Here is a 1,153,433-nt window from a genome sequence, read left to right as displayed (position 1 = left end):
TGGTGGAACTTGCACTATTGCTGACTGACTAAATACTTTTTTGCCCCACTGTATATGCCTATTCTATGTGTACACATTTATTCCACCTATTCTACTGTAAGCTGTCAGTGTGATTTTACTGTACACCGCACTGAATTTCCGGCTTTTCTCTCTAACACCGCTGCGTATTTCTCGCAAGTCACACTGTTGGTCCGTGTGTAATCCGTATTTTTCTGGCCCCCATAGACTTTCATTAGTGGATTTTTTGCGCAATACGGTGACAAACGCAGCATACTGCAATTTTCTATGGCCGTAGAAGACCGTATAATACGGATCAATAAAACACGGCTGATAGGAGCTGGGCCATAGAGAAGCATTGTACCGTATGCAATCCGTATTTTATGAACCGCTCATACGTCCGTAAAACTCGCAGGTGTGAGGTCGGCCTAAGGCAAAAATTTTCGATAAAGATATACTTAGGGATTCAGTGTTTATTTCAAATGTAAAGTTACTGTATAGCAATGTATGGGTTTGCCTTGTTGAAAACGCAATTAAAGTTTAACCTCCGCTAATTTATTTTTAAATAGTGAAGTGGAAAGGAAAAATAGATTAAAAACATTCAACTTTAGAAAAAAACTACCATAGGCATAGGTATGGCAGAATATGGCGCATAAAGACTGAATCCCTAAAAAGATCCTAATGAAACTTGGAAGATAACGTTGTTGTACTAATATGAACTAATTCCAATAAAAAAAACGGAGCTCAAAACCGTTTTTCCGTTTCCAACCATGATAACACTGTAGGCATAGGTATGGCAGAAAATGGCGCATAACGACTGAATCCCTAAAAAGATCCTAATGAAACGTGGAAGATAACGTTGTTCTACTAATATGAACTAATTCCAATAAAAAAAACGGAGCTCAAAACCGTTTTTTCCGTTTCCAACCGTGATAACACTGTAGGCATAGGTATGGCAGAAAATGGCGCATAACGACTGAATCCCTAAAAAGATCTTAATGAAACTTGGAAGATAACGTTGTTGTACTAATATGAACTAATTCCAATAAAAAAAACGGAGCTCAAAACCGTTTTTCCGTTTCCAACCGTGATAACACACTAGGCATAGGTATGGCAGAAAATGGCGCATAACGACTGAATCCCTAAAAAGATCTTAATGAAACTTGGAAGATAACGTCATTGTACTAATATGAACATATTCCAATAAAAAAAACGGAGCTCAAAACCGTTTTTTCCGTTTCCAACCGTGATAACACACTAGGCATAGGTATGGCAGAAAATGGCGCATAACGACTGAATCCCTAAAAAGATCTTAATGAAACTTGGAAGATAACGTCATTGTACTAATATGAACATATTCCAATAAAAAAAACGGAGCTCAAAACCGTTTTTCCATTTCAAACCGTGATAACACACTAGGCATAGGTATGGCAGAATATGGCGCATAACGACTGAATCCCTAAAAAGATCTTAATGAAACTTGGAAGATAACGTCATTGTACTAATATGAACATATTCCAATAAAAAAAACGGAGCTCAAAACCGTTTTTCCATTTCAAACCGTGATAACACTGTAGGCATAGGTATGGCAGAATATGGCGCATAAAGACTGAATCCCTAAAATGATCTTAATGAAACTTGGAAGATAACGTTGTTGTACTAATATGAACTTATTCCAATAAAAAAAACGGAGCTTAAAACCGTTATTCGTAATTCTTACCAAAGTGATGATGGGAGAGCCTGGTGTTGATGCTTGACTTCAGTAAGGTACAGTCACACTCAGCGACGCTGCAGCGATATAGACAACGAGCCGATCACTGGAGCGTCGCTGTTTATGTCGCTGTAGAGACGTCAAACAGAACGATGCAGGAGCGATCCAGTGACGTAACGGTGACTCGCTTATTGTTCTCGCTCCATGTAAAACGTTGCTGGCGTTGTTGCTTTTGATGTCAAACATGACGATACGCGCCGATCTAGCGACCAAATGAAGTTCCGGACTTCTAGCTCCGACCAGCGATGGCACAGCGGGATCCAGATCACTGCTGCGTGTCAAACACAACGAGATCGCTATCCAGGACGCTGCAACGTCACAGATCGCTGTCGTTCTCGTTGCAAAGTTGCTGAGTGTGATGGTACCTTAAGATATGCCCCAGCCAGCATGTCCACTTACTCTGCATTCTGTGGTTGCTGGGTACTGGATGTGTGAGAGGAGGGTTTATAAACTATCTCAAGGTAAACAATATTAAGCTAGGTTCTCATTGCGTCAGGGCAATCCGTTTAGCGCTAAGCGCTAGTGGATTGCGCTAACGCAATGTCTTTTTAGGGGTCGCGTTAAATGTCCCCGCTAGCGCTAGCTGCAAGCAGCGTCCGAGGCGCGCCACAAAAGAACGGCACATCGCTAGCGCGTGCCGAAAATGGCACGCACTAGCAATGCGCTTTAACATTGCTGGCAATGGGAGCGTTAACGGACACGTTGCACGGCGTTAATTTCGCCGTGCAACGCTGTCTGTTAGCGCTCACCCGAAAACGAAATGAGAACCTAGCCTTAATATTATCTCACTCAAAACATCCCCCTCCCTCTCTCAGTTCAGGTACACAGAGAAGGGAGTTGTAAGGCTATGTGCACACGTTCCGTATTTTTCGCGGTTTTTTTCTATAAAAATGCGATAAAAACGTGAAAAAAACGCTTACATATGGTTCCCAATCATTTCAATGTAATCCGCAAAACTTGTGCAAATGTTGCGATTTTTTTTCCGCGAAAAAAAACAAATCGCGGAAAAAAAAGCAACATGTTCATTAATTCTGCGGAATCGCTGATTTCCCGCACACTGTAAAAAATCTACCATAGGTATAGACTAATATGACTAAAAAAATCTACCATAGGCATAGGTATAGACAAATGACACATAGGGTTTTAGTATTTTCCGCTGCGGAGCGCCCAGCTGGTTATACAGTGATGTGAGCGATGAAACCAATCCATGGCTTCAGTAGTGACTGCATGGTGATGTGCGGCCAGCGATTGGCTGCAGGGGTCCCGTGACTGCTGGATTCAGCATTGTCGCTCAGGAGTGGTCAGAGATTTAAAATAAGGTTCTATATGTTCGATACTCTTTGGTTATTTTTCTAGCTGCAGTTTTGTTTAAAAAAAACAAACCACAATCTGTGGTTTTCTGCAATGCTGGACATCACTTCAACATGGCTGCAGCCAATCTGTGAGCTCCGTGGCCCCGAGTGACTCCTGCTGTGTGCTCGGGCAGAGCTCAGTGATGTCAGCACTGCGGCGCTAGATCTGGGGAGGATGTGTACAGCAAAGATTGTTTGAGGGGTTTTAAACAAACTGAAGCAAGGAGACGGGAGTTCTCCAAAACCGGAAACTTTCTTAAAATACAGAAAAACGTCCTTTAAAAGCAATCTGTCACAATGTTTCTGCTTCCCATTCTAAGGACAGAGACCCTGATTCCAACAGTGTCACTGGGCCTCTTGGCGTAGTTTTGTTAATCCTTTTTATCTGCTGCAGCTCTGCTAGTCTTCTCAGTAAGGTCTGTCTAATCCCACGTGCACCGTTGACTGGCAATTTTCTGCCTGCACTTGTCATGATGGAGAGACCACAATCAATAATACCAATGACTCCATAGCAAGAGCTTATGACCGAGGACCAGCAGATGTGCAGCAGATAAGTCAGGGTTTTATCATAACTATCAGAAGGCTAGAGGAACAGGCTGGCCATGTAACGGTATTGCTGCACTTGTCTTTGAAAGCGCTACGTGTGCATGTAAATAGATTGGGAGGTGAAATCCTGCTGACAGTTTCCCTTTAAGTCTACATAACCATTGATTATACAGTGATCACGCCATGGTTACATACACAACCGTGTCTGTGTTTATTTTCTACAATCTATCTCTACGGACAGGACACCGGAGCAGAAAGCTGCTCTTTATTCTGGACAATGAATGAATACACAAGGGCATACAATGACAGGTAAGCCACAGGGAGAGAGGGCTCCATTGGTAAATCTCTGGGCACGGCCACCGTGGGTGCAAGTGCTTTTACTTTCACTTTATTAATAATCTGCATGTATGTAAAGGACTCCCCGTTGGGGTTGAGCGAAACGGATCGGTCATTTTCATAAATCGGCGACTTTTAGGCAAAGTCGGGTTTAATGAAACCCGAACCGATCCTACAGTAGGATCAGCCATGCGGTACACGATCAGAGCGCCAAAGTCGCGTTTCATATGACGCTGTCACCGCCGTTTTTCATCCAATGAAGGAGGACGCAGAGTGTGGGCAGCGTGATGACATAGGTCTCGGTCCCCACCATCTTTGAGAAGGGCATGGCAGTGATTGGCTTGCTGTCTGTGGCGTCACAGGGGCTATAAAGGGGCGTGCACGCCGACCACCATCTTACTTCTGCCGATCTGAGCATAGGGAGAGGTGTTGCTGCAGTTAGTCAGAAGCAGGGACAGAGTTAGGGAGGAAATATAAACCCCCAAACCGCTTGTGCTGGAGCGATTTTCACTGTCCCACACCTCCTTTTTGTGCAGGGACAGTGGAGGTCGTATTTTAGTGCAGCAGCTGCATAGCTGTGTGCACGGTGCTGTGCAAACCAACTGCTTTTTTTAAAGCAAAATTCCTGTTGCTCCTTTCTGCACAGTTACCTATCTTGTTTATTTGTCCACATTTTTGTGTTAAGCAGTCCTTTTTATTGCTGCCATACTTGTCCTGAGCTCATTGTAGGGAGCTTGTTATTTATTTATTTATTTTTTTTAAATACCCTGTTTCCCCGAAAGTAGGACCCCCCCCGAAAGTAAGACAGGGTGGGGGTTTCGGGGGGGTCCTCCAATGTAAGGCCTCCCCCGAATGTAAGGCAGGGTTGGGGGGGCCGCTGTGAAATGTAAGGCCCTTACCTTTGGGCCGCCGTTGTCCCCCATTGGGTCCCCAGGCTCCAGAGGTGTCCTCAGGTGCAGCTGGGCGGGTCCAGTGCTCATGGGGTTAACTCGCCGTGTTAACCCCGCAATCCGCCCAGCTCAACAGCTCATTGGCCGCCCCTGCTCCCCACGTCACCGCCGGCCCCCGGCTCGAGCGCTGATTGGCCAATCAGCTCGAGTGCTGATTGGCCCAGCAGCTCGAGCTGTAATTGGCCGCCCCAGCCCCACGTCACCGCTGTTTCCCTGCTGATTGGCACAGCGTTCCCTGCAGCACAGGCCTTCCGCACCCACAGCCGCACCGCAGAGGAAAACGTCCAGCATTTAAAAACCAAGTAGGGAAACATGTACTGTATAGGGTATGGGGCTGTGTGCAGTGGGATACGGCACTGTTATGGGGTATGGGGCTGTGTGCAGTGGGATACGGCACTGTTATGGTATGCAGGCAGAGGGTATACGGCAATTACCGTACAGTACCGTACCGTAGTGTGTACGGTAGTAACAAGATATTCTTGATACGCTACATTTGTTTTATTCTACTGTTTGGTGATGACCGACTCTTCAGCATGTTAATAAATGTTGATTTATTGGTTAAAAAGAAATTGTCATTTTTTTTTCGGCTAATGTAAGACCTCCCCCGAAAGTAAGACAGGGTGGGACTTTTTGGGGTAAAATTAATGTAAGACAGGGTCTTACTTTCGGGGAAACACGGTAATAATTCCAGCCACTTTCTGGCACGTTCATAGTGTTGTGTTATACCACTGGGCCAGAGTTGTGCTTCTGTGTTCCCCCCCCCCCCAAAAAAAAAAAGGAGATTAAAATTCGCACACAGTGTATATTCTGCTGTACTGCTAGTGTGTCATATATATCAGGCAGCCACTTTCTGCCACGTTCATAGTTTACTGTTATACCACTGGGCCAGAGTTGTGCTTCTGTGTCTCCCCCCCCAAAAAAAAAAGATTAAAATTCGCACAGTGTGTATTCTGCTGTACTGCTAGTGTGTCGTATATATCAGGCAGCCACTTTCTGCCACGTTCATAGTTTACTGTTATACCACTGGGCCAGAGTTGTGGTTCTGTGTCCCCCCCCCCCCCCCAAAAAAAAAAAAAAAAAAAAAAAGGGAGATTAAAATTCGTACACAGTGTATATTCTATACAAAACTCCCAAATACATATTGTGAGCGCACGGGGTCTGGCAGTAAATACACCAAAAGACCCCGACCTCACCAAATCAGCTCAAAACAAACCATGCCAAAAGGAGAGCAATTCAGAGCAATGATTTATAAAACAAACTTTAATTGTCATAAATAATACAAAAACATATATCAAAATATTACACTATCTAATGACTAGAGCACAGGATGAATGTCCCAGGAATGCTGGAAAAGCGCCCATCCCCCCGCTCCCCCAGATGTAAATACCCTTGTAATGGTATGCATAAGAAAAAGCACCTACACTATCCAACCAAAGTCACCCCAAAGCAGTGGGACTCTATAGTAATGCCATTAAGTATGGTGGTGGAAAAAGGGTGCTAGCACTTACCACTACACAGAGGTAGGGGGGGGCGGTCAGGCGATGGTCCCCAACGCACGTTTCGTGGCCACCAGTGCCACTTCCTCAGGGGGATGATCCCCCTGAGGAAGTGGCACTGGTGGCCACGAAACGTGCGTTGGGGACCATCGCCTGACCGCCCCCCCCTACCTCTGTGTAGTGGTAAGTGCTAGCACCCTTTTTCCACCACCATACTTAATGGCATTACTATAGAGTCCCACTGCTTTGGGGTGACTTTGGTTGGATAGTGTAGGTGCTTTTTCTTATGCATACCATTACAAGGGTATTTACATCTGGGGGAGCGGGGGGATGGGCGCTTTTCCAGCATTCCTGGGACATTCATCCTGTGCTCTAGTCATTAGATAGTGTAATATTTTGATATATGTTTTTGTATTATTTATGACAATTAAAGTTTGTTTTATAAATCATTGCTCTGAATTGCTCTCCTTTTGGCACAGTGTATATTCTGCTGTACTGCTAGTGTGTCGTATATATCAGGCAGCCACTTTCTGCCACGTTCATAGTTTACTGCTATACCACTGGGCCAGAGTTGTGCTTCTGTGTCTCCCCCCCCCAAAAAAAAAGATTAAAATTCGCACAGTGTGTATTCTGCTGTGCTGCTAGTGTGTCATATATATCAGGCAGCCACTTTCTGCCACGTTCATAGTTTACTGTTATACCACTGGGCCAGAGTTGTGCTTCTGTGTCTCCCCCCCCCCCCCCCCCCCAAAAAAAAAAAAAAAGATTAAAATTCGCACACAGTGTATATTCTGCTGTACTGCTAGTGTGTCGTATATATCAGGCAGCCACTTTCTGCCACGTTCATAGTTTACTGTTATACCACTGGGCCAGAGTTGTGGTTCTGTGTCCCCCCCCCCCCCCCCCCCCAAAAAAAAAAAAAAAAAGGGAGATTAAAATTCGTACACAGTGTATATTCTGCTGTACTGCTAGTGTGTCGTATATATCAGGCAGCCACTTTCTGGCACGTTCATAGTTTACTGTTATACCACTGGGCCAGAGTTGTGGTTCTGTGTCCCCCCCCCCCCCCCCCCAAAAAAAAAAAAAAAGGGAGATTAAAATTCGTACACAGTGTATATTCTGCTGTACTGCTAGTGTGTCGTATATATCAGGCAGCCACTTTCTGGCACGTTCATAGTTTACTGTTATACCACTGGGCCAGAGTTGTGGTTCTGTGTCCCCCCCCCCCCCCAAAAAAAAAAAAGGGAGATTAAAATTCGTACACAGTGTGTATTCTGCTGTACTGCTAGTGTGTCATATACAGTGGGGCAAAAAAGTATTTAGTCAGCAATAGTGCAAGTTCCACCACTTAAAAAGATGAGAGGCGTCTGTAATTTACATCATAGGTAGACCTCAACTATGGGAGACAAACTGAGAAAAAAAAATCCAGAAAATCACATTGTCTGTTTTTTTTTTATCATTTTATTTGCATATTATGGTGGAAAATAAGTATTTGGTCAGAAACAAACAATCAAGATTTCTGGCTCTCACAGACCTGTAACTTCTTCTTTAACCCCTTAGTGACAGAGCCAATTTGGTACTTAATGACCAGGCCAATTTTTGCAATTCTGACCACTGTCACTTTATGAGGTTATAACTCTGGAACGCTTCAACGGATCCCGCTGATTCTGAGATTGTTTTTTCGTGACATATTGTACTTCATGTTAGTGGTAACATTTCTTCGATATTACTTGCGATTATTTATGAAAAAAACAGAAATATGGCGAAAATTTTGCAATTTTCAAACTTTGTATTTTTATGCCCTTAAATCAGAGAGATATGTCATGAAAAATAGTTAATAAATAACATTTCCCACATGTCTACTTTACATCAGCACAATTTTGGAAACAACATTTTTTTTTGTTAGGGAGTTATAAGGGTTAAAAGTTGACCAGCAATTTCTCATTTTTACAACACCATTTTTTTTTTAGGGACCACATCACATTTGAAGTCATTTTGAGGGGTCTATATGATAGAAAATAATGAAGTGTGACACCATTCTAAAAACTACACCCCTCAAGGTTCTCAAAACCACATTCAAGAAGTTTATTAACCCTTTACGTGCTTCACAGGAACTGAAACAATGTGGAAGGAAAAAATGAACATTTAACTTTTTTTTGCAAACATCTTAATTCAGAACCATTTTTTTTTATTTTCACAAGTGTAAAAACAGAAATGTAACCGTAAATTTTGTTATGCAATTTCTCCTGAATACGCCAATACCCCATATGTGGGGGTAAACCACTGTTAGGGCGCACCGCAGAACTTAGAAGTGAAGGAGCGCCGTTTGACTTTTTCAATGCAGAATTGGCTGGAATTGAGATCGGACACCATGTCACATTTAGAGAGCCCCTGATGTACCTAAACAGTGGAAACTCCCCACAAGTGACACCATTTTGGAAACTAGACCCCTTAAGGAACTTATCTAGATGTGTGGTGAGCACTTTGAACCCCCAAGTGCTTCACAGAAGTTTATAACGTAGAGCCGTGAAAATAAAAAATCGCTTTTGTTTACACAAAAATGATCTTTTCGCCCACAAATTCTTATTTTCACAAGGGTAACAGGAGAAATTAGACCACAAAAGTTGTTGTGCGATTTCTCCTGAATACGTCGATACCCCATATGTGAGGGTAAACCACTGTTTGGGCGCACCGCAGAGCTTGGAAGTGAAGGAGCGCCGTTTTACTTTTTCAATGTTGAATTGGCTGGAATTGAGATTGGACGCCATGTCGCGTTTGGAGAGCCCCTGATGTGCCTAAACAGTGGAAACCCCCCACAAGTGACACCATTTTGGAAACTAGACCCCTTAAGGAACTTATCTAGATGTGTGGCGAGCACTTTGAACCCCCATGTGCTTCACAGAAGTTTATAACGTAGAGCCGTGAAAAAAAAAATCGCATTTTTTCTACAAAAATTATATTTTTGCCCACAAATTTTTATTTTCACAAGGGTAACAGGAGAAATTAGACCACAAAAGTTGTTGTGCAATTTCTCCTGAGTACGCTGATACCCAATATGTGGGGGTAAACCACTGTTTGGGCGCACCGCAGAGCTTGGAAGAGAAAGAGTGCCGTTTAACTTTTTCAATGTAGAATTGGCTGGAATTGAGATCGGACGCCATGTCGCGTTTGGAGAGCCCCTGATGTGCGTAAACAGTAGAAATCCCCCACAAGTGACCCCATTTTGGAAACTAGACCCCCCATGGAACTTATCTAGATGTGTGGTGAGAACCTTGAATGCCCAAGTGCTTCACAGAAGTTTATAATGCAGAGCCATGAAAATAAAAAATATTTTTTTTTTCCACAAAAAAGATTTTTTAGCCACCAAATTTTTATTTTCACAAGGGTAACAAGAGAAATTGGACCCCAAAAGTTGCTGTCCAATTTGTCCTGAGTATGCTGGTACCCCATATGTGGGGGTAACCCACTGTTTGGGCGCACGGCAGAGCTCAGAAGGGAGGGAGCACCATTTGACTTTTTGAGCGCAAAATTGGCTGTCGTGTTTGGAGACCCCCTGATGTACCTAAACAGTGGAAACCCCCCCAATTCTAGCTCCAACCCTAACCCCAACACACCCCTAACCCTAATCCCAACCTCATCCATAGTCCTAATCACTAACCCTAACCATAATCACAACCCTTACCCCAAAACAACCCTAATGTCAACCCTAACCATAACCCTAATCAAAACCCTAAATCCAACACACCCCTAATCCTAATCTCAACCCTAACCTCAAACCTAACCCTAATCCCAATACACCCCTAATCACAACCCTAACCTTAACCCTAATCCCAAACCTAACTCTAATCCCAAGCGTAACCCTAATGCCAACCCTAACCCTAATACCAACCCTAATCCAAACCCTAACCCTAATCCCAGCTCTAGCCCTAACTTTAGCCCCAACCCTAACCCTAGCCCTAGGGCTACTTTCACACTTGCGTCGTTTGGCATTCCGTCGCAATCCGTCGTTTTGGACAAGAAACGGATCCTGCAAATGTGCCCGCAGGATGCGTTTTTTGCCCATAGACTTGTATTGCCGACGGATCGTGACGGATGGCCACACGTCGCGTCCGTCGTGCACTGGATCAGTTGTGTTTTGGCGGAGCGTCGGCACAAAAAAACGTTCAATGAAACGTTTTTTTGTACGTCGCATCCGCCATTTCTGACCGCGCATGCGTGGCCGTAACTCCGCCCCCTCCTCCCCAGGACATAGATTGGGCAGCGGATGTGTTGAAAAACTACAGCTGCTACCCACGTTGTGCACAATTTTCACAACGTGCGTCGGTATGTCGGGCCGACGCATTGCGACGGCCCCGTACCGACGTGTGAAAGAAGCCTAACCCTAAGTTTAGCCCCAACCCTAACCCTAAATTTAGCCCCAACCCTACCCCTAACCCTACCCCTAACCCTACCCCTAACCCTACCCCTAATCCTACCCCTAACCCTACCCCTAACCCTACCTCTAACCCTACCCCTAACCCTAATTTTAGCCCCAACTGCTGTTCTCCTGCCGGCCGGCAGATGGAGACAGATGGCGGGCGCACTGGGCATGCGTCCGCCATGTTCTGCTGCCGGCGGCCAGGAGGAGCAGCAAGAGGATCCAGGGACCTAGGTGAGTATGCTAGGGTCCCCGAATCCCCCTATTTCTCTGTCGTCTGATGTGCGATCACATCAGAGGACAGAGAATTACACTTTACTTTTTTTTTTTTTTTTGCGGTCGCCGGTAAACAGTTAATTACCAGCGATCGCAAAACGGGTCGGTAATACCGACCCCAATCATGCTCTTTGGGGTCTCGGCTACCCCCGGCAGCCGAGACCCCAAAGATTCTCCCGGTGCCGGCCGGCGGGCGCACTGCGCATGCGCCCGCCATTTTGAAGATGGCGGCGCCCACCGGGAGACACGAGGAGCATCGGGGGAGCTAGGTGAGTATTGGGGGGCCACCTGGGACCCCTTTTCTCTGTCCTCCGATGTGCGATCACATCGGAGGACAGAGAAATTAAAGAGATCGCTTTTTTTTTTTTTTGCGATCGCCGGTAAACGGTTAATTACCGGCGATCGCAAATGCGGGGTGGGTTAAAAACCCCCCGAATCATGTTCTCTGGGGTCTCGGCTACCCTCGGCAGCCGAGACCCCGGAGAAAATCGGCCTCTGGGGGGCGCTATGGACTTTTTCCACAGCGCCGTTAATTAACGGCGCTGTGGTTTAAGTACCCTTAGCGGCCGCCGTTAAAAGGCGTATCGGCGGTCGCTAAGGGGTTAAGAGTCTCCTCTTTCCTCCACTCATTACCTGTAGTAATGGCACCTGTTTAAACTTGTTATCAGTATAAAAAGACACCTGTGCACACCCTCAAACAGTCTGACTCCAAACTCCACTATGGTGAAGACCAAAGAGCTGTCAAAGGACACCAGAAACAAAATTGTAGCCCTGCACCAGGCTGGGAAGACTGAATCTGCAATAGCCAACCAGCTTGGAGTGAAGAAATCAACAGTGGGAGCAATAATTAGAAAATGGAAGACATACAAGACCACTGATAATCTCCCTCGATCTGGGGCTCCACGCAAAATCCCACCCCGTGGGGTCAGAATGATCACAAGAACGGTGAGCAAAAATCCCAGAACCACGCGGGGGGACCTAGTGAATGAACTGCAGAGAGCTGGGACCAATGTAACAAGGCCTACCATAAGTAACACACTACGCCACCATGGACTCAGATCCTGCAGTGCCAGACGTGTCTCACTGCTTAAGCCAGTACATGTCCGGGCCCGTCTGAAGTTTGCTAGAGAGCATTTGGATGATCCAGAGGAGTTTTGGGAGAATGTCCTATGGTCTGATGAAACCAAACTGGAACTGTTTGGTAGAAACACAACTTGTCGTGTTTGGAGGAAAAAGAATACTGAGTTGCATCCATCAAACACCATACCTACTGTAAAGCATGGTGGTGGAAACATCATGCTTTGGGGCTGTTTCTCTGCAAAGGGGCCAGGACGACTGATCCGGGTACATGAAAGAATGAATGGGGCCATGTATCGTGAGATTTTGAGTGCAAACCTCCTTCCATCAGCAAGGGCATTGAAGATGAAACGTGGCTGGGTCTTTCAACATGACAATGATCCAAAGCACACCGCCAGGGCAACGAAGGAGTGGCTTCGTAAGAAGGATTTCAAGGTCCTGGAGTAGCCTAGCCAGTCTCCAGATCTCAACCCTATAGAAAACCTTTGGAGGGAGTTGAAAGTCCGTGTTGCCAAGCGAAAAGCCAAAAACATCACTGCTCTAGAGGAGATCTGCATGGAGGAATGGGCCAACATACCAGCAACAGTGTGTGGCAACCTTGTGAAGACTTACAGAAAACGTTTGACCTCTGTCATTGCCAACAAAGGATATATTACAAAGTATTGAGATGAAATTTTATTTCTGACCAAATACTTATTTTCCACCATAATATGCAAATAAAATGTTATAAAAACAGACAATGTGATTTTCTGGATTTTTTTTTTTCTCAGTTTGTCTCCCATAGTTGAGGTCTACCTATGATGTAAATTACAAACGCCTCATCTTTTTAAGTGGTGGAACTTGCACTATTGCTGACTGACTAAATACTTTTTTGCCCCACTGTATATCAGGCAGCCACTTTCTGCCACGTTCATAGTTTACTGTTATACCACAGGGCCAGAGTTGTGGTTCTGTGTCTCCCCCGAAAAAATGAGGAAGTCTGGTGGAAGAGGCCGTGGGCGGGGGTTGTCAGCCGGTACTGATGGTGGTGCTGCATCTGGTGGTAGTGGCAAAAGCACAGTATCACCTAAGGCTGGAGGTGTTGAGCCTGCGTCATCGTCTGGCTACACAAGGCCTCGAAGGCTCCCTTACCTGGGAGTAGGAAAACAGCTTTTAAAGCCGGAGCAGCAGGAAAAAGTTTTGGCTTTCCTTGCTGACTCAGCCTCTAGCTCTTTGGCCTCCTCTTCCCAAAGTTCAAAATGTCACAGCAGCCAGTCGTCAGTGGATGCTCCCGGTCAGGAACAAGACGTTTCCTTGTGGCCTTCTCCCAAACCAAAAGTGAAGGATGCGTCAGGCGACACAACAGGTTACTCCATGGAGCTCTTTACACATACCGTGCCTGGGTTAGAAAGGGAAATTGTACCCTGCCCATTACAAGAAGAATCGGACATGGAGTGCACTGATGCACAGCCACAGCTAGATTATGATGCTGTTCCATCGAGTCAGATCACTACATTGCCCTCGCAGTTTGCTGAGCCATTATCTGACCCTGATGAGACTATGGTGCCCTGTCCCGAACGCTATAGCACCTTACACGGTGACACTGAGGAAGGTGCACATGACATTGAGGAGGAGGAGGTGATAGATAACCCAGTTGTTTACCCAGATTGGCAGCCATTGGGGGAAGAGGGTGGCGCTGCCACTAGCTCAGAAGCGGAGGAGGGTTATCCACAGCAGCACCAATCTACATCGCAACAGCTGTCATCTGGCAGGCGCGTATCAGGCAAAAAACGTTTGACAAAACCAGTTTTAGGACAGCGTGGCCATCCTGTGAAAGTTGCACAGCGTGCAATGCCTGAAAAGGAATTCCATAGTAGGAAGAGTGCAGTGTGGCCTTTTTTTGACCAAGATCCCAATGATCAGTCAAAAGTGATCTGTAAAAAATGCTCAAAGACCTTTAGCAGAGGGAAGATTCTTAACAATTTAAATACAACGTGCATGCGTAGACATTTACACAGCATGCACTTGCAAGCCTGGACTAACTACCTAAAGTCCCGTACCGTTGGTGCACCAGGTCTGAATGAAGGTAGTCAGCACTGCAACATTGCTTCCCTCACTGTACGAGGGGCGATCCAAAAGTAATGATAATCAATACTAAACACAATGAATATTGTCAAATTATTATTTTTTTTTTTTTACATAGTCTCCTAACAAGTCTATACATTTAGTCCATCTCTTTTCTAAACTTAGAATTCCCTTAGAAAAAATTCTTGATCTTGACCCTCAAAAAAATCCCCAACAGCGGTTATCACGTCGCTATTGTTATCAAATTTCTTGCCCCGGAGGTGTTCCTTGAGCCGAGGAAAGAGAAAGAAGTCACTGGGGGCTAGATCTGGCCAATAGGGGGGTGTTCCACCCGTTCAAAGCCCGCTTCTTGAATGGTAGCCATGGCAACTGCAGCTTTGTGAGCCGGCGCGTTATCTTGGTGAAACAGCACTCCAGCCCGCAGTTTGCCGTGCCTTTTCTCCTTGATAGCCTCCCACAATCTTCTTATTTGTTCTGCGTAGTAGGAGCCCGTATTAGTGGCTCCCTTCTCCAAATAGTCCACCATAATAATTCCTTCAGCGTCCCAAAAAACGGACGCCATAACCTTCCCTGCTGAGCTTGACACTTTGAATTTCTTCGGCGTCGGTTCGTCGGCTCGTTTCCACGTCATCGATTGTTGTTTAGTTTCGGGATCAAAGTGGTGGATCCAGGTCTTGTCCATGGTCAAAAAAGTGACAAAAAATTTTCCTTGTCTGCTTGGAACTTTTCGAGATTTGCTATTGAAATGTCAACTCGTTTCTTCTTTTGCTTGTCGGTTAACATTTTTGGCACCCAACGCGCGGAGACCTTTCTCATATGCAATTCTTTTGCAAGGATTCGTTGAATACTGCCATATGAGATCCCTGTGACCTCAGCTACATGCCTGATAGTCACTCTTCGATCTGCCAATACAACTTCTTCAACTTTTTTCACGTTTTCTTCATTGAGGGACGTGGATGGGCGTCCTTCACGATGTTCATCTTCCGTCGATGTTCTTCCCAGCTTAAATTCCTTGGCCCAGCATGCAACTGTGGAATATGGAGGAGAAGAGTCCCCCAATGTTTCCACCAAGTCGCTGTGTATGTCTTTGGTAGTCATTTTTTTTCAAGCAGAGGTATTTGATGACAGCTCTGAGCTCGTTTTTTTCCATTTTGATGTTCACTCCTCGGCAGTTCATATTCAAATGAATGTAGCTCCCGGGAATCGTGGTCTATTTAAGTGATTTTTTTTTTCCTGGACTAGTGGGTACCTAAGAGAGAAGAAAACATTTTATTTTAATTTCTGTGTGCAATAGAAATAATCGATTATCATTACTTTTGGATCGCCCCTCGTAAGCCCACCGGTTAGGACACCAGCAGCAAATGTGGAGGGATCGTCGCTAGGCCACAGCAGTCAGGGAGTTAGAAGGTTATTGGTAGGAAGCACTGTATGTAGGCCAACATCACCAACTCGCTCTCAATCTGCCATGTCCACAACCACCACCACCGCTAGTTCCATCATAGTCAGCTCTCCAGTCCAGCTCACCCTAGAAGAGACTCTTGTTAGGAAACGAAAGTACTCATCCTGTCATCCGCGTACAAAGGGTTTGAACGCCCACATTGCCAGACTTATCTCGTTAGAGATGATGCCCTACCGGTTGGTTGAAAGCGAAGCTTTCAAAGCCCTGATGGCCTACGCAGTACCATGCTATGACCTACCCAGTCGCCACTTCTTTGCGAGAAAAGCCATCCCAGCCCTCCACCAGCATGTCAAAGACCGCATTGTCCATGCACTGAGGCAGTCTCAGTGGGAAGGTGCACCTCACAAGAGATGCATGGACCAGTAGGCATGGCCAGGGACGTTACGTGTCCATCACGGTGCACTGGGTTAATGTCGTGGATGCAGGGTCCACAGGGGTCAGCAATAGTGGGACAGTTCTGCCTAGCCCACGATCTAGGAAACAGTTGGCTGTAGACGTTCGCCACCCCACCTCCTCCCCCTCCAGAAGCGAAAGCTCATCCACAGAGCGCTGTCGCACGACCACTCCATCCACAGCTGCCAGTGTTGCACACGAGGTGTCCCATTACGGAACAGCTAGTGGGAAGCGTCAGCAGGCCGTGTTTGAAATGAAGTGTTTGGTCAACAACAGACACACCGCGAAAGTTCTGGCCGAGTTCTTGCAGCAAGAAACTCAGTCATGGCAGGGCAGTGTACATCTTGAGGCAGGCAAGGTAGTCAGTGATAATGGAAGGAATTTTATGGCTGCCATAGCCCTTTCACAACTCAAACACATACCTTGCCTGGCTCACACTTTGAACCTGGTGGTGCAGTGCTTTCTTAAAAATTATCCAGAGTTACCAGCCCTGCTCCTGAAGGTGCGAAGACTTTGCTCGCACATCCGCCGGTCGCCCGTACACTCCAGCTGTATGCTGAACCATCAGCGATCGCTCAATCTTCGACAGCACCGCCTAATTATCGATGTTGCAACAAGGTGGAACTCCACATTGCACATGGTTCAGAGGCTGTGTGAACAGAGGCGTGCTGTCATGTATTTGTGGGAGGAAACGCATACACGGGCAGGCAATTGGATGGCAGACATGGAGTTGTCTGGTGTGCAGTGGTCCAAGCTACAAGACCTCTGTCAAGTCCTTCAGTGTTTCGAGGAATGCACACGGCTGGCAAGTGCAGACGACGCCATCATAAGCATAAGCATCCCACTTATGCGTCTGCTAATGCAAAGTTTGACGCACATCAAGGAGCTGGCGTCTGCAGCCGAGGAGGAGGGAATCCTTGATGACAGCCATTGTCTGGTCAGGGAACTGTCCAGGATGAAGTGGCGGTCGAAGAGGAGGAGGATGATGGGGATGACTACGTATGTATGGGAGGAGGATGCTTCTCAGGGGCCACTTGAAACTGGTGGCGTTGCAAGGTCAGGTACAGGTTTCTTGCGGGACACTTGTGATGTGGATTTCCAAGAAAGTGCTCCTCAACCCAGCAGGACCAGTGAATTGACACCAGGAAAATTGGCCCACATGGCTGAGTATGCCTTGCGTATTCTAAAAAGTGACCCCCGCATTGTCAAAATGATGACCGATGACGATTACTGGTTGGCCTGCCTCCTGGATCCACGCTATAAAGGGAAAATGCAAAACATCATGCCACATGAGAACCTTGAGCAAATATTGGCTACCAAACAAGCAACTCTTGTAGACCGTTTGGTTCAGGCATTCCCAGCACACAGAGGTTGTGATGGTCCTCACACTTGCCGTAGGGGGCAACATGGCAGAGGTGCTAGAGGCGCAGAAATCCGAAGTGGCGTTGGACAGAGGGGTTTTCTGACAAGGTTGTGGAGTGATTTTTCAATGACCGCTGACACAACAGGGACTGCTGCATCTAGTCAAAGTGACAGGAGACAGCATTTGTCCACTATGGTTACAAACTATTTTTCATCCCTTATCGATCCCTCACAGGTCATTCCCCTTTGATTACTGGGCATCTAAACTAGACACCTGGCCCGAATTGGCAGAATATGCATTACAGGAGCTCGCTTGTCCTGCTGCCAGTGTGCTTTCAGAAAGAGTCTTCAGTGCTGCTGGTTAAATACTGACCGAAAAAAGGACACGTCTGGCTACCCAAAATGTAGATGATCTAACCTTCATTAAAATGAACCAATCATGGATTGCCAATTCTTTTGCCCCACCTTCCCCTGCTGACACGTAGCTTGGGTGATAAATGACTCGCTTTTGCCCTCCTCTTACTGACTTTGCCAATTCCTCCATTTGCAGCTGCTGAATGTCCACCATAGGCCATTTTTATACCTCCCTAAATGGGCTGACTCCCCCCCCCCCCCCCCCCTCCCCCCCCCAGGACCGTGGTCACCACTTGGCGCAAGCACCCGTGCAAGTGCCGTTTGCCTGGACAGGTGGGTGCGCCCACTCTACCTCTACTAAACAAAGCTGAGTTTGAATCTACAGGCTTTCGGCCTCTATCAACAATATGAAACTGAATTTGCCCTGGTTCTTGGTTAAGGCCTAGTGACGTCTGCTTCTGCCTCTTGGTTTCCTCAAAGAAACAAAGCTGAGTTTCAATCTACAGGCTTTCGGCCTGTATTTAGAATTTGAAACTGTATTTGCCCTACTAGTTTGGTTGGGCCCTACTAACAGTGTCTGCTGCTGCTTGTTGTTGTCCTCCACTGAACAAAGCAATGCTGCCTGTTTACTCCTGTTACCAATTTTTTTCTGCTTTTAGCCTCCTTTTTTATTTTGGGTCTATCTGTGTTTCCTCCTCATCCTGCCTATTACCCAGCCACTGCTTGATGGGTCTGCTGGTACATTGACCCAGACCACTACATTCCCCTTGCACTCTACACAGCCAGAATCTGACCCTGCTGAAAGTCAGGTCCCCCTTCCCGCATACTATACCACCTTACACGGGGACAAAGAGGAAGGTACATATGAAAGTGCAGGTTCCTTCATCAGGTGGGGGGGGCATACTCGTTGGCGACGTCACTGTTACTGGGCCCGTCATAGTACGCAAAAGTGTCACTGCCGGTGGGAGGCGCCCCGCCGTCAAACACAACGCCGTACTTTGAGGGGCCCTGTGTCAGTGCCAATGTGAACGAGTGGGCCCCCCTGCTTGCTCTGGATCACATCACTTGCAAAGTTGAAATACTTACCTCTCCCTGCTCCACCGCCGTGACGTATTCCACATTTCCTGGGCCCAAGAAAAAATTGAGCCAGCCCTCCCCCCCCCAACTTTAACCAAATGACCCCCAATTTTCAATACCTAACTATTATTATAAGGTTAATTACGATTGACAAGCTTAAGTAACAAGAATTGATGTTTTTGACATTAAAATGGGCTCTGTAGGTGTTTTTCTGTCCTCCACTCACTGCCGATTTTTATTCCCCATTGACTTGCATTGGGTTTCGTGTTTCAGTCGGCCCCCCGATTTTTCGCAATGATCGGCCGATTTTACCCGACCCGACTTTTGACAAAGTCGGGTTTCGCGAAACCCGACTCGATCCTGAAAAAGTAAGTCGCTCAACCCTACTCCCCGTATCCACGATCAAGGATCATCGTATCCACGATGCAAACAACTGGCTAAGACGATGGTGCAGACAACAAGGATTTGGATTCCTGGACCACGGTGTGAATTACTGGTATGATGGACTCCTCGCCAGAGACGGACTACACCTCAACAAACCTGGGAAACACACATTCGCCAGAAGACTCGCTACACTCATCAGGAGGGCGTTAAACTAGAAGAAGAGGGGACGGGAAGAAAAACATTAGACTCGAACAAAGACGACCCAGGAAAACATACTCAGAAGGGAGGTAAGAACATTTCTAAAACAATCCACAGTGAGGAGATTGGAACAAAACAAAATCCTCTAAACTGCATGCTCGCAAACGCCAGAAGCCTGACAAACAAGATGGAAGAACTAGAAGCAGAAATATCTACAGGTAACTTTGACATAGTGGGAATAACCGAGACATGGTTAGATGAAAGCTATGACTGGGCAGTTAACTTACAGGGTTACAGTCTGTTTAGAAAGGATCGTAAAAATCGGAGAGGAGGAGGGGTTTGTCTCTATGTAAAGTCTTGTCTAAAGTCCACTTTAAGGGAGGATATTAGCGAAGGGAATGAGGATGTCGAGTCCATATGGGTTGAAATTCATGGAGGGAAAAATGGTAACAAAATTCTCATTGGGGTCTGTTACAAACCCCCAAATATAACAGAAAGCATGGAAAGTCTACTTCTAAAGCAGATAGATGAAGCTGCAACCCATAATGAGGTCCTGGTTATGGGGGACTTTAACTACCCGGATATTAACTGGGAAACAGAAACCTGTGAAACCCATAAAGGCAACAGGTTTCTGCTAATAACCAAGAAAAATTATCTTTCACAATTGGTGCAGAATCCAACCAGAGGAGCAGCATTTTTAGACCTAATACTATCTAATAGACCTGACAGAATAACAAATCTGCAGGTGGTTGGGCATTTAGGAAATAGCGACCACAATATTGTGCAGTTTCACCTGTCTTTCACTAGGGGGACTTGTCAGGGAGTCACAAAAACATTGAACTTTAGGAAGGCAAAGTTTGAACAGCTTAGAGATGCCCTTAATCTGGTAGACTGGGACAATATCCTCAGAAATGAGAATACAGATAATAAATGGGAAATGTTTAAGAACATCCTAAATAGGCAGTGTAAGCGGTTTATACCTTGTGGGAATAAAAGGACTAGAAATAGGAAAAACCCAATGTGGCTAAACAAAGAAGTAAGACAGGCAATTAACAGTAAAAAGAAAGCATTTGCACTACTAAAGCAGGATGGCACCATTGAAGCTCTAAAAAACTATAGGGAGAAAAATACTTTATCTAAAAAACTAATTAAAGCTGCCAAAAAGGAAACAGAGAAGCACATTGCTAAGGAGAGTAAAACTAATCCCAAACTGTTCTTCAACTATATCAATAGTAAAAGAATAAAAACTGAAAATGTAGGCCCCTTAAAAAATAGTGAGGAAAGAATGGTTGTAGATGACGAGGAAAAAGCTAACATATTAAACACCTTCTTCTCCACGGTATTCACGGTGGAAAATGAAATGCTAGGTGAAATCCCAAGAAACAATGAAAACCCTATATTAAGAGTCACCAATCTAACCCAAGAAGAGGTGCGAAACCGGCTAAATAAGATTAAAATAGATAAATCTCCGGGTCCGGATGGCATACACCCACGAGTACTAAGAGAACTAAGTAATGTAATAGATAAACCATTATTTCTTATTTTTAGTGACTCTATAGCGACAGGGTCTGTTCCGCAGGACTGGCGCATAGCAAATGTGGTGCCAATATTCAAAAAGGGCTCTAAAAGTGAACCTGGAAATTATAGGCCAGTAAGTCTAACCTCTATTGTTGGTAAAATATTTGAAGGGTTTCTGAGGGATGTTATTCTGGATTATCTCAATGAGAATAACTGTTTAACTCCATATCAGCATGGGTTTATGAGAAATCGCTCCTGTCAAACCAATCTAATCAGTTTTTATGAAGAGGTAAGCTATAGGCTGGACCACGGTGAGTCATTGGACGTGGTATATCTCGATTTTTCCAAAGCGTTTGATACCGTGCCGCACAAGAGGTTGGTACAAAAAATGAGAATGCTTGGTCTGGGGGAAAATGTGTGTAAATGGGTTAGTAACTGGCTTAGTGATAGAAAGCAGAGGGTGGTTATAAATGGTATAGTCTCTAACTGGGTCGCTGTGACCAGTGGGGTACCGCAGGGGTCAGTATTGGGACCTGTTCTCTTCAACATATTCATTAATGATCTGGTAGAAGGTTTACACAGTAAAATATCGATATTTGCAGATGATACAAAACTATGTAAAGCAGTTAATACAAGAGAAGATAGTATTCTGCTACAGATGGATCTGGATAAGTTGGAAACTTGGGCTGAAAGGTGGCAGATGAGGTTTAACAATGATAAATGTAAGGTTATACACATGGGAAGAGGGAATCAATATCACCATTACACACTGAACGGGAAACCACTGGGTAAATCTGACAGGGAGAAGGACTTGGGGATCCTAGTTAATGATAAACTTACCTGGAGCAGCCAGTGCCAGGCAGCAGCTGCCAAGGCAAACAGGATCATGGGGTGCATTAAAAGAGGTCTGGATACACATGATGAGAGCATTATACTGCCTCTGTACAAATCCCTAGTTAGACCGCACATGGAGTACTGTGTCCAGTTTTGGGCACCGGTGCTCAGGAAGGATATAATGGAACTAGAGAGAGTACAAAGGAGGGCAACAAAATTAATAAAGGGGATGGGAGAACTACAATACCCAGATAGATTAGCGAAATTAGGATTATTTAGTCTAGAAAAACGACGACTGAGGGGCGATCTAATAACCATGTACAAGTATATAAGGGGACAATACAAATATCTCGCTGAGGATCTGTTTATACCAAGGAAGGTGACGGGCACAAGGGGGCATTCTTTGCGTCTGGAGGAGAGAAGGTTTTTCCACCAACATAGAAGAGGATTCTTTACTGTTAGGGCAGTGAGAATCTGGAATTGCTTGCCTGAGGAGGTGGTGATGGCGAACTCAGTCGAGGGGTTCAAGAGAGGCCTGGATGTCTTCCTGGAGCAGAACAATATTGTATCATACAATTATTAGGTTCTGTAGAAGGACGTAGATCTGGGGATTTATTATGATGGAATATAGGCTGAACTGGATGGACAAATGTCTTTTTTCGGCCTTACTAACTATGTTACTATGTTACTATGTTACTAAGGAATATTTGTATGAACCGGTGCTGCTGAGGTCAGTGCTTCCTCAAATCTATGAGAATTCTCTGTCGGTGTGATCAAGTGACCACATTTTCGATATTCCTCCCTCCCGAGTCACATTCCGACTAGACTGTTTGCAGCCTCACTCAATTCAGCAAGACCACCCCATCTATGTGACCAGGAATATGCATATCACATATTAGCAGGCACAGGACCGCCAGCACTGGGGGACTCACAAGTCTGCAGGCACATGGTGTCTGCGGATTCATAGTTTGTCTGGACAGCGCCTAAGGATTTCAGGTACAATGCCTCAGTGACTTTTTTTTGTGTTTTGTTTTTTTCTTCAGAAGACTGGTGTAAAACACTTTCAAAAGTTGCTAAATTTTTGTAGAACTTGAAGGTGATTTAAACATTTTCCAACTTTTTGGCAGTTTGAAGCTCCTCTACCAAATTGGGTGGTGCTGTGGGGTATGACTTGGTCCCCTACCTGTCAATTTTAGCTAAAATGCTGGCTATTCTTAAGCCAGATATGTTACCCCAGACATTTGGGCAAGGCATGTGCCATTAATAAGAGATGCAGAATTCATTAACTGTCGTGCACCTGTTACTTTGCTGCATTTGGTTCTTGAATGATGTTCATGAAGTGTGGATAACAAAACGCCAAGCTTAATAATTCGGCCCTTTTGTTTTTTTTCTTTTTTCTTGCAGAATATATACCGTGTGTGTGATTATTTATATAACCTCACAGTCGAGAAACTTTAACGAAAACATAGACTACACGAATTCTGTAACATTGTGGCAGGTCCCTATTCCTCGCCCCATGGGGGGGGGGGGGGTCTCGTGAAGTATTGATAAGAATGGATGACCCATAGTTAGTGAATTTGCAATTTAGTTCTAATTTCTTATTGTTTTTTTTAAAGGGCTCGACATTCGCGAAGACATGAAGCTAAACGAGAGGAACTTGGTGTATTACGCCACCTGCAACTCGCCAATAGACAAAAGTGGCTTCCTGTACAAAAAGGGTGATCGCAACACCTCGTACCACAGACGATGGTTTGTGCTGAAGGGTAACATGCTCTTTTACTATGAGCATCAGGAAAGCAAAGAACCCGTGGGAGCCATTATACTGGAAGGCTGCAGGGTGGAACTGTGCGAGTCTTCAGAGGAGTATGCCTTTGCCATTAGGTTTGGTTATTCCAAATCCCGTGCCTATATTCTTGCTGCGGATAGCCATGCTACTATGGAGTCCTGGGTAAAGGCTCTTTCAAGGGCAAACTTTGAATACATCAGACTTGTGGTGAAAGAACTTCAACAGCAACTCATGGAAATGCGTAAAGGCCAACCCTCTTCTAGTGGGACAACTACTTCCACCGATACAAGTCCTAGTGCCCCCTTACCAGCCTGTCCTAGTGCCCCCTTGCCAGCCTTGCCTTGCATTCAGGATAGGCCAGTTATTAAGGACAATGGCTGTGCTCCATGGAGTACCAGCTTGGCTGAATTGCCAAATGGTTTTACCTATAACAATGGGCCACACTACAAAGATGCAACATGGCTGATGGAAGGAGACTCAGTAAACCAAGGCCACCACCAGTCCTCGGATCAATCTCAACGAGTTGGTGAAAATGAACATTATGGCTTTAATGAGATTGCGGAAGACCGGTACAGTTTTACGAAACTTCATGATTTCTTTGGGGAAGAAATTAAACAACTCCGAGCACAGTGGACTAAAAGTTTCCATGAAGATTCAACACGTGTGGAAGATTCTGAGTAATCGCTGGATCCATCACTATTATAATATAACCGTCTTAAAAGCTTCTCCAGGAATCGAAAAACAGGGCTGCCTTCTTGCAAAAAAGGCACCATGCCAGTCTTCCAGTTGTGTGTAATGCTGTATCTCAGCACCAGTCATCTCAACAGAGCTGAGCTGCAGTACCAGAGACAACCTGGGGACAGGTGTGGTGCTGCTTCTGGAAGAAACCTGGTTTTCTAATCCTTTACGGAGCAGTTATGTTTCCTTCTACAAATCTTTTTAGCATGCAAAATATCAATCTGAAGTGCAGACATTAATAAGATCTGCATTATTGAAGCACAACTCTTCTCAGTTTTGGTTTTCACAATATTGCCAAGAACAAGGCGGAGATTCTAAACAAGGATTTTATATTTAAAATATTGCTTTTAAAGTTGTGGATATCTGTTCCTCTTTTTAGCACATGGATCTTTTCTATCTCATTATCACGCTGTAATCGATTGTTTACTATTATACTTGTACGTTATATCAGGGTTGGACAAAGTCCAGGAGCCAGGTATCCGGTGCACCCAGAAATTTGCCTCTGGCACTTACCTTTTATTGGTTGTTTTTCTATTGATTTCAGTGGAAGTCATTATTTTATGGTTGCAATCACGCTGGTCATTAAACTACAGTAAATGACACTTTTTTTTTATATATGTATTTATTCTAGCCCCAATTTCATGCTGGTATGGTTGTGGCAGTGACTTGTGTAGCTCTAGGTACTACAGATACTAATCCAAGGGTTTTACATCCATAAGGCCTGACATTGTGAAATATATATATTATTTACACATTAACATACTTTTGTTCTTTTATTCGCTATTTAAGATTAAGAAGCAATACTTTCGTTCCCCACCACCCTCCCCCAAAAGGGACGGGATGGTTAATGAAAAGCATGTGAATTTCTGTTACACATCTGTGACTTTATTTTAACAAAAAGTGATGATTCACAGTGAATGGCTGGATATTTTTAATTTCCCAATACGGAAGGTTTTTGTATCCGGTGCTAGTTCTGTATGATTAAAATAAAGTTTCTATAAATATAAGACTCCTCTTTACCAAAAAAGTCAGTCTGGTTAAACATGTTGTCATCCTCTAGTTACTGCATAGCTGCTGTCTCCTCTGAGTAAAGCTTTCCATATACATCTGGGGTTGCACATGACTGGTATTTTATTTTTTGCATTCACATGACAGTACTTAACAAATCTGCGCTTGGGCCACACTCCAGGACCTGACTGCTGATCTCCTGACACAAACTGCCTCCAATTTGCTTTTCCCGGTTAGGTTGGGCACTGGACTTGTGAATGAACTCTTATTATTCATTGTTGATTTGTAGAATTTGGAATTTTGGATAATTGTCGTAAGTTTGAGAACTTTTCACGACTCTTAACACGTTAAAGTGTCCGAAGAGCTAAATAAACAGTTTTTCCTTTCTGATGTCTCCTCTACATTGCTGAGATTTGGTTTACAAAGTCATGGGTGCCTAATATGCTAATTTCCCCTTCAACCATTGGGACTGTAAGATATTACTTTTTTTTTCTCCTGAAATTACTATGCTGAATCATAAGTAAGTAGCGTCATGCAGCCCCCCCCCCCCCCCCCCAAAAAAAAAAATGTAAATGCGCATAGTGTCAAAAGCATCTTTTAGAGTGATCTGGATCTACTGAGATCTCCTCACCTCCAGCTCTTGCTGTCATTACAAGGACCAGGAGAGAAGAAGAGCGGCGCTGCAGTGTTATTACATACAGCACTCTATCCCAGGCATCAGGGAATAATTCCACACTCCAATCCCTGGGATAGATCCAGAGCATTAGATGTCAAAAATGCTGCTCATACAATCATCTTTTATCACAGTTCCTCCCCGCTGCTGCTGTCTTTTGTAATTGCAGTGCCAGGAGAGCTGCAGGAGAGATGTGATGAAGATTATCGTGCAAATAGAATATTTCCATGTAAGAATAGATTCAGAGTTGTATGTGCTCGCATGATGATCTTCATTACCGCTTTCCCCTGCAGCGCTCTTCTGTAATGGCATGACAGTATCGGGAGAGGAAAGCTGCAGCTGGCAGCAGTGAAGATGATCATGTGAGCAGCATCGTTCCAAATACCTGGAATAGATTCAGAGTTGTATTTTGGAAATACTCTGCTCAAATAATCCTCTTCATCACTGCTCTTTGCTACAGCTCTCATGACGCTGTCACGTAATTACAGTCGAGGACTGTAACCGGCAGCTGTAATGAAGATGATTATACAAGCAGCGTTCGGGGACAAAACCCTGATGCCTGGGAGAAATCCAAAGCCTTGTATTGCAGTGCACATCTCCTCCTCCCTGACACTGCTGGGAGATCGGAGATTTCAATGTGATAAGGCTGGAGTCATCAGGCTTTCCAAACCCCAGTAAAAAACAAAAAAAAACCTGTTTGGATCACCTCTAAGGGTAAGTTCACACTAAGCGTTTTTTTTCAGCTTTTTTTTTCTCTGCAGCAAAACATCTCTTGTCAGAAAGAGGCTGCAGAAAAAAGAAAGCATGTTTTCCTTTCTGCAGTTTTGGCATGCTGGATTTGTCTCTTGTGCATGCTGATCAAGTTTAGTGTGTGTGCACGCACGCACGCGCACACACACACACACACACACACACTCTATTGTATTTCTCTTCCCTCTTATGATTGGGCATTATCATCCAGAGAATGTTGCAGCTCACAGAGAAGAATCTCTACAAATTTCCCTTGTCATATTTTTATAATTTCCTTTCTCAGTCCTCCAATATTTATGGTGTGGAGTCACCTTTTAGACATTTATACTTGTATCTGGTCCGTATTTTCATTTGCAGTAATGACATAGGAAAGACAAGATTGCTTTTCATTCAATCCATTGACAAGTTGCTGTGCACCGCACACTTGTTTGATCCCTTTAGGGTATGTGCACACGTTGTGGATTTGGCCCTACGGATTCGCAGCAGTTTTCCATGCAGTGTACAGTACCATGTAAACGTATGGAAAACCAAATCCGCAGTGCACATGCTGCAGAAAATTCCACGTGGAAACGCTGTGGTTTATTTTCCGCAGCATGTCAATTCTTTGTGCGGATTCCGCAGCGTTTTACACCTGTTCCTCAATAGGTGAAATCTGCAGTAAAATGCAGGGCGTTTCAGAATCCATGTGGAAAAATCCGCAATGTAATACGCAACGTGTGCACATACCCTGAGACTAACTGTGTTACTAACTTGCTGCGAATGAGTGTATTGTCCAAATTCACAGCAGAACCTGGGCTGCAATATACAAGGTGCATACGGTATAAATGATTGTAGACTAGATTCTTTCTTTTTGCTGGTGATGGTAGATCAGAAATAGTAAGTTCTTTTAGCTTTCACCAATATTTGCAATGCAGTTTAGTTTTTATATTTCAATTTATATTTTTTCATGTCAGTTGTTTGGTTTCCCACTTGTGTGGCATGTTTAGACTTGGTTTGCATTTATACTGTGCTCTGTGCTAAGCACTGTATCAGTATTCTACCGATAAATGGGATATAAGTGAAGCTCTAAGGGTACCGTCACACAGTGGCATTTTGATCGCTACGACGGCACGATCCGTGACGCTCCAGCATCGTAACAATATCGCTCCAGCGTCGTAGACTGCTGTCACACTTTGCAATGTACGACGCTGGAGCGGTAATTTCATGACGTATGTGCGATGTAGAAGCCGTTGGTTACTATGCGCACATCGTATACAATATCGTGCACACCTTTGTTACACCATGCGATCATGCCGCCACAGCGGGACACTAGACGACGAAAGAAAGTTTCCAACGATCTGCTACGATGTACGATTCTCAGCGGGGTCCCTGATCGCAGTAGCGTGTCAGACACAGCGAGATCGCTGGAACGTCACGGATATATCGCTGGAACGTCACAAATCGTGCCGTCGTAGCGATCGAAATTCCACTGTGTGACGGTACCCTAACACAGCCATTTGATATAATGGAAAGACAATGCTTTTTGTGTCTGCATTTAAAAAAAAAAAAATAAATAAAAATTGGAAGCCAGAGTCCATAGTGGCTTCCTCTGCCCCATTATAGTGAAAATCTATAATTCAGGAAGCAAGCTCGATGCAGTGCTTGGCGCAGTGCACAGTATAAATGTGAACTAGGCCATATGGGTGTCCACAACTTGTAGTGTGCAATAAAAAGGATCTAACATATGACTTCTGTGATTGTGTTACTCTGCAGGACACTACTCTTCGGCACATCACATTATGCCTGATAGCAGCTGTTGTATGAATACTGTGATGATGTACATGAACTATCTAACCTTAAAACGACTGCCGATCATTTCACCCAACAGACAAGTGTTTTCGCGTTCATGGCAGCCCATTTACACTGTAAGGCTGTGAAATGAGTGGAACGCTCCTTCATGATGAGGTGCACTAAAGGCCCCTTCACATTAAGCGACGCTGCAGCGATACCGACAACGATCCGGATCGCTGCAGCGTCGCTGTTTGGTCACTGGAGAGCTGTCACACAGACCGCTCTCCAGCGACCAACGATGCCGGTAACCAGGGTAAACATCGGGTAACTAAGCGCAGGGCCGCGCTTAGTAACCCAATGTTTACCCTGGTTACCATCCTAAAAGTAAAAAAAACAAACAGTACATACTTACCTACCGCTGTCTGTCCCCGGCGCTGTGCTCTGCTCTCCTCCTGTACTGTCTGTGTGAGCACAGCGGCCGGAAAGCAGAGCGGTGACGTCACCGCTCTGCTTTCCGGCTGACCGACGCTCACAGCCAGTGCAGGAGGAGAGCAGAGCACAGCGCCGGGGACAGACAGCGGTAGGTAAGTATGTAGTGTTTGTTTTTTTACTTTTAGGATGGTAACCAGGGTAAACATCGGGTTACTAAGCGCGGCCCTGCGCTTAGTTACCCGATGTTTACCCTGGTTACCAGTGAAGACATCGCTGGATCGGTGTCACACGCGCCGATCCAGCAATGTCCACGCGAGATCCAGCAACGAAATAAAGTTTTGGACTTTCTTCAGCGACCAACGATCTCCCAGCAGGGGCCTGATCGTTGGTCGCTGTCACACATAACGATTTTATTAACGATATCGTTGCTACGTCACAAAATGCAACGATATCGTTAACAATATCGTTATGTGTGAAGGTACCTTTACACAGCAAGATCAACACTAATCTTTTTATCAAGATCAGTCCAATTTCATCTTTGCAATTCCTAACCTAGTAGAGCATTCCTTAAATTATTGTACTGAACAGCACATGTACAAATCAATAGCTCTTCTCCTGACAAATGAATTTATTTTGAAAAAAAACTACGGTACTTTATATATTGTATCAATGTTTGTAGTCAGAGGCTGATGCCAAGGTGTATGAAATAAACGGTAACGTGTTTACAGACAAAATATTTTAAGAACTTGGTGAATTTAAAAGGAACCTGTCACCGGGTTTGGCCGATATATGCGTTACGACCACCACTTCTCAGGGCCGATATACTTCATTCTATAATTCTGTAGATCAGCCCCCCAACCCGACCTGTCATACAATAAAGACCTTTTTATTATGCTCTCTTACGAGGCGGTCCGGTCGGACGGGTGTCGCGCTTCTTGGTCCGGCACCTCCCTTCTTGTGATTCCGCTCTCCTTCCTGTGAATGACGTATCTCCTCGGCATTGCTGCCCTGCGCAGGTGTGCTGTAGTGTGCAAGCTCCGGGGCTCTTGACCTTTCTCGGCGCCTGCGCTCAACTGGGCAGAGAGGTACGCCTGCGCAGGAGCGCGATGCCAAGGAGACTAGATGACACAAGGACACTAGTGATGAGCGCATATACTTGTTACTCAAGATTTCTCGAGCACACTTGGGTGTCCTCCGAGTATTTTTAGTGCTCGGAGATTTAGTTTTTATTGCCGCAGCTGAATGATTTACATCTGTTAGCCAGCATAAGTACATGTGGGGGTTGCTTGGTTGCTAGGGAATCCCCACATGTACTTATGCTGGCTAACAGATGTAAATCATTCAGCTGCGGCAATAAAAACTAAATCTCCGAGCACTAAAAAATACTCGGAGGACACCCGAGCATGCTCGAGAAATCTCGAGTAACGAGTATATTCACTCATCACTAAAGGACACATCATCCACACGAAGCAAGTAGGAGGACAGCATCGAAAGAAGATGAGACACCCCTCAGACTGGACCTCCCTGCAAGTGAATATAATAAACTTTTTTTTTTTTTTGCCTTTCAGGTTGGGGGGAAAGGGGTCAGAAATATACGTCATTATAGAATGCTGTATATCGGCCCTGAAAGGTGGTGGCCGTAACTCATATTGGACAAACATGGTGAAAGGTTCACTTTTTAAAGGGGATGTCTCATCAGAAACAGCCACTTGAACAATTGGCTGATCACCCAAAGCCCCACTCCTGGCACCCACAGCAAAGCGCTGAATTTACTGGGGAAAACAGCAAAGGCCATGGTGGGAAAATGTGTTTAGTATAAGTTGTTTTTCAGCTGTTCCAGAAGAACATCTCTCCATTCAGAGACAACCATATATTTAAGCTGCAGTGCGTACATATGGAGGTCATGGAGGGGAGGCCATTATTCCGGGCCTTTATAAGCCAGAAAGGAGAGCTGCTTTATAACACGGGCTCCTGTTCTGGTGGGCTCTTGTCATCTGACCACCATATAATATTTATTATATAACACAGAAGTTACCATGGAATATCACAAATTATATATATCTATGCCACATATACCATAAATTATTTTGAGTAGTGATTCCAGGTACAGGGTAGGGGTGTTTTCTTTACACCATATAATATTGGATATCCCATGCAGTGTCAGTTGCAAGTGAAGTTCTTGGCTGGTTAAAGAGAATCTATCAGCATGTTTTTGCTATGTAATCTGAGAGCAGTATAATATAGGGCAAGAAAGACTGATTCCAGCAAATGTGACACTTACTGGACTATTTAGTCCCCTTTTTATAGAATCACGGTTTTATCTGTAGAAGTGGTCATAATGTTGAGCTGTGTATAACCCTCCCCACCCCCCTGATTGGCAGTTTCCCGTGTACATTGACAACAAACAGCCAATCAGAGGTGGGGATGGAGCTACACAGATTAGCCTGGTTTGTGAGACCTAGTCGGGCAGTGATAATCTGCTGATAAAAAAATTTGTTCTGTAACTACAACTCAGCCTAGTAAGTGACACATCCCTGGAATCAGGCTCACTGAGCTGCTTTCAGATTAAATCAGTGGTGGGGATGGAGATTAAGCAAAAACTTACTGACAGATTCCCTTTTAAGGCTGTCCCAGGCTAAATCAGCTGATTAGCTACATGTCTCTTTCAAAAAGACTCCTCCATTAGTCCCGTGTCTTTTTGAAAGAACTATGAAAATGGCTATAGAAATGTAATAGTTGCTTCTAAAAGAAAAACTGCCCTATAGCTGCCTCTTCACTTCTTGGAAGCACAGATGTTCTTTATCTCCAGAGAAAATAATAGGACAGATAAAATCCAACGTGAATGTTTCCCACAACAGACCTCAAGGAACTGTCTGCCACTCAATACTTACTGACCTCATTCTCAAAAAATGTGGGAGGTTTATCATCTGCTTTCCATTTGTATATTTTGATTTTTTATTTATTTCAAGGGAACCTGCTTTGCTAGGAATGTTTGACATAAGTTACGGGCAATTTGGGCCCAGCTGGCAGGTAACGGAACTGGTGCCGATTTATTCTCTTCATGCTGAACTCGTGCCATAAATAAAGCTGCTGTGGCTCTTACGATGTTAAATCCGTCACCCCCCTTGAGCTATTACTATGGGCATACAGGTAATAGAATGGTTACAGTTGTCTTTCCTGTATGCCTCATAGCTGCGGTGTAGATATGGAGTTTTAGAGTATGTGCAGACGATCAGTAAACGCTGCGGGTTGGATGCCGTGTACTTGAGCAGCGTCCAACCCGCAGTGTCCAGATGTTACAGCAGAGTGGATGGGATGTAAAAAAAAAATACCATGCCCACTATGCGTCCACAGACACCCGTGGGTCATCCACAGAGACGGACATGTGGCCTTTTCTCCAGACCGCAGCTTGTCCACTTATCTTGTGGAGTCTCTGCAAGATAAATTTCACCCATAGAATGTATCATCAGTGAACACATGCGGATTCACCTGTGTTCAATTGACTGCAGCCTTTTAGATGCAGCGGACATGTTCTGCGTCCAAAGCGCTGCCAATTCTTGACTGCACCTACCCTTAATGTTTTTATCTTAAATGTTTTCTTCCAGGCTTCAGGGTGTTCGGTGACTGGTAGAAATCCCTGCCTCTTCTCTCCATTGTAATGGCACCCTCTCCAATGCACGTCATACTGACCTGTGATGTCCAGTTGCAGCGCTGAAATCCCACGCATGCGCCGTCCACTCACTGGGCTGTGTGAACTTTATCCACCCTTCTTCATCGATCTTCTGCGCAGGCAATGGCCAGTCTCTGCTATTACGCAGTGACTCTCGTGCGCAGAAGATCGATGAAGACTCTGCCCATAGCACGGATAAGGTTCACATAACCGTGCATTGGCCGAATTACAGCGCTGCAACTGCACATCATAGGTGAGTGTGACGTGCAATGGAGGGGGTGGTATTATAATGAAGTCCGGAGGCAGGGATTTCTTCCAGGCACCACACGCCCTGGAGCCTGGAAGAAACCATTAGCATATAACATTATTGCTGCTTTTCTCAAGATCTACACTGCACCTATGAGGCATACAAGTAAGACTTGTTAAACCATTCTATTACCTGTATGCCCATAATAATTGCTCAAAATTGTCCAGGGGGTGACAGGTTCCATTCAAAGGTATATATTGTTGCAGTTCCTAAATTCTATCGCCTGCCTATTGGAGTATTTTGCAAGGTAAGGGCTCATATTTTACAGCAGTTCACTGTGAAATCAGTTTATTTAGCATTGTTAATGGCTTGGTATTGTTGAGTACTGGCACGTTGGCACATTGATGAATGTACTCTGTGTACAGTTGCTGACCTTTATTATGTTTCCACATGGGATGTCTACAGATGTGTTCTGTGAGTGATTATTTTATTATCTAGATTAGTGTATATTTTACCTTCCTTTTTCCATCTATGGTATGACTGTTACATTTCCTCTTGTAACTTTTAATATTTAAACATTTATATTCCATAAGTAATTATGAAAAATGTTATCGTTATATATTGTACATTCCTTGCCTAAAGTAAATCGCATTTTTAAAGTTTTTTTTTTTTCCTCTCTTTAGTCTTGCTGCTGTTAAGAAACATGGCTTAAAGTGGACATTCACTAAACATTTCACTTTGTACTGGACTCGCTATGTAATTGTGACTGCAGAGTGGAATAACATTTGCTTTTTTTATTTGTATAAATATTTGCCTCAACGATGCAGCGATATTGTAATGAAAATATTTGGCCCCTAATGAGTTAATTTTCGTTAAGACCAACTATGTGACAGTTTTCACTTGGGGGTGTGTACTTCGTCCCCCTGTATGATGGTGTCCTGTCGTAAGTAGGAAGGAATAATGGAAAGGAAATACACGCCCTACCATAGCTTAGAGCAGGTTTCCCAGTATGAGAAGTAGTGATACAACTTGAATTTAGCCACCTGCATGAGTCAGTGTGGGAGATGGGCAGTGCCACTGAGTTTATCTGTGTCACATTACAAGCACTTCTATTGGATCTCCTTTCATGGCACTGACACCCACAAGAGGTGCGGGTTATCATATGCCCCATATAGGAATCACCTGTCTGTTCTGGACTATGGGAGAAATAATGACAGGCTGCTCACAGTTCGCTGCCCGGAGACTACAAGTTGAACACAACAGACACCTTTGTGACACCTTTGCACTTACACACACTCTGGACAAAGTGGGGAAGGGGCAATGCAGCAGAGGTGATGGTGCCATAAAAGGGTTTGTAAGGTAACACAGCTAAGCTCGGCTGCACTGGCTCCAAACGATCTCATGCAGACCAGGAGATCAGTGCTGTATCGTGGAACTGGCCTAATCCCAGATTCAAGTTCAGGGTAATTAATGTTATGTTTGTTTTTTGTAGAAAAGCCCTTCAGTTTGACAAAACAAAAGTAGCAGTCATCACTATGATTTTTGGGTTCTCTCCAAATCATGGGAACAGCAAATGGCATAGCCACAAAGTACATCTGATACATCTTTTTAATATCATGAGTGATTGAACGTACTTGGCCTTTTGGTCTAAAAGAACCACACACATAGCAGAATCTGTTTGGATGATTGATACACTGTTGGGAAATTTTTCTCCTTTAAATCAGATCAAACAGTAGAGTAAGTTCAGTTCAATGGTGGTGACAAACTAAAAAAAAAAAAAAAATGCAATGAGCTGACCGACTATGTTTCCCCAGAGATGACAGAGCCAGCTTGTATTTAGAACTAATTTTACTGGAGGTAATCTGGTAGATAACTATATATAGTTGTGAGGTAAACTGGTCAGCCTATTGCTTACAGATGAACATTTGCAGACAGGCAGTTTCTCAGTGTGATATTGACTGCTTTCAGGTTCTCTCTGGAGACCCTCACTCAGTTACACCTCAGTGGCTGAGCCGTTTTCTTCCCTCAGAAGTGACTTGCCCTCCCAGAAATGCAGTGAAAATCCTCTCACAATGGCGGCTGTCCGCTGCCTTACCATCTATTTTCCTGTGGCAGGGCTGAGATCCCTGTAGAGGCATGTCTCCTGTCAGAGTCTCTCATACCAGTCCTTGCTGCCCTCACCTTTTCTGACTGACTCAAATCTTACCGCCTCATAAGTTAGCTTCTCCCCATAACATGTGATTTTCCGAGAAGCAGTCATTGGTTGACTGCACTGTCAATACTCCTTCCCATAAAACTCACTAAAACCTTTACTGATGTTGTCCCTGTAAGAAAATTCACAAGTAAGACAAGCAAAGAAATGGGAATAACACAGGAAAAAACACATACATTGAAAAATGCAGAAATAACAAAAATACTTCTATCTCAGAAACTTTGTGATAGAGCAAAACTTAGCATATTTTTTAAATCGGCACATCAAACTCCATAAAACAGACATTACCTTTGCTGATGATTTTTTTTTTATGTGTTGACCAGTGCTATATACCATACTAGCTGTACTACCGTACAACAATTTGTTCTGCACACAAAAACCACAAAACAAATAGAAATCCCTTGAGGAAGCAGCTCTTCTCTTATCTGCAAGCCTCGATTCCCTCTCCTCAGAAAGTTCATTGGCTCTTGAGGAAGCAGCTCTTGTTTTCATGTCTGCAAGCCTCGCTTCCTTCTCAGAAAGTTCATTGGCCCTTCAGGAAGCAGCTCTTGTTCTCTTGTCTGCAAGCCTCGCTTCCCTCTCCTCAAAGTTCATTGGCTCTTGAGGAAGCAGCTGCCGTTCTCACGTGTGTCAGCCTTGTTTCTTGGTCTCCACATTTTTCATTGGCCCGTAAGGCAGCTTTTCTTTTCGCATCAGCTGAACTTCGTGCCATGGAATTCCTTTTCGTATGAGGCATTATTGTGGTAAATAGTTTGTAACTGGCAGTTTCTATATCCTCTCACATAGAGGTAATGTGACTGACATCAGCCTTTCCACCAACACATCCTAACTGACATGCTATTACCTCACACAAGCTTTGTTATACTATACCTTTGTTGCTTATATTAACCAATCAGAGCTCAGATTAAATAACTGTAGCAAAATAGAAGCTGAGCTGTGATTGGTTGCTATTGGCAGCCTGATAAATCCACAGCGAACAGGAAGCCCTCCCCCCTGGCAGTATATATTAGCTCACACATACACATAATAGACAGGTCATGTGATTGACAACTGCTGTATTTCCTATATGGTATATTTGTTGCTCTTGTAGTTTGTCTGCTTATTAATCAGATTTTTATTTTTGAAGGATAATACCATACTTGTGTGTTTTAGGGCAAGTTTCATGTGTCAAGTTGTGTGTGTTGAGTTGTGTGGCGATATGCGTGTAGCAACTTTTTGTGTCGAGTTGCATGTGACAGGTTAGTGTAGCAAGTTGTGTGCAGCAAGTTTTGCGCATGGCGAGTTTTGTGTGGTGCGTTTTGAGTATGTGCAAGTTTTGTGTGAGTCAACTTTTGCATGTGTTGCAACTTTTGTGCTCGTGGCAATTTTTGCACGTGTACAAGTTTTGCGTGTGGCGAGTTTTCCATGAAGTGAGTTTTGCATGTGTGGAGAATTTTGCGTGAGCCTAGTTTTGCATGTGGCGAGTTTTGCATGTTGTGAATTTTCCACGTGGGGAGTTTTGAGTGGCGACTTTTGTGTTTCGACTTTTATGTGGCGAGGTTGGTGTATGTGTAGTGAAATGTGTGCTGAGGGTGGTATATGTGTGCAAGCACGTGGTAGTGTTTGGCACATTTTGTGTGTGTGTTCATATCCCCGTGTGTGGTGAGTATCCCATGTCGGGGCCCCACCTTAGCAACTGTACGGTATATACTCTGGCGCAATCGCTCTCATTCTTTAAGTCCCCCTTGTTCACATTTGGCACCTGTCAATTTGCCTCCCACACCTTTCCTTTCACTTTTTCCCCATTATGTAGATAGGGGCAAAATTGTTTGGTGAATTGGAACGCGTGGAGTTTAAATTTCGCCTTACAACATAGCCTATGACGCTCTCGGGGTCCAGACATGTGACTCCAAAATTTTGTGGCTGTAGCTGCAACGGTGCAGATGCCATTTATATATTAGATAAACACAGCTCCATCCTGTGCTACAAATACCTTATACCGTTGTGGCCAAAAGTATTGCAATTCTGTCAGATAATACTAAGCTTCTTCCAGAAAATGATTGCAATCACAAATTCTTTGGTATTATTATCTTCATTTAATTTGTCTTAAATGAAAAATACACAAAAGAAAATGAAGCAAAAAGCAAAACATTGATCATTTCACACAAAACTCCAAAAATGGGCCAGACAAAAGTATTGGCACCCTCAGCCTAATACTTGGTTGCACAACCTTTAGCCAAAATAACTGCGACCAACCGCTTCTGGTAACCATCAATGAGTTTTTTATAATGCTCTGCTGGAATTTTAGACCATTCTTTGGCAAACTGCTCCAGGTCCCTGATATTTGAAGGGTGCCTTCTCCAAACTGCCATTTTTAGATCTCTCCACAGGTGTTCTATGGGATTCAGGTCTGGACTCATTGCTGGCCACCTTAGAAGTCTCCAGTGCTTTCTCTCAAACCATTTTCTAGTGCTTTTTGAAGTGTGTTTTGGGTCATTGTCCTGCTGGAAGACCCATGACCTCGGAGGGAGACCCAGCTTTCTCACACTGGGCCCTACATTATGCTGCAAAATTTGTTGGTAGGATTCAGACTTTATAATGCCTTGCACACAGTCAAGCAGTCCAGTGCCAGAGGCAGCAAAGCAACCCAAAACATCAGGGAACCTCTGCCATGTTTGACTGTAGGGGCCGTGTTCTTTTCTTTGAATGCCTCTTTTTTTCTCCTGTAAACTTTATGTTGATGCCTTTGCCCAAAAAGCTCTACTTTTGTCTCATTTGACCAGAGAACATTCTTCCAAAACGTTTTAGGCTTTTTCAGGTAAGTTTTGGCAAACTGAAGCCTGGCTTTTTTATGTCTTGGGGTAAGAAGTGGGGTCTTCCTGGGTCTCCTACCATACAGTCCCTTTTCATTCAGATGCCGACGGATAGTACGGGTTGACACTGTTGTACCCTCGGACTGCAGGGCAGCTTGAACTTGTTTGGATGTTAGTCGAGGTTCTTTATCCAACATCCGCACAATCTTGTGTTGAAATCTCTTGTCAATTTTTCTTTTCCGTCCACATCTAGGGAGGTTAGCCACAGGTCAATGGGCTTTGGAGATGGACTTGTTGCCTTGAGATTGCTCATGCTTCCTCACACTTTGGTTTCTCAAGTCCTCAGACAGTTCTTTGGTCTTCTTCTTTCTTTTCTCCATCTTCTTTCTTTTCTCCATGCTCAATGTGGTACACACAAGGACACAGGTTGAGTCAACTTTAATCCATGTCAACTGGCTGCAAGTGTGATTGTTATTGCCAACACCTGTTAGGTGCCACAGGTAAGTTATAGTCGGGAAAATACGGTAATTAACAGCACCTGTAAGATGCACTTTCCCCCCCCCCCCGAAAAAAGGGGGGAAAACGGGGGGTGCGTCTTATAGTTGGAAGACAGACTTACCGGCAGTGGTGTGGGGATGAGGAGGCGGTATGGCGTGAGCGGGGTCCCTTCCACAGGTGAGGTGATGCAGCAGCCCGGTAAGCAGCAGAGCCGGGTGAATCATGGCGTTATCGGTGGTGACGGCCATTTTCCTGAGGCCGTGCGTGCGCAGATGGAGTGCTCTGCTTCCCGGGGCTTCAGGAAAATGGCCGCGGGAGGCCGCGCGTGTGCAGATGGAGATAGCGGTGGCCATTTTCCTGAAGCTGTGTTTGCAGATTTAGATCTCGGCTTCAGGAAAATGGCCGCCACGATCTCCATCTGCGCACGCACGGCCTCCCGCGGCCATTTTCCTGAAGCCCCGGGAAGCAGAGCACTCCATCTGCGCACGCACGGCTTCAGGAAGATGGCCGCCGCCACCGATAAACCGCTAATTAACCCGGCTCTGCTGCTCACATTGGAATGGTATCTTGACTTCTCCTCATTTGAGGAGCTCTATATAATTTTTTTGTTTTTGTTTACTTTTTGCTACACACTGATTGTTACACTTATACTGTTCGGGTCAAAATGACCCGATAGCATTTTATACTGTTCTACAGGTCTCTGATTATTTCTGACTGCAAAAGTTATGTTTTTTTATGTGTACTTCATCTCAAAATGGTGGTGGTTGCACTGTTCTTATCAGTAAACAAGATAAACTGATGTTTAGAAATAGAATATTGACTGACGCTGAATTGGAAAAGCTTGTCAACGCCTCTGATTCAGAAGATGATATCCGACAGGAAATAATGTCCGAAGAGGAGGACCACATAAGCGAGATGGAAAGCAATGTTGAAAATTCGGATTCTGAATTGGAGTATGAAGAGGAACATGATACCCAGACAACTAGCCGGATGCAAGAAATTCCTTCTAAAAACAAGTGTGTAATTTGGAACTTGCAGCCTAGTCAGGCTGGTAGATTGTCCTCTGAAAATATCATAAAAGCTACTCCTGGTCCTACAAGGTATGCTACATCAAGAATATCTGAGATAGGATCAGCATTCGCATTGTTCCTAAATATGACTATCCTATATATTATAATACAAATGACAAACATTGAGGGACAAGTAGTTTATGGTGATAAATGGAAAAAATTAGATGTGACGGCTCTAAATGCTTATATTGGTTTATTTCTTTTAGCGGGAGTATACAAATCTTATGGTGAATCAACTAAAAGTTTGTGGAATTGCGAAACCGGTTGCCACATATTTAGAGCTACAATGTGTCTTGAAAGGTTTCATGAAATTTCTAGAGTACTGAGGTTTGATTCTAAAACAGATAGAATGGAAAGAAGAGCTACAGATAAACTAGCACCTATTAGAAATGTTTAGAATCAATGGGTAGAGATTCTACCAAAATTGTATAATAGTGGTGAAAATGTAACTGCTGATGAGCAACTGGTGGCATTCCGAGGTAGGTGCCCATTCAGACAATATATACCAAGTAAGCCAGCAAAATACAGCATCAAGATCTGGACACTTTGCGACAGCAAAAGTTCATATGCTCTAAATGTTCAAGTGTATACAGGAAAAACCCCTGGTGAAAGACCTGAAAAAAATCAGGGTATGCGTGTTGTTCTTGATTAGACTCATGGACTAAAAGGACAAAATGTCACATGTCACAACTTTTTTACATCCTATCAACTAGGCGATATGTTGAAGAAAAAACAACTTACCATGCTGGGTAACCTGAACTACCGCAAGGTATCCTTAGCAAGAGAGAGGTGTACAGTTCTACTTTTTTTTTCTGGAAATACAACTGTTGTTTCTTATGTTCCAAAAAAAAAAAACCAAGCAGGTAATTCTAATGAGCACAATGCACCATGACAATGCCGTAAGTGATAGAGAAGACAGAAAGCCTGACATTATTTTGGATTATAATGCCACAAAGGGAGCAGTTGATACTTTAGACCAAGCAATATCAACATATACATGCAAACGCAAAATCAATCGGCGGCCAATGATTTTATTTTATAACATACTTGATGTTTCTGCATACAATGCATTTGTCTTATGGAGAGAAATCGACCCCGATTGGAACCGGAATAAGCTGCATAAAAGAAGATTATTTCTTGAGGAATTGGGCAAATCCCTGGTTAGGCCATATATTGAGAGCAGAAAAGTGACCCCCAGTAGTGAAGGAGCAACAGCCATTGTAAAAAGTGTCCAGCACGCTCAAGAAAGAGAGTCCACATCCACGACCTCCACCAGCACAGCTATCAGCAGCACAGCTACCAGCAAAAAAAGGAAGAGATGTAGCTTCTGTCCATCTTCCTGTGACAATAAGACTAATCTCACATGTTCTGGATATTCAAAATATCTGTGTAAAGGACATTTGTCTTATTATTGTGTTCAGTGTACAAACGCATGAACATGTTCAGTTTTTCTTTTTTCTTTCTAAAAAGGTTGAAGTTTTTATGATTTTTCATTTGTTGATTTATAAATATTGTTTTCAAAAAGTTAAATTTCATGTTTTAGTAATAGTAATGTAAAGCTTCTTTGTTATTTGTGTGCAGAATGCCAACAATCAAAGATAATTGTAAAAAGCCTGTGTAACCTTTTTATGAAAAAAAAAAATACATTATTAAGTTTAAATTAAAATTTTTCATTTGTTTATGATCAACCATGTTCACATACAGTATAATAATGAAAAAAGTATTCAAATAAAACACTTAGAGTAGCTAAAAATCAAGAATTAATAGGTCGGGTCATATTGACCCAGGAACAGTACAAGTGTATAGCAAATGCGAACAGAACAGCAGGGTTAAGACAAATTAAATGAAGATAATAATACCAAAGAATTTGTGTTTGCAATCATTTTCGGGAAGAAACTGAGTATTATCTGACAGAATTGCAGGGGTGTCAATACTTTTGGCCACAACTGTAGGGAACCCAGAGACTGGTGGATATACATCACTTCAGAGACACCTGTGCTGAGGTATACACAAACCACAGGAGACACTGCGACTGCTGTACATTTACCACATAAGAGACTGTGTCTGCTGTATAGATATCACATAGGAGACACAGAGGTTGCTGTATATACCAGGGGAGGACACTGACAGCTTGGGGCCCCCCTCCTTTTATAACGACAAAGCTACAGATATATATGTGGGTAATATACATAGTAAAGTCTCCTTTATTATGTGTATTACCGTCCTTTATTACACATTGCCCTTCTGGTATTCTGCTACACGTTCTACTGCTGCTGAATGAGTTAGTTGTAGATTTGTTCCAGTCTATCAGAATTAGTTTGGGCACTGTGAGTTAGGAGATGTAATACATTGAATTGTATACTGAACATTCATAAATGTGCTTTGCTGATGCCAACTACTGCCATTCCTCACAAAAGCTGCCATAGAAATGGCTGGGAGGAGCCTCCCACATCAGGGCTTGCACACCTCAGGTTAATTCCAGTTCTGGGCACTTCAAGCTGCCTGAGGAAGCAGACACTACAACTCCCAGCATAGTTTCCATGCGAGTCCACGCTGGGGGGACTGTTGTGAGTTCTGTTTTTGGGCTCCCTCTGGTGGTTACTGATGGTACTGGGTGACTTGTCTTTCCTGGGTTTCTGGGTTCCACCTGTTCCATCAGCATATGGGAGTTTCCTATTTAACCTGGCTTTGCTGGCATTTCCTCGCCGGTTATCAATGTATCCAGTGTGTCTTGTTACCTCTGCTCCCTGCTCCTAGAACCTTCTGGACAAGCTAAGTTTGGATTTTCCTGTTTTGTGTTTTGCTTAATTTGGTTTTTAGTCCAGCCTGCAGATATGTGATTCTCTGCTGCTGGTTGCTCTAGTGGGCTGAAATTGCTTTTCATGTACCATGAGTTGGCACATGAGTTCAAGTAATTTCAGGATGGTTTTTTGAAGGGTTTTTCGCTGACCGCGCAGTTCATTTTTGTATCCTCTGCTATCTAGCTTTAGCGGGCCTCATTTTGCTGAAACTGTTTTCATACTACGTATGTGCTTTCCTCTCATTTCACCGTCATTATATGTGGGGGGCTGCTATTTGCTGTGGGGTATTTCTCTGGAGGCAAGAGAGGTCTGTGTTTCTTCTGATAGGGGAAGTTAGATCTTCGGCTGGAGCGAGACGTCTAGGATCATCGTAGGCACGTTCCCCGGCTACTTTTATTTGTGTGTTAGGTTCAGGGTCGCGGTCAGCTCAGGTTCCATCGCCCTAGAGCTTGTTTGTATCTGTGCTTGTCCTTTTTGTGATCCCCTGCCATTGGGATCATGACAGTATAACCGGCCCACAAAGTGTTAATTGTATTGGCTGAAGTAGGAGGATAAGTAGTCTGAGGAAGTTTTTTTTTTTTCCCCTCAGAGTTTGCTGCCTAGCCTTATTGCAGCCTGGCTACTTCCTCCTCCTCTTAATCTTTGAATGGCTCTGATCTCAGCTGTTTATCATGGACGTCCAGAGTTTGGCTTCCAGCCTGAATAATCTTGCCACTAAGGTTCAAAATATACAGGATTTTGTTGTACATGCTCCTATGTCTGAACCTAGAATTCCTGTCCCAGAGTTTTTTTCTGGAGATAGATCTCGTTTTCTGAATTTTAGGAACAATTGCAAGTTGTTTCTTTCTTTGAAATCTCGCTCCTCTGGAGACCCTGCTCAGCAAGTCAAGATAATTATATCTTTCCTGCGGGGTGACCCTCAGGATTGGGCATTTGCATTGGCACCAGGGGACCCTGCGTTGCTTAATGCAGATGCGTTTTTTCTGGCATTGGGTTTGCTCTATGAGGAACCTAACCAAGAGGTTCAGGCTGAAAAAGCTTTGTTGGCCCTCTCTCAGGGGCAAGATGAAGCAGAAATTTATTGTCAAAAATTTCGGAAGTGGTCGGTACTTACTCAGTGGAATGAGTGCGCTCTGGCTGCAAAGTTTAGAGATGGCCTTTCTGAGGCCATTAAAGATGTTATGGTGGGGTTCCCTGCGCCTGCTGGTCTGAATGAGTCTATGACTATGGCTGTTCAGATTGATCGGCGTTTACGGGAGCGCAAACCTGTGCATCATTTGGCGGTGTCGTCTGAACCGTCACCTGAGATAATGCAGTGTGATAGAATTCAGTCCAGAAGTGAACGGCAAAAGTATAGGCGGAAAAAAGGGTTGTGCTTTTATTGTGGTGATTCAGCTCATGTTATATCAGCATGCTCTAAACGCACAAAAAAGGTTGATAAGTCTGTTGCCATTAGTACTTTACAGTCTAAGTTCATTCTGTCTGTGACTCTGATTTGTTCATTATCATCCATTTCCGTCGATGCCTATGTGGATTCAGGCGCTGCCCTGAGTCTTATGGATTGGTCATTTGCCAATCGCTGTGGGTTTAGTCTGGAGCCTCTGGAAGTCCCTATTCCTTTGAAGGGAATTGACTCTACACCTTTGGCTATGAATAAACCTCAGTACTGGACACAAGTGACCATGCGTATCACTCCCGTTCATCAGGAGGTGATTCGCTTCCTGGTACTGTATAATTTGCATGATGTTCTAGTACTTGGTCTGCCATGGTTACAAACTCATAATCCAGTCCTTGACTGGAAATCAGTGTCTGTGTTAAGCTGGGGTTGTCAGGGGGTTCATGATGATGCACCTCCGATTTCTATCGCTTCATCTACTCCTTCTGAGATTCCTGTGTTTTTGTCTGACTATCGGGATGTTTTTGAGGAGCCTAAGCTCAGTTCGCTTCCTCCTCACAGGGATTGCGATTGTGCTATAAATTTAATTCCGGGCAGTAAATTTCCTAAAGGTCGTTTGTTCAATCTGTCAGTGCCAGAGCATACTGCTATGCGGGATTATGTTAAGGAGTCCTTGGAAAAGGGACATATCCGTCCATCTTTGTCCCCTTTGGGAGCAGGTTTTAATTTCGTGGCCAAGAAAGATGGTTCCTTGAGGCCTTGTATAGATTATCGTCTTTTGAATAAGATTACCGTAAAATATCAGTATCCTTTGCCATTGTTGACTGATTTGTTTGCTCGCATTAAGGGGGCTAAATGGTTCACTAAGATTGATCTTCGGGGTGCGTATAATCTTATACGAATAAAGCAAGGTGATGAGTGGAAAACCGCATTTAATACGCCTGAGGGCCATTTTGAGTATTTGGTAATGTCTTTTGGACTTTCTAACGCTCCTTCAGTCTTCCAGTCCTTTAGGCACGATATTTTCCGTGAATATCTGGATAAATTTATGATTGTGTATTTGGATGATATTTTGGTTTTTTCTGATGACTGGGAGTCTCATGTTCAGCAGGTCAGGAAGGTGTTTCAGGTCCTGCGGGCCAATTCCTTGTTTGTAAAAGGCTCAAAGTGTCTCTTTGGAGTCCAGAAGATTTCTTTCTTGGGGTATATTTTTTCCCCTTCTACTATTGAGATGGATCCCGTCAAGGTTCAGGCTATTTGTGACTGGACGCAGCCTACATCTCTTAAGAGTCTACAGAAGTTCTTGGGCTTTGCTAATTTCTATCGTCGTTTTATAACTAATTTTTCTAGTGTTAAGCCTTTGACGGATTTGACTAAGAAGGGTGCTGATGTTGCTAATTGGTCTCCTGCGGCTGTGGAGGCCTTTCAGGAACTTAAGCGCCGGTTTTCTTCTGCTCCTGTGTTGCGTCAGCCAGATGTTTCGCTCCCTTTTCAGGTTGAGGTTGATGCTTCCGAGATTGGAGCGGGGGCGGTTTTGTCACAGAGAAGCTCCGATGGCTCAGTGATGAAGCCATGCGCGTTTTTTTCTAGAAAGTTTTCGCCGGCTGAGCGGAATTATGATGTTGGTAATCGGGAACTTTTGGCCATGAAGTGGGCATTTGAGGAGTGGCGTCATTGGCTAGAGGGTGCTAGACATCGTGTGGTGGTCTTGACTGATCACAAAAATTTGATTTACCTTGAGTCTGCCAGGCGTCTGAATCCTAGACAGGCTCGTTGGTCACTGTTTTTCTCTCGTTTCAATTTTGTGGTTTCATACCTGCCAGGTTCAAAGAATGTGAAGGCGGATGCTCTTTCTAGGAGTTTTGTGCCTGACTCCCTTGGAAATTCTGAGCCCTCTAGTATCCTTAGGGATGGGGTGATTTTGTCTGCTGTCTCCCCAGACTTGCGACGTGCTTTGCAGGAGTTTCAGGTGGCTAAACCTGATCGTTGTCCGCCTGAGAGACTGTTTGTTCCGGATAATTGGACCAGTAGAGTCATCTCCGAGGTCCATTCTTCTGCGTTGGCAGGTCATCCTGGAATATTTGGTACTAGAGACTTGGTGGCCAGGTCTTTTTGGTGGCCTTCCTTGTCGAGGGATGTGCGTTCTTTTGTGCAGTCTTGTGAGGTTTGTGCTCGGGCTAAGCCTTGCTGTTCTCGGGCCAGTGGATTGTTGTCACCTTTGCCTATCCCGAAGAGGCCTTGGACGCACATTTCCATGGACTTTATTTCGGATCTCCCTGTCTCTCAAAAAATGTCCGTCATCTGGGTTGTGTGTGATCGCTTTTCTAAAATGGTTCATCTGGTACCCTTGCCTAAGTTGCCTTCCTCCTCTGAGTTGGTCCCTCTGTTTTTTCAGAATGTGGTTCGTTTGCATGGGATTCCTGAGAACATCGTTTCTGACAGGGGATCCCAGTTTGTGTCTAGATTTTGGCGGACTTTCTGTGCTAAGATGGGCATTGATTTGTCCTTTTCGTCTGCATTCCATCCTCAGACGAATGGCCAGACTGAACGAACTAATCAGACCTTGGAAACTTATTTAAGGTGTTTTGTTTCTGCTGATCAGGATGACTGGGTTACCTTTTTGCCGCTGGCCGAGTTTGCGCTTAATAATCGGGCTAGTTCTGCTACCTTGGTTTCTCCTTTCTTTTGTAATTCGGGGTTTCATCCTCGTTTTTCCTCTGGTCAGGTGGAACCTTCTGATTGTCCTGGAGTGGACATGGTGGTGGATAGGTTGCATCGGATTTGGAGTCATGTGGTGGACAATTTGAAGTTGTCCCAGGAGAAGGCTCAGCAGTTTGCTAATCGCCGTCGCCGCGTGGGTCCTCGACTTCTTGTTGGTGACTTGGTGTGGTTGTCTTCTCGTTTTGTTCCTATGAAGGTCTCTTCTCCTAAGTTCAAGCCTCGGTTCATCGGTCCCTATAGGATCTTGGAAATTCTTAACCCTGTGTCGTTTCGTTTGGATCTCCCGGCATCGTTTGCTATTCATAATGTGTTTCATCGGTCGTTGTTGCGGAAGTATGAGGTACCTGTTGTTCCTTCTCTTGAGCCTCCTGCTCCAGTGCTGGTGGAGGGAGAATTGGAGTATGTTGTGGAGAAGATCTTGGATTCTCGTGTTTCCAGACGGAAACTCCAGTATTTGGTCAAGTGGAAGGGTTATGGTCAGGAGGATAATTCTTGGGTGGTTGCCTCGGATGTTCATGCTGATGATTTGGTTCGCGCTTTTCATAGGGCTCATCCTGGTCGCCCTGGTGGTTCTCGTGAGGGTTCGGTGACCCCTCCTCAAGGGGGGGGTACTGTTGTGAGTTCTGTTTTTGGGCTCCCTCTGGTGGTTACTGATGGTACTGGGTGACTTGTCTTTCCTGGGTTTCTGGGTTCCACCTGTTCCATCAGCATATGGGAGTTTCCTATTTAACCTGGCTTTGCTGGCATTTCCTCGCCGGTTATCAATGTATCCAGTGTGTCTTGTTACCTCTGCTCCCTGCTCCTAGAACCTTCTGGACAAGCTAAGTTTGGATTTTCCTGTTTTGTGTTTTGCTTAATTTGGTTTTTAGTCCAGCCTGCAGATATGTGATTCTCTGCTGCTGGTTGCTCTAGTGGGCTGAAATTGCTTTTCATGTACCATGAGTTGGCACATGAGTTCAAGTAATTTCAGGATGGTTTTTTGAAGGGTTTTTCGCTGACCGCGCAGTTCATTTTTGTATCCTCTGCTATCTAGCTTTAGCGGGCCTCATTTTGCTGAAACTGTTTTCATACTACGTATGTGCTTTCCTCTCATTTCACCGTCATTATATGTGGGGGGCTGCTATTTGCTGTGGGGTATTTCTCTGGAGGCAAGAGAGGTCTGTGTTTCTTCTGATAGGGGAAGTTAGATCTTCGGCTGGAGCGAGACATCTAGGATCATCGTAGGCACGTTCCCCGGCTACTTTTATTTGTGTGTTAGGTTCAGGGTCGCGGTCAGCTCAGGTTCCATCGCCCTAGAGCTTGTTTGTATCTGTGCTTGTCCTTTTTGTGATCCCCTGCCATTGGGATCATGACAGGGGACATTTATCTCCACACAAATGTAAGAGGGTGGTGCTGTCATGGACAGTAAGGAACACGCTGTCACTTTAAGAGACTGCATCCCCTTGTCTGGTGTGATGGAATGTTCTACTTCTCCCCTGCAAGAGACTGTGTGAATGAGTTGGACTGTGCAGAAAGTGGGGGGTGGAGCCTGAACAGCGTGTGTGAGCTGAAGCTGCTGCAGAGAGAACTTTGTGCTGTTTTCTGCAAGAGAGGACCCACAGCAGAGATTTGACAGACTTTTCCGGGTGCAGCGAGGGTGGCTGTCCTGTGTGAGTTTGAGAAGCCACGAAGATACCGAGAAAGGGATTTACAGTTTCCAGGAGCACCTCCAGGACCCAGAAGCAAGAAGAAGACCACACTTCACAGAGCTGGCAGAAAGCCGTGCGCATCACCGTACTAGACTGCTGGGGGCCCCTGGGACTGGATCTGAGTCCCCAACATCACCGTGAGTTTGTTCCTGTTTTGTGCACATGTTAGGGCCTAGTGCAGGCTTCAATAGTCAGTACCCAGGAGCCATGTGGCCTGCTTAGTAAAGGCCAGGGAGGTTATACGTAGAGTAGCATCATTATTTGTTTGTTTGCATTTACTTGTGTGACGTATGTTGATTCTGTAACAGTTGGAGCACCGTGCTATTTTACAGACAAGCTAAAGAATATAACTCTTGTAAATTATGTTTTGCCATTGCATACCCCTGTTTGGTTCTTCCTCATCCATTTCATTCCTTGCCTTCCAATAAATCTACCTAGCTCTGTTTTGTTTTTATTACATACCATCCAGTCTTGTTAGATGTATAATGCAATGATGGCTGATGGAGCATGGGAAAGCTTCTTTTCTAATGGAGGAGCTGATGGACTGGTCTTCTGGTCAGCTCCATCAGTAGTCATTTTATATCTAACAAGAGAGGGGACTATGTAATAAAGAGAGGGTGCTGTGGATGATAAAAATAACAAGAATACAGTATGTAAAGGACAGCACTGTACATAACAGCAGAGGAAGCTATATAATAAGGGGCGGCACGATATATAACTCGAGAGGATGGTGCGTATTAAGTGACTGTTTTATAATTTAAGCCTGAAACTATGTAACTAAGGACGGCACTATGCATAATAAGTGAGCACTCTACAGTGTGTCTGTAAAGTCATGGTGCACTTTTGACCAGTCACAGGATCTATTTATAGTTTACATTTTGTCACCCTTTCTCTGGCCCAATCATATCAGACGGGTTCATCAGGAGACATAACAAGAATCAATCAAACAACACAAACTCATTTAAGCTGTTGCTGACTCTGAGCCCCCAGTCAGATTAACCCCTGATAAACTGAACTCTGATTTATACACTGCCAGGTCTGTGACATCATGCTACCACAAACTAATGCCAGCTGTGTGGTTTTCCATGCCAGTCGAGATGTGGATGGGACAGAGGAAAGTTCAGTGTGTTCTGTGGCTTGCTAAATTTGAATCCGTGACCAAAGTGCTATGTGAATATCAGTGCATTTATTACTAAGAGCCACCGCATAGGAATAACATTACTCGGTGGGATAAGCAGTTGAAGGAAACCGGCAGTTTGGTGGAGAAACCCTGTTCTGGTAGGCCATCAGTCTGTGACGAGTCTGTAGAGGCTATACGGGATAGCTACCTAAGGAGCCCTAAAAAATCTGCGCGTGCGTGTGCTCGACAATTACAGCAAGACTACAGTTCATAAGGTGTTAAAGAAACGGCTCTGTTTTACGGGGTATAAATTGCGGCTGTTGCACACTATCAAACCAGTGGATAGACCGAAACGATGCACGTTTGAACAGATATGCTTCATGAGATCAACAATGATGCAAGATTTTTGCAGAAGATTGTTTTTAGCGATGAGGCGACCTTCCATATCTGTGGACATGTTCATCGCCATAACGTCCGAATATGGGCTGCTGAACATTCTCATGCCTACTTTGAGTACGAACGTAACACCCCTAAAGTGAACGTGTGGTGTGGCCTGATGCATGATAAGGTGATAGGCCCATTTTCTCTAGTCACCTTCCACGACGGCATACGGAGGTTGCCTCTTTGCCCTAATGGGGAACAGGAAATACGGAGAGGTTAAAAGGCCCTCCCACCTCCCCCTCACCAGTGTCTTTCCTGTTCCCCATGGGACAGAGAGAGGTTCCATGTGCTGTGGTGGCCAGTAACTACAGGACCTGGCTGTTCTTTGCCTATTAAAACCGGGCAGCATGGGATCGTGTCTCACCTCCCCCTTGTGCTGCTCCCATCGCGCCACGCTGCGGTGTCCTCGGGACCGTTCCCTGGCCTTCCCGCGCCCCCTTGAGGGCAAAGCAGGCCAGTGATCCTGACCGGAGTCCTCCCTGGTCTCTCCGGTCTCCTCTCCTCTGCATGCTGCCAGGCGACCCGGAAGTGATCGCGCGTGTCACTTCTGGCCTTTTCTGCCGCTCTGTGGGGCACTTCTGGCGGCGGCGCCTCGTGCAGGACCCCGTTCCTCCACCCGGGACCATGGAGGGGCCTGCTGCATAGCATAAAACCTGCCGGAAAACATCGCAGGTAAGACTTCCTGTCATGGAAAGCAGTACTTGCCCTGCGCCTGCAGAGCCCAGCGCTGTCCCTGCCACAGTAAGTGCTGCAGGGACAGGGGTCCTTAGCCAGTGATCTAGGGGGATATTATTTTCTGACACTCTCTCTACCCTTTCATTGCAGGGAGACAAGTCCACCCCTAAAACTACTAGTAAAAAGAAATGTGCCATCTGTAATATTAAGTTGCCCCCATTATGGGAGAAAAAACTCTGCAGATCCTGTACTGACAAAATTGTCAGAGCAGAGCAACTTTTCCTATTGGAAGAAATCCGCTCCCTAGTCAAACAAGAGGTGCAATCTTCCCTAGCGGCCTTTACCCCTCCACCCCACCACCACTTTCTCCAGCAAAGAAAAGGAAAATTCAGGATGAGGATTCTGAGTCTGAATCAGACCTCTCCTATGCCTCATCCTCGGGTCGACGGGAGGAGCCTATGTCCCCTATAACCTCTGAAGCCAGAAAATATCTGTTTTCTTCAGAATGGATTGAGGATTTAGTATCTGCCGTACGCAGTACTATGGGGCTGGAGGAGGAGTCAGAACCACAGTCCGTACAGGACCAGATATTTGGTGGAATAACTAAGGGAAAACGTGTAGGTTTCCCAGTACACTCTAATATATCTGATATGATTAACCAAGAGTGAGAACTACCAGAAAAACGCCTCAGTATTCCATCTGAGATGAAGCATAGATTCCCCTTAGAAGGAGATTCGGCCAAATGGGATGTCCCCAACGTCGATTCACATGTGGCAAGAGTGGCTAAAAGAACGGCTCTTCCATTCGAAGACTCTTCACAGTTAAAAGATCCAATGGAAAGAAAAATAGAAAGTCTGTTGAAAAAATCTTGGGAGACTTCCACGGTAGCCCTCAAAGCCAATATTGCTTCAACTTTTGTGGCTAGAGCCCTTTTCCTCTGGTTGGGGGAACTGGAATCCCATATGTCCCAGGGCACTTCTAGGGGTGAATTGCTAGACTCTCTACCCAGTTTTCTTAGAGCTACTGGTTTCTTGGCGGATGCCTCTATGGAAACTGTCAGAGTTGCTGCTAGATCATTAGTGCAAACTAATTCAGCTAGAAGAGCTCTTTGGCTAAAAATGTGGTCTGGTGATATCACCTCCAAGGCCAAATTATGCGCCATACCATTTAAGGGTAACTATGTTTTTGGGCCTTCCCTAGATGACATCTTGGAAAAGGCAACCGATAAGAAGAAAGCCCTCCCAGAACAAAAAACTCCTAAGAAAAAGTTTTTTCGTCCCTTTCAGTCCCAAACCTCTCAAAGAGGAAAATGCAAGTCTGGAAGATGGAGTTACCCGAAGGGAGGGGGGAGAAGTATCCTTATCCAACAACAACAGTCTCAGCAGGAGAAGCGGTGACTTCAACCCGGTGGGGGGGGAGACTTTCAAATTTTGTACTTCAGTGGCAAAACATCACCAATTGCCCCTGGGTCCTCAACGTCATCAAAGAGGGCCTTCTAATAAAATTAATTTCCTCCCCCCACGGGGTCTAAAGATTACCTCCCTTCCCTCCTTAAGAGACCAGTCCATATTGGAAGCGGGTCTCAGGGCCCCAAAAATATCAAATGTGATATCTCAGATTCCGGAATCAGAGAGAGAATGGGGGCATTACTCCCGTCTTTTTCTGGTACCCAAACCTTCGGGCGAGTCCAGTATTATCATAAATCAGAAAGGTCTCAACCGGCATGTGAAATATCGAAGATTCAAGATGGAATCAGTAAAAGCTGCCATTCCCTTGATAAGCCCTCACTCCTTCATGGCTACTATCGATCTGAAAGATGCATACTTTCACATCCCAATTCACCCGAAACATCGACAATATCTCAAATTCGCAGTACAAAGGGGACGTCTGATAGAGCACTATCAATTCAATGTCCTTCTGTTTGTAATCTCCTCTGCACCAAGAGTATTTTCCAAAATAATGGGGGAAGTAGTCTCCTTTATCCGGAGGCAAGGCGTCTGTATAGTGCCTTATCTAGACGACCTTTTGATAGTGGCTTCCACCAAAACTGATCTTGGAGTCTCATGTCTCAAAGACTCAATATCCTGACGTCTCTTGGATGGGTCCCGAATCTGGAAAAATCACAGCTACGACCCTCCAAATCCAGGAAATTCCTGGGAGTTCTTCTGGACTCTGCAAGACAAATGTCCTTCCTTCCAGTGGACCATCGTCTAACCCTGCTATCAAAGGTCAAGACGTTCAGAGATACCAGATCCCCTACAATCAGAGAAGGCATGTCACTTCTAGGATCCATGACAGCCTGCATCCAATCGGTACCATGGGCCCAGGCCCACTCCAGAATTCTTCAGGCACATATCCTGCAGAATTGGAATGGTCATCACAGTTCTTTGAACAAAAGATTATACACGCCGGGTTGTGTCAAAGCCTCCCTGGCATGGTGGGTAAACCCAAAAAATTTACAAAAAGGAGTCAATTGGACCCAAGTCCCATTGGCTACAGTTACAACAGATGCCAGCAAGAGAGGCTGGGGGGCCATGATAAATCATACCCCTTTCCAAGGTCTCTGGGACCGGGCAACAAGCAGGAAGTCATCCAACTACAGAGAACTAAAGGCTGTAGAGGAAGCCCTTCTAGTAGGGGGTCAACTTATCAGGGGACATCACGTTCGAGTATATTCGGACAATATGACTGCGGTTGCTCACATCAGACATCAGGGCAGTTCAAAGAACAACAACCTAAAGAACATATCTACCCGATTATGTTCCTGGGCAGAAAGACATCTACTATCCCTGATGGCAATTCACCTGAAAGGTTCATCCAACACTCAAGCAGACTATCTGAGTCGCCAGGACATACATCCGCGGGAATGGTGTTTGAGCAACCGGAATTTCAAGATGCTTGTGAACAAATGGGGTCTTCCAGAAATCGACCTCTTCGCATCTCGCCAAAACGCAAAAGTCGAAGCCTTCTTCTCCCTAAACCCCAGGGACGGCTCCAGAGGGGTAGATGCGCTGGTCCAGAGGTGGAATTTTCGACTGGCCTATGCGATTCCACCAATCCCAATATTGGTAAAAGTCTTACAGAAAATTTGAGAAGAACAAACACCAACTATATTGGTAGCCTCGTTGTGGCCAAAGAGGAGCTGGTACAACCTGATAGTGGATTTACAGGTGGACGGCCCGATCCAGTTTCCGATGGAAGAAGACCTTCTTTCACATGGACCAATCCATCTCCTAGATTCTCACAAATGGAATCTGGCAGCATGGCTACCGAGGCCCAGGTGCTGAGAGCTAAGGGACTATCAGAATCAGTGGTTTCCACACTTCAAAAATCAAGGAAACCAGTAACCAATGCTATATACAATAAAGACTGGAAGAAATTCTCATCGTTTTGTCTTCCTGAAATACCAGATCCCTTCAATCCGAATTTATCACAAATGCTAGATTTCCTACAAAAAGGCTTAGAAATAGGCCTCAGGCCTAGCACCTTAAAAGCCAAGTTTCTGCCCTCAGTTCAATATTTGACCAGGATCTGGCAAATCATCACTGGATTAAGAGGTTCATGATATCAGCTTCTAGGATGAACCCTAAAATGCGGATAACAGTACCATTCTGGGACCTTAATCTGGTATTACAGGGGCTTACAGGTGCACCCTTTGAACTGTTATCTTCCTGTTCTCCGAAAAATCTTATCTATAAAACAATTTTTCTAGTGGCCATAACCTCAGCAAGGAGGGTGGGAGAGCTACAGGCCCTCTCAATGAGAGAGCCATATTTGTTCATTAGAGATGACTCTATAATACTGCGTCTCGACCCTTCTTTTCTTCCAAAAGTTGTGTCAGAATTCCACCACTCCCAGGAAATTGTTCGACCTTCTTTTTGCCAAAATCCAGCAAATCCAAAAGAAGAGAGATTTCATACTCTGGACATCAGACGCATTGTATTATTTTATCTAGAGCAAACCAGCTCTTACAGACTTGATCAAAATCTATTTGTCCATCCCTCAGGACAAAATAAAGGGAAGAAAGTAGCACAGAGTACTATTGCTAACTGGATCAAGAAAGCGATAGCAGAAGCATATCTTGCTCAAAACAAGACTCCTCCAGTGGGAATTAAGGCTCATTCGACCAGATCAACTTCAGTCTCCTGGGCAGAAAGACCAGGTGCATCAGCAGAACAGATCTGCAGGGCAGCTACATGGTCTTCGTTACATACTTTCTCCAGACATTATAGATTGGACATAATGCCCAACAAAGATTTAGCCTTCGGCCGGAAAGTGCTCCAGGCCGTTGTCCCTCCCTAGCGCCAAATTAGTTAGTATTCCTCCGTATGCCGTCGTGGAAGGTGACTAGAGAAAATAGAATTATTCTTACCGTTAATTCGGTTTCTAGGAACCTTCCACGACAGCGCTAGTTTCCCCCCCTATACTCCTGGATTTAAATCTGGGATTTAAGGTAAACCGGTGCTATGGTTTTCAGTTATAAGTCACTGGTGAGGTGAAGGTGGGAGGGCCTTTTAACCTCTCCATATTTCCTGTTCCCCATTAGGGCAAAGAGGCAACCTCCATATGCCATCGTGGAAGGTTCCTAGAAACCGAATTAACGGTAAGAATAATTCTATTTTTTTCACAGAGCGGTTTGTGACAGCAAACATGTATCTTGACATGTTGGAATTGTATGCAGTGCCACAGTTTACAGAAGGTGTCATCTTTCAACAGGACGGTGCTCCTCTACACTATGCCACATTGTTCGTGAGTTTCTGGATAGAATATTCCCCCAGTGGTGGATAGGCAGGGGTTCTGTCAAGCCATGGACACGATCCCCGGATCTGACACCCTTAGACTTTTGGGGTTATGTGAAGCAACATGTGTATACATTGAACGTATCAATGGCATTAATCGCTTAACCCCTTCCCGACCCATGACGCCACGTAGGCGTCATGAAAGTCGGTGCCAATCCGACCCATGACGCCTATGTGGCGTCATGGAAAGATCGCGTCCCTGCAGATCGGGTGAAAGGGTTAACTCCCATTTCACCCGACCTGCAGGGACAGGGGGAGTGGTAGTTTAGCCCAGGGGGGGTGGCTTCACCCCCTCGTGGCTACGATCGCTCTGATTGGCTGTTGAAAGTGAAACTGCCAATCAGAGCTATTTGTAATATTTCACCTATTATAACGGGTGAAATATTACAATCCAGCCATGGCCGATGCTGAAATATCATCGGCCATGGCTGGAAATACTAATGTGCCCCCACCCCACCCCACCGATCGCCCCCCCAGCCCCCCGATCTGGCCGGTACACTGCTCCGGCTCCCCTCCGTCCAGTGCTCCGCTCCCCCCCGTGCTCTTGTCCGCTCCCCCCGTGCTCCAATCACCCCCCCGTGCTCCAATCACCCCCCCTGCACTCTGATCCACCCCCCCGTGCTCCGTTCCAGCCCCCCGTGCCCCGTTACAGCCCCCCGTGCTCTGTTACACGCCCCCCGTGCTCCGTTCCACCCCTCCCGCGCTCCGATTCCCCCCCCGTGCTCCGATCCCCCCCCCGTGGTCCCCCCCCACCCTATCATACTTACCGATCCTGCCAGGGTCCCGTCCGTCTTCTCCCTGGGCGCCGCCATCTTCCAAAATGGCGGGCGCATGCGCAGTGCGCCCGCCGAATCTGCCGGCCGGCAGATTCGTTCCAAAGTGCATTTTGATCACTGAGATAGATTATATCTCTGTGATCAAAATAAAAAAAATAATAAATGACCTCCCCCCTTTGTCACCCCCATAGGTAGGGACAATAAAAAAATAAAGATTTTTTTTTTTTCCACTAATGTTAGAATAGGGTTAGGGTTAGGGGTAGGGTTAGGGGTAGGGTTAGGGGTAGGGCTAGGGTTAGGGTTTCGGTATGTGCACACGTATTCTGGTCCTCTGTGGATTTTTCCGCTGCGGATTTGATAAATCCGCAGTGCTAAACCGCTGCGCATTTCACTGCGGTTTTACAATTGCGATTTTCTATTGGAGCAGTTGTAAAACCGCTGCGGAATCCGCAGAAAGAAGTGACATGCTGCGGAATGTAAACCGCTGCGTTTCCGTGCAGTTTTTCCGCAGCATGTGTACAGCGATTTTTGTTTCCCGTAGGTTTACATTGAACTGTAAACTCATGGGAAACTGCTGATCCGCAGCGTGTGCACATACCTTTAGAATTAGGCTATGTGCACACGGTGCGGATTTGGCTGCGGATTGGCCGCTGCGGATTCGCAGCAGTGTTCCATCAGGTTTACAGTACCATGTAAACATATGAAAAACCAAATCCGCTGCGCCCATGGTGCGGAAAATACCGCGCGGAAACGCTGTGTTGTATTTTCCGCAGCATGTCAATTCTTTGTGCGGATTCCGCAGCGTTTTACACCTGTTCCTCAATAGGAATCCGCAGGTGAAATCCGCACAAAAAACACTGGAAATCCGCGGAAAATCCGCAGGTAAAACACAGTGCCTTTTACCCGCGGATTTTTCAAAAATGGTGCGGAAATATCTCACACGAATCCGCAACGTGGGCACATAGCCTTAGGGCTAGGGTTGGAATTAGGGTTGTGGTTAGGGTTGTGATTAGGGCTAGGGTTGTGTTGTGATTAGGGTTATGGCTACAGTTGGGATTAGGGTTAGGGGTGTGGGGGGGTTAGTGTTGGAGGTAGAATTGAGGGGTTACCACTGTTTAGGCACATCAGGGGTCTCCAAACGCAACATGGCACCACCATTGATTCCAGCCAATCTCGTATTCAAAAAGTCAAATGGTGCTCCCTCACTTCCGAGCCCCGACGTGTGCCCAAACAGTGGTTTACCCCCACATATGGGGTATCAGCATACTCAGGACGAACTGCGCAACAATTTCTGGGGTCCAATTTCTCCTGTTACCCTTGTGAATCTAAAAAAATGCTTGCTAAAACATCATTTTTGAGGAAAGAAAAATGATTTTTTATTTTCACGGCTCTGCGTTGTAAACGTCTGTGAAGCACTTGGGGGTTCAAAGTGCTCACCACATATCTAGATAAGTTCCTTGTGGGGTCTAGTTTCTAAAATGGGGTTACTTGTGGGGGGTTTCTACTGTTTAGGCACACCAGGGGCTCTGCAAACGCAATGTGACGCCCGCAGACCATTCCATCAAAGTCTGCATTTCAAAAGTCACTACTTCCCTTCTGAGCCCCGACGTGTGCCCAAACAGTAGTTTACCCCCACACATGGGGTATCAGCGTACTCAGGAGAAACTGGACAACAACTTTTGGGGTCCAATTTCTCCTGTAACCCTTGGGAAAATTAAAAAATTCTGGGCTAAATAATTATTTTTGAGGAAAGAAAACGTATTTATTATTTTCACGGCTCTGCATTATAAACTTCTATGAAGCATTTGGGGGCTCAAAGTGCTCACCACACATCTAGATAAGTTCCTTTGGGGGTCTAGTTTCCAAAATGGGGTCACTTGTGGGGGGTTTCTACTGTTAAGCCACATCAGGGGCTCTGCAAACGCAACGTGACACCCACAGAGCATTCCATCAAAGTCTGCATTTCAAAACGTCACTACTTCATTTCCGAGCCTCGGCATGTGCCCAAACAGTTGTTTACCCCCACATATGGGGTATCAGCGTACTCAGGAGAAACTGGACAACAACTTTTGGGGTCAAATTTCTCCTGTTACCCTTGGGAAAATTAAAAAATTCTGGGCTAAATAATTATTTTTGAGGAAAGAAAACGTATTTATTATTTTCACGGCTCTGCGTTATAAACTTCTGTGAAGCACTTGGGGGTTCAAAGTCCTCACCACACATCTAGATTAGTTCCTTTGGGGGTCTAGTTTCCAAAATGGGGTCATTTCTGGGGGATCTTCAATGTTTAGGCACACAGGGGCTCTCCAAACGTGACATGGTGTCCGCTAATGATTGGAGCTAATTTTCCATTTAAAAAGCCAAATGGCGTGCCATCCCTTCCGAGCCCTGACGTGCGCCCAAACAGTTGTTTACCCCCACATATGGGGTATCAGCGTACTCAGGAGAGACTGGACAACAACTTTTGGGGTCAAATTTCTCCTGTTACCCTTGGGAAAATTAAAAAATTCTGGGCTAAATAATTATTTTTGAGGAAAGAAAACGTATTTATTATTTTCACGGCTCTGCGTTATAAACTTCTGTGAAGCACTTGGGGGTTCAAAGTCCTCACCACACATCTAGATTAGTTCCTTTGGGGGTCTAGTTTCCAAAATGGGGTCATTTCTGGGGGATCTTCAATGTTTAGACACACAGGGGCTCTCCAAACGTGACATGGTGTCCGCTAATGATTGGAGCTAATTTTCCATTTAAAAAGCCAAATGGCGTGCCATCCCTTCCGAGCCCTGACGTGCGCCCAAACAGTTGTTTACCCCCACATATGGGGTATCAGCGTACTCAGGAGAAACTGGACAACAACTTTTGGGGTCAAATTTCTCCTGTTACCCTTGGGAAAATTAAAAAATTCTGGGCTAAATAATTATTTTTGAGGAAAGAAAACGTATTTATTATTTTCACGGCTCTGCGTTATAAACTTCTGTGAAGCACTTGGGGGTTCAAAGTCCTCACCACACATCTAGATTAGTTCCTTTGGGGGTCTAGTTTCCAAAATGGGGTCATTTCTGGGGGATCTTCAATGTTTAGGCACACAGGGGCTCTCCAAACGTGACATGGTGTCCGCTAATGATTGGAGCTAATTTTCCATTTAAAAAGCCAAATGGCGTGCCATCCCTTCCGAGCCCTGACGTGCGCCCAAACAGTGGTTTACCCCCACATATGGGGTATCAGCGTACTCAGGACAAACTGGACAACAATATTTGGGGTCCAATTTCTCCTATTATCCTTGGCAAAATAGGAAATTCCAGGCTAAAAAATCATTTTTGAGGAAAGAAAAATTATTTTTTATTTTCATGGCTCTGCGTTATAAACTTCTGTGAAGCACCTGGGGGTTTAAAGTGCTCAATATGCATCTAGATAAGTTCCTTGGGGGGTCTAGTTTCCAAAATGGGGTCACTTGTGGGGGAGCTCCAATGTTTAGGCACACAGGGGCTCTCCAAACGCGACATGGTGTCCGCTAACAATTGGAGCTAATTTTCCATTCAAAAAGTGAAATGGCGCGCCTTCCCTTCCGAGCCCTGCCGAGTGCCCAAACAGTGGTTGACCCCCACATATGAGGTATCGGCGTACTTGGGAGAAACTGCCCAACAAATTTTATGATCCATTTTATCATACTGCCCATGTGAAAATGAAAAAATTGAGGCGAAGAGAATTTTTTTGTGAAAAAAAAGTACTTTTTCATTTTTACAGATCAATTTGTGAAGCACCTGAGGGTTTAAAGTGCTCACTAGGCATCTAAATAAGTTCCTTGGGGGGTCTAGTTTCCAAAATGGGGTCACTTGTGGGGGAGCGCCAATGTTTAGGCACACAGTAGCTATCCAAACGCGACATGGTGTCCGCTAACGATGGAAATAATTTTTCATTCAAAAAGTCAAATGGCGCTCCTTCCCTTCCGAGCCTTACCATGTGCCCAAACAGTGGTTTACCCCCACATGTGAGGAATTGGTGTACTCAGGAGAAATTGCCCAACACATTTTAGGATCCATTTTATCCTGTTGCCCATGTGAAAATGAAAAAATTGAGGCTAAAAGAATTTTTTTGTGAAAAAAAAGTACTTTTTCATTTTTACGGATCAATTTGTGGAGCACCTGGGGGTTCAAAGTGCTCACTATGCATCTAGATAAGTTCCTTGGGGCGTCTAGTTTCCAAAATGGGGTCACTTGTGGGGGAGCTCCAATTTTTAGGCACACGGGGGCTCTCCAAACGTGACATGGTGTCCGCTAAAGAGTGGAGCCAATTTTTTATTCAAAAAGTCAAATGGCGCTCCTTCCCTTCCAAGCCCTGCCGTGCGCCCAAACAGTGGTTTACCCCCACATATGAGGTATCAGCGTACTCAGGACAAATTGGACAACAACTTTCGTGGTTCAGTTTCTCCTTTTACCATTGGGAAAATAAAAAAATTGTTGCTAAAAGATAATTTTTGTGACTAAAAAGTTAAATGTTCATTTTTTCCTTCCATGTTGCTTCTGCTGCTGTGAAGCACCTGAAGGGTTAATAAACTTCTTGAATGTGGTTTTGAGTACCTTGAGGGGTGCAGTTTTTAGAATGGTGTCACTTTTGGGTATTTTCAGCCATATAGACCCCTCAAACTGACTTCAAATGTGAGGTGGTCCCTAAAAAAAATGGTTTTGTAAATTTCGTTGTAAAAATGACAAATCGCTGGTCAAATTTTAACCCTTATAACTTCCTAACAAAAAAAAATTTTGTTTCCAAAATTGTGCTGATGTAAAGTAAACATGTGGGAAATGTTATTTATTAACTATTTTGTGTCACATATCTCTCTGGTTTAACAGAATAAAAATTAAAAATGTGAAAATTGCGAAATTTTCAAAATTTTTGCCAAATTTCCGTTTTTATCACAAATAAACGCAGAATTTATTGACCTAAATTTACCACTAACATGAAGCCCAATATGTCACGAAAAAAACAATCTCAGAACCGCTAGGATCCGTTGAAGCGTTCCTGAGTTATTACCTCATAAAGGGACACTGGTCAGAATTGCAAAAAACGGCAAGGTCTTTAAGGTCAAAATAGGCTGGGTCATGAAGGGGTTAAAAAGAGAATCACAGATGTTATTCACTCTGTTACACCAGACGTTCTTACCCGTGTGTGGCAAGAACTTCACTATGATTTGGATGTGTGTAGGGCAACAAATGGAGACCACATTGAACTGCACTGAATAGGTATGAAACTGGGAGAGTTTTCCTTTTATTTGGAGCAGATTTCACATTTCTATAGTTTTTTTTGTTGCTTTCCAATGACTGGGCAAAAATGCACCTTGACTTTACAGACACATTGTATATACTAAGGGACTGTGCTATACATAATAAGTGAGTACACTATATACTAAGGTACTGTGCTATACATAATAAGGCTACATCCCTGTATCTGTGTGCAGTGTTGGTGTGCTGCCTGCTTTTACAGACACAATGAGCATGTGCTATTCTGTTCCTCAAAATCCGATCAGAACAGGACATTCGTTGATCCTCACTGGTGTCATTCTCAGATCCATGATTCTCACCTATGTGTGAATGGATCTATAAAACTCTACAAGTACATGTGCCGTCCGATAAAAAATCTGGCAGCACACGGATTTTTCACACAAATATGAGAATGTAGAATAAGGGATTTTACAGAAAACATTATCAGTCCTCATCACATAGTGCAGATATAGAATAATATTTACATTCAGGAACTTACTGCTGACATTTTGACTGATTTTGTCATTTTCACTGATTTTGTCATTTTCTGCTGTTTTTTTCTCCATCAGGTCATAACTTCATGTCGACATCTCCCAGCCTCGACCCATCTTGTCACGATGATCTTCGCAGCCCTGAAAATAACAAGGTCACATACATTATATACATACGTGCGTCTCCCCCGCACTGCGCCCCTGGATACAGATTTGTACCCCACTATTAATATAAAACTAGCTACTCACCAATCAAAATATAAAATGATAAGCAGCACTGTGCCCCATTTAACTATAATATCTGCCGCCCAATAATATAAATTATTCAGTCTCTGTGACTTTCCCAAATTAACTTTAAGGCTACAGTTAGGTCCATATCTATTTGGACAGATACAAAGATTTTTCTAATTTTGTTTATAGACATTACCACAAAGAATTTTAAACAAAACAATTCAGACGCAGTTGAAGTTCAGACTTTCAGCTTTCATTTGAGGGTATCCACATTAAAATTGGATGAAGGGTTTAGGAGTTTCAGCTCCTTAACATGTACCACCCTGTTTTTAAATGGACCAAAAGTAATTGGACAGATTTTATAATTTTAAATAAAAATGTTCGTTTTTAGTAGTTGGTTGAAAACCCTTTGTTGGCGATGACTGCCTGAAGTCTTGAACTCATGGACATCACCAGATGCTGTGTTTCCTCCTTTTTGATGCTCTGCCAGGCCGTCACTGCGGTGGTTTTCAGTTGCTGTTTGTTTGTGGGCCTTTCTGTCTGAAGTTTAGTCTTTAACAAGTGCAATGCATGCTTAATTGGGTTGAGATAAGGTGACTGACTTGGCCATTCAAGAATATCCCACTTCTTTGCTTTAATAAACTCCTGGGTTGCTTTGGCTTTATGTTTTGGGTCATTGTCCATCTGTAGTATGAAACGACAACCAATCACTTTGGCTGCATTTGGCTGGATCTGAGCACACAGTATGGCTCTGAATACCTCAGAATTCATTCGGCTGCTTCTGTCCTGTGTCACGTCATCAATAAACACTAGTGACCCAGTGCCACTGGCAGCCATGCATGCCCAAGCCATCACACTGCCTCCGCCATGTTTTACAGATGATGTGGTATGCTTTGGATCGTGAGCTGTATCACGCCTTCGCCATACTTTTCTCTTTCTATCATTCTGGTAGAGGTTGATCTTGGTTTCATCTGTCCAAAGAATGTTCTTCCAGAACTGTGCTGGCTTTTTTAGATGTTTTTTTTAGCAAAGTCCAGTCTAGCCTTTTTATTCTTGATGCTTATGAGTGGCTTGCACCGTGCAGTGAACCCTCTGTATTTACTTTCATGCAGTCTTCTCTTTATGGTAGATTTGGATATTGATACGCCTACCTCCTGGAGAGTGTTGTTCACTTGGTTGGCTGTTGTGAAGGGGATTCTCTTCACCATGGAGATTATTCTGCGATCATCCACCACTGCTGTCTTCCGTGGGCACCTGTTATGACCTCGTGGTTAGGAGCACCAGGAATGACCTGATAGTTAAACCTCATACAGGACGAGCTCTGGGATGTGGGAGCTCTGCTGACCGCAAGCCCTAATCCTATCACACACACTAAAAATAGCCGTGGAGCGCTCCTGAACAGACCTAGGCGCCTCATCACAGCCTAAGAGCTATCTAGCCCTAGAGATAGAAAATAAAGCCTACCTTGCCTCAGAGAAATTCCCCAAAGGTAAAGGAAGCCCCCCACATATATTGACTGTGAGTAAAGATGGAAGTCACAAACGCAGTGATGAAACAGGTTTCAGCAAAGGGAGGCCAGACTTACTAAATAGACAGAGGATAGGAAAGATAACTTTGCGATCAGCACAAAAACCTACAAAAGACCACGCAGAGTGTGCAAAAAAGACCTCCGCACCGACTCACGGTGCCGTGGGGCCACTCTGCATCCCAGAGCTTCCAGCTAGCAAGACAAAATCATGATAACCAGCTGGACAAGAAAACAGTGAACAGACAATGACTATCAGGAACTTAGCTTCTGCAGGAGAAGGCAGGTCACCAGAGAGATCCAGGAGCGAACTGAACCAATGCAAAAACATTGACAGCTGGCATGGAGTAACGATCTGAGAGGAGTTAAATAGAGCAGCCAACCAAAGGATAAACCATGTCACCTGTGTAAGGAACCTCATAGCCACCAGAGGGAGCCCATAGACAGAACTTGCCGAAGTACCACTCAGGACCACAGGAGGGAGTTCGACAACAGAATTCACAACAGTACCCCCCGTTGAGGAGGGGTCACCGAACCCTCACCAGAGCCCCCAGGCCGATCAGGATGAGCCAAATGAAAGGCACGAACAAGATCGGCAGCATGAACATCAGAGGCAAAAACCCAGGAATTATCTTCCTGACCATAACCCTTCCACTTGACCAGGTACTGTTTCCGTCTCGAAACACGAGAATCCAAAATCTTCTCCACCACATACTCCAACTCCCCCTCGACCAACACCGGGGCAGGAGGATCAACGGAGGGAACCATAGGCGCCACGTATCTCCGCAACAACAACCTATGGAACACATTATGGATGGCATAAGAAGCTGGAAGTTCCAAACGAAATGACACAGGATTAAGAACTTCAGAAATCTTACATGGCCCAATGAAACGAGGCTTAAACTTAGGAGAGGAAACCTTCATAGGAACGTGACGAGATGACAAGCAAACCAAATGCCCAACAAGAAGTCGGGGACCAACACAACGCCGGCAGTTAGCGAAACGTTGAGCTTTCTCCTGGGACAATGTCAAATTGTCCACCACATGAGTCCAAATCTGCTGCAACCTGTCCACCACCGCATCCACACCAGGACAGTCCGAAGGCTCAACCTGCCCTGAAGAGAAACGAGGATGGAAACCAGAATTACAGAAAAAAGGAGAAACTAAAGTAGCCGAGCTGGCCCGATTATTAAGGGCGAACTCAGCCAAAGGCAAGAAGGACACCCAATCATCCTGATCAGCAGAAACAAAGCATCTCAGATATGTCTCCAAAGTCTGATTAGTTCGTTCGGTTTGGCCATTAGTCTGAGGATGGAAAGCCGAAGAAAAAGACAAATCAATGCCCATCTTAGCGCAAAAGGACCGCCAAAACCTCGAAACAAACTGGGAACCTCTGTCCGAGACAATGTACTCTGGAATGCCATGCAAACGAACCACATGCTGGAAAAACAATGGCACCAAATCAGAGGAGGAAGGCAATTTAGATAAGGGTACCAAATGGACCATCTTAGAGAAGCGATCACAAACCACCCAAATGACCGACATCTTTTGAGAAACAGGGAGATCAGAAATAAAATCCATGGAAATATGCGTCCAGGGCCTCTTCGGGATCGGCAAGGGCAAAAGCAACCCACTGGCACGAGAGCAGCAGGGCTTAGCCCGAGCACAAATCCCACAGGACTGCACAAAAGAACGCACATCCCGTGACAAAGAAGGCCACCAAAAGGATCTAGCCACCAAATCTCTGGTACCAAAGATTCCAGGATGACCAGCCAACATCGAACAATGAACCTCAGAGATAACTCTACTAGTACATCTATCAGGGACAAACAGTTTCTCCGTAGGACAACGGTCAGGTCTATCAGCCTGAAACTTCTGCAGCACCCGCCGCAAATCAGGGGAGATGGCAGACAAAATTACCCCCTGTTTAAGAATACCCGCCGGCTCCGGAACACCCGGAGAGTCAGTTACAAAACTCCTTGACAGGGCGTCAGCCTTCACATTCTTAGATCCCGGAAGGTATGAAACCACAAAATCAAAATGGGAGAAAAAGAGCGACCATCGAGCCTGTCTAGGATTCAACCGTTTGGCAGTCTCGAGATAAGTCAAATTCTTGTGATCCGTCAAGACCACCACGCGATATTTAGCTCCTTCAAGCCAATGTCGCCACTCCTCGAATGCCCACTTCATGGCCAACAACTCCCGATTGCCCACATCATAATTGCGCTCAGCAGGCGAGAATTTTCTACAAAAGAAGGCACAGGGTTTAATCACCGAGCCATCAGAACTTCTTTGCGACAAAACAGCCCCTGCTCCAATTTCAGAAGCATCAACCTCAACCTGAAAAGGGAGCGAAACATCTGGCTGGCACAACACAGGGGCAGAAGCAAAACGACGCTTCAATTCCTGAAAAGCCTCTACAGCCGCAGAGGACCAATTGACCACATCAGCACCTTTGTTGGTCAAATCAGTCAACGGTTTAGCAATACTGGAAAAATTAGCGATGAAGTGACGATAAAAATTAGCAAAGCCCAGGAATTTCTGCAAGCTCTTCACAGATGTCGGCTGAGTCCAATCGTAAATGGCCTGAACTTTAACAGGGTCCATCTCGATAGTAGAAGGGGAAAAAATGAAACCCAAAAATGAAACCTTCTGAGCTCCAAAGAGACACTTTGACCCCTTCACAAACAAGGAATTCGCACGAAGGACCTGGAACACCATTCTGACCTGCTTCACATGAGACTCCCAATCATCCGAAAAGACCAAAATTTCATCCAAGTGTACAATCATGAATCTATCCAGGTACTCTCGGAAGATGTCATGCATAAAGGACTGAAACACAGATGGAGCATTAGAAAGCCCGAATGGCATAACCAGGTACTCAAAATGGCCCTCGGGCGTATTAAATGCCGTTTTCCATTCATCACCCTGTTTAATTCGCACAAGATTATACGCGCCACGAAGATCTATCTTGGTGAACCAACTAGCCCCCTTAATCCGAGCAAATAAATCAGACAGCAGCAGCAAAGGATACTGAAATTTGACTGTGATCTTATTAAGAAGGCGGTAATCAATACAAGGTCTCAAAGAACCATCCTTCTTGGCCACTAAAAAGAACCCTGCTCCCAATGGTGACGATGACGGACGAATATGACCCTTCTCCAAGGATTCCTTTATATAACTCCGCATAGCGGCGTGATCTGGTACAGATAAATTAAACAGACGACCCTTAGGAATCTTACTACCAGGAATCAAATTAATAGTACAGTCGCAATCCCTATGAGGAGGTAGGGCACCAGACTTGGGCTCTTCAAATACATCCCGGTAATCTGATAAAAACCCAGGAACTTCGGAAGGAGTGGAAGGCGAAATTGACAGCAATGGAACATCACCATGTACCCCCTGACAACCCCAGCTGGACACAGACATAGATTTCCAATCCAACACTGGATTATGGACCTGTAGCCATGGCAACCCCAAAACGACCACATCATGCAGATTATGCAACACCAAAAAGCGAATATCCTCCTGATGTGCAGGAGCCATGCACATGGTCAATTGAGTCCAGTACTGAGGTTTTTTTCTTGGCCAAAGGCGTAGCATCAATTCCTCTCAATGGAATAGGATACTGCAAGGGCTCCAAGAAAAAACCACAGCGCCTGGCAACCTCCAAGTCCATCAAATTCAGGGCAGCGCCTGAATCCACAAATGCCATTACAGAATAGGATGACAGAGAGCAAATCAGAGTAACGGACAAAAGAAATTTAGATTTAGACTGTACCGTACCAATGGTGGCAGACCTAGCGAACCGCTTAGTGCGCTTAGGACAATCGGAGATAGCATGAGTGGATTCACCACAGTAAAAACACAGCCCATTCCGACGTCTGTGTTCTTGCCGTTCAGCTCTGGTCAAAGTCCTATCACACTGCATAGGCTCAGGCCTATGCTCAGAGAATACCGCCAGATGGTGCACAGCTTTGCGCTCACGCATGCGCCGATCGATCTGAATGGCCAAAGACATAGACTCATTCAGACCAGCAGGCGTGGGAAATCCCACCATGACATCCTTAAGGGCTTCAGAAAGACCCTTTCTGAAAATTGCCGCCAGGGCACATTCATTCCACTGAGTAAGCACAGACCACTTTCTAAACTTCTGACAGTACACCTCCGCTTCATCCTGACCCTGACACAAAGCCAGCAAGATTTTCTCTGCCTGATCCACTGAATTTGGTTCATCATAAAGCAATCCAAGCTCCAGAAAAAACGCATCAACATCACGCAATGCAGGATCTCCTGGCGGAAGGGAAAATGCCCAGTCTTGAGGGTCACCACGCAACAAAGAAATAATGATTTTTACTTGTTGAACGGGGTCACCAGAGGAGCGGGGTTTCAAAGCTAGAAACAGTTTACAATTATTTTTGAAATTCAAGAACCTAGATCTATCCCCAGAAAATAAGTCAGGAATAGGAATTCTAGGCTCTAACATAGGATTCTGAACCACAAAATCTTGAATGTTTTGCACCCTTGCAGTGAGATGATCCACACAAGAGGACAGACCTTGAATGTCCATATCTACACCCGTGTCCTGAACCACCCAAAGGTCTAGGGGAAAAGAAAGACAAAACACAGTGCAAAGAAAAAAAAATGGTCTCAGAAGTTCTCTTATCCCTCTATTGAGATGCATTAATACTTTGTGGCCAGCTGTACTGTTATGACCTGGTGTTTAGGAGCACCAGGAATGACCTGATAGTTAAACCTCATACAGGACGAGCTCTGGGATGTGGGAGCTCTGCTGACCGCAAGCCCTAATCCTATCACACACACTAAAAATAGCCGTGGAGCGCTCCTGACCAGACCTAGGCGCCTTGTCACAGCCTAAGAACTATCTAGCCCTAGAGATAGAAAATAAAGCCTACCTTGGCTCAGAGAAATTCCCCAAAGGTAAAGGAAGCCCCCCACATATATTGACTGTGAGTAAAGATGGAAGTCACAAACGCAGAGATGAAACAGGTTTCAGCAAAGGGAGGCCAGACATACTAAATAGACAGAGGATAGGAAAGGTAACTTTGCGATCAGCACAAAAACCTACAAAAGACCACGCAGAGTGTGCAAAAAAGACCTCCGCACCGACTCACGGTGCCGTGGGGCCACTCTGCATCCCAGAGCTTCCAGCTAGCAAGACAAAATCATGATAACCAGCTGGACAAGAAAACAGTGAACAGATAATGACTATCAGGAACTTAGCTTCTGCAGGAGAAGGCAGGTCACCAGAGAGATCCAGGAGCGAACTTAACCAATGCAAAAACATTGACAGCTGGCATAGAGTAACGATCTGAGAGGAGTTAAATAGAGCAGCCAACCAAAGGATAAACCATATCACCTGTGTAAGGAACCTCAGAAGCAGCAGCTTCACTCATAGCCACCAGAGGGAGCCCATAGACAGAACTCGCCGAAGTACCACTCACGACCACAGGAGGGAGTTCGACAACAGAATTCACAACAGGCACCCAGGTCTTTTTGCATTGATGAGTTCACCAGTGCTTTCTTTCTTTCTCAAGATGTACCAAACTGTAGATTTTGCCACTCCTAATATTGTAGCAATTTCTCGGATGAGTTTTTTCTGTTTTCGCATCTTAAGGATGGCTTGTTTCACCTGCATGGAGAGCTCCTTTGACCACATGTTTACTTCACAGCAAAACCTTCCAAAAGCAAGCACCACACCTCAAATCAACTCCAGGCCTTTTATCTGCTTAATTGAGAATGACATAATGAAGGGATTGCCCACACCTCTCCATGAAATAGCCTTGGAGTCAATTGTCCAATTACTTTTGGTCCCTTTAAAACAGGGTGGCACATGTTAAGGAGTTGAAACTCCTAAACCCTTCATCCAATTTTAATGTGGATACACTCAAATGAAAGCTGAAAGTCTGAACTTCAACTGCATCTGAATTGTATTGTTTAAAATTCATTGTAGTAATGTCTATAACCAAAATTAGAAAAATGTTGTCTCTGTCCAAATATATATGGACCGAACTGTATGTGCAAGGTTTTACAATAAAAGGAAAGTGAATGAGATTCCTGAAGTCTCCTGAACATGTTGCGTATTTTCAGCAGAGTATGCAGATTTTAATGTCAATTCTTGCAGCATATTTCACCCATACTAATGAGTGGCGGAAAACACGCAGCAAAAGCACGGCAAAAACATGTATTTTACGCAGCATTCTTCCTGCCAACACCTTAGGATATGCAGTAGAATTTTCTCCTGCAAATCCTGAACGTGTGCACATAGCCTTAGTCCCTGTCCTGTAACCCCCCCCCCCCATTCATTATAAGTACTTGATAGCTTTTAAGGTACTGAGCATCTTCTGCCGCCTCCAAATTCATTATTGGTCCCTGATAGCGTCCCAAGAGTCCAGGGGCCCATTGTGAAAGGCAGGTACTGTCATGAGTATGTCACATCCCCCTGGGAGACCTGGAGTTATATGGTCATATAGCGTGATGAATCACAGCAGGTCCTCTTTAAAGACAGTGTGATTTGTGTCCTATTTTAAAAGGATTTCCTTTCCAACAGCGCTAAAAGAGTTAAGGACTCTTTCCAAGCTAGCTGGGAATATACAGGCAATTGCTCCCAGCTGCAACTGCCAATATCTCATATCCCTATGTAAACTAGCTCTGGGGATTCTCTGAAAGATTCTTCTTCCTGTGCTAAGTTCTAAGCGGAGGAGTTGGAATGGGAATTGTAGTTGTTGTGATCTGTAGTAGTATGTACGTAGTAGTACCTTAGTGTTTCTCTCCTGGTCCCTATTCCTATTTAGTTTATTACTCCCTGTCCCTAGCCTCCCCCCTAGTGTTGGTGAGTATTTTTGTATGATTGTGGTTTTCTGTTACCCCTTGTTTTGTCTTTGTGTCTTGTTTACCTTTCACTTTTGTCCAATTCCATAGATAGGGTCTCAGTTTCAGGGACAGTTTGAAGCCCCTCTCCCTTACTTAAAACCGTCACGGCATGACCACAGGACACACTACGACTGTTGCATATATATTTTTTATAGGAGGCTGTAACTGCTGTATATACATTATATAGCAGACACTGCGACTGCTGAATATACATTTTATAGGAGTCTTCACCTGTTGTATATACATTATATAGGAGACTGTTACTGCTGTATATACATTTTATAGGAGGCTGTGACAGTTGTATATTCATTTTATAGGGGGCTGCGACTGCTCTATATCCATTTTATAAGAGACTCCAATGGATGTATATACATTTTATAGGAGGCTGCGACGGTTGTATATACAGTTTATAGGAGACTGTGACTGCTGTATATACATCTTTTTAGGAGACTGACTTCTCTATATACATTTTATTTGAGGCTCCGGGTGCTGTATATACATTTTATAGGAGGCTGCAATTGCTTAGCATACATTTTATAGGAGGCTGTGACTGCTGTATATATACAGTGGGGAAAAAAATATTTAGTCAGTGACCAATTTTACAAGTTGTCCCACTTAAAAAGATGTGAGAGGCCTGTAATTGACATAGGTAGACCACAACTATGAGAGTCAAAATGAGAAATCAAATCCCGAAAATCACCTTGTCTGATTTTGCAAGATTTATTTTGCAAATTATGCTGGAAAATAAGTACCGTATATACTCGAGTATAAGCTGAGATTTTCAGCCCACTTTTTTGGGCTGAAAGGCCCCCCCTCTCGGCTTATACTCGAGTCATACGCAGGGGTCGGCAGGGGAGGGGGAGTGGGGGCTGTGAAATTATACTCACCTGGTCCTGGCGCTGTCCCTGGCTTCCCCGGCGCCGGCAGCAGCAGATTCTTCCTGTACTGAGCGGTCACATGGTACATGTTGTGAATTCCGCTCTTGGGCTCCCTCCGGTGGTTGTAAGTGGCACTTTTGTGAGTTCTGCTCTTGGGCTCCCTCTTGTGGTTTCTAGTGGTATGGCTGCTCCTTGGAGTTAGCTGTCATCAGCTGCCTCCACTTATCTTCTCTTCTGCTCGGCTATTTAGGTCTGGCTCTGTCTTCAGCCAGTGCCACTTGTAAATGGTTTCTGGTTGGATTCACATCTCTTTGGAGTTCCCTGTTATCCTGACCAGTTCAGCTAAGCTAAGTTTTTGCTTGCTCTTTTCTGTCCATAGATTGTGGACTTATCCATTCTGTGTTTTCTGTTTGTCCAGCTTATCAGTGTGAGTTTATTCTGTCTTGCTGGAAGCTCTGGGAGGCAGATTTGCCCTCCACACCTTTAGTCAGGTGTGGAGTTTTTTTTTGTAAACTCTGCGTGGATTTTTGTAGTGTTTTATACTGACCGCACAGTATTCCATCCTGTCCTATCTATTTAGCTAGACTGGCCTCCTGTGCTCATCCTGGTTTCATTCTGTGTATGTCTTTTCCCTCTCCACTCACAGTCATTATTTGTGGGGGGCTAATCTATCCTTTGTGGATTTCCTCTGAGCCAAGATAGTTTTCCTGCTTCTTTCTTTAGGGGTAGTTAGCTCTTAGACTGTGACGAGATGCCTAGGGAGAGTTAGGAGCATTCCACGGCTACTTCTAGTGTTGTGTTGAGCTTAGGGACTGCGGTCAGTACAGTTACCACGTCCTTCAGAGCTCGTTCCATGTTGCTCCTAGACCACCGTATCATAACAGTACAAGTGGCCAAAAATGAATTAAATGCATCTCAAAAGAAGGAAAAGAAAGTTCTGAACCATTTTTTTTTTCTGTGCTTTGGTTTGTCTTTTTTTTTTTTTTCTTTTCCTCTTGATATCTGGGTGGTTCAGGATATATGCTTTGGCATGGATGTTCAGGGTTTGTTTTCTCGTGTGGATCAACTTGCTGCAAGAGTATCCAGGACTATGTTGTCCAGACTCCGGCTTTAGAGCCCAGAATTCCTACTCCTGATTTGTTTTTTGGGGACAGATCCAAGTTTTTGAACTTTAAAAATAACTGCAAATTGTTTTTTGCTTTGAAACCCCGTTCTTCTGGTGATCCCATTCAGCAAGTAAAAATCATCATATCCTTGCTGCGTGGTGACCCTCAAGACTGGGCTTTTTCTCTTGAAACAGGGGATCCGGCATTATTGAATGTAGATGCATTTTTTCAAGCGCTCGGATTATTGTATGACAAACCTAATTCTGTGGATCATGCAGAAAAAACCCTGTTGGCCTTGTGTCAAGGTCAGGAAGCGGCAGAGTTATACTGCCAGAAATTTAGAAAATGGTCTGTGCTCACTAAATGGAATGAAGAGGCTCTGGCTGCTATTTTCAGAAAAGGTCTTTCTGAAGCCCTTAAAGATGTTATGGTGGGCTTCCCTACGCCTGCTGGTTTGAGCGAATCTATGTCTCTAGCCATTCAGATTGATCGGCGTCTGCGCGAGCGCAAAGCTGTGCACCATATGGCAGTATCCTCTGAGCAAAGTCCTGATCCTATGCAATGTGATAGGATTTTGACTAGAATAGAACGGCAGGAATTCAGACGTCAGAATAGGCTGTGTTTTTACTGTGGTGATTCGGCTCATGTTATCTCTGATTGCCCTAAGCGTACTAAGAGAGTCGCTAGGTCTGTTACCATTAGTACTATACAGCCTAAATTTCTCTTATCTGTGACCCTGATTTGCTCATTGTCGTCCTTTTCTGTCATGGCATTTGTGGATTCAGGCGCTGCCCTGAACTTAATGGACTTAGAATTCGCCAGGCGCTGTGGTTTTTCCTTGCAGTCTTTGCAGAGCCCTATTCCTTTGAGGGGCATTGATGCTACACCCTTGGCCAAGGATAAACCTCAGTACTGGACACAGATGACTATGTACATGGCTCCTGCACATCAGGAAGATTGCCGTTTTTTGGTGTTGCATAACCTGCATGATGTTGTTGTACTGGGATTTCCATGGTTACAGGAACATAATCCGGTGCTGGATTGGAAAACTATGTCGGTGACTAGTTGGGGTTGTCGAGGAGTACATAGTGACGTTCCTTTGATGTCAATTTCCTCTTCCCCCTCTTCTGAGGTCCCTGAGTTTTTGTCGGATTTCCAGGATGTATTTGATGAGCCCAAGTCCAGTTCCATTCCTCCACATAGGGACTGTGATTGTGCTATTAACTTGATTCCTGGTTGTAAGTTCCCTAAGGGCCGACTTTTCAATCTGTCTGTGCCAGAGCATGCCGCCATGCGGAGCTATGTTAAGGAATCTTTGGAGAAAGGGCATATTCAGCCCTCTTTGTCACCATTGGGAGCGGGTTTCTTTTTTGTTGCTAAGAAGGATGGCTCCTTGAGACCCTGTATTGATTATCGTCTTCTTAATAAGATCACAGTCAAATTCCAATACCCCTTGCCTTTGCTTACTGATTTGTTTGCTCAGATTAAGGGGGCTAGTTGGTTTACTAAGATTGACCTCCGAGGGGCATATAATCTTGTTCGTATTAAAAAGGGTGACGAATGGAAAACTGCATTTAATACGCCCGAAGGCCATTTTGAATACCTTGTGATGCCATTTGGGCTCTCTAATGCTCCATCTGTGTTCCAGTCTTTCATGCATGATATTTTCCGCAATTATCTTGATAAATTCATGGTCGTATATTTGGATGATATTTTGATTTTTTCCGATGATTGGGAGTCTCATGTGAAGCAGGTCAGGATGGTGTTCCAGATCCTTCGTGATAATGCCTTATTTGTGAAGGGGTCTAAGTGCCTATTCGGAGTTCATAAGGTCTCTTTTTTGGGATTTATTTTTTCTCCCTCGTCTATAGAAATGGATCCTGTTAAGGTCCAAGCTATTCATGACTGGATCCAACCCACATCTGTGAAGGGTCTTCAAAAATTTTTGGGCTTTGCTAATTTCTATCGCCGTTTCATTGCCAATTTTTCCAGTGTGGTTAAGCACCTTACTGATTTGACGAAGAAAGGTGCTGATGTGACTAATTGGTCCTCTGAGGCTGTTGAGGCCTTTCAGGAGCTTAAACGCCGATTTACTTCTGCCCCTGTGTTGCGTCAACCGGATGTTTCTCTTCCTTTTCAGGTTGAGGTCGACGCTTCTGAGATTGGGGCAGGGGCCGTTTTGTCTCAGAGGGAGTCTGATGGTTCTTTGATGAAACCGTGTGCTTTTTTTCCAGAAAGTTTTCGCCTGCGGAACGCAATTATGATGTCGGCAATCGGGAGTTGTTGGCTATGAAGTGGGCGTTTGAGGAGTGGCGACATTGGCTTGAGGGAGCTAAACACCGTGTTGTGGTCCTGACCGATCATAAGAATCTGATTTACCTCGAGTTGGCCAAGCGGCTGAATCCTAGACAGGCTTGATGGTCCCTGTTTTTCTCCCGTTTTGATTTTGTGGTCTCGTATCTTCCGGGATCTAAGAATGTTAAGGCTGATGCCCTCTCTAGGAGTTTTTCACCTGATTCTCCTGGAGTCCTTGAGCCGATTGGCATTCTTAAGGAGGGGGTGATTCTTTCTGCTATCTCCCCTGATTTGCGGCGGGTGCTTCAGGAATTTCAGGCTGATAGGCCTGACCGCTGTCCAGTGGGGAAGCTGTTTGTTCCTGATAGATGGACAAGTAAGGTAATTTCTGAGGTTCAGTGTTGGCTGATCATCCTGGGATTTTTGGTACCAGAGATTTGGTTGCTAGGTCCTTTTGGTGGCCTTCCTTGTTGCGCGATGTGCGTGCTTTTGTGCAGTCCTGTGGGACTTGCGCCCGGGCCAAGCCTTGCTGTTCCCGCGCTAGTGGGTTGCTTTTGCATTTTTGGATTTTATTTCGGATCTTCCTGTTTCCCAGAAGATGTCTGTTATCTGGGTTGTTTGTGACCGGTTCTCTAAAATGGTCCATCTTGTACCTTTGCCTAAGTGGCCTTCCTCCTCAGATCTGGTTCCATTATTTTTTCAGCATGTGGTTCGTTTGCATGGCATTCCGGAGAATATTGTGTCTGACAGAGGTTCTCAGTTTGTCTCTAGATTTCGGCGGGCCTTTTGTGCTAGGCTGGGCATTGATTTGTCTTTTTCTTCGGCGTTTCATCCTCAGACTAATGGCCAAACTGAGCAAACTAATCAGACCTTGGAGACCTATTTAAGATGCTTTGTGTCTGCTGATCAGGATGATTGGGTGTCTTTCTTGCTGTTGGCCGAGTTTGCCCTTAATAATCGGCTAGTTCGGCTACTTTGGTTTCACCTTTCTTTTGTAATTTTGGTTTTCATCCTCTTTTTTCTTCTGGGCAGGTTGAGCCTTCTGATTGTCCTCGTGTTAATTCTGTGGTGGACAGGCTGCAGCAGATTTGGACTCATGTGGTGGAAAATTTGACGTTGTCTCAGGAAAGGGCTCAACGTTTTGCTAACCGCCGTCGGTGTGTTGTGTTGTGAATTCTGTTGTCAGGCTCCCTCCTGTGGTCATGAATGGTACTTCAGCTGGTTCTATCCATGGACTTACTCTGGTGGCTGTGGGTGTTTCTGAGTTTCCTTCCACAGGTGACGAGGATAATTCGTTAGCTGGCTGCTCTATTTAACTCCACTTAGATCTTTGCTCCATGCCACCTGTCAATGTTCCAGTATTGGTCTAGTTCACTCCTGGATCGTTCTTGTGACCTGTCTTCCCAGCAGAAGCTAAGTTCCTGCTTGTTTTTCTTGGGTTTGCTATTTTTCTGTCCAGCTTGCTATTTTTATTGTTGTCTTGCTTGCTGGAAGCTCTGGGACGCAGAGGGAGCGCCTCCGCTCCGTGAGTCGGTGCGGAGGGTCTTTTTGCGCCCTCTGCGTGGTCTTTTTGTAGGTTTTTGTGCTGACCGCAAAGCAACCTTTCCTATCCTCAGTCTGTTCAGTAACTCGGGCCTCGCTTTGCTAAATCTATTTAATCTCTGTGTTTGTATTTTCATCTTTACTCACAGTCACTATATGTGGGGGGCTGCCTTTTCCTTTGGGGAATTTCTCTGAGGCAAGGTAGGCTTTATTTTTCTATCTTCAGGGCTAGCTAGTTCCTTAGGCTGTGCCGAGTTGCATAGGGAGCGTTAGGAGCAATCCACGGCTATTTCTAGTGTGTGTGATAGGATTAGGGATTGCGGTCAGCAGAGTTCCCACGTCCCAGAGCTCGTCCTTTATTATCAGTAACTATCGGGTCATTCCGTGTGCTCTTAACCACCAGGTCCATTATTGTCCTGACCACCAGGTCATAACAGTACAGGTGGTCCAAAGTACTAATGCATCTGAATAGAGGGATAAGAGAAGTTCTGAGACCATTTTTTTTTCTTTGCAGTGTGTTTTGTCTCTCTTTTCCCCTTTACCTCTGGGTGGTTCAGGACACAGGTGTAAACATGGACATTCAAGGTCTGTCCTCTTGGATGGATAATCTCACTACAAGGGTACAAAACATTCAAGATTTTGTGGTTCAGAATCCGATGTCAGAGCCTAGGATTCCAATTCCTGATTTGTTTTTTGGTGATAGATCTAAGTTCTTGAATTTCAAAAATAATTGTAAATTGTTTCTTGCCTTGAAACCTCGCTCCTCAGGTGACCCTGTTCAACAAGTAAAGATCATTATTTCTTTGTTATGTGGTGACCCTCAAGACTGGGCATTTTCCCTTGCACCAGGAGATCCGGCATTGCGTGATGTTGATGCGTTTTTCCTGGCGCTTGGATTGCTTTATGACGAACCTAATTCAGTGGATCAGGCAGAGAAAATCTTGCTGGCTCTGTGTCAGGGTCAGGATGAAGCGGAGATATATTGTCAGAAGTTTAGAAAGTGGTCTGTGCTCACTCAGTGGAATGAATGTGCCCTGGCAGCAATCTTCAGAAAGGGTCTCTCTGAAGCCCTTAAGGATGTCATAGTGGGATTTCCCATGCCTGCTGGTCTCAATGAGTCTATGTCTTTGGCCATTCAGATCGATCGACGCTTGCGTGAGCGTAAAGCTGGGCACCATTTGGCGGTACTATCTGAGCATGGGCCTGAGCCTATGCAATGTGATAGAGGACTTTGACCAGAGCTGAACGGCAAGAACACAGACGTCGGAATGGGCTATGTTTTTACTGTGGTGATTCCACTCATGCTATCTCCAATTGTCCTAAGCGCACTAAGCGGTTCGCTAGGTCTGCCACCATTGGTACGGTACAGTCTAAATTTCTATTGTCCGTTACTCTGATTTGCTCTTTGTCATCCTATTCTGTTATGGCATTTGTGGATTCAGGCGCTGCCCTGAATTTGATGGACTTGGAGTATGCTAGGCGCTGTGGTTTTTCTTGGAGCCCTTGCAGTATCCTATTCCATTGAGAGGAATTGATGCTACGCCTTTGGCCAAGAATAAGCCTCAGTACTGGACCCAATTGACCATGTGCATGGCTCCTGCACATCAGGAGGATATCCGCTTTCTGGTGTTGCATAATCTGCATGATGTTGTCGTTTTGGGGTTGCCATGGCTGCAGGTTCATAATCCAGTATTGGACTGGAAATCTATGTCTGTGTCCAGCTGGGGTTGCCAGGGGGTACATGGTGATGTTCCATTTTTGTCTATTTCGTCTTCCACTCCTTCTGAAGTTCCAGAGTTTTTGTCGGATTATCAGGATGTATTTGATGAGCCCAAAGCCAGTGCCCTACCTCCTCATAGGGATTGCGATTGTGCAATTAATTTGATTTCTGGTAGTAAGTTTCCTAAGGGCCGATTGTTCAATTTATCTGTGCCAGAACACGCCGCTATGCGGAGTTATATAAAGGAATCCTTGGAGAAAGGCCATATTCGCCCGTCGTCATCACCGTTAGGAGCAGGGTTCTTTTTTGTGGCCAAGAAGGATGGTTCTTTGAGACCTTGTATTGATTACCGCCTTCTTAATAAAATTACAGTCAAATTTCAGTATCCTTTGCCGTTGCTGTCTGATTTGTTTGCTCGTATTAAAGGGGCTAGTTGGTTCACCAAGATAGATCTTCGAGGGGCGTATAATCTTGTGCGTATTAAACAAGGCGATGAATGGAAAACAGCATTTAATACGCCCGAGGGCCATTTTGAGTACCTGGTTATGCCATTCAGGCTTTCCAATGCTCCATCAGTATTTCAGTCCTTTATGCATGACATCTTCCGAGACTACCTGGATAAATTCCTGATTGTGTATTTGGATGATATTTTGGTCTTTTCGGATGATTGGGAGTCTCATGTGAAGCAGGTCAGAATGGTGTTCCAGGTCCTTCATGCGAATTCCTTGTTTGTGAAGGGGTCAAAGTGTCTCTTTGGAGTTCAGAAGGTTTCATTTTTGGGGTTCATTTTTTCCCCTTCTACTATCGAGATGGACCCTGTTAAAGTCCAGGCCATTTACGATTGGACTCAGCCGACATCTGTGAAGAGCCTGCAAAAGTTCCTGGGCTTTGCTAATTTTTATCGGCGCTTCATCGCTAATTTATCTAGTGTTGCTAAACCGTTGACTGATTTGACCAAGAAAGGTGCTGATGTGGTCAATTGGTCTTCTGCAGCTGTAGAGGCTTTTCAGGAGTTGAAGCGTCGTTTTTCTTCTGCCCCTGTGTTGTGCCAGCCAGATGTTTCGCTCCCGTTTCAGGTTGAGGTTGATGCTTCTGAGATTGGAGCAGGGGCTGTTTTGTCGCAAAGAAGTTCTGATGGCTCGGTGATGAAGCCATGTGCTTTCTTTTCTAGAAAGTTTTCGCCTGCTGAGCGCAATTATGATGTTGGTAATCGAGAGTTGTTGGCCATGAAGTGGGCATTCAAGGAGTGGCGTCATTGGCTTGAAGGAGCCAAGCATCGCGTGGTGGTCTTGACAGATCACAAGAATTTGACTTATCTTGAGTCTGCCAAACGGTTGAATCCGAGACAGGCTCGATGGTCGTTATTTTTCTCCCGTTTTGATTGTGTGTACCTTCCGGGCTCTAAGAATGTGAAGGCTGATGCCCTGTCAAGGAGTTTTGTGCCTGACTCTCCGGGTGTTCCTGAGCCGGCGGGTATTCTCAAAGAGGGGGTAATTTTGTCTGCCATCTCCCCTGATTTGCGGCGGGTGCTGCAAAAATTTCAGGCTGATAGACCTGACCGTTGCCCAGCGGAGAAACTGTTTGTCCCTGATAGATGGACTAGTAGAGTTATCTCTGAGATTCATTGTTCAGTGTTGGCTGGGCATCCTGGAATCTTTGGTACCAGAGATTTGGTGGCTAGATCCTTTTGGTGGCCGTCTTTGTCACGGGATGTGCGTTCTTTTGTGCAGTCCTGTGGGACTTGTGCTCGGGCTAAGCCCTGCTGTTCTCGTGCCAGTGGGTTGCTTTTGCCCTTGCCGGTCCCGAAGAGGCCCTGGATGCATATTTCTATGGATTTTATTTCGGATCTCCCCGTCTCTCAAAAGATGTCGGTCATTTGGGTGGTTTGTGATCGCTTTTCTAAGATGGTCCATTTGGTACCTTTGTCTAAATTGCCTTCCTCCTCTGATTTGGTGCCATTATTTTTCCAGCATGTGGTTCGTTTACATGGTATCCCGGAGAACATCGTTTCTGACAGAGGTTCCCAGTTTGTTTCGAGGTTTTGGCGATTTTTTTGTGCTAGGATGGGCATTGATTTGTCTTTTTCCTCGGCTTTCCATCCTCAGACAAATGGCCAAACCGAACAAACTAATCAGACTTTGGAAACATATCTGAGATGCTTTGTTTCTGCTGATCAGGATGATTGGGTGTCCTTTTTGCCGTTGGCTGAGTTCGCCCTTAATAATCGGGCCAGCTCGGCTACTTTGGTTTCGCCGTTTTTCTGCAATTCTGGTTTCCATCCTCGTTTCTCTTCAGGGCAGGTTGAGTCTTCGGACTGTCCTGGTGTAGATACTGTGGTGGATAGGTTGCAGCAGATTTGGACTTATGTGGTGGACAATTTGACATTGTCCCAGGAGAAGGCTCAACGTTTCGCTAACCGCCGGCGCTGTGTGGGTCCCCGACTTCGTGTTGGGGATTTGGTTTGGTTGTCGTCTCGTTATGTTCCTATGAAGGTTTCCTCTCCTAAGTTTAAGCCTCGTTTCATTGGTCCGTATAAGATTTCTGAGGTTATCAATCCTGTGTCATTTCGTTTGGCCCTTCCTGCTTCTTTTGCCATCCATAATGTGTTCCATAGGTCGTTATTGCGGAGATACGTGGTGCCTGTGGTTCCATCCGTTGATCCTCCTGCCCCGGTGTTGGTTGAGGGGGAGTTGGAGTATGTGGTGGAGAAGATTTTGGATTCTCGTATTTCGAGACGGAAACTCCAGTACCTGGTCAAGAGGAAGGGTTATGGTCAGGAAGATAATTCCTGGGTTTTTGCCTCTGATGTTCATGCTGCCGATCTGGTTCGTGCCTTTCATTTGGCTCATCCTGGTCGGCCTGGGGGCTCTGGTGAGGGTTCGATGACCCCTCCTCAAGGGGGGGTACTGTTGTGAATTCTGTTGTCGGGCTCCCTCCTGTGGTCATGAATGGTACTTCGGCTGGTTCTATCCATGGACTTACTCTGGTGGCTGTGGGTGTTTCTGAGTTTCCTTCCACATGTGACGAGGTTAATTCGTTAGCTGGCTGCTCTATTTAACTCCACTTAGATCTTTGCTCCATGCCACCTGTCAATGTTCCAGTATTGGTCTAGTTCACTCCTGGATCGTTCTTGTGACCTGTCTTCCCAGCAGAAGCTAAGTTCCTGCTTGTTTTTCTTGGGTTTGCTATTTTTCTGTCCAGCTTGCTATTTTTATTGTTGTCTTGCTTGCTGGAAGCTCTGGGACGCAGAGGGAGCGCCTCCGCACCGTGAGTCGGTGCGGAGGGTCTTTTTGCGCCCTCTGCATGGTCTTTTTGTAGGTTTTTGTGCTGACCGCAAAGCAACCTTTCCTATCCTCAGTCTGTTCAGTAAGTCGGGCCTCGCTTTGCTAAATCTATTTCATCTCTGTGTTTGTATTTTCATCTTTACTCACAGTCATTATATGTGGGGGGCTGCCTTTTCCTTTGGGGAATTTATCTGAGGCAAGGTAGGCTTTATTTTTCTATCTTCAGGGCTAGCTAGTTCCTTAGGCAGTGCCGAGTTGCATAGGGAGCGTTAGGAGCAATCCACGGCTATTTCTAGTGTGTGATAGGATTAGGGATTGCGGTCAGCAGAGTTCCCACATCCCAGAGCTCGTCCTTTATTATCAGTAACTATCAGGTCATTCCGTGTGCTCTTAACCACTAGGTCCATTATTGTCCTGACCACCAGGTCATAACAGTGTTGGTCCCCGGCTTCGTGTGGGGGATTTTTTTGGTTGTCTTCTCGTCATGTTCCTATGAAGGTTTCTTCTCCTAAGTTTAAGCCTCGGTTTATTGGTCCTTATAAAATTTCTGAAATTATTAATCCGGTGTCTTTTCGTTTGGCTCTTCCTGCCTCTTTTGCCATTCATAATGTTTTCCATAGATCTTTGTTGCGGAAATATGTGGTGCCCGTTGTTCCCTCGGTTGACCCTCCTGCCCCGGTGTTGGTTGAGGGAGAGTTGGAATATGAGGTTGAGAAGATTTTGGATTCTCGTTTTTCGAGGCGGAGGCTTCAGTGTCTTGTCAAGTGGAAGGGTTATGGCCAGGAGGATAATTCTTGGGTTGTTGCCTCCGATGTCCATGCCACCGATTTGGTTCGTGCTTTTCACTTGGCTCGTCCTTATCGGCCTGGGGGCTCTGGTGAGGGTTCAGTGACCCCTCCTCAAGGGGGGGTACTGTTGTGAATTCTGCTCTTGGGCTCCCTCCGGTGGTTGTAAGTGGCACTTTTGTGAGTTCTGCTCTTGGGCTCCCTCTTGTGGTTTCTAGTGGTATGGCTGCTCCTTGGAGTTAGCTGCCATCAGCTGCCTCCACTTATCTTCTCTTCTGCTCGGCTATTTAGGTCTGGCTCTGTCTTCAGCCAGTGCCACTTGTAAATGGTTTCTGGTTGGATTCACATCTCTTTGGAGTTCCCTGTTATCCTGACCAGTTCAGCTAAGCTAAGTTTTTGCTTGCTCTTTTCTGTCCATAGATTGTGGACTTATCCATTCTGTGTTTTCTATGTTTGTCCAGCTTATCAGTGTGAGTTTATTCTGTCTTGCTGGAAGCTCTGGGAGGCAGATTTGCCCTCCACACCTTTAGTCAGGTGTGGAATTTTTTTTTTGTAAACTCTGCGTGGATTTTTGTAGCGTTTTATACTGACCGCACAGTATTCCATCCTATCCTATCTATTTAGCTAGACTGGCCTCCTGTGCTCATCCTGGTTTCATTCTGTGTATGTTTTTCCCTCTCCACTCACAGTCATTATTTGTGGGGGGCTAATCTATCCTTTGAGGATTTTCTCTGAGGCAAGATAGTTTTCCTGCTTCTTTCTTTAGGGGTAGTTAGCTCTTAGGCTGTGACGAGATGCCTAGGGAGAGTTAGGAGCATTCCACTGCTACTTCTAGTGTTGTGTTGAGCTTAGGGACTGCGGTCAGTACAGTTACCACGTCCTTCAGAGCTCGTTCCATGTTGCTCCTAGACCACCGTATCATAACAGGTACCGCTCATTACAGTAATGAATATGCGGCTCCACCTCCCATAGAGGTCGGGGAAGCAGGGACCTGCACAGCGCCAAGACCAGGTGAGTATAACGGGGAGGGGAGCGTTGCGCTGCGCGATAGTCACCTTTCCTCGTTCTGGGCGTCGCTCTGTCTTCAGCAGTGACGCTAAGGTCAGAGGGCGTGGTGACGTAGTTAGTGCGCGCCCTCTCTGCTGAACGTCACTGCTGAACATGGAGTGTGCACCGGAACAAGGAGCAGGTAACTATTTAAAGTGCCGGGGGCCTGAGCAACGGAGAGATGAGTATGTTTTTTTTTTTTTTTATCGCAGCAACAGCAAATGGGGCAAGTGTCTGTATGGAGCATCTATGAGGCCATAAGGTTTGTGCAGCACTATATGGGGCCATAACATTTGTGCAGCACTATATGGGGCCATAACATTTGTGCAGCACTATATGGGGCCATAACATTTGTGCAGCACTATATGGGGCCATAACATTTGTGCAGCACTATATGGGGCCATAACGTTTGTGCAGCACTATAAGGGGCCATAACGTTTGTGCAGCACTATATGGGGCCATAACGTTTGTGCAGCACTATATGGGGCCATAACGTTTGTGCAGCACTATATGGGGCCATAACGTTTGTGCAGTACTATATGGGGCCATAACGTTTGTGCAGCACTATATGGGGCCATAACGTTTGTGCAGCACTATATGGGGCAATTGTCTGTATGGGGCCATAATTAACGTTTGTGGAGCATTACGGTATATGGTGCAAGTGTCTGTATGGAGCATCTTATAGGGCCATAATCAAGGTTTGTGCAGCACTGTATGGGGCAAATATCTTTATGGAGGATCTTATGGGGCCATAATCAGCATTTGTGCAGCATTATATTGGGCAAATGTGTCTATGGAGCATCTTATGGGGCCATTATTAACCTTTATGCAGGATTATATGGGGCATATTTTAATATGGAGCATCTTATGGGGCCCATCATAAACTTTATGGAGCATTATATGGGGCTCCTGATTCAATATGGATATTCAAAAACACTTAACCTACTGATGTCTCAATTAATTTTACTTTTATTGGTACTTATTTTTACTTTTGGCATTTACCGGTAGCTGCTGCATTTCCCACCCTAGGCTTATAGTCAAGTCATTAAGTTTTCCCATTTTTTTGTGGCAAAATTAGGGGGGTCGGCTTATACTCGGGTCAGCTTATACTCGAGTATATACAGTATTTTGTCTCCTAAAAACATGCAAGATTTCTGGCTCTCACAGACCTGTAACTTCTTCTTTAAGAGACTCCTCTGTCCTCCACTCATTACCTGTAGTAATGGCACTTGTTTGAACTTATCAGTATAAAAGACACCTGTCTACAACCTCAAACAGTCACACTCCAAACTCCACTATCGTAAAGACCAAAGAGCTGTCGAAGGACACCAGAAACAAAATTGTAGCCCAGCACCAGGCTGGGAAGACTGAATCTGCAATAGGCAAGCAGCTTGGTGTGATGAAATCAAGTGTGGGAGCAATAATAAGAAAATGGAAGAAATACAAGACCACTGATAATTTCTCTCGATCTGGGGCTCCACACAAGAGCTGACCTCATGGGGTCAAAATGATCACAAGAGCGGTGAGCAAAAATCCCAGAACCACATGGGGGGACCTAGGGAATGACCTGCATAGAGCTGGGACCACCGTAACAAAGGCTACCATCAGCCAGACGTGTCCCCCTGCTTAAGCCAGTACATGTCCGGGCCAGTCTGAAGTTTGCTAGAGAGCATTTGGATTATCCAGAAGAGTATTTGGAGAATGTCATCTGGTCTGATTAAACCAAAGTAGAACTGTTTGGTAGAAACAAAACTCGTCGTGTTTGGAGGAGACAGAATGCTGAGTTACATCCAAAGAACACCATACCTACTATGAAGCATGGGGTGGCAACATCATGCTTTGGGGCATGCAAAGGGACCAGGATGACTGATCCGTGTACATAAAAAAATGAATTGAGCCATGTATCATGAGATTTTGAGTGCAAACCTCCTCTATCAGCAAAGACATTGAAGATGAAACGTTTATGGGTCTTTCGGCATGATAATGATCCCAACCACACCACCAGGAGGAGTGGCTTCGAAGAAGCATATGAAGGTCTTGAAGTGGCCTAGCCAGTCTCCAGATCTCAACCCTATAGAAAACCTTTGGAGGGAGTTGACAGTCCATGTTGCTCAGCGACAGGCATCACTACTCTAGAGGAGATTTGCATGGAGGAATGGTCCAACATACCAACAACAGAGTGTGCCAACCTTGTGAAGACTTACAGAAAACATTTGACCACTGTCATTGACAACAAAGGATATATAACAAAATACTGAGATGAACTTTGGTTAATGACCAAATACTTATTTTCCACCATAATTTGCAAAATAAATCTTGCTAAATCAGACAATGTGACTTTCTGGATTTGTTTTCTCATTTTGACTCTTATAGTTGTGGTCTACCTATGATGTCAATTACATGCCTTTTTCATCTTTTTAAGTGGGAGAACTTGCACAATTGGTCGCTGACTACATACTTTTTTCCCCCACTGTATTTTATAGAAGGTTGTGACTGTTGCATACATAAAATGTTTCCATAATGGGACTCGCTCAGATCAGTGAGATGGGGGGGTGGGGGGATTTGGGTTGATAGGCTGCTGAGCCAGCTCCTTGATTACAGAGAAGAATCCATGTTCTCACCAATGACTTCTGGAGATCAGAGTGCGAACTCTGCCCACAATAAGACGTCCTATCACTTGTAGAGGTACACGTCCTGATGCTAGTACTCGCCAGCGTTAGGCATAGAAATAACACTGTGTGCGCAGTGGCAGTGCTATGAGTGTATACACGCGCTCATACAGTGTGAGCAGGCAGGAGTTTAAAAGCACCGGCTGCCCACAGTGTAGTGTAGTGATCCAGCCCAGCAGGCATATGCCCAGTTAGGCAGTTTGCCAGTCAAGTCATGCTTGCCTGTACAAATCTATTTTAGGATGGTTTGAGGCCTGTCCCTTTGATAAAGCACCTGTAATGGCAGTAAACAAGAAAATTATGTCAGAAGTGGAATGTCGATATGGGTTATAATAGGTGATATAAAGTGACAAGGTAATACATTTCATCAAAGAGGTAGTAGGGAAAATTTTAGAGGACTTAGAAATGCGGTAGGCAGGCTTGCACTGGCCCATAGGGTAACAGAGGAATCCCCCAGTGGGCCTCTATACAGATACAGTATGAGCCCCCAACCCTGCTATATGGGCAGTAGATAAAAAATGGGGAAAGATTTTGGCACAACCATCACAATGGAGGAAAGAAAAGCCATAGAATCCTTAAGAGCAGTGTTCCCCAACTCTAGTCCTCAAGAGCCACCAACAGGTCATGTTTTCAGGATTTCCTTAGTATTGCCCAGGTGATGGAATTGTTGCCTGTCTAGATGATGGTATTCGCACCTGGGCAATACTAAGGAAATCCTGAAAACATGACCTGTTGGTTGCTCTTGAGGACCGAACTTGGGGAACACTGCTTAAGAGAAAATAACAATATCATCATCATCATCAAACCAGCAGACAAAGGAGGAGCTGTAGTCATACTGAACACGACGGATTACATCCAGTAAGCAAACAGACAACTCTTGGATATAAAATACTACACTCCACTTCAGGAAGATCCAACCAAAAAATACACAGAGGAACTAACACATATCATCAATGGATGTGATTCTACTTCATCCTCACTTCTGGAACTAATACCAGACAATCCCCAAACAGGCACCTTCTACATGTTGCCTAAAACACATAAAGAAGGTAATCGGGGAGGCCTCTCATCTCTGGCATTGGGACTTTAACTGATAATATCTCAGGCTGGGTGGAGAACATTCTGAAACCCTTCGTAAGGCGCACACCCAGCTATATCCAGGACACCATGGATATTCTTTGCAAATTGTCAGCTCTGGGCCCACTTCCAGAGGACATGATACTAGCCACCATGGATGTATAGTCTCTCTATTCCAACATTCCTCATGAGGATGGAATTGCAGCATGCAAATATTTCCTTCAAAAGAACAATCTAGCCACAGAACCAACACTGCAATTTATCAGGTTTGTGATCCATCACAACTATTTTTCTTTTGGGAACAATTTATACCAACAGTGTATGGGCAGGGCCATGGGAAGCAAAATGTCCCCACAATATGCCAACTTATTTATGGCAAAACTGGAGGAAGAATTTTTGTCATCTTGCTCTGTTCAACCTCTTCCATACTTCCGCTACATTGATGATCTGCAAATAATATGGACAGGCTCAAAAGATGATCTACTCACCTTCCACAATAACTTCAACAAGTACCACCCAACCATCAAGCTCACCCTCAACTTTTCAAAGACCCAAATACATTTTCTGGACATGACTATATACATCAAGGACAACGCCATACAAATATCAATTTACCATAAGCCCACCGGACGTCCGGCTTATCTTAGATGGAACAGCTTTCATCCAAGACACACAAAAAAATCCATCATCTACAGTAAAGCTCTGAGGTGTATTCGGATCTGTTCAGGCAGTAAAGACAGGGAACTACAGCTGCGTTCACTGAGGAATACATTCCTACAACAAGGATACCATCCATTGGTAATAGATGAACAGATCCACAGGGCTACAAGGATCCCAAGAAACAACCTCTTGGATTACAAACAGAGAGGATAACAACAGGGTACCTCTTGTGGTTACATACAACCCCCACATGAGCATCCTAAGGAAAATTGGTGCTGATCTCCAACCCATATTCCATAGAGATCACAAATTGAAAGACATATTCCCAGAACTACCACTTCTCGCCTACACACAGCCCCCTAACTTAAGGAATCTCCTGGTCAGAAGTGTCCTCTCATCACCATCAGTAACGGGCACATTCCCTTGTAACAATAAAAAATGCAAAACTTGTACCCACATATTACCAACAAACATAGTCTGTGTACCAAACACAAATCAGGACTATAAGGTCACGGGCTCCTTTTCATGTACATCCTCCAACATGGTGTACATTATACTTCCAGGGCACCTTGTCCATTGTATCTATATTGGGGAAACCATGCAAAAACTACAAACTAGGATGAATCTACACAGACACACAATCAGAAATGAAATGGACATGCCTGTGGGAAAACATTTCTCTGGACCAAGACACAGTATGACAGATTTTAAAGTCTTAATACTAAAAGGTCACTTTAAGGATGACAGGGAAAGAAAAATTTGGGAATTAAAACTGATGAAGATGTTCAATTCTTTAACATTAGCACTCAATTTAGCACCTGGATTTATGAGTCACTACATGGATACCATTCACACCTCCACCAGACAGACTCCTGATAACTAAAGGTACCGTCACACTAAGCGACGCTGCAGCGATACCGACAACGATCCGGATCGCTGCAGCGTCGCTGTTTGGTCACTGGAGAGCTGTCACACAGACAGCTCTCCAGCGACCAACGATGCCGGTAACCAGGGTAAAACATCGGGTTACTAAGCGCAGGGCCGCGCTTAGTAACCCGATGTTTACCCTGGTTACCATCGTTAAAGTAAAAAAAAACAACCACTACATACTTACCTACCGCTGTCTGTCCCCGGCGCTGTGCTTCTCTGCTCTGGCTGTGAGCGCCGGGCAGCCGGAAAGCAGAGCGGTGACGTCACCGCTCTGCTTTCCGGCCGCTGTGCTCACAGCCAGAGCAGAGAAGCTGAGCGCCGGAGGACAGACAGCGGTAGGTAAGTATGTAGTGGTTGTTTTTTTTACTTTAACGATGGTAACCAGGGTAAACATCGGGTTACTAAGCGCGGCCCTGCGCTTAGTAACCCGATGTTTACCCTGGTTACCAGCGAAGACATCGCTGAATCGGCGTCACACACGCCGATTCAGCGATGTCTGCGGGAGATCCAGCGACGAAACAAAGTTCTGGACTTTCTTCCCCGACCAGCGATATCACAGCAGGGGCCTGATCGCTGCTGCCTGTCACACTGGACGATATCACTAGCCAGGACGCTGCAACATCACGGATCGCTAGCGATATCGTCTAGTTTGACGGTACCTTAAGATCATTATTCCCACTGCCTCTCCATTTGAAAGAAAATGCCTAATTTGATTTCCTTGACTTATCACCCCCCCCCCCCGAACAAATGTCCTACTGTAGCATCATTTAAGTGTTGTGCTCTTTTCTTATTAATCTATTTGTAATCTTGCCTGAAGAAGGAGCCTTTGTTCTCTGAAAGCTTGCAAACATATTATTTTCAGGTTAGCCAATAAAGGTATCACTCCTAGAATACTTTTGTCATAATTGGGCAGGAAAGTATTCACATTGATTTTTCTGGCTAACACGGTACTACAATATAATTTGTTATTGTGCAGCTTGATATATGGTAGAAACATTTTTGTGCATTTTTCATTTGTTTTATGCTTTTGCTTTAAAAATGTGTTTTGTTTTTTTGTCTTTTGACTTCTGGCCATTAGAATTTGGATCTTATGTGCTCTTCATTGCTTGCATTGCATTTATTGTGTTACCATAATGTGTGTTCCTCTCTCCTCTCCAGCCACAGCTTCCAACTTATGGGCGCTGAATTTGTTCTAACCTATTATAAGGCTACTAGATGGCAGCCCGATTCTAAAGAATCGGGAGTCTAGAATCCATATATACTTTATTTATTCAAATGTAAGAATAATACAATTAATAAATAATAGTAAGAAAGAACAAAAATAATAGGCAGTATATGGAGAAAACACCAAACAAAAGTTCAAAATTGGTGTGAAAATGTCACTGAACCACTTCACAACTAAATATATATAGTTTTGGTAAATGGTATTATCATTTTTTTGACGAAATTCGGCAGGAGCTTGAAGAGCAACGTCACTGGGCCCGCCTCCACGCAGTAGAAACTTGCTGTGAGGTAAAAATTCAAAAATCACACCAAAATGGCGGGCGGAGTGTGTCACAGTACGGCACGTTTCTGATTGGTCGCTCGCAGCAGGCGGCAACCAATCAGACACTGGACACTGTTGACGTCACTTATCTCCGGACATTAGCTCCGGACATTAGCTCCGGACATTAGCTCCGGACATTATCTCCGCACATTAGCTCCGGACATTAGCTCCGGACATTAGCTCCGGACAAAGCCACGGAAGTTGGCACAAATTGCAGGAAGTAGTATTCTAGGCAATTAATCTCCGGACATTAGCTCCGGACATTAGCTCCGGACATTAGCTCCGGACAAAGCCACGGAAGTTGGCACAAATTGCAGGAAGTAGTATTCTAGGCAATTATATATTAGATATGCACACATTGCGGATTTTAATGCGTTTCCACACCGTTTTAGGATGCGCAAAATTGCATTAAATCCGCAGTGTAATGCACATGCAATGTTAGTCAATGGGAAATTGACAATTGGTGTGCACATGCTGCGGAAAAAAAAACATGCAACTTTGCAGTGTTTTATTTTCCACAGCATGTCAATTCTTTTTGCGGATCTGCAGCGTTTCTGCACCCATTGACTTCCATTGATTTAGTCAAATCCGCAGGCAAACCGCAGGTTTAAAAAGATCTGCGGTTTTGCTGCGGAGTTGCGCTGCAGTTCGGGAGGAGGAAGAGTGTGTGGGCAGAGACTATGAGTGAGGGTAGAAACTGTGTGAGGAGAAGATGTGTGGGTGTTTGTGTGTATCTGTGTGTGTCTGTATGTGTGTGTGGGGCTGTGTGTGTGTGCGGGTCTCTATGTAGGCAAGTATCGTCCGATGGGACTACTAGTCCCATCCGGCTATGCCTGCTACAGTGACAGCTAGCCAGATGATCGGACAGTAGTAGTTCCATCATCCAGCTACTATGTTCAAGTGTAAAAAAACACCTACACATATATACACGTACAGCACATACAGCTAATCCCCGACGCCCTCGATCACCTGTAAAAAAAAATAAAAAAAATAATAAACTAACAGTATAATCCCTGTTCCAATGTAATACATTTAATAACTAGTGTCCCACGACAATCTCCCATGGAGAGCTGTCACATCAGGAGATGTGACCGCTCTCCAGGGGCTTTGGTGATACAATGATAGGAGATAATCCTCAGCATTGTATCCCTCTGCTGCCGTGAGTTCAGCAGAGTTCATACTGTCACTTGCGGCACTGCTGCATGGGAAAATTCTCACGCAGCAGTGCCCGTAAGGTGAGAACATTGAACCCTCAGTGATAACACTGCAGGAGCCATTGTCTCCTATCAGTGTGTCACTGGAGGCCCTGTAGAGCAGTCACATCTCGTGATGTGACAGCTCTATAGGGAAGATCGTCCTGGGACACTTGTTAAAATTAAATGGACTACATCGGAGTATTTGTGTTGGTTTATTTCATTTTTTTTTGCAAGAGATCGCAAACAGCGCAGGAATTAAGCAAACAATAAAGATGGCAAACTGTGTAGTGCTTTATTTCATTAAAATACTTTTTTCTGGCTTTGTGTTTATTTAACCCTTTCACAACTATAGAATTAGTAATGGATAGGTATCTTATTAACACCTCACCATTACTAAGCCGGCTTGATGTACAATTACAATTAAATTCAAAGGTGACATCAACCCCACAACAATTATCCCTTATGCCACAGCTACAGGGAAGTGGAGGAGAGAGGCTAAGTGCTCGATTTGGCCCATCTTAGAGATGCACCATTTCTGGGGCTACTGTGAGCTGGTGTTTGTAGCCGTGGGGGCAATAACCATGGTCCCTTCCTAGGCTATGAATATCAGCCTGCAGCTGTCTGCATAGCCTTTTCTGGCTATTAATTATTGGGGGACTTCACGTAATTTTTTTGGGAGGGTCCCCCTTTTTTAATAGCCAGTAAAGGCTAAATATACAGTTGCGGCTTGATATTCATAGCCTGGGAAGATCCATGGGTATTAACCCCTTCCTAGGCTATAAACATCGGCCCCCAGTCACTGGCTTTCCCTCTCTGGTGCAGAAAATTGTGCCGGAGCCCACACCATTTTTTTTTTCAATTTTTAAAATTAATCAGTTATTGCGTTTAAGGCAGGGGGCTCACACTTGCGAGAAACTCGCACAAGTCTTGTACCCCAATACCCAGTACTGCCACCGGCACTCGGGACCGGAGTGCATGGCTGTATGTATTTCTATGCAGCTGAATGCTCCAGTCCGAGTACTGACAGCGGTGCCGGGTATTGAGGTGCTAGACTCGTGCGAGTTTCTCGCAAGTGTGACCCCGGCCTAATGTAGATTTTTTGTGCTTTTCTTTATTTAACTCTCTATGTACCATTTTATTATGTTTATTACTAAACATCAGGCTTGGTATTTATCTATTTATCTATCTATATATCTATCCAGCTATCTATCGATAGATAGATCGATATGTCTATAGATAGATGGATAGATAGATATACACTACCGTTCCAAAGTTTAGGGTCACTGATTAGAGAACCTATAAACCTGACCTTCCTTTGAGCTAGTTAAGAAACTGGAGCATTACATTTGTTGGTTTCATTAAACTCTCAAAATGGCGAGGAAAAAAAGAACTTTCATGTCAAACTCGACAGTCTATTCTTGTTCTTAGAAATAAAGGCTACTCCATGCCTGAAATTGCCAAGAAGCTGAAGATCAGACTAATTTGATCAATTCCTATGAAGAGGTAAGTTCTGGACTAGACCAAGGGAACCCAGTGGACGTAGTGTATATAGACGTTTCAAAAGCTATTGATACGGTGCTACACAAAAGGTTGATACATAAAATGAGAATAATGGGGATAGGGAAAATATGTGTAAGTGGGTTAAGAGCTGGCTCAGGGATAGGAAACAAAGGGTGGTTATTAACCCCTTCATGACCCAGCCTATTTTGACCTTAAAGACCTTGCCGTTTTTTGCAATTCTGACCAGTGTCCCTTTATGAGGTAATAACTCAGGAACGCTTCAACGGATCCTAGCGGTTCTGAGATTGTTTTTTCGTGACATATTGGGCTTCATGTCAGTGGTAAATTTAGGTCAATAAATTCTGCGTTTATTTGTGATAAAAACGGAAATTTGGTGAAAATTTTGAAAATTTCGCAATTTTCACATTTTGAATTTTTATTCTGTTAAACCAGAGAGATATGTGACACAAAATAGTTAATAAATAACATTTTCCACATGTTTACTTTACATCAGCACAATTTTGGAAACAAAATTTTTTTTTGTTAGGAAGTTATAAGGGTTAAAATTTGACCAGCGATTTGTCATTTTTACAACGAAATTTACAAAACCATTTTTTTTAGGGACCACCTCACATTTGAAGTCAGTTTGAGGGGTCTATATGGCTGAAAATACCCAAAAGTGACACCATTCTAAAAACTGCACCCCTCAAGGTACTCAAAACCACATTCAAGAAGTTTATTAACCCTTCAGGTGCTTCACAGCAGCAGAAGCAACATGGAAGGAAAAAATGAACATTTAACTTTTTAGTCACAAAAATTATCTTTTAGCAACAATTTTTTTATTTTCCCAATGGTAAAAGGAGAAACTGAACCACGAAAGTTGTTGTCCAATTTGTCCTGAGTACGCTGATACCTCATATGTGAGGGTAAACCACTGTTTGGGCGCACGGCAGGGCTTGGAAGGGAAGGAGCGCCATTTGACTTTTTGAATCAAAAATTGGCTGCACTCTTTAGCGGACACCATGTCACGTTTGGAGAGCCCCCGTGTGCCTAAAAATTGGAGCTCCCCCACAAGTGACCCCATTTTGGAAACTAGACGCCCCAAGGAACTTATCTAGATGCATAGTGAGCACTTTGAACCCCCAGGTGCTTCACAAATTGATCCGTAAAAATGAAAAAGTACTTTTTTTTCACAAAAAAATTCTTTTAGCCTCAGTTTTTTCATTTTCACATGGGCAACAGGATAAAATGGATCCTAAAATTTGTTGGGCAATTTCTCCTGAGTACGCCAATACCTCATATGTGGGGGTAAACCACTTTTTGGGCACATTGTAAGGCTCGGAAGGGAAGGAGCGCCATTTGACTTTTTGAATGAAAAATTATTTCCATCGTTAGCGGACACCATGTCGCGTTTGGAGAGCTCCTGTGTGCCTAAACATTGGTGCTCCCCCACAAGTGACCCCATTTTGGAAACTAGACCCCACAAGGAACTTATTTAGATGCCTAGTGAGCACTTTAAACCCTCAGGTGCTTCACAAATTGATCTGTAAAAATGAAAAAGTACTTTTTTTTCACAAAAAAATTCTTTTCGCCTCAATTTTTTCATTTTCACATGGGCAGTAGGATAAAATGGATCATAAAATTTGTTGAGCAATTTCTCCCGAGTACGATGATACCTCATATGTGGGGGTAAACCACTGTTTGGGCACACGGCAGGGCTCGGAAGGGAAGGCGCGCCATTTGACTTTTTGAATGGAAAATTAGCTCCAATTGTTAGCGGACACCATGTCGCGTTTGGAGAGCCCCTGTGTGCCTATGCATTGGAGCTCCCCCACAAGTGACCCCATTTTGGAAACTAGACCCCCCAAGGAACTTATCTAGATGCATATTGAGCACTTTAAACCCCCAGGTGCTTCACAGAAGTTTATAACGCAGAGCCATGAAAATAAAAAATAATTTTTCTTTCCTCAAAAATGATTTTTTAGCCTGGAATTTCCTATTTTGCCAAGGATAATAGGAGAAATTGGACCCCAAATATTGTTTTCCAGTTTGTCCTGAGTACGCAGATACCCCATATGTGGGGGTAAACCACTGTTTGGGCGCACGTCAGGGCTCGGAAGGGATGGCACGCCATTTGGCTTTTTAAATGGAAAATTAGCTCCAATCATTAGCGGACACCATGTCACGTTTGGAGAGCCCCTGTGTGCCTAAACATTGGAGATCCCCCAGAAATGACCCCATTTTGGAAACTAGACCCCCAAAGGAACTAATCTAGATGTGTGGTGAGGACTTTGAACCCCCAAGTGCTTCACAGAAGTTTATAACGCAGAGCCATGAAAATAAAAAAAAATAAATTATTTTCTCAAAAATGATTTTTAGCCTGCAATTTTTTATTTTCCAAAGGGTAACAGGAGAAATTTGACCCCAAAAGTTGTCCAGTTTCTCCTGAGTACGCTGATACCCCATATGTGGGGGTAAACCACTGTTTGGGCACATGCCGGGGCTCGGAAGTGAAGTAGTGACGTTTTGAAATGCAGACTTTGATGGAATGCTCTGTGGGCGTCACATTGCGTTTGCAGAGCCCCTGATGTGGCTTAACAGTAGAAACCCCCCACAAGTGAACCCATTTTGGAAACTAGACCCCAAAAGGAACTTATCTAGATGTGTGGTGAGCACTTTGAACCCCCAAGTGCTTCATAGAAGTTTATAATGCAGAGCCGTGAAAATAATAAATACGTTTTCTTTCCTCAAAAATAATTATTTAGCCCAGAATTTTTTATTTTCCCAAGGGTTACAGGAGAAATTGGATCCCAAAAGTTGTTGTCCAGTTTCTCCTGAGTACGCTGATACCCCATATGTGGGGGTAAACCACTGTTTGGGCACATGCCGAGGCTCGGAAGTGAAGTAGTGACGTTTTGAAATGCAGACTTTGATGGAATGCTCTGTGGGCGTCACGTTGCGTTTGCAGAGCCCCTGATGTGGCTTAACAGTAGAAACCCCCCACAAGTGACCCCGTTTTGGAAACTAGACCCCGAAAGGAACTTATCTAGATGTGTGGTGAGCACTTTGAACCCCCAAGTGCTTCATAGAAGTTTATAATGCAGAGCCGTGAAAATAATAAATACATTTTCTTTCCTCAAAAATAATTATTTAGCCCAGAATTTTTTATTTTCCCAAGGGTTACAGGAGAAATTGGATCCCAAAAGTTGTTGTCCAGTTTCTCCTGAGTACGCTGATACCCCATATGTGGGGGTAAACCACTGTTTGGGCACATGCCGAGGCTCGGAAGTGAAGTAGTGACGTTTTGAAATGCAGACTTTGATGGAATGCTCTGTGGGCGTCACGTTGCGTTTGCAGAGCCCCTGATGTGGCTCAACAGTAGAAACCCCCAACAAGTGACCCCATTTTGGAAACTAGACCCCGAAAGGAACTTATCTAGATGTGTGGTGAGCACTTTGAACCCCCAAGTGCTTCACAGAAGTTTATAATGCAGAGCCGTGAAAATAATAAATAAGTTTTCTTTCCTCAAAAATAATTATTTAGCCCAGAATTTTTTAATTTTCCCAAGGGTAACAGGAGAAATTTGACCCCAATATTTGTTGTCCAGTTTCTCCTGAGTACGGTGATACCCCATATGTGGGGGTAAACTACTGTTTGGGCACATGTCGGGGCTCGGAATTGAAGTAGTGACGTTTTGAAATGCAGACTTTGATGGAATGCTCTGCGGGCGTCACGTTGCGTTTGCAGAGCCCCTGATGTGCCTAAACAGTAGAAACCCCCCACAAGTGACCCCATTTTGGAAACTAGACCCCGAAAGGAACTTATCTAGATGTGTGGTGAGCACTTTCAACCCCCAAGTGCTTCATAGAAGTTTATAATGCAGAGCCGTGAAAATAATAAATACGTTTTCTTTCCTCAAAAATAATTATTTAGCCCAGAATTTTTTATTTTCCCAAGGGTTACAGGAGAAATTGGACCCCAAAAGTTGTTGTCCAGTTTCTCCTGAGTACGCTGATACCCCATGTGTGGGGGTAAACCACTGTTTGGGCACACGTCGGGGCTCAGAAGGGAAGTAGTGACTTTTGAAATGCAGACTTTGATGGAATGGTCTGCGGGCGTCACATTGCGTTTGCAGAGCCCCTGGTGTGCCTAAACAGTAGAAACCCCCTACAAGTTACCCCATTTTAGAAACTAGACCCCCCAAGGAACTTATCTAGATATGTGGTGAGCACTTTGAACCCCCAAGTGCTTCATAGACGTTTGCAACGCAGAGCCGTGAAAATAAAAAATCATTTTTCTTTCCTCAAAAATGATGTTTTAGCAAGCATTTCTTTATTTTCACAAGGGTAACAGGAGAAACTGGACCCCAGTAATTGTTGCGCAGTTTATCCTGAGTATGCTGGTACCCCATATGTGGGGGTAAACCACTGTTTGGGCACACGTCAGGGCTCGGAATTGAGGGAGCACCATTTGACTTTTTGAATACGAGATTGGCTGGAATCAATGGTGGTGCCATGTTGCGTTTGGAGACCCCTGATGTGCCTAAACAGTGGTAACCCCTCAATTCTAACTCCAACACTAACCCCAACACACCCCTAACCCTAATCCCAACTGTAGCCATAACCCTAATCACAACCCTAACCCTAACCACAACCCTAATTCCAACCCTAACCCTAAGGCTATGTGCCCACGTTGCGGATTCGTGTGAGATTTTTCAGCATCATTTTTGAAAAATCCGCGGGTAAAAGGCACTGCGTTTTACCTGCGGATTTTCCGCGGATTTCCAGTGTTTTTTGTGCGGATTTCACCTGCGGATTCCTATTAAGGAACAGGTGTAAAACGCTGCGGAATCCGCACAAAGAATTGACATGCTGCGGAAAATACAACGCAGCGTTTCCGCGCGGTATTTTCCGCACCATGGGCACAGCGGATTTGGTTTTTCATATGTTTACATGGTACTGTAAACCTGATGGAACACTGCTGCGAATCCGCAGCCAAATCCGCACCGTGTGCACATAGCCTAATTCTAAAGGTATGTGCACACGCAGAGGACCAGAATACGTGTGCACATACCGAAACCCTAACCCTAGCCCTACCCCTAACCCTACCCCTAACCCTACCCCTAACCCTAACCCTACTCCTAACCCTAACCCTACCCCTAACCCTACACCTAACCCTACCCCTAACCCTACCCCTAACCCTACCCCTAACCCTATTCTAACATTAGTGGAAAAAAAAAATTCTTTATTTTTTTTATTGTCCCTACCTATGGGGGTGACAAAGGGGGGGGGTCATTTATTATTTTTTTTATTTTGATCACTGAGATAGATTATATCTCAGTGATCAAAATGCACTTTGGAACGAATCTGCCGGCTGGCAGATTCGGCGGGCGCACTGCGCATGCGCCCGCCACTTTGGAAGATGGCGGCGCCCAGGGAGAAGATGGACGGAGCCCGGCAGGATCGGTAAGTATGATGGGGTGGGGGGGAGCATGGGGGGGGGGATCGGAGCATGGGGGGGAATCGGAGCGCGGCAGGTGTGGAACGGAGCACGGGGGGCGTGGAACGGAGCACGGGGGGGCTGGAACGGAGCACGGGGGGGTGGAATGGAGCACGGGGGGGTGAGGTGGATCGGAGTGCAGGGGGGGTGATTGGAGCACGGGGGGGTGATTGGAGCACGGGGGGAGCGGACAAGAGCACAGAGGGGAGCGGAGCACTGGACGGAGGGGAGCCGGAGCAGTGTACCGGCCAGATCGGAGGGCTGGGGGGGGCGATCGGTGGGGTGGGGTGGGGGCACATTAGTATTTCCAGCCATGGCCGATGATATTTCAGCATCGGCCATGGCTGGATTGTAATATTTCACCCGTTATAATAGGTGAAATATTACAAATCGCTCTGATTGGCAGTTTCACTTTCAACAGCCAATCAGAGCGATCGTAGCCACGAGGGGGTGAAGCCACCTCCCCTGGGCTAAACTACCACTCCCCCTGTCCCTGCAGATCGGGTGAAATGGGAGTTAACCCTTTCACCGGATCTGCAGGGACGCGATCTTTCCATGACGCCACATAGGCGTCATGGGTCGGATTGACACCGACTTTCATGACGCCTACGTGGCGTCATGGGTCGGGAAGGGGTTAATGGAGCACACTCGGACTGGGTCGTGGTTAGCAGTGGGGTACCATAGGGGTCAGTATTGGGCCCTCTTCTTTTTAACATATTTATTAATGATCTTGTAGGGGGCATACAGAGTGGAATTTCAATATTTGCAGATGACACTAAACTCTGCAGGGTAATTAATACAGGGGAGGACAATTTTATATTACAGGATTTATGTAAACTAGAAGCTTGGACTTATAAATGGCAAATGAGCTTTAATGGGGATAAATGTAAGGTCATGCACTTGGGTAGAAGTAATAAGATGTTTAACTATGTGCTTAATTGTAAAACTCTGGGCAAAACCATCAATGAAAAAGACCTGGGAGTATGGGTGGATGACAAACTCACATTTAGTGGCCAGTGTCAGGCAGCTGCTACAAAGGCAAATAAATTAATGGGATGCATTAAAAGAGGCATAGATGCTCGTGAGGAGAATATAATTTTACGTCTATACAAGTCACTAGTTCGACCACACTTAGTATACTGTGTACAGTTCTGGTCTCCGGTGTATAAGGGTGGTTTCACACTTGCGTTTTTGTCTGCAGCGTTTTTTTCCCCTATATTTAACATTGAAAACGCATGCGTTTTTGTTTGTACGCATTTGGTCGCGTTTTGCAACGCATGCTTTTTTTACTGCATGCGTTCATTTTCAGAAATGCAACTTGTAGTATTTTTGAGAGGCGTTTTTTGGACCAAAAAAAACGCATGCGTTTTCATGCGTTTTTTTGGGGGTCAAAAAATACATTGGAGTCAATGGGGACGCATGCTTTTTTTGTGCATGCGTTTTTTTGCGTTAAAAACGCATGCGTTTTTATATTAAAAAACCAGAAAACACACTGATATGCCAGCCCCCAACATAAAGGTGATAAAGGAATCCTAACCCTAACCCTACCCCTAACCCTACCCTAACCCTAACCCTAAGGGATCCTAACCCTAACCCTACCCCTAACCCTAAGGGATCCTAACCATAACCCTACCCCTAACCCTAACCCTACCCCTAACCCTAAGGGATCCTAACCATAACTCTACCCCTAACCCTAACCCTCCCCCTAACCCTACCCCTAACCCTAAGGGATCCTAACCCTACCCCTAACCCTAACGGATCCTAACCATAACCCTACCCCTAACCCTACCCCTAACCCTAAGGGATCCTAACCCTAACCCTACCCCTAACCCTAATCCCTTTAGGGGTAGGGTTAGGGTTAGGATCCCTTAGGGTTAGAGGTAGGGGTAGGGGTAGGGTTATGGTTAGGATCCCTTAGGGTTAGAGGTAGGGTTAGGGTTAGGGGTAGGGTTAGGGTTAGGATCCCTTAGGGTTAGAGGTAGGGTTAGGTTTAGGGTTAGGATCCCTTTAGGGTTAGGGTTAGCGGTAGGGTTAGGGTTAGGATCCCTTTAGGGTTAGGGTTAGGGTTATGATCCCTACCCCTAACCCTACCCCTAACCCTAACTCTAACCCTAACTATTTCTGTTTATAGTGGGTTTTTTACTTTATTTTGATGATTGGCAGCTGTCACACATTTCTCAGCATGCGTTTAAAAAAATGCAAACGCATGTAAACGCGTCAAAACGCCATGTTTTTTTCACCACATGCAAAAACGCATGCGTAAAAAAACGCAGCGTTTGCACGCTTTTACATGCGTTTTTTCACCATGCGTTTTTTTTACCGCAAAAACGCACCCCAAAAAACGCAAATGTGAAACCAGCCTAACAAAGACATAGCTGAACTGGAGCGGGTGCAGAGAAGAGCGACCAAGGTTATTAGAGGACTCAGGAGTCTGCAATGCCAAGATAGGCTATTACACTTGGGGCTATTTAGTTTGGAAAAACGAAGGCTAAGGGGTGATCTTATGTTAATGTATAAATATATGAGGGGACAGTACAAAGACCTTTCTGATGATCTTTTTAATCATAGACCTGAGACAGGGACAAGGGGGCATCCTCTACGTCTGGAGGAAAGAAGGTTTAAGCATAATAACAGACGCGGATCCTTTACTGTAAGAGCAGTGAGACTATGGAACTCTCTGCCGTATGATGTTGTAATGAGTGATTCATTACTTAAATTTAAGAGGGGACTGGATGCCTTTCTTAAAAATTATAATGTTACAGAGTATATATACTAGATTCCTTTTTAGGGTGTTGATCTAGGGAACTAGTCTGATTGCCGTATGTGGAGTTGGGAAGACATTTTTTTCCCCAGTGTTGAGCTTACTCTTTGCCACATGGTTTTTTTTTGCCTTCCTCTGGATCAACATGTTAGGGCATGTTAGGTTAGGCTATGGGTTGAACTAGATGGACTTAAAGTCTTCCTTCAACCTTAATAACTATGATTTCCTACAGCGGTGTGTACGACTCCCTTCAGAGGAGAGCACAAACAGGCTCTAACCAGAGTAGAGTGGGATGCCCCACTGCACAACTGAGCAACAAGGGAAGTACATTAGAGTCTGTAGTTTGAGAAATTGACACCTCACAGGTCCTCAACTGGCAGATTAATTAAATAGTACACCCAAAACGCCAGTGTCAATGTCTACAGTGAAGAGGCAATTCTGGGATGCTGGCCTTCAGGGCAGAGTGGCAAAGAAAAAGCCATATCTGAGACTGGCTAATAAAAGGAAAAGATTAATATGGGCAAAAGAACACAGACATTGGACAGAGGAAGATTGGAAAAAAGTGTTATGGACAGACGAATCCAAGTTTGAGGTGTTTGGATCACATAGAAGAACATTTGTGAGACGCATAACAACTGAAAAGATGCTGGAAGAGTGCCTGACGCCATCTGTCAAGCATGGTAGAGGTAATGTGATGGTCTGAGGTTGCTTTGGTGCTGGTAAAGTGGGATATTTGTATAAGATAAAAGGGATTTTGAATAAGGAAGGCTATTACTCCATTTTGCAACGCCATGCCATATCCTGTGGACAGAGCTTGATTGGAACCTATTTCATCCCACAACAGGACAATGACCCAAAGCACACCTCCAAAATATGCAAGAGCTATTTAGGGAAGAAGCAGGCAGCTGGTATTCTATCTGTAATGGAGTGGCCAGTGCAGTCACCAGATCTCAACCCCATCAAGCCAAACCAACTTGTGGGAGAGGCTTTCTCCAGATTACCTCAGCAAATAAACTGCTAGAATGCCAAAGGTCTGCAATCAGGGCCATATTTGCCACTAGACGCTTGAGGGCACGTGCCTAGGGAGCTAGGACGCCAGAGGCGGCATCTGAGCAAGGTTTTTTTTTAGTTATAACTTGGCCAGACTCTCCGCATCCTTCACCACTGGCCTGAAGGTGGAGATGTAGTGGAGATTTCTGAGCCTGAGCGGCTTCCCGGGCCTCCCCTCAACCCCGGAGTACTCTTCCTCCCAGTTGGCAGACTGCTCCTACTGGGCTTCTCCACTGCTCTCCGGCTCCTCCGTGGTCTTGGCCAATGCCTGCTGTTGGGACAAGGCTGGATTAGATGGGACTGGTAGGGCCAGGGAAGGGCGGGTATACTCAGTCCTTAGAGGCTGGGGCGGCCGGCCAGAAGATACCGGGCAGCGCCCCAATTGTACCCCAGGCAGCTGTCATCCTTCTTGGCGCACAGACCGAAGGCTGGGAAGCCATAGGGGGCAGCGGGAAGAGCGTCTACGTCAACTTGTGCAGCACTCCGGAGAAGCCCTTGCTCCTCATCCCCCCGCAGGCTCATTAATGGTGGCGGAGGCGGTGGTGGCAGCGGCTGGAGCTCCAGGTGCTGGCAGGCAGAGCTGCTACAGGATGTCGGGAAGGGGGAGGCTCTCTTGCGGGTGCGACCATTGAACATGGCCTTGTCATCCTCCCAGGAGTGCGCCAGGTTGTCTGAGGCAGTGGGGTCGCTGAGCCGCAGGTGCCGCCTCCAGCTGTTGGAGTTGGTGGCGTCAGGCTGGGTGTACTTAAGAGTTCGGGGCCCAGTGTGAAAGATGAACTTGTTGGGGGAGAAGAGTAGAGGCTGCAGTAGCCGCATTAGATGCACTTTGGCCCGGGAGCTGGCCCCAGGTGCACTATATATAGTACAGACCAAACGATTGGGCACACCATCTCATTTAAAGATTTTTCTGTATTTTCATGACTTAACTATGAATTAACACATGTGGAATTATATACTTAACAAAAAAGTGTGAAACAACTGAAATTATGTCTTATATTCTAGGTACTTCAAAGTAGCCACCTTTTGCTTTGATGACTGGTTTGCACACTCTTGGCATTCTCTTGATAAGATTCAAGAGGTAGTCACTAGGAATGGTCTTCCAACAATCTTGAAGGAGTTCCCAGAGATGCTTAGCACTAGATGGCCCTTTAGCCTTCACTCTGCGGTCCAGCTCACCCCATACCATCTCGATTGGGTTCAGGTCTGGTGAATGTGGAGGCCAGGTCATCTGGCGTAGCACCCCATCACTCTCCTTCTTGGTCAAATAGCCCTTACACAGCCTGGAGGTGTGTTTGGGGTCATTGTCCTGTTGAAAAATAAATGATGGTCCAACTAAACGCAAACCGGATGGAGTAGCATGCCACTGCAAGATGCTGTGGTAGCCATGCTGGTTCAGTATGCCTTCAATTTTGAATAAATCTCCAACAGTGTCACCAGCAAAGCACCTCCATCACACCTCCTCCACCATGCTTCACGGTGGGAACCAGGCATGTAGAGTCCATCCGTTCACCTTTTCTGCGTCACACAAACACATGGCGATTAGAACCAAAGATCTCAAATTTGGACTCATCAGACCAAAGCACAGATTTCCACTGGTCTAATGTCCATTCCTTGTGTTCTTTAGCCCAAACAAGTCTCTTCTGCTTGTTGCCTGTCCTTAGCAGTGATTTCCTAGCAGCTATTTTACCATGAAGGCCTGCTGCACAAAGTCTCCTCTTAACAGTTGTTGTAGATATGTGTCTGCTGCTAGAACTCTGTGTGGCATTGACCTGGTCTCTAATCTGAGCTGCTGTTAACCTGCGATTTCTGAGGCTGGTGACTCGGATAACCTTATCCTCAGAAGCAGAGGTGACTCTTGGTCTTCCATTCCTGGGGTGGTCCTCATGTGAGCCAGTTTCTTTCTAGCGTTTGATGGTTTTTGCCACAGCACTTGGTGACGTTTTCAAAGCTTTCCCAATTTTTCGGACTGACTGACCTTCATTTCTTAAAGTAATGATGGCCACTCATTTTTCTTTACTTAGCTGTTTAGTGTGTACGACGGAATGCTGGTAAGTATGGGACGTAGTAACCAATCGATGTACTTAGATAATGGCTCCGTGAGTGAACCTATACCAGACACAATAGGGCGTCCTGTGGGTCGACTATAGATTTGTGAATTTTTGGGACATGATACCAATGTGGTTTCATGGGGAATTACAGGCAAAGGATTGCCCATATTGATCGAACATGTGCGTGAAATACATGAAGGAAATCCCAATGTAATGACATTTGCGGGTATAGTCAGGGAGGAGATCTCCATAATATATTGTTAAGAAGAGAAGCGCGATGGATCATGCAGACGAACGCGATGGGCCCTTTAGGTTTTAATGACAGAGTCGACATGTCTATTTTTTTGAAACATGCATAATGTTGTTATTACAATATGATATTAGGTGCATATCTGAGTAAGGATAGCGGATACCATGGTGACGTATTGTTATCTGCATCTCCTTCACATTGCTATTGCATGTGGGAGGTGCGTTATTGTTGCGTTTTTTGAAGATATCAGGTCTGTCTTCATCCAGTGAGTTCCATTATAAAAAGTATTACCAGCAACATTTTGTGAACTTTGCAGGTGTAACAGCATTTTTGTCTTTTTGGTTTAGTGATATTCATGTTTTTTACGTGTTTTTAGTATTTCTGTCACAATGTTGGGTGTGTTGGGTTAATAATGGGAGGATGTAGGGGAGGGGTTTTTGGCCCTGTCCTTCTACTTCCCCCGGTGTTCCTAACATCCACTTACTGACCCGTAGAAGCGCACACCAGGTGCGAAACGGCCTTCGTCATGCTTGCCGCTCTCCTCACTTAGCACCCCCGGCCGTGAAGATTTTTAACCGCACTTTAATAAAGTAACCTGTCCTGGACAATCGGTGAGTTCCGGCTCTCTTCTTCCTATTACCATATATATATATATATATATATATATATATATATATATATATACAGTACAGACCAAAAGTTTGGACACACCTTCTCATTTAAAGATTTTTCTGTATTTTCTTGACTATGAAAATTGTACATTCACACTGAAGGCATCAAGACTATGAATTATATGAATTAACACATGTGAAATTATAATACTTAACAAAACAAATGTGAAACAACTGAAATTATGTCTTATATTCTAGTTATTCAAAGTAGCCACCTTTTGCTTTGATGACTGCTTTGCACACTCTTGTCATTCTCTTGATAGAGCCATAGATAGAAGAAAAGCCGGTAATTCATCTGCTTTTGTAAAATCATTGCAGGAGCTGACAGGATAGAAGAGATGGATTACATACAGTAAATACAAATAGAATAGGTAGATATATAAATGTCAGTGACAAATACAATTAGTACAGTGTATGCAAATTACTGGACATGTATTTAATTACCATATATACTCGAGTATAAGCCAAAGCACTTAATTTTGCCAAGGAAAACTGGGTAAGGTTCTTGACTCGAGTATAAGCCAGGTATACAGTGTCCCCTCATCCCTGTCCTGCTCTGTGTGGCTCCCCCTGTCACGTCCTTGTATGCATCGCTGGGCTCCCCCTGTCCTCCCCCATCCTTGTATGCATGGCTGGGCTCTCTCTGTCCTCCCCCATCCTTGTATGCATGGCTGGGCTACCCCCATCCTCCCCCATCCTTGTATGCATGGCTGGGCTTCCCCCATCCTTGTATGCATGGCTGGGCTTCCCCCGTCCTCCCCCATCCTTGTAGGCATGGCTGGGCTTCCCCCATCCTTGTAGGCATGGCTGGAACTTTTCAACCTTTTCCCATATATCATGCTTCAAACAAAGATACCAAATGTAAATTTTTGGTGAAGAATCAACAACAAGTGGAACACAATTCTGAAGTTGAACAAAATGTATTGGTTATTTAAAATTTTTGTGGAAACTCAAAAACTGAAAAAAGGGGCTTGCAATATTATTCGGCCCCATTGCTTTTAGTGCAAACTCACTCCAGAAGTTCATTGTGGATCTCTCAACGATCCAATGTTGTCCTAAACGCCTAATGATGATAAATATAATCCACCTGTGTGTAATCAAGTCTCCGCATAAATGCACCTGCTCTGTGATAGTCTCAGGCTTCTCTTAGAAGCACAGAGAGCATCATGAAGACCAAGAAACACAACAGGCAGGTCTGTGATACTATTGTGGAGTAGTTTAAAGCTGGATTTGGATTCAAAATGATTTCCAAAACTTTAAACATCCCAAGGAGCACTGTGCAAATGATTATATTGAAATGGAAGGAGTATCTGGAGCGCCCCCAGACACAGGGCCACGAGTTCTTGGTACCGGGCCTCTCTGGTTCGGTTCTGAGGCTGTCACGGTGGCTAGACCCGGTCTGCGACCCTGCTAAGGGGCGTCCAATAAAGGTGGTGCAGTCTGTCAGGGGTTCGTGACGCCACCTGTGGTGTTCGGTCAGGGTGACCGACGCTGCTGTGGGGTCCGCTGGGGTGATGGAATGGCAGTTGGATGGTATACCTTCCCACAGGTGAAGTATGTCCCCAGGGCTTCCAAGTAAGGTAGATGGTAATGGTGTAGGGTGCAGTCAATAACGAGGACACAGGGTTGCAGTCTCTTTACCTCTTTACTGAAGACTTCAGGATCCTCAATCCAGAGCACGCTTAACAGGGCTATCTGAGACCGGCCGGTCCAATGGGCACATCCAGAGTTTCCTTCGCAGATGGAAATCGTTGCCTACTACTAGCGCCTGTGTGTTGTAGTCCTACCCTGCTGAGCATTCGGAATAGTCCTCACAACTGCTGTTCTCGTTTTGTTCGTTCTTTACAGCTCTCTCTCTCTTTAGTTCAAGATGTTTCTAGTTCAACGTCCCCCAGGTATGTTATGGCTAGGACGCACCCGTATGACGGGAAGGCCTGGAGGTCTTCGGGGACACTAGAAACGCCCCTCTCCCACTGTTGCCCCCTATGTCTTCGTAGGTGTTTAGGTGAGACAGCCAACCTATAATTAACTGTCCTGCAGAGTTCGAAGTAAGGCCTAGAGTCAGTTACTCCCGCAGTGTTCCGGCCACCGGCTACGCGCCTCAGTAGGATGTTGCCTCGGTCTCACAGCACGACTCCTACGGGTACTCCTTTGTGCTTGGTCTCGTTTACACTGTTCCACAATATCCTTTGCTTCGTGTCTCTCCCTTGGATACCGCCGCGGGGTGTGCAGGCGCGGTTCCGTTACTTTCTGCTCTGTTCGCTAGGCACCTGCCAGGTTCCCACGCCTGACAGGGACCCCCCTGCGTCTTCTCCCTGCAACACCCCCTGCCACGGGATGTTGCCTGAATCCAACCCAGTCAGCTTCTGACTAACTTCCTCCCTGACCCCTAGTTTTACCAGTGTGAGGAGTGGCCCAATAAATAAAGCCTTTTGCTCCCCCTAGTAGCCGGAGTGTGAAGTGTAATGTGTTCTGGTGATACCTGGTCAGGAGAACTCCTTTAGTGCCATCAGACGTACCATCACTCCCCTTAGTGGCAGAGCGTCATACTGCAACGACCAGGTCTCTGGGGCGCTGCATATCATACCACTGCAAATCTACCAAGACCCGGCCGTCCCTCTAAATTTTCATCTCAAACAAGGAGAAGACTGATCAGAGGTGCAGCCAAGAGGCGCATGATCACTCTGGATGAACTGCAGAGATCTACAGCTGAGGTGGGACAGTCTGTCCATAGGACAACAATCTGTCGTACACTGCACAAATCTGGCCTTTATGGAAGAGTGGCAAGAAGAAAGCCATTTCTCAAAGATATCCATAAAAAAGTGTTGTTTAAAGTTTGCAACAAGCCACCTGGGAGACACACCAAACATGTGGAAGATGGTGCTCTGGTCAGATGAAACCAAAATCGAACTTTTTGGCAACAATGCCAAACGATATATTTCGAGTAAAGGCAACGATGCCAAACGATGTTTGACGTAAAGGCAACACTGCTCATCACCCTGAACACACCATCCCCACTGTCAAACATGGTGGAGGCAGCATCATGGCTTGGGCCTGCTTTTCTTCAGCAGGGACAGGGAAGATGGTTAAAATTGATGGGAAGATGGATGGAGCCAAATACAGGAGTATTCTTAAAGAAAACCTGTTGGAGTCTGCAAAAGACCTGAGACTGGGACAGAGATTTGTCTTCCAATAAGACAATGATCCCAAACATAAAGCAAAATCTGCAATGGAATGGTTCACAAATAAACATATCCAGGTGTTAGAATGGCCAAGTCAAAGTCCAGACCTCAATCCAATCGAGAATCTGTGGAAAGAGCTAAAAACTGCTGTTCACAAACGATCTCCATCAAACCTCACTGAGCTCCAGCTGTTTGCCAAGGAAGAATGTGCAAGAATTTCAGTTTCTCAATATACAAAACTGATAGAGACATACCCCAAGCGACTTGCACCTGTAATCGTAGCAAAAGGTGGCGCAACAAAGTATTAAGTTTAAGGGGCCAAATAATATTGCACGCCCCACTTTTCAGTGTTTGAATGTCCACAAAAATTTAAACTAATACATTTTGTTCAACTTCACAATTGTGTTCCACTTGTTGTTGATTCTTCACCAAAAATTTACATTTGGTATCTTTATGTTTGAAGCATGATATGTGGGAAAAGGTTGAAAAGTTATATGGGGCCGAATACTTTCGCAAGGCACTGTATATGGTAATAAATGATTATTTATTGGACAAAAATGGTGTGGGCTCCCGCCCAATTTTCAAAACCAGAAGAGGGAAAGCCAGCGACTGGGGGCAGATTTTTATAGCCTGGGAAGGGGGTAATACCCATGGAGCTTCACACGCTGTTAATATCAGCTCACAGACGTATACCTTTTTTTCTCGCATATGTGTATGAGCCCTTAGTCATACTCACCAATGGGGGAGGCAGCACTAAAAGTGCCTAGGGCAGCATAAACTCTAAATACGGCCCTGTCTGCAATGCTGTAATTGCTGCAAAGGGAGCATTCTTTGATGAAAGCAAAGTTTGAAGGAGAAAATTATTTCATATAAAAATCTTTTTTTCTAACCTTGTCACTGTCTGGACTAGTATTTCAATTCATTTGGCAACTCATTTGATACCCCTTCATGATATGCGCCGTACTAGTGCTGCACCATGTCGTGTCTCCCCCTTTGATGTGGGCTCCAGCGCTCAGCCCACATCAAAGCCACGACATGCGCATGTAACTAGCGCTTCCGGCCATTGGAGATAGCGATGTGTCGGCATGACAACCAGAGGTCTCCTTGAGACCTCTATGATTGTTGATGCTGGATTGCTGTAAGCACCACCCTGTGGTCGTTGCTCATAGCAATGCAGTAAATCAGCTACATAGGAGCGATCTGAGCATCGCTTCTATGTAGCAGAGCCGATCGAGTTGTGCCAGCTTCTAGCCTCCCATGGAGGCTATTTAAGCATGGGAAAAGTAAGAAAATAAATAAAAAAATAAAATAAAAATATATAAACGCTTTAATCGGCCCCCCTTTTACCCCATTCATAATAAAACAATAAAAAAAATCAAACACATGTTTTGCATCGCTGTGTTCATTGTCGCCCTGTTTAACCATTAAAAACGGATTACCCTGATCGCTAAACTGCGTAGCGAGAAAAAAATTCAAAACGCCAGAACTATGTTTTTTTGGTCGCTGCAACATTGAATTAAAATGCAATAACAGGCGATCAAAAGGACGTATCTGCACCAAAATGGTATCAATAAAACATCAGCTCGGCACGCAAAAAATAAGCCCTCACCTGACCTGAGATCCCGAAAAATGGAAACGCTACGTGTATCGGAAAATTACTAAATTTGTTCTTTCTTTTTTTTTTTTGTTTTAGAAAAGTTTGCAATTTTATTTCACCACTTAGATAAAAAATAACCTAGACATGTTTGGTGTCTATGTACACAAAATGACCTGGAGAATCACAATGGCAGGTCAGTTTTAGCATTTAGGGAACCTAGCAAAAAAGCCAAAAAAAAAAAAAACAAGTGTGGGATTTCACTTTTTTTGCAATTTCACCACACTTGGAATTTTTTTCCCGTTTTCTAGTAAAAGACATGGTAAAACCAATGGTGTAGTTCAAAAGTACAACTCATCCCGCAAAAAAACAAGCCCTCACATGGCCATATTGACGGAAAAATAAAAAAGTTATGGCTCTTGGAAGGAGGGGAGTGAAAAACGCAAAACGAAAAAGGGATCCATCATGAAGGGGTTAATAAAAGTAGGAGTTTTCATGGAAAACACAAAATTGTCTGGGTGACCCTAAACTTTGAAACATAGTGTATAGATAGGTAGTTAGTTATATCTATAGATAGTTAGATATATCGATAGTTAGATATATCGATAGACAGATAGAGATTGATCTATCTTTCTGCGTATGTAAACATTATTCTTCAATGCAGCATGTAAATGAAGAGGTTGGACAAGAAATGACATCACTTTTTTTTGTTAAATAATAGATCTTTATTAGCGTACAAAAACACATACAAATCTGCATGAAAAAAATGCATGAAAATCCACATAAAAACGCATCAAATCCGTGTGGATTTTTACCTCCGCTTTCTGCCAAGAGATGCAGAATCTGCTCAGAAAATTCCACAGGCAAATCTGCAAAGTGTGCACATAGCCTAATTGTCCTTATGTGTAGACAATGTGTATATGTTGTATTGTTACACATATGCCTCAGTCATAAGCCTATGACTAAGGGTGTGTATACACCTGAAACTCGTCAGGTACAAGGCCTTGCCTTTTAATGTTTTAACTACATTTGAGTAAAGAATCCATTTTATTCCTGGATGGTTGTCCCGAAGTCTTTCCCCATTTTTCGTGTGATCACCAGTGGAAGCGGCACCCTCAGGAGGAACTCTGGGCCAAATTTCCAGCGACATTTTCTCAGCGTGGTAAGCTCCTTCGTCCCTCTCCCTGCATCTCACCATGTGTGGGCAGTACTTGGCATAACTTGATTCACTCTGTACAGATAAAAACAACATCTCATCATTCATTAACCAAACTACCCAGTTTATTATTATATAGAGATATACGTACATTTGTGAAGGAGGGAAGTGTAATATTTGCATGCAAGTGAAAGTGGACATCCCAAAGTCAATGCTCTTGGTGGGCCCTTGGCACCCCAGTCCATCACTAGCAGTAGGCATTGCACACACCATACTGTTCTCAGAGCTGGACTGAATGGAACAATGAAGTTAACATTCAGAAAACATTCTTGCAAACAAGGAAGCCGTGGAATAAAAGTCTGACAGTAGCTTTATATTTAGTCAGAACCACTCCCTGCAGGTGTTATTTCTCTTGGAAATTACAGCACCTACACAAGGACCTAATAGGATTTCTCAGTACATTACAGCAGAAACTGTCACCATGGATTCTCTTCCATACCAGATCCAGAAGGACTGGAGGACTGTCATTCACTGGAGACTCGGCGGTTGTGAAAAAGCATGTGAGGGGAATGTTTTGAACCTAGATTTGATGGGTTATTCCAGGACAAAATTACCAACCGAATCTCAGATAAACTGAAAGAAAATACAAATAACCCTTGGAAACATGCCTTTTATAGTAAAAATGTTTTAATAACAGGCTGTTATTAACAGCCAATACGAGTCAGGTCACATCATGCATGTGTATCAGATAAGTGTCTTTGTCTTAGTTCTCATCTCCACGAGGTGTTGAATAATACATTTAATTAAAAATGGGCTGACGAATATTAAAAATTGTTGATTGTGTACCCATTCTCCAATATGTTCCAACTCCATGCCCTATTTAGCAATTACCGGTACTTTGATGGAAATGGAGCTGTTTGTTCCTGATTCGTACATAAATGTATTTAGGGAGTAATTTCAGAAACACCGTAGGAGGATCCCAGTGTCTGGATGGGTCATTAACTAGGTCCAACTAATTGGTTTGAGGGTCTAGGCAGTTGTTTTCAGTAATATTATAATTGATAGTACCAGTAATTGCTACGTGATTAACCTCTTTATCTCTAAGTCTGGATTACCATTATGACAAGACTACATTTTCAAATCTGACCAGTGTCACTTTGTGTTAATAACTCGGGAATGATTCAACAGATCCTACTGATTCAGTGAATGTTTTCCCATGAGATATTGTACTTCATGACCTTGGTAAAAATTTGTTTCATATGATTTGTGTTTATTTGTGGAAATTTTGGAAACTTGGCAAACATTTTGAAAATTGTGATATTTTGAAACATTTAATTTTTATGCCATTCAACCAGAGTTTTTCAGCACATTTTTTTTTGCTGAAAAAGACCCCCCTCAGCTTATATGTAAGGGATACAAAGGCGGTACTATATTCCCCACGCTCGTCCCGGTATGTCTTATTGTGAATATTGTATGTACGTGTTATTTCCCTAGATGTATTACGGTATCTTGGACGTGACATTGTATTTAACTATTAATGCTGCAATGTACATATTTTCTATTGTGTGTATTTAGTAAATAGGGTAAGTGCAGTTCTAATATTAGCCACTAGATGGGGGTGTTATAGTATATGTAATATAGTATGGTGAAACTATTTAGTAAATAGTTAAACATAGGCGGGGTCACGGTGGATAAGGTAGGAAGGACTTCCTGATAGTTGGGACCAGGGCGCCCGTTCAGCTCATTTGGGTTAGTTAACCCTGGGCATCACCGGGCCACGCAACGTTAATAAGAGTAAGGCCCAGCCATCTAGCATTGGTGGACAGCACATCAGCAGAAGAAGCAGCGGCAACATTGCTAGCAATGCAGCTTAAGTGGGAACTGCAATTGCTAGGGAAGACTAAGCAGTACAGGCAGGTCACTCATCATGAGGCAGCTTATTGCGTGGGCTGACGCCCTCAGGATCGGGGCAAAATGGCCAAGGGAGTACTCAAATGGCATAAGTCTGTATAGGGAGGACGCTGAAGAACGGAAAGGTACGGTTCGTCCCGGAAGCAAGCTTAGTGACAGGGAGAGGAAAACAGGGACAGAAGAAGAGTTGCATTATCTGAAAACTGATGCTGGAACGAATATAGATGTGCTTTGTATGAAGTTCAGTAAAGATGTTTGTTTGAAAGCTGCTTTGGACTGTGGCTTAATTTGTGAAAAATCGGACCGTGGGAGCCTTCAAAAACGTGCAGAGGGTCCTGATGGTGCAGGTGATGAAGCCCCAGGAGTGCAGAGCTATGGACAGAATGTTCATGTGACGGGAGGTCAGGGCGCACTGCAACACATAGTCTCAGCCACGACTACCCCCCGGCCCTCCCTCACATATACACGAGTCACGGTCCCACATACTCGTTATCTGCTGCAGTGCGGGTGTTCCCCGGTCTCTCCTGGTCATCTGCGCGCGCCTGCAGCCTCTGTGAGTGTCAGTGGGCAGGGAGAAGCCGCCAGGCACCTGTCTGTAGGACTTGTGCACAGCGCCGCTTGCTCCCCAGCACCTATTAAAAGTATGTTTTTCTCTGAAACTCAGCAGCTTTATAGAGCCAAACATACCTGGTGAGACACTACAGCTGGGGCCTGATACATGTTGCACATAGTTTGAGCAGCCTGTATCACCTGTCACGTTACCTTTAAAGGGGTAGTCCAGGCTTGGGATAAAAGTCTGCAGTCAATCTATGTGACTGCAGACTGCCATATCATGACAAAGTGCAGTGCGCCTGCTGCCATGAGTCCGATCAGGTGCGATCAGGTGGTCATGCAAGCGCATGTTTGCTATTTGCACTTGCCGACTAGATACATTTGCCGTCTTTCAATAAAAAAAGAATTGAGAGAAGCCGAAAGAGTGTAGTCGACACATGACTGTAAGTTATATACCTGCAGTCACATGACCGCCTGTTCACATCACTGATACTGGGGCCATTATTACTATACATGGGGGAACATTATTAAATGTTAATATGAGTAGAACTCAGCATTCGAGAGGTATGCAACAAGAATTACATTATATTCACAAGCAAATTAGTCCAATGTCAATAAAATTTCAGGGGGCCCTCATATAGTGTGAAGGCCATTTTACAGTGTGGGAGCTAATGTAGGGCCATTATACATTGGGAAAATTACTGTTGGGGCCATTATACAGTTTGGGAGCTAATGCAGGGGCTATTATACAGCTTGGGGGCTAATATGGGGACTACTGTGAGAGGCCCTCATACAGTGTGTGAGCCAATATAAAGTGTGGGGACTACTGTGGGGCCGTTATACAGGGTCAGAGTTAATATGAGCGCTATTCTTCAGATTAAGGGTCATCATACAGAGTGGAGACTACCATAGCGGTTAATATAAATTATGAATGCCATTATATAGTATTGGGGCTACTGTGGGAGCCATTAGACAGTGTGGAGGCCATTATATAGTGTGGGGGTTACTGTGGGGGTCATTATATTGTGTTTGAGGGAGCAGTGGGCCCACCATACTGTGTATAGGGCAGCTACGGCCCCCTCATACTGTGTATAGGGCAGCTGTGGAGCCACCCTGGTATGTATAGGGCAGCTGTAGGCCACTCATACTGTGCATAGGAGAGCTGTGAAGCCACCCTGCTATGTAGAGAGCAGCTGTAGGTATGCCCCCCCCCTGAGCTAAACCCCTAGCTACGCCTCTGGTTCTTCAGAATTTCCGTTGTAACCTTGGCCAGATCTGTGCATTGCCACAATTTTGTCTCCGAGCTCCTTGGTCAGTTCCTTTGACCTCAAGATTCTCATTTGGTCTGACATGCACTGTGAGCTGTGAAGTCTTATATAGACAGTTGTGTACCTTTCTAAATCAAGTCCTATCAGTTTAATTAAAGGGAACCTGTCACCCCCCCAGGCCTTTGTAACTAAAAAAGCCACATTGTGCAGCACTAATGCTGCATTTGGACAAGGTGGCTCTTTTAGTTATGCTCCTTGCACACGCTGAAATAAACACTTATAAAATGTGCACCCTCATACCATGAAACCGTCCCGGAGGCAGGACTTTCCTTCCTAATCAGACGCGGCACAGCCGTGATTCATACCCCTTTGGCGCCGGGCGCCGCCTCCTCAGCGTTGTTTGAATCTGTCCTGGAGCCTGCGCTGTTATGTTATCCCTTGGGCATGCGCAGTTAGCGCTGCCCGTCTTCTGACATCATTTGATGTCAGGCTGACTGCGCCTGTGCGGCTACCCTACCCGAGATCCCGCCCCGCAGTGTCTTCTGATTTATTCACACTGCGGGGCTAGGATTCATGGGCATGTGCAGTGCATATCTTCGCCTCTCACTTATCTCCCTCTGACTTCTTCAGACTGTGCGGCGTCAGCTGATCCCTAATCGCATGCCACAAGGTTATAGGTAGAAAATGGAAACCAAAATTTGCTGTGCAATTTCTTTGCGTACACTGATGTCCCTTATGTGGGAGAAAACTACTTTTTGGTGCATGGTAGGCCTTGGAAGGGAAAGAACACCGTTTGATTTCACCAAAATTGGCAGAAATGAAGAACGGACACCATATTGCATTTGGAGAACTCCTGATGTGACTTAACAGTGCAAACCCCCCACAAAGTCAATGACCAGATCTCAACCAAATCGAGCATGCATTTCACATGCTTAAGGCAGAAAGACCCAAAAAATCAGTAATAATTGAAGTTAAAGGCCAGGAAAAGCTTCACAAAGGAGGAAACCCAACGTTTGCTGACATACACGGCTTCTAGACTTTAGGCAGTCATTGCCAGCAAATGCCCCTCTTAGCTGCTCAGCCCTGTTCCTCCAAAACCAACTTCTCCACCATGACAGAAGATCAGCTCTTCACCCTCCTGTCAAGATCACACATCACCATGTGCATGCTTGACCCGCTCCCATCCCACCTCATCCCTAACTTTACCACAGTCTTCATCCCAAATCTAACACACCTCTTCAACCTCTCACTTCCAAATGGTGTCTTTACAGCATGTCCGTTTTGAACTGTCCTCCCACCTTTCTTCCTGCTCCCTCTTTGACCGGTTACAATCTGGCTTCCGACCGTATCACTCAACTGAAACTGCCCTAACTAAAGTCACCAACGACCTCCTAACCACCAAGAGCAAGTGGCACTACTCTGTCCTCCTCCTGAACCTGTTTTCTGCCTTCGACACTGTGGAACATTCCCTCCTGCTACAGATTCTCTCAACTCTTGGTATCACAGAATTGGCCCTATGCTGGATCTCGTCATAGCTAACAGACCGAACATTCAGTGTCTCCCTCTGCTACACCACTTCCTCACCTCGCCCCCTGTCTGTCTGTGTTTTTCAGGGCTCAGTTCTAGGACCTATTCTCCATCTACACCTTCAGCCTGGGACAGCTCATAGAATCCCATGGTTTGCAGTATCATCTCTACACCGATAACACGCAGTTCAAAATCCTAACTATGACATACAAAGCCATCTACAACCTGTCCCCTCCATATATCTGTGACATGTTCTGCCGGTACTTACCTTCATGCAACCTTTGATCCTCTCAAGATCTCCTACTCTACTCCCCTCTCATCTCTTCTTCCCACAACCGACATACAAGACTTCTCCCGTGCTTCCCCCATACTCTGGAACTCTCTACCCCAAAACATCAGACTCTCACCTACCACGGAAACCTTCAAAAAGAACTTGAAGACCCACCTCTTCCGACAAGCCTACAACCTGCAGTGATCCTCAGTCTAATGAACCGCCGCACAACCAGCTCTACCTTCTCCTAGTGTATCTTCACCCATCCCCAGTAGACTGTGAGCCCTTGCAGGCAGGGTCCTCTCTCCTTCTGTACTTGTGTGTGCCTTGTTTATGCTCATGTTTATTGTACTTATCTATATTTGCCCCTTTTCATATGGGAGGTGGAGCCGCATATTCATTACTGTAATGAGCGGTACCATGTGACCGCTCAGTACAGGAAGAAGCTGGGGCGCCGGGCAGCCAGGGACCTGCAGGGACCGCGCCAGGGGTAGGTGAGTATAATTAAACAGCCCCCGCTCCCCCTCCCCTGCCTACCCCTGGGTATGACTCGAGTATAAGCCGAGAAGGGGACTTTCAGCCCAAAAAAATGGGCTGAAGATAATAATAATAATAATATTAATAATAATAATTTTTATTTATATAGCGCCAACATATTCCGCAGCGCTTTACAAATTATAGAGGGGACTTGTACAGACAATAGACATTACAGCATAACAGAAATACAGTTCAAAACAGATACCAGGAGGAATGAGGGCCCTGCTCGCAAGCTTACAAACTATGAGGAAAAGGGGAGACACGAGAGGTGGATGGTAACAATTGCTTTAGTTATTCGGACCAGCCATAGTGTAAGGCTCGGGTGTTCATGTAAAGCTGCATGAACCAGTTAACTGCCTAAGTATGTAGCAGTACAGACACAGAGGGCTATTAACTGCATAAAGTGAATTAGAACATGATGCGAGGAACCTGTTTTTTTTTTTTTGGTTTTTTTTTATATAAATAGGCCACACAGGGATCGTTAGGTTAATGCATTAAGGCGGTAGGCCAGTCTGAACAAGTGAGTTTTTAGGGTACGCTTAAAACTGTGGGGATTGGGGATTAATCGTATTAACCTAGGTAGTGCATTCCAAAGAATCGGCGCAGCACGTGTAAAGTCTTGGATACGGGAGTGGGAGGTTCTGATTATTGAGGATGCTAACCTGAGGTCATTAGCGGAGCGGAGGGCACGGGAAGGGTGGTAGACTGAGACCAGAGAGGAGATGTAGGGTGGTGCAGAGCCATGGAGTGCTTTGTGGATGAGGGTAGTAGTTTTGTACTGGATTCTGGAGTGGATGGGTAGCCAGTGTAATAACTGGCACAAGGTAGAGGCATCGGTGTAACGGTTGGTGAGGAATATGATCCTGGCAGCAGCATTCAGGACAGATTGGAGTGGGGAAAGTTTGGTAAGAGGGAGGCCGATTAGTAGAGAGTTACAATAGTCCAGACGAGAATGAATAAGTGAAACAGTCTGAGTTTTTGCAGAGTCGAAAGTAAGAAAAGGGCGAATTCTATAAATGTTTTTGAGATGCAGGTAAGAAGAGCGAGCCAGTGATCGAATGTGGGGGGTGAATGAAAGGTCAGAATCAAGGATGACCCCAAGGCAGCGGGCATGTTGCTTTGGAGTAATGGTGGAACCGCACACGGAGATGGCAATGTCAGGCAAAGGTAGGTTAGTAGAGGGAGAGAACACGAGGAGTTCAGTTTTTGACAGGTTTAGTTTCAGATAGAGGGAGGACATGATGTTAGAGACAGTATACTCGAGTATATACAGTATATACAGTATGTTCTCAGTCAACCCAAAAGACTCATAAATATCAAAGTTTAATATTTTTGGAAGTTGGAGTGGGTTTTTTTAGATTTGGCTATCTTAGGCTTCTTTCACACTTCCGTCTTTTTCCTCCCATTGAAATCCGTCGAGTTTTAAAAAAAACAGGATCCTGCAAATTTTTCTGCATTTTTTTTCGTTTCCCATAGACTTGTATTAGCGACGGATTGTGACGGATGGCCATCCGTTTCATCCATCGTGCATTGGATCCGTCAGAAAATAACGGTCTGTCTTGAGGATAAAACGTTTTTTCTGCACGTCGGAAAATCGCTCAGTGACGGGTCCTGCGCTGTCCGTCTTTGGCTATAATGGAAGCCTATGGACGCAGGACCTGTCGCTGACCGTCAAACACAGGAATCCAGCGACGTATCACGTTTTTTCATTCTGAGCATGCCCGGACCAACTGTTCAAGTCTCTCTCTCTCTCCAGAATTTTATACCTTAAAATTCAGGCAGGAACTCATTCGACGCATCCGTCATAACACTGGATGCGTTACACACCTTTACCACTTTTTTCACAACTTCCATCGAGACGTCACTTCACTGCATTATGACGCACCCCGAACGACGGAAGTGTGAAAGAAGCCTTATGAGGATATCTGTTTGTGCAGAATTATTAGGCAACTTAATAAAAACCAAATATATTCCCATCTGACTTGTTTATTTTCACCAGGTAGACCAATATAACTGCACAAAATTTAGAAATAAACATTTTTGACATGCAAAAACAAAACCCCCCAAAATTTGTGACCAATATAGCCACCTTTGTTTATGGTGACACTCAACAGCCTTCCATCCATAGATTCTGTCAGTTGCTTGATCTGTTTACGATCAGCATTGCATGCAGCAGCCACCACAGCCTCCCAAACACTGTTCCAAGAGGTGTACTGTTTTCCCTCTCTGTAGATCTCACATTTTATGAGGGACCATGTTGTGAATTCTGTGGCAGAGTTCACTCCTGTGGTCACAAGTGGTACTTCGGCTGATTCTCTCTGGGATCTTCCGTTTGTGGAGGAAAGTGGTACTGCAGCTTCTGAGTTTCCTCCCTCAGGTGATCTGGTGAGCTCGTTAGCTTCTTCTCTACTTAACTCCACCTGATGCTTTGATCTATGCTTCCTGTCAATGTTTCAGTGTGGGACTTGTTTTTTCCCTGGATCATTCCTGTGGCCTGCTGCTCTGCAAAGCTAAGTTTTGCTTATGTTATTTTGTTGCTATTTTTCTGTCCAGCTTGCTTTATTGGTTTTTCTCGCCTGCTGGAAGCTCTGAGACGCAGAGGGACCACCTCCGTACCGTTAGTCGGTGCGGAGGGTCTTTTTGTCCCCTCTGCATGGTTTTTTATAGGTTTTTGTGCTGACCGCAAAGTTATCTTCCCTATCCTCGTTCTGTTCAGCTAGTCGGGCCTCACTTTGCTAAATCTGTTTCATCTCTATGTTTGTGTTTTCATCTTACTCACAGTCATTATATGTGGGGGGCTGCCTTTTCCTTTGGGGAATTTCTCTGAGGCAAGGTAGGCTTATTTTTCTATCTTCAGGATTAGCTAGTTTCTCAGGCTGTGACGAGGCGCCTAGGTTCTGGTCAGGAGCGCTCCACGGCTACCTTTAGTGTGGTTTGATAGGCTTAGGGATTGCGGTCTGCAGAGTTCCCACGTCTCAGAGCTCGTTCTATTATTTTGGGTTATTGTCAGTTCACTGTATGTGCTCTGACCTCCATGTCCATTGTGATTCTGAATTGCCTTTCATAACAGGACCACAGGTTCTCTATGGGGTTCAGATCAGATGAACAAGGGGGCCATATCATTATTTTTCTTCTTTGAGACCTTTACTGGCCAGCTACGCTGTGGAGTAGTTAGAGGCATGTGATAGAGCATTGTCCTACATGAAAATCATGTTTTTCTTGAACAATACCGACTTCTTCCTGTACCACTGCTTGAAGACGTTGTCTTCCAGAAACTGGCATTATGTCTGGGAGTTGAGCTTCACTCCATCCTCAACCCGAAAAGGTCCCACAAGTTCATATTTGATGATACCAGCCCAGACTAGTACCTCACTTCCATCTTGCTGGTGTCTGAGTTGGAGTGGAGCTCTCTGCCCTTTACTGATCCAGCCTCTGGCCCATCCATCTGCCCCATCAAGAGTCACTCTCATTTAATCAGTCCATAAAACCTTAGAAAAGTCAGTCTTAAGATATTTCTTGGCCCTGTCTTGATGTTTTATCTTATGTTTCTTGTTCAAAGGTGGTCGTTTTTCAGCCTTCCTTACCTTGGCCATATCTCTGAGTATCGCACACCTTGTGCTTTTTGTTACTCCAGTAACGTTGCAGCTCTGAAATATAGCAAAACTGGTGGCAAATGGCATCTTGGTAGCTTCACGCTTCATTTTCCTCAATTCATGGGCAGTTATTTTTTGCGCCTTTTTTGCCCAACATGCTTCTTGCGACCCTGTTGGCTATTTGCCATGAAACTCTTGATTGTTCAGTGATCACTAGTGAAGAGCAAATATACTTGTTACTTGAGATTTCCCGAGCACGCTCGGGTGTCCTCCGAGTATTTTTTAGTGTTTGGAGATTGTTTTCTGCGCCGCAGCTGAATGATTTACATCTGTTAGCCAGCATAAATACATGTGGGGGTTGCCTCGTTCCTAGGGAATCCACACATATACTTATGCTGGCTAAGAGATGTAAATCATTCAGCTGCAGCAATAAAAACTAAATTTCCGAGCACTAGAAAATACTCGGAGGACACCAGAGTGTGCTCGGGAAATCTCGAGTAATGAGTATATTCGCTCATCACTAGTGATCACGCTTCAAAGGTTTGGCAATTTCAAGACTGCTGCATCTCTCTGCAAGACATCTCACAATTTTGGACTTTTCAGAGCATGTCAATTCTCTCTTCTGACCCACTTTGCCAAAGGAAAGGAAGTTGCCTAATAATTATGCACACCTTATATAGGGTTTTGATGTCATTAGACAACACCCCTCCTCATTACAGAGATGCACATCACCTGATTATCTTAATTGGTAGTTGGCTCTCAAGCTTGAACAGCTTGGAGTAGGACAACATGTATAAAAAGTATCGTGATCAAAATACAACTTGCCTAATAATTCTGCACACATTGTAGTCCCCATGGGAGACTAGAAGCTGCAATCAGATCACTTGTGCTACATACAGCAAGACTGCTCTAGTTTCCAAAATGGGGTCACTTGAGAGGGGATTCTGCTCTTCTAGCAATTAGGAGCTCTGTATATTGTCACGTTCAGTAGAAATTGTGGGACAAATTTTGGTTCCATTTTTACGCACTAATTGTGTGAAAATGTAAAATTTGGGGCTAAAACAAAATTTTGGTGGTAAAAATGTAGTTATTTGTTCTTCACTGCCCAATGGTATGAAATTCTGTGACACACCTGTGGTGTCAATATGATCACTGTACTCCTAGATGAATTAATTGAGTGGTGTAGTTTGTAAAATGGGGTCACTTATGGAGAGTTCTGCTGTTCTGGCACCTCATGGGCTCTCCCAGTGGGTCAGGCCAAATCATAACGGTAAAATCTGGCGCTCCTTGCCTTCTGAGCTTTGCCCTGTGCCTGAACAATATTTGCCGATTAGGCCTCTTTCACACTTCCGTCTTTCATTTTCCGTCACAATGCGTCATTTTGTGAAAGAAATGGATCCAGCAAATGTTGGATCCGTTTTTTTCTCATAGACTTGTATAAACAACGGATTGTGACGGACGGCATTCCGTTTCATCAGTTGTGCACTGGATCCGTCGTAAAAAATTGCTGTCCGTCGGGCAGAGACAACGCACAGAGAAACGTTTATTCTGTTCGTCGGAAAATCGCTCACCAACAGATCCTGCACTGTCCGTCATTGGCTGTAATGGAAGCCTATGGACACAGGATCCATCGCTGTCTGTCAAAACCAGGAATCCAGTGATGGATGCCGTCTTTTGAAACTGAGCATGCGCAGAAGAATTTTCCATCAGGGAAATTCTCTCTCGCTCTCTTTTTACTATTAATGCTGCCTATGCAGCATCAATAGTAAAAAGATATAATGTTAAAAATAATTAAAAAAGAGAAAATCTTGACATTCTCACCTTCTGGCGTCCCTCGCAGTGTTCCCGATGCTCGCGATGCTCCCATTCCCAGTAATGCCTTGCGAGACAATGACCTGAGATTACATAGCGGTCTCGCTGCATAGGCAGCATCAATAGTAAAATGTTGGTCACACTTGTCAAACACTATGTTTGACAAGTGTGACCAACCTGTCAATCAGTTTTCCAAGCGATGCTACAGATCACTTGGAAAACGCTACGGATCCGTCAAAAAAGCGGATCCAGTGCATTCGTTTTTTACAATCTGCACAGGATCCGTCTTTTCAACATTTTGACAGATTGTGACTGATTGTAAAATACGGAAGTGTGAAAGAGGCCTTACATGTAGGGTATTGGCGCACTCAGGAAAAAATAGACCTCAGTTTGTTGTAAAAAATTCCTATTAGTCCTTAGAAAAATTAAAAACTTGGGGCTAAAACATTTTAGTGGTAAAAATGTAATTTATTATTTCTTCACCACTTAGTGGTATAAAATTCTGTGAGACACACCTGGTGTCAATATGTTTTCTGCACCACTAGATGAATTCATTGGGGAGTGTAGTTTGTAAAATGAGTTCATATATAGGGGGTTTCTGTTGTTCTGGTACCTCAGGGGTTCTGTCAATGTGTCATGGCACCCTCAATCCATTCCATCAAAATCTGAACTCCAATATGGCGCCTCTTCTCTACTGGACTTTGCACTGTGCCTCAAAAGTAGTATTCCCCCACATATGGGGTATCACCGTACTCAAGAGAAATTGCACAACAAACTGTATGGTGCAATTTCTCCTGTTACCCTTTTGAAAATACAAAATTTGGGGCTAAAATAACATTTTTGTGAGGAAAATATTATTTTATTATTTTCAGGGCTCAACGTTATAAACTTCTTTGAAGCACCTGGGGGTTCAAGGTGCTCACCACACACCAAAATACATTATTTGACGGGTCTAGTTTCCAAAATGGGGTCACTTGTGTTTTTTCACAGTTAAGGCACATCAGGGGCTCTCCAAATGGAATAGGATGTCCGCTAATGATTCCAGGAAATTTTACATTCAAAAAGTCAAATGACGCTCCTTCCTTACCGAGTCCTGCCGGGCACCCAAACAGTAGTTTTCTCCCTCATATTGGGTATCAGCGAACTCAGGAGAAATTGCACAACAAATTGTATAGTTCAGTTTACCCTGTTACAAATATGTTACTAAGAACATATTTGTGGGGAAAAATAGATTTTTTTAAATTTTTACGGCTCAATGTTGTAAACTTCTGTGAAGCAGCTTAGGGTTCAGTGTGCTCACCATACATCTAGATCAGTTCCCTGAGGGGTCTAGTTTCCAAAATGGAGTCACTTGTGTTTTTTTTTTCATTGTTTAGGCACATCAGATGCTCTCCAAATGTGACATGACATCTGTCAATTGTTCAGGCAAATTTTGCATTCAAAAACTCAAATGGCGCTTCTTCCGAGCTCTGCCGTGTGCCCAAACAGTGGTTTTCTCGGTTGTATGGGGTATTGTCATGCTCAGGAGAAATTACACAGCAAATTTTTGGGTCCATTTTTTCCTGTTGCCCTTATCAAAATAAAAAATTTTGAATCTGAATTAAATTTTTTGTGAAAAAAGTTAAAAGTTAATTAAAGGGACTCTGTCACCCCCTCCAGCCGTTAGAAACTAAAAGAGCCACCTTGTGCAGCAGTAATGCAGCATTCTGACAAGGTGGCTCTTTTAGTTATTGGTGCAGTTAAAGCCAAAATAAAGCGTTTTATAATTTCGCCAAAATACCTCTCTTTAGACAGGGAGGCAGGTCTTAACCCCCCTGTTGCAAACGCTACACTTCAGTCACTCAAATCTTCGGCGCCGGGCGCCGCCCCCTCCGTGCTGTTTTCCAATTAAATCCGGTGCCTGCGCTGTTTAGTACTGGCTGGGGCAGGCGCAGTGAGCTCTGGCCGTCTGACCTCAGATGCGGTCTTGCAGACTGCGCCTGTGCGGCCGCCCTGCCTATGAATCCCAGCCCCACACTGTGCATAATGCATAACACACTGCGGGGCTGGGATTCACAGGCAGGGCAGCCGCACAGTCTGCAAGACTGCATCTGAGGTCAGATGGCCAGAGCTCACTGCGCTTGCCCCAGCCAGTACTAAGCAGCGCAGATTTGATTGGAAAACAGGGCGGAGGGGGCGCCAAAGAAGATTTGAGTGACTAAAAGAGCCACCTTGTCAGAATGCAGCATTACTGCTGCACAAGGTGGCTCTTTTAGTTTCTAACGGCTGGAGGGGGTGACAGAGTCCCTTTAATTTATTTTTATTTAAAAAATTCCTGTGAAGCACCTAAAGGGTTAATAAACTTCTTGAATGTGGTGTTGAGCACCTTGAGGGGTGTAGTTTTTAGAATGGTGTCACTTTTGGGTATCTTCTGTCATATAGACCCCTCAAAGTGACATCAAATGTGATTTGGTCCCTAAGAAATGGTTTTGTAAATTTTGCTGGAAAAATGAAAAATCACTGGTCAACTTTTAAGGCTGCGGTCACACTATTAGTATTTGGTCAGTATTTTACATCAGTATTTGGAAGCCAAAACCAGGAGTGGAACAATCAGAGGAAAAGTATAATAGAAACATATGCACCACTTCTGTATTTATCACCCACTCCTGGTTTTGGCTTACAAATACTGATGTAAAATACTGATCAAATACTGCTAGTGTGACAGTAGCCTAACTCTTATAACTTCCTAATAAAAAAAATTATTGGTTACATAATTGTGCTGATGTAAAGTAGACATAGGAAAAATATTATAAATTAACTATTTTGTGTGACATATCTCTGTGATTTAAGTACATGAAAATTAAAATGTGAAAAATTGCTAAATGTTTCTAATATTTGCCGAATTTCCTTTTTTTTTGCACAAATAAACACAAGTCATACTGAAGAAATTTTACCACTGGCATAAAGTACAATATGTCATGAAAAAACAATCTTAGAATCACCAGGATTCATTGAAGCGTTCCAGAGTTATAACCTCATAAAGTGACAGTGGTCAGAATTGTAAAAATTGGCCCGGTCATTAATGTGCAAACCACCCTCAGGGGTAAAGGGGTTAAAATGAAATAACTGAAATGCAGTTGAAGTTTAGACTTTCAGGTTTGAATAAAGGGGTTGAATAAAAATATCCTGTGAAACATTTAGGAATTGCTACCATTCTTCTACAAAACTTTCTCATTTCAGGGGCTCAAAATTAATTGAACAAATAAACTTTACCATAAATAAATGTTCATTTTTAATACCTTCAATTATAAAATGGTGTCAATATATTGGGTTAGTGGCACTTCAAGTTAATATAATACACACTAGCTTAGACTAACATTACTTTAACTAAGTAAAGAGAACCATAAGATTACAAATTAACCCCTTCCCGCCGTCGTCGGGTGAGGGCTTATTTTTTGCGTGCCGAGCTGACGTTTTTAATGATACCACTTTTGTGCAGATACGTTCTTTTGATCGCTCGTTATTGCATTTTAATGCAATGTTATGGCAACCAAAAAAACATAATTCTGGCGTTTCAAATTTTTTCCTCGCTACGCTGTTTAGCTATGAGGTTAATGTTTTTTTTTTTATTGATAGATCGGGTGATCCTGAACGCGGCGATACCAAATATGTGTAGGTTTGATTTTTTTTATTTTGGATGGGGCAAAAGGGGGGTGATTTAAACTTTTATATATTTTTTTATTTTTTTCATATTTTTTTTAAAAATCTTTTTAACTTTTGCCATGCTTCAATAGTCTCCATGGGAGGCTAGAAGCTGGCATAGCCTGATTGGCTCTGCTACATAGCAGCGATCGTCAGATCGCTGCTATGTAGCGGAAATGCAGGTGTGCAATGAGCACCGACCACAGGGTGGCGCTCACAGCAGGCCGGCATCAGTAACCATAGAGGTCTTAAGGACCTCTATGGTTACCATCCTGATGCATCGCCGACCCCCGATCATGTGACGGGGTCGGTGATGCGTTCATTTCGGAAGCGCCAGTTAAATGCCACTGTCAGAGTTTGACAGCAGCATTTAACAGGTTAATAGCGGCGGGTGAATCGCGATTTCACCCGCAGCTATTGTACGCACATGCCAGTTGTACAAAACAGCTGACATGTCGCGACTTTGATGTGGGCTCACCGCCGGAGCCCACATCAAAGCAGGGGACCCGACATGCGCAGTACTAGTATGGGGCATGTCGGGAAGGGGTTAATAAATCTTTATTAGAAACACTTAATATAACACATAAATTATAACAGAGTGCCTATTAGGGGGACACCAATCTATCATAGAGAGTTATTAAGTTCCTGCTATATGGGGAAGAGACCAAACCGAACCATAAGAGGATAATAAATAATCAGAGTCTAATGACCTCCCACTCCATAGTATAACATTTGCCAATGTACCCTAACAGTCACTGTACATAGAACTTCATTTTGCTAATTTTCTGAGTTGGTTATATTTGTACTATCAGTTGAATTCAGTGTAAATCCATACAGCTATAAATGTAATTATATTGCTCTTTACATAAAATAGCAAAATTAAATTCTATGTACAGTGACTGTTAAGAGTACATTGACAATTATCATACTATGGAGAGGGAGGTTGCTAGTCTCTTACCCTGTTTGATTGACTCGGCTGTTGCAGAATATTTCACTTCTTTACCTTAAACTGCTGAGTTGCTTTCGCAGTATATTTTGGGTCACTCTACAGTCATGGCCAAAATTTTTGAGAATGACACCAAAATTATATTTTCACATGATCTGCTGCCCTCTGGTTTTTATTAGTGTTTGTCTGATGTTTATATCACATACAGAAATATAATTGCAATCATATTATGAGTACCAATAGGTTATATTGACAGAATGAGTTAATGCAGCAAGTCAATATTTGCAGTGTTGACCCTTCTTCTTCAAGACCTTTGCAATTCTCCCTGGCATGCTCTCAATCAACTTCTGGACCAAATCCTGACTGATAGCAGTCCATTCTTGCATAATCAATGCTTGCATTTTGCAAGAATTTGTTGGTTTTTGTTTGTCCACCCGTCTCTTGATGATTGACCACAAGTTCTCAATGGGATTAAGATCTGGGGAGTTTCCAGGCCATGGACCCAAAATCTCTATGTTTTGTTCCATGACCCATTTAGTTATCACCTTTGCTTTATGGCAAGGTGCTCCATCATGCTGGAAAAGGCATTGTTGGGCGCCAAACTGCTCTTGGACGGTTGGAAGAAGTTGCTCTTGGAGGACATTCTGGTACCATTCTTTATTCATGGCTGTGTTTTTAGGCAAGACTGTGAGTGAGCCGATTCCTTTGGCTGAGAAGCAACCCCACACATGAATGGTTTCAGGATGCTTTACAGTTGGCATGAGACAAGACTGCTGGTAGCGCTCACCCTTCTTCTCCGAATAAGCTGTTTTCCAGATGTCCCAAACAATCGAAAAGGGGATTCATCAGAGAAAATGACTTTGCCCCAGTCCTCAGCAGTCCACTCCCTGTACCTTTTGCAGAATATCAGTCGGTCCCTGATGTTTTTTCTGGAGAGAAGTGGCTTCTTTGCTGCCCTCCTTGAAACCAGGCCTTGCTCAAAGAGTCTCCGCCTCACGGTGCATGCAGAAGCACTCACGCCAGCCTGCTGCCATTCCTGAGCAAGCTCGGCACTGCTGGTAGTCCGATCCCGCAGCTGAAACAGTTTTAAGATATGGTCCTGGCGCTTGCTCGTCTTTCTTGGGCACCCTGGAGCCTTTTTGACAACAATGGAAGCTCTCTCCTTGAAGTTCTTGATGATGCGATAGATTGTTGACTGAGGTGCAATCTTTGTAGCTGCGATACTCTTCCCTGTTAGGCCATTTTTGTGCAGTGCAATGATGGCTGCACGTGTTTCTTTAGAGATAACCATGGTTAACTGAAGAGAAACAATGATACCAAGCACCAGCCTCCTTTTAAAGTGTCCAGTGATGTCATTCTTACTTAATCATGACTGATTGATCTCCAGCCCTGTCCTCATCAACACCCACACCTGTGTTAATAGATCAATCACTAAAACGATGTTAGCTGCTCCTTTTAAGGCAGGACTGCAATGATGTTGAAATGTGTTTTGGGGGTTAAAGTTCATTTTCTGGGCAAATATTGACTTTGCAAATACAGTAATTGCTGTTAAGCTGATCACTCTTACATTCAGGAGTATATGCAAATTGCCATTAGAAAAAATGAAGCAGTAGACTTTGGAAAAATTAATATTTGTCTCATTCTCAAAATTTTTGTCCATGACTGTACATCTGTACTGTGAAGCACCGTCCAATCAACCTTGCTGCATTTGATTTAATCTGAGCAGAAAGTATCACCTGTACACTTCAGAATTCATCCGGTCTTCAGTCACATCATCAACACACACTAGTGACCCAGTGCCATTGGAAGCCATGCATGCCCATGCCTTCACATGGCCTCCATCATGTTATACCCAGGATGTGGTCGGCTTAGGATCATGAATCGAGGTGAGTGAACCCGAATTTAAAAGTTTGGGGCTCGTACCGGACAGTTAGTGTGTGGTGCTTAAGTCCAAATATGGAACTTTGTTGCAGAGAGAAAGAGATATTTTTTGCAGCTCAAAAGTAGTTCGGTCTCCCTTATTTTCAATGGAGTTTGGATTCTGGTTCAAGTTTGAGAACATTTCTGTTACCCGAACCAAAATACGGGTCTAACACCAGACCCCGAACTTCTACGAATCCGCTCATGTCTAATCATGAGCCATTCCAAGCCTTCTCCATACTTTCTTCTTCCCATCATTCTGGTAAAGGTTGATCTTAGTTTCACCTGTACTAAGAATACTTTTCCGGACTGGGCTGGCTCCTTTAGACTTTTTGTCAAATTTTTTTTGCCTTCTTAATTGATGATGGATTAACAAGGGGAAAATCCATGCAGCACATTAAGCAACTAAGTGGTTGATATCTTTTAATGGCTAACTTAAAAGATTGTAACAAATTGCAAGCTTTCGAGACTACTCAGGTCTTGCGATTTGCTTTCAATTTGTCACCATCTTTTCAGTTAGCCATTATAAGGTATCAACCACTGAGGACTCTCAATTCTAAATATTTCTCTATCTACTGGCTAACACGGTACCAAGATATATATCTTTCCTATATGTAAATAACTCTGTAAGTCTGAGGCTGCCGGGAAGAATAAAGTTAATTTCTTCCTGGTAGACTGGCTTTCCCTGCAGTGGCCGCACAGCTTTAAAATGCTATTAATCTGCAGATTAACCCCATATATGCAGGTTAATAGCGTTTTGAGACACGACAGATTCCAATTAAATAGGTTGTTCAGGATTTAAAAAATAAAATACATGGTCTGTGGCGGCTTTGTTCCTACCTGTCCTTGACTTGTCTTTTTTATTCCATCTCAGGCAATCTCCCTTCAATAGAGTGAAGCTGTAATAACGCTTAGACATGCGTGGAACTGTTCTTAGAAAAGTAGCAAATGTTCTGTAATAACAGGGTCAAAGAACAGACAAGGCACAAACAAGTATCAAGTTCTATATTAAGTGTTCTTAACATAATATTAGTAGTTGTTAAACAAATTATTTTTATTTTTTATTTGTAGTTTATTATACAAACCAGATACAGTACATGATCCTACAGTAATTACACGTCCACTTGTTTCTGGAATCAGACGACCCTAAGTGCTTATCGCAATCCTGTTGCACGGACATCCCAATTTACACACTAGAAGGTTATGAGAATTAAGTTGTTCTTCAATCAATATACTTACGTCTGAGATGTGGTGCAGGTTCTACACAAACTTCTACACTACTCTTAAATCAGGGTCTAGTTACTTATATTCAACATTTCACTGTAAGGTTTATGAATTTTTTTTTGAGTTTCCCTAGTAAAACCATGATGCTCTTTGCTGTTGGTTTTACTAAAAGACGATTACAAAATTTCCTGTAATTGTACCGAAAGGAAGGATGAATTTTCAAAGCTTATCAGAAACCACCGACTTGTCGCCTTCAATGGGAGCCATCATTTCGACAGGTAACACTAGTAAGACAATGAGACCACTAATTTTTGCCTGGTCATTGACGTGCTGATAAATGGTGACTGGATAATCAGAATTATTTCACAACACAATTGCTGCACCTATGTTAAACTAGAAGATTGTAATAAACGCTTGTGAATGTTTATAGATTTGAAAGGGTAGAATACGTGTTCTTGATCATTTGCGGCAATATCCTGACCACATTTATCAACAGATTGGATAGTGATTTCATTGTTTTGATTGAGGTATTAGAAGAAAACAGTGATGTGGGAAGACTGGTTCATCAAGAAATGATTCTTTAGCTGCAATGTTTACTTGGTTAATATATATGTTATCAGAGAAATCTGCTTCTTTCTTCATCAGGACTGATCTTTTATTTGCAAAAATCCCAATTTACGGGTAAAATCTGTATTCAGTGAAGATACATCACTGAGATAGGAGATGACAGATATTGCGGATAGGATTCTTTGCAGATGGAAGGAGGGATCAGGAGTTCTACGCTCTTTTTACATAGAATCTTATCAGTAGCAGCTGCCATCTCTTATGTCAGGAATGTATCTTCACTGAATACAGATTTTACCCGTAAATTGGGATTTTTGAAAATAAAAGATCAGTCCTGATGGAGAAAGAAGCAGTTTTTTTTTTAATAAGATATAGTACAAAGTTGCCTATTTTTATTTGTACTATTGATTTCTGAAATAAAAATGTAAACAAGTTACTCTCTTAAATGTTATTAATTCCAAAGACCAAGATAAACACATATGTGTCACCCAATAATTGTCCTGTGTGATAACAAAATGAGAACCACAGCTTAGCATCTTACTGTGAAACAACTTCACATTTTGGTTTAGGTGGCTACTGTAACTGCAGATGCACTACACGAATCACATTCACACTGAACGGTAGGTAATTTGTGACATGAAGAGTAGGTAGTGTTAGAACAATTTTAACTTTTCCACCGATCTGTCAATAAGATACCAGAGCTCAGTCACAAAAGACTTATGAAAATGGAAAAATGATACAGTATGATCCACTAGTGCACAGGAGAACTCCTATGAACTGCTAAGGACTGGCGTTGATCAGATATTCTTATTACCTACTTTCATGACATTTTATTTAATAAAAGAATGAAAAGGATCATTAACCTATTTTACCTAAGGAATTACAAAAACCTTGATTGACAGCAATCCAACATGGCCAGGCTAGAGATCAGTACGACCTGTGAGTTTGCAGAACAGAAATATAGGACAAATAGTTACATATGGGTATGAACACACATTGACTTTTACCAGTGGGTACACTCCGTAATCTGTCTGTAAAAGAGCTAAATAAACACGAAAAAGAATGAACGTATGCATTTCTATGTAACAACAACTTGAGCGTATGTTCCATCTTTAGAGCTTCTTTTAAGAGCTTCGGGTTTTTAAAGACAAAAAGCTGTTAACAGAAGTGACCTGAGCAATCTGAAGGTGGATTACTCAATGCAAGGTTTTTTGTTTTTAAAAAGCTGTCAGCCAAAGATGTAGAAGGAAATGAACAATAAGACACTTGAGGACAAAAGACGCCAGGGTGTCCTGAGTCATCTTACTCCTGAAATCTTACTGGGTTTGCACAAGTCTAAAAGGCGTTGTGTGCACATACCGTCTGAGATCCAAGGGGTAACGTTTCTCCTTGTGGAGAGGTCAAGTGTTATGATCCGGTGACCTTGGAGCTGCATGAAAACTTTCACTGGAGAAAGTGGCCACTATGCTGACCGCAAACCTGAATGTAACACCGCAACTAGAAGTAGCCGTGGAGTGTACCTAACACACCTAGACACCTCGTCACAGCCGGAGGACTAAATACCCCTAAATACGGAAATCGGAATACTGTCTTGCCACAGAGAAAATCTCCAAAGGATAGACAGTCCCCCACAAATATTGGCGGTGAGTCGGAGAGGAAAAAACATACACATGCAGAAAAAACAGGATTTAGCACAGGAGGCCACTCTAGCTGGATAGGACAGGATAGGACAGAGTTCTGTGCGGTCAGTATAAAACCCTTCAAAAATCCACAGCAGAATATACAAAAAACTTCCTACATCTAACTAAAGATGTAGGAGCGTATATCTGCAACTCCAGTGAAACCAACCAGACTGGGAAAACACAGACACAGTCTAATCTGGACAAAAGACAAACAAACGAACAGTACTGAAAATAAGCACACTGCATGTGTGCCACAGGAAAAGAAACAGACACTTATCTTTGCTGAACTGGCAGATAAGCAGGAGAGGCCAGGCAGAGATCCAATACTTCCAAAGAAACATTGACAACTGGCAAGGACTAAAGGATCCTACACACCTAAATATCCCAGTCAGAATTGTAATTATCCGATACACCTGGCCAGGACTGCGAGTCAGAGACAACTGCATTCCCACCAACAACCACTGGAGGGAACCCAAGAGCAGAATTCACAACAGTACCCCCCCTTGAGGAGGTGTCACAGAACCCTCACCAGAGCCCCCAGGACGATCAGGACGAGCCAGATGAAAGGCACGGACCAAATCAGCAGCATGGACATCAGAGGCAAAAACCCAAGAATTATCCTCCTGGCCATAACCCTTCCATTTGACCAGGCACTGAAGCTTTCACCTCGAAAAACTGGAATCCAAAATCTTCTCAACAAAATATTCCAACTCCCCATCAACCAACACAGGGGCCGGAGGATCAGCAGAGGGAACAACGGGCTCCACATATTTCCGCAACAAAGATTTATCGAAGACATTATGGATAGCAAAAGAGGCCGGAAGCGCCAGTCGAAAAGACACCGGATTAATAATCTCAGAAATCCTATAAGGACCAATAAACCGAGGTTTAAACTTAGGAGAAGAAACCTTCATAGGAACATGACGGGAAGACAACCAGACCAGATCCCCAACCCGAAGCCGGGAACCAACACTCCGACGACGATTAGCAAAACGTTGAGCCTCCTCTTGAGACAACACCAACTTGTCCACCACATGAGCCCAAATCTGCTGCAACCTGTCCACCACAGAATCCACACCAGGACAGTCAGAAGGCTCAACCTGCCCAGAAGAAAAACGAGGATGAAAACCAAAATTACAAAAGAAAGGCGAAACCAAGGTAGCAGAACTAGCCCGATTATTAAGGGCAAACTCGGCCAATGGCAAGAAGGCCACCCAATCATCCTGATCAGCAGACACAAAGCATCTCAAATAAGTCTCCAAGGTCTGATTAGTACGCTCGGTCTGGCCATTTGTCTGAGGATGAAATGCAGAAGAAAAAGACAAATCAATGCCCAGCCTAGCACAAAAGGCCCGCCAAAACCTAGAAACAAACTGGGAACCTCTGTCGGAAACAATATTCTCCGGAATACCATGCAAACGAACCTGTTATGAACAGGTAATTCAGAACCACAATGGACCTTGAAGTTCAGAGCACACAAAGTGACCTGACATTTACCAAAAACATATGACGAGCTCTGAGACGTGGAAACTCTGCTGACCGCAATCCCTAATCCTATCACACCACACTAGAGGTAGCCGTGGATTGCGCCTAACGTTCCCTATGCAACTCGGCACAGCCTGAGAAACTAACTAGCCCTAAAGATAGAAAAATAAGCCTACCTTGCCTCAGAGAAATTCCCCAAAGGAAAAGGCAGCCCCCCACATATAATGACTGTGAGTAAAGATGAAATACAAACACAGAGATGAAATAGATTTAGCAAAGTGAGGCCCGACTTACTGAATAGACGGAGTATAGGAAAGATAGCTTTGCGGTCAACACAAAAACCTACAAACAACCACGCAGAGGGACAAAAAGACCCTCCGCACCGACTAACGGTCTCAGAGCTTCCAGCAAGCAAGAAAAACCAATATAGCAAGCTGGACAGAAAATATAGCAAACAAAAATAACATAAGCAGAACTTAGCTTATGCAGGATAGACAGGCCACAGGAACGATCCAGGAGGAAGCAAGACCAATACTAGAACATTGACTGGAGGCCAGGATCAAAGCACCAGGTGGAGTTAAATAGAGCTGCACCTAACGACTTAACCTCATCACCTGAGGAAGGAAACTCAGAAGCCGCAGTACCACTCTCATCCACCAAAGGAAGCTTATAGACAGAACCAGCCGCAGTACCACTCACGACCACAGGAGGGAGCTTGGCCACAGAATTCACAACAGTACCCCCCCCTTGAGGAGGGGTCACCAAACCCTCACCAGAGCCCCCATGCCGACCAGGACGAGCCACATGAAAGGCACGAACCAGATCGGCAGCATGGACATCAGAGGCAAAGGCCCAGGAATTATCTTCCTGACCATAACCCTTCCACTTAACCAAATACTGGAGTTTCCGTCTCGAAACACGAGAATCCAAAATCTTCTCCACAATATACTCCAATTCCCCTTCAACCAAAACCGGAGCAGGAGGATCAATAAATGGAACCAGAGGTGCCACGTATCTCCGCAACAATGACCTATGGAACACGTTATGGATGGAAAAAGAAGCTGGAAGAGTCAAACAAAAAGACACAGGATTAAGAACCTCAGAAATCCTATATGGACCAATGAAACGAGGCTTAAATTTAGGAGAGGAAACCTTCATAGGAATATAACGAGATGACAACCAAACCAAATCCCCAACACGAAGTCGGGGACCCACACAGCGCCTGCGGTTAGCGAAACGTTGAGCCTTCTCCTGGGACAAAGTCAGATTGTCCACTACATGAGTCCAAATCTGCAGCAACCTATCCACCACAGTATCCACACCAGGACAGTTAGAAGACTCAACCTGCCCTGAAGAGAAACGAGGGTGGAACCCAGAATTGCAGAAAAACGGCGAAACCAAAGTAGCCGAGCTGGCCCGATTATTAAGGGCGAACTCAGCCAAAGGCAAAAAGGACACCCAATCATCCTGATCGGCAGAAACAAAACATCTCAGATATGTTTCCAAGGTCTGATTCGTTCGTTCAGTCTGGCCATTTGTCTGAGGATGGAAAACCGAGGAAAAAGACAAATCAATGCCCATCCTAGCACAAAAAGCTCGCCAAAACCTCGAAACAAACTGGGAACCTCTGTCAGAAACGATGTTCTCTGGAATGCCATGTAAACAAACCACATGCTGGAAAAACAACGGCACCAAATCAGAGGAGGAAGGCAATTTAGACAAGGGCACCAAATGGACCATCTTAGAGAAGCGATCACAAACCACCCAAATGACCGACATTCTTTGAGAGACGGGGAGATCCGAAATAAAATCCATAGAGATATGTGTCCAAGGCCTCTTCGGGACCTGCAAGGGCAAAAGCAACCCACTGGCACGAGAACAGCAGGGCTTAGCCCGAGCACAAATCCCACAGGACTGCACAAAAGAACGCACATCCCGCGACAGGGACGACCACCAAAAGGATCTAGCCACCAAATCTCTGGTACCAAAGATTCCAGGATGACCAGCCAACACCGAACAATGAACCTCAGAGATAACTTTATTCGTCCACCTATCAGGGACAAACAGTTTCTCCGCTGGGCAACGGTCAGGTCTATTAGCCTGAAATTTTTGCAGCACCCGCCGCAAATCAGGGGAGATGGCAGACAAAATTACCCCCTCTTTGAGAATACCCGCCGGCTCAGACGAACCCGGAGAATCGGGCACAAAACTCCTAGACAGGGCATCCGCCTTCACATTTTTAGAGCCCGGAAGGTACGAAACCACAAAGTCAAAACGGGAGAAAAACAGCAACTAACGAGCCTGTCTAGGATTCAACCGTTTGGCAGACTCGAGATAAGTCAAGTTTTTGTGATCAGTCAAGACCACCATGCGATGCTTAGCTCCTTCAAGCCAATGACGCCACTCCTCGAATGCCCACTTCATGGCTAGCAACTCTCGATTGCCAACATCATAATTTCGCTCAGCAGGCGAAAATTTCCTGTAAAAGAAGGCGCATGGTTTCATCACCGAGCAATCAGAACTTCTCTGTGACAAAACAGCCCCTGCTCCATTTTCGGAAGCATCAACCTCGACCTGGAACGGAAGCGAAACATCTGGTTGGCACAACACAGGGGCAGAAGAAAAACGACGCTTCAACTCCTGAAAAGCTTCCACAGCAGCAGAAGACCAATTGACCACATCAGCACCCTTCTTGGTTAAATCAGTCAACTGTTTAGCAATGCTAGAAAAATTAGCGATGAAGCGACGATAAAAATTAGCAAAGCCCAGGAACTTCTGCAGACTCTTCAGAGATGTTGGCTGAGTCCAATCATAAATGGCCTGAACTTTAACAGGGTCCATCTCGATAGTAGAAGGAGAAAAAATGAACCCCAAAAATGAAATCTTCTGAACACCAAAGAGACACTTTGACCCCTTCACAAACAAAGAATTAGCACGCAGGACCTGGAACACCATTCTGACCTGCTTCACATGAGACTCCCAATCATCCGAGAAGAACAAAATATCATCCAAGTATACAATCAGGAATTTATCCAGGTACTCTCGGAAGATGTCATGCATAAAGGACTGAAACACTGATGGAGCATTAGAAAGTCCGAATGGCATAACCAGGTACTCAAAATGACCTTCGGGCATATTAAATGCTGTTTTCCATTCATCGCCCTGTTTAATACGCACAAGATTATACGCACCACGAAGATCTATCTTGGTGAACCAACTAGCCCCCTTAATCCGAGCAAACAAATCAGACAGCAGCGGCAAGGGGTACTGAAATTTGACCGTAATTTTATTTAGAAGGTGGTAATCAATACAAGGTCTCAGCGAAACATCCTTCTTGGCCACAAAAAAGAACCCCGCTCCCAATGGCGACGATGATGGGCGAATATGACCCTTCTCCAAAGACTCCTTCACGTAACTCCGCATAGCGGCGTGCTCAGGTACAGATAAATTAAACAGTCGACCCTTAGGAAACTTACTACCAGGAATCAAATCGATAGCACAATCACAATCCCTATGCGGAGGTAGGGCATTGGACTTGGGCTCATCGAATACATCCCGGTAATCAGACAAGAACTCTGGGACCTCAGAAGGGGTGGATGATGAGATAGACAGAAATGGAACATCACCATGTACCCCCTGACAACCCCAGCTGGACACAGACATTGATTTCCAATCTAATACTGGGTTATGGACTTGTAGCCATGGCAACCCCAACACGACCACATCATGCAGATTATGCAACACCAGAAAGCGAATATCCTCCTGGTGCGCAGGAGCCATGCACATGGTCAGCTGGGTCCAATACTGAGGCTTATTCTTGGCCAAAGGCGTAGCATCAATTCCTCTCAATGGAATAGGACACTGCAAGGTCTCCAAGACAAACCCACAGCGCCTAGCAAACTCCAAGTCCATCAAATTCAGGGCAGCGCCTGAATCCACAAATGCCATGACAGAATAGGAAGACAAAGAGCAGATCAAAGTAACGGACAAACGAAATTTCAACTGTACCGTACCAATGGTGGCAGACCTAGCGAACCGCTTAGTGCGCTTAGGACAATCGGAGATAGCATGAGTGGAATCACCACAGTAGAAACACAGCCCATTCTGACGTCTGTGTTCTTGCCTTTCAGCTCTGGTTAAAGTCCTATCGCACTGCATATGCTCAGGTTTATGCTCAGATAATACCGCCAAATGGTGCACAGATTTACGCTCGCGCAAGCATCGACCGATCTGAATGGCCAAAGACATAGACTCATTCAGACCAGCAGGCATAGGAAATCCCACCATGACATCCTTAAGGGCTTCAGAGAGACCCTTTCTGAAAATAGCTGCCAGCGCACATTCATTCCATTGAGTGAGCACGGACCACTTTCTAAACTTCTGACAATAAATCTCTATCTCATCCTGATCCTGACACAGAGCCAGCAAATTTTTCTCTGCCTGATCCACTGAATTAGGTTCGTCGTACAGCAATCCGAGCGCCAGAAAAAACGCATCAATATTACATAATGCAGGATCTCCTGGCGCAAGGGAAAATGCCCAGTCTTGAGGGTCACCACGTAATAAAGAAATAATGATTTTAACTTGTTGAACTGGGTCACTAGAGGAGCAGGGTTTCAAAGCCAGAAATAGTTTACAATTATTTTTAAAATTCAAAAACTTAGCTCTATCTCCAGAAAATAACTCAGGAATAGGAATTTTAGGTTCTAACATAGGATTCTGAACCACTAAATCTTGAATGTTCTGTACTCTTATAGTGAGATTATCCATCAAAGAGGACAGACCCTGTATGTCCATGTACACACCTGTGTTCTGAACCACCCTGATGTAAAGGGGAAAAGAAAGACAGAACACAGTGCAAAGAAAAAAAAATGGTCTCAGAACTTCTCTTTTCCCTCTATTGAGAAGCATTAGTACTTTGGGCCTCCAGTACTGTTATGAACAGGTAATTCAGAACCACAATGGACCTTGAAGTTCAGAGCACACAAAGTGACCTGACATTTACCAAAAGCATATGACGAGCTCTGAGACGTGGAAACTCTGCTGACCGCAATCCCTAATCCTATCACACCACACTAGAGGTAGCCGTGGATTGCGCCTAACGCTCCCTATGCAACTCGGCACAGCCTGAGAAACTAACTAGCCCTAAAGATAGAAAAATAAGCCTACCTTGCCTCAGAGAAATTCCCCAAAGGAAAAGGCAGCCCCCCACATATAATGACTGTGAGTAGGGTTGAGCGAAACGGGTCGAACATTTTTAAAAGTCGCCGACTTTTGGCGAAGTCGAGTTTCATGAAACCCGATCCGACCCCTGTGCGTGGTCGGCCATGCGGTACGCGACTTTCGCGCCAAAGTCGCGTTTCAATGACGCGAAAAGCGCCATTTCTCAGCCAATGAAGGTAAACGCAGAGTGTGGGCAGCGTGATGACATAGGTCCTGGTCCCCACCATCTTAGAGAAGGGCATTGCAGTGATTGGCTTGCTGTCTGCGGCGTCACAGGGGCTATAAAGGGGAGTTCCCGCCGACCGCCATGTTACTGCTGCTGATCTGAGCTTAGGGAGAGGTTGCTGCCGCTTCGTCAGAAGCAGGGATAGCGTTAGGCAGGGTCCATTAACCACAAAACCGCTTGTGCTGTAGCGATTTCCACTGCCCAACACCACCTTCGGTGTGCAGGGACAGTGGAAGCTCCTTTTTTTTTTTTTTTCCTCAGCGCTGTAGCTCATTGGGCTGCCCTAGAAGGCTCCCTGATAGCTGCATTGCTGTGTGTACGCCGCTGTGCAAACCAACTGCTTTTTTCAAAGCACAAATCCTCTTGTTCCTTCCTTTCTGCACAGCTATCTTGTTTGTTTGTCCACACTTTTTATTTAATTTGTGCATCAGTCCACTCCTTATTGCTGCCTGCCATACCTGGCTGAGATTACTGCAGGGAGATAGTAATTGAAGGACAGTTCCTTTTTTTTTTTTTTTTTTTTTTGTGGGAGATTAAGATTGACATTTCTGCTAGAGTGCCATCTCTGTCTGTGTCATCTCTCACTCAGTGGGCCATAGAAAGCCTATTTATTTTTTTGCTTGATTTGGGTTCCAAAATCTACCAGAAAAAATCACAACATCAATCAGTGGGAAAAAAATATTGGCCTCAGGGCTTGTGTGCCACTCCTTACTCCTGTGTGTGCCATCTCTCACTCAGTGGGCCATAGAAAGCCTATTAATTTTTTTGCTTGATTTGGGTTCTAAATTCTACCTGAAAAAATCAATAAATCAATCAGTGGGAGATTAATATTGGCCTTTGGGCTTGTGTGCCAGTCCTAAGCGTGCCATCTCTCTCTCTCTCAGATAGTGGGCCATAGAAAGCCTATTTTTTTATTATTTTATTGGGTTTATAAATTTTCCCTGGAAAAAAAAAGTGGGAGATTAATATTGGCCTCTGGGCTTGTGTGCCAGTCCTGAGCGTGCCATCTCTCTCACAAATAGTGGGCCATAGAAAGCCTATTTATTTTTTTGGTTGATTTGGGTTCATAATTCTACCTGAAAAAATCAATCAATCAATCAGTGGGAGATTAATATTGGCCTTTGGGCTTGTGTGCCAGTCCTAAGCGTGCCATCTCTCTCTCTCAGATAGTGGGCCATAGAAAGCCTATTTATTATTATTTTTTTTATTGGGTTTATAAATTTTCCCTGGAAAAAAAAAAAATGGGAGATTAATATTGGCCTCTGGGCTTGTGTGCCAGTCCTGAGCGTGCCATCTCTCTCACAAATAGTGGGCCATAGAAAGCCTATTTATTTTTTTGGTTGATTTGGGTTCATAATTCTACCTGAAAAAATCAATCAATCAATCAGTGGGAGAAAAATATTGGCCTCAGGTCTTGTGTGCCACTCCTTACTCCTGTGTGTGCCATCTCTCACTCAGTGGGCCATAGAAAGCCTATTAATTTTTTTGCTTGATTTGGGTTCTAAATTCTACCTGAAAAAATCATTAAATCAATCAGTGGGAGATTAATATTGGCCTTTGGGCTTGTGTGCCAGTCCTAAGCGTGCCATCTCTCTCTCTCTCAGATAGTGGGCCATAGAAAGCCTATTTTTTTATTATTTTATTGGGTTTATAAATTTTCCCTGGAAAAAAAAAGTGGGAGATTAATATTGGCCTCTGGGCTTGTGTGCCAGTCCTGAGCGTGCCATCTCTCTCACAAATAGTGGGCCATAGAAAGCCTATTTATTTTTTTGGTTGATTTGGGTTCATAATTCTACCTGAAAAAATCAATCAATCAATCAGTGGGAGATTAATATTGGCCTTTGGGCTTGTGTGCCAGTCCTAAGCGTGCCATCTCTCTCTCTCAGATAGTGGGCCATAGAAAGCCTATTTATTATTATTTTTTTTATTGGGTTTATAAATTTTCCCTGGAAAAAAAAAAATGGGAGATTAATATTGGCCTCTGGGCTTGTGTGCCAGTCCTGAGCGTGCCATCTCTCTCACAAATAGTGGGCCATAAAAAGCCTATTAATTTTTTTGCTTGATTTGGGTTCCAAAATCTACCAAAAAAAATCACTAAATCAATCAGTGGGAGATTAATATTGGCCTCTGGGCTTGTGTGCCACTCCTGACTCCTGTGAGCGTCATCTGTCACTCAGTGGGCCCTAGAAAGCCTATTTTTTGTTTTATTTGTTTTCTAAATTCTCCCTGAAAAAATCATTTTATTTTCTTTGGTTTCTAAATTATTCCTGAAAAAAATCATTTTTTTTGTATTTTTTTTTCTCTAAAGTCTCCCTGAAAAAAAAAAAAAAAAATCTGTGGGAGATTCATATTACCCCTTCTGCTTGTGTGCCAGTCTTGACTCCTGGGTGTGCCATCTCTCTCTCTCTCCCCAATTGTGGGCCATAGAAAGCCTATTAATTTTTTTGCTTGATTTGGGTTCCAAAATCTACCAAAAATAATCACTAAATCAATCAGTGGGAGATTAATATTGGCCTCTGGGCTTGTCTGCCACTCCTGACTCCTGTGTGCGTCATCTGTCACTCAGTGGGCCCTAGAAAGCCTATTTTTTGTTTTATTTGTTTTCTAAATTCTCCCTGAAAAAATCATTTTATTTTATTTGGTTTCTAAATTATTCCTGAAAAAAATCATTTTTTTTGTATTTTTTTTTCTCTAAAGTCTCCCTGAAAAAAAAAAAAAAAAAAAAAATCTGTGGGAGATTCATATTGCCCCTTCTGCTTGTGTGCCAGTCTTGACTCCTGGGTGTGCCATCTCTCTCTCTCTCCCCAATTGTGGGCCATAGAAAGCCTATTAATTTTTTTGCTTGATTTGGGTTCCAAAATCTACCAAAAAAAATAACTAAATCAATCAGTGGGAGATTAATATTGGCCTCTGGGCTTGTGTGCCACTCCTGACTCCTGTGTGCGTCATCTGTCACTCAGTGGGCCCTAGAAAGCCTATTTTTTGTTTTATTTGTTTTCTAAATTCTCCCTGAAACAATCATTTTATTTTCTTTGGTTTCTAAATTATTCCTGAAAAAAATCATTTTTTTTGTTTTTTTTTTTCTCTCAAATCTCCCTGAAAAAAAAAAAAAAAAAAAAATCTGTGGGAGATTCATATTGCCCCTTCTGCTTGTGTGCCAGTCTTGACTCCTGGGTGTGCCATCTCTCTCTCTCTCCCCAATTGTGGGCCATAGAAAGCCTATTAATTTTTTTGCTTGATTTGGGTTCCAAAATCTACCAAAAAAAATCACTAAATCAATCAGTGGGAGATTAATATTGGCCTCTGGGCTTGTGTGCCACTCCTGACTCCTGTGTGCGTCATCTGTCACTCAGTGGGCCCTAGAAAGCCTATTTTTTGTTTTATTTGTTTTCTAAATTCTCCCTGAAACAATCATTTTATTTTCTTTGGTTTCTAAATTATTCCTGAAAAAAAATCATTTTTTTTGTATTTTTTTTTCTCTCAAGTCTCCCTGAAAAAAAAAAAAAAAAAAAAAAATCTGTGGGAGATTCATATTGCCCCTTCTGCTTGTGTGCCAGTCTTGACTCCTGGGTGTGCCATCTCTCTCTCTCTCCCCAATTGTGGGCCATAGAAAGCCTATTAATTTTTTTGCTTGATTTGGGTTCCAAAATCTACCAAAAAAAATAACTAAATCAATCGGTGGGAGATTAATATTGGCCTCTGGGCTTGTGTGCCACTCCTGACTCCTGTGTGCGTCCTCTCTCACTCAGTGGGCCCTACAAAGCCTTTTTTTTTTTCCTAAATTCTCCCTGAAACAATCATTTCATTTTATTTGTTTTATAAATTCTTCTGTAAAAAATAATTTTTTTTTAATTTTTTTTTTTTCTGAAGTCTCCCTTTTAAAAAAAACAAACACAAATCAGTGGGAGATAAATATTTACATTTGCGCTTCAGTGACAGTCCTGCGTGTGTGCCATCTCATTTGTTGCCAACAACAACAGAGTGTGTAACATTGTGGCTGATTTTCGTTGTGGTCTCACCCACCTGTAAAGGGGTAGCTAAATCATACTGAAGTTATAGCTCACCGTGTAAGTTGTGTGACAGCAACAAATACCGTTCGTTTGGTAACGTTTTTAAAACAATGAGGAAGTCTGGTGGAAGAGGTCGTGGCCGGGGGCGTTCATTGTCAGCTGGTAATGAGGGTAGTGGTAGTGGTGGAGCATCAGGTGGTCGTGGGAAAAAAAATATTGCACCTAAGTCTGGAGCTGTGGAGCCAGGTTCGTCGTCTGGCTACACAAGGCCTCGAACCCTCCCTTTTCTGGGAGTAGGAAAACCGCTTTTAAAGCCGGAGCATCAAGAGCAAGTTTTGGCTTATCTTGCTGACTCAGCCTCTAGCTCTTTTGCCTCCTCTCGTGAAACTGGTAAAAGTAAAAGCAGCGCGTCGTTAGTGGATGTTCACGGTCAGGGACAAGTCGCTTCCTTGTCCTCTTCAGCAAAAACAACAACAGAGAAGAATGCAGCAGGCGACACAACGGGTTACTCCATGGAGCTCTTTACACATACCGTCCCTGGCTTAGAAAGTGAAGCAGTTAACAGTCCATGCCCATTACAAGTTGAATCTGACATGGAGTGCACTGATGCACAGCCACAGCCAGACTACTATGCTGGTCCTTTGACTCAGACCACAACATTGCCCTCGCAGGGTGCTGATCAAGAATCAGACCCTGATGAGACTATGTTGCCCCATCACGAACGCTATACCACCGACCGACACGGTGACACAGACGAAGTTGCACACGAGCTACAAGAAGAGGTAATAGATAGCCCAGTTCTTGACCCCGATTGGCAGCCATTGGGGGAACAGGGTGCAGGCGGAAGCAGTTCTGAAGCGGAGGAGGAGGGGCCGCAGCAGGCATCAACATCGCAACAGGTTCCATCTGCCGGGCCCGTATCTTGGCCAAAACGCGTGGCAAAGTCAAAACCTGTTGGAGGACAGCGTGGCCATCCGGTTAAAGCTCAGTCTGCAATGCCTGAAAAGGTATCCGATGCTAGAAAGAGTGCAGTCTGGCATTTTTTTAAACAACATCCAATTGATCAGCACAAAGTAATCTGTCAAAAATGTTCAACTACCTTAAGCAGAGGGCAGAATCTGAAAAGTCTCAATACAAGTTGCATGCATAGACATTTAACCACCATGCATTTGCAAGCTTGGACTAACTACCAAACGTCCCTTAAGGTTGTAGCACCCTCGGCCAATGAAGCTACTCATCAACGCAACATCCCTTCCGGCAGTGTAGGACCACCATTTTCTGCACCACCTGCAGTATCTGTGCAGGTTTCTTTGCCAGGCCAAAGCAGTCAGGGTCAGGGAATCTCCAGTTTCGTAGTAGGAAACACTGCATCTAGGGCACCGGCGGCAACAATACCATCTCCCACCGTCTCTCAGTCTGCCATGTCCACCGGCACCCCCGCTAGTTCCACGATCTCCAGCTCTCCAGTCCAGCTCACCCTACATGAGACTATGGTTAGAAAAAGGAAGTACTTAGCCTCGCATCCGCGTACACAGGGTTTCAACGCCCACATAGCTAGACTAATCTCGTTAGAGATGATGCCCTACCGGTTAGTTGAAAGCGAAGCTTTCAAAGACCTGATGGACTACGCTGTACCACGCTACGAGCTACCCAGTCGACACTTTTTTTCCAGAAAAGCCATCCCAGCCCTCCACCAGCATGTTAAAAAGCGCATCGTCCATGCACTCAGGCAATCTGTGAGCACAAAGGTGCACCTGACAACAGATGCATGGACCAGTAGGCATGGCCAGGGACGTTACGTGTCCATCACGGCACACTGGGTAAATGTGGTGGATTCAGGGTCCACAGGGGACAGCAAGTTTGGGACAGTTCTGCCTAGCCCACGGTCTAGGAAACAGTTGGCTGTAGCCGTTCGCACCCCCTCCTCCTCCTCCTCCTCCTCGTCCTCCTGCAGAAGCGAGAGCTCGTCCACAGACCGCAGTCGCACAACCACTCCATCCGCAGCTGCCACTGTTGCACACCAGGTCTCCCATTATGGGGTAGCTACTGGCAAACGTCAGCAGGCTGTATTGGCTATGAAGTGTTTGGGCGACAACAGACACACCGCGGAAGTTCTGTCCGAGTTCTTGCAGCAAGAAACGCAGTCGTGGCTGGGCACTGTAGATCTTGAGGCAGGCAAGGTAGTGAGTGATAACGGAAGGAATTTCATGGCTGCCATCTCCCTTTCCCAACTGAAACACATTCCTTGCCTGGCTCACACCTTAAACCTGGTGGTGCAGTGCTTCCTGAAAAGTTATCCGGGGTTATCCGACCTGCTCCTCAAAGTGCGTGGACTTTGCGCACATATCCGCCGTTCGCCTGTACACTCCAGCCGTATGCAGACCTATCAGCGTTCTTTGAACCTTCCCCAGCATCGCCTAATCATAGACGTTGTTACAAGGTGGAACTCAACACTGCACATGCTTCAGAGACTGTGCGAACAGAGGCGGGCTGTTATGTTTTTGTGGGAGGATACACATACATGGGCAGGCAGTAGGATGGCAGACATGGAGTTGTCAGGTGTGCAGTGGTCGAAGATTCAAGACATGTGTCAAGTCCTTCAGTGTTTTGAGGAATGCACACGGCTGGTTAGTGCAGACAACGCCATAATAAGCATGAGCATCCCCCTAATGTGTCTGCTGATGCAAAGTTTGACGCACATAAAGGATCAGGCGTCTGCACCAGAGGAAGAGGAAAGCCTTGATGACAGTCAGCCATTGTCTGGTCAGGGCAGTGTACAGGACGAGGTAGCGGGCGAAGAGGAGGTGGAGGATGAGGAGGATGATGGGGATGAGTATATTTTTAATGAGGAAGCTTTCCCGGGGTCATTGGAAATTGGTAGCGTGGCAAGGGCGGGTTCTGGTTTTTTGAGGGACACAAGTGACGTAGATTTGCCTGCAACTGCCCCTCAACCAAGCACAACCGCAGATTTGACAACTGGAACTTTGGCCCACATGGCGGATTATGCCTTGCGTATCCTCAAAAGGGACACACGCATTACAAAAATGATGAACGATGACGATTACTGGTTGGCCTGCCTCCTTGATCCTCGCTATAAAGGCAAATTGCAAAATATTATGCCACATGAGAACTTGGAACTAATATTAGCAACAAAACAAGCAACTCTTGTTGACCGTTTGCTTCTGGCATTCCCTGCACACAGCGCCCGTGATCGTTCTCACACGAGCTCCAGGGACCAGCAGACCAGAGGTGTTAGAGGGGCAGAAATCAGAAGTGGCGTTGGCCAGAGGGGTTTTCTGACCAGGTTGTGGAGTGATTTTGCTATGACCGCAGACAGGACAGGTACTGCAGCATCAATTCAAAGTGACAGGAGACAACATTTGTCCAGTATGGTTACAAACTATTTTTCATCCCTTATCGACGTTCTCCCTCAACCGTCATTCCCATTTGATTACTGGGCATCCAAATTAGACACCTGGCCAGAATTGGCAGAATATGCATTGCAGGAGCTTGCTTGCCCGGCAGCTAGTGTCCTATCAGAAAGAGTATTCAGTGCTGCAGGTTCAATACTAACTGAAAAAAGGACTCGTCTGGCTACCCAAAATGTAGATGATCTAACCTTCATTAAAATGAACCACAACTGGATTTCGAAATCTTTTGCCCCACCTTGCCCGGCTGACACCTAACTTTCCTATGAAAAGGTCTTGCCTGTGGACTCTTCTGAATGACTTTTCCAATCTCGTAATTTTCTGCACCTGATTGTCCAGCATACGACATGTTTACTCCTAACAAAATGGCCAAACTCCCCACACGGGGCCGTGGTATCGCCACTTTGCGCCAGCACCCGTGAGAGTGCTGTTTGTCTGAAGAGGTGGGTGTGCCCGCTTTTGGTCGACGGCACTGCCACTGGGTCCCTCATAGTACAATAAAGTGTCTCTGGCGGTGGTGGTGCGCACCCAACGTCAGACACACCATTGTAATATGAGGGGCCCTGGGCCTGTACCGCCGGCCACAAGACAGTCCCCCCCCCCCAGCTCAAACAGTGCTCTACCACTAGCAAAATTATCTCTCACAGCTTCACCAATGTTTAGTCTATGCGCTGACATCCTTCAATGCCTGGCACTGACAATACCATTGTTTTGACATTTTTGTTATGTTAGGCCTTCGAAGCCTGTCTGCGGTCTGTTCTTTCTACAACTACTACACTGACCAGGCCACTGCTGGCCGTGATCCCCTGGAACCAATTTAAACTTGCCTACAGCCAGCCCAATTTTGTTATGTTAGGCCTTCTTAGCCTGTCTGCCGTCACTCCTTCCACTAGACTTCCACTGACCAGACCACTGTTGCCCGTGTACCCCTGGAACCAATTTTAAATTGCCAACAGCCAAATGTTATTATGTTAGGCCTTTGATGCCTGTCTGCCGTCACTCCTTCCACTAGACTTCCACTGACCAGACCACTGTTGCCCGTGTACCCCTGGAACCAATTTTAAATTGCCAACAGCCCAATGTTATGATGTTAGGCCTTTGATGCCTGTCTGCCGTCACTCCTTCCACTAGGCCTCCACTTACCTGTCTACTGCTGCCCGTGTTCCCATGGAACCAATTGTAAATTGCCTACAGCCAGCCCATTTTATTACGTTAGGCCTTCGAAGCCTGTCTGTGGTCCCTCCTTCCACTAGGCCTCCACTTACCTGTCTACTGCTGCCCGTGTTCCCCTGGAACCAATTTTAAATTGCCTACAGGCAGCCCAATTTATTATGTTAGGCCTTCGAAGCCTGTCTGCGGTCCCTCCTTCCACTAGGCCTCCACTTACCTGTCTACTGCTGCCCGTGTTCCCCTGGAACCAATTTTAAATTGCCTACAGCCAGCCCATTTTATTATGTTAGGCCTTCGAAGCCTGTCTGCGGTCCCTCCTTCCACTAGGCCTCCACTGACCTGTCTACTGCTGCCCGTGTTCCCCTGGAACCAATTTTAAATTGCCTACAGGCAGCCCAATTTATTATGTTAGGGCTTCGAAGCCTGTCTGCGGTCCCTCCTTCCACTAGGCCTCCACTGACCTGTCTACTGCTGCCCGTGTACCCCTTGAACCAACATCATAAAATAAAAAAAAAAGTATTTTGCTTATAAAAAAGAAAATACTGGTGAGATATCAAATGCAGACATTTTAACATTAAAAACAAACACACAACTAAAATCTGGTACAGTACTAAAAATGGCCACCAGCTACAATTACTTTCTCCTGCAAGTAGTTAACTGAAAGGTTTTTTAAATTGAAAACACAGATATGGCATCCACCGAGTGTTGTCCTGTCGCGTCTTCTTTATATTATTGCCGAGAAGATGCAAAACAATGAAAATAATAAAATCATTAATTACCAAAATAATAGAGAAAGTCAACACCACATTGCAAATAAACATTCATTCCAAATAAAGAAGCAGGGCGCGTCCGAGGGTGAGTATATACCTAATAAGAATATAATCACCCTCGGACGCGCAATGCTTATTTCCAACAGCCTTCCTTCCTAAGAATCAGCCCTTCCGTGGTGTAGAGAGACGTTGTGTTACACTCCAAGGTGTTCCCCAGGTTGCCTTTCCTGAGCTTCGATCTTCCGGCTCTCGTTTAGTAGTTGTTGGAAACTACGCTGCATTAGGCCTTCAAATTGGGTATGGGGTGTAGAGAGATGGTGTGTTCCACTCCAAGGTGTTCCCCAGGTTGCCTTTCCTGAGCTTCGATCTTCCGGCTCTCGTTTAGTAGTTCTTGGAAACTACACTGCATTAGGCCTTCAAATTGGGTATGGGGTGTAGAGAGAGGGTGTGTTACACTCCAAGGTGTTCCCCAGGTTGCCTTTCCTGAGCTTCGATCTTCATGCTCTCGTTTAGTAGTTGTCGGAAACTACACTGCATTAGGCCTACAAATTGGGTATGGGGTGTAGAGAGAGGGTTTGTTACACTCCAAGGTGTTCCCCAGGTTGCCTTTCCTGAGCTTCGATCTTCCGGCTCTCGTTTAGTAGTTGTTGGAAACTACGCTGCATTAGGCCTTCAAATTGGGTATGGGGTGTAGAGAGAGGGTGTGTTACACTCCAAGGTGTTCCCCAGGTTGCCTTTCCTGAGCTTCGATCTTCCGGCTCTCGTTTAGTAGTTCTTGGAAACTACACTGCATTAGGCCTTCAAATTGGGTATGGGGTGTAGAGAGAGGGTGTGTTACACTCCAAGGTGTTCCCCAGGTTGCCTTTCCTGAGCTTCGATCTTCCGGCTCTCGTTTAGTAGTTCTTGGAAACTACACTGCATTAGGCCTACAAATTGGGTATGGGGTGGAGAGAGATGGTGTGTTACACTCCAAGGTGTTCCCCAGGTTTCCTTGCCATTGCTTCGGTCTTCCGACTCTCGTTTAGTAGTTGTAGAAAAGTACACTGCATTAGGCCTACAAAATGGGTATGGGGTGGAGAGAGATGGTGTGTTACACTCCAAGGTGTTCCCCAGGTTGCCTTTCCTGAGCTTCTATCTTCAGGCTCTCATTAAATTGTGGTTAAATGGAACAACTGCATTTGGCGTACTAGTTGGTTTGGGGCCTACTATCGGTGTCTGCCACTCCTTGCTGTTCTCCTGGTTTCCTGTCCTGAAATTCCATTTTCAGGCTCTCGTTAAGTAGTTGTTAATGTTAGACTGCATTTGGCCTACTAGTTGGGTTGGGGCCTACTATCGGTGTCTGCCACTCCTTGCTGTTCTCCTCCACTGAACAAAGCTGTGCCGCCTGTTTACTACGGTTGCCAATTTTGAACTGCATTTCGACTACTTACTGATTTGGCCCTACTCTCTGTGTCAGCCTCTCATTCCAGTTGTCCTCCACTGCAATGCCCCCTGGTTATTCCTGTGTTACCAATTTTGAACTGCATTTAGCCCACTTTATTCTTTGGGCCTATATCTGTGTTTCCACTTCATCGTGCCCATTGCCCAGCCAGTGATAGATGAGTCTGCTGGTACATTGACCCATAACGCAACATTCCCCGTGCATGCTACACAACAACATTGTGACCCTGCTGAAAGTCAGGTTGCTCTTTCCGCATACCATACCACCTTACACGGGGACAAAGAGGAAGGTGCAGATGAAAGTGCAGGTTCCTTCATCAGGTTGTGGGAGGAATACTAGTTGGCGACGTCACTGGCACAGGGCCTCTCATAGTACGCAAAAGTGTTGCTGCCGGTGGGAGGCGCCCCCGCCGTGCAAACACACCGCTGTACTTTGAGGGGCCCTGTGCCAGTGCCAATGCCAACAAGTGGGCCCCCCCTGCTTGCTCAGGATCACAGCACTTGCAAAGTTGAAATACTTACCTCTCCCTGCTCCACTGCCGTGACGTGGTCCAGATTTCCTGGGCCCACTAATTACTTGAACCAGCCCTACCCCACACAACTTTAGCCAAATGACCCCCAATTTCAAATGCCTTCCAATTATTATAAGGTAAATTACGCTTGACAAGCTTCATTAAGAAGAATGGATGGTTTTGACATTAAAATGGGCACTCTAGGTGTTTTCCTGGCCCCCACTCACTGCCGACTATGCTGCCCCATTGACTTGCATTGGGTTTCGTGTTTCGGTCGATCCCAACTTTTCGCCATAATCGGCCGATTTCAGTCGACCCGACTTTTGAGATAGTCGGGTTTCGCGAAACCCGGCTCGACTCTAAAAAGGTCAAGGTCGCTCAACTCTAACTGTGAGTAAAGATGAAACACAAACACAGAGATTAAATAGATTTAGCAAAGTGAGGCCCGACTTACTGAATAGACCGAGGATAGGAAAGATAGCTTTGCGGTCAACACAAAAACCTACAAACAACCACGCAGAGGGACAAAAAGACCCTCCGCACCGACTAACGGTACGGAGGTGCTCCCTCTGCGTCTCAGAGCTTCCAGCAAGCAAGAAAAACCAATATAGCAAGCTGGACAGAAAATATAGCAAACAAAAATAACATAAGCAGAACTTAGCTTATGCAGGATAGACAGGCCACAGGAACGATCCAGGAGGAAGCAAGACCAATACTAGAACATTGACTGGAGGCCAGGATCAAAGCACCAGGTGGAGTTAAATAGAGCAGCACCTAACGACTTAACCTCATCACCTGAGGAAGGTAACTCAGAAGCCGCAGTACCACTCTCATCCACCAAAGGAAGCTTATAGACAGAACCAGCCGCAGTACCACTCACGACCACAGGAGGGAGCTTGGCCACAGAATTCACAACACGAACCACATGCTGAAAGAACAACGGAACCAAATCAGAAGAGGAAGGCAATTTAGGTAAGGACACCAAATGAACCATCTTAGAAAACCGGTCACAAACAACCCAGATAACAGACATCTTCTGGGAGACCGGAAGATCAGAAATAAAATCCATCGAAATATGCGTCCAGGGCCTCTCAGGGACTGGCAATGGCAAAAGCAACCCACTAGCACGGGAGCAACAAGGCTTGGCCCGCGCACAAGTCCCACAGGACTGCACAAAAGAACGCACATCACGTGACAATGAAGGCCACCAAAAGGACCTACCAACCAAATCTCTGGTACCAAAAATGCCAGGATGACCGGCCAACACGGAACAGTGAACCTCAGAAATCACTCTACTAGTCCATCTATCAGGAACAAACAATTTCCCCACAGGACAGCGGTCAGGTTTGTCAACCTGAAATTCCTGAAGAACCCGTCGTAAATCAGGGGAAATGGCAGAAAGGACCACCCCCTCTTTCAGAATACCGACCGGCTCTAAGATCTCAGGAGAATCAGGCAAAAAACTCCTAGAGAGGGCATCAGCCTTAATATTCTTAGAACCCTGAAGGTACGAGACCACGAAATCAAAACGGGAAAAAAACAAGGACCATCGAGCCTGTCTAGGATTCAGCCATTTAGCAGACTCGAGGTAAATCAAATTCTTATGATCGGTCAAGACCACAATACTGTGCTTAGCTCCCTCAAGCCAATGTCGCCACTCCTCAAACGCCCTCTTCATAACCAACAACTCCCGATTGCCGACATCATAATTGCGTTCAGCAGGCGAAAACTTACGGGAAAAGAAGGCACACGGTTTCATTAAGGAACCAACAGGATTCCTCTGAGACAAAACGGCCCCTGCCTGTTGTGAATTCCGCTCTTGGGCTCCCTCCGGTGGTTGTAAGTGGAACTTTTGTGAGTTCTGCTCTTGGGCTCCCTCTTGTGGTTTCTAGTGGTATGGCTGCTTCTTGGAGTTAGCTGTCATCAGCTGCCTCCACTTATCGTCCGCTATTTAAGTCTGGCTCTTTCTTCAGCCTGTGCCACTTTTCAATGTTTCCTGGCTGGATTCACATCTCTGCTTGGATTCTCCTGGTTCCCTGACCAGTTCTGCATAGATAAGTTCTGGCTTTGCTCATTTCAGTCCACATGTTGTGGACTTATTGTTCTGTGCATTCTATATTTGTCCAGCTTGTCAGTATGGATTTTTTCTGTTAGCTGGAAGCTCTGGGAAGCAGATTTACCCTCCACACCTTTAGTCAGGTGTGGAGATTTTGTAAACTCTGTGTGGATTGTTTTGTAGTTTTTATACTGACCGCACAGTATCCTTTCCTGACCTATCTATCAAGCTAGACTGGCCTCCTATGCTAAAATCTGATTTCATTTCTGCGTATGTTATTTTCCCCTCCTCTCACCGTCAATATTTGTGGGGGGCTATCTTTCCTTTGGGGATTTTCTCTGAGGCAAGATAGGTTTCCTGTTTCCATCTTTAGGGGAAGTTAGATCTTAGGCTGTGCCGAGGGGTCTAGGGAGCGTCAGGTACCCCCCACGGCTATTTTTAGTTGCGCTGCTAGGTTCAGGGTTTGCGGTCAGTACAGATACCACCTCCTTCAGAGCTTGTCTCATGTTGTTCCTAAACCACCAGATCATAACACCTGCCCCAATTTCAGAAGCGTCAACCTCAACCTGAAACGGAAGAAAAACATCCGGTTGGCGCAACACTGGAGCAGAAGTAAATCGACTTTTAAGCTCCTGAAAGGCAGAGACAGCTGCAGAGGACCAATTCGCCACATCAGCGCCCTTCTTCGTCAAATCGGTCAAGGGTTTAACCACGCTGGAAAAATTAGCAATGAAACGGCGATAAAAATTTGCAAAACCCCAAAATTTCTGAAGGCTTTTCACGGATGTGGGCTGAATCCAATCATGAATGGCCTGAACCTTAACCGGATCCATCTCTATAGACGAAGGAGAAAAAATGAAGCCCAAAAAAGAGACTTTCTGCACCCCATAGAGACACTTAGACCCTTTCACAAACAGGGCATTGTCACGAAGGATCTGAAATACCATCCTGACCTGTTGCACATGAGACTCCCAATCATCGGAAAAAATCAAAATATCGTCCAAATATACAATCAAGAATTTATCAAGATAAGTCCGGAAGATATCATGCATGAAGGACTGAAAAACAGATGGAGCATTAGAGAGTCCGAATGGCATCACAAGGTATTCAAAATGGCCTTCGGGCGTGTTAAACGCAGTTTTCCATTCATCACCCTGCTTTATACGAACAAGATTATATGCCCCTCGAAGGTCAATCTTGGTAAACCAACTAGCTCCCTTAATCCTAGCAAACAAATCGGAAAGCAAAGGTAACGGGTATTGAAACTTGACCGTGATTTTATTCAAGAGGCGATAATCTATACAGGGTCTCAAGGAACCATCTTTTTTAGCAACAAAAAAGAACCCCGCTCCCAACGGTGCAGATGGCCGAATATGCCCTTTCTCCAAAGACTCCTTAATATAGCTCCGCATGGCGGTATGTTCAGGCACAGATAGATTAAAAAGTCGACCCTTAGGAAACTTACAGCCTGGAATCAAGTCAATAGCACAATCACAGTCCTTGTGCGGTGGAAGAAAATTGGACTTGGGCTCATCGAATACATCCTGAAAATCAGACAAAAACTCTGGAATCTCAGAAGGTGAAGAAGAGGAGATTGACAACAAAGGAACATCATTATGAACCCCCTGACAACCCCAACTAGTCACAGACATGGACTTCCAGTCCAACACAGGATTATGTACCTGCAACCATGGAAAACCCAGCACGATAACTTCATGCAAGTTATGCAACACCAGAAATCGACAATCTTCCTGATGGGCTGGCGCCATGCGCATGGTTACCTGTGTCCAAAACTGGGGCTTATTTCTAGCCAAGGGTGTAGCATCAATGCCGCTCAAAGGAATAGGGTTCTGCAAAGGCTGCAAGGGAAAACCACAACGCTTGGAAAACTCAAAATCCATTAAATTCAAGGCGGCGCCTGAATCCACAAACGCCATGACAGAAAATGATGACAATGAGCAGATCAAGGCCACAGATAACAGAAATTTAGGTTGTACAGTACTGATGGTAATTGAACTGGCGATCCTCTTTGTCCGCTTAGGGCAGACAGAAATGACATGAGAAGCGTCGCCACAATAATAACACAACCTATTTTGACGTCTGAAACCTTGTCGTTCCATTCTAGACAGAATTCTATCACATTGCATAGGCTCAGAAATTTGCTCTGAGGATAACGCCACAGCGCGCACAGTTCTGCGCTCCCGCAGGCATCGGTCAATCTGAATGGCCAGAGACATAGAATCACTCAGACGTGGGAAACCCCACCATAACATCTTTAACGGATTCAGAAAGCCCCCTTCTGAAAATTGCCGCCAAAGCATCATTATTCCATTTAGTCAATACAGACCATTTTCTGAATTTCTGACAATACAATTCTGCCGCCTCTTGACCCTGAGACAGGGCCAACAAGGTCTTCTCAGCTTGATCCACAGAATTAGGCTCATCATATAATAGTCCTAAAGCCTGAAAAAAGGAGTCAATATTAAGCAAAGCCGGATTCCCAGATTCCAGGGAAAACGTCCAATCCTGCGGGTCGCCACGCAGCAGGGAGATTACGATTTTTACCTGCTGAATGGAATCACCAGAGGATCGAGGTCTCAGGTCAAAAAACAGTTTACAGTTGTTTTTAAAACTCAAAAATTTAGACCTGTCACCAAAAAACAAATCAGGAGTAGGAATCTTCGGTTCTAAAGCAGGAGTCTGAACAATATAATCAGAAATACCTTGCACCCTAGCAGCAAGCTGGTCTACACGAGAAGCTAATTTCTGAACATTCATGCTTGCACCAGGCTCCTCAGCCACCCAGATATTAAGAGGGAAGAGAACACAAAACAGACTGGAGAAAAAAAATGGCTCAAGAGCTTCCTTCCCTTCTTCTGAGATGCATTTAACTCATTGTTGGCCAGTTGTACTGTTATGATCCGGTGACCTTGGAGCTGCATGAGAACTTTCACTGGAGAAAGTGGCCACTATACTGACCGCAAACCTGAACCTAACACTGCAACTAGAAGTAGCCATGGAGTGTACCTAACACACCTAGACACCTCGTCACAGCCGGAGGACTAAATACCCCTAAAGATGGAAATCGGAATACTGCACACCTAAATATCCCAGTCAGAATTGTAATTATCCGATACACCTGGCCAGGACTGCGAGTCAGAGACAACTGCATTCCCACCAACAACCACTGGAGGGAACCCAAGAGCAGAATTCACAACAGTCAAGCCCGACATGCCAAGATGAGGAGACTAAGACTTAACGAGGTTTGTTAGAGAGTCGATATTGACTTTCAATAGGTGGGTCTAGAGTTTTAGTCCTCTTCCTCTCTGAAGAGACAATTTGCATACCCTGCCTGAAACACACTTTGTCTTGTGCGATGGTTGGACACTATTACAAAGCAATTCTCCAGAAGAAGCAGATCTCTGTAATACAGTGCCATACGGAGACATGATATAGCAGCACACTATGTCCATGATGCGAAACCCCTATTCATTTAGTGGGCGACTGTGCATGTGTAACTTGCGCTCATGCCACTGTTGCTAAGCAGTCAGCACTAACACCGCAGTTTCCGCTGGGCAATGTAAGCATTTTATTTTGTAAAACCTCAGTACTCCTGGGACTTGTATCCCGTCAACCAGTTTTTTTCTTCTTCAGGCAGTTTGTTAAGTAAATGTAACTCGTTCTCTGCTAGAGCCAAGGGCAGGGCTCCTTCCTATTTTAACGTCCCACAGTCAGTCCCTGGTGGCCAGTTATATATAGGCTTGCTACTCTGGTTTAGTTTATTGATGGCTGTACTGACTGTATATCTCCTGTTATTGACCTTGGCCTGTTTTCAGACTATCCTCCAGCCTAATATTTTTGCTGCTGTTATATACATTCTGGTTTGACGAGGCTCGATGACTACTCTTTGTCATCTAACTCCTCTGGGCAGCTATCATATACTGCCCTCTTTAACATCATGGGTAGGTGGGAAACATTCCACTCATGAATGGGAATGAGCCATTACTCTCAAGATCCATTGATCAGCAGCTGTATGCCTATTATTCTGATGTTGGCTATGTTATGCCTATAGCCACCTTGCAAAATCATTTTAGTTTTGGTTTATTTAATATAAAGCAATTAATCATAAAGGAAGCTCCTAATATTGTTTAATTTCCATTTCCTACTGCAGTGCTCCACTTCAACTTTTGAACTGAGCTTTACAGGGAATTGGTCAGCAGATTTTTGCAATGTAATGTGAAGTAGCAGCTAGCTGAGACACTAAATTCAATGATGTGTCACTTTTTTGACTGCGTGCTGTTGTTTACTTACAATGAAGATTTTACACCTAGAAGATAATCACTGCTGGACTACAGCAGCCAAGAGTCCTGGTCTGACCACGCCCATCCTGTGATAAGCAGCTCACTATCAATAGACAATGTACATAGAAAGCCCTGGTGTGGGTGAGGTTATATTTCTCAGCTCTGCTTCATGTTACATCTAAGAACTCTGACTGTGTCACAACTGCTGCACCCAGTAACCTAAGTGATACATCATTGCAATCAGGGTAATTTACCTTATATGATGCTACTCTCAGATTAAATAGCATAAATCTGCTGACAGGTTCCTTTAAGAGCTGACATTACTCCCTAACCCCTCCTCTCCAGAATAAACAAAAAACAAAAATGGATTCCATTAGAGAAATGTATAGAATCCTTATTCAGGAGCAAAGATTTTGTACAACAATGGGCTCTAAAATATCACTAATTCATTGTGTCCTAAAAGAGACTCGTCTTTTAAGCTGTGCACCAGCATAATTATTTGCAGAGGTATCTTAAAATTGAGAAAATCATTTTGTGGACATCTAGGAGTATGTTCACACAATGGATCCCGCCTGAAAAACACAAAAAAATGCTTCAAAGAATGAACTTAATGAGCACTAATATAAAAATGACTTGCTGCGCACATGTTCCGTCTCTGTAACATACTTTTACCACTTCAGGCTTTGAAAGCTCGGAAGTAGCATGTTCATTCTTTGAGTATCTTTCGCTTGGAAGCCACTCTCTATTCAAATGCTAAATTACAAAAATACTCCTAAAACCTGTGGTCGGAACTGCAGCAAATACGCCGGGAAAAAACGCCTCTGAAGACGCTTCCAGAAATACACTGCCAGCATTTCCCTAAATACATCTAACAGACACTGTGTGCAACTACCAAAGGGATAAACAAGTAAAGAAAATTTGGGCCATTTTGTCACCGTGCATTATTATATTCCTGATCATGATCATTTGCATAATTTTACATGCAGTGATGGTAGACTTATATAGAAATTGGTAAGACAATGAACCATGACTTACAACTTCCTTAAAATGTTAAATGGTTAAAAAAAATGTGTTTCACATATATAACAGAACTTTTCATTATACAGCTTACTTTCATTCTAATAAACTGTTACTCTGCCATCTAGTGTACATTTTTAAAATGTATTTCAGTAGCTAAAGTTATCCAAAAATAGTAAAAAGCTTAGCTTACATAATTGTATACCGTGTGCACCAAAACTTAAAATCAACAATGGCAAGTTATGTGGAGTCTGGTTTTGTAAAAAGAATTTTTAAGTTGCCATTCAGTGTTTTCATTTTACTCTTGTTGCCACTAGTCCCACAATATACCTATTTATACATATATTTAAAAAAAATCACTGAACGACTACTTAACATTAGAATTAGTGATGAGCGAATATACTCGTTACTCGAGATTTCCTGAGCACGCTCGGTGTCCTCCGAGTATTTTTTAGTGCTCGGAGATTTAGTTTTCATTGCCTCAGCTGAATGATTTACAGCTATTAGCCAGCATAAGTACATGTGGGGGTTCCCTAGCAACCAGGCAACCCCCACATGTACTTATGCTGACTAACAGATGTAAATCATTCAGCTGCCGGCGATGAAAACTAAATCTCCGAGCACTAAAAAATACTCAGAGGTCACCCGAGCGTACTCAGGAAATCTCGAGTAACGAGTATATTCGCTCATCACTAGTGTTGAGCGATACCTTCCGATATCGGAAAGTATCGGTATCGGTTGGGATCGGCCGATATTCAAAAAATATCGGATATCGCCGATACCGATACCCGATCCCAATGCAAGTCAATGGGACCAAAATATCGGAATTAAAATAAACCCTTTCTTTCCTTGTAGGTTCATTCTACATCAAGGAAAACAACTAAGAATAATGTAGGATGTATTGTGGGAGGTGGCGGAGACATTAAAGGCAATGAGGTTTAGCCCAATCAAATAGAATAGCATGTTTTTGTTTTTTTTTAAGACGTTCGGAGTGAAAAAGATATTGAGTATGTAAATTTTTTTTTATTTTGTCAGATATTGATGTTTCACTATTCCACGCCCTTCCCCTTCTTTTTTTTTCTTTTTTTTTTTACTTTTCCCACACTTTCATCTTCATCATCATCAGCATCTTTGACATCAACTTCTTCTTCACCTTATTCATCTTCTTCTTCATCTTCTACCTATTTTTTTTTTTATTACATTCTTCATATTCATTTTATTCAACTATTATTATTCTTCCTATTCTACATATTCTTTTTATTCCACTGTTATTATTCTTCCTATTCTACTTCTTCATCATATTCTCATTTGTGACAGGCATTCCCGTAGTTGTTATCTATAAAAGTTGGAAGATTACACCTTCCGTTCTGCCAGTCACAAAAGTTACATTTGTCCGCGTTCAGTTTGGCCTGCAGCATCAGGCTTTATCCAGGGGCACCACGAGGAGGAACGGACTCACCCCCATACACTGCTTAGTCTTCTTCTGCATATAATTTAGATAATATCTTTTGCTCTGATATTAAGTCTTATGCTTAATGTTCTTCTGCTCTTTGTTCTGCAGCCTCTTGTTCTTCTGCTTCTCGGTCTTCCATGTCGTCGTCTCCAGGGTCGTCGTCTCCAGTGTCGTCATCTCCGCCGTCGTCGTCTCAGCCGTCGTCGTCTCCGCCGTCGTTGTCTCCGCCGTCGTCATCGGGGTGGTCTTCCGGGTCGTCGTCGTCGTCGTCATCGGGGTGGTCTTCCGGGTCGTCGTCATCGGGGTGGTCTTCCGGGTCGTCGACTTTAGGGTCTTAAACTTGGAAATGTAGCAGAAGGTACAAGAAGGCTGAGAAAATGCCAAGAACCAGCTGATGGAACTGGAACTCGGATGGCTACCCGAAGGTTCAAGAGCCTATGGAACTACCGAGGACCAGCTGAAGTTACTGGAACCCGGTTACTAAGCAGGAGGTACCCGTGCTAAAAAGCACTACCAAGGACCGCCTGGCGTTGGCGGAACTCAGATACCCAGAAGGAGGCACCTAAGCCAAAGGCTCTGCCCGGAACCAGCTGACGTTACTGGAACCAGGATGGGGAGCAGAAGGTACAAGAGCAAAAGACACTGCCGAGAACCAGCTGACGGTACTGGAACCCGGATGGGTAGCCGAAGGTCCAAGAGCCAATGGAACTACCGAGGACCAGCTGACGTTACTGGAACCCGGTTACTAAGCAGGAGGTACCCGTGCCTGAAAGCACTACCAAGGACCACCTGACGTTGGTGGAACTTGGATACCCAGAAGGAGGCACCTAAGCCAAAGGCTCTGCCCGGAACCAGCTGACGGTACTGGAACCAGGATGGGGAGCAGAAGGTACAAGAGCAAAAGACACTGCCGAGAACCAGCTGACGGTGCTGGAACCAGGTGGTGGACCCGAAGGCCCACAGGAGAGGAGAGAACAGCTAGGCCGCGAGGCAGCCGCAGTTACCGAACCCCAACAGTCCTACAGGGGGAGCTGGGCCTACTGGCACTACAGAACCAGCCTTGACTACCAGTTCACGCAGCCCACATAGGAAGCTCCTAAACTGGAGGCACCCTGGAGTTGGCTAACCCGACTGCAACACGACGGGGCAAACATAGGCGTCTCAGCGAGTTTGACACACCCCGGAAACAGCTGACGGTGCTGAAACCAGGTTTGGCACGAGGGAGTACCTGTGACAAAAACACTGCCGAGAACCAGCTGGCGGTGCTGGAACCCAGATGCGTTGCCCCAGTGTGCAAGAGCCAATGGCACGACCGAGGACCAGCTGGCGGTGCTGGAACACGGTTACTAAGCTGTAGGTGCCCGCGCTTAAAAGCACTACCAAGGACCGCCTGACGTTGGCGGAACTCGGATACCCAGGAGGAGGCACCTAAGCCAAAGGCTCGGCCTGGAACCAGCTGACGGTGCTGGAACCAGGTGGTGGACCCCAAGGCCCACAGGAGAGGAGAGAACAGCTAGGCCGCGAGGCAGCCGCAGTTACCGAACCCCAACAGTCCTACAGGGGGAGCTGGGCCTACTGGCACTACAGAACCAGCCTTGACTACCAGTTCACGCAGCCCACATAGGAAGCTCCTAAACTGGAGGCACCCTGGAGTTGGCTAACCCGACCGCACCACGACGGGGCAAGCATAGGCGTCTCAGTGAGCTTGACACAACCCGGAAACAGCTGACGGTGCTGAAACCAGGCTTGGCACGAGGGAGTACCTGTGACAAGAACACTGCCGAGAACCAGCTGGCGGTGCTGGAACCCAGATGCGTTGCCCCAGTGTGCAAGAGCCAATGGCACGACCGAGGACCAGCTGGCGGTGCTGGAACCCGGTTACTAAGCTGTAGGTGCCCGCGCTTAAAAGCACTACCAAGGACCGCCTGACGTTGGCGGAACTCGGATACCCAGGAGGAGGCACCTAAGCCAAAGGCTCGGCCTGGAACCAGCTGACGGTGCTGGAACCAGGTGGTGGACCCCAAGGCCCACAGGAGAGGAGAGAACAGCTAGGCCGCGAGGCAGCCGCAGTTGCCGAACCCCAACAGTCCTACAGGGGGAGCTGGGCCTACTGGCACTACAGAACCAGCCTTGACTACCAGTTCACGCAGCCCACATACGAAGCTCCTAAACTGGAGGCACCCTGGAGTTGGCTAACCCGACTGCAACACGACGGGGCAAACATAGGCGTCTCAGCGAGTTTGACACACCCCGGAAACAGCTGACGGTGCTGAAACCAGGTTTGGCACGAGGGAGTACCTGTGACAAAAACACTGCCGAGAACCAGCTGGCGGTGCTGGAACCCAGATGCGTTGCCCCAGTGTGCAAGAGCCAATGGCACGACCGAGGACCAGCTGGCGGTGCTGGAACCCGGTTACTAAGCTGTAGGTGCCCGCGCTTAAAAGCACTACCAAGGACCGCCTGACGTTGGCGGAACTCGGATACCCAGGAGGAGGCACCTAAGCCAAAGGCTCGGCCCGGAACCAGCTGACGGTGCTGGAACCAGGTGGTGGACCCCAAGGCCCACAGGAGAGGAGAGAACAGCTAGGCCGCGAGGCAGCCGCAGTTACCGAACCCCAACAGTCCTACAGGGGGAGCTGGGCCTACTGGCACTACAGAACCAACCTTGACTACCAGTTCATGCAGCCCACATAGGAAGCTCCTAAACTGGAGGCACCCTGGAGTTGGCTAACCCGACCGCACCACGACGGGGCAAGCATAGGCGTCTCAGTGAGCTTGACACAACCCGGAAACAGCTGACGGTGCTGAAACCAGGCTTGGCACGAGGGAGTACCTGTGACAAGAACACTGCCGAGAACCAGCTGGCGGTGCTGGAACCCAGATGCGTTGCCCCAGTGTGCAAGAGCCAATGGCACGACCGAGGACCAGCTGGCGGTGCTGGAACACGGTTACTAAGCTGTAGGTGCCCGCACTTAAAAGCACTACCAAGGACCGCCTGACGTTGGCGGAACTCGGATACCCAGGAGGAGGCACCTAAGCCAAAGGCTCGGCCTGGAACCAGCTGACGGTGCTGGAACCAGGTGGTGGACCCCAAGGCCCACAGGAGAGGAGAGAACAGCTAGGCCGCGAGGCAGCCGCAGTTACCGAACCCCAACAGTCCTACAGGGGGAGCTGGGCCTACTGGCACTACAGAACCAGCCTTGACTACCAGTTCACGCAGCCCACATAGGAAGCTCCTAAACTGGAGGCACCCTGGAGTTGGCTAACCCGACCGCACCACGACGGGGCAAGCATAGGCGTCTCAGTGAGCTTGACACAACCCGGAAACAGCTGACGGTGCTGAAACCAGGCTTGGCACGAGGGAGTACCTGTGACAAGAACACTGCCGAGAACCAGCTGGCGGTGCTGGAACCCAGATGCGTTGCCCCAGTGTGCAAGAGCCAATGGCACGACCGAGGACCAGCTGGCGGTGCTGGAACCCGGTTACTAAGCTGTAGGTGCCCACGCTTAAAAGCACTACCAAGGACCGCCTGACGTTGGCGGAACTCGGATACCCAGGAGGAGGCACCTAAGCCAAAGGCTCGGCCTGGAACCAGCTGACGGTGCTGGAACCAGGTGGTGGACCCCAAGGCCCACAGGAGAGGAGAGAACAGCTAGGCCGCGAGGCAGCCGCAGTTACCGAACCCCAACAGTCCTACAGGGGGAGCTGGGCCTACTGGCACTACAGAACCAGCCTTGACTACCAGTTCACGCAGCCCACATAGGAAGCTCCTAAACTGGAGGCACCCTGGAGTTGGCTAACCCGACTGCAACACGACGGGGCAAACATAGGCGTCTCAGCGAGTTTGACACACCCCGGAAACAGCTGACGGTGCTGAAACCAGGTTTGGCACGAGGGAGTACCTGTGACAAAAACACTGCCGAGAACCAGCTGGCGGTGCTGGAACCCAGATGCGTTGCCCCAGTGTGCAAGAGCCAATGGCACGACCGAGGACCAGCTGGCGGTGCTGGAACACGGTTACTAAGCTGTAGGTGCCCGCGCTTAAAAGCACTACCAAGGACCGCCTGACGTTGGCGGAACTCGGATACCCAGGAGGAGGCACCTAAGCCAAAGGCTCGGCCCGGAACCAGCTGACGGTGCTGGAACCAGGTGGTGGACCCCAAGGCCCACAGGAGAGGAGAGAACAGCTAGGCCGCGAGGCAGCCGCAGTTACCGAACCCCAACAGTCCTACAGGGGGAGCTGGGCCTACTGGCACTACAGAACCAGCCTTGACTACCAGTTCACGCAGCCCACATAGGAAGCTCCTAAACTGGAGGCACCCTGGAGTTGGCTAACCCGACCGCACCACGACGGGGCAAGCATAGGCGTCTCAGTGAGCTTGACACAACCCGGAAACAGCTGACGGTGCTGAAACCAGGCTTGGCACGAGGGAGTACCTGTGACAAGAACACTGCCGAGAACCAGCTGGCGGTGCTGGAACCCAGATGCGTTGCCTATTAAAGATTGTCTTCCTAGAGCCCCAACTAGCGGTGTTGGAGCTAAGGGTAAGCAGGGGGAGCAGAGTGTAGGCCGAAGCCTGCACTGGAGGCAGCTTTGTGTCTGCGTTGCGTTTGCAGGACACTTTGCCGGCTACACAGTGGGGGAACAGCTGGCGTTGCTGAACCCCACTAACACAATGGCGTGTGTTTTTCTCTGTGCAGCTAGCACTTGCGGTCAAAAACTAGCGATGTTAGAGCCCGTGTTGAAGCAGGAGGAGGAGGAGAGGAGCAGAGTGTAGGCCGAAGCCTATTTGAACCAATTTCAAAGGAAACCTTTAACCCCCCCTCAGGTGTTACAAAGTATAAGAGACACACCTTGTGCAGTATTAATGCTGCACAAGTGAAAGGTTGCTCTATTAATTTGTCTACTTGCACACGCTGAATGAAAGACGTACACAATTTAGCCCATTCTACAGTCAAACTGTAGTGGATGCGTGACTTGGCTTTTTAAGGAGACGCAGCACAGGTGTCCCAAATAACGCCTTGGTGCTTGGCGCAGCTTCCTGAGCGTTGTTATTTGCTGTACAGGAGTCTGCGCTCTTGTGTTATCCCTTGGCAATGCCCTGTTAGAGCTGCCCGTCTTATGACCTCATTTCATGTTGGCCGGTGCGTTTAACGATGGCCATAAATCCCAGACCCACAGTGCCTTTTCATAAAGTCACACTGCGGTGCTGTGATTCGTGGCCTTGAGCAGTAAATATTTTGGCCGCTCACACACGTCCTTACACCTGCTTCAGACTGGGCGGCCTCTGCTGATCCCTTCTCGCATGCCGCGGCCATGAGGCTGCACAGTCTGAAGAAGGCGGAAGGAGATGAGTTAAGACAGGTGAAGATATGCACTGCTCGTGCCCATCAATCACACCCTCGCAGTCAAAATAAGACAACGAGGAGCATTGTTTCAGGCAGGGCGGACGCACAGGCGCAACAAGCCAACCAATGATGTCAGAAGACGGGAAGCGCTACCAAGGGGGGTGCTGCGTATCATTAGAAAGGAAAGTCACACCTCAGGGACAGTGGAATGGTCTCAATGAGACACATTTTGTACGTTTTGAGTTCCACGTGGGCAAGGACAAAAAGTCAGCCACCTTGTACAAATGCAGCAGTACTGCTGTACAAGGTGGCCGTTATACATAGAAACACCTGGGGGTGGGGGGCAGGCTCCCTTCAATTTCAGTTCATGTGCCTGCGTGGCGTTTGCAGGACACGTTGCCAGCTACACAGCAGGGGAACAGCTGGCGGTGCTGAACCCCACTAACACATTGGCTGGTGTTTTTCTCTGTGCAGCTAGCATGTCCGGGCAGAAACTGGCGTTGTTTGAGCCCAGGGTCAGCAGGAGGAGGAGAGGAGCAAAGTGTAGGCCGAAGCCTGCACTGGTGGCAGCTTTTGTTCAGTTGTGCCAGCGTGGCTTGTGCTGGACACGATGCCGACTACACAGCAGGGGAACAGCTGGCGGTGCTGAACCCCACTAACACATTGGCTGGTGTTTTTCTCTGTGCAGCTAGCATGTCCGGGCAGAAACTGGCGGTGTTTGAGCCCAGGGTCAGCAGGAGGAGGAGAGGAGCAAAGTGTAGGCCGAAGCCTGCACTGGTGGCAGCTTTTGTTCTGTTGTGCCAGCGTGGCTTGTGCTGGACACGTTGCCGACTACACAGAAGGGGAACAGCTGGCATTGCTGAACCCCACTAACACATTGACTGGTGTTTTTCTCTGTGCAGCTAGCAGTTCCGGGCAAAAACTAGCGGTGTTTGAGCCCAGGGTCAGCAGGAGGAGTAGAGGAGCAGAGTGTAGGCCGAAGCCTAGTTGAACCAATTTCAAAGGTTACCTTTAACCCCCCCTCAGGTGTTGCAAGGTACAAGAGCCACACCTTGAACAGCATTAATGATGCACAAGTCAAAGGTTGCTCTATTTAATTTTGCTCCTTGCACACGCTGAATTAAACACGTACACTATTTAGCCCATTATACTGTCAAACAGTAGTGGAGGCGTGACTAGTCTACTAGTCTTTTTAAGGAGACGCTGCACAGGTGTACAAATTTACACCTAGGTGCTGTGCGCAGATTCCTTACCGTTGTTATTTGCAGTACAGGAAACTGCGCTCTTGTGTTATCCCTTGGCAATACCCTGTTAGTGCAGGCCGTCTCATGACCTCATTTCATGTTGGCCGGTGCGGTTAACGATGGCCATAAATCCCAGACCCACAGTGGCTTTTCCTAAAGTCACACTGCGGTGCTGGGATTCGTGGCCTTGTGCAGTAAATATGTTCGCCGCTCACACATGTCCTTACACCTGCTTCAGACTGGGCGGCCTCAGCTGATCCCTTATCGCATGCCGCGGCCATGAGGCAGCACAGTCAGAAGAAGGCGGAAGGAGGGGAGTGAAGACAGGGGAACATATGCACTGCTCGTGCCCATCAATCACACCCTCGCAGTCAAAATATATGAGACAACGGGGGGCGTTGTGTCGGGCAGGGGGGACGCACAGGCACAGCCAGCCAACCAATGATGTCAGGAGACGGGCAGCGCTAACAATGGGGGTGCTGCGTGTCATTAAAAAGGAAAGTCACACCTCAGGGACATTGTAATGGTCTGTAATGAGACACATTTTGTACTTGTTGCGTTCCACGTGTGCAAGGAGAAAAAGTCAGCCACCTTGTACAAATGCAGCAGTACTGCTGTACAAGGTGGCTGTTATACATAGAAACACCTGGGGGGGTGGGGGGCAGGCTCCCTTCAATTTCAGTTCATGTGCCTGCGTGGCGTTTGCAGGACACGTTGCCAGCTACACAGCAGGGGAACAGCTGGCGGTGCTGAACCCCACTAACACATTGGCTGGTGTTTTTCTCTGTGCAGCTAGCATGTCCGGGCAGAAACTGGCGTTGTTTGAGCCCAGGGTCAGCAGGAGGAGGAGAGGAGCAAAGTGTAGGCCGAAGCCTGCACTGGTGGCAGCTTTTGGTCAGTTGTGCCAGCGTGGCTTGTGCTGGACACGATGCCGACTACACAGCAGGGGAACAGCTGGCGGTGCTGAACCCCACTAACACATTGGCTGGTGTTTTTCTCTGTGCAGCTAGCATGTCCGGGCAGAAACTGGCGTTGTTTGAGCCCAGGGTTAGCAGGAGGAGGAGAGGAGCAAAGTGTAGGCCGAAGCCTGCACTGGTGGCAGCTTTTGGTCAGTTGTGCCAGCGTGGCTTGTGCTGGACACGATGCCGACTACACAGCAGGGGAACAGCTGGCGGTGCTGAACCCCACTAACACATTGGCTGGTGTTTTTCTCTGTGCAGGTAGCATGTCCGGGCAGAAACTGGCGTTGTTTGAGCCCAGGGTCAGCAGGAGGAGGAGAGGAGCAAAGTGTAGGCCGAAGCCTGCACTGGTGGCAGCTTTTGGTCAGTTGTGCCAGCGTGGCTTGTGCTGGACACGATGCCGACTACACAGCAGGGGAACAGCTGGCGGTTCTGAACCCCACGAACACATTGACTGGTGTTTTTCTCTGTGCAGCTAGCATGTCCGGGCAGAAACTAGCGGTGTTTGAGCCCAGGGTCAGCAGGAGGAGTAGAGGAGCAGAGTGTAGGCCGAAGCCTAGTTGAACCAATTTCAAAGGTTACCTTTAACCCCCCCTCAGGCGTTGCAAGGTACAAGAGCCACACCTTGAACAGCATTAATGATGCACAAGTCAAAGGTTGCTCTATTTAATTTTGCTCCTTGCACACGCTGAATAAAACACGTACACTATTTAGCCCATTATACTGTCAAACAGTAGTGGAGGCGTGACTACTAGTCTTTTTAAGGAGATGCAGCACAGGTGTCAAAATTTACACCTAGCGGCTGTGCGCAGATTCCTGAACGTTGTTATTTGCTGTACAGGAGTCTGCGCTATTGGGATCCCTTGGCCATGCGCTGTGAGCGCTTCCTGTCTTCTGACCTCATTTAATGTCGGCCGTTACGGTTAGCGATGGACATGAATCCCAGACCCACAGTGTGTTTTCAAAAAATCACACTGCGTGGCTGGGATTCGTGGCCTTGTTCAGTAAATATGTTTGACGCTCACACATGTCCTTACACCTGCTTCAGACTGGGCGGCCTCATCTGATCCCTTATCGCCTGCCGCGGCCATGAGGACACCCAGTCTGAAGAAGGCGGAAGGAGATGAGTGAACACAGGCAAACATATGCACTGCACATGCCCATCAATCACACCCTCGCTGTTCAAAAAAATAAGACACCGAGGGGCGTTGTTTCGAGCAGGGCAGACGCACAGGCGCAGCCAGCTAACCAATGATGTCAAAAGACGGGCAGCGCTAACAAGGGTGGTGCTGCGTATCATTAGAAAGGAAAGTCACACCTCAGGGACAGTGGAATGGTCTCAATGAGACACATTTTGTACGTGTTGAGTTCCACGTGGGCAAGGAGAAAAAGTCAGCCACCTTGTACAAATGCAGCAGTACTGCTGTACAAGGTGGCTGTTTTACATAGAAACACCTGGGGGTGGGGGGCAGGCTCCCTTCAATTTCAGTTCATGTGCCTGCGTGGCGTTTGCAGGTCACGTTGCAAGCTACACAGCAGGGGAACAGCTGGCGGTGCTGAACCCCACTGACACATTGACTGGTGTTTTTCTCTGTGCAGCTAGCATGTCCGGGCAAAAACTGGCGGTGTTAGAGCCCAGGGTCAGCAGGAGGAGGAGAGGAGCAATGTGTAGGCCGAAGCCTGCACTGGTGGCAGCTTTTGGTCAGTTGTGCCAGCGTGGCTTGTGCTGGACACGATGCCGGCTACACAGCGGGGGAACAGCTGGCGGTGCTGAACCCCACTAACACATTGGCTGGTGTTTTTCTCTGTGCAGCTAGCACTTCCGGGCAGAAACTGGCGGTGTTTGAGCCCAGGGTCAGCAGGAGGAGGAAAGGAGCAGAGTGTAGGCCGAAGCCTGCACTGGTGGCAGCTTTTGGTCAGTTGTGCCAGCGTGGCTTGTGCTGGACACGATGCGACTACACAGCAGGGGAACAGCTGGCGGTGCTGAACCTCACTAACACATTGACTGGTGTTTTTCTCTGTGCAGCTAGCAGTTCCGGGCAAAAACTAGCGGTGTTTGAGCCCAGGGTCAGCAGGAGAGGAGCAGAGTGTAGGCCGAAGCCTAGTTGAACCAATTTCAAAGGTTACCTTTAACCCCCCTCGGGTGTTGCAAGGTACAAGAGCCACACCTTGTGCAGCATTAATGCTGCACAAGTAAAAGGTTGCTCTATTTGTTTTGCTCCTTGCACACGCTGACTAAAACACGTACACTATTTAGCCCATTATACTGTCAAACAGTTGTGGAGGCGTGACTTGTCTTTTTAAGGAGACGCAGCACAGGTGTCAAAATTTGCACCTAGGTACTGGGCGCAGATTCCTGAGCGTTGTTATTTGCTGTACAGGAGTCTGCGCTATTGTGATCCCTTGGCCATGCGCTGTGAGCGCTTCCTGTCTTCTGACCTCATTTCATTTCGGCCGTTGCGGTTAGCGATGGACATGAATCCCAGACCCACAGTGTGTTTTCAAAAAATCACACTGCGTGGCTGGGATTCGTGGCCTTGTGCAGTAAATAGGTTTGCCGCTTACACATGTCCTTACACCTGCTCCAGACTGGGCGGCCTCAGCTGATCCCTTATCGCCTACCACGGCCAGGAGGCCGCACAGTCTGAAGAAGGCGGAAGGAGATGAGTTAAGACAGGCGAACATATGCACTGCTCGTGCCCATAAATCACACCCTCGCTGACAAAATAAATATGACAACGAGGGGCGTTGTTTCTAGCAGGGCGGATGCACAGGCGCAGCCAGCTAACCATGATGACAAAAGACGGGAAACGCTACCAAGGGTGGTGCTGCGTATCATTAGAAAGGAAAGTCACACCTCAGGGACAGTGGAATGGTCTCAATGAGACACATTTTGTACGTGTTGAGTTCCACGTGGGCAAGGAGAAAAAGTCAGCCACCTTGTACAAATGCAGCAGTACTGCTGTACTAGGTGGCTGTTATACATAGAAACACCTGGGGGGGTGGGGCCAGGTTCCCTTTAATTTCAGTTCATGTGCCTGCGTGGCGTTTGCAGGTCACGTTGCCGGCTACACAGCAGGGGAACAGCTGGCGTTGCTGAACCCCACTAACACATTGGCTGGTGTTTTTCTCTGTGCAGCTAGCACTTCCGGGCAAAAACTAGCGGTGTTTGAGCCCAGGGTCAGCAGGAGGAGGAGAGGAGCAGAGTGTAGGCCGAAGCCTGCACTGGTGGCAGCTTTTGTTCTGTTGTGGCAGCGTGGCTTGTGCTGGACACGTTGCCGGCTACACAGCAGGGGAACAGCTGGCGGTGCTGAACCCCACTGACACATCACCTAGTGTTTTTTCTGTGCAGACAACACTTCCAGGTGGCAACTGACAGTGTTGAAACCCAGGGAATCAAAGAGGAGCAGAGTGTAGGCCGAAGCCTGCAGTGGAGCAAGTTGAAAGGGAACCTTTAACCCCCCCCCCCAGGCATTTGTTGCTGAAAGAGCCATCTTGTACAGCAGTAATACTGCACATGGAAAATGGTGGCTCCGAAAATTATGCTCCTTGCAAACGCTGAAGTACACACTCATATAATGTGTCCCCTCACACCGTCAAACCATCCCGGAAGTGGGACTTTCCTTTGTAATGTGACACAGCACAGCCGTCATTCCAACCCGCTTGGTGCCGGGCGCCACCTCCTCAACGTTGTTTGGTTCTGTCACGGAACCCGCGCTGTAATGTTATCCCTTGGCCATGCACAGTTAGCGGTGCCCGTCTTCTGACATCATGTAGGTGTCAGGCTGGCAGTGCCTGTGCGTCCAAGCTGCCCGAGATCCAACCTTGCAGTGTCATCTAATGTAGTCCCACTGCGGGCCAGGGATCCATGGGCATGCGCAGTGCATATCATCGCCTCTCACTCACCTCCTTCCTGCTTCTTCAGACTGTGCGGCGTCACGGCCGTGGCATGCTATTAGGGATCAGCTGACGCCGCCTAGTCTGAAGAAGCGTGAAGAAGGGGAGTGAGAGGCTAGTATATGCACTGCGCATGGCCATGGATACCAGGCCCACTGTGGGATCACATTAGACGACACTGCGAGGTGTGATTTCGGGCAGCGTGGACGCACAGGCGCAGCCAGGACGACAACAAATGATGTCAGAGGACGGGCAGCGCAAACTGTGCATGGCCAAGGGATAACATAACAGCGCAGGGTCCATGACAGAATCAAACAACGCTAAGGAGGCAGCGCACGGTGCCAAGGGGGTAGCAATGATGGCTGTGCTGCGTCACATTACAAAGGAAAGTCCCACCTCCGGGACGGTTGGACGGTGTGAGGGGACACATTACATGAGTGTGTAGTTCAGCGTTTGCAAGGAGCATAATTTCAAGAGCGACCTTTCCCTTGTGCAGTATTAGTGCTGCACATGGTGGCTCTTTCAGTAACAAACGCCTGGGGGGGGGGGACAGGTTCCCTTACATTTTAGTTGTGCCAGCGTGGCGGTCGCATGACACGTTGCCGGATACACAGCTGGGGATCAGCTGACGTTACTGAACCCCAATAACAGAGGAGCGACTGTTGACTGTGCACACAGCACTTCCAGGCACCAACTGGCGGTGTTAGAGCCCAGGGACAGCAGGAGGAGCAGATTGGAGGTATTGCCGCACACACAGCTGGGGATCAGCTGACGTTACTGAACCCCAATAACAGAGGAGCGACTGTTGACTGTGCACACAGCACTTCCAGGCACCAACTGGCGGTGTTAGAGCCCAGGGACAGCAGGAGGAGCAGATTGGAGGTATTGCCGCACACACAGCTGGGGATCAGCTGACGTTACTGAACCCCAATAACAGAGGAGCGACTGTTGACTGTGCACACAGCACTTCCAGGCACCAACTGGCGGTGTTAGAGCCCAGGGACAGCAGGAGGAGCAGATTGGAGGTATTGCCGCACACACAGCTGGGGATCAGCTGACGTTACTGAACCCCAATAACAGAGGAGCGACTGTTGACTGTGCACACAGCACTTCCAGGCACCAACTGGCGGTGTTAGAGCCCAGGGACAGCAGGAGGAGCAGAGGAACAGAGTGTAGGCCGAAGCCTGATTGGAGCAAGTTGACAGGAAACCTTTAACCCCCCCCCCCAAGACGTTTGTAGCTGAAAGAGCCATCTTGTGCAGCACTAAGGATGCAAAAGGAAAAGGTTGCTCTTTTAATTATGCTCCTTGCAAACACCGAAGTAAACACTAAAAATGTGTCCCTTTATACCGTTAAACCGTTCCGGAGGTGCGAATTTCCTTCGTAATGGGACACAGCACAGCTGTCATTCCTATCCCCTTGATGCCGTGCGCTGCCTCCTCAGCGTTGTTTTAAGCTGTCACGGAGCCTGCGCTGTTCTGTTAGCCCTTGGCCATGCCCAATTAGCGCTGCCTGTCTTCTGACATAATTTGGTGTCAGGCTGTCAGTGCCTGTGCGTCCACGCTGCTCCAGATCCCACCTCGCAGTCTCGTCTAACGTAATCCCACTGCGGGCCTTGGAACCATGGGCATGCACAGTGCATAACCTCGACTCTCACTCCCCTCCTTCCCTCTTCTTCAGACTGTGCGGTGTCACGGCCGTGGCATGCTAGGGATCAGCTGACGGCGCACAGTCTAAAGAAGGCGGAGGGAAATGAGCGAGAGCCCGAGGGGAAGATATGCACTGTGCATGCCCATGGATCCCAGGCCCGCAGTGTGACTCAATCAGAAGACACTGCGAGGCGGGATCTCGGGCAGCGCGGCCGCACAGGCGCAGCCAGCCTGACACCAAATTATGTCAGAAGACAGGCAGCGCAAATAGGGCATGCCCAAGGGATAACAGAACAGCGCAGGCTCCGTGACAGCTTAAAACAACGCTGAGGAGGCAGCGCATGGCACCAAGGGGGTAGGAATGACGGCTGTGCTGCGTCACATTACGAAGGAAAGTCCCAGCTCCGGGACGGTATAACGGTATCAGTGAACACATTTTATAAGTGTTAAGTTCTGCGTGTGCAAAGAGCTAAAAAAAAAGAGCTACCTTTTCCTTGTGCAGCATTACTGCTGCACAAGATGGCTCTTTCAGTAACAAACGACGGGGGGGGGGGTGGGGGGGGTGGGGAGAAGGTTCCCTTACATTTAGGTTGTTGTGCCAGCGTGGCGGTCGCAGGACACATTGCCGGCTACACAGCTGGGGATCAGCTGACGTTACTGAAACCCAATAACACTGGGTCGTATGTTTTTACTGTGCAGCCTGCACTTCTGAGCCGCAACTGGCGGTGTTGGAGCCCAGGAATAGCAGTTCAGGTGGTAGAAAGATGAACACAGCAGGAGACCTGGATGACACCCAATTACTTAATCAGGCAGAGGAGTGGCAAATTCCTGCGAGATCCAGGCCTGGTTCATTTTCAGGAAAGTAAGCCGGTCAACGTTATCGGAGGATAGTCGCATGCGACGGTCTGTTAGTACACCACCTGCGGCACTAAAGACACGTTCCGATAAGACACTAGCCGCAGGGCAAGCCAGCACCTCCAATGCATACTGGCTTAGCTCTGGCCATGTATCCAGCTTAGAGACCCAAAACTTGAACAGGGAAGAGCCGTCTGGGAGTACAGTAAGAGGGCAAGCCATGTAGTCTGTCACCATCTGACGGAACCGTTGCCTCCTGCTGACTGGAGCCGCCGGTGATGGTGTAGACATTTGGGGCGGGCACACAAAAGTGTGCCAGAGTTGTGCCATACTGGGCTTGCCTTGGGCAGAGGCACTGCTTCTGCTCCCTCTTTGGGCAGAGCCTCCCCCACTGCCTCGACGCACTGAGCTGCTTTGTAAAGCACTAGCAGCACTCCTCTCAGTTGGACAGGAGAAGATGATGGAATTCACCAGTGTGTCGTGGTACTCCCGCAATTTACGCTCCCGGGTCAACGCAGGGATGAGGTTTTGGACGTTGTCCCGGTAGCGAGGATCGAGGAGGGTGAACACCCAATAATCAGGCATGTTGAGAATGTGGTCGATGCGGCGGTCGTTTCTCAGGCACTGCAGCATGAAATCCACCATGTGCTGCAGAGTGCCAACTGGCCCAGAAACGCTGTCCCCTGCTTGAGACATGATCTCTGCCCGCTCGTCATCACCCCACCCTCGCTGTACACACTGACCACTGGACAATTGTGTCGCTCCCTCCTCTGGACGGAACTCTTCCTCCTCCATTGACTCCTCCTCATCCTCCTCACAAATTGGCCCCTGCGTACCCCTTTGTGAGGAACCACGTGGCGCTGACTCTCCAGAAGCTGATGGAAAAGGTGACTCCTCATCCTCCACCTCTTCCACCACATCATCCCTTAACCCTTGCAAAGTTTGCTGAAGCAGGCAGATAAGGGGGACCGTCATGCTGACTAGTGCATCATCTGCACTTGCCATCCGCGTGGAATAATCAAAAGGACGCAAAACCTGGCAGACGTCCTTCATAGTGGCCCACTCTGTGGTTGTGAAGTCTGATCGGCGCTGACTGCGACTTCTTTGCGCCTGATGCAGCTGGTACTCCATAACTGCTTGCTGCTGCTCACACAACCGCTCCAACATATGTAACGTGGAATTCCACCGGGTAGGTAGGTCACATATGATGTGGTGTTCCGGAAGGCGGAATCGGCGCTGCAGAGCAGCAATGCGGGATCTGGCCAAGCTGGAACGCCGCAAGTGAGCACACTCTAGGCGGACCTTGTGCAGCAGGGCATCAAGATCCGGATAGTCCCTCAGAAAACTCTGCGCAACCAAATTGAGCACATGTGCCAGACATGTGAGTGAGGTTGCCAAGGGCCAAAGCTGCCACCAGATTTCGGCCATTGTCACACACTACCATGCCTGGCTGGAGATTCGCTGGCAGTAACCACACATCGCTCTCCTGCTTGATGGCATTCCAGAGCTCCTGCGCTGTGTGGCTTCGATGCCCCAATGAAACTAGTTTCAAGACGGCCTGCTGACGTTTGGCCACGGCTGTGCTCATGTCGGTCATAGGTAAACGTTCACGGGTCCATGTGGATGTGGACTGTGACGGATCCTGCAGAGAGGAATCAGAGGAACTGGTGTAAGAGGAGGAGTCGATGCGTACAGACTGGATTCCTGCAATCCTTGGAGTGGGCAGGACACGTCCTGCGCCACTCGCACGATCTGTACCTGGCTCAACAACATTAACCCAATGGGCAGTGAGGGAAACATATCGCCCCTGTCCATGCTGACTGGTCCACGCATCGGTGGTGAGGTGGACCTTGCTACTGACGGCGTTCAGTAGCGCATGTTTTATGTTTGCCTCAACATGCCTGTGCAGGGCAGGGACAGCCTGCCTGCTGAAGTAAAAGCGGCTGGGCACCTTGTACTGTGGGACTGCCAATGCCATCAAGTCACGGAAGCTGTCAGTCTCCACCAGCCTGAACGAGAGCATTTCCAGGGACAACAGTTTGGCAATGCCTGCATTCAGAGCCTGTGCTCGGGGGTGGTTGGCCGAGAATGCCCGCCTTTTCTCCCATGCCTGGACTACCGATGGCTGTAGAGTAGACTGGGAGTGTGAGGATGACTGGGAAGGTGGTGCTGTGGGTGGAATTACACTAGGTCTCTGGACAACAGTGGAGGAAGAGGCAACACGAGATGAAGAGGTGGTAGCTGCCGCTGTTGGTTGGCCTACGTCTTCACTGTGTTTCTGTAACTCCACCGCGTGCCTGTTCCGCACATGTTTCCACATATTTGTGGTATTGAGGTTGCTGACACTTTTACCTCTTTTTACTTTCTGATGACACAGCTTGCATTTGACAAAACAAATGTCATCTGCAACTGTGTCAAAAAAGGACCAGGCACTGCAAGTCTTGGGAGCGCCCTTTTTGGCTTTGGAAAGAGACAGGCTCCTAACGGGTGCCAAAGTGGAGGCTACAGGCTCCGCAGTCTTCCCCCTCCCTCTCCCTCTTTGGCCCGTAAGGGGAAGCTCTTCCTCAGAGCTGCTCCCACCACCTTCCTGTTCCTCACGCCACGATGGGTCAAGGACCTCATCATCTCCACTATCCTCTGCCACCAACTGCTCCTCCTGGGTAGTCTCGGCAGCACAGTACGCATCAGAAAGCGGCACCTGAGTTTCATCATCAGATGCGTACTGCGCTGTGGTCACCGGAGGCACTGGCCCACCTGCCTCTTCAGAGTCAGAGAGATAAAGCTTTTGGGCATCACTGCACACTGCCTCTTCTTCCATTTCTCCAATGCTGCTTGGCTGGCCCCCTGTTTCCAAGCCAAGAGATTCAGAGAACAGAAGTAGAGACGGCTCCTGTCCTGGGCTCTCTGACTGCCTGGCCAATTTGACAGGTGGTGAAGAGACAGATGGCTGCTCTCCAGTGCTCTGTGCCTGAGAGGATGTGGCACTAACTGAAGTCGATGCCGAGGCGTTAGCTGCCATCCACCCGACAACGGCTTCAATTTGGTCTTCACGTAGCAGCGGTGCACAGCGCTCTCCGACAAAGCTGCGCATGAAGGACTGTTCCCTGCTGAAACTGAGTGACGACGAGTCACCGGCGCCCGCAGCAGGCACAGAATCACCACGTCCTCTCCCTGCTCCTCTCCCTGCTCCGCGCCCACGTGCCTTACTCCCTGCCCTCTTCATCTTGGTTGACAGATAAAGATAAGCAGAAAAGTACTAAGGCCTTAGTGTGCTTATTCCTGAAATGCTCCTCCTAACAGGTGTAAGAAACACTAATGTTATAAATTGTGGACTAAACTTTATTATTTTTCAAATGTGGCCTACACAAGTGTTAAGTTGTGTTTGGTGAACTTAACTTTTTTTTTGGTGCAGATCGGGCTACAGAGCTAGTTTAAATCACACGGAGACCGTGTAGACAGCCGTAAACGGCGCTGCAAGGCCAAAAAACCCTCCTCTCGGTTATCCTATATAGTGTTTTTCCACTATTTAGCTGGATACGAGTGGAAAGACACTAATAGGAATTTTTTTTTTCAAATTTTAAACTGGCTGCACTATTTGAAAAAAAGGAAATTGTTTTTCAAGGTATGAGGCAGTAACGCACCCTGAGCTGAATCCAACCGGCTATGGCTGCACACAGACTACAGGGCGAGCTGCGCTCACACAGAGACCGTGCAGACAGCCGTAAACGGCGCTGCAAGGCCAACAAACCCTCCTCTAGGTTATCCTATATAGTGTTTTTCCACTATTTAGCTGGATACGAGTGGAAAGACACTAATAGGAATTTTTTTTTTCAAATTTTAAACAGGCTGCACTATTTGAAAAAAAGTAAAATTTTTCTCAAGGTATGAGGCAGTAACGAACCCTGAGCTGAATCCAACCGGCTATGGCTGCACACAGACTACAGGGCGAGCTGGGCTCACACGGAGACCGTGCAGACAGCCATAAACGGCGCTGCAAGGCCAAAAAAACCTCCTCTAGGTTATCCTATATAGTGTTTTTCCACTATTTAGCTGGATACGAGTGGAAAGACACTAATAGGAATTTTTTTTTTCAAATTTTAAACTGGCTGCACTATTTGAAAAAAAGGAAATTGTTTTTCAAGGTATGAGGCAGTAACGCACCCTGAGCTGAATCCAACCGGCTATGGCTGCACACAGACTACAGGGCGAGCTGCGCTCACACAGAGACCGTGCAGACAGCCGTAAACAGCGCTGCAAGGCCAAAAAAACCTCCTCTAGGTTATCCTATATAGTGTTTTTCCACTATTTAGCTGGATACGAGTGGAAAGACACTAATAGGAATTTTTGTTTTTCAAATTTTAAACAGGCTGCACTATTTGAAAAAAAGTAAAATTTTTCTCTAGGTATGAGCCAGTAACGAACCCTGAGCTGAATCCAACCGGCTATGGCTGCACACAGACTACAGGGCGAGCTGGGCTCACACGGAGACCGTGCAGACAGCCGTAAACGGCGCTGCAAGGCCCAAAAACCCCCCTCTAGGTTATCCTATGTAGTGTTTTTCCACAATAGAGCTGGAGACTGGTGGAAAAACACTAATAGGAAATTTGAGAAAAAATGTGCAGCAGGCTGCACTAAGAGCAAAAAAGGACAACTGTGTGAGGCAGTGTGAACCCCCCCTGAGCTGAATACAACCGGGTATATGGCTGCACACAGACTACAGAGTGAGCTGCACACACACACACACACAGAGACCTTGCAGAACGCTGTTAAAACAGCGCTGCAAGGCAAGAGCAAGGTGAACAGTGAAGAACACACAGCGTTTTGCTAAATTAGCCTTTGGAAAGGAAAATAAAGCAATTAGCTAGCTCGACTGGCCCTCAGTTAGAACACAGTGTCCTGTCCCTAACTGAAATCACAGCAGAGTGAGCGCAAAATGGCGGCAGCGTTTTTTATAGTGCAGAGTGACATCATTTCAGCAGCCAATCCAAGCCTTGCCAGTACTTACATGCCCACCATGCTAAACAGGATGTGCCCACACTTCCAATCATTCCTCATTGGCTGCTGCGTTCAGTTTGAATTCTGGGAACTTCCGATTCCGGTATCTGATACGCGGGAAGTATCGGAATTCGGTATCGGAATTCCGATACCGCAAATATCGGCCGATACCCGATACTTGCGGTATCGGAATGCTCAACACTACTCATCACTAATTAGAATATCTCTCTCTATATACACAGGGGGAAAAAAGTATTTGATCCCTTGCTCATTTTGTAAGTTTGCCCACTGACAAAGACATGAACAGTCTATAATTTTAAGGGTAGGTTAATTTTACCATTGATAGGATATCAAAAATAAAATCCAGAAAATCACATTGTATAAATTATATACAGTTCTTTGCATTTTGGAGTGAGAAATAAGTATTTGATCCCCTACCAACCATTAAGATTTCTGACTCCTAAAGACCAGTTAGACACTCCTAATCAACTCGTTACCTGCATTAAAGACAGCTGTCTTACATAGTCACCTTTATAAAAGGCTCCTGTGCACAGACTCAATTAATTAGTCAAACTCTAAACTCTACAATATGGGCAATACCAAAGAGCTTTCTAAGGATGTCAGGGACAAGATCATAGACCTGCACAAAGCTGAAATGGGCTACAAAACCATATGTAAGATGCTGGGTGAGATGGAGACAACTGTTGGTGCAATAGTAGGAAAATGGAAGAAATAAAAATTAACTGTCAATCGACATTGATCTGGGGCACCATGCAAAATCTCACCTCATGGGATATCCTTGATCATGAGGAAGGTGAGAGATCAGTGTAAAACTACACGGGGGGAGGGGAACTTGTTAATGATCTCGAGACAGCTGGGACCACAGTCACCAAGAAAACCAATGGTAACACATTACGGCATAAAGGTTTAAAATCCTGCAGCGCCCGCATGGTCCCCCTGGTCAAGAAGCCACATGTGCAGGCCCATGTGAAGTTTGCCAATGAACACCTGGATGATTCTGTGAGTGTTAGGGAGAAGGTGCTCTGGTTAGATGAGACAAAAAATGAGGTTTTTGGCATTAACTCAACTCGCCATGTTTGGAGGAAGAGAAATGCTGCATATGACCCAAATAATACCATCCCCACTGTCAAGCATGGAGGAGGAAACATTAGGTTTTGGGGGTGTTTCTTTGCTAAGAGCACAGGACTATATAACTGCATCAATGGGAGAATGGATGGAGCCATGTACCGTAAAATCTCGCGTGACAACCTCCCTCCCTCCGTTAGAACATTAAAAATGGGTTGTGGCTGGGTCTTCCAGCAAGACAATGACCCAAAACATACAGCCAAGACAACAAAGGAGTGGTTCAAAAAGAAGCACATTAAGGTCATGGAGTGGCCTAGCCAGTCTCCAGACCTAAATCTCATAGAGAACTTATGAAGGGAGTTGAAGCTCCGAGTTGCCAAGCGACAGCCTCAAAACCTTAATGATTTAGAGATGATCTGCAAAGAGGAGTGGACCAAAATTCATCTTGACAAGTGCACAAACCTCTTTATCAACTACAAAAAACGTCTGACTGCTGGGCTTGCCAACAAGGGTTTTGCCACCAAGTATTAAGTCTTGTTTGCAAGAGGGATCAAATACTCATTTCCCACTACAAAATGCAAATAAATTTATATGATTTATACAATGTGATTTTCGGGATTCTATTTTTGATATTCCATCTCTCAATGTTAAAATTAACCTTAAAATTATAGACTGTTCATGTCTTTGTCAGTGGGCAAACTTACAAAGTCAGCAATGGATCAAATACTTATTTCTCCCGCTATATATATATATATATATATATATATATATATATGTGTGTGTGTGTACAGTATATATTGAAGGTGCGTGGACTCTAGAACTAAAGTTTTCCTTCTGGTAGGAGGTACAGAAATCCAAATACTTATAGTATTTTAGCTAATTTAGAATGATATAGAGAGGGGGATACTCAGTGTTACAACAGCAGTCAAAAATGATTCTGGATCTAGCTGCCAATGTGGTGTATTAATGCATCATGGGGTGGATTGATAGCAGAGCATTGAGTAAAAAGTGCAGAATAAAATCTGGGAACCAAGATACAGGCTGAAGACAAACAAAGAGGAGGATAAGCTGCTTGGGTGTAAGCACTCCATATAATAGAGAAGAGCAAAATGTGATGACAATGGGTGGGTGCAGGAATGGAAACAATCTGCGGGGCTGCTTCTTTACATATTAAAACAAGTTGCAGAGCTACATGACAAACATACAACTTGTCACAATATTAGTATTGCGTACGCTAATACACCTCAGTCCGAGTCACACCATGCTTTTGAAAATTTCAACAGCCTCACATTTTTGTAATATAAGTGAAACATAGGGATCCATACTAAAATGGATCAATTTTAAAGTATATGCATTTTTTAAATCATATGTACAGGGAGTGCCAGGAGATAATATTCATAAAAAACCCAAAGCAAACTTTCTTTTGTGTCACAATTCCACGACACTGTGTCAGCTGAGGCGATCTATAGGATAGGGACGTGCTGAGCTGTCAGTATTGTGAGTGACAGCTCAATCTGAGGCAGGGTTGTGCTGGGCTGTTGGTGTTTGATTCACAGCCAAGCTGACCAATCTTGCCGGGCCTGCAGGGTTTTCTAGGTGTCACACCTTCTGGGTGTTTACCTGGCTTTTTGTTTGGATGACTATTATCAGACCTTGCCAGTTCTAGCTTTTAGCTCAGTGTGTTTTCTCTGTATTCTGATCTTTGCTGGCAGACCTTGGGTTTGCCATTTTGACTACCCCTTTTGCCTTTACGCACTCTGTTCTTGGTTTCCTGACCCTGGACTTTGTAATGTAAATTCAAATGTATCAGTTTAAATACATTTTTTTTACAGTACAAACTGATGCATCAAATACACCTCAAAAACGTCCTGTGAAACAGGACTACTCCCTTTACTATGTGGTGTTAGCACAAACACAAACTGCAGTTATAAAATAGCACCACAAAAAAAGTTGTTATATCTTTTGGGGCTCTATAAGGCTAATAAGGCTAGACAAACTCTCACAAATCAAATCTCTTTAACATTGATCAGTCTGTCCCTCTCAGATTAAATACGCGATGTTCCGCAAAAATCTTGAGCATTGGACATTGTGATCACAGACCAAAAACTAGCACATTACTGGATTATCCTCTGAACCTGATTAACATGCAAGTTTTAGAAGTGCGTTTCCTTGTGTGACCCTTGATTTATGTGCAACTATTACTTTATGTACTGGGAGCAATTAAAAATTATTTTTGCAATGTTTTATATATTTTAGAGAGGATTTAGAGCCGAGTCCTAAATGTTTGGATATCGCCATCATCCTAACACACAGTCACATCATAGATATCATTATGTATAGGAGCCGTTTTTCCTGTATGGATTTTGTATAATTTATGAAAAGGACCAATTTAGGAGCATTGAAAGGATGGACAAATAAAGGAACCATGTTTAATTTTGGGGGTGCTATCTATTTTTATCATGAACTTTGCATTTAATCTGGAACTGAGGATTGGCACTCACAGACATAGTGCTACTCCCTTATAAATGGTCATATATGGAAATATTATATGTCCCGGATTAATCAAGACCAAAGATTTTTTTTCGCTGGTCTTGATGAGGAGAATGTAGGAGTGAGACACTCCAGATTCATTATTAGGTGCACACCTCTTATTGAATGAGGAGCGTCTAACTAGTGGTATGTGCCTCCTTGCACCACACAAAAAATATTACGTCAGTCCCTGAATAAAGCTCATTAATTAGATGAGCTGTAGCTTTATGCCCCATCCTACCCCAGCTATGCCTATTTTGGTGGAATTGGGAGAAATTGGTGAGAAAATGCCAAAAGTGGCAACATTTTTGTGCATCTCCAAGTTGCATAACCATTTTGCAACTCTTCAAAGCAGATTACACCAGAAATTTTTCTTTGATGAATCAGGGCCAAAGTTTCGAGCTAGGAGCACTCCATTTTCAAAGTGCTTTAAACAACACATCTGGAAACTTAATTTTCCATAGTTTCAAATATATATATAGAATATATGCAACATGTAATTACTCATAAAACCAATGCTGCTTCAAAAGATTTAAGAGTCAAAGTTATTCCATACTGACAAGAGTTGGTGAGAGTTGCTAAAAAAAGGTCAAGGAAGAAATGTCATGAAGCTACTGAAGCGACTCAACCCTAGTGAACAGGAGAATACTGTGATCTACTGTGCATCACAAAGAAAACAGTCCTTAGTTCTCTCCTAATTTAAAACATTTATTGCATAGTATAATGTCCATTACCTATGCACTGTGCCTAGTGTTTTATTCAGGTTGTTGTGCCTAGTAGGTCTGATTTCTAGTAGTACAATCTTCTGTCTCCAAGCACAGACAGCCACCTCATGCCCTCTCCTGCTCCCACTTGCTAACACTTTCTCTGCTCCTTCTTACTGCTGGTGATATCTCTCCAAATCCTGGTCCTCCTCACCATATTCCCACAATCATTTCTACCTCCCATCCATGCTCTATCACAAACTTCCGTAACCTCTCTAACCTTATACCCATTCGCCCAGCCCCCGCCTCCCCAGTCCCACTAACAGGAGCTCTGTGGAACGCTCGCTCTGTCTGCAACAAGCTCTCCTACATCCATGATCTCTTTGTTACTACCAAACTTTCCTTCCTCGCCTGCTGCACTCTCTTACGGTGGCTTCCACCTTTCCCACACACCCTGCCCCAGCAGTAAACATGGCGGAAGAGTTGGTTTTCTCCTGTCAGATAACTGCTCCTTCACCCCAATCCCACTGCCACCCTCTGTCACCCTCCCTTCCTTTGAGGTGCACTCTATGCGCATCTACTCCCCCACCAACCTCCAACTGGCTGTCATTTACCGCCCCCCAGGGCCAGCCACCACCTTCTTTGACCACTTCACCACCTGGCTACTTCATTTCCTTTCTGCAGACATTCCCACTATCATCATGGGCGACTTCAACATCCCCATTGACACTTCCCTCTCAGCTGCCACTAAACTTCTAACTCTCACTTCCTCCTTCGGCCTCACTCAATGGTCCTCTGCAGCCACTCACAAAGACGGTCACACACTGGACCTCATCTTCACCCGCCTCTGCTCTCTATCTAACCTCTCTAACTCACCTCTTCCACTCTCTGACCACAACTTTCTCACATTCTCATCTCTCTCCACTCCATGTCTACAATCCCCACCCCACAAACTTTCACACCCTCGCAGAAATCTTAAACATCTTGACCTACATTCATTCTCTGAATCCCTCCTCCCCCTCACAGGCATAAGTTCCTTACACAATGCGGATGACGCTGCTGCTCTATATAACACCACAATAGCTGTAGCTTTGGAATCTGCTGCCCCACTTACACATACCAAAGCTCGCAAAATCAACAGACAGCCCTGGCACACCAGCCTGACCAAAGAACTGAGGCGAGCTTCCAGGGCTGCTGAGCGCAGATGGAAAAGATCCCACTCCAACGAGCACTTCATCGCATTCAAACAGTCCCTCACTACTTTCAAGACCACACTCGCCACAACTAAACAAACGTACTTCTCATCTCTCATATCCTCTCTCTCTCACAACCCTAAACAGTTATTCAACACCTTCAATTCTCTCCTCCGTCCCCCAGCACCTCCTCCCTCCCCACTTATCTCCGCTGAAGACTTTGCCTCATTTTTCAAGCAGAAGATTGATAGCATTAGAGACAGTTTTGGTCAACAACCCCCAGAGCCCTTCCTCCCGATTTCCCAGCCCTCTACCTCCAAAACCAACTTCTCCACCATTACAGAAGATCGACTCTCCACTCTACTCTCAAGATCGCATCTCACCACCTGTGCACTTGACCCACTCCCATCCCACCTCATCCCAAACCTCACCACAGTCTTCATCCCAACCCTAACCCATCTCTTCAACCTATCACTAACAACTGGTGTTTTCCCCTCAAGCTTTAAACATGCCTCCATCACACCTATCCTCAAAAAGCCCTCTCTTGACCCATCCTCTGTATCTAGCTATCGCCCTATATCACTTCTCCCCTATGCCTCCAAACTACTGGAACAACACATTTACCTTGAACTGACCTCCCATCTCTCTTCTTGCTCCCACTTTGACCGCCTACAATCTGGCTTCCGGTCACACCATTCCACCGAAACTGCCCTAACTAAAGTCACCAATGACCTCTTAACTGCCAAGAGCAAGCGACACTACTCTATCCTCCTCCTCCTCGACCTGTCGGCTGCCTTTGACACAGTGGACCATTCCCTATTATTACAAACCCTCTCATCCCTTGGCATCGCAGACTTGGCCCTATCCTGGATCTCATCATACCTAACAGACAGGACATTCAGCATCTCCCACTCACACACCACCTCCTCACCTCGCCCTCTATCTGTCGGAGTCCCACAAGGTTCAGTCCTTGGGCCCTTGCTCTTCTCCATTTACACCTTTGGCCTGGGACAGCTCATAGAATCTCATGGCTTTCAGTATCACCTCTACGCTGACGACACACAGATCTACATCTCTGGACCAGATATCACCTCCCTTCTAACCAGAATCCCTCAATGTCTGTCTGCTATTTCATCCTTCTTCTCCACTAGATTTCTAAAACTTAACATGGACAAAACAGAATTCATCATCTTTCCCCCATCTCACGCGACCCCCCCCAACGAACCTATCCATTACAGTAAATGGCTGCCCACTCTCCCCAGTCCCACAAGCTCGCTGCCTCGGGGTAATCCTTGACGCTGATCTCTCCTTCAAACCACATATCCAAGCCCTTTCCACTTCCTGCCGCTTTCAGCTCAAAAATATTTCACGAATCCGTTCATTCCTCAACCATGAATCTGCAAAAACCCTAGTCCATGCCCTCATCATCTCTCGCCTTGACTACTGCAACCTCCTGCTCTGTAGCCTCCCCTCTAACAATCTCGCACCCCTCCAATCTATTCTAAACTCTGCTGCCCGAATAATCCACCTGTCCCCCCGCTATTCCCCGGCCTCTCCCCTCTGTCAATCCCTTCACTGGCTCCCCATTGCCCAGAGACTCCACTACAAAACCCTTACCATGACGTACAAAGCCATCCACAACCTGTGTCCTCCATACATCTGTGACCTCGTCTCCCGGTACTTACCTACCCGCAACCTCCGATCCTCACAAGATCTCCTTCTCTACTCCCCTATTATCTCCTCTTCTCACAATCGTATACAAGATTTCTCTCGCGTATCACCCCTACTCTGGAACCCTCTACCACAACACATCAGACTCTCGCCTACCATCGAAACCTTCAAAAAGAACCTGAAGACCCACCTCTTCAGACAAGCCTACAACCTGCAGTAACCACCGATCGACCAAACCGCTGCATGACCAGCTCTACCCTCACCTACTGTATTCTCACCCATCCCTTGTAGATTGTGAGCCTTCGCGGGCAGGGTCCTCATTCCTCCTGTACCAGTTATGACTTGTATTGTTTAAGATTATTGTACTTGTTTTTATTATGTATAACCCTCCTCACATGTAAAGCGCCATGGAATAAATGGCGCTATAACAATAAATAATAATAATAGTAGTGAAGAGCGAATCTGTTCAAGTTTGACAGCTGTACATTATTATACCCTGACATCTTGCCAGACTCCAGAAAATATTGAACATATGTAAAAAAAAAATACCCACCAGGCCCTCACATTTCCCACTGAGCAGCCCTTGACTGGTTGACTGTCTTCGGTTTGGTCACAGATGCAGTCTTTACTGGGCCTTGTTCTCGAGACCGGCATTTAAGGCATCTAACTAAGCCACAAAGTTACGATGTTGCATGGCATGTGTCACAGCCTAGTTAGAGCAAAAGACCAGGAAGACTGCATAAGGACCAATCTGAGAAAGACAGGTGAGGGCCTAACCAAGAATACTACAACAGGCTAATCATTAGCATGAACCTATAGTTGTGTGAAAAAGTGTTTTGCCCCTTTCCTGATTTCCTATTCTTTTGTCACACTTAAATGTTTTCAGATCATAAAACAAATTTATAAATGAAGGTCTTTATTATTAAGGGAAAAAGAAATCCAAACCTACAGGGCCCTGATGTGAATTCCGCTCTTGGGCTCCCTCCGGTGGTTGTAAGTGGCACTTTTGTGAGTTCTGCTCTTGGGTGGTTTTAAGTGGAGTGGCTGCTCCTTGGATTTAGCTGTCAGCAGCTGCTTCCACTGATTGTCTATTCTGCTTGGCTATTTAGCCTGGCTCTTTCCTTCAGCTTGTGCCACTTGTCTATGGTTACTGGTTGGATTCACATCTCTTTGGATTTCCCTGTTATCCTGACCAGTTCAGCAAAGCTAAGTCCTTGCTTGCTCTTTTCTGTCCACAGGTTGTGGACTTATCCGTTCTGTGCTTTCTATGTTTGTCCAGCTTGTCAGTATGAATTAATTCTGTGATGCTGGAAGCTCTGGGAAGCAGATTTACCCTCCACACCTTTAGTCAGGTGTGGAGATTTTTGTAAACTCTGTGTGGATTTTTTGTAGTGTTTTATACTGACCGCACAGTATTCCATCCTGTCCTATCTATCTAGCTAGACTGGCCTCCTGTGCTCATCCTGGTTTCATTCTGTGTATGTCTTTTCCCTCTCCACTCACAGTCATTACTTGTGGGGGGCTATCTATCCTTTGGGGATTTTCTCTGAGGCACGATAGTTTTCCTGTTTCTATCTTTAGGGGTAGTTAGTTCTTAGGCTGTGATGAGGTGCCTAGGGAGTGTTAGGAGCATCCCACGACTACTTCTAGTGTTGTGTTGAGCTTAGGGACTGCGGTCAGTACAAGTACCACTTCCTTCAGAGCTCGTCCCATGTTGCTCCTAAACCACCAGATCATAACAGTACAAGTGGCCAAAAATGAATTAAATGCATCTCAAAAGAAGGAAAAAATTCTGAGCCATTTTTTTCTCTGTGCTCTCTTTTGTCTTTTTTTTCCTCTTGATCTCTGGGTGGTTCAGGATTTATGCTCTGGCATGGATGTTCAGGGTTTGTTTTCTCGTGTGGATCAACTTGCTGCAAGAGTACAGAGTATCCAAGATTATGTTGTCCAGACTCCGGCTTTGGAGCCTAGAATTCCTGCTCCTGATTTGTTTTTTGGAGACAGATCCAAGTTTTTGAACTTTAAAAATAACTGCAAATTGTTTTTTGCTTTGAAACCCCGTTCTTCTGGTGATCCCATTCAGCAAGTTAAAATCATCATATCCTTGCTGCGTGGTGACCCTCAGGACTGGGCATTCTCCCTTGAATCAGAGGATTCGGCATTGCTGAATGTAGATGCATTTTTTCAAGCGCTCGGATTATTGTATGACGAACCTAATTCTGTGGATCATGCAGAAAAAACCCTGTTGGCCTTGTGTCAAGGTCAGGAAGCGGCAGAATTATACTGCTAGAAATTTAGGAAATGGTCTGTGCTCACTAAATGGAATGAGGATGCTCTGGCTGCTATTTTCAGAAAAGGTCTTTCTGAAGCCCTCAAAGATGTTATGGTGGGCTTCCATACGCCTACTGGTTTGAGCGAATCTATGCCTCTAGACATTCAGATTGATCGGCATTTGCGCGAGCGCACAGCTATGCACCATATGGCAGTGTCCTCTGAGCAGAGTCCTGAACCTACGCAATGTGATAGGATTTTGACTAGAACAGAACGGCAGGAATTCAGACGTCAGAATAGGCTGTGTTTTTACTGTGGTGATTCTGCTCATGTTATTTCTGATTGCCCTAAACGTACTAGGAGGGTCGCTAGGTCTGTTACCATTAGTACTGTACAGCCTAAATTTCTTTTATCTGTGACCCTGATTTGCTCATTGTCATCCTTTTCTGTCATGGCATTTGTGGATTCAGGCGCTGCCCTGAACTTAATGGACTTAGAATTCGCCAGGCGCTGTGGTTTTTCCTTGCAGCCTTTGCAGAGCCCTATTCCTTTGAGGGGCATTGATGCTACTCCATTGGCCAAGGATAAACCTCAGTACTGGACGCAGATGACCATGTACATGGCTCCTGCACATCAGGAAAATTGCCGTTTTCTGGTGTTGCATAACCTGCATGATGTTGTTGTACTGGGTTTTCCATGGTTACAGGAACATAATCCGGTGCTGGATTGGAAAACTATGTCTGTGACTAGTTGGGGTTGTCAAGGGGACATAGTGACGTTCCTTTGATGTCAATTTCCTCTTCCCCCTCTTCTGAGGTCCCTGAGTTTTTGTCGGATTTCCAGGATGTATTTGATGAGCCCAAGTCCAGTTCCCTTTCTCCACATAGGGACTGTGAGTGTGCTATTAACTTGATTCCTGGTTGTAAGTTCCCTAAGGGCCGACTTTTCAATCTGTCTGTGCCAGAGCATGCCGCCATGCGGAGCTATGTTAAGGAATCTTTGGAGAAAGGGCATATTCGGCCGTCTTCATCACTGTTGGGAGCGGGTTTCTTTTTTGTTGCTAAGAAGGATGGCTCCTTGAGACCCTGTATAGATTATCGTCTTCTTAATAAGATCACGGTCAAATTCCAATACCCCTTGCCTTTGCTTTCTGATTTGTTTGCTCAGATTAAGGGGGCTAGTTGGTTTACTAAGATTGACCTCCGAGGGGCATATAATCTTGTTCGTATTAAACAGGGTGACGAATGGAAAACTGCATTTAATACGCCCGAAGGCCATTTTGAATACCTTGTGATGCCATTCGGGCTCTCTAATGCTCCATCTGTGTTCCAATCCTTCATGCATGATATTTTCCGCAATTATCTTGATAAATTCATGGTTGTATATTTGGATGATATTTTGATTTTTTCCGATGATTGGGAGTCTCATGTGAAGCAGGTCAGGATGGTGTTCCAGATCCTTCGTGATAATGCTTTATTTGTGAAGGGGTCTAAGTGCCTATTCGGAGTTCAGAAGGTCTCTTTTTTGGGTTTTATTTTTTCTCCCTCGTCTATGGAAATGGATCCTGTTAAGGTCCAAGCTATTCATGACTGGATTCAACCCACATCTGTGAAGAGCCTTCAAAAATTTTTGGGCTTTGCTAATTTCTATCGCCGTTTCATTGCCAACTTTTCCAGTGTGGTTAAGCCCCTTACTGATTTGACGAAGAAAGGCGCTGATGTGACGAATTGGTCCTCTGCGGCTGTTGAGGCCTTTCGGGAGCTTAAACGCCGATTTACTTCTGCCCCTGTGTTGTGTCAGCCGGATGTTTCTCTTCCTTTTCAGGTTGAGGTTGACGCTTCTGAGATTGGGGCAGGGGCCGTTTTGTCTCAGAGGGATTCTGATGGTTCTTTGATGAAACCGTGTGCTTTTTTTTCCAGAAAGTTTTCACCTGCGGAACGCAATTATGATGTCGGCAATCGGGAGTTGTTGGCTATGAAGTGGGCGTTTGAGGAGTGGCGACATTGGCTTGAGGGAGCTAAGCACCGCGTTGTGGTCTTGACTGATCATAAGAATCTGATTTACCTCGAGTCGGCCAAGCGGCTGAATCCTAGACAGGCTCGATGGTCCCTGTTTTTCTCCCGTTTTGATTTTGTGGTCTCGTATCTTCCGGGATCTAAGAATGTTAAGGCTGATGCCCTCTCTAGAAGTTTTTCGCCTGATTGTCCTGGAGTCCTTGAGCCGGTTGGCATTCTTAAGGAAGGGGTGATTCTTTCTGCCATCTCCCCTGATTTGCGGCGGGTGCTTCGGGAATTTCAGGCTGATAGGCCTGACCGCTGTCCAGTGGGGAAGCTGTTTGTTCCTGATGGATGGACAAGTAAGGTGATTTCTGAGGTTCATTGTTCGGTGTTGGCTGGTCATCCTGGGATTTTTGGTACAAGAGATTTGGTTGCTAAGTCCTTTTGGTGGCCTTCCTTGTCGTGCGATGTGCGTGCTTTTGTGCAGTCCTGTGGGACTTGCGCCCGAGCCAAGCCTTGCTGTTCCCGTGCTAGAGGGTTGCTTTTGCCGGTCCCTGAGAGGTTCTGGACGCATATTTCCATGGATTTTATTTCGGATTTTCCTGTTTCCCAGAAGATGTCTGTTATCTGGGTTGTTTGTGACCGGTTCTCTAAAATGGTCCATCTGGTACCTCTGCCTAAGTTGCCTTCCTCCTCAGATTTGGTTCCATTGTTTTTTCAGCATGTGGTTCGTTTGCATGGCATTCTGGAGAATATTGTGTCTGACAGAGGTTCTCAGTTTGTCTCTAGGTTTTGGCGGGCCTTTTGTGCTAGGATGGGCATTGATTTGTCTTTTTCTTTGGCGTTTCATCCTCAGACTAATGGCCAAACTGAGCGAACTAATCAGACCTTGGAGACCTATTTGAGATGCTTTGTGTCTGCTGATCAGGATGATTGGGTGGCTTTCTTGCCGTTGGCCGAGTTTGCCCTTAATAATCGGGCTAGTTCGGCTACTTTGGTTTCACCTTTCTTTTGTAATTTTGGTTTTCATCCTCGTTTTTCTTCTGGGCAGGTTGAGCCTTCTGATTGTCCTGGTGTGGATTCTGTGGTGGACAGGCTGCAGCAGATTTGGACTCATGTGGTGGACAATTTGACGTTGTCTCAGGAAAGGGCTCAAAGTTTTGCTAACCGCCGTCGGTGTGTTGGTCCCCGGCTTCGTGTGGGGGATTTGGTTTGGTTGTCTTCTCGTCATGTTCCTATGAAGGTTTCTTCCCCTAAGTTTAAGCCTCGGTTTATTGGTCTTTATAAAATTTCTGAAATTATTAATCCGGTGTCTTTTCGTTTGGCTCTTCCAGCCTCTTTTGCCATTCATAATGTTTTCCATAGATCTTTGTTGCGGAGATATGTGGTGCCCGTTGTTCCCTCAGTTGATCCTCCTGCCCCGGTGTTGGTTGAGGGACAGTTGGAATATGAGGTTGAGAAAATTTTGGATTCTCGTTTTTCGAGGTGGAGGCTTCAGTATCTTGTCAAGTGGAAGGGTTATGGCCAGGAGGATAATTCTTGGGTTGTTGCCTCCGATGTCCATGCCACCGATTTGGTTTGTGCTTTTCACTTGGCTCATACTGATCGGTCTGGGGGCTCTGGTGAGGGTTCGGTGACCCCTCCTCAAGGGGGGGTACTGTTGTGAATTCCGCTCTTGGGCTCCCTCCGGTGGTTGTAAGTGGCACTTTTGTGAGTTCTGCTCTTGGGCTCCCTCCGGTGGTTTTAATTGGAGTGGCTGCTCCTTGGATTTAGCTGTCAGCAGCTGCTTCCACTGATTGTCTATTCTGCTCGGCTATTTAGCCTGGCTCTTTCCTTCAGCTTGTGCCACTTGTCTATGGTTCCTGGTTGGATTCACATCTCTTTGGATTTCCCTGTTATCCTGACCAGTTCAGCAAAGCTAAGTCCTTGCTTGCTCTTTTCTGTCCACAGGTTGTGGACTTATCCGTTCTGTGCTTTCTATGTTTGTCCAGCTTGTCAGTATGAATTAATTCTGTGATGCTGGAAGCTCTGGGAAGCAGATTTACCCTCCACACCTTTAGTCAGGTGTGGAGATTTTTGTAAACTCTGTGTGGATTTTTTGTAGTGTTTTATACTGACCGCACAGTATTCCATCCTGTCCTATCTATCTAGCTAGACTGGCCTCCTGTGCTCATCCTGGTTTCATTATGTGTATGTCTTTTCCCTCTCCACTCACAGTCATTACTTGTGGGGGGCTATCTATCCTTTGGGGATTTTCTCTGAGGCACGATAGTTTTCCTGTTTCTATCTTTAGGGGTAGTTAGTTCTTAGGCTGTGACGAGGTGCCTAGGGAGTGTTAGGAGCATCCCACGACTACTTCTAGTGTTGTGTTGAGCTTAGGGACTGCGGTCAGTACAGGTACCACTTCCTTCAGAGCTCGTCCCATGTTGCTCCTAAACCACCAGATCATAACAGTACAAGTGGCCAAAAATGAATTAAATGCATCTCAAAAGAAGGAAAAAATTCTGAGCCATTTTTTTCTCTGTGCTCTCTTTTGTCTTTTTTTTCCTCTTGATCTCTGGGTGGTTCAGGATTTATGCTCTGGCATGGATGTTCAGGGTTTGTTTTCTCGTGTGGATCAACTTGCTGCAAGAGTACAGAGTATCCAAGATTATGTTGTCCAGACTCCGGCTTTGGAGCCTAGAATTCCTGCTCCTGATTTGTTTTTTGGAGACAGATCCAAGTTTTTGAACTTTAAAAATAACTGCAAATTGTTTTTTGCTTTGAAACCCCGTTCTTCTGGTGATCCCATTCAGCAAGTTAAAATCATCATATCCTTGCTGCGTGGTGACCCTCAGGACTGGGCATTCTCCCTTGAATCAGGGGATTCGGCATTCCCTCTCCACTCACAGTCATTACTTGTGGGGGCTATCTATCCTTTGGGGATTTTCTCTGAGGCAAGATAGTTTTCCTGTTTCTATCTTTAGGGGTAGTTAGTTCTTAGGCTGTGACGAGGTGCCTAGGGAGTGTTAGGAGCATCCCATGGCTACTTCTAGTGTTGTGTTGAGCTTAGGGACTGTGGTCAGTACAGGTACCACTTCCTTCAGAGCTCGTCCCATGTTGCTCCTAAACCACCAGATCATAACAGGGCCCTGTGTGAAAAAGTGATTCCCCACCCCTTTTAAAACATAAATGAACTGTGGTTTATAACATCTTGTGGAGTTCAAATTCCCTAGCCACACCCAGGCCTACGGTAAGGAAACACGGCACTCAGTAGATATGAGGGTTGGCGGTGCTCAAGTAGGGTGTCCACCCCGTATATTAAAGATGAATGAAACTTGGCACTCAATTTTTTAGAAGAAAAGCTTTTTAGTTTATTGATGCATCCAGACAAACAAAACCGCTAAACGTTTTCGGTCCACACCGGACCTTCGTCAGAGCGTTTCTCAGACATTGACTAGTAAATATATAAAAAAATAAAAATAAACAGTGTCACATGATGCAGAAGTATACGTCATATAATGCAACAATGAAAAATCGACCTAACGGTGAAAAAACAAAAGGCAAACATATACGTGATGCTCCATCTGGTGTAGGGAGACATGTGCCAGAGAGATGAATCTATCCAGAATAAACGGTGCTCCATGCGAGGTGGAGATATGGTCCGTGCTGAGATACTGGATAAGGGAAATAACAATCGTGCTGGAGATGAGAGGACGCTGGTGATGGTGTGACCTCAGGACAATGAGGTCTAGCTAAGTACGGTAAAAGGATACAACACAGAAATGTACTATACAGATATTAGAAGCGCAGACATGTGGTACAGAATATGCCTCCAGTGAAGCTATGTGGAATAGCATGGTGGATGATCTAACGTGAGGACCTAGAGAAATAAAGGATACGTGAGTCTGTGCACATAAATCTAGCTGGGCACACCAGAAAATAGGGAGAAAATAAGGAAAAACAAGGGAAGACCAAAAAGGTGAAGAGGAGAAAAGAAAAGACAAGGTAGAATGGGTCCTAAGAGAGAGAAATAGGAAAGTAATATAACTACTGCCTGAAGGAGACTGCCTAGTATGGACCTATACACAGAGAAAAGGTAATAGAGTAAATGGGAGCATAAAAACTACCTGGATGAGGAAGCTAATAAGCCTGAATGAGCGTCAGCCAGAGCACGGGATATAGGAGCTGCAGTCTGCTATAAAAAGCCAGAGCCGAGGGAAAGGGTTAAAAAGGGGAGAACACATGAACCTGGAGAGCTAAAAACATAGCAAATGTATATACCTGCAGGATCACAAAGGAAGGTGAAGCGCCAGAGGAGAGGCACAAAGCCTGGAGGGAGTAACGGCGCTGTAGGAGATAATGTGACCAGGTTAGGAGATATATAATGGGGTAGATAACAGAAGACACAGGGGAGGAGGGGCGCAGTAACCGCCGGCATACCTGGATCCTGAGCGCTAGTAGTGCAGAGCAGAGGAGAGCGACGCTATAGGAGGGTATGACATCTCCTTCCTCCCCTGTGGTATTATGGGAATCCTTTCTGTTCCTTTTTTCCTTGTTCCCCCCTTATTTTTTTTTTATTTTTATTTTTTCCCTCTCCCTGTTGTCCATTATCTCTCTGCATAGCGCTATTGTTATGCGCTTCTTCCCCTTGTCACTCTTCTCACACTATCTTATTTACACCATTGACACCTTTACAGCTCTGACAGGCACTTTGCCTGCGGTCACATGACCGCTCACAGCGTCCTGCACATCTAGGGATTCCTTCCCCTGTACTGCCCTCCCCCACTCTGTGGGTGGTCACATGACCACTATGACATCACTAGTCTCCAGGATTTATACCAGGAAGTGCCGACCCTCCTATAGCGTCGCTCTCCTCTGCTCTGCACTACTAGCGCTCAGGATCCAGGTATGCCGGTGGTTACTGCGCCCCTCCTCCCCTGTGTCTTCTGTTATCTACCCCATTATATATCTCCTAACCTGGTCACATTATCTCCTACAGCGCCGTTACTCCCTCCAGGCTTTGTGCCTCTCCTCTGGCGCTTCACCTTCCTTTGTGATCCTGCAGGTATATACATTTGCTATGTTTTTAGCTCTCCAGGTTCATGTGTTCTCCCCCTTTTTAACCCTTTCCCTCGGCTCTGGCTTTTTATAGCAGACTGCAGCTCCTATATCCCGTGCTCTGGCTGACGCTCATTCAGGCTTATAAGCTTCCTCATCCAGGTAGTTTTTATGCTCCCATTTACTCTATTACCTCTTCTCTGTGTATAGGTCCACACTAGGCAGTCTCCTTCAGGCAGTAGTTATATTACTTTCCTATTTCTCTCTCTTAGGACCCATTCTACCTTGTCTTTTCTTTTCTCCTCTTCACCTTTTTGGTCTTCCCTTGTTTTTCCTTATTTTCTCCCTATTTTCTGGTGTGCCCAGCTAGATTTATGTGCACAGACTCACGTATCCTTTATTTCTCTAGGTCCTCACGTTAGATCATCCACCATGCTATTCCACATAGCTTCACTGGAGGCATATTCTGTACCACATGTCTGCGCTTCTAATATCTGTATAGTACATATCTGTGTTGTATCCTTTTACTGTACTTAGCTAGACCTCCTTATCCTGAGGTCACACTATCACCAGCGTCCTCTCATCTCCAGCACGATTGTTATTTCCCTTATCCAGTATCTCAGCACGGACCATATCTCCACCTCGCACGGAGCACCGTTTTTTCATCTGGATAGATTCATCTCTCTGGCACATGTCTCCCTACACCAGATGGAGCATCACGTATGTTTGCCTTTTGTTTTTTCACCGTTAGGTCGATTTTTCATTGTTGCATTATATGACGTATACTTCTGCTTCATGTGACACTATGTTTATTTTTATTTTTTTATATATTTACTAGTCAATGTCTGAGAAACGCTCTGACGAAGGTCCGGTGTGGACCGAAAACGTTTAGCGGTTTTGTTTGTCTGGATGCATCAATAAACTAAGAAGCTTTTCTTCTCAAAAATTGAGTGCCAAGTTTCACACCCAGGCCTAATTACTGCCACACCTGTTCTCAATCAGTAAGTCACTTAAACAGGACCTGTCTGACAGAATGAAGACCAAAAGATCCAAAAAAGCTAGACATCAAGCTGCGATCCAAAGAAATTCTGGAACAAATAAGAGACAAATAAGTAATTGAGATCTATCGGTCTGGAAAAGGTTATAAACCCATTTCTAAAGCTTTGGGACTCCAGCAAACCAGAGTGAGAGCCATTATCCACATATGGCAAAAACATGGAACAGTGGTGAATCTTCCCAAGAGTGGCCAGCAAACCAAAATTACCCCAAGAGCATAGCAATGACTCATCCAAGAGGTTACAAAAGACCCAAAAACAACATCCAAAGAACTGCAGGCCTTACTTGCCTCAGTTAAGGTCAGGGTTTTCATGACTCCACCATAACACAGAGACTAGGAATAATGGCCTGCATGGCAGAGAACCAAGACAAAACTCACTGCTGAGCTTGTCTCAGTTTTGCAGAAAACATCTTGATTATCCCCAAGACTTTTATGAGAATACTATGTGGACTCACGAAACAAAAGTTGAACTTTTTGGAAGGTATATGTCCCATTACATCTGATGTAGAAGTCACACAGCATTTCAGAAAAGGAACATCATACCAACAGTAAAATATGGTGGTGGTAATGTGATGGTCTGGAGCTCTTTTGCTGCTTCAGGACCTGGAGGACTTGCTGTGGTAAATGGAACCATGAATCATGCTGTGTACTAAAAAATCCAGAAGGAGACTGTCTGGCCATCTGTCTGTGACCTCAAGCTGAAGTGCACTTGGATTATGTAGCAGAACAATGATCCAAAACACACTAAGTCCACCTCTGAATGGCTTAAGACAAACAAAATTAAGGCTTTGGAGTGGCCTAGTCAAAGTCCTAACCTTATTCCGATTGAAATGCTGAGGCTTGACCTTAAAAAGGCGGTTCAGCCTCCAATGTGGCTGAATTACAACAATTCTACAAAAATGACTGGTCCAAAATTCCTCTAGAATGTTGTAAAAGACTCATTGTCAGTTATAGCGAATGCTTGATTGAAGTTGTTGTGACCCAACCAGTTATGAGGTTTAGGGGGCAATCAATTTTTTCACACAGGGCCCTGTAGGTTTGGATTTCTTTTTCCCTTAATAATAATGACCTTAAAGGGAACCTGTCACCCCGTTTTTTCAGATTGAGATAAAAATACTGTTAAATAGAGTCTGCGCTGTGCGTTACAATAGTGTATGTAGTGTACCCTGATTCCCCACCTTTGCTGCGAAATACATTACTAAAGTTGCCGTTTTCGCCTGTCAATCAGGCTGGTCAGGTCAGGTGGGCGTGGTGACATCGCTGTTTCTTCCCCAGCTTTCCGTTGGTGGCATAGTGGTGTGCGCATGTCCAAGTGCCAAATCCACTGCGCGCAGGTGAAGAAAAAGCGCGCGATCTGCGCTATTACCCTTGTCATCGGTGGGGGTGGCCATCTTCCTGAGGCCGCGCGTGCGCAGATGGAGTGCTCTGCTGCACGGGGCTTCAGGAAAATGGCCACGGGATGCCGCGCGTGCGCAGATGGAGATCGCGGCGGCCATTTTCCTGAAGCCGAGATGCAAACTTGGCATTGGGAAAATGTCTGCCGCAGGCCCTATTTAACAGTATTTTTATCTCAATCTAAAAAAACGGGGTGACAGGTTCCCTTTAATTTAAAAACTGCATTGTGTGTTTACTTGTGTTATCTTTATCTAATATTTAAATTTGTTTTGTTATCTGAACCATTTAAGTGTGACAAACATACAAACGAATAGGAAATCAGGAAGGTAAACACTTTTCAAACAACTGTATATCTTTGCTTCTTTATATCTCTGAGGATGAGAAAATACCTCAGTGCATATTTACTTTGTTGTTTATGTGATCAAATGGGAAGTCTGGTTTTAATTGAAAGACGGTACGAATATTCTAAGAACTTTCTAATATTTATTGTAATCTCAAAACCTGTTTAAATCCAGTTTTTAGTTACCCTTGAAGAAAAAGATAAAAGTTTGTTGTCCAGGAATGCCATGCTTGGTATCAGAATATGTCAATTACAGTGGTTGTGTGTGACTAAACATTAATTTCATATCATTGTGAGTCCGATTATAATGAGGTTGAGCAGCAAGTTAGAGCCAATGTCAGACACAGCCACGGAGGAGCTGCATTATGTTTAACAAAACTAGGAATGCATTGTAGTACTCCACCATGAAGTGTTGCTTGTTCTCGGGAAATTTTGGCCCAGTAGTTTGGCTGCAATATTTATACATTGATGGTATCTCACAAAAATATGCCTGCAATGATAGTTCCACACAAGAGCCCTTTAAACATACTGTAAGCCAACATAAAATTTGTCATTAAGATTAAATGTATGCATGTTACCACATTAAAATGGAGGTGAATTTAGTTCACGTTTAGTGATGAGCGAATATACTCTTGCTCAGGTTTTCCCAAGCACGCTCGGGTGGTCTCCGAGTATTTATGACTGTTCAGAGATTTCGTTTTCCTTGCCAGTTAGATGATTTGGGACTACTAGACAGCTTGATTACATGTGGGGATTCCATAGCAACCAGGCAACCCCCACATGTACTTAGACTGGCTAGTAGCTGTAAATGAAGCAGCTGAATCAACCAAAACTAAATCTCCGAACACTAAGGGTATCTTTCCACGTTCAGGATTGCATCAGGATTTGACGCAGGTAAAATGTGCACCAAATCTGCACCTGAGGTCACTGGCAGGTCACCTGCGTTTTTTAGATGCGTTTTTGAATGTGGATTTGTGTTTTTGTAAGCTCAATAAAGATATACAAAAAAAAGAATTGTGATGTCATTTCTTGTCCTACCTCTTCATTTACATACTCCATTGAAGAATATACACACACAGCTAGATAGATAGATACGTTAGATGGATACAATAGATACGATAGATATCTATCATATCTATCTATTGTATCCATCTATTGTATCTATCATATCTATCCATCTATTGTATCTATCTATCTACTGTATCCATCTATCGTATCTATCGATATATCTATAAATATATCTATCTATATATAGATATACCGATAGATATATCGATAGATAATAGATAGGTAATAGATACGCTAGATGATTGATAGAGACGATAGATGATACGATAGATGGATCACACAAGCGAGAAACTCGGACGAGTCTCGCATCTAAATACCCGGTACTGCCACCAGCACTCGGGAGTGGAGCGTGCAGCTGCATGCATTTCTATGCAGCTGCACGCTCTGCTCCTGAGTACCGACACCAGTGTCGGGTATTAAGATGCAAGACTCGTCCCGAGATTCTCGCATGTGTGATCCCGGCCTTAAATAAAGACACACACACGAAATCTGCGTTAGGCTGGGGTCATACTCGTGAGAAACTCACACAAGTCTTTTGCTTCAATACCCGTCCGGCACTGCCACCGGCACTCGGGAGCAGAGTGTGCAGCTGCATGTATTTCTATGCAGCTGAACGCTCCGGTCCCGAGTGCCCGCGGCAGTGTGGGGTATTGACCCCGGCCATAAAAGCAATGTTTAATTAAAAAAAAAATGTGAAAAAAAATGGCGTGGGAGAATTTTCTGCGCCAGAGAGGGAAAGGCAGCGACGGATGTTTGCAGCCTGGGAAGGGGTTAATACCCATGGAGCTTCCCAGGCTATGAATATAAGCCCTGGCTATAAAAATAGGGGGACCCCCCAAAAAAATGACGTGGAGCCCCCCTATATTTTATAGCCAGAAAGGCTATGCAGACAGCTGCGGGCTGATATTCATAGCCTAGAGAGGGGCCATGGATATTTGGATATTGGCCCCCCCTGGCTACAAATACCAGCCAGCAGCCTCCCCAGAAATGGCACATCTGTAAGATACACCAATTGCGGCACTTAGCCCCTCTCTTCCCACTCCCCAGTAGCGGTGGGATATGGGGTAATAAGGGGTTAATGTCACCTTGCTAATATAAAGTGACATAAAGCCCGTTAATAATGGAGAGGCGTCAATAAGACGCCTATCCATTACTAATCCTATTGTAGTGAAAGTGTAAAAAAATAAAGACACAGCCAGAAAAAAGAATTTTATTATTCTTAATTTCACCATACTTACCATACTTGAGCGCCTGCAAAAAAAGTAAAAATAATAAACCAACCGTATACTTACTTTCCGCCGTTGTCCAATTAATAACGAATGTCCCACGACGATCTCCCCTATAGAACAGTGACATTGGGTGTTGTCACTGCTCTATAGGCCTCCAGTGACACACTGACAGGAGACAATGGCTCCTGCAGTGCATCACTGAGGTTACCTGAGTTCAGAGTCTCACTTTATGGCAAAGCTGTGTGGGAAAATTCCACAAGTGAGACTAGGGACTATTTTCTCACAGGGGCAGAGGAATACATTGTGGGGAATACATTGTGGAAGGATACCTTCCATCATTGTATTCCTGGAGCCCTTGAAGAGCGGTCACATCAACTGATGTGGCTGCTCTCCACGGGAGATCGTCGTGGGACACTCGTTTTAATTGGATATCTGCGGATCAGGGATTATATTGTTTGTTTATTATTTTATTATTTGCTACAGGTGACAATGGCTTCGGGGATCAAGGTTTTTGTGAGTATGTACTCTATGTTTAATGTACTGTATATCTATATGTATGTATTGTATGTATGTTATGAATGTTGCATGTTCTGTATGTATGTACAGTATGTTGCATGTTGTATGTAGCATGTAGCATGTCATGTGGTATGTCGCATGTTGCACGTCGCACGCATGTTGCATGACACATGTGACATGTTGCATGTCGTATGCTGCACGTCATATGTCGCACGTCATATGTTGTATGTCGCATGTTGTATGTAGCATGTCCCATATAGCATGTTGCATGTCGCATGTTGTATGTAGCATGTTACATGTTGTATGTCGCATGGTGCATGTCGCATGTTGTATGTCGCATGGTGCATGTCACATGGTGCATGTTGCATGGTGTATGTTGTATGTGCACACAGTCTAGATGAGTTCGGCTCTGCTACATCTGGATGCCTGACATCCAGATGTAGCAGAGCCTGTAGATGATCACCGGAGATAACTCTCCAGCGATCACCTACACTGCAGCGCTCTCACAATCAGCTGTTTGTGAGAACCAGACTAGTAGACTAGTGACCGGAGATAACTACCGGTCACGTGCACGGCAGTTCTCGCGATAAGATATCACGAGAACTGCAGTGGACGAGGGACTTCCGAAGCGGGACTGGTGAGCCGGCATGGACATGCGTAGTAAGCTGCGTTTATGCAGTTACTACGCATGTGACTAATCATTAGATGTGGTTTTACCGCATCTAATGATGGTCTATGGTAAATTTACGGCGCGGTGACGGAGACATGCTGCGTTCTGAAAAGACGCGCCACATGTCCGTTTACACGGGTCTGCCACCTGTGTGTTTTACTGCATAGTGGAGACGGGATTTCATGAAATCCCCTCCACTATGCTGTAACATCTGGACACTGTGTCAAACACGCAGCGTTTCCTAAACGTGGAAACATACCCTAACAAATACTCGGAGATAACCCGAGCAACGAGTATATTTGCTCATAACTATTCATGTTATGTTAATGAGTAACTAGACCTTTTTTAAAAATGTTTGCCCAGAATGGAAAGTTATGTAAGTTAGCAAATCATTTTATTAGGGGATAAATATTCATTCCTGTAAAAAAATTGCACTTAAGTGGTTTCCAAACATGCCTTCGCTGCATTGATATCAGAACGTACTCATTTGGAGCACTGATGATGTCAGTGAAATGGTCAGTACCTGGGTCTCACTAGATCTGGGTACAAGCTACAGAACACTCAGAGGAGGAGCCAGGTGCTGACACTTTTACTGCCAGCCTCTGTACTCCAAATGAACACCTTCTGATATCAATGCACCTTAAGGCAGGCATACAGCCTGGGGAAAAGCAGAGGTTTGGAAACCAACTTCTTGTAATTTTTTTTGCAGGAATATATGAAGGGTTATATGATAAATAAATAAAAAGAAATGTTAGTTCCTCTTTATGCCGCTACCAGGAGATCTGCTAATTTCTACAAATGAAGATATAAGGCTGAAATAAAGTGTAATTAACTGCTGTCAGAAAGGGTGTACAAGACCAAAAAATATATATGAAGCCTTTTACAAAACTAAGTGCTTCATATTACAATCAAATATAGTGCAACCCAAATTTGGGTATAAGAACTTAGGAAAAAAAGATTTTAAGTACATTTTTAACACTTTGATATGGAATATATCCACATCTTTGGAGGATCTATTCGCACTAACATTTACTTTTCTTGCTTTCCAAAACCATTGGAATCCAATGGGGGAAAAAAACAGTCTGCAGAGCTATCCTCCCCATCAAAAATGCTGGAAACCAGAGGTACTCAGTTTCTATAAAATGGGATCCCTAAGGATTTGTTCAAAAACATATCCTTCGCAGCTGTCCTAATTCTGAATGGAACAGCAGCAATGACACTAAGACAACCAGAGTCTTAAAGAGAATCTATTAGCAGGATTGTGCTCAGTAACCTACAGACATTGTCAGATTGGCAGTGTTATGAAACTGATTAAAATGATACCTGGGGTGAAGAAATTTGTCTTGTGGTTCTTGTGTAACCAGTTTTAGAAGTTTTATGTTAATGATATGCCCATGATCCGGGGTGGGACTGTAGGCAGAGTCTTATCTTCCTGCTCTAAGACAGAGAAACCAAGGAAAAACCTGCCCACAGGCCGCCCCAAAGCACCAACAGTCTGTCTCTATGATGAGGAACATGTTTGTGCATCGGGGCATCCTGTGGGCAGGTCTTTCCTTGGTTTCTCTGGCTTAGAAGACTCTTCCTACAGCCCCGCCCCGATGCACAGGCATATCCATAGCTGCAAGCTTCTAACACTGATTACACAAGAACCAAAAGATGTATTTCTTCACCCCAGGAATCATTTTAATCAGTTTAACAGCGCCAACCTGACAGTGTCAGGTAGGTTACTTAGCAAAATCTTGCTGACAGGTTCACTTTAAGTTGCCCATACACTTGAAAGCAAAGTAAGGCCTTCTCATGCTTCACAACAGACAATATTGGGAGACAGAAGGATTGGACATGTTCAATTTCCTCAAGCATTCATCTTTTATTTTCACAGGAGATAAGGCCCAGCTAGAACAGCATGACAATGGCTCAGTCAAGCAGTGGTATGGCGGAGTTGGAAGAATAGCTGTCCAGACAACAGCTATTGAGGGAGTATGGGCATCATCTAGATTGCCAAGAATCTGATGCCTGTGGTTGTTATACACATAAGTATTACAAATTAGATAAGCTGCATTATCCAATGATTGTCAGATAAATATCTTGTGTGTATTCAGCTGACAGTTATCTGAAGTGAATGGCCAGCAAAAAAAAAGGGTTATGATGGACTTAGGCTGCCGTCACACTAGCAGTATTTGGTTAGTATTTTACATCAGTATTTGGTCAGTATTTTACCTCAGTATTTGTAAGCCAAAACCAGGAGTGGAACAAATAGAGGAAAAGTATAATAGAAACATATGCACCACTTCTGTATTTATCACCCACTCCTGGTTTTCGCTTACAAATACTGATGTAAAATACTGACGAAATACTGCTAGTGTGACGGCAGCCTTAGACTTTTGGATAGGTCATTAATATTAGATCGATGGGTGTTCGACACTCATCACCCCCTATGAACAGCTGTTGGTAGCTTCTGGGAAAAATTTACACAGTGTACACTAGAACAGCACAGCTCCATATACTGTTCTCCAGTATTGCAATTCTGCTCCTATTCACTTCTGTATGACCTGAGCTTCCGCACTGAGAACAGCCACTACATGGCAGTGCTATTCTGGCTCCGTTAATAGAGTATATGCACAATATGCTGTACTGTGAACGCACTTCATTCATAGTGCAGAGGCATTCTGTATGTCATGGCTTCCAAAAGGCAACTGATGGTTTTCCCATTGTTACATACCTGCAGAACCAGCTTGATATAACAGTGGATGTTACACTGAGCTGAGCTCCTCATTGTGCACTTACAACACACATTTCAGATCTCTTGACATGAAATTGGTTAAACCACTACACTATTAATCTTATTTTTACAGTGAACCTGTCACACAATCAAAGTTCCACAAACCAGAATCAGTTCCTGGTTGCACGATTTCAGCCAGGTATATTATTCTCAGAACTGCTCCGGCGTTTCTGAAACAAATAAAGTTAGAAGATCTTGCCAGGAACCATAGGAATAGACTAGACTCTATATGAGACTAGACGCTATGGGAGAGACGTGTCAATCACCGGGATCAGTGCCAGTGTCCAGCTATAGTTTCCGGCTGGTTCTTCAAAGTATATTTTCTCTGAAACGTCGGTACATTTCAGAGTAAAATATACCTGCCTGAAATCATGCAGTCAAGATCCGACCAAGATGACGCCAGTGGTTTGGGCAGAATGAATCAGATGAGAGGTTCCCTTTAGTATAATTTATTCTGTACGCATACAAAACTATGTTGACACCTGAACATTACACTAAGTTTTGGAACAATGTTGTAGAATTGTATAGAGCAGCGCAATAGATAACTATGATAGTAAGACTCACTAAATAGAAGGGATATTGACATAAAACCGGCCATGTAGTGTAAAAATGTAAAAATTGTAACACATCTGGACACTCGGCAAATCTGTCACGCTTAGCATTTATATATTTACTATTGGTCCCACCACAATTCTGCATTTACCTCTGCCATACACAGACGAGGATGAACATTCACAGCCACCAGGTATAATATGTCACAATAATTTTTAAAGTGGACGTCCAATCAATACACATTTCATGGCAAAACATACTCAGTTTAGAGTCTTACAGACTGCAACCATCTCTTCAGAGGGTAGTAACGATTGCTGTCTTGGAGACAGTGGTAGAAACCAAAGCAGCTCTTGATATCTATTAGATACTTCATCTAGACGGGCTCCTAGTGCTTCTTGATGGCTTTAAACAACAGTCACTTAATTGTATCCAGTTGCAAGCTAAAATACATATTATTATCACTGCTACATCTCTGCATTTTTTTCATTGTCCGTTATCAAAGCAGCTTCAACTGTTAATAAATTCCAAATATTAGGTAATAAAATATCTAAAATGTTTATAAATATTTTTTTTTTCTACTAAAAGATTTTCTTTTTTTTTAACCATGAAAATTGTTTCTCTTATTTTTTCTCCATTTAATTCAAAGAGATTATTAGGATATTTGTTACCCCCTTTGTTATTATAGTCTACTTCACAAAACAGAAAAACAAAATATATATATATAAAATATGCAATATAAGTCCTTTGCAATTGCTCTGCTCCATAAAGTGGATTCACAGAGTGATGTAGAAACATTATTATTTTTTTTATGTACAGATAGAAATAGTTTCAAAATTCCCATTCCAGAGTTTCTTCTTTATTTGCAGCTCTCTCGAGCCTATGGATAATGTTATTTAGATTTGCCATTTTTTCATTCCTCCTTTGGTTGTTGGGGCTATGCTTTGTGGGGGGATGCAATGGTACCATATCACTGCTTGGACTGGAAGAATGAGTCTTAGTCAGCATGGGGTTAGGCAAGGATGGAGAGATTGGAGCAGAACACGAAGGAACAGGAGAAACTGACATCATGAGGCCTGGAGAAGAGGCAGCTGATGGTGAGTTCAGAGATACTTCAAGACTGCAGCGAGAAGATTCGATTGAAGATTTAAAGCTGATAGGGTCAGCCTGTGACATGTCTGCTCCCATAATCTCTTTATGTGTATGCACAGAAGCAGCACAGTCATGGGCTACATGTTGGTGACATTTCTCAAGACCAGAATTGCTTTTTCGTAAATAGTGAAGTCTCTGGGAGCCATCACAGTGTGAGGAGGCAACCTGTTTTTCTCTAAGTGCTCTGGATGGCTCCAGTTCACAACACGTTCTTGATGGTGTTCCAGGGTCATAAGACTTACAATGGTTGGTAAAGTCATAATCATCTTCCTCCATGTTCTCTTTCTTAATTTTCATTGCAGTTCTTGACTCCTTTGAGTAGCAATTCTTATGCAGCATATGTTTGAGATCATTGATCAATGGTTTCCTGTCTCCTATTTCTGAGTCCGGGCTTTGAGGGGTTAGCTCTCGGTGTGATACTGTCGCAGATGTGAAGCTGTCGCAGCTATCTGGTTCTTGATCTATGTCATTGTCATGCTGGCCTTCCATCAGAATCTCCCTGCGCATGCGTGACCTAAAAGTCCATAGAAACCAATGTTAGTTCAAGTGCAAAATAATCTTTCGGCAAACTAAATTAAGAGGCTTGGCAAGGATGGAAAATTATGGTTGATTTATTCAAAATGCAGCACCAATCATGTTCACAGGTTTGGCATTGAAGTGAAGTAGGCCAAGCTACAATACCACACACAACCTGTGGACAGATGTGGCGCTATGTTCAGATGAAGTAGTCATATTCCTATAATCTAGGACAATCCACTAAAGGATTATTTATATCTCAGCTGTTCATAACATGAATATCTATGTATATGTTTTGAATAAAGGAGATGGAAACTCTGTAAACCGAGGGTGGGCTGAATTGCACAGCCCACTAGATTGTTTCTGTAGCCCTGACAATATGTGGCTGGCACATAGACATAAATATTCCATTCTGAACCGTAAAAGGCTGACATGGGAATAGCCAGTTAATGAATCTATCTAATCCGTGGTCAGGCCCACCAAATATTTATATGGTCCATAGTCTCAATGAATACTCTATACACTGTGGGCACAATTATTAGGCAAGTGAGTGTTTTGGCTATATCATCATTTTATGCAGATTTTCCAACTCCAAGCTGTATAAATTTGAATGCTTATTGGTTTGGGGCAGAATCACAAAACCATCAAAAGTTTTGTTGGAAATAGTCAACAGTGAAAAATGCAAAACATTTGAGAAGAATAAAGCCTGAAGCAACCAGGAAGCCGTTATCATCCTGTGCCATCTTATTCCAGAACTGCAACCTCCCTGGAGAGCCGAGAAGTATAAGGTGTTCATTGCGCATAGACATGGCCGAGGTAAGCGAGGCTGAAACCCGACTACCACCGAACAACACAGAAGAGAAACATGTAGACTGGGCCAATAAGTAGAGTACTTTGATGAATGCGATGGAGCCATGTTCTGCATGAAAATCATGGTTTTCTTGAAAGACTTTTTTCTATACCACTGCTTGAAAAAAGGTGTCTTCTAAAAACTGGCAGAAACTAAGACAAAAACAAAATGAGCAAATACCCTGTAGTAAGAAGAATCCTGGCAGTAGATTTGAAGTTTGGACATTTTGAGTCCATCTCCAACTTAAAATGATTTTTTTTGTCATCATGTTTTTCTGACCCTGATGACTGCTTGCAACAAAACTTTTGATGGTTCTGTGATCATGCTCCATTATCTTAACAATTTCAGCCTGTAAGACTTGTAACAATTTTTGACTTTCCGTCATTTTGCCTGAGGAGAACAAGATGCTTAATAATTTGGCAAGTCTCAATAATGGGTATTCATATCCACAACCACACATTCCCTGATCTGCTTCATCCAATAATCATTCAAGTTTATACAGCTTGTATAATATGCATGAAAATAATGATATGGGGAAAATACTGACTTGTGTAGGTTTTGCTATTTAGGCCTCATTCAGACGTCAATGATTTTTCATGTACTCAAAAAAGTAGTCTGAGTGCCATCAGTATTTTTGATCCGATTGTCACCAGAGTTCAGTCAGTTGTTACAATCAGTTTCATCAGTTATTTTCATATATGTAAAAATATAAATAATATGCAAAGCTTCTCCTAATCATTACAATGTTAATCACACACAGATTACATACTGATGCCATCCATGTGCTGTCTGTGATTTTCACGAACCATACACTTATATGGATAATTTTCATCTGTGACAATGATAAAAAAAAACTAATATGCGTCTATGAATTTTGCAAGGGCACACGATGCACAAAAAAACATGAGATCGAACATGTACGTGAAAAACAGGTGCCTGAATGAAGCCTTAGTAATATTCAGTCGTGGGTCATTACGTGAGGCACATACCTGTTCATCAATGAGCAGCTCACGTTAAGGTGTCAAGGATTTTAGATACTGTAGATTCTTAAAATAAAATACAATCGCAATTTGCTAATCTACACAAGTATCCTATTAGATGGATTTTTTTTCCCTTCTGCAGCAAGGATAGATGAATGATAAGTATCAGTAATATCAAAAAATGATTTTTTTTTTGTTTTAAATATGAATTAAAATAAAGTAAAATAAAAATACATAAAACAAAGTTTTTTTTCCCCTCTAAAGAAAAAACAACTGTAACCAATCTAGCTAGAAAAATAAAAACAAACAAAGCACTAAGTCCCTATTCATGGCTAATTGAAATGATCCATGAAAGGCTTTTCCAATCAGCCTTCAGATTGGAAGATCTCCAGAGACCAGTCAACCAAAGTCAGACGCAGCCTGAAGCTGCCAGACACCAGGAGAATGTAAAAGAAAAATGAAGACAATGAGAATAGAAAGGTAAATGCACAAATACAGCTCTAATCTGGATTCTGTTTGGCTTTCCTTATATTGCTGGCATCTTTAGTGCTTATGACTTTGGTATGTGGTTTTGATAAGTATATGTTTTAGATCACTGTTCACATAATAGTCCTGCTCACTCCAGCCTCTATCTATTCTGTTCATATTAGTGTCATGGCTTCTAAATGTAGCAGAGCCATGACAGCTCAGGGTATGGTATTTTTGATGGCAATTATAGCACTTCTGTCTGCGCTATTCTTACTATAAAGACACAAAATCTGACAAAGAAGCAAATGTGACCAGGTGCAAGCTGCTGTGAGTGCATTACATACATACCAAAGATTGCAGCAGCACATTGTGCACAGAGATGTAGAACATTGAATATTGGAAATTAAAACTGTATTACTTCTTAATAAATGATACTTATAAAACCAAGGTACTTGGTGCACAAATTGGCCAATTCATGTGTGCCCACCAGCCACAACAAGAAAACCTGATTGTGGAACAGATTAACTGGCCAATTTGTGTGCCGTATAGCTCAATGTTATAGGTATAGTCTATATGGCTGTAATACAGTTTAATATTCATATACTCAATATGTGCATATACACCATATAGATAAAATGCCCAAAGTATATAAAATCCAGCCCCTAGCCATCCAGTGTGCATTCACAAACATTTGTGAGAGAATAGGTTGTTCCTAAGAGCTCAATGAATTCCAGTGTGGTCCTGTAATAGCAAAAGCCAAAAGAGCAAAAAGTCAGTTCATGAAAATCCTTATCTCCTAAATATTCCACAATCAAATGTGAATGGTAATTTTTAAAAGTGGAACATTTAGGAACCACCGCAAACCAGGTAATGTTACAGAGCAGGGTGACCGAGTGCATAAAAGTTGCCAGTGCTCTACTGACCCAATAACTGCTGAGCTCCAAAGCTCCTCTGGTATTACCATCAGCACAAAAATTGTGTATCTTGTTATGGACTTCCATGGCTGAGCAGGTGCATAAAAGCCTTATATCATAGGGCACAATACAAAGTGTGGAGCAGTGTAAAGCCCCCTGGCAGTGGATTCTGGAGCAGTGGAAAAGTGTTCTGTGGAGTGATGAATGACGCTTCTCTATCTGGAAGTCTGATAGACGAGTTAAGGTTTGGTGAATGCCAGGAAAACATTAACTGCCCTGACTGCACTGTGGCAACTTCAACACAGCAAAAAGTTTTGGACAATTGCATGCTTTCAACTTTGTGGGAACACTACGATGCATTTCCTTTTCTTTTCCAGCATGACTGTCCCCAGTGCATAAAGCAAGAGTCATAAAAGCATGGTTAGACGAGTTTGGTGCAGAAGAACTTGACTGGCTGCACAGAGGCCTGACCTCAAGTTAATCAAACACCTTTGGCATGAACTAGAACAGAGATTGTGAACTAGGCCCGCTAACCTCATATGCAATTGCTTCTTCAGAGAGGAAGAGGACTTGAATTCGAGTGCCAACTAGCGGGTGGCATGGTGTTTCAGTGGTTAGTACTGCATCCTTGCAGCGCTGGAGTCCTGGGTTCAAATCCCAACAAAGACAACATCTGCAAAGAGTTTGTATGTTTCTTCTGGGTACTCCGCTTTCCAAAGACATACTGATAGGGAATTTAGATTGTGAGCCCCATCGGGGACAGTGAGGTAATGTGTGCAAACTGTAAAGAGCTGCGGAATATGTTAGCGCTATATAAAAATAAAGATTATTATTTATTATTATTGGAAGCATTGATCCTACAAGTCAATACCAACCCTTTAACAAACCTTGCCCTATGACTTAGGATAAAAGCCAAAACCAGAATCTCAATTTGTGGAAAGGTGTTTCGCGCAAGGCTCGTTAAAAGGTTGATATTGACTTTTAGGAGTTCAAGTCCTCTTCCTGTCTGAAAAGGCAATTTGCACATTTCATTTCATACAACATCATTGCATGGCCTCTAATTTTCCTTACACTGGCATGTCTGACCCCACAAATGGTCTTCTGGATGAATGGACAAAAATTCCTACAGACACATTCCAAAATTGAGAGTGGAAAGCTATCAAAGCTTGATGGCAAGATGGGCATCACCTCCACATTAATGCCTAAGGATTTAGAATGGGAGGTTATGAAAGCTCCTGTATGTGTAAAGTATAGGTGTCCCAATGTATCTTGGCACATACAATGTACTGCTGTAATTTTTGGTATGCACTATTCTTATGTCATAAATATGGTAAGACATGCAGAAATGCTAATGTGAATAAGAGCTAACAAACAAAATCATGCAGATGTTCAACAACTGCTTGTGGATTGAATCATAATCCGTATAATGATCAACATACAGCTACATGTATTGAAGTTTCAGGATTACAGAAGTTAATGATGATGCTGAAATGTTCTTATTAAAGAGGTTTTTCACTCTCAATGCTCAGTGATGGCTAAAGTGGTGATGTGCACTGTCGAAATGACATCACCACGTCGGCTAAAACACTGAGACCCATGAGATGGCGGGGAGCCAGCACTGGACCCTTGGAAGGTACCTGCTCTGTTTGCCATTTTAGGTATTTTACAGTATTTGGCATCCACTTTCCTGAAACTGGAAAACTCCTTTAACATTTTGTCAACTGCATTGGTACTAGCAGACAATTTCTGGACTTACCTGTAGTTATGGAACCAGTTAATAACTGTGTTTGTTTTAAGGTTCAGCTGTAAGGAGAGCAGTTCGATAGTTTGCTGCGTTGGGTACGGTTCCATTTGGTAAGCTTTTTTCAAGGCTTCTTTCTCTTCGAGTGCAAGCACCACTCTCGGTTTTTTCATCTGCATCAGATTATAGTCTTGTGGCTGGAGGCTCGGGCTGGCACAATCTGTTCTAGTGTTGGAAGATTCACTGTCTGAGCCAACACTTACCAGACCATAACGTCGCTTCAGATAAGCTAAAGGTAACAAAATATTCTTTTTTTTAATCACATTTACATTTTTGCTCTCAATTGTACTTCATTAGTATTTTATATTCATGTGCAACTCAGTAACATTCAAAAACATAAGGTGATATATCTGGAAGATCACAATGTGTATTCAATGACAACTTCTCCTATGCACCTATTTGTATATAGAAAAACACGATTGACGCATTATCAATATTATCTAGTCATCAGTCGGTGTGAAAAGAGCCGAGTTCCAGTATGCCATATACAGTGGGGCAAAAAAGTATTTAGTCAGTCAGCAATAGTGCAAGTTCCACCACTTAAAAAGATGAGAGGCGTCTGTAATTTACATCATAGGTAGACCTCAACTATGGGAGACAAACTGAGAAAAAAAAAATCCAGAAAATCACATTGTCTGTTTTTTTAACATTTTATTTGCATATTATGGTGGAAAATAAGTATTTGGTCAGAAACAAAATTTCATCTCAATACTTTGTAATATATCCTTTGTTGGCAATGACAGAGGTCAAACGTTTTCTGTAAGTCTTCACAAGGTTGCCACACGCTGTAGTTGGTATGTTGGCCCATTCCTCCATGCAGATCTCCTCTAGAGCAGTGATGTTTTTGGCTTTTTGCTTGGCAACACGGACTTTCAACTCCCTCCAAAGGTTTTCTATAGTGTTGAGATCTGGAGACTGGCTAGGCCACTCCAGGACCTTGAAATGCTTCTTACGAAGCCACTCCTTCGTTGCCCTGGCGGTGTGCTTTGGATCATTGTCATGTTGAAAGACCCAGCCACGTTTCATCTTCAATGCCCTTGCTGATGGAAGGAGGTTTGCACTCAAAATCTCACCATACATGGCCCCATTCATTCTTTCATGTACCCGGATCAGTCGTCCTGGCCCCTTTGCAGAGAAACAGTCCCAAAGCATGATGTTTCCACCACCATGCTTTACAGTAGGTATGGTGTTTGATGGATGCAACTCAGTATTCTTTTTCCTCCAAACACGACAAGTTGTGTTTCTACCAAACAGTTCCAGTTTGGTTTCATCAGACCATAGGACATTCTCCCAAAACTCCTCTGGATCATCCAAATGCTCTCTAGCAAACTTCAGACGGGCCCGGACATGTACTGGCTTAAGCAGTGGGACACGTCTGGCACTGCAGGATCTGAGTCCATGGTGGCGTAGTGTGTTACTTATGGTAGGCCTTGTTACATTGGTCCCAGCTCTCTGCAGTTCATTCACTAGGTCCCCCCGCGTGGTTCTGGGATTTTTGCTCACCGTTCTTGTGATCATTCTGACCCCATGGGGTGGGATTTTGCGTGGAGCCCCAGATCGAGGGAGATTATCAGTGGTCTTGTATGTCTTCCATTTTCTAATTATTGCTCCCACTGTTGATTTCTTCACTCCAAGCTGGTTGGCTATTGCAGATTCAGTCTTCCCAGCCTGGTGCAGGGCTACAATTTTGTTTCTGGTGTTCTTTGACAGCTCTTTGGTCTTCACCATAGTGGAGTTTGGAGTCAGACTGTTTGAGGGTGTGCACAGGTGTCTTTTTATACTGATAACACGTTTAAACAGGTGCCATTACTACAGGTAATGAGTGGAGAAAAGAGGAGACTCTTGAAGAAGAAGTTACAGGTCTGTGAGAGCCAGAAATCTTGATTGTTTGTTTCTGACCAAATACTTATTTTCCACCATAATATGCAAATAAAATGTTAAAAAAACAGACAATGTGATTTTCTGGATTTTTTTTTCTCAGTTTGTCTCCCATAGTTGAGGTCTACCTATGATGTAAATTACAGACGCCTCTCATCTTTTTAAGTGGTGGAACTTGCACTATTGCTGACTGACTAAATACTTTTTTGCCCCACTGTATATCTGATAGTTGTGGGTCACCACTGTAATTGGGCCCAATGTACTGTGGGGAATCGTAGAGGTGGCCACACGTGCAACTCTCCATATTCATTCAATGCTGACAGTGATGGGACCCACATCTATGTGACATATGCCATAAATATACGAGATGTTTTTTGTCTTTGTTTGTTTGTCTTGCACAGTAATGCCTGTTCTGGTCTCTTGTTAATTGCTTCATTATGTAATGAGATTTTATATAGTCAGATCTGCCTTAGGCTACTTTCACACTTCCGTCGGTACGGAGCCGTCACGAAGCATCGGCGCAACATACCAACGGAAGTGTTTGCTTTCACATTTCCGTCTGCGTTGCCGAGCAGGAAAGATGGTGAGAGCAATATTTCCTGCTGGGCATGCGCAGTGTGAAACACTGGATGCGACGTATGGAAACTTTTAAGAAATTAAAGAGATCTGTACTAGTATAAATACTTAAGATTTGTTCATAGCTAGTGATGAGTGAATATACTCGTTACTCGAGATTTCCCGAGCACGCTTGGGTGTCCTCTGAGTTTTTTTTACTCCTCGGAGATTTAGTTTTCATTGCCTCAGCTGAATGATTTACATTTGTTAGCCAGGCTAAGTACATGTGGGGGTTGCTTGGTTGCTAGGGAATTTCCACATGTAATCAAGCTGGCTAATAGCTGTAAATCATTCAGCTGCTGCGAAGAAAACTAAATCTCCGAGCACTAAAAAATACTTGGAGGACACCCGAGCATGCTTGGGAAATCTCGATTAACGAGTACATTCGCTCTTCACTATTCATGGATCATAAAAGGGAATCTGTCAATAGGATCAACCCTCCTAAACCGTCTACATAGGCAAGCAGGTCATAAAAAGTTGAATAAAATACCTTGATATCTGCTACGTTATCAGTGTGAGACATGTAGATCAGGAGAGAAGACTTTCACTCATTACACGTCTCACTGGTAACGCATTCTTTCACTCAGATTCTCAGGAAAATCAGTGTCCGGCCCATAGATCTTAACAGCTCATTTACATATTAAGAAAAACATGTATTTCTCTAGAAAAAAATATCGGATTGAACATATCAAGGTATCACTTTATTCAACTTCCTATGACCTTCATGTACATGTAGACTGTTAGAAGGGTTGATCCTTCTGACAGATTCCCTTAAGGCTATGTGCACACGTTCAGGATTTCTCGCAGAAAATTCCTGAGAAAAAACGGACATTTTCTGCAAGAAATCCGCAAGTAATCTGCATGCGGTTTTGCCACGGTTTTGACACGTTTTTGCCGCGTTTTTTTCCGGACACTTCCCAATGTATTTTGTAGTGGGAAATCCGCAAAAAAACTGCAAAATTAATGAACATGCTGCGGTTTTTACCGCGATGCGTTTTTTTCGCGGAAAAAAGCGCATCATGTGCACAAAACATGCGGAATTCATTCTAAATGATGGGATGCTTATTGTGTGCGTTTTTTTTGCAGCTTTATAGTGTTTTTATCGGGAAAAACCGCGAAAAACCGCAGCGTGTGAACACAGCCTAAAACTTTGTGTCTTTTGAATTGTGTCACTGCAAGTCTTCTGTCTTATACTCACCCTTTTTTTCCATCTTCTTCATGTCTCGCAGTTTTTCAATGTTATGTGGATCACTCAGCCATAGCTGCATACGAACAAACGGCTCTCGGCCCTTTAAACTCAGCTTATGCCAAGGCTTGGGCCTGGATAGTAGATCTGATACAGACCCCTGAGTAAGACCCAAGATGCTTTCGCCAAATAATCTCTGACCTATAAAAGATTGAATATACACACATCGATTAATGTTTAGGCAGCATCATTACAAGAGAGAAAGAAATAAAATTTGCAAGTTTACCTTATCTAATATTTGCAACTGGAGGTAAACATTAAATAATCCTCACCTTCATATTAACATGACAACTACAGCTGCCAATACATTACCATTGTGAAGATGAGCAATATCACTTGGCCTGCTCAGCTTCTTCTAAGGTCCCAGGAACAACAAACAAAGATATGTGCAATGTCCTGTATATTGTTTCCCAGAGATCCCAATGCCTCTGCTGGCGTGTCTTTTTCCCACAGTGCTTTGTTGTGCCATTTCTTTCTCAAGAAAGTAACACACATGCACTTGGAAGTCCACATGATGTAAAAGAAAATAAGGCCACCTTCTTCCATTGCTCCATGGTCCAGTTGTGATGCTCATTTTTCTATTGTAGGTTGCAGTTGACAAGGATCAGCGTAGTCGCTGTTGCTGGTAACTGACTATGCAGTCCGGTACACAGAAAGCTGTGCTGCACAGTGTGTGCTCTGACACCTTTCTATCATAGTCAGTATTAACTTTTCAGCAGTTTGTGCTATAGAAGTCTCCATTTGTTATTTAGCACTGTGCTGTAACACAATCATCTAGCCATGACAATTTGCGCAGATCCTTGAAATTGCACATTTTTCTTGCTTCCAACACAACGACTGCATAAACTAACTATTCACTTGCCTAATATATCCCACCCCTTTGAAAGGTGCCATTGTTACAAGATAATCATTGTTATTCAATGTTATTCAACTGCTGGTGGTTTTAAAGAGGTATTTCCAACTCATAAATTGCTGCCATATTGCTAAAATATGCCATCTCTTGATGGTTGAAGAAAGAACTTCTAAAAATCAAACAATCCTGAAAATCAAGTGTCGGCGCTGCAGTCATTTATTTACATCTTCTATTATACTTCATGGAGATGAGAGGGAGAGTGACGATCGCTCAGCAAAGTTACTGATGCACTAGATGTCACAACTCTGTTGTCGGGTGTCCTTGGACCTAGGCTCCTTCCCTGTCCCTAACGTTAGGGGTGCCCTAGCTCAACCTGTTCCCCGGATAACTTCTGATGGTGAAGACGTCGGGGCCATGTACCTTGCCTTAGCTCCTGAATCCACCCTCAGTCTGTTCCCTTCCCCACCCAGGGAAGAGGGGAGTAGTTGTGTATCATAATACACCAATCAGACTAGCATGATAATATGAACAGGGGTAACAAAAAATACCAAACATACAAATATAGTCATACATACATCAGAAGAATGTATCGGTGAGTGGAGACTGGGGTTAACACAAAGTAGGAGAAGAAATGGAATTATGACACACTTAAAACCTAGCAACAGTCACAGATAAATCCACCAAACATCTTCTCCTATAATAACCACCAACGACCTCAAGCCATGCAGCATATGCTACCTCTGACAATGAGTGCTAGCCAGGTTCCAGTTTATATAGAAGATGGCAGAGGCTAACAGTTCACAGCTGAGTCTTACCGCAGAAAAGTTTCCAGGAGCCCTCAACTGAGCAGATTAACTCCTGCACTGCTAAAGAAACTTGCACCGTTTAATATTAAGGTGAAGTGCTTCTAATCATTGCAGGAGTAGGAGAAATCAGACGCTGCAATCTTCTGGCACCTCTAAGTTGAGGTAAACCTGTGACACTAGAAGCCGAGAATGCTGCTGTGGAAAACTGACAACAGAATGCTGAATATATGGAAATGAGACCTTAGAGGGCAACTTTCAGCACACATATGTGGTTTTTGTATGTTTTTTTGCTGCACCAAGTCATGCATGATTTGAACCCATAAACTGGATGTAATTGATTACAACTTTTTCTAGTTTTCATTAAAAGAAAATGGCATAAAATAAAAAAATATATATTTAATTTTTTATTAAGAATAACTTAGAAATCAATTTTAGAAGGTAGGTTCTTGGTGCTGGTTAGTACTACTAAAGCAATGAAATGCTAATATTCATATATAATGGTAAGGCTATAGGAGAATTTACCTAAATTATTGTCCGTCAACACTTCCTTAACCTTCTTAGTAATGGAGTAGGTGTCAAGCTCGGGAGACATTGCCACAATCTCTTGGATACCTGCGGTGGTTGCTGGGTGAGGGCTTGGGAACGTTCTGCTACTGAGTGATGAAACCGATCTACTTTCTGGCTGCTGATTTTCTTTGATGCTTTCTGAGCTTAAAATAACTGGCTCTGGAGGAGTCTTTTCTTGATCTAATGGGCTTGGTGGTGGAGATGGGGATGGATGTGTTTCAGAGGGACTGGCTGTGCCTAAAATAAAAAACAAAAAAAACCCACATAAAATAAATTCCGAGTGCATAAATGAAAGTTTATATACACAAATAGAAGCATCTTATATACACCCATTTATAGGCAGGTTGGCAAATCTGTGCAGATACTTAAAAGGGGTTGTCCACAATCCCTTCTCAATTGCTATTTCCCCATGTAAACTAACAAAAGCCTATATGACTTCAGCGCATGGTCTCCCAGGGCTTCCGACCAGCAGCCAATTAGTGGGCGCTATACTCTCGCTTCCTTCGGATGAAACTCACACCCAGCAAGAAGCAAGAGCTGCTGCTGCTCTCTGACTTTTCTCCGAATGTCAGTTACAACATCACACAAGCCCAGGTGCTGACGTAGCTCCGGTACTGGAGGAGAGTATAGGCTGTTATTTTATATGGGGGAATATAAACAATTGTGAAGGGTTTGTCCGAGTAGCGGCTGTGTGCATCTGACTAGCCCCATCATTCTGAGCTATCATCACGCTAATATAAATGTAGAATTCGTTTTATGCTTCTATACAATGTCTGCTTCTGTACAATACCCTGTCTGACCGATGTTATCTTCTGTCATCTGCATCAGTATAGCTGGCTGCCTGTGTGATTTTATATAATTGTTAGCTGTTACTTTTTCAGAGCTCAAGTTTCCTACAGAACTTGTAATTACTAGACAGTGCAGAGTTGAGCTGTGTTTGTTGCCTACTGCTGAGAGATTAGTTATGCGAAACTGTAAATGCTACTCTATTGATTCATATGACAGAGGATTTTCTTCAGCCATATGCATCTATAGAGTAGAATCTGCGGTTTCCCAACACTGATACGTCAGCACAGCAGCAAATACAACTCAGCTTTGCATTGCCTAGTAATTACATATTCCATTGTGGAGGACTGCAGGGGAGATGAGCTCTGCTGAAAATCCGTTAACAATGATGTAAACCCACACCCACAGCCAGTTATATGGATATAGATGACAAAGAATAATTTTGGTCTGGGTTCTGTACAGAAGCAGATAGTACACTAAAGGTAGAATATATTCTGTGAGTGCTGTAATTAGAGCTATGATGGTATACAGCCAGCTTATAAACTGCACAATGAATTATTGACCAGAAGCAGCAAAACTAAACCAGGTTGTGTCCATTATCAGTTGGTAAACTGAGGATAAATAGAGCCTGGAGAGGACGTGAGGCGGGATAATATGTGTAAAATGTGGCAGATTTGAAAATGAATTAGATTGGGACAAATAAATACATATGTACATTATTATAAGACCACATTTTCATTTTATGAATAACCCGAACAGCTTTACATAGATAAAAAATAAACAAACATGCATCCATACAGACCTTTGACCTATCTAGCATTACATTTATTTCTCAATCTTCCCAAGTACTTATAGCTACAATTAAATAACGTGTTTTCTGTTCAGAAGACATTTATGTAAGTACCTTGTGACAGAGCTGGTTGCTGGGTAATCCCTTGACCAAGCTGATCCGTCAGCCACAGCTGCATGCGAATGAAAGGTTCTCTTCCTTTCTGGGTCAACTTACTCCAGGGTTTGGGTCTGGACAACATGTCACTCACACTGCCTTGAGATAATCCCAGGACCTGCGTTAAAACAGGGGTAAAACCTATTTTTGTAAATTCTGGGAATGTGCAGCAATCAACCTTTATACACAACAAAGGATGGTGGTTAACTCCTTAAACTTGATATAATGTCAGGGATGTCATTTTACACATGCATTTTTCAAAATTAATAAAAATGTAGATATCTAGCAGGAAAAAGCAGCTTTATAGTGGTATGGTCAACTTAAATTATTGGATAAATGCATGGTGCATCTCAGTCATCCTTTTAGACAGTGTTGATTCACTGAGAACAAGAGATACATTTTACAACTGTTTTAACTCTTTCATTACCAATTTCACATGTTCTAAAATGCACTTCAAATTGAACTTATCAGTTCTGAAAAAAACCCAGAATAAAGTTCCTGTATTTCATAAGACTCTTCTTAAAGAAGACCTTTCACCAAATGTTTCATGTTCAACTAAATACGGGATGTAATAGTGGCATCAGAGTTGAATAAAAGGTTTTATTCAGAGATAATAGCAATCAAAAAATTAAGTTCCAGTTATTGCCATCAGATAGTTTTCACTGGAAACAAGTACTTCTTGAAGTACTTCTTCTGTATGATACTGACCAATCATAAGCAGGCGGCAACACAGAAAAAAAAGTACACATTCCACAATAGCTTAGAGAAGATTTCTCAGTGTATGAGATGTTTTCCAGACAGCCCTGACCTCCTGGTATTACCTTGTGCAAACACCTATCAGATAAGATCCTTGTGTTGAGAGAAACAGCACAGCTGAGTTTAACTGTGTCACATCACAAACCCTTACATCAGCTCTCTTAAGGTACCTTCACACTGAACAACTTAACAATGATATCGCTAGAGATCCGTGACGTTGCAGCGTCCTGGATAGCGATATCGTTGTGTTTGACATGCAGCAGCGATCTGGATCCTGCTGTGACATCGTTGGTCGGAGCAGAAAGGCCAGACCTGGATCTCCCACAGACATCGCTGAATCGGCGTGTGTGACGCCGATTCAGCGATGTCTTCACTGGTAACCAGGGTAAACATCGGGTTACTAAGCGCAGGGCCGCGCTTAGTAACCAGATGTTTACCCTGGTTACCAGTGTAAATGTAAAAAAAACCAAACACTACATACTTACATTCCGGTGTCTGTCGCGTCCCCCGGTGTTCTGCTTCCCTGCACTGACTGAGCGCCGGCTGGCCGTAAAGCACAGTGGTGACGTCACCGCTCTGCTTTACAGCTGGCGCTTACACAGTGCAGGGAAGCACAGCGATGGGGGACAGACACCGGAATGTAAGTATGTAGTGTTTGTTTTTTTTTTACATTAGCACTGGTAACCAGGGTAAACATCGGGTTACTAAGCGCGGCCCTGCGCTTAGTAACCCGATGTTTACCCTGGTTACCCGGGGACTTTGGCATCGTTGGTCGCTGGAGAGCTGTCTGTGTGACAGCTCTCCAGCGACGCTGCAGCGATCGGCATCGTTGTCTAGATCGCTGCAGCGTCGCTAAATGTTACGGTACCTTTAGAACTGCCTGCTCTGCTCTGTTGCCCCTTCCTCTACACTGCCTGCCCAGAGATGTGTCAGTAATCACACTTATGTCTTTTGAGCACTGGGCAACTTGTAATCCCTCTGCAGTGATATCAGAGCAAGCTGTTCTGGGCATCAAGAATTCGGTCCCTGAGAATCTGCTTGGGGACCTGATAAAAGGTCATCGAGGGCCGTAAAGGGCCCTTGGGCCTGAGGTTTCCCACCCTGATCTAAAGCAATGATTACACCTGCATTAAGGAATTCTGCCAGCTTTTTTTTGTTTCAAGAACAAACGGAGTTTGTGTCCAAAATCTATCCATTTGTATCCATTAAACAGGGTTCCATTATGTGTCTATTTTTAGAATAGAGTGAAAAAGCACATGGTGCAAAACTAAATATAGATACATAACAAATTCCATAATAATCAATGGAGTCTTTTTATTTTTATTTCTCGGTTATGCAAGAAGCCTGTCAAACCAAAAACGCTATTTACCTGCAGATATAATTTTAATCTGCAGGTAAATAGTGTTTAAATCCTGTGTCGCTTGATTACTGGAGCAGTTTCTACACTGGACTTAAACACAATTTACCTGCAGAATATCACTATGTGAGAAGGTAAATAGATGAGTGTCAAAAGTTCCCTTTTTGACTGTTCCGAAAATAAAAAATGGAATGTTCAAAAGCAGGTGTGAACACAGTCAAAATCACTCACTACGTATAAAGCCAGCAGCAGCCATTCCACATTAAGAAGGCTGAAAGGCCTCTTTCACACTTGCGTCAGTACGCGTCCGTCGCTATGCGTCGGGCCGACGTACCGACGCATGTTGTGAAATTTGTGCCCGACGTGGGCAGCGGATGCAGTTTTTCAATGCATCCGCTGCCCATTCTGAAGTCCAGGGAGGAGGGGGCGGAGTTTCGGCCGCGCATGCGCGGTCGAAAATGGCTGACGCGACGGACAAAAAAAGTTCACTTGAACGTTTTTTCGTGCCGATGGTCCGCCAAACACGACGGATCCGTTGCAGGACGGATGCGATGTGTGGCCATCCGTCGCTAATACAAGTCTATGGGCAAAAAATGGATCCTGCGGGCACATTTGCAGGATCCGTTTTTTGCCCAAAACGACGGATTGCGACGAATTGCTAAAAACGCAAGTGTGAAAGTAGCCTTAGGCCTCTTTCACACTTTCGTCTTTTGTCTCCCGTCGAACTCCGTCGAGTTTTGAAAAAACAGGATCCTGCAAATTTTTCTGCAGGAACCTGTTTTTTCCCATAGACTTGTATTAGCGATGGATTGTGACGGATGGCCATCCGTTTCATCCGTCGTGCACTGGATCCGTCGGAAAATAGCGGTCCGTCGTGCAGAGAAAACGTTCAGAGGAATGTTTTTTTCTGCACGTCGGAAAATCGCTCAGCGATGGGTCCTGCGCTGTCTGTCGTCGGCTATAATGGAAGCCTATGGACGCAGGATCCGTCGCTGACCGTCAAACACAGGTATCCAGCGATGTATCCCGGTTTTATTTCTCTCTCTCTAGAATTTTCTACATTTAAATTCAGGTCCTACCACATTCGACGCATCCGTCTGGATGGATCCGTCTGGATACACATGATGAGAGCATTATACTGCCTCCCTAGTTAGACAGCACATGGAGTACTGTGTCCAGTTTTGGGAACCGGTGCTCAGGAAGGATATAATGGAACTAGAGATAGTACAAAGGAGGGCAACAAAATTAATAAAGGGGATGGGAGAACTACAATACCCAGATAGATTAGCGAAATTAGGATTATTTAGTCTAGAAAAAAGACGACTGAGGGGCGATCTAATAACCATGTATAAGTATATAAGGGGACAATACAAATATCTCGCTGAGGATCTGTTTATACCAAGCAAGGTAATGGGCACAAGGGGGCATTCTTTGCGTCTGGAGGAGAGAAGGTTTTTCCACCAACATAGAAGAGGAATCTTTACTGTTAGGGCAGTGAGAATCTGGAATTGCTTGCCTGAGGAGGTGGTGATGGCGAACTCAGTCGAGGGGTTCAAGAGAGGCCTGGATGTCTTCCTGGAGCAGAACAATATTGTATCATACAATTATTAGGTTCTGTAGAAGGACGTAGTCTGGGGATTTATTATGATGGAATATGGGCTGAACTGGATGGACAAATGTCTTTTTTCGGCCTTACTAACTATGTTACTATGTTACTATGTCTACACCATAGTGGAGTTTGGAGTCAGACTGTTTGAGGGTGTGCACAGGTGTCTTTTTATACTGATAACAAGTTTAAACAGGTGCCATTACTACAGGTAATGAGTGGAGGAAAGAGGAGACTCTTAAAGAAGAAGTTACAGGTCTGTGAGAGCCAGAAATCTTGATTGTTTGTTTCTGACCAAATACTTATTTTCCACCATAATATGCAAATAAAATGTTAAAAAAACAGACAATGTGATTTTCTGGATTTTTTTTCTCAGTTTGTCTCCCATAGTTGAGGTCTACCTATGATGTAAATTACAGACGCCTCTCATCTTTTTAAGTGGTGGAACTTGCACTATTGCTGACTGACTAAATACTTTTTTGCCCCACTGTATATGCTGCGTTTTTCCTGCCAAAAGATGCAGAATATACTGCCATAGTAAAGTGTTGCTGTATATTGTGAAAGCCATCAAACAATCAAAGGTTCAAGTGCCCAAGGGGAAGGGGGTCTAAAAAAATATGTAAAAAAAAAACTGTTTAAAACAGTATTTTAAAAAAAGTTAAAAACCTAAGAATTGTCCACATTTTCCTATTCTGTAAATAATAATAAAAAGGTTATTTGATATGGCAGTAAAGGGGCGCTTCAATGAGCCCCTCAGTTGCTATGGTAACTCATTGGCACCCTGTGATTACGTCATGATACAATTGACGTTCCAAGAAACCCACACACCGGTTACAGCAATTTACAGTATATACCACTGAGAGATTGACAGCGGTGTCTAAATGGATAAAGAGCAGCAATTTGGAGCTAGCTCTGATCGCTGCTGTTAGAGGCAGGTGTTGGCTATATAACACAGTGGGCAACTGCCCTCCTGAGCCTGCTCAATATCTCCTTACCCAACGTGTGACACACAAGTTGGGAAGGGGTCAAAAGTGTGATCTATCAAAAATTTTAATTATTTAACACCTACAGTAGACGCCATCAAATATGTCAAAAGGCCAAAATTTATGCTCACTGCACCTCTCAAAAAATGCAACAAAAAGTGAACAAAATGTCAAATGTACCTACAAATGGTACCAGTACAGCTCTCCATGCAAAAAACAAGTCCTCAAGCAGCTCCATCGTCAGTAAAAAAATTATTTTGAAACAGTTTTTGGTTTAAAAAATAGTTACACAATCAATTTTTTTCAAAGCTGTTAAAAAAAAAAAAACCAGTAAGGAAAAGAAATAATAATTAAAAAAAAATTATTCATATATATTGAATAGTGTTGTTCAAAATTACAGCACCTACCGCAAAAAAAACAAGCCCTCGTATGGCTATGAGGATGGGAAAATAAAAATGTTATGGTTCTGGGAGATGTGAGAATAAAACTGGCTTTGATGGAAAGGAGTTAGTATGTGGAAGACAATATATAATATTCAATGGTTGCCAATTGTTCAAGAGTGTTTGTAAGGTTCTGATCATAAGTGAAAAATTACATGCAAACATTCGCTATGATTGGTGATGTACCACACAGCTGTTCCATAGTAATACCTTTTCGCCAAAGATCCTCTGGCAGATGCCATTTTTTGCCAATTTTTCCTTAACTTGTCTGGTCAAGTCCAATGTGTCCACTTCTCTGTACATATACAGCTCATACTGTTCTGGGGTGAGAGGAGGAACCGTAGGCTTGAGATTCCTAGGTACGTAGGCAGGGTAGTAGGAGAGCTGATTCATGTTCTGACCATCCTGACTTCCAGACTCTGTTTTTATCTCCACTATCTTATGTGATTCTTCTCCATTGGATACTTCTTCCTCGTTCTGTGAAGTCTCAATATTCTCTACTTTCTTCCAAGGACGGCCATTTACCATACTAGAATAACTTGAAGATGATGAAGATAATGATGGAGACACAGAGGTAAATGGACGAGACAGAATATTTTTCTCAGATGCCCAGTGCTGATCGAAATATGACCCTGCGTCACCTATTTCGGACTTTACTTTGCGTATGATGCTTTGTACAAATGCTGCTGGAGACAGGACACTCAGGGGGGTCTGTGTGGAGCTTGTGCTGGTTAGGAGGCTGCCGTCCTCCTGTTTAATGTAGACATGAGGTGCTCTGTGTGTGGGGGGAGACAGAATGGGGCGCTCATTTGGGGGTGTAGGAATGGACCGATGACTGCTGCCTGATTCTATCTCTAACAGTGCCTGCTTTTGTGCATGCATTTCTCTTCTTGCCTGCTCCAGAATATTCTTTATTGCGTCTTCAGAGCCGTTGCTGCTGCTGGCAGATGATGATAAAGGAGCACTTGAGTCTTTTGTTTCACCTGCATAAAGAAAAAAAACACTTATTAGCAATAATGTAAAATCTAGAAAAAGTGGAAACAAAATGATGATTTTTTAATACACCCAGGTCAGTTCCCATGTCAATGGTTGAATTACATCATTTCTAAAAGAATTTGCCTACAAGAACATCAAATGGTTTATAAAAAAAAGGGGGAAATAATGAGTCTTTAGAAAGTAGTAAATTGATTTATTATGTTCTATTCACAAGCGCGCTACTATCCATGCACAATGACTTCGCAAACAGAGGATAATATCACTAGTGTCTGTAGCAAAGGCAGCATTCATGCAAGGAGTCGTCTAGACCAGGGGTCCCCAACTCCAGTCCTCAAGGCCCACCAACAGGTCATGTTTTCAGGATTTCCTTTGCATTGCACAGGTGATGCAATTATTACCTGGGCAAGACTAAGGAAATCCTGAAAACATGACATGTTGGTGGGCCTTGAGGACTGGAGTTGGGGACCCCTGGTCTAGACAGGTTGCCTTGAATACAAAAAAAAATAAAAACATAAAAAATGTTTTCTGATGATCAGTTAAAAAAAAACACAGACAAAGTTAACTGCCTCTCGTCCTGGCTCACTAAGATACTACGTAATAGACAATTAGAAATTACATAAACAGGACAGGTATTGCACGTGCAGATGGCATATACAATACAGGGCATCTGACATTGGAAGTGACAGTAGAAGACAACCACAAGTACCCACGTGGTCAAAATTGTTGGTACCCCTCGTTTAATGACAGAAAAACCCACAATGGTCACAGAAATAACTTGAATCTGACAAAAGTAATAATAAATAAAAAATCTATGAAAATTAACAAATGAAAGTCAGACATTGCTTTTCAACCATGCTTCCACAGAATTTTAAAATAAAATAAAACTCATGAAGTAGGCCTGGACAGAAATGATGGTACCCTTAACTTAATATTTTGTTGCAGAACCTTTTGAGGCAATCACTGCAATCAAACTATTCCTGTAACTATCAATGAGACTTCTGCACCTCTCCACAGGTTTTTTGTCCCACTCAAGAGCAAACTGCTCCAGTTATCTCGTGTTTGAAGATTGCCTTTTCCAGACGGCATGTTTCAGCTCTTTCCAAAGATGCACAATAGGATTTAGGACAGGGCTCATAGAAGGCAACTTCAGAATAGTCCAATGTTTTCCTCTTAGCCATTCTTGGGTGTTTTTAGTTGTGTGTTTTGGGTCATTATCCTGTTGCAAGACCCATGACCTGCAACTGAGACCAAGCTTTCTGGCACTGGGCAGCACATTTCTCTCTAGAATCCCTTCATAGTCTTGAGATTTCATGGTACCCTGCACAGATTCTAGACACCTTGTGCCAGATGCAGCAAAGCAGCCCCAGAGCATAACAGAGCCTCCTCCATATTTCACAGTAGGGACAGTGTCCTTTTCTTGATATGCTTCATTTTGCCGTCTGTGAACCCAGAGCTGATGTGCCTTGCCAAAAAGTTCCATTTTTGTCTCATCTGTCCATGGGACATTCTCCCAGAAGCTTTGTGGCTTGTCAACATGTAGTTTGGCAAATTCCAGTCTGGCTTTTTTTATGATTTTTTTCAAAAATGGTGTCCTCCTTGGTCGTCTTCCATGAAGTCCACTTTGGCTCATACGACAGATGGTGCGATCTGACACTGATGTTCCTTGAGCTTGAAGTTCACCTTTAATCTGTTTAGAAGTTTTTCTGGGCTTTTTTGTTACCATCCGTATTATCCATCTCTTTGATTGGTCATCAATTTTCCTCCTGCGGCCACGTCCAGGGAGGTTGGCTACAGTCCCATGCAAGTGCAGACACTGACAGCCTGGGGCCCCTGTGCAAGAAATGTGTCTGGGCCCCCCTCCTTTTATGGCGACAAAGCTATATATATATATATATATGTATATATATAAATATATATACATAGCCACACACACATACATGTATATATATTAAATAGTCTCCTTTATTATGTATATTGCCATCCCTTATTATACAGTGCCCTCTACTGTTATGCACAGTACAGTCACTTACATATTGGATTATATAGAGCCCTTTTTTTATTACATACTGTCCTGTCTGGTTAGCTGTATAATGCAATGATGGCTGATGGAGATGGGAAAGCTTCTTTTCTAATGGAGGAGCTGATGGAATGGTCGTCTGGTCACCGGCTTCTCTATCAGCAGTTATTTTATATTTAAAAAGAAAGGATTATGTAATAATAATTATGTAATGTATCAGTCCGTCATTGTTAGTTTGTTTACTGTATGTGATATTTGTAACTTGTATGTAACCCCTTCTCATGTACAGCACCATGAAATCAATGGTGCTATATAAATAAATAATAATAATAATAATAAAAGAGGGCGCTGTGAATAACAAAAATAACACGAATACACTATGTACATAACAGCAGAGGAGGCTATATAATAAGGGGCGGTACCATATATAACTAGAGAGGATGGTATGTAATAAGGGACGAGGTTATACGTAAAAGAGGAAACTATGTAACTAAGGATGGTGTTATACATAATAAGTGAGTACACTGTATACTAAGGGCTATGTTATACATAATAAGCATGTACACTATACTAAGGGACTGTGTTTAGATATACTATGCGATAATAATGTCTTCCTCCACCTTCCCCTGTTCCTAAATCCATTATAAATCCCCCTTCCTCCCATCCCAATCCCCCACACCCCTCATTGTCCTCCTCCCCCCCAAATCCCATTTTTGTCCTCTCCCCCACCCCATCATTGCCCTCTTCACCACCTCCATCATTGCCTTCTCCACCACCATCATTGCAATCTCTCCCACCACCCAATATCATTGCCCATTCCACCACCTCCCTCCATCATTTCCTCCTCCCCCAACACCCCCATCATTGTCTTTTCCCCCACCACTCCCATCATTGCCCATTCCACCACCTCCATCATTTCCTCCTCCCCACCACCCCCATTATTGCCCTTTCCACAGCCACTATCATTATCCTTTCCATCACTACCATCATTGCATTCTCCCCCACGACCTCCATCATTGCTTTTTCCCTCACCACCCCATCATTGCACTTTCCACCACCTCCATCATTTCCCCCCTGCTCCACCATCCCCATTATTGCCCTTTCCACCACCATCATTATCCTTTCCACCACCACCACCATCATAGCATTCTCCCCCACCACCCACATCATTGTTCTTTCCACTACCTACCTCATTGCATTTTCCCCACCACCCCCACCATTGCCCTTTCATAGTAACATAGTTACTAAGGTTGAAGGAAGACTTTAAGTCCATCTAGTTCAACCCATAGCCTAACCTAACATGCCCTAACATGTTGATCCAGAGGAAGGCAAAAAAAACCCATGTGGCAAATAGTAAGCTCCACTTTGGGGAAAAAATTCCTTCCTGACTCCACATATGGCAATCAGACTAGTTCCCTGGATCAACGCCCTATCAATGAATCTAGTATATACTGTATACCCTGCAACATTATACTTTTCAAGAAAGGTATCCAATCCCCTCTTAAATTTAAGTAATGAATCACTCATTACAACATCATACGACAGAGAGTTCCATAGTCTCACTGCTCTTATAGTAAAGAACCCACGTCTGTTATTATGCCTAAACCTTCTTTCCTCCAGACATAGAGGATGCCCCCTTGTCCCTGTCTCAGGTCTATGATTAAAAACATCATCAGAAAGGTCTTTGTACTGTCCCCTCATATATTTATACATTAAAATAAGATCACCCTTAGTCTTCGTTTTTCCAAACTAAATAGCCCTTTAATAACCTTGGTCGCTCTTCTCTCCACCCGCTCTAGTTCAGCTATGTCTGTCTTATACATCGGCGACCAGAACTGTGCACAGTATTCTAAGTGTGGTTGAACTAGTGACTTGTATAGAGGTAAAATTATGTTCTCCTCATGTGCATCTATTCCTCTTTTAATGCATCCCATTATTTTATTTGCCTTTGTAGCAGCTGCCTGACACTGGCCACTGAACATGAGTTTGTCATCCACCCATACACCCAGGTCTTTTTCATTGACGGTTTTGCCCAGAGTTTTAGAATTAAGCGCATAGTTATACATCTTATTACTTCTACCCAAGTGCATGACCTTACATTTATCCCCATTAAAGCTCATTTCCCATTTATCAGCCCAAGCTTCTAATTTACATAAATCATCCTGTAATATAAAATTATCCTCCCCTGTATTGATTACCCTGCAGAGTTTAGTGTCATCTGCAAATATTGAAATTCTGCTCTGAATGCCCCCTACAAGGTCATTAATAAAAATGTTAAAAAGACCACCATTTCCATCATTGCTTTCTCCCCTACTACCCCATCATTGCCCTCTCCATCACCCCATCATTGCCTTTTCCACCACCTCCATCACAGCCTTCTCCTCCATCATCATTGCCTCCTTCCCCACCACTCCCATTGTCTTTTCCACTACCACCATCATTGCCTTCTCCCCCACCTCCATCATTGCCTTCTCCCCACCACCCCATCATTGCTCATTCCACCACCTCCATCATTTCCTCCTTCCTCACCAGCCCCATCATTGCCCTTTCCACCATATCCATCATTTCCTCCCCCCCTTCCTCCCTGCAGCACTATGTATGAACGCACACACACACAACACACGCACACACAGCACCTCTCCACACGCTCTGCCGCAGCATCAGTGTTGCCTTCCTCTCTCTGGCACAGCCAGCCGCTGAATGATGACATCATCCAGCGGCGCTGCTGTCTGTGTGAGAAGAAGCGTGGGCAGGAAGCAAAACAGATCGCTGCAGCTCCGCTGCTATTCTCTCTTGTAGTCAGCGGAGCTGCAGGGATCTCTCCCTGCCCGCCGCACATGAGGGCAATCTGGCCAGGGGCCCCCTGGAGCCTCGGGGCCAGATAAACAGGCCAGATTGCCCTCATTATTAGCCACCCTGCAGGGGCCCCCCTCAACCTCCGGGCCCTGGTGCAGACACACAGGCTGCACATGCGGTATGTCCGCCCATGGTCCCATGGATCTTAAATTTCTGAATAATATGTGCAACTGTAGTCCCAGGAACATTAAGCTGCTTGGAGATAGTCTTATAACTTTTACCTTTAACATGTTTGTCTATGATTTTCTTTCTAATCTCCTGAGACAACTCTTTCCTTCGCTTCCTCTGGTCGATGTTGAGTGTGATACACACCATGTCACCAAACATCACAGTGAGTATCTGTAGCCCTATACACAGGCCCACTCACTGATTCCAAGATTACAGACACCTGTGATGCTAGTTAGTGGACACACCTTGATTTAACATGTCCCTTTTGTCACATTATTTTCAGGGGTATCATCATTTCTGTCCAGGCCTATTTCATGAGTTTTATTTTTTTTTGTAATTCTGTAGAAGCATGGTTGAAAAGCAATGTCTGACTTTTGTTTGTTCATTTTCATAGATCTTTTATTTATTATTACTTCTGTGACCATTGTGGGTTTTCCTGTCATTAAACGAGGGGTACCAACAATTTTGATAACGTGTGTATGTGCAACAAGAGAAGAGCAATACAATTCCCTGATACGGCCCTTCAACCACCATCAACAATCAGGAAGTTTTCCTGAAGAACCCCATTAATATGTAAACCTCTGCCAAAGAATATACGCTGTTATCACAATTCTTCTGTTTGTGCATTGAAAATTTGACTCCACAGATTGCTATTATGACTCATTGTAAAGTAAAGCAAAAAATCAATGACAATGTCATGAAATTACTCCAAGTGTTCCTATAGTCACAAAGTATACAAAGAGACAATAGGTGGCAGTATCAGTACATGTGTGGCTCTGCAAGCTAAATTCTGCTTCTGAAAGCAAAACTAACCTTAGCATACACAGAGCCAGGTGTGCAAAGTGCTGAAATCATTAAAGGGCTTGCCCAGGCTTGGGACAAAAGTCTGTAGTCACAGTATGTGATCTCAGACTGCTAAATCATGGAATCAAGGTAGAGATATGCACACTGTGGCAATTCCAGGTACAAACATCACCACATGTATGCGATTTGCAAGTTTGCAGTCACAAGCTGGCTAAACTCATACGGTTTCTCTCAATAAAAGTGGAATGAGTCTAGTTGGCTCACGATTATATACCCCAGAAAATCCCCCTGAAGACTTATTGCTAAAATCATCATGTGGTGTCAGTTTTCTACACATAGAGAAATAATCATATGTGCTAATACAGGGTGGGCCGTTTATATGGATACGCCTAAATAAAATGGGAATTTTTGCTTTCCTGTGCGGTCGGCGGGCACGTCAAAATGCGGCTGTTAGATTCTGTTTTGTTTTTTGACCATCCGCCATCTTGTTGTGGTTTTCTGGCTGCTGGTCTTTTTCCCCTGGTGCTTGGTTGTCCTAGGTCAGGTGATTGTATCACCCTTTATTACCCAGCACCTGCCTCCCATTCCTTGCTGGACAACACTGTTAATCCGCTTGAGTTCTGGCTAGGTGCTTTGATAGCTTTCTGTGTTTGATATTGTGCAGTTCTGGGACCTCTGGTTCTGCTATCTTTAGTTTCTGTTTTCAGTTGATTTCTGCAGCCTTCTCTGTGTTTCCTATTAGGAGTTGACCTGTTTTTTTTGTACCCAGTCCTTAGATCTTTTAGGGACCTCCTTCCCTTTATCTATAGGTCTTCGCTGAGATTAACCTAGGATCGTCGGTGGGTCTATTCGCAAGGAATGGGTCGCTCACTCCATCGTAGGGTATCAGCCTAGTCTCAGTGCAGGGTCAGTTTTCCCTTTCTATCATAGTTCTGTGTTGCAGTTCCGTAACAGCCGCATCCGCATACAAAGCATGTCCCTGCGTACCCAATTTTAAAGATAAGTATGCAGGACGACGCAGGACGCATGCGGAGGTAGGCGGAGCGTAGGCAGAGCTTAAGGGAGGAAGTACGCAGCCATACGCTGATCAGCCATACGCAGACCAGCCACACGCAAGTGTGATCCCGACCTAAGTGCAGAAAAGCAGCCAACGTGCTGCTTTCAGTTTTTGCAACATTTTTGGGGTTAAAAAAATGCAGGTACAGCTGGATGTGAAACCCATTTATTTATTTGTATGACTTTCCCAAGTTTAAACCATAATGTATTCACATGAGTAGTATTAGTACAACTTAATTAAATTAGTGATATGTGTGAAAGTAAACAATGTCTGAACAATGTGTCAATTAAACAATGCTCTACCAATTCAACTGCTCCCACTGTTTTTACCGTTGCAATTACGTATTTTTTCATGAACTCACGTAACCTTAGTTCACGACTGTGCTTCATACATCAATCCAGCTGTTTTGTTCACAATAGTCACTATTTTTTCAGACATTTTTTCCCCGAACTAATTTGATCACATTGCCCTTTTTTCGAAAAATGTTTTATGATTTCACATATGTCTTGCATCTTGCATTTGTGGCCTAACACCTTGTATTGTTCACACTTGCCAGGTGGAAAAAAGCCTAACTTTGGAATCCTGAAAAATACAGCATAAAAGACAGTAAAGCCGCACCAAGAAAAGCAGCAAAAAAGGCAGTAAAACTTGTGTTTGGACTGCAGTTTTCTTTTACTGCCAAGAGATGATATTTTGGTTGTGGAAAAAAGCAGTTAAAAAGCAATGTGTGAACATAGCCTAAAGTGTCAAATTGTGCAGTCAAAAGACAAATATAGTCCCCATCATTGTAAAACAAAAAACAAACGAATCAATATAAAACAGCTTATCATTTACATACAGTGACATACCCTTGTTTGTAGGAAATCTGGATACATTTAAAACATGGTACAAATCTAGAAAAAGGGATTCTTTACATTAGAAGCTTGGTATCATCCAAGTCAATACATATGAAATCCCCCAAAACAAACATATTCAAAAGTAGCGCTCTGCAGAGACCTAGATTGTAATAATCTCATATAGTACAAAAATGCTTACGGTCAACCACCTCTATACCAGCTATGTATTTTAGAAGTGTGGTACATGCTGTGTTTTACTATACTTTTTACCATGAAGTCAAACATAAGAATAGATGTACTATGTCTGACCATTACAGTCTACGGCTCGGTGGAGCTGTACAAACGCCCCCCAACCGTCACTCAGGGCCTCCGTGCACCCGGCGCCGCCTCCATTTTCTTCCTGAACGTCCCCGGGGCCTGAGCTGTACGTTTTTTTTCGGGCATGTGCAGTTTGCGCTGCCCTTTGAACTTACAGCGTAGGCGCCAGGGACGTTCATGAAGGAAATGGAGGTGGCGCCCGGAGGCCCCGAGTGACAGCTGGGAGGCGTTTGTGCCAGGGGGGAAAAGACGTGCCCCCCTGACAAATTCAGGAATGAGGGGCACATTATAAAAACGATTATTTCAGCGTTTGCAGGGACCCGAACTAAAAGAGCCACCTTGACAGAATGCAGCATTAGTGCTGCACAAGGTGGCTCTTTTAGTTAAAAACGCCTGGGGGAAGGGGGGAGGTGGGGGGGTCACAGGTTCCCTTTAAAAAACTGAGTGGTACATTCCATGCAATTTCATCATACAGGAAGTTATGAGAACTGACCTCCTGAAAAGAACATAAAGCTATGTAATTCTCGGGGGGGTCACCATGGGATCACATGACGAGAAGTATATCATGAATTTTCAGATAGAAGGAAACATAAAGTTATTCTAGCTGAATAAAATATAAAGTGGGACTAGTGACAGAATGGAATGAAAAAACAAAACAGAGTTATACTTTAACCCCTTAGTGACAGAGCCAATTTGGTACTTAATGACCGAGCCAATTTTTACAATTCTGACCACTGTCACTGTATGAGGTTATAACTCTGGAACGCTTTAACAGATCCGGCTGATTCAGAGAGTGTTTTTTCATGACTTATTGTACTTCATGTTAGTGGTAACATTTCTTCGATATTAATTGCGATTATTTATGAAAAAAAACGGAAAAATGGCGAAAATTTTTAAAATTTTGCAATTTTCAAACTTTGTATTTTTATGCCCTTAAATCAGAGAGATATGTCCCAAAAATAGTTAATAAATAACATTTCCCACATGTCTACTTTACATCAGCACAATTTTGGAAACAAAATTTTTTTTGTTAGGGAGTTATAAGGGTTAAAAGTTGACCAGCAATTTCTCATTTTTACAATACCATTTTTTTAGGGACCACATCACATTTGAAGTCATTTTGAGGGGTCTATATGATAGAAAATAACCAAGTGTGACACCATTCTAAAAACTGCACCCCTCAAGGTGCTCAAAACCACATTCAAGAAAATTATTAACCCTTCACGTGCTTTCCAGGAACTGAAACAATGTGGAATGACAAAATGAACATTTAACTTTTTTTTCGCAAACATTGTACTTCAGAACCATTTGTTTTTATTTTCGCAAGTGTAAAAACAGAAATTTAACCATAAATTTTGTTGTGAAATTTCTCCTAAATACGCCGATACCCCATATGTCGGGGTAAACCACTGTTTAGGTGCACCGCAGAGCTTGGAAGAGAAGGAGCGCCGTTTGACTTTTTCAACGCAGAATTGGCTGGAATTGAGATCGGATGCCATGTCACGTTTAGAGAGCCCCTGATGTGCCTAAACGGTGGAAACGCTCCAGAATTGACACCATTTTGGAAACTAGACCCCTAAAGGAACTTATCTAGATGTGTGTTGAGCACTTTAAACCCCAAGGTCCTTCACGGAAGTTTATAACGTAGAGCCGTGAAAATAAAAAATCCCATTTTTTCAACAAAAATGATCTTTTTGCCCCCAAATTTTTATTTTCACAAGGGTAACAGAGAAATTATGCCACAAAAGTTGTTGTGCAATTTCTCCTGAGTACGTCGATACCCCATATATGGGGGTGAACCACTGTTTGGGCGCACCACAGAGCTTGGAAGAGAAGGAGTGCCATTTTACTTTTTCAATGTACAATTGGCTGGAATTGAGATCGGACGCCATGTCGCGTTTGCAGAGCACCTGATGTGCCTAAACAGTAGAAACCCCCACACACAAGTGACCCCATTTTGGAAACTAGACCCCTTAAGGAACTTATCTAGATGTGTGGTGAGCACTTTAAACCCCCAAGTGCTTCACAGAAATTTATAAAGTAGAGCCGTGAAAATAAAAAAATCTTTTTTTTCCTCAAAAATGATTTTTTAGCCTGCAATTTTTTATTTTCTCAAGGGTGACAGGAGACATTGGACCCCAAAATCTGTTGACCAGTGTGTCCTGAGTATGCTGATACCCCATATGTGGGGGGAACACTATTTGGGCTCGGAAGGGAAGGAGCGCCGCTTGGAATGCAGACTTTGATGGGATGGTTTGCGGGCGTCATGTTGCATTTGCAGAGCTCCTGATGTACCTAAACAGTAGAAACCCCCCACAAGTGACCCTATTTTGGAAACTAGACCCCCCAAAGAGCTTATCTAGATGTGTGGTGAGCACTATGAACCCCCAACTGCTTCACAGAAGTTTATAATGAAGAGCCATGAAAATAAAAAAATCATATTTTTTCCACAAAAAAGATTTTTTAGCCCCCAAGTTTTTATTTTCACAAGGGTAACAAGAGAAATTGGACCCCAAAAGTTGTTGTCCAATTTGTCCTGAGTATGCTGGTACCCCATGTGTGGGGGTAAACCACTGTTTGGGCGCATGGCAGAGCTCGGAAGGGAAGGAGCGCCGTTTTGGAATGCAGACTTTGATAGAATGGTCTCTGGGGGCGTTATGCTGTGTTTGCAGAGCCCCTGATGTACCTAAACAGTAAAAAAACCCCACAAGTGACCCCATTTTGGAAACTAGACCCCCCAAGGAACTTCTCTAGATGTGTGGTGAGAACTTTGAATGCCCAAGTGCTTCACAGAAGTTTATAATGCAGAGTCGTGAAAATAAAAAATATTATTTTTTTCCACAAAAAAAATTTTTTAGCCCCCAAGTTTTTATTTTCACAAGGGTAATAGGAGAAATTGGACCCCAAAAGTTGTTGTCCAATTTATCCCGAGTATGCTGATGCCCCATATATGGGGGTAAACCACTGTTTGGGCGCACGGCAGAGCTCAGAAGGGAGGGAGCACCATTTGACTTTTTGAGCGCAAAATTGGCTGTCGTGTTTGGAGATGTACCTAAACAGTGGAAACCCCCCAATTCTAACTCCAACCCTAACCCCAACACACCCCTAACCCTAATCCCAACCCAATCCATAATCCTAATCACAACCCTAATGATAATCACAACCCTAACCCCAAAACAACCCTAATCTCAACCCTAACCATAACCCTAATCAAAACCCTAAATCCAACACACCCCTAATCCTAATCTTAACCCCAACCTCAAATCTAACCCTAATCCCAATCCTAACCCTAATCCCAACTCTAACCCTAACTTTAGCCGCAACCCCAGCCCTAACTTTAGCCCAAACCCTAGCCCTAACTTTAGCCCCAACCCTAACCCTAACTCTAAATTTAGCCCCAACCCTAACCCTAACTTTAGCCCCAACCCTAAACCTAGCCTTAACCCTAACCCTAACTTTAGCCCCAACCCTAACCCTAGCCCTAACCCTAAATTGAGCCCCAACCCTAACCCTAACTTTAGCCCCAACCCTAACCCTAGCCCAATCCTAACCCTAGCCCTAACTTTAGCCCCAACCTAACCCTAGCCCTAAGGCTACTTTCATACTTGCATCGTGTGGCATCCGTCGCGATCTGTCATTTTGGACAAAAAACGGATCCTGTAAATGTGCTCGCAGGATGAGTTTTTTGCCCATAGACTTGTATTGCTGACTGATCACGACGGATGGCCACACGTCTCGTCCGTCGTGCACTGGATCCGTTGTGTTTTGGCGGAGTGTTGTCACAAAAAACATTCAATGTAACTTTTTTTGTACGTCGCCTCCGCCATTTCCGACCGTGCATGCGTGGCCGTAACTCCGCCTCCTCCCCCCCAGGATATAGACTGGGCAGCGGATGCATTGAAAAACTGCATCCACTGCCCACTTGCGACGGCCCCGTAACGACGCAAGTGTGAAAGAAGCCTAACCCTAACCCTAAATTTAGCCCCAACCCTAACCCTACATTTAGCCCCAACCCTAACCCTAACTTTAGCCCCAACTCCTCTAGCTGCCAGCCAGCAGATCATGGCGGGCACATGCACATGCGCCCGCCATTTTCTTACCGGATGAAGAAGCCGGCGGGCAGGAGGGGACGCAGGAGGACCCAGGGACACCGGTAAGTATAACAGGGTCCCCGAGTCCCCCTATTTCTCTGTCCTCTGATGTGCGATCACATCAGAGGACAGAGAATGACACATAGCTTTTTTTTTTTTGCGGCCGCCGGTAAACAGTTAATTACCGGCGATCGCAAAACAGGGGTTGGTAAAAACCGACCCCGATCATGTTCTTTGGGGTCTCGGCTACCCCTGGCAGCCGAGACCCCAAAGATCTTCCCGGTGCTGGCCGGTGGGCGCACTGCGCATGCGCCCGCCATTTTTTGGGCGGAACAAGATGGCAGCACCCATCGGGAGCCAAGAGGAGCACCGGGGGAGACAGGTGAGTATTGGGGGGGCTATCGGGGACCCCATTTCTCTGTCCTCTGATGTGCGATCACATCGGAGGACAGAGAAATTAAATGGGAAATCGCTTTTTTTTTGCGACCGCCGGTAAACGGTTAATTACCGGCGATCGCAACCCAGGGGTCGGTAAAAAAATCCCTAATCATGTTCTCTGGGGTCTTGGCTACCCCCGGCAACCGAGACCCCAGAGAAAATCCGACTCTGGGGGGCGCTATTCACTTTTTCCACAGCTGTGGTTTAAGTACCCTTAACTGCCGCCGTTAAAAGGCGTATCGGCGGTCGTTAAGGGGTTAACACCAATGCTGCCCATATTTGCTAATAGGAAGGGACAAAAAAATGGTCATAGGAGCGCATGCGAGACAGTGAGTTTATATAAAATCTTAATTTATTAGTTTCCACAATGCGTTTCAACGGAATAGCTCCGTCTTCCTCAGGAACTGCCAGCTGAGGAACACGGAGCTATTCCGTTGAAACGCATAGTGGAAAATAATAAATGAAGATTTTATATCAACTCACCATCTTGCATGCGCTCCTATGACCGTTTTTTGTCCCTTCTTGTTTGATCCTCTTGCGAGGCATCCGGCTGGGGCTGCAGCGTATCTTCCGTTTTAACAACCCCTAACACCAGCTTGGCGCTCCTGTGAAGCTGTTCGTCATGTTCTTTTTCTCCATATTTGCTAATAGACTCTGAAATCACACTAACAGCAGAACTGATGTGATGAAACCAGTCAATGAAAAACTGCACCACCATACAGCAATCATTGTTCAATGCTGAGTTTTTACCCTGGACAAAAATAAGATATGTACAGCAGCAGATTTGTATGCAGTTTTGCATTTGAAGTTCTGTGAAGCTAATCATCGACTTTTCAGCACAAAGTCCTCGTAAATAATGAATACACTAGAAATTAATAACTCAATCATTATTCTGTGACTATATTTGAAGAGGATGTGAATGGGGAATAAAAACTGGTGGAGTAGCAGTGGACTCTGTACCTTTGAGTGAGACCACTGTGCCACAGAGGAGCAGTCCGGGCTGTATGAGAGTATGTGCACATGTTGCAGATTCGTGTGTGGATTTTTCTGCGCAGATTCTGAAAAATCCACAGGTAAAACGCCCTGCGTTTTACCTGCGGATTTACCGCGTTTTTTGTGAGGATTTCACATGCGTTTTCACACCTGCGGATTCCAATTGTGGAACAGGTGTAAAATGCTGCAGAATCCGCACAAAGAATTGACATGCATTTCCGCGCGGTATTTTCTGCAGCATGTGCACTGCGGATTTGGTTTTCCATAAGTGTACAACACATGGAAAACTGCTGCGATCGGCAGCATCAAATCCGCTGCGGATCCGCAGCCAAATCTGCAAGGTGTGCACAGTCCCTCAGAGTTTTGTTGCATATGCACTTCTTTTAGAAAAACAGAGAAAAAGGAGGCATGTACAAAGTGGGGATCACCAAATTCTAGATCATACAAATGTAATAAGTTTTATTAAAGACAAAAAGCACAAAACACTGCAAGAAAACTTTAAAAACACATAAAACAACCATAAACATGGTAAGTACAAAGACCCATAATGGGGTCTATAACCCTGGTTCAGAAAACACCCCCAAATACAATAACGTGTTCAACACCAGTATAATACACTGAATATAAATACACTATGCAGTCCCAAAGGCAAAGATAGTAAAATATGCAGACCTATACTTACATGTAAGCAAAGAGTACCCAGTCCAATGTACCCACATGAGGAATGTAAGCACAAGGGTAACCCCCAGTAAATCCTAGGGATACAGGTCCGGTATAGGAGCACAGAAAATCTATCATACCAAGATGGAAAAATATAAGGATATATACCCTGTACAAGGCTAGGCCCCAGTCCCTATAGGGTGTCAAGGGATGCTGAAGGACAAGCAAGGAGGGTGGAGAACCAGGGCATAAAACCGCCCAACGCGTGTCGCCAGGGAATCTGGCTTCCTCAGGGGCAATGAATGCAGTGAAAGTGCCCGCATTATAAATATCTATTAATTATGTGAGGCTAGGGACAGCTGGTACCTGATATCATGCGTGTAGGGCATGCACTACACACAGCCTATTTTGTTACCCCTATTCTATTGTGTCCATTAGGGGTCTCTTTCTTCTTCACTCTCGGCCGAGAGTCTTTATGCGGACTTACTATGTTTTGGTATTTAGTGCGCAGGCGCCGATTGGCGCATGCGCACTTGCCAGCAGTCCGCACTTAGGAAATCTTTCCCCCTTCTGTAACTTTGCTGCACCGCGCACACGCCGGCGTCCTTTATCGCCGATTGGTGCATGCGCACTCGCGGGCAGTCCGCACTTAGGGAACCTCTTATCTCAGGAGTTCCACTGCACTGCGCAGACGCCAGCGTCCTTTACCACTTCCGGCCCCTTCCGGCCAGCACCGAAAACTAGACCCCTAAAGGAACTACCATCATGATATCAGGTACCAGCTGTCCCTAGCCTCACATAATTAATAGATATTTATAATGCGGGCACTTTCACTGCATTCATTGCCCCTGAGGAAGCCAGATTCCCTGGCGACACGCGTTGGGCGGTTTTATGCCCTGGTTCTCCACCCTCCTTGCTTGTCCTTCAGCATCCCTTGACACCCTATAGGGACTGGGGCCTAGCCTTGTACAGGGTATATATCCTTGTATTTTTCCATCTTGGTATGATAGATTTTCTGTGCTCCTATACCGGACCTGTATCCCTAGGATTTACTGGGGGTTACCCTTGTGCTTACATTCCTCATGTGGGTACATTGGACTGGGTACTCTTTGCTTACATGTAAGTCTAGGTCTGCATATTTTACTATCTTTGCCTTTGGGACTGCATAGTGTATTTATATTCAGTGTATTATACTGGTGTTGAACACGTTATTGTATTTGGGGGTGTTTTCTGAACCAGGGTTATAGACCCCATTATGAGTCTTTGTACTTACCATGTTTATGGTTGTTTTATGTGTTTCTAAAGTTTTCTTGCAGTGTTTTGTGCTTTTTGTCTTTAATAAAACTTATTACATTTGTATGATCTAGAATGTGGTGATCCCCACTTTGTACATGCCTCCTTTTTCTCTGTTTTTCTATATATATGCACTTGTGGCATGTGATGGGAGATCCCATGTAGTGGTGCCCGCCAGTCTTCATTTTTACATATGCACTTCTTTTCTGACATATAGAGGTGAATCTAATAGATGTGCCTTTTCTGGGCAGCTGAGGGCTGCTATTTTTAGGCTGGGGAGGCCAATATTCATGGCCCCTTACCAGCCTGAGAATACCAACCCCCAGCTGTCTGCTTTAGCAAGGCTGGTTGTCAAAAATGAGGGGGACCCCATGCTGTTTTTTTAAATTATTTAAATAATTAAAAAATACAAAGTGGGGACCCCTCTATTCTTGATAACGAGCCTTGTTGAAGCTGACAGCTGAGGGTTGCAGCCCCCAGCTGTGAGTTTTGCCTGGCTGGTTATCAAAAATACAGGGGAACCCATGCCAATTTTTTTTTAATGGTATTTAGTTACAGTGCAGGAGCCGGCTAATGAATATACCCATAAGCCGCTCCTGCTTTCGCTGTTATGAATGGTAGCAGATGTCAGATGATGGGAGCTGTAGTCCCATCCGCTGACACAAGTCACCGGAGGTAAACCGTATACTTTCGATCACAGCTGAGAGCTCACGCTGTCTTTGACAGAGTGGGAACCGCGGCTCTCTGACCGGCAGGGATGATTACACCGCCAATCAGAAGCGGTGTTTGCCGCGCTGTCATGTAAATAATAGCATGGCAAACACTAGATATTCGGGCCCCCCATTCAAGTGAATGGGGACCGGGTTCGGTTACTGTTCTGGTACTCAAACCCAAACTTTTTGTAACTGTTCGGCCGAACTCGCCAGACCTGAACATCCAGGTGTCCGCCCATCTATAGACTTTATATAGTGGAATATATTTATTAATTGCAGCCAGTGGAGAATACTGGTGACTTCCGTGGATTTCCATGCAATTACAATTAATTTTCTAGCACAGAAAAACTAAATTCTAAAAAAGAGTCTATGGTAGGACTCATCAATGAGCTCATCTATAATACCAAGCAGGCACACTTTAGGTGACAACACCCTAGGGAATTCAAAGTGCTCATAAGAAACAGAAGTGGCTCAGACCAGAATGGAAGAATTTTTGGGCAGGACCAAATTGAGTGTAGAAAAAGTTCATCTTTGTTTGACAATAAAAACACAAACCATCCAGAACCATCCCAAACCTCCTCAACCTATCCGGGGTATAGTAGTACACTGTGCTTAGAAACTTTGTCTGGATCAAAGAGTCTCTGGCATTCACCACTGAGGAATAAATGTATCCACCACCCATTTCACATAAGCCTTATCATAAGACTTGACAAGAGATGACTGGAAAACAAAAGAGCGATGGTATAAAGCAGCATCATATTAAGAGTCATATCATAGATCCAGTCTTTGAAATACATGTGCTGTCAAATTTGGACATCATCTAGACCAGAGGTCCCCAACTCCAGTCCTCAAGGCCCACCAACAGGTCATGTTTTCAGGATTTCCTTAGTCTTGCCCAGATAATAATTGCATCACCTGTGCAATGCAAAGGAAATCCTGAAAACATGACCTGTTGGTGGGCCTTGAGGACTGGAGTTGGGGACCTCTGATCTAGACCAATCGCCAAAGACTTAGCAAGAACTTAACTCTTAACTCTTCTTATTAAGAGTTGACTGGAGAAGAGAATATGCTTTTGTCAGGGGTATAGTTAAATCAGAGGTCCCCAAGACGCCCCCTTCCAATTTTGAAAAGTCTAGGGACATTGGCACTTTTCTAAACTGTGCACGCACCATGTGACAGCGCTGTACGTATAGGAACCAAAAAAAACAAACAAAGTAGGACCCTAAACACCACCACTGGCGTTTTTGAGCCCCTCAATATATTCTGTGCTAGTGACCAAACTCTAGCTACCGTCTTAAGAGTGATTGGAGTTGATGAGACTGCTTTATATGTATAGTGTCATGCCGTTCTTTCTGTTTATGGTTTTCGGCATGACAATGCATATGTTTGCTTTAACCCTTTACTCTTTCCCCCCTAATTTGAGCTGGGATACTATTGGCTGTTACCTGGATGGAGCCTTCTCAGTTCCCTGCTCTGCTGCGCAGCCGTACATGGGTGTTTAGGTCTTTGCCCTGCTGCATACCTTCCTCATGTGCAGTCACTGGTTGGCACTTTGGAAGCTGTCTGCGGGTTGTGAGGTTATTTGCAGTGGGTGCATGACTTTCCACGTGGGTCAGTGTTTGCAGTCACAGCCAGGTGCCCTTAGTCTCAGTTCCTGCACTGATTATGCTGTAATGGTTTCTGTTTGTACTTAGGGCGTGCGCGGCCACACCTCCCCTGCTTTTATCAGGGTGAGGGTGTGTACTTCAAATGCTATACCCAGCCAATTTCTGAGGGGCAGCTCCTCGGGGAGCCGAACGACTCCTGTCTGATGTCTGCCGGTGACCCTGGGTCCAGGTGTCCTGATGTCCTGTCTGTACCCTGATGTCCTGCATGTGTCCTGATGACCTCATGGACCCTGATGCTCTGACATTCTCGTGTGTCCTGATGTAACTAATGACCTGGGCTGCCACGCCAGTGACCCAGCTGATATAAATATATAACTTGGCACTCAACTTTTGTTTAATTTGAAGATTTTTTAATGCAGTCCAGCAAAAATAAACAACGTTTCGGTCCTCACCGGACCTTCATCAGGATGTTGCTATGGTGGGAATAACCACTGTGTACTTGCGAGTACTATAGTGGGTCCGTGACCGTGTATAGAGCCGAAAACTCCCAGGTAAGGCAAAAGGTCACCGAATCACTTTATAATGAGTCCCGGGGAACTAGTAGAGATCTGGTGCCTGGGTGAAGGCACTCCCTTCGTGTGCAATAGTGGGTACACTCCCACCAGCCGTCTGTTAGGGAGTATAGATGTACGCTATAAGGCCCCAAGGTTTCTCTATATAACGGGTTCGCCCAGTGGTGATTCAGTGGGCAGCGTGACGATCACTCCAACGTGGCATCCACCGCTTGATGCGCGCCCCCACACCTTCTGAGGTTGGTCGGCTTGGGGGAGTCTATGGGCTGGGCCGCATCTGTAGCTGCAGCTGATCGTGACATATAGAGTAAGTTAGTTAACCCTTCATATGAAGCCATCAACCCTCCTGCTAGTTCAGTGGCAGCATTGCTCATGTCAATATCTATCCATCAATAAGCGTATACTAACTGAGTGGCCAGGAAGTGAAAGAATAAGCTAGGAGCCGATAGGCAACTCACCTCCTTTCTGAGACTGAATCTCCTTTTTTGCTTGCTCCAGAATATTTTTGATGGCATCATCTGATCCCGTTTCCGGCGTTCGGATTCTTGGTGTAATACTTCCTAAATAAATATAAAGAAAAGTCAGTACAAATTTAAGGTGTGCATAGTCCTAAATAATCCCGCCTCACTCACCGATTGTTCAAGCACTCTAGATTTTGCTATCATGACCCTAGTCAGAAAGTGCCACAACATGTATTTACCATATTCATTTTTAATATAGATTACCCTTATATTGCCCAATATGTATTTTAGATAAGTTAATGTTATGATTGGTACAGGAAAGATAAATATCTTGGTACCGTGTTAGCCAGTAGATAGAAAAATATTTAGAATTGAGAGTCCTCAGTGGTTGATACCTTTTAATGGCTAACTGAAAAGATGGTAACAAATTGCAAGCTTTGGAGACTACTCCAGTCTCTTCATCAGGCACAGACTAAAGCAAATTCTGAAGAATCACATATTTATACAAACATAGCACAGAACTGTCATTATGGGAGAGTGATAAGTGATTAACAGTTGTGTCCATAAATATTCGATCGTTCCTAGATTAGGAATGTTTTGTTGTCCTCTGATTGGGGTCTGGTTCTGTTATGATGACCCCACATGGTCTGAAGTGCAAATTCCTTAATTGATGTAAAAAGACATAAATCCATGCGACACATTCATTCTTGCATTAAGTGTGTCAAAGGTCGTCATAAGCTTATACTCCCAGATTCTCCTGTCTCTCTGAGATTTGAAGCTACCTTTCAATACAAGTAATTTCAGGTCCATGGTGCTATGATCAGGCATACAAAAATGTTTGGCCACAGGAAGATCCATTCTTTTTTCTTTTATTGTATGGCGGTGAGAATTTATCCTTGTTCTCAGTTTTTGCCCGATCTCCCCAACATACAGACCCCTCATTGGACATTTAGTACAAATAATTAAGTACACCACATTAGATGTGATGCAGCTGAAGGTACCTGGTATTTTGTAGTCCTGATGTGAATTGGGGATCTTTATCTTGTCCGTGGTCATTATAAATGGACAGGTTTTAAATTTTTTTGGTTGCAAGGAAAGGTTCCTGCAGCTGTTGGAGAGAACAGGGAGCTTCTGACAATGATGATGCTTAGATTTGGGTGCTGCCTAAAACACAGTAGAGGGGGGTCTGGAAAAATGGATTGTAAGCGGGCATCTTTTTGTAGTAAAGGTTGTAATTTTCGTGCAGCTCCCCTTAGCACCTCCAGATTTGGATTGTAGGTAACTACTAGAGGTACCCGGTTATTTTCTTCTTTAGCTTTGTAATGTAGCAGGTGATTCCTTGATATTCTGGTGGCTCTTGTGATCTGGTTTTCAATTGTTCTTGGATGGTAGCCCTGATTCAAAAAGGTCTTTCTGAGGCGACCAAGGTGTTCATCCCTATCCATGGGGTTGGAACATATACGACTGTATCTGATGGCTTGGCTGTAGACAATAGAGTTTTTTTCATGTGTTTGGGATGGAAACTGTCCCATTTAAGGTATGTTGGACGGTCGATTGGCTTCTGATATAGGGATGTCTCTATTTTATTGTTTTGCAGCTTAATAATGGTGTCCAAAAAGTAAATTTCAGTACAGGAGTAGTTGGGTGTGAAGTTGATGATGGGATGAAATTGATTAAACTGTTCATGGAATGTCTTTAGCTGTGGCTCAGACTCCGTCCAGATGATTAAAATGTCATCAATGTAGTGGTAGTAGGCCAGATGCCTGATGGGACATGAGGAGAAAAAGTCGCTTTCAAGCTTGGCCATGAAAAGATTTGCATACTGTGGAGCCATTTTACTTCCCATTGCTGTACCACATCAGTCCCTGTGTTTTCCAGGAAGAATTTGCAGGCATTTAATCCATCCTGGTGTGGGATATTGGAGTACAAAGATTCCACATCCATGGTGGCCAGGATGATTCCTTCTGGTAGAGGAACTATTGCTGATAGTTTATTCAATAGGTCAGTTGTGTCCTGAATGAAGCTGGGTGTATGCTTTACCAGGGGTTTAAGAATACCCTCTACCCATCCAGATACCTGCTCAGTAAGTAAGGTAACCCTTACTGAGCAGGTATCTGGGATACTGAGAACAAGGATAAATTCTCACCGCCATACAATAAAAGAAAAATGAATGGATCTACCTGTGGCCAAACATTTTTGTATGCCTAATCATAGCACAATGGACCTGAAATTACTTGTATTGAAAGGTAGCTTCAAATCTCAGAGAGACAGGAGAATCTGGGAGTATAAACTTATGACGACCTTTGACACACTTAGTGCAGGAATGAATGTGTCGCATGGATTTATGTCTTTTTACATCAATTAAGGAATTTGCACTTCAGACCATGTGGGGTCATCATAACAGAACCAGACCTTAATCAGAGGACAACAAAACATTCACTCCTAATCTAGGAACTTTCCAATATTTATGGACACAACTGTTTATCACTTATCACTCTCCCATAATGACAGTTCTGAGCTGTGTTGTGTATAAATATGTGATTCTTCAGAATTTGCTTTAGTCTGTGCCTGATGAAGAGACCTGTGTAGTCTCGAAAGCTTGCAATTTGTTACCATCTTTTCAGTTAGCTATTAAAAGGTACCAACCACTGAGGACTCTCAATTATTATGATTGGAGCATTTAACAGTAATGACCCTGAGAAAGTTTAAAAAGTAAATATCAAAGTGTATCAGCTGTGGCCTATGAAGTTTTGTCATCAGTGAGGGCTAGAGGTTTAACCACCAGCAATAAAACATTAATAGCATATCTGAGCAATATGCTAGACTTTTAAAAATATAAAGAACTAAAATAGGAACTGAAAGTAGCTGTACCATCAGCTATGTGTGAAGGTACTGAGTAGCACTGCGCCACCCTGCAATACAGGATATATTTCTCCTACTGATCACTTACCTCTTTGCCGCACTTGAATTGTTCTTAGTGCCAAAACATTCTGCTCATCTGAAAGAAACTGCTTCATCTTAATGAAAGGTTCTTTCCCTTTTACAGTAAGTTTTCGCCAAGGCTTGGGACGAGCCAGAATCTCGCTTACTGAACCCTGGGAGAGGCCCAAGACATAGTGACCAAACACTCGTTGTCCAATATTATGTTTTAATAGCTGCTCCTTAACGTGGAAAGCAATCTCAGAAGTTTCCAGATGTTCATCATCCATGGAGCTGGAGTTGGTACCTTCGGACTGATCACTATGTGGGCTAGAATCATGATTGCCAGTGGACTGATGATTGTTGGGGAGAATATTGGCCTTTTGTGTGTAAAATGGAGATTGAAATGAAAGAATGTGGTTACTTTCAGTCTTGAGCACTGGGGAGATAACTTGATTTTTGAGGGCTGATTCCCCTACTATTTGTTCATTTTCACTGTAAATAGAAGATGGACAAAAGGTCCTACGAAGTTTACTTCCAAGTGATGTTTCCAGCACAGACTGAGCAGGACTGGGTGTAGAGACACCATCTCTTGTCAAAGGAGAAATGGAGTATGGCCTTTCAGCTGGCACGAGATCTTTTGTGTCTTCTTGAGAATGATCTTCATCTAACAAGATCATATAAAAAAGACATTATAATACTATCGAATGCAAATAAAATAGTAATGGCTAAATGAAAACATGAAACACAATGGTTCTTCATTTTTCCTATTTTTTATTTTCTGTTTCTGTTATGAAATTATCAATATATCTCCAAACTTCCTGTACTACTTTGGAAGGTTTTCCCAAAATCGTAAGTTATCTATAAGATGGCAGATAAATTGCTGAGGGGTCCACTGCTACAATCCCCAGTGAACCCAAGAACGAGATACCAGAACTCCAAAAACAGGGTTCAGTACAGCTCTGCAATGGGACTGCCGGTAATAGCTGAGCTCAGTATTATTATTATTATTATTTATTGTTATAGCGCCATTTTTTCCATGGTGCTTTACATGTGAGCAGGGGTATACATAATAAAAACAAGTACAGTAATCTTAAACAATACAAGTTACGACTGGTACAGGATGAGAGAGTATTCGTCTTTTTCTGGCAGTCCCATAGACAATTAATCTATTGTAGGCTGAGCATGACTGGGCTCCACAGCCTGTTCCCGGGGTTCTGGAACTCCACTCTCATAACCGCTGGGGGTCCCAGTGACCAGGACCCCAGGAATCTGTAATGAATCCCCTATCCCTTGTCTAGGGATAACTTGCAATATTAGAAATAGCCCCACAGTTATACATAGAACTTAAGGTTACGTTCCCATGATCAGGAATAGCAGCATTTTGCACGCAGTGTAGTTTTCCTGCGTCCAAAACGCTGCATTCTAATTGCGGCACTTGTTTGTCAGTACATGCGCTTTCACCACATGTAAAGATATTCAATGGGTCAAAATCGGCAGACTAGCATCTCCGCTGCCAAAATGAACATGTTGCAGCTGGCAAACCCACACTGAGGGTGAGTTTACACAGCAATAAATAGAAGCACAGTGGGCATGGGATTTCTATAAATCCCATCTACTGTGCTTCTAATGTAGAACACAGAGTTTTGGAAACGCTGCTATTCCTGATGGTGGGCACGTAGGCTTAAATGCCAGACAAGTAAGAAATGAATGAGAAATGTTGTTACAAAATGAATTGGGGGAAGAAGAATTAGTAGTAAGGTGTTATATACAACATTACATAGAAAAGAGGCATCTGAAATGAATAATGCACAGATTATAGAATATACAGTAGAATAATGCACAGGTATAGCTCTACCACTATGTATTGCAGTTTCATTAGGTGTATGAATATTGTGATTCAAGTTCACCGCCAGCACAGCATATCCAAAAGAAGGGAAAGTCATACGCTTCGGCTTAGAAAACAGTAAAGTGTGAAACTCTCTTTTTTATAGATATGAGCTGAATAAACCGCAAGTTTGGAAAGGTACAGTATGTTGCTAATAGACATGAAATTACACAAGGCAATTAGCTGTTGAGCACAGTTCCTGTTCTCATAGTCTAACTTGACTGACAAAAAACTTAATAATGGTGAGTTGACGGTGGACCAATTCTGCAGTTGAACAGGGGAGCAGCGTCACACTTTCATAAATGACTTTGAGGTTCATGAGTTGTTACCCAAAATGGAGCACATCAGGGACATTCATTAACATAAATGTAAGATTATGAAAATTAGCAGTAAATAAAAAAGTCCATATCTCTAGAGCCTGTGGTGGATTAAAAAAAAACAAAAAAACAGAATACTTGGGGAGCAGCGGCAATAAATTAGAAGCAAGAACAGGCCACTTCTGACCTGGTGACAGGCCCTCTAACTAACATGGGCAGCTGTTACAGTTTGTGCCAATTGCAGGGCCTTGGTTTTTCAGTAGCAACAAATGCAAATAGTTTATGGACGTTTTATGGAAAATGGTCCAGAGAGCATAAAAGAATATCTGGCATTGTTAAGTAGTCTGCACTGTATTCCCAATCAGTGTACCACACAGCGTGTACACCCATTGTCTTTTTTTTAGTTTATCCATTGCTATATGCCACCAATATATTTTGCACAGCTACATAGATTGCTACCATCTACATCAGTTCCTGCCCCCAATGGAAAGTAAACTGAATTGCCTCTACTGTGTATGAAATAAGGAAATTAGATTTTGCTGCCATGTGTCAGGAATCGGTGTGATTAGGGACAGACTGGCCTGGCGGGGCATTGGGGAAATCCCCGGTGAGCCCTCGCAGTGAACCAGATAGATGGTCGTGGGAGAAGACGGGGAAGAAAAAAAAAGTCTGTAGTTTTTAGAGGCATGGGCCCTTTAAAAGCGCAGTCAGAGTATGTGCAGGGGCGCACGCACACAGCGTTCATTACCTGAACTGTCACGGTGCACATCCCTATGTTCACTGACGAGTGTGCGCCTGTCATCACTGGCATATGACATCATTGTCATTCGCCACGTGCACACATTCAGCCGCCGGCTTCTGCTAGGTCGGCGGCCATTTTAGTACGAGCGCGCTGGACCTGTAGTGGAGGACACCGCACAGGCAGGTAAGAAGAATCTTTTTTTTTCTCTCTCTCTCTGTGCATGTGGCCAAGACAAGGTCACAGGATGAATATAGGGGGGACCCGGATGGATACAGTGGGGCCAAAATGGATATATGGGGGAGTCAGGATGCATATATATGGGGGGGTCAGGATGAATATATGAGGTGGGCAGGACAAGAGACCAGGATGGATATATGGAGGGGCAGGATACATATATATGGGGGGGGGGGGGCAAGACAGATATATGAGGGGAGTCATATATATGAGGAGCCAGAATGGATATATGAAGGGTCAGGATGCATATGTATGGGGGGCCAGGATGGATAGATGGAGGGGTCAGGATGCATATATATGGGGTGCCAAGATGGCTATATAGGGGGCCAGGATGCATATACAGTTAGGGCCAGAAATATTTGGACAGTGACACAAGTTTTGTTATTTTAGCTGTTTACAAAAACATGTTCAGAAATACAATTATATATATAATATGGGCTGAAAGTGCACACTCCCAGCTGCAATATGATAGTTTCCACATCCAAATTGGAGAAAGGGTTTAGGAATCATAGCTCTGTAATGCATAGCGTCCTCTTTTTCAAGGGACCAAAAGTAATTGGACAATGGACTCTAAGGGCTGCAATTAACTCTGAAGGCGTCTCCCTCGTTAACCTGTAATCAATGAAGTAGTTAAAAGGTCAGGGATGGATTCCAGGTGTGTGGTTTTGCATTTGGAAGCTGTTGCTGTGAGCAGACAACATGCGGTCAAAGGAACTCTCAATTGAGGTGAAGCAGAACATCCTGAGGCTGAAAAAAAAGAAAAAATCCATCAGAGAGATAGCAGACATGCTTGGAGTAGCAAAATCAACAGTTGGGTACATTCTGAGAAAAAAGGAATTGACTGGTGAGCTTGGGAACTCAAAAAGGCCTGGGCGTCCACGGATGACAACAGTGGTGGATGATCGCCGCATACTTAATTTGGTGAAGAAGAACCCGTTCACAACATCAACTGAAGTCCAGAACACTCTCAGTGAATTAGGTGTATCTGTCTCTAAGTCAACAGTAAAGAGAAGACTCCATGACAGTAAATACAAAGGGTTCACATCTAGATGCAAACCATTCATCAATACCAAAAATAGACAGGCCAGAGTTAAATTTGCAGAAAAACACCTCAAGAAGCCAGCTCAGTTCTGGAAAAGTATTCTATGGACAGATGAGACAAAGATCAACCTGTACCAGAATGATGGGAAGAAAAAAGTTTGGAGAAGAAAGGGAACGGCACATGATCCAAGGCACACCACATCCTCTGTAAAACATGGTGGAGGCAACGTGATGGCATGGGCATGCATGGCTTTCAATGGCACTGGGTCACTTGTGTTTATTGATGACATAAGAGCAGACAAGAGTAGCCGGATGAATTCTGAAGTGTACTGGGATATACTTTCAGCCCAGATTCAGCCAAATGCTGCAAAGTTGATTGGACGGCGCTTCATAGTACAGATGGACAATGACCCCAAGCATACAGCCAAAGCTACCCAGGAGTTCATGAGTGCCAAAAAGTGGAACATTCTGCAATGGCCAAGTCAATCTCCAGATCTTAACCCAATTGAGCATGCATTTCACTTGCTCAAATCCAGACTTAAGACGGAAAGATCCACAAACAAGCAAGACCTGAAGGCTGCGGCTGTAAAGGCCTGGCAAAGCATTAAGAAGGAGGAAACCCAGCGTTTGGTGATGTCCATGGGTTCCAGACTTAAGGCAGTGATTGCCTCCAAAGGATTTGCAACAAAATATTGAAAATAAAAATATTTTGTTTGGGTTATGTTTATTTGTCCAATTACTTTTGACCTCCTAAAATGTGGAGTGTTTGTAAAGAAATGTGTACAATTCTTACATTTTCTATCAGATATTTTTGTTCAACCCTTCAAATTAAACGTTACAATCTGCACTTGAATTCTGTTGTAGAGGTTTCATTTCAAATCAAATGTGGTGGCATGCAGAGCCCAACTCGCGAAAATTGTGTCACTGTCCAAATATTTCTGGCCCTAACTGTATATGGGGGCCAAGATGGATATATGGTGGGCCATGCTGCATACACATGGGAAGCCAAGATTAATATATATGCAGGGCTATGATGAATATATAGAGGGCCAGGATGGATATCTGGGGGGGGGGGGGGACAGGATGGATATATGGGGGGAGCTAGGATGGATACCTGGAGTGGCCAGGATAGATATATGGGGGAGCCAGGAAGTATATATAGAGGGGCCAGGATGGAAACATGGGGGAGCCAGTATGGATATATGGGGAAGCCAGGATGGATGTATTGAAGGAGCCAGGATGGATATATGAAGGGGCCAGGACAGATATATAGGGGGTGGGAAGGACAAGCAACATATGTGGGCCAGTATGGATAGCTGGGGGGGGGGGGGGGTAGGATGGATATCTGGATGCCAGGTTGGGCAAGGGACATAGGGGGCCAGGCTGTGGCATATTACAAAGGGTGCTAGACTGGGCGAGATTATTAAATAAAGGGGGCCAGGATGAGGGACTTAATTACTGTTTGGGGGCCAGAATGAGGAACATGCTATATTAGTTTATGGTGACAAGTGGGGAACATAATTTCTTTAGAGTCCAATTAGGGACATTATTACTACTGTAATATAATTTACTTATTAGGAAACTGTTTTCCATGGAAGGAACAAAAGGGGGGTTCCTGTTACTGCGCAGGGTGGCACTACGTCGCTTTTTTCTTCATCTGATGTAGTGTGGAAGTCGGGGAAAAAGTGAGGAATGTGCTCTGGAAGCGATCAGCTCTTGATGACTGTGTGTTATTTTTTGCAGAAACAGGTCCTGGCTGGAAGAAGTGATAGCGGTCTGTGCTGTATGACGAAGAAAAGCGAAGTTGAAGGACTTTAACTACATACATCACTGGTGAGTCAGTGTATCACATTGACACGCACACTAAACACGATATACTGTGTACAGAGTTCCTGTGTATAATGTTACTGGTGATCACTATATTACTTGTACACTGACACTATATACAAAGCTGTTGTATATAATGTCACTGATGATGACTTTATTACACGTATACTGACACTATATACAGAGGTCCTGTGCATAATGTCACTGGTGATTGCTGTATTACCTGTACACTGACACTGTATACAGAGCTCCTATGTATAATGTCACTGGTGATCCCTCTGTATTACCTGTACACTGACACTATATAGAGAGCTCCTGTGTATAATGTCACTAGTGGTAATAACAGTGTTGTTAGTAGTGTGGTTTGTATTCATGATCAGTATTGCAGTATTCAGTCACTATGTGGTGGTAATTTGTGGTCTGGTCACGGTGTGGCAGTATTTGTCACTTGTATGTGGTATTATTTGGTCACTATATGCTGGTAATATGTGATATCATTCGGTTAATAAGTGGACTGGTCATGGTGTGTTGTATTTGTCCCTTGTATGTGGTATTATTCAGTCACTATGTGGTCTGGTCATGGTATGATGGTATTTCTTCACTGTATGTGGTAGTATTGGTCTTGGTATAGTGGATCGTGTTGTGTATGGTGGTCATTTGTCCTCTCTGATATTAATTAGGAGAAGATTCTTTATTTCCATTAAAAATTAAATACTTGAAACACAGCGGCAGAAATGCCCTTACAGGGGTTCTTCTTTGAAAAAAGTAATCATCTTTCCACAGAATAAATGATAACGTATTGATTGATGGGGGTTTGACTGCAGAATGTGGAGCTTTTATCCCCATTAAACTGTAGTGCCATGTTCAACTTGACCACTGATCAATTCATTCCCTCAGTGGCTGCACTTGTGTATTTCTGGAAGCCCCAAAGAGAGTGAATGGAGTTGAGGTCAAATATCCCACCTGCCGCTGCATTTTACAGTGGGTACGGAAAGTATTCAGACCCCTTTAAATTTTTCACTCTTTGTTTCATTGCAGCCATTTGGTAAATTCAAAAAAGTTCATTTTTTTTCACATTAGTGTACACTCTGCACCCCATCTAGACTGAAAAAAAACAGAAATGTAGACATTTTTGAAAATTTTATAAAAAAGAAAAACTGAAATATAACATGCTCATAAGTATTCAGACCCTTTGCTCAGACACTCATATTTAAGTCACATGCTGTCCATTTCCTTGAGATGGTTCTACTCCTTCATTGGAGTCCAGCTGTGTTTAATTAAACGGATAGGACTTGATTTGGAAAGGCACACCCCTGTCTATATAAGACATTACAGCTCACAGTGTATGTCAGACCAAATGAGAATCATGAGGTCAAAGGAACTGGCTAAGGAGCTGAGAGACAGAATTGTTGCAAGGCACAGATCTGGCCAAGATAACAACAGAATTTCTGCAGTACTCATTCAAGGTTTCTAAGAGCACACTGGCCTCTATAATCCTTAAATGGAAGTTTGGGACCACCAGAAGTCTTCCTAGACCCGCCATCCAGCTAATCTGAGCAATCGTGGGTGAAGAGCCTTGGTGAGAGAGGTAAAGAAGAACCCCAAGATCATTGTGGCTGAGCTCCAGAGATGGAGTAGGGAGATGGGAGAAAGTTCCATAAAGTCAACTATCACAGCAGCCCTCCACCAGTCAGCCCTTTATGGCAGAGTGGCCCGACGGAAGCCTCTCCTCAGTGCAAGACATATGAAAGTCTGCATAGAGTTTGCTAAAAAAAACACATGAAGGACTCCCAGACTATGAGAAATAAGATTCTCTGGTCTGATGAGATGAGGATAGACCGGTTTGGTGATAATTCTATGCAGTATGTGTGGAGAAAACCAGGCACTACTCATCACTAGCCCTATACAATCCCAACAGTGAAACATGGTGGTGGCAGCATCATGCTATGGGGGTGTTTTTCAGCAGCAGGGAAAGGACCACTAGTTGCAATTGGAGGAAACATGAATGCGGCCAAGTACAGAGATATCCTGGAAGAAAACCTCTTCCAGAGTGCTCTGGACCTCAGACTTGGCCGAAGGTTCACCTTTCAACAAGACAATGACCCTAAGTACACAGCTAAAATAACAAAAGAGTGGCTTCAGAACAACTCTGTGGCCATTCTTGACTGGCCCAGGCAGAGACCTGACCTAAACGCAATTGAGCATCTCTGGAGAGACCTGAAAATGGCTGTCCACCAACGTTCACCATACAACCTGATAGAGCTGGAAAGGATCTGCAAGGAACAAAGACAGAGGAGCCCCAAATCCAGGTGTGAAAAACTTGTTGAATCATTTCTAAGAAGACTTATGGCTGTACTAGCTCAAAAGGGTCTACTCAATACTGAGCAAAGGGTCTGAATACTTATGACCATGTGAAATTTCAGTTTTTCTTTTTTAATAAATTTGCAAAATCTTCTGTATTTCTGTTTTTTTTTTTCAGTCTAGATGGAGTGAACTTTTTTGAATTTACCAAATGGCTGCAATGAAACAAAGAGTGAAAAATTTAAAGAGGTCTGAATACTTTCCATACCTACTGTAAAATGGGGAGAAGAGTCCTTTCAGGGATAAAACTTCCTCATTCTTCTGATCAGTGCAGTTTCTAATGGTCGGACCTAAGAGATCACCTATCCGGTAGAGCCCATGGATCGGTGATAACTTGTTTTAACGAAAGAACCCCTTTAATGCAAAATTCCATAATTGTACATCTCAGTTATGGTGGATGTGCATAGATGCAGTAGATGTGCAGGAGCCTCCTGTGTTTTACAGTCAATGTTCCACTATAACAGGGATAACGGCCTACAGATATTTGTATATAGCTGTAGGGTAGGCCCATAGGTTCAATCCCCCCTATGGGCCCAGACACCCCAGTCCGACCCTGAATGTGACTGCAATCCATGTACAATTAATGCAGTGGAATATGTTTGCCCTATATAATACTGTATATTACGTATATTTTATAGTAATTTAGATAAGTTAAATCTTATCAGCATTGCAATATCGAGGGGAGAGATTATAACAATTTAGGATAATCATTAATTTGGTAAATGGGTACTGTTGGTCTGGGCCCAGTTAGGACCAGAATTTCACACATACCACAACTGGGGATGATGCTCTGCTTTTCTGGTAGATAGGTCTGTGCAGGGAAAAATGCTTCTTTTTTGATTGATACGTTGCCTTCTGACTTGGAGGTCTCCTGCATTAAACAAGTGGCATACTTTTATTAGTGACTGCTAAATATAATCATCAATGTGTAAATAGTATTTTTGAATTAAACATTGTTCAGATTACGTACTATGGTTAGATCACAGCTGGATGTAGCAGACTTCATAGCTTTCAATATGCTGTAAGAAAGGAAAAAGAATTCTACTTGATATCATAAAACAGCATGCTGCAGGAATAAAGATCTGCACAAAAATCAGAGATTAATCAAGTGACAATAAAGCGACAACAGCAGACAAGTTCTGTTCTGCCACCACTCAATACAGGTTATACATGAAGATGAGATGTTTACACCATTGTGTTGTGTATCTTATAGCAATGAAAGAAAATATTAACTACCGTACTTAATGCACTATTGCTTACGACGTTTTGTGAACTACAACATTTGTGCATTTTACTGTAGACTATGTAGTTGAAGTTACTGAAGATCTCTTTTCATCCTGGCTTTAGGATATTGCTGTCATTTTGACAGCAGAATGAAATGAATCTTTAGGAGAGGTCATCAATATCAACTCATTTAGCAACCCTATCAATCAGTAGTTACCATATACGGGGATGGTCAGATATAAACAGTAAATGGCGCCAGGACAGCACCGTCAATGGACGATGCCGAGAACTGCCGTGTAGCTACTTCTGAAATGAACAGGAGCAAAAAAAAATTTCACAGCAACCTTCCACTACACTGTGAACAGAGCTGTGCTGTTCTGGATCCTTTCACGGTGTACACTGTTGGAGCTGGAAACAGCCAATAGATAGGAATGCTGGGTGTCGGACCCCCACTGATCCGATATCCCTTTTAATTGTAGCTGGCAGTCCAGATTCCCTGAACTATATATCCACAAAACACTTTGGTGTCCAATGACTCAGGGTCTAAGTTTTTTTTAAAAATTCCACTTTTTGACCACTCCGTTTCACAGTTAAAATAAAAAGGTTTTCTAAATACAGTAAAATGATTTAGTCAAGTATCTAATAATCCAGAAAATCTGATTAATAAGCCATCACTTATTCCAACCAGAACTGCCAAATTATGTAATTTCTCAATGCCAGAAGCAGAAAACATAATAAAGGCTCATACTCATCTCTGTAAAAAAAAGTATGAGTGCAAATCGATAAAAAATTGGACTGCACTCTGACTATCGTTATTCAATGCTCATCTGAGATTTTTTTCTCAGCTCAGATTGGACTGAGAAAAAAGCAGCATGCTGCAAATGATTGCATATATCGGACGAGATTCACCAATGCAAGTCAATGGGTGCGAGAAAAAAAAATCGTCATAAATGGTCTGTGTGCCATGCGATTTTTACGCACCCATCTCATAGGAAATCCGACTTTTCATCAGACGAGTACAGTAAATGCTCCTGCAGTATGTAGAGCTGACGTGAAAAAGGTCACCGGTGTTCATGGCTGATGATCCCCGGTAACCTCACTGATGTCACCGCTCGCAGTTTGAAAACTTTCTTGCATGACACTTGCATGACACTCGTCTGACTTTTCGGGACCAGCTTAGGAACTATTTTCTAAATGAGCCCTAAAGAGAATAAACATTAGGAGAAATCTCTAATTTAAAAAAACTTATATTTTCTAACTTACCAGGAGGTTTTTTACATACAGTATTTTCTGCGCCTGACAACTAAGAATCTGGCTCTTATGAGGTCGCATTGATGCCAGATTAAGAGATAACACGGATAAAGCCCTAGTTTTAAAAAGATCAGTCCATTAAAGATGGATGCTTCACAAAAATTTATAACATTTAGCTGAGAAAATTAAAAAAAACTAATTTTTCCCACAAAAAATATTTTTTTAGCCTGAAATTTTGCATTTTCACAAGGGTAACAGAAGAAACTGCAAATTTGTTGTGCAATTTCTCCTAAGTATGTCAATACCCAATATGTGGAGGAAAACTACTGATTGCGCACACAGCAGGGCTTGGAAGGGAAGGAGCGCCATTTGACTTTTTGAATGCAAAATTTGCTGGAATAATGAGTTCCTGATGTGCCTAAACAGCAGAAACCCCCGAAAAGTGGAGCAGAACAATATTGTATCATACAATTATTAGGTTCTGTAAAAGGACGTAGATCTGGGGATTTATTATGATGGAACATAGGCTGAACTGGATGGACAAATGTCTTTTTTCGGCCTTACTAACTATGTTACTATGTTACTATGTTAGACCTCTCAGGGAACTTATATAGATGTGTGATGAGCACCTTGAACCTCCAGGAGCTTCTCAGAAGTTTATAACATTGAAACGTGAAAGTAAAAAATAAAATTTTTCCAACAAAAATGTTTTTTAGCCCTCAATTTTGCATTTGTAGTAAAGGTAACAGGAGAAATTGTATCATACAATTTGTTGTGCAATTTCTCATGAGTACGCCGATACCCAATATGTGGAGGAAAACTAATGTTTGGGCGCACAGCAGGGCTTGAAAGGGAAGGAACGCCATTTGACTGTTTGAAAGCAACATTTTCTGGAATAGTTAGTGGACGTCATGTCGCGTTTGGAGAGCCCCTGATGTGCCTAAACAATTTTGGAAATTAGACCCCTCACTGAACTAAAGGTCCCTTCACATTAAGCGACGCTGCAGCGATACCGACAACGATCCGGATCGCTGCAGCGTCGCTGTTTGGTCGCTGGAGAGCTGTCACACAGACCGCTCTCCAGCGACCAACGATGCCGGTAACCAGGGTAAACATCGGGTAACTAAGCGCAGGGCCGCGCTTAGTAACCCGATGTTTACCCTGGTTACCTTCCTAAAAGTAAAAAAAACAAACAGTACATACTTACCTAACGCTGTCTGTCCTCCAGCGCTGTGCTCTGCTCTCCTCCTGTACTGTCTGTGTGGGCACAGCGGCCGGAAAGCAGAGCGGTGACGTCACCGCTCTGCTTTCCGGCTGACCGACGTTCACAGACAGTACAGGAGGAGAGCAGAGCACAGCGCTGGAGGACAGACAGCGTTAGGTAAGTATGTACTGTTTGTTTTTTTTACTTTTAGGATGGTAACCAGGGTAAACATCGGGTTACTAAGCGCGGCCCTGCGCTTAGTTACCCGATGTTTACCCTGGTTACCAGTGAAGACATCGCTGGATCGGTGTCACACACGCCGATCCAGCGATGTCCACGGGAGATCCAGCGACGAAATAAAGTTCTGGACTTTCTTCAGCGACCAACGATCTCCCAGCAGGGGCCTGATCGTTGGTCGCTGTCACACATAGCGATTTTATTAACGATATCGTTGCTACGTCACAAAAAGCAACGATATCGTTAACAATATCGTTATGTGTGAAGGTACCTTTATCTAGATGTGTGCCTGGCACCTTGAACTCCCAGGTGCTTCACAGAAGTTTACAACATAGAGCCGTGAAAATAAAAAAATCACATTTTTCCCATACAAATTTAGTCCGAATTTTTTTATTTTCAGAAGGTAATGGGAGAAAATAGACCCCAAATGTTATTGTGCAATTTCTCTTGAGTATGCAGATACCCCATATGTGGGGCTAAACTACTGTTTGGGTGCACGAAAGAGCTCAGAAAAGGAGTGACGTTTTGGAATGCAAACTTTCATGAAATGATCTGCTGATGTCATGTCGTGTTTGGGAGCACTTATGTTCCTAAACAGTGGAAAACCCCACAAGTGTCCACGTTTTGGAAAGTATACCCTCAAGGAATCTATCAAGGTGCTTTACAGAATTTTACAACGTTGATCTGTGGAAATGAAGAAAAAATATATTTCACCCAAAAAATGTTGTTTCAGGAGCATTGCTATACCTTATAGCATGTCAGCCCTGCAGACACAAGTTAGTTAGATCATGCACTGCAAGTGCCTCTTACTAGTGCCTGGTGACCTGGATGTTGTCATGACGACATTGGGTCACTATGGCAATGATCAGGCACTCATGGTGACGTGGCAGGGGCACCGATCCAAAGCAGAGGGGCTTTCTTCCCTCTGCCTGCTTGCTAAATGCTGCAGTTGCGGCATTTAGGGGGTTAAAGTGAAGAAAGCGGTGCCAAGTGTCAGCTGTCTGAACCAGCCGACACCTGGCAGCGATCGTGAAAATCTCCTTAACATATCCATACATCCAAGGTCGTAAGTACCCGGCAACCTGGATTTATTGATACGTCCAAGGTCATGAAGGGGTTAAATGTATACATATCCATTTTATATTTACAGTCAATGTGGTGCTTTTATATTGTGCCCTGGGCCTATTATTTGCATCCTACACATTCCCCTATTTTCTCTTTTTAAATGGTTTTAATAGGTACAGTATATCCCTTTGAACTGATGTACCAATAAAGGATTTTTACATTAAAAATAGGAAATTGAGTCTCTTTTTTTTCTGTGGGATCTATAGAGATAGATAATAGATAGAGATAGATATAGACAGACATATAGACAAACATATAGACAGAGCGGCAGACATATAATTGCACAACCTTCCCGACATATTATAAAATTTCACCCTGTGGAGTTTATTGGATAGCATTTTAACAAATAAATAAATTAAAAAAATCAAAGTTCCCCCCTATTTTTGTTAACCAGCAAAGGGTAAGCAGACAGCCGAGAGCTGATATCATCAGACTGGGAAGGTCCAGGGTTATTTGGGCCTTCCCAGCTTAAAAATACCAGCCCACAGCCACCCCAGAAGTCATGCATCACATGAGATGCGCCAATTCTGGCGCTTCGCCTTGCTCTTCCCAATTTCTTTGGTGCAGTAGCAATTGTGATAATGAAGTTTGGGGTTGATGTCAGCTATTTTTTGTTTCTATAAAGATCATTATCGTATATGAAAAAAAGAGCAAAACATAATCATTGCCATTTTGTTTTTGAAAATATATTTAATCCAAAAACCTGATTTAAACAATATTTCATTTTCTGATGATAACTTCCCTTTAAGAGCTGGCGTAATCTCAATTGTTACTGATAAAACTAGGTAGAGGGCAATATGTCAAAATGATCTCTCTAGTGAGCTGTTAGCAATTAATATCTTACAGTATACGCTACAGATAAAGCTAAAAACATAGAAGTGCTGAATATAGAATATGAAGTATTACAGTCATGGCCAAAAGTATTGACACCCCTGCAATTCTGTCAGATAATACTCAGTTTCTTCCTGAAAATGATTGCAATCACAAATTCTTTGGTATTATTATCTTCATTTAATTTGTCTTAAATGAAAAAACACAAAAGAGAATGAAGCAAAAAGCAAAACATTGATCATTTCACACAAAACTCCAAAAATGGGCCAGACAAAAGTATTGGCACCCTCAGCCTAAGACTTGGTTGCACAACCTTTAGCCAAAATAATTGCGACCAACCGCTTCCGGTAACCATCAATGAGTTTCGTACAATGCTCTGCTGGAATTTTAGACCATTCTTCTTTGGCAAACTGCTCCAGGTCCCTGATATTTGAAGGGTGCCTTCTTGAAACTGCCATTTTTAGATCTCTCCACAGGTGTTCTATGAGATTCAGGTTTGGACTCATTGCTGGCCACCTTAGAAGTCTCCAGTGCTTTCTCTCAAACCATTTTCTAGTGCTTTTTGAAGTGTGTTTTGGGTCATTGTCCTGCTGGAAGACCCATGACCTTGGAGGGAGACCCAGCTTTCTCACACTGGGCCCTACATTATGCTGCAAAATTTGTTGGTAGTCTTCAAACTTCATAATGCCATGCACACGGTTAAGCAGTCCAGTGCCAGAAGCAACAAAGCAACCCCAAAACATCAGGGAACCTCCACCATGTTTGACTGTAGGGATCGTGTTCTTTTCTTTGAATGCCTCTTTTTTTCTCCTGTAAACTCTATGTTGATGCCTTTGCCCAAAAAGCTCTACTTTTGTCTCATCTGACCAGAGAACATTCTTCCAAAACGTTTTTAGGCTTTTTCAGGTAAGTTTTATCAAACTCCAGCCTGGCTTTTTTATGTCTTGGGGTAAGAAGTGGGGTCTTCTTTGGTCTCCTACCATACAGTCCCTTTTCATTCAGATGCCGACGGGTTGACACTGTTGTACCCTCGGACTGCAGGGCAGCTTGAACTTGTTTGCATGTTAGTTGAGGTTCATTATCCAACATCCGCACAATCTTGCGTTGAAATCTCTTGTCAATTTTTCTTTTCCGTCCACATCTAGGGAGGTTAGCCACAGTGCCATGGGCTTTAAACTTCTTGATGACACTGCGCACGGTAGACACAGGAACATTTAGGATGGACTTGTAGCCTTGACATTGCTCATGCTTCCTCACAATTTGGTTTCTCAAGTCCTCAGACAGTTCTTTGGTCTTCTTTCTTTTCTCCATGCTCAATGTGGTACACACAAGGACACAGGACAGAGGTTGAGTCAACTTTAATCCATGTCAACTGGCTGCAAGTGTGATTTAGTTATTGCCAACACCTGTTAGGTGCCACGGGTAAGTTACAGGTGCTGTTAATTACATAAATTAGAGAAGCATCACATGATTTTTCGAACAGTGCCAATACTTTTGTCCACCCCTTTTTTTATGTTTGGTGTGGAATTATATCCAATTTGGCTTTAGGACAATTCTTTTTGTGTTTTTTCATTTAAGGCAAATTAAATGATAATAATACCAAATAATTTGTGTTTGCAATCATTTTCAGGAAGAAAATGAGTATTATCTGATAGAATTGCAGGGGTGTCAATACTTTTGGCCATGACTGTAAGTGTTATTGCAACCATAAAGTGTGCATGGGCTACTAATCATCATGTCCTTCCTCCCTACTTTACAGAGATTGTTTGGCTCTGTAACTGTGCCTACGTAAAGACGATGATCTGATACATCATCGACATGACATCTGTTCTGGGAGATAATAGTGAAGTGCTAGTCTCTAGGGCCCGGGATAGTGAGCTTGTCACCAGCTCCCTCAGGAATCCAGACACAATGTACAGCAAAGCAATGATCCTGCACATTTCAATCCAACTGTCAAATGTGCTGCCCTATATTCCCTCAGTGAGAGTGAACTAGAGTTTTGGTACTGAATTCGAAAAAGCCTAAGGGACACTGCGCACTTCATAGTCTGTGATCAGAGGCTGTACTTCAGCTCAATCAATCAAAAACTATTAGCTTTCTCATAATGGGACTGATTTACAGTAAAAGGAACTGATGTGACTAAATTACTTCTTATTCCCCAAATAACAAGGCATTATAATCAAATAAGGACTCACTTAACTATTAACAAAACGCATCCTGCAAATGTGCCCGCAGGATGCATTTTTTTTCCCATAGACTTGTATTGCCGACGGATCGCGACATATGGCCATACGTCGCGTCCGTCGTGCACTGGATGCGTCGTGTTTTGGCGGTTTTGGTGTTTTAGTGTTCCCTTTATTTTTTTGAGCAGTGCAGATATCACTGACATATTTCTATCTATATCTGTATATAAGATTGTTTTACTAGTTAGTAAATTAGATTGCAATGACATAGACAATTGCTGTACTTAACTTCTTAGTGACCGAGCCAATTTTGTACCTAATGACCAAGCCAGTTTTTACAATTCTGACCACTGTCATTTTATGAGCTTATAGCTCTGGAACGCTTCAACGGATTCCACTGATTCTGAGAGTGTTTTTTCGTGACATATTGCACTTCATGTTAGTGGTAAAATTTATTTGACATGACTTGCGTTTATGTATGAAAACAATGAAATTTGGCAAATCTTTTGAAAATTTGTCAATTTTTCAATTTTCAAACTTTTAGTTTTTGTGCCATTAAATCAGAGAGTCGTGTCACACAAAATAGTTATTACATAACATTTCCCACATGTCAACTTTACAACAGCACAATTTTGTTAGCATAATTATTCTTTTGTTAGGATGTTATTAGGGTTAAAAGTTGACCAGCGATTTCTCATTTTTCCAACAAAATTTACAAAATAATTTTTTTAGGGACCATCTCACAGTTGAAGTTAGTTTGGGGGGTAAATATGACCAAAAGTGACACCATTCTAAAAACTGCACCAATCAAGGTGCTCAAAACCACAGTCAAGAAGTTTATTAACCCTTCAGGTGCTTCACGAGAACTATAGTAATGTAGAAGGAAAAAATGAACCAATAGAAAAAATCTCGCGTTGTTGCTAGGTGCCGGCCGGCAGATCTTGGCGGACGCACTGCTCATGCGCCCGACATTTTATTCTGGGAAGATGACGTGCTGGGCTGTGGGATGGAGCGGGAGGGACCGGAGGGAGGGGTTCGAGGGACCCCATATTCTCTCTCCTCTGGCGATCACAACACTGGGAAAGGTAAAAACCAATCCTAATCATGTTCTCTGGGGTCTCGGCTACCCTCTGTACCCGAGACCCCAGAGAATTTCCAACATTAAAAAGCGGCACTGAGGAATAAGTACCTTTGACTGCAGCCGTTAAAAGGTATATCAGCGGCATATCATCGTTAAGGGGTTAAAAGCTGATCTTAACCCCTTTACCCCCAAGGGAGGTTTGCACAATAATGACTGGGCCAATTTTTACAATTCTGACCACTGTCCTTTATGAGGTTATAACTCTGGAACGCTTCAACGGATCTTGATGATTCTGACATTGTTTTCTCGTGACAGTGGTAAAATTTTTTTGATATTACCTGCGTTTATTTGTGAAAAAAAAACAGAAATTTGGCAAAAATGTTGAAACTTTCGCAATTTTCTAACTTTGAATTTTTATGCCCTTAAATCACAGTGATATGTCACACAAAATACTTAATAAGTAACATTTCCCACATGTCTACTTTACATCAGCACAATTTTGTAACCAAAATTTTTTTTGTTAGGGAGTTATAAGGGTTAAAAGTTGACCAGCAATTTCTCATTTTTACAACACCCTTTTTTTTAGGGACCACATAACATTTGAAGTCACTTTGAGGGGTCTACACGATAGAAAATAACCAAGTGTGACACCATTCTAAAAACTGCACCCCTCAAGGTGCTCAAAACCACATTCAAGAAGTTCATTAACCCTTCAGGTGTTTTACAGGAATGTTTGGAATGTTTAAAAAAAAAACCGAACATTTAACTTTTTTTCACAAAAAATTTACTTCAGCTCCAATTTGTTTTATTTTACCAAGGGTAACAGGAGAAAATGGACCCCAAAAGTGGTTGTACAATTTGTCCTGAGTACGCTGATACCCCATATGTGAGGGTAAACCACTGTTTGATCGCATGGCAGAGCTTGGAAGGGAAGGAGCACCGTTTGACATTTCAATGCAAAATTGACTAGAATTGAGATGGGACGCCATGTTGCGTTTGGAGAGCGCCTGATGTGCCTAAACATTGAAACCCCCCACAATTGACACCATTTTGGAAAGTAGACCCCCTAAGGAACTTATCTAGATGTGTGGTGAGCACTTTAACCCACCAGCTGGTTCACAGAAGTTTATAATGTAGAGCCGTAAAAATAAAAAATCATATTTTTTCACAAAAATGATCTTTTCGCCCCCATTTTTTTATTTTCTTAAGGGTACGAGAAGAAATTGGACCCAAAAAGTTGTTGTGAAATTTGACTTGAATACGCTGATACCCCATATGTGGGGGAATCACTGTTTGGGCGCATGGCAGAGCTCAGAAGGGAAGGAGCGCCGTTTGACTTTTCAATGCAAAATTGACTGGAATTGAGATGGGACACCATGTTGTGTTTGGAGAGCCCCTGATGTGCCTAAACATTGAAACCCCCCACAAGTGACACCATTTTGGAAAGTAGACCCCCTAAGGAACTTATCTATATGTGTTGTGAGAGCTTTGAACCCCCAAGTGTTTCACTACAGTTTATAACGCCGTGAAAATAAAAAATAATTTTTTTTCCACAAAAATTATTTTTTAGCCCTCAGTTTTGGATTTTTCCAAGGGTAACAGGAGAAATTGGACCCCAAAAGTTGTTGTCCAATTTGTCCTGAGTACGCCGATACCCCATATGTGGGGGGGGAATCACCATTTGGGCGCATGGCAGAGCTCGAAAGGGAAGAAGCGCCATTTCGAATGCAGACTTAGATGGATTGGTCTGTAGGCATCACATTGCATTTGCAGAGCCCCTGATGTACCTAAACAGTAAAAACCCCCCCACAAGTGACCCCATATTGGAAACTAGACCCCCCCAAGGAACTTATCTAGATGTGTTGTGAGAACTTTGAGCCCCCAAGTGTTTCACTACAGTTTAACGCAGAGCTGTGAAAATAAAAAATAAATTTATTAAAAAAAAATGGTTTATTAGCCCCCCAAATTTTTATTTTCCCAAGAGTAACAAGAGAAATTGGACGCCAAAAGTTGTTGTCTAATTTGTCCTGAGTACGCTGATACCCCATATGTGGGGGTAAACCACTGTTTGGGTGCACGAGAGAGCTCAGAAGGGAAGGAGCACTGTTTTACTTTTTCAACGCAGTATTGGCTCGAATTGAGATCGGACGCAATGTCGCGTTTGGAGAGCCCTTGATGTGCCTAAACAGTGGAAGTCCCCAATTCTAACTGAAACCCTAACCCAAACACACCCCTAACCCTAATCCCAACCCTCACCATAACCCTAACCACATCCCTAACCCTAACATGCCCCTAACAAAAATCGCAACCACACCTCTAACCCCAACACACCTCTAATCCCAACTCTAACCACACCTCTAACTTTAATCCCAACCCTAACCACACCCCTAACTACAACACACCCCTAATCCCAACCATAACCCTTATCACACCCCTAACCCTGACACACCCCTAACCCTAATCACAACCGTAAATGTAATCCAAACCCTAACTTTAGCCCCAACCCTAACTTTAGCCCCAACCCTAACCCTAACTTTAGCCCCAACCCTAACCCTAACCCTAACTTTAGCCCCATCCCTATCCCTAACTTTAGCCCCAACCCTAATTGTAGCCCTAACCCCAACCCTAACGTAGTTCTAACCCTAGCTCTAACCCTAGCCCCAACCCTAACCCTAGCCCTAACCCTAGCCCTAACCCCTAACCCTAATGGGAAAATGGACATAAATACATTTTTTAAATTTTTTTATTTTTCTCTAACTAAGGTGGTGATGAAGGGGGGGTTTGATTTTTCTTTTATAGCGGGTTTTTTAGCGGCTTTTTATGACTGGCAGCCGTCACACACTAAAAGACGCTTTTTATTGCAAAAAGTCCGTGACCGCTCCTGGCACATAGTGCCAGATGTCAGCTGCGATAGTCAGAGCTCCCCCCGTGAGTGCGGCCGATCGCTATGACGTACTATCCCGTCGAGGGTCAGATAGGCCCAGGTCACCTCGACGGGATAGTACGTCTAAGGTCAGAGAGGGGTTAAAAATGTATTACATATGGATTGCATTTGTATGTCATAAGGATGCTAGGTGAGAACAAAAAAGCAAACTCGCATTGCACTCGAATATGGCATACGGATGATAGGTGAGAAAAAAAACACATGACACTCTCCAACTTTTCTGCCTGAGAATCTCAGCTACTTTATATACACAGATGTAAGCGAACCCTTAGACAAAAGCTGGGAGTGATTGCAGGAGACTTTGAGGTGGATAAAGAGGCCATCTCATCCTCTATTAGCAGCATCGGACTCTTCATGAGAAGCCATCTAGACATGTAAGAATAAGGCACTTCTCTGTTTTTTAACCCTAAAGTATCTATTAGTGTTTTTGCTCATATGCAGAGGGCTTTTTTTGCATTTTTGGACTGCCAATGGATTTTGTGAGAGTTTTTTTTCAGCTTTTTTTGTGCTGGCATTTTCCAGATTTTTTTAAAACTCCATTTAACAATGAAAAAACCTCTTGCGGTTTTTCAAACAAAAATGCTTACAAAACATCATACTGGCTTCTTGGAGTACGGCGCGTCTCGCAAGCAGAAAACACCTGAAGAATGTTCATCTCACTTCTTTTAACAGCTCAAAAGCTGGAACATATGAACAAGTCATTTTTACATAGAAATCAATATATTCATTCTTTTCTGCATTTTCTGGGCACATTTTCAGGCAGTTTTTGGGGTCGTCCTGCTCCAAACCCACCTGAAAATAAAATGTTATCTCAATATAATCTAACGGCTCATGCACACGTTCATGCAAATTGATCTGATCTTGGACAGCAATGCATTGTGGTTCAAGATCAGACTGATCTAAGGGTTGGGAGAAATCCTGTAACTGATGAGATCCCGGCATCACCATCGTATTAAAGGGGCCACGGATCTTTTTTTATGGGGTCACTCCACAGTCTAAATGGTATTTTTTATTAAAAAAATAATAAAAAATCAAATTTTGCTATGAAATATCTGTATTAGTAGAAAAAAAAGATAATATGATAAAAATACAATTTCTCTGGGGCAATAAATGCAAAAATATGAAATACTCGCTCTGTAAACTCTACCTACCTCTAAGGTGTAAATAAAGATGATAGCTTCGTATGGCTGTGCAATTAACACTTCTAGTAGATGTATAGGTTTTATACAATAAAAGATGGATATGTATTTTGTGTTTGACAGAAGGGTAAATATATACAGCACTGTAATAGGTATAAACAACCACTAGTGACACCGCCATCTTATTTATTACATTATAAACCTGAGAGCGTGGAGTGTTCCCCATAGCACATTATTAATCAGCGTGATAGAGAATACAATTGCAGAGCGAGGTATGAATCTCACCTTAGCTCCGTTTTAATTTCTTCATAATCTGACTGACTTCGCAACTTCTCTTCCAATTTCTGCAGAAGAGTCAAAATTGGAAAATAAAGTATATGAGTCAACAAACCCTCCACATCAGGTCATAAGTAGTATTCAGAGATATGAATATATCCAATCCAGGCAATGCCTTATGAGCTAAATACAGAAGCTGCACAAGTCTGGTAGTTTCCTACAATATACCAGTATATACGGCTCAGAATACACTTTTTAATATATTTCTTTGTACTAATCCATAGAACAATACTAATAAAAAGGATAGCGATGTATACTGTCCTTAGGGAGGCTAAGAGGTCAACATTTTGAGCTCGGTTTGGTGTAAAGAATTGTTCATGGGGTTTACACCATGCTAAGCTTTTAAAGGTAAGTTATCAGAAAATAACCTATTGTATTAATAAGGTTTTTGTGTTACATGTATTTTAAAAAAGATTGGCAATTTATTTTTTACATAACTCAATCCATATAAAAAATCTTAGAATTTTCACAATAGCCATTGATGCTAACAACCTTTGGTTTCAGGAAGCAACACATGTACATAGTCATAATATTCAAATCTCAACCCCATATTTTGTATTGAAGTATCTAATGAAATTGTGAAGGGAAGGGTGATCAATGAGTGGAACCGGCTGCCACGAGAGGTGGTGAGTTCCCCTTCCATGGAAATTTTCAAACAGAGGCTGGATAAACATATCACAACCTATAAACTTTCTTCCCAAATAAATGTATGCTTCCAGAGCGACAAAAAGCATTAAAACCTATAAGAATACAGTCCAAATCCTCAGAATGCTCAAAATGTATTTCTAGGGACCTGTTATGACCTGGTGGTTAAGAGGCCACACTGATATGACCTGGTGGCTAAAACGCAACATGGAACGAGCTCTGAGAAGGTGGTATCTCTACTGACCGCAGTCCCTAATCCTAACAACACAACTAGAAATAGCCGTGGGATGTTCCTGACACTCCCTAGACACCTCGTCACAGCCTCACACATAACTACCCCTAAAGAAGGAAACAAAAAGCTATCTTGCCTCAGAGAAACCCCCAAAAGGAAAGACAGCCCCCACAAATATTGACTGTGAAAGGAGAGGGAAATGACGTACATAGAAATGAAATCAGAATTCAGCAAAGGGAGGCCAAAACTAAACTAGATAGACAGAGAGCAAAGGATACTGTGCGGTCAGTATTAAAAACTACAAAATCCACGCAGAGTTTACAAAAATGAACTCCACACCGACTCACGGTGTGGAGGGGCAAATCTGCTTTCCCAGAGCTTCCAGCTAGACATAGTGACAAGCTGGACAAAAAGAGACAAAAATGCAGAGCAATAGAGTCCAAACAAATGGACAAACAAATACAAGCAAAAACTTATCTTTTGCAGACAAGGACTGGCCATATGAGAAATCCAAGGAAAGAATCAAGTCCAACCAAGAACATTGACAGCAGGCATGAAATAAAGCCCAGAGCAGGTTTAAATAGCAAACCCAGGCTAGTCGATTAGTGAAGGCAGCTGCTACAGCCACCTAACAGAGCAGCAGTTCCACTCGAAACCACCAGAGGGAGCCCAAGGGCAGAACCCACAAAAATACCATTAGCAACCACAGGAGGGAGCTCCAGAACGGAACTCACAACAGGGACCATATACCATAATGGAAGCAAAACGCCAAAATTTACAAATATACCAAATTTTATTTGAGTAATATAGTAGACAGTAACAATATATTAATAATAAATGCGTGAGAAAAACCAATAACAGACACAAAAACAGAAAACAAAAAATTGTGCCAAGCAGCAAAAACGCAGGGAACAGCCACACCGCAGTAGATATATATAGGAAGGCCCCTATCTGAGATGCCATATGTTTAAGCAGCCATGGTTAATTAGGTCATAATGGACCTAAAAGGAAGCGTTCAGACCTAATATAAAGAGACTAAGGTGATATAGTCTATCATGTACACCAGGGTGACTGGCTAGTTAAGACCGCTAGCACAACAGGTAAAAAAAGCAGTAGTATGTTACCATGCTGTACCTGTAGCCATGGCTGGTCTGTTGAGGGTGGGTGAGTCCTGCTGCCGTGCTGCCAGGCGCCTCGACGCGCGTTTCGCCCGATGACTACCAAAACTTTGAAGGTCCGTATACAAGAGCACATACGGGATATTATAAATGCTAAAAAGGCAGATAACGAATATGCGAATCTAAAAAATATCCCTAGACATTTCCGTGAACATCATAATTGTAACCCGAGAGGTCTTAAAGTTTGTGGCATCGATAGAATTTACATGGGCAGTAGAGGGGGCGATGCCAAACGCAAGCTCTTACAATTAGAAACTAAATGGATGGTTACTCTAAACACTGTTACTCCCTTTGGTCTTAATGAGTTTGTTAGCTTCAAGTCTTTTTTGTAAATATATTTTCTTGATAACATCTTTATGGCGCTATTTTTAATTAGTTCTCTTTTATTTTAATTTGTTATGTACATAATCTATGTGGTTTTTAACTGTCTGTTATTTGCATTAGTTTTTCAGATTACTGCTCATATACGCCCTTTCCATATCTACCCCCTCATTCAAGTATTCCATTTTCAATCTGGACATATTTATGGTGCTGCTGCCAAATATTATGGAGATTTGCAGGACGTCTGAAGCCATCGAATGATTTTGGAGCTACTCATACGGACATTATATACAAAAAAGAATCGCGACTGAATAATAACAACATCAGCGATCTACTTGAATCCAATACCGTTTGGACCATATTTAATTAATTATTTAGACCAGTACTTTGTTAATAATATATCTTAAATGTATTATTTACATGCATAATTTCTCTTACATTAATATCCAATGTTTTATCTAGGTTCGTTAGATTTTACTTAGTCCGTGTTATGCAACATATATTTTTTCTACTTTTTCTGTTATTTGCTTTTACAATCGCTTACTCTGTCTTCACCCAGACGCACTGCTCATGTGCGCTATCGTAGTCCTGTATTCGTCACGATATCTGGCTACTGTAGTTACCATGGGGATGACACAGGCTCCTCCCTTTGGTTGCATGCGGTGCCGATTTTGCGGGAGCACGATATCACAGAGCTGTGCGCCGATTGGTGCATTGTACTGCTACTACTCCTTTTACAAATGGGCCACATGTGACTACAATTGAGCATTTTCATTGGTCCGGAATCTGTAAGGTCCTTTTGTGCACAATGGATACTCTCACTGGTCACATGACCACATCATGTGACTATCTGGGAGTAATACCATTGGTGCAACATTTGGAAGGTCCTTTTCTACATCCTGTTAGCTACTTTATTCCTGCGACCCCTATGGGTCAATTACTGCGGATATACGGTCGCTTCTATGACATTATCCGTCCCATAATACCCGCCATATGCCACACACCGGCCCTCCATTAAAGTCTGATTGCACGCAGCATATAGGGAACTTCTCCTGCCGCACTAGCCACGCCTCCTGACGAAGCTCATCGGGCAAAACGCGCGTCGAGGCACCTGGCAGCACGGCAGCAGGACTCACCCACCCTCAACAGACTAGCCATGGCTACAGGTACAGCATGGTAACATACTACTGCTTTTTTTACCTGTTGTGCTAGCGGTCTTAACTAGCCAGTCACCCTGGTGTACATGATAGACCATATCACCTTAGTCTCTTTATATTAGGTCTGAACGCTTCCTTTTAGGTCCATTATGACCTAATTAACCATGGCTGCTTAAACATATGGCATCCCAGATAGGGGCCTTCCTATATATATCTACTGCGGTGTGGCTGTTCCCTGTGTTTTTGCTGCTTGGCACAATTTTTTGTTTTCTGTTTTTGTGTCTGTTATTGGTTTTTCTCACGCATTTATTATTAATATATTGTTACTGTCTACTATATTATTCAAATAAAATTTGGTATATTTGTAAATTTTGGCGTTTTGCTTCCATTATGGTATATGGTCCCTAGAAATACATTTTGAGCATTCTGAGGATTTGGACTGTATTCTTATAGGTTTTAATGCTGGACAAACATATGTCTGGGAAGATTTAGTGAATCCTGCTTTGAGCAGGGGGTTGGACCAGATAACCCAGGGAGGTCCCTTCTAACTCTATCATTCTATTATTCTATGGATCAGGGTTTAGTTGTGATAATGACCATGCTAACTGATGGATCCTCTCATTGTAATCCTGCCTGGGATAATGAGGAGTCTCCTGTAAACGTTTCCCGAACGGTCAGAAAGTGTGAGTCTAAAAATCCCCAATGGCCAGTGAGAAAATTTCTTTTTATTTAAATAAATATTGTAATATGAAAAAAAAAATTGCCAAAAAAGTTTTATACAAACATATAGTAGGTCATGTTCTGAGGATAGCCTCCCTTTAACAAGATATGAAGGGAGCCCTTACATTTTCTAGATTAGCTACAAAATTAGCTGAGACCCTTAAACGATTTTTTTATTTAACCCAAACAGTGAACAGCAAAAAAGATTAAAAAAAAAATAAATTTAAATTTTAAAGTTTCATTTCTTGTTCATCCCATCTACAATTTTCTTTTAAATTTATTAAAAAGTAGTATATACAAAAAGTGACAGCAGCGAAAACTAAAAACTTGCCCTCACAGAATGCTGTCTATGGAAAAATAAAAAGTTATATAAGTCTCAGAATATGGTGGCCCCCCTAAATTTATTTTTTTAGTAAAGTGATTTCCTTTGTGTGCAAAAGTTGTAAAACATTACAAAACTGCATGAATTTGGTATGATCACAATCGTAAAGACCTGCAGAATGAAGTTATGCCTATTATACTAAATGACAAAATAGTGAACTATTTAAAAAAAAAATCAAGAGAGTTTATTTTGTTTCTTCCACATCGGAAAAAAGCTAATCAAAAGGGATCAAATTTATTTACTAAAATGATATCTTGTCATACAAAACAATAAGCCCTCACACAAATCTAAGGTCAATTTTTTTTAACCCTATACCTCTCAGAACATGGTCATGCACAAACAAATACTTTTTTTTACTGTTCAATAGTAATAAAATATATACACAGTGGGGAAAAAAATTATTTAGTCATCCACCAATTGTGCAAGTTCTCCCACTTAAAAAGATGAGAGAGGCCTGTAATTGACATCATAGGAAGACCACAACTATGAGAGTCAAAATTAGAAAACAAATCCAGAAAATCTCCTTGTCTGATTTGGCAAGATTTATTTTGCAAATTATGGTGGAAAATAAGTATTTGGTCACCAAAAACATGCAAGATTTCTGGCTCTCACAGACCTGTAACTTCTTCTTTACTCCTCTGTCCCTGTCTCTCTCCTCTGACTCCTCTTTCCTCCACTCATTACCTGTAGTAATGGCACCTGTTTGAACTTGTTATCAGTATAAAAGACACCTGTCCACAAGCTCAAACAGTCACACTCCAAGCTCCACTATGGTGAAGCCCAAAGAGCTGTCGAAGGACACCAGAAACAAAATTGTAGCCCTGCACCAGGCTGGGAAGACTGAATCTGCAATAGGCGAGCAGCTTGGTGTGATGAAATCAACTGTGGGAGCAATAATAAGAAAATGGAAGAAATACAAGACCACTAATCTCCCTCGATCTGGGGCTCCACGCAAGATCTCACCCCGTGGGGTCAAAATGATCACAAGAATGGTGAGCAAAAATCCCAGAACCACATGGGGGGACCTAGTGAATGACCTGCATAGAGCTGTGACCACAGTAACAAAGGCTACCATCAGTAACACACTACGCCACCAGCGACTCAGATCCTGCAGAAGCTAGTACATGTCCGGGCCCGTCTGAAGTTTGCTAGAGAGCATTTGGATTATATTGGGAGAATGTCATATGGTCTGATGAAACCAAAGTAGAACTGTTTGGTAGAAACAAAACTTGTCGTGTTTGGAGGAGACAGAATGCTGAGTTGCATTCAAAGAACACTATACCTACTGTGAAGCATGGGGGTGGCAACATCATGCTCTGGGGCTGTTTCTCAGCAAAGGGACCAGGACAACTGATCCGTGTACACGAAAGAGTGAATGGAGCCATGTATCGTGAGATTTTGAGTGTAAACCTTCTTCCATCAGCAAGAGCATTGAAGATGAAACATGGATGGGTCTTTCAGCCTGATAATGATCCCAAGCACACTGTCAGGGCAACGAAGGAGTTGGTTCGTAAGAAGCATATGAAGGTCCTGGAGTGGCCTAGCCAGTCTCCAGATCTCAAACCCATAGAAAACCTTTGGAGGGAGTTGAAATTCCGTGCTGCCCAATGACAGGCCCAAAACATCACTGCTCTAGAGAAGATCTGCATGGAGGAATGGTCCAACATACCACCAAGAGTGTGTGTCTACCTTATCAAGACTTACAGAAAACGTTTGACCTCTGTCATTGCCAACAAAGGATATAAAATAAAATATTGAGATGAACTTTTGTTAATGACCAAATACTTATTTTCCACCATAATTTGCAAAATAAATCTTGCCAAATCAGACAAGGTGATTTTTCTGAATTTGTTTTCTCATTTTGACTCTCATAGTTGTGGTTTACCTATGACGTCAATTACAGGCCTCTCTCATCTTTTTAATTGGGAGAACTTGCACAATTAGTGGCTGACTAAATACTTTTTTCCCCCACTGTATATACTGGTATTACCTTAATCATTCTGACCTACACAACAAAGGTAATATTTTTGCTTTGATAGGAAGTAAAACGCATAAAATTTAACCCCTTAATGACAAAGCCAATTTGGTATTTAATGACTGAGCCAATTTTTACAATTCTGACCACTGTCAATTTATGAGGTTATAGCTCTGGAACGCTTCAACTGATCGCACTGATTTTGAGACTGTTTTTTTCCTGACATATTGTACTTCATGTTAGTGGTAAAATTTATTTGATATGACTTGCATTTATTTATGAAGAAAACTGAAATTTGGTGAAAATTTTGCAATTTTCAAACTTTTAATTTTGTGCCAAAAATTTTTTGAGTCAAATTGCACAAAATAGTTAATAAATAACATTTCCCACATGTCTACTTTACATCAGCACAATTTTCGAAACATAATTTTTTTTATTAGGATGTTATAAGGATTAAAAGTTGACCAGTGATTTTTCATTTTTCCAACAAAATTTACAAAACCATTTTTTTAGGGACCACCTCACATTTGAAGTGAGTTTGGTTGGACAATATAACAGAAAATACCCAAAAGTGACACTATTCTAAACCCTCAAGGTATGCAAAACCCCATTCAAAAAGTTTACTAACCCTTCAGGTGCTTCACGAGAACTAAACCAATGTGGAAGGAAAAAATGAACATTTTACTTTTTTCACAAAATTTTTTACTTTGGAACCAAATTTTTTTATTTTCACAAGGGTATCAGGAGAAAATGGAATACAAAATTTGTTGTGCAATTTCTCCTGAGTGCGCTCATACCTTGTATATGGGAGAAAACCACTGTATGGGCACACGGCAGGGCTTAGAAGAGTGAGCCCTAATCCCAACCTAACCCTAACCCCAACACACCCCTAACCCTAATCATAACCATAACCCAACAACACAACCCTAACCTCAACACAACCTTAGCCCCAACCCTAACCCTAGCCTAACCCTAGCCCATCCATAACCCTAGCTCAACCCTAACCCTAGCTCTAACCCCAACACTAACCCTAGCCCCAACCCTAACACTAGCTCGAACCCTAACCCTACCCTTACCCTAGCTTTAACCCTAGCCCCAATCCTAACCCTAGCACAACTCTAACCTTAGCTGTAACCCTAATCCTAACCCTAGCCCCAACCCTAACCCTAACTCTAACCTCAAATTTAGCCCCAACCCTAACCCCTAATGGAAATAAATACATTTTTTAAATTTTATTATTTTTACTAAGAGGGTGATAAAGAGGGGTTTGATTTACTATTTTTTTTTATTTTGATCGCAGTGATCAAAATGAACAAATAGGAGAAATCTCCTATTGTTGCCGGCTGCCGGTCGGCAGATATCAGCAGGCGCACTGTGAATGTGCCCATTTTTTTCCCAGAAGAAGGTGCCAAGGGCCAGGGGACACTGCCGGAGGGATTGGGGGACATCGCAGGTACTGGGAAAGCTCGTGCTAGATCATATCAGAGAGATAAATAAATATGAAATCTGACTTTTTTTTTGCGTGAATAACGGTGATCGCAACACTGGGTTCAGTAAATACCCGAATCATGTTCTGGAGACCTCGGAGATTTTCCGACGCTTGGGGGCGCTATCCACTTATTTCTCAGTGCCGTTAAAAAGCATTGCTGAGGCATAAGTACCCTTAACTGTTGATGTTAACCCCTTCAAGACCCAGCCTATTTTGACCTTAAAGACCTTGCCGTTTTTTGCAATTCTGACCAGTGTCCCTTTATGAGGTAATAACTCAGGAACGCTTCAACGGATCCTAGCGGTTCTGAGATTGTTTTTTCGTGACATATTGGGCTTCATGTTAGTGGTAAATTTAGGTCAATAAATTCTGCATTTATTTGTGATAAACACGGAAATTTGGCGAAAATTTTGAAAATTTCGCAATTTTCACATTTTGAATTTTTATTCTGTTAAACCAGAGAGATATGTGACACAAAATAGTTAATAAATAACATTTCCCACATGTTTACTTTACATCAGCACAATTTTGGAAACAAAATTTTTTTTTGTTACGAAGTTATAAGGGTTAAAATTCGACCAGCGATTTGTCATTTTTACAACGAAATTTACAAAACCATTTTTTTTAGGGACCACCTCACATTTGAAGTCAGTTTGAGGGGTCTATATGGCTGAAAATACCCAAAAGTGACACCATTCTAAAAACTGCACCCCTCAAGGTACTCAAAACCACATTCAAGAAGTTTATTAACCCTTCAGGTGCTTCACAGCAGCAGAAGCAACATGGAAGGAAAAAATGAACATTTAACTTTTTAGTCACAAAAATTATCTTTTAGCAACAATTTTTTTATTTTCCCAATGGTAAAAGGAGAAACTGAACCACGAACGTTGTTGTCCAATTTGTCCTGAGTACGCTGATACCTCATATGTGGGGGTAAACCACTGTTTTGGCGCACGGCAGGGCTTGGAAGGGAAGGAGCGCCATTTGACTTTTTGAATCAAAAATTGGCTCCACTCTTTAGCGGACACCATGTCACGTTTGGAGAGCCCCCGTGTGCCTAAAAATTGGAGCTCCCCCACAAGTGACCCCATTTTGGAAACTAGACGCCCCAAGGAACTTATCTAGATGCATAGTGAGCACTTTGAACCCCCAGGTGCTTCACAAATTGATCCGTAAAAATGAAAAAGTACTTTTTTTTCACAAAAAAATTCTTTTAGCCTCAATTTTTTAATTTTCACATGGGCAATAGGATAAAATGGATCCTAAAATGTGTTGGGCAATTTCTCCTGAGTACACCAATACCTCACATGTGGAGGTAAACCACTGTTTGGGCACATGGTAAGGCTCGGAAGGGAAGGAGCGCCATTTGACTTTTTGAATGAAAAATTATTTCCATCGTTAGCGGACACCATGTCGCGTTTGGAGAGCTCCTGTGTGCCTAAACATTGGCGCTCCCCCACAAGTGACCCCATTTTGGAAACTAGACCCCCCAAGGAACTAATTTAGATGCCTAGTGAGCACTTTAAACCCTCAGGTGCTTCACAAATTGATCTGTAAAAATGAAAAAGTAATTTTTTTTCACAAAAAAATTCTTTTCGCCTCAATTTTCTCATTTTCACATGGGCAGTAGGATAAAATGGATCATAAAATTTGTTGGGCAATTTCTCCCGAGTACGCCGATACCTCATATGTGGGGGTAAACCACTGTTTGGGCACTCGGCAGGGCTCGGAAGAGAAGGCGTGCCATTTGACTTTTTGAATGGAAAATTAGCTCCAATTGTTAGCGGACACCATGTCGCGTTTGGAGAGCCCCTGTGTGCCTAAACATTGGAGCTCCCCCACAAGTGACCCCATTTTGGAAACTAGACCCCCCAAGGAACTTATCTAGATGCATATTGAGCACTTTAAACCCCCAGGTGCTTCACAGAAGTTTATAACGCAGAGCCATGAAAATAAAAAATAATTTTTCTTTCCTCAAAAATGATTTTTTAGCCTGGAATTTCCTATTTTGCCAAGGATAATAGGAGAAATTGGACCCCAAATATTGTTGTCCAGTTTGTCCTGAGTACGCTGATACCCCATATGTGGGGGTAAACCACTGTTTGGGCGCACGGCAGGGCTCGGAAGGGATGGCACGCCATTTGGCTTTTTAAATGGAAAATTAGCTCCAATCATTAGCGGACACCATGTCACGTTTGGAGAGCCCCTGTGTGCCTAAACATTGGAGATCCCCCAGAAATGACACCATTTTAGAAACTAGACCCCCAAAGGAACTAATCTAGATGTGTGGTGAGGACTTTGAACCCCCAAGTGCTTCACAGAAGTTTATAACGCAGAGCCATGAAAAAAAAAAAAAAAATTATTTTCTCAAAAATGATCTTTTAGCCTGCAATTTTTTATTTTCCCAAGGGTAACAGGAGAAATTTGACCCCAAAAGTTGTTGTCCAGTTTCTCCTGAGTACGCTGATACCCCATATGTGGGGGTAAATCACTGTTTGGGCACATGCCGGGGCTCGGAAGTGAAGTAGTGACGTTTTGAAATGCAGACTTTGATGGAATGCTCTGTGGGCGTCACGTTGCGTTTGCAGAGCCCCTGATGTGGCTTAACAGTAGAAACCCCCCACAAGTGACCCCATTTTGGAAACTAGACCCCCAAAGGAACTTATCTAGATGTGTGGTGAGCACTTTGAACCCCCAAGTGCTTCATAGAAGTTTATAATGCAGAGCCGTGAAAATAATAAATACGTTTTCTTTCCTCAAAAATAATTATTTAGCCCAGAATTTTTTAATTTTCCCAAGGGTAACAGGAGAAATTTGACCCCAATATTTGTTGTCCAGTTTCTCCTGAGTACGGTGATACCCCATATGTGGGGGTAAACTACTGTTTGGGCACATGCCGGGGCTTGGAATTGAAGTAGTGACGTTTTGAAATGCAGACTTTGATGGAATGCTCTGCGGGCGTCACGTTGCGTTTGCAGAGCCACTGATGTGCCTAAACAGTAGAAACCCCCCACAAGTGACCCCATTTTGGAAACTAGACCCTGAAAGGAACTTATCTAGATGTGTGGTGAGCACTTTGAACCCCCAAGTGCTTCATAGAAGTTTATAATGCAGAGCCGTGAAAATAATAAATACGTTTTCTTTCCTCAAAAATAATTATTTAGCCCAGAATTTTTTATTTTCCCAAGGGTTACAGGAGAAATTGGACCCCAAAAGTTGTTGTCCAGTTTCTCCTGAGTACGCTGATACCCCATATGTGGGGGTAAACCACTGTTTGGGCACACGTCGGGGCTCAGAAGGGAAGTAGTGACTTTTGAAATGCAGACTTTGATGGAATGGTCTGCGGGTGTCACGTTGCGTTTGCAGAGCCCCTGGTGTGCCTAAACAGTAGAAACCCCCCACAAGTGACCCCATTTTAGAAACTAGACCCCCCAAGGAACTTATCTAGATATGTGGTGAGCACTTTGAACCCCCAAGTGCTTCACAGACGTTTACAACGCAGAGCCGTGAAAATAAAAAATCATTTTTCTTTCCTCAAAAATTATGTTTTAGCAAGCATTTTTTTAGATTCACAAGGGTAACAGGAGAAATTGGACCCCAGTAATTGTTGCGCAGTTTGTCCTGAGTATGCTGGTACCCCATATGTGGGGGTAAACCACTGTTTGGGCACACGTCAGGGCTCGGAAGTGAGGGAGCACCATTTGACTTTTTGAATACGAGATTGGCTGGAATCAATGGTGGCGCCATGTTGCGTTTGGAGACCCCTGATGTGCCTAAACAGTGGTAACCCCTCAATTCTACCTCCAACACTAACCCCAACACACCCCTAACCCTAATCCCAACTGTAGCCATAATCCTAATCACAACCCTAACCCCAACACACCCCTAACCACAACACTAACCCCAACACACCCCTAACCCTAACCACAACCCTAATTCCAACCCTAACCCTAAGGGTATGTTCACACGTTCAGGATTTCCATCCTTTTTTTTTCCTGACTGTTTTTTAAAAAACTGCAGCTCTTGGCAGAAAACGCAGGTCCTTTTTTTGGTCCTTTTTTGGTCCGTTTTTGATGCGTTTTTTGATGCGTTTTTTGATGCGTTTTTTTGATGCAGTTTTCTAGCCAGAGTCTGTGTGTTTTCTAGGAATTTTTTTAGGGTTAAAATGGCTGAAAATACCCTAACCCTACCCCTAACCCTACCCCTAACCCTAACCCTACCCCTAACCCTACCCCTAACCCTAACCCTACCCCTAACCCTACCCCTAACCCTAACCCTACCCCTAACCCTACCCCTAACCCTACCCCTAACCCTACCCCTAACCCTAACCCTAACCCTACCCCTAACCCTACCCCTACCCCTATTCTAACCTTAGTGAAAAAAAAAAAAAAAAAATTCTTTATTTTTTTTATTGTCCCTACCTATGGGGGTGACAAAGGGGGGGGGGTGTCATTTACTATTTTTTTATTTTGATCACTGAGATAGGTTATATCTCAGTGATCAAAATGCACTTTGGAACGAATCTGCCGGCCGGCAGATTCGGCGGGCGCACTGCGCATGCGCCCGCCATTTTGCAAGATGGCGGCGCCCAGGGAGAAGACGGCCGGACGGACACCGGGACGCCGGGTGAGTATAAGGGGGGGAGATTAGGGCACGGGGGGGGCATCAGAGCACTGGGGGGGGGCATCGGAGCACTGGGGGGGGGCATCGGAGCACGGGGGGGCGGGATCGGAACACGGGGGGGGCAGCCACACTCCGCCCACGCACTTCCGCCCGCTCCCCGCACTTCCTGCTGCAGCGGTTCTGCACATCAAATCGCAGTAAAACCCGCAGATATATTTTTGATCTGCGGGTTTTACTGCGGTTTGGACCTCACAATGGAGGTCTATGGGTGCAGAACCGCTGCGGCTCCGGAAAAAGAATTGACATGCTCCTTCTTTTTTCCGGGAGCTATTCAGCGCGTCTTTTTTTTAACAATTTCCGGACCATGTGCACAGTGTGTCCTGTTTTCCATAGGGTACAGTGTACTGTACCCTGCATGGAAAACAGCTGCGGAACCGCAGCGGCAAAACCGCCGCGGTTCCGCGGTAAAAAACGCACTGTGTGAACATGGCCTCAGGCTATGTGCCCACGTTGCGGATTCGTGTGAGATATTTCCGCACCATTTTTGAAAAATCTGCGGGTAAAAGGCACTGTGTTTTACCTGCGGATTTTCCGCGGATTTCCAGTGTTTTTTGTGCGGATTTCACCTGCGGATTCCTATTGAGGAACAGGTGTAAAACGCTGCGGAATCCGCACAAAGAATTGACATGCTGCGGAAAATACAACGCAGCGTTTCCGCGTGGTATTTTCTGCACCATGGGCACAGCGGATTTGGTTTTTCATATGTTTACATGGTACTGTAAACCTGATGGAACACTGCTGCGAATCCGCAGCCAAATCCGCACCGTGTGCACATAGCCTAATTCTAAAGGTATGTGCACACGCTGCGGAAAACGCTGCGGATCCGCAGCAGTTTCCCATGAGTTTACAGTTCAATGTAAACCTATGGGAAACAAAAATCGCTGTACACATGCTGCGGAAAAACTGCACGGAAACGCAGCGGTTTACATTCCGCAGCATGTCACTTCTTTGTGCGGATTCCGCAGCGGTTTTACAACTGCTCCAATAGAAAATCGCAATTGTAAAACCGCAGTGAAATGCGCAGAAAAAAACGCGGTAAATCCGCCATAAATCCGCAGCGGTTTAGCACTGCGGATTTATCAAATCCGCAGCGGAAAAATCCGCAGAGGACCAGAATACGTGTGCACATTCCTAACCCTAACCCTAGCCCTAACCCTAGCCCTAACCCTAACCCTACCCCTAACCCTACCCCTAACCCTACCCCTACCCCTAACCCTACCCCTAACCCTACCCCTAACCCTACCCCTAACCCTACCCCTACCCCTAACCCTACCCCTAACCCTAACCCTATTCTAACAGTGGAAAAAAAAAAATTCTTTATTTTTTTATTGTCCCTACCTATGGGGGTGACAAAGGGGGGGGGGTTATTTATTATTTTTTTTATTTTGATCACTGAGATAGATTATATCTCAGTGATCAAAATGCACTTTGGAACGAATCTGCCGGCCGGCAGATTCGGCGGGCGCACTGCGCATGCGCCCGCCATTTTGGAAGATGGCGGCGCCCGGGAGAAGACGGACGGGACCACGGCTGGATCGGTAAGTATGATAGGGTGGGGGGGGACCACGGGGGGGGGGGATCGGAGCACGGGGGGGGGGAATCGGAGCGCGGGAGGGGTGGAACGGAGCGCGGGGGGCGTGGAACGGAGCACGGGGGGGCTGGAACGGAGCACGGGGGGGTGGAACGGAGCACGGGGGGGGGTGGATCGGAGTGCAGGGGGGGTGATTGGAGCACGGGGGGGTGATTGGAGCACGGGGGGAGCGGGCACGAGCACGGGGGGGAGCGGAGCACTGGACGGAGGGGAGCCGGAGCAGTGTACCGGCCAGATCGGGGGGGTGGGGGGGCGATCGGAGGGGTGGGGTGGGGGCACACTAGTATTTCCAGCCATGGCCGATGATATTTCAGCATCGGCCATGGCTGGATTGTAATATTTCACCCGTTATAATGGGTGAAATATTACAAATCGCTCTGATTGGCAGTTTCACTTTCAACAGCCAATCAGAGCGATCGTAGCCACGAGGGGGTGAAGCCACCCCCCCTGGGCTAAACTACCACTCCCCCTGTCCCTGCAGATCGGGTGAAATGGGAGTTAACCCTTTCACCCGGTCTGCAGGGACGCGATCTTTCCATGACGCCGCATAGGCGTCATGGGTCGGAATGGCACCGACTTTCATGACGCCTACGTGGCGTCATGGGTCGGGAAGGGGTTAAAAGGAGTATCGGCGGTCGTTAAGGGGTTAAAACAACAAAAACTACAACAGATTTTTTTTCTTCTCATTTCTTCCCATACAGAGTTAATAAAAGCTAGATATTAAGTTACATGTACCCCAAAAGAGAGCCACTGCAAAAAACAATGTCGATGAAAAAAATTCAAAATAAAAAAAAAGCTCCTGCAAGAATGAAAAATAAAAATGAAAAAAAAAGTACGCTAAATCAGACTTGGCTCTGAAGGGGTTAAAGTATGTTTGCACCTCTATGGCCTCCGTTTTGATTAGAAGTTGTTGTTCTAGTTCAGCTATTTGATTAGATGATGACTCTTCCAATTCTTGTATAGCGTTCTGGAGATGCTGAATATCTTTAAGGAGTCTTAAAATTTCTCTGTCTTTAGAAGTTAAAGCCGATTCTAAATGAGACTCAGAACATATTGAAAAGCCACATTTGTCCTGAAAACAAGAAAAAAAAAGAAAAAAGACCTGTTATGATCGTTTGACTAATAGAGACAATTAACACAACCTTCAGATACCATTAGGTACATGTATAATCCCATTAACTTCCCAGGAGAAATGGAAACAAGAACATGCCTACTTGAGTTACTTTGGAAATTAAGAGTAATGTTATTTTCTCTAAGCAGAGATACTTGCTGAGCAAAACAGAAAAGGTGGCAAAGGCAATATATACTCTTACAAGTAGGTTTCAACAAAAGAGCAAGTAATTTTACAGACTGGTCAGCAGACGCAACCATGTCTTCTTTTATCATTATGGCAGAGGAGGACATATAAATAATGCCATCTGGGCAGCCACAGTATAAAGGTCCTACTACCACCTCTAAAGCAGGTGGAATTGTGCATTATGATGAGCTGTTGGACTGGAAAAAGCTAATCTACTTTTCTGGCATAGGTACACTGTCTGTCCCTGCAAAAGGGCTTATTATTAATCTAAACATTTATTGCATATCCATGGGACATGCCATAAGTGTCAGGGAGATGCCAATTCTGAGACCTGAAGCTTTCTCAAAAAAGTGGATTCTCTGTCTCCCAGTTGCTGTATCCAGGAGAATAACTGAAGAGGTAGTCCCTACAGTGCCTTGCGAAAGTATTCGGCTCCATGGAACTTTTCAACTTCTTCCCACATATCATGCTATAAACATAAAGATACCAAATGTAAATTTTTGGTAAAGAATCAACAAGTGGAACACAATTGTGAAGTTGAACGAAATTTATTGCTTACTAGCTGAAGAGCCCGGCGTTGCCTGGGCATAGTAAATATCTGTGGTTAGTTATAGCATGTCACTTCTCTTATTTTCCCATCACGCCTCTCATTTTCCCACCCACATCTCTCATTTTCTCCCTCACACCTCTCATTTTCTCCCTCACTCCTCTCATTCCCCCCTAACACTTGTCATTTCGACCTCACATCTGTCATTTTCCGGTCACTACACTATTTTCCCTCACTCCTCTCATTTTGCACTCACACCTTTTCATTTTCACCTCCCACCTCTCATTTTCACCTCAGTATATACATGTTTGTCATCTCCCTTATATATAGTATACACCTGTATGTCATCTCCTGTATATAGTATATACCTGTATGTCATCTCCCCTGTATATAGTATATACCTGCTGTGTGTCATCTCCCCTGTATATAGTATATACCTGTATGTCATCTCCTCCTATATATAGTATATACCTGTATGTCATCTCCTCCTATATATAGTATATACCTGTATGTCATCTCCTCCTATATATAGTATATACCTGTATGTCATCTCCTTCTATATATAGTATATACCTGTATGTCATCTCCTCCTGTATATAGTATATATCTGTGTGTCATCTCCCCTGTATATAGTATATACCTGTGTGATCTCCTGTATTAGACCTCGTTAACACGTTATTTGCTCAGTATTTTTACCTCAGTATTTGTAAGATAAATTGGCAGCCTGATAAATCCCCAGCCAACAGGAAGCCCTCCCCCTGGCAGTATATATTAGCTCACACATACACATAAAAGACAGGTCATGTGACTGACAGCTGCTGTATTTCCTATATGGTACATTTGTTGCTCTTGTAGTTTGTCTGCTTATTAATCAGATTTTTATTTTTGAAGGCTAATACCAGACTTGTGTGTGTTTTAGGGCGAGTTTCGTTTGTCAAGTTGTGTGTGTTGAGTTGTGTGTGGCGACATGCATGTAGCGACTTTTGTGAGATGAGTTTTGTGTGGCAACATGCGTGTAGCAACTTTTTGTGTGTCGAGTTGCATGTAACAGGTTAGTGTAGCAAGTTGTGTGCAGCAAGTTTTGCGCATGGCGAGTATTGCGCGTGGTGAGTTTTATGTCTGGTGCCTTTTGAGTATGTGCAAGTTTTGTGTGAGGCAACTTTTGCATGTGTTGCAAATTTTGTGCATGTGGCAATTTTTCTGCGTGTGCAAGTTTTGCGTGTGGCGAGTTTTCCATGAGGTGAGTTTTGCACTTGTGGCGAGTTTTGCGTGAGCCTAGTTTTTGCATGTGGCGAGTTTTGCGCGTGGCGAGTTTTGAGCGGCGACTTTTGTGTTTCGACTTTTATGTGGTGAGGTTGGTGTATGTGTGGTGAAATGTGTGCTGAGGGTGGTATATGTGTTCAAGCACGTGGTAGTGTGTGGCGCATTTTGTGTGTGTGTTCATATCCCCATGTGTGGTGAGTATCTCATGTCAGGGCCCCACCTTAGCAACTGATCGGTATATACTCTTTGGCGCCATCGCTCTCATTCTTTAAGTCCCCCTTGTTCACATCTGGCAGCTGTCAATTTGCCTCCAACACTTTTCCTTTCACTTTTCCCCATTATGTAGATAGGGGAAAAATAGTTTGGTGAATTGGAAAGCGCGGAGTTAAAATTTCACCTCACAACATAGCCTATGACGCTCTCAGGGTCCAGACGTGTGACTGTGCAAAATTTTGTGGCTGTAGCTGCGACGGCTCCAACACTTTTCATTTCACTTTTTCCCCATTATGTAGATAGGGGCAAAATTGTTTGGTGAATTGGAAAGCGCAGGGTTAAAATTTCACCTCACAACGTAGCCTATGACGCTCTCAGGGTCCAGATGTGTGACTGCAAAATTTTGTTGCTGTAGCTGCGACGCTTCCAACACTTTTCCTTTCACTTTTTTCCCCATTATGTAGATAGGGGCAAAATTGTTTAGTGAATTGGAACGCGCAGGGTTAAAATTTTGCCTCACAATATAGCCTATGACGCTCTCGGGGTCCAGACGTGTGACTGTGCCAAATTTTGTGGCTGTAGCTGCGACGGTGCAGATGCCAATCCCGGACATACACACACACATACACACACACACACATACACACATTCAGCTTTATATAGTAGATTTAAAAATTTTTGTGGAAATTCAAAAACTGAAAAGTGGGCCGTGCAATATTATTCAGCCCCTTTACTTTCAGTGCAGCAAACTCACTCCAGACGTTCATTGTGGATCTCTGAATGATCCAATGTTGTCCTAAATGCCTAATGATGATAAATATAATCCACCTGTGTGCAATCAAGTCTCTGTATAAATGCACCTGCTCTGTGATAGTCTCAGGGTTCTATTTGAAGCACAGAGAGCATCATGAAGACTAAGGAACACAACAGGCAGGTCCGTGATACTGTTGTGGAGACGTTTAAAGCCGGATTTGGATATACGATGATTTCCAAAACTTTAAACATCCCAAGGAGCACTGTGCAAGCGATCATATTGAAATGGAAGGAGTATCATACCACTGCAAATCTTCCAAGACCCGGCCGTCCCTCTAAACTTTCATCCCAAGCAAGGAGAAGACTGATCAGAGATGCAGCCAAGAGGCCCATGATCACTCTGGATGAACTGCAGAGATCTATAGCTGAGGTGGGACAGTCTGTCCATAGGACAACAATCAGTCGTACACTGCACAAATCTGGCCTTTATAGAAGAGTGGCAAGAAGAAAGCAATTTCTCAAAGATATCCATAAAAAGTGTTGTTTCAAGTTTGCAACAAGCCACCTGGGAGACACACCAAACATGCAGGAAGAAGGTGCTGTGGTCAGATGAAACCAAAATCGAACTTTTACACAGCTCATCACCCTGAACACACCATCCCCACTGTCAAACATGGTTGTGGCAGCATCATGGTTTGGGCCTGCTTTTCTTCTGCAGGGACAGGGAAGATGGTTAAAATTGATGGAAAGATGGATGAGGCCAAATGCAGGACCATTCTTGAAGAAAACCTGTTGGAGTCTGCAAAAGACCTGAGACTGGGTCGGAGATTTGTCTTCCAACAAGACAATGATCCCAAATATAAAGCAAAATCTACAATGGAATGGTTCACAAATAAATGTATCCAGGTGTTAGAATGGTCAAGTCAAAGTCCAGACCTCAATCCAATCGAGAATCTGTGGAAAGAGCTGAAAACTGCTGTTCACAAACGATCTCCATCAAACCTCAATGAGCTCGAGCTGTTTGCCAAGGAAGAATGGGCAAGAAATTGAGTCTCTCGATGTATAAAACTAATAGAGACATACCCCAAGCGACTTGCAGCTGTAATCGCAGCAAAAGGTGGCGCAACAAAGTATTAAGTTAAAGGGTCCGAATAATATTGCACGCCCCACTTTTCAGTTTTGGAATTTTCACAAAAATTTAAAATAAGCAATAAAATTCATTGAGTTTTAACTTCCGGATTGCCTGGCAAACACTGGAGCAATTCAGCAGGTCACAAACTGCTGAAGACCAACCGGAGTGGCACTGATAAAAGATGAAGATGGAAGCTGGAAAGTATAAGACTAGGGGCAGGGAACTTAGATTAGTAGCGCCACTACAGTGCTGAAATAAACAAAACAAAACGCTAAAGTTGCTATTTAAGGCTCATACACAGTGTGCACAAGTAGAAACTAATAGGTTCATCTAGTAGGATGGGTTATATTGGATAAACCACCTCAGATCTGCTAAAAATTTAACAAAGAGCAGATGAACTTTGTTCACATGTTGCAGTTGCATTATATTTTTTGTCTTGATTTTCAAAGGCTGCAGTAAAAACACAGTGCCTTTACTAAAGGGCGGCTTTTTGGTTGCCATTTTGCATCAGAAGTCGCATTACAACCACAATGTATCAATACAGTACAAAGGGTGAAGTTTACTCAGTCACTGCATTGCTGGTACATGTTGTTTGCTCTATAGTGGCAAAATGTCATGTGATTGTATTAACCAATCACTGCCCATCTAAATGATCTCACTGTAGACTATGACACACAAGAGCGGTGGTATCAGGAAACCAAAATAATTGCCATTTGTGCTTTTCGCAGTTAATTTAAATCCCCCCAAAAAATTACAACTGAAGGGTTAGGCTGGCCATTCACATGCAATATGTCACCGGAGTCCAACAGAACTAGGCTTGTAAAAATTCAGTATGAAATCAGCATCAAATACTTAGGAACAAGTGAGTAGACATACAGTTGAAATGTACATAGGAAGAATTACTAAAATTATTTTACACATCTTTGCATTTTCCATATATCCAACACCTTCCAAAATAATTCACAGTTTGACTTCTGACATATAAGAAGATCTGAGTGTCAATATACTGTATTCTGAGTGTCAATGTACTGTATAACCTTTGGTCATCCCTATTTGAAAAAGGGAGATTGGTATGGAAATTATGAAGAAAAGATAGCCCTGTACGCGGACGACGTGTTATTGTTCTTGGAAGATGCGCAGGAGTCTCTGGGGGCCGTTTAGAACAGTATTACTAAATTTGGGGCTCTTTCCGGTTTATCTATTAATTGGGATAAGTCTGTGTTGTTGCCCATGGATGTGGCGGCTCCTCTGACACTTGGACCTGGGATCCCCTTGAGGGTGGTACATGAGTTTAAATATCTGGGCATCACGGTTCCGGGCAAAATAGAGGACTATGTGCAGCTAAACCTGACTCCTTTGCTTGGGAAGTTCCAGCAGAAGATTGGGGCCTGGAAGAAGCGATTTCTGTCGGTCGCAGGTAGAGTTAATTTGATCAAAACTTATACTTATGCCTCAGCTCCTCTACATATTGCATAATACTCGGAGTCCCAGTGGGAGTCTATATTTCAATACATCTCCAGGGTTTTCCTAAGTGAGGCTAACAGGGTGTCACAGCTATACCTGGTCTATAGGGAGTAGAGGACAGGACTAAGAGGTGACCCAAAATGCCCAAGGTGCAGTGAGGAGGATGTAGATTTGCTACATATGATGTGCTCCTGTGCTCGCCTCCAACCCTTTTGGGTAAAGGTGCTTAATTTGATCCAGAAGGTGGCAGGAGTAAATGTGGTGCATAACCCGCTTACTTGCCTTCTGGGCTGTATGGATGATATTGCTATGGATGAGTGTGGAAGTTTGACTATTGCAAGATTGTTGTATGCTGCGAGGAAGCTTATTGCGATATATTGGTTGGATGAAAGACCATCAGGAAAAAAGGAATTTATAAATAAATTTTTTTTATTGAGCTCATGGAAAGGAATATATACATCGAGAGGTCAGAATACAAAATTTTAAAATGTGTGGGGCGGATGGATTACCCAGGTGTGGCATCTGCTCAGTTATTGCAGAGTAGAATGGGTGTCGTTTCGTTGCTTCTAGGGGGACTTCTACATGTACAGGTGTGCTTTTGTAATGATTGGTACCATCTTTCAAGAGGTGAGGTCAGATGGTTTTATTGGATATCGGGCAAAAGATTGGGGGGGGGGGTTGGTTAGGGGGTAAGGGTGATGTTTAGTAAAATGAAAATGTATTAATAGGTCTTGTATTCATCGTACCTGTCTGGAAATTGTGTCAGACTGTGTTACTGGCGTGTCATATGCTTCACTAAAATCTATGTGATTTAAAAAGAAAAGGGAGATTGGTGTGAAGAAAGTTCCCACTCTTCGTGCTGCTTGTATGAACAAGTGTCTTGACGCCTTATAGCATCTGTTTGGAACAACTGTGTTTTCTCTTTTTAAATCTTTTTACCATCTGAGAAAATAAAGAACCTCATCCTCAACTACCATAAAAGACTTCAAGCTGGTGTTAGAGGGGGCAATACACAGTATTAAGAAATGGGGTATGTGAACTTTTGATCAGGGTCATTTAGATGTTTTGGGTTGTCATTATGATTTTAAAAGAGAAAACACAATAGTCTGACAATAAATGGCTTCTCCCAACCACTAACCATGAGTGGAGAAAAAGTTTTGGTGTTATCATTCATATTCTCTGAAAAAAGGCCAAGAAAGCAAAAATTCTGCCAGGGTATGTATACTTTTGAGCACAACTGTATATCTGACTAATGCTTATCGTCCTATGTATAGGGTGAGACCTTTCCACTTTGCTTTTTGCCAATTGTCGCAATCATCCATAGCCTATATGAGTTTAATGAGGAGTGTTGATTACTGGATGACTATGGGGGAGGCGAGTTCATAAAGCATATGCCGCCCTACAAAACTAGTAAGACCTCCCTTTTGTTTGCCTTTGTCATGCTTTGACTATAGCCCTAACATGAATACTGGGGGTGATAACCTATGAGTATTACTGGTTTTACCATAAATTAGAGGCTATTTTTGTGTCTGGCAGGTTTGATTGCGTGTTAAACTAACTATTGCAATAGCTGCGCTGCTCCACTTGGTGTACAAAAATAGGGACTGCTGCAATAATTTAGGTTAGATACAGGAGTGGTCACACTTGGTTCTGGTCTTACTTAGCCTGCAGCATTGAGTGTGGTCCCTGTGTTTGTGAAGATTATGGGTAAGCACATGATGCTTTTGGGCATCCTTACCTTCCTCTGATGAGTACAACAGGCGGATATCTGCATACTCACTGTGAGGACATGTTTGTTGAAGAATACCAGTAATTCTGAGATGTTTGATAGAGGACTCAGGGTCCCCCAGGTCTTTCTTGTATAGACCATATTTTCTCGCGTGTTCCACATATTTTGTCTTGTTTGTCCTGGCACCTTGCACTTTATATATTCTGTATTTTACATTTATTTCGTTAAAAGTTATATTTTATTCCAAGACGCTATATACTCAAGAAATTTAGTTGGACATAACCACCCGCCGTATCTCATATCTGTTTGAAGGTCTGTACGTATAGATATTAGGTAACAGACCTCCCCCAACAAAGACTCACGGAAGAATTTAGACCAGTAGATCCTTGCGGAGAACAACGGGTCAGTCTAATGGAATTATTTACAGATGATAACTGCTCCCTGAGACTCTCAACCTCCCTCTGAGCAGCTTCCGCTCTCTGTAAAAGAAAGGGAAAATAGATAGCAGCCATCATACAAGTCAGACTTTTGGAGATAATTAAAATGTTAAATTATGTCACACAGGAGACCATTCTTGTGGGATGTGCCTTGATTCTATTAAATAATGGTTCAGATCCTAATCCTGTCTAAAACAACATGGATTTGTAAGAATATGTACTTGGTCAATTTGGGCTATATGAGATGGTAAATGTCCCACCTCTCCTTTCACTAGGCCGCAAAAAAAATAATTCCCACCGATCTTAACAGAAAGAAAGTTGAATGTCCCAATAAGTAGAAAATGCCCTGGAAATACCCAAAAGAGAAGGCATAACACTCCATAACAAGGGCAAGATGAAACTGATGGGCATTACACAAGGTAGAGTGATACTCCCTGTATATACCTAGGACAGAAATTGCATGTGTGTGTAGCTTTGGTAAAGCTGGTAATAAGAACATTGGTACTGCTTTTACACTAATGATGAGGAACTGCACGCTACACTACTCTTTAAAGTTTTTTTTTACTGTATTTTATTATGAACTATCAGGTTTTCATGTTTTACTCATTTCTCCAATTGCATATGTCAGCTGATTTCATGCACTCGTTCCTTTAAAGCATGGATATTGCTACTAATAAAATCATATGCATAACTATGAAAAACTGTTCGGCTGCATTCTCTCACAGCAGATTTCTTACAGAAGCTCCTGTCCGATTTATTTGAATGGGGTAAAGAAGGTCATATGCTTTCTGCAGAAGCAATCACATTCGGATGAGACTATGCACAATACACATACACAGGTGAGTGCTTATACTTTGCTGTCTCCAGTGATCCCATTAAGAATGAATAGAGCAACAGTGCCTACGATCGATCACCGCTCCAATCTCAGTATCGGTGAGGGTTCCAACAATTCGGAAGTTATCCCCTATGCCATAGATAAGGGATAACTTTTAAACGTGAGAATATACCTTTAATAACACATGAGATGTACAAAATGATTGAAAACAATAATGTTGGTAGAGTACTTACCAGATGAGCTTTTTCAAGATTGGTCATTATCATGCCCACTTCATCAGCCCTAAAGAAAGGTTAACATATATATAATTATATATACAGCATACCATAAACCATAAACAGCTAGGCAAAAGAGGTTTTATATGACAACACAAGCCGCCTGAACAAAACCATGCCAATTTTGGGTTGACTAAAAGACATAGCCTAAATATTAATTCACAGTGTTTTGCTGTGATTTTTTTTCATGGCATTTTCATTGGTGTTTCTTATCCAGTTATTACTTTACAGAAAAGTACTGTAAATTCTACATATAAGATATCTGGAGTTTTTGTACTGTTTTTAGAGATTTTTCCTGGCGTTTTTACCTTAGGTGTTGTAGTTGCCGCAAGTCAAGTCGCAATTAAAAAGTAGGAATTCTTTATATGTAATGAGGCAATCTGACACAGCAGTTTCAAGATCACCATGTAGCCTTAAGTCTTAGACTGGAGCTACATGGTGACTTTGGCCGCGACGCACGTCATGCAGACCAGGATCGCTATCTGCCGCTGCTACATCACAGAGTAATGCATGTGAATAGGGCCGCCCTGTGAGATCTAGGCTACAAGTCGCAATAGACCCAACTTTTTGAGACATGCTTGTCGTGCTTGTGAAATTCTAGGAGTCACAATATGACCCCAGTCACCTGCATTATGCTGCACTATAAAATGGTCCCAGAGATCCTGCAGGACAACTTGGGGAGTACTGCAGTGTAATCAGCACTAAAGTTTGACCTTTTTTTTTAAAGATGCAAATTCAATTTACAATTTTTTTAATTGCCAGCAGGAAATACGTTATCAGATGTATTAGCCATCTGCAGAATGCAGTAATGTAGGCTCATACTCCATCAAATTGAAGGGCTATACCTTTTTGATAAGATCAAATAGAAGATTTCTATGTATGAGCAGTTACAGCACATTAAATAAGAAAAAAGCCAATAATTAAACCTAATCATGAACCTGTGAAATGAGTTCTGCTTCCAGTTCTCACAGCAGCGGAGTAATAGACAATAATACTTTATGCCTTGGCAGCCAGACGTTAAACTGTGACAACCTAGATTAAGGCTCATATTGTGCTCATGAATTTCTCTCAATCACCATCAAAGAGAGAATTATTTACAACATATCTAGGTAAGGGAGGTCTATCAAATTATCAAAGAACATCTGCTTTGGTGTAATAAGATTAAGCGTCCTCCCAGTGTTGCATAATATGAAGAGGAAATGTGTTGCCGTGTGTTAGTAAGACTGGCAAACCGCACCAGCAGCTGCGAGATTTGGCAGCTTGCACTACTGGATGGAGCCAAAGGGGCGCAAAAGACGTTCCAAACTCATAAAAATGGATGGCACCACACCAATTAAAATAACAACCAGCAAATGTACATTTAATGAAGTCAAGACGTTATTTTAATAAAAATTCATTGCTTTCGTCTTCCCAAAGCAGCAGCTGCTCCTGTGTGTTGTATACAAGGGCACAGTGTTCAAGAGGCCTGCCGTTCACAGCTTTTACTAACGCTTTAGGAATTGGCTGGGATATCTGTTAGATATAAGTCATGCTCACAGGGTTACAGGTCCTCAGCTCCTGCCTGTATGGTAAACAGACATTTTATTTGGCGAATCTCTACGGTATTGGATGTTTTACAGCTCAAATAGTAGCTGATGACAACCAGTGACAGGTGCACATGAACCAAAGTCATTGTTATATAAGCCCCAAATGTGTCACTGAGTATGTATGTTCTGATTAGCCATGTCTGCTCCTCTGTGAAGGAGTCGGCACTGTATTCAGTTGAATATGGCTACCGTCAAGTGTCAAAGGGGAGCTGTCATGCCGTTAACGGCGATAAAGGGGCAGGACGGCATACTGCACCTGTCCCTGCCACTATAATGGGTCCTGGCTTTCCCTTATCTCAGGGGTACCTATGATGGTTAGGAGGCCTGAACCACCAGCGCATCCCTGTCTCCTGTGCAGACCCTATCAGTGCCCCTCTCTCCCCCCAAGGGAGGTGGACTGTTCCAGTGTATAAATACAACAATTAACAGGGTATACAGACAAGGTAACTAAAAGTCTCAAACTCACTAAATGCTCACACAACCACAGAGGTAACACAGAGAAGGAAAAAACTAGGAAGGAAAACAGGTTTAACATGCAACCAAAACAGCAGACACCAATCCCTGTAAATAAACCTCCAAGCTCCTAATACCACGTTCCTTCACTCTCAAGCCAGGCAGCAGAACTGATCACTGACAATAGCTGTAGTCAAGGCTGGGTCTATATAGTGGAGGAGATTACAAAATCCACTTCAGTTGAGAGACCCAGCTCTCAGCAACTCAGCAACAAGGTTAACTCCTGCACTGCTGGCACAAAGCAGCCAGGTCAGAATACAGAAGAAGAGCTTCTATTCACTGTGTGTGAACGAGGCCCAGAGCACTGCGGTTTTCTGGAACCTCATATATGAAGCCAGGAGAAACCTACTAAATCTAAAACAAAACCTTTAATGGCAACCTTCTAAAAACAATTTCCATGGACCGAACAGTGATAAAGTGCATATATAGTGCTCCAAAACAACAGTGCTCAATAAAAAAATGGTTTGATCTCACCAAATAAGTCGTTTTTCTCACGGGAGCGTCCTGATGTATTCTTAGGGGGAAGGGAAACAAATAGTAACTATGCTACCCAGTCGTGCCCCTGTGTTGCTCCCGCCCTGACAAGGGCAGTCCCCATCATAGTCCACACCCAAAGCCAGGTGCACTGGACACATAGGAGCTACCTGCCAATGCTGGGGCTCTATCTTTCTAAATAGAATATTCCATCATATCTATACCCCCGCTTTTTTCGTTCCCCTGATGAATCTCCCCTATGGGAGAGGAAACGCGTAGGGAAGTTGACTTGGTTGTGGTGGGTACAACAATTTAGCCTGACTTGGGGACTGCCCTTGTCAGGGCGGGAGCAACACAGGGGCACGACTGGGTAGCATAGTTACTATTTGTTTCCCTTCCCCCTAATTATACATCAGGACGCTCCCGTGAGAAAAACGACTTATTTGGTGAGATCAAACCATTTTTTTATTGAGCACTGTTGTTTTGGAGCACTATATATGCACTTTATCACTGTTCGGTCCATGGAAATTGTTTTTAGAAGGTTGCCATTAAAGGTTATGTTTTAGATTTAGTAGGTTTCTCCTGGCTTCATATATACTTTCTATTAGAGAACCTTATAGGGGTACCAGATGTGGTTACACCTTAAGTAGTTGGCTATTATTCGGTTCTCTGGAACCTCTCTGTCGCGGTAGCCCCGTGACAGGAGCCAAAATTAACCGTATTCATATTGGAAATCCGACCAACCTTCCCTAGCTCATTCTTGGGAATGATTGTTGGAATACCTGCCCCTCTGCTACATGGCCTTGTTCGGCGCTAGCTGTGGGCTGCAAAAGATTGCTTTGGGGGCCACTTGTTGGAGACCCCTGGAATGAATATCTCCTGGCCTATTTGCTTCCCAAAGCTGTCCCACACTGTCAATACAAGAGACGCCAGGTAGCATTACTAGTCTTCAGTGTCTTCATTCCACTGCTAGCACTTATGTATGTGTATATATATATATATATATATAAATATGTATATATATTAGATATGCGGGTATATAGATAGGTCGCTTGGCCAAAGTTTGCTCTGTATAAACATATATAAACATTTCCAGACCGTTGTGTCCTTGAGATATTTTACAGTTAATTAGCATTTGCTGTAGTTTCATATCAAATCATTGCTCATCATCAGCTATTTTGGCCTCAAGAGGCCAACCATAAAAGCTGATGCTTTTACAAAACTAAGTCTGAGATTGTCTCTGTATCATCAGAAATAAGCAACTGTTATGTGACCTTGCAGTTCGAGATTCTGGCAACAAAATTAGGTAATCAGCTCAGCACTGCAATATGTGTAGTCCCACAATCTGACAATTACCTAATGCAAGCTGACTGGATCATTAGCAGGCAAGAAGATATATTAGGACGGAGCTGGCTAGTGTCAGCGTGAGTTTGTGTTCTTTTGACCATTGGCGGTCCAAGCTTATGCAAGAGGTGATCCAGATAATTGCTAACTCCAAATTATGGTACCTCTTTGAATTTTCCCATTCCTTCTTAGACTACGTGCACACATCTTTTTCAGACTAAGGCTATGTGCACACGTTCAGGATTTCTCGCAGAAAATTCCTGAGAATTCCGGACATTTTCTGCAAGAAATCCGCAAGAAAACCGCATGCGTTTTTGCCGCGATTTTGACGCGTTTTTACTGCGGTTTTGACGCGTTTTTTTCCGGACACTTCCCAATGCATTTTGGAGTGGGAAATCCGCAAAGAAAACGCAAAATTAATGAACATGCTGCGGTTTTTACCGCGATGCGTTTTTTACTTCGCGGAAAAAACCGCATCATGTGCACAAAACATGCAGAATTAATTCTAAATGATGGGATGCTTATTGTATGCATTTTTTTGCGGTTTTATAGCGTTTTTATCGGGAAAAAACGCGAAAAAACCGCAACGTGTGCACACAGCCTTATTTTGCTTGAAATCAGCAAAAGCACTAAAAAAAAGCCAGAAAGAATGAATTGCACAGCAATGTTAAACCGTCCTGCTGTACATATGTTCCATTCCATCTTTTGTAAGTTCTTTTAACCACTTCAGGCTTTGAAAGCTGTGAAGCTGCTAAAAGACGTGACCTGTCCACTATTCTGGTGGCTTGTGAACACATTGCAGATTTGCCTGTGTAATTTTCTGCGCAGATTCTGCATCTCTTGGCAGAAAACGCAGGTAAAAATCCACATGGACTTGATGCGTTTTTGATGCGGATTGTCATGCATTTTTTTCATGCGGATTTGTATGCGTTTTTGAAAGCTAAATGAAGATCAATTATTGAACAAAAAAAAAAAAAGAATTGTGATGTTATTTCTTGTCCAACATCTTCATTTACATACTCCATTGATGAATCATGTTTACACAAACAGAAAGATAGATAGATAGATAGATAGATAGATAGATAGATAGATAGATATTACCCAGAAAAACTAAGGCAGCACTCCAATAGAAAAAATATGTGTAATTTATTGGCCCATGTGCGACGTTTCAGTCCAGGATGTGGACCTTTGCTTTCTTCTTGTGCTGCTTTTTGTTTTCTTTTTCTAGATAGATGGATAGTAGATAGGTAGGTAGATAGATATATAGATAAATAATAGATAGATCTATAGATCTATCTATCAATCTATCTATCCATTATCTATCTATCGACCTATCTATCTATAGATCTATATATTCTCTATCTATAGATATATCTATCTATAGATATAGATATATCTATAGATAGATAAATAGATGATACCAAACCCAATATTTAGTAGCATTCAGTTACATAGAAATACATGCAGCCGCACACTCCGGTACCCGCAGTGCCGGGTATTGATGCGAGAAACTCGTGCGAGTTTCTCACAAGTGTGACCCCGGCCTTAAACGCAATATCTGTTTAATTTATTTTAAAAAATTTTTTAAAATGACATGGGCTCCTATGCAATTTTCTGCGCCAGAAACACACACACACACATACAGCCCCGCAGACCCACACACACACAGACACACACAGCCCGGCACACACACACAGCCCTTCACATCCCCGCAGACCCAAACAAACACCCGCACACAGACACGCACATCTTCTCCACACACACAGTCTCCGCCAACACGCGCACATCCGCAGCAAAACCGCGGGTTTGATGCAGATTGGCCTGACACAATGAAAGTCAAAGGGTGCAGATACGCTGCAGATCCGCAAAAAGAATTGACATGCTGCAGAAAATAAAACGCTGCAAATCCGCACATTTTTTTCCACAGCATGTGCACAAACTTTCTCAATTTCCCATTTTCTAACATTGCTTGTGCACAACACTGCGGATTTGAGGCAATTTTGCGCGTCCAAAAACACTGGATCCGCATCTAAATCCACAACGTGTGCACATAGCCTAATGATGCTACAAAAACTTCTGCAGCAAAGCCATCACAAAGGACAGCCAATGAAACATCAGAAAAGACACTTCAGGAAAAACATTGCCAGCATTTTCCTGAAGTGTCTTCTGCTTGCTTCAAAATCGGTGCAGGTACACCAGGGTCTACAGGTATGGTGCACATACCCATACTTAGTAAACTTTTTCAGAGTTCATATTCTATTTGATTTTGTATTACCAGTTTTATTATACAGCTAAGGTACTTTGCTTTTGCCATAAAACTATTGAAACTTCGGTTCTACAAAAAAACTGAGTGTGTAAAGACCAACTGGATTTTGGTGCATATGCCAACAAATCATCCATTCAATAGTTTAAAGGTGTTGTCCAGTCTTCTGATAAAATTCTGCTGTGACTCTATGTGACTGCAGACTTCGGAGTCTTTACAGCATATGTTGCACAACTGTCAGGATTCAGTGGTATTGCTGGTGAGAGGGAAGTAGACGAATCGCATACTTGCAGTCACATGACTGCCTGCTATCATTGGCGATACCGGTGTATCCAGTGTGAGCACCACACGCTGTAAAAGAATCAGAAGTCTGCAGTCACATAGAGAAGACCGGACAATATTCTAAAATTGTATTCTTGTAATGTCTAACAGTACTGAAGGGCCAATCTATCAAACATTATTAGGACTAATGTGGATCCAGCTGACCCTTGCTCTGGCCTCTTCTCATGGCAGAACAGACTGAATCATTCGCTATGTCAGAATTCCATTCAGATACAAACAGCTGCCAGGTTCCTGAACACAGAGCCCGGGACACCAGCCAATTCCTCCTTGCAGTCTGATCTTACAGGATTCCCCACTTCAAAGCCCAGGGATTGTTTTTTTGGAAGCGAGTACTGTCCACTTATCTCTTTGTTATCATTTTACACTTGAAATTGAGAGTGTGATTAACATCAATTACATTTATTCAACTAATACAGTGAAAGGCGCAAATCAGATGACTAGTAATGGTTGATATGGCATAACTGTTACTTGTACAGAAGAGCAGAACATAAGAAACTTAAGAAGATGGAAATAGTTCAGTAGATGATGAAATGCCACATCAAAAATGGCCAGCTTTATAAACATGTACAGTTGCACTTCTACATTTACATTCCCCAGGAGAGATTTGTAAAATGTGTATGAAATATGTACCGTGTACCATTTTTACAATGCACTATACGTTCATTTAAAAATATTGGACAGGTAACATTTTTTCAAAAAATTAAAAAAATTTTTTTTTTCAGTGATAAGACCACATTTTCATCAGGGGTTGCGTGAAGTTAGAAAAATCTACTCAGAAAATACTGGTGAAGAATTTGTATTGAATAGCAGTGCAGCTATGTATGGGGGTGCTAGGTCTTTTTAAAAAGATAATATGCAAAACAAAAATGCTAAAGCAGCCCTGCAGCAGCAGCAGCAGTAGAAGAAAGCAAAGGTGCTGGTGTGGACATCACAGTCTACTGACCTACACATCATCAACCCTTCACCCGCGAGCCTGTTTTCACCTTCGTGATCAGGACACATTTTACAGTAATAACTCTGGAACGCTTCAACAAATCCCTCTTTTTCTGAGACACATTGCACTTCATGGTAAATTTATATTGTCGTTTTTTTATTTTATCTGTGAAAATATCAGAATTTTGTCAACCTTTTTAAAATTTCTCAATTTTCAAACTTAGAATCTTTATGCTCTTAATATACCACAGACAATTGTTAATAAATAACATTTACCACATGTCTACTTTACATCAACATAATTTTTGAAACATTTTTTTTTGTCAGGAAGTTAGAAGGATTAAAAGTTGATCATTGATTTCTCAATTTGACAACAAAATTTAGAAACTTTTTTTAAGGGACCACCTCATATTTGAAGTGACTTTGGGGAGCCTATTGTTAAGGACTGGCGGAACGCACCAAGTATAGATGGTAAGAAACTAGGTGCGTTCGCAGTCCGAGGTCCACCGTGCAGGTAAAAGACCCTGCAGCTAGCAAGACGGACAATATGGCGGTACACTAAAGGATACACGCGTGGGTTAAACCTCACCCAGCGTGAAGAAAGCGATCCTGTTAATTCACAGGACCGCAGTACCGCACTAGTGCGCGAGCAAGTGGTCAGCGGACTTAACCCCAGAAGGGATTGGAGCCCGATTAGACCCTTGCTGGCGTAACACCGCAACTGGGTGTGTAGAGAACCTAAAGAAATATAAGTGCACAAGAGTGCGAGCGATGCCGCACTAACGGACGCCACTAACCACCCAGACTCGGGTATGGAAAGCGCAAGGCAGGCGCACGGCGCCGTACTGGCAGGCACAGCTACAGGACGCTGAGATGTGTGTTTAGTGCTGTAGGCTAAGTCGGGCGCTAGGTAGCAGCCATACACCTTCCGCGAACAGACATTCACTAGGGTAGGGGATTCCAAGGACGACTTGCACTCACAACATACACACATTAGCAATTGTTAGACAATACTAGCGCATGGCCGTGCGGTCATGCGCAGTTTATATAGCAGCAGCACAGGAAGTGGCCACAGCACTTTTGCCCTTCTAGGACCTGCCAAGAGGACCAATGGAATGTGCTGCAGAGCCTGAGCACATGACCCTCGATCTCCAACGGGAGACCTTACGCTGGGCATGCTCAGTACATGCAGACAAGGACTTAGTCCCAGAGAAGTCCGCTCGCTGCTGACCAGCACTGACTTTAATGGCAGAGACTGGAGAAGCAGCACTAACTCTCAGAACAGAGTGAGAAGGAGCAAGACGCTGGGACCGACGTCCTTGCTGAGCAGGCTCCACTGCGGCTGGACAAGAATGGGAGACCGCAGCGGAAGTGGCTCGAGATTCCCCCTGTGCAGAAGCGGGAACTCGACCCCTAACATTACCCCCCCTCCTAGGGCCCCCCCCTCCTTGGGCCTCGCTACGTTCGAAGGCAGCAATGAGCTGCGGAGCCCGAATGTGCTCCACAGGCTCCCAGGTTCTATCCTCTGGACCATGACCCTTCCAATCCACCAAATAAAATTTTTTGCCACGTACCACCTTGCTTCCCACAATAGCATTCACCTCAAACTCATCCGTGGATGAATCCGATGTCCCAGCAGATAACTCAGAAAACCGAGACAAACGAACGGGCTTTAAGAGGGAAACGTGAAAGGTATCGGTGATACCAAGGCGTGGAGGAATGGCCAAACGGTAAACCACAGGGTTGACCTGTTCCAGAACTTTAAACGGGCCAATGTAGCGAGGAGCAAACTTAGTGGACTCAACTCGCAGCCTGATGTTACGGGCGGAGAGCCACACTAAGTCGCCGAGAGCAAAGACCGGAGCGGGACGCCGGTGTGTATCAGCCGAAACCCTCATTCTCTCCTTGGAGGCCCGAATGGCATCCTGTGTGCGGTCCCAGATGTCCCGTGCCTCCACCGCCCAGTCTGCCACCCTAGAATCGGTGGATGACACGGGCATGGGCACAGGAACACGCGGATGCTGGCCGTAATTAAGGAGAAAAGGAGTTTGGCCAGTGGAATCGGCTACGGCGTTGTTCAAGGCAAATTCCGCCCAAGGTAGCAAAGATGCCCAGTCATCCTGCCTAGCGGAGACGAAATGTCGCAAATATGTCACCAGAGTCTGGTTGGTTCTCTCCACCAACCCATTCGTCTCGGGATGATATGCAGAGGAGAGGTTTAACTCTATGCTGAGCAAACGGCAGAGCTCTCTCCAAAACCGAGACGCGAACTGGGGACCCCAATCGCTGACAATCTTATCAGGCATACCATGCAATCGGAAAACATGCTTCATGAACAACACCGCCAAGGCCCGTGCTGAGGGTAACCGAGGAAGCGGTACCAAATGTACCATCTTAGAGAAATGGTCGGTGACAACCCAAATAATGGAGCAGCCACGCGACTTGGGTAAACCCACCACAAAGTCCATTCCGACCATCTCCCAGGGCCTGTCTGCCACCGGTAGAGGGTAAAGCAACCCAGCAGGCCGTTGCCGAGGAGACCGATTCTGGGCGCAAGAAACGCACGCCTGAATATAGTCCTTGACATCTCGGACCATATGCGGCCACCAATATGTTCTTGCCAAAAGCTCAGAAGTCCTCTTGGTCCCAAAATGCCCACCCACTCTGGAGGAGTGAGCCCAAGAGAGAACCTCCGGTCGCAAGTTAGCTGGCACGAAAGTCTTGCCCGGGGGCACAGACTCCAGCGAAACCGGAGCTACAGTTCTCAAGCTCTCAGGCGGGACAATAAGCCGAGGCTCCTCCTCCTCCTCCTCAGATGACACTACGGAGCGGGAGAGAGCGTCGGCACGAATGTTCTTCTCCCCGGAGAGAAAATGGAGGGTAAAATGGAACCGGGAGAAAAACAGGGACCATCTAGCCTGGCGAGAATTTAGCCGCTGGGCCGTCTGTATATACACCAAGTTCTTGTGGTCAGTGAAGACTTGGAAGGGAAAGCGAGCTCCCTCCAAGAGGTGTCTCCACTCTGAAAAAGCCAACTTCATGGCTAGCAACTCCCTGTCCCCGATGGAATAATTCCTCTCCGCTGGTGTGAAAGTTTTGGAGAAGAAGAAGCAAGGATGCTTCCGACCTTGAGCATCCTTTTGGAAAAGGACTGCTCCAGCACCAACGGATGAGGCATCCACCTCCAAGATGAATGGTTTATCTACATCGGGGCGATGTAGGATGGGAGCGCTAGCGAAGTGTGACTTAATCGAGAGAAAGGCCTTGGAGACCTCCTCTGACCACAACTTGGGATTTGCTCCCTTCTTGGTGAGGGCGACCAAGGGAGCTACCAAAGTTGAGAAGTGTGGAATGAACTGGCGATAGTAATTAATGAACCCCATAAAGCGCTGCACCGCTTTAAGAGAATGGGGTTCCTGCCAGTCCATTACTGCCTGTAGCTTGGCAGGATCCATAGCCAAACCCTGGGCAGAAATGATATAACCAAGGAAAGGCAAGGACTCCTGCTCAAACACACACTTCTCCAACTTAGCGTAGAGGGAGTTTGCCCGTAAGAGGTCGAAGACTTTGCGAACATCTCTCCGATGGGAGTCTATATCTGGAGAGTAGATGAGAATGTCATCCAGATAGACTACGACCGAGGTGGTGAGCATATCCCGAAAGATGTCGTTCACAAAGTCTTGGAAAACGGCTGGGGCATTACAGAGCCCAAAGGGCATCACTAGATATTCATAGTGCCCATCCCTGGTGTTAAAAGCCGTCTTCCATTCATCCCCCTCACGGATGCGAATCAGGTTGTAAGCACCCCGCAGATCTAACTTTGTAAATACCTTTGCTCCCCGTAGCCTATCAAAGAGCTCAGATATCAGGGGTAATGGGTACTTGTTCTTAACGGTAATGGCGTTAAGACCCCTGTAGTCTATGCATGGACGTAAGTCTCCAGTCTTCTTCTGTACGAAGAAGAACCCAGCCCCTGCCGGTGACACTGACTTCCTAATGAATCCTCTTGCCAGATTCTCCTGAATATACTGGGACATTGCCTCCGTCTCCGGGAGAGATAACGGGTAGACTCGACCCCGAGGAGGCTCAGCACCAGGCAAGAGGTCAATAGGACAGTCATAGGGGCGGTGAGGCGGAAGAGTCTCCGCAGCTCTTTTGGAGAACACGTCTGCATGGGACCAATAGTGCTTGGGGAGAGAGGAAAGATCTGCGGGTACCTGTGTAGTAGCAACCTGAACGCACTCCCTCTGACATCTACCCTCACAGGATTTACTCCATCCCAAAATTCTCCCAGAGGACCACTCAATATGAGGAGAATGGTAGCGAAGCCATGGCATCCCCAACAGGACCTCATCAATTCCCTCAGGAATGACTAATAGGGAGATTATCTCCTGATGTGATGGAGACACAGATAGCGTGAAAGGAATGGTTTGGTGGGTAATCTGTGAAGGTAGTGTTGACCCATTTACCACTCGAACGGTCACTGGCTGGGCGAGCATCACCAAGGGTATTGCGTGACGCTGGGCAAAGGCGGAGGACATAAAGTTACCCTCTGCCCCAGAATCCAAGCATAGCTCGACCGTAAGAGTGGATGGGCCTATGGTAATTGTCCCATTGAAGGACAACTTTGAGGCAAACGTCGCCGTGTCTAGTGTACCTCCTCCAACTGCCACTAGACGCTGACGTTTCCCCGACCGCTGAGGACTCTTGGAGGCAAGACGTCCTGACTGCTGGCAAACATGACGGACCTTATGTGCACGAGCGGACTGAGACTTAGATCCCGCTCGTGTCACCTCCAAGGTCTCATGTGACTCAGATGCCTGGACTGGGGATTCCAAAGGTTTGGCGAAGGTAGGAGCCAGCCGAAACCTCTGCCTACACTGGGCTCGTTCCAACCTCCGCTCGTTAAAACGGAGGTCTATACGAGTAGAAATAGATATTAACTCCTCCAGTGTGGCAGGAATCTCCCTAGTGGCCAGAGCGTCCTTAACATGGTCAGCCAGGCCCCTCCAGAATATGGGGATAAGGGCTTTATCCGACCACTCCAGCTCGGAAGCTAAAGTACGGAATCGGACGGAAAAATGGCTGACCAAGGACTCACCCTGAGTTAATGCCAGTAGTTGGAGCGCTGTATCATGGGTGAGTTGAGGTCCTAGAAAGACCTTTTTCAGCGTGCCCAGAAACAACGGAGCACTCTGCACCACATGATCATCACGCTCCCACAGCGGCGTAGCCCACTCCAACGCCCTGTCCGACAACAGCGAGACAATAAATCCCACCTTAGCCCGCTCTGTAGGAAAACGTGCAGCCAGGAGCTCGAGGTGGATAGAGCACTGACTCACGAATCCCCTACAAGTTTTGCAATCTCCAGAAAATTTTTCTGGCAACGGGAGGCGGGATAATGTCGGAACAGGGGTGGCAGTGGACAAGGTTGCTGCCGCCACGCCAGCAGCCTTTACAGCAACTGCGGTAACATCCACAGCTGAGGTTGAGTTCTCGAGAACCTTCAACCTACCCTCCAACTGCTGGATATACCGCAAAGATTGCTGAATGTCCGCCATACTAGCCAGACCTTGGCGCTAGTATTATGTTAAGGACTGGCGGAACGCACCAAGTATAGATGGTAAGAAACTAGGTGCGTTCGCAGTCCGAGGTCCACCGTGCAGGTAAAAGACCCTGCAGCTAGCAAGACGGACAATATGGCGGTACACTAAAGGATACACGCGTGGGTTAAACCTCACCCAGCGTGAAGAAAGCGATCCTGTTAATTCACAGGACCGCAGTACCGCACTAGTGCGCGAGCAAGTGGTCAGCGGACTTAACCCCAGAAGGGATTGGAGCCCGATTAGACCCTTGCTGGCGTAACACCGCAACTGGGTGTGTAGAGAACCTAAAGAAATATAAGTGCACAAGAGTGCGAGCGATGCCGCACTAACGGACGCCACTAACCACCCAGACTCGGGTATGGAAAGCGCAAGGCAGGCGCACGGCGCCGTACTGGCAGGCACAGCTACAGGACGCTGAGATGTGTGTTTAGTGCTGTAGGCTAAGTCGGGCGCTAGGTAGCAGCCATACACCTTCCGCGAACAGACATTCACTAGGGTAGGGGATTCCAAGGACGACTTGCACTCACAACATACACACATTAGCAATTGTTAGACAATACTAGCGCATGGCCGTGCGGTCATGCGCAGTTTATATAGCAGCAGCACAGGAAGTGGCCACAGCACTTTTGCCCTTCTAGGACCTGCCAAGAGGACCAATGGAATGTGCTGCAGAGCCTGAGCACATGACCCTCGATCTCCAACGGGAGACCTTACGCTGGGCATGCTCAGTACATGCAGACAAGGACTTAGTCCCAGAGAAGTCCGCTCGCTGCTGACCAGCACTGACTTTAATGGCAGAGACTGGAGAAGCAGCACTAACTCTCAGAACAGAGTGAGAAGGAGCAAGACGCTGGGACCGACGTCCTTGCTGAGCAGGCTCCACTGCGGCTGGACAAGAATGGGAGACCGCAGCGGAAGTGGCTCGAGATTCCCCCTGTGCAGAAGCGGGAACTCGACCCCTAACACCTATATGACAGAAAATACCCAAAAGTGACACCATTTTAAAAACTGCATTCCTCAAAATTCTCAAAGCCTCATTCAAGAAGTTTACTAACCCTTTAGTGGCTTCACAGAAATTAAAGCAACGAGGAAGGAAAAAAATGAACATTTTACCCCCATATGTGGTGGAAAACTACTGGTTTGGGCACAAGGCAAGGCTCAGAAGGGAAGGTGTTATGAACTGGTGGTTCAGAAACACAATGGACCTGGTGGTTAAGAGCACACAAAGTGACCTGATAGTTACTAATAACATAGGACGAGCTATGAGACGTGGGAACTCTGCTGACCGCAATCCCTAATCCTATCACACCACACTAGAGGTAGCCGTGGAGCGCTCCTGACCAGACCTAGGCGCCTCGGGCACAGCCTGAGAAACTAGCTAGCCCTGAAGATAGAAAAATAAGCCTACCTTGCCTCAGAGAAATTCCCCAAAGGAAAAGGCAGCCCCCCACATATAATGACTGTGAGTAAAGATGAAAATACAAACACAGAGTTGAAATAGATTTTAGCAAAGTGAGGCCCGACTTACTGAATAGACCGAGGATAGGAAAGATAGCTTTGCGGTCAGCACAAAAACCTACAAACAACCACGCAGAGGGCGCAAAAAGACCCTCCGCACCGACTAACGGTACGGAGGTGCTTCCTCTGCGTCCCAGAGCTTCCAGCAAGCAAGACAAACCAAAATAGCAAGCTGGACAGAAAAAATAGCAAACCAAGAAACACAAGCAGAACTTAGCTTATGCAGGCCACAAGGACGATCCAGGAGAGAGCAAGACCAATACTGGAACATTGACTGGAGGCAAGGAACAAAGAACTAGGTGGAGTTAAATAGAGCAGCACCTAACGACTTAATCTCGTCACTCGAGGAAGGAAACTCAGAAGCCGCAGCCCCACTCACATCCACCAGAGGAAGCTCATAGACAGAACCAGCCGAAGTACCACTCATGACCACAGGAGGGAGCTCGACCACAGAATTCACAACAGTACCCACCCCCCCTTGAGGAGGGGTCACCGAACCCTCACCAGAGCCCCCAGGCCGACCAGGATGAGCCAAATGAAAGGCACAAACCAGATTGGCAGCATGAACATCAGAGGCAAAGACCCAGGAATTATCTTCCTGACCATAACCCTTCCACTTAACCAGGTACTGGAGTTTCCGTCTCGAAATACGAGAATCCAAAATCTTCTCCACTATACACTCCAACTCCCCCTCAACCAAAACCGGGGCAGGAGGATCAACGGATGGAACCACAGGTGCCACGTATCTCCGCAACAATGACCTATGGAATACATTATGGATGGAAAAAGAAGCCGGAAGGGTCAAACGAAAAGACACAGGATTAAGAACCTCAGAAATCCTATACGGACCAACGAAACGAGGCTTAAACTTAGGAGAGGAGACTTTCATAGGAATATAACGAGACGACAACTAAACCAAATCCCCAACACGAAGTCGGGGACCCACACAGCGCCTGCAGTTAGCGAAACGTTGAGCCTTCTCCTGGGACAATGTCAAATTGTCCACTACATGAGTCCAAATCTGCTGCAACCTATCCACCACAGTATCCACACCAGGACAGTCCGAAGACTCAACCTGCCCTGAAGAGAAACGAGGATGGAAACCAGAATTGCAGAAAAATGGCGAAACCAAAGTAGCCGAGCTGGCCCGATTGTTAAGGGCAAACTCAGCCAAAGGCAAAAAGGACACCCAATCATCCTGATCAGCAGAAACAAAACATCTCAGATATGTTTCCAAGGTCTGATTGGTTCGTTCAGTTTGGCCATTTGTCTGAGGATGGAAAGCCAAGGAAAAAGACAAATCAATGCCCATCCTAGCACAAAAGGCTCGCCAAAACCTCGAAACAAACTGGGAACCTCTGTCAGAAACGATGTTCTCCGGAATGCCATGTAAACGAACCACATGCTGGAAAAACAATGGCACCAAATCAGAGGAGGAAGGCAATTTAGACAAGGGTACCAAATGGACCATCTTAGAGAAGCGATCACAAACCACCCAAATGACCGACATCTTTTAAGAGACGGGGAGATCCGAAATAAAATCCATAGAGATATGTGTCCAGGGCCTCTTCGGGACTGGCAAGGGCAAAAGCAACCCACTGGCACGAGAACAGCAGGGCTTAGCCCGAGCACAAATCCCACAGGACTGCACAAACGAACGCACATCCCGCGACAGAGACGGCCACCAAAAGGATCTAGCCACCAAATCTCTGGTACCAAAGATTCCAGGATGACCAGCCAACACCGAACAATGAACCTCAGAGATAACTCTACTCATCCATTTATCAGGGACAAACAGTTTCTCTGCTGGGCAACGGTCAGGTCTTTTAGCCTGAAATTTTTGCAGCACCCGCCGCAAATCAGGGGAGATGGCAGACAAAATTACCCCCTCTTTGAGAATACCCGCCGGCTCAGGCAAACCCGGAGAGTCGGGCACAAAACTCCTAGACAGGGCATCCGCCTTCACATTCTTAGAGCCCGGAAGGTACGAAACCACAAAGTCAAAACGGGAGAAAAACAGCGACCAACGAGCCTGTCTAGGATTCAACCGTTTGGCAGACTCGAGATAAGTCAAGTTCTTGTGATCAGTCAAGACCACCACGCGATGCTTAGCTCCTTCAAGCCAATGACGCCACTCCTCGAATGCCCACTTCATGGCCAACAACTCTCGATTGCCAACATCATAATTACGCTCAGCAAACGAAAACTTCCTGGAAAAGAAGGCACATGGTTTCATCACCGAGCCATCAGAACTTCTTTGCGACAAAACAGCCCCTGCTCCAATCTCAGAAGCATCAACCTCGACCTGGAACGGGAGCGAAACATCTGGCTGGCACAACACAGGGGCAGAAGAAAAACGACGCTTCAACTCCTGAAAAGCTTCTACAGCAGCAGAAGACCAATTGACCACATCAGCACCCTTCTTGGTTAAATCAGTCAACGGTTTAGCAATACTAGAAAAATTATTGATGAAGCGACGATAAAAATTAGCAAAGCCCAGGAACTTTTGCAGACTCTTCAGAGATGTCGGCTGAGTCCAATCATAAATGGCCTGAACTTTAACAGGGTCCATCTCGATAGTAGAAGGGGAAAAAATGAAACCCAAAAATGAAACCTTCTGAACACCAAAGAGACACTTTGACCCCTTCACAAACAAAGAATTCGCACGCAGGACCTGGAACACCATTCTAACCTGCTTCACGTGAGACTCCCAATCATCCGAGAAGACCAAAATATCATCCAAGTATACAATCAGGAATTTATCTAGGTACTCTCGGAAGATGTCATGCATAAAGGACTGAAATACTGATGGAGCACTGGAAAGCCCGAATGGCATAACCAGGTACTCAAAATGGCCCTCGGGCGTATTAAATGCAGTTTTCCATTCATCGCCCTGTTTAATACGCACAAGATTATACGCACCACGAAGATCTATCTTGGTGAACCAACTAGCCCCCTTAATCCGAGCAAACAAATCAGACAGCAGTGGCAAGGGGTACTGAAATTTGACTGTGATTTTATTTAGAAGGTGGTAATCAATACAAGGTCTCAACGTACCATCCTTCTTCGCCACAAAAAAGAACCCTGCTCCCAATGGCGACGACGACGGGCGAATATGACCCTTCTCCAAGGATTCCTTTACGTAACTCCGCATAGCGGCGTGCTCAGGCACAGACAAATTAAACAGTCGACCCTTAGGAAACTTACTACCAGGAATCAAATCGATAGCACAATCGCAATCCCTATGCGGAGGTAGGGCACTGGACTTGGGCTCATCAAATACATCCCGGTAATCCGACAAGAACTCTGGGACCTCAGAAGGGGTGGATGATGAAATAGACAGAACTGGAACATCACCATGTACCCCCTGACAACCCCAGCTGGACACAGACATAGATTTCCAATCCAATACTGGGTTATGGACTTGTAGCCATGGCAACCCCAACATGACCACATCATGCAGATTATGCAACACCAAAAAGCGAATATCCTCCTGATGCGCAGGAGCCATGCACATGGTCAGTTGTGTCCAGTACTGAGGCTTATTCTTGGCCAAAGGCGTAGCATCAATTCCTCTCAATGGAATAGGATACTGCAAGGGCTCCAAGAAAAACCCACAGCGCCTAGCAAAGTCCAAGTCCATCAAATTCAGGGCAGCGCCTGAATCCACAAATGCCATGACAGAATAGGATGACAAAGAACAGATCAAAGTAACGGACAAAAGAAATTTCGACTGTACCGTACCAATGGTGGCAGACCTAGCGAACCGCTTAGTGCGCTTAGGACAATCGGAGATAGCATGAGTGGAATCACCACAATAAAAACACAGCCCATTCCGACGTCAGTGTTCTTGCCGCTCAGCTCTGGTCAAAGTCCTATCACATTGCATAGGCTCAGGTTTATGCTCAGATAATACCGCCAAATGGTGCACATTTTTACGCTCACGTAAGCGTCGATCGATCTGAATGGCCAAAGACATAGACTCGTTCAGACCAGCAGGCATAGGAAATCCCACCATGACATCCTTAAGGGCTTCAGAGAGACCCTTTCTGAAAATTGCTGCCAGCGCACATTCATTCCATTGAGTGAGCACAGACCACTTCCTAAACTTCTGACAATATATCTCTACCTCATCCTGACCCTGACAAAGAGCCAGCAAATTTTTCTCTGCCTGATCCACTGAATTAGGTTCATCATACAGCAATCCGAGCGCCAGAAAAAACGCATCAATATCGCATAATGCAGGATCTCCTGGCGCAAGGGAAAATGCCCAGTCTTGAGGGTCGCCACGTAATAAAGAAATAATGATCTTAACTTGTTGAACTGGGTCACCAGAGGAGTGGGGTTTCAAAGCCAGAAACAGTTTACAATTATTTTTGAAATTCAAAAACTTAGCTCTATCTCCAGAAAATAAGTCAGGAATAGGAATTCTAGGTTCTAACATAGATTTTTGAACCACAATGTCTTGAATATTTTGTACTTTTGCAGTGAGATGATCCACACAAGAAAACAGACCTTTAATGTCCATCACTACACCTGTGTCCTGAACCACCCAAATGTCTAGGGGAAAAGAAAGACAAAACACAGTGCAGAGAAAAAAAAATGGTCTCAGAACTTCTCTTTTCCCTCTATTGAGAAGCATTAGTACTTTGGGCCTCCAGTACTGTTATGAACTGGTGGTTCAGAAACACAATGGACCTGGTGGTTAAGAGCACACAAAGTGACCTGATAGTTACTAATAACATAGGACGAGCTCTGAGACGTGAGAACTCTGCTGACCGCAATCCCTAATCCTATCACACCACACTAGAGGTAGCCGTGGAGCGCTCCTGACCAGACCTAGGCGCCTCGGGCACAGCCTGAGAAACTAGCTAGCCCTGAAGATAGAAAAATAAGCCTACCTTGCCTCAGAGAAATTCCCCAAAGGAAAAGGCAGCCCCCCACATGTAATGACTGTGAATAAAGATGAAAATACAAACACAGAGATGAAATAGATTTTAGCAAAGTGAGGCCCGACTTACTGAATAGACCGAGGATAGGAAAGATAGCTTTGCGGTCAGCACAAAAACCTACAAACAACCACACAGAGGGCGCAAAAAGACCCTCCGCACCGACTAACGGTACGGAGGTGCTTCCTCTGCGTCCCAGAGCTTTCAGCAAGCAAGACAAACCAAAATAGCAAGCTGGACAGAAAAAATAGCAAACCAAGAAACACAAGCAGAACTTAGCTTATGCAGGCCACAAGGACGATCCAGGAGAGAGCAAGACCAATACTGGAACATTGAATGGAGGCAAGGAACAAAGAACTAGGTGGAGTTAAATAGAGCAGCACCTAACGACTTAACCTCGTCACCTGAGGAAGGAAACTCAGAAGCCGCAGCCCCACTCACATCCACCAGAGGAAGCTCATAGACAGAACCAGCCGAAGTACCACTCATAACCACAGGAGGGAGCTCGACCACAGAATTCACAACAGGAAGGTGCGCTATTTGACTTTTGGAATGCAAAATTAATAGATAGTGGATACTATGTTGCGTTTCGAGAGCCCCTGATATGCCCAAACAGTGGAAACCCCATTTTGGAAACTACACCTCTCAAGGAATGTATATAGAGGTGTGGCAAGTACCTTGACTACACAGGTGTTTTACAGAATTTAATAACGTTGAGCCATGCAAATGAAAAAATACATTTTACACGTAACAATGTTGGTTTTGCTTCAAATTTTTCATTTTCACAAGGGTGCCAGGACAAAATAGACTTTAAAATTTGTTGTTGAAATTCTCCTGAGTACGCCGATAGCCCATATGTGGGCGAAAACTACTGCTTGGGCACCAGGCCAGGATAAGAATAGAAGGAGTGCCAACTGAATTCTGGAGCTGAATATTGGTAGCTATTTTGGAAACTACACCTCTCGAGGAATTCATCTAGGGGTGTCATGAGCATTTTTAACATTCAGACAATTGACAGAATTGTATAACATTAGACTGAGTAAATGGAAAATCACCATTTCTTCCAGTAAAATGTTGCTTTGGCCCCAAGTATTTAATTTTCAGAAGGGATAATAGGGGAATATATATTTGCATAGATAGATGATGGACCTGAGTGGGGCCTGGTTTGCTTTTTTTTTGTGGACTGAGTTCAAGATTTTATTGGGAATATAACATTTTGGTGCACATTTATCCTGGACTAAACATTGAGCATTTACATCGGGGTTTCCATCTAAATATCCGGATGATGTGATTAAGACAAAACCCCCTACAGATCCAATCAGTATAATGAGGTAGCAGAGTTACCGTGGACTCTGTCTAGCCTCTGTTTAGCAGTGTCCTTCTTTTCAGAAGTGAACAAAATTGTGGCTGAAGGCACTTTTATGCAAACTTAAAAAGACTGACATCATTGGATCATTGGCCAGGCAGCGTCCAGTGTCCCCATTTCCCTCATTAGAGAGAATCATCACATGTTTAACACCGTCGAGAGCAGGATCAATGAGAGCCAAGCCATACTGTGATCTTTGGGAGGCAGAATGAACAAATCAACAGCAGGTCAAGATTTGCTTTTATTTATTATTTACGCCATTCCATGTGCGGAATAAGTGATATGAAGACTTTATATTTTGAGTCAGAGTGATTACAGCGATACCAGGTTTATATCGGGTTTTTTATGCTTGGCTGCCATCACACACTAAAATATACTTTTTTTGCAAAATAAAATTTTTGCATCACCATATTTTGAAAGCTATAATTTTTCTATATTTTTGCCGACAAAGTCACGTGAGGGCATTTTTTTTGCCAGACAAGTTTTTATTGGTACCATTTTCAGGCACATGACATTTTTTGATCGCTTTCTATTCCAATTTTTGGGAGGCAAAATTAATAAAAACAGCATTTCAGGAATTGTTTGCTTATTTTTTTAAAGTTGTTTCTCGTGCAATAAAAGTGATAAGACAGCTTTATTCTTCAGGTCAGTATGATTACAGCGATATCACATTTATATAATTTTTTAATGTTTTGCTGGTTTATACAATAAAAACAAAGTTATAAAAAAAGAATTGTTTTTGAATTGCTATATTTTGAGAGCTATAACCTTTTTATTTCTCCACGGAGCTGTATGGCGGCTTTTTTTTATATGTCATTTTCAGCTATACCATTTTTATTTACAGTCAACTTTTTGATTGCACTTTATTCCACTTTTAATTAGCGATATGATAAAAAAGCATAGTTTTTTTCCACATTTTTTATAAATTTTTGTTACAGAGTTCACCGAAGGGGATAAATAGTGTGACAATTTTATAGGTCGGGTTGTTCTGGATGCGACAATACCAAATATTTGCATTTTTTAACAGAAATATACCTATTCATTAGTTTAATATTTTTTCATTTTTTTTGTTTGCGGTATTTATTTTATGATTTTTTAATTTATCACTTAATCCTATAATGGGACTTTATCTTGTATTTGTCTGATAGCTAGTATAATGTATTGCAATGTACCAGCAATGCATTGTCACGGCACCACCTTCCTCCGCTCCTGCCGCTCACTCTGCGCGCCGACATACTTACCCGTCCCAGCGCGCTACAGCGGTGTGCGAGCGCCTTCCGGTCTCTTCTCCTGACTGGCGCCGGTCCCTGGCTTTCGTCGGGTGCGCGCCTCTCACTGCGCACGCGCACTTCCTCTCTCTGGTCTGCAGACGCTCCGTTCCTCCACTCTATGATTCTGGAGGATCTTGACTCGGAAGTTCTGCAGCCCTCAGTCTATTTAAGGTAACTCTTCCTCTGCTCCATGCCTGATTGTCATTTGTCCTCATTTGACCCAGGTCCTTCTGTGCATTGCTCTGTCCTGTACGTCCCCCATATTCTGCCTGTCATGTGTCTCCACCATACCCTGCCTGTCCTGTGTCTCCGCCATACCCTGCCTGTCCTGTGTTTCTGCCATACCCTGCCTGTCCTGTTTATCCGCCATACCCTGCCAGTCCTGTGTCTCTGCCATATCCAGTCTGTTCTGGGCATCCGCCATATACTGCCCATTCTGTGTCTCAGTCATTTCCAGTCTGTCCTGTGTCTCCGCCATATCCAGTTTGTCCTGGGCATTCGCCATAACCTTCCTGTCCTGTGTTTTTCGCCATATCCAGTCTGTCCTGGGCGTCCGCCATATCCTGCCTATTCTTAGTCTCAGTCATTGTCAGTCTGTCCTGTGTCTCCGTTATAGCCAGTTCTGTGTCTTTTCCGCTCCTACTTCCTGTCCCCGGGTATCAGCTTCTGCGGCAATAGTCTCTTTCGGGCCTGCCCCCAACACCCCCTGTACTGGGGGTGGTCCACCAGGCCAGCTCACCTGTCAGCAGGATTGTACACAGTAATCTTCAAACAGTGTCAGGTCGGTGTCGTTATACTGATTAAAATGATTCCTTGGTTGATTAAACCAGTCTTTATTTTGAGCTTTGTGTTAATTTGTAATAATGCTCACGCTCTGGAGAGGCCTGGGGTCTTGATGTGGTGTTCTGCTTAGGTATTCATAATGCCGACTGCTGACGGCCCCCTAGTTTGCATAATGAATATCTGTACATAATGAAGTAAAAAATCCTTCTGCAGGCAGGCACCAGCCCTGGCAAATCCCATGTCCCAATAATAAATGTGGTTGATGTTATTCAGATAGAAAAAACGTAAAAAAAATAAAATAAAATGGCGCCCGCCGCGCCTGGGCAGTAGCAACTATCGGTGTATATAGGTGAACTGATAACTGCTACTGCGCATGCGCCGGCAGCACCATCTTGCTGGAGAAGGAAAAAAATTCCTCCTCCAAAATGGCGCCGCCCGCGCCTGTGCAGTAGCAGTTCTTGGCTAGCACCGATAGCTGCTACTGCGCATGTGGCGCCATCTTGGAGGACAACATTTTTTTTTCTTCTCCAGCAAGATGGTGCCTCTGGCCATCGTTGGGACCTCCCAGAGAAAAAGCAATAGGATTATGTGGAGCTTATTTTTATTCCAGAATCTATTGATTAAGATGTACTTTGTTCATGGGGAAACCCCTTTAAATGACATAGCTAATCTTAGTGAAACTAAAACTAAAAAGATGACTTTAGTACATTTTTATTATTTTAAAATATTTGGAAGTAAATTTAGCATGAATGTAAAATATTCATATGCATGTTTTTTTCAGTGATACACTAAGGGCATGTACAAATGTGGCAAATATGTGGTAGATTTGTATACTAATTACACAATGAAGATCGAATACAATTTATCTGAATGGCAGCCATATTATAATACATTCCTCCAGGCTGGCCAGCGTCACAAGGCACAATTAAGAGTTCTAACATCATTATCATTTGTAGCGACTGCAATAATATCAAGTGAGCACAAACTGCCTTTTTGTAGAGCCGTTTCATAAAGTGTCCTGGAATTAGGTAATTTCACTCACTCATCTATTGGTCCCTTTTTGACACTTACATTCTTCAAAAGTGAAAGATGCGGCCTGTTATACATTAAATGCTACAGGTAAACAAGGAGTTTGTATCTTGCAGACAAATACAATCGAGAACTTACTTAGACGCTGTCTCCTTATCATATTGACACCGCAGGTCAAGCAGCTCCCTCTGTGTTGTCTTCAGTGCTGCAGAGCAAAATAAAACAGAAGCATTTGGTGAAACTGTCTGTGATTCTATTTCACAAAGAGATTAATAACCAGGTCAAATAACAAAAGTCTATTTCAAGAGCCATCGGGATACAAGACGACAGCTCATTCATTTCAGCTTTTGTCACATCTGTCTTCTCCATTCTCTCTCTGCATTTTAAAGAAGACAAAAAGCTTATTTTCTGCAAACAATCCCAGTAGTGAAGGCTGAATTCTGGCGTGAGGACGTATGCTGGCATCTACCATGTTCAGCTCTCCAAATAGGGATAAGTAACTACAGGTTCCCCATGTCTTGATTACCTATGTCCCATGGTGCTCTCAGGATTATTTATGGACCATGGAAGAGCCATAGGTATTGTCAGTTCATTAGACTGCTGAGTAGTATCCCAATTACTTTAATAGCAATATTTATACTTTTGGTCATAACAGTTTTTAGGCATGAACCCCAGTGTGTTTCTACTAACCTGAATGAAGAACCTTGATCTTCTCCTCAGCCTCACCAAGTCTGACAGCTAAAGTAATCTGTGCTTCCTGCAATCCTCTGAACGTAAAAAGACATATCGAGTATCATTACTAGAACACCAAGAAATGAAGAAAGTTATAGGAAACTCAAGCTACGGTACTTTAATTTGAAATAAAATTTAGCTTTGGGGGCGGACGGGGGTTAATTGTGAGAGGACTTCCCTTCCCATTGTGTGGAGTATCATTAGACCAGATGACTAATACTAGGGTTGGCACTCTGATGATCCAACTTTTTGTGCATGCACACTGGAACATTGCAGTACCTTACTTTTTTAGCATTTTTTCAATTGAGAAGTGGTGCAGATCCTTCCTGTAATGCTAATGCCGGCATCCCTGCATGCTCCCTCTACCTCTTCCAGGCAGAGACGCTGACATACTCACTATCAAAGCAACTCAGAGATATCTCTCTGTCCTTCCGCAGTTTCCTGCTCCTTGGCCCACGCAAGGAGCAAGGGTGTCCCAGCGGCATGCACATTCCTCGCCTCTAAAAAGGATAATGAGCACACTCTGATTATGCTCCCAGCCAATAGCTGGGAGACATCTAGTATTTAAGGCACGTACCCCTGTAGGGAGGTGCCTGTACAATGCTCTCTTTAGTGTTAGTTTGAGTTTGTCCATGAACATATACTGTTAGAACCTGAACCTGTTGCTGAACTCACCTAGTCTGAACTTGAACCTGTTATCCATGTTACCTGAACCTGAGGCAGCCCCAGAGATACCTGAGCCTGAAGCCGCTCTGGCGATACCTGAGCTTGAAACCACTCTGGCGGTACTTGAAAATGAAACTGCTCCAGCAGTAACTGAACCCTAAGTCGCTCTGGTGGTATCTGTGCCTGCAGCCACTCTAGTGGTACCTGAATCAATACCAGTCTCCATCCTGTCAATTGTTCCAGGATCCGCACTGTCTAAACATGCGTCAGTGTCTGCCCCGTATAGTGCTCCAGCATCCGCACTGTCTAAACTTGCATCAATGTCTGCCCTGTCTAGTGTTACACGATCCGCACAGTCTGAACCTGCATTTATATCCTGTCCTGCCTTGGACTTCGTGTCCATGTCTGAGATCCTGACCCTTGGGGTCAGCTGTAGCAGTAAAGGGGACTACACTTGGAGGCCAACTACAGCTTAACAAAAACCCAAAGCAGAACAGACCTAAAAATTAGCTTTTAATTATGGGTTAATCTAAAAAAAAGCTCAAATATATAAAACATATTAGTGAGTGGCTTATACACAGGTACATAATAGTCAAGGTCTGGTCAAATATTAAATTAGTCAAAGAGAAGATATCTAGGAAACAGAAAGTTAATACTCTGATACTCTGTTTCCCTTTCAGGCAGCGGAGGTTGGCACCCTATGGGAGAACGAATTGGTGCCCCCCCCTCTACTCCACGAAGACTGAACCTGTCTGACCCTAAAGGGGATCCCTCACCAAGCCATCAACAACGCACATAAAGTGCTTAATAATTATGAACATCACGTTATATACGTTTTTCAAAAAGTGCTCACTGTCTCGTAGTAGTTTATAAGAGTATGCCCCTTATGAGTAGCTGTATTACTTGTGGGCTAGTCCAAGTTAATATATATATATGGATAGGCCTAGAGAGATGTAATGATACTCACAGGCAAATTATGCATGTTCAAAACAGAAAATTCCCATATAAACAGCAATGAAGCTAGCAGTGCAGATCATCACCCAAAAGAGGTACTGTCACCTTAACAAGATGAAGTCCTGTGGGAATCAGGTATAATAACCTATATGTGTGACAGTCAAAGACTCTGTACTATGACATACAGTGCAGTAGCATAGGTACATGGGGTACAACAGTATGATATCACCTGCGAAATAGAGCCAAGTCACCCTCACATGCAGGCATCAATATAGCAGATAAAGACACGTGAGCACATAGAGCGCAGGTTCAGAATGTCAATAATAAGACATATTCACAGCGGGTTATAGTAAAACCCTCAGAGTTTTGGTGTCACTTATCTTTTTATATCGAACACAGCATCCTGACGCATTTACCCCCTCAAAGAGAAAGCCAGGGGTTCATCAGGAGATTCAAGGGCGAGGGGCTCCAAGCAGCTCCTACCACCCATACCACATGTACAGATATGTACATTACTAAGCTGTTAGTTTTGCCTGGCTGGTTATAAAAAATACAGGGGAACCCACGCCGTTGATTTTTTTAACTATTTATTTAGAACGTAGGCTCTGGCTGATTAATACTCCCATCAGCCGTCGCCTGTCCTCGCTGTTATTAGCGGCAGAAGGCTCCGGCTGATGGGAGGACTAGACCCATCAGCTGACGCTTGTGACCATTTGAGCTGCCGACTCACACTATCATCTGACAGCGTGAGAACCGTAGTTAAAAGTGGTATTAAAGGGAACCTGTCACACCCGCAGGGTGTTTTTAAGTAAAGGAGTCACCTTCGGCAGCACTAAGGGTGCATTTTGTGAAGGTGGCTCTTATGTTTAGCATCCCTAGGAATGCTGAATTAATCGCTTTTATAAATTTGGGAGGTATGATTTCTCCCTGACTCAAGCACATCGCAGCCATCCATCATCCCACCAGGCGCCGCCTCCTCTCTATCTTGATGTTACGGCACCTTCGTGTAGCCGAGGCCCCAGCCCCCGCCCTGAAAGTATGTTATGAATCTGGCGCCTGCACAGAGGAGCAGGTCACCGTGATCCATTGAAGATAGTGCCGAAGTCTCGTGAGACTTCACAAATCTTGACGTCAAGACAGAGAGGAGGCGGCGCCCGTTGGGATGATGGACGGCTGCGAGGCGCTTGAGTCAGGGAGAAATCATACCTCCCAGACTCAATAGAGGTATGGCGCCAAATTTATAAAAGTGATCATTTCAGCATTCCTAGGGATGCTAAACATAAGAGCCACCTTCACAGAATGCAGCCTTAGTGCTGCTGAAGGTGGCTCTTTTACTGAAAAACGCCCTGGGGGGTGACAGGTTCCCTTTAATCTTATGGCTGATGAGAGCTGCCGGTGTTTCTCTCACTGTCATGCAGATGACAGCACAAGAAATACACGGTGTTCGGGGTCCCGAACCCAAACAATAATACGGACTTCCTGGTGAAGTCCATGTTTGAGGTCCTTGCAGGAACAGTAGGTGTTTGATACGGACCCTGAACTTTACTGTTCGGGTTCGCCCATCTCTAATAGTAAGCTGAACGCAAAAAAATACAATCTGAAAAAAGTTCGGGAACATCTAAAGTAACTTCAGAAAATATTTAATTGAAAGTTTAGTTGATGATTGGAACAAACTTAAAGCAGATGTTAGAAATCCAGCAATTTTTTATACTTTTTATATTTTATAATTATAATTAGGAAAAATGTTATGCAGAATACATTATATATGGTTCGAGACAAGTGCTGGAAAGTAGGGAAAAATTTAAAAAATCGGTGGAATAGCGAAAAAAGCGCAATTCTGCTATTGTTTATTTACAGTGTTCATTATAAGAAATGTCCTGGTATCATGATTCTCCAGGTCAGTACAATTAAGACGATACCAAAAATGTATACTTTTTTTCATTTAAGTAGTACAAAAAAAATTGGAAATTTGGAGAGAAAAAAAATTATGCTTGTGTTGCGATCTTTGAAGAGCTGTTACATTTGTATTTTTTATTTGATGGGCCTGTGTAAGGGATTTTTGCACCCAAAGCCAATGTTTTTACTGATACCATTTTGGGCTAGATACAATGTTTTGATTACCTTTTATTGCATTTTTTTGCGCTGCTGTGGAGTCCGGAAAAACACCCGCAATCCTGATGTTTTTATTTTTTTCCCCATTACCCTGTTTACTGATCAGGTTAATTACTTTTATATTCTGATAGATCTGTCTTTTTACAAATGTGGATATACCACATATGTGTATTTTTACAATTTTTTTATTTCTTAAATTTTATGAGGGTAAAGGGGGTGATTCATACTTTTATATTTTTTTAAAGATTTTTTTTTTTTACTTTTATCGTATTTGTTACTCCCCTTAGGGACTTGAACCTGCGATCATCAAAATAATATAGCCACCATCTGCAGGTAAAGAAGCTGGGTCAGTTCCTGAGCCCCTATCAAAGTTAGGAAGCTGATATATGTGACTATATGTCATATGTTTGTAAAGAGTTAAAGTAAAGGCATATCCCTGTGCATTGGCCACAGGTTAAACTAAAATGGTGCAAATTTGTCTGTCATGACATGACAGATTTGGCACAACTTGCCAAACTACTCATGTTGAAGGCTGGTGAAAAGGTGTCTAAAATAGGAAATATATATATATATATATATACATACATATATATATATATATATATATATATATATATATATATATATATATATATATCATATGTCATGTATTTTAAACTTTTGCAGCAATATGCAATAGAATTCTGGGTCATTTGATATATTAAGTTTGTACAGATTTACGAAGACCTACTGTTGCTCTTCTGACCTCTTCAGATTCGATATGAACCCAAACTAACAACTTAAATTTGTACTTAAGGGCATATTCTCTAGTTGCAGCTCAGAGCTATGCAGTGTCTCCTTATTTCCTAGTTGCTTGGGGGGAAGTGCTCCTCTTTCAGTGACAGTGCTGGTGAGCAGCTACAATCAGCTACTACAAATTAATGGTATGGCAGTACTTGCTCTGAACAGATTGAACAGGTAAAAAAGTACCGTATGGTCCGGTACTTCCGTCTCCTTCACCAGAAATTCTTCCGAGTCACTATCTTTTTTTTTAAATTCGTTTATAAACCAAAAAAGTGACAACATATTCATATTTGTGCATCCAAGCCAGCATAAGTACACTTGTCGAGGTAATTACGAATGGACAACAAATTTGTGCGTTATTATTCATACACTTTTAGTATTATATGTCCATATATTGCTATATATATAATAAACCACTGGTCAAGTGAACAGAAAACATTACATAACTTCATGTCGGCCTGGTAGCATGTATCCAAAAAAAGAGGGGGAAAAAAGGGGAAGTATTCTCCCTCCTCTCCCAGTCATTATACAACCAATTACCGTAAGTCATAACTATCTTATCCTAATCTGCCGCCCAATATCTATATATATTATAATAACTATCTGATGCCGTAGAGTATGTATTAATGCGTTTCAACCATGACACTCATGGTGATGCCAGGCCACCATGTCCTGATACAGTAAGACTGGAAGATTTCCACCTGTCACAAATCTTATCAAACTTCTTTAAGCAGCCCCTGTTTTGATATAATGTCCACTCATATGGTATGATCGAGTTTACCAATTCTATCCATGTCCCGAGAGCTACCCATCCAACACAATGCTAACACCTTCCTAGCCAGAAAGAGTGTCTCACGTATTAAAATCTTAACATAGTGTCCCCAGGCTTCATCATCTAGCACCTCAAATAAGCAAACTAAGGACAGGAAAGTGAGAGTCATGATTTCACAAATCTAAAAAATGAAGGTGCTGGATGCAGAGGGATTGTGATTTTAAAGGACTGATAACAGATCAGGAGCTAAAGGCCCCTTCACATTAAGCGACGCTGCAGCGATACCGACAACGATCCGGATCGCTGCAGCGTCGCTGTTTGGTCGCTGGAGAGCTGTCACACAGACAGCTCTCCAGCGACCAACGATCCCGAGGTCCCCGGGTAACCAGGGTAAACATTGGGTTACTAAGCGCAGGGCCGCGCTTAGTAACCCGATGTTTACCCTGGTTACCAGCGTAAAAGTAAAAACAAACAAACACTACATACTTACCTACCGCTGTCTGTCCCCGGCGCTCAGCTTCTCTGCACTCCTCCTGTACTGGCTGTGAGCACAGCGGCCGGAAAGCAGAGCGGTGACGTCACCGCTCTGCTTTCCGGCTGACCGACGCTCACAGCCAGTACAGGAGGAGTGCAGAGCACAGCGCCGGGGACAGACAGCGGTAGGTAAGTATGTAGTGTTTGTTTTTTTTACTTTTACGCTGGTAACCAGGGTAAACATCGGGTTACTAAGCGCGGCCCTGCGCTTAGTAACCCGATGTTTACCCTGGTTACCAGTGAAGACATCGCTGGATCGGTGTCACACACGCCGATCCAGCGATGTCCACGGGAGATCCAGCGACGAAAAAAAGTTCTGGACTTTGTTCAGCGACCAACGATCTCCCAGCAGGGGCCTGATCGTCGGTCGCTGTCACACATAACGATTTCCTTAACGATATCGTTGCTACGTCACAAAAAGCAACGATATCGTTAACGATATCGTTATGTGTGAAGGTACCTTAAGAGAGGGGGAGTGAGGTAAGCAGCATATGGTTGTAGAAATCAATTTGCTGGACAGAGATGACCGGTACTTTAGGAGTTAATTCCTTTCCTGAATTTTAGCTATCTGGTTGGCACTAGTGGCCAAGCTTCATGGAAAGCAGTTGGAAGGTAACAGCTCTCACAGGAGAATGACAGCGGATAGAAAAAGCAAGTGAATTGCAAACTTGCTTATTTTTATGCTGACAAATTAAAGCAATTTAAAAACATGAGAATACCAATTTAACAAAGTAATATTTTCTGTAACCACTAAGGGTTTGGTGTTTCAAATTTAGGAATACAGAGAAAGCAAACCTTATTATGTTATTTGTCAATTAACTAAGGGCACAATGATAAGCCTTCAATATTCATTGTCTAGGGTGAAATATTGATATATTTTCCGAAGTAAGCCATGGCACATTAGCGATCTAAAGCAATCAAAGCGAAGCAGAAAATATCTATTTAGAACAGTTTTATCTAAATATGAATTATGACTCACAACATTGTTTTTTTTAATGTCATGATTTGGTACTATGCAGAGAACATGCAGATCTGAAGTCATGTTGGCAGTGCCCCAAATCATCATTTTACTGCAATGACCTCGGAAGAAGAACATTGGATGCTAATAATAAAAGTCCGCTTTTCTATATTACCAGCTGTATGATCTCCAGTTACCCATGCAAATATTACAATGCTTTGTGATAAGTTCCCATGAATAAGTCAAAAAGATAGCAAAACTTATTTTACTGTTTTAAACACTGATTCATTCACTTGAAAGTAGGATATGTGTAAAGCTGATCAACAATGATCAGACAATCCCTTTTATAAATATATAATATTTGTAATGGATGCTCGTGTGTCAGTGCTTACAGGAGTTGTCCCATGAACAAAATATAATTTTCATAAATCAATTTTGGAATAATATTTTCCACAATTGGATGTCACTGTTATTAGCGGCAGCAGGCATAAGCTGATGGGAGTAATATTCCCATCAGCCATCGCCTGCTCTCATTGTTCTCACTTGAATATAACTCTCATCATTCTCCCTTGCTGGCGCTGAGATGGCAGGGCAGGGGCGAATGATGAGAGTCGGCTTCAGCACCCGATGCCGGGGAACAGCACTTACTGTACTGCTGCTTCTCAGGCGCCGGGATGTGTCACATGGATGACATCCCTGTGTGTCACCTGTGTTCTCCGTGTGCGGGACGTTTTGCGGCCTGTGCTGCCGTTAAAAAGCAGACATGTCTACATGTGGGGCACACAGACACATGGAAACGCACTGACATGCATAGCAACCTAGATTTCAATGTGTCTACATGTGTCAGTATCTCCGGTACGTGTGAAACTGTCACCAAACGTACCGGAGACACTGGGGTGCGAAATAGCCCTAATGGCTGTGTCTGACCGTACAGGAACATGGTCTAATAATACCACATCTCCTGGGTGGCCGGGGGGGGAGGGGGCAGTTGTTTGTATACAGGCATTAGAGCATGGGATCGCAAATGATTCTTTTAGGTAAAAAATTGTTTAAAAACAGGCAGGAAAATGTTTTACCTCAAAGAAAGAATCATTTGCGATCCCGTGCTGTCATATCTGTATCCTTTCATTTTCTTCCCCCCCAGCCCAGGAGCTGTGCTATGATCAGACCATGTTCCTGTATGGACAGACACATTACACAGTACACAGCAGGGGAACATATGTAAGATTTAGAATACAGACAACTGAATTAAAGATGGAGCCTGCAAAGGGGAAAATGTGTGACAAATACAGGATGCAAATCTTGTGATGGCCAGAAATAGTGGTATCCCTCATGCCAAAAATGACACCTACTTCTGAAAAGGCAGATACAACGTAAAGGATTTTCTAGCCCGAACAAAGAAGACTATAGCTGGTCAGCAGCTGCCGACTGTGTGCAGCAGATCATACAACTTAACAATGTCATGTAACTGCAGGGAATCTAAACACTTACATCTCAGAAGTTGCACAGGTCTAGTAGTTAAGTATATCATTTTTTATTTTATGTTAAGCATTTTAGAAATTAAAAAGGGGTTATACCGTAGTTTATGTAGTGGATAACCTCTTTACCTCTCTGTATGTAATTTAATATGCATATTTTGTTATAACGTCTTTACAAGAAAGGACAGGATGTGAAGCTTATCTGCACACACTTTTATTTTTCACCGATCAGAAGTTCTCAGTCTACTTTTAGTGAAACACAATTCTTTGTTTAAATAATACCTATAATCTTTTTGTTAGTGCCCTTTTTATTTAAAGAAGGCATTTCATAAAATTTTTCAGGTTGAACTGGACACAAGATTAGAGATGAGCAAATTTGATCGGGTCCGAGCTTATTCGGCAAGCTATAGCACTTACCGAATAAGCTGCATCGGGAACCTGGATATATGGAGCGCTCCCGATAATCAGCTGTTTTCTCGCATAGCACTCGTCCGTATTCTACGCGAGTGTGACCCCGGCCTAGCAAGCATAAAGGACATGTCCAGACTGTGGCTGGGCTCCATAGAAGACCAGTAATATTACAATACAATGCAATACCATAGTATAAGCAATGAAGTGACTGTATGAGGACTAATAAAAAAATCTAAAACAAATTAAAAAAATATATATGTAAAACATAAGTTTAAGGCTGTGTGCGCACACGTTCAGGAGTTCTTGCAGAAATTTCCTGAGAAAAAACTAAAATTTTCTGCAAGAAATCTGCATGCGTTTTTTGCGTGTTTTTACCACGTTTTTGATGCGGTTTTTTTTTGCGGATTTTTCCGGACATTTCCCAATGCATTATATAGTAGGAAATCTGCAAAAAATCCGCAAAATTAATGAACATGCTGCGTTTTTTTACCGCGATGCATTTTTTTTGCGGAAAAAAACGCATCATGGGCACAAAAATTGCGGAAATCATTCTAAATGATGGGATGCATAATGTATGCTTTTTTTTGTGGCTTTATAGCTTTTTTATAGCGAAAAAACACGAATAAAACGCGAAAAATCAGCAACGTGTGCACACAGCCTAAATCACTCTGCCTTTTCCCAAAATGTAATTAGCAAATCGTAAAAAAAAAAAAATAAGATAATTAACATATTTGCTATTGCCGCATGCATAATTTTTCATAAAAAAATAAATTATAAAGGTCAGCTTGGTCCTCAACTCTTCTTTTTGGAGTCTGCTTGAGGACCACACCCAGTTGGCTATAAAAATAGATTTACATGTATTGAACCGAGGGTCATACCTCAAGAATGCAGAGATGTAGAAATAAATTTAAAACATTGTTAGGTTTAGGAAAACAGTACAATTTACACCAGGTAGAAAAAAAAAACATGTTTATGGCAAGTGACAGGTCCTCTTTAAATGATTAAATATGGACTAATAATAAGAATAGCAGATCTGTCAATATTAGTTTAATAGCATAGAGTGTCACATTTATGGCTAAACACATGATAGCTAAATACATTTTTAATACAATTTAGAATTCAAAAAAAGGGGTTCAGTGGCTAAAATCGCAACTTGTGATGTAAGCCTGGTAAAGCAGCTACTCTCGATCTACTTGAGCCTCACTAGCCACATTTTAATAAACTGCTATTTTACAGTATTTGCATAGCATCCAACATTTTCCTGTCCCTTAGATCGCTACACATTAATCATCTTCAGGTATTTAATTTAACAGTGTTTGCATTTCTGTGCAAGCAAACCTGTTATTAGCTGAATAAGTATTAAATAATGATTTATGAAAAGGCATCACCAAGGATTTGGGTAGAGCGAGGATGCACTGGTCACGCTTAATTATCAGTTATGGTTCTGCATTCCATTCCCTGTATTTTACAAGACCATTGAGTAATGCTGAGACCGGCAACAAGACTAGGTTCTGCAAAAAGTAACATCATAAAAAAAAACTGATTCAAAGTCAGTAATAGAGAAACTATCGAGGTTTAAGGGCACAGTAAGTCATTAACTAACCGATTAATACAGTAGGTTAATTATTTATTAGATTTTATTAAGATCAAATCATACTTTGAACATTGGTAAACGAATTAAAGGAGAATACAGGAAAAATTAATGAAAGGCTCAGAAAGGTTAATTTAGTCATGAAATAGTTTTTTTGCTTGTTTGTTTGTTTTTTAATACTGATGAAACAGTTGCAAGACGTCAAATCCAATGGATATGGAGTTAAATTATAAAATTCAGATCGCCTGAAGACACCACATTATGCGAGTGCGCTGCAAACTGAACCAAATCGTAAACTATACTTCTAATTACTGCAGGCAACTACAGTCTAGAACTATTTGTCTATACAGGGTATTTGGAACTCTCTATCTCTGTTAGTCTCCAGTGGCACATGTTGCCTATAGGCCACAATATTTTAAAAAAGTATATACGGTATATTTTTTTTTATGGTGGCCCATTCTATAGGAAGGTACAGCAGACAACCATCTTTTATAAAAGTAAAAACATATACCAAACAAGTTGAACAAAAGCCATAAAAGCACTCATGATAAATTGCACTGTTTCCATTTTTGCAGAAGACACCACGTGGTACAGTGCAGTCTATTGACGACGTCCATAAGATACAAGTTGACTTAGACAAACTGAGTGTTTGAGCATACACACTACAGATGACATTCGATGTGGAGACATGTAAAGTTATGCATCTGGGCACTAATAATATACAGGAATCCTACATTCTAGGAGGAATAAAACTAGGAAAGTCACTTGTATAGAAGGGGTATACTTGAAGATCTCAGACTAAATAATAACATCTGTTAGTGTTTCATCACCCATCCCCTGCAGACTGTGAGCCCTAGCGGGAAGGGTCCTCTCTCCTTATGTACCCGTGTGCCTTGTTATCTGCTCATGTTTAATGTATTTGTCTATATTTGCCCCGTATTCACATGTAAAGCGCCACGGTATAAATGGCGCTATAAAATTGTATAATAATAATAATAATAACATGTAAAGTTAATCAGTTTCTTCAAAGATCAGCAGGATATTTTCATGTATTAAAGGCAGGGCTGTGGAGTCGGAGTCAGAGTTAGTTTTGGTTGGAGTCGGAGTCGGTAGAAATGTACCTCCAGCGTTAAAAAAATGTATTAATATTTTATAATTGAACTTTCATATGCATTTTATAAATGTTACTCAAATATATATGTTCTATCAAACTATGAACAACAGTGATAAGCAGATAAGAACACAGCCAGTACATTTCAGCAGAATTTTTCATGTGCACTAAATTAAATTGAGAAATTTGACCGTTCATCAAAAATAACAGTGCAACAAGCGATTCCTCTGTATCCTGACATTGTCAGAGATGCTGCCCGAGTGGTTACTGCTTTGCCACCAACCCAAGTTAGTGTAGAGAGGTTGTTCTCTGCTCTCAAATAACTAGATCAGATTTGAGGGCATCCATGAAGGAGGATCTGACAGAGGCAATACTTTTTCTGAGGACAAATTTATAGATTTCTTCTTATTAACTGCATAACAGTGTTTATTGCATATTTACTTACAAGAGTTTAGAAAAGTTTATAAAAGTTATTTGCTATGTTCTAATTGTATTCTAATAAATATAGTTTTTGCTCTAAGTGGTCTGATTACTTATATGATGGTGAGAAACTGAATAAGCAAGTTGTTAATATTTGACAACAGTAAATTTATTGTTACGAATTGGCCATTTATGAAGGAGCCGAAGTTGGAGTCGGAGCCCGAGTCGGAGCCGGAACCTGACAAAATCCAGGAGTCGGAGTCGCAACTGTGGCTTACCGACTCCACAGCCCTGATTAAAGGAGGCATTGACTTATTTGAGGTGTAATATAATCACTTTACAAAGAGTTAGTGCGACCTCCTGTGGAATATGCAGTTGTTATGGGAACTAGTTAATAGAAAGTATGCCCTGCAGGTAGAAAAGGTGCAAAGAACAGCAACAAAAAGTATAAGGCCGCCGTCACACATGCGAGTTTTACGGACGTAAGAGCGCAGAATCTACGTCCGTAAAACTCGCAAAAAATACGGCACAATTATTCTCTATGCCCCTGCTCCTATTTGCCGTATTTTACTGATCAGTATTATACGGCTTTCTACGGCCGTACAAAATCGCAGCATGCTGCGTTTGTCACCGTACTGCGCAAGAAATACGCCAATGAAAGTCTATGGAAGCGTGAAAAATACGGATTACACACGGACAAGCAGTGTGACTTGCGAGAAATACGCAGCGCTGTTAGAGAGAAAAGCCGGTAATTCAGTGCGGTGTACAGTAAAATCACACTGACAGCTTACAGTAGAATAGGTAGAATAAATGTGTACACATAGAATAGGTATATATATATATATATATATGTCAGTGAGACACATATATGTATATATATTAATATTTATTCCAGCGCTAGACAGCTTGAAAGCCGGTAATTCAATTACTGGCTTTTTCCTTCTCCTTCCTAAAACCCGACATGATTTGAGACATGGTTTACATACAGTAAACCATGTCTTCTCTCCATTTTTTTTGCAGATTCCACACTACTAATGTCAGTAGTGTGTATCTGCAAAATTTGGCCGTTCTAGCTCTTAAAATAAAGGGTTAAATGGCGGAAAAAATTGGCGTGGGCTCCCGCGCAATTTTCTCCGCCAGAGTAGTAAAGCCAGTGACTGAGGGCAGATATTAATAGCCTGGAGAGGGTCCATGGTTATTGGCCCCCCCCTGGCTAAAAATATCTGCCCCCAGCCACCCCAGAAAAGGCACATCTGGAAGATGCGCCTATTCTGGCACTTGGCCACTCTCTTCCCATTCCCGTGTAGCGGTGGGATATGGGGTAATGAAGGGTTAATGCCACCTTGCTATTGTAAGGTGACATTAAGCCTAATTAATAATGGAGAGGCGTCAATTATGACACCTATCCATTATTAATCCAATTGTAGTGAAGGGTTAAATAAAACACAAACACATTATTTAAAATTATTTTAATGAAATAAAAACAATGGTTGTTGCAGTATTTTATTCTACGCCCAATCCAGTCACTGAAGACCCTCGTTCTGTGAGTAAAAAAACATAATAAACCAACAATATACTTACCCTCCGCAGATCTGTAACGTCCAACGATGTAAATCCTTCTGAAGGGGTTAAAACATTTTGCAGCAAGGAGCTGTGCTAATGCAGGCTGCTCCTCGCTGCAAAACCCCAGGGAATGAGGCTAAAAATAGATCAATGATCTATATTTAGCTTCATTTGCGGTGAGGCGCCCTCTGCTGGCTGTTCATAGATCGTGGGAAATTACCTAGAAAGCTCCCAGGCTTAATGCAAGGTGGCATTAACCCTTCATTACCCCATATCCCACCGCTACACGGGAATGGGAAGAGAGTGGCCAAGTGCCAGAATAGGCGCATCTTCCAGATGTGCCTTTTCTGGGGTGGCTGGGGGCAGATATTTTTAGCCAGGGGGGGGCCAATAACCATGGACCCTCTCCAGGCTATTAATATCTGCCCTCAGTCACTGGCTTTACTACTCTGGCGGAGAAAATTGCGCGGGAGCCCACGCCAATTTTTTCCGCCATTTAACCCTTTATTTTAAGAGCTAGAACGGCCAAATTTTGCAGATACACTCTACTGACATTAGTAGTGTGGAATCTGCAAAAAAAATGGAGAGAAGACATGGTTTACTGTATGTAAACCATGTCTCAAATCATGTCGGGTTTTAGGAAGGAGAAGGAAAAAGCCGGTAATTGAATTACCGGCTTTCAAGCTGTCTAGCGCTGGAATAAATATTAATATATATACATATATGTGTCTCACTGACATATATATATATATATACCTATTCTATGTGTACACATTTATTCTACCTATTCTACTGTAAGCTGTCAGTGTGATTTTACTGTACACCGCACTGAATTACCGGCTTTTCTCTCTAATATATGTGTCTACTGACATATATATATATATATATATATATATATATATATATAGACAGTATATATATATTTTCTTTTCTTTTTGGGACACATGGATCACTTCTATAGTGGTATGTTGGTTTTGCTAGCCTGCGAGAAAACCACGCAGTACGGATGCCATACGGATTACATACGGAGGATGCCATGCGCAAAAAACGCTGACACACCCTGCCTACGGAGGAGCTACGGACCACTTTTTTCGGGACTTTTCAGCGTATTACGGCCGTAATATACGGACCGTATTGTTTTACGCTGTGTGTGACGCCGGCCTAAGAGGCTGGAGCGATCTTAGTCACGAGGAAACATTAAAATAGTTACTTATTAGTCTTGAGATGAGACATTTAAGGGTGGACATGATCAACTTGTCAAAGTACATAAATGACCATACAAAAGTTATAGTCAAAAGTAGTTTTATGTAAAACCCCCTCAAAAGACAAGGGGGCACACCCTCCATGTAGAGAAAAAAGGTTTACTCTCCAGTGGAGACTAGTGGCTTCTTTACATGACTACTAATCTGTGGAGCACCCTACCTCAGGTGCTGCTCACAGTGGGACTAGACAAAAAAGTCTAAGATGATTTTTAGACTAAAATAACAAATACTTATGTAGGTGTATAGGATTCTTATTCGAAATGGTGATCTAGTCTGATTGACACTTGAGATCAGGAGGCAGATTGCTTCATGCATTATGCTTTTTTTTTTCTTTTTGTCTTCCTCTCCAGATCAATAGTGGGCAAAAATGTATAAACTGTTTCCATATTTGCCTTCTCATCATTTATGGCCTCTCCCGCCCCTCTGTTAATCTTGATAGACTTATGGTATATCATTTGTCAACCATGCTAACTGTGTAACTATGTAGTCACACAGTACAAGGTCAAACCAAAGGTTAATCCAGAAGGGAAAAGCTGGGTAAAACACTGACTATCCAATATGTGCACCAGTGTTGTATATAAATACAACAGTCGTCAAAGTGGCAAACTAAGTTTAGTTAACTAGGGTACCAAATTTCCGAGTGGCCACTGAACTGGCCTACTAATGGTCTGCTGACCATCTCCCCTAATGATTGGTCACATTTAGGCCATGTTCACATGTTGAGTATTTGGATAGTATTTCTCATCAGTATTTGTAAGCCAAAACCAGGAGTGGGTGATAAATACAGAAGTGGTGCATATGTTTCTATTATACTTTTCCTCTATTTGTTCCACTCCTGGTTTTGGCTTACAAATACTGATGTAAAATACTGACCAAATACTGCAGTGGGAACGTGGCCTTACGGTCAGTAATTGAGCCACATTGCGTGTGTATCGTCCAGCATCTCTCATAGCAGTGACACCTGACGAGAAGAATGGAAATTACAGCAGGGTTAGGTGAGTTCATAACAACAAGTGCTCTGAGACATTCACCTGTTGGCTCATGATGCCTAATCCTAAATTTACATAGCTAACGGCTGCCAGTACTGAATGAAAATTATTATGAAGGCTAATGTCAACTTCATTAGTTTAATGTCAACATGGATTTAGAATTGTATTAGTTTAATATAAACCAATATATTCCCGGACAAAAGATACATACAGTATATACTATATATATATATATATATATATATATATGTATACACACATCTGCTTGTCTGGGAATATATTCGTACGTATATATATATACAGTTGAGCCCAGATGTGATTATCCAGGCCAGTATGATTATGGCAACACCAGACTCGTATAGCAGTTTTTTTTAATCAAGTCATGGAAAATAATGTGGAAATTTGTAAAAAAAAATAAAAAAAAAATAAAAAATTGTTTATGTCGTCATTTTCCGAGACCTGTAACATTTTCATCTTTCCATCAAAGAAGCTGGGTGAGGACTTTTTTCTTGCATGTTTTGACTGTGTTGCGGTGATCAAACAAAACAATTTAACAATTAAATTTCTGGCATTCATTATATTTTTATAAATCGAAAATTTTCGGACACAGAGATACCATCTATATATATATTTTTTTTTTTTCATTTTAATAGGGGGAAAGCATAGTGATTCAAAATCTTTTTTTTTCTTTGCAAATTGTAAAAACTTTTTGTTTTACTTTATTTTTAGTCTCCTTAGGGGACTTCCATGTTCTTGTTCTATACAGCTGAATTGCAGTATATAGACACAATGAATTTTTCCTACCAAAAACCACCAAACAGTTTGGGCTTCACAGAAGGGCAAAAATGGCAAACATTTGGCCTTTCAGCAGGCCCCCTGTTGCCATAACAACCCACTGGACCCCCGCAATCGCTTTGGGAGTTGATGCATGCATGCACTGGTGATCGTACTATTTAAATGCCTCTTTCATTGATTTTTAGTGGTATTTAACTGGTTAAAGAGCTGCGATAGGCGCATGCTCCAGCCAATTGTTACTGGAAGATATCAGGTGTGTATCACAGCCAGAAACTGCCGGGTATGATGCAGACTCAGCTCCTGAGCCTGCTCCACACATGAGGGTTGGGAATATGGCATAACAGTACATCATTTGTTCGGAAGTGGTTAAAATGAACATTTTATTTCAGTTGACTTTTGAGAATAAGCTGTCAAGTGTTTATATGAGTAATAACTAGAAATGGGCGGACCCTTGGATGTTTGCGTCTGGCGGGTTCGGCCGAACAGTTAAAAAACTATGTATCCCCAGACATGGATTCAAGCGTAGGTCAGAACGGTAGACAGGAGAGGAATATTTGATAAACACACAACCCCTTACTGACCAGGGGGACAATACTTCATATAATTTAAAACCACATAGATCACATGACAATTAATCGTATATAGATCAAGAGGTGCTAAGCATAAACAAATATGGTTAAAATGAGTACTTTATTAAGATAAATATAAAACCATATACATAGTGTTAAGAGTGCCTCAAACCAAACAGAGGGAGGACCAAACATCCAGCAAATATGTAACGGCAAAACCCAATGAGCAAATATAGCTTTTCTTACACGTAAAGTAACCATACATTAAAAGGAAAATGTAAAAATGCAGAATGGCATAATAAACATGAAAAGCACTAAAAAATAATTTTTTAACAGGAATTTAAATATCACTGAAATTACGGTACCTTAAGAAAACAGCCAGATATCAGACCCAAGATTAGAAAAAAATATATATTTGTTGCTAAAAATACAAACAAATTGTCTCACTGTTGGGTTATACTAATATCGATGTTAAGAATAAATATCTGAAAACACGGCTACCTATACTTATTTAAATCAATATATAATTTCAAATGTAAACAGTGAAAATATAGGTGGTAAATAAGGTATAAACGGACATGACTATTGGACATATAATCATGTGCTATGCATGGATACAGGGTGTTGTGGATCTAGATTATCGCTATTGGGGAATCCTTGCCATGCCATGCCTGTCACGGGGCTACCGCGACAGAGAGGTCACAGAGAACCGCAGCGCTCTGGGCCTCGTTCACACACGATGAACAGAAGCTCTTCTCCTGAATTCTGACCTGGCTGTCTTGTGCCAGCAGGGCAGGAGTTAAACCTTGTTACTGAAGTTACTGAGAGCTGGGTCTCTGAGCTGATTTGGTTTTTGTAATCTCCGCTCCTATATAGACTCAGCTTTGATTACAACTGTTGTCAGTGATCAGTTCTGCTGCCTGGCTTGAAGTGGGAAGGAGCGTGGTATTAGGAGCTTGGAGGTTTATTTACAGAGATTGGTGTCTGCATGTTAAACCTGTTTTCCTTCCTAGTTTTTTCCTTCTCTTCCCTTCTCTGTGTTTCCTCTGTGGTTGTGTGAGCATTTGGTGAGTTTGAGATTTTAGTTACCTTGTCTGCATACCCTGTTTAATTGTCGTATTTATACACTGGTGCAGTCCACCTCCCTTGGGGGGGAGAGGGGGCCACTGATAGGGCCTGCACAGGAGACAGGGATACGCTGGCGGCTCAGGCCTCCTAACCATTATAGGTACCCCTGAGATAAGGGAAAGTCAGGGCCCCATTATAGTGGCAGGGACAGGTGCGGGTCCCAGTACGCCGTCCTGCCCCTTTATCGCCGTTAACGGCATGACAATGCCATAGCAAATAGTGTTTATTTACAATACAACTATAGACTTAGTAATGGAGAGGTGTCTTATAGATGCCCCTCAATTACCAAGCTGTGAGCTTGATGTCACCGGTCAATTGAAAGGTGTCAACCCCACATTTATGAACCACAGTTGCCACCGCTATAGGCCAAGATTGAAAAGCCAATCAAAGCGGGCAGCTGTGGGCTGCTATTTTTAGGCTGGGAGGCCTATCTCAGCCTGAGAATACCAGCCCCAAGCTGTCTGCTTTAGCTTGGTTGGTTGTTAAAAATGGGGGGGACCCCATGCTGTTTTTTTAATTACTTATTATTTATTTAAATAATTAAAAAAATTGGAGTGGGGACCCCTATACTCTAGATAAACAGCCTTGCTGAAGCTGACAGCTGAGGGTTGCAGCCCCCAGCTGTGAGTTTTGCCTGGCTGGTTATCATAAATACAAGGGAACCCACGCTGTTGCTTTTTTTTGTAATGATTTATTTACCCGGTCATGGTTCCTCCCAGCCATTTTCATGGAGCTGGTTCAACTCCATATTGAGGCAAAAAAAATTGCGACTATTCAAATTTTTTTTCTGGGGCCGTTTTCTGAAGTAAATGCTTAGAGAAATCTGGGCCATAGAGATACTAAAGTTTAGATACAGAAATCACAGGAAAACAAAATTATGTTCAGGGCCAGCAGACAGAAGGTTTTTTTTAATGAAAGAAAATAATTTTTTTAGCAACTATAATGGAATGGTACAATTATGGCAAGCTCTCGCGGTCAACTAATATTAGTGACTGACAATGCTAAAATCTGGCAATCTGGTAATGGCCCAGTGCCCTGGAGCACTTTTAATGTGTCTGGGCAGCACAGTGGCGCAGTGGTTAGCACTGTTGCTTTGCAGCGCTGTGGTCCTGGGTTAACCCCTTCATGACCCAGCCTATTTTGACCTTAAAGACCTTGCCGTTTTTTGCAATTCTGACCAGTGTCCCTTTATGAGGTAATAACTCAGGAACGCTTCAACGGATCCTAGCGGTTCTGAAATTGTTCTTTCGTGACATATTGGGCTTCATGTTAGTGGTAAATTTAGGTCAATAAATTCTGCGTTTATTTGTGATAAAAACGGAAATTTGGCAAAAATTTTGAAAATTTCGCAATTTTCACATTTTGAATTTTTATTCTGTTAAACCAGAGAGTTATGTGACACAAAATAGTTAATGAATAACATTTCCCACATGTATACTTTACATCAGCACAATTTTGGAAACAAAATTTTTTTTTTGCTAGGAAGTTATAAATGTTAAAATTTGACCAGCGATTTCTCATTTTTACAACGAAATTTACAAAACCATTTTTTTAGGGACCACCTCACATTTGAAGTCGGTTTGAGGGGTCTATATGGCTGAAAATACCCAAAAGTGACACCATTCTAAAAAATGCACCCCTCAAGGTGCACAAAACCACATTCCAGAAGTTTATTAACCCTTCAGGTGCTTCACAGCAGCAGAAGCAACATGGAAGGAAAAAATGAACATTTAACTTTTTAGTCACAAAAATTATCTTTTAGCAACAATTTTTTTATTTTCCCAATGGTAAAAGGAGAAACTGAACCACAAAAGTTGTTGTCCAATTTGTCCTGAGTACACTGATACTTCATATGTGGGGGTAAACCACTGTTTGGGCGCACGGCAGGGCTTGGAAGGGAAGGAGCGCCATTTGACTTTTTGAATGAAAAATTGGCTCCACTCTTTAGCGGACACCATGTCACGTTTGGAGAGCCCCTGTGTGCCTAAAAATTAGAGCTCCCCCACAAGTGACCCCATTTTGGAAACTAGACGCCCCAAGGAACTTATCTAGATGCATAGTGAGCACTTTGAACCCCCAGGTGCTTCACAAATTGATCCGTAACAATGAAAAAGTACTTTTTTTTCACAAAAAAATTCTTTTAGCCTCAATTTTTTCATTTTCACATGGGCAACAGGATAAAATGGATCCTAAAATTTGTTTGGCAATTTCTCCTGAGTACACCGATACCTCACATGAGGGGGTAAACCACTGTTTGGGCACATGGTAAGGCTCGGAAGGGAAGGAGCGCCATTTGACTTTTTGAATGAAAAATTATCTCCATCGTTAGCGGACACCATGTCGCGTTTGGAGGGCCCCTGTGTGCCTAAACATTGGCGCTCCCCCACAAGTGACCCCATTTTGGAAACTAGACCCCCCAAGGAACTTATCTAGATGCCTAGTGAGCACTTTAAACCCCCAGGTGCTTCACAAATTGATCCGTAACAATGAAAAAGTACTTTTTTTTCACAAAAAATTCTTTTTGCCTCAATTTTTTCATTTTCACATGGGCAATAGGATAAAATGGATCATAAAATTTGTTGGTCAATTTTTCCCGAGTACGCCGATACCTCATATGTGGGGGTAAACCACTGTTTGGGCACACGGCAGGGCTCGGAAGGGAAGGCGCGCCATTTGACTTTTTGAATGGAAAATTAGCTCCAATTGTTAGTGGACACCATGTCGTGTTTGGAGAGCCCCTGTGTGCCTAAACATTGGAGCTCCCCCACAAGTGACCCCATTTTGGAAACTAGACCCCCCAAGGAACTTATCTAGATGCATATTGAGCACTTTAAACCCCCAGGTGCTTCACAGAAGTTTATAACGCAGAGCCATGAAAATAAAAAATAATTTTTCTTTCCTTAAAAATGATTTTTTAGCCTGGAATTTCCTATTTTGCCAAGGGTAATAGGAGAAATTGGACCCCAAATTTTGTTGTCCAGTTTGTCCTGAGCACGCTGATACCCCATATGTGGGAGTAAACCACTGTTTGGGCGCACGGCAGGGCTCGGAAGGGAAGGCACGCCATTTGGCTTTTTAAATGGAAAATTAGCTCCAATCATTAGCGGACACCATGTCACGTTTGGAGAGCCCGTGTGTGCCTAAACATTGGAGATCCCCCACAAATGACCCCATTTTGGAAACTAGACCCCCAAAGGAACTAATCTAGATGTGTGGTGAGGACTTTGAACCCCCAAGTGCTTCACAGAAGTTTATAACGCAGAGCCATGAAAAAAAAAATATATATTTTCTCAAAAATGATCTTTTAGCCTGCAATTTTTTATTTTCCCAAGGGTAACAGGAGAAATTTTACCTCAAAAGTTGTTGTCCAGTTTCTCCTGAGTACGCTGATACCCCATATGTGGGGGTAAACCACTGTTTGGGCACATGCCGGGGCTCGGAAGTGAAGTAGTGACGTTTTGAAATGCAGACTTTGATGGAATGCTCTGCGGGTGTCACGTTGCGTTTGCAGAGCCCCTGATGTGGCTAAACAGTAGAAACCCCCCACAAGTGACCCCATTTTGGAAACTAGACCCCGAAAGGAACTTATCTAGATGTGTGGTGAGCACTTTGAACCCCCAAGTGCTTCATAGAAGTTTATAATGCAGAGCCGTGAAAATAATAAATACGTTTTCTTTCCTCAAAAATAATTATTTAGCCCAGAATTTTTTATTTTCCCAAGGGTTACAGGAGAAATTGGACCCCAATAGTTGTTGTCCAGTTTCTCCTGAGTACGCTGATACCCCATGTATGGGGGTAAACCACTGTTTGGGCACACGTCGGGGCTCAGAAGGGAAGTAGTGACTTTTGAAATGCAGACTTTGATGGAATGGTCTGCGGGCGTCACGTTGCGTTTGCAGAGCCCCTGGTGTGCCTAAACAGTAGAAACCCCCCACAAGTGACCCCATTTTAGAAACTAGACCCCCCAAGGAACTTATCTAGATATTTGGTGAGCACTTTGAACCCCCAAGTGCTTCACGTTTACAACGCAGAGCCGTGAAAATAAAAAATCATTTTTCTTTCCTCAAAAATGATGTTTTAGCAAGCATTTTTTTATTTTCACAAGGGTAACAGGAGAAATTGGACCCCAGTAATTGTTGCGCAGTTTATCCTGAGTATGCTGGTACCCCATATGTGGGGGTAAACCACTGTTTGGGCACACGTCGGGGCTCAGAATTGAGGGAGCACCATTTGACTTTTTGAATACAAGATTGTCTGGAATCAATGGTGGCGCCATGTTGCGTTTGGAGACCCCTGATGTGCCTAAACAGTGGAAACCCCTCAATTCTACCTCCAACACTAACCCCCCCACACCCCTAACCCTAATCCCAACTGTAGCCATAACCCTAATCACAACCCTAACCACAACCCTAATTCCAACCCTAACCCTAAGGCTATGTGCCCACGTTGCGGATTCGTGTGAGATTTTTCAGCATCATTTTTGAAAAATCCGTGGGTAAAAGGCACTGCGTTTTACCTGCGGATTTACCGCGGATTTCCAGCGTTTTTTGTGCGGATTTCACCTGCGGATTCCTATTGAGGAACAGGTGTAAAACGCTGCAGAATCCGCACAAAGAATTGACATGCTGCGGAAAATACAACGCAGCGTTTCCGCGCGGTATTTTCCGCACCATGGGCACAGCGGATTTGGTTTTCCATATGTTTACATGGTACTGTAAACCTGATGGAACACTGCTGCGAATCCGCAGCGGCCAATCCGCTGCGGATCCGCAGCCAAATCCGCACCGTGTGCACATAACCTAATTCTAAAGGTATGTGCACACACTACGGAAAACGCTGCGGATCCGCAGAAGTTTCCCATGAGTTTACAGTTCAATGTAAACCTATGGGAAACAAAAATCGCTGTACACATGCTGCAGAAAAACTGCACGGAAACGCAGCGGTTTACATTCCGCAGAATGTCACTTCTTTGTGCGGATTCCGCAGCGGTTTCACAACTGCTCCAATAGAAAATCGCAGTTGTAAAACCGCAGTGAAATGTGCAGAAAAACCGCGGTAAATCCGCCATAAATCTGCAGCGGTTTAGCACTGCGGATTTATCAAATCCGCAGCGGAAAAATCCGCAGAGGACCAGAATACGTGTGCACATACCGAAACCCTAACCCTAGCCCTAACCCTAGCCCTAACCCTAGCCCTAACCCCAACCCTAGCCCTAACCCTATTCTAACATTAGTGGAAAAAAAAATTCTTTATTTTTTTATTGTCCCTACCTATGGGGGTGACAAAGGGGGGGGGTCATTTATTATTTTTTTTATTTTGATCACTGTGATAGATTATATCTCAGTGATCAAAATGCACTTTGGAATGAATCTGCCGGCCGGCAGATTCGGCCGGCCGGCAGATTCGGCGGGCGCACTGCGCATGCGCCCGCCATTTTGGAAGATGGCGGCGCCCAGGGAGAAGACGGACGGACCCCGGCAGGATCGGTAAGTATGATGGGGTGGGGGGGGAGCACAGGGGGGGGGATCGGAGCATGGGGGTGGATCGGAGCACGGGGGGGTGGAACGGAGCACGGGGGGGTGGAACGGAGCACGGGGGGGGTGTGGAACGGAGCACGGGGGGTGGATCGGAGTGCAGGGGGGGTGATTGGAGCACGGGGGGTGATTGGAGCACGGGGGGAGTGGACAAGAGCACGGGGGGAGCGGAGCACAGGACGGAGGGGAGCCGAAGCAGTGTACCGGACAGATCGGAGGGCTGGGGGGGCGATCGGTGGGGTGGGGTGGGGGCACATTAGTGTTTCCAGCCATGGCCGATGATATTGCAGCATCGGCCATGGCTGGATTGTAATATTTCACCAGTTTTAATAGGTGAAATATTACAAATCGCTCTAATTGGCAGTTTCACTTTCAACAGCCAATCAGAGCGATCGTAGCCACGGGGGGGTGAAGCCACCCCCCCTGGGCTAAACTACCACTCCCCCTGTCCCTGCAGATCGGGTGAAATGGGAGTTAACCCTTTCACCCGATCTGCAGGGACGCGATCTTTCCATGACGCCACATAGGCGTCATGGGTCGGATTGGCACCGACTTTCATGACGCCTACGTGGCGTCATGGGTCGGGAAGGGGTTAAAATCCCACCAAGGACAACTTCTGCAAGGAGTTTGTATGTTCTTCCTGTGTTTGTGTCAGTTTTCTCCGGTTTCCTCCTACACTCCGAAGACATACTGATAGGGAATTAGATTGTGAGCCCCATTGGGGACAGTGATGATGATATATGTATCCACAGGTGTGTCTCTAATTAACTCAAATGTTGCCAAATAAACTATCAGAAGCTGACATCATCATATGGGCAGTCCAGAATTGTTTAAAAGCATAATAATCTTAGTGTATGTAAACTTTTGACTTTGCAGTAAGTAATACAAATGCCTTAAAACATTTTCTCTCTCTCATTATTCTGGCATTTGGCAAATATTAATAATTATGGTAATCCTAATTGACCTAAAACGGCAAAGGTTTATTCTGATGTCATGTCAGATATTGAGAAAAACATACATATGTGTCTCTTTATATAGTGTATGTAAACTTCTGGTTTCAACTGTATCAAGATATCATTTTATTCAGCTTTCTGCGACCTACATGCCCATGTAGACGGGTTAGGAGGGCTGATCCTACTGATGAGCTTTGAAGCTGGATTTCTCAGTACTACACCGGATGCCAAACAGGTACAATTTTGATTGTTCTGCGACCTATACTACCATACCACTAGTGTCATCATCCTGATAACTTCATCATCATCCTGATAACTTTGCTTTAAGGCAACATTACAGTGAAAACGTTTCTCCATATTAAGGTATCTTCACACTGAACGATATCGCTAGCGATCTGTGACGTTGCAGCGTCCTGGCTAGCGATATCGTTCAGTTTGACACGCAGCAGCGATCTGGATCCTGCTGTGATGTCGTTGGTCGGAGCAGAAAGTCCAGTACTTTATTTCGTCGCTTGACTCCCTGCAGACATCGCTGAATCGGCATGTGTGATGCCGATTCAGCGATGTCTTCACTGGTAACCAGGGTAAACATCGGGTTACTAAGCGCAGGGCCGCGCTTAGTAACCTGATGTTTACCCTGGTTACCAGCGTAAAAGTTAAAAAAAACAAACACTACATACTTACCTTCGCTGTCTGTCCCCGGCGCTGTGCTTCTCTGCACTGGCTGTGAGCGCCGGCCAGCCGGAAAGCACAGCGGTGACGTCACCGCTCTGCTTTCCGGCCGCTGTGCTCACAGTCAGTGCAGGAAAGCAGAGCGCCGGGGACAGACAGCGAAGGTAAGTATGTAGTGTTTGTTTTTTTTAACTTTTACGCTGGTAACCAGGGTAAACATCGGGTTACTAAGCGTGGCCCTGCGCTTAGTAACCCGATATTTACCCTGGTTACCGGCATCGTTGGTCGCTGGAGAACTGTCTGTGTGACAGCTCTCCAGCGACCAAACAGCGACACTGCAGCGATCGACATCGTTGTCGGTATCGCTGCAGCGTCGCTTAGTGTGAAGGTACCTTTACACTCCACGCCGTCAACAAGTACTGGAGTAACACTGCATCATTTTGTTGTACCAGTTTTGATAAATCAGGGTTTTTTTTTTTTTTTTTACATAAAATGAATAAATAAACAACAGTGTGTGACAGCTCTACAAACTTCAAAGCTTGTTGCTATGATATAACTGTACGGCAGAATTATATACGTTTGCTTTATTAGTTCCAACAGTTTGGTTTGCACTTTGCTCTGTTCATACAGAATAAACAGGAACAATAGAAATCATAAAGCAGTCAGGTTTTACTAAGCCCAGACAATAAATTAGTATGAAATGGCTTTATCTAAATAAACGATCCTCATGTAGGAAGACTTTCAGCCGCTAAATGCCAGCACGGTTCCCTGACTAATAAACAGATGAGACCCGCAATTAACCAATGCTATAAAACAATGAAGAGAAAAAGTGATATTGTCTTGAAGAAATAAATAATGCTCACTCCTGTTCTTTGCCAGTACTCTGGATATGATTTGTATCAAGCAATAAACATGTTAATGCTGCTCTGTCGATAAACAGCGGTACTCCAACTGTACAGAGTGCTAAATCATGAAACAATTACATACTAGTGACTGCACAAGATGGCTCAGATACACGGTTCAGTCTAAGCAAGCTCAATGATACAGGACTTGTTGATAGATACAAGGTGACAATATATTTGGGATAATATACTCCATAGTTCCATCACCATAGGAAAGCAGTTGCCGAATTCATGAATGCTTCCTGAACACAGGAGGAAAAAAAACCTTTCTATAAAAGTGATCTGCGCTATACATGCCAATGGACAATTGTAATAATATCCTTTATATATGGCATAGACTGGTGACTCACAATAATGTTCCAAAAATGTTTGTTGTAAGCAAGTAGAAACATTACTGGGCCACAATGGAAGAGAACTAAGGAGGATCTGTCATGTTGAAGTGTTGAGTGATCTCAGAGCAGGAGCTTAGCAGATTCATAGAAAGTTTTGTGTGGATTGACTTACCATAACTCGCCATTGATCTAAAACTCAGCTTCTTGTGCGCGTAGGTGTAGAACCACCTGCTGGACACCTAAGCCCAATGTATTATGCAATAAATAAGAGGTTGTGCAGAATCTTTGGCATAAACATTATATCTATCTGTTCAGCTCCATATACTCTATAAGTAAAGGTTTATCCCGTCATCAATATAAGATCGATAGGCACCCTCATTTAATCTGGCGGCAACAGGAAACCATTGAACAGAGCTGCTCCTTGAATATGAGCTGTTCCACAGTACCGAGCCGCGGCCACTACACATTAAGGGTATGTGCACACGGTGCGGAAAGGTGTGCAGATTTTTCTGCACTGATTTTGGTAGATCCGCAGGAAATCCGCACTGCAGATTTACTGCGGAATTATCCAGCGTTTTTTCCGCGGATTTCACCTGCGGTTTTACATCTGCGGATTCCTATTATGGAGCAGATGTAAACCGCTGCGGAATCCGCACAAAGAATTGACATGCTGCGGAATAAACAATGCAGCGTTTCCGCGCGTTTTTTTCCGCAGCATGTGCACTGCGGATTTTGTTTTTCATAGGTTTACATGGTACTGTAAACTCATGGAAAACTGCGGCCAATCCGCTGTAGATCCGCAGCAAAATCCACAACGTGTGCACAGACCCTAAGTGGAGCTGCACTTTGCGGTTTTGCTCAAAGGCGTCAGAGCAATAACAAATGATCGATGGGGGTGCAGGATGTCAAATCCCCACAGATCCGATACTGATGACATGTCCTACAGGTGGTGATCAGACAAACCCATTAAAGACTACCACCATGTTCAAAGTATAGAGAGAAGCAAGTTACAGCGGCACTTATTGAAGGTGGATAATCGCAGCGGTAAATGGAGTGTATTAGGTTTCAATTCACTTGAAACAAAGTTGTGTTTTTGATGGATATTTAAAGCTAGTTTTTACAGTACCTGCAAAGCTGTTTCAGAATTCTCATGCACACACTTATTGTTTAATCCAGACTGAATTGGAAAACCGCTGCATTTTTTTAAATGTCACTTTTTGCTGCGCTTTTTGTCCCACAGAAAATAATGAGAGGGCAAAAATACTTCAATAACAATTAGCTGCGTTATTGCAGCATTTTTGGTAAACATACCCAACATGGGAACGTACCCAACATGGGAACATATCGAACATGGGAACATACCCAACATGAGAACATACCCAGCATATGAACATACCCAACATGGGAACATACCCAACATGTGAACATATCCAACATGAGAACATACCAAACATGGGAACATATCCAACATGAGAAAATACACAACATGAGAACATGCCCAACATGAGAACATACCCAGCATATGAACATACCCAACATGGGAACATACTCAACTTGGGAACATATCCAACATGAGAACATACCCAGCATATGAACATACCCAGCATATGAACAAACCCAACATGGGAACATACTCAACATGGGAACATATCCAACATGACAAAATACACAACATGAGAACATACCCAACATGAGAACATACCGAACATGAGAACATACCCAGCATATGAACATACCCAACATGAGAACATACCCAACATGGGAACATACCCAATATGGGAACATATACAACATGAGAACATTCCCAACATGTGAACATACCCAACATGGGAACATACCCTTAAAATCCTTTTCTGGATAACAGAAAAGGCCTCCTTATGGGGTACATTTGTATGATCCCCTTTGCGGTCCACTTTGGACAATCACAAGAAATACAAATGAGTTGGGAAGTATGGGTGATATATACGGCAACTCACTAAAAAAAAAAAAAAGCAATATATTCAATGATTCTTCAGGGTCTTCACCATCTCGGCGCTGGCCAAATCTGCATCCCTTATATTTTAAGGGGTTGTCCAGTAAAAACAAGTTGTCACCTATCCTCAGGCTAGTTGGTAACTTGTTGATCGGTGAGTCTTGGACCTCTGTGGCCCACACCAACCAGTGCAATGGCAACTTTTAACCAGTGTACATGCTCGACCACCGCTTCAATCATTACCTGTAAGGCTGCCAAGTGCTGTGCTCAGCTTTTCTGGCAGTCCCATAGGGAAAGAATAAAGTGGTGGTTGGGCATCTAACCTGCTGCTTCATTTATTAAAGGAGTTAAAATTTCCTTCTAATAAAAGTTAGCTGTTCTGCCAATCGGTGCGGGTCTCGGCAGCGGGATGACCACCGATCAGCAAGTTATCATTTAGCCTGCAGACAGATGATAACTTGTTTTCAGTGGATGCCTTTAAGATGATTCAGCATCACTGGCACACAGTAATATAATAAATGCTTTTCTTCTTTCTTCAGATCATTACTTACAGTATATTACTCGAACCTTCACTAACACAGACTAATTCTCGACAAGGGGTCCACCAGCCAATAATAGCTATTTGTCCTTTTGCAATTCCCTTGGCTTTTCATTAATCAATGTGCTCACTTACGTCACTTGGCTGGTAATCCTGCTTCATCGTTCTTAGTAAGTGTACCACATACTAGACATTCTTAGGTTTTTCTGCCATGTCGAGCCTGCACTTCATAAACACAGGTCCATGTTCCTGCTGGGCTCCTTACAAATCTCTGTATACCTTCCTGCGGAGGGCAGGCCACATTCCCACAGCCAGAATGGTGGTCCTCGTCACTTAATGAGATTCTCAAAAAGATCCTCAATCACTTGGGAGCAGGAGAAATTCTTGGCTAAAGCTCCGGTTACATCACATAAGTGTAAGAGTCTAACACACGTGATAATGAACTTTTATCAAGAGTTCAAAGCTGTAATCGTCTGAATGAGATACAAAGGCGTTTATGGATTGTGTATGCACTAATGGGCGGATATGACAGATCGAAGCAATCAATTGTCCAATACCTTGATGACATGGTAGCCAAGCTGGCCCTCACATTACACATGTATGTCAATTACCAGGATGACATGGTAGCCACACTAACCCTGACATTACACATGTATGCCCAGTACCTGGATGACATGGTAGCCACACTAGCCCTGATATTACTTACACATGTACGCCCATTACCTGGATAACATGGTAGGAACACTAGCCCTGACATTACACATGTACGCCCATTACCTGAATAACATGGTAGGAACACTAGCCCTGACATTACACATGTATGCCCATTACCTGGATAACATGGTAGCCACACTAGCCCTGACATTACACATGTATGTCCATTACCTGGATAACATGGTAGGCACACTAGCCCTGACATTACACATGTATGCCCATTACCTGGATAACATGGTAGGCACACTAGCCCTGACATTACACCTGTATGCCCAGTACCTGGATGACATGGTAGCCACACTAGCCCTGACATTACACATGTATGCCCATTACCTGGATGACATGGTAGCCACACTAACCCTGACATTACTTACACATGTACGCCCATTATCTGGATAACATGGTAGGCACACTAGCCCCGACATTGCACATGTATGCCCATTACCTGGATAACATGGTAGCCACACTAGCCCTGACATTACACATGTATGCCCAGTACCTGGATGACATGGTAGCCACACTAGCCCTGACATTACACATGTATGCCCATTACCTGAATGACATGGTAGCCACACTAACCCTGACATTACTTACACATGTACGTCCATTACCTGGATAACATGGTAGGCACACTAGCCCTGACATTACACATGTATGCCCAGTACCTGGATGACATGGTAGCCACACTAGCCCTGACATTACACATGTATGTCCATTACCTGGATGCTAATTATGCAAATTGTCTCTTCAGAGAGGAAGAGAGCATGCTTAGCATGTCGATCTCCGCAAGGAGAAACGATACTTCTCGGATAACATTGCCTGGATGACATGGTAGCCACGCTAGCCCTAACATTACACATGTATGCCCATTACCTGGATGACATGGTAGCCACACTAGCCCTGACATTACACATGGATGCCCATTACCTGAATGACATGGTATTCACACCAGCCCTGCCATTACACATGTATGCCCATTACCTGAATGACATGGTATCCACACCAGCCCTGCCATTACACATGTATGCCCATTACCTGGATGACATGGTAGCCACACTAACCCTGACATTACTTACACATGTACGCCCATTATCTGGATAACATGGTAGGCACACTAGCCCCGACATTGCACATGTATGCCCATTACCTGGATAACATGGTAGCCACACTAGCCCTGACATTACACATGTATGCCCATTACATGGATAACATGGTAGCCACACTAGCCCTGACATTACACATGTATGTCCATTACCTGGATAACATGGTAGGCACACTAGCCCTGACATTACACATGTATGCCCAGTACCTGGATGACATGGTAGCCACACTAGCCCTGACATTACACATGTATGTCCATTACCTGGATGCTAATTATGCAAATTGTCTCTTCAGAGAGGAAGAGAGCATGCTTAGCATGTCGATCTCTGCAAGGAGAAACTATACTTCTCGGATAACATTGCCTGGATGACATGGTAGCCACGCTAGCCCTAACATTACACATGTATGCCCATTACCTGGATGACATGGTAGCCACACTAGCCCTGACATTACACATGGATGCCCATTACCTGAATGACATGGTAGCCACACTAGCCCTGACATTACACATGTATGCCCATTACCTGAATGACATGGTAGCCACACTAGCCCTGACATTACACATGGATGCCCATTACCTGAATGACATGGTAGCCACGCCAGCCCTGACATTACACATGGATGCCTATTACCTGGATGACATGGTAGCCACACTAGCGCTAACATTACACATGTATGCCCATTACCTGAATGACATGGTATCCACACCAGCCCTGCCATTACACATGTATGCCCATTACCTGAATGACATGGTAGCCACACTAGCCCTGCCATTACACATGTATGCCCATTACCTGAATGACACGGTAGCCACACTAGCCCTAACATTACACATGTATGCCCATTACCTGGATGACATGGTAGCCACACTAGCCCTAACATTACACATGTATGCCCATTACCTGGATGACATGGTAGCCACGCCAGCCCTGCCATTACACATGTATGCCCATTACCTGGATGACATGGTAGCCACACTAGCCCTAACATTACACATGGATGCCCATTACCTGAATGACATGGTAGCCACGCCAGCCCTGCCATTACACATGTATGCCCATTACCTGAATGACATGGTAGCCACACTAGCCCTGCCATTACACATGTATGCCCATTACCTGAATGACATGGTAGCCACACTAGCCCTGACATTACACATGTATGCCCATTACCTGGATAACATGGTAGCCACACTAGCCCTGGCATTACACATGTATGCCCATTACCTGGATGGCATGGTAGCCACACTAGCCTTAACATTACACATGTATGCCCATTACCTGAGTGACATGGTAGCCACACTAGCCCTGGCATTACACATGTATGCCCATTACCTGGATGACATGGTAGCCACACTAGCCCTGACAGGACCCACAGTAGTCACCACAGTGCTATGTGTCAGGGGACTGCCCCATAATGCTGCTATGCAGCTACAACTCCCACCATGCTTACTCCTTGCCCTGCACGCTAGAGTTGTAGTGCTACACTAGCTGGAGAGCAGCAGGTAGCCGGCACCCACAGTCCTGCCCCGGCCGTGCCCGCTCTGTGCCGCCTCTGGGTGGCATCACACATGGAGCTGCTGCTTACTCACGTACTTTTCGCTCTCTGCTTCGTTCTTCTGCTGAAAGGTGTCCACAGAGAAGAGTTTTCCGTGCCAGGCGTCCTCCCTCTGCAGCGGGATACCAGCTGGAGCCGTGCCCTCCTTCCTCTCTGTGGGTGGAAAAATTCACAGAAGCAGCATGACTATGGTGATCGAAGCCGGTGGCCCCGCCGGAGACTGGCGGCGGGAGGGTTAATATCACAGAGCGCCGCCACAGCTGGAGGTGACAGCGTGACTGAGAGCGGCAGCGGCTGGCCGCGCTATACAGAGCCTGCCTCACAGCCGCCCCCTGGTGGCGGGAATGCCTGGCAGCTGTAGGGGCTCCATGAACAGGAGGGCAATGCCCTCTCACCCCTGGCCGCCATTCATCAGCCTGTAATAAAGTGACTGTGCTGAGGCCACTGACTATTGTGCCTGAGCAGCAGATCACAAGGCGACACCTTAACCCCTTTATGATGCAAACAATATTCGTCTTTGCGGTTTCATTTTTTCCTTCTCTAAAGTCTTCATTTTTTTTATATCCAAACTTGTATAGTTCATTTTTTTCTAATTGTCTCAGAAACATAACTTTTTTTATTTTTCCAAAAATGGAGCTCGTTTTTTGTGTGTCCAGCTACAGTTTTTAAAAGTACGGTTTGGGGTAGACACAGCGCCTCTTATGCCAATTTTGGGATAAGTTCAATGACAAAAATATAACGTCTATTCTAGTATTTTAATTTTTTTTTATCAGTTTTTACCTTATGGTTTAAATAATTCTGTATTTTCATAGAGCGGACTTGTATGCACATAACAATACTGAATATGTTCATTTTTAATTTTAGGAAATATAAAGGCGTCAAACTAATTTTTAGACTTTTTAAAATATTTTTTTCAAAGCTTTTTTTTTTTTCACTTAATTTTTTAAGTTTCTCCAATCTCAGCTGTAAGAGACAGGTGCCAGCTGTACAGAACGGCAGGCACATTCCATGTATGGGACGGCATCATTCATACACTCACACCCACTCCATGACGGATACAAGTGCTTCTCACAAAATTAGAATATCATCAAAAAGTGAATTTATTTCGGTTCTTCAATACAAAAAGTGAATCTCTATATTATATAGAGTCATTACAGAGCGATCTATTTCAAGTGTTCATTTCTGTTAATGTTGATGATTATGGCTTACAGCCAATGAAAACCCAAAAGTCATTATCTCAGTAAATTAGAATACTTTATAACACCAGCTTGAAAAGAATGATTTTAAAATCTGAACTGTTGCCCTACTGAAATGTATGTGTAAGAAGAGGGATGGGACCGGAACTGTCGGGACAGTCACCTTTGTTGTCTGGGGGAAAGCTTAGAGACCCGGACCGATCTTTGCACTCGACAGCAGAGGGCGTAGCTAGGATAAAAAGAGCAGAGTGCACGAAAAGGCAGTCAAACTTGGCGGTAGCGCGTAGCAGGGGAAGTTTGGTGCTCCGTCCTCTGAGCACCGTGACAGCGCAGGTCCGCGCTATATTGTCCCTGCTGCCACTTGCAGAGACTGTGACCAGAGAACTGGAAGCGTGCATGGACTCGGAGTTGTGTTGTCTCAGATCCAAGATGGAAAAGGGATGGAAGAGGGTAATCGCCTACGCCAGCCGGTCCTTACATGACTCCGAACGGAATCCGGACATTTACAGTTCATTCAAGCTGTAGCTGTTGGCATTGGTGTGGGCCATGACTGAGAAGTTTGAGGAATATTTGTCTGGCCCTGAAGTCCTGGTACGCACCGATAATAATACCCTTTGGCCCACCTGGAAAACATGAAACTCGGGGCCCTGGAGCAGCGCTGGGTGGCTAGGATGGCAAAGTTTCGATGTAAAATCACCTACAAGAGGGGAGCTGAGAATTCTAACGCTGATGCCTTATCCAGAGTGATGTACGAAAAGCCTGGGCTCAACCGTGACAAAGAGCTGGAGGCTGAAGAGGTCCCTGAGTTCCGGGATTCTGCTAGGACGTTGGTAGCTACGCAGAAACAGGTGCAGGCAGTGACTCGAGTATGCATACTGGGAGGGTCCCGTGATGAGTGGGTCTGGTTACAACAAGAAGATGGGTAACTCGCTCAAATGAGACAGTGGGTAGCTCTGAAACAACTTCTCAGTCAAAGAGAGAGAGACGCCCTGTCCCCCGAGACTCTGCAGATCCTTCGACAGTGGGAAAGGCTCCAGCTGAAGAATGGAATATTGTACTGAAAGATTCAGTTACAACGGGAACTGGGTGTTACCTGGCAGGTGGTAATCCCCGAGGCGCTGCTGCCTAAGGTGGCCACAGAAGCACACGAAAGAAGAGCTCACTTCGGTCAAGAGAAGACTTTTCTGTGGCTGCAAAAGCTAGTTTAGAATCCTCTCCTGAAAGCCGTGGTGGAAGAGGTCTGTCAACAATGTGGAAACTGCAAGTTAGCTAAGCTTCCGAAGCAGAGAGCTCCCACACAGACCATCATGACCTCTGCTCCTCTCGAAGTATTGATGATAGATTATCTGACGATAGGTCCGGCCCACCTAGGACATGAGCATTGTCAGTAATGATGGACCACTTCACTAAGTTCGCCGTTGTGACTATGACACGTGACCAAACTGCCAAATCAGCAGCACATGCCATCTGCAAGAATTTCATTCAAGTGTATGGCTGCCTGAAGAGAATCCACTCCAATTAAGGTGCCTGTTTTTTAGGGCGAGTGATGGAGGATCTGCATCGCCTGTACCAGATCAAAAAATCTCGGCCATGCCTTATCACCCTCTCTGGGAAATAGAGCCTGTTAACGGTTCAATCTGACTCTTGTCCAGATGTTAAGGACTCTAGAGGAAGATTGAAAAGCCCAGTGGTGTGAATTTGTAGCTGAGTTAGTGTGGGTGTATAACAACCGAGTACATCATACCACCAGCTTCTCTCCATATACCCTGCTGTTCGGCCGGCCAGGAACGGAGATCACCGAGTTGGAGTTGGATCCAGAGGAGGACTACTCATGGACGGGGTGTCCACCTGGGTCTGAGAACATCGTCATCATCTACAGACACTACATCACCTGGTGCAGACCAGGCTTCAAGAACTTGAGCATCCAGAGACAGCTACTATGCGAGGGACAGCTGTTCAAGCTGGGGACCGAGTGTTGGTCTGAGATAAGCATCCTAGGTACAAACTGGAGTACCGGTGGGAAAATCACCATATCGGGTGAAGCGGAGAATCAGCCAGGAAGGGCCCGTCTAAGAAATTCAACCTGAAGGGGAAGAAGGCGCTCCCACTCAACTAGTTCACTACGCTATGTCCCTCTCTGTCAAAAGATCCTGATTCGACTTACTCTTTCTGACTTAAGGCGCTTTGAACGGGCCACAGACGGAATACCCCCCAACAGATACAATCAAGACCAATTTATTTGGCAGCAAATCGTTCAATGACTAGTAGAATGTCAACACAAACTACAAGAATTCTCGCCTGTGCAATGGCGAGCAAAAGGAGAGGGGGAGTGTAAGAAGAGGGACCGGACCGGGGGTATCTTTCTTGCGCCGGGTCCAGGACTGTCGGGACAGTCACCTTTGTTTGGGGGAAAGCTTAGAGACCCGCACCGACCTTTGCACTCAACAGCAGGGGGTGTAGCTAGAATAAAAAGGGCCGAGTGCGCGAAAAGGCAGTCAGACTTGGCGAGAGCATGCAGCAGGGGAAGTTTGGTGCTCCATCCACCGTGACATTGCAGGTCCACGCTATATTGTCCCTGCTGCCACTTTCAAAGACTGTGTCCGGAAAACTGTATTTTGCCCGTTGGCTCCCACTGCTCAAGGTACCCAATGCTACGGGCCAGTAAATAGAGCACGCGTGCCACCTAAGAAACACCCGGAGACATACCGAGAACTGTGCCCCATCTCATCTGCATACTTCTGCCAAGCTTTGTCAAGCCCCGGCAGTGTTGGAGACTGCACTTCGCTCTGCAACCCAAATCCTGGACCCTGTGCAAGGCGTGGAGGACTCATGGTCACCTCCAGGAACTGGATCAGCAACGCCTACAGGATGCCACCGGATTCATCACGTGCTGACCGCGTCCGCACCACCGTTAGAACCTAAGACTCTGCAGTCAGGAAGCCATCAGACTGATAATTTTAACCTTAAGAAACAGCTGTAATACCTTTTGCCTTCATTACTTCCCTTAGTACACCGATTGTGCTTATATCACCTGTCATAACCCTGTCTCTACTTACCCCTTCCTGCATGGAGCATACCCCTGTTTCAGTAAAATTAACTTTAACCCTTGCTCTGCTTCCTGTTCGTTACTGCATCCCGCAGCCTACTCACATTCACATGTTCAGTAAATACACTCAATACTTGGTTGGGGCTCCTCTGGCATCATTTACTGCATCAATGTGGCGTGGCATGGGGGCGATCAGCCTGTGGAACTGCTGAGGTGTTATGGAAGTCTAGGTTGCTTTAATAGCAGCCTTCAGTTCGTCTGCATTGTGGGGTCTGGTGTCTCTCAACTTCCTCTTTACAATACCCCATAGAATTATCTATGGGGTTAAGGTCAGGTTAGTTTGCTGGCCAATCAAGCACAGTGATACTGTTGTTTTTAACCCCTTCACGACGTGTCGTAGTAGTACAGTGCATGTGTCTCCCCCTTTGATGTTGGCTCTGGCGGTGAGCCCACATCTTTTCCGGCACATGTCAGCTGTTTTGAACAGCTGACATGTGCCCGGAACAGCCAAGGGTGGAATCGCGATCAACTTGCAACTGTGCTCATAGCAAGTCAGCAATTCTGCTACATACAAGCGATCATCGTCTGTATGTAGCAGAGCCGATCGGGATATGGCAGCTTCTAGTCTCCCATGAAGACTATTGAAGCATTGCAAGAGTAAAAAAAAATGTTTTTAAAAAAATAAAAATAAATATAAAAGTTCAAATCACCCCCCTTTTGCCCCATTCAAAATAAAACAATAAAAAAAAAACATACACATATTTGGTATTGCCGAGTTTCGAATCGCCCGATCTATCAATATAAAAAAAATTATCCTGATCGCTAAACGGTGTAATTGCATTAAAATTCAATAACAGGCGATAAAAAGATCTTATCTGCACCAAAATGTTATAATTAAAAACATCAGCTCAGCACACAAAAAGATAAGCCCTCACCCAACCCGAAATCACAAAAAATGGAGACGCTACGCTAAGTATTGGAAAATGACGCAATTTTTTTTTTTTAACAAATGTTGGATTTTTTTTTCACTGCTTAAATAAAAAATAACCTATACATGTTTGGTTTCTATGAACTCGTAATGACCTGGAGAATCATAATGCCTTGTCAGTTTTAGCATTTGTTGAACATGGTAAAAAGCAATATAAAAAAACAGTTGTCGAATTGAACTTTTTTTGCAATTTCACCGCACTTGGAATTTTTTCCCGCTTGTGATTACTCAGTATGGTAAAACCAATGGTGTCGTTCAAAAGTACAACTTGTTCCGCAAAAACCAAGCCCCCACATGGCCATATTGACAGAAAAATAAAAAAGTTATGGCTCTGGAAAGAAGGGGAGCGAAAAACAACCGCAAAAACGGAAAAGGGCTCCGTCATGATGGGGTTAAACTAGGTATTGGTACTTTTGGCAGTGTGGACAGGTGAAATTTCCATCTCTTAAAAGCTTGTCAGTTGACATGGCTCCCCAAACCATCACTGATTGTGGAAACTTCACACTAGACCTCAAGCAGTTTGGATTCTGTGCCTCTCCACTCTTCCTCCAGACTCTGGGACCTTGATTTCCAAATGAAATGCAAAATTTACTTTAATCTGAAAACAACACCTTGGACCTCTGAGCAACAGTCCAGTTCTGTTTCTCCTTGGCCCAGATAAGACGCTTCTGACGTTGACTTGACAAAAGGAATGCGGCACTTGTAGACCATGTCCTGTATACACCTGTGTGTGGTGGCTCTTGAAGCAATGACTCCAGCAGCAGTCCACTCCTTGTGAATGTCACCAAAATTTTGAATGGCCTTTTCTTAACAATCCTTTCAAGGCTGCGATTATCCCGGTTGCTTGTGCACCCTTTTCTACCACACTTTTTCCATCCACTTAACTTTCCATTAATATGCTTGGATACAGCAATCTGTGAACAGCCAGCTTCTTTAGCAATGACCTTTTGTGGTTTACCCTCCTTGTGGAGTGTGATAATGACTGCCTTCTGGAAATCTGTCAAGTCACCAGTCTTCCCCATGATTGTGGAGCCTACTGAAACAGACTAAGGGACCTTTTTAACCCCTTCATGACCGGGGGATTTTTCGTTTTTCCGTGTTCGTTTTTCGCTCCCCTCCTTCCCAGAGCCATAACTTTTTTATTTTTCCGTCAATTTGGCCATGTGAGGGCTTATTTTTTGCGGGACGAGTTGTACTTTTGAACGACATCATTGGTTTTAGCATGTCGTGTACTAGAAAACGGGAAAAAAATTCCAAGTGCGGTGAAATTGCAAAAAAAGTGCAATCCCACATTGGTTTTTTGTTTGGCTTTTTTGCTAGGTTCACTAAATGCTAAAAATGACCTGCCATTATGATTCTCCAGGTCATTACGAGTTCATAGACACCAAACATGACTAGGTTATTTTTTATCTAAGTGGTGAAAAAAAATTCCAAACTTTGCTAAAAATAAAAAATAAAAAATTGCGCCATTTTCCGATACTCGTAGCATCTCCATTTTTCGTGATCTGGGGTCGGTTGAGGGCTTATTTTTTGCGTGCCGAGATGACGTTTTTAATGATAGCATTTCGGTGCAGATACATTCTTTTGATCGCCCGTTATTGCATTTTAATGCAATGTCGCGGCGACCAAAAAAACGTAATTCTGGCGTTTCGAGTTTTTTTCCCGCTACGCTGTTTAGCGATCAGGTTAATACTTTTTTTTATTTGATAGATCGGGCAATTCTGAGCGCGGCGATACCAAATATGCGTAGATTTGATATTTTTTTTATTGATTTATTTTGATTGGGGCGAAAGGGGGGTGATTTAAACTTTTATGTTTTTTTTATTTTTTTCACATTTTTTTAAACTTTTTTTTTTAACTTTTGCCATGCTTCAATAGCCTCCATGGGAGGCTAGAAGCAGGCACAGCACGATCGGCTCTGCTACATAGCAGCGATCTGCTGATCGCTGCTATGTAGCAGAATTGCACGTGTGCTGTGAGCGCCGACCACAGGGTGGCGCTCACAGCGACGGGCAATCAGTAACCATAGAGGTCTCAAGGACCTCTATGGCTACAATGGAGACGCATCGCCGACCCCTGGACATGTGACGGGGGTCGGCGATGACGTCATTTCCGGCCGCCCGGCCGGAAGCGGTAGTTAAATGCCGCTGTCTGCGTTTGACAGCGGCATTTAACTAGTTAATAGGTGCGGGCAGATCGCGATTCTGCCCGCGCCTATTACGGGCACATGTCAGCTGTTCAAAACAGTTGACATGTCCCGGCTTTGGTGCGGGCTCACCGCGGAGCCCTGCATCAAAGCAGGGGAGCCGGCATCGGACGGTATAGTACGTCCGATGCCGGTAAGGGGTTAAACTCTTTGGAATCCTTTGCAGGTGTTTTTTGTTAATTTTTATAATTTACTGAGATAATGATTTGGGGGTTTTCATTGGCTGTAAGCAATAATCATCAACATTAACAGAAATAAACACTTGAAATAGATCACTCTGTTTGTAATGACTCTATGTAATATGAGTTTCACTTTTTGTATTGAAGACCTGAAATAAATTGACTTTTTGATGATATTCTAATTTAGTGAGAAGCAATTGTATATACATGGGGCAGGAGAGGGATAAAGGAACCTGTCATGTTGCTCAAACCCAGGCAGCATGAATCAGAGCCTGGCTACACAATTCTCTGAAACACTCCTGTATTTAAAAAAAATATATATATATATATTGTTAGAAGATTCAGCCGAGGAGCATAGGAATAGACAAGGCTAGTCTGCCGCCATCTCCAATGGCTTTTACTGCTGCTGCTCCAGGTGATTGACAGTCTTCGCATGCAGCTAAGGACTATAGTCGAAGTTGAGACTAGTTCAGCACCGTCCCCGATCAGCTTTTCCTGTTGATTGACACTTCTCTCCCACAGCTAGAACCACAGATGGAGACTAGTCCAGTGCATGCTTTTTCCACTGCCACTTCAGGTGATTGACAGGTTTCGCACTCGTATTCGTGTTGCCTATGGTTTCAGCAGCATGAATCAGGTGACAGGTTCCTATTATACACTGTTTACAACCATGTGTGGTGGTGACTTCAGCCTGAAGATTACCCAGTGCGCCGGATGGCAACTTCCCTGATAGTGGATAGGACTAATTCACATGGCCCTAAAGTGTCCTAAAGTTCTAGTATTATGGATGCCCGTCACAGCTAGTCAACAGGTGTCATAACCAGAACTAACAGCAATATAGGCAAATATTAGTTCAGGTCACAAGGTCGTGATCAAGGCAGGATTTACATTACAGACTAGAAAATATGGCTGCTGTAAACCGTGTGAACTAATCCTAAGGCTACATTCATACATCTGTGTGACTGTTCCCTTCTGACAGAAACGGACTGATTTTACCTCAAGATTCATCCTTGTTGTTGCCATTTTTTCACCCAAAGATCTGCTTGTTTCCAAGCCGATGTAAATCCCTGAGTAGTCACGTTTGTATAAAGGGGTTGTCCACAACTAGGACAACCCTTTCTTTGAATCCTGTTCAGGATCTTTGAATCCTGTTTGTGTGCTAGCATTGGTTAGAGTAGGACTCGTAAGCGTGGGGACCCGTGACGTTGGGTTACGAGCTTACATATTTTGGCCAGAATATAAACTAATACCTCACATATTTTTTTAAATATGTGTTTTTCAGCCCGCCTGAGCTAATAGAAGGGCGTCACTAATAGGCTGTTAACCTGGATGCTGTGCATTCCCATTGTGTGAACAGCACCACATACAAGTCTCTAATGTGCAGTAATATGCCAAACAGCCACCCCCTCCATTAATTTGGTAGGTTGTGAGTGGCTGCCTCATCGGTATTTCTGCACCTGTGTTGCCATCTTAACCATATGGGTCCACTGCATCCTGATAGTGCATTTGTTTGGAGGCCTAGGCAGGTAAGCATCTCCTGCCCTTTTTGCTATTTTTCTAGATTATTGGATAAAAAAAAATTTGGAGCATGCTCAGTTTAAAACAACGGAATCTGGCGCCGGAATCCGTCATTTTCCGGATCCAGCACCTTCCGGCTCCCATAGGCTTCTATTCTAGCAAACAGCCAGAAGCGCCGGCGCTTCCAGCTTTTTCACCGGAGAAAAAAAACATTGCTATGGAAGTTTTTTCCAGAAACCGGAAACGGCAGATTTGCCGGATCCGGCGAAAACCGGACAAAACGCAATGTCATCTGGCGCAATCCGGCACTAATGCAAGTCTATGGGAAAAAAACTGGGTCCGGCGGCAACATTCGCCAGATCCGTTTTTTTGAAATTTAGCCTTAGGCTGCTTTCACACATCAGGTTTTTTGCATCAGGCACAATCCAGCGAATGTTGGAAAAAACGGATCCAGCGCAGATTGTGAAAAACTGATGCGACGGATCCATTTTTTTCGACGGATCCAACTAGCATATCCAGATAACTGGATAAAAAAAATTTGGAGCATGCTCAGTTTAAAAAAACGGAATCCGGCGCCGGAATCCGTCATTTTCCGGATCCGGCACCTTCTGGCTCCCATAGGCTTCCATTCTAGAAAACAACCGGAGGCAAAAAACGTTGCTATGGATGTTTTTCCAGGTACTGGAAAAGGCAGATTTGCCGGATCCGGTGAAAACCCGACGAAATGCAAGGTCATCCAGCGCAATCCGGCACTAATACAAGTCTGTGGGGAAAAAACGAATCCGGCGGCAACATTTGCCAGATCCAGTTTTTTGAAAATTAGCCGGATTGAGCCTGACAGCGAAAACCTGATGTGTGAAAGTAGCCTTACTGGTGCAGCGGCTACAGGAAGAAAATGGCCTTATATCTGTCCTGAAGCTACAGGTTTTCAGTCATTGGGGCTGTGCAGGGAGAAGCTATAGTCACCGGTCACTATACTGTGAGCACGGCTGTAATCACTCTCGGCACTATGATTGACAGCAAAGTCCGCACATACTGTACATGCTGCAGAGCTGCGCTTAATGTGTCGTGGCTGAAATCGCTCCCTGCATGCATCTATGACTGGTGGTGAGCAAGTGCAGGGCGAATATAAGTTCATTTTCTACCTGTATCCCCTGCTCCAGTAAGGTAGCTAAGCAGGAGTTTAACACTGCAGATTTACCATCTATCTGAGTGTAAATATTTTAGGAAATCACAGATTATATTGAACTTAAAACAATACATCTATTTTTTCTTCCTAATAGGACTATTTCCAACCAGTATACATTCAAGGGGCGTCTGACTTTTTAGACCCACATGGATCCTGAGAATGAAGGAGTTGGAATGCTGTTTTAGTTCGATTTCCATTTTTTATTTTTCCAGTACGCTGGACCTTCATTATCCAGTTCACTTAAATTAGGCAGCGCTGCAGTTTCCTGCACAGCAGATGACTTGGGGACTGTGTAAAACCCTGAAAAGGACTCAGTGCTGTATCTTCTTCATTCTAGGGAACTTGGGGGCTCCAGAGGTTGTACCTCCTTTATACAGAAAGTGATGGCATAACTTAGAAATATGGCACCAATTTATAGCATGGCATGTAATTGACCCTTTAATCTTACAAGCATATATAGTTATATTGGTGAGATACTCCACTACTGGAGTATAAACTTGGAACTTTGACAAGAAGCATGTAAGCACAGAACTAATATAATAACATGAGTAGCAGTTCTTACTCTGGAGTGCATTCACCCCTATGCAATAATATAAGGAATTTTCCAGAAACAGAGCACAAATAAGATTGAAATTGAAACACCAAGAAGGAAAAGTCGAGGAGTTATGGAAATCACTGGATCGATAGCATGTTACTGATATGCAAGTGATGAAAAGGTAGGAACAAAATATCTCGATTTATTCAGTATTGAGCATGAGCACCATGTGTAGGAATACAAGCACTTACATGCCTTAACTAGTATAAATGACATTATTAACTCGTTACCGACATAAGACATACTGGTACGTCATAGGCTTTCTCCCTGACTTTGATGTGGGCACAGAAGCTGCGCCCGCAACTCTGCCAGCAGATGATGGTTGAGTTATTCAACCATCATCTGCCTCTAACGGCTGCCCGTGGCTGTTAACCTGTTAAATGTCACTGTCAATCAGTGATAGCGGCATATACAATGTGACGGCATCGCTGAATCCAGACCTTCATCAGAATGGTGCGGAATGCTGGGGAAGCTGCATACGTAAAATCTGTGTAGCGCTGTAGCTGATGCGACCCATGTCAGAGGTAGGATGGCACCTAAAAATCAAAACGTCAGAACTGCAGTTTTTCAGCCAATAGTATCAATAAAAACACTGGCTCTGGGCACAAATAAAAGGACCTCACACAGATCCCTCTCCTGAAAATTGAAAATGTTACAGCTCTCGGAAAATGGTGAGACAAGCAAAATGTATTTATTAATTTTTTTAACCAAGTAAAGAAAGCTAAAACTATGAATGTTTGGTATCACCATAATTGTACTAACCCGGGGCATCATAGTGCCAGGTCATATTTACTGTAAAATGAACACTGTAAATAAAAAATCCAAAAGACAATTGCGGAATTCTGCTTTGTTTGCTATTTTGCCACTCTTGGGAGTTTTTTTTCTCACTTTTTTCTCACTTGCCGCATGATAAAATGGATAGTGTTATTGTCATTCAAACATTCAACTCATCCCACTAAAAAAACGACCCTAAAAGATTCTGTCGACAGAAAAATAAAAAAAGTCATGGCTCTTGGAATAGCGGAAGGAAAAAAACAAAAAGTGCAAAAATGGAAATAATCAAGATCCAATGCTGGCAGTCCCCTGTACAATTGCTGACTGATGATGTCCCAGATGTGCTTGGTGAGAGAAAAGCCTGGAAATGCTGCAGGCCTTGGTAGAAGGTTTATAGCACACAGGCTGCTCACAGTAGAACAAGCAACATTCAGCCTGTGGTGTAAGTGTTATAAAACCTGCTCCTGGGATGCTTTGGAAAAATGGCTGTCCACAACCAAATCAATGTAATGCCAATGCTGTTAGTGCACCTAGAAAGAAGACTATGAGGACCAGTATGACGTTCCATCATTGCGTTGCCCACTTGGTTTACAACTGTTTTTGTATCCAATATAAAATTAGGACTCATGTTTGAAAAGGATTTATCCACATTCCAAACTCTATTTCTTTCCTGCTATTCACCGTGATAGGCCTTCGTAACAGTTGCGCCGAGGTCAATTGAACATCTGTAGCTGGACATCTGGCTCGTAGTCCAATGTTGTGCAAATGTCTACTGATGGTTTGCCAAGATACTGTTTGCTGCGTTAGACTTTGCATGTGATGTCCAATTTTACTTGCAATACAGAGTGGATCAATCATAGAACCAATGTTAGGGCCTTTTCTCCATAGTGTCCCAGGAGCCATTTTTCGACAATACAACGCAGACCATTGTTGCTCCTAGTACTTTGAGCAGCCTGCGTGGCCCGAACATGCCACCATGGGCTGCATAATTTTTGGATTTGACTCTTGTTGAGCAGATTTGAGACATCATTATTAATTTACATGCCCCAGTGCATTTAGCGTGGAAGATCATTCCTCAGACAACCATTCATATCATTAATGATAACATGCCAAAGCACGTAAGTGCAAGGATATCTGCTTTTGGTGCTCATATGCAATACTGAATGTCTAGATGTTTTGAAAATTGTGTTTCCTTTTTTTTAATCATTTGTCTATGAGTAACATGTCTATCGATCCTGTGATTTCCATAATTCTACTATTTTTCCTTCTTGGTGTAGCACTTTAAATGTTGATGAGAATAGTTGTAATTTTGATAAGTAGCAAATATAAGAACAAATCATGTTTCAGGATAAAAATCTTTTATTTTAGTTACAAACTATGAAACAGTGATGATTTGGTTAATATTTGTATAGCCTTTTCTTGAAGTTGAACATTTAAAATTCTAAAGGTAGCGCTTAGTAAAGATCAGAATAGACATCTGACCTTAGTGTTTTATTAAATTGAACCTGCTATGTCTGATAACACTATTAACCTGCAGATATTGGTTTAATCTGCAATCTGCATTCTGAAGGTGGCGGGCCGCAGTACTGAAAGTATGGCACTTGGGAGCCGCCGGCTTTCAGTCACACAGATGTGCCCAGAGCAATTAAAGTCACTTCTCACTGCACTGAGAAAGCCAGCAGTAATCATGCTCGGCATTGACTGACAGCCTGATCTGTACAGATGTACATTGGAGCTGACTGTCAATCAGTGCCAGGCTGTGATTATAGCCGCCACTCTCCGTGCAGAGAGCAGTGGCTGTAATGGCTCCAGGCATGAGTGACTGAAAGTCGGCAGCTCCTGGGAGAAATAAAGTTAATTTTCTCCCAGGAGCCGCACTTTCTGTACTGCAGCTGGACAACTTCATAACGCTATTAGCCTGCAGATTAACCCTATAGCTGCAGGTTAATAGCATTATTGGACATAAAAGGTTCCTTTTAAGAGAAAAGCAAAGTCAGATTTGTGAGGCAGTTTCTCATCTCTTCATACAATAAAAAAAGACCTGTTCAAGGAGGCAGATTTTTCTTATTAGAATTGTGCTCCCTATTTTTTTCCCCCATAAATGAGAATGGATCCAGCATGTAATAAAAGAAGGTAAAAGAGTAGGTAGAAGTACCTAATAAAAGGACAAGACAATTATCTGCCCACATCTCTGCCAGATGATCTTTTCAATTTAAATCTCTAAAGATATAATGGTGCTTGAAAGACTGCAAATCCTTCAGAATTTTCTATATTTCTGTATAAATTTGACCTAAAACTATATCAGATTTTCACACAAGTCATAAATGTAGATAAAGAGAAATAAAATAGTCAAAAATATTAGACTTTGCAATTTTTTAACTGATGAGAATTATCCAATTTCATGTCTGTGAGTGGTAAAAATATGTGAACCTTTGCTTTCAGTATCTGGTGTGACCCCCTTATGTCACAATAATAGAATCTAAACTTTTCTGGTAATTGTTGATTAGTCCTGAACATCAGCTTGGAGGAATTTTAGCCCTCCCCTCGCTACAAAACATCTTCAACACTGTTATTTTGGTCGATTTTTTCACATGTCCTGCACACTTTAGGTCCTTCCTCAGCAGTTTTATAGGATTAGGGACAGGACTATGATTTGGCCATTCCAAAACTTTAACTTTATTCCTCTTTACAAATCTTTTATAGAACACTTTGTTTGCTTTGGGTTGTCATCATGCTGTATGACCCATGTTCTCTTGAAACTCAGCTTATATACAGATGTACTTATATTTTCCTTTAAGATATGCTGAAAGAATTTAGAATTTATTGTTCCATGAATCATGTCAACCCATCGTGAGCCCCGATGCAGCAAAGTAGACCCAAACTATAAGACTACCATCATGTTTCACAGAAGGTATGAGTTTTTTATACTGTAAGGCCACGTGCACATGTTGAGTCTTTGGTGAGATTTTCAGGTCATCATTTGCAAGCCAAAATCATAATTGGAACAGATAGAGAAAAAGTATAATAGAAACCCGTGCACCACTTCTGCATGTCTTACCCTCACCTGGTTTTGGCTCACAAATACTGAAGTAGCAAACTCATGAAATACTGCACGTGGCCTTCTGCAGTATTTTTCTTTCTCTAAACATAACGCTACTCATTTAAACTGAAAAGCTCTATTTTGGTCTCATCCATCCACAAAACATAGTTCCAATAGCTATCTGGCTTGTCCAGGTGATTTACCGCAAATGGCAGACAGGCAGCAATTATATTTTTGGAGAGCAGTGACCTTCTTGCAATCGTGCCATGCACATCATTATTGTTCAGTGTCCTCCCGTTTATGGAAGATATCTTGGGTTCCATTGAGACCTGATACATTTTTATATAACTTACTTTTGGAGTGAGTTTTGTTGGTCAACCACTCCTAGGGAGCAGAATAATGGTCTTGAATTTCTTCCATCTGTGCACAATCTGTCTGATTGTGAATTGTTGGAGTCCAAACTTTTATAAATGTTTTTGTACATTTTTTCTAGCCTGATCATAAACAATTTTTCATCTGAAGTCCTCAGAAATCTATTTTGTTTTTGCCATGATACATTTCAACGAACATGTGTTATGATGTTCAGACTTTGATAAATCCCTGTTCTTTAAATGTGTTGTCTGATCCAAGTTAATAAGTCAGCAGTCACGTACTGTGCACTGCGGAGATTCACTGGTTTACGACCCGGGACCGGAGGTTATGTATGAGTTATACATACTCGCTCTCCATACACTTCTAATGAGCCTAGGCCATGCCCAACCATTGACGTCACTGTTCGGGGCGCGGCCTCAGTTCAATACAAATGAATTGAGTGAGGCCATGCCCAGTTGACGGGAGTATGTATAACACATACAACATCTCTGGTCCCAAGTCGGAAACTGGCGTGAGCTGGGTAGATTCATAAGTCTGCAGTCATACAGAGTGACTGCAAACTTATTGATTTAGACCGGACAGCCCCCTAAAACAGATCGTCCACTCACACTTTTCTGTCATCCGATTGTTTGGAAACACCAGACTCTAATTTCACCTTCACATTATCTGTTAATCCTAAAGGTTCACATACTTTTGTCACTTACAGTGATGTGATATTGGATCATTTTCAAAATTTAAAAAATGAAAAAATATTTTTGACTTCTTTCTTTTATTTTGTTCCCTTTTTCTACTTTTACCTACGTGTTTTAAAATTTAGGTCAAATTATTAATAAATATAGAATATTAAGGGTTCACCAACTGTATGCTCACACCTGGCAGGTTTGTTAAGGAAATTTCTGCAACTGAAAAAATTGTTACATTCAAGCAGTTTCTGCAGCAAACATAGGGATTTCTGCAGCAAACATAGGGATTTCTGCCATTACTATTTAAAGGGAATCTGTCACCCCAAAAATCGTGTATGAGATAAGGCCACTGGCATCAGGGGCTTATCTACAGCATTCTGTAATGCTGTAGATAAGCCCCCGATGTATCCTAAAAGGTAAGAAAAAACAGGTTATATTATACTCACCCAGATACTTTGCTCTGCCCTCAACAGGGCAAATCAGTACGCCTGCACCGTATCCGCGGCAGGAAGACAAGAAGAGGACGTGATCGCATGAAGATGGGAGGCATTGGACCCGCACCGTGATGCCCATCGGACCCGCACCGTGATGCCCATCGGACCCGGACCGCAGTGGGACCGCCCCTGGGTGAGTATAATATAACCTGTTTTTCTCACCTTTCAGGGTACATCGGGGGCTTATCTACAGCATTACAGAATGCTGTAGATAAGCCCCTAATGCTGGTGGCCTTATCTCATATACGATGTTTGGGGTGACAGACTCCCTTTAAATTACCGTAATAACACTGGTTTTCTGTTGAAAAACGTCTGGCAAAATATCTGCCGTATGTGGAGCATTCACTACAGATTCTGTTGTTTTTTTACAGAAAAATAGCAACGGATAGGACAGTGAAAAGCAGTGAATGATGAGCATTGTAGCAAAACCTAATGGACCCCTTTGTAAGTAAATGGGGTCTATCAGGTGTTGCTAGTGTCCGTTCGGCACAGCATTGTAATAAACAGAAGCCAAAACCTCAGGAATAAATGGAGCCTAAGTTTTACTCTTGTTCTGCTCTAAATCTGGTGCATTTTAAATGTGTAACATATGTCTGTCAATATACCGAAACCTGCACTGACCTCTCGCCCTGCATTAAACCACCTTCTGTATGGACACACGATGCGTTAAGGTTCCCATTTGTTAATTATGCCAATTATAAGTTCTATGAAGAGGTGCTTTATCAACTTTGCTTACTTCTATGTTTTGTCAGAATAATCAATTTCCTTCGCTGACAACACATATTTAAAACATCAATTGAAACACTCACTACAATAAATCTATCATCTGCAGTACAAATCAGTGCAGTTTTACCATCTTATGGCAACTACAAATATAACAGGCTGTAAATAGGAACAAAAAAATGTTTACCTGGTCATAATCTCCCAGGAACTCCAGTAATAGAGGAAATACACAGCATAAAGCTGCAATTACCATGGGCCTTGGGCCATAAATCCTATTACTACCAAGGACAGTATCTTATTATTACATACAAATGCAGAAATTCCTTTTCTTACGGATATCTTTTGGTTAGTAAATCTACTGAGATTTCCACATGGAGTTAAAGGATGTATTTGAGGCTACTATAATGTGATGAGTTGAACATCACTGGTCTAAAAAAAATCATAGCTGCCAACTGTTCTAGATGTCACAGGACTTCCTAGGAGTTATACATCTTGTAAAAATCCCTGAACTCCCCTAACTCTGCCACTCTTTTCTGTTTTATGCTGTGTCATTCCATTGCAGAGATATTTACACTTGTTGCTTGTTGAGAGCAGAATGTGAGATCTCTGTTGGCAGGTCAACTTGATGTTCCTTCAGAGTCTTCTCTGGATGGCATGTGCTTTCACCTTTCCCCACCAGATGCTGCCAATCTCCAGAGAAGACTCTGAAGAAACTCCCAGGTGGTCTGCAAACAGAGATTTCACATACTGGGCTCCAAACACAATAAATATGAATATCTCTGCAATGGAGTGAAGCAGTACTTTTACTCTTTTTTTTTAGAGCAAGTGATAGATCATCTTTAAAGAAAGGATCATTTTACATAGAATCATTTAAACTTGGACAATATTGGGATAATGGAGATGTAAGTGACCATGTGCCTGTGCAATTACCTTTAGTTGTAGAGAAAAAGTCAGAATACTTCTTCCAATGTCGGCAGATTTCCTTCACAGCTTTATTCTCAGGCTCTATGCATTGAAGTTGCTGTAGCCGGTCTTCTAAACCACGTGCTGCTTCTAGTAATGGTGCTGGGTCTGTATGGATATAGGATGTAATAGTCAATGTTTTTTTTTACAAATTTAGACCTTGGGGAACCAGAAACACATGGGCTACTTGCACAATGAACAAGTCTGTAGGAACCTGTTCACACACCACCAAGAAACTTGAAGACACAAAAGAGCACAGTGAGGTCAAAAATACTCTGTTATAAAAAAATCACAGTAATAAGCAAGTGCTAGTCAAAAGATGGAAAAAACAGGGTATTTAGTTGATACCTTTGGACCTTGACGCATACACACAACTTGTGTAATAATGAGAATTATAATGATTCTAGAATCATTATATCGTATAAACAATTAGAAAAATTCACAGTACTTGTTTCAAATGAACAATGTCAGCTGCGGTCTAAGGGTTAAGTGACTACTGTGGGGAAAAAATGGGGGACAGAACAGTTTTCTGTCTACTGAGGACACACAAAAAGCTATTATAGGGAAGAAATAGAAATTGGAATATGTTAACCCATGCACTCTAGACCTCCTGACAACATTCATTTTACCATATACTGTACTGGAAAACAGGAAAAAAAAGTTAAAGTGTGATGAAATGTTGAAAAAAAAATTATTTCTGCTGTGGCTGCTTTAGTTTTGTTTCTATGGCATGTATTTAGAGGTAAAAATTACACTGAAATATGATTTTTCAGGTCACGATACCAACCTTGCAAACGTTTTTTTTATTTACAGGATGAACAAAAATGTAGAAGTTTGTAAAAAAAATGTAGAAGTTTGTGTCCCCATTGTCCTAGATTCATACAATTTTTATTTTTCCACCAATTAAGCTCTGCGAGGGCTTGTTTTTTTTTTTGTATGCCAAGCTGATGGTTATATTGCAACATTTTGATCGCTTTATATTGCATTTTTGAAGTAGGAGTTGTGATTTAAAAACTGCAATTCTGCGGTTTTGATTTTCTTCCTTGTTACAGCTTTTATTGTATGGGTTAGTAGAGTTTATATTTTGATAGATCGGACTTTTATGAACTGGACAATACCAAATACGTTTGTTTTATTTTTTCATTTCTTTATTTTTAATGGCCAAATACTGACCAAATACTGAACGTGTGAATGTGGCCGAACAAGAGACAGCGGAAATTATCAATCTATTCATAAATTGTCAGGAGGAAGCGCAGCGGAACAATACAAAGTTCTGGGAAAACATGTTCCAGGATAGTTATTATATGGAGCATACAACACACTATCACACACATAGTACACATGGAGTTAAGTCACTTTGCAATACCAGACAGATTTGCTTCTTTCCCCTCCTGGACTGATTGTTCACTCTCAATTCACAGTAAAAACTGTATGTTTTTTCAAAATGTTAAGGGGGAGGGATGAGTTAGAGGAAGACAAAGGCATTCTGCGGAAATGGTTTGACAGTTACAACTCTGCATAGAACTTTATGAGCACCAACAGTCATCTATCTCAGTCATGGAAAATCTGTATTCACTGAAGACCTGCTTCACACATCCATGTTTAAACACGAATGTGAAAAAAACGGTACAGTGTATTTCAGGTATGGATAAAGAAAGAATTAAATTACAAAGCTTCTCCAATACTTTGCAATGATAAACACGTACAGCATACAGATGGCACATGGATGCCACATGATTTTCACCGACCCATAGACTTGCATAGGCCCTTGTGATCCATGCAGTCAGAAGAAAACGGACATGTCTCTGTGTGTCTGTGTGCTTCGCAAGGACACACGATCTTTGCGAAAACACGGACGTGTATAGTAGCATTGGTTATAATACGTATGTGTGGTATCCGTGAAAAAAAAAAAAAAACGGCTGCCACAGATACTGGAAACATGGATGTGTGAAGGGGACGGAACACAGATTTTATACTTTAATTGAGAATTTTGAGAATGAAAGATTAATTCAGGAGAAAGAAGCACGTTTGTCTATAAGAAATATTACAGAGTTTCCTATTTCCATGTGTATTATTGATTTATGAAATCAAAAGTAAAATGATGGTTACTTTTTAAAGGGAATCTTTCAACTGATACATGCTGCCCGAAATGTGGGCACTGGGCAGCATGCATCAGTTCATGGCTGTGCGGTCAGAGGAATGTATGTTTTACTCTGAAATGCTGTGGCGTTTCAGCGAAAAACATACTTTTAATCACCACCGTAAACCCAGTATGCAGGACAGGAGATGTGGTACTGTGCAGCGTATACAGCTCTGGCAAAAATTAAGAGACCACCACATCAAAACCCTGTCATGGGCAGCCCAATCTCCAGACCTGAACCCCATTCAAAACCTCTGGAATGTAATCAAGAGGATGATGGACAGCCACAAGCCATCAAACAAAGAACCTCTTACATTTTTGCTCCAGAAGCAGTGTGAAAGACTGGAGGAAAGCATGCCAAGACGCATGAAAGTTGTGATTAAAAATCATGGTTATTCCACAAAATATTGTTTTCTGAACTCGTCCAGAGTTAAAACATTAGTATTGTTGTTTCTAAATGATTATGACCTTATGACTTTGCATTATTTGAGGTCTGAAAGCACTGTTTTTTTTAAATTTTGACTATTTCTCCTTTTCAGAAAAAAAATACAAAATTTGTTGCTTGGAAATTCAGAGACATGTTGTCAGTAGTTTATAGAATAAAGGAACAATTTACATTTTACTCAAAAATATACCTACAAAGAGAAAAATCAGACAAACTGAACATTTTGCATTGGCCTCTTAATTTTTGCCAGAGCTGTATATACAGAATAATACAGATACACCTAGTGTACAGGACAGGAGAAGTGGTGCTGTGCAGTGTATATATAAAGAATAATATAATATGAAGGGCTCATACTCACTTGCGAGAAACTCGGATGAGTCTCGCATGTTAATACCCGGCACTGCACCCGGCACTCAGGAGCAGAGCGTGCGGCTGCATGTATTCCTATGCAGCCACACGCTCCGATCTGAGTGCCTGCAGCAGCGCCGGGTATTAACATGCGAGACTCATCCGAGTTTCTCGCAAGTGAGTATGAGCCCAAATACTGAGTATTATTACACCCAGTATACAGGACATATATTTAGAGAAGGAGTGGTACTGTGCAGTGTATATATACAGGACAGGAGGAGTGGTACTGTGCAGTGTATATATACAGGACAGGAGAAGTGATACTGTGCATTGTATATATACAGTACAGACGAAGTGGTACTGTACAGTGTATATATACAGGACAGGAGAAGTGGTACTGTGCAGTGTATACAGTGGGGGAAATAAGTATTTGATCCCTTGCTGATTTTGCATGTTTGCCCACTGACAAAGACATGAACAGTCTATAATTTTAAGGGTAGGTTAATTTTAACATTGAGAGATACAACCCCTGGCAAAAATTATGGAATCACCGGCCTTGGAGGATGTTCATTCAGTTGTTTAATTTTGTAGAAAAATGCAGATCACAGACATGGCACAAAACTAAAGTCATTTCAAATGGCAACTTTCTGGCTTTAAGAAACACTAAAAGAAATCAAGAACAAAAAATGTGGTAGTCAGTAATGGTTGCTTTTTTTAGCCAAGCATAGGGGAAAAATTATGGAATCACTCAATTCTGAGGAAACAATTATGGAATCATAAAAAAAAACAACCCTCCAACACATCACTAGTATTTTGTTGCACCACCTCTGGCTTTTATTTTCATAAGTATAAGTACGCCCATCCGGTTCTGGTCTGATGGGCGTCGCGGTCCGGGGCCTCCCATCTTCTTACGATGACGTCCTCTTCTTGTATTCACGCTGCGGCTCCGGATCCGGCGTACTTTGTCTATCCTGTTGAGGGCAGAGCAAAGTACTGCAGTGCGCAGATGACGGGAAAGGTCAGAGAAGCCCGGTGCCTGCAAGGTCCCCCTGCTCAAGAAGGCACATGTGCAGGCCCATCTGAAGTTTGCCAATGAGCACCTGGATGATTCTTTGAGTGATCGGGAGAAGGTGCTGTGGTAAGATGAGACAAAAATTGAGGTCTTTGGCATTTACTCAACTTGCCATGTTTGGCGGAAGAGAAATGCTGCCTATGACCCAAAGAACACCATCCCCACTGTCAAGTATGGAGGTAGAAACATTATGTTTTGGGGGTGCTCTCTACTGAGGGCACATGATTACTTCAATGGGAGAATGGATGTAGCCATGTACCGTAAAATCCTGAGCGACAATCTCCCTCCCTCCGCCAGGACATTAAAAATGGGTCATAGCTGGGTCTTTCAGCAAGACAATGACACAAAACATGCAGCCAAGGCAACAAAGAAGTGGCTCAAAAAGAAGCACATTAATGTCATGGAGTGGCCTAGCCAGTCTTCAGAGCTTAATCCCATAGAAAACTTATGGAGGGAGTTGAAGCTCTGAGTTGCCAAGTGACAGCCTCAAAATCTTAATGATTTAGAGATGATCTGCAAAGAGAAGTGGACCAAAATTCCTCCTGATGTGCGCAAACCTCATAATCAACCACAAAAAACGTCTGACTGCTGTGCTTGCCAACAAGGGTTTTGCCACCAAGTATTAAGTCTTGTTTGCCAGAGGGATCAAATACTTATTTCTCACTGAAAAATGCAAATAAATTTAAATAATTTATGCAATGTGATTTTCTGGATTTTATTTTTGATAAAAAGTGTAACTTTTTCTATATCAATTTGCGTGAAAAAAGATGGAGGTCTTTCAACGCTATGAAATAATTAAAGCTATTAGTTGGGGAAAATGACAGCGTTGAAAGACCTCCATCTTTTTTCACGCAAATTGATTTTGAAAAAGTTACACTGCAATGGAGGCAATGATTTGGAAGGTTGGAGTCCGGCTGAGAGAGATACCATTCGGATTTTGGAGGAACTACTGGAGGAGCAAATCCCCAATGATGCAGGTGGGTTTCCAAAAAGCATCCTCCCCAGATCAACAAAGTTCTCCCCCTTGTCACTATGTCCAGCGGTGGAAGTATTTACGAAGTTGGTCTCAGAAGATCTTAAAAAATTATCTACTCGCCACCGATATGATAACCTGACCCATAAACAGAGGGAGGCTATTCGGCAATTAGAAACACTTGACAATGTGGTGTTTAAAGCAGCTGACAAGGGGGGAACATTGTGGTCTGGCCCATTGTGAAATACGAGCGGGAGGCGTTCCGCCAGTTACGTGACACGAATGTGTACACCAAATTGAGTCACAATCCAGTGGTGTCTTTCTCGACTCGACTCCAGAAAATCTTGATCAGAGCATTTGATTTGGGGATTATTAATAAGAAAATTTTAGATGGTCTCACTGTTATGTTTCCCAAGACACCGACCTTTTACCTACTTCCCAAAGTACACAAAGACGCCGTCAACCCACCAGGACGGCCGATTGTGTCAGGGATAGATGGTTTATGTGACCCTATTTGCAAGTTCATTGATTTTTATTTGAAATCCCTAGTAGAAACCTTACCCTCATTTGTAAAGGACACTACTGATGTCCTGGCTAGGGTTGACGGCGTCTCTGTGGAAAGGGGGACACTACTGGTCACTGCAGACGTGGAGACGCTTTACACCTGCATCAACCATGATGATGGTCTGCGGGCGGTCCGTTTTTACCTTGAGACCTCCAACCTGGGCGGCCCTCTCTGTGAGCTTATTTTGGAACTGCTGCACTTTGTCTTAATCCATAATTTTTTCACCTTTAAAGATCAGTTTTACCAACAAAAATGCGGCGCGGCCATGGGTGCGGCCTGTGCCTCTGCGTACGCCAACCTCTTTCTGGGTTACTGGGAGAGGTTGGTTTTTGGGGATGCAGGGGCGGGGGCCGCCGACCATGTGCTGTGCTGGTTGCGTTATATCGATGATGTTTTATTGTTTTGGTGAGGGACGGTTCAGCAGTTAGATGACTTCATGGCAGTACTTAATACAAATATCCAGGCAATGAAGAAAAAATTGTGGCGTTGCACAGCCTGTGAATAAGATACTGGTAAAACGCAGTCACTTGTGGGTGTTTAGACTTCAGTAGCTGGAGGTGCTCGCATGAGGAAAAACAGGCATTCCAATATGAATACAACAAAGAAAAAAATGCGGCAGCACTCACCAGATGGCGTGGTTCAATCCTTTATTGGAGATAAAAAATCCATAGTAGCGTGTTCACGGCTCGGGGGAGTACGGACATAGTGGAAGTGAGCAGGGAAAGACAACAGCTGTTTCGCTCTCTACCAGCGCTTCTACAGGTCTAGGTCTACTCCCCCGAGCCGTGAACACGCTACTATGGATTTTTTATCTCCAATAAAGGATTGAACCACGCCATCTGGTGAGTGCTGCCGCATTTTTTTCTTTGTTGTATTCACTTAATACAAATATGTTTAACATCAAATTAACATATAGATATGATGAATTTAAAATTGATTTCTTAGACATCAGTTTGGAAGTGGACTCTTCCTCCACAATCCAGACTGATGTATTTTGTAAAAAAAACATCTGTCAATGCTTTAATGCATGCCAAGTCAGCACATAGTCAATCCACCGTGAGGGCCATCCCGGTTGGACAGTTCTTGAGGGTGAGGCGGATCTGCTCGACAGACACAAAATTTGAAAGTCAGGCCTTAGACCTTAAGGATAGGTTTAGACAACGGGGGTACAGTCAGAGATGCATTAAGAATGGGTACAATAGGGCTAGGTCGGTGTCTCGGGACTTGCTGTTGTATCGTAAAAACAAGAAAGATAAGCAGGAAGATAGGATACGCTTCATCTCGGTATTTAATCACGAGTGGGACAACATGCACGCCATCCTAACTAAGCACTGGTTGGTGCTTGGAGCTGAGCCTTCCCTGGGGCGTTTCTTGATAACAAGTCATTATGTGGCACCAAAAGTAAATTATTTTGGCAGCTCTAAATCGAGGCTAGGCTCCTTTAAATGTGGCCACTGCATTGCTTGCGCCAATGTCCTTCAAACAACTAAATTCAGTTCGGTGGATCACAAAGAGTTTTTGATCAATGAATATATCTCCTGTAATACCAGCAACGTGATCTATTATGCTACATGTAGTTGTCCTCTCATCTACATAGGGTTAATATCATGGGAACTGAAGATACGTGTGAGAGAACATGTACGGGACATTGGCGCAGCAAGGGGAGTGGAGGATATATCTACCCTCAAGACCATCCCAAAACATTTCAGGATGGTCTACAATTGTAACCCTAAAGATTTTATGGTTAGGGGTATAGATGTGGTACATGTTGGCATTAGGGGGGGAATTTGGGAAATGTAAAAAAAACTCCTAGCACAACGAGAATTAAAATGGATTGTTACCTTGGGAACCATGAAGTCGGCAGGTTTTAATGACTCCTTGAATTTTGGCTCCTTTTTGTAGTTTCCTTCATCCTTTAAAATCCCATGCATTTGTTTTTAATTTGTACATGTGTGTGTTTTTTTGGTTTTAACAGTTGTTTTGTTATGTTATATATACAGGCTCCTTCTGGATGAATGGCACCTTATTTGTTCTTTTTGGATCTCACCACTTCTGAGAATATGGAGAGAAAAAAAATCATATGGACTAACTATTCAACGCTGTTTGTTTCAGATTGAATGGAATATAACATTGTACCATCGAAACCCTTCAGTTGTTGTAATATTGGACATTGTCGCTTTATTGTTAATGTATATATTCCATGTCCATGTCTAAATAATATAGACACACTGTTGTTTACATTTCTAATGGCTTCTGCTATGGTGCGCGTGTGCTGGCTGGCGGTCTGTGCTTGCCCCCCCTCTGACCGGCGATGTTCTGCTGCAGGCGTGACTGGGACTCACTGGTGCCCACTTGTGCGTGCGGTGGGGAAGGTCCAGGCAGGGGTGGGTTAACCCGGACGGCGGCCGGGGCATGCGCCATACAAACACAGCAGTGATTGCAAGAAGTCAGGTGACGGTCACATGATGAGTTTCCATGGATACTTAAGGTCCTGTAGACAGCTCAAACCACACTCCCCTTGAGAAAGCGAGTGCTGACAGCGGTGAAACGCGCGTCGGGGTACGTGCAGTGGGACCCACATTCATAGGTGAGACATGCTTCCCTAGCATCCATATGCTGACCCACCAGGCCGGGTACTTTTACGGCTAGAGGTTTTACAATAGCTGGTGGTGCGCGGTATCCACACTCCCATAGGTTATTACAAGAAATGGTCTGTGTACTAATGATTTTTACCGGTCATGATTGGGGGTTGCGGCTACCTGTGATATTTCTGGGAGCATTTGTGTTCTTTTCACCAGTTGTATTAATATCAATGCACTGAGGCAATTACCTATGTATTTTGAGGGCCACTCATAATCTGGTGTCTTTGTTTAACCCCTTAGCCGCTAAGGGTACTTAAACCACAGCGACGTTAATTAACGGCGCTGTGGAAAAAGTAAATAGCTCCCCCCAGAGTTGGATTTTCTCCGGGTTCTCAGCTGACGGGGGTAGCCGAGACCCCAGAGAACATGATTCGGGGGGGGGTTTTACTGACCCCGCTTTTGCGATCGCCGGTAATTAACCGTTTACCGCCGATCGCAAAAAAAAAACGCGATTTCTTTTTAATTTCTCTGTCCTCCGATGTGATCGCACATCACAGGACAGATAAAAGGGGTCCCCGATCACCCCCCGATACTCACCTATCTCCCGCGGTGCTCCTCGTGGCTCCTGGTGGGCGCCGCTATCTTCAAAATGGCGGGCGCATGCGCAGTGCGCCCGCCGGCCGGTCCCGGGAGAATCTTTGGGGTCTCGGCTACTGGGGGTAGCCGAGACCCCAAAAAGCATGATCGGGGTCGGTTTTACCGACCCCTGTTTTGCGATCGCCGGTAATTAACTGTTTACTGGCGACCGCAAAAAAAATCAAAATCAAAGTGTAATTCTCTGTCCTCTGATGTGATCGCTCATCAGAGGACAGAGAAATAGGGGGATTCGGGGACCCTATTATACTTACCGGTGTCCCTGGGTCTTCCTGCTGCTCCTCCTGGCTGCCGGCGTCTTCTGGGGAAAAGAAAATGGCGGGCGCATGCGCAGTGCGCCCGCCATCTGTCTCCATCTGCCGGCCGGCAGGAGAAGAGCAATTGGGGCTAAAATTAGGGTTAGGGTTAGGGCTAGGGTTAGGGTTAGGGCTAGGGTTAGGGTTAGGGCTAGGGTTAGGGTTAGGGCTAGGGTTAGGGCTAGGGTTAGGGCTAGGGTTAGGGCTAGGGCTAGGGTTAGGGTTAGGGCTAGGGTTAGGGCTAGGGTTAGGGCTAGGGTTAGGGCTAGGGTTAGGGTTAGGGCTAGGATTAGGGTTAGGGCTAGGGTTAGGGCTAAATTTAGGGTTAGGGTTGGGGCTAAATTTAGGGTTAGGGTTGGCGCTAAATTTAGGGTTAGGATTCTTTCACACTTACATCGGTACGGGGCCGTCGCAATGCATTGGCCTGACATACCGACGCACGTTGTGAAAATTGTGCACAACGTGGGCAGCGGTGTTATGGCTGGCAATCAGGCAACACAGCGTGCAGTAATCAGCGCACATACAGAGATCTGGCAATAACCAAAAACAATAGGACGAGCTCTGAGACGTGGAATCTCTGTAGACTGCAGTACCTGATCTATCCTCACACAACTATAAGCAGCAGTGGATTGCGCCTATCACTACCTATGCAACTCGGCACTGCCTGAGGAGCTGACTAGCCTGAAGATAGAAATACAAGCCTGACTTACCTCAGAGAAATACCCCAAAGGAATAGGCAGCCCCCCACATATAATGACTGTTAGCAAGATGAAAAGACAAACATAGGAATGAAATGGATTCAGCAAAGTGAGGCCCGATATTCTAGACAGAGCGAGGATAGCAAAGAGAACTATGCAGTCTACAAAAAACCCTAAACGAAAACCACGCAAAGGGGCAAAAAGACCCACCGTGCCGAACTAACAGCACGGCGGTGCACCCCTTTGCTTCTCAGAGCTTCCAGCAAAAGTTAATAGCAAGCTGGACAGAAAAAACAGAAAACAAACTAGAAGCACTTATCTAGCAGAGCAGCAGGCCCAAGGAAAGATGCAGTAGCTCAGATCCAACACTGGAACATTGACAAGGAGCAAGGAAGACAGACTCGGGTGGAGCTAAATAGCAAGGCAGCCAACGAGCTCACCAAAACACCTGAGGGAGGAAGCCCAGAGACTGCAATACCACTTGTGACCACAGAAGTGAACTCAGCCACAGAATTCACAACAGTACCCCCCCCTTGAGGAGGGGTCACCGAACCCTCACCAGAACCCCCAGGCCGACCAGGATGAGCCACATGAAAGGCACGAACAAGATCTGGGGCATGGACATCAGAGGCAAAAACCCAGGAATTATCTTCCTGAGCATAACCCTTCCATTTGACCAGATACTGGAGTTTCCGTCTAGAGACACGAGAATCCAAAATCTTCTCCACAATATACTCCAATTCCCCCTCCACCAAAACAGGGGCAGGAGGCTCCACAGATGGAACCATAGGTGCCACGTATCTCCTCAACAACGACCTATGGAATACATTATGTATGGAAAAGGAGTCTGGGAGGATCAGACGAAAAGACACCGGATTGAGAATCTCAGAAATCCTATACGGACCAATAAAACGAGGTTTAAATTTAGGAGAGGAAACCTTCATAGGAATATGACGAGAAGATAACCAAACCAGATCCCCAACACGAAGTCGGGGTCCCACACGGCGTCTGCGATTAGCGAAAAGCTGAGCCTTCTCCTGGGACAAGGTCAAATTGTCCACTACCTGAGTCCAGATCTGCTGCAACCTGTCCACCACAGAATCCACACCAGGACAGTCCGAAGACTCAACCTGTCCTGAAGAGAAACGAGGATGGAACCCAGAATTGCAGAAAAATGGAGAGACCAAGGTAGCCGAGCTGGCCCGATTATTAAGGGCGAACTCAGCCAACGGCAAAAATGACACCCAATCATCCTGGTCAGCGGAAACAAAACATCTCAGATATGTTTCCAAGGTCTGATTGGTTCGTTCGGTCTGGCCATTAGTCTGAGGATGGAAGGCCGAGGAGAAAGATAGGTCAATGCCCATCCTACCACAAAAAGCTCGCCAGAACCTCGAGACAAACTGGGAACCTCTGTCAGAAACAATATTCTCAGGAATGCCATGTAAACGAACCACATGCTGGAAGAACAAAGGCACCAAATCAGAGGAGGAAGGCAATTTAACCAAGGGCACCAGATGGACCATTTTAGAAAAGCGATCACAGACCACCCAAATGACCGACATTTTTTGAGAAACGGGAAGGTCAGAAATGAAATCCATCGAAATATGTGTCCAAGGCCTCTTCGGGACCGGCAAGGGCAAAAGCAACCCACTGGCACGTGAACAGCAGGGCTTAGCCCTAGCACAAATTCCACAGGACTGCACAAAAGCACGCACATCCCGTGACAGAGATGGCCACCAGAAGGATCTAGCAACCAACTCCCTGGTACCAAAGATTCCTGGATGACCGGCCAGCACCGAACAATGAAGTTCAGAGATAACTTTACTAGTCCACCTATCAGGGACGAACAGTTTCTCGGCCGGACAACGATCAGGTTTATTAGCCTGAAATTTCTGCAACACTCTCCGCAAATCAGGGGAGATGGCAGACACAATGACTCCTTCCTTGAGGATACTCGCCGGCTCAGATAACCCCGGAGAGTCGGGCACAAAACTCCTAGACAGAGCATCCGCCTTCACATTTTTAGAGCCCGGAAGGTATGAAATCACAAAATCAAAACGAGCAAAAAATAACGACCAACGGGCCTGTCTAGGATTCAAGCGCTTGGCAGACTCAAGATAAGTAAGGTTCTTATGATCAGTCAAAACCACCACGCGATGCTTAGCACCCTCAAGCCAATGACGCCACTCCTCGAATGCCCACTTCATGGCCAGCAACTCTCGGTTGCCCACATCATAATTACGCTCAGTAGCAGAAAATTTCCTGGAAAAGAAAGCACATGGTTTGAACACTGAGCAACCAGAACCTCTCTGTGACAAAACCGCCCCTGCACCAATCTCAGAAGCATCAACCTCGACCTGGAACAGAAGAGAAACATCAGGTTGACACAACACAGGGGCACAGCAAAAACGACGCTTCAACTCCTGAAAAGCTTCCACGGCAGCAGAAGACCAATTAACCAAATCAGCACCCTTCTTGGTCAAATCGGTCAATGGTCTGGCAATGCTAGAAAAATTACAGATGAAGCGACGATAAAAATTAGCAAAGCCCAGGAATTTCTGCAGACTTTTTAGAGATGTCGGCTGAGTCCAATCCTGGATGGCCTGAACCTTAACCGGATCCATCTCGATAGTAGAAGGGGAAAAGATGAACCCCAAAAATGAAACTTTCTGCACACCGAAGAGACACTTTGATCCCTTCACGAACAAGGAATTAGCACGCAGTACCTGGAAAACCATTCTGACCTGCTTCACATGAGACTCCCAATCATCTGAGAAGATCAAAATGTCATCCAAGTAAACAATCAAGAATTTATCCAGATACTCACGGAAAATGTCATGCATAAAAGACTGAAAAACAGATGGAGCATTGGCAAGTCCGAACGGCATCACCAGATACTCAAAATGACCCTCGGGCGTATTAAATGCCGTTTTCCATTCATCTCCTTGCCTGATTCTCACCAGATTATACGCACCACGAAGATCAATCTTAGTAAACCAACTAGCCCCCTTAATCCGAGCAAACAAGTCAGAAATCAATGGCAAGGGATACTGAAACTTAACAGTGATCTTATTAAGAAGGCGGTAATCAATACACGGTCTTAGCGAACCATCCTTCTTGGCTACAAAAAAGAACCCTGCTCCCAATGGTGACGACGATGGGCGAATATGTCCCTTCTCCAGGGACTCCTTCACATAACTGCGCATAGCGGTGTGTTCAGGTACGGACAAATTAAATAAACGACCCTTAGGGAATTTACTACCAGGAATCAAATCGATAGCACAATCACAATTCCTATGCGGAGGTAGGGCATCAGACTTGGACTCTTCAAATACATCCTGAAAGTCCGACAAGAACTCTGGGATGTCAGAAGGAATGGATGACGAAATAGACAAAAATGGAACATCACCATGTACTCCCTGACAACCCCAGCTGGTTACCGACATAGAGTTCCAATCTAATACTGGATTATGGGTTTGTAGCCATGGCAACCCCAACACGACCACATCATGCAAATTATGCAGTACCAGAAAGCGAATAACTTCCTGATGTGCAGGAGCCATGCACATGGTCAGCTGGGCCCAGTACTGAGGCTTATTCTTGGCCAAAGGTGTAGCATCAATTCCTCTCAACGGAATAGGACACCGCAAAGGCTCCAAGAAAAATCCACAACGTTTAGCATAATCCAAATCCATCAGATTCAGGGCAGCGCCTGAATCCACAAACGCCATGACAGAATACGATGACAAAGAGCATATCAAGGTAATGGACAAAAGGAATTTGGACTGTACAGTACCAATAACAGCAGAGCTATCGAACCGCCTAGTGCGTTTAGGACAATTAGAAATAGCATGAGTAGAATCACCACAATAGAAACACAGTCTGTTCAGACGTCTGTGTTCTTGCCGTTCTACTTTAGTCATAGTCCTGTCGCACTGCATAGGCTCAGGTTTACTCTCAGACAATACCGCCAGATGGTGCACAGATTTACGCTCGCGCAAGCGACGACCGATCTGAATGGCCAAGGACATAGACTCATTCAAACCAGCAGGCATAGGAAATCCCACCATGACATCCTTAAGAGCTTCAGAGAGACCCTTTCTGAACCAAGCCGCCAGTGCAGATTCATTCCACAGAGTGAGTACTGACCACTTCCTAAATTTCTGACAATATACTTCTACATCATCCTGACCCTGGCATAAAGCCAGCAGATTTTTCTCAGCCTGATCCACTGAATTAGGCTCATCGTAAAGCAATCCCAGCGCCTGGAAAAATGCATCAACATTACTCAATGCAGAATCTCCTGGTGCAAGAGAAAACGCCCAGTCCTGTGGGTCGCCGCGCAAAAAAGAAATAATAATCAAAACCTGTTGAATAGGATTACCAGAAGAATGAGGTTTCAAGGCCAAAAATAGCTTACAATTATTTCTGAAGCTCAGGAACTTAGTTCTGTCACCAAAAAACAAATCAGGAATCGGAATTCTTGGTTCTAGCATCGATTTCTGATCAATAGTATCTTGAATCTTTTGTACATTTACAACGAGATTATCCATTGAGGAGCACAGAGCCTGAATATCCATGTCCACAGCTGTGTCCTGAAGCACTCTAATGTCTAGGGGAAAAAAAAGACTGAAGACAGAGCTAAGAAAAAAAAATGATGTCAGGATTTCTTTTTTCCCTCTATTGGGAATCATTGGTGTGGCTCCTTGTACTGTTATGGCTGGCAATCAGGCAACACAGCGTGCAGTAATCAGCGCACATACAGAGATCTGGCAATAACCAAAAACAATAGGACGAGCTCTGAGACGTGGAATCTCTGTAGACTGCAGTACCTGATCTATCCTCACACAACTATAAGCAGCAGTGGATTGCGCCTATCACTACCTATGCAACTCGGCACTGCCTGAGGAGCTGACTAGCCTGAAGATAGAAATACAAGCCTGACTTACCTCAGAGAAATACCCCAAAGGAATAGGCAGCCCCCCACATATAATGACTGTTAGCAAGATGAAAAGACAAACGTAGGAATGAAATGGATTCAGCAAAGTGAGGCCCGATATTCTAGACAGAGCGAGGATAGCAAAGAGAACTATGCAGTCTACAAAAAACCCTAAACGAAAACCACGCAAAGGGGCAAAAAGACCCACCGTGCCGAACTAACAGCACGGCGGTGCACCCCTTTGCTTCTCAGAGCTTCCAGCAAAAGTTAATAGCAAGCTGGACAGAAAAAACAGAAAACAAACTAGAAGCACTTATCTAGCAGAGCAGCAGGCCCAAGGAAAGATGCAGTAGCTCAGATCCAACACTGGAACATTGACAAGGAGCAAGGAAGACAGACTCAGGTGGAGCTAAATAGCAAGGCAGCCAACGAGCTCACCAAAACACCTGAGGGAGGAAGCCCAGAGACTGCAATACCACTTGTGACCACAGAAGTGAACTCAGCCACAGAATTCACAACACAGCGGATGTAGTTTTTCAACGCATCCGCTGCCCAATCTATGTCCTGGGGAGGAGGGGGCGGAGTTACGGCCACGCATGCGCGGTCAGAAATGGCGGATGCGACGTACAAAAAAAACGTTACATTGAACGTTTTTTTGTGCTGACGGTCCGCCAAAACACTGATCCAGTGCACGACGGACACGACGTGTGGCCATCCGTCACGATCCGTTGGCAATACAAGTCTATGGGCAAAAAACGCATCCTGCGGGCACATTTGCAGGATCCGTTTCTTGTCCAAAACGACGGATTGCGACGGATGCCAAACGACGCAAGTGTGAAAGTAGCCTTAGGGCTAGGATTAGGGTTGGGGCTAAAGTTAGGGCTAGGATTAGGGCTAAAGTTAGGGTTAGAGTTGGGATTGAGGTTAGGGTTTGGATTAGGGTTGGTATTAGGGTTAGGGTTGGCATTAGGGTTACGCTTGGGATTAGGGTTAGGTTTGGGATTAGGGTTAAGGTTAGGGTTGTGATTAGGGGTGTATTGGGATTAGGGTTAGGTTTGATGTTAGGGTTGAGATTAGGATTAGGGGTGTGTTGGATTTAGGGTTTTGATTAGGGTTATGGTTAGGGTTGACATTAGGGTTGTTTTGGGGTAAGGGTTGTGATTATCGTTAGGTTTAGTGATTAGGATTATGGATCAAGTTGGGATTAGGGTTAGGGGTGTGTTGGGGTTAGGGTTGGAGCTAGAATTGGGGGGTTTCCACTGTTTAGGTACATCAGGGGGTCTCCAAACACGACAGCCAATTTTGCGCTCAAAAAGTCAAATGGTGCTCCCTCCCTTCTGAGCTCTGCCGTGCGCCCAAACAGTGGGTTACCCCCACATATGGGGCATCAGCGTACTCGGGATAAATTGGACAACAACTTCTGGGGTCCAATTTCTCCTGTTACCCTTGTGAAAATAAAAACTTGGGGGCTGCAAAATCTTTTTTGTGGAAAAAAAGTTTTTTTTTATTTTTATGACTCTGCATTATAAACTTCTGTGAAGCACTTGGGCATTCAAAGTTCTCACCACACATCTAGATAAGTTCCTTGGGGGGTCTAGTTTCCAAAATGGGGTCACTTGTGGGGGGTTACTACTGTTTAAGTACATCAGGGGCTCTGCAATCGCAACATAACGCCCACAGACCATTCTATCAAAGTCTGCATTCCAAAACGGCGCTCCTTCCCTTCCGAGCTCTTCCGTGCGCCCAAACAGTGGTTTACCCCCACATATGGCACATCAGCGTACTCGGGATAAATTGGACAACAACTATTGAAGTCCAATTTCTCCTGTTACCCTTGTGAAAATAAAAACTTGGGGGCTACAATATATTTTTTGTGGAAAAAAAAATATTTTTTATTTTCACGACTCTGCATTCTAAACTTCTGTGAAGCACTTGGGCATTCAAAGTTCTCACCACACATCTAGATAAGTTTCATGGGGGGTCTAGTTTCCAAAATAGGGTCACTTGTGGGGGATTTCTACTGTTTAGGCACATCAGGGGCTCTCCAAACGCGACATGGCGTCCGATCTCAATTCCAGACAATTCTACATTGAAAAAGTAAAACGGCACTCCTTCTCTTCCAAGCTCTGCGGTGCGCACAAACAGTGGTTTACCTCCACATATTGGGTATCGACGTACTCAGGAGAAATCGCACAACAACTTTTGTGGTCTAATTTCTCCTGTTACCCTTGTGAAAATAAAAATTTGGGGGCAAAAAGATCATTTTTGTAGAAATAATGTGATTTTTTATTTTCACGGCTCTACGTTATAAACTTCTGTGAAGCACATGGGGGTTCAAAGTGCTCACCACACATCTAGATAAGTTCCTTAAGGGGTCTAGTTTCCAAAATGGTGTCACTTGTGGGGGGTTTCCACTGTTTAGGCACATCAGGGGCTCTCCAAACGCGACATGGCGTCCAATCTCAATTCCAGCCAATTTTACATTGAAAAAGTAAAACGGCACTCCTCTTCCAAGCTCTACGATGCGCCCAAACAGTGGTTTACCCCCACATATTGGGTATCAACGTACTCAGGAGAAATTGCACAACAACTTTTGTGGTCTAATTTCTCCTGTTACCCTTGTGAAAATAAAAATTTTGGGGCAAAAAGATCATTTTTGTAGAAATAATGTGATTTTTTATTTTCACGGCTCTACGTTATAAACTTCTGTGAAGCACATGGGGGTTCAAAATGCTCACCACACATCTAGATAAGTTCCTTTAGGGGGTCTAGTTTCCAAAATGGTGTCACTTGTGGGGTGTTTCCACTGTTTAGGCACACCAGGGGCTCTGCAAACGCGACATGGCGTCCGATCTCAATTCCAGACAATTCTACATTGAAAAAGTAAAACGGCGCTCCTTCTCTTCCAAGCTCTGCGGTGCGCACAAACAGTGGTTTACCTCCACATATTGGGTATCGACGTACTCAGGAGAAATCGCACAACAACTTTTGTGGTCTAATTTCTCCTGTTACCCTTGTGAAAATAAAAATTTGGGGGCAAAAAAATCATTTTTGTAGAAATAATGTGATTTTTTATTTTCACGGCTCTACGTTATAAACTTCTGTGAAGCACATGGGGGTTCAAAATGCTCACCACACATCTAGATAAGTTCCTTTAGGGGGTCTAGTTTCCAAAATGGTGTCACTTGTGGGGTGTTTCCACTGTTTAGGCACACCAGGGGCTCTGCAAACGCGACATGGCGTCCGATCTCAATTCCAGCCAATTCTACATTGAAAAAGTAAAACGGCGCTCCTTCATTTCCAAGTTCTGCGGTGCGCCCAAAAAGTGGTTTACCCCCACATATGAGGTATTGGCGTATTCAGGAGAAATTGCATAACAAAATTTATGGTTACATTTCTGTTTTTACACATGTGAAAATAAAAAAATGGTTCTGAATTAAGATGATTGCAAAAAAAAGTTAAATGTTCATTTTTTCCTTCCACATTGTTTCAGTTCCTGTGAAGCACGTAAAGGGTTAATAAACTTCTTGAATGTGGTTTTGAGAACCTTGAGGGGTGTAGTTTTTAGAATGGTGTCACACTTCGCTATTTTCTATCATATAGACCCCTCAAAATGACTTCAAATGTGATGTGGTCCCTAAAAAAAAATGGTGTAAAAATGATAAATTGCTGGTCAACTTTTAACCCTTATAACTCCCTAACGAAAAAAAATTTTGTTTCCAAAATTGTGCTGATGTAAAGTAGACATGTGGAAAATGTTATTTATTAACTATTTTTCATGACATATCTCTCTGATTTAAGGGCATAAAAATACAAATATAGCAGTCTATATACATTGTAGAGGTGATACTGTGACTGCTGTATATACGGTTGTGCTCAAAAGTTTACATACCCAAGCAGAATTTTTGCTTAAAGAGAAAATGCAGTAGTTTGACAATAATTGGCTTCACCCTACCACTAACCATGAGTGTAGAAAAATGTTGGCGTTATCATTCATATTCTCTGAAAAAAAGGCCAAGAAAGCAAAAATTCTGTCGGGGTATGTAAATTTTTGAGCACAACTGGACAGAAAGAAAAGTTTCTTTTGGGACTCACCCAAATCCCTGAGATGGGAGATGATGAAGAGTTGAAGCGGGTGGCAGAGGGTCAGATCTCTGGGACTGGTGAGCAGAGCCCCAACTCCGCCCAAGAAAAGATGTTCTGAGGCTGGTACTGACCAGTGTCAGACAGAAAAAGCCCTATGTGTGCGCGGTGGCCCTTGTCAGTGTGTGTAATCACACACCGGCCCTTTATTCAGAAGTTTTATAGGGCCAGCAGCCCACTTTTGCAGTTCAGAGCCGCTGGTCCACAGGGCATTTTCATGCCTTGGCTGATTGCCAGTCCAGGCCTGCTGCAACGGTTTGAGCAGCATGTATCAGTTGACAGGTTCCCTTTAATATTGGGCAAAAGACCTTTATATAATCTACTATATAATTGTCTAAGGGTCACTTCCATATTTCTGTCTGTCCTTCTCTCTGTCATGGATATTTATTGGTCACGGCCTCTGTCTGTCATGGAAATCCAAGTCGCTGATTGGTCGTGGCAAAACGCCCACGACCATTGCCACGACCAATCAGCGACGGGCACAGTCCGCCGGCAAAATGGCCGCTCCTTCCTCCCCGCAGTCAGTGCCCGCCCCATACTCCCCTCCAGTCAGCCCTCACACAGGGTTAATGGCAGCGTTAATGGACCGCGTTATGCCGCGGTGTAACGCACTCCATTAACGCAGCTATTAACCCTGTGTGACCAACTTTTTTACTATTGATGCTGCGTATGCAGCATTAATAGTAAAATGATCTAATGTTAAAAGTAATAATAAAAAAGAAAAAATTATTCTCACCCTCCGACATGCGCGCTGTCCTCGGCAGTGCAAGCGGCAGGTTCCGGTTCCAAAGATGCTATGCGAGAAGGACCTTCCATGACATCATGATCATGTGACCGCGACATCATCACAGGTCCTGCGCTCATACCAACCCTGGGACCGGAAGCTGCCGCGTGCACCGCACACAGGCTCCAGGACTTCAGTTGGCCTTCGGAAGGTGAGTATATGTTTATTTTTTATTTTAAGTCTTTTTTAACCACGCATATAGTGCCCACATTGATATATACTAAGTGGACTCTGTTAAATACTGCATGGGCTGCATTATATACTATATTGCTGCTATGTACTACATGGGCCGTGTTATATACTATGTGGGCAGTGTTATATACTGTGTGGGTTACGTTATATACAACATGGCTGCTATATACTACGTGGGCAGTGTTATATACTATGTGGGCAATGTTATATACTGCGTGGGCTGTGTTATATACTACATGGCTGCTATATACTATGTGGGCAGTGTTATACACTATGTGGGCAATGTTATATACTGCGTGGGCTGCGTTATGTACTACATGGCTGCTATATACTACATGGGCAGTGTTATATACTATGTGGGCAGTGTTATATACTGTGTGGGCGGCGTTATATACTACATGGCTGCTATATACCACACGGGCAGTGTTATATATTGTGTGGGCTGCGTTATATACTGCATGGCTGCTATATACTATGTGGGCAGTGTTATATACTATGTGGGCAATGTTATATACGTGGGCTGCGTTATATACTACATGGCTGCTATGTACTACGTGGGCAGTGTTATATACTGTGTAGGCTGCGTTATATACTACATGGCTGCTATATACTATGTGGACAGTGTTATATACTGTGTGGGCTGCGTTATATACTGCATGGCTGCTATATACTATGTGGGCAGTGTTACATACTATGTGGGCAATGTTATATATTGTGTGGGCTGCGTTATATACTACATGGCTGCTATATACTATGTGGACAGTGTTATATACTGTGTGGGCTGCGTTATATACTGCATGGCTGCTATATACTATGTGGGCAGTGTTATATACTATGTGGGCATTGTTATATACTGTGTGGGCTGCGTTATATACTACATGGCTGCTATATACTACGTGGGCAGTGTTATTTACTGTGTGGGCTGCGTTATATACTGCATGGCTGCTATATACTATGTGGGCAGTGTTATATACTATGTGGGCAATGAATGACCAAAGAGAAAGGGTAGCATGTATAAAGAAGGGATCACCACCAAGATATATCCAAACTATAACAATTTTATTACAAACCACACATATAATGAACACAACACCAATTAAAAACAATTAAAAATGCACAGACAAAGCAGCATAATATGAACCAGACCGGTAATAAGGTCAAAACCAGAGCGTCACCCTAAAAGCTACCTAAGGGATAAGGAGATAGAAAAGTACACCGCCCTCCTATGGCTAATAATAGCCAGACATAGGCGTCCTATATTACCTGTCACAGTGTACAAGGTTCCCCAGGCAGAGTCCCCATGTAAGAGGTATAGGCAATAAAAGATGGTGAGGTAAGAGGGTGACGCCAGGCAAAATACTATGTGGGCAATGTTATATACTGTGTGGGCTGCGTTATATACTGCATGGCTGCTATATACTATGTGGGCAGTGTTATATACTATGTGGGCAATGTTATATACTGTGTGGGCTGCGTTATATACCACATGGCTGCTATATACTATGTGGGCAGTGTTATATACTATGTGGGCAATGTTATATACTGCGTGGGCTGCGTTATGTACTACATGGCTGCTATATACTACATGGGCAGTGTTATATACTGTGTAGGCCGCGTTACATACTACATGGCTGCTATATACTACGTGGGCAATGTTATATACTGTTTGGCCTGTGTTATATACTGTTTGGCCTGTGTTATATACTGCGTGGCCACTGTTATATACTGCTTGGCCACTGTTATATACTGCGTGGCCTGTATTAACGCATCGGGTATTCAAAAATATGTCGTGGCCTGTGCTATATACTATGTGGCTGCTATATACAGTACAGACCAAAAGTTTGGACACATCTTCCCATATAAAGATTTTTCTGTATTTTCATGACTATGAAAATTGTAAATTCACACTGAAGGCATCAAAACTATGAATTAACACGTGGAATTATATACTTAACAAAAAAATTGTGAAACAACTGAAAATATGTCTTATATTCTGGGTTCTTCAAAGTAGCCACCTTTTGCTTTGATGACTGCTTTGCACACTCTTGGCATTCTTCAAGAGGTAGTCATCGGAAATGGTCTTCCAACAATCTTGAAGGAGTTCCCAGAGATGCTTAGCACTTGTTGGCCCTTTTGCCTTCACTCTGCATTCCAACTCACCCCAAACCATCTCGATTGGGTTCAGGTCTGGTGACTGTGGAGGCCAGGTCTTCTGGCGTAGCACCCCATCACTCTCCTTCTTGGTCAAATGGCCTTTACACAGCCTGGAGGTGTGTTTGGGGTCATTGTCCTGTTGAAAAATAAATGATGGTCCAACTAAACGCAAACCGGATGGAATAGCATGCCACTGCAAGATGCTGTGATAGCCATGCTGGTTCAGTATGCCTTCAATTTTGAATAAATACCCAACAGTGTCACCAGCAAAGCACCCCCACACCATCTCACCTCCTCCATGCTTCACAGTGGGAACCAGGCATGTAGAGTCCATCGGTTCACCTTTTCTGCGTCGCCCAAAGACACGGTTGTTGGAAACAAAGATCTCAAATTTGGACTCATCAGACCGAAGCACAGATTTCCACTGGTCTAATGTCCATTCCTTGTGTTCTTTAGCCCAAACAAGTCTCTTCTGCTTGTTGCCTGTCCTTAGCAGTGGTTTCCTAGCAGCTATTTTACCATGAAGGCCTGCTGCACAAAGTCTCCTCTTAACAGTTGTTGTAGAGATGTGTCTGCTGCTAGAACTCTGTGTGACATTGACCTGGTCTCTAATCTGAGCTGCTGTTATCCTACGATTTCTGAAGCTAGTTACTCGGATAAACTTATCCTCAGAAGCAGAGATGACTCTTGGTCTTCCTTTCCTGGGACACTTTCAAAGTGCACTTGGGGACACTTTCAAAGTTTTCACAATTTTTCGGACTGACTGACCTTCATTTCTTAAAGTAATGATGGCCACTCATTTTTCTTTACTTAGCTGCTTTTTTCTTGCCATAATACAAATCCTAACAGTCTATTCAGTAGGACTATCAGCTGTGTATCCACCAGACTTCTGCACAACACAACTGATGGTCCCAACCCCATTTATAAGGCAAGAAATCCCACTTATTAAACCTGACAGGGCACAACTGTGAAGTGAAAACCATTTCCGGTGACTACCTCTTGAAGCTCATCAAGAGAATGCCAAGAGTGTGTAAAGCAGTCATCAAAGCAAAAGCTGGCTACTTTGAAGAACCCAGAATATAAGACATATTTTCAGTTGTTTCACACTTTTTTGTTAAGTATATAATTCCACATGTGTTAATTCATAGTTTTGATGCCTTCATTGTGAATTTACAATTTTTATAGTCATGAAAATACAGAAAAATCTTTAAATGAGAAGGTGTGTCCAAACTTTAGGTCTGTACTGTACATACATATTCTAGAATACCCGATGCGTTAGAATCGGGCCACCATCTAGTAAAAAGTATAATTTGCAAGATATTAGATGTTACTTTCTTTAATCTGAGCACTGTTATTTTAAATGAGGGTGTACTTTCCTTTCATGAAGTGAAGTGTACTTTTTTAGACAGTCTGACCCCGCAGTATACATCATGCACAACTTCATCCTACTCAGTGATTACTTCTGCTCCACGATAACAAGGTTACATTTTAAAGGTCAAGAAATAGAAGGCATAATAAAGGAGACAATATGACTCATTCAAGTACTTTGATAGCAACTCCAGGGCCAGCTGACCCTCTTTTTATCAGAAGAAATGACTTATCACACTCTTCAAACAGCTCTACTGAAATGATCTTTAGAAATCACAACATGATCCTAGGACACATTTAGTTCTAATTGCAAATAAATGGTGATCAGATGGTAGAAAGACCATAAAAATCAACCCCTGGTGGGCTCAGACCCGCAAGCGGACAAGTGCAAACACCAAATTCCCAAAAGCCATCTATTAATGGAAAACACTCTAAAAGTCATCAAGATAGATCCACATGTAGTATTGTAAATAAGGGTAAACATTAGAAAGTAGAAAAATGAATGAGTAAACAGACAAACCGCATAGAAGATTCAGAAAGGCAATGATGAACACTAATTTTCATATTTATATGAAGTACAACATAGAAGCTATTAAAATATTCATCTTCATTACTGTATATGTATGTACAATCACGTCTCATAAGAGGACAGCCATCCTACTAACTGTAGGTCAATAGTAGAAATGCAAGTGCGTAATGATATTGGGCGTAGGGGTTACACTTGCGTCTCCATAGACCCAGAAGCTTGCGGTGGTCCAGAAAGACCATATAAGATGACCAATACTATCAAACTCCTGAGATAGTTGGGTGTCCTATTGAAGATTTTGCATAGGGACCCAAAAGCTTCAAGTTACGCTATTGGAAATGCCTCTTTTAGTGCACAAGGGTATGGAGCATCTCAGGTAACTTCTTTTTAGTACAAGAGGGTATGGAGCATCTCATGTGACCATTTGTAAAACCCCACTCCAGTGTTTTTTATTCATTATAGAGCTGGAGTGGTGTTACTAAACTATATTCCCTGAGCCTAGTCTTATACAGTACTTAACATCGCCGCTTCAGACCTGCACCATCTTGCGACCGCAACTTCGGACTGACCAGAAATCAAAGGTACCGGTCAGAAGCCCTTAATGTACGTCTCCGAGAGATTCGGTCTGACCTCGCTCTAGCTCTCATAGACTTACATAGAGTTGTGGCTTCTCAATCGCCCAGCGGGTCACAAACTGCTGAAGACCAACCAAAGCAACACCGATAACAGATGAAGATGGCTGCTCGTAAGTATGAGACTATGTATAGGGAGCTTAAATTAGTGGCACCACTCCAGTGCTGCAATAAAAAAAAGCTGGAGTAGTGCTTTAACAAACCTGATCCTGCTTTCAAATGAGATGTGCCTACAACTCTTTCATGTCTAGTCTTGTAAGTTAAAGGTGTGACACCTCACCGATCAGCCTTTATTTGGTACGATTGTTACCGCGTGTAACCAATTTGAACATTGCCAATGTGTAGAGGCCACTGGCGGGTAGTGTCCATATTCTTTTGATTGGAAATGTTGTGCAGTATCCAGCAAAAGCCACTATACATTGAATAGAGTTGTGCTTTACAGCTCCACTCAAAGTCTTTACATCCTGCTGCCGTCGGACTTTATTCCAGCTGATCGGAGGAAGTGCCAGGCATTGGATCCCCACTATTGGATCTCTCTAGTTTGCTACAGGGTCCAGACTGGATATAATTATACCTACCACTGGGCTGAGACCAAGACAAGGTCAGATTTCTGTGTTTTAATGTAAGCAAAAAGATTTTTATACCACCCAGAGTATATTGTTGACAGGTCCAATTATAATTAATTGCCCAGCATGCAGGAGTATCTTACCACACAGAATTGGTAGGTAGCAAATGAAAACTGTAGATACATTTGAAATATTCAGCAACACTTTGCTTCACCATTCCTTAGTGCGCTGCTATACTAAGCTGTGAAAGTGCCACATTTTGCACTGTCCATGGTACTGACAGTATATATATATTATCCAAAGTGATTGTTTTGTGTCTATGAACACCCAAAGTGTTGTGAAAATTACTAATACTATTTTGTTTAGCCACGAAATAAAGGGAGAAAGTAATAAAGGAACTACATATAATAAACTTACTATTTTTAGGCACTATAAATGGCTGCATAAATGTTTCTGGATTTTGTTACAATATATTATTAACTAAAGATATTATCCATTGAAATACAATTGAAGTAGTCTAAAGCTGGGATTTCCAAACGGCAACCAAACATGGCCAAAATGTTCACAATAGTAACAGGAAAGACAAATGGAAGAATCTCTCTCCTTTTTAGTAAAAGACATTGATAGATCGGTGATTAAGGGGCAGTTGTCTCAACTCTCCACTATGATGAATTTAACCATAAACGTTTGTGGCCCACATTTACAATGCAGGGAACATGTAGCAAAACATGGTGCGTATTCAAATAAATGGCACCCACATTTTGCATTGCCAGACTGAGTCTTAGCAGATGACTGTCCTGAGGGGTGTCCTGTGTGAGTGAACCAACCCAAGTATGATACACATATTTCTTAATAGGACAAATGTGCATCAGCTTATGTTGTGGGGTAACCCCATACTTTGAAAAATAATATAAATGGAACCCCAGCTATTTTAAGACTACACAGTCATAAAAAAATCCATGCAGCTATTTCTTTGTTTCATTTCTCACAGATGTTATGCAGAACCGTGATGTAGTAGAATTGTTACAGTATGCGCTTAGAAATGATAAAAGTTAAGCAGCTATCTCTCTGAACTCCACCAAGAGCTTCTGTGTTATCCATGAGACAGTCTCCTCTGGTGGCAGATTATCACTCAGAGAATAAAATCCATCGTACCTGATTCTTCTTTCCCATCAGGGGTAAATTTGGGATGCCCCCATACACATAAGATTCCCAGCCGATATGGCCAAAATTGGCGGAATCGTCTGTCTTTAGTCTGCCTGTGTCTAAGGGGGCCTTCATGCTGGGAGGTTTTTGTGACAAACCACTTGGCTTGGACTGAGGTATTAAAAATAGGTCGGTTGGTTGAACCTGGCGGCTTCTCCTCAGCCGCTTCCCTGGAGTGACAGGTCTTTCCCTGCTTGCGTTTATAGGGCGAGACCTATCACTTGTCACGGTCAGGACATGCTTAATGTCCTGTCAGGGTTAATTTTGCTAGCCTCTTTTCCAAAATGGGAGGGGTATTTATATTCGCTCCTAACCTGGTTTCTCTGTCAGGTATAGATTCTGTTTCTGTCTGTATGCGTGATTCCTGGAGTGTGTGCCCGGCTTGCATAGCGTTGTCTTGCTTTCCATGCTTTACCCTGCTTGTGTTCTTGGCTACTGAACTCTGGCTTTGCTTCTCACGATCCCCTGTCTCTCCATTTTGGTACCTCGTAATCTCTTGGCTATGACTTCTGCTTGTTTGATTATTCTTTAGTGCTTGTCCCTTCTCTGTTTCCCCGGCATCTGGCTCCGCGCCCTTTCCTCCTCCCACTCTGTCACATGGTCTAAGGTCCTGTTCATTACCTGTACACTCTGTTTCATGTCAAAGGTCCCGTGGGTTCAGGTTAGTAACTTGGCGTCTTGCTCAGCTGCTGTGTGCAGCTTCCCCTGCAGCATAGATACCCGGGCGCTGTGACATTATAGCTGACCTTACAGTCTTTTTCCCTGGTGGGAGGGGTGTTGGTATGCCATGGATCCTGTACAGGTTCTCACGGGGCAGATTAATGAGCTCTCCCAGTTGTTGCAGAAGCTGTCTGTGGAACAGCAAGCCCTCGTCCACTCGCACCAGCAGGTGCAGAGAGATGTGGCAGGTGCTATACAGATGTCTGCTTCCTTTCGGTCCCAGGAAGGGGGCACCACTGATGCATCCCTGGTGGACCCCAAACCACCTGTAAAGTTACCCGATTCTTTTTCTGGGGATAAAAAGTTGTTCAGGGTCTTTAGGGAGGGATGCAGGTTGTTTTTTGAGTTGCTTCCCTGGGCCTCGGGAAATGAAAGACAGAGGGTGGGGGTAGTTATGTCTTTATTAAGGGGGTCCCCACAGGCATGGGCTTTCTCTCTCTCTCCCTCTGCTCCTGAACGCATGTCTGTGAACCTGTTTTTTGAGTCCCTGGGGCTCATTTATGATGAACCTGATAGAGTGCATTTGGCAGAGGATATGGTAATGAGTTTGACCAAAGGGAAGCACTCTGCTGAATGGTTCTGCTCAGAGTTTAGACGCTGGGCAGCTGAAATTTCTTGGAATGATGCAGCCCTGAGGGGGTTGTTCCGCTTGGGTCTGTCTGACCGTCTGAAGGATGCTCTGGCACTTCATCCTCCTCCTAATACCCTGGAGGACGCCATGACTCAGGCAGTTCGAATGGACTGGAGACTCCGTGCTAGAGGAGTGATGCAGCAAGAGACTTCCTTGTTTTCCAAATTGCGTGACGCTGCACCTGCAGGAGAGATCACTCAATGGAGATGTAAGGGTAATGGTCCGTGTTGTAACCTGGGACCTCTTGTTAACCCGATTAAGTCTGTATCTGTGTCATTTGTCGGTCTGGAGGGTATTCGGGAGTATCTGAAAGACTTCAAAGACGTGTTTTCCGAAACTGAGGCAGAGGCGCTTCCACCACATCGACCCAGTGATTGTGCAATTGATTTAATCCCGGGAGCCAAATTACCCAAGGCTCGTCTGTACAATTTGTCTGGCCCTGAGCGCCAGTCTATGAAAGAGTACATCACAGAGAGCCTCCGCAAGGGGCATATTCGGCCCTCTGTCTCACCCATTGCAGCGGGGCTTTTCTTTGTCAAGAAAAAAGATGGTGGTTTGCGACCGTGCCTCGACTTTCGAGAACTAAATAAGATTACTGTAAAAAACACGTATCCTCTTCCTCTGATTCCTGATTTATGCAATCAACTCACTGGGGCCAAGTGGTTTTCCAAGCTTGACTTACGAGGGGCTTATAACCTGATAAGGATCCGAGAGGGGAATGAAGGGAAAACAGCATTTCTGATGACCGAGGGCTTGTTTGAAAATTTGGTCATGCCTTTCAGTCTCACCAACGCTCCTGCTGTTTTCCAGAGTTTCATTAATGTTGTGTTCTCTGACCTGATTGGGCGTTATGTTGTCATTTACCTGGATGACATCTTGATATACTCAGAAGACAGTCATTCACACTTACACCATCTTCATTCGGTTCATGTGAGACTGAGGGAGAACTATTTATATGCTAAGCTGGAGAAGTGCTCGTTCTTTGTGCAAGAACTGTCTTTTCTGGGATTAATTGTATCTGGGGAGGGATTCTGCATGGATCCTGGGAAGGTTCAGGCCATTTCTGATTGGGTGCAACCTCAGGACCTGAAGGGGTTGCAACGATTTTTGGGCTTTGCTAATTATTATAGGAAGTTCATTAAAGGGTTTTCGCAGGTAGTGAAACCCTTGACGGACTTCACACTCAAAGGGGCGGATGTAAAAAATTGGTTCCTTTCTGACACTGAAGAAATGTTTCACTTCAGCACCCGTGTTGATACAACCCGATCCATCGAGACCTTTTATCGTGGAGGTTGACACCTCGGAGGTGGGAATGGGAGCAGTGTTGTCTCAGGGCCCGACCACCCTTACCAACCTTAAACCCTGTGCCTTTTTCTTGAAAAAATTCTCTTCGGCTGAGAGAAATTATGATGTCGGCAACAGAGAATTGTTAGCAATTAAATTTGCCTTCGAAGAATGGAGGGATTTTCTGGATGGGGCTGTTCATCCCGTTACGGTCATCACTGATCATAACAATTTGGCCTATATTGAGTCCGCTAATAGACTGATCCCCAGACAGGCTCGGTGGGCACTTTCTTTTTCTCGGTTTCATTTTACTATTACGTTCTGACCAGGGTCTAAAAATGTAAAGGCGGATGCCTTATCCCGAAGTTTTGATTCTGTGTCCCCTTCTGAACCTCCTTCCTCCATTCTTCAACCTGGAGTGGTTGTGGTTGAAGTCTCATCTGAGTTACAGAGGGAGATTTTGGGTGCACAAGCTCTCAGGAATAAACCCCAAGGTAAACTGTTTGTACCTGATCATTTCCATCTCACACTTCTGCAAGAATTTCATGACTCTGTGTTGAGTGCACACCCTGGGATTGCAGCTACCCGGGGGCCAGTAGCTAGGAACTTTTGGTGGCTTTCTATGGGTTCTGATATCAAAAAGTTTCTGAATTCTTGTGGGGTGTGTGCTCGTTCTAAGAGCTCTCTGGTCCGGCTGGCCGGCTGGGGAATTGGTACCTTTGCCAATTCCGGATAAACCCTGGACACACCTGTCCATGGATTTTGTCACTAATCTTCTGTCTTCCAAGGGCAACTCTGTAGTTTGGGTTGTGGTTGATAGGTTTTCGAAGAAAGCTCATTTTGTGCCGTTACCTGCATTGCCTTCTGCTGAAACCTTGGCTCGCTTGTTTATTCAGCATATAGTTTGGTTGCATGGAGTCCCTGTGAATGTGGTATCTGACAGGGGTGTGCAGTTTGTGGCCAGGTTTTGGAGGGCTTTTTGTAAGAAGTTGGGGGTTACGTTGTCATTCTCCTCTGCTTATCACCTGGAACCCAACGGACAGACTGAATGCACCAACCAGTCGTTGGAACAGATTTTGAGATGCCTGGCCTCTTCCAGACAGGAGGACTGGTGTGAGGTTTTACCCATGGCTGAATTTGTATTCAATTGTCTTATTAATCAGTCTACTGGCAAATCTCCCTTTCAAGTCAATTATCGGTTTGTTCCACAGTTTGGAGAATTTTCCCGCATGGATTCTGGGTGCCCTGGTGCCGAGGGTTTGGTGCAACAGTTAAGAACCCTTTGGAGGGAGGTTCAGGCAAACATCTCCAAAGCCCAAAAGAGGTACAAACATTTTGCGAACAGGAGGAAGGGGTCAGTTCTCACACTAACTGTGGGGGAGAAGGTGTGGCTGTCTACCCGTAACATCAAACTTAAGATTCCCTCCATGAAGTTGGGCCCCAGGTTTATAGGTCCATACAAGATTATTGAGGTGATCAACCCGGTGGCCTATAGGTTACAGTTGCCCACCGCTTTCAAAATTTCTAATGTCTTCCCCACGTCCCTATTAAAACCTGTGGGGACGGTTAGAGAAGATTCTTCATCTAATGTTCCGCCAGTATTGGTAGAGGGTCAGCTGGAGTACGAGGTAGGGCACATCATTGATTCACGGTGGGTGCGTCGAAGGCTTCAGTACCTAATACATTGGAAGGGGTTTTCTATTGAGGATAGGTCATGGGTTCCGGCCAGTTCTGTGCATGCTGATTGACTGGTGCGGGCTTTTCATGCAAGATACCGAGAAGCCTGGGGTCCAGTGGCCCCCCGTTAAGGGGGGTACTGTCATGGTCAGGACATGGTTAATGTCCTGTCAGGGTTAATTTTGCTAGCCTCTTTTCCAAAATGGGAGGGGTATTTATACTTGCTCCTAACCTGGTTTCTCTGTCAGCTATAGATTCTGTTTCTGTCTGTATGCGTGACTCCTGGGGTGTGTGCCCGGCTTGCATAGCATTGTCTTGCTTTCCGTGCTTTACCCTGTTTGTGTTCCTGGCTACTGAACTCTGGCTTTGCTTCTGACGATCCCCTGTGTCTCCATTTTGGTACCTCGTTATCTCCTGGCTATGACTTCTGCTTGTTTGATTATTCTTTAGTGCTTGTCCCTTCTTTGTTTCCCCGGAATCTGGCTCCGCCCCCTTTCCTCCTCCTACTCTGTCACATGGTCTAAGGTCCTGTTCATTACCTGTACAATCTGTTTCATGTCAAAGGTCCCGTGGGTTCAGGTTAGTAACTTGGCGTCTTGCTCAGCTGCTGTGTGCAGCTTCCACTGCAGCATAGATACCCCGGCGCCATGACATCACTATGGCAGCTGGCAGGAGAAGGCCATTTGGGACCTGTTTGTCTGACACCATGGCATTTCGGAGTTAAACATATCTGGATGAAATCATACAGCCATGGATTGGGCAGCATTTATCATGTTCCCTTTAAAGCTGTAGGTGCAGAGAAACAAATTTTAAAAAATATTTATAGCCCAAGTACATGTATTAAAGTCTCACATCTCAACATGTAATGCAAGAATCATAGATTATTTATAGAATGCCTATACTAAACTGATATTAACCCAATCTGTTGAGAAAATAAGAGTAAATTATGTATAAAGTAGTGATCAGCCATGTAAGTGTGTTTAAGATTCCTTGGCTTTCTCACAAGGATTCCAGGCATGTTTCTGACATATTTAGCAAACTCTAATCTCTTTAAAACAAACATCACAAAGTAATTGTTCTTCACATTTTGCAGATATTTATTTAGGTTTCGTTGCTGGGTAATAAAAGTCAATGAAGAGCGTCTACTTATTACTTTTCTATGCGCTGAATTTATCTGCACAGATGGATGGAATATTTATTGTCGCTGTTTGCAGCTAATCAGAGTGTGAAACTGCTAAACTACTGGCAAGGGTGCTACATCAAAATAAAAAGATGCTTTAAGGTTCAGTGTATTGCAAAGGATTCCACCATTCAAATTTTTGTGCACGACCAGATGGAAAGGAGAGGATCAAATGAACCCTGAAGACCAGGGATGAACCCTTCCAAATAAATCACTGATGTGCAAGAAGATGGTAGAGCAGTTATATCTTGGCTTGTGATTCTGCTATTAAAAATTGGATAATAAACTGAGATAGAAATACCAAGCTTCAAAACAACCAGAGCTATTGCTGGGACTCTGGTGCTATGTTCAGAATTACTAAGGAATTTAAAAGATCTTTTTATATATATAAGAAAATCCTGTCATTATGAGGGCACATGCCCACAGTCAACTGCAGTGCTTTGGACGTGGCACATGTCCGCTGGGTCCAAAGCGCTGCCGGCTATTGAATGCAGATGATTCCGCAAGTGTTTATTGAACCGTGCAGATTGGAAGCGTCTAATACATTGTACGGGTGATATTTATCTTGCAGAGGCTCGGGTCTCCACAAGATAAATATGGTGTAGAAGATGCTAAGCACAGCCTAAATGGGGGAGGTGCACAGTCATAGGTGCCCAAACCTGAACGTATACAATATAAGTGACTAGCACACTCCAAGGTGTTGTGATGCAAAATTGGGGGTTTATTACTGTATGTAATAAACCCCCACTTTTGCATCACAACACCTTGGAGTGTGCTAGTCACTTATATTGTCCACAAGATAAATAGACATACTGCAGTCTGAAAAGACGCGCCACATGTTAGTCTCTGCAGGTGATCGATGGGCATCTCTGGACACATAGTGGACATGGGATTTCTTGAAATCTTATCCACTATGCTGTAACATCTGGATGCTGCGGAGGTACGCAGTGTCCAACCCGCAGCGTTTACTGTCCGTGGGCACATACCCTGATGGATTGGCTATAGGCTAAGCAAGTGTTCTGGTGAAGAGGTCCCAAAAGAATCTAAATATCCACTGTAAGTATCACTTCATTCAATTGTAAGTACTCTTAGTGCTTTAGCGCTTCCTTTAAGCCAGACCTGGGCAAAGTCCAGTCAGGACCGGACAGCCAAAGGGTTGGAAACAGGGGCATACTGCACCACGTGGCTGCCCCTCCTACCAGGTTCTCAATTTCACTGGTATCACTGGGCTAAGTGAGTAGGTTTTTTTTATTATTGTCAGCCAGTACATGTGAGGAGCTGTTTGGTCATCATGCTATATGTGTGGGGGTGATTGGGGCATCATACTGTGAGTGAGACTGTGGACATCATACTGTGTCTGCACAGGTTACACTAATGATAAGTCCATCCCAGGGGGTACGGGAGAAAGTCTGTGAGAAAAAGTGAACTATGTAGCATATAGAGTAGCAGTCTGTGTAAGGCAGACCATGGAAAGCATATGTGTCACAGGTTTACTGTGACAGAGAGGAGGCAGAAGACCGCAGCATCTGATTGCTCTTACTCCTGCACTAAATAGAAGCACTTCACCTTCTTTATAAATGGTGTAAATTTATTTTGGCAGTCCAGTGGTTAATCTGCCATGTTGAGAGCTCTGAGAGCTAGGGCTCTCAGCTGAGCACAGTTAGCCACTCCTAACCCCTAACTTATTCTGCATGGATGGGAGGATTGGAGTTAGTGGTTATTTTAGAACGTGTTTGGTGTATTTATCTGTGACTGTTGTTTGGTTTAGTGAGTGATAAATCCCTTTCTTCTCCTTCTTTGGTTTTACCCCATCCTCCACTCCCCGATACATTCCTCTGTTATATGTGAGTGTATATTTGTATGCCTGGTATTTTCCATTTTCCCTGTTCGTGTTACCTTGTTCGTTCATTTGGTGTACTATGGTGCACTGCTACTCCCCTCTTTCCTAAGTGGGAGAAGGGTACAGATGGAGGGCGGATTCCGGAGGTAAGCAAGGTACGTGGCCCAGACATCTTCACCTTCAGAAGTAACCCGGAGGACAGGGTGAGCTAGGGTGCCCCCTAGCATTAGAGTCAGGGAAGAAGGCTCTGGTCCTGGGTCACCGGACAGAGTTGTGACAATATGTGTGAGAGTTTGGGGTAGTAAGTCTATTCTTTTCTAAAGCCTCAGGAACAATGTTGTAGCTAGAATAGCCAGAAAGGCTGACTGCACACTGGACATATTGTGCAACATTTCTCTGCCTTAGACCACCAGGAATATGGACATTAACCCCTTTACCCCCAAGGGTGGTTTGCACGTTATGGACCGGGTCAATTTTTACAATTCTGACCACTGTCCCTTTATGAGGTTATAACTCTGGAACGCTTCAACGGATCCAGGTGATTCTGACATTGTTTTCTCGTGACATATTGTACTTCAGGATAGTGGTAAAATTTCTTTGATATTACCTGCGTTTATTTGTGAAAAAAACGGAAATTTGGCGAAAATTTTGAAAATTTCGCAATTTTCCAACTTTGAATTTTTATGCAATTAAATCACAGAGATATGTCACACAAAATACTTAATAAGTAACATTTCCCACATGTCTACTTTACATCAGCACAATTTTGGAACCAAAATTTTTTTTTTGTTAGGGAGTTATAAGGGTTAAAAGTTGACCAGCAATTTCTCATTTTTACAACACCATTTTATTTTAGGGACCACATCTCATTTGAAGTCATTTTGAGGGGTCTATATGATAGAAAATACCCAAGTGTGACACCATTCTAAAAACTGCACCCCTCAAGGTTCTCAAAACCACATTCAAGAAGTTTATTAACCCTTCAGGTGCTTCACAGGAATTTTTGGAATGTTTAAATAAAAATTAACATTTAACTTTTTTTCACAAAAAATTTACTTCAGCTCCAATTTGTTTTATTTTGCCAAGAGTAACAGGAGAAAATGGACCCCAAAAGTTGTTGTACAATTTGTCCTGAGTACGCTGATACCCCATATGTGGGGGTTAACCACAGTTTGTGCGCATGGCAGAGCTCGGAAGGGAAGGAGCGCCATTTGACTTTTCAATGCAAAGTTGACTGGAATTGAGATGGGACGCCATGTTGCGTTTGGAGAGCCACTGATGTGCCTAAACATTGAAACCCCCCACAAGTGACACCATTTTGGAAAGTAGACCCCCTAAGGAACTTATCTAGAGGTGTGGTGAGCACTTTGACCCACCAAGTGCTTCACAGAAGTTAATAATGCAGAACCGTAAAAATAAAAAATCATTTTTTTCACAAACATTATCTTTTCGCCCCAAATTTTTTATTTTCCCAATGGTAAGAGAAGAAATTGGACCACAAAAGTTGTGGCACAATTTGTCCTGAGTACTCTGATACCCCATATGTGGGGGTAAACCATTGTTTGGGCGCATGGGAGAGCTCGGAAGGGAAGGAGCGCCGTTTGACCTTTCAATGCAAAATTGACAGGAATTGAGATTGGACGCCATGTTGCGTTTGGAGAGCCACTGATGTACCTAAACATTGAAACCCCCCACAAGTGACACCATTTTGAAAAGTAGACCCCCTAAGGAACTTATCTAGATGTGTGGTGAGCACTTTGACCCAATAAGAGCTTCACAGAAGTTTATAATGCAGAGCCGTAAAAATAAAACAAAATTTTTTTCCCACAAAAATAATTTTTTAGCCCCCAGTTTTGTATTTTCCTGAGGGTACCAGGAGAAATTGGACCCCAAAAGTTGTTGTGCAATTTGTCCTGAGTGCGCTGATACCCTATATGTGGGGGAGAACCAGCGTTTGGGCGCATGGGAGGGCTCGGAAGGGAAGGAGAGCCATTTGGAATACAGACTTAGATGGAATGGTCTGCAGGCGTCACATTGTGTTTGCAGAGCCCCTAATGTACCTAAACAGTAGAAACCCCCCACAAGTGACCCAATATTGGAAACTAGACCCCCCAAGGAACTTATTTAGATGTGTTGTGAGAACTTTGAGCCCCCAAGTATTTCACTACAGTTTATAACGCAGAGCCGTGAAAATAAAATAAAAAATTTCCCCTCAAAATTATTTTTTAGCCCCCAGTTTTGTATTTTCTCAAGGGTAAAAGGAGAAATTGGACCCCAAAAGTTGTTGTCCAATTTGTCCTGAGTGCGTTGATACCCCATATGTGGGGTGAACCAGCGTTTGGGCGCATGGGAGGGCTCGGAAGGGAAGGAGCGCCATTTGGAATGCAGACTTAAATGGAATGGTCTGCAGGCGTCACATTGCGTTTGCAGAGCCCCTAATATACCTAAACAGTAGAAACCCCCACAAGTGACCCCATGTTGGAAACTAGACCCCCCCACGAACTTATCTAGATGTGTTGTGAGAACTTTGAGCCCCCAAGTGTTTCACTACAGTTTATAACGCAGAGCCGTGAAAATAAAAAATCTCTTTTTTTCCCACAAAAATTATTTTTTAGCCCCCAGTTTTGTATTTTCCCAAGGGTAACAGGAGAAATTGGACCCCAAAAGTTGTTGTCCAATTTGTCCTGAGTACGCTGATACCCCATATGTTGGGGTAAACTCCTGTTTGGGCACACGGGAGAGCTCGGAAGGGAAGGAGCACTGTTTTACTTTTTCAATGCAGAATTGGATGGAATTGAGATCGGTCGCCATGTTCGCCATGTCGCGTTTGGAGATCCCCCTGATGTGCCTAAATAGTGGAAACCCCCCAATTATAACTGAAACCCTAATCCAAACACACCCCTAACCCTAATCCCAACGGTAACCCTAACCACACCTCTAACCCAGACACACCCCTAATCCTAATCCCAATCGCAAATGTAATCCAAACCCTAACCCTAACTTTAGCCCCAACCCTAACTGTAGCCTTAACCCTAGCCCTTACCCTAGCCCTAACCCTAGCCCCAACCCTAACCCTAACCCTAGCCCTAGCCCTAACCCTAACCCTAGTCCCAACCCTAACCCTAGCCCTAACCCTAGCCCTAACCCTAGCCCTAACCCTAGCCCTAACCCTAACCCTAGCCCTAACCCTAGCCCTAACCCTAGCCCTAATCCTAGCCCTAACCCTAGCCCTAGCCCTAACCCTAGCCCTAGCCCTAACCCTAACCCTAGCCCTAACCCTAGCCCTAACCCTAGCTCTAGCCCTAACCCTAACCCTAGCCCTAGCCCTAACCCTAACCCTAGCCCTAACCCTAATGGGAAAATGGAAATAAATACATTTTTTTCATTTACTTTTATAGCGGGTTTTTTAGCAGATTTTTATGATTGGCAGCCGTCACACACTGAAAGACGCTTTTTATTGCAAAAAATATTTTTTGCGTTACCACATTTTGAGAGCTATAATTTTTCCATATTTGAGTCCACAGAGTCATGTGAGGTCTTGTTTTTTGCGGGACGAGTTGACGTTTTTATTGGTAACATTTTCGGGCACGTGACATTTTTTGATCGCTTTTTATTCCGATTTTTGTGAGGCAGAATGACCAAAAACCAGCTATTCATGAATTTCTTTTGGGGGAGGCGTTTATACCGTTCCGCGTTTGGTAAAATTGATAAAGCAGTTTTAATCTTCGGTTCAGTACGATTACAGCGACACCTCATTTATATCATTTTTTTATGTTTTGGCGCTTTTATACGATAAAAACTATTTTATAGAAAAAAATAATTATTTTTGCATTGCTTTATTCTGAGGACTATAACTTTTTTATTTTTTTGCTGTTGTCGCTGTATGGTGGCTCGTTTTTTGCGGGACAAGATGACGCTTTCAGCGGTACCATGATTATTTATATCCGTCTTTTTGATCGCGTGTTATTCCACTTTATGTTTGGCGGTATGATAATAAAGCGTTGTTTTTTGCCTCGTTTTTTTTTTTTTTTTCTTACGGTGTTTACTGAAGGGGTTAACTAGTGGGCCAGTTTTATAGGTCGGGTCGTTACGGACGCGGAGATACTAAATATGTGTACTTTTATTGTTTTGTTTTTTTTATTTAGATAAAGAAATGTATTTATGGGAATAATATATATTTTTTTTTTTCATTATTTAGGATTTTTTTTTTTTTTTTTTTTTACACACTTGGAAATTTTTTTTTTTACTTTTTTACTTTGCCCCAGGGGGGGACAATACAGATCGGTGATCTGCCAGTTTGCACAGCACTCTGACAGATCACCGATCTGTCTGAGAGCAGTGCAGCGTTACCAAGTGCCTGCTCTGAGCAGGCACTTGGTAAGCCACCTCCCTCCCTGCAGGACCCGGATCCGCGGCCATTTTGGATCCGGGACTTACTGCAGGGAGGGAGGTAGGAGACCCCCGGAGCAACGCGATCACATCGCGTTGCTGCGGGGGTCTCAGGGAAGCCCGCAGGGAGCCCCCTCCCTGCGCGATGCTTCCCTGCACCGCCGGCACATCGCGATCATCTTTGATCGCAGTGTGCCGGGGGTTAATGTGCCGGGGGCGGTCCGTGACCGCTCCTGGCACATAGTGCCGGATGTCAGCTGCGATAAGCAGCTGACACCCGGCCGCGATCGGCGGCGCTCCCCCCGTGAGCGCGGCCGATCGCGCTGGACGTAATATTCCGTCCTTGGGAATTAAGGCCCACCCCACATGGACGGAATATTACGTCCAATGGCAGAAAGGGGTTAATCACTTTTCTATACAAAACCACCAAGTATGCAGAGATTGCTCCTTCTCTTCCATAGATCACCAGGATATTACCATTAACCACTTTACTACCCTAGACCACCAAAGAGGTAGAGATTATTCTTTCTCTGCCTTGGCCTAACAGGGATACTGACACTTATCCCCACACCATTCTAGACCCCAAAATGCACCTATAATCTCATTATTATAGCTAATTGTGGCAATTTATTTGAAACAATAGAGTATACAAGCAATGATGCTGAAGATTTCAAATAAATTCATTTTAATGATAATTTTGCCAAATATTTTTACTTAGATTTCACTTCAAATTTTTTATAGATGAACTCTACAATTACATTTTTGTTAAGAGAAATGCAGGATCTGCTTCTTCCAATTTTAGTTCCTTGAAGGTAAGTTAGAATGGCCTGGAATATGTTTCATATATGAAACAATTCTGTGGAACTGACAAATATTTAAGCTAATTTGAGGCAAAAAAAAAAAAATACATTTCCTTCAATTTGTTTTACTTTTTTTCCCCACTGATGCCATTTCAACAAAAATCATTGTTTATGCTATTTTGAGGATATGATTATTTCAAATCCAATTAAAAAAAACTGTATGACCATCTTTTGATATGAGAGCTCATATTTGTGAAAGAGTAAGAGCCAAAGTTGTAAGACCAAAGGTAAGTGTTCCATATTTTGGTTTCTTAGTACTTTGAAAGTACGTTACATTTTCAACTGTTAGACGCTAACGACTCAACAACAATAAGGGATACATGAATATTGATATCTCAGTTACATATTTAAAAAGGGGTGGTGTTAGACAAAGAAAGAACTCGTGTAAACAAAAAAAGAAACGCAGCGATGATTAGAGATCAGCAAATCTTTTGAAATGTAAATTCTCCAAGTTTGATGAATTATGATTCACGGCAAATTGAAAGCAAATTTGATTCACAGCAATTTGCAAGTTCTTCATTTGCCCTAAAAAAAATATCACTCTGAGGTCTTCTAGGTCTATATCCAACTTATTTTAAGCTCTTCACAGCAAACATATCTTTAGTAAAATCAAAGCAATCACAACATATATGGATAAGGGGAAACTGATTTATTTATTTTACGCACTTATATAGCACCATTAATTCTGTGCTTTACAGACATCATCACTGTCATTATTGGGGCTCATAATCTAAATTCCCTATCAGTATGTCTTTGTAGAGTGGTAGGCCACCAAAAAGAAACACCTTCACATAAGGCCAATAAAATCCACATAATCTTTATTAAACATTATAAAAACAATGTAAATACAACAGGTATATAACCACAGGCACAGGAAAAAAACAGGTGGGTAACCCAGGTAGTAACTTCAAAATATAGCATGTGAATACGCAACAATACTGTATATGACAGCTGTGTGACCATGTACAATCAAACACAAAAGTAACAATAATATAATAATACAAGTGTATATGAGAAAACAATAATGTAGTATAATTACCAATGAAGTACTCCTGGGGACCCACCACACCCGACGCGCGTTTCGCAATGAAATGCTTCATCCAGGGGTGGAAGACCGTACATCCTATGTGGTCTTGTTCACCTTCACAGGCGTGGTCTTCGTCGGTAAGAACTGAGAAAGGGCAAGGTAAGGAAGTGCTGTTTGGCAGTTCCTTTACCAGTAGACTATTGTTGCATAGCTGGAAGACGGACGTCCATTTTCAAGTGTGCTGGTAAGCATACTGTTGACTGAGGCCGGCTTGTGTGCTCTTTCTAGACAGATCTCTCCTATAATGAACCATCCAAGGTCGAGCCTCTGTGCATATGGAGCATTCCGGAAGCCGTTTATATATTCTCTAGTCTTGTGGGCTCGTAGTATATCTCTTCCCAGGAGTAAAGCTAATGGGGCTTCTGGGTCCAACTCGGGTATCAGGTGGACTATACACTTCAGGTGGGGGTGATGTGCTGCCACCTCCGTTGACGGTATCTCTGACCTGTTGTCGGGAATCTGGTTGCACTCCAGGATGGTCGGTCGTGATAGGCAGGTCTGGCCATCTATGGACTCCACCTTGTATCCAGTTGCTTTCCTCCCCGCCGTCTCAACGGTACCTGAACACATCTTCAAGGAGTAGGGAGAACCGGGGCCTACAATGCAGAAGTTGTCAAAGAAGATGGACTTGGCTAGAGTCCTGTTACTTTGGTCATCCAGGATTGCATATATCTTGAATGCTTTGTCCCTGCGGCCTGCTGGTTAGACTCGGACAAGGCAGATTTTTGAACAGGATCTTCCTCCTGTGAGTCCCTTACAGATCTCTGTACATTGAGAGGTAACCACAGGTGTGTCTTCTTCAGTGTTCTTTTGCTTCCCATCATGCTCCTCTGCTTGCAACAATGCTCGTGGAGGTGGTCCATGGTGCAAGGCTGTGTTGTGATCCGTGCTGCTGCATTCTGCACATTTCATGCTAGCTTCACAGTTCTTGGCGAGATGAGAGGTTGTGGCACAGCACTTGAAGCAGATGTTTTCCTTGAGGAAAAATTTGTGATCCTCCAGAGACTTCTCCCTGAAGGCTCTGCATTTCAGTTGAGGATGTGGTTTCCTGTGTAAAGGACACTGCTTACTGACATCTTGAGGTTTGTTCTCTTCTGGAGGGGGCTTACTTGTATTGTGAGGAGGACCTGTGGAAACAATATTAGTTTTGTGGACTGCCACAGGTGTTTTACTGGGTTTGACAACAGGGGCAATGGAAAATGCCAGAGTGAAGTCAAAACTAGGGTTATTTCTGATCCTAGCTTGTTGGGTGACAAATTCCACAAATACAGTAAAAGGAGGGAATGGTACGTTATGAGTTATGCTTATACCGTGAACCATGTGTAACCCACTTTTCTTGTAAGTTGTAAGGGAGTTTCTGTACTATCGGATTGACACCTCTAGCAGTGTCTAAGTATGTGAATCCGGGCAAGTGACCTTCCTTCTGGGCAACCTGTAACTCTATCAATAAAACACTCAATTCTCTAAGCTTCTGATAAACTTTAGGGGTTCTATTCCCTGCGGCTGTATGGTGGCTGCTGTAATACCCGTATGCGGAGCAGTTTGGGTGGTAGCGGTCCTGTACAGTCTGTGTAATCACCGCGTGCGACCGGCGGTTCCCTTTTGACTGAGGCCTGGACTCTTGTTTCCTGTGGCTGTATGGCGGCTGCTGTTATACCTGTATGCGGTGCAGTCTGGTTGATAGCGGTCCCATACAGCCTGTACAACCACCACCTGCGGCCAGCAGTTCCGTTTTTACTGAGGCCTGGACTCTTGTTCCCTGCGGCTGCATGGCGGCTGCTGTAATACCCGTATACGGTGCAGTCTGGGTGGTAGCGGTCCCGTACAGCCTGTACAACTATCACCTGCGGCCAGCGGTTCCGTTTTTACTGTTCTGCTTTACTCCACGTATGATGCTGTGTGGATTCTAGCACACGGCTAAACCTTCATCCATTGCCTCAGTAAACAGACTGTATAGGTTCTTAAGTCTATATTTATTGAAATAGTGAACGATGAACAACAATAGTAGATTATATTGTGAGATATTCGATATAATGGATGATCAGGTAAAAACTACAAAGGAAATAACAGTACATCAGTACTTGGCATATTACAGCATGTTACAAGATGCAATAACATGAATAACAGAGAGATTAGAGAGCTAACACTGAACACAGGATAAGGCAGATACACAGTTATGGCTATCTTAGGGCAGGTTCAGGCTGTCAGCATTGTATTACTTTATTCAGGCAAACATCTATCTGCATACAGAGAAACAGCAATATGAAATAAAGCACAACATGCCGAACTGCGCACTCTGCTACACAGTGGCTGCATAACTGATCTAACATAACACACATGTAAGTACATTTGTGCCTCACCGGAATCCGCTTATCAAGAGCAATGATCTGCAGGAAGAGAGAGCCAGGAACATGTGTGTAAGACTCAAGCTCCGAGGGAAAATGGCTACTTTGCCTGGGAAACCAGAGGGGCGGTTCTAGTCAGAACACAGACTTAAAGCGATAAGCTCCTGGATACAGAACAGGATAAATGTGTACCTAATGACCTCTAATGGTGACAACTGGTACTACATTGTGAATTAACTTGCTGCACATTAATGGGCGGAACAGTGGGCATTGAATTGAAAAGCAGATTGTTAGAATTCGTTGGGTCCAGTTAATTTCCAATAATTTGACGCAAATGTTATTCACTCAGAATGATTCGCTCATTCCTTGCAATGACTCTCAAAATCAACCAGGCTGTTTGATGAGACAAGATCCAGAAGGTTTTCTGGGTGAAAGTGATGTTATGTTTGGTGCTGTGCATGGTAAGGGGATTCTCTGGGCTGTTCTAAAACATTTCACTTGGTATAATACAGTATATAAGTTTAGCTCAGACTTTCTTTGAAACTGGTGCATAGAAACATTAGCAAAGGCACACTGAGGAGCAGACACATTAAGAAGCCACAATACCATACTTATTGCAATGTCTCTATTATAATTCTTTGCAAATAAGGCTTTGGCATAATAAAACAACAGGAGAGACGCGCTTAGAATCATTCACATGCATCTGGCACCACTCTAATGTCTAAACTACGGTATTTGTATGCACCAATTTTGAGTAATGTCTGTTTATTTAAGCAAAAGAAGGAACACGGGCACAAGCAGTTTGTGCAGAGGTAAGCAGGTGCATGCAGAACAGTATGTCTTCCCTCTGTCAGCATTACACCATCATTAGCTAGTGTCTGCTCAGCAGGGTGTGTCATTATGTCTCCCAGGGCTGGTGTAATTATACATTGACATAATTAACCCAGCAAGCCCATTAGGCAGCCCGGCGAAAAATTCATCTATAATTATTTGTTGTGTGCATGCTAATGAGTCCATCTGTACCACCATTGTACAACACGCGCAAATTAATTTACAAGTCTGGATTTTTTAATAAGTTCAGGAGAAATAGTTGCTCTTTTTAAAGTATGCAATGATCATGTAGATTGGACAGGTACGGGCATACGGGAGTTCTTTTGTGTCATGTGATAGACACTAATGACCAACCAGCAACCAAGCTTACATTACGGGATGCTAAGCATCATAATCTCAGGCTACAACTAAAGTTAAGGTACCGTCACACATAACAATATCGTTAACGATATCGTTGCTTTTTGTGACGTAGCAACGATATCGTTAAGGAAATCGTTATGTGTGACAGCAACCAACGATCAGGCCCCTGCTGGGAGATCGTTGGTCGCTGAGGAAAGTCCAGAACTTTATTTCGTTGCTGGATCTCCCGCTGACATCGCTGGATCGGCGTGTGTGACGCCGATCCAGCGATGTCTTCACTGGTAACCAGGGTAAACATCGGGTTACTAAGCGCAGGGCTGCGCTTAGTAACCCGATGTTTACCCTGGTTACCAGTGTAAACGTTAAAAAAACAAACACTACATACTTACCTTCAGCTGTCTGTCCCCGGCGCTCTGCTTCTCTGCACTCCTCCTGCATCCTGTGTCAGCGCCGGCCAGCCGGAAAGCACAGCGGTGACGTCACCGCTCTGATTTCCGGCTGACCAGCGCTGACAGTGCAGAGGAAAGCAGAGCGCCGGAGGACAGACAGCTGAAAGGTAAGTATGTAGTGTTTGTTTTTTTAACGTTTACGCTGGTAACCAGGGTAAACATCGGGTTACTAAGCGCGGCCCTGCGCTTAGTAACCCGATGTTTACCCTGGTTACCCGGGGACCTCGGGATCGTTGGTCGCTGGAGAGCTGTCTGTGTGACAGCTCTCCAGCGACCAAACAGCGACGCAGCAGCGATCTACATCGTTGTCGGTATCGCTGCAGCGTCGCTTAGTGTGACGGTACCTTAAGTCCCATGTTTGTAATATACCTTGTGAAACTCTACTGTCAGTTACAAAAGGACGCAGACAAGTATAAGTAACCCCCCCAGGGTACTGCTACAAGCAAATCACAAAACTCATTATCAGCTGGATTTTTTTTGTAACTTGTTGTGGCCACAGTGCCCTGGGGTTGCAATGCGATCCCATTCACCTGCATTATGCTGCGATATGTTGCAGCCAAAGTTGCAATGAAGCCTAAAGAAGATGATCTAGCACTACATTCATATCTGTTTCAGCAAATAATTATATTTCTTATAATATAACAATTCTGGAGCATTTTTCTAATTAAAACTGCATTGCAGTATTCCTTTGTAATTCCTTTTGGAAATTCCTGAGTAAATTGACATGCTGTATCAGATATCAAGAGGAATCCTTTTGTTCAACCAGAGGAAAGCTTTCTCATGCAGAGCACATGAGTGCCACAGCATCACTGTATATAGCAAAAATCACAGTCTTACTTGAAGCCCGGACATAGGCAGGGTTTCAACCGAGCACCACAATGACAAGTACAGGGTGTAACAGGGTCTACCAAGCTGAGGTACCTCTTTCAGTACCACCTCATGTTTCAGGAGGTCCACTCTGCTTTGGCTGGAGTCTGAATGAAGGACGCTGGCTGGAATTGCTTGGTTACATGGCCGCATATAAAATATCACTGCTTCTCCACGTATTTCCAGTCTGACAACACTTTACTCACAGGACTCAGAATATATCACACAGATACAGAGGGCAGGCCAATAGAAAAGCGGCAGGCCAGACATACATTACAATAGCCGCAGGGGGGCGGAGCCTGATGATATTTACTGTGGGAATTACAAAGGTGGGGGGTGGACAAAAGGGGAATATCGTGTCCCCTCTGCATGTGGGCTGATGCATTAGGGACATGCATCTCACATGGAACCTATTATACATACATATAACTGCACAACATATTCTGGGTGCTGAGTGGTTCCGTAACACATAACACAGGGATTTTCAGCAAACCACCAGCTGTCATAGCAACCTATCGGCGACCCGCGATCAAGTCACTGGCATGCTGATGGGCACATGGAAGGACGCTCCCCCATGCCAGGGCATGTTAAATGCCACTGTCAGAGTTTGACAGAGTCCACAGTAAATCTGCTGCTTCATTTTAGTGAATGGATCCCTTGGTGGTTTCCTCTGAATCATGTCATTTGGAGATTTAGATGGAAATCCCTAAGTAAGTGCTCAGTGCAGAGCGCAGGATAAATGTGATCCAAAATGTTGTGTAAAATATTCCTAACAAAAGCTATAACTCAGTCCACAAAAAAAGAAGACCCCACTCAGGTCCATCAACTATCAATGGAAATATAGGGGACTTCCACGTTACTGATAGCACAAAGTTTCTGGAGAAGCACAAAGCTTCTGGAGAAGCTAAATGGCTTCTCGCCCCCCCAAAAGAAATCCAGTGAATTCTGTGTTCCCAAATCCAAATGCCCCCTTCACTTCTGAGCCCCACAGTGTGCATCTACATTTCTGTAGCGATGACAGCCCCCATAATTTACAGGTGCATGTCTCCAGAAGCAAGAGCTGTGCTTAATGAATGAGTACTACAATGTATGGGCACTACAACATGCTGTGCACTAAAATGGCAGCTTTGGAATTTTTACTCAGCAACATTCACTGCTGCTTGTTTCTGGAAAATACCCATGGACTTAAAATCATCACTGTACCTGTAGATAAATTCCCAGAGAGGTGTAATTTCCGAAATTGGGTCACTTGAGGCTGCATTCTGCTCTTCTGGCACTTAGGCTCTGTATATTATGTCTGCATATTATTCTACAATAATTTGTTCTCTATGAGTCAAATAGCACGCTGTCCCTCCAGAGTCTCGCCATATGGCTAAGCAATACTGTACAGCCACATATGGGGTATTGCCACATTCAGCAGAAATTGTGAGACAAATTTTGGTGCCATTATTACCCATTTCCCCATGTGACAATGTAAAATGTGTGTCCAAAATAACATTTTTGTACTAAAAATGTAATTATGTTTTTCTCCACTGCCAAATGTTATAAAATTTTGTGACACACTTGTTGTGTCAATATGATCACTGAACTAATAGATGAATTCATTGAGAGGTGAAGTTTGCAGTTTAAATGAGGTCACTTATGGGAAGTTCTGCTGTTCTGGCACCTTAGGGGCTCTGCGAATATGATATGGCACCCTCAAACCATTTCAGCAAAATGTGCACACCAATATGGCGCTCCTTCACTTCCGAGCTTTGCACTGTGCCTCAAAAGTTGTTTTTTTTTTTTTACCACAAATGAAGTCTGTACTCAGGAGAAATTGCATAACATATTTTAAGGTCCATTTTCTCATATTATCCCTTTTGAAAGTTGAAAACTTGAGGCCAAAGTTACATTTTAGTTGAAAGAATTTTAATTGTGTATTGATTCAGCCAATGTTACTCAATTCTGTGAATCGCTTGAGGATTAAAAATGCACACTACACCGCTAGGTTAATTGCTCAAGAGGTGTAGTTTCCAAAATTGGGTCAATTCTGGGAGGTTTTTGCTGTTTTAGCATGCCAAGGGTTCGTTAAATGTGACATGTCATGCGCAAACCTATTCCAGTCAAAATTACACTCAATTGGAGCTCCCTCCCTTCTGAGCCCTGCCATGTACCAAACAGTAGTTTTCCACCACATTTTGGGTATCAGTTTAATCACTACAAATTTCACAATAATTTGTATGGTTCATTGTCTACTGTTACTCCTGTGAAAATTTTAAATTTGAGGCTAAAGAAACATTTTTGCTGGAAAAATTTATTTTTTCATTTTTACTGCTCAATATTAGAAAATTCTGTGAAGCATTTGGAGGTTCAAGGTGCTTATTACACCTCTAGATAAGTTCCTTGAGGAGTGTAGTATCCAAAAAGGATAATTTGTAGGGGTTTTTCAATGTTTAGGCACATTAGGAGCGTCTGCTATCTATATTCTTATTCTATTCTTCAACTTTGTGCTCCAAAAGTCAAATGTTCCTTCTGTTTCAAGCCCTGCCGTGCGCTCAAATAGTAGTTTCTCACCACATGTAGGGAATCAGTGTACTCAGGAGAAATTACACAACAAATTACCCTTGTGAAAATAAAAAAATGGAGGCTAAAAGAACATTGTACTTTTTTTCGCGGCTCTATGTTACAAACTTCTGTGATGCACCTGGGGGTTCAATATACTCACTACATATGTAGATAAATGCTTTGAGGGGTCTAGTTCATTGTTCACTTCATTTTATCTTGTTACCCTTGTAAAAATGCAAAATTTGGGGCTAAATGAACAATTTTGTGAGAAAAATTAAAATGTTAATTTTTTCCCTTACATATTGCTTTCATTTATGTGAAACACCTAAAGGATTAATAGACTTCTTCAATGTAGTTTGAAGCACTTTGAGGGGTGCAGCTTTGGGTATTTTCTGGCATATAGGCCCCTCAAAGTAACTTCAAACATGATGTGGTCCCTAAATAAATGGTGTGTAGATTTTGAGGAAAAAATTAGAAATTGCTGGTCAGATTTTAACCTTTCTAACTTCCTAACAAAAAAAAAAGTTTCAAAAATGATCCTTATGTATAGTAGACACGTGGGAAATGTTATTTAACTATTTTGTGTGATTTAACCATCTAGTTTAAGGGCATAAAAATGTAAAGTTGGAAAATTGTGAATTTTTTGCCAAATTTCCGATATTTCACAAATAAGCACAAAAAATCTCAGAATCATTGGGATTTGTAGAAGTGTTATTACCTCATTAAGTGACGCTGGTCAAAATTTAGCCTGGTCAGGAAGGTGATAACAGGCTTGAGGTTGAAAACTAACCTTTTTAATTTTTATTTAATAAATCAATAGTACACTTGAAAATAAGCTACTTTATAATATATCTTATCAGAGAGATTTGCTTCTTTCTCTGACAAAAATTGATCAATCATTATCAAAATTCTCAATTCAGAGATAAAATCTGTATTCAGTAAAGACAGAACTTCCCATTATTTAGATAGGAGATGGCAGTTGTTTTTGATAAGATTCTAATTGGATAGAAGGGGGAGAAGTAGGGAGGATCTCGGTTGCTAGCTCCTCCCTCCTCATCTACATACAAGTGTATCCATAGCAACTGCCATCTCCTATCTCAGTAAAACATTTTACATAACATTTATGATCACATTTATCCGGCACTCTACGCTGAGCACTTACATTAGGGTTTCCATCTAAATCTCTGAGTGATGTGACAGATGAAACCCCTGATGGATCCATTCACTATAATGAGGCAGGCATCTCTGGCCTCTGCTCAGCGGTGTCCTCTTTAGCAGTGCAGAAAACTGTGGCAGACGGCACTTTTATGCAATCTTAAAAGATGGACACCACCGGATCACAGGTCCTATGGCGTCCCCAGTGCCTCCCTCTGCTTCATTTTTGGTGAATTTTCCACTGGGGGTTCTGGGGGAAACCCCGGTGTAAGCGCTCAGAGTAGAGCGCAGGATAAATGTGCGCTGAGCCTTACTGCCTTACTGCGATCCTTGGAAGGCAGAATGAACAAATCCACAGCATGTGAAGAATTGGTTTTATTTATTTTTTACGCTGTTCCTCATGAGGTATAAGTGATATGGCAACTTTATTTTTCGGGTTGGTGTGATTACAGTGATACCAGCAATATCGGGTTTTTATGTTTGGCTACTAAAAGACGCTATTTATTGCGAAAACTAGTTTTTGATCACTATATTTTGAAAGCTATATTTTTCCATACTTTGGCCCACAGAGTCATGTGAGGGCTTGTTTTTTCGGGACAAGTTAACGTTTTTATTTGGACCATTTTTGGGCACATGACACTTTTTGATCGCTTTCTATTACAATTTTTGGGAGACAGAATGAACAAAAACCAGTAATCCAGGAATTGCTTCTTGGATTTATTTTTAATACCTTTCCGCGTGTCGAAAAATTGATAAGGAAGCTTTATTCTTTGTGTCAGTATGATTACAGTGATACCCAATTTATATAGTTTTTGTATGCTTTGGCTCTTTTACAAAATAAAAACTATTTTATATAAAATATTTTTATTTTTGCATCGCTTTATCCTGAGGGCTATAACTTTTCTATTTTTCTGCTGATCGAGCTGTTGTTTTTTGCAGGACAAGGTGATGTTTTCAGCGGCACAATTTTTATTTACATTCATCATTGGATATCTTTATGTATCCATTTCCATTTTCTTTTTGTATCCAAGAAAGCAAAAATTCTGCTGAGGTATGTAAACTTTTGAGCACAACTGTATACCCACACAAAGAAGATCCTGTTCACATGACATGTTTTGCATGCACTGGAGGTATATCTTGGAGTATCTACATACTCCTCTGACAGGCATCCGGTGTCTACCTATTATCAGGTGTACACGTTAAACATGTAGGGAGAATGTGCGATAAACAGGGCCCATGAACAGGGCATAATATTGCTAAATGCATCACGGTCTGGACGCCATTTACACAAAACTACAATATGTGATTAAACCTCACATTATCACACATGCAGAAGTATCATGCTCTCATACACAGAAAACAATAATCAGTGAATGCAATACATACTGTAGGCTGAATCTTATGCAGAATCCTGAGCAGCAGGACAATCACCACACATTCCACGACAACAGACATAACCAGTTAGAAAGTCACTAGTTGACAGGAGGAGGACACTACATACGAGAACACGATAGGACTATGACCTGAGCTTCCTCCGTATTTCCACACCAGATCTGACGGTTTAATTTCTTCCTACAACTTCTCTTCTCCTGTCCTAACTGCCTCTAGTGATAACAGGAGAGGACATTGTTTATAGCAGGATTCAGTGTGATCACAGAGTGATGCTGCTACCTACTGGACAAATATCATGTGACCTTTCAAAGGAGCTTTCTGACACTGGGTCCCTCATACCTTTGGGTTTGTGTGCAGCTGAACCGGTTGAACAGGCAGTATCTCTGCCCTTGTTGCTAATACATACTACCAGTTAAAGGTTTGGACACACGTGTTCGTTCAATGGTTTTCCTTGTACTTACTAGAATATACAAATTGTAGATTCTAATGTGAGGCCGCAAAAGCACAAAGGAACACATATGACAACAAGAAGTAAAGGATTATGAGTGAAACACACCAGAATGTGTGTTAAACTTTGGACTCCTCAGAGTACCCCCCTTTTTACACTGATAATGACGTTACATGCCCTTGACATTATATCAAGCAGCTTCATCAGGCTGTCACCTGGAAAGGCTTCCAATGAACAGATATGCCTCATCAAGAGTTCATTTGTGGAGTCACAGGCCTTCAGAAAGGGTTTCCATTAATCAAGTACTAGATGGTGGCCCGATTCTAACGCATCGGGTATTCTAGAATATGTATGTATGCATATAGCAGCCACATAGTATATAGCACAGGTCACATAGTATATAGGAGTACTATGTGGCCTGTGGTATATACCATGTGGCTGCTATATACATACATATTGTAGAATACCCAATGCGTTAATATAGGCCATGCAGTAAATAACACAGCCCACGTAGTATATAACACAGCCCACACAGTATATAGCAGCCACGCAGTATATAGCAGCCATGCAGTATATAACACAGCCCACATAGTATGTAACACTGGCCACGTAATATATAGCACAGCCCACGTAATATATGGCACAGCCCACATAGTATCTAACAGTGGCCACGTAGTATATAGCACGCAGTATAGAACACAGCCACGTAGTATATAACACTGCCCACGTAGTATATAGCAGCCATGTAGTATATAATGCAGCCTACGCAGTATATAACACTGGCCACGTAATATATAGCACAGCCCACGCAGTATAGAACACAGCTGACATAGTATCTAACACTGGCCAGGTAGTATATAACAGCCACGCGGTATCTAACACAGCCGACGTAGTATTTAGCAGTGTGGGCACCATATCCCTGTTAAAAAAAATAATTAAAATAAAAAATAGTTATATACTCACCCGGCGGGATCCAGCGTAGATCTAGCGAACCTCTGGCGATGCACGCAGTTGCCGCCATCTTGCGTTCCCAGGATGCATTGCAAAATACGGAAGGTCAGAATAGCAGGTTTTTGGGGGTTTTTAAAAATTATTTTTAACATTAGATCTTTTTACTATTGATGCTGCATAGGCAGCATCAATAGTAAAAACTTGGTCACACAGGGATAATAGCGGCGGTAACAGAGTGAGTTACCAGCGGCATAATGCTGGCATTAACCCTGTGTGAGCGGTGACCGGAGGGGAGTATGGAGCGGGCGCTGACTGCGGGGAGTATAGAGAAGGCCGGGCACTGACTGCGGGGAGTATGGAGCGGGCGCCAGGCACTGACTGCGGGGAGTATGGAGCGGGTGCCGGGCACTGACTACAGGGGACTAGGGAGGGACTACTCGGACTGTGGCCGTCGCCACACGTACTATATAGCCACGCAGTATATAACACAGGCGACGTAGTATATAACACTGGCCACGTAATATATAGCACAGCCCACGCAGTATAAAGCAGCCACGTAGTATATAACACTGCCCACGCAGTATAAAACAGTGGCCACGTAATATATAGCACAGCCCACGGAGTATATCACACAGCCCACATAGTATATAACACTGCCTATGTAGTATATAGCAGCCATGCGGTATCTAACACAGCCCACGTAGTATACAGCAGTGTGGGCACCATATCCCTGTTAAAAAAATAATTAAAATAAAAAATAGTTATATACTCACCCCCTGGCATCCCCGTAACTCCGGCGATATGGGCGCGGCTGCCGCCATCTTCCGTTCCCAGCATGCATTGCGAAATCGCTAAGTCTTCTGGGTAATTTCGCAATGCATCGCCGGGAACGGAAGATGGCGGCAGGCGCGTGCGGCTTGGCGGACTACAGAGGGTGAGAATAGCAGGCTTTTTGTTTTTTTTATTATTTTTAACATTACATTTTTTTACTATTGATGCCGCATAGGCAGCATCAGTAGTAAAAAGTTGGGGACACACAGGGTTAATAGCAGCGGTTACGGAGTGCGTTACCCGCGGCATAGTGCGGTATGTTACCGACGGCATTAACCCTGTGTTAGCGGTGACCAGAGGGGAGTATGCGGGTGCCAGGCACTGACTGTGGGGAGTAAGGAGCAGCCATTTTCTTCCGAACTGTGCCCGTTGCTGATTGGTCGTGGCTGTTTTGCCGCGACCAATCAGCGACTTGGATTTCCATAACAGACAGAGGCCACGACCAATGAATATCCATGACAGACAGAAAGAAAGACAGACAGAAAGACAGACGGACGGAAGTGACCCTTAGACAATTATATAGTAGATGTTTTGCAGAAGCAGTGATTGTGCACAGTTCAATACAATGCTGACCTCTATTTCACAACTTTTCCAGGTAAGAATATATGAAAAACCATTCAGCTAAGCACAAAGATGTACAGAGAAATGACAGTCCTACATTACTTTAAGACATGAATTTCAGTCATTCTGGAAAATTTCTAGAGCAGTGAAGATCTTCTCAAGTGTAGTCATTAAAACTATCAATTACTATGATGAAACTAGCTTTCACAAGGACCGGACTAAAACAAAAAGACCAAGAATTACCTCTGCTGCAGAGGATAAGTTAAACAAAGTTACCAGCCTCTGAAACTGAAAACAGGCAACACCTCAGATAACAGAGAAGCAGGCCTTTATGGTCCAATTGCTGCAAAGACACTACTAAGGAATACAAACAGGAATACGTGACATGTTTGGGCCAAAGACCACCAAGACTAAAAATTTGATTAATGGAAATCTATTTTTTGGTCTGGTGAGTAAAAATTTGCGAGCTTTAGTAACAAATGGCACATTTTTATAAGACACAGAAAAGGTGAGTTGATAGTTTCTAATCATACAGTTGAAACCAGAAGTTTACACATACACTATATAAACAGACACACATGCATGTTTTTCTCAATATCTGACATGAAATCAGAATAAACCTTTTCCGATTTAGGTCAATTAGGATTACCATAATTATTAATATTTGCCAAATGTCACAATAATGAAAGAGGGAGAGAATGTTTTAAAGCATTTTTTATTACTTATTGCAAAGTCAAAAGTTTACATAGACTAAGATTACTATGCCTTTAAACAATTCTGGACTGCCCATATGATGATGTCATGAGTTTGGAAGTTTCTGATAGTTTTTTTTGCAACATCTGAGTTAATTAGAGACATACCTGTGGATATATTTTAATGCACACCTGAAACAAACTGCTTCTTTGTGTAGGATGATGGGAAAGTCAAAATAAATCAGTCAAGCTATCATGAAGATAATTGTCGACTTGCACAAGTCTGGCTCATCCTTGGGTACAATTTCAAGATACCTGAAGGTGCCTCGTTCATCTGTGCAAACAATTATATGCTAGTACAAACAAGATGTCCAGCCATCAAACCACTCAGAAAAGAGACCGGTTCTGTGTCCCAGAGCTGAACGTGCTTTAGTCTGACATCTGCATATCAACACAAGGACAAAAGCAAAAGACCTTGTGAAGACGATGGCGGAAACTGGTATGGATGTGTCAATATCCACAATGAAATGAGTACTGTATCAACATGGGTTAAAAGACCACTGTGCCAGGAAGAAGCCATTACTCCAAAAAAACATAAAAAAGCCAGATAAATATTTGCAAATGCACATAGGAATACAGACCTTAATGCTTTTAGACGTGTCCTGTGGTGTGTTGAAACTAAAATTGAACTTTTTGGGCATAATGATGCTTGGAGGAAAAAGGGAGGAGCTTGGAAACCTAAAAACACCATCCCAACTATGAAACATGGGGGTGGCATAATCATGTTGTGGGGTTGTTTTGCTGTAGGAGGATGAGAAAGCTGCGTTTGTGCCAGCGAAACGTGCGTCGGGGCTGACATTCGTCCTTGGGGTGACCACCTCTTTATCTCACAGACCTGGGTAAGCTTGTTCTCTTGCACTTTTTAGGTATTATCCTGTGTGATGTGTGTTTAATTAATATAGGGGCATCCTTTTTACAGTGGTCTTGTTTTTGCATCATGACTGTAATATAATGCCTGATACCTTGCACTGCTGAGGTGGTTACCGCTCTTCCTGTCTGTACCTCTGTGGAGTATGGGTTACTTTATTTAATGTGTTTTATTTATTCTTTTTAATATTTAATAAAGATTTATACTGTTTTTTAGTAAAATTATCGCCTGGTACTCCTGGGCCCAAATTCTGATCAACTACAGTATTGTGAGAAGCTTGTGGAAGGATATCCCAGTTTAAGGGCAATGGTACCAAATACTAATTAAATATATGTAAACTTTTGACTTTGCAGTAAGTAATAAAAATGCCTTAAAACATTCTCTCTCTCTCTCTCATTATTCTGGCATTTGATAAATATTAATAATTATAGTAATCCTAATTGACCTAAAAAGGGAAAGGTTTATTCTGATTTGTGTCAGATATTGAGAAAAACATGCGTGTGTCTTTTTATATAGTGTATGTAAACTTCTGGTTTTAACTGTATATATTAAACGACAATTGATTTACCGTAGTTATGTTACTTTATCTATCACGTTTCATTCAAAACAGACCATGTATTTAGTAAATTAGCTGAGAAAGAAAGTAGTTATTTGTAAGTCTCCTAGAATTTCAGATTTTGAGTTTTTGTACCAAAGTATAAATATATGTGTACAGCTTGTCAACAGAATATAAAAGGTAAGCACAAACTATGTTCATAAATGCTTATTCACTAAAAAGATTTAAAAAAAAGCTTGCAATTTGTCTCCTTGAAAGCACAGCCTGATGTCAAATTAAATGAAATGCATTAATAATAATACGATACGATACGATACGATACGATACACTTTATTGATCCCGTGGGAAATTATGGTATCACAGCAGCACGACTTCAAACATAAAAATCATAAAGGAATTACATAGTTGACATGACAGTTTGTTGACAGAAGAACATTATACATTAGAATAGGACATACACAACGAGTGAACTGAAATGTAGAGAAATAAGTAGACATTCACCTTGGTGGTTTAACCCTAATGTTATTGTTGTACATTCCCATGGCAGTTGGCACAAACGATTTCCTATATTTTTCCTTCTTACACCTCAGAAGTATTAGCCGGTTGCTGAAGGTGCTCTTCTGTCTCATGAATAGCTCATATAGTGGATGTGCATTATTGTTCATAATTGTCATACACTTTTTCAGAGTTCTTTTCTCCACTACCTCCCCAAAAGAGTCCAGATTGCAGCCCACAGCAGAACTTGCCTTCTTAATAATCTTATTCAGCTTATTAGCATCAGAGGCCCGCACACTACTACCCCAGCACGTTATTGCAAAAAAGATGGCACTTGCCACCACAGATTGGTAGAACATTTCTAACATTTTGCTACACACATTAAAAGACCTCAGTTTCCTTAGGAAATACAGTCTGCTCATCCCCTTCTTGTAGACAAACTCTGAGTGGCATCTCCAGTCCAGTTTGCTATCCAAATGGACCACCAAATATTTGTAACTCTCCACCTGCTCTACCTCCTGACCAGCAATAGTGATCGGTAAGCATTCCATCTTTATCCTGCTATAGTTAGCCACCAACTCCTTAGTTTTCTTAACATTTAGCTGCAGATAGTTACCATTGCACCAATCCACGAACTTTGACACCACCCTTCTATATTCCTCATCCCCCTGATCTCCCCTAATGCATCCCACAACCACAGAGTCATCCGAAAATTTTTGAAGGTGGCAAAGTTCAGATTTATACTGAAAGTCTGAAGTATACAGAGTGAATAGAAAGGGCGCAAGCACCGTTCCCTGGGGGGCACCTACACTGCTAATAATAATAATAATGATACTAATAATAATTATTATTATTAGTAGTAGTAGTAGAAGTAGTAGAATGCATGGACGAAGTTCACATAATATTTGATATGATACATAAATACCAGAGTGGAATAAGATGTAATTGTATCATTGTTTATTGAGAACCCAGTTAAATGTGACATTTCTGCAGTAGATGCAGTTGGGTATACTAAATCCATGAATGCTAAATTATGACCTACTTCTAATTAGCTTGATTAGCTTGCAATTATCTGTGGGGCACTTACTCGTATACCCTTCGCTGTCAGCATAACTTTAATTTTAAACTGAATACATTACTTTTCTAAAGTGTTTCCAGTATCAAAGAAATGCAGTTGTGTTTTTACAACTCACAATAACTAATTGCTATTATTTTCACGTTAAAGGGGTATTCCTGAAATGACAATGTGGTCTTATAATAATATACACATTTATTCATTCTTACAAATATATCCCATTATTAAATCTGACACAGTTTGCACATATCTCCAACCTAAGGATGTCCATCCAGGCTCTATATACCCTCCTATTTACCCTGGACGTGCTATTGGAACTGTCCTGTAGTAGCTTCTGATAGATAATTGTCCGAAGAAGAAAAGGTGAGCGCTATGATGACTTCTGTGTCATATCAACAGTAAATGGTCTTCTTAAGGCTATTCATGTGTGGGGTTGCTTTTCATCCAAGGAAGTGGGCTTACTCACAACAGAACACTGTCATGAAAAAAATATGGTATCTAAAAATCTAGTGAATGGAAATTCTCCCAACGATTCAGGACTAGTTTGGTGCTGAACAACACTGTTTTTATTTCTAGCATGATGGAGCACCATGTCACAAGGCAAAATTGATAATTAAGTGTCTCGTGCACAAAACATTGAAATTTTGAGTTCATCGGCGGGAAACTCCTCAGATCTCAATCCCAATGAGAACCTTTGGTCAATCCTCAAAAGTAGGTGGACAAACAAAAGCACAGACATTGTGATAACTTCCAAGCACTGATTAGACAAGAATGAGTTGTCATCAGTTAGGATTTGAACCAAAAGCTGATATCCAGCATGCCAGGGCGAATTATACAAGTGTTGAAAAATAATGGTCAACACTACAAACATTGAGTCTTTACATAAACTTGATGTATTTGTTCATAAAAGTGTTAAAACTTATTAAATACTTATAATTGTACTTCAGTAATCATAGAAATATCTGACTAAGAGATCTAAGAACACTGACGCAGCAAACATTGTGAAAACTAAAATTTGTGTCATTGTTAAAACCTGTGGTCACAACTGTACTATACTATTTTATCTTTGTGTTGTCTTTTGTAGTCTTGGTACCACTTAAGGTACCTTCACACATAACGATATTGTTAACGATATCGTTGCTTTTTGTGACGTAGCAATGATACCGTTAATGAAATCGTTATGTGTGACAGCGACCAACGATCAGGCCCCTGCTGGGAGATCGTTAGTCGCTGAATAAAGTCCAGAACTTTATTTCGTCGCTGGACTCCTGCTGACATCGCTGGATCGGCGTGTGTGACACCGATCCAGCGATGTCTTCACTGGTAACCAGGGTAAACATCGGGTAACTAAGCGCAGGGCCGCGCTTAGTAACCCGATGTTTACCCTGGTTACCATCCTAAAAGTAAAAAAAAACAAACAGTACATACTTACCTACAGCCGTCTGTCCTCCAGCGCTGTGCTCTGCTCTCCTCCTGCTCTGGCTGTGAGCGTCGGTCAGCCGGAAAGCAGAGCGGTGACGTCACCGCTCTGCTTTCCGGCTGCTGTGCTCACAGACAGTACAGGAGGAGAGCAGAGCACAGCGCTGGAGGACAGACGGCTGTAGGTAAGTATGTACTGTTTGTTTTTTTTTACTTTTAGGATGGTAACCAGGGTAAACATCGGGTTACTAAGCGCGGCCCTGCGCTTAGTTACCCGATGTTTACCCTGGTTACCGGCATCGTTGGTCGCTGGACAGCGGTCTGTGTGACAGCTCTCCAGCGACCAAACAGCGACGCTGCAGCGATCCGGATCGTTGTCGGTATCGCTGCAGCGTCGCTTAATGTGAAGGTACCTTTAGTGCCTAGAGTAAAAGGTGGTGAACCATTGTTGCCACAGTGTAGTCATTTTCTGTGTTAGTTGATGAGGCCAAGAATAGCCTCACTGGATGACATTCTGCAGAACAAGGAGGCATTGGTTATCTCATGGTGCTAGAATAAGGACTCCTGTGCTTACTTATCAATGGCTATGGATATGCAAGAAGCGCTGAGTTACATCATCTCTATGGTAGGGCTGAAGTAGATATGTGAAAGTGTACATTTTTGCTGTTTCCAGTAATTGTGTGCACAGCAAGATGCGTGAGACTGAATATCTGGATCCAGGCAGTCACCAAGGAGAATTTTGGTGGGCTAAGCCAGAGGCAAAGACTGATTTAACCTTGAAGAAGTGAAGGCTTGATGAGATAGAGCAGTGTTCCCCAACTCCGGTCCTCAAGAGCCGCCAACAGGTCATGTTTTCAGGATTTTCTTAGTATTGCACAGGTGATAAATGCATCATCTGCACAGGCAATAATTCCATCACCTGTGCAATACTAAGGAAATCCTGAAAACATGACCTGTTGGTGGTTCTTGAGGACCGGATTTGGGGAACACTGAGATAGAGGGAGAGACAGAAGCTAAAGTCGGAAGCCCTTGGAAAAGTCACTTATGAGAAAGATAGCCATAAAGGCTCATGAGCCTGAGAGAGACTGTAATCCAAAGGAGCCAGTTTGTAAGCCCTTAACAAATTCAGCATAGTTATAAAGGAGTTTTCCCAATGAACAAGGTTCTTTTTAATGAATAGATCATGGAATAAAAATAAGTTCCACATTTGATGTGCTAAAAAAAGTTCCTGTGCTGAGATAATCTTATAAATGTGTCCCTGCTGTGTACTGTGTAATGGCTGTGTCTGACCGTACAGGGACATGGTCTGGTCATACCACAGCTCCTGGGCAGGGGAGGAAGCCAAAAAGTATACAGACATTACAGGACAGAAGGAAATCACAGCTGTTGTTTTCTGTGGAGTACAGCATTTATTTCCCTGCCTGTTTTTAAACAGTATGTCTGAGGAAATTCCTCAGAGAAAATGGCCTATAGTATGCACCCTGCCTATAGTTAAAAGGTTTATCCCATCAACAAAGTACATTTTAATCAGTAGATCTTGAAATAAAAACGAGTTCCACAATTTAATGTGGAACTCATTTTTGTGAGGTAAAACATATTCTTTCTGTGCGTTCATTCTCCTGCCTGTTTTCAAACCTGCAGGGAAATGTTTCACTTCACAGAAAGTAGCAGTTATGATCAGATGCTGTCCTGTCTGTATACTCTATTTTCTGTTCGCCTCTGCCTAGGAGCTGTGATATCAGACCATGTCCCTGTACGGTCAGACAAGGCCATTACACAGTACACAGCAGGGGCACATTTATAAGATTACCTCAGCACAGGAACATTTTATTTAACACCTCTCCAATTGTGGAACTTATTTGTATTCCAAGAGCTATTGATTAAAATGTACTTTGTTTGTTGGATAACACCTTTAAGGACTGATTGAAATCATGGACAAATAGCAAAGTGAGATGAGAAAGACTCTTTGCTGGACATGAGGAGGTTGAGTAAATTACAGGGTTTTTTTTTTATTTTTTTTTAAACAAACTACAGCCAGGGGACATGGGTTTTCAGAGGCAAGAAAACAAAATATTTTATACTATCTTTAAAAGATTTAAAAATTTACATTTTTATTGATTTTGAAAAATACAGTATATTTTTGACTAAAAACAACAAAGTGGGCATTGCTGTATTACAGAATAATATTCTGTTAAAACCTTTATATTTTTTTTTGTATAAAAAAATAATAAAAACCTGACAATAGGTCCTGCATGGGATAATCTGCATTTCTTCTGCTGGCCACAAGCTGACGCTATTGTACACAGTGTGATGTTACACAGTAAGGAGATCTTTGCAAAATACACAATGTCAATTATAATTCTATGGAATTAGTCATGACTCTAACATATGAGATGGGAATTATTTCAGTCTGAGTAGAAAAGGAACAAACAAAACTGAATGTTATTCAGAGCAGTACAATAAAAACTTGCTCCATTGGGATGGGGCTATCATTGGGGATAACCGTTTGGCTCCCATGCCAAAAGGGGTCTAGGGTGATCTTAGACACACCTACTGTGTTAGAGATGGAGGATTGCACTAAATAAAAATAAAGTGGCATTGCAACCCGAGGTCCACCGTGCAGAGATGTATAACTGCTGCGAGTGTGAACAATGGCGGGACACAACAGTGTGCGACCACTATAACCGCACTTTGTTAATGCCACACAATATGAACAGTATGCAAAGTAGCTAGCTCAGTTACTTCACTGGGAAATACTGCACTCAATATGCTGAGTACTATACCTTGTTAAATGTCACAGGGATGTAAGCACGTGGATTGCGCTTGCTCTTCAACCATGGCCGTATTTGCCACTAGGCACTTGAGGGCACGTGCCTAGGGCGGAGACAATGCAGGGGGCGGCACCTGAGCAAGTTTAAAAAAAAAAAAATTGTAAAGCCCGGGGTCGCCCCGCCCACCCACCTCAGTCCCGGCTGCTGCAGGGGGAGGGGGTCTCGGGTGCAGGGCTGCCATCAGGGCATTGCTGCCCTGACTACTGTATGGGGCAGAAATGGGTGCTGTACCTTTAAGCAGCAGCAGCCCAAGTGCATCATGGTCCTAACGCCGGTCATGTGACACGCTGCGTGCTCTTCTTAATGTAAGAGCGCTGGAGCAGACTGCAGAGAAGCAGGTAATGTTTGTGGGAGAAGATACTGAGGTCAGCGGTGAGCAGGGACAGGAGGCGGGCAGTGTGTGAGGACTCAGAGGAAGCTGCAGAGAGGAGTGAGGTGAGAGAGGAGATGGGAGTCTGCTGATGTGAGTGAGTGAGGAGAGGGGAGGCTGCTAAGGGGAGGAGATGAGAGGCTGGTAAGGAGAGGAGATGAGAGGCTGGAAAGGAGATGAGAGGCTGGAAAGGAGAGGAGATGAGAGGCTGGTAAGGAGAGGAGATGAGAGGCTGGAAAGGAGAGGAGATGAGAGACTAGTAAGGAGAGGAGATGAGAGGCTCGTAAGGAGAGGAGATGAGAGGCCGGTAAGAAGAGGAGATGAGAGGCTGGAGAGGAGATGAGAGGCTGGAGAGGAGATAAGAGGCTGGTAAGGAGAGGAGAGGCTGGAAAGGAGAGGAGATGAGAGGCTGGAGAGGAGATGAGAGGCTGGTAAGGAGAGGAGATGAGAGGCTGGTAAGGAGAGGAGATGAGAGGCTGGAAAGGAGAGGAGATGAGAGGCTGGAAAGGAGAGGAGATGAGAGGCTGGTAAGGAGAGGAGATGAGAGGCTGGTAAGGAGAGGAGAGGCTGGTAAGGAGAGGAGATGAGAGGCTGGAAAGGAGAGGAGATGAGAGGCTGGTAAAGAGAGGAGATGAGAGGCTGGTAAGGAGAGGAGATGAGAGGCTGGTAAGGAGATGAGAGGCTGGAAAGGAGATGAGAGGCTGGAAAGGAGAGGAGATGAGAGGCTGGAAAGGCGATGAGAGGCTGGAAAGGAGATGAGAGGCTGGAAAGGAGATGAGAGGCTGGAAAGGAGAGGAGATGAGAGGTTGGTAAGGAGGAGATGAGAGGCTGGTAAGGAGAGGAGATGAGAGGCTGGTAAGGAGAGGAGATGAGAGGTTGGAAAGCGGATGAGAGGCTGGAAAGGAGAGGAGATGAGAGGCTGGAAAGGAGAGGAGATGAGAGGCTGGTAAGGAGGAGATGAGAGGCTGGTAAGGAGAGGAGATGAGAGGCTGATAAGGAGAGGAGATGAGAGGCTGGAAAGGAGAGGAGATGAGAGGCTGGAAAGGAGAGGAGATGAGAGGCTGGTAAAGAGAGGAGATGAGAGGCTGGTAAGGAGAGGAGATGAGAGGCTGGTAAGGACATGAGAGGCTGGAAAGGAGATGAGAGGCTGGAAAGGAGAGGAGATGAGAGGCTGGAAAGGAGAGGAGATGAGAGGCTGGAAAGGCGATGAGAGGCTGGAAAGGAGATGAGAGGCTGGAATGGAGATGAGAGGCTGGAAAGGAGAGGCGGTGAGAGGTTGGTAAGGAGGAGATGAGAGGCTGGTAAGGAGAGGAGATGAGAGGCTGGTAAGGAGAGGAGATGAGAGGTTGGAAAGCGGATGAGAGGCTGGAAAGGAGAGGAGATGAGAGGCTGGAAAGGAGAGGAGATGAGAGGCTGGTAAGGAGGAGATGAGAGGCTGGTAAGGAGAGGAGATGAGAGGCTGATAAGGAGAGGAGATGAGAGGCTGGAAAGGAGAGGAGATGAGAGGCTGGAAAGGAGAGGAGATGAGAGGCTGGAAAGGAGATGAGAGGCTGGAAAGGAGAGGAGATGAGAGGCTGGAAAAGAGATGAGAGGCTGGAAAGGAGAGGAGATGAGAGGCTGGTAAGGAGAGGAGATGAGAGGCTGGAAAGGAGATGAGAGGCTGGAAAGGAGAGGAGATGAGAGGCTGGAAAGGAGAGGAGATGAGAGGCTGGAAAGGAGAGGAGATGAGAGGCTGGAGAGGAGATGAGAGGCTGGAGAGGAGATGAGAGGCTGGTAAGGAGAGGAGATGAGAGGCTGGTAAGGAGAGGAGATGAGAGGCTGGTAAGGAGAGAATATGAGAGGCTGGAAAGGAGAGGAGATGAGAGGCTGGAAAGGAGATGAGAGGCTGGAAAGGAGAGGAGATGAGAGGCTGGAAAGAAGAGGAGATGAGAGGCTGGAAAAGAGATGAGAGGCTGGAAAGGAGAGGAGATGAGAGGCTGGTAAGGAGAGGAGATGAGAGGCTGGAAAGGAGAGGAGATGAAAGGCTGGTAAGGAGAGGAGATGAGAGGCTGGTAAGGAGAGGAGATGAGAGGCTGGAAAGGAGAGGAGATGAAAGGCTGGTAAGGAGAGGAGATGAGAGGCTGGTAAGGAGAGGAGATGAGAGGCTGGTAAAGAGAGGAGATGAGAGGCTGGTGAGGGGAGGCTGCTGAGGAGAGGAGATGAGAGGCTGGTGAGGGGAGGCTGCTGAGGAGAGGAGATGAGAGGCTGGTGAGGGGAGGCTGCTGAGGAGAGGAGATGAGAGGCTGGTGAGGGGAGGCTGCTGAGGAGAGGAGATGAGAGGCTGGTGAGGGGAGGCTGCTGAGGAGAGGAGAGGGGAGGCTGCTAAGGGGAGGATGTGAGAGGCTGGTGAGGAGAGGGGAGGCTGCTGAGGAGAGGAGATGAGAGGCTGGTCTCATGCTGTATATGGGGAGGCTGTGTGGGGCTCATGCAGTATATGGGGAGGCTGTGTGGGGCTCATGCTGTATATAAGGGGCTGTGGGGAGTTTAAAGATATATAGGGGGGTGTCAGCATACTTAATTCTGCTCAATATTTAGTGATACAATTAATATTAATTAATATTGAGTAGAATTATTTTCATGCTATTGATTCGGCCTCCACAATAGTCATGGTCTTTCATCTGGCCCCTCGGGAAAATAAATTGCCCACCCCTGATCTAGAGACATGGAGTGAGAAGCCCACAGACATGGAGTGAGAAGCCCACAGATCAGTCCGTTCTCTCACTAAATTACACATCCAGCTCTTCAAACTATTCTCTCTGAAACGTCCCAGCATTGCAGAGATAAACTTCCCTGTTTGCAGTCTGAGTGATGCTGCCCGTGGTTTTGGTAGTATGAATCGACTGACAGGTTCCCCTTAAAGGGACACTGTCACCTGAATTTGGAGGGAACAATCTTCAGCCATGGAGGCGGGGTTTTTGGGTTTTTGATTCATCCTTTCCTTAACCGCTGGCTGCATGCTGGCTGCAATATTGGATTGAAGTTCATTCTCTGTCCTCCGTAGTACATGCCTGCACAAGGCAATCTTGGGCAAGAATTTCAGTCTCTCGATGTACAAAACTGATAGAGACATACCCCAAGTGACTTGCAGCTGTAATCGCAGCAAAAGGTGGCGCAACAAAGTATTAAGTTAAAAGGGCTGAACAATATTGCACGCCCCACTTTTCAGTTTTTGAATTGCCACAAAAATTTTAAATAACCAATAAATTTCATTCAACTTCACAATTGTGTTGCACGTGTTGTTGATTCTTCACCAAAAATTTACATTTGGTATCTTTATGTTTGAAGCATGATATGTGGGAAAAGGTTGAAAAGTTCCAGGGGGCCGAATACTTTCGCAAGGCGCTGTAGGAAACAGATGTAAAGCCAAGGGGTAGCTACCCAGTTCTAACCCTACTTTGCCAAAGAAAGAACTCTCAGTGTATAGAGCGTCACGTGCAAACAGAGTGGTAGAGTATTCACTCACAAACACCACACATAAATTATATTAGCATGCCCACGTGTGTTAGGAGTCGAGTTCCCGCTGTTGCACAGGGGGAATCTCGAGCCGTGTCTGCTGCGGTCTCCCATTCTGCATCGGCTGCAGTGGAGCCTGCTTAGCGGAGACGTCGGTCCCAGCATCTCATTGAATCTGATACTGTGCAAAGGGTTACTGCTGCCTCTCCAGGCTCTACTATTGTGTACTGCACTGGTCTGCGACGAGCAGGCTTTTCTGGGACTAAGTCCTGCTTTGCACACACTGAGCATGCCCAGGGTAAGATCTTTCAGTGGAGGTCTAGGGTCACATGCTCAGGTACTGCAGCAACTTCCATTGGTCCTCCAGGAAGGCCCTGTACCTGATCAAGTTCTGTGGCAGCCTTCCATTGGTCCTTCTAGGAAGGTCCTGAAGTTGCTGCACCTATAAAAGGTTCTCATGACCGCACGGCCATGCGCTAGTGTCAAATATGTGCGAGCTCAGCGCCAGTGTGGTCATGTGTGTGGTCAGGGACCCGGCTGAAATAAACCCCTAGAATGCTGGCACCTCCGGCGAGGAGTTCTTGTGTGTATGCAGTCAGGGACCCGGCTGAAATAAGCCCCTAGAATAATGGCACCTCCAGCGAGGAGTTTCTCATGAGTGAATTCAGGGCTGGCTAATAGCCATTAGAATTCCGGCTCCACCGGAGAGGAGCAGCGTGTTTGGTTGGGACTGCATGACCACTGTCGGCTCTACTCAGTAGCTGTGTTCCCTGTGAGCTAAACAGGGCACAGTGTTCTCTTTACTACGTGCTCTGTGAAGTAACAGAGTTTGTTTATACTAATTTACTTCACCGCCTTACTTAGCAGCAGGTTCTTTCCTGCACGGTGGATCCCGGGTTGTGAACGCACCTATCTCATCTAATAAATATATTCGGTGCGTTCCGCCAGCCCTAACAGCATGCACCTCTGAGAGCCTTTTAAAACCTAGGCTCCACCCCAAACACTCACACCCAGCCAGCCATGGCATCACCCGCGGGCTAATCCAGAGCCACCACATCACCAGAGCAGCTAACATCCAACCACCATTGGGAAGGCGCCACATCACGGACATGCTCAGTAGGGTAATCTCTGGACTTAGACTCCGGAGCGCAGGGTGTTATGAAAGGCAATTCAGTACCACAATGGACATAGTGGTCAGAGCACATACAGTGATCTGACAATAACCCAAAATCATAGAACGAGCTCTGAGACGTGGGAACTCTGCAGACCGCAATCCCTAATCCTCTCCAAACAACACTAGAGGCAGCCGTGGATTGCGCCTAACTCTGCCTATGCAACTCGGCACAGCCTGAGAAACTAACTAGCCTGAAGATAGAAAATAAGCCTACCTTGCCTCAGAGAAATACCCCAAAGGAAAAGGCAGCCCCCCACACATAATGACTGTGAGTTAAGATGAAAAGACAAACGTAGAGATGAAATAGATTCAGCAAAGTGAGGCCCGACTTTCTTAACAGAGCGAGGATAGAAAAGGCAACTTTGCAGTCTACACAAAACCCTAAAGAAAACCACGCAAAGGGGGCAAAAAGACCCTCCGTACTGACGGCACGGAGGTACACCCTCTGCGTCCCAGAGCTTCCAGCAACAAATTAGACAAGCTGGACAGAAAAAATAGCAAACAAATAGCAAAGAAGAACTTAGCTATGCAGAGCAGCAGGCCACAGGAATGATCCAGGGAAAAGCAAGTCCAACACTGGAACATTGACAGGAAGCCAGGATCAAAGCATTAGGTGGAGTTAAGTAGAGATGCACCTAACGACCTCACCAGATCACCTGAGGGAGGAAACTCAGAAGCCGCAGTACCACTTCCCTCCACCAACAGAAGCTCACAGAGAAAATCAGCCGAAGTACCACTTGTGACCACAGGAGGGAGCTCTGCCACAGAATTCACAACAGCAGGGCTGCACCAGAATATCAATGGTTCCCATAGAATTAGCTGGGGAGCCAGCAGTAGCCAACTGAATTACATGAGCTTGAGTAAGATGCTGGGACTGACGTCTGTGCTGAGCAGCACCCGCCTCAACTGGACCTGAATGGGAGACCACAGCATCAGGCAATGCTTGGGATCTATCCCGTGCAGCGGGAGAATCCCAATGCCTAACACACTGTCCTGCAGCTCTGCCTCTTGTTATTGGCTATTCTATAGAAGTTCAACCCATCACATGATCACCCAAAAATCAGTTCCTGCAGGACAGTATTCTTATTACAAGAAGAGCAGAATAATTATAAAGTATGGTTACTAACCCACCAATACGAAAAAGAAGATTACAAGGTAATTGTCAGTCACCCATGTACTGAAGCAAATAAGCCTTTGTAAAGCATGGAAGGATGATTTTATTTGGGGCTGTAACAAAAACTGTATTCTCAATAGTGAGAATGATTTATCTGTGATTGGCTGCAGGCCTTATGTATTGTAGAGAGGCATCAAGGCTGTCTCCCTATAAACAAAGACTGGCGGGAGAGGCGGATAGACGGCACTGGAACAGCAAAAGTTTCTACAGGTCATTCATCCTTGAAAACCCCCTTTAATCTTTAATTTACAAAATTTATTGTTCATATTTGCATGTTTTTCTAGTCTGTGTGCCTAACATAATTTTTGTAAGTATTTTTTCATAACGATGAACTTCCTCTCCATAGGCGTGAGTATTCACCGCTAATGCTTAGTCTTTGTTTTTCTGTTTGCTCACATCATGGCTCCACTCCTGTCACTTGCAACCCCGTTGTTACCAATATTGTCACCTGTATCTTAACAGGTCATTGCTTCTCACAAGATTAGTGGACTCATCTACTGCTTCATTGAACAATAGCTACAGATTTTTTTTGTCAATATCCCTGTAATTTCCAAAGCACAGACAACGTGAATAAGCCGGGTTTAAAGGACAAGACTACATTTTGTCAAGGCTTTCCGCAAACTGCCAATAATGCCATGTTCCTTCTCACAAACAATGATCTGTATACAGTGTCTAATCACTTAGGCGCTTTCTCCATGTAAATATTAGGCCATTGCTCAGAGTTTGTATACAGATTTACCTGCAGCTACAAGAAGCTTAAAGGGGTATTCCAAGGGAAAAATTTCAATTTCAAGACAATAAATACTCATATGTAATTTTACTAGTACTCACGTCACAGCACTGATAATGCTCTTGAATGCTCCCTTTCTTGTGTAGAACACTATGTCAGAGATCAGGCAACATTCCTTGTATCTCTCTGTTTATGCAAGCCAGCCCCCTGACAAAAGACTTATCACAGTCTCTGTGCGGTATGATGTCCCCCGTTACTTTTGTTCTGCACTAACTGCCTGCACCTTCACAGCTAATGTCACGAGAGTTGGCATAGCTAATTATCTTAGCCAGTGAGCCACTTTCATCACGTGCCAACACACAGAGGTGAGGGAAGCTTTCTGGCTGCATTGAAACAATCATAGAAATGGAGCTGCTTGGACCATGGGAGTTTATGTGAAATCAGGCCAATGCAACCTCTGCCAGGGGTATGTAAACTTATGAGAACAATTATATTTCTGAGCTAAATCTCCTTTACCAGCACGCTATATTTGCACATTCATGAACCAGAGAGACAATATCACCTTCCTAACTAACCCACCACCATTGCATATTTTAAGCATAACAGTTCAAGGGACTCTGTCCGTAGTACATGCCTACACAAGGCAATCTTGCCTTGCGCAGGCGTGTACTATGGAGGACAGAGAATTAACTTCAATCCAATATTGCAGCCAGCATGCAGCCAGCGGGTAAGGAAAGGGTGAATCAAACACCCCAAAACCCCGCCCCTATGGCTGAAAATTGTTCTCTCCAAATTCAGGTGACAGAGTCCCTTTAAGGTGCTATACATTTCTTACAATGAATCAGTAATATAATGTACAGAATTCTTAGCTTGATTAAGAACATGTTCCAGCTTTTCTTGTAGGTACTGTATGCAGTGTATAGATGTTGGTATAGATTCGTAGCCTTTCATTAACGAATCAACATACAACTGCTTCTCACTAAATTAGAATACCAACAAAAAGTTAATTTATTTCAGTTCTTTAATACAAAAACTGAAACTCATGTATTATATAGAGTCATTACAGAGTGATCTATTTCAAGTGTTTATTTCTGTTAATGTTGTTGATTATGGCTTACAGTCAATGAAAACCCAAAAGTCACTATCTCAGTAAATCAGAATACTTTATAACGCCAGCTAGAAAAATGATCTTAAAACCCAAAATGTTCGCCTACTGAAATGTATGTTCAGTAAATGCACTCAATGCACTTGGTCAGGGCTCCTTTTGCATCAATTACTGCATCAATGTGGCATGGCATGGAGGTGATCAGCCTGCAGCACTGCTGAGGTGCTATGGAAGCCCAGGTTGCTTTGATAGCAGCCTTCAGCTCGTCTGCATTGTTGGGTCTGGTGTCTCATCATCCTCTTGACAATACCTCATAGATTCTCTATGGGGTTAAGGTCAGACGAGTTCGCTGGCCAATCAAGCACAGTGATACTGTTGTTTGTAAATCAGGTATTGGTACTTTTGCCAGTGTGGACAGGTGCCAAGTCCTGCGGGAGAATGACATTTTCATCTCCAAAAAGCTGGAGAAATTTTGAAAAAACATCTATTGGAAAAAAAAGAAAGTACTTCAAACTAAGCCATGTCAAATTAAAAGGCTGCAAAGGCCACTTCAGGAAAAAAAACTCTTCCAAAAGTCTTCAAAACCTCATCAGAAAAATAAGAACTCCTCCAAAAACTGACCAGTTGTCAACAAGTCTTGAAAAAATATCCCTATTTTGGAAGCAGTTTCATGTTTGTGTACCATGCATATTTTTGAAGGTGAAATATTTATACTTAGATGCGTTCATTCTTCAGGATCTATTTAAGAAATTCAGTGGAACAACAATTTGATAATAAGAAGCATTTAGTTAGGGCCTGTTTTAGGTTTTAGCATTTTTTATAACAAAATATTTTTACAGTGGAATGATTATTAATTTGTATATACATATCTAAAATGCAATAGTATAATTATTTCATATTGTAAATAAGTGAATATTTTAAAATAGGGGGATGTTCACCTATATACAGTGGCTTGTAAAGGTTTGGGCACCCCTCGGCAAAAGGACTGTAATTGTGAACAGTTAAGCAAGTTAAAGACGAAATGATCTCTAAAAGGGCTAAAGTTAAAGATGGCACATTTCCTTTGTATTTTAGGCAAATATATTTTTTTTTTCCTTTTTTGTAATTTTTTGAATGTAAAAGATGAAAAAATATATGTATTCTGTTTCCTAAAATACAAAGCAAACATGTCATCTTTAACTTTAGGCCCTTTAGAGATCATTTCATCTTCAACTTGCTTAACTGTTCACAATAACAGTAATTTTGACCAGGGGTGCCCAAACTTTTACATGCCACTGTATATGGGTGGACATCCTCCTATTTTAAAATATTCACTTATTTACATTATGAAATAGTTAATTATACTATTGCATTATATATATATATATACAAATTAATTATCATTCATCTACATTATTAAATAAATATATTAATATTTAAGTATTTAATATATTTTTAGCAATATTTACACAGTTTAATACTTATTTATATTTGGTTATTCATGCATTTTAAATCCTTATGATTCTCTTTTTATTCACATTCTGCTCAGTATAGGTTTATTTAGTACATTTGTCATCTAATGTATTGGTAACTTTAACCTTTTAGTGACCGATCCAATTTTGACAATGCCAATTTTTCTAAATCTTTATGTAGTCTTATGTCACTTCATGTAGTAATAACTCGGGAATGCTTCAACGTATGGCAGTGATTCTAAGAATGTTTTTTCTTAACATATTGTACTTCATGTTAGTGGTAAAATTTGGTCTATATGATTTGCGTATATTTATGAAAATATCAAAAATTTGACAAAAAAATTGAAAATTTAGCAATTTTTAAACCTTAAATTTTTATGTCTTTACATCGGATAGTTATACCACACAAAATAATTAATAATTAACATTTCCCATATGTCTACTTTACATCTGCATCATATCTTAAACTTTTTTTTTTTGTTGGGTTGTTAGACGGGTCAAAACTTTAGCAGCAATTTCTCATTTTTTTCAACAAATTTACAAAACCTGAGGCCTATAAATTGGAAACTTCCCAAAAGTGCTACTATTTTAAAAACAGCACCCCTCAAATACTTTAAAACTGTTGTTGGGAAATTTTTTTAACCATTTACTTGCTACACAGAAATCAATGCAAAGTGGAATGAAAAAAAAAACAAATTTACATTTTACGTGTAAAATCTTGCTTTAGCCCCAAATTTCACACCAAAAAGTGGATCCCACAGTTTGTTAACCACTTTCTTATGAGTGGAGAAAATGTTTTGGTGTTATCATTCATATTCTAGGAAAAAAGTCTAAGAAAGCAAAAATTCTGCTGAGGTATGTAAACTTTTAAGCATAACTGCATGGAACGAGGAGTGAGGACTGGAGGCTGCAGGCGGACAGGACACAGCCAAACAAGCATGGAGCTGGTAGTCTTGCACTGTCAGATTAAGATTCTTAATACCAAGACACAGGTGTATGTCTTGGTGGATCTTATAAAGGCCTAGGCTGATGATCACATGGAAGCATGCCTGGCCACTTGCAAAACCCAGCATGGAGCACAGCAGAGATAAGTGGCCAGAGGAGAAGGTGATGAAGCCCTGTTAAGTTGTGCCAGATGCGTAACATAATTATCCCAATTACACCAGTAAATCTACATTAGAATGGCTGAAAAGCAAAATAAAGAAAGGTGTTGCAATGGTCTAATCACAGTCAAGACCTCAACCCAATTGAAATTTTGTGGCAGAACCGTGTGAGAGTTGTGGATAAACGAATTCCTACAAACCTCAATGAACTTAAGCAATGTTGTGAAGGACAGTGAGCCAAAGCTGTTCCAGAACAATGTGAGAGATGGATAGTCAGATAGAAAAGAAAATGATTGCTTCAAATTATTGCTGCTATAGGTGGTTTTGCAAGAAACTGATACATGGGGTGTGCTTAATTTTTTACACAAAAATTTTAGTCTACTTTCTGTTAGGTAAAGAATAGCACAATGTAATTTTTATGGTGTTCTTGTTCATCTGAGATTGTGTTTACTTAACCTTAAAACCTTCTAAGAACAAGACTTTTTTATTATGTACTGATACATAAAACCTTAGAATTGGTGAAATATGTGTATATATATCTATATGTGTGTAGTGACATATGTCTAGGGTTATATGTGTGACTAGTGACAATGTAACATCTGTCCTCAAGGCAAGTCGCACCTAGGTGTTAATAGGTACTTCCGTGGGACTAGTAGAAATTGTGTCTCCATATCTCACCAGGAGGTCTGGCTAAGGCCAAGAAGAAAGGAACACTTGACACCCCCTAGTGCTTGGAGGCGAGATGCTAATTGCGGCCTGAGATAGCTATTCCTGGGAACATCTCACAAGTGTCTCCAGAGGAAAATAATATATATTCATTAGTAGAGCGGCCGTGCCCAATCAAACAGACCGCAATTATGATATTAACCTGGGGGGCCGGTCTAGAAACCTGACCTCAGACCAAAGTTATAAATTTAGGTTGCAGACAGAGAATTGTGTTCACATGATGGGGGCAGCCTGAGAAGCTGGTGTGATCAAATCTATATTCTTCCTACCCTCAGTGAGCAGAAAGCAACTACCAGTTAGATAATTTCTGTAAGTTTTCTCCTGTTTATTTTGATACTGTTTTGCATGAGTTGTATGTCTTTTTATTATTATATTTTTTATACCTTTTTCTTATTGTAAGCACTGACCCTTTTGTTATTAAAGTATAAAACTTTAACAAGTTGAACCTTGAATGTTCTAAAAGAATCCATAGCCTAAGGTGTGTGAGCCTTATGAGAGATAGACATATTTTTAATAGTATTGTTAGTTCCGGGACTCATAGCCCGTGTATTCGATGAGTGGTGGCAACGTGTATGAGCGGGTGTGTGGCCTGGGTCGGTGTGTGATTTATGCTCCCATTACAGCATACAGTAGGACAGAGGTTGAATACTGGACTGAGAGTAGGGAGATAGATTAACCCTTGCAGGCACAACCCCAAGTCATGTGTGAGAGCAAGCACGTGGCGAATAAGTGACACCATGGAGAAGGGATGCGTGACAGTCTTGGTGGATCTTATAAAGGCCTAGGCTGATGATCACATGGAAGCATGCCTGGCCACTTGCAAAACCCAGCATGGAGCACAGCAGAGATCAGTGGCCAGAGGAGAAGGTGATGAAGCCCTGTCAAGTTGGGCCAGATGCGTAACATAATTATCTCAATTACACCAGTAAATCTACATCAGAATGGCTGAAAATCAAAAGAAAGAAAGGTGTTGCAATGGTCTAATCACAGTCAAAATCTCAACCCAATTGAAATTTTGTGGCAGAACCGTGTGAGGGTTGTGGATAAACGAATTTCTACAAACCTCAATGAACTTAAACAATGTTGTGAAGGACAGTGAGCCAAAGCTGTTCCAGAACAACATGAGAGATGGATAGTCAGACAGAAAAGAAAATTATTACTTCAAATTATTGCTGTTATAGGTGGTTTTGCAGGAAACTGATACATGGGGTGTACTTAATTTTTTGCACAAAAATTTTAGTCTACTTTCTGTTAGGTAAAAAATAGCACAATGTAATTTTTATGGTGTTCTTGTTCATCTGAGGTTGTGTTTACTTAACCTTAAAACCTTCTAAGAACAAGACCTTTTTTATTATGTACTGATACATAAAACCTTAGAATTGAAAGAGGGTGTATTCAATTTTTGTCACAACTGTATTGGTAAATAGCTTATTTGAATTTCAACCTAAAGGTGAACTTGTTTTGTACAGACTAAGCACTGCTATTGTAAATGTGATTAACAATCCGGCTATCATATAAATGTTCCATTAAAGAAGAGTTATATAGAGATGTCATAACTAATAGAGAGCACTTTACCTAATTAGCTAGCTCCATACTAACACATTTTGACAAACAGATGTGGGACTGGTAATAATGCAATGTTCTGCAAATATAAAGAAGCTTTGAACGTGATAAGCTCACATTGCTCAGCATACGCTACAACTTGGCAAGCACTGCATAGACTATTAGCCTTTTTCAGTAAGCCATCTGTGCTCTGAAAGTGGTTGACTAATACTGTTTTACCAAGCTAATTAGTTAGACCCCTCTTAATAGTCCATTGCAGTTGTATTAAACCACAACCTTCTAAATGCATGGCAGACGTATCCAATTTTTACAACAAAAGAATTTCCTCTGAGGTCCGCAACATAAAAAAGCTTTTAGGGGCTCAGTTTTGTAAGTTACAAAATGTTTCCCCAAAAAGATGCTCAGTTTCTACTACTCAAAAGAATAATCCTCATTTGTGTTTATATTTTAACCATTATCATAATGTGGGGAGGTTAAGAGCCTTAATGCTCGAAACGCGTAGGCCTAGTGTGTTTATTTTTAATTTTTTCCTTTTTGATATTTAGTTACTAGTAAATAATATTTTTACAGTCAGTTCCATTGCGATTACTGGATGTCTTCCTGTCTTATACCTGATCATTTTTTCCCGAGAGCCAGCCTGTTGACTCTGTCCATGCACTGCACCCTTATTTGATTTGTCGATACCTGGACAGGGTGAGCTGATGAGCTGATGAGATATTTTACTTTACATTTAATCTTTTAATCTTTTAATCATTGTCATAATGTGGGGAGGTTGGAAATTATATATGAACAAAGCATGTACCAAGATCAAACTTAGTAGAAAAACATCAAAATATAGATATAATATCAGCATCTGGATTAAAAAATTCAATTCTTTATTCATTCGTGATTTTAAAACACATATAGTCATGTCCTGCGGTCATATGCAGGACCTATGCGTTTCTGGCCTGCCAACAACAAAGTTAAAACTCCATGACTAAGGGGGATATACCCAAAACAAAATATTATTTTTTTAAATGCTGGATGCTGGAATTTTAGCATTTTTTGGGATTTCCCTACATAATTCCCTGGTCAAGGAGTTTTCATGCACTGGACACTGGGATCAGAATCTCCAAATACACAAGCTGCTAGCCTGGTGACTGGTGAGTACTAGGCTAAAGTATTAGAAAGTAGCTTGGTAGCAAGATTTTTGAAAGATGAGCCAAGACTTATAAGCCATGCATGCTCCTCTGGGAAATTAAATATGCAAATTGTCGCTTCAGAGAGGAAGAGGACTTGAACTCTAGCACAAATCAGATATCATACTTTGCACTGAAACACGTGTTTGCAAATTCAGATTTTGGTTTGGCTTTTATCCTGTCATATTGCAAGGCTGATTAGTCGATATTGACTTTTAGGAATATTGCTTGCAATTGGTGGAGCAAGAGTTATATTCCTCTTCCCCTCTAATGAGACAATTTGCATAATTCATTTCGCAGAGGAGCATGTATGGCTTATAGCTCTCCTCACTCTGACATGCCAGGATTTGTTTGTCACTCTCCAGAAGGAAAAATGTTACCCCTTATACACCAGTCTAGAGCCTCTCACCTAGCCAAATCAAATCACATACTTTGCACTGATGAGGGGCAACACCCCGAAACACTGTGTCTGCAAATTGAGATTCTGAATTGGCCTTTATCCTAAGTCATATTGCAAGGGTTGTTAGTGTCGATATTGACTTTTAGGATCGATGCTTCCAATAGTTAGCGCTAGAGTTCTTGTCCTATTCCTCTCTGAAAAGACAATTTGCATACAGTGTCATGGACGCAGTCCTGACAACCGGAATGTAATACATATCACCAGGCATATATAAGAATGCAATAGTTCCTAAACACATCATACCTTCAATACAGGCTTCAAAGATCAATGAAGAAAAACTTGAATGAACTTCAGAATGAAGAGGCTACATATATCCGTATACAGTATATTTGTTTTTTTTACATCCTGTCACATGTCTGGATGAAAACAGATGACTCGGTACATTGTTGAACCAGTCTTTTATCTATGAAAACTTGGATGCACTTTGCCTGATAATAATTTATGATGGTCTTATTTTGCAATTATCTCTGCTCATTTTTTTATATTCTCTGTTAAAAAAATCCAAAAAACAAAAACAGGTAACCGCACTTTCAAGTATATTTTCAGAATAAACTGCCGTGTTTGAGTATATGAAAAATAATTTCAGGCCTTTATATATGTCTCGTTTTCTATGATTCTCACCAGTTTTCTCCTCTGCATGCTCAATCTCTAATTTGCAATCCACTCTGGGCTGGTGGAGAAAGTCTAGCTGCTGGATTGTCTCCCATACTTAGCACAGCACAGAGAGGGATTCCTGGTCTTCATTTTTTTAGCACACAGAGACAAGCAGCATGGGAGAGCTTACATAGTAGTAGTGATCAGAGCAGATATGTATTCAGCACTGGTGTAAGGTAAACAATTTTTGTTGTTCTCTCCTCATTTTGCTCTTCTCTCCTCCTTGCCCTTGCCTCTCCATAGAGGATAATGCGCTGTGTCACATAACCCACAGTGAGCTGGCTAGTTTGTCTTTTCTGAGCAAGACTGATTTGAGTTGTTTCTTTTGACGATGAGTGAACTCAGGAGGCAAGAGGAACAGGAAAAAACAGCGGATAAGTGGGAAAATATGAGATTTCCATTATAATAATACAGTTAGGGCCAGAAATATTTGGACAGTGACACAATTTTCGCGAGTTGGGCTCTGCATGCCACCACATTGGATTTGAAATGAAACCTCTACAACAGAATTCAAGTGCAGATTGTAACGTTTAATTTGAAGGGTTGAACAAAAATATCTGATAGAAAATGTAGGAATTGTACACATTTCTTTACAAACACTCCACATTTTAGGAGGTCAAAAGTAATTGGACAAACAAACATAACCCAAACAAAATATTTTTATTTTCAATATTTTGTTGCAAATCCTTTGGAGGCAATCACTGCCTTAAGTCTGGAACCCATGGACATCACCAAACGCTGGGTTTCCTCCTTAATGCTTTGCCAGGCCTTTACAGCCGCAGCCTTCAGGTCTTGCTTGTTTGTGGGTCTTTCCGTCTTAAGTCTGGATTTGAGCAAGTGAAATGCATGCTCAATTGGGTTTAGATCTGGAGATTGACTTGGCCATTGCAGAATGTTCCACTTTTTGGCACTCATGAACTCCTGGGTAGCTTTGGCTGTATGCTTGGGGTCATTGTCCATCTGTACTATGAAGCGCCGTCCAATCAACTTTGCAGCATTTGGCTGAATCTGGGCTGAAAGTATATCCCGGTACACTTCAGAATTCATCCGGCTACTCTTGTCTGCTCTTATGTCATCAATAAACACAAGTGACCCAGTGCCATTGAAAGCCATGCATGCCCATGCCATCACGTTGCCTCCACCATGTTTTACAGAGGATGTGGTGTGCCTTGGATCATGTGCCGTTCCCTTTCTTCTCCAAACCTTTTTCTTCCCATCATTCTGGTACAGGTTGATCTTTGTCTCATCTGTCCATAGAATACTTTTCCAGAACTGAGCTGGCTTCTTGAGGTGTTTTTCTGCAAATTTAACTCTGGCCTGTCTATTTTTGTTATTGATGAATGGTTTGCATCTAGATGTGAACCCTTTGTATTTACTGTCATGGAGTTTTCTCTTTACTGTTGACTTAGAGACAGATACACCTACTTCACTGAGAGTGTTCTGGACTTCAGTTGATGTTGTGAACGGGTTCTTCTTCACCAAATTAAGTATGCGGCAATCATCCACCACTGTTGTCATCCGTGGACGCCCAGGCCTTTTTGAGTTCCCAAGCTCACCAGTCAATTCCTTTTTTCTCAGAATGTACCCAACTGTTGATTTTGCTACTCCAAGCATGTCTGCTATCTCTCTGATGGATTTTTTCTTTTTTTTCAGCCTCAGGATGTTCTGCTTCACCTCAATTGAGAGTTCCTTTGACCGCATGTTGTCTGCTCACAGCAACAGCTTCCAAATGCAAAACCACACACCTGGAATCCACCCCTGACCTTTTAACTACTTCATTGATTACAGGTTAACGAGGGAGACGCCTTCAGAGTTAATTGCAGCCCTTAGAGTCCATTGTCCAATTACTTTTGGTCCCTTGAAAAAGAGGACGCTATGCATTACAGAGCTATGATTCCTAAACCCTTTCTCTGATTTGGATGTGGAAACTATCATATTGCAGCTGGGAGTGTGCACTTTCAGCCCATATTATATATATAATTGTATTTCTGAACATGTTTTTGTAAACAGCTAAAATAACAAAACTTGTGTCACTGTCCAAATATTTCTGGCCCTAACTGTATTTGTTACAAAGTTTCTTATATTCACCTGTACTATTAATTTATACAAAGCTGGTTGAAATTACATTTTCCATTTAATATGACTAGGAACAGATAATGCTCAGTCTTGGTAAATTAATACTGGATGCTCCTCTCACCCAGCAACTTTAGTTTGATTAAGAATAAACACTTGATCAAAGCAACAATAAACACAGAAAAAAGTAGAAATATACCAGCTATTCATCCATTAATATTTTTTTCAATCCTATTGTGTGTTTTTGTTATGATAGCAAAGCAACTCGCTCGGGAAAATAGATAACACACTAAAAACTGCAACTGACCCTGCCGAATCCTGTGCAGACTAGAGATCCTGATCCCACAGTCCCTAGTGGTACCTGTGTGAGCAGAGATAGCCCTAATCACAGATTAAATGATGGAAACTCGGAACTATGCTGCCTGAAAGTCCGTTGAGCACTTCACGTTCCTCCTAAGGAAGCGGAGGGCAGAATAGAGTGCAAATAACCTTCAGAAAGGAAAGGGTGCTGAACAGTGGTGTAACTTGAAGCTCATGGGCCCCAATGCGAAAGCTCCAACGGGGCCCCCCAAATATTTTAAATCTTTAATAGCAATATTTTTTTTCTATAGGCCAAAGGGACTTTTAGGGCCTCTAGGCTCCAGGGCCGGGTGCAATTGCAACCCCTGCACCTGTTGTAGAGTTTCACCCTTGGTGCTGAAATAGAAAGATTCCAAAGTGAGTAAAACAAACCACAAAATAAAGGATTAAATACGTAATATTAGAGAATATTTCACCTACTTCCTAAAAAGAAATAGAAGATAGGTGCAGGGTAAAGAACATAAACAGCAGAGAAATAAACCCTACCTGGTCTTACACTGACAGGCTTAATCTGCAACAGTATGGCTGGACATCTAAAACAGACTAGCACAAGCAGGAAATATCGCCAGAGGAAGGGTATGTAAAGCCGCACCTCAAAGGTGATAGGGCAGACAAATGAATAAATTAAAACATCTGATACCTTAAAACGACTGAAGAAAGGATATAAGAAATAAGAAACTAAACATCTGGAAAAGGTGTTTTTGCTGTGGCTCGACAGACAGAGAAGACTACCACTGTTATGATCTGGTGGCCTAGGAGCAGCATGAGACGGACTCTGGAGAAGGTGGTCCCTGTACTGACCGCAAACCCTGAACCTAGCAGCGCAACTAGAAGTAGCCGTGGGGGGTACCTAACACTCCCTAGACCACTTGGCACAGCCTAAGATCTAACTACCCCTAAAGACAGAAACAGGAAACCTATCTTGCCTCAGAGAAAATCCCCAAAGGATAGATAGCCTCCCACAAATATTGACTGTGAGAGGAGAGGGAAATAACATACGCAGATATGAAATCAGATTTTAGCATAGGAGACCATACTAGCTAAAAAGAAAGAAAAGAACAGAGTACTATGCGGTCAGTATAAAAACACTAGAAAATATCCACCGCAGAAAATACGGATCACCACATCTGACTAAAGACATGGGGGGTATATCTGCATCTCCAGAGATATAGCTAGGCTGCAAAAAATCCTTCACAGACTAAGCTGGACAAGACAAAAACATGAAAAAGCACAGAACTATAAGGTCCAGTGCAGGTGGACAGCAAAAACAAAGCCAGGACTTATCTTTGTAGAAAAGCACAGCAAACTGGAGAGACCAGCAGGGAAGTGAATCCTTCCAGAACAATAGACAACTGGCACTGACTAAAGGATCCTGCAAAGCTATATACCCCAGTCAGTTTGCAATCAGTAGATACACCTGTCCACTCCTGCAGTCCAGGCACAACTGCATTACCCTCTACAACCACCAGAGGGAGCCCAAAAGCTGAATTCACAACATACCACAAAGTACAGGCTCAAGGATTTGAACCGAGATGCATGACACTTATATTGCTATTAAAATTGAGAGAAAGATAAATAAATTGTCTCATATTTTCCTCCCTTCCTCTTCTTCATCTGGCTGCAACAGAAGTCTGTCTAGGCTGCCATGTAGCAAAAGTTTAATAAGCTCCAGCTTCAGGCAGAATTATTCAGAAAATGCAGATTACCAAACAGAAAGAGTGACTTTAATTCCTGTTTATATTGAACATTAATTTCTAGGTTAGTGTCCCTTTAATAGGGAGCAGTGAATAGATCTCATGTTGGTGTTTGTAGGGAGCTGTCAACATGAGAGTCACAGGGAAATTTAAATGAGGCCATCCACCATAATACTGGCATTAATTACTCTTTTTAACACATTTTGCTACTTTTTTCCTTTTTTTCCTTCCCGTCACATCACATCTGTGTGAACAATATAAAAAAGATTTATGATTTTCTCCCTTGTCTAATTACAGGCGCAGTGAGGACGCCAATCAACATTCTTGCTGAGCAATCACACCAGCCGAGCTTGATCTGCAGAAGATTTGTGTTGATAGACTTTTAGAGACCCAGAAAACCCAGAGAGTTATGCAGCAGGGAGATGCTAACAATTGCGATTATATTTTTTACTTTACTATATTTTTTCTCGATTTGTTTTAACCCCTTTATGACATTGGGCGTACAGTTACGCCAATGTCGGACTCCCTCCTTTTGATGTGGGCTCTGGCGGTGAGCCCACATCTTTCCCGGGACATGTTTTGAACAGCTGACATGTGCCCGCAATAGCTGCAGGTGGAATCATGATCCCTTCGCGGCTATTAACCAGTTAAATGCCGCTGTCAAACTCTGACAGCAGCATTTAACAAGTGCTTCCTGCAATCGCGCCGGAAATATGCCCACCGTGTCATGTGATCGCAGGTCACCGGTGTGTTGGCATGACAACCTGAGGTCTCCTGGAGATCTCTATAGTTGCCAGTGGTCGTCGCTCATAGCATCTGTACAAATCCCTAGTTAGACCGCACATGGAGTACTGTGTCCAGTTTTGGGCACCGGTGCTCAGGAAGGATATAATGGAACTAGAGAGAGTACAAAGGAGGGCAACAAAATTAATAAAGGGGATGGGAGAACTACAATACCCAGATAGATTAGCGAAATTAGGATTATTTAGTCTAGAAAAAAGACGACTGAGGGGCGATCTAATAACCATGTATAAGTATATAAGGGGACAATACAAATATCTCGCTGAGGATCTGTTTATACCAAGGAAGGTGACGGGCACAAGGGGGCATTCTTTGCGTCTGGAGGAGAGAAGGTTTTTCCACCAACATAGAAGAGGATTCTTTACTGTTAGGGCAGTGAGAATCTGGAATTGCTTGCCTGAGGAGGTGGTGATGGCGAACTCAGTCGAGGGGTTCAAGAGAGGCCTGGATGTCTTCCTGGAGCAGAACAATATTGTATCATACAATTATTAGGTTCTGTAGAAGGACGTAGATCTGGGGATTTATTATGATGGAATATAGGCTGAACTGGATGGACAAATGTCTTTTTTCGGCCTTACTAACTATGTTACTATGTTACTATGTGGATGCTTTCCTGAAACGGAAAGTACTTACAAGCAGCATAATACAAAGAATAGCTGGTTTACCCAGAATCCTTTGCAGTAGGCGGAGCTATGCAAATCATCTCTTTCCACCCCAGTCTAATCCACAGCGCTTGGAACCGCCAAGCGTGCAATGCTGCGGATTAGTTTCTAAAATTACACAGCCAACCAATTCCTACCTGTGGACACGTGTTTCGGGCTTTAGGCCCTCATCAGCACAGGGCTGGAATTGGTTGGCTGTATGGAGTGGGGCTCGGTGAGCAAGCGATACACACATGCTAGCCACCTTAGGGAGAGACCCAAGTTGGGCTAAATGTAGCGGGACGAAAGAGACCGAAAAGCCCTCTACTTAAAGGAAATACATAGTGGATGCTTTCCTGAAACGGAAAGTACTTACAAGCAGCATAATACAAAGAATAGCTGGTTTACCCAGAATCCTTTGCAGTAGGCGGAGCTATGCAAATCATCTCTTTCCACCCCAGTCTAATCCACAGCGCTTGGAACCGCCAAGCGTGCAATGCTGCGGATTAGTTTCTAAAATTACACAGCCAACCAATTCCTACCTGTGGACACGTGTTTCGGGCTTTAGGCCCTCATCAGCACAGGGCTGGAATTGGTTGGCTGTATGGAGTGGGGCTCGGTGAGCAAGCGATACACACATGCTAGCCACCTTAGGGAGAGACCCAAGTTGGGCTAAATGTAGCGGGACGAAAGAGACCGAAAAGCCCTCTACTTAAAGGAAATACATAGTGGATGCTTTCCTGAAACGGAAAGTACTTACAAGCAGCATAATACAAAGAATAGCTGGTTTACCCAGAATCCTTTGCAGTAGGCGGAGCTATGCAAATCATCTCTTTCCACCCCAGTCTAATCCACAGCGCTTGGAACCGCCAAGCGTGCAATGCTGCGGATTAGTTTCTAAAATTACACAGCCAACCAATTCCTACCTGTGGACACGTGTTTCGGGCTTTAGGCCCTCATCAGCACAGGGCTGGAATTGGTTGGCTGTATGGAGTGGGGCTCGGTGAGCAAGCGATACACACATGCTAGCCACCTTAGGGAGAGACCCAAGTTGGGCTAAATGTAGCGGGACGAAAGAGACCGAAAAGCCCTCTACTTAAAGGAAATACATAGTGGATGCTTTCCTGAAACGGAAAGTACTTACAAGCAGCATAATACAAAGAATAGCTGGTTTACCCAGAATCCTTTGCAGTAGGCGGAGCTATGCAAATCATCTCTTTCCACCCCAGTCTAATCCACAGCGCTTGGAACCGCCAAGCGTGCAATGCTGCGGATTAGTTTCTAAAATTACACAGCCAACCAATTCCTACCTGTGGACACGTGTTTCGGGCTTTAGGCCCTCATCAGCACAGGGCTGGAATTGGTTGGCTGTATGGAGTGGGGCTCGGTGAGCAAGCGATACACACATGCTAGCCACCTTAGGGAGAGACCCAAGTTGGGCTAAATGTAGCGGGACGAAAGAGACCGAAAAGCCCTCTACTTAAAGGAAATACATAGTGGATGCTTTCCTGAAACGGAAAGTACTTACAAGCAGCATAATACAAAGAATAGCTGGTTTACCCAGAATCCTTTGCAGTAGGCGGAGCTATGCAAATCATCTCTTTCCACCCCAGTCTAATCCACAGCGCTTGGAACCGCCAAGCGTGCAATGCTGCGGATTAGTTTCTAAAATTACACAGCCAACCAATTCCTACCTGTGGACACGTGTTTCGGGCTTTAGGCCCTCATCAGCACAGGGCTGGAATTGGTTGGCTGTATGGAGTGGGGCTCGGTGAGCAAGCGATACACACATGCTAGCCACCTTAGGGAGAGACCCAAGTTGGGCTAAATGTAGCGGGACGAAAGAGACCGAAAAGCCCTCTACTTAAAGGAAATACATAGTGGATGCTTTCCTGAAACGGAAAGTACTTACAAGCAGCATAATACAAAGAATAGCTGGTTTACCCAGAATCCTTTGCAGTAGGCGGAGCTATGCAAATCATCTCTTTCCACCCCAGTCTAATCCACAGCGCTTGGAACCGCCAAGCGTGCAATGCTGCGGATTAGTTTCTAAAATTACACAGCCAACCAATTCCTACCTGTGGACACGTGTTTCGGGCTTTAGGCCCTCATCAGCACAGGGCTGGAATTGGTTGGCTGTATGGAGTGGGGCTCGGTGAGCAAGCGATACACACATGCTAGCCACCTTAGGGAGAGACCCAAGTTGGGCTAAATGTAGCGGGACGAAAGAGACCGAAAAGCCCTCTACTTAAAGGAAATACATAGTGGATGCTTTCCTGAAACGGAAAGTACTTACAAGCAGCATAATACAAAGAATAGCTGGTTTACCCAGAATCCTTTGCAGTAGGCGGAGCTATGCAAATCATCTCTTTCCACCCCAGTCTAATCCACAGCGCTTGGAACCGCCAAGCGTGCAATGCTGCGGATTAGTTTCTAAAATTACACAGCCAACCAATTCCTACCTGTGGACACGTGTTTCGGGCTTTAGGCCCTCATCAGCACAGGGCTGGAATTGGTTGGCTGTATGGAGTGGGGCTCGGTGAGCAAGCGATACACACATGCTAGCCACCTTAGGGAGAGACCCAAGTTGGGCTAAATGTAGCGGGACGAAAGAGACCGAAAAGCCCTCTACTTAAAGGAAATACATAGTGGATGCTTTCCTGAAACGGAAAGTACTTACAAGCAGCATAATACAAAGAATAGCTGGTTTACCCAGAATCCTTTGCAGTAGGCGGAGCTATGCAAATCATCTCTTTCCACCCCAGTCTAATCCACAGCGCTTGGAACCGCCAAGCGTGCAATGCTGCGGATTAGTTTCTAAAATTACACAGCCAACCAATTCCTACCTGTGGACACGTGTTTCGGGCTTTAGGCCCTCATCAGCACAGGGCTGGAATTGGTTGGCTGTATGGAGTGGGGCTCGGTGAGCAAGCGATACACACATGCTGATGAGGGCCTAAAGCCCGAAACACGTGTCCACAGGTAGGAATTGGTTGGCTGTGTAATTTTAGAAACTAATCCGCAGCATTGCACGCTTGGCGGTTCCAAGCGCTGTGGATTAGACTGGGGTGGAAAGAGATGATTTGCATAGCTCCGCCTACTGCAAAGGATTCTGGGTAAACCAGCTATTCTTTGTATTATGCTGCTTGTAAGTACTTTCCGTTTCAGGAAAGCATCCACTATGTATTTCCTTTAAGTAGAGGGCTTTTCGGTCTCTTTCGTCCCGCTACATTTAGCCCAACTTGGGTCTCTCCCTAAGGTGGCTAGCATGTGTGTATCGCTTGCTCACCGAGCCCCACTCCATACAGCCAACCAATTCCAGCCCTGTGCTGATGAGGGCCTAAAGCCCGAAACACGTGTCCACAGGTAGGAATTGGTTGGCTGTGTAATTTTAGAAACTAATCCGCAGCATTGCACGCTTGGCGGTTCCAAGCGCTGTGGATTAGACTGGGGTGGAAAGAGATGATTTGCATAGCTCCGCCTACTGCAAAGGATTCTGGGTAAACCAGCTATTCTTTGTATTATGCTGCTTGTAAGTACTTTCCGTTTCAGGAAAGCATCCACTATGTATTTCCTTTAAGTAGAGGGCTTTTCGGTCTCTTTCGTCCCGCTACATTTAGCCCAACTTGGGTCTCTCCCTAAGGTGGCTAGCATGTGTGTATCGCTTGCTCACCGAGCCCCACTCCATACAGCCAACCAATTCCAGCCCTGTGCTGATGAGGGCCTAAAGCCCGAAACACGTGTCCACAGGTAGGAATTGGTTGGCTGTGTAATTTTAGAAACTAATCCGCAGCATTGCACGCTTGGCGGTTCCAAGCGCTGTGGATTAGACTGGGGTGGAAAGAGATGATTTGCATAGCTCCGCCTACTGCAAAGGATTCTGGGTAAACCAGCTATTCTTTGTATTATGCTGCTTGTAAGTACTTTCCGTTTCAGGAAAGCATCCACTATGTATTTCCTTTAAGTAGAGGGCTTTTCGGTCTCTTTCGTCCCGCTACATTTAGCCCAACTTGGGTCTCTCCCTAAGGTGGCTAGCATGTGTGTATCGCTTGCTCACCGAGCCCCACTCCATACAGCCAACCAATTCCAGCCCTGTGCTGATGAGGGCCTAAAGCCCGAAACACGTGTCCACAGGTAGGAATTGGTTGGCTGTGTAATTTTAGAAACTAATCCGCAGCATTGCACGCTTGGCGGTTCCAAGCGCTGTGGATTAGACTGGGGTGGAAAGAGATGATTTGCATAGCTCCGCCTACTGCAAAGGATTCTGGGTAAACCAGCTATTCTTTGTATTATGCTGCTTGTAAGTACTTTCCGTTTCAGGAAAGCATCCACTATGTATTTCCTTTAAGTAGAGGGCTTTTCGGTCTCTTTCGTCCCGCTACATTTAGCCCAACTTGGGTCTCTCCCTAAGGTGGCTAGCATGTGTGTATCGCTTGCTCACCGAGCCCCACTCCATACAGCCAACCAATTCCAGCCCTGTGCTGATGAGGGCCTAAAGCCCGAAACACGTGTCCACAGGTAGGAATTGGTTGGCTGTGTAATTTTAGAAACTAATCCGCAGCATTGCACGCTTGGCGGTTCCAAGCGCTGTGGATTAGACTGGGGTGGAAAGAGATGATTTGCATAGCTCCGCCTACTGCAAAGGATTCTGGGTAAACCAGCTATTCTTTGTATTATGCTGCTTGTAAGTACTTTCCGTTTCAGGAAAGCATCCACTATGTATTTCCTTTAAGTAGAGGGCTTTTCGGTCTCTTTCGTCCCGCTACATTTAGCCCAACTTGGGTCTCTCCCTAAGGTGGCTAGCATGTATGTTACTATGTAATTCTTCTATATAGTGGCTATCTGATCATCGCCTCTATGTAGCAGAGCCAATCGGGTTGTGGCAGCTTCTAGTCTCCCATGGAGGCTATTGAAGCATGCCAAAAGTAAAAAAAAAGGTTTTTAAAAATATATATATATAAAAAAATATATAAACGTTCAAATCACCCCCCTTTCGCCCTATTCAAAATAAAACAATTAAAAAAAATCAAACATACACATATTTGGTATCGCTGCATTCAGAATCGCCCAATCTATCGATAAAAAATAGGATTAACCTGATCACTACATGGGGTAGAGAAAAAAAACAAAAAACGCCATGATTACGTTGTTTTGGTCGCTGCGACATTGCATTAAAATGCAATAAGAAGAAAAGATCATATCTACACCAAAATGGTATGGTTAAAAATGTCAGCTCGGCATGCAAAAATTAAGCCCTAACCCAACCCAAGATCACGAAAAATTGTGACGATACAGCTATTGTAAAATGGGCAATTTTTTTTACAAAGTTTGGAATTTTTTTTTCCACCACTTAGGTAAAAAGTAACCTAGACATGTTTGGTGTTTATGAACTCATAATTACCTGAAGAATCATAATGGCAGGTCAGTTTTAGCATTTAGTGAACGTAGTAAAAAATCCAAACAAAAAACAAGTGTGGGATTGCACTTATTTTGCAATTTCACCGCGCTTGGAATTTTTCTCCCGTATTCTAGTACACAACATGGTAAAATCAATGATTTTATTCAAAAGTACAACTCTTCCCGCAAAAAAACAAGCCCTCACATGGCCATAATGATGGAAAAATAAAAAAGCTATAGCTCTGGGAAGAAGGGGAGTGAAAAACAAAAACGCAAAAACAAAAAAAGCTCCGGGGGTTAAGGGGTTAATAGCTGTTTTTATTCTTTTATTGGAATATTTGCTGGATGTGTCCACTGCCTACTACTGTTAACCATGTCAAGCTATCACTAATAACACATAGGAACCATGTAAGACATTACTGAATATGAATTGTTATGGATTGTGTTATGTATTAGATAAATAAATCTAATATCACTGGATACCTGGCAGTGTCTCCTGTATGTAGATAAATTAATTAATTAGCTATTAGCTGACAGTTTCTGGAAGTGCTACATTAAACATGATGATAAGTGCACCTAAGGCAGACGGGTCGTCTCTAGCCCATACTTGGGATATCACATGGCAATGGAAATGCAATAATTCCATGCCATATCAATTATAATATGATATCAACACTATCCCTGGATATATCTGAAATTGGGGGGACATAATCGTTTCTGTGGGGTCAAGCACCAGAATTTTTGTCTTTGGGAAACCACAAAAATGTAATATCAACCTGAATTATGGATATATCAAAGTTGTGTTTGGTGTGCTAAGCATGATGAAACTATAAGGGCAGCACGGTGGTGCAGTGGTTAGCACTGCAGCCTTGCAGCACTGGGGTCCTAGGTTCCAATCCCACCCAAGACAACATCTGCAAAGAGTTTGTATGTTCTCTCCGTGTTTGCGTGGGTTTCCTCCCACATTTCAAAGACATACTGATAGGGAATTTAGATTGTGAGCCCCAACGGGGACAGCGATGATAATGTGTGCAAACTGTAAAGCGCTGCGGAATATGTTAGCACTATATAAAAACAAAGATTATTATGTTTGGAAATATGGTGATCATATTATTCCTTTAGGTGGTTCCTGTGGGAAAATATTACTTAAATTATAAATATGTCTTTATTATCATGTTCCCTGAATGCAATTAGTCATCCTTCTCTAACTGGACCAGGAGATGGGTTAAAGGGTGTGGATGAGACCCTTTATAATATCTCCTCCAGAAAACCTCATGGTCAGATCCCAAAAGGACAATGTGTGTTGTAGATATGTCCAAATTTCAGCAGTGACTCCTCTTTCGAGGAAGGCCCTTTATTGTTTTAGGATGACTACTGTTCTTTACAAAATACAAGGTAAATAAAGACACAGTTTAATGAGTTCATTGTGGAGGAACTTGAATGTTCTGCACATAGCTTTGACATCAGTCCCAACATTTTTGGGATGAATTGGAACGCTGAGGCGAGCCTGATCTTCTAGTACAACATTAGTGCCTCATCTCAATAAGTACAAAATCCACAGTATAAAATCTTGTGGGAAGTCTTTCGAGAAAAATGGGCAAAAAAGGGAGCCTAACCCAAAGGGAGACCAACTTGTTCAATAAGCTCAAAAATACAGTGGGTTCGGAAAGTATTAAGACCCCTTTAAATTTTTCACTCTTTGTTTCATTGCAGCCATTTGGTAAATTCAAAAAGTTCATTTTTTTCTCATTAATGTTCATTCTGCACCCCATCTTGATGGAAAAGAAAAAGAAATGTAGAAATTTTTGCAAATTTAATAAAAAAGTAAAACTGAAATATCACATGGTCATAAGTATTCAGACCCTATACTCAGGCACTCATATTTAAGTCACATGCTGTCCATTTCCTTGCAATCCTCCTTGAGATGGTTCTATTCCTTCATTAGAGTCCAGCTGTGTTTAATTAAACTGACAGGACTTGATTTAGAAAGGCACACACCTGTCTATATAAGACCTCACAGCTCACAGTGCATGTCAGACCAAATGAGAATCATGAGCTCAGAGATCAAGGAGATCTGGCCAAGGAGCTCAGAGACAGAATTGTGGCAAGGCGCAGATCTGGTCAAGGTTACAACAGATTTCTGCAGTACTCAAGGTTCTTAAGAGCACATTGGCCTCTATAATCCTTAAATGGAAGAAGTTTGGGATCACCAAAAGTCTTCCTAGACCTGGCCATCCAACCAAACTGAGCAATCGTGGGAGAAGAGCCTTGGTGAGAGAGGTAAAGAAGAACCCCAAGATCACTGTGGCTGAGCTCCAGAGATGCAGTATGGAGATGGGAGAAATATCCACAAAATCAACTATCACTGCAGCCCTCCACCAGTCAGGCCATTATGGAAGAATGGCCAGATGGAAGCCTCTCCTCAGTGCAATTATAGACAAGAAGGCGTGCACTCAGTGTATAGTTAGATAGGTGCTGGCTGGACGTGGAAATGATCCAAACAAAGTCATATATTGAAGAAAACAGCCGCACTCAGGTTTTTTGAATGCATAACAGGAGCAAAAAGTTTATTCAAGTCACCACAATGTTAATGCAATACTGCAGGAGCTGGGCGGTCACGTCACCACCAGGCACCGCTCCAGCTCCTGCAGTATTCCCAGGGACATACCCCTTACATGCCATTCCGGATCTCCACATGCATTAACTATAGTCCGTACTGGGAATTTCTCCAGATTTCTCTACACTGCATCTCCGTTTTACTATTCCTATCCTCTTTCAAGTGAGGTTTGACAAAGACCCACCACGGGGTTGAAATGTTACCTACTTACCTACTTTATACCTACCACGGAGTCCCTCTCCTAACTTGAATAAACTTTTTGCTCCTGCTATTCATTCAAAAAATCCAAACCTGAGTGCGGCTGTTTTCTTCAATATATCTCCTCAGTACAAGACATATGAAAGCCCACATAGAGTTTGCTAAAAAACACATGAAGGACTCCCAGACTATGAGAAATAAGATTCTCTGGTCTGATGAGATGAAGATAGACCTTCTTGGTGATAATTCTAAGCGGTATGTGTGGAGAAAACCAGGCACTGCTCATCACCTGTCCAATACAATCCCAACAGTGAAACAAGGTGGTGGCAGCATCATGCTATGGGGTGTTTTTCACCTGCAGGGACAGGACAACTGGTTGTCATTGAAGGAAACATTAATGCGGCCAAGTACAGAGATATCCTGGATGAAAACCTCTTCCAGAGCACTCTGGACCTTCCAGTAAGACCAATGACCCTAAGCACACAGCTAATATAACAAATGAGTGACTTCACAACAACTCTGTGACCATTCTTAACTGGTGCAGCCAGAGCCCTGATCTTAACTCAATTGAGCATTTCTGGAGAGACCTGAAAATGGCTGTCCACCAACGTTCACCAATCAACCTGGCAGAACTGGAGAGGATCTGCAAGGAAGAATGGCAGAGGATCCCCAAATCCAGGTATGAAAAACTTGTTGCATCATTCCCAAGAAGACTTATGGCTGTACCAGCTCAAAAGAGTGCTTCTACTCAATACTGAGCAATACTCAATACTTATGAACATGTGATATTTCAGTTTTTCTTTTTTAATATATTAGCAAAATTACTACATTTCTGTTTTTTTCAGTCAAGATGAGGTGCAGAGAGTACATTAATGAGAAAAAAATTAACTTTTTTGAATTTGCCAAATGGCTGCAATGAAACAAAGGGTGAAAAATTTAAAGGCGTCTGAATACTTTCTGTACCCACTGTATATGATCATCACATGGCTCCATACATCTGGAATTATTGTACATGTTGATTATCACCATAAGAGCATTTTTACCTACAGTACAGACCAAAAGTTTGGACACACCTTCTCATTTAAAGATTTTTCTGTATTTTCATGACTATGAAAATTGTACATTCACACTGAAGGCATCAAAACTATGAATTAACACATGTGGAATTTATATACTTAACAAAAATGTGTGAAACAACTGAAAATATGTTTTATATTCTAGGTTCTTCAAAGTAGCCACCTTTTGCTTTGATGACTGCTTTGCCCACTCTTGGCATTCTCTTGATGCGCGTCAAGAGATAGTCACCGGGAATGGTTTTCACTTCACAGGTGTGCCCTGTCAGGTTTAATAAGTGGGATTTCTTGCCTTATAAATGGGGTTGGAATCATCAGTTGTGTTGTGCAAAAGTCTGGTGGATACACAGCTGATAGTCCTACTGAATAGACTGTTAGAATTTGTATTATGGCAAGAAAAAAGCAGCTAAGTAAAGAAAAACAAGTGGCCATCAATACTTTAAGAAATGAAGGTCAGTCAGTCCAAAAAATTGGGCAAACTTTTAAAGTGTCCCAAAGTGCAGTGGCAAAAACCCTCAAGCACTACAAAGAAACTGGCTCACATGAGGACCGCCCCAGGAAAGGAAGACCAAGAGTCAACTCTGCTTCTGAGGATAAGTTTATCCGAGTCACCAGCCTCAGAAATCGCAGGTTAACAGCAGCTCAGATTAGAGACCAGGTCAATGCCACACAAAGTTCTAGCAGCAGACACATCTCTACAACAACTGTTAAGAGGAGACTTTGTGCAGCAGGTCTTCATAGTAGATAGCTGATAGTAAACCACTGCTAAGGACAGGCAACAAGCAGAAGAGACTTGTTTGAGCTAAAGAACACAAGGAATGGACATTAGACCAGTGAAAATATGTGCTTTGGTCTGATGAGTCCAAATTTGAGATCTTTGGTTCTAACCACCGTGTCTTTGTGCGACGCAGAAAAGGTGAACGGATGGACTCTATGTGCCTGGTTCCCACCGTGAAGCATGGAGGAGAAGGTGTGCTGGTGTGGGGGTGCTTTGCTGGTGACACTGTTGGGGATTTATTCAAAATTGAAGGCATACTGAACCAGCATGGCTACCACAGCATCTTGCAGCGGCATGCTATTCCATTCTTTTTGCGTTTAGTTGGGCCATCATTTATTTTTCAACAGGACAATGACCCCAAACACACCTCCAGGCTGTGTAAGGGCTATTTGACCAAGAAGGAGAGTGATGGGGTGCTATGCCAGATGACTTGACCTCCACATTCACCAGACCTGAACCCAATCGAGATGGTTTGGGGTGAGCTGTACCGCAGAATGAAGGCAAAAGAGCCAAGTGCTAAGCATCTCTGGGAACTCCTTCAAGATTGTTGGAAGACCATTCCCGGTGACTACCTCTTGAAGCTCATCAAGAGAATGCCAAGAGTGTGCAAAGCAGTCATCAAAGCAACAGGTGGCTACTTTGAAGATCCTAGAATATAAGACATATTTTCAGTTGTTTCACACTTTTTTGTTATTTTTTGAAAAACTACAAAATTGCCCTAAATAAAAAAATGCTGACTACCTGGTTGGCAACATGATATTTTTTTACAGATGGATATCTTTACTTTTAATCCTCGTTAAGAAGTTGGTCATACAGAATTCACAGAGTAGCGACCTGCATATGGCACTGGAGAGACAATTACTTTCTTCCGGAAAAGAGGTATTTTGCTAAATCTTCCCAGACAGCATTGCTCTGAATAGGGTTAATCACTTTATCTTTATTTTAACAAATGTGTTGGGGAAAAGATTTTGTGGCACTTACGTATATGCAAGTATGAAAGATTTTCTTTCTGCTTATGTTAGTACAGATTAAATCATAACCGCACAACGCTCCTTTCCACAAAATGGCTGCTAATGGAGAAGCATGTGACTGGACATGTCCGTCAACTTCATCCAATTGGAAAATACTTTACTTGAGAAGCTATTTCTCAATTGGAGGAGGCTGATAGACAGGTCTGATCACTTCCTCCACAATTGTTGGCCATTGTGTCATGTCGGACGCTGTTCACACTAGGGCGTCCGACAGAAAGCGGTAATACCACATTTGTCCACTATACGCTCAGTGGCGCCGGCTAGATTTTATCCAGGTTTTCCAGGGTTAATCTGGCTGGTAATCTGGTTGGAGGCTGGGTCACGCCCGTGGCCTTTAAATAGTCACTCTGGACTTTGGGCGTCGCCGATTATAGCTTGTGTCTTGTGTCTGGTGATCTCGGTCTGGAGTGGTGGTCTAGTAGTTGAAGTATCGTATCTGGTGGTGTATTATCCTTTGTCATATTTCTCCTTCCTATATTTGTGTTTGTTTTGCCCTGTGCACATTATCGTATTTTCCTGTGTGCTTGCGGCGTGGTGCGTTTTTTAGTTTTCCCTGTCTGTGCTTTCTGTGGGGGATTGGTGTGTGGTCTCTTCACTGGGTCGTGGGTGGAGGTTTCAGCATAGGGCTGAAACAGGAGTCAGGGTCAGGCCTGGAGGCCCAGACAAGCACACCATCAGTGTAAATTCTGGGAGAGGGACATGCAGGGTTTTCCCTAGTCTGAGGGATATCGCAGGGGCCCGGGTAATCAGCTTTAGTCTACCCAATACACCCGTGACATTATAAGTGGCCTAAATAAATTTCGGATGCCATGGATCCCATGACTTCCATAACTAGCCAGTTGGAGGCACTGTCCTTACAAGTCACTGAGTTGAAGGGGGCAGTTCAGCAACAAGGTCTTGTAGCATCTAATGTGCAAGCTGAAACTGCAGGTAGAGTTGCAGAGCCAAAGATCCCTTTACCTGAGAGGTTTACTGGGGAACGCAGTAAATTTGTTGTTTTTCGTGAAGCTTGCAAATTATATTTTTGTATGCGCCCGGTTTCCTCAGGTAATGAGGCTCAGCATGTGGGCCTGGTATTGTCATTACTGAACGGAGACTCCCAAGCATGGGCGTTTTCATTACCATCTGATTCAGCTGCATTTAACTCAGTGGAGATTTTTTTTTTCTGCTCTTGGACTCATATATGATGATCCTGACAGACTGGCTCTAGCAGAGTCTAAAATACGTGCTCTCCACCAGGGAGAGCGAATGGTGGAGGATTACTGTTCTGAATTTCGCCGCTGGGCTGTGGACACACAATGCAATGACCCTGCGCTGCGGAGTCAATTTCTACATGAGGTTTTGAGAAGGGTTAAATAAGCCCTCCTGATGTATGAGACTCCTGCTTCTCTAGAGTCTGCCATGAGTCTTGTTATCCGCATTGATCGCCGTCTGCGTCAGGGGGCGCAAGAGACGCTGCCTATGGGGGAGGGCGTAGGTGCACGTGTGGTTGCTGCAGGTGAGCCCACGGAGCCTAAGCAAATCGCAGGGGTCTCGCATCATCTTGCCTCCTCACTCAGGAAGCAGGGAGCCTCTTTTTGCTGTGGTAAAAAAGGGCATTATGTAAATGCTTGTCCTCTATTTTCTAAGAAAAGCGCAACGGCAGAAAACTTCTAAGCTCAGAGGGTGTGGAGGAGGCCAATCTGAGCTTATGCATATCCTCCATGGGGGTCTCTCAATGTATGCTCCCTGTCAGAGTTACGGTCGCTGGCAGAGAGCTGCCAATCACTGTTTTTGTGGATAGTGGGTCGGCCACTAATCTCATTGATGCGGAGTTTGCGCGCACGGCCGGGTTCACGGTCGATTATCTGCCTCATCCTATCCAGGTGGTCACCATCAATGCTACTCCACTCCCACAGGGGCAGATTACTGAGTTTGTGGCTGAGGTTAAACTCCACATTGGGGTCCTACATTCTGAGCAAGTTACATGTAGGGTGCTCAGTAATCTTCCTGCACAAATGGTTCTGGGGTTTCCATGGTTGTCTATGCACAACCTGGTGATTGACTGGAAAACTCAGGATATAATTCAGTGGAGCGGATTTTGCCAGGAGAATTGCCTGGCCACATGTGTGTCTGCTGTGACTTCCAGCATTCCTGAGTCACTGCTGGATTTCGCAGATGTGTTCTCTGAGAAGGGTTGCTCTGAATTGCCACCACATCGACCCTATGACTGTACTATTAGGTTTAAACCAGGGGCCAAGTTGCCGAAAGCTAGGATGTTTAACATCTCTGGTCCTGAGAGGCAAGCCCTAAAGGACTACATTGCTGAAAGTCTGAGCAAAGGGCACATCAGGCCTTCGTCCTCGCCGGTGGCAGCGGGGTTCTTCTTTGTTAAGAAGAATGATGGCGGACTACGCCCGTGTCTGGATTTTAGGGAGTTAAACCAGATTACGGTTCGTGATCCATACCCTATGCCACTAATACCTGATTTGTTCAACTAGGTGGCTGGTGCTAAGTGGTTTTCCAAGCTTGACCTCAGGGGGGCGTACAGCCTCATAAGAGTCCGTCAAGGTGATGAGTGGAAGACGGCTTTTAATACTCCTGAGGGTCATTTTGAAAATTTGGTGATGCCATTTGGGTTGACAAACGCGCCTGCTGTATTCCAACATTTCATAAATGATGTGTTCTCGCATGTACTGGGGAAATTCGTTATTGTGTACCTAGATGACATTCTCATTTATTCATGCGACCGTGATACTCATTTAGAGCATGTGAGGCAGGTGTTACAGCTATTCAGAGAAAATAAGCTCTATGCAAAACTTGAGAAATGTGTTTTTTTCGGTTCAGGAGTTGCCTTTCTTGGGTTATATTGTGTTTGCTTCAGGGTTTAAAATGGACGCCGCTAAGGTGCAAACGGTGCTGCATTGGGAACGGCCTGATAACCTAAAAGCCCTCCAGTGGTTCCTTGGATTTTCTAATTATTATAGAAAATTTATCAAAGATTTTTCTACCATTGCTAAACCGCATACTGACATGACAAAAAAGGGTACAAATTTCTCCGCCTGGCCGGAGGCTGCTGTGCGCGCATTCGAATTTCTGAAGAACAGTTTTGCTTCGGCCCCCATTCTGGTGCAACCGGACGTATCAAAACCATTTACCGTGGAGGTCGATGCATCTGAAGTTGGAGTGGGGGCGGTGCTGTCACAAGGCTCATCCTTGGGCGAGTTGCGTCCATGCGCCTACTTTTCCAAGAAGCTGTCATCCGCCGAACGTAATTACGATATCGGCAACAGGGAGTTGTTGGCTATCAAGTTGGCTTTTGAGGAATGGCGACACTTCTTGGAGGGGGCGGTCCACCAGGTTACAGTTACCATAAAAATCTGCTTTATTTAGAGTCAGCCAAGCATCTGTCCCCCAGGCAGGCTCGTTGGTCATTTTATTTTCAGGCGTTTCAACTTTTTTGTCACGTACCGTCCAGGGTCTAAGAACACTAAGGCAGATGCTTTATCCAGGTGTTTTCCGGGGGGGAGAACCTCGGGAAGATCCGTTACCCATCCTCCAAAAGGGTGTAGTGGTCTCGGCTCTCACGGCAGAGGTTGAGGCGGAGATTGCCGAGGCTCAGGAGGAAGTACCACCAGAGCTTCCCGTTAACAAATGATTTGTACCGCTCCATCTTTGCCTAAAGGTGTTGAGAGAGCATCATGATGCTGTTCTGGCTGGCCATCCAGGGGTTAGGGGAGTTGGTGTCGTGTCGGTTTGGTGGCCCAAAATCCGACAGGACATGGTCTCATACGTATCAGCATGTACCACGTGTGCTAGGGCTAAGATGCCTCGCTCCCGTCCTGCTGGCTCATTACATCCTCTAGGGGTACCCAGTAGGCCATGGACGGAGATCTCCATGGATTTTATTACAGACCTACCTTCCTCTGCTGGGAACATGGTCATCTTGGTGGTTGTTGATCGGTTCTCAAAGATGTCGCACTTTGTGTCCTTGCCTTCGTTGCCTAACGCAAAGACTCTGGCTCAGGTTTTTGTGCAGGAGGTGGTCAGACTTCACGGGGTCCCGTCTGACATAGTGTCTGATAGGGGTACTCAGTTTGTGGCAAAGTTTTTGAAAGCTTTTTGCTCATGGCTGGGGATCAAGTTGTCGCATTCTTCGGCATCCTCAGTCAAATGGTTAGACCGAGCGTATGAACCAGAATTTGGAGCAGTACTTACGCTGCTTTGTTTCTAACAACCAGGAGGAATGGTCGACGTTCATTCCTTTGGCTGAGTTTGCCATTAACAATCACCGCCAGGATCGTGTTTATGGGTACCATCCTCAATTTTGTACTCTGCGTCAGGGTGGCTCTGCTGGCATTCCTGAGGAGGACAAGCTAGGAGCACAACTGTCATCTGTTTGGAGGAGAGTGAAACAGCGCTTGCTGAGCGTGGGTGCTAGGTATAAACGAGTGGCTGACAGTAGACGTGTGCCAGGTCTGGACCTGAGTGTGGGTGATTGGGTGTGGTTGTCCACAAAAAACATAAAGCTCAAAGTACCATCCCTGAAATTGGGTCCAAGGTATATTGGTCCATTTAGGATCGCCGCCATCATTAACCCAGTAGCCTACCGATTGGAGCTTCCTACGGTATATAAAATACACAACGTGTTTCACAGATCTCTGTTAAAGAAGGTGGTGGGTTCCATGGACACGGCGCCGATGCCACCTCCAGTCTTGGTGGATAGCAATTTGGAGTTTGAAGTCTCCAAAGTGGTTGACTCTTGTATAGTGTGCCGCACATTACAGTACCTGGTACACTGGCGTGGTTATGGGCCAGAGGAGAGGTCTTGGGTACCAGCTTCGGACATACATGCGGACCGGCTGGTCAGTATGTTTCACCGCCGCCATCCAGACAAGCCGGGTCCTATAAGTCGTGAGGGCCCTGGGGTCCCTCGTAGAAGGCGGGGTACTGTCATGGCTGTTCACACTAGGGCGTCCGACAGAAAGCGGTAATTCCACATTTGTCCACTATACGCTCAGTGGCGCCGGCTAGATTTTATCCAGGTTTTCCAGGGTTAATCTGGCTGGTAATCTGGTTGGAGGCTGGGTCACGCCCGTGGCCTTTAAATAGTCATTCTGGACTTTGGGCGTCGCTGATTATAGCTTGTGTCTTGTGCCTGGTGATCTCGGTCTGGAGAGGTGGTCTAGCAGTTGAAGTATTGTATCTGGTGGTATATTATCCTTTGTCATATTTCTCCTTCCTATATTTGTGTTTATTTTTGCCCTGTGCACATTATAGTGTTTTCCTGTGTGTCTGTGGCGTGGTGCATTTTTAGTTTTCCCTGTCTGTACTTTCTGTGTAGGTTGGTGTGTGGTCTTATTACTGGGTGGCAAGTGGAAGTTTCAGCATAGGGCTGAAACAGGAGTCAGGGTCAGGCCTGGCGGCCCAGACAAGCACACCATCAGTGTAAATTCTGGGAGAGGAACAGACAGGGTTTTCCCTAGTCTGAGGGATATCGCAGGGGCCCGGGTAATCAGGTTTAGTCTACCCAATACCCCCGTGACACATTGTGACAGGAATGTTGTGTAGTCTATGAGGAAAGCTGCACTAACAAGTGATGGAAGAGAACAAATAAGACACCTTAGTATGCGTCACAAAATTGTGCTCCTGACACGTGTTAAAATAAAAATAACGTGGTCAACCCCTTTAAGGTTTTACTCCTGTCTGCATTTGATGGACATCTCTGACAGATGGTATGGAGATAAGCTGGGTAGAGAAGCAGCATCCAAACTTGGGTAAAGTAAGCAAATTTTCTTTCATTTTGCCATAGATGGTATCGAGATCTCAGCTCAGTCAATAAAAGGCAGAGGGGCAGGAATTGAGGACATTGAGGGGTTGTGCCGATCACAATTTGGAGACCTATTGGGCCAATCGACACATATTGGTATTCAGATCAGGACTTGTATAAAACTAAGGTATGCTAATGTGGTAATATATACTTGTAGCGATGAACATTAAGATACATATAATTTGGTTGTAGCAATTTGTGAAGGAAAAACTTGCTAACAGGTTGCCTTTAGTTGTCTAGCCATCATTCTATTGTATTGCTTTGATTCCCTTGGTTTTATTTTCTGGATTTCCGAATGATAATGAGACTTTTAGATTTGATATTTATGGGATTTCTCTGTAATTACTCTTTCTCAAGTAGTTAATAGTCTAAAGAAAATATTTATGATCAACTTTTGCAAGTACATTAGAGAACTAGAATTGTAGAGCTCAGATTTCAATAGCTTTTAATGACAGAACTGTAAGTCATATCCTCAAACGCGAAAGAAAAAATAGGAATGAGAAAAGAAAGGAAAATTACCCGGTGCTTCAATGAGCTGCTTGTATACACTTAGGAAGGCGGCCTCTGCTTCTTTGCTTCTTTTACTAAGAGCTACAACCTGGTGAGAAGTCAAAGGAGAAGACAGATTACATACAGAACATTGTAGAACATTATTGCAAGTTCAACACATCTTTACAAGGTGTAAGGTATACATTTTAGTGAAAACTACATACAGATTATAAGCTGCTGAAAAAAAGTCATACCTGTATGCCTCATATCAGATGCATTGTTGAGAAATAATCTTTTATGACTTTATATAAATTATCTCTTCTGGGCTATGGGATGGATGCTGCCTGGAAGATAGCTCTGCCCCCAGAGACTATTTTACATGAAGGGGAGTTACCAGTGTGATGGCCACTCTCTGCAGAGCTATGTGTGATCTCTGCTTTCACTGCAGAGCTGTGTGATTATACCTGACACATCTGCCGATTCCTCTCAGCTTCCAGCTCACAGGCAGACAGGGCTTCAATATTGGGGCAATATAGCAGAGGTCAGAGAAAAGCAAAAATGTGTTTGCAAGACGAATTTCATTTCTCCTGTTCTTTATAAATTACTTGCCTCACCCTGGTAACTCCCCCTTCAATCTCTGGAGGCAGAGTTATCTTCCAGGCAGCGTCTTCCCCAAAGTCTGGAAGAGGTCATTTATATAAAGTAATAAAAGATGATTTATCCACAACAAGGCATCTGATATGAGGCATACAGGTATCACTCTCCTCGACAGTCTATAATCTGTATGCCCATATTAATAGTTTGGATAGGTCAAATGTGGTGACAGATTCCCTTTCACCCCTTTCTGACCTTGGACGTACTATCCCGTCGAGGTGACCTGGGCCTATCTGACCCTCGACGGGATAGCACATCATAGCGATCGGCTGCGCTCACGGGGTGAGCGTGGCCGATCGCGGCCGGGTGTCAGCTGCCTATCGCAGCTGACATCCGGCGCTATGTGCCAGGAGCAATCATGGAACGTCCCCGACACATTAACCCCCGGCACACCGTGATCAAACATGATCGCGGTGTGCCAGCGGTTGTTATGGACCTGGTGGTTAGGAGCACCCGGCACGACCTGATAGTTAAACTCACACAGGACAAGCTCTGGGATGTGGGAGCTCTGCTGACCGCAAGCCCTAATCCTATCACACAACTAGAAATAGCCGTGGAGCGTTCCTGACTCTCCCTAGACGCCTCTTCACAGCCTAAGAGCTAGCTAGCCCTAGAGATAGAAAATAAAGCCTACCTTGCCTCAGAGAAATTCCCCAAAGGAAAAGGCTAGCAAGACAAAATCATGATAACCAGCTGGACAAGGAAACAATGAACAAATAATAACTATCAGGAACTTAGCTTCAGCTGGAGAAGACAGATCACCAGAAAGATCCAAGAGCGAACTGAACCAATGCAGGAACATTGACAGCTGGCATGGAGTAACGATCTGAGTGGAGTTAAATAGAGCAGCCAACCAAAGGATAAACCACATCACCTGTGTAAGGAACCTCAGAAGCAGCAGCTTCACTCACAGCCACCAGAGGGAGTCCATGGACAGAACTCGCCGAAGTACCATTCACGACCACAGGAGGGAGTTAGACAACAGAATTCAAAACAGTCGGTATAGGGAAGCATCGCGCAGGGAGGGGGCTCCCTGCGTACTTCCCTGAGACCCCCGCAGCAATGCGATGTGATCGCGTTGCTGCGAGGGTCTCTTACCTCCTCCTTCTCCTTGCAGGCCTGGATCCAAGATGGCCGTGGCATCCAGGTCCTGCAGGGAGGGAGGTGGCTTCACAGCGCCTACTCAGAGCAGGCACTCTGAAGCCTGAAGCTGTGCATGTCAGATCGCTGATCTGACACAGTGCACAGCAAAGTGTCAGATCAGCGATCTTACACTATAACATGATGCCATCCCCCTGGGGCATTGTTATAGTGTAAAAAAAAATATTCCAATGTGTAAAAAAAAATTAAAAAATTCTAAAAAAATTCCCCCCCCCCAAAAAAAATATTGTTCCTATAAATACATTTCTTTATCTAAATAAAAAAAAACAATAAAAGTACACATATTTAGTATCGCCGCGTCAGTAACAACCCCACCCATAAAACTATATCACTAGTTAACCCCCTTCAGTGAACGCCGTAAAAAAAAAAAAAAAAAACCATGCAAAAAACAACGCTTTATTCTCATACAACCAAACAAAAAGTGGAATAACACGCGATCAAAAAGACAGATATAAATAACCATGGTACCACTGAAAACGTCATCTTGTCCTGCAAAAAATGAGCCGCCAAACAGCATCATAAGCAAAAAGATAAAAAAGTTATAGTCCTCAGAATAAAGCGATGCAAAAATAATTATTTTTTCTATAAAATAGTTTTTATCGTACAAAAGCGCCAAAACATAAAAAAATGATATAAATGAGGTATTGCTGTAATCGTAGTGACCCAAAGAATAAAACTGCTTTATCAATTTTACCAAACGTGGAACGGTATAAACGCCTCCCCCAAAAGAAATTCATGAATAGCTGGTTTTTGGTCATTCTGCCTCACAAAAATCGGAATAAAAAGCGATTAAAAAATGTCACCAAAATGGTGTCACTTGTAGGGGGTTTAAATGTTTAGGCACATCAGTGGCTCGCCAAACGCAACATGGCGTCCCATCTCAATTTCTGTCAATTTTGCATTGAAAAGTCAAATTGCCCTCCTTTGCTTCCGACACAGAGCGCCCAAACAGTGGTTTACCCCCACATATGGGGTATCGGCGTACTCAGGACAAATTGTGCAACAACTTTTGGGGTCCATTTTCTCCTGTTATGCTTGGTAAAATAAAACATATTGGAGCTGAAGTAATTTTTTTGTGAAAAAAAGTTAAATGTTCATTTTTATTTAAACATTCCAAAAATTCCTGTGAAACACCTGAAGGGTTAATAAACTTCTTGAATGTGGTTTTGAGCACCTTGAGGGGTGTAGTTTTTAGAATGGTGTCGCACTTGGGTATTTTCTACCATATAGACCCCTCAAAATGACTTCAAATGAGATGTGGTCCCTAAAAAAAATGGTGTTGTAAAAATGAGAAATTGCTGGTCAACTTTTAACCCTTATAACTCCCTAACAAAAAAAAAATTTGGTTCCAAAATTGTACTGATATAAAGTAGACATGTTAGAAATGTTACTTATTTTGTATGACATATCTCTGTGATTTAATTGCATAAAAATTCAAAGTTGGAAAATTGCAAAATTTTCAAAATTTTCGCCAAATTTCCGTTTTTTTCACAAATAAAGGCAGGTAATATCAAATAAATTTTACCACTATCATGAAGTACAATATGTCACGAGAAAGCAGTGACAGAATCACCAGGATCCGTTGAAGCGTTCCAGAGTTATAACCTCATAAAGGGACAGTGGTCAGAATTGTAAAAATTGGCCTGGTCATTGACGTGCAAACCACCCTTGGGGGTAAAGGGGTTAAAGCTCTATCTTGGATCTGCAAAAATTTATGTCATGTGCTCCCCTTTTTTGAGGTGCTCTATGCAAATAGCTTTAGTTTTGTATTACTTTTTAATTGTTTCAATAAAGATGATTATTTTTAAGTGCTTATTTGTCTTACCTCTCTCATTATCCTGGGATAATATTATTTTCTTAAATTGTGCTCAAATATTTAGTAAAATGTGTCTGAAGCATACAATAAACATGAAGAAGATATGTATCTCAAATTCAGTATGATTATAAATGCCCAAATCTTTATTCTAAACTAGATAATGTGCTGAGATTTGTGTGAACTTGAAGTCATCTTCAACATCATTATTATCATTTTTAATGAAACATCTACCGCATGGCAGGATGGGTACTTTTACAGAACAACTATCTAAGCAGATAATATTGAAGTTAAACTTATAAAAACATTACAGTAATTATATCAATTGAAAAAATAGCTGTCAGCAAAGATTTATGTACAAATTCACTTGAAGTAGCTCCCATAAAAAAGTATAAAATACAGATTATTAAAAAGAAATAAATACATAGACAGGAGAAAGAATTGATTTATAGTGGCACCAACAAAGAAATATAATTAGTCTGTATCAAAGAATAAGGATACAATAAATATTCCATTACACAATAATATAATCAGTCTATTTGACAGGGCTTAAATTAACAAATGGACAACATGGTCAATATATTTAAACATGTTAACGCCTATAACACATAATATCAAAATAGTAAAAAAAAAAAAAATCATAACTAAATCCAACGTCTGCAAGTTCTCCATCCGTTCTAAATGAAAAAATATGAAGAAGGCAATGTACTGGGTATTATGCAACTGCATAGATTATTTATTTCATAGCATGTTCCCCAATTGTAATGTTTGTTTTTATTCCTAATGTCCCTTTCATTGGTCAAGTAACCCTGTCTGTATAGAAAGGCATAGGTGGTCGTCTGTTCCGCTAGAAGAGGTTCCCCTTGTTAGCTGAATAGTACCCCACCATACTATTCTTGGCAAACATTTTTATTTCCATAAAACATTGTATTATTGTCCCAAAGTACTAAAACATTATAAAATAAACTATGCTCAGTTATAACAATCCACAGAGTAAGACAGACACATTATTTAAATAATGAAGGTATGCCCCCCTAAAAAAAAGTCATTTAAATAGTGCGCCATTGGAAATTATATTTTGACTTGCCAAAAAATAAACCCTCACGCTGCTACATCGATGGAAGGATGAAAACAACTTCCGTGTCCAGGAGGACTAAAATGGGCCATGTTTCTAAAGGGTTGCAATAGCTTTTATGCACCTTTTTACAATATATTTCCATCAATTATTACAAATGCATGCATGATCCATTCTTCAAAGTCAAGAAGTTCCCAAATTCATATTAACCTGCACACCAAACTACTGGTTAAAGTGGACCTGTTACCTGGGCAAAAGTGGAGAGTTTTTTGCCCTTATTTTTCCCCACTGCTTTCTTTTTTAAGCTAGGTCATCCATCAATATAGTATTGTGTGTACTATCAGCTGTTCCCAATGTCGGCGGCAGCCTGAACTGCTCACTTGCTGAACTGCACAGCTATAGAGTTGAACTGTTTCAACTCTATAGTGGCCGCGCCTGCGTCCTGCATACCTGCTTCTTATTCAAATCAATAGGAGGTGGCTGTGCAGTACCCGGTCGCGGCCACTTTTCCATTGATGGAGCTCTGAAGTTCCGGAACTGAGCAGTTCTTTTCGCCCCCAGTAGCGGGAACAAGGTTGCCGGCAATCACACTTCCAACGATCAGATGTATCCTTAGGATAGGCTATGAATGTTAAAGTCACCTTCAACCCCATTAAGCATGCTCATTCCTCTTGACGAGAAGTTTCTAGATCAAGTTGCTGGTACTTGATACCAAGAGCATAATGCATTCAACTGCACTTTCAGGGAACCGGGAGGGAATGAGGCGAGTCTTACATGAAAGGGTGTGGATATGAAAAATTTTGGTTGAGCTCAACATTAGAGATGTCTACTTCAAAAGCTGACAAATATGGGCTATAGGCATAATTATTATAAGGATTTCTAAAGGATTGACACAATTCTGTTATGATGAATACGTTTACCTGACCAATGTTCCTAAGTTAGAAAATGGTGTTCTGCTCTATAAGCCATATTTTGAAAAAAGGAAAAAATTCTGCTAGGGGTATGTAAACTTATGAACACAACTCTAGATGGAGCCAGTCATATAACAAGTCATGTAAAAGCCATGTCTAGGTAATGATCAGTTCACAAATACAGCCCCTGGCAAACAGCACACTTCCCAGACAATTCTCAATAATTGATGTTATATAGAGGTAGCAGAACACATGGCCATTATATTCAGACACAGAAAATTTGTTTCACTTGAAATGGTTTCCTGCAGAAGGATATAAACAGCACTTATGATCGGCTATCCTGTTTTATCTAGCCTTAAAGTGACGGCTGACTTCAGCGCTATTGATTGTAGATCGTGTTGATAAGCTGTCTGCCCCAACTCCGATATGAGTATTCCAACTCCCTTGGTCTATTTATGCTCTGAGACAGCCACTTTCCATCTGGAAGGAAGGTCACTAAATATAATCATAAAGAATTTAATTAATTTGTTAGTGTGCAGATCTGGCACAAGGTTTCCAAGAAAGCAGGAGATGTGCGGAGGGGCAAACTCCACACTCACACAGACAATAGCCAGAGTGAGAGGTTAGATCATTGGCAGCTCAGACTAATAGACGCCATGGAGTAGGGAGGAAGAGGCTAAGCTTCTGCTATGAGAACATCAAACAGTTAGGGCAATGAAAGGGTTGTTGATGTAACAACGTTTAGCAGACACTCCATCCCAAATTCACTTACTCAAGCAATGTAGTTAACAGGAGTAATTGCATGTTATCGGAGACTCTTTATGGCTAGACAGCATCATAATGCAACTGGATCAAATGAATGAGCTCATGAAGAGACACATTGCTTTACAATACTCCCTTTTATAGATAAAGAGTGTGTTATCTCCAGAAGATACAGTCTTCATATTTCTAGATGTTCAACAAGCAGCTTAGGCTAACAAAAGGGGCCACAAATGACAACTTGTGGGCAACCATTAGACCACCCTGTCATGGGCTTGTATTTTTGAAACAAACTACAGGAAGGTAGTGGGGTTGGTCTGTTTCCTCCCCAGCGCCAGGTTTTCCATGTGGCCTACGTCCACAGGTTATTGTAAATACCCTTGCAGCAGAGAGTTGGGTGTGTCAGTGAGAGTGGAGTTTTGCAGCGAGCAGAGCAGTCGGCTCTGCAAAAGCTCAGCCTGTGTGAGAGTAACACAGAGCCAGCAGAATGAACTCCTGGCACCCCGCAGCGTGATACGGTGGTGCAGTCGCCCTCAGCAACCGGACGCATTTATGGACTGTCTCGTTTTCCGGCTGCGATCCGGAGGATACTGAGTGCTGTACACCTGAGTGAGTTGTTGACATTAAACACGTTTTGCTGTGAACTTTCCCTGTGGTCACTGCCTGTCACACTGTACCCACTCCGCTGCACTATATCCATACAAAATAATGATAAAAAGTGATGATTATATTAGCCTAATGCTTTGGGCCAATAAAGTCCTCACTCTTTACAATTGTAATTTTGGAGTGCTGCCTTCCTTCACTTTTTATGGACTTATCAGGTGAGGATATACATATAACCTGGATCATGAGGTTTGCCCATATAGAGTGGAACACATTGCTACTCTGATTTTCTATATGTATTATCTACATTTACACTTCATAGGGGGTTGTATGTCTCACTGTTCTTAGAAAAGTGGGGAGACTGCCTCTTCATAGTTTTAGTTTACCTGTAGCTTGTGTATTTGGTAAAAGGCTTAGATGAGTTGAGCCTCATACAGGTTAGCCCCTTGACCATCAATACATCTATTTAGTGACCTCATATATAAGACAATAGCATCCCCCGATGGGTGAAAATGCAGCAGCTGTCAGCTGTACACTATAGCTGATACCCTGCTGCACCACCCACCATCAGTGCTGGCACCGACCATGGCCATTTAAACCATTAGATGCTGCTGTCAATAGTGACAAGGCCTTTAGATGTTTATCACAGTGCGGAGGCTCCCTCTTTAACCCCTTTGTCAACCTGAAATCATGATTGTGTGGTCCTGATGGTTGCCGTGGAGATTTGCAACCAAACACCGGCCTTAAGGTACCGTCACACTTAGCGACGCTGCAGCGATACCGATAACGATCCGGATCGCTGCAGCGTCGCTGTTTGGTCGCTGGAGAGCTGTCACACAGACAGCTCTCCAGCGACCAACTATCCCGAGGTCCCCGGTAACCAGGGTAAACATCGGGTAACTAAGCGCAGGGCCGCGCTTAGTAACCCAATGTTTACCCTGGTTACCAGCGTAAAAAAACAAACAGTACATACTTACATTCAGCTGTCTGTCCCTTGCCGTCTGGTTCCTGCACTGACTGCTGGCCGTAAAGTGAAAGTGAAAGCACAGCACAGCGGTGAGTCACACAGCGGTGACTCACCGCTGTGGCTGTGCTCTGCTTTCACTTTACGGCCAGCAGTCAGTGCAGGAACCAGACGGCAAGGGACAGACAGCTGAATGTAAGTATGTACTGTTTGTTTTTTTACGCTGGTAACCAGGGTAAACATCGGGTTACTAAGCGCGGCCCTGCGCTTAGTTACCCGATGTTTACCCTGGTTACCAGTGAAGACATCGCTGAATCGGTGTCACACACGCCGATTCAGCGATGTCTACGGGGAGTCCAGCGACGAAATAAAGTTCTGGACTTTCTTCCCCGACCAGCGATCTCCCAGCAGGGGCCTGATCGCTGCTGCCTGTCACACTGGACGATATCGCTAGCGAGGACGCTGCAACGTCACAGATCGCTAGCGATATCGTCTAGTGTGACAGTACCTTTAGAGTTAGAACATTTAGGTGGTAAAATTAAACTTTTTCACTACAGTTATGCCACTTTGCATTAATTAATGAAAAGCACCTGAAGGGTTAATAAACTACCTTCTAACAGTTTTGAATATGTAGAAGGGTGCTGGTTTTAAAATAGTACCACTTTTTGGGGTTTTCCAATATATAGATCCACCACACTCACTTCAAACCCTTAAAAATATGTTTTCTAAATGTCTTTGAAAAAATGAAAAATTGCAGCTACATTTATATACCTGATAACATCCTAGCAAAATAAAAGAACATTTTGCAAATGTGCTGATATAAAGCAGACATGAGGTAAATTATAAAATAATCATACAAAGTTTGAAAATTGGTAAGTTTATGAAATTTTTGTAAAATTTCTGATATTTTTATAAATAAATGCAAAATATAGTAGAATAAATTTACCATTAACATAAAGTACAATATGTCACGAATAAACAATTCTCAAAATCACTGGGATATTCAGAAACATTAAAGAGTTATTACAGCATAAAGTGACTTTAGTCAAATTTGAAACATTTGGCCTGGTCACTAAGAGGTTAGATAAAAAAACTTTTTTATTTTTATTATTATTATTATTACTACCATATTTATTTTTAGAGCACTACTGATTCCATGTGATTCCATGGTGCTGTACATGAGAAGGGGTAACATATAAAATACAGTAAATACCAGCCTGGTACAGAGGGGAGTGGACCCTGCCTTTTCGGACTTGCAGTCTACCAGATAATTGTAAAGGAGATATTAGGTGGGGGGTTGCGACAGCTCAGGTGGTGGTGAGATGGCAGCAGGGTTATTCCAGGCTGGAAGCTTTCCTGAAGAGATGCATTTTCAAGTTCCGTCTGAAAGTTTCAAAATTGTCGGATAATTGACGCATTGCGGCAAAGAATTCCAGAGTATGGGGGATGCTCAGAAGAAGTCTAGGAGGCGATTCAGTGAGGAGCATATAAGTGTGGAGGAGAGAAGGTCTTGAGAGGACCAGAGATTAAGTGTTGGAAGGTAACAGGAGAATAGTTTGGAGATATATGGAGGAGACAGAAACTTGTAAACTATATCACAGGACAGAATGGAATAGCGGCCTAGTCATATATGAAGATGAAATTTCTATAGCCATTACTGTTATGGTAGATGTGGGGGAGTCTCATGGGATCTTTGGCTTTGACTCAGTTGGTACAAAGAGCAGACCTCATACTGAAAAGTATTGACCTGTCTTAGTCTAGTGACTAAATCTAGACTACATAATTTGTCCCACTCAACTCTAGGTAAATTAAAAGCAACTTTAGAATAAAGCGCAGTCTATGACCAGCTTCATATATGAACTAAATTACCATGAGTTGCTGTGCACTTACCTTTCTCTACATGCATGAATATTGAGAGCTTGCAGACTTTTCAATCATGAAATACAAGAAGGAACTCTACAACATGAATGTGAATGCTAAGGGACTAATTTATCTTACTTTAAGTAGAACATATAGAGTATTAATATTGTGATGCAGTGACCCCTGTAACAGGTAGTGGGGCGCTGCATGGTCTCCCCAGTATGCGCACAGAGGCGTATTGAGGCTCTGAGAGTGCATGGCAGTTGCATGCATGTATGTGATGATGTGACAAAGTCTGGCATTGTGGTGAATGGCCGATATATGTGTCGCAGAGGAGGGGGCTCTGCGCTGCCAGCCTGAAGCTATGTGGTGTTCTGGGACCTATAATCCCACAAGTATTTAGTGTTGTATAATAGTCATGGGAGGTTTGCCAGGGCTAGTTATGTGAGATAAGCGGGACAAACTATCCACACACACCCACACTCCCATCCAGGGGAGTGGTTTAAGGGTATATAATGTGACCAGGGTGTAGGTCACATGGTCCCTGTGTATGTTCCTGTGTTGGAAGACCTGGGAGTAGGCTTCCTGAAAAGCACATGCTGGTGTTGGGAGGTCCTGGGAGTAGGAACGGATCCCTGAGCAGCGCATAGTGTGGGAGGTCCTGGGAGTAGGACTGGATCCCTGAGCAGCGCACAGTGAAACTGGGGAAGCTACCGTCCTTCGGTGGGTCTGGACTAACTAAGGTGTGCCACCCAGGCAAGTTGGTGATCCCCGTGGGCAGCTTTCCCAGAGGACTGACAAGGAGTCAGCAGGTGGAGCAGGAGCTCCCGTAAGGTACCTCCATAGACTGTTGGTCCTTATTGTTTCTATGAACTGTGTGGTAACCCACGGCAACTGGTGAAAGGAGGACCAGCGTGTTTAGTTGCTGCAACCATAATGTCGTATGTTGGTGCCTGTTGTGCTCCAGGGACATTAGTGAACTGTATGGCATAACTGAACACAGAGGTTCGGCGTGTTTAGTAACCATGTTTCAAAGCCGTAAACTATGATGTAGAGACTGTGTGCTTGCTGTGCATATTTGTTAGAATGCAGCATTACTGCTGCACAAGGTGGCTCTTTTAGTTTATAACGACTGGAGGGGGGTGACAGTGGCCCTTTAAGACTTCATCTGAGTCAGAGTAAGGGCTTGCGCACACGTTGCAGGTTAGGTGCATTTTTGCCATGCCAATATGCTAGCAAAACCTGAAGCAATCCTGATTCCAGCAAAGTGAATAAGAAACCTGACATGTCATTAACACACTGAGTATTTTTGACTTGCAGATTTGGTGCAGAAAATAATCTGCAGCATATCAATTCTCTGTGCATTTTTTCCCAGCTGTTTTCACCATTGACCTCACTCAAATCAGTCAAAAAACGCAGGCAAAACACACAAATAAAGCATAAAAATGAGCATTTTTGCAGCTGCATTTATCCTGCTGAGAGATGCAAAAATTGTGCTGAACTTTCTCCATCTACAGTGGGTACGGAAAGTATTCAAACCCCTTAAAATTTTTCACTCTTTGTTTCATTGTAGCCATTTGGTAAATTGAAAAAAGTTCTTCTTTTTCTCATTATGTACATTCTGCACCCCATCTTGACTGAAAAAAACAGAAATGTAGAAATGTTTGCAAATTTAATAAAAAAGAAAACTGAAATATCACATGGTCATAAGTATTCAGACCCTTTGCTCAGACACTCATATTTAAATCACATGCTTTCCATTTCCTTGTGAACCTCGTTGAGATGGTTCTACTCCTTCACTGGAGTCCAGCTGTGCTTAATTAAACTGATAGGACTTGATTTGGAAAGGCACACACGTGTCTATATAAGACCTCACAGCTCACAGTGCATGGCAGACCAAATGAGAATAATGAGGTCAAAGGAACTGGCCAAGGAGCTCAGAGACAGAATTGTGGCAAGGCACAGATCTGGCCAAGGATACAACAGAATTTCTGCAGTACTCAAGGTTCCTAAGAGCACAGTGGCCTCCATAATCCTTAAATGGAAGAAGTTTGGGACCGCCAGAAGTCTTCCTAGACCTGGCCGTCCAGCCAAACTGAGCAATTGTGGGAGAACCCCAAGATCACTGTGGCTAAGCTCCAGAGATGCAGTATGGAGTTCGGAGAAAGATCCACAAAGTCAACTATCACTTAAGCCCTCCACCAGTCGGGCCTTTATGGCAGAGTGGCCTGATGGAATCCTTTCCTCAGTGTAAGACATATGAAAGCCCACATAGTTTGCTAAAAAACACATGAAGGACTCCCAAACTATGAGAAATAAGATTCTCTGGTCTGATGAGATGAAGAGAGACCTTTTTGATGATAATTCTAAGCGGTATTTGTGGAGAAAACCAGGGGTGTTTTTCAGCTGCAGGGACAGGATGACTGGTTGTCATTGAAGGAAACATGAATGCGGCCAAGTACAGAGATATCCTGGATGAAAACCTCTTCCAGAGCGCTCTAGACCTCAGACTTGGCCGATCGTTCACCTCCCAACAAGCAATGACCCTAAGCACACACCTAAAATAACAAAGGAGTGGCTTCAAAACAACTCTGTGACCATTCTTGACTGGCCCAGCCAGAGCCCTGACCTAAACCCAATTGAGCAGAGACCTGAAAATGGCTGTCCACCAACATTCACCATCCAACCTGATGGAACTGGAGAGGATCTGCAAAGAAGAATGGCAGAGGATCCCCAAATCCAGATGTGAAAAACTTGTTGCATCATTCCCAAGAATACTCATGGCTGTACTAGCTCAAAAGGGTCTACTCAATACTGAGCAAAGGGTCTGAACATTTATGACCATGTGATATTTCAGTTTTTTATTTTTCAATAAATTTGCAAAAAATTACTACATTTCTGTTTTTTTAGTCAATATGGGGTGCAGAGTGTACATTAATGAGAAAAAAATTAACTTTATTGAATTTACCAAATGGCTGCAATGAAACAAAGAGTGAAAAATGTAAAGGGGTCAGAATACTTTCCATACCGACTGTATTTACTCAACATATGCACAAAGCCTAAGGCTTTTGGCTATTCTTCAAGGATGCAAATGTTGAAATGCCCTGTTGACACATTAAGGGAAATCAAAGTTTGTAGCCCATAAAACTGTGCAAGTTACCTCTTAAGAGAGAAAGAAGTCAGGAACTGATTGGAAGTATCAATCCTAAGAGTTAATATTGACCGTTTAAAGGGCATTGCTACATGACTTAGCTTAAAAAGACAAACCAAAAACTCCATTTGCAAATGTGTTCTGGGGTGTTTGCCCCTAATCAGTGCAAAGCAGGAGATCTGGTTTGGCTGGATGAGAGGTCTCTGACAGGTTGTCAGTATTCCGGGTTTTTCAAATCACCTTATGAATGATCTTGCCCTTTGTTAAGATGGAGTTTGCTGTTTTTTTATGCCCTTATTCCTGTTTGTTTGTTTGTTTGTTTGTTTGTTTAAAACCTGGTTCAGGTGTCAGCTTCCTTGCTGGAGTATTCTACTTCTGTTCCCCTTCAGCTCAGCTGCTTGTTCTGAGTGTGCCTCTACCCCTGGCTCTGGACATTCTCTGCATATGTAAGCTACACTCTCTATGTTAACATTAGTCTGTTGACTTTGGAACTTAACCCTTAGTTCACTCCTTCTGGTAAGAACTGTGTTTTTTGAACTATGTTTCTGGACTGTGTTTCTGGACTGCGTGTTGCTACTTAATCCTTCATTTACTCACCCCTGTGGGAGCTGTTGGAAACAACACCAGTATAATACTTTAATGTGAACCTGTTTCTGGACTTACCCGTGTTTATGCCACATCTGGGATCAACTTGTGAACTAGTTTCTGGACTTATCCGTGTTCATGCTATACCTGGGATTAACCTGTGGACTTGATCTGGACTTCCCTATGTTTACTTTATCTCTGGATTTGACCCTTTCTGCACCGACAGTGTTTTGGATCTGCACCATGTCACCTGTCACTCTCACCTTTTGATCACCTTGCTGAGGACTCTATCTTAAGAACTCTGCCGTTTTGTTGTATATGTTTCAAGGACTTGTTTCATTGCAGGTCAATGTGGGTTATCAGTATATTGCTTTGGGTGTTATTACTGTTGTACAAATACACTATTTGCACTGAATAAACCCGTCTCTGTCTGTTCATTTCCCCACACAATCAGAATCCTCGAGTTCCTACAATAGTATTACACAGGTGGTCTAAGGGGTAAAATTTCTCCTGGTGGAAAGCCCTAAGTTGGTCTAAGGAAACTTATAGGCCATGAAACATTAACTGTAAAAGGCCTCTCCATCAACAAAACCAAATTTCATGCTTTGCACTGACAAGTAGGGTTGAGCAAAACGGATCGGTCAATTTCATAAGTCGCCGACTTTCGGCAAAGTCGGGTTTCATGAAACTCGACCCGATCCCAATGTGGGATCGGCCATGCGGTACGCGATCTTCGCACCAAAGTCATTTCATATGACGCGTTCAGCACCATTTCTCAGCCAATGAAGGTGGACGCAGTGTTGGGCAGCGTGATGACATAGGTCTCAGTCCCCACCATCTTAGAGAAGGGCATTACAGTGATTGGCTTGCTTTCTGCGGCGTCACAGGGGCTATAAAGGGGTGTGCACTCCGACTGCCATCTTACTTCTTCGATCTGAGCATAGGGAGAGATTGCTGTAGCTTCGTCTGAAGCAGGGATATTGTTAGGGAGGAAAGCTTAACCACCAAACCGCTTGTGCTGTAGCGATTTCCACTGTCCAACATCACCTTTTCTTTGCAGGGACAGTGGAGGCTAGATTTCTGTGCATCAGCTCTGTAGCTTATAAGGCTCCCTGATAGCTGCATTGCTGTTTGTACGCCGCTGTGCAAACCAACTGCTTTTTTCAAAGCAAAAATCCTGTTGCTCCTTCTTTTCTGCACAGTTCTGTTTCTTTGTCCACACTCTTGTGTGCAGCAGTCCTTTTTATTGCTGCCATAGTTGTCCTTTGATCATTGTAGGGAGATTGAAATTCTACTACAGCCCTTGTATTTTTTGATATATCTGCCAACCACTTTCTGCCACTCAAACTGTGTAGTGTAATAAAGTGGGCCTGATTTTTTCCTGCATTCTCCCACACATAAAAAAGGGAGATTTATATTGCCACTGAGTGCACCTGCGTTAGTCCTGTTTGTGGCATATCTGTCATCCACTTTCTGCCACTCAAACTGTGTAGTGTAATACAGTGGGCCTGATTTTTTCCTGCATTCTAGCACACATAAAAAAGGGAGATTTATATTGCCACTGAGTGCATCTGCGTCACTCCTGTTTGTGGCATATCTGTCATCCACTTTCTGCCATTTAAACTGTGTAGTGTAATACAGTGGGCCTGATTTTCCCAGCAGTCTCACACACCTATAAAGGGAGATTTAAACTCACAACAAGTTTACGTACACCTTCTAACTGGTTTTACAGTACCATATAACGTTTGTTAGTTTGGTTACATTTTTCCAAGAATGAGGAAGTCTGGTGGAAGAGTTAGTGGCCGTGGGCGCTCATTGCCAGCTGGTAATGATGGTAGTGGTGGTGGAGCATCAGGTGGTCGTGGGAAAAGCAATATAGCACATAAGGCTCGAGTTGTTGAGACAGCGTCATCGTCTGGCTACACAAGGCCTCGAACGCTCCCTTTTCTGGGAGTAGGAAAACCACTTTTAAAGCCGGAGCAGCAGGAACAAGTTTTGGCTTTCCTTGCTGACTCTGCCACTAGCTCTTTCGCTTCCTCTTCAGAAAGTGCAAAATTTAAAAGCAGCGCGGCGTCAGTGGATGTTCCCGGTCAGGAACAAGTCGCTTCCTTGTGTCCTTCACCCAGAACAACAGAGAAGGATGCGTCAGGCGACACAACAGGTTACTTCATGGAGCTCTTTACACATACCGTGCCTGGGTTAGAAAGGGAAATTGTTAACAGGCCATGCCCATTACAAGATGAATCGGACATGGAGTGCAGAGATGCACAGCCACAGCTAAATTATTATGCTGTTCCATTAACTCAGATCACAACATTGCCCTCGCAGTGTACTGAGCCAGAATCTGACCCTCATGAGACTATGGTGCCCCGTCCCGAACGCTATAGCACCGGCTTACACGGTGACACAGAGGAAGGTGCACAGGACATAGAAGAGGAGGTGATAGATGACCCAGTTGTTGACCCCGATTGGCAGCATTGGGGGAACAGGGTGCCGCTGGCAGTAGCTCTGAAGCTGAGGAGGAGGAGCCGCAGCAGGCATCAACATCACAACAACTTTCATCTGCCAGGCCCGTATCTGACCAAAAACAGTTGTAGGACAGCGTGGCCATCCAGTTACAGTAGCTTAGTGTGCAATGCCTGAAAAGGTATTCGATAGTAGGAAGAGTGAAGTCTGGCAATTTTTTAACCAAGATCCGAATGATTGGTGCAAAGTGATCTGTAAGAAATGCTCAAGGACCTTTAGCAGAGGTCAGAATGTCAAAAATGTAAATACAAGTTGCATGCGTAGACATTTAACCACCATGCACTTGCAAGCCTGGACTAACTACCAAACGTCCCGTAAAGTTGTTGCACCCACTCACAATGAAACTAGTCTGCAACGCTACATTCCTTCTCTCACTGTAAGCCCACCGTTTACAACACCACCTGCAGCAAATGTGGAGTTATCATCACAAGGCCAAAGCAGTTAGGGAATCACCAGGTTCTTGGTAGGAAACACTGTATGTAGGCCAACAGCAAGAATACCATCACCAACCCTCTCTCAGTCTGCCATGTCCACCACCACCCCCGCTAGTTCCACCATATGCAGCTCTCCAGTCCAGCTCACCCTAAAAGAGACTCTCCTTAGGAAAAGGATGAACTCATCCTCTCATCCGCATACACAGGGTTTGAATGCCCACATTGCTAGATTAGTCTCGTTAGAGATGATGCCCTACCGGTTGGTTGAAAGCGAAGCTTTCAAAGCCCTGATGGCCTACGCAGTACCACGCTATGACCTACCGAGTCGACACTTCATTGCGAGAAAAGCCATCCCAGCCCTCCACCAGCATGTAAAAGACCACATTGTCCATGCACTCAGGCAATCAGTCAGTAGAAAGGTGCACCTCACAACAGATGCATGGACCAGTAGGCATGGCCAGGGACATTACGTGTCTATCACGGCGCACTGGGTTAATGTGGTGGATGCAGGGTACACAGGGGACAGCCATAGTGGCAGTTCTGCCTAGCCCACGGTCTAGGAAACAGTTGGCTGTAGGCATTTGCCCCTCCTCCTCCTAATCGAAAGCTCGTCCCATCCGCAGCTGCCAGTGTTGCAACCGTGGTGTCCCATTATGGAACAGCTTGTGGGAAGCGTCAACAGGCTGTGTTGGAAATGAAGTGTTTGGGCAACAACAGACACACCGCGGAAGTTCTGTCCGACTTCTTGCAGCAAGAAACTAAGTCATGGCTGGGCAGTGTACATCTTGAGGCAGGCAAGGTAGTCAGTGATAACGGAAGGAATTTTATGGCTGCTATAGCCCTTTCACAACTGAAACACATTCCTTGCCTGGCTCACACCTTGAACCTGGTGGTGCAGTGCTTCCTGAAAAGTTATCCGGGGTTACCCACCCTGCTCCTGAAGGTGCGAAGACTTTGCTCGCACATCCGCCATTTGCCTGTACACTCCAGCCGTATGCAGAACCATCAGCGATATTTGAATCTTCCCCAGCACCACCTAATAATCGACGTTGCAACAAAGTGGAACTCCACACTGCACATGCTTCAGAGGCTGTGCGAACAGAGGCGTGCTGTTATGTATTTGTGGGAGGATACACATATACGGACAGGCAGTTGGATGACAGTCAGCCACTGTCTGCTCAGGGAAGTCTCCTAGACGAGGTGGCTGACGAAGAGGAGGAGGACGAGGAGGATGATGGGGTTGAATATTTATGGGAGGAGGAAGCTTCTCAGGGGGCAATAGAAACTGGTGGCGTTGCAAGGTCAGGTACAGGGTTTTTGAGGGAGACAAGTGATGTTGATTTGCCAGAAAGTGCTCCTCAACCCAGCACAAGCAGTGAACTGACACCTGGAACATTGGCCCACATGGCGGATTATGCCTTGCGTATCCTAAAAAGGGACCCCCGCATTATCAAAATGATGACCGATGACGATTACTGGTTGGCCTGCCTCCTGGATCCACGCTATAAAGGGAAATTGCAAAATATCATGCCACATGAGAACCTTGAGCAAATATTTGCTACCAAACAAGCAACTCTTGTAGACCGTTTGGTTCAGGCATTCCCAGCACACAGCGGCGGTGATGGTTCTCACATGAGCTGCAGGGGGCAACATGGCAGAGGTGTTAGAGGTGCACAAATCAGAAGTGGCGTTGGACAGAGGGGTTTTATGACCAGGTTGTGGAGTGATTTCGCAATGACCGGAGACACGACAGGTACTGCAGCATCAATTCAAAGTGACAGGAGACAACATTTGTCCAGTATGGTTACCAACTATTTTTCCTCCCTTATCGATGTTCTCCCTCACAAGTCATTCCTATTTGATTACTGGGCATCCAAAATAGACACCTGGCCTGAATTGGCAGAATATGCATTGCGGGAGCTTGCTTGCCCAGCAACTAGTGTGCTATCAGAAAGAGTATTCAGTGCTGCTGGGTCAATACTGACCGAAAAAAGGAGTCGTCTGGCTACCGAAAATGTTGATGATGTAACCTTCATTAAAATGAACCAATCATGGATTTCTAATTTCTTTGCCCACTTTTCCCTGCTGACACCTAGCTTTCCTGTAAAAAGGTCATGCTTTTGGACTGGTCTTACTGACTGCTCCAATTTCTCCATTTGCAGCTGCTGTATGTCCAGCATATGCCATTTTTACACCTCCCTAAATGGGCTGACTCCCCCCATGGGGCCGTGGTCACCACTTGGCGCAAGCACCCGTGCGAGTGCCGTTTGGCTGAAGAGGTGGATGTGCCCACTTTTGGGCGACAGCACTGGCACAGGGTCCCTCATAGTACAATGAACTGTCTCTGGCGGTGGTGGTGGCGGTGGTGGTGCGCACCCAACGTCAGACACACCGTCGTAACATGAGGGGCCCTGGGCTAGTACCGCCGCCCACGAGAGAGTGTTCCTCCCCCAGCTCAAACAGTGCTCTACCACTTGCAAAATTATCTCTCACCACTCCACCACTGTTTAGTCTGTACGGCTAAATCCTTCAATGGCACTGCCAATACCAATTTGTTGACATGTCTGATGCTAGTAAAAATATTCAGGGGCCCTGTCCTACATTTACATTTACTTTATTATTTTGGCATACTAACTAACTCAGACACTCCTTCCAATTGTCCTCCACTGACCACACCAATGCTGCCTGTGTACCCCTGTAACCTATTAACCCCTTTACCCCCAAGGGTGGTTTGCACGTCAATGACCAGGCCAATTTTTACAACTCTGACCACTGTCCCTTTATGAGGTTATAACTCTGGAACGCTTCAACGGATCCTTGTGATTCTGGCAATGTTTTCTCATGACATATTGTACTTCATGATAGTGGTAAAATTTATTTGATATTACCTGGGTTTATTTGTGAAAAAAATGGAAATTTGGCGAAAATTTAGAAAATTTCGCAATTTTCCAACTTTGAATTTTTATGCAATTAAATCACAGAGATATGTCATACAAAATAAGTAACATTTCTAACATGTCTACTTTATATCAGTACAATTTTGGAACCAAAATTTTTTTTTGTTTGGGAGTTATAAGGGTTAAAAGTTGACCAGCAATTTCTCATTTTTACAACACCATTTTTTTTTAGGGACCACATCTCATTTGAAGTCATTTTGAGGGGTTTATATGATAGAAAATACCCAAGTGTGACACCATTCTAAAAACTGCACCTCTAAAGGTGCTCAAAACCACATTCAAGAAGTTTATTAACCCTTCAGGTGTTTCACAGCATTTTTTGGAATGTTTAAATAAAAATGAACATTTAACTTTTTTTCACAAAAAATTTACTTCAGCTCCAATTTGTTTTATTTTACCAAGGGTAACAGGAGAAAATGGACCCCAAAAGTTGTTGTACAATTTGTCCTGAGTACGCTGATACCCCATATGTGGGGGTAAACCACAGTTTGGGCGCATGACAGAGCTCGGAAGCGAAGGAGGGCAATTTGACTTTTCAATGCAAAATTGACAGGAATTGAGATTGGATGCCATGTTGCGTTTGGAGAGCCACTGATGTGCCTAAACATTAAAACCCCCCACAAGAGACAACATTTTGGAAAGTAGACCCCATAAGGAACTTATCTGGATGTGTGGTGAGCACTTTGACCCACCAAGGGCTTCACAGAAGTTTATAATGCAGAGCCGTAAAAATAAAAAAAAATTTCCCACAAAAATTATTTTTTAGCCCCCAGTTTTGTATTTTCCCGATGGTAACAGGAGAAATTGGACGCCAAAAGTTGTTATCCAATTTGTCCTGAGTATGCTGATACCCCATATGTGGGGGGAACCACCGTTTGGGTGCATGGGAGGGCTCGGAAGGGAAAGAGCGCCATTTGGAATGCAGACTTAGATGGAATGGTCTGCAGCCGTCACATTGCGTTTTCAGAGCCCCTAATCAGGGCCGCCATCAGGGCATTACAGCCATGACTGGCGTATGGGGCCCGGTGAGCAGAGGGGACCCGCATCGGGCCCCATCTCATCTGCTCACCGGGCCCCCCCTGCAGGCGCTGCGGCACACTATTGACGTGCGGGCCCACGCCCGCACTTCAATAGTTAACAGCCGCCAGTCAGTCTGAGGCTGGCAGCTGAATAGGGCTGCAGTGCGCACTCGCCGGTGTAGCCGGCGTCTGACGTCATTGTCAGCCGCCGGGCCCGGCGAGTGCGTCTGTGTGGAGCCTGGAGGGATCTTCGCCCTGCGCAGGAGCATGCCCAGATAAGAACTCGTGTTTTTTTTTCTTTGAGAGCGGCGATCCAGGGGGGCCCGGGGGGCAGGATGCTGGACACACTGGGGCAGAATGCTGGACACACTGGGGCAGAATGCTGGACACAGTGGGGCAGAATGCTGGACACAGTGGGGCAGAATGCTGGACACAGTGGGGCAGAATGCTGGACACACAGTGGGGCAGAATGCTGGACACACAGTGGGGCAGAATGCTGGAGACAGTGACAGGGGCAGAATGCTGGACACAGTGACAGGGGCAGAATGCTGGACACAGTGGGGCAGAATGCTGGACACACAGTGGGGCAGAATGCTGGACACACAGTGGGGGAGAATGCTGGACACAGTGACAGGGGCAGAATGCTGGACACAGTGACAGGGGCAGAATGCTGGACACACAGTGGGGCAGAATGCTGGACACACAGTGGGGCAGAATGCTGGACACAGTGAGGCAGAATGCTGGACACACAGTGGGGCAGAATGCTGGACACAGTGGGGCAGAATGCTGGACACACAGTGGGGCAGAATGCTGGACACAGTGGGGCAGAATGCTGGACACACAGTGGGGCAGAATGCTGGACACACAGTGGGGCAGAATGCTGGACACAGTGGGGCAGAATGCTGGACACAGTGGGGCAGAATGCTGGACACACAGGGGCAGAATGCTGGACACAGTGGGGCAGAATGCTGGACACAGTGGGGCAGAATGCTGGACACAGTGGGGAAGAATGCTGGACACAGTGGGGCAGAATGCTGGACACACAGTGGGGCAGACTGCTGGACACACAGTGGGGCAGAATGCTGGACACACACTGGGGCAGAATGCTGGACACAGTGGGGCAGAATGCTGGACACACACTGGGGCAGAATGCTGGACACAGTGGGGCAGAATGCTGGACACAGTGGGGCAGAATGCTGGACACATAGTGGGGCAGAATGCTGGACACACAGTGGGGCAGAATGCTGGACACACAGTGCGGCAGAATGCTGGACACACAGAGGGGCAGAATGCTGGACACACAGTGGGGCAGAATGCTGGACACACATTGGGGCATAATGCTGGACACACAGTGGGGCAGAATGCTGGACACACACTGGGGCAGAATGCTGGACACACAGTGGGGCAGAATGTTATAGTGTAAGATCGCTGATCTGACACTTTGCTATGCACTGTGTCAGATCAGCGATCTGACATGCACAGCTCCAGGCTTCACAGTGCCTGCTCTGTGCAGACGCTGTGAAGCCACCTCCCTCCCTGCAGGACCTGGATGCCGCAGCCATCTTGGATCCGGGCCTGCAAGGAGCAGGAGGAGTTAAGAGACCCTCGCAGCAACGCGATCACATCGCTTTGCTGCGGGGTCTCAGGGAAGCACGCAGGGAACCCCCTCCCTGCGTGATGCTTCCCTATACCACCGGCACACCGCGATCATGTTTGATCGCGGTGTGCCAGGGGTTAATGTGCCGGGGGCGGTCCGTGACCGCTCCTGGCACATAGCGCCGGATGTCAGCTGCGATAGGCAGCTGACACCCGGCTGCGATCGGCTGCGCTCCCCCCAAGAGTGCGGCCGATCGCTATGACGTACTATCCCATTGAGGGTCAAATACCCCCAGGTCACCTCAACAGGATAGTACGTCCAAGGTCAGAAAGGGGTTAAAACCTGCATCGAGCCTACTTTTTTTATTTTAGGCCTACTAAGTCTGTCTGCAGTCCCTCCTTGCAATCGTCCTCCGCTGACCACACCAATGCTGCCTGTGTACCCCTGTAACCTATTTAAACCTGCATTGAGCCAACTTTTTTTATTTTAGGCCTACTAAGTCTGTCTGCGGTCCCTCCTTGCAATCGTCCTCTGCTGACCACACCAATGCTGCCCGTGTACCCTTGTAACCTTTTTTAAACTGCATTGAGCCAACTTTTTAGTTTAAGACCTACTGCCTGTGTCTGTCTGCGCCACTCAATACAGCGGATTTTTTTAATCTGAAACTGCATTTGGGCTACTAGTTTGGTTGGGGCCTACTAGCGGTGTCTGCCGCTCCTAGGTGTTCTCCTGGTTTAATTTCCTGAGCTTCTATCTTCAGGCTTTCGGCCTATATTTTTAATATTAAACTGCATTTGGCCTACTAGTTTGGTTGGGGCCTACTAACGGTGTCTACCGCTCCTTGGTGTTCTCCTGGTTTGTTTTCCTGAGCTTCGATCTTCAGGCTTTCGGCCTATATTTACAAATTGTTAACTGCATTTGGCCTACTAGTTTGGTTGGGCTTACTAACAGTGTCTGCCGCTCCTTGCTGTTCTCCTCCACTGAACAAAGCAGTGCCGCTTGTTTACTACTGTTACCAATTTTGAACTGCATTTAGCCTACTTACAGATTTGGGCCTACTCACTGTGTCAGCCTCTCATTACAGTTGTCCTCCACTGAACAAAGCAATGCCGCCTGGTTAGTCCTGTTACCAATTTTGAACTGCATTTAGCCCACTTTATTATTTGGGCCTATATCTGTGTTTCCTCCTCATCCTGCCCATTGCCCAGCCAGTGCTAGATGAGTCTGCTGGTACATTGACCCAGACCACTACATTCCCCTTGCACGCTACACAGTCAGAATGTGACCCTGCTGAAAGTCAGGTTCCCCTTCCCGCATACTATACCACCTTACACGGGGACAAAGAGGAAGGTGCAGATGAAAGTGCAGGTTCCTTCATCAGGTGCGGGGAATACTCGTTGGCGACGTCACTGGCACAGGGGCCCTCATAGTACGCAAAAGTGTCGCCGCTGGTGGGAGGCTACCCCACCGTGCAAACACACCGCCGTACTTTGAGGGGCCCTGTGCCAGTGCCAATGCGAATGAGTGGGCCCCCCCTGCTTGCTCAGGATCACAGCACTTGCAAAGTTGAAATACTTACCTCTCCCTGCTCCACCGCCGTGACGTAGTCCACGTTTCCTGACCCACTAAAAACTTGAACCAGCCCTACTCCCCACAACTTTAGCCAAATGACCCCCAATTTCCAATGCCTAAGTATTATTATAAGGTAAATTAAGATTGACAAGCTTCAGTAACAAGAATAGATGTTTTTGCCAGTAAAATGGGCACTGTAGGTGTTTTCCTGGCCTCCACTCACTGCCGACTATGTTTCCCCATTGACTTGCATTGGGTTTCGTGTTTCGGTCGATCCCCGACTTTTCGTGATAATCGGCCGATTTCCCTACTGACAAGGAGCAATCACTCCAAAACATGTGTTTGCAAATTAAGTCTTTGGTTTGGGTTATTATCCTAAATTATGTGGCAAGGCCTTTTAAAGGGTCATGATTGACTTTTAGGCTTGCTTCTTCCAATAGGTGGCACTGGAGCTCCTGTTCTCTTCCTCTCTGAAAGGCTACTTGCATAATTAAATTCTCTGAGGAGAATTGCATGGCCTATAAGACACCACATGCCAACTTGGCACTACCCACAAACATATACCTATAAGGGCAAATGTACATCACAGCTGGTAGGCCCTGTCAGGACTCCCCTTGTGTACGCCAAAATGGAAGCACTATTATGTAAAAGTGATTCTTAATTTATTGGATAAATTGTGTCTATGCATTACATGGTTGGCTATTAACTTTAAATTTAGAAATGTGCTACTAGATGTGATTTTACCCAGCAATAACAGCTAATTTAGAAAAGCTGGTCCGATGATAATGATGTGATTGCTGGATTGGCTTATGTTTAAAAAAGCATAGCCTTAGTGAGGTGCAGTTAATGTGTCTTGATAAAAAGCAACAACTTTATTATTCTAGAGGAACATAAATTGCAGGTAAGAAATATGAAAAGGTAGTGAAAGCTGTATCATTTTTAGGATCCCAGATGCATAATCACCATAAAAGTGTTAGCTTGACAGCTAGCTCCGTGGCAATGCAAAATTTCATAATGACTCATTATTTGGCTAAAACCAGTAAAAAATACATTAACATGCTTTGCAGATAGAAAGGGTAGATATTTCAAACATTTTACAATTTGTAAAAAAACCTTACTCCTATATTAAAGATTAAGCGGTAGCATTAAATGAGAAAAAAGAGAAACATTAAAAAACATTAAGTACACAAAATGAGTCCTACCACAGCACACTGGCAATTTACAGATGAATAATTAGGGTATAAAATACAATGTCAGCATTAGTGTAGGAAATTCTATGGATGTTAATGACAAAAATGCAGCACTTTAAATGTACTAATTTCCTATCGCTTAGAAATGTATTTTGGGATGCCAGTCTAGATATGACTGATATTCTGCTGAGAAATGCAATGTCATTCTAGCCCAGCCGTCCACGCTGATACATTGTATCAATAAAATGCTCTTTATTCTTCAGTAAGCAATAAAATGATGGCTTTAGTAAAGCAGGAGATATCTGTAATGACGATATCTGGGGGCATCTCATGAATACATTGGGTATGCATTGTGGGGTCTTATCTGACATCTTAACCCCTTTGCCCGTAAAGCTTGAAAAATTCAATTTCAAAACATGAGTCATGTAATAAAATCGAGATTGAAAATGCTTTCTGCGTAGGAAGCCCAAAAAAGTATTAACTTCTTACCGAACTTCCTTCATATAGTTTAGAGCCAACCTCAGGCATCGAAAATTGAGAATATGAATTATTCACTTTTTTCTGTCCACTTCTGTTTGTATATATTTTCATCCATCCATCCATTCATCAATCCATCAATCCGTCGCTCCATCCATCTCTCTTTTAAAGGTCTTATTTCATTTTGACAAACCCCTTTCTTGAATTATTATTATATATTATTATACATTTTATAAGGTTGAATTAAGTATATCTGCGGTGTTCAGGGGCCCAAACAGGACAAATAGAAAGAAGTTATCTTTTTTCTTAAATCTTGCTAAAAGGGTCTAAATTTTCACTTGAATCTTTAGTAATGATTGCTATGCGGCAATTTTTGCCAGAGCTGTAGGTGACACTGGGGCTGTGGCATATACATCACATGAAATGCTGTAGCTGCAGCAAATATATTATTATTATTATTATTATTATTATTATTATTATTTATTTATATAGCACCATTGATTCCATGGTGCTGTACATGAGAAGGGGTTACATACAAGTTACAAATATCACATACAGTAAACAAACTAACAATGACGGACTGATACAGAGGGGCGAGGACCCTGCCCTTGCGGGCTTACATTCTACAGGATTATGGGGAAGGAGACATTAGGTTGAGGGTTGCAGGAGCTCCGTTGTTGGTGAGGCGGTAGCTCCGGTGTTGGTGAGGCGGTAGCTCCGGTGTTGGCGAGGCGGTAGCTTCGATAGTGATGAGGCAGCAGCGGTGTCAGTGCAGGCTGTAGGCTTTCCTGAAGAGATGAGTTTTCAGGTTCCGTCTGAAGGATCCGACTGTGGTTGATAGTCGGACGTGTTGGGGCAGAGAGTTCCAGAGGATGGGGGATATTCGGGAGAAGTCTTGGAGGCGATTGGATGAGGAGCGAATAAGTGTGGAGGAGAGAAGGAGGTCTTGGGAGGACAGGAGATCACGTGAGGGAAGATATCGAGAGATTAGTTCAGAGATATATGGAGGAGACAGGTTGTGGATGGCTTTGTAGGTCAGTATTAGCAATTTGAACTGGATACGCTGAGGGAATGGGAGCCAGTGAAGAGATTTGCAGAGGGGGGAAGCGGAGGAGTAGCGAGGAGAGAGATGGATTAGTCGGGCAGCAGAGTTAAGGATGGACTGGAGAGGTGCAAGGGTGTTAGCAGGGAGGCCACAGAAAAGGATGTTGCAGTAGTCAAGGCGGGAAATGATAAGGGCGTGTACAAGCATTTTAGTAGATTGGGGGTTGAGGAAAGGACGGATCCTGGAGATATTTTTGAGCTGGAGGCGACAGGAGGTGGAAAGAGCTTGGATGTGTGGTTTGAAGGACAGGGCAGAATCGAAGGTTACTCCGAGGCAGCGGACTTCGGGTACAGGGGAAAGCATGATGTCATTGACTGCGATAGATAGGTCAGGTAAGGAAGATTTGTGGGATGGAGGAAAGATGATGAGTTCAGATTTGTCCACATTGAGTTTGAGGAAGCGAGAGGAGAAGAAGGAGGATATGGCTGATAGGCACTCTGGGATTCTGGACAGCAGAGCGGTGACGTCTGGGCCAGAGAGGTAGATCTGAGTGTCATCAGCATAGAGGTGGTACTGGAATCCATGGGACTTTATGAGTTGTCCCAAGCCAAGTGTATAGATTGAGAAGAGTAGGGGTCCTAGAACAGAGCCTTGGGGGACTCCAACAGAGAGAGGGTGGGATGAGGAGGTAGTATGGGAGTGGGAGACGCTGAATGTGCGGTTGGAAAGGTACGAGGCGATCCAGGATAGGGCGAGGTCTTTGATGCCAAAGGAGGAGAGCATCTGCAGTAGGAGGCAGTGGTCAACTGTGTCGAAAGCAGAGGACAGGTCTAGAAGGAGGAGTACAGAGTATTGTCCAGTAGCTTTGGCGGTAAGTAGGTCGTTAGTGATTTTGGTAAGGGCAGTCTCAGTTGAGTGATGGGGCGGAAACCAGATTGTAGATTGTCGTACAACAAGTTAGATGAGAGGTGGGAGGAGAGTTCAGCATGGACGTGCTGCTCCAGGAGTTTGGAAGCAAATGGGAACAGCGATATTGGGCGATAGCTGGACATAGCAGTTGGATCGATGGTTGGCTTTTTAAGGATAGGCGTGATTGTGGCATGTTTGAACACAGAGGGGAAGGTGCCAGAAGTTAGTGATAGGTTGAAGAGGTGGGTTAGGGATGGGATAAGTGTGGTGGTGAGGTTGGGGAGGAGGTGGGATGGGATGGGGTCGAGCGCACAGGTGGTGAGGTGGGATTTGGAGAGGAGACAATTAAGTCCCCCTTCAGTGATGTTGGATAGGGAGGTTATGGGGTTTGGGCATTGGTCTGGTATACAAAGGAGTTGTGGTGGTTGAACAATAAAGACTTGCCTTGTCTGGTCGATCTTATTTTTAAAGTGTGTGGCAAAGTCCTCAGCAGAGATGAGGGAGGTTGGAGGGGGCAGTGGGGGGCGGAGGAGGGAGTTAAATGTTTTGAATAACTGTTTGAGGTTGTGGGATAGGGAAGATACGAGGGTTGTGAAGTAGGCCTGTTTAGCAGAGGTGAGAGCAGATTTAAAAGCGAGTGTTGCTTGTTTGAATACAGTGAAGTCGTCTTGCGAGTGTGTTTTCTTCCAATGCCGCTCCGCAACCCTGGACACTTGCCTTAGCTTTTTGGTGGTGTTATTATGCCAAGGTTGTCTATTGATACGTCGCGCTCTGCCATGGACGAGAGGGGCAACCGTGTCAATAGCTGATGGGAGAGTGGCATTGTAGAAAGCAGCGGCACTGTCTGTGTCGTGGAGTGAGGATATGGATGCCAGTGGTAGGATGGAGTCAGAGAGTGTGTGGGTGTCTAGGTGTGCAAGGTTTCTGCGTGGGTGCGCATGTTGCTGGATATGGATGATTGGTGAGGAGGACAGGGATGAGAAGGTGAGCAGATGGTGGTCGGATAGAGGGAGAGGGGAGGTGGTGAAGTTAGATAGAGAGCAGAGACGAGTGAATACCAGGTCTAGTGTATGGCCATCCGTGTGGGTGGCTGCGGAGGACCACTGAGTATGTCCAAAGGATGAGGTAAGGGACAGAAGTTTGGAGGCTGTTGACTGAAGGGTATCAATGGGGATGTTGAAGTCACCCAAGATGATGGTGGGAGTATCAGCAGAGAGAAAGTGAAGAAGCCAGGTGGAGAATTGGTCAATAAAGGCAATAAATATATCACATAAGAGATACTGGGGCTGCAGCGTAGACATCACAGGAGATACTGGAACTGCAGCATAGACATCACAGGAGATACTGGGGCTGCAGCGTAGACATCACAGGAGATACTGGGGCTGGAGCGTAGACATCACAGGAGATACTGGGGCTGCAGCGTAGACATCACAGGAGATACTGGGGCTGGAGCGTAGACATCACAGGGGATACTGGGGCTGGAGCGTAGACATCACAGGAGATACTGGGGCTGCAGCGTAGACATCACAGGAGATACTGGGGCTGGAGCGTAGACATCACAGGAGATACTGGGGCTGGAGCGTAGACATCACAGGAGATACTGGGGCTGCAGCGTAGACATCACAGGAGATACTGGGGCTGGAGCGTAGACATCACAGGAGATACTGGGGCTGCAGCGTAGACATCACAGGAGATACTGGGGCTGGAGCGTAGACATCACAGGAGATACTGGGGCTGCAGCGTAGACATCACAGGAGATACTGGGGCTGGAGCGTAGACATCACAGGAGATGCTGGAGCTGCAGCGTAGACATCACAGGAGATACTGGGTGTTATGATGCGGTGGTCTAGGAGCAACATGGAACGAGCTCTGAAGGAAGTGGTAACTGTACTGACCGCAGTCCCTAAGCTCAACACAACACTAGAAGCAGCCGTGGAATGCTCCTAACTCTCCCTATGCATCTCATCACAGCCTAAGAGCTAACTACCCCTAAAGACAGAAGCAGAAAAACTATCTTGCCTCAGAGAAAATCCCCAAAGGATAGATTAGCCCCCCACAAATAATGACTGTGAGTGGAGAGGGAAAAGACATACACAGAATGAAACCAGGATGAGCACAGGAGGCCAGTCTAGCTTGATAGATAGGACAGGATGGAATACTGTGCGGTCAGTATAAAACACTACAAAAATCCACGCAGAGTTTACTAAAAATCTCCACACCTGACTAAAGGTGTGAAGGGTAAATCTGCTTCCCAGAGCTTCCAGAAAGACAGAATTAATTCATACTGATAAGCTGGACAAACATAGAAAGCACTGAACGGATAAGTCCACAATCTGTGAACAGAACAGAGCAAGTAAGAACTTAGCTTTGCTGAACTGGTCAGGAAAACAGGGAAATCCAAAGAGATGTGAATCCATCCAGAAACCATTTACAAGTGGCACTAGCTGAAGGAACAGCCAGACCTAAATAGCCGAGCAGAAGAGAAGATAAGTGGAGGCAGCTGATGACAGCTAACTCCAAGGAGCAGCCATACCACTTGAAACCACAAGAGGGAGCCCAAGAGCAGAACTCACAAAAGTGCCACTTACAACCACCGGAGGGAGCCCAAGAGCGGAATTCACAACAACTGGGGCTGGAGCGTAGACATCACAGGAGATACTGGGGCTGCAGCGTAGACATCACAGGAGATACTGGGGCTGCAGCGTAGACATCACAGGAGATACTGGGGCTGAAGCATAGACATCACAGGAGATACTGGGGCTGCAGCGTAGACATCACAGGAGATACTGGGGCTGGAGTATACACATCACATAGGTGACACTGGGGCTACAGCACATACAGCACTTAGGAGACGCTTGGGCTGAAGTATATGTGTTAGAAGACATTGGGGCTGGAGTATATACATCAGCAGAAACAATGGGGTTGGAGCATATATATCAGCAGAAACAATGGGGTTGGAGCATATACATCAGCAGAAACAATGGGGTTGGAGCATATACATCAGCAGAAACAATGGGGTTGGAGCATATACATCAGCAGAAACAATGGGGTTGGAGCATATACATCACAGGAGACAGTTGGGCTGGAGTATATTCATTACAGGAGACAGTGAGGCTGGAGCATGTACAGTACACCACAGGAGACACGAGGGCTGCTGCTGTCTTTATCTGTGGAACGGGAGTACATTGTGCGCTAACTCCGTCCACAAAATACCTCTAAATGCTGACACTGGCCAGCGTCAGGACATAGTCCTTCAATGTAGTAGTGAACGCTGCATAGGTGTGCTCACAGTGCAAGAAGGGATTAAAGAGCTAGAGGCCACTAAAACGCAACTGTCAGACCAAGCACTGCAGTCCCGGGAATCTGCCTGGGTAACGTAGAGAAGGCCATTGTGGACCACTAATTACACTAATCTATTTTGACGATACCTGTAACATTAAAAACTTCATCCCTTACAAGCAAATTGATATGCAGAATACCTACCACATGATACATACAAAATACTAAAAGTGACATAATGGATTTATTCAACTGTTACTCTTCCCAGCATTATTTCCTGTGTTGAGATTGTTGAGATTTTAATCAAATTGTTAGGCGAAAATTCACATATATATTATACCCTTAATGGTACTCCAGCTCCTGGTACAGGCAGCTACTCAAGTGTCCTGTAGGCATAGACCCATTGTAGGAAAACATAGCTCCAATTGTCTACTTGATTGCATATAATGGATTGTTCTAATAGTCCCCATAGCTCACAATTACTTATAGATTGGCGCTCTTTTTAGAGATTGCATGAGAGAATTACTCCATAATTACCCTTCTGTTCTCTGGAAATGGGATTTTCCTGAAAGGGCCCTAATACTTTTTGGGACAAAGTTCCTCCTGTTGATGTCCACCCCTGAAGCAGGTAGACTTTTCTTTCTAAACACAGAATTTCAGCACTGCATGAGAAGAGAACTGCCAGAGATCATGGGATATTTCCTCAGGATCTATAGCTGCTTTGAAGATCAGCCAGCTGTGATTCGTCTGATAAAAAGAAAAACAGTTAAGGCATCTGTAAACCCTATCTATTACGCCTAATTTTATTAAGAGGTTATGGGAGCTGCACTCACATAAGGTTCACATTCACATGTACACAGGAAAGTGGATTTAATAGCATCACTGATTAATGTCAAACCTTCAGAATCTGCAAACGATGACAGGCTCACTTACTAAGGCTCTGTTAATAAAAAGTTTATGGCCTCTGTTTTATGGACACATATTGACATGTACCAGACAGACAGAGGCTTTGTTGGCCTCCATCAGGTCAATGTAATCCTATGGACATGTTTACCATGTACGTCATGAGTGTTCTTGACATGCACATTAAACATACATCATGAACAGTGTGTAAACTTAGCCTAAACTGTAGACAATATTAAAATGAGTGCAGTGACCATCCAAAATTACCATATCTCTGGGCCGCGCTTAGTAAGCCGATGTTTACCCTGGTTACCATCGTTAAAGTAAAAAAAACAACCACTACATACTTACCTACCGCTGTCTGTCCCCGGCGCTGTGCTTCTCTGCTCTGGCTGTGAGCGCAGCGGCCGGAAAGCAGAGCGGTGACGTCACCGCTCTGCTTTCCGGCTGCCCGGCGCTCACAGCCAGAGCAGAGAAGCACAGCGCCGAGGACAGACAGCAGTAGGTAAGTATGTAGTGGTTGTTTTTTTTACTTTAACGATGGTAACCAGGGTAAACATCGGCTTACTAAGCGCGGCCCTGCGCTTAGTAACCCGATGTTTACCCTGGTTACCGGCATCGTTGGTCGCTGGAGAGCGGTCTGTGTGACAGCTCTCCAGCGACCAAACAGCGACGCTGCAGCGATCCGGATCGTTGTCGGTATCGCTGCAGCGTCGCTTAGTGTGACGGTACCTTAAGACTTGATCAATCAGCCCCTTAACCCCTTAACGACCAGGGTTATTTTTGGTTTTGCATTTTCATTTTTTGCTCCCCTTCTTCCCAGAGCCATAACTTTTTTATTTTTCCATCAATATGGCCATGTGAGGGCTTATTTATGTGGGACGAGTTGTATTTTTGAACTACAATATGTCGTGTAATAGAAAACGGGAAAAAAATTCCAAGTGCAGTCAAATTGCTAAAAAGTGCAATCCCACACTGTATTTTTGTTTGGCTTTTTTGCTGGGTTCACTAAATGCTAAAACTGACCTGCCATTATGATTCTCCAGGTCATTGCGAGTTCACAGACACCAAACATGTTCTTTTTTATCTAAGTGGTGAAAAAAATTCCAAAGTTTGTAAAAAAAAAAAAAGTTGCCATTTTCTGATACCCGTAGCGTCTCCATTTTTCGGGATCTGGGGTCGGGTGAGGGCTTTTGTTTGCACGCTAATCTGCCGTTTTTATTGATACCATTTTGGTGTGTATACAATCTTTTGATCACCTGTTATTGCATTTTAGTGCAATGTTGCAGCGGCCAAGAAAACGTAATTTATTTCTCGCCACGTCGTTTACCGATTGTATTAATTCTTCTTTTATATTGATAGATCGGGCGATTCTGAATGCGGCGATGCCAAATATGTGTATATTTGATTTTTTTTATTGAATGGGGCGAAAGGGGGGTGATTTGAACTCTTGTATTTTTTTTAATTTTTTTAATATTTTTTAAACTTTTTTTTACTTTTTACTTGCTTCAAAAGTCTCCATGGGAGACTAGAAGCTGCACTTGTTTGATTGCCTCTGCTACATAGCAGCCCTGCTCTATGTAGCAGATATGCTCACTTGCTATGAGCGCCAACCGCCAGGCGGAGCTGTGATCCAGTAGTGACAACCACAGAGGTCTCCTGCTGACCCTGGGTTGTCATGTCAACCCTTCGGCGACCCGCAGTCATGTGACATGGGTGCCGATGGGAGCAGGTGTCAGCAGCTGTCATGTGCCGGAAAAGGTGCGGGTTCATCGCCAGAGTCGGCACCAAACAGGGGGAGGCGTCCAAAGACTGACTGTGTCCATCATAGGAAGTTAAGAGGTTAAGGTGTTGTGGAAAATTGTTTTTACTTATGCTGGTAAAACAGACAGAACTGGTATTTTGATTTTTTTCTCCATACCGCCTTTTGGCCTTGAAAGGAGTCAAGGTGTGGTTCCCAGTGAAACCTTAACCCCATCACCCCCAGGCCATTCTCTGTTGTTTTTCGTTTTTTCCTCTCATTCTCCCAAGAACTATAACTTTTTTAGTTTTACATCAATATAGGCATACGAGGGCTTGTCTTTGTGTGGATCGAGTTGCACCTTTGAATGACAACATTAATTTTACCATATAGTGTACTGGAAAATGGGGAAAAAATTCCAAGTGCGGTGAAATTGCAAAAAAAAGTGCAATTCCATAATTGTTGTTTGGGTTTTTTATTTAACATTTTCACTATGTAGTAAAACTGACCTGGTAATATGATTCTTCAGGTCAGTACCAGTATGTAGGTAACAGATACAGTACAGACCAAAAGTTTGGACACCTTCTCATTTAAAGATTTTTCTGTATTTTCATGACTATGAAAATTGTACATTCACACTGAAGGCATCAAAACTATGAATTAACACATGTGGAATTATATACTTAACAAAAAAGTGTGAAACAACTGAAAATATGTCTTATATTCTAGGTTCTTCAAAGTAGCCACCTTTTGCTTTGATGACTGCTTTGCACACTCTTGGCGTTCTCTTGATGAGCTTCAAGCCGTAGTCACCGGGAATGGTTTTCACTTCACAGGTGTGCCCTGTCAGGTTTAATAAGTGGGATTTCTTGCTTTATAAATGGTGTTGGGACCATGAGTTGTGTTGTGCAGAAGTCTGGTAGATACACAGCTGATAGTCCTACTGAATAGACTGTTAGAATTTGTATTATGGCAAGAAAAAAGCAGCTAATTAAAGAAAAACGAGTGGCCATCATTATTTTAAGAAATGAAGGTGAGTCTGAAAAATTGGGAAAACTTTGAAAGTGTCCCCAAGTGTAGGTGCAAAAACCATCAAGCGCTACAAAGAAACTGGCTCACATGAGGACCGCTCCAGGAAAGGAAGACCAAGAGTCACCTCTGCTTCTGAGGATATGTTTATCCGAGTCACCAGCCTGAGAAATCGCAGGTTAACAGCAGCTCAGATTAGAGACCAGGTCAATGCTACACAGAGTTCTAGCAGCAGACACATCTCTACAACAACTGTTAAGAGGAGACTTTGTGCAGCAGGCCTTCATGGTAAAATAGCTGCTAGGAAACCACTGCTAAGGACAGGCAACAAGCAGAAGAGACTTGTTTGGCCTAAAGAACACAAGGAATGGACATTAGACCAGTGGAAATCTGTACTTTGGTTTGATGAGTCCAAATTTGAGATATTTGGTTCCAACCACCGTGTCTTTGTGCGACAAAGAAAAGGTGAACGGATGGACTCTACATGACTGGTTCCCACTGTGAAGCATGGAGGAGGAGGCGGGATGGTGTGGGGGTGCTTTGCTGCTGACACTGTTGGGGATTTATTAAAAATTGAAGGCATACTGAACCAACATGGCTACCACAGCATCTTGCAGCGGCATGCTATTCCATCCAGTTTGCGTTTAGTTGGACCATCATTTATTTTTCAACAGGACAATGACCCCAAACACACCTCCTGGCTGTGTAAGGGCTATTTGACCAAGAAGGAGAGTGATGGGGTGCTACGCCAGATGACCTGGCCTCCACAGTCACCAGAACTGAACCCAATCGAGATAGTTTGGGGTGAGCTGGACCGCAGAGTGAAGGCAAAAGGGCCAACAAGTGCTAAGCATCTCTGGGAACTCCTTCAAGATTGTTGGAAGACCATTTCCGGTGACTACCTCTTAAGGCTCATCAAGAGAATGCCAAGAGTGTGCAAAGCAGTCATCAAAGCAAAAGGTGGCTACTTTGAAGAACCTAGAATATAAGACAAAATTTCAGTTGTTTCACACTTTTTTGTTAAGTATATAATTCCACATGTGTTAGTTCATAGTTTTGATGCCTTCAGTGTGAATGTACAATTTTCATAGTCATCATGACAATACAGAAAAATCTTTAAATAAGAAAGTGTGTCCAAACTTTTGGTCTGTACTGTATGTATATATTTTTTTAATTTCAGTTCTGAAAAAAATTTGGAAATTTGAATGAAAAAATGTTTTTCTTTTGTTGCCATTTTCCAAGACCCATAATATTTTCATTTTTTGGAATTTGGGGCATTTCAATGCACTTAGGCTGCTTTTTAAAATAAAAAAAAATAAAAAAATCAGGTTCCTCGCATCATGTTCTAATTCACTTTATGCAGTTAATAGCCCTCTGTGTCTGTACTGCTACATACTTAGGCAATTAACTGGTTCATGCAGCTTTACATGAACACCCGAGCCTTACACTATGGCCGGTCCGAATAACTATAGCAATTGTTACCATCCACCTCTCGTGTCTCCCCTTTTCCTCATAGTTTGTAAGCTTGCGAGCAGGGCCCTCATTCCTCCTGGTATCTGTTTTGAACTGTATTTCTGTTATGCTGTAATGTCTATTGTCTGTACAAGTCCCCTCTATAATTTGTAAAGCGCTGCGGAATATGTTGGCGCTATATAAATAAAAATTATTATTATTATTATTATTATTATTTTTCAATGTGCATGGACTTAACCCAAGTGCATTTCCAGCCTAATTTGCTTTTTGCTTGTCTTCTTTGTTCTGCAGTCATACCACTTCTTCCATATGTAGAAAATTGCTGCAGGTACCCTTTAACAAGAAACATTGGAAACATTGTATATTCCAAACTTGGTTAAATAATGCGCTTTAACCCCTACTAACAGATTGTAGCACAAACAAAATAGACAGCTCTGACTAGATCACTTAGCAAGCTGGGAATGCACACATAGATTGCATTGATTCTTACTCAAAGATATAGGAATACCTTCAAGCTCCACAGAGAGGAAGTTCATGTGTGTGGAAACAGGTTCTCCGCGGGACACTCGTACAATAAATTATCCGGTAGGACATTCATGTGAGCAGGTCTCACATACAACCCATATTCATTATTCACATTGTGCTACTTATAGAACCTGCACAGTCTGATACTGCTCTCGTACGTCTTTCCATTTCCATTATTTTACTTTCGCTACCATATGCTTGGTAGGTGAGAGAGCTGATGAACATATGGAAGATAGTGCTGACCGCAGAATGAGGCTACTTGTTATCTGTAGCTATACAGAATTTTGTTTTTCATATGGACTGAAAATACAAAATGTTTTGCATTTTGCAAATTTCCTCTTATTAATTAAATGCATTGGCACCTTATGACTTTTTATTAAAATTCTACACTGATCAGACAATGTCTGAAAAAGGAAACTGTCAGCAGTTTTTTGCTATATAATCTGAAGTCAGCAGAAGATAAAGGCTGAAACACAGGTTTCAAGGATGTGTTACTTTTTTGGCTGTGTGCTGTTATTTACTTACAATGAAGGTTTTATGACCTGGAAAATATCATTGCCCTGACTGGTGCTTGCAGGAGCAGTTGTCTGACTCCTCCCCTTCCCCTGATAAACAGCTCTCTGTCAATAGTCTATGCACTTAGAGCTTCATGCTACATCTAAGAACTCTGATTGTGTCACATCTGCTGCACCCAGTAAAGAGAAATCGGTACCGGAGTTATCCGTGTCCGTGTTCTCACATAGCACATCAGTGTGGCACACGTGCGGCAGCTGTGTGCCGCCCGTGTGCCGACTGAGGACCACACGGACCGTGCAGGAGACAGTGCTACAGTTAAGCGCTGTCCCCTGCTTTTGGTGCTGAAGCCGGCATTCAATCCTTCTCCCCAGCAGCGTTCGCTGGAGAGAAGGAATGAAAAATCAAGGTTTTTTCTTTTTTTTTCCGTTAAAAATAAAGTTTGGGGTCACCTCCCGCCTCCCATCCCCCATGCGCCTGCCCGCTTGCCGAGAAATACCCAGCTCCTGTGATGTATGCTCTCAGCGCCGGCAGCCTGTCCTGTGTGAGCGGTCATGTGGTACCGCTCATTACAGTGATGAATATGCCGACAGGCTGCCGCCACTGAGACCAGACATCGCAGGAGCTAAGTATTTCTCTCTGTGTTTTGCACATGGACACACGGTCCGTGAAAACACGGAGACATGTGCATAGACCCATTCATTTGAATGGGTCAACGTGTGTCAGTGTCTCCGGTACGTGAGAAAACTGTCACTACACGTACCGGAGACACTGACGTGTGAAAGAGGCCTTAGGCTGGGCTCATATGTCATGTTTATGTTGCGTTTTCCCCCTGTGTGATTTTGTCATGAAAAATGCAGAATTTTACTGTCCCATAAAAATGAATGAGATTTCTGAAATTTGATGCACAATTTGTGTATATTTTCCTTGCAGATGTGAAGCAATTTTAAATATCAATTTTTGCAGGGTGTTTGCACAGTTTTTCACCTGTATTGGTCAATGGGAAAAAAGTGCATTAAAAAAATATAACAAATGCAAGCAAAAAACGTGGCAAAAACGTTTATTTTACAAAGCATTTTTCCAACACATCAGGATCCGCAGAATAATTTTCTGCTGAAAATCCTGAATTTGTGCTCATATCCTTACTATCATACATAAATCACTACAAACATTTAGAGGCTAAAAATAATCTAAATGAGAACCTGTCAGCACGGTTTTGTAATGTATAGTAAAGGCATGTCTGCAATGGCGCCGATACATTTGGTGAAGAAATCCCCTTTGTTGTTCTTCTTTAATCACTATGTAGGGTTTTATGCTAATTAGATTTTGGTGCACAGGGGCGGGACTGTGCACTGTGTCTTTTCCTTCCTGTCTGTGATACCATGGCCCCTCCGCCCCCTCCGGTCTGTGAATGGCCAGTCACTGCTGAGATTTCAGAGGTGGAAGGCCATTCACAGACCGGAGACAGCAAGGAGAAGATATAGTGCACCGTCCAGCCCCTGTGCACCGAAATCTAATTAACAGAAAATTTCAAATAATGAGTAAAGATTTCGATTTATTCAGTATTACAATGCCATTATAGCCACGTCTTTCCATTACAAAATTTTGCTGGCAGGTTCTCTTTAATACCCTTCTTTTTTACACTGTCCTGATATGTGATAGTTGTCCTTTTATATTTAAATTGTCATCTTGGTGTCAAGGTGAAAATATATATATCTTTATACACTTTTGTACTTTTATATTCTTATGCTGTGAAACAATAAGTTTTTTTCCCTTTGCTTGCTGATGCAAATGTAACTGTATTTAAGATGGCTGCCAGTATTCACCTTTACCCTAGTTTTGTTCCTGCTAAGAAGCCAATTTCGTTTCTGAAGCTAAAGTATCACTTCTGCAGAAATGGAAACCTGAGTGACGTGGAGACAGGAGGATCCACCAGATGACGTCAGAACCAACCAGAGAGACTGAATACTAGACATATATTGCTTAAACCCCGCCTAAACCCGCCCTCTGCACACCTTCCCCCAATAGACCATATAATGCTATGTAATAGGAAATAAAGTCAGTTGTTGCTGTGACGTTGCTACAACTTGTAGACACACGAGCATGCACTGAGATTGAACCAGCCTTTGTCTGACTCATTCTTATCCGGTACAAATGCTCTTAATTTAATTTGGAATGACTGGTGAAGGAAGGGTATTGTCGTGACGACCCTGACAATTTGGCGCCCAATGTGGGGTGTGGCCGGCGATCCGAGACCCCCTGGACCCATGCCTGGACGTCCGTGGACGACACCCGTAGTGGCTGACCTCGAGGACTGATCACCCTCCAAACACGGTAAGTGGAGATCACATACTATGTATGTGTCACACTTGCTAGTGTTTCAGCCATTATTGGTTTGTCTGTGGTCTCCTTGGGTCCGAGGGGTGACCGGTCGAGTGGTGAGACCGAGCGCGATCCCGTGCCATGCTTCGAACCAGCAACTGAGAGACGTCACATTCTGTGCGTCCTCGTGTACACCACACCTCCTCCACCGGTCATTGTACTCCATTCAACCACCCCACCCGTGACTATTGTGTAGTAGCGATAGAGTGAAAGATTGAGAAAGTTGTAGATTGGGGGCGGCTTAGAGAAAGGGATAGGAGACGCAGCCTCTGTGATATTGTACCAACTAGGTAATTAAGACGTCCCGAGAGGGGACCACCTGTATTTCTGTGGAGGGCTCTCACTAGGAGACCGCCTCCCGACTGTTTAGAATATCGTGACAGGGCAGACTGTAATCACTGGTGTTCAGGTTAGGGACAGGAAACATCGAGCGCGAGGCTCTTTATTCCTAATACGTTGAACGAGAGGTTCCGTGTTTTTTAGTGACAGTGTTGTTGTCGCTGTCAGCGATCCTGAGCTGCAGCAGGGCGTAGTATTCTGTGAGTCATGTTGCGTCTCTTAAAGCAGAAGAAGTCCGTGCCCCACAAGTTGGATGAGGATGCTGTAGAAGTCAAGACAATAGTAGAGTCACGGGAGGGTAAGAAGGCAGTCAAGAATGTTAAGAGGTTGATGGAGAGGGAGGATCAGAGGATGCAGAGCCCGTGTTTGGTTATAAAATGCCTCAATCATTGGTTTTTCTAAGGTGCTCTGGCATATGAATTGTGTGAAGGTTTTGTAGAAATTAATTGAGTCTGAGAACTGCTGTATTCCGTTACTCTGTGTGGATTTCCGAGACACCCGATGGGAGGGGGGAGTCAAACAGCTGCGTTGTTGTTTTTCTTCTTTCTGTGTTGAGGAATGCTGTGATGTTCTTATCTGTTCCATGTCTCTGGTATGGAGGGGACGAGTCGCTGCGTCCTCTCTGAATTTTCTGTCCTTGTGTAGTATGTGCTGGGAGATTTGTGTTTTGTTTAAAGCAATAGTACAATATTGTATTGAACTAGAAAGAATTATTGTAAGTTTAAAGTAAAATATGGTGTCTTGTTGTAGAATGAAACTTGTAAGTGATAGTTTGGTTATCAGTGTGATTGAAAGATTGGTAAAAGATTCACCGGCTTCAAGTTGAGTGGTTGATATATAGCTAATTATGGATTAACAGAGGACGTGAATTTGGATTTGTTTTGTTACGTTGAAAAAGGAAAGTTGTCTATTACTATGACAAAAACTGAATGTTTGTGGTACAAGAAGGAACTGAGAAAGTGATTGAGGGTAATGTGTTAGAAAGACAAATAAAAAAAAATAATAATCTGAAACAGGGGGGCTCCCTGTTAGGTAATATGGTCCCTCCCCAGGAAATATTTTCCCGACTGTAAGCCCTATGCCCCTTAACCCCAAGGCACCAATATATCCTAGACTGCCGAGAAGTTCTATGGGCGTCTTATGGTAGTGTTTCAAGATTTGGGGTTTTCACTGTATAATAAAGCCCATTCACACCTTTTTGTGGCAGCTTTGATGTCCGAGCCTTAAATCTGAATTGAAAGAGGCAATAATGTCAGTCAGATCCGATATTGAGACTTCCACTCCGGACGATGCATTAAAAGTAGTACTAAGTTTTCAGAAGAACTTAACCCGCTCTGCATCAACAGTGAGATCAAGGGTTAAATCAGCAGCTGCAGTGATTTTTTACTCACTCTCTAGCCCCCACCGCAGCTCCAAGGTTTAGGAACCGCAGCTTCAAGGACACAGCTACCAGCTCCGTTCCTTATCAGTGGCCCAAGCAAAAGACTTTAGCTCCAGCCCCCCTCCCTTACACAAATCCAGTCCCATACTCCAATATCCATTTTAACCCTATGTCTGGGAATCTCCCTCGCTATGTCAATTCTCAGATCAAGAGCTTGTCTTAGAGTAGATGGAAGACCCAATAAACATACTCTCACATAACCCATCCCTGTGGGACCTTTCCCTGAAGTTACTGCTCAGTTCGTAATCTCTCCTTCATGTCCGATAAATTTACTGGGGACAGATTTATTATCACAGTTTCGCTCCAGAATATAATTCCAAGATAATGGTCAGATGGTATTTACGTTATATAACCCCTATGCAGATGAACATAATGAGATCTGTATCTTACATGCCCTTTCCCAATCAGTTTGCAAAAAAAAAAATATATGGGCGAGTGTATTTTACCCTGGCAGTTAGAATATCCTTATGTCACGCTGCTTCAGTATGTGGGTAACCTTTTGTTGTGTGCACAGACAGAGCAGGAAGCCATTGTTGCCACTGTTAGCCTTCTCAAGTATCTGGCAGATCTGAACTGTCGGGTTTCGGCCTCGAAACTTCGGTTCTGCCTTGGTCAAGTGATATTTTTGGGTCACTGTCTCCTCCAGGGTGCCAGACACCTCACAGAAGAAAGAAAAATAGCCGTCAGCTACAAAAGATGAGACTGAACTCCAGCGTTTCCTTGGACTATGTACTTATTGTTGTCAGTGAATACCGGACGCATCCCGCATAATGAAACCTCTCTACAATGCCCTGAAATACTGTTCAAGATGTGATGAGTATGGCAGATTCCACACCGGATATGCTGTTACTATGGAAGATACTGTACTGCCCGGAGCTGCACTCCCTCCCTCACTGTCAGCACAAGAAGCAGAACTTCAGGATCTGTCTACTGCATGTGTTCTGGCCAAAGACAGGCGGGCTAATATATACACGGACTCACAATATGCATTTGGTATTGCTCATGATTTCGGAGCCCTATAGGCCAATCGAGGGTTTATTACTACTGCCGGGACTCCAATGAAGAATACTGAAGCTGTTAAAACCCTCATGGACTCAATCAAATTACCTACTCAGGTGGCCATTACCAAAGTTAAGGAGCACAGTCCTAGGAACAGTCCACAGACTGTTGGTAACGCCTCTGCAGATATGCAAGCAAAAAGCTGCTGCTTTCCTACCCGTTGAACAGACCATACCAGCTATGGTGACCACACGTTCTCAGCGTAAACAGTTACAAGAAACACTGACTCTACAGGAACCTGATGATCTATGCCAGACTGAGGTTTTCTGCCGGACCCCACGAGACCGCTTAATGACGATGCAGAGAATGTCTCCAAAGGAAGAAGTGAACCAGTGGAAGGCTGATGGAGCATGTATGGACAATGGTCTCTGGAAAAAGGACCAACTTGTGTGTTTCCCTAAGCGGATGTACCATGCTATTGCCACGTGGGCACATGGGCCCACACACCGAGGAAAGAACAGGCCCTTGACCTGGTATAAAAATTCTACTGGACTCTAGGTATTTCTACAGTCCTGATAGCATTCAACCGTGCATGTAATATCTGTCAGACCTGCAATCCCGGTCAACTTCAATGTGTACCCCCGAAGCACCTTGCTAAGCCTGACTATCCTTTCCAAAAACTCCAGGTGGACCACATCACGTTGCCCAAGTCTGGAAGGTATGAATATTGTCTGGTGGTTGTCGATATGTTCTCCAGTTGGCCGGAAGCATTCCCTGTTACCAACGTGACTGCAAAGACCACAGCAAAGAAACTGGTGATGGAAGTCAAATGCAGATATGGTGTTCCAGAAGTCGATGAAAGTGACCAAGGCCCGGCCTTTTCTTCTCATGTATCAGGAGGTTCTGACAATGCTTGGATCCATTGTAGCCCTCCATACTCCGTACCATCCACAATCTAGTAGGAAAGTTAAGAGACTGAACAGCACACTGAAGGGACAATTGACCAAAATGATGCAGGAGACTACGGCTCCATGGCCAGGGCTCTTACACATTCGTACTACCCCTATTGCAAAACATGACCTATCCCCATATGAGATATTGTTTGGTGCTAGGTTCTCAGTTGCAAATTTCCAGTCTCAGTAGTTGTCAGAAGAAACTGACCGTGCTGTTCAATATGTTATTCAGCTTAGTAAAAATGTTGCTAACACCCATGTTTTAGTTTCTTCTTCCCTTCCAGATTCAGCAGAAACCGACACTTGTCACAATTTGAAGCCTGGTGGTTTTATGGTCGTGAAAAGCTATGTCAGAAAAAACGGACTAGAACCCTTGTATGACGGTCCCTACCAGGTCCTCCTCATTATTCCTATGTCAGTAAAACTTGAAGGAAAGAGCACCTAGATCCACGCTTCACACTGTAAAAGAGACCGGACCAGCGCTTAGTCGCAGCAGTGATTAAAGAAAAATGTTGTTGTTGTTTTTGGTCCTAGGGCCAGGGGCCATCCTCGCCCCTACCTTTTCGGCCTCTATTGTAAATAAGAATTCCGATGCCACTATTCTCTGGGTAAACCTAACGGCCCCGGTAAATATCTGGTGATTTGATTTCTGCGATGTAGTCAAGTGCCCCGAGACTCAACGGATGGTAGAGGGAATCATCCAGTATTATATATGTGTTACCAGAGATAACAATTGTACTGGGAAGATATTTTCATAATGTGTTTAATGGTGGATACTATGGGAATTTAGGCCATATACAGCTCCAGGATATTAGCTTCAGACCAACCAAGGCCCCCGTTACCAGTACACCTAAAACAGGCCCAGGTGAAAGTTTGCAAAATGTAGTTAACGAAGTAATCCCCATTCCAGGTCTCAGTTGGCAAGAAGTCTTCTCCATAGAAACACAAACAGCCCCAAGGAAAAATTTATGGTTAGAATGGGTAAGATACAATGTAAGAGTCCAGAATATCTCTGTAGGATGTATTGCTTGTGCTGCAGCGAATACATATCTATACACACATGCATTGTTTTTTCCTGATTACAATACCACTGCCTGTGTTATGAATCTGTTGAAGGGTCTAAAGCCCACTGATTGCTCAGATTATGTCCCACTAATTCATGAGGAACCCAAATTAGAGGTCCCAGGAGGGATAACCATATTAGCTGATAATTATACCTGCTGTAATTCCCACGACACTACAGGTACACCAGTAGGGGTCTTTGAAACAGGTTTCTGCAAAGAGAACAGTTCCCTAGATACTGACTTGCTAGTTAATCATACACAGTATATGTATGACATTTATTGGTTATGTGGAGATGGTAAGCTCCGTCCTAGGTTGCCTAATACCTGGTCAGGTCAGTGCACCCTCGTTAAATTAGCTATGCAGTTCAAGATTTTACCTTGGGATCCAGAGACATCTGATGAACATACCAGAAAGAGGAGAAGTCTCGATCAGCTCCATATGAGTTATGAAGAAGATCCATTGGTATATGTCGATGCCATTGGAGTGCCAAGGGGAGTGCCTGACCAATTTAAAGCCCAGAACCAGATCTATGCTGGCTTTGCTTCCATAATCCCACAGGTGCAGATTAACAAAAATGTTGATTGGATCAATTATATATATTACAGTGAACAAAGGTTTGTCAATTTTACCTGTGATGCTTTTCAGGGTATAGTTGAGGAATTGGGCCCTAACACTAGAATGACCCTCCAAAACCGACTAGCCCTTGATATGATCTTAGCTGAGAAAGGAGGAGTCTGTGGGATGGTAGGAGAGGAATGTTGTACCTATATCCCTCAGAACTCTGGGGTAAATGGAAAGACCATGATAGCCCTTAGAAAGATAAATGGGTTAGCAGCAGAATTAAAAACTAATGCTGGAGTAGACATATCTTTCTTTTCCGGCTGGTTGGGTGGGCTCAAAGGATTCCTTCAACAAGCTTGTCTGGTACTGATTGCCCTTCTTGTAGTTGGATCGATAATCCTCTGTTGTGTTATTCCCCTGTATAAAAAGGTTATTGCTGAAGCAACTCCGACTGGCACCTTCCTCAACCAAGAAGTAGACCCACCAGAGTACGATGGCACTGATCCAGGGGAGATCCCTAAGTACGTCCCCCTCAAGAAGTTAGACAATACCCTCTACTCTCAGATGATGCTAAGAGATTTAGTTTAGGGACAGCGGGAGAACTCCATGTGAAGCTAGTGAAGGGTTCAGCTGCCTGGAGGCCTCTCACAAGGGGTGAGCTTCTGAGGTGTCTGGATGAAGAAATCCACCTCCCTTTTCCCCATCACATGGACAGTCTCGAAGGATCTTTCTTTTTAGGGAAAAACTTAGTGTTTAGGGGGGATTGTCAAGGTGAAAATATATCTATCTTTATATACTTTTGTACTTTTATATTCTTATGCTGTGAAACAATAACTTTTTTTCCCTTTGCTTGCTGATGCAAATGTAACTGTGTTTAAGATGGCTGCCAGTATTCACCTTTACCCTAGTTTTGTTCCTGCTAAGAAACCAGTTTCGTTTCTGAAGCTAAAGTATCACTTCTGCAGAAATGGAAACCTGAGTGACATGGAGACAGGAGGATCCACCAGATGACGTCAGAACCAACCAGAGAGACTGAATACTAGACATATATTGCTTAAACCCCGCCTAAACCCGCCCTCTGCACACCTTCCCCCAATAGACCATATAATGCTATGTAATAGGAAATAAAGTCAGTTGTTGCTGTGACGTTGCTACAACTTGTAGACACACGAGCATGCACTGAGATTGAACCAGCCTTTGTCTGACTCATTCTTATCCGGTACCAATGCTCTTAATTTAATTTGGAATGACTGGTGAAGGAAGGGTATTGTCGTGACGACCCCGACATTGGAAGCTGTTTAAAAACCCAAAATCTGCAACAAAGCCTGCTGGAGATTATAGACACCACTGGCGGACACAAAGAGAAAAGGGCCCCTGTTCAAAAACAGTATAAAGGCCCTTTTTAGTCCAATAGCTCATCATAATGCACAATTTCACATGTTTTGAAGGTGGAAATGGGGTCCTTTACCTCCCGGGCCTCTATATTTCTGCACAGGGTGCACCAATGCTAGGTCTGCCCCTCATATAGACTCACTAGATTTTTGTTGATTAAAGCCACACCAAGGAGCAACGTGTAAGGGATTGTGAGTACATTGTCATTAATCCATGCAAGCATTATGGACTTTCCCACATGGAAGCCACAGGTTGTTACCCCCAAAATAGTTTCCATTAGCATTTGCTGATGTGTGAATGAAAAAAAGACACTAATTCATGGTCTAGGTAATGAATCTTAGATGAAAAAACACTGGTCAAAGTGGGATGTGTACAGTTGTATACAATGGACAGCCTGGAGGACATCAAGACACTGGCTAACAGGAGAGGTGGGCCAGCGATAAACATTCCAAAGTCCTTGTGAGCATTTTGTGACTGTATGTTTGGACTTTTGTCCTGCTGCAGAATAAACTTAGAGTCAATTAGATGCCTCCCTGATGGTATTGTATGATGGACAAGCATCTGCCTGCAATTGTCAGCATTCAGGAGACCCTTAATCCTGACCAAATCACCAACTCCACTTACATAAATGTAGCTATAAAACTTGCAATGAGTCTCCACCATGCTTTACTGTTGCAAACACTCACTGCTTTCCCATACCTTTGGGGATCAATCGGAATTATGTTAAAGCCAAATATTTGAATTTTGGCTCATCAGAACAGAGCACTTGTTGCCATTTTTCTTGACCATAGTTTCTATTTTTCATGCAAAGTTTAGTCACTTGGTCTTCCATGTTGAAAGTATGTTTTTTGCTGTATTTATTCCATGTATGTTTTTATCTGTTGAACTAAGTTTCCTTGTCTATTTCTTTGTCTATTTCTTGGAGTCCTCAATGCTGAGAAATAGAGGCAGATGCTGTCTGCGATTACATGAAAAGACAGAAGGATTTACACGGGCCTACATCCACAGAAGATCTGTGATTAGTTCTCCTAGATGTTTGGAACAACCTCCATGCTGTTTCTTAAAAAACTGCATCCAAGTGCACTTAGAAGAATGATGAGTTCATGAAGAAGACAAAGGGTGATCCCACCAAATATTGATTTGATTTAGACTTTTCTTTTGTTCATTCAATTTCCATTTTGTTAATTATTTTTGGCAGCATGAATTGAGTGACAGATTCCCTTTAATGATAGAGCTAAGATTATAGATATAGTAACAGTTTTCTTACATTTTGCAATGTTCATGGTTCTGCCTCCTGCATTTTCTAAGCAAGCAACAGTCAGGATTGAAGAGACTGGGTGCAAAGTAACAAAGAACTCTCTTAGGTAAGCAATATTTTAAGCAAAATGTAATGAAATATAGGCAGTGACAGAAGAAATGATGCTCCTGTCCAGATTTGCTTGCAGTTGCAAATAATTAATTGGATCCAGTGCTGTACCTAAAATGAACTCTTATAGGTAATAGTCTCACAGAGAATACTTTATGGAAGCAACAAATAATTGGTAAATAGAATGTCTTAAAAGCTCACGTAAATGTGCACAACTGGAATCTTTTGAATGATAAAATCACTTGAATAATTTGCTTGACTCTGCAACGTTAATGTGTCTTATCACATAGTTTATGAATACTATATTGATTGTTAGGCAGGAAATATGCATATAGCAGATTTTGACCAGGACCAAGTAACCCAAAGCAGATGTTGTAGCTTATAAGACTTCAGGAACCCATGGTTATCCAGGTGAAAATCTCTATGCGTGGATTGACAAACTGCATATATTTTTTATTGAAACCTTTTCAACTGTCCCAGTTAAATTAAACACAAGATGCCTGTCAATTTTCCTCCGTCTGGGGCTTCATGCAAGATATTGTCACATGGGGTAACAATGATTCTGATAAATGTAAGGAATCAGCCCAGAACTACATGGTCAATGAACTGAACAGAGCTGGAACCACAGTCTCAAACACTGCCGTTAGTAGCACACTAAAATTCTGCATGGTGCTCCTGCTCATGACAGAACATATTCATGCCCATTGGAAGTTCGCCAATGACCATCTGGATGATCCAGTTGAGGCATGGGAGAAGGTCATGTGGTCAAATGAGACCAAAATAGAGCTTTTTGTCATCAACTCCAAGAACACTGTCGTAACCATGAAGCATGGTGGGGGAAACATCATACATTGGGGGTACTTTTCTGCAAAGGGGACAGGATGACTGCACTGTATTGAAGGGAGGATGGCTGTGGATCCTGTATTGAGTGATTTTGGCCAAAAACCTCTTTCCCTAAGTATCAGCATTGAAGATGGGTTGTGGCTGGGTCTTCCAACATGACAAGGACCTGAAACACACAGCCAGTACAACTAAGGAGTGGCTCCGTAAGAAGCAATTCAAGGTCCTGGAATGGCCTAGCTAGTCTCCAGACCTGAATGCAATACATTTTTGGAGGGAGTTGAAACTCAAAGTTGCCCAGTGATAGTCCCAAACCTGCATGTCCTAGAGAAGATCTGTATGGAGGAGTGGGCCAAAATATCTGCTGCAGTGTGTGCAAACTTGGTAAAGAACTACAGGAAACATCTGGCCTCTGTAATTGCAAACAAAGGTTTCAGTACCAAATATTAAGTTCTGTTTTTCTATTGAATCAAATACTTATTTCGTGCAATAAAATAGAAATTCATTATGTAAAAATCATAGAATGTTATTTTCTGTTCTTTATTTTTAGATTCGGTCTCTCACAGTTGAAATGTACCTTACGATAAAAATTACAGACCTCTCCATTCTTTGTAGGTGGGAAAACTTGGAAAATCGGCAGTGTATCAAATACTTTCCCCACTGTATAAGAAATGGTATGCAACTACTATGTGTATCTTTGTCTTGGATTTGGATTTTATTCTTGTGGAAAATAAAGCTATACAGACATTTTATCAAGTGTTCCTTTTTCTGATGGTTGAGATGGCATTATCGCGTCTGCACACTCCTAGGTGAGCTAGACCCATTCCCAGTTTGCAGTGATGAGCAAGTATACTCGTTGCTCCGGTGGTCTCCGAGTATTTGTTAGTGCTCGGAGATTTAGATTTTGTCAACACGCAGCTGCATGATTTACGGCTGCTAGCCAGCCTTAGTACATGTGGGGGTTGCCTGGTTGCTAGGGAATCCCCAGATGTATTCAAGCTGTCTAGCTGCCGCAAATCATGCAGCTGCGTCAACAAAATCTAAATCTCCAAGCACACCCGAGCAACGAGTATACTCGCTCCTCACTACCAGTTTGTATTACTATATCTAATATATTACACAGCAAACTGGTAACATAATAAAGCATTTTTGATCAGTTGTCTTTATTCATTTCTTGCTAAGCAACAAAAATCATGATTTATCTTGTTTATGGTTCACTTGGTAAGTTGGATTATATAAACCAAAATGGACCGCATACAGGATGGTAGGCAGACAAGCAGAGTAGGAAACACCAGAAGGCACACAGCCATGAGTGGGGATATACTCAGGAACTGAAGATACATAGTTAATCCAGGACTTGCTGTAAACAAATGATTAATGGCTGAGTTGTATGCAATCAGCAGATAGTTGTTCAATTGCAGGGAAGTATGCAATCAGCAGACAAATGGTTATCTGCAAGACAGCAGTGATGTAAAGGTAAAATGGATGTTTTGCAGGAGATTTTGAAAATTTTATAAAATGTGGAACATTGGAATTATCAGCTTTCTCCTTTGACCTTTCTTTAAAATCTATGTCTACTCTCATGGAAAGAGAAATTAGATCATCAAAGGAAAATGTCAAATCCCTAACGGTAAGCTCATCCTTGATCTGATTAGATAGGCCAGCGTAAAAAATAGCCAGAAGAGCATCATTGTTCCAGGCCATTTCAGCAGACAGAGTGTGGAACTAGATGGCATAATTTGCCAAAGAGTTAGACTAGGTTCACATTGCGTTAGGGCAATCCGTTTAGCGCATATGCTAGCCGATTGCGCTAACGCAATGTCCCAAAAGGGATCGCGTTTGGCGATCCCGCTAGCGCAGATACCCGATCTGCACTAGCGAGGAACGGACCTCGGACGCTGCAAGCAGCGTCCGCAGTGCGTCCAAAACTAACGGGACATCGCTAGCGCATGCCAATCATGGCATGTGCTAGAGATCCGTTAGCACATTGCAGTCAATGGGTGCGCTAACGGATCCATTACATAGCGCTAATTGTGACAATTGTGCCATGTAACGGAGTCCACTAGCGGACACCCATTAACGCAATGTGAACCTAGCCTTTGTCCCCTTAAAAAGCTGGACTTAAAGTTTGTCAAACATTCTATGTAAGCCTGTCAGAATGGATAGTAGAGAATGCATCATAGGATCACATCCTGTTCCCATTATGGTATGGAACAAGCCAAAGAGTCTCCAAATAGCAAATAAAAAATATGTCACTTTTAAATGATCAGAAAAAAATTGTTGGGGACAAAGTTCAAAGTGAATGGTGCACTGGTTTAAAAAGTCCTAGCAGGCTTTTGGATCTCCATCAAAACAAGCAGGAGTAGGCAAATATGGAGATGTTTCCAGCAAAAAATGTCCCGGGTAATAATTAGTGTGTGGCACTTGTCCGAGTAGGACTTGCTGCATAACACATTGACCAGTGAGGACAAGGAGCTCGGGGAAATCAGTCAGACAAGCAGAATAGGAAACACCAGAAAACACAGAGCCAGGAGTATGAATATATTCAGAAACTGACATTGTTGCATAAGAATTCTATTAGCAGCTCCAGTATTAGCAGAAAAAAGTTTATTATGCTTACAGCAGACAAATGGATAACCACAAGACAGGAATGATGAACAGGAAAAGTGAAAAGCGGCGGAAAAGCACTATGCACTGTTGCAAGTAATAAAAACAAAATGGATGTAGAGAATGTCTCTGACCTGGTGGCACATTGGGTACACTGCCACTACAATGGAGTATACATAATACTAATAATCTTTATTTTTATATAGTGCTAACATATTCTGCAGCTCTTTACAGTTTGCACACATTATCATCGCTGTCCCTGATGGGGCTCATAATCTAAATTCCCTATCAGTATGTCTTTGGAATGTGGGAGGAAAACGGAGAACCCGGAGGAAACCCACGCAAACATGGGGAGAACATACAAACTCCTTGCAGATGTTGTCCTTAGTGGGATTTGAACACAGGACTCCAGCGCTGCAAGGACTGCGCTACAAGCACTGAGCCACCGTGCTGCCCTCTCCACGTCCACTCTTTTCTCCTGCAAAGGGAATCCCAGTCTAAAATTTTGAGTTTAGGGAATAGGACAGATATGTAGATTTCACAGTGTTGCAGTAGAGATGAGTGAACAGCAACAGTATTAGCAGTGAAGAGTTTGTTGTGCTTATAACAGAAAATGGTTAACTGCAGGTCTTAACTAGAAACTAAATACAAATAGTACATAAAAAGCAGGAGTTTGCTAAAGACAGGATTGGCCAATTGAGTGAAGGGAATGATGAGACAAACTGGTAACAGTGTTGTGCTTACTAAATATTAACACAATATACAATTGTCTAAGTCGGCCTTAAAAGGCCTTGGGTGATGATGTCAATGGAGGTTGCCTCGGTGCAAAAGTAACCAAGTACTGACTTACACTAAGGGAACTAGCTGTAGGTCAATGAACCAAGAGCCGACAGTCAGAAGAGGTTAGTAACATATCTTTTGATAAATATTTTTAATATTAATAAAATGCACAATGCATCAGTCAGTTCAATTGCAATCTGTCTTTTTTAGAGAATTCAAGAAAGATTTTGGACTCTGGCAGGACACTCTGCATCCTGTCTTACAGGCCATTATGATAGGCATAAATACAGAATAAATATAGGAATACAAATAAGAACCACAAAATCCTCCTTCTTGGCTAGATACCTAAAATTGTTATACTGGGATCTGTGGATAATAAAGCTTTTAATGAAAATTAGCAACAGAATCGAAACAGCTATGCGTCCATCAATACAGTATCAATACATCATGTTGCATTGCTGTATAGCCATGAGATACCAACAAGACTGTTCAAGTATAATTTTGATGTGCTATGCTTATAAGAACTGGCAATGTTGCTTCTCTATTGCTTTTCATTTTCTCTTGGGTCATGTGACCAGAATATAAAGAGGCATTAAGTAGCTTTTTTAAAGAAGTTTTCTAAAATCAGAATATCGGTAAAGAATTAGAATTAGGCATCAAACCCAAACCAGTGATTGTCCACTCTTGGCACCATTTGATCAGGGATTACCCTATTAAGGATTAGGTTTTCATAGAATGCAGGAATAGAAATTTGTCACAGTGGGGTATTCTCTGGCACCTAAAAATAGCAAAATAAGCTCACAATGACTGCATTCGCACATGTGTTATTGTATCAATTACTTTAAAGAGGTCAACATTTCAACAAATTTTCATGTTGAAGTGGACAAAATATGTAATACTGGCTGTAGAGTAGAATAAAACCTTTTTTTAATTTTGTATTTCTTTTTTCAATTATTTCAGCTCTCTTTTGCAGAGATATTATCAATCAATGTCTGTTGTGCTCAAGCATCTTGTATTTGCTCTGCAGGGAGAGTTGGCTATCATTACATCTCACACAGGAGGAGTCTGTTCTCTTCTGCTCCTGTCTGAGATATAATGACAATGTGATTTGATCTCACTGCCAAATCAATCACAAGTTATTAGAGCACCTCAGATGTTACTATGATTACTCACACATTGCCGAACAGACAGTGTGGATTAAGGGCAGTAGAAGGGTTTGTAATGTTGCGCAGTAAAACTTTGCTTTGGTGCCTCTCCCACCACATGGACTTTTTTAGAAAGGTGTTAGTCAGCTGTGCTTTCTAATTATGTAGGAGGTTATAGACCAGGAAATCAGAGCTGTATCCAAATCACACACACTGATAAACCTTCTGTAAGCTATGGTGGGGGCCTGTTCTTTTTCTACTCTATGTTACTGTCTGTTTAAGATTGGTCAGCATAATACAGGATGAAGAAATACTTGCTCCTAGAGAAAACTATCTGATAATACTGTTGTAGCTGTTTTGCTCTGATCAAAAAACAGATCATGGGATCGCCTGTGAGGCCAAATTTAGAGACCAGATGTTAGGTGTCGGGATTCTCTCGCGCGGGATAGATCCCAAGCATTGCTTGGTGCTGTGGTCTCCCATTCCTCCAGCTTCCGAGTTGGAATGGCCAGGCAAGGTCCTGATTCCTGTTTATGGAGGGGCCTTGCAGACCACGTTAAGGATGCTTTGGCCACTAGGGAGATCCCAACTACACTGGAGGATTTAATATCTGTGTTCACTCGCATTGATCTTCGGTAGGCTGAACGAAAATTGGAGCGAGCCCAGTGTAGACCAAGGATTTTGTTAGCTCTGAACTTTACCAATCCTTTGAAATCTCCTGCTCAGCCGAGCGATCATGTGGAGCCCATGGAGGTCTCTCGGGAAGGATCTATATCCCGTTCTGAAAGTCCAAAATTGACCTGCTTTGTTTGAAGGCAGGCAGGTCATTATGCCAATAAGTGTCCTAGGTATCAGAGAAACGACCGCGTCTAGTGGCTATCAGAGGAGGCTCACTAGACATGGCAGGCGTGTCCTCCAAATTAACCTTCAAGGTGTCCTTGTGTATGGATCGACTACTCTCATTACTAAGGCTTGCATGGATTCCGGGGCAAAGGGCAATTTTCTGTGTTCCACCTTCACCCAAAGGCATGCAATTCCCGTGGTGATGCTCTTTAAGCCAGTCACCATCTGAGTGGTTAATGGTTCCGTCCTTCCTACCCAGATCACCCATCAAATGATACCTCCTACCCCAATGATGTCTCCAAAACATCAGGAGATAATTTCCTTATTAGTCATCTCAGAGGGCATGGATGACGTACTTCTGGGTATACCTTGGATGCGTCTCCACTCTCCTCGTACAGATTGGGCTACTGGAAGCATAGTGGGTTGGATTAGTTCATGTGAGGGACAATGCCTGAAGGCCCAAATTCAGATTGGATCATCTGAGGTCACCACGGATCTATCTTCCCTACCTAGGCACTACTGGCAATACATCGATATGTTCTTCAAAAAGGCCGCAGAGACTCTTCCTCCTCATCGCCCCTATGACTGCCCCATAGACCTCTTTCCAGGGGCAGAGCCTCCTCATGGGCATGTCTTCCCTTTGTCTCTCTCTTGGAGACTGAGGCTATGTCAGAATACATCAGGGAGAATTTGGTGAGGGGGTTTATCAGGAAGTCGGTGTCTCCTGCTGGTTCTGGTTTCTTTATTGTCCAAAAAAAGAGTGGAGAATTACATCCCTGTATTGATTACAGAGGTTTGAACGCCATCACTATAAAAAATAAATATCCTTTGCCGCTAATCTCCGAGCTCTTTGATAGACTGCGGGGTGTTAGGATATCTACCAAGTTAGACTTGCATGGAGCTTATATTTTAATTCGTATACGTGATGGGGATGAATGGAAAACTGCCTTCAATACCTGGGATGGTCATTATGAGTACTTAGTAATGCCATTCGGTCTCTGTAATGCTCCTGCAATCATTCAGGATTTTGTGAATTACATCTTTTGGGAGTTGTTGTCCACATTTGTGGTGGTATATCTGGATGACATCCTCATCTATTCTCTGGATATCGTCACTCACCATAAAGACACATGTAGTGTTTTTGAGCTCTTGCACGCTAATTCTCTTTTTTGCCAAACTGGAGAAAAGCCTGTTTAAGCAGGAGTCCCTAGCATTCCTTGAGTATATTATTTCTGCCAAGGGTTTAGCTATAGACCCTGGCAAGCTGGAGTCGGTGTTGAATTGGCAGGAACCTCATTCCCTTAAAGCGGTGCAACGCTTTATTGGATTCATCAATTACTATCGTCAGTTCATTCCTCATTTCTCCATCTTAGTAGCTCCTTTGGTAGCCCTCACCAAGAAGGGAGCTAATCCTGGGCAGTGGTCTAAGGAGGTCTCCAAGGCCTTTACCTCCCTCAAATCCCATTTGTCTAGGGCGCCAGTTCTGCATTGGCCTGATGTGGATAAGCCCTTCATCCTGGAGGTGAATGTCTCTTCCGTTGGTGCTGGAGCAGTCCTGTATCAAAAGGATGCTCAAGGTCGTCAACACCCTTATTTCTTCTCCAAGACCTTCTCACCAGAATTATTCCATCGGGGATAGGGAGTTGCTGGCTATGAAATTGGCCTTTTCAGAGTGGAGACATCTCTTGGAGGGGGCTCAGCATCCCTTTAAAGTTTACACGGACCACAAAAACCTCCTCTGTCTTCAGACCGCCTAACAGCTGAATTCGCGTCAGGCCAGGTGGTCCTTATTCTTCTCCCTATTCAATTTTACCATACATTTTTGTCCGGGGAGAAGAATTGCATGCCGATGCCCTGCCCCGTCCTGTAGTCTCATCTGAGGATGGGGATGAGCCACGTCTTATTGTTCCCTCTGAGAGCCTTCGGATGGTGACACCGGTGTCGCTTCAGCAGGTACCCCCGGCAAGACCTGTGTTCCACCTAATCTGCAGCTGGAGGTGCTCTCGTGGGCACACACTTCCAAATCGGTGGTCATTTTGGCATCAAGAGGACCGCTGAGCTTTTGGAGAGATCTTATTGGTGACCTCGGATGGTGCATGATGTTAAGGAGAATGTGTAAGCTTGTCTCTCGTGTGCCAGGAATCGGCCTTCCAGACCGAGACCCGTGGGCTTGCTCTATCCCTTACAGGTGGCGGATAGGCCCTGGGATATGGTGGGGATGGACTTTATTGTGGACCTGCCTAAGTCTCGTAATAATAAGGTTATATGGGTCGTCACTCACCATTTTTCCAAAATTGTGCACTTGGTTCCTCTTCCACGTATACAATCTGCACGGTCTTTGGCAGCATTATTTATTAAGCATATTTTCCACCTTCATGGGATGCCTGACAAGACTGTCAGTGATCGGGGTCCTCAGTTCGCGTCTCGTTTCTGGAGAGAGCTTTGTCGTCTACTCAGCATTGAGCTCAATCTGTCCTCTGTGTACCATTCTGAGACGAATGGGCTGGTGGAGAGAACCAATCACACTCTGGTCACGTATTTACGCCATTTTGTGTCCGTCAGGCATGATAACTGGGCGTCCCTGTTACCATGGACAGAGTTTGCCTTAAATAATGCCGTCTCTGATTCCACGGGGCAGACACCTTTTCTCATAAACTATGGTCAGCATCCACGTGTTCCTGTTCCCATGCCCATCTCATCATCTGACCCGAGGGTGGTGGACTGGGCAGTGGAGGCTCGTGACATCTGGGACCGTACACAGGATGCAATTAAAGTTTCTAAGGAAAGAATGAGGACTTCTGCCGACACGCATCGTCGTCCCGCTCCAGACGTTGCCCCTGGTAATTTAGTGTGGCTATTAGCTTGTAACATCAAGCTACATGTAAAGTCCACTAAATTTGCTAGTCTATCACCTCAGCCTTCCATCGCATTTGAACATCACAGACACTTTGCATGTGTCTCTGTTAAATCCTGTGTTTATGATCCAGTCTTCTGGGACTCCTGCGGGGAGTTCGGTTACATCCTTGGATGATTTTTTAGGTCAACACTATTGGTGTGTCTAAGGTGGTGCGCGGCAAAATTATTTTTTTTGGTTGACAGGAAGGGTCATGGAAAGGAAGATGGAATCTGGGAACCTATTGAGCACATTTGTGCCCCCCAGCTTATTGCGGCCTTCGAGCATGGCAAATGTCACCGGAGGGATGATAGCGGCGGGATACATCCCAAGCATTGCCTGGTGCTGTGGTCTCCCACTCTGGTCTGCAAGTGCGGCTCAGCACAGACGTCGGTCTCAATGTCTTGCTCAGGTTCATGGTATTCGTTTGGTTACTGCTGGCTTTCCAATCAAGCCTATAGTAACCAACTAAATGCAGGTGCAGCCTGACACTTGGGATTCTAAGTCCAGAGATCTCACTACTGATCCTGTCTGTGATGTGGCGTCTGCTCATTGGTGGTCAGACGGTTGTTGCACCGGTGAGGTGGCTTCGGATTGGCCCACAGGTGATGCCTCGGCCAACTGGGCATGAGTGTTTGGGGTGGAGCCTTGTGTATAAAAGACCCCCAGCGGCGCACTAGTATCACTAATGTGTGGTGTATGTGAGTGGATACTCTACCACTCTGGTTGCACGTTTGAGTGTGTTCCTCTATTCTCAGAGAGTGCTGTGGGCAGGTAGGGTTAGGACTGGGTAGTTTCTCCTTGGCTTAGCATCTGTTTCCGTCATGTGTGCGGTTAGCACAGTTGAGTTACAGAGCAAGTCCAACCCTGAGGCTATACTTCTCTGAAAAAGTGACAGGATCTTGCACCTAGCGCCACTTGAATTCTTTTCCGTTACACTGCGTCTGCTTCCTGTGTCTGGTTAACATGATTTACTTGCAGAGTGGCTTCTACCTTTGTGCTTCTTCCCCTGTGACGTTTAACAGGGTTTAGTAAGATATTTACTTCTCACCATACCACTCTGTGCAACAACTGAGCTGGGTACGCTAAGTCCTGTTCACATTGTGTGGCGTTTAACACAGTGCGTTTTTGGTGATCACTTGAAGTCTAGTTCCGCCGTTGTTCACTAGCAGCAGTTATATATCTCTGCACGGTGGACCCCGGGTTGTGATTGCACTTCCCTATTTATTTTTATTCAGTCAACCCTAACACCAGACCCCCCAAAATAATGAGCACTCGGAGAAAAGAATGCACACTTTTTGTGATTGTGTGCAAAACAATTCTGTTTAGTTTCCTGTGAATACTTCTTATACCATTTACAGACTATGTAATCCTCACTTCTGTAAACATGTCATAACTTGGACAGAAGTTTAGGTGCTAAACAAAAAAATATATTTTATTCTGCTCTGCAGCAACTATTATATTGTGTTTCCAGTTAAGAGTGTAAAATTTTGGGAAAATTCTACTTAATTTTTTATTTTTGCTAAACACAAGAAAAAAAACTTTTCATTATGTATTCATTGGTGCAGCAGATCCTATTAATATCTACAGACTCAAAGCCATGCCGTAATACATCTGTCTATATTTGTCTTCACTAGTTTCTTTAAAATTAGTTTTGTTTTGTTTTTACAGGACACTAGTTTTCTGGCAGGACCCTACTCTACAGAAATCATCTCACTTTGTGAGCATGTGCAGGTTTCATAATCACATCATATACAGTACATGTTCCTTGGTGGTTCATCATGAGAACCACTGCTAGCGATTTTTAAATTAAATATGTCTCATTATCAGAATAAATTACATTTAGAAGTATATGTCACAATTCTTTCCTTCTTTTACCAGCATGTGGGTTTTGATAAATGTTCAAAAATCTCATCAGTTCTAAAAAAAATTAATCTGTAGTTTAAGACTATATAATTGATAACTGAATTTTATGTAGTGAGATCAGAAGGAAGTTGAAGTGGGAAAACATCTGTTTTACATAGAGCACTAGGGGATATGTAGGCTGCAGGAACAATCAGGCCAGAAAGAACAGATCACCTGGAAGCACTGTCCTCTGTGTGTAGATAATTAGATTGGTTAGGAGCCAACAGTCTCAGGAAGACCAAATATCTTCTCGATGTGCTTCTTCATAATCAAGGAAATGCTAATAAGCAGGTAAAGATAACTGCCCCTAATACAGACTGGGCAATTCCAACTCAGACCAATGATATCAGGAAGGAACCATGAGAAGGCAATATTTCAATGCCATCTCTATAAGAATCCGATGTCAAATCAATCCATGGATATCAGTGATCAGGAAACGTAATTGCTTCTGTGGTTTTACGTGCCAGAAATTTTTGATATTCAATCAGAAAGAACTTTCTGAATTTATCCATTTTTTTGCACTGGTTTGTTTTATCTGTATATCATTTTGTTAGTTTGTCTTTTTGACATTATGGCCGGGGTCACACTAGACCGTAATACGGACGAGTGCAATGCGATAAAAAATCGCATAGCACTCGTCCCAATGTTAATCAATGGGGCAGCTCCCATCATCCGATATTTTCTCGGCCGTATTCAGGATCCGAGTGAAATCGCAGCATGCTGCGATTGTCAGCGTTTCTCGGCCGAGAATCGCCAATGAAAGTCTATGGAAGCCCCAAAAATACGGATTACACACGGACCAGCAGTGTGACTTGCGAGAAATACGCAGCGCTGTTACAGAGAAAAGCCGGCAATTCAGTGCGGTGTACAGTAAAATCACACTGACAGCTTACAGTAGAATAGGTAGAATAAATATGTACACATAGAATATGTATATATATATACTAGCTATTGAACCCGTTCTACGCCCGGGTGGCGAGCATTTATATTGGTATATGGTCTCCATCCTGGTATGTGCTGCTCCATCCTGCGCCCCCATCCTGTCATGTGCTGCTCCCATCCTGCGCCCCCGTTCTGTCATGTGCTGCTCCCATCCTGCGCCTCCATTCTGTCATTTGCTGCTCCCATCCTGTCATTTGCTGCTCCCATCCTGCGCCCATTCTGTCATTTGCTGCTCCCATCCTGCGTCCCCGTTCTGTCATTTGCTGCTGCCATCCTGCGCCCGTTCTGTCATGTGCTGCTGCCATCCTGCGCCCGTTCTGTCATGTGCTGCTGCAATCCTGCGCCCGTTCTGTCATGTGCTGCTGCCATCCTGCGCCCGTTCTGTCATGTGCTGCTGCCATCCTGCGCCCGTTCTGTCATGTGCTGCTGCCATCCTGCGCCCGTTCTGTCATGTGCTGCTGCCATCCTGCGCCCATTCTGTCATGTGCTGCTGCCATCCTGCGCCCGTTCTGTCATGTGCTGCTGCCATCCTGCGCCCGTTCTGTCATGTGCTGCTGCAATCCTGCGCCCGTTCTGTCATGTGCTGCTGCCATCCTGCGCCCGTTCTGTCATGTGCTGCTGCCATCCTGCGCCCGTTCTGTCATGTGCTGCTGCCATCCTGCGCCCGTTCTGTCATGTGCTGCTGCCATCCTGCGCCCGTTCTGTCATTTGCTGCTCCCATCCTGCGTCCCCGTTCTGTCATTTGCTGCTGCCATCCTGCGCCCGTTCTGTCATGTGCTGCTGCCATCCTGCGCCCGTTCTGTCATGTGCTGCTGCAATCCTGCGCCCGTTCTGTCATGTGCTGCTGCCATCCTGCGCCCGTTCTGTCATGTGCTGCTGCCATCCTGCGCCCGTTCTGTCATGTGCTGCTGCCATCCTGCGCCCGTTCTGTCATGTGCTGCTGCCATCCTGCGCCCGTTCTGTCATGTGCTGCTGCCATCCTGCGCCCGTTCTGTCATGTGCTGCTGCCATCCTGCGCCCGTTCTGTCATGTGCTGCTCCCATCCTGCGCCCGTTCTGTCATGTGCTGCTGCCATCCTGCGCCCGTTCTGTCATGTGCTGCTGCCATCCTGCGCCCGTTCTGTCATGTGCTGCTGCCATCCTTCGCCCGTTCTGTCATGTGCTGCTGCCATCCTTCGCCCGTTCTGTCATGTGCTGCTGCCATCCTGCGCCAGTTCTGTCATGTGCTGCGGCCATCCTGCGCCCGTTCTGTCATGTGCTGCTGCCATCCTGCGCCCGTTCTGTCATGTGCTGCTGCCATCCTGCGCCCGTTCTGTCATTTGCTGCTCCCATCCTGCGTCCCCGTTCTGTCATTTGCTGCTGCCATCCTGCGCCCGTTCTGTCATGTGCTGCTGCCATCCTGCGCCCGTTCTGTCATGTGCTGCTGCAATCCTGCGCCCGTTCTGTCATGTGCTGCTGCCATCCTGCGCCCGTTCTGTCATGTGCTGCTGCCATCCTGCGCCCGTTCTGTCATGTGCTGCTGCCATCCTGCGCCCGTTCTGTCATGTGCTGCTGCCATCCTGCGCCCGTTCTGTCATGTGCTGCTGCCATCCTGCGCCCGTTCTGTCATGTGCTGCTGCCATCCTGCGCCCGTTCTGTCATGTGCTGCTCCCATCCTGCGCCCGTTCTGTCATGTGCTGCTGCCATCCTGCGCCCGTTCTGTCATGTGCTGCTGCCATCCTGCGCCCGTTCTGTCATGTGCTGCTGCCATCCTTCGCCCGTTCTGTCATGTGCTGCTGCCATCCTTCGCCCGTTCTGTCATGTGCTGCTGCCATCCTGCGCCAGTTCTGTCATGTGCTGCGGCCATCCTGCGCCCGTTCTGTCATGTGTTGCGGCCATCCTGCGCCCGTTCTATCATGTGCTGCTGCCATCCTGCGCCCGTTCTGTCATGTGCTGCGGCCATCCTGCGCCCGTTCTGACATGTGCTGCTGCCATCCTGCGCCCATTCTGTCATGTGCTGCTGCCATCCTGCGCCCGTTCTGTCATGTGCTGCTGCCATCCTGTGCCCGTTCTGTCATGTGCTGCTGCCATCCTGCGCCCGTTCTGTCATGTGCTGCTGCCATCCTGCGCCCGTTCTGTCATGTGCTGCTGCCATCCTGCGCCCGTTCTGTCATGTGCTGCTGCCATCCTGCGCCCGTTCTGTCATGTGCTGCTCCCATCCTGCGCCACCATTGTATTATATGCCCCCCGCTCCAGTGTGTATGCCCCCGAATGCTGCTGCCATATAAAAAAAAAAAAATACCATACTCACCTATCGTCCGGCTCCACTGCAGGTATGTCTTCAAGAAAATGGCGCCGGAAAGCGGGGACTGCGCAGGCGCCGATTCCGGCAGCAGGAATCGGCGCCTGCGCAGTCCGCGCTTTCCGGCGCCATTTTCTTGAAGACACACCTGCAGTGGAGCCGGAGTGTGTCTTCAAGAAAATGGCGCCGGAAAGCGCGGACTGCGCAGGCGCCGATTTCGGCAGCAGGAATCGGCGCCTGCGCAGTCCGCGCCCTCCGGAGCCGGGAGCAGAGGAGCCGGGAGACGGAGCCGCAAGCAGCGCTGGAACCGGGAAAGGTGAGTATACTTACCCTCCCTCCTGGCGGTCCCTGACTCTCCGGTGGAGATCGCGGTATGCGTTCAGTGCTTACGCATACCGCGATCTCCCGGGAGCGTCGCTCTGTGAGGCCCAGACTGCGCCGGCGCTTGCGCTTGCGCAGTCTATAGAGGCTTCGGACAGAGTGACGCTCCCAGCGTTATATTATAGATATATATATATGTCAGTGAGACACATATATGTATATATATTCTTACTTCATACAGCCGCGATATAGCAAAAAGCCGGTAATTCAATTACTGGCTTTTGCTTTCTCCTTCCTAAACCCGACATGATATGAGACATGGTTTACATACAGTAAGCTCCCAGGCTTACTAGGAAAGTTCCCACGATCTATGAACAGCCAGCAGAGGGCGCCTCACCGCAAATGAAGCTAAATATAGATCATTGACCTATATTTAGCTTCATTCCCCGGGGTTTTGCAGCAAGGAGCAGCCTGCATTAGCGGAACTCCTTGCTGCAAAATGTTTTAACCCCTTCAGAAGGATTTACATCGTTGGACTTTACAGATCTGCGGAAGGTAAGTATATTGTTGGTTTATTATGTTTTTTCTTTTACAGAACGAGGGTCTTCAGTGATTGGATTGGGCGTTAAATAAAATATTACAACCTTTGTTTTTATTTCATTAAAATAATTTATAATAATGTGTGTGTGGTTTTTTTTTTAACCCTTTCATTCAATTGGATTAATAATGGATAGGTGTCATAATTAACGCCTCTCCATTATTAATTAGGCTTAATGTCACCTTACAATAGCAAGGTGGCATTAACCCTTCATTACCCCATATCCCAACCGCTACACGGGAATGGGAAGAGAGTGGCCAAGTGCCAGAATAGGCGCATCTTCCAGATGTGCCTTTTCTGGGGTGGCTGGGGGCAGATGTTTTTAGCCAGGGGGGGGCCAATAACCATGGACCCTCTCCAGGCTATTAATATCTGCCCTCAGTCACTGGCTTTACTACTCTGGCGGAGAAAATTGCGCGGGAGCCCACGCCAATTTTTTCAGCCATTTAACCCTTTATTTTAATAGCTAGAACGGCCAAATTTTGCACATACACACTACTAACATTAGTAGTGTGGATTATGCAAAAAAAATGGTGATATGAGATGGTTTACTGTATGTAAACCATGTCTCATATCATGTCGGGTTTAGGAAGGAGAAAGCAAAAGCCGGTAATTGAATTACCGGCTTTTTGCTATCTCGCGCTGGATGAAATATTAATATATATACATATATGTGTCTACTGACATATATATATATATTGACAGTATATATGTTTTTTTTTTTTGGTCACATGGATCCCTTGTATTGCCGTATGTCGGTTTTGCAAGCCTGCGATAAAAACACGCAGTAGGGATGCCATACGGATGTCACACGGATGTCACACGGATCATTTGATGCGAGAAAATCGCATCCTCGCACTGCACTCGGATCACTGTTTTGTAAAAATTTGTGCGATTCTCGTCCGTCAAAAACGGACGGTTTTTTTATACGTTGTGTGTGTCCCCGGCCTACTTGTAAGTATTGTAGCTTTTGTATATTAAATCTAGGATCTACGAGGTAAGGTTTCTCATGGTGGAGAGTGGCACACCTGTATGAGGATACTAAATGCCTCGCATGCTCCTGTGGGAAATTAAATATACAAATTGTCCCTTCAAAGAGAGAAAGGACTTGAGTTCTAGTGCTACCTATTGGAAGTCGGAATCCTAGAAGTCAAAATCTACCCTTTAATGAGTCTTGCAACATGACTTATGATAAAAGCCAAATCAGAACCTCAATTTGCAGACACGGCGTATCGGTGTATTGACCCTCGTCAATGCAAAGTATGAGATCTGATTTGGCTAGGTGAGAGGCTAAGACTGAGATCTAAAGGGTAAGGTTTCTCCTTGTGGAGAGTGACATGCCAGGTCTGGCATGCCAGTATGGGGAGACTTAAATTCCCTTCCTGGAAAAAAAGTCATATTGCAAGGCCTGTTAAAGGGTCGGTATTGACTTGTAGGATTGCTACTTCCAAAAAGTGGCGGTAAAGTTCAAATCCTCTTCCTCTCTGAAGAGACAATTTGCATATTTAATTTCCCAGAGGAGTATGCAAGGTTTTTAAGTCTCCTCATACTGGTGAGACAGACATGTCACTCTCCACAGGGAGAAACCTTAACCCTAGATTCTAGTCTTAGCCTCTTATCTAGCCAGATCAGATCTCATACTTTGCACCGATGAGGGGCAATACCCCGAAACACTGTGTCTGCAAACTGCGATTTTGATTATGATAAGTCATATCGCAAGGCTCGTTAAAGGGTCAATATTGACTTGTAGGATTGTTACTTTGAATAGGTGGCAGTGGAGTTCAAGTCCTCTTCCTCTCTGAAGAGACAATTTGCATATGTACAGTATATTAATTCTAAAGTTTAATATGTCTCTTCTTTGCTGTTGTAAATGTACGTACAACCTCAAAGAGGGAAATACAGAGTGGTAGAGGTATATCAGAGGTGTTTAGTGCTAGATATCTGGATGTGTGTGTATACAAGTGTGTTATCATGGTAGGCATCGCACTGACCTAACAAAACCGCAAGTGGTGGCAGGAAGAAGTGTGGTGGGGATGTCCGAACTGGCTGTTGGGTGCCTTAGCTCATTGTAAGCCTACTGCAATAGGCAAGTGGACAAGGAGCGAGAGGTGGAGTACCCCTTTACAGAATCATCCATGTCATGAGAGATCAGTGTTTGTGACACATTAGTTTAAGGAAAGCTGATATATCAAGGAGAGATATGCAAACTTTTTTTTTGTAAATCATACGTCTAGTATGTTTCCTGCCATTTATGTATACCTATGTCTACAGCTGTCTAAAGGAGTGAGTGTTATTTTTTTGCAACAGTAGGATACAAATTATACTTACAGACCCTTCACTTAGATAGTTCTAGAATTTGCTATTGTTTTTGGCAGCACATGTCCTGTTTACACAGGATTATGTGTTGCCAAAAACAAAGATCTGTTAAGCAAGCCAAAACAACATGTCACCCAATGAATAATGGTTTTGCCTATTTGTCTGATGATTGGCAGCCTGTTTACACTATCTGGAAACTAGTGTTCCTTGAAATGCTTATTCATGATAATTGTGCTGTACAAATATACCCTAATAAGTCAGATACTAGTTTAGCCCCCAAACAATGACTCTGAAGTTACATGTGGAACACAATCTTGTTTATTGCCTTCACATATTATTATTATTATTTATTTACATAGCACCATTGATTCCCTGGTGCTGTACATGAGAAGGTATGAGTTCTGAGTTATGATTACGGTATATGCTTTGACAACTGATATTTTTGCACACATTTTAACCATAAAACCACACCAATCTGGGTAGTTCTGTGACAACGATCCCTTTAAAAATATGCTTTCCTCACTATATGTAGATGACAAGTGCCCATCAGTGTATGGCCCTTCAGTAACTATAACCCCAAAATGTATGCCACCAGCTTCTGACAACATAGCTGAAGATCTTCTGACATCCAACAGATTTCCTGGAAAGACTTTTGGAAGATTTGTCTGAAATAATAAGACCATGCATGAACATCCAGGGATGAGACATACAAGACGGAGAGAGTTGCAAATTAGATATTTATGAGATGTATGGATCATTTCCGCTTTATTTTTCTTATTTCTCCCCTTACTCTTCATAGACTCAAGGTGAAAAAAATGCAGTTTAGCTTTAGTAATTCAGATTGATAAATTACATTTCTGTGCTGGATCTTTTTCATGGCTGGTGACTTTCCAGCAAAGCAATTATCACAGCTGAATGCATAATAGCCTAATTAATTACTATTGTCAGGCCGGCCTCTCTGCAATGATCATACCTTCTCGTAAAGCCCGCTTTCAAACATTTCTTTCTGAAGTATTATCCCAATTGACCAGTAAAATTGTTACGCTATCCTCTCTTTAATCGCATTCAGAGATGATCCGAGAAGAAACGGCTGCAATTAGAAACAAGTGATTCCTCTAAAAAAAAGTAAATAATGAAATAATAATGTTTCCCAGCTAAAATATCTAGTAATAAAATTGTCTTCTTCAAAATAATGGTACTATGCACTTGTTCACACCAGCAACTGTTTCTTCACAAAAGATTTTTTTTATTGTCCATTTGCTTCCTACATACAAAACTAAGCACCTTTATAGTCTTCTTAACAAATTCTCCACTATTTTGCTTCTGCAGAGTTGGTGCGGCGGTATCCTAAGGAAGGACACGAAGCGGAGGATATTGTGGAGAAGTGAGAAACAAAATCGCAGCACAAGGAGATATCCAGTAGGAGTCGTGCCCCGTGATCAGCAACATCCTACTGAGGAGCGTAGCCGGTGGCCGGAACGCCGAGGAAGTAACAGACTCCAAGCATTACTTCAAACAGCGGCAGGACAGTTGATTTTAGGTTGGCTGTCTACCTTACATCACCTAAGCAGACATAGGGGGCAAAGTTGGAGAGGGGCGTCTCTAGGGTCCCAGAATAGCTCCGAGCGTTCCCGTCAAATGGGTGCGTCCTGTTATGTTTGCTAATGACAGGTGTTATGAAGGCAATCCAGAAACACAGTGTGCTTAGCGATCAGAGCGCACACAGTGATCTGACAAATACCCAAAAATACAAGAACGAGCTCTGAGACGTGGAAACTCTGTAGACTGCACACCTGATCCTATCCTAAACACAACTAAAAGCGGCTGTGGATTGCGCCTAACAACTACCTAGGCAACTCGGCACAGCCTAAGAAACTAGCTAGCCTGAAGATAGAAAAATAGGCCTGACTTGCCCCAGAGAAATTCCCCAAAGGAAAAGGCAGCCCCCTACATATAATGACTGTGAGTAAGATGAAAAGACAAAACGTAGGGATGAAATAGATTCAGCAAAGTGGGGCCCGATATTCTAGGACAGAGCGAGGACAGTAAAGTGAACTTTGCAGTCTACAAAAAACCCTAAAGCAAAACCACGCAAAGGGGGCAAAAAAACCCACCGTGCCGAACTAACGGCACGGCGGTACACCCTTTGCGTCTCAGAGCTTCCAGCAAAACAAAAGACAAGCTGGACAGAAAAAAAGCAACAAAAAAGCAAAAAGCACTTAGCTATACAGAGCAGCAGGTCACAGGAACAATCAGGAGAAGCTCAGATCCAACACTGAAACATTGACAAGGAGCAAGGATAGCAGCATCTGGCGGAGTTAAGTAATGAAGCAGTTAACGAGCTCACCAGAACACCTGAGGGAGGAAGCTCAGAAGCTGCAGTACCACTTGTGACCACAGGAGTGAATTCAGCCACAGAATTCACAACAGTACCCCCCCCCTTGAGGAGGGGTCACCGAACCCTCACCAGAGCCCCCAGGCCGACCAGGATGAGCCGCATGAAAGGCACGAACAAGATCGGAAGTATGAACATCAGAGGCAAAAACCCAGGAATTATCTTCCTGAGCATAACCCTTCCATTTAACCAGATACTGGAGTTTCCGTCTAGAAACACGAGAATCCAAAATCTTCTCCACAATATACTCCAATTCCCCCTCCACCAAAACCGGGGCAGGAGGCTCAACAGATGGAACCATAGGTGCCACGTATCTCCGCAACAACGACCTATGGAATACATTATGTATGGAAAAGGAGTCTGGGAGGGTCAAACGAAAAGACACAGGATTGAGAACCTCAGAAATCCTATACGGACCAATAAAACGAGGTTTAAATTTAGGAGAGGAAACCTTCATAGGAATATGACGAGAAGATAACCAAACCAGATCCCCAACACGAAGTCGGGGACCCACACGGCGTCTGCGATTAGCGAAAAGTTGAGCTTTCTCCTGGGACAAGATCAAATTGTCCACTACCTGAGTCCAGATCTGCTGCAACCTATCCACCACAGAATCCACACCAGGACAGTCCGAAGACTCAACCTGTCCTGAAGAGAAACGAGGATGGAACCCAGAATTGCAAAAAAATGGAGAAACCAAGGTAGCCGAGCTGGCCCGATTATTAAGGGCGAACTCAGCCAACGGCAAAAAGGACACCCAATCATCCTGGTCTGCAGAAACAAAACATCTCAGATATGTTTCCAAGGTCTGATTGGTTCGTTCGGTCTGGCCATTAGTCTGAGGATGGAAAGCCGAGGAAAAGGATAGGTCAATGCCCATCCTACCACAAAAGGCTCGCCAAAACCTTGAAACAAACTGGGAACCTCTGTCAGAAACAATATTCTCAGGAATGCCATGCAACCGAACCACATGCTGAAAGAACAAAGGTACCAAATCAGAGGAGGAAGGCAATTTAGCCAAGGGCACCAGATGGACCATTTTAGAAAAGCGATCACAGACCACCCAAATGACTGACATCTTTTGAGAAACGGGAAGGTCAGAAATGAAATCCATCGAAATATGTGTCCAAGGCCTCTTTGGGACCGGCAAGGGCAAAAGCAACCCACTGGCACGAGAACAGCAGGGCTTAGCCCTAGCACAAATCCCACAGGACTGCACAAAAGTACGTACATCCCGTGACAGAGATGGCCACCAGAAGGATCTAGCCACTAACTCTCTGGTACCAAAGATTCCAGGATGACCAGCCAACACCGAACAATGAAGTTCAGAGATAAGTTTATTAGTCCACCTATCAGGGACGAACAGTTTCTCTGCTGGACAACGATCAGGTTTATTCGCCTGAAATTTTCGCAGCACCCGCCGCAAATCAGGGGAGATGGCAGACACAATGACTCCTTCCTTGAGGATACCCGCTGGCTCAGATAAACCCGGAGAGTCGGGCACAAAACTCCTAGACAGAGCATCCGCCTTCACATTTTTAGAGCCCGGAAGGTACGAAATCACAAAGTCGAAGCGGGCAAAAAATAACGACCAACGGGCCTGTCTAGGATTCAAGCGCTTGGCAGACTCGAGATAAGTCAAGTTCTTATGATCAGTCAATACCACCACGCGATGCTTAGCTCCTTCAAGCCAATGACGCCACTCCTCGAATGCCCACTTCATGGCCAGCAACTCTCGATTGCCCACATCATAATTACGCTCAGCGGGCGAAAACTTCCTGGAAAAGAAAGCACATGGTTTCATCACTGAGCAATCAGAACCTCTCTGTGACAAAACCGCCCCTGCTCCAATCTCAGAAGCATCAACCTCGACCTGGAACGGAAGAGAAACATCTGGCTGACACAACACAGGGGCAGAACAAAAACGACGCTTCAACTCCTGAAAAGCTTCCACAGCAGCAGAAGACCAATTAACCAAATCAGCACCCTTCTTGGTCAAATCGGTCAATGGTTTGGCAATGCTAGAAAAATTACAGATGAAGCGACGATAAAAATTAGCAAAGCCCAGGAACTTTTGCAGACTTTTCAGAGATGTCGGCTGAATCCAATCCTGGATGGCTTGGACCTTAACTGGATCCATCTCGATAGTAGAAGGGGTAAAGATGAACCCCAAAAATGAAACTTTCTGCACACCAAAGAGACACTTTGATCCCTTCACAAACAAAGAGTTAGCACGCAGGACCTGAAAAACCATTCTGACCTGCTTCACATGAGACTCCCAATCATCTGAGAAGATCAAAATGTCATCCAAGTAAACAATCAGGAATTTATCCAGATACTCACGGAAGATGTCATGCATAAAAGACTGAAACACAGATGGAGCATTGGCAAGTCCGAACGGCATCACTAGATACTCAAAATGACCCTCGGGCGTATTGAATGCAGTTTTCCATTCATCTCCTTGCCTGATTCTCACCAGATTATATGCACCACGAAGATCTATCTTAGTGAACCAACTAGCCCCCTTAATCCGAGCAAACAAGTCAGATAACAATGGCAAGGGATACTGAAATTTAACAGTGATCTTATTAAGAAGGCGGTAATCAATACACGGTCTCAGCGAACCATCCTTCTTGGCTACAAAGAAGAACCCTGCTCCCAGTGGTGAAGACGATGGGCGAATATGTCCCTTCTCCAGGGATTCCTTCACATAACTGCGCATAGCGGCGTGTTCGGGCACGGATAAATTAAATAATCGACCTTTAGGGAATTTACTACCAGGAATCAAATTGATAGCACAATCACAATCCCTATGCGGAGGTAGGGCATCGGACTTGGGCTCTTCAAATACATCCTGATAATCAGACAAGAACTCTGGGACCTCAGAAGGGGTGGATGACGAAATCGACCAAAATGGAACATCACAATGTACCCCCTGACAACCCCAGCTGGATACCGACATGGAATTCCAATCCAATACTGGATTATGGGTTTGTAGCCATGGCAACCCCAACACGACCACATCATGCAGATTATGCAACACCAGAAAGCGAATAACTTCCTGATGTGCAGGAGCCATGCACATGGTCAGCTGGGCCCAGTATTGAGGTTTATTCTTGGCCAAAGGTGTAGCATCAATTCCTCTCAATGGAATAGGACACCGCAAAGGCTCCAAGAAAAACCCACAACGTTTAGCATAATCAAAATCCATCAGATTCAGGGCAGCGCCCGAATCCACAAACGCCATGACAGAAAACGACGACAAAGAGCATATCAAGGTAATGGACAGAAGGAATTTGGACTGTACAGTACCAATGACGGCAGACCTAGCGGACCGCTTAGTGCGCTTAGGACAATCAGAAATAGCATGAGTGGAATCACCACAGTAGAAACACAGACCATTCAGACGTCTGTATTCCTGCCGTTCAACTCTAGTCATAGTCCTATCGCACTGCATAGGCTCAGGTTTAACCTCAGGCAGTACCGCCAAATGGTGCACAGATTTACGCTCGCGCAAGCGTCGACCGATCTGAATGGCCAAAGACAAAGACTCATTCAAACCAGCAGGCATAGGAAATCCCACCATGACATCCTTAAGAGCCTCAGAGAGACCCTTTCTGAACAAAGCTGCCAGCGCAGATTCATTCCACTGAGTGAGTACTGACCATTTCCTAAATTTCTGACAATATACTTCTATATCATCCTGACCCTGGCACAAAGCCAGCAAATTTTTCTCAGCCTGATCCACTGAATTAGGCTCATCGTACAGCAATCCGAGCGCCAGGAAAAACGCATCGACACTACTCAATGCAGGGTCTCCTGGCGCAAGAGAAAATGCCCAGTCTTGAGGGTCGCCGCGCAAAAAAGAAATAATAATCAAAACCTGTTGAATAGGATTACCAGAAGAATGAGGTTTCAAGGCCAGAAATAGCTTACAATTATTTTTGAAACTTAGAAACTTAGTTCTATCTCCAAAAAACAAATCAGGAATAGGAATTCTTGGTTCTAACATAGATTTCTGATCAATAGTATCTTGAATTTTTTGTACATTTATAACGAGATTATCCATTGAAGAGCACAGACCCTGAATATCCATGTCCACACCTGTGTCCAGAATCACCCAAATGTCTAGGGGAAAAAAAAAAAGTGAACACAGAGCAGGAAAAAAAAAATGATGTCAGAACTTTTTCTTTCCCTCTATTGAGAATCATTAGTTGGGCTCCTTGTACTGTTATGTTTGCTAATGACAGGTGTTATGAAGGCAATCCAGAAACACAGTGTGCTTAGCGATCAGAGCGCACACAGTGATCTGACAAATACCCAAAAATACAAGAACGAGCTCTGAGACGTGGAAACTCTGTAGACTGCACACCTGATCCTATCCTAAACACAACTAAAAGCGGCTGTGGATTGCGCCTAACAACTACCTAGGCAACTCGGCACAGCCTAAGAAACTAGCTAGCCTGAAGATAGAAAAATAGGCCTGACTTGCCCCAGAGAAATTCCCCAAAGGAAAAGGCAGCCCCCCACATATAATGACTGTGAGTAAGATGAAAAGACAAAACGTAGGGATGAAATAGATTCAGCAAAGTGGGGCCCGATATTCTAGGACAGAGCGAGGACAGTAAAGCGAACTTTGCAGTCTACAAAAAACCCTAAAGCAAAACCACGCAAAGGGGGCAAAAAAACCCACCGTGCCGAACTAACGGCACGGCGGTACACCCTTTGCGTCTCAGAGCTTCCAGCAAAACAAAAGACAAGCTGGACAGAAAAAAAGCAACAAAAAAGCAAAAAGCACTTAGCTATACAGAGCAGCAGGTCACAGGAACAATCAGGAGAAGCTCAGATCCAACACTGAAACATTGACAAGGAGCAAGGATAGCAGCATCTGGCGGAGTTAAGTAATGAAGCAGTTAACGAGCTCACCAGAACACCTGAGGGAGGAAGCTCAGAAGCTGCAGTACCACTTGTGACCACAGGAGTGAATTCAGCCACAGAATTCACAACAGCGTCCTATCCAGACAATAACTTGGGGGACGGAGAGAAAGAGAAAGAACAGATACGAAAGTTGTGAGGACTATCTGAAATGCTCAGCAGGGAAGAACTACAACACACAGGCGCTAGTTGGTAGGCACTGATTTCCACCTGCAAAGGGAACTCCCGATGTGCCTTCGGACCGGCCGGACTCAGCCAGCCCAGTTAACAGTGCTCTGGATTGCGGATCCCGAAGTTAAAGAGACTGCAACCATGTGTCTTCGTTATTAACTGCGCCTCACATCATCGCCACCTACACTACTGGGAAGCCTTGGGGATATACTTCACCCGTGGGAAGGTATACCATCTAGCTGCCATTCCATCACCCCAGCGGACCCCTAAGCAGCGTCGGTCACCCTGACTGAATACCACAGGTGGCGTCATGAACCCTTGACAAACTATCATCACCCCTTTCATTGGACGCCCCTTAGCAGGGTCACGGACCGGGTCCAGCCACCGTGACAACCCCAGCACCGAGACAGAGAGGACCGGTGCCGAGTAACCTGCGGCCCTGCGTCTGGGGGCGCTCCATAAACATGGCTCCTCATTTTGGAACAATTATTTTAACCCCTTTCCGACGTTGGGCATAATAATACGCCCACGTCGGACTCCCCTTGTGTGGTGAAGGCTTCGGCACCTTTCCAGGCACATGTCAACTGATCTATACAGCTGACATGTGCCCGCAACAGCCACTGGTGGAATCACGATCCACCCATAGCTGTTAACTAAGTAAATGCTAAATGTCAATTTCTGACAGCAGCATTTAACTCGTGCTTGCCATAAGTGCGTACTTTATCCCACCCATCGGTGGCTCCGTCACATGGTTGTGGGTCACCGATGGGTCAGCATGACAACCAGAGGTCTCCAGCAGACCTCTATGGTTGTCATAGCCAGATTGCTATGAGCGCCGCCTGGTGGTCGACGCTCATAGCAAGTGAGCATTTCTGCTACATACAGGCGATCTGATCTTTGCCTGTGTGTTGCAGAGGAGATAAGAGCATTGCAGCTTCTAGTCTCCCATGGAGACTATTGAAGCATGCAAAAAGTTAAAGAAAAATCTTGAAAAAAAAATCAAAATTATAAACGTTCAAATCACACTCCTTTCACCCCATTCAAAATAAAACAATACAAAAATGAAACACACATATTTGGTATCATCGCTTTCGGAATCGCCCGATCTATCAATATAAAAAAATAATTAACCCGATCGCTAAATGGCGTAACGAGAAAAAAAGTAAAAGCTGCAGAATTACGTTTTTTTGGTTGTGGCAACATTGCATTAACATGCAATAATGGGCAATCAAAAGATCGTATCTGCACCAAAATAGAATCATTAAAAATGTCAGCTTAGTGCACAATAAATAAGCCCTCACCAACCCAAGATCACAAAAAATGGAGGCGCTACAGGTATCGGAAAATGGCACAATTTTTTTTAACAATCTTTGGAATTTTTTTTCACCACTTAAATAAAAAAGAACCTAGACATGTTTGTGTTTTACCACAATTGGAATTTTTTTCCTGTTTCCCAGTACATGATATGTTAAAGCCAATGGTGTTGTCCAAAAGTACAACTTGTCCTGCAAAAAACAAGCCCTCGCATGGTGATATTGACAGAAAAATAAAAAAGGTATGGCTCTGGGAAGAAGGGGAGCAAAAAAGGAAAACGCAAAAGCTGAAATACCCCTGGTCGTTAAGTGGTTAATATATCGGACACATGTTTTGAATTTTTTTCTATGGGACAAAGGCTAGTACCAGTCATTTGGACTAGCAACTTTTTTTATTATTTATTTTTATCCTGGTTTTCTTTAGAGTTGAGCGACCTTGACCTTTTTAGAGTCGAGCGGGGTTTCGCGAAACCCGACTATCTCAAAAGTCGGGTCGAGTGAAATCGGCCGATTATGACGTAAAGTCGGGATCGACCGAAACACGAAACCCAATGCAAGTCAATGGGGCAGCATAGTCGGCAGTGAGTGGGGGCCAGGAAAACACCTAGAGTGCCCATTTTAATGTCAAAACCATCCATTCTTCTTAATGAAGCTTGTCAAGCGTAATTTACCTTATAATAATTGGAAGGCATTTGAAATTGGGGGTCATTTGGCTAAAGTTGTGTGGGGTAGGGCTGGTTCAAGTAATTAGTGGGCCCAGGAAATCTGGACCACGTCACGGCAGTGGAGCAGGGAGAGGTAAGTATTTCAACTTTGCAAGTGCTGTGATCCTGAGCAAGCAGGGGGGGCCCACTTGTTGGCATTGGCACTGGCACAGGGCCCCTCAAAGTACAGCGGTGTGTTTGCACGGCGGGGGCGCCTCCCACCGGCAGCAACACTTTTGTGTACTATGAGAGGCCCTGTGCCAGTGACGTCGCCAACTAGTATTCCTCCCCCCACCTGATGAAGGAACCTGCACTTTCATCTGCACCTTCCTCTTTGTCCCCGTGTAAGGTGGTATGGTATGCGGGAAGAGCAACCTGACTTTCAGCAGGGTCACAATGTTGTTGTGTAGCATGCACGGGGAATGTTGCGTTATGGGTCAATGTACCAGCAGACTCATCTATCACTGGCTGGGCAATGGGCACGATGAAGTGGAAACACAGATATAGGCCCAAAGAATAAAGTGGGCTAAATGCAGTTCAAAATTGGTAACACAGGACTAATCAGGGGGCATTGCAGTGGAGGACAACTGGAATGAGAGGCTGACACAGAGAGTAGGGCCAAATCAGTAAGTAGTCGAAATGCAGTTCAAAATTGGCAACCGTAGTAAACAGGCGGCACAGCTTTGTTCAGTGGAGGAGAACAGCAAGGAGTGGCAGACACCGATAGTAGGCCCCAACCCAACTAGTAGGCCAAATGCAGTCTAACATTAACAACTACTTAACGAGAGACTGAAAATGGAATTTCAGGACAGGAAACCAGGAGAACAGCAAGGAGTGGCAGACACCGATAGTAGGCCCCAAACCAACTAGTACGCCAAATGCAGTTGTTCCATTTAACCACAATTTAATGAGAGCCTGAAGATAGAAGCTCAGGAAAGGCAACCTGTGGAACACCTTGGAGTGTAACACACCATCTCTCACCACCCCATACCCATTTTGTAGGCCTAATGCAGTGTACTTTTCTACAACTACTAAACGAGAGTCGGAAGACCGAAGCAATGGCAAGGAAACCTGGGGAACACCTTGGAGTGTAACACACCATCTCTCTCCACCCCATACCCAATTTGTAGGCCTAATGCAGTGTAGTTTCCAAGAACTACTAAACGAGAGCCGGAAGATCGAAGCTCAGGAAAGGCAACCTGGGGAACACCTTGGAGTGTAACACACCCTCTCTCTACACCCCATACCCAATTTGAAGGCCTAATGCAGTGTAGTTTCCAAGAACTACTAAACGAGAGCCGGAAGATCGAAGCTCAGGAAAGGCAACCTGGGGAACACCTTGGAGTGTAACACACCCTCTCTCTACACCCCATACCCAATTTGAAGGCCTAATGCAGCGTAGTTTCCAACAACTACTAAACGAGAGCCGGAAGATCGAAGCTCAGGAAAGGCAACCTGGGGAACACCTTGGAGTGTAACACACCCTCTCTCTACACCCCATACCCAATTTGAAGGCCTAATGTAGCGTAGTTTCCAACAACTACTAAACGAGAGCCGGAAGATCGAAGCTCAGGAAAGGCAACCTGGGGAACACCTTGGAGTGTAACACACCCTCTCTCTACACCCCATACCCAATTTGAAGGCCTAATGCAGTGTAGTTTCCAAGAACTACTAAACGAGAGCCGGAAGATCGAAGCTCAGGAAAGGCAACCTGGGGAACACCTTGGAGTGTAACACACCCTCTCTCTACACCCCATACCCAATTTGAAGGCCTAATGCAGCGTAGTTTCCAACAACTACTAAACGAGAGCCGGAAGATCGAAGCTCAGGAAAGGCAACCTGGGGAACACCTTGGAGTGTAACACACCCTCTCTCTACACCCCATACCCAATTTGAAGGCCTAATGCAGCGTAGTTTCCAACAACTACTAAACGAGAGCCGGAAGATCGAAGCTCAGGAAAGGCAACCTGGGGAACACCTTGGAGTGTAACACACCCTCTCTCTACACCCCATACCCAATTTGAAGGCCTAATGCAGTGTAGTTTCCAAGAACTACTAAACGAGAGCCGGAAGATCGAAGCTCAGGAAAGGCAACCTGGGGAACACCTTGGAGTGGAACACACCATCTCTCTACACCCCATACCCAATTTGAAGGCCTAATGCAGCGTAGTTTCCAACAACTACTAAACGAGAGCCGGAAGATCGAAGCTCAGGAAAGGCAACCTGGGGAACACCTTGGAGTGTAACACAACGTCTCTCTACACCACGGAAGGGCTGATTCTTAGGAAGGAAGGCTGTTGGAAATAAGCATTGCGCGTCCGAGGGTGATTATATTCTTATTAGGTATATACTCACCCTCGGACGCGCCCTGCTTCTTTATTTGGAATGAATGTTTATTTGCAATGTGGTGTTGACTTTCTCTATTATTTTGGTAATTAATGATTTTATTATTTTCATTGTTTTGCATCTTCTCGGCAATAATATAAAGAAGACGCGACAGGACAACACTCGGTGGATGCCATATCTGTGTTTTCAATTTAAAAAACCTTTCAGTTAACTACTTGCAGGAGAAAGTAATTGTAGCTGGTGGCCATTTTTAGTACTGTACCAGATTTTAGTTGTATGTTTGTTTTTAATGTTAAAATGTCTGCATTTGATATCTCTCCAGTATTTTCTTTTTTATAAGCAAAATACTTATTTTTATATTTTCTGATGTTGGTTCCAGGGGTACACGGGCAGCAGTGGTGTGGTCAGTGGAGGCCTAGTGGAAGGAGTGACCACAGACAGGCATCGAAGGCCTAAAATAATAACACATGGCTGTAGGCAATTTTAAATTGGTTCCAGGGGTACACGGGCAGCAGTGCCCTGGTCAGTGTTGTAGTAGTTGAAAGAATGGACCGCAGACAGGCATCGAAGGCCTAAAATAAAAAAATTGGGCTGGCTGTAGGCAATTTTAAATTGGTTCCAGGGGTACACGGGCAGCAGTGGTGTGGTCAGTGGAGGCCTAGTGGAAGGAGTGACCGCAGACAGGCATCGAAGGCCTAAAATAATAACACATGGCTGTAGGCAATTTTAAATTGGTTCCAGGGGTACACGGGCAGCAGTGCCCTGGTCAGTGTAGTAGTAGTTGAAAGAATGGACCGCAGACAGGCATCGAAGGCCTAAAATAAAAAAATTGGGCTGGCTGTAGGCAATTTTAAATTGGTTCCAGGGGTACACGGGCAGCAGTGGTGTGGTCAGTGGAGGCCTAGTGGAAGGAGTGACCGCAGACAGGCATCGAAGGCCTAAGATAATAACACATGGCTGTAGGCAATTTTAAATTGGTTCCAGGGGTACACGGGCAGCAGTGCCCTGGTCAGTGTAGTAGTAGTTGAAAGAATGGACCGCAGACAGGCATCGAAGGCCTAAAATAAAAAAATTGGGCTGGCTGTAGGCAATTTTAAATTGGTTCCAGGGGTACACGGGCAGCAGTGGTGTGGTCAGTGGAGGCCTAGTGGAAGGAGTGACCGCAGACAGGCATCGAAGGCCTAAAATAATAACACATGGCTGTAGGCAATTTTAAATTGGTTCCAGGGGTACACGGGCAGCAGTGGTGTGGTCAGTGGAGGCCTAGTGGAAGGAGTGACCACAGACAGGCATCGAAGGCCTAACATAACAAAAATGTCAATACAATGGTATTGTCAGTGGCAGGCATTGAAGGATGTCAGCGCATAGACTAAACATTGGTGGAGCTGTGAGATAATTTTGCAAGTGGTAGAGCACTGTTTGAGCTGGGGTGGGGGGAAACTGTCTTGTGGTCGGCGGTACAGGCCCAGGGCCCCTCATATTACAACGGTGTGTCTGACGTTGGGTGCGCACCACCACCGCCAGAGACACTTTATTGTACTAGGAGGGACCCAGTGGCAGTGCCGTCGACCAAAAGCGGGCTCACCCACCTCTTCAGACAAACTGCACTCTCACGGGTGCTGTCGCCAAGTGTCGATACCACGGCCCCGTGTGGGGAGTTTGGCCATTTAGTGAGGTGTAAACATGTCGTATGCTGGACAATCAGGTGCTGAAAATTACGAGATTGGAAAAGGCATTCAGAATAGTTCACAGGCAAGACCTTTTCATAGGAAAGCTAGGTGTCAGCCGGGCAAGGTGGGGCAAAAGATTTCGAAATCCAGTTGTGGTTCATTTTAATGAAGGTTAGATCATCTACATTTTGGGTAGCCAGACGAGTCCTTTTTTCTGTTAGTATTGAACCTGCAGCACTGAATACTCTTTCTGATAGGACACTAGCTGCCGGGCAAGCAAGCTCCTACAATGCATATTCTGCCAATTCTGGCCAGGTGTCTAATTTTGATGCCCAGTAATCAAATGGGAATGACGGTTGAGGGAGAACATCGATAAGGGATGAAAAATAGTTTGTAACCATACTGGACAAATGTTGTCTCCTGTCACTTTGAATTGATGCTGCAGTACCTGTCCTGTCTGCGGTCATAGCAAAATCACTCCACAACCTGGTCAGAAAACCCCTCTGGCCAACGCCACTTCTGATTTCTGCCCCTCTAACTCCTCTGGTCTGCTGGCCCCTGCAGCTCGTGTGAGAACGATCACGGGCGCTGTGTGCAGGGAATGCCAGAAGCAAACGGTCAACAAGAGTTGATTGTTTGGTTGCTAATATTAGTTCCAAGTTTTCATGTGGCATTATATTTTGCAATTTGCCTTTATAGCGAGGATCAAGGAGGCAGGCCAACCAGTAATCGTCATCATTCATCATTTTAGTTATGCGTGTGTCCCTTTTGAGGATACGTAAGGCATAATCCGCCATGTGGGCCAAAGTTCCAGTTCTCAAATCTGCGGTTGTGCTTGGTTGAGGGGCAGTTTCAGGCAAATCCACGTCACTTGTGTCCCTCAAAAAACCAGAACCCGGCCTTGCCGCGCCACCAATTTCCAGTGGCCCCGGAAAAGCTTCCTCATTAAAAATATAATCATCCCCATCATCCTCCTCGTCCTCCTCCTCCTCTTCGCCCGCTACCTCGTCCTGTACACTGCCCTGGCCAGACAATGGCTGACTGTCATCAAGGCTTTCCTCTTCCTCAGCTGCAGACGCCTGATCCTTTATGTGCGTCAAACTTTGCATCAGCAGACGCATTAGGGGGATGCTCATGCTTATTATGGCGTTGTCTGCACTAACCAGCCGTGTGCATTCCTCAAAACACTGAAGGACTTGACACATGTCTTGAATCTTCGACCACTGCACACCTGACAACTCCATGTCTGCCATCCTACTGCCTGCCCGTGTATGTGTATCCTCCCACAAAAACATAACAGCCCGCCTCTGTTCGCACAGTCTCTGAAGCATGTGCAGTGTTGAGTGCTCTTGCTGCTCCGGCTTTAAAAGCGGTTTTCCTACTCCCAGAAAAGGGAGCGTTCGAGGCCTTGTGTAGCCAGACGACGAACCTGGCTCCACAGCTCCAGACTTAGGTGCAATATTTTTTTTCCCACGACCAGCTGATGCTCCACCACTACCACTACCCTCATTACCAGCTGACAATGAACGCCCCCGGCCACGACCTCTTCCACCAGACTTCTTCATTGTTTTAAAAACGTTACCAAACGAACGGTATTTGTTGCTGTCACACAACTTACACGGTGAGCTATAACTTCAGTATGATTTAGCTACCCCTTTACAGGTGGGTGAGACCACAACGAAAATCAGCCACAATGTTACACACTCTGTTGTTGTTGGCAACAAATGAGATGGCACACACGCAGGACTGTCACTGAAGCGCAAATGTTAATATTTATCTCCCACTGATTTGTGTTCGTTTTTTTTAAAAGGGAGACTTCAGAAGAAAAAAAAATTTTAAAAAAATTATTTTTTACAGAAGAATTTATAAAACAAATAAAATGAAATGATTGTTTCAGGGAGAATTTAGGAAAAAAAAAAAAAAAAAGGCTTTGTAGGGCCCACTGAGTGAGAGAGGACGCACACAGGAGTCAGGAGTGGCACACAAGCCCAGAGGCCAATATTAATCTCCCACCGATTGATTTAGTTATTTTTTTTGGTAGATTTTGGAACCCAAATCAAGCAAAAAAATTAATAGGCTTTCTATGGCCCACACTTGGGGAGAGAGAGATGGCACACCCAGGAGTCAAGACTGGCACACAAGCAGAAGGGGCAATATGAATCTCCCACAGATTTTTCTTTTTTTTTTTTTTTTTCAGGGAGACTTGAGAGAAAAAAAAATACAAAAAAAATGATTTTTTTCAGGAATAATTTAGAAACCAAAGAAAATAAAATGATTGTTTCAGGGAGAATTTAGAAAACAAATAAAACAAAAAATAGGCTTTCTAGGGCCCACTGAGTGACAGATGACGCACACAGGAGTCAGGAGTGGCACACAAGCCCAGAGGCCAATATTAATCTCCCACTGATTGATTTAGTGATTTTTTTTTGTAGATTTTGGAACCCAAATCAAGCAAAAAAATTAATAGGCTTTCTATGGCCCACAATTGGGGAGAGAGAGAGAGACGGCACACCCAGGAGTCAAGACTGGCACACAAGCAGAAGGGGCAATATGAATCTCCCACAGATTTTTTTTTTTTTTTTTTTTTCAGGGAGACTTGAGAGAAAAAAAAATACAAAAAAAATGATTTTTTTCAGGAATAATTTAGAAACCAAAGAAAATAAAATGATTGTTTCAGGGAGAATTTAGAAAACAAATAAAACAAAAAATAGGCTTTCTAGGGCCCACTGAGTGACAGATGACGCACACAGGAGTCAGGAGTGGCACACAAGCCCAGAGGCCAATATTAATCTCCCACTGATTGATTTAGTGATTTTTTTTGGTAGATTTTGGAACCCAAATCAAGCAAAAAAATTAATAGGCTTTCTATGGCCCACAATTGGGGAGAGAGAGAGAGATGGCACACCCAGGAGTCAAGACTGGCACACAAGCAGAAGGGGCAATATGAATCTCCCACAGATTTTTTTTTTTTTTTTTTTTTCAGGGAGACTTGAGAGAAAAAAAAATACAAAAAAAATGATTTTTTTCAGGAATAATTTAGAAACCAAAGAAAATAAAATGATTGTTTCAGGGAGAATTTAGAAAACAAATAAAACAAAAAATAGGCTTTCTAGGGCCCACTGAGTGACAGATGACGCACACAGGAGTCAGGAGTGGCACACAAGCCCAGAGGCCAATATTAATCTCCCACTGATTGATTTAGTGATTTTTTTTGGTAGATTTTGGAACCCAAATCAAGCAAAAAAATTAATAGGCTTTCTATGGCCCACAATTGGGGAGAGAGAGAGAGATGGCACACCCAGGAGTCAAGACTGGCACACAAGCAGAAGGGGCAATATGAATCTCCCACAGATTTTTATTTTTTTTTTTTTTTCAGGGAGACTTGAGAGAAAAAAAAATACAAAAAAAATGATTTTTTTCAGGAATAATTTAGAAACCAAAGAAAATAAAATGATTGTTTCAGGGAGAATTTAGAAAACAAATAAAACAAAAAATAGGCTTTCTAGGGCCCACTGAGTGACAGATGACGCACACAGGAGTCAGGAGTGGCACACAAGCCCAGAGGCCAATATTAATCTCCCACTGATTGTTTAGTGATTTTTTTTTGTAGATTTTGGAACCCAAATCAAGCAAAAAAATTAATAGGCTTTCTATGGCGCACAATTGGGGAGAGAGAGAGAGATGGCACACCCAGGAGTCAAGACTGGCACACAAGCAGAAGGGGCAATATGAATCTCCCACAGATTTTTTTTTTTTTTTTCAGGGAGACTTGAGAGAAAAAAAAATACAAAAAAAATGATTTTTTTCAGGAATAATTTAGAAACCAAAGAAAATAAAATGATTGTTTCAGGGAGAATTTAGAAAACAAATAAAACAAAAAATAGGCTTTCTAGGGCCCACTGAGTGACAGATGACGCACACAGGAGTCAGGAGTGGCACACAAGCCCAGAGGCCAATATTAATCTCCCACTGATTGATTTAGTGATTTTTTTTGGTAGATTTTGGAACCCAAATCAAGCAAAAAAATTAATAGGCTTTCTATGGCCCACTATTTGTGAGAGAGATGGCACGCTCAGGACTGGCACACAAGCCCAGAGGCCAATATTAATCTCCCATTTTTTTTTTTCCAGGGAAAATTTATAAACCCAATAAAAAAAAAAATAATAAATAGGCTTTCTATGGCCCACTATCTGAGAGAGAGAGATGGCACGCTTAGGACTGGCACACAAGCCCAAAGGCCAATATTAATCTCCCACTGATTGATTGATTGATTTTTTCAGGTAGAATTATGAACCCAAATCAACCAAAAAAATAAATAGGCTTTCTATGGCCCACTATTTGTGAGAGAGATGGCACGCTCAGGACTGGCACACAAGCCCAGAGGCCAATATTAATCTCCCACTTTTTTTTTTTTCCAGGGAAAATTTATAAACCCAATAAAATAATAAAAAAATAGGCTTTCTATGGCCCACTATCTGAGAGAGAGAGAGAGATGGCACGCTTAGGACTGGCACACAAGCCCAAAGGCCAATATTAATCTCCCACTGATTGATTTATTGATTTTTTCAGGTAGAATTTAGAACCCAAATCAAGCAAAAAAATTAATAGGCTTTCTATGGCCCACTGAGTGAGAGATGGCACACACAGGAGTAAGGAGTGGCACACAAGCCCTGAGGCCAATATTTTTCTCCCACTGATTGATGTTGTGATTTTTTCTGGTAGATTTTGGAACCCAAATCAAGCAAAAAAATAAATAGGCTTTCTATGGCCCACTGAGTGAGAGATGACACAGACAGAGATGGCACTCTAGCAGAAATGTCAATCTTAATCTCCCACAAAAAAAAAAAAAAAAAAAAAAGGAACTGTCCTTCAATTACTATCTCCCTGCAGTAATCTCAGCCAGGTATGGCAGGCAGCAATAAGGAGTGGACTGATGCACAAATTAAATAAAAAGTGTGGACAAACAAACAAGATAGCTGTGCAGAAAGGAAGGAACAAGAGGATTTGTGCTTTGAAAAAAGCAGTTGGTTTGCACAGCGGCGTACACACAGCAATGCAGCTATCAGGGAGCCTTCTAGGGCAGCCCAATGAGCTACAGCGCTGAGGGAAAAAAAAAAAAAAAAGGAGCTTCCACTGTCCCTGCACACCGAAGGTGGTGTTGGGCAGTGGAAATCGCTACAGCACAAGCGGTTTTGTGGTTAATGGACCCTGCCTAACGCTATCCCTGCTTCTGACGAAGCGGCAGCAACCTCTCCCTAAGCTCAGATCAGCAGCAGTAACATGGCGGTCGGCGGGAACTCCCCTTTATAGCCCCTGTGACGCCGCAGACAGCAAGCCAATCACTGCAATGCCCTTCTCTAAGATGGTGGGGACCAGGACCTATGTCATCACGCTGCCCACACTCTGCGTTTACCTTCATTGGCTGAGAAATGGCGCTTTTCGCGTCATTGAAACGCGACTTTGGCGTGAAAGTCGCGTACCGCATGGCCGACCACGCACAGGGGTCGGATCGGGTTTCATGAAACTCAACTTCGCCAAAAGTCGGCGACTTTTGAAAATGTTCGACCCGTTTCGCTCAACCCTAGTTTTCTTCATTTCACACATTGTGTCCCCCATAAGTTCATAACAGATCTTTGCGAGGCATCTTAACCTTTCAATACATTTTTTTAAAATCTAATTTCTCTTATAAATTATATATTAGTCCCAGTTACAGGGCAAATTCAGCCTCCTGGCTGCAGAACAGAGTTGATTTGTGCATGTTAGGATCCAGCCTCTCCCACTTTCTCTGCGCACCTAGTGATCACATGATCACCTGGTCAGGAAAAATCTTGTTAGCAGTTACTTATATTGTACAGACAGTGGTTGTTCAGCACTGTGGATACAAATAGTCAGGAAGGCAGAGATGGTAATAAACCATCTCTCTCTTCCATCTTTCTCTTCTCTATGAGGAGTCTAGCTGTGTTTGACACACAGCTCCCCACTCCTGCAGCTACGCGAGATCATGTAGCTCCCTACTTTGCAATGATATTTTAGAATTTCATTGCAAAGTAATATGTGGATCAGCTGTCTGTTTTAAGTCTATTGGTAGTCCACAACTTGTAAAACTATGTTTATCTTTACCAAATTACACAACCAGTCAAAAGTTTGAACACACCTGTTCATACAATGCTTTTTCTTTTCCTTATTACAAAGTATTCAGGGTAGATTCACACTGAATGCAACTAAACTACAAAGGAACACATATGGAAACTAGTAACAAAAAAATGTGATACATATCAGAATATAGGTTAAAGCGAACCTGTCAGCAAGATTGGTTGATGAAATCCATCTTGTGTTTGTTGTTTAATATTTATTTTCAGTTTTGAGTTAATGATATGCTCTTGCGGGGCTGTGGGGGGAGGGGGGCTTTATGTGGTGCTCTGCTTAGATATGCATGTTTATGGGCTTATGAGAGGTCGCTGATCCCTCACTGACCTGCCCCCTATTCTACATAATGCATAGAATATTGTGGGGAAAAAAAATTAACATTCATCACTGACACCAGCGCTGTAGCATGATACAATGGAACAATGGATAATATGCACATACACACGTGGTCAAAATTGTTGGTATCCCTTGTTTAATGACAGAAAAACCCACAATGGTTACAGAAATAACTTGAATCTGACAAAAGTAATAATAAATAAAAGATCTATGAAAATGAACAAATGAAAGTCAGACATTGCTTTTCAACAATGCTTCCACAGAATAAAAAAAAAAAATAAAAATGAAAATAGGCCTGGACAGAAATGATGGTACCCTTAACTTAATATTTTGCTGCACAACTTTTTGGGGCAGTCACTGCAATCAAACGATTCCTGTAACTGTCAATGAGACTTCCGCACCTCTACACAGGTATTTTTTCCCACTCCTCAAGAGCAAACTGCTCCAGTTTTTCTCGTGTTTGAAGGTTGCCTTTTCCAGATGGCATGTTTCAGCTCTTTCCAAAGATGCTCAATAGGATTTAGATCAGGGCCCATAGAAGCAAATAGACCAATGGCTGCACTCAATTTTACTGTACTAAAGCAAGGAAATGTGCGATACATGAAATGTGAATAGCATAATGGCTTGTGAAATCTATGATAAAACACATGAGATGCTTAGCACAAGATTTGGCCAAAAATTGTGAGCCCATCCACCAAACATCAAGGTAATCTCAGATCGGATGGGTACCTGAGCTGTCTGCCTAGTGTGAACACTTACCTATGGCTAATAACATGGTAAAGCCTGAATTTATAGGAAGGTCAGTATTTGTAAGCCAAAACCAGGAGTGGGTGATAAATACAGAAGTGGTGCATATGTTTCTATTATACTTTTCCTCTAATTGATCCACTCCTGGTTTTGGCTAACCAAAAAAAGACTTATATAGCAAATAGATCAATGACAGGTCAGGTACCCATCCGATCTGAGATTACCTTGACGTTTGGTAGATGGGCTCACAATTTTTGGCCAAATCTTGTGCTAACCATCTCATGTGTTTTTTCATAGATTTCACAAGCTATTATGCTATTCACATTTCATGTATCGCACATTTCCTTGCTTTAGTATAGTAAAATTGAGTGCAGCCATTGATCTATTTGCTATATACAGTGGGGCAAAAAAGTATTTAGTCAGTCAGCAATAGTGCAAGTTCCACCACTTAAAAAGATGAGAGGCATCTGTAATTTACATCATAGGTAGACCTCAACTATGGGAGACAAACTGAGAAAAAAAAAATCCAGAAAATCACATTGTCTGTTTTTTTAACATTTTATTTGCATATTATGGTGGAAAATAAGTATTTGGTCAGAAACAAAATTTCATCTCAATACTTTGTAATATATCCTTTGTTGGCAATGACAGAGGTCAAACGTTTTCTGTAAGTCTTCACAAGGTTGCCACACACTGTTGTTGGTATGTTGGCCCATTCCTCCATGCAGATCTCCTCTAGAGCAGTGATGTTTTTGGCTTTTCGCTTGGCAACACGGACTTTCAACTCCCTCCAAAGGTTTTCTATAGGGTTGAGATCTGGAGACTGGCTAGGCCACTCCAGGACCTTGAAATGCTTCTTACGAAGCCACTTCTTCGTTGCCCTGGCGGTGTGCTTTGGATCATTGTCATGTTGAAAGACCCAGCCACGTTTCATCTTCAATGCCCTTGCTGATGGAAGGAGGTTTGCACTCAAAATCTCACGATACATGGCCCCATTCATTCTTTCATGTACCCGGATCAGTCGTCCTGGCCCCTTTGCAGAGAAACAGCCCCAAAGCATGATGTTTCCACCACCATGCTTTACAGTAGGTATGGTGTTTGATGGATGCAACTCAGTATTCTTTTTCCTCCAAACACGACAAGTTGTGTTTCTACCAAACAGTTCCAGTTTGGTTTCATCAGACCATAGGACATTCTCCCAAAACTCCTCTGGATCATCCAAATGCTCTCTAGCAAACTTCAGACGGGCCCGGACATGTACTGGCTTAAGCAGTGGGACACGTCTGGCACTGTAGGATCTGAGTCCATGGTGGCGTAGTGTGTTACTTATGGTAGGCCTTGTTACATTGGTCCCAGCTCTCTGCAGTTCATTCACTAGGTCCCCCCGCGTGGTTCTGGGATTTTTGCTCACCGTTCTTGTGATCATTCTGACCCCACGGGGTGGGATTTTGCGTGGAGCCCCAGATCGAGGGAGATTATCAGTGGTCTTGTATGTCTTCCATTTTCTAATTATTGCTCCCACTGTTGATTTCTTCACTCCAAGCTGGTTGGCTATTGCAGATTCAGTCTTCCCAGCCTGGTGCAGGGCTACAATTTTGTTTCTGGTGTCCTTTGACAGCTCTTTGGTCTTCACCATAGTGGAGTTTGGAGTCAGACTGTTTGAGGGTGTGCACAGGTGTCTTTTTATACTGATAACAAGTTTAAACAGGTGCCATTACTACAGGTAATGAGTGGAGGAAAGAGGAGACTCTTAAAGAAGAAGTTACAGGTCTGCGAGAGCCAGAAATCTTGATTGTTTGTTTCTGACCAAATACTTATTTTCCACCATAATATGCAAAAAAAATGTTAAAAAAACAGACAATGTGATTTTCTGGATTTTTTTTTCTCAGTTTGTCTCCCATAGTTGAGGTCTACCTATGATGTAAATTACAGATGCCTCTCATCTTTTTAAGTGGTGGAACTTGCACTATTGCTGACTGACTAAATACTTTTTTGCCCCACTGTAAGTCTTTTTTTGGTTATGCACCAGTTCAGACTAGATTGCTGTTCAGTCAGTTTTCCTATATTTACTAGGGCCCATAGAAGGCCACTTAAGAATAGTCCAATGTTTTCCTCTCAGCTATTCTTGGGTGTTTTTAGCTGTGTGTTTTGGGTCATTATCCTGTAGCAAGACCCATGATCTGTGACTGAGACCAAGCTTTCTGGCACTGGGCAGCACATTTCTCTCTAGAATCCCTTGATAGTCTTGAGATTTCATTGTACCCTGCAAAGATTCTAGACACCCTTTGCCAGATGCAGCAAAGCAGCCCCAGAACATAACAGAGCCTCCTCCATGTTTCACAGTTGTGCTTGTGTTATTTTCTTGATATGCTTCATTTTTCCGTATGTGAACATAGAGCTGATGTGCCTTGCCAAAAAGTTCCATTTTTGTCTCATCTGTCCATAGGTCATTCTCCAAGAAGCTTTGTGGCTTGTCAACATGTAGTTTGGCAAATTCCAGTCTGGCTATTTTATGTTTTTTTTCAACAATGCTGTCCTCCTTGGTTGTCTCCCATGAAGTCCACTTTGGCTCATACAACGACGTATGGTGTGATCTGACACTGATGTTACTTGAGCTTAAAGTTCAACTTTAATCTGTTTAGAAGTTTTTCTAGGCTCTTTTGTTACCATTCGTATTATCCGTCTCTTTGATTTGTCATCAATTTTCCTCCTGCGGCCACATCCAGGGAGGCTGGCTACAGTCCCATGGATCTTAAATTTCTGAATAATAAGTGAAACTGTAGTCACAGGAACATCAAGCTGCTTGGAGATGGTCTTATAACTTTTACCTTTAACATGTTTGTCTATAATTTTCTTTCTAATCTTCTGAGACAACTCTTTCCTTCGCTTCCTCTGGTCCATGTTGAGTGTGATACACACCATGTCACCAAACAGCACAGTGAGTATCTGTAGCCCTATACACAGGCCCACTCACTGATCCCAAGATTGTAGACAGCTGTGATGCTAGTTAGTGGACACACCTTGATTTAACATGTCCCTTTTGTCACATTATTTTCAGGGGTACCATCATTTCTTCCAGGCCTATTTCATTAGTTTTATTTAAAAAAAATCTATGGAAGCATGGTTGAAAAGCAATGTCTGACTTTCATTTGCTCATTTTCATAGAGCTTTTATTTATTATTACTTTTGTCAGATTCAAGTTATTTCTATGACCATTGTGGGTTTTTCTGTCATTAAACGAGGGGTACCAACAATTTTGACCATGTGTGTATGCATTTATGATTTAATCATATAATATTGTAGGAATAAAAAATAACAAACTTATTTTCATTAAAATGGCGCTGACGGCGTTCCACGATAGATGATACTATTCAGGCGCCGCTGCTGGCGCCATTTTACTAGAGAAAAAAATTGGCTCCATCACAATGGAGCCAAATGACAGGTTCTGCTGACAGGTTCACTTTAAACATTAGATTTTTTGTTAAATAACTTAACACCCCATGACATTTTCTCAACTTCATCAGGCAGTCACCTGGAATGGATTCCAATTTGTGGACTCATAAGCCTTTACAAAGTGTTTCTGACTATCAGGAGTGCTTCTTTGCAGAGGCATCAATACTTTATCACATGAAAGTTAATCATTCCAGATAATTGCTAGAAATTTGATGGTATCATCAAGAGCAGTCATGAAAACCATCAATCACTATGATGAAACCTGTCTCTTGTGAGGATGACCTCAGAAACTGAAAACTAAGAATTCTATCTGCTGCAGAGGATAAGTTCATAAAAACTACCAGCCTCAGTAAATGCAGGTAACAGTCCTCATAAATGATGCACAGATATCAAGTTGAAGTCATATCAACTAAGTAGACTATGAGAAGCAGCCCTTTAAGGTTGAAAAATACCGCTAATGAGGACCATAAACAAGAAGAGACTTGTTTGGGCCAAGCAGCACAAGGAATGGACATTACATAAGAGGAAACCTGTACTGTGACCTGAAGAGTAAATATTTTAGGTTTTTGGTACCAACGACCATGTCTTTGTGAGATGCAGTAAAGATGAGCAGATAATTTCTACTTGTGTGGTGCCCACCATGAAGCAAGGAGGGGGAGCTGCAATGGAGTGCGCTTTTCTGATGACGCTGTTGGTAATTTATTCCAGATTGAAGGCACACTTACTCAGCATGGCTACTGTCATGATCCGTTCCAGGGTTTATTAGTGTCTGCTCTTTTTTGGACAGATCATATCAAGGGTTAACTTTGCTCTGCCTCATTCTGGGTTTGGGTTTGCTATTTAGCTCCCATGAATCTTGCTGGCAGTGTCAGTTTTAGTTCTGTCTTCGGCTTGTGAACCTGACTCTGGAAACTCTTGGTTTGTCCTGCTGTTAACCCTGACTTGTCCTGTGTCTGTAATCCCCCTCTGTCTGCCTTTTCCCTGCGTTTGTCTGTTCTGATTGATTGTCTGATGCTGCTCTCTTGGCTTGGTTATTGACTCTGTCTTGATTTGTCCCTATTGTACCGTATTTTGCTCACCCTGGTTTACTGATCTCCTGCTATGTCCTGACTATCCTTTCTGTTTAATCCTTTTTGTACTGACGTGTTATCTTGTGTCCTGACTCGGCTTTTTCTGACTACGCTCTTGCCACTAGGTGGCATCTGTTCAGCTGCTCAGTGTGTGCAGTCTCGCACCCCTATTAAACTCCCCCTGGTGTTAGTTGCACTGTATTGCACTGCAGCTTCATGACATTATAACTGACCACACATTTAAAGAGGATTTTGTAATTTTTTTTTTCTCTGGTCATGGATCCGCTTTGCAACCTGGCGGATCAAATGTCCAGTCTGACACAGATGGTGCTGGATTTTTCTAGGAAACATCAGTGTTTACAGTGTTAGTTGCACTGTATTGCACTGCAGCTTCATGACAGCTACCAATGTATTCTGTATAGGTATGCCATCCCATCTGGTTTCTCCTTAGTGGTAAAATCATTGAAGTTGTAACAGGATAATGACCCAAAACACACCTGAAGGCTATGTAAGGGCTATGTGACCAAGAACGGACAGGGGCAAAGTGCTGCTCCAGATTACATGACCTCCTCAATCCCCCGACCTCAATTCATTTGAAATGGTTTGGGAACAGTTGGACTGGAATGTAAAGGTAAAGCAGCCAAAAACTGCTTAGCTTCTCTGCGAATACCTTCAAAACTGTTGGAAAACCATTCCAAGTGACTACCGGAAGAAGTTGCTTGAGAGAATGCCAAGGTGGTGTAAAGCTGTAATCAGAATAAAAGGAGGTTACATTGTGGAATCTAAATTTTTACACATAATTTAATTTGCTTCACTCGGATTCCATTAATCTTTATTTCTATAGATGCTCCATCATATTTTTGCTGCTTTCAGTCTGAATCTTCATTGTACACATTCAAATAAAAAACAAGGCAAGCCATTGCATAAACAGATGTATCCAAACTTTTGATTGCTACTGTACATTTTCAATTAAGTTAACCAAACAAAAAAGGCTCTGTTCGCATTCATAAAGGATCCAGTACTTAAAAAAACAAACTGATCCCACTACAAACAGAGCAAAAATGAAAGCAAAATGGAAACCATCTGTTATGATTCGTTATGTTGTTTCTCATAGACTTCAGTCCTTTAAAAAAATTGGATCCAGTAGCTATCTGTAATTTTGAAAAAACAAAAAAAGTTGTGCAGACTACATTTTTCGATAAAAAAAAATGGATAGCGGCTGGAAGAGAGGCAAATGAAAAACATGCTATAGGTCCTATACTGGAACCTTTAATTTCCAATCATAACATTCCAAAACAGATCCAAAAACTAAAATAACTGCTACACATAGAGGCCCCTATACACATTAGACTAATGTCGGTCGAATCCGCTGATATCGTCTAACAGTCTAATGTTCATGGGGCGCGGCTGACTGATGGCAGACGTGAGGAAGGGGAAGAGGCCGTGGAATTGTAGTCCCGCCCCGTGCACCTAAATCTAAACAGCAGAAAACTTCAAATGTCGATTAAAGAACAACAAAGTGGATTTCTTCTTCAATTTTTTATCAGTGTTATAGCATAATTATATCCATGCCTTTACTTTACATTACAAAATCGCGCTGACATGTTGTCTTTAAGATCTATGCCATGTAGCTAACCACACTGGACATGACTGCAATTTATAATAGGAATGGTAGCCAAAAAGTCCAGAATAACCTCTAAAGAGATTAGAGGAGAACTTCAAGGTCAAGGTACATCAATATCAGATTTGATCATCCACCACTGTCTTGACCAAAGTGAACTTCATGGAAGATGACTGAGGAGGAAAACACTGCTCAAAGCAAGTCATAAAAAAGCGAGACTGCAATTTGCCAAAATGCATATTGACAAGCATCAATGACAAAACTGGAGCTTTTTGCTAAGTCACATCATCTCTATGTTCGCAAAAATTGCAAGCATATAAAGAAAACAAAATTGTACCCACTGTGAAACATAGAGAAGTCTTGTTATGTTTATGGGTTGATTCGCTGCATCTGGCACAGGGTGTCTGATTTTCCCGTCAGTTTCAAGTTATCTCTGTGACCATTGTGGGTACTTGTTGCTTTAGCAGAAGGGTGCTAACAATGTATATTCAGTGCCTTGCGAAAGTATTCAGCCCCTGGAACTTTTCAACCTTTTCCCACATATCATGCTTCAAACATAAAGATACCAAATGTGAATTTCTGGTGAAGAATCAACAACAAGTGGAACACAATTATGAAGCTGAACGAAATTTATTGGTTATTTTACATTTTTGTGGAAATTCAAAAACTGAAAAGTGGGGCGTGCAATATTATTCGGCCCTTTACTTTCAGTGCAGCAAACTCACTCCAGAAGTTCATTGTGGATCTCTGAATGATCCAATGTGGTCGTAAATGCCTAATGATGATAAATATAATCCAGTAACATTGACTTTGGTGGGTCCTCTTTTTACCTGCATACAAATATTACACTAACCTCATTCACAAATTTACGCATATTTCTATGTAATAATAAACTGGGTAGTTTGGTTAATGACTAATGAGATGCTGCTTTTTTCTGTACAGAGTGAATCAAGTGAATTATGCCAAGTACTGCCCATTCAGTGGGGTTGGGGGCCCAGATCTACACAGGGGCCCATCTGGGGATTCCCCTGTTACCCTATGTGCCAGTCCAAGCCTGTATATATTGACATAACCAACACATATGTAATCAATTTGAGGGAGTAGCTTACAGTTTCCCATTCACAGCAGCTGCAGACTGGAAGCAATATGATATGTTTGATAAAAAACTGTTTGCAGGTTTGCAAAAAAAATAAAATTGCATTGCAAAGGTTTACATACATTTTAATCAAAAAAGTCATACTAAAACCTCGTTCAGACATCTATGTGCCACTTATGTGTTCAATCTGTGTTTTTAACTGTTAGAACATGCACTCATTATAGTCATTGTGGCTAGTACTCCATAGTTATGAACTATGTATAGCTCCGCCCCCACTGATTGACAGCTTTCTGCCCATTCCTAAAGCTGCCAATCAGTGGTGTGGGCGGGGTTATACAGAGCTCAGCATTCAGAGAGCTGCAAGATCTGCAGTAAATAAAAGAGTGATTTTACCAAAACTGCAGCAACACAGCTCAGTAAGTGATACATATCTAGAGTCAGTGTCTCTGTCCCTACATCATGATGCTCTGATGGGGTAGCAAAGACCTCATGGCAGATTCCCTTTAGCATTGCAATGTATAGGAGAGACTTTGCAATATACTAAATTTTTTATTGGTGAAAATTACTGATGGTAAAAACTGACACAAGAACGAAACACTGATTAAACTTGGATCCAAAACACGGTAAACAACAATCACACATACAAGAAAAATTACGGATGTCTGAATGAAGCTTAAGGGACCTGAACATTTGCTTTGATTCTTCAAGGGAGTCTAAAAAGTAACAACAAATTATTCTGAAAACTAATTGTCCATGGAATGGTTGCCTTCATCAGTAAAAAAATGATAGAAACTTTCTTTTGCTATGACACAATCATTTAGCAGTAATTTTCTGTTCAGGTCCTCCTAAACAAAATTTGGGTTGGAAAGCTCAGATTGCATTTCAATTCAGCTTCAATATCCACTCATGAGTGAACAGTTCTAACTCTTAATTAAATACCATTTGCATTCACAATGTCAAGGAGTAATGAGTTCTGCCAAATGCACAGTGCTTTGATTCATTTTCTACCTCACTGGTTTAGAAAACAGGACCAAAGAGACAAATAACAGACCAGTATGAATAAGCGCAGGTGAATAGGTAAACAGCTCTCATTAGCGTGACCTAGCTCACAATTCTCTAGAAAACCTTCAAAAGGGTCCACCTTCAAAATGTGTTAGTTTTCTATATTGAAAGCTACGATGGTGGGTTGCGCAAGTCTATTTTCCATTTTTCACCAAAAAAAACTAAGCCCTATAGGAAGATTTATTTATATGTGAAAAAAGAATTATTCTTTGATAAAAAGTGAAAAAATAATTAAAACATACATGACTGTGTTTAGTTAGAGGCGATATAGCCCAGAATTTATATTAAACTGTGATGTGCTGCTTGACTTTATATGAGGATGATACATTTGCATATACAGTGGGTACAGAAAGTATTCAGACCCCTTTAAATTCCTCAGTGCAAGACATATGATAACCTGCATAAAGTTTTCTGAAAAACACATGAAGGACTCCCAGACTACGAGTAATTAGATTCTCTGGTCTGATATGACTAATATAGACCTTTTTGGTGATAATTCTAAGCGGTATGTGTGGAGAAAACCAGGAACTGCTCATCACCTGCAAAATACAATCCCAACAGTGAAACATGGTGGTGGCAGCATCATGCTATGGGGTGTTTTTCAGCTGCAGGGACAGGATTACTGGTTGGCATTGAAGGAAACATGAATATGGCCAAGTGCAGAGATATCCTGGATGAACATCTATTCCAGAGTGCTCTGGAACTCAGACTTGGCCGAAGGTTTACCTTCCAACAAGACAATGACCCTAAGCACACAGCTAAAATAACAAAGGAGCTGCTTCACAACAACTCTGTGACCATTCTTGACTGGCCCAGCCAGAGTCCTGACCCTAAACCCAATTGAGCATCTCTGCAGAGACCTGAAAATGGCTGTCCACCAACGTTCACCATCCAACCTCATAGAACTGGAGAGGATCTTTAAGGAAGAATGGCAGAGGATCCCCAAATCCAGGTGTGAAAAACTTGTTGCATCATTCCCAAGAAGACTCATGGATGTACTAGCTCAAAGGGTGCTTCTACTCAATACCGAGCAAATGGTCTGAATACTTATTTTTAGAGTTGGCGGAACGCACCGAATAAATTTATTAAGTAAGATTGGTGCGTTCGCCACCCGGGATCCACCATGCAGGAAAGAACCTGCTGCTAAGTGAATGGCGGCACTATATGGCGGTACAATGTGATTACACACACGGGTTAACTTCACCCTGTGTGAATGAAGCGATCCCTGTTAAGTCACAGGGTCGCGGTACCGCACAGAGAGCGCAAGCAAGGAACCACAGAACTCTATCCCAGGACACAGGATTAGAGTTAGTGTAGACCTCTTGCGATCGGCACCACAATTGGGGTATCAGAGGTAACTATTATGCACAGAAGTGCATGCTGTGCCACACTAGCGGATGCCACTAACCACCCAGACTTGGGTAAGGTAAGCGCTCTAATAGCGCATGGCGCTGCACTGGCGGTCACAGCAGTTAAACGCTGCTTCGTGTGTTAAGCTGTGAGTTCAGCCGGGCGCTAGATTGCAGCCATACACCTTACGCGAACAGTCATACACAAGGGATGGTTTTTTTATGGAACGACTTGCACTCATCAACACACACACAATAACAATTGTATACTAGCGCATGGCCGTGCGGTCATGCGAAGCTTATATAGCTGCAGCACGTTCAGGACCCTTCAAAGAGGGACCAATGGATTTGCAGCAGTACCTGAGCATGTGACCCCAGATCTCCACTGAGAGATCTTGCCCTGGGCACGCTCAGTGTGTGCAAAGCAGCACTTAGTCCTAGCACCTACAGGACCTTCCTGAGCATGTGACCCTAGATCTCCACTGAGAGATCTTGCACTGGGCATGCTCAGTGTGTGCAAATCAGGACTTAGTCCCAGAAAAGCCTGCTCGCTGCAGATCAGTGCAGGGTACAATAGCAGAGCCAGGAGAGGCAGTAGTAACCCTTTGCACAGTACCAGTCTCAGTGAGATGCTGGGAGCGACGTCTCCGCTGAGCAGGCTCCACTGCGACCGATGCAGAATGGGAGACCGCAGCAGACACGGATCGAGATTCCCCCTGTGCAGCAGAGGAAACTCGACTCCTAACACTTATGACCATGTGATATTTCAGTTTTTCTTTTTTATTAAATTTGCAAACATTTCTACATTTCTGTTTTTTTTCAGTCAAGATGGGTTGCAGAGAGTACATTAATGAGAAAATAAAATTAACTTTTTTGAATTTACCAAATGGCTGCAATGAAACAAAGAGTGAAAAATTTAAAGGGGTCTGAATACTTTCCGTACCCACTGTAAATAAATAAATAAATAAATATATATATATATATATATATATATATATATATATATACATGTCTGAAAACACAAGACATCCCATTTAAAGAGCCTCACTGCTGTTTCCTAATTAGACACATTAAACAGTCTTGACCAAAAGTTTTGAGACGGACAAAAATTTGAGTTTTCACAGAGTTGCTGACTCAGTATTTTTAAATCTTTTAGTCTGATATTTCTATGGTTACTGAAGTACAATTATCAGCATTTCAGAAGTATTTACATTTTTATTGACAAGTACATCAAGTTTAGTAATGGGCGAGCATGCTCGGCACTACTCGATACTCCATTGAGCATTTGGGTGCTCGATTGAGTATCACGTGGTGCTCGAGTCCCTGTAATTAGCTCATTGGCTCATTAGCTCATTCTCCTGCTGGGAGCACAGGGGCTCCTCTGTAAGCCAGAATCTTTGTGAGCTTTTACTCTCTCTCATCTCCATCAATCTGTCATATGTACATACCTCGTCCAGGGAGCCAGCCACAGCACAACAGAGGATGTCAGAGGTTGTGCCACAGGAGAGCCTGGCACAGCAGCAAGGAGGATGTCAGGAGAACCTGGCACAACAGCAAAGAGGATGTGAAGAGAGCCTGTCACAGCTGCACAGAGGATGTGAGGAGAGCCTGCCACTGCTGTCCAGAGGATGTCAGGAGAGCCAGCCAGAGCAGCACAAAGGATGTGAGAAGCGCCTGCCACAGCTGCACAGAGAATGTCAGGAGAGCCAGCCACAGTTGCACATAGGATGTCAGGAGAGCCTGTCACAGCAGCACAGAAATTGTCAGGAGAGCCTGCCACAGCTGCACATAGGTTGTCAGGAGAGCCAGCCACACCAGCACAGAGGATGCCAGTGGAATGCCCACCAGGGCCGTGGGGCACGCGGTACCGGGTCCAGTACTTAAGGGGACATGTCACAGCGGCGACCCGGTCCATGGCCCTGGGGCCCATGTAAGAGGAATATTGATTAAAGTTTATGTTCCTAATGACACCTGTGGTATTCGGTCAATGGGGACCGACGCTGCTTAAAGGGGTCCTCTGGGGTGATGGTGTGGCAGCTAGATGGTATAACTTCCCACAGGTGAAGTATGTCCCCAGGGCTCCCGATGAGTAAGTGAAGATGGTGAGATGAAGTGTAGTGAATAACGAGGACATAGGTTTGCAGTCTCTTTACCTGGTTTACTGAGGCTTCAGGCAACCGAAGTCCAGGGCACCAGATCACAGGACAGGAAGGGTTCGGCCGGCTTGGAAGCAAATCCAAAGTCTGTTCACCAGGTGGAGATGAAAACCTTCCTCAAAGCGCAGTGATGTTGTAATCCCTTACTACCTATGGCTTCTGATAAGGTCCTCACAGTTCCTCTCTGTCCCCCATAAAGGTTAGGACACAACCCGTATAACAGGTGAAGCAGGCCTTTTTATAGGGTCTCTATCACGACCCGGGCCCTATAAGTATCACTGTGTCTCCTGGGTGTAAAGGCGGACAGGTAACTTGAAGTTCAGCTGTCCTGCCGGTTTCAGCTATGCCACTTAGAGTTCAGCACGGCCTCGGTCTTCCGGCTACCGGAATCTGCGCCAGCCAGAGAGGTAGCTGATTCACTGCTCTGCTCCGCTGGTATCACTCTCCTGTTCCTTTTCTCTCCTGCACACTTTCCACAAGCTTGTTTGTTCTTTCTAAGTTCTCCTTTCTCCAGGAGCTGTAGCACCTCAGACTACATGGCTCCTTCAGACCTTCTGACACTCTTTGTCTGTCTGCTCTCTTCCCTGTCCTCTGACAGTCTGACTGAAATCTCTCTTTCCCTCCAGACCAGAATGTATTTATAGGGGAGTTCACCCTAAACCAGGTTTAGAGCACCCCTTCTGGCCTGGAGTGTGAACGTGTTGTGTGTATGTGATTACCTGGAAGTGATATCCTTCATCACTTCCTAGCATGACATCACTCTTCCCAAGGGGAAAGCAATGTCACTGTGATGACCAGGACCCTGGGGCGTCACACCGGGAGAGCCTGCCACAGCTGCACAGAGGATGTCAGGAGAGCCTGCTACAGCTGCTCGTAGGATGTCAAGAGAGCCTGCCACAGCAGCACAGAGGATGTCAGGAAAGCTAGCCATAGCAGTACAGAGGATGTCAGGAGACCCAGCCACAGCAGCACAAAGGATGTCAGGAGAGCCTGTCACTAGGGTTGAGCGACTTTTACTTTTTTAGGGTCGAGTCGGGTTTCGCGAAACCCGACTATCTCAAAAGTCGAGTCGAGTGAAATCGGGCGATTATGGCGAAAAGTCGGGGATCGACCGAAACACGAAACCCATTGCAACCAATGCAAAGTCAATGGGAAATCTATCTTTTCTCTCTCTCTCTCTCTCTCTCTCTCTCCACCATCCCTGAACAGAAAAGCTGGTGTTACACATTGCAAATCGCTACAGCGCACAAACGACAAGATGGCGATAGGCGTCCACGCCCCTAAGACCTATGTCATCACTCTGCCCACGCTCCTTCATTGGCTGAAAAAATGGCGCCAAACGCATCATAGGAAATGCGACTTTGGCGCGAAGATCGCCGACCGCATGGCCGATCCCACACTAGGATCAGGTCGGTTTTCATGAAACCCGACTTTGCCAAAAGTCGGCGACTTTTGAATTTGTCCGATCCGTTTCGCTCAAGCCTACCTGTCACAACAGCACAGAGAAGGTCAGGAAAGCTAGGCACAACAGCACAGAGGATGTCAGAAGAGCCAGTCACAACACCACAGAGGATGTCAGTAGGGCCAGCCACAACAGCACAGAGGATGTCAAGAAAGTGTTCCCAAATAGGGTCACTTTGACATGGTTGGATGGATTTTAGACTTTTTGATCAAAATTATGTTATCTAAGTACTCTACATCATTTTCATGCGCTATTTCTGTTTTCTTACTGCAGGGTATTTGCTTAGAATTAGCTGTTAGTACACTGCGGCACCCCAGCTAAGTGAAAGGCTAAGTTGTAAAGACATAAAACCATTTACTGCCAATACTAACTTTATATAACAACAAAAGGCCCATTTATTTGGTCCAGTTATTGTCACAATTCATTTGTTAGAGATGATAACTGGGCAGTGAAAATGTAGGGAAATATTAATGATGCATGTCGTTTTTTGTTGATCAATTATGCTGGTGTAAAAACTATTGTTATTGGCAAAATAATCATTGAATAAAAAACTTACAATGAGATCTTGCTAGTGAAAACAATGCGGGGAGAAATATCTTCTTTAGTGGCTGCACGAGTTTCCCTGCATTGATATTCTAACAAGGATTCTCCCTACAGATTTTTAAACCCCAAATGTTTATCAGTGACTTAAATGGTTGGCCCTAGAAAAAGAAAAGGGGCATTTAAAATAAGATAACATCCCTATGACCTAACTAATAGGAGATCTCAAAACTTAAGAAGAACAGAATTGACTAGTAATGGAAGATTCCTCACCAGCATGTTTAATATTTTTAAAGGCTGCTGTAATATTGTGTCAGTTTCTGAGTTAGATCCCTATGTTTAAAAGCAGCTTTGCCCAGGATTCACCAGGTTATAAGCAGTTAAATGTAAATATGCTTCAGATTTTTTTCCGTAAGTGGTAGGTTGCATATATACTCTACCTTGTCTGAGGGAAGTAGGACAGAGATATGACGAGGTGCTGATAGCGGTGGTCAGGTTTTCTTCACTAGAAAATCCTCATGTCAGAAAAATTGAATATTTAATCATGAGGCAGGCAATGAAATTGGTGATTTCTGACTCCCAGGAAGATTATCTTGGCAGTCATAAGCTAATCATACATCTATGGCAGAAACTATGAATTGCAGTTGACTTTGTGACCCTAGATAACTGTCAATTCTACTGCAAGAATTTCGGATGCCAATGTATTATACCTACAGTGTATATGTCGATCTATATATTCATGAAGAAATATTATAAAAAAATATTATTGGGATTTTATGTGATATGCCAACACAAAGTAATTGTGAAGTGTAAAGGAAACGATACATGGTTTTCTAATTATTTAAAAAATATAAATATGAAAATGTTCACGTACATTTGTACTCAGCCCCCCTGCGTCAATACTTTGTAGGACCACTTTCCGCTGCCATTGCTGCTGCAAGTCTTTTGGGGTATGGGTCTAAGAGCAAGTCTTTTGGGGTATTTGTCTATGAGCAATTCTTTTGGGGTATGTGTTATGATGCGGTGGTCTAGGAGCAACATGGAACGAGCTCTGAAGGAAGTGGTAACTGTACTGACCGCAGTCCCTAAGCTCAACACAACACTAGAAGTAGCCGTGGAATGCTCCTAACTCTCCCTAGGCATCTCGTCACAGCCTAAGAGCTAACTACCCCTAAAGACAGAAGCAGGAAAACTATCTTGCCTCAGAGAAAATCCCCAAAGGATAGATTAGCCCCCCACAAATAATGACTGTGAGTGGAGAGGGAAAAGACATACACAGAATGAAACCAGGATGAGCACAGGAGGCCAGTCTAGCTTGATAGATAGGACAGGATGGAATACTGTGCGGTCAGTATAAAACACTACAAAAATCCATGCAGAGTTTACAAAAAAATCTCCACACCTGACTAAAGGTGTGGAGGGTAAATCTGCTTCCCAGAGCTTCCAGCAAGACAGAATTAATTCATACTGATAACGCTGGACAAACATAGAAAGCACTGAATGGATAAGTCCACAATCTGTGAACAGAAAAGCGCAAGCAAAAACTTAGCTTTGCTGAACTGGTCAGGATAACAGGGAAATCCAAAGAGATGTGAATCAAACCAGGAACCATTTACAAGTGGCACTGGCTGAAGGAACAGCCAGGCCTAAATAGCCGAGCAGAAGAGACAATAAGTGGAGGCAGCTGATGACAGCTAACTCCAAGGAGCAGCCATACCACTTGAAACCACAAGAGGGAGACCAAGAGCAGAACTCACAAAAGTGCCACTTACAACCACCGGAGGGAGCCCAAGAGCGGAATTCACAACAGTACCCCCCCTTGAGGAGGGGTCACCAAACCCTTACCAGAGCCCCCAGGCCGATCAGGACGAGTCAAATGAAAAGCACGAACCAAATCGGTGGCATGGACATCGGAGGCAACAACCCAAGAATTATCCTCCTGGCCATAACCCTTCCACTTGACAAGATACTGAAGCCTCCGCCTCGAAAAACGAGAATCCAAAATCTTCTCAACCTCATATTCCAACTCTCCCTCAACCAACACCGGGGCAGGAGGGTGAACTGAAGGAACAACGGGCACCACATATCTCCGCAACAAAGATCTATGGAAAACATTATGAATGGCAAAAGAGGCTGGAAGAGCCAAACGAAAAGACACCGGATTAATAATTTCAGAAATTTTATAAGGACCAATAAACCGAGGCTTAAACTTAGGGGAAGAAACCTTCATAGGAACATGACGAGAAGACAACCAAACCAAATCCCCCACACGAAGCCGGGGACCAACACACCGACGGCGGTTAGCAAAACGTTGAGCCCTTTCCTGAGACAACGTCAAATTGTCCACCACATGAGTCCAAATCTGCTGCAGCCTGTTCACCACAGAATCAACACCAGGACAATCAGAAGGCTCAACCTGCCCAGAAGAAAAACGAGGATGAAAACCAAAATTACAAAAGAAAGGTGAAACCAAAGTAGCCGAACTAGCCCGATTATTAAGGGCAAACTCGGCCAACGGCAAGAAAGCCACCCAATCATCCTGATCAGGAGACACAAAGCATCTCAAATAGGTCTCCAAGGTCTGATTAGTTCGCTCAGTTTGGCCATTAGTCTGAGGATGAAACGCCGAAGAAAAAGACAAATCAATGCCCATCCTAGCACAAAAGGCCCGCCAAAATCTAGAGACAAACTGAGAACCTCTGTCAGAGACAATATTCTCCGGAATGCCATGCAAACGAACCACATGCTGAAAAAATAAAGGAACCAGATCTGAGGAGGAAGGCAACTTAGGCAAAGGTACCAGATGGACCATTTTAGAGAACCGGTCACAAACAACCCAGATAACAGACATCTTCTGGGAAACAGGAAGATCCGAAATAAAATCCATGGAAATATGCATCCGGGGCCTCTCAGGGACCGGCAAAGGCAAAAGCAACCCACTAGCGCGGGAACAGCAAGGTTTGGCCCGGGCGCAAGTCCCACAGGACTGCACAAAAGCACGCACATCGCGCGACAAGGAAGGCCACCAAAAGGACCTAGCAACCAAATCTCTGGTACCAAAAATCCCAGGATGACCATCCAACACTGAACAATGAACCTCAGAAATAACCTTACTTGTCCATCTATCAGGAAAAAACAGCTTCCCCACTGGACAGCGGTCAGGCCTATCAGCCTGATATTCCTGAAGCACCCGCCGCAAATCAGGGGAGATAGCAGAAAGAATCACCCCCTCCTCAAGAATGCCAACCGGCTCAAGGACTCCAGGAGAATCAGGCGAAAAACTCCTAGAGAGGGCATCAGCATTAACATTCTTAGATCCCGGAAGATACGAGACCACAAAATCAAAGCGGGAGAAAAACAGGGACCATCAAGCCTGTCTAGGATTCAGCCGCTTGGCCGACTCAAGGTAAATCAGATTCTTATGATCGGTCAGGACCACAACGCGGTGTTTAGCTCCCTCAAGCCAATGTCGCCACTCCTCAAACGCCCACTTCATAGCCAACAACTCCCGATTGCCGACATCATAATTGCGTTCCGCAGGTGAAAACTTTCTGGAAAAAAAAGCACACGGTTTCATCAAAGAACCATCAGACTCCCTCTGAGACAAAACGGCCCCTGCCCCAATCTCAGAAGCGTCGACCTCAACCTGAAAAGGAAGAGAAACATCTGTGACGCAACACAGGGGCAGAAGTAAATCGGCGTTTAAGCTCCCGAAAGGCCTCAACAGCTGCAGAGGACCAATTCGTAACATCAGCGCCTTTCTTCGTCAAATCAGTAAGGGGCTTAACCACACTGGAAAAGTTGGCAATGAAACGGCGATAGAAATTAGCAAAGCCCAAAAATTTTTGAAGGCCCTTCACAGATGTGGGTTGGATCCAGTCATGAATAGTTTGGACCTTAACAGGATCCATTTCTATAGACGAGGGAGAAAAAATAAAACCCAAAAAAGAGACCTTCTGAACTCCGAATAGGCACTTAGACCCCTTCACAAACAAAGCATTATCACGAAGGATCTGGAACACCATCCTGACCTGCTTCACATGAGACTCCCAATCATCGGAAAAAATCAAAATATCATCCAAATATACGACCATGAATTTATCAAGATAATTGCGGAAAATATCATGCATGAAAGACTGGAACACAGATAGAGCATTAGAGAGCCCAAATGGCATCACAAGATATTCAAAATGGCCTTCGGGCGTATTAAATGCAGTTTTCCATTCGTCACCCTGTTTAATACGAACAAGATTATATGCCCCTCGGAGGTCAATCTTAGTAAACCAACTAGCCCCCTTAATTTGAGCAAACAAATCAGTAAGCAAAGACAAGGGGTATTGGAATTTGACCGTGCTCTTATTAAGAAGACGATAATCAATAAAGGGTCTCGAGGAGCCATCCTTCTTAGCAACAAAAAAGAAACCCGCTCCCAATGGTGACGAAGAGGGCCGAATATGCCCCTTCTCCAAAGACTCCTTAACATAACTCCGCATGGCGGCATGCTCTGGCACAGACAGTTTGAAAAGTCGGCCCTTAGGGAACTTGCAACCAGGAATCAAGTTAATAGCACAATCACAGTCCCTGTGCGGAGGAAGGGAACTGGACTTGGGCTCATCAAATACATCCAGGAAATCCGACAAAAACTCAGGGACCTCACAAGAGGGGGAAGAGGAAATTGACATCAAAGGAACGTCACTATGTACCCCTTGACAACCCCAACTAGTCACCGACATAGTTTTCCAATCCAGCACTGGATTATGTTCCTGTAACCATGGAAAACCCAGTACAACAACATCATGCAGGTTATGCAACACCAGAAAACGGCAATCTTCCTGATGTGCAGGAGCCATGTACATAGTCATCTGTGTCCAGTACTGAGGTTTATCCTTGGCCAAGGGTGTAGCATCAATACCCCTCAAAGGAATAGGGCTCTGCAAAGGCTGCAAGGAAAAACCACAGCGCCTGGCGAATTCTAAGTCCATTAAGTTCAGGGCAGCGCCTGAATCCACAAATGCCAAGACAGAAAAGGACGACAATGAGCAAATCAGGGTCACAGATAAGAGAAATTTAGGCTGTATAGTACTAATGGTAACAGACCTAGCGACTTTCTTAGTACGCTTAGGGCAATCAGAGATAACATGAGCAGAATCACCACAGTAAAAACACAGCCTATTCTGATGTCTGAATTCCTGCCGTTCTGTTCTAGTCAAAATCCTATCACATTGCATAGGTTCAGGACTCTGCTCAGAGGAAACTGCCATATGGTGCACAGCTTTGCACTCGCGCAGACGCCGGTCGATCTCAATGGCTAGAGACATAGATTCGCTCAAACCGGCAGGCGTAGGAAAGCCCACCATAACATCTTTAAGGGCTTCAGAAAGACCTTTTCTTAAAATAGCAGCCAGAGCCTCTTCATTCCATTTAGTGAGGACAGACCATTTTCTAAATTTCTGGCAGTATAACTCTGCTGCTTCCTGACCTTGACACAAGGCCAACAGGGTTTTTTCTGCATGATCCACAGAATTAGGTTCGTCATACAATAATCCGAGCGCTTGAAAAAATGCATCAACATTCAATAATGCCGGATCCCCTGTATCAAGAGAAAAAGCCCAGTCTTGAGGGTCACCACGCAGCAAGGATATGATGATTTTTACTTGCTGAATGGGATCACCAGAAGAACGGGGTTTCAAAGCAAAAAACATCTGCAGTTATTTTTAAAGTTCAAAAACTTGGATCTGTCCCCAAAAAACAAATCAGGAGTAGGAATTCTAGGCTCTAAAGCCGGAGTCTGGACAACATAGTCCTGGATACTCTGTATTCTTGCAGCAAGTTGATCCACACGAGAAAACAAACCCTGAACATCCATGCCAAAGCATATATCCTGAACCACCCAGATATCAAGAGGAAAAAAAAGACAAACCAGAGCACAGAAAAAAAAATGGTTCAGAACTTTCTTTTCCTTCTTTTGAGATGCATTTAATTCATTTTTGGCCACTTGTACTATTATGATGCGGTGGTCTAGGAGCATCATGGAACGAGCTCTGAAGGAAGTGGTAACTGTACTGACCGCAGTCCCTAAGCTCAACACAACACTAGAAGTAGCTGTGGAATGCTCCTAACTCTCCCTAGGCATCTTGTCACAGCCTAAGAGCTAACTACCCCTAAAGACAGAAGCAGGAAAACTATCTTGCCTCAGAGAAAATCCCCAAAGGATAGATTAGCCCCCCACAAATAATGACTGTGAGTGGAGAGGGAAAAGACATACACAGAATGAAACCAGGATGAGCACAGGAGGCCAGTCTAGCTTGATAGATAGGACAGGATGGAATACTGTGCGGTCAGTATAAAACACTACAAAAATCCACGCAGAGTTTACAAAAAAATCTCCACACCTGACTAAAGGTGTGGAGGGTAAATCTGCTTCCCAGAGCTTCCAGCAAGACAGAATTAATTCATACTGATAACGCTGGACAAACATAGAAAGCACTGAATGGATAAGTCCACAATCTGTGAACAGAAAAGCGCAAGCAAAAACTTAGCTTTGCTGAACTGGTCAGGATAACAGGGAAATCCAGAGAGATGTGAATCCAACCAGGAACCATTTACAAGTGGCACTGGCTGAAGGAACAGCCAGGCCTAAATAGTCGAGTAGAAGAGACGATAAGTGGAGGCAGCTGATGACAGCTAACTCCAAGGAGCAGCCATACCACTTGAAACCACAAGAGGGAGACCAAGAGCAGAACTCACAAAAGTGCCACTTACAACCACCGTAGGGAGCCCAAGAGCGGAATTCACAACAGGAATGTGTCTACGAGAAAGTCTTTTGGGATATGTTTTTAGAAAAGGGAACACGTGGGCTACTTGCACAGTGAACAAGTCTGTAGGAAAATGTTCACACACCACCAGGAAACTTGAAGACACAAAAGAGCATAGTAGAACCAAAAACACTTAGTTTCAAAAAATCAAAGTAATCCGCAAGTGCTAGTAAAAACATGTAAAAAACAGGGTATTTGGTTGATAAGTTTTTTGCAAAAAATGTATACTAAGCTGCTCCACCAAACGTCAAGGTATACCCATATCAGAGCAGTCCAAACTGATGTATGCAATCCCTGTCTGATGTATTTAAAAACCTGATCATCTGTATATTACCTGTGTGAACAGGGTTCAGAGAGGAAAAATCCATGTGGACATGCTGAGTGGAACAGCTTTTGTGCAGATAGCCCAAGAGGAGTGGAACTCCCTAGTCTTGCAGACACAAGAGAACAATTATAGACAATTATACACATGGCCACCAAACGTCAAGGTATACCCATATCAGAGCAGTCCTAACTGATGCATGCAATCCCTGTCTGATGTATTTAAAAACCTGATCATCTGTATATTACCTGTGTGAACAGGGTTCAGAGAGGAAAAATCCATGTGGAGAACAATTATAGAAACACTCCTCTTGGGCTATGTCCACATGGATTTTTCCTCTCTGAACCCTGTTCACACAGGTAATATACAGATGCTCTTTTGTGTCTTCAAGTTTCTTGGTGGTGTGTTTCTTGGTGGTGTGTGAACATTTTCCTACAGACTTGTTCACTGTGCAAGTAACCCATGTGTTCCTGTTTTTATAATTGTTCTCTTGTGTCTACAAGACTAGGGAGTTACCCACCACTCCTCTTGGGCTATCTTCACAAAAGCTGTTCCACTCAGCATGTCCACATGGATTTTTCCTCTCTGAACCCTGTTCACACAGGTAATATACAGATGATCAGGTTTTTAAATACAGGCAGAGATTGCATATATCAGTTAGGACTGCTCTGATATGGGTATACCTTGACGTTTGGTGGAGCAGCTTAGTATACATTTTTTGCAAAAAAACGTATCAACCAAATACCCTGTTTTTTACATCTTTTTACTAGCACTTGCGGATTACTTTGATTTTTTGAAACTGAGTGTTTTTGGTTCTACTATGCTCTTTTGTGTCTTCTTGGGATATGTTTTTGTAGCTTTTCATCTTTGCAAACTATCTCTAGCTCAGTGAGATTGGATGGAGGCGTCTGTGAACAGCAATTTTCAGGTCTTGCAACAGATTCTCAATGGGATTTTGGTCTGGACCATGACTGGACACTTCTCACACAGGAATATGATTTGGTTTAAACCATTACATTGTAGCTCTGGCAGTATGTTTAGGATTGTTGTCCTACTGGAAGGTGAACCTATACCTTGGTCTTAAGTCTTTTGCAGCCTCTAACAGGTTTTTCTCCAGGAGTGTCCTCTATTTATCTCCATCCATCTTCCCACCTCCTCTAACCAGCTTCCCTGTCCTTGCTGTAGAAAACATCCCCACACCCATTGTTGATAGGGATGGTGTTTACAGTGTGATGTGCAGTGTTAATTTTCAGCCATGTATAGCGTTTTGCATTTAGTTCAACTTTGGTCTTATCTGACTAAAGAACCTTCTTCCACATGCTAGCTGTGTCGCCTTCATGGATTTTTGCAAAATGTATTTTCTTATGGCTTGCTTTCCAAAATGTCTTTCTTCTTGCCACTCTTCTATAAAGGCCAGATTTGTGAAGTATACGACTTACAGTTGTCCTATGGACAGATTCTCCCACCTGAGGTGTTGATCTCTGCAGTTCCTCCAAACTAATCGTGGTGATCAATTACAGTCATCTCAGGATTGAGAGCGATGGTTGTAAGAAGACCCTAGCATTGACTGACAGTGGGCTCAGTGCTACACCAGTACGGAGCTGGATGTCAGTCAGTGCCAGGCTGCTCTTACAGCACTCTCAGTTCTGTGAGAGCTGACGGTAATTGCTCTGTCGACGCCTGTGTGACTGAAAGCTTCCAGGTACTGCACTTTCAGATCAGCAGCCAGGCACCTTCATTACATTGTTAATTGCAGATTAACCCTATATCTGCAGGTTAATAGCATTATTGGACTTGACAGGTTCCCTTTGAGCCTTCAGAACGCTATTACCTTCCAGATTAAACCTATATCTACAGGTTAATAGTGGTATCGGACCTGACAAATTTCTTTTACGAATATGGCAAAAGTGCTGCTCTCAATAATACAAGACCCTTGTATTGTATGTAACAAATGCATTCCCTTTATAAAGGCATGTTTCACAATATGGGTTACATAGACATTAATATAGCAGTGTTCTAGCCCATAAAACACAGATGTAACAGATATTATTGTCTATTATTTAAGCAGCACAGTGGAAACTTTTCATAATTCATAAAAGTCCTCCAGTTGCAGCCATCTCTGCAGGCACAACATTGAAATCATTTTCACAAGGACAGAAAGCAATATACATCAAGGAAATCAATATTATTAAAATAAAGGACACAACACTAGTTAAAATGAAATGCAATATGAGTATGCCTTCCACGTTCATTATTTGAGGATGTATAAGAAAAAAAAATCAATAGATTTTTTTTTAGATCAAGTTATTTCAAATAAATACAACAAGAGCAGTGCAAATACAGGTTGAATGGAGAAGAACACATTTATAATTCATTGCATAAATATAGAATTGTGTACATGAGACATAAATTCTGAAACTAACTGTATAAACATATTTCTTCGGAGTACGAGTCAATGTAACTGCTTACCTTCCTTATGATGGTATAAAACTAAACTTCTTGGTGTTCTCAACATTAGCCCCTGTCCACATTATGGACTGTAAGCTCCAAATTTATAGTGCTGGAGGAGAAAAAGTATGCAAACCGTCTGTAGTAGTCACGCTACAAGGATTCTACAATATCTATATGCTGCCATAATTGGGCATATGGACATGGGCTATGTTCGTAAAACAAAATAAAAAACACGACACTAGGGTTTTTCAGGAACATTCTTCTTACGGATGTTGAACTACATATGGGATGATTATAATATTACTCTACACTTCGTAGACACAAGGAAGGAACTGAAAGTTGGTTCCATCAAACATGTTGTATGTTCACAAAGTGGTGTTGCATATTACATTAGATGTACATTACATGGATCAACATATTAGAATATATGTCTTAATCATTGAATTCAGATTTTTAATTGAAACTAATTGACGCGTGTTTAAAATCCAGCCTTCCCCATGCAGTCTGCCATTACTAACATTTGTTACATAAAGGTTCGTTCTAAAGATCTCACTGATACCAGTCAGTTCATGACATTTCTTCCTAAATATTCCCCTATCAACTGTGTGAGGTATCATTAAAAAGTGGAAGCGCTTAGAAACCGCAGCAACTCAGCCACAAAATGGAGACCTTGCAAAGTTACAGAGCAGGACCATTATGCTGAGTAGAATAGTGCTTACAATTTTACTCAATAACTGCAGAGTTCAAACCTCTGGTATTAAGGTAAGCACAAAAACTGTGCACTAGAAACTCTGGGGAATGGATTTTGGGTTAGTTTGTTTTGGATGCCCTTCACAGGCATTGCTGGAGTTCTGACCAGAACCCCACACCGAAATCGAACACCCTTAGAATTAACTAGAATGGAAATTGTGAGTCAGGTCCTCACCTTCAACATCAGCGACTGACCTCAAAAATGTTCTTCAGGATCAATGGGCAAATATTCCCACAGATGCGCTTAAAAATCTAGTAGAAATCCTTCCAAGAAGAGTGAAAGGTGTTTTAGCTGCAAACAGTGCATCAACTCCATATTATTGCCTTTGGATGTCATAAAACCTCCTGTAGATGTAATGTGCAGGTGCCTAATTTTGTCTAAGCTGGGCTGTGAACTGGGTCTTCTCCTCTCTGTCTTGCCAGGCCCCTCCACCTGACTCTGGTCTTTGAATTACCTGTCTTCTCTGTTGGAAGTCTGAGCAATGACCTTGCATTCAAAGCCTGGCGGCTGGCGCAGGAGCTGGGGAATCACAAGGGAGGAGAAGACCCAGTATACAGCCCAGCCCCAGTGCATCAAAATCTAACAAGTAGAACACTACAAATTATGATTACAGAAGAACCACAAAGGGGATTTCTTCACCAAAGGTATCACTGTAATCGGTATTACAGCACCACTACTGCCATGTCTGTACATTACCTTACAAAATCATGCTGATATGTTCGATACAGTTGTGCTAACAAGTTTACATACTCCAGGAAGAGTTTGTAAGGTGTGCATTTTTTTTTAAACAGAAATGATAATACAAAACTATTTAAAATTATTGGTCAGGTGAAATAATTTATCAGATGTGTGTATTCTCTTACTATTAAGATAACTGAAATTACAGAGATTACGCCGTGAAATACAGTAAAAGGCTACTTATTTTTGAATGTTGGACCGGTAATAATAAGTTAGAGCATACAGTTTAAGATGGCAATGATGATCATTATAATTAATCTCTGGAAATAAATGTGGAATAGAAAAGAGAAAGTTGTGTAAAGATCTGAAAATGTCAATCAATTCAGGATTGCATGAAACAAAGTGGTATAACTTTTTCAGCATGAATGATAGAGAATCGAATAAAATAAGCTGCATTTCAGAGTTTCCAGAAAAAAAAGTACCGTAGTTCTTGCATCAATGCCACAAAATGATAAACAATGGGATATGGGGAAGGGAGAGTCAGCTCACCACCTGTTGCAGCAAAGTCCTGCTGTATATGCACGGAAGAGCCCAGGCTCCGGCTGGAGGAATCCACAAGAAGAAGAAATCCTGCCCGTTCACAGGTAAGTAATAAAAGTCCAGTATTTATTGAAAAATCAATTCTTATAAACATGTTGACATGCGGCTTTGGCCATGGTGTGAACAACTGATGCGTTTCAGCGCAACAGAGCCTTAATCATGATTGAGCTGAAACGCGTCGGTTGTTCACACATGGGTTAGTAAATAATAATAATAATCTTTATCTAATCTAACATGCCAAAGAGAGACGACAAATTAAAGTGAGCTGAGGTGCGGGATTCATGTGGAAATTCTGCTGCGTGAAAGTCAGTGAGCGTGGGAACATACCCTTAGGCTTAAAAAAATTGGGTTACATGATGATTGTTGACTTCATTTCTTCAGATGTCTATACATTTACATCCATGACTCCTCCAAAGAATTTTTCAGATCCTAATCTCCTACATTAGTTTTGCATCTTGTGTGTAAGAGCATGTTTATTCATGTAACTCGAGACAAGTTTTGAAGAAAGAATAGTGTAAGATACAAATGTGCATAGTTTCATATACCCTGTTGAAAAAAATATAAACTAATGGTTGCCATAATGTAAATTAGTGCTTCCCAACAAGTGTCTCAGGAGATACATGTGGTATGGAACCCCATTTTTTAGCTCTAGAATAAGAGCCACGTTAAGTGGTTATATATTTAATAGACTTCTTAATATTTATTAATATTTGATAGACTCATTAGTGAAACTGCAAAACCAAAAAGGAAAACTCACGGAAATAGGGAAATCAAGGGATGGCTAAACATGTCATTAGCCTGATTTCCAAATTCAGATGTTCCACTGACCTCACACCAATGCTCTCAAAGGCTATCACGATGCACAACAAAACGGCAATGGAGGCTGGAATTAACATCTATCCTCATCAGTCCTACTTTTTTCTTAGATGGAATGATAGCTGGAGATTAGATTGGAGACCATGTGGACAACTCCATAAAGAGGCCTTCACAAGGGAAAGTCACACTGGTTTTCCTCCTGGGACTAGGATGTGAGGGGGCAATCTTGCCTTGCGCAGGCGTGTACTACGAAGGACATAGAATGAACTTCAATCCAATATTGTGGCCAGCATGCAGCCAGTGGGTAAGGAAAGGGTGAATCAAACACCCGAAAACTCCGCCCATATGACCAAAAACCGGTCCCGCCAAATTCAGGTGACAGGTTCCATTTAATACATTTTTGAACAATTTTTTTAAGGGTTAAATACCACTGAAATGTACCCAAGACAACTTAATACTCTATGGATGAGGAATATAATATCCATACATTTTTTAACAATTTTTTTGAGGGTTAGATACCACCGAAATGTACCCAAGAAGATGTAAAGCTGGTTTCACATTGGCGTTTTTTGGGGTGCGTTTTTGCGGTAAAAAACGCAAAAAAAACTCATGGTGAAAAAACGCATGTAAACGCGTGTAAACGCTGCGTTTTTTTGACGCATGCGTTTTTGCATGTGGTGAAAAAAACGCGGCGTTTTGACGCGTTTACATGCGTTTTTACATGCGTTTGCGTTTTTTAAATGCATGCTGAGAAATGTGTGACAGCTGCCAATCATCAAAATAAAGTAAAAAACCCACTATAAACAGAAACAGTTAGGGTTAGGGTTAGGGGTAGGGGTAGGGGTAGGGATCATAACCCTAACCCTAACCCTAAAGGGATCCTACCCCTTACCCTACCCCTAACCCTAACCCTAAGGGATCCTAACCCTAACCCTAACCCTAACCCTAAGGGATACTAACCCTAACCCTAACCCTACCCCTAACCCTAACCCTACCCTTAACCCTAACCCTAAGGGATCCTAGCCCTAACCCTAACCCTACCCCTAACCCTACCCCTAACCCTAACCCTAAGGGATCCTAACCCTAACCCTACCCCTAACCCTACCCCTAACCCTAACCATAAAGGGATTAGGGTTAGGGTTAGGATCCCTTAGGGTTAGGGTTAGGGGTAGGGTTAGGGGTAGGGTTAGGGGTAGGGTTAGGTTCCCTTTATCACCTTTATGTTGGGGGGTGGCATATCAGTGTGTTTTCTGTTTTTTTAATAAAAAAACGCATGCGTTTTTTACCGCAAAAAGCGCATGCACCAAAAAACGCATGCGTCCCCATTGACTCCAATGTATTTTTTGACCCAAAAAAACCGCATGAAAACGCATGCGTTTTTTTGGTCCAAAAAACGCTTCTAAAAATACTACAAGTAGCATTTCAGAAAATGAACGCATGCAGTAAAAAAACGCATGCGTCAAAAAAAACGACCAAACGCGTACACAAAAAAACGCATGCGTTTTCAATGTTAAAGATAGGAAAAAAAACGCTGCAGACAAAAACGCAAGTGTGAAACCACCCTAATACGCTCACCTTCCCCTTACTGTTGGGATTCCTCAAGGATCAGTCCTAGGCCCCCTCCTCTTCTCTTTGCATACTGCCCCTATTGGGCAAACAATCAGTAGATTTGGTTTCCAGTACCATCTCTATGCTGATGACACCCAATTATACAATTCTTCTCCTGATATCACGCCTGCCTTATTAGAAAACATCAGTGATTGTCTTACCGCTGACTCTAACATCATGTCCTCCCTCTATCTGAAACTGAACCTGTCAAAAATTGAACTCCTCGTGTTTTCTCCCTCTACTAACCTACCTTTGCCTGACATTGCCGTCTCCGTGTGTGGTTCCACTATTACTCCCAAGCAACATGCCCACTGCTTTGGGGTCATACTTGATTCAGAGCTTTCATTCAACCCCACATCTGATCACTGGCTCGTTCTTATCTGCATCTGAAAAACATTTCTAGAATTCGCCCTTTTTTTACTTTCGACTCTGCAAAAACTCTTACTGTTTCTCTTATTCATTCTCATCTGGACTATTGTAACTCTCTACTAATCGGCCTCCCTCTTACCAAACTGTCCCCTCTCCAATCTGTCCTGAATACTGCAGCCAGGATCATATTCCTCACCAATCGTTATACCGATGCCTCTACCTTGTGCCAGTCATTACACTGGTTACCCATCCACTCCAGAATCCAGTACAAACTTATTACCCTCATCCACAAAACACTTTAGGGCTCAGCACCACTCTGCATCTCCTCCCTGTTCTCAGCCTACCACCCTACCCGTGCTCTCCATTCTGCTAATGACCTGAGGTTAGCATTGTCAATAAACAGAACCTCCCACTCCCGTCTCCAAGATTTTTCACGTGCTGCGCCAATTCTTTGAAATGCACTACCCAGGTTAATACAATTAATCCCCACAGTTTTAAGCATGCCCTAAAAACGCATTTGTTCAGACTGGCCTACCGCCTCAATGCATCAACCTAGCTATCCCTGTGTGGCCCATTTAAAAAACTTAAACCATAATCAGGTTCCTCGCATCATGTTCTCATTCGCTCTATGCATTTAATAGCCCTCTGTGTCTGTACTGTTACATATTTAGCTCCAACAAAGTGTTAATCCGCACAGCGGGGAAGCCCACTCAGTGCACAGGTAATTGCATGAACTGATGCTGCAAGCATGTATACAGCAGTAAGTGCTCCGTGAGCCGGGGTGCCACTCCAAAGAAAATAGCCACAATGGATACAAAAATTGAAAGGAACGGATGGCACTCACCGGTTAAAAAACTTCTTTATTCAAATACTTTAAAACATATGCGTCGGGAGGATGGGAGCAGGAGTGTGACCAGTAGAAGCGCCACTGCAGCGCAAAACGGTTGTCGTCCATTCCACTCCTGCTCCCATCCTCCCTACGCCGATGTTTTAAAGTATTGGAATAAAGAAGTTTTTTAACCGGTGAGTGCCATCCGTTCCTTTCAATTTTTGTTACATATTTAGGCTGTTAACTGGTTCATGCAGCTTTACATGAACACTCGATTCTTACACTATGGCTGGTCCGAACAACGAAAGCAATTGTTACCATCCACCTCTCGTGTCTGCACTTTTTCCTCATAGTTTGTAAGCTTGCGAGCAGGGCCCTCATTTTTCTTGGTATCTGTTTTGATCTATGTTTATTGTTATGCTGTAATGTCTATTGTCTGTACAAGTCCGCTCTATAATGTAAAGTGCTGCGGAATATGTTGGCGCTATATAAATAACATTATTATTATTATGGATGAGCAACATAATACCGAAAAAATTTTGAACCATTTTTTTCAGGGTTACATACCACCAAAGTATACTCAAGAAGGCGTAATACTCTGTGGATGAGCAATATAATATCAATACATTTTTTAACAATTTTTTTGGAGGGTTAAATACCACTAAAATAGAATGTACCCCGAAGCATGTAATAGTATATGGATGAGTAACTGAATCCAGATACATTTTTCAACACTTTTTTGAAGGGTTATTTACCACCAAAATTTACTTCAGAGCACATAATACTCTCTGAATGAGTAATTAAATGCAGAAACATTTTTCAACGCTTTTTTATAGCTTTACATACCACCGTAATGTAACAATAACCACGTTCCACTGTATGCATGACTAATTGATTCGAGAAAATGTATTTAACATAAATATTTTGAAAGTTTAGTTTATGTTTTTCTATACTCAAAAAGGCTTTTCAGAAAGTGCAAAGCTAGAAAGAAATTATAAGGCGGGTCATCCATAGACCTCTGAAAGGCAACAGCTGGCAAGCCTCATTTAAATATTTTTAAACTGTAGATGATGAACTCCTACACTCATAAAGGCTTTGCAAAAAGTGCAAATCCAAGAAAAAGTTATAGCAAGAGTAATACAGTAATCTTCAGGTGTTCGCTTCTTCTTCTCCTTCTTCGGAAGGCTGGGAGAACTGCATCCACCTGCTTCCTGGAGCCTGATTACCAGGTGCCTAGGCTATAAGTGACCCGGCTTTCAGTAGTGCCGGAGCTCCTAACATTTAGAAATGTGTCACCTGTACCATCACCTGCTCCTGAATAGGAGGGGGGAAACCCCAAGTACAGTATGATCTCTTGGGGTGGTAGTTGCCCTGTCTCGAGCCACCTAATGGAACGGCTTCCAAGCTCATTCATTCCTCATGAAGGGTACAACTTGTTCCTTTCCTTCTGGGATCACACCCACCGCATACCAGCGATGCTGACCCTTCATTTGCGGAATGTGACCCTGGTTTCAGCCGTTAGCTCTTGCAGCCTTTGAGGCACATGCTCCATCTCTACTGCCTGATGGTTGAATGAAATGTGATGGTGGGTCCCAAAACTCTTCAATGAACCCCCTCCATTGCCGGACATACGTAATGATCACCAGCCGGTATGTCAACTGTCAGGACCTTGCTTCTAGCGGGCCTGATAGCATTCCTCCAGCCCTGGTCCTGACTCATCTCCTTGTCTCTTCTGACCAGCCTAGGCCCCTGCTGTCTGCTCATCAGTTCCTGGATCCTGTCTGCAGTCCGCAAGAACCACAGCAGTGAAGACTGAGGCCTGGCTTTGAGAATTGGTGTTTCCAGGAAAGCAACCAGATCTGGACCACAGGCTTCTGCCACCTCTTCTGTTGTGCCAGCTTCCTCTGGTTCCAACATTGCTCCGGTCACTTCCTTGGGAGCCTCGCATAGTGCTGGCATCTTTGTCACCCACTAAGCATGTTCCACTGTATGGATAACTAATTGAATACAGAAAAAAATGTAATGCTTTTTTGGAGTTTTATGTATCACAGAAATGTACCACAAACCACAGAATACTGTATGGGTGAGTAATTTAACCCAGAAAAAAATTGTAACACTTTTTTAGTGTTAGATATCACAAAAATGTACCCCACACTGCGGAACACTGTATGGGTGAGTAATTTAAGCCAAACAAAATTTCATCGCTGTTTGGAAGTGCTTTATAACATTGAAATGTACGACAGAACACATAATACTATGTGGGAGAGTGATTCAATCCAGAAAATGCTTTAAAAGGTTTTTGGAAGTGTTTTATAACACCAAAATGTACCGCAGAGGATGTGATACTATACGGGCTCCTTCTCACTTGCGAGAAATACGTCCAAGTCTCGCAGGTTAAAACCCTGCTCTGGTGCCGGCACTCCAGAGCGGAGTGTGCAGCTCCATGTATTGCTGTGTGGCTGCAAGCTCCGCTCTGGGGTGCCAGCGCCAGAGCAGGATTTTAACCTGCGAGACTCGGACGTATTTCTCGCAAGGGAGAAGGAGCCCTATGTGTGAGTAACTGAATCAAGCAAACATTTCTATGCTTTTTGTGAGTCTTATATATCATTGAAATGTAGCACAAAGCACGTAATTCTCTAATGATGACAATATAGTTACCCCCACATGCAGCACTTATATGTTTAGCAATGACTGTGAAGCACTCAGCCCTGCCTTGAGCCTTTATTCTAGCTCAGAGTGGGAGGGGCTAAGTCGAAGGGAGAGAGACAGTTTTCTGTCAGGAAGACAGATAGGATCCAGCATGCAACAGAATTAGACCTAAGGTCTGACTAGCCAGCAGAGCCATGTGATGTGGGTGTCCCTGACATGAATGAGGACCGAGGCAGCGGATAGGTGAGTAAAGAAAGGAAAAGTGACAGAAGGACAGAGTGGTGCACTGGAAATGGGTCCTGGGACAGAATGACTAGCAGTAAAGCCCCGAGTGCGCCAGACAGAGAGGTAACAGGCCAGAACAGAACAGGGAATGTGAGACGAAGAGAGTGTCCTGGACAGTAGTTCCAATGCATCAGCAAATAAGTTAAGTAATGGCCATAGTGGCAAACTAATTCTCCAAATGGAAAGGAGGACAAGCTACCACGGGTTGAGGATACGACTCTCACTGACTGGACTGTAGTACTGTGGTGGGCTGTGGTGAAGGCATAGGAACTTGGGGACAGAAACATGTAAACCTGATAGAGAGAGACCGTGTGTGATGATGCTCCATATGTTGCAAAGGAAACATTTGTGAAGTTATGCACCCGCTATCTATTGTACATAATCCTCACCAAGTTTATGTTCAGTAAAAGACTGTTTATGTTTGGTTGGTGGTCTTTCTCACAGAACTTTACATCATCTGGTCCTGGCCAGCCGAAGTCACCGGAATCATGTGGCCTGCAAGGGAGTAGAGTCCCCGTAGACAAAGCCCACACACCTAGCCAGGACCCCAACCAGGGCAGGTTTTAGACAAAGTGGGGCCCTAGGCAAAAATTTAAAGTGGGGCCCCAAATGCTAACATTGTAAAATCACACAAACATTTAAGTTACAGTACATGAGCAGGATGCGGATACAGTTGGTGGAGGGGCCTGGAGACAGTGCTCACACTGTGGCCCCCATATTTAGGTGCCTTATATCGGCCAACAGGTCTGCCACTATTAGCTGTATGCAGGGGTGTTGCTAGGGTCAGAAAAGATTGGGGGCCCAAGCCCCAAGACAAAGAGTTACCCCCAACCCCCTCTTAATTTTTTTTTTGACACCACAGATAATACAGTGATAACTCTCTGAGTACAGATAATTTAGTATATATCACATGCAGTTCTATGTAACACCACAGATAGTCTTACTCTGAAACGCTATGTCTACGTTCACATGCAGCATTTTTTTCAGTAGCCGAAACCTTTTCTATTAGCAGTAAAAATGTTGCGTTCAAAACACCTGTTTTTCAGCTTGTTCTCTGGTGTTCTTCACACTTTTTTCAGCTTTTTTTTTTGGAATGAGGATGTTTGCTTTGTCTACAGTATGTTTAAGACCACATTCATACGATCAGTATTTGGTCAGCATTGGGTCAGTATTTCACATCAGCATATGTAAGCCAAAACCAGGAGGGTGATAAATACAGAAGTGGTGACATGTTTCTCAGTGTATGTGCACACGCTGCGGATTTTGCTGTGGATCTGCAGCAGTTTTCCATGCATTGTACAGCACCATGTAAACATATGGAAAACAAAATCCATCATACACATGCTGCGGAAAATACCACGCAGAAACGCTGCGTTGTATTTTCTGCAGCATGTCAATTCTGCATGGCGTTCTGCATGGCGCAGGGCATTTTACCTGCAGATTTTTAGGAAACTGTGGAAAAATCCGTGGCAGATTCCGCAACGTGTGCACATAGCCTCATTGTTCCACTGCTGTTTCTGCATTACAAATACTGAACATGTGAATGAAACCTAATAGTTTAATTCATCAAAACCACTTAAATTGCAGTGAGAAATGCCGTTGCAATATCCGCAGCTTTTTTATTATTTCATTGCTTTCTACAGGTGAAAACACACTGAAAGAAGTGACACGCTACAGATTTATAAAGCGCTACAGTAATGAAATCCAGTCAGGAAACAAACAAGCGCCTGCAGGAGATTTCGGAAATCTCCTATGTTTTGCTGGCACTTTGAAAAGTAGCTTTTCGCTATGTTCATATGCAGAATTTTTGCAGCTTTTTCTTCTGCAAATGAGAAGTGTACAGCATTTTACAGCACAAGCAAAAACTGAGATTTTCAGAAATCTCCTGCACACCCTTTTATTTTCCCCTGACTGAATTTCACAACTGCGGCGTTTTTTAAATCTGCAGCATGTCACTTTCAGCAATTTGTTTCACCCGTAGAAAGCAATGAAAAGTTTAAAAAATGCTGCAAACGTTGCAACGTTGTTTTTCGCTGCGTTTTTTATGAATAACACTAACTTTATTAAACATGTACTGTAGACAATGCATACTGTAAAAAACAAACAGCAAAAGCTCTAAGGGTGTGTGCCCACAATCAGTAAACGCTGTGGGTCGGCTGCTGTGTACTTGTGCAGCGTCCAACCCGCAGCGGCCACATGTTACAGTATAGTGGAGGGCATTTCAAGAAATTCCATCTCTACTATGCGTGCACTGACACCCGCACCTCATCTGCGGAGACAGACATGGGGCGCGTCTCTCCAGACTGCAGCATGCCAATTTATATGGCGTAGACGCGAGTCTCCACCAGAGAAATCTCACCCCTGCAATATATAGGACGCGGTGATTCTGCAATGAACACACGCGGAATCACCTGTGTTCAATACATGGCAGCACTTTGGACGCAGCATGATGTCCACTGTGTACTGAGGTTGCCATTTCCGGATACTCTGCACATACCCTAAATAAAGGGTGCTTTGAAAGCAGTGTTTTTACTGCCAAGAGAGCAGGCTTTGGCTGCAAAAAAATGCACCAAAAAACGCTGATTCCTATGCACACCTGTACTATATGTGTATAGTTTACCCTTATTTCAAGTGGAAATTTATTTATTTCTATATAATAAATACCCTTATTCAGCAGACAATATTCCTGCCTTTTGTCATCCAGGCATTAGTGACAGGAGGTCGCCCTGTCAGATTACAAGCAATGATTTAGTGACTGGTCAGAGCCTATGCTATTCCCTCCTGTATGTGACTGTGAAACGTGATCCTACAGCAATCAGCACAGAGCTCCAGGACCACATGAGTAAATCACTGCACTGAGGGGGTCTCAAGGGGGGTTTGGGAGACACGCTCTGGGACTACAGAACAATGCACAGCATTATTCACTGCTGAAAACCCTCTGGGCACTTCATACAGGGTTGCAGATGCAGGTGGCCCCCTTGTAGGTGGGGGCCCCAGGCATCTGCCTGGTCTACCTATGCCAAACACCAGCCCTGACCCCACCTTCATGTAGTGTGATGGCCTGGGGTGTGGAAATGAGTGCCACGCCCACAACTACCGCCCTGCGTCAATCTATGATAGTAATAAAATATAAGCAGCACTCTATGAATGTATACCTATATGATGAAGAGTTAAGTAGTGAAACTTTTTGCTTGCCTCCTAACTTTAGAAATTAAGTATACACCCCTATGTCTCATACTGTATGTTCTGATTGAACGTCTTACACCACGTGATATAAGCAGACAAGCACTTAAGTCTTTAATGCATCTAGTATTTTAAGTAGTTAATCCTTTTTGAAAGCCCATTTATATATATTGAGGTTTTAGGTACTGAGACAGATCAATCACTCTCTTGATCTCATAGATTATACTTCCAGAGTCTGATATACTAAGCAACATTAATTTGACACAAATTAGAAAGGAATATGCATTTCTTGACTTGTGACAATGTTACTTCAGCATATAGGCACAAGCAGTGCACTTTGGAAACAGTTTCCTCTAACTATTAAGGTATTAAGTAGAGATGCTGTCTAATGGGAATGTGTTCTGCCAGCTCCATTACTCAATCCAACTTCCAATAAAGACGAAGGGATTTAGGGAAGACTAATGGCTGCCAATCAATCAATCAATAAAATGTGTCTAACCACAGATGTCTTATATACACTCACCTACTATATCATCATATTCAGACCAACCATATTCAGAGGGTCATGTGAATATGCTATACGGGTTAGATAAACACAAATATTACTATTGTATTCCAAATAATAATGACTTTTTCTAAATAAAGTGATTTCACAGAACAAACAACCCGCATTATTAAACAGTTTGCTTAGACATGATAAGTCAGTAAAAAGAGATATGAATGGCACTGAGAAAAACCGCTCTTAGTACTCACTGATAGGAGGAGAAGGATGAATGAGCTCTGAATCACGGACACATTCCAGAAACCTTCACCTTGCTGGAGGTGCTTGCTATGAAGAAGGTGCATACAGGGTCCAATAAAACAAGAAAAAAGCAGCAACACTCCACTTCTTGGTGAAAAAACAACCTTAGTCCTTTATTGCATAATAAAGATCATGGACAAGGTATTACGGGTAAAACAAGTGCAGGTTATGCAGGCAAATGAAGCTGAGAGGAATTCTAAGAAAAGTAAGAGAGCTTCTTTAAGATTGTAAATAAAACCAGACGATTTTGTTAATGGAGCATTGCCCTTTCTTCTGGAATTCACTTTTCAAAAGACATCATGAACTTGCTCTGCCCAACTGCATGACTTACTGGAACTAGGTTTTCTGTTGGGAAAACCTAATACCCAAATTGGAAATAAAAAAATTAAGGGTTCATAGCTTGTTGAGCATAGATAAGACTTTACTATTGGGACATGGCTCTTTTAATATTTGGTGTCTCGGATTACATAGACTTTCATCAATAATTTCTCACTAGAAATTTAAACTGCGTGAAATATTCAGAAATTTTGGGTGTTTTTAAGCCATGTAACTGTAGTCCATTTCCTCAGGTGGCAAATGACAGCTGAATGACCAAACCGCTGCAAGACCAGCTCTGCCCTCGCCTACTGGATTCTTACCTATCCCTTGTAGATTGTGAGCCCTCACGGGCAGGGTCCTCTCTCCTCCTGTACCAGTCGTGACTTGTATTGCTTAAGATTATTGTACTTCATTTTATTATGTATACCCCTCCTCATATGTAAAGCGCCATGGAATAAATGGCACTATAATAATAAATAATTATAATAATAAAGATTCAGCTTTTAATATAATTGGCTCATCTTATTCCCGCATATTGCTCATCAAGACTGCATGCAAAATTTCAGTCTTGATGAACTGTGGTCTTTATTTTGTACGATAAATGCAAGAACACAGTACATTTCCTTTAAAGATGGCCTGTGAGTATGATATTTGACCCCTAACTAAAGGCATGATTCTAAAGCCCCTTGTTAAATTCATACCTTACTTGTATCTCACTGGGCATTTTTGAGAAATTCATCCTTGAAGTTTTAATTGAAAGTTCAGTGGGGAGGGTGACGCACTGCGAGCTCTGCTGTGCACTCTCCCTTTTCCCCTTTCTTTGGTAGACAGGTCACTCTTCTCTCAGTAATCAGTCTCACCTGCACAAGTGCTTTTCTTTGCCCAGGTCCATTTTATCAGAAGGGGTGGCACATATGTTGTAAGCTCCTGCTGATCTTTCAAGATCAATAGCCCAGCTCCCACAGCTTCATCAGGAGATTAATGTTCATATGCCGCCTCTAGCAATGAAACTAACCTGGTCAGTGACAGTACCTGTGCAGTGAAACAGGTCACTGAAAGAAGAGTGACCCCTCTATCAAAGACCGGAGGCCGGCGGTGAGCAGAGAAAAGAGAGAGACAGGAGAGCTGGTAGTGCAGCTGTAAGAGGGTGGTGCTGTTATGGACAGTAAGGAACACGCTGTCACTTTAAGAGACTGCACCCCCTTGTCTGGTGTGATGGATTGTTCTGCTTCTCCCCTGCAATAGCATGTGTGAGTGAACTGGACTGAGCAGAGGGTGGGGGTGGAGCCTGGACAACATGTGAGAACTGAAGCTGCTGCAGAGAGAACTTTGTGCTGTTTGCTGCAAGAGAGGACCCACAGCCTATGACGGAGTGGACTTGTGAAATTTGACAAACTTTCCCTGGTGCAGCAAGAGTGGCTGTCCTGTGTGAGTTTGAGAAGCCATGAAGGTACCGAGAAAGGGAGTTACAGTTTCCAGGAGCACCTCCAGGACCACGAAGCAAGGAGAAGACCACGTTTCATGGAGCTGGCAGAAAGCTGTGTGCACCACTGTACTGGACTGCTGGGCGCCTCCTGGGACTGGATCTGAGTCCCCAACATCACCGTGAGTTTGTTCCTGTTTCGTGCACATGTCAGGACCTAGTGTAGGCTTCGATAGTCAGAACACGGCAGCCATGAGGCCTGCTTAGTAAAGGCCAGGGAGGTTATACGTAGAGTAGCATTATTCTTTGCTTATGTTTGAATTTACTTGTGTGACATATATTGAGTCTGTAACAGTTGCAGCACCGTGCTATTTTACGGACAGGCTAAACAATATAACTCTTGTAAATTATCTTTTGCCATTGCATACCCCTGTTTGCATCTTCCTTATCTACTTCATTCCTTGACTTCCAATAAATCTACCCCTTGTTGTTTGCACCTCATCTTGTGTACGGTAGTCTTCCTGCACTGTGGTGGTTCCCCGACCATCGCTTCACAGCACTTGTGATTATACTTCAAAGATGGATTTCTCTAAAATGCCTCAACTAAATACTACAAGCAAGATATGCGTCATGGTTCTACTACTCAGTATGTCTAGGATGCAGTTACTGACAGCCAAGCTGTTCAATCAGGTACAGGGGCTTGCTGAGCTCTCATTATGTTGATTGACAGCTCTGCCATCCAATCTGAGACTGGGAAGTGCTGGCTGTCTCCAGGAGTTCATTATCTCAGGTGATTGCCAGGCTACATAATAATGTTTCTCCCAGACCTCTGCCAGACGTAGTTTCAGGGCTGCCATCAGGGTATTACTGCTCTTACTGGGGTATGGGGCCATGCAAGCAGAGGGAGCCCGCAGCAGGACCCCTCTCCTCTGCTCACCAGGCCCCAGCCGCAGCATTCTGCCGCTTCAGTTAAAATCTATTGCTGTGCGGGAGGCAACAGTTAACAGCCAGTCAATCACAGACAGCTGACATCACCAGCGTATGACATCACTGCCATACGCTAAGACAATGGTCCGCATCTCAGATGAATCTAGCAGAGGACGCTGCTGGACCTCGGCCAGGTAAGGAAAAACTTTTTTTGTAAAGCTGCTCTATAGGGTGCATTATACTGCTATGGGTTGCATTGTAGTGCTTTGGGGGTGCATTATACTGATATGGGGTGCATTATACTGCTATGGGCATGCATTATACTACTATGGGGGTGTATTATCCTGCTATGGGGGTGCATTCTTCTGCTATGAGGGGGCATTATACTACTATATATGTATATGGGGTGCATTATACTGCTATAGGGGTGCATTATACTACTATCGGGATGCATTATTCTGCTATGGGGTGCATTATACTGTCATGGGGCTGCAATATCCTGTTATGGGAGTGCATTACACCGCTATGGGGTGCATTATACTGCTATGGGGGTGCATTATACTGCTATATATGACTATGGGGTGCATTATACTTTCAGAACAGAGGTTCATAGCTATTGGGGTGCATTATGCTTTATGAATGACTATTGGGGTGCATTATATACTATGGATGACTATGGGGTGCATTATACTATTATATATCACTATGGGGGTGCATTATACTACTATGTATGAATATTGAGGTACATTATACTACTATGGATGACTATGGGGCAGTATAAATAATAATCTTTATTTATATAGCGCTAACATATACCGCAGCGTTTTACAGCTTGGACACATTATCATCGCTGTCCCTGATGGGGCTCGCAATCTAGAATCCCTATCAGTATGTAACATAGTAACATAGTTATTAAGGTTGAAAGAAGGCTTTAAGTCCATCTAGTTCAACCCATAGCCTAACCTAACATGCCCTAACATGTTGATATAGAGGAAGCCAAAAAAAACCCATGTGGCAAAGAGTAAGCTCCACATTGGGGAAAAAAATGCCTTCCCGACTCCACATACGGCAATCAGACTAGTGCCCTGGATCAACACCCTAACAAGGAATAGTATATATACCCTGTAACATTATACTTTTCAAGAAAGGCATCCAGTCCCCTCTTAAATTTAAGTAATGAATCACTCATTACAACATCATACGGCAGAGAGTTCCATAGTCTCACTGCTCTTACAGTAAAGAATCCGCGTCTGTTATTATGCTTAAACCTTCTTTCCTCCAGACGTAGAGGATGCCCCCTTGTCCCTGTCTCAGGTCTATGATTAAAAAGATCATCAGAAAGGTCTTCGTACTGTCCCCTCATATATTTATACATTAACCTTCGTCAGGCTGCATAATTTTACAATGTTAACAGGCTGCAGAGGTACAATTGTACCTTCATATATATTTTATTGAAATTTGGCCAAAACTGCAGAGATGTCACGAAATTTCAGCCCTCTACGGCTTTTCGAAAAAAAAAAAGTTATTGCAATTTTAAAACGGAATAGTTACAATTGTACCTACTCAGCCGGACGAAGGTTAATATAAGATCACCCCTTAGCCTTCATTTTTCCAAATTAAATAGCCCCAAGTGTAATAACCTATCTTGGTATTGCAGACCCCCCAGTCCTCTAATAACCTTGGTCGCTCTTCTCTGCACCCGCTCCAGTTCAGCTATGTCTTTCTTATACATCGGAGACCAGAACTGTGCACAGTATTCTAAGTGTGGTCGAACTAGTGACTTGTAGAGAGGTAAAATTATGTTCTCCTCATGAGCATCTATGCCTCTTTTAATGCATCCCATTATTTTATTTGCCTTTGTAGCAGCTGCCTGACACTGGCCACTGAATATGAGTTTGTCATCCACCCATACTCCCAGGTCTTTTTCATTGACGGTATTGCCCAGAGATTTAGAATTAAGCACATAGTTATGCATCTTATTACTTCTACCCAAGTGCATGACCTTACATTTATCCCCATTAAAGCTCATTTGCCATTTATCGGCCCAAGCTCCTAGTTTACATAAATCATCCTGTAATATAAAATTGTCCTCCTCTGTATTGATTACCCTGCAGAGTTTATTATCATATGCAAATATTGAAATTCCACTCTGTAAGATCATTAATAAATATGTTAAAAAGAAGAGGACACAATACTGACCCCTATGGTACCCCACTGCTAACCGCGACCCAGTCCGAGTGTGCTCCATTAATAACCACCCTTTGTTTCCTATCCCTGAGCCAGCTCTTAACCCACTTTCACATATTTTCCCCTATCCCCATTATTCTCATTTTATGTATCAACCTTTTGTGTGGCACCATATCAAAAGCTTTTGAAAAGTCCATATACACTACGCCCACTGGGTTCCCTTGGTCCAGTCCGGAACTAACCTCTTCATAGTAATCACATTAATCAGATTAGTCTGACAGGAACGGTCCCTAGTAAACCCATGTTGGTATTGGGTCATGAGGTTATTCCTCTTCAGATACTCCAGCATAGCATCCCTTAGAATGCCCTCCAGGATTTTACTCACAGTAGAGGTTAAGCTTACTGGCCTATAATTTCCGAGTTCAGTTTTTTCCCCTTTTTGAATATTGGCACCACCAGTCCTGTGGTTATTATGGGCTCTTTAATGATTAAAAAAAAATGGTCTATCAATGACTGTACTTAATTCTTGCAGTACTCGGGGGTGTATCCCATCCGGGCCTGGAGATTTGTCAATTTTAGTGATTTTTAGACACCGACATACTTCCTGCTGGGTTAAGCAGGCGACACTTAATGGGGAATTTTTGTTATCATTGATCATATTGTCTGCCATGCAATTTTCCTGTGTAAATACTGATGAAAAAAGTCATTTAGCATATTGGCTTTTTCCTCATCCTCATGCACCATTTCACCCAGACTATTTTTAAGGGGGCCAAGACTATCATTTTTTAGTTTCTTACTATTTACGTAGTTAAAGAATATTTGGGGATTATTTTTACTCTTTCTGGCAATGAGTCTCTCTGTCTAAATCTTAGCTGCCATGTCTTTAGAATGTGGGAGGAAACTAGAGTACCTGGAGGAAACCCACGCAAACACAGTGAGAACATACAAACTCCTTTCAGATGCTGTCCTTGGTGGGATTCGACCCCAGCGCTGCAAGGCTGCAGCGCTATCCACTGAGCCACCGTGAAGTATGGAAAGACATGGGGGCAATATGGAGAGATATAATGGCAGTATGGAGAGACATGAGGCAGAAAGGGAGGAGACGTGAGGTCCAGAATGGGAGGACACATGGGAGCAGGATGTTGGACATTATTACTGTAGGGGCTAATTTAAGGATATTATTTTTGAAAATAGTGTATTCAGTGTGGGGGAGGAGAGGTCCTGTTACTGTGCAGGGTGACACGGTCGCTTTTTTTCTTCACCTGGCATTGTGTAGAGGTTAGGGTCAAATTGGGGAATGCGCTCTTGATAACTGTGTTATTTTCTGCAGAGACGAGTCCTGGCTGGAAGAAGTGAAGGCGGTCTCTGCTGGAAGAAGATGAAGGACTTCAAATAGAGACAGCACTAGTGATTCAGTGTGTTACCTGTACACTGACACTATACACTATATACAGAGCTCCTGTATAATGTCACCAGTGATCATTGTATTATTTGTGCAGTGACACTATATACAGAGTGTATAATGTCACTGGTGATCACTGTATTCTGGGCCGGCTCCAGGTTTTTGAGGGCCCCGGGTGAAAGAGTCTCAGTGGGCCCCCCCTTTAACACATACCCCGATTCATGATGCACAGATACAGCAGAGAAATATAGCACAGCCACGTAGCATATAACACAGCCCACGTAGTATATAACACAGCCCACGTAGCATATAGCACAGCCACATAGCATATAACACAGCCACGTAGTATATTGCATTGCACAGCCCACATAGCATAACACAGCCCACGTGGTATATAGCTCAGCCACGTAGCATCTAACACAGCCCACGTAGTATATAACACAGCCCAAGTAGTATATAACACAGCCCACGTAGTATATAACACACAGCCCACGTAGCATATCTCAGCCACACAGTATATCACACAGCCATGTAGTATATCACACAGCCACCTTGTATATAGCACAGCCACACAGTATATAACACATCCCAAGTAGTATATGACACACAGCTACGTAGTATATAGCACAGCCCACGTAGTATATAACACACAGCCACGTAGTATATCACACAGCCAAGTAGTATAACACACAGCCACATTGTATATAGCACAGCCACGCAGTATATAACACAGCCCAAGTAGTATATAACACACAGCCTTGTAGTATATAGCGCAGCCCACGTAGTATATAACACAAAGCCACGTAGTACATCACACAGCCACGCAGTATATAACACAGCCCAAGTAGTATATAACACACAGCCACGTAGTATATAGCACAGCCCACGTAGTATATAACACACAGCCACGTTGTATATAGCACAGCCACACAGTATGTAACACAGCCCAAGTAGTATATAACACAGCCCATGTACTATATAACACACAGCCCATGTAGTATAACACATCCTAAGTGGAAGACACTGCACCCTCACTCACTGCTTCAGTTCACCATCACGCCATTGACCCCATTGTGGACAGAGGGTGCGTGCACCGTCCATGCACCTGACTGCTGCTCGTCTTGCTTGGCGGTTGGCGCTGGACCTGGAGTGGACGGTGGACGACGAGCTCTTAGGATGACGAGCTCTCACCCGGCCGGAAGTGATTACACAGATGACCGCTGGCCGGCGGAAGTGACTCGTATCCATGGTGACGGGCCTGACAGCGGTGACGGTGAGTATTCCTGCAGCTGCGCAGGAGCTCTGTGCGGCTTGCTGCTTGGCGGGGATGACGGATGTGCTCCGCCTCGGCGCCTCCGAGTCCTGGCTGGCTGGGAGTTGACTGTCACACACAGACACAGCACAGGAATGTAGTCCGGCTGCGGGGGCCCCCCAGGAGCGCATCAGTGTGTGTGTGTAATGTACTGTTACTACCGTAAATGGGCCCCCCATCTTGCCAGGGCCCCGGCACTTGCCCGGGTGCTGACGCTGGCCCTGACTGTATTGCATGTACACTATATGCTATATACAGAGCTCCTGTATATAATGTCACTTTTGATCACTGTATTATCTGTACACTGACACTATACACAGAGCTACTGTGTATAATGTCATTGGTGAACATTGAATTACTTGTACACTATATGCTATATACAAACCTCCTGTTTATAATATCACCGGTGATCACTGACTCTGCCCTGTCCTTCAAACCGCACATCCAAGCTCTCGCCACCTCCTGTCGCCTCCAGATCAAAAATATTTCCAGAATCCGTCCTTTCCTCAACCCATACTCTACCAAAATGCTCATGCATGTCCTAATCATCTCCCGCCTCGACTACTGCAACATACTCCTCTGTGGCCTACCTTCTAACACTCTCACACCTCTCCAGTACATCCTTAACTCTGCTGCCCAACTAATTAATCTCTCTCCTCGCTACACTCCTGCTTCACCTCTTTGCAAATCCCTTCACTGGCTCCCAATTTCCCAGCGTATCCAATTTAAATTACTAACACTGACCTACAAAGCCATCCATAACCTTTCTCCTCCGAATATTTCCACACTAATCTCTCAATATCTTCCCTCACGTAATCTCTGGTCGCCCCAAGACCTCCTCCTTTCCTCCACGCTTATTTGCTCCTCACTCAATCACCTCCAAGACTTCTCCCGAATATCACCTGTCCTCTGGAATTCAGTGCCCAACACATCCAGTTATCCACTACTTTTGGATCCTTCAAAAGAAACCTGAAAACCCACCTCTTCAAGGAAGCTTACAGCCTGTAATGACCACACGGCCACCTCAACACCATTGGACATACTGCAACCCTCGACCTACTGTCTCCTTCCCCATAATCCTGTAGAATGTAAGCCCGCAATGGCAGGGTTCTCTTCCCTCTGTACCAGTCTGTCATTGTTAGTATTGTCTACTGTAAGTGATATTTGTATTTTGATGTAACCCCTTCTCATGTACAGCACCATGGAATTAATGGTGCTATATAAATAAATAAATAATAATAATAATTAGGGAGAATTTACACTCATGTCTTTACTTAGGGGTCAAATTTAGAATTACTTTCATCACCTGAATTATATAGTGATCTAGAATCTAATAAAAACTAAGAAGTTATAATTTAAAAAATCATAACAACATATTTGAAGGGAAAATTTTATTTTTTGAGCATTATTTTATAGGTATTCTAATGCATTTATAAAATCAAGCAACTTCTTCAGTAATACTGGAAGTGTTTTTCCCAATTTAGAAGGTTAACACTATGGTTTCTTGACTCTAATAATCATGGGAATCCCTGTAGTAAGACCCCAATTGATTAGGAAGTGATAGCATATTTTAGCTATGTAGTTATCTTTTTAAACATGAAAACCTCTTCAACATTTTAACATATTTTCTGGCCACTCAAATGATAGTTGTTGGCCAAATGTTTATTTGACTAACAGTTCTCTTTCCCATCTATCTCATGCTCTACTCAGCTAAGCATCCGTGTTTTTCATAGGAAAAGACTAGAGAGCTGCTGCCAGACATCTCTAGCAGTGGTTTTCTTACCTGGAAAAAAAGGACAGGTCATTTCATTGTCAATGGCACAATCCTTAGCCTATAGCCCACCATACACTTTGGATAGCTGTGAGGTGAATGATGGTTTGGCTGATAGTTCAGCCGTCAATTATCTCCGCTGACTCTTCCACACACAGAAATCCTCACTCGACTGAGCATCCCCATCTTCTCTAACAGAAAACCATTCCAGACATCTCTAGTAGCTGCTTATCTCAGGGAGGACAAAAGGATCAGCAGTCCAAAATAAGACAAATCGGTTCCTTTACCCTCTCATCAATTATTTGTCATGGTCCTCCATACCCATTAGACTGTCGGCCTGGACCTGTCGATATCAGCAGGTTCGGCTACATTTATTTAAGTGCGTATGGGGGCCTTAAGAGAAAGCTAACATTTTGGCCGGACTAGCTGACCATCTGAGACGTATGAGGTTGATCGACTCTTCCACAAAATCATCTGCCCGGGAGAGTCGGGAGGCTCCCATGTATATAGCAGACGGTTAGATGGTGCTATCTAAATGGAGAGCGCTTATCTAATGTGTGTGGGGCCTTTAGAACTTTGGTTATGTGTATATATAATTTGTCCACTAGATATCAACTGGGTCCTCATCAACAAATTGCTCCACTGGGTTTTAGATTTATTATTTAACCTGCTATTGATCAAAAAGTATATTTTATTTCCTCACAATGCCCAGTACCAAAGGAGAACTAATGTCCACCAAGCAATGATTTGATTAATGCCAGGGCTTACTTACGGCTATTAAAAGAGCAGATTTAATGGCATTATGCAATTATACAGCAAATAAAAAGCAACATATTCACACCAGGAAAACTGCCCTTTTTATATTTCTTCGGGGCATTTTCTAAAAGTTTCATTAGTGAATTAACATAACAAAACCTGTAATTCAGATGTTTTCAACCATGTAGCAAGCAAAAAAAAAAAGTAGATTTAAAATAATGATTATAATAAATAGAGGTAATTAATTGTACTTTTTACTTTTACAGTCTAGTCAGCTTAATTTTACCTTTTCAGCTAATAATGAGAAAATAATTTTTGTGCTCTGGGGGTTAATGATATGTAACTGCAAGAGCTGCTAATTGCATGTTGCAAACCATTCATCAAAATTCCCATCTGTGCTACTTGATTATGTTTGCTAAATTATTGCTTTGAATTATCCTTTGTAAAGCAACTTTTGTAATTAGCTGGGCTCGCGTCTTGCTCTGGTTTTTCTATGCAAGGATATTCAAAGTTTGTCCATTTCACGCAGACTTCATTTATTCTGTCAATTATATGGATGCAGACTGTTCTTTTCTTTAATGCCAGGAAAAATACAAACTTCTGTTTTATTTTGACAATCCGGGTAAAAGGAAAAGGGAGACTTGGTGAGCTTGTGTCTGAGCGCAAACACGGGGATCTGTGTACTAATGGCTCCAGATATCCAATGGCTTCTATTAGTGTCATGCTGAGAATACAGCATTTGCTACTCTGCTTCTTTCAACCCAAATAATTCTATTTGACACATAGGCTGTTTAGATCCCTCAGTTTCCACCAGTCCAACCTTCAGTATTTTGAAATATCTTGAAACATGGTTGCAAAATATTATTTTATTCCAGCAAACGATTTGACTTTTATTGGAGAATAAAGCCATGCCGATCCAGAACTTACTGTGCGAAAATTCAGTTTTATATCGAGAAATCACTGAATGGGGACCTAGAGGAACTCAATAAGTCCACTACTTAATAACGCATTCACTGACTGAGGTGGACTAATACAATAAAGTATAACCTTTATTCTTAGCAATTAAAATTGAATTTTCAAATCCACCAGTGCTTTGTGCAGTCTATCCACTATATATTAGGGTAATATTGCGAGAGTGCATGGGTGCAATAGACATCATCCTGTAGAATGTAAGCCCGCAAGGGCAGGGTCCTCGCCCCTCTGTATCAGTCTGTAATTGTTAGTTTGCTTACTGCAAGTGATTTGTATGTGACCCCTTCTCATGTACAGCACCATGGAATCAATGGTGCTACATAAATAAATAATAATAATAGAGTGATCTCCTGAAGCAATCCCAGTGAGCTCTTATAGCTACAGGGATTCTCTAAAATAAGGATCTGCATTCCTGTTTTTGCAGTTTTGCATAATATGACTTTGCTTCACAATTCAAAAAGGGGTTAATGCAATATTCTCATTAATAGATCTTCGGGAATCTAGACTATGAGCCCCAATAGGGACAGTTCCAATAATGTCTGTAAAGCCCTGTGGAATTAATGGCGCTATATAAGGGAGTAAAATAAATAAATAAATAAATATTAGTGCAGGAATATGGGATCAATCTATCAATAATATCATACAAATTAACCAGTGTAATAATTGGATATTTTGGTATAACTCTGGAATATTACAATTTTCTAATGCTGTAATATTTTGGTAGAATAGCCAATGCAAACACAAGGATAGGACATACGGGTGTTTTTACACTATATTAGTATCCAAAATAATACCCTAATATATACAAAGGACTATTGTGGATAGACTGCACAAAGCACGGTGGATTTGAAAATTCAATTTTAATTGCTAAGAATAAAGATGATATTTTATTGTATTACCGTATATACTCGAGTATAAGCCAAGAATTTCAGGCCATTTTTTTAGGCTGAAATTGCCCCTCTCGGCTATGACTCGAGTCATACCCAGGGGTCAGCAGGGGAGGGGGAGCGGCAGCTGTCTAATTATACTCACCTGCTCCTGGCGCGGTCCCTGCCATCCCTGGTTCTATGGGCGCCGGCAACTTCTTCCTGTAGTGAGCGGTCACATGGTACCGCTCATTACAGTAATGAATATGGACTCCCACAGGGGTGGAGCTGCATATTCATTACTGTAATGAGTGGTACCATGTGACCGCTCACTACAGGAAGAAGCTCCCGATGCCGGGTAACAGACGTGCAGGAGCAGGTGAGTATAACGCAGTGCAGGTGAGCAGGTGAGTATAACGCAGTGCGCGATATTCACCTGCTCCACGTTCCACCGTCGACGCCGCTGCGTCTTCCCCATCCTCTGCACTGACGCTCAGGTCAGAAGGCACGATGACGCTATTAGTGCGTGACGCCCTCTGCCTGAGCAGTCAGTGCAGAGGACGGGGAAGACACAGCGGCGGTCGGCGGTGGAACGCGGAGCAGGTGAATATAGCAAGTGCCGGAGGCCTGAGAGGTGAGTATGTGATTTTTAATTTTTTTAATCGCAGCAAGAGCATATGGGGCAAATATCTGTATGGAGCATCTTATGGGGCCATGTGCAGCATTATATGGGGCAAATATCTGTATGGGGCCATGTGCAGCATTATATGGGGCAAATATCTCTATGGAGCATCTTATGGGGCCATAATCAGCACATGTGCAGCATTATATGGGGCAAATATCTGTATGGGGCCATGTGCAGCATTATATGGGGCAAATATCTCTATGGAGCATCTTATGGGGCCATAATCAGCCTATTTGCAGCATTATATGGGGCAAATAACTCTATGGAGCATCTTATGGGGCCATAATCTGCATTTGTGGAGCATTATAAGGGGCAAATGTGTCTATGGAGCATCTTATGGAGACCATCATAAACTGTATGGAGCATTATATGGGGTGCATTTTGTATGGAGCATCTTATGGGGCCATCATGAACGGTATGGAGCATTATATGGGGCTCCTGATTCAATATGGATATTTAAAAACACTTAAACTACTGATGTCTCAATTAATTTTACTTTTATTGGTATCTATTTTTATTTTTGAAATTTACCAGTAGCTGCTGCATTTTCCACCCTAAGCTAATACTTGAGTCATTAAGTTTTCCCAGTTTTTTGGGGCAAAATTAGGGGGATCGGCTTATACTCAGGTCGGCTTATACTCGAGTATATACAGTAGTTTATATTGTAAATACTCCATTACTGTCAGCACCAACACAGACACCAGGTTATGTGCACAAATTCGGTATTTGTAGCAGATTTGTCTGCACCAAAAACCAGAATGTTGGCATGGAAAACGCTGCAGAAAAAACGAGTGTTTAACGTGATTTTACATGCAGTTTTGATGTGTTTTACTTTTCTTTGCCACATGGGTTTTGTTTTGCCTTCCTCTGGATCAACATATTAGGGCATGTTAGGTTAGGCTATGGGTTGAACTAGATGGACTTAAAGTCTTCCTTCAAGCTTAATAACTATGTTATTATGTTACTATGTTACTATGATCTGTAGCATCGCTTGGAAAACTGATTGACAGGTTTGTCACACTTGTCAAACATAGTGTTTCACAAGTATGAACAACTTTTTACTATTGATGCTGCCTATGCAGCATCAATAATAAAAAGATAGAATGTTAAAAATAATAAAAAAATTAAAAATCGTGATATTCTCACTTTCCGACGTCCCCCGCAGCCTTCCCGCTCCTCGCGATGCTCCCGGCAGCTCCCGTTCCCAGTAATGCCTTGTGGCAATGACCCCAGATGACGTAGCGGTCTCGCGAGATCACTACGTCATCACAGCTCATTGTCGCAAGGCGTTACTGGGAATGGGAGCATCGCGAGGAGTGGGAAGACTGTGGGGGCCGCAGGAAGGTGGGAATAGCACGATTTTTTATTTTATTTTATTTTAACAGTTATATGGTTCCTAGAGCCTGGAGGAGAGTCTCCTCTTCTCCACCCTGGGTACCAACCGCACATGATCCGCTTACTTCCCACATGGTGGATATAGCCCCATGCGGGAAGTAAGTGGATCAATGCATTCCTATGTGTGCGGAATCGTTGCGATTTCGCACAAAGAATGAACAGGCTGTGTTTTTTCCGGAATGCGATTCCACCGCGGGAAAAAATGCAGCATGTGCACAAAAAATGCGGAATGCATTAAAAATGATGGAATGCTTATGTAAGCAGAAAAAGGCCGAAACAACACTAAAAAATCCTGAACGTGTGCACATAGCCTGAGGGTTCAAATCCACGAGGAAAAAATAAGCATCATGTGCATGTGATTTCAGAAATCTCATTCACTTTGCTGGTACACAGCTAGGATGGAGTAGTCCTGGGGAATATATGTCCTACTATATGGATAATATGCGTATGACTGGCAGCTATATAGGTACTTAATCCCACATAGCATAAATTCTACTTGTCTTCTTTGTGCACACAACCTGCTGAGTTTAATTGTCTAGGCAAAGAGGATGTGCTTTCATGCACATTTAAAGAAGCTTTTTTGTACAATTTTTTTTGTTTGGGTTTCTGTAACAGAGCTCAGCGTCCTGTTTCTGGTCCCCTATCTTCATCACACACACCCAGCTTTTCTCTCCTTGTTCACACTACTCCTGCTCTCACTTAACTCACTCCCTAAACAGGAACTAACTAGTCCTATAGCCCCTCCCACTATGGGCTAATCCCAACTGTCAACTATACTTTTCCCTTCTGGCTCTTTTTTGCTAGGAAGACTTTAAAATCACCACTGCCATCTACTGGCCATTGAACATACCATAACATTACATTTCATTACATTAACCCCTTAGTGACAGAGCCAATTTGGTACTTAATGACCGAGCCAATTTTTGCAATTCTGACCACTGTCAATTTATGAGGTTATAACTCTGGAACGCTTCAACGGATCCCGCTGATTCTGAGATTGTTTTTTCGTGACATATTGTACTTCATGTTAGTGGTAACATTTCTTCGATATTACTTGCGATTATTTATGAAAAAAACGGAAATACGGCGAAAATATTTAAAATTTTGCAATTTTCAAACTTTGTATTTTTATGCCCTTAAATCAGAGAGATATGTCATGAAAAATAGTTAATAAATAACATTTCCCACATGATTAAGAAATTAATGAAGTGTGACACCATTCTAAAAACTACACCCCTCAAGGTTCTCAAAACCACATTCAAGAAGTTTATTAACCCTTTACGTGCTTCACAGGAACTGAAACAATGTGGAAGGAAAAAATGAACATTTAACTTTTTTTTGCAAACATCTTAATTCAGAACCATTTTTTTTATTTTCACATGTGTAAAAACAGAAATGTAACCATAAATTTAGTGATGCAATTTCTCCTGAATACGCCAATACCCCATATATGGGGGTAAACCGCTTTTTGAACGCACCGCAGAACTTAGAAGTGAAGGAGCGCCGTTTGACTTTTTCAATGCAGAATTGGCTGGAATTGAGATGGGACGCCATGTCACGTTTAGAGAGCCCCTGATGTGCCTAAACAGTGGAAACTCCCCACAAGTGACACCATTTTGGAAACTAGACCCCTTAAGGAACTTATCTAGATGTGTGGTGAGCACTTTGAACCCCCAAGTGCTTCACAGAAGTTTATAACGTAGAGCCGTGAAAATAAAAAATCGCTTTTGTTTACACAAAAATGATCTTTTCGCCCACAAATTTTTATTTTCACAACAGTAACAGGAGAAATTAGACCAGTAAAGTTGTAGTGCAATTTCTCCTGAGTACGTCGATACCCAATATGTGGGGGTAAACCACTGTTTGGGCGCACCGCAGAGCTTGGAAGTGAAGGAGTGCCGTTTTACTTTTTCAATGTAGAATTGGCTGGAATTGAGATTGGACGCCATGTCGCGTTTGGAGAGCCCCTGACATGCCTAAACAGTGGAAACCCCCCACAAGTGACCCCATTTTGGAAACTAGACCCCCCAAGGAACTTATCTAGATGTGTGGTGAGAACTTTGAATGCCCAAGTGCTTCACAGAAGTTTATAATGCAGAGTCATGAAAATAAAAAATATTTTTTTTTCAACAAAAAAGATTTTTTAGCCCCCAAGTTTTTATTTTCAGAAGGGTAACAAGAAAAATTAGACCCCAAATGTTGTTGTCCAATTTGTCCTGAGTATGCTGGTACCCCATATGTGGGGGTAAGCCACTGTTTAGGCGCACGGCAGAGCTCGGAAGGAAGGAGCGCCGTTTTGGAATGCAGACTTTGATAGAAAGGTCTGCGAGCATTATGTTGCGTTTGCAGAGCCCCTGATATACCTAACCAGTAGAAACCCTCCACAAGTGACCCCATTTTGGAAACTAGACCCCCCAAGGAACTTATCTAGATGTGTGGTGAGAACTTTGAATGCCCAAGTGCTTCACAGAAGTTTAGAATGCAGAGTCGTGAAAATAAAAAATATTTTTTTTTCCACAAAAAAGATATTGTAGCCCCCAAGTTTTTATTTTCACAAGGGTAACAGGAGAAATTGGACTGCAATAGTTGTTGTCCAATTTATCCCGAGTATGCTGATGTGCCATATGTGGGGGTAAACCACTGTTTGGGCTCACGGCAGAGCTCGGAAGGGAAGGAGCGCCGTTTTGGAATGCAGACTTTGATAGAATGGTCTGTGGGCATTATGTTGCGATTGCAGAGCCCCTGATGTACCTAAACAGTAGTAACCCCCCACAAGTGACCCCATTTTGGAAACTAGACCCCCCAAGGAACTTATCTAGATGTGTGGTGAGAACTTTGAATGCCCAAGTGCTTCACAGAAGTTTAGAATGCAGAGTCGTGAAAATAAAAAATATTTTTTTTTTTACAAAAAAGATATTGTAGCCCCCAAGTTTTTATTTTCACAAAGGTAACAGGAGAAATTGGACTGCAATAGTTGTTGTCCAATTTATCCCGAGTACGCTGATGCACCATATGTGGGGGTAAACCACTGTTTGGGCGCACGGCAGAGCTCGGAAGGGAAGGAGCGCCGTTTTGGAATGCAGACTTTGATTGAATGGTCTGTGGGCGTTATGTTGCGTTTGCAGAGCCCCTGATGTACCTAAACAGTAGTAACCCCCCACAAGTGACCCCGTTTTGGAAACTAGACCCCTCAAGGAACTTATCTAGATGTGTGGTGAGAACTTTGAATGCCCAAGTGCTTCACAGAAGTTTATAATGCAGAGTCATAAAAATAAAAAAAAATTTCCACAAAAAAGATTTTGTAGCCCCCAAGTTTTTATTTTCACAAGGGTAACAAGAGAAATTGGACCCCAGAAGTTGTTGTCCAATTTATCCCGAGTACGCTGATGCCCCATATGTGGGGGTAACCCACTGTTTGGGCGCACGGTAGAGCTCAGAAGGGAGGGAGCACCATTTGACTTTTTGAGCGCAAAATTGGCTGTCGTGTTTGGAGACCCCCTGATGTACCTAAACAGTGGAAACCCCCCAATTCTAGCTCCAACCCAACTCCAACACACCCGTAACCCTAATCCAAACCTGATCCATAATCCTAATCACTAACCCTAACCATAATCACAACCCTTACCCCAAAACAACCCTAATGTCAACCCTAACCATAACCCTAATCAAAACCCTAAATCCAACACACTCCTAATCCTAATCTCAACCCTAACCTCAAACCTAACCCTAATCCCAATACACCCCTAATCACAACCCTAACCTTAACCCTAATCCCAAACCTTACCTTAATCCCAAGTGTAACCCTAATGCCAACCCTAACCCTAATACCAACCCTAATCCAAACCCTAGCCCTAATCCCAACTCTAACCCTAACTTTAGCCCCAACCCTAGCCCTAACTTTAGCCACAACCCTAACCCTAGCCCTAAGGCTACTTTCACACTTGCGTCGTTTGGCATCCGTCGCAATCCGTAGTTTTGGACAAGAAACGGATCCTGCAAATGTGCCCGCAGGATGCGTTTTTTGCCCATAGACTTGTATTGCCGACGGATCGTGACGGATGGCCACACGTCGCGTCCGTCGTGCACTGGATCAGTTGTGTTTTGGCGAACCGTCGGCACAAAAAAAGTCCAATGAAACGGTTTTTTGTACGTCGCATCCGCCATTTCTGACCGCGCATGCGTGGCCGTAACTCCGCCCCCTCCTCCCCAGGACATAGATTGGGCAGCGGCTGCGTTGAAAAACTACATCCGCTGCCCACGTTGTGCACAATTTTCACAACGTGCGTCGGTATGTCGGGCCGACGCATTGCGACGGCCCCGTACCGACGTAAGTGTGAAAGAAGCCTAACCCTAAATTTAGCCACAACCCTAACCCTAGCCCTAACCCTAGCCCTAACCCTACCCCTAACCCTACCCCTAGCCCTAACCCTAGCCCTACCCCTACCCCTAGCCCTACCCCTAACCCTAACCCTACCCCTAACCCTAGCCCTAACCCTAGCCCTAACCCTAGCCCTAACCCTAACCCTACCCCCTACCCCTACCCCTAACCCTACCCCTAACCCTAACCCTACCCCTAACCCTAACCCTACCCCTAGCCCTAACCCTAGCCCTAACCCTAGCCCTAACCCTAGCCCTACCCCCTACCCCTAACCCTACCCCTAACCCTAACCCTACCCCTAACCCTAACCCTACCCCTAACCCTAACCCTAGCCCTAGCCCTAACCCTAGCCCTAACCCTAGCCCTAACCCTAGCCCTAACCCTAACCCTACCCCTAACCCTACCCCTAACCCTAATTTTAGCCCCAACTGCTGTTCTCCTGCCGGCCAGCAGATGGAGACAGATGGCGGGCGCACTGCGCATGCGCCCGCCATTTTCTTTTCCCCGGCAGCCAGGAGGAGCAGCAGGAGGATCCAGGGACACAGGTGAGTATGCTAGGGTCCCTGAATCCCCCTATTTCTCTGTCCTCTGATGTGCGATCACATCACAGGACAGAGAATTACACTTTACTTTTTTTTTTTTGCGGTCGCCGGTAAACAGTTAATTACCGGCGATCGCAAAACAGGGGTCGGTAAAACCGACCTCGATCATGTTCTTTGGGGTCTCGGCTACCCCCGGCAGCTGAGACCCCAAAGATTCTCGCGGGGCCGGCCGGCGGGCGCACTGCGCATGTGCCCGCCATTTTGAAGATGGCAGCGCCCACCGGGAGCCACGAGGAGCATCGGGGGAGATAGGTAAGTATTGGGGGGCTACCTGGGACCCCTTTTCTCTGTCCTCCGATGTGCGATCACATCGGAGGACAGAGAAATTAAAAATTAGCCCTACCCCTAACCCTAGCCCTAACCCTAGCCCCAACCCTAGCCCTAACCCTAACCCTACCCCCTACCTCTACCCCTAACCCTACCCCTAACCCTAACCCTAACCCTACCCCTAGCCCTAACCCTAGCCCTAACCCTAGCCCTAACCCTAACCCTACCCCTAACCCTAACCCTAATTTTAGCCCCAACTGCTGTTCTCCTGCCGGCCAGCAGATGGAGACAGATGACAGGTGCACTGCGCATTTTCTTTTCCCCGGCAGCCAGGAGGAGCAGCAGGAAGATCCAGGGACACAGGTGAGTATGAAAGAAGCCTAAACCTAAATTTAGCCCCAACCCTAACTCTAAATTTAGCCACAACCCTAACCCTAACCCTAGCCCTAACCCTACCCCTAACCCTACCCCTAGCCCTAACCCTAGCCCTACCCCTAACCCTACCCCTACCCCTAACCCTACCCCTAACCCTACCCCTATCCCTAACCCTAGCCCTAACCCTAGCCCTAACCCTAACCCTACCCCCTACCCCTAACCCTACCCCTAACCCTAACCCTACCCCTAACCCTAACCCTACCCCTAACCCTAACCCTAGCCCTAGCCCTAACCCTAGCCCTAACCCTAGCCCTAACCCTAGCCCTAACCCTAACCCTACCCCTAACCCTACCCCTAACCCTAATTTTTGCCCCAACTGCTGTTCTCCTGCCGGCCAGCAGATGGAGACAGATGGCGGGCGCACTGCGCATGCGCCCGCCATTTTCTTTTCCCCGGCAGCCAGGAGGAGCAGCAGGAGGATCCAGGGACACAGGTGAGTATGCTAGGGTCCCTGAATCCCCCTATTTCTCTGTCCTCTGATGTGCGATCACATCACAGGACAGAGAATTACACTTTACTTTTTTTTTTTTGCGGTCGCCGGTAAACAGTTAATTACCGGCGATCGCAAAACAGGGGTCGGTAAAACCGACCCCGATCATGTTCTTTGGGGTCTCGGCTACCCCCGGCAGCTGAGACCCCAAAGATTCTCGCGGGGCCGGCCGGCGGGCGCACTGCGCATGTGCCCGCCATTTTGAAGATGGCAGCGCCCACCGGGAGCCACGAGGAGCATCGGGGGAGATAGGTAAGTATTGGGGGGCTACCTGGGACCCCTTTTCTCTGTCCTCCGATGTGCGATCACATCGGAGGACAGAGAAATTAAAAAGATATCGCGTTTGTAGCAATATGTTATATGTTCATGTGGCCTCTAGGGGTCTCACTACTTTAATGTGTGTTCTATATTCTTTGTTTGGAACTTGTTGGATGTTGTTGTACTCAGAATTCATGTAATGGAGGTTGAGACATGATGTGAATAAAGAGCCTGGAGATACTCACAGAGTGTGATTTATGACAGGATTCATCAAACAGAACATGGTGGCAGCCGGGGACAGTACCTGCAAATTCTTAGAGCTTATATGAGGCTGGAACTGCACAGATCACTGCAACTGTAAGTACAGATTCCCTGACAGTACAGAAAAATGGAGACTGGTCTGAAGCCCCCTCTGAGACTGGATGTAACTTCATGTAATCTGTCCCAGACTTGGAGACATTGGAAGGAAGAGTTTACACTGTATGTGGATCTGACTGTGGGCCCCACTGATGACAAACGGAAAGTAAAGCTGTTTTATTACCTAATTGGGGAAAATGGCAGAGAATTAGCCCACACCTTGCTCCCAGACACAGACAACCTCCTCCTAGCAGACATTGTGCAGGCATTTGATAAACACTGTGACCCAAAGAAGAATGAGACAGTGGAAAGATATAAGTTTTTCACAAGACATCAGGAGGATGGTGAAAATGTGGACAGATATCTGACAGAGCTGAGGAGACTTGCAGAAACATGTGGCTTTGGAGAGATCAGGGACAGTCTAATCAAGGACAGAATGGTGTGTGGCATAAAGGACAGTCATCTCAAAGAAAGATTACTGAGAGAGGAAGGCATGACTTTAGAGAAATGTATGCAAATCTGCAGGGCTGCTGAGCTCACAAAGCACAGCCTGTAGATGATGGCAGGCACCAGTGAGAATGATGATGACAAGGTACATGCAGTATCTATGAAAGGAAAGACAGGACCAGACTACCCTATAAACACTGTCCACTGCAAGTATTGTGGGAAAAGACATGAGAGAGACAAAACCAAGTGTCCAGCATATGGGGAAACCTGCAGGTCATGTGGCAAGAAGAATCATTCCTCTGCTGTCTGCAGGCAAGGAAGAGGCAAACAGTACAGACAGCTCCACACTGTGACACCAGACACTGACAGTGCAGAGGACATTATATGGCTACAAATGCAGTCTACAACAGAGAAAGTCAATGTAGTCAGGCAGTCAGTAGTGAAGGATGCCAAGCAGCTTTATGCAACATTCTTGTTGGATGAGAAGCCCATTAGATTTCAGCTGGATTGTGGAGCAAGCTGCAATGTAATTTCATTTGATCTGCTAAACAAACAGGTTTCTATTGAGCCAACTGACAAGGTACTGGTGATGTACAACAAAAGTGTTCTGAAACCAGTGGGGACATGTAAGCTAAAAATACGAAACCCATGTAACAGAAAGAGTTATAGAGTTGAATTTACCGTGTTACAGGGTGGTAACCATGTACCATTACTGGGAGTAAAAGCAGTTCAGGCAATGGACTTAATAAAAGTACAGTCTCAGAACATTATGTCTGTTGAAGTTGCCCAGGATATAAAAAATCCAAAACTAAATGCAGAGCACAACTTGGACATGCAGAAAATAAAAGCAGAGTATGCTGATGTATTTGAAGGTGATGGATGCTTTGAAGGCAAATATAGGCTAGAAATTGACAACCCAGTGCAGCGCACCAGATTACCTACAAGAAGAGTGGCTGTAGCTTTAATGCAACCGCTGAAAGTAGAACTGCAAGATCTACAGAGAAGAGGCATGATAGCACCAGTCCATAAGAGCACAGATTGGATCAGCAGTTTGGTCATAGTGCAGAAACCATCGGGCAAGTTAAGAATATGTATTGATCCTAAGCCACTCAACAAGGCGCTGAAACGAAATCATTACCCAATACCAACATTAGATGATGTTCTACCAGATTTATCAAAGGCTAAAATATTTTCTGTATGTGATGTAAAAAATGGATTCTGGCATGTGGCCCTGACTGAAGATTCAAGTTTATTGACAACATTTTCTTCACCATTTGGACGCTTTAAATGGCTGAAAATGCCCATGGGACTAAAACCTGCTCCAGAGATATTCCAGCAGAAATTGATGCAGGCTTTGGAAGGACTTACTGGAGTGAAGACAATAGCGGATGATATCCTAGTAGTGGGAGAAGGTGAAAATATGGAATCTGCAATCAAGGATCACGATCAGAAGATGATACAATTTTTGGACAGATGCAGAGAAAAAAACATAAAGCTGAATTTGGACAAATTCAAATTGAAAATGACAGAAGTGGCCTATATTGGTCATCGACTGACTTCAACTGGGGTCAAAGTGGATCCTGAAAAGGTGAGAGCAATACAAGATTTGCCTACCCCTACTGATGTTTCTGGAGTACAACGATTTTTGGGCATGGTGAATTATCTCTCAAAATTTTGCAGACATCTGTCAGACTTGTGTGAGCCACTGAGACAGCTAACCCACCAAAGATGTGTGCTGGGAATGGACAGAAAGCCAGGAGACTGCTTTCCGAGCAGTAAAGAATGCCATTGCAGATACAGCAACCCTAAAGTATTTCGATCCAGATCGAGAAGTGGTGGTACAATGTGATGCTTCGGAAAAAGGCCTTGGAGCCACATTAATGCAGAACAAACAGCCAATTACATTTGCAAGCAGAGCCCTTACAACAACAGAGCAGGGATATGCGCAGATTGAGAAGGAACTACTGGCTGTGGTATTTGGGATGGAGAAGTTTCACCAGTACACCTACGGTCGACGGGTAACAGTGCAGTCGGATCACAAACCATTGGAGAGCATTACAAAGAAGCCATTACTAAATGCCCCAAAGAGACTACAGCGCATGCTGTTGCGACTTCAGAAATATGATGTTGACATCGGGTACTGTCCAGGAAGAGACTTACTGATTGCAGATACGCTAAGCAGAGCTTACCTTCCTATCACAAATGATGAGGAGGAAGACATTGAAACCATCAATATGTGTAACTACCTTGCAGTGTCAAAAGAAAAGGTCAAGCAAATCCAGACTTGTACAGAGAAGGATAAAAGTCTCCAGAGTTTAAAGACTGTCATCTTGCAGGGCTGGCCAAAATACAAGCAGCATGCTCCGAGAGAAGTCTCACCATTCTTCCACATAAAAGATGAATTGTCAGTGCAGCAAGGAATCATCTTTAAAGGAGACAGGGCTGTTATACCTGAAGTTCTCAGAAGAGGCATATTGAAGACATTGCACTCTTCTCACTTAGACATGGAAGGATGCCTACGTCGTGCACGAGAATCAGTTTATTGGCCAGGAATGAATGACCACATAAAAAATTACATAGCACAATGTGAAATATGTGCATCCTGCAATGATAAGCAACCAAAGGAGACATTGCAACCTCATGAAATTCCACATAGGCCTTGGTCAAAAATAGGAACAGACTTGTTCACATGGAATGACAAAGAATACCTGATTACAGTGGACTATTTCTCTAACTTCTGGGAGGTTGATTTGGTGCAGGACACAAGGGCGAGAACAGTGATTAAAAAACTCAAGGCCCATTTTGCCAGGTATGGCATTCCAGATATCGTTTTCTCTGACAATGCGGCACAGTTTACGTCTGAAGACTTTCAGTAAGAAATGGGAATTTGAACACCAGACGTCTTCTCCAAGATATCCTCAGAGTAATGGGAAAGCAGAGTCAGCAGTAAAAACGGCCAAAAGACTCATGCAGAAAGCAAACCAGGCGGGTGCTGATGTATATCTGTCTATACTGGATCATAGAAACACACCCACCCAAGGCCTAGACAGCAGTCCGGCACAGAGGCTCATGAGTAGGCGTACAAAGACACTAGTACCAACTGCGTGTCCTCTGTTAGAGCCAAAGCTGCTGGGAAACATCGAAGCTAAATTACAGAAGAATCAAGCTAGGCAAGCTTTCTATTACAATAAATCTGCAAAGGATCTGCCGGAGCTCCAGAGAAATGACAACATTCGGCTGCAGCCAAGCAGCACATTTGACAAACACTGGCAAAAGGCAAAGGTTGTCCAGAAACTGGGACCTCGGTCTTACGAAATTCTAACAGACGACGGAAGAAAACTAGGGAGGAATCGAAGATATTTGAGGAAAACGCAAGAAAGAGATGGTTCATGGCCTTTTGAACAGTATCCAGACACCCAAGACAACGAGGCAGCAAGTACAAGTCAGGCACCAACAGTGACAGCTGACCATCAGGGTGAGGACTCTGGCCAGAGACAGACAATATCAGAAGAACTACCAGATGTACCAGATGTAGAAAGTGACACATCTTACATTACCAGAGCTGGCAGAATTAGCAAAAAGCCGGCGCACCTCAAAGATTATATCTAACTGGACGTACTAGGTTAATTTCTAACTTTGTCATAGTATACATTAGTTTAGTATCTTTTATTGTTCCTCTAGTTAAAAGAGAAAGGATGTAGCAATATGTTATATGTTCATGTGGCCTCTAGGGGTCTCACTACTTTAATGTGTGTTCTATATTCTTTGTTTGGAACTTGTTGGATGTTGTTGTACTCAGAATTTATGTAATGGAGGTTGAGACATGATGTGAATAAAGAGCCTGGAGATACTCACAGAGTGTGATTTATGACAGGATTCATCAAACAGAACAGCGTTTTTTTTTTTTTGCGATCGCAAAACGCTTAATTACCGGCGATCGCAAATGCGGGGTGGGTAAAAAAAAACCCCGAATCATGTTCTGTGGGGTCTCGGCTACCCCCGGCAGCCGAGACCCCGGAGAAAATCCGACTCTGGGGGGCGCTATTCACTTTTTCCACAGCGCCGTAAATTAACGGCGCTGTGGTTTAAGTACCCTTAGCGGCCACCGTTAAAAGGCGTATCGGCGGTCGCTAAGGGCTTAAAACATTGAAAAATGAGGAATGGTGGGCAGTGAAAATCCACAGGGCACCAAGCTGTGAGTAAAGAACCACCCAGGTCAGATAAGAGAAGTCGATTTATTCAACATATAACCTGTTTCAGGGACGATCCGTGAGTTGAACACCTCTTTCCTCACCGCATTTGTGTTGTGACATTCTTCACATGGAGCGCCCTCTCTTTTGGTTTAGGCTGCTTTCACACATCAGGTTTTTGCCGTCAGGGGCAATCCCGGACGAAATTTGCAAAAAACAGATCCGGCGAATGATGCCGCCGAGTCCGATTTTTTCTCATAGACTTGTATTAGCACCAGATTGCGCCAGATGGCATCACGTTTCATCCGTTTTTCACAGGATCCGGTGAAAATTGTCGGTTCGATGGCCAGACAACACGGACAGAGGAACGTTTTTTGTGTCCAGTGAAAAACCGGACATGAACGGATCCAGCGCCATCCGGCTTTTGCTATAATGGAAGGCTATGGCGCTGGATCCGTCAAATGACGGAATCCGGCGACGGATTCCGGTTTTGTACACTGAGCATGCTCCGCATTTTTTTTATTATGTGTGCAGTAACATTTTCCAGTCTGGCGCTCCAGGTCTCTCTCTCCTCTTCACTCTCTCTCTTCTCCCCAGAATCTTAGAATCGAATGCCGGATCAGCTAGTCGGATCCGGTGGAAAAATGGATCAGTCGCATCAGTTTTTCCCAATTTGCAGCATATCCGTTTTTTAAAAAATTCACCTGATTCAACCTGACGGCAAAAACCTGATTATTACATTAAAACATGGTATTCTTCAGGTGGATTAAGAAGCCTTTGACCACGCCTTCACACTGCGAAGCTTGAAAAAACATGTAAAATTCGCAATTATGTTTTTAAATGGAATATCAAAGCTTTTCTAAATGAAAAAAAGGATTACAAAATGCACCAAAATGTATCAAATAAAGGGGAATATGCATAAAAAACATAGCAAAAGCACAATAGCGAGAAAAGATTGTTAATGCATATTTTGGTGCAAAAATAATTTCAAATGAAAAGCAGCAGAAAAAAACATGGCTTAAAAATGGTTTTGCTGCATATAGCAAACAAGGTTTTTAATAGCAAGTACTTCATTGCAATGAAGGAGGATAATGACAGCAGTTTGGGGGCCTACCAAGCTCCTTTTCAAATAGGAATCTGTCAGCACGTTTTTTCTATGTAATCTGAGACCTGCATGACGTAGGGGCAAAATCCCTGATAATAATAATCTTTATTTTTATATAGCGCTAACATATTCCACAGCGCTTTACAGTTTGCACACATTATCATCGCTGTCCCCGATGGGGCTCACAATCTAGATTCTCTATCAGTACATCTTTGGAATGTGGGAGGAAACCAAAGTACCCGGAGGAAACCCACACAAACACGGGGAGAACATACCAACAACTTGCAAATGTTGTCCTTGGTGGGATTTGAACCCAGGACTCCAGCGCTGCAAAGCTAACCACTGAGCTACCGTGCTGCCCTGATTCCAGTAACGTATCACTTACTGGGCTGCGTGATGCAGTTTTGATATATTCCCTGTTTTCTTTGTAATAGTTGTAGCAGTACTCAGAATGCTGAGCTGTGCATAACCCTGCCCACACCACTGAATGACAACTTCCTGAGTACACTGGGAATTGCCAGCTAGCTGCCAATCATTGATGGAGGAGAGGTTATACATACCAGCCTGACTGGCCTGAAAGTGACATATAGTCCTGCAGTAATAATATCCTGATGACGAAGCACTGATTGTATTGAAACTACAAAACACAGCCTAATAAGTGACACATCCTTATAATCAGCAGCATGGTGGCACAGTGGATAGCACTGTAGCTTTGCTGCGCTGAAGTCCTGGGTTCAAATCCCACCAAGGACTACATCTGCAAAGAGTTTGTATGTTCTCTCCGTGTTTGCGTGGGTTTCCTCCCACACTCCAAAGACCTACTGATAGGCAATTTAGAATGTGAAAAAAAAACTTGGAAAGAGGAAAAATAAGCCAGCTCACCCGTGATGCATAAGCCAATCTTCGGGAGCACGGACCCGCTGTGTCCAGGCGTGTAGAATCAAAAAAAGAAGAAATGTCCAGCTTCACCGAATCCGTAAAAAAGAATTTTCTTTATTCACAAACTATAAACATGGAGGATACAGACTTCAGCACAAACCATATAGGTGTGAATCTCAACACGTTTCTGGAGACTAAGCTCCCTTAATCATGACAAGGGAGCTTAGTCTCCAGAAACGCGTTGAGATTCACACCTATATGGTTTGTGCTGAAGTCTGTATCCTCCATGTTTATAGTTTGTGAATAAAGAAAATTCTTTTTTACGGATTCGGTGAAGCTGGACATTTCTTCTTTTTTTAATTTAGAATGTGAGCCCCAACGGGGACAGCGATGATAATGTGCAAAACTGTAAAGCGCTGCGGAATATGTTAGCGCTATATAAAAATAAAGATTATTATTATTAATCCGGCTCTCTGACCCTATATTATGCTGCTCTCAGATTAAATCAGCAAAAACCTGCTGACAGATTCCCTTTAACCCCTTTACGATCTTAGATGTATAGTTACGTCTAAGGTGGGCTCCCCTGTTAGTTACTGGCTCCGGCGGTGAGCCTGCAACTTTTCCGGCACATGTCAGCTGATATGAACTGTTAATATCTGACAGCAGCATTTAACATGCTCACAACAGAAGCGCAAGTTGCCGATGGGTTGGCATCACAACCTGTGGCTGTCATTGCCGGAAAGCTATGAGCACCGCCCAGCGGTTGGCGCTCAGAGCAAGTGAGCATTTTAGCACAAGCGATTGGAAGATCACAGCTTCTAGTCTCCCACAGAGACTATTGAAACAAGTAAAAAGTAAGAAAAAGTTTTAAAAAATGTTAAAAAAATAAAAAAATATAAAAGTTCAAATCACCCCCTATTCGCCCATTCAAAATAAAACAATAAACAAAAAAAAAATGAAACACATATTTGGTATCACCGCATTCAGAATCGCCTGATCTGTCAATATAGAAAAATAATTAATCCGATCGGTAAACGGCGTAACAAGAAAAAAGTCAAAATACAAGAATTACTTTATTTGGTCACCGCAATATTGCACTACAATGCAATAACTGGCGACCAAAAGATCATATCTACACCAAAATGGTGCCAATAAAAATGTCAGATTGGCGCACAAAAAATAAGCCCTCACTCGGACCCAGATAATGAAAAATGGAGATGCTAAGGGTCTCGGAAAATGGAATTTATTTTTTTAAACTTAAAATTTTTTTTTCACCACTTAAACAAAAAAGAACCTAGACATGTTTGGTATCGACAAACTCATAATGACCTGTAGAATCATAATGGCAGGTCAGATTTACCATTTAGCGAACATAGAAAAAGAGCAAAACAAAAAATAATTGTAGAATGACACTTTTTTGCAATTTTACAGCATTTTGAATTTTTTTTCCCAGTTTTCCAGTACATTTAATGACAAAACCAATGGTGTTGTTCATAAGTACAACTCATCCTGCAAAAAAACAAGCCCTAAGGGTACGTTCACATTAGCGTTGCGCCGCCGTGCGTCGGCGACGCAACGCGCGACGCACGCTAAAACGAACGCAAACGCGCGCAAAAACGCGCGCGTTTTGCGACGCGTGCGTCGTTTTCTGACGAAAATCGGACGCACAGAAAATGCTACATGTAGCGTTTCCTTGCGTCCGACGCTAGCGTCGGAAACGACGCACGTGGCGAAAAACGCCACCAAAACGACGCACGCGTCCCCTATGTTAAACATAGGGGCGCGTCGCCGCTGCGTCGCCGCTGCGTCGCCGGCGCAACAGCGACGCACATTGGCGGAACGCCAATGTGAACGTAGCCTAACATGGCCATATTGACGGAAAAATAAAAAAAAAGTTATGGCTCTGGGAAGAAGGGGAGCAAAAAATGGAAACTCAAAAACTGAAAAACCCAAGGTGGTGAAGGGGTTAAAGATGCTTTACTAGATGTCAAATAATCAGAAGAAAAATCATCATCACTATTTTTCCTCTATGATTTAACTAAAAAGTATTATAAACTTACTATGTCTTGAAATTTTATAGCATTGTTTGCAGGATACTAAATTGATAGCCTCCCCTAAGGATAAGCAATCAATGTTTGATCAGTGGAGATCGACTCAATATAGTGAAGAGAGTATTCCAGTACATTCAATACTATAGCAATGTCCATACAGGCGTGGCTGTGCTCGGGACAGCAGCGCAGTCCATTGAACTGACCAGGGCCAACTACAGCAGTATCCTAGAAAACCACTTTATATGATAACAGCGCATCAAAATAACTTTTTAACATTCAAGAGCAAAAAGCTAAATGTTATCTATTCCAGTCATTATGGGATTAGAGACTTTTATTGCTTTCACTTCCAAAGGTTCCCACAATTGCTTGAAGCAAAGAACTTACAATCTATGCAGGAGAATGGAGATAAACAGTCCTTGTGACCAACTCACCAAGCTGTTTTTTGCCAGATTTCTGATGTAAATATATTTGAAACGTTGCAAAATTTTTGCACAACTCATACTTTTGGGTTTTTACGTCTGGTCCTATCAGTTGCTTTGGAAACTTTTCGAAGAGTGGATGACGTTTAGCCAAAAAGGTATGGGAATGTGCAGCCAACTGATTCATCATAATTTACACTACAAAAATGGCATAAATTGTGATAGAAACTTACTTCATTTCTTGTGGTGTCGCATGGGAACTGAAAGGGACACCAAATTTTACACCAGCGTACTCATCATCAAGACTGTCCTACAAAATACCAGTCCTTATTAATTGGGCCCTATACATTTTACAAAATACATAAAGTTTTGAAACAGTTTCCCCAAATATCATTGTTACTGATTTAGAAACAGGCATCTTCTCACCTCAGCTTGAAAGCTCTTCAAAACTGGAGCCACAATTTCTCGGATTTCCTAAAAATAAAATAAAGAAGTTATAATTCCCCAAAAGCCACATTACTACTGAAGTTACACTATAGGTTTCCAGCCACCTACACCACATTTACAAATAAATTAAACATCATTTCCAATTTCTTACACTTTTCCCAATGTATGTCCAATGATAAATTTTAGTATTGTTCACAGGAGTGATCAGATAACAATAATAGAAACAGGCATTTTTCTGCATTAAAGCTCCCCATACACTTTAGAATGAAGTTGACCATACCTGCAGATATAATTGGGTTTGGTCAACTGTCTACTGTAACGTGCAGATGATTGTCAGGGGAGTTAAAGGGGTGCTGTGAAGATCTTAAATGATTTAATTATTTAGCATGAAAATAAGCAAGTTTGATATTGACTTGCTTTTCCTATCTGCAATTATGCTCTTGCAATGAGAGATTTTATCTGTTATAGCGTACAGCTCATTTCCATGGAGTCTAGTCTTTAGTGCCTTCCCAGACCCTGGCCTCCAGTACACAAAAGTTACATTTTAGGAGATGGGGTTAACTCTTAACATCCCAGTCATCTCTCTCCAGCCCAGTGATTTCTATAAAGCAGCTGGCTGCTCACTTCCCTCCCCCTTCTCCATCTTCTGAAGAGATACAGTTATAAATCACTATCCCGGTATAAGATTATAGCCGTAGGCACAGCTTATGACAGTGGTGCTCAAGTAGGCGCCCAAACCATATAGTGTAGAAGATAGACTTGGCACACACTTAGTGGGATGCAGTGAAAATTTTTTAATATGGAGAGTACATACAGTAGTTGACGTTTCGGTCAAGTATAGACCTTCATCAATGTACCTCTCAATAATCACAGGTTGTAATGGGTCACTAGGGTAATAGTAAGCAGAAAACCCTGCTTGCTGCAGTGAGTAGACAAGGAGGCCTAAACCGGCATAGGTGGCTGAGACTGTAACGGACGCGGTATCCGCCGCTGGTCCAGAGATACCGCGTCCGTTACAGTCTCAGCCACCTGTGCCGGTTTAGGCCTCCTTGTCTACTCACTGCAGCAAGCAGGGTTTTCTGCTTACTATTACCCTAGTGACCCATTACAACCTGTGATTATTGAGAGGTACATTGATGAAGGTCTATACTTGACCGAAACGTCAACTACTGTATGTACTCTCCATATTAAAATTTTTTCACTGCATCCCACTAAGTGTGTGCCAAGGCTATCTTCTACACTATAAATCACTATCCCATCAGCATTCAGTGCAAGTCTCCTAATCATGGCTTAGGGCTCCCCTGTCCCTACCTGTGTTCTTGTTCAAATGCCATGTTATCTCCATGTGTAAATGCAGGGATAACAGTGTAGGCAAAGAATAAACTACTGAAGGTTGAATATATTACAGCAGAATTTGTGTTGAGCTTTATAGTTCTACTAATACTGTAGTATTACTATTCACTAGGGTTGAGTGACTTTTCTTTTTTTAGCATCAGGTCGGGTTTCACGAAACCCGACTTTCTCAAAAGTCGGGTGGAGTGAAATCGGCCGATCCTATAGAAAAGTCGGGGTCGGGGTCGGCCGAAACACGAAACCCAATGCAGTGCAATGGGATACTAATGGTTCCCAGGGTCTGAAGGAGAGGAAACTCTCCTTCAGGCCCTGGGATCCATATTAATGTGTAAAATAAAGAATAAAAATAAAAAATAGGGATATACTCACCCTCAGACGCGCCCTGGTTCTAACCGGCAGCCTACGTTCCTAAAAATAAGCAAGTGAAGGGCCTTCGATGACGTCGCGGCTTGTGATTGGTCATGTGAGCGGTCACATGAGCGGTCACGCGACCAATCACAAGCCGCGACGTCATCGAAGGTCCTTCACTTGCTCATTCTTAGGAAGGAAGGCTGCCGGTTAGAACCAGGGCGCGTCCGAAGGTGAGTATATCCCTAATAGGAATATACTCACCCTCGGACGCGCCCTGGTTCTAACCGGCAGCCCTCCTTCCTAAGAATAAGCGTGTGAAGGACCTTAGATGACGTCGCGGCTTGTGATTGGTCGCGTGCCCGCCCCTGTGAGTGCTCACGCGACCAATCACAAGCCGCGACGTCATCAAAGGTCCTTCACTTGCTCATTTTTAGGAACGCAGGCTGCCGGTTAGAACCAGGGCGCGTCCGAGGGTGAGTATATCAATATTTTTTAGTTTTATTCTTTATTTTACACTTAAATATGGATTCCGATACCGATTCCCGATATCGCAAACATATCGGAACTCGGTATCGGAATTCCGATACCAGATCAGAAGATCGCCGACCTCATAGCCGACCCCACCCAGGGGTCGGGTCGGGTTTCATGAAACCCGACTTTGCCAAAAGTCGGTGACTTCTGAAAATGGCCGACCCGTTTCGCTCAACCCTACTATTCACCAAAGCAGTCACTCAAATAGGAACGCCCAACTTAGAAACCAGGAAGTGAGGAAACTGTGAGGAGATCCTGTGGCACCCCAGGAGTCCAGTTGCCACAATGGCATTGCCTTCCTCATGGGAGGGGGGGGTGATGTTATGCCTGGATGCAAGGAGGGATTTCCTAATCGGGTAATACAAACATACAACACCTTCCTAACTCCAGACCAGAAAGGGGAGCTCTAATCCTGGTTTCAGGGTAGCTTCCCTATAAGTTCTGGTCTGGAGGTGGGGTTAGTGAGGTTAGTGTGAGACCCTGAAGGGAAAAGAAGCACATGAGGAGAGGAGCCTGGGGTCTGGAGCTGCGATTGGGCTCACCCTAATAAAAAGCACTTAGAGATCAGACACTGGAGTCCGTGGTGGTGAGAGGATTGCATACCCAGCCACTGAATCCGGAGGGCAGGAGATTCCAAGTCTCCTGACCCCAACTGACACCCGGAGGCAACACAGCAGGGCAGGAGCCTGGGGCTGCCAGTGAGAAGGCAGTGCCCATGACAGGCTCAGGCTGTCAGCCATTCGGGTTGGGAGTACAGACACTGAGAGGACTTGTGCAGAGCTTCAGGCAGCAAGGGTCAGAGTACAAAGCGCAGAAGGAAGGCCTCCAAACCCACCTGGTTGTGTGGATCCCAAGTTGCTTCCAGGTCTTCCGAACCCCATCATCACCTGTTACCTGTACCCTGGACTGTACCTGTACTTCATCAGTAAAAGGTAAAGGAAACTGCTACCTTTGTGTTCCTCAATCATTACTTGCGCCCTTAGCCCTGCACCCCATCATTTACCATCCCCTACCAACTGTACCAGGTAGCCCTGGGGTCCTGCTCTACCTGTGGGGAGCAGAACCATCCAAGCTGCATTACCATCAGCCCCAGCGGTCCCTTTAAGCAGCATCGGCCATCCTGACCAAACACCACAGGTGGCGTCACAAATCATCCGTTAATGACTTTATTTCCACTTTCATTCACATCCCCTTTAACTGGACACCCAGGCCCACGGACCAGGTCACTGCCACTGTGACCACCCCTTTAAGTACCACCGGACCCAGTACCGAGTATCCCACGGGTCTTAGTGGGCGCTCCAACCTTGGCGTCACGAACAGGATACATACCCCGGCATTGCCGGATGCTGTGTGCCATAGACTTTGTTAAACTGAGTGATAACTGCAATTGCCGTGCTGCGTGGCGCATGAGGAACAGAGGAGTTGTGTCTTCGTGGGTGGAGCCTGGAAAAAGAGTGTGAAGGAAGCTGCACTCCGGGCTCTGCTGTGCACGGATAAAAGAAGCAGGAGGCCCTGGACTGGAGAACCAGAAGGAACGCCATACAGATCGCTGGTGGAGCAGCCGCAGACTCCGTTAACAAAGCATTGGGCTGGGCTCAGGTTAACTAGGGGGAAAGGAAGGAATATGTCCAACCCAGGTGGAGATTCAGCTGCGGTTGCAGCTGTAGCCCCCATGATGCCGCTAGATCCCATGGCGGCCGCAGCCCCAATGAACCAGCAAGCTCCAGCCACAGTTACAGCCTCCATATTGCGGATATCGATGCCATACATACTGGGAGCCGCCTAGTTACCACAGTACTCAGGGGAGTTGCACACTTTGAGCGATTTTAAGGAGAGACTCTGCAGTTTGTTTGAAGGGTACCCCCTGTCTGAACATCAGAAAGTCAGCATCCTCACTGGCCAGTTAATTGGTGCAGCTCAAAGGGAAGTAAAGTCCTGGCTGGACACTGATAAAAGGACTGTTAAACAGATCTTGGCCAGGTTTAAGGACACCTTTGACACCCGCACTGCAGCAGAGATAAAGTTGAGATTCTTTGGGTGCAAACAAAGGGTGCAGGACAGTATACGGGACTATGTCCTTAATCTCCAGGTGGCACTGCGGGCCATTAAGCAGGTTGACCCTGACAGCATGCAGGATGGGGACAGATTGTTAAAGGAGCAATTTATTGAGGGACTTCTGTCTAGCACCCACAAGACCCAGCTGCACATCTTGACCCTACAAAACCCTGACCTGGACTTTGCACACTTTAAAGGTAGGGCCATCCAGGTGCTGCATGAACCAAATTCCAGCCGCACAGCGCCTCCTAGGCGCCCAGCAATTATATACCACCCAGAGGCGGCATCTTTTCATCAGGACCCCGTTGAGGCCAACGCACAGACCCTGGTTAATGACTCTGATGTGGACTGCGTCTCCAGGTCCAGAAGCTGACCAAAAGTGTGGCAGCATTAACTAAAATCGTGCAGTTTATGTAAGTTCTCTCAAAGGAGAAGATCCAGCCGGCCTCCAGTCCAGATGATGTCCCGTGGAGACGGCAAAAGAGGATCCCACCAACCAGAGGGAGAGATAACGACTGCTATGATCAGGACGGATGACCCATTTGCCTCCGCTGCAGCAGGGCCGGACACATCGCAAGATTCTGCAATTTAAACGAGCATCCCCTGGGGCAGAGGGCCAACCCCCAGGAGTAAGACGACCAGGCCCACAAAGCTGGCGAGCCAAGTACGTCGGAGGACAACCAGTCCTCCCAGTTGTGATTGATGGAGTAATATATGGGATTCATTATACTGTATGGAACAATATATGGTGCATATTATACTCTATGGGGCCCTTCCTATACTGTATGGGTTATTACATGGGGCCCATTATATATGGAGCAATATTTGGGGCTCATTATACTGTATAGAGAAATATAGGACCCTATTATATACAGTTTGGAGCAATATATGGTGCCTATTAAATACTGTATGGAACATTATATGGGGTCCATTATTCTGTATGGAGCACTATGTGGTGCCCATGATATTGTATGGAGCAATATATGGGACTCATTATTCTGTATGGAGGACTATGTGGTGCCCATAATACTGATAATACTGTATTGAGCAATATATAGGGCTCATTATTCTGTATGGAGGACTATGTGGTGCCCATAATAATTTATGGAGTGATGAAAGGGATTAATTATTCTGTATGGAGGACTATGTGGTGCCAATAATACTGTATGGAGGATTATACTGTCTGTTTTTTGAGCTATTGCAGAATGTACAATAGATATCACTCATGTAATATGAGAAGTAAGTAAAATATTTTGCATTGTACTATGTCTATATTTCCCTGCTGTATCTGTAACACCCCAGGGTCCTGGTTGTTACAATGGCATTGCTTTCTTCACGGGGAGAGTGATGTCATGCTTTGAAGCAAGGGAAGATCACTTCTATCAGGTAAATACATACAAGCAACATGTTCACACTCCAGGCCAGAAAGGGGAGCTCTGAACCCGGTTTTCCAGGGAGCTGCTCTTGATATATATTCTGGCTATAGGGGAAGTGAGTGAGTAGTCTGTCAGGAGGAGAGGAAGAGAGCAGTCAGACAGTGAGTGTCAGAAAGACTAAAGGTGCCGTGCAGCCAGAGTTGCTGCAGCTCCTGGGGAAAGAGAATTAACAAAGAAGAACAGTTTGTAGAAAGCGTGATGAGATCAAAGCACATGAGTGTGACATCTGGGGAGGATAGCTGTGACTGGGCTACCTCCCTGCAGAGCGCAGATTCCCGGTAGCCAGAAGACTAAGGATTCTAGGAGGCACAGCAGAACCCGGCAGGACAGCTGGATTACACTTCACCTGTCTGCCCTAATACCCAGGAGGCACAGTGGCACATAGAGCTTGGGTCATGATAGAGACCCTATAAAAAGGCTTGAGCCACCTGTCATACAGGTTTGGGTCCGACTCCTAACCTTCATGGAGGACGAGCGAATTGTGAGGACCTTGCCAGAAGCCATAGGCAGTAAGGGACTACACCAAAGCGCTGGTAGGAAGGCTTTCATCTCCACCTGGTAGAGGGAACTCTGAATTTGCTTCCAAGCCACCCGGATCCTACCTGTACCTGTGATCTGGTGCCCTGGACTGTAGCTGCCTGAAGTCTCCAGTAAACCAGGTAAAGAGACTGCAAACCTGTGTCCCCGTTCTTTATTGCACCACTCACCATTCTCATCTATACACCGGGAGCCCTGGGGACTTAATTCACCTGTGGGAAGTTATACCATCTAGCTGCCATAACATCACCCCAGCGGACCCCTTTAAGCAGCATCGGTACCCACTGACTGAATACCACATGTGGCATCACGAACACGAACTTTATTCAAAATCCTTTAGGAACTTTCCCATTAACATTGGCCACGGACCAGGTCGCCGCCACCGTGACATCCCCCTGTGAGTGCTGGACCCGGTACCGAGTACCCCACTGCACTGGCGGGCGACTCATATCTGTACATCATAAATTGTGGTATGTGTTAAAAGGGCCTACTGAGACCCTTTAGCCCTGGGCGCATGAAAACCTGGAGCTGGCCCTGATCAGTACACGTGTGAAGTACTATCTAACCTTCCTATTTTCCTGGAATATTTCTGAAAACTGCCACTCTTACAGCACAATATTGACAATGTATAGAACAGAGCTTCAGCTGACAATGTGAACAAGTTGAACCCAAAGACTTGATCTCTACCTAGAATTACCTTGCGAGACAGCAGCCAATATAAAGAATCACACCATACCCCAGGACTTACGGTAAGTATCCCCAGAACTAATATATAATAAAATATAACTTAATGCCTCAGGATTAAAAAAGTATTTAATATTTTTCTACCTCAAAGCAATTTGCATCTGCAGTCAATAGGTTAAGCAAGACCGTACCTCAGGGACATTCTTCTTAAACTCCCGGCTGAGTTCAATAAGACGCTTGTGGGAATGCTCACTCTCTTCCTGCCGAGCGGCCAGCTCCGAGGCGAGGGAGTTCAGTTCTTTCTGCAACAAGAAAGGGAAGGAGTTTTGGATTTTTAATATCATACATAACCCATATCGTGTCCAAAGTTTGCAAATTTCCAATACGTAGAGACAGCTGCAATATTGATTACAAACATGAATTATTTAGGGAAGAAAAGTATGTATTCAATGAAAATCAGGACAGCTTTTAGATAATGAGAAGCTGCTATAATCAATATCCCTCAGTGAAGTTTCTTTCAAAGGGTTTCAAGGGCCTTAGTTCACTAGTAACTTTTCTGAAGCAATGCGGGATGCAATAACGTGTTCTCAGGGAATTAATGTAAAGAAAGCTTCGCTGCCAACTAATATATATCAACAGGAGGGAATGGATCCAAGCTAGACTTACTTATGCTTAAGTGTTCATAAATAAAGCAGTTAACCATATATATGGCTTTTTAATTTCAGCACAATATGGGAAAATGAATGTGCCCACATATAGCAGACTGACCTCTGAGCGCTGAAGATTAAATCATAAGCAGTTCACTGTAAGTGCAAGTGTTGCTCCAAGACTCCAGGAGAGTTTCCAACAACTCTGCCTGGATCACTTTCATAATCCGCTCACAAATAAAAAATACGATATATCTATATGATCTCATTGCCCAAATGGTCAGACCGCATTAATTGCAAAGAGATTGCGAGAAAAGGGCAGTCAAAATGACAAGACTGACCGCTGGTTATACAAAACAAGAATGCGGCAGACCTAATGTGTCAACTATTATTTATCTGAATTCCCTATCAGTATGTCTTTGGAGTTTGGGGGGAAACTGGAGAACCCGGAGGAAACCCACGCAAACACTGGAAGAACACAGAAATCCTTGCAGATGTTTTCCTTGGTGGTAATTTACCCCAAACCTCCCAGCAAAGCAAAGCAACAGTGCTAACCATTGAGCCACCTTGTTGCTGGGTATGACTTTTAGTGCAGGTTTCGCTCCTCGATGCAGTTTTAATTCACCCAAAACCATGAATGGGTCCCCATAAGTGGAAATATATAGAAATAAGACAAATACAATTTTTTTTTCATCTTTTGATCCACCATAAGGTTAGGCTTAGAAAATATGCTTTAAAACTGCATTACATACTGGGTCTAAGGAGCTTTTTATATCCAATATAAAAATCCATACAAAAATAAGTTTGCTGAAAGTCCTGACTTTTGGAACCTCCATTATTGCCACAACATGGGCACCTTTTGTCATCATTGGTAGGCCCCCAGAAGAAGCAGGAGGCGAAACGCGCGTCGCGGTTAGGGGACGCCACTAGCACAGCTACCAGCACCGCCACCGCCATAAGGTATAAGCCTGCATTAACTTTACTATGGACTAATAAGGTTTCATCTGTTACTCCCGGGGCCGGGACCATATGGTATATTTGCCAATGTATATGATTTTGCTGTTATGGGAGATCTTTATTATCTTTTGGTCACAGAGGGTTTGTAGTTATGGGAGCTATTGCATAATTCAAGAAGATGTTTTTGATGTATATAAACATTATGAATAATTTTAAACTCTCCCGTATACCCTCTGTATAGACACATGTATGGGATCTTATTATGCATATTATTATGGCCTATTTTGTTGAGGCCAATGGTACTCCTTTTAGGCTGTGATTACTGAGGGATTGTTTGGTCTTGTGTCCTTTTGTGGTGTCCCCTACGGCATTTTTCTGCTTTTTTACTTTTAAATTGTTTTTTTAGTATAACATTAATAAAATATGGTTTTATTATTGCTACACATGGGATCTATTCCTTTTTTCCATATTGATATATATGGGGAAATTGTTGTGTTAGTAGTTTGAAGTGCCCTGTATTAGGAGAACTTTTGTATTAGTGCATTAGTGGGATGGAGAGCAGGATGTGAATGAATTGTCCACCACTGTCCTCCACCATCACCACTAAACTCTAGTGAGGTTTTCTTGCTCGTTATGCTCTCCAACTAAGAGCAAAAACTAAGCACACCCCGTTCTCAGCAAAAGTAAGGGTCCCAGAAGTAGGATCCTCATCAAACTTCCTTTTATAACTCGTCAAGTTAAAAGTTCATAATTTCTAATAGATCCAGGTCTGAATTGTTTTGCTATAAAATGTTATTTGTTGCTAACTTACGATTTCATGGCAACAGTGTGCCCTCCTTAACAAATAAATAAAAATGTAGACCAAACTTTTGGCAAACTTAAGATTTCTAGAAATTCCAGGCTTCATATATTTCAACAAGACATTTTTTCCCAATACCTGAGGCTTAAAACAATTCAATAAAACAATCTCCTTAATTAACTGCTGGGATGTTTGCATTCAAAAGTAATGAAGAGCTGTCAATCAATGCAGAAATGCCTAGTAATTGGTGTTCCAGATATATGTGAGGTCCCACTATACCAGGGCAGGACAGATCCTAAGCACCATGTCATCATGAATGTGAGAAAAAAGTCTAGTGCTATTAGGTAATTAAATACTGATCTATATCTAATCATGGTTCGCCAGCCCAGATTTCTATCCTACTGCCCTATAATGTGTATTGTGCCCTGTAATATGTGTTACACATCATAGCTCATGGTAACGTTTTCTTTGTGATTCATTATAAATACATACAGTTTATTTGATGTTGTAAATCAATAGAGAATTACGGTAATATTTTATGAAGCAATTTGTGATTTTCTACAAAGCATTATTGAAACTTCAAGGAAAGACTGCCTATGTAGTGTAGCTCAACTGGAAAATAATAAGTAGGAGTCACAAGCCATTTATGTAAGCCAGCTTGTGTTGTAGGATAAGAGAACCATAAGCTTTAATGTGTCAGAAACAGAATAGAAAAAGATGACAATGGCAGCCGAACTAACAAAGAGCACACTTGTGAAACATAGACCGTTTTACTATTTTTCACGCTCCCTATGTAAGGGGGAGGGGGGGGGGGCAGAAACTGTTCCACGTCCCTATCCCCTTGAAGTAGGGTATAATGTTTTACTGCTGTGTATATATGTCATTCTGCTATGTGTTATGTATGTAAGTAGAGATAGGGTAAGTGTAGTAACCCAAATCAAACACTAGATGGGGCACATTAGTGTACATAGTCATTTAGGAGGCACTAGCCACGGTTAAGAGGAGAAGTCTTCCTGTTGTAAGGCAGTGGGGTCCCGGGGGCCTGTGTAGGGTGGATTGTTCCACAACATTAAGACAAAGCACCAAACCATCCAGAGTCCGGATGGACAGAAGCTCAGCTGAAGCAGCTGTGTGACAGCAGTGTGGGCGCAGAAGCAAAAGAAGTGGTCCTATACAGTACGAGGATGCAGGTCGGTCATCATGTGGCAGATCATTGCATGGGCTGATGCCCTCAGATACCGTGCGAAATTGACGAGGGAACTTCCAAGTGCAGTGAGTCTGGACAGGGAGGACGCTGCATTACCGCAAGAGGTGGTACAACCCGGGCACATACTGCAGGGAAAGCAGAGAATGTGGACTGTATGAAACTCCATGCTGATGCAGTATCTGAAAAGGATGTGCTGCGAACAAAGGAAAGTAAAGTTTTATGTTATAAGTTTGAAATGGACTCTGTCTCTTTATATGCAACGAGCAGCAGAAATTCAGCCAGCCCGATGGGACCCTGACGGTGCAGAAGGGGAAGCAGAAGGTATGCTTCAGATGGGTCATTACATTCATGTGACAGGAGACCAGGGCGCGTTAAAGCACATCCTCTCAGCCACAACTTCCACCCTGGCCCTCCCTCACACCTATATTCTATATAGTAGGACACCCTCTTTAAGACTGTAACCCGAGACACCAGCCTTAATAAATCAGGGCCACAGTGTATAAGGATCCAGCTAAACAGTCTCCAATATACTCACTTAAATAATACTAAAAGTGCCCAGATATAAAGCGTAGTCATTTGAGCCCATGCCCCAGGTTCTTTCAGCTGCTGCATATAAAAACAGAAAAAAAGCTAGCATCAAACAAGGTGGGTAGGTAGCTTTCCACAAAACTTGGGATTGAGTTCACTCTGAGCCCCTCTCAATAGCAGTTTCCAAAGCAAACACTATTATTATGCATGAAATATTTGTTTTTGGAAACAGCAATACAATGGAGTTTGTTTCTAAACCCCAATTTTGTGGCAATGGCATTAGATAAATGCTCTAAAAACGTTATTTCCTTCTTTATCTTGATATTTGTATCTCAATTAAATATCATCAGATATGAGATGCTCATATTGTCAGCAATATTGTGGATTAAATTGTGACTCCACTTTCCGATAACTTTTTCAGAATAAGTCTTTATGTGAATGTATGTGAAGTATATCACTCTTCATGTCTTGCATTTTTAGGAGTCTTCCCATCTGCACTAGAAGCCTTAGTATTTTCTTTTTGTGTCTCTCTGCCATTTTTTCTCTCCATCTTCTGCACCTTCCCCTCACTACAGACCTTTATAATCAGCAGCTGTAATTTGATCCCTCAATAAAGACTGACATGTAGACAGATTTGAGCAGTTTTTGAAAATGAATGGTCAGTGTTGATTTAGCTGAAATACATAAAAGTGTAGTTACTATTTAAATATTCTGGTTATATGTATTTGCGATCTATGGTATCGTAAATATATCGTATTTCTTCTAGTTTGTGGAAAGGCTTTTCTGGATGGTGTTTGTGCAGTGCAGGCACATTGTATTGTTATGACCAACCATTGCACAGCACACAGCGACCTCACACATTTGTCTGCTGTTTAATGTAACTTAATTGGGACATTAGCAATTAGCGGTGAAGATCAAAGCAGATCACGTGCGTTCACGTTGTATCACTCTCAGGATCATGATGCCTGTTGTAAGAAGGCTAAAACAAGGGCCAATATTCCAGATATAATTGGCTGCATTAGACTGCTAATGTAAGATGACCCCGGGGAGAGTGTGGAGAGACAAGTCGACGGTCTCTTGCATCAAGTAAATGGAAATGGCATGAGTAGAAGGCAGGAAATAAGACATGCTGTTATCAGTATCATATATGATCAGTCAGTTAATGAACACAGCCACAAAAAAGACACTAATAGGGTATCGTACACTTCACAAGTTCGAGACCAATGTAAATTAGATGTAAACTTGTGAAGTTTATTGGGAAATGTGATTATCTGAGTATATGAGTAAAGTCATAGGTATGGTTTCATCTTCGCTCCTTCTATAGTGGAGGAACATGGGCAGTTTGCAAGCGAGGGACTATAAAAGGGACCTGTCACCTGCCTTTATGTATATAGGAAAATAATTGTCTAATAACGTTAAGCTTAAAGGTAGAGATGAACCAGTGGTTACTATTGACTGGCCAATTTGCCAGATTTGTACGTCAATAGAGAACAATAGAGAACAATGGGAAAATTGATTTGTCTATTGTCCTCTTGAATTCATCAGAAGCGAATCTAAAACTTGGCAAATGGATTTGCCCAATGTGACCTAATGGCCGGCGAATTGTTCAACCTCTGTCATGTGCATGGAGACTGAGAATGAAGAGCAATTTTCAAGTCCCACTACAAATCCTCATGTGGATTGAGGTCTAGACTCTGATTAGGATGCTCTGAGAAATTAACATTGTACTGTTTTGAACTATCCATTTATTGATTTGGCCATATGTTCCAGGTCTTTGTCTAGATGGAAAAAAAATCTGTTTACAAAGTGCAATTCTTTTGCACATGGCAACAGATTCTTTTCAGCATACTAATACAGTTTCTGGGGTCTGGGGTTTGCAGACTACGGTTCTAAGCTTTCCAAAGCAGGACATAGAGAAAACCCTCAAGTTAGATCATAATCAACTATGGCGAGTAAAACTGATAAAATTATCTCCTTCCGTTATTTCTGTTGGCTTCTTGGCGGACCAACTGCCCTGAGAAGTTCAGGAGTAAAGATGAGTGAACATTGTAGGCTCCCTCCTTATTCGGCAAGCTATAGCGCTTACTGAAGAAGCTGCATCGGGAACCCGGATACCTGGAGCGCTCCCGATCAGCTGTTCGGTGCCGCAGCTGCATGTGTCGTGGCTGTGTGACATTAACAACGCATGCATGGAGAGTGTGGCATGAAAACACCAAAAGATGCAATATTTTAGTGCAGCTCTGCATTGCGCAAAAATGTGGCATCTTTTCACAGATTTTTGGAATAATGGACCCATTGACTTGTATGTTAAGAATGAATGACTTATAAGTGTATCACCAATAACATATCACCTTGGTTACTTTGACACAATAAATAAGACTTACTGTAGCTCTTGCTTCACCAAGTCCCAAATTTATAGGAAATTATTTGTATCTGAGTCTTTTCAGGAATGTGTCTGAAGAGTAATCTCAGCAATATCAGCATCAGACCTTGTATTGTTAGAGTCGTGCATAACTCCATAAGTGATTAAAATAATGCTAGCCTGATATAGGAAGGTGAAGGGTTTTCTCTATTCTAAGCATGTAATTCAGACTGTGCATACAGTTTGCTTCATTATCAAAGAGCAATAGCAATATTTGGAATACTGCCAGGGTGATTAGTGGGGAATTATGCTTCATGGGTCATGCTAAGAATTAACGAACATTTAAAAGTTGTTCATAATGTTGATTTGTGTTTGCTGACCTAGTTCTGGATCAGAATACCTGGCAAGGTAAGGGTCAATTGCTGGCGCTACCCCTTGCTTAGTGCCCACCGACCGCCCTGCCAGATACCCCCCTCCCCAACAATGCCACTCCTGTCTCTGTACTTAGACTGGGCTAAAAGAAAATGTCACATTTCTTAGAGCTGTGCTACAGACTCTTCAAAAGGCTTCGATCTATTTCCTTACATTTACTACAATTCAAACTTCAAAAGGCGTCACTATGTTATAGTAGAAGTATAAAATAATGATGCTCATCAATGTATGTTATTTGAACATTAGAAGCCATTGAACAGTATTAACCATGTTAAATTGCATATTCCCGTCTTTATGGGCCTCTATAGATATCGTAGAACATGAAGGAGAAAATAGTTACTGAATCAATAATTATTTTTAGAAAATTGTGCTGAGTAACCTAGCTTTCTAAAAATATATTTTTGTAATTAATGGAGTATTCTCATACTATGACCTAGAGATAGGAGTCTGTTATGAGCTGGTGATTCAGAACCACAATGGACCTAGTGGTTAAGAGCACACAAGGTGACCTGATAGTTACTAATAACATAGGACGAGCTCTGAGACGTGGGAACTCTGCTGACCGCAATCCCTAATCCTATCATACCACACTAGAGGTAGCCGTAGAGCGCTCCTGACCAGACCTAGGCGCCTCGGGCACAGCCTGAGAAACTAGCTAGCCCTGAAGATAGAAAGATAAGCCTACCTTGCCTCAGAGAAATTCCCCAAAGGAAAAGGCAGCCCCCCACATATAATGACTGTGAGTAAAGATGAAAATACAAACACAGAGATGAAATAGATTTTAGCAAAGTGAGGCCGACTTACTGAATAGACCGAGGATAGGAAAGATAGCTTTGCAGTCAGCACAAAAACCTACAAACAACCACGCAGAGGGCGCAAAAAGACCCTCCGCACCGACTAACGGTACGGAGGTGCTCCCTCTGCGTCTCAGAGCTTCCAGCAAGCAAGAAAAACCAATATAGCAAGCTGGACAGAAAAAATAGCAAACAAAAGTAACACCAGCAAAACTTAGCTTATGCCGGGTAGACAGGCCACATGAACGATCCAGGAGAGTGCAAGACCAACACTGGAACATTGACTGGAGGCCAGGAACAAAGAACTAGGTGGAGTTAAATAGAGCAGCACCTAACGACTTAACCTCGTCACCTGAGGAAGGAAACTCAGAAGCCGCAGCCCCACTCACATCCACCAGAGGAAGCCCATAGACAGAACCAGCCGAAGTACCACTCATGACCACAGGAGGGAGCTTGACCACAGAATTCACAACAGGAGTCCCACCAGGAAGTGATGTCATATCGAAAGGTCCATCTACACTGGGCAATGTGCAGCATGAAATGACCACATGTTTGTTGGTCGGAGGTCATTTAATAGACTGTTAACAAAGGCTGTCCCTGCTTCAGATGCACACCAAATGATCAGTAATAGATCGTTCAGTGCCCATAGTTGTCATTGTCCTTGGCAGCGTGAATCCTTTTTGCACAGCGCTGTTAAGGATGATGATCTTTTGTGTAACCAAAAGATCATTGTACCCTACAAACGAGGGTTTTGCTCGTTCATCGGGTGATAAGCCTATTTACACTGCACAACTATCGGGAAATGAGAGTTCTGGAGAGCACTTGTTCACCATAATCATGCAGTGTAAATGCTTCTATCATCCTTTATTAGAGCAGAGTCTCTTTAAGAATATACTGTAGCTGAAATATAGAAGCTAGGATTTTTTTTTGCTCATACAGTAAATATGTCCAGCATCTGACAGCACTGACTGAGTGCTGCACCTTTTATGGAGCGAATATCAAAAGATAATGTCAGACTCATGATCCAGTTTTGAGTTTGTGTTCAGCTGTCTTATCTCTGGACTGGTCATGTGGGAGTTAATCCCCTCTGCCTCACTTTGAAGCTGGCTGAGCTATTTACGTCCTCTGCAGCCTGTGGGCCAGTGTCAGCTATAGTTCATGCTGCACGGTTTGAGCACCTGACCTAGATACTTGTACTAGTGTTCCTTTTGCCTCTGACTGCCTGCACCCATTCTGACCTCTGGCTTGTACCCCGACTCCGTCTTATGTGTCACGTTTTGGTTACCACGTTCCCGGTAGGCTCTGACTTCTTGCTTGACCCCGACTATTCTCTGCTCACCCATTCTGTACCGTGCTGCTATCTCCGTGTATGACCTTGGCTTGTCTGACGTCTCTTTCATTACCTGTGACACCTGTGTTGTTGTTCAGTGTTGCTGCGCTGTGTGTACAACCTCTTTTCCTTAACCAGCACCCCCTGGTGGAGGTTGCTCTATAATGCACTGCAGCAGCACATTACAGATAATTGGGTAAATGACTGGACACCTGAACCCACTATTCCTGAGACTGGTTCTGCATTATATCCATTTTGTAGATGCAGTATATGAAAATATATATTCAAAAATAAAAACAACCCTCACTTGGAAAAGTCATATACTAAGTGGGGTATTGCACTTGGGCTAAGAGATCTCTGTCTCAATTTGCATCTATAACGACATGTGGGATAGACTGGGCAACTTCATTCGACGATAATATTCCACTTCATGATTGTTATACCTTGAAACAATCTTTGATTGGTGCTTTGCTAAAATATTGCAAAGTAGAGCATACAATTTTATATGTATACATGGGATTTAAAGCATTGAGTTTTGGAAAATAAAAATGCAAACTAAAAGATATCTATATCAAAAAAATCAATTGAACTTCCAATAATGTCATACAAGGTACTCTACTATCACTGGCATTTTACTCATCCCTAATTATAATATTTTTTTCTGTTAAATGTATCTAAATCTGATCAATTCTGGGAACATTGTGTAACATAAAGGAATTGAATTGTATATAGAGGTAGCTATTCTAGTGCATTCTGTATGTGTCTCTGACCATCATGAAATTAAAGAAGATATTTACAGGTAAAGTATAATAGAGTTTGAAGACAGTGTTGTAACTAGAGTCCAATGGGCCCCTATGCAAAATTGAGATCTTGGCCCCCAACTGCATTTTGGTAAGATGTATGGGCTCTTGGAGCACTCTAGATCCTATTCATACGTGTTTACCCCTCATATGATAATGTCACCCATCGTGGCTTCTTCTTGTAATATGTTCATCCTGGGATCCATGCTATAACATTTTCCCCCATCCTGGGCCCCTTCCTCGTATATTGTCCCCTATCCTTGTGTAATGCCCCCCAGCCTTATATAATGTCCCCCATTCTGGTACACTGTCTCTATTCTGGTATAATGTCTCCGTTATGGTGTATTGCCCACATACTGGTAAAATGTCGCCATTCTGTTATAATGTCACCCGTTCTGGTATAATGTTCCCATTCTGGTATGTTGTCCCCATCCTGGTATAATGTCCCCAGTCTGAGCCACTGTGTTTTTTTCCAGCACATTTTTAAAAGAAATAAACGATTATTTTTTACCATCCTCCGCTTCCACGCCGCACAGCATCCTGCTCTGATCTGCCAGCCAACTTCGGCATGATGTCACTGCCATGCGCCACGCAACACTGGCAAGCCGGTGTCAGCTCCCATCCTCTGATTGGCTGGCAGCGTGTATTGCATCGCAGGGAAGCGGCGGATATCTGCACTGCAATACATTTCACCTGAATAAGCATGCGAGGACACACATCCAGGTGAAATTGGCATTGGCGGATCCCCCCTCCATCATGGGCTCTCATATTCTCGGGGGCCTCAATTATTACGCCCCTGTGAGAAGGAAGACGGAGAGAGGATTGAATGGGGTTTCTATAAAAACACCTAAGAGCAAATGTTTACTAATGCGCCAATAAGTCCTATACCAAGGTCAAGTCTCCGAAGTCATTGCGGAAAAATGATAAACTGTTTATAACTGTTTAACAGTATCCAAAGAGCACCAAGGAATGATTGATTGAAGCACTGATTGATTGAGTGAATGTCATTAAATAAGGCAGGAAGATACTTGAACTTAAAAGAAGCTGCAAGATGCAAAAGATGAAATGGATGTGACTGTAAAGGTTTAAAATAATAGCATGGATGCAGATGGTTTTATATTTTTTGTTTTGCATCTAATTGCAATCAACAGCAGACATCTGACACATTGACAGCATCAGCAAAATTGCTGCTGAGAGCACAGAATCTTTGTCTAAAAATAATCAGCCATTCTGTGCACCACTGTTTGTTATAATGGTAATCGATGCTGGAGGCTTTGAATTCCATCAATGTATAGATCTGTTCTGTTCTGCCTGGTGATTGTGTTCTGCACACACATACTCTCCCCGCTGAAGACCGAGCAGACGCACTGTGTGATTAAGATAAGCTCAGATTCTTTTCATACATTCCTTATCAGTTCTAATTCTCCACCAGCCAGAGATGTTTCACAGCGGTTAAAGATTAGTTCAGCTTCTCAGACGCCAAATCTGAGGGGTATTGATCAATAAATCAAATCAGGGGCAATCAATGGCCCAATAAGAAGAGTCTAGCCAATGCATTATTAGTGGCGCCCACAGAACAGGAGCTTTCATCAAAACATTGCTTTTCTGGCTCCTTTCCAGAAGCTGGTCTGGCTAATAGACTCCCACAGCAGTGGAGCTTCATCCCAGCAGAAGAGCAATAAATTTCTCATCAAACAGCCGATAGAGAGACAAGATGAACATCTGTTTTGCTGCAGTGAAACCCTGTGTTCTTCAGGATAAAATGCTACCTGCAAACCAGGTCTGACAGACCACCCCAAAGGCAGACTCCTCTCTCACCGAGTGCAGCTCTTTGTATTTGCCAGTTATTTCAATCCGTTAATTTAAGGTGACTTTGTATTCTTCACAGCTGCCTCTACAGCTTTATCAAAACATATCCCGGCTCAGTCGATATTAAGAACCATCCAGGGATCCCATACTATGAAGGCAATTTTATGATACCCATTATGTGGCAATGCTACTTCATTAAAAGCTGTTTATTCCCTCTAAGCACGGTAACGTACTATCCCTCAGCCATGAAGGATGGTCCTGCTGAAGACCCGAGACTCAGAAAGCCTTTTCTTTTAAAGAGAATTTCCGTGCAATATGTCTTTTCCAGCAAGACAACAAATCGCTGTGCTTTATTTAACAACTAAGCGCTTGAAGATTTTTACAGTCATCTGACTGATGGTTACGGCAGTCGTCTCTGTAACCTTTAAAGCACTGCAAATCTATGTCTTTTGTTGGACATCTGCAATCCAGCAGTTGAGTAATAAAGTAAAAAAAATCTGCTTTCCTTTAGAGATCATTGCTGCAAAAGGCTAAATCACTTAAAGGTTGGCAATTGTTCAACACTATATGCAAGTATTGTGTTTGTACATGTCATAAATGAAAAAAAAAAACCTGTCTGAAATGCGTTGCACGCATTGTGACCAAAATGATGTGACTTTTTTATACTGTATATAATATTTTGCGGATTATAAGACACACCGGACCATAAGACGCACACCAAATCTTGTGGTGGAAAATAGGTAATTTTTTTTCAAATAAAATGGTGCTGGGTCCTATAGTCCATTAGTTTATCTGGGGGGCAGCTGCGGTGAAGAGGGGTCTCAGGAGGCAGGATCGCTGTGTCAGGAGTGTCAGGAGGCTGTGTCAGGAGGCCGGTGGCGGCGGCAGGAGTGAGGAGATGCTGTGGGCTCTGGCTTCTCATAAGATGTCGGTGCCAGTGAGCAGAGTCCCTTCCCTGTGGTGGGCTTCAGGAAAGTTGCTGCCGGAGGCGGGGAGCTAAGCTCACTTCAAATTATAAGATACACCCCCATTTTCCTCTAAAAAATACAGTATACACAGGTGTTTTTCACCCAATTAGAATATCATCAAAAGGTTAATTTATTTCAGTTCTTCAATACAAAAAGTGAAACTCCTATATTATATAGAGTCATTACAAACAGAGCGATGTAATTCAAGTGTTTATTTCTGTTTATGTTGATGTTTATGCTTACTGCCAATGAAAACCCAAAAGTCACTATCTCAGTAAATTAGATTAACAAAAACACCTGCAAAGCTTCCTAAGCATTTAAAAATGTCCCTTTGTTTCAGTAGGCTCCACAATCATGGGGAAGACTGCTGACTTGACAGATGTCCAGAAGGCAGTCATTGACATACTACATAAGGGGGTAAGCCACAAAATGTAATTGCTAAAGAAGCTGGCTGTTCACAGAGTGCTGTATCCAAGCAATGGAAAGTGGAGTGGAAGGAAAAAGTGTGGTAGAAAAAAGTGCACAAGTAACCGGGATAACCGCAGCCTTCAAAGGATTGTTTAGAAAAGGTCATTTAAAAATTTGGAGAAAAGAAAACAGCGCGGTCTTGTAAGGAGCGCTAAGGCAGAGATTAGATCCAGGCAATATAAGTTATAAGGCAAAAACCGTTATTATCCATTATTATCCACAGTGCATTAAGATGCTACCTGATGAAGATAGCACAGTGCTGTCGATACGTGTTGTGGATAATAGTGGATAATAAAGGTTTGTGCCTTTTAACTTATATTGCCTGGATCTAATCTCTGCCTTAGCGCTACTTACAAGACCGTGCTGTTTTCTTTTCTCCTTCACTTATCCCTCCCTGAGGGTGCGCGGCAGGAGCTGCTCTGGGCGAGACATTCCTGATATCCTAACACCGACCATAGCCACAGGACCTGCGGTAGTGCGGTCACGTTTTCAGGACCTATCATCACGTGACTTCCAGTGTGCAACACAGGAGGACCTTACGCCGGCAGTGTGTCTCACCGCTGTGTCTCAAACAGACTGGACCAAACTTCACTCGGCGCTACAGCCCTCTGCTCTTCACTGTTTACTGGGGTTATGCAGGGGTGCATAATCCTAGAAGGTTAGTGGCCTCTTGGCTCAGATACTAGCACTCTCCATTATTTTAAATGGTCCGACTCATGTGTGTTTCCTTCTCTTGTTTTATTTTGCATTAAAAAATTTGAGGGAGATTCACAAGGAGTGGACTGCTGCTGGAGTCATTGCTTCAAGAGCCACCACACACAGACATATCCAGGATATGGGCTACAAGTGTCATATTTCTTGTGTCAAGCCACTCACGACCAATGGGCAACACCAGAGGTGTCTTACCTGGGTCAAGGAGAAAAAGATCTGGACTGTTGCTCAGTGTTCCAAGGTGTTATTTTCAGATGAAAGTAAATTTTGCAATTCATTTGGAAATCAATGTCCCAGAGTCTGGAGGAAGAGTGGAGAGGCACACAACCCAAGGTGCTTGAGGTCTAGTGTGAAGTTTCCACAATCAGTGATGGTATGGGGAAACATGTGATCTGCTGGTGTAGGTCCACTGTGTTTTAACAAGACCAAAGTCAGCACAGCCATCTACCAGGAAATTTTAGAGCACTTCATGTTTCCCTCTGCTGACAAACTTTTTGGAGATGGACATTTCATTCCCCAGCAGGACGTGGCACCTGTCCACACTGCCAAAAGTACCAATACCTGGTTTAAAACAACAGTATCACTGTGCTTGACTGGCCAGCAAAGTCGCCTGACCTTAACCCCATAGAGAATCTATGGGGTATTGTCAAGAGGAAGATGAGAGACACCAGACCCAACAATACAGACGAGCTGAAGGCTGCTATCAAAGCAACCTGGGCATCCATAACACCTCAGCAGTGGCTGATTGCCCCCATGCCACGCCGCATTGATGCAGTAATTGATACAAAAGGAGCCCCGACCAAGTATTGAGTGCATTTACTGAACATACATTTCAGTAGGCCAACATTTCGGATTTTAAAATCACTTTTCAAGCTAGTGTTATAAAGTATTCTAATTTACTGAGATAATTACTTTTGGGTTTTCATTGGCTGGAAGCCATAATCATCAACATTAACAGAAATAAACACTTGAAATAGATCAAGTGTCTGTTTGTAATGAAAATATATGAGTTTCACTTTTTGTATTGAAAAACTGAAATTAACTTTTTGATGATATTCTAATTTTATGAGAAGTACCTGTAATTAGAAGTTAGCAATAGCCTATATGCTAACATACATGAATTAATATATTTTTAACAAAACAGTTATTAATTGTGAACTCAATATATGTTATTTTTATTACATAGTGTTTTCATGACTATTGAGGAGGAAGAAGGAATGGCCTAATGGCTCTCTTCTACATAGCCCTGTATGTTGCTTGTTTGTATATTGCTGTATTTTCTATATTTGGCATGAAAAAGGCTGTGCTGAGGCTAAACATTTTTTGACTTTTTTATACATAACATAGTAACATAGTTAGTAAGGCCGAAAAAAGACATTTGTCCATCCAGTTCAGCCTATATTCCATCATAATAAATCCCCAGATCTACGTCCTTCTACAGAACCTAATTGTATGATACAATATTGTTCTGCTCCAGGAAGACATCCAGGCCTCTCTTGAACCCCCCGACTGAGTTCGCCATCACCACCTCCTCAGGCAAGCAATTCCAGATTCTCACTGCCCTAACAGTAAAGAATCCTCTTCTATGTTGGTGGAAAAACCTTCTCTCCTCCAGACGCAAAGAATGCCCCCTTGTGCCCGTCACCTTCCTTGGTATAGTAATGTTCTATTAAAAGATGTATTATCGGATTACTCTGATGCCTTGCATACAATTTTTTTTAACCTTTTTGCAGCTAGGTGGGAACATGTCCCAAGGAAGCATTGAACTAATGGCGTGATGTATGGGAGAGTTAAGGCTTCACATATTTCTGCAGGATATTGTTATAGAGAAATGCCCTAACGAAAACACAATTTTATCTTTACTCCATTAAAAATACTGTACTACAGTATATAAGAAGAGAAAACTATTTTTTATTTAAATCAAGTTATCTATTTTACTCGCTTTTATAGCACCATAAATTCTACAAAGCCTTACCGACATCATCATCATTGTCTCCATTAGGACTCACAATCTAGATTCTTTATCAATTTGTCTTTGGAATGTGGGAGGAAACCAGAGAACCCAGAGGAAACCCACGCAAACACGGGGAGAACATACAAACTCCTTGAAGATGTTGTTCTTGGTGGGATTTGAACCCAGGAACCCTGTGCTGTAAAGCAACAGTACTAACCCCTGAGCCATCACATCGCCCAAGTTCATATATGCAGAATGCAGATCCACGTTCCATAAATATAGATCATGTTGTTGCATCAATCCTGCAGCTATATCACGTATGTGCTTACTGCTTAGAATGTTCTAAAATGGATACAAATTAAATAGTCACAGTTGTGTCAAAAAAATTTGCATAAATCAAAAGTACAAACAAATATAGGAAAATTTGGAAAATGTTGCATCAGATACATATGCCTATTGTTAGGTCTCGAGTTCCCGCTTCTGCACAGGGGGAATCTCGAGCCATCTCCGCTGCGGTCTCCCATTCTTATCCAGCCGCAGTGGAGTCTGCTCAGTAGGGACGGCGGTCCCAGCGTCTTGCTCAGTCTCACTCTGTACAGAGAGTTACTGCTGCTTCTTCAGCTTCTGCCATTAAAGCCAGTGCTGGTCAGCAGCGAGCGGACTTCTCTCGGACTAAGTCCTTGTCTGCACACACTGAGCATGCCCAGGGCAAGATCTCCCGTTGGAGATTGAGGGTCATGTGCTCAGGCTCTGCAGCACATTCCATTGGTCCTCTTGGCAGGTCTTGGAAGGGCAAAGTTTCTGTGGCCACTTCCTGTGCTGCAACTATATAAACTGCGCATGACCGCACGGCCATGCGCTAGTGTACAATTGTTAATGTGTGTATGTTGTGAGTGAAAGTCGCTCTTTAAATAACCCTCCCTATTGAATGTCTGTTCGCGGAAGGTGTATGTTTGCTATCTAGCGCCCGACTTATCCTACAGCACGAATCACACATTACAGCGTCCAGTTGCTGTGACCGCCAGTACGGCGCCGTGCACTTCCTCTGTGCTTTCCTTACCCAAGCCTGGGTGGTTAGTGGCGTTCGTCAGTGCGGCACCGCATGCACTCTTGTGCCTTAATATTGTTATTTAGTTTCCTTACACACCCAGTTGCGGTGTTGTGCCAGCAAGGGTCTAATCGGACTTCAATCCTAGTTGGGGTTGAGTTCGCTGACTACTTGCTCGCGCTCTATGTGCGGTACCGCGGTCCTGTGACGCAACAGGATCGCTTCCTTCACGCTGGGTGAAGTTTAACCCACGTGTGTATACTTATGAGTACCGCCATATAGTCCGTCATTACTTGGCAGCAGGTTCCATCTCTGCACGGTGGACCCCGGGCTGCGAACGCACCATACTCTATCTGTCTTATTATTTGGTGCGTTCCGCTAGCCCTAACATTACACTAGCGCCAGGGTCTGGCTAGTAATGACGGACAAACAGCAATCCTTGCGGTATATCCAGCAGCTGGAGGGTAGGTTGGCGGCTCTTGAGAGCGCAACCTCAGCTGTGGATGTTACCGCAGTTGCTGTACAGGCTGCTAGCGTGGCTGCAGCAACCCTGTCCATTGCCACCCCTGCTCCGACATTTTCTCGCCTCCCGCTGCCAGAAAAATTTTCTGGTGATAGCAAATTTTGTAGGGGATTTGTGAGTCAGTGCTCTATTCACCTCGAGCTCCTGGCTGCACGTTTTCCCACAGAGCGGGCTAAGGTGGGATTTATAGTGTCTCTCTTGTCGGACAGGGCGTTGGAATGGGCTACGCCGCTGTGGGAGCGTGGTGATCATGTGGTGCAGAGTGCTCCGCTGTTTCTGAGCACTCTGAAACAGTCACCCATGATACTGCGCTCCAACTGCTGGCATTAACTCAGGGTGAGTCCTTGGTCAGTCATTTTGCCGTCCAATTCCGCACTTTAGCTTCTGAGCTGGATTGGTCGGATAAAGCTCTTATCCCCATATTTTGGAGGGGCCTGGCTGACCACGTTAAGGACGCTCTGGCCACTAGGGAGATTCCTGCCACACTGGAGGAGTTAATAACTGTCTCCACTCGAATTGACCTCCATTTTAACGAGCGGAGGTTAGAGCGAGCCCAGTGTAGGCAGAGGTTTCGGCTGGCTCCTACCTTCGCCAAACCTCTGGAATCTCCGGTCCTGGTTCCTGAGTCACATGAGGCCAGGGAAGTGTCACAAGCGGGATCTAAGTCCCGGACCGCTTGTGCACTCAAGGTCTGTCATGTTTGCCAGCAGTCAGGACATCTAGCCACCAGATGTTCTCAGCGGTCGAGGAAACGTCAGCGTCTAGTGGTAGTAGGTGGAGGTACACTAGACACGGCGACGTTTGCCTCTAAATTGTCCTTTAAGGGGACAATTACTATAGGCTAATTATCCCACTCGGTAGAGCTCTGTGTGGATTCTGGGGCGGAGGGCAATTTTATGTCTTCTGCCTTCGCCCAACGTCACGCAATACCCCTGGTTATGCTAGCTCAACCAGTAACGGTACGAGTGGTGAATGGGTCGACACTGCCCTCACAGATAACACACCAGACCATCCCTTTTACTCTGTCCATGTCGCCATCTCATCAGGAGATTATATCTCTGCTCGTCATTCCTGAGGGAATTGATGAGGTCCTGTTGGGAATACCTTGGCTACGGTACCACTCTCCTCATATCGAGTGGTCCTCTGGCAGAATCCTGGGATGGGGCGAATCTTGTGGGGGTAGGTGTCAGAGGGAGTGCGTTCAGGTTGCTACTACAGAGGTACCCGCAGATCTTTCCTCTCTCCCCAAGCAGTATTGGTCTTATGCAGACGTGTTCTCCAAAAAGGCGGCGGAGATCCTTCCGCCCCATCGCCCCTATGACTGTCCTATTGATCTCTTGCCTGGTGCTGAGCCTCCCCGGGGTCGAGTCTATCCGCTATCTCTCCCGGAGACGGAGGCAATGTCACAGTACATCCAGGAAAATCTGGCAAGAGGATTCATTAGGAAGTCAGTGTCACCTGCTGGGGCAGGGTTCTTCTTCGTGCAGAAGAAGAATGGGGAATTGCGTCCATGCATAGACTACAGGGGTCTTAATGCCATCACCGTTAAGAATAAGTATCCTTTGCCCTGAGCTCTTCGATAGGCTTCGGGGAGCAAGGGTATTTACTAAACTAGATCTGCGGGGTGCTTACAACCTGATTCGCATCCGTGAGGGGGACGAATGGAAGACGGCTTTTAACACCAGGGATGGTCACTATGAATATCTGGTGATGCACTTCGGGCTCTGTAATGCCCCAGCCGTTTTCCAAGACTTTGTGAACGATATCTTCCGGGATATGCTTTCCACCTCGGTCGTAGTCTATCTGGATGATATTCTCATCTACTCTCCAGATATTGACTCCCACCGGAGAGATGTTTGCAAAGTCTTCGACCTCCTACGGGCAAACTCCCTCTATGCCAAGTTGGAGAAGTGTATGTTTGAGCAGGAGTCCTTACCTTTCCTAGGCTACATCATCTCTGCCCAGGGATTGGCTATGGATCCTGCCAAACTACAGGCTGTGATGGACTGGCAGGAACCCCATTCTCTTAAAGCGGTGCAGCGCTTTATGGGGTTAATTAATTATTATCGCCAGTTCATTCCGCACTTCTCAACTTTGGTAGCTCCCTTGGTTGCCCTCACCAAGAAGGGGGCGAATCCCAAATTGTGCTCTGAGGAGGTCTTCAAGGCCTTTAACTCTATAAAGTCACACTTCGCTAGCGCTCCCATCCTACATCGCCCCGATGTTGATAAGCCGTTTATCATGGAGGTGGATGCCTCTTCTGTTGGTGCTGGAGCAGTCCTCTTCCAAAAGGATGCTCAAGGTCGGAAGCATCCTTGCTTCTTTTTCTCCAATACCTTCTCACCAGCAGAGAGGAATTATTCCATCGGGGACAGGGAGTTGCTAGCCATGAAGTTGGCTTTCTCGGAGTGGAGACATCTCTTGGAGGGAGCACGTTTTCCCTTCCAAGTCTTCACAGACCATAAAAATTTGGTGTACCTGCAGACAGCCCAGCGGTTGAATTCTCGCCAGGCCAGATGGTCCTTATTCTTCTCCCGGTTTCATTTCACCCTCCATTTTCTTTCTGGGGAGAAGAACATTCGGGCCGACGCTCTCTCTCGCTCCGTTGTGTCATCTGCGGAGGAGGAGGAGGAGCCTCGGCTTATTGTCCCCACCGAGAGCTTGAGAACTGTGGCCCCGGTTTCGCTAGAGTCTGTGCCCCCGGGCAAGACTTTTGTTCCATCCAGTTTGCGACCGGAGGTTCTCTCTTGGGCACACTCGTCCAGGGTGGGTGGACATTTTGGTACCAAAAGGACATCTGAGTTACTGGCGAGGACATACTGGTGGCCGCATATGGCTCGTGATGTTGCAGAGTATGTTCGGGCGTGTGTCTCTTGCGCCAAGAACAAGACTCCTCGGCAACGGCCAGCTGGTTTGCTTTATCCTGGGAGATGGTCGGGATGGACTTTGTGGTGGGCTTACCCAAGTCTCGTAACTGCACCATTATCTGGGTGATCACCGACCATTTTTCCAAAATGGTGCACTTGGTGCCTCTTCCACGGCTACCTTCTGCACGGGCGTTGGCTGTCTTGTTCGTCAAGCATATCTTTCGCCTACACGGTATGCCAGACAAAATTGTTAGTGACCGGGGTCCCCAGTTTGCGTCTCGATTCTGGAGAGAGCTTTGTCGTCTACTCAGTATTGAGTTGAATCTCTCTTTGGCATATCATCCCGAGACGAATGGGTTGGTAGAGAGGGCCAACCAGACCTTGGTCACATATTTACGACATTTTGTTTCTGCCAGGCAGGATGACTGGGCATCCTTGCTACCGTGGGCAGAGTTTGCACTTAACAATGCAGTAGCCGACTCCACCGGTCAGAGTCCATTCCTCCTAAATTACGGCCAGCATCCGCGTGTTCCTGTGCCCATGCCTGTGTCTTCTGCTGACTCTAGGGTGGCAGACTGGGCTGTGGAGGCACGGACATATGGGACCGCACGCAGGATGCCATTCGGGCCTCCAGGGAGAGAATGAGGTCCTCCGCCGATGTTCATCGGCGCCCCGCTCCGAACTTTGCTCCTGGCGACTTGGTGTGGCTCTCCGCCCGTAACATCAGGCTGCGAGTTGAGTCCACTAAGTTTGCTCCTCGCTACTTGGGTCCCTTCAAGGTTCTCGAACAGGTTAATCCTGTGGTCTACCGTTTGGCTCTTCCTCCACGCTTGGGTATCACCGACACCTTTCATGTGTCCCTCTTGAAACCCGTATACATGTCCCGGTTTTCTGAGTCATCTGCCGGGACATCAGGTTCGTCTACAGACGATTACGAGGTGAACGCTATTTTGGGGTGCAAGGTGGTATGCGGCAAAAAGTTCTATCTGGTGGATTGGAAGGGTTATGGCCCAGAGGACAGGTCATGGGAGCCTGCTGAAAACATTCGGGCCCCACAGCTCATTGCTGCCTTCGAGCGTAGCGAGGCCCAAGGCCCAAGGAGGGGGGGGGGCCCTAGGAGGGGGGGTAATGTTAGGTCTCGAGTTCCCGCTTCTGCACAGGGGGAATCTCGAGCCATCTCCGCTGCGGTCTCCCATTCTTTGCAGTGGAGTCTGCTCAGCAGGGACGTCGGTCCCAGAGTCTTGCTCAGTCTCACTCTGTACAGAGAGTTACTGCTGCTTCTTCAGCTTCTGCCATTAAAGCCAGTGCTGGTCAGCAGCGAGCGGACTTCTCTGGGACTAAGTACTTGTCTGCACACACTGAGCATGCCCAGGGCAAGATCTCCCGTTGGAGATTGAGGGTCATGTGCTCAGGCTCTGCAGCACATTCCATTGGTCCTCTTGGCAGGTCTTGGAAGGGCAAAGTTTCTGTGGCCACTTCCTGTGCTGCAACTATATAAACTGCGCATGACCGCACGGCCATGCGCTAGTGTACAATTGTTAATGTGTGTATGTTGTGAGTGAAAGTCGCTCTTTAAATAACCCTCCCTATTGAATGTCTGTTCGCGGAAGGTGTATGTTTGCTATCTAGCGCCCGACTTATCCTACAGCACGAATCACACATTACAGCGTCCAGTTGCTGTGACCGCCAGTACGGCGCCGTGCACTTCCTCTGTGCTTTCCTTACCCAAGCCTGGGTGGTTAGTGGCGTTCGTCAGTGCGGCACCGCATGCACTCTTGTGCCTTAATATTGTTATTTAGTTTCCTTACACACCCAGTTGCGGTGTTGTGCCAGCAAGGGTCTAATCGGACTTCAATCCTAGTTGGGGTTGAGTTCGCTGACTACTTGCTCGCGCTCTATGTGCGGTACCGCGGTCCTGTGACGCAACAGGATCGCTTCCTTCACGCTGGGTGAAGTTTAACCCACGTGTGTATACTTATGAGTACCGCCATATAGTCCGTCATTACTTGGCAGCAGGTTCCATCTCTGCACGGTGGACCCCGGGCTGCGAACGCGCCATACTCTATCTGTCTTATTATTTGGTGCGTTCCGCTAGCCCTAACACCTTTCTCCTCTTGTGAACCACTTTTCCAGTCCACTGCCTCTTGAACCAATCATTCACTATGATAAACTGCTGAAGTCTGTCTTGTTCATGACAAATAGAAAGACAATATTCTGAATGAACAAATTAGTGCTGCTTATTGAAGTTTATGAAGAAGGCATGGAATAGGGTGGAGCAGAGAGAGAGAGAGTGGCAGAGAGGCACAGAAATAGGGCTGCTGATTTCTAGTCAGTGTTTTGTTTCACCTCATAGGAACAGTACTCAGCACTGCTGACTAATGTCCTCTATGCTACATCTGTTTCTGTGATTGTGCTGCATAGAGGCAAGAGAGCAGGAATCCTCCATGCCACAAGACAGTAAAACAGCAGCTAGTTTTCACCCAGCAGCTCCGAGACATCTAAAAATTAAAGCTGGTGCCTGGATAGGAAAACACTAGCAAGAAAAATGCAAGACACAAGTCATATAATGGCCAGATAGAGTTATTTCTCATAAAAGGACACAACGGCTTATTGTGAAAAGTCACTTGGAACAACAGGCACGCTTTAATACCATTTGTAATTTTGAAAAGGTTTTTTTTGTCTCTAAGTTGTTTTCTGGGATTTTCAATTGTGGCCTGTCCTTAAGATAGGCCATTATTGTGTCATTGGTGTAATTGGTGTTGGTACTAAAATGTGGGCTTTACTAGTCAGCAAAAGCCATAGTGCTAGATGTTGGTAGTGCAGATGAGCAGATCTTTTGAAATTAGAATTTTCTCCAGAGATTCGTTTCCCAGCTATGAATTTTGCACGAATCTTAGTAACTGATTGATAAGATTGTAATTGCTCGGAAAATACAGGTGGGGGTGATGGGAGAGAGAAGACCCCTCTGACCACAAGATCTTACACTCTACAAGAGAGAGAACCCTGCAGAACAGAAGACTTTACACTCTACAGAAGAGAAAGACTTACCCAGTGATGGAAACAATTCTACCATACAAATTGCTCCACTGGAAACTGCTGATCTGTGATGGCCAAGGTACTGACCACCACTGTATAAGGTATGATAGTTTGTTAGATGTCATAGCGGCGGGGTATTATGGGAGGCCTGTGTGGCAATGCAGAATGACCTTAGACTGCTCTCTGATTCTTAAACAGTGTGAGAAACAGTGCTGGGCAAGTTTTTTATTTTTTGGTGCAAACGGCAAATTGAATTTCAAAATGTTCAAATTTGTGTGACACCACAAATGTTTTACTTAAACTCGATCCTCTGTGGATTGACCCACTCATCTCTAGTTGGCAGTAGCAATAAAGTCATGTATTCTTAAAGGGAATCTGTCACCCCATTTTTTGACTATAAACTAATCTAACTTGTTTTTCTTACCTTTCAGGAATCAGGATACATCGGGGGGCTTGTCTACAGCATTTTCAGAATGCTGTAGATAAGTCCCTAATGGCGGCGGTCTTAGCTTATAGGCCAAAAATGGGGTGACAGATTCCCTTTAACATTTCTGAAATGACACACCTGTTTAGCTCAACGCTAGACAGGCGCTATTTTACCTGCCATGCCAATCCCATCTCAAACCGCATTCTGGTTTCTCAAAAAATAAACTATGGTGAGATGAAGAACCAATTTTTAGAATATACTAGCTTGAAATGAAACATCATTATCAATTATTTTATGCCCATGAAAGCTGTTTTCTGCTCATACGAGTTTCCCACTTGTCAAAAACAGTGACATAGCAGGTGGAAATGTCATAGTGTGAGATGAACAATTCACTAACAAGGTTTCCACAGTCTATAAATAAGTACACCAAAGTGCAAAGACTTTACAAAAACAACTTGTCAGTGCATAAATATTCACATTACAGATTTTGCGCCCAACAGCCCGGAATTACTTTCATTGAAACATTTTGCTGTCTATTATAAAGTCTTTTTCTGGGGCTTACAAAATGAGGACTGCATACATGCAAGTCAATAAGATTTATTTGCAATCCCCCTTGGCCTAGGTGGCAAGGTTTCTGTCTACCTACCAAGTAACATGTGAACTAAGAGGGCACTGTAATAATGCTTGATCACAGGGTCAACCTTCATTTAAAGCTTAAAGAATAATTATGGCTTCTAAATTACACTTCGAGTGTGGAAGTCATATCTGTGCTAGCAGTTCATTATCATAGGACTCGTAAAAAGAAAGGTAGATGGATGAACATGTTAATGAAGAATTAATATTTAATAATCTAAAATGTTCAAAACTCACTGAGAAATTATCAAGATATTTTAAAATTTCTAACAACTTTAATTAGCGGCCTGTACAAAAACAGTATCTTCCACAGAACTATTAGTAGCCAAACATTTGCATATATAATATCTAACATATTTGTATATAGATTCTGTCTAAACCATCATCTATTATACTGTTCTTTGCATTTCACTAATTTCTTGTATGTTACTTGTTTGGTTGAGATGTTTCATGTTCATAAAACATCTGGAAGTCCAGATAACCTCAAACTTATGGTATCAGTTTCCTCTTGTTTGTAATAAATGTATTTATCAGTTAATCCCCATACTGATGTTCATTCCATGAGATAGTATGAGCTGCGGGAAATCTGCACAGTCCCACTTGAAGCTCCAGCTGTAATTTCTTTTCTGCTGTCAATATTGATAATGAGCAAATCCACTTTAAAGTCATACACTATACATCTAACAGAGTGATGCGAATATGTAAGTGTGTGGCAGTGTAGGATTCATACAATTCCCCAATCTTTTCCGGGACACATACCGTATATACTCGAGTATAAGCTGAGATTTTCAGCCCAAATTTTTGGGCTGAACGTGCCCCTCTCGGCTTATACTCGAGTCAAGGTGGGTGGCAGGGTCGGCGGGTGAGGGGGAGAGGGCGCTGAGGCATACTTACCTGCTTCCAGCGCTCCTGACGCTCCCCGCCTGTCCCACGGTCTTCGGTGCTGCAGTTCTTCCACTGTTCAGCAGTCACGTGGGACCGCTTATTAGAGAAATGAATATGCGGCTCCACCTCCCATAGGGGTGGAGCCACATAGTCATTTCTCTAATCAGCGGTAATGGTGACCGCTGATAGAGGAAGAGGCTGCGGCACCGAAGACCAGCTGTCCGGGAGAAGGAGCCGGACGCCGGGAGCAGGTAAGTATGTCATATTTACCTGTCCCCGTTCCAGCCGCCGGGCGCCGCTCCATCTTCCCGGCGTCTATCTGCTCTGACTGTGCAGGTCAGAGGGCGCGATAACGCATATAGTGTGCGCGGCGCCCTCTGCCTGATCAGTCAGTGCGGAGAGAGACGCCGGGACCGGACGCTGGGGAGCTGCAAGCAAGAGAGGTGAGTATGGCTTTTTTTTTTTTACTGCTGCAGCAGCGGCACAGATTTATGTGTAGCATTTATGGGGAAATATGAACGTTGCAGAGCACTATATGGCACAGCTATGGGGAAATATGAACGGTGCAGAGCACTATATTGGGCACAGCTATGGGGAAATATGAACGGTGCAGAGCACTATATGGGGCACAGCTATGGGGAAATATGAACGGTGCAGAGCACTATATGGCACAGCTATGGGGAAATATGAACGGTGCAGAGCACTGTATGGGGCACAGGTATGGGGCAATATGAGCGGTGCAGAGCACTATATGGGGCACAGCTATGGGGAAATATGAACGGTGCAGAGCACTATATGGGGCACAGCTATGGGGAAATATGAACGGTGCAGAGCACTATATGGGGCACAGCTATGGGGAAATATGAACGGTGCAGAGCACTATATGGGGCACAGCTATGGGGAAATATGAACGGTGCAGAGCACTATGGGGCACAGCTATGGGGAAATATGAACGGTGCAGAGCACTGTATGGGGCACAGATATGGGGCAATATGAACGGTGCAGAGCACTATATGGGGCACAGCTATTGGGAAATATGAACGGTGCAGAGCACTATATGGGGCACAGCTATGGGGAAATATGAACGGTGCAGAGCACTATATGAACACAGCTATGGGGAAATATGAACGGTGCAGAGCACTATATGGGGCACAGCTATGGGGAAATATGAACGGTGCAGAGCACTATATGGGGCACAGCTATGGGGAAATATGAATGGTGCAGAGCACTATATGGCACAGATATGGGGCAATAATGAACAGTGCAGAGCACTATATGGGGCACAGCTATGGGGAAATAATGAACATGCAGAGCACTATATGGCACAGCTATGGGGAAATAATGAACGGTGCAGAGCACTATATGGCACAGATATGGGGCAATAATGAACAGTGCAGAGCACTATATGGGGCACAGCTATGGGGAAATTATGAACATGCAGAGCACTATATGGCACAGCTATGGGGAAATAATGAACGGTGCAGAGCACTATATGGCACAGATATGGGGCAATAATGAACAGTGCAGAGCACTATATGGGGCACAGCTATGGGGAAATAATGGACATGCAGAGCACTATATGGCACAGCTATGGGGAAATAATGAACGGTGCAGAGCACTATATGGCACAGCTATGGGGAAATAATGATCTATTTTTATTTTTGAAATTCACCGGTAAATGCTGCATTTCCACCTTAGGCTTATACTCGAGTCAATAAGTTTTCCCAGTTTTTTGTGGCAAAATTAGGGGGGTCGGCTTATACTCGGGTCGGCTTATACTCAAGTATATACAGTAATTAGGCACTATAAGGGAAGGTGCAGACAGCTGTATTATTGGTCTGTGTGCAATCCAACACAACACCAGATCACACCCAGACCAATGATTTTCTATGCGGCTGTGTATGTGTCCGATCTTTTCTTTGGACAGAGTCTGACCAAGGAAAAAATCGCTGCACGTCTGAGTATAATATGATATTCAGATCACACTCAGCCATGCAAGTCAGGGAGACTGTGGAAAACATCACACTACACTCAGATGACATCTGCGTACAGTTGTATTTCTGCAAGCACTGACGCAGTAAAGAAAATGGAGACATTTTGTTCTCTGTTTTCTCATCACAGTGTGATCCAATTCTCTCATCGGAAATCATCGGATCACACTATGCTGACACTCTGAGCAAACACTAATCACAATTTGAGCAGAGTGTCATTTACACAACAGGCCTGAATTTCTCAGATGAGAGAATCTACAACCATCGGCTTCTGCCCTTAGACCAAGTTCAACTTCAAGCTTCAAGTACTCTCAACAGGTCAAGGTGTGAAAGTAACACCTGACATACGTATTAAATGGCTTTCGGCCGAACTATGCATTTTTTTATTGTTTAAAAGCATAAAAAATGTAAAGAAGAATCATCTACAAAATAGTTTTGTCTAAATAACTTCCCAGAGTTTTGTGCCTACAGTTCCTATGCTGAACTATATGTCTCCATGCTAACACACGATAAATTTTTAATTGTAGTTCTTAAAGGAATTAGTACTGTTATGTTGCAATGCTGGGGTTCTGAGTTAAAATCCCACCATGAACAACATCTGCAAGCAGTTTACATGTTATCCCCTTCTTTACGTGGGTTTCCTCCAGGGTCTTCTATTTCCTCCTACAATCCAAAAATATACTGATAGGGAATTTAGATTCTGAGCCCCATTGGGGACAGCAATGGTAATGTCTGTAAAATGCTATAGAATATGGACTATGTGAGTAAAATAATCTAAATTGGTATTTGTGTGTGACTTAATTGATGAGATGCGTGAATCGATTTGCAGGATTCTGATCCAGTGGCCACATCAGAGAACTATAACCCTAGACAAGAGCTCTGCAAACAGCAACATGACTGATGGAATCGCTGTTGCTTTCTCTGATTTGTTAACCTAGTGTGACATCATCATTGAAGCGGTACACACATGCCAACACCCAGGGACTACTAATCCATTGATTTCCTGGTGGTGGGCTTGAAGAAACTGGCTGCCAGAGATCTCATTGAGCCGACTTCTCAATCTGCGCATGCAAACCCTATAGCGTCCATTTCCCTGAACCCCACCATCGGGAAATCAATGCACTCCACTCCTGCCTCAGACAGCAGTCTGCTGCGGCTGCGCTATGAAGTGGACCATCTGCTGTAGGAGTTCCTCCATGTTGTCCGTGAGCTGCAGTTGTAATGTTGCAGGCTTAATCATGGACATGCAGCTTTCTTTGGGGCATGCCTTAGTTCACACTGCCCAAATTCTTCACTGTATCCTAGGCAGCGGCTTTCACGATGGGAAGTGCGGTAATAAGGCAGTGACCCCAGATAGTTCAACTCACATGTCTTTATTTTGACAACTTACAAAAATATACTGAAATGTTATCCTCTGGTTCAGAGCCGGATTGTTCGAGGTCAGGGGTCACACGCTCAGGTCCTGAAGCAACTCCCATTGGTCCTCTATGAAGGTCCTGAAGTTGCTGGAACTATGAAAGGTTTGCATGGCCTCACGGCCATGCGCTAGTATCAATCTTTGTCATGAGCTTTGTGCTAGTGTGGTCATGTATGCTTGTGGTCAGGGCCCGGCTGAAATAAGCCACTAGAATACCGACACCTCTGGTGAAGAATTGTTTGTGTGCTTCTCTGACTGCATGACCACTGACTGCTATCAGCTCAGCAGTTAGCTGTGTACTCTTGTGAGCTTAACAGGACACAGGGCTTTTCTATGACGGCGAGTCTATGAAGTAACAGAGCTCACTTATACCGCCATATAGTGCCATTTGCTAGCAGCAGGTTCTCCTCCTGCATGGTGGACACCGGGCTGCGAACGCACCAATAATAACATCTATATTTACTCGGTGCGTTCTGCTAGTCTTAACATACTAGCGCCAGGGTCTGGCTAGTAAATGGCGGATCAACAGCAATCTTTGTGGTGCATCCAGCAGCTGGAGGGTAGATTGGCGGCTTTCGAGTCCTCAATCTCAGCAGTGGATGTTACCGCAGTTGCTGTTCAGTCTGCTAGCGTGGCTGCAGCAACCTTGTCCACTGCCACCCCTGTTCCGACTCTTTCTCGCCTCCCGCTGCCAGAGAAATTTTCTGGAGATAGTAAATCTTGTAGGGGTTTCGTGAGCCAGTGCTCTATACATCTCGAGCTTCTGGCCGCAGGTTTCCCCACAGAGCAGGCAAAGGTGGGATTTATAGTGTCTCTCCTGTCGGACAGGCGTTGGAGTGGGCTACGCCGCTGTGGGAGCATGGCGATCATGTGGTGCAGAGTGCGCCGCTGTTCTTGAGCACACTAAAACTGGTCTTTTTAGGACCTCGAGTCACCCATGATATGGTGCTCCAACTGTTGGCATTGAATCAGGGTTTGTCCCTGGTCAGCCATTTTGCCGTCCACTTCCACACCCTAGCATCTGAGCTGGAGTGGTCAGATAAAGCCCTTATCCCTAGGGGGGCTGGCTGACCACGTGAAGGACGCCCTGGCCACTAGGGAGATTCCCGCCACACTGGAGTAGTTAATAACTGTGTCCACTCATATTGACCTCCGTTTTCACGAGCGGAGGTTAGAGCGAGCCCAGTGTAGGCAGAGGTTTCGGCTGGCTCCCACCTTCGCCAAACCTTTGGAGTCTCCGGTCATGGTCCCTGAGTCACATGTGGCCATGGAGGTGTCACGAGCGGGATCTAAGTCCAGACCACTCGTGCACTCATGGTCTGTCATGTTTGCCAGCAGTCAGGACATTTTGCCACCAGATGTTCCCAGCGGTCGAGGAAACGTCAGCATCTAGTGGTAGTAGGTGGAGGTACACTAGACACGGCGACGTTTGCCTCCAAATTGTCCTTTAAGGGTACAATTACTATAGGCTCATTCTCCCACTCGGAAGAGCTCTGCGTGGATTCTGGGGCGGAGGGCAATTTTATGTCTTCTGCCTTCCCCCAACGTCACGCAATTCCCCTGGTAATGCTAGCTCAGCCAGTTACCGTATGAGTGGTGAATGGGTCGACACTGCCCTCTCAGATAACACACCAGACTATCCCTTTCTCTCTGTTCATGTCGCCATCTCATCAGGACATAATATCACTGTTTGTCATTCCTGAGGGAATTGATAAGGTCTTGTTAAGGATACCTTGTCTATGGTACCACTCTCCTCATATCGAGTGGTCCACAGGCAAAAATTTTTGATGGGGTGAATCTTGTGGGGTAGATGTCAGAGGGAAAGCGTTCAGGTTGCTACTACTGAGGTACCTGCAGATCTATCCTCTCTCCCCAAGCAATATTGGCCCTATGCAGATGTGTTCTCCAAAAGGGCTGCCGAGATCCTTCCGCCTCACCGTCCCTATGACTGTCCTATTGACAACTTGCCTGGTGCTGAGCGTCCCCTGGGTCGAGTCTATCCGTTATCTCTCCCGGAGACGGAGGCAATATTTCAGTACATCCAGGATAATCTGGCAAGAGGATCCATTAGGAAGTCAGTGTCACCTGCAGGGGTTGGGTTCTTCTTCGTGCAGAAGAAGAAAGGAAACTACGTCCATGCATAGCCTACAGGGGTCTTAATGCCATCACCGCTAGAATAAGTATCCCCTGCCACTGATGTCTGAGCTTTTTGATAGGCTTCGGGGAGCAAGGGTGTTTACTATGCTAGATTTGCGGGGTGCTTACAACCTGATTCACATCTGTGAGGGGGACGAATGGAAGACGGCTTTTAACACCAGGGATGGTCACTATGAATATCTAGTGATGCCCTTTGGGCTCTGTAATGCCCCAGCCATTTTCCAAGACTTTGTAAACAATGTCTTCCAGGATATGCTTTCCACCTCGGTCGTAGTCTATCTCGATGATATTCTCATCTATGCTCCAGATATTGACTCCCACCGGAGAGATGTTTGCAAAGTCTTCGACCTCTTACGAGCTAATTCCCTCTATGCCAAGTTGGAGAAATGTGTGTTTGAGCAGGAGTCTTTACCTTTCCTGGGCTATATCATCTCTGCCCAGGGATTGGCTATGGATCCTGCCAAACTACAGGCTGTGATGGACTGGCAAGAACCCCATTCTCTTAAAGCGGTGCAGCGCTTTATGGAGTTCATTAACTATTATTGCCAGTTCATTCCTCATTTCTTAACTCTGGTAGCTCCCTTGGCAGCCCTAACCAAGAAGGGAGCAAATCCCAAATTGTGGTCTGAGGAGGTCTCCAAAGCCTTCATTTCTATTAAGTCCCATTTTGCTAGCGTTCCCATCCTACATCGCCCCGATGCAGATAAGCTGGTTATAATGGAGGTGATGCCTCTTCCGTCGGTGCTGAAGCAGTCCTCTTTCAAAAGGATGCTCAAGGTTGGAAGCATCCTTGCTTCTTCTTTTCCAAGACCTTCACACCAGCGGAGAGGAATTATTCCTTCGGGGACAGGGAGTTGCTAGCAATGAAGTTGGCCTTCTCTGAGTGGAGACATCTTTTGGAAGGGGCTCGCTATGCTTTCCAAGTATTCACAGACCACAAGAATTTGGTTTACCTACAAACAGCCCAGCGGTTAAATTCTTGCCAGTCCAGATGGTCCTTGTTCTTCTCCCGGTTCCATTTCACCCTCCATTTCCTTTCCGGGGAGAAGAACATTCGTGCCGACGCTCTCTCTCGCTCCGTTGTATCATCTGAGGATGAGGAAGAGGAGCCTCAGCTTATTGTCCCTACCGAGAATCTGAAAACTGTGGCCCCGGTTTCGCTAGAGTCTGTGCCTCCAGGCAAGACTTTTGTATCATCCAGTCTGCGTCCGGAGGTTCTCTCTTGGGCGCATTCGTCCATGGTGGGTGGACATTTTGGGTCCAAAAGGACATCTGAGCTACTGTGAGGACATACTGGTGGCCGCATGGGGCCCGTGATGTCGCAGACTATGTTCGGGCGTGTGTCTCCTCGTCAACAGCCAGCTGGGTTGCTTTACCCCCTGCCGGTGGCGGACAGGCCCTGGGAGATGGTCGGGATGGATTTTGTGGTGGGCTTATCCAAGTCTCGTAGCTGCACCATTATTTGGGTAATCACCGACCATTTTTCCAAAATGGTGCACTTGATATCTCTTCCACGACTACCTTCTGCACGGGCGCTGGCAGCGTTGTTCATCAAACATATCTTTCGCCTACATGGTATGCCTGACAAAATTGTCAGTGACCGGGGTCCCCAGTTTGCGTCTCGATTCTGGAGAGAGCTTTGTCATCTGCTCAGCATTGAGTTGAATCTCTCCTCGGCATATCATCCCGAGACTAATGGGTTGGTTGAGAGGGCCAACCAGACTCTGGTCACATATCTACGTCATTTTGTTTCTGCCAGGCAGGATGACTGGGCATCCTTGCTACCATGGACGGAGTCGACTCCACCGGTCAGACTCCATTCCTCCTTAATTACGTCCAGAATCCGCATGTCCCTGTGCCCATGCCCGTGTCTTCCACCAACTCCAGCGTGGCAGACTGGACTGTGGAGGCACGGGACATTTGGGACCGCACTCAGGATGCCATTCGGACCTCAAAGGAGATTATGAGGTCCTCCGCCGATGCTCATCAGCGCCCCGCTCCGACCTTTGCTCCTGGCGACTTAGTGTGGCTCTCTGCCCGTAACATCAGGCTGCTTGTTGAGTCCACTAGGTTTGCACCTCTCTACTTGGGTCCATTCAAGGTCCTCGAACAGGTTAACCCTGTGGTCTACCATCTGGTCCTTCCTCCACGCCTAGGTATCATGACACCTTACATGTGTCCCTCTTGAAGTCTGTATACATGTCCCGGTTTTCCAAGTCATCTGCTGGGACATCGGGTTCGTCTATGGACGATTACGAGGTGAACGCTATTTTGGGGTGCAAGGTGGTATGTGGCAAGAAATTTTATTTGGTGGACTGGAAGGGTTATGATCCAGAGGACAGGTCTTGGAAACCTGCTGAGCACATTCGAGCTCTGCAGCTCATTGCAGCCTTTGAGCGTAGCAAGGTCCAAGGAGGAAGGGGGCCCTAGGAGTGGGGGTAATGTTAGTGCTCGAGTTCCCGCCTCTGCACAGGGGGAATCTCGAGCCATCTCCGCTGCGGTCTCCCTTTCTTCTCCAGCCACAGTGGAGCCTGCTCAGCGGAGACGTCGGTCGCAGCGTCGGGCTCAGGCAGATACTCTGCGTCTGGCTACTGCTGTTCCAGGCTCTGCCATTATAGCTAGCACTGGTCAGCGGCGAGGACTCGCTTCTGGGACTAAGTCCTGCTTTCTCCCTTCTGAGCATGCCCAAAGGAAAACCTCTCATTGGAGGTCAGGGGTCACACGCTCAGGTCCTGAAGCAACTCCCATTGGTCCTCTAGGAAGGTCCTGAAGTTGCTGCAACTATAAAAGGTTCGCATGGCCGCATGGCCATGCGGTAGTATCAATCTTTGTCATGAGCTTTGCGCCAGTGTGGTCATGTATGCTTGTGGTCAGGGCCCGGCTGAAATAAGCCACTAGAATACCGGCACCTCTGGTTAGGAGTTTATTTGCATGTATTCAGGGCCCGGCTGAAATAAGCCACTAGAATACCGGCACCTCCGGTGAGGAATTTTTTGTGTGCTTCTCTGACTGCATGACCACTGACTGTTATCAGCTCAGCAGTTAGCTGTGTACTCCTGTGAGCTTAACAGGACACAGTGCTTTTCTATCATGGCGACTCTGTGAAGTAACAGAACTCACTTATATCACCATATAGTGCCATTTGCTAGCAGCAGGTTCTGCTCCTGCACGGTGGACCCTGGGCTGCGAACGCACCAATAATAACATCTATATTTACTCAGTGCGTTGCGCCAGTCTTAACACAGTCAGTATCAATCAGTTGCCGTGGGTGACCGCACTACTGTGTAACTCATGAGTGGGGCAAATGGCTTTGCTCTCTATGGCTCTGACCGTTTTCAGTCTCACACAGACCTGACATACACAGAGCTCCTGCTCTGCTGCTTGAAAAATGAAATAATGACACACCCAAACCTTAACTGAAAATTTAAATGTAAATTGTGGGCATGGGCACCCAAGACCCAGACTGGAGGAAAAGATCCTTCCACCTACCTACAGATCTCTCTAAAAATAAGCCCATGTCAGGTTTTCCCAAATCTGACTTGGTCAAATAGCTTGACCACGTCCACACTCTCTTTCACTTTGCATTGTAACCACAGCTAAGGCTGTAATTACAACGCTCTCAAGCGGGTTCAGTATGTTTCTATGCACATTCTGGGCTACACGTAACGACCCTCATATATGATCTACCTCACTGCCTCACATTATATATATATATATATTTGTGCCAACCATCTTAACTAGTACTTGATAATCCCATCAGAAAAGACATTTTCAGGTTGTCACTAATATATATATATATATATATATATATATACAGTGCCTTGCGAAAATATTCGGCCCCCTGGAACTTTTCAACCTTTTCCTACATATCATCTTTCAAACATAAAGATGCCAAATGTTAATTTTTGGTGAAGAATCAACAACAAGTGGAACACAATTGTGTAGTTGAACAAAATTTATTGGTTATTTTACATTTTTGTGGAAATTCAAAAACTGAAAAGGGGGCATGCAATATTATTCAGGCCCTACACTTTCAGTGCAGCAAACTCACTCCAGAAGTTCATTGTGGATCTCTAAATGATCCAATGTTGTCCTAAATGCCTAATGATTATAAATATAATCCACCTGTGTTTAATCAAGTCTCCATATAAATGCACCTGCTCTGTGATAGTCTCAGGGTTCTGTTTGAAGCACAGAGAGCATCATGAAGACCAAGGAACACAACAGGCAGGTCCGTGATACTGTTGTGGAGAAGTTTAAAGCTGGATTTGATACAAAATGATTTCCAAAACTTTAAACATCCCAAGGAGCACTGTGCAAGCGATCATGTTGAAATGGAAGGAGTATCATACCACTGGAAATCTACGAAGACCTTGCCATCCGTTTAAACTTTCATCTCAAACAAGGAGAAGACTGCTCAGAGATGCAGCCAAGAGGCCCATGATAACTCTGGATGAACTGCAGAGATCTACAGCTGAGGTGGGTCAGAAGAAAGCCATTTCTTAAAGATACCCAGAAAAAGTGTTTTTTAAAGTTTGCAACAAGCCACCTGGGAGACACACCAAACATGTGGAAGAAGGTGCTCTGGTCAAATGAAACCAAAATTGAACTTTATGGCAACAATGCCAAATGATATGTTTGGCGTAAAGGCAACACAGCTCATCACCCTGAACACACCATCCCCACTGTCAAACATGGTGGTAGCAGCATCATGGTTTGGGCCTGCTTTTCTTCAGCGGTGACAAGGAAGATGGTTGAATTTGATAGGAAGATGGATGGAGGCAAATACAGGACCATTCTTGAAGAAAACCTGTTGGAATCTGCAAAAGACCTGACCCTGGGATGGAGATTTGTCTTCTAAGAAGAAAATGATCCCAAACATAAAGCAAAATCTACAATGGAATGGTTCACAAATAAACATATCCAGGTGTTAGAATGACCAAGTCAAAGTCCAGACCTCAATCCAATCGAGAATCTGTGGAAAGAGCTGAAAACTGCTGTTCACAAACGATCTCCATCAAACCTCACTGAGCTCGAGCTGTTTGCCAAGGAAGAATGGGCAAGAATTTCAGTCTCTCAATGTACAAAACTGATAGAGACACACCCCAAGCAACTTGCAGCTGTAATTGCAGCAAAAGGTGGCGCAACAAAGTATTTAGTTAAAGGGGCCGAATAATATTGCACTCCTCACTTTTCAGTTTTTGAATTTCCACAAAAATTTTAAATAAGCAATAAATTTCGTTCAACTTCACAATTGTGTTACACTTGTTGTTGATTCTTCACCAAAAATTTACATTTGGTATCTTTATGTTTGAAGCATGATATGTGGGAAAAGGGTGAAAAGTTCCAGAGGGCCGAATACTTTCGCAAGGCACTGTATATCTTATATTAGTGACATCCAGAAAGTGTATTTGCTGACTGGATTATCAAGCACTAGCTAAGATGGTGTCACAATTCCTCCGTTCAGTGAATGATTGCTATGCTGTATATGGAAACTGGGTTATGCTGAGTTGTCAGTGTTTTTGATTGACTGCTCGGCTGTCCAATCTTGTGATGGGCATGCTGAGCTGTCGTTGCTTCATGTGACAGCCCAATCTGTGACTGGAAGGTGTGGGACTTTCTCCAGGTGATCTGTGTTCTGGAGATTGCCCGAGCTATTTAACTGAGCTATCTGCCCCTGATCCCTGCCAGACATAGTTTTTGCTCCCTGGTGAGTGTTTGCCTGATTTTGCTGTTCTGAGTTCTGATCTTCTCATGCCTGACCATTTGGACAGTGTTCTGACAACCCCTTTGTCTTGACTTTTTGCTTTGCTCCTCTAGTCTGGAGGGTCGGCCAGCAGAGATACTACCTCCCCATCGTCCTTATGATTGTGCCATTGATCTTATTGCTTAAAGCTCACCTGTATAATTTGTCAAGACTTGAATAGACCGCTTTGAAGGAATATGTAAAGGATTATGCAAATGAAATGAAAATTTACGGAAGGCTCATGTCCACCTGCCTGTAGCTGCTGGTTTCTTCTTTGTGAAAAAAAAAGATGGGGGCTCTGCCCTTGCGGTGATTTTTGTGAACTAAACAAAATTACGGTTAAAAATACTTACCCATTTCCACTCATCCCTGACCTACATAATCAGCTTTCTGGGGTTAAATGGTTTTCTAAACATGATCTTAGAGGGGCTTATAATCTGATACATACCCGGGAGGGTGAGGAGTAGAAGACAGTATTTTTAACGTCTGAGGGACTATTTGAGAATCTGACCATGCCTTTTGGTTTAACAAATGCACCTGCTGTGTTTCAGAACTTTATGAATGACATTTTTTCAGATCGTATTAGAGGGTTAATTGTGGTATACCTTGACGGCATTAGAATTTTTTCATCTGATCGGAGTTCATACTGTGAGCATGTTCGTTATGTTTTATAAAGAATCATGAAAAATTCTTTGTTTGCCAAATCAGAAAAGTGTACCTTTTCTATTCATGAAATACCAATCTTCAGAAACTGTTTATCGTTGAGGTGGATGCCTCAGAGGTTGTGGTGGGTTCTTTTCTGTCTCAAGTTTCCAAACCCTTATTAACTTACGGCCATATGCAATTTTTTCTAGGAAATTTTCATCTGCTGATAGAAATTATAATGTTGGAAATCGTGAGCTGCTCGCTGTCAAGTTAGCTTTTGATGAATGGAGGCATTTTTTGGAGGGAGCACTTCATCAGGTCACGGTTGTTGATCATAAAAATTTAGCTTATATTGAGTCTGGTAAACATTTAATCCCTAGACAGGTCAGGTGATTCTTATTTTTTTCTAGATTAAATTGTTAGATTACGTTCAGGCCGGGTTCTAAGAATGTTAGCACTTTGTCACATAGCTTTGATTCAGTTTCTCATCCAGAATACCCTTCCGCCATTCTTCCTCAGGGTATAGCAATTTCTATGGTGGAAATGGAGGCTGAGATTCGTGAAATCCAGTTATGCTGTCCTATGAAAACTGTGTCATGCTGACTTGTCCTTGTTTTTGATTGACAGCTCAGCTATCCAATCTTGTGATGGGAGTGCTGATCTGTTGTTGCTTTCATTGACAGACTGGCTGTCCAATCTGTGATTGAGAAGTGCAGGACTTTCTCCAGGTGTTCTGTGTTCTGGATATTGTCCAAGCTATTTAACTGAGCTATCTGCCCCTGATCCCTGCCAGACGGAGTTAACATCTAGGAGAACTAATTACAGATCTTCTGTTCATGTAGGCCTGCACAATCCTTCTGTCTTTACAAATAATCCTAGACAGATGTTGAGATCAGGGCTCTGTAGTTTGGCTTCATTTGGAAAGGCTCATTAAAGGATTGGTATTGACTATTAGAATTGCTACTTACAGTAGGCGGCACTAGCGTATCTGCTCTACTTCTCTGAGAAGAGGCTACTTTCACACTTAATTTCCAAAGGGAGCATTGTTTGGCCTATAAGTCTCTCTACACTAACTTGTGTGACACTTTTTACAAAGGGAAACTTTATCCATTAGTCCCTTCCAAAGGCCTCTCACCAGCTAACCATTTCACTTGCACTGCACTGATGATGGGCACAAACCCTGAAACATGCAACATTTGTCTGCAAATTGAGGTTCGAGTTTGGCTTCATACCTTGAGTCACGTGTCATGTCTCATTCATAGGACAATATAACGTTTAAGATTGCTGCTTCAAATAGGTGGAACTAGAGACCCTGTTCTCCTCCTCTATGAATAGGAAATTTGCACACACATGGATATTTAAGATTAAATTATGATTACTTTTTTATTTAATAGCATGTCATTTTGATAGCTACCAAAGCTAAGCATAGTTGCTATTTACTTTTTCACATCAGACCTGGGAGTTAGTCTTCATTGCAGTAAAAAGGTCTAGTTTATCCTATAGTCCAGTATACAATTAGAAAAGTAAAAGTGAAAAGTGCAGGGACCTATTTGGAAAGAAATTGATTTACAATAAAAAGCCAGTGACAAATGAAATTTGTTTCATTGACTTTATACTCATTATCTTAATTTACGGAAATGGCTTGCAACGGTATACCAGCAGACTGCAGTTTACAAAGGCCTTTTGTACAGCTTTATTATTCAAAGGAGACTGCTGACATAGTGAGTTTGTTAAAGTACACCTGTCACCTACACATACTGAGAGCAGCCATGCAAACATTAACGATAAAATGAATCTGACGATGTGCATTATATCCTGAAACGTGTGCTGTTTTACTGGATGTTTGCAAGTGTACAATAATTCAATTATGACTGTATGTAACTTTCTCAATCCCCTGATAACTATAAATTAAATGATCACTCACATTTAAACAAACTTTAAATCAATAGTACAAAAGAATATAAGAAACTTTATACTATATCTTATCAGGAAAATTTGCTTCATTCTCCACTTGTAAAGCCACTTCTTCTCTTTCCCCTGCCTCCTGTACTCATCTTCTACTCTGAAAGACAGCTTAAATCTGTCTTCTTCAAGCAAGATAGTCTGTTCACTGAAGTATCAGGTTACAGCACCTATTAACCCCTTTACCACTCAAGGTAGTCTGCACCTTAATGATTGACCAATTTTTACAATTCTGACCAGTGTCATTTTATGAGGTAATAACTCTGGAACGCTTCAACAGATCCCACTGATTCTAAAACTGTTTTCTCATGGCATATTGCACATAATAATAGTGGTAAAATGTATTCTATACATAAATGTATGCTGTAATGTCTATTGTCTGTACTAGTCCCCTCTATAATTTGTAAAGCGCTGCGGAATATGTTGGCGCTATATAAATAAAAATTATTATTATTATTATTATATTCTAAATTACTTGTGTTTATTTGTGAAAAAAATGGAAATTTGGTGAAAATTTGTAAAATTTTGTAATTTTCAAACTTTGAATTCTTTTGCCCTTAAATCAGAGAGACGTATCACACACATTAGTTAATAAATAACATTTCCCACATGTCTAGTATACATCACCAAAACTGTTTTTGTTAGAAAGTTAAAAGGGTTAAAAGTTGATTAGCGATCTCTCATTTTCCAGCAAAGTTTACAAAACAATTCTTTAGGGACCACATAACATTTGAAGTGTCTTTATGATAGAAAATGCCCAAAAGTGACAACATTCTAAAATCTGCACCCCTAAAGGTGCTCAAATCCACCTTCAAGAGGTTTATTAACCTTCAGATGCTTCACAGGTTTTTTTGGAATGTGGAAAAAAAGAACATTTAAATTTTTTTCACAAAAAAGTTACTTTAGACCAATATTTTTTATTTTTACTAGGGTAACAGAACAAAATGGACTCCACAATTTGTTGTGCAATTTTTCGTGAGCATGCCAATACCCCATATGTGGGAGTAAACTACAGTTTGGGCACACAGTAAGGCTTAGAAGTGAAGGAGAGTCATTTGACTTTTTGAATGCAAAATTTGCTGGAATCATTAGTGAACGCCATGTCCCGTTTGGAAAGCCCCTGGTGTGCCTGAACAGTGGAAACTTCTCAAAAGTGATGCCATTTTGGAAACAAGACCACTCAATATTTAAATGTGTGGTGAGCACCTTTAACATCCAGATGCTTCACAGAAGTTTATAACATTGAGCCATGAAAATTAAAAAAAATCACATTTTCTACACAAAAATGTTTTTTAGCCAAAATTTTTGAATTTTCATAGGGGTAACAGGAGAAATTTTATCTTATAATTTGTTGTGTAATTTTTTCTGAGTACACTGATACCTCATGTGTAGGAGAAAACTACTGTTTGGACACACAGCAGGGCTCGGAAGGGAAGGCGCATCATTTGACTTTTGAATGAAAAATGTGCTGGAATCTTTAGCGGACTCCATGTCCCATAGGGAGAGCCCCTAATGTGACTAAACAGTGGAAATCCCCAACAAATGACACCATTTGGAAATTAGACCACTCAAGGAATGTATTTAGATGTGTTGTGATCACTTTGAACCCCTAGGTGCTTCACAGAAGTTTATAACGTTGAGCAGTGACAGTAAAAAAAATCACATTTTCCCCACAAAAATTTTATTTAGCCCCAAATTCTTTATTTTCACAATGTTAACGGGATAAATTGCACCAAACAATTTGTTGCGCAATTTTGTTTTAGCCCCAAGTTTTTAATTTTTCTAAGGGCTGATAGGAACATTTTTTACAGCAAACTGAGGTCCATTTTTCCTGAGTGCGCCAATACCCTACATGTAATTGGGAGATATTTTTCAGGCACAGTGCAAAGCTCATTAGGGAAGGAGCGCCATACTATAGTGCAAATTTTACTGTTATGGTTTGCGGGTGCCATGACCCACTGGGAGAGCCCCTGAGTTGCCAGAACAGCAGAAACCCCCAGAAGTGACCCTATTTTACAAACTACACCTCTCAACGAATTCATGTAGGGGTGCAATGATCATATTGACACCATGGGTGTGTCACAAAATTTTATACCATTGGGCAGTGAAGAAAAAAAAATTACATTTTTACCACAAAAATTTTGTTTTAGCTAGAGAGTTTACATTTTCGCACAATAAGTGGGTAAAAATGGCACCATAATTTGTCCCACAATTTTTACTGAATGTGGAAATACCCCATATGTGGCTGTACAGTACTGCTTAGCAAACATGGTGAGACTCGGAAGTGACGGAGCTCTATTTGCCTCCTGGAGCGCAGATTTTCCTACAATAGTTTGTGGACTCCATATGCAGGACCCCTAAATGCTAGAAGAGCAAAATACATACTTCAAGAAACCCCATTTTGGAAATTATACCCCTTTAGGGATTTATCTACAGGTGTAGTGATGATTTTGACTCCATGGGTGTTTTCCAGAAACAAACAGCAATGAATATTGCCAAGTGAAAATTGTAAACTGCCGTTGTAGTGACCAGTACGTTGTAGTGACCAATACGTTATGCCCAGCTCATGCTTCTGGAGACACGCACCTGTAAATTAGGCTGTCTCTCATCACTTCAGAAATGCCAAACATGTGGACGCTGTGTGAGTGTATGCACACTGTGGGGCTCAGAAGGAAGGAGGGCATTTGGAATTAGTAGCACAGAATTTGTTTAATTTCTTTTGAATGTCTGACACCAAAAATCCTTCTATACCAATATAAAAAAAACCTAAGGAAGGAAAAAAAAACTAGAATACACACAGAAAAAGAATGTCCATTCCAAAATGGGTTAAAAATACATTTTTATATAGACAATAATAATCATATAAATAGTCAAATATGTATTACACAAAGGAGAATACACAAAACAGGGACAGAAAATAAAAGTGGGACACCTGGAAATTGCAAAGCAATATATAAATTACAATACTGATATAAATTATCTGCTTATGTGGGGATATCATGTGCCCAAGTATACCCAATATTAATGTAATTGCAAATAAAGTGCATGTGCTATAAATATAGTAAAAATAAACCACATGGTTAATATAGACACAATGTGATATCCCTATGAATTGCAGAAAGAAATAATGAAGCACAGTGTCACATAATTCAGATAACAGATCTTATAAGTACTATCAAAAGCATAACCAAAAACAAGTAAATCGATGCATATTTACCTCCAAGTGTAGATATCCAGGTGCCCACCACACCGCGCCGGAGATGCTAATGAAGGAAGAGGAGGCGGCGCCTGGCACGAAGAGGCCCTGAGTGATGGCTGTTGTGCGTCTGTGTTAGGGAGGAAAGACCTACCCCCAGGTCTAATTCGAGGTATGAGGGGCACATTATAAAAGCGATTACTGCAGCATTTGCAGGGACCCGAACTAAAAGAGCCACCTTGACAGAATACACCATTAGTGCTGCACAAGGTGGTTCTTTTAGTAAAAAACGCCTGGGGGGTGACAGGTTACCTTTAACCTGCCCAATTCCAGCCTTGCTGAAGCATCCCCAGATCATCACCATTCCTCCACCAAATTTCACAGTGGGTGGAAGACACTGTAGCTTGTACGCCTCTCCAGGGCTCCGTCTAACCATTAGATGATCAGGTGTTGGGCAAAGCTGAAAATTGGCATTTCCTCGGTATCTAAACATTTTTCTTCTATTCATGGGGGCAACACCACATGTCTTTCTTTCTGTGCTACTGAGAAAGTAAAAAAATCTTTGAGAGGAGGTGATCTTCTGTGTAAAGTGTTGAACAGAGAATCATACTGGATATTAAAGATGAATACCAGAGATCCAGTCAGTCTAAATAAAAGGCAAGATCTATTACTGCAGTATTTGTAATCCACTCCATATGTATTTGAGTAATTATGAATTATTTTTTGCAGATCAACTAGCCACATCCTTTTTCATAAGCACATTGGATTGAATATTGGTGGATTAATTTCTCTCTGCTTGAATTTCATCAGTTTTTGCATCTATCTAAAATCTCAAACTGTTAATGTGGTGCTTGTAAGTACCAATGTCTTTTTTAAAAAACATTTTTTGTAAAGTATCATAAGTTTTTCATAGGAACCAACGTTATGAGTGCCACTTGGAGAGTAATGCATAGCAGATAAATATACTTGTTATAAAAAAAAAATCTGTATTTTAATTTTTTTTTCAGAAATTTTTCTTTTTTAATTTTTTTAGATTTCTTTCTCTTTGAATTTTTTTTTTCATTTTTTTAATAATAATTCAATATAGATTGCATTTTTGTTCCTATAATGGTTTTATCTGTAGTATACGGTATATTTGTTACAAAACACATAAATACTAACAATACTATGTAGCATATTTATAATGGAAATCCTTGTGACCTCATTACAAGTGTTGGTTTATGGATTCTTCACTGATAGCAAAAAACAGTTCATATTTCTGTATTAAAACTGTATGTTTTTTTCAGGGAAGAGTTACATCCTGGAGGTGGAATGATCTGCATCAGCCTAATTATTTGCACATGTGTGGAGTGAAGTGTTTCCCCTTTCAAACTGAATGGACATACTATTTATTCTGAGATTGCAAGATGCCAGAAAACAACTTAAAAAAGGCATGTGCCAAAACACGCAGTTTTAGGAGGGTGAGGGGGTAGATTTTTGTCTATATATGTAACATTTTTGGATTCATTAAATATTGAGAAGTTCTTTGCACAAACGTCTATCACTGTTCCTTCTACGCTCACTGGATGCACTTCTTTTTTTGCTTGGATGAAGCTGAAAATTAGACTCATCAGAGAAGATTGCCCAACTCCAGTTCTCTATGGTCCAATCCTTATGGTCTTTGGCAAACTTCAGCCTGGCTCTCCTTTTGCTTCTCATTGATGAAAGGCTTTTTTCTAGCCTTACATGACATGAGTCCTGCCTCTAGGAGCCTGTTACAAACTGTTCTTGCCGTGCACTTCACCCCAGCTGCCATTTGCCATTCCTTTTGTAGGTCACTTAATGTCATCCTGCGGTTGCTGAGTGGCATTCGAATAAGATGATGGTCATCCCGGTCAGTGGAGAGTCATTTTCGCCCTCTGCCAGTCTGTAGCTTTGTTGTCCCCAATGTCTGCTGCTTGACCTTGTTGTAATGGACTGCCGTCTCAGAAATTTTAAGGATGGAGGCAACATGACGCTCACTGTGTCTCTCTGCTAGTAAAGGCAGAATTGAGCCCTTCTTTTCCTCACTCAAGACTTTTCTTTTTAACTATTTTGGCATGATTGAAAGTTATTTTTTTCATTCCTATTACTTTTGGGATATTACTAGCACTTGTTTTGGCATTGAGCTTGTCCTATTGCAAGAGGATTGTGAAAACCACAGCAGTGTTTTTTATACTTTCCTTCGTTAAATAAGATTTGGTTAAGGTGATCACCTGATCAGAAGCACATTAAGTAGAATGAGGTGTACTCTGGTTGGAATTCAACTGACACTGGAATGGAATGGCTGTGAGACATGTAGAGAAGCTGATTGTAATAAAACTGTGCAGTGGTCTCTTAATTTTTGCAAGAGCTGTATATATTTATGCAGTATTAAAATACACTACAACTGCATTTGTGTTAACTTACAAAACTGTTATATGATAACCTTTTGTGGTTGGTCCTTTAATCTACCAGAAAAGTGTGTGTATTTCCTGCAGTACTTTAGGCTCTGTCCACATGACATCAAAGCTTCTTTTTTTATACGAGTCATGACAGAAATGAAAGACTTTCAAGTTTTTCTTTTTATATGATTGGACTGCACACTTTAGTTTGATGATCAAAACCTAATAGTCTAAAATGCATATTCTAAACACTGTATTTTAAGAACATCAATCATGGCAGAATTATTCCTCTTAACCCCTTCATGACCCAGCCTATTTTGACCTTAAAGACCTTGCCGTTTTTTGCAATTCTGACCAGTGTCCCTTCATGAGGTAATAACTCAGGAACGCTTCAATGGATCCTAGCGGTTCTGAGATTGTTTTTTCGTGACATATTGGGCTTCATGTTAGTGGTAAATTTAGGTCAATAAATTCTGTGTTTATTTGTGATAAAAACGGAAATTTGGCGAAAATTTTGAAAATTTCGCAATTTTCACATTTTGAATTTTTATTCTGTTAAACCAGAGAGATATGTGACACAAAATAGTTAATAAATAACATTTCCCACACGTCTACTTTACATCAGCACAATTTTGGAAACAAAATTTTTTTTTGCTAGGAAGTTATAAGGGTTAAAATTTGACCAGCGATTTCTCATTTTTACAACGAAATTTACAAAACCATTTTTTTTAGGGACCACCTCACATTTGAAGTCAGTTTGAGGGGTCTATATGGCTGAAAATACCCAAAAGTGACACCATTCTAAAAACTGCATCCCTCAAGGTGCACAAAACCACATTCAAGAAGTTTATTAACCCTTCAGGTGCTTCACAGCAGCAGAAGCAACATGGAAGGAAAAAATGGACATTTAACTTTTTAGTCACAAAAATGATTTTTCAGCAACAATTTTTTTATTTTCCCAATGGTAAAAGGAGAAACTGAACCAAGTAAGTTGTTGTCCAATTTGTCCTGAGTACGCTGATACCTCATATGTGGGGGTAAACCACTGTTTGGGCGCACGGCAGGGCTTGGAAGGGAAGGAGCGCCATTTGACTTTTTGAATGAAAAATTGGCTGCTCTCTTTAGCGGACACCATGTCACATTTGGAGAGCCCCCGTGTGCCTAAAAATTGGAGCTCCCCCACAAGTGACCCCATTTTGGAAACTAGACGCCCCAAGGAACTTATCTAGATGCATAGTGAGCCCTTTAAACCCCCAGGTGCTTCACAAATTGATCCGTAAAAATGAAAAAGTACTTTTTTTCACAAAAAAATTCTTTTAGCCTCAATTTTTTCATTTTCACATGGACAACAGGATAAAATGGATCCTAAAATTTGTTTGGCAATTTCTCCTGAGTACACCGATACTTCACATGTGGGGGTAAACCACTGTTTGAGCACATGGTAAGGCTCAGAAGGGAAGGAGCGCCATTTGACTTTTTGAATGAAAAATTATCTCCATCGTTAGCGGACACCATGTCGCGTTTGGAGAGACCCTGTGTGCTTAAACATTGGAGCTCCCCCACAAGTGACCCCATTTTGGAAACTGGACCCCCCAAGGAACTTATCTAGATGCCTAGTGAGCACTTTAAACCCTCAGGTGCTTCACAAATTGATCCGTAAAAATGAAAAAGTACTTTTTTTTCACAAAAAATTTATTTTTGCCTCAATTTTTTCATTTTCACATGGGCAATAGGATAAAATGGATCCTAAAATTTGTTGAGCAATTTCTCCCGAGTACGCCGATACCTCATATGTGGGGGTAAACCACTGTTTGGGCACACGGCAGGGCTCGGAAGGGAAGGCGCGCCTTTTAACTTTTTGAATGGAAAATTAGCTCCAATTGTTAGCGGACACCATGTCGCATTTGGAGAGCCCCTGTGTGCCTATGCAATGGAGCTCCCCCACAAGTGACCCCATTTTGGAAACTAGACCCCCCAAGGAACTTATCTAGATGCATACTGAGCACTTTAAACCCCCAGGTGCTTCACAGAAGTTTATAATGCAGAGCCATGAAAATAAAAAATAATTTTTCTTTTCTCAAAAATGATTTTTTAGCCTGGAATTTCCTATTTTGCCAATGGTAATAGGAGAAATTGGACCACAAATGTTGTTGTCCAGTTTGTCCTGAGTATGCAGATACCCCATATGTGGGGGTAAACCACTGTTTGGGCGCACGGCAGGGCTCAGAAGGGAAGGCACGCCATTTGGCTTTTTAAATGGAAAATTATCTCCAATCATTAGCGGACACCATGTCGCGTTTGGAGAGCCCCTGTGTGCCTAAACATTGGAGATCCCCCACAAATTACCCCATTTTGGAAACTAGACCCCCAAAGGAACTAATCTAGATGTGTAGTGAGCACTTTGAACCCTCAAGTGCTTCACAGAAGTTTATAACGCAGAGCCATGAAAATAAAAAAAAAAAATTATTTTCTCAAAAATGAATTTTAGCCCGCAATTTTTTATTTTCCCAAGGGTAACAGGAGAAATGTGACCCCAAAAGTTGTTGTCCAGTTTCTCCTGAGTATGCTGATACCCCATATGTGGGGGTAAACCACTGTTTAGGCACATGCTGGGGCTCGGAAGTGAAGTAGTGACGTTTTGAAATGCAGACTTTGATGGAATGCTCTGTGGGCGTCACGTTGCGTTTGCAGAGCCCCTGATGTGGCTAAACAGTAGAAACCCCCAACAAGTGACCCCATTTTGGAAACTAGACCCCGAAAGGAACTTATCTAGATGTGAGGTGAGCACTTTGAACCCCCAAGTGCTTCACAGAAGTTCATAACACAGAGCAGTGAAAATAATAAATACGTTTTCTTTCCTCAAAAATAATATTTTAGCCCAGAATTTTTTATTTTCCCAAGGGTTACAGGAGAAATTGGACCACAAAAGTTGTTGTCCAGTTTCTCCTGAGTACGCTGATACCCCATGTGTGGGGGTAAACCACTGTTTGGGCACACGTGGGGGCTCAGAAGGGAAGTAGTGACTTTTGAAATGCAGACTTTGATGGAATGGTCTGCGGGCGTCACATTGCGTTTGCAGAGCCCCTGGTGTGCCTAAACAGTAGAAACCCCCCACAAGTGACCCCATTTTGGAAACTAGACCCCCAAAGGAACTTATCTAGATGTGTGGTGAGCACTTTCAACCCCCAAGTGCTTTACAGAAGTTTATAACGCAGAGCCGTGAAAATAATAAATACGTTTTCTTTCCTCAAAAATAATTTTTTAGCCCAGAATTTTTTATTTTCCCAAGGGTTACAGGAGAAATTGGACCACAAAAGTTGTTGTCCAGTTTCTCCTGAGTACGCTGATGCCCCATGTGTGGGGGTAAACCACTGTTTGGGCACACGTGGGGGCTCAGAAGGGAAGTAGTGACTTTTGAAATGCAGACTTTGATGGAATGGTCTGCGGGCGTCACGTTGCGTTTGCAGAGCCCCTGGTGTGCCTAAACAGTAGAAACCCCCCACAAGTGACCCCATTTTGGAAACTAGACCCCCAAAGGAACTTATCTAGATATGTGGTGAGCACTTTGAACCCCCAAGTGCTTCACAGACATTTACAATGCAGAGCCGTGAAAATAAAAAATCATTTTTCTTTCCTCAAAAATGATGTTTTAGCAAGCAATTGTTTATTTTCTCAAGGGTAACAGGAGAAATTGGACCCCAGTAATTGTTGCGCAGTTTGTCCTGAGTATGCTGGTACCCCATATGTGGGGGTAAACCACTGTTTGGGCACACGTCGGGGTTCGGAAGTGAGGGAGCACCATTTGAATTTTTGAATACAAGATTGGCTGGAATCAATGGTGGCGCCATGTTGCGTTTGGAGACCCCCTGAAGTGCCTAAACAGTGGAAACCCCTCAATTCTACCTCCAACACACCCCTAACCCTTATCCCAACTGTAGCCGTAACCCTAATCACAACCCTAACCCCAACACACCCCTAACCACAACCCTAATTCCAACCCAACCCTAAGGCTATGTGCCAACGTTGCGGATTCGTATGAGATTTTTCAGCATCATTTTTGAAAAATCCGCGGGTAAAAGGCACTGCGTTTTACCTGTGGATTTACCGTGGATTTCCAGTGTTTTTTGTGCGGATTTCACCTGTGGATTCCTATTGAGGAACAGGTGTAAAACGCTGCGGAATCCGCACAAAGAATTGGCATGCTGCGGAAAATACAACGCAGCGTTCCCGCGCGGTATTTTCTGCACCATGGGCACAGCGGATTTGGTTTTCCATATGTTTACATGGTACTGTAAACCTGATGGAACACTGCTGCGGATCCTCAGCCAAATCCGCACCGTGTGCACATAGCCTAATTCTAAAGGTATGTGCACACGCTGCAGAAAATGCTGCGGATCCGCAGCAGTTTCCCATGAGTTTACCCATGTGAACCTATGGGAACCAAAAATCGCTGTACACATGCTGCGGAAAAACTGCACGGAAACGCAGCAGTTTACATTCCGCAGTATGTCACTTCTTTCTGCGGATTCCGCAGCGGTTTTACAACTGCTCCAATAGAAAATCGCAGTTGTAAAACCGCATTGAAATGCGCAGAAAAACCGCGGTAAATCCACGATAAATCGGCAGCGGTTTAGCACTGTGGATTTTTCAAATCCGCTGCGGAAAAATCCGCATAGGACCAGAATACGTGTGCACATACCGAAACCCTAACCCTAGCCCTAACCCTACCCCTAACCCTACCCCTAACCCTAACCCTACCCCTAACCCTAACCCTAGCCCTAACCCTACCCCTAACCCTACCCCTAACCATACCCCTAACCCTAACCCTACCCCTAACCCTACCCCTAACCCTAGTTCTTACCTCAACCTTAGTGAAAAAAAAAAAATTCTTTATTTTTTTTATTGTCCCTATCTATGGGGGTGACAAAGGGGGGGGGTCATTTACTATTTTTTTTATTTTGATCACTGAGATAGGTTATATCTCAGTGATCAAAATTCACTCTGGAACGAATCTGCCGGCCGGCAGATTCGGCTGGCGCACTGCACATGCGCCCGCCATTTTGGAAGATGGCGGCGCCCAGGAAAGAAGACGGACAGACCTCGGGCGGCTAGGTAAGTATAAGGGGGGAGATCAGGGCACGGGGGGGCGTCGGAGCACGGGGGGGTGGATCGGAGCATGGGGGGGGTGGATCGGAACACGGGAGGGAGGATTGGAGCACGGGGGAGGATTGGAGCACGGGGTGAGGGATCGCTGTGCGGGGGGGTGGATCGGAGCACGGGGGGGTCGCTGTGTGCGGGGGGGGGATCGGATTCCGGGGGGGTTTGATTGGAGCGCGGGGGGTGTGATTGGTGCACGGGGGAAGCGGACAGGAGGACGGGGGAGCGGAGCACAGGACGGAGGGGAGCGGACCACAGATCGGGGGGCTGGGGGGGTGATCGGAGGGGTGGGGTGGGTGCACATAAGTGTTTCCAGCCATGGCCGATGATATTGCAGCATCGGCCATGGCTGGATTGTAATATTTCACCAGTTTTTTAGGTGAAATATTACAAATCGCTCTGATTGGCAGTTTCACTTTCAACAGCCAATCAGAGCGATCGTAGCCACGAGGGGGTGAAGCCACCCCCCCTGGGCTAAACTACCATTCCCCCTGTCCCTGCAGATCGGGTGAAATGGGAGTTAACCCTTTCACCCGGCCTGTAGGGACGCGATCTTTCCATGACGCATATGCTGCGTCATGGGTCGGAATGGCACCGACTTTCATGACGCAGCGTATGCGTCAAAGGTCGGGAAGGGGTTAATAATGGAGTACGTTCTCTTGCGCCACCAATACAAGACCAAATTTGAAGAATACATTCTCCAGACTTTTACCAAATGGTTTCAAGTACAACTTTTTCAGCAAACATTAAAATTTATTTGACTGTTTTAGATGATGTGTCAGGAAAGATATAGAATAAACCTACGGTATTATTCAATGAACTTTTTTATATAATGAGACACATTTTTTAATCAAGTATTGAACGCGTCCTTGGTAAACTACTTGAAGAAGACTAATAATTAGTAAATGTGACAGTTTTACATGAGCAAATGAGTCTTTATTGTGCATTTACTATATTTCCTTGGAGAAAACTAAGTGCATGTTTGCCTTCTAGGCATCTCTAAGGAATATAAGTGGGATGCGATCCAGATAGCAGACAAAATCTCCACTGTTCTATAAGGACGTTAAACAAATGCTGCTTTTTCACAAGGGATGCACAAAACTGATTGTATTATATCTCAAATGCTGTGCACCCTCAAGCTACCACTCACTTGTTTTCTACAAGATACATAGTCCATTTTAGTACCAAAAAGTTAATCTAAGCTCTTATGCCCAAAAAGTGGCGTAAAAGCTTTGAAAAGTCGCAGTTTCTCCCATCTCCGCCAAAATGTATTTGACAGGGGAATGCAGACGTGACATGACAGCTTGCCTATTTCATGAAAAGATGTGGCCTTATCTGTTGATTCCACCACTCCCGGTGTCCTATGGATGTTGTAAATGACAGCTATGCTGCCCTATGGGATCGTGGGCTTGCTGACCGGTCAGGATTGTGAGTGACAGCTCTACCACCCAATCTGAAGCAGAGGTGTGAGTTTTGTGAATAACAGCCTTCCTATCTGGTTGAGTCTGTGGGATCTCCTCTAGGTGTCATCCATTTGCTCAAGTTGTGTGTATTTGCTCTGTGCTCTGAGTTATAATTTGATCTCCGTTGCCGACCTTGGATTTACCTTTGACCTTCCGTTTGACTTATCCCTTAGTCTTGATCCTCTACCTTCCTGACCTTGGACTGTTATTTGACTATAATTTTGTCTTTTCCCTTTGTCTATTATGAGCCCACTTGGAATTAACCCCGGACCTCTTCACTATCATCCCTCACGGTACATCCATGAGTAGTAACTAGCGTCATATTGAGTAGCGACTAGCATCATATTACCTAGGATAGAAATCAGAAACTGCAGTGAGATTTCTGACATGGCACACAGAGGTGCAACAACACTAGTCAGACTAGTCAGACACCCCAGATTCATGAAAAGGCATGCATCTCTTCATAAAACTGTAGTGTTTGACTCAACCTTCCTCCCTCATCAAGACCGGAGAGAAAATCGGTCATCTTGATGAATCAGGGTGCAGTTGAAATGTTTTCTACAAGAATGAATAGATAGATAGAGATATTTAGATAGATAGATAGATGAATAGATTGACTATATAGGAATACTGTATACCACCCCTAATCATAGCTATGACTCAAGGATAGTGCCTGCCAAAAAGCAGCATTAGATGTAAGTTGTTATATATTGTAATATAGATCACGAAAAGATTTTGTTGTTATACCATTCATTCCATGTTTCTTTTGATCAATGCTGGGATTCATAGAGGTAATAAAGGTATTATGTCACCCCCTCCAGCCGTTATAAACTAAAAGAGCCACCTTGTGCAGCAGTAATGCTGCATTCTAACAAGGTGGCTCTTTTAGTTTTTGGTGCAGTTATTGCCAAAATAAAGCGTTTTATAATTTCGCCAAAATACCTTTCTTTAGACAGGGAGGCAGGTCACACTGCCGTCACTCAAATCTTCAGGGGCGCCAGGCGCCACCCCCTCCACGCTGTTTTCCCATGAAATACGGCGCCTGAGCTGTTTAGTACTGGCTGGTGCAAGCGCAGTGAGCTCTGGCCGTCTGACCTCACATGCATAGTAATGTATAATCACTGCACTCGTACTATGAGATTTGCTTGATGCAGGTGAAAACAGTTTATTGAAATATTTGTTGCAAACGGTAAAAAGGTGAAGCGATAGGCATAAACGACGTTTCGGCCAACTCGTGGCCTTGATCACGTTGACGTTTCGGCCAACTCGTGGCCTTGATCACGTTATCGCTGGAATAAATGACAAAAAAGAAACAATAAATAACTATATACAAAGCAACTATGTACAAAAATATTTACATATATACAGAATTGGAAAACATGTCCCAGAGCCAAGGTGGAGATCAAACAATAGATGCCAATGCTCATATGCGTAGCGCAAATCATGGCAGGACGAGAAATAGAGACACAGGAAAAACATGTGTCGTGCGTTAAAGTTGGAGAACAAGATGATAAGATTGTAGCATATCCTAATAGGAGTTTTCCTTATATACTGTCGTATTACAGTGCTGCAGAGGGTGTCAGCCAAACATAAAGGAATTTAAATAATCCTGGAAAAAACCGAAGGCAATAGTATCGATTATTGTCATCTAGACATGATATTGTCTCATGGTGGTGATCAAACAGAAACCGGCTAAAACGTACTTATTAATTGCTGTTTAGTACACGTGTAACGAACCGTTGGTCGTCGTGTAGTGGAGTATGCATCTGGGTATGACTGTAGGAGCAAATAATACGTTATTGGTTGAATCCGTAGTGAGTATATAATACTTGAAAATAAACTATGGTATACTTGCCAGTATACTGTTCTTATTGCACCCAGTGGGACGGGACGGTTGCCGTGATATGAGCCATGCGTATAGGCTCAACTAGGGAAATATATAGACATATGTTGAAATATATGCTAAGTCTATATTAGGTCAGAATAGAAAGAAACCATGCTGTACTTGCCAATTTGATAATAAACTTGTAGTGCACCGGATGTCCCCAATGTACGGAAAATATACGTGGATGTTGCTGTGGGAATAGATATGTATAAGATAAGTAGGCTGTGAGGTAGGCCTATAGTGGACAAATATAAGGTTGGTGTATTACCTGCCAGTATGCAGGTTCACTCCTGGTCCCAATATAGGGGTCCCGGATACCCCACTGTGAGGGAGCTGTGATATACAGAGATATGGCTGCAATATAGTAAGGGGAGGAAGGGGGGGGCTGTTAGGATAGAGTACTCAACATCCCATGTTACTTATCTTTAGTTTGAAGTGAAGTCTCACATCTGTGCTTAGCTGGTAGCGTGCGGGGAGCCGGCGTTGGTGGCCAAATGGTAGGAGCAGACGCAATCTGCGTCTTTGCTGTGGAACGGCTGCCATGTCGAATCCTGCAGCGCTGTATAAGGCCCTGGTCGGTCAGGTGACCGGATGTGATCCGGAACGCCCACGCCTGCGCAGTCAATGCCGGGACAGGAGGGGAGGGAGGGGCGAAGGTTCCACACATGCGCTGTGCCAAAAGTCCCTCTCTGTATCCATAATGTGGAAGGGAAGCCGGTGGCTATGCGGTAGCAAGATGGCGCCCGCGCATGGGTAATAAGAGCTGTGGGTTAGAGTGGCAAGGCAGGGACTGTAAGATGGCCTCCACGCATGCGCAGTCCGTATTATCAGCTAGAACGGTGCAGGGACAGCAAGATGGCGCCCGCACCTGCGCAGTGTGCATTGTAGGCTGAAGCAACAGTATCCGGATCCCGGGCGCGGAGGCCATCTTACAGTCCCTGCCTTGCCACTCTAACCCACAGCTCTTATTACCCATGCGCGGGCGCCATCTTGCTACCGCATAGCCACCGGCTTCCCTTCCACATTATGGATACAGAGAGGGACTTTTGGCACAGCGCATGTGTGGAACCTTCGCCCCTCCCTCCCCTCCTGTCCCGGCATTGACTGCGCAGGCGTGGGCGTTCCGGATCACATCCGGTCACCTGACCGACCAGGGCCTTATACAGCGCTGCAGGATTCGACATGGCAGCCGTTCCACAGCAAAGACGCAGATTGCGTCTGCTCCTACCATTTGGCCACCAACGCCGGCTCCCCGCACGCTACCAGCTAAGCACAGATGTGAGACTTCACTTCAAACTAAAGATAAGTAACATGGGATGTTGAGTACTCTATCCTAACAGCCCCCCCTTCCTCCCCTTACTATATTGCAGCCATATCTCTGTATATCACAGCTCCCTCACAGTGGGGTATCCGGGACCCCTATATTGGGACCAGGAGTGAACCTGCATACTGGCAGGTAATACACCAACCTTATATTTGTCCACTATAGGCCTACCTCACAGCCTACTTATCTTATACATATCTATTCCCACAGCAACATCCACGTATATTTTCCGTACATTGGGGACATCCGGTGCACTACAAGTTTATTATCAAATTGGCAAGTACAGCATGGTTTCTTTCTATTCTGACCTAATATAGACTTAGCATATATTTCAACATATGTCTATATATTTCCCTAGTTGAGCCTATACGCATGGCTCATATCACGGCAACCGTCCCGTCCCACTGGGTGCAATAAGAACAGTATACTGGCAAGTATACCATAGTTTATTTTCAAGTATTATATACTCACTACGGATTCAACCAATAACGTATTATTTGCTCCTACAGTCATACCCAGATGCATACTCCACTACACGACGACCAACGGTTCGTTACACATGTACTAAACAGCAATTAATAAGTACGTTTTAGCCGGTTTCTGTTTGATCACCACCATGAGACAATATCATGTCTAGATGACAATAATCGATACTATTGCCTTCGGTTTTTTCCAGGATTATTTAAATTCCTTTATGTTTGGCTGACACCCTCTGCAGCACTGTAATACGACAGTATATAAGGAAAACTCCTATTAGGGTATGCTACAATCTTATCATCTTGTTCTCCAACTTTAACGCACGACACATGTTTTTCCTGTGTCTCTATTTCTCGTCCTGCCATGATTTGCGCTACGCATATGAGCATTGGCATCTATTGTTTGATCTCCACCTTGGCTCTGGGACATGTTTTACAATTCTGTATATATGTAAATATTTTTGTACATAGTTGCTTTGTATATAGTTATTTATTGTTTCTTTTTTGTCATTTATTCCAGCGATAACGTGATCAAGGCCACGAGTTGGCCGAAACGTCAACGTGATCAAGGCCACGAGTTGGCCGAAACGTCGTTTATGCCTATCGCTTCACCTTTTTACCGTTTGCAACAAATATTTCAATAAACTGTTTTCACCTGCATCAAGCAAATCTCATAGTACGAGTGCAGTGATTATACATTACTACGTTTGTTGGGACTATTGGTTCCGTTCACTTGCACCGTCACGTCCTCAATAGTCGAGTGCTAACCTTCGAATTCGCCACATTGACCTCACATGCAGTCTTGCAGACTGCGCCTGTGCGGCCAGTACTAAACAGCGCAGGCACCAGATTTCATGGAAAACCAGCACGGAGGGGGCGGCGCCCGGCGTCCCAGAAGATTTGAGTGACAGCAGTGTGGCGTTTCCAGCAGGGGGGGTTAAGACCTGCCTCCCTGTCTAAAGAAAGGTATTTTGGCGAAATTATAAAACGCTTTATTTTGGCAATAACTGCACCAAAAACTAAAAGAGCCACCTTGTTAGAATGCAGCATTACTGCTGCACAAGGTGGCTCTTTTAGTTTATAACGGCTGGAGGGGGTGACAGAGTCCCTTTAATGCAATACGGGCACACTTAGGGTCTTTTTAGCATCTATTTAAGGTACATGCAGCATAACTACTGAAGCCGCTTTAGAAAAAACTGTGATCTTCTTCCTAAAACGTCTTTAGAGGTGCTTGTGCCATAGTTTTTGTGGCTGCTTGGTAGGTGGCTTATTTTTTTTTTTCTATTATTTAAATTGGAACTACCAAGTGGCTTTCTGGTGGAAGCCGCCCAAGAAATTATGATGATGCTTTTTTTAACCACACTATGGTTTTTGAACCCTGAAGCGATTACGAGAAAAAACAAAAGTGTGAACATGTGAATAGCAGCAATTGCTGCACAAAGGTCATTTTTGTGGTGATTTTGCAACACTTTTACAGGCAATTTCCAGGCAGAATCTGCCTGAAAAAAGACATTGTATGCACATACCTTATGTTGGAAGAATTTCCAAACATATACCAGCAATTTATACTTCTGAAAAGTGCTACATTGGCATTTGTAACACATTTGCTCACAATGTAAAAAAGAAGCTCCAATGGAGGCCAAAGGAAACCTCCAGACACAGGGCAAGATTTCAAAAATACCCTTCAAAAACTGATCTGTGTTGAGATACCTTTTCCTACAATTCTATTTAGGTTTTTGAAACTTAGAACTATCACTTTAAAATGGAAACTATGAGACTGATTTATCAAGAATGGTGTAGCACAAACTTGCCCTATGCCAATCTTGCTGGAGTACAAGGCGCACCACTTAATGATTGTGGCGAATCTTCTGAGTGGTGTGTATTTATCTGCGCCATGCCAGAAATATTACTCTAGCCAAAGACTGAAGTAATTATTGTGATGTATAAAAGGCTGGCACTTTTGAATAATTGAACGGGCAGGCATGAGCAGTCCCCATCTTTGCTCTTCCCCAGCTCTTCCCATTTCGGCTGAGCTGATTCAAACTGGCGTGAAATCACCAAAACTCATAAAATGTTTGAACAAAATTGAACAACTACAAGTTGTACAAATAATGTGCAACTTTTCAAAGCTTTTACGCCACTTTTAGATTAACTGTCCCCCATAGCTCTATTTATTACATTTTCACGGTTAGATAGTAATTTTTTTTTCAAGTCATATAATATTCATGATAAAATAACCCTTATTTTTTTTTGCTTTGGAGACAAAATATATATACTGTGCATATAAAAGTTCCATAATTAGCAAAGTCATTGCTGTAGAGCCATCGAGAAAAGCCTCTGCTACGATCACTGCAAGCACAAACTGAGATATAATTGCACTGTTGCTGCATCATCTGTAATCGATAGCATCCGGGCCTGCCACCTCTCGTAGCGTCCACATTGGATTCTGAGCCAGGAAACAGCAGGTTGTTAAAAAGTCCAATAGCTCTTTCTCGCTAATGGGTGGCCTGTTCCCTCGACCCTGCTGTTTTTTTAAATAAACCTAAATTCCAATAATTGTTTAATGTTTATTTCTGTTTTGTTCTGGTTCAAATCGCTTGCCTCCGTATGACAGAAATTGATATTTTACGAAGGTTGTAAATCAGGAAATGGTTTATTTTATCTTAACTCAAAGCAGTTGGAATATATTTATTATAAAGTCATTTAGACAAGAGATTTTATTGTTCTCCAGGAGGCTCATATAAAATCCAAGCTCAAACTGCGCTGTGGGAATTCATTTGCGATGCTCTGTTTAAGGTATAAATACCTTTTCAAACACTAATCTTTCCCAAACTGATTAATATTATCTAAATGTTACACAATAGTAAACATCCCCCCCATGAATGGGAATTACGAATGCTAAAACCCAAATGTATTGCATCCCACAGGAGTATTTGAATTACGTAACATATTCAGCGACATTTTCTTTTAGGAAAACAGTCACTTCCAGTTTTCCACGATCCATCGCAATTGAGAATATTTTAAAAAAAATATTGCAAATTATCCAACACAACGTCGAAATAAAATTAAAGGATTTGAGGCTATGATCGCTCAGGTCATAGTAGGGGTTGCCCAGGATTGAAAAAAATAAAAATAAAATGTGATATCTCATATTGCAGTTAATCCTTATTGAATTGAGGAATGAGCTGTAATACCAGAGACATGCTATAAACCAACGTAGTGCTATTTTTGGCAACAGGCTGACCATTTTGTTATCCTTAATATTACGGTACCTTTATTTAGTTTCAGAGCCATTTGGTTTTGGTTCCTTTTTAATGTAGAATATCATAATCTGCTGCATTAAATCAAATTAAAACCTGACAACTCCCATTATAACAGAGTGAGATCCCTAACAGATTGGATCTGTCATATCTGTCATGGGTCTTTCATAAATGGAAGCTTTGATGACAGTTTGGTCAGAACATTGCATAGATTATATGATTATTACACCGACATGACGACAAGGTGAGAATATTTTATATCAATTGACATGACAAAGACGAGGAAAACAAATTAGGATGTGTGGTTCACAGAGTCTACTGTGGATGTAAGAGTTCAATAACATATTTGGTGATTTCTTCTTCAACAGTATGGTACTAAAAATACAAACAGTGAGCAATGACTTTAGGAAAAGCAGACAATTTTTTTTTATAACAAATCCAACTTGAAAAACAAAACTAGTAGCCAACACTTTGATTTCTAATATCTCTGCAACAGTGAGGCGCCAAATCAAAAGAAATAAAACAATGTTTTATTCTGCTTTGCAGTACCTATTACAGTGAAGAAAAAAATTATTTAGTCATCCATGAATTGTGCAAGTTCTCTCACATAAAAAGATGAGAGAGGCCTGTAATTGACATCATACGTAGACCACAACTATGAGAGTGAAAATGAGAAAACAAATACAGAAAATCACCTTGTCTGATTTGGCAAGATTTATTTTGCAAATTATGGTGGAAAATAAGTATTTGGTCATTAACAAAAGTTCATCTAAATATTTTGTGATATATACTTTGTTGGCAATGACAAAGGTCAAACATTTTCTGTAAGTCTTCACAAGTTTGGCACAAACTGTTGGTGGTATGTTGGCCCATTCCTCCATGCAGATCTCCTCTAGAGCAGTGATGTTTTGGGCCTGTCGCTGGGCAACACGGACTTTCAACCTCATCCAAAGGTTTTCTATGGGGTTGAGACCTGGAAACTGGCTAGGTCACTCCAGGACCTTCATATGCTTCTTACAAAGCCACTCCTTTGTTACCCTGATGGTGTGCTTGGGATCATTATCATGCTGAAAGATCCATCCATATTTCATCTTCAATGCACTGGCTGATGGAAGGAGGTTTGCACTCAAAATCTCACGATACATGGCCCCATTCATTCTTTCAAGTACACGGATCAGTCAACCTTGTCCCTTTGCAGAGAAACAGCCCCAAAGCATGATGTTGCCACCCACATGCTTCACAGTAGGTATGGTGTTCTTTGGATGCAACTCAGCATTCTGTCTCCTCCAAACATGACAAGTTTTGTTTCTACCAAACAGTTCTACTTTGGTTTCATCAGACCATATGACATTCTTCAATACTCTTCTGGATAATCCAAATGCTCTCTAGCAAACTTCAGACTGGCCCAGACATGTACTGGCTTAAGCAAGGGGATACGTCTGGTGCTGCTTATCAATTTCATAGATAGCATCATGAATTCACAGATCTTCTGCTCTATACAGTGGATGAGATAAGTATTGAAAAAGTCACCAATTTTCTAAGTAAATTTATTTCTAAAGGTGCTACTGACATGAAACGCTCACGCATCCAATCCACATAGCCAAATAAATCAAACCATAGATGTCCATAAATTAAGTTGTATGCAAAAATAAGACAAAGAAAAAAAAATGGAACACAAGAAGAAAGAGAAGTGCAAATAGCAATGGAAAGTCCTAAAACCTGCTGAAATCTATCAGTAATTAGAAAACAATTCTGCCACTTAGTGAAAAAAAATCAGCTGGTTCACCTGATGGCCTATAGAAAGGTGTCTCATTACCAAGCTGCCACACAAGAAAAAATTTATGATGGATAAAACCAGTGAGCTGCCTCAAGACCTTCACAGCCTTATTGTTGAAAAACATACTGATGGCAATGGTTCTAGAAGAATTTATTAACTGCTAAAGGTTCCAGTGAGCACGGTTGGGGCCATAATGTGGAAAGAACATAATATCACCATAAACTAGCCACAACAACTGCAAGATTTCAGACAGAGGAGTGAAAAGAATTATCAGATGAGTTGTCTAAGAGCCAAAGATCACATGTGGAGAGCTGCAGAAAGAGCTGGAATCAGCAGGTACAATTGTTTCAAAGAAAACTAAAGCAAAGCACTCAACCTTCATGGCCTTTATGCACACTCACCAAGCAAAACTCCATTGCTGAACAAAACCCATGTTGAAGAGCATTTAAAAGTTGCTAAAAAACATTTAAACAAGCCTGTGAAATACTAGGAGAATATAATCTTTTCATATTAAACCAAAATTGAACTCTTTGGATGCCATAATACACACCATGTTTGGAAGCCAAAAGGCACAGCATATCACCCCAAAAACACTATATCAACATAGAAGTTTGGAGGTGGGAACATCATAGTGTAGGGCTGTTTTTCAGCATATGGCACTGGCAAACATCATATAATTGATGGAAGGATGATTGGACAAATTTACCAAGACATTCTTGATAAAAAATTTGCCAGGATGATGAAGACAAACAAATGAGAGTCGACATTTCAGGGAAACAATGATTCCAAACACACAGCCAAGGAAACTCTCAATTGGTTTCAGAGAAAGAAATAAAACTGCTACAATGGCACAGCCAATCACCTCATATGAATTCAATAGAAAATTTATGGAATTAACTAAAGCTTAAAGTTCATAGAAGGAGGTCACGCAACCTTCAGGATTTGTAGAGTGTTTGTGTGGAAGAATGGGTCAAAATCACATCTGATCTAATAGATCTGCAATAACAACCTATTGCTATTTGTTATCTTTAATACAACATTACAACTGCTACCAATGAGCAATTTTCACATTGCATTACTGCAAATGAAAAAAACATTACAGGCTATGACAGAGAATAGTTAAGTTAATATAATATGATGAGTGGAATAAAAATGTTCTGCATACTCCATGTTAGCTTAAATCTCAAGTATGAAAAACACCAAGTGCTAGGACACAATAGCACTTTGCATGTTACATTTTAGGAAATGTATATATCTGAATAGGACTACGTACGGTCACTGTTAGGATAAAGGTCTTCAATATTTCCTGGCACATTAGATTTTTGCCATTATAGATTGCTAACTGTAAATTGTGCAAAAATATGTGTCTAATGTCTCAGTGGAGAATACATTTAAATTGCAACTGTCATTTCAACAAACTTTTGCTTATTAGAAAATGTACAGTCATGGCTAAAAGTTTTGAGACTACCTCAAATTTTTTTTTTTTACAACGTTTTCTGCTTCAGAGTTTTTACATCTTTAAGTCACCTATTTCCATAGTTACTGAAGTACAATTATCAACATTTCATAGGGTTTTACTCTTATGGAAAAATATATAAAGTTATTGTGTTGACCCTTATTTTTCAAGACTTCTGCAATTCGCCTCACTAACATGCTGGATTTCTGCTTCTGGACTAAATCCTAATTGATGGCAACTAGTGATGAGCGAGTGCAATCGTTGCTCGGGTTTTCCCGAGCACGCTCGGGTGACCTCCGAGTATTTATGACTGCTCGGAGATTTAGTTTTCATCCCGGCAGCTGAATGATTTACAGCTACTAGCCTGCTTGATTACATGTGGGGATTCCCTAGCAACCAGGCAACCCCCACATGTACTTAGGCTGGCTACTAGCTATAAATCATTCAGCTGCTGCAATGAAAATGAAATCTCCGAGCAGTCATAAATACTCACAGGTCACCCAAGCAATGAGTACACTCGCTCATCACTAATGGCAACCCATTCTTGCCTAATCAGTCCTTGAATTTCATCACAATTTCTGTGTTTTTGTTTATCCACCCACTTTTTGAGGATTAACCACAAGCTCTCAATGGGATTGAGATCTGAGGAATTTCCTGCCATGGACCCAAAATTTCAATGGTTTAGTCACCTAGTAAATTAGTTGTTCTCCTTGTGACATGGTGCTCCATCAAGCAGCTAGAAAAAAGCATTGTCTATCACCACAATGTTCCTGGATCGTTGAGAGAAGATGCTTGTGAAGGATGTTTAGATACCATTCTTTATTTATTGTAGTTTTCTTAGGTAAAATTGTGAGTGTTGCCACTCCCTTGGATAAAAAACAACCCCAAACATATTTGGTCTCAAGATGCTTTACTGTTGGCATGACAGAGAGGTCACGGTAGTGCTCATCTTTTATTCTTTGGATAATGATTGTTCTAGATGTCTCATAGAGTGAAAGGGGCTTAATCAGAGAAAAATATTTTAACAAGTTCTCAGCAGTCCAATCCCTATATTTCCAACACAATATAAATATGGAGAGAAGTGACTTCTTTATTGTACTTCTTAACAACAGGCCAGCCTCCAAAAGCTTTCGCCTCCCAGTGTGTGCAGATGCACTGACATCTGCCCGCGGCCATTCCTGAGCAAGCTATGCCTTGTTGATGGTCTTGGCCCTTACTGGATTTTCTAGGGCACCCTGAATCCTTCACAGAAATTGAACCACTCTCTTTGGAGTTCTTGATAATCCGATAAATGGTTTAAGAGCAATCTTACAAGCAGCGATGTATGTACGTATTTCCTTGAAGGTAACCATGGGTAATAGAAGAAGACAATGATTTCAATTTGCAGCCCCCTTCTAAAGCCACAAGTCTGCTTTTACAATTCAGTTAGCATGACAGATAACTAGCCTCATTAACATTTTTTTCCTGATCTAACGAGAAGATCACTAAAATTTTGGAAGTATAGAAAAACCATTATGCAATCCTGTGCTTCTTTAAAAATGGTATGTAGTTTCTTTATTTCATTCCAAGTTAAATGGTTATATAGACATAAAAATGGGGTAGAAAAAAAATCCTATGCATTTCAAACTTTAAACGCTCTTAGGCTACGTTCAGACTAGCGTTGTGCTAGTGTGCGTCGGGTGACGCAGCGGCGACGCACGCGTCATGCGCCCCTATGTTTAACAGGGGGACGCATGCGTTTTTGTTTGTTGCGTTGTGCGACGCATGCGTCTTTTTTGCCGCAAGCGTCAATGCAACAAGTTGCATTTTTCTTGCGTCCGATTTTCGGCAAAAAACAACGCACGCGTCGCAAAACGCAGCGTTTATGCGTGCGTTTTGCCACGTTTTTGCGTGCGTCGTGCGTTGCGTCACCGACGCAGCGGCGCACAACGCTAGTCTGAACGTAGCCTTACTGATGGTATCAGTTTGATAGTAAAAAACATAATCTATAAAAAAAAATTGTAATCACAAAAACAACTCCCCCCAATAAACTTAGAGACACATCACAACATTAAATTCAAAAAATACGAATAATATTTTGATAAACCTATATACTGTAACTATATAGCCTCAAATTAACTTTTTCCATGAACAAACAAAATCTTATTTTTAGACATGAGAGATGATGGAAATAAAAAAAAGTCTATACCAGTCTTTATGGATAACTGTAATCTCGAATACTACTTTAGAAACCCATAATGCGCATTCAAAACACATAATTAAAGTAATCCCTAAGGATGGATTTCTATGTCTAAAAATAGCCTGTAAGAAAGTTGATGACATTGATATCAAACAGAAGAATTTTTTAAAAAGACTATTCAGAAAACGTGCTTTATAATGCAGAAAACACAGTAAAAAAAATAAAAAGCTGTTAGAATTGTTACAAAAAAAGGAAAAAATACAAATAAAAAACTCAGTTTTTTACACACCTTTTAGTAACAACTTTCGTCAAACAATAAAAATCTTTTATAGATATCTACCTATTCTAATGCAGGAAAATTTTTTGTCTAATATTCTACAACAAGGTGTTCAATGTGTGCCACAAAGAGGATGAACACTATGCAGTCATTTATTTTTCAAACCACAAGAACAAAAACATGGTAGTCATTAAAAGGTTTAACTTTTGATAAATGCAGTGGCTGCAAGTGCAGTATGTGTACATGGGCTAAAAAATATATATTTTTTCACCAGAGATAAACTACAATTTTTAAGACAAAAATCTGTTTTAAAAATTGTGACAGTCATCATGTACAGTTATGGACAAAAATTTTGAGAATGAGACAAATATAAATTTTTCCAAAGTCTACTGCTTCATTTTTTCTAATGGCAATTTGCATGTACTCCTGAATGTCAGAGTGATCAGCTTAACAGTAATTACTGTACTTGCAAAGTCAATATTTGCCCAGAAAATGAACTTTAACCCCCAAAACACATTTCAACATCATTGCAGTCCTGCCTCAAAAGGAGCAGCTAACATCGTTTTAGTGATTGATCCATTAACACAGGTGTGGGTGCTGATGAGGACAGGGCTGGCGATCAATCAGTCATGATTAAGTAAGAATGACATCACTGGACACTTTAAAAGGAGGCTGGTGCTTGGTATCATTGTTTCTCTTCAGTTAACCATGGTTATCTCTAAAGAAACACGTGCAGCCATCATTGCACTGCACAAAAATGGCCTAACAGGGAAGAGTATCGCAGCTACAAAGATTGCACCTCAGTCAACAATATATCGCATCATCAAGAACTTCAAGGAGAGAGCTTCCATTGTTGTCAAAAGGCTCCAGGGCGCCCAAGAAAGACCAGCAAGCGCCAGGACCATATCTTAAAACTGTTTCAGCTGCGGGATCGGACTACCAGCAGTGCCGAGCTTGCTCAGGAATGGCAGCAGGCTGGTGTGAGTGCTTCTGCACGCACTGTGAGGTGGAGACTCTTTGAGCAAGGCCTGGTTTCAAGGAGGGCAGCAAAGAAGCCACTTCTCTCCAGAAAATATATCACGGACCGACTGATATTCTGCAAAAGGTACAGGGAATGGACTGCTGAGGACTGGGGCAAAGTCATTTTCTCTGATAAATCCCCTTTTCGATTGTTTGGGACATCTGGAAAACAGCTTATTCGGAGAAGAAGAGGTGAGCGCTACCACCAGTCTTGTCTCATGCCAACTGTAAAGCATCCTAAAACCATTCATGTGTGGGGTTGCTTCTCAGCCAAGGGAATTGGCTCACTCACAGTCTTGCCTAAAAACACAGCCATGAATAAAGAATGGTACCAGAATGTCCTCCAAGAGCAACTTCTCCCAACCGTCCTAGAGCAGTTTGGCGCCCAACAATGCCTTTTCCAGCATGATGGAGCACCTTGCCATAAAGCAAAGGAGATAACTAAATGGCTCATGGAACAAAACATAGAGATTTTGGGTCCATGGCCTGGAAACTCCCCAGATCTTAATCCCATTGAGAACTTGTGGTCAATCATCAAGAGACGAGTGGACAAACAAAAACCAACAAATTCTGGCAAAATGCAAGCATTGATTATGCAAGAATGGACTGCTATCAGTCAGGATTTGGTCCAGAAGTTGATTGAGAGCATGCCAGGGAGAATTGCAGAGGTCTTGAAGAAGAAGGGTCAACACTGTTACATTGTATCTGTCAATATAACCTATTGGTACTCATAATATGATTGCAATTATATTTCTGTATGTGATATAAACATCAGACAAACACTAATAAAAACCAGAGGGCAGCAGATCATGTGAAAATATAATTTTGGTGTCATTCTCACAAATTTTGGCCATGACTGTAGTATGTATTATACAATGCATTTGTTGCAACATTTTTATAATGGCTGCACAATTAGAAAACTAATGGTCAGAATTTCTGGGCATATTAACAATATTAAAGAGGTTGTCCACTACTTTAGCATTGATCTATTATTATGATTTTCATGAACTGTCACATAGGAGAAGGTGGAGAAACTTTTCTTTTTTCCACGTACAAAAAAATCGTATGACACAGACTACACTCTGATCAAATTGATCAAAATAATTGATCCTTTTTTTGTGCATGAGAAAATTGGTTGTTTGAATGAGGCCTCAGAGAAATGTTTTCGATTTTATATTTAAGTACCAATCCGCCCTCTGGCAAGTTCTACAAGAACAATGTGCTATATTATCATTAACATATATACAGTACAGACCAAAAGTTTGGACACACCTTCTCATTTAAAGATTTTCTGTATTTTCATGACTATGAAAATTGTACATTCACACTAAAGGCATCAAAACTATGAATTAAAATATGTGGAATTATATACGTAACAAAAAAGTGTGAAGCAACTGGAATTATGTCTTATATTCTAGGTTCTACAAAGTAGCCACCTTTTGCTTTGATGACTGCTTTGCACACTCTTGGCATTCTCTTGATGAGCTTCAAGAGGTAGTCACCGGAAATGGTTTTCAATTCACAGGTGTGCCCTGTCAGGTTTAATTAGTGGGATTTCTTGCCTTTTAAATGGGGTTGGGACCATCAGTTGTGTTGTGCAGAAGTCTGGTGGATACACAGCTGATAGTCCTACTGAGCAGACTGTTAGAATTTGTATTATTGCAAGAAAAAAGCAGCTAAGTAAAGAAAAACGAGTGGCCATCATTACTTTAAGAAATGAAGGTCAGTCAGTCCTAAAAATTGGGAAAACTTTGAAAGTGTCCCCAAGTGCAGTGCCAAAAACCATCAAGCGCTGCAAAAACTTGCTCACATGAGGACTGCCCCAGGAAAGGAAGACCAAGAGTCACCTCTGCTTCTGAGGATAAGCTTATCCTAGTCACCAGCCTCAGAAGTCGCAGGTTAACAGCAGCTCAGATTAGAGACCAGGTCAATGCCACACAGAGTTCTAGCAGCAGACACATCTCTACAACAACTGTTAAGAGGAGACTTTGTGCAGCAGGCCTTCGTGGTAAAATTGCTGCTAGGAAACCACTGCTAAGGACAGACAACAAGCAGAAGAGACTTGTTTGGGCTAAAGAACACAAGGAATGGACATTAGGCCAGTGGAAATCTGTGCTTTGGTCTGATGAGTCCAAATTTGAGATCTTTGGTTCCAACCACCGTGTCTTTGTGCGACGCAGAAAAGGTGAACGGATGGACTCTACATGCCTGGTTCCCACCGTGAAGCATGGAGGAGGAGGTGTGATGGTGTGGGGGTGCTTTGCTGGTGACACTGTTGGGGATTTATTCAAAATTGAAGGCATACTGAACGAGCATGGCTACCACAGCATCTTGCAGCGGTATGCTATTCCATCAAGTTTGCATTTAGTTGGACCACCATTTATTTTTCAGCAGGACAATGACCCCAAACACACCTCCAGGCTGTGTAAGGGCTATTTGACCAAGAAGGAGAGTGATGGGGTGCTACACCAGATGACCTGGCCTCCACAGTCACCAGACCTGAACCCAATCGAGATGGTTTGGGGTGAGCTGGACCGCAGAGTAAAGGCAAAAAGGCCAACAAGTGCTAATCATCTCTGGGAACTCCTTCAAGATTGTTGGAAGACCATTCCCAGTGACTACCTCTTGAAGCTCATCAAGAGAATGCCAAGAGTGTGCAAAGCAGTCATCAAAGCAAAAGGTGGCTACTTCGAAAAACCTAGAATATAAGACATAATTTCAGTTGTTTCACACTTTTTTGTTAAGTATATAATTCCACATGTGTTAATTCATAGTTTTGATGCCTTCAGTGTGAACGTACAATTTTCATAGTAATGAAAATACAGAAAAATCTTTAAATGAGAAGGTGTGTCCAAACTTTTGGTCCGTACTGTACTTCCAAAGTTTTATATAATAAAAAAATAATAACCTGTCATAATGTTCTGTAAAAACTATGTTCTTTTCAAATATATATATATATATATATATATGTACATATATATATACACACACACCGCATTTTTCGGACTATAAGACACAATGGACAATAAGTCGCATAGGTTTTAGAGGAGGAAATTAGGGAAAAAATGTGGTCAATTCTTTACTTAAAATCCCCTATCCTGATATATATGGTCCCCTCATCCCCATCCTGATACACATGGCCCCCTCATCCCTTTCTTGGTATGCATGCCCCCCTATCCTTATCCTGGTATGCATGGCTCCCTCATCCCTATCCTAGTGTGCATGTCCCCCTTATCTCTAGCTTAGTAGGCATGGCCCCCTCATCCCTATCCTGGTAGGAATGTTCCCCCTCATCCCTATACTTGCAGGAATAGTCGCCCTCATCCCTATGCTGGTATGCAGCACCCAATCCTTAACCTGGTATGATTGGCCCCCATCCCTATCATGGTGTGCATGGCCCCCATCCTTATCCTGGTATGATTGGCCCCCGCAACCCATACTGGTATGCATGGCCCCATGAGAAAACATTTAAAAAAAAACAACCATTACACTTACCTTCCCGGCGCTCTCTCGCAGTGTCTTGTTCTGACGCCAGCAGCTGCTTTATGGGAGTGGAATGCAGTGATGCTTCTGCAAGGCTGGAATTGGGCAGGTTACTCTTTGTGAAGGACATATGAATCAAGCCGCATACAAGGTTATCCTGGAAAAACAGTTGATTCCTTCTGCCCAGGCAATGTTCCCCAACTCTGAGGACTGTTTTTTCCAGCATGACAATGCGCCATGCCACACAGCTAGGTCACTCAAGGTGTGCATGAAGGACCATCACATCAAATCCCTGTCATGGCCAGCCCAATCTCCTGACCTGAACCCCATTGAAAACCTCTTTAATGTAAGCAAGAGGAAGATGGATAGTCACAAGCCATCAACCAAAGAAGAACTGCTTAAATTTTTGTTTCAGGAGTGGCATAAGGTCACCCAAAAGCAGTGTGAAAGACTGGTGGAAAGCATGCCAAGACGCATGAAAGCTGTGATTAAATATCATGGTTATTCCACAAAATATTGATTTCTGAACTCTTCTTGAGTTAAAACATTAGTATTGTTGTTTCTAAATGATTATGAACTTGTTTTTTTTTTTGCATTATTTGAGGTCTGCAAGCAAAGCATTTTTTTAATTATTTTGACCATTTCTCATTTTCAGAAAATAAATACAAAATTTATTGCTTGGAACTTTGGAGACATGTTGTCAGTAGTTTATATAATAATAGAACAATTTACATTTTACTCAAAAATATGCCTATAGAGAGAAAAATCAGACAAACTAAACATTTAGCAGTTGTCTCTTAATTTTTGCCAGAGCTGTATAGGGTTCTTGAAATGTAATTACACTCATTTTCTGAATTTAATCATGTGACGTGTCTCCAACACCATTGGGGGTGGATGTTTTTGTGATCACAACATGCTTTCGTTGTCTGTGTTTTTCACTATCAAATTGATGCTATCAGTAAGAATGTTTAAAGTTTGACTTGCACAGGATTTTTCTTCTACTTCATTTTTACCTTTCTATGAAAACATTTTACATGGAATGAAATAAAGGAGCTATTTACGATTTTTTAAAAATCACTGGATTGCATGAGGATTTTTCTCACCTTTGATGGCCACACCTTTTTGTAAGTTCCCTGCGCTTCAATGGATGAGAATGAACAGCTGGACATTTGACTTATTGCCTGGTAATCAATTAAAAGTATCATTTTTGTTGTACATTTTGCGGGAAAAATGAAAATCAGTGGAAATGTTTTTTTGTGATTAAGTTCATTTCCATGCCAAATAATGGCTTGCAATTTTTTTCAGTTCAGTTTTTTGTTCACTCTTTATAACAATCTATAGTTAAAGCAAATCTCACTTTCAAAACTGAAATGGCAGATGTTGTGAATAACAAAATTTATGTTAGTCTCAAAACGTTTGGCCACGGCTATAGATAATAAGAAAATCGTAATTTACTTTTAATTTTGAGTGAAAAATTGCTCTATAGTTATGACCACTAGCCTTCCTTCTGAGAAAATTGTACACTTCCTGCTGTCAAGGTTGATCTGTTTATAGCTACAGACAAGCAAGGAGGATTAAAGGAAGTGGGAGCAGATCACAGGACCTCTTGCTGCACAGAGTCTCTTCAGAGCACAGTAGGAAAGAAGCTTGAATTGTATCATACCTGAATCTGTCTATGTATATTTGTACAAACTATTTGCTTATTTTATGCAATTGCCTGCTTATATTTCATAGTAAGTAGTTGTGCAATACTAACCTCCTTTCCTATCCCCCAGACTTGTTTAAAAAGTCTAGTTTTTGTCTTCACATTTCTACAATTTTTGTACTGTTTGTAGTTGAAAAGCTGAGGTATGGTTACGCTCTAAACAGCTACTGTAACCCAGTTTCCCACTCAAAATGCATTGTAGAATATAAATGAAAGTAAGTTAACATGCTACTGAAAGGTCAGCCAGCAAAGCACGTGCCCCCTGACCTTCATAAAAATAAAAAAGTGATTCAGTTGGATTTAGCAATTGGGGGATGCATAAGCATATCTGACCTAGAAGGCTAAAAAATGGAAGCATAGTACAGGTGTCATATGCTATGTAGGAGTGTGCATTTATATTACATTTCAATCCAAGAAACCGGGACACTTTTAATGTGTTGTCCAGTCAAAACCGATAAGTCTGCAGTCATGCTGTGTGACTGCAGATTTATTGATTCCTGCAGCGCAACACTGTGTGCTGCTGGGATTCGCCGATTTCAGACCCAAGAATGGAGGGTATGCATGAGTTATACATACCCCCGGCCAGTGGGTGCGGCCTCACTCTTCATAGACTTGTACACTTGTCCCATGAACAAAGTTCATATTAATCAATATCTCTTGGAATAATAATAAGGTCCACAATTGGATGTGTTAAAAAAAATGTTCCTGTGCTGAGATAATCTTATAAATGTGCCCCTGCTGTGTACTGTGTAATGGCTGTGTCTGATCTTACAGGAACATGGTCTGAACACACCACAGCTCTTCAGCAGGGGAGGAGGGAAAAGAGATTATATAAACACTATAGCTGGGGATCACAGCTGATTCTTTCTGTGAGGTAAAACATTGTTTAAACAGGCAGAGGAATGTTTTACCTCACTAAAAGAATCATTTGTGATCCCATACTGTAATATCTTTATACTCTTTTGCTTCCTGCTCTGCCCTGGAGCTCTGACGTGATGTCACCGAAAGACGCAGAATCGCCGGCATGAGCGGACTGTGACTGTTCTAAGCTGGTGAAGATCAGCGCATAACAACAACCTGCTTTAAGTACTTAGGCCCATGAAAAAAAATAGTCCTAGATAACCCCTTTATGCATTATTATTTGAGCCGCAATGCAAATCTTATAGGAATGTAGAAAATAATGTTTGATCCCCTGAGAAGATCATATGATTCGGTGAATAAAGGCAGGTGATTGAATCAAATGAATATAGTGATTAAATCAGTAAAAAAATAGAATCAGTACAATTTATACCTGTAAACAATTTGCTTAATGTTCATTACAGCAGTGCAAAATCCGTGCAAGAGCTCTCCTTAGCTAACAGTAATATGTGTTCATGGTTCAATGCACTATAGACTCCTAGTATTTGTAAGAGAAATATTACTTAGAGGTCTGAAAACTCACCATATGAGTCTGGTCACAGACAATCCATGTCACTGAGCAGTGTTCAGAATGGCCAGTAAAAAAAAAAAAACATTTTGCAGCAGTTGAATGCCAACTTCTTCCTGGCAGACGCCACCACTGTTTGTCCAACACTACCAAATGTTTTGTAACAGAAGAATGATTTGGCGACAGAACTGCATTATCAGACTCCTTTGTCTGTCCCAAATTACTGGAGTTGCCATTTACCAAATTACACTTAATCATAAGGTTTTGGAAACCTGTGATCCACAAATGCTTATTTGCTTTCAATGTGACATATTTCTGTCACATGGAAATCCAGAATCTTCTAAGGATGTTGTTAGAAACACAAAACTTCATAATTATGCGGATTTAACCTACCAACTGCCAAGTGCTAATATCTGATATCTCAGAAAGAGATAAATATAAAGGTACAAAAAAAGTGCAGCTGCAGGAGCAGAGACTGACTGCCAGAGACCTTAAAACCCAAGAGAGACCACTAGACAGCTGGTGGCATCCTATCTCAATGGTGCTTAGGAGTGTCTGCCACCCATCTTCTCCTCTACTTCACATAACATATTTGGGAACTAGTTAATCCTCATGAGTGATCACAAAGTGTCTAAAGGTACCGTCACACTAGACGATATCGCTAGCGATCTGTGACGTTGCAGCGTCCTGGCTAGCGATATCGTCCAGTGTGACAGGCAGCAGCGATCAGGCCCCTGCTGTGCTGTCGCTGGTCGGGGAAGAAAGTCCAGAACTTTGTTTCGTCGCTGGACTTCCCGCAGACATCGCTGAATCGGCGTGTGTGACACCGATTCAGCGATGTCTTCACTGGTAACCAGGGTAAACATCGGGTAACTAAGCGCAGGGCCGCGCTTAGTAACCCGATGTTTACCCTGGTTACCATCCTAAAAGTAAAAAAACAAACGCTACATACTTACCTACCGCTGTCTGTCCTCGGCACTGTGCTTCTCTGCTCTGGCTGTGAGCACAGCGGCCGGAAAGCAGAGCGGTGACGTCACCGCTCTGCTTTCCGGCTGCCCGGCGCTCACAGCCAGAGCAGAGAAGCTGAGCGCCGGGGACAGACAGCGGTAGGTAAGTATGTAGTGTTTGTTTTTTTACTTTTAGGATGGTAACCAGGGTAAACATCGGGTTACTAAGCGCGGCCCTGCGCTTAGTTACCCGATGTTTACCCTGGTTACCGGGGACCTCGGGATCGTTGGTCGCTGGAGAGCTGTCTGTGTGACAGCTCTCCAGCGACCAAACAGCGACGCTGCAGCGATCCGGATCGTTGTCGGTATCGCTGCAGCGTCGCTTAGTGTGACGGTACCTTTAGATTTGACTTTCAAACTTAGTATTGTACTGATTGTAATTTATTGTACCAAGTGTATTGCATTTTTATATTCCACCAATGACTGGATAGACTGACCTATGTAATATCTCCCTGCCCCTGTGCATGTAATCCCTGATGAAGGAGGTCGCAACCTCGAAAACGCCTTGGAAGATTAGCCGCACTTTCCTCACCAGAAGGTAAGCTTGCGTTTTGAATGATGTCACACAGGCACAGGAAATCAGACTCCCGCAAACCAGTGTGGGGACAGATGTGACCGTCCGGCACGCTGTCTGCACAGTCGGTGGAAGATCAAGCATGAACTCAGGACAGCTGATTTACTACCTTGGGTGGATCCAAAATACACCAAAACTGTCTCTTCCCCTATCTGGAGGAGAAACCCAGGAGAACATGTCCGTTCTTGAACACATAAAAGCCCAGGTAGTCTTCTATTAGCACTAGTTAATTGTAGCGTATACATATACCCCTTTTGTATATACTCTTTTGTAAATAGCTTGCTTCATTAAATCCTTCCATAACCTGAGCTGTGTCTGGTCACATGATCTCTGGCCGAGAATCCTCTGACTTCCAATGATATCATTTGAAAAGCTCCCTAAAATCCAGGCTCTGGAAACTGATGGATGAGTGTGGCATGCTGTGCCAGTGAGCAGAGCTCCATTCAACTAACTTCACACTGCTCCTGTGCATGCTGCTGCAGATACAGCTCTCCCTCATGTCTTTCTGTATACGGCAGGGAGTATATAAATATACACACACTGCTCTATACCGTGTCATGTATATACATTATGATGTATTTTCTCTACAATATGAATACAGTCATCACTAGAGTTGAGCGACCTTGACCTTTTTAGAGTCGAGCCGGGTTTTGCGAAACCCGACTATGTCCAAAGTCGGGTCGAGTGAAATCGGCCGATTATGACGTAAAGTCGGGATCGAACGAAACACGAAACCCAATGCAAGTCAATGGGGCAGCATAGTCGGCAGTGAGTGGGGGCCAGGAAAACACCTAGAGTGCCCATTTTAATGTCAAAACCATCCATTCTTCTTAATGAAGCTTGTCAAGCGTAATTTACCTTATAATAATTGGAAGGCATTTGAAATTGGGGGTCATTTGGCTAAAGTTGTGGGGGGTAGGGCTGGTTCAAGTAATTAGTGGGCCCAGGAAATCTGGACCACGTCACGGCAGTGGAGCAGGGAGAGGTAAGTATTTCAACTTTGCAAGTGCTGTGAACCTGAGCAAGCAGGGGGGGCCCACTCGTTGGCATTGGCACTGGCACAGGGCCCCTCAAAGTACAGCGGTGTGTTTGCACGGCGGGGGCGCCTCCCACCGGCAGCAACACTTTTGCGTACTATGAGAGGCCCTGTGCCAGTGACGTCGCCAACTAGTATTCCTCCCCCCACCTGATGAAGGAACCTGCACTTTCATCTGCACCTTCCTCTTTGTCCCCGTGTAAGGTGGTATGGTATGCGGGAAGAGCAACCTGACTTTCAGCAGGGTCACAATGTTGTTGTGTAGCGTGCACGGGGAATGTTGCGTTATGGGTCAATGTACCAGCAGACTCATCTATCACTGGCTGGGCAATGGGCACGATGAAGTGGAAACACAGATATAGGCCCAAAGAAGAAAGTGGGCTAAATGCAGTTCAAAATTGGTAACACAGGAATAACCAGGGGGCATTGCAGTGGAGGACAACTGGAATGAGAGGCTGACACAGAGAGTAGGGCCAAATCAGTAAGTAGTCGAAATGCAGTTCAAAATTGGCAACCGTAGTAAACAGGCGGCACAGCTTTGTTCAGTGGAGGAGAACAGCAAGGAGTGGCAGACACCGATAGTAGGCCCCAAACCAACTAGTACGCCAAATGCAGTTGTTCCATTTAACCACAATTTAATGAGAGCCTGAAGATAGAAGCTCAGGAAAGGCAACCTGGGGAACACCTTGGAGTGTAACACACCATCTCTCTCCACCCCATACCCATTTTGTAGGCCTAATGCTGTGTACTTTTCTACAACTACTAAACGAGAGTCGGAAGACCGAAGCAATGGCAAGGAAACCTGGGGAACACCTTGGAGTGTAACACACCATCTCTCTCCACCCCATACCCAATTTGTAGGCCTAATGCAGCCTACTTTCCGACACCTACTAAACGAGAGCATGAAGATCGAAGCTCAGGAAAGGCAACCTGGGGAACACCTTGGAGTGTAACACACCATCTCTCTCCACCCCATACCCATTTTTTAGGCCTAATGCAGTGTACTTTTCTACAACTACTAAACGAGAGTCGGAAGACCGAAGCAATGGCAAGGAAACCTGGGGAACACCTTGGAGTGTAACACACCATCTCTCTCCACCCCATTCCCCATTTTTTAGGCCTAATGCAGCCTACTTTCCGACACCTACTAAACGAGAGCATGAAGATCGAAGCTCAGGAAAGGCAACCTGGGGAACACCTTGGAGTGTAACACACCATCTCTCTCCACCCCATACCCATTTTGTAGGCCTAATGCTGTGTACTTTTCTACAACTACTAAACGAGAGTCGGAAGACCGAAGCAATGGCAAGGAAACCTGGGGAACACCTTGGAGTGTAACACACCATCTCTCTCCACCCCATACCCAATTTGTAGGCCTAATGCAGCCTACTTTCCGACACCTACTAAACGAGAGCATGAAGATCGAAGCTCAGGAAAGGCAACCTGGGGAACACCTTGGAGTGTAACACACCATCTCTCTCCACCCCATACCCATTTTGTAGGCCTAATGCTGTGTACTTTTCCACCAACTACTAAACGAGAGCCGGAAGATCGAAGCTCATGAAAGGCAACCCGGGGAACACCTTGGAGTGTAACACAACCTCTCTCTACACCACGAAAGGGCTGATTCTTAGGAAGGAAGGCTGTTGTAAATAAGCATTGCGCGTCCGAGGGTGATTATATTCTTATTCGGTATCTACTCACCCTCGGACGCGCCATGCTTCTTGATTTGTAATTAATGTTTATTTGCAATGTGCTTTTGACTTACTCAATTATTTTTTTAATTATTGATTTTATTAAATTAATAGTTTAACATCTTATTGGAAATAATTTAAAGGAGACGCGACAGGACAACACTCGGTGGATGCCATATCTGTGTTAACAACTCCAAAAAACTTTCAGTTAACTTCTTGCAGGAGAAAGAAATTGTAGCTGTTGGACCTTTGTAGTACAGTTCCAGATATTTGTTGTGTGTTTGTTTTGATTGTTAAAATGTCTGCATTTGAGATCTCAACACGATCTTATTTTTTATAATCAAATTAATTTTTTTTATATTTAATGATGTTGGTTCAAGGGGTACACGGGCAGCAATAGACAGGTCAGTGGAGGCCTAGTGGAAGGAGTGACGGCAGACAGGCATCAAAGGCCTAACATTGGGCTGGCTGTAGGCAAGTTAAAATTGGTTCCAGGGGAACACGGCCATCAGTGGCCTGGTCAGTGTAGTTGTAGTTGAAAGAACGGGACGCAGACAGGCTTCGAAGGCCTAACATAACAAACTTGGGCTGGCTGTAGGCACTTTTAAATTTGTTCCAGGGGTACATGGGCAGCAGTGTATGGTCAGTGGAAGTCTAGTGGAAGGAGTGACCGCAGACAGGCTTCCAAGGCCTAACATAACAAACTTGGGCTGGCTGTAGGCACTTTTAAATTGGTTCCAGGGGTACACGGGCAGCAGTGGTCTGGTCAGTGGAAGTCTAGTGGAAGGAGTGACCGCAGACAGGCTTCCAAGGCCTAACATAACAAACTTGGGCTGGCTGTAGGCACTTTTAAATTGGTTCCAGGGGTACACGGGCAGCAGTGGTCTGGTCTGTGGAAGTCTAGTGGAAGGAGTGACCGCAGACAGGCTTCGAAGGCCTAACATAACAAACTTGGGCTGGCTGTAGGCACTTTTAAATTGGTTCCAGGGGTACACGGGCAGCAGTGGTCTGGTCAGTGGAAGTCTAGTGGAAGGAGTGACCGCAGACAGGCTTCCAAGGCCTAACATAACAAACTTGGGCTGGCTGTAGGCACTTTTAAATTGGTTCCAGGGGTACACGGGCAGCAGTGGTCTGGTCAGTGGAAGTCTAGTGGAAGGAGTGACCGCAGACAGGCTTCCAAGGCCTAACATAACAAACTTGGGCTGGCTGTAGGCACTTTTAAATTGGTTCCAGGGGTACACGGGCAGCAGTGGTCTGGTCTGTGGAAGTCTAGTGGAAGGAGTGACCGCAGACAGGCTTCGAAGGCCTAACATAACAAACTTGGGCTGGCTGTAGGCACTTTTAAATTGGTTCCAGGGGTACACGGGCAGCAGTGGTCTGGTCAGTGGAAGTCTAGTGGAAGGAGTGACCGCAGACAGGCTTCCAAGGCCTAACATAACAAACTTGGGCTGGCTGTAGGCACTTTTAAATTGGTTCCAGGGGTACACGGGCAGCAGTGGTCTGGTCAGTGGAAGTCTAGTGGAAGGAGTGACCGCAGACAGGCTTCCAAGGCCTAACATAACAAACTTGGGCTGGCTGTAGGCACTTTTAAATTGGTTCCAGGGGTACACGGGCAGCAGTGGTCTGGTCTGTGGAAGTCTAGTGGAAGGAGTGACCGCAGACAGGCTTCGAAGGCCTAACATAACAAACTTGGGCTGGCTGTAGGCACTTTTAAATTGGTTCCAGGGGTACACGGGCAGCAGTGGTCTGGTCAGTGGAAGTCTAGTGGAAGGAGTGACCGCAGACAGGCTTCCAAGGCCTAACATAACAAACTTGGGCTGGCTGTAGGCACTTTTAAATTGGTTCCAGGGGTACACGGGCAGCAGTGGTCTGGTCTGTGGAAGTCTAGTGGAAGGAGTGACCGCAGACAGGCTTCGAAGGCCTAACATAACAAACTTGGGCTGGCTGTAGGCACTTTTAAATTGGTTCCAGGGGTACACGGGCAGCAGTGGTCTGGTCAGTGGAAGTCTAGTGGAAGGAGTGACCGCAGACAGGCTTCCAAGGCCTAACATAACAAACTTGGGCTGGCTGTAGGCACTTTTAAATTGGTTCCAGGGGTACACGGGCAGCAGTGGTCTGGTCAGTGGAAGTCTAGTGGAAGGAGTGACCGCAGACAGGCTTCCAAGGCCTAACATAACAAACTTGGGCTGGCTGTAGGCACTTTTAAATTGGTTCCAGGGGTACACGGGCAGCAGTGGTCTGGTCAGTGGAAGTCTAGTGGAAGGAGTGACCGCAGACAGGCTTCCAAGGCCTAACATAACAAACTTGGGCTGGCTGTAGGCACTTTTAAATTGGTTCCAGGGGTACACGGGCAGCAGTGGTCTGGTCTGTGGAAGTCTAGTGGAAGGAGTGACCGCAGACAGGCTTCGAAGGCCTAACATAACAAAAATGTCAAAACAATGGTATTGTCAGTGCCAGGCATTGAAGGATGTCAGCGCCTAGACTACACATTGGTGAAGCTGTGAGAGATAATTTTGCTAGTGGTAGAGCACTGCTTGAGCTGGGGGGGGGAACTGTCTTGTGGCCGGCGGTACAGGCACAGGGCCCCTCATATTACAACGGTGTGTCTGACGTTGGGTGCGCACCACCACCGCCAGAGACACTTTATTGTACTATATGGGACCCAGTGGCAGTGCCGTCGACCAAAAGCGGCCACACCCACCTCTTCAGACAAACAGCACTCTCAAGGGTCCAAGCGCAAAGTGGCGATAGCACGGCCCCGTGTGGGGAGTTTGGCCATTTCGTGAGGTGGAAACATGTCGTATGCTGGACAATCAGGTGAAGAAAATTACGAGATTGGAAAAGTCATTCAGAATAGTCCACAGGCAAGACCTTTTCATAGGAAAGCTAGGTGTCAGCCGGGCAGGGTGGGGCAAAAGATTTTGAAATCCAGTTGTGGTTCATTTTAATGAAGGTTAGATCATCTACATTTTGGGTAGCCAGACGAGTCCTTTTTTCTGTTAGTATTGAACCTGCAGCACTGAATACTCTTTCTGATAGGACACTAGCTGCCGGGCAAGCAAGCTCCTGCAATGCATATTCTGCCAATTCTGGCCAGGTGTCTAATTTGGATGCCCAGTAATCAAATGGGAATGACGGTTGAGGGAGAACGTCGATAAGGGATGAAAAATAGTTTGTAACCATACTGGACAAATGTTGTCTCCTGTCACTTTGAATTGATGCTGCAGTACCTGTCCTGTCTGCGGTCATAGAAAAATCACTCCACAACCTGGTCAGAAAACCCCTCTGGCCAACGCCACTTCTGATTTCTGCCCCTCTAACACCTCTGGTCTGCTGGCCCCTGGAGCTCGTGTGAGAACGATCACGGGCGCTGTGTGCAGGGAATGCCAGAAGCAAACGGTCAACAAGAGTTGATTGTTTTGTTGCTAATATTAGTTCCAAGTTCTCATGTGGCATAATATTTTGCAATTTGCCTTTATAGCGAGGATCAAGGAGGCAGGCCAACCAGTAATCGTCATCGTTCATCATTTTTGTAATGCGTGTGTCCCTTTTGAGGATACGCAAGGCATAATCCGCCATGTGGGCCAAAGTTCCCGTTGTCAAATCTGCGGTTGTGCTTGGTTGAGGGGCAGTTGCAGGCAAATCTACGTCACTTGTGTCCCTCAAAAAACCAGAACCCGGCCTTGCCACGCCACCAATTTCCCGTGCCCCCGGGAAAGCTTCCTCATTAAAAATATACTCATCCCCATCATCCTCCTCATCCTCCACCTCCTCTTCGCCCGGTACCTCGTCATGTACACTGCCCTGACCAGACAATCGCTGACTGTCATCAAGGCTTTCCTCTTCCTCTGGTGCAGACGCCTGATCCTTTATGTGCGTCAAACTTTGCATCAGCAGACGCATTAGGGGGATGCTCATGCTTATTATGGCGTTGTCTGCACTAACCAGCCGTGTGCATTCCTCAAAACACTGAAGGACTTGACACATGTCTTGAATCTTCGACCACTGCACACCTGACAACTCCATGTCTGCCATCCTACTGCCTGCCCGTGTATGTGTATCCTCCCACAAAAACATAACAGCCCGCCTCTGTTCGCACAGTCTCTGAAGCATGTGCAGTGTTGAGTTCCACCTTGTTGCAACGTCTATGATTAGGCGATGCTGGGGAAGGTTCAAAGAACGCTGATAGGTCTGCATACGGCTGGAGTGTACAGGCGAACGGCGGATATGTGCGCAAAGTCCACGCACTTTGAGGAGCAGGTCGGATAACCCCGGATAACTTTTCAGGAAGCACTGCACCACCAGGTTTAAGGTGTGAGCCAGGCAAGGAATGTGTTTCAGTTGGGAAAGGGAGATGGCAGCCATGAAATTCCTTCCGTTATCACTCACTACCTTGCCTGCCTCAAGATCTACAGTGCCCAGCCACGACTGCGTTTCTTGCTGCAAGAACTCGGACAGAACTTCCGCGGTGTGTCTATTGTCGCCCAAACACTTCATAGCCAATACAGCCTGCTGACGTATGCCAGTAGCTGCCCCATAATGGGAGACCTGGTGTGCAACAGTGGCAGGTGCGGATGGAGTGTTTGTGCGACTGCGGTCTGTGGACGAGCTCTTGCTTCTGCAGGAGGACGAGGAGGAGGAGGAGGAGGAGGGGGTGCGAACGGCTACAGACAACTGTTTACTAGACCGTGGGCTAGGCAGAACTGTCCCAAACTTGCTGTCCCCTGTGGACCCTGAATCCACCACATTTACCCAGTGTGCCGTGATGGACACGTAACGTCCCTGGCCATGCCTACTGGTCCATGCATCTGTTGTCAGGTGCACCTTTGTGCTCACAGATTGCCTGAGTGCATGGACGATGCGCTCTTTAACATGCTGGTGGAGGGCTGGGATGGCTTTTCTGGAAAAAAAGTGTCGACTGGGTAGCTCGTAGCGTGGTACAGCGTAGTCCATCAGGTCTTTGAAAGCTTCGCTTTCAACTAACCGGTAGGGCATCATCTCTAACGAGATTAGTCTAGCTATGTGGGCGTTCAAACCCTGTGTACGCGGATGCGAGGCTAAGTATTTCCTTTTTCTAACCATAGTCTCATGTAGGGTGAGCTGGACTGGAGAGCTGGAGATCGTGGAACTAGCGGGGGTGCCGGTGGACATGGCAGACTGAGAGCCGGTGCCCTAGATGCAGTGTTTCCTACTACGAAACTGGTGATTCCCTGACCCTGACTGCTTTGGCCTGGCAAAGATACCTGCACAGATACAGCAGGTGGTGCGCTAAATGGTGGTCCTACACTGCCGGAAGGGATGTTGCGTTGATGACTAGCTTCATTGGCCGAGGGTGCAACAACCTTAAGGGACGTTTGGTAGTTAGTCCAAGCTTTCAAATGCATGGTGGTTAAATGTCTATGCATGCAACTTGTATTGAGACTTTTCAGATTCTGACCTCTGCTTAAGGAAGTAGAACATTTTTGACAGATTACTTTGCGCTGATCAATTGGATGTTGTTTAAAAAAATGCCAGACTGCACTCTTTCTAGCATCGGATACCTTTTCAGGCATTGCAGACTGAGCTTTAACCGGATGGCCACGCTGTCCTCCACCAGGTTTTGGCTTTGCCACGCGTTTTGGGCAAGATACGGGCCCGGCAGATGGAACCTGTGGCGATGTTGATGCCTGCTGCGGCCCCTCCTCCTCCTCTGCTTCAGAACTGCTGCCGCCTGCACCCTGTTCCCCCAATGGCTGCCAATCGGGGTCAAGAACTGGGTCATCTAATAACTCTTCTTGTACCTCCTGCGCAACTTCGTCTGTGTCACCGTGTCGTTCGGTGGTATAGCGTTCGTGATGGGGCAACATAGTCTCATCAGGGTCTGATTCTTGATCAGCACCCTGCGAGGGCAATGTTGTGGTCTGAGTCAAAGGACCAGCATAGTAGTCTGGCTGTGGCTGTGCGTCAGTGCACTCCATGTCAGATTCAATTTGTAATGGGCATGGACTGTTAACTGCTTCACTTTCTAAGCCAGGGACGGTATGTGTAAAGAGCTCCATGGAGTAACCCGTTGTGTCGCCTGCTGCATTCTTCTCTGTTGTTGTTTTTGCTGAAGAGGACAAGGAAGTGACTTGTCCCTGACCGTGAACATCCACTAACGACGCGCTGCTTTTACTTTTACCAGTTTCACGAGATGAGGCAAAAGAGCTAGAGGCTGAGTCAGCAAGATAAGCCAAAACTTGCTCTTGCTGCTCCGGCTTTAAAAGCGGTTTTCCTAATCCCAGAAAAGGGAGCGTTCGAGGCCTTGTGTAGCCGGACGACGAACCTGGCTCCACAGCTCCAGACTTAGGTGCAATATTTTTTTCCCCACGACCACCTGATGCTCCACCACTACCACTACCCTCATTACCAGCTGACAATGAACGCCCCCGGCCACGACCTCTTCCACTAGACTTCCTCATTGTTTTAAAAACGTAACCAAACTAACGTTATTTGTTGCAGTCACACAACTTACACGGTGAGCTATAACTTCAGTATGATTTAGCTACCCCTTTACAGGTTGGTGAGACCACAGCGAAAATCAGGCCCAATGTTACACACTCTTTTTTTGGTGGCTGCAAATTAGAGAGATGCCCCACACGCAGGACTGTCACTGAAGCACAAATGTTAATATTAATGTCACACTATTATTTTTTTTTTATTTTTTTTTTTTTCAGGAACACTTTAGAAACCCCCCCAAAAAAAAAAAATAGATTTTTGCAGGGAGAATTTAGAAAACAAATGTAACAAACTATATGCTTTCTATGGGCCACTGAGTGAGAGATGACGCACACAGGAATCAGGAGTGGCACACAAGCCCAGAGGCCAATATTTTTCTACCAATGATTGATGGAGTTATTTTCTCTGGTAGATTTTGGAACCCAAATCAAGGAAAAAAAATGTAGGCTTTCTATGGACCACAATTGGAGAGAGAGAGAGAGAGAGAGAGAGATGGCACACCCAGGAGTCAAGACTGGCACACAAGCAGAAAGGCCAATATTAATCTCCCATTTTTTTTGGGGTTTTGTTTTTTTTTTTTGTTTTTTTTTTTTTTCAGGGAGACTTTAGAAAAAAAAATAATAAAAAAAATATGATTTTATCAGGAAGAATTTAGAAACCAAATAAAATAAAATGATTTTTTCAGGGAGAATTTATAAAACAAATAAAAACAAAAATAGGCGTTCTATGGCCCACTGACTGAGAGATGACGCACACAGGAGTCAGGAGTGGCACACAAGCCCAGAGGCCAATATTTTTCTACCAATGATTGATGTAGTTATTTTCTCTGGTAGATTTTGGAACCCAAATCAAGGAAAAAAAATATAGGCTTTCTATGGACCACAATTGGAGAGAGAGAGAGAGAGAGAGAGAGATGGCACACCCAGGAGTCAAGACTGGCACACAAGCAGAAAGGCCAATATTAATCTCCCACTGTTTTTTTTTTTTTTTTTTTTTTCAGGGAGACTTTAGAAAAAAAAATAATAAAAAAAATATGATTTTATCAGGAAGAATTTAGAAACCAAATAAAATAAAATGATTTTTTCAGGGAGAATTTAGAAAACAAATAAAACCAAAAATAGGCGTTCTATGGCCCACTGACTGAGAGAGAGAGAGAGATGGAACGCTTAGTACTGGCACACAAGCCCAAAGGGCAATATTAATCTCCCTTTTTTTTTCCAGGGAGAATTTCTAAAACCCAAAAAAAAAAAAAAATAGGCTTTCTATGGCCCACTATTTGTGAGAGAGATGGGACGCTCAGGACTGGCACAGATGGCACGCTCAGGACTGGCACAGAAGCCCAGAGGCCAATATTAATCTCCCTTTTTTTCTGGGAGAATTTATAAAACCAAAAAAATATTTAAATAGGCTTTCTATGGCCCACTATTTGTGAGAGAGATGGCACGCTCAGGACTGGCACAGATGGCACGCTCACAACTGGCACACAAGCCCAGAGGCCAATATTAATCTCCCTTTTTTCAGGGAAAATTTATAAAACCAAAAAAAAAATTAAATAGGCTTTCTATGGCCCACTATTTGTGAGAGAGATGGCACGCTCAGGACTGGCACAGATGGCACGCTCACAACTGGCACACAAGCCCAGAGGCCAATATTAATCTCCCTTTTTTCAGGGAAAATTTATAAAACAAAAAAAAAAATTAAATAGGCTTTCTATGGCCCACTATTTGTGAGAGAGATGGCACGCTCAGGGCTGGCACAGATGGCACGCTCAGGACTGGCACACAAGCCCAGAGGCCAATATTAATCTCCCTTTTTTTCAGGGAGAATTTATAAAACCAAAAAAAAAAATAAATAGGCTTTCTATGGCCCACTATTTGTGAGAGAGATGGCACGCTCAGGGCTGGCACAGATGGCACGCTCAGGACTGGCACACAAGCCCAGAGGCCAATATTAATCTCCCTTTTTTTCAGGGAGAATTTATAAAACCCAAAAAAAAATAAAATAGGCTTTCTATGGCCCACTATTTGTGAGAGAGATGGCACACTCAGGACTGGCACACAAGCCCAAAGGCCAATATTAATCTCCCACTGTATTTTTATCAGGGAGAATTTATACACCCCACAAAAAAAAATACAGAAAAATGAAAAGGCTTTCTATGGCCCACTATGTGAGAGAGATGGCACACACAGGGATGGCACTCTAGCAGAAATGCCAAATTGCCAATCTTAATCTCCCACCAAAAAAAAAAAAAAAAAACAAAACAGGGAATGTCCTACAATTACTATCTCCCTGCCTGCAGTAATCTCAGCCAGGTATGGCAGGCAGCTACTATCTCCCTGCCTGCAGTAATCTCAGCCAGGTATGGCAGGCAGCAATAAGGAGTGGACTGATGCACAAATGAAATAAAAAGTGTGGACAAACAAAAAAGATAGCTGTGCAGAAAGGAAGGAACAAGAGGATTTGTGCTTTGAAAAAAGCAGTTGGTTTGCACAGCGGCGTACACACAGCAATGCAGCTATCAGGGAGCCTTCTAGGGCAGCCCAATGAGCTACAGCGCTGAGGGGAAAAAAAAAAAAAAAAAACTTCCACTGTCCCTGCACACCGAGGGTGGTGTTGGACAGTGCAAATCGCTGCAGCACAAGCGGTTTTGTGGTTAATGGACCCTGCCTAACGCTATCCCTGCTTCTGACAAAGCGGCAGCAACCTCTCCCTAAGCTCAGATCAGCAGCAGTAAGATGGCGGTCGGCGGGAACGCCTCTTTATAGCCCCTGTGACGTCGCAGACAGCAAGCCAATCACTGCAATGCCCTTCTCTAAGATGGTGGGGACCAGGACCTATGTCATCACGCTGCCCACACTCTGCGTTTACCTTCATTGGCTGAGAAATGGCGCTTTTCGCGTCATTGAAACGCGACTTTGGCGCGAAAGTCGCGTACCGCATGGCCGACCCCGCACAGGGGTCGGATCGGGTTTCATGAAACCCCGACTTAGCCAAAAGTCGGCGACTTTTGAAAATGTTCGACCCGTTTCGCTCAACCCTAGTCATCACATCTCTCCATCCACCCATACACCCATGAATCCAATAGTCAGTGAGGGGGAGTAGAGGTTATTCTTTATTACCTTCCAGTCTGATGCTTTGTGCATTACTTCAATTCACTGTGTGGTGAAATATGTATATATCTATGTGTGTGTAGTGACATATGTCTAGGGTTATATGTGTAAATAGCAGTAGTTGAGCATCTGTCCTGAAACTGCAGGCCTCACAGAGGTCACAGCATACATATCTTGAGAAGGCAGACTACTGTCTTCACTCTCACCAGGGGGTCATGCAGGGAATCAAGAAAAAAGGGAAACATTTGACATCTCCTAGCTCTTTGAAGAGAGATGTCAATTACAGCCTGACACTATCTATTTTTGAGAACTTTTACACAGGGAATCTCAGAGCAATAATATATTCATTGGGGGGGCGGCCGCAGTCCAATCAAAAAACAAGCAATTATGATATTAACCTGAGGGGCTGGTCTAGAAATCTGACCTCCAGAGTAAAGCTATAAATTAGGCCTGTATACATAGAATCGTGTTCACATGTGAGGGCAGCCTGGGAAGCTGATGTGTTCCACCAACTCCATATTCACCCCCCTCAGGGAGCAGAAAGCAGACTGCAAAGTTAGACGTTTCTGTAAGTTTTCTCCTGTTTATTTTATACTGTTTTGCATAGTTATATGTCTTAAAGACATACTGATAGGGAATTTAGATTGTGAGCCCCATCGGGGACAGTGATGATAATGTGTGCAAACTGTAAAGCGCTGCGGAATATGTTAGTGCTATATAAAAATAAAGATAAAGATTATTATTATTTATTATATTTTATACCTTTTTCTTTACTTTAAGCACTGAACCTTTTTGTATTAAAGTTGAACCTTGAATGTTCTAACGAATCCATAGCCTAAGGTATGTGAACCTTATGAGTGGTAGACATTATTAGTAATATTTCTGGGACTCATCACCCATGTATTTGGTGAGTGGTGGCAGCGTGTATGAGCGGGTGTGTGGCTTGGGTCGGTGTGTGATTTATGCTCCCATTTAACGCTGGACTGAGAGAGGGGAAATAGATTTACCCTTGCAGACACAACCCCCAAGTCATGTGCTGAGAGCGGGTACGTGACAAATTAGTGACCCCACGGAGTGGGGTCCGTGACACACTGTAACAGTGTTCTGTACACACGCAGCCCAGCACAAGAAGTTATGGGAAATGTCATAAGAACGGAGCAGAGGATTCGATTCTCAAGAAGTGATGATGAGATCAGAGCTGATTCCTAGGGACAGGAAGTGAAGCACAAAGGTATAAAACATGATGAAAAGGTACATGGGTAATTTAAGGGACATTATACATAAGCATTTGTGGCAGAAAAAAACAGTAGTCAGGGTAGTGGACAACATTTTTAAAAGGATTATTCAAGACTTTAATGTCTCTGGCATAGCCTTAAAGGAAAGGTGCCACCAGTTTTCTTGTATTTTGTTTTTTTGTGAAATTAAGCTTAAAATAGTAATTAAAATGTATTAATGCAATGTTTGCACTGTTTGCAAACATTTCTATATGAAAAATATTATATATTTTTCTACAAATAAACATATTTACCACTAGGGGGAGCATTTTCCGTTTTAGACCTCAAGCAGCTATAGTAAGATTTAGCAGCAAAAAAAATTGGGGCAGTAACTGCTGACATCACAATTTCCCTCCCCTTTTGGGTGGTCTAATATCCCTGGGGCAGAATGAAGAGCAGCATCACAGGGCAGCACCATTTTGTGTGTGACTGCCCTGTGACCTGCTATCACCAGCAGTTACTGCATCAGAGGCACAGCTTGTTTACAGAGGAGCAGAACACAGTGGGCTCAGCAGAATTTTTTGTGAATAACATTCTTGCCATCCTCCTTCCCCCACCTTAATCCCTGTCCTGTCAGCTGCCCTGCTCTCTCTCTCCAGGTGTCACCTCCCTCTCTGCAGGCTGTGAGTGCAGCTTACCGGAGATCACAGGGACTGTGTGTGAGGGGGAGGAAGAGACACAGCAGGAGAAGCAAACAGGGCAGCGTGTGAGGAGCAGAGGATGTGTGCCTGCCTGGAGTACAGAGGAGCAGTGAGGGCTTCTTCTGTCCTGTGATAGAGAGCACAGGGCTATAATAAAATGGCAGCTAGTCACACCTACAGCAGTGAGTTGTGCAGCCCACAGAGGCGTGCCCAGCTCACTGCTAATGCTGCTGCAATGTTACAGATGGGGTCAGCGCCGGTCTATTATCTCCTATGTCCATGGGGTGCCGTAATCTGACACTGATAGTGTCCTGATACTGCTGCAAAACCAAGATGTCAGCCCCCAGTGCATTCTTTAAACTCATATAACACATGAAATCTGTTTCACATGCATTTCAAACTTGCTTATAGCAGCATGTTATGCTACATTACAGTGATTTATTAATGACCTACAAACGCGGTACCTTCCCTTTAAAGGGAATATGTTATCAGAAAATGATCTATCGTTTGAATTAGGTTTATATGTTTATTCCAATTTAAAAAAGAAAATTATGTCATTTTTCATATTACTGTCTATAATTAAAAAAAGTTCAGAAGCCGTGCAATTGTTTGATTCTGGGCACTAAGTATAATACACTACTAATACTTCCTGTTCTGTACAAATGACATTACAGCATTCTGATTATCATTATTGAAAGGATTACTACCAAATATACCACCTCTAGATATCTGTATATAATAGGTAACAAAGGATCCACCATTCATAATTGGTGGTGCTGGCTCTCCTCTTCCCCTGCCTTTCACGGTAACTTTCGCTCACATCATAACGTGACCAGCAAACTCTTCCATACTAGTCCATTACAGCATAGGTTCATGTGAGTTCCTCTGCACAATAGGACATATGATTCTAGAATTACGCTTTGTGGCCAAAGTGAAAATTTGCAAGACTATTCTTACTTTTAGAAAATAGATATGGACAACAAAAAAACAATATGTATAACAATATTTAAACAATACATTTAACATAAAAACCTAATTTAAACAAACATCCATTAATGTTTTATTATTGGAGGTTTGATCTTTAGCTATTGTGGTTATGTAAGCAATGAAGATGACACAGTGCTTGAATTAGTCATGCAGCTTCTTCACTATGCTTGAACTGTGGAATCCAAAAAGTCGGCACCCAACCAATCAAACATTAATGACATGGCCTAAACCATCGTTACTAACATTCTGGAATACCCCTTTAACCTTCTAGAAAAACTGAGATTACCTCCATCCCTTCATCTCATAGGGAGGCATAGGAGCACATCTCATCTTCTGTTACTTCTTTGCGTGCTTGTGCGAGAAGTGCAGACAGAAAAATGAGGCTTCTACACCAAGTAATTGCTTCTAGGTAAGAGAACGGTCCATTATCCATTTATACAATTCTGTATGTAGCCTACATCCCATCCCATCATAAACAGCAGTTTATAGAACCTAAAAGAAATGTCAATGACAATGTTTGGGCAGTAAAAATAATAACAACTATTTTTATTATGAAAATTCCCTAGTATTTTTTGTGACTGTTCCTCCAAAGTGGGGGTACGCTTTACATTTCTGACCAAGTCAAGTGTGGATAATGCATGCATCATAAGAAATAAAGACTCCCTATTAGGCACTCCATAGTGCTCTTTTATGAACTTCTATAATAATTAACCCCTTCACCCCCAGGCCATTTTCCGTTTTTGCATTTCTGATTTTTGCTCACCTTCTTCCAAAATCCATAACTTTTTATTTTTCCATCAATAAGGCCTCGTGAGGACTGTTTTTTTTTTTTTGAAAGATGAGTTGTAATTTTGAACATATAATGTACTGGAAAACGGAAACAAAAATTCCAAGTGAAGTAAAAGTGCAATTCCACAATAGTTTTTTGTATGTTTTTTTTTTTACCAGGTTCACCAAATGCTAAAACTGACCTGCCATTATGATTCTCCAGGTCATTACAAGTTCGTAGATACTGTAGGTTCTTTTTCATTTAAGTTTGCTAAAAAAAAAAAAAATGGCACCTTTTTTGAGACCTGTAACATCTCCTTTTTTGGGGATCTGGTGCAAGGTTAGGGCTTATTTTTTGCACGCCAAGTTGACGTTTTTATCAATATTATTTTGGGATAGATATGATGTTTGATCACCTCTTATTGCAAAAAAACATAATTCTGGCATTTTGACATTTTTTTCTCATTACTCCATTTACCGACCTGATTAATTCTTTTTATATTTTGATAGATTGGACATTTCTGAACGCAACTATACTAAACGTGTATTTTTCAGATTTTTTATTGTTTTATTTTGAATGGGGCAAAAAGGGAGTGATTTATACTTTTATATTCTTTTACATTTTTTAAGTATTTTTTAAAACTGTTTCTTCACTTTTTACGTGTTTCATGACCCTCTGATCACTTGTGCTACACAGAGCAGAGTTTTGGCCCTTCTCTGTGTAGCAGAAATTTTTATCTGCTATGAACGCCGGGGTGCGTGGTTTATGATGAGGTATCGGCGTGTGCATGTCAAATGCCGACATGACAGCGACATTTAACATGTTAACAGCCGCCGGTGGGTCACGATTCCACCCGCGGCTGTTAGGGGCACATGTCAGCTGATCAGATCAGCTGTCATGTACCGGAAAAGATGCGGGCTCAGAGCCAGAGACCACTCAAAGCGGGAAACATGACATGTATACGGCACATGCCGTGAAGCTACCTCAACTGAGAGCAGCATGATGTCGGAAAATAGACCCTGAATCCAAAGATGTATCACTTAGTTTACTGGATGCAGCAGTTCTGACACAATCAGACTTCTTACAGTAAAAGGACTCTCATATATTTTAAGTGCTGCTGTGGGGGCCCCTCAAAGTGTGGGGGCCATTATATAGCATGGGAGCCATGATATAGTTTAGGGACTATTGTGGGGTCCTCATACAGTGTGGGTGCTAATGTGGGGGTCCTTAAAGTGGGGACTAATGTGGAGGCAATCATAAAGTGTGGGGACTATAGAAAGAGCCATCACACAGTGTTAGGGCATTATACAGTTTGGGGCCATTATACAGTGTGAGGACTATTGTGAGGGGCATTAAACTCTGTTTTGGCAGAACAATGAAGACAACATACTATGTATAAATGACACTATACAAAAAGGATGATACTGAGTTCCATATAAATAGCAAAATTACAAAACTTTATTATAAATATAATGAACACTGGTGAGGGGGGAAGCAGAAATATACAAAAAATGTCACACACAAAGATGTTCTGTGGAATAGGACATGCAAAAACCTGGACATGTGGCAGTGGGATCACATGTTATAAAACCCTAATTAAAGCACACCATACACCAATGTGTGTACACCATACCATACAGGGTTAACTTATATAATGTTTATCCACTACTATGCCACCCACGGCCGTTTGATCTCGCTGCTTATCATACTATATATTTCATAGTGCAAATGTGCAATTAGTGCTGTAGAACAGCAATCGTTACCGGCAATCCACTATTCACGAAGATACGCATCCACATCATACTATGTATAGGAGAGCTGTGGGCCCATCATATGGTATATGAGGGAGCTGCATATGGGGTGACTCAGGGAATGTTATTAAAGAGATTTTCCACTAATAATTTCACCTCCTTTCATTAGTCTTAACTCTTCATAAATAACACTTTTCTAATTTACTTTTAGAACCTGCCCTGCTCCTGTAAGTTCATCTCTCTTTGGGTCATATACCACTGCTACTTCCATATCGGGACCGGAATTGGACTAACAAAGCAGAGCACAGTCTACAAGCATGCTCAGACCAGACTCTTCTCTCTGCTTGGATGCAGCTTTGAAGACCCATCTGTTAAGCTGACAAGCCCTGCGATGATCATTAGAAAGTATATTACAGGGCTTGTTAGATGAAAGGGACGAGACTTGTGAGCACAGTCATACAGTATGTGGTGCCGACTGAGTCTGCTGGTGCTCTGAAGTGCCATTTCCAAGCAGAGAAGAGAGTGAAGTCTGATCTGAGCATGCATTCTCAGACTGCTGTCACTCACTAAGATGTAGCTTCGCCTCCACCAGTGATGTGGCCTGCTCTGTTTGTCCGATTGCAATCCCCATATTGGAAGTAGCAGAGCCAGAATCAAAATAGAAGGCTATATGAGCCACAGAGAGATGAGCTAACGGGAGCAGGGCAGGTAATGAAAGTGCATTAGACAAGGATTAGCTACAGTAGGTAGAGTTGGGACAAATGAAAGGTGGTTAAAATAGTAGTTGAGAACCTCTTTAAATGTTAAGTGGGGACTTAAGCGTTATTGCTATGGGGCACCCAGAGTTCTGTGACCGTCAAAGTTACACGTGGGGCATTATTACATTGTAGGGGCAAAATGTGGAAATGGAAATTTTACCATTGAGGGCTTTAGTACTATGTAAGGTGCACAGTGGTAGGCATTATTATGTGGGGTACTAAGAGGAGCCATTATTATATCCCATAGCAGATGCAGTATAGCAACACATGGCAGCAGCGGTTCAGTATTGGGGTTCAAGCAGGATGAGGAGTTTAAACAGGTTTGGGAATAGATGATGACGGTGCAGGAAATGTGAGAAGTGAAATATGTCTTTGTTGTAATCTCTGCAGATGAGTCCTGGCTGGAGAAGTTGTCGTGTCTGTCTGGGCCAGATGGAAAAGTAACAGCATAGCCATCTGTTGAGGTTCCGCCATACGTATGATTAGGTTGTGCCACAGTATTTGTAATTAGGTTTACCTGGTTAGGGGCCCACTTAAATGCTTCAACCCCCTGAGTTGAACCCCTATCTACCTACAAATCTGGGGGGGGCAAAAGGTGTCACCTGTATCTATCTCACATTTGTAGCCTTTCATTTGGATAGGTTACAAATGTTTAATATAGGAATCTCTATTAAAATATAAAGTAAACATTATTATATCTTATCTGATATTTTTTACATTCTAAGGATAAGCAGACCCGTGAAAGGTCAGTTTCTGGTATCTGACCTGAACTTTATTCCAAAGTTCGGTTCGGGTACCAGAAATGTACCCTTACTTGAACCAGAATCCGAACCCCCAGAACTCCGAACATTGCAACGGACTTCTGGGAGAACTCCGTGTTCAGCGTTTCGCACCGGACACTAACTGCTCTCTCTCTTTCTCTCTCTCTCTACAATGGACTTCCCCCAGAAATCCCAAAATTGCAACTGACTTCTGGGAGATGTGTGTGTTCTGCATTTAGCACCAGACACCAGACTATATATGCACAGACCTCTGGGTTAACTAGATTTGCTATTTGGGTTTCCACAGGGCTTCTTTAATGCAGAGCCTCTTCATGCCCTGTGCCTTCTTGAAAACTATTTTCAGCAAAAGTGTATTGCAAATGTATGCTCTAATGTGATATAAAAGCCACTAATACAATTAGGCCTCCTTTTATATCATATCCTAGAGAATGAATACTAATTTGATAGACGTCTCTAATTTACTGGAACAGGAATAGTAAGGAGATATAGACATGTGCCTTTCTAATGAACAGGCACAGACTTTGCTGAAAAGATCAGCTTTTCTTTTCCATTATAATATTCATTTTTTGTCTGGACTGGTGCCAGTACGAGTTTTCAGAGCAGTATCAATATGAAGTGAAAATGTTCTCTCGGGCCAACGCTGGATGACTTAAAGTACACTGCAACCTTTGCCAATACACGCAGCCTGATGAAGGGTTGCCCATAACTCTAATTGTTATTAACCAATGTACACTTGTCACATAGACACTTAGCACATGATGTGGTTACAAATGTTTGGGATTAATGTAAACGAATGGGGTAAATTAATGGTAATTTAGACTGCCCAATAATTGGGGGAAAAACATTCATAAGTTCCCGATTATTAAAAACAAGCAGAGTAACACCCGATAAACAAGCAAAATATTCGTTCACTGGGTGCGATGATTTTTAAGCAGGCTCAAAAATCAATTCTAACTATTGATAACATAGGTAAGCCAGTGAGGTGTTTCCGATAACATGATACTCTGTGCTCACAGAACGATTATATCAATGATGATTCTGTGTGCATAAAATTGTAGTCTGCCTATCGAAACATGTCATTAAATTGACCTGCACATAGCCGATCAGTGGTCTTTTAATGGCTGGTATCGTGTCTTGTAAACCTGGCATTAATCAACCTTGCACTCACCTTAACCTTATTTTGCAAACTGAACATAAATTATACCCCAATGCAGTTTACACACCCCCACATGTGCAAATTGTTATCAGCACTCACCAAAAAATAAATTGGGTGATTAGTCCCAAATGGAAGCACATTTTATACCATCACTTTTCTGCTCTGAAAATTCCTGATACCACTGGATGTATTTTTACTTAAATGTATAACCTATAACCAGATAATAGTTTATAAGTATAGGGGAAACATATAAAAAATGTTTGACTACAACTGGCTGCTCTTCCTGTCTGAGAATGCGGTCTGCTCAATCACCTGCTCATCCCTCTATTCAATGGCTGTCTGACAAAGACATGGCAGTACAAGCGCTGTCAATAGAGAGCGACTGCTTGCCAAATGTTACCATTGTCATTAAAAGGTCTACACAACTACTCTGAACTCTGCAAAGGCAGCACAGTCAGAATTTGTTAGAAAACGTAACTTTACTAATACTCCTTTGTAAAATCTGTATTGGTATTTTTATAGCACAATTATATTATATTGTTACACTTGTATAGTTGAGAGTAGAGTGTATAGGCAACAGGATTAAAGCAAAGGATGTAAGTACTATTCGTGTATCTAATCTTTTTTAAAAGCACAATTTTATAGAAAAAATACATTTTTCTGCATAAAGTAGGTAAAGACCATCAGATCTGGTAGTATTAGTGATTATCTACTTTACAGCGGGTGAAATACGTATTGAACAAGTCACAAATTTTCTACATAAATGTATTTCTAAAGGTGCTATTGATATGAAATTCTCACCAGATGTCGATAACAGCCCATCCAATCCACACAGGCAAAGAAATAAAACCATAGATGTCCATAAATTAAGTTATGTGTAATAATAAGAAATGGCACAATATTGAGCACATTTACAGAAATGTATTCAATACCTCATACAAAAGCCTTTGTTGGTGATGACATCTTCGAATTGCCTCCTGTATGGAGAAACTAGTCGCGGGCAATGCTCAGGTGCTATTTTGGTCCATTTTTCCATATAAACACTCTTCAAATCCTGAACATTCTGTGTCTTCCTTCTATGAACTCTGTGCTTTAGTTCCTTCCATAAATTTTCTATTGGATTCAGATCAGGTGATTGGCTAGGTCATTCTAGCAGCTTTATTTTATTTCTCTGAAACCAATTGAGATTTTCCTTGGCTGTGTGTTCGCGATCTTGTCTTGCTGAAATGTCCACCCTTGTTTCATTTTCATTATCCTTACACATAACTATCAAGGCTGATAGATACCTGCGGTTTTGGATGGACACTGTTCCCCACTGCTTTCTGGAGAGCGCACTTGTTGGAATTTAGTGTGACTCCTATCCTCCTGAATCATCATTCAGATAAGTTTTTCTGATAGTTATAAGTATGTCTCCTGGTGAACTGATTTCAGGGAAACGCGTCGAGAATTATATACTTTAATATTTAGATTATAACCAGGGAATTGACACCAGTGTGATGTTTTTCGAGCACTTTTTATCTGTTGGGGCGTACTTTTGATATACAATTGCTCACTCTGATCAAGAGTATATTTTTTGAAAATATTCCCCCTGCAAGTAGCATAGGGTGCAATTAGGGAGAGACTACGCTGATTGGGGGCTCCAATTGTGCAGGACTATAGGGTGCCAACCCCCGCAGACAAGTAGGGGTACCTAGGTACAATATATAGGTTTACCATAGTTCTTCCTTTTGGGAATAGGTGCAATATATAAAAAGTGTGCAATATATCTGAAGCGCACACCAGTGCACCGGGGCATGTGTAATATACTGGGGCACATGTTATCAATTATTATTTGTGATTATTTAACTAGAATGAATGGTCTGTTTGGTTTTTCTTTCCTGCACGTAAGGGCCCATTAGGGCGATTCAGGGAGAGCCTGCGTTGAGCGGGGGCGACATTGCGTAGGATATAGGGTGCCAACCTCTGCGACAAGGTAGGGGACAGATAGTTTACAGATCAGGGATACTGTGCACCCTGCATCTTTTTGTCAAACAACTGACATTAGTCCAAGGTCGTATGTGGTGTGAATTTTTATAGAAAGTTATTAAATGTTAAGCTTTACTGTGCATACTGTTTTCTAATATATGGTGTTTTTTTTGCGGTGAATTGAAAAATTGTTGCACCTTTATCTTATGACCTGGGATATTACACATAACTTAGTTTATGGACATCTGTGGTTTGATTTCGCTGTCTGTGTGGATTGGATAGGTTTTTAGCAACATCTGGTGAGAATTTAATTTGATATCAATAGCTCCTTTAGAAATATATTTGCTTAAAAAATTAGTGACGTCTTCAATACTTATTTCACCCACTGTACAGTATATTGCAATTAGTAGTGATAAAAAGACACAGATAATTCATTGTAGGGAATTCTGCTTACTAGTTAGAAACAATTGTCAAATTTATTGAACTTCAATTGCATCCATGGAGAACACAGCTCTATGCTGCCGCCACAGGCAAGCCCCAAAAGCATATTACCTAACGTGGTTTTCTACGTTTTAGAAAAGTCCCCCAAGTGATTCCTTTAAGTAAAAATAGCAAAGGCAGACATTACTCATCCTCCCATTCCAGCGTCCACTCACCACCACTGCTCTGATCTTTGTATTTTGACTGCAGCAGTGATGTCACGTTGTTAGGGTTAATGGATTGCACAAAATAAATGTAATATAGAAGTGCAATCGCAACCCGAGGTCCACCGTGCAGAGATGAAGAACTGCAGCTAGTGTGAACAATGACGGAACACACAGCGAGTGATTGCTTGCACACACTGAGTTAAATGTCACTCAGTGAACAACACATGAAGCTGTGTTACTCGCACACAGAAACGGAACAAATGCTCTGCAATAGAGCTGTGTCAGTTGCACACAGTAATGGAATAGATGCTCTGCTATAGAGCTGTGTCACTCGCACACAGTAATGGAATAGATGCTCTGCAATAGAGCTGTGTCACTCGCACACAGTAATGGAATAGATGCTCTGCAATAGAGCTGTGTCACTCGCACACAGTAATGGAAAAGATGCTCTGCAATAGAGCTGTGTCCGTTGCACATAGTAATAGAATAGATGCTCTGCTATAGAGCAGTGTCACTCACACACAGTAACGGAATAGATGCTCTGCTATAGAGCTGTGTCACTCGCACACCGTAATGGAATAGATATGATCCCTGTTAACCTCAAAGGGGAATGAAGCCCACTCACGGGATAAGAAGCAAACAGTGGACACACTGTTCTAATGGCTAGATGCCAGCCCTGAATTCATACAGACAATCTCCTCTCCAGAGAACCAAAATTCCAATGGCTTACCGCTGACCCTGAGCACATGCTGATAAAGACCACACTGTTGCAATGTCCTATACAAACACATAAAGAGATTGATACCATCACATCCGCGTGTGCATCTGAGACCCTTTTATATGTTCAGCTCAAGTCCAGTCAGACAGGACCTTGCTCGCGGACCAATCCAGAGCTGCCACATTACCAGAGCAGCTGACGACCGACCACCAATGAGACGTCGCCACATCACGAGCCTGCTCAGTAGGGTGATTTCTGGACTTAGTCTCCAGAGAATTTGCTTGTCGCTGCCTACTGGTTACCATAGGCTTGGCTGAAGAACAAGCAGTAACCAGATGAACAGCAAGAGCCTGAGCAAGATGCTGAGACTGACGTCTATGCTCAGCGGCACCAGCAGCAGCCATAGCTGAATGGGAGACCACTGATGCAGGAAAGGCTTGGGCTATATCCTGTGCAGCAGAAGAATCCCAGCGCCTTACACATGTTGACCACTCACATTACCGCTGCAGCCAATCACTGAGCTCTGATAATGCAGTGATGATGTCAGATGATGATGTGGCTTAGTGTACATTACTCTGGGGCTACAGATTTTGAAAGTGTGGTTGCAAAGTTTTCGGTTTCTAATTTTGAGTTTAACCCCTTTACCTCCAAGGGTGGTTTGCACGTTATGGACCGGGCCAATTTTTACAATTCTGACCACTGTCCCTTTATGAGGTTATAACTCTAGAACGCTTCAACGGATCCCGGTGATTCTGACATTGTTTTCTCGTGACATATTGTACTTCATGATAGTGGTAAAATTTCTTTGATATTACCTGCATTTATTTGTGAAAAAAACGGAAATTTGGCGAAAATTTTGAAAATTTCGCAATTTTCCAACTTTGAATTTTTATGCAATTAAATCACAGAGATATGTCACACAAAATACTTAATAAGTAACATTTCCCACATGTCTACTTTACATCAGCACAATTTTGGAAACAAAATTTTTTTTTGTTAGGGAGTTATAAGGGTTAAAAGTTGACCAGCAATTTCTCATTTTTACAACACCATTTTATTTTAGGGACCACATCTCATTTGAAGTCATTTTGAGGGGTCTATATGATAGAAAATACCCAAGTGTGACACCATTCTAAAAACTGCACCCCTCAAGGTTCTCAAAACCACATTCAAGAAGTTTATTAACCCTTCAGGTGCTTCACAGGAATTTTTGGAATGTTTAAATAAAAATTAACATTTAACTTTTTTTCACAAAAAATTTACTTCAGCTCCAATTTGTTTTATTTTACCAAGGGTTACAGGAGAAAATGGACCCCAAACGTTGTTGTACAATTTGTCCTGAGTACTCTGATACCCCATATGTGGGGGTAAACCATTGTTTGGGCGCATGGGAGAGCTCGGAAGGGAAGGAGCGCCGTTTGACCTTTCAATGCGAAATTGACAGGAATTGAGATGGGACGCCATGTTGCGTTTGGAGAGCCACTGATGTGCCTAAACATTGAAACCCCCCACAAGTGACACCATTTTGGAAAGTAGACCCCCTAAGGAACTTATCTAGAGGTGTGGTGAGCACTTTGACCCACCAAGTGCTTCACAGAAGTTTATAATGCAGAACCGTAAAAATAAAAAATCATTTTTTTTTCACAAAAATTATCTTTTCGCCCCCAATTTTTTATTTTCCCAATGGTAAGAGAAGAAATTGGACCACAAAAGTTGTGGCACAATTTGTCCTGAGTACTCTGATACCCCATATGTTGGGGTAAACCATTGTTTGGGCGCATGGGATAGCTCGGAAAGGAAGGAGCGCCGTTTGACCTTTCAATGCAAAATTGACAGGAATTGAGATGGGACGCCATGTTGCGTTTGGAGAGCCACTGATGTACCTAAACATTGAAACCCCCCACAAGTGACACCATTTTGAAAAGTAGACCCCCTAAGGAACTTATCTAGATGTGTGGTGAGCACTTTGACCCAATAAGAGCTTCACAGAAGTTTATAATGCAGAGCCGTAAAAATAAAACAAAAATTTTTTCCCACAAAAATAATTTTTTAGCCCCCAGTTTTGTATTTTCCTGAGGGTAACAGGAGAAATTGGACCCCAAAATTTGTTGTGTAATTTGTCCTGAGTGCGCTGATACCCTATATGTGGGGGAGAACCAGCGCTTGGGCGCATGGGAGGGCTCGGAAGGGAAGGAGCGCCATTTGGAATACAGACTTAGTTGGAATGGTCTGCAGGCGTCACATTGTGTTTGCAGAGCCCCTAATGTACCTAAACAGTAGAAACCCCCACAAGTGACCCCATATTGGAAACTAGACCCCCCAAGGAACTTATCTAGATGTGTTGTGAGAACTTTGAGCCCCCAAGTATTTCACTACAGTTTATAACGCAGAGCCGTGAAAATAAAAAAAAAAATTTCCCCTCAAAATTATTTTTTAGCCCCCAGTTTTGTATTTTCTTGTATTTTGTATTGTGTTTGCAGAGCCCCTAATGTACCTAAACAGTAGAAACCCCCACAAGTGACCCCATATTGGAAACTAGACCCCACCACGAACTTATCTAGATGTGTTGTGAGAACTTTGAGCCCCCAAGTGTTTCACTACAGTTTATAACGCAGAGCCGTGAAAATAAAAAATCTCTTTTTTTCCCACAAAAATTATTTTTTAGCCCCTAGTTTTGTATTTTCCCAAGGGTAACAGGAGAAATTGGACCCCAAAAGTTGTTGCCCAATTTGTCCTGAGTACGCTGATACCCCATATGTTGGGGTAAACTCCTGTTTGGGCACACGGGAGAGCTCGGAAGGGAAGGAGCACTGTTTTACTTTTTCAATGCAGAATTGGATGGAATTGAGATCGGTCGCCATGTCGCGTTTGGAGATCCCCCTGATGTGCCTAAACAGTGGAAACCCCCCAATTATAACTGAAACCCTAATCCAAACACACCCCTAACCCTAATCCCAACGGTAACCCTAACCACACCTCTAACCCTGACACACCCCTAACCCTAATCCCAACCCTATTCCCAACCGTAAATGTAATCCAAACCCTAACCCTAACTTTAGCCCCAACCCTAACTGTAGCCTTAACCCTAACCCTAGCCCCAACTCTAACCCTAACCCTAGCCCTAGCCCTAACCCTAGTCCCAACCCTAGCCCTAGCCCTAACCCTAGCCCTAACCCTAGCCCTAACCCTAGCCCTAACCCTAACCCTAGCCCTAACCCTAGCCCTAACCCTAGCCCTAACCCTAGCCCTAACCCTAACCCTAGCCCTAACCCTAGCCCTAACCCTAACCCTAGCCCTAACCCTAGCCCTAGCCCTAGCCCTAACCCTAGCCCTAGCCCTAACCCTAGCCCTAACCCTAGCCCTAACCCTAATGGGAAAATGGAAATAAATACATTTTTTTCATTTACTTTTATAGCCGTTTTTTTAGCGGATTTTTATGATTGGCAGCCGTCACACACTGAAAGACGCTTTTTATTGCAAAAAATATTTTTTGCGTTACCACATTTTGAGAGCTATAATTTTTCCATATTTGAGTCCACAGAGTCATGTGAGGTCTTGTTTTTTGCGGGACGAGTTGACGTTTTTATTGGTAATATTTTCGGGCACGTGACATTTTTTGATCGCTTTTTATTCCGATTTTTGTGAGGCAGAATGACCAAAAACCAGCTATTCATGAATTTCTTTTGGGGGAGGCGTTTATACCGTTCCGCGTTTGGTAAAATTGATAAAGCAGTTTTATTCTTCGGTTCAGTACGATTACAGCGACACCTCATTTATATCATTTTTTTAATGTTTTGGCGCTTTTATACGATAAAAACTATTTTATAGAAAAAAATAATTATTTTTGCATCGCTTTATTCTGAGGACTATAACTTTTTTATTTTTTTGCTGGTGTTGCTGTATGGTGGCTCATTTTTTGCGGGACAAGATGACGCTTTCAGCGGTACCATGGTTATTTATATCCGTCTTTTTGATCGCGTGTTATTCCACTTTTTGTTTGGCGGTATGATAATAAAGCGTTGTTTTTTGCCTCGTTTTTTTTTCTTACGGTGTTTACTGAAGGGGTTAACTAGTGGGCCAGTTTTATAGGTTGGGTCGTTACGGACGCGGAGATACTAAATATGTGTACTTTTATTGTTTTTTTTTTTTTATTTAGATAAAGAAATGTATTTATGGGAATAATATTTATTTTTTTTCATTATTTAGGTTTTTTTTTTTTTTACACACTTGGAAATTTTTTTTTTTACTTTTTTACTTTGTCCCAGGGGGGGACAATACAGATCGGTGATCTGCCAGTTTGCACAGCACTCTGACAGATCACCGATCTGTCTGAGAGCAGTGCAGCGTTACCAAGTGCCTGCTCTGAGCAGGCACTTGGTAAGCCACCTCCCTCCCTGCAGGACCCGGATCCGCGGCCATCTTGGATCCGGGACTTACTGCAGGGAGGGAGGTAGGAGACCCCCGGAGCAACGCGATCACATCGCGTTGCTGCGGGGGTCTCAGGGAAGCACGCAGGGAGCCCCCTCCCTGCGCGATGCTTCCCTGCACCGCCGGCACATCGCGATCATCTTTGATCGCGGTGTGCCGGGGGTTAATGTGCCGGGGGTGGTCCGTGACCGCTCCTGGCACATAGTGCCGGATGTCAGCTGCGATAAGCAGCTGACACCCGGCCGCGATCGGCGGCGCTCCCCCCGTGAGCGCGGCCGATCGCGCTGGACGTAATATTCTGTCCTTGGGAATTAAGGCCCACCCCACATGGACGGAATATTATGTCCAATGGCAGAAAGGGGTTAAAGTTAACATTGATATTGTAAATGAGAATAAGAATAAGTCTTAAAATAACAAGAAAGCCACTGAAAAAAAATATCCCACACTCAATGTATACCCATTGCGAGTATAAGCAACTTTTTGATAGATGAATGCAGTCTACTCTAACTATACATTAAAATAATCTGTAGCTAAATATAGAGAACTTCGAAATATTGGCCATGCAATATACATAAGCTGCCATTACCAGCCGTGAATTTCCACAAGCACTAGAAATGAAGTAGGTTATATTTTATTAACATCACATTATATCATTACATACAAAATCATAGATCAGCTGAAAGATATAATTTATCAGGAGTCCGAGTTATTCTAAAGAGCCATCCCACAGTTAATTGGGTTCTATCTATAACATATTTCTGTTCATAATTGAATGTATGAGACTTTAAACCCCTTCAGCTTTTAAATCACCATCAAATATATAAAATAATCATACACTGAGGTTGATGGGGCCAAGTGATCTTATGAATTGCTTGGCTGAGTGATATTGTGCTCAATGACAATGTTACCTCAAATCCTTCCCACATGTAGCTTCCACAACAAGCAAATTTGCTTTTTTATTGTTATTTTTAATAAAATTGTTATCATTTTTACCTCCATTTTGCAGTACACATACCGCTCTGCCAAAAATTAAGACACCACCACATCAAAACCCTGTCATGGGCAGCCCAATCTCCAGACCTGAACTCCATTGAAAACCTCTGGAATATAGTCAAGAGGATCTAGCCATCAAACAAAGAAGAACTGCTTAAATTTTTGCGCCAAAAGCAGTGTGAAAGACTGGTGGAAAGCATGCCAAGACGCATGAAAGCTGTGATTAAAAATCATGGTTGTTCCACAAAATATTGATTTCTGAACTCTTCCTGAGCTAAAACATTAGTATTGTTGTTTTTAAATGATTATGAACTTGTTTTCTTTGCATTATCTGAGGTCTGATCAGGGCCGGCCGGACTGGGACTAAAATTCAGCCCTGGCATTTGAAGTTACACAGGCCCACTTGTCACATGGTGACTGTATAATATCTTTGTACACTTGTAGGCAGGGCCTGTTTTAGGCAAAGTGGGGCCCTACGCCTAGGCAAAGTTTAAAATGGGGCCCCAAAATCTAACATATTACACATCACACAAAAGCATTTCGGTTGTATTTACATGTGCTGAGTTCAGGCCGCTAAATGAGTTTGATCAACAATACTGAGGTTGTTCAACACTTGTTTCCCGGCCTCTTTCCACCAGCTGAGTAATAATGATGGGACAGAACGAACACTAACAGATCACCATACAGTAGCATGTTATCAGCAGCACATCTACAGTTTACACCGGTGATGTGCTGCTGAGAACAATGATTTTTGTTCCAGCAAAAACAATCTGAATATGTAGCATTTTACTTGTTTAGTAAAATACACCCCATAGTCCTCCATATATTATAATGTGCACCACTGTCCTCCATATAGTATAATACACTCCCTATAGTCCTCCGTATATTAAAATTCACTGCTCAGTCCTCCTTATAGCAAAACACACTCCTCATAGTCCTCCATATAGCATAATACACTCCTCATAGTGCACCATATAGTATAATGCACCGCCATAGTCATCCATGAAGTACAATTCACTTCCCATAGTATAATGCACCCCATAGTTCATCGTATAGTATAACATATTCCCCATAATCCTCAATACAGTATAATGCAGCCCACATAAAGTATAATGCAGCCACCACCCTACAGAATATAATGCAGCCACCCCAAAGTATAATGCAGCCACCCCAGAGTATAATGCAGCCACCCCATAGGATATAATACAGCCCACCTCCCCATAATATATAATGTAGCCCCCATAGAATATAATGCAGCCTCCATAGTATAACACAGCCTCCCCCATAGAATATAATATACCCCCACAATAGTATATAACAGCCACATCGTATATAACACGGCCTCCCCCATAGAATATAATATACCCCCATAGCATATAGCAGAGCCGACATAGCAGTATACAGCACAGCCCATGTAGCAGTATACAGCACAGCCCACATAATAGTATACAGCACTGCCCACATAGTAGTATACAGCAGAGCCCACATAGTAGTATACAGCACAGCCCACACAGTAGTATACAGCACTGCCCACATAGTAGTATACAGCACTGCCCACATAGTAGTATAAAGCACTGCCCACATAGTAGTATACAGCAGAGCCCACATAGTAGTATATAGCAGACCCCACGCAGTAGTATGCAGCAGAGCCCATATAGTAGTATACAGCACAGCCCACATAGTAGTATACAGCAGAGCCCACACAGTAGTGTATAGCAGAGCCCACATAGTAGTATACAGCACAGCCCACATAGTATACAGCAGAGCCCACATAGTAGTATACAGCACAGCCCACATAGTAGTATATAGCAGACCCCACACAGTAGTATGCAGCAGAGCCCATATAGTAGTATACAGCACTGCCCACATAGTAATATATAACAGAGTCCACATAGTAGTATATAGCAGAGCCCACATAGTAGTATATAGCAGAGCCCACACAGTAGTATACAGCAGAGCCCACATAGCAGTATACAGCACTGCCCTCATAGTAGTATACAGCAGTGCCCACATAGTACTATACAGCACAGCCCAGACAGCAGTATACAGCACAGCCCACACATTGGTATACAGCACTGCCCACATAGTAGTATACAACACTGCCCACATAGTAGTATACAGCACTGCCCACATAGTAGCATACAGAAGAGCCCACATAGTAGTATATAGCAGAGCCCACATAGTAGTATACAGCAGAGCCCACATAGCAGTATACAGCACTGCCCACATAGTAGTATATAGCAGAGCCCACATAGCAGTATACAGCACTGCCCACATAGTAGTATATAGCAGAGCCCACATAGTAGTATATAGCAGAGCCCACATAGTAGTATATAGCAGAGCCCACATAGTAATATACAGCACAGCCCACATAGTAGTATATAGCAGAGTCCACATAGTAGCATACAGAAGAGCCCACATAGTAGTATATAGCAGAGCCCACATAGTAGTATACAGCAGAGCCCACATAGCAGTATACAGCACAGCCAACTCAGCAGTATACAGCAGAGCCAACATAGTAGTATATAGCAGAGCCCACATAGTAGTATACAGCAGAGCCCACACAGTAGTATACAGCACTGCGCACATACAGTAGTAGTATATAGCAGAGCCCACATAGTAGTATATAGCAGAGCCCACACAGTAGTATACAGCAGAGCCCACATAGTAGTATACAGCACTGCCCACATAGTAGTATATAGCAGAGCCCACACAGTAGTATACAGCAGAGCCCACATAGCAGTATACAGCACTGCCCACATAGTAGTATATAGCAGAGCCCACAGAGTAGTATATAGCAGAGCCCACATAGTAGTATATAGCAGAACCCACATAGTAGTATACAGCACAGCCCACATAGTAGTATATAGCAGAGTCCACATAGTAGCATACAGAAGAGCCCACAGAGTAGTGTATAGCAGAGCCCACATAATAGTATACAGCAGAGCCCACATAGCAGTATACAGCACTGCCCACATAGTAGTATATAGCAGAGCCCACATAGTAGTATATAGCAGAGCCCACATAGTAGTATACAGCAGAGCCCACATCTCTCTTCCCCCCTAGAATGGCCCAACAGTCCAGTAAAAAAAAAATACTCCTCACCTCCCCTCGTGCCTGCGGTGCTCCCTGCTCCTATCTCGGCGGCTGCCGCTGCACTGCCTGGGACACAGTGAGTGCGTGCGCACCCACAGTGTAAGGCAGAGCGGGGAATGATGGGAGAAGGAGCATCAGGTGACGCTCTCTCCTCCATCATTGCATTCAACTGTACCGGCATCATAGACGCCGGTATAGTTGAATGCAGCAGTGGTGGTGCTGGGGGGAGGGTGAGTCAGCACGCAGCAGCCCACTACTGGCACCGGCCCTTCTGGCCCTGGGTCTGATAGCACTGCTTTTTTTTCTCTAAATTTTGACCATTTCTCTTTTTCAGAAAAAAAATACAAAAATTATTGCTTGGAAATTCGGAGACATGTCAGAAGTTTATAGCCTAAAAAGAACAATTTATATTTCACTCAAAAATATACCTATAAAGAGAAAAATCAGACAAACTGAACATTTTGCAGTGGTCTCTTAATTTTTTCCAGAGCTGTATATTTGGCATTGTTAAGCCTGTGTTGGAGTTATATGTTAGATCAGTCCGATCCAGTGGCCCAGGGGCCGCAACGTGCACGTCCGTCGCTCATCTCTGCCTGCCCGCTCGCTCGTCCGTCCGCTCATTGTTTCTGCCCGCTCGCTCGCTATCTCCTCAGTCACTCTCCATCCACGTTGACTGCATTGATGGAAGAGGGGCCTCAGACGTCATGTGATCGCGTCAGCTGTGTACTGCATAGAGTCAGCACACCAGAGGCAGAAGCAGAGTACCGCGGACTATTGCGTCATAGAATACATTACTGTCTATGGGAATGCATTGGTATGCAAGTACATGCGTACGCATGTGTTCGATACACAAGTGTACTTCACACATGTCCAGGAAACGATGTTGACACCTGCAAAATCACTGATGTATAAAAGGGGGTCTAGAGGCAGGTGGGGAGTTTGACTGGGGCGGTACACCTGTCAAACCGTAACGCAGGTGTCCTAAGGTGAGCTCTGGGAGGCCAGAAACCTCCCGTGGAGCATAACTCTCAAGACTCTGGATGGAAACACAAGACTCAGGACAAGACTCTGGCTGTAATTATAGAAGCTTTGAAAATGTCTGTTTGTCTTTGCAGTCTATACTCTGTACTAATTTTTTTTCTGCTCCTTGTAGACTGTTTGCTGCTCCGGTCCTGTTGCTGCCATCCTGTTGCTGCTGTCCTAGTGCTGCCGCCTTCCTGTTGCTGCCGTCTTTCTGGTGCTGCCATCCTGGTGCTGCTGGATGTAAGTACAGAAGCTTTGAAAATGTCTGTTTCTTTTTGCAGTCTGTACTCTGTACTATTTTTATCCTGTTCCTTGTAGACTGTTTGCTGCTCCGGTCCTGTTGCTGCCGTCTTGTGTACTCTGTACTAATTTTTTCTGTTCCTTGTAGACTATTTGCTGCTGCTGTCCTGGTGCTGCTGCCATCCTGGTGCTGCTGCCGTCCTGATGCTGCTGCCTTCCTGGTGCTGCTGTCCTGGTGCTGCCTGACTGCTGTGTTGTTGGACTACTGCCTGTAATGTAAGTATTGGTGTCCATTGTTCTTTTTTTTCTGTGCTACATTGTGTTTGGCTTTTAACAAGTTAAACTTTTCTTTTTTTTTTCTCTCTAGTGCTTCACTTGACTGCTGTCTGCTCTTCCAACATGTCCTCCATTGAAGGTTCCGAAAGTTTACATGACACAGATTATGTAATCACATTTGATTTACTGATTGGTATGTATTGACTGTCAATACTAGACATGTATATTTTCTTTACAGGTACCTGACACTGCAGAAGAGCAGGGGCAGTCTAGTGGAAGTGATTCTTCCCAGGGTCATCGGCCTCAAGTTGCTGAGGAGGAAAGATGGGGTGTAAGTAGCCTTAATCAGAGTTGTAATTGAATTTGTTTTCAGTTTTACTTACATATTTTTTGTTGCATTTCATCTATAGGTTCCACAATGTGAGGAATGACAATCGGATATTGATAACGAAGTCCTTATTCAAGCTGTGAAAGAGCAAGCAGCGTTGTGGGACCCCCGTAATCGGAATCATTCCGACTCAGCTTTGATCCAACGACTCTGGGAAGAAGTGACCAGATCGCTGTTGGATGATTGGGACCATGCAAGGCCACAAGTCAGAAAAGATTTTCGTAAGTATTGCAATGTGGTCTTTTTTACGCTTTGGTTTTGCTGTAAATGTTGGTGTCTTTTTACAATAATTTTTTTTTCTTCCCCCGTCACGGTGAAGAGAGTAAAAGATAATTGGCGCTCGATGAAGGATCGCTTCAATAAGGACATGAGAGAAGACATTAGGGTTCGAAGTGACGATGCTCAAAAAGTACGAAAATATAAATATCGTCGGCTTTTTTTTCTGAGGCCTGCGCTTGCTCAGCGAACATGTGTGTCTTTTGTGTTGTCTTACTATTATTTAACCCCTTAAGCCCCAAGGGTGGTTTGCACGTTAATTACCGGGCCAATTTTTACAATTCTGACCCCTGTCCCTTTATGAAGTTATAACTCTGGAACGCTTCAATGGATCCTGATAATGCTGACATTGTTTTCTTGTGACATATTGTACTTCATGGAAAAAGATCAGGGGGATCTATTATGAATTAATACGGAGTTCTCAGAAAAATAACTTCATGTTGTTGGTAAAATTTCTTTGATATTACCTGCGATTATTTGTGAGAAAAACTGAAATTTGGCCAAAATTTTGAAAATTCCGCAATTTTCCAACTTTGAATTTTTATGCCCTTACATCACAGAGATATGTCATACAAAATACTTAATAAGTAACATTTACCACATGTCTACTTTACATCAGCACAATTTTGGAACCAACATTTTTTTTGTTAGGGAGTTATAAGGGTTAAAAGTTGACCAGCAATTTCTCATTGTTACAACACCATTTTTTTTTAGGGACCACATCACATTTGAAGTCATTTTGAGGAGTCTATATGATAGAAAATAACCAAATGTGACACCATTCTAAAAACTGCACCCCTCAAGATGCTCAAAACCACATTCAAGAAGTTTATTAACCCTTCAGGTATTTCACAGGAATTTTTGGAATGTTTAAAAAAAATGAACATTTAACTTTTTTCACAAACAATTTACTTCAGCTCTAATTTGTTTTATTTTTACCAAGGGTAACAGGAGAAAATGGACCCCAAAAGTTGTTGTACAATTTGTCCTGAGTACGCTGATACCCCATATGTGGGGGCAAACCACTGTTCGGGCGCATGGCAGAGCTCAGAAGGGAAGGAGCACCGTTTGACTTTTCAATGCAAAATTGACTGGAATTGAGATGGGACGCCATGTTGCATTTGGAGAGCCCCTGATGTGCCTAAACATTGAAACCCCCCACAAGAGACACCATTTTGGAAAGTAGACCCCTAAGGAACTTAAATAGATGTGATGTAAGAGCCTTAAACCCCCAAGTGTTTCACTACAGTTTATAACGCAGCGCCGTGAAACTAAAAATTCCTTTTTTTTCACAACAATTATTTTTTTCACCCCCATTTTTGTATTTTCCCAAGGGTAACAGGAGAAATTGGGCCCCAAAAGTTGTTGTCCAATTTGTCCTGAGTACGCTGAAACCTCATATGTGGGGGGAACCACCGTTTGGGGGCATGGCAGAGCTTGGAAGAGAAGGAGCGCCGTTTGGAATGCAGAGCCCCTGATGTACCTAAACAGTAGAAACCCCCACAAGTGACCCCATATTGGAAACTAGACCCCCCCAAGCAACTTATCTAGATGTGTTGTGAGAACTTTGAACCCCCAAGTGTTTCACTACAGTTTATAGCACAGAGCCGTTAAAATAAAAAATCATTTTTTTGCCACAAAAAGGGTTTTTTTAGCCCCCAAAATGTTTATTTTCCCAAGCGTAACAAGAGAAATTCAACCCCAAAAGTTGTCCAATTTGTCCTGAGTACGCTGATACCCCATAAGTTGAGGTAAACCCCTGTTTGGGCGTATGGGAAAGCTCGGAAGGGAAGGAGCACTGTTTTACTTTTTCAACGCAGAATTGGCTGGAATTGAGATCGGACGCCATGTCGCGTTTGGAGAGCCCCTGATGTGCCTAAACAGTGGAAACCCCCAATTCTAACTGAATCCCTAACACAAACACACCCTTAACCCAAACATACTCCTAACCCTAATCCCAACTCTAACTATAACCCTAACCACACCCCTAAAAGAACATGCCCCTAACCCTAATCCCAACCACACCCCTAACCCCACCACACCCCTAACCCTAATCCCAACCTTAACCACACCCCTAAATCCAACACACCCCTAACACTAATCCCAACTATAACCCTAACCACACCCCTAACCCTGACACATCCCTAACCCTAATCCCAACCGTAAATGTAGTCCAAACCCTAACCCTAACTTTAGCCCCAACCCTAACTGTAACTTTAGCCCCAACCCTAACCCTAACTTTAGCCCCAACCCTAACTGTAGCCCTAACCCCAACCCTAACTCTAGCCCCAACCCTAGCCCTAACCCCAACCCTAGCCCTAACCCCAAATCTAACCGTAACCCTAGCCCTAACACTAACCGTAACCTTAGACCAAACCCTAACCCTACCCCCAACCCTAGCCCCAACCCTAACACCTGTTACACCACCCTTGGACAAGTCAGCGTTACATTAGCTACAATGGAATTGGGTGCTCGCAGAAAATAGGAAAAAGTATCTGCAACAACGGAGAATGTAAGAAAACGAGCACTCACCATCCGTGCAAAAAATGTCCTTTCTTTATTGAGGCTTCATATTAAAATAGCAGAGTATAGCAGGGAGAACCTGTGGTTCCAAGTGACAGTTTTATAGGTTGGGTCATTATGGACGCGGCGATACTAAATATGTGTACTTTTATTTTTTTGGTTTCTTTTATTTAGATAAATAAATGTATTTATTGGAACAATATTTTTTTTTCTTTATTTAGGAATTTATTTTTTTTACACATGTAAATATTTTTTTTTAACTTTTTTACATTGCCCCAGTGTGGGACATCACACTATAGTGTCAGATCGCTGATCTGACACTTTGCAGAGCACCGTGTCAGATCAGTGATCTGACAGGCACTGCAGAAGGCTTGCAAGCCACCTCCCTGAAGGACCCGGAAGGAGCCCTGTGGCCATTTTGGATCCGGGGCCTGCAGGGAGGAGGAGGTAGGAGACTCTAGGAGCAAAGCGATCACATCGCGTTGCTCCGAGGGTCTCAGGGAAGCACTCAGTGATCACTCCTGGCACATAGTGCAGGATGTCAGCTGTGATAGTCACTTGACTCCCGGCCGCGATCGGCCACACTCCCCCCGTGAGTGCGGCTGATCGTGCTGGACGTACTATCCTGTCACTGGGAATTAAGTCCCAGGTCACCTCGACGGGATATTACGTCCAATGGGATTAAGGGGTTAATACATTTCTGGGCTGTCGTGATTAAGTTGCAGGATGTACAGTATTTTAAAGGGCTTTATAATTTTTGCACTAGTTTTTTTTGTACTAGTTTTGTACTAGTTATTATTCTATCTTAAATCCAAATTGATTTTTGTCAGGTATTTTTTATGCACTGAGCAAGGGCTAAAAAGGTGAATTTATGGCATTGTACTATTAGCAGCACTGCTCAGTAATGTTGGGCAATCTATACTTAAATGTCATCACTCTTTACACTTCGGGCCCATTTCATAATTTGGGTACTGCAAACTTTCTCCAGAAGACAGGAAAACCCCTTTAACACTTTTTGTGACTTTTTAATGTAAAAAGTAGCATGTCCTGCTAAGATGTTGAAACATTTGCACAAAAATTACAGGGATACATAAATGACTCTGGTGGAGAGTACTGGAGTTCATTTTGAGCTTATTTTCTCAAAAATTTGGTGACTTTTGAAAAAGTTGCACTTTATGAATCACCGGAAAACATCTGGAATCCCCAAACTTCAACCACAATGAGGAACAAAATAAAACAGAAGCAAACACATATACACACAAAAAAATGTACACATTAAAAGAAGAAGGTGCAAAAGAAAAAAAAAGAAAACGTCAAAAAGGTATCAATGAAACAACAAATCGGGATTTTACTCTGAAAGTTCTTGTCTGCATTGACTGTAGCACCTGTTTTTGGTTATATACCTGTGCCAGCTCAACCATAAAATATTGCAAAAGTTATACATCCTGTTTTGACAATATAAAGAAGCCTGTAGTTTACAGAATATGCTTATCAAATATCTAATGGTTTACAGTAAATTAAAAACTAAATTGCTTTAAAAAATGTCTTGATATTGAGGTTTACAGAAATGCAATACTTACCTCCTGTTTCTCAACCTCCAATAAATTCAAAGCACATTTCCAAGCATCATCAACAGCCTGCTATTAAATGCTACCCAAAAACCCATTACTTTGTATTCCGGGAAGTCAGCCCTTGTTTATTAATAATACTGTACTTTACAGCCTTCCTTAGTGGGTCAATGATTAATTACGCATCCAGCTCATAAGTGTTTGATAGGAATATTCAGAATGCCTATAAACATTTTTTTCTTGCTTTGATCACGTAAGTACTTTCTTGAGCATACAATCAAAATAATTTTAAAAAGAATATACATTTTGAACATATTTTTGAATATAAATAGTTTAAAATACCAACAAATTGTGAAAAAGTCTTGAGCCCTGATTCATCATTGCCTTTAATAAATGACAAAACCTTAGAGACATTTTAAATGTCATAGAAGTAGGAGAAAGAAAGACCTTCCCACATAAAAGAGCAAATACCCACTTCAAAGATCATGAGAGAAGGAGACACCGGAGCAACTAGGTATAAAAGGTGATTATTTTTATTAATAGCAGTAGCAAATATATAAACCAAAAGTAACACCAAAGTACCAAAGTATTATACAAATACAGGATAGAAGCAGAGATGCCCAGAAAGTCCGTCATTGCACATGCCCATATGAATAGATGCAAAAGTCAATAAGTAAAGTGTCAGTGCATACAACTTCATTGCCGTGGTAAGATCGCCATCCCAAGTAAGTCTTAATGTTAATAGTAGCAAATAAGAGACATCAGAGAGGAAAAGCTTACCCAAAGCAGAGATAGAGGACCCTGGGCGGGGTGTAGGCAGACCGCGGCGCGCATTTCGCGTGGCAGAAACACCGCTTTATCAAGGGGATTTTGATAAAGCGGTGCTTCTGCCATGCGAAACGCGCGAAGGTGTCTGCCTACACCCGGTACACCCAGCCCAGGGTCCTCTAGCTCTGCTTTGGGTAATCTTTGCCTCTCTGATGTCTCTTATTTGCTACTATTAACATTAAGACTTACTTGGGATGGCGATCTTACCATGGCAATGAAGTTGTATGCACTGACACTTTACTTATTGACTTTTGCATCTATTCATATGGGCATGTGCAATGACGGACTTTCTGGGCATCTCTGCTTCTATCCTGTATTTGCATAATACTTTGGTGTTACTTTTGGTTTATATATTTGTTACTGCTATTAATAAAAATAATCACCTTTTATATCTAGTTGCTCCGGTGTCTCCTTCTCTCTTCATCATTGCCTTTGCATCTGTTTTTGTCTAGTTTTGTGTGTTCTATGCCTTTTTTTAACACCCAATTTATTATTCTATTTGTGCTTTTTTTAAAGTCTATTCTATATGTGCTCAACTAGTTTTTTCTGTTTTGTGGATGAAGTTGTTTTATCTGAATGATCAATTGCGACTTTTCAAAAAGTTAAAAAGTTTGGCGCAACTCCATTCCAGTCCGACTTGGTGTATTTTTTAGCATACCAGTATTTTGCCACAAATTTTGCAAAAAGTGCAACTTTTGGTGTAAAAAGTCGCAAAAAGAGTTCAAGACAAAAAAAAACAATTTTTGACATTACGCTGAATTTGTGAAGCTTGTGCGGCATTTTGAAGAATTTAGAGCCAAAACGACAACTAATACCACAAGGAAGAATGAAAGTGACAAAAAATGTAAATGATGAAGCAGGGCCATAGTTTTGATGTTCAGCTAGTTGGTCACTTACATGGTACCCATAATTAAGACTCCTTCAACCTCTAAATGTTAGTGAATTGACACTTTGTTTTTCAGATTACAAATATAAGGCCCAATTGATCACTCCAGTATTAATGAGAAAATGTCCTGGAGTCAGACTTTTCTGTTTCATGCTCATAAATCAAGAGCAACAGACAATTGGAGTGTACCTCTGTGTGCGCCTCACCACAAATTCTACTCCATTCCCTACCGGAGTAAGATCTGTAGCATAGTGAACGCTGCCTCTCATCATGATTTTGATGAGCAGCAGTGAACAAGCCCTTGACCCACCACAGCTCTACTTGCTTTGTTGAAGTTGGGCAAAAATGGCTTGAGAATGCCAGAAGTCTCATAATTTTAGTGCAGCCATTTTTTTCATAGCTTTTTATGCCAGAATACTGACTTAAAATCTTTGATTAATCAAGCCCATTGTGTCTCTCATGTTTTCTGTAGTGATATGAAAAAGAGATTTTCGGCCAGAAAAAAAAAAGAGAAATAGAATTGGAAATATATCTTAAATTGGTTTATTTAAAGAGGATCTGTCAGTCACTGGCTCAAAAATAAAAAAGTTAAATATATTGCAAAAATCTCTGATCTCCTCTGGCGGGAATTGGCAGAGTCTGTGTTACGTGCACGCCACTAGGTTCAGATAGGGGCGGGACAGGTCTCATGAATTCTTTGGAACTCTGGGGGAATCTGTTACTCAGGGCGACGATGCACTGCAGCTTCCTCAGGCACAAGATGGATCCATTTCCTCACACAGATACAATTGATAGCGTCCTCATGAACATAAACAGTGTAGTTTAATGTCACAGCACATCCAGTACAATTCAAGTCTCTTAGGCTCAGACTTTATAAACAATACATCTGCTTCTTAGAGGCACATTGACTAACAATCTCTTTTGACACCACAGTTCAGCACAGATCAAGACTCTTTACAAAAGCACAGTAGTACACAGCATTTCTTCTAGCACAGTGTAATGGAGGAGGGAGCTGGGGTTTGCTGAGGGAGATTATCCCTGTAACACAACTTCTTCCAATAACTATCTTCCTGCTCCTGATAGACTTTCTCCACTAGCAGTACAGGGGGTTAGCCCAACTCCACTCTGTAATGGAATCCTGTGTCCCTGTGGTTCACTTGCCTGAACTCTTGTGAGACAAATCACAGAAACATACCACTCATCCTTTTGGATGCTGCCAGAACAGTAAACAAGTTTCCCACAATCCCCCTGGGGCTCTGCTATCCACTCCCTGTCTCCTGTGGCTGTGCTAACCCCTCTAGTTGCTGGATGCTTTTGAAGCAACAGCAGTTAGCACTATTTCTGCAGGCCACATCTGGAAGGGAGGGGTAACAGCACACGCCCCCAGAGAAGATTTTGAAGAAACGCCCATTTAGGCTGCAGGCAGAGATTTCACATACTTCACTTCAACAACAAATGTGAATATCTATGTAATGGAGTAACGCATGGCAAAATGGAAAAGAGCATCAGAATCGAGGGTACTGCAACATTTTTACAATGTATTTAACAGAATTTTTTTCAGCAAGTCACATGTCTTCTTAATGGTTAAGCTCACACTTTGTTCAGATCCTCTGATTCATTCAGATTTGCCGTCCAAACAATGGACACATGATGGTCACTTAAATACCAAACTGTAAGCCAATGGGGTCTATCACACACAGTTGGTATTGGCTATATGATGGATATGGCACTGAGTGAAGGCTTCTGTTATAAACAGAAAGAATAATATAAATGCGAACAGAGCTTAATGGATAAATTTACAATAATTTCACATTGAATTTTCCATTCTGTGTTTGGACAGATTCAGAAATAAGGCTCAGAAAGTAACTAAACGAAAGTAAAATAAATAAGATTTGAGACATATTACAAGTAATCAATTTTGCTGAAACAGTGCCTTGGAGCATGTTCACACACTAATTTTTAATGTACATTTTGAAGTGAATCAGCTTCAACAATCACATAAAAAGCGTAAAATATTCTTTAATACTCTTTTCATTTATTGTAATTGGAAATCTACATTTCCAATCAAGGTTTTTTACTGATGAGGTTTTGGACACTCACAAAGATAAAAAAAAAAAGAAGTGCACACCTTTAATGTGATCAAGCCAAAAAGCTGCAAAAAACTTTGTGGAAAAAACATATTCAAAAATGTCACAAATATCCAAGAATAAACCCGGCACTCAAAAAATTTGTGGAAAGCAACAACTACAGTTTATTATTATCCAGACATAGAACCAGTTTGTTTGTTGAACGTTTTCGTCCCAGGTGGACCTTCTTCAGAACAGTTCAATTTATCTGGAATGAGAGGATAATGCGTATGGCCAGTAGGGAAGTCCCTCTGATAATATAATAGCTATCACCAACCTTAAATGCAGTGTATAGACCTGGGGTGAGTAGTGCACAAAGGCGCTACGGGGATCCGGTGGTCAGCACGTGATGAAGCTCCAGCGCTGGTGGCGTGCTATGTCGCCGAGGGGAAGCGCTTTTTTTATATTCAAAAATGTCATCAAAATTGCTTAAAAATCTCATCAGATATGAACACATCGTCAAAACTCACATGGATTCCTGAAGTGAAATTCTCTTGAAAATCATGTTGAATTTGTCCAGCTAAGGACATGTGCACACGTTGAGTACTTTAACTCAATATCTGTAAGCCAAAGCCAGGAGTAAGTGATAAATACAGAAGTGGTGACGTGTTTCTATTATACTTTTCTCTGATTGTTTCACTCCTGGTTTTGGCTTACAAAAAATTTGATGTAAAAAACTCACCAAATTCTGAACGTGTAGACATGTCTCAACAAAGCTTTCTGTGTACATACCCTTGGCAATGTTCACACGCTGAGCTTTTGGAGTATTGCTGATGCTGCATGTTTTTGTTGCTTCAAAATCGCAACGTCATTCAGTTCCAACAAAGTGGATGGGATTTATAGAAATTTAATTTCCCATGTGCTTTTTTTTTTTTTGCTCGGCGTAAACTGAACTGCAGTGTGTGTGTCAGACCCACAGCATGTAATAATTCTCTTGCAGTTATGCTGAGTTTTATCTGTTACTCATAGAATTGCATTAGATGTGGAAAAACCGCAAGTAAAATACACCCATGTGTTTTTAATGCATTTCTGCTCCGGAAATGCATTTGAAAAAGCATGGTATCCACACCTAAGTGTGTCAATAAAGCTTTGACCAGGCCAAATAGCAGGAGGTATCAAAAACAAAGCAAAGCTTCATTTAACACATGACACACCAAAAAGAAACAAAAAATGCAACATCAAAAACGCAATAAAAACACATTAAAAAACACACAAAAATACAATGAAAAACCGTGTGTAACCTACTTTAAATAATAGGTACAGAAATTCTGCAGCATCAGAGACACACCAAAAGCTCATCTTTGGAACATAGCCTAAGTTCATACATTGAGTATTTGGTGAGTTTTTTTTATCTGTGTATGTGTATGCTAAAACCAGGAGTGGAACAATTAGAGGAAAAGTATAATAGACACACGTCACCACATCTTCCTTTTTTTGTACCCATTTCTGCCTTTGGCTTACAAATACTGAGGTAAAAAACTTATCAAATACCCAATGTGTTCACACCTAAGGGCAGAGGCAGACTGCTGTATTTCTCTTCGAATCGCACCGCACTGCACGGACTGGACTGGCACCTCTCCTGACCTGAGCAAGACAGCGAGATGGATTACTATGCAGCTGTCAAACTCAGGTCAAGAGAGCTGACAGCTAGTACAAGGTTTGCGATGTGATTCTCGCACGAGAAATACGGCAGTCTGTCTCTGCCCTAATGGTGTCTTTCACATTTTTTTTATATATATACAGTACAGACCAAAAGTTTGGACACATTTTCTCATTTAAAGATTTTTCTGTATTTTCATGACTATGAAAATTGTACATTCACTGAATGTACTGAAGGCATCAAAACTATGAATTAACACATGTGGAATTATATACTTAACAAAAAAGTGTGAAACAACTGAAATTATATCTTATATTCTAGGTTCTTCAAAGTAGCCACCTTTTGCTTTGATGACTGCTTTTCACACTCTTGGCATTCTCTTGATGAGCTTCAAGAGGTAGTCACCGGGAATGGTCTTCCAACAATCTTGAAGGAGGTCCCAGAGATACTCAGCACTTGTTGGCCCTTTTGCCTTCACTCTGCGGTCCAGCTCACCCCAAACAATCTCGATTGGGTTCAGGCCTGGTGACTGTGGAGGCCATGTCATCTGGTGTAAGACCCCATCACTCCCCTTCTAGGTCAAATAGCCCTTACACAGCCTGGAGGTGTGTTTGGGGTCATTGTCCTGTTGAAAAATAAATGATGGTCCAACTAAACGCAAACTGGATGGAATAGCATGCTGCTGCAAGATACTGTGGTAGCCATGCTCGTTCAATATGCCTTCAATTTTGAATAAATCCCCAACAGTGTCACCAGCAAAGCACCCCCACACCATCACACCTCCTCTTCAATGCTTCACAGTGGGAACCAGGCATGTAGAGTCCATCCGTTCACCTTTTCTGAGTCGCACAAAGACACGGTGGTTGGAACCAAAGATCTCAAATTTGGACTCATCAGACCAAAGTACAGATTTCCACTTGTCTAATGTCCATTCCTTGTGTTCTTTAGTCCAAACAAGTCTCTTCTGCCTGATTGTTGCCTGTCCTTAGCAGTGGTTTGCTAGCAGCTATTTTACCATGAAGGCCTGCTGCACAAAGTCTCCTCTTAACAGTTGTTGTAGAGATGGGTCTGCTGCTAGAACTCTGGGTGGCATTGACCTGGTCTCTAATCTGAGCTGCTCTTAACCTGCGATTTGAGGCTGGTGACTCGGATAAACTTATCCTCAGAAGCAGAGGTGACTCTTGGTCTTCCTTTCCTGGGGCGGTCTGTTGTGAATTCTGCTCTTGGGTTCCCTCCAGTGGTTGTAGGTGGGAATGCAGTTGTCTCTGACTCGCAGTCCTGGCCAGGTGTATCGGATGATTACAATTCTGACTGGGATATTTAGGTGTGCAGGATCCTTTAGCCCTTGCCAGTTGTCAATGTTCCTTGTGAAGTGTTGGATCTCTTTCTGGCTTCTCCTGCTTGCTGCCAAATTCAGCAAAGATAAGTGTTTTGTTTTTGTATCTGTGGCACACTGCTGTGTGCTTGTTTCAGTTTTATTCCTGCTCTGTTTGTAGTATTCACTGGAGTTGCAGATTTACGCTCCTACATCTTTAGTTAGATGTAGGAGGCTTTTTGTATATTCTGCTGTGGATTTTTTGAAGGGTTTTAATACTGACCGCACAGAACTCTGTCCTATCCTGTCCTATCTAGCTAGAGTGGCCTCCTGTGCTAAATCCTGTTTTTCTGCCTGTGTATGTTTTTTCCTCTCCGACTCACCGCCAATATTTGGGGGGGGCTGTCTATCCTTTGGGAATTTTCTCTGAGGCAAGATAGTATTCCAATTTCCATCTTTAGGGGTATTTAGTCATCCGGCTGTGACGAGGTGTCTAGGTGTGTTAGGTACACTCCACGGCTACTTCTAGTTGCGGTGTTAAGTTCAGGATTGCGGTCAGTATAGTGGCCACTTTCTCCAGTGAAAGTTCTCATGCAGCTCCAAGGTCATCAGATCATAACAGTACAACTGGCCAACAATGAGTTAAATGCATCTCAGAAGAAGGGAAGGAAGCTCTTGAGCCATTTTTTTTCTCCAGTCTGTTTTGTATTCTCTTCCCTCTTAATATCTGGGTGGCTGAGGAGCCTGGTGCAAGCATGAATGTTCAGGAATTAGCTTCTCGTGTAGACCAGCTTGCTGCTAGGGTGCAAGGTATTTCTGATTATATTGTTCAGACTCCTGCTTTAGAACCGAAGATTCCTACTCCTGATTTGTTTTCTGGTGACAGGTCTAAATTTTTGAGTTTTAAAAACAACTGTAAACTGTTTTTTGACCTGAGACCTCGATCCTCTGGTGATTCCATTCAGCAGGTAAAAATCGTAATCTCCCTGCTGCGTGGCGACCCGCAGGATTGGGCGTTTTCCCTGGAATCTGGGAATCCGGCTTTGCTTAATATTGACTCCTTTTTTCAGGCTTTAGGACTATTATATGATGAACCTAATTCTGTGGATCAAGCTGAGAAGACCTTGTTGGCCCTGTCTCAAGGGTCAAGAGGCGGCAGAATTGTATTGTCAGAAATTCAGAAAATGGTCTGTGTTGACTAAATGGAATAATGATGCTTTGGCGGCAATTTTCAGAAGGGGGCTTTCTGAATCCGTTAACCCCTTTCTGCCATTGGACGTAATATTCCGTCCATGTGGGGTGGGCCTTAATTCCCAAGGACGGAATATTACGTCCAGCGCGATCGGCCGCGCTCACGGGGGGAGCGCGGACGATCGCGGCCGGGTGTCAGCTGCTTATCGCAGCTGACATCCGGCACTATGTGCCAGGAGCGGTCACGGACCGCCCCCGGCACATTAACCCCCGGCACACCGCGATCAAAGATGATCGCGATGTGCCGGCGGTGCAGGGAAGCATCGCGCAGGGAGGGGGCTCCCTGCGGGCTTCCCTGAGACCCCCACAGCAACGCGATGTGATCGCGTTGCTCCGGGGGTCTCCTACCTCCCTCCCTGCAGTAAGTCTCGGATCCAAGATGGCCGCGGATCCGGGACCTGCAGGGAGGGAGGTGGCTTACCAAGTGCCTGCTCAGAGCAGGCACTTGGTAACGCTGCACTGCTCTCAGACAGATCGGTGATCTGTCAGAGTGCTGTGCAAACTGGCAGATCACCGATCTGTATTGTCCCCCCCTGGGACAAAGTACAAAAGTAAAAAAAAAAATTTCCAAGTGTGTAAAAAAAAAAAAAAAAAATCCTAAATAATGAAAAAAAAAAAAATATATTATTCCCATAAATACCGTATATACTCGAGAATAAGCCGAGATTTTCAGCCCAAAATTTTGGGCTGAAAGTGCCCCCCTCGGCTTATACTCGAGTCACGGTAGTGGTGGGGTCGGCGGGTGAGGGGGAGAGGGCGCTGAGGCATACTCACCTAGTCCCAGCGATCCTCGCGCTGTCCCTGCCTTCCTCCCCGTCTTCTGTGCTGCAGCGTCTTCCCCTCTTCAGCGGTCACGTGGGACCGCTCATTACAGAAATGAATAAGCGGCTCCACCTCCCATAGGGCGGAGCCGCCTATTCATTTCTCTAATCAGCGGTGCCGGTGACCGCTGACAGGAAGATGCTGCAGCACAGAAGACGGGGAGGAAGGCAGGGACAGCGCGAGGATCGCTGGGACTAGGTGAGTATGTTATATTCACCTGTCCGCGTTCCAGCCGCCGGGCGCCGCTCCATCTTCCCGGCGCCTCCATCTTCCCGGCGTCTGCGCTCTGACTGTTCAGGCAGAGGGCGCGATGACGCATATAGTGTGCGCGGCGCCCTCTGCCTGATCAGTCAGAGCGGAGACGCCGGGAAGATGGAGGCGCCGGGACCGGACGCTGGGAGCTGCAATCAAGGGAGGTGAGTATGTGTTTTTTTTTTTTTATTGCAGCAGCAGCAGCGGCAGCACAGATTTATGTGCAGCATCTATGGGGGCAGTATGAACGGCACACAGCACTATATGGGGGCAGTATGAACGGCACACAGCACTATATGGGGGCAGTATGAACAGCACACAGCACTATATGGGGGCAGTATGAACGGCACACAGCACTATATGGGGGCAGTATGAACAGCACACAGCACTATATGGGGGCAGTATGAACAGCACACAGCACTATATGGGGGCAGTATGAACGGCACACAGCACTATATGGGGGCAGTATGAACGGCACACAGCACTATATGAGGCATCTGTGCAGCATCTATGGGGGCAGTATGAACGGCACACAGCACTATATGGGGGCAGTATGAACGGCACACAGCACTATATGGGGCATCTGTGCAGCATCTATGGGGGCAGTATGAACGGCACACAGCACTATATGGGGGCAGTATGAACGGCACACAGCACTATATGGGGCATCTGTGCAGCATCTATGGGGCAGTATGAACGGCACACAGCACTATATGGGGGCAGTGTGAACGGCACACAGCACTATATGGGGCATCTGTGCAGCATCTATGGGGCAGTATGAACGGCACACAGCACTATATGGGGCATCTGTGCAGCATCTATGGGGCAATATGAACGGTGCAGAGCACTATATGGCACAGCTATGGGGAAATAATGATCTATTTTTATTTTTTATTTTTTTTTTGAAATTCTTTATTTAAGTTTTCAATTAACAGTAATAAAACAGTTAACATTTGCTCTCATGTCAAGAAATACGGGTATTTGTCATATTATAATATGTCTAAGGATATTCATGGCAGATGGATTAAACGTATACATTCCCTAGAAAGTGAAGACAGTTGAGCTTACAGAACTTAGAACAAAATTTCAGGACTGCAAAGAACTAGCCCTAGAAACAGTACGAGTTATGATAAAAAATTTGTAAGGCTAGAGGGTGAGACGGAAGGACTAATTTACCGTGGATATAATTGAATTCAGATGAGGTGAAGGAGGAGTGGACGGCAAAGAAAATGGCTGGAACATGCAAAAAATAGAGTCAGGACGGTCATCGCGTCTTGCTAAAGAAAAGATAAGTAGGAAGGGCCAAACAGAACTCTTGGTAGGGGACTAGTAGATGAATTCCTCAAGGGGGATCCTCCGCCCCAAGTCCAAGAGTAGGGGACAAAAACACCTCCCACGGAAGCCAAGAATCCTTGAATTTCTCGTGAGAGCGTGCCTCCCAGCTAGATAATTCCTCCAAACGATATAAGTCTTGGACTTTGAGGATCCATTCTTCCAGCGTTGGGGGAGATGTTTTTCTCCAGTGTATTGAGATTAAGTGTTTTGCGGCCGCTAATAAAATGGGTAGTAAGTCGTGTTTCTTTGGGTTAAAAGAGGAAGAAGGAAGAGAGAGCAACACCTCCTGGGGAGTTAGATCCCGATCCATCAGGCCCATATCTTGTAAAGATATATTTACATCTGCCCAAAATTGTTTCAATTCCGGACAGAGCCAGAAAATATGCGCTAAGGACCCCACACATCGAGAACATCTCCAACACTGCGGGGAATCCACCAATCCCAAATGAAACAGTCTTTCTGGGGTATGATACCACCTGGAAAGGATCTTAAATGCATTTTCCTGCAATAGGATGCATCTGGAGAACCCATGGGAATTGGCTAGTACCCGCTGAGTTTCATGAGGGGAAAGCGTCAGACCCAACTCCATCTCCCAGGAAGAAAGATATAAGGGTTTAAATTGAGTTGAACTTTTAAGGAGGTTCACGTATAGTTTAGAAACCAGTTTAGTGATTGGAGTTTTCAACCTCACTAGCAAGTCAAGCCAGAGCCAATCCGTAGATTGGTTTATCTTAGTTCTAAACGCGGTCATTATACGGTGTATATGATATTTCTGGAGAAAATTAGTAGGTTGTTTTATGGCACTGATCGGCCAATTATCAATGCAAGGTATTCGGTTTGAAAGGAACTGAGAAATTGGGGCGTCTGGTAGGGATGTCCAGAGTCCATAAATGTCTTGATAGGTAGGGTCCACCAACCATGGGATGATCTTAATTGGAATATTGTCTAGAAAATGGCAATACGGAAGCTGGTTTGGTATAAGGGAACGTTTTATGGATAGGGTGTTAGATAGGATCTCATTAGATTTTATGCGTGTGCAATTAAAAGACGACCAAAGATAGAGATCAGCTTCATCCCCTAGTATAGCAAGTTCTAGATATGTATTGAGATTTTCTGGATTGGGTTTTACCAGGTTAAACCATCTAGCAATATGTATGGCTTTGTAATATGTTTTGATATCTGGAAGGCCAAGACCGCCGCTACCTCTAGGAAGAGAAAGAATTTTAAAAGGGAGTCTGGCTCTTTTGTATTTCCATATAAACTGGGAGAACAGTTGGTTGGCTGAATGGAAGAATGAGTTGGGAAGGGATATGGGAACCATGTTCATGGTATAAAATATTTTAGGGAAAATATAAGATTTAATGACATTTATTCTGCCCATCCAAGATAAATAAGGTATGTTGTAGTTTTTTAAATCCGTTTGAAGCCTTGTCAGGAGGGGAGTATAATTACATCTATATAGGGAGGAAGGATCAGCCGTTAGATAAACTCCAAGATATTTTAGTTTCTCTGATGGCCAGTTAAAGGGGGTGTTTTCTTTTAAATCCAGTATATCTGAGTTTTTTGCTGAGATATTTAATGCTTCAGATTTATTTGCATTTATTTTAAAGTTAGATATCTCACCAAAATCGGCAAACAGGGACATTAACTTCGGGAAAGATGTTTTGGGATTGGAGGTTAAGATTAAGAGGTCGTCGGCAAAAGCAGCTACTTTGACCTCAAGTTTACCCATCTTAAGGCCTATGATCTCACTATCCTGTCTAATCTTTTCCATCAGGGTTTCCATGACCATGATAAAGAGGGAGGGAGAGAGAGGACAGCCCTGTCTGGTACCGTTAGTTATATTAAATGGTTCGGAAAAAATACCGTTCACACCGACCCTAGCAGACGGATCTACGTAGAGGGACATTACAGCATCTATAAAGGCTTGTGGGAAGGCAAACTTTTGAAGCGTACAGACCATGTATCTCCAGCTAATTCTGTCAAATGCTTTTTCAGCATCAGTTGACAGAATAGTCAATGGAGTCTTAGTCTTCTTTGCATATGAAATAGCGTGGAGGATTTTAGTAGAATTATGTTTGCCTTCGCGACCCTTCACGAAACCCACCTGGTCAGGCCGAATAATTCTGCACAAGACACCATTCAACCTCGAAGCCAACACCTTAGCCCACAGTTTCAGGTCAGTGTTGAGCAATGAGATAGGGCGGTAATTGCTACACAGGCTGTCGTCTTTCCCCTCCTTAGGTATAATAGCAATGTAGGCCTCAAGTGCCTGGCGAGGTGGGAGCTTCCCTTCTAGAAAGGAATTAAACAGATCAACTAGGTGGGGAAGAAGAATATCAGAGAACTTTTTGTAATAGCCCACCGGGAAACCGTCGGGGCCAGGTGCCTTCCCATTCGGGATGGTTTTTAGGATGTCTTCTAATTCTTTAAGTGTAATTTTGGCCGTGAGTGCGTTACCTTCTTCAGGGGAGATTTTTGGAAGGGGGAGAGAGGCCAAAAAAGTTTGGATTTTAGTCATGGCTGTCGGACAATTTTTCATATCATCAGAAAGGGGCAGATTATAGAGGGACTCATAGTACTGCCGGAAGGTCTCAGCAATCTCTTTTGAGTCCACCACTCTCCTGCCCGTCGACGCAACAATTTTTTTAATGAATTTTTTCTCTTTTTGCTTCTTTAGCAATTGTGTGGTGAGTTTCCCACTGATCTATTTTTATTTTTGAAATTCACCGGTAAATGCTACATTTCCACCCTAGGCTTATACTCGAGTCAATAAGTTTTCCCAGTTTTTTGTGGCAAAATTAGGGGGGTCGGCTTATACTCGAGTATATACAGTACATTTCTTTATCTAAATAAAAAAAAAAACAATAAAAGTACACATATTTAGTATCGCCGCATCCGTAACGACCCGACCTATAAAACTGGCCCACTAGTTAACCCCTTCAGTAAACACCGTAAGAAAAAAAAAAAAACGAGGCAAAAAACAACGCTTTATTATCATGCCGCCAAACAAAAAATGGAATAACACTCGATCAAAAAGACAGATATAAATAACCATGGTACCGCTGAAAGCGTCATCTTGTCCCGCAAAAATGAGCTGCCATACAGCAACATCAGCAAAAAAATAAAAAAGTTATAGTCCTCAGAATAAAGCGATGCAAAAATAATTATTTTTTTCTATAAAATAGTTTTTATCGTATAAAAGCACCAAAACATAAAAAAATGATATAAATGAGGTGTCGCTGTAATCATACTGACCCGAAGAATAAAACTGCTTTATCAATTTTACCAAACGCGGAACGGTATAAACACCTCCCCCAAAAGAAATTCATGAATAGCTGGTTTTTGGTCATTCTGCCTCACAAAAATCGGAATAAAAAGCGATCAAAAAATGTCACATGCCCGAAAATGTTACCAATAAAAACGTCTACTCGTCCCGCAAAAAACAAGACCTCACATGACTCTGTGGACTCAAATATGGAAAAATTATAGCTCTCAAAATGTGGTAACGCAAAAAATATTTTTTGCAATAAAAAGCGTCTTTCAGTGTGTGACGGCTGCCAATCATAAAAATCCGCTAAAAAACCCGCTATAAAAGTAAATGAAAAAAATGTATTTATTTCCATTTTCCCATTAGGGTTAGGGCTAGGGTTAGGGCTAGGGTTAGGGCTAGGGCTAGGGTTAGGGCTAGGGTTAGGGCTAGGGCTAGGGTTAGGGCTAGGGTTAGGGCTAGGGTTAGGGCTAGGGTTAGGGCTAGGGTTAGGGCTAGGGTTAGCATTAGGGCTAGGGTTAGGGCTAGGATTAGGGTTAGGGCTAGGGTTAGGGCTAGGGTTAGGGCTAGGGTTAGGGCTAGGGTTAGGGCTAAGGTTAGGGTTAGGGCTAGGGTTAGGGCTAGGGTTGGGGTTGGGGCTACAGTTAGGGTTGGGGCTAAAGTTAGGGTTAGGGTTTAGATTACATTTACAGTTGGGAATAGGGTTGGGATTAGGGTTAGGGGTGTGTCTGGGTTAGAGGTGTGGTTAGGGTTACCATTGGGATTAGGGTTAGGGGTGTGTTTGGATTAGGGTTTCAGTTATAATTGGGTGGTTTCCACTGTTTAGGCACATCAGGGGGTCTCCAAACCCGACATGGCGACCGATCTCAATTCCATCCAATTCTGCATTGAAAAAGTAAAACAGTGCTCCTTCCCTTCCGAGCTCTCCCGTGTGCCCAAACAGGAGTTTACCCCAACATATGGGGTATCAGCGTACTCAGGACAAATTGGGCAACAACTTTTGGGGTCCAATTTCTCCTGTTACCCTTGGGAAAATACAAAACTGGGGGCTAAAAAATAATTTTTGTGGGAAAAAAAGAGATTTTTTATTTTCACGGCTCTGCGTTATAAACTGTAGTGAAACACTTGGGGGCTCAAAGTTCTCACAACACATCTAGATAAGTTCGTGGGGGGGTTTAGTTTCCAATATGGGGTCACTTGTGGGGGTTTCTACTGTTTAGGTATATTAGGGGCTCTGCAAACGCAATGTGACGCCTGCAGACCATTCCATCTAAGTCTGCATTCCAAATGGCGCTCCTTCCCTTCCGAGCCCTCCCATGCGCCCAAACGCTGGTTCCCCCCCACATATGGGGTATCAACGCACTCAGGACAAATTGGACAACAACTTTTGGGGTCCAATTTCTCCTTTTACCCTCGAGAAAATACAAAACTGGGGGCTAAAAAATAATTTTGACGGGAAATTCTTTTTTTTATTTTCACAGCTCTGCGTTATAAACTGTAGTGAAATACTTGGGGGCTCAAAGTTCTCACAACACATCTAGATAAGTTCCTTGGGGGGTCTAGTTTCCAATATGGGGTCACTTGTGGGGGGTTTCTACTGTTTAGGTACATTAGGGGCTCTGCAAACACAATGTGACGCCTGCAGACCATTCCATCTAAGTCTGTATTCCAAATGGCGCTCCTTCCCTTCCGAGCCCTCCCATGCGCCCAAACGCTGGTTCTCCCCCACATATAGGGTATCAGCGCACTCAGGACAAATTGCACAACAACTTTTGGGGTCCAATTTCTCCTGTTACCCTCAGGAAAATACAAAACTGGGGGCTAAAAAATTATTTTTGTGGGAAAAAATTTTTGTTTTATTTTTACGGCTCTGCATTATAAACTTCTGTGAAGCTCTTATTGGGTCAAAGTGCTCACCACACATCTAGATAAGTTCCTTAGGGGGTCTACTTTTCAAAATGGTGTCACTTGTGGGGGGTTTCAATGATTAGGTACATCAGTGGCTCTCCAAACGCAACATGGCGTCCCATCTCAATTCCTGTCAATTTTGCATTGAAAGGTCAAACGGCGCTCCTTCCTTTCCGAGCTCTCCCATGCGCCCAAACAATGGTTTACCCCCACATATGGGGTATCAGAGTACTCAGGACAAATTGTGCCACAACTTTTGTGGTCCAATTTCTTCTCTTACCATTGGGAAAATAAAAAATTGGGGGCGAAAAGATAATTTTTGTGAAAAAAAAATGATTTTTTATTTTTACGGTTCTGCATTATAAACTTCTGTGAAGCACTTGGTGGGTCAAAGTGCTCACCACACCTCTAGATAAGTTCCTTAGGGGGTCTACTTTCCAAAATGGTGTCACTTGTGGGGGGTTTCAATGTTTAGGCACATCAGTGGCTCTCCAAACGCAACATGGCGTCCCATCTCAATTCCTGTCAATTTTGCATTGAAAGGTCAAACGGCGCTCCTTCCCTTCCGAGCTCTCCCATGCGCCCAAACAATGGTTTACCCCCACATATGGGGTATCAGAGTACTCAGGACAAATTGTGCCACAACTTTTGTGGTCCAATTTCTTCTCTTACCATTGGGAAAATAAAAAATTGGGGGCGAAAATATAATTTTTGTGAAAAAAAATGATTTTTTATTTTTACGGTTCTGCATTATAAACTTCTGTGAAGCACTTGGTGGGTCAAAGTGCTCACCACACCTCTAGATAAGTTCCTTAGGGGGTCTACTTTCCAAAATGGTGTCACTTGTGGGGGATTTCAATGTTTAGGCACATCAGTGGCTCTCCAAACGCAACATGGCGTCCCATCTCAATTCCAGTCAATTTTGCATTGAAAAGTCAAATGGCGCTCCTTCCCTTCCGAGCTCTGCCATGCGCCCAAACTGTGGTTAACCCCCACATATGGGGTATCAGCGTACTCAGGACAAATTGTACAACAACGTTTGGGGTCCATTTTCTCCTGTAACCCTTGGTAAAATAAAACAAATTGGAGCTGAAGTAAATTTTTTGTGAAAAAAAGTTAAATGTTAATTTTTATTTAAACATTCCAAAAATTCCTGTGAAGCACCTGAAGGGTTAATAAACTTCTTGAATGTGGTTTTGAGAACCTTGAGGGGTGCAGTTTTTAGAATGGTGTCACACTTGGGTATTTTCTATCATATAGACCCCTCAAAATGACTTCAAATGAGATGTGGTCCCTAAAATAAAATGGTGTTGTAAAAATGAGAAATTGCTGGTCAACTTTTAACCCTTATAACTCCCTAACAAAAAAAAAATTTTGGTTCCAAAATTGTGCTGATGTAAAGTAGACATGTGGGAAATGTTACTTATTAAGTATTTTGTGTGACATATCTCTGTGATTTAATTGCATAAAAATTCAAAGTTGGAAAATTGCGAAATTTTCAAAATTTTCGCCAAATTTCCATTTTTTTCACAAATAAACGCAGGTAATATCAAAGAAATTTTACCACTATCATGAAGTACAATATGTCACGAGAAAACAGTGTCAGAATCACCGGGATCCGTTGAAGCGTTCCAGAGTTATAACCTCATAAAGGGACAGTGGTCAGAATTGTAAAAATTGGCCCGGTCAATAACGTGCAAACCACCCTTGGGGGTAAAGGGGTTAAAGATGTTATGGTGGGGTTTCCCACTTCTGAGTGATTCTATGTCTCTGGCCATTCAGATTGACCGACGTCTGCGGGAGCGCAGAACTGTGCGCGCTGTGGCGTTATCCTCAGAGCAAATTCCTGAGCCAATGCAGTGTGATAGAATTCTGTCTAGAACGGAACGACAAGGTTTCAGACGTCAAAATAGGTTGTGTTATTATTGTGGTGACGCTTCTCATGTCATTTCTGTCTGCCCTAAGTGGACAAAGAGGATCGCCAGTTCAATTACCATCAGTACTGTACAACCTAAATTTCTGTTATCTGTGTCCTTGATCTGCTCATTGTCATCATTTTCTGTCATGGCGCTTGTGGATTCAGGCGCCGCCTTGAATTTAATGGATTTTGAGTTTGCCAAGCGTTGTGGTTTTTCCTTGCAGCCTTTGCAGAACCCTATTCCTTTAAGGGGCATTGATGCTACACCCTTGGCTAGAAATAAACCCCAGTTTTGGACACAGGTAAACATGCGCATGGCGCCAGCCCATCAGGAAGATTGTCGATTTCTGGTGTTGCATAACTTGCATGATGTTATCGTGCTGGGTTTTCCATGGTTGCAGGTACATAATCCTGTGTTGGACTGGAAGTCCATGTCTGTGACTAGTTGGGGTTGTCAGGGGGTTCATAATGATGTTCCTTTGATGTCAATCTCCTCTTCTTCACCTTCTGAAATTCCAGAGTTTTTGTCTGATTTTCAGGATGTATTCGATGAGCCCAAGTCCAGTTTTCTTCCACCACACAGGGACTGTGATTGTGCTATTGACTTGATTCCAGGCTGTAAGTTTCCTAAGGGTCGACTTTTTAATCTATCTGTGCCTGAACATACCGCCATGCGGAGCTATATTAAGGAGTCTTTGGAGAAAGGGCATATTCGGCCATCTTCTTCACCGTTGGGAGCGGGGTTCTTTTTTGTTGCTAAAAAAGATGGTTCCTTGAGATCTTGTATAGATTATCGCCTCTTGAATAAAATCACGGTCAAGTTTCAATACCCTTTACCTTTGCTTTCCGATTTGTTTGCTAGGATTAAGGGAGCTAGTTGGTTTACCAAGATTGACCTTCGAGGGGCATATAATCTTGTTCGTATTAAGCAGGGTGATGAATGGAAAACTGCGTTTAACACGCCCGAAGGCCATTTTGAATACCTTGTGATGCCATTCGGACTCTCTAATGCTCCATCTGTTTTTCAGTCCTTCATGCATGATATCTTCCGAACTTATCTAGATAAATTCTTGATTGTATATTTGGACGATATTTTGATTTTTTCCGATGATTGGGAGTCTCATGTGCAACAGGTCAGGATGGTATTTCAGATCCTTCGTGACAATGCCCTGTTTGTGAAAGGGTCTAAGTGTCTCTTTGGGGTGCAGAAAGTCTCTCTTTTGGGCTTCATTTTTTCTCCTTCGTCTATAGAGATGGATCCGGTTAAGGTTCAGGCCATTCATGATTGGATTCAGCCCACATCCGTGAAGTGCCTTCAGAAATTTTGGGGTTTTGCAAATTTTTATCGCCGTTTCATTGCTAATTTTTCCAGCGTGGTTAAACCCTTGACCGATTTGACGAAGAAAGACGCTGATGTGGCAAATTGGTCCTCTGCGGCTGTCTCTGCCTTTCAGGAGCTTAAACGTCGATTTACATCTGCTCCAGTGTTGCGCCAACTGGATGTTTCTCTTCCGTTTCAGGTTGAGATTGACACTTCTGAGATTGGGGCAGGGGCCGTTTTGTCTCAGAGGGATCCTGTTGGTTCCTAATGAAACCGTGTGCCTTCTTTTCCCGTAAGTTTTCGCCTGCTGAACGCAATTATGATGTCGGCAATCAGGAGTTGTTGGCTATGAAGTGGGCGTTTGAGGAGTGGCGACATTGGCTTGAGGGAGCTAAGCACCGTATTGCGGTCTTGACCGATCATAAGAATTTGATTTACCTCGAGTCTGCTAAACGGCTGAATCCTAGACAGGCTCGATGGTCCTTGTTTTTTTTCCCGTTTTGATTTTGTGGTCTCGTATCTTCCGGGTTCTAAGAATATTAAGGCTGATGCCCTTTCTAGGAGTTTTTTGCCAGATTCTCCTGAGGTCTTAGAGCCGGTCGGTATTCTGAAAGAAGGGGTGGTCCTTTCTGCCATTTCCCCTGATTTACGACGGGTTCTTTAGGAATTTCAGGTTGACAAACCTGACCGCTGTCCTGTGGGGAAGTTGTTTGTTCCTGACAGATGGACTAGTAGAGAAATTTCTGAGGTTCACTGTTTTGTGTTGGCCGGTCATCCTGGCATTTTTGGTACCATAGATTTGGTTGGTAGGTCCTTTTGGTGGCCTTCATTGTCACGTGATGTGCGTTCTTTTGTGCAGTCCTGTGGGACTTGTGCGCGGGCCAAGCCTTGTTGTTCCCGTACTAGTGGGTTGCTTTTGCCATTGCCAGTCCCTGAGAGGCCCTGGACGCATATTTCGATGGATTTTATTTCTGATCTTCCGGTCTCCCAGAAGATGTCTGTTATCTGGGTTGTTTGTGACCGTTTCTCTAAGATGGTTCATTTGGTGCCCTTACCTAAATTGCCTTCCTCTTCTGATTTGGTTCCATTGTTCTTTCAGCATGTGGTTCGTTTGCATGGTATTCCGGAGAATATTGTTTCCGACAGAGGTTCCCAGTTTGTTTCTAGGTTTTGGCGGGCCTTTTGTGCTAGGCTGGGCATTGATTTGTCTTTTTCTTCTGCATTTCATCCTCAGACAAATGGCCAGACCGAGTGTACTAATCAGACCTTGGAGACTTATTTGAGATGCTTTGTGTCTGCTGATCAGGATGATTGGGTGGCCTTCTTGCCATTGGCCGAGTTTGCCCTTAATAATCGGGCTAGTTCTGCTACCTTGGTTTCGCCTTTCTTATGTAATTTTGGTTTTCATCCTCGTTTTTCTTCTGGGCAGGTTGAGCCTTCTGACTGTCCTGGTGTGGATTCTGTGGTGGACAGGTTGCAGCAGATTTGGGCTCATGTGGTGGACAAGTTGGTGTTGTCTCAAGAGGAGGCTCAACGTTTTGCTAATTGTCGTCGGTGTGTTGGTTCCCGGCTTCGGGTTGGGGATCTGGTCTGGTTGTCTTCCCGTCATGTTCCTATGAAGGTTTCGTCTCCTAGGTTTAAGCCTCGGTTTATTGGTCCTTATAGGATTTCTGAGATTATTAATCCAGTGTCTTTTCGACTGGCGCTTCCGGCCTCTTTTGCTATCCATAATGTCTTCCATAGATCTTTATTGCGGAAATATGTGGAGCCCGTTGTTCCCTCTGTTGATCCTCCGGCCCCTGTGTTGGTTGATGGGGAGTTGGAATATGTTGTTGAGAAGATTTTGGATTCCTGTTTTTCGAGGCGGAAGCTTCAGTACCTGGTCAAATGGAAGGGTTATGGCCAGGAGGATAATTCTTGGGTTTTTGCCTCTGATGTCCATGCTGCTGATTTGGTCCGTGCCTTTCATCTGGCTCATCCTGATCGTCCTGGGGATCCTGGTGAGGGTTCGGTGACCCCTCCTCAAAGGGAGGGTACTGTTGTGAATTCTGCTCTTGGGTTCCCTCCAGTGGTTGTAGGTGGGAATGCAGTTGTCTCTGACTCGCAGTCCTGGCCAGGTGTATCGGATGATTACAATTCTGACTGGGATATTTAGGTGTGCAGGATCCTTTAGCCCTTGCCAGTTGTCAATGTTCCTTGTGAAGTGTTGGATCTCTTTCTGGCTTCTCCTGCTTGTTGCCAAATTCAGCAAAGATAAGTGTTTTGTTTTTGTATCTGTGGCACACTGCTGTGTGCTTGTTTCAGTTATATTCCTGCTCTGTTTGTAGGATTCACTGGAGTTGCAGATTTACGCTCCTACATCTTTAGTTAGATGTAGGAGGTTTTTTGTATATTCTGCTGTGGATTTTTTGAAGGGTTTTAATACTGACCGCACAGAACTCTGTCCTATCCTGTCCTATCTAGCTAGAGTGGCCTCCTGTGCTAAATCCTGTTTTTCTGCCTGTGTATGTTTTTTTCCTCTCCGACTCACCGCCAATATTTGTGGGGGGCTGTCTATCCTTTGGGAATTTTCTCTGAGGCAAGATAGTATTCCAATTTCCATCTTTAGGGGTATTTAGTCCTCCGGCTGTGACGAGGTGTCTAGGTGTGTTAGGTACACTCCACGGCGACTTCTAGTTGCGGTGTTAAGTTCAGGATTGCGGTCAGTATAGTGGCCACTTTCTCCAGTGAAAGTTCTCATGCAGCTCCAAGGTCATCGGATCATAACAGCGGTCCTCATGTGAGCCAGTTTCTTTGTAGTGCTTGATGGTTTTTGCCACTGCACTTGGGGACACTTTCAAAGTTTTCCCAATTTTTCGGACTGACTGACCCTCATTTCTTAAAGCAATGATGGCCACTCATTTTTCTTTACTTAGCTGCTTTTTTCTTGCCATAATACAAATTCTAACAGTCTATTCAGTAGGACTATCAGCTGTGTATCCACCAAACTTCTGCACAACACAACTGATGGTCCCAACCCCATTTATAAGGCAAGAAATCCCATTTATTAATCCTGACAGGGCACACCTGTGAAGTGAAAACCATTCCTGGTGACTACCTCTTGAAGCTCATCAAGAGAATGCCAAGAGTGTGCAAAGCAGTCATCAAAGCAAAAGATGGCTACTTTGAAGAACCTAGAATATAAGACATAATTTCAGTTATTTCACACTTTTTTGTTAAGTATATAATTCCACATGTATTAATTCATAGTTTTGATACCTTCAGTGTGAATGTACATTTTTCATAGTCATGAAAATACAGAAAAATCTTTAAATGAGAAGGTGTGTCCAAACTTTTGGTCTGTACTGTATATGTGCACAATATTTTGGTGATGTTTTTCGGGTTTTTTTTTTTGTGGAGGGAAAAGCTATGGCCAGATGTTTTACTTCTTTTTTTTTTTTACTTTCAACAAATATGGCCGGGTTTGTTCTAGATATGACCGGGTTTAGATGATTGAATGACAAAATTGGGCCTGTCACATCCAAGAATTATAAACATGACTGGTTCTGTATGCAGCCATGTGCTCATCCACAGTGCAGATGGATGGAGGAGATGCCTACATATAAATGGTCCATATTACACCAGACTACGGAATGCTGAGATTATTTTCATGTGGACCATGTATGAAAAATTGCTGGTGTGCACAGGCATACCTGTTATTGAATCATTGTGCTTTGTGTTGAGCACATGGACAGTAAACTGACCAAAAATATGGCTATCTGGACGCGCCTTATGGCAATTATTCTACTAATTGGTGATAGTCTTTTCCCTTGGCCCTTTATTGTTTTTTCTTAAAAAGTGCATGTGTTTTTTTTTCATTTTTCACATTACAACTTCATATTTGTTTGCAATTCCATGAGTGGTTTTGCATTCACTTATTCAATGAATCACATGATTTGAAAAGCAAAAAACCCTAAAAGATGCAGCAATTGAATTAAAAAAAAAATTGCATTTTTTTTTAAACGCAGGTGTGCACAGGCATACCTGTTATTGAATCATTGTGCTTTGTGTTGAGCACATGGACAGTAAACTGACCAAAAATATGGCTATCTGGACGCGCCTTATGGCAATTATTCTACTAATTGGTGATAGTCTTTTCCCTTGGCCCTTTATTGTTTTTTCTTAAAAAGTGCATGTGTTTTTTTTTCATTTTTCACATTACAACTTCATATTTGTTTGCAATTCCATGAGTGGTTTTGCATTCACTTATTCAATGAATCACATGATTTGAAAAGCAAAAAACCCTAAAAGATGCAGCAATTGAATTAAAAAAAAAATTGCATTTTTTTTTAAACGCAATTATATATTTAATTGCGTTTAAAAAAAAATTCAATTTTTTTTTAATTCAATTGCTGCATCTTTTAGGGTTTAGGGTTTAGGTTTGACAACAGAAAAAACAAAGTGTGAGTGGAGGTTACCCTATTATGTTATTCAAGAGTTCTTTTCTATACCACTTTCTAAAAATCAATTTCGGAAAGGTAAGCGCCCTAAATGTAGGGAGAAGCCAACATGTCAGCCGCCATAATGTGTGCATGCAATAACACTATGGCGGCATCTAAAATATACCCCAAACAAACATATGCACTTATAGGCATGCTTTAGGTTGCTTATGCACCCCCCAGAGACCACTATAACTTAGGATAACATCCGTCTATGGAAAGAGGTTACCTTACCCCTAGAGGATTGTCTGCATAAAGCAGCATGCGTTCACAGACCTAATGCCTAAAATATCTCCTGTATTTATAGCACAGCGTGCGCGGGTTTAGCCATGCTGAGCCGCTGACAATTTGCCCTGTGCTGCTAAGTAATAATTTTGCTGAACCGACTGAAAAGAAAATAAAGCTGCCTCTTTATTGCTAACAAACTTGTAAAGTAAAAAGAAAAAAAAATCCATTTATGCGCTTACACATTACAGAGAGCCTTTAATTTGAATTAAGAAGAAATAGAGGATGTAAAATATTAAAACAGATAACTGCGTTCCCGCTGTTCATAGCCGTCTCCAGCAACGATAATGTTCCCACTTGGCGAGGAGGATTGGTTTAACTCCTTCACGCCGGGAAGGAAGAGCCGACGCGTTGAGGGTTAAGGCAAGGCGCCGCACGCTGACAATTCTGCATCTGTATTGTCAGTGCTGTATATCACTCTGAGCTATAGACCATATTAGCAAAAAGAACTGAATTATATTGCATTCATGATGCAATTAAACACTTCACTAGGAATCAATGTAAAACTGATGAGGCCTGAAAGTAGTGCATATGGCTCCGAACATTATAAAACATTACCTTCACTCAAATCCTTTTCAGTGGCAATTTAAATCTTCATACAGTTACTGCTGCCAATGGTAAACCATCTCCTGATTCATAACAATGCCGGCTAACAAATGACTTTTTTTTTCTTAACTTAAATGTATTCAACTACTAAATTACCCATGAAACCAGAATAGCTGACAAGAGTAATCGGAATTATTATTAGCTCGGCAAGTATTCTGCATTAGCCAATTTAAAAAGCACGGCTCACAGGCAGAGACCGGTTAGAAGAAGGCAGGGTGTTAAATGACTGCAATAGTTCTTCATTTTACTGCTGCTCGAGCTAAAGGTCGAGAGATAGAAATTACATATGACTGCAAACACAGGGGAAGGTATTTGTCTTTCCCTGCAAATCAGGTCAGCAGTAAGCATGAAAACATTTGGAATTCAATCTGATGGTGTGTCATATCAGAATGGATAGTATTTACTGCGCCCCGCTCTCTGCACAGAGCTGACCTTCCCTTTATTTATAGTTCCTGCTTTCTTTCATTTTCATCCATCTTCACCAGCCTTTAGGTTCTGTGGCCTAGTTGAAAAAGCAGCCATTCCGAAAAAAAGATAAGCCTGTATAGAAAATGTGAATTCATTTTGTGGCCTACAAGTGCAATGTATATTTTACACAACATGGTTAAAGAGGACCTGTCACTTGCTTCAAACAATTGAGTTAAATACCTTATAAAAATATCTGCGCTCGCCTGATTTTGCAGCTGTTTTCCATTACACGCTGCCTCACTTAATTGCAGAGATATTCACAATTGTTTATTGAGAGTAGAGTGTGAAATCTCTGGTTGCAATGCAACTGGGCGTTTCATCACAGTCTTCTCTAGGGATGTGCACTTTCACCCTCTATCCCAAATGCTGCCAATCACAGCTCAGCAGCATCAGAGTGTCATGAGGGTATCACATCCCCCTGGAAGACCTGGAGTCAGACAGTCATGTTGGGTAATGAATCGCAGGTCATCTTTAGAGATGGTGTGATTTGTATCCCATATTAAATGGATTTAGTTTCCTTTGGTGCTGAAGAGGTTAATGACCCTTTCTATGCTGATCAGAAACATGCAGCTCCATTTCAGCTGCTTCTGATCTGGTCATTACCTCCTCCTATATAAACTGGTCAGATCTTCTGGTCCCTGCCGGTGAAAGAATCATTTTTCTTTGCTGTGTGCTAAAGCTAAGTGGTTGGAGAAGACTCATAGTAGTGATCTGTGGTTTGCTGTAGTATGTGTGTGTTTATCTCCTGGTCCCTGGTCCCATTTAGTTTATTCACCCTTGTCCCTATTCTCCTCCCTATTGTTGGTTAGTGCTCTGGTATGATATAGGTTTTCTGTTATCCCTGTCTTGTTTACCTTACATTTCTGTCCAATGCCTTATGGGGTGAGGGAGGGGACAGATCAGGGCATAACAGGAGCATAGTAAGTTTGGAGACTTGGGCATCTCTACCTTCAACAGTACCCCCGGGACAAGGATAGTTAGGGTCCCAGTCAGGGGTGAATCTAGCCTCTCTGCTGCCTGAGGCGAACGGAAAAATGGGGCCCCCCACACACACACACAGTCCCTGCTGGGGGGGGCGGGAAGGAGGGAGGGAGGAGGGGGGGCGGGCACTTGACCCCGGAGTTTTATAGAAAAAAAATAACCTAGCAGTTACCGTATATACTCGAGTATAAGCCGACCCGAGTATAAGCCGACCCCCCTAATTTTGCCACAAAAAACTGGGAAAACTTAATGACTCGAGTATAAGCCTAGGGTGGAAAATGCAGCAGCTACCAGTAAATTTCAAAAGTAAAAATAGATACCAATAAAAGTAAAATTAATTGAATCATCAGTAGGTTAAGTGTTTTTGAATATCCATATTGAATCAGGAGCCTCATATAATGCTCCATAAAGTGTGATGGGCCCCATTAGATGCTCCATATTAAAATATGCCCCATATAATCCTGCATAAAGGGTAATAAGGGCCCCATAAGATGCTCCATAGAGATATTTGCCCTATATAGTGCTGCACAAGCGCTATGGCCCCATAAGATGCTCCGTACAGCCACTTGCCCTTTATAGTGCTGCACAAGTGTTATGGCCCCATAAGATGCTCCGCACAGCCACTTGCCCCTTATAGTGCTGCACAAGTGTTATTGCCTCATAAGATGCTCCGTACAGTCATTGCCCCTTATAGTGCTGCACAAACGTTATGGCCCCATAAGATGCTCCGTACAGCCACTTGCCCCTTATAGTGCTGCACAAGTGTTATGGCCTCATAAGATGCTCTATACAGGACTCATCCCACTGAACGCCCACTCTCCTTTTACTATTCAGACAACACAAGGTGAAGGTAAAACAGTGTGGAAATACTTTATTGAACCACAAAACAGGCACATAACACATAGAACAAACCCAGTAAAATACACAAGATGGTGCACATTACAGAGTCTCATTCTTCTCCTGGCTCGCCGAGATTAGAGCAGCTGCAACTTTGCGGCTTCCAGGGCTGACTACTCCCACCAGCAGCACCCCGCTTTTGGTGGGCACCCACCAAATGGAGTTAACTTTAATCTTAGGAAGTGACAGTCCGTTAATGTACGAGGCAAGGTGACCTGATTGTCACAACCTGGATTCTCCAAACGTCTTTGAGGGTTCAGTGATGGTCAATGAAGCAGCTAACTATTTCTTTAGTTGGAGCAATGATTCCATGGGTCCTGTAATGTAGAGTCTCTCTGAATCCCCCTCATATAGTTCTCAACTTTCTTTCAAGCTATCATCCACAGGTGAAGCGGGAGGTTGATGAGACTAGCTTGCAGTGTTTAAGCATTTATAGTTTATCCTTCAGTGTTTACAAGTCAACAAACTGCATGGCCTGGTATAATGTATAATCAACTTATCAGCCAAACATCATTGTTCAGTAGCACTGCGCCCCTGTCTTACAAAGATAACAGTACAATAAACTGTAGAAGTTGATATAAGAGGTAAATAACAATCATTCATCCATTTACAAATATCAATTCAACCTACAAGATGAGTCAATAATTCAGACAATAGTCTATGATTCTGGGCCTACAAATTTACGTCTGGAATGAGTAAGAAGAAATGCTGTGTCATCACACTTGTATAAATCAAGATAATTGGAGTCAAGAAGGTATGGGATAGTGAAAATAGGGGATGAAGCTGAGGGAGCCGAAGTGGAAGATATGTCTTTTTCTATGGATAGTTAGAAAGGATAGTGGATATAATGCTATGACAACCAAACTCAGGAGGAGCTGAAGTATTGGTCAAGATATACAGTGGTTTGCGAAAGTATTCAGTGGCTTTTTACGCAGTTTGTTACATTACAACCTGTATTTAAATATTTTGGTATTCTGGTAAAATACTAAGATAACACTGGCGCTCGCCCTGAAGGTCAGACCTCCTCAGCTGCTGGAATCAAACAGGGTAGTGCCCACCCATGTACACAAAGCTCAATAGGATAAAACTAGAAACCGCGCTTGAGGACTAAACTACAGCAGACTACCCGCACAGCGGTGGGTACAGCTAACACTTGAAAAAGACCGATAGCTGACGGCTTACCTATATATGGTGGAAGATGTGGCATGCGGTGTACTGCTGGAGAATAGTAGAACGTATGCTGGTACAAGCGGTCGATAGGGGATGCGGCACTGCCCGTGCCTGGTAGTGGGGCGCAGTGTGGTAACCAGGGGCGCTCCGGCCGGTAGCACGTCCCGGAAACCACGAGGAGTAAAAGAAAAAATGGCCGACTGGCTCCTCCTACTAGTGACATCACTCAGTATGGAGCGCTGAGGCGCTCAAAAACAAGGGGGAAAGAGACGGAGATAAACCAACGCGTTTCAAAGAGGCTGCGCTCTTCTTCATCAGGGTCTTTTTCAGGTGTTAGCTGTACCCACCGCTGTGCGGGTAGTCTGCTGTAGTTTAGTTCCATGATCTTTTCATTACCATTCCACTAGTGGGAGTAGTATTGTTATTTTTCGGGACATTCATCTTTGGGGTTATTACATTGTATTTGTCCTGTACTGTTTCTTTGCCTGTCCTCAAGCGCGGTTTCTATTTTTATCCTATTGAATTTTGGTATTCTGGTTTGAGTGTGATGCATAAGCACTAAATAGTCTAAGTTGGTGAAGTGAGAAAAATACTGGCATGAATTAAATTTATGAGATTAAATAACTAAAACTTGGTATGTTCATATGTATTTTGCTATGAAGCCTCTAAAAAATTTTGGTGCAAGCAATTACCTTCATAAGTCATATGCTTAGTGAAAGAAAGTCCAACTGTGTGCAATCTAAGCGTCACATGGTGTGTCAGTATATACACACCTTTTTTGAAAGGCCACAGAGGCTGCAACACGATTAATCAAGAGCCACCACTAACCAAACACCATGAAAACCAAAGAGATCTCCAAACAAGTCAGAACAAAGTTATTGAGAAGTACAATTTGGGGTTGGATTATAAAAAATATCCCAATCGCTGATGTTCCCAAAGAGCACCATAAAATCCATTATCATAAAATGGAAAGAATATGGTACCATAAGAACAATGCTAAGAGAGGGCCGTCCACAAAAACTCTCAGCCAAGCAAAGAGGGCATTAATCACTGAGACAGCACAGATACCAAAGGTAACAATGAAAGAGCTACAGAGTTCCCAAGCAGAGACTAGAATATCTGTACATACTACCACAATAATCCGTACATTCCATAGAGCTGGCCTTTATGAAAGACTGGGCAGAAAAAGCCTTTACTTACACACAAACTGTAATGCTCATTTTGAGTTTGCTAAAACACATGTGGGAGACTCCCTAAATGTATGAAGGAAACTGCTGTGGTCAGATGAGACCAAAATTTAACTTTTTGGCCACCAAGGTAAATGCTATGCCTGGTGCCAAACCAGCAATGCTCAGCACCCCAAAAACACCATCCCCACAATGAAACATGGTGATGGCAGCATCATGCTGCGGGGATGTTTTTCGGCAGTAGGGACAGGGAACATTATCTAAGTCAAGGGAAAGAAGAATGGTGCAAAATACTGGGATATTCTTGAGCAAAACCTGTTTCAGTTTGTCAGTGATATGAGACTGGGACGGAGGTTCACCTTCCAACAAGAAAATTACCCGAAGCATATTGATAAAACAACACTTGAGTGGTTTAAGGGGAAAGGTGTAAATGTTTTGTAATGGCCTAGACAAAGCCCAGACCTAAATCTAATTGAGAATCTGTGGTCAGACTTGGAGATTGCTGTTCACCAGAGGAAACCATCTTGAGAAATGGGCTAAAATCCTAGTAGCAAGATGTGGAAAGAGCATAGAGACTGTTATTGCCGCAAAAGAAGGCGCTACAAAGTATTTACTTTAGGGGGGTGAATAGTTAGACACACTGAAGTTCACAGTTATTTTGTCCTGTTTGTAGTTTGCTTCACAATAAAAATAAAACCAAATGTTCACAGCTGTAGTCATATTCTTTACATGAACTGATGCAATCCCTCAAAAAATAAAGTGAAATTCCAGGCTGTAAGGTAGCAAAACACGAACAATGCCACGGTGTGAATACTTTTGCAAGCAACTGTATTTGTGAGCATTTTCCCTAATAATATTAGTTCTATGTTTGAGCTGTTTTGGTTTGAACAGTTGGCAAGTCTCAACCATCTGTATAAATGGATTGCTTTATAGTAAGTGTTGATGTCAGGCATACCAATGCCTCCTTGTGATTTCGGTTGGGTGAGGAGTTCATGTGGTAGTCTTGTTTTTTTATACTTCTAAATATATTGAGAGATAAGCCGTTTGATTAAGAGGAAGAAAGAGAAGAGGAGATTATGGGTAACATGTTTAAGGTTTTTAATATCTTAGGAAGAATGTAGCATTTTATTACATTTTTCGTGCAATCCAGGATAAGAAAGGTACCGTATTTTTCTGACTACAAGACGCACTTTTTCCCCCCCAAAAAAAGGGGGGAAAATGGGGGGTGCGTCTAATAGTCGCAATGCAGGCTTACCGTGGCGGTAGAGGTCCGGTGGCAGAGGTGCAGCGGCAGAGGTGCGGCGGCAGAGGTGTGGCGGCAGAGGAGGCGCAGTAAGCTGGGTCCCTTTCTCCGGTAAGGTGATGCAGCAGCCCGGTATGCAGCAGAGCCGGGTGAATCCTGTTGTTATCGGTGGTGGCGGCCATTTTCCTGAGGCCGCGCGTGCGCAGATGGAGCGCTCTGCTTCCCGGGGCTTCAGGAAAATGGCCACCGCGATCTCCATCTGCGCACACGCGGCCTCCCGCGGCCATTTTCCTGAAGCCCCGGGAAGCAGAGCGCTTCATCTGCACACGCGCGGCCTCAGGAAGATGGCCGCGCCCACGCGATAACAACAGGATTCACCCGGCTCTGCTGCATACCGGGCTGCTGCATCACCATACCGGGGAAAGGGACCCCGCTTACTGCGCCTCCTCTGCCGCTGCACCTTTGCCACCGCACCTCTGCTGCTGCACCTCTGCCACCGCACCTCTGCCACCACGGTAAGCCTGCATTGCCTGCACGGTAAGCCTGGGACCCCTCTCACGCCATACCTCTCACTGCACCTCCTAATCCCAGCACCTCCTGATCCCAGCACCTCCTGATCCCAGCACCTCCTGATCCCAGCACCTCCTCATCCCAGCTCCTCCTGATCCCAGCACCTCCTGATCCCAGCACCTCCTGATCCCAGCACCTACTGATCCCAGCACCTCCTCATCCCAGCACCTCCTCATCCCAGCATCACCCCACCTTTGCCGACACACACCTTGACTCCTGTGACCCTGCTCTGCCACCGCCAGCCCTCAGGTAAGATACTGTAAATTCGGACAATAAGACGGACCCCCATCTTATAAAAAATCTTTTTTTCTGCAATTTTCACCCCAAATTTGGGGTGCGTCTTATGGTCCGGTGCCTCTTATAGTCCGAAAAATACGGTAGTTCATAGGTTTTACAAATGGATTTATTAGTTTTCTTTAAAGGGGGAAAGTTATTCTGACAAAGTAGCTTTGTGTATTTGGAGATTTTAACTCCCAAGTATTTAATGTAGTTTAGGGTTCCAATTAAAAGGTGTAGCGTCTTTTAGATGATTGATGTCATCTATTACTGCAGAGACGTTAAGAATTTCAATTTTTTCTAGATTAATTTTAAAATATATCAGGAATATTTCTAAGGTATTTAAATAATTTTTCTCTGTACCAGTGACAGATCTTCTTTATATCGGATATAACGGCTCTCCTGGCATGCCTATTTTAGTAAATACCGCTTCTTTGTATCTATCTATATAATCGTCTAAGGGGTACTTCCGTCTGTTTGTCTGTCTGTCTTTCTGTCTGTAACGGAAATCCCGCATAGCTGATTGGTCGCGACCAATCATCAACAGGCTTAGTCCGGCCGCAAATTGGCCCCTCCCTAGTCTCAAGTCAATGCCTCCTCCCTACTCCCCTCCAGTCATCCATCGCCGGGAAAGAATTGCTAGGAGGAGGAGGCGCTGTGGAGGAACTGTGGTTTTTTTTAACCAAACCTTGGTAAAAAAAAATGCTATAAAAAGCTATCAAAACTTCATGTCAGTAAAACCACCACCTTGCAAGGCTAAAAACAAGTCCTCTCACAGATCTATTAAGGAAAAAGGTACATTTTACCACAGAATGAATGCCAAAAAACAGTGTTGGAATTGCATGGTTTTTTTTACGATTTTATCCAAGTTGGATTTTTTTTCCTCATTTTTTTGAGTTCATTGTATGGTAAAGTGAATGGTGTCAATCAAAACTATATCTTGTCGAGCAAAATAACCAGCCCTCATATGGCTTTGTCAATGAAAAAATAAAAAAGATATGGCTCATGACAAAAGGCGAGGGAAAAGTACAAATGTAAAAATGAAAATTGACTGCCGAGGCAAAGGGATAAGGTCAAACCTTCTGAAAAACTCAGAAACTATATTAGTAACAATAACATAATGTGAGCATTATCCAGATAAGTCTCTTCATGAGCAAGAAAATGTAACTATTCATGCCTGCCAGCTGTTGTCAGAATACAGAGCCATTTATGGTCCTTCATTGTCAGAATGGGGAGAGATGTGCTGCAGTGATGGGCTAATGGTCATCATGACGACTCATCTCATGCTATCAACAGAACTCAGAAACATGTTTTACCTGATGGTTGATAGTGGCCAAAAAGACTATTCATCAGCTCCTTCTTGTTAGTGATCTCTGACGAGTACCCATAACACAACCATAAGAAATATTATTAAATTTTAGAAATATAACCCAGAACAAAGCTTCCCCCAGTATAAATGTTATCCCTATTGCCTCAATACTGGTCACTCGCCAATGACATTTTATTCTGTTAAAAATGTCATAAAAGATTTCGCTATCCAAGTGAAAGACAGTGTCCTTTATTAATGGTAAGGAAGATCCATGACCCAAGAAAATAAGGCATGCTCCTTTAGCAATGTGGAATACTACATCATCTTTTCTCTTCTTATTTTCTGTTTTATTATAAAAGCAGCACAATGTTTATACTAGTGGGTATAACATTTGCCAGAACAATTACAGTATGACAAATGACACATCACAGTAATCCATCAATTTAGCCAAGACAGGAATCCTTTACACAGGACAGCCATTAATTCCAGGCTCCAATCTCTGGGGCCCCATGCGTTAGTATCCATGACAACATGGTAGACGCTTTGTAAGAAGGCCATCGCTATATAAAAGATGGGTGCGTTAATTCACGTGTATAGCACATTTATGTCACCTCTGACATTTGCATATGATTCTTGTACAAAACAAATAAGAGTCCTGCTTTACTAAGCACCGGTTGATCGTGATAATGAAACATATTTCACAGGATCTACCAATCACCCGACCTATGTACTCATGAGTATAGTAAAGTAAAAATTCTGTCAAACGGAAATCAAAGCAACATCACAGATTATTTTATGTCCACCTATTCCTTATATAGCGCCAACACATTCCACTGTGATGTACATTAATTATCACTATTCACTTTAGTTCTTGACTCCAATGGGGCTAAAAATCACCTTTACTCTATCTTCGGCCTTCTTCACATATCCATGTTTCCATTAGGTGTGGCATCCTTCTTTTTCACAGATACCACATGTACCCATTATAACCTATGGTGCTACACACATGGCTGTATTTTTACTTGGATCATGTGTCCATGCAAAACAAATGGAGACATGCTGTTTTTTTCAGGCTGCATGGATGACAAGGGCCAATACAAGTCTAAGGGTCCATAAAAAGCACGTACAGTACACGGATGGCATCCGATTGCTGTATATACAGTTGTGCTCAAAAGTTTACATGCCCTGGCATAATTTTTGCTTTCTCTGCCTTTTTTCAGAGAATATGAATGATAACACCAAAATGTTTTCTCCACTCATGGTTAGTGGTTGAGTGAAGCCATTTATTGTCAAACTACTGTGTTTTCTCTTTTTAAATGATAATGGCAACACAAAACATCCAAATGACCATGATCAAAAGTTTACATACCCCATTTTTAAGTCTTTTGTGGTAGTTGAGGATGAGGTTCTTTATTTTCTCAGATGATAAAGCTGCCCACTCTTCTTGGCAAAAAGCCTCCAGTTCCTGTAAATTCCTGGGCTGTCTAGCATGAACTGCGTGCTTGAGATCTCCCCAGAGTGGTCAATGATATTGAGGTCAGGAGACTGAGATGGCCACTCCAGAACCTTCACTTTGTTCTGCTGTAGCCAATGTCAGGTCGACTTGGCCTTGTGTTTTGGATCGCTGTCATGTTGGAATGTCCACTTACGTCCCATGCACAGCTTCCAGGCTGATGTGTGCAAATTTGCCTCCAGTATTTGCTGATAACATACTGCATTCATCTTTCCTTCAACTTTGTCCAAGTTTCCTGTGCCTTTGTAGCTCACACAGTGACACACCTCTGTGCTTTACAGTAGGAATGGTGTTCCTTTCATCATAGGCCTTGTTGACCTCTCTCCAAATTTAATGTTTATGGTTGTGGCCAAAAAGTTAAATTTTGGTCTCATCACTCCAAATTACCTTGTTCCAGAAGTTTTGAGGCATTTGCGCAGTAATGGCTTTCTTCTGGTGACTCGACCATGCAGCCCATTTTTATTCAAGTGCCTCCTTAGTGTGCATCTTGAAACAGCCACACCGCTAGGTTTGAGAGAGTCCAGTATTTCAGATAATATTATTTGTGGGTTTTTCTTTGCATCCTGAACAATTTTCCTGGCAGTTGTGGACGACTTTTTTGTTGGTCTACCTGACCGTGTTTTTTTTTTTACAGAGCCTCTGATTTTCCGTTTGTTAATCGCAGATTGAATGCTGCTGACTGACATTATCAATTCCTTGGATATCTTTTTGTATCTCTTACCTGTTTTATACAGGTGAGGATGCTACCTTTAATAGCCATTCAAACTCATGTTATCAGGCCAAAAACACCAAGGTATGTGAACTTTTGATCAGGGTAATTTGGATGTTTTGGGTTGTCATTATGATTTAAAAAGAGAAAACCCAGTAGTTTGACAATAAATGGCTTCACCCAGCAAAAATTCTACCGGGTTATGTAAACTTTTGAGCACAACTGTATTTAACATTGCAAAATACAGGAGAAGCTTTGTAATTTAATTCTTTCTTTAACCATACCAGAAAAACACTGATAACACAATGATGGTAAACATTAATGACACCGGAACATGTGAAGGAGGACTTAGCCACACACTAAGGTCAATTTAATAGGAAGCCAATTCTTTTCTCAGCATATTTTTGGAATGTGCATGGAGAAGGGAATATCTCTAGGAAACCTAGGCAAATACAGGAGAATATGCAAACTACATGGAGATGTTGCCCTTGGTCGGATTTGCATCCAGTGCTGCAAGGCAACAGTGCAAACCATAGAGACACAAAAGTAAATAAAGTCTATGATGGCGCCCATAGATTCATGGTCTTTTGTAACTGATGAGATCTAAAAAGACTAAAACAGATAAAGGCTACGATCATACTATCAGTATTTGGTGAGTATTGAAAGCCAAAACCAGGTGAGGAACAATCAGAGAAAAAGTGTTATAGACACATGTCACCACTTCTGCATTTTTGACCCACTCTTGGTTTTGGCTTACAAATGCTGAAGTGAAATACGGACCAAATAGTAATAGTGTGACCATAAAAGATATATCATAGTGTGACCTCAATAAAAGATATATCATAATATAAGGCAAGGTCAACCTACAGGTATTAAACCTCTTGTTTAAGGTTTTATGATTCATGTAATGGCATGTAAATCGTAAGCTTAACCTCTACTGTGGGTAAAATCCTGGAGGGTTTTCTAAGAGATGCTATTCTAGAGTATTTGAAGAAGAATAACCTCATGACCCAACATCAACATGGGTTTTATGAGGGACCGTTTCTGTCAAACTAATTTGATAAGCTTCTATGAAGAGGTAAGTTCTGGACTGGACCAAGGAAACGCAGTGGACATGGTGTATATGGACTTTTCAAAAGCTTTTGATACAGTGCCACACAAAAGGTTGATACATAAAATGAGAACAATGGGAAGCTGGCTGAGGGATAGAAAAAAAGGGTGGTTATTAATGGAGCACACTCGGAATGGGTTGTGGTTAGCAGTATGGTACCGCAGGGGTCGGTGTTGGCTCGCTTCTTTTTAACATATTTATTAATGTCCTTGTAGGGGGCATACAGAGTAGAATTTCAATATTTGCAGATGACACTAAACTGTGCAGGGTAAGCAATACAGAGGAGGACAATTTAATATTACAGAAAGATTTATGTAAACTAAAAGCTTGGGCTGATAAATGGCAAATGAGCTTTAATGGGGATAAATGTAAGGTCATGCATTTGGGCAGAAGAAATAAGATTTATAATTATGTGCTTAATTGTAAAACTCTGGGCAAAACTATCACTGAAAAAGACCTGGGAGGATGGGTGGACAACAAACTCACATTTAGTAGCCAGTGTCAGGCAGCTGCTGCAAAGGCAAATAAAATAATGGGATGCATTAAAAGAGGCATAGATGCTCATGAGGAGAACATAATTTTACCTGTATACAAGTCACTAGTTCGACCACACTTAGAATACTGTGCACAGTTCTGGTCTCCGGTGTATAAGAAAGACATAGCTGAACTAGAGCGGGTGCAGAGAAGAGCGACCAAGGTTATTAGAGGACTGGGGGGTCTGTAATACCAAGATAGGTTATTACACTTGGGGCTATTAAGTTTGGAAAAACGAAGGCTAAGGGGTGATCTTATTACAATGTATTAATACATGAGAGAACAATGCAAAGACCTTTCTGATGATCTTTTTACTCGTAGACCTGAGATGGGGACAAGGGGGCGTCCTCTACATCTGGAGGAAAGAAGGTTTAATCATAATCACAGATACGGATTCTTTACTGTAAGAGCAGTGAGACTATGGAACTCTCAGCCGTATGATCTAATGAGTGATTAACTTCTAAAATTTAAGAAGGGACTGGATGGCTTTCTTGAAATGTATAACGTTACAGGTTATACATATTAGATTCCTTGATAGGGCGTTGATCCAGGGAACTAGTCTGTTTGCCATATGTGGAGTTGGGAAGGAATTTTTTTCCCCAATGTGGAGCTTACTCTTTGCCACATGGGTTTTTTTGCCTTCCTCTGGATCAACATGTTAGGGCATGTTAGGTTAGGCTATGGGATGAACTAAATGGACTTAAAGTCTTCCTTCAACCTTAAATACTATGTTACTATGTGATGACCATCTGTTCACAAAAAGCAATGATCTCAGGAGTGTCTGGAGACCTTTTGTGGTGATTTTTTTTATCATTCATTTTCTTCCTAAATGCAGGTTATTCAACTTTCTAAATAGTCTTCATTGCAAATGTTTTAACATATTTCTGCTACGTCTGTAAGTCCTTTATCTAGCTGAGTGATCTGCAATAAAAATATACTGTAAATCGGGCAGAGTTCCTGCTCCACACAGCTCTATCTGTTCTTTCTTCCCTTCTCTCAGTGTTAGGTGAGTTTCATACATCTGTGTTTTGCTGTCCGAGTATAGACCACAATGCATGGACTGGCCACAGGTCTCCTGACCCAAATGCAACATCCCCATATGAATGAGGCCGTTGAGTCTGAGTAAAAAGACCTACAGGAGGTACATGGATCTTTATTAGTGTTGAGCGATACCGTCCGATATTTGAAAGTATCGGTATCGGATGGTATCGGCCGATATCCGAAAAATATCGGATATCGCTGATACCGATATCCGATACCAATACAAGTCAATGGGACACAAATATCGGAAGGTATCCGTAATGGTTCCCAGGGTCTGAAGGAGAGGAAACTCTCCTTCAGGCCCTGGGATCCATATTAAAGTGTAAAATAAAGAATAAAAAAAAAAATATTGATATACTTACCCTCGGACAGGCCCTGGTTGTAACCGCTGCAATCGCCATGCTTTTCTTCCTAAGAATGAGCGCTTTAATGACCTTCGATGACGTCGCGGCTTGTGATTGGTCGCTGAGCGGTCATGTGACCGCTCACGCGACCAATCACAAGCCGCGACGTCATTGAAGGTCCTTAACGCGCTCATTCTTAGGAATGAGCGTGTTAACAAACTTCGATGACGTCGCGGCTTGTGATTGGTCGCGTGAGCGGTCACATGACCGCTCAGCGACCAATCACAAGCCGCGACGTCATCGAAGGTCATTAAAGCGCTCATTCTTAGGAAGAAAAGCATGGCGATTGCAGCGGTGACAACCAGGGCCCGTCCGAGAGTAAGTATATCAATATTTTTTTTGTTTTTGATTCTTTATTTTACACATTAATCTAAATCCCGATACCGATTCCCGATATCACAAAAATATCGGAACTCGGTATCGGAATTCCGATACCGCAAATATCGTCCGATACCCGATACTTGCGGTATCGGAATGCTCAACACTAATCTTTATCCATAATCAGACATCGAAGCACAGCTGTATGAAACTGTCTTTAGAGATAGCAGGAGTGAAGGAAAGGAGGATGTACACAAATTGGAATGGACTAAAAACGTATCTACATTGTTATGGAGAGCAGAGAACACTATAGACAAGAAGGTTAGATCATGGGGAGGAAATGAGTGCAGTTCTAAAGCTATGCAGATACATGTGTAAGAGTGATGGAACGTTCAGCTGCATTCCTACCCCTGAGGGCAACAATCATGCTATGTGTACAGTCATGCAGTTTTACATGTAATGTGAACTGTAATGTGCGTCTATTACATAATATAAGTGTAATGTACAGCATTTAAGGATGTAAAGTGGTAATGGATACTGTGAGTAATGCATGGTAAGCACAGGGTTAGACCTGGGATAGTATACTACTGTTCATATAGTTAAGTGGCTTAGCAACTGCAAAGGACATAAAATAAGGACAGTAAGTTTAGGCTGTAGGATAGGATATACAGTACAGACCAAAAGTTTGGACACACCTTCTCAATGGTAGGAAGGGACATTAGACCAGTGGAAATCTGTGCTTTGGTCTGATGAGTCCAAATTTGGGATCTTTGGTTCCAACCACCGTGTCTTTGTGCGATGCAGAAAAGTTGAACGGATGGACTCTACATGTCTGGTTCCCACCGTGAAGCATGGAGGAGGAGGTGTTATGGTGTGGGGGTGCTTTGCTGGTGACACTGTTGGGGATTTATTCAAAATTGAAGGCATACTGAACCAGCATGGCTACCACAGCATCTTGCACAGCACCTCTTGAAGCTCATCAAGAGAATGACAAGAGTGTGCAAAGCAGTCATCAAAGCAAAAGATGGCTACTTTGAAGAACCTAGAATATAAGACATAATTTCAGTTGTTTCACACTTTTTTGTTAAGTATATAATTCATAGTAACATAACATAGTAACGTAACATAGTTAGTAAGGCCGAAAAAAGACATTTGTCCATCCAGTTCAGCCTATATTCCATCATAATAAATACCCAGATCTACGTCCTTCTACAGAACCTAATAATTGTATGATACAATATTGTTCTGCTCCAGGAAGACATCCAGGCCTCTCTTGAACCCCTCGACTGAGTTCGCCATCACCACCTCCTCAGGCAAGCAATTCCAGATTCTCACTGCCCTAACAGTAAAGAATCCTCTTCTATGTTGGTGGAAAAACCTTCTCTCCTCCAGACGCAAAGAATGCCCCCTTGTGCCCGTCACCTTCCTTGGTATAAACAGATCCTCAGCGAGATATTTGTATTGTCCCCTTATATACTTATACATGGTTATTAGATCGCCCCTCAGTCGTCTTTTTTCTAGACTAAATAATCCTAATTTCGCTAATCTATCTGGGTATTGTAGTTCTCCCATCCCCTTTATTAATTTTGTTGCCCTCCTTTGTACTCTCTCTAGTTCCATTATATCCTTCCTGAGCACCGGTGCCCAAAACTGGACACAGTACTCCATGTGCGGTCTAACTAGGGATTTGTACAGAGGCAGTATAATGCTCTCATCATGTGTATCCAGACCTCTTTTAATGCACCCCATGATCCTGTTTGCCTTGGCAGCTGCTGCCTGGCACTGGCTGCTCCAGGTAAGTTTATCATTAACTAGGATCCCCAAGTCCTTCTCCCTGTCAGATTTACCCAGTGGTTTCCCGTTCAGTGTGTAATGGTGATATTGATTCCCTCTTCCCATGTGTATAACCTTACATTTATCATTGTTAAACCTCATCTGCCACCTTTCAGCCCAAGTTTCCAACTTATCCAGATCCATCTGTAGCAGAATACTATCTTCTCTTGTATTAACTGCTTTACATAGTTTTGTATCATCTGCAAATATCGATATTTTACTGTGTAAACCTTTTACCAGATCATTAATGAATATGTTGAAGAGAACAGGTCCCAATACTGACCCCTGCGGTACCCCACTGGTCACAGCGACCCAGTTAGAGACTATACCGTTTATAACCACCCTCTGCTTTCTATCACTAAGCCAGTTACTAACCCATTTACACACATGTTCCCCCAGACCAAGCATTCTCATTTTGTGTACCAACCTCTTGTGCGGCACGGTATCAAACGCTTTGGAAAAATCGAGATATACCACGTCCAATGACTCACCGTGGTCCAGCCTATAGCTTACCTCTTCATAAAAACTGATTAGATTGGTTTGACAGGAGCGATTTCTCATAAACCCATGCTGATATGGAGTTAAACAGTTATTCTCATTGAGATAATCCAGAATAACATCCCTCAGAAACCCTTCAAATATTTTACCAACAATAGAGGTTAGACTTACTGGCCTATAATTTCCAGGTTCACTTTTAGAGCCCTTTTTGAATATTGGCACCACATTTGCTATGCGCCAGTCCTGCGGAACAGACCCTGTCGCTATAGAGTCACTAAAAATAAGAAATAATGGTTTATCTATTACATTACTTAGTTCTCTTAGTACTCGTGGGTGTATGCCATCCGGACCCGGAGATTTATCTATTTTAATCTTATTTAGCCGGTTTCGCACCTCTTCTTGGGTTAGATTGGTGACCCTTAATATAGGGTTTTCATTGTTTCTTGGGATTTCACCTAGCATTTCATTTTCCACCGTGAATACTGTGGAGAAGAAGGTGTTTAATATGTTAGCTTTTTCCTCGTCATCTACAACCATTCTTTCCTCACTATTTTTTAAGGGGCCTACATTTTCAGTTTTTATTCTTTTACTATTGATATAGTTGAAGAACAGTTTGGGATTAGTTTTACTCTCCTTAGCAATGTGCTTCTCTGTTTCCTTTTTGGCAGCTTTAATTAGTTTTTTAGATAAAGTATTTTTCTCCCTATAGTTTTTTAGAGCTTCAATGGTGCCATCCTGCTTTAGTAGTGCAAATGCTTTCTTTTTACTGTTAATTGCCTGTCTTACTTCTTTGTTTAGCCACATTGGGTTTTTCCTATTTCTAGTCCTTTTATTCCCACAAGGTATAAACCGCTTACACTGCCTATTTAGGATGTTCTTAAACATTTCCCATTTATTATCTGTATTCTTATTTCTGAGGATATTGTCCCAGTCTACCAGATTAAGGGCATCTCTAAGCTGTTCAAACTTTGCCTTCCTAAAGTTCAATGTTTTTGTGACTCCCTGACAAGTCCCCCTAGTGAAAGACAGGTGAAACTGCACAATATTGTGGTCGCTATTTCCTAAATGCCCGACCACCTGCAGATTTGTTATTCTGTCAGGTCTATTAGATAGTATTAGGTCTAAAAGTGCTGCTCCTCTGGTTGGATTCTGCACCAATTGTGAAAGATAATTTTTCTTGGTTATTAGCAGAAACCTGTTGCCTTTATGGGTTTCACAGGTTTCTGTTTCCCAGTTAATATCCGGGTAGTTAAAGTCCCCCATAACCAGGACCTCATTATGGGTTGCAGCTTCATCTATCTGCTTTAGAAGTAGACTTTCCATGCTTTCTGTTATATTTGGGGGTTTGTAACAGACCCCAATGAGAATTTTGTTACCATTTTTCCCTCCATGAATTTCAACCCATATGGACTCGACATCCTCATTCCCTTCGCTAATATCCTCCCTTAAAGTGGACTTTAGACAAGACTTTACATAGAGACAAACCCCTCCTCCTCTCCGATTTTTACGATCCTTTCTAAACAGACTGTAACCCTGTAAGTTGACTGCCCAGTCATAGCTTTCATCTAACCATGTCTCGGTTATTCCCACTATGTCAAAGTTACCTGTAGATATTTCTGCTTCTAGTTCTTCCATCTTGTTTGTCAGGCTTCTGGCGTTTGCGAGCATGCAGTTTAGAGGATTTTGTTTTGTTCCAATCTCCTCACTGTGGATTGTTTTAGAAATGTTCTTACCTCCCTTCAGAGTATGTTTTCCTGGGTCGTCTTTGTTCGAGTCTAATGTTTTTCTTCCCGTCCCCTTTTCTTCTAGTTTAACGCCCTCCTGATGAGTGTAGCGAGTCTTCTGGCGAATGTGTGTTTCCCAGGTTTGTTGAGGTGTAGTCCGTCTCTGGCGAGGAGTCCATCATACCAGTAATTCACACCGTGGTCCAGGAATCCGAATCCTTGTTGTCTGCACCATCGTCTTAGCCAGTTGTTTGCATCAAGGATCCTGTTCCATCTCCTGGTGCCATGCCCGTCTACTGGAAGGATAGAAGAAAAAACTACCTGTGCATCCAGTTCCTTTACTTTCTTCCCCAACTCTTCAAAGTCCTTGCAGATTGTCGGTAGGTCCTTCCTTGCCGTGTCATTGGTGCCAACATGTATCAGAAGAAATGGGTGGACGTCCTTGGAGCTGAAGAGCTTTGGTATCCTATCGGTCACATCCTTGATCATCGCACCTGGAAGGCAGCATACTTCTCTTGCAGTTATGTCCGGTCTGCAGATGGCTGCTTCTGTGCCTCTCAGTAGTGAGTCTCCCACCACCACCACTCTTCGTTGCTTCTTGGCTGTACTTTTTGCTGACACTTGTTGCTGTGTGCCCTTTTCTTTTTTGCTTGCTGGTATTGCTTCATTCTTAGGTGTGCCATCTTCATCCTCTACAAAGATTTGATATCGGTTCTTCAGTTGTGTGGTTGGTGATTTCTCCATGGTCTTCTTGCTTCTTTTGGTCACATGCTTCCACTCATCTGCTTTTGGAGGTTCTCTGACACTTTTTTCACCTTCTGTGACCAGTAGAGATGCTTCTGTTCTGTCTAGAAAGTCTTCATTCCTTCATTCCACATGTGTTAATTCATAGTTTTGATGCCTTCAAGTGTGAATGTACAATTTTCATAGTCATGAAAATACAGAAAAATCTTTAAATGAGGTGTGTCCAAACTTTTGGTCTGTACTGTAGTTAATAGATAGAACTAGCACAGTGGATGGGAATTAGATTTAGTGAAGAGTGGACACTTCCTGATAGCTGATCAGATAGAGAAGTACCATGACAAGGTCAAGTTCCGGTGTGGTGGGCTGCTAAAGTCAGCATGTACCAGCTGTTCAAAGCAGTGGGAGGCCCTACTGGAATCCCGAGCAGATACCTCTGTCGCATCCGGAGCCCAAGGTCAGTCATAGGGGCTGCCAGGCACATCGTGTCCCCTGGTATACAGTGGAAGATGGACAGTGACCCGTGTAGCCATAAGGTTGTGGATCCCGGGTGCACTGCTGAAGTGGACAGGAGGAAGTGCTGTGCCTTAGCCCACGTGTTACAACCTGATGAACTTGAACTGACCGGTAAGCGTTTGCTTATTGCAAAGAACTTTGTGTCACCTGAATTGTGTGTGGCAGATCCTGTGGACAGAGGCCTGGAGACAATGGAGACCTGCGGCCTACAAGTAAGGGGGATGCACCCCATACCTGACAGCACACTGGCTGGGACTGGGACACTGTTTTCCTGTAGACTGCCAGAGCCTAACCGGCAGCAGCTCGGCCATGACTACCACTCTTGGCAACTCTACACATCCTGGATACGCATACTATAGAATTCACATCCAGCCTTTATAACTGTGAATGAAACTCCCACAAAGAGAAAAATCAGGAATTTGAAACAGGCTGCAGACTACATATCAAAGTGTCAGAAAATGAAAAAATGAATGAAGATTGCAGAATGTAACTTAGTGCAATGTTATTAACCAAGGAAAAAACATGTAAAAATCATTTTTTTCATGTCAAAGGTGTCCATAGGTGTCATCTTGGCACAGTAGCAATAAAAAAACAAGTGGACAATGGACTAACAGCTGCTGCATGAAAAAAATGAGCAGTAACTAGCAAATACCCTTGAGTAAGAATTGAGTTTCCTTTGGGAAATTCACCACAACATCATAGAACGACTTACAGTATCTACTTGTTGATTCACAGAATTTTTTTTATCAAGTAGATATAGTGCAATCAAGAAGCTAGGGGCTGCAGACTTCAGTACCGTGGACTTCACAGTATTCATCTCATATTATAAAAATAAACAATGCCAAAATCAAAAGCTTTTAATGGATGAAATCATCAATGTAACAATACAAGCACATCTCTCTTTGATAAATCAATCTGGCTCAGATCCAAGGTTCCAGGCAGACAGACTGAGATACCTCACCTGTTTTATTAAGCCATTACCAGATTCATTTTATTCCCATTTATTATGTTCAATACCCGGCCTGAAGACTTTTTTTATATTTATTAATTGGATAGAAGCTAGACAGACAAAATGAAATGGCTGGACAGTCTTAAATAAAGCTATATAGAAAGTCAAGGCTAAATCAAGAATGTTGTGTGCAGTTTTCAAAACTACAGTTAGGGCCAGAAATATTTGGACAGTGACACAATTTTCGCGAGTTGGGCTCTGCATGCCACCACATTGGATTTGAAATGAAACCTCTACAACAGAATTCAAGTGCAGATTGTAACGTTTAGTTTGAAGGGTTGAACAAAAATATCTAATAGAAAATGTAGGAATTGTACACATTTCTTTACAAACACTCCACATTTTAGGAGGTCAAAAGTAATTGGACAAATAAACATAACCCAAACAAAATATTTTTATTTTCAATATTTTGTTGCAAATCCTTTGGAGGCAATCACTGCCTTAAGTCTGGAACCCATGGACATCACCAAACGCTGGGTTTCCTCCATCTTAATGCTTTGTCAGGCCTTTACAGCCGCAGCCTTCAGGTCTTGCTTGTTTGTGGGTCTTTCCGTCTTAAGTCTGGATTTGAGCAAGTGAAATGCATGCTCAATTGGGTTTAGATCTAGAGATTGACTTGGCCATTGCAGAATGTTACACTTTTTGGCACTCATGAACTCCTGGGTAGCTTTGGCTGTATGCTTGGGGTCATTGTCCATCTGTACTATGAAGCGCCGTCCAATCAACTTTGCAGCATTTGGCTGAATCTGGGCTGAAAGTATATCCCGGTACACTTCAGAATTCATCCGGCTACTCTTGTCTGCTCTTATGTCATCAATAAACACAAGTGACCCAGTGCCATTGAAAGCCATGCATGCCCATGCCATCACGTTGCCTCCACCATGTTTTACAGAGGATGTGGTGTGCCTTGGATCATGTGCCGTTCCCTTTCTTCTCCAAACTTTTTTCTTCCCATCATTCTGGTACAGGTTGATCTTTGTCTCATCTGTCCATAGAATACTTTTCCAGAACTGAGCTGGCTTCTTGAGGTGTTTTTCTGCAAATTTAACTCTGGCCTGTCTATTTTTGTTATTGATAAATGGTTTGCATCTAGATGTGAACCCTTTGTATTTACTGTCATGGAGTTTTCTCTTTACTGTTGACTTAGAGACAGATACACCTACTTCACTGAGAGTGTTCTGGACTTCAGTTGATGTTGTGAACGGGTTCTTCTTCACCAAATTAAGTATGCGGCGATCATCCACCACTGTTGTCATCCGTGGACGCCCAGGCCTTTTTGAGTTCCCAAGCTCACCAGTCAATTCCTTTTTTCTCAGAATGTACCCAACTGTTGATTTTGCTACTCCAAGCATGTCTGCTATCTCTCTGATGGATTTTTTCTTTTTTTTCAGCCTCAGGATGTTCTGCTTCACCTCAATTGAGAGTTCCTTTGACCGCATGTTGTCTGCTCACAGCAACAGCTTCCAAATGCAAAACCACACACCTGGAATCCACCCCTGACCTTTTAACTACTTCATTGATTACAGGTTAACGAGGGAGACGCCTTCAGAGTTAATTGCAGCCCTTAGAGTCCATTGTCCAATTACTTTTGGTCCCTTGAAAAAGAGGACGCTATGCATTACAGAGCTATGATTCCTAAACCCTTTCTCCGATTTGGATGTGGAAACTATCATATTGCAGCTGGGAGTGTGCACTTTCAGCCCATATTATATATATAATTGTATTTCTGAACATGTTTTTGCAAACAGCTAAAATAACAAAACTTGTGTCACTGTCCAAATATTTCTGGCCCTAACTGTATATGGCGGTGTCCTCAGGCAGCGGTATTTTAACAAAGTGATGAGATGCTACACTTTAGCACTTTCGTTTTAAAAAATCCTGTTAGCCCAATTTAGCATGTACCCAAGATATTTCAAAAGAAAGTTAAATTCACATTGATTATATACCGTATATATGCAGTCATGGCCAACAGTGTTGGCACCTTTGAAATTGTTCCAGAAAATGAAATATTTCTCCCAGAAAATGATTGCAATTACACATGTTTTGTTAGACACATTTTTATCTACTTTGTATACATTGACTTTCAAGCCTTGCAATGCTCCTCTGGGAAATATGCAAATTGTCTCTTCATAGAGAAAGAGGAAACAGGAACACATGGGCTACTTGCACAGTGAACAAGTCTGTATGATCATGTTCACACACCACCAAGAAACCTGAAGACACAAAAGAGAATAGTAAAACCAAAAACACTCAGTTTGAAAAAATGTTGCAGTAATCCGCAAGTGCTAGTAAAAGATGTAAAAAACAGGGTATTTGGTTGATACGTTTTTTGCAAAAAATGTATACTAAGCTGCTCTACCAATCTTCACGGTATACCCTTATCAGAGCAGTCCTAACTAATGTATGCAATCCCTATCTGATGTATTTAAAAACCTGATCATCTGTATATAACCTGTGTGAACAGGGTTCAGAGAGGAAAAAATCCATGTGTGCATACAGGGTAGAACAGCTTTTGTGCAGATAGCCCAAGAGGAGTGGGCTATCTGCACAAAAGCTGTTCTACCCTGTATACCGTGAAGATTGGTAGAGCAGCTTAGTATACATTTTTTGCAAAAAACGTATCAACCAAATACCCTGTTTTTTACATCTTTTACTAGCACTTGCGGATTACTGCAACATTTTTTCAAACTGAGTGTTTTTGGTTTTACTATTCTCTTTTGTGTCTTCAGGTTTCTTGGTGGTGTGTGAACATGATCATACAGACTTGTTCACTGTGCAAGTAGCCCATGTGTTCCTGTTTCCATAATTGTTCTCTTGTGTCTACAAGACTGGGGAGTTCCACCACTCCTCTTGGGCTATCTGCACAAAAGCTGTTCTACCCTGTATGCACACATGGATTTTTTCCTCTCTGAACCCTGTTCACACAGGTTATATACAGATGATCAGGTTTTTAAATACATCAGATAGGGATTGCATACATTAGTTAGGACTGCTCTGATAAGGGTATACCGTGAAGATTGGTAGAGCAGCTTAGTATACATTTTTTGCAAAAAACGTATCAACCAAATACCCTGTTTTTTACATCTTTTACTAGCACTTGCGGATTACTGCAACATTTTTTCAAACTGAGTGTTTTTGGTTTTACTATTCTCTTTTGTGTCTTCAGGTTTCTTGGTGGTGTGTGAACATGATCATACAGACTTGTTCACTGTGCAAGTAGCCCATGTGTTCCTGTTTCCATAATTGTTCTCTTGTGTCTACAAGACTGGGGAGTTCCACCACTCCTCTTGGGCTATCTGCACAAAAGCTGTTCTACCCTGTATGCACACATGGATTTTTTCCTCTCTGAACCCTGTTCACACAGGTTATATACAGATGATCAGGTTTTTAAATACATCAGATAGGGATTGCATACATTAGTTAGGACTGCTCTGATAAGGGTATACCGTGAAGATTGGTAGAGCAGCTTAGTATACATTTTTTGCAAAAAACGTATCAACCAAATACCCTGTTTTTTACATCTTTTACTAGCACTTGCGGATTACTGCAACATTTTTTCAAACTGAGTGTTTTTGGTTTTACTATTCTCTTTTGTGTCTATAGAGAAAGAGGACTAGAACTCTACTGCTAACTATTCAAAGTAGCAATCCTATAAGTCATGATCGACTCTCTAACGAGCCTTGCCACATGACTTTGGATAAAAGCCAAAACCAAAATCTCAACTTGCAGAAACTGTGTTTTGGGATACTGTCCCTTGTCAGTGCAAAGTGTGAGATCTGGTCTGGCTGGGTGAGAGGTGTCTGACCTGGATCCAAGGGGTAATGTTTCTTCTTGCGGAGAGTGACATGTCAAGCCTGACGATACTGACTTTTACGATTGCTACTTCCGATAAGTGACACTAGAGTTCTAGTCCTATTACTCTCTGAAGAGACAATTTGTATTTTTCCCAGAGGAGCATTGCAAGGCTTGAAAGTCTCCTCACCTTGGCATGTCATGCTTGACATGTCACTCTCTGCAAGGAGAAACATTAACCCTTGTTTCCTTCTTTTTTGTATATTTGTAACAACACAAAAAAAACAGAGGCAAATTGGGCATAATTTCACACAAAACCTCAAAAATGGCCCGAATTAAATTCTTGCCATTCTCAACGTAATATTTGGTTGCATATCCTTTGGAATAAATAACTCCAATCAATCACTTCCTATAGCAATCAACAAACTTCTGGCAGCACGGTGACGCAGTGGTTAGCACTGCAGCCTTGCAGCGCTGGGGTCCTGGGTTCTAATCCCACCCAGAACAATATCTGCAAAGAGTTTGTATGTTCTCTCCGTGTTTGTGTGGGTTTCCTCTGGGCACTCCGGTTTCCTCCCACATTACAAAGACATACTGATAGGGATTCTAGATTGTGAGCCCCATCGGGGACAGTGTTGATAATGTGTGTAAAGCGCTGCGGAATATGTTAGCGCTATATAAAAATAAAGATTATTATTAGTATAACGCTCAACTGGAATTTTAAACCACTGTTATTGTGCAAAAGCTGCTCCAGGTCTCTCAATTTTGAAGGGTGCCTTCTCCCAACAGCAATTTTAAGATTTCTCTACAAGTGTTCAATGGGAGATAGATCCGGACTCATTGCTGGCCACTTCATAACTCTCCAGTGATTTGTTTCCCATCCATTTCTGAATGCTTATAGAAGTATGTTTTGGGTCATTGTCCTGCTGGCAGACCCATGACCTAGGATGCAAACCCAGCTTTCTGACACTGGGCACTATATTGCAACCCAAAATCCTTTTGTACTCTTAACCCCTTCATGACCCAGCCTATTTTGACCTTAAAGACCTTGCCGTTTTTTGCAATTCTGACCAGTGTCCCTTTATGAGGTAATAACTCAGGAACGCTTCAACGGATCCTAGCGGTTCTGAGATTGTTTTTTCGTGACATATTGGGCTTCATGTTAGTGGTAAATTTAGGTCAATAAATTCTGCGTTTATTTGTGATAAAAATGGAAATTTGGCGAAAATTTTGAAAATTTCGCAATTTTCACATTTTGAATTTTTATTCTGTTAAACCAGAGAGATATGTGACACAAAATAGTTAATAAATAACATTTCCCACATGTTTACTTTACATCAGCACAATTTTGGAAACAAAATTTTTTTTTGTTAGGAAGTTATAAGGGTTAAAATTTGACCAGCGATTTGTCATTTTTACAACGAAATTTACAAAACCATTTTTTTTAAGGACCACCTCACATTTGAAGTCAGTTTGAGGGGTCTATATGGCTGAAAATACCCAAAAGTGACACCATTCTAAAAACTGCACCCCTCAAGGTACTCAAAACCACATTCAAGAAGTTTATTAACCCTTCAGGTGCTTCACAGCAGCAGAAGCAACATGGAAGGAAAAAATGAACATTTAACTTTTTAGTCACAAAAATTATCTTTTAGCAACAATTTTTTTATTTTCCCAATGGTAAAAGGAGAAACTGAACCACGAAAGTTGTTGTCCAATTTGTCCTGAGTACGCTGATACCTCATATGTGGGGGTAAACCACTGTTTGGGCGCACGGCAGGGCTTGGAAGGGAAGGAGCGCCATTTGACTTTTTGAATCAAAAATTGGCTCCACTCTTTAGCGGACACCATGTCACGTTTGGAGAGCCCCCGTGTGCCTAAAAATTGGAGCTCCCCCACAAGTGACCCCATTTTGGAAACTAGACACCCCAAGGAACTTATCTAGATGCATAGTGAGCACTTTGAACCCCCAGGTGCTTCACAAATTAATCCGTAAAAATGAAAAAGTACTTTTTTTTCACAAACAAATTCTTTTAGCCTCAATTTTTTCATTTTCACATGGGCAACAGGATAAAATGGATCCTAAAATGTGTTGGGCAATTTCTCCTGAGTACACCAATACCTCACATGTGGGGGTAAACCACTGTTTGGGCACATGCTAAGGCTCGGAAGGGAAGAAGCGCCATTTGACTTTTTGAATGAAAAATTATTTCCATCGTTAGCGGACACCATGTCGCGTTTGGAGAGCTCCTGTGTGCCTAAACATTGGCGCTCCCCCACAAGTGACCCCATTTTGGAAACTAGACCCCCCAAGGAACTTATTTAGATGCCTAGTGAGCACTTTAAACCCTCAGGTGCTTCACAAATTGATCTGTAAAAATGAAAAAGTACTTTTTTTTCACAAAAAAATTCTTTTCGCCTCAATTTTTTCATTTTCACATGGGCAGTAGGGTAAAATGGATCATAAAATTTGTTGGGCAATTTCTCCCGAGTACGTCGATACCTCATATGTGGGGGTAAACCACTGTTTGGGCACACGGCAGGGCTCGGAAGGGAAGGCGCGCCATTTGACTTTTTGAATGGAAAATTAGCTCCAATTGTTAGCGGACACCATGTCGCGTTTGGAGAGCCCCTGTGTGCCTAAACATTGGAGCTCCCCCACAAGTGACCCCATTTTGGAAACTAGACCCCCCAAGGAACTTATCTAGATGCATATTGAGCACTTTAAACCCCCAGGTGCTTCACAGAAGTTTATAACGCAGAGCCATGAAAATAAAAAATAATTTTTCTTTCCTCAAAAATGATTTTTTAGCCTGGAATTTCCTATTTTGCCAAGGATAATAGGAGAAATTGGACCCCAAATATTGTTGTCCTGTTTGTCCTGAGTACGCAGATACCCAATATGTGGGGGTAAACCACTGTTTGGGCGCACGGCAGGGCTCGGAAGGGATGGCACGCCATTTGGCTTTTTAAATGGAAAATTAGCTCCAATCATTAGCGGACACCATGTCACGTTTGGAGAGCCCCTGTGTGCCTAAACATTGGAGATCCCCCAGAAATGACACCATTTTGGAAACTAGACCCCCAAAGGAACTAATCTAGATGTGTGGTGAGGACTTTGAACCCCCAAGTGCTTCACAGAAGTTTATAACGCAGAGCCATGAAAAAAAAAAAAAAATTATTTTCTCAAAAATGATCTTTTAGCCTGCAATTTTTTATTTTCCCAAGGGTAACAGGAGAAATTTGACCCCAAAAGTTGTTGTCCAGTTTCTCCTGAGTATGCTGATACCCCATATGTGGGGGTAAATCACTGTTTGGGCACATGCCGGGGCTCGGAAGTGAAGTAGTGACGTTTTGAAATGCAGACTTTGATGGAATGCTCTGTGGGCGTCACGTTGCGTTTGCAGAGCCCCTGATGTGGCTTAACAGTAGAAACCCCCCACAAGTGACCCCATTTTGGAAACTAGACCCCCAAAGGAACTTATCTAGATGTGTGGTGAGCACTTTGAACCCCCAAGTGCTTCATAGAAGTTTATAATGCAGAGCCGTGGAAATAATAAATACGTTTTCTTTCCTCAAAAATAATTATTTAGCCCAGAATTTTTTATTTTCCCAAGGGTTACAGAAGAAACTGGACCCCAAAAGTTGTTGTCCAGTTTCTCCTGAGTACGCTGATACCCCATATGTGGGGGTAAACCACTGTTTAGGCACATGCCGAGGCTCGGAAGTGAAGTAGTGACGTTTTGAAATGCAGACTTTGATGGAATGCTCTGCGGGCGTCACGTTGCGTTTGCAGAGCCCCTGATGTGCCTAAACAGTAGAAACCCCCCACAAGTGACCCCATTTTGGAAACTAGACCCCGAAAGGAACTTATCTAGATGTGTGGTGAGCACTTTGAACCCCCAAGTGCTTCATAGAAGTTTATAATGCAGAGCCGTGAAAATAATAAATACGTTTTCTTTCCTCAAAAATAATTATTTAGCCCAGAATTTTTTATTTTCCCAAGGGTTACAGGAGAAATTGGACCCCAAAAGTTGTTGTCCAGTTTCTCCTGAGTACGCTGATACCCCATGAGTGGGGGTAAACCACTGTTTGGGCACACGTCGGGGCTCAGAAGGGAAGTAGTGACTTTTGAAATGCAGACTTTGATGGAATGGTCTGCGGGTGTCACGTTGCGTTTGCAGAGCCCCTGGTGTGCCTAAACAGTAGAAACCCCCACAAGTGACCCCATTTTAGAAATTAGACCCCCCAAGGAACTTATCTAGATATGTGGTGAGCACTTTGAATCCCCAAGTGCTTCACAGACGTTTACAACGCAGAGCCGTGAAAATAAAAAATCATTTTTCTTTCCTCAAAAATTATGTTTTAGCAAGCATTTTTTTTGATTCACAAGGGTAACAGGAGAAATTGGACCCCAGTAATTGTTGCGCAGTTTGTCCTGAGTATGCTGGTACCCCATATGTGGGGGTAAACCACTGTTTGGGCACACGTCAGGGCTCGGAAGTGAGGGAGCACCATTTGACTTTTTGAATACGAGATTGGCTGGAATCAATGGTGGCGCCATGTTGCGTTTGGAGACCCCTGATGTGCCTAAACAGTGGTAACCCCTCAATTCTACCTCCAACACTAACCCCAACACACCCCTAACCCTAATCCCAACTGTAGCCATAACCCTAAACACAACCCTAACCGCAACACACCCCTAACCACAACCCTAACCCCAACACACCCCTAACCATAACCACAACCCTAATTCCAACCCTAACCCTAAGGCTATGTGCCCACGTTGCGGATTCGTGTGAGATATTTTCGCACCATTTTTGAAAAATCCGCGGGTAAAAGGCACTGCGTTTTACCTGCGGATTTTCCGCGGATTTCCAGTGTTTTTTGTGCGGATTTCACCTGCGGATTCCTATTGAGGAACAGGTGTAAAACGCTGCGGAATCCGCACAAAGAATTGACATGCTGTGGAAAATACAACGCAGCGTTTCCGCGCGGTATTTTCCGCACCATGGGCACAGCGGATTTGGTTTTTCATATGTTTACATGGTACTGTAAACCTGATTGAACACTGCTGCGGATCCGCAGCCAAATCCGCACCGTGTGCACATAGCCTAATTCTAAAGGTATGTGCACACGCTGCGTAAAACGCTGCGGATCCGCAGCAGTTTCCCATGAGTTTACAGTTCAATGTAAACCTACGGGAAACAAAAATCGCTGTGCCCATGCTGCGGAAAAACTGCACGGAAACGCAGCGGTTTACATTCCGCAGCATGTCACTTCTTTGTGCGGATTCCGCAGCGGTTTTACAACTGCTCAAATAGAAAATCGCAGTTGTAAAACCGCAGTGAAATGCGCAGAAAAACCGCGGTAAATCCGCCATAAATCCGCAGCGGTTTAGCACTGCGGATTTATCAAATCCGCAGCGGAAAAATCCGCAGAGGACCAGAATACGTGTGCACATACCGAAACCCTAACCCTAGCCCTAACCCTAACCCTACCCCTAACCCTAACCCTAACCCTACCCCTAGCCCTAACCCTAACCCTAGCCCTAACCCTAACCCTAGCCCTACCCCTAACCCTACCCCTAACCCTATCCCTAACCCTACCCCTAACCCTAACCCTAACCCTATTCTAACATTAGTGGAAAAAAAAAATTTCTTTATTTTTTTATTGTCCCTACCTATGGGGGTGACAAAGGGGGGGGGGTCATTTATTATTTTTTTTATTTTGATCACTGAGATATAATCTATCTCAGTGATCAAAATGCACTTTGGAACGAATCTGCCGGCCGGCAGATTCGGCGGGCGCACTGCGCATGCGCCCGCCATTTTGGAAGATGGCGGCGCCCAGGGAGAAGACGGACGGGACCCCGGCTGGATCGGTAAGTATGATGGGGTGGGGGGGGAGCACGGGGGGGGGGGATCGGAGCACGGGGGGGGGAATCGGAGTGCGGGAGGGGTGGAACGGAGCACGGGGGGCGTGGAACGGAGCACGGGGGGGCTGGAATGGAGCATGGGGGGGTGGAACGGAGCACCGGGGGGGTGGATCGGAGTGCAGGGGGGGTGATTGGAGCACGGGGGGGTGATTGGAGCACGGGGGGAGCGGACAAGAGCACGGGGGGGAGCGGAGCACTGGACGGAGGGGAGCCGGAGCAGTGTACCGGCCAGATCGGAGGGCTGGGGGGGCGATCGGTGGGGTGGGGTGGGGGCACACTAGTATTTCCAGCCATGGCCGATGATATTTCAGCATCGGCCATGGCTGGATTGTAATATTTCACCCGTTATAATGGGTGAAATATTACAAATCGCTCTGATTGGCAGTTTCACTTTCAACAGCCAATCAGAGCAATCGTAGCCACGAGGGGGTGAAGCCACCCCCCCTGGGCTAAACTACCACTCCCCCTGTCCCTGCAGATCGGGTGAAATGGGAGTTAACCCTTTCACCCGATCTGCAGGGACGCGATCTTTCCATGACGCCGCATAGGCGTCATGGGTCGGAATGGCACCGACTTTCATGACGCCTACGTGGCGTCATGGGTCGGGAAGGGGTTAAGATTTCATGATGCCTTGCACATAGTCAAGAATCCCAGTGACAGAGGCAGCAAATCAACCCCCAAACATCTTTGGACCTCAACCATATTTTAGAACGTTATTTTTTTTATTTGTAGGCCGCATACTTTTTTCAGTAAACAGTAGAATGATGTGTTTTACCAAACAGCTCAATCTTCTCATATGTCCCCAGGATGCTTTCCCAAAAGGATTACTGATTTCTGATGTACATTTTGGCAAACTGCAGTCTAGCTTTTTATGTCTCAGTGTCAACACTGGGGTGCTCCTGGGTCTCCTAACACAGCGTTTCATTTCATTCAAATGTCAATGGATAATTCGCGCTGACACTGATGCACCCTGATCCTGCAGGACATCTTACATTTCTTTGGAACTTGATTGGGGCTGCTTATCCACCTTCCAGACTATCCTGCGTTGCAAATTTTCATAACATTTTCTCTGCCATCCACATACAGGGAGATTAACCACAGTGCCATGGGTTGTCTGTGGACAATGGGACATCAAGATTTCTGGAGATGGTTCTTCTTGGTTCTTAACTCTACCTACAGCTCTCTCCTCCTCCTCCTGTTTTCACATGCCTGAAACAAAGTTGTTTACCCACAATTTTGGAATGATGCCAATAATTTTGTCTGGAACATTTTCTGTTTTTTTTGTATGAAATTATGTCCAATTTGCTTTTTTTTTCTCTATTTTTTGTGCTGCTCCAATAGACACAAAGGAAATAAACATGTGTATATCAAAACAGGTGTAATTGCAATAATTTTCTGGGAGAAATACTTTTTATTTTGTGGAATAATTTCATGGGTGCCTACACTTTCAGCCATGACTGTTACACTCAATCTCTCTCTCTACATATACAGCTCTGGCAAAAATTAAGAGACCACCACATCAAATCCCTGTCATGGGCAGCCCAATCTCCAAACCTGAACCCCATTGAAAATCTCTGGAATGTAATCAAGAGGATGATGGACAGTCACAAGCCATCAAACAAAGAAGAACTGCTTAATTTTTTGCGCCAGAAGCAGAGTGAAAGACTGATGGAAAGCATGCCAAGACGCATGAAAGCTGTGATTAAAAATCATGGTTATTCCACAAAATATTGATTTCTGAACTCTTCCTGAGTTAAATCATTAATATTGTTGTTTCTAAATTATTATGAACTTTTCTTTGCATTATTTAAGGTCTGAAAGCACTGGGTTTTTTTATTTTGACCATTTTTCTTTGTCAGAAAAAAATACAAAATGTATTTCTTGGAAATTCGGAGACTTGTTGTCAGAAGTTTATAGAACAAAAACAACAATTTACATTTTACTCAAAAATATACATATAAAGAGAAAAATCAAACTGAACATTTTGCAGTGGTCTCTTAAATTTTGCCAAAGCTGTATATATTTGTTTATTTATTTTATTTATTTATTTTTCTTGTATTGCTTAGTCATTTTTTATATTGTAATATAATTTGCCTATTGTGGCTAACTGACCTCAATGTGCTAAAAACAGTAGTGGAAACTATGAAGAACTATGATCACTGTTTTGTGTAGCACTTCTAGAAACAATTGACTTCTAAATAAAGAAGATTTTCTAGCTTTTATAAATTCGGATAATTTCTTATGGTTTAAAATAATAATAATAAATAGGCACAGACTTAGCTTTTACATTGATTGCTACTTCACTGGCATCAATTCTCAATGGGTAAGTATTTGGAGGAAAAGGATGTAGTTGAAATAAAAAGTCAATGGGGCATTATAAATCAGAACATATCATTCATGATTATGTTCTGGTTGTTCCAGAATAAGCAAAAAATTGATTCATTATACATATTATTCACTATAAATATAAAACAAAAATCCCAAATACTCATTATCCAGCAAAGGCACTACCTTGGACAGAGCAGAGCAATGTTTTTATTTCATTAACTCCAGCAACCAGGCTTTTTAACGCTCTCCCCGGGGGGGGGGGGGGGGGGGGGGGATGGGGGGATGAAAGACCACAGACCCTGTGTCCACAGCAATTATCACCAGGGTGTGAACTCTTGTGCAGGACCAGCCAAACTGGCTTCCTTTGTTCAACTCAGACCCATTGTGGCACCACAGATCCCAGCACAGGCTCTGAGATATTGAATCTAGAAAATGACCTATAATAACAGAATGCAACATCTTTGAGCCTAGTCGAGCACATAATCAGAATCTGCATTCCTTTCCCCACAAGCCCATCCATACAGCCACCTCTAGAACCCTGCATTATTGAGTTATAAAGCATAGCTACCAGGAATTAAATACAGTAGCCATATTTGTTCTCCTTGCGCAGATAAAATCCAGCAGAATCCAGTGGTGCCACTGCCGCTCCCTTCAGAGCTTTAGGCGGAAAGTTATGAGCACCCACAGTTTTGGACAGAAAACCATGCTCTCACAGATGGGAGGAGAGAGGCTGCACAAGCCCAGGGGTGGGTGCAGCATGTGGGAGGGGGCAGCCTAGGGGATAAAAGGCAGCTCCTCATTTTTGGACTGAGTTCTTCTACTGGCAGGTGGCCGTTACCTGACGCGGCCAAGGGAGCCACGTAACTAAGATTTGGATGTGTGATCCATCAGTGCCTCCCTGTGGTCACATGCTACATAACACAGTAATTGTAACCTATCTGTACCCTACTTGTATATTTGTTATTGTACATATACCTGTATTTTTCTAGTGCACCTTTTCGGTGATTAAGTATAAAATTAATCTTGGGCTGCTCTTTTATCTTGATTCACGAATCCCCATGTCTGCATTCTCAGTTGGTTATATTATACGCTACCGCAGGGTTGGTTTCTGACCTGATATAAGCCTGCTGTCGGACAGGGCTTGTGTATCGAATGAGGAACTGGTGGCAGCATACTGTGTTAGTGAGGAACTCGGACAGTGCTGGCCAGGAGGTTTATATATATATCCGCAGCCTGGACTAATATATATCACCCCTCACTGGGAGCACCTCAATAACTCGTAACTATAACGATAGCCTTCCCGGCGACTATTTGCCCTCGGTGCAGTTCCCTGACTGACCTGGGGCAAGTGGTGGTGTCAGAGAGCCGATCACTGCTGGGTTTTTCTCTCCCCTCCTCAGAGGTGAGTGAAGTTGACACACCCCTCCCCTGTGCGGTCTGTCGCACTATCTAAGAACCTATTTGGAGAAATTGGGCAACCATTATAGTTTCTTTTCTCAACTCTTTTTTTATTTCTTCTAATGTTATATTTTTCCATTGTACAACTTCTAGCTCATTTTATATATATACAATGCTGAAAAATTAAAGGGAACACTTAAACAACAGAATATAACTCCAAGTATATCAAACTTCTGTGAAATCAAACTGTCCACTTAGGAAGCAACACTGTTTGTCTATGAATTTCACATGCTGTTGTGCAAATGGAATAGACAACAGATGGAAATTATTAGCAATTATCAAGACACACTGAATAAAGGAGTGGTTCTGCAGGTGGGGACCACAGACCACATCTCAGTACCAGTTCATTCTGGCTGATGTTTTAGTCACTTTTGAATGTTGATTGTACTTTCACACTCGTGGTAGCATGAGACGGACTCTACAACCCACACAAGTAGCACAGGTAGTGCAGCTCATCCAGGATGGCACATGAATGCAACCTGTGGCAAGAAGGTTTGCTGTGTCTGTCAGCGTAGTGTCCAGAGGCTGGAGGCGCTACCAGAAGACAGGCCGGTACACCAGGAGATGTGGAGGGGCAGTAGGAGGGCAACAGCCCAGCAGCAGAACTGCTACCTCAACCTTTGTGCAACTGGAGGAGTACTGCCAGAGCCCTGCAAAATGACCTCCAGCAGGCCACAAATGTGCATGTGTCTGCACAAACGGTTAGAAACCGACTCCATGAGGATGGTCTGAGTGCCCGAAGTCCAAAGATGGGGGTTGTGCTCACAGCCCAACACCATGAAGGATGCTTGGCATTTGCCACTGAACACGAGGATTGGCAAATTCGCCACTGGCACCCTGTGCTCTTCACAGATGAAAGCAGGTTCACACTGAGCACATGTGACAGACGTGACAGAGTCTGGAGATGCTGTGGAGAATGATCTGCTGCCTGCAACATCCTTCAGCATGACTGGTTTGTCAGTGGGTCTGTAATGGTGTGGGGTGGCATTTCTATGGAGGGCCGCACAGCCCTCCATGTGCTCGCCAGAGGTAGCATGACTGCCATTAGGTACCGAGATGAGATCCTCAGACCCCTTGTGAGGCCATATGCTGGTGCGGTTGGCCCTGGGTTCCTCCTAATGCAGGACAATGCCAGATGTGGCTGGAGTGTGTCAGCAGTTCCCACAAGATAAAGGCATTGAAGCTATGGACTCGCCCGCCTGTTCCCCAGACCTGAATCCGATTGAACACATCTGGGACATTATGTCTCGCACTATCCAATTGGCGGATGCTTTAGTCCAGGTCTGGGAGGAGATTCCTTAGGAGACCAACCACCGCCTCATCGGGAGCATGCCCAGGCATTGTAGGGAGATCATACAGACACGTGGAGGCCACACACACACAACAGAACATAATTTCCTTGTCTTGAGGCATTTCCACTGAAGTTGGACCAGCCTGTAATTTGATCTTCCGCTTTGATTTTGAGTATCATTCCAAATCCAGACCTCCATGGGATATTCATTTTGATTTACATCGATTTTTTTTTATATGTTTTACTGTTCTCAACACATTCCACTATGTAATAAATAAAGATTTGCAACCGAAATATTTCATTCAGTGATATCTAGGATGTGGTATTTTACTTTTCCCTTTATTTTTAGAGCTGTATATATATATATATATATATATATATATATATATATATATATATAGTATATACTGTATATAAATAATATATATATTTATATTTCTTTTTTTTCTTTTTATGTTTTCATGATGCACTTAGTTTGAGCATCTGGAGCACATAAAAACACCTGGAGATCATCTGCCCCTGGTCAAAAGGTTAATGAAGGGATGACTATGTAACACATGGACAGACGGGGTTCATCAGAGTGAGAAAATAACATGATACAATACAGTACTGAAAATGTGAAATTACACAAACTGTCGCTTGTTTTAACATTTACGTTACTGAGATAAACTCTACAGTTTAGTTGGTATGTGTATTAGATATGAGTGTAATTTGATTCAATAGACTCATAAATACACTTGATGCCAGTAGGTCACAAGCTTATATAGAACTATGAGAAGTTCCGCTGAGCTCTGCCTTGAGCCTTCTGACATGGAAATCCTTTTTACCCCCGCTTTAGATGAAGGTTGTAATTTCTATGCTGGGATATAAAATAAGGAGTGATTCCATGGTTTATATCCTTGGAGCTGCTCCATGAGTACATAGCAGTGAAGGATTATTAGCACGTGTGTATTTTTTTCCTTCTTCTATCTTGTAGAAATGGCAGAGCTATGTTCACTGTAAAGTATGTAGCTAGGAAATTTTACAAATGTATCTTCTGAATTGTAATTCCAATGTTTAGTCAACTCCTTGACGTGACACGCTTGATGTCATAACAGACTAATAACGTGGTCGCTGGGCCATGGTTCTGGGAATCAATTCACTAGTCTCTAATTATGACTCCTCTCAAAAAAGTTATGTATAATGTATTGTTTCCATCTCCTTCTTCTTTGTTTTTCCCAAATGCCATAATTATATTTAAAGTTGACTTTTCACCACTTTTTTCATATTGAACTGGCTACCAGTAGGGTGCCAAATTAGCATATTAGACATCCTAAACTTTAGAAGCCAATAGCTCCGCAACGGAGATAAGAAATAAAAAAAGGAAAACTATGTTATATCCAGCTCTTCAACCCCTTTTTCATAAGGTAGCAAGCAAAATAGTTGTGCAAGGTCCTCTTTAAGAAGTGTACATTTCTTAATTAATCTAACTTAAATCTTCAAAATGAATCTAATTAAAATAATATTGTATTTGCCACTTTTAATGTCTCAAAAAGTTTTCATTGAACTTCACCAACAAAATGTCCAGCTGTACAGGAAAGATCAAGGCGAACTATACACATCGGGGCCAAGTATACATCTGTAGGATACCTGAAAACCATTACATTTTCATTAAGGAGAATTAGATCTTGATATGGTTCAGGCTTACAGCTATTTTCTCTGTTGGAAATAGAAAATATATTAGTTAGAGGTAAAGTAAATCTAAGGTGGATCAGTTTAGAAGAACTGATTGGGATCTGCACAAAAGTAAATTACTGAAGGAATTAAAGCCTAAAAATAAATCCAGCATCCACCCAACTGGGGGCATGATTTCTAAAGATAGACTGCACCATAAGCTTTATATATCCGACAGCATTTGGTAGTATAGTTTGGAAGAATATAGGTCAATTTATTTATGTATGGTATCTGTGCATTAAGCTTGAAAACCCACTTCATCCAAAGCAAATTTATTCATATCAACAATAATTAAACATATCACGATGAACAAAAACAGACAAAATACAAGACCTACCACTACAGAAATCAAGAAAGTAGGAGCCAAAACACGGGTGAGCATCCCTTAAAATATCTGTATAAACACATGGAGTCATAGACTGCAGTCTATACTGTATTTATCATTGCACTCTCCATACATGCTTTAAAGGATTGAATTTTTGCATGTGGATCATTTTTCAGGATTTGACTGGTACACTGATAAATATTAAGCCCTATGCAGACGATGACTCTATGTGTTTTTGCAGATATTTTAATGGATACTCACCTCTGTGTTTTGGCTCCTACTTTCCTATTTCCTGGGGTGGTAAGACTTGTATTTTGTCCGTTTTGGTTCACCGTGATACATGTTTCATTATTGTTGATGTGAATAAACTTGCAATTTTTCTATATTATTATTTGGCCTCTGATATATTTTATATAGGTTATGTATTTTGATCAATTTCTTTGGCCATAACCTACCAGTAATTGAAGAATCTCTTAATACCCTTCTCATGATCGTGTATTCAAGAGCTCACATGAATATCGTCTGCTCTAAGATTTCTTTCAACATACCATTCAGATCAAACATCCAAACCTTTAAATAGTTTCTTCTAACTATGATCTTCCCGTAAACTGCAGGTCTACTATTGATTAATTCACACAAGAGATATCATTAAAAGGATTCCATTTAAAGCCCCCCCCACACACATATTAGTTTAATATCTGATCTTCCACAATTTTGATGGGACCAAGGGCCATCTAATGTATATGAAGGTCTATCAACTCTTCCAAAACAGATGATGAAGATAGAAAGAAGTATAGGGATTTCCACAAGAGTTAACCAGGAACAAGCTCCGGAAGTGCTTGGCTGTGGCTTACTCGTCTCTCCACATTGAAAACACATGCTAGAAAAGTTTGCTACCAGTTAATGTGGTATCACAGTTAAAGAAGCGTTCCCATAAAACTTTGTATGCCCTAAACCTATGTAACTGTGTATATAATATAGTTTAAGTGTGTCAATATGCTTACTGATTGCTGTCCTCCACCGTTTCCAGCACCACTCTAATTCTCTTCTCACTCACATGACGTCTATTCCTTGCCAGCTTAAACTATATATATGTGTAAGGCAGAAGTCGAGTTTTAAATGTAAGCCTTTGAAGTGACAGAACGATGCTCCATAGACTTACATTGTAAAAGTGACTTCTGGCTCACGCATCAAGTCAAGTGTGATCTGGCAAGTTGCAATTGCAGTCAGCGCTGGAGACCGGAGAAGATGGCGATCAGTAAGTATGTTAACACATTTATACTACAATACATACTGTATATATTAACACAAGTTAAAACATAAAAAGCTTCATGAGAGAACTTATTTAGAGTGACAATTTTCTGATGCACTTAGCCAAACTGTTCTATTAGTAATTTAAAATAAAACAAGACTTTTTTTTTTAAAGGTAGTATATGGATGAAATTAATCGTTTTAGGTGAGGTCTTTAGGTGCTATGACTAGATAAAAAGTATTTTTATGTTATTGTATGGAATACATCTGTAAGACATTTAATTTGTATACAAGGCCAAACTTTGAATTTATTTCTCAACATATAATGCGAACTACATTGTTACAATATTACACAAGGTTCCTATGCAAAGTATTCTCTTCATAGGAAACATTTCCTGCCACCTGTGGAAAAATATAAAAAAAAGATAGAAGAAATTATTAAATGACTTTTTATCTATGTTATTTGTGGTTCATTTGAATTGGCAATTCCTCAATGAACAACTCTTTTTATTTTCCTGACCATTTTCCTTTTATGAGTGATTCAGTCTGAGGGGCTAGTCTGAGAGACGCCAATGGAAAAGTCTTCTTTCGACAACATTAATTATCTCTAGCTTTCCATAACACAAAATCTTGACCCTTATGCCTGCCAATATTTAAGGAGGTTGCAAATGAAGCTCTTTTATCTCTGTATCACATAGCAGATCAGTGTTTGATCTGCATTTTTTAAGATCTTTTAGTTTTATAGACAGATTAATTCTTCCCATGAACTTTTTACAAAGTGCTGTGATTTCAGCTGACTTCCTTGTAAGAGGAAAAGCCTTCAGAAGGAATTGAAACAGCTCAGCAAATCTCTGGCCTTTCTTTATTAATAAAAGCCCTGGAAGTGGAAACGATTTCTTCATTTTTATATTAAAAGTTGAGGATTAAAGGCTTTTATAGTTATTGTCGACAGTATTCTAAATCCTGAATGAACAGTGAATAATCTTCATGTAAGAGACTAACTCTGAAGCAAGAGTCCTTCTGACCCTCGACAATAATACATGCTTTCATGATACACATTACTATATAATATAGACAGTATAATGTTGTCCTACAGAAAATACAATACATGTTGGGGGCTGTTCTCAAAGAATTTTAATGGATAGTTTGAAAATATATATTATATATTTATATATATATATATATATATATATATACATATATGTACCGTATTTTCTGGCGTATAAGACGACTGGGCGTGTAAGACGACCCCCAACTTTTCCATATAAAATATGGAATTTGGGATATGCCCGCCGTATAAGATGGGGGTCATTTTATACGCCCAGTCATCTTATACGGCGTGTGGTTCCCAGGGTCTGGAGGAGAGGAGACTCTCCTTCAAGCCCTGGGATCCATATTCATGTTAAAAATAAAGAATAAAAATAAAAAACATGGATATACTCACCCTCAGACGTCTCCCTCTGTTCCTTAGAATGCGGTGAGTGAAGGACCTTCGATGACGTCGCAGTCACCTGACCGCTCATGTGACTGCGACGTCACTGAAGGTCCTTCACTCACCGCATTCTAAGGAACAGAGAGAGACGCTAGCAGCGCTGTGATCCAGGGCCCGTCCGAGGGTGAATATATCCATGTTTTTTATTTTTATTCTTTATTTTTTACATGAATATGGATCCCAGGGCCTGAAGGAGAGTCTCCTCTCTTCCAGACCCTGGGAACCACACGCCGAAATGCAGGATCGCTCCCTGCACACACCGTACCCGGCGTATAAGACGACCCCCGACTTTTGGGACAATTTTTAGGGGTCAAAAAGTCATCTTATACGCCGGGAAATACGGTATATACTGTATTTTCTGGTGTATAAGACTACTTTTTAACCCCTGAAAATCTTCTCAAAAGTCGGGTATCGTCTTATACGCCAGGTGTCGTCTTATAGGGCAGATGCGGAGTAATCTGCGGTCGCCGCATATTGTGGGGGGAGCGGTCCCAATGACGAGGTGAGGGGGTGCCTCACTGGGAAGGTGTAAGTGAAGCAGAGGCAGAGAAGGAGATAATAGGATGCAAGCGCGAGCCAGAAGAGTGAAAGAGGAGTGTTTTTCTAGGCACAGCATCGCTCTCTCTCTTTTTTGCATACCCCTGGCATCCCAGACGCTGACAGTTTGCTTCACTTACACCTTCCTGGTGAGGTGCTCCCTCACCTCGTCATCGGGACCACCCCCCCCCCACTATATACGTCAACCGCAGATTGCTCCGCATCCACCCTATAAGACGACACCCGGCATATAAGACAACCCCCGACTTTTGAGAAGATTTTATATTTTAACTGGAAAAGTTTGGGGTCGTCTTATACATCCAGTCGTCTTATACGCCGGAAAATACGGTATATATATATGCTCTATATATATACAGCTCTGGCAAAAATTAAGAGACCACCACATCAAAACCCTGTCATGGGCAGCCCAATCTCCAGACCTGAACCCCATTGAAAACCTCTGGAATGTAATCAAGAGGATGATGGATAGTCACAAGCCATCAAACAAAGAACTGCTTAAACTTTTGCGCCAGGAGCAGTGTGAAATGTCTGGTGGAAAGCAGGCCAAGACGCATGAAAGCTGTGATTAAAAATCATGGTTATTCCACAAAATATTGATTTCTGAACTCTTCCTGAGTTAAAACATTAGTATTGTTGTTTCTAAATTATTATGTAATTGTTTTATTTAAATTATTTGAGGTCTGAAAGCACTGATTATTTTTTTTATTTTTTCCCATTTCTCCTTTTCAGAAAAAAAATACATAATTTATTACTTTAAGATTCGGAGACATGTTTTTACAAAAACGTTTACATTTTACATTTTACTCAAAACTATACCTATAAAGAGAAATATCAGACAAACTGAACATTTTGCAGTGGTCTCTTAATTTTTGCCAGAGCTGTATATTATTGTGCGTTGGTAGCACACTATGCAGTGATGAGGCAGTGACCCAGCAAAGTTCAAAGCAAAACGTCTCTTTAATGTTCAACTCAAAAAAACACAGCACACAATATCCTCCGGATAGAAGCCGGTCACATATCCTCTGGATTATAGTCACTAAACACACCAGCCCACCTCTGACCGGTTGCGGCGGACGGCTGCAGCAGCAGCAGGTTAATGTTTCTTTACTCACAGCAATACACGGTACACGATATCCTTCGGATCACAGCCGGGAACCATATCCTCCAGTTTACTGTCACTAAACACGCTAGTCCACCTCCTGAGACCAGTTGCCATGGGCGACTCCACCGCTGTGTATGCTGTGGGCGCCAGGCCTTCCAGCCGCCTTGGCTGCTTGCCTCCGCTTGCCTGTGTTGCCTCACACAGATGGAGCTCTGCAGAGCCTTCTGCTCTGCACTTCTCCGTTATAATAGAAGAAATGTGGATTACATCCGCGCTGCTGCGACAAATAATAGATCCAGATATACTTGTAAGATGTTCAGGTGGTTTATTCAACGTGTTTCGAAGCTCATGGCTTCTTCTTCAGGAAGTTTCCACACAAAGATGCACTTCTCCAAACACCAAGCTGACACTGAACCTGAAACACCCAACCCTCTGCTTCAGGAGTTTTTAAAAGCAACCTGTGGCCTTCAGCCGCTTTGAAAACCCGGCCAGGTATGAAATGGACTGCACAACTACCATCCTGTAGTTCATTTCAAAACACAAAAGCCCAACAGGTTTTCTTAACTCTGCCTTGGACAAATAGCTTGTCCAGGACTAACATTTACTTTTATTCTGCATTGCAATCACAGCTACACCTGGCACTGCTCTTCCTGTTCCTCCTTGCACAAAGGAGAATGTAGTGGTCCTGCTGCTGGTTTGTTGCTCTCCTGCAGCAACTCCATGTCTCCTGTTGTACTGACCTGTCCTCTTGTACCTGTTCCATGCTCAGGACACTATGTTGACAGAGCTACCCTTCTTGCCACAGCTCCCATTGATGTGCCATTCTGGATGAGCTGCACTATCTGAGCAACTTCTGTTTGTTGTAGACTCTGCCTTATGCTACTGCACAGTACCTCTATGGGTGAGAGCAATGTCAAAATGAAAAAGAGACCAAAGCAACAGCCAAAAAGGATGAGAACAGAAAAATGATCTGTGGTCACCCCCTGCAGAACCACTCCTTCATAGGGATTGTCTTGTTTTTTGCCTATCATTTCTACCTGTTGTCTGTTCCATTTGCACAACAGCAGGATAAATTGATTCACAATTGGTTTTGCTTCATAACTTGACAGGTTGATTTCACAGAAGTGTGATTAACTTGGAGTTGCATTGTGTTGTGCTCTCTTTATTTGCGTTTGTGCATCTACAACAGGTGAAATAAGTATTGAACAACTGTATCTAGATAGTGGTGCTTGTATGTGCACAATGGACCAGCTGCAAATAGGACAAATAACCACATAGGTCAAGGAGAAACTAAACAAAAAATAATAGTTATTTATGCTATGATTCAATATAAAATGGATAGTGAGACTTGAAAAAAAGTTAGTAACCAGGTCTCACTATCGATTGCATATTGAATCATAGCACGAATAACTATTATTTTTCGTTAAGTATTGAATACATCAGCAATTTTCTAAGTAAATATATTTCTATAGGTGCTATTGACATAAAATTCTCATCAGATGTCGGTATTGGCTGCAGCCTACACATGATGCAACAAGTCATGTCACTCTCCGGGAACAAGGATGCCGACACTGCTGGAACGGTGTCACTACAGAAGGTGAATATCCACAGATTTTTTTTAAACTATGTCCCTGACTTGCTTAACCCCTCTGTGACCTTAGACGTACTATCCCGTCGAGGTGCCCTGGGCTTATCTGACCCTGGACGGGATAGTACGTCATAGCCGATCGGCCGCGCTCACGGGGGGAGCGCGGCCGATCGCGGCCGGGTGTCAGCTGCTTATCGCAGCTGACATCCGGCACTATGTGCCAGGAGCGGTCACGGACCGCCCCCGGCACATTAACCCCTGGCACACCGCGATCAAAGATGATCGCGATGTGCCGGCGGTGCAGGGAAGCACCGCGCAGGGAGGGGGCTCCCTGCGGGCTTCCCTGAGCCCCCCGCAGCAACGCGATGTGATCGCGTTGCTGCGAGGGTCTCCTCACCTCCCTCCCTGCTCGAGCCCCGGATCCAAGATGGCCGCGGATCCGGGTCCTGCAGGGAGGGAGGTGGCTTCACAGAGCCTGCTTAGAGCAGGCACTGTGAAGCAGCCTGCACTCCTATCAGATCAGTGATCTGACAGAGTGCTGTGCAAACTGTCAGATCACTGATCTGTGATGTCCCCCCCTGGGACAAAGTAAAAAAGTAAAAAAAAAATTTTCCAAATGTGTAAAAAAAATAAAAAAAAATATTCCAAAATAATGAAAAAAAAAAAAAAATATTATTCCCATAAATACATTTCTTCATCTAAATAAAAAAAAAAACCAATAAAAGTACACATATTTAGTATCGCCGCGTCCGTAACGACCCGACCTATAAAACTGGCCCGCTAGTTAACCCCTTCAGTAAACACCGTAAGAAAAAAAAAAAAAAAACGAGGCAAAAAACAACGCTTTATTATCATACCGCCGAACAAAAAGTGGAATAACACGCGATCAAAAGGACAGATATAAATAACCATGGTACCGCTGAAAGCGTCATATTGTCCCGCAAAAAAAGAGCCGCCATACAGCATCATCAGCAAAAAAATAAAAAAGTTATAGTCCTGAGAATAAAGCGATGCAAAAATAATTATTTTTTCTGTAAAATAGTTTTTATCGTATAAAAGCACCAAACCATAAAAAAATGATATAAATGAGGTATAGCTGTAATCATACTGACCCGAAGAATAAAACTGATTTATCAATTTTACCAAACGCGGAACGGTATAAACGCCTCCCCCAATAGAAATTCATGAATAGCTGGCTTTTGGTCATTCTTCCTCACAAAAATCGGAATAAAAAGCGATAAAAAAATGTCACGTGCCCAAAAATGTTTTCAATAAAAACGTCAACTCGTCCCGCAAAAAACAAGACCTTACATGACTCTGTGGACCAAAATATGGAAAAATTATAGCTCTCAAAATGTGGTATTGCAAAAAATATTTTTTGCAATAAAAAGGGTCTTTCAGTGTGTGACGGCTGCCAATCATAAAAATCCGCTAAAAAACGCTATAAAAGTAAATCAAACCCCCCTTCATCACCCCCTTAGTTAGGGAAAAATAAAAAAAAATGTATTTATTTCCATTTTCCCATTAGGGCTAGGGTTAGGGCTAGGGTTAGGGCTAGGGCTAGGGTTAGGGCTAGGGTTAGGGCTAGGGTTAGGGCTAGGGCTAGGGTTAGGGCTAGGGTTAGGGCTAGGGTTAGGGTTAGGGCTAGGGTTAGGGTTAGGGCTAGGGTTAGGGCTAGGGTTAGGGCTAGGGTTAGGGCTAGGGCTAGGGTTAGGGCTAGGGTTAGGGTTAGGGTTAGGGCTAGGGTTGGGGCTACAGTTAGGGTTGGGGCTAAAGTTAGGGTTAGGGTTTAGATTACATTTACAGTTGGGAATAGGGTTGGGATTAGGGTTAGGGGTGTGTCAGGGTTAGAGGTGTGGTTAGGGTTACCGTTGGAATTAGGGTTAGGGGTGTGTTTAGATTAGGGTTTCAGTTATAATTGGGGGGTTTCCACTGTTTCGGCACATCAGGGGCTCTCCAAACACGACATGGCGTCCGATCTCAATTCCAGCCAATTCTGCGTTGAAAAAGTAAAACAGTGCTCCTTCCCTTCCGAGCTCTCCTGTGTGCCCAAACAGGGGTTTACCCCAACATATGGGGTATCAGCGTACTCAGGACAAATTGGACAACAACTTTTGTGGACCAATTTCTCCTGTTACCCTTGGGAAAATACAAAACTGGGGGCTAAAAAATAATTTTTGTGGGAAAACAAAAAGATTTTTTATTTTCACGGCTCTGCGTTATAAACTGTAGTGAAACACCTGGGGGTTCAAAGTTCTCACAACACATCTAGATAAGTTCATTCAGGGGTCTAGTTTCCAATATGGGGTCACTTGTGGGGGGTTTCTACTGTTTAGGTACATTAGGGGCTCTGCAAACGCAATGTGACGCCTGCAGACCAATCCATCTAAGTCTGCATTCCAAATGATGCTCCTTCCCTTCCGAGCCCTCCCATGCGCCCAAACGGTGGTTCCCCCCCACATATCGGGTATCAGCGTACTCAGGACAAATTGGACAACAACATTTAGGGTCCAATTTCTCCTGCTAACCTTGGAAAAATACAAAACTGGGGGCTAAAATATAATTTTTGTGGAAAAAAAAATATTTTTTATTTGCATGGCTCTGCGTTATAAACTGTAGTGAAATACTTGGGGGTTCAAAGCTCTCACAACACATCAAGATGAGTTCCTTAGGGGGTCTACTTTCCAAAATGGTGTCACTTGTGGGGGGTTTCTACTGTTTAGGTACATTAGGGGCTCTGCAAACGCAATGTGACGCCTGCAGACCATTCCATCTAAGTCTGCATTCCAAATGGCGCTCCTTCCCTTCCGAACCCTCCCATGCGCCCAAACGGTGGTTCCCCCCCACATATGGGGTATCAGCGTACTCAGGACAAATTGGACAACAACTTTTGGGGTCCAATTTCTCCTGTTACCCTAGGGAAAATACAAAACTGGGGGCTAAAAAATAATTTTTGTGGGAAAAAAATTTTGTTTTATTTTTATGGCTCTGCATTATAAACTTCTGTGAAGCCCTTGGTGGGTCAAAGTGCTCACCACACATCCAGATAAGTTCCTTAGGGGGTCTACTTTCCAAAATGGTGTCACTTGTGGGGGGTTTCAATGTTTAGGCACATCAGTGGCTCTTCAAACGCAACATGGCGTCCCATCTCAATTCCTGTCAATTTTGCATTGAAAAGTCAAACGGCGCTCCTTCCCTTCCGAGCTCTCCCATGCGCCCAAACAGTGGTTTACTGCCACATATGGGGTATCAGCGTACTCGGGACAAATTGGACAACAACTTTTGAGGTCCAATTTCTTCTCTTACCCTTGGAAAAATAAAAAATTGGGGGCAAAAATATAATTTTTGTGAAAAAATATGATTTTTTATTTTTACGGTTCTGCATTATAAACTTCTGTGAAGCACTTGGTGGGTCAAAGTGCTCACCACACCTCTAGATAAGTTCCTTAGGGGGTCTACTTTCCAAAATGGTGTCACTTGTGGGGGGTTTCAATGTTTAGGCACATCAGTGGCTCTCCAAACGCAACATGGCGTCCCATCTCAATTTCTGTCAATTTTGCATTGAAAAGTCAAACTGCGCTCCTTCCCTTCCGAGCTCTCCCATGCGCCCAAACAGTGGTTTACTGCCACATATGGGGTATCAGCGTACTCAGGACAAATTGGACAACAACTTTTGAGGTCCAATTTCTTCTCTTACCCTTGGAAAAATAAAAAATTGGGGGCAAAAATATAATTTTTGTGAAAAAATATGATTTTTTATTTTTACGGTTCTGCATTATAAACTTCTGTGAAGCACTTGGTGGGTCAAAGTGCTCACCACACATCCAGATAAGTTCCTTAGGGGGTCTACTTTCCAAAATGGTGTCACTTGTGGGGGGTTTCAATGTTTAGGCACATCAGTGGCTCTCCAAACGCAACATGGCGTCCCATCTCAATTCCTGTCAATTTTGCATTGAAAAGTCAAATAGCACTCCTTCCCTTCCGAGCTCTCCCATGCGCCCAAACAGTGGTTTACTGCCACATATGGGGTATCAGCGTACTCAGGACAAATTGGACAACAACTTTTTGGGTCCAATTTCTCCTGTTACCCTTGGTAAAATAAAACAAATTGGAGCTGAAGTAAATTTTTTGTGTAAAAAAGTTAAATGTTCATTTTTATTTAAACATTCCAAAAATTCCTATTAAACACCTGAAGGGTTAATAAACTTCTTGAATGTGGTTTTGAGCACCTTGAGGGGTGCAGTTTTTAGAATGGTGTCACACTTGGGCATTTTCTATCATATAGACCCCTCAAAATGACTTCAAATGAGACGTGGTCCCTAAAAAAAAATGGTGTTGTAAAAATGAGAAATTGCTGGTCAACTTTTAACCCTTATAACTCCCTAACAAAAAAAAAATTGGTTCCAAAATTATGCTGATGTAAAGGAGACATGTGGGAAATGTTACTTATTAAGTATTTTGTGTGACATATCTCTGTGATTTAATTGCATAAAAATTCAAAGTTTGAAAATTGCGAAATTTTCAAAATTTTCGCCAAATTTCCGTTTTTTTCACAAATAAACGCAGGTACTATCAAAGAAATTTTACCACTATCATGAAGTACAATATGTCACGAGAAAACAATGTCAGAATCACCAGGATCCGTTGAAGCGTTTCGGAGTTATAACCTCATAAAGGGACAGTGGTCAGAATTGTAAAAATTGGCCTGGTCATTAACGTGCAAACCACCCTTGGGGGTAAAGGGGTTAAAGGTAACCTGTCAGCAGGATTGTGCACAGTAATCTACACATAGTGTCAAGTTGGTGCCATTATACTGATTACAACGATACCTTGGTTGATGAAATCCATCTAGTGCTTGTTGTTTAATCTTTATTTCCAGTTTTGAGTTAATGATATGATCGTGTTTCAGGGCGGCCTGTGGGAGGTCTTCATGTGGTGCTTTGATTAGGTATTCATACTGAAGAATGCTGACAGGTCACTGATCCCTCAGTGACCTGCCCCCTAGTCAACATAATGAATATTATATATACAGTACAGACCAAAAGTTTGGACACACATTCTCATTTAAAGATTTTTCTGTATTTTCATGACTATGAAAATTGTACATTCACACTGAAGGCATCAAAACTATGAATTAACACATGTAGAATTATATACTTAACAAAAGAGTGTGAATCAACTGAAATTATGTCTTATATTCTAGGTTCTTCAAAGTAGCCACCTTTTGTTTTGATGACTGCTTTGCACACTCTTGGCATTCTCTTGATGAGCTTCAAGAGGTAGTCATGGGGAATGGTTTTCAATTCACAGGTGTGAAAATACAGAAAAATCTTTAAATGAGAAGGTGTGTCCAAACTTTTGGTCTGTACTGTACATACTAAGAAAAAACTCTTCCGCCTGCAGGTGCCAGCCGTGGCACCTGCACTGCAGCATAATCACATGTGTAATGTGCATAAAATTATTATGGTTGTGGCCGCCCCAGAGCACAAGCATATCATTAACTCAAAACTGAAAATAAAGATTACCACAAGACGGATTTCATCAACTAAGGTATCATTTTAATCAGTATAACGGCACCAACCTGACACGGTGTGTAGGTTACAGTGCACAATCCTGCTGACTAGGGTTGAGCGAAACGGGTCGAACATTTTCAAAAGTCGCCGACTTTTGGCTAAGTCGGGGTTTCATGAAACCCGATCCGACCCCTGTGCGGGGTCGGCCATGCGGTACGCGACTTTCGCGCCAAAGTCGCGTTTCAATGACGCGAAAAGCGCCATTTCTCAGCCAATGAAGGTAAACGCAGAGTGTGGGCAGCGTGATGACATAGGTCCTGGTCCCCACCATCTTAGAGAAGGGCATTGCAGTGATTGGCTTGCTGTCTGCGACGTCACAGGGGCTATAAAGAGGCGTTCCCGCCGACCGCCATCTTACTGCTGCTGATCTGAGCTTAGGGAGAGGTTGCTGCCGCTTTGTCAGAAGCAGGGATAGCGTTAGGCAGGGTCCATTAACCACAAAACCGCTTGTGCTGCAGCGATTTGCACTGTCCAACACCACCCTCGGTGTGCAGGGACAGTGGAAGTTTTTTTGTTTTTTTTTTTCCCCTCAGCGCTGTAGCTCATTGGGCTGCCCTAGAAGGCTCCCTGATAGCTGCATTGCTGTGTGTACGCCGCTGTGCAAACCAACTGCTTTTTTCAAAGCACAAATCCTCTTGTTCCTTCCTTTCTGCACAGCTATCTTTTTTGTTTGTCCACACTTTTTATTTCATTTGTGCATCAGTCCACTCCTTATTGCTGCCTGCCATACCTGGCTGAGATTACTGCAGGCAGGGAGATAGTAGCTGCCTGCCATACCTGGCTGAGATTACTGCAGGCAGGGAGATAGTAATTGTAGGACATTCCCTGTTTTTTTTTTTTTTTTTTGGTGGGAGATTAAGATTGGCAATTTGGCATTTCTGCTAGAGTGCCATCCCTGTGTGTGCCATCTCTCTCACATAGTGGGCCATAGAAAGCCTTTTCATTTTTCTGTATTTTTTTTTGTGGGGTGTATAAATTCTCCCTGATAAAAATACAGTGGGAGATTAATATTGGCCTTTGGGCTTGTGTGCCAGTCCTGAGTGTGCCATCTCTCTCACAAATAGTGGGCCATAGAAAGCCTATTTTATTTTTTTTTGGGTTTTATAAATTCTCCCTGAAAAAAAGGGAGATTAATATTGGCCTCTGGGCTTGTGTGCCAGTCCTGAGCGTGCCATCTGTGCCAGCCCTGAGCGTGCCATCTCTCTCACAAATAGTGGGCCATAGAAAGCCTATTTAATTTTTTTTTTGGTTTTATAAATTCTCCCTGAAAAAAAGGGAGATTAATATTGGCCTCTGGGCTTGTGTGCCAGTTGTGAGCGTGCCATCTGTGCCAGTCCTGAGCGTGCCATCTCTCTCACAAATAGTGGGCCATAGAAAGCCTATTTAATTTTTTTTTTTGTTTTATAAATTTTCCCTGAAAAAAGGGAGATTAATATTGGCCTCTGGGCTTGTGTGCCAGTTGTGAGCGTGCCATCTGTGCCAGTCCTGAGCGTGCCATCTCTCTCACAAATAGTGGGCCATAGAAAGCCTATTTAATTTTTTTTTTGGTTTTATAAATTTTCCCTGAAAAAAGGGAGATTAATATTGGCCTCTGGGCTTGTGTGCCAGTTGTGAGCGTGCCATCTGTGCTAGTCCTGAGCGTGCCATCTCTCTCACAAATAGTGGGCCATAGAAAGCCTATTTAAATATTTTTTTGGTTTTATAAATTCTCCCAGAAAAAAAGGGAGATTAATATTGGCCTCTGGGCTTCTGTGCCAGTCCTGAGCGTGCCATCTGTGCCAGTCCTGAGCGTCCCATCTCTCTCACAAATAGTGGGCCATAGAAAGCCTATTTTTTTTTTTTTTTGGGTTTTAGAATTTCTCCCTGGAAAAAAAAAGGGAGATTAATATTGCCCTTTGGGCTTGTGTGCCAGTACTAAGCGTTCCATCTCTCTCTCTCTCTCAGTCAGTGGGCCATAGAACGCCTATTTTTGGTTTTATTTGTTTTCTAAATTCTCCCTGAAAAAATCATTTTATTTTATTTGGTTTCTAAATTCTTCCTGATAAAATCATATTTTTTTTATTATTTTTTTTTCTAAAGTCTCCCTGAAAAAAAAAAAAAAAAACAACCAAAAAACAGTGGGAGATTAATATTGGCCTTTCTGCTTGTGTGCCAGTCTTGACTCCTGGGTGTGCCATCTCTCTCTCTCTCTCTCTCTCTCTCTCTCTCTCCAATTGTGGTCCATAGAAAGCCTATATTTTTTTTCCTTGATTTGGGTTCCAAAATCTACCAGAGAAAATAACTACATCAATCATTGGTAGAAAAATATTGGCCTCTGGGCTTGTGTGCCACTCCTGACTCCTGTGTGCGTCATCTCTCAGTCAGTGGGCCATAGAACGCCTATTTTTGTTTTTATTTGTTTTATAAATTCTCCCTGAAAAAATCATTTTATTTTATTTGGTTTCTAAATTCTTCCTGATAAAATCATATTTTTTTTATTATTTTTTTTTCTAAAGTCTCCCTGAAAAAAAAAAAAAAAAACAACCAAAAAAAACAGTGGGAGATTAATATTGGCCTTTCTGCTTGTGTGCCAGTCTTGACTCCTGGGTGTGCCATCTCTCTCTCTCTCTCTCTCTCCAATTGTGGTCCATAGAAAGCCTATATTTTTTTTCCTTGATTTGGGTTCCAAAATCTACCAGAGAAAATAACTACATCAATCATTGGTAGAAAAATATTGGCCTCTGGGCTTGTGTGCCACTCCTGACTCCTGTGTGCGTCATCTCTCAGTCAGTGGGCCATAGAACGCCTATTTTTGTTTTTATTTTTTTTATAAATTCTCCCTGAAAAAATCATTTTATTTTATTTGGTTTCTAAATTCTTCCTGATAAAATCATATTTTTTTTATTATTTTTTTTTCTAAAGTCTCCCTGAAAAAAAAAAAAAAAAAACAAACAAAAAAAACAGTGGGAGATTAATATTGGCCTTTCTGCTTGTGTGCCAGTCTTGACTCCTGGGTGTGCCCTCTCTCTCTCTCTCTCTCTCTCTCTCCAATTGTGGTCCATAGAAAGCCTATATTTTTTTTCCTTGATTTGGGTTCCAAAATCTACCAGAAAAAATAACTACATCAATCATTGGTAGAAAAATATTGGCCTCTGGGCTTGTGTGCCACTCCTGACTCCTGTGTGCGTCATCTCTCAGTCAGTGGGCCATAGAACACCTATTTTTGTTTTTATTTTTTTTATAAATTCTCCCTGAAAAAATCATTTTATTTTATTTGGTTTCTAAATTCTTCCTGATAAAATCATATTTTTTTTATTATTTTTTTTTCTAAAGTCTCCCTGAAAAAAAAAAAAAAAAAACAAACAAAAAAAACAGTGGGAGATTAATATTGGCCTTTCTGCTTGTGTGCCAGTCTTGACTCCTGGGTGTGCCCTCTCTCTCTCTCTCTCTCTCTCTCTCCAATTGTGGTCCATAGAAAGCCTATATTTTTTTTCCTTGATTTGGGTTCCAAAATCTACCAGAGAAAATAACTACATCAATCATTGGTAGAAAAATATTGGCCTCTGGGCTTGTGTGCCACTCCTGACTCCTGTGTGCGTCATCTCTCAGTCAGTGGGCCATAGAACGCCTATTTTTGTTTTTATTTTTTTTATAAATTCTCCCTGAAAAAATCATTTTATTTTATTTGGTTTCTAAATTCTTCCTGATAAAATCATATTTTTTTTATTATTTTTTTTTCTAAAGTCTCCCTGAAAAAAAAAAAAAAAAAACAAACAAAAAAAACAGTGGGAGATTAATATTGGCCTTTCTGCTTGTGTGCCAGTCTTGACTCCTGGGTGTGCCCTCTCTCTCTCTCTCTCTCTCTCTCTCTCTCCAATTGTGGTCCATAGAAAGCCTATATTTTTTTTCCTTGATTTGGGTTCCAAAATCTACCAGAGAAAATAACTACATCAATCATTGGTAGAAAAATATTGGCCTCTGGGCTTGTGTGCCACTCCTGATTCCTGTGTGCGTCATCTCTCACTCAGTGGCCCATAGAAAGCATATAGTTTGTTACATTTGTTTTCTAAATTCTCCCTGCAAAAATCTATTTTTTTTTTTTTGGGGGGTTTCTAAAGTGTTCCTGAAAAAAATAAAAATAAAAAAAAAATAATAGTGTGACATTAATATTAACATTTGTGCTTCAGTGACAGTCCTGCGTGTGGGGCATCTCTCTAATTTGCAGCCACCAAAAAAAGAGTGTGTAACATTGGGCCTGATTTTCGCTGTGGTCTCACCAACCTGTAAAGGGGTAGCTAAATCATACTGAAGTTATAGCTCACCGTGTAAGTTGTGTGACTGCAACAAATAACGTTAGTTTGGTTACGTTTTTAAAACAATGAGGAAGTCTAGTGGAAGAGGTCGTGGCCGGGGGCGTTCATTGTCAGCTGGTAATGAGGGTAGTGGTAGTGGTGGAGCATCAGGTGGTCGTGGGGAAAAAAATATTGCACCTAAGTCTGGAGCTGTGGAGCCAGGTTCGTCGTCCGGCTACACAAGGCCTCGAACGCTCCCTTTTCTGGGATTAGGAAAACCGCTTTTAAAGCCGGAGCAGCAAGAGCAAGTTTTGGCTTATCTTGCTGACTCAGCCTCTAGCTCTTTTGCCTCCTCTCGTGAAACTGGTAAAAGTAAAAGCAGCGCGTCGTTAGTGGATGTTCACGGTCAGGGACAAGTCACTTCCTTGTCCTCTTCAGCAAAAACAACAACAGAGAAGAATGCAGCAGGCGACACAACGGGTTACTCCATGGAGCTCTTTACACATACCGTCCCTGGCTTAGAAAGTGAAGCAGTTAACAGTCCATGCCCATTACAAATTGAATCTGACATGGAGTGCACTGACGCACAGCCACAGCCAGACTACTATGCTGGTCCTTTGACTCAGACCACAACATTGCCCTCGCAGGGTGCTGATCAAGAATCAGACCCTGATGAGACTATGTTGCCCCATCACGAACGCTATACCACCGAACGACACGGTGACACAGACGAAGTTGCGCAGGAGGTACAAGAAGAGTTATTAGATGACCCAGTTCTTGACCCCGATTGGCAGCCATTGGGGGAACAGGGTGCAGGCGGCAGCAGTTCTGAAGCAGAGGAGGAGGAGGGGCCGCAGCAGGCATCAACATCGCCACAGGTTCCATCTGCCGGGCCCGTATCTTGCCCAAAACGCGTTGCAAAGCCAAAACCTGGTGGAGGACAGCGTGGCCATCCGGTTAAAGCTCAGTCTGCAATGCCTGAAAAGGTATCCGATGCTAGAAAGAGTGCAGTCTGGCATTTTTTTAAACAACATCCAATTGATCAGCGCAAAGTCATCTGTCAAAAATGTTCTACTTCCTTAAGCAGAGGTCAGAATCTGAAAAGTCTCAATACTAGTTGCATGCATAGACATTTAACCACCATGCATTTGAAAGCTTGGACTAACTACCAAACGTCCCTTAAGGTTGTTGCACCCTCGGCCAATGAAGCTAGTCATCAACGCAACATCCCTTCCGGCAGTGTAGGACCACCATTTAGCGCACCACCTGCTGTATCTGTGCAGGTATCTTTGCCAGGCCAAAGCAGTCAGGGTCAGGGAATCACCAGTTTCGTAGTAGGAAACACTGCATCTAGGGCACCGGCGGCAACAATACCATCTCCCACCGTCTCTCAGTCTGCCATGTCCACCGGCACCCCCGCTAGTTCCACGATCTCCATCTCTCCAGTCCAGCTCACCCTACATGAGACTATGGTTAGAAAAAGGAAATACTTAGCCTCGCATCCGCGTACACAGGGTTTGAACGCCCACATAGCTAGACTAATCTCGTTAGAGATGATGCCCTACCGGTTAGTTGAAAGCGAAGCTTTCAAAGACCTGATGGACTACGCTGTACCACGCTACGAGCTACCCAGTCGACACTTTTTTTCCAGAAAAGCCATCCCAGCCCTCCACCAGCATGTTAAAGAGCGCATCGTCCATGCACTCAGGCAATCTGTGAGCACAAAGGTGCACCTGACAACAGATGCATGGACCAGTAGGCATGGCCAGGGACGTTACGTGTCCATCACGGCACACTGGGTAAATGTGGTGGATTCAGGGTCCACAGGGGACAGCAAGTTTGGGACAGTTCTGCCTAGCCCACGGTCTAGTAAACAGTTGTCTGTAGCCGTTCGCACCCCCTCCTCCTCCTCCTCCTCCTCGTCCTCCTGCAGAAGCAAGAGCTCGTCCACAGACCGCAGTCGCACAAACACTCCATCCGCACCTGCCACTGTTGCACACCAGGTCTCCCATTATGGGGCAGCTACTGGCATACGTCAGCAGGCTGTATTGGCTATGAAGTGTTTGGGCGACAATAGACACACCGCGGAAGTTCTGTCCGAGTTCTTGCAGCAAGAAACGCAGTCGTGGCTGGGCACTGTAGATCTTGAGGCAGGCAAGGTAGTGAGTGATAACGGAAGGAATTTCATGGCTGCCATCTCCCTTTCCCAATTGAAACACATTCCTTGCCTGGCTCACACCTTAAACCTGGTGGTGCAGTGCTTCCTGAAAAGTTATCCGGGGTTATCCGACCTGCTCCTCAAAGTGCGTGGACTTTGCGCACATATCCGCCGTTCGCCTGTACACTCCAGCCGTATGCAGACCTATCAGCGTTCTTTGAACCTTCCCCAGCATCGCCTAATCATAGACATTGCAACAAGGTGGAACTCAACACTGCACATGCTTCAGAGACTGTGCGAACAGAGGCGGGCTGTTATGTTTTTGTGGGAGGATACACATACACGGGCAGGCAGTAGGATGGCAGACATGGAGTTGTCAGGTGTGCAGTGGTCGAAGATTCAAGACATGTGTCAAGTCCTTCAGTGTTTTGAGGAATGCACACGGCTGGTTAGTGCAGACAACGCCATAATAAGCATGAGCATCCCCCTAATGCGTCTGCTGATGCAAAGTTTGACGCACATAAAGGATCAGGCGTCTGCACCAGAGGAAGAGGAAAGCCTTGATGACAGTCAGCGATTGTCTGGTCAGGGCAGTGTACATGACGAGGTACCGGGCGAAGAGGAGGTGGAGGATGAGGAGGATGATGGGGATGAGTATATTTTTAATGAGGAAGCTTTCCCGGGGGCACGGGAAATTGGTGGCGTGGCAAGGCCGGGTTCTGGTTTTTTGAGGGACACAAGTGACGTAGATTTGCCTGCAACTGCCCCTCAACCAAGCACAACCGCAGATTTGACAACGGGAACTTTGGCCCACATGGCGGATTATGCCTTGCGTATCCTCAAAAGGGACACACGCATTACAAAAATGATGAACGATGACGATTACTGGTTGGCCTGCCTCCTTGATCCTCGCTATAAAGGCAAATTGCAAAATATTATGCCACATGAGAACTTGGAACTAATATTAGCAACAAAACAATCAACTCTTGTTGACCGTTTGCTTCTGGCATTCCCTGCACACAGCGCCCGTGATCGTTCTCACACGAGCTCCAGGGGCCAGCAGACCAGAGGTGTTAGAGGGGCAGAAATCAGAAGTGGCGTTGGCCAGAGGGGTTTTCTGACCAGGTTGTGGAGTGATTTTTCTATGACCGCAGACAGGACAGGTACTGCAGCATCAATTCAAAGTGACAGGAGACAACATTTGTCCAGTATGGTTACAAACTATTTTTCATCCCTTATCGACGTTCTCCCTCAACCGTCATTCCCATTTGATTACTGGGCATCCAAATTAGACACCTGGCCAGAATTGGCAGAATATGCATTGCAGGAGCTTGCTTGCCCGGCAGCTAGTGTCCTATCAGAAAGAGTATTCAGTGCTGCAGGTTCAATACTAACAGAAAAAAGGACTCGTCTGGCTACCCAAAATGTAGATGATCTAACCTTCATTAAAATGAACCACAACTGGATTTCAAAATCTTTTGCCCCACCCTGCCCGGCTGACACCTAGCTTTCCTATGAAAAGGTCTTGCCTGTGGACTATTCTGAATGACTTTTCCAATCTCGTAATTTTCTTCACCTGATTGTCCAGCATACGACATGTTTCCACCTCACGAAATGGCCAAACTCCCCACACGGGGCCGTGCTATCGCCACTTTGCGCTTGGACCCTTGAGAGTGCTGTTTGTCTGAAGAGGTGGGTGTGGCCGCTTTTGGTCGACGGCACTGCCACTGGGTCCCTCATAGTACAATAAAGTGTCTCTGGCGGTGGTGGTGCGCACCCAACGTCAGACACACCGTTGTAATATGAGGGGCCATGTGCCTGTACCGCCGGCCACAAGACAGTTCCCCCCCCCAGCTCAAACAGTGCTCTACCACTAGCAAAATTATCTCTCACAGCTTCACCAATGTGTAGTCTAGGCGCTGACATCCTTCAATGCCTGGCACTGACAATACCATTGTTTTGACATTTTTGTTATGTTAGGCCTTCGAAGCCTGTCTGCGGTCCCTTCTTTCTACAACTACTACACTGACCAGGCCACTGCTGGCCGTGTTACCCTGGAACCAATTTAAAAGTGCCTACAGTCAGCCCAAGTTTGTTATGTTAGGCCTTGGAAGCCTGTCTGCGGTCACTCCTTCCACTAGACTTCCACTGACCAGACCACTGCTGCCCGTGTACCCCTGGAACCAATTTAAAAGTGCCTACAGCCAGCCCAAGTTTGTTATGTTAGGCCTTGGAAGCCTGTCTGCGGTCACTCCTTCCACTAGACTTCCACTGACCAGACCACTGCTGCCCGTGTACCCCTGGAACCAATTTAAAAGTGCCTACAGCCAGCCCAAGTTTGTTATGTTAGGCCTTCGAAGCCTGTCTGCGGTCACTCCTTCCACTAGACTTCCACTGACCATACACTGCTGCCCATGTACCCCTGGAACAAATTTAAAAGTGCCTACAGCCAGCCCAAGTTTGTTATGTTAGGCCTTCGAAGCCTGTCTGCGTCCCGTTCTTTCAACTACAACTACACTGACCAGGCCACTGATGGCCGTGTTCCCTTGGAACCAATTTTAACTTGCCTACAGCCAGCCCTATGTTATTATGTTAGGCCTTCGAAGCCTGTCTGCGTCCCGTTCTTTCAACTACAACTACACTGACCAGGCCACTGATGGCCGTGTTCCCCTGGAACCAATTTTAACTTGCCTACAGCCAGCCCAATGTTAGGCCTTTGATGCCTGTCTGCCGTCACTCCTTCCACTAGGCCTCCACTGACCTGTCTATTGCTGCCCGTGTACCCCTTGAACCAACATCATTAAATATAAAAAAAATTAATTTGATTATAAAAAATAAGATCGTGTTGAGATCTCAAATGCAGACATTTTAACAATCAAAACAAACACACAACAAATATCTGGAACTGTACTACAAAGGTCCAACAGCTACAATTTCTTTCTCCTGCAAGAAGTTAACTGAAAGTTTTTTGGAGTTGTTAACACAGATATGGCATCCACCGAGTGTTGTCCTGTCGCGTCTCCTTTAAATTATTTCCAATAAGATGTTAAACTATTAATTTAATAAAATCAATAATTAAAAAAATAATTGAGTAAGTCAAAAGCACATTGCAAATAAACATTAATTACAAATCAAGAAGCATGGCGCGTCCGAGGGTGAGTAGATACCGAATAAGAATATAATCACCCTCGGACGCGCAATGCTTATTTACAACAGCCTTCCTTCCTAAGAATCAGCCCTTTCGTGGTGTAGAGAGAGGTTGTGTTACACTCCAAGGTGTTCCCCGGGTTGCCTTTCATGAGCTTCGATCTTCCGGCTCTCGTTTAGTAGTTGGTGGAAACTACGCTGCATTAGGCCTACAAATTTGGTATGGGGTGTAGAGACAGGTTGTGTTACACTCCAAGGTTTTCACCAGGTTGCCTTTCCTGAGCTTCGATCTTCATGCTCTCGTTTAGTAGGTGTCGGAAAGTAGGCTGCATTAGGCCTACAAATTGGGTATGGGGTGGAGAGAGATGGTGTGTTACACTCCAAGGTGTTCCCCAGGTTTCCTTGCCATTGCTTCGGTCTTCCGACTCTCGTTTAGTAGTTGTAGAAAAGTACACAGCATTAGGCCTACAAAATGGGTATGGGGTGGAGAGAGATGGTGTGTTACACTCCAAGGTGTTCCCCAGGTTGCCTTTCCTGAGCTTCGATCTTCATGCTCTCGTTTAGTAGGTGTCGGAAAGTAGGCTGCATTAGGCCTACAAATTGGGTATGGGGTGGAGAGAGATGGTGTGTTACACTCCAAGGTGTTCCCCAGGTTTCCTTGCCATTGCTTCGGTCTTCCGACTCTCGTTTAGTAGTTGTAGAAAAGTACACAGCATTAGGCCTACAAAATGGGTATGGGGTGGAGAGAGATGGTGTGTTACACTCCAAGGTGTTCCCCAGGTTGCCTTTCCTGAGCTTCGATCTTCATGCTCTCGTTTAGTAGGTGTCGGAAAGTAGGCTGCATTAGGCCTACAAATTGGGTATGGGGTGGAGAGAGATGGTGTGTTACACTCCAAGGTGTTCCCCAGGTTTCCTTGCCATTGCTTCGGTCTTCCGACTCTCGTTTAGTAGTTGTAGAAAAGTACACAGCATTAGGCCTACAAAATGGGTATGGGGTGGAGAGAGATGGTGTGTTACACTCCAAGGTGTTCCCCAGGTTGCCTTTCCTGAGCTTCGATCTTCATGCTCTCGTTTAGTAGGTGTCGGAAAGTAGGCTGCATTAGGCCTAAAAAATGGGGAATGGGGTGGAGAGAGATGGTGTGTTACACTCCAAGGTGTTCCCCAGGTTTCCTTGCCATTGCTTCGGTCTTCCGACTCTCGTTTAGTAGTTGTAGAAAAGTACACTGCATTAGGCCTAAAAAATGGGTATGGGGTGGAGAGAGATGGTGTGTTACACTCCAAGGTGTTCCCCAGGTTGCCTTTCCTGAGCTTCGATCTTCATGCTCTCGTTTAGTAGGTGTCGGAAAGTAGGCTGCATTAGGCCTACAAATTGGGTATGGGGTGGAGAGAGATGGTGTGTTACACTCCAAGGTGTTCCCCAGGTTTCCTTGCCATTGCTTCGGTCTTCCGACTCTCGTTTAGTAGTTGTAGAAAAGTACACAGCATTAGGCCTACAAAATGGGTATGGGGTGGAGAGAGATGGTGTGTTACACTCCAAGGTGTTCCCCAGGTTGCCTTTCCTGAGCTTCTATCTTCAGGCTCTCATTAAATTGTGGTTAAATGGAACAACTGCATTTGGCGTACTAGTTGGTTTGGGGCCTACTATCGGTGTCTGCCACTCCTTGCTGTTCTCCTGGTTTCCTGTCCTGAAATACCATTTTCAGCCTCTCGTTAAGTAGTTGTTAATGTTAGACTGCATTTGGCCTACTAGTTGGGTTGGGGCCTACTATCGGTGTCTGCCACTCCTTGCTGTTCTCCTCCACTGAACAAAGCTGTGCCGCCTGTTTACTACGGTTGCCAATTTTGAACTGCATTTCGACTACTTACTGATTTGGCCCTACTCTCTGTGTCAGCCTCTCATTCCAGTTGTCCTCCACTGCAATGCCCCCTGGTTATTCCTGTGTTACCAATTTTGAACTGCATTTAGCCCACTTTCTTCTTTGGGCCTATATCTGTGTTTCCACTTCATCGTGCCCATTGCCCAGCCAGTGATAGATGAGTCTGCTGGTACATTGACCCATAACGCAACATTCCCCGTGCACGCTACACAACAACATTGTGACCCTGCTGAAAGTCAGGTTGCTCTTCCCGCATACCATACCACCTTACACGGGGACAAAGAGGAAGGTGCAGATGAAAGTGCAGGTTCCTTCATCAGGTGGGGGGAGGAATACTAGTTGGCGACGTCACTGGCACAGGGCCTCTCATAGTACGCAAAAGTGTTGCTGCCGGTGGGAGGCGCCCCCGCCGTGCAAACACACCGCTGTACTTTGAGGGGCCCTGTGCCAGTGCCAATGCCAACGAGTGGGCCCCCCCTGCTTGCTCAGGTTCACAGCACTTGCAAAGTTGAAATACTTACCTCTCCCTGCTCCAGTGCCGTGACGTGGTCCAGATTTCCTGGGCCCACTAAATACTTGAACCAGCCCTACCCCCCACAACTTTAGCCAAATGACCCCCAATTTCCAATGCCTTACTATTATTATAAGGTAAATTAAGATTGACAAGCTTCAGTAACAAGAATGTATGTTTTTGCCATTAAAATGGGCACTGTACATGTTTTCCTGGCCTCCACTCACTGCCGACTATGCTGCCCCATTGACTTGCATTGGGTTTCGTGTTTCGGTCGATCCCGACTTTACGTCATAATCGGCCGATTTCACTCGACCCGACTTTGGACATAGTCGGGTTTCGCAAAACCCGGCTCGACTCTAAAAAGGTCAAGGTCGCTCAACTCTACTGCTGACTGGTTTCCTTTAAACTCATTTTAATTTTTATTTAATAAATTTTCATAAATCAATAGTACACATGAAAATAAGTAACTTTGTAATATATCTTATGTTCCTTCTCTGCCAAAATTGATCATTCTTTACCAAAATGCTAATATTCTGAGGTAAAATCTGTATTCAGTGAAGACAGACTTTCCCATTACCGAGACAGGAGATGGTGTTTGCTACTAATAAGATTCTATGTAGACATAAGAAGGGAGAAGAGGCAGAGCGCCTCCCTCCTCCTCTCCCTTCTATCTAGACAGAATCTTATCAGAAGCAAAGAAAAGGAAATATTTCCGATAAGACATACTACAAAGTTGCTTATTTTCATGTGTACTTTTATGCAATAAAAATTAAAACGGTGATTACGCTGTAAGCTGGGGTTGTCCAGTAGTAAACAACCCCTTTAAAATATTTTCTAGGGAAGAAAAAATTTGGAAATATGAAAATACTATTTATGTATGTGCCTCATTGTGTATTAGACAGGTCAACAAGCCTTCTATAAGAAAAAAAAGCTATAAATAGACCAGTCACTATGGTTCAATTTACAAAAATAATAAAACTCAATATAATACTGAAGATCAATATTCACACAGACAGCTGTGACCACATGACGTCTGTGAAAATAAAAAGCTACATTTATGCCAAAATGTCTAGACAGGGGAAACATGACTCCACTCAAAACATGAAAATCTAGTGTCTACCCACTCCTATGTCATAATAACCGGGGTCTAGGAAACCTATAAAGTAAATGTAACTATTGTATGGTGCAATGCTCAAGAATTAAAACTATTCTATATGTCTTTGTATCTGACACAAGGAAAAAAAAAGGAGGTTGTCGGTCTTTCCCTGTAGATTTGTCATTTCCTCATAAGGTGACGCAGAGAAAGCTAGAGGAGCTCTCTAATTTAGGGGCTCCACCAAACAACTTCCTAGATAGCAACATTCTTGGAGTGTAGTTGTAACTTTAGGGTAAATATTAGGTATCCCTAACCCTGAGAAAAATCAGGCATCATGTGTCTAGAGACACAAATCATATTACCGTCTAGGTGACTCTTTGTGATTGCTCTCCGCAACTCTGTATTGTATATGACTCTCCAGTCTCAGGCGTTCTTTGTAGTAAATTTCTTTTTACACATGGAAACCACTGCACCATGAGACCTTAGACATTAATCTACAGTAGTGGTCCCCAACTCCAGGCCTCGAGGGCCGCCAACAGTGCAGGTTTTCAGGATTTCCTTAGTATTGCACAGGGGTTGGAATCATCACCTGTGCAGATGATCACATTACCACCGATGCAATACTAAAGAAATCCTGAAAACCTGCACTGTTGGCGGCCCTCGAGGCCTGGAGTTGGGGACTAGAGTTGAGCGACCTTGACCTTTTTAGAGTCGAGCCGGGTTTTGCGAAACCCGACTATGTCCAAAGTCGGGTCGAGTGAAATCGGCCGATTATGACGTAAAGTCGGGATCGACCGAAACACGAAACCCAATGCAAGTCAATGGGGCAGCATAGTCGGCAGTGAGTGGGGGCCAGGAAAACACCTAGAGTGGCCATTTTAATGTCAAAACCATCCATTCTTCTTAATGAAGCTTGTCAAGCGTAATTTACCTTATAATAATTGGAAGGCATTTGAAATTGGGGGTCATTTGGCTAAAGTTGTGGGGGGTAGGGCTGGTTCAAGTAATTAGTGGGCCCAGGAAATCTGGACCACGTCACGGCAGTGGAGCAGGGAGAGGTAAGTATTTCAACTTTGCAAGTGCTGTGAACCTGAGCAAGCAGGGGGGGCCCACTCGTTGGCATTGGCACTGGCACAGGGCCCCTCAAAGTACAGCGGTGTGTTTGCACGGCGGGGGCGCCTCCCACCGGCAGCAACACTTTTGCGTACTATGAGAGGCCCTGTGCCAGTGACGTCGCCAACTAGTATTCCTCCCCCCACCTGATGAAGGAACCTGCACTTTCATCTGCACCTTCCTCTTTGTCCCCGTGTAAGGTGGTATGGTATGCGGGAAGAGCAACCTGACTTTCAGCAGGGTCACAATGTTGTTGTGTAGCGTGCACGGGGAATGTTGCGTTATGGGTCAATGTACCAGCAGACTCATCTATCACTGGCTGGGCAATGGGCACGATGAAGTGGAAACACAGATATAGGCCCAAAGAAGAAAGTGGGCTAAATGCAGTTCAAAATTGGTAACACAGGAATAACCAGGGGGCATTGCAGTGGAGGACAACTGGAATGAGAGGCTGACACAGAGAGTAGGGCCAAATCAGTAAGTAGTCGAAATGCAGTTCAAAATTGGCAACCGTAGTAAACAGGCGGCACAGCTTTGTTCAGTGGAGGAGAACAGCAAGGAGTGGCAGACACCGATAGTAGGCCCCAAACCAACTAGTACGCCAAATGCAGTTGTTCCATTTAACCACAATTTAATGAGAGCCTGAAGATAGAAGCTCAGGAAAGGCAACCTGGGGAACACCTTGGAGTGTAACACACCATCTCTCTCCACCCCATACCCATTTTGTATGGCCTAATGCAGTGTACTTTTCTACAACTACTAAACGAGAGTCGGAAGACCGAAGCAATGGCAAGGAAACCTGGGGAACACCTTAGAGTGTAACACACCCTCTCTCTACACCCCATACCCAATTTGAAGGCCTAATGCAGTGTAGTTTCCAAGAACTACTAAACGAGAGCCGGAAGATCGAAGCTCAGGAAAGGCAACCTGGGGAACACCTTGGAGTGTAACACACCCTCTCGCTACACCCCATACCCAATTTGAAGGCCTAATGCAGCGTAGTTTCCAACAACTACTAAACGAGAGCCGGAAGATCGAAGCTCAGGAAAGGCAACCTGGGGAACACCTTGGAGTGTAACAAACCCTCTCTCTACACCCCATACCCAATTTGTAGGCCTAATGCAGCGTAGTTTCCGACAACTACTAAACGAGAGCATGAAGATCGAAGCTCAGGAAAGGCAACCTGGGGAACACCTTGGAGTGTAACACACCCTCTCTCTACACCCCATACCCAATTTGTAGGCCTAATGCAGCGTAGTTTCCGACAACTACTAAACGAGAGCCGGAATATCGAAGCTCAGGAAAGGCAACCTGGGGAACACCTTGGAGTGTAACACACCCTCTCTCTACGCCCCATACCCAATTTGTAGGCCTAATGCAGCGTAGTTTCCGACAACTACTAAACGAGAGCCGGAATATCGAAGCTCAGGAAAGGCAACCTGGGGAACACCTTGGAGTGTAACACACCCTCTCTCTACACCCCATACCCAATTTGAAGGCCTAATGCAGTGTAGTTTCCAAGAACTACTAAACGAGAGCCGGAAGATCGAAGCTCAGGAAAGGCAACCTGGGGAACACCTTGGAGTGTAACACACCCTCTCGCTACACCCCATACCCAATTTGAAGGCCTAATGCAGCGTAGTTTCCAACAACTACTAAACGAGAGCCGGAAGATCGAAGCTCAGGAAAGGCAACCTGGGGAACACCTTGGAGTGGAACACACCATCTCTCTACACCCCATACCCAATTTGAAGGCCTAATGCAGAGTAGTTTCCAAGAACTACTAAACGAGAGCCGGAAGATCGAAGCTCAGGAAAGGCAACCTGGGGAACACCTTGGAGTGTAACACAACGTCTCTCTACACGACGGAAGGGCTGATTCTTAGGAAGGAAGGCTGTTGGAAATAAGCATTGCGCGTCCGAGGGTGATTATATTCTTATTAGGTATATACTCACCCTCGGACGCGCCCTGCTTCTTTATTTGGAATGAATGTTTATTTGCAATGTGGTGTTGACTTTCTCTATTATTTTGGTAATTAATGATTTTATTATTTTCATTATTTTGCATCTTCTCGGCAATAATATAAAGAAGACGCGACAGGACAACACTCGGTGGATGCCATATGTGTGTTTTCAATTTAAAAAAACTTTCAGTTAACTACTTGCAGGAGAAAGTAATTGTAGCTGGTGGCCATTTTTAGTACTGTACCAGATTAGAGTTGTGTGTTTGTTTTTAATGTTAAAATGTCTGCATTTGATATCTCACCAGTATTTTCTTTTTTATAAGCAAAATACTTATTTTTATATTTTCTGATGTTGGTTCCAGGGGTACACGGCCAGCAGTGCCCTGGTCAGTGTAGTAGTAGTTGAAAGAATGGACCGCAGACAGGCATCGAAGGCCTAAAATAATAACACATGGCTGTAGGCAATTTTAAATTGGTTCCAGGGGTACACGGACAGCAGTGGTGTGGTCAGTGGAGGCCTAGTGGAAGGAGTGACCGCAGACAGGCATCGAAGGCCTAAAATAATAACACATGGCTGTAGGCAATTTTAAATTGGTTCCAGGGGTACACGGGCAGCAGTGACCTGGTCAGTGTAGTAGTAGTTGAAAGAATGGACCGCAGACAGGCATCGAAGGCCTAAAATAAAAAAATTGGGCTGGCTGTAGGCAATTTTAAATTGGTTCCAGGGGTACACGGGCAGCAGTGGTGTGGTCAGTGGAGGCCTAGTGGAAGGAGTGACCGCAGACAGGCATCGAAGGCCTAAAATAATAACACATGGCTGTAGGCAATTTTAAATTGGTTCCAGGGGTACACGGGCAGCAGTGACCTGGTCAGTGTAGTAGTAGTTGAAAAAATGGACCGCAGACAGGCATCGAATGCCTAAAATAATAACACATGGCTGTAGGCAATTTTAAATTGGTTACAGGGGTACACGGACAGCAGTGACCTGGTCAGTGTAGTAGTAGTTGAAAGAATGGACCGCAGACAGGCATCGAAGGCCTAAAATAAAAAAATTGGGCTGGCTGTAGGCAATTTTAAATTGGTTCCAGGGGTACACGGACAGCAGTGGTGTGGTCAGTGGAGGCCTAGTGGAAGGAGTGACCGCAGACAGGCATCGAAGGCCTAAAATAATAACACATGGCTGTAGGCAATTTTAAATTGGTTCCAGGGGTACACGGACAGCAGTGGTGTGGTCAGTGGAGGCCTAGTGGAAGGAGTGACCGCAGACAGGCATCGAAGGCCTAAAATAATAACACATGGCTGTAGGCAATTTTAAATTGGTTCCAGGGGTACACGGACAGCAGTGACCTGGTCAGTGTAGTAGTAGTTGAAAGAATGGACCGCAGACAGGCATCGAAGGCCTAAAATAAAAAAATTGGGCTGGCTGTAGGCAATTTTAAATTGGTTCCAGGGGTACACGGGCAGCAGTGGTGTGGTCAGTGGAGGCCTAGTGGAAGGAGTGACCGCAGACAGGCATCGAAGGCCTAAAATAATAACACATGGCTGTAGGCAATTTTAAATTGGTTCCAGGGGTACACGGACAGCAGTGGTGTGGTCAGTGGAGGCCTAGTGGAAGGAGTGACCGCAGACAGGCATCGAAGGCCTAAAATAATAACACATGGCTGTAGGCAATTTTAAATTGGTTCCAGGGGTACACGGACAGCAGTGACCTGGTCAGTGTAGTAGTAGTTGAAAGAATGGACCGCAGACAGGCATCGAAGGCCTAAAATAAAAAAATTGGGCTGGCTGTAGGCAATTTTAAATTGGTTCCAGGGGTACACGGACAGCAGTGGTGTGGTCAGTGGAGGCCTAGTGGAAGGAGTGACCGCAGACAGGCATCGAAGGCCTAAAATAATAACACATGGCTGTAGGCAATTTTAAATTGGTTCCAGGGGTACACGGGCAGCAGTGACCTGGTCAGTGTAGTAGTAGTTGAAAAAATGGACCGCAGACAGGCATCGAATGCCTAAAATAATAACACATGGCTGTAGGCAATTTTAAATTGGTTCCAGGGGTACACGGGCAGCAGTGACCTGGTCAGTGTAGTAGTAGTTGAAAGAATGGACCGCAGACAGGCATCGAAGGCCTAAAATAAAAAAATTGGGCTGGCTGTAGGCAATTTTAAATTGGTTCCAGGGGTACACGGACAGCAGTGGTGTGGTCAGTGGAGGCCTAGTGGAAGGAGTGACCGCAGACAGGCATCGAAGGCCTAAAATAATAACACATGGCTGTAGGCAATTTTAAATTGGTTCCAGGGGTACACGGACAGCAGTGGTGTGGTCAGTGGAGGCCTAGTGGAAGGAGTGACCGCAGACAGGCATCGAAGGCCTAAAATAATAACACATGGCTGTAGGCAATTTTAAATTGGTTCCAGGGGTACACGGACAGCAGTGGTGTGGTCAGTGGAGGCCTAGTGGAAGGAGTGACCGCAGACAGGCATCGAAGGCCTAAAATAATAACACATGGCTGTAGGCAATTTTAAATTGGTTCCAGGGGTACACGGGCAGCAGTGACCTGGTCAGTGTAGTAGTAGTTGAAAGAATGGACCGCAGACAGGCATCGAAGGCCTAAAATAAAAAAATTGGGCTGGCTGTAGGCAATTTTAAATTGGTTCCAGGGGTACACGGGCAGCAGTGGTGTGGTCAGTGGAGGCCTAGTGGAAGGAGTGACCGCAGACAGGCATCGAAGGCCTAAAATAATAACACATGGCTGTAGGCAATTTTAAATTGGTTCCAGGGGTACACGGGCAGCAGTGACCTGGTCAGTGTAGTAGTAGTTGAAAAAATGGACCGCAGACAGGCATCGAATGCCTAAAATAATAACACATGGCTGTAGGCAATTTTAAATTGGTTACAGGGGTACACGGACAGCAGTGACCTGGTCAGTGTAGTAGTAGTTGAAAGAATGGACCGCAGACAGGCATCGAAGGCCTAAAATAAAAAAATTGGGCTGGCTGTAGGCAATTTTAAATTGGTTCCAGGGGTACACGGACAGCAGTGGTGTGGTCAGTGGAGGCCTAGTGGAAGGAGTGACCGCAGACAGGCATCGAAGGCCTAAAATAATAACACATGGCTGTAGGCAATTTTAAATTGGTTCCAGGGGTACACGGACAGCAGTGACCTGGTCAGTGTAGTAGTAGTTGAAAGAATGGACCGCAGACAGGCATCGAAGGCCTAAAATAAAAAAATTGGGCTGGCTGTAGGCAATTTTAAATTGGTTCCAGGGGTACACGGGCAGCAGTGACCTGGTCAGTGTAGTAGTAGTTGAAAGAATGGACCGCAGACAGGCTTAGAAGGCCTAACATAACAAACTTGGGCTGGCTGTAGGCACTTTTAAATTGGTTCCAGGGGTACACGGGCAGCAGTGGTCTGGTCAGTGGAAGTCTAGTGGAAGGAGTGACCGCAGACAGGCTTCCAAGGCCTAACATAACAAACTTGGGCTGGCTGTAGGCACTTTTAAATTGGTTCCAGGGGTACACGGGCAGCAGTGGTCTGGTCAGTGGAAGTCTAGTGGAAGGAGTGACCGCAGACAGGCTTCCAAGGCCTAACATAACAAACTTGGGCTGGCTGTAGGCACTTTTAAATTGGTTCCAGGGGTACACGGGCAGCAGTGGTCTGGTCAGTGGAAGTCTAGTGGAAGGAGTGACCGCAGACAGGCTTCCAAGGCCTAACATAACAAACTTGGGCTGGCTGTAGGCACTTTTAAATTGGTTCCAGGGGTACACGGGCAGCAGTGGTCTGGTCAGTGGAAGTCTAGTGGAAGGAGTGACCGCAGACAGGCTTCCAAGGCCTAACATAACAAACTTGGGCTGGCTGTAGGCACTTTTAAATTGGTTCCAGGGGTACACGGGCAGCAGTGGTCTGGTCAGTGGAAGTCTAGTGGAAGGAGTGACCGCAGACAGGCTTCGAAGGCCTAACATAACAAAATTGGGCTGGCTGTAGGCACTTTAAATTGGTTCCAGGGGTACATGGGCAGCAGTGTATGGTCAGTGGAAGTCTAGTGGAAGGAGTGACGGCAGACAGTCTTCGAAGGCCTAACATAACAAAATTGGGCTGACTGTAGGCACTTTTAAATTGGTTCCAGGGTAACACGGCCAGCAGTGGCCTGGTCAGTGTAGTAGTTGTAGAAAGAAGGGACCGCAGACAGGCTTCGAAGGCCTAACATAACAAAAATGTCAAAACAATGGTATTGTCAGTGCCAGGCATTGAAGGATGTCAGCGGCTAGACTACACATTGGTGAAGCTGTGAGAGATAATTTTGCTAGTGGTAGAGCACTGTTTGAGCTGGGGGGGGGAACTGTCTTGTGGCCGGCGGTACAGGCACAGGGCCCCTCATATTACAACGGTGTGTCTGACGTTGGGTGCGCACCACCACCGCCAGAGACACTTTATTGTACTATGAGGGACCCAGTGGCAGTGCCGTCGACCAAAAGCGGCCACACCCACCTCTTCAGACAAACAGCACTCTCAAGGGTCCAAGCGCAAAGTGGCGATAGCACGGCCCCGTGTGGGGAGTTTGGCCATTTCGTGAGGTGGAAACATGTCGTATGCTGGACAATCAGGTGAAGAAAATTACGAGATTGGAAAAGTCATTCAGAATAGTCCACAGGCAAGACCTTTTCATAGGAAAGCTAGGTGTCAGCCGGGCAGGGTGGGGCAAAAGATTTTGAAATCCAGTTGTGGTTCATTTTAATGAAGGTTAGATCATCTACATTTTGGGTAGCCAGACGAGTCCTTTTTTCTGTTAGTATTGAACCTGCAGCACTGAATACTCTTTCTGATAGGACACTAGCTGCCGGGCAAGCAAGCTCCTGCAATGCATATTCTGCCAATTCTGGCCAGGTGTCTAATTTGGATGCCCAGTAATCAAATGGGAATGACGGTTGAGGGAGAACGTCGATAAGGGATGAAAAATAGTTTGTAACCATACTGGACAAATGTTGTCTCCTGTCACTTTGAATTGATGCTGCAGTACCTGTCCTGTCTGCGGTCATAGAAAAATCACTCCACAACCTGGTCAGAAAACCCCTCTGTCCAACGCCACTTCTGATTTCTGCCCCTCTAACACCTCTGGTCTGCTGGCCCCTGGAGCTCGTGTGAGAACGATCACGGGCGCTGTGTGCAGGGAATGCCAGAAGCAAACGGTCAACAAGAGTTGATTGTTTTGTTGCTAATATTAGTTCCAAGTTCTCATGTGGCATAATATTTTGCAATTTGCCTTTATAGCGAGGATCAAGGAGGCAGGCCAACCAGTAATCGTCATCGTTCATCATTTTTGTAATGCGTGTGTCCCTTTTGAGGATACGCAAGGCATAATCCGCCATGTGGGCCAAAGTTCCCGTTGTCAAATCTGCGGTTGTGCTTGGTTGAGGGGCAGTTGCAGGCAAATCTACGTCACTTGTGTCCCTCAAAAAACCAGAACCCGGCCTTGCCACGCCACCAATTTCCCGTGCCCCCGGGAAAGCTTCCTCATTAAAAATATACTCATCCCCATCATCCTCCTCATCCTCCACCTCCTCTTCGCCCGGTACCTCGTCATGTACACTGCCCTGACCAGACAATCGCTGACTGTCATCAAGGCTTTCCTCTTCCTCTGGTGCAGACGCCTGATCCTTTATGTGCGTCAAACTTTGCATCAGCAGACGCATTAGGGGGATGCTCATGCTTATTATGGCGTTGTCTGCACTAACCAGCCGTGTGCATTCCTCAAAACACTGAAGGACTTGACACATGTCTTGAATCTTCGACCACTGCACACCTGACAACTCCATGTCTGCCATCCTACTGCCTGCCCGTGTATGTGTATCCTCCCACAAAAACATAACAGCCCGCCTCTGTTCGCACAGTCTCTGAAGCATGTGCAGTGTTGAGTTCCACCTTGTTGCAACGTCTATGATTAGGCGATGCTGGGGAAGGTTCAAAGAACGCTGATAGGTCTGCATACGGCTGGAGTGTACAGGCGAACGGCGGATATGTGCGCAAAGTCCACGCACTTTGAGGAGCAGGTCGGATAACCCCGGATAACTTTTCAGGAAGCACTGCACCACCAGGTTTAAGGTGTGAGCCAGGCAAGGAATGTGTTTCAGTTGGGAAAGGGAGATGGCAGCCATGAAATTCCTTCCGTTATCACTCACTACCTTGCCTGCCTCAAGATCTACAGTGCCCAGCCACGACTGCGTTTCTTGCTGCAAGAACTCGGACAGAACTTCCGCGGTGTGTCTATTGTCGCCCAAACACTTCATAGCCAATACAGCCTGCTGACGTATGCCAGTAGCTGCCCCATAATGGGAGACCTGGTGTGCAACAGTGGCAGGTGCGGATGGAGTGTTTGTGCGACTGCGGTCTGTGGACGAGCTCTTGCTTCTGCAGGAGGACGAGGAGGAGGAGGAGGAGGGGGTGCGAACGGCTACAGACAACTGTTTACTAGACCGTGGGCTAGGCAGAACTGTCCCAAACTTGCTGTCCCCTGTGGACCCTGAATCCACCACATTTACCCAGTGTGCCGTGATGGACACGTAACGTCCCTGGCCATGCCTACTGGTCCATGCATCTGTTGTCAGGTGCACCTTTGTGCTCACAGATTGCCTGAGTGCATGGACGATGCGCTCTTTAACATGCTGGTGGAGGGCTGGGATGGCTTTTCTGGAAAAAAAGTGTCGACTGGGTAGCTCGTAGCGTGGTACAGCGTAGTCCATCAGGTCTTTGAAAGCTTCGCTTTCAACTAACCGGTAGGGCATCATCTCTAACGAGATTAGTCTAGCTATGTGGGCGTTCAAACCCTGTGTACGCGGATGCGAGGCTAAGTATTTCCTTTTTCTAACCATAGTCTCATGTAGGGTGAGCTGGACTGGAGAGCTGGAGATCGTGGAACTAGCGGGGGTGCCGGTGGACATGGCAGACTGAGAGACGGTGGGAGATGGTATTGTTGCCGCCGGTGCCCTAGATGCAGTGTTTCCTACTACGAAACTGGTGATTCCCTGACCCTGACTGCTTTGGCCTGGCAAAGATACCTGCACAGATACAGCAGGTGGTGCGCTAAATGGTGGTCCTACACTGCCGGAAGGGATGTTGCGTTGATGACTAGCTTCATTGGCCGAGGGTGCAACAACCTTAAGGGACGTTTGGTAGTTAGTCCAAGCTTTCAAATGCATGGTGGTTAAATGTCTATGCATGCAACTAGTATTGAGACTTTTCAGATTCTGACCTCTGCTTAAGGAAGTAGAACATTTTTGACAGATGACTTTGCGCTGATCAATTGGATGTTGTTTAAAAAAATGCCAGACTGCACTCTTTCTAGCATCGGATACCTTTTCAGGCATTGCAGACTGAGCTTTAACCGGATGGCCACGCTGTCCTCCACCAGGTTTTGGCTTTGCCACGCGTTTTGGGCAAGATACGGGCCCGGCAGATGGAACCTGTGGCGATGTTGATGCCTGCTGCGGCCCCTCCTCCTCCTCTGCTTCAGAACTGCTGCCGCCTGCACCCTGTTCCCCCAATGGCTGCCAATCGGGGTCAAGAACTGGGTCATCTAATAACTCTTCTTGTACCTCCTGCGCAACTTCGTCTGTGTCACCGTGTCGTTCGGTGGTATAGCGTTCGTGATGGGGCAACATAGTCTCATCAGGGTCTGATTCTTGATCAGCACCCTGCGAGGGCAATGTTGTGGTCTGAGTCAAAGGACCAGCATAGTAGTCTGGCTGTGGCTGTGCGTCAGTGCACTCCATGTCAGATTCAATTTGTAATGGGCATGGACTGTTAACTGCTTCACTTTCTAAGCCAGGGACGGTATGTGTAAAGAGCTCCATGGAGTAACCCGTTGTGTCGCCTGCTGCATTCTTCTCTGTTGTTGTTTTTGCTGAAGAGGACAAGGAAGTGACTTGTCCCTGACCGTGAACATCCACTAACGACGCGCTGCTTTTACTTTTACCAGTTTCACGAGATGAGGCAAAAGAGCTAGAGGCTGAGTCAGCAAGATAAGCCAAAACTTGCTCTTGCTGCTCCGGCTTTAAAAGCGGTTTTCCTAATCCCAGAAAAGGGAGCGTTCGAGGCCTTGTGTAGCCGGACGACGAACCTGGCTCCACAGCTCCAGACTTAGGTGCAATATTTTTTCCCCCACGACCACCTGATGCTCCACCACTACCACTACCCTCATTACCAGCTGACAATGAACGCCCCCGGCCACGACCTCTTCCACTAGACTTCCTCATTGTTTTAAAAACGTAACCAAACTAACGTTATTTGTTGCAGTCACACAACTTACACGGTGAGCTATAACTTCAGTATGATTTAGCTACCCCTTTACAGGTTGGTGAGACCACAGCGAAAATCAGGCCCAATGTTACACACTCTTTTTTTGGTGGCTGCAAATTAGAGAGATGCCCCACACGCAGGACTGTCACTGAAGCACAAATGTTAATATTAATGTCACACTATTATTTTTTTTTTATTTTTATTTTTTTCAGGAACACTTTAGAAACCCCCCCAAAAAAAAAAAATAGATTTTTGCAGGGAGAATTTAGAAAACAAATGTAACAAACTATATGCTTTCTATGGGCCACTGAGTGAGAGATGACGCACACAGGAATCAGGAGTGGCACACAAGCCCAGAGGCCAATATTTTTCTACCAATGATTGATGGAGTTATTTTCTCTGGTAGATTTTGGAACCCAAATCAAGGAAAAAAAATGTAGGCTTTCTATGGACCACAATTGGAGAGAGAGAGAGAGAGAGATGGCACACCCAGGAGTCAAGACTGGCACACAAGCAGAAAGGCCAATATTAATCTCCCACTGTTTTTTTTTTTTTTTTTTTTTTTTTTTTTTTCAGGGAGACTTTAGAAAAAAAAATAATAAAAAAAATATGATTTTATCAGGAAGAATTTAGAAACCAAATAAAATAAAATGATTTTTTCAGGGAGAATTTATAAAACAAATAAAAACAAAAATAGGCGTTCTATGGCCCACTGACTGAGAGATGACGCACACAGGAGTCAGGAGTGGCACACAAACCCAGAGGCCAATATTTTTCTACCAATGATTGATGTAGTTATTTTCTCTGGTAGATTTTAGAACCCAAATCAAGGAAAAAAAATATAGGCTTTCTATGGACCACAATTGGAGAGAGAGAGAGAGAGAGAGAGAGAGAGAGAGAGAGAGATGGCACACCCAGGAGTCAAGACTGGCACACAAGCAGAAAGGCCAATATTAATCTCCCACTGTTTTTTTTGGTTGTTTTTTTTTTTTTTTTTTTCAGGGAGACTTTAGAAAAAAAAATAATAAAAAAAATATGATTTTATCAGGAAGAATTTAGAAACCAAATAAAATAAAATGATTTTTTCAGGGAGAATTTATAAAACAAATAAAACCAAAAATAGGCGTTCTATGGCCCACTGACTGAGAGATGACGCACCCAGGAGTCAAGACTGGCACACAAGCAGAAAGGCCAATATTAATCTCCCACTGTTTTTTTTGGTTGTTTTTTTTTTTTTTTTTTCAGGGAGACTTTAGAAAAAAAAATAATAAAAAAAATATGATTTTATCAGGAAGAATTTAGAAACCAAATAAAATAAAATGATTTTTTCAGGGAGAATTTATAAAACAAATAAAACCAAAAATAGGCGTTCTATGGCCCACTGACTGAGAGATGACGCACCCAGGAGTCAAGACTGGCACACAAGCAGAAAGGCCAATATTAATCTCCCACTGTTTTTTTTTTTTTTTTTCAGGGAGACTTTAGAAAAAAAAATAATAAAAAAAATATGATTTTATCAGGAAGAATTTAGAAACCAAATAAAATAAAATGATTTTTTCAGGGAGAATTTAGAAAACAAATAAAACCAAAAATAGGCGTTCTATGGCCCACTGACTGAGAGATGACGCACACAGGAGTCAGGAGTGGCACACAAACCCAGAGGCCAATATTTTTCTACCAATGATTGATGTAGTTATTTTCTCTGGTAGATTTTAGAACCCAAATCAAGGAAAAAAAATATAGGCTTTCTATGGACCACAATTGGAGAGAGAGAGAGAGAGAGAGAGAGAGATGGCACACCCAGGAGTCAAGACTGGCACACAAGCAGAAAGGCCAATATTAATCTCCCACTGTTTTTTTGGTTGTTTTTTTTTTTTTTTTTTTCAGGGAGACTTTAGAAATAAAAATAATAAAAAAAATATGATTTTATCAGGAAGAATTTAGAAACCAAATAAAATAAAATGATTTTTTCAGGGAGAATTTAGAAAACAAATAAAACCAAAAATATGCGTTCTATGGCCCACTGACTGAGAGAGAGAGAGAGATGGAACGCTTAGTACTGGCACACAAGCCCAAAGGGCAATATTAATCTCCCTTTTTTTTTCCAGGGAGAATTTCTGAAACCCAAAAAAAAAATAAAATAGGCTTTCTATGGCCCACTATTTGTGAGAGAGATGGGACGCTCAGGACTGGCACAGATGGCACGCTCAGGACTGGCACAGAAGCCCAGAGGCCAATATTAATCTCCCTTTTTTTCTGGGAGAATTTATAAAACCAAAAAAATATTTAAATAGGCTTTCTATGGCCCACTATTTGTGAGAGAGATGGCACGCTCAGGACTGGCACAGATGGCACGCTCACAACTGGCACACAAGCCCAGAGGCCAATATTAATCTCCCTTTTTTCAGGGAGAATTTCTAAAACCCAAAAAAAAAATAAAATAGGCTTTCTATGGCCCACTATTTGTGAGAGAGATGGGACGCTCAGGACTGGCACAGATGGCACGCTCAGGACTGGCACAGAAGCCCAGAGGCCAATATTAATCTCCCTTTTTTTCTGGGAGAATTTATAAAACCAAAAAAATATTTAAATAGGCTTTCTATGGCCCACTATTTGTGAGAGAGATGGCACGCTCAGGACTGGCACAGATGGCACGCTCACAACTGGCACACAAGCCCAGAGGCCAATATTAATCTCCCTTTTTTCAGGGAAAATTGATAAAACAAAAAAAAAAATTAAATAGGCTTTCTATGGCCCACTATTTGTGAGAGAGATGGCACGCTCAGGGCTGGCTGGCACAGATGGCACGCTCAGGACTGGCACACAAGCCCAGAGGCCAATATTAATCTCCCTTTTTTTCTGGGAGAATTTATAAAACCAAAAAAATATTTAAATAGGCTTTCTATGGCCCACTATTTGTGAGAGAGATGGCACGCTCAGGACTGGCACAGATGGCACGCTCACAACTGGCACACAAGCCCAGAGGCCAATATTAATCTCCCTTTTTTCAGGGAAAATTGATAAAACAAAAAAAAAAATTAAATAGGCTTTCTATGGCCCACTATTTGTGAGAGAGATGGCACGCTCAGGGCTGGCTGGCACAGATGGCACGCTCAGGACTGGCACACAAGCCCAGAGGCCAATATTAATCTCCCTTTTTTTCTGGGAGAATTTATAAAACCAAAAAAATATTTAAATAGGCTTTCTATGGCCCACTATTTGTGAGAGAGATGGCACGCTCAGGACTGGCACAGATGGCACGCTCACAACTGGCACACAAGCCCAGAGGCCAATATTAATCTCCCTTTTTTCAGGGAAAATTTATAAAACAAAAAAAAAAATTAAATAGGCTTTCTATGGCCCACTATTTGTGAGAGAGATGGCACGCTCAGGGCTGGCACAGATGGCACGCTCAGGACTGGCACACAAGCCCAGAGGCCAATATTAATCTCCCTTTTTTTCAGGGAGAATTTATAAAACCAAAAAAAAAAATAAATAGGCTTTCTATGGCCCACTATTTGTGAGAGAGATGGCACACTCAGGACTGGCACACAAGCCCAAAGGCCAATATTAATCTCCCACTGTATTTTTATCAGGGAGAATTTATACACCCCACAAAAAAAAATACAGAAAAATGAAAAGGCTTTCTATGGCCCACTATGTGAGAGAGATGGCACACACAGGGATGGCACTCTAGCAGAAATGCCAAATTGCCAATCTTAATCTCCCACCAAAAAAAAAAAAAAAAAAAAAACAGGGAATGTCCTACAATTACTATCTCCCTGCCTGCAGTAATCTCAGCCAGGTATGGCAGGCAGCTACTATCTCCCTGCCTGCAGTAATCTCAGCCAGGTATGGCAGGCAGCAATAAGGAGTGGACTGATGCACAAATGAAATAAAAAGTGTGGACAAACAAAAAAGATAGCTGTGCAGAAAGGAAGGAACAAGAGGATTTGTGCTTTGAAAAAAGCAGTTGGTTTGCACAGCGGCGTACACACAGCAATGCAGCTATCAGGGAGCCTTCTAGGGCAGCCCAATGAGCTACAGCGCTGAGGGGAAAAAAAAAAAAAAAAAAACTTCCACTGTCCCTGCACACCGAGGGTGGTGTTGGACAGTGCAAATCGCTGCAGCACAAGCGGTTTTGTGGTTAATGGACCCTGCCTAACGCTATCCCTGCTTCTGACAAAGCGGCAGCAACCTCTCCCTAAGCTCAGATCAGCAGCAGTAAGATGGCGGTCGGCGGGAACGCCTCTTTATAGCCCCTGTGACGTCGCAGACAGCAAGCCAATCACTGCAATGCCCTTCTCTAAGATGGTGGGGACCAGGACCTATGTCATCACGCTGCCCACACTCTGCGTTTACCTTCATTGGCTGAGAAATGGCGCTTTTCGCGTCATTGAAACGCGACTTTGGCGCGAAAGTCGCGTACCGCATGGCCGACCCCGCACAGGGGTCGGATCGGGTTTCATGAAACCCCGACTTAGCCAAAAGTCGGCGACTTTTGAAAATGTTCGACCCGTTTCGCTCAACCCTATTGGGGACCCCTGATCTACAGTATGTTAAATTTTCTATTGTGAAAACGTTATATTTATTATATGTCAACCAGATATGACTAGGTCTGGGTGCTCAATCCCCACCAATATCGAGAATGAATAGGTCATGTCACAGTTTTTATGAGGAGATGAAATTGTATAACTTACAAAAGAATGGCTTCATTGCTCACAGTCTATGATATTAAACCTTGACATCCCTTTTTTGTCCAACTGATAAGTCCTTAAAAAGGTTGTCCATGTTTAGAAAAAAAGGCTCCTTTCTTCTAAAAAGAGCAATAAACCTGTCAATGGCTTCTTTCTAATATTGCAACTCAACTACATTAAAAGGAATGGGGAGAAGCTACAATACCACATACAACCTGTGGTCAGGTGTGGTTCTGTTCTTGGGTAACCCCATGAGAGGAGTAGTATGGAATATTAAAAGCATGGATGCTAATGTGGTGCCCGTGTCTGCAGCACCACAAAATTCCTACTTGTGTAATATAATTTATCTGTATTGCTAGCTATGGTTGGGCTGGTTTCTCTGTTGGGAAAAACTGCATCTTCACGTTTTACCAGATCCCTTACTAGAGGATTGTACACGTTTGCCTGAACCAGGAAGTGTGCATGATCCCTAAGGGGCAGGAGGTGCTTCTGAGAGGTTGCAATGTGCCGAGCAGTGAAGATGTAGGAAGAGGTAGGGAGATGGGGGTCTGCAGCAAGAGGAGAGGAGCATGCTCTTCCTGCCAGGACAAGCTGCACAAGGCAGGGTATCAGTCCCTAGAGCACAGAGACTTCCAGGGTCCATGCGAAACTGAAAGACTGCTCAGTTTTCATATAACGAGCAGTAGTATGCTTTTGTCTAGGAGCTCAGCAGCACATAAAACAAGGGAAACTGCTGCAAGGGAAAGAGTTTTCCAAAGGATTCAAACTGCCTGCTCGCTGCAAGGGAAAGAGTTTTCCAAAGGATTCAAACTGCCTGCTCGCTGGAAGGGATCACAGATCCAGCAACTGTTTTCCTTGGACCCCTGGGCCCTTGGAACTGCCATGACCCAGTACCGCAAATACAGCAGACCGATGGGGCAGCACACTTTCTTTTAGAATCAGCACTACTTTCAGACATGGAAATGAGTTGCAATACGACACATATCAATGAACAAGAGTTGTGCGGTTTCTAGGTAAAAAAACAAAACAAGAAAAAACAAAATGAGCATATACCCTATAGTTAGTGCATAAGTAAATAGTAGCAACTGTAGTTAGAATAGTAGTGCTGTAAGTAAATAAGTAAATAGTAATAGTACATGTAAATAACATAGGGTACTTAGTTAACACTATTTTATTTAAAAAAAAGCATAAAAGACATCCCACCGGGACAGTCCTATACTGTTTCTGCTATTAAAACTTTACCATGTGTCAGCCAACCTTAACCCCTTAGTGACAGAGCCAATTTGGTACTTAATGACCAAGCCAATTTTTACAATTCTGACTTCTGTCACTTTATGAGGCTATAGCTCTAGAACGCTTCAACATATCCCACTGATTCTGATATTGTACTTTATGTTAGTGGCAAAATTTCTTCAATATAACTTGCCTTTATTTATGAAAAAAACTGAACCCTTAAATCAGAGAGTGGTGTCACACAAAATAGTTAATAAATAACATTTCCCACATGTCACCTCTACATCAGCGCAATTTTGGAAACATAATTTTTTTTTGTTAGGACGTTATAAGGGTTAACCCCTTTACCCCCAAGGGTGGTTTGCACGTTAATGACCAGGCCAATTTTTACAATTCTGACCACTGTCCCTTTATGAGGTTATAACTCCGAAACGCTTCAACGGATCCTGGTGATTCTGACATTGTTTTCTCGTGACATATTGTACTTCATGATAGTGGTAAAATTTCTTTGATAGTACCTGCGTTTATTTGTGAAAAAAACGGAAATTTGGCGAAAATTTTGAAAATTTCGCAATTTTCAAACTTTGAATTTTTATGCAATTAAATCACAGAGATATGTCACACAAAATACTTAATAAGTAACATTTCCCACATGTCTCCTTTACATCAGCATAATTTTGGAACCAATTTTTTTTTTTGTTAGGGAGTTATAAGGGTTAAAAGTTGACCAGCAATTTCTCATTTTTACAACACCATTTTTTTTTAGGGACCACGTCTCATTTGAAGTCATTTTGAGGGGTCTATATGATAGAAAATGCCCAAGTGTGACACCATTCTAAAAACTGCACCCCTCAAGGTGCTCAAAACCACATTCAAGAAGTTTATTAACCCTTCAGGTGTTTAATAGGAATTTTTGGAATGTTTAAATAAAAATGAACATTTAACTTTTTTACACAAAAAATTTACTTCAGCTCCAATTTGTTTTATTTTACCAAGGGTAACAGGAGAAATTGGACCCAAAAAGTTGTTGTCCAATTTGTCCTGAGTACGCTGATACCCCATATGTGGCAGTAAACCACTGTTTGGGCGCATGGGAGAGCTCGGAAGGGAAGGAGCGCTATTTGACTTTTCAATGCAAAATTGACAGGAATTGAGATGGGACGCCATGTTGCGTTTGGAGAGCCACTGATGTGCCTAAACATTGAAACCCCCCACAAGTGACACCATTTTGGAAAGTAGACCCCCTAAGGAACTTATCTGGATGTGTGGTGAGCACTTTGACCCACCAAGTGCTTCACAGAAGTTTATAATGCAGAACCGTAAAAATAAAAAATCATATTTTTTCACAAAAATTATATTTTTGCCCCCAATTTTTTATTTTTCCAAGGGTAAGAGAAGAAATTGGACCTCAAAAGTTGTTGTCCAATTTGTCCCGAGTACGCTGATACCCCATATGTGGCAGTAAACCACTGTTTGGGCGCATGGGAGAGCTCGGAAGGGAAGGAGCGCCGTTTGACTTTTCAATGCAAAATTGACAGGAATTGAGATGGGACGCCATGTTGCGTTTGGAGAGCCACTGATGTGCCTAAACATTGAAACCCCCCACAAGTGACACCATTTTGGAAAGTAGACCCCCTAAGGAACTTATCTGGATGTGTGGTGAGCACTTTGACCCACCAAGGGCTTCACAGAAGTTTATAATGCAGAGCCATAAAAATAAAACAAAATTTTTTTCCCACAAAAATTATTTTTTAGCCCCCAGTTTTGTATTTTCCCTAGGGTAACAGGAGAAATTGGACCCCAAAAGTTGTTGTCCAATTTGTCCTGAGTACGCTGATACCCCATATGTGGGGGGGAACCACCGTTTGGGCGCATGGGAGGGTTCGGAAGGGAAGGAGCGCCATTTGGAATGCAGACTTAGATGGAATGGTCTGCAGGCGTCACATTGCGTTTGCAGAGCCCCTAATGTACCTAAACAGTAGAAACCCCCCACAAGTGACACCATTTTGGAAAGTAGACCCCCTAAGGAACTCATCTTGATGTGTTGTGAGAGCTTTGAACCCCCAAGTATTTCACTACAGTTTATAACGCAGAGCCATGCAAATAAAAAATATTTTTTTTTCCACAAAAATTATATTTTAGCCCCCAGTTTTGTATTTTTCCAAGGTTAGCAGGAGAAATTGGACCCTAAATGTTGTTGTCCAATTTGTCCTGAGTACGCTGATACCCGATATGTGGGGGGGAACCACCGTTTGGGCGCATGGGAGGGCTCGGAAGGGAAGGAGCATCATTTGGAATGCAGACTTAGATGGATTGGTCTGCAGGCGTCACATTGCGTTTGCAGAGCCCCTAATGTACCTAAACAGTAGAAACCCCCCACAAGTGACCCCATATTGGAAACTAGACCCCTCAATGAACTTATCTAGATGTGTTGTGAGAACTTTGAACCCCCAAGTGTTTCACTACAGTTTATAACGCAGAGCCGTGAAAATAAAAAATCTTTTTGTTTTCCCACAAAAATTATTTTTTAGCCCCCAGTTTTGTATTTTCCCAAGGGTAACAGGAGAAATTGGTCCACAAAAGTTGTTGTCCAATTTGTCCTGAGTACGCTGATACCCCATATGTTGGGGTAAACCCCTGTTTGGGCACACAGGAGAGCTCGGAAGGGAAGGAGCACTGTTTTACTTTTTCAACGCAGAATTGGCTGGAATTGAGATCGGACGCCATGTCATGTTTGGAGAGCCCCTGATGTGCCTAAACAGTGGAAACCCCCCAATTATAACTGAAACCCTAATCTAAACACACCCCTAACCCTAATTCCAACGGTAACCCTAACCACACCTCTAACCCTGACACACCCCTAACCCTAATCCCAACCCTATTCCCAACTGTAAATGTAATCTAAACCCTAACCCTAACTTTAGCCCCAACCCTAACTGTAGCCCCAACCCTAACCCTAACCCTAGCCCTAACCCTAGCCCTAACCCTAACCCTAGCCCTAACCCTAGCCCTAACCCTAGCCCTAACCCTAACCCTAGCCCTAACCCTAGCCCTAACCCTAACCCTAGCCCTAACCCTAACCCTAGCCCTAGCCCTAGCCCTAACCCTAACCCTAACCCTAGCCCTAACCCTAGCCCTAGCCCTAACCCTAGCCCTAACCCTAGCCCTAACCCTAGCCCTAACCCTAGCCCTAATGGGAAAATGGAAATAAATACATTTTTTTTTATTTTTCCCTAACTAAGGGGGTGATGAAGGGGGGTTTGATTTACTTTTATAGCGTTTTTAGCGGATTTTTATGATTGGCAGCCGTCACACACTGAAAGACCCTTTTTATTGCAAAAAATATTTTTTGCAATACCACATTTTGAGAGCTATAATTTTTCCATATTTTGGTCCACAGAGTCATGTGAGGTCTTGTTTTTTGCGGGACGAGTTGACGTTTTTATTGAAAACATTTTTGGGCACGTGACATTTTTTTATCGCTTTTTATTCCGATTTTTGTGAGGAAGAATGACCAAAAGCCAGCTATTCATGAATTTCTATTGGGGGAGGCGTTTATACCGTTCCGCGTTTGGTAAAATTGATAAATCAGTTTTATTCTTCGGGTCAGTACGATTACAGCGATACCTCATTTATATCATTTTTTTATGGTTTGGTGCTTTTATACGATAAAAACTATTTTACAGAAAAAATAATTATTTTTGCATCGCTTTATTCTCAGGACTATAACTTTTTTATTTTTTTGCTGATGATGCTGTATGGCGGCTCTTTTTTTGCGGGACAATATGACGCTTTCAGCGGTACCATGGTTATTTATATCTGTCCTTTTGATCGCGTGTTATTCCACTTTTTGTTCGGCGGTATGATAATAAAGCGTTGTTTTTTGCCTCGTTTTTTTTTTTTTTTCTTACGGTGTTTACTGAAGGGGTTAACTAGTGGGACAGTTTTATAGGTCGGGTCGTTACGGACGCGGCGATACTAAATATGTGTACTTTTATTGTTTTTTTTTTTATTTAGATGAAGAAATGTATTTATGGGAATAATATTTTTTTTTTTTTTCATTATTTTGGAATATTTTTTTTTATTTTTTTTACACATTTGGAAAATTTTTTTTTAACTTTTTTACTTTGTCCCAGGGGGGGACATCACAGATCAGTGATCTGACAGTTTGCACAGCACTCTGTCAGATCACTGATCTGACATGCAGCGCTGCAGGCTTCACAGTGCCTGCTCTGAGCAGGCTCTGTGAAGCCACCTCCCTCCCTGCAGGACCCGGATCCGCGGCCATCTTGGATCCGGGGCTCGAGCAGGGAGGGAGGTGAGGAGACCCTCGCAGCAACGCGATCACATCGCGTTGCTGCGGGGGGCTCAGGGAAGCCCGCAGGGAGCCCCCTCCCTGCGCGGTGCTTCCCTGCACCGCCGGCACATCGCGATCATCTTTGATCGCGGTGTGCCAGGGGTTAATGTGCCGGGGGCGGTCCGTGACCGCTCCTGGCACATAGTGCCGGATGTCAGCTGCGATAAGCAGCTGACACCCGGCCGCGATCGGCCGCGCTCCCCCCGTGAGCGCGGCCGATCGGCTATGACGTACTATCCCGTCCAGGGTCAGATAAGCCCAGGGCACCTCGACGGGATAGTACGTCTAAGGTCACAGAGGGGTTAAAAGTTGATTTCTCATTTTTCCAACAAAATTTACAAAACTATTTTTTTGGGACCACCTCACATTTAAAGTGAGTTTGGGGGGGTCAATATAACAGAAAATACCCAAAAGTGAAGTTTATTAACCCTTCTGGTGCTTCATTAGAACTAAACCAATGTGGAAGGAAAAAATGAACATTTTACTTTTTTCACAAATAATTTACTTTGGAACCATTTGTTTTTATTTTCACAAGGGTATTAGGAGAAAATGGACCACAAAATTTGCTGTGCAATTTCTCTTGAGTACGCCGATACCCCATTGTGAGGTAAAGCCCCTGTATGGGTGTATGGCAGGGCTCGGAAGGGAGGCAGCACCGTTTGACTTTTTGAACGCAAAATTGGTTGGAATCAATGGTGGTGCCATGTCACGTTTGGAGACCCCCTGATGTATCTAAACAGTCGAACCCCCCAATTCTAACTCCAACCCTAACCCCAACACACCCCTAACCCTAATCCCAACCCTAACCATAATCCTAATGACAAACCAAACCCTAACACACCACTAACTCTAATCCCAACCCTAACCATAATCCCAACCATAATCACAACCCTAACCCTAGCCCAGCCATAAGTTTAGCCCAACCCTAATCCTAACTTTAGCCCAACCCTAACCCTAGCCCCAACCATAACCCTAGCCCCAACCATAACCCTAGCCCCAACCCTAACCCTAGCCCAACCCTAACCCTAGCCCAACCCTAATCCTAACTTTAGCTCAACCCTAATCCTAACTTTAGCCCAACCCCAACCCTAACTTTATCCCAAGCCTAACACAAACTTTAGCCCAATTCTAACCCTAACTTTAGCCCAATTCTATCCTAATGGAAAAATGGAAATAAATACATTTTTTTCATTGTATTATTTTTCCCTAACTAAGGGGGTGATAAAGGGGGGTTTATTTACTATATTTTTTATTTTGATCACTTTGATAGGATCTATCACAGTGATCAAAATGAACCAATTGGAAAATTTTCCTATTGTTGCCGGGTGCCGGCAGGCAGATCCCGGCGGGCGCACTGCACATGCGCCCGCCATTTTCTCCCGGAAGAAGACGCCAACGGCCCTGGAACTTCATGAGGTGTTACAGGGACTCTGGAGGTACCGGGAGGAGGGATCGGGAGACACAATTTCTCTCTCCTCAGTTGTACGATCACATCAGAGGATAAAGAAATTAAATGGGAAATCAGACTTTTTTTTGCAGTCACCTTTATACTGTTAATGATGGCGATCGCAACAATGGACTCAGTAAAAACCGGCCCAAAACATTTTCTATGAGGTCTCAGCTACACCCGGTAGCCGAGACCCTGGAGAAATTCCGACTCTGAGTGGCGGTATACACTTATTTCTCGGTGCCGTTAAAAAGTGGCGCTGAGGCATAAGTACCCTTAACTGCTTCTGTTAAAAGGTGTATCGGCGGTCGTTAAGGGGTTAATGTAGATAAAGGCAGAGCAGGTTAGAGGCCTGACTGATCAGACATCTCTCCATGGGAAGCTATATAGATAAAATGCCTAGCTCAAAAAGGGGAGTCATACCTATTTCTACAGAGTAGAAGAAACTATAGCAAAACCAGAGAAATGAGCAGACACGTAAGTTGGTATACATGCTATGTGTAAATCCATTTAAATCTATCAGAAACCCAAGTTGGAATTCCTAAATCTTTTTGTAATCTATTTATAAACTCTAAGAATTTTACATAAAACATAGAACCTGCAATGCTGCATATGAGAGAAGACTGTAAAGAGTATGTAATCCATAATAGTAGTACAAGTGACTAAATGACAAGAAATCACTATAAAAAGGTTCATACTCCTTAGTAAATCGGCATAAACAAGGATCAGAATATATTCTGGTATTAGTAGTGGAATCATTGGCATGTGCATTGTGTAAAGCAGGCTCAATAATTCAGTTACTCCCAACTTCTACCAACCTTGCCCAGTACTATCAGCATCCAGAGAAAGAGAAAGAACTTCAAATGAATATTAAAATATCTTAATCTTTATTTTGCAGCTTAAATCTCCCAGTAGCAAAGCCAGGAGCCTGATTCAATCTTTTCTTTTCCAGCCATGAAATGACACATAGATTTACACATTCACCTATTTAGCATCGTGTTACAATGAAAAAGCATATAGTAGGAACTCATTCCTCCTGACTGTGCCCATGAAATACAAGCGCACGGGTCCCACTGGTGGACGACACAAGCTATGTCAATCCAGGAAAGTTCAGACAATCAGTGCAGGAAATTAAAAAAATAATATTTATCTATAATCAAAAAGCTTCTCAATATGAAAAAAATCCACAAGTTGTGACGGATGACATCTATTCTTACCAACTTGTCAATTTATATGTATGCTCAGCTGAGCATGCACATGTAATGTATGAGGAGATGAAAGTAAGCAGCTGCCACACACCTCTGGCAGTGGCATATCATCCATGAGAGCAGAAGGATTGGACTCTTAATTGCCAAGAGTAGTTGGGTTTAATGCATTTCAAAATGGATCTGTTATACTTCTGTCTTCATTAGGAAAACTAGACATTTGTTAATTTATTAGCATACTATCGGTCGAACTGATGCAATAAGTACATAGACCACATACAATGGTGGTTGTAAGTTTGTTAACCCTTTAATATTTTCCATATTTACGCATAAATTTGACCGAACACTACATCAGATATTCACGCAAGTCCTAAAAGTGGATGAAGAGAGCCAAATCAAATAAAAAGGATTCAACATTTTATTTGAGGAAAATGATGCAATATATGTCTGTGAGTGGCAAAAGTATGTGAACCTTTAGATTAGCAGAATGTGATGATACTCAAGTGTGAGTGGGTAACCTGTTTTATAACAGGGATCATACTTGAAAATGTTTAAGTATTACTATAGTATAAGATCGGTTGTTAACCTAGATAGGGAAAAATTTTAAATGGCTAATTATTTTTTCTCTTTCTGTAAAATTTCAAAAATGTTAATAAAAAATTTCAATTTAAATTACAGGGATCAAAACCATACGTGCACTTGAGACACACAGACAATAACTCTCTACTTCTTACTACTGGTAGCATAAGACAGTAACCCCACTACATTCAGGATGCATAGGTGCAACACCCACCAGGGCCGTGAGGTACTCGTGCTGGTCCAACAGTTCTTCGGGGGTTGTCACGGTAGCAGTGACCCAGTCCGTGGCCCTGGGCATGCAATAAAAATGATGAAAAGGGGAAAAGTTTATAGGGGATTGGTTCATGACGCCACTCGTGGTGTTTGGCAATAAGAAAATGGCCGATGCTGCTTTTCAGGTCCACTGGGGCGGTTGGTGACGCAGCTGAGATGTTACAGCTCTCCACGGGTAGAGCTAGGCCCCAGGGCAGTTAAAGTGTTAAAGTCAATGATGAACTGTTGTAGTGCAGGGCAGGTGACATAGTAATAATTCTGAGGACACAGCAGGGTGCAGTTTTCACTCTTTACTCACAGTTGTTAGGTTATAGTCACCAGTCGGGTGCTGTGTCCTCCGGGTCGGTGGTCCAGCCAGTTCTCAGGTAATTTGGATGAATTTTTCCGAGACCCCTTTTCTTGTGTACCTTCCCAGGCCATCTATCTGCACTGGCTTCGCCCTCCTGCCTTGTGCCTCACAGTGTCCCAACACAGCAGCCTGGGGTCTTGTCGGGTGACACTCCCCTGGTCCCCACGACCCTATATGGCTGTCTTTTCAGAAAATGTGTGTGGAATTCGCTGTAGCACATGCAGATACTACAGCCTCCGATTTGCTAGCTGAAACTTTCAGTACCTCCGCTAGTCTGGGGCCGGTCCCCACTGCAACCTGGTCCCTCCACCCGACTATGGTGAGTGTGGATTCGGGTGCCATGGGTGGATTCTTCACTACCCCAGCCCCTAGGACCTCTCCTCTCACTCCTCTCATTCACTATCTGACTCTCTTCCAGAATCTTCCTGACTACTCCTACTAACTAACTCCGCCTCACTCCCGTCTCCATGGCAACACTTCACTATCAACTGTCATTCTACCTGCAGGTCTCCTTCTCTTATCTGCCTTCTCCACCCACACCCTCTACCTAGTTCCCCCTCCAGCCTGAGATGGTCCCTCCCCAAATAGGGTCCACCCAGATTCCCTGGCCTGGAGTGGTGTGGTGTTGGATGCTATTGTGTGGGTATCGGTAGTGCCCCCTCCTTACCCGATAGTGGGATACCACACCTCTGGCTGAGGTGCAGTACCTCTGTGGCGACTGGAACCTCAGGGGCGCCACATAGGTAGTCCAGCTCTTTCAGGAATCACATTCAGATCTTCTGGAACATTCTGTATCAGTGCATCTGATGTTAACCAGAAATACCACATACGGTCCAGGAACTCACTGATGCCCTGATCCAGGATTGGGAGGAGATTTCGAGGACTCCTACTGCCATCTCATCAGGAGCATATCAAGGCTCATGGGTGCTATACACACTACTCAGACACATGATGAAATTCGCCCAAATCTGATCCACCTATGACTGCAATTTTTTAATTAGATTTTTGGATTGATTTAAAAAACAGCCTTCAGTTAGTGGATGGGTTTGGTTTCCATTGACTGTTGATAGATCATCATGTTCTCAGTATATTACCCAATTTATATCAGTAAAGCTTTTCAGATTGAAACTTTTATTTATCAAGATACGGTACATATAAATCTGCAGCTGCTGTCCAAAATGTGCAAGAGTTTAGAGTATTGTGATGACATACAGTATACACATAGGCATTCTTCAGTGCAGTGCACCATGCTGCATTTACATTTAACAGTAAAAAAAAAAAGAGTTAAAAAAATATTTCTGCATTAGAGATTTCTATATGCATACATATAAATTCCACTTTGCTTACTTCTGCCATAATTGTTCAAAGAAGACTAATTTCTCATATCAAACATGATGGCCTTCTAATCGCCATTATAGGACTTGCATTGTTTCAGCACAAGCCAAATCTGACTTTCATTTAAAGCAGCCTGCCAAGACCAACAATAACAGGAGGGAGAGGGAGCGAGGAAGGGGAAAAAGTTCTAGCTTTTCAACAGAGGTTAATAAGTAGTGACAGTATTAAGTCCATTCTGATTAAGTATGTTGAAAGATATTATTGCTGTTTGTAACATGGAATCATTATTAGGTTAATCGCAGCGTAGAAAATGAAAAGTGAGTTAAGCTGAAAATTTCTGAAAAATTGCATAGCTTAAAAACTACATCACTTTTTTTATCCAACCATTGAGTAGTATAGCATACGCTAGACAGAGAAAAAGAAAACAGCCTAATTCCTAATTAACAGGGTTTTCCACTACTATATGTACTTGTACATATGTGTTTTGTTTTGTATGTATACACACGTGGTCAAAATTGTTGGTACCCCTCGTTTAATGACAGAAAAACCCATAATGGTCATAGAAATAACTTGAATCTGACAAAAGTATTAATAAATAAAAGATGTAGGAAAATGGACAAATCAAAGTAAGACATTGCTTTTCACCTATCCTTCCACAGACGTAAAAAAAAAATAAAACTCATGAAATAGGCCTGGACAGAAATGATGGTAACCCTGAAAATAATGTCACAAAAGGGACATGTTAAATCAAGGTGTGTCCACTAACTAGCATCACAGGTGTCTGTAATCTTGGTATCAGTGAGTGGGCCTGTATATAGGGCTACAGATACTCACTGTGCTGTTTGGTGACATGGTGTGTATCACACTCAACATGGACCAGAGGAAGCGAAGGAAAGAGTTGTCTCAGGATATTAGAAAGAAAATCATAGACAAACATGTTAAAGGTAAAAGTTATAAGACCATCTCCAAGCAGCTTTATGTTCCTGTGACTACAGTTGCACATATTATTCAGAAATGTAAGATCTAGGGGACTGTGGCAACCTCCCTGGACGTGGCCGCATGAGGAAAATTGATGACAAATCAAGGATAATACGAATGGAAACAAAAGAGCCTAGAAAAACTTCTTAACAGATTAAAGGTGAACTTCAAACTCAAGGAACATCAGTGTCAGATCGCACCATCTGTCGTTGTATGAGCCAAAGTGAACTTCATGGGACACGACCAAGGAGGACACCATTGTTGAAAACAAAAATCATAACAAAGCCAGACTGGAATTTGCCAAACTACATGCTGACGAGCCACAAAGCTTCTGTGAGAATGTCCTATGGACAGATGAGACAAAAATGGAACTTTTTGGCAAGGCAGATCAGCTCTATGTCCACAGACAGAAAAATGAAGCATATCAAGAAAAGAACACTGTCCTTATTGTGAAACATGGAGGAGGCTCTGTTATGTTCTGAGAGAGCTTTGCTGCATCTGGCACAGGGTGTCTAGAATCTGTGCAGGGTACAATGAAATCTCAAGATTATCAAGGGATTCTAGAGAGAAATGTGCTGCTCAGTGTCAGAAAGCTTGGTCTCCGTCACAGGTCATGGGTCTTGCAACAGGATAATTACCCAAAACACACCTAAAAACACCCAAGAATGGCTAAGAGGAAAACATTGGACTATTCTGAAGTTGCCTTCTATGAGCTCTTACCTAAATCCTATTGAGCATCTTTGGAAAGAGCTGAAACATGCCGTCTGGAAAAGGCAACCTTCAAACAGGAGACAACTGGGGCAGTTTGCTCTTGAGGAGTGGGACAAAATACCTGTCAAGAGGTGCAGAAGTTTCATTGACAGTTACAGGAATCGTTTGATTGCAGTTATTGCCTCAAAAGGTTGTGCAACAAAATGTTAAGTTAAGGGTCCCATCATTTCTGTCCAGGCCTATTTCATCAGTTTTATTTTTTTTTAATTCTGTTCAAGCATGGTAGAAAAGCAATGTCTGACTTTCACTTGTTAATTTTCATAGATTTTTTATTTATTATTACTTTTGTCAGATTCAAGTTATTTCTGTGACCCTTGTGGGTTTTTCTGTCATTAAATGAGGGGTACCAACAATTTTGACGACGTGTGTATGTACTGATATCTGTATGCAAGTTGTAAGTATAGTGTCAGAGTGGTATCTGGTTGATTCTTCAGTTTTTCCAAAGCAGTGGTTAAAATAAAATAAGAGGAATCCCAATCCAGTTCCTCCTTCATTCATTTTTGTTTTTGTCCTTAGTCATAGCGGTGGCTCAGTGGTGAGCAGTGTTCCTTTGCAGGGGGGTCCTGGGTTCAAATCCCACCAAGGACAACATCTACAAATAATTTGTATGTTCTCAGGTTTCTACCGGTACTCTGGTTTCCTCCTACACTCCAAAGACATAGTAAATGGGAATTTAGATTGTGACACCAAATGGGAATTAATTGTGCTACAAAAGTAAAATAAATAGTTTATTCTTTGAATGATTGGTCCTGTAGTCACCCAGGTTTACAATATATGCTGTCTAGATTGTGAAACAACTAACTCCTTACTTCAAGCTGCATAGATGCACAGTATGTACAAGTCAATCAGGCAGATGAATCTTGATGGGAACAGATTATTTGGTAACATAATCATACTATCCTCATACAGTATCATGTTATCGGCATCACCCTCTCTGTTTACACAATTCAACCAAACAAATATTTTGCTTGATTGCCCGTGTATTTATGTGGGCTGATAACCAGGATTAATGTCAATTATTGGCTAGTCAAAATGCACCTTAAGGCCACGTACACACATTGAGTATTTGATGATTTTTTTACCTCACTATCTGTAATCCAAAACCAGAGGTGTGTGAAAAATGCAGAAGTGATGCACGTTTTTATTATACTTTTCCTCTGATTGTTGCACTCTCGCTTTTGAATTAAAAAGTAGTTTGGCGCAATCTGAAAAAAGAGCACACTGGTGAGCTTGGGAACTCAAAAAGCCCTGGATGTCCAGGGAAGACAACAGTGGTGGATGATAGCAGGATCCTTTTATGTCGAAGAAAAACCTCCTCACAACATCCACACAAGTGAGGAACACTCTCCAGGAGATAGGTGTTTCAGTATCTAAGGCTACATTCACACTTCCGTTTTTTTGAATCCGTCACAATGCGTCAGTGTGACGTATCGAAGGATGCGTCAAAAATAGTGAAAAATGGATGCAACGCATCCAGTATTTTGACGGATCTGCTAGACAGTTCCGTCGAAAAACTGGATTCGTTGCATCCGTTTTTACCATCCGTTTTTTTTGACGGATCTGTTTTCCATGCCTAAAAATGGGAGTCTCCCAAATGTGATTGGCTACTGGAAAATAGGGAAACCAATATATTGACTGGCTGGCTGTCTTCAGGCTGGCAGGAGTCTTGCTGGCACATTTGGGGGTGACGCCGCAGGCCAGATTTATATAGGTTTGGGGCCTGTCTGGCCAATTGGCTACAAATTCCTGATTCTAGCATGCTCAGTGTAAATAAATGGATTCCAGTGCTGGAATCCGTCATATGACGTGTCACGACGGATCCTGCGTCCATATGCTTCCATTCTAGTCAACAATGTTTGCCGCAGGATCCGTCGCGACACATTTTCCCGACCCAGACAAAAAACGTTACATTGAACGTTTTTTCCAGACGATGGTCCGCCAAAACATGACAGATCCGTCGCAGGACGGATGCGACGTGTGGCCATCAGTCAAGATCCGTTGCTTATACAAGTCTATGGGAAAAAAACGGATACTGCAGGCACATTTGCAAGATCCGTTTTTTTCCCAAAACAACACATTGCGGCGGATCTGAAAAGACGGAAGTGTGAAAGAGGCCTAACTCTACCATAAAGAGATGACTTCATGAGAGCAAATACAGATGGTTATGCAGGGCAGACAGGCCATAAGAACGATCCAGGAGAAAGCAAGACCAATACTGGAACATTGACTGGAGGCCAGGAACAAAGAACTAGGTGGAGTTAAATAGAGCAGCACCCAACGACTTAACCTCTTCACCTGAGGAAGGAAACTCAGAAGCCGCAGCCCCACTCACATCCGCCAGAGGATGCTCATAGACAGAACCAGCCGAAGTACCACTCATGACCACAGGAGGGAGCTTGACCACAGAATTCACAACAGTACCCCCCCTTGAGGAGGGGTCACCGAACCCTCACCGGAGCCCCCAGGACAACCAGGATGAGCCAAATGAAAGGCACGAACCAGATCAGCAGCATGAACATCAGAGGCAAAGACCCAGGAATTATCTTCCTGACCATAACCCTTCCACTTAACCAGGTACTGGAGTTTCCGTCTCGAAATACGAGAATCCAAAATCTTCTCCACTATATACTCCAACTCCCCCTCAACCAACACCGGGGCAGGAGGATCAACGGATGGAACCACAGGTGCCACGTATCTCCGCAACAATGACCTATGGAATACGTTATGGATGGAAAAAGAAGCTGGAAGAGTCAAACGAAAAGACACAGGATTAAGAACCTCAGAAATCCTATAGGGACCAATAAAACGAGGCTTAAACTTAGGAGAGGAAACTTTCATAGGAATATAACGAGATGACAACCAAACCAAATCCCCAACACGAAGTCGGGGACCCACACAGCGCCGGCGGTTAGCGAAACGTTGAGCCTTCTCCTGAGACAATGTCAAATTGTCCACCACATGAGTCCAAATCTGCTGCAACCTTTCCACCACAGTATCCACACCAGGACAGTCAGAAGACTCAACCTGCCCTGAAGAGAAACGAGGATGGAAACCAGAATTGCAGAAAAACGGCGAAACCAAAGTAGCCGAGCTGGCCCGATTATTAAGGGCGAACTCAGCCAAAGGCAAAAAGGACACCCAATCATCCTGATCGGCAGAAACAAAACATCTCAGATATGTTTCCAAGGTCTGATTGGTTCGTTCAGTCTGGCCATTTGTCTGAGGATGGAAAGCCGAGGAAAAAGACAAATCAATGCCCATCCTAGCACAAAAGGCTCGCCAAAACCTCGAAACAAACTGGGAACCTCTGTCAGAAACAATGTTCTCCGGAATGCCATGTAAACGAACCACATGCTGGAAGAACAATGGCACCAAATCAGAGGAGGAAGGTAATTTAGACAAGGGTACCAAATGGACCATCTTAGAGAAGCGATCACAAACAACCCAAATGACCGACATTTTTTGAGAGACGGGGAGATCCGAAATAAAATCCATAGAGATATGTGTCCAGGGCCTCTTCGGGACCGGCAAGGGCAAAAGCAACCCACTGGCACGAGAACAGCAGGGCTTAGCCCGAGCACAAATCCCACAGGACTGCACAAACGAATGCACATCCCGCGACAGAGATGGCCACCAAAAGGATCTAGCCACCAAATCTCTGGTACCAAAGACTCCAGGATGACCAGCCAACACCGAACAATGAACCTTAGAGATAACTCTACTCGTCCATTTATCAGGGACAAACAGTTTCTCCGCTGGGCAACGGTCAGGTCTATTAGCCTGAAATTTTTGCAGCACCCGCCGCAAATCAGGGGAGATGGCAGACAAAATTACCCCCTCTTTGAGAATACCCGCCGGCTCAGACAAACCCAGAGAGTCGGGCACAAAACTCCTAGACAGGGCATCCGCCTTCACATTTTTAGAGCCCGGAAGGTACGAAACCACAAAGTCAAAACGGGAGAAAAACAGCGACCAACGAGCCTGTCTAGGATTCAACCGTTTGGCAGACTCGAGATAAGTCAAGTTCTTGTGATCAGTCAAGACCACCACGCGATGCTTAGCTCCTTCAAGCCAATGATGCCACTCCTCGAATGCCCACTTCATTGCCAGCAACTCTCGATTGCCAACATCATAATTACGCTCAGCAGGTGAAAACTTCCTGGAAAAGAAGGCGCATGGTTTCATCACCGAGCCATCAGAACTTCTTTGCGACAAAACAGCCCCTGCTCCAATCTCAGAAGCATCAACCTCGACCTGAAACGGGAGCGAAACATCTGGTTGGCACAACACAGGGGCAGAAGAAAAACAACGCTTCAACTCTTGAAATGCTTCCACAGCAGCAGAAGACCAATTGACCACATCAGCACCCTTCTTGGTTAACTCAGTCAACGGTTTAGCAATACTAGAAAAATTATTGATGAAGCGACGATAAAAATTAGCAAAGCCCAGGAACTTTTGCAGACTCTTCAGAGATGTCGGCTGAGTCCAATCATAAATGGCCTGAACTGTAACAGGGTCCATCTCGATAGCAGAAGGGGAAAAAATGAACCCCAAAAATCAAACCTTCTGAACACCAAAGAGACACTTTGACCCCTTCACAAACAAAGAATTCGCACGCAGAACCTGGAACACCATTCTGACTTGCTTCACGTGAGACTCCCAATCATCCGAGAAGACCAAAATATCATCCAAGTATACAATCAGGAATTTATCCAGGTACTCTCGGAAGATGTCATGCATAAAGGACTGAAACACTGATGGAGCATTAGAAAGCCCGAATGGCATAACCAGGTACTCAAAATGGCCCTCGGGCGTATTAAATGCTGTTTTCCATTCATCGCCCTGTTTAATACGCACAAGATTATACGCACCACGAAGATCTATCTTGGTGAACCAACTAGCCCCCTTAATCCGAGCAAACAAATCAGACAGCAGCGGCAAGGGGTACTGAAATTTGACCGTGATTTTATTTAGAAGGCGGTAATCAATACAAGGTCTCAGCGAACCATCCTTCTTGGCCACAAAAAAGAAACCTGCTCCCAATGGCGACGATGACGGGCGAATATGACCCTTCTCCAAGGATTCCTTTACGTAACTCCGCATAGCGGCGTGCTCAGGCACAGACAAATTAAACAGTCGACCTTTAGGAAACTTACTACCAGGAATCAAATCGATAGCACAATCACAATCCCTATGCGGAGGTAGGGCACTGGACTTGGGTTCATCAAATACATCCCGGTAATCCGACAAGAACTCTGGGACCTCAGAAGGGGTGGATGATGAAATAGACAGAAAAGGAACATCACCATGTACCCCCTGACAACCCCAGCTGGACACAGACATTGATTTCCAATCCAATACTGGGTTATGGACTTGTAGCCATGGCAACCCCAACACGACCACATCATGCAGATTATGCAACACCAAAAAGCGAATTATTATTATTATTATTATTATTTATAGCGCCATTTATTCCATGGCGCTTTACATGTGAGGAGGGGTATACATAATAAAAACAAGTACAATAATCTTGAACAATACAAGTCACAACTGGTACAGGAGGAGAGAGGACCCTGCCCGCGAGGGCTCACAATCTACAAGGGATGGGTGAGGATACAGTAGGTGAGGGTAGAGCTGACCGTGCAGCGGTTTGGTCAATCGGTGGTTACTGCAGGTTGTAGGCTTGTCGGAAGAGGTGGGTCTTCAGGTTCTTTTTGAAGGTTTCGATGGTAGGCGAGAGTCTGATATGTTGTGGTAGAGAATTCCAGAGTAGGGGGGATGCACGAGAGAAATCTTGTATGCGATTGTGGGAAGAGGAGATAATAGGGGAGTAGAGAAGGAGATCTTGTGAGGATCGGAGGTTGCGTGCAGGAAAGTACCGGGAGACGAGGTCACAGATGTATGGAGGAGACAGGTTGTGGATGGCTTTGTATGTCATGGTTAGGCTTTTGTACTGGAGTCTCTGGGTGATGGGGAGCCAGTGCAGGGATTGACAGAGGGGAGAGGCCGGGGAATAGCGGGGGGACAGGTGGATTAGTCGGGCAGCAGAGTTTAGAATAGATTGGAGGGGTGCAAGAGTGTTAGAGGGGAGGCCACAGAGCAGGAGGTTACAGTAGTCAAGGCGGGAGATGATGAGTGCATGGACTAGGGTCTTTGCAGATTCTTGGTTTAGGAATGTGCGGATCCGTGAAATATTTTTGAGTTGGAGGCGGCAGGAAGTGGAAAGGGCTTGGATATGTGGTTTAAAGGAGAGATCAGTGTCAAGGATTACCCCAAGACAGCGGGCTTGTGGGACTGGGGAGAGCGGGCAGCCGTTTACTGTAATGGATAGGTTCGTTGGGGAGGTCGTGTGAGATGGGGGAAAGATGATGAATTCTGTTTTGTCCATGTTAAGTTTTAGAAATCTAGTGGAGAAGAAGGATGAAATAACAGACAGACATTGAGGGATTCTGGTTAGTAGGGAGGTGATATCTGGTCCAGAGATGTAGATCTGTGTGTCGTCAGCGTAGAGATGATACTGAAAGCCGTGAGATTCTATGAGCTGTCCCAGGCCAAAGGTGTAAACGGAGAAGAGCAGGGGTCCTAGAACTGAACCTTGCGGGACTCCGACATACAGGGGGCGAGGTGAGGAGGTGGTGTGTGAGTGGGAGACGCTGAATGTACGGTCAGTTAGGTATGATGAGATCCAGGATAGGGCCAATTCTGTGATTCCAAGGGATGAGAGGGTCAGTAGTAATAGGGAATGGTCCACTGTGTCAAAGGCAGAGGACAGGTCCAGGAGGAGGAGGGTAGAGTAGTGTCGCTTGCTCTTGGCAGTTAATAGGTCATTGGTGACCTTAGTTAGGGCAGTTTCAGTGGAGTGGTGTGACCGGAAGCCTGATTGAAAGCGGTCGAAGAAGGAGCAGGAAGATAGATGGGAGGACAGTTCAAGATGGACGTGTTGTTCCAGTAGTTTTGAGGCAAAGGGGAGAAGTGATATAGGGCGATAGCTAGATACAGAGGATGGGTCAAGAGAGGGCTTTTTGAGGATAGGTGTGATTGAGGCATGTTTAAAGCTTGAGGGGAAAATGCCAGTTGTTAGTGATAGGTTGAAGAGATGGGTTAGGGTTGGGATGAAGACTGTGGTGAGGTTTGGGATGAAGTGGGATGGGAGTGGGTCAAGTGCACAGGTGGTGAGATGCGATCTTGAGAGTAGAGTGGAGAGTCCGTCTTCTGTAATGGTGGAGAAGTTGGTTTTGGAGGTGGAGGGCTGGGTAGTTGGGAGGAAGGGTTCTGGGGGTTGTTTACTAAAACTGTCTCTGATGTTCTCAATTTTCTGCTTGAAAAATGAGGCAAAGTCTTCAGCTGAGATGAGTGGGGAGGGAGGAGGTGCTGGGGGACGGAGGAGAGAGTTGAAGGTGTTGAATAACTGTTTGGGGTTGTGAGACAGGGAGGATATGAGAGATGAGAAGTAGGTTTGTTTTGCTGTGGCGAGCGTGGTTTTGAAAGTAGTGAGGGACTGTTTGAATGCGATGAAGTGCTCATTGGAGTGGGATCTTTTCCATCTGCGCTCAGCAGCTCTGGAAGCTCGCCTTAGTTCTTTGTTCATGCTGGTGTGCCAGGGTTGTCTGATGATTTTGCGAGCTTTGGTATGTGTGAGAGGGGCAAGAGATTCCAAAGCTGCAGCTATTGTGGTGTTATATAGAGCGGCAGCATCATCCGCATTGTGTAGGGAGCTTATGTTTGTGAGAGGGAGGAGGGATTCAGAGAGTGAGTGAAGATCTAGGTGTTTAAGATTTCTGCGAGGGTGTGAGAGTTTGTGGGGTGGGGGTTGTAGACAAGGAGTGGAAAGGGAAGAGAATGTAAGTAGGTTGTGGTCAGAAAGAGGAAGAGGTGAGTTTGAGAGGTTAGATAGGGAGCAGAGGCGGGTGAAAATGAGGTCCAGTGTGTGACCATCTTTGTGGGTGGCTGTAGAAGACCATTGAGTGAGGCCAAAGGAGGAAGTGAGAGATAGAAGTTTAGTGGCAGCTGAGAGGGAAGTGTCAATGGGAATGTTAAAGTCGCCCATGATGATAGTGGGGATGTCAGCGGTGAGGAAATGGAGTAGCCAGGTGGTGAAGTGGTCAAAGAAGGTGGTGGCTGGCCCTGGGGGATGGTAGATGACAGCCAGTTGGAGGTTGGAGGGGGAGTAGATGCGTACAGAGTGCACCTCAAAGGAAGGGAGGGTAACAGTAGGTGGCAGTGGGATTGGGGTGAAGGAGCAGTTATCTGACAGGAGAAAACCAACTCCTCCACCATGCTTGCTGCTGGGGCGGGGTGTGTGAGAAAGGTGGAAGCCACCGTAAGAGAGTGCCGCAGGGGAGGCTGTGTCAGAAGGGGTGAGCCAGGTTTCAGTGATGCCGAGGAAGGAGAGTTTGTTATTGATAAAGAGGTCATGGATAAATGAAAGTTTATTGCAGACAGAGCGTGCGTTCCATAGTGCTCCAGATAGGGAAATTGGGGGAGTGGGGGCAGGATGAATGGGTATGAGGTTACTGTAGTTGCGAGGACGTGTAGAGGATTGTGGCAGGGGATTAGAAATGAGTGTGGGAATGTGATAAGGAGGGCCAGGATTTGGGGATATGTCGCAAGCAATGAGGAGCAGCAGACTGAGCGTTAGAAGGTGTGAGCTGGATAGGTCATGCTGTGGCCGTGTGTGCCTGGAGAGAAAGGATTGTATGTGGAGGAATAGTTCTGTGGAGGAGGTGAGGTGGCTGGGGAGGATGGAGGAAGAAATGACTAGTTCCTTACTGGGTGGAGGGACTACAGGAGATAGGAAGAAATAAAGTAGTATGGGGGTGAATATCCTCCTGATGCGCAGGAGCCATGCACATGGTCAGCTGGGTCCAGTACTGAGGCTTATTCTTGGCCAAAGGCGTAGCATCAATTCCTCTCAATGGAATAGGATACTGCAAGGGCTCCAAGAAAAACCCACAGCGCCTAGCATACTCCAAGTCCATCAAATTCAGGGCAGCGCCTGAATCCACAAATGCTGCCATGACAGAATAGGATGACAAAGAGCAGATCAAAGTAACAGGCAAAAGAAATTTCGACTGTACCGTACCAATGGTGGCAGACCTAGTGAACCGCTTAGTGCGTTTAGGACAATCGGAGATAGCATGAGTGGAATCACCACAGTAAAAACACAGCCCATTCTGACGTCTGTGATCTTGCCGTTCAGCTCTGGTCAAAGTCCTATCGCACTGCATAGGCTCAGGTCCATGCTCAGATAATACCGCCAAATGGTGCACAGTTTTACGCTCACGCAAGCGTCGACCGATCTGAATGGCCAAAGACATAGACTCACTCAGACCAGCAGGCATAGGAAATCCCACCATGACATCCTTAAGGGCTTCAGAGAGACCTTTTCTGAAAATTGCTGCCAGCGCACATTCATTCCATTGAGTGAGCACAGACTACTTCCTAAACTTCTGACAATATATCTCTACCTCATCCTGACCCTGAGACAGAACCAGCAAATTTTTCTCTGCCTGATCCACTGAATTAGGTTCATCATACAGCAATCCGAGCGCCAGAAAAAACGCATCAATATTACATAATGCAGGATCTCCTGGCGCAAGGGAAAATGCCCAGTCTTGAGGGTCGCCACGTAATAAAGAAATAATGATCTTAACTTGTTGAACTGGGTCACCAGAGGAGCGGGGTTTCAAAGCCAGAAACAGTTTACAATTATTCTTAAAACTCAGAAACTTAGTTCTATCTCCAGAAAACAAATCAGGAATAGGAATTCTTGGCTCTAACATTGAATTCTGAACCACAAAGTCTTGAATATTTTGTACTCTTGCAGTGAGATGATCCACACAAGAAGACAGATCTTTAATGTCCATCACTACACCTGTGTCCTGAACCACCCAAATGTCTAGGGGAAAAGAGAGACAAAACACAGTGCAAAGAAAAAAAAATGGTCTCAGAACTTCTCTTTTCCCTCTATTGAGAAGCATTAGTACTTTGGGCCTCCAGTACTGTTATGAACAGGTGATTCAGAACCACAATGGACCTAGTGGTTAAGAGCACACAAAGTGACCTGATAGTTACTAACATAGGACGAGCTCTGAGACGTGGGAACTCTGCTGACCGCAATCCCTAAACCTATCATACCACACTAGAGGTAGCCGTGGATTGCGCCTAACGCTCCCTATGCAACTCGGCACAGCCTGAGAAACTAGCTAGCCCTGAAGATAGAAAAATAAGCCTACCTTGCCTCAGAGAAATTCCCCAAAGGAAAAGGCAGCCCCCCACATATAATGACTGTGAGTTAAGATGAAAATACAAACACAGAGATGAAATAGACTTTAGCAAAGCGAGGCCCGACTTACTGAATAGACCGAGGATAGGAAAGATAGCTTTGCGGTCAACACAAAAACCTACAAACAACCACGCAGAGGGGCAAAAAGACCCTCCGCACCGACTAACGGTACGGAGGTGCTCCCTCTGCGTCTCAGAGCTTCCAGCAAGCAAGAAAAACCAATATAGCAAGCTGGACAGAAAATATAGCAAACAAGAGTAACACAAGCAAAACTTAGCTTATGCAGGGCAGACAGGCCATAAGAACGATCCAGGAGAAAGCAAGACCAATACTGGAACATTGACTGGAGGCCAGGAACAAAGAACTAGGTGGAGTTAAATAGAGCAGCACCCAACGACTTAACCTCGTCACCTGAGGAAGGAAACTCAGAAGCCGCAGCCCCACTCACATCCACCAGAGGATGCTCATAGACAGAACCAGCCGAAGTACCACTCATGACCACAGGAGGGAGCTTGACCACAGAATTCACAACAGGGCACCATCTTGGGTATCAGGTCTGAGCATTCCTACATGAACAGTTTCCTGGAAAGTGGATTGGTCATCGTGGGCCAGTTGAATGGCACGATCTGACCCCCTTAGACTTTTATCTTTGGAGTCATCTGAAGGCAATTGTCTATGCTGTAAAGATATGAGATGTGCAGCATCTGAAACAATGGATACTGGAAGCCTGTGCTAGCATTTCTTCTGCGGTGCTGCTATCAGTGTGTCAAGAGTGGAAAAAGAGGGTTGCATTGACAATCCAACACAATGGGCAGCACTTTGAACACATTTTATAAGTGGTCATAAACTTGTAAATAACTCATGAAAGAATAAAGTTAGGTTAAAAGCAAGCACACCATTGTTTTTATTGTGAAATTCTCAATAAGTTTGATGTGTCACATGATCCTCTTCCCATTGAAAAAAATAAAGTTGGATCCAAAATGGCCGACTTCAAAATGGCTGCCATGGTCACCACCCATCTTGAAAATTTTTCCCCCTCCCATATACTAATATTCCACAAACAGGAAGTTGATATCACCAACCATTCCCATTTTATTTAGGTGTATAAATATAAATGGCCCACCCTGTACATATATAACACAGCCATATTTTTGCGAAAAAGAAATAGTCAACTTTATTAAGATCTATTCCCAACAGAAAAGTTTTCTTACTTTCCACTGCTGGGATCAACTACTGTTTTTGCCTAGAAATATATAAATGGAACATAGACTGCAAATTGAATTGTGAATAAGCCAATAAAGTGGTTCAGGAATTGCGGGCATAGACTATTCTTGACTCTATGGCCACTAGATATTGCTGTCTTATATTATGTAATAATGCTGTAATTTAGATAGCTAGAGGCTGTCACTTGAAATTGATGTATTTTCCTTAGTTTTTATGGAGGTTTTAAAAAGAAACTTTTTTACAATGAGCAATCATAATCAGCAACAGCAGGATACAATAAGTTCTTTTTGTGGATGCTACAGTATCTACTATATAATTGTCTAAGGGTCACTTCCGTCTGTCTGTCCTTCTGTCTGTCATGGATATTCATTGGTCGCGGCCTCTGTCTGTCATGGAATCCAAGTCGCTGATTGGTCTCGCCAGCTGCCTGTCATGGCTGCCGCGACCAATCAGCGACGGCAACAGTCTGATTAGTCCCTCCCTACTCCCCTGCAGTCAGTGCCCGGCGCCTGCTCCATACTCCCCGCAGTCAGTGTCCGCTCCATACTCCCGTCACCGCTCACGCAGGGTTAATGCCAGTGGTAACGGACCGCGTTATGCCACGAGTAACTCACTCCGTTACTGCCACTATTAACCCTGTGTGACCAAGTTTTTACTATTGATGCTGCCTATGCAGCATCAATAGTAAAAAGATCTAATGTTAAAAATAATAAAAAAAAAAAATCATTATATACTCACCTTCCGCCGCCTTTCCCGTTCCTCGAGACACTCCGGTGACCGCTCCATGCAAGTGGCAGGCTCCGGTGCCAAGGATGGTATGCGAGAAGGACCTGCCATGATGTCGCGGTCATGTGACCGTGACGTCATCACAGGTCCTGCGCTCATGCCAACCCTGGGACCAGAAACTGTCGCGTGCACCGCACACAGGGCCAGGACTTCAACAGGGCTTCGGAAGGTGAGTATAAGTTTATTTTTTATTTTAAGTCTGTATACTATGTGGCTCTGTGCTGTATACTCCGTCGCTGTGAAATATATTACGTGGCTGGGCAATATACTACGCGGCTGGGCAATATACTACGGGACTGGGTAATATACTACGGGACTGGGCAATATACTACGTGACTGGGCAATATACTACGTGGCTGGGCAATATACTACGTAACTGGGCAATATACTACGTGACTGGCCAATATACTACGTAGCTGGGCAATATACTACGTGACTGGGCAATATACTACGTGGCTGGGCAGTATACTACGAGACTGTGCAATATACTACGTAACTGGGCAATATACTACGTGACTGGGTAATATACTACGTGGCTGGCCAATATACTACGTGGCTGGGCAATATACTACGTGGACATGCGTATTCTAGAACACCCGATGCGTTAGAATCAGGCCACCATCTAGTTTTTTATATTACGCAATATAGCCACTGAGCTACTTTAAAACAGCATATAAGCTTTCCAAACAAAAAATTAATACTTAAATGTGTCCTTGTAGAGACCAATATGGTCTATGGGGCATATTTATTAATAGCGGCATATTGCCACATCAATATATAATTAGTATGTAATTACAGCACTATGAAAAGATGGCAGTTCAAACTTTACAACCAAGCCCTTAACCCCTTAGTGACAGAGCCAATTTGGTACTTAATGACCAGGCCAATTTTTGCAATTCTGACCACTGTCACTTTATGAGGTTATAACTCTGGAACGCTTCAACGGATCCTGCTGATTCTGAGATTGTTTTTTCGTGACATATTGTACTTCATGTTAGTGGTAACATTTCTTCGATATTACTTGCGATTATTTATGAAAAAAATGGAAATATGGCGAAAATTTTTTAAATTTTGCAATTTTCAAACTTTGTATTTTTATGCCCTTAAATCAGAGAAAATAGTCATGAAAAATAGTTAATAAATAACATTTTCCACATGTCTACTTTACATCAGCACAATTTTGGAAACAAAATTTTTTTTTGTTAGGGAGTTATAAGGGTTAAAAGTTGACCAGCAATTTCTCATTTTTACAACACCATTTTTTTTTAGGGACCACATCACATTTGAAGTCATTTTGAGGGGTCTATATGATAGAAAATAATGAAGTGTGACACCATTCTAAAAACTACACCCCTCAAGGTTCTCAAAACCACATTCAAGAAGTTTATTAACCCTTTACGTGCTTCACAGGAACTGAAACAATGTGGAAGGAAAAAATGAACATTTAACTTTTTTTTGCAAACATCTTAATTCAGAACCATTTTTTTTATTTTCACAAGTGTAAAAACAGAAATGTAACCATAAATTTTGTTATGCAATTTCTCCTGAATACGCCAATACCCCATATGTGGGGGTAAACCACTGTTAGGGCGCACCGCAGAACTTAGAAGTGAAGGAGCGCCGTTTGACTTTTTCAATGCAGAATTGGCTGGAATTGAGATCGGACACCATGTCACATTTAGAGAGCCCCTGATGTACCTAAACAGTGGAAACTCCCCACAAGTGACACCATTTTGGAAACTAGACCCCTTAAGGAACTTATCTAGATGTGTGGTGAGCACTTTGAACCCCCAAGTGCTTCACAGAAGTTTATAACGTAGAGCCGTGAAAATAAAAAATCGCTTTTGTTTACACAAAAATGATCTTTTCGCCCACAAATTCTTATTTTCACAAGGGTAACAGGAGAAATTAGACCACAAAAGTTGTTGTGCAATTTCTCCTGAGTACGCTGATACCCAATATGTGGGGGTAAACAACTGTTAGGGCGCACCGCAGAGCTTGGAAGAGAAGGAGTGCCGTTTTACTTTTTCAATGTAGAATTGGCTGGAATTGAGATTGGACGCCATGTCGCGTTTGGAGAGCCCCTGATGTGCCTAAACAGTGGAAACCCCCCACAAGTGACACCATTTTGGAAACTAGACCCCTTAAGGAACTTATCTAGATGTGTGGCGAGCACTTTGAACCCCCATGTGCTTCACAGAAGTTTATAACGTAGAGCCGTGAAAAAAAAAAATTGCATTTTTTCTACAAAAATGATCTTTTTGCCCACAAATTTTTATTTTCACAAGGGTAACAGGAGAAATTAGACCAGAGCTTGGAAGAGAAAGAGTGCCGTTTTACTTTTTCAATGTAGAATTGGCTGGAATTGAGATCGGACGCCATGTCGCGTTTGGAGAGCCCCTGATGTGCCTAAACAGTAGAAATCCCCCACAAGTGACCCCATTTTGGAAACTAGACCCCCCATGGAACTTATCTAGATGTGTGGTGAGAACCTTGAATGCCCAAGTGCTTCACAGAAGTTTATAATGCAGAGCCGTGAAAATAAAAAATATTTTTTTTTTCCACAAAAAAGATATTGTAGCCCCCAAGTTTTTATTTTCACAAGGGTAACAGGAGAAATTGGACTGCAATAGTTGTTGTCCAATTTATCCCGAGTACGCTGATGCGCCATATGTGGGGGTAAACCACTGTTTGGGCGCACGGCAGAGCTCGGAAGGGAAGGAGCGCCTTTTTGGAATGCAGACTTTGATAGAATGGTCTGTGGGCATTATGTTGCGATTGCAGAGCCCCTGATGTACCTAAACTGTAGTAACCCCCCACAAGTGACCCCATTTTGGAAACTAGACCCCCCAAGGAACTTTTCTAGATGTGTGGTGAGAACTTTGAATGCCCAAGTGCTTCACAGAAGTTTAGAATGCAGAGTCGTGAAAATAAAAAATATTTTTTTTTTCACAAAAAAGATTTTGTAGCCCCCAAGTTTTTATTTTCACAAGGGTAACAAGAGAAATTGGACCCCAGAAGTTGTTGTCCAATTTATCCCGAGTACGCTGATGCCCCATATGTGGGGGTAACCCACTGTTTGGGCGCACGGCAGAGCTCAGAAGGGAGGGAGCACCATTTGACTTTTTGAGCGCAAAATTGGCTGTCGTGTTTGGAGACCCCCTGATGTACCTAAACAGTGGAAACCCCCCAATTCTAGCTCCAACCCTAACCCCAACACACCCCTAACCCTAATCCCAACCTCATCCATAATCCTAATCACTAACCCTAACCATAATCACAACCCTTACCCCAAAACAACCCTAATGTCAACCCTAACCATAACCCTAATCAAAACCCTAAATCCAACACACCCCTAATCCTAATCTCAACCCTAACCTCAAACCTAACCCTAATCCCAATACACCCCTAATCACAACCCTAACCTTAACCCTAATCCCAAACCTAACCCTAATCCCAAGCGTAACCCTAATGCCAACCCTAACCCTAATACCAACCCTAATCCAAACCCTAACCCTAATCCCAGCTCTAACCCTAACTTTAGCCCCAACCCTAGCCCTAACTTTAGCCCCAACCCTAACCCTAGCCCTAGGGCTACTTTCACACTTGCGTCGTTTGGCATTTCGTCGCAATCCGTCGTTTTGGACAAGAAACGGATCCTGCAAATGTGCCCGCAGGATGCGTTTTTTGCCCATAGACTTGTATTGCCGACGGATCGTGACGGATGGCCACACGTCGCTTCCGTCGTGCACTGGATCAGTTGTGTTTTGGCGGAGCGTCGGCACAAAAAAACGTTCAATGAAACGTTTTTTTTGTACGTCGCATCCGCCATTTCTGACCGCGCATGCGTGGCCGTAACTCCGCCCCCTCCTCCCCAGGACATAGATTGGGCAGCGGATGTGTTGAAAAACTACAGCTGCTGCCCACGTTGTGCACAATTTTCACAACGTGCGTCGGTATGTCGGGCCGACGCATTGCGACGGCCCCGTACCGACGTAAGTGTGAAAGAAGCCTAACCCTAAGTTTAGCCCCAACCCTAACCCTAAATTTAGCCCCAACCCTAACCCTAAATTTAGCCCCAACCCTAGCCCTAACCCTAGCCCTACCCCTAACCTAACCCTACCCCTAACCCTACCCCTAACCCTAACCTAACCCTACCCCTAACCCTACCCCTAACCTAACCCTAACCCTACCCCTAACCTAACCCTACCCCTAACCCTACCCCTAACCTAACCCTAACCTAACCCTACCCCTAACCCTAACCCTACCCCTAACCCTACCCCTAACCCTACCCCTAACCCTAACCCTAACCCTAACCCTACCCCTAACCCTAATTTTAGCCTCAACTGCTGTTCTCCTGCCGGCCGGCAGATGGAGACAGATGGCGGGCGCACTGGGCATGCGTCCGCCATGTTCTGCTGCCAGCGGCCAGGAGGAGCAGCAAGAGGATCCAGGGACCTAGGTGAGTATGCTAGGGTCCCCGAATCCCCCTATTTCTCTGTCCTCTGATGTGCGATCACATCAGAGGACAGAGAATTACACTTTACTTTTTTTTTTTTTTTTTTTTTGCGGTCGCCGGTAGACAGTTAATTACCGGCGATCGCAAAACAGGGGTCGGTAATACCGACCCCGATCGTGCTCTTTGGGGTCTCGGCTACCCCCGGCAGCCGAGACCCCAAAGATTCTCCCGGTGCCGGCCGGCGGGCGCACTGCGCATGCGCCCGCCATTTTGAAGATGGCGGCGCCCACCGGGAGACACGAGGAGCATCGGGGGAGCTAGGTGAGTATTGGGGGGCCACCTGGGACCCCTTTTCTCTGTCCTCCGATGTGCGATCACATCGGAGGACAGAGAAATTAAAAAGAGATCGCGTTTTTTTTTTGTTTTTGTTTTTTTTTTTGCGATCGCCGGTAAACGGTTAATTACCGGCGATCGCAAATGCGGGGTGGGTTAAAAACCCCCCGAATCATGTTCTCTGGGGTCTCGGCTACCCTCGGCAGCCGAGACCCCGGAGAAAATCGGCCTCTGGGGGGCGCTATGGACTTGTTCCACAGCGCCGTTAATTAACGGCGCTGTGGTTTAAGTACCCTTAGCGGCCGCCGTTAAAAGGCGTATCGGCGGTCGCTAAGGGGTTAAAGTGGCTGTCCAGTCTAAAAGTTACAAGTCTGCAGTCACTCTGTGTAACTGCAGACTTATGAATCCTCACATTGTTTGCACTTGACACTGTGAGGATTTCCCTGTGCCGATGCAGGGAGGTGATGAGTCGTGACCGCAAGTATGCAATTTGCATACATACGGTCATCTGCCAGCTAAACTGTATCCGGCCTGACAAATGTATTCATCCAGGCTGGATGTAATCTAGTCGGAATGTGGCCGGAATTCACATGACCGCTCGCTGCTGTCGGAGAATCGTCATTGCGCGTGCTGCGCTCAGTGTGAGTAGTCACAAGTCTGTAGTCACACAGAATGTCAGCAAACTTGTAGGTTTAGACCAGACAATCCCTCTAAGTGACATTTAGCAGCTCCCACTTCTTTCGGGTGTCAGTTTCATCCAAAGGAGGTGAGAGCGAAGAGGCAGGGATCGCGTGCCATAACAATGTCACGTGAGCCCCGGAAGACTAAGTGACGACGTTGCGCCGGAAGTGAATATAGGCTCTTTTTATTTTCCACAAGAATATAGCAATTGAGAAGGGGTTGTCCACTTTAAAGCCCATGCAGGTAATAAAAATAAGTGAGTTAAAAATATTAGCAATGTACCTGGCTTGCCAACTGTGGTCAAGTCTTGTTTATATGTCTTATCAGGGTTTATGAATGTTATGGGGTTGGGTTAACCTGGTCAATACCCACATTGCTCATTAATTGTCCCATTTACCCTAATTGGCGACAGACTGACTCCAAACAATCAGATAAAACAAAACGCATTTTATTTTCTAATAAACACAAATAGATTGTAAAATTATGTACATCATTGTTAGACTTCGTTAAGAACAATATGTCTGAAAAAATTGATTAATGGCAACCTTTTCAGAAAGTGCGACAGGAAATTTGGCTTGGTGCACTCGCCTACAGACAGCCAGCCTTATATAGATTTCTTTCCAATGCATGTGAAAAACAATCCATGGTCATAAACTACCGTAGATCGGTCTCAAAGCAATTTAGTTTTTTTTTCGAGTAACGTATTTTCAAATAAGTTAGCCATCTTCATGTATCATCCCTGCAGAAGATGGGGATTACAAGAAATGAGGAGCCATTTGTGCATTAGAATTAAGCATGGTGTAGCACCTCTCCCTCAAAAGAAATCGAATATCACAGATTTACAGTTAACATCTTTCATTCTAGATATGTTTTGTATTGATCCCTCAGATCTGCTCCTTCGACAAGTACACCAAGCAGTCCTAAGTATAATAACAATTATGATTCTAATGGATTTGTCTCTCTGGAGAAAACCGCTTTTTCATTTTCCCCCCATCTCTGGCCAATAAAAGCACTTTTCAGAAGACCATTCAGTCTGCAGCACAAAGGGGCAACTTTCTAACATATTAAATTAACTATTCGATTGTGAGCAGAAGAATGGATCTGTTCTTTTACAATGTATTGATGAATTAATGGCTGTAGGCAGAGAAATGGTGTACAGTAATCTGAACGTACAGCAGTGTCAGACCTGAAAAGATTGCAGTTTTTTCTCAGGTAATCTGAAAATAATATTTTTTTTTTAACAGGGAATGTATTAATGTTATCTTATCAGAAAATGTCACCGGAATTCCAAATTGTTAGCAATGTTATTTCTATACTGACCGCCAGACGAATAATAATCCTCATGGCTCTCACAAGGATATCCAACTGTTTCTTGGACTAAATAATAATAAATCCATTAAGTGTAGAAATATTATGAAAGACAAAAAAAAACTAAAATATAAATATTTGAGTTAGTATAAAAAAATATTGTCAACCTAAATCATTTTGGCTTACCAGTTGCAAAAGTGGCCCACCCGAGGACACGATACTGAGAGTGCATTTTTCAGCCACAAAGAACAGGTACATAACCTTACTTTCTGGACAGTTTCGTAAAAGCAAAATTCCAGCGTGGGTTTAATGACGCAAACTAATCACATCATGGGAACCTATGATGCTGTCAGTTCAGATCATTAGACCCATGGTCTGGCCGGCTACGTGACAGCAATCCTTATGCGAGTCGTATAATGAACATGGTTTGTCAGCAACTTGCTCTCATCTGACTATTTTTGAGGTATAATTTTAAATAAGAAATAAAAATCTTAGACATAAGTCAAAGTGAGGTTAATGCTGTTAAAGTCCAATGCGAAATGTTACCGAAAGCCCAGCAGGTTGGATTTATCGTGACCGTTGTGTCACAGTCATGTTATGTCTTTAACCCCTTAATGACTGGAGCATTTTTCGGTTTTGCGTTTTCGTTTTTCACTCCCATCCTTCCCAGAGCCATAACTTTTTTATTTTTCCGTCAATATGGCCATGTGAGGGCTTATTTTTTTGCGGGACGAGTTGTACTTTTGAACGACACCATTGGTTTCACCATGTTGTACTAGAAAACGGGAAAAAAAAATCCAAGTGCGGTGAAATTGCAAAAAAAGTGCAATATGACACTTTTTTTTTGTTTGACTTTTTTGCTAGGTTCACTAAATGCTAAAAGTGACCTGCCATTATGATTCTCCAGGTCATTATGAGTTCATAGACACCAAACATGTCTAGATTATTTTTTATCTAAGTGGTGAAAAAAAATTCCAAACTTTGCTAAAAAAAATAAATTGCCCAATTTTCCGATACCCGTATCGTCTCCATTTTTCATGATCACGGGTTGGGTGAGGGCTTATTTTTAGCATGTCGAGCTGATGTTTTTAATGATACCATTTCGGTGCAGATACGTTCTTTTAATCGCCTGTCGCGGCGACCAAAAAACCGTAATTCTCAGGTTTTGAATTTTTTTTTCTCACAATTTTTTTTTCTCACTACGCCGTCTAGCGATTAGGTTAATTTTTTTTATTGCTAGATCGGGCGATTCTGAACGCGGCGATACCAAATATGTGTATGTTTGATTTTTATTTTATTGTTTTATTTTGAATGGGCAAAAGGGGGGTGATTTGATCTTTTATTTTTTATTTTTTTCATATTTGTAAAAACATTTTTTTTTACTTTTGCCATGCTTCAATAGTCTCCATGGGAGGTTAGAAGCTGGCACAACTTGATTGACTCTGCTGCATAGAGATGATGCTCAGATCGCCCCTATGTAGCAAAATTACTGCATTGCTATGAGCGCTGACCAATGGGTGGCGCTCATAGCAATCTGGCATCAACAACCAAAGAGGTCTGCTGGAGACCTCTGGTTGTTATGCCGATGCACCAATGACCCTCTATCACGTGACGGGGGTCAGCGGTGCGCGCATTTCCAGCCGGATGGCCGGAAGCGCTTGTTAAATGACGCTGTCAGAGTTTGACAACGGCATTTAACCAGTTAATAGGTGCAGGTGGATCGCAATTCTGCCTATTGCGAGCACATGTCAGCTGTTCAAAACAGCTGACATGTCCCGGCTTTGATGTGGGGGTTCTGCTATCGGATGTACTATTCCATCCGATGGCAGAAAGGGGTTAATGCAAGCACACTGGCCATCATTAATTGTGATATTATAGTGTAGTACTGAGCTCTGCATGTCTTGGAAAGTAGTCCAGAAGCCCATATACCATTTTCTTCGACCATATACATTACACTACCATTGGCTTGAAGAGAACCTGTCAGCACAATTTGTAATTTAAAGACATGGCTGTAGTGGCACTGTAATACTGATTACATTGATACCTTTGATGAAGAAATCCACATTGTCGTTGTTCTTAAAGTGAACCTGTCACCAGGTTTGGCCGCTATAAGATATGGCCACCCCCTTTCAGGGCTTATCTACAGCGTTCTATAATGCTGTAGATAAGCCCCTGATCCGACCTGAAAGACAAGAAAAATAAGAGAGAGGCCCAGCGCCAGCACACTGCAGTACTTTAGGCTAGGTTCACATTGCGTTAGTGCAGTCCGTTCAACACATACGTTAAACAGACTGCGCTGACGCAAGTGCCGACTTTGCACAGCGCTAGCACAGATGGAGCATCTGCTAGCTCCATCTGCGCTAGCGGTGACGGACCCGGAAACGCTGCAGCCCGCGTCTCGGGTCGTCACTCAATGTCGGACACATCGCTAGCGCACGCCCATTGTGGGCGTGCGCTAGCGATGCGTCCGACATTGCATTCAATGGCGCCGTTAAGGGACTACGTTACACCGCGTTATGCCGCGGTGTAACGTAGTCTGTTAAATGGAAACACTGAACGCAATGTGAACCTAGCCTTTCTCTGCTCTCAACAGGGCAGATAAGTACACCTGCGCAGGAGCACAATGCCGGGCGCAATGAAGCAAGCAGGAAGGCGGCGATCATAAGATGGGAGGCGCCAGATCTGGACTTGCGACACACATCGGACTGGACCGCCCCCGGGTGAGTATAATAAAACGTATTATTCAGGTCAGATCGGGGGCTTATCTACAGCATTATAGAATGCTGTAGATAAGCCCTGAAAGGCAGTGGCCGTATCTTATGGTGGTCAAACCTGGTGACAGGTTCACTTTAAATCATTATTTGAGAAGACCCAGTGAACAGTCCAGCCCCTGTGCATCGAAGTCTAATTAGAACACATCAAATCATGTTGAAAACCAACAACAAAGTGGATTTTTTACCAAAGGTATCAATCTTTAACTGACCATTTTCATTACATCAGCAATCAGTTGGACATTACATGGGTTGCCCCAACTTATTAGGCCGGCGTCACACACAGCGTAAAACAATACGGTCCGTATATTACGGCCGTAATACGCTGAAAAGTCCCGAAAAAAGTGGTCCGTAGCTCCTCCGTAGGCAGGGTGTGTCAGCGTTTTTTGCGCATGGCATCCTCCGTATGTAATCCGTATGGCATCCGTACTGCGTGGTTTTCTCGCAGGCTAGCAAAACCAACATACCGCTATAGAAGTGATCCATGTGTCCCAAAAAGAAAAGAAAATATATATATACTGTATATATATATATATTTATATATATGTCAGTAGACACATATATTAGAGAGAAAAGCCGGTAATTCAGTGCGGTGTACAGTAAAATCACACTGACAGCTTACAGTAGAATAGGTAGAATAAATGTGTACACATAGAATAGGTATATATATATATATATATATATGTCAGTGAGACACATATATGTATATATATTAATATTTATTCCAGCGCTAGACAGCTTGAAAGCCGGTAATTCAATTACCGGCTTTTTCCTTCTCCTTCCTAAAACCCGACATGATTTGAGACATGGTTTACATACAGTAAACCATGTCTTCTCTCCATTTTTTTTGCAGATTCCACACTACTAATGTCAGTAGTGTGTATCTGCAAAATTTGGCCGTTCTAGCTCTTAAAATAAAGGGTTAAATGGCGGAAAAAATTGGCGTGGGCTCCCGCGCAATTTTCTCCGCCAGAGTAGTAAAGCCAGTGACTGAGGGCAGATATTAATAGCCTGGAGAGGGTCCACGGTTATTGGCCCCCCCCTGGCTAAAAATATCTGCCCCCAGCCACCCCAGAAAAGGCACATCTGGAAGATGCGCCTATTCTGGCACTTGGCCACTCTCTTCCCATTCCCGTGTAGCGGTGGGATATGGGGTAATGAAGGGTTAATGCCACCTTGCTATTGTAAGGTGACATTAAGCCTAATTAATAATGGAGAGGCGTCAATTATGACACCTATCCATTATTAATCCAATACTAGTAAAGGGTTAAATAAAACACAAACACATTTTTTAAAATTATTTTAATGAAATAAAAACAATGGGTGTTGCAGTATTTTATTCAACGCCCAATCCAGTCACTGAAGACCCTCGTTCTGTGAGTAAAAAAACATAATAAACCAACAATATACTTACCCTCCGCAGATCTGTAACGTCCAACGATGTAAATCCTTCTGAAGGGGTTAAAACATTTTGCAGCAAGGAGCTGTGCTAATGCAGGCTGCTCCTCGCTGCAAAACCCCAGGGAATGAGGCTAAAAATAGATCAATGATCTATATTTAGCTTCATTTGCGGTGAGGCGCCCTCTGCTGGCTGTTCATAGATCGTGGGAAATTACCTAGAAAGCTCCACGGCCAAATTTTGCAGATACACACTACTGACATTAGTAGTGTGGAATCTGCAAAAAAAATGGAGAGAAGACATGGTTTACTGTATGTAAACCATGTCTCAAATCATGTCGGGTTTTAGGAAGGAGAAGGAAAAAGCCGGTAATTGAATTACCGGCTTTCAAGCTGTCTAGCGCTGGAATAAATATTAATATATATACATATATGTGTCTCACTGACATATATATACAGTGGGGCAAAAAAGTATTTAGTCAGTCAGCAATAGTGCAAGTTCCACCACTTAAAAAGATGAGAGGCATCTGTAATTTACATCATAGGTAGACCTCAACTATGGGAGACAAACTGAGAAAAAAAAATCCAGAAAATCACATTGTCTGTTTTTTTAACATTTTATTTGCATATTATGGTGGAAAATAAGTATTTGGTCAGAAACAAAATTTCATCTCAGTACTTTGTAATATATCCTTTGTTGGCAATGACAGAGGTCAAACGTTTTCAGTAAGTCTTCACAAGGTTGCCACACACTGTTGTTGGTATGTTGGCCCATTCCTCCATGCAGATCTCCTCTAGAACAGTGATGTTTTTGGCTTTTCGCTTGGCAACACGGACTTTTAACTCCCTCCAAAGGTTTTCTATAGGGTTGAGATCTGGAGACTGGCTAGGCCACTCTAGGACCTTGAAATGCTTCTTACGAAGCCACTCCTTCGTTGCCCTGGTGGTGTGCTTTGGATCATTGTCATGTTGAAAGACCCAGCCACGTTTCATCTTCAATGCCCTTGCTGATGGAAGGAGGTTTGCACTCAAAATCTCACGATACATGGCCCCATTCATTCTTTCATGTACCCGGATCAGTCGTCCTGGCCCCTTTGCAGAGAAACAGCCCCAAAGCATGATGTTTCCACCACCATGCTTTACAGTAGGTATGGTGTTTGATGGATGCAACTCAGTATTCTTTTTCCTCCAAACATGACAAGTTGTGTTTCTACCAAATAGTTCCAGTTTGGTTTCATCAGACCATAGGACATTCTCCCAAAACTCCTCTGGATCATCCAAATGCTCTCTAGCAAACTTCAGACGGGCCCGGACATGTACTGGCTTAAGCAGTGGGACACGTCTGGCACTGCAGGATCTGAGTCCATGGTGGCGTAGTGTGTTACTTATGGTAGGCCTTGTTACATTGGTCCCAGCTCTCTGCAGTTCATTCACTAGGTCCCCCCGCGTGGTTCTGGGATTTTGGCTCACCGTTCTTGTGATCATTCTGACCCCACGGGGTGGGATTTTGCGTGGAGCCCCAGATCGAGGGAGATTATCAGTGGTCTTGGATGTCTTCCATTTTCTAATTATTGCTCCCACTGTTGATTTCTTCACTCCAAGCTGGTTGGCTATTGCAGATTCAGTCTTCCCAGCCTGGTGCAGGGCTACAATTTTGTTTCTGGTGTCCTTTGACAGCTCTTTGGTCTTCACCATAGTGGAGTTTGGAGTCAGACTGTTTGAGGGTGTGCACAGGTGTCTTTTTATACTGATAACAAGTTTAAACAGGTGCCATTACTACAGGTAATGAGTGGAGGAAAGAGGAGACTCTTAAAGAAGAAGTTACAGGTCTGTGAGAGCCAGAAATCTTGATTGTTTGTTTCTGACCAAATACTTATTTTCCACCATAATATGCAAATAAAATGTTAAAAAAACAGACAATGTGATTTTCTGGATTTTTTTTTCTCAGTTTGTCTCCCATAGTTGAGGTCTACCTATGATGTAAATTACAGACGCCTCTCATCTTTTTAAGTGGTGGAACTTGCACTATTGCTGACTGACTAAATACTTTTTTGCCCCACTGTATATATATACCTATTCTATGTGTACACATTTATTCTACCTATTCTACTGTAAGCTGTCAGTGTGATTTTACTGTACACCGCACTGAATTACCGGCTTTTCTCTCTAACAGCGCTGCGTATTTCTCGCAAGTCACACTGCTTGTCCGTGTGTAATCCGTATTTTTCACGCTTCCATAGACTTTCATTGGCGTATTTCTTGCGCAGTACGGTGACAAACGCAGCATGCTGCGATTTTGTACGGCCGTAGAAAGCCGTATAATACTGATCAGTAAAATACGGCAAATAGGAGCAGGGGCATAGAGAATAATTGTGCCGTATTTTTTGCGAGTTTTACGGACGTAGATTCTGCGCTCTTACGTCCGTAAAACTCGCATGTGTGACGGCGGCCTTAAACATAACCTATCCACAGGATTCCGGTGAGACCAGGGCTTTGAAGTGCCCTACTTGGATGGAGCGATGGCAGCACATGCACAGCCTCAGTTCAATTCAGCCCCAAACTGGTTTTACTTGTTGTATTTTCCCAGACAGCTGAGTTTTTTAGGTGTTTTTTGCCTGCAATGCAAACTTGAAGTCAATGGGAAAATATTAAATGCACTACAAAGAATGCATTTTCTGTGATTTTTATTGTAATTCTGCATTTTTACCATTTTTACCTATCTCTGCATGCTTTAGTTGCTGTGTTTTTTAAAGCATTTTCCAATAGTGTTTTCCAAAGGAAAAAAAAACTTTTTTTAAAAAAAGATGCTCGTGAAAAAATCATGAAATTTGTGGCTTTTTAACTAGTTAAAAAGTGTGAAAAAAATGTGAAGGTCATTGATATTAGATTATTGGGGTCTGAATCCTGCTACCCCCATTAATGGTGCTGCAGCGTAATGGAAATGGCACAGCTCCATACATTGTTTAGTGGCTGTGACTGGTACTACAAGCTATTTCCCATACAAGTCAATGGGAGCGATATTGCAGTAGCACTAATTAATGTACAAAGCTGTGCTTTAATCACATGTTTGGTGGGTGTGCCGAGTCAGCCCCAAACCGTTCTGATATTGATGCCCGTTTAAAATAACAAATGGAGCTGTTACACACCTGCCTGGGTTGAGCACTGCCACTGCTACATTGACACCATGTCAGGAGTACATGTGCTTACTGCAGCCAATTACTGGGCTCGGGCTCATGCCATCTACGTTGCAGAGCCCCTGAGCCCAGTGATTGGATACAGTGGTCACATGCCCTGCTGTCATGACATCACTGTGGCAGCCCACCAACAAAGACTGGCGCAGCAGGGGAGAGGCAGCACTGGACCCAGGGAGGTAGAGTATTGCTGAGATGTTATTTTTAAAGTTTGCAACACTATGGGAAAAAGTAACATTTTAATCCACACATTTCCTTTAAATTTTCTTTTTCTTTTTACCTTGCCAGTAAACGCTTTTCTGAGCTCTGACAAAGCATTCTTGATCATTTCCAGCATAACAGGGCAAATACTGGGATTTCATGAAGACTATGAGTTTCATCATCTCAGCTGGTTGATAAAAGTTTATGAAAGTATAAATGCCTTGGTCAAACACCTATGAAACAAAGGATCTCATTTTCTTGTACCTTATGCACAAGAACGTTAATTAATCACAGAGAATATCGACTGTGCAATGATTTTCAATATTTTCTGGTAAATGTCGCTACAAAAATGTAAAGGCTTTAATAGTCTGTGTAATAAGAAAAGCATTAGACTTTCTGAAGATACTATAAAAGGCCCTGGGGAAGGAACCTGCAGCCCAAGCAGAAGACGTCATTCTAGCACTGGACAGCGGCCATGGCTTTCCGGAAGTAAAGGTCAGCAAACTGTCCACTGGTTCTGCCAGGCCGGAACGAGACAGCTTTAAAGTAATGTGGAAAACCGCAGACTCATTTACCACAGTTATCAATGAGGCTATCAATCACATCCAAACATTAAACTATCTATTGTGGGCATTGTAAATCAGGTTACTGTAATTGGCTATTTCCTATTACAGCTCACAGAGAAATTTACAAATCACATGGAAGAAACCTTTCAGCTTGGACGATGCCCAGAAAATGTTTTTTTTCCCTGCTTAAGATGGCTGGGCTATGCAACCGTATTAATAATATATATTGAGATTAGAAGATTACGTCAACATTCGGGGTTAAAAACATGTGATTATTGCAGACTATGAAAATTGATTTTCAGAATGCTAGAAATACAAATCAGCACCCCCAGTGATTATAGAACATGGCTAAAAGTGCTAGAAAGTCAGATGTAGTCAGGGAAGGAGAATTAACCAATACATTTACAAACAATGGTGAAGTGATTAGTTCTCAAAAACAGACTAAGGCATAATTCCACTTTTCAAAGACGACACTTGCTGAAAAATTTAAGTAAATACATTGCAAAAAATCCTTGAGTTGCTGTGATTCTGAAGCTTTTTTCCATTTTCTTCTACCTCACTTCATTGCAGAGATATTCACTTTGGTAGGTTTTGGAGTGCAATATGTGAAATCTCTGCTTAAAGTTCAACTGGGCGTTTCTTCAGGGTTTTCTCTTAGGGCGCACATTTACTCCTTCGCAGACACTTCAATCACAGCTCGGTGGCATCTAAGACTGCTAAACTGCTAGATCCGCTGTAGATCTGTGATTGACACTGGGAAGGAAGGGTGAAAGTGTAAAGTAAAAGGCCTCCTCCTCAGTGATGGTTTTGTGGGGGCGATACTGATTAACTATTACACGTCCGGATTCTCTGGCATTGGAAGCAGAAATGAGTGGAAGAATCATGGAGGTTGTAGAGATTTTTACAATGTATTTAACTCATTTTTGTGAGCAAGTGACAAGTTTTATTTAAAACACCACTACAGTATTTATTTTTTATTTAGGTGCTGGAGTGGTGGCTCTCCCTGCACCAAAGCAGTCCTATGCCGCCATCTTGTGACCGCAACTTATGACTGACCGGAAGTGACAAGCTCTCTCTGAATGTCTATGAGAGCCCCTTTTTGTTGTTGTTCTGGCTCTCATAGACTTACATTGAGTTGTGACTTCCGGTATGAGACTAAGTGCAGGTAGCTTAGATTAGTAGATCCTCTCCAGTGCTACAATTGAAAAAAAACTTAAGTGGTGCTTTAAGAAACACACTTTACATTAACGTTTATGTGAAATGGTGCCAAAGATGCCACAGCACATTTGTAAAAATTTAACATCAGCACTTTCAATTTTTCACATGTGTGATAACATGATAACCTCACCTTTCAATAAGTGTTGTTGCTCTTCTACAGTGTTTGTGATAGGCAGATAAAGTCTGCCTATGATAAGTAGTAAAGTCCAACATCTCAAACGATGAGAGCATACATGTGTGAGAACACAACAGATGTGATTTTTAACCACCCAAACATGGCTGACTGAATGTTGTATAGCATAGTTATGTAAATGTAGTTCTACAATGCGCCACAGGCCTTCATCTGACCCGGACAAATCAATAGGTGCATTAGATGACTATTACTTACACAATACAGCACCCCTGACAAAGTCAGGAGTGTCTAGAAAGGGAGAATTGTCCTTTTGGAAATTCCATGCCTACTAGAGGTAATGCCTTTGATCTTACACACCATCTAGCAGTTTTGGCTCTGTATACAATTGACAATATCATACATTTAGGAATTGTAAACCATCTGCTCATTTCGGTGTATGTGTCATGATGTCTGTTGTATACTACAATCCTTGAATATGGTGTATAGCGCTGGTATCCATTTGTTTACATTAGAACTGTGCTTTCAACAAATTTTGCATAGAACAATAGTAAAGGCGAATATACAAACTTTGTAATATATCTTAAATCTACTTCCTTCTTATAAGTCACTTTCTTTTCCTTCCCCCGCCTCCCAAATTTGTCATCCACTCTAAAAAATAACTTAAAATATTGTTGTTCAGACAAGATGCACTGCCAACACAGTGAGATGGCAGGTTCCTGTTCCTATTACATTGTATGGAAAGGAGAGAGGAGAATAGAAATGAGGAGGCACAGAAAGATAGTGTTGAGCTTTCTAGCAAGTCTTTTACCTCACCGCATACTGTAGATAAATTCACATCTAGACTGCTCAGTACTATTGTATATTCTTCTTCATGCCACTGCTTCTGTCTGAAAACTAATGGAGGAAAATAGATAGAGATCTTTCTCTGTGTGCTGTGTATTTGAAGAGATCAGAGCAGCTAGTATCATCACACCAGCTCAGAGTTAATTGCAATTTATAGAAAGAGTCCACAAAGGGGAATACTGGTGAAAATGCAGGATACAAGACATTTAATGGCAAAAATAAGTGTTATTCCTCATAGATCCACACAGCTTATTCTGAAAAGCTACTTGAAAGTACAATAACTCTTTAATTGTATCAGTAATTTCTTATATACCTAACTATCATAGGTAAAATTGTGGTAGTCCCCATACTACACATATTATGGGAAAGTGGTGACATATGTGTTTCTTTTACTTTTTTAATATCTGGGCCCCCCTTATATGTATCAGCACTACACTGTGGATATGTATGGGAGCCAATTGTTACATAATTATTAAAAGGACTCTGTCACCTGAATTTGGAGGGAACAATCTTCAGCCATAGGGGCGGGGTTTTCGGGTATTTGATTCACCCTTTCCTTACCCGCTGGCTGCATGCTGGCTGCAATATTGGATGGAAGTTCATTCTCTGTCCTCCATAGTACACGCCTGCGCAAGGCAAGATTGCCTTGTGCAGGCATGTACTATGAAGGACAGAGAATGAACTTCAATCCAATATTGCAGTCAGCATGCAGCCAGCGGGTAAGGAAAGAGTGAATCAAACACCGGAAAACCCCGCCCCTATGGCTGAAGATTGTTCCCTCCAAATTCAGGTGACAGAGGCCCTTTAAGTTGAAGGAAGACTTTAAGTCCATCTAGTTCAACCCATAGCCTAACCTAACATGCCCTAACATGTTGATCCAGAGTAAGGCAAAAAAAACCCATGTGGCAATGAGTAAGCTCCACATTGGGGAAAAAATTCCTTCCCGACTCCACATACGGCAATCAGACTAGTTCCCTGGATCAATGCCCTATCAAGGAATCTAGTATATATACCCTGTAACATTATACTTTTCCAGAAAGGTATCCAGTCCCCTCTTAAATTTAAGTAACGAATCACTCATTACAACATCATACGGCAGAGAGTTCCATAGTCTCACTGCTCTTACAGTAAAGAATCATCGTCTGTTATTATGCTTAAACCTTCTTTCCTCCAGACGTAGAGGATGCCCCCTAGTCCCTGTCTCAGGTCTATGATTAAAAAGATCATCAGAAAGGTCTTTGTACTGTCCCCTCATTTATTTATACATTAAAATAAGATCACCCCTTAGTCTTCGTTTTTCCAAACTAAATAGCCCCAAGTGTAATAACCTATCTTGGTATTGCAGACCCCCCAGTCCTCTAATAACCTTGGTCGCTCTTCTCTGCACCCGCTACAGTTCAGCTATGTCTTTCTTATACACCGGAGACCAGAACTGTGCACAGTATTCTAAGTGTGGTCGAACAAGTGACTTGTATAGAGGTAAAATTATGTTCTCCTCAAGAGCATCTATGCCTCTTTTAATGCATCCCATTATTTTATTTGCCTAGTAGCAGCTGCCTGACACTGGCCACTGAATATGAGTTTGTCATCCACCCATACACCCAGGTCTTTTTCATTGACGGTTTTGCCCAGAGTTTTAGAATTAAGCACATAGTTATACATCTTATTACTTCTACCCAAGTGCATGACCTTACATTTATCCCCATTAAAGCTCATTTGCCATTTATCAGCCCAAGCTTTTAGTTTACATAAATCATCCTGTAATATAAACTTGTCCTCCCCTGTATTGATTACCCTGCAGAGTTTACTGTCATCTGCAAATATTGAAATTCTACTCTGAATGCCCCCTACAAGGTCATTAATAAATATGTTAAAAAGAAGAGGGCCCAATACTGACCCCTGTGGTACCCCACTGCTAACCGCGACCCAGTCCGAGTGTGTTCCATTAATAACCACCCTTTGTTTCCTATCCCTGAGCCAGCTCTCAACCCACTTACACATATTTTCCCCTATCCCCATTATTCTCATTTTATGTATCAACCTTTTGTGTGGCACCATATCAAAAGCTTTTGAAAAGTCCATATACACTAGATCTACTTCGTTCCCTTGGTCCAGTCCGGAACTTACCTCTTCATAGAAGCTGATCAAATTAGTCTGACTTGAACGGTCCCTAGTAAACCCGTGCTGATACTGGGTCATGAGGTTATTCCTCTTCAGATACTCCAGCATAGCATCCCTTAGAATGTCCTCCAGGATTTTACTCACAGTAGAGGTTAAGCTCACTGGCCTATAATTTCCGAGTTCAGTTTTTGTCCCCTTTTTGAATATTGGCACCGCATTTGCTATACGCCAGTCCTGTGGCACAGACCCTGTTATTATGGACTCTTTGAAGATTAAAAATAATGGTCTATCAATGACTGTACTTAATTCCTGCAGTACTCGGGGGTGTATCCCATCCGGGCCCGGAGATTTGTCAATTTTAGTGATTTTTAGACTCCGCCATACTTCCTGCTGGGTTAAGCATGTTACATTTAATGGGGAATTTTTGTTATGACTGATCATATTGTCTGCCATGGGATTTTCTTTTGTAAATACTGATGAAAAAAAGTCATTTAGCATACTGGCTTTTTCCTCATCCTCATCCACCATTTAACCCAGACTATTTTTAAGGGGGCCAACACTATCATTTTTTAGTTTCTTACTATTTACGTAGTTAAAGAATATTTTGGGATTATTTTTACTCTCTCTGGCAATGAGTCTCTCTGTCTCAATCTTTGCTGCCTTCATTTGCATTTTACAGACTTTATTTAATTTTTTGCATTGATTTAATACCTCATCACTACCTACTTCCTTTAATTCTCTAAATGCTTTTTTTTTGTCACTTATTGCGCACCTTACAGCTCTATTTAGCCATATTGGTTTCCTCCTATTTCTGGTATGTTTATTCCCATATGGTATATACTGTGCACAGGTCCTATCCAGGATGCTAATAAACGTCTCCCATTTTCTTTGTGTATTGTTATGTCTCAGGATATTGTCCCAGTTAACTGCACCAAGATCCTCTCTCATCCGTTGGAAATTTGCCCTCCTGAAGTTTAGTGTCCGTGTAATCCCTCTACTACACATCTTCTTAAAGGATACATGAAAACTTATTATTTTGTGATCACTATTCCCCAAGTGACCCCCAATTGTAATTGTTACATCTGTATATGTGGATAATGCTTTATATATGTGGTCCATCCTCCTTTTTTGCTTGATCCTCTTTTGAGACCGCAGGTTTTGTACCAGATAAAGCTATGTTAACATGTTGCATTTTTTCAGTGTTTTTTTTCCGTTTTTTAATGCAAATTTTCAGGTGCGTTTTACAGTTAACAGTAAAGTCTATGAGATTTCAAAAATCTCATGCAAATAGGTTGTTTTTTTGTAATCCGTATTTTGTGCAATACCTTGTTTTTTGCAAAATTCACCGTGTCACTTCTTTCATTGTTTCTCAGTGCTTTTTCATTGTTTTTTTCACCCATTGAAAGCAATGGGTGGTGCAAAAAAGGGTGAAAAAACACTGCAAAAATGCAGGTATCAGTTTTTACTACATTTTTGGTGCCAACAGCTAATAAAGTAGAATCAGATTTTTGTTTTTATGCACTAAACTTTATCAGCATGCACAAGAGACAAATGTATCATGACAAAAAATCAGGAAAAAAATGCACCAAAAATGCAGCAAATATATAAAGCAAAAACTAAGCAAAACCTGCTATTTTGAAACAAGTTTCTTACTGCCAAGAGAGTAGGTTTTGCCTGCAGAAAAAAACGTATCAAAAACTCATCGTGTGGACATAACCTAACTGTGTTTAAAGGGAACCTGTCACCCCCAAAATCGAAGGTGAGCTAAGCCCACCAGCATCAGGGGCTTATCTACAGCATTCTGTAATGCTGTAGATAAGCCCACCATGTATCCTGAAAGATGAGAAAAAGAGGTTAAATTATACTCTCCCAGGGATGGTACGATGGGCGTCGCGGTCCGGTCCGGGCCTCCCATCTTCTTACGATGACGTCCTCTTCTTGTAGTCATGTTGCGGACCGGCGCAGGGGTACTTTGTCTGCCCTGTTGAGGGCAGAGCAAAGTACTGCAGTGCGCAGGCACCGGGCCTCTCTGACCTTTCCTGGCGCCTGTACACTGCAGTACTTTGCTTTGGGAGGCCCCGGACCGCTATGCCTATCAGACAGGACCGCAGCGGGACTGCCCCTGGGTGAGTATAATCTAACCTCTTTTTCTCATCTTTCAGGATACATCGGGGACTTATCTACAGCATTCCAGAATGCTGTAGATAAGCCCCTGATGCTGGTGGGCTTAGCTCACCTTCGATTTTGGGGGTGACAGGTTCCCTTTAACAAAAAATGTTAGTATTTTATGTGTGAGCGGTTGTTTGAATATTGATATTCATATGTAGGAGTGATCCACCTCACTAAAAAAAAGGTTTGTATATTGATGGAAGGACTTTTACGACCACGTCGCTAGCCAAGGTTAATACGCATTTTTGCTATATGAATATTTATGTAGTCATATTTTTCACTTTCCATGTAACAACAAAAATAAATTCACATATTTACTCATTCTCATTTAATATTTCAGGTGTAATACCATTATTACCATTAAAGGTTGTTTTCCCACTCCCAAGAGAAAAAAATGCCATACCTGTCAATAATTTATCTCTAATCCCATATTTAGCCCTTATGTTGTGTCCTTCCTGGACTTATTGATTCAAGATCTGTAAATGCTCATATCATTTTGTCTCCTCTGAAATACCCAGCAATCATGTACTCTTCAACTACAAGGTTATAAGCCATCCTCAAAAATACAGAGAAAGTGGATTAAGCATACTTACAGATAATCGCTAATACTGCATACAGTATGTACTGTATACTGCTCAAAAAATAAAGGGAAAACTTAAACAGCAGAATATAACTCCAAGTAAATCAAACTTCTGTGAAATCAAACTGTCCACTTAGGAAGCAACACTGTTTGACAATTAATTTCACATGCTGTTGTGCAAATGGAATAAACAACAGATGGAAATTATTGGCAATAATCAAGACACACTCAATAAAGGAGTGGTTCTGCAGGTGGGGACCACAGACCACTAGAGTTGAGCGACCTTGACCTTTTTAGAGTCGAGCCGGGTTTTGCGAAACCCGACTATGTCCAAAGTCGGGTCGAGTGAAATCGGCCGATTATGACGTAAAGTCGGGATCGACCGAAACACGAAACCCAATGCAAGTCAATGGGGCAGCATAGTCGGCAGTGAGTGGGGGCCAGGAAAACACCTAGAGTGGCCATTTTAATGTCAAAACCATCCATTCTTCTTAATGAAGCTTGTCAAGCGTAATTTACCTTATAATAATTGGAAGGCATTTGAAATTGGGGGTCATTTGGCTAAAGTTGTGGGGGGTAGGGCTGGTTCAAGTAATTAGTGGGCCCAGGAAATCTGGACCACGTCACGGCAGTGGAGCAGGGAGAGGTAAGTATTTCAACTTTGCAAGTGCTGTGAACCTGAGCAAGCAGGGGGGGCCCACTCGTTGGCATTGGCACTGGCACAGGGCCCCTCAAAGTACAGCGGTGTGTTTGCACGGCGGGGGCGCCTCCCACCGGCAGCAACACTTTTGCGTACTATGAGAGGCCCTGTGCCAGTGACGTCGCCAACTAGTATTCCTCCCCCCACCTGATGAAGGAACCTGCACTTTCATCTGCACCTTCCTCTTTGTCCCCGTGTAAGGTGGTATGGTATGCGGGAAGAGCAACCTGACTTTCAGCAGGGTCACAATGTTGTTGTGTAGCGTGCACGGGGAATGTTGCGTTATGGGTCAATGTACCAGCAGACTCATCTATCACTGGCTGGGCAATGGGCACGATGAAGTGGAAACACAGATATAGGCCCAAAGAAGAAAGTGGGCTAAATGCAGTTCAAAATTGGTAACACAGGAATAACCAGGGGGCATTGCAGTGGAGGACAACTGGAATGAGAGGCTGACACAGAGAGTAGGGCCAAATCAGTAAGTAGTCGAAATGCAGTTCAAAATTGGCAACCGTAGTAAACAGGCGGCACAGCTTTGTTCAGTGGAGGAGAACAGCAAGGAGTGGCAGACACCGATAGTAGGCCCCAAACCAACTAGTACGCCAAATGCAGTTGTTCCATTTAACCACAATTTAATGAGAGCCTGAAGATAGAAGCTCAGGAAAGGCAACCTGGGGAACACCTTGGAGTGTAACACACCATCTCTCTCCACCCCATACCCATTTTGTATGGCCTAATGCAGTGTACTTTTCTACAACTACTAAACGAGAGTCGGAAGACCGAAGCAATGGCAAGGAAACCTGGGGAACACCTTAGAGTGTAACACACCCTCTCTCTACACCCCATACCCAATTTGAAGGCCTAATGCAGTGTAGTTTCCAAGAACTACTAAACGAGAGCCGGAAGATCGAAGCTCAGGAAAGGCAACCTGGGGAACACCTTGGAGTGTAACACACCCTCTCGCTACACCCCATACCCAATTTGAAGGCCTAATGCAGCGTAGTTTCCAACAACTACTAAACGAGAGCCGGAAGATCGAAGCTCAGGAAAGGCAACCTGGGGAACACCTTGGAGTGGAACACACCATCTCTCTACACCCCATACCCAATTTGAAGGCCTAATGCAGAGTAGTTTCCAAGAACTACTAAACGAGAGCCGGAAGATCGAAGCTCAGGAAAGGCAACCTGGGGAACACCTTGGAGTGTAACACAACGTCTCTCTACACGACGGAAGGGCTGATTCTTAGGAAGGAAGGCTGTTGGAAATAAGCATTGCGCGTCCGAGGGTGATTATATTCTTATTAGGTATATACTCACCCTCGGACGCGCCCTGCTTCTTTATTTGGAATGAATGTTTATTTGCAATGTGGTGTTGACTTTCTCTATTATTTTGGTAATTAATGATTTTATTATTTTCATTATTTTGCATCTTCTCGGCAATAATATAAAGAAGACGCGACAGGACAACACTCGGTGGATGCCATATGTGTGTTTTCAATTTAAAAAAACTTTCAGTTAACTACTTGCAGGAGAAAGTAATTGTAGCTGGTGGCCATTTTTAGTACTGTACCAGATTAGAGTTGTGTGTTTGTTTTTAATGTTAAAATGTCTGCATTTGATATCTCACCAGTATTTTCTTTTTTATAAGCAAAATACTTATTTTTATATTTTCTGATGTTGGTTCCAGGGGTACACGGCCAGCAGTGCCCTGGTCAGTGTAGTAGTAGTTGAAAGAATGGACCGCAGACAGGCATCGAAGGCCTAAAATAATAACACATGGCTGTAGGCAATTTTAAATTGGTTCCAGGGGTACACGGACAGCAGTGGTGTGGTCAGTGGAGGCCTAGTGGAAGGAGTGACCGCAGACAGGCATCGAAGGCCTAAAATAATAACACATGGCTGTAGGCAATTTTAAATTGGTTCCAGGGGTACACGGACAGCAGTGGTGTGGTCAGTGGAGGCCTAGTGGAAGGAGTGACCGCAGACAGGCATCGAAGGCCTAAAATAATAACACATGGCTGTAGGCAATTTTAAATTGGTTCCAGGGGTACACGGGCAGCAGTGACCTGGTCAGTGTAGTAGTAGTTGAAAGAATGGACCGCAGACAGGCATCGAAGGCCTAAAATAAAAAAATTGGGCTGGCTGTAGGCAATTTTAAATTGGTTCCAGGGGTACACGGGCAGCAGTGACCTGGTCAGTGTAGTAGTAGTTGAAAGAATGGACCGCAGACAGGCATCGAAGGCCTAAAATAAAAAAATTGGGCTGGCTGTAGGCAATTTTAAATTGGTTCCAGGGGTACACGGGCAGCAGTGGTGTGGTCAGTGGAGGCCTAGTGGAAGGAGTGACCGCAGACAGGCATCGAAGGCCTAACATAACAAACTTGGGCTGGCTGTAGGCACTTTTAAATTGGTTCCAGGGGTACACGGGCAGCAGTGGTCTGGTCAGTGGAAGTCTAGTGGAAGGAGTGACCGCAGACAGGCATCGAAGGCCTAAAATAATAACACATGGCTGTAGGCAATTTTAAATTGGTTCCAGGGGTACACGGACAGCAGTGGTGTGGTCAGTGGAGGCCTAGTGGAAGGAGTGACCGCAGACAGGCATCGAAGGCCTAAAATAATAACACATGGCTGTAGGCAATTTTAAATTGGTTCCAGGGGTACACGGACAGCAGTGGTGTGGTCAGTGGAGGCCTAGTGGAAGGAGTGACCGCAGACAGGCATCGAAGGCCTAAAATAATAACACATGGCTGTAGGCAATTTTAAATTGGTTCCAGGGGTACACGGGCAGCAGTGACCTGGTCAGTGTAGTAGTAGTTGAAAGAATGGACCGCAGACAGGCATCGAAGGCCTAAAATAAAAAAATTGGGCTGGCTGTAGGCAATTTTAAATTGGTTCCAGGGGTACACGGGCAGCAGTGACCTGGTCAGTGTAGTAGTAGTTGAAAGAATGGACCGCAGACAGGCATCGAAGGCCTAAAATAAAAAAATTGGGCTGGCTGTAGGCAATTTTAAATTGGTTCCAGGGGTACACGGGCAGCAGTGACCTGGTCAGTGTAGTAGTAGTTGAAAGAATGGACCGCAGACAGGCATCGAAGGCCTAAAATAAAAAAATTGGGCTGGCTGTAGGCAATTTTAAATTGGTTCCAGGGGTACACGGGCAGCAGTGACCTGGTCAGTGTAGTAGTAGTTGAAAGAATGGACCGCAGACAGGCATCGAAGGCCTAAAATAAAAAAATTGGGCTGGCTGTAGGCAATTTTAAATTGGTTCCAGGGGTACACGGGCAGCAGTGACCTGGTCAGTGTAGTAGTAGTTGAAAGAATGGACCGCAGACAGGCATCGAAGGCCTAAAATAAAAAAATTGGGCTGGCTGTAGGCAATTTTAAATTGGTTCCAGGGGTACACGGGCAGCAGTGGTGTGGTCAGTGGAGGCCTAGTGGAAGGAGTGACCGCAGACAGGCTTCGAAGGCCTAACATAACAAAATTGGGCTGGCTGTAGGCACTTTAAATTGGTTCCAGGGGTACATGGGCAGCAGTGTATGGTCAGTGGAAGTCTAGTGGAAGGAGTGACGGCAGACAGTCTTCGAAGGCCTAACATAACAAAATTGGGCTGACTGTAGGCACTTTTAAATTGGTTCCAGGGTAACACGGCCAGCAGTGGCCTGGTCAGTGTAGTAGTTGTAGAAAGAAGGGACCGCAGACAGGCTTCGAAGGCCTAACATAACAAAAATGTCAAAACAATGGTATTGTCAGTGCCAGGCATTGAAGGATGTCAGCGGCTAGACTACACATTGGTGAAGCTGTGAGAGATAATTTTGCTAGTGGTAGAGCACTGTTTGAGCTGGGGGGGGGAACTGTCTTGTGGCCGGCGGTACAGGCACAGGGCCCCTCATATTACAACGGTGTGTCTGACGTTGGGTGCGCACCACCACCGCCAGAGACACTTTATTGTACTATGAGGGACCCAGTGGCAGTGCCGTCGACCAAAAGCGGCCACACCCACCTCTTCAGACAAACAGCACTCTCAAGGGTCCAAGCGCAAAGTGGCGATAGCACGGCCCCGTGTGGGGAGTTTGGCCATTTCGTGAGGTGGAAACATGTCGTATGCTGGACAATCAGGTGAAGAAAATTACGAGATTGGAAAAGTCATTCAGAATAGTCCACAGGCAAGACCTTTTCATAGGAAAGCTAGGTGTCAGCCGGGCAGGGTGGGGCAAAAGATTTTGAAATCCAGTTGTGGTTCATTTTAATGAAGGTTAGATCATCTACATTTTGGGTAGCCAGACGAGTCCTTTTTTCTGTTAGTATTGAACCTGCAGCACTGAATACTCTTTCTGATAGGACACTAGCTGCCGGGCAAGCAAGCTCCTGCAATGCATATTCTGCCAATTCTGGCCAGGTGTCTAATTTGGATGCCCAGTAATCAAATGGGAATGACGGTTGAGGGAGAACGTCGATAAGGGATGAAAAATAGTTTGTAACCATACTGGACAAATGTTGTCTCCTGTCACTTTGAATTGATGCTGCAGTACCTGTCCTGTCTGCGGTCATAGAAAAATCACTCCACAACCTGGTCAGAAAACCCCTCTGTCCAACGCCACTTCTGATTTCTGCCCCTCTAACACCTCTGGTCTGCTGGCCCCTGGAGCTCGTGTGAGAACGATCACGGGCGCTGTGTGCAGGGAATGCCAGAAGCAAACGGTCAACAAGAGTTGATTGTTTTGTTGCTAATATTAGTTCCAAGTTCTCATGTGGCATAATATTTTGCAATTTGCCTTTATAGCGAGGATCAAGGAGGCAGGCCAACCAGTAATCGTCATCGTTCATCATTTTTGTAATGCGTGTGTCCCTTTTGAGGATACGCAAGGCATAATCCGCCATGTGGGCCAAAGTTCCCGTTGTCAAATCTGCGGTTGTGCTTGGTTGAGGGGCAGTTGCAGGCAAATCTACGTCACTTGTGTCCCTCAAAAAACCAGAACCCGGCCTTGCCACGCCACCAATTTCCCGTGCCCCCGGGAAAGCTTCCTCATTAAAAATATACTCATCCCCATCATCCTCCTCATCCTCCACCTCCTCTTCGCCCGGTACCTCGTCATGTACACTGCCCTGACCAGACAATCGCTGACTGTCATCAAGGCTTTCCTCTTCCTCTGGTGCAGACGCCTGATCCTTTATGTGCGTCAAACTTTGCATCAGCAGACGCATTAGGGGGATGCTCATGCTTATTATGGCGTTGTCTGCACTAACCAGCCGTGTGCATTCCTCAAAACACTGAAGGACTTGACACATGTCTTGAATCTTCGACCACTGCACACCTGACAACTCCATGTCTGCCATCCTACTGCCTGCCCGTGTATGTGTATCCTCCCACAAAAACATAACAGCCCGCCTCTGTTCGCACAGTCTCTGAAGCATGTGCAGTGTTGAGTTCCACCTTGTTGCAACGTCTATGATTAGGCGATGCTGGGGAAGGTTCAAAGAACGCTGATAGGTCTGCATACGGCTGGAGTGTACAGGCGAACGGCGGATATGTGCGCAAAGTCCACGCACTTTGAGGAGCAGGTCGGATAACCCCGGATAACTTTTCAGGAAGCACTGCACCACCAGGTTTAAGGTGTGAGCCAGGCAAGGAATGTGTTTCAGTTGGGAAAGGGAGATGGCAGCCATGAAATTCCTTCCGTTATCACTCACTACCTTGCCTGCCTCAAGATCTACAGTGCCCAGCCACGACTGCGTTTCTTGCTGCAAGAACTCGGACAGAACTTCCGCGGTGTGTCTATTGTCGCCCAAACACTTCATAGCCAATACAGCCTGCTGACGTATGCCAGTAGCTGCCCCATAATGGGAGACCTGGTGTGCAACAGTGGCAGGTGCGGATGGAGTGTTTGTGCGACTGCGGTCTGTGGACGAGCTCTTGCTTCTGCAGGAGGACGAGGAGGAGGAGGAGGAGGGGGTGCGAACGGCTACAGACAACTGTTTACTAGACCGTGGGCTAGGCAGAACTGTCCCAAACTTGCTGTCCCCTGTGGACCCTGAATCCACCACATTTACCCAGTGTGCCGTGATGGACACGTAACGTCCCTGGCCATGCCTACTGGTCCATGCATCTGTTGTCAGGTGCACCTTTGTGCTCACAGATTGCCTGAGTGCATGGACGATGCGCTCTTTAACATGCTGGTGGAGGGCTGGGATGGCTTTTCTGGAAAAAAAGTGTCGACTGGGTAGCTCGTAGCGTGGTACAGCGTAGTCCATCAGGTCTTTGAAAGCTTCGCTTTCAACTAACCGGTAGGGCATCATCTCTAACGAGATTAGTCTAGCTATGTGGGCGTTCAAACCCTGTGTACGCGGATGCGAGGCTAAGTATTTCCTTTTTCTAACCATAGTCTCATGTAGGGTGAGCTGGACTGGAGAGCTGGAGATCGTGGAACTAGCGGGGGTGCCGGTGGACATGGCAGACTGAGAGACGGTGGGAGATGGTATTGTTGCCGCCGGTGCCCTAGATGCAGTGTTTCCTACTACGAAACTGGTGATTCCCTGACCCTGACTGCTTTGGCCTGGCAAAGATACCTGCACAGATACAGCAGGTGGTGCGCTAAATGGTGGTCCTACACTGCCGGAAGGGATGTTGCGTTGATGACTAGCTTCATTGGCCGAGGGTGCAACAACCTTAAGGGACGTTTGGTAGTTAGTCCAAGCTTTCAAATGCATGGTGGTTAAATGTCTATGCATGCAACTAGTATTGAGACTTTTCAGATTCTGACCTCTGCTTAAGGAAGTAGAACATTTTTGACAGATGACTTTGCGCTGATCAATTGGATGTTGTTTAAAAAAATGCCAGACTGCACTCTTTCTAGCATCGGATACCTTTTCAGGCATTGCAGACTGAGCTTTAACCGGATGGCCACGCTGTCCTCCACCAGGTTTTGGCTTTGCCACGCGTTTTGGGCAAGATACGGGCCCGGCAGATGGAACCTGTGGCGATGTTGATGCCTGCTGCGGCCCCTCCTCCTCCTCTGCTTCAGAACTGCTGCCGCCTGCACCCTGTTCCCCCAATGGCTGCCAATCGGGGTCAAGAACTGGGTCATCTAATAACTCTTCTTGTACCTCCTGCGCAACTTCGTCTGTGTCACCGTGTCGTTCGGTGGTATAGCGTTCGTGATGGGGCAACATAGTCTCATCAGGGTCTGATTCTTGATCAGCACCCTGCGAGGGCAATGTTGTGGTCTGAGTCAAAGGACCAGCATAGTAGTCTGGCTGTGGCTGTGCGTCAGTGCACTCCATGTCAGATTCAATTTGTAATGGGCATGGACTGTTAACTGCTTCACTTTCTAAGCCAGGGACGGTATGTGTAAAGAGCTCCATGGAGTAACCCGTTGTGTCGCCTGCTGCATTCTTCTCTGTTGTTGTTTTTGCTGAAGAGGACAAGGAAGTGACTTGTCCCTGACCGTGAACATCCACTAACGACGCGCTGCTTTTACTTTTACCAGTTTCACGAGATGAGGCAAAAGAGCTAGAGGCTGAGTCAGCAAGATAAGCCAAAACTTGCTCTTGCTGCTCCGGCTTTAAAAGCGGTTTTCCTAATCCCAGAAAAGGGAGCGTTCGAGGCCTTGTGTAGCCGGACGACGAACCTGGCTCCACAGCTCCAGACTTAGGTGCAATATTTTTTCCCCCACGACCACCTGATGCTCCACCACTACCACTACCCTCATTACCAGCTGACAATGAACGCCCCCGGCCACGACCTCTTCCACTAGACTTCCTCATTGTTTTAAAAACGTAACCAAACTAACGTTATTTGTTGCAGTCACACAACTTACACGGTGAGCTATAACTTCTGTATGATTTAGCTACCCCTTTACAGGTTGGTGAGACCACAGCGAAAATCAGGCCCAATGTTACACACTCTTTTTTTGGTGGCTGCAAATTAGAGAGATGCCCCACACGCAGGACTGTCACTGAAGCACAAATGTTAATATTAATGTCACACTATTATTTTTTTTTTATTTTTATTTTTTTCAGGAACACTTTAGAAACCCCCCAAAAAAAAAAAAATAGATTTTTGCAGGGAGAATTTAGAAAACAAATGTAACAAACTATATGCTTTCTATGGGCCACTGAGTGAGAGATGACGCACACAGGAATCAGGAGTGGCACACAAGCCCAGAGGCCAATATTTTTCTACCAATGATTGATGGAGTTATTTTCTCTGGTAGATTTTGGAACCCAAATCAAGGAAAAAAAATGTAGGCTTTCTATGGACCACAATTGGAGAGAGAGAGAGAGAGAGATGGCACACCCAGGAGTCAAGACTGGCACACAAGCAGAAAGGCCAATATTAATCTCCCACTGTTTTTTTTGGTTGTTTTTTTTTTTTTTTTTTTCAGGGAGACTTTAGAAAAAAAAATAATAAAAAAAATATGATTTTATCAGGAAGAATTTAGAAACCAAATAAAATAAAATGATTTTTTCAGGGAGAATTTAGAAAACAAATAAAACCAAAAATAGGCGTTCTATGGCCCACTGACTGAGAGATGACGCACCCAGGAGTCAAGACTGGCACACAAGCAGAAAGGCCAATATTAATCTCCCACTGTTTTTTTTGGTTGTTTTTTTTTTTTTTTTTTCAGGGAGACTTTAGAAAAAAAAATAATAAAAAAAATATGATTTTATCAGGAAGAATTTAGAAACCAAATAAAATAAAATGATTTTTTCAGGGAGAATTTATAAAACAAATAAAACCAAAAATAGGCGTTCTATGGCCCACTGACTGAGAGATGACGCACCCAGGAGTCAAGACTGGCACACAAGCAGAAAGGCCAATATTAATCTCCCACTGTTTTTTTTTTTTTTTTTCAGGGAGACTTTAGAAAAAAAAATAATAAAAAAAATATGATTTTATCAGGAAGAATTTAGAAACCAAATAAAATAAAATAATTTTTTCAGGGAGAATTTAGAAAACAAATAAAACCAAAAATAGGCGTTCTATGGCCCACTGACTGAGAGATGACGCACACAGGAGTCAGGAGTGGCACACAAACCCAGAGGCCAATATTTTTCTACCAATGATTGATGTAGTTATTTTCTCTGGTAGATTTTAGAACCCAAATCAAGGAAAAAAAATATAGGCTTTCTATGGACCACAATTGGAGAGAGAGAGAGAGAGAGAGAGAGAGAGAGAGAGAGAGAGAGAGATGGCACACCCAGGAGTCAAGACTGGCACACAAGCAGAAAGGCCAATATTAATCTCCCACTGTTTTTTTGGTTGTTTTTTTTTTTTTTTTTTTTCAGGGAGACTTTAGAAATAAAAATAATAAAAAAAATATGATTTTATCAGGAAGAATTTAGAAACCAAATAAAATAAAATGATTTTTTCAGGGAGAATTTAGAAAACAAATAAAACCAAAAATATGCGTTCTATGGCCCACTGACTGAGAGAGAGAGAGAGATGGAACGCTTAGTACTGGCACACAAGCCCAAAGGGCAATATTAATCTCCCTTTTTTTTTCCAGGGAGAATTTCTGAAACCCAAAAAAAAAATAAAATAGGCTTTCTATGGCCCACTATTTGTGAGAGAGATGGGACGCTCAGGACTGGCACAGATGGCACGCTCAGGACTGGCACAGAAGCCCAGAGGCCAATATTAATCTCCCTTTTTTTCTGGGAGAATTTATAAAACCAAAAAAATATTTAAATAGGCTTTCTATGGCCCACTATTTGTGAGAGAGATGGCACGCTCAGGACTGGCACAGATGGCACGCTCACAACTGGCACAGAAGCCCAGAGGCCAATATTAATCTCCCTTTTTTTCTGGGAGAATTTATAAAACCAAAAAAATATTTAAATAGGCTTTCTATGGCCCACTATTTGTGAGAGAGATGGCACGCTCAGGACTGGCACAGATGGCACGCTCACAACTGGCACACAAGCCCAGAGGCCAATATTAATCTCCCTTTTTTCAGGGAAAATTTATAAAACCAAAAAAAAAATTAAATAGGCTTTCTATGGCCCACTATTTGTGAGAGAGATGGCACGCTCAGGACTGGCACAGATGGCACGCTCACAACTGGCACACAAGCCCAGAGGCCAATATTAATCTCCCTTTTTTCAGGGAAAATTTATAAAACCAAAAAAAAAATTAAATAGGCTTTCTATGGCCCACTATTTGTGAGAGAGATGGCACGCTCAGGACTGGCACAGATGGCACGCTCACAACTGGCACACAAGCCCAGAGGCCAATATTAATCTCCCTTTTTTCAGGGAAAATTTATAAAACCAAAAAAAAAATTAAATAGGCTTTCTATGGCCCACTATTTGTGAGAGAGATGGGACGCTCAGGACTGGCACAGATGGCACGCTCAGGACTGGCACAGAAGCCCAGAGGCCAATATTAATCTCCCTTTTTTTCAGGGAGAATTTATAAAACCCAAAAAAAAATAAAATAGGCTTTCTATGGCCCACTATTTGTGAGAGAGATGGCACACTCAGGACTGGCACACAAGCCCAAAGGCCAATATTAATCTCCCACTGTATTTTTATCAGGGAGAATTTATACACCCCACAAAAAAAAATACAGAAAAATGAAAAGGCTTTCTATGGCCCACTATGTGAGAGAGATGGCACACACAGGGATGGCACTCTAGCAGAAATGCCAAATTGCCAATCTTAATCTCCCACCAAAAAAAAAAAAAAAAAAAAAACAGGGAATGTCCTACAATTACTATCTCCCTGCCTGCAGTAATCTCAGCCAGGTATGGCAGGCAGCTACTATCTCCCTGCCTGCAGTAATCTCAGCCAGGTATGGCAGGCAGCAATAAGGAGTGGACTGATGCACAAATGAAATAAAAAGTGTGGACAAACAAAAAAGATAGCTGTGCAGAAAGGAAGGAACAAGAGGATTTGTGCTTTGAAAAAAGCAGTTGGTTTGCACAGCGGCGTACACACAGCAATGCAGCTATCAGGGAGCCTTCTAGGGCAGCCCAATGAGCTACAGCGCTGAGGGGAAAAAAAAAAAAAAAAAAAATTCCACTGTCCCTGCACACCGAGGGTGGTGTTGGACAGTGCAAATCGCTGCAGCACAAGCGGTTTTGTGGTTAATGGACCCTGCCTAACGCTATCCCTGCTTCTGACAAAGCGGCAGCAACCTCTCCCTAAGCTCAGATCAGCAGCAGTAAGATGGCGGTCGGCGGGAACGCCTCTTTATAGCCCCTGTGACGTCGCAGACAGCAAGCCAATCACTGCAATGCCCTTCTCTAAGATGGTGGGGACCAGGACCTATGTCATCACGCTGCCCACACTCTGCGTTTACCTTCATTGGCTGAGAAATGGCGCTTTTCGCGTCATTGAAACGCGACTTTGGCGCGAAAGTCGCGTACCGCATGGCCGACCCCGCACAGGGGTCGGATCGGGTTTCATGAAACCCCGACTTAGCCAAAAGTCGGCGACTTTTGAAAATGTTCGACCCGTTTCGCTCAACCCTACAGACCACATCTCAGTACCAATGTTTTCTGGCTGATGTTTTGGTCACTTTTGAATGTTGGTTATGCTTTCACACTCGTGGTAGCATGAGACGGACTCTGCAACCCACACAAGTGGCTCAGGAAGTGCAGCTCACCCAGGATGGAACATCATTGCGAGCTGTGGCAAGAAGGTTTGCTGTGTCTGTCAGCGTAGCGTCCAGAGGCTGGAAGCGCTACCAGGAGACAGGCCAGTACACCAGGAGATGTGGAGGGGGCCATAGGAGGGCAACAACCCAGCAGCAGGACCGCTACCTCAGCCTTTGTGCAAGGAGGAACAGGAGGAGCACTGACAGAGCCCTGCAAAATGACCTCCAGCAGGCCACAAATGTGCATGTGTCTGCACAAACTGTTAGAAACTGACTCCATGAAGATGGTCTGAGTGCCTGACATCCACAGATGGGGGTCGTGCTCACAGCCCAACACTGTGCAGGATGCTTGGCATTTGTCACAGAACACTAGTTTTGGCAAATACACCACTGGCGCCCTGTGCTCTTCACAGATGAAAGCAGGTTCACTCTGAGCACGTGACAGACGTGACAGAGTCTGGAGATGCCGTGGAGAGCGATCTACTGCCTGCAATATCCTTCAGCATGACCGGTTTGGCAGTGGGTCAGTAATGGTGTGGGGTGGCATTTCTTTGGAGTGCCGCACAGCCCTCTTTGTGCTTGCCAGAGGTAGCCTGACTGCCATTAGGTACCGAGATGAGATCCTCAGACCCCTTGTGAGACCATATGCTAGTGCAGTTGGCCCTGGGTTCCTCCTAATGCAGAACAATGTCAGACTCCCATGTGGCTGGAGTGTGTCAGCAGTTCCTGCAAGAGGAAGGCATTGAAGCTATGGACTGGCCCGCCCATTCCCCAGACATGAATCCGGCTGAACACATCTGGGACATCATGTCTCGCAACATCCACCAACGTCACGTTGCACCACAGACTGTCTAGGATTTGGCGAATGCTTTAGTCCAGGTCTGGGAGGAGATCCCTCAGGAGACCATCCACCACCTCATCACGAGCATGTCCAGACATTGTAGGGAGGTCATACAGGCACTTGGTGGCCACACACATTACTGAGCACCATTTCCTTGTCTTGAGGCATTTCTACTGAAGTTGGATAAGCCTGTAATTTGATTTTCCACTTTGATTTTGAGTATCATTCCAAATTTAGACTTCCATGGGATATTAATTTTGATTTACATTGATCATTATTATGTTTTATTCTTCTCAAAGCATTCCACTATGTAATGAATAAAGATTTGCAACTGGAATATTTAATGCAGTGATATCTAAGATTTGGGATATTAGTGTTCCCTTTATTTTTTTGAGCAGTGTATATATATATATATATATATATATATATACAGTTATATGAAAAAGTTTGGGCACCCCATTAGTCTTATGCTTAATGTTTTATAAAAAAAAAAATTTTTGCAACAGCTATTTCAGTTTCATATATCTAATAGCTGTTGGACACAGTAATGTCTCTGCCTTGAAATGAGGTTTATTGTACTAACAGAAAATGTGCAATCTGCATTCAAACAAAATTTGACTGGTGCATAAGTATGGGCACCCTTATCATTTTCTTGTTTTAAATACTCCTACCTACTTTTTACTGACTTACTAAAGCACTTTTTTTGGTTTTCTAACCTCATTGAGCTTTGAACTTCATAGCCAGGTATATGCAATTGTGACGCCCGAGAGACCGGGGTACCCAGCACCGGACCAATGGGGTCTGTCTCTTGAGGGGGATGTCACGGGTGGCTTGACCCGGTGCTGTGGCCTCAGGCAATGCACAGTGTAAAGGGTATCGGGAGGGAACAGGCACTTACTTGATCAGCAGCAGGTTCTCCCAGCGGTGATGATCCCAATCCTGGATAGATGGCTATTGTCCAAATGAAAGACTGAGGCACTGAAACGTTTAACCAGTTTACTTTAACAAAAAAAAGGATTTACAACCAGTCCTGTCACCGGAGTCTGTATGGGAACTCTGAGTTACTTTGACCCTGCCGGGGTCTTCGCCTCTTATTGTACGCAATTTCTGTGTGGCCCTGCTGCTGTATGTGAACTGGCTGCCGGCCCAATCTGTCCCCTCCGGGCCCTGGTTCGACGGGCAACCCGAGTCCTTTTATCGGCTTACCCCCTCCGGGAGTAGTGCTGAACTCTGTGTCTGTTGCTGCGTCCGGCCCTAGTGAAGCTGATATCACCTCACGTTTTTCCGGTTGCTGTATTATATATAATGAATACAGCCACGGATCCGGTATCCGTCTTTGCGCCTGTTCTGGGTAGTGATTAATGCTACCCGGTTCTCACAATGTCCTTTTTCTCTGTCCCTTTTCTCCTCAGGCCGGTGATTTAGGCCTGGAAACAGTCACAGGACTGTTAGAAATTCAGCTGTATGACCTCTCACTTTCAGCTCCTTGGCCCAACTGCCATTTCTTCTCTCAGACCAGAATGGATCAAGGGGAGTCTCTGGAGCTCCCCCTTCTGGCCGGAGGTGGTAGTGCAGTCTTGCTATTTTAGTATTTGTATTTACTGTCAGTAACTATTTTTGTGGCAAATACCCCTAGGGGTGCCACACAATCATGAGAAAAGCTACTTAAAGTGGCCACTTGCAAGTTGTTCTCCTGTTTGAATCTCCTCTGAAGAGTGGCATCATGGGCTCCTGAAAACAACTGTCTAATGATCTGAAAACAAAGATTATTCAACATAGTTGTTCAGGAGAAGGATACAAAAAGCTGTCTCAGAGATTTAACCTGTCAATTTCCACTGTGAGGAACATAGTAAGGAAATGGAAGAACACAGGTACAGTTCTTGTTAAGGTCAGAAGTGGCAGGCCAAGAAAAACATCAGAAAGGCAGAGAAGAAGAATGGTGAGATCAGTCAAGGACAATCCTCAGACCACCTCCAGAGAGCTGCAGCATCAACTTGCTGCAGATGGTGTCACTGTGCATCGGTCAACTATACAACGCACTTTGCACAAGGAGAACCTGTGTGGGAGAGTGATGCGAAAGAAGCCGTTTCTGCAGGCACGCCACGAACAGAGTCGGCTGAGGTATGCAAAAGCACATTTGGAGAAGCTAATTTCTTTTTGGAAGAAGGTCCTGTGGACTAATGAAACCAAGATTGAGTTGTTTGGTCATACAAAAAGGCGTTATGCATGGCGGCCAAAAAACACAGCATTCCAAGAAAAACACTTGCTACCCACAGTAAAATTTGGTGGAGGTTCATCATGCTTTGGGGCTGTGTGGCCAATGCCGGCACTGGGAATCTTGTTAAAGTTGAGGAACGCATGGATTCCTCTCAGTATCAGCAGATTCTTGACAATAATGTTCATGAATCAGTGACAAAGTTGAAGTTACGCAGGGGATGGATCTTTCAGCAAGACAATGATCCAAATCACCTCTCCAAATCTACTCAGGCATTCATGCAGAGGAACAATTACACTGTTCTGGAATGGCCATCCCAGTCCCCAGACCTGAATATCATTTAACATCTGTGGGATCATTTGAAGAGGGCTGTCCATGCTTGGCGACCATCAAACTTAACTGAACTGGAATTGTTTTGTAAAGAGGAATGGTCAAAAATACCTTCATCCAGGATCCAGGAGCTCATTAAAAGCTACAGGAAGTGACTAGAGGCTGTTATTTTTGAAAAAGGAGGATCTACTAAATATTAATGCCACTTTTCTGGTGGGGTGCCCATACTTATGCACCTGTCAAATTTTGTTTGAATGCAGATTGCACATTTTCTGTTAGTACAATAAACCTCATTTCAAGGCAGAAACATTACTGTGTCCAACAGTTATTAGATATATGAAACTGAAATAGCTGTTGCAAAAAAAACATTTTTTATAAAACATTAAGCTTAAGATTAATAGGGGTGCCCAAACTTTTTCATATAACTATATATATATTGTAGCGTTTCCCTTACTTCGGGTCTTGGGGGACACTCGCTTTGCACGGGAATAACGCATACAAGCACGATTTTTCACACAAATTAAGTCCGTTCCGGTTTATTAAAGCGCTATAAACCGCACCGTAAGCCACGTTACACACAGTCTGTTACTTTAACACGTGTGGCTTTACAAAACATTCCGGTAGTCACGTCTTTTCTCTACATTATATGCATCAACAGAACATATTAAACCCCAACAGTCTGTTCCAATGGCAAATACGTCTCTGCCGTATATTACAGGTTTTTTCCCCATACCAGGGGTTACCTCTCAGGAGCTCCAGCTCCACACACTGACTCCTGCCAGTGCTGGTTCACAGGGAAACTGCCTGACTGGGATCACCGTCCTTGGGAACAGGGCACCTCAGATAGTCCAGACCCACAGTAGGAACTGTGCTTCCCCAACACAGAAACCGTCTCAGGCTCTGTAGATGCAGCCTTTCCATGCGCTTCCAGGAAGTCCAATCACAGGCACTTCCAACACTCTTCAGTGCTTCCAGGACTTCTCCAATGCCAGGAGACTCCAACACTGACTGTCCACTAGGTCCACGATCTCAGGTGCTTCCAGGAAGACTCCACTCACAGGAGCTTCCAACACCGACTGTCCAGGACCTTGCACATGAACCAAACAGATCCATACACTCTGAAAACATGTGACCCACACCCTGGTCACATTACATACCTGTAACCACTCCCCTGGGTGGGAGTGTGGGTGTGTGTGTGGCTAGTTTGACCCTCCCATCTCTCATAACTAGCCCTGCCAGTCTCCCACTCGCATTACACAATTACTTGTGGGACTACAGGTCCCAGCACACCAACTTAACTTCAGACTGACAGCGCAGAGTGTCTTCCTCTGCAACACACACACTGGCCATTTACACTGCGGACTTTGTCTCATCACATTTATGCCTCCAAGCGCATCTTGAAGCGCACACACAGCGCCCCCTGGCTGTAACGTGGGTCACCACACCACAATATATACAGTATATATTTATAAATATTATATCATATATACTGTTCTGAATTTTCTACACTACTCTTTCCCATTAAACTTTACCATTAGACGATTTACAAAATCTCCGAGGGCGTTCAGCGAAAATGCACAAAACCATTATAGATAAACATCGGCTCAGAACTCTAAAGCCTCAGTCCAAGTAATAAAATAAAAGCTACGCTTTATAGCTGGGCATCCCGAGCTTGAAACATAGGTTATATATCAATATCCTCCGGTGTATGCCTCTCCTTACGCTGAGGATACTGATTTTCGGTACAAAAGGTGGCTGTAATGGCTAAAACCATTATTGAAAACCGCTGCTGAGACCACCTCAGGGGAAGGCTCAATAATTGTTTCAAGCAGACGATGTTTTTCCTCCTTTAACTGTAACAGGAGTGGAACAGACAGTGCGTAATGGAATGATTGGAAGGAATCTCTCACTGACAATAGCAGGTGCCATATAATAAAACCCATTAGTCTAATACAGTTAATGTAAAGATAATATACAGTAGATGAATGATATTAGGAAAAACTATGATTTCTAGTCTGGACAAGGATTATGTCATTGCAATAATAATTCGGCAGTTAGTTATTACTTCCATTTAATGGTAAAAGGGTTCAGAACGTTTGCTGACAATCACAGTATTTGTGATTTCTTATAATGGCTACTGTAGTTGGATTTTTGCTTGATCCAACCAGAGATCTACTAATAGGACTTGGGTCCAGAGCTGTTAGTTTTTTGTCAGTGCATGACCACAGCGAAACAGGCTTTCAAAGGAGCGTTGGTCGGCTATGTGGAGCGCCCCCAGTAGGGCAGTGGGGTACTCGGAGCCGGGCCCTTTGGTTCTCAAGGGGGATGTCACGTGGCTGACACGGTCCGTGGCCCTAGGAGACGTCCGTTGATAAATGGGGGAATGGTCTTTAAAGGGGAAATGTTCGTGACGCCACCTGTGGTATTCAGTCAGGGTGACCGACGCTGCTTAGGGGTCCGCTGGGGTGTTGTTATGGCAGCTAGATGGTATACCTTCCCACAGTTGAAGTGTATCCCCAGGGCTTCCCAGAGTGTAGATGGTGGATGGTGGATGATGTAAGGCGCAGTGAATAACGAGGACACAAGGTTGCAATCTCTTTACCTTTACTGAAGGCTTCAGCATCCACAGTCCAGAGCACCAGATCACAGGGTAGGCAGAGTCCGGCCGGTCTGAAGGCAAATCCAGAGTCCCCTTATACAGGTGGAATTCAATAGCCTTCCTCTAGCGCCTGAGTGTTGTAGTGCCTCCCTGCTGAGCAACTCGGTAAGGTCCTCACAACTATTGTAGGTGTTAAGTCTCTTCCTCTCTGTCCCCCTGATGGATAGGATAGGACAAACCCGTATGACTGGTGGCCTGAGGCTTTTTATAGGGACCCTAGAGACGCCCCGGCCCCCACAAGTTGCCACTGTGCCTCCTGGGTATATGGTCGGGCAGCCAACGTGGAATCAACTGTCCTACCGGTCTCTGAAGTAAAGCATAGAGATCCTTACTCCCTCTGTGTTCTGGCTACCGGTTACTGCGCTTCAGAAGGAGGCAGCCTGCTTCTAGCTGGTCTCCCACTGATGTTCCTCTCCTTTTGCTATGACTTCGTTTCTCACTCACTGCAACACAATTCCTTTCAATGTCTCTTACTTTGGATGCTGCTGCATGTGGGGCAGGTGCAGCTCCGTGAACCCTCGTTCCCCCACAGACCTCCGTCAGCTCTCCTCTCCTCATTCTGACTTTCTATCCAGACTCCCAGTTTTACCTAATTGTGAGGAGTGCCCTAATAGATAGAAGTATGGCTCCCCCTGGCGGCCTGGAGTGTGAAATGTGTATTGTGGTTGTGATACCTGGACAGAAGATCTCCTTCATTGCCTTCAGATGTAACATCACTCCCCCTGGTGGAAGAATAACATTACTGCAATGACCAGGACTCGGGGGCGCTGCACATGTGTCCAGCTGGTTTCGTTTATCCATTGTCTGTGATGCTGAAGGAAACAACCAAGCGATGTACTTTGCTGTAAATGGAGGAGCACTGCTAATTCTTGCCCATCTCTTTATTGAAAATAAAACTACACCAAAGAGGGCAAGGTTTGGGATTTTTTTTCTTGTGATGTGTGGGGGTCCCAGCAATCTGACATTAATCACCTATTGCGGTGATAAATCTCAGTTGTATGGAAAGCCCCTTTTAGGGTGGATTCACACAATGCATATTTTGTTGCAGAAATTACGGAATCTGTCTTATTCATCTGAATGGAATAAGTGGAAATTCATATGATTCTTGCCAACACAACCCTATTGAAATAAATGAAATTGATTTTCAGTCACAAAAATATTTTCAACATCTGCCATGTATCCAACCTAACTGTATACTGATCATGAAAACAAAACTTTATTTTTCCACCATGCACCTATACAAAATCTGTAATTACCCCCCTACACCTAATTTAAAACGTAATGCACAATATACTAAGGTTAAGTTTTCATAGACGAATTTTTTGTCTGCTTGAAAAGATATCACAGCATGCACATGTCTGATCTGTTTTACAGACCAGACAAGTACATGTACATAGCAGGCAGATCCTCAACCCCTGTGCGGACAGGCACACAGAGACATTCACATGCGCAATTTTCAGATGTTACTGGTCTGCAAAGTTCAGTGCTCATCATCTGAGCTTGAAAATAACCCGTGAGAAGATTCATGCTTAGCAAACTGCGAGCAGCATGGATGGCAGCCTGGCTGCACGCTTAGAGCCAGGTATGTTAGTCTCTGAAACTGCCAACGGAGAAGACTAGTCCAGCTCCGCCGCTGGCAGGTTAGTCCCAGCATAGCTGCACGTAAGTGACAGGCCTCTCTTTTGTTGTAAATAGGGAGAGATCTGTCAATCACTAGCAGCTCGGGAAAAAACGGCCAAGTGTGGAGCTGGACTAGTCTCATCTCTGGTTTAAATATATTTTTTCTGAAACACCAGACAGTTTTAGAGAATAATATACCTGGTGTGCTCTGCCGGAGTACCAAGATCTTCATAGCTCTTATAATTATTATTATTTATTTATATACAGTAGCACCATTAATTCCATGGTGCGGTACATGAGAAGGGGTTACATATAGAGTTATAGATAAGATTTACAGTAGACAAATTTACAATGACAGACTGGTACAGAGGGGAGAGGACCCTGTCCATGCGGACTTACATTCTATCCTATAATGAGTAGGTCCCTACTAGTGCACCACTTTGTCAGAGTGCCCTGATTTACTCACAGCTCAAATCTACTAACATGACTGGGCTGAATATGTACATTTTTAGGTTGACTAGTTCAAGTTGAGCAAAAAAAAAAGAACATTTACTAAGATAGCTGATCTATTCAGCAGCAGTATAAAACTATATTAGTGTCCAGGCAATAAGATCCTTTGGAAGTAGGTAGCTTTCAGGAATATATTTCTAGTGTAATGGTCTTCATTATCTGATCCTACCTTAGACATTACGATTAATGTTAACAATCATCAATTACAAAATGTACCATAAAAATGATGGTTACAGCTATGGCTATGACCAGACATGAGACATACAAGTTTGAATTATTGTGCAGCTCATTTTTGCCAGACAACAACATTTGTTAGTGCTTTATATATTTTTGTAATAAGCTTTTCCCAGCTCAGTTGAGTGATGTTTCCCTAGTCGAAATGTATTACCCAGAACAATGTTCATGTGCATAATGCTTAAGAATAGGATTACACCGCAGAAGCAGTCTTTGTAGGTTTCTTCACTGCTCAATCACTTTGCCCTCTCTTCCTCATCAATATCATGTCATAAATTTTAGTGCATAAAATATTAAGCTCATCAGACTACCAAACCACTTGCAGACACCGAATTTACTGGTAACTGTAAAGTCTAAGACCAAGAACATTAATGCGGGAAAAGCAAGTACAATTACACTAAAACTGCTAAATCACATGCTCATCTTCTCTCATTTCAGACACAAGAAACCACGGCTCGATCATTGCAATCCATACCATTACTTTATCCATTATGTTCATTCAAACCCTGTAGTTGTGAGTTATAACTTTCACGCCATCTAGTCCTATTTAGTATTACAAGAATTTTCCTTAAAGGGAACCTGTCAGTTGATACATCCCTTCCAAACTACAGGCAGCATAAATCAGTGTATGGTTGCATTATTGTAGCTAGGTATGTTTTACTCTGAAGCGCGTGGTGTTTTATTCTGAAACACAATGGTATTTTACTCTGAAACGCTGTGGGTTTTATTCTGAAACAGAGTGGTGTTTTACTCTGACACGCTGTGGTATTTTACTCTGAAATGCTGTGATGTTTTCCTCTGAAAGGTAGTGGTGTTTTACTCTGAAACAGAGTGGTGTTTTACTCTCTCACGCTGTGGTGTTTTACTCTTAAACGCTGTGGTATTTTACTCTGAAATGCTGTGATGTTTTCCTCTGAAACGTGGTGGTGTTTTACTATGAAACACTGTGGTGTTTTGCTCAGAAACTCTGTGGTGTTTTACTCTGAAATGTGGTGGAGTTTTACTTTCAAATGTGGTGGTGTTTTACTCTGAAACCCGGTGGTATTTTACCCTGAAACACTGTGGTGTTTTACTCAGAAACGTGGTGGTGTTTTTCTCTGAAATGTAGTGATGTTTCACTGTGCAGCACTGTGGTTTGTCTGAAATACAATGGTACTTTACTTAGAAACGCATTAGTGTTTTACCCTGAAACACAGTTGTGTTTTACTCTGAAACACAGTTGTGTTTTACTCTGAAACAAAGTGGTGTTTTACTCTGAAACAAATTGGTGTTTTACTCTGAAATGCTGTGGTGTTTTACTCTGAAACAGAGTGGTGTTTTACTCTGAAACAGAGTGGTGCTTCACTCTGAAACACAGTGGTGTTTTACTCTGTCACCCTGTGGTGTTTTACTCTGAAACAAAGTGGGGTTTTACTCTGAAGCAAAGTGCTTTTTTACTCTGAAACGCTGTGGTGTTTTACTCTGAAACGTGGTGGTGTTTTACTGTGCAGCACTGTGGTGTTTTACTGTGCAGCACTGTGGTGTTTTACTCTGAAACACGGTGGTGTTTTACTCAGAAACGTGGTGGTGTTTTACTCTGAAATGTAGTGATGTTTTACTGTTCAGCGCTGTGGTGTTTTACTCTGAAACGCGGTGTTGTTTTACTCTGAAACACAATGGTACTTTACTTAGAAACGCATTAGTGTTTTACTCTGAAACACAATGGTGATTTACTCTGAAACGCTGTGGTCTTTTACTCTGAAACGCTGTGGTGTTTTACTCTGAAACGCGGTGGTGTTTTACTCTGAAACACAATGGTACTTTACTTAGAAACGCATTAGTGTTTTACTCTGAAACACAATGGTGTTTTACTCTGAAACCCTGTGGTGTTTTACTCTGAAAGGCGGTGGTGTTTTACTCTGAAGCGCATGGTGTTTCATTCTGAAACACAATGGTACTTTACTCAGAAACGCAGTAGTGTTTTACTCTGAAACTCTGTGGCGTTTTATCAGAAACGTGGTGTTTTACTCTGAAACGGTGTGTTTTTTTTACTCTTAGAGTATGTGCACACGTTCAGTAATTGGCAGCGCTTTGGACGGAAGCACATGTCCGCTGTGTCCAAAGTGCTGCTGACCATTGAACATAGTTGAATCTGCATGTGTTCATTGAACCATATGGATTTACTGCATCCAGTACATTGTGAAATTTATCTTGCTGAGGAATGTGTCTTTGCAAGATAAATAGACATGCTGCAGTCTGGAAAGATACGCTGCGTATCCGTCTCCGCAGGTAAGCCACGGGCATCTGTGCACATGTAGTGGGCATGGGATTTCTTGAAATCCCATCCACAATGCTGTAACATCTAGACACTGTGGGTTGCACACTGCGCAAGTACGCAGCGTCCAACCCACAGCATTTACTGTATATAGTAGTCTGCCCTAAGTTACTTTGGAGTCATAAGACCAAGACAAATGAGGTTTTGGTGTTGGATTCCATACTGTATAAAGAGGACTCTATGAACGTCCCCTAATGAAGCTGAGCTGAACGCCTGTTGTAAGGGAAGAACACATCACCTCTTATATTTTCAGTGAGTTATTCTGAGTTATTTGATCCAACTGCTTTTCTATCTTCAGGCTAGATATTACAAGACTGGTTATGCCACAGTTAAGATACATGTATTTTTGTTTATTCCTCTTTTGCGGCGGTCTGATCCTCATATTGTCTTGGTGGCACCTGAATTTAATTTGAATTTGCTTGGCAATACTTTCAAGTATATTTAATAAACTATATGTAAGTTTGTAAACTAAGAAATTATGGGCTCATTTCTTATTCATAGGACCAACCCCCCAGCAATATAATGTGGGGCTGCTAGTAGCGCCATGCATCCATGCTCTGAAAAATATCTTCTTTGATGTGACAACCTCTAATGCTTTCCAGTCCATAGCAAGAGGTTTATATTGAGTGTATATTACAAAATTAATTTCCCATCTGATTAGATAGGCAATGTAATTAAAGGTAGAGTCTTCCTTTAATCCAAAGCTATACAATCTAACGTATTGTTTAATTTTCTGTTGTATATAAAAAAAAGTCTTTTAGCTTTTTACATTTGTTTCTTAGAGAGAAAAACATATGTGCTAATGGTTAGACCTCAATGATTTTCCTATACCAGCGCAAAGGAGAAGTAGAATACTTGCAAATAGCAACCAAGATCTGATTTCATTTTTAAAACGGACTCTGAATGATGAGAACTAGAATCTGGTATCTAAAAGCAACTTCTCCCCAATTCTATGCATATAATTAATTAAGTCAAGTGAGGCCGTACTGGGCCACCGGCCCTTCAAGGGGAGGCCGACATGACAAGGAGACGTGGGATAATAGGAGCGTTTTGTGCAGAGGGTAAATAGGGGGTTAATGTGAATGCAGGGGTGAGGAGGTCACTGATGGGGAGGGGACAGAGGGATTTGAAAAAGGCAGGCTTATAAAGGGGGGTAGCCATATCGGTGAGTCAACCAGTCAGGTACTCACCAGACAGAAACAGCTCCCTCCCACCCTCCCTGTCTTTTTTAGTTACAGTTTAGATCATGCTGGTGTGGATGTTGAGATGGCTAGAGTCAATTTGGTTGGGTATGTACACTTTGCTAGCAAATTTCGTTATCATGTCATAGCAGCGTGGCGGGGGGGGGAAGGTCCTCAAAGTTGGTGGAAATGGAAATGCTGGATTGGTAGGGGGGGGGGATCTCACGAGGTCCTGGACTCCCCTAAGGAATTTCAGTTGGATGGGGTCTGTTCAATCCTATGGAAGGGTTAATCAAGGAAGCCGTCAATTGTTTAGTGGTTTGGACAGGTTGGTTATCATCTGCCCCCGAGTTGGTGCTTAGCGGCTGGGGGTAAGACTTGACCTGGGGCCACGGTGGGCTGTTAGATACTTACGATTAGGCGTTTGGGGCTTCGAAGACCACACCCACCTTTTGGGATTTATTGTTAAATCATTTTGTTAAATGTTAATAAAAGGCTGCTGTGGCCATTTTATCCAATTTCAGTGTAAAGTTTTTATTCAACAATGGTCACCGCAACAGGTACTTGAAAATGAGTTTGGAGAAAGGGGGTTGGTTGGCATGAAGGTTAAGTTAACATCTAAGCTACTGTGACTCACGGATACCCTAATGTCAAGGATATAGCTAAGGTCTTAATTCCCTATGATGTGGGAAGTAGCATACAGATAGCTATAGATCTGTCACTATGGCATTCATGATTCAATATGTTCTTCACTTCTAGGTGAGTGACCCAGCTGTTCAGACTGGAAACGATTTCTCTTTAGTTAAAAACCTAAAATATCTACAGTCATCTTTTTATATTACAATAAACTTAATTTTAAAGTTGTGAACTGGTGACATTCTTTCATTTCTAGATACTAAAACGCCAAATTGAAAGGGAATTTATGTGTCGCCTTTTGTGGACAGTAAAAGAAATTCAATCAGTTCCAAAATCTAATATGAAAAAAATAGGACTTCATTGTATAAATATATAAAAATGCTTACTTGCCACAGCATAGAAATGCTCCCATTAAATACATACTTAGTTTACACAATGGTTTGAGAATTTTCCCTATGACCCAGCTCTACTGCAAGTCTATCAAAAATGCATTGTGGATTCACTGCCCTGCTAACGAAGTTTGATTCATTTTACAACCTCTATTCAGAGAGGATATATAACCTTTATGTACTCCGAATATACACGATAAGTGCACCCGTCCTCTGAAATATATGGCTTTGTCTATGCACCTGCCATGCACTATTAATGTCCTCCTTCTCCACAGCTGAATTATCATGAACAGTACAGTGCATCATTGAAGACACTGCCAGGCCTACAAATGAAGCAGTTTGTTACTAAAATGTCCCCAATTCACACCTCTGTGCTCACGGTATACCGGAACATTTCCAGTCAAGCAGAATAGCGAGTTTACATTCCCCAATTGTGGACAGTTTGCTATAAAATGATGGGACATTTATTAATACTGGTGCACCAAAGAGTGGTAGACCACGCTCCCCCCACCACAAAGCCAAGGGCAAATAATAGGATGTAAAATTGTCACTTGGGCATATCAGTCTGCCAAGGCTATTATAAGGTCTGAACCCCTGCCAATTGGAACGTGGAGCCACATCCTAGTGACCTGCCACCAATATCTACAATGACACAAACCCTTTAGGCCACATTCACACGTTGCGTCCTGTCCCGCGGGTTTTCCCGCAGCGGATTTGATAAATCTGCAGGGCAAACCCGCTGCGGTTATCCCTGCAGATTTATCGCAGTTTGTACTGCGGTTTCCGCTGCGGGATTTTACGCCTACTATTGATGCTGCATATGCAGCAATATGCAGCATCAATAGTAATGTTAAAAATAATAAAATAATTATATACTCACCCTCTGACGTCCCGATCTCCTCGGTGCTGCAGGCGGCGGTCCGGTTCCAAAGATGCTGTGCGACCAGGACCTTCGTGACATCACGGTCATGTGACCGCGACGTCACCGCAGGTCCTGGTCGCATAGCAAACCTGAGACCGGACGGCCGCGTGCAGCGCTGAGACTTCAGAGGGTGAGTATATCATGATTTTTTTATTTTAATTCTTTTTTTTTTTTACTCAAATATGGTTCCCGGGGCCTGGAGGAGAGTCTCCTCTCCTCCACCCCGGGTATAACCCACACATTATCCGCTTACTAATCAAGCATTAAGTAAGCGGATCAATGCATTTCTATGGGTGCAGAATCGCTGCAATTCTGCACAAAGAAGTGACATGGTCCTTTTTTTCCGCAGCAATTCAGCGCGTTTTTTTTCGGGATTTTCCGCAATGTGGGCACAGCGGTTTTTGTTTTCCATAGGGTAACATTGTACTGTACCCTGCATGGAAAACAGCTGCGGACCCGCAGCGGCAAAATCGTGGCGGTTCCGCAGTAAAAACCGCATAGTGTGAACATACCCTTAAACTTTTAGAATTGCATATTAGTTGGATTTCTTTTATACATCATATGTAAAAACTATCAACAAAAAGGTAAACTGGATTCTAGAGCAATATGTCATTGGCGGGTTTGCACATGTAGACCCCAATTGTGCTTCTTACATAGGGTACCGCCATCTTGATTTTCCATAGAAGCCATTTTAGGAAGATCTCTAGGATCAGTATATCTACTAAAACTAATTGGAAATCGTAGCAATACAGCCACAAAATCACATGTGCTCACAGGGAGTCTTCCGGCGGGTCTGACGTTGTGTGTGACCTCCAGAGTCCCCAATGAACACTTTTTCATGTGCAAGTTTGTAAGGGTATGTGTCCACGTTCAGGACTGCATCAGGATTTGGTCAGGATTTTTCATCAGTATTTGTAAGCCAAAACCAGGAGTGGGTGATAAATGCAAAAGTGGAGCATACGTTTCTATTATACTTTTCCTCTAATTGTTCCACTCCTGGTTTTGGCTTACAAATACTGATGAAAAATCCTGACCAAATCCTGATGCAATCCTGAACGTGGACACATACCCTTAGAGTATACTCAAATAAGATTGCTCCATTGCACTAGAACCACAGCCAGCACGGGACTTCAATACTTCTCCATGCTTCTGGTATGACCCCATGATCCACATTTCCATTTACTACTCATTTCTTCTCACAAAAAAATATTGGCCCCCATTCATCAAACTTTATTTGCCATAAAACTGAGAAAAATCACAATTTTGTGAGCAACATGACACTGCGTGAACATTTTGAGACTTTTCCCATTTTCTCCCAGCTCTAAGAAAGGGAGCAGAGCTGAAGTGGGAAGGGGCATGGTGACTACCGATCATGAAATTCATGAACAGCGATGGCATTCCATATGTCTTAACTCTTACTCCAGTCCCTGACTGGAGTAAGATTTGCGGAGAGGCATGCCACTTCACACCTCGCCTGATTTATTAAGAGGAATGCACTTTGTAATGAATCAAGCACCCCACAGTCCACCCCTGCCTTTTATCAAGACTGGCATGAAAAACTGGACTTCTCATATGGGCCAACGCTCAGGTGTCCTAGTGTGACTGCAATCCCTGCACCCACTGTAGTTATACCTCTGTTTAAAAGGGTGGTGGTCACAGCTCACCTCCTCTCTCTACCAGCACATTAACCTTTTCATAGGTCACATTGCCTGTCCACAGTACAATCCCATAAAAGTCAACGAACATCCACAGATTCTTATGTTTTATGTGACTGCTGTAAAGCATATTTCTAAAGGATATCACAGCACCTCAGGCTTGATGGTGGCCTCCATAGCTTTGTTCAGAAAACAGCGTACGAAAAATCTACAATATGAAAATTAATATGTAATAGAAAAAATATATATTTTTTACACTATCTGGCTCTAATTAATGAAAAAAAAGGAGACACATTCCTTTTAATCCCTTCCTGTGCACAAGGTCAGTATTTGGTCAGTATTTTACCTCAGTATTTGGAAGCCAAAGTCAGGAGCGGGTGATAAATGCAGAAGTGGTGACATGTTTCTAATATATTTTTCCTCAGATTGTTCCTCTCCTGATTTTGGCTTACAGATACTGAGGTAAAAAAACTGACCAAATGCTGATAATGTGCACGTGGCCTCAAGGAAAAGAAAACCAGTGGAATACAAATGTGATTCAAATCTGACTAGAAATGGTTAACATGATATAAGAAAAAAAATATTGCAAAATCAATCAAAACTTCGCTCTCCTGCTGCCCACTTTAATAATAATTAAGAAAGAACTCAAGCCTAATCCTGTTTTACTTAACATAACATTTGTCATTGGAGTTAATATTAATGGACATCAGCGGATGATATCATTAGCATATATTTTGCATCTCATTACCATAGAGGTCTGCTTATATTAACACTACATAATGTTATTTTAACACAATTCTGCATAATTCATAACTGCATGAAGTGTTAGCATTAGGATGATGTTAATGGGGGCTGGAGACTATTTAGTATGACGCATGGTGAGCAGTTTGGAAAGAAAATAGCTTACTGACGTGACGGATCAGCAGAGTTACATGGTATGAGCAGTCAGCCATTATTCTAAGCCTAGGGATATGCAATGTGATCCACTCATTGCTCACAGTCAGCAGCACAATAGATTGCATGCAAAGTAGCATAGAAGAAGACACCCAGAAAATGGCTTAAAGGCCATTTATTTATATGGAGTGACTTAAAGGTAAGAAATCACTACACTAAGCAAATAATCCAAATCATTGTCCAATATAAACAGATTTCATGATCAGCAAGAAATTCTCTTAATATATTGCAGTCATCATTTTATATAGCACTGTATACTTACAATTGCTCATTTTGCCTTTCTACCCAGATAATTATTTTCTTTTCCATTAGGTCTATGACATCACGTGATTAAAAACTGACTAGCTGAAGCCTTCTAAGCTCTTTATAGTAACAGGAGGTCAATTTTCCCTGCACGACTCATGAGTCACTGCAAATATGTATGGCAGGGGGGAGGAGGAGGAGGAGGAGAGCAACTGGATTATTAGTTGAAGAGAGGAATGATTTTCTTGCAGGGAAAAGAGACTTTCTGTTTCTACATACAGCAGAGAAAAGAGAAGAATTAGCTGGGTAGAAAGGCCAAATGAGCAAGCGCGGCTGCACAATACACAATACACACTGCACACTGCGGATTTGAATGACGTTGGCACAAACCCAGGAACATCATTCAAAATGTTTGGACGGCGGCTGAACGAAATGAAGCACCCCCTATGAATAAATGAGCAGGTACAATCTAACTGTCTACATGATTAGACCACCATTTTTAATGAAAAAAACGTGTTAGTGATGCACATTGCATCACTAACAACGCACTGGGGACAGTAAACAAGCTAAAAAGGACGTGACACGTTCCCTTAAACAGCAGTGATCAGATCTATCTCCAATTGCTGCTGTGAGAGTAAAGTGCCAGCTCTATAACATGGGAGATGAGCGCGCTCCATACACCTGCACGTGACGTGCGTCATTTGTCGAGAAACTGTTTCCCCATAATCACAAATTATTACCTATCCACAGTATAGGTCACATAAGCGTGACACTCAAGAGTCCCATGGTTGGGACAAACCCTGATTATGACAAAGGGAAGGGAGCCCCTTGTTTGAATGGAGCAGTGTCCAAACACGCAATGTGGTGCTCAACTATAGGTCTGGAGGAGTGAAGGATACATAGAGACCTGACTGGGTAAGAAAACCCAAATCTAAATATTGTTTTATAAAATTTTGCCTTAATAGAGGGAAGTCACCCAAAATGAAAACTATAGTTGGGAGTGAAGCGCTGCTAGACCCTCTCACACTTGGGTGACACTGGTACATTTCAGGCTGTGTGCACACGTTGCAGATTTTTCGCGTTTTTTTCGCTATAAAAATGCGAAAAAAATGCATACATTATGCATCCCATCATTTAGAATGCATTTTGCAATTTTTGTGCACATGATGCATCGCGGTAAAAAACGCAGCATGTTCATTAATTTTGTGGATTTTTTGCGGATTTCCCATTATATTATTGCATTGGGAACCTTCGGAAAAATCCGCAAAAAAATGCACCAAAAACGCGGTAAAAACGTATTAAAAATGCGAGAAAAACGCATGCGGATTTCTTGCAGAAAATGTCCGGTTTTGCTCAGGAAATTTCTGCAAGAAATCCTGAACGTGTGCACATAGCCTCAGGATTACACAGTCTAATCATTTCAATGGTACGTATTAACCTCTTCACTCCCCCAATGATAGTGCCTGTCACTGGGGACCCAGCTCAACATTTGGGGGACACTATTTCACTGATCAAAAGAGATAAGCCAAAACATGCAACCCTTTTATTGCATGGTGAATAATTAATAGATGCCGCTCGATTATTCTTATTAGGAAAAGTTTTATTTGTAGTATCGGCTAAAATCTAGATGTATGTGAAAGGCGTAGAATTTGCTAAACAGAACGGTGCTGTCATTGAGATCTTGATTGTAGACGTCAGTGCTTTGGAGGTGAAGTATGCAAATTCTCATTAATAAGCCGTCATCCATCAATATCCAAGTAGAAGGCTTCCGCCTGGAGCTTCAGGAGCCACTACGGTACGTATGGTTTTGGACGTCACACAAGGCGAGTATAACGTGAAGTTGCCTGCATAATGCGGGGAGATTTTCACAGCACAATAAACACCACAACAAAAAGCAGTAAAAAGAATCCAGGAAGAGTCTGTCTGGTAAATAACCCAGAGGTGTAGAAGTAGAAGCCTTTGTCTAGATGCTACTGTGCGGCTCTCAGCAGAGGAGATCAGGCTATTGTTTGCCAGGCTCAGTCTAGGTGAACATGCTGAGGGGGCTACCTTCCCTTCCCCCATAATCCATCCCCCAAGGCAATGGCTACAGATATATATATATATATATATATATATATATATATATATATATATTACAACCCCAGACGAGGTCAAGGAGGTTCCACATAATCCATCATGTAGTGACATTTCACCATTTCTACCCCCTCCCCTTGTCTATATTATGACGTCCCACATACAAAAAAGAAATGGCAAGCTATGCCTCCCTTTATGCAAGGATCCAAAGGGAAAAAAAGAAAAGGAAAGATGACCTGTGCTCAGTGTGTGGCATTTTACTAAACAGCCATAGCGGCTGTACGCCGGGCAATGACATTTCATAGCGAATGACAATTGCGGCCAATCTCTTCCCATTGTTTCTAGCATTGTAACATAAGCCAGGTATTAGCCGAGGTATGCCATGAACAGGGCATGAATAGTGATGGGTAATAAATAGTTAATAGTGACGGGAGCAAGCCAAGCACCGGCACGCTCCTAAAACATGATGTTCAAATTTTCGAAAGGTCCAAACACTGAAAGAGTCTTTTCTAAACGAGACTCGGATCGGCTAAAGCCGACGTGTTTGTGTCCATGTAGGTGGAAGAAGAAACCACGGCCAGACGGCCCAGCTGGCTGCTTATCTCAAGGGAAATGGCAGCAAATGATATTTCCTCTAAGCAAGGCTGATTGACGGTGTCTGCTCCTGTCTGACAGCACCCATAGACAGAACTAGCGACCCTCAATCTACATGAAGATGGCCAGACAACAGCCCATATCTGTGCACATATGTTATATACCCTTTTATATTTTATAGCATATTTCATATATATTATATACAATAATAGTGCAACATAACAGCATGCCATGTAAGAGACAGCAGTTCCAATTACACCAGAATTATATCAGAATACAAGACGCATCTCTAGCACAACACATACACTTTACAAGTATAGAAGTAACACCAAAGTTCAGGCAGATGGGTTACTGTCCTGTTAAACCCACCCCTGGGTTCAGGACCTATGATGTTTCCCTACAAATGTCTGTACAACTTCACGTACATCAATCCTCAGAGGCAATTCAATTAACCATGTAAACTGTGAAACAAGGACATCTCAAAATTAAAGGGACTCTGTCACCAGATTTTGCTACGTAATCCAAGAGCAAGATGATGTAGGAGCTAAGTAAGGCACTGATTTCAGGGATGTGTCACTTATTAGACTTTGTGTTGTGGTTTCAATTCAGTGAGTGTTTTATCAGCAGGAGATTATCACTGCAGGACTGTGGGCCCATGTGAATCCTTGTCCAACTTCACCCCAGCACTGATGAGGTAGCAAAATCAGGGTGACAGATTGCCTTTAAAGGGGTTTAATGGTTTTGAAAAATGTCTACCCAGGTCCAACCTTGAGTTTCTGCTGTCTGCTACTGTCTGCGGTGCTGATTTCTTGTCAACAGCACGGCAGCTAATCATTGAGCTCAGCCCCTCTGCCTGAGTTGACAGCACAAGACTGAGCTTAGTTATTGGCTGTATCTTCGTCGATGACTCCAGTACTAGAGATAATTACAAACCCCGTGAGCAGGGATGAAGATTCAGTGATGGACCGGGGGAAGGTGAGTAAAGAACAATTTGATTTTATAATACAAATTGCACATTTAAATTAATGTCAGTGTGAGCTGCTCACACATTTTTGGATTCCTTTGTATAAAGAAGAACTTGCACAATAATCTTGCTAATCTACAAAAGAATTTGCTCAGAGCAAAAGTTCCTACTCTTAAGGTACCGTCACACATAACGATTTCTTTAACGATATCATTGCTTTTTGTGACGTAGCAATGATATCGTTAACGAAATCGTTATGCGTGACAGCGACCAACGATCAGGCCCCTGCTGGGAGATCGTTGGTCGCTGGGAATGATCAGGACCTTTTTTTGGTCGCTGATCACCCGCTGTCATCGCTGAATCGGTGTGTGTGACGCCGATCCAGCGATGTGTTCACTGGTAACCAGGGTAAATATCGGGTTACTAAGCAGAGGGCCGCGCTCACATTCCGGTGTCTGTCACATCCCCTGCCGTCAGCTTGCCGCACTGACTGTCAGCGCCGGCCGTAAAGCAGAGCACAGCGGTGACATCACCGCTGTGCTGTGCTTTACGGCCGGCGCTCACAGTCAGTGCGGGAAGCTGACGCCGGGGGACGTGACAGACACCGGAATGTGAGTATGTAGTGTTTTGGGTTTTTTTTACATTTACAATGGTAACCAGGGTAAATATCGGGTTACTAAGCGCGGCCCTGCGCTTAGTAACCCGATGTTTACCCTGGTTACCCGGGGACCTCGGCATCGTTGATCACTGGAAAGCTGTCTGTGTGACAGCTCTCCAGCGACCACACAACGACTTACCAACGATCACGGCCAGGTCGTATCACTGGTCGTGATCGTTGGTAAATCGCTAAGTGTAACGGTACCTTTACCTTTGCGCACAGGTGATAGGATAAAACTTTTTCTAGTAAAATCACAGTTGCTTGTAGATGGGCCAGGCGCAGATATATCATTGGTGCAACCTGTGCAGCCACACACAGGCCCATAAGGTAAGGGGGCCTATTTTCACCTTCAAAGGTGAAATTGTCCATTATGATCAGCTATGGGGCTACAATATGGCCCATATATTGTTCTTGCACAGGGACCCTATACTTTCTGTGTCTGTCAGTGAGATGGGCATTATGGGAAAAAAAAACATAAAATGGCAAACATAAAGACAAAAAATTCCAAACTCAGGCAGAAAGACTAAAAGGGTTGAACGATCAGTCTATGAACTTTGCGAATACTTAGGGATTTAGTTGACTTGTTTGTCTCTGATGAACGGATGTAGCAGACTAAAGAATCTGCAAAAACATATAATTCACAGGTGTTCAAATCAATACTTTTAGTGGGCAAACGTAGTTGCTGTTAAAGGGAGCATCAGTGGGATCTTTAAATTAGCACCTTTAAGCATAGATGTGATCAGGGTTGGACTGGCCCACCAGAGTACTGGAGAATCCTCCGGTGGACCCTGCTTTACCCTTCAGGAGAGTTCATAGTGCAAACCTTGCAGCTGCTATGGGGCTCTTGAGTTGAGGAGAAATGTGGGCCCTCAAAATCAAATCCTCTGAGGGGGCTCAATGTTCTCCGGTCTGACACTGTGTGTGATGATCTATTGTCTATAACTATCCAGAGTCTAAAAGGTTTGGCTTCATCTACTGCACATGATTACTAATAAAACGATAATATTTTCATAGTAGAAGTTCGATTTCATGTATAGATGCAAAGCATTGCTACGTCCACAAAACTCCATCCCTGGCAGTGAAGGAAACCAAATGTGGGGAGATTGGATGGTCATACGTCTCATTGGAGATAGCAAGCGGAACGGGGATTTGTTTATTACAATACACAAACAACCTGCTAAATAAACCTTGACTTGTTCTCCACGTTGCTCCTCTCATTGAGCGAGTCAGATGTTCTGCTGATTAAAAATTGATCCATTTGAAAATCTAATCAACGGGATAGTATTCTTTCATATGTTATCAAGTCAGCTGCTGACATCAGAAACTAAAACCTGTTATTAACCTATGAACCTCTGTGACCTGCGCCAGACTGGGCTCTCCCAAATGTAAATTATTCAGTAGCCTAAGAGCAATATTGAAAGTCTGCGAATTTACACAGTGACTGCAGTCTGGGTAGGCTAAGACCAATATTATTGGTCCATTGGACCCAAGGGAGTGAGGTTCACAACAAGCTATTCTGTGCCATGACTGTGCATACATTAATGGCATTAACATCCGGCCATCCCAAATGTCTATCCTTATGACTAAATGGAACAGGGATTAGACAAAGGCATGGAAACAACAATGGCCTGCACAGTATTCACAATTAGAAAAACAATTATTAAGTTAACGGCATGATAAAAGTAATTGTTCAGTTTCTTTTTATAAGAAACCATTAGAAAAAGGGATAATGAAATGTAGAAAAAAAAAAAGCTTGAGAGCCTTTACCCTTCTATAGATGGGGAATGAATATTGGATTACCTAATTGGATATTGATGACCTGCAATATAATTGATCATTCAGCCAATTTAATTTTGACCTTCAACTTTCTTTTGATCCAGAGTCAAGTTTAGCTTGACTCTAAAAGACAGTAGGGCTAATTTCCACTTCATGAAGACACACGATGCAGCTGTCGCTGGCAGTCAGTGCCTGATTCAGGGGCAGAACACATATAGCCATTATAGGGGCTGCAAAGGGAAATCATAGAGTAAATATAGACAAATAAATGAGAAATATCATAGAGGTGGCAATGTATGGTAATCATATGCATATATATGTATGTATGTATATATACAGTACTTTATGGTTATTAGGTTTATTTTTTAATTTTTTATACAAGTCTAGAGATTTTATGAAAATATTTAAAATCAAAATTATATACATAAAAATAGGCCTAAATCAGCCGTCCGTGTTGCACATACATCTTCTATCCATTTTTTTCACGGATACAACACATACCCATTATAATCTATGGTGTTATTCTAATGTCTACGATTTTTCACGGACCGTGTGTCTGTGCATAACTCACGGAGACATTTCGTTTTTTTCCAGTATCACAGTTGGAAAGTGCCGATACAAGTCTATGGGTCCGTGAAAAAAATGTACATGGATGGCATCAGCGCACATCCCGTGTGCTGTCAGAATTTAACACTGCAAAGTATAGGAGACACTTTGTCATTTACTTCTTTATCCATACATGAAAAACCCTGATGACACATTGATGGTAAAAAATGGACACACAGACCAAACACTGATGACACACTGATGATAAAAACGGACATACAGATGACACACCGATGCAAAAAATGGACATGGAGACACAGACTGTACACTGATCCAGAACACAGATGACATCGGTACCATTTTTTTTATCATATGTGTTTAAACACAGATATGTGAATAAGGTCTCATAAAACGTAAATCAATGATTTCACTAACAGCATGTGAAATAAGTATTAAACACATCACCAAGTTTCTAAGTAAATATATTTCTAAAGGTGCTATTGGCTTGAAATTCTCACTAGATGTTGGTAACCACCCATCCAATCCACACAGGCAAAAAATCAAACCATAGATGTCCATAAATTAATTTATGTGTAGTAATGAGAAATGAAATAAGGAAAAACAGGCTTACTGAAATTTAATTAATACTTTGTTGGTGATAACAGCTTCAAGATGTCACATGTATGGAGAAACTAGTCGCATGCATTGCTCAGGTGTGATTTTGGCCCATTCTTCCACACAAAAACTCTTCAAATCCTGAAGGTTCTGTCTATGAACTCTGGTGATGTGTTCTATACTTATTTCACCAGCAATAACACTTTTAAGAGAGCTCCTGTCTCCTTTAGGCTGGGGCTTTATGTGACATTCAGACCTCATTGCAACCTGTGACTTACCATATTTTTCGGACTATAAGTTGCATTTTTTCCCCAAAAACTTTTGGGGTAAAATGGGTGTGTGTCTTATAGTCCGGATGTACTTACCAGGAGTGTGGCAGCAGCAGGAGTTGGGCGATTCTGCTGGCCCTGGGCTAGGAAGAGGAGTGTTCCATGGTCTGACGCTACAGGGCGATGATATGATTCTCATCCTAGATTGGTGCGGCAGTATTCGGCGGCACTTGGTGGTGCAAGGGCTCCGCCAACATTTTGTGAAAGCCCAGAGTTCAGCGATGTGGCCTCCAGGAAAATGGCCGCTAGAGGCTGATCTCAATGGCAAGATCTGAATATGCACATGCGCCACCTCCTGTAGCCATTTTCCCGGAGGCCGCAGCATTGCAGCAATGGACGTGCGGGGTGTCCGGGTTTTCACAAAATGTCGACGGAACCCCTGTACAACCGCCGAACCTGCCGCACCAGTATGAGATGGAGTCATATTATCGCCGGACCACTGAACACCCCCTGTGACCCTGCTCCACCAGTGCTGCCCCCCCCCCCCTAAGCAGAATTCAGACTGTAACACGGATTTCCATTTGACACATTAATTTTTTTTCCCTATTTTCCTTCTCAAAAATTGGGTTGTGTCTTATGGTCCGGTGAGTCTTATAGTCCGAAAAATACGGTACTGTGTCTACAACACAGAGGTGTACATTTTTCCACCTTGCGTAGACTTCAATGCAAGTTGCAAACGTCTGCAACTTGCATGTGACATGTCTGTGATTAGGAGTTTTTTTTTAATAAAAATATTATAGCTCGAAAATTGTTGCGGGACATGAAGTCACAGACAAGAAGCACAAATGTTTTGATTATTCAGTTTGTCTGAAAATTGCTGTCACGCAACATATTTCGTCTTGTAGCCTTAGATGCGCATGAGGCTTATCCACTGCGCCTTTTCTGCCCCAAAAAAATCACAGTAGCTAAAGCCACTGTGAACCTTTATGTGGAATTTTGGATTTGTTTTGCTGCATTACAAAGGGTGAAATTCGCAGCATATATAACGGCATTCTGCAAATTTCAAATATGCAGCACTGAGTAATTTTCACTAAAGATTTTCTCTGCGGCGTGTGGATTAGATTTTTATAAAACCTCAAAAACATTTCCAGTGCTGTAATATTCAGGGGATTTTCTGTATGAAAATCTGTGGCAGAAAATTATTATTATTATCATTATTTATTATTATAGCGCCATTCCATGGTGCTTTACATGTGAGGAGGGGTATACATAATAAAAACAAGTACAATAATCTTAATTCAATACAAGTCACGACTGGTACAGGAGGAGAGAGGACCCTGCCCGCGAGGGCTCACAATCTACAAGAAAATGACTATGTATCTAAGAAATGTGCACATACCCGTTAATGTTCTCATTTATGTGATATCACTACCATTAAGCACCTGCATGGATGATCAGTACATTTATGGGTCTCTTAAAAGGTTTTACATATGAAAAAAAATGTGTTATGGCTTTCTAGAAAAGTAAAGTATATATTCTACTTTAACCATTGCTGTGTAGCTTCTATTGTTTGGAATGCTACGCGTCTCGATATGGATGGGACTGAATAACCATGACATAAAGTCCAATGTTGGTTTCATACACAGACATATACTGTATATACACCAGGTGGAGTCAATATGGATGAAAAAGGTCCAATGTGTTATAAAAACCCAATTTCACAAACCCATGTGGATACCTCTCTTGACATCCATAAAAACAAGTGACATCTGAATTATCGACGAACTATTACCCAGACACAAAATACTCAAATGGCCAAACCATAAAGTGATACATTTTCATTTTCTCTTTAAAAACAAAAATAAAATGAAGATAAAATGATAAAATGATAAGATAAAAACAAGATACAGAGTTGAGTTTTATATCGCTCATTATAGGGCGTAATTCAGAATACATTATGGCAAATGAAGCATCCTCCATCTGAACTGACACAAGCCACTGTCAATTTGCATTAGCAAGAATGAGATGCATAAACAGCCATTATATGATTTTCTCAATATCCCCTTGAAGAGATATATTTGTTTCATATTGCGAAGAAAACTGCTAAAAAAAAAAAAGTCAAACAGTCCTGGAAAAACACCAATCTCTCAGTAATACAAGGTTGTAGATGGTAAAGGAGCAGAACAATCATACATATTTTTCTTAAAATGAAGCACATTAAACTATTCCCTGCAGAGATTACTAATCTAACATCCAAATCCTTTATAACCAGCCAATCCCTATAGAGCAATTAAATTCTTCTCCCTTTAAAGCACTTGGTACTCCGTCTGGGGAGCAAACCGGAAGAAAAAAAAAAATCAAAATTCATTTGATAAATTAAACAGGGACGAGAGAGAATCCGGCTTTGTTCTAGGATTTTTTTTTTTAATTATGGAATGCACAATAGCTGCATAATGTCTAATAAGAGCTCTAAAAATTCCTAACAGTATTACAGCACAACACAAAAGAAATAACCTGGTTACCATGAAAAATTGCATATTTAATTAAGAACACAGACTTTGAGACTACCTTGAGGATTTTAAAGAGCAGTAGCCTAAGGGGCCGAATTACCCGCTCGCGTAAAGGAGTAGCTGCCTGCAGTCGTCACCCCTGCCCTCCCCTTAAGTGCCCACGCGACACTGGGATTCATTCCTGAAAAGGCCTGGCACACAAGCAGCCACTTGGGTAGTTAAAAAAACAAAACACTACTATCCTGCTGGTACAAATCAGCTCCCACATTGCTCGAGCTAATAATTAAAGAATATTGTTAATTAGCTGTTTTTATCTGAAGAGAAGTAGCTGGAGATTTTCCAAGTCCTACTTCAATACTTTTTACATCTGAGCTACGTGACAACATCTTAGATTAAAAGACCTCCCTTGAGTTTCTCATCTTTATTAGTAGACCAGCTGGGCCGCTTTGTATGAAGATGTATTTACTCTTGATTAAGGTGAAAGTCATCTGAAGGTGTCGACTAGAAGCCACAATACCATTTGGATATGGGCATTGAAGGGCTCAATGTTACGCCACCATCTTTCCTACCCTTCAGACAAGAGGCACAGATGTAAAGTGAACCCACGATAGATACACTGTGGTTGGGATTCATCCAAGGAGGATCAATATGCTAAGTGTCATTGAGGTCAATGGCAGTCACTATGTAATCACTATGCAACGCACGTCATCGCAATGCGATTAATCCAACTCAGTAGACACTGTCAATGCCACACACTAATATTATTACACCATTGTTTGCTGCAAAGACACAGCCTCTAGTTACAAAGACTAAAGGTACCTTCACATTAAGCGACGCTGCAGCGATACCGACAACGATCCGGATCGCTGCAGCGTCGCTGTTTGGTCGCTGGAGAGCTGTCACACAGACCGCTCCCCAGCGACCAACGATGCCGGTAACCAGGGTAAACATCGGGTAACTAAGCGCAGGGCCGCGCTTAGTAACCCGATGTTTACCCTGGATACCATGCTAAAAGTTAAAAAAAAAACAAACACTAGATACTTACCTACCGCTGTCTGTCCTCCAGCGCTGCGATCTGCTTCTCTGCTCTCCTCCTGTACTGTCTGTGAGCCGGAAAGCAGAGCGGTGACGTCACCGCTCTGCTTTCCGGCTCACAGCCAGAGCAGGAGGAGTGCAGAGCACAGCGCTGGAGGACAGACAGCGGTAGGCAAGTATGTACTGTTTGTTTTTTTTAACTTTTAGCATGGTATCCAGGGTAAACATCGGGTTACTAAGCACGGCCCTGCGCTTAGTTACCCGATGTTTACCCTGGTTACCAGTGAAGACATCGCTGGATCGGTGTCACACACGCCGTTCCAGCGATGTCCACGGGAGATCCAGCGACCAAATAAAGTTCTGGACTTTATTCAGCGACCAACGATCTCCCAGCAGGGGCCTGATCGTTGGTCGCTGTCACTCATAACGATTTCATTAACGATATCGTTGCTACGTCACAAATAGCAACGATATCGTTAACAATATCGTTATGTGTGAAGGTACCTTAACTTTGTACACGTTTCCATTAGAACCTCCCACAGATTACATCCAGAGATGCAGTGATCCTTACATTTATATTAATAAGATTCCTTATTCTACAAGACTCTCGTATTTGGGGAAGGGACTCATAGATCTGTACTTTATCTGTAGCCCTGCGGTCTGGTGTTGATGGAAGAACAAAGCAGCTTAAAAGGTTGATAGATTGCTGTGTTCAATATTTTAAAGGGATTGCCCACTACTTTTCTATTGATGACCTACATTAAGTATAAGACATCAATATAAGCTCAGTGGGGGTACAATATCCAGCACCCCCCATCAATCAGCTGCTATCACCATTGGGGGGGATGGTTGCAAACAGTGTATAGAGGTGAACATTGCAGCCCCGTACACTATTTAGTGGTTGCTGCTTAGTACTGCAGATATGATCCTATTCTCTTCTATATAATCTCATCAGAAATACCTTACAACCCCTTTAAAATTTAAAGTAGCTTCAGAAGCATTCACGTCAAAGTTTTTACTCTCTTAATATATTGCAGTCATCATATTATATAGCACTGTGTATTTGCAATTGCTCAATTTGCCCTTCTATCTAGTTAATTCCTCTCTTCTCTATTAGGTCTTTGAAATCATGTGATTGAAAACAGATAAGCTGAATCCTTCTAAGCTCTATGTAAGCTCTTTTCCCTGCATGAGTTATCATTAGAACTACAATTCTACATCATTGCAAAGTCCCTGCTCCACCTCCTTTCATCTCCTGACCTCGCTGCTCCGCTCCTCCCCCCATGCCAGTTACTTTGCAGAGAGTAGACTTGTAGTTCTAATGATGACTCGTGCAGGGAAAAAAGACTTCCTGTTTATACATAGAAGACTATTCCAATGTAGCTCCTGCTGGTTTCTCCCAACACGGCTCCAGTTGATTGACAGATCTCTCCCCATGTAGAGACGAGAAATAGACCGGACAATCAATTTGAGCAGTCAGAGTGAGACATATCTGACGACATTTGGGCAGTCAGGCTCTGAATCATGTTCCCTGTGGTTCAGGCAGAATGAATCTAGTGACAGGTTCCTTTTACCAATAACTAGATATTTTCATCATATCAGTTAGGAAGTGAACATTGGCGTGGATAATGACTGTATATGACACTACTTTAAATAACCAGGTTAATTATATGTCTTCAGGGGGTGTCTTAAAGGTTAATTATATGTCTTCAGGGGGTGTCTTAAAGGAGAATAACTTATAGACTGATTGCTTTGGGAGTGTTCCTTGTTTTCCAAATTTGTTGTAACTGCTATTTTTTCTATTTTTTGTCAAAGATGATCTTTGGCGTCTCACTTTTCTTGCTTGGTGAATTAAAGATATGTTATCATTGGGGTCTTATCATCATTCACATTTTGCATTACTTGTAAAAAAGTAATTTTTTTGGCCCTTTTTCAAGTAAGCAGATATCAGCATTTAAAGCAAAGCTAAAGATATGTTCCATGGAAATGATGATTTGCACCAAAATACAGAACGTAAGCTGCATCTAAAGACTGGAAAAAATCCACCTAAAATCATTCCTGGTTTAGGGGAACCCTAGTATCTATCATAAAACACAAATGAATCACATGATGATGGCACATAATGGGGCTAATTTACTAAGGCGGTCAAACTTTTACACAATGCAAACTAAGACCAGACAGCCTTAAAATGTACCAAATATATCAGTGTCTCACGCTGTTTGATACATTTGGCGCATTCAGGTGACAGAAGAACAGAACATTATTGCTTTTTGACCACCAGAGTGACCTGCAGTGGTGCACAGGGGTTAGTGGGGGCGACTATGTACTCTTTTATTTTGTTTTTAATATTTTTAACCCCCGGTGGCATACAATGGGCCTTATTTACTATAGCGGTGTAACTTTTAGTGCCAAATATGTCAAAGTTTCTCATGCTGTTTGATATACTTGGTTCAATAAGGTGACTGAAGAATGGGACATTATTGCTTCTTGCCCATCAGAACGACCTATGGTAAAGCCAGAGGGATTAGAGCGGGCGAGTATGTATTTACAATTTTTAAGGCCAGAGAACCCACTTTAAAACAGCCAAAAACTAGACAAAAAAAATAATATCGAGTGCTGGATGAATATTTTCCAAATGTCTGAATTGACACACATCTACATTAGCATAGTTGGGGAATTTTTACATTAGCATTCAAAATGTTCCATTAAGCCAAATACAATATACGTAGACCTTGCAATATGTAAATGATATGGTAAGTTAGGAAAAGATTCTACTTAGTTCAAGCTAGTATCCTGTTGTATTAGGGATTTTTATCTGTGCGAGCTCAGTTTGGCTTTCTTGTGTACTGTGGATTTGATCTATCCTGCAAGAAATTATTTACATTTATTCAAATTTTCCTTTTGAAATTATATAGGTTTTGCTGGGAAAAGCAAACATACATCTATATGTGTACACAGTGTGAGCTATTAAGACACCGATACATTGATTGCCAACCTCCCTCGTGGGGCATGGTAAAAGAGCAATGCAGACAAAAAGGCTTGTTAATATCAGAGGTTTACTCAGTAATCAAAACTGCTCTCTGCCGAGCCACAGAACAACAAGCCACGTTCACGAGAGCCAAGAAACCTTGGCTATGTCTTTACTTTAAATGAGATTGAATAGGATTCGTTTTCAAGTTCAATTGGGCATATAAAGCTCTCGAGTCATGAAATTAATATGTACTGGTTTTCCCTTGCAATCACTCTTCACCAATACATAGACTGGGGTCGCCAATAATTCTGCAAAAAACGTTTACGTCTACATCTGGGAGGAAGCACACGCCAAACTATGGGTCTGATCTGAAATTTGCTCCCACTGTGGCTTATAAAATCCAAATGTAACATTCAAAAGAGCACACGCATCATTGGTTGGATTAACCACAGACCTCCCGAAATTCAAAATTATCCCTGGACGTGCAGGGATCCCTCTCTTTGTTATCCCTTCCTGCTGTCCGCATCCAACCATAACTGTAGGCTCCCATGTTCTAATTTTCCACATAATCTGAAGTTATTACATTACAACCAATACATGGCTGAAATTAATTTACCATGCTAAAAATGTTACATTATCCAAAAGCCCAATCCATTACAATTACTATATGTTTGATTCTCAGAAAATTGTAGCTTGTTATCAAGTCTAAGAGACAAGGAAAAGACTACACAACACAAACAATGCAACCAATCCAGTGCCAGGGATTGACTGCAGCAGTCATGGGTTGTAGATGAACGTGAAGAAAACTTGGCGAGGAGCATCGGAGGGGAGGCAGTGGAGTGGCGGGGTATTAAAAGGTAAGCAAAGCTTATCCTCTGAGAGATTCGATGACCATAATGACGTTCCAATCAAACTCTGATCCGAGTTTAAGCAGTGTTCACTTAGTATGATCCGATTCGCTCCGAAGAGAGAATTGTTGCACAGGTGAGGAAAAGATGGAGCACAAGATTTCTCCATCTTCTCCATTGTGTGAGTCCACGGAAATCAGACTGCACTCACATACCATCCAAGTGTAATCCGATGATTTCCACGCACCCATAGACTTGAATAGGTGCGGAGGTACATCGCAGCATGGTGTAATTTTTCTTCTCATGCCAAATTGGTCAGCACTGCCCCATAGAATAACATTGGTCTGGGCTGTCCGATAAAACATCAGATAGCACTCGTCCGATGTATGCGCTCATGTGATCGAGCCCTTCATCATTACCTAGCGTGGTCCTATTATTTTTAACCCAACAATGGGGGTTAGGTATATAAGGTACAGAATATGCAAAAGGTGTTTCATAAGCTCGGGTGCAAGACCTGGCATTTTATAAACCCTTTTCTATTGAAAATTATGGGACTGCCGGTAACTAAAAAAATGATCATAGAAATAAAGAAAAGAAAACGTGACTATATAAAATAATAATACAATGTATAATAATAAATTAAATGTATAATTATTTTGCAAAAAAATGTCAATGCACAGTGCTATTATTTAACCTTGGCTTTGGAAAGTGCTCTTAAGCAGTAGAGAGGTGACACTGTCTGCAAACAGCGGGGCTAGGCTTTGTCTTTTGTGTGCAGCAATGGTAGAAATAAACAGGCTATCATTTCAGGTAATAATGTATCATTATGACAAATCCGGAAAATCAGACTTCTGCAGGGAAGCACTTACTGCTTGAACTGATGGCTTATTTACTGCTGTCATCTACATAAAGAGAAATTTAGACATACCGCTAAATGATAACACATTTAGATAAGTCAAGCTGTCATATGATTTAATGGATGCTGGAGCAGTTACATAGCTGATATGTAAAATGTATTCATTTCACAGCATTGCAAGGTTATGATATTTTAATCATACGGCAGGCTTCGTCTGAGCTGCAGACGCTTGATATGAAAAGCAGACTCCAGTATTCTTAAAAGGAATCATATAAACACGTCATTGCAGGAAAAATGGCATCCTACCCTCATTTCATAGATGTCCAATGGCCTTGTGCTCAGACTCCCTCAGTAATACAGAATCATGGGGTGGAACACAGTCTGTAATGTTACATCTGATCCGCCAAAAATTCATGCGCCAGTAACCCATTATCTACCAATGTCCTTTTTTGGGGATGCCTAATCTTTAACTTCTAGCAACTAAGATTTTATAATTTTTATAATTAGGTCCAATTTTTTGTGTTGTGTTTGTAAAATGAATGTTTTCAAAATAGGAAATCATGTCATTGTCATTTTTAATTGAATATTGGGACGTCCCCTTTTCTGAAAAATCCGTACTTGTAAAAATTTTAATTTATCAAGTAATGAGTTAAAGGGTTTTACCCCAAAATCAAATTATTCCCTATCTAAAAGGGGGTAACTTGCTGATGACAGGGGGTCCAGCTGCTGTGACGTGCAGTGATACTAAGATTGAGTACTTTCTTGTTCTGGATCGAGAACTATCCATCAGGGGAGTGCAATTCCAAGCAGGACCACTTCCTAATAGATACTCCATCATAAATGTAATCAATGTAAGCCAACGTGAAGACATGCAATACTGAATGCAGACAAAAATCTTGTGAAGCTGTGTTTTTCTATTAGAAAATTAAATTGACATTAATCCCCAAATGTATATCTATTAGTATAATTGATATTAAAGGAGCTGTCCAGACCAAATTGATAAGTCTGCAGTCACTTTGTGGGACTGCAGACTCATGAATCCCCCCCAGTGCTCTGTCGGGATTCATCGGTGCCTGAGCAGGGACCGGAGGGTATATATGAGTCATGGATACTCGCGGCCAGTGGGTGGCATTGATTCCATACACTTCTATGGCATCCTCTAGTCAGCCACGCCCACTTGAAGCCACATTACATTATAACAGTGCGTGGCCTCGCTCAATACAAGTGTATGGAGCAAGGCCACGCCCACTAGACGGGCACTGGGAGTATGTATAATGCATACATATCCGTCAGTCCCGGGTCCGAAACCAGCGAATCCCGGCAGCGCACAGTGCATGCACTTGGAGAAATCATAAGTCTGCAGTCACACTGAGTGTCTGCACACTTATTGATATGGACCTGACAACCCCTTTAAGCTAAGAAAAAAACTAAATACTCATTGGGTGCTCTACTGGTTGTGGAATATAGGCATCACTTACAAAACCTATATTCTTCCTATGGCGAGAAGTGATGGACTGCTTTGATTCTGTTGACAGTCCAAGAAAGAAAACATTGGAAATCAGCTTTCCCCTTTTTGCTCTACCTAATCTCATTTAATTAAGGAATAAAGGGGTTATCAATAAACTAAAATGGTTTCCTAATGATATTAAAGAAAATATTATTCTTCCGCTCTTATGGTCCCTGACAGTCTTGCTTTACTTTGCCGCAGAAATCACGTGCTGAGCATAAAAGTGACCACTGCAGCCCATCACTGACTGCAGTGGTATTCATAATAGGCATACTAATGCATATGGATATACAGAGTGGGATTACAGCACCAAAGTAAGCAGAGACCAGCATGGCACAATCAGAGCAGAGGTGACATAAAGACTCCAGTGGATGAAATCCTATACAGTCACTGAGTCAGCAGGTAAATGCTAGAGGATCTGAACTCAGCCTCCTACAAAATTGTACAAAACAATCGGGAAGGAGATGTCACTCATGTGCTGCTGATGATGAATCCAATGATGAATCCGCACAGGACTTCTTCATCAGGACAGAAACCTGGTGCCAGGGTTTCTGTCCTGATGAAGAGGTCTTGCACGACCTCAAACGCAAAACCTTTACAATATTGGTATAATTTTGATCCGTTGGAATCCATTGTGGATTCATCAGCAGCAGCGCATGAGTGACGTCTCCTTCCCGATTGTTTCGTACTGTTTGGTCCGTCCAGTGACCGATCTCCTTGCAGCAGCTCATATATAGATCATGCCAGTTACCTTTTTCTCTGTAGCAACCATACAAGGTGAGTGGATTCGTTTCCTTACCTCCTCTCTTTTACCGGTTAAGACCCTATTACCCTTTTTTCGTTCCCAGTTTCTTGTTTGCATCCTACAAAATTGTGACGTAACTCCAGTTGAGAATGGTTCTAATAATTAAGGAAAGAGCCAGGAAAAAAGCTACTCAAAATGTTACCTAGATTATCTCCATATAGAAGACAGCAGAAAATGACTTTTAACTATATAGAGCACTTCTATGGTTACAAACCTTGTCAAGAAGTGGGCCACTAACAGTATATCCAGCATAAGACATTGATGGCGAGAACTCTCAGGCTTGAGAATACTGTTCACAAACATCACTGGGCACCCCAACGTGACTAGCCATAACGCAGGGTAGTGTCAGTATTGTTTTCCATCATGTCTTTAATGAAACTTCTTTCTTTTCTTGAAGATAATTTAACCTATTCACATGTTTTTATCTTCTTTCGTCTGTAAGGCTGTGTGTAACAGTTTAACACCTCCAAGTTGTGATTGACTAACAAATTTGTTTCTTGGAGGAAAAATACAAAATGAGCACCTTATCTCATTTGGGAACTCAGCCATTTTATGACATGGTTAGTATGCCCAGTGAAGCATGAGAGCAAGAGCTCCTCTTACTGTTATTGTGCCATAAACATGGTAATCCAGATTCTGCAGGAATTAAGATGAATCATATTTTATTCTCACTCTGCCGCTATCACCCAATCAACAGATCATTCACTTGTTATTGCCAGCCACGCACAGACTGCACAAAGTACGCTTTATTTTGCTTGGAAGGCTCAATTCCAATTTTAACTTCACAACCAAAAGATGAAAAAATCCACTTTAGGAGCCTTCACACAAAGCAGGTTTGTTTGTTTGTGTTACATGTTTTAGTTGTGTTCTTTACAGCAAGAATGCTGCAGATAGAGGTTTCCTAGATCTTAAAAACAATATTCACAGTGCGATTTATTTTAGTGCCTATTTTTTCCTTTACTTTGTGTTTGTGATTTTTGTTTTTTTCAATTTATTTTATTTATTTTTTTGCAATATCCTAGCACGCTCTAGGAATGGCATATATTGAGACAGTTTGTGGCATTGGCTCCCATAAACCTCCATTGTTTTTTTCTTTCTCTCAGTTAAAAAAATACCTGTATTAAGTGCCTTGGATTTTTTTTTGTTTTGTTTTTTTTTTATGTTACAAAATTGTGAGATTCTATGAGGGAATCCTTGTTCTATAAACCCCATAATTTGCTATGTTGATCATTAAGAAACACAGAATAACGCTACACACTGTTAGGGCTGGGGGAACGCACCGAGTAAATATTGAGGTAGAATAGGTGCGCTCTCAGCCCGGGGTCCACCGTGCAGGAGTGGAACCTGCTGCTAGTAAATGGAGGCACTATATGGCGGCACTATGCCTGAATAGACACAGGTTCCGTCACCCGGCCTGCACAGGAGCGAACTCTGTTACTTCATAGAGTCGCCGGGATTAAAGAAGACGCTGTGCCCTGTTAACCTCACAGGGAATCAAAGCTCATATATGGAGCAGGTAGCGTACAGTGGTCATACAGTCAGCAACAGCACTCAAACAACTCTCCAGAGGTGCCGGAATTCTAGTGACTATAAGCCAGCCCTGAATTCATACACTCAAACTCCTCTCCGGAGATGCCGGAATTCTAGTGACCATACGCCAGTCCTGAATTCATACACACAAACTCCTCTCTGGAGGAGCAGGAATTCTAACGGCTTACAGCCGACCATGAGCACTTGCTGACAAAGAGAACGAGGTAGCTAAGCTCATACACACATGAACATAGGTTGATACTAGCGCTTGGCGTGCGGCCATGCGAACCTTTTATAGAGGAAGCTCTCCAGGACCTTTCTAGTGGTCCAATTGGAACTGCTTCAAGACCTGAGAATGTGACCCCCGACCTCCAATTAGAGGACATCCCTTGGGCATGCTCAGTAGCAGAAAAGCAGGACTCAGTCCCAGGAGCATCTGCTCACCGCTGAACAGTGCTGGTTACAATGGCTGAGCCTGGAAGATCAGTAGTAACCAAGCGCACAGTATCTGACTGAGCCAGATGCTGGGACCGACGTCTCTGCTGAGCAGGCTCCAATGCGGCTGAAGACGAATGGAAGACAGCAGCGGAGGTGGCTCGAGATTTCCCCTGTGCAGCGGCGGGAACTTGACACCTAACATTACCTCTCCTCTTAGGGCCCTCTACTTGGGCCTCGCTACGCTTGAAGGCAGCAATGAGTTGCCGAGCCTGAAAGTGCTCAGCAGCCTCCCAGGACCTGTCTTCTGGGCCATAGTCCTTCCAATCCACCAAATAAAATTTCTTGCCACGTACCACCTTACACCCCAAGATAGCATTCACTTCAAAATCATCCATAGATGATGACATAGCGGTGGGAACTCGACACCTAACACACACCACACACACATAAATCCAAAATCTTCTATAATAGAATCACATCTGTTAGTGATCCTTAAAAATTGGAGTCATAACTAAAGATGAGTGAACATCATCGGCTCCCTCCTTATTCGGCAAGCTATAGCGCTTACTGAAGAATCTGCATCGGGAACCCGGATACCTGGATCGCTCCCGATATTCAGCTGTTCGGTCCTGCAGCTGCATGTGTCGCGGCTGTGTGACAGTCACAACACACAGACTCTCCATGCATGTGTCGTGACTGTGACACAGCCGCGACACATGCAGCTGCGGCGCCGAATAGCTGATTATCAGGAGCGATCCAGGTATCCGGGATTCTAGGTTCCCAAAGCAGCTATTCGGTAAGCGCTATAGCTTGCCGAATAAGGAGGGAGCCAACGATGTTCACTCATCTCTACTCCTAACACCTGACATATGTATTACATAGCTAGGTAGTAAGAATACTAATGGGGAAATGATCAAACACCTACAACCATATGACAACCTTGATATTCTATGCTCCCAGTAACTATTATTATTATTATTGTACATTTTTATAGCGCCATTTATTCCATGGTCGCTTTACATGGGGGCAAATATAGACAAATACAACTAAACATGAGCAAAAAACAAGGCACACAGGTACATAAGGAAGGAGGACCCTGCCCGCGAGGGCTCACAGTCTGCAGGGGATGGGTGAGGATATACTAGGAGAGGGTAGAGCTGGTTGTGCGGCGGTTAAGTAGGTTGAGGATCACTGCAGGCTGTAGGTTTGTCGGAAGAGGTGAGTCTTCAGGTTCTTTTTGAAGGTTTCTATGGTAGGCGAGAGTCTGATGTGTTGTGGTAGAGAGTTCCAGAGTATGGGGGAAGCACGGGAGAAGTAATCACTACTAATTGGATCTTCCAGGCTTGAGTTAAATTTCCCCTCAATTGCAAGATCAAGTGATCGGTTATTGACCTTCAGTGTGTGATTTGTGTCACGTGCCAAGAAGATTCTCATCTTATTCTCAAAGCAGAACATGATCAATAGAAAATTGAAAGAAACAGTTGACCAGTTTACACCAGAATGCAGATTGCATGTTGGATGTCAAGTGACCCCCTCGCTTGATCTGGCAATTGTCAGAACAGTAAAAGAAGTAAATGAAAATCAAGATGGCACATGACTGCCAGTATGCAAACCACATACTGAAAGTTGTGTGACTACCAGCTCGATCTTCTAATTAAGGGAAATCCTAACAGTATGCATAATGCACACTGTCGGAATTCATCAGTCTGCAGTCACACTGGGTGACCGCACCAACTAAAATTTAGTCTGGAAAACTTCTCTAACAAAAACTAACAATTATTAGAGAAAATGCCCGTTTCTGTAAGTTAAAAATAGTTCAAAAAGTGCTACTTTGTTTGCCATATTACAAGTTGTTGAAACTACAGGCCATTCGGCTGCCCCTCTTCAATATGATCCAGACATAATCGGTCTTGTAAACAGGTAATTTTGTGGGTTCAAATCACACTTCATAGGTATTTGTCCTGAAATATTCATACATAATTATTCAAGTCAGTTAGGATATTCATCTGGATAGTAATGTAGATGCCAATGACCCAATGACAAGGCTGGACATGAGAGGCACAGGCAAAAGAGCTGTTTTCATGTAATATATTAGATTGTAACGTGTTAGGATAATGAGGCAAATAGATAACATGGACCCTCATAGGCTCTTTTCACACAGGAGTTGTGGTGTCTGTCAAAGGATAAATGCTAACTGCAACTGATGAATGCTATCAACTCTTCATAGAGTCCTTTATGATTCAATTAAGGTGTTTTTCATTTTCCTGGAAAAAATATAACTGCATGGATGCTATATTCTCTTCCTACTGTATATGACAGAATCTGCAACACAGTAAACATAATCAAATATGTTATCAAAAATGCATATAAAAAATATAGATGCATGTCAAAATGAAATATTAGCAGGCTTGTCCAAAAGTCTAATATGCATGGTGGCTTCTCAACTCTTCCCCAACATCTGATGTTGGGGAAGAGAATGGATCTGGCATGTCTATTTTCGGACTCCCGATTCCTTGGTCCCCAATGTGACAATCCACCTCCAGAGGAGTCTAGCAGGGGTTCTCTATTGTTCAGCCAACAGTTATCTATTGTTTATGGGGTGCTTAAAGGTACCGTCACACTCAGCAACTTTGAAAAGAGAACAACAACAATCCATGACGTTGCAGCGTCCTGGATAGCGATCTCGTTGTGTTTGACACGCAGCAGCGATTTGGATCCCGCTGTGCCATCGCTGGTCGAAGCTAGAAGTCCAGAACTTTATTTTGTCGCCAGGTCAGCGTGTATCGTCATGTTTGACATCAAAAGCAATGATGCCAGCAGCGAGCATAGAGCTCCTAGATGTGTGTCGGATCGGTACACTCCGGCTGTTTGACATGGAGCTAACAACCAGCAAGAACGAGAAGTGAGTCGCTGTTACGTCACTGGATCGCTCCTGCATCGTTCTGGAGTTGCTGTGTTTGACGTCTCTACAGCGACCTAAACAGCGACGCTGCAGCGATCTAGTTTAGGTCGGCTCGTTGTCTATATCGCTGCAGCGTCGCTGAGTGTGACGGTACCTTAAGTCACTGCCATAAGCCACTGTCAGCAGCTTATCTCATGGGAAGACAAAAGGATCCGAAGATGTAAATCATCATGAACATGCTTCTCTCCACAGTGATGGTGGAAAGTCAGCAGGCCCTGGATACACAGTGGATGGTTTGCTGATCTGGCCAAAATTAACAGTTTCATCCAATAATATTTTAATGTTGCATTTGGCCTTGACTAGTGATATTATATACCTAAAGATGATAGTTTTTATACTATTTTCTTCAAATATTGTTTTAGGCATCAGAACACAGTCTCTCTCCAAATGCGCACATTTCACTGAATTAATCCACTAAGATCTTCACTGCCCAAAGATGCATAAGAAAATAGTGCCTGGTCACTGCACAAGCTCGAAAACAGAAAAAAACAGTCAGATGAAAAAATACTATGAAGGGGCTGCAGTACTTCAAAGCACTTCACTCATTCGGCTCAAGTCAACTCTACTTGTGGCTTCCTATTTGGGTCAAAGCTCGATCTTACTAGAAATTTATCATGCTTATAGTCATCTGTAGTCCGTGAGGGTCAAGCTGGAGTGGACTGAAAATTATTTCTGTCCTTGGGCTTGAAGGTCATAGGTCCTACCCAACGTTTATAGCCTATAGCATTTATGTTACTCAACTAGATTTGAGGAGCACTAATGACTTAATCCCATGTGTTACGCTACATCAATGAACACTCTCCTTCTAAGAATATTTAATATGGCCGTATGCACCACTAAAAAGCAGTATGCAGATAACCATGGTTAAGGTAAAGCTTGCCCCAAATAGATAAATGCCGACTTTCTGCAGTACATATCTTATTGTCCACAGAACCCCTGGCCATGGGGCTGGATAGGTCTTGGGAATCTTTCATTACTTTGTAATTTGTTTTCTTCGTTTGTTTGGGTTTTTTTTGCTGGAGAGATCTGAATCACTTGGTGGATGCTCCACTAATTCCAAGATGCTTATCAAACAGATCAAGTCGACCAGGATGAAAAATAACCAGACTTTTGCTGGGTGTCCGCTAAACCCCCAGCTATGGGGCTGGATAGGGCTTGGGAGCCTTTCATTACTTTGTAATTTGTTTTTTTTGCTGGAGAGAATTGAATCACTTGGTGGATGCTCCACTAATTTCAAGATGCCTATCAAACAGATCAAATCGATCAAGATGAAAAATAACCAGACTTTTGATGGGTGTCCGCTAAGCCCCCAACTATGGGGCTGGATAGGGCTTGGGAGCCTTTCATTACTTTGTAATTTGTTTTTTTGTTTGTTTGTTTGGTTTTTTTTGCTGGAGAGAATTGAATCACTTGGTGGATGCTCCACTAATTCCAAGATGCCTATCAAACAGATCAAATCGATCAAGATGAAAAATAACCAGACTTTTTGCTGGGTGTCTGAAAGATACTTTAGGGAAAAAAAATCAAGAACCTGCATAGATCATCAGTCTAAAGTGGTGATTTGTGTTGCTTCTCAGGCTTAGCAAAAGAAAAAAAAAATAATCTTCTTCTAATAAACAGCAAAACGGCAGCACATCAGCAGAATGCTGTCCATTTATACTCATGAGCCTCAGCAGTTTTATACTGGGATATTAAAAAAGTCATTTTCCTAAAAGCCTGAATGTATTATTGCTGAATATAGGGGTCCGGGCGTGCTATAAAAAGAACTTGTGTGTGTGTGCTGTCCCTCTGTAAAGGGTTTGCATGTTCTGATTTCCTAGAGGGATAAGCTTGTTTAATATCCATGTAAATGAGCAGCTAGACAGCAGTTTGAGATTAAACAATGCAGGTTATTATTCTGGGCCCCGGTATATGTGCACAGCCAATGTTTAAGGTTTAGGCATGGCTGTATACAATATGCATTAAGCAAATATACACAGAAGGTCAGCTGTCTTTATATACGTTAGAACAAAAGGCGTATTGGTAATTTCACAGACCAATACCGCTACAGCTGCACGCAAAATTAGGTGACCCAAAGACGACTGGAAGGGGTCATTTTAATCTAATGAAATGTATAGCTCCGGGAAGCTTAAAAAACAGAGACAGCCAATCACAGCACTAAAAGCAAGAGGACTAAAGGTCACAGCACTGAATATTAGTTGCTTAATGAAAATATTGTTAACTGACATTCAGGGATGAATGAATCCAAATACCAGGGCAAGCTGAAATCCTCCAGACCTGAATAACAATGTAAGGATCGCACAGGCCCTGCGCACATCTGAACCTGCGCCTGCTTTCTCACAGAGCTGCTTGCCATGCTCTTGTCATTCCTTATGTTACACAACATCAATCATAAATAAAGAGTCGCTGCCCCGAGAATGCCCAGGTCTGATTTACAAACATTAGCAGGGAATACTCTTACCATTTCCCATCCCAGTGTAGGAAGACAATTAAAACAATGCACTCCCCTGCAAAAGGAAACAATCTCTGTGCATAATGGTATATGCTCAGCTTCAGGAGCATGTCCTGCATTTAACTGGCTGCAGCCCAGGGAGATGATCGAAATATAGAGAGGGAAATATTATCTACATATGTACAAATATAAACATTTACATATCGATAAATACTATATATTGTACTTATATGAACATGTCTACAATATAAACATATATAAATACATATATAGGTACAAATACATGTAACTGTGTACAGATATAGATAGATAATAGATAAATAGATAACATAAATAAGCTAGAATAGATAGAGATCATAGATAGATATAAATGGATAGATAGATATAGATGGTAGATAGATAGATAGATAGATAGATAGATAGATAATAATAATAATAATTTTATTTATATAGCGCCAACATATTCCGCAGCGCTTTACAAATTATAGAGGGGACTTGTACAGACAATAGACATTACAGCATAACAGAAATACAGTTCAAAACAGATACCAGGAGGAGTGAGGGCCCTGCTCGCAAGCTTACAAACTATGGGGAAAAGGGGAGACACGAGAGGTGGATGGTAACAATTGCTTTAGTTAGGTAAACTAACTGTTAGATAGGTATTGATTGATAGATAATAGAGATAGATAATAGATTATATAGATAGATATAGATAGATAGATAGATAGATAGATAGATAGATAGATGATAGATAATAGATAGATGATATGGATAGACAGATAGATAGATAGATAGATAGATAGATAGATAGATAGATAGATAATAGACAATAGAGATAGATAATAGATAGATGATATAGATAGATAGATATAGATAATAGATGTTATAGATAGATGATATAGATAGATAGATAGATAGATAGATAGATAGATAGATAGATAGATAGATAGATGCTAGACAATAGAAATAGATAATAGATAGATGATATGGATAAATAGATAGACAGACAGATAGATAGATAGATAGATAGATAGATAGATAGATAGATAGATAGATAGATATGAGATAGATAGATAATAGATAGATGTTAGAGATAGATATAGATTATAGATACATATACATGGATAGATAGATATAGATGATAGACAGATTGATATAGATGGATAGATATGGGACAGATAGATAGATAGATAGATAGATAGATATGGGATAGATAGATGATAGATAGATAGATAGATAGATAGATAGATAGATATGACTATAGATGGATATAGACATAAAAAAGAGCAAGAGACAATAAATTTGCTATACCATATTGAAAGAAAAGGACATTAATTTATGATATGTATAGAAGTAGAATAATACAGTGTGGCAGTACAGTTTGAGTCAATATGAGCAGCAGCAGAGTGATTCAACTATGTTATGTGATGTTAAAGCACATTTTATATAGTGGGGAGCACTTCTGTTTTGAGCATTATTCCCATTCTACATGTATTGGCTCATCATTGCACTAGCTGCTGCCAGATGCAATAGCGAAGTCATATACCCTTGAGTGAGAACACTTTCAGCACCTTAAATGAAAACAGCAGGAGTAAAAGGATTCCATGGTGAGACTAGGTGCACAGGTCCATGCCCTAATCTCAGGATCTGGCCGCACAAAGTTGTAAGAAGATCTGAGCTCTGCGCGTTGTATAGACATACACAATACGGGCTGTGTGTCTGCGCTGGTAAAAGTCCTGATAATACCATTCAGCAGCATGTAACTTTGATCTAAACCTGCTCTATGCAGCAAGACAGCAGCAGATACTCAAAGAAAAGACTCAAGTTCAAATCTGCCAGGCAGAATAACATGTTGTGGGAGACGTGATCCACCAGTGTACACCGGCCAGTGATGTCATGATACTCAATATTATATGTCTTGTGGTGACACGACTCACCTGTCGCGATTCCCAAATACATATGATTACACAGTAAAAATCAAAGATTTCAATACATACTCTAACAAGTTTTAGGATGTTAAGAAGGCATTTCTAATGCCAGACACAATGATTTCCACTATTGGATTAAGGTTATGGGCAGCTCTGGGTCACTCACAGGTGGTCTTTACACAGATGACCCCATATGACACCCTCGTTTGACAGGATCACCCATGGTTAATGAGTCATTCAACAGAGCATCCTTCATTGACCTCTATAAAGAACTTATAAAATACAATAGTAAGTAACATCAAGGGTCCTGAGGACCCCACTACTGGTGCTGGATACGTAATAAAGGCATGCTCGACTATGTAATACTGATGCCTTGTCACTAGTTCCTCTGTCAAGGACACACACTGTATGTATGTAAGTGCCCCCCGGACAGGACATCAGGGGTGCAAGAGACTCGTGTCTATCCCAGCAGCCCCCCTCTGCCCTGGCAGCTCAGCCAGACACACGGCTCCATGGCTGCACACTGCTGATCAATGACTGAACTGAACAAAGGCAGAGAGAGGATCAATTCCTAATACACTATCAATCCAACACTTCCTTCCCTCCCTTCCTCTCAGTGCTGCTTCTTCATCCAGGGCCCTTTTTTTGGGCACCCTGTCACCCCACCCTCCCAACACCAGCACCTTATTCACCTACCTGCAGCCGCCGCAGGTCAAACCTCTTCCAATATTGAAACATTGATCCCACGTTGGTGGCCATCTTGAGGGATATTGAAGCAATATTGTCTGTGTGGGGATTCTTTCCTCAGCCACCTCGCTCAGGCTGCACTCCGTCTTCAGGCTGGACCAGTGTCTCCTCTTTCCCTCTTCACTTAATCCCAGCGACCAGAAGACATGCTGTGTAATCCCCAAAGTGCAGCTGCAGCCTCCTGCAAAGTCTCCGGGTCACCCCGGGACTGAGACGCTTGAACTTGATTTTTTTTTCCGCAAAACTTATCGATAGTGACGTCACAAGAGGATCAATAAACCCAGAGAGGGAGGGAGGGGTGGCGTGCAATTCAATTATCATGTGTGGGTTCTGTGATGCTGTGTGATAATAAATGGTCCCCTCCTTCCAGAGCTGTCTGCTCGTATACACCGTATACACTGATATAGTGGGCAGGGTAGTCACACTGTGAGGGGGGTGTATACACGGCTGTCATGGGTGATGCCTGAAGTTCAGCCTATAGATCACAAGTTTTGTTTGCCCTCAGGAGATGATCCACTGGGCCGCTGACTGCAGAAAATGGTTTTAATGAGAGGTAGAAGGGGTTAACGTGCTTTAGCAGCAGGCTTCGGGGTATTTTTAGGGTTATCAGGACCCCTAAGCATCTCCACCCATCCCCTTCACCCAGGCAGTGACTCCTCTGGCCCCCCAGCACCTTGATCCACGTGACCAGAGCCTCCTCCTCCTGCTCAGCATCGCATGTAACTGTGCTCATTGACAGCGTTGGTCCTCAATTCATCCCCCCATTCTCTTATGTCGGCCACATCTGCAAGGGTGGTGAGAATAAGAGATGGCACTCAGTCTGCTCATATCAGGCAGCCTACTGAAGAGACTAGCACTGCTATTGGTATGGCTGCAGCCTGGAGTGTGCCTGCCCCCTCCCCCGCCTCTGTTCACACAGGCTCCTTTACTGTTCTGAGGTCTGCCTCCCTCAATACAGACCTGGACTTTGCTGCAGCTCTTCAAGTGAGCCAGTTAACCTATTATTGTCCACTGCCAGTTTCTACAAATTGACCTAGAGGCTCCGTCACAAGTCTCTGTGGTGCTACCAGCTTGTTTAGTTGCCCCTATGTTAGCTGGTGACCTTGAATATGAATATGTGCTGCCAGAAAGAGCCACCTGTTCCCTGTGTATTCAATGCTCATCATAGCTCCACAAGTCGACATTCCTGTTCCTCTCTTCAACAGTATTCTTCTCATCATTTTACAGGTCGCAGAAAAAGACAAAAAGTCAATGACAACCAAGACTCTTCGTCAACGGAGTCATCCAATTTCCAAGTTCCAGACATTCTTTCCAACAATCTTTGCACCTATACCTCTCTAGCTCCCCATCCAGTAGCAGCACCTGTGAAGATCCTGCATCCGGCAGCGCCCCGATATGGTTTCATCTGGGGGTACCTGAGCACTTTTGGCTTGGGGTAAATCTGAAGAGAGTAGTGATAGTGCTTTGTACTGTCAGTTTGTCAGGGCTGTAACTGGAATTGATAGCAAAGTAATCATGTATAGAGGCCTCTATGTTGACCCCTTCAGATACACATACATTTGTAGTGCCCCAGCTTTCATTTATCTGAGGGATCAGACCTAAAAACTTGAATATATCAATATCTGGTGTCTGTGGATTCAGTAACTGCAAAAAGGGGACAGTTTTGAAAAGGGAATGGAAACAACACAGGAATTAGATGTGTGCGGAGTCACTATTAACGTGTACGGAGTCAGAAATCCCATGAACTCTTAGCCTTTACTTTTTATGGATACTATCTTTGGCGCCTTTAGGGTGCACAGCTGTTCCATTTGGCGGAGATACAATAAGGAGTTTCAGAGTCAGAGGGCTCAATGGCCTGATATCAGGTGGGATACAAGAGCAACGGATGCAGGACTATGGCTTATGATGTCCCAGAGGTCATTTCCATTTGCCATATCCTCTTCACTTGCATTAGTGTCACACAGGAGTATGCTGGCTGTTTAATGAGGACCATTGAAAATGTTGTGGAACCTGCAAATTTAGGCACGAATGCTTTGTGCTGTGATGCTCCCATGAACCTTACACCTCACCTTGCCCTCAGAATAGTAGTTGGTCAGTGGTCAGTACACATCCGAGATATGTGGTATCATGTGCTTTCTGTAACCCAAGACAGTGGAAGCTACCCTTTCTTAGCACATGTTTTTCATTTGGCTTTTTTATTCCTTTTGCCCCTTTTCAAGCTTTTCTTAGATTTGAAAATCCAAATACAGCCCATGAGACAGTTAGAAAAGAGATAAGGTTAGGTCGCACAGCTAGTCCAAACAGGAGCCAGTGCTTGTCGCATAAATCCATAAACAATGGCCTCCTCAAAGGCTTAAGGTACCGTCACACTAAGCGACGCTGCAGCGATACCGACAACGATGTCGATCGCTGCAGCGTCGCTGTTTGGTCGCTGGAGAGCTGTCACACAGACAGCTCTCCAGCGACCAACGATCCCGAGGTCCCCGGTAACCAGGGTAAACATCGGGTTACTAAGCGCAGGGCCGCGCTTAGTAACCCGATGTTTACCCTGGTTACCAGCGTAAAAGTAAAAAAAAAAACACTTCATACTTACCTACCGCTGTCTGTCCTCCGGCGCTCTGCTTCTCTGCACTCCTCTGCATTGTGAGCACAGCGGCCGGAAAGCAGAGCGGTGACGTCACCGCTCTGCTTTCCGGCCGCTGTGCTCACAGCCAGTGCAGGAGGAGTGCAGAGAAGCTGAGCACCGGGGACAGACAGCAGAAGGTAAGTATGTAGTGTTTGTTTTTTTTAACTTTTACGCTGGTAACCAGGGTAAATATCGGGTTACTAAGCGCGGCCCTGCACTTAGTTACCCGATGTTTACCCTGGTTACCAGTGAAGACATCGCTGGATCGGTGTCACACACGCCGATCCAGCGATGTCAGCGGGAGATCCAGCGATGAAATAAAGTTCTGGACTTTCTTCAGCGACCAACGATCTCCCAGCAGGGGCCTGATCGTTGGTCGCTGTCACACATAACGATTTCCTTAACGATATCGTTGCTACGTCACAAAAAGCAACGATATCATTAACGATATCGTTAAGTGTGACGGTACCTTTAGTTTGTGTCCTATATGTCCTTTGACAGGGTGGTGGATTTGGTTTGAAAAGCAAGTGGTGAGGCACTGTGGCATTATCCAATACTGAATCAGTGTTTTGCCTATTGCTAGTTCATGCAGATTGTATCCAGTTTCGAGTGTGCCAGTTAGCTGGGAATTTTTATGATACATGTCTACCAATGGGTTGCCCTATCTTCAGATTATATCTTGAAGTGTTTAGCACCATCCTGGGATGGGCTTTGCATTATGAGACAGTAAGTCCATTTATAACACAGGGTGACAGACAGCCTGGAGACGAGCCGCGGCAGAGATTAAGTGTGCGCTCCAGATGGACAGTGAGTGTGCAGAGCACTGGGCGCTTGGCTAGGCAGAGGGCTGTGCTCATGCGGAGGAGTGTATGCCAGGTGCAGGGTCCCAAAGTGCGTCCCCCTTTATCGATAGACGAGCAGCAGCACACGTGTTGGACAGAGGCTCCCGCAGCACTCCCTACTTTGGCTGCACATATTTATGGACTAGGGGCTCAACAGGTAAAACCGGTGACCGCCCGTTGCCGCCAGAAGCTGGACCATGATTCGCTGGATCCACCTAAGGACGTCACGCCGGCGTTGCCGGTACTACAACTCCCATCGGACTGTATTCATATGAGGACCAGAGAAGACCACGATAACTGCTATTTACACATCAGACTGTCGAGTTAACCCTTTGTTCACTTCGCTCGTTACTATCCATTGGTTAATGTTATTAGCTCCCTGTGAGGAGATCATTGCTACCCTTTTTCTTTGTTAGCCAATTAAATAACCTTGTCATACAGCCTTGTTCTGCAGACCCTGCGTTACTGCATTCCTGCACCTGCTTACAATGACATGCCAAGAATCGGTCAATGGAATTCAATGTTTTGCATTCCAGACTTGATTTCTCATTAATTTGTTTGGAGTATTGAGAACTACTCTAAATAATATTTGGGCAATCCTCTGTAAACTGAGTGATCAAGTCACTTGGAAGATCTATGGGATTCATGGATGCTGACACTCAATTATGAGGGGAGTGCCATAAAAATATCCCCCATCCTCTGGAATTCCATGCCTCAACACGTCCGACTATCGACCACCCTCGGCTCCTTCAGACGGAACCTGAAAACCCATCTCTTCAAGAAAGCCTACAGCCTGCAATAACCATTCTGCCGCCTCGCCATCGCCAGAGCTGCCGCCTCGCCATCGCCGCTGCCTCGCCCCTACCTTCTGCCTCTTCCCCACTATCCCATAGATTGTAAGTCCGCAAGGACAGGGTCCTCTCCCTTCTGTACCAGTCTGTCACTGTAAATTTGTTTACTGTAAACGATATCTATAACTCTGTATGTAACCCCTTCCTTATGTACAGCACCATGGAATTAATGGTGCTATATAAATAAATAATAATAATAATAAGTTATCTACCCCAGCATATTATGTCAGTGTTAGGCTAGGTTCACATTACGTTATGTGAACCCGTTTAACGGACTACGTTACACCGCGGCATAACACGGTGTAATGTAGTCCGTTAACGCCGCCATTGCTTGTAATGGCGAACGCATCGCTAGCGCACGCTCACATTGGGCATGCGCTAGCGATGTGCCGTCATTTGAGCGATGGACCGCGAATGCTGCAAGATCGGCCATCTGCGCTAGCGGGATCGGCAAACGCGATTTTGGGACATTGCGTTAGCGCAGTCCGTAGCGCTATGCGCTAAACGGACTGCCCTAACGCAATGTGACCCTAGCCTTAGAGAGCTGAGCTTTTCTGCCCTTGTTAAGACATATCAAGAAGTTCAGTCTGATGAAATCCCTGGAAGTAACAGAATGGCAAATGCAGTAGAGCGCTGCTCTACAACTAAATTAGGGTTTTGGAGCTTTGTTCCATGAGTAAATTAATTACAAAAGAAGAAAAGAAGCCTAAAGAAATCCATGAAAGGATGATTGCTATATAAAGTATGGTGATGATGCACCTCCCTACTGCCAAGTAGACCAAGCAGTTTAAATAGGGATTCAATTGGAGAAGACTTAGGAAGGCCATGACTTAGAAAGATTGTCTGGTCAAAATAAGTATTATAGCTCATGAGTTAGGCATTTCAGTTGGTACAGTTTCCAGTATCATTCATGATGTTTTGATGATGTCAAAAGTTAGTTCCCTGTGGGTGCCATGAATGTTAACGCCTGAGCAAAAAATATGTCAGCAGCAATTTAGCCAAGAGAATTTAGACATGCTTAGAGAAAATCTACTTCCTATTGCTCCACTGCTGGTAATAGAGAGACATGGACAGTTGCTGCAAGAATGTCTTCCTGTCTATTGCCTTGTCTATGAAACAGCTGGTGCGATGACATCACCTCGCTGGCAGCGTCATTTAGTGTGTAAGCGTCAGCAAGAAGAGGAAGAAAGCAGAGCCGCAGGGGATTGCCACGAGAGGTAAATTATTCTTTTTTTCTTTAAAGTGAATGAATTGGGGGTTGTTTGAGAGCACAGCATATTATAATAAATCTGGGGGGCATGGGTGAGAGGACATCACACAATAATGATTTGGGGTGGGGGTTAAATAGGACACTGCATAATGTTTTGGGGTTATGTAGTTAATGAATGGGGAAGATATAATTGTAAAAAATTGGTGGGTGGATGTGTAATTATAATGAAATGGAGGAGTGGGAGGAGCACACTGGTGGGGGTGAGGGCATAGGAGAGTGACTGGTAATGAATTGGGGTAAGAACAAAGGCTATTTAATTCGTATTTTTATTGGGCAGCAAAAAGTGGCTATAGTTAATGGAAGCACAGTGCTGGCTTGTCAATTTATATTTTGAATGGTGGGTTGCCCAGTGGTTGATTATATATTAACTAGATGGTGGCCCGATTCTAACGCATCGGGTATTCTAGAATATGCATGTCCACGTAGTATATTGCACAGCCCACGTAGTATATTGCCCAGCCACGTAGTATATTGCCCAGCCACGTAGTATATTGCCCAGTCACCCTGGAAGTAACCCTGAAATTCTTTCATGCCTGGGAGTAACAATGTCTGTAAGGGCTCAGCGAGTATGCTGTCGATAAACCCCCACGCTCCAAAATGTTTGATCTGTTGCACTTGGTCCAAAAGTGGCTAAAGCCAGAGACTTCCACTCCAGCCCAGATGGTCGAGTGTGTGGGGATGTAGAAGTTCATCTGTTCCCTTCCCAGGCCAATACAGACCTGGGTTGCCCATGGCGACCTTTGGAATTCAGACGACTTGGTCGGCCTGGTTGAGAGATACCAGATTATTGAGAAATCCCTCGAGAAACCAGACGTTGCTAATTCCCCATACAGGGATGCCCAAAAGGGGGTGGGCTTACCATGGAGTGTGGTAGGCCCAGAACTGGGGGGCATTCCAACCCTTCTGAGGGGTCCCCTAAGGCTCTTATGAAGGAGGTGGTCTGTTGGCGGTGTCACAATCCTGGTCACATAGCCGCCCAGTGTCATATACCGCCTGATCCTATGGACTGTAGCCTAGGCAGGCACTGCTCCTACAATGCCTATCCAGCCTGCAGTGTGAACTGTCAACCCAGTGAGGGTCCTTAGTCGTGTGGCATGTCCGTTAATTGGGTCATGGTTCTGGGACTATTGGACTCTGGAAGTATGGTGACCCTAATCAGCGCAGCACTTCCCTATGAGTTAATCCCTAACAAGTTTGTGGGTGTCTGCTGCATACACGGAGATGCCAAGGACTACCCTGTGGCCAGAGTAACCATGGGAACCGACTGAGGCAATAAGACCCATGAGGTTGGGGTGGTAAAAGACTTAATTCATCCTGTCATACTGGGGCAGAATTTTTCTCTGTTCTGGCACTTGTGGCAAAAAGGGGCCGTACGGAGTGTCCCGGTCAAAAGCCAGGCCCCTCTGAAGGCGGCTCCATCAGAATTAAAGGTGAAGGAGTTTCCCCTATGTGTCCTCACTGGAGAGGAGGATGAGATGGTAACAGAGGAGCCCAGCTCCCATAGCTTAGAGGTGCCTGAAGAGAACTTTGGGACTGCTCAACTTCGAGACCTTACATTGAAGGAGGCAGTTGAGAATGTGACTGTATGTAATAGGGTTGCTCAAGATCCGGGGGATGACACCAGGTTCCCTTATTTTGCAGTCCATGATGAGTTGTTGTATCAGGTGACCAAACTGAGAGGGGGAGAGATAGTGGAGCAGCTGTTAGCTCCAGGACCCTACTGGCGGAGGGTTTTAGACATGGCCCATTCACATGTTTTGGGTGGACATCTGGGGGTGGAGAAAACTCAGGAGAGAGTATTATGGAGGTTCTATTGGCCAGAGTGTTGCAGAGAGATCCTAAATTATTGTAGATCCTGTCCCACCTGTCAGGTAACTGTTCCTACTACTCACTTTCAAAGCCCCTTTGTTCCCTTGCCTGTGATAGAGATCCTCTTTGAGAGGATTGCTATGGACCTGGAAGGTCCTCTTGTTAAATCTGCACACGGCCATCAGTACATCTTAGTGGTCATGGACTATGCGACCCGGTACCCAGAAGCAGTGCCTCTGAGGAACTCTTCGGCTAAGACTATCGCCCGGGAGCTGGTCCATATCTTTGCCAGGATCAGTTTGCCCAAGGAGATTTTGACAGACCAGGGGACCCCGTTTATGAGCAAAGTGATGCGGGAGCTGTGTAGAGTCCTCCAGATCACCCAGCTACGAACCTCCATTTACCATCCACAGACCGATGGCCTGGTGGAGCGCTTCAACAAGACCTTGAAGGCCATGCTTAAGAGGGTTATTGAGGTGGAAGATCGGGACTGGGACTATTTGCTTCCGTTCCTGCTCTTTTCTATTAGAGAAGTCCCACAGGCCTCCAATGGCTTTTTGCTGTTCGAGCCCCTGTACGGCCAACATCCACGAGTGCTCCTGGACATCGCCAAGGAATCCTGGGAAGCCGAGGTCACACTGCACCAGAGTGTTATTGAGCATTTCACCCAGTTGCAGGAAAGGATGGCACATGTGATGCCTATCGTAAAGGAACATCTTCTCCAGGCACAGGAGGCCCAAGAAAGAGTATACAACTGATCAGCAAAACTAAGGCAATTCCAGCCCAGGGACCGCGTGCTAGTACTTATCCCTATGGTGGAGAGCAAGTTCTGGCCAAGTGGCAAGGCCCTTATGAGATAGTTGAAAAACTCGGGGATGTGAATTACAAGTACACCAGCCTAGTTGTGGAACACCGCACCAGGTGTACCATGTGAACTTAGTCAAACCTTGGCGAGACTGTTAACCACTGGAAGATCTTTGCCTGGTGGCCCATCCCAAAGCCAAGGTCGAGGAGGTTGTGATTGCTGAGATGCTAACACTGGCCCTGAAGCCCCTGAGAACTGCTGCAGCAAAACTGTGACCTATTCTTGGAGTTGCCAGGGAGCACACAGGTCATTAAACACGAACTGCTAACAGAGCCGCATGTAAGGTGGTGAAGAGAATGCTGGACCTCTGGGTGATAGAGGAATCAAGAACTGGCTGGTCAATTCCCATCGTCTTCGTACTGAAGCCCAATGGTGAGAGGCACTTTTGTAATGACTACCACAGGTTCAATAGGGTCCAGTTTTGATGCTTACCTGATGCCCCATGTTGATGACCTCATTAAGCGACTGGGGCCCGCAAGGTACATCACTACACTTGACCTGGCGAAGGAGTTCTGGCACATCACCTTTTTCTAGATCGCCAAGGAGGAGACAGCCTTCTGAATGCCAGATTGGTGTTTTCAGTACACCAGAATGCCCTTTGGACAGCAGGATGCCCAGCTACCTTCCAGAGGGCGATGGATCAAATCTTGGCTTCACACAAAAAGTATGCTGCAGCCTACTTGGATGACATTGTCATCTTCAGCCCTGACTGGAGTTTGCATATGCCAAAAGGTACAGGCAATCCTCGATGCATTGAGTAAAGCAGGATTTACCATAAATCCAAAGAAGTGTGCCATAGGGAGGGAAGAGGCTACATCATCGGGATAGGGGAAATCAAGCCCCAGTTAAATGAAATAGAGGCAATTCAGGAGTGGCCGCAACCACTCTCCAAGAAGCAAGTGTATAAAGGGAGATACGTGCCATTGCACTTACTGCAGTCAGTGATGTAAAACCATAATATTTTTCCTCCAGCACGCTAAGTGCTGAGAGGGTTAATTGAAAATTATGTTATGAGCTGTTTTAATGGACCTTCATAGAGCGGGTGGGAGGAGGTCCGCTGAATCTCCACCTGCAGAGTCCTGACAAGACTTGTGTGATATCAAGGTCATGATCATCACATGGTTTGCTAAATACCTGGACATGAGAGTCAGTCTGGGTTGTGACTTGGGAGAGGAAGGACTCCCACATGGCTCCCAGAAGAGCTGAGAACAGTGTGTGGTGTCTGCAGGTTGACACCTGCAGAGAAAGGACTCCATTGTACTTTTTTGTTTTGTTTTCCGTTAAGCCAGGAAGACACTGCTTTTGGTTTTCCTGAACTCTGCCTTGGTGTATGCTGACTTTAATAAACCAGCAGGTGTTTCACTACCAAAGCATTCCTGTCTCTACCTGAAGAAGCAGCTAAGTATGTCAACCCCTTACAATATGTATACTGTATATAGAGAGAGAGAGAGAGAGAGAGAGAGAGAGAGAGAGAGAGAGTTGAAACTAGAAGTTTACATACACTATATAAAAACACACATATGCATATATTTCTCAATATCTGACATGAAATCAGAATAAACCTTTCCCGCTTTAGGTCAGTTAGGATTACCATAATTATTAATATTTGCCAAATGCCAGAATAATCAGAGAGAGACAATGTTTTAATGCATTTTTATTACTTACTGCAAAGTCAAAAGTTTACATACACTAAGATTACTATGCCTTTAAACAATTCTGGACTGCCCATATGATGATGTTATGTGTTATGTGAAGCTTCTGATAGATTTTTTGGCAACATCTGAGTTAATTAGAGACACACCTGTGGATATATTTTAATGCACACCTGAAACAAACTGATTCTTTGTGTAGCATTATGGGAAAGTCTCAGAAATCAGCTAAGATATCAGGAAGAGATTTGTGGATGACAACCAAAAACATCCAAATGACCCTGATCAAAAGTTCACATACCCTGGTGATTTTGGCCTGATAACATGCACAGAAGTTGGCTAAACAACAAAGGGCAGGGTGCACCACAGTATATATTTCAAATGTAATTATAATAATCACAGGGTGCTACTAACGCATAGGAAGGGGGACAATAACTGGAGGAAAGACTAATATGTATGTAGAAAGTGCACACCTGAGGTACAGAAATTATCAAAAACTACTTTATTATCGCCAAAGCACAAACATGATTAAAAACAACAATAATAACACCCCCATCCATGTACAATAATACATCTATGTGACCCTACGACATGATACCATAGCAACATAGGCACTCATAATGAAAGTGCAATATGCATGAATAATGTAAACAAACACCAAAAAGTTATCATAAGGTCATAACAATCCAGCCATAAATAATAAAATAACAATCAAGTCAATATAGTTGGCTGAGTGCACATACCATGGACCCTAGAATGTGGGCGTCCCCACAGGTGTAAGCTCGGTGTCTGAGAAAGATAAAGCAATTGTCCAAAGAAGGGGGGTCACATAGTGTGACAGGAAGCCATCCTAAATCCCTCATGCGCGCAAAATAGCACTATATAAATTGGAAAAAGAGCGCAAAAAAAAACGTATTGTAGTGGACTAAGTTATTATCCAATATTAAATACCTGCAATGTCAAATAGATATGCTGCGCTGCAAAAGAACCAGGTGGTAATCACACGGGAGAGCCCATGTAAATAGCCAGAGAGTCCCTAAGACAATAGAGAAAATGGCAGCAGGGAGCCCCTGGATGAAGCGAGGTAGATGGATGGCGTGGAATGATGGGAGTGTGGGAGAGCCCCACGCGTATCGCTGCGGTGCAGCTCCCTGCTACATAAGCATTTGCAGTGCCCCAGAGATCTGGTCGTTGCAGTATGACGCTCTGCCACTAAGGGGAGTGATGGTACGTCTGATGGCACTAAAGGAGTTCTTCTGACCAGGTATCACCAGAACACTTTACACTTCACACTCCGGCCACTAGGGGGAGAAAAAGGCTTTATTTATTGGGCCACTCCTCACACTGGTAAAACTAGGGGTTGGGGAGGAAGTTAGTCAGAAGCTGACTGGGTTGGATTCAGGCAACATCCCATGGCAGGGGGTGTTGCAGGGAGAAGACACAGGGGGTCCCTGTCAGGCGTGGGAACCTGGCAGGTACCTAGCGAACAGAACGTAATGGAACCGCGCCTGCACTACCTTGCGGCGGTATCCTAAGAAAGAGACACGAAGGGAAAGATATTGTGGAACAGTGTAAACGAGATCCAGCACAAAGGAGAGCCAGTAGGAGTCGTGCCGTGAGACCGAGGCAACATCCTACTGAGGCGCGTAGCCGGTGGCTGGAACACCGCGGGAGTAACTGACTCTAAGCCTTACTTTGAACTACGCAGGACAGTTAATCATAGGTTAGCTGTCTACCTTAAATTTCCTAAGAAGACATAGGGGGCAACAATGGGAGAGGGGCGTCTCTAGGGTCCCGGAAGACCTCCAGGCCTTCCCGTCATACGGGTGCATCCTAGCCAAAACATACTGGGGGACGAGAAACTAGCAACATCTGGAACTAAAGAGAGAGCTGTAGAGAACGACGAACGAGAACAGCAGTTGTGAGGACTATTCCGAATGCTCAGCAGGGTAGGACTACAACACACAGGCACTAGTGGTAGGCAACGATTTCCATCTGTGAAGGAAACTCTGGAAGTGCCCATCGGACCGGCCGGTCTCAGATAGCCCTGTTAAACGTGCTCTGGATTGAGGATCCTGAAGTCTTCAGTAAAGAGGTAAAGAGACTGCAACCCTGTGTCCTCGTTATTGACTGCACCTCACACCATCCACCTTACTGGGAAGCCCTGGGGACATACTTCACCTGTGGGAAGGTGTTGTGAATTCTGCTCTTGGGCTCCCTCCGGTGGTTGTTGATGGTAATGCAGTTATTCCTGAGCAGCAGTCTTGGACAGGTGATTCTGCTAATTGCAATTCTGACTGGGGTATTTAGCTGTGCAGGACTCATTAGTCCTTGCCAGTAGTCAATGTTCCTTTGGAAGTGTTGGTCCTCTGCCTGGCCTCTCCTGCTTGCTGCCAATTCAGCTAAGATAAGTGTTTGCTTCATTTTTTTGACACACTGCTGTGTGTTTATTTTCTGTGCTTATCTTGTTTCTATTTTGTTCCTGCTAGACTGTGCCTGATGTTTTTCTCAGTCTAGTTGGACTCGCTGGAGTCACAGATATACTCTCCACATCTTTAGTTAGGTGGTGGAGTTTTTGTATTTCTCTGCTGTGGATATTTTGTAGTTTTTTATGCTGACCGCATAGTATCCTGTACTATCCTTTCCTATCTAGGTAGAAGTGGCCTCATTTGCTTATCCCTGTTTTCTGTCTGCGTGTGTCTTTTCCTCTCCTACTCACAGTCATTATTTGTGGGGGGCTACCTATCCTTTGGGGATCTACTCTGAGGCAAGAGAGTTTTCCTATTTCCATCTTTAGGGATATTTAGTCCTTAGGCTGTGTCGAGGTGTCTAGGTCTGGTTAGGCACACCCCACGGCTACTTCTAGTTGCGATGATAGGATCAGGGTTTGCGGTCAGTAAAGTTACCACTGCTCCAGCTAAGGTCATTTCATGCTGCTCCAAGGTCACCTGATCATAACAGGAAGGTATACCATCCAGCTGCCATTCCATCACCCCAGCGGACCCCACAGCAGCGTCGGTCACCCAGACCGAACACCACAGGTGGCATCACGAACCCCTGACAGACTGCACCACCTTTATTGGACACCCCTTAGCAGGGTCGCGGACCGGGTCTAGCCACCGTGACAGCCTCAGAACCGAACCAGAGATGCGCGGTACCGAGAACTCGTGGCCCTGTGTCTGGGGGCGATCCACATTAGTCTTTCCTCCAGTTATTGTTACCATGCACAGAAGTTGACACAAATGTGTTTGAATGGCTACTAAAGGTAACATCCTCATCTGTGACCTGCTTGCTTGTAATCAGTGTGTGTTCATAAAAGCTGAGTTTCTGGGATCCAGACAGACTCTTGCATCTTTCATCCAGCCTCTGACATTTCTGGATTGTGAGTCATGGGGAAAGCAAAAGAATTGTCAACAGATCTACGGGAAAAGGTAGTTGAACTGTATAAAACAGAAAAGGGATACAAAAAGATATCCAAGGAATTGATAATGCCAGTCAGCAGCGTTCAAACTGTGATTAACAAATGGAGAATCGGGCTCTGTAAAAACAAAACCACAGTCAGGTAGACCAACAAAAATGTCGTCTACACCTGCCAAGACAATTGTTCGGGATGCAAAGAAAAACCCAATAACATCAGCTGAAATACAGGACTCTCTGAAAACTAGTGGTGTGGCTGTTTAAAAGAGGCACAATAAGGAGGCACTTGAAGAAAAATGGGCTGCATGGTCAAGTCACCAGAAGAAAGCCATTACTGCGCAAATGCCACAAAGTATCTCACCTACAATATGCAAAACAGCATGGAAACAAGCCTCAAAACTTCTGGAACAAGGTAATTTGGACTGATGAGACCAAAATTGAACTTTTTGGACACAACCATAATCATTACATTTGGAGTGAGCTCAACAATGCCTATGATGAAAGGAACACCATTCCTACTGTAAAGCATGGAGGTGGATCGTTGATGTTTTGGGGATGTGTGCGCTGCAAAGGCACAGGATCTTGGTCTAAGTTGAAGGAAAGATGAATGCAGCACGTTATCAGCAAGTTGACCTGTCATTGGCTACAGCAGAATAGAATGAATGTTCTGAAGTGGCCATCTAATTCTCCTGACCTCAATATCATTGAGCCACTCTGGGGAGATCTCAAGCACACAGTTCATGCTAGACAGGCCAGGAATGACAAGAACTGGAGGATTTTTGCCAAGAAGAGTGGGCAGCTTTACCATCTGAGAAAATAAAGAACCTCATCCGCAACTACCACAAACAATTCAAGCTGTCATGTTAGAGGGGGCAATACACGGTATTAAGAAATGGGGTATGTAAACTTTTGATCAGGGTCATTTGAATGTTTTGTGTTGTCATTATGATTTAAAAATAGAAAACACAATAGTTTGACAATAAATGGCTTCACCCAACCACTAACCATGAGTGGAGAAAAAGTTTTGGTGTTATCATTCATACTCTTTGAAAAAGGCCAAGAAAGCAAACATTCTGCTGGGGTATGATAATTTTTTAGCACAACTGTAGAAGGCGCTTTATTCCTAGAATTCATGCCAAACAAGGCAACAATTATTGCAAACACCTATGCTTCAACGATGAAGGCATTACATGAGGCAATTACGGCAAACACCGTGGGAAGTTGTTACCAGGTGTGTTACTTCTTCACCACAATGCACTAGCTCACAAATCTCACAAATCACAAGCCGCTATATACATATGCGGCTTCATGGAGGTTAACCATCTACCCTATATGTACCCAACCTGATTCCCAGTGATTACTTTCTATTTTGGAACCTGAAGAAATTTCTGGGTGAGCAGCAATTATGCAGTCAAAGAGGCAGTAACAGATTTCTTGCAGCAGCGAGAGGTCTTCTATTCTGAGGGCATCTGATCACTGGAGGCAAAGCGGAATTACATTGAAAAGTAGTGATTTTAATTTTCTCAGAAAATTTTGTTTTCATATTCAGGTAGATATTGAACACCCATCATATGTGGTCTCCAGGGTTTTCTCTGGCTGCAAAATTTGCTCAAAGTGGGATGCTCTGAACACAATGTCACGTTGTGTCCAGATGTGGTTGTGGGTTTTTTTGCAAACATATTTCATGGCAAATGTTTATCACTTCTACTTTTGCCGTACAAAGTAAATTGTCAAATATTTACCAATTACTGAATGTGAGAACGTGGCCTAAGGTGTTTGTGTGTGGTGTTATAATTTTGCTAAATTAGCCCAGTAACATTAGTCTTTTTAACTATGTTAAGTTAATATTGTTTTGGGGTAGCATATTGGGCCCCTACACAATAGAGCCATATTTTTGTCTTATGTAACAGTCAATACTCCTGTCTTCGTTAACAAAACTGTGTGAACAAATATTTTTGGCAACAGATTTTCACAAGTTTGGCCAACAAGGCCACAAACCATATTTGTGTGGATCTTCCTCTTTCCCACAAAATATGCTTCATTGAACAGTATACCCAAAACTCAATTTTTAAAATATTACACACAAACCTCCATTTCTGAAAGTGATAATATTCATTGTTTAAATCTAAGTAGTTGGTTGTGTACCTCGTCAAAAGATGAAACTTCCTGCAGTATGATGTCTAATTGTGGGTGTACCTTACATTTTAGGACTGATGATAACTTGGAGGACTCAGGAGACTACGCCATACCAGGAACCTCTGGCCTGCCATGTGCACACGTTCAGGTTTTTTCGCGCTTTTTTTTGCATTTTTTCACGCTAAAAACGCTATAAAAACTCATTAAAAATGCAAACATTATGCATTCTATCATTTAGAATGCATTCGGCATGTTTTGTGCACATGGATGTATTTTTTTCCGCGAAAAAAATGCATCGCGGTAAAAAAATGAGCATGTTCATTATTTTTGTGGATTTTCTGCGTTTTCCCCGCAATTCTATGCATTTGGGAAAAAACGCACAAAAAATGCGTCAAAAACGCATCAAAAAAACGCGAAAAAACGCATGCGGATTTCTGACAGAAATGTCCGGTTTTTGTCAGGAAAATTTCTGCAAGAAATCCTGACGTGTGCACATACCCTAAGGTCCTCTGCAACAAAACGGAAGGGCCAGTTGTATCTCAGACAGCTCAAGCGTCTGCTGGGCAGGCTAATTTGGATTCCACAGAATCTATCCCTGAAAGAAGGACTTCACCTGCGCTACCATCGACAGCAGGAGCAACATCACCACCATTGTCTCCATCAAAGCAACTGGTCACAAGGCCCTTTCGGTCTTTTCAAAGGGCCAGGTGATCTATTAGGCAGCAGGATCTGCCTGTGTTGGCTAAGGAGATAGATGCCTGCATTTTGCATATTCTACAAGGCTTATCTCCTGAGACTGATGTGGACAGATTTGCTTGGTCACTTGGCCCACCCAAAAATTCCATTCATGGACTGACAGGAGTGTCTGTGGTGTGATCTCCTAACCATCATCGACGCCAGCCATGAAAATAGTGATCCCAACATCCTATAAACATATATTAGCATTATTTATTGTTTTAGCGCCATTTATTCCATGGTGCTTTACATGTGAGGAGGGGTATACATAATAAAAACAAGTACAATAATCTTAAACAATACAAGTCATAACTGGTACAGGAGGAGAGAGGACCCTGACCGCGAAGGCTCACAATCTACAAGGGATGGGTGAGTATACAGTAGGTGAGGATAGAGCTGGTCATGCAGCGGTTTGGTCGATTGGTGGTTACTGCAGGTTGTAGGCTTGTCGGAAGAGGTGGATCTTCAGGCTCTTTTTGAAGGTTTCGATGGTAGGCGAGAGTCTGATGTGTTGTGGTAGAGGGTTCCAGAGTAGGGGTGATACGCAAGAGAAATCTTGTATACGATTGAGGGAAGAGGAGATAAGAGGGGAGTAGAGAAGGAGATCTTGTGAGGATCGGAGGTTGCATGTAGGTAAGTACCGGGAGATGAGGTCACATGGTTAGGGTTTTGAACTCGAGTCTCTGGGCAATGGGGAGCCAGTCAAGGGATTGACAGAGGGGAGAGGCCGGGGAATAGCGGGGGGACAGGTGGATTAGTTGGGCAGCAGAGTTTAGAATAGATTGGAGGGGTGCGAGAGTGTTAGAGGGGAGGCCACGAGAGCAGGAGGTTGCAGTAGTCAAGGCGAGAGATGATGAGGGCATGCACTAGGGTTTTTGCAGATTCTTGGTTGAGGAATGTACGGATTTGTGAAATATTTTTGACGACTGAGGACTGGAGAACACAGAACACAAAACCTCCCTGGACTGGAAGGTCAATTGGGACACAATACTCAGACACTTGGCCAACCACAACCTCCTTCTCCAGCGCTGACTCTTCATCCAGCTTCATCCTATTCCAGCTCTGACTTTTCCTCCACCACAGCCAACTATTACTGGCACTACCCAGGAACAGCTGGCAGCCCCAAAAGCTGAGGCTGAATCCACATCCTACAGGGCACATACATCAGCTGGTGCTTCTATTGACCAGAATCAAATTACTTCAAGCCACCTTACTGCTGCAGGTACAACCTGCGCTCGCCCTCTAGGTGCAAACCATTTGCAGTCAGTTGATGTCACCGACCAGCAGCCTCTGGTTTCTGGATGAGTTGGCCATGTTGTGCCTCACCCAATTTCATATCCTAACCCTTCACAGCTGCCACCACTACTTTTCCTTCCCTTATCATTTCCACCAAAAATGTGTCTACAGTTGTCCAAACCTCAATGAGGAAATGGGCAAAGAGCATGTCTAATGAGCCCAAAACCCTCATCAGCAACCATTATAATGGGTGCAGGAGGGCAGGAGGATCCGAGAAACTGCGGAAGGGCAAGATTCATCTCAGAAAGCTGTCGAGCAAATTTGGAAGAGCGAAAAATGCGAGCATCCGACACACTCCCAGAGACCCAATATCAACAACTGCAAAATAGTGTTTTTTTGTCAGCCAAGGACAAGCAACACTACTGAGCAAAATCTTTTGTAATCGTATCTGGAGCCAGAGCTCGGCAGCTTTTTGAAACGAATGTGCTGGCTATCCAGTGCCCCAGTACAGTGAGTAAAATTGGCTGCTCCCTGGGCCGTCCTCACTCAGTCGTGTGCGGTTGGTTGAGGCATCTCCTGGCTCTTGAGCGTGTCCCAAATAGCATCACATATTACACTGTCCTCATACACGTTAGCACAGTGTGTAATCTGACATGTTGCTAAACTCCCTGTATTCTTAAGAAAAAGACTGTGAAGTTGTAACATTCTCCTTATTGATAGTAGATTGTGAAAGGAAAGGTGCAACTATAAGATGCAATAACAGGAGCATTTCAGAATATATACGGTAATTGTACAGTGCATAAAATACAGATAGTCTGCAATACAAAGTACTGTATAACATGAGGTCATAATGCAAACTGACAATTATCTAACCAATACTGCAACATACTATGAAATATACCACTGTAACACACAGATTGTATTCTTACCGACAAAGTTTGGAGCAAGTTGTTTGCAAAGAGCACAAGGCACAAAACGAGTGATAAGATGGCTTCTACATCCGAAGAGAGTGGGAAAAGATGGAACTGATTCTTCTTGGTAGAACAGAACCGCAATGCAACAGGAAGTGTCCTACACCGCTCTAGGAACTTTCCCATACTACATAGCAAATTGAAATAGAGAGAATACATTACATCACTAGCAGATGGTGCTGCTACCAAACAATATGAAATAGACAGGATTCAAATTCAGACAATACAATGACATAACTGGTATACACACAGCGTGACCAAACTCTCGGCTGAATTCACTGCAGAGGCAGAACACACACACAATGTCCAAATAGTGGTTACATGAAAAACACAGACTGAACAAACACCCAGAATTTTGGAACACATACATGTAGCAAAAAAAACAGGCTAACACAAAAACTTTCTCAAGAGCCAAATTATTGTAGCTAGGTCTCTCGGCCATAGGATCTCTAAAACGTCAGGTATTCTGGAATGTTCCCGCCAGCAAAGTCAGTCACATAGATTTTGAATGGGGCACCAGTGTTCTTGTCTTGTTCTACTAAAACTCGTATTAAAGAGGACATACGTGATCCATATTCTTGTATTCTTGGAAATGATAAGTGATGAGTTGAATCTTGGTGCAACGCCTTTGAGTGGTAAAGTGCATGACCATGTCAAAATTCATGTTGGTATGTATTGTTGGATGGTGGGATGGGGAGCAAAATTTACTAGAAACTACCCTGCGTGTGCAGGGACAGTTTTAGACAAATTGAAGGCCTAGGCAAAATTCAAAGTTGGGCCCCCATGTCCATATACAACACGTACATGTTACACCGATATGAGTGTCACCAGTGTTTTCAATCAGTGTGTCATCCATGTGCCATCCATGTTTTTCCGGTACGGATAATGGAAATTAAATTACAAAGCTTCTTATATACTTTCCATGTTAAACATGGATGGCACATGGACGGCACACATACAGCACACGTACATCACATGTACAGCACATGTACGGCACGCGGATGGCATGTTTACACGGACTCATAGACTTGTGGAGCTCCCGCTAGGACTTTGGGGTACTCGGAACAGGACGGTTCTTAAAGGGATGTGGTCACGGTGGCAGTGACCCTGTCCGTGGCCCTGGGCATCCAATAAAAGGGGAAAGGTGCAGTGGGAATAAAGTCTGATAAAAGAATGTTTGTTACGCCTCTGGGGATGATGATATTGCAGCAAGGATGGCATGGCTCCCACAGGTAAAGCCTAGTACCCAGGGCTCCCGATGTAGTGTGGTGCCAGAAAGAATTAGAGGACTCAAGATTGCAGTCTCTTTACCTTTTACTGGTAGTATGCAGCCACAGTCCAGGGTATGGATCACAGGTGATGGTGAGGTCTGGCCAGCGTAGAAGCAATTTGGAATCCCCCTAGCCAGGTGGGGTTGGAAGCATTCCTTACTGCACTGTGGTATAAATCCCTTGCTGCCTAAGGCTTCTTTCACACTAGCGTCGGGCCCGGCCCGTCGCAGTGCGTCGGGCCGAGGTTACCGACGCTAGCGTTGCCTCCGCCGCACAACGGGTGCAGCGGATGCTGCTTTTCAGCGCATCCGCTGCCCCATTGTGAGGTGCGGGGAGGTGGGGGAGGAGTTCCGGCCGCGCATGCGCGGTCGGAAAAGACGGTCCGTCGGCTGCAAAAAATGTTACATGGAACGTTTTTTGCGGCCGACGGTCGGCCGAAAAACGGCGCAACCGTCGCGCGACGGTTGCGACGTGTGGCAATCCGTCGCAATGCGTCGCGTAATGTTAGTCAATGGAGAAAAAACGCATCCTGCAAACACTTTTGCAGGATGCGTTTTTTCTGCAAAACGACGCATTGTGACGGATTGCAGTTAACGCTAGTGTGAAAGTAGCCTTAGGCTTCACACAAGGTCCTCTCTTTCTCTATATCCTGTATGTAGGACAATACCGGCATATCAGGCAACTCAAGCCTTTTTACAGGTGTCCCTGGTTGCTACTCCGGGCTCTTTGTGCTGCTGTGAGTTCAGGTGTTAATGGTGGATAGGCAATTTGAAATCTCTTCTCAGCTGATTTCTGCTGTGGGGCATACAGTTACCCCCAAACCTCGGAATTCCGGCCTCCTGTATTCTGCACTTCAGCATGGAGGGAGCTCAGTCACAGCTCCCCTCCTGCTCTTCACTTCTCCTTTGCTCCTTCTCCCCACAGTCTCTCACAGACTGCTCTGTCTCTCTCTAGGAGCTGCAGAACCTCGTGTCTGCATGGCCCCAGCTTTCCACTCCTCTCTCCTCCCTGACAGACTAACTAACTCCTCCTCCAGCCAGAATATATGTAGGGAAGTTCCCCTGAATCCGGGTCTCGAGCTCCCACTTCTGGCCTGGAGTCAGAACATTGTTGTATGTACTCATTACCTGTTAAAGGGATCCTCGTCGCTTCCAAGCATGGCATCATCCTCCCCGTGAGGAAGGCAATAGCACTGTGAAAACCGGACTACTGGGGTGTCACACTTGTATTGGCCCTTGTCATCTGTGCTGCTGGGAAAACACGGACATGAGTGCAGCACTGTAGGGCACACGTGGCATCTGTGAAAAACATGATAGGTCATGTGAAGGGGGCCGTACAGTCACATAATAGAAAACAGCAGAATTGCCATCTTTTTCTATATCCTACCTCACAAACAGCAGAAAAAAAGTCCTACATGTCCACCAACCTGCTCTGCTAAATCCCCTCTGGCTCCGTGGCCGATGGTTCGGGGTTCCTGATGGTTATTATTCACTTTGCAGCTATACTATAAGGTGAAGCCACAAGACCCATGCAGCCCAGTGCTAAGACTGGCAGGGACCCCCGGAGCCACAAGACCACGGAGCATCAGTACTGGAGCCGCGGGGGATTTATCATTTCATGCTAATTATTTTTCCATTCTGAGAAAACCCCTGTAGTGTTTGTTCACACCCACCATTTTTGCTGCAGATTGATCCCAGTGTTGGCAGGAAATATTCAGCGTTTGTGCAGCCTTTTCAGTTGCATTTTTGTGTCCCATTCATTTGGATAGAGAAAGAAATGCTGAAAGATGACAGCAACAGATTTATATTAAAAAAAAGTGTCTTCTGGCCGCTGTCCATGTCTGGCTGCTGTACTGGGACAGTGCGGAATAGTATCATAACTCCCAAAAGTTGGGAGTTATGTAGTATAGTAGACTGCACTATTCCACACAATAGTATATTAAGCCCTGCTCACACTGCGCTTCTGCAGTGCGTCCAGGGGGCTCTGCCTGAATCCCCCTAAGATAGGATTCACATAAATCCCCGACAAGGCCACAGACTGCACCGACACAAGCAGAGGTCAAAGGAATTTTTTTTTTCTGAAATTGACTGATTTATTTTCTTAGTGTAGGTGCACACAGTCAGGAATTGGCAGCACTTTGAACGCGGCACCTGTCCGCTGCCGGCTATTGAACGCAGGTGACTGCACATGTGATCACTGGACCGTGCAGATTCACTGCGTCCAATACATTGTACGGGTGACATTTATAGTGTCTCAGCAAGATAAATAGACATGTTGCGATCTAGAAAGATGAGCCGCATGTCCGTCTCTGCAGGTGAGGCACGGGCGTCTATGGACACATAGTAAACATGGGATTTCTTGAGATAACATCCACTATGCTGTAACATCTGGATGCTGCACAAGAACATAGCGTCCAACCCGCAGCGATTACTGATTGTGTACACCTACCCTCAGAGTCTGTTTGTGTTTTTTTGTCTAAAAGTGTCCACTTTTCTGTAGCTGTTGGTACAGACAGAAAAAAAAAAACCATCACATGTGGAATTTATTTGAACTCCATTCCTGTCATTGCAATCTATGGTTCTACACAGGATTCAGGCAGAACCCATCGGGAGCAGTAAAGAAAGTGTGAACAGGTCCTAATGTAAGACACAGGCATTAGACATACACTATTTTTCGGATTATAAGCCGCACTTTTTTTCCCAATAATTTTGGGGGAAAATGGGGGTGCATCTTATGATGCAGATATACCTTACCGGCCGCAGTGGAGCAGGGTCCAGGGTCTCTGCAGGTTGCAGGCTAGGATGAAGGGGTGATTGCATGTGCGGTGCGCCGCAGCGGGTGTCCGGTGCTGCAGGTGTACAGCGCTGCGGGGGCTCTGCCGACATTTTGTGAAAGGCCAGAGCCCCCACAGTTGCATGGTTTCCTATGCCGGGGGCGGCACATGAGCAGATGGAGATCTCGGCACCAAGACCGTGGGAGATGAGATTTCAGTGCTGAAAATGCCATGCAACCAGGGCAGCACGGTGGCTCAGTGGTTAGCACTGCAGCCTTGCAGCGCTGGGGTCCTGGGTTCAAATTCCACCAAAGACAATATCTGCAAGGATTTTGTATTTTCTCCCCTTGTTTGCATGGAGTCTCTCCGGATACTCCGGTTTCCTCCTACATTCCAAAGATAAGGAATTTAGATTGTGAGCCCCACTGAGGACAGTGCCACTAATATCTGTAAAGCGCTATGGAATTTATAGCGCTATATAAATGAGTAAAAATAAATAAACTTCGAAGGTTCTGGGCCTTTCACAAAATGTCGGTGCAGCACCAAACACCCACAGCACGGAACACCTGCAGCAGCGTGCCACACATCCGAACACCCCCTCATCCCAGCCTGCGGCAACGCTGCAGCAGCGACCCTGGGACCCCGCGTCACCGCAGCCACCACCCCCCGGTAAGCAATAAGATGCATGGATTATAAGAAGCACCAACATTTTATTAAAAAAAAGTTTTTTCCTATTTTTCTCCTCAAAATTTGGAGCGTTTTCTAATCCGCAAAATACGGTAACTACTGATTCCTATTATAGCGACACTACAATTGCAGAACTATATATGCAGCACATATACACAGATACACACTTGTACACTATACATGTACACACATTATATATACTTTCTAAATATAGAAACACACTATATAAAGTATATACACAGACATTCAGTTTATAAACAGTATATACAGTATGCTGACATACATACACAGTTTATATATATTTACACAATATAACGCACAAATGCAGTATACAAATATAATATACATACACATACTATATGCGGTATATACGTGTGTATATATATATACACTGCTCAAAAAAATTAAGGGAACGCTAAAATCCCACATGATAGATATCGCTGAATGAAATATTCCAGTTGTAAATCTTTATTCATTACATACTGGAATGTGTTTAGAACAATAAAACCTAAAAATTATCAATGTAAATCACAACTAATGTAAATCACAACTAATATCCCACGGAGGTCTGGAGTTGGAATAATGCTCAAAATCAAAGTGGAAAATGAAGTTACAGGCTGATCCAACTTCAGTGGAAATGCCTCCAGACAGGGAAATGATGCTCAGTAGTGTGTGTGGCCTCCACGTGCCTGTATGATCTCCCTACAACGCCTCGGCAAACTCCTGCTGAGGCAGTGGATGGGCTCCTGAGGGATCTCCTCCCAAACCTGGAATAAAGCATTTGCCAACTCCTGGTCAATCTGTGGTGCAACGTGACGTTGGTGGATGGTGCGAGACATGATGTCCCAGATGTGTTCAATCGGATTTAGGTCTGGGGAACGGGCGTGTCAGTCCATAGCTTCAATGCCTTCATCTTGCAGGAACTGCTGAAACACTCTAGCCACATGACGTCTAACATTGTTCTGCATTAGGAGGAACCCAGGGCCAACCGCATTAGCATATGGTCTCACAAGGGGTCTCAGGATCATCTCGGTACCTAATGGCAGTCAGGCTACCTCTGGCGAGCACATGGAAGGCTGTGCGGCCCTTAAAAGAAATGCCACCCCACATCATTACTGACCCACTGCTAAACCGGCCATGCTGAAGGATGTTGCAGGCAGCAGATCGCTCTCCATGGCATCTCCAGACTGTTTCACATCTGTCACATGTGCTCAGTGTGAACCTGCTTTCATCTGTGAAGAGCACAGGGCACCAGTGGCGAATTTCCCAATCCTGGTGTTCTCTGGCAAGTGCCAAGCATCCTGCATGGTGTTGGGCTGTGAGCACAACCCCCATCTTTGGATGTCGGGCACTCAGACTATCCTCATGGAGTCAGTTTCTAACCATGTGTGCAGACACATGGACATTTGTGGCCTGCTGGAGGTCATTGTGCAGGGCTTTGGCAGTGCTCCTTCTGTTCCTCCTTGCACAAAGGCTGTGGTAGCGGTCCTGCTGCTGGGTTGTTTCCCTCCTACGGCCCCCTCCATGTTTCCTGGTGTACTGACCTGTCTCCTGGTAGCGCCTCCAGCCTCTGGACACTGTGCTGACAGACATAGCAAATCTTCTTGCCACAGCTCGCATTGATGAGCCATCCTGGATGAACTGCACTACCCAAGCCACAACGAACATTCAAAAGTGACCAAAACATCAGCCAGAAAGCATTGGTACTGAGATGTGGTCTGTGGTCCCCACCTGCTGAACCACTCCTTTATTGAGTGTGTCTTGATAATTGCCAATAATTTCCATCTGTTGTCTATTCCATTTCCACAACAGCATGTGAAATTGATTGTCAAACAGTGTTTCTTCCTAAGTGGACAGTTTGATTTCACAGAAATTTGATTTACTTGGAGTTATATTCTGTTGTTTAAGTGTTCCCCTTATTTTTTTGAGCAGTGTATATATACAGTCATGGCTGTTGTGAATTCTGTGATCAAGCTCCCTCCTGTGGTCACAAGTGGTACTGCGGCTTCTGAGTTTCCTTCCTCAGGTGATGAGGTTAAGTCGTTAGGTGCTGCTCTATTTAACTCCACCCAGTGCTTTGATCCTGGCCTCCAGTCAATGTTCTAGTATTGGTCTTGCTTCCTCCTGGATCGTTCCTGTGGCCTGTCTGCTCAGCATAAGCTAAGTTCTGCTTGTGTTACTTTTGTAGCTATATTTTCTGTCCAGCTTGCTTTAATTTGTTTTTCTTGCTTGCTGGAAGCTCTGAGACGCAGAGGGAGCACCTCCGTACCGTTAGTCGGTGCGGAGGGTCTTTTTGCCCCTCTACGTGGTTGTTTGTAGGTTTTTGTGTTGACCGCAAAGCTATCTTTCCTATCCTCGGTCTATTCAGTAAGTCGGGCCTCGCTTTGCTAAATCTATTTAATCTCTGTGTTTGTACTTTCGTCTTAACTCACAGTCATTATATGTGGGGGGCTGCCTTTTCCTTTGGGGAATTTCTCTGAGGCAAGATAGGCTTATTTTTCTATCTTCAGGCCTAGCTAGTTTCTCAGGCTGTGCCGAGTTGCATAGGGAGCGTTAGGCGCAATCCACGGCTACCTCTAGTGTGGTGTGATAGGATTAGGGATTGCGGTCAGCAGAGTTCCCACGTCTCAGAGCTCGTCCTATGTTTTTTGCTTATTGTCAGGCCACCTTGTGTGCTCTGAACTTCAAGGTCCATTGTGGTTCTGAATTACCTATTCATAACACATGGCCAAAAGTATTGACACCCCTGCAATTCTGTCAGATAATACTCATTTTCTTCCTGAAAATGATTGCAAACACAAATTATTTGGTATTATTATCTTTATTTAATTTGTCTTAAATGAAAAAACACAAAAAGAATTGTCCTAAAGCCAAATTGGATATAATTCCACACCAAACATAAAAAAGGGTGTGGACAAAAGTATTGGCACTGTTCGAAAAATCATGTGATGCTTCTCTAATTTGTGTATTTAACAGCACCTGTAACTTACCTGTGCACCTAACAGGTGTTGGCAATAACTAAATCACACTTGCAGCCAGTTGACATGGATTAAAGATTACTCAACCTCTGTCCTGTGTCCTTGTGTGTACCACATTGAGCATGGAGAAAAGAAAAAATACTAAAGAACTGTCTGAGGACTTGAGAAACCAAAATGTGAGGAAGCATGAGCAATCTCAAGGCTACAAGTCCATCTCCAAAGACCTGAATGTTCCTGTGTCTACCGTGCGCAGTGTCATCAAGAAGTTTAAAGCCCATGGCACTGTGGCTAACCTCCCTAGATGTGGATGGAAAAGAAAAATTGACAAAAGATTTCAATGCAAGATTGTGCGGATGTTGGATAAAGAACCTCGACTAACATCCAATCAAGTTCAAGCTGCCCTGCAGTCCGAGGGTAAAACAGTGTCAACCCATACTATCCGTCGGCGTCTGAATGAAAAGGGACTGTATGGTAGGAGACCCAGGAAGACCCCACTTATTACCCCGAGACATAAAAAAGCCAGGCTGGAGTTTTCAAAAACTTACCTGAAAAAGCCTAAAACGTTTTGGAAGAATGTTATCTGGTCAGATGAGACAAAAGTAGATCTTTTTGGGCAAAGGCATCAACATAGAGTTTACAGGAGAAAAAAAAGAGGCATTCAAAGAAAAGAACATCGTCTCTACAGTCAAACATGGCGGAGGTTCCCTGATGTTTTGGGGTTGCTTTGCTACCTCTGGCACTGGACTGCTTGACCGTGTGCATGGCATTATGAAGTCTGAAGACTACCAACAAATTTTGCAGCATAATGTAGGGCCCAGTGTGAGAAAGCTGGGTCTCCCTCAGAGGTCATGTGTCTTCCAGCAGAACACCTGTGGAGAGATCTAAAAATGGCAGTCTGGAGAAGGCACCCTTCAAATATTCTGGACCTGGAGCAGTTTGCCAAATTCCAGCAGAGCATTGTAAGAAACTCATTGATGGTTACCGGAAGCGGTTGGTCGCAGTTATTTTGGCTAAAGGTAGTGCAACCAAGTATTAGGCTGAGGGTGCCAATACTTTTGTCTGGCCCATTTTTGGAGTTTTGTGTGAAATGATCAATGTTTTGCTTCCTTCTCTTTTGTGTTTTTTCATTTAAGACAAATTAAATCAAAATAATACCAAATAATTTGTGTTTGCAATCATTTTCAGGAAGAAAATGAGTATTATCTGACAGAATTGCAGGGGTGTCAATACTTTTGGCCATGACTGTATATATATATATATATATATATATATATATATACCGTATATACTCGAGTATAAGCCGAGATTTTCAGCCCAAATTTTTGGGCTGAAAGTGCCCCCCTCGGCTTATACTCGAGTCACGGTAGTGGTGGGGTCGGCGGGTGAGGGGGAGAGAGCGCTGAGGTATACTTACCTAGTCCCAGCGATCCTCGCGCTGTCCCTGCCTTCCTCCCCGTCTTCTGTGCTGCAGCGTCTTCCCCTCTTCAGCGGTCACGTGGGACCGCTCATTAGAGATATGAATAAGCGGCTCCACCTCCCATAGGGGCGGAGCCGCCTATTCATTTCTCTAATCAGCGGTGCCGGTGACCGCTGACAGGAAGATGCTGCAGCACAGAAGACGGGGAGGAAGGCAGGGACAGCGCGAGGATCGCTGGGACTAGGTAAGTATGTTATATTCACCTGTCCGCGTTCCAGCCGCCGGGCGTCGCTCCATCTTCCCGGCGCCTCCATCTTCCCGGCGCCTGCGCTCTGACTGTTCAGGCAGAGGGCGCGATGACGCATATAGTGTGCGCGGCGCCCTCTGCCTGATCAGTCAGAGCAGAGACGCCGGGAAGATTGAGGCGCCGGGACCGGACGCTGGGAGCTGCAATCAAGGGAGGTGAGTATGTGGTTTTTTTTTTTTATTGCAGCAGCAGCAGCGGCAGCACAGATTTATGTGCAGCATCTATGGGGGCAGTATGAACGGCACACAGCACTATATGGGGGCAGTATGAACGGCACACAGCACTATATGGGGGCAGTATGAACGGCACACAGCACTATATGGGGGCAGTATGAACGGTACACAGCACTATATGGGGGCAGTATGAACGGCACACAGCACTATATGGGGGCAGTATGAACGGCACACAGCACTATATGAGGCATCTGTGCAGCATCTATGGGGGCAGTATGAACGGCACACAGCACTATATGGGGGCAGTATGAACGGCACACAGCACTATATGGGGCATCTGTGCCGCATCTATGGGGCAGTATGAACGGCACACAGCACTATATGGGGCATCTGTGCAGCATCTATGGGGCAATATGAACGGTGCAGAGCACTATATGGCACAGCTATGGGGAAATAATGATCTATTTTTATTTTTGAAATTCACCGGTAAATGCTACATTTCCACCCTAGGCTTATACTCGAGTCAATAAGTTTTCCCAGTTTTTTGTGGCAAAATTAGGGGGGTCGGCTTATACTCGGGTCGGCTTATACTCGAGTATATACGGTATATATATTCACATGCGCCACAGATATACACAATCATACTATATACTGTATATATGCACACACATACTATATACAAATATACAGACACACACACACACACACACACACTGTATACTGCACATGTACACACACAGATACACATATACATGTATATTTACCAGGTTGTGCGGCTTCACTTGTACAGATCCATAACCAGGACAGTGCTAGGAGCAACCATGATGATAACTCACAGACACACAGGGCTGCAGGCATCTTCCTGGCCAAGATCTGACCTCTGTCTGCTGTGCTGTAATCGGGCCCCTCCCCCTCAATTTCTAACCTGACTGCAGGGAAAAAGAGAGAGGAGGGACTGGAGGGGGGTTGGGAGAGACGCACCGGGGCTACAGAGGATGCACAGCGTTATTCACTGCTGTACACCCTCTGGGCACTTCATAAAGGGTCTGCAGATGCAGGGGGCCCCCTTTGTGAGTGGTCTGCCTGCCCCAAATGCCGCGCCCTGTGCGTGTGTCCCAGAGGACACATAAATCACACATTTATAGCACATATTAAATTAATGTAGATTAAGAAACTATTTAGGCTAAGTTAATATTCGCGTTTTTCCAGCATTTTTTATATATTTTTTATGATAATTTTCAGCTGCGTTTTACAGTACCAGCAAAGCCTATGACATTTCAGAAATCTCAAGCGCACAGCTTGTTTTTTGTCATCAATATTTTGTGCTTTTGGACTTCTTTTAGCGTGTTTCAGCATTTTTCACACATTGACTTGAATGGGTGGTGAAAAAATGCACCAAAAAGCAGTTATTATGTTTTGCTGCGTCTTTTGCCAAAAAATGATTCTATGGATTAGGACTTTTTTTTTCAACGCTAAACTTTATCATCATGCACAAGAGACAAATTTAGCATTGCCAAAACCACCACAAAAACGCATAAAAAATGCCACAAAAACGTAAGAAAAACCAAGGAAAACCTGCTTTTTTCTGCAGCTTCTTTCCTGCCAAGAGATCAGGTTTTGCTGCAGAAAAAAAATGCTGAAAAATGCCTAGTGTAAACATAGCCTTACAATAATGTTCCCTAATAGTAAGTGATTTATCTTTGGTCTTTACAGTTTTATAATTGTGATAAAAACCTTTTCTAACCTTTACCTACCTTATCTCTAGCTCTTAGGCTGCCATCACACTGTCATTATTTGGTCAGTATTTTACATCAGTATTTGTAAGCCAAAACCAGGAGTGGAACAAATAGAGGAAAAGTATAATAGAAACATATGCACCACTTCTGTATTTATCACCCACTCCTAGTTTTGGCTTACAAATACTGATGTAAAATACTGACCAAATTCTGCTAGTGTGACAGCAGCCTTAGGGGTGGCTTTTATGACAAGGTACCTGTTTGCTAACAAGTGCAATTTAATAGCCTCTGTAGTAAAAAGGCAAACTTGAGGAAGTTGTAAGGGGCTTACGAAATATAGAAAATTCAGTTTGCCATATATCGCTTGATGATGATGATAGTGGTGGGAGAGGTGCTTCCATGATGTTTCCCCTGTCAACAAAAGACTGCACTATCACCATGATAAAATTATCATGCGTAAATGGGGACTTAAAGGGACTCTGTCACCTGAATTTGGAGGGAACAATTTTCAGCCATAGGGGCGGGGTTTTCGGGTGTTTGATTCACCCTTTCCTTACCCGCTGGCTGCATGCTGGCTGCAATATTGGATTGAAGTTCATTCTCTGTCCTCTGTAGTACATGCCTGCACAAGGCAATAGTACTTAGGTAAACAGGCGGTGTAGCTTGCTTCATGGGTGGGGTACGCTGAGTTGCACCAAATTCTACTAGGCCCAAAAGGATTTCCTGGGCTAGATGCCGTTAAAAAATAGTACTTAGGTAAACAGGCGGTGTAGCTTGCTTCATGGGTGGGGTACGCTGCTGAGTAGCAATAAATTCTACTTGGCCCAAAAGGATTTCCTGTGCTAGATGCCGTTAAAAAATAGTAGTTAGGTAAACAGGTGGTGTAGCTTGCTTCATGGGTGGTGTATTCTGCTGAGTAGCAGAAATTGCTGCTAGGCCCAAAAGGATTTCCTGGGCCAGATGCCATTAAAAAATAGTACTTAGGTAAATAGGCGGTGTAGCTTGCTTCATGGGTGGGGTACGCTGCTGAGTTGCACCAAATTCTACTAGGCCCAAAAGGATTTCCTAGGCTAGATGCCGTTAAAAAATAACACTTAGGTAAACAGGCGGTGTAGCTTGCTTCATGGGTGGGGTACGCTGCTGAGTAGCACCAAATTCTACAAGGCCCAAAAGGATTTCCTGGGCTAGATGCCGTTACAAAATAATAGTTAGGTAAACAGGCGGTGTAGCTTGCTTCATGGGTGAGGCACGCTGCTGAGTTGCAGAAATTGCTACTAGGCCCAAAAGGATTTCCTGGGCCAGATGCCATTAAAAAATAGTACTTAGGTAAACAGGCGGTGTAGCTTACTTCATGGGTGGGGTACGCTGCTGAGTAGCACTAAATTTTACTAGGCCCAAAAGGATTTCCTGTGCTAGATGGCGTTACAAAATAGTAGTTAGGTACACAGGCGGTGTAGCTTGCTTCATGGGTGGGGTACGCTGCTGAGTAGCAGAAATTGCTACTAGGCCCAAAAGGATTTCCTGGGCTAGATGCCTGTTATGATACGGTGACCTTGGAGCAGCATGAAAACTTTCACTGGAGTAGGTGGTAACCATACTGACCGCAAATCTGATCTTAATACCGCAACTAGAAGTAGCCGTGGAGTGTACCTAACAATCCTAGACACCTCGTCACAGCGGAGGACTAAATACCCCTAAAGATGGAAATAGGAATACTATCTTGCCTCAGAGCAGAACCCCAAAGGATAGACAGCCCCCCACAAATATTGGCGGTGAGTCGGAGAGGAAAAACATACACAGGCAGAAAAACAGGATTTAGCACACGAGGCCACTCTAGCTAAAATAGGACAGGATAGGACAGAGTTCTGTGCGGTCAGTATTAAAAACCTTCAAAAATATCCACAGCAGAATATACAAAAACTTCCTCCATCTAACTAAAGACGTAGGAGCGTAAATCTGCAACTCCAGCGAATCCTACATTCAGAGCAGGAATACAATCAAAAACAAGCACACAGCAGTGTGCCACATAAAAATAAACAGACACTTATCTTTGCTGAAATAGCAGCCAAGCAGGAGAAGCCAGGCAGAGATCACTCACAATGTCAAAAGACATTGACAACTGGCAAGGGCTAATGAATCCTGCACACCTAAGTATCCCAGTCAGAACTGCAATTAGCAGATACACCTGTCCAAGACTGCAGCCCAGAAACAACTGCATTACCATCTGCTACCACCAGAGGGAGCTCAAAAGCAGAATTCACAACAGTACCCCCCCTTGAGGAGGGGTCACCGAACCCTCACCAGAGCCCCCAGGCCGATCAGGATGAGCCAGATGAAAGGCACGAACCAAATTAGCAGCATGGACATCAGAGGCAAAAACCCAAGAATTATCCTCCTGGCCATAACCCTTCCATTTGACCAGGTACTGAAGCTTCTGTCTCGAAAAACGGGAATCCAAAATCTTCTCAACAACATATTCCAACTCCCCATCAACCAACACAGGGGCTGGAGGATCCACAGAGGGAACAACGGGCTCCACATATTTCCGCAATAAAGATCTATGGAAGACATTATGGATAGCAAAAGAGGCCGGAAGCGCCAGTCGAAAAGACACCGGATTAATAATCTCAGAAATCCTATAAGGACCAATAAACCGAGGCTTAAACTTAGGAGAAGAAACCTTCATAGGAACATGACGGGAAGACAACCAGACCAGATCCCCAACCCGAAGCCGGGAACCAACACACCGACGACGATTAGCAAAACGTTGAGCCTCCTCTTGAGACAACACCAACTTGTCCACCACATGAGCCCAAATCTGCTGCAACCTGTCCACCACAGAATCCACACCAGGACAGTCAGAAGGCTCAACCTGCCCAGAAGAAAAACGAGGATGAAAACCAAAATTACAAAAGAAAGGCGAAACCATGGTAGCCAAACTAGCCCGATTATTAAGGGCAAACTCGGCCAATGGCAAGAAAGCCACCCAATCATCCTGATCAGCAGACACAAAGCATCTCAAATAAGTCTCCAAAGTCTGATTAGTTCGCTCGGTCTGGCCATTTGTCTGAGGATGAAATGCTGAAGAAAAAGACAAATCAATGCCCAGCCTAGCACAAAAGGCTCGCCAAAACCTAGAAACAAACTGGGAACCTCTGTCGGACACAATATTCTCTGGAACACCATGCAAACGAACCACATGCTGAAAAAACAACAGAACCAAATCTGAAGAGGAAGGCAATTTAGGCAAAGGCACCAAATGAGCCATCTTAGAGAACCGGTCGCAAACAACCCAGATAACAGACATCTTCTGGGAGACCGGAAGATCAGAAATAAAATCCATCGAAATATGCATCCAGGGCCTCTCAGGGACTGGCAATGGCAAAAGCAACCCACTAGCACGGGAACAACAAGGCTTGGCCCGCGCACAAGTCCCACAGGACTGCACAAAAGAACGCACATCACGCGACAAAGAAGGCCACAAAAAGGACCTACCAACCAAGTCTCTGGTACCAAAAATGCCAGGGTGACCAGCCAACACGGAACAGTGAACCTCAGAAATCACTCTACTAGTCCATCTGTCAGGAACAAACAGTGTTCCCACAGGACAGCGGTCAGGTTTGTTAGCCTGAAATTCCTGAAGAACCCGTCGTAAATCAGGGAAAATGGCAGAAAGGACCACCCCTTCTCTCAGAATACCGACCGGTTCTAAGACCTCAGGAGATTCAGGCAAAAAACTCCTAGAGAGAGCATCAGCCTTAATATTCTTAGAACCCGGAAGGTACGAGACCATGAAATCAAAACGGGAAAAAAACAAGGACCATCGAGCCTGTCTAGGATTCAGCCGTTTGGCAGACTCGAGGTAAATCAAATTCTTATGATCAGTCAAGACCACAATACGGTGCTTAGCTCCCTCAAGCCAATGTCGCCACTCCTCAAACGCCCACTTCATAGCCAAGAACTCCCGATTGCCAACATCATAATTGCGTTCAGTTGGCGAAAACTTACGGGAAAAGAAGGCACACGGTTTCATTAAGGAACCAACAGGATCCCTCTGAGACAAAACGGCCCCTGCCCCAATCTCAGAAGCGTCAACCTCAACCTGAAACGGAAGAGAAACATCCGGTTGGCGCAACACCGGAGCAGAAGTAAATCGACGTTTAAGCTCCTGCAAGGCAGAGACAGCCGCAGAGGACCAATTCGCCACATCAGCGCCTTTCTTCATCAAATCAGTCAAGGGTTTAACCATGCTGGAAAAATTAGCAATGAAACGGCGATAAAAATTTGCAAAACCCAAAAATTTCTGAAGGCTCTTCACGGATGTGGGCTGAATCCAATCATGAATGGCCTGAACCTTAACCGGATCCATCTCTATAGATAAGGGAGAAAAAATAAAGTCCAAAAAAGAAACCTTCTGCACCCCAAAGAGACACTTAGACCCTTTCACAAGCAAAGCATTGTCATGAAGGATCTGAAATACCATCCTGACCTGTTGCACATGAGACTCCCAATCATCGGAAAAAATCTAAATATCGTCCAAATATACAATCAAGAATTTATCAAGATAAGTCCGGAAGATATCATGCATGAAGGACTGAAAAACAGATGGAGCATTAGAGAGTCCGAATGGCATCACAAGGTATTCAAAATGGCCTTCGGGCGTATTAAACGCAGTTTTCCATTCATCACCCTGCTTAATACGAACAAGATTATATGCCCCTCGAAGGTCAATCTTAGTAAACCAACTAGCTCCCTTAATCCTAGCAAACAAATCGGAAAGCAAAGGTAAAGGGTATTGAAACTTGACCGTGATCTTATTCAAGAGGCGATAATCTATACAGGGTCTCAAGGAACCATCTTTTTTAGCAACAAAAAAGAACCCCGCTCCCAACGGTGAAGAAGATGGTCGAATATGCCCTTTCTCCAAAGACTCCTTAATATAGCTCCGCATGGCGGTATGTTCAGGCACAGACAGGTTGAAAAGTCGACCCTTGCGGAAACTTACAGCCTGGAATCAAGTCAATAGCACAATCGCAGTCCCTGTGCGGTGGAAGGAAACTGGACTTGGGCTCATCGAATACATCCTGAAAATCAGACAAAAACTCTGGAATTTCAGAAGAGGAAGAAGAGGAGATTGACATCAAAGGAACATCATTATGAACCCCCTGACAACCCCAACTAGTCACAGACATGGACTTCCAATCCAACACAGGATTATGTACCTGCAACCATGGAAAACCCAGCACGATAGCATCATGCAAATTATGCGACACCAGAAATCAACAATCTTCCTGATGGGCTGGCGCCATGCGCATGGTCACCTGTGTCCAAAACTGGGGCTTATTTTTAGCCAAGGGTGTAGCATCAATGCCCCTTAAAGGAATAGGGTTCTGCAAAGGCTGCAAGGAAAAACCACAACGCCTGGCAAACCCAAAGTCCATTAAGTTCAAAGTGGCGCCTGAATCCACTAACGCCATGACAGAAAATGATGACAATGAGCAGATCAAGGACACAGATAACAGAAATTTAGGTTGTACAGTACTGATGGTAAATGAACTAGCGATCTTCTTTGTCCGCTTAGGACAGACTGAAATGACTTGAGAAGCATCGCCACAATAATAACACAACTAGTGTTGAGCGATACCTTCCGATATCGGAAAGTATCGGTATCGGATAGGATCGGCCGATATTCAAAAAATATCGGATATCGCCGATACCGATACCCGATCCCAATGCAAGTCAATGGGACCAAAATATCGGAATTAAAATAAACCCTTTCTTTCCTTGTAGGTTCATTCTACATGAAGGAAAACAACAAAGAATAATGCAGGATGTATTTGGGGAGGTGGAGGAGACATTAAAGTCATAGAGGTTTAGCGCAATCAAATAGAATAGCCTTTTTTTTTTAAAGACGTTCGTAGTGACTAAGATATTGACTATGTAACTTTTTTTTTATTTTGTCAGATATTGATGTTTCACTATTCCACGCCCTTCCCTTTTTTTTTTAAACTTTTCCCACACTTTCATCTTCATCATCATCATCAGCATCTTTGACATCAACTTCTTCACCTTATTCATCTTCTTCTTCATCTTCTACCAATTTTTTTTTTTATTACATTCTTCATATTCATTTTATTCAACTATTATTATTCTTCCTATTCTACATATTCATTTTCTTCAACTATTATTATTCTTCCTATTCTACTTCTTCATCATATTCTCATTTGTGACAGGCATTCCCGTAGTTGTTATCTATAAAAGTTTGAAGATTACACCTTCCGTTCTGCCAGTCACAAAAGTTACATTTGTCCGCGTTCAGTTTGGCCTGCAGCATCAGGCTTTATCCAGGGGCACCACGAGGAGGAACGGACTCACCCCATACACTGCTTAGTCTTCTTCTGCATATAATTTAGATAATATCTTTTGCTCTGATATTAAGTGTTATGCTTAATGTTCTTCTGCTCTTTGTTCTGCAGCCTCTTTTTCTTCTGCTTCTCGGTCTTCCATGTCGTCATCTCCAGGGTCGTCGTCTCCAGGGTCGTCGTCTACGCCGTTGTCGTCTCCGCCGTCGTCGTCGTCATCGGGGTGGTCTTCCGGGTCGTCGACTTTAGGGTCTTCAACTTGGAAATGTAGCAGAAGGTACAAGAAGGCTGAGAAAATTCCAAGAACCAGCTGATGGAACTGGAACTCGGATGGCTACCCGAAGGTTCAAGAGCCTATGGAACTACCGAGGACCAGCTGACGTTACTGGAACCCGGTTACTAAGCAGGAGGTACCCGTGCTAAAAAGCACTACCAAGGACCGCCTGACGTTGGCGGAACTCGGATACCCAGAAGGAGGCACCTAAGCCAAAGGCTCTGCCCGGAACCAGCTGATGTTACTGGAACCAGGATGGGGAGCAGAAGGTACAAGAGCAAAAGACACTGCCGAGAACCAGCTGACGGTACTGGAACCCGGATGGGTAGCCGAAGGTCCAAGAGCCAATGGAACTACCGAGGACCAGCTGACGTTACTGGAACCCGGTTACTAAGCAGGAGGTACCCGTGCTAAAAAGCACTACCAAGGACCACCTGACGTTGGTGGAACTTGGATACCCAGAAGGAGGCACCTAAGCCAAAGGCTCTGCCCGGAACCAGCTGACGGTACTGGAACCAGGATGGGGAGCAGAAGGTACAAGAGCAAAAGACACTGCCGAGAACCAGCTGACGGTGCTGGAACCAGGTGGTGGACCCGAAGGTCCACAGGAGAGGAGAGAACAGCTAGGCCGCGAGGCAGCCGCAGTTACCGAACCCCAACAGTCCTACAGCGGGAGCTTGGCCTACTGGCACTACAGAACCAGCCTTGACTACCAATTCATGCAGCCGACATAGGAAGCTCCTAAACTGGAGGCACCCTGGAGTTGGCTAACCCGACCGCAACACGACGGGGCAAGCATAGGCATCTCAGTGAGTTTGACACTACCCGGAAACAGCTGACGGTGCTGGAACCAGGCTGGGCACGAGGGAGTACCTGTGACAAAAACACTGCCGAGAACCAGCTGGCGGTGCTGGAACCCAGATGCGTTGCCCCAGTGTGCAAGAGCCAATGGCACGACCAAGGACCAGCTGACGGTGCTGGAACCCGGTTACTAAGCTGTAGGTGCCTGCGCTTAAAAGCACTACCAAGGACCGCCTGACGTTGGCGGAACTTGGATACCCAGGAGGAGGCACCTAAGCCAAAGGCTCGGCCCGGAACCAGCTGACGGTGCTGGAACCAGGTGGTGGACCCGAAGGTCCACAGGAGAGGGGAGAACAGCTAGGCCGCGAGGCAGCCGCAGTTACCGAACCCCAACAGTCCTACAGGGGGAGCTTGGGCTACTGGCACTACAGAACCAGCCTTGACTACCAATTCATGCAGCCCACATAGGAAGCTCCTAAACTGGAGGCACCCTGGAGTTGGCTAACTCGACCGCAACACGACGGGGCAACGCATAGGTGTCTCAGTGAGTTTGACAGTACCCAGAAACAGCTGACGGTGCTGGAACCAGGCTGGGCACGAGGGAGTACCCGTGACAAAAACACTGCCGAGAACCAGCTGGCGGTGCTGGAACCCAGATGCGTTGCCCCAGTGTGCAAGAGCCAATGGCACGACCAAGGACCAGCTGACGGTGCTGGAACCCGGTTACTAAGCTGTAGGTGCCTGCGCTTAAAAGCACTACCAAGGACCGCCTGACGTTGGCGGAACTTGGATACCCAGGAGGAGGCACCTAAGCCAAAGGCTCGGCCCGGAACCAGCTGACGGTGCTGGAACCAGGTGGTGGACCCGAAGGTCCACAGGAAAGGGGAGAACAGCTAGGCCGCGAGGCAGCCGCAGTTACCGAACCCCAACAGTCCTACAGGGGGAGCTTGGGCTACTGGCACTACAGAACCAGCCTTGACTACCAATTCATGCAGCCCACATAGGAAGCTCCTAAACTGGAGGCACCCTGGAGTTGGCTAACTCGACCGCAACACGACGGGGCAACGCATAGGTGTCTCAGTGAGTTTGACAGTACCCAGAAACAGCTGACGGTGCTGGAACCAGGCTGGGCACGAGGGAGTACCCGTGACAAAAACACTGCCGAGAACCAGCTGGCGGTGCTGGAACCCAGATGCGTTGCCCCAGTGTGCAAGAGCCAATGGCACGACCGAGGACCAGCTGACGGTGCTGGAACCCGGTTACTAAGCTGTAGGTGCCTGCGCTTAAAAGCACTACCAAGGACCGCCTGACGTTGGCGGAACTCGGATACCCAGGAGGAGGCACCTAAGCCAAAGGCTCGGCCCGGAACCAGCTGACGGTGCTGGAACCAGGTGGTGGACCCGAAGGTCCACAGGAGAGGGGAGAACAGCTAGGCCGCGAGGCAGCCGCAGTTACCGAACCCCAACAGTCCTACAGGGGGAGCTTGGCCTACTGGCACTACAGAACCAGCCTTGACTACCAATTCATGCAGCCCACATAGGAAGCTCCTAAACTGGAGGCACCCTGGAGTTGGCTAACTCGACCGCAACACGACGGGGCAACGCATAAGTGTCTCAGTGAGTTTGACAGTACCCGGAAACACCTGACGGTGCTGGAACCAGGCTGGGCACGAGGGAGTACCCGTGACAAAAACACTGCCGAGAACCAGCTGGCGGTGCTGGAACCTGGATGCGTTGCCTATTAAAGATTGTCTTCCTAGAGCCCCAACTAGCGGTGTTGGAGCAAAGGGTAAGCAGGGGGAGCAGAGTGTAGGCCGAAGCCTGCACTGGAGGCAGCTTTGTGTCTGCGTTGCGTTTGCAGGACACTTTGCCGGCTACACAGTGGGGGAACAGCTGGCGGTGCTGAACCCCACTGACACAATGGCGGGTGTTTTTCTCTGTGCAGCTAGCACTTCCGGGCAAAAACTAGCGGTGTTAGAGCCCGGGGGCAGCAGGAGGAGGAGAGGAGCAGAGTGTAGGCCGAAGCCTAGTTGAACCAACTTCAAAGGAAACCTTTAACCCCCCCTCAGGTGTTACAAAGTGCAAGAGACACACCTTGTGCAGTATTAATGCTGCACAGGTGAAAGGTTGCTCTATTAATTTGTCTACTTGCACACGCTGAATGAAAGACGTACACAATTTATCCCATTCTACAGTCAAACTGTAGTGGAGGCGTGACTTGGCTTTTTAAGGAGACGCAGCACAGGTGTCCCAAATAACGCCTTGGTGCTTGGCGCAGCTTCCTGAGCATTGTTATTTGCTGTACAGGAGTCTGCGCTCTTGTGTTATCCCTTGGCAATGCCCTGTTAGCGCTGCCCGTCTTATGACCTCATTTCATGTTGGCCGGTGCGGTTAACGATGGCCATAAATCCCAAACCCACAGTGCCTTTTCATAAAGTCACACTGCGGTGCTGGGATTCGTGGCCTTGAGCAGTAAATATTTTCGCCGCTCACACACGTCCTTACACCTGCTTCAGACTGGGCGGCCTCTGCTGATCCCTTCTCGCATGCCGCGGCCATGAGGCTGCACAGTCTGAAGAAGGCGGAAGGAGATGAGTTAAGACAGGCGAAGATATGCACTGCTCGTGCCCATCAATCACACCCTCGCAGTCAAAATAAGTAAGACAACGAGGAGCATTGTTTCAGGCAGGGCGGACGCACAGGCGCAGCCAGCCAACCAATGATGTTAGAAGACGGGAAGCGCTACCACGGGTGGTGCTGCGTACCATTAGAAAGTAAAGTCACACCTCAGGGACAGTGGAATGGTCTCAATGAGACACATTTTGTACGTGTTGAGTTCCACGTGGGCAAGTAGAAAAAGTCAGCCACCTTGTACAAATGCAGCAGTACTGCTGTACAAGGTGGCTGTTATATATTGAAACACCTGGGGGTGGGGGGTGGAGGGCAGGCTTCCTTCAGTCATAATATATGAGACAACGAGGGGCGTTGTGTCGGGCAGGGCGGACGCACAGGCACAGCCAGCCAACCAATGATGTCAGAAAACGGGCAGCGCTAACAATGGGGGTGATGCGTGTCATTAAAAAGGAAAGTCACACCTCAGGGACAGTGGAATGGTCTCAATGAGACACATTTAGTACGTGTTTAATTAAACGTGGGCAAGGAGAAAAAGTCAGCCACCTTGTACAAATGCAGCAGTACTGCTGTACAAGGTGGCTATTATACATAGAAACACCTGGGGGTGGGGGGCAGGCTCCCTTCAATTTCAGTTCATGTGCCTGCGTGGCGTTTGCAGGTCACGTTGCCGGCTACACAGCAGGGGAAAAGCTGGCGGTGCTGAACCCCACTAACACATTGGCTGGTGTTCTTCTCTGTGCAGCTAGCATGTCCGGGCAAAAACTGGCGGTGTTTGAGCCCGGGGTCAGCAGGAGGAGGAGAGTAGCAGAGTGTAGGCCGAAGCCTGCACTGGTGGCAGCTTTTGGTCAGTTGTGCCAGCGTGGCTTGTGCTGGACACGATGCCGGCTACACAGCAGGGGAACAGCTGGCGGTGCTGAACCCCACTAACACATTGGCTGGTGTTTTTCTCTGTGCAGCTAGCACTTTTGGGCAAAAACTAGCGGTGTTTGAGCCCTGGGGCAGCAGGAGGAGGAGAGGAGCAGAGTGTAGGCCGAGGCCTGCACTGGTGGCAGCTTTTGGTCTGTTGTGCCAGCGTGGCTTGTGCTGGACACGATGCCGGCTACACAGCAGGGGAACAGCTGGCGGTGCTGAACCCCACTAACACATTGGCTGGTGTTTTTCTCTGCAGCTAGCACTTCCGGGCAAAAACTAGCGGTGTTTGAGCCCAGGGGCAGCAGGAGGAGGAGAGGAGCAGAGTGTAGGCCGAAGCCTAGTTGAACCAATTTCAAAAGTTACCTTTAACCCCCCCTCAGGTGTTGCAAGGTACAAGAGCCACACCTTGTGCAGCATTAATGCTGCACAAGTAAAAGGTTGCTCTATTAATTTTGCTCCTTGCACACGCTGAATAAAACACGTACACTATTTAGCCCATTATACTGTCAAACAGTAGTGGAGGCGTGACTTGGCTTTTTAAGGAGACGCAGCACAGGTGTCAAAATTTACACCTAGGTGCTAGGCGCAGATTCCTGAGCGTTGTTATTTGCTGTACAGGAGTCTGCGCTCTTGTTATCCCTTGGCCATGCGCTGTGAGCGCTGCCTGTCTTCTGACCTCATTTCATGTTGGCCGGTGCGGTTAGCGATGGCCATGAAACCCAGACCCGCAGTGTCTTTTCTTTAAGTCACACTACGGGGCTGGGATTCGTGACCTTGCGCAGTAAATTTTTTCGCCTGTCACTCATGTCCTTACACCTGCATCAGACTGGGCGGCCACAGTTGATCCCTTCTCGCATGCCGCGGCCATGAGGCCACACAGTCTGAAGAAGGTGGAAGGAGATGAGTTAAGACAGGCGAAGATATGCACTGCTCGTGCCCATCAATCACACCCTCGCAGTCAAAATAAGTAAGACAACGAGGAGCATTGTTTCAGGCAGGGCGGACGCACAGGCGCAGCCAGCCAACCAATGATGTCAGAAGACGGGAAGCGCCACCAAGGGTGGTGCTGCGTATCATTAGAAAGGAAAGTCACACCTCAGGGACAGTGGAATGGTCTCAATGAGACACATTTTGTATGTGTTGAGTTCCACGTGGGCAAGTAGAAAAAGTCAGCCACCTTGTACAAATGCAGCATTACTGCTGTACAAGGTGGCTGTTATACATAGAAACACCTGGGGGTGGGGGGCAGGCTCCCTTCAATTTCAGTTCATGTGCCTGCGTGGCGTTTGCAGGTCACGTTGCCGGCGACACAGCAGAGGAAAAGCTGGCGGTACTGAACCCCACTAACACATTGGCTGGTGTTTTTCTCTGTGCAGCTAGCACTTCCGGGCAAAAACTAGCGGTGTTTGAGCCCAGGGGGCAGCAGGAGGAGGAGAGGAGCAGAGTGTAGGCCGAAGCCTGCACTGGTGGCAGCTTTTGTTCTGTTGTGCCAGCATGGCTTGTGCTGGACACGTTGCCGACTACACAGCAGGGGAACAGCTGGTGGTGCTGAACCCCACTGACACATCAGCTAGTGTTTTTTCTGTGTAGACAACACTTCCAGGTGGCAACTGACAGTGTTGAAACCCAGGGAATCAAAGAGGAGCAGAGTGTAGGCCGAAGCCTGTAGTGGAGCAAGTTGAAAGGGAACCTTTAACCCCCCCACCCCAGGCATTTGTTGCTGAAAGAGCCATCTTGTACAGCAGTAATACTGCACATGGAAAATGGTGGCTCCGAAAATTATGCTCCTTGCAAACGCTGAAGTACACACTCATATAATGTGTCCCCTCACACCGTCAAACCGTCCCGGAAGTGGGACTTTCCTTTGTAATGTGACACAGCACAGCCGTCATTCCAACCCCCTTGGTGCCGTGCGCCACCTCCTCAACGTTGTTTGGTTCTGTCACGGAGCCCGCGCTGTAATGTTATCCCTTGGCCATGCACAGTTAGCGGTGCCCGTCTTCTGACATCATTTAGGTGTCAGGCTGGCAGTGCCTGTGCGTCCAAGCTGCCCGAGATCCAACCTCGCAGTGTCATCTAATGTAATCCCACTGCGGGCCAGGGATCCATGGGCATGCACAGTGCATATCATCGCCTCTCACTCACCTCCTTCCTGCTTCTTCAGACTGTGCGGCATCACGGCCGTGGCATGCTATTAGGGATCAACTGACGCCGCCTAGTCTGAAGAAGCGTGAAGAAGGGGAGTGAGAGGCTAGTATATGCACTGCACATGGCCATGGATACCAGGCCCACTGTGGGATCACATTAGACGACACTGCGAGGTGGGATTTCGGGCAGCGTGGACGCACAGGCGCAGCCAGGACGACAACAAATGATGTCAGAGGACGGGCAGCGCAAACTGTGCATGGCCAAGGGATAACATAACAGCGCAGGGTCCATGACGGAATCAAACAACGCTAAGGAGGCAGCGCACGGTGCCAAGGGGGTAGCAATGACGGCTGTGCTGCGTCACATTACAAAGGAAAGTCCCACCTCCGGGACGGTTGGACGGTGTGAGGGGACACATTACATGAGTGTGTAGTTCAGCGTTTGCAAGGAGCATAATTTCAAGAGCGACCTTTTCCTTGTGCAGTATTAGTGCTGCACAAGGTGGCTCTTTCAGTAACAAACGCCTAGGGGGGGGGGACAGGTCCCCTTACATTTTAGTTGTGCCAGCGTGGCGGTCGCATGACACGTTGCCGGATACACAGCTGGGGATCAGCTGACGTTACTGAACCCCAATAACAGAGGAGCGACTGTTGACTGTGCAGACAGCACTTCCAGGCACCAACTGGCGGTGTTAGAGCCCAGGGACAGCAGGAGGAGCAGATTGGAGGTATTGCCGCACACACAGCTGGGGATCAGCTGACGTTACTGAACCCCAATAACAGAGGAGCGACTGTTGACTGTGGAGACAGCACTTCCAGGCACCAACTGGCGGTGTTAGAGCCCAGGGACAGCAGGAGGAGCAGAGGAACAGAGTGTAGGCCGAAGCCTGATTGGAGCAAGTTGAAAGCGAACCTTTAACCCCCCCCCCAAGACGTTTGTAGCTGAAAGAGCCATCTTGTGCAGCACTAAGGATGCAAAAGGAAAAGGTTGCTCTTTTAATTATGCTCCTTGCAAACACAGAAGTAAACACTAAAAATGTGTCCCCTTATACCGTAAAACCGTCCCGGAGGTGCAAATTTCCTTCGTAATGGGACACAGCACAGCTGTCATTCCTATCCCCTTGGTGCCGTGCGCTGCCTCCTCAGCGTTGTTTTAAGCTGTCACAGAGCCTGCGCTGTTCTGTTATCCCTTGGCCATGCCCAATTAGCGCTGCCTGTCTTCTGACATAATTTGGTGTCAGGCTGTCAGTGCCTGTGCGTCCATGCTGCTCCAGATCCCACCTCGCAGTGTCGTCTAACGTAATCCCACTGCGGGCCTTGGATCCATGGGCATGCACAGTGCATATCCTCGACTCTCACTCCCCTCCTTCCCTCTTCTTCAGACTGTGCGGTGTCACGGCCGTGGCATGCTATTAGGGATCAGCTGACGGCGCACAGTCTAAAGAAGGCGGAGGGAGATGAGCGAGAGCCCGAGGGGAAGATATGCACTGCGCATGCCCATGGATCCCAGGCCCGCAGTGTGATTCAATCAGAAGACACTGCGAGGCGGGATCTCGGGCAGCGTGGCCGCACAGGCGCAGCCAGCCTGACTGTTATGCTAGGCAATTCAGTAACACAATGTACATAGCGATCAGAGCACATACAGTGATCTGACAATAACCCAAAATAATAGAACTAGCTCTGAGACGTGGAAACTCTGTAGACCGCAATTCCTGATCCTCTCTAAACACAACTAGAGGCAGCTGTGGATTGCGCCTAAGGCTCCCTATGCAACTCGGCACAGCCTGAGAAACTAACTAGCCTGAAGATAGAAAAATAAGCCTACCTTGCCTCAGAGAAATACCCCAAAGGAAAAGGCAGCCCCCCACATATAATGACTGTGAGTAAGATGAAAAGACAAACGTAGGGATGAAATAGATTTAGCAAAGTGAGGCCCGATATTCTAGACAGAACGAGGATAGGAAAGATAACTTTGCGGTCTACACAAAACCCTAAAGAAAACCATGCAAAGGGGGCAAAAAGACCCTCCGTACCGAACTAACGGCACGGAGGTACACCCTTTGTGTCCCAGAGCTTTCAGCAAAACAAATAGACAAGCTGGACAGAAAAAATAGCAACAAATAGCAAAGAAGCACTTAGCTATGCAGCGCAGCAGGCCACAGGAATGATCCAGAGAAACACAAGTCCAACACTGGAACATTGACAGGAAGCATGGACCAAAGCATCAGGTGGAGTCAAGTAGAGAAGCAGCTAACGACCTCACCAGATCACCTGAGGGAGGAAACTCAGAAGCTGCAGTACCACTTTCCTCCACAAACGGAAGCTCCCAGAGAGAATCAGCCGAAGTACCACTTGTGACCACAGGAGTGAACTCTGCCACAGAATTCACAACAGTACCCCCCCCTTGAGGAGGGGTCACCGAACCCTCACCAGAGCCCCCAGGCCGACCAGGATGAGCCACATGAAAGGCACAAACAAGATCGGGAGCATGGACATCAGAGGCAAAAACCCAGGAATTATCTTCCTGAGCACAACCCTTCCATTTAAACAGATACTGGAGTTTCCATCTTGAAAGACGAGAATCCAAAATCTTCTCCACAATATACTCCAATTCCCCCTCCACCAAAACCGGGGCAGGAGGCTCAACAGATGGGACCATAGGTGCCACGTATCTCCGCAACAATGACCTATGGAATACGTTATGTATGGAAAAAGAATCTGGAAGGGCCAGACGAAAAGACACAGGATTAAGAACCTCAGAAATCCTATACGGACCAATAAAACGAGGTTTAAACTTAGGAGAGGAAACCTTCATAGGAATATGACGAGAAGATAACCAAATCAGATCCCCAACACGAAGTCGGGGACCCACACGGCGTCTGCGATTAGCGAAAAGTTGAGCCTTCTCCTGGGACAAGGTCAAATTGTCCACTACCTGAGTCCAAATCTGCTGCAACCTGTCCACCACAGTATCCACACCAGGACAGTCCGAAGACTCAACCTGTCCTGAAGAGAAACGAGGATGGAACCCAGAATTGCAGAAAAACGGCGAAACCAAGGTAGCCGAGCTGGCCCGATTATTAAGGGCGAACTCAGCCAAAGGCAAAAAGGATACCCAGTCATCCTGATCAGCAGAAACAAAGCATCTCAGATGTGCTTCCAAGGTCTGATTGGTTCGTTCGGTCTGGCCATTTGTCTGAGGATGGAAAGCCGAGGAAAAAGACAAATCAATGCCCATCCTAACACAAAAGGCTCGCCAAAACCTCGAAACAAACTGGGAACCTCTGTCAGAAACAACATTCTCTGGAATGCCATGCAAACGAACCACATGCTGGAAGAACAAAGGCACCAAATCAGAAGAGAAAGGCAATTTAGACAAGGGTACCAGATGGACCATCTTAGAAAAGCGATCACAGACCACCCAAATGACTGACATCTTTTGAGAAACGGGAAGGTCAGAAATAAAATCCATAGAGATATGTGTCCAAGGCCTCTTCGGGACCGGCAAGGGCAAAAGCAACCCACTGGCACGAGAACAGCAGGGCTTAGCCCGAGCACAAATCCCACAGGACTGCACAAAAGTACGCACATCCCGCGACAGAGAGGGCCACCAAAAGGATCTAGCCACTAACTCTCTGGTACCAAAGATTCCAGGATGACCAGCCAACACCGAACAATGAAGTTCAGAGATAACTCTATTCGTCCACCTATCAGGGACAAACAGTCTCTCCGCTGGGCAACGATCAGGTTTATTAGCCTGAAATTTTTGCAGCACCCGCCGCAAATCAGGGGAGATGGCAGACACAATTACTCCTTCCTTGAGGATACCCGCCGGCTCAGATAAACCCGGAGAGTCGGGCACAAAACTCCTAGACAGAGCATCCGCCTTCACATTTTTAGAGCCCGGAAGGTACAAAATCACAAAGTCAAAACGGGCAAAAAACAACGACCAACGAGCTTGTCTAGGATTCAAGCGCTTGGCAGACTCGAGATAAGTCAAGTTCTTATGATCAGTCAATACCACCACGCGATGCTTAGCTCCTTCAAGCCAATGACGCCACTCCTCGAATGCCCACTTCATGGCCAGCAACTCTCGGTTGCCCACATCATAATTTCGCTCAGCAGGCGAAAACTTCCTGGAAAAGAAAGCGCATGGTTTCATCACTGAGCAACCAGAACCTCTCTGTAACAAAACAGCCCCTGCTCCAATCTCAGAAGCATCAACCTCGACCTGGAACGGAAGAGAAACATCTGGTTGACACAACACAGGGGCAGAAGAAAAACGACGCTTCAACTCTTGAAAAGCCTCCACAGCAGCAGAAGACCAATTGACCAAATCAGCACCCTTCTTGGTCAAATCGGTCAATGGTTTGGCAACACTAGAAAAATTGCAGATGAAGCAACGATAAAAATTAGCAAAGCCCAGAAACTTTTGCAGACTTTTCAGAGATGTTTTTCTCTGTGCAGCTAGCACTTCCGGGCAAAAACTAGCGGTGTTTGAGCCCAGGGGCAGCAGGAGGAGGAGAGGAGCAGAGTGTAGGCCGAAGCCTGCACTGGTGGCAGCTTTTGTTCTGTTGTGCCAGCATGGCTTGTGCTGGACACGTTGCCGACTACACAGCAGGGGAACAGCTGGTGGTGCTGAACCCCACTGACACATCAGCTAGTGTTTTTTCTGTGTAGACAACACTTCCAGGTGGCAACTGACAGTGTTGAAACCCAGGGAATCAAAGAGGAGCAGAGTGTAGGCCGAAGCCTGTAGTGGAGCAAGTTGAAAGGGAACCTTTAACCCCCCCACCCCAGGCATTTGTTGCTGAAAGAGCCATCTTGTACAGCAGTAATACTGCACATGGAAAATGGTGGCTCCGAAAATTATGCTCCTTGCAAACGCTGAAGTACACACTCATATAATGTGTCCCCTCACACCGTCAAACCGTCCCGGAAGTGGGACTTTCCTTTGTAATGTGACACAGCACTGCCGTCATTCCAACCCCCTTGGTGCCGTGCGCCACCTCCTCAACGTTGTTTGGTTCTGTCACGGAGCCCGCGCTGTAATGTTATCCCTTGGCCATGCACAGTTAGCGGTGCCCGTCTTCTGACATCATTTAGGTGTCAGGCTGGCAGTGCCTGTGCGTCCAAGCTGCCCGAGATCCAACCTCGCAGTGTCATCTAATGTAATCCCACTGCGGGCCAGGGATCCATGGGCATGCACAGTGCATATCATCGCCTCTCACTCACCTCCTTCCTGCTTCTTCAGACTGTGCGGCATCACGGCCGTGGCATGCTATTAGGGATCAACTGACGCCGCCTAGTCTGAAGAAGCGTGAAGAAGGGGAGTGAGAGGCTAGTATATGCACTGCACATGGCCATGGATACCAGGCCCACTGTGGGATCACATTAGACGACACTGCGAGGTGGGATTTCGGGCAGCGTGGACGCACAGGCGCAGCCAGGACGACAACAAATGATGTCAGAGGACGGGCAGCGCAAACTGTGCATGGCCAAGGGATAACATAACAGCGCAGGGTCCATGACGGAATCAAACAACGCTAAGGAGGCAGCGCACGGTGCCAAGGGGGTAGCAATGACGGCTGTGCTGCGTCACATTACAAAGGAAAGTCCCACCTCCGGGACGGTTGGACGGTGTGAGGGGACACATTACATGAGTGTGTAGTTCAGCGTTTGCAAGGAGCATAATTTCAAGAGCGACCTTTTCCTTGTGCAGTATTAGTGCTGCACAAGGTGGCTCTTTCAGTAACAAACGCCTAGGGGGGGGGGACAGGTCCCCTTACATTTTAGTTGTGCCAGCGTGGCGGTCGCATGACACGTTGCCGGATACACAGCTGGGGATCAGCTGACGTTACTGAACCCCAATAACAGAGGAGCGACTGTTGACTGTGCAGACAGCACTTCCAGGCACCAACTGGCGGTGTTACAAATAGACAAGCTGGACAGAAAAAATAGCAACAAATAGCAAAGAAGCACTTAGCTATGCAGCGCAGCAGGCCACAGGAATGATCCAGAGAAACACAAGTCCAACACTGGAACATTGACAGGAAGCATGGACCAAAGCATCAGGTGGAGTCAAGTAGAGAAGCAGCTAACGACCTCACCAGATCACCTGAGGGAGGAAACTCAGAAGCTGCAGTACCACTTTCCTCCACAAACGGAAGCTCCCAGAGAGAATCAGCCGAAGTACCACTTGTGACCACAGGAGTGAACTCTGCCACAGAATTCACAACAGTACCCCCCCCTTGAGGAGGGGTCACCGAACCCTCACCAGAGCCCCCAGGCCGACCAGGATGAGCCACATGAAAGGCACAAACAAGATCGGGAGCATGGACATCAGAGGCAAAAACCCAGGAATTATCTTCCTGAGCACAACCCTTCCATTTAAACAGATACTGGAGTTTCCGTCTTGAAAGACGAGAATCCAAAATCTTCTCCACAATATACTCCAATTCCCCCTCCACCAAAACCGGGGCAGGAGGCTCAACAGATGGGACCATAGGTGCCACGTATCTCCGCAACAATGACCTATGGAATACGTTATGTATGGAAAAAGAATCTGGAAGGGCCAGACGAAAAGACACAGGATTAAGAACCTCAGAAATCCTATACGGACCAATAAAACGAGGTTTAAACTTAGGAGAGGAAACCTTCATAGGAATATGACGAGAAGATAACCAAATCAGATCCCCAACACGAAGTCGGGGACCCACACGGCGTCTGCGATTAGCGAAAAGTTGAGCCTTCTCCTGGGACAAGGTCAAATTGTCCACTACCTGAGTCCAAATCTGCTGCAACCTGTCCACCACAGTATCCACACCAGGACAGTCCGAAGACTCAACCTGTCCTGAAGAGAAACGAGGATGGAACCCAGAATTGCAGAAAAACGGCGAAACCAAGGTAGCCGAGCTGGCCCGATTATTAAGGGCGAACTCAGCCAAAGGCAAAAAGGACACCCAGTCATCCTGATCAGCAGAAACAAAGCATCTCAGATGTGCTTCCAAGGTCTGATTGGTTCGTTCGGTCTGGCCATTTGTCTGAGGATGGAAAGCCGAGGAAAAAGACAAATCAATGCCCATCCTAACACAAAAGGCTCGCCAAAACCTCGAAACAAACTGGGAACCTCTGTCAGAAACAACATTCTCTGGAATGCCATGCAAACGAACCACATGCTGGAAGAACAAAGGCACCAAATCAGAAGAGAAAGGCAATTTAGACAAGGGTACCAGATGGACCATCTTAGAAAAGCGATCACAGACCACCCAAATGACTGACATCTTTTGAGAAACGGGAAGGTCAGAAATAAAATCCATAGAGATATGTGTCCAAGGCCTCTTCGGGACCGGCAAGGGCAAAAGCAACCCACTGGCACGAGAACAGCAGGGCTTAGCCCGAGCACAAATCCCACAGGACTGCACAAAAGTACGCACATCCCGCGACAGAGAGGGCCACCAAAAGGATCTAGCCACTAACTCTCTGGTACCAAAGATTCCAGGATGACCAGCCAACACCGAACAATGAAGTTCAGAGATAACTCTATTCGTCCACCTATCAGGGACAAACAGTCTCTCCGCTGGGCAACGATCAGGTTTATTAGCCTGAAATTTTTGCAGCACCCGCCGCAAATCAGGGGAGATGGCAGACACAATTACTCCTTCCTTGGGGATACCCGCCGGCTCAGATAAACCCGGAGAGTCGGGCACAAAACTCCTAGACAGAGCATCCGCCTTCACATTTTTAGAGCCCGGAAGGTACAAAATCACAAAGTCAAAACGGGCAAAAAACAACGACCAACGAGCTTGTCTAGGATTCAAGCGCTTGGCAGACTCGAGATAAGTCAAGTTCTTATGATCAGTCAATACCACCACGCGATGCTTAGCTCCTTCAAGCCAATGACGCCACTCCTCGAATGCCCACTTCATGGCCAGCAACTCTCGGTTGCCCACATCATAATTTCGCTCAGCAGGCGAAAACTTCCTGGAAAAGAAAGCGCATGGTTTCATCACTGAGCAACCAGAACCTCTCTGTAACAAAACAGCCCCTGCTCCAATCTCAGAAGCATCAACCTCGACCTGGAACGGAAGAGAAACATCTGGTTGACACAACACAGGGGCAGAAGAAAAACGACGCTTCAACTCTTGAAAAGCCTCCACAGCAGCAGAAGACCAATTGACCAAATCAGCACCCTTCTTGGTCAAATCGGTCAATGGTTTGGCAACACTAGAAAAATTGCAGATGAAGCAACGATAAAAATTAGCAAAGCCCAGAAACTTTTGCAGACTTTTCAGAGATGTCGGCTGAGTCCAATCATGGATGGCTTGGACCTTAACCGGATCCATCTCGATAGTAGAAGGGGAAAAGATGAACCCCAAAAATGAAACCTTCTGCACACCAAAGAGACACTTTGATCCCTTCACAAACAAAGAATTAGCACGCAGGACCTGAAAAACCGTTCTGACCTGCTTCACATGAGACTCCCAATCATCCGAGAAGATCAAAATGTCATCCAAGTACACAATCAGGAATTTATCCAGGTACTCACGGAAGATGTCATGCATAAAGGATTGAAACACTGATGGAGCATTGGCAAGTCCGAACGGCATCACAAGATACTCAAAATGACCCTCGGACGTATTAAATGCAGTTTTCCATTCATCGCCTTGCCTGATTCTCACCAGATTATACGCACCACGAAGATCTATCTTAGTGAACCAACTAGCCCCCTTAATCCGAGCAAACAAATCAGATAACAATGGCAAGGGGTACTGAAATTTAACCGTGATCTTATTAAGAAGGCGGTAATCTATACACGGTCTCAGCGAACCATCCTTCTTGGCCACAAAAAAGAACCCTGCTCCCAATGGCGACGACGACGGGCGAATATGCCCCTTCTCCAGGGATTCCTTCACATAACTGCGCATAGCGGTGTGCTCAGGCACGGATAAATTAAACAGTCGACCTTTTGGCAATTTACTACCAGGAATCAAATTGATAGCACAATCACAATCCCTATGCGGAGGCAGGGCATCGGACTTGGGCTCATCAAATACATCCTGGCAATCAGACAAGAACTCTGGAACCTCAGAAGGGGTGGATGACGAAATTGACAGAAATGGAACATCACCATGTACCCCCTGACAACCCCAGCTGGACACCAATCCAATACTGGATTATGGGCTTGTAGCCATGGCAACCCCAACACGACCACATCATGCAGATTATGCAACACCAGAAAGCGAATATCCTCCTGATGTGCAGGAGCCATGCACATGGTCAGCTGGGTCCAGTACTGAGGCTTATTCTTGGCCAAAGGTGTAGCATCAATTCCTCTCAATGGAATAGGACACTGCAAGGGCTCCAATAAAAACCCACAACGTTTAGCATAATCCAAGTCCATCAAATTCAGGGCAGCGCCTGAATCCACAAACGCCATGACAGAATACGACGACAAGGAGCATATCAAGGTAACGGACAGAAGAAATTTTGACTCTACAGTACCAATGGCGGCAGACCTAGCGAACCGCTTAGTGCCCTTAGGACAATCAGAGATAGCATGAGCGGAAACACCACAGTAGAAACACAGCCCATTCAGACGTCTGTGTTCTTGCCGTTCAACTCTGGTCATAGTCCTATCGCACTGCATAGGCTCAGGTTTAATCTCAGGTAATACCGCCAAATGGTACACAGATTTACGCTCACGCAAGCGTCGACCGATCTGAATGGCCAAAGACATAGACTCATTCAAACCAGCGGGCATAGGAAATCCCACCATGACATCCTTAATGGCTTCAGAGAGACCCTTTACTGAAAATGGCTGCAAGCGCAGATTCATTCCATTGAGTGAGCACGGACCATTTTCTAAATTTCTGGCAATATAGCTCTATCTCATCCTGAGCCTGACAAAGAGCCAGCAAATTTTTTTCTGCCTGATCTACTGAATTAGGCTCATCGTACAGCAATCCAAGCGCCAGGAAAAATGCATTGATATCACTCAATGCAGGATCTCCTGACGCAAGAGAAAATGCCCAGTCCTGAGGGTCGCCACGCAAAAAAGAAATGACGATCCTAACCTGTTGCGCTGGGTCACCTGAGGAACGAGGTTTCAAAGCCAGAAACAGTTTACAATTTTTCTTGAAACTCAGAAATTTAGTTCTATCGCCAAAAAACAAATCTGGAATAGGAATTCTCGGTTCTAACAAAGAATTCTGAACCACAAAATTTTGAATATCTTGAACTCTTGCCGTGAGCTGATCTACACATGAAGACAGACCTTTAATGTCCATTGTAACACCTGTGTCCTGAACCACCCAAATGTCTAGGGGAAAAAAAAGACAAAATCACAGAGCAAAGGAAAAAAAATGGTCTCAGAACTCATTTTTTCCCTCTATTGAGAATCATTAGTACTTTTGGCTTCCTGTACTGTTATGCTAGGCAATTCAGTAACACAATGTACATAGCGATCAGAGCACATACAGTGATCTGACAATAACCCAAAATAATAGAACGAGCTCTGAGACGTGGAAACTCTGTAGACCGCAATTCCTGATCCTCTCCAAACACAACTAGAGGCAGCTGTGGATTGCGCCTAAGGCTCCCTATGCAACTCGGCACAGCCTGAGAAACTAACTAGCCTGAAGATAGAAAAATAAGCCTACCTTGCCTCAGAGAAATACCCCAAAGGAAAAGGCAGCCCCCCACATATAATGACTGTGAGTAAGATGAAAAGACAAACGTAGGGATGAAATAGATTCAGCAAAGTGAGGCCCGATATTCTAGACAGAACGAGGATAGGAAAGATAACTTTGCGGTCTACACAAAACCCTAAAGAAAACCACGCAAAGGGGGCAAAAAGACCCTCCGTACCGAACTAACGGCACGGAGGTACACCCTTTGCGTCCCAGAGCTTCCAGCAAAACAAATAGACAAGCTGGACAGAAAAAATAGCAACAAATAGCAAAGAAGCACTTAGCTATGCAGCGCAGCAGGCCACAGGAATGATCCAGAGAAACACAAGTCCAACACTGGAACATTGACAGGAAGCATGGACCAAAGCATCAGGTGGAGTCAAGTAGAGAAGCAGCTAACGACCTCACCAGATCACCTGAGGGAGGAAACTCAGAAGCTGCAGTACCACTTTCCTCCACAAACGGAAGCTCCCAGAGAGAATCAGCCGAAGTACCACTTGTGACCACAGGAGTGAACTCTGCCACAGAATTCACAACACCCGACACCAAATTATGTCAGAAGACAGGCAGCGCAAATAGGGCATGGCCAAGGGATAACAGAACAGCGCAGGCTCCGTGACAGCTTAAAACAACGCTGAGGAGGCAGCGCATGGCACCAAGGGGGTAGGAATGACGGCTGTGTTGCGTCACATTACGAAGGAAAGTCCCAGCTCCGGGACGGTATAATGGTATCAGTGAACACATTTTATAAGTGTTAAGTTCTGCGTGTGCAAGGAGCTAAACTAAAAGAGCTACCTTTTCCTTGTGCAGCATTACTGCTGCACAAGAGCACAAGATGGCTCTTTCAGTAACAAACGACGGGGGGGGGGGGGACAGGTTCCCTTACATTTAGGTTGTTGTGCCAGCGTGGCGGTCGCAGGACACATTGCCGGCTACACAGCTGGGGATCAGCTGACGTTACTGAAACCCAATAACACTGAGTCATATGTTTTTACCGTGCAGCCTGCACTTCTGAGCCGCAACTGGCGGTGTTGGAGCCCAGGAATAGCAGTTCAGGTGGTAGAAAGATGAACACAGCAGGAGACCTGGATGACACCCAATTACTTAATCAGGCAGAGGAGTGGCAAATTCCTGCGAGATCCAGGCCTGGTTCATTTTCAGGAAAGTAAGCCGGTCAACGTTATCGGAGGATAGTCGCATGCGACGGTCTGTTAGTACACCACCTGCGGCACTAAAGACACGTTCCGATAAGACACTAGCCGCAGGGCAAGCCAGCACCTCCAATGCATACTGGCTTAGCTCTGGCCATGTATCCAGCTTAGAGACCCAAAACTTGAACGGGGAAGAGCCGTCTGGGAGTACAGTAAGAGGGCAAGCCATGTAGTCTGTCACCATCTGACGGAACCGTTGCCTCCTGCTGACTGGAGCCGCCGGTGATGGTGTAGACATTTGGGGCGGGCACACAAAAGTGTGCCAGATTTGTGCCATACTGGGCTTGCCTTGGGCAGAGGCACTGCTTCTGCTCCCTCTTTGGGCAGAGCCTCCCCCACTGCCTCGACACACTGAGCTGCTTTGTAAAGCACTAGCAGCACTCCTCTCAGTTGGACTGGAGAAGATGATGGAATTCACCAGTGTGTCGTGGTACTCCCGCAGTTTACGCTCCCGGGTCAACGCTGGGATGAGGTTTTGGACGTTGTCCCGGTAGCGAGGATCGAGGAGGGTGAACACCCAATAATCAGGCATGTTGAGAATGTGGTCGATGCGGCGGTCGTTTCTCAGGCACTGCAGCATGAAATCCACCATGTGCTGCAGACTGCCAACTGGCCCAGAAACGCTGTCCCCTGCTTGAGACATGATCTCTGCCCGCTCGTCATCACCCCACCCTCGCTGTACACACTGACCACTGGACAATTGTGTCGCTCCCTCCTCTGGACGGAGCTCTTCCTTCTCCATTGACTCCTCCTCATCCTCCTCACAAAGTGGCCCCTGCGTACCCCTTTGTGAGGAACCACGTGGCGCTGACTCTCCAGAAGCTGATGGAAAAGGTGACTCCTCATCCTCCACCTCTTCCACAACATCATCCCTTAACCCTTGCAAAGTTTGCTGAAGCAGGCAGATAAGGCCGGGGTCACACTAGACCGTAATATGGACGAGTGCAATGCGATAAAAAATCGCATAGCACTCGTCCCAATGTTAATCTATGGGGCAGCTCCCATCATCCGATATTTTCTCGGCCGTATTCAGGATCCGAGTGAAATCGCAGCATGCTGCGATTGTCAGCGTTTCGCGGCCGAGAATCGCCAATGAAAGTCTATGGAAGCCCCAAAAATACGGATCACACACGGACCAGCAGTGTGACTTGCGAGGAATACGCAGCGCTGTTAGAGAGAAAAGCCGGCAATTCAGTGCGGTGTACAGTAAAATCACACTGACAGCTTAGAATAGAATAGATAGAATAAATGTGTACACATAGAATAGGTATATATATATATATGTCAGTGAGACACATATATATATATATATATATATGTATATATATATATATATATATACAGTTAGGGCCAGAAATATTTGGACAGTGACACAATTTTCGCGAGTTGGGCTCTGCATGCCACCACATTGGATTTGAAATGAAACCTCTACAACAGAATTCAAGTGCAGATTGTAACGTTTAATTTGAAGGGTTGAACAAAAATATCTGATAGAAAATGTAGGAATTGTACACATTTCTTTACAAACACTCCACATTTTAGGAGGTCAAAAGTAATTGGACAAATAAACATAACCCAAACAAAATATTTTTATTTTCAATATTTTGTTGCAAATCCTTTGGAGGCAATCACTGCCTTAAGTCTGGAACCCATGGACATCAGCAAACGCTGGGTTTCCTCCTTCTTAATGCTTTGCCAGGCCTTTACAGCCGCAGCCTTCAGGTCTTGCTTGTTTGTGGGTCTTTCCGTCTTAAGTCTGGATTTGAGCAAGTGAAATGCATGCTCAATTGGGTTTAGATCTGGAGATTGACTTGGCTATTGCAGAATGTTCCACTTTTTGGCACTCATGAACTCCTGGGTAGCTTTGGATGTATGCTTGGGGTCATTGTCCATCTGTACTATGAAGCGCCGTCCAATCAACTTTGCAGCATTTGGCTGAATCTGGGCTGAAAGTATATCCCGGTACACTTCAGAATTCATCCGGCTACTCTTGTCTGCTCTTATGTCATCAATAAACACAAGTGACCCAGTGCCATTGAAAGCCATGCATGCCCATGCCATCACGTTGCCTCCACCATGTTTTACAGAGGATGTGGTGTGCCTTGGATCATGTGCCGTTCCCTTTCTTCTCCAAACTTTTTTCTTCCCATCATTCTGGTACAGGTTGATCTTTGTCTCATCTGTCCATAGAATACTTTTCCAGAACTGAGCTGGCTTCTTGAGGTGTTTTTCTGCAAATTTAACTCTGGCCTATCTATTTTTGGTATTGATGAATGGTTTGCATCTAGATGTGAACCCTTTGTATTTACTGTCATGGAGTCTTCTCTTTACTGTTGACTTAGAGACAGATACACCTACTTCACTGAGAGTGTTCTGGACTTCAGTTGATGTTGTGAACGGGTTCTTCTTCACCAAATTAAGTATGCGGCGATCATCCACCACTGTTGTCATCCGTGGACGCCCAGGCCTTTTTGAGTTCCCAAGCTCACCAGTCAATTCCTTTTTTCTCAGAATGTACCCAACTGTTGATTTTGCTACTCCAAGCATGTCTGCTATCTCTCTGATGGATTTTTTCTTTTTTTTCAGCCTCAGGATGTTCTGCTTCACCTCAATTGAGAGTTCCTTTGACCGCATGTTGTCTGCTCACAGCAACAGCTTCCAAATGCAAAACCACACACCTGGAATCCACCCCTGACCTTTTAACTACTTCATTGATTACAGGTTAACGAGGGAGACGCCTTCAGAGTTAATTGCAGCCCTTAGAGTCCATTGTCCAATTACTTTTGGTCCCTTGAAAAAGAGGACGCTATGCATTACAGAGCTATGATTTCTAAACCCTTTCTCCGATTTGGATGTGGAAACTATCATATTGCAGCTGGGAGTGTGCACTTTCAGCCCATATTATATATATAATATAACAGAAATATTATATATATAATATAACAGAAAGCATGGAAAGTCTACTTCTAAAGCAGATAGATGAAGCTGCAACCCATAATGAGGTCCTGGTTATGGGGGACTTTAACTACCCGGATATTAACTGGGAAACAGAAACCTGTGAAACCCATAAAGGCAACAGGTTTCTGCTAATAACCAAGAAAAATTATCTTTCACAATTGGTGCAGAATCCAACCAGAGGAGCAGCACTTTTAGACCTAATACTATCTAATAGACCTGACAGAATAACAAATCTGCAGGTGGTTGGGCATTTAGGAAATAGCGACCACAATATTGTGCAGTTTCACCTGTCTTTCACTAGGGGGACTTGTCAGGGAGTCACAAAAACATTGAACTTTAGGAAGGCAAAGTTTGAACAGCTTAGAGATGCCCTTAATCTGGTAGACTGGGACAATATCCTCAGAAATGAGAATACAGATAATAAATGGGAAATGTTTAAGAACATCCTAAATAGGCAGTGTAAGCGGTTTATACCTTGTGGGAATAAAAGGACTAGAAATAGGAAAAACCCAATGTGGCTAAACAAAGAAGTAAGACAGGCAATTAACAGTAAAAAGAAAGCATTTGCACTACTAAAGCAGGATGGCACCATTGAAGCTCTAAAAAACTATAGGGAGAAAAATACTTTATCTAAAAAACTAATTAAAGCTGCCAAAAAGGAAACAGAGAAGCACATTGCTAAGGAGAGTAAAACTAATCCCAAACTGTTCTTCAACTATATCAATAGTAAAAGAATAAAAACTGAAAATGTAGGCCCCTTAAAAAATAGTGAGGAAAGAATGGTTGTAGATGACGAGGAAAAAGCTAACATATTAAACACCTTCTTCACCACGGTATTCACGGTGGAAAATGAAATGCTAGGTGAAATCCCAAGAAACAATGAAAACCCTATATTAAGGGTCACCAATCTAACCCAAGAAGAGGTGCGAAACCGGCTAAATAAGATTAAAATAGATAAATCTCCGGGTCCGGATGGCATACACCCACGAGCACTAAGAGAACTAAGTAATGTAATAGATAAACCATTATTTCTTATTTTTAGTGACTCTATAGCGACAGGGTCTGTTCCGCAGGACTGGCGCATAGCAAATGTGGTGCCAATATTCAAAAAGGGCTCTAAAAGTGAACCTGGAAATTATAGGCCAGTAAGTCTAACCTCTATTGTTGGTAAAATATTTGAAGGGTTTCTGAGGGATGTTATTCTGGATTATCTCAATGAGAATAACTGTTTAACTCCATATCAGCATGGGTTTATGAGAAATCGCTCCTGTCAAACCAATCTAATCAGTTTTTATGAAGAGGTAAGCTCTAGACTGGACCACGGTGAGTCATTGGACGTGGTATATCTCGATTTTTCCAAAGCGTTTGATACCGTGCCGCACAAGAGGTTGGTACACAAAATGAGAATGCTTGGTCTGGGGGAAAATGTGTGTAAATGGGTTAGTAACTGGCTTAGTGATAGAAAGCAGAGGGTGGTTATAAATGGTATAGTCTCTAACTGGGTCGCTGTGACCAGTGGGGTACCGCAGGGGTCAGTATTGGGACCTGTTCTCTTCAACATATTCATTAATGATCTGGTAGAAGGTTTACACAGTAAAATAGCGATATTTGCAGATGATACAAAACTATGTAAAGCAGTTAATACAAGAGAAGATAGTATTCTGCTACAGATGGATCTGGATAGGTTGGAAACTTGGGCTGAAAGGTGGCAGATGAGGTTTAACAATGATAAATGTAAGGTTATACACATGGGAAGAGGGAATCAATATCACCATTACACACTGAACGGGAAACCACTGGGTAAATCTGACAGGGAGAAGGACTTGGGGATCCTAGTTAATGATAAACTTACCTGGAGCAGCCAGTGCCAGGCAGCAGCTGCCAAGGCAAACAGGATCATGGGGTGCATTAAAAGAGGTCTGGATACACATGATGAGAGCATTATACTGCCTCTGTACAAATCCCTAGTTAGACCGCACATGGAGTACTGTGTCCAGTTTTGGGCACCGGTGCTCAGGAAGGATATAATGGAACTAGAGAGAGTACAAAGGAGGGCAACAAAATTAATAAAGGGGATGGGAGAACTACAATACCCAGATAGATTAGCGAAATTAGGATTATTTAGTCTAGAAAAAAGACGACTGAGGGGCGATCTAATAACCATGTATAAGTATATAAGGGGACAATACAAATATCTCGCTGAGGATCTGTTTATACCAAGGAAGGTGACGGGCACAAGGGGGCATTCTTTGCGTCTGGAGGAGAGAAGGTTTTTCCACCAACATAGAAGAGGATTCTTTACTGTTAGGGCAGTGAGAATCTGGAATTGCTTGCCTGAGGAGGTGGTGATGGCGAACTCAGTCGAGGGGTTCAAGAGAGGCCTGGATGTCTTCCTGGAGCAGAACAATATTGTATCATACAATTATTAGGTTCTGTAGAAGGACGTAGATCTGGGTATTTATTATGATGGAATATAGGCTGAACTGGATGGACAAATGTCTTTTTTCGGCCTTACTAACTATGTTACTATGTTATTTCTGAACATGTTTTTGTAAACAGCTAAAATAACAAAACTTGTGTCACTGTCCAAATATTTCTGGCCCTAACTGTATATATTAATATTTCTTCCAGCGCTAGACAGCTTTAAAGCCGGTAATTCAATTACCGGCTTTTGCTTTCTCCTTCCTAAAACCCGACATGATTTGAGACCTGGTTTACATACAGTAAACCATGTCTTCTCCCCATTTTTTTTGCATATTCCACACTACTAATGTCAGTAGTGTGTCTATGCAAAATTTGGCCGTTCTGCAAAATGTTTTAACCCCTTCAGAAGGATTTACATCGTTGGACTTTACAGATCTGCGGAGGGTAAGGATATTGTTGGTTTATTATGTTTTTTTACTTACAGAACGAGGGTCTTCAGTGACTGGATTGGGCGTAGAATAAAATACTCCAACAACCATTGTTTTTATTTCATTAAAATAATTTATAATAATGTGTTTGTCTTTTATTTAACCCTTTCATTCAATTGGATTAATAATGGATAGGTGTCATAATTGACGCCTCTCCATTATTAATTAGGCTTAATGTCACCTTACAATAGCAAGGTGGCATTAACCCTTCATTACCCCATATCCCACCGCTACACGGGAATGGGAAGAGAGTGGCCAAGTGCCAGAATAGGCGCATCTTCCAGATGTGCCTTTTCTGGGGTGGCTGGGGGCAGATGTTTTTAGCCAGGGGGGGGCCAATAACCGTGGACCCTCTCCAGGCTATTAATATCTGCCCTCAGTCACTGGCTTTACTACTCTGGCGGAGAAAATTGTGCGGGAGCCCACGCCAATTTTTTCCGCCATTTAACCCCTTAATTTAATAGCTAGAACGGCCAAATTTTGCATAGACACACTACTGACATTAGTAGTGTGGAATATGCAAAAAAAATGGGGAGAAGACATGGTTTACTGTATGTAAACCAGGTCTCAAATCATGTCGGGTTTTAGGAAGGAGAAAGCAGAAGCCGGAAATTGAATTACCGGCTTTCTGCTATATCGCGCTGGATGAAATATTAATATATATACATATATGTGTCTACTGACATATATATATATATATATATATATATATATATAGACAGTATATATGTTTGTTTGTTTTTTGACACATGGATCCCTTGTATTGGCGTATGTTGCTTTTGCAAGCCTGCGATAAAAACACGCAGTACGGATGCCATACGGATGTCACACGGATCATTTGATGCGAGAAAATCGCATCCTCGCACTGCACTCGGATCACTGTTTTGTAAAAATTTTTGCGATTCTCCTCCGTCAAAAACGGACTGTTTTTTTATACGTTGTGTGTGTCCCCGGCCTAAGGGAGACAGTCATGCTGACTAGTGCATCATCTGCACTTGCCATCCGCGTGGAATAATCAAAAGGACGCAAAACCTGGCAGACGTCCTTCATAGTGGCCCACTCTGTGGTTGTGAAGTCTGATCGGCGCTGACTGCGACTTCTTTGCGCCTGATGCAGCTGGTACTCCATAACTGCTTGCTGCTGCTCACACAACCGCTCCAACATATGTAACGTGGAATTCCACCGGGTAGGTAGGTCACATATGATGCGGTGTTCCGGAAGGCAGAATCGGCGCTGCAGAGCAGCAATGCGGGATCTTGCCAAGCTGGAACGCCGCAAGTGAGCACACTCTAGGCGGACCTTGTGCAGCAGTGCATCAAGATCCGGATAGTCCCTCAGAAAACTCTGCACAACCAAATTGAGCACATGTGCCAGACATGGGATGTGAGTGAGGTTGCCAAGGGCCAAAGCTGCCACCAGATTTCGGCCATTGTCACACACTACCATGCCTGGCTGGAGATTCGCTGGCAGTAACCACACATCGCTCTCCTGCTTGATGGCATTCCAGAGCTTCTGCGCTGTGTGGCTTCGATTCCCCAATGAAACTAGTTTCAAGACGGCCTGCTGACGTTTGGCCACGGCTGTGCTCATGTCGGTCATAGGTAAACGTTCACGGGTCCATGTGGAGGTGGTCTGTGACGGCTCCTGCAGAGATGATTCTGAGGAACTTGTGTAAGAGGAGGAGTCAATGCGTACAGACTGGATTCCTGCAATCCTTGGAGTGGGCAGGACACGTCCTGCGCCACTCGCACGATCTGTACCTGGCTCAACAACATTAACCCAATGGGCAGTGAGGGAAACGTATCGCCCCAGTCCATGCTGACTGGTCCATGCATCGGTGGTGAGGTGGACCTTGCTACTGACGGCGTTCAGTAGCGCATGTTTTATGTTTCCCTCAACATGCCTGTGCAGGGCAGGGACAGCTTGCCTGCTGAAGTAAAAGCGGCTGGGCACCTTGTACTGTGGGACTGCCAATGCCATCAAGTCACGGAAGCTGTCAGTCTCCACCAGCCTGAATGACAGCATTTCCAGGGACAACAGTTTGGCAATGCCTGCATTCAGAGCCTGTGCTCGGGGGTGGTTGGCCGAGAATGCCCGCCTTTTCTCCCATGCCTGTACTACCGATGGCTGTAGAGTAGACTGGGAGTGTGAGGATGACTGGGAAGGTGGTGCTGTGGGTGGAATTACACAAGGTCTCTGGACAACAGTGCCAGAGGTTCTTCCATGGCGATCCTGGGAGGAAGCCAAACCAGCTGTGCGTGGGCTGGAGGAAGAGGCAACACGAGCTGAAGAGGTGGTAGCTGCCGCTGTTGGTTGGCCTACATCTTCAGTCTGTTTCTGTAACTCCACCGCGTGCCTGGTCCGCACATGTTTCCACATATTTGTGGTATTGAGGTTGCTGACATTTTTCCCTCTTTTTACTTTCTGATGACACAGCTTGCATTTGACAAAACAAATGTCATCTGCAACTGTGTCAAAAAAGGACCAGGCACTGCAAGTCTTGGGAGCGCCCTTTTTGGCTTTGGAAAGAGACAGGCTCCTAACGGGTGCCAAAGTGGAGGCTACAGGCTCCGCAGTCTTCCCCCTCCCTCTCCCTCTTTGGCCCGTAAGGGGAATCTCTTCCTCAGAGCTGCTCCCACCACCTTCCTGTTCCTCACGCCACAATGGGTCAACGACCTCATCATCTCCACTACCCTCTGCCACCAACTGCTCCTCCTGGGTAGTCTCGGCAGCATAGTACGCACCAGAAAGCGGCACCTGAGTTTCATCATCAGATGCGTACTGCGCTGTGGTCACCGCAGGCACTGGCCCACCCGCCTCTTCAGAGTCAGAGAGACAAAGCTGTTGGGCATCACTGCACACTGCCTCTTCTTCCATTTCTCCAATGCTGCTTGGCTGGCCCCCTGTTTCCAAGCCAAGAGATTCAGAGAACAGAAGTAGAGACGGCTCCTGTCCTGGGCTCTCTGACTGCCTGGCCAATTTTGCAGGTGGTGAAGAGACAGATGGCTGCTCTCCAGTGCTCTGTGCCTGAGAGGATGTGGCACTAACTGAAGTCGATGCCGAGGCGTTAGCTGCCATCCACCCGACAACGGCTTCAATTTGATCTTCACGCAGCAGCGGTGCATGGCGCTCTCCGACAAAGCTGCGCATGAAGGACTGTTCCCTGCTGAAACTGAGTGACGACGAGTCACCGGTGCCCGCAGCAGGCGCAGAATCACCACGTCCTCTCCCTGCTCCTCTCCCTGCTCCGCGCCCACGCCCACGTGCCTTACTCCCTGCCAGTGGCGTAACTACAAAGTTAGGGGCCCCGGTGCGAACTTCCAAATGGGGCCCCCCCCTGCAGCCCTGTCATACAACTCAATGTAACCCCCATAGAATAATGGCCACACATGATGCTCAATACTGTATAACGGCCACCACACATGATGCTGCATACTGTATAATGGCCACACATGATGCTGCATACTGTATAATGGCCACACATGATGCTCCATAGTGTATAATGGCCACACATGATGCTCCATAGTGTATAATGGCCACACATTGCTCCATACTGTATAATGGCCAGACAGTGCTCCATACTGTATAATGACCACCCACACATAGTGCTCCATAGTGTATAACGGCCACACAGTTCTCCATACTGTCTAATGATCCCACATAATGCTCAATACTGTATAATGACCACAAATGATGCTCCATATTGTATAACGGCCACACATGATGCTCAATACTGTATAATGACCCCCCTCCTGTATGCATGGCTCATCTCCCTCCTATCCCATATACATAGCTCATATTACCCCTCCTGCATGCATGACTCATATCTCCCCATGTATGCATGGCTCATATTCCGCCCCTGTATGCATGGCTCATATTCCGCCCCTGTATGCATGGCTTATATTCCCCCCTGTATGCATGGCTCATATTCCCCCCCCCCCCCGTATGCATGGCTTATATTCCCCCCTGCATGGCTTATATTCCCCCCTGCATGGCTCATATTCCCCCCTGCATGGCTCATATTCCCCCCTGCATGGCTCATATTCCCCCCTGCATGGCTCATATTCCCCCCTGCATGGCTCATATTCCCCCCTGCATGGCTCATATTCCCCCCTGCATGGCTCATATTCCCCCCTGCATGGCTCATATCCCCCCCTGCATGGCTTATATTCCCCCCTGCATGGCTCATATCCCCCCCCTGCATGGCTTATATTCCCCCCTGCATGGCTTATATTCCCCCCTGTATGCAGGCTTATCTCTCCGCTCCTGCTCGGCGCGCCGGCTTATGTCCTCCTTCATCCCCCGTCCCCCCGGCCCTCATACTCACCTGTCTTCCCACTGCACGGCCGTGCCGACATCCCTCGCGCTCTGTCCCGACTCCAGGCGGCGGCGCCGGCGCAGCACCTTCTTCCTGCTTGAGCGGTCATGTGACACCGTTCATTAAGATCATGAATATGCGCATATTCATGATCTTAATGAGCGGTGTCACGTGACCGCTCAAGCAGGAACGAGCTGCAGTGCAGACGCCGAGACCATCGCTGGAGCAGGGTGAGTATTCAAGGCAGCGGCAGCGGCGGCAGCGGCGGCGGGGGGGGGCCCTGGAGCGGGGGGAGGCACTGCCAGTCCGAGCCTGCCTGCCGGGCCCGGGCCCCTGACCTGCCGGGCCCGGTCGCACTGGCGACCGCTGCGACCGCGGTAGTTACGCCACTGCTCCCTGCCCTCTTCATCTTGGTTGACAGATAAAGATAAGCAGAAAAGTACTAAGGCCTTAGTGTGCTTATTCCTGAAATGCTCCTCCTAACAGGTGTAAGAAACACTAATGTTGTAAAGTGTGGACTAAACTTTATTATTTTTCAAATGTGGCCTACACAAGTGTTAAGTGGTGTTTGGTGAACTTTACTTTTTTTTTTTTCTGCAGATCGGACTACAGAGCAAGTTTAACTCACACGGGGACCGTGCAGACAGCCGTAAACGGCGCTGCAAGGCCCAAAAACCCTCCTCTAGGTTATCCTATGTAGTGTTTTTCCACTATTTAGCTGGAGACGGGTGGAAAGACACTAATAGGAATTTTTTTTTTAAATTTTAAACAGGCTGCACTATTTGAAAAAAAGGAAATTTTTTTTCAAGGTATGAGGCAGTAACGCACCCTGAGCTGAATCCAACCGGCTATGACTGCACACAGACTACAGGGCGGGCTGCGCTCACACGGAGACTGTGCAGACAGCCGTAAACGGCGCTGCAAGGCCCAAAAACCCTCCTCTAGGTTATCCTATGTAGTGTTTTTCCACTATTTAGCTGGAGACGGGTGGAAAGACACTAATAGGAATTTTTTTTAAAATTTTAAACAGGCTGCACTATTTGAAAAAAAGGAAAAATTTTTTCAAGGTATGAGGCAGTAACGCACCCTGAGCTGAATCCAACCGGCTATGGCTGCACACAGACTACAGGGCGAGCTGCGCTCACACGGAGACCGTGCAGACAGCCGTAAACGGCGCTGCAAGGCCCAAAAAAAAACCTCTAGGTTATCCTATGTAGTGTTTTTCCACAATTTAGCTGGAGACGGGTGGAAAAACACTAATAGGAATTTTTTTTTAAAATTTTAAACAGGCTGCACTATTTGAAAAAAAGGAAAAAAATTTTCAAGGTATGAGGCAGTAACGAACCCTGAGCTGAATCCAACCGGCTATGGCTGCACACAGTCTACAGGGCGAGCTGCGCTCACACGGAGACCGTGCAGACAGCCGTAAACGGCGCTGCAAGGCCCAAAAAAACCCCTCTAGGTTATCCTATGTAGTGTTTTTCCACAATTTAGCTGGAGACGAGTGGAAAAACACTAATAGGAAATTTTTTTTTCAATTTTAAACAGGCTGCACTATTTGAAAAAAAGGAAATTTTTTTTCAAGGTATGAGGCAGTAACGAACCCTGAGCTGAATCCAACCGGCTATGGCTGCACACAGACTACAGGGCGAGCTGCGCTCACACGGAGACCGTGCAGACAGCCGTAAACGGCGCTGCAAGGCCCAAAAACCCCCCTCTAGGTTATCCTATGTAGTGTTTTTCCACAATTTAGCTGGAGACGGGTGGAAAAACACTAATAGGAAATTTGAGAAAAAATGTGCAGCAGGTTGCACTATGAGCAAAAAAGGACAACTGTGTGAGGCAGTGTGAACCCCCACTGAGCTGAATACAACCGGGTATATGGCTGCACACAGACTACAGAGTGAGCTGCACAGACACACACACACACAGAGACCTTGCAGAACGCTGTTAAAACAGCGCTGCAAGGCAAGAGCAAGGTGAACAGTGAAGAACACACAGCGTTTTGCTAAATTAGCCTTGGGAAAGGAAAATAAAGCAATTACCTATCTCAACTGGCCCTCAGTTAGAACACAGCGTCCTATCCCTAACTGAAATCACAGCAGAGTGAGCGCAAAATGGCGGCAGCGTTTTTTATAGTGCAGAGTGACATCATTTCAGCAGCCAATCACAGCCTTGCCAGTACTTACATGCCCACCATGCTAAACAGGATGTGCCCACACTTCCAATCATTCCTCATTGGCTGCTGCGTTCAGTTTGAATTCTGGGAACTTCCGATTCCGGTATCCGATACGCGGGAAGTATCGGAATTCGGTATCGGAATTCCGATACCGCAAGTATCGGCCGATACCCGATACTTGCGGTATCGGAATGCTCAACACTAAACACAACCCATTTTGACGTCTGAATCCTTGTCATTCTGTTCTAGACAGAATCCTATCACACTGCATTGGCTCAGGAATCTGCTCTGAGGACAACGCCACAGCGCGCACAGTTCTGCGCTCCCGCAAGCGCCGGTCAATCTGAATGGCCAGAGACATAGAATCACTCAGACCAAAAGGCGTGGGAAACCCCACCTTGACATCTTTAACGGATTCAGAAAGACCCTTTCTGAAAATTGCCGCCGAAGCATCATCATTCCATTTAGTCAACACAGACCATTTTCTGAATTTCTGACAGTACAATTCTGCTGCCTCTTGACCCTGAGAAAGGGCCAACAAGGTCTTCTCAGCTTGATCCACAGAATTAGGTTCATCATATAATAATCCCAAAGCCTGAAAAAAGGAGTCTATATTAAGCAAAGCTGGATTCCCAGATTCCAGGGAAAATGCCCAATCCTGCGGGTCGCCACGCAGCAGGGAGATTACGATCTTTACCTGCTGAATGGAATCACTGGAGGATCGAGGTCTCAGAGCAAAAAACAATTTACAGTTGTTTTTAAAACTCAAAAATTTAGACCTGTCACCAGAAAACAAATCAGGAGTAGGAATCTTCGGTTCTAAGGCAGGAGTTTGAACAATATAATCAGAAATACCCTGTACAGCAAGCAGGTCTACACGAGAAGCTAATTCCTGAACATTCATGCTAGCACAACGCTTCTCAGTCACCCAGAGATTAAGAGGGAGGAGAAGACAAAGTAGACTAAAGAAAAAAAATGGCTCAAGACCTTTCTTCCTTTCTTCTGAGATGCATTTAACTCATTATGGGCCAGTTGTACTGTTATGATACGGTGACCTTGGAGCAGCATGAAAACTTTCACTGGAGTAGGTGGTAACCATACTGACCGCAAACCTGATCTTAATACCGCTACTAAAAGTAGCCGTGGAGTGTACCTAACAATCCTAGACACCTCGTCACAGCCGGAGGACTAAATACCCCTGAAGATGGAAATAGGAATACTATCTTGCCTCAGAGCAGAACCCATATTATACCAATAGGAACCCTTTATGTACTAAAGATAACACAGATAAAATATAGCTTTTAATTAATATACCAATTAAAACCATGCCAAAGGATAGAGCAGAACCCCAAAGGATAGACAGCCCCCCACAAATATTGGCGGTGAGTCGGAGAGGAAAAACATACACAGGCAGAAAAACAGGATTTAGCACACGAGGCCACTCTAGCTAAAATAGGACAGGATAGGACAGAGTTCTGTGCGGTCAGTATTAAAACCCTTCAAAAATATCCACAGCAGAATATACAAAAACTTCCTCCATCTAACTAAAGACGTAGGAGCGTAAATCTGCAACTCCAGCAAATCCTACATTCAGAGCAGGACTACAATCAAAAACAAGCACACAGCAGTGTGCCACAGAAAAATAAACAGACACTTATCTTTGCTGAAATAGCAGCCAAGCAGGAGAAGCCAGGCAGAGATCACTCATATCCCAAAAGACATTGACAACTGGCAAGGGCTAATGAATCCTGCACACCTAAATATCCCAGTCAGAACTGCAATTAGCAGATACACCTGTCCAAGACTGCAGCCCAGAAACAACTGCATTACCATCTGCTACCACCAGAGGGATCTCAAAAGCAGAATTCACAACAGATGCCGTTAAAAAATAGTACTTAGGTAAACAGGCGGTGTAGCTTGCTTCATGGGTGGGGTACGCTGCTGAGTAGCACCAAATTCTACAGGGCCCAAAAGGATTTCCTGGGCTAGATGCCATTACAAAATAGTAGTTAGGTAAACAGGCGGTGTAGCTTGCTTCATGGGTGGGGTACACTGCTGAGTAGCACTAAATTCTACTAGGCCCAAAAGGATTTCCTGGGCCAGATGCCGTTAAAAATACTACTTAGGTAAACAGGCGGTGGGTGGCTGGGCTACTCTGCTGACTAGCAGACACTGAAGCTTTGGAAAAGACCTCTGAATCCCAGGCCATAGAATGAGTAAACAACTCTGCAGATGACCCCACCCACCTGGAATTGATGATGGAAACGTCATGTAAAACTCAGCAAGGGGACTAAATAAAGAATCTCCATTTTTTACAAAAAATCGGCCACAGACACCACTTAAGTGGCATCAATTTCGCCAGAGTTTTTTAAAACAGTTGGTGAGGTGATTTTCAAAAATCATCAAGCTTTTAGTCTCCCCAAAATGACACAGGGGTTGAAAAGTCCTTGCGGATCCAGGATTTGTTCATCTTGATGAACGTTAGTCTGTCTACATTGTCAATGGACAGCCGCATGCGCTTATCTGTCAGCACACCACCAGCAGCGCTGAACACACGTTCAGAGAGAACGCTGGCTGTGGGGCACGACAAGATCTCCAAGGCGTGAGTGGCGAGCTCAGGCCATTTTTCAAGATTGGAAGCCCAACATGAGCAAGGGTCCAGTTCCACAGTCATGGCATCGATGTTAACTTGGAGATACTCTTGTACCATCCTCTCTAGGCGTTGGCTGTGCGTCAGACTTCTTGTCTCCTGTGGCCTACCAAAGGATGGTCTAAAAAAATCTTGAAAAGATTGGAAAAAATTGCTGTTACCACCAGATATGATGTTACTGTTACGGTTTGAGTGATGACTCGATAGTCCTACGGTTGGCAAGTTAGAACTCAGAGATTCACTTTGTGCACCACTGGTGTTTTGTGGAAAAGCAGATGTTAGATTCTGTAACAGTCTCTGCTGATACTCCTGCATGCGTGAATCCCTTTCTATGGCAGGAATTATTTCGCCAAATTTGCTTTTGTATCGTGGATCTAAGAGTGTGGCAACCCAGTAGTCGGCATTACTTCAGATTCTGACAATCCGAGGGTCATGTTGCAGGTAGTGCAGCAAGAAGGCACTCGTGTGTCTTGCGCATCCAGGAGGACCAAGTCCTTGTTGTCTTGGTGGTGGCGAGGTGAGAATCATGCTTCCTTCATCTGCCCTCTCCCCCCAACCTCGCACAACAGAAATTTGATCAAGGTCTCCCTCATCTGATGAGTCTTCCATGTCCAGCGCCAGTTCGTCCTCCACTTCTTCCTCACCTCCTGCAGCTTCCTCAACAGTTTGGCTGCTACCATGCGCCCTCGGTAATCCCTCTCCCCCAGCCTCCAATGCCAGCCGCCTTGGTGCTGCCAACCTTCTTGACCTTGGAGATATGATCCCTTCCGCATACGACTCCTCGTGTTCCTCCTCCTCCTCCTCTTGTTCCACCACCTGACTCCGAACACTGTGTAAGGTGTGCTCCAGCATGTAAATCACCGGAATGGTCATGCTGATAATGGCATCGTCACCACTAAACATCTTTGTTGCTATTCCAAACTGTGCAGAAGGGTGCATAGGTCCCTGATCTGAGACCACTCCTGCAGCGTGATTTGCCCCACCTCTTGATCTCGTTGGCCCATTCTATACGTCATAACGTATTGCACCAGGGCTCGTCGGTGCTGCCACAGTCACTGCAACATGTGCAGAGTTGAATTCCACCATGTGGGCACATCGCATTTCAGCCGGTGAACTGGCAGGTCCAACGACTTCTGTGGAGATGCAAGTTGTCGAGCTGCGGGATGCGAATGGCGGAAGTGAGCACACAGCGACCGTGCCCTCTGCAGAAGCCCATCTAGTCCGGGATAGTGGGATAAAAATTGCTGGACAACCAGGTTCAAAACATGAGCCATACAAAGCACGTGTGTGACATTGTCCCTGCGAAGGGCCGCACCCAGGTTTGCAGCATTGTCGCACACAGCCTTCCCTGGCTGCAGGTTGAGTGGAGACAGCCATTGATGGAACTCGGTCTCCAGAGCAGACCACAACTCCTCAGCTGTGTTACTCACATTTCCCAGACATTTCAATGTAAACACTGCCTGATGTTGTTGAGCCCTGGTGACAGCATAGTGAGGAGGTGTGCAGAATTCCTTCTGCCCAGTTACAACGCGGGTGGCATTACCAGACAGGCTTTGGGTGCATGTGGAGGACTGAGAGGAGGTTGAGGAGGCAGAAGTAGTGGAGGAACTTCTAGATACATAGGATCGACGAGCAACTCGTGGGGACGGCAAGACTCGGACAGCAGCCCCTTCTCCTGATGACGCCGTAGTTACCCAGTGCCCAGTCACCGACATGTAACGCTCCTGTCCATGTCTACTCCTCTAAGTGTCTGTGGTGAAATGCACCCTGTCACATACAGAGTTTCTCAAGGAAGTGGTGATGTTGTGTGCGACTTTCTTTGAGAAGTAGTGGCGTAGTGGCGACTGGGCATCTGGTACTGGGGCACTGCGATGGACATAAGGTCTCGAAAATCCTCTGTGTCCACCAGGCGGAAAGGCAGCATTTCTGTAGCCAACAGCATGCAGATGGAGAAATTCAACCTCTTAGCTTTGTCATGGCTAGGAGGAAATGGTCTTTCACTTGTCCACATCTGAGTGACTGAGGGCTGGCTGCCGTGCTTAGACGGAGTTGAGTAGGGTGCCCCCGGCAAACTGCTGGTCTGTGAGGAAGGTGCAGGCGGAGATGTTATGTTGCCTTGATCAAAATGTGGTGTCGATGTTGGAGAGCGCTCAACAACAGCAGGTGTTTTCACGTGCAAATGTCCTGACGACCTGCCAATCACACTGGCTGTTGCGGGTAAAGAGGTGGAAGGTCTGTATCCAAAACCATGTGTGACTGCTGTCCCCACAGTCACAGAGGATGAAGAGGATGCGGATGCACTTGATGGGGCAGACGGTGGTTGAGCTGGCCCACTAGGCTGCATTGTAGCACAGTGAGCTTCCCACTGCAACTTATGCCTCATATCCATGTGACGGTTCATGCATGAAGTACTCAAGCTAGTGATTTTTTGGCCTCTACTGAGATTTTGTTGACAAATCTTACAGACAACATGAGTTGGGTCATCCTTTGCGATGTCAAAAAATGCCCAGGCTATGCAAGGCTTAGAGCCTGTATGACCTGAAGAGCCACCACGACTTCTGGTCTGAGGCACAGTTGGGGATGAGGATGCAGTTGTTGACGTGCTTCCAGTGCTAAATCTCTGTCCAGGAAGGCGCACCGTTACCTCGTCATCAGACTCATCACTAACATCCTCCTCCACCTCCTCTGCTGACCTCATGGACTGGCGGACTGGGGGTTGACAGTAAGTGGGGTCTACAAACTCGTCATCATCATCCTGTGTGTTCTCACGACCATCGTCCTCAGAGCCAACCTCTTCGTGCCCCGACCGAAAAGTCAAGTTTTCGTTCCAATCAGGTATCTCAGTCTCATCATCATCTTCCTCATTGTGCTCATTGTCTCCACCAACAGGAGTTACAGTTTGGGAACGAGGGTCTACATTATGCTCAGAACCTTCTTTATCTGGGCCTGGATCCGACTCACAAAGATTCTGGGCATCAGTGCAGATTATTTCCTCGTCTGGATTCACAGAAGCTCTGGAGCAGACCTCTGATTCCCAGGCTATAGTATGTGTAAACAGCTCTACAGACTCAACCATGTGTGTTACCCCATGCCCAGACAGGCAGCTGGAGACTTGGGAGCTATGAGGAAGCAAGTGCGATTGGGGTGACAACTCGGAGGACTGGAGTAGTTGTGATGTTGAAGTTGACATGGAGGAGAGCCCACTTGAATGAGCACTTGATATCCGTTCAAGCACCTGCTGTTTTTGTGCCTCCTCTGGAATTTTTGGTGATGCTTGTAGCGATGGTCGTAAGAAAGGGATCATATCAGATTGTCCACGAAAAGAAGTAGACATTTTACTTTGGCTGGAAGATGGTCTTTCTTCTGCAGATGTTACTGTTGCTTGACCACCTACCCCACGGACAAAACCTTTTTTTCCGTTTCCAACACGCCTATTCCCCTTTCCACCAGCAGCAGGCCTTTTGCCACTCATTTTAGTGCTTAACTAATTGGCAACTCTGTATCTGTAGTTGTTGGCACAACAACCGATGGATGAAAACCGAGCAGAACTGAGTGGCCAAACTGCGGTACTAGGCCCAAAACTAATAACTGGATTAGATGCAGTGAAAATTGAGATGCACAAGCATTATAGTTAGTTTCACAGGCGGGCTACTCTGCTGACGTGCAGACACTGCTCCTAGGCCCTAAACTATCAACTGGATTAGATGCAGTGAAAATTGAGATACACAGGCAGTATAGTTTATTTCACAGGCAGGCTCCTCTGCTGACGTGCAGACACTGCTCCTAGGCCCTAAACTATCAACTGGATTAGATGCAGTAAAAATTGAGATACGCAGTCGATAGTTTGTTTCACAGGCGGGCTACTCTGCTGACATGCAGACACTGCTCCTAGGCCCTAAACTATCAACTGGATTAGATGCAGTAAAAATTGAGATACACAGTCGATAGTTTGTTTCACAGGCGGGCTACTCTGCTGACATGCAGACACTGCTCCTAGGCCCTAAACTATCAACTGGATTAGATGCAGTGAAAATTGACTTAAACAGGCGGTATAGTTTGTTTCACAGGCAAGCTACTCTGCTGACGTGCAGACACTACTCCTAGGCCCTAAACTATCAACTGGTTTAGATGCAGTGAAAATTGAGATACACAGGCGGTATAGTTTGTTTCACAGGCAGGCTACTCTGCTGACGTGCAGACACTGCTCCTAGGCCCTAAACTACCAACTGGATTAGATGCAGTGAAAATTGAGATACACAGGCGGTATAGTTTGTTTCACAGGCGGGCTACTCTGCTGACGTGCAGACACTGCTCCTAGGCCCTAAACTATCAACTGGATTAGATGCAGTGAAAATTGAGATACACAGGCGATAGTTTGTTTCACAGGCGGGCTACTCTGCTGACGTGCAGACACTGCTCCTAGGCCCTAAATAAACTATCAACTGGATTAGATGCAGTGAAAATTGAGATACACAGGCGGTATAGTTTGTTTCACAGGCAGGCTACTCTGCTGACGTGAAGACACTGCTCCTAGGCCTTAAACTATCAACTGGATTAGATGCAGTGAAAATTGAGATACACAGGCAGTATAGTTTGTTTCACAGGCAGGCTACTCTGCTGACGTGCAGACACTGCTCCTAGGCCCTAAACTATCAACTGGATTAGATGCAGTGAAAATTGAGATACACAGGCGGTATAGTTTGTTTCACGAGCAGGCTACTCTGCTGACGTGCAGACACTGCTCCTAGGCCCTAAACTATCAACTGGATTAGATGCAGTGAAAATTGATATACACAGGCAATAGTTTGTTTCACAGGCGGGCTACTCTGCTGACGTGCAGACACTGCTCCTAGGCCCTAAACTACCAACTGGATTAGATGCAGTGAAAATTGAGATACACAGGCGGTATAGTTTGCTTCACAGGCAGGCTACTCTGCTGACATGCAGACACTGGTCCTAGGCCCTAAACTATCAACTGGATTAGATGCAGTGAAAATTGAGGTACACGGGCGGTATAGTTTGTTTCGCAGGCAGGCTACTCTGCTGATGTGCAGACACTGCTCCTAGGCCCTAAACTATCAACCGGATTAGATGCAGAGAAAATTGAGATATACAGGTGGTGTACCTAGCTTCACAGGTGGGCTACTCAGATGGCTATCAGACAATGCTACTAGCCCAAAAGGATTGGCTGAGCTAGATTACACCAAAAGCTGTGACAAACACTTGCACAGGACTGGCACAGACCTGCCTGGCAATCAGTGCTATGAACTGCTGTAACCTTCCCTTCCTCCTGACTCCCTAAACTTATCTCTCTGACAATTCGCTCCAAAAAAACACTATTAGTCTGTATAGCGCCCACAGCAGCAGCGGTGCCGTCTAACACTAAGCTGCAGCAGTGAGGAAATGGTGGCGACGGGGCAAATGGCTGGTTTTTATAGGGCAAGGACATGTGACACACAGCCAATGACACATGCCCTTGCTTGTGTGCATCACATGCACATTGCTGTGTGTGTACTGCTGATAGGCTGAGAGACTGCACCGCCCCACTGTAAATGTGGGAAAGAAAAAAAAATAGAGATCGGCATTATTTCAGCACAGATCTATCCCCCGCACACACACCCCCCCCGCCCACTATACACTGAAACAGTCTGTTAACAATGATAAACAGTTTTAATGTGCAAATCAAGCAAGGCTTTTGGTGAATGAACAGTTATCGAACAGAAACTCGAACAGCTGAATTTTCAGCAAATTGTTCGGGTTCGTTGAACGAGTCGAACACCGCCCAAAACAGCTCGAATTTGAGATTGGCGAACAGTTTGACTCGAACACCGCTCATCTCTACCTATAAGTGTAGTCTCACACGTCCAGATAATTCCGGTATCGGAAAAATCGGTACCGGAATTATCCGTGTCCGTGTGCTGGTGCGTTTCTGTGGTACATCAGTGTGGCACATGTGCAGCACACGTGTGCCGCCCATGTGCCCACTGGGTACCACACGCACCGTGCTGGGTACCACACGCACCAGCATCTGGTACTGAAGCCACGATTCATATCTTCCCTGCAACAGCGTTTGCTGTAGAGAAGATATGAATAATCGTGTTTAAAATAAAGCTCCATGTGCCCACCCCCCTCCCACCCCTTGTGCGCCCGCCCGCTGTTGTTAAAATACTCACCCGACTCCCTAGCTGGCTGGCACTGCTTCCTGTCCTGGCCGCACCTTCTACTGTATGAGCGGTCACGTGGAGCCGCTCATTTACAGTAATGAATATGCGGCTCCACCCCTATGGGAGGTGGAGCCGCATATTCATGATTGTAATGGGTGGCCCCACGTGACCGCTCATACAGTAGAAGATGCGGCCAGGACAGGAAGCAGCACCAGCCAGCAAGGGAGCCGGGTGAGTATTTTAACAACAGCGGGGGGGGGGGACACAGGGGGTGGGAGGGGGGTGGGCACATAGAGCTTTATTTTAAACACGATTACTCACATCTTCTCTACAGCAAACGCTGCTGCAGGGAAGATATGAATCGCGGCTTCAGCACCAGTGGGGGGGACAGCGCTTACTGTAGCGCTGTCTCCTGCACAACACACGGACTGCACACGGACAACGTCCGTGTGCGGTACGTGTTTTACACGGACCCATTGACTTTAATGGGTCCGTGTAATCCGTGGGCTCCCACGAACACTGACATGTCTCCGTGTTTGGCACACGGAGACACGGTCCGCAAAAAATCAATGACATCAGCACAGATGCATTGATTTTAATGTGTCTACATCTGTCAGTGGCTCCGGTACATGAGGAAACTGTCACCTCACGTACCGGAGCCACTGACGTGTGAAACCGGCCTTACAGCAATGGCACTGATTGCGTCTGATTATCCTGCAGTTTCTATCAGGAGGGTGCAGTCTTTAGTCTGTAAACTGGCTGATCGCACAGATTGTTGTAAAGTAAAGGATAAATAAAAATCTCTGCTATTTCCTAACATGTCATTTTAAGGAGCTGCTATGTGGAGGTAGAGAAGCAGAAAAAATATAGTAATGCATGTGTAAAGCACAGAGAATCGCTTACAACGATCACACAACATCTCATCATCGCTCATCTCTATAACAGTGTAATTCAGTAACCATCTTTCTTTTCACATCACATTTATATGGAGAGGAACCTGACAAGTGATGTTATCACCCATCACCATGAAGAAGAGACTTTCAAGGCTCATCATTTCAGTCTAATTATTGTAAAAAGATGGGATATTAATCATGCATCATAAAAGTTTTATTAGTTCTGTGATAGTGAGTGCTGGATTTCTTGTGGCAGGCTTTCTACTCTCTATATGAAGATGCTTTCTAAGCTATGTTTGAGTATTGCTGAGTCTAGGTAGGTCATTGGCCTTTTCTGCCTTGGGGGCTCTGGAAGTCTACAACCATCACTAGACAGGCACAATTCCAATTTCTGCCTTAGGGTATGTTCACGTGATCAGGATTTGCCTTTGGCAGACCTAAAGTGCATTTACAGATACTTCTCACAAAATTAGAACGACATAAAAAAGTTAATTTATTTCAGGTCTTCAATACAAAAACTGAGACTTACTGTATATATTATACTAGATTCTAACGCATCGGGTATTCTAGAATATGCATGTCCACGTAGTATATTGCACAGCCCACGTAGTATATTGCCCAGCCACGTAGTATATTGCCCAGCCACGTAGTATATTGCTCAGCTACGTAGTATATTGCCCAGTCACGTAGTATATTGCCCAGCTACATAGTATATTGCCCAGCCACGTAGTATATTACCCAGTCACGTAGTATATTGCCCAGTCACGTAGTATATTGCCCAGTCATGTAGTATATTGCTCAGCTACGTAGTATATTGCCCAGTCACGTAGTATATTGCCCAGCTACATAGTATATTGCACAGCCACGTAGTATATTACCCAGTCACGTAGTATATTGCCCAGTCACGTAGTATATTGCCCAGTCATGTAGTATATTGCCCAGCCTCATAATATATTGCCCAGTCACGTAGTATATTACCCAGTCACATAGTATTGTGAAGGAACAAATTATGAAAGATTCTCCATTTTGTGCTTTGACTCCATTTTGTTGTTGGTTAAAGATAAATTCTGTTATTTACTTAGGTAGAAGGTTACAGCTGCTATAAAATAACTCTGAACCCTAACTCTGTCCTGTTTCTCACGAAGATAACATTTTGTTATTCAGCTAGTCTATGGTTCATAATTAGTATAAAGACCTTGAGTATTCTAACTCGAGTGAGCCAGATAAGAGACTCGTGGGGGTATCGCTATACAAGACTGAGGCATCTGTTAATATGTTTTTCTATGCCAAAAAGACATGACCATATCTGTAGTTTCCATTTTTCCTGTATCCTCATGGGTTAAGTTTTTCCTGTATTCTTATAGGTTAAGAACTGTGAACGTGTTCTTATGCTGATTGGTTGAAGTATAATTTCTATGACTATGAAAAGTCAGACAATAAACGGGGGCCCAGAGATCTGCTCGATCCCCCACACAGAGGCACGAGTCTCCGTCTGGTCATTTTCAGTTGCCGGCAACGCCCTTTAGATTAATTTGGAAATCACTGAGTCAACCGTGAAGGATCACTTTAGATCCTCCCTCAACAGTATATTGCCCAGCTACGTAGTATATTGCACAGCGACGTAGTATACAGCACAGAGCCACGTAGTATACAGCACAGACACGTAGTATATTGCCCAGCCACATAGTATATTGCCCAGTCACATAGTATATTGGCCAGTCACGTAGTATATTACGCAGCGACGTAGTATACAGCACAGAGCCATGTAGTATACTGCCCAGCCACGTAGTATATTGCCCAGCCATGTAGTATATTGCCCAGTCACGTAGTATATTGCCCAGTCACGTAGTATATTGCCCAGCTACGTAGTATATTGCCCAGTCACGTAGTATATTGCCCAGTCACGTAGAATATTGCCCAGTCACGTAGTACATTGCCCAGCGATGAAGTATACAGCACAGAGCCACGTAGTATATTGCCCAGCTACGTAGTATATTGCCCAGCGACGTAGTATACAGCACAGAGCCACGTAGCATACAGCACAGAGCCACGTAGTATATTGCCCAGTCACATAGTATATTGTAGCAGTGTGGGCACCATATCCCTGTGTAAAAAATAATTTAAATAAAAAATAGTTATATACTCACCCACCGGCGGGATCCGCTGAAGCGCCGGCGATAGGCGCGCGGCTGCCGCCATCTTCCGTTCCCAGGATGCATTGCGAAATTACCCAGATGACTTAGCGGTCTTGCAGTAATTTCGCAATGCATCGCTGGGAACGGAAGATGGCGGCAGGCGCAAGTGGCTCGGCGGACTACGGAGAGTGAGTATAGAAGGTTTTTTGTTTTTTTATTATTTTTAACATTACATTTTTTTACTATTGATGCCGCATAGGCAGCATCAATAGTAAAAAGTTGGAGACACACAGGGTTAATAGCGGCGGTAACGGAGTGCGTTACCCGCGGCATAACGCAGTCCGTTACCGCCAGCATTAACCCTGTGTGAGCGGTGACTGGAGGGGAGTATGCGGGCGCCGGGCACTGACTGCGGGGAGTAAGAAGCGGCCATTTTCTTCCGGACTGTGCCCGTCGCTGATTGGTCGTGGCTGTTTTGCCGCGACTAATCAGCGACTTGGATTTCCATGACAGAGAGATGCCGCGACTAGGGTTGAGCGAAACGGGTCGAGATTTTTCAAAAGTCGCCGACTTTTGGCAAGGTCGGGTTTCATGAAACCCGACCCGACCCCAGTGTGGGGTCGGCCATGAAGTCGGCGATCTTTTGAATCTGGAATCGGAATTCCGATACCGATTCCCGATATGTTTAAGATATCGGGAATTGGTATCAGAATTCAGATTAAAGTGTAAAATAAAGAATTAAAATAAAAAATATCGCAATACTTACCCTCTGACGCGCCCTGGTACTAACCGGCAGTCTTCCTTCCTTAGAATCAGCCTTCCAGGACCTGGCGGTGACGTCGCGGTGACGTCGCGGCTTGTGATTTGCTGCGCGGCCGCCCATGTGACCACTCGCGCGACCAATCAGAAACCGTGACGTCACCGAAGGTCCTTCAAGCGCTGATTCTTAGGAAGGAAGGCTGTCGGAAGGAAGCAGGGCGCTTCCGAGGGTGAGTATATTCCTATTAGGTCACAAGCCGCGACATCACCACGACGTCACCGCCAGGTCCTGGAAGGCTGATTCTAAGGAAGGAAGACTGCCGGTTAGTACCAGGGCACGTCAGAGGGTAAGTATTGCGATATTTTTTATTTTAATTCTTTATTTTACACTAAAATATGGATCGCAGGGCCTGAAGGAGAGTTTCCGCTCCTTCAGACCCTGGGAACCATGGAAACCCAATGCACTGCATTGGGTTTCGAGTTTCGGCCGACCCCGACCCCGACTTTTTTACAGGATCGGCCGATTTCACTCGACCCGACTTTTGAAAAAGTCGGGTTTCGTGAAACCCGACCCGATCCTATAAAAGTAAAGGTTGCTCATCCCTAGCCGCGACCAATGAATGTCCGTGACAGACAGACAGACAGACGGAAGTGACCCTTAGATAATTATATAGTAGATAGAGTCATTACAAACAGAGTGATCTATTTCAATTGTTTATTTCTTTTAATGTTGATGATTATGGCTTACAGCCAATGAAAACCCAAAAGTCATTATCTCAGTAAATTAGAATACTTTACAAAAATCACCTGCAAAGGCTTCCTAAGCATTTAAAAAGGTCCCTTAGTGTTAGGGCTAGCGGAACGCACCGAGTAATAGGTAGATAGCTACAAGGTGCGTTCGCAGCCCGGGATCCACCATGCAGAAATATCTGCTGCTAAGTAAAGGCGGAAGGACTCTGAGCTCACACGTGGGTTAGGCTTCACCCCGTGTGAACTGGTAGCGAACTCTGTTTCCTCACAGAGTCGCGCTGTACACAAAGCTAATGCCCTAACTAGGCTAATTGCCCCCACTGACGCTAGCTGCCTGCCTGAGTGTACAGTCCCAATGCTAACAGCTTCACACCACATAGAACTGAGTGGTATAGTATCCACTGGCATAAGCCAAAACACATTTGATACTAGCGCATGGCCGTGCGGCCATGCAAGCCTTAAATAGCTGCAGCACGTACAAGACCCTTCAAAGAAGGACCAATGGAATTGCTGCAGTACCTGAGCATGTGACCCTAGATCTCCACTGAGAGATCTTGCCCTGGGCATGCTCAGTTTGCAAAGCAGAACTTAGTCCTAGCACCTGCAGGACCTTCCGTGAAGGGACCAATGGAAGTCGCTGCAGTACCTTAGCATGTGAACCTAGATCTCCACTGAGAGATCTTGCCCTGGGCATGCTCAGTGTGTGCAAAGCAGGACTTAGACCCAGAAAAGCCTGCTCGCCGCAGATCAGTGCAGGGTACAATAGCAGAGCCTGGAGAGGCAGTAGTAACCCTTTGCACAGTATCAGTCTTAGTGAGACGCTGGGAGCAATGTCTCCGCTGAGCAGGCTGCACTGCGGCCGATGCAGAATGGGAGACCGCAGCAGACACGGATCAAGATTCCCCCTGTGCAGCAGAGGAAACTCGACTCCTAACATTACCCCCCCTCCTATGGTCCCCCTCCTTGAGCCTCGCTATGCTCAAAAGCTGCAATGAGCAGCGGAGCCCGAATGTGCTCCACAGACTCCCAGGTTCTATCCTCTGGACCGTGGCCCTTCCAGTCCACCAGATAAAATTTCTTGCCACTTACCACCTTGCACCCCACGATAGCATTCACCTCAAACTCATCTGTGGATGAACCCGATGTCCCGGCAGATGACTCAGAAAGCCGGGACAAATGAACGGGCTTTAAGAGGGAAACGTGAAAAGTATCTGTGATACCAAGGCGTGGAGGAATAGCCAAACGGTAGACCATAGGGTTGACCTGTTCCAGAACCTTGAACGGGCCAATGTAGCGAGGCGCAAACTTAGTGGACTCAACTCGCAGCCTGATGTTACGGGCGGAGAGCCGCACTAAGTTGCCAGGAGCAAAGGTCGGAGCGGGGCGCCGGTGTGTATCAGCTGAAACCCTCATTCTCTCCTTGGAGGCCCGGATGGCATCCTGTGTGCGGTCCCAGATGTCACGTGCCTCCACCGCCCAGTCTGCCACCCTAGAATCGGTGGATGACACGGGCATGGGCACAGGGACATGCGGATGTTGGCCGTAATTAAGGAGAAAAGGAGTCTGACCAGTGGAATCGGCTACGGCGTTGTTCAATGCAAATTCCGCCCAAGGTAGCAAAGATGCCCAGTCATCCTGCCTAGCAGAGACAAAATGTTGCAAGTATGTCAACAGAGTCTGGTTGGTTCTCTCTACCAACCCATTTGTCTCGGGATGATATGCAGAGGAGAGATTCAGCTCTATGCTGAGTAAACGGCAGATCCCTCTCCAAAACCGAGACGCAAACTGGGGACCCCGGTCGCTGACAATTTTATCAGGCATTCCATGTAAGCGGAAAATATGCTTTATGAACAACGCCGCCAAGGCCCGTGCAGAAGGTAACCATGGAAGCGGCACCAAATGCACCATCTTGGAAAAATGATCGGTGACTACCCAGATAATGGTGCAGCTACGAGACTTGGGTAAGCCCACCACGAAGTCCATCCCGACCATCTCCCAGGGCCTGTCTGCCACCTGCATGGGGTAAAGTAACCCAGCAGGCCGTTGTCGCGAAGACCGATTCTGGGCGCAGGAGACACACGCCCGAATATAGTCCCCGACGACACGAGCCATATGAGGCCACCAGTACGTCCTCGCCAAAAGCTCAGATGTCCTCTTGGTCCCAAAATGTCCACCCACTCTGGACGAGTGAGCCCAAGAGAGAACCTCCGGTCGCAAATTCGCTGGTATGAAAGTCTTGCCCGGGGGCACGGACTCTAGCGAAACCGGAGCCACAGATCTCAGGCTCTCAGGAGGGACAATAAGCCGGGGCTCCTCCTCCTCAGATGACACTATGGAGCGGGAGAGAGCGTCGGCACGAATGTTCTTCTCCCCAGAGAGAAAATGGAGAGTAAAATGGAACCGGGAGAAGAACAGGGACCATCTAGCCTGGTGAGAATTCAGCCGCTGGGCAGTCTGAATATATACCAAGTTCTTGTGGTCAGTGAACACTTGGAAGGGAAAGCGAGCTCCCTCCAAGAGGTGTCTCCACTCTGAAAAAGCCAACTACATGGCTAGCAACTCCCTGTCCCCGATGGAATAATTCCTCTCCGCTGGTGTGAAGGTCTTGGAGAAGAAGAAGCAAGGATGCTTCCGACCTTGAGCATCCTTTTGGAAAAGGACGGCTCCAGCACCAACGGATGAGGCATCCACCTCCATGACAAATGGCTTATCTACATTGGGGCGATGTAGGATGGGAGCGCTAGCGAAGTGTGACTTAATCGAGAGAAAGGCCTTGGAGACCTCCTCTGACCACAACTTGGGATTTGCTCCCTTCTTGGTGAGGGCAACCAAGGGAGCTACCAAAGTTGAGAAGTGTGGGATGAACTGACGATAGTAGTTAATGAACCCCATAAAGCGCTGCACCGCTTTAAGTGAATGGGGTTCCTGCCAGTCCATCACAGCCTGTAGCTTGGCAGGATCCATAGCCAAACCCTGGGCAGAGATGATATAACCAAGGAAAGGCAAGGACTCCTGCCAAACACACACTTCTCCAACTTGGCGTAGAGGGAGTTTGCCCGTAAGAGGTCGAAGACTTTGCGAACATCTCTCCGATGGGAGTCAATTTCTGGAGAGTAGATGACAATATCATCCAGATAGATTACGACCGAGGTGGTGAGCATATCCCGGAAAATGTCATTCACAAAGTCTTGGAAAACGGCTGGAGCATTACAGAGCCCAAAGGGCATCACCAGATATTCATAGTGCCCATCCCTGGTGTTAAAAACCGTCTTCCATTCGTCCCCTTCACGGATGCGAATCAGGATGCAAGCACCCCACAGATCTAATTTTGTAAATACCCTTGCTCCCCGTAGCCTATCAAAAAGTTCAGATATCAGGGGTAATGGGTACTTGTTCTTAACGGTGATGGCGTTAAGACCCCTGTGGTCTATGCATGGACGTAAGTCTCCAGTCTTCTTCTGTACGAAGAAGAACCCAGCCCCTGCAGGTGACACTGACTTCCTAATGAATCCTCTTGCGAGATTCTGTTGGATGTACTGAGACATTGCCTCCGTCTCCGGGAGAGACAACGGATAGACTCGACCCTGGGGAGGCTCGGCACCAGGCAAGAGGTCAATAGGACAGTCATAGGGGCGGTGAGGCGGAAGGGTCTCCGCAGCCCTTTTGGAGAACACGTCTGCATAGGACCAATAGTGCTTGGGGAGAGAGGAAAGATCTGCTGGTACCTGTATTGTAGCAACCTGAACGCACTCCCTCTGACATCTACCCTCGCAGGATTTACTCCATCCCAAAATTCTCCCAGAGGACCACTCTATATGAGGAGAATGATAGCGTAGCCATGGTATCCCCAACAGGACCTCATCAATTCCCTCAGGAATGACTAATAGGGAGATAATCTCCTGATGTGATGGAGACTCAGAAAGCGTAATAGGAATGGTTTGGTGGGTAATCTGTGAGGGTAGTGTCGACCCATTTACCACTCGAACGGTTACTGGCTTGGCGAGTATCACCAGGGGTATTGCGTGATGCTGGGCGAAAGCGGATGACATAAAATTACCCTCCGCCCCTGAGTCTACGCATAGCTCTACCATAAGAGTGGATGGGCCGATGGTAATTGTCCCCTTGAAGGACAATTTTGAGGCAAACGTTGCCGTGTCTAGTGTACCTCCTCCAACTGCCACTAGACGCTGACGTTTCCCCGACCGCTGAGGACACTTGGAGGCAAGATGTCCTGACTGCCGGCAAACATGACAGACCTTATGTGCACGAGCGGACTGGGACTTGGATCCCGCTCATGTCACCTCTGTGGCCTCATGTGACTCGGACGCCTGGACTGGAGATTCCAAAGGTCTGGCGAAGGTGGGAGCCAGCCGAAACCTCTGCCTAAACTGGGCTCGCTCCAACCTTCGCTCATGAAAACGAAGGTCTATGCGAGTTGATACAGCTATGAGCTCCTCCAGTGTGGTGGGAATCTCCCTAGTAGCCAAAGCGCCCTTCACATGGTCAGCCAGCCCCCTCCAAAATACGGGAATGAGGGTTTTATCTGGCCATTCCAACTCAGACGCTAAAGTCCGGAAGTGAACGGCAAAATGACTGACCATTAGGGTTGAGCGACTTTTACTTTTTTAGGGTCGAGTCGGGTTTCGCGAAACCCGACTATCTCAAAAGTCGAGTCGAGTGAAATCGGCCGATTATGGCGAAAAGTCGGGGATCGACCGAAACACGAAACCCAATGCAAAGTCAATGGGAAATCTATCTCTTTTTTTTTTTCCCTCTCTCTCTCTCTCTCCCTCTCTCTCTCTCTCTCTCCCCTCCGTCCCTGAACAGAAAAGCTGGTGTTACACATTGCAAATCGATACAGCGCACAAGCGACAAGATGGCGATAGGCGTCCACGCCCCTAAGACCTATGTCATCACTCTGCCCACGCTCCTTCATTGGCTGAAAAAATGGCGCCAAACGCGTCATACGAAACGCGACTTTGGCGCGAAGATCGCCGACCGCATGGCCGATCCCACACTAGGATCGGGTCGGGTTTCATGAAACCCGACTTTGCCAAAAGTCGGCGACTTTTGCATTTGTCCGATCCGTTTCGCTCAAGCCTACTGACCATGGTTGAACCCTGAGTCAAAGCCAGCAGTTGGAGCGCTGTATCATGGGTGACTTGAGGTCCTAAAAAGACCTGTTTCACAGTGTCCAGAAACCAAGGAACACTCCGCACCACATGATCGTTGCGCTCCCACAGCGGCGTAGCCCACTCCAACGCTCTGTCCGACAAGAGAGAGATTATGAATCCCACCTTTGCCCGCTCAGTGGGAAAACGTGCAGCCAGAAGCTCGAGGTGTATACCACACTGGCTCACGAAACCCCTACAGGACTTACTGTCCCCTGAGTATCTCTCAGGCAAAGGGAGGTGAGATAGGGTCGGAACAGAGGTGGCAGTGGGTAAGGCTGCTGCAGCCACGCAAGCAGCCTGAACAGCTATTGCGGTAACATCCACCTCCGAGGTTGCACGCTCAAGAGACGCCAACCGGCCCTCCAGCAGCTGGATGTACCCCTGCAATCGCTGTTCAGCCGCCATTACTTAGCCAGATCCTGGCGCTAGTATACTGTTAGGGCTTGCGGAACGCACCGAGTAATAGGTAGATAGCTACAAGGTGCGTTCGCAGCCCGGGAGCCACCGTGCAGAAATATCTGCTGCTAAGTAAAGGCGGAAGGACTCTGAGCTCACATGTGGGTTAGGCTTCACCCCGTGTGAACTGGTAGCGAACTCTGTTTCCTCACAGAGTCGCGCTGTACACAAAGCTAATGCCCTAACTAGACTAATTGCCCCCACTGACGCTAGCTGCCTGCCTGAGTGTACAGTCCCAATGCTAACAGCTTCACACCACATAGAACTGAGTGGTATAGTATCCACTGGCATAAGCCAAAACACATTTGATACTAGCGCATGGCTGTGCGGCCATGCGAGCCTTAAATAGCTGCAGCACGAACAGGACCCTTAAAAGAAGGACCAATGGAATTGCTGCAGTACCTGAGCATGTGACCCTAGATCTCCACTGAGAGATCTTGCCCTGGGCATGCTCAGTTTGCAAAGCAGAACTTAGTCCTAGCACCTGCAGGACCTTCCGTGAAGGGACCAATGGAAGTCGCTGCAGTACCTGAGCATGTGACCCTAGATCTCCACTGAGAGATCTTGCCCTGGGCATGCTCAGTGTGTGCAAAGCAGGACTTAGACCCAGAAAAGCCTGCTCGCCGCACATCAGTGCAGGGTACAATAGCAGAGCCTGGAGAGGCAGTAGTAACTAGGCTTGAGCAAAACGGATCGTTCATTTTCAAAAGTCGCCGACTTTTGGCACAGTCAGGTTTCACGAAACCCGACCCGACCCCTGTGTGGGGTCAGCCATGCGGTACGCGACTTTCGCGCCAAAGTCGCGTTTCAATGACGCTAAAAGCGCCATTTCTCAGCCAATGAAGGTGGACGCAGAGTGTGGGCAGCGTGATGACATAGGTCCTGGTCCCCACCATCTTAGAGAAGGGCATTGCAGTGATTGGCTTGCTGTCTACGGCGTCACAGGGGCTATAAAGAGGCGTTCCCGCCGACCGCCATCTTACTGCTGCTGATCTGAGCATAGGGAGAGGTTGCTGCCGCTTCATCAGAAGCAGAGATAGCGTTAGGCAGGGTCCATTAACCACCAAACCGCTTGTGCTGTAGCGATTTCCACTGTCCAACACCACCTTTTGTTTGCAGGGACAGTGGAAGCTACATTTTTTTTTCCTCAGCGCTGTAGCTCATTGGGCTGCCCTAGAAGGCTCCCTGATAGCTGCATTGCTGTGTGTACGCCGCTGTGCAAACCAACTGCTTTTTTCAAAGCACAAATCCTGTTGTTCCTTCCTTTCTGCACAGCTATCTTGTTTATTTGTCCACACTTTTGATTTAATTTGTGCAGCAGTCCACTCCTTCTTATTGCTGCCTGCCATACCTGGCTGAGATTACTGCAGGGAGATAGTAATTGTAGGACAGTCCCTTTTTTTTTTTTTTTTTTTAAATTCTCCCTAAAAAAAAAGTTGTGGGAGATTAAGATTGGCATTTCTGCTAGAGTGCCATCCCTGTGTGTGCCATCTCTCTCAAATAGTGGGCCATAGAAAGCCTATTTTTTTTTTTATTGGGTTTATAAATTCTCCCTGACCAAAAAAAACAGTGGGAGATTAATATTGGCCTTTGCGCTTGTGTGCCAGTCCTGAGTGTGCCATCTCTCTCAAATAGTGGGCCATAGAAAGCCTTTTTTTTAAAATTTGGTTTCTAAATTCTCCCTGAAAAAATAAAAAAAACAGTGGGAGATTAATATTGGCCTTTGTGCTTGTGTGCCAGTCCTGAGTGTGCCATCTCTCTCAAATAGTGGGCCATAGAAAGCCTAGTGTTTTTTATTTTAAAATTTGGTTTCTAAATTCTCCCTGAAAAAATAAAAAAAACAGTGGGAGATTAATATTGGCCTTTGTGCTTGTGTGCCAGTCCTGAGTGTGCCATCTCTCTCAAATAGTAGGCCATAGGAAGCCTAGTGTTTTTTTTTTTAATTTGGTTTCTAAATTCTCCCTGAAAAAAAAAAGTGGGAGATTAATATTGGCCTTTCTGCTTGTGTGCCAGTCCTGAGTGTGCCATCTCTCTCAAATAGTGGGCCATAGAAAGCCTAGTGTTTTTTATTTTAAAATTTGGTTTCTAAATTCTCCCTGAAAAAAAAACAGTGGGAGATTAATATTGGCCTTTCTGCTTGTGTGCCAGTCCTGAGTGTGCCATCTCTCTCAAATAGCGGGCCATAGAAAGCCTAATTTTTTTTTATTTTTTTTATTGGGTTTATAAATTCTCCCTGACCAAAAAAAACAGTGGGAGATTAATATTGGCCTTTGTGCTTGTGTGCCAGTCCTGAGTGTGCCATCTCTCTCAAATAGTGGGCCATAGAAAGGCTTTTTTTTTTTTTTTTTTAATTTGGTTTCTAAATTCTCCCTGAAAAAATAAAAAAACAGTGGGAGATTAATATTGGCCTTTGTGTTTGTGTGCCAGTCCTGAGTGTGCCATCTCTCTCAAATAGTGGGCCATAGAAAGCCTAGTGTTTTCTTTTTAAATTTGGTTTCTAAATTCTCCCTGAAAAAATAAAAAAAAACTGGGAGATTAATATTGGCCTTTGTGCTTGTGTGCCAGTCCTGAGTGTGCCATCTCTCTCAAATAGTGGGCCATAGAAAGCCTAGTGTTTTTTATTTTAAAATTTGGTTTCTAAATTCTCCCTGAAAAAAAAAAAACAGTGGGAGATTAATATTGGCCTTTCTGCTTGTGTGCCAGTCCTGAGTGTGCCATCTCTCTCAAATAGCGGGCCATAGAAAGCCTAATTTTTTTATTTTTTTTTTATTGGGTTTATAAATTCTCCCTGACCAACAAAAACAGTGGGAGATTAATATTGGCCTTTGTGCTTGTGTGCCAGTCCTGAGTGTGCCATCTCTCTCAAATAGTGGGCCATAGAAAGGCTTTTTTTTTTTTAAATTTGGTTTCTAAATTCTCCCTGAAAAAATAAAAAAAACAGTGGGAGATTAATATTGGCCTTTGTGTTTGTGTGCCAGTCCTGAGTGTGCCATCTCTCTCAAATAGTGGGCCATAGAAAGCCTAGTGTTTTTTTTTTAAATTTGGTTTCTAAATTCTCCCTGAAAAAATAAAAAAAAACTGGGAGATTAATATTGGCCTTTGTGCTTGTGTGCCAGTCCTGAGTGTGCCATCTCTCTCAAATAGTGGGCCATAGAAAGCCTAGTGTTTTTTATTTTAAAATTTGGTTTCTAAATTCTCCCTGAAAAATAAAAAAAAAGTGGGAGATTAATATTGGCCTTTGTGCTTGTGTGCCAGTCCTGAGTGTGCCATCTCTCTCAAATAGTGGGCCATAGAAAGCCTAGTGTTTTTTATTTTAAAATTTGGTTTCTAAATTCTCCCTGAAAAAAAAAAAAAAGTGGGAGATTAATATTGGCCTTTCTGCTTGTGTGCCAGTCCTGAGTGTGCCATCTCTCTCAAATAGCGGGCCATAGAAAGCCTAATTTTTTTTAATTTTTTTTATTGGGTTTATAAATTCTCCCTGACCAAAAAAACAGTGAGAGATTAATATTGGTCTTTGTGCTTGTGTGCCAGTCCTGAGTGTGCCATCTCTCTCAAATAGTGGGCCATAGAAAGCCTAGTGTTTTTTATTTTAAAATTTGGTTTCTAAATTCTCCCTGAAAAAAAAAAAACAGTGGGAGATTAATATTGGCCTTTGTGCTTGTGTGCCAGTCCTGAGTGTGCCATCTCTCTCAAATAGTGGGCCATAGAAAGCCTAGTGTGTTTTTTTTTTAAATTTGGTTTCTAAATTCTCCCTGAAAAAATAAAAAAAACAGTGGGAGATTAATATTGGCCTTTGTGCTTGTGTGCCAGTCCTGAGTGTGCCATCTCTCTCAAATAGCGGGCCATAGAAAGCCTAATTTTTTTAAAATTTTTTTATTGGGTTTATAAATTCTCCCTGACCAAAAAAAACAGTGGGAGATTAATATTGGCCTTTGTGCTTGTGTGCCAGTCCTGAGTGTGCCATCTCTCTCAAATAGTGGGCCATAGAAAGCCTAGTGTTTTTGTTTTTTTTTAATTTTGTTTCTAAATTCTCCCTGAAAAAATAAAAAAAAACAGTGGGAGATTAATATTGGCCTTTGTGCTTGTGTGCCAGTCCTGAGTGTGCCATCTCTCTCAAATAGTGGGCCATAGAAAGCCTAGTGTTTATTTTTAATTGGGTTTATAAATTCTCCCTGACAAAAAAAAACAGTGGGAGATTAATATTGGCCTTTGTGCTTCTGTGCCAGTCGTGTGTGCCATCTCTCAGAATTAGTGGGCCACAGAAAGCCTAGTGCCTGTTTTTGGTTATTAAATTCTCCCTGAAAAAAAAAAGAAACAGTGGGAGATTAATATTGACATTTGTGCTTGAGTGACAGTCCTGCGTGTGTGGCATCTCTCTCATTTGGTGCCAAAGAAAACAGAGTGTGTAACATCGTGCCTGATTTTCCTTGCGGTCTCACCCACCTATAAAGGGATATCTAACTCATACAGAAGTTAGAGTTCACCTTGTAAGTTGTTTGACAGTAACAAATACCATTACTTTGGTGACGTTTTTAAAACAATGAGGAAGTCTGGTGGAAGAGGTCGTGGCCGTGGGCGTTCATTGCCAGTTGGTAATGATGGTAGTGGTAGTGGAGCATCAGGTGGCCGTGGGAAAAACAATATAGCACCTAAGTCTCGAGCTGTGGAGCCAGGTTCATCGTCTGGCTACACAAGTCCTCGAACGCTCCCTTTTCTGGGAGTAGGAAAACCGCTTTTAAAGCTGGAGCAGCAAGAGCAAGTTTTGGCTTACCTTGCTGACTCAACCTCTAGCTCTTTTGCCTCCTCTTCTGAAACTGGTAAATGTAAAAGCAGCGCGTCGTTAGTGGATGTTCACGGTCAGGGACAGGGACAAGTCACTTCCTTGTCCTCTTCAGCAAAAACAACAACAGAGAAGGATGCAGCAGGCGACACAACGGGTTACTCCATGAAGCTCTTTACACATACCGCTTAGAAAGTGAAACAGTTAACAGGCCATGCCCATTACAAGTTGAATCTGACATGGAGTGCACTGATGCACAGCCACAGCCAGACTACTATGCTGGTCCTTTGACTCAGACCACAACATTGCCCTCGCAGGGTACTGATCCAGAATCAGACCCTGATGAGACTATGTTGCCCCGTCACGAACGCTATACCACCGACTTACACGGTGACACAGACGAAGTTGCACACGAGATAGAAGAGGAGGTTATAGATGACCGAGTTGTTGACCCCGATTGGCAGCCATTGGGGGAACAGGGTGCAGGCGGCAGTAGTTCTGAAGCGGAGGAGGAGGGGCCGCAGCAGGCATCAACATCGCAACAGGTTCCATCTGCCGGGCCCGTATCTGGCCAAAAACGCGTGGCAAAGCCAAAACCTGTTGGAGGACAGCGTGGCCATCCGGTTAAAACTCAGTCTGCAATGCCTGAAAAGGGATCCGATGCTAGAAAGAGTGCAGTCTGGCATTTTTTTAAACAACATCCAATTGATCAGCGCAAAGTCATCTGTCAAAAATGTTCAACTACCTTAAGCAGAGGTCAGAATCTGAAAAGTCTAAATACAAGTTGCATGCATAGACATTTAACCACCATGCATTTGCAAGCCTGGACTAACTACCAAACGTCCCTTAAGGTTGTAGCACCCTCGGCCAATGAAGCTAGTCAGCAACGCTACATCCCTTCCGTCACTGTAAGGCCACCATTTTCTGCACCACCTGCAGTATCTGTGCAGATTTCTTTGCCAGGCCAAAGCAGTCAGGGTCAGGGAATCACCAGTTTCGTAGTAGGAAACACTGCATCTAGGGCACCGGCAGCAACAATACCGTCTCCAACCGTCTCTCAGTCTGCCATGTCCACCGGCACCCCCGCTAGTTCCACGATCTCCAGCTCTCCAGTCCAGCTCACCGTACATGAGACTCTGGTTAGAAAAAGAAAGTACTTAGCCTCGCATCCGCGTACACAGGGTTTGAACGCCCACATAGCTAGACTAATCTCGTTAGAGATGATGCCCTACCGGTTAGTTGAAAGCGAAGCTTTCAAAGCCCTGATGGACTACGCTGTACCATGCTACGAGCTACCCAGTCGACACTTCATTTCGAGAAAAGCCATCCCAGCCCTCCACCAGCATGTTAAAGAGCGCATCGTCCATGCACTCAGGCAATCTGTGAGTACAAAGGTGCACCTGACAACAGATGCATGGACCAGTAGGCATGGGCAGGGACGGTACGTGTCCATCACGGCACACTCGGTGAATGTGGTGGATGCAGGGTCCACAGGGGACAGCAATTTTGGGACAGTTCTGCCTAGCCCACGGTCTAGGAAACAGTTGGCTGTAGCCGTGTGCACCCCCTCCTCCTCCTCCTCGTCCTCCTGCAGAAGCGAGAGCTCATCCACAGACCGCAGTCGCCCAACCACTCCATCCGCAGCTGCCACTGTTCCACACCAGTTGTCCCATTATGGGGCAGCTACTGGCAAGCGTCAGCAGGCTGTATTGGCTATGAAGTGTTTGGGCGACAACAGACACACCGCGGAAGTTCTGTCCGAGTTCTTGCAGAAAGAAACGCAGTCGTGGCTGGGCACTGTAGATCTTGAGGCAGGCAAGGTAGTGAGTGATAACGGAAGGAATTTCATGGCTGCCATCTCCCTTTCCCAACTGAAACACATTCCTTGCCTGGCTCACACCCTAAACCTGGTGGTGAAGTGCTTCCTGAAAAGTTATCCGGGGTTATCCGACCTGCTCCTCAAAGTGCGCGGACTTTGCTCGCATATCCGCCGTTCGCCCGTACACTCCAGCCGTATGCAGACCTATCAGCCTTCCCCAGCATCGCCTAATCATAGACGTTGCAACAAGGTGGAACTCAACACTGCACATGCCTCAGAGACTGTGCGAACAGAGGCGTGCTGTTATGTATTTGTGGGAGGATACACATACACGGGCAGGCAGTAGGATCGCAGACATGGAGTTGTCAGGTGTGCAGTGGTCGAAGATACAAGACATGTGTCAAGTCCTTCAGTGTTTTGAGGAATGCACACGGCTGGTTAGTGCAGACAACGCCATAATAAGCATGAGCATCCCCCTAATGCGTCTGCTGATGCAAAGTTTGACGAACATAAAGGAGCAGGCTTCTGCAGCAGAGGAAGCGGAAAGCCTTGATGACAGTCAGCCATTGTCTGTTCAGTGCAGTGTACAGGACGAGGTAGCGGGCGAACAGGAGGAGGAGGACGAGGAGGATGATGGGGATGAGTATTTTTTTAATGAGGAAGCTTTTCCAGGGCCACTGGAAGTTGGTGGCGTGGCAAGGCTGGGTTCTGGTTTTTGAGGGACACAAGTGACGTAGATTTGCCTGAAACTGCCCCTCAACCCAGCACAACCGCAGATTTGACAACTGGAACTTTGGCCCACATGGCGGATTATGCCTTATGTATCCTCAAAAGGGACACACGCATTACTAAAATGATGAACGATGACGATTACTGGTTGGCCTGCCTCCTTGATCCTCGCTATAAAGGCAAATTGCAAAATATTATGCCACATGAGAACTTGGAACTAATATTAGCAACCAAACAATCAACTCTTGTTGACCGTTTGCTTCAGGCATTCCCAGCACACAGCGCCCGTGATCGTTCTCACACGAGCTGCAGGGGGCAGCAGACCAGAGGTGTTAAGGTACCGTCACACTGGACGATATCGCTAGCGATTCGTGACATTGCAGCGTTCTGGCTAGCGATATCGTCCAGTGTGACAGGCAGCAGCGATCTGGCCTCTGCTGGGATATCGCTGGTCGGGGAAGAAAGGCCAGAACTTTATTTCGTCGCTGGATCTCCCACAGACATCGCTGAATCGGCGTGTGTGACGCCGATTCAGCGATGTCTTCGCTGGTAACCAGGGTAAACATTGGGTTACTAAGCGCAGGGCCGCGCTTAGTAACCCGATGTTTACCCTGGTTACCATCGTTAAAGTAAAAAAAAACAACCACTACATACTTACCTACCGCTGTCTGTCCCCGGCACTGTGCTTCTCTGCTCTGGCTGTGAACACAGCGGCCGGAAAGCAGAGCGGTGACGTCACCGCTCTGCTTTCCGGCTGCCCGGCGCTCACAGCCAGAGCAGAGAAGCACAGCGCCGGAGACAGACAGCGGTAGGTAAGTATGTAGTGGTTGTTTTTTTTTACTTTAACGATGGTAACCAGGGTAAACATCGGGTTACTAAGCGCGGCCCTGCGCTTAGTAACCCGATGTTTACCCTGGTTACCGGCATCGTTGGTCGCTGGAGAGCGGTCTGTGTGACAGCTCTCCAGCGACCAAACAGCGACGCTGCAGCGATCCGGATCGTTGTCGGTATCGCTGCAGCGTCGCTAAGTGTGACGGTACCTTTAGAGGTGCACAAATCAGAAGTGGCGTTGGACAGACGGGTTTTCTGACCAGGTTGTGGAGTGATTTTGCTATGACCGCAGACAGGACAGGTACTGCAGCATCAATTCAAAGTGACAGGAGACAACATTTGTCCAGTATGGTTACTAACTATTTTTCATCCCTTATCGATGTTCTCCCTCAACCGTCATTCCCATTTGATTACTGGGCATCCAAATTAGACACCTGGCCAGAATTGGCAGAATATGCATTGCAGGAGCTTGCTTGCCCGGCAGCTAGTGTCCTATCAGAAAGAGTATTCAGTGCTGCAGGTTCAATATTAACCGAAAAAAGGACTCGTCTGGCTACCCAAAATGTTGATGATCTAACCTTCATTAAAATGAACCACAACTGGATTTCGAATTCTTTTGCCCCACCTTGCCCGGCTGACACCTAGCTTTCCTATGAAAAGGTCTTGCTTGTGGACTACTCTGACTGACTTTTCCAATCTCGAAATTTGCAGCAGCTGATTGTCCAGCATACGACATGTTTACACCTCCCTAAATGGCCAAACTCCCTGCACGGGGCCGTGGTCTCGCCACTTGGCGCAAGCACCCGTGAGAGTGCCGTTTGTCTGAAGAGGTGGGTGTGCCCGCTTTTGGTCGACGGCACTGCCACTGGGTCCCTCATAGTACAATAAAGTGTCTCTGGCGGTGGTGGTGCGCACCCAACGTCAGACACACTGTTGTAACATGAGGGGCCCTGGGCCTGTACCGCCGGCCACAAGAGAGTCCCCCCCCCCAGCTCAAACATTGCTCTACCACTTGCACAATTATCTCTCACAGTTCCACCAATGTTTAGTCTATGCGCTGACATCATTCAATGCCTGGCACTGACAGTACCATTGTGTTGACATGTATGATGGTACTTAACATAGTCAGGGGCAGTGTTCTATATTTACACCAGTATATAATTAGCGCCAAATTACTAGGTCTAAAACTCAGTAGAGGAGCCCACCCCTGTACCTAAGTATTCCACCCTTTTGTGTTTTGGTTTTGTTGTAATGCGAGACATTAACATCTATTTATTTTTTCGGAGTACTAACTGGCAGACACTCATTACAATCGGCCTCCGCTGACAACACCAATGCTGCCTGTGTACCCCTGCAAGAGAATTGCAAGTGCCTACAGCCAAATTTTATTATGTTAGGCCTACTACGCCTGTCTGCGGTCCCTCCTTCCACTAGTCCTCCAGTGACCTGACCACTGCTGCCCGTGTACCCCTGGAACCAATTTTAAAGTGCCTACAGCCAAATTTTGTTATGTTAGGCCTACTACGCCTGTCTGCGGTCCCTCCTTCCACTAGTGCTCCAGTGACCTGTCTACTGCTGCCCGTGTACCCCTGGAACAAATTTTAAAGTGCCTACAGCCAAATTTTGTTATGTTAGGCCTACTACGCATGTCTGCGGTCCCTCCTTCCACTAGTCCTCCAGTGACCTGTCTACTGCTGCCCGTGTACCCCTGGAACCTATTTTAAAGTGCCTACAGCCACATTTTGTTATGTTAGGCCTACTACGCCTGTCTGCGGTCCCTCCTTCCACTAGTCCTCCAGTGACCTGACCACTGCTGCCCGTGTACCCCTGGAACAAATTTTAACCCCTTCCCGACCTTTGACGCATACGCTGCGTCATGAAAGTCGGTGCCATTCCGACCCATGACGCAGCATATGCGTCATGGAAAGATCGCGTCCCTGCAGGCCGGGTGAAAGGGTTAACTCCCATTTCACCCGATCTGCAGGGACAGGGGGAGTGGTAGTTTAGCCCAGGGGGGGTGGCTTCACCCCCTCGTGGCTACGATCGCTCTGATTGGCTGTTGAAAGTGAAACTGCCAATCAGAGCGATTTGTAATATTTCACCTAAAAAACTGGTGAAATATTACAATCCAGCCATGGCCGATGCTGCAATATCATCGGCCATGGCTGGAAACACTTATGTGCACCCACCCCACCCCTCCGATCGCCCCCCCAGCCCCCCGATCTGTGGTCCGCTCCCCTCCGTCCTGTGCTCCGCTCCCCCGTCCTCCTGTCCGCTTCCCCGTGCACCAATCACACCCCCTGTGCTGCAATCAAACCCCCCCGCACTCCGATCCCCCCCCCGCACACAGCGACCCCCCCCCGTGCTCCGATCCACCCCCCCCGCACAGCGATCCCTCACCCCGTGCTCCAATCCTTCCCCGTGCTCCAATGCTCCCTCCCGTGTTCCGATTCACCCCCCCCCATGATCCGATCCACCCCCCCGTGCTCCGACGCCCCCCCCGTGCCCTGATCTCCCCCCCCTTATACTTACCTGGCCGCCCGAGGTCCGTCCGTCTTCTTTCCTGGGCGCCGCCATCTTCCAAAATGGCGGGCGCATGTGCAGTGCGCCCGCCGAATCTGCCGGCCGGCAGATTCGTTCCAGAGTGAATTTTGATCACTGAGATATATCCTATCTCAGTGATCAAAATAAAAAAAATAGTAAATGACCCCCCCCTTTGTCACCCCCATAGATAGGGACAATAAAAAAAATAAAGAATTTTTTTTTTTTTCACTAAGGTTGGGGTAAGAACTAGGGTTAGGGTTAGGGTTAGGGGTAGGGTTAGGGTTAGGGTTAGGGTTAGGGGTAGGGTTAGGGGTAGGGGTAGGGTTAGGGCTAGGGGTAGGGGTAGGGTTAGGGCTAGGGTTAGGGTTAGGGGTAGGGTTAGGGCTAGGGTTAGGGTTTCGGTATGTGCACACGTATTCTGGTCCTATGCGGATTTTTCCGCAGCGGATTTGAAAAATCCACAGTGCTAAACCGCTGCCGATTTATCGTGGATTTACCGCGGTTTTTCTGCGCATTTCACTGCGGTTTTACAACTGCGATTTTCTATTGGAGCAGTTCTAAAACCGCTGCGGAATCCGCAGAAAGAAGTGACATGCTGCGGAATGTAAACCGCTGCGTTTCCGTGCAGTTTTTCCGCAGCATGTGTACAGCGATTTTTGGTTCCCATAGGTTCACATTGAACTGTGCACTCATGGGAAACTGCTGCGGATCCGCAGCGTTTTCCGCAGCGTGTGCACATACCTTTAGAATTAGGCTATGTGCACACGGTGCGGATTGGCCGCTGCGGATCCGCAGCAGTGTTCCATCGGGTTTACAGTACCATGTAAACATATGAAAAACCAAATCCGCTGTGCCCATGGTGCGGAAAATACCGCGCGGGAACGCTGCGTTGTATTTTCCGCAGCATGCCAATTCTTTGTGCGGATTCCGCAGCGTTTTACACCTGTTCCTCAATAGGAATCCACAGGTGAAATCCGCACAAAAAACACTGGAAATCCACGGTAAATCCACAGGTAAAACGCAGTGCCTTTTACCCGCGGATTTTTCAAAAATGATGCTGAAAAATCTCATACGAATCCGCAACGTTGGCACATAGCCTTAGAGTTGGGTTGGAATTAGGGTTGTGGTTAGGGTTAGGGGTGTGTTGGGGTTAGGGTTGTGGTTAGGGGTGTGTTGGGGTTAGGGTTGTGATTAGGGTTACGGCTACAGTTGGGATAAGGGTTAGGGGTGTGTTGGAGGTAGAATTGAGGGGTTTCCACTGTTTAGGCACTTCAGGGGGTCTCCAAACGCAACATGGCGCCACCATTGATTCCAGCCAATCTTGTATTCAAAAATTCAAATGGTGCTCCCTCACTTCCGAACCCCGACGTGTGCCCAAACAGTGGTTTACCCCCACATATGGGGTACCAGCATACTCAGGACAAACTGCGCAACAATTACTGGGGTCCAATTTCTTCTGTTACCCTTGAGAAAATAAAAAATTGCTTGCTAAAACATCATTTTTGAGGAAAGAAAAATGATTTTTTATTTTCACGGCTCTGCGTTGTAAACGTCTGTGAAGCACTTGGGGGTTCAAAGTGCTCACCACATATCTAGATAAGTTCCTTGGGGGGTCTAGTTTCCAAAATGGGGTCACTTGTGGGGGGTTTCTACTGTTTAGGCACACCAGGGGCTCTGCAAACGCAACGTGACGCCCGCAGATCATTCCATCAAAGTCTGCATTTCAAAAGTCACTACTTCCCTTCTGAGCCCCCACGTGTGCCCAAACAGTGGTTTACCCCCACACATGGGGCATCAGCATACTCAGGAGAAACTGGACAACAACTTTTGTGGTCCAATTTCTCCTGTAACCCTTGGGAAAATAAAAAATTCTGGGCTAAAAAATTATTTTTGAGGAAAGAAAACGTATTTATTATTTTCACGGCTCTGCGTTATAAACTTCTGTAAAGCACTTGGGGGTTGAAAGTGCTCACCACACATCTAGATAAGTTCCTTTGGGGGTCTAGTTTCCAAAATGGGGTCACTTGTGGGGGGTTTCTACTGTTTAGGCACACCAGGGGCTCTGCAAACGCAATGTGACGCCCGCAGACCATTCCATCAAAGTCTGCATTTCAAAAGTCACTACTTCCCTTCTGAGCCCCCACGTGTGCCCAAACAGTGGTTTACCCCCACACATGGGGTATCAGCGTACTCAGGAGAAACTGGACAACAACTTTTGTGGTCCAATTTCTCCTGTAACCCTTGGGAAAATAAAAAATTCTGGGCTAAAAAATTATTTTTGAGGAAAGAAAACGTATTTATTATTTTCACTGCTCTGTGTTATGAACTTCTGTGAAGCACTTGGGGGTTCAAAGTGCTCACCTCACATCTAGATAAGTTCCTTTCGGGGTCTAGTTTCCATAATGGGGTCACTTGTGGGGGGTTTCTACTGTTTAGCCACATCAGGGGCTCTGCAAACGCAACGTGACGCCCGCAGAGCATTCCATCAAAGTCTGCATTTCAAAACGTCACTACTTCACTTCCGAGCCCCAGCATGTGCCTAAACAGTGGTTTACCCCCACATATGGGGTATCAGCGTACTCAGGAGAAACTGGACAACAACTTTTGGGGTCAAATTTCTCCTGTTACCCTTGGGAAAATAAAAAATTGCGGGCTAAAATTCATTTTTGAGAAAATAATTTTTTTTTTTTATTTTCATGGCTCTTCGTTATAAACTTCTGTGAAGCACTTGAGGGTTCAAAGTGCTCACTACACATCTAGATTAGTTCCTTTGGGGGTCTAGTTTCCAAAATGGGGTAATTTGTGGGGGATCTCCAATGTTTAGGCACACAGGGGCTCTCCAAACGCGACATGGTGTCCGCTAATGATTGGAGATAATTTTCCATTTAAAAAGCCAAATGGCGTGCCTTCCCTTCTGAGCCCTGCCGTGCGCCCAAACAGTGGTTTACCCCCACATATGGGGTATCTGCATACTCAGGACAAACTGGACAACAACATTTGTGGTCCAATTTCTCCTATTACCATTGGCAAAATAGGAAATTCCAGGCTAAAAAATCATTTTTGAGAAAAGAAAAATTATTTTTTATTTTCATGGCTCTGCATTATAAACTTCTGTGAAGCACCTGGGGGTTTAAAGTGCTCAGTATGCATCTAGATAAGTTCCTTGGGGGGTCTAGTTTCCAAAATGGGGTCACTTGTGGGGGAGCTCCATTGCATAGGCACACAGGGGCTCTCCAAATGCGACATGGTGTCCGCTAACAATTGGAGCTAATTTTCCATTCAAAAAGTTAAAAGGCGCGCCTTCCCTTCCGAGCCCTGCCGTGTGCCCAAACAGTGGTTTACCCCCACATATGAGGTATCGGCGTACTCGGGAGAAATTGCTCAACAAATTTTAGGATCCATTTTATCCTATTGCCCATGTGAAAATGAAAAAATTGAGGCGAAAATAAATTTTTTGTGAAAAAAAAAGTACTTTTTCATTTTTACGGATCAATTTGTGAAGCACCTGAGGGTTTAAAGTGCTCACTAGGCATCTAGATAAGTTCCTTGGGGGGTCCAGTTTCCAAAATGGGGTCACTTGTGGGGGAGCTCCAATGTTTAAGCACACAGGGTCTCTCCAAACGCGACATGGTGTCCGCTATCGATGGAGATAATTTTTCATTCAAAAAGTCAAATGGCGCTCCTTCCCTTCCGAGCCTTACCATGTGCCCAAACAGTGGTTTACCCCCACATGTGAAGTATCGGTGTACTCAGGAGAAATTGCCAAACAAATTTTAGGATCCATTTTATCCTGTTGTCCATGTGAAAATGAAAAAATTGAGGCTAAAAGAATTTTTTTGTGAAAAAAAAGTACTTTTTCATTTTTACGGATCAATTTGTGAAGCACCTGGGGGTTTAAAGGGCTCACTATGCATCTAGATAAGTTCCTTGGGGCGTCTAGTTTCCAAAATGGGGTCACTTGTGGGGGAGCTCCAATTTTTAGGCACACGGGGGCTCTCCAAATGTGACATGGTGTCCGCTAAAGAGTGCAGCCAATTTTTCATTCAAAAAGTCAAATGGCGCTCCTTCCCTTCCAAGCCCTGCCGTGCGCCCAAACAGTGGTTTACCCCCACATATGAGGTATCAGCGTACTCAGGACAAATTGGACAACAACGTACGTGGTTCAGTTTCTCCTTTTACCATTGGGAAAATAAAAAAATTGTTGCTGAAAAATCATTTTTGTGACTAAAAAGTTAAATGTTCATTTTTTCCTTCCATGTTGCTTCTGCTGCTGTGAAGCACCTGAAGGGTTAATAAACTTCTTGAATGTGGTTTTGTGCACCTTGAGGGGTGCAGTTTTTAGAATGGTGTCACTTTTGGGTATTTTCAGCCATATAGACCCCTCAAACTGACTTCAAATGTGAGGTGGTCCCTAAAAAAAATGGTTTTGTAAATTTCGTTGTAAAAATGAGAAATCGCTGGTCAAATTTTAACCCTTATAACTTCCTAGCAAAAAAAAATTTTGTTTCCAAAATTGTGCTGATGTAAAGTAGACGTGTGGGAAATGTTATTTATTAACTATTTTGTGTCACATAACTCTCTGGTTTAACAGAATAAAAATTCAAAATGTGAAAATTGCGAAATTTTCAAAATTTTCGCCAAATTTCCATTTTTATCACAAATAAACACAGAATTTATTGACCTAAATTTACCACTAACATGAAGCCCAATATGTCACGAAAAAACAATCTCAGAACCGCTAGGATCCATTGAAGCGTTCCTGAGTTATTACCTCATGAAGGGACACTGGTCAGAATTGCAAAAAACGGCAAGGTCTTTAAGGTCAAAATAGGCTGGGTCATGAAGGGGTTAAAGTGCCTACAGCCAAATTTTATTATGTTAGGCCTACTATGCCTGTCTGCGGTCCCTCCTTCCACTAGTCCTCCAGTGACCTGTCTACTGCTGCCCGTGTACCCCTGGAACCAATTTTAAAGTGCCTACAGCCAAATTTTGTTATGTTAGGCCTACTACGCCTGTCTGCGGTCCCTCCTTCCACTAGTCCTCCAGTGACCTGACCACTGCTGCCCGTGTACCCCTGGAACCTATTTTAAAGTGCCTACAGCCAAATTTTGTTATGTTAGGCCTACTACGCCTGTCTGCGGTCCCTCCTGCCACTAGTCCTCCAGTGACCTGACCACTGCTGCCCGTGTACCCCTGGAACAAATTTTAAAGTGCCTACAGCCAAATTTTGTTATGTTAGGCCTACTACGCCTGTCTGCGGTCCCTCCTTCCACTAGTCCTCCAGTGACCTGACCACTGCAGCCCGTGTACCCCTGGAACAAATTTTAAAGTGCCTACAGCCAAATTTTGTTATGTTAGGCCTACTACGCCTGTCTGCGGTCCCTCCTTCCACTAGTCCTCCAGTGACCTGTCTACTGCTGCCCGTGTACCCCTGGAACAAATTTTAAAGTGCCTACAGCCAAATTTTGTTATGTTAGGCCTACTACGCCTGTCTGTGGTCCCTCCTTCCACTAGTCCTCCAGTGACCTGACCACTGCTGCCCGTGTACCCCTGGAACAAATTTTAAAGTGCCTACAGCCAAATTTTGTTATGTTAGGCCTACTACGCCTGTCTGCGGTCCCTCCTTCCACTAGTCCTCCAGTGACCTGTCTACTGCTGCCCGTGTACCCCTGGAACCAATTTTAAAGTGCCTACAGCCAAATTTTGTTATGTTAGGCCTACTACGCCTGTCTGCAGTCCCTCCTTCCACTAGTCCTCCAGTGACCTGTCTACTGCTGCCCGTGTACCCCTGGAACCAATTTTAAAGTGCCTACAGCCAAATTTTGTTATGTTAGGCAAACTACGCCTGTCTGCGGTCCCTCCTTCCACTAGTCCTCCAGTGACCTGACCACTGCTGCCCGTGTACCCCTGGAACCAATTTTAAAGTGCCTACAGCCAAATTTTGTTGTTAGGCCTACTATGCCTGTCTGCGGTCCCTCCTTCCACTAGTCCTCCAGTGACCTGTCTACTGCTGCCCGTGTACTCCTGGAACCAATTTTAAAGTGCCTACAGCCAAATTTTGTTATGTTAGGCCTACTACGCGTGTCTGCGGTCCCTCCTTCCACTAGTCCACCAGTGACCTGTCTACTGCTGCCCGTGTACCCCTGGAACCAATTTTAAAAGTGCCTACAGCCAAATTTTGTTATGTTAGGCCTACTACACCTGTCTGCGGTCCCTCCTTCCACTAGTCCTCCAGTGACCTGACCACTGCTGCCCGTGTACCCCGGGAACAAATTTTAAAGTGCCTACAGCCAAATTTTGTTATGTTAGGCCTACTTCGCCTGTCTGCGGTCCCTCCTTCCACTAGTCCTCCAGTGACCTGTCTACTGCTGCCCGTGTACCCCTGGAACCAATATTAAAGTGCCTACAGCCAAATTTTGTTATGTTAGGCCTACTACGCCTGTCTGCGGTCCCTCCTTCCACTAGTCCTCCAGTGACCTGACCACTGCTGCCCTTGTACCCCTGGAACAAATTTTAAAGTGCCTACAGCCAAATTTTGTTATGTTAGGCCTACTACGCCTGTCTGCGGTCCCTCCTTCCACTAGTCCTCCTGTGACCTGTCTACTGCTGCCCGTGTACCCCTGGAACCAATTTTAAAGTGCCTACAGCCAAATTTTGTTATGTTAGGCCTACTACGCCTGTCTGCGGTCCCTCCTTCTGCTAGTCCTCCAGTGACCTGTCTACTGCTGCCCGTGTACCCCTGGAACCTATTTTAAAGTGCCTACAGCCAAATTTTGTTATGTTAGGCCTGCTACGCCTGTCTGCGGTCCCTCCTTCCACTAGTCCTCCAGTGACCTGTCTACTGCTGCCCGTGTACCCCTGGAACCTATTTTAAAGTGCCTACAGCCAAATTTTGTTATGTTAGGCCTGCTACGCCTGTCTGCGGTCCCTCCTTCCACTAGTCCTCCAGTGACCTGACCACTGCTGCCCGTGTACCCCTGGAACAAATTTTAAAGTGCCTACAGCCAAATTTTGTTATGTTAGGCCTACTACGCCTGTCTGCGGTCCCTCCTTCCACTAGTCCTCCAGTGACCTGTCTACTGCTGCCCGTGTACCCCTGGAACCAATTTTAAAGTGCCTACAGCCAAATTTTGTTATGTTAGGCCTGCTACGCCTGTCTGCGGTCCCTCCTTCCACTAGTCCTCCAGTGACCTGACCACTGCTGCCCGTGTACCCCTGGAACAAATTTTAAAGTGCCTACAGCCAAATTTTGTTATGTTAGGCCTACTACGCCTGTCTGCGGTCCCTCCTTCCACTAGTCCTCCAGTGACCTGTCTACTGCTGCCCGTGTACCCCTGGAACCAATTTTAAAGTGCCTACAGCCAAATTTTGTTATGTTAGGCCTACTACGCCTGTCTGCGGTCCCTCCTTCCACTAGTCCTCCAGTGACCTGTCTACTGCTGCCCGTGTACCCCTGGAACCAATTTTAAAGTGCCTACAGCCAAATTTTGTTATGTTAGGCCTACTACGCCTGTCTGCGGTCCCTCCTTCCACTAGTCCTCCAGTGACCTGTCTACTGCTGCCCGTGTACCCCTGGAACCAATTTTAAAGTGCCTACAGCCAAATTTTGTTATGTTAGGCCTACTACGCCTGTCTGCGGTCCCTCCTGCCACTAGTCCTCCAGTGACCTGACCACTGCTGCCCGTGTACCCCTGGAACAAATTTTAAAGTGCCTACAGCCAAATTTTGTTATGTTAGGCCTACTACGCCTGTCTGCGGTCCCTCCTTCCACTAGTCCTCCAGTGACCTGACCACTGCTGCCCTTGTACCCCTGGAACAAATTTTAAAGTGCCTACAGCCAAATTTTGTTATGTTAGGCCTACTACGCCTGTCTGCGGTCCCTCCTTCCACTAGTCCTCCTGTGACCTGTCTACTGCTGCCCGTGTACCCCTGGAACCAATTTTAAAGTGCCTACAGCCAAATTTTGTTATGTTAGGCCTACTACGCCTGTCTGCGGTCCCTCCTTCTACTAGTCCTCCAGTGACCTGTCTACTGCTGCCCGTGTACCCCTGGAACCTATTTTAAAGTGCCTACAGCCAAATTTTGTTATGTTAGGCCTGCTACGCCTGTCTGCGGTCCCTCCTTCCACTAGTCCTCCAGTGACCTGTCTACTGCTGCCCGTGTACCCCTGGAACCTATTTTAAAGTGCCTACAGCCAAATTTTGTTATGTTAGGCCTGCTACGCCTGTCTGCGGTATCTCCTTCCACTAGTCCTCCAGTGACCTGACCACTGCTGCCCGTGTACCCCTGGAACAAATTTTAAAGTGCCTACAGCCAAATTTTGTTATGTTAGGCCTACTACGCCTGTCTGCGGTCCCTCCTTCCACTAGTCCTCCAGTGACCTGTCTACTGCTGCCCGTGTACCCCTGGAACCAATTTTAAAGTGCCTACAGCCAAATTTTGTTATGTTAGGCCTGCTACGCCTGTCTGCGGTCCCTCCTTCCACTAGTCCTCCAGTGACCTGACCACTGCTGCCCGTGTACCCCTGGAACAAATTTTAAAGTGCCTACAGCCAAATTTTGTTATGTTAGGCCTACTACGCCTGTCTGCGGTCCCTCCTTCCACTAGTCCTCCAGTGACCTGTCTACTGCTGCCCGTGTACCCCTGGAACCAATTTTAAAGTGCCTACAGCCAAATTTTGTTATGTTAGGCCTACTACGCCTGTCTGCGGTCCCTCCTTCCACTAGTCCTCCAGTGACCTGACCACTGCTGCCCGTGAACCTCTGGAACAAATTTTAAAGTGCCTACAGCCAAATTTTGTTATGTTAGGCCTACTACGCCTGTCTGCGGTCCCTCCTTCTACTAGTCCTCCAGTGACCTGTCTACTGCTGCCCGTGTACCCCTGGAACCTATTTTAAAGTGCCTACAGCCAAATTTTGTTATGTTAGGCCTACTACGCCTGTCTGCGGTCCCTCCTGCCACTAGTCCTCCAGTGACCTGACCACTGCTGCCCGTGTACCCCTGGAACAAATTTTAAAGTGCCTACAGCCAAATTTTGTTATGTTAGGCCTACTACGCCTGTCTGCGGTCCCTCCTTCCACTAGTCCTCCAGTGACCTGACCACTGCTGCCCGTGTACCCCTGGAACAAATTTTAAAGTGCCTACAGCCAAATTTTGTTATGTTAGGCCTACTACGCCTGTCTGCGGTTCCTCCTTCCACTAGTCCTCCAGTGACCTGTCTACTGCTGCCCGTGTACCCCTGGAACAAATTTTAAAGTGCCTACAGCCAAATTTTGTTATGTTAGGCCTACTATGCCTGTCTGCGGTCCCTCCTTCCACTAGTACTCCAGTGACCTGACCACTGCTGCCCTTGTACCCCTGGAACAAATTTTAAAGTGCCTACAGCCAAATTTTGTTATGTTAGGCCTACTACGCCTGTCTGCGGTCCCTCCTTCCACTTGTCCTCCAGTGACCTGTCTACTGCTGCCCGTGTACCCCTGGAACCTATTTTAAAGTGCCTACAGCCAAATTTTGTTATGTTAGGCCTACTACGCCTGTCTGCGTTCCCTCCTTCCACTAGTCCTCCAGTGACCTGACCACTGCTGCCCGTGTACCCCTGGAACAAATTTTAAAGTGCCTACAGCCAAATTTTGTTATGTTAGGCCTACTACGCCTGTCTGCGGTTCCTCCTTCCACTAGTCCTCCAGTGACCTGTCTACTGCTGCCCGTGTACCCCTGGAACAAATTTTAAAGTGCCTACAGCCAAATTTTGTTATGTTAGGCCTACTATGCCTGTCTGCGGTCCCTCCTTCCACTAGTCCTCCAGTGACCTGACCACTGCTGCCCGTGTACCCCTGGAACAAATTTTAAAGTGCCTACAGCCAAATTTTGTTATGTTAGGCCTACTACGCCTGTCTGCGGTCCCTCCTTCCACTAGTCCTCCAGTGACCTGTCTACTGCTGCCCGTGTACCCCTGGAACCTATTTTAAATTGCATAGAGCATCCTTTTTTTAATAGTAGGCATACAAACTCTGTCTGTAGTTCATAATTGAAATTGTCCTCCGCTGAACAGACCAATGCTGCCTGTGTACCCCTGTAACCTTTTTTAAACTGAATTGAGCCAAATTTTGTGTTTAAGGCCTACTACCTGTGTCTGTCTGCGCCACTCAATACAGCTGTCCTCCTTTTAAAAAAGCTGAGCGTCAATAGTCTGGTTTTAAGCCTATAGGAATTTGAAAACTGCATTGGGGCTACTACTACTACTTCGGTAGGGCCTACTAACGGTGTCTGCCGCTCCAAGGTGTTCCCAAGGTTTCCTCTCCATAGCTTCGAGCTTCTAGCTCTCGTTTAGTAGTTGTTGAAAACAGCACTGCATTAGGCCTACAAGTTGGGTCTGGGTTGTAGAGACGGTGTCTTCCGCTCCAAGGTGTTCTCCAGGTTTCCTCTCCATTGCTTCAATCTTAAAGCTCTCGTTTAGTAGTTGTTGAAAACAACACTGCATTAGGCCTACAAGTTGGGTCTGGGTTGTAGAGACGGTGTCTTCCGCTCCAAGGTGTTCTCCAGGTTTCCTCTCCATAGCTTCAATCTTAAAGCTCTCGTTTAGTAGTTGTTGAAAACAGCACTGCATTAGGCCTACAAGTTGGGTCTGGGTTGTAGAGATGGTGTCTTCCGCTCCAAGGTGTTCTCCAGGTTTCCTCTCCATAGCTTCGAGCTTCTAGCTCTCGTTTAGTAGTTGTTGAAAACAACACTGCATTAGGCCTACAAGTTGGGTCTGGGTTGTAGAGACGGTGTCTTCCGCTACAAGGTGTTCCCCAGGTTTCCTCTCCATAGCTTCAATCTTAAAGCTCTCGTTTAGTAGTTGTTGAAAACAACACTGCATTAGGCCTACAAGTTGGGTCTGGGTTGTAGAGACGGTGTCTTCCGCTACAAGGTGTTCCCCAGGTTTCCTCTCCATAGCTTCAATCTTAAAGCTCTCGTTTAGTAGTTGTTGAAAACAACACTGCATTAGGCCTACAAGTTGGGTCTGGGTTGTAGAGACGGTGTCTTCCACTACAAGGTGTTCCCCAGGTTTCCTCTCCATAGCTTCAATCTTAAAGCTCTCGTTTTGTAGTTGTTGAAAACAACACTGCATTAGGCCTACAAGTTGGGTCTGGGTTGTAGAGACGGTGTCTTCCGCTACAAGGTGTTCCCCAGGTTTCCTCTCCATAGCTTCAATCTTAAAGCTCTCGTTTAGTAGTTGTTGAAAACAGCACTGCATTAGGCCTACAAGTTGGGTCTGGGTTGTAGAGACGGTGTCTTCCGCTCCAAGGTGTTCTCCAGGTTTCCTCTCCATTGCTTCGAGATTCTAGCTCTCGTTTAGTAGTTGCTGAAAACAACACTGCATTAGGCCTACAAGTTGGGTCTGGTTGTAGAGACGGTGTCTTCCGCTCCAAGGTGTTCCCCAGGATTCCTCTCCATAGCTTCAATCTTAAAGCTCTCGTTTAGTAGTTGTTGAAAACAACACTGCATTAGGCCTACAAGTTGGGTCTGGGTTGTAGAGACGGTGTCTTCCGCTCCAAGGTGTTCCCCAGGTTTCCTCTCCATAGCTTCAATCTTAAAGCTCTCGTTTAGTAGTTGTTGAAAACAACACTGCATTAGGCCTACAAGTTGGGTCTGGGTTGTAGAGACGGTGTCTTCTGCTCCAAGGTGTTCTCCAGGTTTCCTCTCCATAGCTTTGAGCTTCTAGTTCTCGTTTAGTAGTAGTTGAAAACAACACTGCATTAGGCCTACAAGTTGGGTCTGGGTTGTAGAGACGGTGTCTTCCGCTCCAAGGTGTTCCCCAGGTTTCCTCTCCATAGCTTCAATCTTAAAGCTCTCGTTTAGTAGTTGTTGAAAACAACACTGCATTAGGCCTACAAGTTGGGTCTGGGTTGTAGAGACGGTGTCTTCCGCTCCAAGGTGTTCCCCAGGTTTCCTCTCCATAGCTTCAATCTTAAAGCTCTCGTTTAGTAGTTGTTGAAAACAACACTGCATTAGGCCTACAAGTTGGGTCTGGGTTGTAGAAACGGTGTCTTCCGCTACAAGGTGTTCCCCAGGTTTCCTCTCCATAACTTCAATCTTAAAGCTCTCGTTTTGTAGTTGTTGAAAACAACACTGCATTAGGCCTACAAGTTGGGTCTGGGTTGTAGAGACGGTGTCTTCCGCTACAAGGTGTTCCCCAGGTTTCCTCTCTATAGCTTCAATCTTAAAGCTCTCGTTTAGTAGTTGTTGAAAACAACACTGCATTAGGCCTACAAGTTGGGCCTGGGTTGTAGAGACGGTGTCTTCCGCTCCAAGGTGTTACCCAGGTTTCCTCTCCATAGCTTCAATCTTAAAGCTCTCGTTTAGTAGTTGTTGAAAACAACACTGCATTAGACCTACAAGTTGGGTCTGGGTTGTAGAGACGGTGTCTTCCGCTACATGGTGTTCCCCAGGTTTCCTCTCCATAGCTTCAATCTTAAAGCTCTTGTTTAGTAGTTGTTGAAAACAACACTGCATTAGGCCTACAAGTTGGGTCTGGGTTGTAGAGACGGTGTCTTCCGCTCCAAGGTGTTCTCCAGGTTTCCTCTCCATTGCTTCAATCTTAAAGCTCTCGTTTAGTAGTTGTTGAAAACAGCACTGCATTAGGCCTACAAGTTGGGTCTGGGTTGTAGAGACGGTGTCTTCCGCTACAAGGTGTTCCCCAGGATTCCTCTCTATAGCTTCAATCTTAAAGCTCTCGTTTAGTAGTTGTTGAAAACAACACTGCATTAGGCCTACAAGTTGGGTCTGGGTTGTAGAGACGGTGTCTTCTGCTACAAGGTGTTCCCCAGGTTTCCTCTCCATAGCTTCAATCTTAAAGCTCTCGTTTAGTAGTTGTTGAAAACAACACTGCATTAGGCCTACAAGTTGGGTCTGGGTTGTAGAGACGGTGTCTTCCGCTCCAAGGTGTTCTCCAGGTTTCCTTTCCATTGCTTCAATCTTTAAAGCTCTTGTTTAGTAGTTGTTGAAAACAACACTACATTAGGCCTACAAGTTGGGTCTGGGTTGTAGAGACGGTGTCTTCCGCTACAAGGTGTTCCCCAGGTTTCGTCTCCATTGCTTCGATCTTCTGGCTCTTGTTTAGTAGTTGTTGAAAACAACACTGCCTTAGGCCTACTAGTTGGGTATGGGGTGTAGAGACGATGTGTTACACTCCAAGGTGTTCCCCAGGTTGCCTCTCCATTGCTTCGATCTTCTGGCTCTTCTTAAGTAGTTGTTGAAAACAACACTGCATTCGGCCTACAAGTTGGGTCTGTGGTGTAGAGACGGTGTGTTCCACTCCAAGGTGTTCCCCAGGTTGCCTCTCCATTGCTTCAATCTTAAAGCTCTTGTTTAGTAGTTGTTGAAAACAACACTGCATTCGGCCTACAAGTTGGGTCTGGGGTGTAGAGACGGTGTGTTCCACTCCAAGGTGTTCCCCAGGTTGCCTCTCCATTGCTTCAATCTTCTGGCTCTCGTTTAGTAGTTGTTGAAAACAACACTGCATTCGGCCTACAAGTTGGGTCTGGGGTGTAGAGACGGTGTGTTCCACTCCAAGGTGTTCCCCAGGTTGCCTCTCCATTGCTTCGATCTTCTGGCTCTTCTTAAGTAGTTGTTGAAAACAACACTGCATTCGGCCTACAAGTTGGGTCTGTGGTCTAGAGACGGTGTGTTCCACTCCAAGGTGTTCCCCAGGTTGCCTCTCCATTGCTTCAATCTTAAAGCTCTTGTTTAGTAGTTGTTGAAAACAACACTGCATTAGGCCTACAAGTTTGGTCTGGGTTGTAGAGACGGTGTCTTCCACTCCAAGGTGTTCTCCAGGTTTCCTCTCCATTGCTTCAATCTTCATGCTCGTCTTAAGTAGTTTTTGAAACAACACTACATTAGGCCTACAAGTTAGATCTGGGTCGTAGAGACGGTGTCTGCCGCTCCAAGGTGTTCTCCAGGTTGCCACATAATCGAAGCTGCATAGAGCCTGTTTTGTAATTTTACGCCTACAAAGTCTTTCTGCGGTCCCTCCTTCCAATTGTCCTCCACTGAGCACAACAATGCAGAACGTGTACCCATGTAACCTTTTTTAAACCAGCGTCGAGCCAACTTTGTGGTTTAAGGCCTACTTGTAGTGTCTGGCTGCGCCACTCAATACAGCTGTCCTCTTTACAAAAAATGACCTACAATTATCTGGTTTTCAGCCTATCGGAATTTTAAAACTGCAGCGGGCCTACTAGTTTGGTTGGGGCCTTCTATCTGTGTCTGCCGCTCCTTGCTGTTCTCCTACAGTGAACAAAGCTGTGCCGCCTGTTTACTACTCTTGCCAATTTTGAACTGCATTTAGACTACTTACAGATTTGGGCCTACTCTCTGTGTCAGCCTCTCATTCCAGTTGTCCTCCACTGAACAAAACAATGCCCCCTGGTTAGTCCTGTTACCAATTTTGAACTGCATTTAGCCCACTTTATTCTTTGGGCCTATATCTGTGTTTCCTCCTCATCCTGCCCATTGCCCAGCCAGTGATAGATGAGTCTGCTGGTACATTGACCCATAACGCAACATTCCCCGTGCATGCTACACTGCAAGATTGTGACCCTGCTGAAAGTCAGGTCCCCCTTCCCGCATACCATATCACCTTACACGGGGACAAAGAGGAAGGTGCAGATGAAGGTGCAGGTTCCTTCATCAGGTGGGGGGAGGAATACTTGTTGACGACGTCACTGGCACAGGGCCCCTCATAGTACGCAAAAGTGTTGCTGCCGGTGGGAGGCGCCCCCGCCGTGCAAACACACCGCTGTACTTTGAGGGGCCCTGTGCCAGTGCCAATGCCAACGAGGGGGCCCCCCCTGCTTGCTCAGGATCACAGCACTTGCAAAGTTGAAATACTTATCTCTCCCTGCTCCACTTCCGTGACGTGGTCCAGATTTACTGGGCCCACTAATTACTTGAACCGGCCCTACCCCCCACAACTTTAGCCAAATGACCTCCAATTTCAAATGCCTTACAATTATTATAAGCTAAATTAAGATTGACAAGCTTAAGTAACAAGAATGGATGTTTTTGCCATTAAAATGGGCTCTGTACATGTTTTCCTGGCCTCTACTCACTGCCGACTATGCTCCCCCATTGACTTGCATTGGGTTTCGTGTTTCGGTCGATCCCCGACTTTTCGCGATAATCAGCCGATTCCACTCGACTCGACTTTTGAGATAGCCAGGTTTCGCGAAACCCGAATCGACTCTAAAAAAGTCAAGGTCGCTCAACCCTAGTAGTAACCCTTTGCACAGTATCAGTCTCAGTGAGACGCTGGGAGCGACTGCAGCCAATGCAGAATGGGAGACCGCAGCAGACACGGATCGAGATTCCCCCTGTGCAGCAGAGGAAACTCGACTCCTAACACTTAGTCTGTTTCAGTAAGCCCCACAATCATGGGGAAGACTGCTGACTTGACAGATGTCTAGAAGGCAATCATTGACACACTCCACAAGGAGGGGAAGCCACAAAAGGTCATTACTAAAGAAGCTGGCTGTTCACAGAGTGCTGTATCGAAGCATATTAATGGAAAGTTGAGTGGAAGGAAAACGTGTGGTAGAAAAAGGTGCACAAGCAAGCGGGATAACTGCAGCCTTGAAAGGATTGTTAAGAAAAGGCCATTCAAAAATTTGGGGGATATTCACAAGGAGTGGACTGCTGCTGGAGTCATTGCTTCATGAGCCACCACACACAGACGTATCCAGGACATGGGCTGCAAGCGTCGCATTCCTTGTATCAAGCCACTCATGACCAATAGACAACACTAGAAGCGTCTTACCAGGAAATTTTAGAACACTTCATGCTTCCCTCTGCTGACAAGCTTTTTGGAGATGGAAATTTGTCACCTGTCCACACTGCCAAAAGTACCAATACCTGATTTAAAAACAACAGTATCGCTGTGATGGATTGGCCAGCAAAGTCGCCTGACCTTAACCTCATAGACAATCTATGGGGTATTGTCAAGAGGAAGATGAGAGACACCGGACCCAACAATGCAGATGAGCTGAAGGCTGCTATCAAAGCAACCTGGGCTTCCATAACATCTCAGCAGTGCCACAGGCTGATTGCCTTCATGCCATGCCGCATTGATGCAGTAATTGATGCAAAAGGAGCCCCGACCAAGTACTGAGTGCATTTACTAAACAACATACATTTCAGTAGGCCAACATTTTGGATTTTAAAATCAGTTTTCAAGCTGGTGTTATAAAGTATTCTAATTTGGGTTTTCATTGTCCATAAGCCATAATTATTAACATTAACAGAAATAAACACTTGAAATAGATCACTCTGTTTGTAATGATTGTATACAATATATGAGATTCACTTTTTGTATTGAAGAACTAAAATAAATTAACTTTTTGATGATATTCTAATTTTGTGAGAAGTACTTGTACAAGAGGACCCGTGCAGAAATTTGAGCATAGCACTGAGATTTCTTGTATGGATGTGGTATTGGATCCACACATCTTAGCCCTATAGTCATTCAATGAAGCTAATCCATGACCCTTCCTTGAGAAATATGTGATAAGAATCAATATTCACATTCCTCTCACTGATAGTTTTTTCAACAGAAGGGACAAAAATTGATGTGAAAAAAAAATTGATGTGAAAATGTGGTGCAAAATTCTTCATTCACTTGCATTGGTTGTATTGGTTGAAAACCATTCCCCAATCTGACCATCATTTCATTGAACACTTTAAAGGGAATCTTTCACCTGATTTTTAGTGAGGGCAGCATAAAATATTGACAGAGATCCTGATTCCAGCGATGTGTCACTTCCTGGGCTTCTTGTTTTAGTTTTGATAAAATCACTTTAATCTGCTGAAGCTCTACTAGTCCTTTCAATGAGGAGCTTACTGTAAAGGTACTGTCACACTAGACGATATCGCTAGCGATCCGTGACGTTGCAGCGTCCTCGCTAGCGATATCGTCCAGTGTGACAGGCAGCAGCGATCAGGCCCCTGCTGGGAGATCGCTGGTCGGGGAAGAAAGTCCAGAACTTTATTTCGTCGCTGGACTCCCCGTAGACATCGCTGAATCGGCGTGTGTGACACCGATTCAGCGATGTCTTCGCTGGTAACCAGGGTAAACATCGGGTAACTAAGCGCAGGGCCGCGCTTAGTAACCCGATGTTTACCCTGGTTACCATCCTAAAAGTAAAAAAACAAACACTACATACTTACCTACCGCTGTCTGTCCTCCAGCGCTGTGCTCTGCTCTCCTCCTGCTCTGGCTGTGAGCGTCGGTCAGCCGGAAAGCAGAGCGGTGACGTCACCGCTCTGCTTTCTGGCTGCCCGGCGCTCACAGCCAGACCAGAGAAGCAGAGCGCCGAGGACAGACAGCGGAAGGTAAGTATGTAGCGTTTGTTTTTTTACTTTTTAGGATGGTAACCAGGGTAAACAGGGTTTACCCGATGTTTACCCTGGTTACCGGGGACCTCGGGATCGTTGGTCGCTGGAGAGCTGTCTGTGTGACAGCTCTCCAGTGACCAAACAGCGACGCTGCAGCGATCCGGATCGTTGTCGGTATCGCTGCAGCGTCGCTATGTGTGACGGTACCTTAACCTTCGACCCTGTGGTTGGTTGACAGCTTTGTAGATAAGTAGAGAGTTGCTAATTAGCCATGGGGAGCTAGTAGGATTTTATGAATATTGAGGACCAGATAGCAGGAACTCATCACTTAGAGGACAAACAGAGCTGCAGAATATATATCAGTGCATAAAAAGTACAGCAAGAAGCCCAATATCACTGAAATCAGGGACCCTACCTCTACGTTATACGGCTCTCAAATTGGAAAACCAAAGAAATGAGTAAGAGCATAAGTTGGTCATTTGTATACATGCCACGCGTAGAAGTATGTTCATACAGTGGCCATTTAACAGACAAAATCTAAGATAGATGCAAAATGAGCATATACCTTGCAGTAAGTAAATAGCAATAGTGCATATAAATAACATAAGGTACTTAGTAAACACTGTTTTTGTTAAAAAAAAAAAAGCGCTTTCCATGGGCAGGTGTCTGAAACTGTTGGGCTATGGTCATGCAAAGGGAGGTTTTAATATCATAGGATAGGACCATCCCGATTGGGGTACACCTTATAGCAGTGGGATGGCTTTTACACTTTTTTGATGAAAACCATAGTTTATTAAGTACCCTATGTTATTTATATGTACTATTGCTGTAAGGGAGCTTGAGGAACTCAAAAGGTGGACCCGCTGGACCGCGACAGCGAACCTCCCTAGGGCAAGTAGACCTGTTGGACCACCCTCTATACAGGGGGCGTTTAGGGGCAGGCCCAAGGGAGACTGCTATCACTGCAGCTGGTACCCAGAGACGGGGTACAGGAGTCACAGTGGGGGTCTGGAAGGACAGAGTGACACGGCTGGGGCACAGAAAATACAGGCAGGACTGAGGCGAAGATAGTAATGGCAGGAGTACAGGACAAATGGACAGGACTGAGACACAGACAGACTGGCACGGTGAAGACACGGCAGCAAGGAAAAACAGGGAACACTGGGAGACTGGCACTGGAAGAAAACAAAGGAGAGAGGGCAGATAAGGAAGTAGGTAACGCAGCAAGCAAAGGACTACGGACTAAAAAGTGCAGACAGGAGTACGGGATAGCAGGAGGACGTGGGGCTAAAATCAAATGCTAAACACAAATGACAATCAGGCACCGCCAGGAGGAAGAGGCGGCCTGATAAGGAGAGCGGCGGCATACCTTCCAGGTCAGGGTCCTCCAGGAGCACAGAGCGGAGAGGAAGAAGCGGCCAGAATCAGCAGGAGAAGTGTGCGTGTGCGCCGCAGAACCCAGTGCGCGCGCACGCGCAACCGACAGCGAACAGGAGCCGGCCGCGCTAGGAGAGGAACAGAAGCCGGGGAACGAGCAGGAACGTGTCAAGACGCCGCAGAGCGGTAAGTACAGCAGGATTCAGGTGGCGAGGCAGGCGGCAGCATGACAATTGCTATTTACTTACTTACTGCAGAGTATTTGCTCATTTTGTCTCTAGTTTAGGTTTTGCTCTCAGATTGGGCTGCAAATTCTTTGAGTCAAAGTCTTATTAATCATAAAATGCATATTTGTCTGATTTTACCAAGTTATTTTGTTTCAGATCTTCCTGTTATGAATGGGATTACCAAGGAACATGCACACAACTTTTGACGTTAAAACGAAGCCTGCCACAAACTTCATGGTGCACAAACAACAATCAGTAACTATCAGAGCCGGTTGCACAATTGCAATCAGGTATATCCTTGTTAGAAATGCTCCAGCGTATCAAAGAAAACCTAGTTTAAAGATCCAGCTGGAGACCAGTCCAAGACTAGCCCAGCACCCTTCTGGTTGGCTTTTGTCCCAGATGATTGACAGTTCTATGGCTATTGGAGACGCCTGTCAATCACCTGCAATGGAGGTGGGAGAAAAAATATACCTTGCTGCAATTGTGCAGCTAAAATCTGATTCATGCTGTCATTAGTTTGGGCAGCATGAAATAAACCTAAATGAACTTTTTAGCTGCATTTTAGGGTGATATCTGTATAGGAGCTGACAAATATAGTGAATGCCAATAACAAAAATGTCCTACTTTCCTGGCAGCAGTAATTTTGATAACATGTAAAGAAAAGGGTGACTCAGCTCACCAATCTGGGTAAACAGGCACAATCAATCTAGGGAACCTCGCCCGAACAGTTTAGATCATCTCCAATAGTAACAAATAGCAGGTAGAAAAGTCCAGCGTGAAAAGATATGTCCTAAATCTGTAGTAAAACTTCACCTATAACAGGAGTATATTAACAACTCCATCATCTACTATATAAAGCTGAATGTGTGTGTGTGTGTGTGTGTGTGTGTGTGTGTGTGTGTGTGTGTGTGTGTGTGTGTGTGTGTGTGTGTATGTGTGTGTGTATGTCCGGGATTGGCATCTGCACCGTCGCAGCTACAGCCACAAAATTTTGCACACTCACACGTCTGGACCCCGAGAGCGTCATAGGCTACGTTGTGAGGTGAAATTTTAACCCCGTGCGTTCCAATTCACCAAACAATTTTGCCCCTATCTACATAATGGGGAAAAAAGTGAAAGGAAAAGTGTTGGAGGCGTCACAGCTACAGAAACAAAATTTTGCACAGTCACACGTCTGGACCCTGAGAGCGTCATAGGCTACGTTATGAGGTGAAATTTTAACCCCGCGCTTTCCAATTCACCAAACAATTTTGCCCCTATCTACATAATGGGGAAAAAAGTGAAAGGAAAAGTGTTGGAGGCGTCACAGCTACAGAAACAAAATTTTGCACAGTCACACGTCTGGACCCTGAGAGCGTCATAGGCTATGTTGTGAGGTGAAATTTTAACTCCGCGCTTTCCAATTCACCAAACTATTTTTCCCCTATCTACATAATGGGGAAAAGTGAAAGGAAAAGTGTTGGAGGCAAATTGACAGCTGCCAGATGTGAACAAGTGGGACTTAAAGAGTGAGAGCGATGGCGCCAAAGAGTATATACCGTACAGTTGCTAAGGTAGGACCCCGACATGGGATACTCACCACACGGGGATATGAACACACACACAAAATGCGCCACACACTACCACGTGCTTGAACACATATACCACCCTCAGCACACATTTCACCACACATACGCCAACCTCGCCACATAAAAGTCGAAACACAAAAGTCGCCACTCAAAACTCACCACGCGCAAAACTCGCCACATGCAAAAAATAGGCTCACGCAAAACTCGCCACAAGTGCAAAACTCACCTCATGGAAAACTCGCCACACGCAAAACTTGCACATGCGGAAAAATTGCCATATGCACAAAATTTGCAACACATGCAAAAGTTGCCTCACACAAAACTTGCACATACTCAAAAGGCACCAGACATAAAACTCACCACGCGCAAAACTCGCCATGCGCAAAACTTGCTGCACACAACTTGCTACACTAACCTGTCACATGCAACTCGACACACAAAAAGTTGCTACACGCATGTTGCCACACAAAACTCATCTCACAAAAGTCGCTACATGCATGTCGCCACACACAACTCAACACACACAACTTGACAAACGAAACTCGCCCTAAAACACACACAAGTCTGGTATTAGCCTTCAAAAATAAAATTCTGATTAATAAGAAGACAAACTACAAAAGCAACAAATGTACCATATAGGAAATACGGCAGCTGTCAGTCACATGACCTGTCTATTATGTGTATGTGTGAGTTAATATATACTGCCAGGGGGAGGGCTTCCTGTTGGCTAGGGATTTATCAGGCTGCCAATTTATCTTACAAATACTGAGGTAAAAATACTGAGCAAATAACGTGTTAACGAGGTCTAATACAGGAGATCACACAGGTATATACTATATACAGAGGAGATGACACACAGATATATACTATATACAGGAGAGATGACACACAGGTATATACTATATAAAGGAGGAGATGACATACAGGTACATACTATATACAGGAGGAGATGACATCCAGGTATATACAATATACAGGAGGAGATGACACACAGGTATATACTATATACAGGAGCAGATTACCTACAGGTATATACTATATACAGGAGGAGATGACATACAGGTATATGCTATATATAGAAGATGACATACAGGTATATACTATATACAGGAGGAGATGACACATAGATATATACTATATACAGGGGAGATGACACACAGGTATATACTATATACAGGAGGAGATGACATACAGGTATATACTATATATAGAAGGAGATGACATACAGGTATATACTATATATAGGAGGAGATGACATACAGGTATATACTATATATAGGAGGAGATGACATACAGGTATATACTATATATAGGAGGAGATGACACACAGATATATACTATACACAGGGGAGATGACACACAGGTATATACTATATACAGGAGGAGATGACATACAGGTATATACTATATATAGAAGGAGATGACATACAGGTATATACTATATATAGGAGGAGATGACATACAGGTATATACTATATATAGGAGGAGATGACATACAGATATATACTATACACAGGGGAGATGACACACAGGTATATACTATATACAGGAGGAGATGACATACAGGTATATACTATATATAGAAGGAGATGACATACAGGTATATACTATATATAGGAGGAGATGACATACAGGTATATACTATATATAGGAGGAGATGACATACAGGTATATACTATATATAGGAGGAGATGACATACAGGTATATACTATATACAGGGGAGATGACACACAGCAGGTATATACTATATACAGGGGAGATGACATACAGGTATATACTATATACAGGGGAGATGACACACAGGTATATACTATATACAGGAGGAGATGACATACAGGTATATACTATATATATAAGGAGATTACATACATGTATATACTATATATAGGAGGAGATGACATACAGGTATATACTATATATAGGAGGAGATGACATACAGGTATATACTATATATAGGAGATGACATACAGGTATATACTATATACAGGGGAGATGACACACAGCAGGTATATACTATATACAGGGGAGATGACATACAGGTGTATACTATATATAAGGGAGATGACAAACATGTATATACTGAGGTGAAAATGAGAGGTGTGAGGTGAAAATGAAAAGGTGTGAGTGCAAAATGAGAGGAGTGAGGGAAAATAGTGGAGTGATCGGAAAATGACAGATGTGAGGTCGAAATGACAAGTGTTAGGGGGGAATGAGAGGAGTGAGGGAGAAAATGAGAGGTGTGAGGGAGAAAATGAGAGATGTGAGGGGGAAAATGAAAGATGTGATTGGGAAAATGAGAGGCGTGATGGGAAAATAAGAGAAGTGACGTGCTATAACTAACCACAGATATTTACTATGCCCAGGCAACGCCGGGCTCTTCAGCTAGTATACAATAAGCAGTAAAGTAGCGAACTTACACGTTTCAGCAAGTAGCCTTAATCAGGTTGAGGCTACGTATCGAAGTGCGTAGGTTCATTATTCTACTGCTTATATGGTGACGTTTTCTAGGCTCGGGGCATACTTTTTCACTCTGGACTTTCTCTGCAGTTTGTTAATTACGATAATCCCTTGCTTTGTCCCTAAACAACCAAGCCAGTATCAGCTGGACCACCAAAGCCATAAATAAAAATAATATTGGCAGATCGCACGTCTCCTCATATTTCCAATATTTAGTTCAGTAATAAGCTAAGGCAGGTTTTTTCTCCACTTCGGTCGGGTAAAGTGACATTTCTAAACATGACATTCGATCAAAGATTAATGACATATTGGATAATGAATTTTTAATACCAAATATAAATATGAGCCGATGTAAACACTGGGGGATATAGAACCATAATTTCTAGACTTGAAATTGTGATTATAAAGTAATGTTAAGAACTTCATTAGGAAAATACATCTTTTATTAATGTGCATTTGATTTTCTTTCACAGAGGGGTCTCCGCATAGGCTGCAAGGGGAGGAGGACTTATATTATATTTTAACATTCATTTACCTTATGACTGCTATGGTATTTATAGTTTAAAAAGGTATTCCACACCATAGGAAATCCGTGAAATATTAGCACACATGATATATTCAAAAGTTGTTCATTATTACTGATGAGCGAATATACTCGTTACTTGAGATTTCTCGAGCATGCTCGGGTGTCCTCCGAGTATTTTTTAGTGCTCGGAAATTTAGTTTTTCTTGCCGCAGCTGAATGATTTACATCTGTTAGCCAGCATAAGTACATGTGGGGGTTGCCTCGTTGCTAGGGAATCCCCACATGTACTTATGCTGGCTAACAGATGTAAATCATTCAGCTGCGGCAATAAAAACGAAATCTCCGAGCACTAAAAAATACTCGGAGGACACCCGAGCATGCTTGGGAAATCTCGAGTAACGAGTATATTCGCTCATCACTATTCATTATCTATCATGGTGAAATATAGAGAGCCAATGCTAGGTTACTGCAGATCTACTTTGGGTTTTATCCATGAAATATAAATGTAAATGGCTCCCGGCACAAATAGTGACTCTGCTGTATCAGTAGGACTATTACGGTATGTCCCATGTACCAAAATTGTTGTGGAATTTCAGGATGAAAATTTGAATCAAGATATGCATGATCTGCTGCTAATTTTCATCTGTATGTTTTTCATCTGTATCCATGTGCCATCAATGTGTCTGTACTTTACGTTCTTGTGACATTTGCGTAGAATTCATATTCATACATGAACATTTTAAAATCAGTTTGAATTTATAGAGTTACCTATGTAAATAAATACAATGTAACCATAAGAATCGGATGCAATAAGGATGATCACTATGAGATCCAATTTTTTTTTCAATCATCAACTTGAATGGATGAGTTTCATCGGACTTGTGGAAGAGAATAATGCATGCTGCTATTGTTTCCAGTCTATGTGAAATAACTGTCATATGAACAGCCCTACTGAATTGCATTGGTCAGTGTGCTGTCTGATTTTTTTTTCTCAGACAGCCCATGTCCCTATTATACACATCTGAATAAGACGTTAATCTTCACACGTCAGCCCTATTCACATAAGAGAAAAAAGCGCAATTTCATTAGTGATTTTCAGCAAAAAGTAGTCAGAGTTTTATCACAGTTTGGTTACATTTTCATTAGCTCTTCTAAAAAAAAAAGTTTCTGACTACTCAGTCCTTGAAAAATCATGGAAAAGCCCCATTCACTATTATGGATACAAGTGCTATTAGAGCCCCTGATGTGCCTAAACACTAGAAGCCACTCACAACTGACCCCATTTTGAAAACTAAACCCATCATGGAACTTATCTAGATCTGTGGTGAGTTTATTAAATTGAACCATGAAAATAAAAAATCTAATTTTCCCACAAACATGTTCTTTTAACCTATTTTTTTTTTCATTTTCACAAGGGTAACAAAGGAAAAATGCACCGTAAAATTATTTGTGCAATTTCTCCTGAGTATGAGTATACCCAAAATGTGGAGGAAAACTACTGTTTGTGTGCACGGCAGGGTTTGGAAAGGAGGGAGCCCAATTTTACTTTTTGAATGCAAAATTTGCTGGAATCATTATTGGATGCCATGTTGAGTTTGGAGAGCCTCTGATGCGCATAAAGAGTGGAAACCCCACCCACAAGTGACACCATTTTAGAAACTAGACCCCCAAATGAACTTATCTAGATGTATAGTGAGTATCTTGAACCCCAGCGGCTTCATAGAAGTTTAGAACATTGTGAAATTTAAAAAAACACACATTTTTTTCCCACAAAAATGTTCTTTTAGCCACAATTTTTTTATTTTTCCAAGGTTAACAGGAAAACGTGGACCCCAAAAATTTGTTGTGAAAATTTTCCTGAGGACACCAATACCCCATATGTGGCCAAAAACTACTTTTGAAGCACAGCGCAAAGCTCAGAAGGGAAGAAGTGCCATATTGAAGTTCAGGTTTTGTTGGACTGGTTTGAGGGTACCATGTCAAATTGGTACAGCCCCCGGAGGTGCGAGAATAGCAGTACCCCCATAATTACGATACGATATGATATGATACAATACACTTTATTGATCCCGGGAGAAATTATGGTATTACAGCAGCAATACAAACAGCAGTACATAAAATATTAGGACACAAATCTTGCACAAGTATAACAACATTACATAACAAATAAATGTGGGTGGTTCAGGTATATAAGTCACTGTTAATTGACATTAGTAGACCAGCAATCAGTCATTATTGTCTACCACCCAGGAAATTATTATACATCCCCATAGCAGTAAGCACAAATGATTTCCTGAATTTCTCCTTCTTGCAACTTAGTAGGATTAGGCGGCTGCTGAATGTGCTCTTCTGCTTCAAGAACAGCTCGTATAGTGGGTGTGTATTATTGTTCATTATAGCCCTACACTTCTTCTGAATTCTATCCTCCAATACTTCCTCAAGAGTCCAGATGGAGGCCAAGAGCCGTGCTTGCCTTCTTGATAAGTTTGTTGAGCTTATTAGCGTCAGCTACTCGCACACTACTGCCCCAGCATATGATAGCAAATAAAATGGCGCTTGCCACAACGGACTGGTAGAACATTTCCAGCATTTTACTGCACACATTGAATGACCTGAGCGTCCGAAGAAAGTACAGTCTGCTCATTCCCTTCTTGTAAACCTTTTCTGTATGACACCTCCAATCGAGTTTACTGTCAACGTGAACCCCCAAATATTTGTAGCTCTCAACAATCTCAACCTCCTGGCCAGCAATATTGATCGGTAAGTAATCCTTCTTTTTCTTTCTATAACTTACCACCAACTCCTTGGTTTTCTTTACATTTAGTTCTAGACAGTTGGTCCGGGACCAATCCACAAAGTCAGAAACCACCCTTCTATATTCCTCCTCCCCCCGGCCCCCACAATGCCACCTGCAATCACTGAGTCATCTGAGAATTTTTGGAGGTGACAAAAATCTGATTTGTACTGAAAGTCAGCTGTATACAATGTGAAGAGGAAGGGCGACAGCACTGTACCCTGAGGGGCTCCAACACTGCTCCGTACACTGACAGTGACCCCATTTTACAAACTACACCTCTCAATGAATTAATCTATGGCTGCAGCGATCATATTGACATTACAGATGTGCCACAAAATTTTATACCATTGGGCAGTGAAGAAAAAATTACATTTTTTACCACAAAAATTTTGTTTTAGCTTCAGATTTTGCATTTTCACACTGGGAAATGGGTAAAAATGGCACTCAAATTTTTCTCATAATTTCTGCTGAATGTGGAAATACCCACTATGTGGCTGTACAGTATTGCTTAGCCATACATCGAGTCTCAGGAAGGACGGAGCACTATTATCCTCCTGGAGTGCAGATTTTGCGAGAATAGTTTACAGCATTTACAGAGCCCCTAAGTGCTAGAAGAGCAGAATCGCCCCTCAAGTAGAAGCTCCAAATTTTTGAAATTATACCCCTTTGGGAATTTATCTACAAGTGTAGTGACGATTTCGACTCCATGGGTGTTTTCCAGAAACAAGCAGCCTGTACGTTGTAGTCCCCAGTATGTTGCAGTCACCAGTACATTGCAGTCACCAGTACATTGTAGTCATCAGTATGAAGTAGTCACCAGTAAGTGGTAGTACCCAGCTCATGCTTCTGGAGACATGCACCTGTAAATTAGATGGACATTAAATGTAATTTAGACACACTGTGGGGCTCAGAAGGGAGGGGGCATTTTAATTTGGTAGTGCAGAATTTGCTGAATTTCTTTTGGGGAGCAAGGAGCTAAAGCGCTTTTCCAGAGCGTTTGTACTACCAGTAACGTGGAAGCCCCCTATATTTCTGTTAACATGTGACAGAGCTGAGCTGGGACTTGCTATTCTTAGTGGATTTATTTGAAGCTTTTGTAGGGAACATTTTACGTTTAAGTCTCTGAGTGACATAATTCAGGTGAATAATTCAGGTTCAGCACCTGTTCACACTTAGTCTATGTTGGATGTGCCGGTCAGGTTTTTGAAATGTATTCTTTAGCCTTCTGATCGTGCACTCCGCCTCCTAGCCACAGGTGTTTTAATTACAGCAGGTCCAATACCCCTCCACAGAGAGAGAAAATTTTAGTCTAGGAAGAGGTTTCACATGTACCCATTCAGATGGAGACGTTTATTCTCAGCGAGGTAAGGCAAGTGTAGGACCTGGTATAAGAGAGATGCCGTAAAGGGGCTACCAGGTAGACATAAAATTGGCCATTTTTTATGCGCTAAACGCGCTTATTTTTCATATTTCTAGTGCAGTAATGCTGTTCAAATTTTGTGTTTCAAGTTTGCATGTTCTAGCGCTGCAGTGTGCTGCCTTATTTACTTAGCTATATACGAGTTGGCGACTCTAGGTTCAGCACCTGTTCACACTTAGTCTATGTTGGATGTGCCGGTCAGGTTTTTGAAATGTATTCTTTAGCCTTCTGATCGTGCACTCCGCCTCCTAGCCACAGGTGTTTTAATTACAGCAGGTCCAATACCCCTCCACAGAGAGAGAGAATTTTAGTCTAGGAAGACGTTTCACATGTACCCATTCAGATGGAGATGTTTATTCTCAGCGAGGTAAGGCAAGTGTAGGACCTGGTATAAGAGAGATGCCGTAAAGGGGCTACCAGGTAGACATAAAATTGGCCATTTTTATGCGCTAAACGCTCTCATTTTTCATATTTCTAGTGCAGTAATGCTGTTCAAATTTCGTGTTTCAAGTTTGCATGTTCTAGTGCTGCAGTGTGCTGCCTAATTTACTTAGCTATATACGAGTTGGCGACTCTAGGTTCAGCACCTGTTCACACTTAGTCTATGTTGGATGTGCCGGTCAGGTTTTTGAAATGTATTCTTTAGCCTTCTGATCGTGCACTCCGCCTCCTAGCCACAGGTGTTTTAATTACAGCAGGTCCAATACCCCTCCACAGAGAGAGAGAATTTTAGTCTAGGAAGAGGTTTCACATATACCCATTCAGATGGAGACGTTTATTCTCAGCGAGGTAAGGCAAATGTAGGACCTGGTATAAGAGAGATGCCGTAAAGGGGCTACCAGGTACACATAAAATTGGCCATTTTTATGCGCTAAACGCTCTCATTTTTCATATTTCTAGTGCAGTAATGCAGTTCAAATTTCGTGTTTCAAGTTTGCATGTTCTAGCGCTGCAGTGTGCTGCCTTATTTACTTAGCTATATACGAGTTGGCGACTCTAGGTTCAGCACCTGTTCACACTTAGTCTATGTTGGATGTGCCGGTCAGGTTTTTGAAATGTATTCTTTAGCCTTCTGATCGTGCACTCCGCCTCCTAGCCACAGGTGTTTTAATTACAGCAGGTCCAATACCCCTCCACAGAGAGAGAGAATTTTAGTCTAGGAAGAGGTTTCACATGTACCCATTCAGATGGAGACGTTTATTCTCAGCGAGGTAAGGCAAGTGTAGGACCTGGTATAAGAGAGATGCCGTAAAGGGGCTACCAGGAACACATAAAATTGGCCATTTTTATGCGCTAAACGCTCTCATTTTTCATATTTCTAGTGCAGTAATGCAGTTCAAATTTCGTGTTTCAAGTTTGCATGTTCTAGCGCTGCAGTGTGCTGCCTTATTTACTTAGCTATATACGAGTTGGCGACTCTAGGTTCAGCACCTGTTCACACTTAGTCTATGTTGGATGTGCCGGTCAGGTTTTTGAAATGTATTCTTTAGCCTTCTGATCGTGCACTCCGCCTCCTAGCCACAGGTGTTTTAATTACAGCAGGTCCAATACCCCTCCACAGAGAGAGAGAATTTTAGTCTAGGAAGAGGTTTCACATGTACCCATTCAGATGGAGACGTTTATTCTCAGCGAGGTAAGGCAAGTGTAGGACCTGGTATAAGAGAGATGCCGTAAAGGGGCTGCCAGGTACACATAAAATTGGCCATTTTTATGCGCTAAACGCTCTCATTTTTCATATTTCTAGTGCAGTAATGCAGTTCAAATTTCGTGTTTCAAGTTTGCATGTTCTAGCGCTGCAGTGTGCTGCCTTATTTACTTAGCTATATACGAGTTGGCGACTCTAGGTTCAGCACCTGTTTACACTTAGTCTATGTTGGATGTGCCGGTCAGGTTTTTGAAATATATTCTTTAGCCTTCTGATCGTGCACTCCGCCTCCTAGCCACAGGTGTTTTAATTACAGCAGGTCCAATACCCCTGCACAGAGAGAGAGAATTTTAGTCTAGGAAGAGGTTTCACATGTACCCATTCAGATGGAGACGTTTATTCTCAGCGAGGTAAGGCAAGTGTAGGACCTGGTATAAGAGAGATGCCGTAAAGGGGCTACCAGGTACACATAAAATTGGCCATTTTTATGCGCTAAACGCTCTCATTTTTCATATTTCTAGTGCAGTAATGCTGTTCAAATTTCGTGTTTCAAGTTTGCATGTTCTAGCGCTGCAGTGTGCTGCCTTATTTACTTAGCTATATACGAGTTGGCGACTCTAGGTTCAGCACCTGTTCACACTTAGTCTATGTTGGATGTGCCGGTCAGGTTTTTGAAATGTATTCCTTAGCCTTCTGATCGTGCACTCCGCCTCCTAGCCACAGGTGTTTTAATTACAGCAGGTCCAATACCCCTCCACAGAGAGAGAGAATTTTAGTCTAGGAAGAGGTTTCACATGTACCCATTCAGATGGAGACGTTTATTCTCAGCGAGGTAAGGCAAGTGTAGGACCTGGTATAAGAGAGATGCCGTAAGGGGCTATCAGGTACACATAAAATTGGCCATTTTTATGCGCTAAACGCTCTCATTTTTCATATTTCTAGTGCAGTAATGCAGTTCAAATTTCGTGTTTCAAGTTTGCATGTTCTAGCGCTGCAGTGTGCTACCTTATTTACTTAGCTATATACGAGTTGGCGACTCTAGGTTCAGCACCTGTTCACACTTAGTCTATGTTGGATGTGCCGGTCAGGTTTTTGAAATGTATTCTTTAGCCTTCTGATCGTGCACTCCGCCTCCTAGCCACAGGTGTTTTAATTACAGCAGGTCCAATACCCCTCCACAGAGGGAGAGAATTTTAGTCTAGGAAGAGGTTTCACATGTACCCATTCAGATGGAGACGTTTATTCTCAGCGAGGTAAGGCAAGTGTAGGACCTGGTATAAGAGAGATGCCGTAAAGGGGCTACCAGGTACACATAAAATTGGCCATTTTTATGCGCTAAACGCTCTCATTTTTCATATTTCTAGTGCAGTAATGCAGTTCAAATTTCGTGTTTCAAGTTTGCATGTTCTAGCGCTGCAGTGTGCTGCCTTATTTACTTAGCTATATACGAGTTGGCGACTCTAGGTTCAGCACCTGTTCACACTTAGTCTATGTTGGATGTGCCGGTCTGGTTTTTGAAATGTATTCTTTAGCCTTCTGATCGTGCACTCCGCCTCCTAGCCACAGGTGTTTTAATTACAGCAGGTCCAATACCCCTGCACAGAGAGAGAGAATTTTAGTCTAGGAAGAGGTTTCACATGTACCCATTCAGATGGAGACGTTTATTCTCAGCGAGGTAAGGCAAGTGTAGGACCTGGTATAAGAGAGATGCCGTAAAGGGGCTACCAGGTACACATAAAATTGGCCATTTTTATGCGAAAAACGCTCTCATTTTTCATATTTCTAGTGCAGTAATGCAGTTCAAATTTCGTGTTTCAAGTTTGCATGTTCTAGCGCTGCAGTGTGCTGCCTTATTTACTTAGCTATATACGAGTTGGCGACTCTAGGTTCAGCACCTGTTCACACTTAGGGTACCGTCACACAGTGCAATTTTCATCGCTACAACGGTACGATCCGTGACGCTCCAGCATCGTAACAATATCGCTCCAGCGTCGTAGACTGCTGTCACACTTTGCAATCTACGACGCTGGAGCGATAATTTCATGACGTATGTGCGATGTAGAAGCCGTTGGTTACTATGCGCACATCGTATACGATATATGTTACACCATGCGATCATGCCGCCACAGCAGGACACTAGACGACGAAAGAAAGTTTCAAACGATCTGCTACGACGTACGATTCTCAGCGGGGTCCCTGATCGCAGGAGCGTGTCAGACACTGCGATATCGTAACTATATCGCTCGAACGTCACGAATCGTGCCGTCGTAGCGATCAAAATTGCACTGTGTGACGGTACCCTTAGTCTATGTTGGATGTGCCAGTCAGGTTTTTGAAATGTATTCTTTAGCCTTCTGATCGTGCACTCCGCCTCCTAGCCACAGGTGTTTTAATTACAGCAGGTCCAATACCCCTCCACAGAGAGAGAGAATTTTAGTCTAGGAAGAGGTTTCACATGTACCCATTCAGATGGAGACGTTTATTCTCAGCGAGGTAAGGCAAGTGTAGGACCTGGTATAAGAGAGATGCCGTAAAGGGGCTACCAGGTACACATAAAATCGGCCATTTTTATGCGCTAAACGCTCTCATTTTTCATATTTCTAGTGCAGTAATGCAGTTCAAATTTCGTGTTTCAAGTTTGCATGTTCTAGCGCTGCAGTGTGCTGCCTTATTTACTTAGCTATATACGAGTTGGCGACTCTAGGTTCAGCACCTGTTCACACTTAGTCTATGTTGGATGTGCCGGTCAGGTTTTTGAAATGTATTCTTTAGCCTTCTGATCGTGCACTCCGCCTCCTAGCCACAGGTGTTTTAATTACAGCAGGTCCAATACCCCTCCACAGAGAGAGAGAATTTTAGTCTAGGAAGAGGTTTCACATGTACCCATTCAGATGGAGACGTTTATTCTCAGCGAGGTAAGGCAAGTGTAGGACCTGGTATAAGAGAGATGCCGTAAAGGGGCTACCAGGTACACATAAAATTGGCCATTTTTATGCGCTAAACGCTCTCATTTTTCATATTTCTAGTGCAGTAATGCAGTTCAAATTTCGTGTTTCAAGTTTGCATGTTCTAGCGCTGCAGTGTGCTGCCTTATTTACTTAGCTATATACGAGTTGGCGACTCTAGGTTCAGCACCTGTTCACACTTAGTCTATGTTGGATGTGCCGGTCAGGTTTTTGAAATGTATTCTTTAGCCTTCTGATCGTGCACTCCGCCTCCTAGCCACAGGTGTTTTAATTACAGCAGGTCCAATACCCCTCCACAGAGAGAGAGAATTTTAGTCTAGGAAGAGGTTTCACATGTACCCATTCAGATGGAGACGTTTATTCTCAGCGAGGTAAGGCAAGTGTAGGACCTGGTATAAGAGAGATGCCGTAAAGGGGCTACCAGGTACACATAAAATTGGCCATTTTTATGCGCTAAACGCTCTCATTTTTCATATTTCTAGTGCAGTAATGCAGTTCAAATTTCGTGTTTCAAGTTTGCATGTTCTAGCGCTGCAGTGTGCTGCCTTATTTACTTAGCTATATACGAGTTGGCGACTCTAGGTTCAGCACCTGTTCACACTTAGTCTATGTTGGATGTGCCGGTCAGGTTTTTGAAATGTATTCTTTAGCCTTCTGATCGTGCACTCCGCCTCCTAGCCACAGGTGTTTTAATTACAGCAGGTCCAATACCCCTCCACAGAGAGAGAGAATTTTAGTCTAGGAAGAGGTTTCACATGTACCCATTCAGATGGAGACGTTTATTCTCAGCGAGGTAAGGCAAGTGTAGGACCTGGTATAAGAGAGATGCCGTAAAGGGGCTACCAGGTACACATAAATTATCAAACAATAGAACCACAGCGGAAGCTTAGATGCCAATAAAAAACTAAATTTTATTAATAGTACAATTAAAAATTCTATTAGAGTCCAATTACAGTCAGTGGAGATACATGAGACAGAATTATACTGTCTGCTGAGGAAAATACATATAATACCTAATATAAATCATATGATCCCAAATAAATACATATAAAACCCACAAGAATCAATAAGGCATGAGTGTTACACAGTACATCTATATATAAAGGCCATAAGTGTGCCATAAAAGGAGAAATGCCTAAGGGATATGAGCTGGATTAATATGCCTACGAGAGCAATGGCTGCTAACAAATGTCACGGATACCAAGGGTTAAATCAAATGTATGTTGGCAGACAAAGCTAGCCTAACACATAAGGTATATGAACCTAAAAGATCCCTGAATGATACGGCTGTATCTATTCACATAGTAGCCAAAAAGTGCATGCTGTGCTAAAGTGCAAATATATATCCACAGGGTCAATAAGGCATGAGTGTTACACAGTACATCTATATTATAAGGACTATAAGTGTAGCATAGAAAAAGAAAAAGAAATGCCTAAGGGGATATGGGCTGAATTAATATGCCTAAGAGAGCAATGGCTACTGAAGAGTGTCACAGATACCAAGGGTTAAATCAAGTGTATGTTGGCAGACAAAGCTAGCCTAACACATAAGGTATATAAACCTAAAGGATCCCTGAATGATACAGCTATATCTATTCACATAGTAGCCAAAAAATGCATGCTGTGCTAAAGTGCAAAGGCATAAATGGAGCTAGGAATGTATTTACCTATAGCAGCAGACCAGTAGATGGACCCCGACACGTGTTTCGCGTTTAAGCTTCGTCCAGGGGGATAGTCTAGAGACTATGTGAATAGATACAGCCGTATCATTCAGGGATCTTTTAGGTTCATATACCTTATGCGTTAGGCTAGCTTTGTCTGCCAACATACATTTGATTTAACCCTTGGTATCCGTGACATTTGTTAGCAGCCATTGCTCTCGTAGGCATATTAATCCAGCTCATATCCCTTGGGCATTTCTCCTTTTATGGCACACTTATGGCCTTTATATATAGATGTACTGTGTAATACTCATGCCTTATTGATTCTTGTGGGTTTTATATGTATTTATTTGGGATCATATGATTTATATTAGGTATTATATGTATTTTCCTCAGCAGACAGTATAATTCTGTCTCATGTATCTCCACTGACTGTAATTGGACTCTAATAGAATTTTTAATTGTACTATTCATAAAATTTAGTTTTTTATTGGCATCTAAGCTTCCGCTGTGGTTCTATTGTTTGATAATTGTTGAAATTTGGAAGTGCCTTATTTTTAGGCTATTGTTTTGGATAATACAGGTACACATAAAATTGGCCATTTTTATACGCTAAATGCTCTCATTTTTCATATTTCTAGTGCAGTAATGCAGTTCAAATTTCGTGTTTCAAGTTTGCATGTTCTAGCGCTGCAGTGTGCTGCCTTATTTACTTAGCTATATACGAGTTGGCGACTCTAGGTTCAGCACCTGTTCACACTTAGTCTATGTTGGATGTGCCGGTCAGGTTTTTGAAAAATAATTCAGGTGAGACCCCCGAGGGATCTATTCATTATAATGCAGAGTTACTCTGGAATCCATCTGGCCTCTGTTGAGCAATATTCTTCTTTTCAGAGGTGCACAAAACTGTGGTCAACCGTGCTTTTATGCACGCCTAAAAAGATGAACACCGCCAAATCATAGGCGGTAATACGGCGTCCGCAATGCCTCCATCTGCCTCATAGGGAATCTTCCAATGGGAATTCCATTTTAATCATGCTTTTCAGTATAAGCGCTCAGCATAGAACACAGGATAAACATGAGCCAAGCCTTACTGCAATGTTTGGGAGGCAGAATGAAAATATCAACAGCAGGTGAAGAATTGTTTTTATTTTTTTTTTTAACGCCATTCCTTGGGAGTTATAAATGATTAGACCACTTTATTATTCAGGTCGGTGAGATTACAGCGATACCAGATTTGTATAGCTTTTTATGCTTGTCACGCACTAAAAAACACTTTTAATTGCATCGCCATATTTTGATAGCTATAATTTTTCCATATTTTGGTTGACATAGTCATGTGATGGCTTGTTTTTGCCAGATGAGTTGACGTTGTTATTGGTACATGACATTTTTTGCTTGCTTTCTATTACGATATTTGGGAGGCAGAATGAACAAAAACCAGCAATTCAGGAATTATTATTATTTTTTACTTTTTTTTCCATTCCGCAAGTAGTAAAATTGATAAAGCAGCCTTATTTTTCAGGTCAGTATGATTACAGCGATACCACATTTATATTTTTTTATCTTTTGGCGCTTTTACACAATAAAAACTATTTTATAGAAAAAATAATAATTTTTGCATCGGTTTATTCTGAAAGCTATAACTTCTTTATTTTTCTGCTGACAGAGCTGTATGGTGGTTTGTTTTTTGGCTGAACAAGATAACATTTTCAGAGATATCATTTTTATTTACATTCGTCTTTTTGATTGCGTTTTATTCCACTTTTTGTTAGACAGTATTCTGATAAAGCATCGCTTTTAGCATTGGTTTTTATTTATTAAACTCGTGTAACAAGCACTTGTGGTCATCACTAATGCCTAGCCTTCAAGCACAAGGACTGGGCATGACTGTTGCCTGTTCACATCTAAATACAGTACCTGTAACTGATATTGTGATCATGACAGCTGAAATGTAAGAAATACTGGCAAAATGGATCACTTTTCTTCTAATTTCCAACGTTGGGCGTAATAGTACACCCACATCGGACTCCCTCCCTTTGATGTTGGCTCCGGTGGTGAGCCCACATGTTTCCCAGCACATGTCAGCTGTTTCGAACAGCTGACATGTGCCCGGAACCGCTGCAGGTGGAATCGCGATCCACCTGCGGCTATTAACCCATTAAATGCCCCCGTCACGTGATTGGGGGTCACCGATGGGTTGGCATGACAACCAGAGGTCTGGAGACCTCTGGCTCCAGGAGACCTCATAGTTGTCATTGCTGGATTGCTATGAGCTTGCCAAAAGTGGAAAAAAATGTTTTTAAAAATATAAAACAATTAAAAAATATAAAAGTTCAAATCACCCCCCCCTTTCACCCCATTCAAAATAAAACAATGAAAAACAAAATCAAACATTCACATATTTGGTATCGTTGTGTTCAAAATCGCCCAATCTATCAATAAAAAAGTATTAACCTAATTGTTTAACGGCATAGCGAGAAGAAAAATCAAAATGCCAAAATTACATCTTCCTAGACCTGGCCATCCAGTCAAACTGAGCAATCGTGGGAGAAGAGCCTTGGTGAGAGAGTTAAAGAAGAACCCCAAGATCAGTGTAGCTGAGCTCCAGAGATGCAGTAGGGAGATGGAAGAAAATTCCTCAAAGTCAACTATCACCGCAGCCCTCCACCAGTCGGGCCTTTATGGCAGAGTGGCCCTATGGAAGCCTTTCCTCAGTACAAGACATATGAAAGCCCGCATAGAGTTTGCTAAAAAACACATGAAGGACTTACAGACTATGAGAAATAAAATTCTCTGGTCTGATGAGACACAGATAGACCTTTCTGGCAATAATTCTAAGTGGTATGTGTGGAGAAAACCAGGCACTGCTCATCACCTGCCCAATACAGTCCCAACAGTGAAACATGGTGTGGCAGCATCATGCTATGGGGGTGTTCTTCAGCTGCAGGGACAGGACGACTGGTTGTCATTGAAGGAGACATGAATGTAGGCAAGTACAGAGATATCCTGGATGAAAACCTCTTCCAGAGTGCTCTGGACCTCAGACTTGGCCGAAGGTTCATCTTCCAACAAGACAATGATCCTAAGCACACAGCTGAAATAACAAAGGAGTGGCTTCAGAACAACTCTGTGACTATTCTTGACTGGCCCAGCTAGAGCTCTGACCTTAACCCAAATGAGCATCTCAGGAGAGACCTGAAAATGGCTGTCCACCAACATTCACCATCCAACCTGACAGAACTGGAGAGGATCTGCAAGGAAGAATGGCAGAGAATCTCCAAATCCATGTGTGAAAAAACTTGTTGCATCATTCCTAAGAAGACCCATGGCTGTACTAGCTCAAAAGGATGCTTCTACTCAATAGTGAGCAAGGGTCTGAATACTTTTGACCATGTGATATTTCATTTTTTCTTTTTTATTAAATTTGCAAATATTACCACATTTCTGGGGTTTTTTTCAGTCAAGATGAGGTGCTGAGTGTTCATTAATGTGAAAAATAATGAACTTTTTTGAATTTACCAAATGGGTGCAATGAAACAAAGAATGACAAATTTAATCGGGTATGAATATTTTCCATACCCACTGCATATGTCTCCGTCCTGCCCCCCATATGTCTCTGTAAGGGAAGTGGTGGAACCACTGTTCTGTTGTCCGAGGTGAGCCTGTAGTGGTGTGACTAGGTGAGCACCTGACTCTTCACTAGAACCCCTGATGGTGGGGTTAGGTTTGTCTCCCGATGGACACCAGTTTCTACTCCAGGACAGACCACAGACGCACGGCAGCTGACCCCCAAGGGACAAGTAGCTGGAATGACCCAGTAGTAGAATACAGCTGATATCTGCAGACATGGCAGGAACACAGGAACCACAGATTCAGATGGGTTCGGCTGGTATACAGATGACCACTGGCAGGTGCAGGTAGGTCCGGCTGGCATATAAATTGGCACTGCAAGTGCAGGTGGGTTCGGCTGATTTACAGACTGGCACTGCAAGTGTGGCTGATATACAGTTTTTCACGGCAGGTGCAGGTGAGTCCAGCTGAAATATAGATTGACAAGGCAGGTACTAGCAAGGACTGACAATAACAAGGCAAGACCCAGCAGCTAGGGTTAGGCAAGGGTAGACTCTAGCGGAACTGGCGGGTACTAACGGACTGGGACCTGAGAACTAGCAAGTTTGTTGGGAGCAAACTATTCACTTGAATGACACCCACATATGTCTCCATCCTACCCCCATATGTCTTCATCCTGACCCCCACATGTCCTCATCCTGCCCCTTATATGTCTCCATCCTGCCCCCATATATGTCTTCTTATCCTGGCTCCATATGTCTTCAGCCTGCCCATATAACCCCATCCTGCCCCCCATATGTCTCCATCCTGCCCCATATGTCCTCCTATTCTGCCACCTCATATGACTCCATCCTGCCCCCATATATGTCCTCCCATCCTGCCCCATATGTCTCCATTCTGCCCCATATGTCTCCATCCTGCCCCCAATATGTCTCCATCCTGCCCCATATGTCCTCCTATTCTGCCACCTCATATGACTCCATCCTGCCCCATATATGTCCTCCCATCCTGCCCCAAATGTCTCCATCCTGCCCCTCAATATGTCTCCATCCTGCACCATATGTCTCCATCCTGCCCCCAATATATGTCTTCTCATCCTGGCCCCATATGTCTCCATTCTGCTCCTCATGTGTTCTCCCATCCCACCCACATGTTTCCATCCTGACCCCCATATATCTCCATCCTGTTGCCATAAATATCCTCTTATCCTGGCCCCATATGTCTCTATCCTTTCCCCCATATATTTCCATCCTTCCCTCCCTGTTTCTCCATACTGCCCCCATATATGTATCCTCATCATGGCCCATATGTCTCCATCCTGACCCCCATATGTCTCCATCCCCACATATATCTCCATCCTGCTGCCGTATGTGTCCATCCTGCCTCCACATATCTCCATCCTGCCCCCATATATGTCTTCTTATCCTGGCTCCATATGTCTTCAGCCTGCCCATATAACCCCATCCTGCCCCCCATATGTCTCCATCCTGCCCCATATGTCCTCCTATTCTGCCACCTCATATGACTCCATCCTGCCCCCATATATGTCCTCCCATCCTGCCCCATATGTCTCCATTCTGCCCCATATGTCTCCATCCTGCCCCCAATATGTCTCCATCCTGCCCCATATGTCCTCCTATTCTGCCACCTCATATGACTCCATCCTGCCCCATATATGTCCTCCCATCCTGCCCCAAATGTCTCCATCCTGCCCCTCAATATGTCTCCATCCTGCACCATATGTCTCCATCCTGCCCCCAATATATGTCTTCTCATCCTGGCCCCATATGTCTCCATTCTGCTCCTCATGTGTTCTCCCATCCCACCCACATGTTTCCATCCTGACCCCCATATATCTCCATCCTGTTCCCATAAATATCCTCTTATCCTGGCCCCATATGTCTCTATCCTTTCCCCCATATATTTCCATCCTTCCCTCCCTGTTTCTCCATACTGCCCCCATATATGTCTCCTCATCATGGCCCATATGTCTCCATCCTGACCCCCATATGTCTCCATCCCCACATATATCTCCATCCTGCTGCCGTATGTGTCCATCCTGCCTCCACATATCTCCATCCTGCCCCCCATATATCTCCATCCTGACCTACCATATATCTCTATCCTGCCTCCTATATGTCTCCATCCTGCTCACATACTGTATATGTCCTCTTATCCTGGACCCATATATCTCCATCCTTCCCTCCATATATTTCCATATTGCTCTCCCAAATATCTCCAACCTGCCCCATATATGCCCCATCATCCTGGCCACATATGTCTCCATCCTCTCCCCAATATGTGTCCATCCTGCCCCCCATATATCTCCATACTGCCTCCCATATGTCCTCCCATCCTGCCCTCCCAAATGTCTCCATTCTGCCCCCATATACAGTTGTGGGAAAACGGGTTTGCCCCTTCATAATTTTCTATTCTTTTGCATGTTTGTCACACTTAAATGTTTCAGATAACTAAATATATTTAAATATTACACAAAGATAACACAAGTAAACACAAAATGAAGTTTTTAAATGAAGGTCTTTATTAATAAGGGAAAAAGAAATCCAAACCTACAGGACCATGTGTGAAGAAGTGATTGCCCACTAACTCTAATAACTGGTTGGGCCACCAGCAACAACAACAGCAACTCCAATCAAGCATTTGCGATAACTGGCAATGAGTCTTTTACAATGCTCTGGAGGGATTTTGGTCCACTCATCTTCACAGAATTGTTGTAATTCAGCCACATTGTAGGGTTTCTGTGCATGTACCACCTTTTTAAGGTCATGTCACAGCATCTCAATCGGACTAAGTTCAGGACTTTGACTAGGCCACTTCAAAATCTTAATTTTCTTTTTCTTAAGCCATTCAGAGGTAGACTTGCTGGTGTGTTTTGGATCATTGTCCTGCTGTATGACCCAAGCTTGACGAACAGATGGCCAGACCTTCTCCTTCAGAATTTTTGGTAGACAGCAAAATTCACAGTTCCATTTATCACAGCAAGTCTTCCTGGTCCTGAAGCAGCAAAACAGCCTCAGACCATCACACTACCACCACCATATTTTACTGATGACATGATGTTCCTTTTCTGAAATGTGGTGTTACTTCTATATCAGATGTAATGGGACATACACCTTCCAAAAAGTTCAACTTTTGTCTCTTCAGTCTAGAATATAGAGTATTCTCCCCAAAGTCTTGAGGATCATCAAGATGTTGTCTGGCAAAACTGAGATGGACCTTTATGTTCTTATTGCTCAGCAGTGGTTTTTGTCTTGGAACTCTGCCATGCAGGCCATTTTTGCCCAGTCTCTTTCATAAGGTGGAGTCATGAACACTGGATAAGTTGTCGCTGCACTCTTGAGGTAATTTTGGTAGGCAGCCACTCCTAAAGAGGTTCGCCACTGCTCCATGTTTTTGCCATTTGTGGATAATGGCCCTCACTGTGGTTTGCTGGAGTACCAAAGCTTGAGAAATGGTTTTATAACCTTTTCCAAACTGATAGTTCTCAACTACTTTGTTTTTCATTTGTTCCAGAATTTTTTGGGATCACAGCATGATGTCTAGTTTTATAGAATCTTTTAACATAGTAACATAGTAACATAGTTAGTAAGGCCGAAAAAAGACATTTGTCCATCCAGTTCAGCCTATATTCCATCATAATAAATACCCAGATCTACGTCCTTCTACAGAACCTAATAATTGTATGATACAATATTGTTCTGCTCCAGGAAGACATCCAGGTCTCTCTTGAACCCCTCGACTGAGTTCGCCATCACCACCTCCTCAGGCAAGCAATTCCAGATTCTCACTGCCCTAACAGTAAAGAATCCTCTTCTATGTTGGTGGAAAAACCTTCTCTCCTCCAGACGCAAAGAATGCCCCCTTGTGCCCGTCACCTTCCTTGGTATAAACAGATCCTCAGCGAGATATTTGTATTGTCCCCTTATATACTCATACATGGTTATTAGATCGCCCCTCAGTCGTCTTTTTTCTAGACTAAATAATCCTAATTTCGCTAATCTTTCTGGGTATTGTAGTTCCCCCATCCCCTTTATTAATTTTGTTGCCCTCCTTTGTACTCTCTCTAGTTCCATTATATCCTTCCTGAGCACCGGTGCCCAAAACTGGACACAGTACTCCATGTGCGGTCTAACTAGGGATTTGTACAGAGGCAGTATAATGCTCTCATCATGTGTATCCAGACCTCTTTTAATGCACCCCATGATCCTGTTTGCCTTGGCAGCTGCTGCCTGGCACTGGCTGCTCCAGGTAAGTTTATCATTAACTAGGATCCCCAAGTCCTTCTCCCTGTCAGATTTACCCAGTGGTTTCCCGTTCAGTGTGTAATGGTGATATTGATTCCCTCTTCCCATGTGTATAACCTTACATTTATCATTGTTAAACCTCATCTGCCACCTTTCAGCCCAAGTTTCCAACTTATCCAGATCCATCTGTAGCAGAATACTATCTTCTCTTGTATTAACTGCTTTACATAGTTTTGTATCATCTGCAAATATCGATATTTTACTGTGTAAACCTTCTACCAGATCATTAATGAATATGTTGAAGAGAACAGGTCCCAATACTGACCCCTGCGGTACCCCACTGGTCACAGCGACCCAGTTAGAGACTATACCATTTATAACCACCCTCTGCTTTCTATCACTAAGCCAGTTACTAACCCATTTACACACATTTTCCCCCAGACCAAGCATTCTCATTTTGTGTAGCAACCTCTTGTGCGGCACGGTATCAAACGCTTTGGAAAAATCGAGATATACCACGTCCAATGACTCACCGTGGTCCAGTCTATAGCTTACCTCTTCATAAAAACTGATTAGATTGGTTTGACAGGAGCGATTTCTCATAAACCCATGCTGATATGGAGTTAAACAGTTATTCTCATTGAGATAATCCAGAATAACATCCCTCAGAAACCCTTCAAATATTTTACCAACAATAGAGGTTAGACTTACTGGCCTATAATTTCCAGGTTCACTTTTAGAGCCCTTTTTGAATATTGGCACCACATTTGCTATGCGCCAGTCCTGCGGAACAGACCCTGTCGCTATAGAGTCACTAAAAATAAGAAATAATGGTTTATCTATTACATTACTTAGTTCTCTTAGTACTCGTGGGTGTATGCCATCCGGACCCGGAGATTTATCTATTTTAATCTTATTTAGCCGGTTTCGCACCTCTTCTTGGGTTAGATTGGTGACCCTTAATATAGGGTTTTCATTGTTTCTTGGGATTTCACCTAGCATTTCATTTTCCACCGTGAATACCGTGGAGAAGAAGGTGTTTAATATGTTAGCTTTTTCCTCGTCATCTACAACCATTCTTTCCTCACTATTTTTTAAGGGGCCTACATTTTCAGTTTTTATTCTTTTACTATTGATATAGTTGAAGAACAGTTTGGGATTAGTTTTACTCTCCTTAGCAATGTGCTTCTCTGTTTCCTTTTTGGCAGCTTTAATTAGTTTTTTAGATAAAGTATTTTTCTCCCTATAGTTTTTTAGAGCTTCAATGGTGCCATCCTGCTTTAGTAGTGCAAATGCTTTCTTTTTACTGTTAATTGCCTGTCTTACTTCTTTGTTTAGCCACATTGGGTTTTTCCTATTTCTAGTCCTTTTATTCCCACAAGGTATAAACCGCTTACACTGCCTATTTAGGATGTTCTTAAACATTTCCCATTTATTATCTGTATTCTCATTTCTGAGGATATTGTCCCAGTCTACCAGATTAAGGGCATCTCTAAGCTGTTCAAACTTTGCCTTCCTAAAGTTCAATGTTTTTGTGACTCCCTGACAAGTCCCCCTAGTGAAAGACAGGTGAAACTGCACAATATTGTGGTCGCTATTTCCTAAATGCCCAACCACCTGCAGATTTGTTATTCTGTCAGGTCTATTAGATAGTATTAGGTCTAAAAGTGCTGCTCCTCTGGTTGGATTCTGCACCAATTGTGAAAGATAATTTTTCTTGGTTATTAGCAGAAACCTGTTGCCTTTATGGGTTTCACAGGTTTCTGTTTCCCAGTTAATATCCGGGTAGTTAAAGTCCCCCATAACCAGGACCTCATTATGGGTTGCAGCTTCATCTATCTGCTTTAGAAGTAGACTTTCCATGCTTTCTGTTATATTTGGGGGTTTGTAACAGACCCCAATGAGAATTTTGTTACCATTTTTCCCTCCATGAATTTCAACCCATATGGACTCGACATCCTCATTCCCTTCGCTAATATCCTCCCTTAAAGTGGACTTTAGACAAGACTTTACATAGAGACAAACCCCTCCTCCTCTCCGATTTTTACGATCCTTTCTAAACAGACTGTAACCCTGTAAGTTAACTGTCCAGTCATAGCTTTCATCTAACCATGTCTCGGTTATTCCCACTATGTCAAAGTTACCTGTAGATATTTCTGCTTCTAGTTCTTCCATCTTGTTTGTCAGGCTTCTGGCGTTTGCGAGCATGCAGTTTAGAGGATTTTGTTTTGTTCCAATCTCCTCACTGTGGATTGTTTTAGAAATGTTCTTACCTCCCTTCTGAGTATGTTTTCCTGGGTCGTCTTTGTTCGAGTCTAATGTTTTTCTTCCCGTCCCCTCTTCTTCTAGTTTAACGCCCTCCTGATGAGTGTAGCGAGTCTTCTGGCGAATGTGTGTTTCCCAGGTTTGTTGAGGTGTAGTCCGTCTCTGGCGAGGAGTCCATCATACCAGTAATTCACACCGTGGTCCAGGAATCCAAATCCTTGTTGTCTGCACCATCGTCTTAGCCAGTTGTTTGCATCAAGGATCCTGTTCCATCTCCTGGTGCCATGCCCGTCTACTGGAAGGATAGAAGAAAAAACTACCTGTGCATCCAGTTCCTTTACTTTCTTCCCCAACTCTTCAAAGTCCTTGCAGATTGTCGGTAGGTCCTTCCTTGCCGTGTCATTGGTGCCAACATGTATCAGAAGAAATGGGTGGACGTCCTTGGAGCTGAAGAGCTTTGGTATCCTATCGGTCACATCCTTGATCATCGCACCTGGAAGGCAGCATACTTCTCTTGCAGTTATGTCCGGTCTGCAGATGGCTGCTTCGGTGACTCTCAGTAGTGAGTCTCCCACCACCACCACTCTTCGTTGCTTCTTGGCTGTACTTTTTGCTGTCACTTGTTGCTGTGTGCCCTTTTCTTTTTTGCTTGCTGGTATTGCTTCATTCTTAGGTGTGCCATCTTCATCCTCTACAAAGATTTGATATCGGTTCTTCAGTTGTGTTCTTTTGGTCTACTTCACTTTGTCAGGCAGGTCCTATTTAAGTGATTTCTTGATTGAGAGCAGGTGTGGCAATAATCAGGACTGCCTGCAGCTAGGGAATTTGAATTCAGTCTCTCAAAGGTGTGATAAATCACAGTTAATTTATGTTTTAAGGGGTGGGGGAGGGCCAAGCACTCTTTCACACTGGGCCCTGTAGGTTTGGATATTTGTTTCCTTAATAATGAAGACCTTCATTTAAAAACTGCATTTTGTGTTTACTTGTGTTAATATATGTCTAATATTTAAATGTATTTGGTGATCTGAAACATTTAAGTGTGAGAAACATGCAACAGAATAGGAAATCAGGAAGGGGCAAACACAATTTCACACAACTATTTGTCCTCTCATCCTGGCCTCACGTGTCTCCATCTTGTGCCACCATATATCTCCAGTATCGTCATATGCCTACATCAGCTGCCAGGCTCTAATTGACTGGTGGCTCCTATTGCAGGGCAGGAAGCAGGTCCTGCACGGCAATAGACTTCAACTGAACGTGCATCCGAGGACGTATGATCAGTTACTGAGCGAGTGGCCGAATCCTGCCCCTGGACCCAGTGAGGAGGGGGCCAGCCCCATACATTGGTAAGGGTGGTAATTCCCTCATGGCGGCCCTGTGTATGAGCGCCTGTAATAATGTTCCCATTCTGCAATAATGCTCCATGTCTCAGTCCCCATTAATTTTATCCCCAAACTGTAATAATGTCACCCATCCTGCAATAATGTACCCAATTTCCATAATAAAGTCCCTCATCCTAGCCCCTATCTTGTAACAATGCCCCCTGTGCTGATCCCCATCCTGTGATTATGTCCCCTGTGCTGGCCACCATCCTGTAATCATGTCCCCCATTCTAACTCCAATTCTGTAATAATGTCTCCCATCTTGGTAGCATCCTAGAATAATGTCCCCCATCCTAGCACATTTTTTTTAGTAATATTCCCTGTCATAGCCCCTATCTGTAATAATGTTCCCAATCCTGGCCCCTTCTTGAAATCATTTCCCACATGTTCCGGCCCCTTTTGTTAATAATCCTGGTGCCCTTCTCCAACACATTTAAAAAAAAAAAAATGATTCCTCTCACCTGTCCTCACTCCTACATTGCGCAGTGTTGTCTTCCTGCTCCATAGTTGACGCAGTGGGGCAGGGTGGTGCATGAAAGTGAGGCAAGGCCTTGCCTGTAACAGGCATGCCAACGTCAACGTCAGCTGTTGGTCTATGATTGGCCAGCGGCCTGTACAGCTATTATGCTGCAGGGAGACTGTGGCTCTCTGCACTGAAGTACATTTCAGCTGGATCTGGCGCTGATGTTGATGGGCACTCTGACACCCAGTGATTGGTTGTGACTGCAATCATTATGCCACTGCCTAAAAGCAATGCTCCAGCATTGTGTTTTGGAGCCCTGTATACAGTATATGTATCTGGAAGTGCATTTGGGGCTTGACAATGCACTTCCAGCTCTTCAACCTCACTCCATAATCGCTGCCATGTATCAAAGCCAACGAGCCGTCAGTCAACAAGAGAGTTGTGCTTGACACGGAATACAGCCATGTGGCTTAAGAACTGTAAGGGCATTGACACGCTCCATTGCACTTTCAGACACGTAAATAGTTAACACTTAACTTCTAGACGCGATTTCTTGATGCTAGACCAGTGCTTTGGGGTCATAAAGAGACCAGCTTGCATATCCTTTAAAGGGTTATCCAGTTATATTAATGGGTTGAGAATGTAAAAGTTTCTGACAGGTTCCCTTTAATGTAGTTTAAAATACTTTAAATTCATTAGTGTATGGATATTGTAGGTAAAGATAACGTGGTTATGATTCTTATAATAGCAGCCATACATATCAGTTTGCTGGTCTAACTTGAAGATTTTGGTGGGATCAAAAAACCATATAGTGTATATATGAACTGAATTTTAACATGTCTGATGAGATGTTTCACAGGGATTCTGGCCAGCGGCATATCCACATTCCTCTTTGGAAAACACATGCATGGCCGTGCAGATCATGATCAGATCATTATGAGAGCGTGGGAGAAATAGCTGCCGGTCAGACAAACTTTTGGCCACCATAGATCTAAAATTTATAGCCAGCTTCATTGTTCATAAAGGAGTTATTCAGGATCCATTGGAGTCATGTCCAATTCACGTTAATTTGTACAAAAGCAACCAAAATGTACTTTTGTACAGAAAAAAGAACGAGGCTTAGTAACAAACAGAGTGCAAGTGATCAGCATCAGTATCATCTAGCCCATAGGTTTGCTATTTGACTAAATGAGTTATTATTTTTCCATCAACAGTCTTGTCTTATATAAATCAGGTCTAACAATTGCCCAATGAATTTTCAGCAATTCAAGATCTTTTCTTTTTCCTATTGTGTGACTATATTCTCTATTGTTATCCCCAAAACCCCAGAAAAAACAGTAGTGGCAAATTGTAAATCTGCATTATACACTAATATGTATAGCCCGAAAAATCCACTTCCAATTGCAACAAAACAGAACTAACACGGACATATGAATAGGCCCTGATTCCCACATTCTTGACTATAATATATTTGTAGCTATATTTGCTGATCCAGTTGAAATTTATCATTGTGTAAATGCCCCCCCAAAATTTTTTATTTTATTACAAATGAAAACATTTTCTATTCCAGACAAGAGAATATAAGACTGGTCAGAATGGAAAACTTTATTATAAGGAACGGTAAGATTTGTGCATCACAAAACATCTCCAATCCTACCAATATATCATTGTGTAATGATTCAGCTGACATGGTACTCCAATGGTGAAGTATCAGGACAACCACCAGATTGGTGATAATGCTCAGTCTCCGTTCACACATGACGTTATTCTAGTTGGTACTTTTTACAGAGAAGCACAGAGAAATTATTCAGTATCTTCTGTTCTGTCGGCTTTCCTTTGTTTTTGGCAGGCAGAATAGCATAATAACCCGCTGTGCTATTCTACCAATTAAATAAAAACAAAAAACCGATGGCTCCAATTACAGTCAATGGGATTTGTTAGGGTCAATTTGTTAAAAACTGATCAGTCACAGATCCGCTACAATCAGAACTTGACACAGATGGGAAAAATTGTCATTAACATTGAGCCCAATTTTTGCATAATAGAGATAATTTTTCCTATAAATATATCAACGGTACCCAGGAGGGGATGAACGCATGCCAGATCGATTTATCCCGCTGCTACACACCTGTGACATGATTCATACATGTCAAATGGCCCAACTCCTATCTCCCTCACCTCTGAAATTAGTAACCCTGGTTGATACCCAATATTTCTGGTGGTTTAGAATGGTGCATGACTTAGTGGAGGTGGTTTACGGCAAAAAAAATGTACAGAATGTACTTAATCTGATTAGTCGGATTGTCGCATGTGGATTCGGAAAGGAGTTTTACCCCTTTAAAAGAATAATTAGCATCTGCCTCATGGGGTTTGTGCTTTCCACCGAATCATAATGTTCGGCCATGGGTTGAACTTCATGGACTTATGTCTACTTTCAATCTACAGTGATTCTCCAAAAATAACACCTAGCCTGAAAATAAGCCCTAGCATGACTTTACAGGATTTTATTTTTTTGGAGTATGCTTAAAATATAATCCCTGCTCCAAAAATAAGCCCTCTCTTAGGGGCCCGCAGCTTTTCTATTCCGAGGGTAAGAATGCTTAAGGACCTTTGGTGATATCACAGGCATGTAACCATGATGTCACTAAAGGTTCTTTTTCTGAGGAAGTCTAGAGGAAGTAAATAGGAGACAGGCTGGTATGTACCACATGTGCATGGTGTGTATACATGTGCAGTGTGTATATACACATGTGTAAGCACAGTAGTTGTATATATATATATATATATATATATATATACATACGGTATATATATACAGTGTGTGATAACATGATATTTGAATAAATATAGATTTTTTTGATCAAGAATAAATGTTGATTGTTGCTCACGGAAAAGAAAAAGAAAACTTTCCCTGAAAATACCAGCTTTTTGGAGCAAAAAATAATAGAAGACCCTTCTTATTTTCAGTGAAACACGGTAATAGAGTCCACCTGACAGTATTTATGTCCGTCATCTATTGCATCCTTTTCCTACATAAGTTCATAAGTTCCGTTTTTCTATTTCTGTAATGTAATAGAAAAGCTCAGAACTGTAGTATGGACCGAGCTTCTGAGGGATTTTATCAGACACTAGGAAACCCCGTAAAGGTAGGTTCACTAGGCATTTTTATCACAGAGCTTTAGGCCATCTTCACATGTCCATGTCCATGTTTCCGGTTCGTATGCTGTCACTTTTCATACGTACCAGAGAAACTTACGCATGCACATCCATTATAATCTATGGAGCTGCGCATTTGTTCATATGTCCATGTCACCCACACATAGACATGTCAACTTTTTTCCAGCAGCACAGATAACAATATGTCCCGTCGCACACAGATGACGTAAATGTGACATCCGTGAGACATGTACAGGAATAGAATGTAGAATAGAAATGAGAAATTCCAGATGTTTAGGTGTTAAAGATGTGCAAAGATAGAAAATAGATAGATATTCCTGAGATATATAATTAGTGCCCTGTGTGTGTAGTTTGCTGTAAATGTATTAACTGAATAAATAAATAATTGAAAAAACTACGTAGGGACACCCCTCATTTTTGATAACCAGCAAAGGTAAAGCAGACATCTGTGAGCTGATATTATCAGGCTGGGAAGGTCCATGGTTATTGAGCTTTTTTCAACCTAAAAAAAACAGCCCGCAGCCGCCCCAGAAGTGGAACATCACATTACATGCGCCAATTCTGGCGCTTAACCTTCGGTCTTCCCGATTGCCCTGGTGCATTGGCATCAAGCCCTGGTGTCAGTAATGAAAAAAATAAGTAATAAAAGTAATAAAAAAGTAATTAAAAAATCACACACACACACCAAAAAAATACTTTATTTGAATAAACACTCACCCCACACTTTCCCTGCTTCACCAATTTATTTAAAAAAAAATATCCCACACAGATCCAACATACAGTAGTCCAGAGAACCCAACGTAGTCCATAAATGAAAACTTGAAAAACATAAAAAGAGAGAAATAAAAACAAGATTCTGTCCCTCATTCAACAATTTATTAAAAATAAAGTTCCCACGCAGGACCGACGTAGTCCAGGGCTTCCCATGACGTTCCCCAAATCCGGCTGCACTTAGCGAGACCCGGCGACTGACATCACTGCTCATCACCATTGCCAGGTCTTTCTGCGTGCAGCTTGAGCAGGTGACTGTGATGAGTGGTGACCTCAGTACCTGGCGATTCTGATGAGCGGTAAAGTGTATGCAGACTCCACCCACCCAACCTGACAGTTACAGCTTGTTCTGAGCAGTGTGAGATCTCAGCAGAGAGGAAGGACAGTGAGGAGCTGTCAACCAGGCTGGGTTGATGGGCCGACGGAGATTACGAAGATTTTTCAACAATTCTGTTATCAATTTTCAAAGTACACCATCCACTTTAGAATTAGACATCTATGTAATAATGTATGCAGCTTGCATTGTGAATTCTAGTGACAGATCCTCTTTAACCCCTCTGTGACCTTAGACGTACTATCCCGTCGAGGTGCCCTGGGCTTATCTGACCCTGGACGGGATAGTACGTCATAGCCGATCGGCCACGCTCACGGGGGGAGCGCGGCCGATCGCGGCCGGGTGTCAGCTGCTTATCGCAGCTGACATCCGGCACTATGTGCCAGGAGCGGTCACGGACCGCCCCCGGCACATTAACCCCTGGCACACCGCGATCAAAGATGATCGCGATGTGCCGGCGGTGCAGGGAAGCACCGCGCAGGGAGGGGGCTCCCTGCGGGCTTCCCTGAGACCCCCGGAGCAACGCGATGTGATCGCGTTGCTGCGAGGGTCTCACCTCCCTCCCTGCTCCCTCCAGCCCCGGATCCAAGATGGCCGCGGATCCGGGTCCTGCAGGGAGGGAGGTGGCTTCACAGAGCCTGCTCAGAGCAGGCACTGTGAAGGCTGCAGCGCTGCATGTCAGATCAGTGATCTGACAGAGTGCTGTGCAAACTGTCAGATCACTGATCTGTGATGTCCCCCCCCTGGGACAAAGTAAAAAAGTTAAAAAAAATTTTTCCAAATGTGTAAAAAAAATAAAAAAAAATATTCCAAAATAATGAAAAAAAAAAATATTATTCCCATAAATACATTTCTTCATCTAAATAAAAAAAAAACCAATAAAAGTACACATATTTAGTATCGCCGCGTCCGTAACGACCCGACCTATAAAACTGTCCCACTAGTTAACCCCTTCAGTAAACACCGTAAGAAAAAAAAAAAAAAAACGAGGCAGAAAACAACGCTTTATTATCATACCGCCGAACAAAAAGTGGAATAACACGCGATCAAAAGGACAGATATAAATAACCATGGTACCGCTGAAAGCGTCATATTGTCCCGCAAAAAAAGAGCTGCCATACAGCATCATCAGCAAAAAAATAAAAAAGTTATAGTCCTGAGAATAAAGCGATGCAAAAATAATTATTTTTTCTGTAAAATAGTTTTTATCGTATAAAAGCGCCAAACCATAAAAAAATGATATAAATGAGGTATCGCTGTAATCGTACTGACCCGAAGAATAAAACTGATTTATCAATTTTACCAAACGCGGAACGGTATAAACGCCTCCCCCAATAGAAATTCATGAATAGCTGGCTTTTGGTCATTCTTCCTCACAAAAATCGGAATAAAAAGCGATCAAAAAATGTCACGTGCCCAAAAATGTTTTCAATAAAAACGTCAACTCGTCCCGCAAAAAACAAGACCTCACATGACTCTGTGGACCAAAATATGGAAAAATTATAGCTCTCAAAATGTGGTATTGCAAAAAATATTTTTTGCAATAAAAAGGGTCTTTCAGTGTGTGACGGCTGCCAATCATAAAAATCCGCTAAAAAACTCGCTATAAAAGTAAATCAAACCCCCCTTCATCACCCCCTTAGTTAGGGAAAAATAAAAAAAAATGTATTTATTTCCATTTTCCCATTAGGGCTAGGGTTAGGGCTAGGGGTAGGGCTAGGGCTAGGGTTAGGGCTAGGGTTAGGGCTAGGGTTAGGGCTAGGGCTAGGGTTAGGGCTAGGGCTAGGGTTAGGGTTAGGGCTAGGGTTAGGGCTAGGGTTAGGGCTAGGGCTAGGGCTAGGGTTAGGGCTAGGGTTAGGGCTAGGGTTAGAGTTAGGGCTAGGGTTAGGGCTAGGGTTAGGGTTAGGGCTAGGGTTAGGGCTAGGGTTAGGGCTAGGGTTAGGGTTAGGGTTGGGGCTACAGTTAGGGTTGGGGCTAAAGTTAGGGTTAGGGTTTAGATTACATTTACAGTTGGGAATAGGGTTGGGATTAGGGTTAGGGGTGTGTCAGGGTTAGAGGTGTGGTTAGGGTTACCGTTGGAATTAGGGTTAGGGGTGTGTTTAGATTAGGGTTTCAGTTATAATTGGGGGGTTTCCACTGTTTCGGCACATCAGGGGCTCTCCAAACACGACATGGCGTCCGATCTCAATTCCAGCCAATTCTACGTTGAAAAAGTAAAACAGTGCTCCTTCCCTTCCGAGCTCTCCTGTGTGCCCAAACAGGGGTTTACCCCAACATATGGGGTATCAGCGTACTCAGACAAATTGGACAACAACTTTTGTGGACCAATTTCTCCTGTTACCCTTGGGAAAATACAAAACTGGGGGCTAAAAAATAATTTTTGTGGGAAAACAAAAAGATTTTTTATTTTCACGGCTCTGCGTTATAAACTGTAGTGAAACACTTGGGGGTTCAAAGTTCTCACAACACATCTAGATAAGTTCATTGAGGGGTCTAGTTTCCAATGTGGGGTCACTTGTGGGGGGTTTCTACTGTTTAGGTACATTAGGGGCTCTGCAAACGCAATGTGACGCCTGCACACCAATCCATCTAAGTCTGCATTCCAAATGATGCTCCTTCCCTTCCGAGCCCTCCCATGCGCCCAAACGGTGGTTCCCCCCCACATATCGGGTATCAGCGTACTCAGGACAAATTGGACAACAACATTTAGGGTCCAATTTCTCCTGCTAACCTTGGAAAAATACAAAACTGGGGGCTAAAATATAATTTTTGTGGAAAAAAAAATATTTTTTATTTGCATGGCTCTGCGTTATAAACTGTAGTGAAATACTTGGGGGTTCAAAGCTCTCACAACACATCAAGATGAGTTCCTTAGGGGGTCTACTTTCCAAAATGGTGTCACTTGTGGGGGGTTTCTACTGTTTAGGTACATTAGGGGCTCTGCAAACGCAATGTGACGCCTGCAGACCATTCCATCTAAGTCTGCATTCCAAATGGCGCTCCTTCCCTTCCGAACCCTCCCATGCGCCCAAACGGTGGTTCCCCCCCACATATGGGGTATCAGCGTACTCAGGACAAATTGGACAACAACTTTTGGGGTCCAATTTCTCCTGTTACCCTAGGGAAAATACAAAACTGGGGGCTAAAAAATAATTTTTGTGGGAAAAAAAATTTGTTTTATTTTTATGGCTCTGCATTATAAACTTCTGTGAAGCCCTTGGTGGGTCAAAGTGCTCACCACACATCCAGATAAGTTCCTTAGGGGGTCTACTTTCCAAAATGGTGTCACTTGTGGGGGGTTTCAATGTTTAGGCACATCAGTGGCTCTCCAAACGCAACATGGCGTCCCATCTCAATTCCTGTCAATTTTGCATTGAAAAGTCAAACGGCGCTCCTTCCCTTCCGAGCTCTCCCATGCGCCCAAACAGTGGTTTACTGCCACACATGGGGTATCAGCGTACTCGGGACAAATTGGACAACAACTTTTGAGGTCCAATTTCTTCTCTTACCCTTGGAAAAATAAAAAATTGGGGGCAAAAATATAATTTTTGTGAAAAAATATGATTTTTTATTTTTACGGTTCTGCATTATAAACTTCTGTGAAGCACTTGGTGGGTCAAAGTGCTCACCACACCTCTAGATAAGTTCCTTAGGGGGTCTACTTTCCAAAATGGTGTCACTTGTGGGGGGTTTCAATGTTTAGGCACATCAGTGGCTCTCCAAACGCAACATGGCGTCCCATCTCAATTTCTGTCAATTTTGCATTGAAAAGTCAAACTGCGCTCCTTCCCTTCCGAGCTCTCCCATGCGCCCAAACAGTGGTTTACTGCCACATATGGGGTATCAGCGTACTCAGGACAAATTGGACAACAACTTTTGTGGTCCAATTTCTTCTCTTACCCTTGGAAAAATAAAAAATTGGGGGCAAAAATATAATTTTTGTGAAAAAATATGATTTTTTATTTTTACGGTTCTGCATTATAAACTTCTGTGAAGCACTTGGTGGGTCAAAGTGCTCACCACACATCCAGATAAGTTCCTTAGGGGGTCTACTTTCCAAAATGGTGTCACTTGTGGGGGGTTTCAATGTTTAGGCACATCAGTGGCTCTCCAAACGCAACATGGCGTCCCATCTCAATTCCTGTCAATTTTGCATTGAAAAGTCAAATAGCGCTCCTTCCCTTCCGAGCTCTCCCATGCGCCCAAACAGTGGTTTACTGCCACATATGGGGTATCAGCGTACTCAGGACAAATTGGACAACAACTTTTTGGGTCCAATTTCTCCTGTTACCCTTGGTAAAATAAAACAAATTGGAGCTGAAGTAAATTTTTTGTGTAAAAAAGTTAAATGTTCATTTTTATTTAAACATTCCAAAAATTCCTATTAAACACCTGAAGGGTTAATAAACTTCTTGAATGTGGTTTTGAGCACCTTGAGGGGTGCAGTTTTTAGAATGGTGTCACACTTGGGCATTTTCTATCATATAGACCCCTCAAAATGACTTCAAATGAGACGTGGTCCCTAAAAAAAAATGGTGTTGTAAAAATGAGAAATTGCTGGTCAACTTTTAACCCTTGTAACTCCCTAACAAAAAAAAAAAATTGGTTCCAAAATTATGCTGATGTAAAGGAGACATGTGGGAAATGTTACTTATTAAGTATTTTGTGTGACATATCTCTGTGATTTAATTGCATAAAAATTCAAAGTTTGAAAATTGCGAAATTTTCAAAATTTTCACCAAATTTCCGTTTTTTTTCACAAATAAACGCAGGTACTATCAAAGAAATTTTACCACTATCATGAAGTACAATATGTCACGAGAAAACAATGTCAGAATCACCAGGATCCGTTGAAGCGTTTCGGAGTTATAACCTCATAAAGGGACAGTGGTCAGAATTGTAAAAATTGGCCTGGTCATTGACGTGCAAACCACCCTTGGGGGTAAAGGGGTTAAAAACTCAACCACTACATACTCTTCGTTCTTATGGTTTAAAAGAAAAAACAGTTCTTGATCCACAAGTAATCAACGCCCCATTTTCATAATTTCAGGTCTAAGAAGGAAAAGATCTTCACCTTTTATATTATATGATAGGAAATGTGTATTTGCATATTTTATATGCATCATTGCTTCCACATACGCATATCACAATGTACAATAAAGTAGACGACTACGTTATAATTATCTAGTGGTTATGCATGTATTGTTTTATATTCAAGGGCAAAACAATAGACCATGACCTATCTAGAGTCACTAGAGATCCGAATTATTATTACAACCAGGAGGCAATTTCTTTATGGCAAGGACATAGTGAAGTTTTTTATTTTCTCGGTGATCTGGCCCCACCTAGTGGACACATCGTGAAATGCCACCTTCTTTATAATAGGCAGTCATTACCTTAGGTTTCTGGACCCTATAGGTACTTGATATTCCTCTAGAGAGTGGATAAACTGCACTGCTTTCATGCTGATAAGCAACACAATGTAAGATTAAAGCCTTGCAGGTAGTTTTTGGCTGTATTTTGTTTCAGTAGAAGCTTCATTGATTAGGAACACTGAGAAATTCAGTTCTAGACTATGAATCTTGAGTAATAGTGCTTTTCCCTCTAGAGAATGAATATAGAGGCTGGATAAAAATTCTTAAATATGGATAAATTCATACATAAAGGTACTTTTAGGGATTGCAGACCCCAAACACCAACAATGGCATACTTCTGCATCTTTATTATATATGATTATATTCCCAGGTAGATCTTTTACTGCATCCAGCATTTTTATTTTTGGCAAAATTGTAATAGGATAAAAAAAAAAAAACAAAGACTGCACCATATAAAAAATGTGACAGAAACACATATGCATTGGTTCATCATACATAAATAGATCCAAATATGGAATTTAATATTTTTGCAAGATACTGTCTATTATATTTAAAAAAAATCCCCATTTAGACTAGAAGGGAATTTCTGGTTTGAACAAGAGGACACAAACCTTATTTATGAGAATGACCTAGGCTGGGGTGATTTTTTTTAAACGGGTTATTGAGCTTTATGTAAATATAACTAAATCACTATGTAAATGAAAAGTTCACAATTTTTTTAATATACTTTGTGTTTTCATTTTTCACCATTTTCACGATGATTGTCAGCAAATAAGAAAACTCAAGTTTACAAATAAATGTAACAATCCACATACAGGACTAGTCCTGCTCCGATGTATTGATTCTAGGCAAATCTCCGTAAGCTAAACAGTCTGGATCTGATACGGATAGGAGGCAGACTTTTAAAATAGGAGGCAACTCGAATGCTGTACGGATGAAAATACAGATGAAAAATCATCCGTATTTTACTGGATGAAAATCAGATGATGTTTTTCATACGGTTATGTGAACTCAGCCTGAGCATAATTCAGATGTCCGTGTTGCACGCACGTGTTGTATCTCTATTTTTTACTCAAATAACACGTTCACATTATATTGTAATCTATGGTGCTGTTCACATGTCTGTGTGCTTCCCTGATCGTGTGTCCATGCAAAACACAAGGAGACATGTCCGTTTCTTTCCGGCAGCATGGATGACAAAAGTCAATTCAAGTCCATTTGTGTAGCATCCGTGTTCTGTACAGTGGGGAAAAAAGTATTTAGCCAGCCACCAATTGTGCAAGTTCTCCCGCTTAAAAAGATGTGAGAGGCCTGTTATTGACTTCATAGGCTTCCCCCTCTTTATGACCTGTCTTAACTGTGAACATGTGCTCTGGACACACACACCCACATCCCACCTCTCAGCTGTGAGCCCTTAGGTGCACATAAATTCAAAGCCATGAGTCTGACCAGACGTGTCTGACCATCTTTGAAATTCCATCTTTTAAATTACAGATTTTTAATTACTATGAATTAGACTAGAATTGGACTGGAATTGACTGGAAGGTAAAAGAATAGAAAACTACTATAATGTTTCGGTTTCTTTTAACATTCACCCCCATACTACTTTATTTCTTCCTATTTCCTGTAATCCCTCCACCCAGTAAGGAACAAGTCATTTCTTCCTCCATCCTCCCCAGCCACCTCACCTCCTCCACAGAACTATTCCCCCACATGCAATCCTTTCTCTCCAGGCACACACGGCCACATCATGACCTATCCAGCTCACACCTTCTAACGCTCTGTCTACTGCTCCTCATTGCTGGCGACATATCCCCAAACCCTGGCCCTCCTTATCACATCCCTACACTCATTTGTAATCCCCTGCCACGATCCTCTACATGTCTTCGCAACCACAGTAACCTCATACCCATTCATCCAGCCCCCATTCCTCCCAATTTCCCTACCTGGAGCACTATGGAACGCACGCTCTGTCTGCAATAAACTGTCATTTATCCACGACCTCTTTATCAATAACAAACTCTCCTTCCTCAGCATCACTGAAACCTGGCTCACCCCCTCTGACTCAGCCTCTGCAGCCGCTCTTTCCTATGGTGGATTCCACCTCTCTCACACCCCTCGCCCCAGCAACAAACATGGTGGAGGGGTTGGCTTGCTCCTGTCCGATACCTGCTCCTTTACCCCAATTCCACTACCACCCTCTGCTACTCTTCCCTCGTTCGAGGTGCACTCCGTCCGCATCTACTCCCCCTCCAATCTCCAGCTGGCTATCATCTACCGACCCCCAGAACTAGCCATCTCCACCTTTCTCGACCACTTCACCACCTGGCTACTTCATTTCCTCTCAGCCGACATCCCCACTATCATCATGGGTGACTTCAATATCCCCATTGACACTTCCACCTCAGCCGCCTCTAAACTTTTATCGCTCACTGTCTCCTTTGGTCGCACTCAATGGTCATCTGCAGCCACAGATAGAGATGGCCACACATTGGACCTCATCTTCACCCGCCACTGTTCCCTTACTAATCTCACTAACTCACCCCTCCCCCTGTCTGACCACAACCTACTGACATTTTCTTCTCTCTCCCCTCTCAGCGCGCAACCTCCACTCCACAAACTCACTCACCCTCGCAGAAATCTCAAGCACCTCAATTTACAATCACTCTCTGAGTCCCTTCTCCCTCTTACAGACATAGCTTCCTTCCATGACACAGATGCTGCTGCCTCTTTTTATAACACCACAATAACAGCAACACTCGATTCGGCCGCCCCACTCATGCATAGCAAAACTTGTAGAATCAACAGGCAGCCCTGGCTAACCAGCCTGGCCAAAGAACTGAGACAGGCTTCCAGGATCGCTGAACGGCGATGGAAGAGATCTTGTTCTGCTGAGCACTTCACTGCATACAAGCAGTCCCTCGCCAGCTTCAAGTCCACACTCACTGCCGCAAAACAAACTTACTTCTCATCTCTCATATCCTCCCTGACTCACAACCCTAAACAGCTCTTCAACACTTTCAATTCTCTACTCCATCCCCCAGCATCTCCTCCCCTCTCATTTCAGCTGAAGAATTTGCCTCTTTCTTTAAGCAGAAGATAGATAACATCAGACAAAGCTTTCGCCCGCAGCCCCCAATGCCCCTCCTCTTGACTTCTCAGCCCTGTTCCAAAGCCTGCTTCTCCACCATGACAGACGATCAGCTCTCCATCCTTCTATCAAGATCACATCCCACCACTTGCACCCTTGACTCGCTCCCATCCCACCTCATCCCTAACCTCGCAAAAGTCTTCATCCCAACCCTTACACAATTCTTCAACCTCTCACTTACAAATGGTGTCCCTTTTCCCTTATGCCTCAAAACTACTGGAACAGCATGTCCATCTTGAACTGTCCTCCCACCTCTCCTCCTGCTCCCTCTTTGACCGGTTACAATCTGGCTTCCAAACACATCACTCAACTAAAACTGCCCTAACTAAAGTGACCAATGACCTACTTACCGCCAAGAGCAAGTGACACTATTCTGTCCTCCTCCTCCTGGACCTGTCTTCTGCCTTCGACACTGTGGACCACTCCCTCCTGTTACAGAATATCTCATCTCTTGGCATCACAGACTTGGCCCTATCCTGGATCTCATCATATCTAACAGACCGGACATTCAGTGTCTCCCTCTCCCACACCACCTCTTCATCTCGCCCCCTGTCTGTCGGTGTTCCCCAAGGCTCAGTTCTAGGACCCCTACTCTTCTCCAACTACACCTTCGGCCTGGGACAGCTCATAGAATCCCACAGTTTACAATATCATCTCTACGCTGATGACACACAGATCTACCCATCTGGACCCGACCTCACTTCCTTACTGACCAAAATCCAACAATGTCTGTCTGCTATTTCATCCTTCTTTTCTGCTCGTTTTCTAAAACTGAACATGGACAAAACAGAATTCATCATCTTTCCCCCACCTCACTCTACCCCTCCACCTGACCTATCCATCAATGTCAATGGCTGCTCACTTTCCCTGGTCCCACACGCTCGGTGCCTCGGGGTGATCCTTGACTCTACCCTCTCTTTCAAGCCACATATCCAAGCCCTTGCCTCCTCTTGCCGATTCCAACTCAAAAACATTTCCCGGATCTGTGCATTCCTTGACCATGAAACGACAAAAACACTAGTACATGCCCTTATCATCTCCCGCCTCGACTACTGCAACCTCCTACTCTCTGGCCTCCCCTCTAGCACTCTGGCACCACTTCAATCCATCCTAAACTCTGCTGCCCAACTAATCCACCTATCTCCCCGTTACTTCCCAGCCTCTCCTCTCTGCCAGGCCCTTAACTGGCTTCCTATTGCCCAGAAGCTACAGTTCAAAACACTAACAATGACATACAAAGCCATTCACAATCTGACTCCTCCATACATCTGTGACATGGTCTCCCGTTACCTACCTACACGCAACCTTCGATCATCTCATGATCTCCTTCTCTACTCCTCTCTCATCTCTTCCTCCCACAACTGCATCCAAGACTTCTCCTGTGCTTCCCCTATACTCTGGATCTCTCTACCCCAACACATCAGGCTCTCATCTACCACGGAAACCTTCAAAAGGAACCTGAAGACCCACCTCTTCCGACAAGCCTACAACCTGCAGTGATCCCCAGTATACTGAACCGCCACATGACCAGCTCTACCCTCACCTAGTGTATCCTCACCCATCCCCTGTAGACTGTGAGCCCTCGTGGGCAGGGTCCTCTCTCCTCCTGTACTTGTGTGTGCCTTGTGTTACTCATGTTTATTGTACTTGTCTATATTTGCCCCGTTCACCTGTAAAGCACCATGGAATAAATGGCGCTATAAAAATGAATAATAATAATAATAGGTAGAACACAACTATGAGAGTCAAAATGAGAAAACAAATCCAGAAAATCTCCTTGTCTGATTTGGCAAGATTTATTTTGCAAATTATGTTGGAAAATAAGTATTTGGTCACCTAAAAACATGCAAGACTTCTGGCTCTCACAGACCTGTATCTTCTTCTTTAAGAGGCTCCTCTGTCCTCCACTCATTACCTGTAGTAATGGCACCTGTTTGAACTTGTTATCAATATAAAAGACACCTGTCCACAACCACAAACAATCACACTCCAAACTCCACTATGGCGTAGACCAAAGATCTGTCGAAGGACACCAGAAACAAAATTGTAGCCCTGCACCAGGCTAAAAAGACTGAATCTGTAATAGGCAAGCAGCTTGGTGTGATGAAATCAACTGTGGGAACAATAATAAGAAAATGGGAGACATATAAGAACACTGATAATCTCCCTCGATCTGGGGCTCCACGCAAAATCTCACCCCGTGGGGCCAAAATAATCACAAGAACGGTGAGCAAAAATCCCAGAATCACACGGGGGGACCTAGTGAATGACTTGCATAGAGATGGGACCACCGTAACAAAGGATACCATCAGTAACACACTACATCGCCAGTGACTCAGATCCTGCAGTGCCAGATGTGTGCCCCTGCTTAAGCCAGTACATGTCTGGGCCCGTATGTGGTTTGCTAGAGAGCATTTGGATTATCCTGAAGAGTATTGGGACAATGTAATATGGTCTGATGAAACCAAAGTAGAACTGTTTGGTAAAAACAAAACTCGTTGTGTTTGGAGGAGACAGAATGCATCCAAAGAACACCATACCTACTGTGAAGCATGGGGGTGGCAACATCATGCTTTGGGACTGTTTCTCTGCAAAAAGACCAGGACGACTGATCCGTGTACGTGAAAGAATGAATGGGGCCATGTATCGTGAGATTTTGAGTGCAAACCTCCTTCCATCAGCAAGGACATTGAAGATGAAACGTGGATGGGTCTTTCAGCATGATAATGATCCCTAGTACACTGCCAGGGCAATGAAGGAGTGGCTTTATAAGAAGCATACAGTATGAAGGTCCTGGAGTGGCCTAGCCAGTCTCCAGAACTCAACCCCATAGAAAACCTTTGGAGAAAGTTGAAAGTCCATGTTGCCCAGCGACAGGCCCAAAACATCACTGCTCTAGAGGAGATCTGCATGGAGGAATGGGCCAACAAACCACCAACAGTGTGTGCCAACCTTGTGAAGACTTACAGAAAACATTTGACCTCTGTCATTGTCAACAAAGGATATATAACAAAATATTGAGATGAACATTTGCTATTGACCAAATACTTATTTTCCACCATAATTAGCAAAATCTTGCCAAATAAGACAAGGAGATTTTCTGGATTTGTTTTCTCATTTTGACTCTCATAGTTTGTGGTCTACCTATGATGTAAATTACAGGCCTCTCTCATCTTTTTAAGTGGGAGAACTTGTACAACTAGTGGCTGACTACAAACTTTTTTCCCCTCTGTATGTGTTTAACATTGCAAAGTATAGGAGAAGCTTTAGCATTTATTTGCTTTTTTATCCATCTGTAAAAAACACAGAAGACACACTGATAAAAACAAACACACAGATGACACACTGAGGGAAACACTGATGACACACTGATGGTAAAAATGTACAAACAGACGGCACACTGATGGAAACACTGATAGTAAAACAGACAAACAGACAACACACTTATGGAAACACTGATAGTAAAACGGACAAACAGACGACACACTGATGAAAACACTGATAGTAAAACGGACACACGGACGACACACTGATGGAAATACTGATAACACACTGATGGTAAAAACGGACACACGGATGACACACTGGTGGAAAAAACAGACATACAGATGACACACAGATGATAAAAACGAACACACAGATGACACTGATGATAAAAATGGACACAGATGACACTGATGGTAAAACCGGACACTGATGACACACTGATGGTAAAACCGTACAAAGATGACACTGATGGTAAAACCGGACACTGATGACACACTGGTGAAAAAAACAGACACACGGATGACACACAGATGATAAAGGTAGACACAGATGACACACTGATGGGAAAAACGAACAAACAGATGACATACTGATGGGAAAACCGGACACAGATGACACACTGATGGGAAAAACAAACACATGGATGACACACTGATGGTAGAAACAGACACAGATGACATACTAATGGTAAAAATGGACACACGGATGACATACTGGTGGAAAAAACAGACACACGGATGACACACAGATGATAAAGGTTGACACAGATGGAAAAATTAACACAGAGATGACACACTGATAATAAAAGCAGACACACAGATGACACATTGATGGTAAAACAGATAATACAATGATGGACAACCTAAGGCTCTTTTACACATCCATTTTTTAAGGACTGCAATTACGAACACACGCACACCCATTGTATTCAATGGTGGTGCACGGATGCCAGGTTTTTCACATGGACCACGTGTCTGCGTGAAAAACACACGTCTTTTTTTTCACGTACCATGGACTAAATGCGTGCTTGCACACCTGCACATTGATGACACATGGATGACAGCTGTGTGTCATCAGTGTGGCATGTACTGGCGCCTGGGAAAAAGCAGTACAGTTATCTCTTTTCCCAGGCTCCAGATGCTGAATTATTGTCACTTGGTCTTCGTGCGATCAGCGAAACCAGACAATGCTGATGGGAGTTGGAGTCAGCACCCGCTGTGTGTGTAGATTGAGTGTTAAATAAATAAATAAATAAATAAAAAACAGCATGGGGTCCCCTTTATTTTCGTAACCAGCTGAAAGAAAACCGACAGCTGATGTTAATATTCCAGGAAGAGGCCAATAACCATAAAGGTTCCCAGTGTATTAATAACAGCTCACAGCTGTTTTCTTAGGGTCACAGGTGTGTCATATACTACAGACAGTCACTCTGCATCTGGCTGCAGAAGGTCTCTGACTTTTGGACCCAGTGGCAACCTCCCTCAGGCTCTTATTGACACACTTGGACCTGGGTGTTTATAGACTCCCAGTCTGCTTCAGGGAGTCGCCGGTAATATTCACATTTTCCCTTGTGAAAGCCTGGAGCGATTGCAGTCGGCTAAATTCCTATCTCGTGATGTTGGAGGATGTTTGGTGTTACCTCTCTGAGTCTGCTCAAGCTAAGTTGTTTCCCCCTTGTTTGTCTCCCTACTTCTCTTTAGTGTACAGTGGGGACTGACCAGTGCTTATCCCCCCTTCCCTATTCAGGACCTAGCTCTAGGGATAAAATAAGCAAAAAAGTTGCACTCTGTAGTCCTAAAGCATGTCAATGTGAAATATATGAAATATGAATAGCAATACTGCTTCTGGATACTAGGAAACAATGAGATGCTTACCACATAATTTGGCCAATTTATGCATGCCCAGCATCCAACGACAAGGTGGTCTCAAAACTGACATGCTTTAGCACTACAGAGTGCAACTTTTTTGTGTATTGTACATAGAGTTAGCTGTTCCTGGCTGGCACCTGTTCACATTAGATTGGAAGTGCCAGTCAGTCTTTTTGTCATTGCATATTATTTTCTGACTGAGCAATCTGTCCTTCAGCATGTGGTGGATTTTAATTGCAGCAGGGTCCTACCTACCAATAAAATCAGACTTGAAAGAGAGGTATTTACATCTACCAAGGAATTCAGACTTCAGTCTTAGAGAGGTATTCACATTAGACACGTTAGGACCCATCAGTTTTGAGACCACATTAGCGTTTTTTGACTAGTTATGTTATCCCTTCATCACGGCATCTGGCATCTTCTAATATATTTTTTTTTAACTTCCGGGCCTCCTGATGAACTGTCACAGCGAGGGAGACACGTCGGGGCGTACCCTATACATGATAAGTGTACTCTTCGTTATAGCTAGTCATTATTGCTAATGCATTGACTGATACATTGCCTAATCCATCTAATAGGGCTGAATTTTTCATTCTGATTGCTTATCATTGTATGGGTTAATGTATCACCAATAGCATTGTGTTTGCTACAACCTTTGTCTACAAAACACCTGCATGGGTTTTTAGGCGTTTTTCTACCTGCTTTTTTCATCCCTTCTCTATCAATACATTGATTTCCCACCTGCATGGTAGGGCGATAATAGGGGAGGTAGGGATAGTCTATGTTGAGTGGGGGCGCCAAAAATCGCTACTATTAGGCTGCCATCACACTATCAGTATTTGGTCAGTATTTTACATCAGTATTTGTAAGCCAAAACCAGGAGTGGGTGATAAATACAGAAGTGGTGCATATGTTTCTATTATACTTTTCCTCTATTTGTTCCACTCCTGGTTTTGGCTTATAAATACTGATGTATAATACTGACCAAACACTGATAGTGTGACGGCAGCCTTAGGGTATGTTTCCACGTTCAGGAAACGCTGTGTGTTTCACGCTGCATAGAAATGCAGCGTCAAACACGCAGCGTCCAGATGTTACAGCACAGTGGAGGGGATTTTATGAAATCCCATCTCCACTATGCGTGGTAACACGCATCCAGCGGCCCTGCGATTCCGGACATGCGGTGGGTCTTTTTAGATCGCAGCATGTCCGTTTACCTTGCGGCGCCGCAAGGTATAACACAGGGCCCTATGTGTGGGGTACGATGATACCGGATGTGTGCAATGAACACATCCGGCATCATCGCGTCTCCAGAAGGGGGCGGAGAATTGGGCGGAGCGAGTTTGCAGCTCCGTCCACACCGCCGGCCATCCTGAACGTGGACACGTACCCTAAGGGTGCCAACCTCCGCAGTAAGGCAGGTTTTTGAGATAGGCCTATTGCAGGGTTTTCTAGGCCGCGTGTTAGGTCTTTTTCTATTTTGGTATTGAACCACATTTCACTGGGTAGGTTTTTTTTAATATCTAGTTATTAAAGATTGTTTTTAAGGGAATACACGTTCCCTTTTTTCTTTGAATAATTCCTTAGTCTCATATGTGACACTGGTACAAATTTAAGTTTTTACTTACTCAAATGGTCAGATAAAACTGTAAAACCACAGAAGGTATAACAAAGTTTTTTCAAAAGCTGCAGATAATGAAACATTACACAGCAGTCACTGAAAACAATGGGACCCAGCTTTCTACTTTGGATAACTTTGGCTACTTTCACACTAGCGTCGGTACGGGGCCGTCGCGCTGCATCGGCCCGACGTACCGACACATACTGTGCAAGCGCCGCACAACGGGGGCAGCGGATGCATTTTTCCAGCGCATCCGCTGCCCCATTGTGAGTTGCGGGGAGGTGGGGGCGGAGTTCCGGCCGCGCATGCGTGGTCGGAAATGGCGGACACAACGCAGCAAAAAACGTTACATGTAACGTTTTTTGCTGCCGACGGTCCGCCACAACACAACGCAACCGTCGCACGACGGTTGCGACGTGTGGCAAAGCGTGGCAATGCGTCGCTAATGTTAGTCAATGGAGAAAAAACGCATCCTGCAAGCAATTTTGCAGGATGCGTTTTTTCTCGTAAACGATGCATTGCGACGTGCAGTGCACGACGCTAGTGTGAAAGTAGCCATAGGGAAATGCAGACTGAGGTATTCTCAGCCTATATCCAGCAAATTGACCTAAACAGACTAAAAAAAAAGCAAGTAAAAATAACTATAAAATCTAAAATTGCAGCAGAAAGATCCTTTCACACCACCACCACCATATAAAGAAAATAGTACAGCATTAGAATGTATATTTTCAGCAAAAGCAATTGTAAAAACCTTCTGCCAACAAAATCATACATAATAATGTGAACCAATCCTGAAATCAAAACCTTTGAAGAGATGGTCTGGTCTAAATTGATTAGTCTACAGTCACTCTGTAGGAGGATTTGCCATCTTCGGAGCCAGGACCGGAGGGTATGTATGCGTTATATAAACTCCCAGCCAGAGCCTAGTGAGCGCGTTTCCCTCCATACACTTCTATGGAGCAAGGTCATGCCCACTGGATGGCAGGATCACTAGATGGGGTGCGACCTTGCTCCATACAAGTGTATGGAGTGAAGTGCACTCACTAGTCAGCAACTGACCGGGAGTATAGGCTACGTTCACATTAGCGTTTCCCGACGCTGCATCGGGAAACGCAGCGGCGACGCACGCGTCATGCGCCCCTATGTTTAACATGGGGGACGCATGCGTTTTTCGCGTTGCGTTTTCCGACACGTGCGTCGTTTTTGACGCTAGCGTCGGACGCAAGAAAATGCAACAAGTTGCATTTTTCTTGCGTCCGATTTTCGTCAAAAAACGACGCACGCGTCGCAAAACGCAGCGTTTTTGCATGCGTTTGCACGCGTTTTTGCGTGCGTCGTGCGTTGCGTCGCCGACGCAGCGGCGCGCAACGCTAATGTGAACGTAGCCTTACGCATACGTACCTGCTTGTCCCGGCTTGCAAATCCTCATAGCACACAGTGCATGTCCTGGGGTCATTCATAAGTCTGCATAAGAGTGCAGACTTAACAATTTAGAACGGACAACCTCTTTAATGCCAAACTGAGTTAATTGTGCATTTTTTCCACTGCATATTTTCATTGCAAAAAAACATGGAAAAACAGGGTATTTCAGTTCCAGCAACGTGAATAAGATTTATATAACGTTGCCTGCAGAAATAGACCTGTTTTGTGTTTTTGAAATCCGTAACATGTCAATTTCTGTTAAGGTCAATATTTGCTTTATGTGTGGATTTTCCCCGTAGACTTCAAAGGCACAAGGATAATCCACAGATAAAAACGCATCTGCATTTTTAGCGCAATTTTACAGAGGAAATGTGATAAACTCATGTAATCCGTACTTAACTTTACCAATTAATCAAAGCTAAATCACAAGAAGTTTCGAAAGCAGAGTTTTATTTAAAAAGTGATACACCAAAAAGAGACAAAAATTGCTGCTGAGAATCTTAGAAATAAAAAACACGCCAAATACTCAGTGTGAGAACGCATCCTCAGCTGGGAAATCAGCTACAGACAACCTGACGTGTAATGAGTACATCTGCTCCTGCACAGCTACGGACATCAACCTTCGCCCCGCACCTGTTGAAAGATCTAATAGCGCACATTGTGGTGGAAATCACACTCGATCACGCAGATTATTTCCAGGACAAATGTCCCTCTGGTCTCTTCTTTAATTAGGCACTTTCTATTGCTAAGCAACAACTTGTCTGTCGCGTAATCAATAATAATCAAATGAAACTCCTGTCCTTTAATTTTTATTCTCCGCTTTGGTCACCTCCTGTTTTCTTTCCTTTCAAACATTTCCATTAATTTCAAGGACATAAGGATAGATCCTGTTAGTGAGACAATACTCATCCTGGTAGCATTGGAAGCTGATCATAGTAACATAGTAACATAGTTAGTAAGGCCGAAAAAAGACATTTGTCCGTCCAGTTCAGCCTATATTCCATCAGAATAAATCCCCAGATCTACGTCCTTCGAAAGAACCTAATAACTGTAAGATACAATATTGTTACGCTCCATGAAGATCATGTGCTGCTCCTGGCGCCATTTACTATAGCAACACTGCAACAGTTTCTGCCTCCGCATACACCCCTATTCCCTCATATATGGTTATCTACTATATAATTGTCTAAGGGTCACTTCCGTCTTTCTGTCTGTCTGTCTGTCTTTCTGTCACAGATATTCATTGGTCGCGGCTAGGGTTGAGCGAAACGGGTCGAACATTTTCAAAAGTCGCCGACTTTTGGCTAAGTCGGGGTTTCATGAAACCCGATCCGACCCCTGTGCGGGGTCGGCCATGCGGTACGCGACTTTCGCGCCAAAGTCGCGTTTCAATGACGCGAAAAGCGCCATTTCTCAGCCAATGAAGGTAAACGCAGAGTGTGGGCAGCGTGATGACATAGGTCCTGGTCCCCACCATCTTAGAGAAGGGCATTGCAGTGATTGGCTTGCTGTCTGCGACGTCACAGGGGCTATAAAGAGGCGTTCCCGCCGACCGCCATCTTACTGCTGCTGATCTGAGCTTAGGGAGAGGTTGCTGCCGCTTTGTCAGAAGCAGGGATAGCGTTAGGCAGGGTCCATTAACCACAAAACCGCTTGTGCTGCAGCGATTTGCACTGTCCAACACCACCCTCGGTGTGCAGGGACAGTGGAAGTTTTTTTTTTTTTTTTTTTCCCCTCAGCGCTGTAGCTCATTGGGCTGCCCTAGAAGGCTCCCTGATAGCTGCATTGCTGTGTGTACGCCGCTGTGCAAACCAACTGCTTTTTTCAAAGCACAAATCCTCTTGTTCCTTCCTTTCTGCACAGCTATCTTTTTTGTTTGTCCACACTTTTTATTTCATTTGTGCATCAGTCCACTCCTTATTGCTGCCTGCCATACCTGGCTGAGATTACTGCAGGCAGGGAGATAGTAGCTGCCTGCCATACCTGGCTGAGATTACTGCAGGCAGGGAGATAGTAATTGTAGGACATTCCCTGTTTTTTTTTTTTTTTGGTGGGAGATTAAGATTGGCAATTTGGCATTTCTGCTAGAGTGCCATCCCTGTGTGTGCCATCTCTCTCACATAGTGGGCCATAGAAAGCCTTTTCATTTTTCTGTATTTTTTTTTGTGGGGTGTATAAATTCTCCCTGATAAAAATACAGTGGGAGATTAATATTGGCCTTTGGGCTTGTGTGCCAGTCCTGAGTGTGCCATCTCTCTCACAAATAGTGGGCCATAGAAAGCCTATTTTATTTTTTTTGGGGTTTTATAAATTCTCCCTGAAAAAAAGGGAGATTAATATTGGCCTCTGGGCTTGTGTGCCAGTCCTGAGCGTGCCATCTGTGCCAGCCCTGAGCGTGCCATCTCTCTCACAAATAGTGGGCCATAGAAAGCCTATTTAATTTTTTTTTTGGTTTTATAAATTCTCCCTGAAAAAAAGGGAGATTAATATTGGCCTCTGGGCTTGTGTGCCAGTCCTGAGCGTGCCATCTGTGCCAGCCCTGAGCGTGCCATCTCTCTCACAAATAGTGGGCCATAGAAAGCCTATTTAATTTTTTTTTTTGTTTTATAAATTTTCCCTGAAAAAAGGGAGATTAATATTGGCCTCTGGGCTTGTGTGCCAGTTGTGAGCGTGCCATCTGTGCCAGTCCTGAGCGTGCCATCTCTCTCACAAATAGTGGGCCATAGAAAGCCTATTTAATTTTTTTTTTGGTTTTATAAATTTTCCCTGAAAAAAGGGAGATTAATATTGGCCTCTGGGCTTGTGTGCCAGTTGTGAGCGTGCCATCTGTGCCAGTCCTGAGCGTGCCATCTCTCTCACAAATAGTGGGCCATAGAAAGCCTATTTAAATATTTTTTTGGTTTTATAAATTCTCCCAGAAAAAAAGGGAGATTAATATTGGCCTCTGGGCTTCTGTGCCAGTCCTGAGCGTGCCATCTGTGCCAGTCCTGAGCGTCCCATCTCTCTCACAAATAGTGGGCCATAGAAAGCCTATTTTTTTTTTTTTTTGGGTTTTAGAAATTCTCCCTGGAAAAAAAAAGGGAGATTAATATTGACCTTTGGGCTTGTGTGCCAGTACTAAGCGTTCCATCTCTCTCTCTCTCTCAGTCAGTGGGCCATAGAACGCCTATTTTTGGTTTTATTTGTTTTCTAAATTCTCCCTGAAAAAATCATTTTATTTTATTTGGTTTCTAAATTCTTCCTGATAAAATCATATTTTTTTTATTATTTTTTTTTCTAAAGTCTCCCTGAAAAAAAAAAAAAAAAACAGTGGGAGATTAATATTGGCCTTTCTGCTTGTGTGCCAGTCTTGACTCCTGGGTGCGTCATCTCTCAGTCAGTGGGCCATAGAACGCCTATTTTTGGTTTTATTTGTTTTATAAATTCTCCCTGAAAAAATCATTTTATTTTATTTGGTTTCTAAATTCTTCCTGATAAAATCATATTTTTTTTATTATTTTTTTTTCTAAAGTCTCCCTGAAAAAAAAAAAAAAAAACAACCAAAAAAAACAGTGGGAGATTAATATTGGCCTTTCTGCTTGTGTGCCAGTCTTGACTCCTGGGTGTGCCATCTCTCTCTCTCTCTCTCTCTCTCTCTCTCTCTCTCCAATTGTGGTCCATAGAAAGCCTATATTTTTTTTCCTTGATTTGGGTTCTAAAATCTACCAGAGAAAATAACTACATCAATCATTGGTAGAAAAATATTGGCCTCTGGGTTTGTGTGCCACTCCTGACTCCTGTGTGCGTCATCTCTCAGTCAGTGGGCCATAGAACGCCTATTTTTGTTTTTATTTGTTTTATAAATTCTCCCTGAAAAAATCATTTTATTTTATTTGGTTTCTAAATTCTTCCTGATAAAATCATATTTTTTTTATTATTTTTTTTTCTAAAGTCTCCCTGAAAAAAACAAAAAAAAACAAAAAAAAAAAACAGTGGGAGATTAATATTGGCCTTTCTGCTTGTGTGCCAGTCTTGACTCCTGGGTGTGCCATCTCTCTCTCTCTCTCTCTCTCTCTCTCTCCAATTGTGGTCCATAGAAAGCCTATATTTTTTTTCCTTGATTTGGGTTCCAAAATCTACCAGAGAAAATAACTACATCAATCATTGGTAGAAAAATATTGGCCTCTGGGCTTGTGTGCCACTCCTGACTCCTGTGTGCGTCATCTCTCAGTCAGTGGGCCATAGAACGCCTATTTTTGTTTTTATTTGTTTTATAAATTCTCCCTGAAAAAATAATTTTATTTTATTTGGTTTCTAAATTCTTCCTGATAAAATCATATTTTTTTTATTATTTTTTTTTCTAAAGTCTCCCTGAAAAAAAAAAAAAAAAAAAAAAAAAAAACAAACCCCAAAAAAAAATGGGAGATTAATATTGGCCTTTCTGCTTGTGTGCCAGTCTTGACTCCTGGGTGTGCCATCTCTCTCTCTCTCTCTCTCTCTCTCTCTCTCTCTCTCCAATTGTGGTCCATAGAAAGCCTATATTTTTTTTCCTTGATTTGGGTTCCAAAATCTACCAGAGAAAATAACTCCATCAATCATTGGTAGAAAAATATTGGCCTCTGGGCTTGTGTGCCACTCCTGATTCCTGTGTGCGTCATCTCTCACTCAGTGGCCCATAGAAAGCATATAGTTTGTTACATTTGTTTTCTAAATTCTCCCTGCAAAAATCTATTTATTTTTTTTTGGGGGGTTTCTAAAGTGTTCCTGAAAAAAATAAAAATAAAAAAAAAATAATAGTGTGACATTAATATTAACATTTGTGCTTCAGTGACAGTCCTGCGTGTGGGGCATCTCTCTAATTTGCAGCCACCAAAAAAAGAGTGTGTAACATTGGGCCTGATTTTCGCTGTGGTCTCACCAACCTGTAAAGGGGTAGCTAAATCATACTGAAGTTATAGCTCACCGTGTAAGTTGTGTGACTGCAACAAATAACGTTAGTTTGGTTACGTTTTTAAAACAATGAGGAAGTCTAGTGGAAGAGGTCGTGGCCGGGGGCGTTCATTGTCAGCTGGTAATGAGGGTAGTGGTAGTGGTGGAGCATCAGGTGGTCGTGGGGAAAAAAATATTGCACCTAAGTCTGGAGCTGTGGAGCCAGGTTCGTCGTCCGGCTACACAAGGCCTCGAACGCTCCCTTTTCTGGGATTAGGAAAACCGCTTTTAAAGCCGGAGCAGCAAGAGCAAGTTTTGGCTTATCTTGCTGACTCAGCCTCTAGCTCTTTTGCCTCCTCTCGTGAAACTGGTAAAAGTAAAAGCAGCGCGTCGTTAGTGGATGTTCACGGTCAGGGACAAGTCACTTCCTTGTCCTCTTCAGCAAAAACAACAACAGAGAAGAATGCAGCAGGCGACACAACGGGTTACTCCATGGAGCTCTTTACACATACCGTCCCTGGCTTAGAAAGTGAAGCAGTTAACAGTCCATGCCCATTACAAATTGAATCTGACATGGAGTGCACTGACGCACAGCCACAGCCAGACTACTATGCTGGTCCTTTGACTCAGACCACAACATTGCCCTCGCAGGGTGCTGATCAAGAATCAGACCCTGATGAGACTATGTTGCCCCATCACGAACGCTATACCACCGAACGACACGGTGACACAGACGAAGTTGCGCAGGAGGTACAAGAAGAGTTATTAGATGACCCAGTTCTTGACCCCGATTGGCAGCCATTGGGGGAACAGGGTGCAGGCGGCAGCAGTTCTGAAGCAGAGGAGGAGGAGGGGCCGCAGCAGGCATCAACATCGCCACAGGTTCCATCTGCCGGGCCCGTATCTTGCCCAAAACGCGTGGCAAAGCCAAAACCTGGTGGAGGACAGCGTGGCCATCCGGTTAAAGCTCAGTCTGCAATGCCTGAAAAGGTATCCGATGCTAGAAAGAGTGCAGTCTGGCATTTTTTTAAACAACATCCAATTGATCAGCGCAAAGTCATCTGTCAAAAATGTTCTACTTCCTTAAGCAGAGGTCAGAATCTGAAAAGTCTCAATACTAGTTGCATGCATAGACATTTAACCACCATGCATTTGAAAGCTTGGACTAACTACCAAACGTCCCTTAAGGTTGTTGCACCCTCGGCCAATGAAGCTAGTCATCAACGCAACATCCCTTCCGGCAGTGTAGGACCACCATTTAGCGCACCACCTGCTGTATCTGTGCAGGTATCTTTGCCAGGCCAAAGCAGTCAGGGTCAGGGAATCACCAGTTTCGTAGTAGGAAACACTGCATCTAGGGCACCGGCGGCAACAATACCATCTCCCACCGTCTCTCAGTCTGCCATGTCCACCGGCACCCCCGCTAGTTCCACGATCTCCAGCTCTCCAGTCCAGCTCACCCTACATGAGACTATGGTTAGAAAAAGGAAATACTTAGCCTCGCATCCGCGTACACAGGGTTTGAACGCCCACATAGCTAGACTAATCTCGTTAGAGATGATGCCCTACCGGTTAGTTGAAAGCGAAGCTTTCAAAGACCTGATGGACTACGCTGTACCACGCTACGAGCTACCCAGTCGACACTTTTTTTCCAGAAAAGCCATCCCAGCCCTCCACCAGCATGTTAAAGAGCGCATCGTCCATGCACTCAGGCAATCTGTGAGCACAAAGGTGCACCTGACAACAGATGCATGGACCAGTAGGCATGGCCAGGGACGTTACGTGTCCATCACGGCACACTGGGTAAATGTGGTGGATTCAGGGTCCACAGGGGACAGCAAGTTTGGGACAGTTCTGCCTAGCCCACGGTCTAGTAAACAGTTGTCTGTAGCCGTTCGCACCCCCTCCTCCTCCTCCTCCTCCTCGTCCTCCTGCAGAAGCAAGAGCTCGTCCACAGACCGCAGTCGCACAAACACTCCATCCGCACCTGCCACTGTTGCACACCAGGTCTCCCATTATGGGGCAGCTACTGGCATACGTCAGCAGGCTGTATTGGCTATGAAGTGTTTGGGCGACAATAGACACACCGCGGAAGTTCTGTCCGAGTTCTTGCAGCAAGAAACGCAGTCGTGGCTGGGCACTGTAGATCTTGAGGCAGGCAAGGTAGTGAGTGATAACGGAAGGAATTTCATGGCTGCCATCTCCCTTTCCCAACTGAAACACATTCCTTGCCTGGCTCACACCTTAAACCTGGTGGTGCAGTGCTTCCTGAAAAGTTATCCGGGGTTATCCGACCTGCTCCTCAAAGTGCGTGGACTTTGCGCACATATCCGCCGTTCGCCTGTACACTCCAGCCGTATGCAGACCTATCAGCGTTCTTTGAACCTTCCCCAGCATCGCCTAATCATAGACGTTGCAACAAGGTGGAACTCAACACTGCACATGCTTCAGAGACTGTGCGAACAGAGGCGGGCTGTTATGTTTTTGTGGGAGGATACACATACACGGGCAGGCAGTAGGATGGCAGACATGGAGTTGTCAGGTGTGCAGTGGTCGAAGATTCAAGACATGTGTCAAGTCCTTCAGTGTTTTGAGGAATGCACACGGCTGGTTAGTGCAGACAACGCCATAATAAGCATGAGCATCCCCCTAATGCGTCTGCTGATGCAAAGTTTGACGCACATAAAGGATCAGGCGTCTGCACCAGAGGAAGAGGAAAGCCTTGATGACAGTCAGCGATTGTCTGGTCAGGGCAGTGTACATGACGAGGTACCGGGCGAAGAGGAGGTGGAGGATGAGGAGGATGATGGGGATGAGTATATTTTTAATGAGGAAGCTTTCCCGGGGGCACGGGAAATTGGTGGCGTGGCAAGGCCGGGTTCTGGTTTTTTGAGGGACACAAGTGACGTAGATTTGCCTGCAACTGCCCCTCAACCAAGCACAACCGCAGATTTGACAACGGGAACTTTGGCCCACATGGCGGATTATGCCTTGCGTATCCTCAAAAGGGACACACGCATTACAAAAATGATGAACGATGACGATTACTGGTTGGCCTGCCTCCTTGATCCTCGCTATAAAGGCAAATTGCAAAATATTATGCCACATGAGAACTTGGAACTAATATTAGCAACAAAACAATCAACTCTTGTTGACCGTTTGCTTCTGGCATTCCCTGCACACAGCGCCCGTGATCGTTCTCACACGAGCTCCAGGGGCCAGCAGACCAGAGGTGTTAGAGGGGCAGAAATCAGAAGTGGCGTTGGCCAGAGGGGTTTTCTGACCAGGTTGTGGAGTGATTTTTCTATGACCGCAGACAGGACAGGTACTGCAGCATCAATTCAAAGTGACAGGAGACAACATTTGTCCAGTATGGTTACAAACTATTTTTCATCCCTTATCGACGTTCTCCCTCAACCGTCATTCCCATTTGATTACTGGGCATCCAAATTAGACACCTGGCCAGAATTGGCAGAATATGCATTGCAGGAGCTTGCTTGCCCGGCAGCTAGTGTCCTATCAGAAAGAGTATTCAGTGCTGCAGGTTCAATACTAACAGAAAAAAGGACTCGTCTGGCTACCCAAAATGTAGATGATCTAACCTTCATTAAAATGAACCACAACTGGATTTCAAAATCTTTTGCCCCACCCTGCCCGGCTGACACCTAGCTTTCCTATGAAAAGGTCTTGCCTGTGGACTATTCTGAATGACTTTTCCAATCTCGTAATTTTCTTCACCTGATTGTCCAGCATACGACATGTTTCCACCTCACGAAATGGCCAAACTCCCCACACGGGGCCGTGCTATCGCCACTTTGCGCTTGGACCCTTGAGAGTGCTGTTTGTCTGAAGAGGTGGGTGTGGCCGCTTTTGGTCGACGGCACTGCCACTGGGTCCCTCATAGTACAATAAAGTGTCTCTGGCGGTGGTGGTGCGCACCCAACGTCAGACACACCGTTGTAATATGAGGGGCCCTGTGCCTGTACCGCCGGCCACAAGACAGTTCTCCCCCCCAGCTCAAACAGTGCTCTACCACTAGCAAAATTATCTCTCACAGCTTCACCAATGTGTAGTCTAGGCGCTGACATCCTTCAATGCCTGGCACTGACAATACCATTGTTTTGACATTTTTGTTATGTTAGGCCTTCGAAGCCTGTCTGCGGTCCCTTCTTTCTACAACTACTACACTGACCAGGCCACTGCTGGCCGTGTTACCCTGGAACCAATTTAAAAGTGCCTACAGTCAGCCCAATTTTGTTATGTTAGGCCTTCGAAGACTGTCTGCCGTCACTCCTTCCACTAGACTTCCACTGACCATACACTGCTGCCCATGTACCCCTGGAACCAATTTAAAGTGCCTACAGCCAGCCCAATTTTGTTATGTTAGGCCTTCGAAGCCTGTCTGCGGTCACTCCTTCCACTAGACTTCCACTGACCAGACCACTGCTGCCCGTGTACCCCTGCAACCAATTTAAAAGTGCCTACAGCCAGCCCAAGTTTGTTATGTTAGGCCTTGGAAGCCTGTCTGCGGTCACTCCTTCCACTAGACTTCCACTGACCAGACCACTGCTGCCCGTGTACCCCTGGAACCAATTTAAAAGTGCCTACAGCCAGCCCAAGTTTGTTATGTTAGGCCTTGGAAGCCTGTCTGCGGTCACTCCTTCCACTAGACTTCCACTGACCAGACCACTGCTGCCCGTGTACCCCTGGAACCAATTTAAAAGTGCCTACAGCCAGCCCAAGTTTGTTATGTTAGGCCTTGGAAGCCTGTCTGCGGTCACTCCTTCCACTAGACTTCCACTGACCATACACTGCTGCCCATGTACCCCTGGAACAAATTTAAAAGTGCCTACAGCCAGCCCAAGTTTGTTATGTTAGGCCTTCGAAGCCTGTCTGCGTCCCGTTCTTTCAACTACAACTACACTGACCAGGCCACTGATGGCCGTGTTCCCTTGGAACCAATTTTAACTTGCCTACAGCCAGCCCTATGTTATTATGTTAGGCCTTCGAAGCCTGTCTGCGTCCCGTTCTTTCAACTACAACTACACTGACCAGGCCACTGATGGCCGTGTTCCCCTGGAACCAATTTTAACTTGCCTACAGCCAGCCCAATGTTAGGCCTTTGATGCCTGTCTGCCGTCACTCCTTCCACTAGGCCTCCACTGACCTGTCTATTACTGCCCGTGTACCCCTTGAACCAACATCATTAAATATAAAAAAAATTAATTTGATTATAAAAAATAAGATCGTGTTGAGATCTCAAATGCAGACATTTTAACAATCAAAACAAACACACAACAAATATCTGGAACTGTACTACAAAGGTCCAACAGCTACAATTTCTTTCTCCTGCAAGAAGTTAACTGAAAGTTTTTTGGAGTTGTTAACACAGATATGGCATCCACCGAGTGTTGTCCTGTCGCGTCTCCTTTAAATTATTTCCAATAAGATGTTAAACTATTAATTTAATAAAATCAATAATTAAAAAAATAATTGAGTAAGTCAAAAGCACATTGCAAATAAACATTAATTACAAATCAAGAAGCATGGCGCGTCCGAGGGTGAGTAGATACCGAATAAGAATATAATCACCCTCGGACGCGCAATGCTTATTTACAACAGCCTTCCTTCCTAAGAATCAGCCCTTTCGTGGTGTAGAGAGAGGTTGTGTTACACTCCAAGGTGTTCCCCGGGTTGCCTTTCATGAGCTTCGATCTTCCGGCTCTCGTTTAGTAGTTGGTGGAAACTACGCTGCATTAGGCCTACAAATTTGGTATGGGGTGTAGAGACAGGTTGTGTTACACTCCAAGGTTTTCACCAGGTAGCCTTTCCTGAGCTTCGATCTTCATGCTCTCGTTTAGTAGGTGTCGGAAAGTAGGCTGCATTAGGCCTACAAATTGGGTATGGGGTGGAGAGAGATGGTGTGTTACACTCCAAGGTGTTCCCCAGGTTTCCTTGCCATTGCTTCGGTCTTCCGACTCTCGTTTAGTAGTTGTAGAAAAGTACACAGCATTAGGCCTACAAAATGGGTATGGGGTGGAGAGAGATGGTGTGTTACACTCCAAGGTGTTCCCCAGGTTGCCTTTCCTGAGCTTCGATCTTCATGCTCTCGTTTAGTAGGTGTCGGAAAGTAGGCTGCATTAGGCCTACAAATTGGGTATGGGGTGGAGAGAGATGGTGTGTTACACTCCAAGGTGTTCCCCAGGTTTCCTTGCCATTGCTTCGGTCTTCCGACTCTCGTTTAGTAGTTGTAGAAAAGTACACAGCATTAGGCCTACAAAATGGGTATGGGGTGGAGAGAGATGGTGTGTTACACTCCAAGGTGTTCCCCAGGTTGCCTTTCCTGAGCTTCGATCTTCATGCTCTCGTTTAGTAGGTGTCGGAAAGTAGGCTGCATTAGGCCTACAAATTGGGTATGGGGTGGAGAGAGATGGTGTGTTACACTCCAAGGTGTTCCCCAGGTTTCCTTGCCATTGCTTCGGTCTTCCGACTCTCGTTTAGTAGTTGTAGAAAAGTACACAGCATTAGGCCTACAAAATGGGTATGGGGTGGAGAGAGATGGTGTGTTACACTCCAAGGTGTTCCCCAGGTTGCCTTTCCTGAGCTTCGATCTTCATGCTCTCGTTTAGTAGGTGTCGGAAAGTAGGCTGCATTAGGCCTAAAAAATGGGGAATGGGGTGGAGAGAGATGGTGTGTTACACTCCAAGGTGTTCCCCAGGTTTCCTTGCCATTGCTTCGGTCTTCCGACTCTCGTTTAGTAGTTGTAGAAAAGTACACTGCATTAGGCCTAAAAAATGGGTATGGGGTGGAGAGAGATGGTGTGTTACACTCCAAGGTGTTCCCCAGGTTGCCTTTCCTGAGCTTCGATCTTCATGCTCTCGTTTAGTAGGTGTCGGAAAGTAGGCTGCATTAGGCCTACAAATTGGGTATGGGGTGGAGAGAGATGGTGTGTTACACTCCAAGGTGTTCCCCAGGTTTCCTTGCCATTGCTTCGGTCTTCCGACTCTCGTTTAGTAGTTGTAGAAAAGTACACAGCATTAGGCCTACAAAATGGGTATGGGGTGGAGAGAGATGGTGTGTTACACTCCAAGGTGTTCCCCAGGTTGCCTTTCCTGAGCTTCTATCTTCAGGCTCTCATTAAATTGTGGTTAAATGGAACAACTGCATTTGGCGTACTAGTTGGTTTGGGGCCTACTATCGGTGTCTGCCACTCCTTGCTGTTCTCCTGGTTTCCTGTCCTGAAATACCATTTTCAGCCTCTCGTTAAGTAGTTGTTAATGTTAGACTGCATTTGGCCTACTAGTTGGGTTGGGGCCTACTATCGGTGTCTGCCACTCCTTGCTGTTCTCCTCCACTGAACAAAGCTGTGCCGCCTGTTTACTACGGTTGCCAATTTTGAACTGCATTTCGACTACTTACTGATTTGGCCCTACTCTCTGTGTCAGCCTCTCATTCCAGTTGTCCTCCACTGCAATGCCCCCTGGTTATTCCTGTGTTACCAATTTTGAACTGCATTTAGCCCACTTTCTTCTTTGGGCCTATATCTGTGTTTCCACTTCATCGTGCCCATTGCCCAGCCAGTGATAGATGAGTCTGCTGGTACATTGACCCATAACGCAACATTCCCCGTGCACGCTACACAACAACATTGTGACCCTGCTGAAAGTCAGGTTGCTCTTCCCGCATACCATACCACCTTACACGGGGACAAAGAGGAAGGTGCAGATGAAAGTGCAGGTTCCTTCATCAGGTGGGGGGAGGAATACTAGTTGGCGACGTCACTGGCACAGGGCCTCTCATAGTACGCAAAAGTGTTGCTGCCGGTGGGAGGCGCCCCCGCCGTGCAAACACACCGCTGTACTTTGAGGGGCCCTGTGCCAGTGCCAATGCCAACAAGTGGGCCCCCCCTGCTTGCTCAGGTTCACAGCACTTGCAAAGTTGAAATACTTACCTCTCCCTGCTCCACTGCCGTGACGTGGTCCAGATTTCCTGGGCCCACTAATTACTTGAACCAGCCCTACCCCCCACAACTTTAGCCAAATGACCCCCAATTTCAAATGCCTTCCAATTATTATAAGGTAAATTACGCTTGACAAGCTTCATTAAGAAGAATGGATGGTTTTGACATTAAAATGGGCACTCTAGGTGTTTTCCTGGCCCCCACTCACTGCCGACTATGCTGCCCCATTGACTTGCATTGGGTTTCGTGTTTCGGTCGATCCCGACTTTACGTCATAATCGGCCGATTTCACTCGACCCGACTTTGGACATAGTCGGGTTTCGCAAAACCCGGCTCGACTCTAAAAAGGTCAAGGTCGCTCAACTCTAGTCGCGGCCTCTGTCTGTCATGGAATCCAAGTCGCTGATTGGTCGTGGCAAAACGCCCACGACCATTGCCACGACCAATCAGCGACGCCCGCATTCCGGCAGCAATATGGCCGCTCTTTCCTCCCAGCAGTCAGTCAGTGCCCGCTCCATACTCCCCTCCAGTCAACCCTCACACAGGGTTAATGCCAGCGTTACCGGACCGCGGTGTAACGCACTCCGGTTACGCAGCTATTAACCCTGTGTGACCAACTTTTTACTATTGATGCTGCGTATGCAGCATCAATAGTAAAACGATCTAATGTTAAAAATAATAATAATTTAAAAAAAACGTTATTCTCACCCTCCACCGTCGCGTCCTGTCCCCGGCACTGCAAGCGGCAGGTTCTGCTTCCAAAGATGCTATGGGAGAAGGACCTAATGTGGCACCCCTAGGGGTATTTGCCACAAAAATAGTTACTGACAGTAAATGCAAATACTAAAATAGCAAGACTGCACTACCACCTCCGGCCAGAAGGGGGAGCTCCAGAGACTCCCCTTGATCCATTCTGGTCTGAGAGAAGAACTGGCAGTTGGGCCAAGGAGCTGATAGTGAGAGGTCATACAGTTGAATCTCTAACAGCCCTGTGACTGTTACCAGGCCTAAATCACCGGCCTGAGGAGAAGAGGGATAGAGAAAAAGGACATTGTGAGAACCGGGTAGCATTAATCACTACCCAGAACAGGCGCAAAGACGGATACCGGATCCGTGGCTGTATTCATTACATATAATACAGCAACCGGAAAAACGTGAGGTGATATCAGCTTCACTAGGGTCGGACGCAGCAACAGACACAGAGTTCAGCGGTACTCCTGGAGGGGGTAAGCCGATAAAAGGACTCGGGTTGCCCGTCGAACCAGGACCCGGAGGGGACAGATTGGGCCGGCAGCCAGTTCACATACAGCAGCAGGGCCACACAGATATTGCGTACAATAAGAGGCGAAGACCCCGGCAGGGTCAAAGTAACTCAGAGTTCCCATACAGACTCCGGTGACAGGACTGGTTGTAAATCCTTTTTTGTTAAAGTAAACTGGTTAAACGTTTCAGTGCCTCAGTCTTTCATTTGGACAATAGCCATCTATCCAGGATTGGGATCATCACCGCTGGGAGAACCTGCTGCTGATCAAGTAAGTGCCTGTTCCCTCACGATACCCTTTACACTGTGCATTGCCTGAGGCCACAGCACCGGGTCAAGCCACCCGTGACACCCCCCCTCAAGAGACAGACCCCATTGGTCCGGTGCTGGGTACCCCGGTCTCTTGGGCGTCACACTTCCATGACGTCACGGTCATGTGACCGCAACATCATCACAGGTCCTGCACTCATACCAATCCTGGGACCGGAAGCTGCCGGGTGCACCGCACACAAGCGCCGGAACTACAACGGGCTCTTCGGATGGTGAGTATATGTTTCTTTTTTATTTTGTAACCTGTTACATATGTGCCTAGGCAATATACTACATGTCTGTGCTGTATACTATGTGACTGGACAATATACTATGTGTCTGTGCTGTATACTATGTGGCTCTGTGCTGTATACTACGTCGCTATGCAATATACTACGTGGCTGGGCAATATACTATGTGGCTCTGTGCTGTATGCTATGTTGCTGTGCAATATACTACATGGCTGGGCAATATACTACGTGACTGGGCAATATACTACGTGGCTCTGCTGTATAATGCGTCGCTGTATAATATACTACGTGGCTGGGCAATATACTATGTGGCTCTGTGCTGTATACTACGTCGCTGTGCAATATACTACGTGACTGGGCAATATACTACGTCGCTGGGCAAAATACTACGTCGCTGGACAATATACTACGTCACTGGGCAATATACTACGTGACTGGGCAATATACTACGTGACTGGGCAATATACTACGTGACTGGGCAATATACTACGTGACTGGGCAATATACTACGTGACTGGGCAATATACTATGTGGCTGGGCAATATACGTGACTGGGCAATATACTACGTTACTGGGCAATATACTACGTGACTGGGCAATATACTACGTGGCTGGGCAATATACTACATGGCTGGGCAATATACTACGTGACTGGGCAATATAGTACGTGGCTGGCCAATATACTATGTGGCTGGGCAATATAGTACGTGGCTGGCCAATATACTATGTGGCTGGGCAATATACTACGTGGCTGGGCAATATACTACGTGGCTGGGCAATATACTACGTGACTGGGCAATATACTACATGACTGGGCAATATACTACGTGGCTAGGCAATATACTACGTGGCTGGGCAATATACTACGTGGCTGGGCAATATAGTACGTGGCTGGGCAATATAGTACGTGACTGGCCAATATAGTATGTGACTGGGCAATATACTACGTGGCTAGGCAATATACTACGTGGACATGCATATTCTAGAATACCCAATGCGTTAGAATCGAGCCACCATCTAGTGTCTTTATCATTGTACAATAATATTTGAGCGCCGCACATACGTGCCTAGGCAATATACTACATGTCTGTGCTGTATACTATGTGACTGGACAATATACTATGTGTCTGTGCTGTATACTACGTGGCTCTGTGCTGTATACTACGTCGCTATGCAATATACTACGTGGCTGGGCAATATACTACGTGGCTCTGTGCTGTATACTACGTCGCTATGCAATATACTACGTGGCTGGGCAATATACTACGTGGCTCTGTGCTGTATACTATGTCGCTGTGCAATATACTACGTGGCTGGGCAATATACTACGTGACTGGGCAATATACTACGTGGCTCTGCTGTATAATACGTCGCTGTATAATATACTACGTGGCTGGGCAATATACTATGTGGCTCTGTGACTGGGCAATATACTACGTCGCTGGGCAAAATACTACGTCGCTGGGCAATATACTACGTGACTGGGCAATATACTACGTGGCTGGGCAATATACTACTTGACTGGGCAATATAGTACGTGGCTGGGCAATATAGTACGTGGCTGGGCAATATACTACGTGGCTCTGTGCTGTATACTACGTCGCTATGCAATATACTACGTGGCTGGGCAATATACTACGTGGCTCTGTGCTGTATACTATGTCGCTGTGCAATATACTACGTGGCTGGGCAATATACTATGTGGCTCTGTGACTGGGCAATATACTACGTCGCTGGGCAAAATACTACGTCGCTGGGCAATATACTACGTCGCTGGGCAATATACTACGTGACTGGGCAATATACTACGTGGCTGGGCAATATACTACTTGACTGGGCAATATACTACGTGGCTGGGCAATATACTATGTGGCTCTGTGCTGTATACTACGTCGCTATGCAATATGCTACGTGGCTTGGCAATATACTACGTGGCTCTGTGCTGTATACTAAGTCGCTGTGCAATATACTACGTGGCTGGGCAATATACTACGTGACTGGTCAATATACTACGTGGCTCTGCTGTATAATACGTCGCTGTATAATATACTACGTGGCTGGGCAATATACTATGTGGCTCTGTGACTGGGCAATATACTACGTCGCTGGGCAAAATACTACGTCGCTGGGCAATATACTACGTCGCCGGGCAATATACTACGTGACTGGGCAATATACTACATTGCTGGGCAATATACTACTTGACTGGCCAATAGAGTACGTGGCTGGGCAATATAGTACGTGGCTGGGCAATATTCTACATGACTGGGCAATATACTAAGTGGACATGCATATTCTAGAATACCCGATGCGTAAAGGCTAGGTTCACATTGCGTTTTAGTGGGGGCGCTAGCGGACAGCGTTGCACGGCGAAATTAACGCTGTGCAACGCGTCCGTTAGCGCTCCCATTGCCCGCAATGTTAAAGCGCATTGCTAGCGCGTGTCATTTTCGGCACGCGCTAGTGATGTGCCATTCTTTTGTAGCGCGCCTCGGACGCTGCTTGCAGCGTCCGCGGCGCGCCCGAGGTCCGTTCCCCGCTCTCGCAGATCGGGGATCTGCGAGAGCGGGGACGTTTAACGCGACCCCGAAAAAGACATTGCGTTAGCGCAATCCGCTAGCGCTTAGCGCTAAACGGATTGCACTAACACAATGTGACCCTAGCCTTAGAATCGGGCCACCATCTAGTGTCTTTATAATTGTACAATAATATTTGAGCGCCGCTCATTTGTAAGAATGTCCTACATATTTTAGCCTACGCTTACATTTATGAATTACATACAGTACATTGATATTTCTGCTGTGTCCATGACATCTAGTATTTTAAGCATGGAGGGTAAAGATAAAAATTATTATTGGGAGCGCTCACACCCACCAAGGTTACACTCACAGACCAGAAGAAGGAAAGAAAAACAATTCATACATAAAATACCAGAGCGTTAAAGGTAATTTTACACAAGATTGTCTTAAAGGGACACTGTCACCAGAATTTGGAGGGAACAATCTTCAGCCATGGAGGCGGGGTTTTGGGGTGTTTGATTCACCCTTTCCTTACCCGCTGGCTGCATGCTGGCTGCAATATTGGATTGAGGTTCATTTTCTGTCCTCCATAGTACACGCCTGCGCAAGGCAAGTTTACCTTGTGCAGGCATGTACTACGGAGGACAGAGAATGAACTTCAATCCCATATTGCAGCCAGAATGCAGCCAGCGGGTAAGGAAAGGGTGAATCAAACACCCGAAAACCCCACCCCTATGGCTAAAGATTGTTCCCTCCAAATTCAGGTGACAGTGTCCCTTTAAACTTGCAATTCTTGGGCGTCACACTAGGCGTAAGTAAATACGGTCCGTTTTTTACGGCCGTAATACGCAGTAATTGTCCCAAAACACTGTTCCATATTCAATGCGAGGATGCGATTTTTACGCACAAATTTATCCGTGTGTCATCCGTATGGCTTCCGTATGGTGATTTTTTCTCGCAGGTTTGCAAAATGGACATATGGATCCATCGGCTCAAATATTCTTAAAAGCATATATACAGTCTCTCTCTCTCTCTCTCCATATATACAGTATACAGTTAGGTCCATATATATTTGGACAGAGACAACATTTTTCTAATTTTGATTATAGACATTACCACAATGAATTTTAAGCAAAACAATTCAGATGCAGTTGAAGTTGAGACTTTTAGCTTTCATTTAAGGGTATCCACATTAAAATTGGATGAAGGGTTTAGGAGTTCCAACTCCTTAACATGTGCCACCCTGTTTTTAAAGGGACCAAAAGTAATTGGACAATTGACGACTCCAAGGCTATTTCATGGACAGGTGTGGGCAATCCCTTTGTTATGTCATTCTCAATTAAGCAGATAAAAGGCCTGGAGTCGATTTGAGGTGTGGTGCTTGCATTTGGAAGGTTTTGCTGTGAAGTAAACATGAGGTCAAAGGAGCTCTCCGTATAGGTGAAACAAGCCTTCCTTAAGCTGCGAAAACAGAAAAAAAACATCCAAGAAATTGCTACAACATTAGGAGTGGCAAAAGCTACAATTTGGTACATCCTGAGAAAGAAAGAAAGCACTGGTGAACTCATGAATGCAAAAATACCTGGGTCCCCACAGAAGACAACAGTGGTGGATGATTGCAGAATAATCTCCATGGGTGAAGAGAAACCCCTTCACAACAGCCAACCAAGTGAACAACACTCTCCAGGAGGTCGGCGTATCAATATCCAAATCTACCATAAAGAGAAGACTGCATGAAAGTAAATACAGAGGGTTCACTGCATGGTGCAAGCCACTCATAAGCATCAAGAATAAAAACTCTAGACTGGACTTTGCTAAAAAACATCTAAAAAAGCCAGCGCAGTTCTGGAATAACATTCTTTGGACAGATGAAACCAAGATCAACCTCTACCAGAATGGTGGAAAGAGAAAAGTATGGCGAAGGCGTGGTACAGCTCATGATCCAAAGCATACCACATCATCTGTAAAACACGGCAGAGGCAGTTTGATGGCTTGGGCATGCATGGCTGCCAGTGGCACTGGGTCACTAGTGTTTATTGATGATGTGACACAGGACAGGAGCAGACGAATTAATTCTGAGGTACTCAGAGACATACTGTGTGCTCAGATCCAGCCAAATGCAGCAAAACTGATCGGTCGTCGTTTCATACTACAGATGGACAATGACCCAAAACATAAAGCCAAAGCAACCCAGGAGTTTATTAAAGCAAAGAAGTGGAATATTCTTGAATGGCCAAGTCAGTCACCTGATCTCAACCCAACTGAGCATGCATTTCACTTGTTAAAGACTAAACTTCAGACAGAAAGGCCCACAAACAAACAGCAACTGAAAACCACTGTAGTGTAGGCCGGACAGAGCATCAAAAAGGAGGAAACACAGCGTCTGGTGATGTCCATGAGTTCAAGACTTCAGGCAGTCATTGCCAACAAAGGGTTTTCAACCAAGTACTAAAAAGGAACATTTTATTTAAAATTATTGAATCTGTCCAATTACTTTTGGTCCCTTTAAAAACAGGGGTGGCACATGTTAAGGAGCTGAAACTCCTAAACCCTTCATCCAATTTTAATGTGGATACCCTCAAATGAAAGCTGAAAGTCTGTTGTACTTCAACTACATCTGAATTGTTTTGTTTAAAATTCATTGTGGTAATGGCTATAACCAAAATTAGAAAAATGTTGTCTCTGTCCAAATATATATGGACCTAACTGTATATATATATATATATATATATATAAATATATATATAATTCAGCGCTAGATAGCAGAAAAGCCGGTAATTCAATTGCCGGCTTTTCCTATCTTCTTCACAAACCCGACAGGATATGGGACATGGTTTACATACAGTAGACCATCTCATATCCCTTCTTTTATTACATATTCCTTTTTAGTAATGTAAGAAGTGTCTTTGTGTCAAATTTGGGGTCTCTAGCTATTAAATTATTAAATTAAAGGGTTAAATCCCGGAAAAAATTGGCGTGGGCTCCCGCTCAATTTTCTCCGCCAGAGTGGGAAAGCCAGTGACTGAGGGCAGATATTAATAGCCTAGAGAGGGACAATGGTTATAGGACCTGGGAATTTTTCAGAATATTTTCCCACGCTCGAGTTCATATGAGTTCATCCAGCAGAGGGCGCTGTTATGATCTGGTGGCCTTGGAGCAGCATGAGACGTACTCTGGAGAAGGTGGAACCTGTACTGACCGCAAACCCTGAACTTAACAGCACAACTAGAAGTAGCCGTGGGGGGTACCTAACACTCCCTAGACCCCTCGACACAGCCTAAGAGCTAACTACCCCTAAAGACAGAAACAGGAAACCTATCTTGCCTCAGAGAAAATCCCCAAAGGAAAGACAGCCCCCCACAAATATTGACTGTGAGAGGAGAGGGAAATAACATACGCAGAAATGAAATCAGGATTTAGCATAGGAGGCCATACTAGCTAAAAAGAAAGAATAGAACAGAGTACTATGCGGTCAGTATTAAAACACTAGAAAATATCCACCACAGAAAATACAAAACACCACATTTGACTAAAGACATGGAGGGTATATCTGCATCTCCAGAGAAATAGCTAGGCTGCAAAAAATCCTTCACAGACTAAGCTGGACAAGACAAAAACATGAAAATGCACAGAACTATAAGGTCCACAGCAGGTGGACAGCAAAAAAAAAGCCAGGACTTATCTTTGAAGAAAAGCTCAGCAAACAGGAGAGACCAGAAGAGATGTGAATCCTCCAAAAACAATGGACAACTGGCACTGACTAAAGGATCAAGCAAGGCTATATAGCCCAGCCCAAATTGCAAAAAATAGATACACCTGATAAATGCTGCGATCCAACTACCGCAGCACTACCACTCATAACCACCGGAGGGAGCCCAAGAGCAGAATTCACAACCCTCACCAGAGCCCCCAGGCCGATCAGGACGAGCCAAATGAAAGGCACGAACCAAATCGTCAGCATGAACATCGGAGGCAACAACCCAAGAATTATCCTCCTGGCCATAACCTTTCCATTTGACCAGATACTGAAGCCTCCGCCTCGAAAAACGAGAATCCAAAATCTTCTCAACCACATACTCCAACTCCCCATCAATCAACACCGGGGCCGGAGGATCAACAGAGGGAACAAAGGGCACTACATACTTCCACAACAAAGATCTATGGAACACATTATGGATGGAAAAAGAGGCTGGAAGGGCCAAACGAAAAGACACTGGATTGATAATCTCAGAAATCCTATAAGGACCAATAAACCGAGGCTTGAACTTAGGGGAAGAAACCTTCATAGGAACATGACGGGAAGACAACCAGACCAAATCCCCAACCTGAAGCCGGGAACCAACACACCGACGACGGTTAGCAAAACGTTGAGCCTCCTCCTGAGACAACACCAAATTGTCCACCACATGAGCCCAAATCTGCTGCAGCCTGTCAACCACAGAATCCACACCAGGACAATCAGAAGGCTCAACCTGCCCTGAAGAAAAACGAGGATGAAAACCAAAATTACAAAAAAAAGGCGAAACCAAGGTAGCAGAACTAGCCCGATTATTAAGGGCAAACTCGGCCAATGGCAAGAAAGCCACCCAATCATCCCGATCAGCAGATACAAAGCATTTCAAATAAGTTTCCAAAGTCTGATTAGTTCGCTCGGTCTGGCCATTTGTCTGAGGATGAAATGCGGAAGAAAAAGACAAATCAATGCCCAGCCTAGCACAAAAGGCCCGCCAAAACCTAGAAACAAACTGGGAACCTCTATCGGACACAATATTCTCCGGAATGCCATGCAAACGAACCACATGCTGAAAAAACAACGGAACCAAATCAGAAGAGGAAGGCAATTTAGGCAAAGGTACCAAATGAACCATCTTAGAAAACCGGTCACAAACCACCCAGATAACCGACATCCTCTGGGAAACCGGAAGATCTGAAATAAAATCCATAGAAATATGCGTCCAAGGTCTCTCAGGGACCGGCAAAGGCAAAAGCAACCCACTAGCGCGGGAACAGCAAGGCTTAGCCCGCGCACAAATCCCACAGGACTGCACAAAAGAACACACATCTCGCGACAAAGAAGGCCACCAAAAGGACCTACCAACCAAATCTCTGGTACCAAAAATCCCAGGATGGCCAGCCAACACAGAACAATGAACCTCAGAAATCACTTTACTAGTCCATCTATCAGGAACAAAGTTTCCCCACTGGACAGCGGTCAGGTTTATCAGCCTGAAACTCCTGAAGAACCCGTCGTAAATCAGGGGAGATGGCAGAAAGAATCACCTCTTCCTTCAGAATGCCGACCGGCTCAAGAACTCCAGGGGAATCAGGAAAAAAACTCCTAGAGAGGGCATCCGCCGTAAAGGGAACCTGTCACCCCGTTTTTTCAGTAGGAGATAAAAATACCGTTAAATAGGGCCTGAGCTGTGCTTTACAATAGGGTATTTTTTGTCCCCTGATTCCCTACCTATGCTGCCGAAATACCTTACAAAAGTGGCCTTTTTCGCCTGTCAATCAGGCTGGTCAGGTCAGATGGGCGTGGTCACAGCGCTGTTTCTTCCCCACATCTTGCTTATGTTCCCGTTGGTGGCGTAGTGCTTCTCACATGCGCAAGTGCCGAATGCACTGCGCAGCTGTAGAAAAAGAGCGCGCTCGCCGCTATTCAGCGGTTTCTCGGTGGGCGCGGCCATCTTCCTGAGGCCGTGCGTGCGCAGATGGAGTCTCCTGCTTCCCGGGGCTTCAGGAAAATAACCGCGGGGTGCCGCACGTGCGCAGATGGACATCTCGGCGGCCATTTTCCTGAAGCCGAGTTCGAATCTCGGCTTCAGGAAAATGGCCGCCGCGATGTCCATCTGCGCACGCGCGGCACCCCGCGGCCATTTTCCTGAAGCCCCGGGAAGCAGGAGACTCCATCTGCGCACGCGCGGCCTCAGGAAGATGGCCGCGCCCACCGAGAAACCGCTGAATAGCGGCGAGCGCTCTCTTTTTCTACAGCTGCGCAGTGCATTCGGCACTTGCGCATGCGAGAAGCACTACGCCACCAACGGGAACATAAGCAAGATGTGGGGGAAGAAACAGCGCTGTGACCACGCCCATCCGACCTGACCAGCCTGATTGACAGGCGAAAAAGGCCACTTTTGTAAGGTATTTCGGCAGCATAGGTAGGGAATCGGGGGACAAAAAAAACCCTATTGTAATGCACAACTCAGGCCCTATTTAACGGTATTTTTATCTCCTACTGAAAAAACGGGGTGACAGGTTCCCTTTAACATTCTTAGTACCAGGAATGTACGAGACCACAAAATCAAAACGGGAGAAAAACAGTGACCATCGAGCCAGTCTAGGATTCAGCCGTTTGGCAGACTCGAGGTAAATCAGATTCTTATGATCGGTCAGGACCACAATACAGTGCTTGGCCCCCTCAAGCCAATGTCGCCACTCCTCAAATGCCCACTTCATAGCCAACAACTCCCAATTGCCGACATCATAATTGCGTTCCGCAGGCGAAAACTTCCGAGAAAAGAAGGCACTCGGTTTCATCAAGGAACCATCAGAATTCCTCTGAGACAAAACGGCCCCTGCCCCAATCTCAGACGCGTCAACCTCAACCTGAAATGGAAGAGAAACATCCGGCTGACGCAACACAGGGGCAGAAGTAAATCGGCGTTTAAGCTCCTGAAGGCAGAAACAGCCGCAGAGGACCAATTTGTCACATCAGCGCCTTTCTTCGTCAAATCGGTCAGAGGTTTAACCACACTGGAGAAGTTGGCAGTGAAACGACAATAAAAATTAGCAAAGCCCAAGAATTTCTGAAGGCTCTTCACAGATGTGGGCTGAATCCAATCATGAATGGCCTGAACCTTAACCGGATCCATTTCTATAGATGCGGGAGAAAAAATTAAGCCCAAAAAAGAAACCTTCTGCACTCCAAAGAGGCACTTTGACCCCTTCACAAATAAAGCATTATTACGGAGGATCTGAAATACCATCCTGACCTGTTTCACATGAGACTCCCAATCATTGGAAAAAATCAAAATATCATCCAAATATACAACCATGAATTTATCAAGATAACTCCGAAAGATATCATGCATGAAGGATTGGAACACAGATGGAGCATTAGAGAGTCCGAATGGCATCACAAGGTATTCAAAATGGCCTTCGGGCGTATTAAATGCAGTTTTCCATTCGTCACCCTGCTTAATACGAATAAGATTATACGCCCCTCGAAGGTCAATCTTAGTAAACCAGCTAGCCCCCTTAATCCTAGCAAACAAATCAGTAAGCAAAGGCAACGGGTATTGAAATTTGACCGTGATCTTATTCAAGAGGCGATAACCAATACAGGGTCTCAAGGAGCCATCCTACTTAGCAACAAAAAAAAAACCTGCTCCCAATGGTGAAGAAGATGGCCGAATATGCCCCTTCTCCAAAGACTCCTTAATATAGCTCCGTATGGCGGCATGTTCTGGCACAGACAGGTTGAAAAGTCGGCCCTTAGGGAATTTACAACCTGGAATCAAGTCAATAGCACAATCACAGTCCCTATGTGGTGGAAGGGAACTGGATTTGGGCTCATCAAATACATCCTGGAAATCTGACAAAAATTCAGGAATTTCAGAAGAGGGGGAAGAGGAAATTGACATCAAAGGAACGTGACCATGAACCCCCTGACAAGCCCAACTAGTCACAGACATAGATTTCCAATCTAACACCGGATTATGTAGCTGTAACCATGGAAAACCCAGCACAATATCATCATGCAAATTATGCAACACCAGAAAACGACAATCTTCCTGATGGGCTGGCGCCATGCGCATGGTCAGCTGTGTCCAAAACTGAGGTTTATTTTTAGCCAACGGTGTAGCTTCAATGCCCCTTAAAGGAATAGGGTTCTGCAAAGGCTGCAAGGGGAAACCACAACGTCTGGCAAATTCTAAGTCCATTAAGTTCAGAGCAGTGACTGAATCCACAAATGCCATGACAGAAAATCACGATAATGAGCAGATCAAGGTCACAGATAACAGAAATTTAGGTTGTACAGTACTGATGGTAACAGAACTAGCGATTCTCTTAGTACGCTTAGGGCAATCAGAAATAATATGAGCAGAATCGCCGCAGTAAAAACACAACCTATTCTGACGCCTGAATCTTTGACGTTCAGCTTTAGACAAAATCCTATCACACTGCATAGGCTCAGGGCTCCGCTCAGAGGACAACGCCACAGTGTGCACAACTCTGCGCTCGCGCAAGCGCCGATCAATCTGAATTGGCCAGAGACATAGAATCACTCAGACCAGCAGGCGTGGGGAACCCCACCATACCATCTTTAACGGATTCAGAAAGACCCTTTCTGAAAATTGCCGCCAAGGCATCCTCATTCAATTTAGTCAGTACAGACCATTTTCTAAATTTCTGGCAATACGATTCTGCCGCTTCTTGACCTTGACACAGGTCCAGCAAGATTTCTCAGCTTGATCCACAGAATTAGGCTCATCATACAATAACCCCAATGCTTGAAAGAAAGAATCAACATTAAGCAAAGCAGGATTGCCAGTTTCCAGGGAAAATGCCCAATCCTGTGGGTCACCACGCAGCAGGGATATGATGATTTTAACCTGCTGAATGGGATCACCAGAAGACCGGGGTCTCAATGCAAAAAACAGTTTACAGTTATTTTTGAAACTCAAAAATTTGGATCTGTCACCAAAGAATAAATCAGGAGTGGGAATCCTAGGTTCTAAGGCAGGAGTCTGAACAATATAATCTGAAATACCCTGTACCCTAGCAGCAAGCTGATCCACACGAGAAACTAACTCCTGAACACTCATGTTATTACTAGGTTCCGCAGCCACCCAGAGATTAACCCCTTCATGACCCAGCCTATTTTGACCTTAAAGACCTTGCCGTTTTTTGCAATTCTGACCAGTGTCCCTTTATGAGGTAATAACTGTTATGGCTGGCAATCAGGCAACACAGCGTGCAGTAATCAGCGCACATACAGAGATCTGGCAATAACCCAAAACAATAGGACGAGCTCTGAGACGTGGAATCTCTGTAGACTGCAGTACCTGAACTATCCTCACACAACTGGAAGCAGCAGTGGATTGCGCCTATCAACTACCTATGCAACTCGGCACTGCCTGAGGAGCTGACTAGCCTGAAGATAGAAATACAAGCCTGACTTACCTCAGAGAAATACCCCAAAGGAATAGGCAGCCCCCACATATAATGACTGTTAGCAAGATGAAAAGACAAACGTAGGAATGAAATAGATTCAGCAAAGTGAGGCCCGATATTCTAGACAGAGCGAGGATAGCAAAGAGAACTATGCAGTCTACAAAAAACCCTAAAACGAAAACCACGCAAAGGGGCAAAAAGACCCACCGTGCCGAACTAACAGCACGGCGGTGCACCCCTTTGCTTCTCAGAGCTTCCAGCAAAAGATAATAACAAGCTGGACAGAAAAAACAGAAAACAAACTAGAAGCACTTATCTAGCAGAGCAGCAGGCCCAAGGAAAGATGCAGTAGCTCAGATCCAACACTGGAACATTGACAAGGAGCAAGGAAGACAGACTCAGGTGGAGCTAAATAGCAAGGCAGCCAACGAGCTCACCAAAACACCTGAGGGAGGAAGCCCAGAGACTGCAATACCACTTGTGACCACAGAAGTGAACTCAGCCACAGAATTCACAACAGTACCCCCCCCTTGAGGAGGGGTCACCGAACCCTCACCAGAATCCCCAGGCCGACCAGGATGAGCCACATGAAAGGCACGAACAAGATCTGGGGCATGGACATCAGAGGCAAAAACCCAGGAATTATCTTCCTGAGCATAACCCTTCCATTTGACCAGATACTGGAGTTTCCGTCTAGAGACACGAGAATCCAAAATCTTCTCCACAATATACTCCAATTCCCCCTCCACCAAAACAGGGGCAGGAGGCTCCACAGATGGAACCATAGGTGCCACGTATCTCCTCAACAACGACCTATGGAATACATTATGTATGGAAAAGGAGTCTGGGAGGGTCAGACGAAAAGACACCGGATTGAGAATCTCAGAAATCCTATACGGACCAATAAAACGAGGTTTAAATTTAGGAGAGGAAACCTTCATAGGTATATGACGAGAAGATAACCAAACCAGATCCCCAACACGAAGTCGGGGTCCCACACGGCGTCTGCGATTAGCGAAAAGCTGAGCCTTCTCCTGGGACAAGGTCAAATTGTCCACTACCTGAGTCCAGATCTGCTGCAACCTGTCCACCACATAATCCACACCAGGACAGTCCGAAGACTCAACCTGTCCTGAAGAGAAACGAGGATGGAACCCAGAATTGCAGAAAAATGGAGAGACCAAGGTAGCCGAGCTGGCCCGATTATTAAGGGCGAACTCAGCCAACGGCAAAAATGACACCCAATCATCCTGGTCAGCGGAAACAAAACATCTCAGATATGTTTCCAAGGTCTGATTGGTTCGTTCGGTCTGGCCATTAGTCTGAGGATGGAAGGCCGAGGAAAAAGATAGGTCAATGCCCATCCTACCACAAAAGGCTCGCCAGAACCTCGAGACAAACTGGGAACCTCTGTCAGAAACAATATTCTCAGGAATGCCATGTAAACGAACCACATGCTGGAAGAACAAAGGCACCAAATCAGAGGAGGAAGGCAATTTAACCAAGGGCACCAGATGGACCATTTTAGAAAAGCGATCACAGACCACCCAAATGACAGACATCTTTTGAGAAACGGGAAGGTCAGAAATGAAATCCATCGAAATATGTGTCCAAGGCCTCTTCGGGACCGGCAAGGGCAAAAGCAACCCACTGGCACGTGAACAGCAGGGCTTAGCCCTAGCACAAATTCCACAGGACTGCACAAAAGCACGCACATCCCGTGACAGAGATGGCCACCAGAAGGATCTAGCAACCAACTCCCTGGTACCAAAGATTCCTGGATGACCGGCCAGCACCGAACAATGAAGTTCAGAGATAACTTTACTAGTCCACCTATCAGGGACGAACAGTTTCTCGGCCGGACAACGATCAGGTTTATTAGCCTGAAATTTCTGCAACACTCTCCGCAAATCAGGGGAGATGGCAGACACAATGACTCCTTCCTTGAGGATACTCGCCGGCTCAGATAACCCCGGAGAGTCGGGCACAAAACTCCTAGACAGAGCATCCGCCTTCACATTTTTAGAGCCCGGAAGGTATGAAATCACAAAATCAAAACGAGCAAAAAATAACGACCAACGGGCCTGTCTAGGATTCAAGCGCTTGGCAGACTCAAGATAAGTAAGGTTCTTATGATCAGTCAAAACCACCACGCGATGCTTAGCACCCTCAAGCCAATGACGCCACTCCTCGAATGCCCACTTCATGGCCAGCAACTCTCGGTTGCCCACATCATAATTACGCTCAGCAGCAGAAAATTTCCTGGAAAAGAAAGCACATGGTTTGAACACTGAGCAACCAGAACCTCTCTGTGACAAAACCGCCCCTGCACCAATCTCAGAAGCATCAACCTCGACCTGGAACGGAAGAGAAACATCAGGTTGACACAACACAGGGGCACAGCAAAAACGACGCTTCAACTCCTGAAAAGCTTCCACGGCAGCAGAAGACCAATTAACCAAATCAGCACCCTTCTTGGTCAAATCGGTCAATGGTCTGGCAATGCTAGAAAAATTACAGATGAAGCGACGATAAAAATTAGCAAAGCCCAGGAATTTCTGCAAACTTTTTAGAGATGTCGGCTGAGTCCAATCCTGGATGGCCTGAACCTTAACCGGATCCATCTCGATAGTAGAAGGGGAAAAGATGAACCCCAAAAATGAAACTTTCTGCACACCGAAGAGACACTTTGATCCCTTCACGAACAAGGAATTAGCACGCAGTACCTGGAAAACCATTCTGACTTGCTTCACATGAGACTCCCAATCATCTGAGAAGATCAAAATGTCATCCAAGTAAACAATCAAGAATTTATCCAGATACTCACGGAAAATGTCATGCATAAAAGACTGAAAAACAGATGGAGCATTGGCAAGTCCGAACGGCATCACCAGATACTCAAAATGACCCTCGGGCGTATTAAATGCCGTTTTCCATTCATCTCCCTGCCTGATTCTCACCAGATTATACGCACCACGAAGATCAATCTTAGTAAACCAACTAGCCCCCTTAATCCGAGCAAACAAGTCAGAAATCAATGGCAAGGGATACTGAAACTTAACAGTGATCTTATTAAGAAGGCGGTAATCAATACACGGTCTTAGCGAACCATCCTTCTTGGCTACAAAAAAGAACCCTGCTCCCAATGGTGACGACGATGGGCGAATATGTCCCTTCTCCAGGGACTCCTTCACATAACTGCGCATAGCGGTGTGTTCAGGTACGGACAAATTAAATAAACGACCCTTAGGGAATTTACTACCAGGAATCAAATCGATAGCACAATCACAATTCCTATGCGGAGGAAGGGCATCAGACTTGGACTCTTCAAATACATCCTGAAAGTCCGACAAGAACTCTGGGATGTCAGAAGGAATGGATGACGAAATAGACAAAAATGGAACATCACCATGTACTCCCTGACAACCCCAGCTGGTTACCGACATAGAGTTCCAATCCAATACTGGATTATGGGTTTGTAGCCATGGCAACCCCAACACGACCACATCATGCAAATTATGCAGTACCAAAAAGCGAATAACTTCCTGATGTGCAGGAGCCATGCACATGGTCAGCTGGGCCCAGTACTGAGGCTTATTCTTGGCCAGAGGTGTAGCATCAATTCCTCTCAACGGAATAGGACACCGCAAAGGCTCCAAGAAAAATCCACAACGTTTAGCATAATCCAAATCCATCAGATTCAGGGCAGCGCCTGAATCCACAAACGCCATGACAGAATATGATGACAAAGAGCACATTAAGGTAATGGACAAAAGGAATTTGGACTGTACAGTACCAATAACGGCAGAGCTATCGAACCGCCTAGTGCGTTTAGGACAATTAGAAATAGCATGAGTAGAATCACCACAATAGAAACACAGTCTGTTCAGACGTCTGTGTTCGTGCCGTTCTACTTTAGTCATAGTCCTGTCGCACTGCATAGGCTCAGGCTTACTCTCAGACAATACCGCCAGATGGTGCACAGATTTACGCTCGCGCAAGCGACGACCGATCTGAATGGCCAAGGACATAGACTCATTCAAACCAGCAGGCATAGGAAATCCCACCATTACATCCTTAAGAGCTTCAGAGAGACCCTTTCTGAACAAAGCCGCTAGTGCAGATTCATTCCACAGAGTGAGTACTGACCATTTTCTAAATTTCTGACAATATACTTCTACATCATCCTGACCCTGGCATAAAGCCAGCAGATTTTTCTCAGCTTGATCCACTGAATTAGGCTCATCGTAAAGCAATCCCAGCGCCTAGAAAAATGCATCAACATTACTCAATGCAGAATCTCCTGGTGCAAGAGAAAACGCCCAGTCCTGTGGGTCGCCGCGCAAAAAAGAAATAATAATCAAAACCTGTTGAATAGGATTACCAGAAGAATGAGGTTTCAAGGCCAAAAATAGCTTACAATTATTTCTGAAGCTCAGGAACTTAGTTCTGTCACCAAAAAACAAATCAGGAATCGGAATTCTTGGTTCTAGCATCGATTTCTGATCAATAGTATCTTGAATCTTTTGTACATTTACAACGAGATTATCCATTGAGGAGCACAGAGCCTGAATATCCATGTCCACAGCTGTGTCCTGAAGCACTCTAATGTCTAGGGGAAAAAAAAGACTGAAGACAGAGCTAAGAAAAAAAAATGATGTCAGGATTTCTTTTTTCCCTCTATTGGAAATCATTGAATGGCTCCTTGTACTGTTATGGCTGGCAATCAGGCAACACAGCGTGCAGTAATCAGCGCACATACAGAGATCTGGCAATAACCCAAAACAATAGGACGAGCTCTGAGACGTGGAATCTCTGTAGACTGCAGTACCTGAACTATCCTCACACAACTGGAAGCAGCAGTGGATTGCGCCTATCAACTACCTATGCAACTCGGCACTGCCTGAGGAGCTGACTAGCCTGAAGATAGAAATACAAGCCTGACTTACCTCAGAGAAATACCCCAAAGGAATAGGCAGCCCCCACATATAATGACTGTTAGCAAGATGAAAAGACAAACGTAGGAATGAAATAGATTCAGCAAAGTGAGGCCCGATATTCTAGACAGAGCGAGGATAGCAAAGAGAACTATGCAGTCTACAAAAAACCCTAAAACGAAAACCACGCAAAGGGGCAAAAAGACCCACCGTGCCGAACTAACAACACGGCGGTGCACCCCTTTGCTTCTCAGAGCTTCCAGCAAAAGATAATAACAAGCTGGACAGAAAAAACAGAAAACAAACTAGAAGCACTTATCTAGCAGAGCAGCAGGCCCAAGGAAAGATGCAGTAGCTCAGATCCAACACTGGAACATTGACAAGGAGCAAGGAAGACAGACTCAGGTGGAGCTAAATAGCAAGGCAGCCAACGAGCTCACCAAAACACCTGAGGGAGGAAGCCCAGAGACTGCAATACCACTTGTGACCACAGAAGTGAACTCAGCCACAGAATTCACAACAAATAACTCAGGAACGCTTCAACGGATCCTAGCGGTTCTGAGATTGTTTTTTCATGACATATTGGGCTTCATGTTAGTGGTAAATTTAGGTCAATAAATTCTGCGTTTATTTGTGATAAAAACGGAAATTTGGCGAAAATTTTGAAAATTTCGCAATTTTCACATTTTGAATTTTTATTCTGTTAAACCAGAGAGATATGTGACACAAAATAGTTAATAAATAACATTTCCCACATGTTTACTTTACATCAGCACAATTTTGGAAACAAAATTTTTTTTGTTAGGAAGTTATAAGGGTTAAAATTTGACCAGCGATTTGTCATTTTTACAACGAAATTTACAAAACCATTTTTTTTAGGGACCACCTCACATTTGAAGTCAGTTTGAGGAGTCTATATGGCTGAAAATACCCAAAAGTGACACCATTCTAAAAACTGCACCCCTCAAGGTGCGCAAAACCACATTCAAGAAGTTTATTAACCCTTCAGGTGCTTCACAGCAGCAGAAGCAACATGGAAGGAAAAAATGAACATTTAACTTTTTAGTCACAAAAATTATCTTTTAGCAACAATTTTTTTATTTTCCCAATGGTAAAAGGAGAAACTGAACCACGTAAGTTGTTGTCCAATTTGTCCTGAGTATGCTGATACCTCATATGTGGGGGTAAACCACTGTTTGGGCGCACGGCAGGGCTTGGAAGGGAAGGAGCGCCATTTGACTTTTTGAATCAAAAATTGGCTCCACTCTTTAGCGGACACCATGTCACGTTTGGAGAGCCCCCGTGTGCCTAAAAATTGGAGCTCCCCCACAAGTGACCCCATTTTGGAAACTAGACGCCCCAGGGAACTTATCTAGATGCATAGTGAGCACTTTGAACCCCCAGGTGCTTCACAAATTGATCCGTAAAAATGAAAAAGTACTTTTTTTTCACAAAAAAATTCTTTTTGCCTCAATTTTTTCATTTTCACATGGGCAACAGGATAAAATGGATCCTAAAATGTGTTGGACAATTTCTCCTGAGTACACCAATACCTCACATGTGGGGGTAAACCACTGTTTGGGCACATGGTAAGGCTCGGAAGGGAAAGAGCGCCATTTGACTTTTTGAATGAAAAATTATTTCCATCGTTACCGGACACCATGTCGCGTTTGGATAGCTCCTGTGTGCCTAAACATTGGCGCTCCCCCACAAGTGACCCCATTTTGGAAACTAGACCCCCCAAGGAACTTATTTAGATGCCTAGTGAGCACTTTAAACCCTCAGGTGCTTCACAAATTGATCTGTAAAAATGAAAAAGTACTTTTTTTTCACAAAAAAATTCTTTTCGCCTCAATTTTTTCATTTTCACATGGGCAGTAGGATAAAATGGATCATAAAATTTGTTGGGCAATTTCTCCCGAGTACGTCGATACCTCATATGTGGGGGTAAACCACTGTTTGGGCACTCGGCAGGGCTCGGAAGGGATGGCGCGCCATTTGACTTTTTGAATGGAAAATTAGCTCCAATTGTTAGCGGACACCATGTCGCGTTTGGAGAGCCCCTGTGTGCCTAAACATTGGAGCAACCCCACAAGTGACCCCATTTTGGAAACTAGACCCCCCAAGGAACTTATCTAGATACATATTGAGCACTTTAAACCCCCAGGTGCTTCACAGAAGTTTATAACGCAGAGCCATGAAAATAAAAAATAATTTTTCTTTCCTCAAAAATGATTTTTTAGCCTGGAATTTCCTATTTTGCCAAGGATAATAGGAGAAATTGGACCCCAAATATTGTTGTCCAGTTTGTCCTGAGTACGCTGATACCCCATATGTGGGGGTAAACCACTGTTTGGGCGCACGGCAGGGCTCGGAAGGGATGGCACGCCATTTGGCTTTTTAAATAGAAAATTAGCTCCAATCATTAGCGGACACCATGTCACGTTTGGAGAGCCCCTGTGTGCCTAAACATTGGAGATCCCCCAGAAATGACACCATTTTGGAAACTAGACCCCCAAAGGAACTAATCTAGATGTGTGGTGAGGACTTTGAACCCCCAAGTGCTTCACAGAAGTTTATAACGCAGAGCCATGAAAATAAAAATAAAAAATTATTTTCTCAAAAATGATCTTTTAGCCTGCAATTTTTTATTTTCCCAAGGGTAACAGGAGAAATTTGACCCCAAAGGTTGTTGTCCAGTTTCTCCTGAGTACGCTGATACCCCATATGTGGGGGTAAATCACTGTTTGGGCACATGCCGGGGCTCGGAAGTGAAGTAGTGACGTTTTGAAATGCAGACTTTGATGGAATGCTCTGTGGGCGTCACGTTGCGTTTGCAGAGCCCCTGATGTGGCTTAACAGTAGAAACCCCCCACAAGTGACCCCATTTTGGAAACTAGACCCCCAAAGGAACTTATCTAGATGTGTGTTGAGCACTTTGAACCCCAAAGCGCTTCATAGAAGTTTATAATGCAGAGCCGTGAAAATAATAAATACGTTTTCTTTCCTCAAAAATAATTATTTAGCCCAGAAATTTTTAATTTTCCCAAGGGTAACAGGAGAAATTTGACCCCAATATTTGTTGTCCAGTTTCTCCTGAGTACGGTGATACCCCATATGTGGGGGTAAACTACTGTTTGGGCACATGCCGGGGCTTGGAATTGAAGTAGTGACGTTTTGAAATGCAGACTTTGATGGAATGCTCTGCAGGCGTCACGTTGCGTTTGCAGAGCCCCTGATGTGCCTAAACAGTAGAAACCCCCCACAAGTGACCCCATTTTGGAAACTAGACCCCGAAAGGAACTTATCTAGATGTGTGGTGAGCACTTTGAACCCCCAAGTGCTTCATAGAAGTTTATAATGCAGAGCCGTGAAAATAATAAATACGTTTTCTTTCCTCAAAAATAATTATTTAGCCCAGAATTTTTTATTTTCCCAAGGGTTACAGGAGAAATTGGACCCCAAAAGTTGTTGTCCAGTTTCTCCTGAGTACGCTGATACCCCATGAGTGGTGGTAAACCACTGTTTGGGCACACGTCGGGGCTCAGAAGGGAAGTAGTGACTTTTGAAATGCAGACTTTGATGGAATGGTCTGCGGGTGTCACGTTGCGTTTGCAGAGCCCCTGATGTGCCTAAACAGTAGAAACCCCCACAAGTGACCCCATTTTAGAAACTAGACCCCCCAAGGAACTTATCTAGATATGTGGTGAGCACTTTGAACCCCCAAGTGCTTCACAGACGTTTACAACGCAGAGCCGTGAAAATAAAAAATCATTTTTCTTTCCTCAAAAATTATGTTTTAGCAAGCATTTTTTTAGATTCACAAGGGTAACAGGAGAAATTGGACCCCAGTAATTGTTGCGCAGTTTGTCCTGAGTATCCTGGTACCCCATATGTGGGGGTAAACCACTGTTTGGGCACACATCAGGGCTCGGAAGTGAGGGAGCACCATTTGACTTTTTGAATTCGAGATTGGCTGGAATCAATGGTGGCGCCATGTTGCGTTTGGAGACCCCTGATGTGCCTAAACAGTGGTAACCCCTCAATTCTAACTCCAACACTAACCCCCCCACACCCCTAACCCTAATCCCAACTGTAGCCACAACCCTAATTCCAACCCTAACCCTAAGGCTATGTGCCCACGTTGCGGATTCGTGTGAGATATTTCCGCACCATTTTTGAAAAATCCGCGGGTAAAAGGCACTGCGTTTTACCTGCGGATTTTCCGCGGATTTCCAGTGTTTTTTGTGCGGATTTCACCTGCGGATTCCTATTGAGGAACAGGTGTAAAACGCTGCGGAATCCGCACAAAGAATTGACATGCTGCGGAAAATACAACGCAGCGTTTCCGCGCGGTATTTTCCGCACCATGGGCACAGCGGATTTGGTTTTTCATATGTTTACATGGTACTGTAAACCTGATGGAACACTGCTGCGAATCCGCAGCGGCCAGTCCACTGCGGATCCGCAGCCAAATCCACACCGTGTGCACATAGCCTAATTCTAAAGGTATGTGCACACGCTGCGGAAAACGCTGCGGATCCGCAGCAGTTTCCCATGAGTTTACAGTTCAATGTAAACCTACGGGAAACAAAAATCGCTGTACACATGCTGCGGAAAAACTGCACGGAAACGCAGCGGTTTACATTCCGCAGCATGTCACTTCTTTGTGCGGATTCCGCAGCGGTTTTACAACTGCTCCAATAGAAAATCGCAGTTGTAAAACCGCAGTGAAATGCGCAGAAAAAAATGCGGTAAATCCGCCATAAATCCGCGGCGGTTTAGCACTGCGGATTTATCAAATCCGCAGCGGAAAAATCCGCAGAGGACCAGAATACGTGTGCACATACCGAAACCCTAACCCTAGCCCTAACCCTAACCCTACCCCTAACCCTACCCCTAACCCTAACCCTACCCCTAACCCTAACCCTACCCCTACCCCTAACCCTACCCCTAACCCTACCCCTAACCCTACCCCTAACCCTAACCCTAACCCTATTCTAACATTAGTGGAAAAAAAAAATTTCTTTATTTTTTTATTGTCCCTACCTATGGGGGTGACAAAGAGGGGGGGTCATTTATTATTTTTTTTATTTTGATCACTGAGATATAATCTATCTCAGTGATCAAAATGCACTTTGGAATGAATCTGCCAGCCGGCAGATTCGGCGGGCGCACTGCGCATGCGCCCGCCATTTTGGAAGATGGCGGCGCCCAGGGAGAAGACGGACGGGACCCCGGCTGGATCGGTAAGTATGATGGGGTGGGGGGGGACCACGGGGGGGAATCGGAGCACGGGGGGGGAATCGGAGCGCGGGAGGGGTGGAACGGAGCACGGGGGGCGTGGAACGGAGCACGGGGGGGCTGGAATGGAGCACGGGGGGTGGAACGGAGCACCGGGGGGGGGTGGATCGGAGTGCAGGGGGGGTGATTGGAGCACGGGGGGGTGATTGGAGCACGGGGGGAGCGGACAAGAGTACGGGGGGGAGCGGAGCCCTGTACTGAGGGAAGCCGGAGCAGTGTACCGGCCAGATCGGGGGGCTGGGGGGGCGATCGGTGGGGTGGGGTGGGGGCACATTAGTATTTCCAGCCATGGCCGATGATATTTCAGCATCGGCCATGGCTGGATTGTAATATTTCACCAGTTATAATAGGTGAAATATTACAAATCGCTCTGATTGGCAGTTTCACTTTCAACAGCCAATCAGACCGATCGTAGCCACCAGGGGGTGAAGCCACCCCCCCTGGGATAAACTACCACTCCCCCTATCCCTGCAGATCGGGTGAAATGGGAGTTAACCCTTTCACCCGATCTGCAGGGACGCGATCTTTCCATGACGCCACATAGGCGTCATGGGTCGGATTGGCACCGACTTTCATGACGCCTACGTGGCGTCATGGGTCGGGAAGGGGTTAAGAGGGAGGAACAGACCAAACAGGCTAAGGAAAAAAAATGGCTCAAAATCTTTCCTCCCTTCTTCTGAGATGCAATTAACTCATTGTTGGCCAGTTGTACTGTTATGATCTGGTGGCCTTGGAGCAGCATGAGACGTACTCTGGAGAAGGTGGAACCTGTACTGACCGCAAACCCTGAACTTAACAGCGCAACTAGAAGTAGCCGTGGGGGGTACCTAACACTCCCTAGACCCCTCGACACAGCCTAAGAGCTAACTACCCCTAAAGACAGAAACAGGAAACCTATCTTGCCTCAGAGAAAATCCCCAAAGGAAAGACAGCCCCCCACAAATATTGACTGTGAGAGGAGAGGGAAATAACATACGCAGAAATGAAATCAGGATTTAGCATAGGAGGCCATACTAGCTAAAAAGAAAGAATAGAACAGAGTACTATGCGGTCAGTATTAAAACACTAGAAAATATCCACCACAGAAAATACAAAACACCACATCTGACTAAAGACATGGAGGGTATATCTGCATCTCCAGAGAAATAGCTAGGCTGCAAAAAATCCTTCACAGACTAAGCTGGACAAGACAAAAACATGAAAATGCACAGAACTATAAGGTCCACAGCAGGTGGACAGCAAAAACAAAGCCAGGACTTATCTTTGAAGAAAAGCACAGCAAACAGGAGAGACCAGAAGAGATGTGAATCCTCCAAAAACAATGGACAACTGGCACTGACTAAAGGATCAAGCAAGGCTATATAGCCCAGCCCAAATTGCAAAAAATAGATACACCTGATAAATGCTGCGATCCAACTACCGCAGCAATACCACTCATAACCACTGGAGGGAGCCCAAGAGCAGAATTCACAACAGGGCGCATCACCGCGACTCGAGGTAACAACAGTACATTCCCCTGCATTCCATTCATTCACCAAGTTTTACAGTCAGGAGCACAGCTGCATTAGCAGAGCTCCTAGGTGTAAAATGATTTAACCCCTTCAGATGGATTTACAGCGTGGGACAAGACTGTAACGACGGAAGGTATGGAATATTGTTTTGTATTTTTAACTTTGCTTCAGGTGACAAGAGTCTTCAGGTGGATTAAGAGTATAAAGCTATTACAACACCCTGTGTCTTTATTTCAATAAAATACTTTTTAATAATGTGTGTTGTTGTGAATTCCGCTCTTGGGCTCCCTCCGGTGGTTGTAAGTGGCACTTTTGTGAGTTCTGCTCTTGGGCTCCCTCTTGTGGTTTCAAGTGGTATGGCTGCTCCTTGGAGTTAGCTGTCTTCAGCTGCCTCCACTTATCGTCTCTTCTGCTCGGCTATTTAGGTCTGGCTCTTTCTTCAGCCAGTGCCACTTGTAAATGGTTCCTGGTTGGGTTCACATCTCTTTGGATTTCCCTGTTATCCTGACCAGTTCAGCAAAGCTAAGTTTTTTGCTTGCGCTTTTCTGTTCACAGATTGTGGACTTATCCGTTCAGTGCTTTCTATGTTTGTCCAGCATTATCAGTATGAATTAATTCTGTCTTGCTGGAAGCTCTGGGAAGCAGATTTACCCTCCACACCTTTAGTCAGGTGTGGAGATTTTTGTAAACTCTGCGTGGATTTTTGTAGTGTTTTATACTGACCGCACAGTATTCCATCCTGTCCTATCTATCAAGCTAGACTGGCCTCCTGTGCTCATCCTGGTTTCATTCTGTGTATGTCTTTTCCCTCTCCACTCACAGTCATTATTTGTGGGGGGCTAATCTATCCTTTGGGGATTTTCTCTGAGGCAAGATAGTTTTCCTGCTTCTGTCTTTAGGGGTAGTTAGCTCTTAGGCTGTGACGAGATGCCTAGGGAGAGTTAGGAGCATTCCACGGCTACTTCTAGTGTTGTGTTGAGCTTAGGGACTACGGTCAGTACAGTTACCACTTCCTTCAGAGCTTGTTCCATGTTGCTCCTAGACCACCACATCATAACAGTGTGTGTGTTTTATTAACCATTTCGTACTATTGGATTAATAATGGATAGGTGTCATAATTGACGCCTCTCCATTATTAACCTGGCTTAATGTCACCTTACAATAGCAAGGTGACATTAACCCTTCATTACCCCATATCCCACCGCTACAGGGGAGTGGGAAGAGAGAAGCTAAGTGCCAGAATAGGAGCATCTTACATCTTTCTGGGGTGGCTGGGGGCAGATGTTTTTAGCCGGGGGGTCCTATATCTATGGTCCCTCTCAAGGCTATTAATATCTGCCCTCAGTCACTGGCTTTCCCAGTCTGGCGGAGAAAATTGCATGGGAGCCCACGCCAATTTTTTCCGGGATTTAACCCTTTAATGTAATAGCTAGAGACCCCAAATTTGACACAAAGACACTTCTTACATTACTAAAGAGGAATATGTAATAAAAGAAGGGATATGAGATGGTTGTATGTAAACTAATGTCTCATCATATCCTGTCGGGTTTGTGAAGGAAATAGGAAAAGCCGGCAATTGAATTACCGGCTTTTCTGCCATCTAGCGCTGAATTGAATATATATACAGGTCTTTCTCAAAAAATTAGCATATAGTGTTAAATTTCATTATTTACCATAATGTAATGATTACAATTAAACTTTCATATATTATAGATTCATTATCCACCAACTGAAATTTGTCACGTCTTTTATTGTTTTAATACTGATGATTTTGGCATACAACTCCTGATAACCCAAAAAACCTGTCTCAATAAATTAGCATATTTCACCCATCCAATCAAATAAAAGTGTTTTTTAATAACAAACAAAAAACCATCAAATAATAATGTTCAGTTATGCACTCAATACTTGGTCGGGAATCCTTTGGCAGAAATGACTGCTTCAATGCGGCGTGGCATGGAGGCAAGATTGGGTTATACAAGATTATTGTGAAATGAGTGTTCTTAACAGCCGGCTAATAACTGTAAGAACAAGCAAAATACTTGTTCGTCAAGTGAAACAATCTTTTATGCTACACAAAAGATCAATATTCTCGGCAGCACATCATCCTTTGTAAGCAAGACTCATGCTGCTGAGAACAATATAAGCCTACTGAAGAATTTATTACAGATTGTTCATTGCATAGTCAAATGTGGTCTTCTACTATGAAAAACTATTAAACAACCGCCGGTCAATAAATATTTACTGATCAGCAGTCAATTATACTGCATGTTGGGTAGGGTAAACCCCTCTTTACCCTTTCTTAAAGGCAGATTTCCACCACTCACAAATATCACAAGGTGCCTGTTTACCGTTCTTTAAGTATCTGCTTCAACCCACACCGGATCCTCCTCAATTAACGACGTTGTCCACTACTCAGACAACCCATTCTCAATCACTATGTTCCCAAATTATAAAATAATAACTGCTATATTCACTTCCCCATTCCAGCGGTTTTGGCACTGGCTCTCTCAGGACTCGAATGACATTGTTGTGTCACATGAGTCCTGCGGCCAATCAGCGGCTGCTTCACTATCCCCTATATCGGACAAATCAGACATGTGGAGGAAGTGAGAGAGCAGCCACCGATCTGACTTATGTCTGATTTATCTGAAGGAAGTGAGAGTGAAGTAGACGCTGACTAGTTGCAGGGCTCATGTGATACAACAATGTCACTCGAGTCCTGAGAGAGCCAGTGGCGAAACCGCTGGAATGGTGCCAAAATCGAAGGTGAGTATAGCTGTTATTATTTTATAATGGGGGAACGAAGTGATTGAGAATGGGTTGTCAGAGTAGTGGGCAAGTACTCTAAGCTCCAGTTTATGATTTCACAAGTAGGTGATTAATGCCTTTGTATACGACCAACACTGCATAATGTCACATAAGCTTGAATGGCAATTGTTCATTAGATGAAGATTTTAAAAAAATTGCTATATTTAGTATTGCGCAAATTCCAGTTGATGATCCAGAGTTGCGATATTTGTATAAAATGTTGTCACCAGTTAACCCCCCCATATAATGACCCTTCATCTCTTGAACTTTATCCATAACCATTACTATCCAAGAGTAACAGCTTTGTCCCATGCTTCGTCTCATGTTTGCAATATCATATTGATCCTCAAGAAGCTTCGTAACGTTCCACAGAAGAGTCAAGACAATATTCAATGTGTGGTGCAATGCAAACAGAATTTTACAATAAGAACGCCGACAGTGACACGGGGTGGTGATAATATAATAATCTCTTCCTGTGAAAGCCTGAACAATTGTTCATTACTTGAGAAGTCTTGAATTCTGCACTATAAACATATGATAAGCTTAACCCCTTAGCGACCGCCGATACGCCTTTTAACGGCGGCCGCTAAGGGTACTTAAACCACAGCGCCGTTAATTAACGGCGCTGTGGAAAAAGTCCATAGCGCCCCCCAGAGGCCGATTTTCTCCAGGGTCTCGGCTGCCGAGGGTAGCCGAGACCCCAGAGAACATGATTCGGGGGGTTTTTAACCCACCCCGCATTTGCGATCGCCGGTAATTAACCGTTTCCCGGCGATCGCAAAAAAAAAAAAAAAAAGCGATCTCTTTTTAATTTCTCTGTCCTCCGATGTGATCGCACATCGGAGGACAGAGAAAAGGGGTCCCAGGTGGCCCCCCAATACTCACCTAGCTCCCCCGATGCTCCTCGTGTCTCCCGGTGGGCGCCGCCATCTTCAAAATGGCGGGCGCATGCGCAGTGCGCCCGCCGGCCGGCACCGGGAGAATCTTTGGGGTCTCGGCTGCCGGGGGTAGCCGAGACCCCAAAGAGCACGATCGGGGTCGGTATTACCGACCCCTGTTTTGCGATCGCCGGTAATTAACTGTTTACCGGCGACCGCAAAAAAAAAAAAAAAAAAAGTAAAGTGTAATTCTCTGTCCTCTGATGTGATCGCACATCAGAGGACAGAGAAATAGGGGGATTCGGGGACCCTAGCATACTCACCAAGGTCCCTGGATCCTCTTGCTGCTCCTCCTGGCCGCCGGCAGCAGAACATGGCGGACGCATGCCCAGTGCGTCCATCTGTCTCCATCTGCCGGCCGGCAGGAGAACAGCAGTTGGGGCTAAAATTAGGGGTAGGGTTAGGGGTAGGGTTAGGTTAGGGTTAGGTTAGGGGTAGGGTTAGGGTTAGGGGTAGGGTTAGGTTAGGGTTAGGGGTAGGGTTAGGTTAGGGTTAGGGGTAGGGTTAGGGGTAGGGTTAGGGTTAGGTTAGGGTTAGGTTAGGGTTAGGGGTAGGGTTAGGGGTAGGGTTAGGGGTAGGGGTAGGGTTAGGTTAGGGTTAGGGTTAGGGGTAGGGTTAGGGGTAGGGTTAGGTTAGGGTTAGGTTAGGGGTAGGGTTAGGGGTAGGGTTAGGTTAGGGGTAGGGCTAGGGTTAGGTTAGTGGTAGGGCTAGGGTTGGGGCTAAATTTAGGGTTAGGGTTGGGGCTAAATTTAGGGTTAGGGTTGGGGCTAAACTTAGGGTTAGGCTTCTTTCACACTTACGTCGGTACGGGGCCGTCGCAATGCGTCGGCCCGACATACCGACGCACGTTGTGAAAATTGTGCACAACATGGGCAGCAGCTGTAGTTTTTCAACACATCCGCTGCCCAATCTATGTCCTGGGGAGGAGGGGGCGGAGTTACGGCCACGCATGCGCGGTCAGAAATGGCGGATGCGACGTACAAAAAAACGTTTCATTGAACTTTTTTTGTGCCGACGCTCCGCCAAAACACAACTGATCCAGTGCACGACGGACGCGACGTGTGGCCATCCGTCACGATCCGTCGGCAATACAAGTCTATGGGCAAAAAACGCATCCTGCGGGCACATTTGCAGGATCCGTTTCTTGTCCAAAACGACGGATTGCGACGGAATGCCAAACGACGCAAGTGTGAAAGTAGCCCTAGGGCTAGGGTTAGGGTTGGGGCTAAAGTTAGGGCTAGGGTTGGGGCTAAAGTTAGGGTTAGAGCTGGGATTAGGGTTAGGGTTTGGATTAGGGTTCGTATTAGGGTTAGGGTTGGCATTAGGGTTACGCTTGGGATTAGGGTTAGGTTTGGGATTAGGGTTAAGGTTAGGGTTGTGATTAGGGGTGTATTGGGATTAGGGTTAGGTTTGAGGTTAGGGTTGAGATTAGGATTAGGGGTGTGTTGGATTTAGGGTTTTGATTAGGGTTATGGTTAGGGTTGACATTAGGGTTGTTTTGGGGTAAGGGTTGTGATTATGGTTAAGGTTAGTGATTAGGATTATGGATGAGGTTGGGATTAGGGTTAGGGGTGTGTTGGGGTTAGGGTTGGAGCTAGAATTGGGGGGTTTCCACTGTTTAGGTACATCAGGGGGTCTCCAAACACGACAGCCAATTTTGCGCTCAAAAAGTCAAATGGTGCTCCCTCCCTTCTGAGCTCTGCCGTGCGCCCAAACAGTGGGTTACCCCCACATATGGGGCATCAGCGTACTCGGGATAAATTGGACAACAACTTCTGGGGTCCAATTTCTCTTGTTACCCTTGTGAAAATAAAAACTTGGGGGCTACAAAATCTTTTTTGTGAAAAAAAAAATATTTTTTATTTTCACGACTCTGCATTCTAAACTTCTGTGAAGCACTTGGGCATTCAAAGTTCTCACCACACATCTAGATAAGTTCCTTGGGGGGTCTAGTTTCCAAAATGGGGTCACTTGTGGGGGGTTACTACAGTTTAGGTACATCAGGGGCTCTGCAATCGCAACATAATGCCCACAGACCATTCTATCAAAGTCTGCATTCCAGAAAGGCGCTCCTTCCCTTCCGAGCTCTGCCGTGCGCCCAAACAGTGGTTTACCGCCACATATGGTGCATCAGCGTACTCAGGATAAATTGGACAACAACTATTGCAGTCCAATTTCTCCTGTTACCCTTGTGAAAATAAAAACTTGGGGGCTACAATATCTTTTTTGTGGAAAAAAAAATATTTTTTATTTTCACGACTCTGCATTCTAAACTTCCGTGAAGCACTTGGGCATTCAAAGTTCTCACCACACATCTAGATAAGTTCCTTGGGGGGTCTAGTTTCCAAAATGGGGTCACTTGTGGAGGGTTTCTACTGGTTAGGTACATCAGGGGCTCTGCAAACGCAACATAATACCCGCAGACCATTCTATCAAAGTCTGCATTCCAAAACGGCGCTCCTTCCTTCCGAGCTCTGCCGTGCGCCCAAACAGTGGTTTACCCCCACATATGGGGTACCAGCATACTCAGGACAAATTGGACAACAACTTTTGGGGTCCAGTTTCTCTTGTTACCCTTGTGAAAATAAAAATTTGGTGGCTAAAAAATCTTTTTTGTGGAAAAAAAAAATATTTTTTATTTTCACGGCTCTGCATTATAAACTTCTGTGAAGCACTTGGGCATTCAAGGTTCTCACCACACATCTAGATAAGTTCCATGGGGGGTCTAGTTTCCAAAATGGGGTCACTTGTGGGGGATTTCTACTGTTTAGGCACATCAGGGGCTCTCCAAACGCGACATGGCGTCCGATCTCAATTCCAGCCAATTCTACATTGAAAAAGTAAAACGGCACTCTTTCTCTTCCAAGCTCTGCGGTGCGCCCAAACAGTGGTTTACCCCCACATATTGGGTATCGACGTACTCAGGAGAAATTGCACAACAACTTTTGTGGTCTAATTTCTCCTGTTACCCTTGTGAAAATAAAAATTTGTGGGCAAAAAGATCATTTTTGTAGAAAAAATGCAATTTTCTTTTTTCACGGCTCTACGTTATAAACTTCTGTGAAGCACATGGGGGTTCAAAGTGCTCGCCACACATCTAGATAAGTTCCTTAAGGGGTCTAGTTTCCAAAATGGTGTCACTTGTGGGGGGTTTCCACTGTTTAGGCACATCAGGGGCTCTCCAAACGCGACATGGCGTCCAATCTCAATTCCAGCCAATTCTACATTGAAAAAGTAAAACGGCACTCCTTCTCTTCCAAGCTCTGCGGTGCGCCCTAACAGTTGTTTACCCCCACATATTGGGTATCAGCGTACTCAGGAGAAATTGCACAACAACTTTTGTGGTCTAATTTCTCCTGTTACCCTTGTGAAAATAAGAATTTGTGGGCAAAAAGATCATTTTTGTGTAAACAAAAGCGATTTTTTATTTTCACGGCTCTACGTTATAAACTTCTGTGAAGCACTTGGGGGTTCAAAGTGCTCACCACACATCTAGATAAGTTCCTTAAGGGGTCTAGTTTCCAAAATGGTGTCACTTGTGGGGGGTTTCCACTGTTTAGGTACATCAGGGGCTCTCTAAATGTGACATGGTGTCCGATCTCAATTCCAGCCAATTCTGCATTGAAAAAGTCAAACGGCGCTCCTTCACTTCTAAGTTCTGCGGTGCGCCCAAAAAGTGGTTTACCCCCACATATGGGGTATTGGCGTATTCAGGAGAAATTGCATAACAAAATTTATGGTTACATTTCTGTTTTTACACTTGTGAAAATAAAAAAAATGGTTCTGAATTAAGATGTTTGCAAAAAAAAGTTAAATGTTCATTTTTTCCTTCCACATTGTTTCAGTTCCTGTGAAGCACGTAAAGGGTTAATAAACTTCTTGAATGTGGTTTTGAGAACCTTGAGGGGTGTAGTTTTTAGAATGGTGTCACACTTCATTATTTTCTATCATATAGACCCCTCAAAATGACTTCAAATGTGATGTGGTCCCTAAAAAAAAATGGTGTTGTAAAAATGAGAAATTGCTGGTCAACTTTTAACCCTTATAACTCCCTAACAAAAAAAAATTTTGTTTCCAAAATTGTGCTGATGTAAAGTAGACATGTGGGAAATGTTATTTATTAACTATTTTTTATGACATATCTCTCTGATTTAAGGGCATAAAAATACAAAGTTTGAAAATTGCAAAATTTTAAAAATTTTCGCCATATTTCCGTTTTTTTTCATAAATAATCGCAAGTAATATCGAAGAAATGTTACCACTAACATGAAGTACAATATGTCATGAAAAAACAATCTCAGAATCAGCGGGATCCGTTGAAGCGTTCCAGAGTTATAACCTCATAAAGTGACAGTGGTCAGAATTGCAAAAATTGGCCTGGTCATTAAGTACCAAATTGGCTCTGTCACTAAGGGGTTAAACAAAAAAAAAAGCATAACAATTTTAGAAAAAATAAAATAATAGTAAAATTATATTGTATTTTACAAATGGAAACAATTTGATCTACCGTAATACATCTAATGTGTAACTGCCTACATCTTCGGAGGTATTTGAGAGATATGATAGAGCTTATAAACTCAGTGGATGATTGTCACATTCCTCGGAATCTCTTAACCCATTACTTGCCAAATTAGCAATTTTTTTTTTTTTTTTTTTTAATGACTGATTTTTAATGATTTGGGTCCTAATGTATCAGAAACATCATTTGCAAAATTTTTACAAGTACGGGTTTTTCAGAAAAGGGCGTCCCAATATTCAATTAAAAATGACAAT

The 1,153,433-nt window shown here is 43.9% G+C and overlaps 2 protein-coding genes and 2 long non-coding RNA genes across 7 annotated transcripts in view; 2 read left to right on the top strand and 2 right to left on the bottom strand.

Moving 5' to 3' along the window:
• The window catches only part of PHETA1 (PH domain containing endocytic trafficking adaptor 1), a 35,862-nt gene extending 9,916 nt beyond the window's left edge, over nucleotides 1-25,946 (top strand). For 2 of the 3 annotated variants that reach the window (XM_069754882.1, XM_069754890.1), the window contains exon 2: nucleotides 23,478-25,946. In XM_069754882.1, coding sequence (XP_069610983.1) covers nucleotides 23,498-24,328 — 831 coding nt within the window. In that variant the 5' untranslated portion in view covers nucleotides 23,478-23,497 and the 3' untranslated portion in view covers nucleotides 24,329-25,946. Of the gene's footprint in view, nucleotides 1-3,474; nucleotides 3,976-23,477 lie in introns of those variants that run through there. The other variant, XM_069754878.1, reaches the window with a different exon arrangement.
• A 167,560-nt stretch (nucleotides 25,947-193,506) lies between these two features.
• On the bottom strand, nucleotides 193,507-194,206 carry LOC138657707 (uncharacterized). Its single transcript, XR_011317147.1, has 3 exons — nucleotides 194,168-194,206; nucleotides 194,009-194,074; nucleotides 193,507-193,607 (listed from the first exon to the last, which is right to left on the bottom strand). It is a non-coding gene; the product is annotated as an uncharacterized lncRNA (long non-coding RNA).
• Nucleotides 194,207-194,541: 335 nt separating this feature from the next.
• LOC138657706 (uncharacterized) lies at nucleotides 194,542-195,251 on the top strand. Its single transcript, XR_011317146.1, has 3 exons — nucleotides 194,542-194,633; nucleotides 194,727-194,792; nucleotides 195,195-195,251. It is a non-coding gene; the product is annotated as an uncharacterized lncRNA (long non-coding RNA).
• Nucleotides 195,252-204,587: 9,336 nt separating this feature from the next.
• CUX2 (cut like homeobox 2) lies at nucleotides 204,588-943,855 on the bottom strand. 2 transcript variants are annotated; one of them, XM_069754866.1, is made up of 22 exons: nucleotides 942,938-943,855; nucleotides 625,766-625,876; nucleotides 618,607-618,654; nucleotides 466,895-466,973; nucleotides 368,004-368,144; nucleotides 350,109-350,223; nucleotides 317,658-317,734; nucleotides 317,106-317,172; nucleotides 292,949-292,997; nucleotides 291,806-291,922; nucleotides 283,926-284,117; nucleotides 268,622-268,680; nucleotides 256,088-256,136; nucleotides 255,889-255,988; nucleotides 246,739-247,374; nucleotides 243,786-243,887; nucleotides 224,119-224,891; nucleotides 218,725-218,884; nucleotides 216,990-217,271; nucleotides 214,761-214,949; nucleotides 211,025-211,298; nucleotides 204,588-206,054 (listed from the first exon to the last, which is right to left on the bottom strand). In XM_069754866.1, the coding sequence occupies exons 1-22, from the start codon at nucleotides 942,998-943,000 to the stop codon at nucleotides 205,220-205,222; spliced, it is 4,518 nt and encodes a 1,505-aa protein (XP_069610967.1). In that variant the 5' UTR covers nucleotides 943,001-943,855; the 3' UTR covers nucleotides 204,588-205,219. The 2 variants fall into 2 exon arrangements, with proteins under 2 accessions (XP_069610967.1, XP_069610973.1); XM_069754872.1 differs by lacking the exons at nucleotides 350,109-350,223; nucleotides 368,004-368,144; nucleotides 466,895-466,973; ... (1 more) ...; nucleotides 625,766-625,876; nucleotides 942,938-943,855 and adding an exon at nucleotides 346,834-346,927 and having other exon boundaries at nucleotides 204,993-206,054.
• Nucleotides 943,856-1,153,433: the final 209,578 nt, after the last annotated feature.

Source organism: Ranitomeya imitator, chromosome 1 (genome assembly GCF_032444005.1).
Source record: "Ranitomeya imitator isolate aRanImi1 chromosome 1, aRanImi1.pri, whole genome shotgun sequence".
Classification (NCBI taxonomy): Eukaryota; Metazoa; Chordata; class Amphibia; order Anura; family Dendrobatidae; genus Ranitomeya; species Ranitomeya imitator.
The sequence above is the reverse complement of the archived record's forward strand: the minus strand, read 5'-3'. Positions and strand labels throughout refer to the sequence as shown.

Coding starts and splice junctions, on each gene's coding strand:
- CUX2 (XM_069754866.1), bottom strand. CDS start 943,000: ATGGCCACCAACGTGGGATCAATGTTTCAATATTGGAAGAGGTTTGAC. Junction 218,885..224,118: donor AGAGGATCTTTGGCGAAAAG/GTATTACTATGG, acceptor GTTTTAACGCAG/GTCCTGGGATTATCTCAAGG. Junction 214,950..216,989: donor GTTGACGGACAATAATTTAG/GTAAATTCTCCT, acceptor AATCTTTTATAG/GTCAGAGATTATTTGGCGAA.